A 1,153,433-nucleotide genomic window follows, 5' to 3' on the forward strand; every position below is an offset into this window, starting at 1 on the left:
GTTAAACAAATTTTTAATGATGCCTTTATAGAAAAAAAATCTATAATTTTAATACTACAAGAATTTTTAGAAACACAAATTTGGTTTAATGTGGATTTTGTGAAATCCACAAAAGATCAACATTTTGGACAAAGTCTGAAATTCAACCAGATCCACTTAAATCTTGGAAGACGTCAACAGGTTGCTTTTGAAAGTCAGACTGTTTCACAAAAGACATTTTTTGTTTAGATATCTTAATAGGTTTTAACAGAAATCATCAATATCCCAGTCTAAATGCATAAAGGTTTCAAACCAACTAGAGAACACTAGTTGTTTGGCTATTGGTGGTATAAATCACAAAAACCTAAATTTAGACCTTGTTTTTATTTATTCATTTCGAACATGCTAGCAGTACAAAATAACAGAAACTTGTGAATTCCTACCCCATAAACTCTTAACATGTTTTCAGTTATGGACCCTCATTATTAATAATAAAAAAAATAAAAACATAGATGCATTAATTTCCCATCTTGTTTTTGGGGGGGTTTTGTTATGAACTCACCAAACACACATACAGTATGTCTAATAGACATCCATACATCCATATCCACACACACTCATATGCATTGGCCTCAGTTTACACATTACATATCAGTGCTATCTCTCACCCATGTTTCAATACCTTATAAAAATGGCTTGTTGTATGAAATTTTGACTTTGTTTCAACTTCTCATTTAACTTGTTCCATAATCTTACACCATGAATTGAAATACAAAACCTCTTTCTTGTTGTGCTTTTAAAAAAGTGTTGATCGACAGATCCAGTTCATGAACGCCGCTGTGTCTAACAAAGGTACTGAAGAGGAATTTTTAACTTGTGTATCACTTTTTCTCATCCTGTAAGATATATGGAGCTTTGCAGAAAACAATGCACAACTGTGCTGCAAGAAAAATATATAAATTTTCTTATCAAGCTGTGCACAAAAATAAACTCCATTTTGTTTCTCTGATTTCCTGCTGTTTCCTATGCAGGAATTCATATTCCTGTGTCAAAAATGTAAATTGATTGTTTTCCGCAATACTTTCTTTGTCATTTCCACTTTTCAGCAATTATGCCACCACATCCAGGAAGGAAGGATGAAAAGAGGGATCTTTATGATGTTAAATAAATTGCATTCTAAGTGGATCTATCAAATATTAAAGACATGCGAAGTTTGTTTTGAATCTCATATCTTTTTCAGACCAGCACAAAACTTTTCTCAATTTACTTTGCTTTCACTTTTGAATGGGCCCCTACATTAATGTGGAATCTTTTAGCTCAAATTCAGTGTTCAGTTCAGTGAAGTTGGAAAAAATTCGCACCACTTTTCAGGCTGACTAGTTTAACTGTCTTAGATCAGATGAGAAGTTTAGAAAGCCGGAAAAGCAGAATATCTGCTGCTTCACACTGACAGAAGACTTGCTTGAGGCACTTTCAGGGCAAATGCCTCCAACAGGCTCCCTAAGGGTCAAAGGGACCGAGAAGTTCAAATTTACAAAATGCTGAAGTGCTCTCAATTCTCTCTGCAGATAGAACCGAGATGATGTAATAACCAAGCTGCAGCAAAAGCAAAAATCATATCAGATTTAAGCTTTGAAGGGTATGAGTCATGTTGTGATGTTTGTAGGATGCCCCAAACACAGAGACTGACAGTGGCTGAAACAGACAGAAATATATTACTCATGATAAACAATAAACAAAGAGAAACTTACAGATATCATGGAGCATACCGACGATGGGAGCTGAGGGAATGAGTCTAATTAACACCCAGAGAGCAGAACCAAAACACACTACTTACAAGATCAAAACTAACATGGGGGATTAACCCCTGGGTTTTCTTCTATGAAGACACACAATGTTTTACAAAGGTAAACTAATGAGAATTAATTCTAGAGATCTTCTCTTGTTTCTCAGTAGGAAATTAGAATTATTATGACTGGTATATGAACTGACACCCGAGCAGGTTGAAGTTTATAACGGATTTAAAGTCCATGCTGTAAAGGTCAAACAGAGTTTCAGAGCTTCAGACCAGGAGTTTCCAAAGTTGGAGCGGGGAAAAAATGAGAAGACTAAAACAGTTGATGTTACTAAGCAAAGGTATTGTGGCAGGTATGGAGATTATTTGAGTTTTGTTCTTGACGTATTTCATTTAGTTTATGAAGATGAATGTGATGAAGATGAGACAAACCAAGACTTTCAGATGCAACCAGTTGAAGTTGGTCTGCTTCTGCCAACATGTGTTGCTTTCCAATCTAAGAGGGAAGCTGGCTTCAATGGTAAAGCCAACAATAAAAGTGAGGTGGAGAAGGATTGTCTTTAGAACTTCAATTGGCTCTGACAGATTTATTATTCATGTTTGGGGGTTTCCCTCTGTTTATGCTCACTGCTTATAAATCATAGATTCTGCTTGTAACTTATGTGACAGGCTTGGCAGTGCATGCAGCTTTTTGTTACTTCTGCCTGCTGGTGTTGACTGGTATGATGACAGTGACGTGGGTTGTTCACTATGTGAGGGCATGGTGGAGATAACCGGCACTTCTGGTAGTCATGAGGATGTATTCCTTGCTGTCATTCTTGCTGGTATAGTGACAGGATAAGGCAGCAACTCTTTGGGATAGATTGTTGGACTTGGAAATCATCTTTCAGTTCCAGCATCTTCACAAAACAAGTATTAAATTGCTTTTAATACTATTTCACAGTGAAAACTCCCTCATTTCAGGCTGATTGTGCAGCAGTGACATCTATTTTATATTTTATGACCTTTCATGCATTTTCTAGGACGTTTTACATCTGCTTGTTCTATTTCTTGCTATTGTTGTTTGTCTCTAAGTCCAACCTGCCAATAGGAATAGAGATGGAAATTAGTCACTTAGCTATAATCTCAGTGATTTACATGCTAATGTTTGTCAGATTTTTTAAAGATAAATTGAACTCAACCTTTTACTTGGAAAAGAAAAGTACTCAGAACAAGCTTTGAACCATGTAGGAATCCATATCTGTATGAAGGTCAGCACTGTGGAGCTTTCCTGTAGTTATTTTTAGCTTTTATTTAAACCCAAACACTTCTGCCTTGGACCTCTGTCACTGTGACAGGAGCTCCAAGACTTTTATAATGCTGCTGCACAGTTGTCACCACTTGTCAATCTGCTAAGGAGAATTTTTGTGCTCCTGTCCTCCTTGCTGTTCATTAGTCTGCTGCTGGCCATGCAGTGTGGGCAGGTACTTTGGATGACAGCTTTGACAGCTGTGGCAGTGCAGAGGGGGGGGAAGTGGCTGGAGCTCAGTATCTGCATCCTCATCATGCACTTTACTTGGCATAAAAGTGACCAGAGATTCTAGTCCTAATGATAGATTGCTTCTGCAGATACACTTGGGATTTCCACCTCAGTACCTGTGGAAAATACACCCAGAAATCATTTCATGTAACACTCTAGCAAATTCAGTTCGATTTTTTAATTTAGTCTTATATCTTTTCACATATGGCTGCACAGATGAGCCCGAGGCGACTAACTCCAAGGTACAGCATATCAGGTTGGCTTTTTAGTAAGATTTAACATTTCTTTTAAAAACCAAAGTGTTTCAGGACCTTACCACCTATTGTTGGGTATTTTATTTTTAACAACAAGCAAATATCTGCAGAAAACCACAAGAACCAACACAAAAGATCAGAAAGTGTCAACTTTTTGGACACTTTCTGATCTTACCCTAACCCTAACCCTACCCTACACATCATCATTTCAAAAACAGAAAACTAAATAAATGCTAACATTTAACACGGCTTCAGAAGATTTTATTTTATTTTATTTTACTTATTTACTTTTTTGTTGTCTGATGTCTTCATATTTTCTCTTTCTGAGGAAGCTGTTGTCTGTCTCACATGGTGAGGTCACATGGGGAGACATTTTGGCAGCACCGGCCACAACAGCTTGCCAGTGCTTCTCTCTCAGCCATTGCTGCTCGATGCCAAACCGAGGGATGAAGCATGTTATCTGTAACTAATGCAGTCCATCTCTGCTCTGAGATTATCTGACATCTCATACCAAACTCTCCATTGCACTGTGGCCACAGTCAGGGAGGAATGAACGACGAGCACTGTGCCAGGCGGCCAGAAAACCCCTTTGATATTTTAATCAGCATGTTGGGTTATTGCTTTGCAAAACATAAAAATTTTTCCAACGGTCAAAGAGGTGCTACAACCAGCAGGTTTACCTTCGTGTATAAGCTTTAATTTGATCACAAGCACCGCGTGGTTTTGGAGCATGAATTTACAAAGTTGAATGAAGTTATGAATCTGAAGTGGATTTCTTTTTACAATAAGTTTTGAGTTTTTTTATTATTATTATTTTCTTACACATTCAATATTTGTAAATCCAGTATTCTGCTAATCTAATTGTAGGAAATGCCAATGGCCCTTGACAGCTCTCGAAGACACACACCATTGGCATAATTATTAGGCATGGAATCATGATGACATTATCATTTTCAAAGCATATTTTACCATTTCTACCTTTTACAACCTGGTAAATAGACTGGCATCTTTTGGAGTGCATGGAGAACTCCTCAGGACTTTTGCTGACTTTTGTGAAATCAGGAATTTTCTATGGTGTTTTTTTGGTTTTGTTTTCTTTTTTTAAGCAGGAGATAATTCACACATGTGGTTTTCTACATCCATGCTCAACATTAATGGACATCTTATGAAGTTGATTAAAAAGACAAAATGGATGAACTCAAAAAAGATGCATTTTGTGGCACAACAGCTGGAAAATGGTTGTAATGGTGAAATGTTGCTATGTTTAAATTATAAATTGTAACACAATAGGACACATACTGTAGCTATTACATGTTGTTTATAGTGGCAAACTACATATAAGGTTAGATTAATCATATTATGGGTTCAGCCACTGCACGATAGCAGCTCTGTGTGGTATGTCATAGAAAACAAACATATTTGAGCCACACAGCAAGAAAAAAAAAACCCTGCCGATTCTTGTGTGTCAATTTATTTAACAAATCCTCCGAGCTTAAGCTTAGAGAAAAACAGAGCTTTCAAACAGTCATTCAGCACAGAGTGCTGCCCTGGGGATGGTTAATGTCATATTTCTTTTACTCCTGCAGAAAAACTGCTGGGGAAGACACAACAATCTGTTTTAAATTAACATATTCCTCAATAGTTTGGTCCTGATTTCTTTGCAACTTGTGAAAATTAAGACATTGTTTAACATGTACCATTTCTAAGCAACCTTTTACATTGTCAGCTACAAAAACGGTGCTATACTGGTTGTGTTTGTCATTTACTATCACTGCTACACTGTTTGAGAGACATATGAGAAATGTTCAGATCACTTTGGGTTAATGTAGATTTTTGCCACTTTAGAAAACTCTGTGTGCTACCTTTTAATTATATACAAAGTGACACTGCAAGGTTTCAAGCGTGCCTGTTGTTGAAATCCTAATGAGTCTACTCATGCAGACAGACAAACTGTGTACCAGCTTTAGCTGCAAGCTTTAAATGATTGTTCTGCAGATATTGCAATAAAAAATAAATATAAACAGACTCCTGGGTTCATGCCTGTTTTAACAAGTAACAAACTGTGGATACATCATTATTTTTTAACAGGCTGCATATTTACTGTTTCTCCATGGTGAACTTTTTTTGTTTATTGTTTTTTATTTAGGGCAGACGGTGTTAATTCAATTGCCTAAGACACACTGTTGTGTCATTAAGTTTATTTTTAAATCTACACTGTTATTAATGTTTTTAATCCAAAAAAAAATGTATGTATCCCAAAAATCTTAATGCATGAGAGGAGATGAGGTGGAGGTGAAATGGCAATATACTGTATATATATATATATATATATATATATATATATATATATATATATATATATATATATATATATATATATATATATTTAACAATGTCTCTATGTTAGTGTGAACAAGCCCCTAACAGGATTTAAATTTTGGTCTGCTCGGTTTGTTTCTTTCAAATACCTTAACTACCTTTTTCCTGAAAGAACGTTTTCTGCTTAGGCAGTTCCTCTCCTCATTCATTACAGAACTGTCTCCGGTGTGCAGGGGGAAATGCAGCTGCATCTAATTACTCAACATCTAGAACTCTTTGGGTTCTACCTCCAAGCGATGCCAGACAACACAGCGCCATGCTTAAAAATAGAACCGTGCTTTAAAGGATCGCTAGGTGGAGCACAGAGAAGCGACAGGTGGCAGACACACACTAGTCTGCACCTTAGCGCTTTATGTGACAATAAAAACACTGATTATCAGTGTTTTATAAAGTACTGAAATCTCAGAGTCAAGTAATAGTACAAGTACCTCTCCAAAATACGACTTTGGTAAAAGTCGAAGTCACTGACTGAAATGTTACTTGAGTAAAAGTCTTAAAGTATCTGAAACTTCTTGTACTTAAGTATGGAAATTACTGTAAAAATGGATGTACTCAAGTAATGTAATGAAAAGTACAAGTAAAGAGTAAAACAAGGCAAGTTTGAATGACATTTCTTATATTTTGGTAAACTTGTCAAATAAACTTAAAATAATGTACCCAACCAAGTGCAGGCAAAATGAAACCTGCTAATAAATTGTTCCAGTTTTAAAGAGTAGCACATGTTAATGGTTTGTGGTTTTGAACTTGCATGCCTTTCCTATATTCGTTGAATTTAGTCTAAATTGCTATCGCTATGGCTTCTGTCCCCCATTGAACTAGGGTGACCAGACGTCCTCTTTTTCCCGGACATGTCCTACTTTTCAGACCTAAAAAGATGTCCGGGGGGAATTTAAAAATTGTCCGGGATTTTGGTCAATTGCCTCAAAACACATTACATAGCTTACAGTGCATTATAGGGCACGGCGCTGCGTGTCACGTAATCCCTGAGCCGCGTCAGTGCGGGCAGCACTCTTCTCTGTTCGTCCCCCCACCCACCCGGTGTAAGGTGTTCTGATTTCTGATTTCCCCAACAATGGGAAAAGCGAAACAGGTGTATCCTATTGGAGGTGATGAACAAGCCCAGGCAAGCAGGCTACGGACTTTGTTCGGTAGCCTGCTTGCTACTTGCTAATCAGTAGGTGGGGTCAAAACACTTTGTTTCTCTCTCTCGCGTTTTTGTAACGAGTAACTAAACCACACATTGAAAATGTATCGGAGTAAAAGTACGCAATTAAGTTCGGAAATGTAGTGAAGTAAAAGTGAAAGTCATCAAAAATTTTCATACTCGAGGAAAGTATGAAGTACTCCAAACTATACTTAAGTAAAGTAGTGAAGTATTTGTACTTTGTTACTATACAACACTGCTGATTATGAGGTTTTCTGCCCAGAGTCTCTGTCGTCCTTCTCCTACCACAAAATGAAGCAAGTGATGTCTAGAGTTTTTATATTTTTATTTATTGAAACCACCATCCCACACCTTTCTGACTCAAAATCTTGTAATAAATGCTTTAAAAACTCACTCAGACCAGAATCCCCCCCACCTAAAACCCTTCACATTTAAAAGTGGGCACAGGCACCAGATGGGAGGCTGATTCCCCTCGGCATGCTTGTAAGTGTGTCTATCCCCAAGGCCAAATGTGCATTTCATGAGATTGTGATCAGTTAAAGAGTTAAAGAGTTACACAATGAAATTGGGGCCCACAGCACTATGCTAAGCACAAATACCTACAGATAGTGGCAAATTTCACTTGTTTTTATCCCTAATTTAAATTCATATCCCACCAATGGAAATGTTTAAAATTTGAACGGACCAGTACATTAAGATCTGCATCTTTTGCCTTCAACATTATAACCCAGTACATTGACCTCATTATAGCAGACAAAGCCTTGAATTGTCCTGGCATCACTTCTTAACAAGGAAACCAAAATATTCATTTACTTACCCACCTAACCTGTGGGATCCATTGTACAAAATTCATTAAGAAAAAAAAACAATTAAATGTATTTCTAACTCCTATACTACCTTATCATTATTTCCAGCTTTTGTGAATAATAAACTAAACCTTGGCCGTGTCCTTCATCAATAGAGAAACTCACCTCACCCCAAAATTAATAAAGTTTTGAAGCACAGAAGTTTCTTAACACACATGCTTTTGGACATGTAAATTGACTAAGAAAGACTCATGTACTTTTCCTTAATTGATCGGATGAGTGGTGAAGCACCCGAGTGTCGCCCAAACAGACGTCACTCTTTTTAAATCGTGAGTAAATTCAGAGTTTTCCAGGATTTTAGGGATGAAGACGGAGGTTTTACACAGGATTTCCATCATTACAGAACAAGAGGAACAGGGATGAGCTGGGTTTTAATCTTGGCTCCTTTAATAGGCTGGGGGCACCAAATGTTTAAAAGACGTCTTTAAAGAGCTTTGTCCAGGGCGCAGAATAGGTAGGTAGTTGCTTATAGTGGCACGTACTAATTTGCTGGGGGTTTCTAAAGATGGTATCGTGGGAGATTTTCTCAACCCGGGTAATTATAAGTGGATTGCAGGAAACGGGAAGTGCATGTTAAACAGCTTCCACACCATTTTTCACAACAAATTAAACTGTTGTTCCAGTGAACTGATTAGTTTTCATCAAGAAAATAAATTATGTGAACAATCTGACAATATGCATAAAAATGTGCTCGTTCAATATTTTTTAAATAAATATCAGTGCTGTTCATTATTATGACTAAATCCAAATGGATATATTTGTTGTTCATGTTTCTTCTCACTCAATAATATTTGATGTGTAATTCAATAAATATCACACACTGGTCCTTGGGGGAAAGCTTAGCAGGCAAACAAGCATATCACAGAAATGCCTCATGTTTTTACAAGCCCATCTTGATGTTTGCTTTCATGCTGCTTTTCCTCCTCCCTCTCTTCTTTATAGATCCCCACAGATCTACAATCTCCACAAAATGAGGTGGGCTTTCCCTTCTGTTTTCCACCTGCATGTATAGATCCAAGTCATGGCCATTATTCCGAGCATGTACCATGCCCGGTGGGAAATGGCAACGTTGCCAAAATGATGGATGGAAAAATAAAGGAAGATAAAAAACAATTCCATAGAGAGTGGTTAAGGTGCCGTGTGGAAGTGCCGGAGTTACAAGGTACGGTGCAGGAAGTCAATTTTAATTAAAAGTTTCTGTCAAGTCAGGGGACTTGTTTGTAGTGTGGAGAGGGCAGATCAGTGGCCATCAAAGAATAGCAAAATATTCAGGTACATAAAACAATAGGGCACATGTGACAATTTTCTCTGAAAGACTGATTCGTAATTTGGATCATAATTGTCTTTAAACCGGTTATCAAAATCCAACATTATCTCATGCTAACTTGATTATAAAGCAAACATCATATTTTATTTCAGCCATAAAACTTGTACATTTTTGTACATTTTTCAAAGTTTCTCAAAGGAGATAATTACTTTTAGATCAAATTTTTAATTGTTTTTAGTCATGCCTCTCTCAAAAACAGGAAGTAAGAACCACATATGGAAGAAACTGTGCTAACAATCCACAAATTAAGTTAAGATGGTGCCTCAGGTTTGGGAGCTGGGCTACACCTCAGCCACACCTCTTACCCAGCAGTCCACTTACATCCAACGTCACCCATCCTTCACAGTCTGCCACATCCTTTCATCCCCACCCTCCCTTACTCTCTGTCGGACCTCACTTCATCCTCTGTCATCCCCTCACCCTCATTCCTTTAAACTTCCCAGCTTCAGTTGTCATCTTTTTCCATTCCTCTTCATACCAGGTTTCATCTGGAAGTCTTACATTGACTCAAGAACAGTCCACTTCCTGAAGACTGCATCCCCATGCTGAGTCTCCTCCTCCCAAGCCTTCATCAGCATTACTTATTGGTTGATCAAACTGTTCTGTGCATCTGCTTTAAATGGATTGGAAGGCAGTACTGAAACATTAATTTCCTTTGGCATTGTCTTTCAATGCCTTTAAAAGAGACAACCAGACAATAGTGTGAATAGGATAATGAAGTACAAAAATAGCTGGATAACGCAATAATCTTGTTTTAAATGTGTTTTAAGCCAAAATAAATATATACATATATATATATATATATATATATATATATATATATATATACACTGCTCAAAAAAATTAAGGGAACACTTAAACAACACAATATAACTCCAAGTAAATCAAACTTCTGTGAAATCAAACTGTCCACTTAGGAAGCAACACTGATTGACAATCAATTTCACCTGCTGTTGTGCAAATGGAACTTTGTACAGAACAAAGTATTCAATGAGAATATTTCTTTCATTCAGATCTAGGATGTGTTATTTGAGTGTTCCCTTTATTTTTTTGAGCAGTATATATATATATATATATATATATATATATATATATATATATATATATATATATATATATATATATATATATATAGAATATCAGACAAGGAATATCAGAATATTCCTTGTCTTCCAAGAGTTCTTGAAAAAAACTTTGCAAGTCTTCAGGTGCATGTTATAGAAATATAGAGCACTGGAGTTCCCAGTGGGTTTTCAACATGCACAACATTTCAGTAGGGAAGTTATAGTTGTTATTTATGTCAGGAGCTCCATGTTGGACCCAATTTTGTACCATGTTTTAGTGTGGGAGCAGTGGATTCATGAAGAAGGGCAGTGGGGTTAGACTGGTAAGAATTTGAAGCAAATCAGCAACCCCATTATAGCAGCAGCATCGCGTTAGCAGGCTGGTATCATTAGGTGAATTGCTGCATCCTGACTTGGTCTGATAAACTTTTGCCATGGTGTGGCAGTGGGAATTTTGTGGCAAAATGAGTCCCCAGAAGAGATTCAATACATCCTTTTGTGATGTGGCAAATAGAAAAAATTGATTTAAGCACCACAAAAGTCAAAGAAGCAACCTGATTGCCTGTACATTGAAGGAGGATTTCTAAATTGGGCCATGTAATGTGAAGACACCCTAATAGCTGTCAGACAACCTGATCTGCAATAGATTTCCTGTAAATTTTTGTTCTACTGCCAAACACGAGGACATCTTGTTCTTTGTGGCACATTTCAAACAGTTAATTAGCTCCTCAGCAAGAGCTTTCGTGTATATGCAAGTGTTAACTTTGGTGCACAGAGCTGATGCTGTGTAATGTGTCAAGTCCTCACATTTAAGTCCATCACTGTCATGGGAAAACCTCTCCACAGGCTAGAAAGCTGCTTTGGGCAGCAGGTACAGGAAATTACAATCAAAGAACTTGATTCATATTTACCTAAAGACAGTCTGCTGTAAAATTTAGGCTCATCTCCCCCCCACTGACTCATCATTTCTGTTGGAAAAGTCCTCTACTAGCACTGGTGTTATGCCACCAGATAAGGTCCTTCATCAGTCACATCAACCCCCGAGACATTGTGACATTTGCTGGGATGAACAGTGTCGCAGCTGCTTACCTGACCTTTCACAAAGGCTCCTTCAACACTGTGTCAGATTGAATGCAGAGTTACCCTCGACTGCATTTCTGCCTTGACCGCAATTTAAAACTCAATCCAGACTCCCGAATGAAGGGTGTGATGATGTTGTACGTCTAAAAAAAATGTGTCTCAGAAGGCACTATGAACACACCTGTCTCCCCAAAGAGGATTGACTGAAAGTGTTACAAAGGATTGGACATTTTGTATTGCCTCTAGAGCATGTTCATCTTTATAGCATGTCAGATTGAAATTTTCTCATTAAAGAAAAAGAAGGAGAAAATGATCGGAAATGGACTTCAGGAGATAATCGCAAACCTTTGAAATGTGTAATGACCCAAGGTAAGAATGCCTTTGCCAACACTGCCACCCAGTGCACAGAAGAATCGGTGCACTTATTTTTTCAGCCATCCAACTTCTCAATGGCAGACCTAAAGACTAAAAATATTGCAGCTTCTCCACAATTACCTATTTGAGAATAATGGCAGACATCTAAAGATAGAAGAAGCAATCTGTGTTTACATTAAATGTATGGAATCAATCCATTTTTAAGTGCCCCACTACTTTCCATTCCATAGTTGACAAATCTTGAATGCTGATGTCATTATTAGGATGCAGTGCACACCAACACCATGCAGGGATTCCAGCCTTCAAACAAATAGAAAACTCCACACTTACACACTCACACTCTGAGGTAATTGTTTGGTCTGCATTTCAAAAGATACACCATTAGTTTTTAAGGATTCCTCTTCTTGTCGTTCTTAAAGCAACATTGTTCATATGTTGCTTCTTTATTCTCTCCCCTCTGAATACCAATGACGATGACCTCCTTGTCCTTTTCTTTCAAGTTTTTCCTTTTTATATCCACTGATGCTCGTTAGCGCGCAAGCCAGCTGATTGAAACCGTTGCCGTTAATCATCAGATTTCATCCAATCATCACTTCGACACTCAAGTAATCTGAAAATTCAGGCTGTCATGTCATTGCACATCTCTGATTGTGCTATCTATATGCAAATGATGTGTGAAATGGGATGGTGGCTCAGTGCTACATCAGGCTTTTGTTGGAGAATCTGTGCTTAAAAACAAACCCATGTAACAAGGCTTCTTATATAAAAATCAATTTTGATATTTTTCATTCGCAGCCTCCTTAAACAAATAACCGAGACACCAGGTATCATGTGAACAATGTGACTTTAAACCAAGGAGAAATTACTTCCAGATTTTCAAGGCTAGGGCAATCAAAACAAAATGAGGAAATAACTTTAATAAAGACACTTAAAACTGTGGTTTTTAAATGTTTCCATTCAGCCTCTTACAAAAAGCAATGAAAGTAAAAAATAGTACTAATAATTTTGCACAAAAACTTTAAAGTCAAGTGCTTCAGCAAAAACAACAAAAAATTTGTTTAAAATAAAAAATATTAGATTGTTTATTTTGCCCACAGCAATTCGTTATTCTTATAGTTTATCTTCAAGTCATTTAATTCTCTTTTATTAATTTAAATACTACCATGTCACAACAAATTGTCTTCTTGGGGAGTAGTATTAAAACAGCTCCAGTTCTAATCTAATGTCATTAAATGAGACTTTGAGACTGTCAGATGTTATTTTGTCAGCCAAGATAATACAATTCCTTATCAATCCATTTTAATTAAATTAAATGAAATAAATTAAAAATTAGTAACAAACAATGTAAATAAATAAATAAAAACTGTATAGTTTTATATAGATGATTCAGTCTCCATTTTTGAGACAGCGAGAGGCGATAGTAGAAAGGAAGAACTTCTTTTTAGGAGGATGAAACTTCCAGATGCATTAGATTAAGATGAGTCTCCATCTGTCTATCTGTGCGGACTATGCATGCAGAATAATAATCCTCTTATTCAAGAGGATATTTTTGGTCACAGTAGAGTTGCTAACAGTTGCAGTAATCGGAGTATCGACCACAGACTCCAGACTTTATTTCATCCTTATTCTCAAGTAGTTCCATTCATCCATCTACGCATCCACATTTTTAATGGTCTGGTTGTAGGTTATACTATTAAAGTATGATCACTGTAGAACCTTCTGACAGAAGGTTATGTAAGCTTTAAAAAACGCTAAAAATGACTCAGACTTTGATTAAGTAAAAAAACATTTATTTTGACTTTAGCATATGTAGACAACTTGTGTCAGCTATCTCAGAATTTTGCCTATTAAGCTCTAAAGCACTTGGAATTTACTAACAAAAATTAATAAAAACCTATGTTCTGCCATAAATCGACAAATTCAACAGTCAGGACTTTGGACTGTCAAATTTTGCTCATTGTACAACTCCAAGGAGCCAGAGAATATGCTGCAAATGTATATGCTTGTATATGCTTAAGTTTTAAAAGAAAAAGAAAAAAAAACAGTTTAATACCCTATAAAGCTGTGCTGTAAAAGACCAACCTGCCAGTATTGGATGTTGGTCAGGCAGAATGCCAAAAATCCCCACAGACTCTTTCCTTGCTCATGCTTCCTCTTTTTAGTTGTGTTTTCTAAATCTCTACATCTATGTTAGTCCTGTCTGGCCGGAGCTCACCTTTAGGTTATGCCTATTTGACACAAATAGCTATCAGGTAGTAATATCAGGAAGCAACCATGTCCAGACCAACAGTGGGAACTCAGTGGGTATGATAAGAGGCGTCTGTGACAGCCAGCAGGTCATGTTTTTCTCTCTTCCCCACTGAACCAGAGCATTCAGCTCCACTGAGCCAGCAGAGGAGTCCAGTTGTGTAAAGATGGAACTCTGTGGGTTTATTGAGTTTACTTTGGTCTTAGATGTTGTGTGATGAACAGAGTCTGAGACTAGGTCTGAAAGATAGGTGAAGCTAGTTAGTTCAGCTCATTTGTACAATAATAGTTATTATTTCTTAGGGACTCTCTACTGACTGGGCATGCTGGTTTTACACAGCTCTACTGTATTGTACATAAATCTAAAGCCATTAAAAGTTTATTGATATTTCCCTTCCAGAAAATAGATTTTTTTTCCCATGCATTTCTTTCTAGTAGCTGAAGAGATAAAGTTAAAGGTTTTACTGTAAACTTTACAATATATTTTCTGCATCAGTTTTCTTCTGATTGAACCCATGTGGTTGGGTCCAGTGTGAGTGGCTCAGTACAATGATACAAGAGACATTTATTAGTTTTCAAAATTAACATTCTTGTTCATCTGCAGTTTCATAAAGAGCATCTCCATTGGTTGAAATTCCACTAAAATGCATTGAGAATGGAATAAAAAGATGAGTAATTAGGGTTGCAGCAATACACATAGTGTATGATATCGTGCTTTGTTGATAAAAAATTCAAATTAGACAGAAAAGAGTGGCTCTATATTAAATGAATACTGTGATACTCATCCACAGGCCTGTTTGATCTATTAAAACGTGGCTCAGCTGTGGCAAACGCTCTTTCAGCATGAACCCAACCTGCAATTATGTCAGCATAATAGTGCTACCGCCACTGAATATTATGCCGAGAATTAAATTTCTTCTGCCATTTTTCACATCCCTGAGATGCTTTCAACATATACTTAGCCTTGGGTTTATTTCTCCCTGGAAAGCACAATAAAAGATGTCCTCTGATTGTTTAGTTTAAGGTGGAAACTGTTTCCATTTCAAGGAACAGAGAACATGATCAATATGATACCCACGAGGGGATAGAACTGGAGATCTCCAATTATATGGTTTTCACAGCAGGTTTCTTCCACTTCCCTTTGGGAAAACAATCACACTTTGCACTTGGCAGAAATTAAATCACAAGTCTATTTTTGTCCCACTTTAGGAAGACTGAGGATATCCTCAGGGAAAGATTGCACTTTTATATTTGAATGTGTTTTCTGCAGGACAAAAAGGTTATCTTCAAAAGCCCTCAAATGCAAATGTCCATCTACATACAATTTATCAGGATCTAACTACGGTAACTACAATTTATCAGGATCTAACTACGGTAACTACTCTAGCTTGAAAAATAAGTCTAAAAAGCTGGAAAATTCGATTGTTTGAAAGGTTAGTCCTCAATGTACAAATATCCATCATCGACATACAGAGAATACTCGTTTATCTGCATTTTATCCCATGAAGTCTCAAACTTTCCTTGCAACTCCCCCTGATGGGAAAATGGCTTCACTACAGGACAGAATATGTTATAGGAGCAATTTTGAACGTTGGCAAACTACTAAGAGAGAGCTGCTGTTGGACAGCAGTTAAGTGCACCTTTTTTTGGATTAAGCACTATTGGTCATGGAGACAATGGCGCAAGTAATGGCTTTGTTCTGTTTTTATTATTATTATTATTATTATTATTATTATTATTATTATTATTATTATTATTATTAATAATAATAATAATAATTATAAAGAAATAGTAAAAATGACAGACTGAAAAAATTATGAATGGTTTTTAAAGAAAATTAAATACATTTCACATCACTTTGCAGAAAATTACAGCATGGACAACAAAAATTAAAAACAAATCACAAAAAAAATATCAAAAAGTAACGACTATGATTTTTCAAGATGTTTCTCTTCATAAAAATGTATGTAGTTCAATTTAATAGATGACAGAAATGTTTAGCACTTAGTTTTCTACCACCAGTTTTGACCACACTTGTCTCAAATTGAATGTCTGAGCAGAATTTGTTTTCTTTAATTTGTTAAATGTTACCTACAAAAACCTGATCATAATCCTGATCAGACTTGTCCAACAGATGCTTTATCATAATCTTCCATAACTAATAAACAAGTCTTATATTTTGTAAACATAAAAACCAAAAACAGCACAATAACAGCTAACAGCAACACAACTTGATGAGAAATAAGCCAAGTACAGAGTATCTGGAGGTGTGTTACATGACATAGTGGATGGAATTAGCTCCTCTTCTCTTCCAAGTGAAATAAACAAGACCATTTTAAATCCACAGTAATGCTTGCTAATCTATAATCCCACAGCCTTGGTGTTGGCCCTGTTTAGCTCCTGTGTAAGGCCTGTCCGACAACACACAGATCCGGGTGTGATGCAGAGCGTGGCGTTGTCCTGAGGTCTGACTGGCTACCCCATAATTCACGGTGCCTGGCTGGATTGTCATCTAGCCTGTTAAAGTGAAAATAAAATGTACTTTAGTGATAAGCATAGCATGCCTGGTAGGCTCAAGAGGGTTGTTAACAGAAATCATCCTTTAAATTAAACGCTGTCAGGTCACGTTGTGCAGAAGGAAAACAACCCTTATCTAATCTGAAACTGTTTCTGAGCCTGGTGGTCTTGCTCTGGATCCTCCTCCACCTACTTCCAAGGGACGAACCACGGTTGTGTTCACCAACATAAAACTTAGCAAAGGATCAATTTCCATTTGGATCATGAGGCTAATTTTGTACCATTTCTCACAGTGATTTGATTAGAAATAACAGATGGACAGAGAATTGGACTTCACCTCTAACAAAGTAATTAAAGTAAAGGTTACTAAAAAGACAATGTGGCTTTTAGGTCTTGTGTCTGGTCTTTGATGTCCAATAGACTACAAATACTGTTGATGTGCTCCACAGGCTTTGAGACCTAACACATTCATTTGTTCTACAATTATCTCTTTTCCTTTTGTTTCTTCAAGTCTCAAAATCTAGTCCTTGAGGACCAGTGTCCAACAACTTTTAGCTATCTCTTCGCTTCATCACACCTGGCTTCAAAAACTCATTAGCAGAGCTCTCTAGAGCTTGACTGCATGCTGGTGAGACAGTCTTGCCATTGAATTAAAGTGTGTAGAGAAAGAGACACATCTAAAAGTTGCAGAACTCTGGCCCTATAGCACTGTAGTTTGAGACCTCTGTTTTAAGTCAAAGGCAACATTTTGAGAGACCTTCAGAAAGCATGACTATTTTGTTGAAGGATTTAGAAAAAGAAATAAATCTTACCCCTTTGTACATATTGCTGGCTCACTTCCACATGTTTCAGCCACTGAGCTCCCTTGAAATCGAGAAGTCATGTTTAGACTTGGCCTTCTGTCTGATTGGCTACGTCGAACAAAGGGTCGTGGTCCTTGTACAGACACAGGGAACCTTCCGCGACTCCCCCAACAACTGGAAAGACCTGAAACTCTGTTTGAAGTCCATGCTTGAGGTGGTTGGATAACTGAACAAGGCTGGGCCTCAAACATGGATGGAGAGACTGGGCAGAAGACCGAACGAGCATTACTGAACATCTGTGCACTTGATTCTTCAGTGCTGTTCTTTCTTGACCATTTTTGTACCTTTGGTGAGGCTGGTGGAGATGGTGCTTTGAAAGGGTAGGAGGTGCTAGAGTTCTGGTTTGCAACAGGTGGGCTGGGAAGTCTCCGTTGAAGTGCTGGTGGTGTAGGAGGTGTCTTGTTAACAGGGGAGCTATTTGTTGAGGGTGTGGTAACTTCCTTTTTTGAACCAAGAGGGCTGGGAAGTCTTCTATGCAAACTACTTGGGGTAGAGGGAGTGGAAGGTAACATCCGGCCTTTAGAGACAGGCGGAGTGCCAAATGGTTGGCTACTGGCAACTGAGGAAGGAGGCACAATAGTTTCACTGGTATTAGGTTGAGGCACTGAAATCTTGCCATTATGCTGTATTTTAGGTGATTCTCCTTGGGGTTCTGAGGTTCCTTCCCTACTAATTGAGGAGCTCTCCGAGTTCGAGTCGGAAGATCGTTGTGTGTGTAAGATATTTCTAACTTGATGGTTTGAAGATTCTGTCTCCCTTCCATCGGTCTGACTGACTTTTGAAAAAGCAGGTGTACCTTGAAAAACAATCTTCGTTGACTGTGGTAAGCCTCCTTTGCTTGGTAATACTGTGACAGTCTGAAATGAAGCTCTAAGTCTTTGGGATACAGCAGGCCTTTTTAGCACAGGTGACTTTCCCACTTTTGTAGTCCCATCTCCTGCTGCAGTCGATCCACTTTGGGCACTTTCAAAAGAAGTGTCCATCAGTACTTCCAGAGGAGGTGGAGGAAGATTGTCGAGATCAAAATAATAATTTTTTTCAGATGTTGTGTACTCAGGTCTACAGCTGGTCACTCCCGTACTAAGAACTGCTTCTACATTTCCTAAGCCAGGTAGGATGGGAACACCACACTTTTGTACCCCTTTTAAAGGCCCAAGAACTTTAGGAGTTTCTCTTACCTCTATACCCTGGCTGAAGGTGTCAATCAGCTTTTTGACTGAATTCCTGCCCCTGTGAAAGCCAGATGACAGTTGTGGTGATAAAGGAGGGCTAGGTGGAGGAGTGGCTTTTATATGACATGTGGATTCTGTTTTTTCTTCCTGTTTGTCTTTGTCAACATCACAGATGATTTCATTTTTGTTGCTGTACTTTAAGAGTCGTGTTTTGTCTTTAGATGATTGGCTATTATTGTTTTTACCTTGTGGAGGCTGTTTTCGATTTATTGCTGGAGATTGAGCAGGTAAATTTCCTTGAGTTTGTTTAAATGTAACCGACTTTGAGTTTCCTCCCACTTTGGTTTTACTCATCCTTTGTAATCTCTGGTTTAGAGCATTCTGAGTCCTTTCTAGTTCAAACAGAGTTGGATCTTCACCTTTACTCCGCAACGATTCTGCTGACCTGGAACGTTGACCTCTGGCAACTGGGTTCTTTTTTATTTCTGTTTTCCGAACAGCTGTTGCTGTTTGAGGCCTCCTTGGAGATTGCACCTCCTCATCTGTCCAATCTTGTCTAGTGGTCTTTGGAGTGCGTGCTACTTTTGCTTTGGCATCAGTGTTCTGCTTTTGTACAAACTGTATTCTATCACTTACAGCATTTTTCATTTTGAGAGTCATTTCTACATTTTGAGGATTTTCTATGCGTTTTCTTGGTATGCGGAGTGGAGGAGTTGCTGAACTTGTGCTTGAAGAATTAGATCGTATCGGGAATGCTACTTTTCCATCCTTAACACCTCTATCTCCTTCCTCTTCATCATTGTTGTTGTCATCACCATCATCTAAGGAGGCCAAGCCAAACAGCAAATCTCTTTGGTCATTAGGCACTATGGTACATGTAGAATCAAGTGAGTTGAGTGAAGTGAGAGAAAAACTTGGACTTATTTGAGTGCCATATTTTTCTATTGATGCTCCAGTGTTGTTTATAGCAGTGTACTCTGTAGGACTGAGTGGAGTTCTGTTTGTCCCATTGGACCCACAACTCTCTCGTCTATGATGCTTTTCACATCCATTAATGGATTCATTCTCAGCCCCAATACCACTGTCCTCACTAAACAGAGCTGAATCCTCTCCTCCAGGCTTGCGTAGGGAGGCCATTTCTATTTGGGTTAAGAGTCGCATCATCCTGGCCTCCAAAGTGCGTTTGATTTTCAGTTTCTCTTCTAAAAGCTCTGACACTGAGGCAAAGTAATCCACTGCTTCCTCCAAAGCAGAGTCCCCAATTCCACAAACAGTCCGGCTCACATTCCTCATCCTCTGAGTGGTGTACTGAAGAAGCTGTTGCAACAAATCTGGTGGCGATTCTGAGCTAATCGGACCAGACATCCGCTGCGAAGAAGAGGAGAGATTTTTCATTTGGCTTGGCCAAGCAAGATGTTCTCCATTTTCTTTCAAAACCTGTTCCCCCTCCTCTGTCATTTCTTCCAGTCCCTGAATTATTTCCTCATAGCGCAAAGCCATGAAGGCTATCATTGTCTGCACAGAAATCTGAGTTTGGGTGGCTTCTTCCATGAGCTCAAGTACAGAATCATATTTGTTTATACTGGGATTCAAAAAGGCATATGCAGCTTGATGAGCCTTTACCAAAGGTTCTGGAAAGTCTACTTTTTGATCTGTAGATACCTTTTCCTGGTCTTTCCTTCTGGGACCTTTAGTACCTTTGGCTGATTTCTTTGGTTTCCTGTTAGACTTTTTATCAGCCAGCTCCTGCTTGTCAATGTTTTTATCCTTTCTTAGTGGCAGCGTGACTTTTTCTGTTGCTGTACTCTCAACTTTATCAGTGTTCTTTACCTCCATGTTCACTTCTTCAGTGGCATATCTCTTTTTTTGTGGTGTCATTTGTGCTTCTTTCTGAAGTACCTGGACATGTGGAGATTCCTTGTTCCCCTTCACTTCCCCTTTTGCAGGTCCTGTTACATTGTTCTTCCTTCCATCTTCATCTATCTTGTTTTCTTGAGGCACTGCAGGTAACATTCTTTCCCTCCTCATGGCACCCAAGCTGCCCAAATTGGTGCCTTTGGAGGGTGAGCAGCCCATTTTTTTAAGTCTTGAAAATACAAGGTGACTTCTATGTTTTCCCACAGAGCAATTGCAAGAAAAATGAAAATCCAACCAAGATTCTTATCCACCTGCTGTATCTGTCATTTTCAGATGGCCGAGGCTGTACAGAATTACACAATCCCTTACAAGGCGTCCATCGAAGCAAAAAGCAAATAAATCCATTTCAAAAATTGCTTCTACCAGTTACAAATACAGAAAATAAATCCACAGAATTGTGGTCATATTAAAATTTGTCTGTAGCCTGCTGTGAAATGCGTCCCTCTGAATCTTCTGGAGGACAAGAAGCTGAAAGGATTAGTAGGGCTTTCAGTGAACTCCTCCGCATTAACATATGGCACGTTAAACCAAATAAAACTCACCTACTTGTAAGAACATAAGCTCATTTGTGTAATAGGGGCTGGCCCATGATGGCTTTTTATAGCCTGCAAAACAATATTGTAGTTTTTACTCCTCAATGAAAAGTGATTCATTTTCAGCAGGCATTCAAAAACATCTTTAATTGTATTCTCAGTTGTACATTTACATGTAGAGCTTAAATTTTACTAGAATATATATATTTTAATGTAGCATTCAGCTTAGAGAGTCATGACTTGTACAAATTCTGAATTTTGCAGTCAGAATGGAACTAAAATGGAAAAAACAGGTGAAGATTTAATGTCATTTTGTCTTTTACATTCCCCCCCACCCAAATTATACAGCATTTTAAGTAAATTTTTCATTTTGGCCTCCCTCCTCTTTATAACCATACAAAAATCAGATTAGTCCAGTCAAGTGCTGACTAATGCATAGAAAAGAGTAGGTGTAATTGACTCAGACCTAAAAACAGAGTTAAAGTAATTTCCTTAAAATTCTAATATAAACCTTTAATCCATTGAATGGCTTAGCAAATATTCCAGCTCACTACAACCCAATCAGAAAACAAACATGAAGCAGCATTCAGTGCTCCAATCTCAGTTCAGAAAATGAAGCCACCAGGTCTTCCAAAAAAATGCAAACACCTACTACCTATTGGTTCAGCAGCAGCCCTTCATGGGTCAGTTTGACTAATCCTTTACTCTAGTCTTTCCTGAGATCCAGGGAAGTGTCTGAAGCAGTCTGTTTAATCATAAATAAAAGTCAGCACAAACCAGCTGAGTCAGTTTCGTCATGAAGTCCCTTTTTGTCATACAGTTGCTGCAATGTTGCATGATAAAGATAGGAGTCAAGCCAGTTTGAAGTTTTCCCCATCAGTTTTATTCAGCTCTCTGTCCACATCTGAAAAGTTCCAGATAAAAAGTCCACCCTGAAAGACAAGACAGGATCATGGGCACAGATGGCAACTTGTGTTCCAGCAGTAAACACTCAATCTTGCCTTACCAAAAAGAAACAATCTGCCTTCTAAAAGTCAGTTTCTGGAACATCTTGTTGCTGCATTGTGTCAGTTTCAGGCTCTAAAGAATAGTCATTGCTGGAGTACAGATTGTCAGAAAGGAGATCTCCTGCTCGGTGATAGCCTCCATTTGACTGCATGAGGTGAGATGGAGGGTACACAGAAGGCTCTGTCATGCCCACTGGCACCATGACATATGGGCCAGCCTGAGCAAGTGGCATTTCACGAACTTCCATTAAAACATTTCCAATGAGAAACAATTCAGGATCAAGTCCTGAAGGCTGCCAGGGCAAGTAGCCATATGCAGGTGGTGGGCCCACCCCATAGGGAGGAGATGTAGACATCCTGTGGTCATATGCTTGGAGAGGCAAACCATTCATGCCATAAGCATAACTGTAATGAGGAGACCCAGCAGTGCCATAGTTGTAGCCATAAGGAAGAGATGCTGCATGAATGCCACCATAATTGTAATAAGGAAATCCCCTAGAGCCATCACCATAAGTATATGGATGAGAATCAGGGCTTGGATATACAGCTTCATGGAATGGTCCAAACCAGGGATTGGATAATGGATACAAGCCTCTAGGAGTTGAGTTCATCAGTGGCTGCATTGAGAAGCCAGCTGATCTCTCCTCTGCATGCAATGGAGAGCCAACATAAAAGGCTCTTGGTGATAGAGTATCTGGGGCATTAGTAGAGTTGGAGTTAGTGGTCTCAACAGGAACTTCAATGCTGGAGTTTGATTCATTCCCAACAGGTGAGGATGCAAACTTAGAGTCTGGAATTGCTGAAGATCCAGAATTCAAGGAAGTTGTTTTATTGCCATGATCTGGTGAGAGAGAGAGAAAGTTACACAAAAGTGACCAAATGTGTCAAGTCTCACAAGTTGCATGAATGCAAGCTGCTAGGAAATGAGTGGTAGTTGTTAGGCACCATGTTGTCTGTATGGAGCCAATAAAGGTTGAATTGTATTGTTCTTGTCACCAGCACTGTGAAGAGTCTGTTAAGGTTTCTCAAAACATCTACTTTTACACAACTAGCAGATTTTATTTTTGTCTCTACACCTTGTCTATTGCAACTAAAACCAAGAGAAAACTGACAGGAGTTTGAATTGGTAAAACCTAAGTTTCATTTTAAGTCTAATAGTGTCCATACTTTCAGGGTTTGAGGTTTTGACTCACCAGTAGGAAAACAATTTCCAAGGTAAAAAAGCAGGCTGATCCATGACACCCCGCAAAACCTTTGCATTAGAACCAACATTGAGACTCATTTTACTTTAATAAGTTAGTCATCACACCAAGCCACTTCACTAACAAACCTTAAACAGCCTCCCAGGAACATTTCTCCCTCTAAAGCATAGGTCAGCTACAGTGAGTGATCCTTAGAGAAAAGAGTCTGCTCTTAAACAGCAGGCTTTGCAGTCATTGTGCTTATTGGAGACACCTGTAGCATAGTGAGCAGGTGCAGAGGTTCTTTAATTGGCCCAAGAAACTTTATGTAAGCGACAGACAATCTGGTTTTCATTTAGTAAATGTCAATGTTTGTTGTATTTACTAGTAAATGAATAAAATGTCTTCTACGTAGTCATTAGCAAAAACAACAACAACAAGTTAAAAAGGACATTTCAATATATGAATATGAAAATACTAAGAAGACACATAAAACACATACATTTGAATAACAGCACTGTTGATTATGGTATAAATTAAAATTAGTTCATGTATCTTTTTTTGGCAGTCAAAAAATAGATAAAACAACTTTTAGCTGGCTTTTATTTAAAGACTGAGTCACTGAGACATGTAGTTAATACTGGGCATACTTAAGACTTTAATTTTGAACTTTAGCACTAGATTATCTTAAAGACTTTACATGACATACTCTTGTGACATTTGGAACAAAAGTCTACATTTAAATAATAACAAAGATGTGGTAAATAAATAAAACAAAGCAGCAATTTCTGTGCAAAATATAAATTAGTGGGTTGTTCATAATTCTTCTAGCTTCATGCAACAAAGACAGCATTAGTAAAAGTTTAGGATAAAAAATAGAGAGGTAAGTGCTGTCTATAATGTTTGCTATTTTTAAATCTAGATATGTATACATTAGCTATAAATGGATCTGAAATTATGGTGTGCAACATTTTGCTAGATTATCTTCTACATTGCTCACTGAAAGATGACCCTCCCTACTTTTCCAACGTGGTCTTAAAATGTCTTGAGATGTATTATCTTGTTTATGAGCCTACACCAAGTCAGCTTGATAGGTATAAAATACTGGAAATTTTTTATTAGTTGTGCTTCTTTCATTTCTACTCATACCGCTGATGTTAGCATTGTTCTAACCACTTGATTTTTAATATTGCCCAGCTTTTTTAATGATGAAATGGATATCAAATAGGCAAGGACTGGCCCTTATGTTGCCTTACCAATATGGCGGGCGCGTCGACGTACTAGCGTACTGACGTTCAACGCCACGTCGAAGAAGAAGAAGGGGGAAAAACACTACGAGTAGTCAGCGCGTCTCGCGCTAGGGAGGAGTGCTTGCTGCGGATCCTCGAACTCAGTGAGTTGCCATCTACTCGGGTTAGTGTCTGTTTTTTGTCTTAACCTTTATGGAGCTCACAGACCAACAATAGCTTTAACTTTTATTTAACGCTGATACTTTTCGTTTTTACCGATGAGAAAATATTTTCTGAAGAAAAACCGAAAATGTGTGATTTCGGTGAGCTTTTAAGCTAGCTACGCCATTCTTAACCTAGCGGAAAAGCTATAGACTTGTCTAATTTTGTAAAATGTCAATTTAGATCAAACGTTTAAGTAACATCTTAGTCAAAAACTAAAAATAGTGACCTGGAGATATAATAGAAGGGGTGGCCAAAGTTGGCCGGACTTTAATGTTCAGATTAATTACCCAGACACCTGCAAGTATGTGCGTAAGACTTTTCCGCTCCAAGTAAAAACTGATTAAAATGTATCTTAAATTCATATAAAAATCCAATTTCCTTGCATATCACTTAATTGTTACGGACAACAAACCACACTACTGGAAACATTTTTTTGTGTCAAAACTTGTACTAAACTAATGCAATACGTTAACATTATTAGAGGTTTTTCAGTATATCGAAAACAGTTCCGAATCAGTCATTTTTTAAATCTACTTTTATTATTTAAAATTTAATATAAATCCCGTTTTGGTTAGACACGTGTGTTTTGATCCCAAAATGGTTGATCTTCATTTTATGTTATATTCAAAACTCTTGCCTCACAGAGCTTGCATTACCTTTTTCTGAATAAATCACTGGACCTACTGGGTATGACCTTATAGAAAACATCTGATCAGATCATCTCTGCCTTTGAATATTTAGTTATATGTTTTAGAAATACTGAGCTTTGGTTTTCTTTAAAGTCAACAACAATTCACACAATGAGTCAGTGAATTGGTGGCCAATTTTCCATTACTTGGCGATACTGATTTTATCTTCTTCTGATTTCTCTCTTAGAACTCCAAGTAACAACAAAGCACTTGTTTCATAAAGTGTTTGTGGTAAAGAAAAACCTGATTTCTCCAAAGCATCTCAAAGTTGCGTAGATGTGTCGTTGCTTTACTGAACATCTACGATTACAGTTAAAATCTCTACATTATGAACCAACTAAAAAGTACTACAGTATATCTCACTTACTACTTAAGACAGATTATACATTTTTTTTTGTGACAGTGAGAATCAGAGCGTTCAGAGTGAAGGGGGGGGAAAAGAGTCCTTTTGTTGTCATACTTTAAACTTTCTGTTATGTGTTGAAGTCTTGCTCCAGTAAGCCTCTGTAGGAACAAGTTTCCTATCTAGAAGAACCCGCTTTCTCAAATTTTGTCTTTATTCACATAAGCGAGACTGAAAATTGCAAACTTTAAGTTGCTTTCGCTCAGCTTTAACTTTGACACTGAAGAGAGTTTTTGACAGATTCAGGATGGATTTTTGTTGTTGTTGTTTCCAGCCGGCCTATTGGATCCGTCCTATTATAAAATTTGTCCATTTTGCCTCCAGTTGTTTATCCCACTGCATTTTTCTATTTAATAAGATCATTTATTTAAACTGATTAAATTCAACTCTTTTTGAAAAAGTAGGGCATTTTGTATTTTCATACATAATTTATTATGCATACTATTGAAACATGTATTTTTACATTAATATATATTGAATTGTAAGATTCTCCCCATCAAATTATGTCTTTAACATTAAGAAAAAAGTCTATACATTTAATCAACTGGAAAAAAAAGATTATCTTTTAGTCAACATGAGATGGTTTGAGTTTTTTTTTTGTTGTTTTTTTTTGAATGTCGGGATGAAATATTTCTGAGTGTTTACATTTCTTTAGTAGAAACAAATGTTTGTTCATGTTGTGTGTGCTGAGATAAACTACTGATGTTTTCTATATGTTAATGAAGTGAAACAAATGTATGTGATCGAATTAAGCTAAATTTAATCAGATGTGCCTGGGCTGTGGAGTGGGATTGCTTCACAAATTACCCATCACCTTTTGGGCTCTCTCAAGCCTTTTAGAGAAGTGGATTAACTTTAAGATCTTTGACTTTTCTTCCTTCTCCAATCACCAGACAGCAGTAGCCTCCTGAACATATGACACAAGCTTTGGCATGATGAAAACTCCTCCCTCTGCATCCCTGCGGGTCAAGCGCAAAAATGTCCGTCAGATGAGAAAGCATTTCTGCCTAAGCAGAGCGAATAGTCAGGACTCTGAAAGTTCCCTGTGGAAGATCCAGTCCGGTCAACGTGACCCGTATTTTACCAAAATGCCTGCAACGGTCATCCAGCGGCAGGAAATGGCTTCGTACTTGCGTCTTTTTGGTAAATCAGCATGTGAATGTGTGCATGAATGACTGGATGTAGTATGAAGTACGTTGGGCTCCTCTGGGCCTGATGAAATGCTATCCAAATGTAGGACATTTACCATTTAAATTAAAAACATCTGGTGAGAGAAGCTTAAGGAATAACATAATGATTTTGGTTTCAGATGATGACCTGATCCAAGACTTTCTCCGGATGGACTGCTGCTACAAAATGACTGACAAGGTAAAACCCTTTATACTTTATAACAAACCTTCATTTTGCTTAATTACTGTGTGCCGACTTCAGGTTTTACCCTATTTTGTCAGTACCTTATAGCCATGACCTTTGTGTACTTCAAACGGGCCCACTTCTCTATTGCTGAATACACCAGAAAGAATTTTTTCATGGCCCTGTAAGTCCACAGAAATCAGAAGAAGCTTTACAGATTTTGTTGGAAATACAACATTCCTGATATCAGCATTTGTTCTGTATCTGTAGCTATCTTGCCAACACCATGGAAGAGGATGAGGAGGAAAGCAAGTATGAAATTTTCCCATGGGCTCTGGGAAAGAACTGGAGGAGACAGTTTCCACGTTTCCTTAAGCAGCGAGATGAGTTATGGGCTCGCATCTGTTACCGAGCTGCTGTCAGTAAGAGCTGCTGTGAGGAGGTGCGAACATTTGTCTTTGAAATGAGGCTGATAAACTCAGCGCCATCCAGAAATTTCTATCCTCTCAGCATGGGCATTATGATTAATTTTGGGGCTTTTATTCGTACATTTGAAGTGGTTTCTTTTTATGGTTGAAGGGTGTTATAACAAACAATATTAAAAACAATTTGATGGGGTGCTGTGCACCTTGGTTGGTGGAGGAGGCGCCCCACATGCAGAAGTCATAGTCCTTGACGTGGTTTCCCTGCATTCAATTCCTGGTTTCAGACCATTTGCTGTGTGTCTTTCTCTTTTCTCTGCAGCCTCTTTCCTATCAAATGACTGTTCAGTAAAAGCCATTAGTGCCAAAAATAGTCTTTTAAAGAAACACTTTGACAGACAAACTTCATTGAGTAGTTGATTTTATCAAATCCAAAAAGGGTGAAAGTTATAGATACAGCTCTGAGACACACAGATGCACTTTGAGAAAAAAAAGTTAGGCAACCTCCTTATAGCCAGTGTTGAAGTTGGTTCTATCATCACTCCACCCTAAAAACAGAATGGGTTACATTGAGTATTAAAAGCCCTCGATTAATGGCATTCATACTGATCAGTGTGTGTGCATTTCTGACTGGTACCCTGGCTTCTTTCAACTTGAACAATTTTGGATTAGTTTGGGTTTTGTTGACTTCTGTCTCCCTGCCTCTGTCCCCAGGTAATGGCCATTGTGCCTTCTCACTTTGTGTGGCAGCGGCAGCGTTCCGATCATCACAGTGGCGCCCTGAGACAGTACAACACACAAGGCCCTACTCGTTTTCCGCGCGGCCCATCCGCCTCCCCCGTTTCCTGTGCCCTTTGCAATTGCGGCAGCAGGTTGCATCGCATCTCCTCCAGCCAACCATCTGCACAGACCACAAGCTACCTGAACCCGTTTGCTCCTGCCTTTACATTCGAGCTGACGCCACCCAAAGCCTCCAACAGGGCGGCAGAGAAGGATAAAGACGAGGCACCGAAATTGTGCTGCTTCTGTCCTGAAAAGCTTCCAAGTAAGGGCCAGAGGTTATTCAAAAGCCAGAATGCAGAGCGCTTTGCTAAAGATGAAACAAAGTGATGGATTTCTTTGTTTTGCTTTCAGGCTTTTTACTGATCGTCTAAAGTCATCCTGAGTATTGCTTCTCCAGATTTTATAGAGCTTTTCTTTATATTATTGGATATCCACTAGCTATCAGCAAAAAAAAAAACTTAATATGACATGGCATAATGGGCAATGTGTATTTAAATAATTTAAGCAAATGCATATGATTTTTTTACAACTGTCTTCAGAAGATGGTTTAAAAAGTGATGTATTCGGGAAACCAGAAACAATCCAGGAAAGAAACCAGAGACATGCATCATCCTTGAACAGATTTAAGTGAAATAATTTTTAAATTAGGCAGAAATAAAGTAGATTCTTGTTTCCTGCCTTTTTGAAACGATTGCTTGCCAACTAATATAAGGAATAAATTGACGTCTCCTAATCTTTCTTGTTTGTCCTTTCTCTTTGATAGGGGAGACTTCTTCCTGCGACTCTTCCTGTGACCCCTTCATAGACTGGATCAGCGAGATGTAAAACCCAAAGCTAAACTCGGCTGTTCCACCTTGTTCCTCTTTGAACCAACTGAACTGTTCTGTGCAATAATCCTTTGTTTATCTAAAACTTTGAAGGTCAGAGTCTTCCAGTTAGTGGTAACCTGAAACAAACATAATAAACTACGCTTATTCAACGCACATAAATATGAAATAAGTTGTACACAAGCTAAGATTGTTCCAGCTACAGATTTCTCTACATATTTATCTACAGTATTTATTTAACTTATTTGTAAATGAGATGTTTTGCAACATTTCAACCCTGGGATGCATGTTGGATTGAGTGGGGGAATCTTGTGGGTATTTTTTTTTTCCAGTTGTGACTTTTTGATGAGCCAATGCCTGTGAGTTTAAGAATACAAAGGCTGAACTTAAATTTGTCTCATTGTTTTTTACTGGGCTCAGGTGCCAATATGACAGCTGTTTTATACTTAGCTAAAACATCTTTGTTACCGAGATACCTACACACAGGCTAGAAAATGTTGGAATCTGAGTTTAGTATGTTACAGATCTGGATAGGATTGGAAAAAGACAATTGATTCAAGTCTTGTTCATGAGTGTATTATCAACATGATTTGTAACACAATTTCTAAAAGTATTTCTATCACCTGTGAGTTTTCATGCTGTCTCTTTAACCAAATATGCACATAAAAGTTGCATCCTCGTCAATCAGTCCTTCCATCCATCTCAGTCTGGCTGTATACCAATATGCCTAGTCATCCATGCATCTGCCAATATATCAATTGATCAATTGGTTCTGCTATTTTCTCCCATCAGTCATCCATCAGTTTCACTATTCACCCAGTTGTCCATTCTTTCATTTGTTTGTCCATCCATCATTTTGTGGATCCTCCATCTGTTTTTCCATTCATCTGTCCATCCAAACCATCCATCACTCATTCTTCCAGCTGTCCAACCATTGTCACAATCCAACTGTACATCTACAAAAAGTCATCCATTCACTCATTCATCAGTTTATTAATTTAAACCAGCCTTCCAAAGTCTATTCATCCACTTGTACATTCTGTCTTACAATCAGTGCATTTTTCAGGTTTCATGTTTGGACTTTTCTTGGGATATTCTATTTAAACTATTTCAAACTTTTCTATCCCTTTGCCATATAAATTTTAAATGTATACATTTTTAGATTAAAAAAAATATAATGATCCATATTTCCATCAGTTTCTTTTACTTTTCAGGCTCTGTGAGGTAAAATTCAGCTCTTAAATTATGTCTTGTATCCAGGGGTCTTCAGTGACTGCGGCTACTGCACAAACTTCCTCAGCTTCACCAGGAATGCTGAAAAATGAAATGTCATGATCAGAATTTCCTACAAACATGAAACAAAACCAGAGATTCTACCTCATTCTAACCTGTGTGACTCATCTGTTCTGGATGGGGTCTGGCTATGTAGGGAACATTACCAAATGCTGGCCCAAAATGGGCTTCTGAAAAGACAACCAACGTTTACAGGGAGAAAAATTCAACCATTAGGATTCAAAGAAATCATTCGATTTCATTTGCATTTACCTCCATCGGCCCCATCGGATGATTCTTCTTCGCTGCTCGTGTCTTCACCGAGGTTCGGAGCTTTCCTGGTGCAGTATTGTCCATCTTTCTGCATTGCAGGGGCCACCAACCAGTGCCTGACAGGAACCTCAATGATGCGTTCACAGAAAACAGGAAGTGCAGAACACCGGAGACCCTCCAGCAGATCAATAACCTGCGTTATACTGTGAAAGGAAAATAGTGCAACAGAATTCAGTTCCTGCTCATATATACAACAATTTGAAACTTGAAATCCTTAAATATCATGATAATGTTCAAGACAGGTCAGTTCAGGCATAACAAGCATGGCTTGCTTCTAAGGGTTGAAGCAGTCTTTTTTCTTTACAAACATTGCAGCACAGCCCATGTTCTAAATTCTGTATGAATAAACTGAAGGACGTCTTAAATAATGGCTTTTAATAGACAAGACTAATATAGAGATACATATAGACAGCACCTTTTGAGAAATAAACCAAATGCAGGGCAATGGTGGAAGAATGACAATTTAGGCTTGTTTTTCCAGCCATGGGACCTGAACACCTTGCAGTTATTTAGGGTTCAACCATGAACTCCCCTTTCTACTAGAGTGAGATGCGAGTCCATCTGACAGCTGAATCTTGGCCCAGAGTGGATCAGCAGGACAATCATGTCACAACGGCACAGTCAATATCCAGATCTCAACATGATTGACATGCTGTAGTGTGAACTTGGGATAGCTTTGTAAAAACATGCCTGCAAGTCTTATTAAGGTGAAAGTAAAGTGGACTTCAATGCTGATTGTTCTACAAGTCTCTGAATTATGAACTTTCTAAATGTGTTTCTTTTAATTTTAAATAAAAGCAGTTTTCGAGTATTGGTTTTAGTTTGACAGATCTATGTCAAATGAATGCTTACGACCAAACAAACAGGCAACATCCTTCAGAGGTGTTATGGTTAAGGCATGCAGCTTCAGATTCAGTTTTTTTTTTTTTTTGTTAGTGGCAGCATTTTTATTTTTGACATTGTCGCCCTGTGTTGATACTTCAGGGTTTTCAGAAACACAAAAATTGTTTTAATTTCATAAAATATCTAGTCTACTGCTGTTGAAGCCTCTATGTGTTTTGAAGCGGCTGCTCACTTTGCGAGGTAGATGACGCAGACAGCTCCAGGATGCAGGTGTGGCAGCACGGTGGGTAAAACCAGATGAGGGTGTATCAGGTCGAGCGCAACCTGCAAGAGAAAGCAACTCTGACAAATGAGCAGATCTATTAATGTCAAACATGTTAAGAAAACGTCATGACACTGACCGAGTGAAATCCTCGATCAGCGAGGAGTGACGAGGCTGTGCTGAGGTCAGCGTTCAGGAACTCCACGTTGTTGGGCCACTTCTGTCCTCGTCGGAGAGCCCAGGATGTCCTCCAGCGCTCGTAGTTCTTCACTGATCTTCTGTGGTGATCCTCCCTCACCTCTATGCTCAGCACGCTCCCTCTAGAACCAACTGGAGGAAATATCTGAACCATATCGTTTCTGAATGTTGAATGAGGTCTCATTTTCATCATAATCTTGATTCACATTATTCATTTATAACATAGATTACTAGAAACTAGTCTTAAACCTTAATGTATTACTTAATATCTTCCTTTCTAAGAAACTAGACTTGGATACCTTTTGATATGAGCTTAAATATGCAAATGAGATGCTCCTAACTGGATCTGTCAGATTTAGTACAACCCTGCAGTGTCATTCATACTCATGCACTTTATTGTTGATCTGCAATGCGTTGACACCCTGTCAACTACTCCACATGTTGTTGCTTCACAATCGCAAATATTCATGTATTTTATTAGGATTTAAAGTGATAAACCAACTTAAAGCAGTGAATTAATGTGAAATTGAGGAAGAGAATAAATGGCTACAAATCAAGACCATTTGCATTCAGCCCCCTGAACCAATTTTTTTATGTTTCACATTTCACTGAAGTTACAGTTGGGGTATGTCTGTCTACTTTGCACATACAGAGGCTGAAGTTATGCCCATTCTTCTTTGCAATGTAGCTAGAGTTATTGGAAAGAGTCCTTCTCTGGACATCAATCTTCATGTCTTCATTGTCCAGCTGGGAGGTGAACTTCTACAACAGTGGTCCCCAAACTACGGCCCGCGGGCCAGATGCGGCCCGCCTCCACATTTGGTCCGGCCCCCTGAACAATACCAGAGTATTTTCATATATGTGCATTTTTATTTGATAAGTTGGACTTTTGCAATAAAATAAATGTTCCTTAGTAATGAACTTTATTTATTATTAACTACTAGTTAGTAACTGTTTTATACATGCATATAATTGACCCTAACCCTTTTTTTATGTGGAGAACCCAGTGTTATTTGGTTATTATTTATTTCATAAATAGTGTTATTTCCTGACTTTTGTTCTCTGAAGAATCCAGAAAAGGTTATTTGATTGTGCTTTCTGAAAAACAATACATTTTTATGTTTAGCACTCTTACAATCGTCACACTTTTTCTGTTACAAACTGACCCCGGCCCCCCATCAGAGAAGGGACAAGTTATGTGGCCCTCACAGGAGAAAGTTTGGGGACCCCTGCTCTACAACATCCTTAAGTCTTTTATAACCTCTCACAGCTTTCCGTTATTAATTGCCTTGTGTTTAGCTTCATTCATCGTGGCATCCTCCAGGTCAGCTTATATTTCATAGAAATAGAAGTTTTGTGTGACCAAGAAGGTCTATTTTGGTCATATCTGATCACAGCACAATCTCCTAAATTTTTGCTTTGCCACATACACCGAATGGTATGTGGCAAAATCAAAGACTTTATTTTAACAATGGCTTTCTTCTTGTCACTCCTACAAAAAGGTCAGATTTGAGCAACAACCAATTGTTGTCGTTCTGTAGCTTTTGCCTGAGACATCCAGTTGGATGTTGGACTGCCCTGTACTGATACGTTTGCAGTTGTGTTATACTCTATGATGGATGTAACAAAGTTCTATGAAATGTTGTCTTGTGAACTTACTCTGTTTTAACTCCTCTACAGCTTAGCTATCTTGGTCTTTATGATGCTGTTTGCTCTCTAGCAAAACTTTGAGGCCTCAAGAGAATAATATTGCACTGAGATAAGTCCACTTCACAGTTATGTAGTAATTTGTTTTGGTCTCATATAAAAACCCAATAAAATACAGTTTGAGATTGTAATGCGACAAAATGTGGAAAAAAGTAAAGTTTACTAAAACCTTTGTAGTTGGGATGCAAGATAGGAAAAGTGAGACAGACAGACCTGCTCTGGACAGAAACAGGGACATTGCTCCAGACCCAGAGCCTGACTCTAGCACACAATCTCCCTCTGTAACATCCATCATCAGCAGCATGTTGGCTGCATCCTGAACACACAAGGAGGCAGAGATGGAGGTTATTAATCTGACACTGTTAAAATCCTCTGCATTTGACATCTGCACTCATACAATACCTACCTTAGGATAGGCGATTGCAGGACCCCTCTTCATATACAGCACATAGTCCTCCAGACTGGCACGCCGAAAAAAGATGGGAACATCCCTGCCTGTCTTCAAGAATTTGCCTGCCGGTTGCCCAACAATATCGTCATGCTTGATGATTCCCCAGCTGCTCTGCAGGCAGGCCCCTGGCTGAAGCTGGAACATCTTCCTGAACTCCACCCGTCTCTTCTTTCTGTACTCAGCAATAAGGAGCTCCCCAAAGGTGAGCAAGCTCTCCCCTAGGAGATTGGGGTACACATGCCCCTCTGCATGGTGAAATGCTGCAGCTTTTGGCTCCTCTCCTACCTCATGGCCACTGTGTGTCTCCAGATCTTCTTCATCAGTGACTGTCTCTGGATCACATCTCTGTGGATCCTCTTCATGCTGTTCCTGCTCCCTCAGATGCATCACCTCTGGGCTCAAAACATCCTGGGGCAGCAGACTGCTTATCCTCTCCAAAGGGGACAGGGGCCGCTTCCTCCTGAAAAGGAGATCTTGTTTTTCTGCCTGCTTGGGAGTTAGTTTTAAGGAGTCTTTGCTCTGTCCATCATTCTCATTAGATCTCACAGAAGCAGTGAAAAAAGTTCTGTTGCAAGGACTTTTCACGAGTTTCTCAAACACATCTCTGTTCCTGCTGTGAGTCTGAATTGATTTGCAAGCTGTCACCAGTCTGTGCAAATACATACATCTTTGGGTTGCATGCACAGTCATCACTGCCAAATCTTTCACAGAAACTAAAGGAGAGAATCCCTCTGAGAGAATCCCCTCTGTAGCCAGATAGAGACGTACACAGGGACATGCAAGATAAAAAAAAAACTAAAAACAGAAATACGTTATTAAAGTGCGTTATTAAAGTTAACTTACACTGAAATAACTAACAGTTAACGCGTGTTTGCACGAGGAAGGAGGTCATTGCTTCTAAAGCACGTGTGACTAGCGTCATAAACAAGCGCCTGCAGCAGTACTTCAATCTTGCCTGCAGATGGCGGTATTTACTGAGAGGCTTTTTTTTCCATTTTATCTTTATACATTTAAAATATTGTTCTAATTGATGTTATTCCAAAGGTAAATTAATAATTATTAAACAAAATAATTCAATAGAAAATAGTTATTTCATTTCAGACGTAAATGTCACCGCCATATTTTGGCATTTTGAATTGATAGTTTTGCAAAACTGTTGAACTCTGTTTGTTGTGATAGGATGACATCAGCAGCGCAAGTCTCTTATTTTACATTGGAAAGTAAATCAATGAAATAATTGAGCATGTGTGCCAAAATCTACTCCTGTAATGATTTATTTTAGGTGCAGTCACAACTTTTGTAAGTAAGCAAAAATTGTATACACCTTACCCTGTTGTAAGGTGTATAATACGCATTACCTATTACAGTAGGTTATACACATTACCTACTGTAAGTATTCTGATTAGGAAAAGTTTTTGTTCTGCCAGAATTTGTTTTGTAATTATGCTATTTTTTGGTGTTAATTTTCTTCATTTTATTCTTTAAAATACCAGAATTTGCACGTAAAGTAATATTTATTTTTCTTGTATGATGATATTACTTTTGAATATTAGATGAGTTAGCACCAGAGAACCCTTTTTAAAAATACTATTTTATTTCTTGGACAGCTGAGTGAAAATATGTTAAAGTAATTCTTATTCGTTTACAATTGTGAGTATACTCTACCCACCGCTATCAATTCCTGACAGAACTGCAATTTAGTCTGCTTAGACTTGCTCACCCAAACCTTTACACGTCTGAACTTTATTTGGGACTGATATTAGGGCTTTACTGTAAAACACTGGCTGTGTTGCTTAGCCACTTTGAAAATAGTTGCCAAATGATTGGAATCATTGTCTGTTTGGAAGTCCTTCTTTCTGATATCTTGAGATTTGGATGGCAGTTTCCCTATTTTATCACAAAATACAGCAATAGTCATTTGGCCAAAACGTTTCAGTTTTAGTTTGACCAGACAAGCCAGGACATGTCCTCAAAAATGCATTTTTTTCTTAGTTCAGATATTAGATGCTCTTCAATATCTTTAGTCACCTCCAGGCTCAACTCTTCATTAGTGCAAAGACATTGATGTAAATGATACGACTTATGAGATTTTGTTGAGCTTAATTTAGAGTCTGCTCTTGTTGAAAGCTATTTATTTATTATACTTGTGGTGGGGTGTTCTTATATGTTTTTATGTGAGCAAAATGTGAAAATCTGCAACGTAATTTTGCTGTGCATTGTTTCTTTGAGATAGCGTTGAATGATAATAAAATAAATTTTAAATCTTCAGCCTCGAATGCCACTAACAATATGGCGGACGTGTTCACGTCTCATTTCCTATGTGGGTTGAATTCCGTGGGTTTCAACTGTTTGTTGTCTAGCAGCAGCCAATGAGAAGTCGGAACCCGTGACGCGTTAGTGCGCATGTCCTATCACGGTCACACGTGGTTTGTGTAAGCACGTAGCAGACCCAAATTAGCGCTGCAGAAATGGCGACGGACGGTGTTAGCCTCTCGCTGAAGCTCCCGTGCGTTTTTTCACCCAAATCGCGACAGTACTTAGCCGTGTGTGCCCAGGATGGCAGACTTCGGGTCTGGAACACGGACAGTAAAACCCTTCACCAAGAATATGTGCCTTCAGCCCATTTAAGCGCCACCTGTACGTGCGTAGCTTGGGGACCATGCCGGACAGTGAAGGTAGGAGAGCCCGCTGTTAGCTGCTGCAGCTAGGCAGGCCTAAGAGACTTAAATTGGTGTTTACTTCACCCCAAATCATAAAGTAAGCGACTTGTTGTTTAGATAAAGCGAATACAAAGATTGAGAGTTGGCATCGGTGTTACTCCAGACAGTTTATATGTTATAGCTGAAGCAAGGCTGCTTCAACTCGACTAGCTGCGCAAACGCACATGTTACTCCACATGGTAGTCACAAAAACCATGGACATCGTCTTGTTACAATTTTACAGTTTAACCTTCTTCTAAAGGTTATGAGACTATAACAGACTTCTATTTATTATTCAATACTTTGTTTTCATGTTGTTAATTATATAAAATCGTTATGAGAGTCAGCATGAGGTGGGGCGCTTTCAAATGGTATACAGTAAAGTTTTGAAGCTTATTAATGTCAACTAATTGACATTAAGTTTATCTGTTGTTAATAATGCCTGGGATAAGATGAGGTGGAAGTAGAGGATCTGGAAAGTGATAGGAAGATTTTCCGAAACCTCTATGATGCGTGTAAATTTAGGATGCTTAAATCGATCCTAAATCATAAATGATAGAAGATAGCTATATTGATTGTGTAAATGATTGTAAAAAAATTGTCTGTCTCTATTTGCATGCTGTGCCCACTTGTTGCCTTACCCAGTAGAGAAACCACCACAAGCCTGGATTTAATAATTGTCAGTTTATTCCTGTTAGTGGTTTAGTATCATTGATTATGAATTGTTGAGAAAAATATTTAAATCTCACAGAAGAACTTGGATTTTATATTACACCCAGTTTCCATTCATTGTGGTTCTGATCTCAGTGGATGTAAGTTAACTCTTATGAAGTGACAGATTTTTGAGCTGGGGGTAAATCACAAAAAAATCCAGAGGAACCGCCTAGAATTAAATGTGATCAATCAGAGTAACATTACATTTTCTTACAATAGATTGAAGTAAATTACTTCTAATCCTTATTGTGGGTAAAAACATTGTGTAGGGTTGCTGTAAAACATTCCTTATCAAACTGCAAAAGGATAAAATGATGAAGAGGTGAAACTGCCAGTACCCAAAATAATGTTTCTGGATATAATATGGCTTACCTGAAGCTTTCTAGTTTTAAATGAAAATTATTCAGAACTTTAAGTAGATGATATTTATTTTTTTATATATTTAAATTCTGTATTTGTGATGTACATTTGTATTTAAAAGAAACATTCCAAAATGTTTGTGTGAAGTACTAGATTGACCAAAGTGACAACATGTATACAAAGGGACATTATCAAAACCAAAGAATATTCACTCCCGAATGCTGACTGACTTCTTGGTCAGGTGTGTTTGGTAATGTAAATTATAAGTCAACATTTTGTTTTTATTTTTCTCTCTTTATTGGTGCAAAAATGACCTGAGAATTTAAACACAAGTTGCTGTGATTTGGAGACAATCTCTTTATTGTTACAAATCTGCTTTTAGGAGGGGCCTCAGAGGAAGAAGAGGAAATCAGAGGCAGCCCAGGTGGAGGAGAAGGCTGATCTGTTGGCTATGGGCACAGCAGCTGGAACTGTCCTCATCTACAGTACAGCGAAGGGATCCCTGCACTGCACTCTGGTAAACACAGAAATTATTCTGTACTACAATGTTAGTCCAAGCTGTAACCTGAAGCGCTGATATGTCTGACCTTGCAGAATTCTCCACTGAAAGCTTACATGTTTACTGTAGAAAACTGCAATGTTTAAAAAGATAAATGCAGGAGAAATTTTTAGACTGATATAAGCTCAGTTTCTCTTTCTGTACAGACTGTGTAAATTGTCTGTCTTTTGGCATCCTCTAAAAGATTTTTCGGACTTTAAATCCTTAATACTTTTCCCTGGTAGGACGGAGGTCACAGTGGAGGAGTGAACTGTGTCCACTGGCATCCAGAAGACAGCTTGTTATACAGCGGCTCAGACGACACAAACATCGTGGAGTGGGACCTGCAGACCGGGAAGACACGGAGGTCAGTGGCTGCTCCTCCTTTTGAGATGCAGTACCTTCAGGGTGAAGACGGTGGGAGAGGAGAGCTGACTCAGTAGAAAATATATAGTTGGAGAAGATTCTGTTGATATATTTTTTAATTCATTATAAAGTAAATTTTATTATAGAATTGCTCCGCTCATGGTAACAGCATGTTGAAGTAGCTCTGTTATGTTAGGTCTGGTTTGTTCTTTCTGTAGACTTTTTTTTTTTTTTAAGTCATTGGATGTTTGGGTAATTGTTCCCTCTGATTTTGGATCCTGTGCAGCTGGACGGATTTTTGCTCGTACATTGTTTGTTTCAGACATGATTAGGCCTGTCACGATAGCAAATTTTGCTCAACGATTAATTGTCTCAAAAATTATTGCAATAAACGATAATATTGTTTGAAGACCTCTTTACACTGATTTAATGGAAATGACGTAATAATGCATGCGATTTCTTGCCAAAGATAGATACACTTTATTTTCAAAAGAACACTTAACACTTGAGCTGATAAACAAAATAAACAAAACAACCAAACAACCAAACAAAAATAAAATGGATTCTCAGTCTCCATTAACAAAAAACTCACTTGGAAAAAAAAACTAAACAACATAAAGCCAAAGTGGAAATAAATACTGCATTCAACCAAAAGAGTGCAGATTATTAAGTGTGTATATTATGTTGCCCTTCAGTAATAATTAGATTTAAATAGAGAAGATGGGCACATCCCACTACCTGATGCAATAGTTCACACTACATGGTTTTTTGCTCCTATTTTTCCCCTTACAACAATCTTAGCACGTTGATCTTTCTAAGATTGTGTGGTGTGTTACGGTAGATCATTGTTGCTCCGATCTAAATCAGGAGTTTTCCCCGACTGGGAGCTTAACGTAGCCTGTTGATTCTCCGTGCTTTCTGAGGGGAAATTACAGAGGGGGATCCCAAACAGCTGACACGGCACAACCCGAAGTCCAGCGGACATCGGAGATGATATGTGGAAACAACATTAATGTTTATTCAACATGCAAAGAATATAGAAATGACAAGAGGAGGAGTTGGAGCGAAATTGCTACCGCAGTTGATAAACCCGGTAACTTTTCAGCTGTTCATCATTGCGTGACGTAAATAGGTTCTAATGATTTTCATTCAGTCAGGACTGACACTAGCTATTTGCATTGCAGGTAGACTGTAGTAAAGCATTGATTAATGCCTGGTTTTAAAATTAGTTCACTGGACTTGTAGCCATTATTTTGTGCCTATTGTTGGACACCACATGGCAGGATCGAACCGATCGAACAGTTATACCTAGGATTTCTGTCGGCTAATGTGTGGTCTGTCAGGTTTTGAAAATGGGCCGACAATCGGCCGACAGCTCTAAGATCGTGTCGTGTGCGCTGGGCTTTACACTAAGGAAATGAGGAAAGGGGGGTCAGTGGAGAGCACCGGAGTTGAGCCTTTTTTCATTGGGTGTCATCAACAGAAAGAGAAAAAGGCTGGAAGAGACGATAATGCCAGTAATTAAAATGACGTCGATAGTTTTAATTTATCATACGATTAATTAATTTACCGTTTATCGCGACAGGCCTAGACATGATAACACATGACTGTGGCAACTGTGTGGTGTTTTTGCAACTGGGAGCATCTGATTAGCATCTCAGAAGCTCAGATAATGGCTGACTTACAACCCCAAATCCAACCAGAGTTGAAAAGGAGGCTTCATAGATGCAGAGCAAAGAGAGGAGGAGGAAATTCAAACCATCTCTTCCATCGATCATAATGGACAAGGATCACATCCCTGAATAAACTGCATCACTCTGCTTGGCTTTCTAACCATACAGCCAGACAGAGATTTAAAGATAAGAAGCAAAAACAAAGGAGCTGGAATATCAGTGCTTGCGACAACTCATGGTGACATCCTGAACATGCTAATGTGGAATATTATCTCTGCTGCCTGGAAATTGAGTTGTTGCCATGTCACGACAGCCATGAGACTGTCATATACCAACTGTCCTCAGAGGTCTTCCTGATTTTTCTTTTTTTGTAACACTGACTGCTACTGGAGATTCTTCCTTCCCACAGCATCAACATCCACAGTGACTCTCTTAAGATGCCTAGATGATATAAGTTATAAGAATATTTTATTTAAATTTGGGATAAAGTATTTCTGAATTGAATTGTTATTGGGTGCTATTTATTTTTTCTGTATTCTACCTCAGTTCAAAATCTGCCCTTCTAGCATATTGACTCTGTTCAACGTAACATTTAAAAATATATATCAGAACGATTTGTTCCTGAAGTACGTTGGTGGATAAATCACTCTGAGGACCAGGGTAGGAATCATTCACCTCTCCCTCCATTTCCTCTGCATCTACTAACTTAAACTCGTATTACTATATTGGTCATTTACAGATATTTGTGGAGAAAAAGGGAGTTAATTCTTTAGCGTTTTGGGATTTAAAACGACTTATTTTGTGAGGCACAAATAAAATCACCCACCCAGAAAAGTACCAAAAACAGGCAGCTGCTCATGGTTAATGTTTCTCGTCTCTCATGCTTTACTTGTACGGCAAAATCCTTACAGTTGCACTTCTCTATGGAGTGGTGACTTTTTGTAAGTTTTAAGTTGCTACTGGAACAGAGTAGCTAGAAGGACACTGGTTGTTCTCTTAGTTATTTTCGGCTTCTAATTTGAGCAAAGAAAGTGTGATGAACGTAGATAGCTTCTGATGACATTTGTCTTGTTTTTGCAGTAAAAATCAAGTGGAAAGTCGACACTGCATCTTAAACACTTGGATCAAAACTCACTGCCTGTGATAACTCCACTTCATTAATAAATCTCCTCCCTGTTTTTTCCTCTCTTTTTTTTCTCGTCCAAACAGTAAGTGGAAAGCAGACCGAGCAGCAGTGACCAGTTTATGCGTGAGCCCCGATGGGAAACTTCTGCTCTCGGCTGGACACGTGATCAAAATGTGGGATTTAGAGACAAAGGAGGTCTACAGGGTGAGTCTTCTCATTCTAAAGGTTTTATTTTATCTATAAAGTCTGTGCTGGAGCCTAGTGAGTATAATACGGTTCTGTCTTTTTGATGAGTTCTACGGTGGGTTCTTCTCTGCAGAAATTCACAGGCCACTCCACGGCTGTAACGACCTTGCGATTTGCCACCACGCGGCCTCCCGACAGCAACGGCCTTTACTTCCTGTCAGGAGCAGCACACGATCGACTGCTCAGTGTTTGGTGAGTTAATGAGAACCTTGAATGCTTGAATTTGGGTTATGTTGGTAGATGTTCAGTAAATTTCATGCTCTACCCTGGCCCACTGGGAAATATGCCGTGAATTAGACTATGCTAAATCCACCACAGTATAGTCCATGATGTTGGGAAATTTTTGGGCTTTTGACCTTAAGACGACGTCAGAATAACAAACCGAGTTTCAAAATATTATATTTAGGAATCCAGATGACATACCCTAACCACATTAAACCCTGATCCATCCCATCTTACCGAACTTCATTACAGTTCGCTCACTGGATGCGACAATCTACTGTTTTCCTCCTGAAAGCCAGAAGGATTTGATCCTCACCACGGCTATCTCACAACAACTTAAAAATGTTGAGGAGAAACTAGATCAATCTCACAAGGCAATTGGTTGCCGAGTCTGACAAAATATAGACTCTGAGCACAGAGCAATGACAATGGGAAACAATTGTTTCTCTTTAAAAAAAAAAAGATTGGCTTTAGGGGTAACAGGTTGTGTATTTGGAATAAACGGTGAAAGTGAAAGTCACAGGTGACCTCTCTGAACCAGAAGAGGATGCTGACAAGCGTTCATGTAGTTTATCTGTAACCATCACTACGGCAAATGAGTGGATGAAGCTAACATCTGAAGCTCTCCACACTGAAGCAATGCAGTATTGACGTTGCTTTGATATAGTGAGCACTTACAGTCTTGTAAATTAACAAAATAGTGAGAAATGTTAGTGCTGGTTTGTGCAGGTATAATTTTCAAGGTATTAAATGCTTTAGGCTACATGCTTAAGCTCAACTATTTGCCTTCATATTATCTGGTCCAGAAGAAATAAGTGGATTTTGTTCTGTTGGTGCTGTGACCTTTGCTCTTTCATTTATGGTATAGTAAATTTTTCCAGTACACAAGTTCTGCATTGTTGTACATGACCTATTTTATATTTTATCTTGTTTTTAGAAATTTGCTTTATGTTTTAAAGAAGTAGATAGAAACTCACTGATTCCATTCGTTTCCATTTTCAATTCTAATGTGGCTATATGGAATCATGACCCAAAAACCGATGTAAATGTGATTATGATTAACCTTTAGAATCCTGTTTTTAACCAGTAGCAGCAGAGATCAGATCAGTGAGCATAAAGTGGAACATCCATCAAGACCGATCTGGGTACAGAGCCCAGTTCCTGTGAAATGTGACCCAGCCTGGGGAGCTTTTAAAAGTCAAAGCGCGAAACGTTCGTCGAAAGTCTATTGTCATCTCAAGTTTAATAGGATCAAGCTGGATATCACAGGTCAGCATGTTTTGATAAACGGCTGAATTAATAAATTGCTCCTGGCCATGTGTGTCTGATGTCCAGGCAAGTACGAGAAGATGGCAAGGACAAAAACTCTGTGGTTTCCTTCACTTTGACGGATGAACCCCAACACGTCGACCTCATCACATCCAGCAGCAAGGAAGAGGTCGGAGCCTGGCATAATGCGTCTGCAAGGAATATATTGTTGTGTTTTCTGTTCACTCCTGACTTGCATGTTTTTATTTTCTGCAGGCTGTGAGGCTGGCAGTAGTGTGTAAGGACGGACAGCTGCATCTGTTTGAACACTTTTTAAATGGGTAAGTCCTGTTTCATCCTTTAAATGGTGGGAAAACCTGAAAGTGGTTAGAAAAAACATCTTAGTTCATACTAAATCTCATGTGCAAAAAAACCCTGGAATAATTTAAGGAGGCACATGTGAAAAGTGACTTAGAACTCAGTAAATTTTTATCTGCTCCAGCATTATTATAAAAAAGCCTGCTTAAGAGGGGAAATGTTATGGAGCTACATGGGTTAGTCTAACATTAAAAATGTAAAGATGATTTCAAAGTGTTGGATTTGCTCTCATTTAATCCTTGGGTCGTAGGAAATACCGCTAGATCTAACTTAAGATGTCCACGCAGGCCATGTAAGAAGCCGCTGTCACCGTCGTGTTCGGTGCAGATGTCCGACACGAAGGAGTCCCCGATGCCGATCCCGCTGCTGGCCGCTGCCCTCGGAGCCGATCCGCAGTCGGTGCTGCTCGCATACGGCAACTATCTGCAACCCGTTATGGAGAACGCAGTAAGTGGATGTTTTTATCTGTCACAATTAAATGAAGTTTTTAATTGATTTTGGTAATGTGACTCCAGTTAATTTGTGAACTGTGGTACAAATCCAGATGCCACTAAACCTTTGCCTCTGAAAGATGTAAATAAATGCTGGTTATTAGTGTTTTTCTAATTTTTTTTTAGAAAACATTTTTTGTAAATTTGTTTGTTTTGTGCATTTTACTTAGATTCCTTTTGGGCACATTGTTCAGAGAATAAAACATTTGAATGAAATTAAAAACATCTACCCATTTTTTCTACTTATCCAGAGTCTTGTCATTTTTTCTTATTTATTTGCATTCATAGATTTTTTTTTTCCTTGAACTTCACAGACCAAACCTTTGCAAAGAAATGTTATGATGACTGGGATTCAGTCACATGAAACTAAAACTGTTCCATCTGTTTTTGTAACTTCACTTTTTGTCTTTTCAGTGGAAGATATTCATTTTGATGCTATAATTTCACAGAAAAAAGTAAAAAATCTCCGTAATGCATGTGTTTGCTGTTTGGTCAGATAAAAGAATTTACACAGAGGTTTAATAGAAATCACAATAGAAAACATCAAGACCTGCCACTCACTGTTTTTAGGAAGCGTTGTGATTACACCTCAATGTTTTTGTCTAAAACTCTGCTCTGGTGGTCTGATTACCTTCTTCTGTTATTCTTCCACCTACACAGGAGATCAACATGGCAGAGAGACATGTCTGTTTGGCTCGAGACCTTAAGACCAACCTGTCCCTTTCTATGGAGACCACTGTCTCTAAGGTAACCAGCCCTTATTTTTTTTCTTCTGTTTTTGATTTGAGGTAGAGAAAAGTTTTCAGCAGGTTATTGTTTCCAGATTCATAATCTGTTCACTAAATCCAACTTGTTCAGGTGAAAACTCCAATCGTCAACGCCAAGAGCAAAGTTTTGATTCCGGGGCTGCCCGGTCACAAAGCTCCAGTAGTGTCGGCTCCACAGGGAACGGAAAAGAGGAAAAAAGACGCAGGCAACAAAGAGGTAGGATTGTCATCACAGACACGGAGCATGTTAATGAGAAATCTTCTCTGCTTGGATTTACTGCATCCATGCATGTTTGTTTGCAGATGTCCATAGCGGAGCGGCTCGGTGAAATAGACCTTGAAGCATCTTCCAGCCAGAAAGGCGCTCCTAAAGCAACGGCCTCGCTGCAGACGGACAACTATGCGGTCCTGCTGATGCAGGGCTTGGAGAGCAAGGACGCCAACATCCTAAATGTACGTTTTCAGACGTTTTCAACATGCTCATTAGTAATTAAACATCAATCAGAGAGTTCAATGCTCAGTTAAGTAAAACAATATGTATTTTTTTTTCTTGCAGAAAGTTTTCCAGACCCGTAAAGAGGTGGAAATAAAAAAGACGGTTGCTCGATTACCGCTGCCTGCTGTCATACCGTTGGTTGAAGAGGTGAGAGCCACTAAGCTTCATTTGAACTCTAGAGACACAAACCTCCATCTCAGTAGCAGTAGTTACTCATCCTCTGTCTTTCACAGCTAACAACGAGGCTCCAGGGAAACCCTTTAGTGTAAGTTCAAGACATTTTCTCTGCAGCCTTTTCCCATTCATGACAAAGTCAAGGTCCTGTGATTTGACATAAAGCCTGTTGTTCCTTCCTGCAGGGCGTGTATGATGGTACGGTGGCTCAAGGCGGTCCTGGTGCACCACACATCATACCTGGCATCCGTAAGTCCATCTTTTCCTTCTCCTCTTCTTGACGTCTAAAGCCAGCAGCCATTAACACGTCACTGTTTCTGCCCTCTGATGCAGCTGCCGGACCTGGTTACCCAGCTGGGCGTCCTGTATCACATGATCGAGAGCAGAGTGAAGATGTTCCACAAACTGACAAAACTGCACGGGAAGCTGCATCTCCTAACAACCCAGGTAAGGGGACTAAAGTATTTTTAAGTCATGTTACATCTGACTCCTCAAAGAAAAGCATCGGTTGCTTTCAGTGATACCTGAAACATACAAAAAATGTATACACAGCCAATCTGTGAGCTTTTCAAAATAACCTTTTTTTTAATATATATTATTTATTAGCCAAACTGTGCAGAAACATACAGTGACTACAGCAGAACAACCTTATTTTTCTTTAGTTCTATGATTTGATAATATTGGTAGATTATTATAATTTTTTTATTTATGTTGCTGATGGTTACATCACTGATTGACATTAATTAGCATAGCTAATCATGAATTATTCTTTCCCTTGCCATTTGGTTTGAGGTGAAGATGTCGAGAATCCAGGTCCTCCTCAATTTGCCCTTTTGACTCCAATATCCAGAAAATAGCTTTTGGTTTTGATTCATAAAAGAAATTGTTGAATTTTGCCTCTCCTTCACTTGCACCAAACATGTCAAAACCAATATTTTAAATCAATGAATTTCTCGTTTTTTCTTTAAAGGATATTTTTTAAATGTCTGATCCAAGGTCTAAATTGCAGCTCTATCCGTGCATCAATCTGTTTTTCCTGTGACAAATGGACAGTAAAAATTAGAGCGGATAAACCAATTAACATACCAATTTATACTTCTGTTTTTATATTTTGATAATTATTTGTTTGCAATTAATAAAATGGGCTTAAATGTGAGTTTGATGGGCTTACACTCGTATGTAGAACGTCCCATATTTTTTCCTATCAGGATTCAGAAAATATAATCATAGTGTTCGTTGTGCATCAGAATGACTTTGCAAACCGAGATCTTCCGTTTCCTCAACCAGTTTCTTAGTAATGCCTTGTCTCATGTGTCCACTAGGTGGCAGCAAACGACGACAGAAACGCTGTGTCAGATGTCGACCATACAGCTAAACTGGTGTATGAGGAAGGTTAGTGTGAAATCCAAGTGTGTTTTTCAGCTGTTTCCTTTCGTGCCTTTCTTTCTGAACAGTTCTCGCTCATCAAAACCTCCTTTCTGTATCTCAGGAGGATTCAAATGAAAACTTTATTTCAGGTGCAGTTCATCTGTTGATAGTTCTGTATGGAACTATCATCCCATAGTTGACTCAAAGACCTTAGACTTGTCCATCGTTCACGCAAACGTGATTCTTGTTGCCTGGCAACCCAACCGTCCATGTCTCCTTTGAGTGGAGCAACAAGCCTGCGCTCTGTTGGCTCTCATTTCTCATTACCTTACTGTATGAAGTGCTTAATTGAACCACGTGGCAGGAGAAAACCAGCTTTGCTGAAATAATTAACCTGAGCCTAGAGTTCCTCTCCCGCTACACCTCCCACCACCACTGGTCCAGGATTTTAACAAAAAACTGCTAATGAAAGAAGCTGATGAGCAGGAAGAGGAAGTTTCTTTCCCCTTTGTATCACTGCTGTTGCTGCTGCACTGAGTTTATTATGAGTTCAGCATGGGAGCATGACAGGAAGCTTCGAGCCTTCCTCAGTGCTGAATCATTCAGTGAACTCAATCACTGTGGTTAAAATCCCCCCAAACTGAATTAATGATGAAAATCTGATTATCATGTAGATACAATTGCTACAATTAAAAATAGCCCCATTGTTAGATTAAATATCCAAATATTTGTGAAGTTAAAAAAATGAATTCATTCATTGACTTGACTGTAGTTGGGTTCTTCATTTTGCTGTCATCATTACCTTCATAAATGTAATGGCTGTTAATTTCTGTTCATAAAAAGGTCCAAAAACAATTTCCTAAAATATAAAATTTGAAGCCAAAGATCTGATTCATGAAGGGTTATAATGCTGTTTTAGTTTGTTTTTTTCCATATTGACGTTCCAAAGGAAATGGACTCAAACAGCCCTGATTCTCTTGTGTTGTTGCTCATAAGTTTAAACCCATCTGTTTGAATCTAAAGATTATAATCCCATAAATAGAGACAACTATCTGAATTGTGTACTATCTAGTAACATTGTTTCCTTCTGCAAGCTAAAAATCTGTGTAAAGGTTCTGTTTTATCAGTGGCTTTAGCCTGATACACATCCAAGGAGTCTGTATCAGATTAGATTTATTTAAAAATTTCACTCTATAATAATGCTTGTATCTGAATCTGACTTTAAATACTTTCCCACATTCCCTTAAGTTTGTACAAACTTTAGTCAGAGCCATTTATTGATTCTTCTAATTAAAAGCTGCTTCATGATAACTCCAGTGTTCAATTTAAGGACAGCTTTCAGAGTCATGAAAGAGAGATAAAAAGAGCAACGTCTGAGATTTCAGTGTTTTCCTGTCTTAGATAATTATAGAAAATAAAACTAGAACAGGGAAACTTTAGATTATATTCTCTGTCCTGTTCTCTGCATTGTAAATGTATGAAGGTTTTAAAACAAGCTTCTCCCACCAGTACACTGGTTTCATAGAGATCCTTATAGTTGCCTTATTATCAACTCTTTCTTTATCAGGATATAAATTAATCCAGAACTGTTTCTGTGCTGAGTTATTACACGGGTAACAGGAAGGATCTTACTTCTTTTGCTTTTTACCCAAAGCTGATTTATTTTTTTGTGTGTTGATCTCATCTATCAGCTTGTGTCCCTTCAGCTCCTTTCAGTCAACTCATGTCAGTAGTCTGCTTAGCCTTCAGTCCATTTGTGAAGCTCTGTCCTTTCAGCCAGCAGTCCACTCGTTTGGTCGTCCATCGAAGAGTCTGTCCATCTGTTTGTTAAGCCAGCAGTCTGCTGGTCCGTTGATTCAGTTCTTCAGTAGAGTAGGCATCCAACTGGCCCTCAGTCCTTAGGGTCATCCCGTTGGCCACTAATCTGTGGTGCATTAGTCAGTTCTGCTGTGCTTTGGGTCAGCTGTCCTTCCAATTCCTAATTCATCTGTCTACTCTGTCATCCATGGAGCCAACAGTACTTCCTCTCTCCTGCATGTTTTATTTTCATTGATTCAGCTATCTGTCCATTTCAGTCTTTCATTCATCTTTTTTTAGATGCCCTGTTATGACATCTGTCTGTCCATTCAGCCAGGGAATTAAATATGGACACTTGTTGTAGGTTTTGTATTTATTTAAAGGCTGAGAACACTTTTTACATCAGCTGTAAATTTGCAGAAAGTCTACATTTGTTTAAACCAGGGGTCTTTAGTGCCCTTTTCCTGCAACTTTTGGATTCATCTCTGCTTTAGCACACCTGAAACAGAAGTCTGAATTACGTTCTCGGCATGTCAAAATGTTTTGCAAAGGCCCGGTCACTAACTATTTATTTGATTCAGGTGTGTTAAAGAATGGATGCATTCAAACGTTGTAACCCAGCAGTGTTTCCCCCAGAAAACCTGCTAATCCTGGTGGTAGCGGTGCTAAGGCAATCCACCGGCAGTTCGCTATGTCTGCCTTAAAATATTTAAAAAGTTAAAAAAATTTGAAGGCGCACAAGCTCAGTTTAATGCGTCAACTACAAACCTAGCTTAATCCACTTTTACTGTCCCTGTCACTGGTGCATAAAAAAAAAACCCTACATAAAATAAACGAAGCTTAGCCTGGCGGTGGGCAGCTAAAGCCTGGAGGCCCGCCAGACTATTAGGAAACCCTGTTTAAACCAGCAGTCTGGTTTAAACAAAAGGGCCAAAAATAATTCTGATATTTCAGTCTGGAAACGTGTTTAAGTTTTCAATGAAGCTTAAGAGTTTTTTTTTTTTTTTAATTCAGTTACTTAAAAAAAAAAGCTAGAGTACTTATGTTTTTTGGTTTTTATTGGGGGGAGGTTTAGTCAGTTTGTCCTTGATTTTTATGTCATCTTTCTTTTTCCAGAGCAGTCATATCTTTATAGACTGATACTGTTCTGTCTCCTCACTACTGTGGGGTAGCGGAGCAGTAACGGAGTGCATTTCAATCCCATGTAGTCGTAGTTTTACGTTTCTTCAGTAATGATAATGGCTACCTCCTTTTACAGTCTTGTCTCTGTTTGTTGGGACCTAAAGCTGCAGAATATGCAGCAGCATCACTGTGTTGGCATCAAATAACACCGTACTGTCATTGCAAAATGGCCCGGCCACATTGAAATGCAAATGCTAACACTTTGAGCCCTTTTCTTTTTCATGAGGGACGGCTGGTTTCCAGACATTCAGGATGAAAGCCCTGCAGCTCATTCACTTTCCCTTGTTTGCCCTTTTGCAGAGTCATCTGACGAAGAGGAGGCCTCTGGTGACGAAGCTTTTCCCAATGAAGACTCTGATGTAAGTTGAACTGACTCATCAAAACACCATTTTTTCTATAATAGATTTTCAGATCATCCCTGAAATTATTTTTCTTCTTCTTCTTTCTGTCTCAGCACTGGGAAGAAGAGGAGGCGATGCAGGAAGACGAAGGTGACGAAGAAGATGAGGATCCAGACAGCAGAACGGAGCCCAAAGCGAACGGAGACGAAGACATGGAGCACGAAAATGAGAGTGAAGAAGAATGAGAATAAAACCATTTCAACGATCCACAAGGACCTGAAAGAGTTTATATATGAACTGTTGTATTATTTTCAAACTTTTTGATTTTATTATCAGAATAAAAAATTAAGGGACACATTTCAGGTAGGCCTTCCCTGCCTCTCCATGTCGGCTCGGCCGCTAAGATCTCCAGCTTGTGGTTCTTCTCACCGACTGAGCAACGTTCAGTGAAACTACAACTGATGGAAATCCTCAACTGTTCTGCGCAAGCCTGCATCCCAGCTCCACATCCACCATCATAGAATAGCTCGGCTGCTGCTCAGTTCGTTTTCTGCATTCCTAAATGTGTCCTTAATAAGTAAAGTATTAGAACATTGTTTGTTCATAGTAATATTAGTCTCTCTGACTGGTTTAATTTAACTCTCTGGAGCAAACACATGCAAGCTGAGCATCGGAGTGGAGCTGGGATGGAGACTAGCCCCCGCCTGGTTGTCAAGGATACAGGAGGTGGGACTGCAAGGTGAGACCATTCAGTCCCACACAGTGTAAATCTATATGTACAGTGAAGTGTTTGTACGAGCTCTTCCCTCTACACAAATCTTTGGAATTAAATGAACTTCTGTAAAGTCTCCTGAATGACATCTCTTTACTGTTTTTTTTTTTTTTTTTTTTTTAAACATGTCCCGTCTTTAATCGGTTTCTCTCCACTGCCTTCATCTTCAACCCCCCAAAGCAGAGGACCAGCTTACTGAAACAAATCAGGACTTTTGTGCCGAGTCGGGTGGATAAACGAGTTTTGACTTTACCGTCTGAGGTTGTGTGCATGTTTCAGAGGTGTTGCAGAGTGGCTGGTGAAACTGCTCGAGGTCAGAGTTCAGCAGATGACGATCCCGAAGTAGATGGTGTGTATGATGCAGTCAAGCAAAAGGACCATGAATGTCTAATAAAATAAAACTTCCTTCCTGAAATGTACTGGATTTTATCACCTTAAAAATTCTCGAACTGTCTCCAGCAATAGTGTGATAGAAACGTACAACCCCATTTTGCTAATGTCCAGTGTTTATAAAGAGGTTTTTCTGTTTATTGTAAATTTAGTGAGCAGGTTTTGGTACATGACCTGACATACCACACTGAATTGATAAATTATATTTTTAAGTCAACATACTGAAATGTTTTGCTTTATTTTTTAGCAGCAATAACCCCCAGTCATCAGTTTCTACATTTCTATATTACCATCAGTCTTTGAAGCTCTCTTTCATTAACAACATGGCTTCAATTCATAAATTTTTTGCTGCCTACCCGTTTTTGCTTAGCTTTCTTATAGTTCCATCAACACACAATTTGGGATCTGGGCTTCAATGAGACCTATGCAGTACCTTTATTCATTTTTTGGCCTTTTTGTTGATCTGATGCTTTGATTTGGATCATTGTAGTGTTTGGTGAGTCTTGCACATTATGTAACAAAAGTCTGAGGACATAACAAAACAGCTGGATTTATACTGTGATCAAATCACACACGGGTGAACTATGTTTGCTAGCTGGGAGACTTCTGGAGGCAATCAGCTACATGATTTTACTTGGGGACATTGGAGTAAAGGGGCAGATATGCATTTTTGTTTGTAGAAACTACTTTTTGTAGTTTCTTACCATAAAACCCAATTAAAATGCACCGAGGTTTATAGTTTTAATGTGTTAAAACAATATCGACAGTTGTGAATCCACAATTATCTTCATGCGTTCACTGTCTTCTGGGTTTCTTTATTTTAACTTTCGATAAATTAAAAATAATTCAGAGAGGAATTTTAATGTTAGTAAAATTTGATGGAAAATGAGTACAGAATAAAGATTAAAAAGATCCAGATTTTAAAATGTCATTAAGAAAATAAACATTTCACCAAGTTATATTTGCCATTTCCTCATCTCTTCTCCAATTCTATAGTCCATTTTAAAGTTTATGGTTTATTTAAAGGTCGTTCCTTTCATCTTTCATATTTAAGAGGCTGGGCTTAAGTAGAACTTATTTATCCGTTTCATCATTATTTGCCTTCTCAAGCACATTAAAGCCAGAGTCCACCTACAAACCCCTCACTGACCCATCTTAGACTGTCCAAGGGCAATCATTTCACCACAGCACACGACAGCCGGATTAATTTGGCGTCACGTTCACAGGCCAGTAGCTGCGGTTCCTTTGTCCTTTGGCCTCAGGGTCTCTTTAAGATAAGCAGAATCCGTCCGCTCTGTTCATTAAAGCTCCCCGGAGAGTTGTCTTCTGGCCGTGCAATTGACACCACTTCGTAAGAGAGTGGATAATCCAGAGAGGAGGCGTTGGCTCATTAGTGGAGCGTTTGAGTTAAGTTCAGCTGAGGGCGGTGAAGAGAAAACAGTCTGTCCTTTCCCCAATGATTAGTGATGGCTGGCTAGTTGGAGCCTCCAGTGCTGGTGGTTAACCATTCATGGACTAAAATGTCATTGTTCCACTGAAGCTTTAATTGTATGAATGAACACTAGGCTCTCTGCAACACTGAATAATGCATTTATGGGTGTGCTTTAAAAATGAATGGGATGCATAATTCACAAGCTACATTAGTTCAAACTTTTTAACAGTGCAGAAACACTTTGAGGCACATTGTTCCAGTGGTTCAGGCTGCAGGGAAGGTGCAGAAACAAACATCCTGATGGAGACACTGGGGAGACTTTGACTTTTTAAATGTTGAGGGTGAAAGCATTCAACTGTACCGTAATGATGGATATCAAGTTGTTGTAACTATATATATACTGTATATATACACACATATATATGCAGTATATATATATATTCATTTTCAAAGAAAAACATCAGCTATAACACTGAGCTAATATAAACATTTCAGAGGAAGCAGCCATTTCAGGAAGGAAATGAAAGCAAAATGAGTGCATGAATTAATGAGGTTCTTAATATCACTGCTGCATAATTAAAGCATACGTAGATCCTATCAATGTGTGTCTCTTTATTAAATGAGACGTGGATCTTTAAGGCAGAAAGTTTCAGCCCGGGTTCTCATGTTCAGAGCTTCCTCCAAAGCAAGGGTCTCAAATTCCAGGCCTCGAGGGCCGGTGTCCTGCAGTTTTTAGTTGTGCCACAGGTGCAAAACACTGGAATGAAATGAGTTAATTACCTCTTCCTTGTGTAGATCAGTTCTCCAGAGCCTTAATAACCTAATTATTCTGTTCAGGTGTGGTGCAGCAGAGACACATCTAAAAGTTGCAGGACTGCGGCCCTCAAGGACTGGAGTTTGAGACCCCTGCTGAAATGCCACCATGTGGTTTGAAAATGCTTTCAATTCATTTCCATATTCAGGCTGCTGAAGGCAGTGATTTTAACAGTCAGATGATTTTTAATGTTTCAAAATAATACGCAGTTGATAGATCACTTTTACTGCTCAGGACTCTCTGACCTGATAAGTGAATCTCTGCAGCTCCTCCAGAATTGCTGGATTTTATGGTCGCTTCCGTAGTCTGTTGATTTTGACGGACAGCCATGTCTTACCTGCTGATATTTCAAACTGAGTAACACGTAGATTTAGAGGATAAAAATAATGCAACAGAACATCCTGTTAAATGTTTACTCTAAAATCCCCATAAAATCACATGATCTTGGGCGTGCCGTGGTGGCGGAGGGGTTAGCGCGACCCACATTCAGAGGCAATGTAGCCTCAACGTGGCTGTAGCGGGTTCGACTCCCAGACCCGACGACGTTTACCGCATGTCTTCCCCCTTTCCTGTCAGCCTACTTTGAAAAAGGGACACTAGAGCCCACAAAAAGACCCCTTGCGGGGCGATAAAAATAAAAAAAATCACATGATCTTTATCTCCAGCGTTTATAATTGACAAATTGCAGACATTAGAGATATTCTTGCGTTACCATAAGCAACGAGTCCCAGGACCCTTATGCCTTATCCCACAACGCCTCTATATGACACACCCTAGAAGTTGTCTTTGTAGGCCCCCATTGAATTTCTATAAGCCCTTCAGAGCCACGTCCTGTTTCAACAGAGCAGGCCACAGGAGACAGTGGGAGCAAGCTAAAAGGAGAACATCAGTCCAGGAATAATAAACAGCCTCTTCGGAGCACTGACAAGTGGATGAAGCCAACTTGTGTCATTCCTCATGCCCACAGAGAATTATGTGAGAAAGAGTCGTCCACCTGAGAAATTTTTCTCATCTAACGCCTGAGGGCATTTTGACAGGAGCGTCTTACATATTTCATTAGAAGTCTGACCAGTCAGAGCTAAATTCTGGAGTCCTAAACAGAAAGGCTGACAGTGTTTACTTTCTGTCTGACATGTGGACACCTTGTTATTTACACCACAGGTAGAGAGGGGATACAATCTTTACTCAATGTTATGTTTTGGGGTTTTTTTGTTGCCATTTTTAATGGTTTGACATTATTTCTGTTTTGCTTTCAGTCTCAAAATGTTCCGTTTCAACCTACAACATCGCGAGGGCGCAGAAATTACACTCCTACTCCAGCTGTCGCTACGCTCTTGTTCAAACTGTCATTTACAGAAATATTATCAGGTTTCAGGTCTAAAAATGGCATCCACTGCATTCCTGAGCCATGGTTTCCAGGCTTGTTGATGCTTTACATTTGGACTTTGGCTGCTTTTATACATTTTAGTGGTTTAGATTTTAGAGTTTGTTTTCTTTATTTGTTTTGATTTACTCTGACCTGTGAATCAATGGGGTGTAAAAAAAAAGGAGACAGCCCGTGGTTGCTTTCTTGAAGGATGTTCCTGAATCTGTCCCACTGTTATTTTGTTGACCACCTTGTCTCTCAGTTTGACAGTTTTCTTCTTGACATCAGAGTGCATCAGACCAAAGAGCATCGCCTTTTTGAGGCAAAATGGAAGGCGGCAGCACACGGCTTGCAATTCGGGCCATTGATCATGAAAGACCAAGACAAACATCATTTCAAATAGCTCGGAACAATCTTCAATTCAGTTTTCATAGCTTTATACAGATTATACCTAAAAGAAGATGGTGACTTTCTCTTTGGAAGCAAATGACAATCACTGACAGTTGTGCATTTTTATGTCTTACACAGTTTTTCTCCTATAGTTTTATGAACTACAGGTGTCTTTGAATGGTTTGTTATAACATAAAACTTATCGTATGTAATCAGTCTACAGTTGATTAAGTAACGTTAAAAATGCTTGCAGACCATAGTTACCATTTTCATTTTAATCCTTTTTTTCCCACTTCTGCCATCAACTGAAGCATTCATAAATGCAACATCTAGTGTTTGTGTTTATTTGACATTATACTTTTTATCTTCAGTGATATAAAATTCTAACATTCAGGCCAAACTAATAGGACTTAGCTGTGGCAGTTTGCCAAGACCTGATTTGTGAAAGGGACATGAAGGCATGGAGGTCTGTGTGTCCTCCCGCAAATTCTGCAACGTCCATCATTTGATGGATTGTTATGCTACTTCTGATCCTGTAGGTGGAGCTGTTTGCCTGCAACAGATAAGTTTAAACCAGGGAGGTTCAAATTGCAGCCTGGGGCCATTTTCAGCTCTGGGAATTTTTATTTATTTTTATTTTTTTGGCTCCAAACTGCATTTTAAGACAGCCACAAATTAGGCCCAACAGCTCAGATGGTTGACACAGACTGACATAAAAAAAAAAGAATAAAGAAAGAAATGCAAAATAATTGAAGTTTTCTTAAAATAGAAAATGTTAGGCAAAGCCCAATGAATTTGTTATTTAATTAATAAAATGAAATGGTTTTCATAGTAGATTTGACCACAAATAACCAGTGACTTTTCATCCAAAGGGACTTTGGTGCAAACAACACAACAAGCATTTTTAAAGCAGTCTCCCATATCCCGTTCAAAAATTTACTGGGCTAGAAAAAGAGAAAAGAATTGATCTGATTTTTGTTTTTGTTTCTTTTGATAAGGCAAATATACAAAGCTATTTTTTAAAACAAATATTCCAGATGGACAATGACTTACAGATCCCTTTTCTACAAAAATCACCATAAAACATTGTGTGCTTAATGTATTCACAAATAACTGACTTTTTTTTTTTTAGTAAAAAAAAAAGAAGTGACAATTCTTGCCCATTTGGTGAGTGGACACTCACGGATTAGACAAACGATAAAGACGTGAGATGAGTTTCTGGCTGCTACTCACCAGAAACATACCCATCATGCAACATCTACAGCAATCTTAAATGATCTTAGTTCCATCTGATTGTCTATGTGTTTATGGATAAATTGCATCACGAAGAGATAAAGACTGCTGCAGTGTTTAATGGTGAATGGAATAAATGAAAATCTAAAGAAAAAAGAACCAAGCCAGTAATCAAAGTGAGCTCAAAAATTCAGTTTAACTGGTTGGAGTTCACGAGGCGGATGTGTAGGCGTTCCAGTGAGTTTGCACTTCTTCATACTCTTCCACAGCAGCTTGCCAGTCTTGAGCCCTAAACAAACACAACGCATGAGGAAGACGAAAACACTTTGTAATTCCAAACATGGTCTGTATTAAAACCAAGTCATTGATGAACATCATGAGTCTGGAGTGTACAGCGTGTATGTTCATTTAACCTAGACTGAACGGTGGTATAAGTCAAAAATTGATAAATTTCTAAAAATTGTTTATTGTGTTTTTGCTTTTTTGCCACACTTAAATCATTACTAAAGCTGATTGTTTTATTTTACTACGGGAAAAAAATAGATTTTTTAAAATTCAGCCATGTAAGAGGGTTTTTGAGCCTAACCCGTCTTTCTAAGGTCATTCCAGCACATTCCAATAGGAATGTGATCTGGTCACTCCTTATGAGTGACCATAAGGAGTGACCTTATGGTGTGCCTTGATTTACTGCCATGACGCAAAACTACAGTTCAACCTAAGGTCATGAATTGGTGGCTGGATGTTCTCCATCAGGATTTTTATCCATGAGACAGTGTTCATGGTAATTCATCCAGATCCTCAGACAACAATAGCAGCTCCGCATGATATTTGAGCCTGCTTCATGTTTTCTGACAAGCTGAATGTAAGTGGTTTCTTAGTCTGGCGGTAGCAAGCCTTCTGGGTGTGAGTAGTGAAATAGAACCCTCTTTTGGAATAAAGAGGGTTCATCAGATTTAATTAAAGATCTAACTCAAGTTATCGTCATCTGACGGTAAAAAATTGCTTTGCAATCTAAAAAAAAAATTGGACTAAAAAGCGAAAATCTTATAATGAAATACTTTTTCACTGCATTGTGTGTGAGGAAAAATTACTTTGCTCTTCTCTGGTGAAGGCTCGCAGCGATCAGTTCGTCTGTGGACAGTTCTTGGACAAGAGCGATGCCGATGCAGTCTCCCAAGACGTTAACAAGAGTGGCGGGGTGATCTCTGAAGAATGGCAGTCAAATGGGAGAGCCAGAATCAAGGTTAAATGACACACGAGTAGTTTTACATGAACTCATTCTGACTTGTAGCACTGTGTAAAAAGTTTTGATCCACCGGTAAACTTTAAATTAATTAACAACTTCCACAACGGCTGAGCTTTTGTTCTTTGAAGGCGGTCTTTGTCAATAATCAGATTATTATTATTATTTTATTTTTTTTTGAGGAAAAAGATAAAAAAATTTAAAGCGAGAAATAAAATGCTAATATTCCTGCCTGAACTCTTCCTTGTAAACCTTGTGTTTGTCTTAAAGTCGTGCCGAGACTTACAGAATCCACTCTACCGTCACCAGGATCCAGGCGCCACTCAGAGGCAGATCTGTGGCGTTCAGGATGAAGAGGGACGTTAAGGCTCCGCACGCCGGGACCCCTTTGCTTATAAAGCTGAACGCTGCTGCCGCGACCCTGCACAGGGTGACAGATTCTTACACTTACACCATTTATTCAATCTCCATCCACTTAAATGCTGTTTGACAAAAAAAAAAAAAAAAAAAAGTAATGATGAATAAATCAAGACGGCAACTGACCCAATACTGAACAATAGGTTGAAGTCCAGATAGATGTTGTGCACTAGGGCGATGAAGACTGCAGCCGCAGCCTGATACAGAGCTGTCCCGTTCATGTTTATATTGGTCCCGATGGGCAGCATAAAACGGGTGACTTTGTTGTGAATGTTGTTGTTCTTGCAGCAGTGTAAAGTGACCGGCATTGTAGCAGCACTTATCCGCACATAAAGGAAATAAGAGCAAAGGTTTTCGAGTGTGACCGCGTTCAGCTTGACAGCGATTATACGAGCAAACGGCCGCTATAAAGGCCAAAGAAGGCAGTGGACGTGGGTCACCTGGAGGAGAGGAGTAATGCAGTCCGCAGCGCAGGTAAGACCCCACGGATGACAGTGAAGGGATTACTTTGCGCAAGCACAAGATAGATCAGAGGCAGGACAATGGCTCCGTGCAAGAAGAGCCTGAAACCCGTTGTAAAAGAAGTCAGCCAAACAATACGTGGTACATAAAATACAATGTATTGCAACATGTCCACATTTTTTTTACCAGCACAACCACAAACTTCACATTCGATCAGGACTTTACGCGACAGATATATGAACATGAATGGAAATGGCAAATGACAGAACTGAAAGTGTCTAAAAAGGAAGTGAGAAGCCCCGCTGCTCTAGTTGTTCACTTCAACAATTAGTTTATTCGTGGTTCTTGATGAAAGTATTTCCAGGAAGGTGGTCATCAGTGCAAAGAGAGACAACCTCCATGTGATCAAGTTAGCCACAACATCTCCACATGGAGTTTGGTGGCCGTACCAAACTGTATGGCCACCAAACAGTTTGGTGTACTTGGTGTACACTGTACTGTATGGCCACCAGTACAGTGCCATACAGTTTGTTTTCAGAGTCAAAACACCAATGTTTTGTTAAATGAAGAAGCTCCGCTGATCATGATGGGTCCTCCCACACTAATATTTTCAATGTGATCTTGTCATGTCAGGCTTTCTGCCCTTTCCCATCAGGGCTGTTATGCCAAACAGAATATAGCATAAAATTTAGATAGGAGTGCAGATTTTTTTTTTCATGAAATCATGAGCTGCCTGCTTGAGTTTAAAGGGGCAGTATTATTTAAAATCGACTTTTTTGAGCTACACATCATGTTATAATGTTAATCCCTCAGCAAAAACATACCTAGAATGTTACCTTGATTCTTTCATGCATGTTTGAAAAATCCTTTAATCTCCCATGGCAACCATTCAGCTGCACAAAAACGCCTGGATGGACCTAGCACCACCTTGCCAGCAGCAATTAGCAAACACCTGGTGGAACCGCTCACCTCCTTAAGGTTAATAGAGGAGCGACGTTGTGATGACTTCTTGAAGGCAGAGTTTCAGAAAGAACAGGAGTTTTTAAAGAGACAGAGGCCCAATTGTAAGAAGTTAAATCAGGAAGTAAAATTTCTTTTAAGTTGTAATTAATATAAATTGCATTTTTATGACCACTGAAGGTAACATAGTTACTAGGTTATACTATAAAGTGGCACAATGTGCCTGGAAAATATATAATACTGCCCCTTTAAATGTGGTTTGTTCACAATTTTTTTTTCACTTGCTCCTGTTTCCAGGCTATATCCTTGACTATAAAATCCACGTACTTGTAATGTCTTCCTTGACTATTTTTATATAATCTCAAGAAAAAACAACAACACTTGCAACACTTGTTTATAACACTCTGTTAATTGCTCATGTGACATTGCTTTGGTCTTTAAAGAACTCTGCCAGCTGCATCTGTGTTTATAATTCTGAACAAGCGACTTCCCACACTCAAACTTTTTATGAATTAGAACTCTCTTTGTCAGGATGGATAAAAATTAAATTGAAAAACTAACAAGCAACTTACCCAGCAAGAACCATGCCAACAAATTTCACCAGATGAAGGCCTATATCAAAGTCATTAATGTTGGTAACCTGATATATTGACATGAACAGGACTCCCACTGGTAGGTAACTGTAGCCGGAAAAATTACAATTCAAATTCTACTGTGAGAAAACAAATGACAGATGCTGAACAGTTTTACGCACTCGCTGGTTACAGAGTTCATTCTTACCTGCGAATCAAGTGGAAGAAATCGTCAGTTATCTGACTGATGGTGCAAATCAGCCGCACTATGACCCGCGACTCTTCCATTTCGTTAAACGCCAGTCCAGACATAAAAGAAATGAACAAGAGGCCGAGAATGTCCACTCCGTATTGGTAGGTACCGTCATAATTTATGCCAGTCTTGTTCTGAAGATTTGGAAGGACCCATGTCAAAGCTGAGGTTGACCTTCATCGGTTGTCACAGCTGATATATGCTGAAATCATTCTAGACCAGAGTGGTTACCTCGGTGATGCCAGCGTTTGTGGCGACTCCAGCAACGGAATATTCCTTCTTGTCCAGACGGTACTAAAAAGAAGGGAAATAGCTAATGTAAAACACAACATTGAATCAAAACTATGAAACTAAGTCTGAAACAAGCCGTACGTGTTTGACAAAGGACCGCATCATACTGTCTGGAAAGATGTTCCTGTAGAGACAGACAAAACATTTAACTGAGGAGAAAAAGAGGCTTGCAGGAACCTACAGAATAAACAGCCTGCAAATGTCCTCCCACCTGTACAAAACCAGGAAGGTATCGATCGAGAAGAAGTTCTGGTCTTCCGGATCGGGGTATTTGAATCCTGACCGCAGCACCCATATCAGAGTCAGTCCTGCAACATACATGCATGATAACGCCGAGTGCTGTAAGCAGTATGATCATTTTTTTAACCAGAGCTATTGAATTGTTGCCACTAAAAATCTATTTTATTTTAATGAGACTATTATTGTTTGGATTGTTTATCAATTTGAAAAGAAATAACAACGAAGTGCAAACAGTTTTAGACAAGATGCTGCCAAAACTTGGGCCTCCATTTAAAACTGTTTCTTTGTTGAATACGCACACTGCCTTGCAAAAGTCTTCATACATGCTGACCATTTTCAGAATTTGTCCCATTACAAGCACGTGTTTTATTAAAATGTAATATCTTATTACACACTGTTATTAAGACAGAGTGTACTAATGACATTTTTTCCTGTGATGGAGTTGTGTAACGCTCCTCTACCAAGAGCCTCTTAGCTACGCCTCTGGTTAATGATCTAACTGTCTAACCTGAATTTATTTGAAGGTATCAGAGCAAAGACTCTGAATATGAATTCAGGCCACACTTTAGAGATTTGTTTTACATAAAATGGATTAATACAAAAAATGACAAAGTGAAAAGCTACAAGAGGTGTGATTGTTCCGGCAAGGCTACAGAATCAAAAATTTAATCAGAATTAAAAGAAAATAAACCTCAAATGAGATTGATTCCAGTAGTGGTCAATAATTCAGTTTTTGCACCATTTTTTAAAAGAAAATTTCTCTCACCGATGACCACAGCGATCAGAGTTGTTGAGAGGAAATAAAGTCCTGTATACAAGGCAATTGTCTTGGAGGGCGCGGTCTTGAAAGTGCGAATTCCTGTAAGAAACAAACAGAGCTGAACATCGTCTGTTGCTCCAGATCCATTTAAAGTTTACATTGACTTGACAATATATATCTGTTTCTTCAAGTTGACAGTAGAGCTGCTACATTTCATTCAGAAAAGTATAGTCATCCTTAGCCCTATCTTTTTTTTTTTACTTGATACTCCTTATACATAATTTTATTATCTGTTGGTAGATCCCTGCATCATTCAGACACCAACCTGTAATTGAATAAAAGTGGATCTAAATCTAAATCTGCCAAGGGCATGAATAATTTTGGGAAAAACATAGTTGTTACTTTACTGTTAACATTTAGATTTGCATTCTACTTCATGTTACCCATTTTTACAAATCCTTTTTTTTTTTTTTTGGTCTTTTTTGTAGTTTTCACAAAGGCCATAGTATGAGAATTTCCTAGTTATATTCTTGCTGGTACATTTGACAACAAGCTTGATTAAATTTTTGAAAAGAAAAACAAAGGCAAAAAAAAAACCACATTTCAACTACAAATTACATTTGGTAATGAAGTACACTTTAACAAATAGGCGCAGTCAGTTCAAATTAAAGCTGGATAAATGCTCTCAATGTACTCAATTTGTAGGATGGAGTTGAAGTTGTCTTGCGTTACACATATTTGACATGTAATATTTCTAAACTGCCATTATTGTGTGTTTATCTACTTGTATTTCTGCTTTCTGTTAATCCATTAAAATTTACAAACACTATTTTGAGGCCAGTCACAGTTGTACACCCTAGTTGTTTATTTGATTCATATGGAGACTATTGTTTCATTTATTCATTAACCCCATGTCTCACATTAAAGTCATAAAACAAGTCATATATATATATTTTTAGCTTAGTTACAAAACAAGCCAGTTTGTGGCAAGAAAATCATGTCCTTGCTGAAAGAAGTGGAATTTAAAAGATTACATGCAACAATCTGTCTGCCTGTATTTTTCACATAGGTATGCAATGATCTATTAATTAGTTCTTTTTCATAGTAAGGGAAATACTTCCTATCCAATTTGATCTTTATAGGAGAAGAAAACAATTAGATTAATAGAAGGTAATTAACAAGAAGAGGCACAATTAAAATGACAAACATTTTTCTGTATTCAAAGGGACATGTGGCAACACTGAACATAAAGAGTCTCGCTCACCCAACACCACACTGCTTGCAATTAGGGGGATGGACACCCCCTTAATCATGTGAGACAGTATATCTATTGGAAACATCAAGTACAGCTCTTCCACTTGTTGGAGTTCATCAAAGGTCTTCACAAGCACGCCAATGATTACCCCTTAAAACAAGCAACATGCAGAAGTGAAGGTGGCTAGTCAATAATAACCTTCTTTTTTCTGATGATTCTGAAGCTGTTTGTAAAACAAACTTACCCAGTGCAACAGACCCCAAACAGGTGAACACCAACAGGTTACTGACCATGTAGCTCACAATTCCATCCCATATCCCGAAGGATTTCGCTGAGGGATGCTCCCCCATGGTCTTACCTGATCAGAAACAAAAAAACGAGACCTTATGAGATTTCAAGATTCAAATAAAAGTACCGAAGCAAACTTGAGAGACAACTGTTTAGTGTTGACATTCAAATGAATGCACATTTTGCTGGTTAAAAACACATAAATTAAATGTCAACAGAAAGATTTACTATGAGAACAGTTAGCTGGCTATTTAAACAATGGTTACCTAGCAACGCTATTATCTCTAATCTGTAACTGAATAGCAACAATACTTTTATAAAAGAAATAATCAGGTCTTATGTCAATTAGCACTTTTCAGGACAATGTACAGCCCTACAGCGTGCAAGAGACCATTTGGAATTAGTGTTAATTAGCAAAAATATCCAGCCATTGCCAATATTTGAAGATTATCTGGGGGGTTAGAGTCGGTTTATTTGTTGTCCAAATTGACAAATTTGAATTAAAACTAAGCGTTTTAATTCAGGATAACAACCAACAGCTGACAGAAAGTTCTTATAGCCACAGTGAGCTTTTGTCTTGCATGTTAATACACAATTTGATCACTAAGTTGTTTTATGCAACCACTGCACATAATCAGTTCAGTTTTACTGCTATTTTAAGTTGATTTTTTTTCAAAACACATTAAAGACAATTGAAAAGTGGAGGAAAACTCTGTTCCCTCTCTCCATCCATTCTGGTTTCCTCCATCTATTCTGGTTCCCTTCCATTCCTGGGACTTAAGTGACCATTTTGATTTCTTTTCAGGGATGTTCTCACAATCTGATAAAATAAAAATGAATAAATCTTTTGTCTTTCAGTGTGGAGATTTGACATGAAGATTCCTTTGAGATGACAGAAAGAGAGACAATATTAAACATCGGGGACAATGTTATCTCCAATGTTTAAAGTTGTCCAGGATGTTTAATGTTGTCCCCAATTTTTATTTTATCTCCAGTGCTTAACTCCTTGATGTTTAAGGTTAAATAAGGTTAAATTGTCATTATTACAATGTTTACTACAATGTTCCAGATACCTTGTATCTAGAATGTTTTACTTTATCTCCAAGTTTAATGCAAAAGGAAACTTCTGGAGATGAAATTTGACAGCTGATAAACATTGGCAATAATGTTAAACATCAAGCATAACATTAAGCATTATCCTTGATGGGATAAGGTCAAATATCCTGGATATTAAATGCTAAACATTGGATATGACGTTAAATATCCCGGATGGTGTTAAACAGCCACAATAACACTGAATGTTAAACATCAGATATAACAATAACTATTGGAGGCTAAACATTGGGGACAATGTTAAACTTTGTAGATAAACATTGGTTATTATAAAGTTATTTCCACATGATTTATTAATTTTGAATTAAAGTCTGCAAATCTTGGAACCTTAAAGTGTTTTTAATTAGATAAATCTACTTATGTTCAGTAACAAACTTCTATCTTTTTCCTTTACAATTTTGAAGTTAGTAATTTAGTTATAGTAACGTATGTATTGTATGTTTACAGGTTAAGCTAAAGTTTCAGCAAAATGTTGGAGAACGCTGATTTCATGGAACTACATTCAGCCAATAAATTAAAGTTTTTAAGGTATGGTGAGTTTTGAGAATTTTCACTGTCAGATATCTGACTTTGGATGATGTGAATTTTGATTTCTTAGTTTGACTGTAATGGATCACAACTTTTCTGACTTTGTTTTAGAACTTGTTGAACAACAACTCCAACTTTTCTGCTGTATTATGAAAAGGTATTATGGAAATGTACTTAGTGCCTCATGTTTCTTTCAACACCAACACCCACTCATATTTTTCTGAGCTTCTGTTAGGGTCTCCCTTGCAAGAATATACATTACAGTAACTATAATCTAAACTACTGAATGCAGTAGTTTAGATTAGTTTAACATTTACTTCTATGTTAAAATAATTTTCTGTAGGAGGCTGTTTCTGTTACATAATAATAAAAACTGACATTTTCAGGATGAAACGAGTCGTGACTCTCTTGCTCGACATTCTTTATGTAGGTGTGATTTCTGTGATTTTTGAGCTCAGAGCAGCACTTGATACAAAACTGCTGTATCTCTTACCGGAGATACATTTGGAATACCATAAGAGTATGCTGCAGAAAAGAGCTACCGTGTTCTTAAATTGCACGCATCAAGCAAATTAACTAAATTTAAACCACTAGATGTCAATGTTGTTCAGGCTTTCATTGTGCAAAATTTACTGTCTGATACTTTCCATAATTTAAATTAATCTACAGGTCCCATTATGTTACAGGCACACCACAATACCCAGAGCTGTTTTCTCCAAATAGGACCAGCTGCCACATCAGAGAAGGTCAAGTTACTGAGTGACCAGAATGAAAAGATCTTCTCCTTGAGTTTCCTGAGAACAGCTCCAACAATATGTCACTCCTTTAGAAGTGGATGCCAATGTGAAGTGTGTCTTTTAGTGTGTCTATGTTGGCGCTCACTGACCTTGCCGGCTCATGCTGCAGCTTTCTGTTGGTCCTGTGTCATTGCCTGGAGACAAGGGCAATGGCCATCATTGCATGCTAAATCTGTTTGAGGCTTCAGGCAGCGAGTGTCTTGCCTTTATGCTCCAATTTTGTTTTGCTCAATTAAGGAAATTTACAGATAAAACAGCAGACATGAGCCAAAGCCTAACCCTACAGGGGATTGTCTCAGTAATAAATAAGCCAGTAGAGGAATAATACTTATTGGAATTTTCAAAAATGTTCTGGGGACAAATGTTCTGAAAATTTCAATAGTTTAAAGGAAGAAATCAATATTTTAGGAGGGCTTCATATTTTAATTTGGGAAGGATTTTAGATGAAATGCTCAAGGGACAGATGCAGCTGATTAGAGAAAATAAGAGATGCAAGAGTGTCACTTTGCAAGGCTCATGGGAAAATTATTAGTGTAAAAGATTGAAAAGAATTGTTTTGTTTTAATTTTTTGTCTTCAGACTGATTAATATTATTGCACCCACAGCTATGCTTATCGCTGATATTTTCACCATAAGAAACAAGACAGATCAATTCACATTTCCCAAACTTTCTCCTCGGGAAATATGTCTAGTCATTAATTAGCACCTGATGATTGTGAGGTGGTTGTTTTCATTGGAGGGCGGACAGGTAGCAGCACAAGAAGAGGGTTGTCGCCAGTCTTGGAATCATGAATCAGAGGTTTCTTTATGGAGTTTTCTTGTTGTCAAAGGGGAAGGACTTAGGAGACACAAAGGATAAAACCCAGAGTTCCACTAGAGAATCTGCAAAGAGACCACAAAGGAGAGTTGAGTAAAACTCAACTCAACTCAACTCAACTCTGCCCCTCAGCAAACACTGAGGGGCACAGAGTACCTTGAATAGCTAACACTCAGGCACTGAAGGACTGGTGACTGGCTTCTCTTATACACTGGCTGAAGATGCAGATTGGTTACAGGTGTGTGGAATGAACACCTGAGACCACCCTCCGGGCAATGCAGCCTCCTGGCTCCATCTGGTGGATGACCAGAGGAAATGGAAGAAAAACCCCAAAGAAATCAAAACCCCAGCTTCCCAACATTCATCTTTTCACAACAATTTAATATAAACCCTAACACATATCCTGTACATTCTGGGTGAAAAACAAATATTAGGAAAAAAAAATGTGCAAAACATTGCATGAATGTTCACACCTTAAAACGTGTACATTTACTGAAGAATTGTGAATCTGATCCTAGTGTTTTGGTGTTAGTTTGTGCTTTGATATCACTTCTGAGTTTTTTATTATTGTTTGAAATGTCTTGCTGAATTAATTTGATTCCTTTGAGTTTATTATTTATTATGGAAAGGTCGTACCATATAGTCCATTCCTTTGTGTTTAGTTTTCTTGTGTTGTCTTTGAACATTTTGCTTTTGTTCTGCTTGTGTGATTCTAGATCAAGCTATGTGCTTAAATAGTAATTTTTCAAATCAGTTTTTATTTGTGTACTGTCAAATTGTACAAACGTAAAAAAAAGTCTATATTATTGAACTTTAACTCATTCCTTTAACTCGTGTGTTTGTAGCCTTTGTGTCAACGTCAATTTATTTACATGTTGTTTATATTTATATTTATATGATGTTGATCAAAGTATTGCACAATTAGATAAAATGAAGAAAAAGGGAAACAATAAAAACAAGAGCAAAATATTTAAAAATAAAGTTAAATCAAAATACAAAAATATACAACAAACTATCATACAAGGCCCTCAGTCTCTGTGTGTACAAAAGACTGTTAATTATTTGTTTTCAGCCCTCTAGTTTAGGTTTTCTTCATCAAAGTATTTTAGGTGCAGTATTTTATTTCAGCCACTGGGTGGCTTCATGTTCATATTTGTTACAGCTTGTTTTGAGTAGAGTGTTGCGGTTCTCAAGGCTGACTTCGTTCATAACCTCTTTCTATTGTGTGCGTCCATTGAATGTAAGTAATACTGTTGTTGATTTAGTTCGGTTTCGTCAATGTCTAAGAGCTGTAGTTGTGCTTTGTCCCGTTGAGTATTATAGTCGTTTGGTGTATTTTACTTGTATTGTTGAGAGCTAAAGTTAGCCGTTTAGCATCAAGCTATTAAGCTCGGTTAATTAGTTGCAGCTGTTAATTGTGACCATGTGCAATTGAAATGCGTTATTTCTCTTGTATGTTTACCGTGTGACACTATTATTTGCAGGGTTTATTATTACTATGTATGTATAATTATTATTTACATTCTCATAGTCAGACATTAACACATTTATTCATTGTGGAAATTAGGTTTATTTGTGAAAGGGTTTACAGACAAATTCTCATAATTTGTATTTGTTTATCTTTATAGGAAACCACACACACACACGCCACACACACACCTGTGCCCTTATATGTATAGCTGAACCTCCAGAGCTAATTAAAACCCAAGTAAAGCTCAATTCTGGACTTGGACATTCTCTTCTTTCACTAACTCACCTGAACATATATATCAGCTGTTCTAACCCGACACCCTGGAGTGATTGTTTATCCACAACTGAACCAGCTTCAGTCTTCATTACAATTTTGGTCCTTCGAGCCGGAGTAAGCAACCACTACAGTCAATATGTCAAGGCCACATGAGAGACATTGGAGAGATGTAAACCGCCCACAAAGATTGAAGCATATACCATCATATCTCCAGAATTATGAGGTCAGCTATACACCAAGGCACCACATTACTGAGGAGCAGCCATCTTCATCTGAAATGCTCAGATATCTTCAAAGCATGAGAGAGGAAAGCGACCAACTACGTAGAGAGGTCCAGCGTCTTACAGATATAATCCAACAATCTCCTGGACAGGCATCAAAACCTCAGTCACAGTCCAAGCGTAGAGAAGAGGACACATCTACTACACCAGCACCTACTAGTAAGCCGACGCCATATAGTGGCTACACAGGCCCACGTCAGGCAGTAAGTGCCCCCTCGGTGATTAATGATGTTCCTCCAACTCCACAAAGCCACCGACGTGACCCCATTGAGGACCTGGATCGCTGTCTGCAGGAAGTGGGATTACTCAGCAAAGATGACATTTCTCCTGTAACATCTCGAAGCTCATCTCCCTTCTCCCAAGCCAAGCCTATGGATTTCAATGCTGATGATGGTATGGAACCAGAGTCGTCACATCAAAGAGAGTGTAAATCACACCGTAAAGCTTGTGATAAATCATGTGATAGCAAAAGGCCACATTTTAAAGCAGCATCCAACTCTGATGTCAAGTATTATCCCAACTATGAGGATGATTACGACCGCTATAATGAGCCCTATCACCATGATGACAGATCTCACCACTATTATGGTGTCTCTCCATTCAAGTCAAGTCACCCAGACCACGGTGACGAATATGGCCCAATGAGGCCCAACCGACCAAGTAGTCCAAGCGCTCGCCATGATAGCCGCTACTATGGAGCAGAGAGGAGACAATCTTCTGATTACAGGGATCACCATGATGATTACCATGCAACACTCTATGCATGTGACAGAGAGAGAAGTCGGGGAGGCAGATACTCATCTGACCACCAACATTCCCCCCATCTAGATCCTTCCTTTGGTAAATCCTCAGCGCTAGAGTATTACCATGGTCCCAAACCGACTATCCCTTACTTCAAGTCAGAGGACCCTCGTGAGTTTGCCAGATTGAAACTAGCCCTCGACAACTTACTCCCATATGACGCTCCAGAGCATTTTAAGTTTCAAATACTCACAGATCATCTCAAATGTGAAGAGGCGCTACTTATAGCCGACTCATACAGTAACAGTCCACTCCCATTTACAGACACTATAAGAGCGCTCACTGAGATGTATGGTCAACCGCAGCAGCTGGCGCTGAAGAGGATTTCTGATTTAATGGATGGACCTAATATCAGACCTGGGGACATTAAAGCATTTAAATCTTTTGCCCTTCAAGTTCGAGCCTTAGTAGGAATGCTGCAGCAACTTGGAAGCCAAGGATGGACAGAACTGAGATGTGCATCACATGTCTCTCGTCTCCTAGTGAAGTTGCCACACGACCTAAGAGCACACTTTCATAGATTTGTGAACCCTGTTCATACTCCAGTTCCAACCCTGCTTGATCTGGCTGACTGGCTTGAGTACGAAGTACGAATTCAAGTTAGTGGTGATCAATACAGCAGTACCTCCAATAGAGAGAGACAAGCTCCACCCAAGAGCCGACATCCTGACTACAAGTCACAAAGATCTACAGCGATTCTACTTGGCAGTCAGTCTCCTCAGTCAAAGATGAAATCAGATAGGACTCCAGCTGTGAGAGAGATCTCTCAGGACAAACCAAAGAAATACTGTCCCTTCTGTGATACAGAGCTTCACTATTTGAACCAGTGCAGCAACTTCAAAATCCTGTCGGTAGAGCAGAGGACAGAGTGGATTAAAGCAAACAGACGATGCTGGCGCTGCGGTCGGGAACATCAGGCTGCCAGGTGCAATCTCAAAGCCAAGTGCAAACAATGTGAAAGGAAGCATTTGGATATCCTGCACGAGGTTAATACCAGCCAAATAAGCGCAGTACCTGTCGAACCTCAACCACCTCAGCCGAGCACATGCCTAGTGAGTTCTGTTTCAGAGACACTGTACGTTGATCGGCCAGTTAGAAGCAACCAAGTGTTACTCAAGTTGTGCCGTGTCATACTCCAGAGCGGTCCAAAGGTACTAGAGACCTACGCAATACTGGATGATGGATCAGAGCGCACAATACTCCTACATGATGCTGCTCTTAGCCTGGGCCTTCAAGGGAAGCCTGAAAATCTCACACTTCGTACCGTCCGACAAGAAGTTTGCACCATTAACGGTGCCACTGTCTCCTTCTCAGTTGCTCCAGCTTCACAGCCTAGTAAGTCATACCAGGTCAACAAAGCTTTCACGGCCAAACAGCTAAACTTAGCCTGCCATACCTACCCAGTTGAAGTTCTGCAGGAAAAGTATCGCCATCTCAGAGACATTCCGCTGCCATCCATTAAAGGTGCCCAGCCATTGCTGCTGATAGGGTCAGATTACCCACATCTAGTTACGCCAGTGGAACCAGTACGTCTCGGTCCACCAGGTGGACCTGCAGCAGTTCGTACAAGGTTAGGATGGACTTTACAAGGCCCCACAAGTCTGTTATGCCATCAACTGTCTCCACAACAGTGCCTCTTCACTAAGTGCAATCCACCGGAAGCAGAGCTTCTAAGTCATGTGGAAAAGTTGTGGCAGCTAGATACGCTGCCATACAGGAGTGAACGGTTGATTACCAGGTCAAGAGAAGATTTGGAGGCAGTCCGCATACTGGAAGATAAGACCACCAGAGTAATGGTCGATGGTGTGAACAGGTATGCGACACCATTGTTATGGAAACAGGACTTCCCACCCCTCCTTTCACCTAAAGAAGCTGTCTTACCACAGCTGCGTGGGACAGAGAAACGGCTAGTAAAAGACCCGGAGAAAGCCACCATTTACTCTAGAGAAATCCACAAGCTCATTGATGCTGGTTACGTCAAAGCCATAACCCCAACTAAGGCAAAGGAGAGCAACTATTCATGGTTCATTCCACACCACATTGTTCAACACAATGGGAAGTACAGAATAGTCTTCAATTGCTCCTTCATCTTTAATGGGCAGAGCATCAATGATCACCTTCTTCCTGGGCCCACACTTGGAGCCAGTCTTCTGGGAGTCCTCCTTAGGTTCCGAGAGCACCCCGTGGCTATCAGCAGTGATGTGAAGGGAATGTTTCATCAGGTACGCCTGTTGGATGAGGATAAACCCTTCCTCCGTTTCCTGTGGAGAGATGTTAAAGTGGACCAGGAACCTACCATCTATGAGTGGCAAGTGCTCCCTTTCGGTACAACGTGCAGTCCATGTTGCGCCGCCTTTGCATTACAAAGTCATGTCCAAAAACACACAGCACCAGAGGAGGATGCCCGCCAATCAGTAGAACGTTGTTTCTATGTTGATAACTGTCTGCAGAGTCTTCAGTCAGAGAACCAGGCCAAGCAGCTGGTGAATCGACTGCACACAGTACTCATGGAAGGTGGATTTGAGCTCAGAGAATGGGCCAGCAATGTTCCTGCTGTTATCAAACACTTACCCAAAGAATTAAGGTCAGAGAGCAGCACACTTTGGTTCACACAACAAACAGCTAACCCTCAAGAACGTACACTTGGACTGTTGTGGCAGTGTAAGTCAGACACACTCTGCTATAAGCAGCACAACCGTGACTGTCTTGAACCAACTATGCGCAACATCTATCGTCTTCTTGCCCAACAATACGATCCTCTGGGATACATTATTCCATATACGACCAGAGCTAAGATCATCGTACAGCGACTTTGGGACAAGAAGAGAGGTTGGGATGATCCCAATCTCCCTGAAGATCTGCTCCAAGCTTGGAAGTCATGGGAGGAAGAGCTTCCCCAGCTGTCCCAGATCGCTTTACCCAGATGCTACACTGACCACAACACAGATCGTAGTACCATCAGTCAGACCATCCATGTGTTTTGTGACGCATCTGAACGTGCTTATGGATCAGTGGCGTACCTGCGTAGTGATAACGGGGATGGAAAGATACAAGTTGCATTCTTAGCTGCCAGATCCAGAGTTGCCCCAAAGAAGCAACTATCGATACCTTGACTCGAGTTATGTGGTGCTCTAACTGGAGCACAGTTAGCTTCAGTGCTGCTGAAAGAACTCACCATCAAGATCCAAAAAGTGGTATACTGGACTGATTCCACCATCGTACTCAACTGGCTCAAATCCAATTCCTGCAGATATAAAGTATTTGTAGGTACAAGGGTTGCAGAGATACAGGAATTATCAGATATCAAATCCTGGCATTACATCGATTCTGCCTCCAACCCAGCAGACGATATCACCAGAGGGAAAACATTAGCCCAACTGACTGAAAAAAGTCGTTGGACTCATGGACCATCCTTCCTCCTGCAGGCATCTGATCAGTGGCCTGAATCACCAACTGACCACTTTATCGAGGAAACAGAGGAGTTGAGGAGCCCAGTATTCTGTGGTCTAACTAGCTCACCTCAACCGACTCTTCCTGACATGCAGCAGTTTAACACCTTTCAAGAGCTACTAGAAGCAACTGCAAGAGTACTCGATGGGGCGGCCAGTGACAAGTCTCCCACTGCTGATGACTACCACAAGGCTGAGTTAGCCCTTTTCAGACAGGCTCAGATGGAGAACTTCCCAGAAGAAATGACGTTACTCAAATCGGGAAAAGCTCTTCCATCTACCAGTAGAGTGCTCACACTCGCCCCTGAATATGATCAGACCTCAGGTCTAATCCGTGTTGGAGGTAGGCTCCGCCGATGTGAAAGCCTAGGTCCGGATGTGCTCCATCCCATTCTACTGTCGTCCTCTCACCCTGTCTCCAAACTCCTGATCCAACATTATGACAAACAGCTGAACCACCCTGGAGCAGAGCGTGTTTTTGCTGAGCTGCGACGAAAATACTGGCTACTTAGAGGGAGAGAAGCCGTCAGGAAGCACCAGCATAACTGTGTGGACTGCAGGAAATGGCGAGGCAGCCCTCAAGTCCCAAGGATGGCAGATCTTCCACCCTCCAGTTTGAGGCTTTTCAAACCGCCTTTCTATTCCACAGGGGTGGACTGCTTTGGTCCGATGATGGTAAAGGTGGGACGACGCAACGAAAAGAGGTGGGGAATCCTGTATAAGTGTCTTACCACCCGAGCTGTCCATCTAGACATCCTCCCAAATATGGACACAGATTCCTTCCTAATGTCACTCAGACGTTTTATATCTCGAAGAGGAAAGCCCCATGAGATCCTTTCAGACCAGGGAACTAATTTCAAAGGAGGAGATAAAGAACTTCAAGAAGCCTTCAGTGCCCTGGAACAAGCAGTGAAGGACCAACTTGCTGCTCAACAGATTCGCTTCCGCTTTAATCCCACGAATGCTCCACATTTTGGTGGGTCTTGGGAGCGAGAGGTTAGATCAGTAAAGAACGCTCTCCGGATTGTTCTTGGAGTTCAGTCAGTGCCAGAGGAGGTGTTGAGAACAGTTCTTATTGAAATAGAGGGTATTCTCAACTCCAGGCCATTGGGCTATGTTTCATCTGATCTGGCCGATCCAGATCCAATCACACCCAACTGCTTGTTGATGGGGCGGCCGGACTCCTCCCTTCCACAAGTGGTCTATCCCGAGTCTGAACTTTTAAGTCGAAAAAGGTGGCGACATTCTCAGGTTTTAACAGATCACTTCTGGAAGCATTACATCCGCCACTTTCTTCCAACATTACAAGCCAGACAGAAATGGCAAACAGAAAAGGATGACATCACTGTAGGTACTATAGTGCTTATTGTTGACCAGCAGACACCAAGAGCCCTCTGGCAAGTAGGAACAGTGACAAGCGTCATACCTGGAGCAGATGGACGCGTGAGGACAGCTGTGGTTCAAGTGAAAGGCAGGACCTTCACTAGGCCAGTTGTTCGCCTCATAAAGCTGCCAGCTCTACCTCCAGATGATTAAGACACCTAGTGGTCAAATTTGAGTATCAAATTTGGGGGCGGCTGTACAAAAGACTGTTAATTATTTGTTTTCAGCCCTCTAGTTTAGGTTTTCTTCATCAAAGTATTTTAGGTGCAGTATTTTATTTCAGCCACTGGGTGGCTTCATGTTCACTGTGTGAATGCCAAATGCCAAAGAATAGAAATTGGTCTTCAGGTAAGATTTACAAGTCATGAAAAGATTAATTATTTTAAAGATTAGGAGATCAAATAGTAAAAGGCAAATCACCTCTGAATTTTTGTTTGGACCTAAGAGCATCTCAAAGAAACTGGTTGAATAAAGTATGCTTACTGGAGTGTGAATGTTAAGATCACAGAGATATCATGGGGCTGAACCCTTTAAAATATTAAAAGCAAGAGATAAAATCCTGAAATCAATCCTAAAACAAACACAATGCCAATGACGAGAAGAACTGGAGATATGTGTACACATTTTTTAGTACCCGTTAAAAGACGGGCTGCTGCATTTTTGATGGTTTTCAGGCAATGCAGATATGATTTACCCAACCCATTATGAAAGGCGTTACCATAATCCATTGAGGTAATAGTGTGAATCGACCTTTCATGGGAGATATGACTTCACTACAGCAATTTGTCTTAGAAGGAGAAAACTGGATTTAACAATAGCATTTACATTTTTATGTAGCTTAAAAGCCTTATCAATACCCAAAACTCCTGGCAGCAAAATGACTATGAAGCTAACAGCCAAGATTGCCAATGGTTATGCATTTCCCAGAGTTCATGACATCAGTCTCATTTTCATTTAATTTCAAATAATTCATTTTCAGCCAGATTTCAATATCACTCAGGCAGTGCAAGGGTGACTGAAGTGAATTGACCCTGTCTTGCTTAATTTGCAGATTAATTTTGATATCATCAAAACAATGTCTAACAGTTTCTAAAAATGAACCCAAAAGGAAATATGTAAAAGTTAAAAACAGAGGACTTGGAGGGTCCCCCAAGACACTTTTTCAAGTCAAAGGAACCATAGAAGAAGAGCATTCTCCTAAATAAACACAAGAGCTGACTAACCTGAACTAACAGAACTGACTAACCTGAAGTAAAGCTAAGTTGTCCTTACTGGATTTTCCTCACTTTTCCATTTGTTAGCTGAAGACAAAGTTTGAAAACCAGTTACAGCTTACCAGTTACAACATTGTTAAATTATTTCATAAAATCCTGCAATTCTTAAAGGAATTGTTTTGTTATTTATATTATTTTTTAGAAATAAGCCTTGTTTAGTTAATATATTATTATTTAAAAATTTTCTTTATGTTTGTATTGGGGCAGACGTTATCTTAGAAACTATACTTTTCATTTAAATACATATCATCAGAATTGTCAACACTGTTCAATACAGGAAAAAATGCTGTATTATAGTTTCAATACCTCCCACCTCTAGAAAAATCTTGTAAAAAACATCTTGATGACAGGATGGAGCAGGAGATGGATGAACTAACTGAGGTGGGAGTTGCTCTGGTCAGTCATCCTGATCTGACAGGGGAAGCTTTTGATTTATTAATCTGTCTGTCTTAACCCCCTGTAGTTATGAGATCATGTCCAAAAGAAGTAGTTCCTAGTAGTGGTTGAAATATAATTCTTTTGTAGGAGCTCCTCATCTTAAAAGATAAAAAGAAAAGCTCTGTCATCTAGAAGAAGTTCAGAACTGAGCCACCACTTTTCACCATCAAAGCTAAGGTGACTCAGGTTTCTTCTATATGTTATTTAACTTTGAAGGGGGGAGGAGTCAAGCCCAAACCACAAAGAGGAGACCCTGGGTAGCACCTAGACATTATAGTAATGAATATACAGCTCTAACTAATTAAATTAGATTAGCTTTTAAATTATATGCTACTTTAGTAATTCAATTGAAAAGTTTACAACTGGAATGTTGTACTGAAAAGTGCATCACATATTCTACATATACTGTATTTACCCTTAAATACTGGGCTGGGGTTCCTTTTGAATGGATTATTGCATCAGTGCAACATAGCATGGAGGTGATAGCTCTGTGGTCCTGCTAAGATGTTTAGGAAGTCTATTGTTGGCTTCCTCTGTTGTCTTTCATCTGTCACTTTGGGGTATTAGACAGGCTAATCTGCTGACCAACCAAGCACAGTGATGCCATGGTCAGTAAAACAGGTATGTTGGCATTATGACCATGTGCTAAGTCCTGCTGGTAAAGGGAATCAGCATCTCTATAAAATTTGTCAGCTGAAAAAATGACACTGACAAGAAGTCAAGCAACTTTTCTCTTTAGTCACACTGGGGTAGAGCTGCTTCCTTTCCTGTTCACCTTTTGAAAGTAAAATGCAAAATTTACTGTCGTCTGAAGAGAAAACGTATGAGTTATTTTTCTCCTGTTGGTACCAAAATGCTTCTGGTACCACCGGTTCAGTAACCCATACTCTGTATCTGTCTGTGTGTGGTGGCTCTTGAAACACTTAACTCCAGATACAGTTCACACTTTGTGAAGCTCCTAAAAAGCTCTTGAATTGTCTTCTTCACACAATCCACTTGAAAATGCCGTTTCCCATGTGGCTTTCGAACATTTCTGTACAACATTTTTCCTCCTATGTCGAGTAGTTGCCCACAGTTTGGGAACATAAGTCATCTCCAGGATTGTGTAGTAATGGGATTTTGTAACTGGAAAATGCCTCAGGTGGATCCTCCAGGGGAAGTTGCAGAATGTCATTGAGGAAAAAGATATGTGGATTTCCCCAATTCCTCTAAAATCCAATTTTTGGAGAAGTGATGTTTGTAGGTGCTAATGGCTTGAAGAGTTTTATGGTTCAAAATATTACCATAGACAGAATTGTTCAATAACTCTGCCCTTTTCTGTTATTTTATTAATAGCAAACTTTGTTGCATAAAATGGGATATTTGGTGACAATGGTTATGACTTAGAGGAAATAATTTATTTTTCTAATGAGCTATTGCTATTTTAGGAGAAACAAAGCAATTCAGAATGCTCTGTTACTGCCACCTGCTGGAGAAGTCTTGTTTGTTTTGCACTGTCACTTTTGATTCCTGTTTGAGAGGTGAAAAGATGACTATTTATGTTATTAAATCAATACCCAAACACAGAATTGGGCTCAGAGACTAAAATTTTCTTTGACCCCCACACATTTCAACACATTTCACAGCATCCAGGTCTTTGTTTAGCTATAAGCCATACATCTGTGAGGTTAAGAGACATTTAATTGTATTCCAGCACATGATTTTGCAAATGAATGCAGTTTGTCTGCCTGTTTACCATCCATTGTAATGCTACAGCCAAACAATGATGGTGTCAAAGCAGATTAATTAAATGACTCCATGCAAATTTGCAATATGTATCAGCATTCACAATATTGGAGTTTCTGTGACACTGCATAATGAAAAACATTCACAGGTCACTGATTCTATAAAGGGGAAATGCGACCAAATCAACATGAAACAAGATGCCAACTTTCGTCTGCCCCTGAAGTTCGAACAGAAGCACTTGATGTATATTTGTCGTGTGATTTTTCATGTGTGAAACCATAAAGCTCGGCAGAGTTAACAATGGAAATGAGAAAAAAAACAACACAAGGGCTTGCTGATAATTTATTCAAGCATGGGAATTCATATGAACAGGGGAGGCTGGAAGAAGAACTTTAGGCTCCTTAGTGATCTGATGTCCCACAGTGTGGCGTCGATGATTCTCCTACCACATCTTGCAGGAAAACAAAGACCAACAGACACATGGAAGAGGTGTAAATGAGTTACTCAGAAGCTCAGTAAACTGCATTAGTCTTTGTGCAATGAATGTGGTGTTTCTGTGCTGCTTACACTCTAAACGTTGACAAGTTGACTTAACTTAAAGAAAATATTGGAAACTGATTGCCTTAAAAAATGTAAGTAAGTTTAATTACTTCACACATGGTGTTACTTCTGAAAACATTAGAAATGTTGCAATTTTGGTCCTGAAGCTGAAGAGTCGGGTCTTTGCTAAGAACCAAACCAATTTCAGCTAACTACTATTAAATAGAAGAAGAGTGGTCAAATAGCCAGCTAGAATTATTGTTGATGTCAATGGAAATCAAATACTATATGTGAAACTTTCTAAATGCCATTTATCTAAACATGTCTCATTAAAGTTGTTTGTTGTATAATTTTCCTGTGAAAAGGTGCTAGAGTAAAAATTAGTTTCCAAGCTAATAAAATCTGTGTAAAGTTCTGAATGACATTATATATTAGAACTAGAGATATAGCTAAACATGTTTTTTTGTTTAGTATTTATAAGCACAAAGAAACTGTTAACAATATTATTTGCCAAAAAAAAAGCATGTTTTTGTCTAATAAAGACTTTAAAACATTGAGTTTCATACAAGCTTGTATTCAGAACTTATATTCAGAACTTCAACATTTGTAGGTAAACATTTTTGGGAATGAAGACCATACGTTTTAAACTTATTAAGTTGTTCAGTTTTAATATATATTAACTGGATGCAGACAAAATTGCCTTTATAAATGGGGTTACACTACTGTACAGTACAAACTACATAGCATTCCTCAAAATTGTCCTAAGTCATTCTTTAGTTGAAGTCAAGAAAAAAAGACAAAAATGTTATATAAGGTATGACTAAAACATTTCTTTGAAAAGAAAGACACTGACTAACTGCTGGCCACATTATTGCTGTGTGATGGAACAGTGTCATAACTGCTGATTACAATAAGTGCGGTTCGCAAGAGTATGACGGGATGCATGTGCCGCTAGGTTTCTAAACGTCCCGGGTGCCGTCGCATGGGAACTGTTTGCTGCTGATGAAAATTGAGGTAAATCAATTTTCCATTTTCTTTCAGGACTTCACTTCAATCTGGTGTCAAGCTAATGACAGCATGAGCCTCTGGGACAGGAGTCATTCATCAGAGGCATTTAAAAGCAAACACAGCGCTGGTTTCTTTCTTGCTGCTCATTAGTTCAAACAAAATTACCTCTGAGGAGAGCTGCTTGCAGCTATCATGTTCTTCTCTGTGAGGTAGAGGATTTTTATTCCCCACAGGAGCTGAGGGGAATAAAATTGTGAATTACATAGAAGACATGAGAATATATTGATGTCATTTATTAATTTTTCTTATACTGAAAAGTTTAGCCAACGTCAACATTTTGTCTCCTTAAGCTGAATAATTCATTTTTACAAATAGTGGATGGATGGATGGATGGATGGATGGATGGATGGATGGATGGATGGATAGGTAAAGGCAGGCTGAAATACTGATGATAGAAAATCAATGGATGAATTGATTAGGGAAGATGGATGAATAAATGGATGGTTGGATGACTGATAAAGAGATGCATAAATGGACATGGATAGGTGGGGAAAAAATTTACTTGTGAGTGAGTACAACATTTAGAGGAGTCTGAAAATTCAAGCATCTTTCCATGCTAATGCAGAGCTGGAAAATAATAATATTATTTTTTACTTTTAGACCAGAAGGAAATCCTGTGAATTTTTATATTGACCGTATAAAACTAATAACTTATCTCCATGAATCATGCTGGATAGAACATTTTGGAACTGTTAACCTTTATCATGAGGTAAAAGACAAAAGTGATTATTTTCCTGGATTACAATACATTCAGTAATTTCTATGAACACAATGCTTTTGTATGTGTAATGGAGACAGAGTAGTAAGAGGACTGTGTTATAAAGGAGAGAGATGCAGTGGGGTACTCTTTGAAAGGAAAATCCATTGTAATCTCATCAACCTTTGGGTCAAAATTCAGGCAAACTTTGCAACCAGAGAACAGCTCTGCACTGCCATGTTTGATTTAGGTCTCTGCTTGACATGCAAGGCCTTTACACAAAACTCACAATGAAATAGGTTCTCATTTAACCAAAACAGATAGATGGGTTTGGGCACAGGAAATCGGGAGGTAAATTATAGATTCATAATGGTTTTGTAGCTGCTTTATTGGCTTTAGGCTACCCTGCAGCCCCAGCCCTGTAAACCAAGTCAGACAAGCTCCCATGTTGAGCAGAAAAGTCAGAATAAGCCTCACATTATCCTTCCTTCGCTGCCTAGAACCTTCTGGATCATCGGGAATGCATCATGAAGGAACCCGATATAGAGATTAACTCCCTGAGAGGCAAGTAAGGTCAGCTGCACCATCTACTGCTCAATACTATGGTTCTGAACAAAATGCAGCTCAAAAGAAAAAAAGTACTGGTGGAATTAAAACTGAAACATCATACTTTTTCCTTTACTCTGTAAAGTTTTTGGCAGTATTTAGAAAGCAATTGAGGGCATGATACAGACACACCTGATTCATGTGATGCATTATATCCTCAACATGTCATTAAGTACCAGAGAATCTGCATGTATTTAAGTCAAGTATGTGGCATCAGAGAAACAACAGGGACTCCTGAGCACCAGGAGAAACATATTGTCAAAGAATTAAGGCAGTTGTGAGACCAAAAGGAATCTAACCTGGTTCCTAATACAGGGCTGGGAAGTTGCTAATCTATTCTTTGTATTCTAAAATGATAAATATCAACATCATCATATGCTCTAAATGAAGAGCTTTAAACAATAAAGTTTGTTTGATGACTGTTATGGGTCTTTAGAGAGAGAGAATGCAAATTTTCCAGTTTGGAAAAAAAGCTGGAGTTTATACGAAAAATTGATGGGTACATGATTTAGAGTTAAATACTATTGAACATCCATCCATCCATCCATCCATCCATCCATCCATCCATCCATCCATCCATCCATCCATCCATCCACCCATCCACCCATCCACCCATCCACCCATCCACCCATCCATCCATCCATCCATCCATCCATCCATCCATCCATCCATCCATCCATCCATCCATCCAGTGAACATTTTGGGCGAGAGACGGGGTACACCCTGGAGAGGTCGCCATGACATGTTCGCACACACCTCAGAAAGTATATAGTTGTGCCCCTGGCGGTCAGCAACTATTTACTCCACAAAAGGTTGTTGACCTCTGCAAACTATGCACTTCAGTATCCACAGACCCCACTCGACAATTCTACGTCACCTACCACTTACTAGCAGAGTTGCTGTTGTTCACAATCTCGTGAACTTTATTATATCACTACCAGTCCACTGTGAAAAATTTGGTAGCAAGAACAGTTTGAAATTGGTGCTTGTGTGAAGTACTCATTCTTTTGACTGTAGAGACTGTTTGCATGCTTATGAGCTGGATTTTACTTCTTCTTGCCGTAAAAGAGCAACAAATTTCCTAATTTTGTACAAAGGGTAGAGATTGTTACTAGTGTTTTGCAAGCAGCAAATAAATAAAGGCCTATATACAAGACCTTTTATTAAATATCAAAGACCAACACATTTGCTTGGCAAGCACTGGCATTTGAAATATGCCATTGCATATAGTGAACCCCAGTATACTTTGCATTTGCAATATTGCAAGCACTAATATTGCAGCAACTAAAGTGATTCCACACTCACACATAGAGAAGTTTTGTATTATTTGAATAGCTAACCAAAAAGACAAATATAAGCAGATCCTTGGCTGTTACAGTTGTCTGTCATTTGTTAAGTTAAACTGAGAAACCAGATCATCCATAAGGCCTCAAGTATCCAGCTTAAACTTACCTTATTTTGCAGTACCTGCTAGGGTGTTAAGATATACTTTCATCACTTAAAACCCCCACCAATTACATATTTTTTTTTGTTTTCATTGCCAGTGTGGCACAGTAGATCAACCAGAGACTGCAGAACCAGATGCTGTAGCAGCAAAGTAGTTGGGGCCATCTGTTCCATTATGCTCCCAAAAAGCTATGCTGAACTCTTTTAAGAGCATCATTTTGACGTAGACTTCATTTTTTGCACTTACTGACTTTCTGGCTCAACCTTTGGTGTGAAATTATCACTTTCCTATATAGTTGCTAGGTACTGGCATCAGGAGAGAAAGCTGTAACATTTGCTTTCTAAAATATTTGCTTGTTAATCGTTCTATTTTATCCTCCTTTCATACATATATTTTGCCTCTTTATACAATGAAAAGGTTTACGAGGGCGGTTTTCCTTTGAACTGTATAGATAATTACATTTTGCTCAAAGAGAAAATTGAGAGTGCTGCTACCATAAACAGTTACTTAGAAGTACTTGATCTTAGACTTTAAGAAGGCTCAATTCAGTGCTCGCAGAACTGATCTTCAGAACCCAATGTTCTGCATATTTTGAATGTTGCCCTCTTCCCACATCCAATTTTCTATGAATGGGTCAACAAAGCGTAATGTATGATGAGTGATGTAATCATTGAATCAGGTGCAGTAGAGCAGGGACACATTTAAAATTACAGGACAGTGGGACTGAAAACCAAGGGGAGATTAGAAGGCAAATACAGTGCTCATGATTTTTTTTTTACACTTAAATGTTTGTAAAAAAAACCCTGTATTTTTGTACTAAGATAAGAGATACCTAAACCAACCAGGCCATATGTGAAAATGCAATCCCTATACATAATAACGATTCCTTCAGGTGTTTGTAACCATACAGAAAAATCCCATAAATTTGGTATATAAAAATTAGAAGTGAAAACCATGTGGATAATAGGAACCATGTCTGGATCTATATTCATGGCAAGTTTCTGCAAGGATGATAGAGGTCTTTTTTTTTTTTCACTTTTAAAGCTCGTCTTAAAACCCATCTATTTTATTTGGCTTTCAACTCTAGCGGGATCTAGTTTTAAATTGAATGTTTTGTTTTTAAATTGTAAGTTTTTATTTTATGTTTTTTATTGTTATGTTGTGTTTTGATGTACAGCACTTTGTATCAGCTGTGGTTGTTTTAAAGTGCTTTATAAATAAAGTTGGTATGGTATGGTATGGTATGGTATGGTATAGGTCTGAATGTCTTACATTGTGAAATTATGAGCCTTTTGTTAGCACAAAGTTATTTTAATTTAGCCACACCCTGATGCCTGGTTCACACGTCTAGATTTTAAAATCATCTGCTTATTTTCAAAGCCTGAAACATGACAGTTAAAGTCTTAGGCACAACCGGTTTGGTCGTACATTGTGGTGTACAGTCACAAGGCAGGAGCAACACATCACACAGGATTCCATTTCACTCACCCATATTCAAACGTCAAATGGGATATCTCGCAAAACCCTTTGAGACTAAACAAAGGTTTGGAGTAAACAAAATGGCAAAGTTTGTAGACTATATTTAACAGAGAAAAAAATACAAAGACTTCTGAGTGAACTAAATAATTCTTAGCTGACCACACATGGCAAGAGTATCTCTTGAGATCATATTTAGAGCCATCTCAATAATCTTGCAGCTGATGAAAGAGAAGATGTAGTGGTTGAGCAAGTTTGCAGATGGTCATGCAGGCCAATTTAATCCCAGACATGACACCACATGATGTGTGTAGCACATTCTGAAGTGCGGGTCTGAATGATCAAAAGCCCTGGGTGTTGAGGATCAACAAATCATCCCACTGGTTCCGGCAGGTGAACAAAGATCCACTCCTCGTTGTGAAAGTGGTCACAGCTTGGGATTTAACTGCAAGGATTGATGAAGTCACATAAAAGGAAAGACAACAGCAATCCAGAGAGAGTAGACAGGTCACATCTCCACAGGACTGAGGCTGAATATCACATAGTCACTGGTGCATCATGCTGAGGACACTGACAGGGGTCAGGTGTCATCTCTGCTGCCAGCCTATTCAACAAGCTGTCAGTCAGTCTGAATGGAAAATCAGTAAAATAAAAAGAACAGCAGCAGTATATTTCAGTGTGTGTTTGAATAATGTTATGTGTGAAGGCAGGCGAGGTTGTTAAATAAATATAGATTTCCCAGTTATAGTTTTAGTACAATTTGCCTTTTATTTTTATGGCTTTGTCTATAACAACTGGCCCCTATTATACCACTTCACACATCAACACATGAGCCATTTATCTATGAAATACAGACATTCACTGATAAATGTGACAATTTGTTTTAAATGTATGTGTCTAAAATTACTGGATTTTTATCTTAATTAATCAAATCAGTCAGGTTTATTTGTTTGGCACATTTCAGCAGCAAGGCAGTTCAAGATGCTTTACATAATAAAAACACAAAATTGCAAAGTTATAAAATAAACAAACATTTTACCATGACCAAAATCATACACATCAAACGTGTTGGTCATATTTGATGATTATTGTGGTTCAAAAGCCATTCTAAACAAGTGGGATTTCAGTCTTGATTTAAAGGAACTCGGTGTTTCAGCTGTTTTGCAGTTTTCTGAAAGTTTGTTCCAGATTTGTTGTACATAGAAGCTCAATGCTGCTTCTCCATGTGTGGTTCAGAGCAGACCAGAACCAGAAGACCTCAGTGGTCTGGAAGGTTGTTACAACAACAACAGATCTTTCATGTATTGTGGTCCTAAGCCATTCTTCTGAGCAATTTAAATTACTTTTTTTAACACATCGAATATGTCAGGAATATCTATAGGATTTCATTTCGAGCCAATACAACAATAGGAGTACATAAGATTGTCAAAAAAGAAAGATTGGGTCAAAAATATGCATAATTTGCTTATCCTATGAACCCAGCATAAGGTAGGAACCAGGACTTACAAAGGAAGATTGAAGAACTGTCTTCAATCTATTTTCTGTACCTCCTCATACTCGCACAAGGAGCAACATTTTCAGTGGTTGTTGGGCGACGCTTGGACTGTTCTCCACTGGATAAATATACACAAATGAAATTTTTTTGAATTTTTGCATTAATAAATTGTACTGCTGCTAAACAAATCATTAATTGAAAGTCTTTTTTTATATATTTATACCAGGGAACCTGGTAAAGACATGTACTTGTTAAAAGTTGTAAATGCTACGTACCCATGTTAACATCAAGATTTATGATACATTAAAATATACGTACAGCTTCTTCTAAAATAATAAATGAAATTTGAGTATTATCCCTTGTATACTGAAATAAAATTTTCCCTCATAGACAGTTTCATACATGTGACTGTTAATCCCATCAAGAAGGGACTATTTGTGGAACATCCATGATTTAAAAGTCGACAGAAGCCTAATGAAGCCCCTGGGTCAGAACAAGTATGTCGTGGTAATAAACTGAGATGAATCATTGATTGTTTGATGGTCCTTGATGAAAACTGTAATGTTACCTTGTGGTCTGCTGCTGCGCTTCAGATGAAGCCTGTTTTCTCTTCCATTCAGCTGAGTTCCCTTGTGGTTGAGTAAAAATGTCACGACGCTTGTAGCACCAGTTGTGCAAAGCTCCCTGGAGCTCTGTGACCTATATAGAAAAGAAGCTAACTTGAATGTTAAAACTATATTGGAGGGTGGCCACGTCAATCAAGTACACAGGAGTATACAGCGACATATTCAAAGGAGGAAATCATTAAAAATAAAAGCAATAGAAGCTCAATTATTTTTTAGTGCAGTCTATTAAAGAATTACACTTGTAGGCAAACTGAGTCCAGATTTTCTAGCCTCTTCATTACCTTAAAGTTGATTAATTTAATCCACGGTATGCTCAAGCTGTCATTGTATTATGTCATCAGCATACAAAGATGCCTCTTTATTTTCAGGATGAAAAATAAAACCTTATTTTTTTTTTTTATGTTTGTGGATTTCAGCATCACTTGTTTTCCTAAATATAAGTATTTCTGTATTCTACTCCCACATAATGATTTTTTTTTTTAAATCTGTGTTTTATGTATTTATGCAAGTCACTATACGTGATTTGGACATCTGTTTAACTGCCTGCAGGAGTTATTCCATGGAAGATTTTCAGACATTTCCCAACAAGAGGAGACTTTGAGACACAGGGCAGAGTGGAGTGACTGCTGTTCTTGGGAATGTCTCAGAGGACTCCCAGATGAATGTAGCTGTGGAGAGGCTGATCTGTCTGTTGCATCCTGCAACCTTATCCCTGACATGCGACAAAAGATAGATGGATTCATACTTCATTCTTCATTTTACCAAGTGTATTTATTCATGTTTTCCTTTTTGACATTCCTGTGAATGCTCTTCACAGCTTCATTCAGAGGCCACAATAACCATCACCTATATCAGCAACAGCAAAAATCATCTCCATGCAGGCAACCGTGTTATGCAGCTTCCTATTATAATAATAATAATCCCATAGTGGGAAAACACACATAGTGATAGTTTACTGTATGAAGCAAGTGCTGTTTTACTATTCCCCTGTCCCATTTATTTAGATCCATTTCAACAGAAACCACAATGCTTACTATCTAGCCTGATGACCCTCAAAGCACATCTACAGCTGGATGTATTGGGTTAGGAGTTTGCAACCTACAGTCTCTGGAACTGCATGTGGCTCTTTGGGCCCTCCACAATGACTTGTAATAATTTTGGTAAAAAAATATGTAGGACTAAGAAAAACTGCTGTAAGAGCAGACTTATAGCAGGTTTTCTCTCTGGTTTGATTCAACATCTGTATGGAAACTCAAAAGAGCTTAATAGAACAAGAAATATATATATATATATATATATATATATATATATATATATATATATATATATATATATATATATATATATATATATATATATATATATATATATTTTAATCAGATCAATTGATGGAGATTTTGATGAAACAGCATCGTTTTATGTCAAACATAAACACAAAATAGAATGAAATGAATTAGTTTTATATGATATGAGCAAGGACCTAACAGTTGTTCAGTATTCCAACAACTTGAGGCAGGTGCTTTGTAGAAGTTTGAATCTGATTATTGGAAAAGTTACATTTTCTTTCTTCTAAAATTGCAATCAATCAAGTTTAGTAATTTGTAAAGGGTTTGGCTTTACTCAAAGCTGGGTCAGAAGTTGCTCTTTGTTGCTGAATTGACTGGTGACCCCATGTCTAGGTTAAAGGACGTATTAGAATGGCCTACCCAAAGCCCAGACCTAAGTTTATTTGAGAAACTCCAACAAGACCTAAAAACTTGTATAAACTTCTGCTCCCCATCCAATCTGACTTGGCTTGAGCTGTGTTGCAAAGAAAAATGGCCTCTATGTACAAAACGGCAACACACTTGTGGCCTAGATAGCAGAAAAGGTCTCTAGGATTGACTTTAAGTGGCTGAATACGGATACCTGCCAAAAATATGAAAATCATGTATCATTTGCATTTCTCTTCACATATAATGAAATACATTGTGTTTGTAATGTGGCAAAATATGAAAAGTTCAATGGGTAGGAGTACTTGTGCAAGGCATTATGTAGATTTATGTTTCTAATTTCAGCGGATTCAGTCATCTGTAGAAGAGATCTCAAGATCCTGAGCCATTTTGATGTCCTCTTCTGAAAAGAAACCAGTCAGTAAATCATCTTTCTCCACATTTTTGTCCTATATTTCATATAAGCTGGTATTTGCACTGTAGCAGTAATGAGATTGGCTAAAAAAAAGAAGCAAGAACAAGAATTGATGAAACAGGCCTTACAAGATGACCGATGGAGCCTGGCCAGTGAATGCGCAAGCCAATATTACAAAAGACAGAGTGTATGATGCATGAAGAAATTTCAGAGAAGGAAAGAAACAGAGAGGATTTAGAAATGGTGTTGTTGTTGTTTACCAGCTTGTTCACCTCAGCTTCTAAGCAGTCAGCTCAAGTACAGGTAAATAGTTGGGCCTTGTTAAAATAAATTTAATATCACTTCTGGGCTTTACTTTTCATGTGAACACATACCAGTGTACTACTTAAGCTATTTATTTATGTATGTTAAAATTTCAGAAAAATTTCAAATTAATAACTGTGACACTGTTAAGGTGTGATAGAATGACCCCCCCCCCCACACAATTTCCCCAAAGAATAAAAAAACTCATCAGACACTTCCCTTTATACCCAGGATTAAAACTTTTTGTGTAAAAATACTGTTGAATAGTTTAAGCATATAAAAAATTAAATGTTTCCTTAAAATATTCTAATATTTCACTATGTGAGAAAAGCAATGTAGTTTTTTTAAAATTTCTGTTAAAATGCAGATTAAGTTAATTATTTAAACTCAATATTTTAGTGGTGTTATTCTATCCATCCACCAAGGCTTTGCTGATTACAACTTAGTCATGGGAAGAAAAAACTAAGCTGAGATTCCAAGCTCTCCTTCCTATCTCTAATTGTTCTGGAGGGAAAACTGAGGCGTTACCAAGCCAACCGCACTGCTATTTCTCAAACGAATATTTGGTCTGTTGTATGGTTTCTACCTCTATGGAGATGGCTGAAATATTTCTCGAGAATCTCCTCAAGAGAAAACCTTAACTAGGACCTGAAATCACTTCACCTGGTTCATTATGATGCATCCTTTGGGGCAACGTTCAATCAATTATCCAAAAATGCAAGTGGTTTGGCACAACAAACCTACCAAATTGTGTCCATTTATATAAACTGGCAAACCAATCAAGCTGAACCTTAATCAGAGAATCAGATAACTTTAGAGATTCAGTTTCGAGAGTAGAAGCATCATAATGTGGGCATGTCTTTAAAAAGCTGGACACTGTTGGCGAGAGAACATCAGTTCCCCATTTTTGAAGGTTATGGATTTAATTACTGGATTTTTGCTGATGATGTGGTCCATTTGGCTTCATTCAGGTAACTCTAGCAACAGCTGCAGGGATGTGCGGTCAAAGTGTAAAACATTTTTTGAAGTCCTCTGCTGGTAAAAGGAGCAATTTTCCACTCCCATCTGGGAGTGAATCACTGTCCCAGAGAATTGTTCAAGAGAGTGTTGTAAAAATACCCAGGCAATGAGGTGATCATTTTAACTAAAAATCATTACTTTATTGCTAAGAAACTGCATGTATTTCTTACATATGAAGTTAAATATATTTGTAGATATATTTATTAAGCAAGCACACATATACCAGTGCTAGCAATGTTTATAAGACATTAAACACATAATGTCTTATGTGTTTTGTAACCCAGGGTAAAAACTGACCTTAATCCCGCCTTTGCTTCTCCATTGGTTAGAGTGACAGTCAGTCACACAGTGCATTCAGCCAATCACTGCGTCTGGAGTGGTTAATCAGGCGTGCTCCAGCTTTCCCAGTCAGGTGTGAGTGGGAGCTTCAAACAATTAATTCATCTTTTTGTTTATTATGCACTTTTAAAACTCACAATATGAAAATCATGTAGATCTGAATACCCAGTGAGCTTGGAGCCATGAAGCTGTCATTCACTGAACTATATATGGAATTGGTGAGTAGTGAACACAATGTTGTTTTGTTTGTTTAGCATGTTGGTGGTGGTAGCCAATGCTAATTGTTGAGTATCAATTGTCACATAATCTAACTTCTTAAATTCAATATATGTGTTTAAGATAATTAGATAAATGCTGATATCTTTATTTTGTCTGAAAGATTAGATTGTGGATATAATTGCATTCATTTCTGTATATAATAACTGAAACAAGTCTAGTTAACTAGCAGGCTGGTCCTGTTTATTTCAATACCGGCCAGGTGACCCTTTTAGGGTTAAAGGATGGCAAGCTTCTGACAACTGGCTGGGGCCAGGAGAATCTGAAATTCACTCCATACTGGTCTGGTAGGAGGCTGATGGTCTGTAGCATTTCTCCCTCATCATAGACACACGAATAATAGATTGTGGAACAATCCATTATTCGTCTTTTCTCCATTGGGAACCAATTGCGCTTGGACATTTTCACCTCAAATAACTGGACAATTGAAATATGAACATTTTAAATGTGTGTCAGACATTGTGCTGACTGGTGGGGAAATTTAGGACTTTGTGCACATTTATATAGAAGATCTACTGCAGTACTATGTATATATATATATATATATATATATATATATATATATATATATATATATACATACATACATAGTATTTTTGGGGGCTTCGATGTATGTTTTGTGTCTCGTGGTGTTAATTTTAATTTTCCCTTCTATAAAATACATGGCATTGAAAGCAGTTATTCTTTTGTATTGTTTTTTTTGATTACTGACAACAGCTCCAGTAGTTGAATTTAGTCTTCTGATATTATATGCCATCTAGTCCCTTAGTACATTAAGTAGTGCTATATATTTAAGACATTATGTGTCTTAAACACATAATGTTTAAGACATTATTATTTTAAGACCGCATAATGTTTGGTCTTAAAATAATAATGATAATAATAATGATAAAATACATTCCTGACTTGTTTACACAAAATAATTCAATCTGAAAATTTGAATACTTTTTAAAGTTTTCTAAATCGATATTTTTGCTTTGCTTCTCCAACTGTATTTGTGCAGCTGAAGTTAATGTTCTAATTTTGTGGAAAATGTCATTTTACTTTTTCAGTCTATATTTGTTATAATTTGCTGGCAGTGGCATTAAAGAGAAAATACGTTCTTTCTTTTCCTTTGTTTCCTGTTGAATTGAGCAAAGATTTAATTACATTTCACTTACATTGGCTATTACCTATTCTTCTTTTACATCAAAGCTTGCACAAACAAATAAAACCAAACGTGTATCTGAAGCATTTAATCTTTGTGAAAGCTAAACCAAGAATTACAAAGACTTTGTCTCCTAACCATAACAGATAGATGCACTAACTCTGTCATCCAAAATATAATTCTCTTTGTTAGATTTTTTTTTTAATATCATATAGAAGATTTTCTATAATCTCTCATAACAAGTAGCGAGACAGCCTACAAAGAGGAGCAAAACCGAAGAAATGTTTTCTAGAAACTAAAAGTTGACATTTATTGCATGGCAGAAAAAAGTTGAAGCAAGTCTACTAATCTGTTCTAGGGAATGTTAATAGCTGTTAAAATGTTTTTTTTTGTGGGGAAAATTTCAAATAGTTTCCTGAGTGCATGTTAAGTCAACACTGAACACCCTTATATATGACATTTTTCCTTCCAGACTAGAAACCTTAGTGGGTTTAGAAGAAAAATGTTGTTCCATGTACACAAAGGACATGTCACTCTGGTCTTCACATAGTTTTGTTAGATGCCCTCGCGCCTTCTTTCAACCTCCGCCTCCGTGAGCATGTCTTAGTTTTTATGTCCCTTATCTTATTGTCTGAGGCACCTCTTCTTTTAAATCAATTTCATCCATGGGGATTAATAAAGTTGAAATTAAATTTAACCCAAGCTGCAGAAGATATAAAGATGCAAACGCCAGTGTGGCATCTCTTTTCACATATTGATTCGTGATATAATGTGCTTATCCGGAATGCCTCTGACAGGATTAACCAGAACGATTTAAGATTCCCTCCCCCCCTTCTGGGAGTTCAGGGCACCAAAACACTGCTAGATACAAACACAAACACACACCACCCACAATTGTGTTGTAATTGACTCGGTTGGTGAAAGCTGAATAGCACAGAGCAGTAACTCACAGACTCAAAAGTCTTATTTATGTTCAATCCACTCTGCTGCTCGCTCCAGGCGAAAACTGTACCCTCTCTGTCAGCATTGTGTTTTGGAGCTGAACAGAAGTGTTCTGTAATAAGGAGCTGGGTGGATGCTGTTAACATTACCTCTACTGAGGATGGATACTTCCTGTGGCTGTGTTGCTCCAGCTAGGCGGTAAATATGAAGCATATATGCTACGTGGTTCCCCGTCTGTGACTTCTTGGTTTATATCTTTTATACTGTGATACTTCAAAGTTTGGTCCTAAAAATGTTCTACTGGAAAAATAAACGGGTATAGCCAATTCTGCTAAAAGGATTTTGTTGAAAGAATTTTGTGATTTGTAATTTCAAATCTTTTTTTTTTCTTTTAATGTGACATTTATTCTAAGGATTTTTGCCATTTTATTCCAATGTAAATAAAACAGAATTAGGTTTTTTAAAAATGAACACAAATTTTTGCATTGTTTTAATATCTTAATAGTGACGCCCGCCTCATTTCTTATCAGAAGCAAACTTCTTGGTTCAATTAAAATAATTTTAAATCTACAATTAAAAAAAACATGTGAGATGAGGAATGTAAATTAAAAACAACCACTGATAACCCTGCAGGTGTGCTCCTTGCACTGTGTGGAAAAGGCTCACAGTGGGGAAAAATCCCTACCCCATTTTGTTCTTAAACAACGACAGACCACAGAGGAAGAACTATCAGCCCTTTTCACAAAACGGTTCAAGCAGGGGTGAAGGCACCTTTTAGCAGTCACCATTGTTTTGTGAATGGACTGATGTGATGAGGGTTGTCGAAGTCAGCCTGCCCACCTCAGTAACTCACCTGACTTACCAAGTGAGGCATTCAGCACAGCCCTGCATCAGCTGAATTGCGTAGGAGCAATTCAGATTTGGAGGTCAAGGAAGTAATATAGTGATGCAGGGTAACACAGACAAAAATGACAAACATACAATCACTTCAAATTAAAAAATTAAGTTGTGGGAAAAATTTAATAACTAAGAATTGCATGTGTAAATATTCAGCTCTACATCCGCCAAGACTAAAGATGGGGGTTATCGTTCATTCTGCATCCTGTGTTTGAACTAACTCTTAGTGTTGCAGATTATTTCCCAGGACTTTTAACAAAGCAGTAATTATATATATAAAAAATGAGTAGCTGTAAAAATAATAGTGTACATCTCCTAAAGTGCTTAGCCTTACCTCCACTTATAAGAAGTGGTTTCAAATAGGTTGCAACCACACAGCTACTCCTACTGTATGTGCATTTGCTTTCCATCATTTTCTGCGCATACCTGTTGGTGACGCATTTTTGCGAGGCACCAACCCCAGAAGACCAGAGTTTGACACCTCCTGTCCGGAACTTCACCTCAGAATCATTTATATAATTTATGTTGTTTACTCTCATTCAACTCGACTAGTTCATTTGTAATGAGACTTCAGGCTTTATTTATCTACAAAACAGACTTTCACCCCTCCCCCAGAAGATGTTCTTTTTGCAAAATGCATCCCTAAAGTGACAAAACAACCCCAGCCACAAAGATGTGACTGCTGTAACTGACGTGAAGCTTCAGCTCACATCAAAGCTCTCACTAAGCTGAGACTTCATCTTTCTCCGCCCACCCTTTCTGTCTTCAGCCATCGTTCAGGGAGAACATTTGAGCTGCAGCGATGTCTGGATCAGAGAGTCGCAGTAGGTAGCGTGATTTGTCTACACTGATGACTCACGGCTCTGGGGCAGATGGCAACTTCTGATTCTGGGCCAACATGCTTCATGTTTTTGGCAAAGAGTTCATATTTTTGTTGTTCATGAAAATTACATCAGGTGAAGAGAAAATGGAAATCTGCTAAGTACACATCCAAGTACAAGACTTTGACCGTATACTTAATATCAGCTTTAACCAGATTCAGTTTTATTTATGAACCATAATGCGACAGAAGACACATTTGAGTTTGGTTGCAGCTGTTTTGAATGGAGGTTATTGTTATACATTTGTCTAAGTTGTTTAGATGTTTCTGAAGAACACACCTCTCGGAGAACCCAGCTCCTGGAGTATAACCAGCTGCCTTAAATGGCTGAAATACTGGCAAGAAAAGTTGCACAAAGTCATTTTTTGTTTTGAGAATGAATGAATTTATGTGATTTGTCATTTTATATTTTTGTTAAATTTATCTTATTTAGGTTTTTTGTTTTATTGCAGAGCTTGAACTGAACATCAGCAATTGTGCAGCTTTTGTTTGTGCTCCAATTACTTGATTTAGAATTACTCTAATGACTTCATCCTCTGAAATAACAGCTGTTTATTTGCTTTTTGCAGGTTTAGAGAATCCCAGTTGATACAGTAAACACACCTAGAATATAATTTATCTGATATTTCATTACTGTGAAAGACTGTAATGCAGTAACTGGCTGTCAAAGTTTTGTTCTGACAAATTCTTAATATCAACCTTGGAAACAAATACCGTTGGCTAATGTCACGAGTACCTATAATTTAAAATGAATGGGTTGGATACATATAATATACTAAATTAGCAAATCGTATCAAAAATTTGAAAAATGTTTTACCTCAATTTTAGAAGGACAGTGTTTGTAAATGTAAGCAGAATATATGTTTGAGTTGAGGTAGACTACTTCCCATTGTGTTTAATCTTGAAAATATCAAATTTTACAGTAATAAAGCAAAAATGACTGAATAAAATGACTATTCATTCTAACCACTGAAAAGGCAGCTGTATAACTAAAGCCAAATTGCCATCACCGGCTCTATATTAAACAATCGATCTAATGTTGTTCTTAAAGTCAAGATTAAATGCATTTCAAAATATACTAGAACAACAAGTAAGAACCTAGAGCTCAAAGATCACTCTACAATCAGAAAAATGAAATTGCTGTCATAGTTTAGGTTTAAAATTTTGCACTTTTGGATGTTTACGGTGATGAACTATGAACATGATTAAATTCAGTTTTAATCTGTGTGAACTGAAGGTCGATTTTTGTGCAATTGGGAGTTTAAAAAACTCAACCATATGAAAGTATTCATTGTTACAGATTTGAAATTGAGGTCTCTAGTTTGCTAACATTTCTGAAAGGCAAACTGAATAAATGAAGCTGGCTAGAAACCTGCTTCAAATGTTTGACTTTTAGAAGATGATTACAGATCTTAAGGAAGAGAAAAACATATTCGTACTGCTCGTATGGTGAAAATTTTGTCCTTTTTTTTCTTATTGCCTAGCTCCATCAACAAATGACAACCAACCAGAACAGCTGAGGGCTTTGGGCGGCATTAGAGGTTTCATTATGCGACTGATGAACCAGTGAAAGCAGTGGTTGCAGTGTGTATTTTGGAGCTAATGAGGAGAGTCCTGGAACTTTTGAGGCTTTGAAGTTGGGCACTAAAACCCAAGTGGTCAACTTTCTCACCCACTGGCGGATTTAAGCGCATCAAATGCTTTGATTGGTGTAACTTGGTTCCCCTGTTTCGGTTCTTAGTGCCAGAGTGACAGCTGAAAGCTCAAGCCTGTTAAAGGAGGGGAGTCGGGACAAATGGAACAGCAGAGACACAGCTGTGGGGGGGGGGAGGATTAATGGGGAATCTGTTGCTTTTATCGTGCACTACATTAAAAGCTGAATTTGACATGCATGTCAAGTTGAGGCAAGAGCGTCCTGGAGTATGTCTCGAAGAATAGAAGTGCTGAGGAGTTGTCTTTAAGGTAAAGAAAATAGCCTTTGTGCTTCTTTTCCTGATTTTAGATTGAGTAGAATGAATGAGGATTAAAAGCTAAAGAATACATCAATTAATTTCTGTCTGTCATGTTAAATTATCAGAAATATCACAGCTTAATTACGCCAAGAGATTACCTACTACAGATTACCAATTGGATTTATATGTGGACTTTGACTGGGCCATTCTAACATTATGCTTTGATCTAACTTTTCCACTGTAGCTCCGGCTGTCTTCAGTGCCCCCCAGAAGGTGAACCTTTCTACAAGCCCAATTATGCTTTCTCCCATGATTGCCCATGAAGGCAGTATTTTATATAAATTCTGACCAGTTTCCCTGATCCTGGCAAGAGAAAGCTAATCCCCTTAGCATAAGGCCACCACCACCATGTTTTATTGCAGAAATGTAATGTTGACAAAGATGTTCAGTGATTGTTTTTATCAAACATAGAACACCCTTTGCATGTTATTATTGTGTGGCCTTCATGGCTTGGAGAAAACTTTAAACAGGACTTTATCTCGCAACAGTGACTCTCTTCCTGCCAGTGTTTTCTATAAGGAGAGATTTGTGGAAACCATGGCTGATAGTTGTTCTGTCAACAGATTCTCCTTTCTGAACTGCAACTTCTTGTTGGGAATCATAACATTGTGAGAAGGCATAAAAGTTTGTGAACCTACGGAGCGGGGGGGGGGAATGGGGATTTTTTTTTTCTTTTGCCTTACCTAGCAAAAATATTGCATTCTCTTGCAAAAAATTAGCAAATATACCCTTGCCTATTTTGTACACAGTCGGTAGTAACAAATGTCAATTTAAAAATTCAAATATATTTAAAGAGCCTCAGTGAAAATGTGTTTATACATTCTTAACTCTGATGCAAAAACCTGATTGAAAATTGATTTATTACTCTGAAAATTGATTTATTACTGCATGTTCCTGTTTGTTTGTGTAAGGGTGAGTAGGACTGCGCATGATAACAGACCTTTATCACCAGACTATCACTGCAAAAAAAAAACATAATCAAAACTGCTAGATGATTTTATCATCTAGCAAAATGATTCCAATTTATTTTTTTATTTATTTTTACTTCTTATAAAAAGTTTCTGTTTTATAACTAGGAACTGAAAGAGATGGAATGCCCATGATTGACCTGTTTTACTTTTATATTTTGCACATAGGTTTGTGGTGCATTTGTATCCTACTGAAAAACACATAAAACTTGAGATATCTCACTAACGAGATATTAGCATACATGTAAAACCCTTAGAAAACTTTATATCATAGTAGAAAGACTTTCAGATTCAAGAAGCACATTATTGCGAGAGAATCCAGAACCTGTTATGAGGGAACGCTACATGTAAATTATCCTCTGCAAACCAGCTTGGAGCATTCTACAGCTAAGAGCTGGTTATCTTTAGATCTAAGAGGTCTACTGAAGAGTATTGTACATATTTGTTATGGCATAATTCAATATTTTAATATTAGATACCACAATGAATAGACCACGTGTTGTGTAATGGGACTTAAATATCACTCCATCAAATAAAGACGTTTTTTTTCATTCTACAAAATAGAAACTTTTGTTCCACGTTTTGTCTCCAAAGATTAAATATTTTCTCACGCTTTTTTTGGCAAAGATTCGAAAAAAATCCTTAATCTGAAGGAGAGCAATGCCACATTGGCACATTGGTTTAATGGGTATATCACTATAGTAACATGTTTCTTGGTCACAGTTTCCTTCACTAAATATTTACTAATAAGGATTAATTTCTTATGCATTTTCTCCTCTCACTTTCTCTCTCTGGCCTGTTAGTAATTCTCAAATATTGCAGAGGAAGAAGCTGAAACATAACCTCTTCTTTCATTAAATCAAAATTACACCATTGACATAATTAGTTAATTGGCACATCTTGAAACCTCAGCTCTTGTTTTATAAAGGAAGAGGGCTACTTTTTCTGATTTGAGTCACCATCTTGTTAATATCCTGCCACAACCGCCTTGAGTGTTGTAAAGCAACACTGTGCAATGATTGGAAAACAATTAAGGAACTAATGAACTGAACATAACGATTCATCTTCAGCCAGATTTCATTCTTGCTTCCCATAACCAAAGAAACAGGAAGACATGAGACAAATAAGTGACATTTAGAGTCATCTTGCGGGACTTGATTACTGAAGGTGAAAGAACTGAGGTGTAGTTGTGCTGAACATAATTAGACGGGAACTATGCATCATCTTATTTGCCATAATAGAGGAAACCACAAAGTATTTCTACTTTTAGAATTGAGTCCATCATTATCAGAACCTTGCCTGAGGTTTCAGTGAAATGTAAATTTCTGCTTCAGCCAGGGAGTTGTTGAGCAGGTTTGGATTTGATTGGACAGTCAGCTTGTGGGTATTATCAGTGTTATAGCTGATAGTTCATGACAGCTTTCTGTTCATGCTACTTCCTTTTTGCTCACTTTTATCTTCTCTTTCTGCTTTTAGTCTAGAAACCAGAGAGATTTTTGTCAAATTTAAATAAATTAAGTGTCCTTAACATCAGACAACTGTAGTTTCAGAGACTGGAATCTAGGAACAAAAAATTTGGACATCTTGGCAAAGGGAAGATTTTGTTTCTCATATATCGCTAGTTAGTAAGGACAGGGATCTTTTTGAAGTGGGGTTCTGTTGAAACATTTTAGTAATGAATATCTACTAATACACTTTACTGTAGATTTGATTATGTATTGGATACATAATAAAAACGCTTATTAATCTGCTTCATTGGTCCTGGAAGCTAAAGGTTTGTCTCAGAGATTTGAAGATAGATATAAGAACATCACACCTGAATTAAATGCTATCTTGTTGCAACTCAGAAAAAAAGTAGGACTGAGGTCAAAGGCCAGGCCATTTTACATGTTTTAGCATTAGCTTAGTTTTTTTTTTCAAATTACATATAAAGAACTTACACAACACATGAATTTAATAATACATAATATCAAAAATCCAAATGCACATGTTCTGGAGAGCATTTACAGTAGTGGGTAATGAAGTTGGGAGTCATGACTCTTAAGACTTCAAGTAGTCATGATGGTTTTGGGACCAGGGATCATTAACAAGCTTCTGGAAAACTTAATGACAGGCTCGGACATTTAATCATGTGAATTTGTTGCTAGAATGAATTAAATCCTACTCTACCACGCCTTCCAAGGACTTTTATTGAGAAACATGTCTTCATGCCTTTCGAACACAATGAAACTCATGTTTCCGAGCCTAATCAAAAGCGCTCACATTTTCCTGTAAACCATGGTTGAAAAATAATAAAACTTTGCAGAGAGTCTCTAGTGCCACCACTCCCTTCATTCTTCAGGCAAAAATCCAGATATCACATAGTTAATGGGGACAATGGAGGAGAAGCTGCTCTGGCTGCATTTGTGTGTCCCCAAACTGAAATGTTTATCATCGTAATAAAAAAGCTCAGTTGTGGGAGTCAACACCGAATTTAGAGAATGAATTTCTTTACTACTGAATGCTTTGTAAGCTTTTTCCATCAACTGTGTAACTCCTGTGGGTGGGATCTGTCTTCTGAAAAGACTCTGTGATGAAGGGCTCCCCAGTGCCCTGCTAGCCATTTTCAGCCATAAAAAAATCACAGTGGACACAAAAATGAAGCTACACATGATGCACTGAGAAAGAGTGGGTGAAAGTCTCCTAAAAAATGAACTGTAACCCTCTAAGCTGGTTGTAAAAAGTGTTACAAGCTGTGATTCTTGGTGGGCACAGGGGTTGATAAAAAATTATTGAAAATGCAGCGTGACAGTAAAGACAGCCCTTTTATTTGTCTGAAACTTTAAGATAATATTTATCCTTGATGTTTGTTACTGAAAAACAAGTCAGAGACAGGGCAGCTGATTTAAAAAAAAAAAATTAATATCAACATTACATGGACATAAAAATAAGAAAATGCATAGTAAAGTTGCATTTGCAAGAGGAGATGAGGAATGTGTCTAAGCAACCAAACGTAATGCAGCCATTATTAACAAAAGTTTAAATTTGCAGGAATACCCTACTGTAGAGGGTATGAGAAACTCATTTACACTTTAATAGACTGGATCATCACAATACTACCATGTTTAAATGTTAAGTGCCATGATATTTTTATGCCTGATATCATAGGATGCACATCTTCTAAGACTTTTGTACCAACAGTTCACCAAATATTTTCTGGTAAGACTTGTAGATCATCAACATGGTTGTTTTTGAGATGGGCTTATGTATTTCTGCATGATCAGCAGTGGTTTCACCTTGGAACTCTCCTCTGAATCCAATTTTTACCCAACCCAAATGTCAGGAAAGTTGCTTGATTATGTTTTTGTCCCCACAATAAATTAAATTATAATTTAAATAGTGCTTTTTCCATTTACTGAACTTATCTCAAACTTGTTTTGGGAGTGTCTTAGGAATTGAGAATAGGAATTATACATTAACAGCCTGTTTGAGGTTACATGGTGGCTCAGCACCAAGAAAGTCCTGGGTTGAAGTCACACCTAGACCATTTCTGTGTGGAGTTTAAATGAGTTATCGCCTCCATCATTTGACAGCATTGGGGTAATTTGTCTCTATGAATTGTCCTGTGTGTGCACCCCTGTATGCATATAAGGTTATTTATCCTGTGACCTATCACTGGTCACCAGAGAGATACAGGTCACCTTTTGCCCATTAACCTCTGGAGATAAACGTCACCTCTACAGGAGGTGTAGAAAATTCAAGGATGAATGAAAATAATCAATTTCAACATAAGCAGTACTTGTTGAGTTATATGGGTTAGCAGTCTTTTGTTGGTCCTCTCTTTAGAAACCGTAACATCAGATATAAAAACTTACCCTAGTAAGTAAGTAGTAGTATGCCACATCAGACCCATAATCTTATCTGCCCCTGACTAAAACAATCTCTTCAGGTTTCGCTCTACTATGCTACCAACAATTAGTCTGACGTTGAAAAAAATTCTGCTGCCATCAATCGTCTCCCAGCACTGTGTGTTTTTTTTCTTTTGCATGACAGTCATGCATTTTGACTTCTTTTATAGGCTGCACTCCTGCACAGAGTCACTCATTTTGGAAGAGAGTGTCAGTAAAGAGCGTTCCTTGTAAACTATGAATCATTAATGCCTTCACATTCGTGCCAGTGCGAGCACTGTGAACATTATGAGAAGCAGTTTGATGTTTAATATGCAGCTGCTGTGAAAAATATCTAACCCCCTAAGCCCCCATACAAGTGACTCTTGTCATACATTTACATGTCTGAGGCCCAGTGAGATGACACTGCAGTGAGTTGACTTTTATTTGACTCAGTGATTCAGCCTGATGGTGGAACTTTTATGAAAAAAGAGAGAGAAATAACCCTGGCCTTTTTCAGCCTCTGCACACTGAAGCTGGTAGGTTGAACTCAAAGAAGTGTACAGAAAGTACAACCCTACAGTGGCAGTGACTAAGCACCCAGAAACTTTTGCTAAAATGAAAGCAAACATCCTCACCTCTGTGAAATTTGTTAGACTCATCCTTTGCCTTTTCTGTCTGACCCCCAAAGGCCCATCCAAAAAAGATATAGAAAATTTGCATTTAGATTATAGCCTGAACTATGTCACAGCTGTACTGCACAATGTAACGGTCGCTCTAATGTTTGATTCATCAGAATTTTTTTTCTGATCTGATGCCATGGTGGTTAATTTGCCCAACTTTGCGATAGTGTCAGATTGAACACTTTCAGTCTAACTGTGCCACCCTGTGCCCCGTCTCTCCTCTAATTTCACTCCTGTGCGGTAATTGCAGTATTAGGGTCATGCTGTCAACAAAGAGGCATCCCTCTGCTATGTAAGGACTTCCCAGTGAACATTATCAGGAAAAAATATAAGATAATCAGCGTACAGCGAGAGCCCTCATTGATTTGCTCGTAAAAAAAGAGTGCTCAGCGTGATAAATGAAGAAATATTGCTCTGCAAACTGCAATATCGCCTGAGCGGCAGCAGTTTTACAGGCGTGATATAACCATTTAGTGTTTTTTATTTTTGACTAAACTATGTCGTAAAAAATCCCAGCAGTGTAGCTGCTCTGTAAATCACAGAAAACAAAGACTTATCCATCATCCTTCAAAGGCCTGTGTCAGCAGAAAGAGACAAGATGGAAAAAAAACTGGCATCTACTGTCACATTCATTGCTATTCCTCTGCTCGTATCTGCAGGTGCTGAAATGGAAGTCTACAAATACAACCCAAGTGTGCATAAATAAGGCAATTAAAAAGGTCTTGGAAAGCAGAATGATGTTGCACAGTTTTTAAGGTTTTTCAGCTAACATAAGTTTAAAGAGGTCTGGATCCGTAGCTCCCTGGGGTCTCTGAAATTATTTCAAAGTTTGGCTAATTTTTACTCATTTTCTGGCTAGTTCTTGTACTGCCAACCATGTCAGCAAAAAATGGAGCGTAAACATATAAAGCACATGTGTCAAACTCAAGGCCCGTGGGCCAAATCTGGCCCGCCATATGATTTATGTGTGCTTAAATAATATGTTATCAATCAAATCGATGCAGTTTTAATCTGTTTACTGCCAGATTATATCACTCAGTCCCTCCAGTTCCTTGAGAATTATTGTGGAAATTCACACAAAATCAACAAATCCCTGCACTTTTTTTACACTAATAATTGGGAGTTTATTGCAGATTTTTCTCAAAAATGGTCAAAAATGTTCTTGTACTAAACAGCTGCCTCAGCTTTTATTGATGTCAGTTTATAGTCCATGTTCTATACAGTGAGTAATAACTATCCCAACTAAACGCAAATGTCTCCAACAAACACTTGGATTTTTATTGGAAAATTCACAAAAGGAATCACAAAATCCTGGGGGGACTGAAAAGATGTTACATATTATTTAGTTTTGAGAATTCATTGATATTTTAAATTTGGTGAACAGGTTTTATTGATACAACTGGTTCTGGGACAACTGGCCCTTTAAGAGCATCCATGATCTTGATTCAATAAAACAAAAATTACTTTGACACCCTTGATATAAAGTCTACAGCAGAACAGCACTATCTGAATGCAGATGGTTAAGCCGCTTGCCCCTCCCCCACATATTGCAAAACACCTTATAGAGTATTGCATGCTCCCTGTTTTTGGTGTCCTTAGCTCCCACCCTTTCTTAAATGTAAAAATGTTCACAATAGCTAAAAACTGAAATTTTACTTTCATGAGATAGTAGAATATGTCTTCATTATTTAAGGTTCAGAGTGCATTGGCAACTGTGTAATTTTTTTTAAATATCTTTGAAGGTATGGCTTCTTCTCTGAATGGCCTTTCAGCCTATATCGGTTGCGAACTCTTTTCAAGGTGAATTATAACTCTTACCAGATTTAGTGAGCGTCATTACAAGGTATCTTCTGGGGTTGTTGCATACATTTTTCCCTCTAGGATACACATCCTAAAGGTGTATCCTTGTTCACCACTTTGATACAAAACCCATGTCCTTCCTCAACAAGACGAACATATACAAGAGAAATAGAGAGACTGTATTCAGTGAGGAATAATTTGGTCCAGGTTTGACCTGGTTGTATATTGTGTTTTCTAATTTGTGTTGATCTCAAACAGTGTTTGAGGAATCTCTGTTGAATATGTTGAATAATTCAGTTCAGGTCTGACTAGTCTAAATATGTATGAATGTAAAATAGACGGGGTCAAATGAAGTGCAGACTCAAAACAGACATTTGTTGATGCAAATCGCACCTAAACCTCAGTATCATCAGCCAGCACTGGTGTACAAGGATATTTGTTTTGAGTACTTTTATTGCATACACCAAATGGGACACTACAACAAAACGGTTAGAAAATAATTGTTGAAATTACAGTGGGTGAGCAGTTTGAGTTTTTGAAACCTAAATGATTATTAGGTCAAAGTTTAGTGACATTCTCCTGAAAATGGTCAAGTAGTAAACTAAAAATGGAGATCTTCTAGAAATTTCTTATCGTATCCTGACAATCAACAATTACAACCGTCCCATCTAGAAGTACTAAATGCATGACCACATTTTTCAGCATGACATTGGAGGAGGATACTCCTGATTATGTAGCAATATGCAGATGAAAGAAAAAGGGTTCTATAGTCCAAGTTGATATAATTCAGAGTGTGTTACAGTCTAAGAAATATGCAGCGGAGCCCAGGTCCAAAGACGATCTCGTAGTTCTCCACAATGCATTGGAGTACGAACAACTAGTTGGATTTCTGTGTGTTTGTCTCCTCTGCAGAGTCTGTGATCCTGTTATGTACCAAGCTTAATTGGCGATTATCTCACTGATGTTGCGAGTCTTTTATCATCCGTAACAAGTTTTAATAATGCGAAGGATGCCTGCACAGTGATGCTCAGCAGTGAAAATGACAGAGCTTGTATGTGGGGAAAGCTAAAATCCATAAGTTCTTTGTATTGCAGTCTACGTAAAGAATGGGAGTTGATAAATCTTTTGCAAAAAGGCAAAACAGGCAAAGCACGCATGTTTTATCAGCCCTTGGGATGTGAATATAATGCACGACAGTGTAATAAAGTATTTCAGTGCGGCTTCGGATTTTATCAAAACGCGTAGATGTGCTGCTGTGGCTCGGCTACAGCACTTCAAATCCATCAGGGATGAGGGACTACATGAGCCACTCTTGCCTCCTTATTCATGGTGAAACTGGAGCCCTGCTCTCGTTGATGCCGGGGAGTTTAAATTGAGCATCTGTTTACAAAGTAGTTTTTTTCAAGCATTAATCAGGGAGGGTTTCATTTTTTTATGAGGAGACCGTCTCTATAGGTGACAGCATCATTTAGCTTGAGAAGGAATGATGTCCGACTAGATTACAGGTTCATCGTTCAGGAGCACTGATCAGGAGCCGTGCGTGGCTCTGCATCATTATGCACTGCCACAACAACACGGTTGCTTTTAATTAAATGACATAGATACTTTTTTAAAGGCTCACTGTAACTACACGGCATGCATTTATGAGGTGATTCAATCATCTGTGGAATATTTATTGATATGTTTTACAGTGAGAGAGTGTGCAGCTCCAGTTTTTTCATCCAAAGACAAAAGTTTTAACATCACAAGTTGCAAAAAAACTTCTTGCTATTATAAAATCTATAACAAGAACAATTTTTTTAAGAGCAGCTTTACAGCTGTCTGAGGACCCATGTTTTAGACGAGAACTGTTTTGGGATTAGTTATCCACAATTTAATGTCACCAGGAGTAACTGGAAGCCTCTATATCAATCTTCAGCAGTAATTTGCTCCTCGGTTATCACCACAGCTGCTTCACTGAATAGCTCTCTGACTTCATAAAAAATAAATGAGTTTGTAACCGTTACACTGGTGTTCATGCTGACTTGAAATGTTAATGTGCCCAAACCAACTTCACTTGCAGTGTCGCAGCTTCTCTAAAGAGAAGGAAAGTAAAACACAACATATGTACTAGAACTATAAATAATCAAACGCCTTAAAACTATTCACTAGTGCAACACATCTCAACCTCTGGAGCTATTCCTCCTCTTTTCAAGTCTTTATTGTTCCACACAATGACTTAGATTGATTTAAGCTAAACATAAAAGCAATTAGGCAGTTTGTATAATAGTTTTTCAAATATCTCCTCTTTAAAACAATATAAATGGTAAAAATAACCATCTCTAGACACCGGCAGTAACCTTAAAGATGCGACTGCTCATCAGTACGTTAAGAATTTTGAGGGCTTTAAAGGAGTTTCTTAACGGACATAACTTGGAAATTTTTGAAGCCATTAAGTCTACATTCGTCTGGATTTTTAATGATATATTTTTAGCAGTGAAATTAACATGATATATTTTTATCTCTTAGCTGGAGCAGCTGGTAGGGATCACTTGCTTTGCCCTGCAGTGGTTCAGATCCCGAGTTCCTGTGTGAATATTCATGATTTTACCTTTTCCCCCAACTGCTGTCCCTTGGGGAGTACCACAAGGCTCTATTATAAAGCCACTACTATTTTTATTTAGTTGTTGCCTCTTGATATGATTTTTAAAAAGCATGGTCTTCTGTCCCAGTTTTATGTTGACTGTCACATTTGTTTTCCTCCAAAGTGCAACAGGGCGGCCACTGTTAAACCTCTCCCCTACTACCTCAGTGACATCAGGGGATGGATGACACTGCATTTCCTTAGATTTAATTACATAAAGTGATGCTTTCCAATCCTTCCTCTTCCAGTTCTACTCCTGTTGGTCTCTTACTTCATACGACACCTTCGGTATCATCTACCTACAAACAAAAAAATGAGTAAATAAACAAAATCCCCTGTGATGTCAGTTTTGCATCACGTTAGCCTTATAAATAAGGGTGAACAGTAACTAAATTGTAATGTATGAGTTCATGCTTTGTATTAGCTATACTATTGACAGAATGTAGTATTCAAACATTAATGAGGTTTCCTGTATGGTCAAGGTTTGCACTGTTTTATTTCATTAAGCATTTTACAATAATGTGAGGTTTTATTGGCTGCTGCTTCTTTACTCAGTGATCCAAATGATCCTAAACCATCTCTGGTTTACATCTGCTGACGGTCCTCTTTCCATGTAGCCTTTGACCTGTGTGTGTCCCAGTAAAGATTGGTCCCAGTTTGGACCAATAGCCCTCACAGATGTAGTAAGAGTGTTTTTATTGCTTTAGCTGTAGCATTAATGTAGTTTTCAGCAACTACCTAAACTTTACATCAGCCTAAATGGTACAAAAAACTACTATATAGTATAGTTACAGTATGTTGTTCTTTTCAGCGAACCTTCTCTTGTGTCTCGTCTTTCAAAGAAGAGCTGGTTCTTTTGGCTCCCAAACGTCTCTTAATTTATTATCTTCTCAATAATTGAGATTAATTTTATGTATTTGTTCTGTTACAAAAACAGGAAATCTTATTTTTGTATATCTTAGTTGAACTTTTAGTTTTTATTTAATACAAAAACGAATTAATGAATATACTTTAATCCCAGAGAGGAAATTCACAAATGAACAAAACACTGCAAGCAAATCTACCAAACAAAAACATAATAATAATAATAATAATAATAATAATTCACTATTATATAATATTTTTAAACTGCAGATAGACCCGACTGTTGTCTGTCCTGATCTCTGCGATGACATGATCCTAAATCATCACACTGGATTGGCCACAAGGCTGCCATGCTGATTTTTTTCTTTTTTCATCAACAGTCAGATCATGTAAGGAATTTTCTTTCTTGATTAAATGTATTAACTTCACAAAGTTATGTTATCTCTCACCAATAACTACCTAGAGCAGCATCATCTTTTTCTCTGTTCTTGTCCCACTTAAGCCAAGTGATGGACATTAGACAGCAGGTGGCTTCTGGGTATTTTAACTTTTCTTTCTACCACCAACAGAGTACTATAAACTACCCTTCAGCCAAATGACATGTAATTGAGTTTCAATGGCAAGGCAGACTTTGAGTAACTTTATAATTGCTGCATTCCTGTGGTGACTTTATGCTGCACATCATGTCTCTCTGAACAAAGATGAGAGGGATGTTTCTCAGAAGTGTGACCAAATACATACAAAATCTATAATAACTGGTTTATTTGGCAACCTTTCCAAATAATGGCAACTAAAATTCTAATGTATTCAGAAATGATTTCCACCCCATCCTGTTTAGGTTTCATATCAGATGAATAGAACTGTAGAAATGTTCAGATCGAATCCTGACATGGCACAACCACAAACAGAAGATCCCGCTGAGAGGTCGCAACAAATATAGATTTTACCATCATAATGTCCAGATGTCAGAGTGATCAGGGTGAGTTTGTTCACGAAGCCTGAGTCAATATTTCACTTCTCACAAACTGGTTGTACTGACCTCTCTAGGTTCACTGGTCTTGTTGCCATACCAACTAAGACTTATTATTGTAAGTTGATTTTTGTTCAAAAAAGTTTTCTTGTAATTGTGTAAGGATATGGCTTGCAGTGTTGTTGATTATATTTGATCACTCTAACTTTCCTTTCCTTATTAAGCTTATAAAAAATTGAGTTCCTCAAGGGTTCATAAAGATTAGACCATACATTTTATACCATACAGAGATGGAGTGTATGCGTTAAAACTAAAGTTACACAGGCATGGGGTCTTGGTGGCGATGACAGCCCTTCAGCTCGGGTGGCCAATGGGCGGTTGTGTACCTGGCCATCGGTGGTGTGTTGTGGCGATAGGAGGCATGGCTTTGCTTTGGCGGAGGAGCTGGCCAGTCGGCATATAGGCTGGGGAGACATAGGGTAGGCGCTGCTTGGATGCATCCAGGTCCTTGGTGTTGGGTTGGTGGAGTTCCAACCCCGATGTTTGGCCTCCACTGCTTCTCCCTGCTGCTCTGGCCCCCAGCTGGTGGCCTGTCTGTGGTTGGGTGGGCGGGGTAGTGGAATGCACCTTGTTGTGGTGTCGGGGTGGCTGACTGGTTGTGTTTGGCCTGGTACGGTGGGTCTGTGCTGGTGCCTAGCATCAGTAGTTTCATGGACAGGTGGTGGGGGGTTTGGTGTTGTTGGCCAGGCTGCTGGGAAAGGTTCATGGTTTCCTGCTTTGTTCACAACTGTGTTGTGGGGTAATGTCTGTGATGCTGGTGGGAGGATGTCACCGAGGGATTGCAACGTGTGCTTTGGGGGTTCTTTGCAGCCACATTTGCAGCAGTGATGTTGGTTTGTTTGCATGGTTGCAGCATAGCTGGTTGTCTGCAGAGCTTGTGGGCGCATCGTTGCAGTCCCCTGACGGTTCTGGCTTCTCTTCTGCTGTTTCTGGGAGAGCTGCTCCCAGCCCCAGATCATACCATTTTCTGAAAATGGTATGATTTGGGGGTAAGGAAGTCAGTGAGACAAACGTGACAATGAGGCGAGTCCATTCCCTCAGTCAAAAGACATTGAAGAGAAGAGTGAGGCGCAAAAATCCATAAATATAACTGACAGCAGCAGCCAGATGCAAAGCAGCATCTGGCTGCTGTTTAAAGGTATTATGTAAGATATAATATATTGAAAAATATTATCATGGGTCTGTTTAGTAGATTTGCTTGCAGCATTATGTTCGTTTTTGTGTTTCATAAAACTTAGAAGCTTGATTAAAATACAAAAGTAAGAATGCCTGCTTTCGTAACAGAATAAATACTGTACGTAAAATTAGGCAAGTATAAGGCTTTTCATATACTGAACACTGAAAGCAAAATGATTTATCATAAAAACATTTATATTTGCCAAGTTAAGCTAAAATATGAGGCTACGGCTGAAAATAAATTAAGAGCTGTTTGGGAGCCATGCCACAAGAGCTGGTTCTCTGAAAAGAGCCAAATTTTCCAACACTAAATCTTAGTGACAAAGATCCTGAAGCAGAGAGAGAGAGAGCTGCATAGTTTGAAACATATAGTGAAATAATTTAAATTTAAATCTATAAATTAGCTATGCAGCATGGTTAAGATAGGTCAAACTATGTTGACGTTCATAAATCAAGAATTAGACTACACTTTATTAGAAATTAACGAAATAAGAACAAAAAATATAATAAAGATACTACGTTAATTCCACTTTAACATGGAATAAAGTATTTATAAGAGACAGAAATACAGGTAAAACATTTTCAGGGGGTTTTATAGACACATTTTGAATCTAAGCTTTACTTAAAATAAAGAAGGACAAGTAAAAAGGGAATGCAAATTCAAACTGCCGCAGAGGAAGGATTTATATTTTAACGTGGTCTGACATTAGGTTACTGTCTATCTCACTGAATTATCTGAACAGCAGCTTCCACAGAACCATTAAGATCTGCAGAATGAGAAATCTGTACTCTACCAGCTGTTGTTCTGACTGTGAGGTCACTCGGACACTGACGGCCTGTTGGTTTTGTTCCAGTTCGTTGGAAATTTTGGTGGTTCTACTTTTTATCTGGAACTAGGTTAGATACAACTGGGAACGCCAAAGAAAGCCATACTATATGACTCGGCATAAGTTTGAGGCACTGAGATAAAAGTAGAAACAAACTCCTGCAAGACCTCAAACCCAGAGTTAAATGAAGAGAGTGAATCATACAATGCAAAATAAAAATGTGTTTTGCAACTGAGTCCAAAAGGGTGATCAGACCTGAAATCTGTTTTTGTCTGTTTGGGCCATTCATCTGTCAGCAACAACAATGACACGAAGATTCACTGATATTCTGGTGGGAAATCTTTTGACTCTTTCTTTAGTTTTTTCTTCTTCTTCTTCCTATATGAGTAGACGGTGTACAAACCAATGTATTTTGGTGCTGTAGTTAAAACTGTATATCTGTGAGTTAAGTTAAGCTAAAATAGAATTAATGTGGGCGTGTTCTCAATTACAGAAGAGGTACATAAATGTCAAGTGGGATTTTTTTCCAAGCCATCATACCTGGGACAGCAATGTCAACACATTTTCTCTTTAGACATTAATGTAATCCTCCTAACAGCAACCTGCTTGACTGACATCAGCTCCTGCTACTCAGTGACAAATGCAGTTTGGTGATGTTCCAGCAGTACTTAGAACAACACGCCTTCCTGTTGTGCTGTATTATGAAAAAGTGCATAAAGTCATGTTAATAATGAGATTCTGTCATGGTGTGTTTGAAAACTAGTTTGTCTTCTTGGGGCTATGGGAGGTGGGAGTTCCACGTTTGATTAAAAGGTGTGAACATTAGTGTTAAAATATATCATAAATCCTCAACAGTCTGTTCCACCAGTGCGAGGTCTTGTTAGGATCTAGAAAGATGTCCCCATCCTTTTCAATGCCTTTTGTCCAGCGTTTTAAAACTTTTTGTGTCAACATTAAAAAAAATGTGTGAGCAAATATATATATATATATATATATATGTTGATAAAATACTTAAAATGTGTTAGTTGTAGTTCAGATTAAATTTTTGTTGCTTATTAGCCTCACATTGTTGTAGTGTAATTAAATCACTTAAATCTCCTCTGATATATCCCACTCCAATAATAAATGATAATTTAATAACAATAAAGTATCAGTTATGTTTATTCATACTTATATCTGTTTCCATGATTATTGACAGCTCAGGTAAGGATGTGTAAAAGTTTTATTTTAATGCAGTGGCAATATCTAACAGTTTTTAATTTGATATTTATTCAGCTTTCTACAGTATAGAAAATGATTATTTTCAACAAATTGCCACATTTATTTGTGCCTGTGAAAATGTCCCACAGAAGTTTTCATTTTGTTTTTAGAAATTATTAGAATTACTACTTTTCTGGTCTTAACATACAGCAAAATAAGCAGTTTTATTTTTCGCACTTCAAAATGGGAAGCACAAGAAAATACTGTTCAAGTAGGGCAGCTGCGTATTAATATCAGGTCAGAATATGGATACAAGAAAATGCTTACTTTCCTATATTTACAGTCTTAATGTCGAAAGAGGTATGAGCTGAACAGAAAGCCTGAGAGAGAACTCAAGACTCTGGATGACATGAAAAGAAATGGTTATAGATATATCTCTTTGTATCAATCACCCTTGGGATATATTATAGAAAAAGCCTACTTGTTCTCTTGCTGGGAAAGTATTAATGCATAGATGCCAGAAAATGTGACAAGATTTACTAAAAATAAAAATGTCTTAATATGCATATTTTTTAAATTCTTCCCACTGAAAATAAGGATTGATCAAAGAAAGAGGCTGTGTCTAGGAGCCTTGCAACATTTAATGAATGTTGCAAGGTGAATTATTACTCTACAAAGCCTCACAAGGCCGACTATGCCGACTTGTCATGGGAACTGGAAAAAAAACGATCCCTCTTGGTTTTGTCATTTTTCTGTGAGATAGGTCACCATTGGCACGTTTTAATTCCTGTAATATCTTTGGATTTGGAGCAACACGAGTAGAACATGATGATGAGCTGGCTAACTGTAACCTGTGTCTGCCATATAGCTGTAATCAGCTGGATCTCATTTTTTTACTCCCACTCTTTACTTTTCTGTCAGTTCACCTCTGGTTGCCAAGCGGCTCAATGAATTTTTTATTTCCAGTATAAGGTGCTACACAGAAAAGGACGAAATCCTCACAGCGTATCAGTGTATGTGGGTGGGGATGTCAGTCTGTGAGATCGAGGCATCGATTAATAGAAGTAAATAGCACATGCAGTCGCTGCTGAGGTTATCCAGACTGACTGAGCTCTGTTGGAGGAATGGCAAAGGTCTCGAAATTCATGTTATCATCCTGTAGTAATTACAGTAAGGTTTGATAGCCTGCTTCTTTTTATGCGAAGAACAGTTCAAGATTAAAATACTCCTACTGATGCATTTAAAGAGTTGTAAACATGCATCTTTGCTTATCTCAGGCATTCTGCTTTTCTGCTGAAGGAGACAGAAACTGTATATAGAACATGTTTTGATCTCAGTCTGATATTTTGTTTTTGGTCTTAAAGGTCTATGTGTAAAAGCAACGCACAAAAGACTAAGTTATGCCTAAATCAGGAATGTGAAATAATCAGTGGTAAATCATTGTTTGAATATAAGCATTTGCTTTAGATTTGATACAGACTGAGGCATTTTCTTCCTAAGTCAATCAAATAATTGTGTTTGCTGCAGACACACACAGAGACATGGTTTTTTTCTTTGCTGCCAAGTGGTGGCGACAAAGCCAAGTTGCTCTACAACCCTGGTGAAACGTCTCAAACACTGGCACACTCATGTTTAGAATGAACTTCCTTTATCTGCAAAAGTGAAGTAGTAAATACGTGTGGCAGCATAAGTCAATATTATCCAAAAATGTCCAGAAAAAGAGATCCATGCTTGATAAGAATCTAATAACTTTGCATCCGTCTTCTTTAGATGTTACGGCGAGATGCAGGTCTTCATCTGTTGCTTGACGTGGCTTCCAGATGGTGACTTTCTGACCATCCTAATCTATGACTATGTGGTGGGAACCATCCAAGACAGCGCCACAACATGCCAACGTCACCTGCTTCAAACTGACGATGTCGCCGTTTGCAGTCATTTTACTTCATAGACAAACACACAGGTAAGATTATTGCGCTATGGCTGAAAGAAGGTCGTCACGTCTACTGGAAGGCTATATGGTTTCCATGACAACAGTTTCTTTCTATCGGTCCATTTGTGTTCTAGTCACATGATTAGTGAATACGCTACTGCCTGCACCTTCCCTTCAAAAGCATCTATTTTACTTGCTGTTGCGTTTTCTAGAAATTCTGCTGAGATGCGCATGATGTCATCCGTTAGCTTGATTTTCCTCATTCGGGTGTCAGTAACGTAGCCAGGACTTGTTCAAATTTCTGACTGAGAAGATAATCACTTAATGGTGTTAGTCAATGACTTTAACCAAAGACTCGGGGCTCTAAAGTGCGACCTAATTTCTTAATAGTTCTCCTGAGTCTTTACACTGAAAGAATCCCTGAGGTTCAACAAGACACACATGCCCTAAATAAGACAAAGAAAGCATAGTCATACTGTAACTGGTTACTTTTTTCTGGTGTTTGCTAGAAAGAGCCCTATGCTTTCATAAAATGTTTCCCCAGAATCTAAAATGGCATCTGGTATTAATTATTTTGCTGGTGTCGTATTGTGCTAAAAAATTAGTTTCAATTTCAGTTCAGATAGAAAGATGCTTGTGAATGATTTAATCTGTTTTGTCTGATGTCAGAAAATGCATCAATTCCTAATAATTTTCAAGAAGTTTCAGAATTTTTGAAACAAAAGAGTTAAAGCAGAAAACATGTAAAAGCACAGCTGAAAAAAAGACAGTCCAGTAAGAGGCCTTGTTCAAAACACATTGTTCCGCATGGGATTTGAGGCATGCATGTGATTGGAGGTAAGGAGAGGAGCGGAGAGAGAGACGGCTGTTGGATGTATTTTAAGTGCAGCCTGAGCTTGAGCAGTTTCATTAATGTATCGGCCTCGTTGCAGACAAAAGTAATTAAGTTTATACAATAAAGCCACAGTTATTCATGACTTCCTCGGCCATCTGGACATGGGAGTCTCTGAAAAAGAGTAGCTAGATCACATCAAATTTGAAAACCAGCTCCATGTAAACTGTCTCAGTTTGAAAAGGTGGATGTTTTTGATTTTGCAACTGAAATGCAGCTCAAGCCAAACTGGAATCACCATCTCAGGCACATGGCAATAAGCCATGTACTGCCATGTCAATAAGCATGGTAATTATAAAAAATAACTATACAAAAGCACATCTCGAACACAGCTGAGGAGTGAGTGTGAAGAAACGATCCTTCCTTATTAAAGCATTCCTGTCGATCCATTAGATAAAAACCCCATGGGCAGAAAAACAGCACACCACCTGAATGGTCCTCAAACATACAGCCAATTTAGAAGCTAATTAAACCTCAGCTCATCACACAAGATAAAGCAGCTGTTAGTTTATACAACATTCGCTGGACGGAAATGTTGATGGTGCTGCATGCTGTCAGACCTCAAGCTCCAGACACTTACACCTGTCTCCCACAGAGACGCCTGTGCGGATAATCAGTTGCTTCTGTCGCACAACACGGAAATTTAATTTTTGCCCACAAAAGAGAAACAAATCAGTGGAAGATGAACCAAGTCTCTGTGAAGCACCATATCAATGATTTTAGTGTTGATTCATCTGTGCAGCATTTCATCCTGTGGAGTTTAAATGATGTTAATGGAGAACACTACGTTACCATTAATCAAAGCCAAGTGATATGATCAGGACTGACGGCTAACATATTGACTGGGAGGTTTCAACAACTGTCTGTATTTATTAGTGCTGCATGCAAGAAGTAGGATTGGTTAAGAGTGACTGTACCCACCATCCTGGTAATAATGATAGACGAATAATGATCAGACAAATTAAGGGTAGAAGTTAGAAGTTGCTCTGTAACAGGAAATCACAGTTGTTTTATTCCTCTAACTTCTCACAGTGTGTTTACATTACCCTGTCGATATTCTGTCCTGTGGCACAAAGCAGACAATTTTTTATGACTTCTGTGGTTAGTCTGATTTCCCTTTATCAGAAAAGGCTTTAGTTGGGTTCAATTGGCTGTTACCACACTAGATTAGTCATTCCTTTGACCAATCTAGTTGTAGATCTCCATTTAGAATTAAAAATTGTGGCTGCTGGAAAATTTGAAGTTGGGTGGCCACATAAAAAAACTTATTTTTTCTAGACAAGGATAGCAGGTTTATTTATTTCATGGATAGTGGCAGACTGAGCAACGTGTTCAACATAGCTTTAGTGTCCTCCATTGTTTTTACTCAATTGTGATTTGTGAATTGTGTGAAAGTCTCTTGAACACCAATAATCTAAACCAAACCCAGTTGAGCTGTGCTGCTTGGTTCTAGTGGAACAGGGCCTTTAGGTAGCTTTGCTAATACATTTGAACTTGGAAATTAATGAAACAAGTCACAGTTGATGCAAAGTAAGATATGCTCTTCATATCATAGTTTCTGAACAGACTCCATTATTCCATTTTTTGCCACAGAATATTTGAATCGGTATAACTTGGAGGATTAAACATTATCCACACAGACAGGTTTGGTCAGGATTAGCTTTTTTGCAGATGTTGTAGTGTAAATTAATAATTATAAAGGGTTCAAATCTTTTGTTTTCTTTTTTGTCCAGTTAAGAAAATTGGATTGATCCTCTTTATATGCATCTGTAAATAGCAAACCTTAGGCTGCAAATTCCTTTTCTGCACTGCATCAGTAATTTATAAAGACTCGAGCTGTTTGTTTTGTCTGCACTCCTTGTTTGATTCCCCCTTCGCCCATTATTTGTATGGCTTTGCACAGTAAAATAGTCAACAACAACTCACAAATCCCACAAAAGCAGCATCTCTGTTTCTCACCAGAAAAGCAGAGTTCTCATAAACTCTCTTGCCTCTTTGCTTTGTATTAAATCTTAAATATGTATTCAGCATAAATCGGTGGATCTTCTTAATAAATTGCATTAAAGTCAGATTTAATATTCTTGTTGCATATTTGATGTTAGTGATGCTTGTATAATTCTTAACTGGCATGGGTTATTAGTCTTCTTTTAGTCCTAAATTCTGTGTGGGAATGGATTTATGATATTAAAACATAATCTGCTGTGACTGTGTCAGTGAGTTCACAGGCAGAAAATATAAAAAAATTGTCTTCAAAGAACAAACCTTCAAAAGAAGCCTGAAAACCTTTTGTTGCTCCTCTTGTGGAAAAGCTGCTCTAAGCTTCTAGAGTGTCTCACACTTTATAAAAATACAAGAAAAGTGGACAGAGTTAATTTAGCTTAGGCAGCGTGGACTGAAAGGCCGGTGTGAGATTGTATGCGTGTGAGATTACACAGAAAAAGAAAAAGAGACTCAAAGTCAGCGGCAGATCCTCCATCATCTGCTTTCAAAAGCTTAAATCTTAAATGATTGAAAGTACAAATTTTGGCTAAGAGGCTGTTTACATGGCAGATTTGTAGGTACTCCAGTATGACCACTACTTTTGTTTCCTTTTGGTATTTTTTTTGTTCATACTCTGTGATAATAAACTCACTTTCATGCATCTAACATATATACAAAAGACTGACTCTGAAACAGTGAGTTAAATTTGTTAAAAGAAGCCGGTTTTCTTGTGCGTTGTCAAACCACAAGAGGCATAACTGTGTTGTTATATAGATTCAGTTCACGTGCGTCTACCCTGCACAAGGATCATTGAACCTCTTATCAATGATGTACCAAAGGTTGCTCAGATGGTGGTGTACCTGTTGGGTGTGTATTGTTTCACTTTGTCCCTGGCTTTTGTTTGGTGACTGTCTCCCTCCATCACAAAGTTTGCCTTTGGTGGCAAAATGCTAAAGGGTTGTTTACACGCACCCCATGGGAAGGGGTTGGGGCATGAGGGGGGCCATGATCTGAAACAAAAGCCGCCTGAGCTGTTAGAGAAGTGCTGGGCTGACGAGGGAGCGTGCTGCAGTATAAAACCCATGAGAGAAGTGCCGTGTCAGCGCCGCAGGCTTTTAAAATCTGCCGGTTGGTGTTCTTGCACTGCGATGTCTGCTTTCAGGAACATGTAGATGTAACAGAACCCTCAGAGAAGCTTTAAGAGGATCCCGAGGCAACAAGAAAAGCTTTATAGGGATAGAGTAGAAACGGCTCATCCTTTTTAGTAATGACATTGTTGTTGTCAACCTCTATTAGCATCAGTTTACATGTCCTTTCTGTCCAGCCATAAATTATTAGGTCGTGAGAGCAGCCTGTGAAGGAAGGAGGAAGAGTCAGACTAACTCTGGCCTTTCTATGGTAAGTTGTTTTATTTCATCATAAGCTGGGGCTCCCAAGATCAGCTTAGCATTCTTTTTTTCCACCGTGACAAATGTCTGTTCTGTGGTTTTTGATGTTTCTTTTCTTTTCTTTTGAAAATCTGTGAAAAGCATGGTCTTATGGATAATTCTTCAAAGGTTTCAAATCCTCTTTTGTCAACGTTTTTGTAAAGACAAGCATCCCTGCACATTAATATTAATTGGTTAGAGAAAGTACAAGGGAAAAAAAGTATACATAAAAGATTCTAGTTTTTTTTGTTTGTTGTTGGGCCAAAGTTCTGCTGTCAGATAAGACATTTAAGGAGTTCATGTTCAAATAAATGACAGCAATATTTCCAAATCAATGTGGCAACAAAACGGCCCATGTTATCACCCCTCCATCACTGTCTTAGACACTTAGTATACATTATTAAAATGCATTTCTTAACTCAGAATGCTGTTTTAAAAACATAAATTATTAACATTATCTCCTTTAATTTTTTATCAAACATCTCTTTAGACTAGTCTAAACGTCTTAAATGTCTTAAATATCTCCAGCTTGTCAGTATTTATTATTATTTATTCATCTTGGAAATATCCTTATAATTCTTCCCAGAATCAGTAGCAGCAATATCAGCATTGTGTTGACAATGTTCCTGACAAATAAACTACCAAAACTCCTTTTTTCAATTATTTTTCTTTTTACTGCTACTTTGTAAGAGTGTACTTACTTCGCCAGTGACTGAATATTGTTAGACTGTATGACCACCTGCATTCAGTTGGAAGAAAAAAAGACAATGTACTGAATCGATGTCAAAATGCTTAGATTTAAATATTAAGCTCATTTTAAATGAAGGAATGTTTGCAGCTGATCATCACAGGTTTATCCAATGTCTTCAATATCAGTATTTCTCCTGGATAACAAACCTCCCACGCTGATCAGAATGTTGAACATGTAGCTGATGAAAGCTAGGAAGTGGCAGACGATGTAAGAATAGCCGATTGGCTGGTGATGCTAAATGAGACCATGTTTGAATGTTTTTCATCTTCTACATGAGTCATCCATTGAGGTTCATTTAACATATATTCACCCTGGTGTGTTCACAGTGTCCCTGATGGCATTTAAACATTGCTGAGCCAGTACTTAACTTTGTCATCACTGCTAATATATCCCCAATTAAATCAGCTGCTTTGACACCAGAACAACACTTGAGTTGTTTCCTAATTAGAATTGTACGTCTCTGATTGCTGTTATGCAACTGATCTACAGAAAACATAAGTTGTTTTGAGACATTCCTAACTTTAGAGTACTTTGTTGTTGTTTTTTTCCCTCTTGTTTTGATCAATAGTTCTCCAAGCATTTTGAAGGTCTTCCAAAGCTTTTTTTTGGACTTTTGCTCAGCCAGTACCTAATAATTTTTCAGAGCAATATATTTTCGTTAGTAAAGCCACTTAACCTTGTGTTTGAGAGTGACTATACAGTGACTCTGCATCAGCCCATTTGGTTTGCTCTGCCTTTTTTTTTTTTTTTACTACTTTCAATAAATAAAATCATTTTATGTTTTTATCTTTTTCTGCCTTAGTGTTTTACTTAATTTTTATTTATTTATTCTTTTATTATTATTTTAGAATTTCATCATTATTATTCTAATGTTTTGTTTTATTCATTATGTTATATATTTTGTAAATGTATTTTGCAAAATCAACTTTTTCTTTGCTTTAAATCATGTGATTATTCTTTTTCTTCCTTGTATGGAGCATTATTTTGACTCATCCATTCATTTTTGAGCGATTGTTGGGGACAGAGGCCAATTTCAAGCCGACAGATAAAACTTTGCTGCAATGTCAAATTTATTTCTAGTTGTTACAGCATTTGCATAACTGGACTTAACACAGTTATTTGATTGTGTTATAAAATGGCACCATGTGCCTGGAAAATGCATAATACCTCCCTTTAAATTTATGTGTTTTCTTGTTTTTCACAGTTTTTTTAATAGAAATGGGGAAGATCAGATGGCAAGCTGAGGGCACTGATCCAGACATCATGGTCCTGACTTCCTAATAGTCACATGCTGAAGGATTTTACTCTGGATGATTATGATGTAAAAAAAAATATACACAGTAGTCTCATAAACTGCATACAAACAAGTGTTTCAAATGTCAAAGTGCTTTTCAGATATGCCAGATTAAGTTCAAACATAAGAACACAGCTTGTAAAAGCTTGCTGTTAGTGGCTTATCAGCTATGACTGACTGAGCCCTTTGCTGCTTAATGTTATCTTCCTCAGATATATTTTAGTGTAGAATAAAATGTAAGGTAAGCTTAGTTTTCTAAAAACAAAAAAGAAAAAACACAGAGAGGTGAACGTCACTCAAAATGTTACAGTGAGTTAGAAGAAAACTCCGTGGCTCCATTGGGTAGCAGCAAGGAGCTTCAGTAGACAACAGCAAAGCTGACCTGGATACAAACAGTTGTTATTTGGTAGTTTGTTGTGCAATTGTTTACTATGTACAACATGTTAGAATCAGTAAGCACTGCAGTTCTATGATGATGCCACCATCTGGCCTCATGCATCCCAAAAATACAACCAACCTTACCAAAGTCTTTCAGTGTTTCACCTCCTGATTTTCACTTCCTCTTGTGACAGATTGTTGACTGACTTGGTCACTTATTCCTTAATTTATGATGCCATCACTTAAAATCCACCTAATTTCCATTCTGGACATATAAGCTTGTTGTATATGTCCATTGTAATTTTGTATATGTACTAAATTACATCCAAGTCAAACGAGAAAGCACACATTATTACTGGAGACAACAACTGGAGGCCTTTAAATTGTCAAACACATTGGACCTCAATTCACATCCTTTCTTAACACAATGAGCACGGTGAAGTTTATTAAAGAGTTTCACAGGGCTTTGACTATGGTTGGTGACTTTACTTCAAGGACACCATGCAAACATATTCAGGAAGCTACAATTGTATTCCTCATGTCTAAAGAATCTGAACTGAGTTGAAAAGTAAAATGATTGGACTTTTGCTCCTAGAGTTAAAAGTTTGTTCTGCAGTAGAGAAGCACAAACTCCAAACTGCTTTAGAAGTGTAAGCTAAACATACAGCACTCTGTGTAGTGACTTTATAATATGTTACTTAACATTTCAATAATCTAAGTTATGGATAAGGAACCTGCAAGATGAGTGTGAAATTAAAATATACTGTTTCAACATTTAACATTTTAAACCTCAAATCACGCCCAGATGATTGATTAAAAAACTTTTGGGTTGCTTTTTCAAAACTCATTGGAAACCCCAGAGGGCATCATGCAATTTTCATGGACTAAATAGTTCTCATTATGTAAACTCATCTCCATGTAAAGAAGCTAAGTATGCCTTGCAGCTCAGCAAATTACAGTGTCAGAGCCTTAAAGCTCCATTAAACATGATCCACTTAACTCATGTGAATTTCTGGCTGATAAACCTCATTCACACTTTCACTCTTCAACGCCGTCTTCTTTCGCTCAAGCTTGTACACCTTTTTAAAAATATGGTGAAAATATTTATTAGCAAAGGCATTAATAATTCACTGGAATTAAACACGCCTCCAAGGACATGCCCTCAGACGCTATTAGAGGTATAATAAATGTGCAGCATATGGCGACACGCGTGCAACTGCCACCCCTCATTTTTGCTGAATTTCCACGTGTATGATTCATTCAAGACCAGCCGCCGCCAAGTGTTACTTGTGGTGGCAGCTTCCCAACTTTATTTATCAAGATCGACAGAGGCGGGGTGTCTGCCAATTTCTCCGCCATCCATTTCCAAAGTAGCATGTAAATATAATTAAATGATGACATAACCAAATCATGTAAGAGGCTCTAATGGAGTTGGTAACCGTCCTCAGGTCTCTGCATGAACATTATTGTGTCGGACTGCTTTAGACGCAGGGGACGACAGCTGAAGAGCCGAAGTGATGTGGAAGAGAGATGGAATTCTGGTAGGATCCTACCTTACCTGACCCAGTTTAATATTTCTTCTAAAAGGAAATAAAAGTCTGTGTGAATGAGCAGATTCCTCTCTGCTCGGCTACCCAGAGCAGTTGTGACAGTGGTGGGACACAGCCAGAGAGAGCAGCAGACTGAGAGTAACGCGGAATAATACAGGGAGTCATGTCGGAGAGAGGAAAAGATGGGGAGAATGTAAGTAAACAGGAAACAGCCCCTCAGGCAAATGAATATCATTGAGAGGTATCACTGCAAACAGAAAGGAAAAAAAAAAAAAAACTCCCTCCAGGGGAAAAAAACTTGCCCTAAAATCTACTTCTAAGCACCATGCCTTTAAATAAATAATGATAAAAACGCATTCCACCTGCTCTGTGGCGTCTTTACACAGAGCAACTGATTACTCATAATTATTTTTAGCTATTATTACTTTCTTCATATTCAGATGTTTACATACATGTATTTAGTACAAATACGTTAAAGCTATATGACTATATGGTAATCCTGACTGACCTATCACATGGAAAGTTTTGGGTGAGACAGTGAGAACAATGAAGTTCCCCGCTCTTTTATATAGAGTATGTAAATATCTGGCTTCATCTCCGAGTTCTTGCTTGGAGCTTTAATTATTGCTCCTCTATTCTTAATAGAATTCTTAATAGCACAGGGATTAGTTGGTTCATTTAAACCTCATGCAGCCCCCTTGTGATTTAATCCAAGAGAGAGGTTAAAGAGGAGCATTTTCCTCCCAGGAGCTAACCAGATGTACACGATGTCTCTCTCTCCTGAAACATCGTCTTCTTTTTTTTTTTAATGACTGAACGGTGTGAGGATGGGGAAAAGGAGGAAGGGAGTATAATTAGCAACATATGTACGGCACGCTACCATTCACTGCAGATACACCTTCCTGTTCCCCAGCACTTAAGAAAATTCTCGTTGCGCTCTCGGCGCTGTAGTCTTGTTGTGGCAGCTTTATGAGGCAATTTTTCTCTGAACGTGTGGGAGTGAGGGTGAGAGGGGTGAAGATGGTGGGAGGGGAAGGGTGTTTGTCCTGTGTAGAGATATAGACCCTTGTAAGCTCCACGTCCTTGAATCTGGCCTTGGACCTCTGTTGCATTTCCTCCCTTGTGCATCTCTGTCAAGAGATCAAATAACAGCAAAAACTAATCTGAGGAGTGGATTGGCTGTGGACCACCGTTTGGATCTTTATCCAAACAGAGCAGCAGGAGGAAATACTCACTGTGTACTTAGTAAGCTGAACATACAGCACTGATACCAGCAGCTAAGAGAAAATAGAACAAAAGTATTTGACACTTTTTGTTTTTCATAATGCTGTTTGTGATTTAGTTTCTTTGCTGTGTTGCTGTAATAAAAGAATCAAAGGTAACACTTTGACGGGTTGTGAATAAGACTGTCATGACACCATCATAAACATGACGTAACACCTGTCATGAACATGAGTAAGTCTTCATGAACATTTATGACTGTTGTCATAAAGTGTCATTTGGAAAATCATGAGACTTTTAATACAAAGTTGACATTATTCAAAATGTCTTTGTTATGACGACTTGACATTAACCAAGAAATCATGGTCTGACATAAATTTGTTATAAAAGTATTACTGATTAAACTTTAGCTTTTATAACGTAAAGCTACATAATTTTTAAAGTTTCATCAGTAATACTCAAGTAAAAGTACCTTCAACCTGATATTAAACATACTTCATATGAAACTAGTTCTGTATTCAAAAAGTATTTGATTTTTCTCATGCAATATTCTAATTTTAAATGTTGTGATTTCATTAATTGTAGGCAGAAAATTATCATAATTGAGAAGTAAAAGCTTAAACCCCAATCTGTGTGTAAGAATATAGAATGTGTTTCACTTAGTGAATTGAGTTACTAAAATACATTAACTTCTCCAATGTTTTGAATATGACTGAAATAGAGCCAGGTTAGTTTAGATAGCTTCTTTTTCCTTAAGGAAAATTTGTTTGATGATCTGAAACATTTAAGAGTCACCAAAAACAAAAGCAGAAGAAACAACCGAGGGTCCAAATACTTTTTTCAAGGTATTTTGTCAAGATGTTAGAGTAATCTCTTTACACAAGCCTCAAGTCTAACCTCTTGATTTTTTTTCTATTCAATAGCAAAAACATTTGGAGCTGTAAATAGAATAAAGACCCACAATGGAGATCCTGTACAAAAGGACAGTCCAAACTGCTTGCAGGTGTGAGAATCTGTGTGAAGTTTTGCTTTGGTGTAATTCTCAAGCTTGTGAAAGGATGGGAAAATGTGTGTTTGCTGCAACAAGCTGCAGTTCCCTGTGTCCCTGTATACAATGCTGCACAAAAAGATGGATGAATGGCTGAGTGTGTGTATCGGTCCTGGGGTTGTTTTCTGTCAGGAACATTAACCTGCAGTGTTGTTCCCAGGTCTTGTTTCGGGGTGGAGGTTCAGTGTCTTATGATAGAGCAGTTGGACCCATCCTCATGTTTTATTTTGCTCACATGCGATGCCTTCCCGACTGGATGTAGCCGATTCGCAGCAGGAAGGAAACTTATTTTTCAGAACACTTGGAGAGAGAGGCAGAATACTGAACTATTCTCAGAAAGTTGAATGTTTTCTTTGTTCTATTTTTGTTTTTTGGAACCACAGTTTAAGTTTGAAGTTACCAAAGTTAGTTATCACCTTAAAGAGGTGAAGGGAATTAATAAAGCATAACATTATGTCCAAATGCCTAATAATCTGTTTGTTCCCCCTTTTAGACTTTAAAATACTGTTGTTAGTTTATAAATCACTGAACGGCTTAGCACCACAATACATTAAAGATCTGCTTTTATTGTATCAACCTTCCAGACCTCTCAGGTCTTCTGGGTCTGCTCTGCATCCCCAGAACCAGAACCAAACGAGGAGAAGCAGCTTTCAGCATCTATGCACCACAAATTTGGAACAAACTTCCAGAAAACTGTAAAACAGCTGAAACACTGACTTCTTTTAAATCTCAACTGAAAACCCACCTGTTTAGAATTGCATTTGAAATGTAATCAATTACAAATTTATTGATGTAACTTGACTTAATGATTGATTCTATATTGCATTGTGATTCTGTGTTTGTAATGATGTAAAGCACTTTGAAATGTCTTGCTGCTGAAATGTGCTATACAAATAAAATTTGATTGATTGATTGATTTTGCTGTCAAAGCATCTCTGACCCATCTATGCTACTGGACCATTCAGAGTTTGCGATGGTCTCCTGTATGGTAGCAGCACATCCTTCAATTCCTGAAAGATGGTTGATTGATTTTGACCTACTTGTTCAGCACACCTCACAGATGCACAATTAGACTGGAACCCAGAGAATGTCGAGAACAAGTCAACACCTCAAACTCCTCCTGCTGCTAAGGTCATTCTGGTTTTCCTCCATCACATTCTCCATCAGCGCAGACAGAGCCGGGCGCGGGGAGCGTGTTGAGATGGAAAAGCCGCACAAAGTTCTTAGTCCACAAATATAAATCATTCTCACTACTCGCTCAACGCACCTCTGAAAGTGCCACTACAAGTTATTCCTGTGGTTCACGTAGAGCTGTGCAACCAGAGCTAACGCTGTGGGGTTTAAACTCCTACCTCGATCAAAAACTCTGGAAAGAAACAAAATTCCTCACAAGGGGTTGATGTAAATATCCATACAGGTCAGCCTGTGTCCAATTTGAGTAAAAGGAGGCGCTCGGGATCCGTGCTGAGGTAAACTTAAGCTGCTGCGGCGCGAGAGGCAACACGCAAAGGCGCCAGCGGTGTGATTCGTCTGGCTTTAAATGCATAAACTATAAACCTACCTTCTATAAACATATCCTTTAGGAATACATCTGCTCTGCCAGTGAAACGCTCAAAGCAACAGAGATGCTTACAATCTGACTTTAAGAAAAAAAAAAAGTTTTTTATTTATTATTATTTTCCTAAAAGCATGAACAAGAAAGGCTTAGACTGGTGGTGCATGGCGGACCGCCAGGCCTATAATATACTGGGGGAAACCCTGCCTTCTCATCTTGCATGCCCTGTCCTGATTTTGGATTATATCAACACCAGTGCATGGCATGATCTTTATATTACATTAATTATTAGAACTGAATTAATTAATTAAAATCTCAATATTCTAATTTATTGAGATGTTAAAAATGTTTAGTTACTGCAGCTTCAAAGCATTAGTTTCTCTTTTTAAGAGAGCCTAAACAGAGAAGTACCTTTTCTGTCAGGTACTGTTGAAGAGTTCAGGTTTGGGTGAAGTTGTCGTAAAAGGTTTTTCCTGTCAGCACTCTCCAGACATCAGAAAGAATAAATTTAAATGACTCTAGTCGGCTTACAAGATGAATGCATCATATCATTAGGCAGTAACATGTGACTTATATTTAGTTCTAAGTTTTCTTCCAGTTTTGTGGTTAAACACTGGAGTATTTGATAGCGATTGAGTGAAAATATGCTAAAATCAAATGATCTCCTAAATTATTTAGTGATAACAGGCTGTTCCTATCTTGTTTTGTTTTGGGCCTGACAACACAGGAAGATATGAAGAGGGGAAAAAAAGGCGCTCGTGAGAACAGCTTGTGGATGTAGCAGTCTGAATTCTGCCAAACTCCTGCTTTACTATTCAGAAGACAGACCAAAACAAAGAGGAGTGCGGGGGAGGGGTCTGCTGGATCCACGATGATAACAAGGAAACCTAAAAGAAAATGGAAACACTGGGGGACACGACCAGTTGAATTCAGGGTCGCATCTGCTTTTACTTGTAGCAATTTAAAGAAAACGAGAAGCCAAGATGAGGGCAATTTCTTATTTCCGCCGGCTCCTGGTGGTCCGCACATGCTGCACATCCTACACCATCCTGCCTTATTCTTTCTTTACATGCCACTAAGTTATTCCGCTTCTGGAATCTGTAAATATGCACAGCTGCTAAATAAATGCCGTATTTATATTGCAATGGAAGAACGGAAAGCATCGGATGTGTGTCTGTTGGAGCAAGACTGAAAGATAAAAATAAGAGGATAGGGATGAATATAAACTGATGATTCTGCCAAAAAAGGTCGTGCATAGCTGAATAGCATTGCTTTAATCTATTTTTATTGCTCATTTCCTCCGGATGCAACCCAATTGAGAGATTTTCCTTTTTTTTTTTACATTCAGACCAGGATTATTAATATGCCAGTTCGTACTGTATGCATCCTGTCCAGCAGTTAATCCACCATTTATTCACCTCTAACCCCTGTAGTGACCACAAGCAGTTCAAATCTGAACTTTCACACACACGTGATTGCTTTCATCTAGGCCCTCTGAAATATAATGATGAACCTTCTGGATTCAGGGTTTCTATGAAGTCCAGAATATCCAGAAATGTATAGAATTTGATTTCAGTATTTTACTTGTTTGGATAAGTACAGAAAAAGAATAGAAGTATGGAAACATATCCAGGTTTCCACAAATAGTTTTGTAATTCCTTTTGTTTTAAAGTTGTATTTTCTTCAATTTATTCCTTTCTTCTTTCTGTTCATTCTGTCTTGTGTCTTGCTTCTGACCTTCTGTTCTTCATTTTGTCCTCAACTTGTTCCTTCATTCCTTACTCAGTTCCTCCCTCTTTCCTCCAGGAAGGCTGATCACCAGTAAGAACAGCCTGCCTTGCTGTTCTTACTGGTGATCTACCTCCCTTTATTCTTCCTGTCCTTTCTGTCTTCCTTCCTTTCTTTATCTAAACTTCCTGCTTTCTCTTTTTTTATTCCTGATCTGCTTCTGTCCCTGTCTTCCTTTTTCCCATTCTTTGTCTTTATTTTTATAACTTTGTTATTCTACCTTCCTTCCTTCAGTCTCTAAAATTAGATAATATTTTAAGTATTTATTTCATATTCAGAAAAATATCACTTTTTCTCTCTAAAAAAAAAGCAGACAGTAGATTTTGTGTTGGCTCTGTTGATTGAATTTGTTTTTGTATTTTAGTAAAAATAAATAAAATAGTCTGATAATAAATATATTTGCTGGTTATGTGTAAATAACCAGCAAAATGAATCTTATTTCTGAAAAATATATAATCTCTTAAGATTTTTTTAAGGTTACTGATTTGGAAAGAAATGGTTCATAACTGACTTTTGATATATTGAGACATTTGATGCAGACTGATTATAGTAACACGTCACCTGCTAAACCTCTGCCCGGATATTTATGTCACAGAGTCTCATTCTGTGACCTTCTCCTCTGTCCACTCAGTACATCATCTTGAGGTTTGATGCCCAGTTGCAAGGCGCCAGGTCATATTGACAAGTATCTGTTGAAGAATCACCCCAAAGCCCCAGACAGCACTGTCTCCTCTCCCATTTTTTTTCCTCAGCCAGCCTGGTCTTCGAATTGGTCCTCACCATCCAGCCGCTAACGTCGTCTCCAGAGTGGGAATTCATCAGAAGTTGGTGCCGGAGTTGACCGCAAATAGGCCATTAGGCTCCAGCAGGTCGATTGTGGACTAATTGAGAAAATATCCAACACCGACAAACTCACCTAGCTGTGTACAATCCATAACTCTCAAACGAATGATTGCTGGTGATCACTGGAGATTGTGTGACGGGTTTCCATGACTGATGAATCTGCATTGCAGCTAACAAATCATGACTATAATATTTTTTGTGCTTGTTCATTCATGCAGGAAAAGGGTGAGTAAACAAGAGACTCGTCCTCCGTTAGTCTAGAGGCCTTCATAGGAGTTTCAGCCATGCACCACCTCTGATCAGTAATTCCCATTTCCACACAGATGGGTGATGAATGATCCCACAGCTAAACACATTCCAGCGCACAAAGGCAAGACTGTACTCATTGATATAAGAATATAGCAGCCCTTAGAGAAATGTTTTTTCTTTTTTTTTTACAGATGGAGGGATAAACCTCGACATGAAGGAAATTCGTATTTCTAAGCTATAAGCATATTAAAGCATACAGATCCAATCCCAAGCATGATGATAAGGACCTGAGGTAGTGTGTGTTGGCGTGTGTAGGCGTTTGTGTGTGTGTGTGTTGTTTCATTTTTTAAGAGGCTCCCAGTGCCAGAACCGCTTCCTATTTTACCCTGCATGTTTTTCATCATCTTCGAGGCCTGTGGTTGTAAAAATTCATTTTCAGGAAAAGATGGATTTCTTTTAGAAGTGGTCAGCTTGTCAATTTTTAAACATTTCCAATGCACTCAGAGAACCGCGGCACCCATTGAGGCAGTGAATTCATTGTGAGGTGCCCAGCCGACAGTAACAACATGAAGTGATGAAGCAGAGGAAAATGAGTTGCAGGTTCTTTCCTTCGCTCCCGGAGAACATGTTTTCTATCAGCAACTGAGGAAAACTGAACTGCATCTGTCCCAATCTATTTGGCTCATAATCAAGTCAGTTGCAAAGGTGGAGATAAACACAATTATTATCCTTTTCTGTACAGATGGGTATAAACTGTATCACACCTGATGATCGCATGTTGTTCATAGTAAAATCAGGTGATCCTTCAAGAAAAAAAACCTTATATATGCCAAAGAAACGAATGTCCACAACCCGGTTTCTAGAGAAGATGAAATGCAACGGTGAGTATTTCACAAATCTGGATTCTGACTCAGTAGCTCATTTAAAATTGTATGCACATAAAAAAATTAGAAAATCAAAAAAAGAAATAGCTGTGTTGCATCATTTGTGCTGGGAAAGATGTGATGAAAATTACTCAAAATGTTTTCATGTTCTTCTTATTGAAGTTCTCTTCTTTTTTTATGTGCGTTTGCGTGTGTGTGTGTTGGGGGAAGGGGGTGAACATAATCTTTTCAATGCTTTTATAAATAAACATGCTATGGTAAGATGTCAGTGACTTAGCAGTTTTTTTCTTTTAACATCATAGTAGTGGGTTTAAATTGGTCTTAACTGCTGTTCAAATTAACGCAAAGTCTGCTAAAATACTGAAATGCCTTGATGGTTCTCATCTATCCATCCATTCATTCTTCTTCCATCTATCCATTCATCTATCCATCCATCTTGCCAGTTTTTTCATCCATTTATTTGTTTATCCATCGTTCTATCTAGCCACTCTTCTGTCCTTCCATTCATCCATTCATCTGCCCATTGATCCATGAACCCATCTACTTGTACCTATCCTTCTGTCTGTTCATCCATCCATCTCCCCTTCCATCTATCCATTTGGTCACCTGTCCTTCCTCTTGGTTCCATAGAAATGAGCTTAAACAATGCTGCCAACAATATATATTCAAACAAGATGGCAAATATTAGTTTGCTTGGTATTCTCCGTCCATCCATCCTTTAATTTTTCCATCTGTGTATTGGTTTATTTATCCACCCATCCATTTATTTGTCTATCTATTGGTTCATGCATCCATACGTCTGTCTGTCTCTGTTGGCTAAGTCATTCATCGGTTCATCCATTATTCCATCTGTCCGTTCATTTGTCCATCTATCTTGCTTAAAAAGTAATGTTTTTGCTCGTTCTTACAATTTACCCCTCATCTAACTGTCTACAGTGATATTTTTCAAGCCATGCTTGCATAAGGAAGCATGAGCAGAGCAACTGTACAGTATCACATGGCAGTGATAGTCCAGTAATTCAGTGCTGAGCTTCCGTAGTGTGATTGAGGGAAATCTACAAATACAAATGACAGAGCTGTAACAGAGAGAAATGGCCCCTGCAATCAAGGCTTCAAAGCTGAGTTATACACAGTGCCAACTGAATATGATGGCTGCTTAAATTTTCTAAACATTTACGAGAAATAATATAAAGATACCCAAGCTAAACCATAAACCCAGTCACAATGATCAAATAGCCCATAAAACATTTTAACTATTACACCGGGAAGCTTCAATAAAACAGCTTTTAGGACGTTGGACTTATAATATTTGATCTGATTGGGATCTAATGGGATGTGTGTAAGTGAAAATAAATTTGCATTTACTGCAAATTTTTGTCTCGGCTGTTTGGTTTGGTTGTTTTAAGCAGAGTTGCACATCATTAAATGATTCTGATATCATGCTGCTTGTAGCTGCGCTCGTATGAAAAGGATCGTTGATGTTACATATCATGATTTTGGTTATCATTAATTCTTTCCATGATTATCTTATTAGTGGTTTTGGTTAACTTTTTTTTGTTTGTTTTTCTCCTTTATTTTCAATTGTCTTTTAGAAAAGCTCATTCTTAGTTCCATCTGACTAAAACAGACATTCTCAGTCAAAGTCCTATTAGAGTTCAGCAAACTTACTTGTTTACTTTTCTGATGTTACTAAAAAGGATTTTTTTGGTACAGGAAACAGTCTCAATGAGGGAATATGTTGCTATTCTAAACTGGTTGTTATGGAAACTTGGTGACCATAAAATGCCACTTTTTACAGCTTTGTTTCTCACAATTCCACTTGTTCTAAACTTTATGATAATTGCGCTGATTATAGAGACGAACAAGTTCAGGCAAGCATCTATTTTCTTGTTGCTGTGTTCTGACTCACCTCTGCCTTACATTAACAGGATGTTCTCTTTTCTCTCCCACCTCGAGAAGAGGCTACGAGAAATTGCCCTTTGTGCCATGTCATATTTACTCTAAAGGAATCAAGATGTTCACAATTACCAATTCAGTTCCTCGGCACTGATCAACATAATAAAATATAAATTATTGAAGGTTACATTTATTTCATAAGGATGGGTAAGGGTGCAAGTGTGTCAGCAATAAATTATGTGTCAGCGATAATTTTTAAGCGTGGGATTTTGGTTCCTTCTGTATAAATGTCATCACATTAAGGATATAATTATTTTAAAAACTTTCTTTGTGAGAATATGCTTGTGAAATAAAAGGTCAAGTTATTTCACGGATTCTTTTCATTTTTCTGCCATTGTTGCCGATGAGTAAGAAACCAGTCTAGAGATGCAGCAGTCTATTTCCGATATGATTTTCGTAAAGCTTTAAAGTGGATATATCATGCTTTTAAATATTTACTTTTCACATTTAAATCATTCAGTTGTGATCCATGTAAAGTGGAACTGCAATACTTTGGTCTGAATGCTGGTTATTGTAGCTCCATAAGCCCGTCGTTCTGCTGTTTTAAAGTGTGTCTGAGAGCAACTCGTTTTGGCGCGAACTGTAGTACTTCACACAAACATGTTTGTCTTTAAGGAGCTAAAAAGGGAGCACACACCTCTGATATAGGCAGAAGGTACAATGATACAGTGATCAAAACAAGGGGTAGGATATCATATAAACACACAATAAATTCATATCTATTTTTTAAGACCATTTGCGGCTTATCATTGTACTGTGTTCATTGTTTAGACAGACAGTTTAGATTAACAGACCCTTTAATCAGAGTCTTTTAGCAAACCCATCTTGAAGAACTCATCCTTTAAGTGCTTCATGTAAACAAAGTGGACTTCCCCTAGCAATGTGGGAACATTTCCAAGAAAAATAAAATTTAACCAGGCACTTAGAAGAGGTTCTGATGTCATTTGATGGTGTGATTAATTGTGTAGTTTAGTACTTATAACAACCAAACATTTTGACAGATCCACTTGTTGCTTAAACATCCTTGAAGTTGGATTAGTGATTAGCATGTTTACCAAAACAGCTGCCTCTGAGTATTTCCTCATATTTTCAAAGGCTGCAACCATTTCAAAATTCAGAATGTTTTCATGAAAGACTCATGAAACACTCAAGGATAAAAACTAAAACTTCCTCTGACCTTCCTGTCACCTGCTACAAATTTTCATCATTCTTGCTGTCTTCCAGTCTGAATGAATGATAGACCTACTGAGACATGCTATTGAAAAGTACAGGAACAACATCTTTGTGTGTTCTGTGTTTAACACCTCACCAACACTGAAAATTGAGAACGTAACAGCTCTTCCATTGAAGACCATTCATCCACATGGCAACAAACACAATGGAGCATTTACTGATTGGAGAAAGATCAGAACTTCATGTCAGGTTATTTCATGTCCTGTTTAAAACCTGGCAATTTCAGTCACCAGCCAATTTCTCGATGCATCTTTGCAGTTGCTGTAGTTCAGTAGGAAGATTAGTGTTCTTGTGCATAATGCTTTACCGTAAGCTGCCTACTGATTGGTGTAGGAATCTGTGAACTTTTGGGAATAGAGATGGTTGAAAGCAACTTTAAGTGGTTTGCATGACTAGAAAAGTGTTTTATTTCGCACAAATAAACCAAGTGCTTCCTGCTGTAAAAATGCAAATTTGTGGTGCATTGCTATTTTGCTGTAGGCTGTGATGGCGGTCTATGTGAGTCCATAATGTTTGGTCATAACCAAACTGCATTCAGAAAAGTGCAGCATTTGCAACTTTTAATATTGTTGCCGCATGTGTGTCACAACACCATCTTCTGCTTATTTTAAATTTACCGTGGACTGGAACCCAGCAAGTAAGTGATTCTGGCTGAAGCTGAGGACGACAATTTTTTAGAATAGCTAAAGCAAAAATGCAAATAAATCTAGTCAGTGACAGCTTGAACACTAAGCTGAGACCGTTTTGGGCTTTCATAAAAATAAATATCTGGAAAATATCCTTATTAAAAAGTCAGAGTAAGATTTAAAAGTTTCCTTTTTGCTTCAGAGAAAAAGACTGTTAACTTGGGTTTAAAACCGATGACTGTGACACTGAGGTGACTGAACACATTCCAGGCCTGCATCAAGAAATGATCCGACCCTTTTAGTCATCTTAATGGCAACCAGTTCCTTTTGAACTGGTAAAATGCTAAACTTTAAAAGATAAAAGATGTTGCTTTATTCTCACTGATCAGACTTTGTGAAGAGGTGGTTTGAGGAAGAAATGAAAGCACAGTGACATTCAGGGTATCATGTGAATTAATGTCAATATATGTTGTGAATAAAAGCATATTTATGTTCAATATCCATCCGTCTTTCCAACCATCTGTTTTTCTGTCCCTTCTTTAAGTGGTCTTTAGCATTAAATCTTCAGGCTTTCTCTGTGTTTCCAGCATGATTCTTGTGTTTTCGCTCACACACCAAGTTGGGTACTAAAAAAAAGAAGTGTGAACCCTAAAAACATCTTACATTATTTGAAAGTAATTTCTCATAAAGAAATAAGAAAAAAATCCAAAGACGTGGCACATTGCCTTGGAATCCTTGATCGTTCATCTGATCATCTACTGAATGCCATATTCTTTATCTCTTTGCTCTTTGGTAGTAACCGTCTTTCCGTTGAAATTATATCTGTTGTTTAAGCACAGATTAAGAGGCAGATTTAGATGCAAATAAAACCTGAATAATTTCCAGATAATCCATACTCGTACAATAAGGTAGAAATAATATACAAGGATGAAAAATAATAAAAAGAGTGTTGAAAATACACAGGCAAGGAATAGTTGTCTGAGGAATAGGTCTGAGATTTTCCTCTGAAAATCAGGAGAAACAAGGAAATGCAACCCAAACTCAAAGAAAAGCTTAAAATTTCAAAATTCCTCAAAACATTTTGGTTATGATGGACACCATAGTGAAATAGTTGGTAGTTTCTCATTTTTCACAGTGCTCTAAGTGCTCTTTTTTAAATGGAGTTAAATGTGCTCTGTTCATGTCTTCTGAACATAATTAGTGTCCACTGTTGTCCTCCATCTGTATGTTGGAGGCAGAACGGGAAGCGTCGTTTCTCGTGTGCGCCTTTGAGGCTGGCGTTTGGTAAACACGATCACTCTGTTGTAAATTAAAGAGAATTTTCAAACAGCTCCTTTGGTTCAGAGGAGGCTGGAGGTCGACAGTGTCATGGTGAAAACAAGTTCGCCCACGCTGCATCCTGTGTGCTTCTGCAACCTTTTTATTTATTATCTTCCTCGCCTGAATCTGAATATATAACAGTTTTTCACACCTTGATGAGGAGACGGAGGGACATGTGTGCAGCCTTTATAAAAGGCTAATGCCTGCCATTAGTCTAACTAACTGTAGCCACTTTACGAAAGATGTCTGAATTTAATTCGCAGTCATGGTTGGCAACATCGTAAAGTGACATTTGGCAGGTTTAACTGTCATAAAAAAAGATACATCTGTCCATTTACTGCAATTAACGCTGTTGTCCAAAAATGTCCTGAATGGTGTTTTTTTTTTTGTACCGACTGAATCAGGCTGAAGTTTTGCTGGATGCAGGCATTACATGCTAACTGTCTGGCTATAGCAGGCTCAACCCCTGCAGTGCAATGATTAATGTGAGCATTGGTCATGCACAGGGCTCAGTGGACCTGAACTAAAGCCTGACATTTGTCAAGTTCACCACCCAGAGCATTGCCACTTATCAAATGTTTACCCCACTGTACCTGTAAGCATGAACTATACGAGCTGACCACCCTGCTAAGCTCTTATTGGAGCTGTCTGCAGGAAAATCTTCAACACTTTCTCTGCAGAATCATCTGTTTTCCACAGTTTTCCGCTTAAACCCTTATTGCTTTTCTTCAACACGGCAGGTCCACAGGGTTTGATTTATGGAACCAAAGTCATGAGGTGGGAATGCTAAAGGAAGCTGGAGTTTTGCCTTGATGTAGCAAAAAACACAGAGCTGTCTCTTGGAGCCCAACACCTCCTTTCTAAACCACTTATGTTTCATGATGTGCATGCAACATCTGCAATATGTAAAATATGGCTGGAAGAATGTGTAATTGGAGGATTTTTATTTTTTATTTTTATTATTTGTTGCTTTTCTTGGGCCAACTTTCAAAACATCAAGATCTGCGGAAGCCGCACGGAGCAGGCTGTGAGGTATGATCACGCTGGCTGCAAGAGGCCACCGTTTGCAGAGATTCAGCTGTTGATTTATGGGTTTTGCTGCCCAACATGAAAAGCAGCGCCCGAAGGGGGGCGGAGGGTCTTTGTAAGAACTTATCTGTGTGTAATTTATCACACTACCACTCCCCCACCAACTCTTTATTTCATGGACTGACCTGTGAGCTGGATTTCAAACACAGGCCCTGGGCAAAATAGAAACCGGGGTATAGATGTGAAAAATGGATGGACCCCTGTTGGGTTTTCTTTTTAAATATGGGAGACATGGCTCTTTGTCCAGGGATTCGTGACCTTTTGGACACTAAAGAAAAAAAAATAGAATAAGTTGATACTTATTTGCATGGTCAGTTTGTTTAAATAATAAAAAAAAAATAATCAAACATTTATTTGCCTTGTGAAAGAACTCCAAGAAAAGTAGATTAGAGCGTGAGACAGGCTCTTTGGACAATGGAGATGGCCCCTTTCTGTTCCAACATGACTGTGCACTAATTCACAAAGCAAGATCCATAAGGAAAAAGAAGGGCAATTTTATGCAAGCAGGAGATTGCATATTCTTGACTTCAACTCAGAAGAATACTTTTGAGCTAAATTAAAGGCAATACGGTAAACCAGCTCTTTTTGTCAAACCTTAGTGTCTTACTGACGGATGACTGTTCAAATATTCCAATAAATGCACTCCTCCTATATCTGGCGGAAATTCTTCCCAGAAGAGTTGAAACTTTCCTCTCTGCAATGGGTGGGCTGACATAACGGTTCATGTCTATGTGAAGGCAAGTGACCCAACACTTTTGGCAATGTCGTGTACATCCAACCTATCTTTGTGGTTGCAGAGCTGACTTTACAGGACTGCATGTGTGTGTGTTTTTGAATGTGAGGCAGCAGAAGGATTCCTGCAAAGAGCAGCACCGACACCTAGTCTTGGGTTTGTTTTACTCCATGATTACTGATGAGTACAAGTGACTGATCAGCCACAAAGTAATGAAGTTGTCTTGGTGGTCTGTGTGTGCTTATTACTGGGAATAAAGCAATAGGCGTCAAGAGGGAGCCCTTCTTCTCAGCCAGCAGAGCTCCAAATGAACCCATCTGAATCATCATTATGTGCATAAATATCTGTTCATCAAAACCAATTTAGCGTGAGAAATGGAACGGCGGCTCTGATCCTTGATTTTGGGTTTTGCTAGTTAAAAATCAATTTAGCCAACATTACGGATGTGTTTAATCTTCTATTAATAAGTCCAGATATTGTCTTGTTTCACTGAATGGCTTCACAATTTCCACTGTTCATTTGCCCCGAGAACCCAAATGATCAAAATTCCATTTAATCTTGGAAAATCATCTGCTATTGTCTGATTAAGTTTATCTGCAGATACCTGTTTGAAGAGATTAACTGGCATTTAACCATGTTTTATCTGGCCGCAGACGCTGGAGTAACAATGAGGCAATTACGAGGCAGAGTCTCAAGCGTTAATGTGAAATATTATGCAGAGAAAGGGAGCAGCTTGTGTAGCATCAAGCAGCGGAGATTAGATATTGAACAGACTGAGTGTGTCTGTTCAATGTGGCCTCATTCACTCCATCCACCGTCATTTTTGATTCCTCACCTTGTCCCACTATGAATAAAACAAGCTTGTTTTGAATAATGTGGTCAGAAAGTGGATGCATAATAAATCTAAAAAAAAGTTTTTTGCAGCATCTCCTTCCACTTTTTCTCCATTTCAATCAGGTCAGATCAGAATATACAGACATATCTATAGATTCTTATGAAATAATCTGATGTTTTCCCACCATTCAACCGTGCTATTCCAAAGAAATATCATGGACTATGTCTGGAATTGATGAGCTCAGATTATTTCCCTGCCCTTTTTCTTAAATGCACTATAGCTGAAAACTCCTCATAGTTGGACACATTTTATGTTGTTAGATGCACAAAACTACTTGTAAAGATGAGAAACAGATGCTGAGGTCATTATAAGTAAAATTTTATGTTTAAGGTTGTGCCATAGCATCTCAATTGGGTCTAAGTCCAGATTGGACCAGACTGTTCCCTAAATTAAATTTTGGATTGTTTTTAAGCTCTCCAGACATAAACATATTGGTTTTACACTGTATGTAACGAGACACACACCAACCAGAAAGTTAGATTTATTTTCTAGTGAGTGTATTTTCCCACTCCCCGAACCCAAAGATACACATTTGCCATTACCTTGCAGCTAAAATCCAGTATTTTTTTTGGTAAAATACTTGTGCTTGATGTGTAAGGACAGACAACTATGTGGGTGTTTCTCAGTTAAAAATTACATTTTGACAAAATAAGAACAAGACAGCAATCTACTGCTTTTTCACACTGCAAAAATGAAGTTGTCTGCCTTTCAGTTCATCGTGTTGTGAACAGCCTAATCACAAATAGACCAATAGGACCAATAGTCCCTTCTACTCAATCCGATTCAAACAGTAAATCCGAGTCGAAAAGGAAGGGGGACCAGACTGTCAGACACTTAGGCAAATATCTATCAGTAATAAATGTTTTAAATGACCTCTCCACTAGTAAATCTTAATTACTCAATAGGTATCAGCACAGAGGAGGAACAACATATTGACTGGTCAACTGACCTGATAATTCAGTTTCTTTAATATCAATATTTAATTTTTTTTCTCTTGTGATTTAAATACAAAGTATTGTTGTGCAATCAGAGGGCTGCTGCTGCTCAGAGCCAGGGCAGAAAATGTAGGACTATGTTATGAATAATGCTGAGTAGCTGTGGGACGGCGGTAATAAAGCACAGCAGCAGGGCAGCGAGCTCAGCTGGGTTACTCTCTCCTGCTGATGGGGGTGAATATGATGTGCTGATAATAATCTGCTTCACACACACACACACACACACACACACACACACACACACACACACACACACACACACACACACACACACACACACACACACACACACACACACACACACACACACACGCACACACACACACACACACACACAAAACAGGGATGGTTCTCTCTAAAATGCATTCAGGACAACTTTAGATCGGTTATTTTTTTAGGCAGAGTTTTTCCCATTATCAAGAACCATTTCTTTCAGGGTCCTTGTGCATTGCAAAAACATTTATAGATCCAGGCTTCATCCCCTGTCCTCTTGACCAAAAGTTGACCTTCCTTTATGTATTTTTTTCTGTGCCTCTTTACCTTTTCTGTTCTTCCTTCTGCCTCCCTGTGTTTATCTTTCTTTGTGTTTTTTCTTCCTCACTTTTCTTCTTTTATGTTTCCCTCTTTCATTATTTCTGCATTTTTTGCCGTCTGTTTTTCCTTCCTTGTGTCCTTTTGTCGTTCCTTTGTTTCTGGTGTAATCACTAGACTTCCTTATTGGCGTCTCTTCAATTGTCCTTAATTCCTTTTTTTATTCTGTCTGATTTTCCTTGTCTGTTTTTCTTTCTTTGTGTCCTTCTGTCCTTTTCTCCCTGTGTCTTTCTATTATTCCTTCCATGTATTATTCCTTCTTTTCTCTTATCTTTCTTTTTTCTTCACACTGTTTGTTATTGTAATTTGTAATTATTGTAATTTTTCCTTTTGTCTTTGCTTTCATGTATCTCTTCCCTCTCTGTCCTTCCAACCATTCTTCCATATGCTCTCCCTTTCTTATGTCTTTCACTTTTCACTGTTCCTTTACTTGTTCTTTTTCTTTCCCCTCAGTTTTTTGTCATGTTTCCTTTCTACTTTCTTTCTTTCTTGAGTCCCTTTTTCTTCTCCTTCCCTCTGTCCCTCTTTCTTTCCTTCGTTCCTTTTTTCCTTTCTTCTTTCCTTTGATATTTACTCCGTGTCTGTGTTTTACAGGTTCCAGCTATTAAACCTGAATAGTGTAAAAATATTCACCATAATGTCCTTGGGTAATGTTTGTTTGTCATATCATAAAATTAAGTGACATGCATCGAGAACTCATAAATGATAAGTCTGAAAAAGAATTTGGATAAAGTTAGGAATAAGTATTTTTATCTTATTTTTTATTGTTTTACTTGTTTCCCTGCCTTGTTATTACATTTCTTGGACAGTTTATCATGGCTTGTATCTTCATCTTGTTCTTGAGTTTCAATTATTTAATCTTTGGTTGCTTTGTTTTGTTTTGCTGTCAGGTGGACTGTCCTTCAGTTGAGTTTTATTTTTTGAACTGTTCTTTTGAATTTACATCTTCGTGACCTCCGCTGCACTTCTTCTCATTACACCACTCCATATTCACAATCAACCCCATTCTGCTTTATCGCTCCAGTCAGTGCATCTTTATTTACGTTTTTTTCTCAGTCAGTTCCTCCTGCATATCTCTGATGTTGTGAAGTAGTCTGTCTGCTGGTTGGTTCTGTACACTGGTTTGAATATCACAGAGTTGGGTTTTGCTCCTTAGTCTGCCTCTAATGTACAAACAACTTTCATCAAAAAGAGTTCAAGGTATTATTAAATAAATAAAGCTATATAATCTTGTCCTGTTTTGGTGTCTTGACCACAGAAATATTCTTGGCAGATGGGTCAGTCCAAGAAAATAAGTGATCTTATCAAATTAATTCAAGGTAAGAGATGCAAAAGTTTGACTATATGGCTAGTAAACAAAAAAAAAAAACGAGTTATGATCACATATTTGTAGGTTATAGGAGATTTGAAATGCCTTTCTAACTGCAAACAACATTTTAATTTATATAATTATTTTACATAACCCGCCAAAGCAAATCTCTCTCTCTAGTCTTCCTAAAGATGCATAAGCACATTTTGTGCTTACCTCTATCTTAAAATTCAACTGTTTTGTTTTATTTAAAAAGGGGACAGTACATAGAAAACTTGCTCAGCCTGGTGGTTGGCTGCAATCATCCAGTGGCCCGTCATGTTTTTGAGTTAAAAAATGTTTAAAGTTTACAGGAAATTTTAAAATTTATCTTGATAATTATGCGTTCTTAAAAGATTGGAAGATTAATATCTGAACACAAACTATAAAGTCTTAAAAAATGCAAACATTTTAAAAAGACTTAAAAAAATAAGCAGTGCTTAGCCCGGTTGGGGTCACAAGGAACCCTGGTGGCCCGCCAGGCTTGTAATACACAGGGGGAAACCCTGATATTAATAAACATTGTTAGACCTTGTAAACACAACTTTTTGAAAACATTGATGTCAAAGCAACACGTTCAATTTAACTCATAACCCTAAGTAAGTTAAAAATAGAAAGAAGTAGCTTTATGGGGATGCATCATCATGCTCTGTTCTGTGCCATTTTTAGTTACTACATTCACATTTCAACCTGCAGACCTGCCACAAAACATCCAGGACCTGCTTTCATAATTTGTATGGATGCCTCTCCACTCTTCCTCCAGATGCTGCTATCATAATTTCCAAATAAAATGCTATGTTTACTTTCATCTGAAAAATGAACCTTAGATCAGTGAACAGCAGCCTGGTCTTTTTTCTCCTTAACCTAGATAAAAAAGCTCCAGCCATTTCTTTTTCATAGCTGACTTAACACAAAGAATGCAAAAGTTTTAGCCCAGGCTCTGGATTCAGCAGTGTGTGTTGCCGCTTCAAGCACCGACTCCAGCTGAAGTCCACAACGTGTGAATCTCCCCTAAACTCTTAAATGGGCTTTACTTCACAATCCTCTCAAGGCTGTGTTTATCCCTGTTACTTGGGCACTACTGTATGTTTCCTCCCTCTTAACATCCAGTTTATGTGGTTGCAGCACAGTTTGAACAGCCAGCTTCTTTAGCAACAGTCATTTGTGAATTACTCTCCTTTTCAAACTCTGTATTAAAATGTTGTTTTTTAATTAGACTGGATATTCAACTTTCCACAAAAACTTTCCCTTCAAACGTATTTCTTATGCTCTTGGTCAACCTTAAGTGCTTTTAGATTAAACTAATTTTGATATTAGATAAGAATAACCCGAATAAATACCAAACAGCGTTTTAAGGCTTACATTCTTCATAAAGTGCTGTTGTATGACTATAAATGGATATATTAGGCTCTTATATTTTAGAGCCTGAAATATAAGAACCTAATATTGAGCCAAATGTTTTAATTGGCTAAATTAAAACATTTCTGCAAAGAAGACTGGGCCAAAATTCACACTCGGAGATTAAAAAGAGTTACTGCCAGTCATCTTAAACACTTGATATTAGGTTTTTTTCTCCATAGATCTGGCACAGCTAGTGTTTAGATTTAAGGAGAAAATTCAGTTTTATATAGTCAGATTGATTTCCTTCTAATCCCCATGCTAAACTAAATCTTGTGAAAACTGCATTTTGTAAGATTTAGGTCATTATCTGAAAACCTGTTCGATGCACTGGAACCCTTTATCAGTGCTAAATTATAGTTCTAGTTTACTAAAATAAACTACTAATTACACAAATAAGTAAATGTCTATCAGTATTCTAAAGAAATGACTCACCTGTATGATTCATGTAATATCGCAGGTAAGGCAAGTAATGATACAGTATTTAAAATACAGATTTTTTATTTTTTTTAAATGAAGGGATTTATCAATGAAACTGTATTTAAGCAGGAGTATGCGCTAACGCCATCTAGTGGGTGTCCTCTTTGATCAACTTCAACGAACAGAACAGAAACGGGGTGGGGGTATCTCCAGGTGAGGGGACGTGGCAGAGGAGCATTTTCTGGCAACGCTGCGCCCTACAACCCAACAGACCTCCTGATTTCCAAGTAAGAAGGCACGAACTGGCAACATGGCACCTATTTGATCTTCCAAACAAAAAAAAGGGGCATCTGGTCGTAAAATGTAACAAAGCTGAATGGGACCCAAATTGCCGCCCTATGAAACTATGTGATTTGCACACAGCTTGGGGAGAAAGCGACTAATCCAATCCAATTTCCGGACACGTAAATAGACTAGATGATTCATTGAAAAAAGGGGGGGAAGAAAAGTCATGAGGGACAATGCGGAGTTGTTCTGAAATATCTTGAGGCATTTCTAATTCCAATAAAGATACAGACTCCGTCACTGCTGCTCTGAGGGCGCATAAGATGCGTCCGCGGTGCCTGCTGAGGGATTTTTTCTCTCCTCCTCTCTCTCACTGGCTGACGTTGTGTGGATGTGTGAATGACTTTACCGCATGTGCACGCACGGAAGAGGCGACGATCAAAGATTAGAAGCAGGAGGAGGATTCAGATGTTATTTCTTAACTTTAATGGACCACCGGAATTTTCTGCTCCCTTTCTGAATACACGGTTGCGGCGTTCTCGCCCCCCCTCCTCTCCGCTGACAGAGAGACCACTTGTACCGCCGTCACAACTGTGCCAAGAGACAGGGAGTCTTTGAAAGGCACCGAAGCGGACCCGAGCGGCATATAAATCACCGTCCCGGAGTGCGTCTTGTTGCTGGCACAGGCGATATAAGGCATTGTGGCAAAAGCACAGAGTGGAGGGAAATGAGACTCTCTTTTTTTTTCTTCCCGTATGAAGAGCTGAGGACAGCAACAGTGAGAGGAGAGCGGATGTAAAAGCCTGTTATTCCTCGGGTGCGCACCGGAGAGGAGGCGCAGGACACGCAGTATCCATCCATACGCACTGTGTGATTATTTTTTATTTATTTATTTTTCATTCTTGAATTGCTTATGTGACAAGAGAAGGGCATATTTGGGATCAAGAGGCGATTTTTCCTGAACCTACCGACCCCACTTGTGAAACCATGAACGTCGGGTTGTTGCTTTTGCTTGTTTGTTCTGCGGCATTTTTCACCGGGCTGCGCTGCGCCCCGCCAAGGACCACGGCTGACATGGATGTCCCCGCCGCGGGCTTCGGCGGCACGGGCGGCGGCAACAGCGGCGAAATCGGCATCAAGCGAGACTCGAACCAGACCATAATGTCAAGAAACAAAAGGAGAACCCTGGCCGTGGATTTCGCAGTGCCCTCGCTGCTGCGATATTATCTGGCGGAGTTCATAAAGAGACCCCTAAACGGAGATTGTCGGAGTTTGAGCGGCTGCTACACGGTGCGCGCAAACTTAAAAATGCATTGCATTCCTCTGCAGAAAACCATCGCTACTTTTGTGGAGCCGAGATACGCAGGAGAGTCGGGAAACAGGTCCGCTGATGGACAGCTCCCCTTCTTCTACAAGCGGCCGCTGTCCAAAGTTCTGAATCTGGGCTTAACCAAGGCGAACAGGAAATCCAACCAAGTGGTGGTGGAAATAGGAGAAGATCTGGTCAAAAACGGATGCGGGGGGCTGGAAGTGTACGAAGAGGAAACAGTGCTCCTGCTTGAGGTGGACCTCAGGGAGATCCTGGAGTGGTGGCTCGGAGCGGACGGGGGACGGCTCAGGGTTCGACTCATGCCCGAGAAAAAGGCGCAGGTGCCCGGGATAGAGGACCGCTACACAGCCGCCATTCGGGCTGCAGATCCCCGCCTGCACCTGGAGATCTCCTCCCGCGGTGAGTTACCGTTTCTCTCATGCCATGCTGCTCGCTGTTTGATTGACGGTCCACTATGATCAATTCTTCATAATAGGTTTGGCGCGCAAAATAAAGCGTTTGGAGTTGATTGGGTGTAATTGTCACAGAGTTTACCCAAGGATTTATGTGACCCTAAAAACCTAATTTCAATTTACGGGGGCACGGAGTGGAGGGAGCACTTCCGGTGGCTTTTTATATGGTCCGTGAATAATGACACAATGTTTACATTTGTAGACTCAGGAAAAGCCCATTTCAATTTCGCTTTTGCAACCTACCATGGGAAAAAAACAACAAAAAACTTTTACATGATTATTTATAAACATAAATGTTTTCAGATACAAACAGCTGCCATTTTTAGTGGTAAATTATAATTCTGTTGACATAACCTTTAAACTGTGAAGCTTTTGTTGTACTATGTTTACATCGGGTCTAAGTTTGTTTGGTTCTCTTGGGCCTCCTGGCCAACAGGGGGTCCCTAAGCAGACACAAACTTCCCTAATAGCTCTACCAGGTGCAGGTGGCAGAGGATAATGACGCTGAGAGAATAAAGTGATTTTTAGTTTGTGCCTTTGATCTGGGTGACTTGCCAGACTCTTGTTTCATTATTGATGTGTGCAGCAGCTCTGAGAAATGAACTGCATGTTGATTCAACCCCCTAACTTTGGTTATTTACATCTGCCACCCCTTGCTGAGTGTGTGCAGCATCTACAGCATCTATCTTCCAGAAAGAATGAGATGCCTCAGTGGAAAGGGTTTATTGCATATGAATGAATAATAACATAGAAGAAGCTGGAGTTTTATCATCGTCACTTGTTTCTTCTTACCTTGTTGCCTGCTTCCCTGGTTCTAAAACAAATGTGCATATTTAGGCCTTATTTTTATTAGACCCAAATTATGCTGTTATCTCCAAGAAAGTGTTTGCAGTCATTTCTCGAGGGCTCTCGCCTTGTTCTTCTGAGCATCGGCACAATCAGTTTAATTGCTTAATCACTTTGATGAGGGAGGTTGGCCCAGAAAAATGCACAAGAATCTTTTTTAGACAAACGGCGCAGCAGAGGTTAGCTGTACTGGTAGCACTGAGAGAGAGGATGTGCCTTCAGGAGGCAGATCAGGTTAAAACTCCCATACACACCCCCACACATGCCCCCACGCACAGACAGCCTGAATACAGGAATGCAGTAAATACATGTGAAGTGATAGATATTCTGAATGTTTACAGTCCTTTTGCATGCTGCTCAAAGGAATTAAATGGTATGAAAATAATTTTATCCAAATGTCTTGATTTTTTTTTCCTTTTTTCCATCCTGTTTATTATTGATACCTTCCAGTAAGAGTCTTGATAGTTGATCATGGTGCAAGTTAAAAGACTTGAACTGCAGAATTCTTTTCTGGAACCATCATGGCTTTACAGAGCCATTAGTTTATCCCTTGTATTTCCACTGAAGCAATCAAGGTCAGAACAGATTATGAGGGTAGAAATTTATCCTAGAAGCCTGTAATAGTACTTTTATCTGTAGGTTGGGCTTTGCTGTGAGATGCCTGCTTGCAAGTTGAATCTTCCCAGCATTTTCTTCCAGTCAACTCTCGTCTCCCATCCTCTCTTTTAACTTTCGATTACACAACACGCTTTTTCTACAAGTTTTTTTTTTTTCCAAACACGGTCTAATTTATTGACTCTTGTCAAATTTACAGCTCTTACATTCAAACGCTTTAATATGTTTAACTCAACTTTATAGAAATATACATTTTGTTAATGCAATCAAGCGTGTATTTCTTTCCATTCATGTTTATTATATCGCCAACAGATTTCATCTCAATGCACTTTATTAGACAGATTCAATTATTTTCCAAAATAATTAATCAAATCTAGTTAAATTTAGCTTTATAATGCAAGTTGTAAAAGGTTATCCAATGGAAGCTAAGCTGATGAAGTCATTAACTTTGCAGCGCTCCCTCCTACTGAGCATGCAGTGACAGTAGAAAGAAACAACTTCCTTTTTAGCTGTCTGTGAAGATGAACGGAGTCAACTCTTTAGTTTTAGTTTATTATTTTAATGGGTAAATCTTTCATATGTAGATTTTTTTTTCCAGTTTTAAAGAAACAAAACATACCATCAAATCTTGTGTGTGTGGTTGGTCTTCCTTTAGAATCAATCTCTCTGACTTTATTGATCAAAACTCTTATATCACTCACCTCATGTAAAACTATTTCAATCCAGTTTAATAGTGAATCCATTGTGACAACCTTTGTTATAACTGCAGAACACAAAGTCATAATCCTGACAGCTCCTGTGTCCTCTCCCATGCTGCAAATGAGAGTTAATGTGTTGGCTCTGCATCGATAAATTGTCTTGAAAGCCTAGTTGTGTTTAATAAACTGTAATTACTGTTCAAAAAAACATTGCTTACAGTTATTTTGCTGGAAATCTTGTTTTTACCTCAACGGAAGCCTTTCTCATAAGATGTCTGTATGTTTTATAATATTTCCAGACTCCCATAGTGATAGGAATCACCTCAGCATTTAAATAAACAGCACTGTTTGTACCTCTCAGTAGAAATGCTCACAAGAATCAGCCTGAGTAAAATAAAAGATTCTGTAAAAAAGTGTTCTATGGCTTTACGCTCCATGTTGAAAACAATCTTCTGAAATACTATGCCTCAACAAGACTTTGCAAGGTTACAATTTCTGGATTGTAGTCTTGAAAATTATTGCAGTCAAATTCATAATCCTTTCACTACTTCTATGGAAAATATAAAGAAATTAGAATGAGAATCAAAATATTGTCATACTCAATAAACCTTTCAGTCTTTCCTGCCCTTTTAGACAAAGTACCTTGTTATATTCCACTCCCATCTTATTAGAAATGTTCCACCACTGGATAAATGAGAATGTTTTATATTAATCTGCAGCTGACCTTCTTTGTAGGCTGACAAATTGATCCTAACCATTCCAAGGCTCTAGCCTGCCAGATGCTCTCTGCTGGACAACTGGAAACTTAGCTGTGTGACAGAATATTTTACTATTTTATAAAACTGTTCTGTTATTAGTTGGAAGCCACAACTATTGAACGCGACTCTTATGAATCATAGCAATATATTGATTTCACTCAGTGATTGAAATATTACCTCTTTTGGGATATTTTGATTAAGTTACATTAGGTCATAGGCTTTCAAGGTCATGTTTTTAAGTTTCTTCACTTGTACAGTTTTCTCAAAGATCTGAAAAATTCTAATTATTTACATAAAATTGGCAAACCTGAGGTTTAAAGCTTTTTGTGTTGTCTTCTTTTGCTCTCTGAAACATTTCTTTATAAAGCAAACACCCGTTCTTGGATTTACAACCTTCACTAAATATTACACTGCAATTGCACCGAGCAATATTTTGCAGATTGTCAGGAAACATTAAGGTTGTCTGAAACTGTGTTGCAGAATGAGGATGGCTGTCTCTGGTGATTGAATCGACTTTTTTTTCTGACAGCATCTTTCTTTTTTACTGTATGAGTCACTATTCGGCAAAGCTGTGAAACCCAGCTGTACAATTTACTTCAACTAAGACTCACGGATCTGAATAGCAGTGGCGCTCAGCTGCAGGCATGTATCTGCATGATATTAACAGCAGGAACGGGGACAATATGACATCTGCAGTATGGGAGGTTGAGCTGACTGAATATCTCTCCACACTATCTGACGTAGACAGGAAAGTTTACTTTAATTCCCACATACATTCACGTGGTTGCGACAGACTGGCGACCTCTCCAGGGTGACCCTGCTTCTCGCCCGGAACGTTAGCTGGAGATAGGCACCAGCACCCCTCCCAACCCCACTCGGCATAAGGGTGTACAGAAAATGGATGGATGGATGGATTCACATGGTTAATTGTTTAACCAGGACACCCTGACTTATCCATAAGTTATCCCAAACAAAACGAGCAAAGATACTTTCCACTGTGTTTTATTTTAGATGCATATGACATCTCATGTCATGTAATAGCAGGCTTCTCTTCCTTCACAGCTATAAATACTTGCAGGTGTGAAGACAGCTGGGATTTGATCAATTTTGTTTCACCAGGAGCTCCAGGTGGATTTTTACAGAGTTTTTTTTTCTTATTAAAATCGGAGACAAGTTTTACTCTTCATGCCCATGTAGATCCACCTAAATCTGACCAACAGCTGTTCATACTGATGGTCACCATCTTTTAAAAATATATTCTCATCAGCCTTGTTTGTTTGCACAGTGTTTTGGAATGAAGAGGAAGAAAAGATGATGAACAAATGGATGTATGGATGGATGGATGGATGGATGGATGGATGGATGGATGGATGGATGGATGGATGGATGGATGGATGGATGGATTGGTGAACAGATGTGGAAAGGCGAGCTGATGGATGGAGGCAGAATGTATTTTCTTGTTTAGCATTTTATTCAAACAAGGATATGTGAACACACTACAACAACAAGCTGTAAAAACAATTACTGACAATTTCAACTGTTTAAAAATGTAATTATTTTTTGGTTTAATTTAATACTAAAACCCTACCTATATTAATGTTGTACATTTTCAATGTGCCTCTGGTCTTCACAGTGAACATTATTATTTCAAAATAAGCTTGGAAATGATGCTGTCTCAACGACTCACGCCCACACCTCACAAAGTAAATCACGAGCGTGGACAAGTGATTTGGCGACTGTGTAATTAGATGTAGGTGTCAGTCTGAAAATAAAAGCTTTTCTCTATGAGTCAGTTATCCTGTTAGATGACGAGTAACCTACTGTGAGAGCCCTGGGCCTTTACCAAAAGCACAGAATAGTATTTAATATAAAATTCATCAATGTGCTGGATTAATGAAATTCTGATGTCCACTTTGTAGCGATTTACAAATTTGTTATTACAGTTGCAAAGAAACAGTTTCTTTTTGGGAGCAAAATGAACTGAAATCATTAAAAAGTTGCAGGTTTGCCTCCCAGCATGCGTGTTCTTCTGATTCTGTAAACCTCCCGCTAAATGTCCAGCGTTCTGTGGAAAACCACTGAGATACATATTTGCAGTCACAGTTTTCGTCCTTTTTAAATGATCATTAGATTAGCTGTTTCTGCAAGGCACTGCTGTGTTTACCTGTGTGTTGTGCGCAAACAGTTGCAGTCCCTAGACACACCAACCACACACACCTCTTTTTTCAGCGTTCCCATCATGTGTTCCCCATCCCAACTGCATGTTAACTTTAAAGGATACGCCAGAAAAAGGGGGGGAAATTAGAAAGACCTGTTAGTTCATATTAGCAATCTTAATTTTACGTTAGACCAGTGTTCTGTTTTAATGTTGACTGCCTTAGTTTCTAGCACCCCTGGTAAAGATGTGTTAGAAGCCTTAAATACTAAATTTTATTGCAATTGCATAATCTCAAGTTAAAATGAATAGAAAAAGTGAAAATCAAGTTTTTGATTTTTACACCCTTAAACCCCCTGTTTAGTGCAGTGGAGGATTCATCATGCTGTGGGACTTTTTGCCATTAAAATGCCTGGCCTTTTAAACAACAGCTCTACTAAAAAACTTTGAATATATTTTATTAGATCTTTAAAAAAAAGAAGAAAAAAAACCCACACACAGCAATCAGCACTGAATGATTTACTAAATGAACCCCAACCTGTGGAGTTGGGGCAGTAGTGAGAACCCAGGACTCTGGATGATCTGGGAAGGAGGTTCAGAGAGAATTGGTCAAATACCTCTCTCTCTCTTTATGAACCAACCTTGAAGTGTTATAAAAGAACATCAGTAGCCTATTGGGAGTAGTGGGGTGGACAAAATATTGGTAGTATACCAAAAAAAGTGCCACGAGTGATTTTGTTCAAAACAAATGTTTCATTGTCTGAGGTGCCAATAAGTGCAGAGGTCAATATGCACTTCATTGCGTTTTTTCAGTTTTTCTTCCATGTCTGATGACAGATCCTCACATATTCAGAGTCATACAATTTGGGTTTACTTGCTAAATTAAAGTAATTAGTATTAACAAATTCAATTCCCAGGATAAGTTTAATGCTGATACTGGAAAAGAGAAGAAACACTGTCCTTATATTTTAAACTACTACTGCCTATAATTAATGTTTCCTTCTAAACAGCTAGGCTTTCTTGTCATTTTTTAAAGCGGTTTTGGTTTGTAGATCTGAAGACTTTCTGGAGAGGTTCAAAGCTTTTCTTTGGGCTTTGCTTTTCAGTCCAGCCCTTATGCATTACAGCATGTAGGGTTTAGGAAAATGACAATTTGACAGTAGAGGACTCTGTAGCAGATGAAGATCATAAAAAAAATTATGCATTTAAGAAACCGGATACAGAACCTGAGAGATGAATCATCCTCCGCTATGTTGAGTAGGTTTTCTTGTATCAACTCCATATGAGGGTGCTGGAAACGAAGTACATAAAGTATCAAGTTTAAAATTGGATATTTTAGTAGTTTTTTTCATCTGTTCACAGAACACTAGTTAATCTCAGGAAATTTTGAGAAATTCTGTGCTTGAGTTATTAAAAAGGTTAAAGTTGAATGGCTTAAGTAATAAAATAAAAAAGCTCAGGTAAAGGATTAAAAATGACAGGAAATCAGTAAAACTCTAAAGAAAAATCTAAAACTTGATGTACACATTTATACTCAATACCAGGGGTCTGCAATTTATGGCTCCAGAGCTGACACCTACTATAGTTATTATGTTTAAATAACTTAAGCAAACATTACATTTGGGCTTGAAATAACAATGAATAAATCAGCTGACTTATCATTTTACCTAAAAATAGCTTTAAGCAATGTTTACTAATGGTAGCTAACATGCTAACGGTAGCATTTCCAACAGACAGCATAAACATCAAAATATTCAGGAATATTTGTCATTCAAAGATCTTGTTTCTGACTAATATATTGTACAATATACTAATTGTATTGTATACTACAATTGTAATATATTTTATACTAATTATATACGCACACAATCTTACACTTTTTCTCTATATAATAACACCTATTCCCGTCTCAGTGTCAGATTCTCCCTCCTACATACAACACAACAATCATGATGAATGCAAACTGTATTGTTTTCTTGTTTTAGCACTTTACACCCCTGCCTTGCCAATGTTTGACATTTTCTCTGTGTACCTTCAGCAGTAAGATGCTGGCTATTAGGTTTAAATAAATCACCACCATGGCACCCACAGTAATTTTACAAACAGGCCTGCAGGAATCAGTGCACTAAACTGTGCTCTGCACATTTGTACTTACTCGTCTTATTGGCCCAATGGGCGACATCATTAATGAGAAATATTTCTGTGTTACAGTAGAAGAGAGAGGAAAACAATGCTCAGCAGGGGCGATAAACCACTCACCTCTACTTTATTAACCCATGTTAAGTTCTCCAAGTGGCACCGTAAAATAGGCTGCACAGGACTCATTAACCAATCTCAGCAGAGGGAGCTGGAGAACGTGGGGACCCCTGCTTCATTAACCTGCACATATCTTCCACCGAGCGCATTTCGATGTTGATGTTTCCGGTCGCACCATTAGCAGAGATAGTCTTCATGAACAGAATGAGACCAAGACCCTGAAGGAAAATAAAGATGAGCCCATCACACTTGAGAGGAGCAGCTGTTTACTTTCACAGTTCTCCTCCCTGTGTTTGCCCCCCAGATTTGCCCCAAATAGAAACTCGCACATTCCCGATTTACCGTTTAGCATCCTGCATCTGTCAGTCGCTGTGAGAAACCTAAAACTGAATCCGAGCACACGGACGCTCTTGCTGTTAGGCAAATGTGAGTGTTACTCCTGAATCATACAGAAAGTCGGCAGTAAATTTGTTCTTAAGTTGGATTACACGCTCAGTAGCCTACTTTGTTTACTGGATGTGGCTTGCGGCTTTTTTTGGAAGAAGTAGCTTCTTGAAAGATGAATAAAGTTAATTTTCCATGTCTCGAAAGTGTTTCCCTTGTCTACTGACAAAGCAGCTGGTGGAAGAGCCTCAAGAGAAATTTTACAACTCAGAAAAAGTTTACAGGCTTTGTTTGTTTGTTTAATATTTATAGTGCATAACCATTAAAAAACTTCTAAATGTGATTACTCAGGCACACTAACATCCAGTTTCATTAACTTCAAAGAACAAGATTACCGGTACTTGTTTTTTGGAATAATGAATACACGTTTGTTCATTATATAAGCATTGAATTAATTTAAAGGTCTTTAAGTTCAAATGTAGGGTCTGCAACTCTAACGTACTTAGAAATGTGCAATGCCTTTTATAGTGGTAATGTGCTGGTTCAACTTTTAAAAGCTGAATTTCTGTGACATTCTTTCTCTAAGTTGTAGAGCAACTCTGTCGCAGCCTTCGGTTCCAAAAAAGCAAAAATAAACTCCAATAAAGGCTGTGGGTGGTAACGGGTGGTTTGGGCTTTGTACGCACTTTTACTCATTCATTTATTGTTAAAGTTGAAATAAAAAGTCTTGTAACTTAGTTGAAATAAAAAAATAGTCTCGATTTAATGTTCAACTGTTCCAGTGTTCAAGTGTTCAAGTGTTCAAGTGGTCAAAAAATCATTCTACCAAAGCCTCCCGTCCACACCAGACATTCACCAAACAATCCACCAAACAATCCACCAAACAATCCACCCCGCACCCGGTGTGTTCTTAATCGCTCAAATTGGTGGGCGGGTCTAACAATTAACAATGTAATCTAAATAATTCCAAATATAAAAATGAATTGCAAATTTTGAATCTAAATTAACTTAAATATATTTCCACTACACAAAGAACAAAACAAAATTGGTAAAAATTATAATCTACAAAACTTTTACATAAATGGCCACGACATCCCGGCCCCTAATTCATGTACAAGAATTACATCTAACATCTGCATAAGTGGCCATTAATAAATGCAAAATTAATATCATTAGCAGACTTAGCTCTTCAACAATATTTTCTATTAACAAATACTTCATTTTAAACATTAACTTATGCAGTATACAATTTTTTTTTTTTTTTTTAAGTTCATATGTCTTCTTAGTGAAAAAATTAAAAAAGGTAAAAACAGTCAATGTTCCATGACTTCCACGTTCTTCTATTGTCCATGTGCATGGTCTGTGTGTGTATAAAAGTGTAGGTAGTAGAATGAGATGTTCAGCATGTCAGTAAATGAGTATCAGTGTAAATGTAGAGCCAGAGGTTCCAGAACTTAGCTCAGTTGGAGACAAACATTTGCTGTCGTCTCTACACAGCCTCCAGCAGGAGACATATCTTGTTGATCGGCTTCTCCAGCTCATTTGTTCTCGTCTTGACTCGCACATGTCGAACCAATCCACTTGCATCTGCCATGGTTTCTGTGATGCGTCCAATAGGCCAAGAATTTCTTGGTGCAGCCTCGTCAACAACAAGCACCACATCATCAATGGCAAAGTTCCTGCGAGTCTTGTTCCATTTCCGTCGCTCTTGCAACATAGGGAGATATTCTTTCACCCACCGTTTCCAGAACAGGTCCACAATGTATTGGGCTTGCCTCCAACGTCTCCGCGTGTACAGGTCCTCCTTTTTGAACAAACCTGGTGGTAGCACAGGCTTACCTTTTAACTGGAGCAAATGATTTGGAGTAAGAGCCTCTAAATCATTGGGATCTTCAGAAGAAGGTGTAATCGGGCGATCATTTAATATAGCCTCCACTTCACATAAAACTGTGTGCAAGCCTTCATCATCTAGTACTTGCTGGCTTGTGATGGAGCACAGTATTTTCTTTATTTCCTGCACCAGGCGCTCCCATACACCACCATGATGGGCTCCATAAGGAGGGTTAAAAGTCCACTTTATGCCATCTTGTGCTAAGCATTTTTGGATTTTACTTTGCTTTAGCTCTAACATGGCTTGCTTCAACTCACGATTTGAGCTGACAAAGTTGGTTCCGTTGTCCGACCGGATTTCCTTGACTTGTCCTCTGCGGCAGATTAATCTCCTGATGGCGTTTATGCAGGAATCTGTATCAAGAGAATGTGCCACCTCAAGGTGAACTGCACGACAGGTTAGGCATGTGAAGAGAACTCCATATCTTTTTACAATAGTTCTCCCTCTCTTCACTTCTATTGGTCCAAAGTAATCAGTACCAACATAAGTAAATGGTGGAAGATCAGTTGAGATTCTGTCAATAGGAAGATCTGACATTTTTTGCTCACCTGGCTTTTGTCGTTGCCTTTGACACACCATACAGTCTCTGATGATCTTTCTGGCTGCTGAATTAGCATGAGGGATCCAGTACTGTCGTCGAAGGGTAGAAAGCATGTGATTTCTTCCTCTGTGTCCAACCTTTTCATGGATATGTTGAAGAATGAGCTTTGAAACATGACTTCCTTTAGGCAATATTGCAGGATGTTTTGTTTCTTCAGGTAAGGCTGCTTTGCTCAGTCTGCCTCCCACTCTCAACACACCATCATTAACAACAGGATCAAGCTTGTACAGATGACTTGACTTTTTCACTGCACCAGAGCTCAGAGCAGCCATTTCATTGCCATAATGTTTTCTCTGCACAACTCTCACTATGGCTTCCTCTGCCTTGGACAGATCATCAGTAGTGAGCTGAACATCTGTTTTATTGTCCTGTTTATCACACATTTGATTTCCACAGTGTGCAGTTAGCAACTTCTTTGTTTGTAGCATTTCTTTTAGTTTCAGGAGCCATGCTACACATCTTTTTAGCTTTGTCCAACTGGAAAAGTACATTAGCAGCTTGGTGGTGGGACACACTTCTTCCAGCACAGCTGCACATGTCAGGACTTGATCTTTAACCTCTGGATCAGCTTCCAAATGGACAGGTAATTCTTTAATCACTGCTGGCCATTGGATCTCAGGTTTTGTGAGGAATTCTGGCCCACTGATCCAGGTGGAAGACTTTAAAAAAGAGCCAACCTTCATGCCTCGAGAGGCTGCATCAGCTGGATTCAACTTTGAGCTGATGTATCTCCACTGAGTAACCTTTGTAAGATCACGAATGGTGGAAACTCTATTAGCTACATAAGTTTTGAACCGTGTTGTTGTGTTTGCAATGTACTGCAGGACGGTTGTGCTATCAGACCAAAAGACTGATTCACTCAGATTGAGTCCAAGTTGAACTAACAGCATTTTGTCCAGACATACAGCTAAAACTGCAGCAGCAAGTTCAAGTCGTGGTATAGTGATTTGTTTTAATGGTACTACCCTTGCTTTACCAATAACAAAGGTAACGCACACTTCCTGTTTGCTATTAGTTAGCCTAAGATAAGACACGGCACCAAACCCAGTTTCACTGGCATCACAAAAGTGATGCAGTTGTGCACTTCTTATTTCCCCAAATCTTTTGGGTGTGATGCATCGTCTGACACTAAAGTTGTCAAGAAGAACTAAATCTTTGATCCATTTTTTCCAAACTTGTGCCATTTCTGGTGGAATTGTCTCATCCCAGCCAAACTTCAGTTTACATAAATGTTGAAGAATCTGTTTAGCAGGGAGAATAACTGGAGCTAAGAAACCCAAAGGGTCATAAATAGAGCTGACAATGGACAAAATACCACGTCTTGTTAGTGGTTTGTGCTTGTTTACAATGCTAAAGGTGAAAACATCTTGGTCAACATCCCATTGTACCCCCAGGGCTCTTTCAGTGGGAAGCTGGTCCCGGCTAAGATCTAGCATCCTTACACCTGTTGCTCTGTTTTCCTCAGGGATCTGCGAGAGGACAGAGCGCTCACTACACACCCATTTATTGAGCCTAAATCCCCCCTTGGCACACACCTCAGTGAGCTGTTGATAAAGAGAAATGGCCTGCTCAACTGTCTGTACAGACCTGAGACAGTCATCTACATAGAAGCTGTGTCTGATTGTATTAATAACCTCTTCTGGGTACAGATGTTGGTTGTCATCAGCAGTCTTTAAAAGTGCATATGTGGCACAACTAGGGGAAGAGACTGCACCAAAAATATGGACCAACATTCTATGTTCAACAAGCTCTTTTGTGATGTCACCGTGGGGCCACCAGAGAAAACGTAAGTAATTTACATGTTCCTGAGCAACTTTGACTTGGTGGAACATCCCTTTAATGTCCGTCATGAGGGCTATTGGACCTTGCCGAAAACGAATGAGTACACCTAATAAGGTGCTAGTCAAATCTGGTCCCTGTAACAGCTCTTTGTTCAGTGATGTTCCAGCAAACATTGCAGCACAATCATAAACAACCCGCAGTGTTTTCTTACGGGGGTGGTAGACCCCATGATGAGGTACGTACCACACCTTTCCTTCCTCATGTTCCATTTGATCTTGTGGTACGATTTCTGAATGTCCTTCCACACTAACATTATGCATAAATTCTTTGTACTCTTCAAAGAATAACTTATCCTTCTGAAATCGTTTTAACAGACATTGCGCCCTCTGCTGGGCCACCTGTTTGTTGTTGGGCATTTTTACTTCAGCATTACGAAAGGGTAACTTCAGGTGATAATGACCATCTTTAAGCACCGCTGACTCTGACATGATATCCATGAACTGTTTGTCTTCTACAGACATTTCAGTTCGCTCATTGCACTTGTGCTCTATAAAATCCTGATTATACTGACTGACCAGCATTTCTTCCAAACTGCTTATTGAGATACGGTTCACCTGAATAGAATTAGCAACATGTCGATTTCCTTCACTACCCTGATTGAGTGGACCATTAACAACCCAACCAAGGCGTGTTAGCACAGCATAAGGCCCACTACCTTCACTGTTAACTACTTTCCAAGGTTCCAATGCTTTGGGAGAATTTACACCAATGAGCAGCCCAATGCCAGCATCTATTGGTGTCAACTCAACAACTTTCAAATAAGACCATTTTCTTAAGTCTTCTTCTTTAGGGATGTTTTCTTTAGTGACAGGAATGGACTGTTGAGTATAAACATCAGGCAACTTCAAGTACTCATTTTCTTTTAAAGCAGCTACTTCCAAACCAGATAATCTATAGCTACTTGCAGGTTTTTCCTGACCCATGGTTTTTAGCATGATTTCCACTTTCTTTCCAGATGCATTTAACTGCATCATCAAAGCCTCTGTACAAAATGTTGCAGAGCTGCCTGGATCTAGAAAGGCATAAGTCTCCACAATCTTTGTCCCCTTTTCCAACTTTACTTTTACTGGGACGACTGACAGAACACACTCATTAGACCCGGCCCCAGTGTAGCTACCAACATTCAAAGATACAAGAGCATTTGAGATTGGTGACTCTTTACTCTCAGCCTTAAATGCTTGGTACTGCTGCTCTGTTGGTTTAATATGCAGAACAGTAGGGTGACTTTTATTACAGGTGAGGCATGTTAGACGTTGTGGACAGGTCTTACTCATATGTCCCTTCTGTAAGCAACCAAAGCATAAACCTTTACTTTTAAGGAATGTCACCTTTTCTTTGTTGGCTTTCTGCTTAAATGAGTCGCATTTTTCCATGCAATGGTTTCCATCACAAAATAAGCATCGAGCTCGAACCAGCTTTGTAACCTCATGGTTAAACTGGACCTGTTTGTCACTGGTCTGTTTAGAAACCACAGCAACAGAAGTGGCAAAACTGCTGCTTTTAGTTTTAAAAGGAACCTTTGATGGTTTTAAAGCCATCTTTTCTTTTGCAGTTTGACCTTCTCCATAAACAGGATCCAATGCAGCTTTTGTTTGTTTTTCCAGAAAATCAAGAAGATCTTTAAACTTTGCTCTACGATCATACTTTTCTGCTATGTCAACCACAATTAATCGCCATGTATCACGAAGTCTAAAAGGCAACTTTGAAACAAGAATTCTCATATTGGTTGAGTTTTCAAGCTCTTCAATAAACCCAGCTTCATCCATTGTGTTGAAACAACTTCTTAAAAAGAATGTATAAGCTCTTAAAGCTGCAGCATCATCAGACTTTAAGACTGACCAATTCAGAGCTTTGTCTATAAATGCAGATGTTATTTTTGATCTGTTACCAAAGTTCCACTCAAGCTGTCTTTTTGCTTCCAAGTAAGCAGTTTGTGGACTCATGTGCATACAACTTCTCACTAAAGCTCTAGGCTGACCTGTGGTAAACTGTTCTAAGTAATAAAGCTTGTCCTGCATGTTATCTGTCTTAGTTTCTATTCCTTGCTCAAATGCCTTAAGAAAGGACCTAAAATGCAAAGGATCTCCACTAAAAACAGGGATTTCTACAGATGGCAGGAGTGACAGTCTTTGTTGTTTTACAAGCATCTCAGTGATTTCATTCTGCTTCATCATAATCTCTGTTAATGCACTACTATGAACATCAACCTGAGAAGATATTCGTCTTGGGCTTTCCCCTTCTGGTTTCACTTTTAATGTTTCATTAATAGGTGTATCTTGGGGCATTGGCAAAGGTACAAGAGTAGACAATTGTTTCTGTGTTCTTGGAGCCTTTTGAGCTGTAGCAGCGGGTATGAACTCAGTAGATATCGCAGAAACTGATGTATCCTGATTTATGACACCAGAGCTGGAAACATGACTTTTCTGATCTTGCGTAGAGTTGTAGATTTTCATCTTTGCATCCGCCTTCACCAGCTTGGTTCTCAAAACCAATGCTTCTTTTCTTGTTTTTAACTGAAGTTCTTCCAGCTCAAGCGCATGCTTTTCTTGCAGCGCATCCACCTCCGCCTTCAGAGCGGCTCTTTCCACCTCGGCTTCCATCAGCGCCATTGAAGCCGCACGGGAACTTTTACTCCGCGAACTAGAAGCCTTACTCACTATACTGGGCGCTGTGCTGACTGGTTTAGCTGCGGACCCAGATAGCCTTTCAGAGTCTTTGCCGACCGTTTGTTGCGCAGTCTGTGAGACGCCGTCATCCGGCTCAACGTTACGGTGATGAGATGCCGCCTTTGATTCAACGTTCAATGCTGAACATACTTCGCTCTTCTGTGCATCTCGATCGCCATCCATCCAATTTTCGATGTCATCCAAGAACTCTTTAAAACTGATCAGCTTTGGTTCGTACCAATCGCCGTGATCAGTTTCTTTTTCTTCATCGCTAAGCAGTCTTTGAACTGAAGATTGCAAGTCCATAAACTCCGTTAAATAATTATTAAAAGTTTTCATATGCTCCTCTATGGAGGTTTTTGATTCTCCCGCATCAATTAAAGCATGAATGTCATTTCTTTTTCTTGTCAGCACGCTGAGTTTGGCTCTGCGCCTTTTAATTAAATTAAAGAGTTCTTTTTCTTTTTGAAATCCTTCATCTTGTTCATCCATTTTCAACACAAATTTCGTTTCTCCAAATCCAAAGGAAAATTGTCCAAAACAAACTTTTCACTTTGCAGTTCAGGCTCTGCTCTTTCCAACAAAGCACCGCATTTACTCACGAACTTTGCGTCTTCTCCAAGTCCATTACGTGAAGATTCAGTCCTCCAAGTTCGATCATCCAAACGTTCCAAGCCAGTCCAAGAAAAATAAAAATATAATGATTTTTTGACTTAAATGTCGCAGCCTTCGGTTCCAAAAAAGCAAAAATAAACTCCAATAAAGGCTGTGGGTGGTAACGGGTGGTTTGGGCTTTGTACGCACTTTTACTCATTCATTTATTGTTAAAGTTGAAATAAAAAGTCTTGTAACTTAGTTGAAATAAAAAAATAGTCTCGATTTAATGTTCAACTGTTCCAGTGTTCAAGTGTTCAAGTGTTCAAGTGGTCAAAAAATCATTCTACCAAAGCCTCCCGTCCACACCAGACATTCACCAAACAATCCACCAAACAATCCACCAAACAATCCACCCCGCACCCGGTGTGTTCTTAATCGCTCAAATTGGTGGGCGGGTCTAACAATTAACAATGTAATCTAAATAATTCCAAATATAAAAATGAATTGCAAATTTTGAATCTAAATTAACTTAAATATATTTCCACTACACAAAGAACAAAACAAAATTGGTAAAAATTATAATCTACAAAACTTTTACATAAATGGCCACGACAAACTCTATATGTTGAGCAGATTAAATGCTCTTTGTTTTACAGGGTTTTGTAGGAGGTTTCATTTTTTACATTTATTTATTTTAATTATAAAAGTTCATGCTTAGTTAAAAGAAATTCAGTTAGATCATAATTGTTTTGGTGTTCAGAACAGCCACCATAATGCAAGAGACTTGACTGCAATTAATGTTTTTAGTTCTCTTGTAACCTTTCTATTTTGTACAGATTTGACAATATTACGGTCTACAAAAGTTTTAAAGGGATCCTCAGTTAATACATAAATTAACTTTGAAGTTGCTATATTGTGTTGATGAAAAAATCAAAAATCTGCTGCAACAGATTCCCTTCATTTTATCACTGAATTCACTGATTTCAAGTTTCAAATTGGTTACAAGGATGGTACCTGGTTCAGGTGCTTAAACTAGTGGGTGACTTTTTTTCCCCTATTGCACATTTAAGTAATTACTGGTTTTAGATCATTCAGATTCAAGGTGACGCTCCCTTACATCTGAAAACACTTTGTCAGCCGCTGACTGTAAATCAAGGCAAGTTTTCTTTGTATAGTACCTTTCACGCTCAAGGTGATGAAATGTCCTTTTCAGAATCAGTCTAAATAATATATGATTAAAGGCAAGGGATATGTTAAAATTAAAAAATAGTCAAGTAGAAGCTTTGCTTTGGTGGAAAAAGTACAGTGTACATTTAAAAAAAACAAAAAAAATGCTTAGACAGGATAAGAAGATGATAAAATAGCATCTGACCTTGATGGGAACGCTATCATAAATTCAGTCCTGATTTAAACAGCACATCTTAGATTTTCTGAGAGTTGCCGCCCAACCTGAGGAACAGAAAGTAAAGGTTGCAGCCTCATGTTTAGTTTTCCTTCTGATAGCGAAGAGTAAGAGAAATGTTTTTTTTATGATCTGATATGTAGATTCAGCAAAGAAAATTTAGTGAATTGTAAACCAACAACAAGAGCTTTTCTTTTAGAAACAGGGAACCAGTGCTACAATTTAAGGACTGCTGCTATATAACCCATTTCTTGGTGTTAGTCAGACTTTTGGCAGCAGCATTTTGGATGAGTTGCAGCTGCCTACAGCGCCTGAAAATACATCTCTCTAATAATAACTATACTAAATATAAACACATAGACCAGTTTTTTGTGTGCAGTTTTGACGGAAAACCTTTAATTTTGCCAATGATTGTAATGCTTTTTGAGGGTGATTTAGTAATTAGTTTAAAATTTAAGTCAGTCTACAAGCTCTGTCTTGATCTATAGTTTTTAACCAGATTCAGAACAATGAGTTCTGTCTTTTTTGCTGTAAGTTGGGTGAAATTTTCCCCATTCACACATTTATATATGTGACTGTAAATAGGCACTCTGATTCAGGTGGCTACCATCATGGCAACCTGCATTAGTCTGAAGGAATCTCCTCTCTTACTACTTCTCATCACTTCTAGTCAAGTCATTGGTCAACCGTCTGGTAAGAAATGGATCCACTCATCTTCTAAGAAGGGATTTTTCATAACCGGGTAGTTGACCAAATTGTCAAGCCAACGTGGCAAGTTGCTCTGCTCAAAATTATACAAAGTAAAGTACCAAGCAATGCAACGCTTGTGCTAAATTTGGTGTAAACCCCACCAGGATGAAGACGGTCTAGATTAGACAGAATCAAAACTGTTTGTGAAATAATAAGGTTCCATTAGAAGGCACTGGCAACATGGAGGACAAAGTGAAGACCTAAAATCAGCTGATAATTATCAGGTGAGTGAGATCTGCTGTGATCATTGTGATGATTGATCTGAAGAGTTGCAGTTTGAATGTGAAGGTTTCAGTGAAAATTGTAGGAAATTGTGTAGTAAATTTTGAAACTAAAGAAGAGACATATATTCAGAGCTTATGTTTGTGGTTTTGTGGTAATGTTTTTTTTTCCCTCAGGGCTACAGCACTCACTGCTTCAGGACCAGTGTGACTTGTTGTAATTAAGAGCAGGGGAGAATCCTGCTTACTAGTAGGTAGTCCTGAGGGAGAACATCAGGTCATTTGTTGTGAGCTGAAGCTCAAACAGAACTAGGTTATGTAGCCTGATATACTGTGGCTGAGAGGGAGAAAAAACATCTATGATTTGGAAACTGTTGCAAAGAAGAAGGTGTGTAATGTCTAATAGAGCATTGTCAATTTGTTTGGAAGAAACCACTTACATTTGCTGGATTGGTTTTCAAAGTTGTCTGTCAAGCAGAAACAATTTGTGTTTTTGGTGGTGAAACAGCAAAACTCACAAATTAATTTCCATTCGATATCCTAAACAAACATGTGATGGGAACACAATCTAATTGTGTCTTAAAGGTGGAATCTACCAGTTGACCTTTAATTTAGTGCCTCAAAGGGGAAAGGCAGCAGTGTCACCTGAAAAGTGACATCACATTGCATTCTGGCGTGCAGATCCGAGGTAATCAATGAGACTCTTGACATTTAAAGCTTGTATCTATCAGCTGCTAATAGGCAAATCAATAGGAAGCCAGAATGACATACCACTTTATTATTTATGTGTTTGTATGATCAATTTGCTGAAGGACCTGGCAGCATATTGTGACAGCTTTGGGAAACTCTGGAGGACCTTCAAGCTGTTGATCAATACTATAAGTTGTTGGTGAGTTGAGAGGTTTAACAAGGGTGCATTTCATGAAACTGGGGGTGAAGACTGAACAGGGAGTTTAGATTGAAAAAAAGAAGCTACTGCAGCTCTAGAGTGTTAGATTTGGATTATTTGTTCTTAAGTGTGAATGATCAGACAATCATACAGTTGCATCTGCATGAGGAGCTTTTTGCCTTTCATAGTGTTCAGCAATCAGTGCTGCATGAAGGAGCTAAGCATGAAGCATTGATATAATCACTGCTATGTCACCACATTCATTCCCATGCTGTGTTCACTTGTAGACTAACAGGAAGAATGGCTGATGGATCGGTCTCTGTTCCAGCGCCTCTGAGTTAAGAAAACTACAATTCTGTGTCCATTGCAGATGGTTGAATATTAATGCATTTTAATGAGATGCCCTCTGAACCTGCCCACATTCATTTATGATGGCCGCACTCAACCAGGCTGCTGTCCACGTAATGAGACGGCTGATTTGTCTTGACTAGGGGGGGATTGTTAATTTGACTGCCTGAGATGGAGAAATGTATGCTGAACAACTGAAATTATTGGCTCCGTCTCAAGAGCTCACAGAGTGCAAGTGTAGCCTTAAGCCACATGCTGTTAGCTACATGCAACTAACAAAGCAGTTCCCCTGCAAAGCTTGCAGAACCAAATGACCTCTTACAAATTGCATGGACTTTGGTACAGCTTTGTTTTTCAAGTTAGTCAAAGCCACCCCAAGATGACTGCCTCGGATCCTGCTGCAGGCCTGAGGGCATCAAGAGCACCAAACATTTGACAGGAATAAAAAAGTGAAACTACTTCTGATGTGGCATTGTAAATACTATTACTAATGGTTTGCTAATTAGTGCCTTCAGAACTGCTTTAAAATTCTGGAGATTTGGTCCTGGCCCCATTCTGTTTGGCTTCTACCTTCCACCCCCAAGCAAATCTAATTTATTTATGCAAAATAAAAACAGGATAACTATGTAAAGCAGGTAGCACAGTTATGGCTAATGACCTGTAGACAAAAAAATAAATAAATAAATTACATTTGTTGATTGCAAGAAGTATGGTAAAACTGTAAAGTGCCCCTTATGAGTATCCAGAACCTTCTTCACAAATAACTTTTTTTTATTAAGGATGGTATATTGTTTTACCATCCTAACAATATAAGAGAGATTTTAGTAAGATAAACGACAAACTTACAACCATGGCCAGCTCTGGCACGAATGGTCACTTATGATAATTGAAATCATAAATGCAATAAAAAGACATGTTCTTTGACATGCATGTGTGTCTCTATTATAAAGCTAAGTTGATACAAATAGATGGCTTTAAAAGTCTGAATTTGCCAAAGGAAACTTGTACTTTGTTCAAAAGAAATATCAGGGGTTCTCTTTTCCATATTAACGGTGTTAGTATCCATATTAGCTGCTTTTATAAGTCTCCACACTTTCTTTCAGCATTATTGCTCCTGGTTCAGATCTTTCATTTGATCTTTCAGGGCTGTTGATGGGGTCAATGTTCCCCTTTTCATACTCCCTTTTCCTTGTCCATTTAATGACATATCAGGTGTTCTTGTTACCAAAGTGGTCCCTGCTTTGAACAAAATCAGCTTACATACTTCTTGCTCTAGTTGGTTTTCCTACGAATGTCATTCTTTGAAAGGTGCAGAAACCCTTCTACTATGTTCTCATATCCTATTGTTTTTGTCATTTTTGAAGAAAATGTCAACTTGAAACTTGTCATAGAGCTCTTTTGTGTTTCTTATTTGGACACCAGGATGTCATATATGTCATTTTTTGAATAAATACTGCTCAGGCCTTTTTGCATACGAGTCAGGAGTAATTTGGCCGCCTGGGTTGGTAAAATGTGAGGAGAACATACCTCTGACATTATTTCTTTAATGTTAGGATTGCCCAGAGAGATATTGTTGCCCAAAATCATGACTGGCTATACACTGAAGTAGAAGCTAAATGATGATGGAGGGGAAACCAGTAAAAGCCTTAACTGGTTTTATTCAGTTCAATTTTAGTTCCTCTTAGGTCACTGTGATTTAGTCGGATTCAAGGTGACTTTGACTTTGATTTCCTCCTGTTTTGTCATCCTCCTCCACCCCCTTTGATGCTTAATCTTTTTTTATGCCACTTGCTTTTTCTCTCAAAAATCTGCGAGCTGCCTGGTTGATTAATGGCAATGCTTGTAGGAGGCCTCAGTGCGGGTGTTAAGTTCAGAGCTTGGTGTGAAGCAGGGACGCGCATCATGCATGAGCTGAATGTAAAGCTCACACCCTTGGATGCCCCACTTCCATAATGAGGGAAGTAAATAATGTGCATAAATCTGTGGCCAGCCTTTTCTGGAAGCTCCATGGTGCATGGTGTGGTTTTTGTAAACATTTTCTAAATTAAAGGCCATGATGCCAGCATGGGTTCAATCTAGAACTTGCAACACTTCTATAGGCAGAAGACACCATTAGTTCTGTAAAGCTGCCAACAATGTTTGAAATTTCTTTGTATTCTTAACCAAGCAACTGTATACCATAGTATATCTCAAAAACAAAAATTTGTGGCCAGATAAAATGGCTATTGTTCAGACTAAGTCACACATTCAAAGTGGTTAAAAGCCACAGTATTGATTTGTGTGTGTTTTCATATCATTATATGTCTACTGTAATATATATAATATATAAGTTCCTAGATCTAATGAGATTGAAGGATAACTTTTCAGTCAATTAAATAGCTACTAGTGAACTTAGAATGTTTCACATTGCCATTTGCTGCCAGCTTATTTTTTGTTGCCAGTTGTCAGTGTCACCAAGAAGCTTAATTAGAAAATAGGAAAGCTTGATGTTTTACTGAGTATTGTTTTATTTTGTTATTTTCACCCTTTAACCCATTTCTACTGTGGTATGTGTGTGTTTTGGAAATGTTGAAAACTTGGTGTAGGACCTCCATCCATCCATCCATTTTCTGTACACCCTTGTCCTTTAGAGGGGTGCTGGTGTCTATCTCCAGCTAACGTTCCGGGCAAGAGGCAGGGTACAGACTTCGGCAATATTTACAATTAGAAAGTAGATAGAGAAACTGCTGCTTGAGTTAGAAATGTTAATTGCACTACAGATCTAATAACTTAGCAAAGCTGTGTTAGATGAAAATTTTTACCAATATACTATATAATTTTTAATTTGGTTCACCTGAATGGAAAAATCAACTTCTCTTAAGCTTTCACACACACATGCAGTGAAACATCACCTCTACACATTACTAATTGACCATTCATCCAAAAGGCTTTTTATTTGTCAATTTGTCACTAGACAGTAGTTTTTAGACAGTTTTACCAATGTTGTTCTTCCATAAAAATGTACTTGTTCATCAAGTCCAGAGGACCCCAAGGTGCTTTATACTACATTCATTCATTTACCCCTTCACACACACATTCACACACTGATGATGGCAAGCTACACTGTAGCCACAGCTGCCCTGGGTCAGTCTGTCAGAAGCGAGGTTGCCATGCACCGGGCCCTCTGACCACCACCAACAGGTAAACTGTAGTTGTGTTTCTTAGGTTGATAAAACCAAATTGGAAGTGTTTGACCATAATGACCATGCTTACATTTGGAGGATGAAGGGGGAGCTAGCAAGCCCTGGGAACACCATCCTACTATGAAGCATGGAAGTGGAAGCATTATTCTGTGGGAATATTTTGCTGAAACAGAGATGGCACTGTGAGGACAGAATGTTAAATTGAAATATAAGAACAAGACATCAGCCTGGAAATTAAGCTTTTATACAAATATATCATTCAAATGAACTTTGACCTTCTGCATTCTACCACAGTAATTACAAAGTCACTCAAGGACAAAAAAGCCTTTTTTCTGTCAAAAAGCCTTTTTCTCTGTAAAAGAATCTCTTGATCAATGTTCTGACATTTAGCAAAAGGAAAATGATTTTTGATTGCTTGAAATAGCAAAAATGTGTCTGATTTTATGTCAGATGAGGAATATTTATATATCTTTTTGGAGTGCATGATTTAACTGCAGATCTTTTAGAGGATTATCTCAAGTCTTAAATGATTTAATGCATAAAAGGCATATATCTAGTAACATAATGAGGTTTTTCTCCCAAACGGATGATTACCGTTTATATACAATGATCAGTCAGGTGGCAAGATGGCAGGGAGGTGTGTAAAGAAAAAAAAAACACTATACGAATTGTGTAACACACAGCTGTGTGTTGTCAGATCCAGCCTTCATAAGCCAGACTCACATGAGTTGAACCAAGCCTGTCATTGTGACTCTTTCATGGAGAGCATGAAACCTCAGGGGTGAACACAGTCCAAAGGGAAAAAAAAGCTCCCAACATTCAACCCGGAGTTAAAAAGCTATTAACAGATGTGACGGGGTCGCCGTACACATGCAGCTTGGCAGCCTTAAAGGAGCAGCTTGAGTGCTCTCAGGACACATCCCCAGCTCCCTTTATGATCTGTAATGGGATTGTTGGAGAGCGCCAGCAGCATCCTCATCACAGGACAAAACCCACTTAATGGGATATGATTCGCCATGAAAGGGCAAAGAGGAGCAGTTTCTCGCTGAACCCACTTATCCTTTGAAACCTCCACACCCACTCATGCCCACCCCCTCCTCTGACCCTTCCAGTTGACAGCTGGAGTGTGAATTTTGCCCTGATTGTCCTGCTCCTGTGCCATGGATGGGTGTGCGTGCATACGTGTTTGGAGTGCGAACAGACAAACGTAGAGGCAGAGGATCAGTGCCATGAGAGATGCTGTTTGTGTCTTATTGAAGCCGCAGCTCGCTCGGTGGGCTAGGTTGACTCAGGGGATGGCACTGCAACAAGCTCAGCCACTGAAATCTGTGGAAAAGAATACAGAGCAGCAGCTCCGCTGTTCTGAGCACACCGATGCCTCAAGACGGCTTATCTGAGACGGAGTACGGAGAAGTGGAAAAGTTTGAAGTTTCATCTTCTGCCATGCCTCTGCTGCTGTTTGCGTTTTAGTTTTGCTTGTGGAGCAATAAATCATTCAAGTCTGACTATCAGAGTCTCTCCTGCTATCCATTTAGTTCCAAAGAAAAAGTTGAAGATATGATGTTCCTCATATGCAGTGGACAAAGTTCATAGGCTTTTCTTTAAATAACATTTTGTTGCAAGTTCTGTCACTGTAAAATAATCAGAAATACAGATTTTATGTAGTGGTCATGGTGTGAAAACATACTGGGTTTAAATATTGGCTTTGTGGTCTGGATGTGTACTGCATCTCAATAATTTAGAATATCATTGAAGAGTTACAGTAGTTTGACTCGAGAAGGAAAACATGTGCATTTCAAGGGTTTATTTTAGTTCAGCAACCTTTAGTCAGAGGAGAAACTTTTGCTCTTGCACCTGTACTGAAAAAAACTGAACAAAAGTTGTTAAAATTGCTATCTAAAGCAGCCATTTTAGCACCTCATTCATCATAAATGGGTATTTATGATGAGTGAGGTTTATTTGATGGCATTCACAAAAAAGAGGCAAAAGTAGACATTTTTAATATTTAAAACTATTTTGACAGTAAAATATGTTAACCTTTATAAAAAGACAATAAATACATAATTGAGAATGGAACATTCAATAATTGTGGAAAAAGAAGAGAAAAGTTGTTCAGTTTTCAGGCCAAAATAAGAGAAACATACTAAAACCTATTAGCTTGTAACGTTAGTGACAATCAATGAATCTATTGCTGTAAGAACCACCATTTTTGGTATACCTTTAATTAAACCAGCCTACAGATGAACATTTTTGGATGTCCAGTACATAGTCACTGACACCCTGCAAAAAGAGTGTGAACCACCGTAGGTCAGTACTAAAGAAACTGGTTGTGGCGGTCAGAGCTTTAAGACACAACACACACTATCTGTAGTCAATGTTATTGGACATATCCAGGAAATTGGTTACAGCTGGAGAAAGAGTGAATAGGCACATAATCTACATTCACAAATACATACACGAATCTATGTAATATGTGTTTAAATTTTTCAACCAAATTGAAGAAATATAATGGCATTATAATTTATTGAGATTTACCTAAATATTAGGGGATCAAAGAATGTACAGCAGACTCCCTTTAGGGCCTTATTTGTGATCTGGAGTTCCATCAGAGAAGCTTTGCTTTCATATCAATCCCATAACTGTGAATAAAATGTTACACCCCTCAGGTTGATGCAATTTCTGGAGAACTCAATGAAATGTCTGCTTCATTCTTCAAAATGAGGGCGTATAGAGGCACTCGACTCAATCTTGAGTAGTGTGGAGTGACATGCTCCTTTGGGACTGTTTGTACTGCTTTGCACCACCATGTAAAGGCAAGTTTAGTCTCAAATTATGCTCGTCTGTCAAAGCAGGTCATACCAAATGTCAGTACTGAGGAGCACATAGAAAGGAGAGGAATGCAATTTGTGAGGTTTTTTTAAGCAGCTTCTAAATGTCCGTATTGTGTAGATGGATATTTCTGATCTCTTTTAACCATCCATCCACTCTCAATTTAACGAGGGGTCATCTCCCTGTCAACAGAACAGGCGTCACAGTAAAACACACTTCATTCAAAGTGTTCAGTTTATTATTCACTTAATTTATTTCAATTCATCTTTATTTATATTTGTTACATTTCTTTGGAATATTTATTAATTCAAACATTAATTATATTCCTATTCATTATTTTACTCATCAAGTTAATCTTTACCAAAATATCCCAAGTTACTATAAATACGGGTTGGAAATGCGATTATATTGATTGTGAGGGGTCATTACTTAGATCTCTTTTTTGACTACATATTATGTAGCAAGGTTAGGGCTCACCTGGGTGTTGATATTTGTTCCTTTTGAAATTGTAAGATGGTGTTCAGATTAGTCTGAGACTAAATGTATTTCCTGTTTTGAGTATATCTTATTAAATGCCAGTTGTCAGAAGTTCTTCAGAGATGTTTACATGTTATTCTTCAGGGGGAGCTCTTGTTCAGGAACATGTTTCACATAGCAAGTACATCTCACCCAGTCCTGTGGATATTTTTGGGGTTTTTTGTTGTTGTTTCTTCTTCACTGTTGAATTCGTAAAACTTTGTGCTTTTAAGTAAGAAATAGGAGTTCGGCTTCTCTTTTTCGCCAGTTTTATTCAAGCATTGAGGAGTACAACAGGAAAAAGGCAATGATTTATTTTATACAATGGAATGAATGTCAACAAAATCATGACAGGTTTGTTCCTATGATGATGTGACCTTTTCTTGTTCCAATTAGATAACTATTGATGAATTATATTATTCAGAAACTGTCTAAGCAGGTTTTTTCTCATGCTGTCTACAGTATAAGTGTGAGAGAGCTTGTGTCTAAGTCTTCTGTGTGTGTTTGTCTGTGTGTGAGTCTTGACCTATTTAATCAGGCCAGGGTGTCATGTCATGGCTGGACCCACGACTGTCCTTGTTACAGACTACAGACTAGAGCCAACAACAGTTTCACTATATCATATTCTGACACTGTTGCTCAGTTTTGACCAAATACAACTACTTGCACCCACTGCAGGCATCCAGACAGACCCTAAAACTACAGATTTGTTTTTGCTACCGCAATATCTCAACCCTTTGACAGTTGTGGCAACAGCATGAACTGCTGGGTTTTTAATTGCTTCGTTTTGTGGGCGTGGCCCACTGTCACCACAGCCTGGACTAGAAAGACAGATGCAACTTGCATTTCATGATCATCTGTAAAATCTAACTAAAATAAGCAACATTGACCATACAAATGTCCATTAATGGAGAATGCCATCCTTATAGAATTACAGTTCTGCATATTTTCCAGTTTGTGGCTAACACATATTCCTAATTGATCATTAAAAGCCAAATACGTTGTTTTATTGTTGTTGTTTCATGCAGATTTAATAAAATGTATGAATATTTAAGAACTATTATGTTACTAGAAAAGTCTGAAACTGTCTAATGAAATGTCTTACGTGGCCTTGAAAGACGATCTGGCTATTATTTTCTACATACTAATAGACTCCAGCTCTGGTTTTATCATTCCACACACCTTTTCTTTCAGAATAATATATTCTAGCTCAATGCTTTCCCTTGGCCATTCACACTGTTGACAGGGTCAATTATGTTCCACACATGCTTCCTTTGCATTGTGCATATAACTGCATATTGGGTGTTCATGCTACCAGAGGAGTCCTTGTTTGAACAAAAGCTGTGCTGTTTTCATGTGGCTTGCCAATTTGCACAAGACGTATTTCCTTCAAACCTGAATGCTGCCTTACATCTGATAATCAAGCAACTTCTCTGATCATGTTCTAAATATGACTGACTGAATAGATGTTTTCAGGGAAATAAAAAATCCCAGTAGCACATTATGACCTAAATACATCAGTCATGCAAACTTCAGCAACCTTATGTGGATATTGTCTTTGTTTAAATTTAACTACATTTGTATTTGTGTTACATGCACAATGACTTCCACAGGTATTGTTATAACCTCCAACTTCTATGTAGTTGAATTTTATGTCAAAGGTGATCACAAAGTGATGCATAACTGCAGTTCAAACAAGAAAGTAAACTAAAATGTGTGGTGTGATGTTAATATTCAGTACCCCGAAGACTTTATAAAACTACATTTTGCTTCATTTACAGCTGTCTGTTTGGGTTAGTCTCCATAAGCTTTGCATATGCAGAGACTTGGAGTTTTGCCCATTCTTCTATGCAGAATAGCTGAAGCTCCATCCGAGCATCATCCGATTGGATGGTGAGCTTCAGTGAACATCAACTTTCAAATATTTCCACATATTCTCAGTTCCTTCTTCATGTTGGTCTTTCTGGATAAAAGAAAAGAAGGGTTTCCCCCAGTGTATTATAAGCCTGGAACAGCGTCCCCAACATGCTGATATTCTATAATATCAGAGACTGTGATGAAGTTAAATTCTGATGGTTGGAAGCCCCCAAACATCAGAATTATATCTGCCCTTTAAAAGCAGTGTTTTCGAGGCAGTGGTTGCATGCTGTGATAAATATCTTAACAAAAAAGACCTGATGCATGATTAGGTACTTTCACACTTCTGTTAATATCATAATAAATAAAACAAATTATAATAATTATTATCTTGGGCCAATATTTCCTGTCTTTAATTCTGCAAGCATGATGTTACCACCACCATGTTTCACCATCAGGATGGTGTGTTATTTTTAGCACATAGTGTTTTGCATGTACACAAAAATACAAATATAATAGATTAAGGTTTGTGTTTTATGTTCAAAGTTTTATAAAAAACATTGCGTGACAGTTCATTGCATCTTAATTGTGATGTTTCTCTAATCATTCATGAAGACACATCCACCGTCAGTGCAGTTCTTCAAAACTAAACAGTAATCTTCCTAAAACAACACCTGCTACATTGGCAGTGCAGCGTGAGAGACCAGAACAAAGATCAACTCTTTAGTTTTTAAGTTGGTGCCAGCTGGATGACACATTGTCGACCTTTCTTTGTTTATAGAGAGTCCATGAAATAAAGCCACAGCGCTTGCCTCAGCACCCTAAAATCAACTTATTTTAACTCCACCAACAAACACACGCACACAGCATGTATTACATCTACACCCTGACCTTACTGTTCCTGTGGTGTAAAAGTAGCAACAAAAATGTTGAGTTGCACAAAACGAGTATTGCTTCTTGGGTTATATCCAAGGGAATGGTTTAGACTCGTGGCGGTGGAGCCGTCGATTATGCTGCAGAGTTTTGCTTATCACAATCGTGAAGGTTTTGCTGACCTGAAAATACAGAGAGGATAAGAGCCCTCTTCTCACTCTAAGGGCTCTGCCATGCTGCAAGCGGTCACTATGGGTGGCCAGGCCTGATGCTCTGCAGGGAGGCTTATTAGCATGGGGCTATAGTTATACAGTAAATCATCTGCTAAAGAAGTGCAGACGGTCTTGAACAAAAAATGGCAGAGAAACCCATACCAGCTTCCACTGTGAACAAACAAAAAACACTTTTTAAAATTTACTGCAATTGCTCACATGGTTCTTTTCACAATATTTTCCAAAAGTGTACACCGCACAGACAAGATTACTGCAGATCAAGGCCCAGTTAAGTGACTTGAAGCCTTGAGAGTGAGTTCTTTATGCAGTGGCTGATGAGCTCAAATAATCTGACAACGTTAACCACTAAAAAACATTTTACAGTGTTTTTCCCATATTGCCTGCCCCTATGACCTGTATTTGTCTTTAGACAAACTGTCTAAAATGGGTTTTCCAGAAAGTCTGTCATATTAGCTTTGACTGCACTTCAAGGGGACATCCGATACGTGCGAAGAGGGCTCATCAGGGGTCTGATAGATGACAAGCACTTTAAGGAGCATGCTGCTAAATCTTTTATTCTCATCTGCTGTTAAAACAAAAAGTCTGACTCGACTTTTGTGTACGCTGATTCATGCTTCAAGTTTCCACAAGTCTAAGCTGCTGACTGACGAGAATGATAGGGGACCTTATGTGTCACCTTCCAGGCTTTTCATTACAAAAAAGCTTGGCTACTGAAATGTGATCAGAGAGATGGAAAAAATGCAGCTCTTTTGAGATTGGCTTGGTAAAGAAATGTTGCAGACTGTATTTCTTGTTTGTTTCTTTGTTGTTGTTTTTTTTTTTACACTTGCAGGATTGTAGTTCTTAACTACCCACAGTGGACTAAAATGGGATAAAGATGTTTCTTAACAGACTGTGGTATAATTCTTCCAACTCTTCTTTTCTAGGTGCAAATACGGCACTGTGGGGTGCAATAAAATGACATGACTGGCTGGCTCCATCTTTACTTAGAAATGACAAGTTGCATAACAGTTGAAACTCCAATAATTCAATTTTGGGACTCATAGTGCAGCTTTATGTAGTGTGACTGCCCCAGTCATGATTCCAGGACAATACTCCTCCAAGAAATGACCTTCTAGACTTGATGAACTTAAGAGACACATTTTGGCAGGATATGTGCCCTAGGATGCATAGACTGGATAAAAAGAAACACAATTGTATTGCTGTTTGGTTGGGGAGGCAAATGAGCTTTAAATTGATTCAGGTTCATTTAGACGAATGGACCGACTTGGTATGTATTTCAAATACTATCCTACAATGAAGCAGTACTATTTCCTCAAAACCTATTTTTGAGGAATTAATCATTTTAGTTCTGAATTAATTAGAAATCAATAACATTTTTGGACAGTTGATTCTTTATCAATCACTGCAGTGACTGATAATTTAATAATTTGGAAAACCAATAAAATAGAATAGAATAGAATTACTTTATTCATCCCAGCAGGGAAATTATTTCGCAGTTACAGCAGCATAGAGACAAGACACACAACAACCACCACTGAGTAGCAATTGTAGACAAAATAAAAATAAAATATAACATGCTGTCAATATAAAAAGCAACTTAGAGCAGTCCTTGCAAAGATTCAAAAAATGCAGATACAGTATGTATATGTAAATATATGTACAGCAAGTGTGCCACAGTCCAGTTGTGCAAAATTGGACTGATTAGTGCAGAACAATGATTTAGCTTTTATTGTACAGTGAGATGGCATGTGGCAGGAAGGATTTCCTGTATCTGTCTCTACGACAGCGGAGCTGGAGCAGTCTATGTGAGAAGGTGCTCCGCTGTCTGTCCACTATGTGGTGGAGAGGGTGCTAAAAGCACCATAAATAAAAGTATTAATTGTTTATGAGCAACAGGCGGTTCACTACAGCTGACTGCAGGAGAGGGAAAAGTTATGTTTTTAGAATGCTACATCCTTGAACTTCATTTAGCTTAGCTGTTGTTAACGTTTGGAGAACAGGACATATATATATATATATATATATATATATATATATATATATATATATATATATATATATATATATATATATTATAAAATGTAATCGAACATAAGTACTGTGCATTGTGATAGCATTGATAGAAAGTGTTTATATTTGGTCATGAAATAACTACTAACCTCAATGTATTTCATTGTATTTTTATTGTCAAGTGGAAGAAAAATTCTTTCGAGGCATGCTGTTGCCCTTGATTTTATTTTGGGGTATCTTCATTAATAGACCTGAATACATATGCAATTTTATAACAAAAGGCAGTGGGACTGCTTTGGAGCCTGAGGAAATAATTTCTGTTCATTGCTTTCTGTTGTTTCAACACTCATTGTTTGAAAAAAAAACAAAACAAAAAAAAAACACTCCTTCAGGACAAAATATACAACCTGTCTTTTTACCTGTCTTTACCTCATCACACAGTGCAACAATTATTTTCCATTATAGATAAAACTGTTTTTCAATGCAAAATTATTTGAAGGGGTTTTGATGTTAACAAACCTCCTAGAGACATTATTTATTCGCTCAGCCTCTAGGTGTAAGGACTCTGTTGCAAAGTTTGGAGTTCTACTTCATGTAAAACTTTACTTTCTGCTGCGTGAACAAACCTCCAGATGGAAAGTGAATTAATCAGCAAACACCTCAGAAGCTCATGCATCAGAAGGCATTCTTATGCATGACTGCATTTCTCATTGCACACCAGAGCATGTTTTTATAGGATCCAGTAAAACAAAGTGCTGGTTAAATGTCAGCAGGGTTAAATATCCTTAAATCACTCCAGTGAGGCAAGACTTGACTATGGCCTGGTGTTATTTTTCTTTCTTAATGACCAGTCTCTTGTGAATAACCATTGTTTTGTTACATTTTTGTTTGTTGTTTTGCACACCTATATATAGTTCCATAAGAAATTGATATGACCTTGGGTAAAAATGCTGTGGGTATTCAAGATTTTTAAATAAAGGTTTTATTTAAAACAGAAAAGCAATTATTTCTTAAGCTGCAAAAACAATACATTGATTATAATGGCATTGATATTATTCAAAAACTTGCATGTCATGTCAAGATTTGAGCATACATGTAAAATAGATACTGGCTGGGGTTAGTAGAAGTTAAGTGCCTGTAGTACAAAATACTTAACTTACTGAATTACGTTCACTAAAATTCAACTTCATACTTTTCTGGGAACAGGAGTATGTGTTGTTTTCCTTTTCTAGAGATACTGTTAACTTCCCTCTGAGATAAAAGGCCTGGGGTGATCCCTGGTACACCAAAGTTTTAAACTGTTCCAGTTTCCAACTGTTTAAAATGTCTGCCATACTGGCATCTTAATGAGATGCCAGAGAAAGTGCCAGAGGGAGTCGAGCTTTCTCTAGCTCTACTGAGCGTGGACCTGGGGGTCTGCAACCTGTGGCTTTTTTTACCCACCAGTGAATTTTCTTTGCTTTGGCCAAAAACAAAGAAATGAACAACAAATTTAAGAACATTTTTAAAAAGGATAGTTAGTTTTTCTCTGTGTTTTTAAGCAGAAAAACACACAAGGTCAAATTTTTTGTGCACTTAGCAGTAATTTTTTTAATCTGTTTGATCTTTTTAAATGTAACATGTTTTAACTTAAAATATATTTGTACCAATTATTAATTTTGCTGCTTTTCTGTTCATTCTTCAATTAAGCTTTCGTTTTATTACCAAAACACTGTGATGTTTTACTTGAAGTTATCAAATCATGAAAACATCATGTTCATTTTCAGCTTACAGAAGGGAACCCAGCCTGCAGATCATTTGAACTTCTGCAGTTTCTTACTTCACCATGCAAAGCTAATCAAGTCTTGGCTACAGCATTTTATTCAGCATAACACATTTTTATTTCTTCTTCGAAAACTTTTTTTTTTTTCCCCTTGGTCAAATGTGCATCACTGTTATTTTAATTATCTCACCAAGTCAGTACAAATATTGAGAAGGGCTGCAGCTCATCTGTGACTGATTCCTTGTGCATCTTCCTCCTCCCTTTGTTTTTCTAAATCCTTCAGTGCATTCATCTTTCACGGCTGCTTGTTGGCACTCGAGACAAAGCTCGGCACATTTTTCAATGACTGGGCAAAGCAATGCGTGGCTATTACTAAATTAAAATGAAATACAATATTGGCTTCACCAATTTATGATCTTTGCTCCTCTGCTCATACAAGATTAATCTCTTTCCTCATGGATCTGTTACAACAGTTCAAGCAATCTATTTACAGTGATTTATGCTGCAAACACTATTGTATCTTTATAGTAAACAAGTGTAATTTAGATAGCTCCATGCCGTCACTAACGGCAAACCTCATCAGGAGCTGAGCCAAACATGACAATGACAAATTCTGGCACGCATGTAGAATTAATGGACACCTCATTTGGGTCAGAATCTCCAACCTAATGGAGATTTTCCATCCTTTTTGACATTAATGTAATGTGGAGCAGTGCAGCTAAATTCTCTCTGCATCTTTGCCAAGTTCAAAAGCATATACGGTAAATGGCTTGTAATGACCAGTACTGTGACAGCCAAGATGGAGGACGCCGGAGCGAAAATGGATGAGCCAACTCAATGTAAAACAAAATATGGATGGGTCATTTAAAGATTAAAAAGGAGGAGGAGTCGTATCACTCATTTAACGGAGGAGTTGAGAAGAGGACGGCAAACCCTTCTCCTCCTTCAGTCCTGGTGGACGAAAGGATTGACCAGCGGTGACTTTGAGTCATTTGTCTTTTACTGGGTTGCTGCTTTCATATTGAATAGATCTCGATGTATGCCAACTGGCTGTTGGAGCGGTAAAAGAAGAAGAAGAAAAAACACAACAAACAAATGGAAAGGAGTGGCCAAAGTAATAGATCCAAGCAGAAGAAAAACAAGATCCAGCTCTTACCCTGATTAAACATCCAGGCCATCAGTGGGGAGAAATCTATCAGGGATGGATCGTATTGGCTCTTGCTTTAAAGAGACGCGAGTCGGTGCGCTGAGCTTTCACTCTCCTGACCCACATCATGACATGTTTTGCAGGCCTGAGAAAAAGAGAGGAAAAGAAAACTAGCTCTCAAAAATCAATGTGGAACTTCGTTACAAAGAGGAACAGCTGTGAAAGAAGCTTCACACAAACTGTTCAAGGCAAGAAACAGAGTACAACACAATCTCTTAATCACTGACCATGATGGATCGTAAACGGTTATACATCATAAACAGTTACAAATGCAACCCAACAATACATTTTCTGAAGACCTTGAGATTATAGAATCGAATCTGAAGTGGACTCAATGGATCACACAGAACCATGTTGAGATAAATGAAAGAATGGGTTTATGAACTACACTGGATTAGTCGGAGGGGGAATTGGAGCATTTATCATCAGAACCTTTATCCTTGAGTTTGAGCTCTATTGTTCGATTAGAGCCGTTGATGTAGTAATATAAAACATATAATAGTTTTAAAAAGAACATGATTGATTGCCAATTGTAAGAATGAATGGTGTCATTGTGGGTTACTCTGAGCAAGGTAAGCCACTGAAAATACAATTTACTTTTGTTGAGCGGTCAGATAGTTGGTTTCCTTGGGTCTAACTTGGCCCAACCAAGTTCTGACGGTAAAAGAAAACCTCCTGATTGGGTGAAATTATTTTTGATACTCAGGAGCTTCCAGAGGAAATGATTGAAATTAGAAAGGAAATCTTTCCTCCCTGTGTTTATATCCTTTATATAACAGTCATGTTAAATCAGAAATTATTCAGTTAATTTACTTCAGTGACTCAATTCACTAAGTTAAATACATGATATAAATTTCACACAGGCTATTTTGACTGGCTTTTCCTCAGTACCAGTTTTATGGAAGCAAGTTTGTTTATATCAAATGAAACAAAAACTAAAACTTTTTCAGTGAGCTTGAGTCAAAAAAAAAAAATCAGAGCCATCAATCGGAAAGATTTTTTAATGCATTTTACTTTGAGAGATATTTGCAACTTAGGTGCGCTGTGTCCATCTGGTTCTGTCCATTTTGTATCAACGGTGTGTCGTTTTTCTGCTGCTGAAAAGCTTTTTTACAGTTTGCTAGAGCTGCAGCACCTGGTGATTTTATAGCGTAACTGGATGGTTTGAGTCCTTTAATGGAACAGTGATATATTTTTTAAGTCTAAAAAGATATTTAACAAAGTTTATCCTGAACATAAGTGAAAATGCACTTAAAAAATTGTCAGTGCTGGGTGCAATTTTAGAGAGACCAATTAACCTGACAATCATGTTTTTGGACAGTGAGGGGGGAACCAGGGTACCAGGAAAGAACCCAGCATGCTTTTGTCAACTACACTTACTAACAGACTTTATTCTCTTATGGGTAAAACAGATTTGTATTGTCTTCACCCATACGTGGGCAGTTTAACTGTTTTTGTTACTTTTATCATACAAACATGTAGGAGAGATGATAGGTTGAGAAACCATTAAAATGTCAAAGCTAAAGTGGAAATACACTTTTATTCCACAGAATGTCATTAGCATGTTTCCAAACACCACCAGCTGGCAGCACACAACTTATCATTTATTCTGCACTGATGTGAGGCGGTAGGAAAGTTGCTACTTTGAAAGATTTCGCTGCATATCGTAAAGTGCAAACTCCGCCTGTTTGATTTAAAAGCTCGCCGCCCCGGGTACCCAACCATCTGGTCCATCTGAGTGAATGCCAGCAGTTTTAAAGCCAAGAGGTTGGTCACAGAGGTTCCTGCCACCAGGCTGAGTGCAGTTATTGATTTTTCACCGTACATCCCACTGCCTTGGCAGACGGGGGGGGAAGACTTCTGAGCAGAGAGTAATCTCTCAACGAGTTGGGGTGTGTGACACGTGTGCAGCTGGGGAAAGATTGTTGAGATTCTCTCATTGATCCACTCTCACCCTCTCCACAGTCTCTCATTTGAATAAAAGTAGGGAATATTTTTGTAGAGTGGCACAAGAACATCAAGAGTCGATATGGCTCAAAGAATGAAGCAAAAAGGTTGAGATCCTCCTGGGATGTTTGTCTGAGAGTGAATAACTAACAAAGAAGAGGAGTGAAGGACAGATGATGGTTTGGGAGGAAAAGGGGAAGCAGTTTGGAGCCCGAAATGACAAAAGACAAGGGAGACAATTTTATGCTGTTGCATGTATTCCCCCAGTTGTTGTGGGTGGGAATACATATTTCTTTATTAAATTGAACTCTAGTTTACTTAGCATAGACCTCTATCCAACCCATTTTTACTTATTTGGTCACAAGGTAATGGGTAGAAGAAAAACTCAGACCCTTCTATAGAGAAACCTCATTTGAACCACTTTTATGTGAGATCACTTGACCATCGACACAGACCAGTAAATTAAGAGCTCCTTCTCATCCTTACCACCTCAAACTTGGCTATAGTCGGTCCACATTGATGGTCAAGAATTGAACAGAAACAAATAATTTTCCAAAACCAAAGATGAGACCATGAGGCTGTCAAACCAGACTCACTACTTTCCATGTATGCTTTGAGATCCTATCATTAAACACTGCAAATTGGGTGGGAGACAAGAGGCTGGAAACTCTGTCATACTTTGTGAACACGCTCGACAGAAATAAGGTATTGCTAGAAAGTGTTTTCTTCCACCTGTTTTTTTTTTTTTTTTGCCTGACACCCAGACAAGCCTCTTATCACTAAAATGTCTTGACCGTTCTCAAGGGAGGTGTTAAGTGTGTCCTCTGGCTTCCTCTACCCCTCAGTCACAGTGCCTTTCCAGGACATTTTGAGGAGGAAAGGAGCCAAAGTCACATACTTAGAGTAGTTGGGAATGAACAAATTAGGAGGAAGTAAAAGATGGGGTTCAACTGCCACTAATCAGAACAAAGACGTGATTCACAAAGCAAAAGTCTTTTGATGGCATGCAGTCAGTTGTAGCCTATCAAATGTTCTTTAATGAAAAGTCGATGTGCAGGAAAATTTCTGCTTCTACATGAGTTACAGCCTCCCATCCTCATTTAATGGCAAACCTTTTTGAGCACTGACTAAGCTGATAAAACTGCACATCAGGTCTTTCCCCCACTTTTTTGGGCCAAGTAAGAGCATGGTGATTAATTAGATCTTAATGCATTGTCTTCCATCTGGCAGGGTTACTAATGTCTCCAGGATAAATGGCTGTTCAAACTGCTGCCATTTTATCAACAACAAGGTTCCTCTTGCCATTAAAAGTGTAATAATTTGGGTTCAACTGAACAGTTTTTGTTGATAATTTCAATGATTTGCTTATTAACACATGTATTAGCTCTACTTCTCCCAAAACCTTTTGAGCGGGCGGCTGTTGGCCCACGAGTCTTCCTAAATTAGAGCTCAATCAGTTTAGAAAGCATGCATGTAGGGAGAAACAAAAGGAATTCATGCAATTACAGTTCTCAGAAACGGAAACACCCAGTGCAGCAAAAAAAGTGTCTTCTGTTGACTAAGCATGGCTCATTACCTTAGCTTAGATGAAAGCTGTAAATGTGGAATGGAAAGTCATTAAAGTCAGTGGAAACATTACACTAATCATCTTGCATGAGTTCAATTTGGTATTTTTTTTATTTTGTCTGAATGTTTTGGTTGAGGGTACATGTGACCACAAACTAGAAGTATGCATGTTTGCTTCTTTTTAAGCCCATCCTGAGACATACAAGGAACTGATAAAATCCTACACATACATCTAAATTTGAATATTGTGTAAAGTTGCAACATTTCTTGCCAGTCACTAAGAGAAACTCATTTATGTTAGTTGCTAAGTATAGCTTCATCCTCTAAATTTAAGGGCAATATTTTTTTTCCTTATAGAAAGCAGTTCTGTTAGACTTTAAGGCAGAGTTTAAAATTCAGAGAGCACATCCAGCAGAAAGCACAATGCATCCAATGTGAGAAATTGTAATTTAGTTTCAGCACACATCATTCTGCTCCAACCACTGTTTGTTTGGCCTGGGGTTTATGCTGTTTTAATTTATAGAACTTCCTGTGTAAACTCACTTGTATGTCTTCTCTGCAGTTTGATGAACATTGACAGATGACTGCGGTGAATGTGAACAGGACAAACAAATTAACATGTTGGGAGGAGAGGGATGAAAAATAAGAGATGGACAGGAAGTTTAAATATGAGAAAGAAATGCGTCACTCTGTTGAATGACAATTTTTGAGTTCATTGGGCCTCGTAAGAAAACATCAAAACTCTTTCTTGTTCTTTATGTTGTTTCTGAGGAGAGCAGAATGAAAATCTACTTTCCATGCACTTATTAAGCGCCCTATTAAAACAGCATACTATTAATTATCTAGCGTTTGTTTTTCTTCCCTGAAGAAAATGTTCCCATTAGTATGTGCTTAGCATCCTTTGAGGTCTGACTTTGAGGGATGCAGTTCAACAGACTTACTAGGCTTATTGTATGAAGCACAATTTGCATGTGAGAAAATTATAAAACAGGAAACGCTTAAAATGTTTTCTTGGGCGTGGCGTAGGGGTTAACGCGAGCCATGTTTGGAGGCCTTGAGTCCTCGATGCGGCCGTCGCGGGTTCGACTCCCGGACCTGACGATATTTGCCGCATGTCTTCCCCCCTCTCCTTCCCCGTTTCCTGTCATATAAGGGACACTAGAGCCCACAAAAGACCCCCTGGAGGGGTAAAAAAAAAAATGTTTTCTTACAGATAAATGTAATAAATGCAAATGTTTTAAACTCCCACTCAATTAAGTTGACAAAATGAAATGGCAGCAATCTAAGATCGAAATATGCCAAACAGCAAATTGCATTAAAATCAAAGCTGGAAGAGCAGTTTTGCATGTTAAATCAGAGAATTTGTAGTATTTTCCTCTCTAGGGTTTAAAATCTAAAAAGTGCAGGTTGTGTGTTACACATGAAAACAATTTTCTGGATTGTCCACATGTCTAACCTGGTAAACCTCAGCCTCTTGTACTATGCGTTGTTTCCTGGAGGCGTGAACTGTGTTGAGGTTTTAAATATTACCCAATTGCTAACATTTGCCCATGACCTGTGCTGTAAACAAACATCCACTAACGCTATGAGGGAACAGCCAATCCAAATGAGGCGGCTGTTAATGTTGATTTAATATTTGGAAGCATGACCAAAATGGACTGAATGACTTTGTTAACTTTCTATGCTGCCATTGGTCAAACTACAGTTTTTGAATTGACTGCAATTCAAAAACAGTGCAGAAAATTGAGGTCATCGTTCACAATTGGCCCAGTCAAAAATTTGCCAGAGAGAATTCGAGTCAATGGGAGAAATCTTACGATTGCAGGTCTAAATCAAATTAAGTCTTTGTTTAGACATGACATGAGACTAAAATGCAGACTCCAGTCTCAATCTCTTTTTTTTGTGGATTATCTCACAAGTCATTTGTGCATAAATTTAACTCCTTTTAAGCCCAGAAATTATGTTTAGCGTCTCTCACTTTTACATATATATGAGCTTATTAGAAACTATAGTCAAAGTGTTATTCCCAGCCAGAAAAACAAAGCAAAACAGCTGTTCTTAAAAATGCAATAATAATTTTAATTTGATAAAAGCAGATCTTTTGCATTCAGTTGAATTATAAAATTTCCGTAGTGCCATATTCTTAGAGTATGTTTGCGTTCCAGCATTACAACTAAAGTAGTACATTAGCAAAATATAATGATGAAAGTTAAAGGATTTAAATCATACGCTACCGCAGATCAAAAGTTATTCATCAAACAGCCTAAAAAATCTATCCAAAGAGCAAAGATTGTCACTCGTTTGCAACTTCATAATAACAAACATCAATGAGTTTCAAATACCAAAAAAAGAGAGAAGTAAATCAAAGAGAAACAGTAATAAAAACACTATATTTCCATATAACTGAGCCCCATACTTTTGAAGTCGTTCTCATTCGTCTTTACTTTAAGGAAATACCCAGAACTTTAGAAAAACATGCTGGAGCTGGAATGTCTAGGGAGGCAAGGCAAGAAAGTGGCCTGGCTTTGATTTAGCGTTGCCTGCTTCACTGTGTCTGTGAATATTGAATCAATGGGGCACCATACCACAGAAAAACCAATATGTAATTTCCCCCCAGACACTTGGTGGGCCTTAGCCTCTTTGCACCCAGGAGAGAACAGCGCTCTTGTAATAGCCGTCATTCAATTGAAAACTACAAGTGTGGCAACAATGCTGCTTTCTTACAGAAACACTATACCCACTGATAGTTTATTCAAAGTATTTGTTTTCTCTGCCAGAGACTCTTTGTACAGTAGCTGCAAGGAAAAAACTGCCAGGCTTGACATAAACCGTGGCATACGACACAGTGAGGGGTATGGTAAAACAATGTAGACGCTTATTTTTAGCTCTCATTTATTCATGATTCCAAGCAAAGCTCAGAGAATGGGGGCAAACTGGGTTGAACGCCACATGTGTCAGGTCTGAAAAGCAAGGCTGAAAATTTGAATAAGAGACAATGAAGCAGAGCATCAAAGAGGACAAATCGGCCAAGTCCAAAGCGCAGGTGCAATGATATAAAATGAAACGGCTTCATTTATGTAAGCTGGCTAGTGAAACAGTGTAGCAAAACATAAAAACTACTGATGGACTCATTCCAGACTGGAAAAAGAGACCATCTAAAACCATTTGTGAGTCACACAGGAGATCATTAATAGTAATTGTAAACCTTTGTCATGCCTACTTTCAGAAGCTTTAAATCTGTACTTTGTAAAACTAAAATGTTTCAGACTATTGACATGTTGGTTGTGCTTTCAGTTTCTGTTCACCTATAATTTAGTTGTTGTATTACTTTTACTAAAATTTAAATAGACTGATTACACATTAAAAAAACTTGACTTCCTCATTGTTTTTATGATTGTTTTCTTTTAATTTGTAAAGACAAAAATGAACCAAATTTCTTCTATTTAATCACCAGATTTGCTCTTATCATTTTAGGTACACCCTTCAAACTCTGTAGACTATTTGCTGACCACTTGCTGACTTAAAAGTTCAGCTTGATTCTCAAATTCTGTACAGGACTTAAGTCAAGAAAGCTTAAATTTATTTTGGAAGCACCAAGATTATACAGAACAAGCTCCCCACTAGTAACTTGTTGATAGTTGTGGGGATGCACTCCATGATCATATGTGGTAACAATAGAAAATATTGCATATATAACTAACTACAAGTTTTCTTCTCAGCTATCTGACATTCTTGTTGCTCATTCCAACATTATGCAGATCTACAGTGTAGTGCTGGGTTGTCCTGCAGAAGTATATTTTGAGAATCTGCTCATCTGCTATAATAGCGAAAAATTGACAATTTGCTGCAGAAGATGATAATATTTACTTGGATTAAATTAGATGTATTTTTGAGATTAAGTGATAGATTGTGTCAACAAACCAAGATTCTACTTTAGCAGTATTTTACACTCATGGACGACTTTGGCCGAAAATATAGCAATTGTACACTTACTAACATGATGCAGTATAATAAGGGTGGTGGGTGGCATAAGGGAGATATAAAGTGTGAGGTTGTGCATGTCTTGTTAGTAATTAACAGGATTTTTTAATCAAATTGATTGTATTTATTTTATTCTTGTGTAGTGATAAATGAGTATATTGGACTCGTTTTTTTTAATGATGGAAGTGTGCATTCAACAGCCGAAATACTGAAGGAGAGATGAGTCTGCCTTGGATCCGCTGTACATGCCAGAGGAGGTGTGTTGCTCCATTTAGGCCTTTGGAAATTGGCCGTTCTGCACGATATTGTGCGGGACAGTTGGGTTTAATTTGATTCTCTGCAGCTGCAATAACCAATATGTGCCAGAAGGTTCATTCACCACTTTAAAATAAGAGAGAAATTAGTCTTTTTTTAACTGTCTTACATCCATTGATGTCCCAAATTTGGTGTGCAGTCACTCAAACCGCAAATAAATGGAGACATGGCTTGTAAGTGACAGTAGTTTCCAGCCAACAGATATATCATGAAGTGGGATTGGCCAGTATATTCACAGTTTAATGAATCGAATGTCGAAACATAATATCTGTGCCCAGATCTACACCAGTTTTTGATAAATGAGCCTCAAAGAGTTGAGAGTACTAGTATCTTTAACTGATGCATCATTTAGCGCAGGATTACAATCAATCAGGGAAATGAAGAATTTTTCCTGGGTAACTGAAAATCAAATGCTTCTCTCATTCTATCACATGCAAATCTTTTCAGGATTTTTAGAATTTTTTTTCTCTTTCTTGGTTAAAATCAAACCACTATGGAAACTGCAGACTGTTGACGCCTGTGTGAGAACGTGTGGAAAATCAGCAGAAGACCAAACATTTATTTCTCCCACTGTAGCAAGAATTCTAATCAGCAAAATGCAAAAGATAGAAAATGTCCTATTTGCAAATGTTTAAATTACTTTGACAGTACTTGGGTATTGCATTCTCGCTGTGATAAGCCTGCAGATTTTGCCTTCCCCATCAAACGTGTGTGGAGGAAGAATGTGCATCCAGCATGTACAAAGAAATCTCTTGTAGCCTGCTGCATCTTGTTTCCATGCTAAACATTTGGGGATAATTCAAGGCTTTGCTCCATGCTGTCATTAACCACACACACGGGTAGGGTTCCATGTTTTCAGGCTCTGCTCACTGACTTTGTGCACTCACTGTGGCCACTTAACTCCGAGCTCATCCCTTCGCCTGAGCAGGGAGAAGCAGATGATGAAAGATGACCTAGATTGTTTCTTTGGAGTCGGGCTGTGTGCATCTCGGCGTGTGAGCGTGTACTTGTGTAACAGGAAAACAAGGTGGCATATTTGGGGAAACTAACGGAGCCTTGTTCCCTCTGGTCCTCATAAACAAAAGGCAATGAGACTGCAATTCTCCACAGGCTGGAATTAAAAGCTTCCAACCACTTACGCAGCTCTCGTCTTTAGATGGACACTTTTATGTCTCGCTGTGCCAGATGCTCTTGGCAGTTCCTCCACGTAGCATGCATCCAGTCACGATTATAAGGGAAGCATCATTTAGCTAACTTTTCCTTTTTCTGGCATCCAAAATTCAAATGGAATAGCCATGAGCTTGCAAAGAGGCACGACAAATACTTGACCATTACTATCATATTGCTTAAAAGATTCTCATCCCTGCTCTCTGCTTTTAATCATTTGAAACAAATTTGCCTTTGAATTTAAAGGATTCTTCTTACTGGTACACTTCAAATGGGACAATTAGACTGAAGTGCAAGGCAACAGCTAATTAGTGGTTCAAAAGAAGGTTGGTAAAAGAAGCAAAGTCAAGAAGTTGCTTTAAATTACCCATGTATGGTATTTACAAATGTAAAATTGGGACATTGTGCTAATGAGGACTTAATGAGGGCTATTATACTAATCAGAACACACATTCAACAGTGCCGCAGAGTTGCCATGTTTCAAGTGGGGAAACGGTCTCTGTATCACCACTGTTTGCAAAGCCTTGCAAAATGATGCGATTTATTTGTAAATTTTTTTTTTTTACATTTTTCCACATAAAAGTAGACAATTTATAGGGCTTTACCAAAGCTTTTATACCCTGTGAGATTCTCAGAGAGCTCCTATCTTAGCCATAAAAAATTGGCCAAAGAGTACTAGCATAAAAGTGATTCAGCCACCTGCTGAAAGCAACTCTAATCAAGAAGTTTACAGAAATTCATCTTGGTGATATGGTTGCTAGGTGTGTTGCTGTCTTCTAGAGACTGTGACTGGTTCTTTCTCTACCTTTTCTTCCTCTTGTTTAACATCACAGTATATTCAAGAGTTAGAGCACAGGTGTCAAACTCCAGTCCTCGAGGGCCGCTGTCCTACAGCTTTTAGATGTGCCACAGGTACAAAACACTGGAATGAAATGGCTTAATTACCTCCTCCTTGTGTAGATCAGTTCTCCCAGCCTTGCTAATGACCTAATTATTCTATTCAGGTGTGGTGCAGCAGAGGCACATCTAAAAGTTGGAGGACACCGGCCCTTGAGGACTGGAGTTTGACACCCCTGAGTTAGAGTGACACAGCCAACATTCAGGAATACATTTATCTGTAAATATATGTCTAAAAGTGAAGTTAAGAGGCAAAAAATCAGTTTCTGGACATGCAAAGCTGTTAGAGACCTTTCCCAGAAGGCTTCAACTGTGAGTGCTGCAAAAGGTGGTACTACCAAATTCACTTAAAGAGCTGCATACAAATGCACACCAGAGATATAGACTTCTGTTTCAAGATATTTTTGAAAACTATGTATCCTGTCACTTATGCACTATGTTGCGTCAGTCTATCACAGAAAGCCCTGTTAAAATACATTGAAGTTTGTGACAGTACCATATCAGAATGTGAAAAAGTTACATTTGCAAGGCACTGTATATTTCCTGCATTGGAGAGATGGTCCTGTTGATGACAACAGACATCTCACAGTCACGACTGCAGCTCCTGCGTATGGCTCTTCTTTTCCATCGCTGCGGAGCCAAATGGCTGTATGATGGGCTAAGAGAGTGCCCTTAAATAGAGTACGTGCCTGTGAGGCTTTCTCAGCCAAGCAGACAGCCTCTGTTCCACGCCATCGACATTCACAAGCATAATTAAAACTTCCTCTACTGGCAAATGCAGGGGACTAATTGTCTCAGACAGAGGAGGCAGTATAAGAGACACATGCTCACAAACACAGTGTTTTTTTAAAATATATACTCTTAAGTGATCATATACTCTTGAGTGCCTTTATGCACAAGCAGAATTTGCATAACTTACTGTACGTAGGCAGAGCCCTCTTTGATTTGTAATTAATCAATCGATTAAACCTTCAACTTGACAAGATAAAAAGGCCAATTTGCATCTGCAGTAGTTTCTAATGCTGTAAAATGTTTTAATGGTCCAAGTTTTGTCAATTACGTCGATCATTTCCTCCTGCTCATGTGACACATCTTATGCTTGTAAAGCGGAGTCCATGGGCTGATGTTTAAAACGAAATGCTTTGTGTTTTCTCCTTTTAGTTAGCAAGAGAAGATTTTCAGCTGGAGGGAACTAAAGAAGACATTTTCTTTTCAGCCTTGAGAAATACAGTATGTCAACAGGTGCTTTCATTTAGCGAGGCACACTCCAGACAGCACCAACTTTTGTTGTAAATATTTGTCTGGAATTGGACTCATCATTCAGGAATCACAGGAAATTTGAAAGGAATAATTTTATGCCCCACCTTTTGTGGACACTGGCTTGTACACACAGGGCAGATATACTAGAGCATATAGTAGCTAAGTGAGCAGAAATATATGGAACATGGCAATTCTGCTTCAGGAATACCCCAATTCACTTCCATCAGATAGATATTTATAACTATCTGCAGTAGGACTGCCAGTGGAGAGAGATGGAAGAAAAGACTGAGTAAGCATTGTAAGGGAGCCTCTCATATGGCAAACAATTGATCAAACAGCTCAGGTACAAAATGTGAACTTAGTTTTTCCCTTCCTGGCCTTTTGAAGAAATGTTGAGTACTTTATATTTGTCTACAATTACAGCAGGAGGACAGCATTTGAGCTGTCATTTTCTCATTTCACATTGACAGCACGCTGCACACTTAAGGTGCATTCACAATAGCCTTGTTTAGTCCACTTTAATCAAACTGTTTAGAAACTCCAATTCCTTTGGAGAGATGTGAATGCACAATTGAACTCTGATGTGGACCAAACAGTAAAACTCTGGGTCCGCCTAAAAATCTAGGTGCCGGCTTGCTTGATGTGAAATCTGGTGCGGTCTGGATACATATGTTAATACCAAGAGTACCAGAGACCGTTCCAAAAGCATGAAGTGGATCGTGGTGCAAGGCAAATCTGATTAACCAAAAGAAACGCACAAATTTAGCACCAGTGGGTGAAAAGGTTTGTGGTCTTTGATAAGACAAAAACATATACCCGCTAAAATTTGTCGCTACTCCATTTCTGTTAACATTTCATGAAGAAGGAGTCCTTGAGGATAGAGGGGGTTTTAGATTGGAAGACATCACCAGGTTTAGTGATTTAAAAATTTGAATGGCATAGGATGAGATTGAAGGAATAGCCAGATACCCAATGAGAAGTACACAACCAAAAGTCTCTGCAGTAACACTCACAAAGAGCATCACACAAAAAGAATGCAAAACTTTGATGTTGCAGGGTTGCAAAACTGATGCAGGTATTTCACACCAAGGGTTTGCAAGTAAATATAAAATGTTACACAACTACTTTCATAGATGTTTGACAGATCTGGTTGTTTTAAGTGTGTAGAGCATAAGTAAGGATGAAAGCCTTAATGTTGGGTTAGGTTTGAACTCTAGATACCCTGGATAAAAATCAGGCTCAGTTCAATGTGAAAGAAACAAACTCTCAAAAGCAATCAGTATTCCTGAGCCACTCTTATGAAGGATTTACAGCAGATATCTTTTTTTTAAATGAGAGAAGACAGTTCCATCTATTTGCTTATCTCCTAAACTGTATGTGATTTACAGCTCTACTGTGTAATTTTTGATTGGATAAATTTAAAATTAGAATTAAATGCATAAACTTAATTAATATAGCAGACATGTAATTTTTGTCATTCTCTCCAAAAAAAAAGGAAATCAACAGGCAATGTCTTCTTTTATGAATGTCTTGGTGTACATTGTACATAAACAAGTCACTAACCACATAGCACAGACAGTGGTGGTGAACAGCTATGATGGTTTCAATTTCCATTTGATGCACTTGTAAAGTTGTACATTTCTTTGTAGAAAATTTGTGGAAGTCTGATTTCAACTCCTACAGTCTAATTGTGAACTTTCAGCATATAAAAGTAGATTCTCCACACATTTGTGATCTTACAGTGGTGAAACATGGCTATTTGTGACAAAAGACATACTAGTGAAAAGATTTAAGAAGCGGAGCGTAATGTGCATCCATCTTTTGAAAATATGGTCATAAAAATAATGTCCCCTACACAGCCGAACTGTCTTCGGGTTACTGCTGCCATTACAGCACGAGCAAACTCGTGCACAGAGCCATTATGTTATAAAGCAATGATAAACAGCACAAGTGGAGTGCCTTTAAAAACATCCTGGATGTCTTGTTTGTGCATCTAGTACACCTTTAAAGCGCTACGAAAATGCTCAGAGCATACGTCTACCTTACAGCAGCACTTTCCTTTAAGGTATTTACTTTGGTTACGGGAGATATTTTATATTTACATCATTTAGTGGACACTTTTATCGAAGTCATGACACACAAATCTGTATAATGGACAACATGATGGAGGTTATGCTTCAGGACATATTGCTACATGGTGGAAATAAGAGGTTAATCCTTCAGTATTGACCAATCTACTGCCACTCTCAGAGCTACAGGATTCCAAAGAGTTCATATAAAGATATAGTTGTTTACTATGGGCAGCAAAAATAGTCTGTTATTGATCAAGTTTAAGTGTCAAATGCTTGCTCTATGTATTCTTTTCCTCCAGTTGAACTTTAAAATTACCAACATAACATTGCCTTTTCAATGCAAAGAAAAAAAAACCCTTATGCATAACTTCCAAATATCAGAATTTACAACTCGGAAATGTACAAATGTTTCTGCAAACTCGACGTCAAACCCAGCCTCTTGCACAATTTTGATTGCTGCAATAAGCTCTTTACCACTGTTATTGTAATTTGTATTAAATAAATGACAAACACATAGTGGCTGGCCTTGCACCTTTTACCTTTTACCTAAATAAATGAAGTTTTTAACCATATTCTGATTCAGTAAGAGGCACCTGTAATACAGTATTCTAAGTACAAGTGTAAAATAAAAAGGCAAATCACAAATACCAAAAGAATGTAGGTTCAATGTTTGGGCATATATTTGGTGAAAGGCGTACCTAATCTGAAACCCACATTTTTACTTGTCCTAAGAAAATTTGAAATTGATCTGGTTCTTTGCTTAAATTATAGTGACTCACTAGGAGTCTAGTGTTAGACATAATATACGTTCTATTTCTAGTTTCCTAAAACACACAGGCAGATTTTCCAAAACATTGACCACCAATAGTAGAACCTGCTCAGTAGAAGTGTTGGCTATAACTGCAAGAGGAGGGAAAGAAACTCTTTTAATAATTATGAGATGAGCAGGTCGTAGGTTTATGGAACCAGTAGATAAAGAATCTCCGAGGCTTTGGAAAGTTCTTGATGCCATGTGTTTGCATTCCAGGTGCATATCTTTTAAAATTCCTCCCACTCATTTTTATCTCTGTCAGTGACACAAGTGTGCAACTGGAAGTTAAAGGACAGAAACTGTTAAGGTGGAAGAAGAAATATGGGTCAGCAGAAGCCATGCAAACAAAAAGGCCCCTTTCTTTTACTTTGTCCAAGCTACTTTTGTGCAATAACTCAGCCCCACTAACTCCCTCCTAGGTGTTTTTTTATTAATGTTCATGAATATTTCTGAATATTCATAAGCTTGAAAGTCATGTGCAAATGTTTTATTAATGTCAAGGTGCAGCTTTCAGAAAGACCCTGAGGTCCTGTTAGCTTTGCTGTTTACACTTCTTATTTTCCACCAAGGCATCCATTCACGCATACACAACCACAAACATGCACATATTGTTTAAACCCCTCCAACTGTTTCCTACAAAGCACAGCCCATGTTACACAAAGACACCTATAACGTCACAGACTGGCTGATTTTAATTCAGAACAATCTGCTTTGTAATGACAATGGGGAATAAAAGCAGCCCCTGTTAATGCCTAGCAATAATAACGCAGGTTTCATGAGTGCGCCTCTGTGCCTTCAGCATTCTGTGTGCTTCCATAATTTTTATGCATCTGTTTGTTTGGGTGTGTGCATGCATGTGTCCAAGCATTAAAGGCTCTCCAGAGAGCCTGAGACTGAGATCAAAGCCATGCAAATAGAACTGGGGTGGTGCATTTTGTATTGATTTGGCCCCTCGCTGAGAAAGGGATTTGTGGATCTGCATGTGTGTGTGTGTGTCCCATCTCTTTTGGAGAGTGCTAAGGTGTGTGGTAGTGCTGCTAGCTGTTACTTATGCAGGTACAACGGAGTCCAATATAATGTTAATGATGTTTAAAGGTCATGGAAGCTTTAGCAAGCAAAGCGCAGAGTCTCCAGACGAGAGACAAAACCCACCGCTGAAAAGCGGCACGTTGTCTTTCCAAATGCCTGAGCTTTGCCAGGTAAAAATGAAACTGTACACCAAAACCCATAACAAAAAATAAAATATGAAGAACATTGGCTTAGCCGTGCGTGAGACTCTCTTGGTCACATTCACTCACTTCATATTTGATTAGTGCTCCCAGCACTGTGGTAATGTTTGTTGTACAGTTTTCATATTGATTTCTGTGGGTAAAAACATTTTCTGCTTGCCAGCCAATGAATACATGGATGAGAGACACATAAATAGAGAGAGCAAAGCCATAACTTTGTTAGCATCACTGAGTTGCTGAGTGTTGCAGAGAGGAAGCGATGAGCAGGCTTGATGAGTGCATTTCTGACAGCCTCTAACTGTGTGGGCAGCGGTGGCGTAGGTTAGCAGCCCTATGTGCACACAGAGGAACACGCTCAGATGAATAAAAGCTCAGAAAACCTCCAACTTCAAAGAACAATTTCTCATTTAGATTGTCCATTCAGAATTGCACAATAAAGAAATGGGGGAAAGACAAATCATTTTATTTGTATATGGTTTTTATTTTTCAGTTGTAGTTGTGTAAAGTCTCTGGATTTTCTCAATTAGGTAGGAATGATTAACTTTTTTCATGAATATGATGTAAAACGTAACTCACATCAGTTTCATCTTTATCGTCAGGTAAATTTGATGTTCCTCTCTTCAACATATAAAAAAACAACTTTAACATGTTTTTGACTTTGACTTTAAGGATACAAAAATTTTTGCCCTTAATGTCCATTGTTGTTGCGCAACACCCCCCCCCTCCCTTCTGTCTCTACTCTCTCACTCTCTACTTCCTCTTCTGAGAGGGGAGATGTGCTACCAGCTCTCCTTCTAACGGGTTATTTGAGTTTCCTAAATCTGCCGGGATTTACCCTGTCCAGAACTGAAGTAAACTCTGTTTAAGCTGGTTTCGAGAAACGATTCACCTGATTTTTAACGGCCTACATCCAGGTGTCCCACCCTTCTTCCCCCTGTGAATTAGCCAGACTGAGCAGCCTACAGCCAACTAGTTTCACAGAGCACACCTGTTAACGGTCGCTCGTTCTCTTATTTTACAACTTGCATTTGTTATTGAACCAGGTAGGTTTTAGTGACTCGGGCGAGTCCCAAGGATGTTGTTTTAAATTTGGGCTACCAGCAACCTATAAAACATTTTCCCCCTCTTCCTCTCCAGAATCAAACATCACAGCTATTTTACAACCATCAAAGAACTTTAAGGTGACTCATTAACTGAATGTCCACAACATCTTTTAGATTTTCTTTATGCTAAATATTTTATTAGTAAGGCATTTTTGCAAGGGTCAGTACAGCTTAATTCAGTAGCAGAAATAATCAAATAAGTAAAATCAATCATCTAGTCTATCTTTCCCTACTGCTGACACTGAAAACTAAAAAAGGAACCTTTGAGAGAGACGGACGGAGCATGGCGCCTCGAACCCCAGACCTGGCACGACGACGAAGAAGGTGCTGCAGCAGGAGGAAGACGCCGATCGATGAAGGCCAGGATCTCCGCAGGTCTGATGATGAAGAAGGTGTTGCAGCAGGAGGAAGACGCCGATCGATGAAGGCCAGGATCTCCGCAGGTCTGATGATGAAGAAGGTGTTGCAGCAGGAGGAAGATGTTGATCAGCGAAGGCAGGAATCTCTGTAGGTCTGATGAGCCTCCTCTCCGCATGGATGGTGAGGTCACACAGGACTTGGTGCTGGCAGGAAGGAAGGCACCAGTTCTTCTTCTTTGTCTTTGCCTTTGTCTTCATCTTTGTCTTTGGGGTCTGAACCCAGCCGATGAGAGAAGTGCGATTCGAAGCCACAGGTTGTAGGGCTGACGGGTTGGTCCCCATGGCCGGACAGTCTTCGGCTCCGTGGCCCCGGCTCTTCTTCAGCTGCAGAGTTCTTTGTCCATCTCGATCTTGGCTCGAAGCTGCCCGGAGGATCCAACGAACGGTTCCTCTTTTGCACTCACCTTTTATAGGGTTTCTTTGGCTAGCACTGTTGCTGGGCTTGTTTCATTGGCTGACTGCTCAGATGATTTCATATCCATCACTGTCTTACAGACATTATGTCCTGATCTCTGTGCTAATGTCTCAGAGTTGCTCAACCTCCTGTCCATTGCCTGAACAACCTTTCACCTACTCTCTAAATAAGGCGTTGATCATCTCTGCTCTCCTGTTAGTTCCTTGCCTTTCACCTTTCACCTACTCTCTACCTCCAACATATCAGTGATGTTTAATTGCAGTTACACCTTTTACACCATTTCAAGTTCAATGTCAAAATCACATTTATATCACATTTATTTTCTTTAGCTTCTCTGATTTAGCATTCATTTATAATTTTATAACCATAACTTATATCACATTTATTTTCTTCAGCTTCTCTGATTTATCATTAATTTATGATTTTATAACCATAACTTATTAATTATACTTATTATAATCCTAATGTGAGTTATTACAGATGTTTTTCTGAAAAGAAACCAAGAATAATACATGATTCTAATTATTTGATGCCAAAGTTACAGTTACTTGTTTTTCTTGTAAGGGTTCCCACAAATGTAACTGTAAATATTATTACAAGTAAACCAATATTAATATAAGTATTTTACTTTGAATCTTATCAAATTACTCAAATGTTTAGATTTCATTCTTTAAACTTTCATGATTTAAAATAAGGAATAGTCTCAGCTATTTTTTTATAAATCTGCAGGCTGGAACTTACTTCCTCTTTTTCCAGGAAACCTGCTTTTCTTGCTTCATGACTCTCTGACTGACTATGATTTCTTATGATTAAATAGAGAAAAGTAGAATTAAAGCAAAGTTTGCATGAGACAAAAACAACACACACAACCAGATTTATTTTATTGACACTTAAGTCTACTGTTGGGCCTAGATATCACTTGAGTGATTCATTTTAAAGATAACTTTATTTATTATTACTGTTAAACTAACTTTATTGACACTTAAGTCTACTGTTGGGCCTTGATGTCACTTGAGTGATTCATTTTAAAGATAACTTTATTTATTATTACTGTTAAACTAAAATCTCCCGCATGGGGAAGTGGGATGAGCTCGGATTTTCTTGACACCATTGATAGATAAACAGAGCGTTCTGATATAAGATGCACTGGTGAACAAATTGAATAAATAAATGATTGGATAAGCCAGCTAAATTGCAAGAGGATAAATGAATTTATGGGATAATAAATAGGATTTCAAACTGAATGAATAGATGGATGGCTCATTGTTCTGAAGGGCCAGTGTCCTGCAATACATGAAATAAAAGTAACAACACCGGGTGTAAATAAAATTGTGTGCTTAATCATTTCTTTGCACTATTTAAGACTATTGTCTTAAATACTGGTCAGAAATACTGTCTTAAATACTATATAGTATTTCAGACATATAGTATTTAAATACTACATACTATACAGTTTTGTGTAGTCTTAAATACTATAAATACTATACTATACTGTATAGTATTTAAGACAGTATTTGTGTCTATGGACTGTTTTGGGCTTGCCATCTATCTTTTATAGTTCCCCCCAATTGATCTGGTAACTATAATGTACTGGAATTACCTGTTTAAATCACTTCATTTTCTTATACTGTTCTAGGTACTTTTGAAATTGAGTATTTAAAACACTGAATATTCTGGCTTTACAATTTCTACTGGGGAACAAAATAAAAGCGAAAGTAAATTTCTTCATGAATCCACTTCTTTTTTAGACATTTTCCCCACACTCTCCCAACTTTCATTATTGTTTTATTTTTTTCAGCTTAGACAGTAGATTAAAAATACAGCATCATTTTTGGCTGTAGTGGTGAAATAGAACATCATAATCAGTGCTGTCAATACCCGCCATCATGGCATTTCTTTTATATCGAGCTTCTCTTCATAACTCTGGGAGACTTTTGGTTTTTTGATCATTTTGACCTTTCACAACATTCAAACACCGTTTCACCCGCGATTAGTGGCAAAGCGGGGGTTATTAAAAGTGTTATCAGCGTTCACACAGGCTGAGCACATCCAGTGAGGTAGGAAATAATAATTGTTACTGGGATTTATCTTCATTTTCCTCATTTCCTGCTCTGTCTGACTGGAGGGGGCGTGAAGAAGCGGGTGTGACGTTAATTTCTGGGGAAAAACTGAGATGACAAAAAGCGGGACCAGTGGGCGAAGGAGCACACGTGCCTGTTCTCTTAAAATACAATCAAGCTAAATTTCTTTGGATGGCATTTACTGTGTCATATTTCTTGGGGGCAGATTTTGAGGACATATGGGCGCTGTAGACTGGAAATGTTAAGATGATGTGACATGGTATTTGAAGAAGCTCTGTGTGGGACCCTCTGAAGTTACCGAAATGTTTGCTCAAGGTCACAGGACTGATTTGGTGTTGTCTGCAGCGAGTCTTTCATATGACACGCTGCATATGCTAATCAGCTTTTGAGTACTTCGAGTCTCGAAAGGAAAAGAAACACCTGCCTTCTCACTACTAAAACATTCTGCTCACTCAAATCAAAAATACATACAATCTTGGTTTCATGTGCTCAGGTCAACCTTAAACGCAATGATTCTGACAGTCATGAACTTTAAATAAAAAGTAGATGCAAAACTTTATTACACTAGCTGTGTAATCTCTCCCAGCTGCATTTATATGTCAGCAATAGGAGTGTGTGAGTTCTTTACTACAACTAATGTCCTGAAATAGAAAGGAATTTTTAATTTGAATCTGTCATGTGTAAAGAAAAATGATTATTTAATGCTAAAAATACACTTAATCTTACGACATGTGTAAAGGGATAGCCAACACTTTATTTGGAACAGTTTTCTGTGGAGCATGGGGGAAGTAGGGCCTTTTTCCTCCCCCGCTGACAGACACAAAGCTATAAAATTTACACTCTGATAGGAGTTACAGACTCTTTGGCGCCTCTCCCTCGTACCTGGCGCGGCCCAAGACGAAGTCGTCCGCCCTTTCACTTAGATAAAAACCAGACATCGGGGCTGTGATGAGGGGAGTTTCTAAGTTTCTAATTGGTCAAAGAACGGAACGCCTTGACTGCATATATTAAATAGGGAAACACCTCTTTCATTAAAAAGTACAAGTCAGCAAGCCAACAGAGAGTTTTTTTCCATCTTTTTACTCCACGTTGGGCGCCTTTGTCTGTCTTATGTGTTTTGTGTTTGTCTGTCTTCCCCTTGTGTGTTTTTATTTTCATGAGAAAATGCATATCTCTGTATCTCTGCAACTTTGTTGTCGATTGCTTTGTTTGAGATTAAAACTCCGTGATCTGTGACGTCAACACGTTTTGTTGTTGTTTCGTTTTTAGCAGCACGCGGTTGCAGGACGCTGGCGGAGAACCCCGCTCGACCCGGTTAACAGGAGGAAAAGGAGAGCCATGCTTTTCCAAAATTTAAGCTAACATGATAACTTTTCTCCTTAACACATGTTTTGCTTAATTACTTCTAAAGACTTGTGAGTTCTGCCTCTTTCGCATTTCTTTAAGCCTTGTGTTCTATAAAACACTGAGTGTCAATACAATCAAGTTCCCTGTGATTTTCTACACCCACACACAAACTGAAAGTCTTTGCCTCTGATAATTTTAAACAGCTTGATGTTTAGCATCTGAGCTGGAACCCAATTTAATTTTCCAAGATTAGACACTGATAATAGTGGGAGTCATTTCAATCTGCATCAAAGAACAAAATGTGTTGTGTGAATGTGTTTTCTGAAATCAGGGCTCATGTATTTCAGTTTTGGATATAGTTTTAGACCGAAGCTCTTTTGATATTTAAACAGTCAGCAAATGTATCAAATTTGTGCTTGACGTGAAAGATGCAGTTTAATCATAAAGCAACACAAGCTCCTCACTACAGTTCCTTCTGAATACCTTGTTGTAAATTTGGGATTTTTCAAATTTTCTCGAAACATCAAGATGACCAGTGGTGTAGTTTAACTATCCTGATATCGCAAGAGTGGGGAGGAGTGGGAGATGGACAGGTGGACTGGGTCTTCGTTTGCTATGCTGCTCTTGATTTACCAATTCACCCACATTCCAATTGTCACATTTGGTCTTGAGAGATGGATCATGAGCTTCTCCTGGAGGCTGACTTTAGAGATCGAATGATGGAGGTTCTCACTTTGGGGGGAGCAGAGCGGAAGCTGTCACTCTTTTATGGTGAAAGGAGTCATTGAGGTGATTCAAGCACCTGATCGAGATGCCTTTCTTTTGGAAGTCGCCTGGACACCAAGTATTTGAAGAACCAAATCCCACTGGATGGACAAAATATCCTTTCTAACCAGGAAATTCTTTGGGATTCCCTAGCTTGACCCATAAATGTGTCGGTTTCCTTCCAGGACTCCTTTCTCCAGCAAGATTTAAATGGATGGATTGAAGCAAAAGAGGTCACAGCTGGAGAAAGGTGTACGCACTGATGTTTTTCATTTCAGGTTAGCTCTTTCTTGTGTTGTTGTAGCCCAGATAGATTTTTTGTGGTTATGGTAGCACATATGTACTGTTCAAATACAGACTAACCAAGCCTGACTTGGGCTAATCAAGTCAGGCTTGGTTAGCCCATTTGATCATCAACCAGCCACCATTCAGCCACACAACATGTTGTTGTGACTTTTCATGTTGTATAAATCTCACTTCTTTTCTGTATGTACTGAACTAATGCTAATGTCACTTTGATTGTGAAAAAAAACAGCAAAATTACCCCAACAGACATACACTAAATGTAAGTAGAAAAAGTTTAAGTGATGTATTAATTATTATTTATCATTCTTTCAGCACATTTTGAAAGTCTGCGGTCATATAGAAATATAAAGCAGTCAAAGCAAAGCCCAGGTGAAAAAAATCTACATGTAAAGAAAAAACAGTAGTGGACCTAAAACAAAGACTTGTGAAACCCCACATCAATAGCAACAAAACAAAACATATTATGACACAATTAGATCTAAAACTCTGAAACCCCAGGGAAAACAATAAACTCACAAAGTTTATATATTTCTTTTTTCCATATTTGTTTAAATCTCTTTAAAATTACACTACACATTCACATGAGATATAATTCACGAGTCAATATTTTAGAGGAAGCAGTTCTAAAATAATTCAAACTTTGTATTCCAAACGCCACTGTTATCAACCTGTAGACAAAAAGTTACCAGCTCCTAATTCTCCACTCTTGATGTATTGCGACAAGCTGAGATGGGAATAACAAATAGGCAGTTGGAATCGGGTGACCACAGGTGGTGTCAGACCAGAAATGATTTATGTGTCAGAGTCGAGAAATTTTGAAAATCTGTTCTACCATCAGTGGGAAAACTGTGTGGAAATAGAAATATCATTGCAGTGTCTGTAATGCATGTAAATACCTTAATAAAATTATACTGATCATTATAATTAGTGCGAAAATGTAGTCGCTAAGTTGCGTACATCTGGAGAGGCTAATATACACTCTATCAGGTGTACACACACATGCATGCTACATTTTTTTTTCTCTCTTTATTTGGTAGAGGACGCACATCACCGGATTGCACAGCTGTCCTCTGCCGCACCAGTAAATTGATGCTAATGCAATTACCTCTGTTGCCTTCAACTCAACTCTATTCCAGATTCATCCAGGGTGAGAGGAGTTGTGGGGGTGAGTGTTTGTGTGTATATCTGTGTAAAGTTAGGAGGGGCGAGCAATAGACAGACGTCCGGATTTAATTAGGAGAAAAGCATTAGCTGGAAATGGGTTCGAAATGCAGTTAAACTGCCTATATTTCAGCAGTGGGCCATACATTTTCACAGACATGAATATTGCAACAGCAATACGTGTCCCTGCATAAATGATCAAAGTGGTCTAAAGTTTTGGAGTTGTGTAAATACTGTGTAAACAGCAGCAGGTGGATATTAAAGTAACACATATTCACCTGGCGTCAGCTAACTAAATATTATATAGGGGATCAGCATGAGAATGTGTGTATTTTTAGCTTACTAGAGGCCTTAGCCCCTAGCTCAAATAGATTCTCTCTTCACTAGCAAGAGGAAAAAATATCTTTATGGAAGCTAGATGTGTGTTTATCATATAGAAATCTGTAATTTCAACATGTCACAGAGCTGTGTGAGGCTGTGAAATGCATCCTATGACTGAAAGCAACAGATTTAGGATTGACACACATTCTTTAAAGACTGCTTGCATGTAATGAAACAAAGGGCAAAGGTCACATCTTTAACTCTGCTGAAGGACAGATTTTAAGTGCAGCTATTTATCTCCAGTTTGATGGCCTCAACCATTACAGAGAGGAATAAAATTTTATGATAATGTGGTCTACTTTTGTTTTTGTGGTTTATGTGATGCAGTGTACATCTCCCACATCTGCTAAATGATTCTTCATAATGTGATTTGAAGCGAAGGATGTCATGGAGTAAATACAAGATGCTGAACTATCTGGGTGCTTAAAATCTTTTGGTAAGCACCCAGACTCTTTGCTCTTCTGCCCATTTTAGATGGTCAGCTGAAATTTATGACTTAGGTTAAAATGACATAGTTCTGCCAAAAATATCCTTTTTAAGATAGTCATTTCTCAAGTCAGGATGTTTCCTCATTTCCTCTTTATTGAAATGGTTCAGAAATCATTGTGAGGTTTAATGTTGAATGTGTATTTTGTAAAAACAGTAAATGCACAACTTTTTTCTTTTTTTATATATTTAAAATACCTTGCAGAGGTGAAATTACAAATAGCGCACTTTAAATTTCTGTAAATCGGAGCCTGATGTGGGTGTGTGTGTGTGTGTGTGTGTGTGTGTGTGTGTCTAATTCATGTTTTAAACTCATTATTATGAATGTGATTTCTTGATTTTACAGTATTGACAGTAATCACGCCTTGTGAAATTAGCTATTAAAATTTTTTGTCACAATTTATTTATAAGTAAACAAGGGACAATTATATTTTCACATAGGACTATGATGGTTTGGATTGCACTTTTGCCCCCTTAGTCACTGAAATTATAATTTGAAAATTGATTTTCCTATTTGCTGAGATCGCCTTTGTCTGATTTTGAAACATGTTTGATCTGAAACATTTATGTGTGAGACAAATGCAAAAAGAGGATTCTTCAAAACGGCACATATATTCTGCTGTATATTATCTTGTAAGCTGATAACAAAAATAAAATCTTGTAAGCTGTTTAAAAAAACACATTTCATAAACAATAAACATAATCAATCAATATTTATTGATTATCTATGTAAACGTGAATAGTAAAATATAAGAAACCAGCTATTCTTTAAGAATACATTTGTTAATGTAGTGAAAAGAGTAATTCAGGCATCTTATTGAACTATTGGTATTGTTAGTTATGCTTGATACAATTTTACATCTTTATAATTATTTGCTTCCTAATACAACTTTAGTCCAAAGGGGGAAAAACTCCAGCTCATCAGCAGATCACCTACGTTAATTTTCTTTCTTACAAGTTCTTGTCAAACAAAACAAAAACATTTGTGGCTCATCTTGGTGCACTGCCAAAATGTGAAAATTCATTTTGAATTGAGCCGTCTTCACACTCCCCTCCTTTGATTTCAGAAAGTGGGGCATCTGTCGAGGTGATGTGTTTATAGCGGAGCAGCGTGTCTGATTAAACCTGATGGCACTCTGTCAGGCACACACTCTGTCCTGAGCAAGATTTTTAATTAGTTTACGATAAGAGACCTTTTCTCTTCAGTCCCTCTGGTTTTGGAGCTACATCACATTCACTGCCATTAAAAAATAGAGGCATGTACACTTTGGGATGACGCCCAGCTTTCTTGTAGAAGAGTTTTTCAAGGTACAAAGAGTAAAAGTAAAACCCAGCTGCAGAGCGTGATTAATCCATTTTGTTGCTGCTGTAAGCCATGGACACTCCTGAGCAGGTTTCATCGCTTTATCTTCCCGCGCTATCAAGAGACACTAATCCTGACAACAGATGTAGTCTCTCATTTACTTGCTGCCATTCATACGTGATAACAGGCCAGCTAGCAACTATAAGCTTATGACTTGTGTTAAACTACAACAGCTTGGATGACGGTGGATGTTTTGATCTCGTGGTGAACTGATCAGTAAACATGCTGCGTGCAACCTACCCACAACATTACCATGTGCCAAAGCAGCTGTGCATGCACCTTCCCTGCCACATGCATCCCCGTCTGTGTTCGCTTGATAACAGCATAATCCGCAAAACCCGAACGGGGGAGACGAAAACCGCGCTGTGCTGAAATATCAATCCACACAATATCCCCGTAGGGACTTGATATCGATCTGTTAAAGGTGAGCGTTTGTCGCTGTGACGTGACAAAAGTAAACCGTCCGCCACTTCTATCTGCCACGATCTCCACTGCAGGAAATGGGAGATTAATGCTTGTTAAGGATGCATGAACACAAGTGAAAGCTTTGATGTCAAATTAAGAAGAAAGGGACTGTAGAACTGTAATTTTTCTGGTGCTGACTATTCTTTTCATCAGAAAGTGTTAATTTTGAAATGTAACTTATCATATTTTAGAGTAATTTTGAGCTGCTGTTAAATGTATAGCTTTTTAAAGAAGATATTGGGCATTTTTGAAGTAAGCACTGCTTTTGGTGCTTTATTTAGTAAACATCCATGTGTCCATGCATACATGGGGGCTGACCCTGTCTGCAGTAGGTAGAGAGTGAGACTCAGAGAACACCCTACACAGGTCACCAGTCAATTCAGGGGCAACACACAAACAGACCAGACCACCATGTATGCACAAATATGCAACCACAGGTACAACCATAGAATTGTATAAAATAATTTTCTTCTATAAAAGGACAGTTCTGTGTTTCCTCTGCAGAAGGAACAGATAAAGAAAACAGAAGTTTGCTTTTCTTTGATGAAGTTTAAAAAACTTGTATCATGACTGCCAGTTTGATGTCACTGAGGTCATTTAGAAACCTTCATAAGCAAAGAACAGCTGTTTAATTAAAGCTGCTTGCAGCTCAGCGACGCTCTGGCCATGTCGCAGCCGCAGGAGTTCCAGCACCGCCACCTCGCCATCATCAGTAAAGCTGACACACGATCCACTAAGCGGCGCTTTTAGCAAGCCGTCTAACATTCTGTACCTTCAGTCCTTTCCAATTCGGGTCTAGCAGCACGTCTTAAAAGTTTGGTGGAAATCTGACCTTCCTGACAGCAGTTATGGTCATTACCTGGTTGGTGGTGAAGGATTATTGAGGCCTTCCTGTCATCAAACTTCCCCAGCCACGTGGTGAGCAGCGCTCCCTGATGGTATGTCAACCTGATGATGTATGAGGGACTTAAAGCTGTTAGAAAATTTCTAGGAGGTGGTGTTGATTAAACTTCAAAGGTTATGGGTTGACAAAGATCATTGATATCCAGTTTAGGGCAAATTTGTTCATGCATGTGTGATTTAGGGTTAGGGTTTGCAAAAACATTTGAGCTACACCTGGTAAACTGGCAGGTGTCTCAGGTAGTATATAAAAAAAAAAAAAATTCCCTTCTCACCCACCGCGGGTGGTTCTTATCCTCTGAGCTCGGGTCCTCTACCAGAGGCCTGGGAGCTTGAGGGTTCTGCGCAGTATCTTGGCTGTGCCAAGGACTGCACATTTCTGGACTGAGATGTCTGATGTTGTTCCTGGGATCTGTTGTAGCCATTGGTCCAGTTTGGGGGTGACTGCCCCGAGGGCCCCGATGACCACAGGCACCACTGTGGTCTTCACCTTCCAGGCCCTCTCCAGTTCCTCCCTGAGGCCCTGGTATTTCTCTAGTTTCTCGTGCTCCTTTTTCCTGATGTTGCAGTCGCTTGGTATTGCTACATCTATCACAACGGCTTTCCTCTGTTGTTTATCCACTACGACAATGTCTGGTTGGTTCGCCATTACCATTTTGTCTGTCTGGATCTGGAAGTCCCACAGGATCTTAGCTCTGGCGTTCTCCGCCACCTTTGGGGGTGTTTCCCACTTTGATCTCGGGGTTTCCAGTCCATATTCTGCACAGATGTTTCTGTACACTATGCCTGCAACTTGGTTATGTCGTTCCATGTACGCTTTCCCTGCCAGTATCTTGCACCCTGCTGTTATGTGCTGGACTGTCTCAGGGGCCTCCTTGCACAACCTACACCTTGGGTCTTGTCTGGTGTGGTATATCTGGGCCTCTATTGCTCTGGTGTTTAAGGCCTGTTCCTGGGCGGCCAGGATGAGGGCCTCTGTGCTGTCCTTGAGTCCAGCTTTTTCCAGCCATTGGTAGGATTTACTGATATCAGCCACTTGGGTTATTTGCTGGTGGTACATCCCATGTAGGGGCTTGTCCTGCCATGATGGTATCTCTGGCACCTCAATCTCCGTTCCCTGTTGTCTGAGATATTCACTGAGCACATTGTCTGTTGAGGCTTTGTCCCTGATGTATTTATGGATCTTAGTTGTTTCGTCCTGGACTGTGGTTCTCACACTCACTAGTCCTCTGCCTCCTTCCTTGCGGCTCGTGTACAGTCTCAGGGTGCTGGATTTGGGATGGAATCCTCCATGCATTGTTAGTAGTTTTCTAGTCTTAATATCAGTGGCTTTTATCTCCTCCTTTGGCCAGCTAATTATTCCAGCAGGGTATCTGATTACTGGCAGGGCATAGCTGTTTATTGCGCGGATTTTGTTCTTGCCATTGAGCTGGCTTCTCAGGACTTGCCTTATTCGTTGGAGGTATTTAGCTGTGGCTCCTTTCCTTGTGACCTCATCGAGGTTGCCATTTGCTTGTGGTATACCTAGGTACTTGTAACTGTCCTCTATGTCTGCTATTGTTCCTTCTGGGAGTGAGACCCCTTCTGTGCGGATGACCTTCCCCCTCTTTGTGATCAGCCGACCACACTTCTCTAGTCCGAATGCTGGCTGGATAGCTCAATAGATAAGGCATCGGTATATCACCCGAGAGGGCAGGATTCGAATCCAGTCTGGGTCCTTAGGCAAGACCCTTCAAGCTACTGCCTACCTCATACCATGAGAGACACAAAAATGCATAACATGCCGGCTCAGACGTCGCCCGGCCAAACAAGGTCTGCGTCAGGTGTTGGGGAACCAGAGCACCTTGATGACAAATGGGCTACTGGAACAAGACGGAAATGGGCGAGATATATATATATATATATATATATATATATATATATTTGTGTGTTTTTTTTAAATTCTTGTTTGGCTCTAGTGGCATCATTGCACAGTAAAGATGGAAGACATGCAGCAAATGGCCCAAGGCTGGGATTCGAACTCAGGACAGCGGTGTTGAAGACTACAGCCTGTGCACATGGTGTGTGTGCTCTACCAACTCAGCCTATATTTTCATCTTTGCTTTTGGAAGTTATTTACAGATAAGTGGTAAATATATATTTTTACAGAAAGTGGGGTACTGAAAAGTTCTAGTGTAAAACATGTTTGGAAAGCATGTTTTCATTAAAGGTAAAGCAAGGACAAAACAAACTCGTAAGAGGAACAAAGGCTGCACTTGGAATACATATATTAATTCCTGCTTCTGCAGGAAAAGACTACTGACCTGAACCCTCAAATTCAAGCCAGTAGTTTTTCTTTTCTTAGGAAAGGAGGACCAGAGTGACTAAAGCAATAGAGAGAGATGGGGGGCAGAACTGATGGACTGACAAGACGAGAGGCTGCTGGCAAAGACAATTCCACAACTCAGCAAATATTGGCTGAGCGCTCTACGGCCTATAAAGTGGACTCAGCAGGTGCAAGTGATGTTTTCGTGATTGCTTATACATTCTTGTTTCTCAGTCAGCATTGAATTTACGAATGTAAATTGTCGCAGCTATTCTGGGACAAGACAATCAACTACAAATCGAATCCTAGAACATTTTAGGCAATGATTTAAATATTTTCTAAGTAAAGTTATGTAAGAAAAACTAAAAACTGAGTATGGTAAAAGTTTTAATTTGAGCTACTAACAGATAAAAAACACTCATTCTGAAATAAGATGGCCAGTTTTAGTGTCTTGGCTTTAAATAATTGAAACTCTGGGTTTAAAAGTACACACAAAGTTCCACACAAAATTGGAAAATGAATGTATTATTCATTACAAACTGATGTGAGCAGTTTAAATTTAAACACAGTTAGTCCAGTCCATATTTATGTTTTACTAAATTGTATAGAATAAATTCTTGGAGTTTGTCCAAATGGCATGAAATAGGAAAATTATCCATTACTTCACTGCTAAATGGAAAGCCAGCTTATGCATATGTTGTAGAAAGACACAATAATAAAGTCAAACTAAGAATATTCTTGGACTCACATTTACATATTACTGTGAAAAAGTAAGATTAAAAAAATCTGGAGTTTTGAAATGGCCAGAAACATGAATATTAAATAGAATCTACTATTTTATAATATATTTAGATGTTAAAAGTAACTGCTAAATAGAAGAAGTTAAAAGTAGTCAAGAAACCTTCAATACCTGAAAAGCAAAACAGTTGGTTTGGAAAAAAACAATCTGGAGAAGTCCTTAACAAACCAAGACAAACCACAGTCAGTCAGATGAAACTGTACAGAATCAGTCATTAATCTGTTCCACAACACAAAGCAAGGGAAGTCAGATTTTCTCATTAAGTTGGAATATTTTGCACAATTTTCAGATATATTGCATCACCTATTTCTTCACTGCTGCAAGTTGAATGAACTGAACAATTCTGGTAGAGCTCTTGTCAGGACCTTGCTTCAAAAATGCCCACATTTTATTTTTTTTATTTCAGTTATTGCTCCTACTGAACTTTAAATCAATATTGTCAAACTTTGGACTAGTATTCCAAGATCGGCATTTGGTGTGCACAGACATTTTTGGAGGGCTGGTTCTCAAGTGGAAACAAAGGGCAACTTGTGCGGCACATTGAAGTGCTGGCTGCCTTAGAGCGTGCGATTTATTACAGGCACAGTTTGAACATGATGTTTATATACATACAGCATGTATTTCAAAACAATATTCATATACTGTCTGATGCAAGTGTTTAATAATGTTCAAAGCTCTACAAGTTTACTTCTCTCACAAATTGACAGTATCAGAAAAAGTCTAGCAATGTAACAATAGTGTCTACAAATTAAAGAACCATTTCAAATCTTCAAATTTATAAACAAACTTGGAAAAAAATAGACCTGTTCAAAGAGCACAGACTTGACTTGGAGTGCTAGTTCAGTCTTATTTAATTGAGTTGCTCTAATGCCAATTGCTCCTTGAGATTTTTAAGGATACCTTGAAACAGTGAGTTGCTGTGGTTTGGTTTGAAAGTCTTCTTGACCCCCATTAACGTGATTCCCTCTTTAAATCATGCAGTGGAGCAATTACTACATGCTTCAATACAGTCAGTCTGAGTCTAATCATTGAAATAAGCTACTTATTTTTTTTAATAGTATTTTTGCACAGAAGAAAATCAGACACTTGGTATTACAGACCTCAAAGGATGCAGTTTCGCAAATTCCACAAAATGTTTACATTGAGTTATTATTTTATATGTGAAAAGGAAAAAAAAAGTTTCCATGTTGTAGAAACGCATATTAGCTTCTATAACCGTCGATCAGAACCAAAGGTTGTCTCTGCGTTGTCTGAGGCGAGCTGTTCAAAGACTATGAATAATTGATACACTCAGATGTTTTGCGGTCTTTGCTTAATTAGCATTCATAAATGTAAAAGTGTGGAAATATCTCTGCGCCTCTTATGTTGTATTGTGCACAGAGTATACTCAGTATTACTTTAAGTGGGTTTAAATGAGTCGGTGGCACAAAGCAAACACTGTTTTTAATAAATGCACAAAGTGGGAGTGGATGTGTATCATGTTGGAAGTGAGCATTTAAGTGTCATACATCGCTCTTGAGTTAATGTGTTGGGTTAATGAAGAAATGTATGTAAATTGGCTTTTGGCAGGCGGGCACTGCTCGGCAACTTGGCACACTCCGTCTCCATGTGTCACAGGTAAAGAGATGCTCTGAAAGGATTACCAGTCAGACACCCTGGGGGAAAGATACGGCATTTGCGTCGTTTTGCCAATAGCTGTAAATAGTCCCGCTCTGCTAGAGAGTCACAGTTGTCTCCTGTTCTGCAGACAAATGGCTTCAAACACCTCATACAACATTCATCCCTGTCCTACCTCTCCCCAATTTTATCCCAGATCTACCGTCTCAAGAGCTTTTCTCGTTGCTCACAAGCGAAATATTTTTCCTTCATTAAAATGTCTGGTGCAACTTGAGAATTTCTAATAATTCACACTGGAGCGATCCTGGACTGACTAATTGGCTAAAGTAGTTCAGCAGTGAGTAACGACGGCCACAAGTAGTGTCTCTTACTCAGAGATGGAAACTAGCATCAGATGCAAAACTGTCTCTGATACTTCTAGGACTGTACAACGTACATTTACTCATGTAAAGCCAGGGGGGGGTTTATGTTAAAAGAAATTCCACCGTGATGAGTCATCTTACATTTTATCTGCTTATAAAGCATCATATATATTAATTGTAAAACAAACCCTTTAGAGGTAAAATTGTAAAAACATTTTAGCTGCAGGAACCTGGTTGTTAAAGTGGGTTCACCCTTCACTATGTCTGCTCTGGTTTCTACAGATCTATGAGGCTTTGTCCACTATCCTCTTTGCAGATTTAGTCAGATTTAATTGAAAAAATTGCATTTTCTTCTGGTAAAGCTGTTCATTCTTAAGACATCAATTCTCCTGACTGATATCTTTAAGCTATGAGATCCTTTGGACCAATTTTATCCTTTCTGTGAACTATGGTTTTATATTAAGGATGCAAATTAGCAAATTTCAGGTAGAAAATCTCAGCTTTATTCTGTAAATCATCTTCTATAAGTGACGGCACGTGAGCACTTGAGAAGACTGAATTTAATTCAACAGCACAACAGTATTTCAGGTTGTGCCCTTTGTGGAGTTGTGGGAGAATTCATTGTTCCTTTTTTGATTCATATTGTTGGAACATGTGTAGTAGAGAGAGATCCATAGGAAAAGTGTAACATTTTTGTGGTAGAAGTTTGAGCCAGAAAGGTTAATATCAGATCATTAAGGAACTAGATTCTAATGCAGTATTAAAATATTTGTGAAGTTATGAAATTGGGTTTTGCATTTTCCTGAATGGGCTTGAAAAAGATGCATTTTATGGGTACAGATGTTGAATTCTAAATGACTTATGTTTCACTTTTGTAGAAGATAATCCTCAAAAAAAAAAATAGAAAGAAAAACAGAGCAGCATAAGAGAAGATAAAAACAATAAATGCCCCATAAAACAGCATCCAGAAGTGAAAGAAGAAATGTAAACAATTGATCCGGGTTCAAACCTCGAATGAAGATGAAAGAAAAACATCAGCTGGAGAAAAAAAAGAGAGCATTTTTTTCTTGTACTCATTGACCTGATATACAGTATACAAACATGTTAAAAGAATATGATCAACTATATATATCCTATTGTTTCGTAACAGATTAATCTACTAGAAAGATCCCAGGAGAATCTCAGAAGTCCTTCACTCCAGTGTAAAAGATTTGGGAAAATCCTATGACAGAAAACATCATGTTCAATTTCCAAATTTTAATCAGAAAATCGGATGAATAAAATAAAGCATCAACAGATTGTTTCACATGGATTCTGTTAAATGACATCATATTAATTAATTAAAAGCTGCATTATCCATCTATCCATAACCGGTTGTTGTCTTATTGTGCATCATCTAAAAACAAATGCGGTTGGATTGCTGGTCCTTTCAGGCTTAGTCGATATTTACAGCAAACGCACAGATGCTGTAAATTAGATTTGTCATGTTAACAGTGATCGCAGTAACATGGGCTGAACCTGCCTCACCTTTTTGTGCACTGTGTTTTTGTAACACTTCCTGCCCTGAAAATGACTGAGGAGGAGTCGGCTTCCCATTTCCCTTAACGTCTTTCCCTCCCATTTATTTTTTCTTTGTGTCTTTCAGATTTGAGACAATTTCATATGCACACTGGCTTTTATTGGCATCTGGGGGTTTGTGGTGATTGCAGCATTAAATGGCTGTTAAACCAGCCGTGGTTGCGGAGCCGTCTGTGGATCTCCAGACAGACAGGTGCTCCCAGAATATCCCAGCCCTCAGCATCCCGTCGCTTATCTGTGTCTCCTAATTAGGGAAGCATATGGATTCAATGTTTTCCCAGCACTTCTCTCAGACCAGGGAATTAGTTGTCTGTGTCGCTTTGTGGAAACCAAGGAAGTGATATGTATCAATAAATCTGTTTGGGCCTAATTCAGATGCAGATATGTGGCTCTTATGGGTCACCCTGTTCTGGCCATAGGAGCAGAGTAATGACTTGAAATATGTGACACCTAAAGCTGAAATACAGTGATAAAGCGTAAAATATATATATAAAAAATATGCTGGGGTAATAGGTTTAAGAGAACTGATATTTGGGCATCTTTTTATAGAGCTTTGTGGCCATACTGGATTCTTATGTTTTTTTTTATTTTACTAAGTACAAAGTGATAGTTTTCAATAACATCTCTCAAACATACATTCAATATATTTTACTCTTTATCTTCCCCAGCAAAAATGAATAAACAACCTGCGAATAAATTCCTTTAAGATAAATGTTACTAAACGTATGAAATTTGTGCTGCATTTTTCCGCTGATGAAAGCTGAGAAATATTTACCTGCTAATCTGTGACTTTCTGATTTCCTATGTGTCTGTAAATATGAGAATTAGAGCCGTTTAGCCTTTTTCAAAATGGGAAAAATAAGAGACCATGCCATCCAAGCAAGGCAAATGTGTCTTAATATTCATGATTTTGAAAATGGCTAAAAGAAAAAAAAAAAAAAAAAAAAAAAATATATATATATATATATATATATATATATATATATATATATATATATATATATATATATATATATATATATATATATATATATGTAGTATATATACAGTCAGAGCAATAATTGAAGCCTAAAAACCTCTGGAACTGTAAATAATCTGGATGAGGATTTAGATCTGTTCACTACAAACTGTTAAAAAGGGTAGTGAGGGGGAACTGCAGCAGCTCGTGACATTTTATGGCAACTTAGTTTTCACAGTGACTGTTACATATAGCCTGTTTTTTGAGGGACATGCCATTCAAATGTTTTTACTGTTCTTATACAATTATAATTGTAACCAAATGAAGTTTGACCTTATAGTGCAGTCAAATTGAAGCCTTAGGTGTTTTAGCAGATGAGACTAAAATCAAGCTCAGGTAGGAAATAAAATTAATATATGAAAATCAACCTCATGTAAGCTGTTAGGTATGAAAGGGGATCAGTGATGCTATGTGCTTGCTTTTCTGTCTTTAAAAGCCAGGGAAACCTTGGCTTTTAAGCATAATCAACTTTCTGAAATGCCAGGACATTTTGAAAACAAATCAAGTGCCCTCTGCCAGAAAACCGACAATGGTTAATCATCGAGTATTTTCAGTTGTCAATGATAACTGTTCTAAGTGAGCAAAATGAGCCTTCCGCCATTGTCGTCTTAGCTCCTAGATCCAAATCCCATTAGAAAAAATCTGTGAGGTGAGAAAAGAACATGGGAGAAAAAGTCCTAGGCTCTGGATGCGATACAGAATTTTTAGCAAATTCAGATGCAGTGAGAAAAGTCAAAGATCCCGCTTTTTACGAGCCAGCCTTGTGAATTATTATGGGGAATGACTAAGTGCTGTCCTATTGGCAAATGAGAGTTGTAGGAAGTAGTAACAGCAGGGATGCCAATAATTGCGGCTCTGGAAATGTTATTAAAGATAATTATTTCCTAACCTGGGATTTTTTCCCGCTAAATGAATTCCAGTTAATGTTTTTTTTTTTCTTCAATGTGACATTATGTTTTTACTAAAAAACATGCATTTTAGGACTATTTTATCATCTTCACCAGAGGGATGAGGGTAAGTGTGGATGGTGCTGGAAGAGGTTGAGTGACAATCTTGTCAAAAGCACCACCATCAGCTTTCTTTATTCATCTCTTGTAAAATCGAGACCAATTAGCAGACTTTCTCTGTATACCAAGCTGCTCTCCTCTTAAAGCTGCCGCAACTGTACCATTGAAACTATCGCTAGCTTTGCACTGAGTCACCAGGGAGCATGAAGGGATCCACGTGCATCACGAGAAGCCTAACAAACTATTCCCTCTGGGACATGAAATCCTATATAACAAAATCCCAGTGCTCTGATGAAAAAGCACTTCCATGGTCAGAGTCTTCTGGAACGTCAAGGCAAAACATGACTGCTTCTTCTGGTAGACAAAAAGTCCAACAGCACATAGACACGGACGCACCTCAGCAATATTTAATGCTTGGATTGCAGCAGTATTACTTGTGTTTTCCTAAGAATAGTTCCAGAAATGCAAGTGGGGGTGTGTGTGGGAGTGTGTGTGCCATTGTACAGCTTTATCTTATCATCCCCTGAATCAAACTATCAGTGCTTAAAATGTGTGCATTGATGGCTGCCATGTACATGGCATTATAAATCTACCTGAGAACATTAATATCTCTAACTTTTAGGTTAATAAATAAGGATCCTCTAAATGTAGTTCTAGCATTTCTTCAGAAAACATGCTGCTTCAAAGACGAACCAATTGAATATAAAAGAAAAGTATGCATTTCCACACGTTAGTTCAAATAATATGTTCCATTAAATTGATCTGTCCACAGTTTCTGGGGAAACACTAAACAAAGGGCTTCAGTGATGGCACAGAATAACAGCATGTGACTAAAAAAACTATAAACATTTGAACGGATATTTGTTCTTGTCTTTTTTATTTCCTGGCTCCCTCAGCAGGCCTTACAATCTGTCATTGCTATTAGAGTCCACTCCTTGCTGAGAAATCACATTATATAGATAGCATGCTCACTATCAGAAGCCACCCTATGATTTACGAATGCATGTGGATAAAAGTGCTTTTTTTAAGCTTCTTGGTGTGGCCCATGGCTATAGATAGGGTTGCTTTACTGATTGAACCAGTGTTCAATCAGTAAAGCAGTTTCTTTGGAGAAACTGCAAGATGTTTTGGTTCTAATGGTTTAGAACCACATTGCCTGAATCAGAGCATAAAAACATATTTTGATCATTTATAATCAAAGCTTCAGAGGAACCGTTGGCACATTTCAAAATAATGGTGTGGGTCTGAGAGTGTCAAGATAACAGCACAGTTAAACTGAGATAAAGAATATAAATACTTGGTTTGGGTCTTATTCTTTACCGCCTATAAATGTCACAGTCATCTGTCAGGTCATCATTTATGCAATGTCCCAAGTATTTACATTATATTTGTTAAGAACAGTACAAGACAGGAGAAGTCGAGAGTTAACAGACATCTGCCTTACATCTAGCAGGCATTATGTTGTTCTTCTTGGGGTTACACTTGATTCAAAGTCATGGTCATGTTCGGAACATACCATTTGATAACTGTTGAAGGTCAGAACTGTATGTACATAGGACTACCAAATCATCTACATACATCAGGTGATTGATTATAAAGTCACCAATTGTACAGCCTGTTTTGCAGCAATTTAAAAACTTTGATAATTCAAAGTTTTTTAATTGCATATAATAACATCTATACATATACTGTAGTTATTCTATATGTATAGAATAACATCTATATGTTAATACAGATGTTATAATAAAATCTATACATATAGATGTTATTATATGCCAGACCTTATCTAAAAGAAACTTTGTTCATTTTATTCCAAAGTGCTTTTGTTACTGTGTGCATGAAAAAAACAAACCCAAAAGTTTTTGGGGTGGAGTGTAAGAGTCTCAAACAGAGTTACAGAGCGCTTTAAACACTCACCGTCTTATCTGTTACTCAAAATAATCAAACTGATTTCTTTCTCTAGACAAAATCACTTGAACTGACATCAGCTAGTGCTTCCCCTGACACTACATTGATGGAAAATATTTTGGCGTTTTAATATTGGAAGATTTTTCAGAAAAAGAACCCGTCATACCGTTGTTATTCTTCTCTCCATCGCACTGCTACCTGTCTACCATGTGTTTATCAATATGAGAACATACATGGGGAGACAGGAAATTGTCACAGCCCTTTAGGGTGAGATATTTTGGAATAGATTGGACAGTTAAGTCAGTTGTTCAAAGAGGATGGAGCTATAAAAGGAGGGATTTTTGCAACTATTAGACCGTTAGACAATAATTTCTAGCAAATTAAACCTCAACGAAGTGGCTTGCTGAAGTTAACTAAGCTTTCCTGTAATTTCCCCTGACGCCAACGTGTCTGCTTTTAGGACATTTCACAAGAATGCAGATTTGAAGTTGCTATTTGTGTTCGCTATTTGAATTGCTGCTCACGCTTCAACTCGCTACAAACTTTAATGAAATTATTTTTTATGATCCTCTGCTTCTACTAAACTAAACTGTTTTATGCTTATACTCCCAATGCAAATTGAACTTTACATCTGTCTCCCTCTCATAGTGAGAACTGTTGTGGTCTTTTCAAAACAGTTGTCTTCAAAGAAGCGGACAGTTTCTAAAATGTTGTACTTGAGCCAAACTCTGTCTTGAAGGGTGTCCAGAAAGTTGTAGGTTAAACCAGAGAATGTATTGTATCTTTTTATCCAAGAAAAGAAAGACCCTTTCTCATATGTCCATTTTTTCCTCCATGACTTGAAGAATTCCTGGCTTACTCTATTAGGTGGGATGAACTGGAGACGAACAAGAAAAAGGGCTCAGGGAGTAATAAATCAATGATTTAGGGTCAATGTAATAGAAAGACTTCAAAGTACCCGGCATAATTCCCACCCATCAAAGCAAAGATAGTGATTCAGCTTCAGACAGCAGTTTCTTTGATTCGCAGGTGTTTTCACCTAACCCTACAGATGGCTCTATCCTGGCTCTGAGCTGCCAACAAAACTAGTGCAATCTGTGGTTTGCTGTTCCTGACAACAGGATGTTAAACAAGCAGCAAATTAAACATTACTTAAGATTAAGAATTCCCTCTAGATACAAGTGACCCAAAAGAACTTGGTGAAATGTTGTTTTTTTTCCTATTGAAGAAGCAGGTTGATTTAAATAATGAGATGAGTGATTCATACAGTTAATACTCTGTTCTTGCCACAGGCAGAGGTAAACTAAAACCTCTGATCTGGGATCTGCTGTAATAATCTTTTCAGGAATTCAAATGCCTTTTTGAGGACCCTTAAAAATTGTCCTGAGAAAATTTTTAAACTAACGTTTTTGTCTAATTACATATGGAGTTAAAAGTAATATTGGAAGCAGGAGGGACCTTCACTTCTCCACTTGAGTTTTTAATATGCAAAATGTGGTGGCTAGAAAGAACTCTGTTCTTCTTGCCACCCTGAGTAAAACATAAAATCTTTCAGTTCTTGTGGGGCATGTGTTGGCCTTTAGACCTCATTTGTATCCCCAGTCTGTTCTCCTGTCATCTTAATGTTAAACTTCTGATTTTACATAATTTTCCCATCTAGACTCTAGACTGTGCAGCCCAGATTGACCGATTGCCCAGACTGGCGTTGACGGTGCTCGGGAACAGAGTCCTAGTCAGAAAGTATCATCCAAAACTAAGGAAAAAAAGAAAATGATGGATCAGATTATGAGCAGAAGAACAAAAAGACTTATTTTTATAAATTACAGTAAAATTTGTTGTTTTTACATTGTCAACCCTTTTAGGCCTCAGGAATCACAAGGACACAATAATTGCCTTGATAGTTAGAGTTTTATAAGGTCTTATCTTGGTAATTGAAGTATTAAATTATTAAAGTCTGCAAACTGTGGAGTAAACGTCTAGGCCAGTGGTTCTCAAATGGGGGTACGCGTACCCCTGGGGGTACGTGGAGGTACTGCTGGGGGTACGTGAAGCTTTTCAAAATATCTTTAAAAAATCAGTAGGCTCCTCATAATAAGTCTTGGGAAAAATTATTTTGTAAAAAGTTTGATAAAATATAAATGTGTGTTCATGCACTGAAATTTATATTCAGTACTTAGTTTCAATATCCTTTAAAATAAAACGGTTTGACTGGTTTTATACCTTCCTGGTGGTCACCGTCTTCTGTTTTTCTTTTTTGTTTAACCATGCAATGTTTGTAATATGGATGTATTTGTCAGGTTCACTGATATAAGTTGCTTGGCTTTAATAAATCAGACAGTGATTTTACAGCACTGTACCTCTTTTTAATTCCAAAAATGTTTTGCCTGTGTCAGGGGGTACTTGACTAAAAATATATTCTTACGGGGGTACATCACTGAAAAAAGTTTGAGAACCACTGGTCTAGGCAATAGAATGAAATACTTTATATATGTGAGCTTTTCCACATCTGGTATTTGTTCAGAAATTATCCTGACCAGGGGATTTGGCACAGTGCCAGCCTAAGTCAATATATTATCAGTGATGAACTTACCAATGCTCTCTTACAGAGTATAAGCATTTAATGTTCACTAGTTGCTGGAAAATGAACCTTCAGCCTGTTTGAAGTGTTTCAGCCCCTGTTCAGTAACATATGCCATGTTGTTTTTCTTATAGGCCTACATAGCATTTTACAAATAGGCTAACAGGTTCCATTTTGTTCTCATCTGAGCAGAACACATCTTTTACAAGTCTGTGTCCCATACAAATAATCGATTGATCTGGAATTAGTTAAACTTGATTTTATTTCCTGCTTATGTGGTGAACATAAGCATAGTACATTTTCTTTAAATTTGTGTGGTAAAACATTTTGAAAGCCATGTGTCCTTTTCTTTCTGTCACAAGTACACACTTCTTTATGTTGATTCATCACATAAAATCCTATTAAAATCCATTAAAGTCAGTGGTTGCAATGTAACAAAATGTGGGGAACACTATGGTAAGGCACTGTGTAATCATATTATGCAAGTAATCTATCACACTCCTTGAAACAATATCCATATGTATAAGTCTCCTGTTCCCACAAGCAAATGATTATGAATAGAGGGCTTTGACTTTATGTGAGATTGTATTCACACTAATTAAGGTCATTAAGGGTTGAGCTCGTTACAGCATGCAGCGGGTAGAAAAAAAACAAAAAAACAGCATCTCTTTCACACAACTAACACACCTACGCAGCCATGTTCGTTAGCAGCATATCTGCACTATGGAGCCCACATTTAGTCTCTCTAATCTGCACCATGTTTTAAGGAGGTAGTAAGGAAAATGAGCCACGCTAATACCTTCAATCGTAAAGCCATTAATATGCAAAGGAACAAATGAGGAATCAGATTTACTGACAATTATTTCCCCCATGCTCCTGCCTGTGCTGGCTCACAATCCAGATGAAATAGAACCAAATGAAGAAAAAAAAAACATTTGCTTGAACTCAGACTGGCTTGACATATTAAACAGATTGCTCAGGCGTGCTTTAGAAAACAGCATAAACACCTTTGGGGAAAATCTTGGCTAATATCTTATTTTGACTGAATGCAGTGCAGCAACACTGATATCAAAGATTTTACACAGTGTAAAACGTATTCATGTCTGAATAATTATAAACAAATTAAACAAATATGGTAAAATATTTACATTTCCAGACCTTGTATGATCTTCTTGTGATCCACACCATATAGAGATATCTGGCATATATTCATTGTAATCTTAATTCTTTTAAAATATGGGAAAGTCTAAATTTTTCAGATGGTATTCTGCAGGAAGTCTCTAACATGCTCCAGTGTGTCTTAGCAGATCTGGGGGTGTTGATTTTAATTAAATCAAATGCTACAAGTAAGAGACAGGACCTCTCCGTGTATGCGTCAAACAATATTACTCTCCTGGCTCGGTGCCTGGATGACCTCGTCATGTTCAGCCTGGGAAACCTGCCACAGCGGCCAATCCCTGTCTAACAGCCGGATGGATATACGATCTGCAGCAAGGCTGCTAATTCTCTGAAAATCGGTTTTGCTCTGAATGGTTGGGGACACAATTAACAGGCCCAACATGTAGATTTTGATGCCCAGCCTAATTTCCCATCCAGCACTGCACAGACAATGGGAGCTTCTTCCTTTTGTTCCCGATCACTGTGTCCATATTCCCAGGAGCACAAAAGCTCCTGGAAGTCGTTTTGAGTCGGACTCTGTTTCACAGTTGGCTATCATGGCCTCAATTATCACTTTCCTTACTGGCATATAATTTCATATGCTAACTGTACTTTGCCTGAGTCAAACACAGACAAAGGATGGAAAATCCACATATTATTCCTTAAAAAGTTTAGTTTCCTGCTGGATGTGTGAGCCCAGATTTAGCTACAACATAAATTACTGCCAGTGAATTTTTCTAGGATCAGTCTGTTAGATTTTGATGAGACTTCTGACAGCCGGATGTGATTAAATTATCCCATTTAACAGGAATTCATCTGTCGGATTTGATTCTGTTGAGATCCGCTGAATGTCACCCAAACAAATCAGTTTATGTGGAAGTGTGTGGAAAGGTGTTATCTGCCAATCAATGTTCAATGCTGTTTGTGTTTAATTCATGTGAGGAGATGCTTCTATTCATTTTTCAAGCTCCGCATGAAGGTGGGATGAAGGAAAAAAAATATTAGATCTTATTTACAGAAGCATAGATAAAACATGGCTAAGTCAAACAAGAAAATGCATTTGATAAGTGATAATACTGATGTTCTTGACATATGATTGGCAGAATAAAAAGACACTATTTTGATGTGAATTGCTTGGAAGAAAAAAATGTTAATTTCTTCTTCAAGCATAATTCTAAAAGGATCCATGTACAGAGAAGTGACACTAAAATTATAAGTATTTGCAGATGCTGTCCTTCACTTTTTCACAGTAAACAAATCAGCCTACAAAGTCCTGCATGATTCTCATTCTGCCCAGCTGAGGTATGAGAATAGAAACCCAGTGATGGGCTCTCTGAAGGACGAACAATCATCGAGTCACAAAGCGTTTTGTATTTTTTGATCATGAAAGGCCACTTTGTTGTGGGTGCCATCGAAGCTGCAAGCAGTACAAAGGGCCATGATTTCCTGCTGCACGAATGATGATTTTACACGACTGTCTGATTGCAATTTGGAGTTGTTAAGGGACCTTTTTCTTTATTTGAAGGACATCCTCAGACTCAAGATATTATATCCTATTACCATATCCCCACCCTGTTATCAGCCTCGAATGAGTCTCACTGAGAGGATGAATTACCCATCCTAATTTCTCCAGCAATCTGGCTTGACCTCATGCAGCTCTTTGTTCAGTGTGCAAAAGAGACACTGAGAAAAATGCTCCACTTAAACCAGTGACATCTCAAGGTACAACAAATGATGATTTACACTTTCAGGGAATGTATTGCAATAATGTACATTTGATCGAACCACTCAATTGCAGCGTGAAAAGATTCAATAAACATTTTTCTGGACTGCACTGTAGAGCTGCTGTTTGGACTAAAGTAAGAAGGTGCTAAGCTGAGATTTTTGTAAGTAGTAAACAAATACATTTCCTAAAAGTTATATGGCAGAAGAATAGAAACTATTCTTTTTTAAAAAAGAAATAATGACCTAGAGTATTTCTGCCTCTTGGTCTCTTATATAGTTGATCACCTTATAACCAATAACCTCAGATAATGTTTGCGACTTTACGGACGAGATTAAAATGCATTCAAAATTGTCAAATGAAAGAAAAAAGCTTGCATTACTTTTTAAATTGACATCTCAAAAAAATAAGACAAAAAATAATAGTATGCATATGAATTGTGCTGCTCATGGTGGCAGCAAACTTTGGTTCTGATTTCTTTTTGTAGTTTTTTCATCTTTTATTGAAGCATTATTATGCTCTTACTTTTCAACTTTTGGAAAGCTATGATTTGTAACTGTGGCTACTAGTGGTGTTTTTTTTTTTACTATTTCTATTACAACTGATAGAAGCTGATTTGTGTTTGTATTCATCTATAATTACTCTGATAGCCCAAAATAAAATCCAACATAACCCGCTGACTACACAAGTCACCTTTCAGGAAACATAGTCTATTTCTGTGTGATTTAATCCAGGCTGTCCTGTCAAGGCCCCTGGGTTTCTCTGAACATTTGTGATCAAACATGATCATAAAGACTAAAAAAACACAGCAGACAGGTCAGAAGTAAAGTTCAAAAGCAGGACTAGATTATAAAAGACTTTGAATAATAGCTACAGTATGTTTGTGGTGGCTAACTAGCATAAATGGTGTTATTCAAAATGTTAAACAGCAATTTCTACTCTAGTTCTGACAGCAGAAGGATGTTGAGTCGTAGCTATGGAAAACTGTAGATGTGCCAGGTGTTTCAGATTTTATTTTCAAAAATGGAACCCATGTGTGATTTACGTTCCTCTTTGTGATGATGCTGATCTGTTTTTTAAAATTTGAGATTTGTCTTTGAGACATAAAATCTCAGACAGTTTGAGTTTTTTCAAGGCACCATAATAATACAATGTGCTACAGCCGAGAAGTCTCACTCTCTTCTCATGTCAGTGCAGGACGTCACCAGATCTGTTGCTTTTTAAAGGCTGAGAAAAGCTAAACGTCTTTATTTTCAAGGGTAGGAAACCACTGCTCTCAGAATACAGAAACACTGAGTTGATCACGTATTTAGGCTTTGTGCCAGAGGCATTTTTAAGTGAACAGTTGTTTTTATATGCTTTGAATTTCAAGGGAAAAATCTGCTGCTGAAATCAACTTCTGACGGTGCTAACCACTTTTTGTTTACATGCTGAAGGTGAATCACAAACACAGCTTTGTAGATTCCATAAAAAGAGCAATTTATCTCCCAGTTAATGCTTAAGCGTATGCTGACTTGTCTGCATAGCCATTATCTCCCTCCTTCCTTCATTTCTGCACGAGAACATTATAGTTCTCCATTGCTGACTGTTCGGGTGGCTTGTAAATCGGGTCCATTGGGATGACTTATATAAAGAACTTTGAGTGTTTTTCTGCTCAGAAATGCTCAGAGATGTGAAACCGGGTGACAACTGCCCAAGAAAATACACACATCAGCATCTGATGAAGGCTGATATGGGAATAAAAGGATCAAGGCGGGTGGCCCCTCTCCCATTTCCAGCATTGGCTGAACATTTAAGGGACACTTTAATAGGATTTTCCTTTTACACAGCACATTTATGATTACTTCTATGGAAAGTTTTATTGTCGATACAGTAACTGAGCAATCTCTTTGTGATGATGGATGGCCATCGTTTTAAAAATCATGCATGACTAGAAAGCATGTAATGAAGTTGGACCTTTCATTTGCAGTAACGCAGCAAGACAGGAAGGAAAGCATTTGTAAAACAGCTCCGGGGCTCATGTATGCGTTGTCGAGATGGTCATGGACTGATTTCATTGCTGAAGGAACAAATTTTCCAGAAAGTAGTCCAGTTATCATCTAATAAGATATTTTACGGCTTGTACAACCTGAGACTGTGATCTTAAATGGGGAGTTTTACAATTACATTTTCAGTTTGACATTAAAGAAGTGTTGTATCCCTAATTCATTGTGCCAAATCCAATCATGGACACCAGAGTAAAGTGCTAATGGAATGTTAAGATCAGTGCTGGTTTTTATAAACACGAGCTGATTGAAACATGAGGCCGTTTTAAAAAAAAAAGTTTTGTGGGTTTGTTGGGTTAGCAAATGTTGGCTTTGACCCGTTTGAGTATTCTTATTTTGGTCTTTCTCAGTAGGCTGTTTTACAGTCTAATTTTGGTTTTCTGTTGCTCCTAATTAGCAGTGCATATCGTCAGTATTTAATCTCCAGGTGACATCACCACCTGTTACTCATCCCTCACCTGCATCCACTTAGTCTTATCTAGTCATAGAAATCACACCTGGTTGTCATTGTTTGCCGACTCCCCCGCTCAGGCTGCCTGCTGCTTAACTTTATGTTTTTTTCATTAGTTTAACAAACTTTTCAAAGCTTAAACTTTGCGTTCTGATTGCCAACGTTTGATATCATTTAGAAATTTACATTTACTTACTGTTGGCAGTAATTTGTTGATTTCAAGTACAGTTGAGTACTTGAAATTCCCAAATTTGCCACACAGGGCAACCACAACAAATTCAAACATGTTCATCAAGTCTATTCCTTCCACCTTGTAAAAAAAAAAGCATTTCAAATGCATCATTTAAAGGCATAAATGAATGACCTTCATGGTGATGACTGGATCCTACTTTGTGACTCAGCTCATGCTGTTAACTAGTATCAGCTACAAAGCAAACCTGTTCAGAGTTTTTCTGCCAGACATATTTTGTTATCAAACTCGAAGTACATCATGTGTCACAGAATGTTTTCTTACTTAGAGAAGCACCTTCTGCCATGTGTTGTGATAGCACTGGAACTAGCTGCTTCTGAACGTGTTAGCCGGTTACAGACGGGTTTTAGATGAGAGGCTGAAGGCGGCGTGTTCTATAATCTCTTCAGCTGCTGAAAAGCCTTCGACACAAAAGATACTCCAAAGGAAAAGACAGAGGGGGGAAAAGAAAAACAAGCTGTAGCATTGAAAAAATATTAGGTCATTGCACTGCATAATAATACCATGTTCCACTAAAGATGAAATGGCGGGGAAAAAAATTGTTAGTTTGTCTGCAAACCTTATTCAAACTTTTTTTTTTACCCCTCCAGGGGGTCTTTTTGTGGGCTCTGGAGTCCCTTTTTATGAAGTAGGCTGACAGGAAAGGGGGAAGGAGAGGAGGGAAGACATGCGGTCAATGTTGCCGGGTCCGGGAGTCGAACCCACGACAGCCACGTCAAGGACTTGAGGCCTCCAAATGTGGGTCGCCTACGCCACCACGGCACGCCCCTTATTCAAACTTTTCATAGCTGCAAGGAAACAATAAAACAATAAGAGCTATTATACCAGAGTATGTGAAATGGTGTGAAATATGTTTCGGAGTACCTTTGAAGAAAGTACATAAAATGCAATAAATAAAAATGACAACAAATTTAAAGCAAAGGAAATGCAATGTACATTATGTTTGTCACTAACATGTAAGTTTTGTTTATTTTGCTTGTTTTTGTTTTTGGAATAATCCCGCTCATTTTTGAAGAGGTCCTTACAAAACACAAAATACACAATAATAATGTGAATAGTAATAAGTATTTCAAAAATATAATACAAAACATTTAAACTCAGAAACACCCACCCATGCTCGCCCCCACTCACACTCACCCACATTCTCACACCCACACATACTCAATGCTTCTCCCACACCAAACCAACTAGTATATGAAAAAAATAAACAAAATGAAATACAAGTACATATAAATTCATAGCAATTAGCAAACAGCTGGTGGAACTGCGTGTCTGTCGAGCTCATTATACAAACAACTTCTCAGTCCAAGACTCAGATGAACGATTTGAGTCGTCCATTGTGTTGGGAACAACACAATGGACAAACATTGTGACAACGTTCTGAGGGTTTAGTGTCGGAAACAACAGCAGCTTCTTGAAGAGACGGAGGCGTCAAAATTGCGAAGTCAAAATTTTTTAGGTCATGTTTTATATACACTTTATTCAAGACAATGATTGTCTTTGATGTCTTCATCGAAGACAATCAAGAAACACAGTTACTTGATTTCCCCCCTCAAGAAGGCTTGCATGACTAAACTGAAGATTAGTGAAAAACATCTTAAAAGTAGTGCCTGTGCAGCTAATTTGGAGTAAACCTTTAACTTATGCCCTGAATAAAACACAATTGCTTGTTTAGAGATTTGTGCACTCAGTTTAAGGAGGCATGTGTTTAAAATGTGCCAGTCAGCTTCTTTGCGAGGCTTAAAACTCCAACTTTCTTTACTGCAGAGCTGCAAATCAAGCATCCTTGTTTGCTAATCTAGATTCAGCTAATTCACCCCACATATTGTCAATATTAGCTGTGTGTGTGCGTGTGTGATGATGATGTTCATCTGCGTATTTCTAATACTGAAATCCAAATCACCACTTTAACATTATGGCTAAAATCATTCAGTCTAAGTCTAAATGTAAAGCCTACATTTTATCTTATATTGCTGCATCACATCACCAATGCAGTATTTACACTGCGCCTGGTGCCAAGCCAAAGTGTTTTAACACTAGCAAAAAAAATACCTGCCAATCAAATGGGGAGCTTCTATTTTTATCCTCTTTTCTCCAACCGATGGTTGACCTCGTGTTGGTGCTAATTTCTCACTTTCAGTGGGGGGTTTTCTGCTCGTGAAAAGGCTGCGTTTGAACAGTAACTCCAATTTTCTATAGAAAATATAGCAGCAAAAATGATCGACATGAACTCTGATTGAACAATTACACTTCAGTTCTATCCTTGTCACTCACCCGGGGGTTTTTTCTACATTGCTCTGTGGGTGCAAATTATGTCTATGTGCTTGAAAAGTAAAAATTAAGTGATAAAGCTTTAAAATTTTTAATTTATGCATTATTTGTACAAACAAATATAATTTGCAAAGTGGGGTTACAAGAGTTGATGTTATATTTAGAGCAGTACTGAATAGAATATACATTATTGATTGATCCCCAACGGGAAATTGCTGAAAAGCAATAATAATATTACTTATGCTCTGCATAGGTCAGTCGTTCATACCAAACTGGCCAGTTGTTTTTTTTTTTTTTTTAACGTCTATCAGTAATATATCATTTAAACAATCTGGTCAGTCTCTAGAATGTGTAAGACAGTTTATTTATTGATTTGTATGTATTTCTATAACTGAAACTATTTCCAGTGTTTTGCAGAATTATTCACAACCCTTAAAAATTTAAATTTTTCACATTGCTTCTCAAAACTACAGCTGTCTTCTTTTAGAGTTTTATATGGTGTACCAGATAAAATGATATATCACCATTTCATGTGACTTCTGAGGCGTATCTGTATTCTAACACCAGCTCTGAGCTGTAATTCCTCTCACCAATGAAAACATGGCACTGTGTTCATGTTAGAGATCCTGAATAACAGTGATTTGGGCAACATGTCTCTGCAAGGGTTATCTCTCAAATATAACCTGCACATTCCAGAACTGTTAAAATAATGCATTAGCAACTAGAGTAATTATCAAAAAAAGGAAAAAGCAGATAAAGCAGTGTTACGGCCCCTGGCCTCTTGAGGCTGTGCAGGCTCTTTTTTTCTATTATGCAGGATCAGCTGTGCGGGCACAGCTTTCTGATTGGCTGCCTAGAAGCTGCAGGAGAGCAGCCACCCCATTGGAGCAGCAAAGCCAATCAGACGTTGATGAGACCCACCTGCATCATATAAAAGACATCCGAGTTCATTCCTCCAGTGGGGCAGCTAGCAGGAAGAGTTTGTGTACAGCTGACCCCCACCTTCCGTGTTTGGTGACTGTTTGTGGACAGTTTGAGCTATTTTGCTGTTGTTTCTTTTGTTTAGTAGTGAATCTGCTTTAGGTAAATCTTGAACAAGCTAGAGGCTTGTGTTTGGGAGGTTTTTTGGTGCTCCCCTTTGTTCTTTCTTTTTGGTTGTTTTGAGTTACTTTAGACTGATGTGTTTGCACATCTTGTTATTTAATTTGCACTCAGTGATTTCTGCATTTGTTGGTCCTTTACTTTTGTTTAATTGGGTTAAGTTGTATTGTGTTTTGGTTCTGTGAAAACCTTCATTTTGTAATAAATCACTCTTTCATTCCACTTTTATCTCTGGACACATTTTATGTTGCCGCCCCTGGACCCCTAGACCTAAGGGGGCGTAACAAGCAGATTTATATATATATATATATAAAATATCTCTCTATATATATAACCTATTTATTGAAACCGTCAATATGTCAAGACAGTATGATGTTAAACAGATAATCAGGCTGTGTTGCTCTCTGCTACGCTGCAGCTTCTTCCAGATAACGGAGCCTATAGCGAATGTGCAGGCAAGCCAGTGATAATGGATAAACAGTTTTCCTGTAACGGTACATTTTTTCTCCGCCACCAGCATATTGAGCAATGTGTACATGAGCTTGATTAACAGCACTAAGACCGTCCTCCTGGCTCTGATTGGCTGTCTTTGGTTGAGAGCGGTGCCTTTCTTCAGACGGCAGTAGTAGCTCAGGGAGGAGGTGGAGCAGACAGATCTTTTCACAGGTTATCTATCTCATATTGTACTGTCACACCATAGTGACAGTACAATACAAGTTTAAACAAATATGTAAAACACTTTTTTTTTATATAAAAATTGCATACTGCTGCTTTAAGAAGCAAGTCGGGGTCAACATGTGAAGGAAGCATGTCCTCTGCAGCAGAGTTCAAATGGATAAAAGCAGCATAATTCACCTGCTTTGTGGCCTCTAGCAGGAAAGGTACTTTTAGTCTAGCAAACTATATCCTTGAAAATTACAGCCTGTGTAAACTGACTGTCCTTTTGCACGTTTAGGAAAATTGAACATGGGTCTCAAAATGAGAGCAAATGCAAAATTATTGTTTCCATTTTAACACAATTTAGTCAATATAATATATGTTAAAGATTTATTAATACAGCTTATTATAACTGTGTGCTTGACAGAGTAGCTCCTCCATGGCTGAACAACAATGCGAGTTGGTTGATTTGCACATTTGCCTGTCGGCAAGAAGGTCTCTGTGGTTCCAGTCTCCACAGAGCAGGCCTTTCCATGAGGAGTTTAAATGTGTGGGTTCCTTTTCTTCTCTCTGCGTACTCTAGCTTCCTCCCACAGTACAAAAACTTAAAAATTGGATTATTTTGTGATAGTAACCTGACCCTAAGAGTGGGAGTATGCTTGTAATATGACAAAAAGTATTTGATTTATTGTGTTTTAGCATTGCAAATTTGAAGAGTGGTTTTCAAGAAAGGTTTACAATGGATTCAGTTGCATGGATATGTACTTCAAACAAAGATGAAAAGAAATATGATTTTCACAAAGTGACATTCATAGAGACTTGCCGGATAGTAAACTATAAGCACAAGGTGGATGCATCTCTCAAGTTTCTTAGATTGATGCTGGATTTTTTTCTTTTCTTTATTGAGTGATATACGACTATAGACAGTGTTGTTTAGGCTCACCACTTTTTTTCTTCTTAAAACTCTGCACAATATCCTGCAAGGGCCTGGTGCTTTTATAGTAGGATGATGGGTGCATTGAGATGTTGGGTTGCGGGGGTGTACATGCAGTATCTGCTGAACCTCTTGCCAAACTGGACAGTTGTTTTTTCTTTAAGTCTGTCAGTAATATATCATTTAAACAATCTGGTCAGTCTCTAATGTGTAAAACCGATGTTGTTCAGTAGTTCAAAATTTTAAGAATTGTAAGTGGATAATACATCTCACCTGGTAATGATGTAAGGTTTTCCACAGCAGGATTCCACAAAATAAATATTTTTTTTATTTTGTTTTGTTTTATTTTTTTATATATGTTGTGTGTATTGGAATTTATAACACCACAAGAGAAACAAAAACCACGGCAATTGGTTAGCATTGGTAAACATCTTGGTAGACAAGTAACTTTTTAAAGATTTCTCTACACAATCAGAATCATTTAAGTTGGAAGAAGAATCTGTAGCAAGCAATGATTGTATCACCTTCTTCAGAAATTTAAATGTCAATCTGTTTTTCTTCCGGTTTAAATGTGTCTTTCTGATATTAAGTTAAATAGTTACTTGATTTGTCAGTACAGTGGCATTATTTTAGCTGACCCAAACCACTTCTCTTTCTGACTGCAGAGGAACATGATAGAGTAGAACGATTGTGAGGATATACACTGCTCCGTTGGTGAATGCCTCTAAGCCCCAGGAGCCTGGTTGGATTAGCCTCTTTATTAGTATAGCTGTCTGGCGCTCATTTTGGAAAATGTGGATGATACAGACAGTCTACAGGAGACACCATTGGGACTTTAAAATCAGCGAATGGAAAGAGAACCAGAGCAAATGGTTTTTAGAACAACTTAGCTTGAAATGACCACTGAAGGTTTGGCAGCAGAAATAGTTTTGCTGGCTAATCGTCCGTACAGATTTTTTACCTTCAGCTAAAATGCTTCTTTGTGTTGTTAAATTTTCACATGAAATCAACAAGATTGTTTATATTCCGATTTGATTAAATGTTGTTCGGTTTTTAAAAACCTTATGTTAGCAGACTGCATAAGCTATAGATTACTTCCTGAAAATATTTACTTAAATGATTATAATATTATGGCATTCATTATGCAAAAACATCCACAGATATTAATTTGTTTAGTTAATATAATGAAACAATAATAAAAGATATTCCTGCAATGGGAGTTCATGTATAATTCCTAATACATGTTCAGAATGTTGTCCCTCTTGTCCTACTTCAACAACTTTGATCAGTACTAATGTACTGTATACTTGTTCTTTAATAATTAAATTCTGAAAACTTTTCTTCAGCCAATTTCAGTGTTACTGCAACTGCAGCCTCCTGTTAGGGTTAAGTTTTATATCCGATCTGATGTCTGGAGTCCACAGTAAGGTTGTTTCCTCTGATCCCTGAGCTTTTTTTGTATGCAAAAGCCCTCAGCACTCGGCTTGTCTAATCCGCTGAGAAAAGAGGCTGAGAGCACAGCCGTGTTGCAACCGGAAAGATAAAGAGGAAGAAGTAAGGGAGGCTCCGTGACATAACAGAAGTAGGGCTGCTTTTTCAGTCTCATCAGCATCAAGAGGAGCAAAGTTCAGAAAACTATGAGCGATGTGGACAGACCGAACATAGAAAAGACCAAATGCTTCTGTTGCTTTTCTTCACTTACATCCGGAGTGAATGTTGAAGATCACCTCTGAAATCAAATTATGAACACTGGGAACAGTTTGCCAGAGGGGTTTCCGAGGCATGAGGGTGTGTTTCTTCCATTCGTATGTGGACTTCAATGCTCCAGAGAAACATCATTTGCCCATGGCTAATAGCAGTAACTGTGATCTTCTTCTAACACTGCCTTTATACCTGTTTCTGCCTATGCATCTGGGTCTCTTCATCTCTTTCTCACCATGTATACCCTTGGACGGCAACCAGCCCTAGAGTGGCAAGCTTAGCATCCATGGCACAAGCCAACACTTTGAAAAAGTGCAAAGCTGCAGACCAAAGCGGCTTAGAGAGGCAGAGCACACGCAGGCCTCAATGTGAGTCCCTTTCATTTGGCACAATCGGCCCCGCTCACCTCGCGTCCATGCTCCCGGCAGGCTGTGGTGGGAGATACCGCTGTGTGATCACACCTGACAGAGAGCAGCACAGCACACAGGTGCCCTCCGGCTCTGAGAGTGCAACAAGCCTGCTGTTGATCTACGGCTCCACTCAGCAGTTTAGGAACATCTCTGCACCAAAGAATGCTGCCCCATCAAAGCTGCAGCAGATAAAATGTTTCCATATCTGATTCCCTTTTAAGTTTCCTCATAACTGTGCCCAGACAGGCCACAGACTTTACTATGAACAGTGTTTGATGTTAATTCACTGCATTTGTCAGCAAACTAGTAATTAGTTTGGTGTGACTGAATTAGTCATTGGACAACTTCAAGCTTTGGGTGTTGTTTCATTGCTTTGATTCATACAGAACTCAGGCCGGAAGCTGATTATGTAATTTGATTTAAGTATATTTTTCATACGGTCTCTCATTAGACAAGGCCTAGGAGCTAAAGTCTTGAAGGATGCTAGTAAATTAAATGTGTCTGCTGTGCAGGTTAGGCAATATAAATTAGTATAAATTTAAACTGTGCTAATGTGAACAGATTTGTAAAGAGATTCATTAAAAATAAGGCCTAGAAATGCCTTATGTGTTGTTGACCCCAATGTGGCTGAGATTAAAGGGCCTTAATCACAATGCAGATAGATGCAATAATTAAAATTTTGATTCATTGTTTATAGTATGTAAGTTGTTTTACAACAAGACATGAATATAAACTTCATTGATATAAAAAATATTTTGCCTCTAATTGTAGTTCTTAACACTTGTATGCGAACTACTGCTGCCTGTGAATGTAACACACAGACCAGGAGCTTAAGATGAATTAAAAAGGTGATTCACTCTCTGAACATCTACAACTTTTTCTAAGATATTGTTACAATATGTCAAAAATACACATTGTTTATTGCTAATTGATGAGAGAACATACATAGTGTTCGATCAGTACTTAAACCAACACAACACTGAGGAACCTCTTATTGCCAAATAGTATATATTAGTTCATTATGCATTCCCTTACAACCATGATTGGTACAAAACATTGAAAAATCTTCATTTTTGTACCAGAGAAAATCAGAGAACATGACCAAAAGTCCTTTAGACTACAGCAGCAGCAGCTCTACACCAAACTCCCCCAAGGATAATGCATATTATAATAGGCTCCATTACTTGGTGGAGGGGTCCTGGATGATCCCGGAGGACATGTTGTCCTTTGGCCCCTCGTATGTTCTCGCATGGCAAACTGGCCAGAGGAGAAATAAAACTGGAATATTCTGAGGCTCCTGATGGAAAACCACCAGAGGAAGTTGAAATCTTTCCTGAGCCGGGGGTAGCAGGACTTTTCTGGGTGGAGTCCCTGATGATTAAACCTTGGTCCTTTATTAGCTTTATTAGGCTGAGGTAACCCCCTCCAGGGAGCTCTGCAGTCAGCTGGGTCCAGTGAGGTTGGGTTCAATGTGAGTTGGGTCATAGGCAGTGGTGTTGTCCTAGTGACCTGTATTTTCACAAAGTGCATTCCTATTCAGTTAGAAAACTTGTGCAAGGCCAAGCTAACCTGACCATATATCAGAGTACTGTAACCCCTACTCAGATCTCACCTCAGCTGAGATAGCTGCTCATAATAAACTTCGTACTGCTGTTAATAATTACAGCAGATAGTTTTCTTCCATAAAACTATCAGGGCTGAGAAATGTCAGTCAGTCCTCATTATTTATAAATGATGGCCATCTTCAAGCATTTTTATAAACACAAACAAAAAAATCTTCTCTTAGTTTGGTTGGCCAGTTTCCAAGAAAGACTCCAGACAGTTATTGCTTCTGGTTTTTCTAAAATCATTCAAAAAAGCTTCCTTTGCAGCTCTTGCAGAGAACAATTCATTCTGGCTGATCTCTCGCAGTGTGTGGCCTATTTTTATGGGGTTTTGATTTATAGCACAACATTTTCCCCCATTCCCTGCCTCAGGGAGGAAGAATCAAACGTTCGTGAAACAGACAGACGTCCAAACGTGGTAGCTGAAGCCAGAGCAGCTGCCTGAAATAATGCAGAGCCTGAACATTTTGATGTAGGCAAGGTAACGCTGGGCTGCAGCAGCACAGAGGGGGTGAAGTAAAGGGCGGTTGCCGAGAGTGACGACAACCTTGTCATGCCTGAGTGGAAGGATGGGAGATTAAGTCCACTCACTGCTATCTTCAAGGGCCTTCTGTTGGAGAGCACGAGGGGCAGCTGTTCCTTCATCAAAACCTACCGTTTTAGATCACCTGGGTCCTTCTGAATTGCAGCACTTCTCCTCTTTTTGGGTGTTCAAGCATATCTTGGCAAGCTTTTAGCTACTTCTTGCAGAGATTTGCTTCACGCTTTCCTTGTTTGATTAGCAAATTGCCTCCTGATGGTCAATTTTTCCAGCTGACAAGATGCTCGAAGTTTTGTTCTGTGCTTGCAGTCTGAACTCTTTGCAGCACTTATGTTCTGACTACGTAGCAGGTCAATTGCTAAGTGAACTTGCGTTAAGCTATTTGTGGGCGTGTGAAGGTGCATTTTGTGCAAGTGGGAGGATGTGTGGGAGCACATTTTCCAGTTCTAAGTTAACTTCTTTGTTTCCTTTTTTTTTTTTTTTTTTTTTTACACTAGTAGAAGGTAAAACCCCCAAGGGTTCCTCTTGAAAAAAAAAAAAGAATTTAGACTGACCCTTTTTCTATTATGTTGCTGACAATTTTCCACAACCAGAACGCATGCTGTTCTCAAAAACCAGATACAAGCATTGTGTTTCTGTTGAGAACAGATGGTATTTTGTTGTGCTGTGATGGACAAAGATTTACTGGTACTTAAACTATGCCTTCGAGAAGTATTCACAGTCTTTGTACTTTTCCACATGTTATCACATTATAGCTAAAATTTAAAAAGGTTTTAGTTGGCTTTTATGTGATAAAACAACACAAAATGGTGCATAATTCTAACTATACTATATAGAAGAATAGAACTGCTTTTGCTGCAAATATAGAGCTACACTTCAATTAGCTAAATCTCTCTCCCCATGAACTCCAATCAGCCTCCCAGTCCCTGAAGCAAAGTGTCACCACAGCATGATGCTGCTACCACCATCTTGTATAGTGGTGTGGTGTATTCAGGGTGATATGACAGGTTAGTTTTTGGCATTTTATACCAATAACGTTTTGTTATGGTCTCTTATTACCAGTGCACCTTCTTCCACCTCTAGTTTCCCCATCCATGGCTCACAATAAAAGCTTTTTTTTGCCACTCTTCCAATAAAACTTGGCTTTAAGTAATGCACATCTGCTAGTTAATGTCACAACAGATGCTCTCACCTGAGCTGTGGATCTTGACTGCTTCTGATTAATGCACACCTTGTCCTGTCCTACCTGCCAGTTGGACAGCCATGTTTGTAGTTAAAGCGTACTCTTTCCATGTCCAAATGATGGATTAAACAAAGCTCTGTGAAACTGTTTCATAGTCTAACTGTGCTTTACAATTCTCCACAACTCTATACCAACCTACCTGGTGTGTTGTGGTGTATTCCTTGGTTTTCATTGTATTATTTTGTTCACTAATGTTGTCTAACAAACACAACAGCCTTTCATAGTAACGATAATTCACTTCTTTGTTCTGGTCTGAGTCTTGTAAAAGTGTTTGGTTGTACAATGATAAAATGTAGACAAAAATAAATAAAAATGAAAGGGAAGTGAATACTTTTGTAGGGTACAGTCAGTGGCTGTTTTTACTGAATGCGCTTTGGGCCTGTTTTTGTGACTCAGCTCCACGCTGGGAGGTAGGGACAGAAACTTACCCCCTCTCAGCAGCATCTCTGAAATTCTGATTAACCCAGGGTCAGGTTAGTCAAACATTCTCATCAGCGCTCCAAAACCTCATCAATAATTTCATAGAATGGCTTATCTCTCTAGGTTTTCTATTAGGCAAACCTTTTCCTCTGATATCTTAATCTGATTGCCAGCGTGAGGCTTGGTCCTGTTCTGCCTCCACCTGGCCTTTTGGCTCATTATATCAGCAAATGAATGCAAATGGTGATAGCTGAGACATGCTACTGCTGTTCTGTTTTGTTTGGGGTTTCTGTGTACTTTTGAAATGGATTCAACAAATTATATGTGGTCTTTCCCAGAAGATGTTTCCTGACTTTTATTAACAGCCTCTGTAGCTGTTGCAGCACTCCCCACACGTGTTATGAGACTAAGTTAGACTTAAGATTGCATGCAGAACAGAAACGGCTTCACAGTAAAGAGGGAAATGGAGAGAAAAAATTCAAGATTCACTGCGTATCACGTTCTAGCAGGCAGTCTGGTACCTTCAGAGCAACGTGGAACGATCAGACTCATAAATATTGTCTCCTGTGGGACTGATGAAAAACAAATAGCCAATTAAAATCCAGCTTGCTGCTGCTGAGTCTTCTCCTCCTCACTCCTCGCTGTCTTTGTGCTCTATCTGTCATTCACCGCACAGCCTAGTTTGCTTGACTTAGGTTTCAAAATTTCCTGCTGCACAATTTCCTTAATAAACTGGAGGATCCAAGGAACCTTGTTTGCTTAAGTTGTGCCCTTATGCAAACAGTTCAATACAGCATCTCCATCCTCCATGGAGGTTTATTTAAACAAGCAGCACTCTGACATGCTCTCATCTGTTTCACTTCACAAAATTTTGACTTTCAGATTTTCTGTTGCCATCCCAGGCGAGCGGCGCCGCATTGGAACACTGACGATGGTTGAATTGGACACGAAACATGAAAAATCTGTCATCCCTGCTGTCGTTCCCTGCTTTGATAGGTGTGAAGGGAAAGCGCAGCCTGACGTGTTGCTGTCACTTGGCTCGTTGTGACGTCTTGCGCTTGTGTTGTGACCACTCCTCAAGTTCAAACGCTCAAACACGGGTAACTGCTGACATGGGGTAAAAAAAAAAGAGTGGCTACTTGAACATCCGGTCGGTATGAGCCAGAGTTATAAAAAGCAGCGTGGCATTTGGGCAGGAGTGGAAAACGAAAATCAAATCCTGTGCTCAGTCGTAACCTTGTTTTCTTTTTTCTTTTCTCTGGCTGTCTCCCCCCTGTGCTCATGCTGATTAACTGATCTGGTTGTGGCTTTTAAAACACCTGTGACCTAAATGAAACATGATTTAAATCGGGAAGAAAAGTGGCGAACGAAACATCAGACATACAGCTGTATCTTAATGAAGCACAATAAAAAGTGAGCACATTTCAGTGATTCATCCATAAAACTAGCATAAATTAGTTGCATACAGGGATATACGTATTTTCAGCATTTATTTTTTTATTTGTGTTATTCAATTATGATATGGTATGACTGTGAAATGGCCAATACCAAGGTCAGCAACCTTTTCATTTCAGTTAGCCATTTTGGCCCAGTTCCTACAGAATGAAACTCTGATCATGAGTCTTTAAACCTATAAAGCCAGTCATGCTTGTAATCACCTTGTTATTGCCTTCAAAGTTTTTAATAGAAAAAAATAGGCCTCTTAAAAGAAAAGAAAAAGATCATACAAACTGTACAAATACATACAACATTTATGCCATAAACCTCATTTAATTGCTAAGGAAGGTTGAACATAAAAAGTAATTGCTGAAGAAGCTGGCTATTTAAAATGCTGCATTTAAGCATTTTAATGAAAGGTTGAGTGGAAGAAAAACGTGGTAGATAAATGTGAACAGAACAAAATATAAGCAAAACTTTGGGAAAATTAAGTTAACTCGTAGTAATTTTGTGGAGATTCAAGACGTGCTGAAGGCTGTTTCTCCAGATTTCTGGGCTCTCTAAAACTTTTTAATTGTTTCACAGCCTCGTCATCATCACGCCACTCTGTATTATTGTAATTATTTAAGCAAAATGAGTCCCAGGCTAAATATAAGAGCATATTATTCACAGTACATGGACATGTTTTTCTTGAAACTGATATATATATATATTTTTTTATTGCTTTTTAGTACTAATCAAATAAAGCTTTAAGCCATACCCACCATAGAAAAATTACATCACTGTCCATGTGGTGAGTAGATAAAATACAGGAATTAAATTACATTAGAAAAATAAACTTTTTGTTTATATGTTAATCATTGTGATGGACCTTTATACCTGCGGAAACACCTTAGTTTTGTTGTTGAAGGAAAACATTTCTGCAACCAGTCTCTTCTTGGGTTTGGGAAGGGCACAAAAGCTTAATTTCCTGTCGAGATCTCTGCGCTCTGCTTTGGTGATTCTGAGATTAGGATCACGACCCCTCAAATTCTGCAGAAACATCCTCCTCCTTTCACACAAACACGTTGCATTGGCGAGGAAAGCTCAGCCTTTCAGCTTCTGTTGCTCTCTGAATAACTGAGCACAGCCCATTAAGCCCCATTGTGACGGCAAAATCAAATGAAGCTCATTGTTGTTTATTTTTGCTCTCACTAATTGAATTGCGTGACAATTGCCTGATTTAGAAAAAAAATCCAAAAGGAAGCAATTAATATTGAAATTTGGGCAATTATGCTACAGTGAGGACAAATTTGACTCATGGATCAGTATTTAGACTGGCGCAGGAGGAAAACTTTATATTTTGCACTTGCTGTGTTGATGTTCCAGAACCTCCGAACTTCCAACACAGCTGCCGCCTTGACATTTTCCAGAGTAATCTAACTTTGCAAGGAAAGTGTAATAACTCCAGCTTTGTATCGATGTAGAAATCCATGAGCTGTCCTTAGTTACAGCAACTGTGGCTCTGAAATCCAGAGTATAATTGATGCGCTTTAGGTGGAAAAATTCCTCCAAATAAGTCATGTTTAATTAAATCCACACAAATTAATTTTATTCATTGTTTATGAATATAATCATTCCTAACTGGGGAATTCAAAGAGTGGGCAGCACTGTTTCTTGGGTAAAGAAATGAGAAACCGATACTGTGTTGGAAAATGATATCCACACTCAGTCTATTTACATACATTTGTGACTGTAGCTCTTGTCAGTGAAGGAGGAAACCTTCTCTCGTCCTCAGTCAGTCACGGAACTAAATTATGCCAAAGCGATTCCTCCTTGCTTTGAGGCGAGAGCTCTGATTCCCTCATCACCGCCAGCCAGCGGTCCTTGCCAAATACAGGCCTCATCTGAAATACTTGCCAATCAATCATGGGTCCAAAGTTGCCCATCAGATGCATGCTGGAAGCCCACAGAGCGGATCCAGATGGTGTCAGAATTTAAAACGGCTTCCCTGATCTCCATTTTAACCACCGTGGCTCTTTCCTTCTGACCAATCTGCTTCCTAAAAGCCATGCAGTGACATTTGGCCTCAGAACCATCTGCAATGCCCCTGCTAATGTTTTATCTATAAACTGTCAGAAATGTTCCCAGATGAACGCAACTCAGAGGCACAAGTGCTAAAGCAGCCACAGTTCTGTGTGGGGGAAATCAACATTGGACACTATTAACAGAAATAATTGTTTTTCATTTTAGTGTTGTGACGGGGTCAACACTGTGAAGGCTAGCTAACTGGGTAAGGCCATTGTACAAAACCTCGGCTTTTGTGGAGCATTCCAGATCAACAGGACAGTATCTAGCAAAACTGTCCTGTAGAAGGAACAAGTTTGAACCAGCAAGTGGGTCATGGTAATGGTTCACTGGTGCTTTTTTTTGACTGTTTTAGTTCAATAACTTATACCGAACTTCTAAACTTGTAAATGATTCTATGGTGATTGCTATGAAAATGCTGCTTTACCAAATTCTGGGAATATTCAAAAGGAACCATTATGTAGATTTTGCATTTAAAATTAAACCGAAAGTAGCGTGATTAATTGAATCTCCTAAAGTGGAAGCATGTGCAGTTTATCACCTCAATCGGTCACAAGCAGAAAGGTGAAAAATAAAGCAATTTTCATTTTGAGTTTTAAAGATTAGAGAATTATACAATAATGGAAGCTGTACTTTAATCCATATTTTTCAAGGACTTGTAGGACACTCTTTCAGTCTTTGCACCTTTAGACATTAAAAGGCCGTCATGATTAAAATCAGCATTTGGTGGGCATTTACAATCAACTGTAGATACTTCCAACTTTGCTGCAGTGGAAACGTGTAGACACATTTATCAACCACATATAAATACGGTTTGGCTCAAATGTTTTTAAGTCATTTGTAAAAATGTTGAAATCAATGCTGTTGTTTTTTTGTTTTTTTTTAACTGGCAAAACTATTTCGTCATAGAAATTTTTAAAATAAAAACAAAGCATGCTTCATAGAATAAACTAAATGTGAATGTGGGTAATCCATGTATTTAAATTTATTTAGGGAGGGTCCGAAACCCAATTTAATGCATTTTTCAGCAGATTTTTTTTTTTTAAATACAAAAAAATGCACCTTTTTTTTTTGCATTTGAACCAGTCTTGGAGCTTAGGCCTCTGAGCATGAAACATAAACAAGCACAAACCTTGCCTTGTTCATGCAAGAGAGGAAAAAACAAAGGCTAAGATTGTTTGTTTCTCCCTGAAAGCCAGTCATTCTCAGCTATTTTCCCTTCTCCTTTTCAAAACCCTTTTAATCAGTGCGACAGGAATTAATAGTCAGACTCCGATTAGTTTGCCTACTCACATCCTCGCTGCCCCACGCAATCATTTCCTTGCCATTTCCAGCATCTCCGATGACAGATTGCTCACAGCATTTCCCATCCTCTCCTCAGCCTTCCCTCCTCCCCTCGCTCTGTCTCTTTTGGCCGCGTTTGTGTGCTCAAGCCAGGAAGTCCTCTCGGCCATGTAAAGGTTGCAGAAAATCACTCCTCAGTAAACTGCTGTAGGGATTTCTGGTTTATTTGTTTTGTAAATGTGGTGTGAGGTTTTAAGAAGTGATTGAGTTATGAGTGATTTCCTCCACTGAGCATCTTAAACTGGCCTCATTTGTTTCATTATTGGTATTAAAAGGAGTGTAAGGTGCAGAGGTATCAGTGACGGCATTCATGATGAAGAGTCACACAAACTTCGAACCAGAGTGTTTAAGAAAAAATACTAATCTCTTAACAAGCATATTCTGACAGTTGCTGCAGCAATTTTATGTTTTTCTTTCCTCCTTTCTTCTTGTTTGTTTTGGGGAAATAAATGTGGCAGCTTTGAAGGCTTTCTCAGAGCTGGGATTTGCTGCATGTTTGCCATTTCCTGCAGAGGCTCAGAGGTACAAAAACAACATCTAGATTTTTATATATCCAAAGATGAGGAAACCAAACAAAAAAAAATCAAAACGCATATTTCACAACACAGAGCAACACTTTGGGAGGAAAAAGAAAACAATACAACAGAAAATAAAGACAGCAACACTATAGAAAACTTTGAGAGAATATTTTTGCTTGGTGTTCTTGCATTGCTCGCTTTTTAAAAACATTTTTTATAATGCACTGTTTGCAGGAGAGCTCTGTTTTGTATGAGACTCCTCTTGTTGCTTCAGTAAAACTCAGACTACGGGTGGCAGAGATAAAGTAAACGCACATACTGACAAATTCCTCCATGCATATGCAGCGACGGGTGTTACTAAAGCTGTGACATATTCCCCGTCTGAAGTGCAAGTCAGAAAAATCAACAGCGGGTGGATACGCTCTGCAGTCGGTCTAGTGATGAGCAAGGCCTGTTTGTGTTAGCGTGACCACACTCTGTTACACAACACTTGTCATCTGTGGAGGCCAAAGCTCCCATTAGCTGTGTTACTGGAGCCTAGGAGCACAGGTAGGGACATGCCGCTCAGTTATGCATCGGAGAAATCCACTAGAGCTCCTGTCGGGGGGACTGGAGCGTCATAGCTTAATTTGCTGTTTAATAAATCAGTCAATTAGCCAGCTTATCTCCAAATTTGCTAATGTAGACAACAATGAGCGCCCCTGCCGGATCCTGAACTGGCTTGTGCTTCCTATAACAGGGGTCATGTTAATTAAAGTGGGAAATTGCAGCAGGTTCCTGCTTACTCCCATTTGTCTCGCCGTCTCTTCCTTTATGTGTGTTTTTTGTAGTCCTGCCATTGACGCCTCCCTCGGCTGACGTGCAAATTGGCTCCGTCTCGATCAGCTCCCTCTTGTTGTGCTCGTACCCTGCTGCTCGGTAAATTGCGCTGCTTCTCTACTAGAGAAAAAAAAAGTCGGTGGTCTGATAGGTTGCTAATGTTGCCTCATCAGGCGTTGTTAATCACACCCTGAGTGCAAGAGGTGACAAGGTTTTAGCAGGATCAGTGTTCTTAAGGGTCATCGGTGTTTAGACAATAAGCTGAACTGATGGATCGGACCAATTACCTGGATGGTGTTTCTATTCAAAGATCTGCTTCTGATGCTAATTCAAAGGATTTCAGAACAATATTTAAACGAAGCAGTTTAACATTTTTGATACTGTATTTTGTTTAATATGTAATTTGTTCTCAGCATCATGTCATCCACCCCTTCTTGTCAGGATCCTCCTGGTGAACTTTTCGTCCCCCTCTGCATGTAAAAGTATTTTGTGATTGGTCAGAATCTCAAGGGTGTGTTTGTTTATGTGGAAAGCAGCCCCATTTACTCAACATTCAGTCAGAAAGCAGGATAGATAGTTTTTGTTCGAGGTTGTGATGAAGTACGTACTATTTGGTTCAAAACACCCAACTCCCTTTCCTGAATCCCGGTCTGATGCAGCAGGCAAACGTCCCACCAATGTCTTCTGTTCTTTTTTTGGGTTCCGATGAAATGGAAAATAAAATTTGACTTTCCAGCTTGTCAATCGTTCCTCCTCCTCTGTGAACTCGTGACAGTCGTTTCTCTCTGCCATGATTGCTGTGTTTACTGTTGGAAACCAAGTGCATGACAAAACACCATGATGTATCCTGTTGCAGGAAGGATTTTACAGGAGTTCAGCTCAGTGTGTCTTGTATTTCCATGACTGGAAGTGAAATCATTATGGTAAATGTACTATGAGGATTTCTGCCTTTTCACGTTTACACAAAAACATGCCACAATGAATTTGTGGCTTATTTTTTCCCCGCTTCTACTGTTACTACACAACAGAACTGATTAAACCCATAAATAAGAAGGCATTGATTAAGCTACAAATTGCACCTTTAATGTTTAAATACACGATATAGGCACAATCGACATTTAGTGAAATATGTTTGCTATATTAAGGAAAGTTAATTTGCTTATTTTGCAACAAATCAAATATGTTGTGATGTAGGTGGGTTGACAGGACCTCCAAAGGTAGTCAGTTTAACAAATACAATCATTGTGTAACTGCTGGAATCGTCCTTATGTGCAGAACAGCTGCTGACGAAGCTCATGAGCCATGAATGAGAAGCTCATGAGCCATTCTCATTCATGTGATCTGCTCCCTCAATGTATTCCTCAGAATCATGCCTCTCATTATGCCAGTCATGATTGGAAGCTGAATATAATGTATGATCTGCAAAAATGCGTTCTTGCAAACTACACAAAGGACTCAATTTCTTTGTGACGCATTTAAAGATGTTTCATTCTTCACAAGTCTTTATACTGCCCTCCCACTGAAGCAAGTTTCTTAGTGGTAACCTAGTTCATTTATAATTTCTAGCCAGTCACATTATAGTTGTAGGACACCGCACAAGAAAAAAGATTATTGCCAAATAATCTTTTTTATTTGGCAAGAACTCTCAAACTAATGAAGATCTATATTTTTGTGTCCGGCAGGCCATTGAGTTCCTGCTGAGTATGTACACAGCTTAACTCTCTCCTTGCTTCAGATTGTTTCTCCATCACTTATCTGGATGGCTTGACTGGAGCCAAACTAACTGGAGCTGAACTCTAACTTTTTTGGTTCTGATAAGTGAAATTGTCTAACAAGTCATTAACTGGCATTCACCCAAAAACTATTTTTAGAGTTGAGCAAACCGTCTGAGACTTCGCTTGCTTTTGGATGGCTGACCACGTATAGGGGAGATGGACACTCAGGAGATCGTCTCTGAAATTCACTCCTGCCCCCACTTTGACCCGGTGATTTCAGTTTCTCTGAAATCTAAGCCTGGCTTTTTGCATGCAGTGGTTTCTCAAAACTCTCACAGCATTTGCTCCACTGCTGTTTTCCTCTCCTGTTTTACACAAACGGAGCTAACAGTTTCTGGAGAAGCCACTAGCTCTTGTGTTGTTGGGCAAAACCCAACATGTCCAGGCCCCGTCACAAAGCAGCAGCTTTCTTTCTGGATTGCCTCAACCCACACCTGCCAGAACAAGCAGGACATGCTTTGGTGTGAGCGCCCGCTTTGCTCCCGGCGTCTCCAGGACCTCGAGAGGGGCTTCCATCCAGGATAATGTGCAGCTGCAAGTTGGTTATGTCCACTTGCCATGGTACATTTTATTGAACTGGATGCCTCTGCTGTTTCTTAGTCAGCTAGTTCTTCCTGTGGTCATTGTTGGGGTTAAAACAAGATATTTTTTGCAACTAACTTGCAGGTGCTCTAGAGACCACTAGAGTTTCCCTTCAAAATGTACATATAGGTTATTTTCGCCACCTACTGTATGCTGGGGTTTTTGGGAGAGAAGTTATCTTGCAGATTCAGTGTGTGTAGAAGTCAGCAGAAAGCACAAGACCAGAAGAAATATCTCACGGCATTAAAAACTCATCATGCTTATTGCTCCACAAACATCACTTTCACAGAAGCTGCGAAGAGGGAGGACTCCTTCAACTTGCTATCTTTTAATAACGCCACAGCTTCCCCCCTTTCCTCGCTGAGGCTGTTTAGTTTCATCAGCTCTGCAAAACAAGCAACATCCCAAACATTTCTATTAAATGTCAAATTATTTCTCCTTTGAGGGATAATAACAGGGCTTCACACATTGTTTAGTGTGATATTAGACTTGTCGCAACTCCAGCTCGTTGCTTGTTGTGTCTCACGCAGAATTCAATGTTGTCCCAGAAGTGCAGGCAGCAAAATGATAATGTTTCAATATTGATTGCATCAGTTTCTCCCAGGTTAAATAAAACTACAACAAACACCCTGCAGATCTGATTAGGCAAACCATACAATAATCTTAATGATATTCATGAGAGTGTGATGATTTCTGCAAGCCGTTGTCACTACATCCACTACAGATGGGAAATGAATTTGACCTTTGGGCATGCTTATCATTCGGCATCATTTTATTGAAGAAAAGGGTTGTCGCATGTTATTTATTTATTGAAAAAGGATTAGATTTTATTTGTAGCCTTTCTAATTGTGCAGAAAAGCACTGAACACAATCTAATATTTTGTGGAAGGGACGGATGGATCCTAAAGGTTAGATCCATGGTCTTAAATGTCACTTTTTTTTAATTCACAATCAGGTCTGTAACAAAACATCGATCTGTTTGCTTTGGCTTTCTTCTTTTGTCACCCAGCAAGTGCTGCACCTTTAACATAAACTGTGTTTTCATTTCTTGTGCCTTTTGATTTATTCCTTTCAATATTGCGCTTAATAAAGTTTTAAAGGTTTATGCTTCCCAAAGTTCCTCTTCGTGCTGAATAGATGAAGGAGAGTGTGATTGCTTTTCTGTGGAGCCTCATTAAACTGTTTCTGTGAAGTTTTTGTTCCTGCTAAATTATTGTTTGCCTTCAGCACAGGAAATGGTAAAACGAAAAATCTTTGGCATGAACTACAAATCAGGAAAACTTTAACCAAGTAGCAGCACTGGAAATTGGAGTACTGAATGATTAATGCTTGGCAGGAGCTTAGCAGTTTTGGCTGCATGCATGAGAGACTCAGGTAAAAATCCTGAAGCAGAGCTTTCTTCCTGGTAGAGTTGTTTGAGGAGCTACATATTTCCTTGATGCATTGTGTGTGTTTAGAAATCTGTAAGGTACCAGATTTTTATAGAAACATAGAAACGTTGCCCTTTCTCCTGCCTGGCCAAGATTTTACGGTGAGTGCTGTACTATTGAGGTAATTCTGCAAGTCTATTTAGGTCCACATCCTTTAAATTTTTTCAAGAAACCATCAAATGTTAACTATGGATTTAAACCTTAGTTTCATCCCCATCCCAGATGGTTCTGCAGTGTTACACTTTTTCACATTCAATAAAATACATTTGCATGTATTTTATTGAGATTTACTTTGGTGAAGATTTAGTCTGACTAAGCAACATAGAGGATGGACAATGTTGGTTAACATGAAATTTTAAATGTTACCACACTTTCAGTCTAGACCATGCTGATACATGAAAATATTTCATTGATCTAAACCCTACTATTGTTTCTCTGGCCAAATCTTCTGGACAGAGAACCTCCACCCCAGTCTAAAGTCTTTTGTTGCCTCCAACCGGTTTTGTTCCAGGATCGCCCTGAGTTTAGTTCAGCCTTCCATCAATCCAGACCAGCTTCCATATCTCTGCTGAAGAAAAACAGCATGATGCTGCCAGTATTTTCCATTTTTTCGTCCCACGCATGTTTAACATGTGCACCATTAAGTTATGTTTTGGTCTCATCTGACCAGAACATCTTCTTCTACGTGTTTGCTGTTCCAGTTACATTCTGTGTGGTAAACGGCTGACTTCATATGGCTTTCACAGGCATTTCATGAATTGAAATCAACTCATCATTCATATTCCTGATTTCCTGTCCCTGAACTGCCGGCTGTGTTTTGTTGTCTGCGTGATGTTGTTTGTTAACTAATGCTCTCTGACTTCTGATACTGTCACAGAACAGCTGTGGGTTTTGTTTATTTTTGTTTTCCAGATTTTTATTAAAATCTTTTTTAAATAATGCATAATTTTCCTTCCCCTTCACACTTTTTCATTGCGTCTATTGCATAAAATCCCATTAAAATAATTTAATGTAATAAAATTGTGAAAGTTCTAAGGATTTTACAAATCTTTATGTGGCACTGCAGATGAAGATGCATGATTCTCTTGGCTCCTACTAATTGATATTTGGCCTTTAAAGTTTCTCTCTCTGTCTCTCATTGGATTTCTTATGGATACTCTTGTTTGTCATAAATATCTTCCCTCCGTAATTAGATTAACTCATGCAGAGACGAAGCTCCTCCTTGTGTAGTACAGAACCTGAGCCGTGGCAGTCATTTATATTCAGGGCCCTCTGAATCATTTCTGTTCTCTGACAACTGTAATCTTATTTTATAGCTGCTGTCTGACTGTTTTATTAATATTATTTAACATTCAACTATGTGCCAGTAGGGTTTGCGTACAGCCTAGCGCCCATTAAATATTACACTTGCTTCTTTAATCAACACAAACCACATGGGGAGATACTTTAATTGGCTTTTTAGAGAAAGGAATTTATGCAGCAAACTCAAAGAAATGGAGGTTAAGTAGACATATTATATATATTTCAGCAACTGCAATGTTAATGAAACCAACATACGTGTAAATATCGACTGATCAAAAACAAGTATAGCTTGCATTTCAGTAGAAGGGCAAGGGTTAGGAGTTGCTCAGTGTTATTGATTTTAGTTGACTCACTATCAGACCTGACTTTATTAAAGTACTAGTGGTGGGACTTGATTAAAAATGTTAATTGAGTTAATTGCAGAGTCTGTAAATGTATTGCTGTTGATCACATTTTAATCAAAACCCATTTGTCTCCATACTAAGAAACATTTACAATCTAAAAACCTTTTTTGCTGCTAGAGAATTGAATTGATAGACACCTGAGCTCAAAAACAACAGAGATATTTGTTTTTAGTCTGTTACTGAGGTTATTCAACCCATAGATTGATGCAAAGTGTCATTATACCAATTCAGTTTTCAAGTGTTAGGAAGCCCTGGTCATTCATATAACTTAATCGAAAACATATTTCTTTAGAAATGTGGGCGGTGAATGCCAACGTTAGCACTGAGGATGTCTGTGTTTGCATTGAGATGATATTTTAGGCTTGAATGGCTTTGGTGATGAGCCAACTCCTTTTTGCACAACTTGCACATAACACTACCCTTTACCAGCATTCCATCAGATTGTTTTATGAAACAAAATTTACCTCCAGAGGACCAAGAAAAGCAGTTTTGTTGCCCATCCCTGTTGTTTTCAAATGTCGCTTGTGCTTCAGACTTATGGGCGTACTAGAAACACAATGCAAAGATTCCAGTTCTGGACTTTAGCATGCAAAAAAAAAGTGACCATACAGCCATTATTTCCATGATGGAAATGCATTAAACCCACAAAAACTGAATTAAATCTTATTATGATCAGTCTGAAGGCGGTATATAAATATATTTATTTATCACTTTATGTGCTTCATCCTGATAATGTTTTGAGTTTTGTTGAAATATTTGACACTATGACTGAATTATCAGTAAAATAAGTATCCTAAAAAACTTATTTTACAGTTTTACAGTCCTGACCCAGGAGTAGAGGTCTTTCAATCTTTTTTTTTTTCAGGCTGACTTTTATTGTCACAGGGGACCAAATGTGCTGAAGGTCCTTGTTTGGCCAGTTTGAGCCAAAATAAGCTGTTGATTTGAACATTTGAACATCTCTGGCTCCAAATCAACTCAAACATATATTTTTCACATAATTTTTTCACTCTGTACTCAAGTTTCAGTGAATATATTCTGTGAATACGTCTGCCAGACGTAGTATTGTAATAAAAATATTCTAGGAAGCCTTTTGTATTCAGAAAAATGTTAACCCAGACCCCTCATCACCATTTAATGTGGTATCAATTCATACTTGCATATTGATTGTCTTTACAGAGTTAACAGTAACATATTTGATCTTAACTCAAACTTTAATTATGTGAACCCCCTTTTCAGCTCAGAGTTCTGTCATTCCTAAAACACAGAAGCCTGTTCAGGAACTGCTCATTCAAATTTGCTTCATGTCTCAGTATTATTCATGTAGCTGTTTTTGTTCCTAAAGAGAAAGCTTGGTACGCTGTAGAAGTCTTCGCCACACGTTTCGCTCAGTCAGCAGAAATCGAGGACAGTGAGAGCCAAAGTTATTACAGTTATATCACCTGCTATACATCTTTTATTGTGATCAAAATTAAGTTTTAATGGTAAAAGTGATGTTTTTAAGAGATTTGGTCAGTTCATTTAAAATGAATAATTCAAACACAGAAAGACATACGTAAGTGGGTCAACGTCTTTAAGTGTTATATTTCAAGAAAGGATTTTTTTTATTCTTATTATTATTACAGACTTATGGTGATTTACCTCTTCCTCCTTTGCTCTCCTAAGATATAATTCCTCATGTAATATAAATTTTGGTTTTAAGATTTAAGGTCTAAAATTCTTTAAATAAAAAATAAAATACAAAATTCCTGTAACACATTTAGTTTTGTTGTAGAGGAATTCAGTTCTTTATCTAAATTCTAGACAACATGTTAGATCCTAATCCATACTTGAAAAGTTATGCATTTTACAAACATTCACAGAGAATACAATTTGTTGGCTGGCAGTATTTTTCTATTGCAATGTTTTATATCTAATAAAACATATTTAATAGTTTCACTACTTGCAAGGTCGCCTTTTTGTTATGTCTTACTTTCCCTTTAAGAGGAATTTAGCAACACTCTACATACGGTTAAGAAAGGACGAGTATTTTAATAGGACACCTATAAATAGGCAAATAGGCAGATGTCATTCCATTCTTGTAATATGTTTATTGTTTCCTCAGTGACTCACAGATGACCTCATGCAGCATAATTTTGCATGTTAAAAACCACTTTTCCAAACTGTAATTTATTTCTATATTAGCTCATAAGATTGGAAAAAGGGGGTCAATAGAGCCCAAGCTTACCTGTTTGCACCGATGGACACTAAATCCTCCTCAAGCAGCAGCTGAAAGCTGTAAGGTCAAAAGTAGGACAATGTCTGTGATCATCAATCTGCAGTGGAGGGAGTTAATTCTGCACAGTTGTAAATGTGTCCTTCGAGACAGAGTACAGGCATGACCGAGAAAAGGAGACTGACGGCAAGAAAGCAGAAAATTGCCCGTGAGATAAAGAAAAGCGGACGTGAAAGAGAAGGAGCCTCTTTTAAACCACGAGAGCAGAAACAAGGTGCTTCAGAACAAAGTGTGGTCTTTGTTATTGTTTACTCCAGTGCACTTTAATCTGGCTCCTCATGTCCTTGTTCATAATGTGATGCTCTATCCCATCTTCTTGTTTTCTTCCTCAAATAACTACTCCTCTCTGCACACACCTGTCATAATAGATGAGCTGCATTGACGACTAAAGGGGAGGCCGTGGGGAGAGGGAGGACAACAAGGCATAATGCATAGAAAGATATTCTGTTCCATAAAGTTTGATACATTTGGGCTTTTTACCAACATTTGGTAACGTCTCACTTAGATTAAGATTTTTCCACATGGCTTGTCTGCACATTAACAATACTGTACATGCCATAAGAAAGATAAAGTACATGAGAGACACGTCTAACTGATTAGATGCAAATCAAAAAGAAGCACCTCAGAAATAATAAATGAAAAACCAGATCAGAGGCTCGCAAAACTGCACAGCCTTTACAATTTCATCATTGTAAAACTTATGCAAATTTCACTATAATTAATTATTTTTAACTTTTATCTTTTAGGACTTTCCATAATTTCATCCAGATGTAAGAAGAAACCTAGTCCCATCTAAAGAAAAGCCCAGATCATGATTATTTTTGATAATCTGTCATTTTTCAGCATCAAACTTATCTTTTTAGAGCTGTGGTTGAAAGTTCTAGTGTAATTTCATCAGACTGTACGACTTTTTTCCACGAGTCTTTGGGAGATTTTAGTCAGGTTTGCAGGTTTTCTTTGCAAAAAGTGAGCTTTGTTTTGCAACCCTACTACTAGTTCTTTGCCAGAAATATCTACTGTTCATTTTTAAATTTAAACTTAGCAGTTTAAATTTTGCCATTTCATCAATTTTGGAGAAACATCCAACATTTTTAATGTCCCTGCTTTTAAGATTATTGAAGATTGTCTTTGCATTGCTCTCGTATTTGCTACATGAAATGCTGTGAAGCTTCTGTAGAATTTTTTCTACTGAAATTGCTGTATAATGGGACGCTTTTGAGCTCTTTGCTAAGTATTGCTTTAGATAAAGGATGCAAATGTCAATGTAACTGATATTCATTTCTGGTTCCGACTTATAAAGTAATTAACGTTACATGTAAACTGAAGAAAACTGAAGCTGAAAATGGATCAAAAGGTGATTCAACAAAGTTTTATATTAAGTGTGTGCACACTTAGACATCACAGAAACATGAGAGTGTCAGAAGGAAGGAACAGCCACTTAATGTCTGACTCTTTCGTGTCAAATTCTGTGCTTAAGCTTTAGTGAGCAGTTTCTCTACCTCTCACGAAAGGAAATGATAGATTTTGTTTTACTTTTCTCCGATAAAGATGGTTAATTCTCTTTGAAAAACGTCAAGACTTCACATATAGAGCTCGGTGCAGCTTTGCTCAAACCCCTGAAGAGATTAACTGAAAAGCAGATTCAAACACACCCTTCCGACAAAATAATAACCAGGGAGAAATAAGACCTGGATTCTGTCTTCTTTCAATTATCCATTGCCTGGAGCTGGCACAAACTGGATGCAACATTTTAACAGGCACTGCTCTGATGCTGCGTTCGCTGCATGCTTTGTGCTCTGTAAATACGAGCTGTGGTAGTGCAGACTGTTATGAGACAACACAAAGCAGAGGCTGTTTTTGCAAACTGTCACCAGACTAATGAATTCAGGTGCACAAACAACACACCATATAAACAAGTGGCTAATTTATTGTAATAAAACAATTGTCTCTTTAATGTCATATGACACAGTTTAATCATGTCTGATAATCATTAATTCAAAACTATTAAAGTTGAAAGCAGCAGGGTGAGTTTATGCAGAGACAATCTATTAATTATACGTTGAATTCAGTTAAACCTCAGGAGTTTAAATGGAAAAGTAAAACTTCTCTTGATAAAAGATAAGTAGGAAATGCTTCTGTTTAACCTATTTAATATTTTAAAAGATTTTAAATGCACTTTTCCTATTTATTTAATATTTCTGTGTGTATACATCCTTACTAAAAGGGCACAATTTCACATATAGGAAAAATCAAGATGTTCATACTTCACTCTACAGAATCAATCTAAACTACACTCCACACTGGTTCTCTATAGGCTCTTGTTGCAGTGTTACAGCAGGGCATTGTTCACTAATTGCATCTGAAGCTGTTCAATCATCCTGGTTCTCCTACTTACTGAAGTGTTTGTAGGCAAGTGTGATGAGAAAGAGAGTATGTGTAACATCATAAAACACTTTGCAGAATTATGGTTATTATGTATTCATATCACAGCAGATGCTTTGTGAACTTGCATTATGTTGAACTGCAGCCTGTAACCAGATGATATAAGTGCACTTTCCTTTTTATATGAGGGGGGTCTTGCTAACAAATATTTTAAGGACTCAAGGTGAAAGTTAAGGTTAAGTCACAGCATTGATTTTCTTTGCATTTGTTTTTTAATGAAGGTAAGATACAATTTACTTAATCTACTTTTTAATTGGACTTGGATGCATTTCAGTCTGCTTCATAACTTTGTACTTCTGCAAAACTTTGTCAAAATGTGATTTTTAAAAAAATATTTCATAGATTCTGCATACGGTGAATTTCCTTTGTCAAATAACTTAAATTAAAGCATATTTTTCATTACTTTTATGATTTGTTTTAGTAATATGCAAGACAAAATTGCAGTGTGGCTCTTTTGTTTTGTAAATTGTTACATGGTGTTAATTACCCAGTCCAAACATCCTGCTCATGTCCATCTATAAGTTTCAACAGCAGTAAAAATATGTAGAATTGACTTTATTTTCAAAACACAAGACTCTAGTAAAAATAGGAGTTACATCTTTTATCATCCCCTGCCGAAACAGCCAGAGATTGGAAAACGTTTACCCCACACATGGCCACAATAGTTGATATGATTGAGGTTTTACTCAGGTTCGCTAATAAAACGTAATGCTCCACATGTTTGCTTTAAAACTTACCAAAACGAATATAATAAAACACACACTCTGACACCACCATATGTCAATTTGTACACACTTTGGGACTATTATGTATCTACTTTAAGAAATGAGTAAGAAATGATTTAGAATAATTTTCCACAATCTTATCAAAGTCCAGTGTGGTATGGAGACTGAGATCACAGTAAAAGGGAATAGTTTTTAATTGAAAATCTTCAGAAAATTGTCTGCGGTGAAAATCAAACATACTGGATATTTCAACTTTTTATTTTGTCTGATTAAATCATCAAAATGAAAATTACTAAAGGAGGATAAAGGTTTACAAAATAGTGAAGTACATGGTTAGGAACTGGAAGGAGTTGTGGACTTCTGTATATAAATGGATTCTGTGCCTTGAGACATTTGTTGTTGATTTGCACAACATAATTAAGCTAAATTGAATTGAAAGTAATGACATTACAAAACAGAACAGGGATGAACTGACCCAGACCTATCGGCAGAACACCTGGCAGCTCATTCTTGGTCCAGTGGCTTCGGGCTGACATCAGCTGTCTGGTTGAGTGCAACAGAACTCCAAATATTTTCAAAATGTCTTACATTTGAGAACAGAGGTAGTGTTCCTTTATGCTGTTGCAGTTACTTCCAGTTTGTTGTTTTTTTTAAGCTTTTAGTGCTGGTATTCAGGTTAATATGGGCAGTGAGAGGAATTTAACCTGCATTATTATATTGCATTTAAGCACATTGGTTTTTATTCAGTAAGCAGCACATGAAAGTACTTTGCTTTTAGATGTCCTTTTCAAAATACACAAGTAAAATTAAGGTATGATGATTTGTATGGTTATCCTGGAAGAAAAAGGGTTTGTCGGTATGAAAGCATAAATCTATGGTCTAATAACTTTCTCATATCTTTAAACAGAGTTGCTTCAAGGGTTTTATTATTATTCCCACCTCCCTGTGCTTTAAATGGTGTTCTTGCTGGGCTTCATTGTACACATCTCTTCAAGCAGATTGCTTTGATAAAGACTAAGCTTCAATTTTCCAACTGTTTTTTTTTTTTGATTATGTGTGTTTGTGCTCTGTCTACAACAATTCAAAAGCCAACTGGTGGATAAAAAGAGAATCATCTTAGGGGTGAGCAACAAAACAATGTACCGCTGTATAAACAGAGTGCTCATTATTCCTACCTATATCTATTGTAGAACTTGTGGAGATGGATACAGCAACTAATGGACCTGCATATACTTATAAACACTGTGTTCAATCTCTGTGCTGCTTTTTGATTTTCCTCACACATATTTAACCCATCTTGTCTCTCTGAGTGAGAAGGTTAAATGGCTCCTTGTTAATTGGTTGTGTGTCTGTGCTTGTCTGTCTCCCAATCCATCCATTGTTGCACCTCAAGGGAAATTAGGTCATTAGCCAGGACTGGCGGCTCCGCCTACATGTGTTGCTTTTCTTTCAGGACTACCACACAGATATTGGAGGATTATGAATGTGGTGCTGTCACTGTTTGCAAAACAAATGATCCTGCAAAGTGTTGTCATTTCACTGTCTTCCATAGGAATCAGCTGTATTTATCATCATTATTATGGATAAACTGTTGGTATCTGTTGCTATGTAAATGGGGGAAAATAGGTATCTAACTTTTTCATATCGGCAGTAATCCACTCACACAAATATGCCCAAATAAGTTCATATGGTCTTGTGTAATAAAGTGTAATGACTGAAGGAATAAGTATTTAGTGTCATAAAAATTGCTGCAAAAGGCATGCAATAGACATGGAAAAGTAAAAAAAAAAAAAAAAAGTAAGTTTTATAAAAGCAACCCTGTTCATCTGTCCAAATGAGCATCAGCTGGAAAATCCTAATTGAGGAAATATAAAAAGGTTTTTATTTACCGAGGTATTCCACAAGCACTATCTCATGATGGCAAAGACCTTTGCAGCCATAATGATGGCATTCATAATAGACGCACCATTGTGGCTATAATTTTGAAGGGCATATACCCTAATTTCACCATAATCCATCAACAACAAGCTTTATGACCGGGTGATCAGTTGTTCCCAAGCCAACAACCACATACAGAGAGCTTCAGACAAACTTGGAATTAGAAGGCGCAGTGTTTTCATTAAAATAATTAGTAATGCACTCAACCACAATAGCTTAAATAAGTCTTCAATGTCATCACACATTCCATGTTTGGAGAAGATCTAAACTCACCATCACGCCAACGGAGGAGGGAACATGATTATGTGGGGTTAATTTATTTACATAATGGTACTTGCATGTAATCAAAAGATAAATGAATGGATGAATTGTCTTTTCAGCAAGACAAGTCCCAAACTAGCCTGGGCGTTTCCTTCCGATGTAGTTCCGCTCGAGTCTCCCTTAAACGTGCGGTCTAAATTTTTTCAGTATGCATTTCATCCAGGCCAATTAGCAAACAAAAGGAGGAGTTGTGAACAATGACAATGAGTTTCTGTGCTGTTTTTGAATTGTAGTCTGCCTGGTTATAGTTTCTCAATGGCAACAGAGGAAGTGAACAAACCCATTCAGTCCATGTTGACCACATTTCCAAATACTGAGCATGTTAAAGTCAGTGTGAGATGAGATGATTAAGACATTTTATGGCTGGCAGAAATGTCTTGGCCCCACAAAACAAATTCGCAAAGATTTGTGCAATAGCTTTTAATTCTTTAGTCCTAAGGATTAGATATCTCTGAACAGTAATTTGCTTGCAATGACATTCTATTGTAAAGAATAGTGTTAGAGATTTGCCCTTTAATTTCCTTTTAATTTAAGTTGTGATGGAACTCTTTCTTTGCAAAGGAAATTGAGATAATGATGTTATTAAATAGTACAATGCTTTCTTTTTTCTAATTTAATGTTTAATATTTTAATGTATTCTTTTATTTCACTTTTAAATTTTAAATATCTCTAAACACCTACTTGAACAAAATAGAGATTCCGATATTGTTGAAAAGGATATGCTGTAAAGAATATTGTTTGAGATGATGAAATAAATCTGTATTGTACAGCAATGACCTGGAAATATTTTAGAAAAATACGCAAGTTACAAGGTTTTGCAAAACCTTATGCTACTGTAGACTTCACTTGTAAGATTATAATTACACAATTTTAATAACAATAGGTTATTTAAAGTGGGCCAGTCTGAGGCATGAAACTCAGACTGGCCCACTGAAAATGGGCCCTGAACAAGGGACTGGTTTTTGCCAGGCCAGTTCCAAACACATTACCAAAGAATCTTTCAACTGGTTTCGGAGAAAGAAAATACAGCTGCTAGAAAAGGCCTTTCTGTGAAATCTAGTTGGAAATCTATGAGAAGGTCTGAAGATCAGAGTCCATAAAAGGGCCCAGAAACCTTAAGATTTGAAGGAACATCACACAATATATACCCGTTGCCATGGTAATATGAATATGTACAATGCTACAACTCCAAAGGACTCCTTTGAAGCTGTTTTGTAGGACATTATATTTATAACAGGGTTCAGCACCTCTAGTCCTTGAGTGCCAGTGTCCTGCAACATTTGGATGCCTTCCGGTTCCAAAGTTAATTCAGGCTTTTCATCGAGGTGTGTTGGAGCAGGGGTACATCCAAAGGCTACTGGAGAGTGTGACTCAAGAACTGGAATTGCTGATCTCTTATTTAATGTGTCGTGCATCCAAATTCTACTTGTCTGTTATATATTTGGCCTGTGGGATGGGCTTTGACTGCCCTCAATACACATTCTTGCTGCGTCTCCATATTCAGTGGTACTTACTGAATCCCATGTTCTTTTGATAACATGCACAATGGACCCAAATCACAAGTGTGCCAAACATGCAACTAGTTTCCTCATACAGGGAACATCATGAAATTGACATTAACAACAAGAGCTTTTCTAGGTATTACATGAAAGAAGTGAGCTCAAAGTTTTTTTTACATTTTACACTTTATTACACCTAATCAGACTTTATGACTAATTTGCTATGATTTCTTTATATTTGTGGGTTATTTGACTGTTAGCTACATCTGATGTGAACATCATGTCAGCAGCCCCATTATAAATGCAATACATACTCGCAAAATCATTATTTTGCCCTCTATGGCCTGGTGTGATTCTTGACTGGCTGATAAACAGTTGTGTCCAGTTAAACCTGACTGTATTATGTGGCGACATTTTGACAATGCCCTGCATTTTTCTGTTCTAATCCTCTGCATGTGTTTGCCTGCGTGTGTGTGTCTGTGGATTTCCGTGCATTAAATCTGTAATTAAGCTCATAATGGATCATCTTAATTGCAACATATTTTTAATAAATTACCAAATGGAGAAGGCTATCTTTGGCATGACAATGTTTAAAGCCCAATTAGTTTCAGCATGGTGCAAATTGACATGCTGCCTCACATATCACGCTTTAACAGGATAGGCTTATTATTTCCGTCCCCCCAGAACAAATATTCTAATAACCTCTGTCCGAGGAGGGGAAACACTGATAATGGTAGGTAGATCCATGACTGTGTGGACTGTGGCTGAAAAACTGAAAAAAGTATCCGCATATGGATGTCTCACATCAAAGCAGCTCCTTCAAAGGCAGCCATTATATTCCAGTCAGGAAAACTGAGGCATTTTGAGATTGCAAAGACACGGCACGCCCTGCACCCCTCTCTTTCTTTCATGCTACTCTTTTTACTTTAATCTTTCTTCCTCTGAGTTAATCATCGTACGGCTGATGGGGTTTAAAAGCAGGGATGTTGAGAGGGAGCAGGACAGGAGCCGGTCACAGGATGACCCCTTTATCAGCAGTGAACAGGCTGCGACTGGGCCTCAACTTCTCGACTAAATAATTCCTCTGGAGAACTTTGGTTCTGGCTCAGATTGTGAGGGCGCTCTCACAGGCGGATGTGTCGAGGTAACTGACCCTGCGGCTGGTTGTCCGGGTCTCCGGACTTTGGGAAGATGGTGCATATTTTATCAGAAGTCCAATTTCTCTGTAAGGTAATTGATACCATACTATATCTGGTGCCTGGACATTTTTGAAGTGCGCCTACCATTTTTTTTCTTCCTTTTCTTAGACATCTCTTCCATTTTTTTTTTTTTTTTTTTTTCTCGTAACAACAGACTCTAACCGTGACACATCCAAGTGCTTCGGGATTTGTGGAATTTTTCCAGCTAAGGATGAAGGACAGCTTGGAGGCTTTATGAAAAATACTGAACAAAGCGAAAGAAAAGCTCAAACACAAGAAAAAGCCAAAGGTGACAGCAGTTACATTTTATTTTTGCTGGTTGAAATACAAGCAGTTTGTACTACAAACAGCTGCCTTTTTTAGTTGCTTTCTCTTGCGTCCTAAAGCGAATGCTGACTGTGTGGTTCATCTTTCAGGTCTGCAAGCAGAAGAACATGTGAATACTTAACGTAAAGCTTTTTAAAATGCTGAAGCATGACCCCAAGATCTGCTAGGAGTTGTTAAAATCCCCTGAAGATATTAAGTCGTTCTCTTATATGCTCATCATATGCAGAATAAAAAGTCCAACATCTCGATCTCCATACATTGAACTGAGACAGATTAAGACTTTTTGCTCACAGTGCTGACTGCTGCTTTTAATTACTACAGCACTTTCAGCTGTGGTGACTGTGTTTTAACACAAATATGTTAAATATGATAGGTTACTGCTGCATTCATTGGTGTGAATATTGACCAGTTATATATTTTGCTCAAATCAGAGGTACAAGGATATATCAACACAACGTCTTTGAGTAACTATATATGATAACATAAGATAAAGGTAATTTATTTAGGCTGCGTTCACACTGCAGCATGTAGTGACCCAACTCAGATTTTTTTGACATAATGCAACCTGTATCTGATCTTTTCATGACAGTCTGAACAACACTGGTTGGATTCTTTTTGAATGTGACCTAGGCCACATGGGTATCCGATACGCATCCGATTCAAATGTGACTTAACCTTAGTTTATGACAGTAAAGTTTTCATAATGTATATTATCCAATCAAATCCAGTAAGGTTTAAAAAAAAATAAAAAATCCATTGGACAGATGATCTGTACCTCTGCAAAAAAAATAAAAAATCTGCATGCTTTGAGCTTCATCTTCACATGTAAATTTTCAACAAGCTATTGAAGCCTGCTATGATTTTATTAATGGGTGCTTTGCTGATCACTGGACACTCAACTGGTGCATCTAACTTGAGTTACTGTCAGTCAGAGAAAGGAAAAATCACACTCATTGTGGAAAAACATCACAGAATGAATATCAACCATTTAAAAGTGCTAAATTATTGATTAAAATGTTTTCATTTCAGGGAAAGATGCAAATTGTGATTTCATACCAAGTAGATGAAACAAATCTCATTCAAAAACAAATATCCAAAAAGTAATTTTTCACTTACTGCACAATATCCAAGTTTATGTGTTACTGTCATCACATGCATCCTCCTCGAGTAAGAAATGCAGATTTATTTTTTTTCCATTTTTTTTTTTATATTGGAAATGAGAATATTTCTGTTGATCGAGATCTTGTTCCATTACTGAGTTTTTTTTTAGTGTAGCTTCTACGTGTATAGATGTCATTTGTTCTAAAACAGTTAAAGCAAACATACAGCATATACATTGGTAAGCAGTGAGTTTTCCTTCCCACTAAGTTGTGTTTGCACTGGTTTTTATCAGTTCAGCACTGTTAAAGATTTGTTTTAGGTTTTTATTTTATCAAACACTGCCAGCCTTTTACAGTCGGATATTTCAAATTACGAAAACTGAATTTTTCATCCTGAAGGAAACCTTGCAGTCAAACAGCAATTCAGAGGAAGAAAGATATCAGAGCACAAGGTCAGATTAAAATGTCTTATGTACCGAAATATTTCTTCTACATAAACCGTTTATGAGTGCCATTTTTTGTCTTGTATGCCAATTAAAGGAGTCCAGATCAGACTTTTCTTGATTAACAAGGATTTCCACTTTTCTTTAAGGTCATTACTATTTTGAAAATTCCTTCTCCTATGCTATAATACGTAAAAAAGAAAACACATGGCGCAGGTTTCTAACAGAGGCAGTAGTAAAATTACAAGATTATTTCCATCTTTCCATCTTAGCATGTTTCTGATCTTCATCTGATTTTATTAAACTTGGGAAAAAGCACCACAGTACATGTTGTTGGTTGACAGACACACAATGGAGAGAGTCGTTAGCTTTGATGTATTAATGAACGTTTGAAAAAAACACCCAGATTTTTCTGTATTTAACCTGCCAATCACCGACCACCGCTGAACAGCTCAACAGAACATTTCTGATCTGATCCTGATCCCTGGACACTCAACTGGTGCATCTAAATGTAAACTTCACTGCAACTCCAAAAATGGCAATTAGTAGATCACTTTGGATCTAGGTTCTAAAAGCCACTGAGAGTATAGAAAAGAGATTACTCCAAAATTTATGTAAGCTTGGACAGAAAAACAACATGTGATTTAAGTTGCAAGGTGAAGGCTGACATCGGTCACACTGGTCTAAAATTGAAGAGAAGAATTTAGATAAACGAGATTTTGAAAAGTGGACTGTATGACTTTAAACTGTGCAAGCTGTAACAGCACATGGTGTACTTAAATGTATGCCTGATTTCTGTTTTTATATGTTTTTTAAGGAATAAAATGTGTTCTAATTATCAAACATAGTTACAAAGAGGCTATTAACAAGCATTTTCTTCTGTCATTCTCATGCATGTGGGTTGAGGCAGGAGCTGGTAAGTTGGATTAAACATTTTATTTTTCTTGCTTTCCACTTTTAATTTTTTTCCTATATTCATCTGATAAAATATTTGTCATTAATCAAACATTTTAATAAAACTATTGTCTGTAGAGGATTTTTTTTGTGCAAACTAAAAATTTGATTTTCAAATGTTATGAATGTCAAAGGTGAAATTCTCTGTAGACAAATTCTGTTCTGTTGTTCATACCAACATTGGCCCTATTCACTTTTTTTTGCTTTTGTTAGGTTTATGGTTCTCTTACCCACAAGTGGGCAGTTATTTTTTCCAAAAGCAGTAGACATTGATGGCAAACAGGCATGTTTTTGAGGGAAAGCCATCAAATAAATACAGTTTATTTAAGTACAGTCTCTACTTCATAGTAAGTAAACTAAAATATTATGGCAGCCATTGCAACTAACCAACCAAAAGTGACCCAGAACTTATACGCTATTCTTCTATAGCAGAGACAACATCCAGGCCAGCATTCTTACATGTAAATAATCATAGCTACATCTCCATTTTTACACCGCACATCACTGGGCTTAATTTTAAGTTATGATGTCAGGAGACGTACAGTCACCAAACTGTTCCTGTGGGACAGATCAGGGCTAATCTTCCAACCTCGATCTGGTGTATCTTTGTTTTCAAATCCTCTGAGGAACAATAGTTTGACCATCTATAAGAGATAGTTTTCACCTACTGGTAGAGTGTGAATATCAAGAATGGGAAGTTACGGGAATTTCAAACAATGATTAGTGAAAATATAATTTATCTATTTTATTTGTTCATTTTTATCTAATCTGTAATCTGCTGTAAGCCGTGTTGTTAGACCTTCTCAGAAGTCAATGGTTATTTTATAATCAGTGGTAGCCTAACTGCACAGTGAAGGGAGGAAGCATGTAGGGATTGCTGGGTCAGCTTCAAGTTAGATTCTTCAGACTCCTTGTCTGTTTGGTACCAGATGAAAACTGAGCCTTTACTAATCTTGTTTCACTCCAGGTGCATGTTTAACACACAGCCCCATTTCTTAGGGAAACTCTGATTTCTCACAGCTAACATGTGCAGGACACTGTGTGTCTCACAGCTGGTGCTTGTGCAGCAAAAACAGAAAATGAAAAAGCTTGCCTTTAAAGAGAAAGTTGTTTGTAATGCATTCAGAATAAACTCTGTAAGTTAGATTTACCCCACAGATCCATAAAATTTGCAGGTCTGCTGTTACCAAATCAGGAGTTATTCTTTAATGAACTTTATCAGAAATTTTATTATCATGTTCTAACTTGAGACATGAAACATCTGATTCTAATTTAGCATTGATTTCTCTCTTTACTAACACCTAAAATGTTTGTGTTAAAAAAAGGGAAAATAAGAAATGTCAGTATTTTACTTCTTTACTCGAACTAAGCGCAAGATTGAAAATAACTTGAAGGCTTCATTGAAAAAGAAAATGTAGTGATTTAGTTTTGTGATGATGTGTTTCTTCTATTATGACTTGAAAAATGTTTCTCTCTCATAGATATTCACAATTTAAATCCTGAGCTCTGTTAGCATTAAAGCTGCAGTGGCTTGTTTCTAAGATATTCAGTCTGAGGCTGCAGACCAAAAATCCATCAGAGGTTCTGACTCCTAAAGTGAAGCTGAAGCGCGTCAGGCTGGCTGAGTCTGATTTTATTACACCAGGTTAATCTCTGAGGGGGGGTTATTTCCTGTGGCAGTCCAAAGCTATTTATATTTATTAAAGATTAATTGTTGTGCAAAAGCCAAAGACAGGAGCAGAGTTTCTAAGAGGTTTTGGTTTCTTTTTCTCTCACCCCAGTCTGTGGGGGGAGAATTGTCACACAGTTGACTGATTTTCTTGAAAATTGCAGATGGCAACTAAGTTGTCTCAAGGTCCACCGCTCAAGTGAACCATCTGATAACTTATTTATAAATTTGTAAAGTAGAAAAAGCTGCATTTAGGTCATGTGTGTTAACAAAAATATTAAAAAGAAAAAAAGGAAACAAGAGGGAGACTGTTCAACTGTAGTTGCATGGATGCCTTTTTTTTTTAATGGAGTGGGAGTCGGTGTCCCTGTGAGATCGGTTTCTATATTCCCACAGTGATGTTTCCAAAGGCAGTCAGGTGGATGAGATGAGCACTCCGAGATGTGAGATTACCCACCTCAGGAAGGCAGTGCCACTATAAAGGACAAATGTTGTTCATTTTTTAAACGACAAGACGAAACAACTCCATTATATGACAAGGTCAGAAACAGGGCAGCAGTGGAAAGAAGGGAGGGTACCATGCAGCAAATGGATTCTCAGCATTGTAGATAAGGCTCTGATGGCGGTACAACCGCCTACATGATTGTATTATTTTCTGTCACAAAAGCCTGTTGTGTAGCCCAAGATACTCTGGCACAAGGTCGTTTCAGCTCTTAGCTGCTGCCCGAGCGCAACATCTACCCAACATGTTTGATTCAGAGTTTCTTCGGAAGCAGCATTGACTTGTCTCCCAACACAAAGAAATAGGAAAGCCACTGAGCAATTTCACCGTCAAGTCCTAGCCTCGCATATGAACTTTGTTGACTACATAGTTGTCTCCTGAAGGTGACTGGTTTCACTGCGTTTTATTTGTTTATCATGTAAAGGGGCTGAACTCCAATGCACTCTTTTAAAGGTTTTTATTTAAAAAGATGTTGAAAGCCAGATCCAACTTTCCTTCCATTTCACAATTATTCACTGCTTTGTATAGAGCTAAGCACACAAAACTTCAATAAAATACATTCGAGTTCATTATTGTAATGTGGCATGTGGAAAGGTTTAAGGGCAAGGCCCTGGTTTCAAATTGTATTGTATTTGTGGCCAGGCATCAGGCGGAAAATTACTGGGCCAAGTATAATGAGAGCCTTTCTGCTTCATGTCAAATGTGTGCTGTCCAGACGTCCACAGGAGAGAAAAGAGGCACTCGCCATTCATCCCAGATTCCGGCTGTCGCATTGCTTTTAGACTTAATGCAACGTGTCACCTCAGGCTTTTCTCTCACCAAAAAATAACCAGCCTTCTGCTTTCATTTTCCCCACCTGAAAGCCAAATGATATTTTGCACAGAGCTGAAAGCTATTTGTGAGAGATGGTACAGATGCTCCTCAGACTGGTAATACAGAAGGGAGGCATCCTCCTTTTCTTGTTGTTGACTGTATGCAGTGGAGCATGACCAGCAAAAGAGATGGGAAGCAAAATCCCCAGACACTGCAAAATAAAACTTGTGGTGTCTTCTCTTTATTTCTTTTCTTAGCATTGTTAACTATAGTCAAATTCATTGCCGGTTTTTGGGTGAATGGCGGCCTGGACAAGCCCTTCCTTTGGTGTTCCCTAACACTCACTCACATAATCAATACCTACATAAGTATCCCTCTTTTTTTGTTTTGTTTTTTCAAATCAAGATTTCTTAAACTACAGACAAGGTTTCAAAGAATGTGTAATCAATATGAAATATATAGGCCATGCTGATCAAAAACGGCCCTGTATTTTGTGCCACATCTGACACTGTAGATCACGTACAAACTTAAGCCCCATTAGTCAGCTGTGGTGTATCATCACATTTCTTAAGGTCCTTTAACTGCTGAGTTGCCACTATTTGTTGGCTGAACATGGAAGTCAGCAACAAAAAACTCATTTTGGGCGCATAACTGATGGATACATTCCTTTTTTTGTTTTTTGGGGGGTTTTTTTGTTTTGTTTTTTACCCCTCCAGGGGGTCTTTTGTGGGCTCTAGTGTCCCTTTTACGAAAGTAGGCTGACAGGAATGGGGAAGGAGAGGAGGGAAGACATGCGGCAAATGTCGCCGGGTCCAGGAGTCGAACCCGTGACGGCCACGTCGAGGACTCAAGGCCTCCAAAATACATTCCTTTTTTGACAAGGACTAATGTCACCTCAATAGACTAATTCCCACTGGGATCTGAACCCTATGACCCACATTAAAATCACTAATGGTTACATCATATACAATATTCTGTAGTGTAAGGAACATCTCATAAGCAGCTCATTCTGAAAGGAGCTCCAAATAAGCAGGACTGAACAGGCAAAATCGTATTATTTGAGAATAATTTTGTACGACCAGACATATCCCAACTTGTTCAAGCAAGCATAACAGTTCCCCTTCAAATACTGCACCAATATGTGACTGATGTTTAGCTGTGCCTCTGCCCGATTGTTTATTTGCTTAACTTGCTACATCATTACATTGTTTCTGTCTGGGGTGGCTTCATTGTGGCCATTTGACCACCACTTGTCACTGGCAATCGAGTCTTTGATGATCAACCTTCAGAGTAATCAAAATGGAGTTACATTTCCAATACTCCTGGAACTTGGTGTTCCGGTGTAATACTGTGCTACTGCTCCAGGGTTAACACCGGGTGATTCAACCTAAATATGTTGGTGCCATACTACTTCCTGTGATCCCAAGAGTTTCCCACCTAGGTGGTCACCTGAATCTATGGGCAATCAAAGTTCACCACAGGAGGAGTCCTTACACTGCGCAGCATTCACGCCGTGCTGACACCGCTATGGACTCCTCTACACAGTCAGTGGATTTCTTCACTAAAGGGAGCATAACAAATGCACACTCTGTTACCAAAAAGTCCTTCATTTTTAAATGACTTATTTTGCTCTGAGGGTTTATACTTTTTGTTCATTTTTGAGACATGGCAGTGGGATAATGAAGTTTTACATCTTCTGGAACTCTGTCCTGAGGGGTGCTCTGTCTTTTATCTGCACCACAGATGACAGGCCGTGGAGGTGGTACTGCTGTCTATTTATAAATGGACTTTTTTATGTCATTTTAGATGATCATGATCAGAATCAGCAAAGTAGAGCCTACAGTACATATGCCATTCTGATTTAACAACCACCTGGACCTGTTTAGTCTCTTCTCTCAAACTCAGTCAAACTAAATAAGACCATCATTGCTCGGGACTTTGACATGTATGTAGATGATCCAACAAATGATCAGGCTATTGAATTTCTCAACATTATGGGCTCTTGTAACTTCTCTGAGCCTGTGTCTGAGCTTACTCACACTACAGGCTACAATATTTGACCCCTCTTTGTTACTGTAGAATTGGTAAAGTTAATTTAAATGTAGAGATTTTTAAGCATGGAACCAAATTTTAAGCCTATATCAAAATGGCTGACATTTGGGCCATTCCTTTGTTCCACACAGTTTGTGAACTCCACCAGTAACACCAGCAGCTGCTTGTACCCTCAAGATAGTACTAACACTAACATGCACCATGATAGTGTTTCAGGTTGAGAGATTTAGAGCTCTGTGCTCTTCCAGACACATTTTCTGCCATTGATGCCAATATAAAACTCCATCTTTATCTAATCATAAAACTGTTTCCTAGGAAACATTTGGCTTTTTTGATGGTGTTGATTTTGGAACAGCTGCTTATTCTTGGCCAGCGCTCTCAGTTCAGGTCGATGTTAAACTAGCTTCACTATAAACAGTGACTTTTTAGTAATTTACAATTCATGCAGGGTTGACTGTTGGTGGTTCCTCGGTCATTTCAGAAGATCCAAATTAATCATCACTGGGAACCATTTGATTAATAGAAACTTTTGTGTACTTAAGTATTCCAACAGGTCTATGACCCCAAACAGCAATTAAAACATGTTTTAGAACATAATGGCCCTTAGTTGAACCCTTAAAGTACAATTTTGACCATGTGAGTTGGAGAAAATCTACAGTAAATTATTAGTTGTACTAACTAATCCCAATTAAATATTTGCAAGAAAAGAACAGCTGGAATGCATCATTAAAAGCCCCAAAATTAATATGATGCACCATGACATGTGGATGTGAACTTCTGGCTTCTGGCATATGCGTCCACAGTTACAGGAACTTTAAGTGCTTCTGTATATTGGAGCAACACTAAACACAATATGCTATAAATACTAGAACAAACGCTCCCAGGTCAGATTCCACATCAAGCATAAGTTAGCCTGGATAAAAATGTTTGACTGTCAGATTTTTAGTAACTCAGTTGGGATGAATGTGTGATGCAGAACAGAAATTGAAGTCAGTGGCAAATGCAAATCAATATAAATTGTGCAGCAGCATAAAATGTAAGCATTCACATGTATAAAATCCATGACCTAGTTAGTAGGATTCTTTATGATGAAAATATTGCCTGACAGGATTTTATTGATAGCCTAATGATTGTTTTGTCATATGTGAAGTACACAGGGAAAACCTCCTAATGGAAGAATGTATTTTTGTTCCAGGTTCACAACATTCAGGAACTATTCAGCAGTCAGCTAGTTTGATGTATTATTTTATTTTCACATCTGTTTTCTTCACTTTTCTGCATTTTTAATTTTTGCAATGTCATGCAAACTCCAGAGGCTTGCAGAGGCTCTTGGGTAAACAAAAAAAAAAACCCTCCAACTGGAGCTGCAACACTCGGTTACACTGACATCTGTCTGGAAATGCTTCATTTCAATTGGAGATAAATTACCATGAGATATACATAAGCGGGAAGCCCGGAGAACTTTCTGCAGTTGTGTTTTGTCTTGATAAAATTGCTGAAGTAATTAGATTGTTTGATGCACTAACGTAGCCCTAATCCACTGTCGAAGTTTGCAGAAAAACATTAAGACGAACTCATCAATTGTAATTTTTTGGGGCGTATTTAGACATGAAGCTTCCTAAGCTACTTTATTTTTTTTTACTTTTTGTGGTACTTAAATCATTTTCAAACATATTGTCCTCCTTGGCAGATAATTCTTCTGATCATTTGTATTAGAAATTTAACTTTAAATTGTTTCTTTGCTGTGGATTTTTTATCTATCGTTGTAAAAAAAATGTTCTCAATGGAGGAACCCCAAAACCTACAGAAAAAGGTGATCGCTTGCTTCAGAAACTTAGAGCTTTGCTCTAATGGTCTTAACGTTGAATAACTAATGTTTCAGCAACTTTATGCACATTTCCCTGATACACCAATTGTCTGGCCACAGGTCAGGTCATATGACTTAGTAACAAAGGGAACCCCAGCCGCCAGTACACTCTGCCTTTCACTTTGACCGTCATTGTGTGTTGGGTGGAAAAACATGTTTGACATTGCTTGGGAAAACTTATTTATTTTATCAGCATAATAATGTTGAACCTAGAACACTGTTTGCAGGTTATGCATAAAAATATTGATTGTAACTTTTTAAAAGCTGACGCTGTAGCTAAATGACATGCTGTCTTCACACTATGGTGTAGAAGCTTCACTGGGAATGCTTAGTTAGGGACTCCAACATCCATCGTTCAAAAATACAGTTTTATAAACTCTGAGCTGATCTGGTCCAGAGATGACTAGTTTTAATGCCTCTAGTAAATGAAATAATACTTCAGTAACAGACATCTGAAATAAATGATCAGACTGCTACTGCAGAATGTCTTTTGCAGAAGCAGAATTATAATAAATGCTGTCTGCAAAGATACCGAAATGAAACAGGCCAGCTTTAGTCATACAGCTGCATTCACTCTGAAACAATACTATTTCATTTCTGGACATTTGTCTATTCTGGACATTTTTCCGACTTTTGCTTCTCCATAAGGGCAAACATGTTTGCCTGCAAGGACAGACAACAACAACCCCATGAACCAGTCTGCTACGACTGATTTCAGCCTCTCTGATTTTTTTTTCTCTCCATCTTTTCCCTCTTTTTGCCCTTTCCATCTTTCTCCATCTGTCTGGGCTAGCAGAAAGGAGTGGATGTTATCCATCAAAACATGTAGTGAAGTTAGCCATTCTGCAATGTGAATGCTACCATGTTTTTTTTTCCTCTGTTGAATGCTGCCTCTTGGCTTCCAGTGTGCTTTAAATTTGGATCTGTATATTGATGCTTGAAGAAGCCAAAAGCCACTACAGGGAGCCGTTCCTTCCCAGCATCCCTTTCCTTTGGCTGGCGATAACTTCAGTCAAGGATGTGGGTAAAAGGAAGGAATCAGGTTTAAAAGGCACGCCTCCACCAACTGTGCCTCCATGTGTTTTCCTCTCTGTGGCAGTACTAACATTGGCAGTTTGACACTCTTACAGCAGAAACTGACACAAGCCAGTTCACGCAAATTAGCCATTTTTAATTTCCTGCTGTGTGACCCTTTTTGTTCCTCCTTGTTTTTATGAATGCCCGCTAAAATTTTCAAGCACAATGAAAGGGGGGGAAAAAGCTTAACTATTGCCAAGAGGGTAGGTTGGTAAAATGTGTTTTTTATTGTTAGTTTTACTGTAATCTTTAGATTGATCTCCTGCCAAGGCAAAATATGTTTTGGATTGATTTGAGTTTCCACAGGGTTTTTATGCACTGATCAAAAGGACTGCCTCAGAGATATAATTGTAGGAGAGTGGGCAGTTAAGTATTTATTTGTGACAGTCACAGATGAACTAAAGAATAAAGGCAGCGAGTAGATAAAAAGGCAAGTGTATGTTGCACAGAAAGTCACTTTGTTATAACTCCCCAGATTGTACATTAGCTAAATAATTCTTTTGTAAATCTTTGAAACAAAAACAGCCAAAGGAGACTTTGAAAGCCACTAATACACTAAAATAAAAGACCAGGCAAACAAAATAACCAATTTTGGTTTTACTCTAATGCATCATCAAACCTTTTTGTTTCAGAGCACCCATTCGGACAAAATCCTACCTAGTATTTTACAGCTAAATATAAGGATAAGATTTTGACACATTAACAGGTAAGCTATATAAATCACCTAATCAGTGCAATAATTTTTAAAAATCCATCATCTTATTCATTCATCTACTAGCATTACTAGCATTTTTGTTCATGTTTTTTTTTTTTCTCAGGGCTGAAAAGTCATACAACTGTCTGGAAAAATTTAAGAGAACTTTTAATTTCTGCTGATTTGACCATTTGCATGTACAACTCAGACCAGATATTAAAAACACCAAATCCTCTTCTCAGTATCTGTCAGTAATTCAGACTTTTAATGTTTTAGGGCTGTTAGTATTACCAAATTATTTCTATTTCCAAATGGCAGACTAATGAGAGAGAGCAAGAGACTTTTAAAATTATTATTATATATTCTTAGTACTACTTACTCTGAAGCCTGAAGTCTACATACACTATGATTATTGTGTCCTTATGCAAAAGCAAAGAATCATTTGTACATTTAGTTATTTTGAAGTATAAATAAACTCTAGCCATTGCACCATTCAGCAAGAAGAAAGACTCATTGTCCCTGAAAACAATTGTGTAAGAAGCCCATTACTGCAAAGGCAACAACAACACAAACTTCTACATGTACTCCAGGTCAGAGACCCTAATATCTGAAGACATGTCTTGTGGTTTGAACAAATTAAACCTCCAGTGTTTGGTGAAAATGACCACTGTTACATTTGGAGGAAAACGATAAAGCTTGCATTCCTGAAAATGCCATCTGGCACAGAGGTGCCAGCATCATGTTGTGTTGATAATGTGCTGGAGGACAGATTAGTTCAAAGCACAAATTAGATGCTATCATGAGGAAAGAATCATATTGAGATTATTGAAGCGACATCTAAAGACATCAGCCAGGAAGTTAAGCTGGAGTCTCCATAAAATACTCTGAAATAGTTTAACATTGGAAGATTTCATAAATGAATATTTGTTGGGTGAATACTGAATTTCAATTGCAGCTTTTATGTGTCCTTACCTCTTAACTTACTGTAGAGTAGTTGGCAGTGAAGGGGCTAGGGGGTTGGATATTTTTTCACTTGAGGATTCCTGCTTGTGTCATCATTGACTGTGGTATCATAATTATACCTCAAAATCTGCTGTTTTCAGCATCCCTTCTCTCAACCCACCTAATAAAGTGCTGGCAGTCTCCCTCTTAAGAAACAACAACCCATCTTTTTACTCAATAAGGTTATGTGAGAAAAAATCATTGATTTAGAGCAGAAGGGCTTGCTTTTCAAAAAGAGGATTGATAAACTAACTTTTCCCTCCGAGCTTCCAATCAGGCGCTTAGAGACACAGAAGCAACGCTGGGAATTGAAGGGGAAGTCGAATCGATCCTTGACTGAAATTGAATGGCCTGAAAATCAAGCCGTCGGGGCTGCTGTCTCCCTTGAGGCTAAGGGCTTCCCACACTCTTCTGCCTCACATGAACATCCTGCTGATTCAAAAGAATGCATACATCAAAGTGGGTCAAACCATTCAGGGGATAAGAGCCACAGAAATTAACAGATCAATCACAGAGGCAGAGAGTTCTATGTTGCCTGATGCCGCATCAATCCATCAGACACACTGATTAAGTAGTAATATACGGATTCATCTGCAGTGACATAGTTTAGTGATGTAAATAAGTCAGTGGAGCTCAGGGAAAATTAATGACCCACTTTGGGTTGCTTTAATTTCCATATGTCCTCTGTTATGTTATTCTCAAAGAGCTTGCAGTTACTATTGACTTATCATGTGTATTAAAGTACATTTAGTCAGTATGAATATGTTTGTATGTCTACATGTATTTTCCCCTGTTTTATGCTGTATGATATTGTGTTGTATGACCTCTGAATATAGTCTCCAGCCCCATTATGGATCTAGCATTGTTCCAAAGCACACTGGTTACTTTCCCAGAATGGAAATTATACATTTACATAACTTACAAGGTAGTAAATCTAACAGGTTACATTGTTGACTTGTTGATTGAACTGGTACCTGCAGGTCATTTGGGGATTGGACTCTACCAAGGTAACTTGTACTCTGGTGCATTCCATATACTTGTGCATTTTTTTCTGACAATGGAATTATGTTGTGTATTTAGAGTTGTACATTGTGCTTGCAAAGATATTTTATTTGGGGACTATTTTCTACTTTGAAATCAAGCATTTATGAACTTTGAGATTTTTCAGTATCCTGTGAGTCACTACAAAGTAACCTGTAAGTTGAGAAATGTTAAATTTTATGTTGTGTAGTAATATCTTGTTTTAATTGGCTTCATGCAGCATATGTTTTGCACTGAATACTATCCCGGTACTTTGAATTTTGTTAAACCTAAACAGTGTTCCCTCTTAGAAATGTGCATTTAGCATGTAAAGTTTAAAAACATGTCAAGTTCCCCTAAAAGGAAGCTCAACTTCAAATTAACTCCTCTTGATCTCCAATGACTGAGTCTTGCGAAAACATTTCAAGGAGGGATAAAAGGCTTCTTTGCTTACATTCATCCTGCTGGCACTCGGCATATGTAATGTGTCTAGAAGATGGTAATGCACAGTAAAAAGATAAGAAGAAATATACTTTCATATTAACAATGATTTAATAATGGGATCTCAAAGCAGAGGCCAGTGTATAAATCTTGTACATACATGTACCAACTTTAGCTGCATGAAAACATTCTACTCTAAGAATTGTATAAGCCTCCAAGGTAAAGCCTTTACTCTTCTATTCTGTAAAGAGGAAAGGTATTGGCTGAAAGAAAGAAGAAGGAAGAAAATAAAAGGAACAAAATCAATGAAGATAAATAGATTTTTTATTGAAGTATGCATTCAATTTTTTTCACAGTGAAGCTCCTATCTTTCTTCATTGACTTGCTTTTTGTCTTGTGCATTTTCCTCTTCATCTTGCAAAGTACTGCAACATACCTTTATCTTTCCTTAACTTAAAGAAAAAATACAGATTTTGTTTCCTATTATGTAGCCACCTTTAAATAACTGTTTTAGTTCTGCTTTTGGAGGACGTTGAAGACACCTTGCAGGATTCCTGAGGTGCTTTTTTATATTGACTGTCAAACTATTATCATGCATGTGTGTTCTGTGGCTTGCTGTAAATAGAAATTGCAGTTTCTTGCACCAGCGGAATACATGATACAATATAATATTAGCTATTTTGTACCAGCACTTGAGTTTCATTTCTCCCAAACCAACCTCATTCTGTTTCTCACACACACTTCCCTCAATATTCCTGATCAACCTTGTGCTTTCTGCACGAATGTGAATCCATCCCACATTCATTCTCGATTGACCAACACAGGCAGCTACATCTCAAGCTGCACCTCAACGATTTGTTCCCTCCTTTCTCTCACCTCCTCTTCTATTTCTCTATCTGGCCCGCTCTCAGTATGTCCGTCACGTTTGAAAGTGCCGTCTCATAAGTTCAATCGATAGTGCAGTCAGGTCTCTAGGACCTGGACTGCTTTGTGGACAGAATTCTGACTTGCCTCTTGCTCCAAACTCCCCTACCCCCTTCAAGACTCAAGAATACTGCAGCCCCAGCACTCCACGGATCAGAGAGCAGCCTGGTTAAAAGGACAAAGCAAATCCAACCACATCACTTTATTTTTTTGGAAAAAAATTTAAAAACTGTCACTTCTGACAACAAGAAAAACACAGAAAACTTCAAATGCAAATGTCCCTACTTACTCCTTTTATCTGGCAAGCACATTGAACAGAACAACAGAGATGATGTGAAATCTATCCCACACCAAGATATATCTACTCCTCTCAATGGTCGTTCTTTGTAACACACTATAAAATGGCACTGGCAAATGGTCCATTAGGGAACCATAGTGCTGTGAAAAAACTTATTGGCTTTGTGTTCAGGTTGTTTCTACAAAGGAAATATCTTTATCACAGTTCACAATGGGTCTGAATTAACTTCCTTATCTAAAACTTTTTATATCACCATCTAGGGAGGCTTTAGGCTCACCCAAAAGAAAGTTTTTCTTTTATCTCTGATAAGTTTTTGCTGGGTGTTGCTAGGTATTATATAGAATGGGTTTAAGAAAACCTCAGGGAGTTTTTGTGATGCAAGATGAAATGTATTTTGGAAATGGGCCCAGCAACAGGAAGATAAGTACGTGCCCACTGAGGGCTGCCCAGTGTTCAGAAACATCAATACTTTATAAACATCTTCTGAAGCATGGTGTGCTAAAGACTCAATTTATTACAGATTTATTTATATTTCCATTTTAAGCAGCCACAAGTTCCTCTAATCATTTGAACTGATTTGAATAAGGTGCCCAGATTAGCAGATACTCACAAAGATGATCAACTTCTGAATTATACAGTTTTCAAATGCTGCTTTTTTAACATAAACTAAGAAGTAAACCCACTGTACTTCCAACGCTTGCGTTGTTCTCACATAATTGGACATATGCATTTTCAGTATTTAGTTCAGTCATGCTAAAAAAACAAAGGTATTTGAAATACCTTTAAAACCCTCAGTTAAATACTAAAATGATTTTAGAATAGAATTCAACTTTATTGTCATTGCACTGTCACAAGTACAAGCAACGAGAAACTACCACACCTCCACATTCATTTCCACTTGATTTTGCTAGAATAACACACAATCACATTATGTCAGGTGTACATAATTAGGACAGTGTTAGTCCACCTTTTAAAGGAGGTTTGCCCTTTTAAACTAATGTGGTGCTCTTGACTGCTGGAGTGAATGTAAAAGAGATTTAGGTGAGATTTAGAGATTTACGGTGCATTCACACCAGCCCTGTTTAGTCTGCATTTATTGAACTCTAGTTCATTTATAAAGTCCAGTTCATTTGTGTAGATGTAAATGTGTAAATCATCTCTGATGTGGACCAAAAAATACTAACTTTGGTCCACCTACAAACCTAGGTCGTGACTCTGTTGAAGTTAACTCTGGTGTGGTTTGAATTTATGTACAAAGTTCGAGCGGAACTATAGTACAGGGAATTCTGGATAAATACAACCGAGGCAAACGCACATGTCTAGCACATGCAGGAGAAATTACTTCTAGTCAGACATGGACTGGGGAGTGTTTGTTTGGCACATTTTCTGAAGACAAAAATGAAATCATACAACCGCTAAGATCTGACTCCACTTTGGTTTTGTTTAAATTTTGTGAAGAAGGAAGTTGCGCTCATCATCTTGATCTGATATTTTTATCTTGTTTCCTTATTGCTGCAGTGCCACCACAGACGAAAGAGGTAAACAAGTTGTTCAAAGGTTTTTGTTTGTTTGACACAATGCAGTGTGAAAGCAAACTGCACCAGCTGCTGAAAATGTAGCAAAAGCTGCAATTTTGTTCCTCTATTGAACAAAGTTAAACATCTGAAAGTCTACCAGACTAGCAAGTGTTAAAACAGCCTTGAGACTTCAACCATTTTCAATGAACAGAAAATAGTTGGCTGCATAGACAGCATCGCACAGGAGTGCCTTGTTACTGCTGATCCAAAAGCCAGAACGAGACTGCATAAGTTTACCTTTCATGGGAGGAGGGCAGGGAGGAAAACTTTGGTCTCCAAGAAAAAGATGAAGGTGTAATGATTTTCTTTGGACATATGAATGCCTACTAAGGAAAATGTGATTCAAAGAGGGACTCATTCTGCAATTAATAGTTATACATCTGGCCAGAATGTAATAATTGGACACCAGAGCAGGGAACATATTGGACATGAACCTAAAATGCAGCATTGTGGGAAATGTAGCTTGCATCAACTATGAGGTGATTAAGCAGGAGTGATTCAGAACTGAATCTTATGATGTGACAAGGACAAGAAACATAGCATTGAATCCGCGAAAGACAGTTTGAGAATGAAGAAATGGACAGTCCTGGGCTACCCATGTACAAAACCTTTCAGACATCTCACAGCTGGAAGTGATGAGTGGCATAAAGCTTCCTCAGACAGATGTCAAAGATTGGTAGATGGTTACAAAAAGTATCTCACAGAAGCTTTCAACCAAAATAGGCGACTCGTACAAAAAAGTGTTTTCAAGCTTATTCTCATAAACCTTGTTAAAACCTTGTTTTAACCTTGTTAAAATGTAAACAAGGTGTACTTGATGTGCATAAATCTCTTTCTTTTCCAGAAATAGAAAGTAGATAATATACCAACATGTGAATATTTCTTGCTAAATACAAAATATTTAATGGTAGTGTATAATTTTTTCACATGGTTGTATATATTACAAGCTCATAATTGTATTTAGCAATGGTGAAGGAAAGTTTTGTTTATCTTGATCTCTGCTAAAAATACTTGTTGAATCATCTGTGTGCAAAAAGAAAATTCATTTGCTGTGAATGTGTTGACGTCTTTTCACCCACTTGTCATCCTCCCACAATTTTTTATGAACACTTCATTCAAAATGCATAGTCAGGTACAAGTAGTCCACTTGGAAAATAAAATCAACTAACATCTAAAAAAAACATTGAAAGCCCTTCATAAAGCCTGAAGGAATGCCGCTCATGACCACTTTAAAATATGACAAGAAGTTCTTGCTCAAATGAAAACAGGGGTATAATTAAAACTTTTGTGGCACACAGCCGGTCCGTTTATGGTCTTTTTAAATAATTCACATTCATGTGTCATTAGGAGCAGAAACAAAGTTTGTTTTCTCGGCTTGTGTTTGCACTCGCACTGCGGTCTGTCATGTAATGCTGTGCTAATTGGAGCTGTTAAATTATGTAAGACCGTGTGTTTCCCATGGAGGAATGTTACTCTGCCTTCCTCTGATCCCCACCACACCCTTAAAATGATCCTAAATCTCTACATACAACAAGGAAGCATCATAGTGCATATAGTGCTCTTTGTTATACATTTAGTTTTATTTATCTACCTACAAGTGCTAAATAAGTGTTTACTAACCCCCCTGAACTCCCCACAACAAATAACAGTCCAATAAAAGTCACAGAGACAATACACTACAACAATGCCAGCAGAGATGCTTTCACGCAAAGAAACATCTGCCAATAAAAACGCAAATTTTCTGATGTTTTATGACTATCTCCTCGCTAAGGAACCAGCTAGGAGAGAATCTACTGGAGCATATCAGTCTGTCCTGTCAAACTTTATCCTTCCAATGTAATGTACCTCATCTGCCATTCAGCTCCACTGGAGCCCTCTGCTAATGTATTATTAAATATATTTTGTTTCAACTATAAATCTCACATAAAACTCCAGTTGAGCTCTCGGGGTCACTTGGCACACATAGGCAGGGAGGGGAGGGAATCTGCTTTTGACATGAGTCTGCAAATTTGACACTCTCAAAGTGAAGAGTGTATTCATGGAGAGACTCATTCTGCAAAACGTGGTTGTACATTTGGTCAGTTTTAAGTTGCTCAAACTTTAAGTTGCTCACAGTTACAGTCACTGTCAAAGATTTGCTGGCGTTAAGCTAATTCATTTGTTCTTTATTCAGCAACATTTTTGTCCCTTGTGCCTGGAAACAAGTCAAAGTAAAATGCAGTGCTTTATTTCACCATTTCATTCAGTTGCCTTTTTAACTAACTCAACATGTCCTTGCTCAGTGTATTTGCAGAACAATACTTGCAGCTGAGTTGGTTTCTGGTTCTTAGTTCTCTTTTTTGAAGATTATCACATTGCAGCACACCACAGTCTCAAAACCTTTATGATTTTGATTTGAGAATTTAAGATCCATCCACCTATCCAGCCATCATCCATACATCTTTCCATACATACAGGAATGTTTTGTATATTATTATTGCCTAAAGTGGCTGACAGTTTGAGCCTGGAAGAGTGTAGAAAAACATGCATGAACTGTTATCCGAGTTACAAAGTTGTGAAGTGTGCAATAGATCTCCTGTAAATAAAAAGTCTGTCAGACTCTGAAACTTTAATATGTTTTATTTGTATATTTCAACCTCATAAGGTTGAAGTAACATTCTCACTACTGCTCTTATCATCTATACTGCTTTAAAGTTGGACAAGATGAAGTTATGCACCAATTCCTCGTAAGTTCTCCAGAAAGTGCTTAAAGAGTGTCACAGTGTTGCGTGCCAAACAGAAATCCTCAAGTTCAGTTCTCCAACTTTTGTATCGAAGCTGTAAAATCCATTTGACTTTTCTTGCTTGACAGAAAGTGTCTACACAGCAAGCGTGCAAGTATTTATTCACACTCATGATCACGGTCCTCACAAATGCTCTGATGAGCAGAGGAGCTCGGCCTTGGAAGACCACACTCATGCTTGATTAGATGCATGTCTGAAAGTGTGTGCATGCACGTGTGCGTTTGGGGAACGCGGCATAAATTGAAGGCTGCATGCTGCCACATTTCTCCCTGGGGAAAGGCATAGAAGAGGCTCCTTAACTATCAGGGCGGACAGAGTCAGCACACTGTTAGCAGATGCTGATTGGCTCCCTCCATTTCTACCGTCATCCCAGCCCGCTGCTGACCTGGGGCATTGATTTAATCACTCCTGCTGTGGCGCTGTGGCACAGAGAGTCACTCAACTTCCACTGTACATGATCCTCTTCACCTCCTCCCCTCACACTCATTAACTCTTCTGCACTCTGTCTTCATTCCACAGGTATGCACATGTAATACGAGCTTATATACATATACAGTGTAAGGTCCCTGTGTGCACATGAAGCACAACTGGCTACCCACGTAGCATGAAGCAGATTTGGATTTGCCTGACCAAATAAATAACTGTGAGTGAGAATAGCTGCCCACATACACAGCTGGAGCCACAGCTCTGGGTGTGTAGATGTTTGTTTGTGTGTTTAAGTAGATTTATCTGAGTCGGAGAGAAATATATATTTATCCCCGTTCTTTTATCACAGTGCAGAAGTATGAGAGAAAATCCTCCCTAAGGAGAAGATTGTGGTTTGGATGTGAGGAGATGAATGTTCCCAGTGAATGTCCTGACAAGTTTAGTAGCATGTCTCAGACTGTGTGTCCTGGCTGTGTAATGACCCACCATTACCCTTCCGATTTTTCACCCGGAGCTCGTGCCGGGCTCTTCCTTAAGCACTTAGTGGGAGCGGACTCAGCAGCTGTGATGTGGATGCCTGCTAAACTTCCTTCCTGTGGCATTTTGTTGGTCCCTGTTGTTCTGCGGAACGCTAACAATCCCAGTTTCTCGCTTTCCCTCCCAACAGCAGCAACTGTGTGCTGCGCAGAACATTGGGGGCTGGTTTTAAAAGCAATGTTTTGATGGCAGTTTCTGACTCAGGATAGAGAGATTGTTGCCATATGTTGTTGAGATTTCAGATGGATTCTCTTCCACATTATAATCAATAAATAAAACACAATGTTGAATTGAATTGCACAGAAATGCAGTTCAATGTATCTGTTAACTCAGCATCATGTATGCAGAGAAAATATTAGTACCAGTAGTCATCCTTCTTTAATATTTAATTCTCTGCTTCACAAAGTGTCTTTGTGCCTTTACTGTAATTTTTGAAGACATTTTGTATTTTATGCTAATTAATCTTTCTTTAGATATTAAAACTATTCCATTTAGCTTCTATTTAACATATATTATTATTATATAGATAATATTATTATATGTTTAATTACATAAAATCAGATAATTGAACATATATATTGGATAAAGACAATTAAAATAACAATTATCTTTATTCATTTATTAATAAGAAAAAACTGCTATCCAAACCAATCCAACCTCATGATAATAAGTAATTGCCCCTAATCCTGAAAACTAGCTGAGCCACATATGGGAGCAATAAATAACATCAAGAGTTTGCAATAACTGGCAATAAGTCTTTATAGTTAGCAGTCTCCCATGGAGGCCATTTTGCCTAGTCTCTTTCTCATCATTAAATCTTAAACACTGACCTTAACTGAGGCAAGTGAAGCCTGCTGTGGTTTAGATTTTGCCCTGGTTTGTTTTTTAGCACCTGGTCATCGTTTTGCACATCAGGTAGGATGGAAATCCAACAAAAGAAGCCCTTTGTTAATCTGATCACATCTTCTGGATTGTAGTCGATGGTCTGTGGATGATATACAGGCTGCAGGACAGGTGTCCTGATGTGGATCATGTTCGATTTTTCTGCTCTGCTTCAGATCTAAGCTGAGTGAAAGAACTACAGGCTGAAATTTACAACCCAGATACATGATACTGTGACATTTTGTGGAATCCGTGCTTAAATCTAACCTTTCTCTGCATTTCCTTTACCACAGGCAGAAGATTGTCGGCCTAGTGCCTAAAGTCATCGGTTCGGTTTCTAAAATTACACTTCCTCGTACTGATGTTGGTTTGTGTATGAGACTTATGCTTCAGATCTCCTTCTTCTTGTGTCTGGGGTAAACCTTCGAGGAGATGCTTGACAGTGATGTGAGGGATGGGGGTGGGGTGTCTTTTCCTCTCTGCCTGCAGACAAGGAGTTTCAAAAGCCTGTCATCTCCAATTTGCCTTGACCATCAGTTCTGAATGACATTTCAGACACTGAGAAATTACAGCCTAGAACCCGTTTTTATTGACTTCTTCTGTTTCTTTCAGGACACCAATTTGCCTCATTTTAGACCCTCGGGCTGATGTTTTAAATTCAGCATTCACTTAGGCCGTCTCAGTAACTGACATTTCTTGATCTGCCTGATAAGTCCTAACAAGTCTGATGTAAGGCTTAATCAGGTGATAACGGTCTGAGAGTGTTGCAATGAGTTAGCCGGGTGGGAAATCCAGCGTGAATTTTTAAACTTCATTACATAAGAGACAATGGGGAATGTCTTGATTTTTAGGGGTTGTTAGGAGGACACTGATAAAGCAGCAAAGTAAATAAAAAAACATCAGATGTGGGGGGTTGTATTTGGAACAACCTGCCAATATTTGATCTGTATTTGCTTGCCCACTTTCAGGAAGTGGGCAAGTATAAAGGTTTCAGTGAGCTATCATAATCTGAATTATGATAGGTGAGTGGGTTGGAGAATATCAAGAACTGCAACTCTCAAGATGTTTTCACAAAATTAATATTAAAAGTGGTCCTAAAAAGGAACAGTAGTGAACCAGCAACAGCATAGTGGCTCTGTGATTCATCTGAGGAGTAAGGACTGGCTCCTGTGATTCAGACCAACTGATGAGTTTTTGTAGCTCAAATGTGAAGCAGATAATGCTGGTTCTGAAAGTAAATGGCAATGATAGACTAAGGAGTACTAGGAAAAGGTGGCCAGTCTGATGAAAAGCGGTTTATTTTACACCGAGCAGACAGCAGGTGTAGTGAGGTCTTCAAGGATTGCAGGATCCCTTAGCCCATCTTCAGCAATCCTAGTAGGGTTCATGCCTTGCTGTGTTGCTTATACAGCAGAAATGAACAAATATACTATTTTGCAGGAGCTCATGGAGAGAAAAGAGAATTTAAAGCCAATCAGCACTAAAATATCACAATAAGTGCATGAGACTAGCAGCTGTAATGTTGTCCTTTAGAAACCAGGCTTCTTATTTAAAAACTTCTCATGCAAAGTAGAGAAATCACCTTTAAAACTTTTAAGCATAAATAATGCATGGCTCTATATGCACATTTCTATAATGTAACTACAGTTGCCACATTCACCATTATCGTTATGATTATCTTCCACAAACTATTATCCTATAATAGGCCCTGTAAGTCTGTTGTATCTGCTGCCCAGCCATGAATGTGTGGGTGTAAATGATAGCTGGATTATGCAGATAATGCTGACAGCTGGACGTGTCTTCAGTATTAACTGACTGAGGACTGCCATGAGACCTTTCTCTTTCTCTCTCTGTCTCCTTGCTTTCTTTGTCTCCCTGTTTGCTAGCTCCCCTCAGCATCTGATCACTGTTGCTAGCCGTGAACTTGGCCTGAATACGACATGTGTGTGAGAGCACAAATGACACATTTACCAAGCCAGTTTCGCTTTGCTGATGCTTTTAGCCCCGTCACATTCTTTTTATTTCACCGCCAGCGCTGTTGGAAAAAGGATTTCTGCCTCCTATCAGCAAGACTCTTTGGTTATACTCACAAGCGGCTAAATACCATTTGGGTGAGAGAAGCTTTCTGCCTGGGCCATGAAACAACCACAAAGACGCTTTGCGGGTCTAAGCTAAGCTGAAACTGCGCTATAAATTTAGTCAATAGCTCTCCTGCATTCAGAAACCGTTACATTTATCTCAGTGTGAAGATAAATATTTTTAACCCATCAGAATTCAAAATGGCATGAATAACCTCCTGTTGTACTGCTATAAAAAAAGTTCTCATTCACCTTATTAATCTATATTTACTGTCTTTGGCTGACATAACAAATTTGAAGATATTCTCCTTTTGTTAGATTTTTTTTTCTTGTCTATTTCTCCTGCTGTTTAAATGCGCCATCTTCACCCCTGACCCTGTGTTATTCGGCAGTTTATTGATCTGCTGATGAAATTCACTGATTTATTTTGCTGGAAAAGCCTAACGGCAGCAGAAATTAGGTTCAGTGATAGCAGAGACATGATGTGAAAAACAAAATACCGTTTATCCGTTCAAACCAAGACTTCTCATGAACTGTAAGTCATCCACAGCCACAATCAATCAATAAAATAGTCCTGAGTGACTGGAGCAAAATAGATTTTAGTTATAAAACCTTTATAATTATATAACTTTTGAAAGAATTAGCAGGTTTAATTAAAAGAGACTCTTGTTGATATATTTAAATGCTTTCTGACTATAACTGTGCTATTCGTAGCTGAACTCTGAAAATGACAGGCCTTTTCAGGCCCTGGCTGTTTGCTAAACCTTATTCACAGATTGAACATCAGTAATTCACCATGACAGGCAGCCTTATTATCTCAAGCAGAAACCTGAACAACCAGTTCCCTGATGCTGCACTTTTGTCCCACGTTAACCCCCGTCAGCCTCCGTGACAGGTGTGTGAGGCAGCCATGGCCAAACTTGGTTTGCATGCAACTCAGAACACACTGTACATGATGTCTTGTCCATGCATGGATGGAAATAGCTCAGGAATCATTACCAAGACCTGTCACGCTGTGCAAGATGATGTGAACCCAGTAGCACAGAGAATGAATGTCTTTGCTTCGTTTTATGTTAATTGTACAGATTTGTTAATGGATTCACCATAATTGTTTCTCTTTGGGAGTTTTGTTAAACAGGATGTTGTTGCTTAAAGCAGCAACTTTGAGGTACAATGCAGCACTAAATTGAAGAGCAGTTCCCTTAAAAGGCCATGGTCAGTAATTGTTTATCTTCTTTGAGTTGTGAGATGTAATAATGGAACAATATTTAGTTTAAACCTGGATAAAAACATTTCACAGAAATACTGCTGTCTATTTTTCTTCATAATGAATACAATAAAAAGCATAACAATATGCCTAATGACTTGATACTGTAATATAAGACAATATTTTAACAAGGGGGTTGACAGTAACTTTGAGAATACGTTTTTTTTTTGTGAACTCAACTCACCGAAACTAAACAGCCAGAAAGAAAACTCTAGATTTATGGGTCCGTCTGATATTCCAACCTCTACATAAGATGCAAGGAAAAGCTAAAATATTTTTTGTTGAAGAAATGGACTCAGCTTAGAGATCATGTGAGGAGTTTTGTCATTCCTTTGCATGTTTTCTGTGTACGTCCCACTAGGAAGAGACACCAGGACAGACTCCATTAGCTGGACGGCTGTTTTTCCCACAGAGCCACAAATCAAACACACAAAGTAAAAAGAGAGCTTAAACAAGGAAGTGTATAGTTGTTTGTTTTATCGATCTATAGTTTTTTCAATCAATCATCAACAGGATATAGTCTCTCTTCTAAACAACATTGATCCTCAGCATCTCAGTGAAGAGTAGGCAAACTCTCTCTAACATCCAATGAGCTGTACTTCTCCAGTTTTTACACAGCCGGGGATGAAGCATCAGTGTCTGATAGCCTCCCTGCTGAGCTGCAAACCTGCCTGTGCTGCTGCAACAGGCAGCTGTTCTAAAACAAGTACGATAACGACACTTTCAGACTTTTTATCTGGAACAAAGGCTGCTCTCTTGTAAAAGTCCACAAGATCTTCTTCGCTATTCCTAAACACTGAAACTGGTTTGGAATAGATCCTGGTTATGGACTAAAATGATTAATAAAGCTGAAATAACAAGATGTATTTGGCGTTTTTAACATTAAATACATTTGTAGGGAGACATTTACATCCACTCATGAACTTAATGAAGTTCCAGAGTAGAATGGCTGTAAATCATTAATGAATAGGGAAGAATCATGTTCACAAGTTTGAATTTATTTAGGATTTCTTGCAATCCACACATACATAGAAATACATATCCTCTTGATTTAAGAGGATATATCTTGTTAAAGTAGGCAGGCATACTTTAACGAATTGCAATTCTGCTCACTGTGTTTGAGGTTCTCAACAACATCCTGGCAGAATATGTGACCACCCTTTTTGGTAAAAAGATTAAATTTCCTAAATGAATTGATTTCCTGGCACAATGTTTAAAAAGGCCTGAGTAGAATCTTAATGTTCACCTTATTTATTCTTACAGAAGCCAGTTATGATGCTTGTTTGCATTCACTAGCCTAATAGGACATCAAACTTCCTCCCTAATGAAAAAAAAACTTACTCCCATAAGTCCATTATTCTTTCCTCTTTGTGCAATGAACCAGACAGTACCACTGAGAGCAAACAGTCCCACCACTTGTTGCCACCACATTTTCTATTGTGTCCTGTAATGAGAAGTTTTTACTTTGACTTTTCCAAACAGATTTTTTCTTATTGTGGTCAGATAGCTCAATGTTTCTCATCTGTACCTAAAACACTTCTCCAGAGGACAACAGGATTCACAATAAAAGGGTTGCTTTGTAGAAAACAGATATCAGGGAGGGCCAAAGATTACGGTAGATTTTTCCTCAGCAGCCTATTTGAACATGTATTGACTGTCTTGAAACATGTTTGCCTTTGGCCCAGTTTATGCATGTCAGTCCAACTCTACACAGAGGAAGGAATATGATAAAGTGCTTTGATAATTGAAATGAGACAGTCTATTGAGGTAAAGAGAGAGGTCTGGTAAGTTAAGAATTACAAAGATGAGAGAAAAAATTGTCACTATGTTTCTTCGCATTTAATCGGGCCACATTCCATTGGCACAAAAGCAACATCTGCTACATTGTTTCTACAAAGTGCTGACTGAAACCGGAGCTAACACAGACATGAAAGATAGGACTAATGCCCATGGTTTGCTGAAATATTTTTTGACTTATGTCTAAATAGAAAAAGGAAAGAAAGAAAAAACGTCTTCTTTCAACAGAGCAGAAGCATTTATCATAAATAAATGATGGCAAAATGTCGCTTCAGGTATTAGAAAACAGCAGAAAAGCTGTACAGCTGAAAGAGGCAGAAATTATCCTAGAGTTTGGAGCTTTTCCTTCTCTGCAACAGATGTTCCAGAAAGTATTTTTATTCCTTTGTGCATCAATTTGCTCTTTTAAATCACTTAAAGTTGCAGGATGTAGTAGGTTACAAACTGTAGAAGGTCCTTATGCCAGTTTGGTTTTTTAGTGCAGGTTTTAGGGAGAACCAAAGATTCAATGACAACCTCTATGGTAACCAAATGTATAATTTCAGAGACCAGTTTTGATGTGTCATGGATAATTTTCTTCTATGTTGCACCCAAGTGAGTCAATCGTTCTCTTTTAAGATTCCAACCACTTGAAATACACCAATATCTCACACAATGAAACAGTTCCACACCGTGATGCTACCACCATCATGAAATGCTCTGAGGCTTAATAGCCTCATCCTGGCTTTTTCAAATATACTTCTTGTTATCAAGTTCAGTTGATGTCTTGTCTGGCCTCAAACTCTTTTCTTCAGCAGACATTTAACCTGTTCCTATAGGTATTTCAAGATTTCAGTTGCGGTCCATAGAACCAATTTGGACCAGAAGCTACTTTTTAGGGTTTAAAGTATTAGTAGTCCTACTTGAGTAGCTCTTTTTTGCAAGAAGAATACTAGAGGATAATATAAGAATGCATAAAAATGGTTGCCTTTTCAAGCTGTAACTGATCGCTAAATTTGCTTTGCACAGGCAGGTGGCATTTTATTTAGCGTTTTTACAATTTGCAGCAACTCATTGACTGTTTATTTGTAAAATAAGGTCTCCATATCTGAAACAAAAGACTTAATATAGATTTTTCCGAGTTTAGAAGCGGGTTCATCTCACTGAACCTTTTCTGCTCAAAGATGACTGAAGTTTAGGAGAGGATAAAGATACAACCTGTTCTTATGCTGGTGTTTGCCCACCAACACCGTAAGTGCATAAAGTTTGCAAAGTTCTCTTCTGAAATGTACTGTCAGTATGGAATGTAAGAATAGTTTCTTTGGTCTATTTCTCCATGTATGTTTGGGTACAGCATCATTTATTCTGTACTGACAGCTTCCATATCTTTTCTCTAGCTCAATTTTATGGTTTTAAAATTTCACTCTTGACTATTCTATTACGGAACAATATACCGGAAGATAATTTGAGAAACCAACCAGGCTCTTAAAAAAACATCCAAGCCTAAACGATTGCTCAAATCAGCGTTTTTTAGTTTTAGTTTTTATTAACAACAGCTGAAACAACATTTTTGGAAAAGAAAAACTAAGAATTATAACAAAGCTTTTCACTTCTATGTGACTCCAGGCAGCTCGTTAAAAAAAAAAAGATCTTTCTTGCTGGCATCACTCATCCCATTGTTTTGGTGTCCACACAATATGCTCAGCAATAAACTGCAGATCAACAGCTGCGAGCAGAAAGTAGGATAATGGATCATTTTGAAGCTTAATTTGTACAAAGCAGGAGCTAATTTGACAGAGTATATGAAATTAAATTCAGATGCAGGACAGACTGTCCATACATTGCAGTTTTCAAACATTATGCAAGAATACTTGTTTTAGCATAGTGGTATCTCATAGCTTGTTTTGCAACACTAAACAAACCTATTGCTTAAAGTTGCAGCAAGTAACTTTTATGAAAATATCTCTTTTACATATTTGTTAAAATTTCTGACAGCATAATATGAGACAGATCATTTATTGAAGAAAAAACAAAAAATCAATCTCCGATGTGTGGTCCTACTGTGATCTGCAGAAATACACCGCCTCTGAACAGAAGCAACCAATCAGAGTAAGGAGGATGGTTGTAGCGCTGTCAATCATATTGTGTACACACTGCTCCTACCCTGCCCTTGCTCCACGCTGCACTACAGAAACCTCCCCACAGCATAGTCTGATGTGAATGCTTGTGATAGTAAGCATAGCCACCGATAACGGCAGATAAACATTAGGTTGTTTCTTTGTCAGAGTTACATCAAATGAACAATTTTGAGCTTGTACGCAGTGTGTGGAGAAGAGTGTGAGCAGCATGTACATGGGTATGATTGACAGCGCTATAACCATCTTCCTCTGCTGGGAAGGTTCACCAGTCTTCCATGTTTTCTCTGTTTCCAGACTGGGTTTCAATGTGGTTCAGTGTGTAATCATTTTCACAGAAAGGTATGAATGGCATATTTGTAGTGACTATTATCCTACGTCAGGTTGTGAGACATGTTCTGTTCAAGTGGTCCTTGAACAGAACATGTTCAAGGACCACTTGAACATGTTCAAGTGGCAGGGTTCAGAAATAGGTCTCTCTGGTGAAATCTAACCACAAAATTTGATTAAATACAATTAATTCATGATTTAACAAGGCTGAGAAGTATGTCATTGTGTGGGGTCAAAATAATTTGAAATCTGTCTTTTGTACTCAATAGGTAATCTTATCTTATATGAAAACGACTTTCAACTAGGACACGAGCAAAAACAGTGAAAATTTATAATGCAGTAACTCCTTCTGTGCTTTAATATTTCCTGTATGACACCAGTAGACAGCTTAATAAAACAAATCCTTCATTGTTTGCAATACCCTCCTTAGTTAATGTTAAAGTTACATCAGCTCTGTTTACTTCAGCTTTTTAGAATTAAAAAAGTAGTCCTTGTTAACTTCATGTCACTGCCACTTTTTTCAGTTATGAATGAAGTTGCAAAACCTTTTACAAACGCTTTACAGAAAATCCTTTTTTTCTTTCTGTTTAGGTTTTTTACTGAAGAATTATTATACTTATGTCTCAGAGACTTCAGAAAAGCTTTCTCCCCTTCCCCCTCCCAAACAAGTTAGGATGAACAAAGACATTCCTCAGGCACCATAATAGCAATCACTTTTGGTACTTTAGAATTGTTTTCTATGTATTGAAATGCATTTAAACATGTACTCTTACAATAAGGTAAAACAAATATGAGCAGTGACTGGGTTGGACCTGTAGGCTGTCATGCTGTGGCGTATATCACTAGCAGTATTTTATTGAAAAATTGATGCACTAGATGGTGGATTGCCTTGCCAGAAAATCTGTAGTGAATCATCACTCAGGGCTGCCTAAAGCCCACTGAAACAGCTGGGTGGGTTGTCCCCTCTGTCCACTGCCTGTCAGGGGAAACACTACTAACCACTGAACACCTGTTTCACACAGTAACCAGTCTATGCCCTGAAGGGAAAACAGTTGAAACTAACGTTCCCTTACTGCACGAAGAAACTACCAGGTTCTTGAAAGCAAAGGAGAAGGCGTTTGGAGAAAGAAGACTGAATAGCTGGGAGGGGACACCGAGAATTGGGAGCGGGGAGGATTGGTTGCTGCAAAGAAGAGCAGAAATAGATCATGGAAGAATTAGAATTCTGGTGGGTAAGTGGTTGGTGATAAATGGGCCTTAAACAAAAGATTAAGCTTACAGATCAGTTGGGATAAGATAGGAGAATAAAATGGGATCCACTGAAGCTGGAAAACCTGAAAAAAAGTGTCTCCTAGGAAAAGCAGATTTTCTTTGATTAATATATTGGAAAGCTATCCATCAATGCCACTCTGCGGGAACTTCATTAAAATCAAAGACAAACTGGAACTTACTGGGACCAATCATGTCAGAGCAGAGAGAAAATGAAGGTTTCCTCCTAAAAATAAGCATTCTTTCTCTTCTTTTCCTTAAACATTCAGATCCACAGGATGGAACGGTTACAAAATCCATTTTGTCTCTTTTGTACTCTGAACAACACAATTTCCAGCATTGAAAAACACTCTGATTGTATTGCAACAGACTATTTGCAGAATGAGTGTTTGCAATCTTCACAAAGTGCAGCTGCTCTGTATCATGTTTTGACACGAGTCGTGGTGCAGAATTTCTGTCTGACACTTGCACTCGGGTGAATAGCACCAGATTGTGCCACATCAACAGCACTTGGAAAACCTCAGAAAGGCTCCTTCACTGTGAACACGCTGAATCTGTATTGAGTTCACTCTCTGCTTACATGGGTGCTATGTGAACAGCCACCCTGATGGTGTTTAGGAGAAACACAATAATGAGGGGAAACTGGGGCATAATGGTGGCAACAGTGCCCGCCATGCAGCTCTGGAGGCAGATTGTAGAACAGCTGTGAAGAGTCAGATTGGTGATGAAGAAGAGCAGCAGAGATGCTTCACCTTCTGAGTTTTACAAAGGATTTACACTCCACTGCAGAGCCTATGGACTCTGCCTGTGCTTTGCATCAAAAGACATTCACACGGTGAAAAGGTGGGCCTGGGGAGAGCTGCAGCAGGTTTCCACATCTAGTCAAGGAAACTCTGCAGCAGGAGTTCACAATGATGTTGCCGTGCTACAGAAAGATTTACTCTATCCCTGTTTGCACTGCACTCCTGTTAAATTGAAAAAAGTGAATAGAATCTAACTAGTGGAAATTGTATAACACATCTACTTTCAGATTTTAAAACTCTCTATGTGAGATGCTGCTTGCCCTCAATTTATTTGCATTGAAGCAGAATATAAATCAGGCAAACTGATTTTTCATCAAATGTAGTTGATTAATTGTTTTCATTTCACTAGATTCCAACATAGGGAGCACATATCGAAATGCATTTAATTTCCCAGAAAGTCATTGGCAACTGCTGAGATTCTCATTTGCACAATTTTCTGTAATTGCTTTCTTGTTTTCTTTACATTTTCTATAGTTGCTTAAAGTCCTGTGTGGTCTGCCCCCTTGCATATCCTGACATGTTGCCAGATTATTGGATAGAATACAATAACTATCCATTCAAACGTTTACTCCAATAAGGTCAGTTCATGATCTTCAATCTAATTGACAGGCATGTTTGTATTCTGTTAAAGTAAACTGATTTTCCCATGTAAGCAACTAGAAGACTTTCAAAGTCAACTTGGTGTTTTTAGATGCCAAGTAAGGTAGTGACAGCCCCATATTTACTTTCATATGTCATTAGCCAGCCAGCTTCCCATCTTGAAGAGGTGATATGTCGATTAAAGATGATCTGCCCAGTAATCTGGTTAGCAGATTTTTAACAAAAAACTCCAACGCAGTGGTGTGTGTCCCCAATACATATTCATACTAGATGAGTTGCTCTGAATTGCACTGAAATAAATTCAATCTCTGGACTTTACCCAAGGCTGGTTAACCTCAGTTGACCAACATCGTGTTTAGAACTGGAGATATCAGACACTCTTTTTCTGCGTAACCCTCCATATGAATTGTGCTGAGTTCCCCTCTAGACCTGCTTTGGTTAAGGAAGGCTAGCTTGGCTTATTTAAAACTCATGTGTGCAGAATTATGATGAATATATTTGTGAATTATGACTGACGGCAGCTGAGGGGGGTGTCTTTGGTGCTATAGTGGTTCTGTTTTTTGAAAGCTGCTATAGATTAACACTCCCCAAGTTGTTGCTGAGCACTGTTGGTCAGCTGGCTGAAAGGAGGTTTCTGTGCTTTGCCCTTGCCTACAAGGTCAAGAGATTTGTAGATAGATTTATATTACATAAGTATATTTCAGATACCTAAAAATGCAGACAGCCATGATGTGACAACTTAAGAAGTAAATGTTTATTTTTTGTACTTGTAAATATATATCAAAATATGAGTAACAATAAATTATTGTTATAGATTATATTACATAAACTGCAATAATCAGCAATAGGAATAACAGTTGCTCTCCTACTTAAAATAAAACCAATAGGATCTTATTTTATGTTTCTATTCTTGTGGTGGTTACATAATCTTGTGAAACACTTCCACTCATTGCTAAGATACAGAGGATCTATTCCCAGCCCAAGAGTAGTTGAGTAAAATACCCATTGCTCTGTTATAAGTAAAGCCTTCAGGAGCCCATATCTTTGAAAATGAATTGAATACTTTTAACAGACCTTGGATTCTCCTAACCTTAGGTGGTAATTTTCTCTGCTACTCCCATCAAAAACACAACAATGACTTTAGTTTGCATGCTCGTCATGTCTCACCCTGAAGGATTCTGTTGATCCACACATTCCCTGCTCTGACACTGCTGTGAAGGCTTGACACATGCAGATTCCTGGAAGAGATGTGCTTTCGCCCAGCAAGATAACGCTGAGGGAGTGACGGGAGGAAAAATAAGCATAGCCCCATGGAAGGACATCCGGGTGTTTCATTAGCCCTCGGTTGACCCGCCTGAGTTGTGGCTCTGCATCCAAAGTTAGTGCAGCGTGAAGCTCAGAGTTGCCCCAGAAAAACAACAGCAAGAAAAAAGGACAATGCTGGCGAGTTAGGTATGGATGAATTTTAAAACTAACATTTCAGGATTAGAAGAAAGATGAATTGATTTAGAGTTTCTGTGTTATGTGTTCAATACTGACTTAGTCTTTATAGATAGTTAGACATTTCACACAAAGTACATAAAAGTGGTAATTTATCTCAATAACAAAAATTCCTCACAAGATCCTCAAACGAAAAACAGGATTTAATATTTAATTTAAACCTCAGAGACTGCTATTGTCAAATTACAAAAATAGAACAGAAGGTTTTTTTGTTGACAGTTGGAATTGTTTACACTGCAGAGTAAAGCCTCCCCAAGCAAATTATTTTCATTTATTTCATTTTCCCCTTAAAAATCTTGCCTTAACAGAAACCTTTTGTGGAGTATTGCTTTCAAATGTCTTTAAGGACAATCCACACTGGAAAGATTCTTGAGAGACAAGAGTATTGATGTCCAGCCCTTTACCCTTTCTCGGTCGTTCTATGGCCAGATTCAATCCAGATCTAATTATTTTCCTGCCTGGTAATTGATGAAGTTTAAAGCCAAAGTCATGGGATGAGTTTGTGGAAGACTGGAATACAGGCAGGAATATTTTTAATAAATGTGATTTACAAGTCACAACCCTAAACAAGTTTATGAAAAAAGGACAGAAGTAGGTGTAACTGAGCAGAATGCTAACAGGCATGGCAACAAGGTGATCTGACAATAACTCAAAGAACTTAAGAAATATTTGTAAAGAAATGGGGAGTGATTGTTACAAGTGAGGCTAATTCAGGAATGTGCAGCAGGTGAGGGAAAGGGAAGCATTGAAGGATATTGGCTGGAGAATGGCACTAAATTAATTTACACAGAATTGGGAAAACTAACAAACGAAACTTAATAAGATGACAATAAGATGATTAGAATGTAAAACACAAGGACAAGATGGCTTACCACTTTACGTCCAGTCATCTTTCATATCTTTATGACAGAATAGTTAATATGTGCTTCTCTGCATATCATACATTTTTCACTGTCCTTAAGTGTGTCTACTGAAGCACATCAGTTTAATCTAGATGTTGAAGAGCATTTGTTTACACGTACCCCGTCACCAACCCAAGCCCCGACATGACAGCTGACCTCAAAAATGACGGTTCCCATCATTTTCCCGCTTTGACTCCTCCCTGGCTCGTGGGCCGCACTGGCAGCTGTCAGGCACAGAGCGGCATGCGACCAGGCATCAGACGTCCTGGCATTTTGCCCCTCTGTCTGTGACAAGCGGCTGACTGACAATGGCTGCCAGGCTGACAGCCTTTTCAGCCGGCGTCCCCGTGTCCCGGGTTCCAAATGTTATCATTACAGCGGGGGGACGAGTATCATCATTTTCTCCTCGCCGAACATGGAAGCACTCCCAGCGAAAGTGGCTGCGGTGCAGCGGCAGTCAGCGTTGTGTGAATGACAAGATATTATGGCAGCTGTAGTGACAATGGTTCATGCACACCAGGGGCCATAAAAGTAATTCATTTGCTGTCTCCCTCTGTTTCGACGACAAATCTACAATTATGGCTCAACCTTCGATGCCCTTTAGTTGGGGGGAAATGGGCTCCTGCCTGGGGATGGATTTTGCTGTCACAAAAAGGGAGGGAAAGAATGTTAAAATCCAAGGGTGGCAGAAAGTGTGAAGAATAATGGCCAGGAAAACCTTTAAGAGGAATTACAGAGGGCAGCTCTTGTACCAGCCAATCAGAAATGAAGCCAGTCATCAAGAGGGTCTTAATCGCTTAGCTTGGTGCCAAAACCTGAAATATTAGTTTGGACCACTGGTAAAGATGTGGGCAAAACAAGCCTTAAAGTTAATGTATCTTTTATTGTAGCTGAGTAATTTCAATAATTTCACTATTACCTTATAGTGCAGTAAATTAATTTATTCTATGACTTATACGTTTTTCCAGAGGTGCAAAAATCTAAAAGCAGACTAGATTTTATTATAAATATGAATGTGACAAAATGGACCTAAGTGACACAGAAAGAAAGGCAACTAAGGGATAAGTGGTGATAGTAGAGAGCAGACAATCAAAGGAAAAGCTCTGCAAACGAGGGAGTCAAAGGCCCGCCGCCCCCACCAAACAAAGCAGTTCATCCAAGAGTCTCTACCCTGGCTCCAGATTAATAACAAAGGGTGGAGGGGCAACATCACTGATTACTGCTTTTCATACCCTCCACTCTAGTTATTCACTTGTGGGTGGGAGTTACAGAACAAAGTACCGATGTCCATGATTACCTGCTTTCAATATGCTTTCCTCTTCATTGTGCTGTTGCTGCACAGGCACAGGCTGTCAATCACCACTGGTGAATAGCTGAACACCTTTCCCTTTGTTGGAGGTAACCGGATGAAAATCACCACCCGGGGAGAGGTTCTAAGCTTCTTGTTTAAGATAAGACTGGACACTTTATGTGCAGAATTAATATGGTTTGGTTGGCTTATAAATCTTGTCAATCAGACAACGGCAGGGAAAGGACACTTGTCACTCCAGGTCTGTTTACGCTCGGTGAATTATTGCTCCACTGGCTTGCTCACACACAGATAAACCTACAAATATGCATGTACACATCCAGATACTTAAGCTGTCACTGACTTTGAGTGACATTCACACATCTATGGTTGCATGCTCGGTTCTTCATTTCTTACTCCTACTCCAAAGCTCGTCACACAGTTGGGTTGTTTGCGATGAGCAGAAGGAAAGGCAAGGAGAAAAAAAAAGATGAAAAATGAGCCAAATCGTGTCAGACCGCTGGCAGCCCCCATCAAATGCATCAATGGGTCCAAGGTGTGCAAGGACAGGGTGCAGGTTTTATGACTACTGCTGAACATAAATACAAGCTGAGAATGTGAAATGGAAATAAGTCTGTGGGGCAGAAAAAGGGAAAAAATATGCACATTTTGCAGAAAATAAATGTAAATGTCAGCTAAAGTCAGACTAGGTTCTATCAGGTCCTTTATCTGAGTCTAAAACTTGCACCGGATAATATTCCTTGAAGTAAGAACCCATTCCACCCTACAGTACCCAGACATCACATACTGTACAAACATGACTGGATTAACCTGCCTGAGTTCCTAGCTAATCCTCTCCATTCCATCCCACGCTCCCTGTGCAATGTGAAGTGTTGCCTCTGGTCATAATACTGAATCAAATAAGTATGTTGACTCAGGATTATGCAAAGCTTACAAGCTAAAACTGACATAATGGTTTTTTTGAACAAACGATTTTTACATTTCCTTACACAGACTATTCCAAGAAGTGAAGCTGCTTGTGTTTTATTACTTTGGGCCAGTAAAATTCACTTTTACCATTTGGTTCTGTGGAATACTTATGGGCACTCAGTGTCTTTGTACTTTCGGCAGTGAGGGCAGGTGCTCATGCATTCCTGGAAAATGAAATTAGCATTTCCTTAATGCAGAGGTAATCATGAAGTGACGGATGTTCTGATATTTTACTTTAGAAAACACAATGGACCAACTCCAGCAGATGACATGGGTCCACGAATCATCACTGATTGTCCAAACTTCTCACTGGATTTCAGTCAGATGTTTCTAACATTGTTTTGTTTTCAGGAGTGAATGAACACAAATAGTGTAACAGTAGTGAACCTTATCCTCAATATGTTCATGTGTGGTGGCATTCCAGCTGCAGTTTACACCCTGTTAATTTCCCCCATTCTATTGAAAGAATGCTGCTTTGCAATCGTCCAATGGCTACAGTTTTTCTTTTTGTTTGTGCATTTTTGCTTTCACATCTCTTTTTCACTCACCTCCAATTGTTGTGCTTGGATGCAGCACTCTAGCAGCCAGTTTCTCCTGCAATGATGCTGTCTGGGTTACGATGCTTGTTTATGAGTGACGGTCTACTGGACAACTCTAAAGTCAGTGGTCCTCTCCAAAATTAACACAAATCTACAGGGGGTTACATTTGGATGCGACCAGAGGCTTAAGCAAAATAAAAAGTTTCAATCTGCCCTTTTGCACTAAATATAAACTAGGACATACTAACCTAAAAAAGGATGATGACTGCCAGGCTTGGTTAGCCCATCTGAACAATTTTCAACCATCAATGAACATCTTTGAACAGAGATGTTCTTAAATATTAATTTTCAACCACATTATGTTGTATAAATGTAAATGAACAATTTCTTTTTCTATTTTGATTTTGCTTGGGGTTGATTCTTTTGCAATATGCATTTGTTTATTTAAAGTGCTTTTAAATCCTTACTTTTCACATGTGAATCATTCACTTATGGTCTATAGTAGAACTTCAATGTTTTGGTCTGAATCCCTCGGTATTGTAGCTCCACAGACCCCTTGTCTTTTTTTTTTTTTATGTAGATGAGGTATTTCACGTCCCGTCCCGCTGAAGAGGACTCTGGTGCCATTAGAATGCATATGTGAATGACAAGCAGATCCTTCCAAAAGGAGGAAGTAGACAGGAGCGCAGGGCATTCTGGTTAAATATAACCAAAATAAGCCTGAGTCTAGTGCAGATGGCCTTTTGCCAAGAGAAATCCTACAATCACCAAAATCTGATACTACTCCATTTTTGTTTCCTTTGGTGGTTTTTGATGCAGCGCCACTGCAGGCAGGAGAATAAACATGTTTTCAAAGGGTTGTGCAACTTGACAGTGAACCACACCAAATGAAAATGTATAAGTTGCAATTTTGGTCCCCAATCAAACACAGTCTACCAGAATATTGTATTTAAAGCAAACGCTTTTCATGTGCTTTTAATGTTTATTAGACATCAGCTTTCCTCTTGAATGACACCTGTAGACAGAACAATCTAATAAATTTCAACTAGGTGTGCCAAGTGTTTATATTTTGATTGAAGCTCCATAACTAAAACCCCTTATTTCAGTAATTTGAATTTTAAAAATACAAGTGAATAATACTTTTTCTATGGGTTTTATTTTACTAATTGCATTCAATCTTTGTGCTTCTGAGCTCAGTAGGTTTTACAGTCATTTTAAGTTGTCAATTTCAAACATGTTTCTTGAAAACTAGGTATGAACATGCAATAAAAACCATGACAGATACATACTAGTTTGAGGAAAAATGTAATTAGCATAGAATAACTAATTCAATTACTATGTTATGCGTTTCTCCAGCAGAAATATTATTGCTGCTGCAACCCTGGAAGTTATTCATTTTGTTTTGATTTTTGCTATTCTGTATTGATCTCTGAATGCATTGTGTTCTGCAAAACATTCCAAGACGATTGAAGTGAAGAAGAAGATCCTTTTCATTTGTGTAGGTCTGTGCAGGGTTTTGTTTGTTAATCTCTATTGCACACTCTCTGCTATTGATCAACCTCACTTCCTGTAACACAAAAGATTTTCATATTAATTCTGAATGAATGTAGATATGGAAGCTCTCATGGGAGGATTCACCGAAAGGATTTGGGGGCTGACAGCAGTACAGCACTGCTTCCCTGCAGCAAGAAGGCCGGGGTCACTGTGTTGAGAGTGCATGTTCTCCTTGTTTATGCATGAGTTTTCTTTGAGTTCTTCAGTTTCATTCAGGAATCCAAAGAGATGCATGTTGGATTTAAACTACTACCCTAAGTTGGCTTGAGAGAATGTGTGTCCTGTGAGTTTCTGTGTCTTTGATGGACTAGGGACGCTTACCAGTCTCTGGTTGGTTAACTGATTGAGATAGGATCAAGCAACAAAGCAAAGGCTAATTTCTACAGCATTTTCAAAACATAAGCTAGAACATAAATTATGTTCAATACAATACAAGACAAGAAACATCAAACGACAAGAATCAAGAATTCAGCAAAAACGAAGCAGTCTGAAACATACTTGAGAGAAACACAAAAATAAAATGTTATTTAAGGAAGGCGTGTTTGGAATCACAATAAGTAATCCAATTGTTCAAAGATAGTTTCACAACTTTATACAATTAAATCACAAACCTCAATCTTGATTAGGGATAGTTAGAAGACCTTGATTTAAGGACAACAGGGGTCTAGAGCAAGGAAATGAAGCTACCAGCAGTTTATTAATATATGGCAACTATGCAATTTATCACTTACAAGAACCTGGGGTGATGTGAAGACGAGAAGATATTTTTGGTAAGCAGTCTTGTGGAGAAGCTTTGGACTGTATGTATGTGATTAACTGGCTCATTGTTTAAGCAAGAATACACAGAGTTGTAGTAGTTTGAAGATTTAATTGATTTAGTTGGAGGAAATTAAGAACCATCCAATTACTAATCTCTGAGAAAATTTTAGTAGATCAATATGCATTGTAAAATCTGGTTTCAGCAATATGTATGTCTTAGTATGATAAGTAAAACATTGATATGAAAGAGTAAAATTTTTTTATGATGTGACCAAAGAGAAGCGTATACAAAGAGAAAGGATAAGGTTTGACTATTGACGCCTGTGGTACACATCAGCTCACAGAGTCAGTCTCTCCAGTTGTCACATAAAATTACGGATATACGTAGAAGAACATGAACCACTGACAGGCAGCTTTTTTAAGTGGTCAATTACTGTAGTTTGATTAACACCAAAAGCTGCTGACAAACACAAACAAAAGTAAGAAAACAAATTTCATCACAACCTAAGTTATTGAGTCATTAAGTTAGGAAGGAAGGCAAGAAAGAAGGAAACTATTCTGACCTATACAAATATACTTATGCTAGACTTTTTACTAAATGGCTTCCTGTAATTCACATTGCTACTTTTATCCACCTGGACACCAGCTTCTGTTTGCAGTTACTCATCAGAGAAGATCATTCAGGTGAATCATAATTACCCTGCCTACATCGGTCTGCGTATGTACCGTCTTACTCTATATTTGCACACAAAGAGAAAAGCATCTGCTATTTTTTTCCTCCAACAACAAAATGAAAACACATTAAATGCCTTCCAGAGGTTGGTTTGTGTTTCTCTGCTACCGGATGCTCTCCAGATTCAGAGTGTTTGACCATCATCATGCTTGCCCCATGTCACGTTGTAGATGTCTATCACATTCCTCTCTACAAACCTATCACCAACAACATATTAATTAAAGGCGCCTAGCTGCTGGGAGAGTGGAGGTTTAGACTGAAGCATGTGTCACCAGACCTGAGCAGGGTTCCTGAATACAATCCAATAGTGAACTCTGGTAGACTCTTGTAAACACCTGCAATGTCTGTCATAGCATGTGGCTGACTTGAACAGATTTTTCTCAAGATCCAATTCCGTTGAAAACATGAATTTTAGGTAATTGTTCAGAATAGAATGAAGTAGCTGTAGTGTCATAAACATATGAAGTAGTCTATAAACAGCATTGCCACAGGATTGGTTTCCATGGTTATGCTTAAAGCAGTTCTCACTCCGTTATATGGACTAGAAGATTTTTTTAATATACAGAAACTGAATGAGGGTATTTCATATTTGAGAACTACACTCAGAGAGTGTGGGTTTCATCAGGAAACTCACAGCTTCAAATAGGACTGTATAAAACTATTTCCTCCTCCATTATTTATTCATATGTGTAGTTTTTTACACATCTTTTTGCTTTCACCAAGTTTGACTTTTAATTTACTATAAAAAAAAAATTCTAATGTCACTTCAACGTGTCCTATTGAGATCTGGCTAAAATCATATTAGGTGCCACTATGGACTGTAAAATAGGAGGAGCAAACAATCTTGTAAAGTGATGTGCTCAAAAAGCAAAAATTGTCTGAATTTCTATCATGTGCTGAAAACGCTCATCCTGGCAGAGTTGCGTAGGTAGCTGGTGCTGTGTCCCAAAAATCCCAAAGATCCAGGGACAGTATTTGACATATTTGTTGTGCAATTACTATAAGAACCCATGTTTTTACAGCCAAATCAATGAGATACCTTTTGAGTGATCTAATACCACATTTTAGGATAATTTTGATAAATATGTGGTGGAAAACTGGAAACCATCTCTGAATAAAATTCATACTATCAACCAATTGTCTGTTTTCAAGCCCTTATATTTCCTGATAGCCACTGCAGATGTTCTCTTAAAAAAGAAATGACTGAATGATACTAAGGTGTGTAGGAGATCCTTTGATCAATAATGTCCCACAGGCCATGAATGTAGTTATTTTCTGAAGAAAATTACCTTTGATTGAGGATGTATATACAATGGTGTGAGTGTGTGTATAGATGACAGAGAGATTAGGTATGTCTCAGGTGTATGAGACGAATGAAGAGTGACCTAATGCATCACTGCGACACTGACAATAGCAATACTGAAAGGCTGTAAGAGAAGAATCTTGAGGGATTCCTCCTCATCCCCAGAGTGATGTGAAAGTGACTGTGGGATGAGATTTGGGGAGTCAGGGAGGTGGCAGCAGAAAAGTGCGAAAATCACCTTGCCCAAGGGTATCCCTCACAGATCAATATCTGAAAATTGATGCCAAATAGTGAGTAGCTACATGCCTGGGCTGTGCGCGAGTGAAATAGTCCTAAACATAGCCAGATGAACAGGAGCTCTGCAATTCAGTTTTTCTGTAAACACCACAAACCAGTTCTAGCGAATATGGTTGCGTTTCTCACGCATTCATATTTTCACATTTCAATTTGAGGCTCTTATGTTAGATAGTTCAACTTGCATGATGTGGGCTTGTGTCTGGTATTTATGAGCATTTAGTATCTTACCATACTTAGGGCTTCCCTCAGCATATTATAAGCCTGGCAGGCTACCAGGCTTTTCTTGCTCCCCCACCAGGCTAAGTGTTGTTTGTTTATTTTAACTAGTTCGTAGCAGCCCAGGTTTATTCTTGCAGATTTTGTTTTAAAATTGTCTATAAATTTTTTGTTAGAGAACAGTTGCAAATACAAACTGGCTGGTTCAGGTTATCTAGCTCTTCCTCTACAGTGTCTCTGCAGATTTCATTTTTTACGATTTGTTAAATCCTAGTACATGGTACTATAGTGCAATGGCCCATATAAAATGGCTCTGAATATTTAATGCTTACATCAAGCTTTATGGGTCCTCTTTTTATGTACATTGAAATTTTAAACATCCTTTGCAGTTGTAACTAAATACAAAGGCAAAGGCAAAGGTCACCAAATTTAACTTCAGATTCATGTGGTTCCATCAGCTGTTGCTGAAGCAGTGCCGTTTCATTACTCAACTATCCATGGTCGATTGCAGATTTGGCCTAAATTTCCCAGATTCCTTCAAGTTGAAGTTGAACGCTAATAGTAGGAATGTTATAAAACTACTTACTTTCTTGTAAGAACATAGTTGTTAAACATTGTTAATCCTCCAAACCTTTGTCTGTGTTTGTGTCTAATTATTACAAAAGTCACAAACTGACATCAAGAGGTTTGAAATAAAATGCTTATTGCTGCTTGAGCCACTTTACAGGTGTCGCAGGCCTAATAAAAAAAGCAAAAATTCATTTGAAGTAACAAAATAAATTAAGCTAATGAGAAAAAGATAATAGTATGCTAAAGATATACTGTGGAACAAGATACAAAACAAGGCTTCATTTCTTTTCATACAGTTTAACTCTTGGGCTAAGGGTAATAATTGCACTGACTTTTGAAAACTAAGAGCCCTAATGTTAATTATCCCATATTTTAATTACAAGCAAATATGTTGTTTTTCTGCCCTCCCAGGAACACTCCATCAAGTCTAATTTGAAAGATTTGATTAAATGTAAATGTGCACACAATCAAAAATTACAATATATTGTCTATTAGTATAGCAAGCTATCATGTCTTAATTCATTCTACCAAAGGTTATGTTAAGTGGTTTTAACATCAACAGACATTAATTGCAAACTTATAATCGACAGTGCTTGTAGGCATATATTTATTTTTGCTCTGAGGAAACGAGAAGATGCTTGTCATTGTTTAAGCACAGTTTGAACTCCTACTGAACAGCATAGGTCCAGGCAGTCAAAGGTGGAAAATATTATTAGATCAGACCAAAAATGCTTTCTATGCATTTTGAAATTCACATGACTTGGTATTGTGTTTTTAGTCCAGCTCTGTCACAATACCAGAAATACAGCATTATAGCTTTTCTGATTCAAAAAGTCTGTGAAACATTAGAGAAAGTGTGCTTACCAAACTTTTAAAACTACAGAGAGGAGAATATCTGCAGATAAAGAAGCCAGTTTCTCAGCTAAAAACTCCATGATTAAAAACTCAGTTTCTGCTTGTTTGCATCACATTTAGCTCTGACTTATGAGTTTTTTTTAAACCACGCTTGATCTTTTGAGTTAGAAAATGAAATATTTTCATCTAGCTTATAAAGGGGCTATGATGTTTCTCTTTAAAACCACCTGTTAACACACTATTACTAATAACAGTAAAGCTAATGTGAGAAGAGCTGTAAATAAAACAGTGACGTGGTGTTTGTAGATAATTAATGTAGCCAAAATAGCACCAAAATCTTTATGAAAACCTGAAGCTCTCTCTGTGCTTATTTTCAGCTGCAAGCGGAGGCAGTGAGATTGCGCATGAAATGACAGCTCAAGAATACATTACTCATCCAAGCTGTGCTTTTAAACAAAAACCTGCCTTAACCACTTGTATTGATTCATGAGGAAAAGACTCAATTTTTACCCAGACACTTATCCTATAAATATATATTCATATTTTTGCAGTTATTATTTTCTTATTCTTGGAAAGCATGTAGCACTGAGGAATCTTTATAGCATCACACAATTGTTATGCTAAATGCTTATTTCTGCATGGTTTTGATTATAGTAATGCAAAAATGCTTAACAGTGGTGAATTCTCTTATCAGTGTATTCAAACATTGCATCAGGCTTGCAAGGTTCTCTCTAAAACCTACTCTGCTCAGATGTTTTTCAGTTGGAAACTAAAATCAACACAAAGCATGTTAAGGGGTTTTAAAACGCAGCAGCACGTCCACTTACACAACTCTGCCGAAGAAATGTCAAGGGACAAACTGTTAACAAGCTGTGGAGATGATTTACTAGCTGCGGCTTGCCCTGCAGTAGAGGAGTGGAATGGCACAGAATAAAGAGCAGCTGCATGTGTGAAGAGGTAGCTGGATGGACTGACTACCTCACAAAAAGGGATAATGTGTGTGTTTGTGTGCAACTGTGGAGACTGGAGAGGGTTCAAACAAGCAGATAGTGGCGAAAACAGTAGAGAGGGGAAATGGCAGGTCAGGAGTCAGGCTGGATTTACGGAGTACTGTTTCAGTTTTTAAAAGCTTTCCTGTGTCACATTAACTCCAGTGATTACAGGGGTAGTCGTAAATCATGTCCACTTTTATGCAGCTGCAACTCTTTCTGGTTGGATTGTGGGGGAAACATGTGGCACAGCTGTTGCCAAAATTTGAGGGGCTGAGCACAAAATGAGCATACGTGTGTTATTGTGTGTTGCAGTAATTGATTTGCAGTGCAGGGAGGCTGGCAGAGTCGGGCTTTTCAGCTCAGAGGAGTTCTGATTGTCTCCTTTTCAATAATATTTTCTCTCTAGATCCGTGACTCGCGGTGGAGACATTATCGAAGTCATAGCTGTCTAATGAAAGAATGCCTTTGCCAGGGTGTTTGAAAATCTTTCCTTCATCCTATAATTTAGTTTTCACTGAGATGTGCTCCACATTAGTGAAAATGGAAGAGGTGATCCTCTCAAACAATTGCCACGTAACAGGAGAAAGCGATGTAAGTCTAGTTCAGACAGAGAACTGAAAACTTCATTATATTTTCCAAGCTGTTGTCTAAGTGAACAGAGCTTGATTAAGAGTTTAAACACTGATGCCTAAAGCTGATGCCTAATTAAACCGTGATATTTTTCTAAATCTGCTATTGGCCAATACCTATATCTGAGCATTTTAGATTGCGCAAATAGAAATAGTGTTGCTTTGTTTCAATCTACTTTTTTTCAGCTCTCAAAAGGTTCTGATGACTCCCCCAACTATTTTCTATTTCCCCCTAATTCATTCTCTGCATTGCAGCAATTAGCTTCTGATGTAATTAAGAATGGTTGGTTTCAACCGTGCTCCACATTAACGTTCACTGGAAACCAAAAGAAATTGATCTTATTCCTCTGACATGCTGTCATGTTGTTGCTGCCACTGCTGGCCTTAAAAAATGATGTCTAATGGAGCAGTTGCATTGCTATTGTTCTGCTGGACCCAGAGGAGAACCAGTTGGTCCAGTAATTTGTCAAAATAGTAGCTGCTAAAACTGTAATGATGCTGTGAACAAAGGTGTTGCTGACTTTGTTGAAAACTTAGTGACCTGATCGTCCTAACTTTGATCTGATGGAGAATCTCTGGGTTAGATGGAGATTGGACGCATTAGTAAAGGCTAGCTGCTGTAGCTATATTGGATTGATTAAAATTAATTACTGCACTTATTACCTAAAGGGATTTCAGTTGTTGAAATATGTTTAATAGGAACTGCAGTAGCATTACTGATATGTTACAGCTCATTGAAAGCCATACTGTTGAAAAGAGGTTCAACATTCTTTGTTTCATATATATATAACAGAGCATGTTCTGGATTTTTTTTTATGTTTTTTTTTTTTCAACATGAAATTGATAGTTAAATTACAGGACATTTTCCTTTTAATGTTAAAGAACTGACATTCAGAATTAGATTACTTTTTCCAAATAACAGACAAAACAACAATACATTTGTATTTTTTTCCTACATTATAATGCTGCATACAGATATTTCCAAGGCAACAGTGACGGTTAAATTGGTACTTTAACTCTGCGAAAAAGAGAAATACAAAGGTATGTAATTGACTCTGATACATGGACATACAGCAGCGCTTTACAGAGCCCTCGAAAGGTCACAGCAACAGGGTTTTTGAGAGGACTGCACTTGTATTACCTGGTAATAATGTTTGCATTTCATCTGACTCACTGAAGAAAGCCTGGAATGCAGAAAAGCAGATAGATGCTGTTATAAAAGATTGAAAAACAAGTTTCTATGTCATTTTAAAAAAGTGATGATTGCTTCAAAAACTGATTTTTAATTTAAAATTAGCACATAATTTCTCAGTGCTAATATTGTGCTTTAGAGCCATTACGATTCATAATATTTCAGACAGATTTTTGTTTTGAAGCATTCCAGGCATAATGCTCAGGAAGTTAAGAGCTTCTTTACTCATTCAGCAAATAAGCTCTTAACTAACCAGCAACAGTATGTGGATTCAGGATTCTACATCTTCGGAGATGTAATGAAAAGTAGTCCTGAATTTAAATCAATGCTTTTGTCATCCTTATTTTAGGACTCTATTAGACTGAATACAAAACAAAACCACATTCACGTACAACTGCGATTATGAAAGGTAGTTGGATTTCAGTTAAGTTTTTTATATGCAACAAAAATATATTGGTTAAAATACAGGCAATATTCAGTAATTTGAAATAATCATCAAAACTAAGCACTAGCTCTTTCACACTCTTTTCATTGGCTAAGAGCTACACAAGCAACTTCATGGCTATGTTTGTACTCAAAGGCAAAAGCCATCCATCAGTCCATCAGCTGGAGGAGGTGAGCTCTCTTTCCAGACTATCCAATTTAAAATTTAGTAAAAGGCAGCTTTCACTCAGGGTAGGTCAATCACAGGCCTCACACACACACACACACGCACACCCACACACACACACACACACACACCCCCCCCCACACACACACACCTAATCATTACTGTTTCTACACTACCAATTTACAGGAGTTGTGCTATCATGTGTGTTGTTCCACACTCCAAAGAAATATAAGTCCAGAGAAATATATGGAGGTGTAGCGGTTTTACAGGCTGTACATTAAAGTAAAAACAAGCGCGTCTCAACAAATTACTATGTCAGCATAAATTTAATTGATTTCAACAGTCCAATTCAGAAATTAAACTCGTGTTATCCAGATTTATTGCACACTGAGTAATAGATTCCAAGCATTTATTTGTGTTAGGTTTGATTATTTATGCTTGCAACTTAGTTTCTTGAGAAATCAAAACATTCCATAAGACCAATAGAGGATTTTTAATATACAAATATTTGTCTATTGAAAAGTAAGTCTATGTACTGAACTTTACATGCTCCCTGTGCTTTGTTGTGTCTCGTATAACTGCATCAATGCAGTATGACATGGAGGTTATCAGTCTACGGCTCTGCTGAGGTTCAATGGATATTTCTTCGATGGTGGCCTTCTGTTCAGCTCCATTGTTGGGTCTGCTGTTTCTCATCTTCTCCTTGAAAATACTTCATTGGCTGGGCTTAGGTCAGACCAGTTTGCTGGCCAGTCAAGAACACCAGCACCACAGCCATTAACCAGGCAGTTTGGATTTGTAAAACACACTGGACCACCACCACCAGATGACATGACTCCCTAATCATTCTGTGACTGTGCTAAAGTCACAAGCAACTTGGTTTCTATTCTTTTCTGCTCTATTTCCAGAATCTGACATGGGATTTCTCAATAAAATACAAAATTTTGTTCAATCTCAAAAAAGGGCCAGGATAACTGAACAGCTGTCCAGTTGTTTTTCACCTTAGCATCTGAAGTCTTCGAATCAGGAACAGTTTTAATGTGACAACCATGGCATTGTCTCCAGCTTCTAGTCCACACCTTGGAAAACTGTTCACTTTTTACAATGGCTGTTTTCCTTCCACATAATATTCCATTGAAATAGTTTCAATGGAATATGACAGCACAACACTGTAAAGAGTGAACTTCTTCTGCAATAACCTTTTCTGGCTTATTCTCCGTTTTAAGGATGCATCTGTTAACAGTGTTTCCAAAATTATATTGGTTGCAATACACCATTTATGGATCTGAAGTCTATGTTGGCCATATGTAATGTTCTGTTTCAGCTTTTAAATTAAATTGATGTAATAAAATAACTTTTAGTTGATATAATTTTGTGATGTATCTGTACTGTATGTAAAAAAAAAATACACATTTAGTAAGTGACCAATATCATGACTAAGAATCAAACTTCTCCAGTTCAAAAGTTAATAACTCCGTTATTGTGCCATTCAGCCAGGTCTGCTATATGCTCAGCAGGTATAACTAGATTGGGCGGCACCAGCGGAGACTTTGCAAGTGGCCTCATTGTTTGGCTCACGGTTGTCGAGAAGGTTCAGTCACAAAGCCTGCTGTTTTCTAAATGGAGGCAGTGTGTGTTTAGATCTATATGTGGTGCACCTAAAAATGCCACCACAGTATTTGTTTTTTTTTAATTAATTTTGAAATAGTTTCAGGTAAAATTTATTCTACTTTCTGAAAAAAATAAAATAAATTAACAAATTAAATTTTGTTCACAGTTCAGCATTACATTTATAATGCTTTCCTGAGGTGGGGACGGGAGTGGTAGTGGTGAAGCGGAACCCTTGTTTGGGGGGAGTTACTTCAGGTTGGGTTTGGGATGGAGTTCCGGTCTGCCCCAAAAAAAGCAGTCTGGATGCTAAAGGCAGCGCTATGTTCCACTGATGACTCCTGTCAATTTGTTCTCCGGATTGTGTCATCGCATATAGGAGAGACATCCGATCAAAGACTGGGCCCTGATGGCAAGCATGTGATGGCGGTAATGTCTGGCCATTGTTTTTATCTAAACAGAATTGGATAATGACCGCTCTCAACAGCCTTTGTTTGCATAAAGATTCACCAAAACCTAACCTGAAAATGGATTCCAGCTGAGTTTTTTTTTTTTTTAGCTTGAGCATCCTCACAAAAATATAATTAACTAACTCAGGTCTGTCAAGATGTCAAATAGTAGTCTGATGACTCATTTGTGTCTTGTATTCTCACACTCCAATATATTTCCAAGAATTTAAAGGAATATTATTCTTTTAGGTAGTACATGCTTACATCAATAACCTCAGGTAAAGATCTTAGAAAAGACTGCATGTATAAACTACATAACCTTGAAAGAGCTGCTGATTTGGAAACCAGAAGATTATTTACAATTGAAATGTTATCAAAACTGATTTTCTCTTTTGATGGTTTCAGACCAGAGTGAACATTACATAGCTGTTGCTTTTATTCCAGTATTTAAATTCATGTTTGTCTTTCGTTTGTTCAAAGCAATATGGATGTATTTGACATGCTGACTGCATGCAGAATGATGCTTTGCAACGTTTATTCCATCAACAACAGTAAAATAATTTTGATCATTCATCTCGCTTGTTTCCGTCCCATCCATCCATGATAAAACCCGCATACACACTTAGATGGAGAGTGAGCCGTGGGCATCATTCTGTCGTTCTTCTTTTTCTCTTTTCTTATCGGCATAGTTTGACTCTTGATGCCTTTTTGAGGTGTTCAAAAGTGTCTGCCAAATTTGAGATTGAGGCATAAAAAAAAGATTCACTGGGGGGCATGGAGTGGAGTAGACAGGAAGAAATTGATCTTTTTTTGGAGCAAATTTGTTCTGTATGTGTTACATCTATTAACATGCTTCACACATTTTCAGTTAAATATGTTATAGTTATGATTAATAATAGTGATTGAGCCTGATACTTTTGGTGTCCCCCTTCCACCCAGCAACTTTGTGCCCTATCCAGAGTGTGTAATGCTCATGGGCAGAGCTACAGTACTATGCATAACCTAATATAATTGCATATTCTTTGGATATTCAATGTTACAACAAGGGGCAACATTTCGATCAGACTTTAGATGAGGTATAAAACTGCAGCCAAGTGAGCTGACACATCCATATACATATTCTAAATCAACAACAAATATATTCTTATTTTTGGAGATGAACTCAATCAAAGTACCTCATATTGCCAATCCAGGATATGTCTATGTCTTATTTTCAGGAACTTATTTTTCCCAAATCCTGAGAGGTGATAGAAAGCTCTCTGAATAAGGTACTTGCTGATTCTCCAAAAATCTAGAGTAAAATTAGGTAACATTTACTCTGCATATAATATATTTATGTGAAAATAGTAAGTATGTCATAAATATAAATTTTTGATGGTTATGCCTCTCATTTTCTCTTCATTCCATTTATTTTTGCTTGCAAGGGCACCCCTACTGCTCTACCGCTGTAATACCCCACACAAGTGAAGCTAATCTTCCTTCCCTTCATCCTGTACAAGTGTTGGATGTAGGGAAGGAATATACCAACATGCTAAAAAACATCCAAAATCTTTTCCATTTTTTGAACTATTAAATCTGGTCACCAAAGGGTTTTAGACTGCAATATCCTAAAACTGTTTGATTTTGTATTTGCTAGACTTGACTCAATAGTGGTCTTGTTCTCTCTCTCCTTAGTCGCCACAGCTAAGACCCTATTACCAACTGTACTATGTTTTAGACCAGCTAATAGTTTAAGTTACTTTAAGAACATTTTGATTGAAAGAATAATCTGAACCAGTACTAAAGATACCTCAATCAATAAGAAGCCATGCCTGGAGGTGTTGTACATGTTGCACCCTTAAAAAGAACTAAAAACTCAAAGGTCTTCGCTTTTGTGCAACTTTATTAAACAAAATCCACGGTTCGAGCATACAGCGTGTGTAGTTTTCTCTCTTTTTGTGTCTATCCACAGGTCATGAACTTTAACTCCCATCATGCATGGTGTCTTTCTTAAAGGGGTATTATCATGACAGAAATCTATGAAATAAAAAAACAATAAAGTAGTTTGAGTACATATTTAGTCATAAACCAAATGAATTGTTCTAACTAAATGCTAAATCAAATGAATGCTTGTCCAATAAGATAATTATATCTATTAATTTAACATTATCACGTTCTTAACATATTTCCAGGGCTCTATACCCTCCCCTACTAAAATAATAAAATGTTTTCAAAACATTTTACACTTTAAAACTTAAACTTGAAGTTGACTCCTGTATCCACCCCTTACTGAGTAGATCTTGAATGTGCTTTTTCACTTCCTGATACAAATGATGAGGGATTGAATTGTATGTTTTTGACACTGGAATGCTGTCTTTGAGATGTATTTTCATCTGCAGATCAGGTATGCATCCTGTATCCCACTCATTTTGTGCAAAAACATCACTTTCCTCTCTTAGCATTTTTCTCACTTTGTCTTGATGTTCTGCTGTTAAGTGTGAAACATCAACTAGTGGATCCTATATTTGTTTGTAGGCCTGTCACGATAAACGATAAATCAAAACTATCGACATCATTTCAATTATCGGCATTATCGTCTCTTCCGTCCTTTTTCTCTTTCTGTTGATGACACTGAATGAAAAAAGGCTCAACTCCGGTGCTCTCCACTGACCCTCCTTTCTCATTTCCTTAGTGTAAAGCCCAGCACACACGACACGATCTTAGAGTTGTCGGCCGATTGTCGGCCCATTTTCAAAACCTGACAGACCACACATTAGCCGACAGAAATTCTAGGTATAACTGTTCGATCGGTTCGATCCTGCCATGTGGTGTCCAACAATAGGCACAAAATAATGGCTACAAGTCCAGTGAACTAATTTTAAAACCAGGCATTAATCAATGCTTTACTACAGTCTACCTGCAATGCAAATAGCTAGTGTCAGTCCTGACTGAATGAAAATCATTAGAACCGATTTACGTCACGTTAACGAAGAACAGCTGAAAAGTTACCGGGTTTATCAACTGCGGTAGCAATTTCGCTCCAACTCCTCTCCTTGTCATTTCTATTCTTTGCATGTTGAATAAACATTAATGTTGTTTCCACATATCTCCAATGTCCGCTGGACTTCGGGTTGCGCCGTATCAGCTGTTTGGGATTTCCCGACGTAATTTCCCCTCAGAAAACACAGAGGAGAATCCGCGCTTTCTGATTGGCTACCTGTCACATTCAACAGGCTGCGTTAAACTCCCAGTCAGGGGAAAACCCCTGATTTGGATCGGAGCGGCAACGACGATCTACCGTAACACACCACACAATCTTAGAAAGACCAACGTTCTAAGATTGTTGTAAGGGGAAAAATAGGAGCAAAAAATTATGTAGTGTGAATTATTGCATCAGGTAGTCGATGTGCCCATCTTCTCTATTTAAATCTAATTATTACTGAAGGGCAACATAATATACACACTTAATAATCTGCACTCTTTTGGTTGAATGCATTATTTATTTCCACTTTGGCTTTATGTTGTTTAGTTTTTATCAAGTACATTTTTTGTTAATGGAGACTGAGAATCCATTTTGTTTTTGGTTGTTTTGTTTATTTTGTTTATCAGTTCCAGTGTTAAATATTCTTTGAAAATAAAGTGTATCAATCTTTGGCAGGAAATCGCATGCATTATTACGTCATTTCCATTACATCAGTGTAAAAAGGTCTTCAAACAATATTATCGTTTATCGCAATAATTTTTTGAGACAATTAATCGCTCAGCAAAATTTGCTATCGTGACAGGCCTATTTGTTTGTCAGTTTTTCCTTCATTTTCTGGTGTCACTTTCATGTCTTTGGTGTGTACATGTCTACTTTCACTTTGTGATCTCTTTTACATCTTGTACGTTATCCACTGTGAATAATGAACCAATTATTGTCCTGTTTTGTAGTCTGATATTGTTGTCTGTGTTGTTTTCGACTACAACTGAAATTGTGGCTCTCTTATCAGTTGGTATGTGTATTAGCTGCATACCAACTGCAGCTAATACATGGTGTTAGCTGCAGTAATCCTTCTGGCCATGGTGTGCTTTCATTTGGTTCCAACACTGAATATTGTCCCTTTAGCACATTTTTCTTGAATTTTCCACAGATTACTTTGAACATTTGATGTTTTGGGATAATAACATCTTGTCTCACTAGCCTTACTGTTTGACTCTCCGACATAGATTTGTCTTTACTTAACACGGAGAACACTGCTTTTGCTTTTTTGTGTCCTACATCTAATGCTGACCCAAGACTGTGCAAAAACTTGTTGGGAAGAGTCCTATCTGTTGATATGTTAGACTTTGCAAGTTCTTCTATGACATTGAAACCCACTATTGGCTTGGTAATTGGCTCAGAGCTTACAAGAAACGGTACTAACAGTTCACTGTCTCTGTAAGACTAAACTCAACTCCTACCCAACCCTCATAAGGTATCTCAATCCCATTTGCTGCAGAAAGATCTAACATACCTTCCTCAAGAAGCTCTTTCACTGATCGAACCTCAGCATCTGGTAGATGTTCTCTGTTCCAGTTTAGATCCACAATTGACACTTGTGATCCCGTGTCCCAAAGAGCTGTGACTGGAACACCTCCAATGTTGCACTGTACAAGGTTTTTGCGTCCTATTAGTTTTGCTGTCTTTTCTTGTTTTTTTGACAAAGGCACATCCTTTTGTGGAACAACACTGTCAATAACATTTGCAATATGTACTTCGATTTTATTGATATTAACTATTGAGTCTTTCTTTTTCCGACAACCAACAGCCCAATGTTCACTGCTTCCACATTTAAAACAGTGTGTACATTTTCCTTCTGGGTTTGACTGTTCACATTGACGACATTTTCTGGGGCTTTTTCTGGTAGCACTTGGATAGTATGGCTTACTTCTTATGTTTTTGTCTTCAGTTTTTACTTTTGCCTGAGTCAAATTAGCAACTTGTGTTGAAAGATTTTGGATAGCTTCACAAATAACTTTGTTATTAGCTTCCAGCTTTTCCACAATGGGGTTTGGCTTTTCTGTCTGGTTTTTGCTTTTCTTTGAACTTCCAACATTTAATTTGCTCTTTTGTCTGGTCGACAGTTTATTCCTTCTTTCGAGTTCAACACTGTAGGCAGCGCTCATTTTCTCAAGAAGCATTTCATCATTAACAGTTGCATCCTGCAAGTAAGTTTTAATGTCCACTCTTACAGCATCATCTTGTAATCCAGTCAGAATAGTTTGCAAAAACTGTGTCTGCACGAGCTCAGGATTGTATTTTAGTCCAGCTTTGGCTCTATCAGAAGCAGTCAACACTTTTTGTCTAAGGTCCACTGTGCATATAAGAAACTGAACAGGAGTTTCTCTGGGATCTTGTACTGCACGCGTCAAAGAATGATAGAGTTCTGTTGCATCTTTCTCTATGAAGTGTGTCCTAAGCACTTGCCTGAGAGAGTTCAAGGATAATTCTGACCTACTCTCTAGATAACTTTTTAATTTCACATCAGGTGCAATGGCTTGGATCACTGCTTCAACGATCTCTCCCTCATCGTATCCTTTTTTTAGTCCTCGTTCCATTTGTCTTTCAAGACTAGTAAAGTTCAGTTTATCCTTTTGTCCCACATCACCGATTTGTCCAATAATTTGAAAATCCTTTCTGTATATTGGATGCAAATTTATTTGGTCTTTGACTTGCGATGACTCTCTTTCAGAACTTGGTGAGCTGCTTGATATTTGCGGTGGTAAAACTAAAGGTGTAGTACCTATTTGTACCAGCAGAGGTTGCTCACCGACCACTTGTTGCTCAGCAGCGGTGCGCTCTGACGCAGCACCTGACAAAACACTCATATCCGTTTTCTTATTCAAGTCATCCATCAAATCATCAGTGGTTAACAACACTGATAATCCATAGTCCTCTAAAGAAGTGACATCTTCGCTTTCCAGGTGAATAAGCATTTTTCTTCTTATTAACCGATATGACGCCTTCACCTCTTCACTCAGCTGCAGGCCTAGCGCTTCACTTAGGGCATTTAGCTCATCGAGTGACAGAGTAACCAGCTTCTTCTCAATATCGGCAAATAGAGATTCCCACTCACTGTCCATGATGCTTCGTCTTTGGTTGATTCACCGCTTGGAAAGATTCATGTCCGTTTCTTCATTAGTTGTTTTTCGTTTACAGTAGATGTGGTCTGGCTAGCCGCATAGCCACTAGCACGTTCGTGTTGCTCCGCCGAAACTTAGTTCCTCTTCATACAAAAAAAAAAAAAAAATCACTTCTCATTGCAGAAAACATTTGCTGAACCGGGCGGAAACACCAAAATTTATGTTGCACCCTTAAAAAGAACTAAAAAAAACCTCAAAGGTCTTCGCTTTTGTGCAACTTTATTAAACAAAATCCACGGTTCGAGCATACAGCGTGTGTAGTTTTCTCTCTTTTTGTGTCTATCCACAGGTCATGAACTTTAACTCCCATCATGCATTGTGTCTTTCTTAAAGGGGTATTATCATGACAAAAATCTATGAAATAAAAAAATAATAAAGTAATTTGAGTACATATTTAGTCATAAACCAAATGAATTGTTCTAACTAAATACTAAATCAAATGAATGCTTGCTCAATAAGATAATTATACCTATTAATTTAACATTATCACGTTCTTAACATATTTCCAGGGCTCTACATACAGAAGCTTGTACTCTCGTCCCAAATGTAAATTGGTCCAGTTCAGCTTTAAATTAACATTGTTTCCTCCATTACTAAGTCAAAATTACTGATGTTGAGCTGCTCAAAGTGAAATTCACAGGAAACTACAGTTATCGCATAGGTGTTGTTCATGTCGGGTTCTGAAACTTGCTCTTTGAAGAATGCTTTAGCTGTACATGAACTATCAGACAATCCGGTTCATTATACACACAAACATATCGACTGTCTCTTGAGGAGAAGATCTCTGACATGACATAAGAACATTTCAGATGTTTCTCGGTGGGTGCTTTGATGATGTAACGAAACAGAAAATCTTAAATCATGGTCAGACGGTCCAAAGAGTTATTCTTCCACACAATAGTTTTTGCAAAAGCAAGTGTGTTTCTGCTGATGCTGTTTATCAGCTATTTAGAGATTCACAACTAGAAACTGCCCACTTACATCATTGCTTTGTTATAAAAAGCGAAAAGGTGCGTTTAGGTGCTATATGAAGGGCCTTTCTGCTCTCTAATTCAGTATACCGGCTGTAAAACGAGGACTACTTGTTTTGATGGCATTCTATTGATAACTGCTCTGATTATCTAATCCTACCTATCAGTTGATATCAACGCAGTTAATTATTCTTCTGTTTTTAAATACAGAAGTGTTTTTGCTTTTTCCAGAGTTGATCAAAGGTTCAGTTTGAACATGATTTATCTAGTATTTTTGTTATTTGCTATGTACATTGTCTATAAATCAAAAAGCCATCATGGATTTTTTTTTGTTTTGATTAATAGATACTAACAAAAACTACTCTAAAGTCTGCTGGTGTCATTACTTGGTCTGTTTGAGAGGAAACTAGTGAATGTTCATCTTGATGTCATCTCGGCTCGCTGTTGCAGCCTGGTTTCCTGGATTAACTTAACCAAAAGAAGGTCAACTCATATTGTTTTAGTGGTAGAGAAATGGGCTAATGAGCTACCTGAGTACAGTTTAAACCAATGCAAATTCACAGGGAGGAGAAAATAGTAGTTAAACATCAAAATTAATCATTTAAGATGTAGACATCCAATGACTTTATGAAAATGACTTTAGTTTGCACGTGGATTTGTCGTCTAAATAATGCATTGATCCAGAAATGGATCTAACTATCCAACCAGTTCATCCCCGATACCGCCACCTAGCCATTCATTCATCCATTTATCCAACCCTCCTTCCATACATCTATTCATCTACTCCTCCCTCAATTTAGCGATCTCTGCCTCCCCGTTATCCATTAGTACATCTTCCCATCTATTCATTAATTTATACATCTATCTATTTGTCCTGTCTACTCTCAATCGTCTGTTGTCCTTTCATCTATGTCTTTACACGTCCGCCAAACAGTCTATTCTTTCATTTGTTGATTCATCCTTCCATTTATCTTGTCTGTCCATTAATCTATCTGCCCCTCTGTGCCTCCATCCAGCAGTTTTTCCATTCATCCATTCTGTGGATGGATAAATTTACACCATTAATTTCATACTCAACCTCTGTATCTTAAGTTTGATAATAGGTGGAAAAATGGACTGATGACTCTGGAAAGTTGAGCTTAGAAAAGTATGAAATTATGACATTAAACCATAAGCAGAAATTTTTGCTTCTGTAAACATAATTTCATTTAGGCCTGACCTAAAATTAATCTCACAGAGCAGCACAACAGTAGAGGAGAGGGGTACATTGTGATTTGAACACATTATACGTCCCAACCGTGAAACACCCTGATAAGCTTTGAGCCTGGTTTCACTCAGGAATGCTTCTCCTGTTAGAATATCAGCAAAATCACAGTGAGGACAGAAACCAGCTTATGTCTACCAAAGCTGGGATGTTTTTGTGTTTGGGCATGAGAGGCCATGTGAGTCTGCCTCCTGTTGGCAACCAGACAGACAGCCTGCTGCTGTTCCAAAAAATGTGGAAATTACATTTGGATCCCCACCTGGTGACCAAATTGTGGAAATAACCCAGACGTCTGCTCTGCCAGCTTCTTCTTCAGTTGTTTCCTTTGAGAGTCAAGCTGCACATTAAATGTTGGCAAGCTCTGCTAGAGGAGTCCATACTGCCATTTTAAAGTTCTTTAATATTACAGAGTTTATTTATTAATTTTTTTCCAACCCCTTTCAGTTGTCTTGCCAAGTTCTGTTTATTTTTGACTTAGAATATGTCTTTTTTTTCATTCCAGCAATGTGCTTGAATATATTTTAAAAAGAAGGTAAGGTGAATTTGCCAAAACTGAAGAGAGTAAGCTGTCAATGTGGTTAAAGGGTTTTCTTACACCTCTCAAAGCTTTTACTCGAACTAAACTGCACTTCTTTAAGTAACATGCAACACTGCGGTCACAGCACTAGTGTAAGTAAGTCACACAAAACCTAAAGTTTAAGACTTGAATTTACTTCAAAAAGGCATGTTTTCTAATTCCCTTTAATATTTGCATGTCATGTTATAGTCCTATCTGCAATCATTTACATATTTCTGTATAGTGCACAAATTTGCAATGGCATTGGCACCTTTTGATGTTTTCCTTATCTTGATCATTTAAAACTTCTGTGTTTTAAATGATCCTGCCCCTTTGCCCCTGTGCTCTATGGTGGCCGATGTATGGAGCCCTTACTCCTCGTAGCAGTAGTCGCACGGTCAATTCCCGTTCTGGTGACATTTGCCGCATGTCTTCCCCCTCTCTCATTACCCTATTTCCTGTCGAACTACTTTCAAATAAAGGCCACTAGAATCAACAACACCTTTAAAATAAAACTATAGTGTTTTTTGACAACATAAAGTAGCACAATAATAAAGGTTGAAAATGACGCCTGGTTTTAAAAGTTTTTCCTAACAAATATCTGAAAAGTGAAGCTTGCATTTCATCCCCTGAGTCAATACTTTTGCTGCGATTTCTGCTACAAATGTTTTTGATGTCTTTATCCTGTCTTTGGGAAGAAAGCTTTCCAAAGAAGGTAACCTATGCCCATTCTACTTTGCAAAACAACTCAAGCTCAGCCAGACTGGATGAAGAGTCTTTCCACAATAGATTCACAACTGGATTTTGACTGGGCCATACTAACACCTGATCTGTCCCATTACATCTCTGACTTTTTGCTTTGGGTGGCAGCCCAACAGAGAGACGAAGTTCACTTTTAAAATCTTTAGCAGTCTCTTAACAGGTTTGCTTCTATGATGGTCCCATATCTACCTTCATTAATTTTCCCATTAACTCTGACATCAGCATGATGCTGTAATCTATTGGGTCTTTTGATTAGTGGGTGCTCTTCATTTTAAGTTTTCCTCAAACTTAAAATGACTGTTGCTATGGATATATTTCAACAGGTTTGTAGAGTGCTGGCAAATAGTTGTCCTTCCAACAGATTCTCCCACCAGAGTTGTGGATCTCCTCCAGAGTTACCCTGGACGACAAGCCCCTTCTCCTTACTAAAACTCTCAGCTTATGTGAACAGTCTTTCTGATTAGGTTTGTGTTTGCAATACTTGCTGCAGTTTTAGATTATTAATTGATCAGAGCTTTGTGAGATATTCAAAGTTTTTCTTTATATTATTTTATTACCTAACCCTGCTTTAATCTTCTCCATAGACTAATCTCTGGTGTTTGTTTTATTTTTGGTCTGCAAGATGGTGTTCTCAACTAGATATATGATGATTTATGGCATTCGTGTTGAGGTTACATAACACACAGGAGAACTCTGTTTACTTAACTTTCTGTACGCTTTTCAAGCTTCATATTTGTAAAACATTTTTGAAAATGTTTTTTCCTCTTCCTTTTGCATGATTCCGGCACAATCATTTAGTACTCTGTGTTGGTCAATGACATTATGTCCCAATAATATATATTGGAGTTGATTGTGGAGCCAAAAGGAATCTATGCAAGGCATTTTATGCGAGTCTCCTGGAAGTTCATTTATTTCTGTGGGAATTACTTTAATCTCTGAAACTCTGCTTGCTGCCTCACTTCTCTACTGAAACTTGCCTCTAACTCTTTTAAAATATTTAAACTCTGCAGCTAAATTTGAGTGTGTGGAACTAGGGCACATGAGTTAGTACACAGCTTTTTCATATTCACTCGGGATTGCAAGATATCAAAATATAACCCCCTATGAAAGTAACAGGATATGTTCTTTTCAGGAATTTTATTGCAGAGAAACCCCAGGAATAATGTGTGTGAGAATCGTGTTAGACTAATCATGAGTATTTCACACTAAATAAAATAAATGGTGGCTTGTAGGATAATGACATATCACTCTCAAAAAAATGTTAAAAACTTTGGTGTTTTGTTCAATTTATTGTTCAAAAACCTGCATATTGGGATAAAATATATTTTATAATTCTCTAGACACCATTTTCTTTTCATACATATTTGCCTTATGAAGTTTATAAAAAAGTTGCTCCCATAACTTCAAAGATAGTGCTGTTGTCCAAAATGATACAGTATAAAGTTGTACTTTTACAAAATAAATAAAAAAAAAAGCATGAAACAAATGTTGTTGTGACCGGTCAAAACAGAGTTGTCTATTAAAGTGTGTTTGACCAGTAAACTAAAGATAACAAGGACCCCAGTAGATTATTATTGTTTACTAATATCAAGTCAAGCTAAATTTATTTATAAAACCACAAGAATGATTAAAAACAAGAATTAATATTCCCATTACCAACGGCAGCCACAAAAATTGGATTTAGATCAGTTACCTCTATGAAAATTTAACAGTCATAACCAAAGTGTAAGACCTCCTCCAAATCATTTTCCTCTGTTGGGCATTTAAATTACTGTCTTCATTAAAACTGAGATTCTTGGCTCTTTACTGTAGATGTATTTCTTTTGATGACTCATTTGTTATGCATTGCAAGCATTTCTGAAAATGAGGCTTCTTGTGGAGAGATGTGACGCTGTTGGCTTGATTGGTGTTGTATAGCTTCAAAGAGAGGCCAATCAGTGTGCAAGAGTAAAATAATTTTCATTAGAGCGCACCAAGGAAGACCAGCCAGTGTTGTGCTGAAATAAATTGATTTGTTTCTTTGATGAAATCTTTAGTTCTTTTTGTCTTTTGAGACAGCACTTTTTTGTATAACATACAGAAATGAACATTTTTAACCTCTTGGAGCAGCCTAAGTACTGTCAGGGACAGTCCACTGATGTTATTAATCTTGAGCATGCTGGTTTTGAAGCATTGCATGATCAGAACAAAATTCACTGCATGAGGCTATACATTCATCACCCGACAGACGCCTTTGATGTTTCAGTCATATACTAGAAGCATATTTTCAATGTAAAACTGCTGCTTTCTTGATTTTAATGTTCATCTTTCCTTTCAGAACCACTTTTCTCTCATATAACCCTCATTATGTTAGTGAATTCCTTTCAGCAGGCTGTGATTCCTGTTTCTGTCTTGCCTTTAAAGTCCCGTGACAGCTCTGTGAGCGGAAGAAGCAAGTTTACTGGGATGGCCTCCTTCTGTACAGAAGCGTTACTGGAGGCCTCAAGTTGAGTTTCATGGGCAGCACTCTGAGCTAATAGGCTGCATTCTACAACTGGAGTAAAAAAATCTCTGCTTGTTTACAAGGCCGGGTTTGTGCCAAGAACATGCTAAACGCTTCCCCAGACTTAAAGCTAACGGCAAACGCAAAAGGTGGCATATTAACAAGAACACCTAAATCTGTCTGCTTTGCTTAACCTCTTAGACTTTAGTCTTGGAAAAACATGACAACTGCATTAACGTTTGTTAGCAACCTCATGTTTGGGAGATGAAGCCAGTGCCATATATCTGCAGGGTGTGATCGGGTGAAACATGTGCTAATTGTTGTGCAGTAGCGTGTGTGAATGTTGTTGTGGTTTAAGAGTTTGTGTGGCATTTTGTGAAGGCCTTGATGAAAGCCTTAGTCTGCTGATGGAAATCAATGGGGCCTTTTGTAGTATATGGAGAGCAGCCAGTTCCAGGCCTCTGTCGGCTGATGTGGCGTTGTTGGACTTTGACAAGTATTTAATGGCGCGTCACTGGGCTGGACAGGTGATCGATTTATTTAGGCAGTAATGTATGTATCCCCTGGTAAATCTTTAATTAATGGGGAAAGAAGAGGACAATTGGGACGCCGAGGTCCGAAGCATATGAAAATGCAGCAGGGTAAAAGGGGGAGTTGCTTCCTCATTTCCTTTTTAATTAGGTGTAAACTGCTTGATACTGCTGTTGTGTTTCATTACGTTTCCAAATGCCTTTGTCAAGCCTAATCTTCTTTCAGCAAGACAAGGTTTTTATGCCAGAGTGGAGAAAATAAGTATTAACATGAAATTTACACATAGAAATCCAAATAATCAAATAATACCAAGGCGTGTATATAAAACAAAATAAGTTATTCCATAAACTGTGTGTAATAAAGAATTTAAAATATGAAACGGTGCATAATGTTATAGAAAATTTGTATCTAAGTGCCAACCTATATTAGCTACAAGATTTTTCATTACCAATACTGACCTGTTTCGATGTAATCATTGGAAGAGGCATGGCTTTACACATTATCCCAAAACCTTAAACAAGAGTTATGTTTGAGGTGAAAGAACCTCTAGTTCATGCAGTTTTATTTAGACCAAAGAAGTATGATTGAACAGAGGGATTCTAAGCCATTCTTGATCATTTGAAGATGAAACCAGGGTGGATTTTGTTATTTCAAAATCACAGCAAATAAAACTTTTAGTTGGCTTTATAGTTGCTAGAATGTCCCAGAATTTTACCTGGCTACAATAAAAAGATCAGAATAAAGAACTGATGACATACACAGAAGAGGAGGCAAAAAAATTCACATTTTTCATGGACAATTGGTGCCTTTTTTTAAGGTCAAAAAGACACTTTTCTCCATATGGTAGACGTTGTAAAACTGTTATCACTAAGTATTTAAGAAATGTAATGCTATTTTTAATACTTACTCCATACATCATTCCACTTTACTTCACATAAATAACTTTTTTTTTGTCAACAAGCCTATTAGAAATTTACTTACATACAAGAAGCAACAGAAGAGAATTCCCAGTTATCCTAAGGGGAAGAAAAAAATTCCAGGAATCTTATGGTCCCAGTTTAGAGTACACCATCTCTAAGCTATAGCAGAGCAGCAAATCTACTACCTGGACACTTACCCTTTTTCCACTTTTCATGGACAATTGGCTTCTTTTCTGGACCACTGCACTGCTATGAAACAGAGGCCACAAGCACCACATACATCATATATAGTACTGTCTAGAAAAAAATAAAACCTATTTGTTCCTCTGCTGTTTTGTGAACCTTTCTGTATTTCTCCACTGGTTTCGTTTGCTAGTTTTTAGGTTTCTGGGGACCTTTTGGAACAATGCACAATATTATTGAAAATAAAAAAATGTGTCCTGTAGAGATGTCTGGGATTAAGAAATCATTTGGAAATCCAACCATCATACAGAATGTGTATGATGGAATTACTTTATTGTCAAAAAGTGAACAGAAAACACTCTTCCTTTGCTTCACAATGTATTGCTCATACTACAGTCAAAAAGATAGAGCAGGGTGTATGTTCATTCATAGGGATATTAAAGTGACAGTGTGACTCTATATTTATGCATCAATCCATTCTGTATTTGAAAGATTTCTGGGTGTGGGTGGAAAAAAGTAACACTATTAACTCTCCCCTGAATGTGTGGAGGAGATTGTGTTTATGTTTTCTATGAATATATTTTGAAAGACATTAAAAACCACCAGCCTTCTCGGTTCCATGCACCAAACAGAAACACGAACTGATAAATAATTTAAAGCTCACAGGAGCCAACTCTATATTTTTGCTACGTTTCTTGGACATGTTATCAGTTGATGTTTCATGCTGGAACATTTTTAATTAAGGAATAAACTTTTACAATTCGACAAACTCAGGTTCACTCATCTGTTGAGCAAACTGCATTTTGCTATCTCTTTTATTTGTAAAACCATTGCACTGTATAGAAGAAGCTGTGGTTTGATTATTTCATTAGATTTAAAGATATTTCCAACTACACAGTTTGTGTTAGGCTCCTCTATTTTTGCCTGTTTCAGATGCATTGAACATACAAACTTTTAATATTATTAAACTTTGTATAATTATTACCAGTTGTTTTCAACAGTAAAATATATACATGCTGTTTTAAATATAAAGGTACATTGCCAATAATATTTGGTCAAACATCCCTGGGAGAAGTTTAGAGAAATAACACTTTTTCGCAGTCTTCGCCAAGATTCTAACGCATTTCTGGCTGATATTTGACCCTCTTGGGAGAATTTATAGAATTCATTCAAATCTCTATTACATAGTTTCCATAACAAAGTATTAGAATTAGGATTCAAGAAACTTTGCTTGCCTTCTTTACTCATTTTAAAACCATTTGAATGTGTGTTTGGGATCAGTGTCTTGTCTGAGCAAACCTTTGTGTCCATATTTCAAACACTTACAGTTGAGTTGAGTACAGTTGGCCAGGGCTGGAAACAGTATCGAAAATAGATGGATAATCCTTCAAAATGGAGACAGTTAAAGGAAACCATTCAATTTGAGAAAGATTTTAAGATGACAAATATGTAGGAATCCTGCTTCTTGTTTTCAAGAAGAGAAGAGAACATCAGGAACAAAGGGATTTCTCCTGACAAGGATTTCTGAGCTCCTAATCAACTAGACGGTGGTCGTCCTCAAAATCCATTAAATCTGTTTCCAGTCTAGACAGCCAGAACTTGATGGCAAATAATTGATGAGACCATTGCAAGAATTTTACCCAAGTGTTATGGGAGCTATGCTGCACACAAAAAAAGTAATATTATTTCACTAACTTTGCCTAAAAAAACAGAAACATGATGCTTTCAGACCGTGAAAGGCAGCAGTTACAGTCAATTGCTCTTTAAAGACTATTTAAAATGGCTGCAGGATTTATGCAGGAGTCTCCTTTTCTGTCACCAGTGTATTAGTCTGACTGTACTATAATTGTCTGTGAGTTAAGGACAAAATGAGAACGTTTGTGTGTGTGTGAGATGTGAAGGGGATGGGGTTATCCATGAAGTATAGGAGAAAAGTATTTACATCTACTTTACAGTATCAGAGTTCAGTTTGATGTTGCGATAATTAGTCTTTGAGTTTGGAAAGTGAAGATGAAGCCAGACAAAATTAGTCTAACCTGCCCTCAAGTAATTATGCAGTATATTGATATCCAATAACCAATTTATGGAGCTCCTTGGACTCTTCTAACTCATCTCCACTGAGATACTGTTCGAGTTTAGCGAAATGAATCTATAGAGGTTGTACTGCTGGGATGCAGCATTATGTTCTCTTTTAATTTTCAATGTTTCTTGTACAGATGGATTAAAAGTCTGCTGTGTTTTTGTTCTTTCATTAATTAGTCTGGTTTTAAACAGTCACTACAAGTACAAAATAAAAAAGAGCATTATCAGTTGTTGAATGCCTTCTATAAGCTATACTGTTGTAGTTTCTTTGTCTCTTGAGCTGATAGAAAACTTTTCTGTCACTGCAGGTGAATCTTTGGACAGTAGGAACCCTGGCGGAATTCCCAGAGGATACTGGAACTTTTCCTGGGTAGCCGAGGATGACCTAAGTTTTCCAAATGACACCATGGCCAAGTCAGGTGAGTCGGTTGTTGTCAGCTTCCCTCAGAGAGGCTGAGGAGCCTTTGTCCTCCACAGTTTTTTTTTTCCCAATTGGCCTTGACGCCTGGCGTCAGCTTCCCATCAGTGCACATGAACATCTCTTTCTTGCCTTCCTCCAATCATCCCTGCTGGCACCATCACAAAGCTTGGTTTTGCTTTGATCAGCCTGACCGTGACCCCCCACTTCAAGGTTCCAGATAAACCCTACTTATTTTTACACATATCACATATGGTTCTTTAAGGTAACACCAGGATCAGTAGTAGGGTAAGGAAATAGAGCATCAATAGAAACTAACAAAGAAAATGTGAGTAAATATTTACTGTATTTTATAAAAATAAAATCGTACAACTATGCAGCCATGGTAGACTTGTTTAAACACAAGCATAGGTAAGATGAAGTACTTTCAAAAATGAAATAAAATATAATGGAGCAAGAGGCTGCATTATTAATCAAATGTATTGATTAGTGCACCTATTAATTGTTATTCTGGTTCAGAATACAAACCCATTCAATAAATTGGAGTGTTATTAAAAAGTCCATTTAGTTTTGAAATTCTATCACTGAATGAAACACAAAAAACAAAACACATGATTGTACATTATTTAGGCCAATTACACAGATATGGATGTTTGAAAGCTTTTACTTATTTTAATTATGATGATATTCCACTTGTAGTTAATTCAAACACAACATTTTGTTAGAATCAGGCCAATAAACCATTTTTTAAAATAGAAATGTGGGCTTACTGAAAATTATTTTAATACTTACTTAAAGGTTGCTGTTTCCAAAAGGTACTTTTAGTCTGACTAGTGAGACTCATTGGGAAGTACTGTATATCCTAATTTATTGAATATCACTGTAGATAACTACATTTGCAAAACATTTACTTTGAACATTTAGAAGCTCAGATTTTGCACATTGTTCTTTGCAAAATAGCTCAAGCAGGGTCTGGAGGGAAAGTCAGACCTAAATTAAATGTAGGTCTGGGCTTTGACTGGGTCATTTACATATATATGTTTTATTAATCTAAACCATCCATTCTTCCTGTCTCAAGTATTTCGCTCCTAACAGGTTTTCGTCCAGGATTGTCCTGTATCTTAGCGTCATTTCTAAACAGTTTACCTGCCAAATGCCAATGGAAAAACATATCCACCACCAACTGTCACAGGAAGAAGGGTTTCAATTTGCATATGCATTGTATCAGGAACCTGTCACAAAACATGGTCGTAGCACCCTCATTTCTTACCTGATTTCTATAAAATATGGTATAAATTAAAGCTGAGAAAATTGCTGTCATAAGGTGTGGTGGATGAGTGGTGAGGTAGAACGCCAGGAGACCCAGGTAAGAGAGATGGTTCTTTTAATAATAAATAATGTTCCAAACAATCCACAAGATTCTGGTGGCACAGCTGAGCAGAAGCCAGGGCTCACACCGGTAGCAACAGAATATACGCGTGGCAAATGAACAGGCAAACAGAAAGACGTAACAAGCGACGAGGACCCGACAAAACACAGAGACACAGGTGAGACTAAATACACAGGAGGTAATTAGGGAACGAGAAACACCTGGGAGTAATCAAAGGGAGACAGGACAACACGGAGACACAGGAAACTCAAAATAAACACACAGAAAAACACGGAACATGACAATTGCTGATGTACTGATATGTAAAAAATGTATTCTCCGTGGATATAAATCTATAAAGAGTTTGTTTTCTATCAATTCGTGTCAAGATGCAAGAGAGGCCCAAGCAAATTTCTCTTTTATTTTGGTTAATAATTTAATTTTACATAACTGCTGCTGTTAAAAGTAGTTTAAAATTTCACAAACCATGCCACCTAATCTTCACGACATATGTCATCCTATTTGATGATTGTTTGTAGAACGTGGCGATATTCATAACAATCGACACAATTGGTCCAGTTTTTGCTGTTTACTGAAAGCTAAAAAATTACAGCAGCTCCAGTGCGCCACAGCAAAGGGAATATAACGCTGATAAACATGTGGGAAACAATTTTAAATCATTTATATTCTGCCTTTTCTCGCTTTCTGTGTGTGTTTTAGTCTACACACACACACACACACACACCAACAACCCCCGACCCGTTGCCATGGCAACCAACACAACACCTCTGCTAACCTGCAGAGCGGAGTGTAATATATTGACCAGAATGCCCTGAGCTACAGTCAGCTTCCTGCTTGCGGAGCATTCTCCAGTCTGCTTGCATCCACATATACATTCAAACCGCATCAGACTTCCCTTCAGCCAAACTGAGACCTAGGTTTTTAATTGTATCAGACTTTGCTTATTTGGCCCGCATTAAAGTTTTATGCATTCACACCTCCCCGAACGAACAAGACCTTAAAGACAAACAAACTAAAGTTTGATTAAAGCAGACTAAACAGGGCTAATGCGAATACACTCTTTAAGTCCAGTTGCGTTGGAGTCTTGCAGGAGCGTGCCTTTGCTTGGGAGTGAGTAAATGTTGATTGAATCCACATTTTTATAAATTCCATCTTTTGTCATGTTTAATCTTTGTCTAGATTAAACAAGGGATTAAAAATTCAGGCTTGAGGGGCCACTTCTCAGCCACAGTTTAGGAATATATTTTCATTCTGACGTCTAAAGACAAAATAGGAGAACGAGAGCAACTTTGGAAATTCAGCTGCATAAAAGCAGCTTATCCTAACAGATGCACAACATCATCAATAATAAGCACTTTTTAAAAGATGTTTTCTTTTACCTCAGGCAAAAACTTAAAATTAGCAAGTTTTAAACTGACTGTACTGAGAATTAAAAGGCAGTATCTTTTTAGAAAATGCTGGATAAATGAAATAGCTGTTTGCCCTTTTGATTAGAATAATAATGAGGAATGGTCCTGCTGTTGAGACGACTTGTAAAGTCTCCTCTGTTGTCTTGGAATTTCAACGCTCCTTTTTGGTCCCTGTTTTCAGACTAAAATCCAAAGGATGTCATCAACAGTTACGTCATATATATCGGTGCATAAATTGGCACTGCAGCTCAAATCCTGAGCTGTAAGCCAGAGGTGCAACAAGGAATCATAGATAGATGGTGAAAGTGTCTTTTATATGTCCTACATTTTTGTTTCCAAAAGTGCTGATATAATATTTTTATGTAAGGATGATATTTCAAGAAGGAAAGTGAGGAAGTGAAGGCTACAACTGAGTCACCATTACCATATTTTGAGCATGTGATGTAAGACAGGAGATGAGTCACTTGTGACGATTTACTTATGTGTCAGGGTAACTTTCTTGTTGCCAGTTTTAATCATGGCCATATTTTGAAAACAGAAATTATGTCAGTAGAATGTTGCATTATGCATAAATATTCCTGTAGCTGTTGTGAGCATGGTAGTGCATGCAGTTCTGGGCAGATGAGACGCATTCATTAGACACAGTTCTTGGCATATTTTTCGGAGCTATCATTTTACATTTAAATATAGCCTAAAATATGTTACAGCAATTGTTTTGAAATCATACAGCTTCATTCAAAACAAGGCTGTATATGTGATGGAAACTGTGTAGCTAAAATATGCTGCTAAATTACAGGCAACAATCGCACTCTTGTGACTGTGTCCCATTTAAATCACTCACCAATAATGTTCCGGATATTGCACTATAAGGGATTCATGATATCAGAAAATCTTGCAATGGTGATACTCAGGCCAGCTGACAGCTTTGCTTGATCTGGGAAGAAGATAGTCTTCCGTGGGAATCCATAACCAGTAGAAAATTAATTAATATTTGTGACACGGTTGATGTGGTATCCCATCTTATATATTCAATTAATGAAATATCTTATTTAATATTTCTTTAATATTCTTTTATTCTGAAATAATTTAAACTGCTACCTGAGTCTTAACCTGCACAGAAACTCAGCAGCAGACCAGTCACTTTTTCTGTTGCATTTCTAAATGCATTTCTCTGATCCATTTCAGAGACAACCAATCAGAGCCAGAAGGAGGGCCTTAGTGCTGTCAATCACTGCTGCTCCCCCCCACCTTACTCTCTGCTATGATACAACTCATTCCTCATAATAGTTAGCATTGCCACCATTGGCAGTGGATAAACAGTTTTGCTGTAATGGTAAATATTTTTTTTCTGTCATTACCACAGCTGTGACATGTGCACGAGCATGATTGTTAGTGCTAACACATGTGAATCTCTGTCAGATCATACTCATTCACTAACTTGATCTCTGCCATGCTAACTTGCTATTTTGCAGCAGTGACAGTATTGTTTTTGATTTTGTTGTTGTCTTGTTATGTAATCCCAATAACAACAAATCCACACTTTGAGCTTCTTATTTCCTCCTGTTGCCATTTCAGATCATGTTATCTGCCTGTCATTGATGACATCTTGATGATAATACACCTGCACTCACCTTTAACTGACTTGACTCAAAATTGAGTAATCTGATTCATACCACCTATCCTAAAACAGACAATTCTGAGTATCACAGATCTGAGCAGGTTTGTTCAGAGTATTTGCATTCTCTTCATAATTTAAGCCCGTTCTTTAAAACAGAGCCCAGGTTGCATACAGTGCCGCATGAACGGCACATCACTAGTGTACATAGCTGATGGATGAGGAAAGATGAAGCTTGTGGCAGTGAAAAGAAAAACAGCGAAAGTGGCAGAGGCGATTAAAGCAAATGATGGTAGGCACAAGAAAAGAGCAAGAAATGTGACAAAATCTGCAATTTCATCTCTTCTGATTTGCTAAAACAATAGAGATATTGTTGCAAATTTCACACAAATGCTGAAAAGTTATGTTTCTTTTGAAAAAGAATCAGCTGGCGAAGCCAATAACCAATTCTTACTCCTTAATTTTTTTTTGTATGTTTCTGTGTTTAGACTAAAAGTGCACATCGCAGTGAATTATTTGCACTTTATCTCCTTTGATACTGTCTGAACAGTATTGATAATGTTACAAATTCAGTTAATAAACCAAACTTGGCAATTATTTTAAGACTTAATATAATTATATGAGTTGCAAAGTTGCAGCAGCATATCTTAAACTGTTTATTAATCAGGTGGTTGTGTGTAGAATGCTTGTGCAAGAAACTCATACAATGGCTTTTACAGATAAATAATTAAATATCAGTTTCTCAACACTATTTTGATTTGTGGCCAGAGTGTGAAAAAAAAAATCTTTTATATCTTGGTCTATTGATCTCTAGAGCAAGATATGAAAAAGCACAACCTCTACCACCTACTGAGCTGTCTTTTTTTTTTAACCGTTCCCTGTCTGCCCTGGGTTTCCACTTGTAAACATACGCAACAGATCTCTGACAGAAATAGCTCAGTTTGTTAGTGCCATAAGAGCAAAAGACACATAGATGAGAGAGGTCCACCTGCTGATCTCTACCTGCAACTTGAGGCTTGATCCTCAGGTGACAGCCACAGTCCTTTTATTTATCAAAATGATGCAGCAGCTGCCTGACCTATACTAGAGCGAGAGATTGGAGCTGTGTTTTCCTATCTTTGCCTGTAGCATACCGAACATTTTGAATTTTACTGAAACGTTATGGCCAAACCATTTTTGGATTTGTACTCAGGGCCCAGGACAGGAATCCCGTTTGCCCCCCTGTCATCCTGCCTTGCCAATACTATTGGTAAATATTGTGATGGTGATGATATTAGTCGCAATATCGTCATCATAATATCATAATTTGTGTCCACTGGGAGCATGTTAGACTCTGATTAAATGTTATGTTAGCATCTATAATTTGAAATCATAACACTTCGAATATATTAGCCAACAATTATTGCACTTTAAATAGTCCTTTTTTAAATATAAGTACTACACACACTAATACTGCACTAAAAATTTAATATATTGTGCAGTCTTTTGCAGTATTCATTTCTCTTGACAGGAGCAATTATTTTGTTGGAACGTTTTCAGATATGCCTTGTGTTTCTAAAGATACACTTAACTTAATGTTATAGCAGAGAACCAATGATTAAAGAAACACCACAGTTCTCGGCCAACAGTAAGATTTCTTTGCTTCTTTCTACATTTAAGAGAGTGAGAGACTCAGGGAATAAGTCATTTGCTTTTAGAAAATCAGTTTTCACAATCTCGTTTTTTACTGTCCTAGTTGCTTGAATCTGAATTTGCAGACTTTCCTTGTTAAAGTATTCTGGAGCTATGTAACCTGCCTAACCCCTCAGTTTAGCCACCCTATCAAAAGATAGAAAAAAAAGAAATTGGGTGAAGGTTTCTGTGATTACAGACATCAAGACCATAGCAGTCCCAAGCTTACAATGAAGTCTTCTTCGATTGAAACATTTTTCTCAAATCACCTTCCTAAAATGCATTTACCTTTGGTTATTATAAACCTAGATTTAAAAAATACTTTCTATGTTTTCCCATTCAATTTTAATAGTTTGTTTTATTTCCTCCAAACTATTTAATGAACTGACTTTAGCCAAAGTAACTAATTTAGCTTATTTTGTTTTCCCACTCTCTAGCTTTAGCTCTTTCTTATTATTGAGCGGTGAACAGTAGCCTTAACTGAAGTCTTTTCAGTGTCTGTTTTTCATCTGTTTAATTTCTTCAAATTAAATCATGATAAGTTGCTTTTTGAGATTTTTAAGCCTACTTCAAATTGTCAGACAGGTTCTATTGAATTGATTCTGTTGGTCACAGAATAATCTGACCTGGGTGTGACTTGTGAAACAACAGTTCATGATTTAACAAGGATGTCAATTATCTTTTTGCAGGCAACTACCTTGGTTTGGATCCCTTTCTTACTTTAATGAATAAAATATCTAAAGTGCTTTTTTATTCATCTAAAAAGTCTGATATTAACACATGTTTTATAATCTTAAACAAGCAAGTTGTAAAAGAGAAGCAAAAATTAAAAAATTCTTGAAGTGGAAAAATATTTTTAAGGTACTGTGTTTACTATTGTAAAAAAACAAACAAGCATAGTCAAAAAAATGAAATAAAATAAAAAACCAACCCTAATATTAACATTAGGTTACTTCATTATAACTTGGGTTTATATATTAATATAATAAGGTGAAGTATGGATTGACATCCAGAGGAAGCCAATGGGTGCTTTTTAACCTGATGTTTCTACTTTAGTACTGCTCTCATCAGATTGTGGCTCAAATTGGCTTCCCTGACAGATCAGCAAGCACCAAACTGCCTGTCTGGACTCTGGCTCTCTCATGTTGCTGCAGCAGCTTGTGGTAACAGTTTAAGGGGGGGACTTAGTGGAGTTAATCAGCTGGAGAAGAGTATCTTGAAATAACTCATGCTGGGATGTTCCTAGCCTACCAGAGTTTTCTTTTTGTCTTTTTACATTCGATGACTTTGCTGACCCCTTGTCTCTGGTATGCTGGCAAATCAGAAGGAGAGCTTCTCTGAGATCAGTGAGGCGAGAGTAATGTGGCTGCAGCACATCTGGGCTGTAAAAGCCAGATGACTGCAAATGCTAATGCAAATCATGGCACAGCTCGCTGAGGCAAATTAAATGCTGATCGAACACGCAAGAACCATTTTATATACTATATTTTTTGTTGTTCTCTACATAATGGATTTGAGTACACCGTGTTTTGTCTTCAAAGACACGCTGAAACATTTTGTTTCTATAGCATGATTGTACTGCTATGTTTTTGGTATGAGTGACTGGAGTTGCACTGCATGACACAGAACAGCATCAACATCTGAAAAAACGAGAGTTGGTTCACAGCAACATGGCATGGTGAACATGGCTTCAGGCTGCAGCAATAGATCTTTGCTCTCCCCACAGCATCTGCTGTCTGCTGGCATTTGTCAGCAGTTACAAAAGCCAACGAAGACTGACTGGACATTTGCCACCAGCTGCCCCCATTCTCTCTCCCATCACCCTGCTTCCATTAGCAGCCTTTAGTTGCAGGGGCAACAGGGTAAACCAGATTTGTTATTGAAATTTCTGGCAAACTTCTGTGCCTCTCTGTGTCAGTAATAATATCAGTGCCGTCAGAAGCTGTCAGATATTATCAGCTGCTTTTCCCACAATGTTGTCTTTCCCCTGTGGAGAACAGCAGCAGGGCAGATCATTGCTGTTTTCTGTTTAGCAAAACGCTTCCCATACGGCGTCTTCATCAGTTCGATTTTCCTTGTTCTGATGGATTGTCCTGGCTCATCTGCGGCTGCCAGCTGCAGCACACTCGCGCCTTCAGATGGATGTTGGCCACTTGAGGAGCTGCCGTGCTCCACAATAGAACATCTGCCTCGCTCAGCTGGTAGTGTTGTTCAACAGTAATGAGGCTCAGTGGTAGAATAAAAGAGGTTTTTAGAGGTTAAAAGGCAGGTGCTCATGGCAGTCTCCTGGAGACGTGTTAAATCCACCTTATTTCTAAGTGGAGGCATTGCTGTTGCATAACTACTACTAAGGGTTCATGTGTACAGTCTTTGGTTCTCTCTTTCTACGATCTGGACTTTGTTTTGACTTTAAGTTTTGATAAACAGGGTTTTTGATATTTTAGTTTGTATTTTGCTTGAATTATAAATAAATATCTTATAATTGAAAAGCAATATCCCACACTTTTAGCATCTTGGTGCAGCACTTTTTAATCTGTTATCCAGAATTGTAAGTCTGAAAGATCATCAAGGAAAATACTAATCAGCTAGCAACCAAGAGCCCACAGTAACTCTGGGGGAGCTGCAGAGATCCCCATCTCAGTTGGTTAATTCTGACAAGAGATTCTGTGTCATGCGCTCTACAAATACAACCTAACATTGCGCTTTTTTTCTGAGCACACGATCTCCACAGTAATACATGGTGACGTCAGATACAGTTTTCTCAGCAAGAACAGTGAACCTGGTCAGAGTTGATGGGAAGATGGAAAAAGCTAAATGCATCTCAAGAAAAGCTGTTGGAGGCAGAGTAGGAACTGAAACTGGGGTGGAGGCTCAAATGATTAGCAGAAATGACTCTAAGCATGAAGTCAAAACTACAATAGAACAGCTTAGATCAGTGGTGTTTAACGTCAGTCCTTAAGGGCTGGTATGATGGTGTTTCAATCCTTTCCCTGGTTAAGCACACCTGAATCAAATGATGTATCATTAGCAGGCCTTTGACATGGTGAGGAAGTAGTAGAATGTGTTTTGTTGAACCAGAGACGCGTCTTAAACAGGCTGGACGCCTTGAAGGGAGCTGGACACCCACAGTTTAGATCAAAGCATATTCATGTGTTATACTGTAATGGCCCAGTCAAATCCACGCCGAAATCCAACAGAGAAATAGTGCCAAGATTTGAATATTGTTCTCCACAGGTCTTAATCCAATTTGATGAGTTTGAGATATTTTGAAATTAAGAAAAAGGGCAAATATTATTAAGCTGGTAGAAAATGGTCCAGAACACTTGCAGCTAAAATCACAGTGAGCCATGTGGCGCTGAAAACAAGGCTGACGGCTTCTGAGAAGATCTCTAAGTAGTGCAGTGTCAATCAGTGTGGAACAGTGTTTATCAATTCTGGTCCTCAGGGACCACTGCCCTGGATGTTTTAGATGTTCCCCTTCTTCCACACACCTGACTTGAATAAGTGGGTGATTAACATGCTCCTGCAGTGGTTGATGGCATGCAGGGGAGGTCAAGCAATCATTTGAACAAGGTGTTCTGGAACAGAGACACATCTAAAGTATGCATGTCCCCGAGGACCAGAATTGAGAAACACTGGTGTAGAATATTGAACTTGAAATTGATCAAAGGAAAAATCTGGTTAGGGAGCAGGATGGCTTTATATATTGATGAACAATGTTTGTGACCTAGCAGAACACGACAAACCATCCTCCTGATTGTTTTCTTTATTGGTCTTTCCCCGTTCTACTACTACCAATGCTCTTAAATGACAGAAGGAGTTTTGTTGCAACATTTTTTAGTTGTAAATGTCCGAGGAATCCACTCACTCTAGATTTCCATCTCCTAGAAGGTACCTGAGTCAAGTTTGAAGAATACTTAACCCATTTAATCCCACCAGCAACAATTGTTGCCAGACATTTTTTCTAACTTCTGGGAGCTCTAAAACAATAGTTTTGACTTTTGACAGCTAATTGAAGTTTTAAAATAAGATAATAATGTGTCTACTCTAAGCAATATCAATTTTATGTATCTAGTGTGAAAGGTCACATGACCAGACCTCTTTACTTTCTGCCTGTAACGCTGGAGGTAAATGTCAGTCACAAACATGTACAAGAGGAAGTCATGTTTCTCTTGTACAGGACTTAAACAGTGAACAAATATTAATAAATATTTTGAACTTATGTTCTATCAAGTGTCTTCTACTGATATATAAAGAAAATTGTATCCCTTCATTCATCTTTTGATCATTAGAAGAGTGAATGTAATCATGGCAACAATTGTTGCCGCTAGCCTAATACATAGACAGCACTATGCTAGGTGGCCATAGCTTTGCTGTTTATTCTATATACCTTGCTGTTCCCACACAGCTTAAAACTATCAGATATTTTAGATCTTCTAGACCTGAAGGAACCTGAAAATGATGTTTTCTACATCACTGTCATTCCCACAGTTGAAACCCTCCCTTCTCTAACCCCCACAAAAGGCAACTCTTTACACCAGGGGTGCCCAAAGTCGGACCTCAAGGGCCAGCATCCAGCGTGTTTTAGTTCTCTCCCTGGTTTAACGCACCTGGATCAAATGATGGCTCATTAGAAGGCCTAAGAAGAACATTGACATGCTGAAAAGGTTGTTGGTATTACCAGGGAGAGAACTTAAACGTGCAGGATGCCGGCCCTCGAGGACCGACTTTGGACACCCCTGCTTTACACAAAGTGTGGCCTATTCAGTGAATGACGACTACAAGATGACGCCACACCTGAAACTAGTCTAGGACAGGGCCACGGTGTAGTGACTGGTCTGGTGGTACAGGGAGAATTTCCTCCCAGATGCAGATTTGTTCATACTAACATTTTTACCTGATTTTGCCTCTTTGATGAAATGACCAAATGAGGTCAAAGATCGCTTGGCACATTGAGACAATGACATCTGAAGGATGTAGTATTGAATCTTTATGTATCTAAAATATTTCTGAACATTCTTGCAACCATTCCTTGTTATAACAAGTTATGTATGTCATGATTTTTCTTCTTTTTTATATGTTTAAATAGGCCATATATGTGTAATGTAGATTATGCAGTTTCACTAACATAACCAGCATAAAATGTAATAATTCATAAATATCATGTTTTAGGGAGGTCCAAGGATTGAAATGTTTTTTTTCCTGCACTTATTGTGCAGGAACAAATTTGGGATTAAACGGGTTAAGGATCCTTATCTAGGTTTAGAATTGGAAATAGTTCAAGCACCACTTTACATCTCAAGAGATACCTGACAGACAAGAGTTGTCAGACAGCCACTTTCAGTGCATGTGAAGTCAAATCAGAAGGAAGAAAAAAAAAAAAAAAAAAAAGAAAAAAGAAAAAAAGTTGTGCGTTCCCACACGGACCTAAAAGCGGGACGGACAAGGAAAAAAAAAGAGAAGACGGAAGTTAAAGCCGTCAAACAAAGAGGACAGGAGTTTGGGACTTTTTGAATCACAGATCCTAGTCAACCTGTGTACAACTGGATGATCTTTTAGATGAGCAGAGAGGCAGCCGGTAAGATATAAACTGTGTTGTTATGAGATCGGACCGCAGAGTTGTCTACAATCCAGTTTGGCCGATCGGATCATTAGTGACAGCTGAACTGAGGTGGTGGATTGCAGCGGCGACGCTTGCCGTTCATTGACTGATGGACTTTTATGATTGAATTAATTATTGCATTGATGAAATGGATTTGGGTAACAAGTTCAATTGTTAATTTACCATCAACTTCAAAGAATAATTTAAAGCTAAATTTATGATAAATATTTATTATTAATGTTGAGAAGCAGATGTTTGTATGCTAAGAAATGTATGTGTATGAAATGTAAATATTAACTTGGAATGCACTTTAAAGTTAAGTTAAAGTTAACATAAGTTTAGTTACTTGTGTATTTAATTTTGATTATTTTGTATATTTAATTTGTGATGGGTTGCTTGGTATTATTTATATAATTTGCAACTAAGTGAAATTAATTTATACAGATTAGTAATTATTATTTTTTGGGTTTGTTTAAAGGTTTTTACCTGCATCTTCTGGATCAATGGTGAATATGTCCATACACTGAAATAAATGGAAGTAAAAGCAAGGAAAACTGTTTGGTCCTTCGAGTAAAATCCCTGCCATTAAGAATCTGCATGGGGTCATCCATCCCTTTTCAAGTGGGGAAGTGCACAGTTTAAAAAAGAACTTGACAGTGCATCTATTAATCAGCAGTGTGAATGTGCAGATGTCGCTGTGTTGAAGACAACTAGACCAAGACAGAGGGATGTTGTTTTTCTGTCTGTATTTAATGTTTAAGTTGCATAGGTTGTTTGTTGCTATGTGTTCAGATATTCAGAATAAATGTGCTAGTTTTGAAGGGTAAAAATAAGCTGAATCAAAGTAAAGGAACTGCTTTAGATGGAAATTCAATGGCCACATTAGGAGAATTTGCTGACAAAGTTAGTGCTGCAGCCTGCAGTGCCTGTTATTGACTGAAACAATGGGAAGCTCAGAATGATTTAATGATCTGAAACACTGCAAGACAAATGGGTTTTTCAGTGCTTTAGATTTTGTTAGGACTCCCTTAAAAATCTTCAAAGCCTTCAAGAATCTGTTGTGCAGGACTTCAGTGGACCCCCTGCCAGCATGCCATCTTTGTGTTACTGAAGAGGGGATGAAAGGGATGAGGTGAGAGGAGTTCTTAGGGAATGGGAAACCTGACGCTGAACTTTGATCCCCTCTGATCTGGCATCACAAACTGTCACATGTGGTTCAGTCAAAGCATTTTGATAACTCTCTCCTCCTCTTCTAAACCCATTACTGTTTCTTTGATTAACATGTCTAGGAATCTACTTTGCGATGGAATATAAAATTATAAGCAAGAGTCGTCTGCTGTGTTAATAGATTAGGCATAAATCACTATTTATCACATATGTCACATTTTGAAATCCATCGTTCATTTTCAAACCTGGTTAGAAAACAACTTACTGTAGGAGATCAATACTGGATAGATTTTGATAAAGTTGCTCAAAAATATTTTGTTAAACACTTTAGTGATTTGTTCCTTCAACAACAGAAAAACATGCAGTTTTATATCTTTTACTCATTTTATTTGCTGTACTTTTCATGCCTGCTATGAAGTCACTCCCCACTCCACTATTCATCTTTGTGTTTGATTGATGACTCCAGCAGCCATCAGGGGAGATAAATTGCCTTGTATATCAGGGCAATAAAAACTCAGATGCATAAATAAGCAGAGTTGAATGAAATTGCCAAATAATCAGGAAATAAACATATTCATCATCTCAGTTTAGGAGCCATCATCTCAGTTTAGGAGCTTCATGGGGATTTTTTGTGTTGTCATTCCTAAACATATACAATGTTGGATTTTGTCTAATTGTGCTCTTCCAGCATTCTCGTTTAAACATCTATTCAGCTCACAGTCAAAGAAACCCACATCTTTGCAATTAAGGGGTAAAATATATATTTGAAAATCTTGTGACCCTGATATTGGGAAGAATTGACAATGTTGACAAAGTTCTCGTATATACTTCCATCACTTTGTTTTTTTTTTTGTTGTTTTTTTAAAACCCTGTATGGCATTTTCAATCATTGAAGAAAATCATTTGGATATTTTGTTTGCAACATTCTATTGACATTTTAGTAACATTTTAGAAAGTTGACATAACATTACTGCCTGCATAGAGCTTATCATAAAAGATTTTCTCATCTGTATCAACCCTAGTTTTAAGTCAAAGAACAAGCACAAACAAATGCCTTTTTTATTGTTGTCTTGTTTTCATTTTCTAGGTTTACTAAATATTTGGTTGCACCTTTATTAACATCAGGTAACTTTTTTCTTTGCTTGATTTTTTAATCAAGAAGAATACTAAATGGCCTTTTGGTATTCAGTAGCATCTTAGTGGGCATTCGAATCTGACACACTAAGTGTGAGTGTCTTTAAATGTCTTCTGTAGATGTAGCTTTCCTAAATCCTATAAAACTTTATGACCACATGCTATCATGTCCTTAGCAACCTGTAAATATCATTACTGGAGGCCAGCTCCTCACATGTTGGCATTAATTGTGATCAGTATCTGTTGTTCTTAGAGCTCTTCAAATGGCCTATAAAACCTGGCTTGGGTGACCAGATCCACAAATAACAACAGTAATGTGATTAACATATCAGTCTTTTTACGCAAGCATTTACAGGACTTATGAATTATGTTCAGATGAGCGGAGATCAGTGACTGAAGATGATAAACCTTTGGAAATTAAATTTCTTACACCTCACTAAATAGACACTTTAGATTGAGATTTAATTTCAAAATGAGATAAATAAACAATGGTGACTCATCGTTGCTTCCTGAGTTTTAAACAAATAACTGCACAGCTCCTCCCTGTCAAGACAATTATTTGAAATCAATGAGATTACTTATGGGATTACCATCCCAAATACCTGTTGAATGCACATTGTGCAATCTGACATGTACTTCTATAAAGAGCATATAAAAGCGTAGGGCTAACAAACATACATAGACTAAATTGCGCTGATATAATATTCCAATCACTACAGTTTTTACAACTAAATATATGTACAACTTCATTATTTGTTTGAGAATAAAACAACACTGTCAATGTGTTTTTACTGTTTCTAACAAGCCAGAAACACTTGGATAATTTATATTGGATGTATGTGAGTTTGGTGCAAACAGGTGTGAAAGGAGAGTTATTGTCCTTTTAAAACCAGAAAATGTACAACTGTCTCTTAAAGTTGAAGGTAGTCTTCGCCACAAAATTTAACCTGTAATGGAAAATATCTTGAAGAATCGGAGGTTCTTCTGAAAAGGACACCACAATCCTTCTGACCTGAATTTACTGTAATTACATTTAATGTAATTTGATACTGGGTTTTAAAATTTTTCATGACTGTAATTTACTGTATCCTCATAAGATAGTTTAAGGAAGTTTCAAGAAAATAATTGGTTCAAAACATTATAGAAGGAGTGGCCAGACCGTATGAAAACAACCCACAATTCAAAAGTTTGTAAATGGCAAAACGAGAACCACAGGCAGCATTTATTCTTTACATTGCTTTAAATTCTTAAATTCATTTAAATCTACACAACACCAGAACTGAAGGAATTGTGGATTGGGAAGATTTTGGTATTTAATTTATTTAATTTAAATGAATTTAATTATTTAAATTAAATTCTATTTAATTTAAATAAAATTTAAAAAAAACTTTACATCAGAAGCTTGAAAACCACTGCATCAGAGATACTTTCATATGAATCTACCCCATGTTTAAATAATCAGCACTGTTGAATCTTCCAACTGAAAATGTTTAATTTTGGTTCTACATCAATGAGCTTTGATGTTTTTACATCTTCCTAAAACATTGTGGTGGCAAGATGAAACTTTCCAAGTGGTTCCTAAAGGTTCTAAAATAGTTTAAAGAGCAGCCATTATTGAATTTACAAATGTCAACACATATTTACTCTACTTGAATGTTCATGTCTTTCCTCTTTTTAAAAGTGGCTAAAAGATGGACCCTTATATTGCATTTTATTTATATTTGAGTAACAAAAAGCTAAGGATTGTCTATTAACAGCTCCTGGACTCTCTACTTGAAAAGTAAAGTATAAATCTAAAAAAAATGCTTGAGATCCATTTATGTTAGCAGGAATTGTTTGGGGTGTCTTGAAAGGTGGCACAGATAATATGTAAAAAAGAAATATCTCTTAGTGGATGTTTTCACTACCAAATAAATGCATTTTCAGTGTGATATTTTGCTTCCGCAATAACAGATAGATATATTTAAAATCTGTTTTTGCACATTTTACAAGGTATGCTTGCAAGTGTGGAAGTTGCTTTATATTTAATTTACTCTCACCCTGCTGTGCGTAAATTGCAAATATAGCCCTGTCTTACAAACAGTTGCTGAAGTCCATCAGTGCTGAGTATTTGTTGTTTTCTTCAGGCGGTGACGATTGTTGTTCTTCTACTGCAACAAAGATAACGCCCATAAATTTTTCTCTCAGAGATATTACAGTTTGCGAGCAAGAAGCTGATTTAAATTCAGTCTGTGTTTTCAACACTTACTCTGTGCTTAGGGACAAATCAAATATTAAAACAAACCTTTTTTTACAGGAATTCTGTTTGTCATGACCCGCTAATAATTAGCAGTGCTTATCAAGCGCTTTAGGAGGCAATCAAGGATAACTTTTGGCAGATGCAGCCAATGGGGGAAATGTGCTTTGCATTTATGGTAAACACTATTTCCTTAAATAACCACTCTACTCATAATGACTGCACTGGTATATTAAACATGTAAATGAAGCAAAGTCAAAAAAGGATATGGTCCTAGTAAATTCAGGGGAATAAAAGTCACAGATGTCACAAAGAATGAATAAACCATTAAAAGCCGTGTCTCTGGTCATTTGGCAATTCATCAGTTCTGAGTCGCTTTGCAGCAGCAGAAGGTGGGTGAAATTGGATGACAGCTCTGGATCATACTCATGACAGTTGAATCATATCTCTCGTCCCCATTTGGCAGTATGCAGCAGCGTTTGGCCTGTCTGCATGCCAAATGTGTCTGTGCGTACATGAGTAGTGGTCTGATATCCTCTGGTGGAAAACACGAGGAGACAGCTGTGCAACTTATTTATCTATGTTAGTTTATATGAATGCAGAAAATATGCAAGTGTGTTTGTTTTGTGTCTGGACACACATTCAAATCAAAGTTCATATAAACAGGCATAGATGTGTGAGCCCTGGATAATTTCAGAATAGAAATGTACCGACTAACAAAGCACAATTAATCTTGATTTTTAAACTTGTGTTAGCTAGTTGTGTTGAAAAACTGTATGAGTGTGAATAATTTGAGGAATTTTGGGTGTATGATTACATAGTTCCCACAGTGTGGGTTTTGAGTGCCCTTCGATAATTCATATCTAAATAATGGCTGGCAAAATAAACAAAAGCCACTGTTAGAAAATGCTTATTTAACTGTTAATGGAAAATAGAAAAAATGCTAAAGTTATTTGTCTTTGCAAAAGTAAAAATGTCTTTGTTACAAAAACTCATTTAAAAAGAATCTTGGTCTTTACAAAGATAAAGATTAGAATAAAAGTTAAAAAAAGATGTATCTGACTTACAGGAGTTACTTTAAGAAGATATAAGTGTAAACTAGAATATAGGAATTAGGATCACAGCTTTCATCCAATAGTTCAGAGAAATCTGCAACCTGCAAATCCAGAGCTGCAAGTGACTCTTTGGCTTTGCAGTTCAGTTAATATATTGAACGATGTACTGTAATATTGCCCTTTTTGTTTCATTCTTTGGTTCTGTGCCCCCATGAAAAAAACATTGTCTCCACTCTGGGCCCCCCTGGTAAATTTGGTCTACAGCCACCACTGTGAGCAATATCATGTGTGCACGCTGTAAAAGCAAAGAGTTATGAAAAGAAGAATAAAGTTACTAAAATTAATGCTTATAGATATATATTCATAATGTGGCATGGAGGTAAAAAGTGAGACGAAGGACAAAAACAAAACATGTACTTGTAAAGTGCGTTCACGCATCACTTTGATCATTTGGTTAAAAACAAGCTCACTACATGCCAATCAAAAGATCTGTAAGTGTTTTAAAACATATGTATTTCTTTTACATTGAGTGTATTGGACTTATTTTCAAGCAGTTACAAGAGGGGTCTCTAACACTACTCCTCGCAAGCTATTATCCTACAGATTTTAGATCCATCCCTGTTCCAACATCCTTGATTCAAACGATTGAATTACCTCTTCAGCATGTCATCAAGCTTGGCAAAGCCCTGGTAACGAGCTATTTCAACATTCATGTGTTGGAGCAGGACTGCATCTTAAAGCTACAGAACAGAACAGTAGATCTCAAGGATTAGGGCTGGAGACCCTTGAGTTATATTGTGCATAAAATGTGAACTCAGCTTAGATACAAGCAAAATAAATTATTGATCTATAGTAGCATAGTAGCTCCACTAGAGTAACTATGAAAATGTTATTTTCTACGTTGCCATGCAACACCTACCTCTGAATAACAGGTCAAAACTTGGATGGATCAAGTGCAATAATGCATTGGCTGGTTGGAAAGAAAATTGCCATTAGAACTATATTATGTATATAAATACTATTTGTGTTTGCATTGTTGCTGAAGCGTCGCAGCAGGCGAGTTCATGAGGTAGAAAGAATAATACAGGGATGCTTAAACCACCAAGAAGCACACAGTGTTAATTGTAACGGTGGAGTTTGCAGCTGCATAAGTTTAGTCCTCACTTGCAGAGGGAAACTGCAGGAACAGACGTCTGCTCAATCTGCTAGCTATAGGCTAATGGTGAGTTACTAAACATTTGTTTGATAATCTGGTTTGTCTAACTGGTTAACTTATTTCACTGTTAGGATTGTAAATGAGGGTTGATTACAGTTAGTAGAACACCCAATGCAATAACAGGATGGTGTATATATCGATTTTGTAGTCAATACAGCAAACTGTCACAATGAAAATGGCCCATTTAAAGCATTTCAATCATCTGTATTGGACAAACTGTGTCAATACAGCAAAGTTTGTATTGGTGTTTACTTTAAAACCAGATTTATATTGTTTCATATTTGTTTAGCAAAAAGAGTTTCCTATAAAGAGACGGTGAAGAAATCTCTCCAAAGTAAAAGTTTTCACTTTCACAGAAGTTACCCACTTTCAGATCAAGTTTTCTGTCATAAAATTTGATATTTGGTCTTCATAGTGGAAATAAGGCAGAATATGTGTAAAAGCATTTGGTTTTCTTGTTTTTATTTTATTTATTGTCATGATTTATTTCAGATCTTCCCCTATATGTTTAAATTCTAACTGGACCACTTTTAGATTTAATTAATGAATAATTTTTCAGGCTTGTTATTGATTCTCCTACTGTAGGCTTTATAAGAATCTTTTTGTTTGGTGTTCTCATGCAGACTGCATTTTACCACCACATATTTACAAATTGTTTTCTGGACTGACAAAGTATTGATTTAAATCCTATTTGTGTTTATTTATTGCTTATACTTCTGTGCTGATTCACTTATTCATCAAATGGGTTTCCTTTTCTCCATCTTTATGTGACAATAATAATTTTTCAGTTGTAATTTACATGATAATGGGACATGATCTACTAAATAGTTGCCTGTAGCTGTTTATTGTTGAAATAATTGTTCTCAATTTTAGAAGTTGAATTTTCTTCCAGTTATGGGTGTAACTAGTATTACATTTGCTGCAACACAGTATCCTTTTAGACAGAAAAGAGATGCTCTGAAGGTTTTATGTTTATCATGGTGAGATTTTTATTACTGCTATTAGATAATTATTATTTTTCAGCATTTTATGCTGTTTGTTGGTACGAAGTGAAATTGTCCTGGCCCAATTCAGGCCATTATTCTGAGTGAACTTGGGAAATGGACATGGAGAGATAATACAACACTCAGTCCATCTCTTGTGGAGCATTACTGTGAAAAGCGATTCAAAAGTGACCAAGCTGCCTCAGAAGCGATTTAACAAGCCACAGGGATGGACATTTATGAAGTTATCTGCAGGAAATGAAGGACGGATAAAAGTGGGGAGCCTTATGTCTATCCATAAACACCATATTTCTGTGCTACAACAACAGTATTTAAATGAGATGGACAAACTGTTCATTGGCTTTTTCACCAACATTATAATTAACTATCACTCTGAAGGCCTCATTTAGAATGCTTAATACAAAGCTTCATCTCATAACCAAGCGTGGCTAGGTAAAGCTTATTCGGTAGGAAATCACCTAAAAAGTATCATTTGACTTGATTGGGACCAAAGTCGATATTTTTATTCAAATCAAGGCACATCATTTCAGCACAAACATCACAAACTGTACAGCACAGAGCTGGTGGGTTGATGATTAGAGGCTGTTTTCCAGCCATACACAGCTGTGTTCATGGAAAAATGATGATGCGGATGATTATATCAGTGTCTGAACCAGTCGTAGTCTGCTGTTTGGCTGCAGCATAAACGATGCAGAACAAAAACGCTACAAAAATCACAGTACATATGTGCAGGAAATGTCTCCATTGACTGAGCCGATTCCATACTTCACAGATGTTTGTGTGACACTGGGAACTAGACAAGCTCTCTTCAGTGTAACCATTGCCCAACAGTTTTTTGTGCTTTTCAAAACACTTCTGCACCTCTCCCATATGATAAAGTGTGCCAATTGGGCTGCAGTAGATGCGACCATGCGCCTGTTTGTGCGAGAAGCCCCGTTAAGCCCAGGGCTAAACTGTGCAGGAGTTTCCCTCGCCAAGCGACAAAACTGCCAGTCTTGCTGTTTTGGATGTTTATTTTACCACCTCCTCAAGTCTGGCAACACACATGTTTCATTGTTTGCCATATTTCAGAAATACTTAATGCACATCATTTTGGATTAGTGTTTGTGGCTTAGCATACCCAAGCTGCAGGGTACGCGGTTTGGAAGCTGGTGATTAGTATCACTTTGTACTTGCTGTTGTATTTTTATTGCTGTTAGAAGTTGTGTGTACTTTGAATTTAAAAAGTCTTTTACCAAAAAATGTCTAAAAATAAAGTTCTAAAGCATCAAAGAAAATCAAATCGTTGTTATTCTGGGGATCTCTTTTATTGTTATATTTTGTTTTTGTATTTGTTCTTTTACCATTGTTGATATGCTTTTCCAATTTCTGCATTACTGTACCTGCACTGATTTGGTGTAATCTGTCCAAGGAGGGTTCTTTCTCTTTGCAAGATAATTAATTGTAGGAGTCAATTGTGAGAGGCAAGTTACTATCTTTGTCAAAAGATAGTTTTTTTTTGTTTGTTTTTTGAAGCCATCTGCTTGGAGGTGTATTAGCTGTGAGTGAATTATTTGAAAGTTTATTTTTGTGCTTCTCTAGATCGGCAATGTCTTGGCAGGACATGCAGCCTCCAGCATGAGGATGTTCCTGAGTTGACATGGAGCATCGTGGCAGCAGGAGACCAGAGGGATGAACGGAACGGGAAAAGTGAAAAGAACACGGAAAGTCCTCACGGTTGGGAGGAAGGTAAGAATGAAGGTATCACGTTTCCCCTGTTGCAGGGGAATTTTGTTTTTCGATAACTTCTAGAAGGTTTTCTGATTATGTTGAGTTTGGACCAAAGCGTCCATTAATAATAGCTATGTTGAAATACCATAACTTGTTCAAAACGGCTTCTTTTGTCATAAAACATCCCTTGTTACATTGCAACATGCCTTCCCACATCCGCAACAACTGTCGATTCAGACTATAACTGGGAACATCTCATCTCCCGAAGTGATAGTAAAATAGGAGAGATAAGTCTGTTTACTTCCCTTAAATGTTTTTCTGTCCCTCTTTAATGATTCCTGGGACCAGTGAGATCGCACGTTAGATGAATCTGAAAAATGTCAAATGTACTCAGTGGTAAGGAAAGGGAGATGGACTGTGGATTTGACCCATGGCCGTCCTGCAAGTGTAGTTTTGGTTGTAAATTAAGTGTTGACTCACTTAATTCACAACCCCCAACTGTCAACTATTGAGGTAAAAATAAGGAAATAATGAAACAATATCTGCACAGACTGATGAAACAAGAACTACAGTACATATTCTGATCTTTTTCTGTCAGGTTGGCCATAAGGGTTCTTCTTACAGATCAGCACATTTCACTACATTTTAATGTGTAATGACAACAGTGGTCAATTCTAATTTAAATTTTATTAAAATTCAGTTAGTTAATGAATGTTTCTAACTGCTTGGAAACTTGTTGCTGTTATTCCATTTGCTAAAAGGGGACATACTTTGTTAACCTCAGTCTACAGTCCAATCTGCTTTTATGTAATTTGTCAAAAGACATTGAGAACCTAGTAGCTGAACAGTTTATCCACCAGTTGAATTTTCTTTTTATATTATGTAGGTTGGCTTTATAGACAGACAACAGCCATTTTATAGACATGATTAAGTTTGTGCATGTAGAAATTTACTTTGTTGGAGACATATTTCTTGATTTAAATAAACTAACAATTGTTGTTGGCATGATCTTAGCAGATCTACATAAAAAGAATAACAAATTGTCTCCTATGAAAGTATTAAAAAGGATTCTATATAATTTTTAATCTGTCTTAATTACCTTGCGTTCAAATAACCTATCTGTAAAAGGGAAAAAAAGTCATACAAGAATAATTGTACCAAATACTTTAAAGTGTTTTTTTGTTTAGGAACAATGGAATTACTGGCAGACATTACTGAAAAGCAAAATAAATAGCTGTGCACTTTCAAGTCACAATGGTCTGCTAGCCACAATTCAGTTGGCATGTTTTGAAAAACTGAGATGGGCGAGGAGGTTCTTTACACATATAAACGTTTCTCTTTAGAAAGAATGGGGTAAAAAAGATGGAGACTTGAAGGCTTTGATGTATAGGAATAGCTGAAGCCGTTTTCTATAGTGATAAAATAATGTGTTGTAAAATGTGAAACATTAAAGCCTGTAAATAGGCTATGTTACTTTCATACAAAAAGCTGGTCGTTGGGCTGAAGATGTGCAGATGCAAGCTGGAAAATCACTAAGGTGAGCAGGATCAAGCAAGAGTGCTGCATCCATAAATAGAAGCTTACCTCGACTCAATGCAGACTCCCAGAAAATGAATAATTAAAGCTGTTTACAACAAGATATGACGAGACCACTGCTGAAACTTGATTTTTATCATATTTTGAACTTGCTTGCATTGTCTCTGGCCATTGCTGGACGCTGCAGCAGCAAATGCAGAGGGAGGTACAGCTCAAAAAATTTCCACTTGTTGTAAACTGCTCGAATCTCTGCGGAAAGCAAATCTCCTGTGACGCTAATTGATTGAAAATGAGCCAACGCTGACGACTCCTGAGCAGATTGTGAATTAGACTCTCTGGTGAGTAAAAACAAAGACAAAAAATTATCTGAATGTCTGTAGCCAAAGACAGTGTGAAAATGATTGAGCATTGATTTCTAGCTCTTTTGCACATAATGGAGAAGCTGGAGCTGACTGGTAGCAAATTCAAGTAAGATGCTGTTTGCTGGAGCAGTTTGTTTGTAATGAAGAGTGGCCCCACGGAGGTCTGTCATCTGTCAACCAGAGGTGTCATCTGGATTTTTAACAGGCCAGAGTACGATTGGCTCTGCCTTGCAGTCTTGTATTGCCTGGTTTTGATGTTTAAGTATGTAGTATGCTGAAGCACCTACTGTTTGTGCTGTAAGCAATCTTGAGCATTATTACCATTATTACCAAATTAAGCATATTTTCTAAACACAATGTTCGAATGCATTTTAAATCTGGTCATGCTCTCAGACAAAAATTGATTCAACCCAAGGACAAATCACTCAAATCACAAGCTCAATGGTGTGGTATTTGCAGCCCAGTGCAGTGGAATGCAGAGAAATGTTTTATCTTTGTATTGGAGAAACAAAACTTCAGCAGCAACAAAAGGATGGCACAACACACAAGAGCCAACTCATCAGGTCAAGACTCAACAGTTTATTCCAACTCTCAATGAAAAGGGGCTCTACTTTTAAAAGCAATAATGTACATATTCTGGGCAGAAACTCACACCTGGAAATATGTAAACGAAACAGTGCATGTGTTGACATTGTTGAGAACATGTTAGGATCATCAGTGCCAAACACACATACAGGTAATGGAAAAGAGATTAGGTTTGGGATCTTAAAACCAGGTTGGTACTGAGAACATGAAAGCCATTTATGTAACTTATTTGGTAAAGCTAAGTGTGCCTTAAGAGTGGGTGGGGGAAGACATGAAGACCTTTAACAATTTCATAGAAACTTTACAAAGTATGAAATATTTGACAAATGAAATTTGGGGTATGAGCAATTAACTCGTACATACCTATTTTCCTTTTTCCACTCTTTTTCTATCTCTTTTTTACGTCCATTACTCTGTGACCTTCAGCATTTTGTGTCCAGTCTGCTACCCTGGGACTCTGTCCAACTGGATAAATAATACAATAATATGTAAAATGCACGTTCAAAACACCAGGAGCGTTTTAGCAAACAATTTTTAGACTTTTTCAGCCCTGTGTGACATGAATATTGCACACTGAAATTGCAATGACGATATATGTTGAAATTGTTCTGCTTTTAAAACAATCGGCATCAGGACAGGTAATAGGAAAAACTGCAGACATAACAGCTAAAAAGTCCTTATTGAGTATTTTCCACTTACCTTCTTGGTAAGGATAGCACAATCTTTGCTTCTATAGTCCTTTGGGTCAAAACAGTAAAATCTCCTGCTCGTGATCCTTGCTGATTATAAGTTTCATACAAAGTTTCTCAAAGTTTGATTTAAAAATGAAACTGCAGAAAACTATTACCTGTTCATTTCTTGGTCACAGGATTGCATCTAGATAGATCAATGGTCCACTTGCCATGCAGGCAGGAAAGCTACCTAGTTGCTTTTTCTGCACCCAGCAACCCTCCTATCTGAGCAAATAATTATGAACCATTACTTTGGATGAGAGGCAATTTGTTGTACTTATGTATTTTGTAACAGAAATATAATAACCCTGGCATTTGAAGCAAGCCTTTACTTTGGAATTGGTCTGTCCATGTCCAGCCTGAGCCTAAAACACAGTAGAATCAGGACACGGAGCAAAAATATTACCTCCTTGGCAACAGACCTGGGACATTAGTTGATTATCTGGATGTAAAAAACAGTTGAATAAGAATAAGTGACAACAGATTACTTTCTTTCAGACACATGCTACTTCTGTTCATCCTTCTGTACTACTTCTGTTTAGCCTAATTGTGCTGTACTGCAGCCACAATTGGGAGAAAAAAAATAAATTGCAGAAGATTTGAGTTTTTTTGCTGCTCTTTTTTTGTTTTGTGGAAAAATGGCTTTAGTTCTGCATAAAAAGTAAAGACTACCATTTTGGAAAGATTGGACTGTTTTTTTTTTACTTTGTAATGAAGGGTTTTCTTCACAAGATGGCACAATTTAAAGTGGGACAAATATAAATAAATATACTTTGATCACAATACAACAGGAATATGGCAATATGTTTAGGTCTTTACCTTTTTTAAAATACACTATGTCTTTCATGCTAGCACATACACCAAATTAAGCTCAATCTAGCACTCTGAGCACTGATTCCAAAATGCATGTATTTAATGCCCTATCCTTGGATTTTTCTCGTCTTGAGCTTGGCCATGCATGGTTAACAATTCCTCTTTTAGCTGAAAATCTTGTAAGTCATGCATTAAATTGACCAAAGTTGTTGAACTGCCATGCATTTAAACTCTTGGCCACTGAAGGAAAGGGCATGGAGATTCCATTAAAAATGTATCTGCCCTGGGAGTTCTAAGAGGTAGCTAAGATAAATGTATAATTAGACCACTTACTCAGTTTCAGTAGAGGTATTTGTGACAATAAAATAGCTTGATTCCCTCCAGATCAATCTCTGCTAAAAGGCTTAAGAAGTGGTTAATGGACCTAAACTGCACAATATTTCAAACCATTTTTGTGGATGAGGAGTGAACATGCGCAGAGGAAAATGTTTCTGGAGAATCCCTCAGAGAAATTAGCTTTCTACAGAAGTAATTTTTCTAAGAGAGGTGCTAATCCATTTAGTGAAGTGACAGGAGATCTGCTCTGTTTGGTGCTTCTGTTTTGCTGCAATCTCTGCAGAAGCTTCAGAGGAAAATACCATAATGTGCAAAGTTGAAAAGAAAGCAGTACCATTTAGTAGTTATCGCTCATATGCTTATGTATTAGCTCATGTAATTGTTTTGACTTAAGCTGCAACTTGTTGGTCTGATATAAAACATTTTGAAGCAAAACATATATGAAAAATTTACTTTGTGCAAATATTTAGGTGACATAATAAGAGAAATGACTGTTGCTATGTTTAAATGAAGACTACAGGACTCCATCTACTCATATTCCTTTCAGATGGCTTTTCTCAGAATCTGCAGCCAACTTGATGACGTGGTGCTAATGAGCTGCCAAACATCTGTCAAGACTTTTTTTCCCTCTTTCTTTTTCATCAGCAAATAAACCTTGGGAGCTTTGACTGAGCCCAATACTTATTAAATCCTTAAGAAACCAAAAGGAATTTAAAGACCACGTTTTAACTAGAACTTCTAACCTTGAAGTCTTCGGTCTGTTCTTTCGCCTTTTGTCAAGGATGTCGTCAGAAAACCACACAATTGGTGTATTTGTCAATAATCCTGCAAATAGCCCAACTCCGACCTTACTGCTTTGATTAACTGCCCCGTTCAGTGAAAGCAAGGTCAGCGAAGTGCATCGGCTCGAGGTGGAGCTCATTGCTTTTTACCTGCAGTACTGTTTCAGTAATGTATTTACAGCCCAACCTAATTACCTGCAGCCTCCAAGAATCCTAATTATAACCTCATTAAAGCTTTGACATCGTCTGGACAGCGGGAAGCTGTTGGTGGGGGGCGAGGGGAGTGCAAAATTTTAATGTTTTGTTGCTAAATTACAACAAATAAGGAATACATTTTAAAACCATTCTATCTTAGTGTTCATATATCAACAAGAAAACATAGTGTCATTGTATGTGTTACTTAGCCCTTTCATGCATAGTGGTCACTACAGTGGACAGCTCTCTAAAAGCCATTTTCTTGTGCTTCCTGTGGATTTTTATGTTATAAATGCACACAGACCACTGAAGTGGACACTAATGCATCATAAAATATACCATCAACTACTGGCCATCAGCTGCAAATGCAAGAAATTATTTTTGTTAAATGCAATATGGCCGACAGGCAAAAAAGCATGAGAACCGACCCGGTCCCTCCTTCTACTGTAGACGACTCTTGCAAGTAAAAAAAATATTGTGACATCAGATAACCCTAAGGAACAATACTACTGATGTATTTTTCAAATAACAACTTTGTATTTGGACAAAATTACAATTGATCACATAAAAATAAAAAAATAAATTATTTTTACAAAAAAAATTTCCTACCTTTTTTATGCCTTAAGAAAAAAATTTTTAAAAATGGAAAAAAAATTCTGACACAAAGGATCATAATTCATGCATGAAAGGGTTAGGGTCTTGTAAAGACGCAGAAGGTTGATAAAATATCCTTAGGAATATCTGGATATGGCAATTTACTCACAAGTCTAAAAACGATGAATTGAAGCAATAAGCTAATTTTTACTGACAGTGAACTAGAAACTGTGCAAAACTGGCTTAAAAACTATGCTAAATAGGCACCACTTTTTTTTTTAAATGTATAAGTGAATTTTACTTGTTTAATGTAAAGTAACAGGAGGAAAAGGACTGACATTGTCTGATATGAAATCGTGTAATGTGGGGGTGTTTATGAATGATCCAGTGTGGCAGAGGTGTGCTGATTATAGTCTGACAGGGCTGCATTGTTACACCCTCATTCTGAAGTGGATTCACCAAAGGAATGTGAAAGTTGAAGCCCAATTACTTTATACATATTTGGTGGAGTCCTCTTCAGTTTCTGACTCCATTTGCAGTCAAGCTTTTGTGAATCTTCCTCAATCTCTTAATTCAGAATCCTCTTAAGGCTGCGGTTGTCCCTGCTGAATGTGCATATTTTTCTGCAACATTTTTTTGCAGAAAAATATGCATACTGATACCCTCAATGCTGAGGGTATCAGTATTGCTGTAAGTGATTATCATCACAAATACCAGAAATAAACACTTGAGTTATATTACTCTATGAAATTGTCCATAATGGGTTTTGTTTTTTAATTGAACAATCAAAGCCTTTCCATAATATTGTAATTAGAGATTCACCTGTATATATGCAATGTAGCTGCTCTGTAAGCGGAGGGATGAAGGCCCAGATTTTCCCCCTGCAATTACAAAACAGTCTGTCACCTCGACATCTCTGACAACCACCTAACTGCTGTTTGCACCTATTGACTTTTTTTCTATAAACTGAGGTTTGCACACCATTTAGCCAAGACTTTGTAATGCAATGGATGAATACAAGTCTGGGCCAGCTCACTTGAGCATTACGCACAGACACATCCTCATTGCCCTCATGTTCAGGTCAAGATCAATAAGCTGATTGATTAAAGGACAGATATCTGGCCAGCTGGCAGCATATGGGTAGGGGATTGAGTATAGCACACACTGGCCCTCAAGAAACCAATCGATCTGACCTTTAGGGATCGATGATCCACTCAGGAGTTAGTGAGGAGCATCTGGCAGTTAAAATGGACCCTCTTAATAACGGACAGAAAAATCTACTTCTGTGGCCTTGTGGTGAGTAAACTCAGGGTTAATGGACCAAAAATGAAGAGTTCCGTTGTTCTCGCTCAGTTACCATCAGTTCATGTGTTCCTTTATGTTCAGAAATGAAAAAAAAGGCCAACATGCTGTGACTTTTCTTCTGAAATGATTATGTGGCAGAAGAAAAATGTATCCTTGGTTATTCCCGGCTCCTCCTCCCTGAAGACATTTTTTAACATAACAACCGCAGGCGATGTATCAGCACCAAGGCAATACACCTCTGAATACATACACAACACAACAGATGTCAATATGTCAGCAGCGCAGAACAGAAAGACTAATTGGATAGTCTGCAGACTGTATGCTAATTACATAAGAAGGAACGTCGACATAATTAGTTTTTTTTTGTTACTGAAAGGTATGGTGTGCTTGTAATTGCTTGCCTCTCTTTTGTCTTTAGCTATACTTTGTTAAATGTTGAAGAGTGATGAGATGGACAGTAATGGCCTCTTTGTAGCTTCTGCTGGCATTTATTTGACAGGAATCTCATTTTCAAAAAATCTTGCCAGCCTGTGATTACATGGACAGCTAAGAGCTCAAACAGAGTTAAAGTAATTCTTCCATTTTAAATTGCTCAGGTTCATTTTTATTTTTTACATTTCTAAACTAGCCATGCACTGGAGATTTCTGGGTAAAAGAAATATATATAAAAATGGCACTTGCACTTTGCTTAAAATATCACTCAGTGAAATATCTTATCAGTGCCTCAGTTCATTGACATTAAAAATGTCAATAAAAAGTTAAATGATCAAAATAAATTGCATAACCAGTGTTTTCCGGCATCAGCCACATAGAAAATTATTTTCATAAATAGTAATACTGGCTTATATTGCTTAAAACTAACATTTCCCAAATCCATTTTTTGTTTAAGACAACAGCATTGATTTACATCAAGTTTTATAAATGGTGAAAACAATTTAAAAACAGTGTGTAGATGACAAATTTTGAATTTTTACATGCTTTGGTTTTGTTTCGGACCAGTTTACCTGGACTTTAAATTGTAGCCTTTCTACAGAAATGTAAATGTGGTACAACACATTTCTCATGCTTTTTCTGTAAGTTATGATTACTTGCATAAACTATGGAATGATCAGTTGTACCAGTCAAGACATAGAAATCAGGTTCCCTTAATTCACATCTAGAACTTAGACCACACTGATGTAAACAGCTTCAAATGGTCTGTTGTGACACTTGGATATCTCTCAACTCTCTTAGATGTGTGAGGCGTTGAGTTGTGTTCATCATCCGGTTCTGCGGGAAACTGATCACAACAAAGTGCTCATCAGTGTGGGATGTAGCCAAAGGACATCAACTCCTTCTGTGACTTTCCCAGTCTCTCTGCATCTCTGTTGCAACGCTCTAATGACACTCTGTGACACTTTAAGCTCAGTGGCCACTTCTCCTGAGAACATCCTGTTTGAAGCCTTGCCGTGGTGAGGTGCTGTTCATTAGGTGTCGTCTTGGTCTCCTGATGTCAAAATGAAAATGTCATGATGAAGAGGACCGTTCAAATGCCAACAAATTTATGGATTGAGTCATGGATTCAAACACGTGTTTGATGCAAAAGCACTGAAATGTTGCACAGTTGGACATTTGCATTCAAAGGTTTAGGAAAGGTCACATTAAGTTCACCTGTAAAGATTATAGTGCATTTTAGGCTCATCCTGTTTGATTGAAGTAGAAATTTTGGCTAATAGAGTGTTGTCAACTGCATTGAGTCATTGACTTTGCAGCAATCCTTTCTGAACAACCATGTGGTGACAGCGGAGAGGAATAGCTCCTTTTTAACATGAATGAATCTCTAGCAGAAACAACCTTAGTCTGCTATAACTTGCCAGAGGTGGAGGGGACAGAAACCTGACAGGAAAAAATATAACACAGAAACCAAGGAGTATTGTCCACTTCTGTTAGAGATTAGATTGTATACGATTTTCATATGGTGTCTGTCATATTAATGTAATTTACAAACTGTCAGGTATGTGTAAAAAGGTTGTTTTCATACTGACTGTGCTTTCCTTTGAAGTTATCTGTATGCTGGCCTATATATACATTAAAACACCTCCCTTGATCATTAGACTTCCTTCACAAGTGGTCTGAATAATGAATCATGTTCTATAGTAAGATTGTTGACTTGAATTTCTTTTTGGAGTTTATGTCCTATGTAATGTTTACTAAAATCAAACTACTGGATTTAAAGGATTTCTGAGCCCAACTCTTTCTGCTTGTAATGTTAAAACACTGAAAAAAAAGCCAGTTTTGAAAGGGAAAAATAACATCTAAACGCTTCCTATTCAGTTTCACAAAATAACATAAGCCCAGTCAAACTAGAGTATTGTGAACATCAATTTTCAAGTACTTTTAAAAATTAATTTTAACTGAATTTATTTCTGTTCTTTGAATAAGCCATTCTAATTAATGAATAACCTAGTCTGTGCCTGGTCTGGAGTACGCAAAAAAACCCTAATCTCTAGGCTGCATGTAAAGTATTTAAATCAATGCTTCACCATATGCTTCATCAATATACTGTGATTTTTCTTGGTTTTATATATGCTAGTGGTTGTCTCCCCTTCTTTGGATTTTTTAAATTTTATTTAATTTTTTTTTTTTTAGTTTTTTGGTAGTAAAAAAAAATAACCTGGTCTGTGCCTGGTCTGAAGACACTGGTAGCTCTGATTTTACCTTTAGGGCTATTAAAACACAGGAAGGACTGGAGGCTTTTCTACACAGTTTGTGATGTGATGCTGAGCTACAGCTTCAACTCTTGTCCACTCTCAGAATGAACTCCCTTCACGGCTCCTTTACAGTAAAGGATTTCTATTACTTTTGCTCTGCCATGTACTTTTAGGATTTATTCAGCTAAATAGAAGGCAGACTTCCTCCAATTCATCCAGCTTCAATAAAGCCAATGCTTATGGAAATTTGCTCTCTCCAGCTTTGTAGTGCAGAATTTAAGCACCCAACTGTCGTTATAAGATCTTGTTCTTTCCTCCTCTGTATGAAGACATTCTTTAAAGCTAAGCATTTGCTACAACTATAAAATATTACATCATTATATCCAGTTTCTGTTTTCCATACCCAGTTATTTCTTTCCAAGTAGAGATGAAGCTCAGATCCATTTATCCTCCCGCTCTGTCCTGGAATTTCTCAAAACCTAAACACCAGGATCTTTACGATAGATTTATAAACAACATTTGTGGAGTTGAGTGTGGGGCAAGATGGGTTGCTCATTCTCAGCAAAGCCTTTCTTCCCATAGCAAAGAGCTCGTCTCGTCGAGAAAGCTTCATTTTTCCAAAATGGACAAATAATTGGAGGCAAATGCAGTGTAGAGAGAGATCATTGTGGGATTCTACAACTAGTGGCAATCCAAAGTCTCCAATTTCAGTGACTCAACTCTGTCTTCCAAAATGTCAATGCTCGCCCCTACAGAGCAGGATTTATAGAAAACTGATTTTTGGAGTGGATGAAATGACTTTATTGGACAGTTGTGGAGTCAACCCGGGGTGTTTTTTTTTTTTACCAGAGTGACTGGCAAATCACATTGGCTGACTTACAACAATTGTTTGTTGAGGATTTGCCATCCCACTTCAGTGTGTGAACAAGCTAGTTAACAGGATGAGACAAAGGTGCCAGACTGTTGTGACTTTGTACAGTTCCCCGACGGCCCCTGTTTCTAAATTAATAAACGGTTGAAATGCCCAAATCTCTTTTTTGGGGCAAATTTCAATCATCCTGTCCAATAAGCACCAAACAAAAGTCAATAGCGAAATAATCTATTGGATATTTAATGAGGATTAGGCAAGTGTTCGTGGACACAACCTCCACTGATGTTCTGTCCACGAATGTAGCTTCTTTAAAACTGTAGAAATCATCTACCAAACTCAAATCTCTTTACTTTGTATGGCATGTTTAGTCGAGGTAAGGGGTGGACACATGGAAATTAAAGAAAAACTTACAAAAATGAAAAGAAGTCCTGCTGCAGTATAAATTGTGAAGTAGATGACTATCCTTGTGACATTTTGCTCACCATGCTTCCATGTATCATCAGTTATATTTTAGATTACTGTCCTTGTAGCTACAACACACCCTCTGTCTGATCTTCATCATCTTCTAATCCATCTAAGTAGATGGATCTAATCCATTAGATCTACTTGGAGGAAAAACTTTTTCCTCAGTGAAAAAGTTTTGATCAAAAATTTTCAAACCCCAAATTCAGAAGAATCTTTATTGAGGCTCTGTTGAAGCTAAAAACTTTCTGTTGTTGATCCCAGTTGTTTGCATCTATCCTCACCATGTATTTTAGCCTGTATATAGCAAAACTCTCACATCAGAAGAGCCAGACCTTCACAGTGTGTAAAAAATTTCCGTTTTTAGTCCATGTGTTGCATTAAACTTTTTCTCTCTCATTGGTTACTTACACTTGTTAGAAAGGAAGCAACACCTCTTCTCGTGTACTTTATTGCCTGATCCTGAAACTGATTAAAGGAGTTCCATCAGATCCCAGGTTGAACAGCCAATAAAGATGCTAGTCAGTACTCAAAGGTTTGCCTTCCTCATGTTTTGTATTTTGTGAGTTGATTAACTTCTTGGTAAGTTTGCATTTCTAATTGCTTTTTGTATTAATATATTCAGAGTGGCTTTGTGTAATTGCCTTTTACTCCAATTTCTCAAACCACATACATGTTCTTAACTCAGTGTGCTGCAAATGAAACACATCAGTTGAGCTTATGAATTTAGTCATTACCTAAATAAATGGAATGTGAGAGTGTAACTTACTTTTCAAGACCAACTCTCAGATGCTACCATCGAGACATATTTTTTTATTTTATAAAGTAGATAACAAACTGCTTCCCATTTATCAGTTAAGATCTGAAATACAATCTAAATGGGTATTTATTGTATCTCATTAAACATGCAGAGCCAACCAAGATAAAAGGGGACCTTGCTGATAAAGTAACATTATCAACGCATCAACAAGTCTGACTCAATGGCTGTGACAAAAAATAATTAACAATTTCAACATTTTGTGAATGCCAAGTATTTACCTACTGTTTTTTTGTTTTGTTTTATTTTTTGTACTTCTGACAAAGAAAAATCTTAGTAATTTCTCTAAGTAAACAAACTTAACTCAGTAGAAAAGGATATTTATTTTTAAACAATAGGGAGAAAGTTTTCTTCTCAAATGATGCCTCCAGTGACCTGAAAACTTTTGCATTAGCAAGATGAAGATAATTTACTGTTTTTGTTTGTGGATTTTAGAAAACTCAAAACTCAGATAAAATGTTAATCTGTTCTGTGTTACTGTCAGCCTTCTGTAGCTAAGCTGCTGGAGTTGTACGTGAATCCTCGAGTACAACAGACTTACTTATCACTCTGTTCAAAATGCTTGTGGTTGAAACATGTGGAACAGCATGTTTCTTTAATTTAATGATAAGATCCCAGAAAGACTTACTAGGGAGAACTCTGAACCACATATTTACACCCCGTCCCCCGTATCGTTCTCTGTGTGTGGCAACCCAGCAGTCACTTAGATGAAAGCCCTCAGAGTAAGTCAAGGAAATACATATGAGAGGAAAAGGGATAAGACAAATCTATAGACCAAAAGATATCCAGAGATGAAAGGAGCTTCTGAAGGAAGTAGAAATCAAATGAAGGTCCTTGAAAAGACCTCAAGATCAATCTTGGCTGGTTTCGCCTTATGGAGTAAAACTTGAACTCCAAGTTTTGATAGTTAGGTAATTTATTCATAATGAACTCATTAGGAGAAGTTGATCTCTAAATGCTCAGTTGGTGAACATGACATCTGATGTATATTTTTTTTATTTTACTTTAAAGCTAATCAGACACTTTAATGTTACTTCTAATGAAAAACTAGAGAGAATTTAAACACAAAAGCCTTATTCTGGCTTTTCACCCTTGAAGTACCAAAACAAACATCTGCTGAATCAGTATTTGTTGTAATTAATGAGGAAACTTTAACTTAAGAATGGAAATTCTGCAACACAGACAATAATACTTCCAGTAATCTCAAAGAAGAGGACTCTTGGTTTTTATAATTAGACATATATTGCGACTCTTATCTCTTTAGAGCTTGGATAGCAGCAGTGATTGTTCAGTTAGACAGATTTCAGATGTTGCTCACTTATTTAACAAAAAGCCTGCTGAGCCAAATCAGCAATAGCCCTCGAATTAACAGTGTTACTGTGATGATAACAAACTAGTTTGCGCTGCAATCCATTTTTCACTGACTGGGAGTTGTTCTCCAACTGCAGATTAATCTTCAGCTTTCTATGTAGTGTTTTCCTGAAGTGTTTTCATGCCTCTCTTCAAGTTGGCTCACATCACAAGCCTAGTCCCTTTATTTCTGATACCCATCAATAAAATCATGTGCTACCAGTTGCTCCCAGAAAGCACCAGATAAGTAAATGTTCTACCTGTATGTAATCTCGTCTGGGTGTCTACCAAATGGTGGGACTTTTTATGAGTTTCAATTCAAAAAGCTAAGTTCGACTCAGTTGCTGGCAAAACATTATTTGATTTATAACACCTCCTTCAACACCACACACACACACACCTTCATAAATGCAGATCTCTTACTTCTTCATCTGTAACTAAAACTTTCTTTGCCATCTGGCTTTTTTTTGTTACAAATATATATGGTTGTTTAGGTTGTAAGTCAACATAACAGATATTTGACGGATTGTTAACCCAGTCAGAATCATTAAAGTGTGATGATTAAATGTGATGCATCTTGATGCATCACATTTTTCTCCCCACCCCTAATGAAGACCAAGGAACACAGGTCAGTGTTAAAGTTGTGGAAAATCTTTAAGCAGGTGTAGTTTGGAGAAATACATCTCAAGCTTTGAGAGCTTTGAACATCTCAGAGAGCTCAGCTTGAAACTTAATTGGAAAATGAAGAATATTGCACAGCTGCTAGCCTAGTAAGGCATGGCAAACTACTTAAACAGACAGGCCACGTAAGGGAAACTTAATCAGAGAAGCAGTGAATAGACCAATGAAATCTACAGCACAGGAGGGAGAATTGGATCTGAGACCAAAATTCAACTCTTTGGCCTCAATAAAAAACTCTGTGTAACTGAAAACTAACACTGAACATCATCCTGACACGCCATCCCCAAAGAGAAATGTGTTGCATCTCCCAGAGCTGTGGGGAGGCTTTTCTTTATCTGTTAAAAGGTGGTTAAACAAACTGTTGTGCAGATTCTAAACAAATGCCTGCCTTACTTTAATAAATTAATCTAGATTTTAGAAACAGCATATTTATTGTTTTTCTGTGCAGTCTGATTTCCTCTTGCAGTTAAAACAAATGCAGCTCTTAGCTAGCTGTGGAGTGCCAGCAATCACTGTTTGTGTTGTTCTGTGAAAGACTGGCCACCTGTCCAGGGTGAACGCTGGAGATGGGCACCAAGCCCCTGAGTATAATTGTGTCCAGTCTGTTAGTTCTCAGTCAATTAGGCAAATTGATACAAAGGTACAAACTGTATTTTTTCTTTGCTCATACTTTCACAGCATGGAAAACAGAGGTTGGTCCTTTCAACTTATGAATGTTTAACCATTGTGAGTGTGCGGGAATGTTTTAAAAGAAATCAGCTGTTACTAAGTGACAGCTCAGAGTGGAGACGAGCTGTTTAACTGACTAACAAGGATTAAATAGAGGATGTTAGTTGGCTCATTTCTTACCTTTTAAATCGGCACTTTTTTCCAGATTTTCTAGATTAAATTTAGCTGAATTTAAACTGTACTGAATGTATTTCACTTTTAGGAGAGACTATGATGATAGCAGTGCTGTTATGTGTAGTACACATCTGAAACACAATGCTGTAGATTGCAGTGAGGGAGAAGTTTTGATATACTTGGTTGTTTTGCACAAAGTGCTTACATCAAAGGTTAACAATGCGGCACACAGATTGTAACAAGGTCTTCTTGCAGGTGTTGGATGCAGAATAATCTGCCTTTTGTTGTTGGTGTCACACACATGCATACAATAGCACAATTGCCTTTGGCAACATGAGACAACTCCACAATCATCTACAGCAAGCAACACATGAGGGTTTATTTTTCCTGACATGACAAGTTGGTCTGATATTCTAAAAGCTCCAGAAGCAACTAACAAGCATGATGGAAAGTACAACGTTTTAAAAAAACTCCTCCTGAAAAAGTTTTACAGTGAAAGGATTTGTTGGATTGTTGCTGAAAATTTGAAATCAAAGCTCATCAAAGTCAGGAAAACATGACCTGGGATAAAAAAAAAGGAAACAAATGAGCTCCCTATGCAGAACTTGGCAACATATTTACATCTACCACAATGAAGCTCAAATTAAACTGCAAATCTTCCATTGATCCATTCATTTATTTTTCATTGCACCAGCTTAATCCCAGCTGGTGCAATGAATAGCAGGTCAGAGGATTGTTTCAAGTTTTGGCTGGAGGTTTTCTGTTTGGAGTTATTTCTTTCCTCCAAAATTCAAAAATCAAGCAGGCTAGCTTAATTAGTGACTGAATAGATTTTGTGAGTGTGCATGAAATGTAGATGATGCAGTGCTAATGCAGAAATACCCTTTAAATCTTTTCACATTTAATCATATTGCGGTTAAAAAAAACCTCAATGTATCTTACTAACATATTTTGAGCTAAGCCAACATAAATAATGCCTAATTTTGAAGTAAATTTAAAAATCAAAATGGGGTTAAAACAGTTGTCCCAAAACAATTTAAGTATTAGATAGCTGTCACTTTTATGTGGTTTAATATCTGTAGGAATAGCTGAAGATTTGGAGACGTTTAAAGCAAGGTTAGGTTGTAATCCTGTTATTGGTGCACCCATAATGATAAAACAATTCAACATCCAAAAATAGTATGCTTAAAATCTATCAGGATATGGCCATCTGGCAAAGAAAGCAATAACCAAAGAAGCAGACAAGGTGCCCATGATAATTCTAGAGAAGCTGTAAATGTCCACATCTCACATAGGAGAATCTGTTAGCAAATTTTAATTGTGCTCCCTACAAATCTGTCTTCAATGGGCAAGTAACATTGTTGAACTGTTGAAAGAAGTCCTGTTTGCAGTTTGCTCCAAGCCTTAGGGGACAAGTCAAATACACTATGTTCAGAGAAGACAAAAATGTAACTTCTGTGCTAAATACAAGACAAGCTGCTGGTGTGCTAAATTAAGGAGAATCTAGCTATGGCAAGCTATCAACCTTTGTACATTACTCCCAAAATGAAACATTGTGTCGGCTGTATTACGCTTTGGCAATCCTTTTCTTTAGAAGGGAACCTTTATGGAAAGATTTATGGAGCTAAACCCAATCTTGGGGAGAAAAAATTGTTAAAGCTGCAGAAGACTTGAAATTAGGGCTAGCTGTTGTCCTTATAGCATGAAAACAACCCAAAACGCACAGCCATATTTACAGCGGAATCATTTGGATTGGTGCATATTAATTTACTAAAATAGACCAATAAAAGTTTAGAACTAAACTGAGTTGAGGTGTGGCAAGACTAGAAAGTTGATCTTTAAAAACTCCTTCCATTCTGACTAAGCTTGAGGTATTTTGTAAAGAATGGGCAAATATTTCGGAATTACCCCCCGCAGAGTGACAACTGTTATTGCTATGAGAGTTTGTACTAAAAAGAACTGACTTAGGCAGCTGGATACAGATGGACAATGCCTTTTTGAAATGTTTAAAACGCTTTTGAAATTTTTTGAAACACAAAATTTGAACATTTCAAAAATAAATTGTGCACAAATGTTAATGTCTCTGTTTAAAGTGTATTTTACCTAAAGGTCATGTGGATATCTTCTGAATTTAGTGACACGTGAAACAAAAACATGAAGACCAGTCATCTAAGTTGTTTTTGTTAACCTTAAAATCACATGCAATATTTTCTAAGGTTTTATATTCCTTCACACTCTTTGTGTTGCATTATTTATGAAGCCAGTGTCAACTTCAGTCTGAACGACTCTTTGATTTGGTGTTAGAAAATTGACGGGAGAATGTTTGGAGACCACAGTGCAGCACAGATCAGACAGGATCTGTGTTAAGATCTCGACTAATCTGGCTGGATCAGGACAGAAGGCTCACTGCGGTCCACAGTGACATAGATAACAGGCAGGAGGCAACCCTAGATGCTTGTTACTGTCCAGAGTCTGATTCTGACTGAAACTTATGCAAAAACAAGACAATGCAAAATTGAATCAATATTTATGATTGGGGATTTTAAACTTTTACTGATTGGTTTTGCTTGTAAGAAATGATTTTGTGTTCCCCGTCTGGTTTTGATGGCGATTCACTTATGTGGAGAAAAGAACATAGAATGCTCTAAGCCATCTAAAAGGCACCGACATTATCATTGTCCCTCACTCTGTGCTAGATTTATAATTACATTTACTACTTTTTGTTGGAAACTAATACTCATTCATTCAAACATGCTCTTGTTTCTATGTCTTACTGTCCTTCCAATCTCTTGTTCTTAATATTTCCCCATGTTCCTTCAAAATAAAACACTTTCAGCCAGAAGAAATGCCATCGGTGATGTGGAAGCTGACTCAGCTCAAAAATGGTTTATTTTTCAACGTTCTGATTTCTTCTCAAGTCATTATTATTCATGCTATCATTGGCAGCAGGCTGATAGAAATTGATGGATCAGAAAAAGGGCTTAGGGAAGCAGGTGGATGGGGCAAGAATGCCAAATGATAGTATGATGTTATTAAAAAAGAAGAGACACTGTCAGAGACAGTGAGATGAATCTGGAAGAAGGATTAGGAAGGAGAAAGCGGGAGAAAGCGGGTGTTTGAGGAGGAGCGGAGAGATACGAAAGGCCTGACTTGACTTCATAGGACCATGTAGACCAAATGGAGAGCAGAAGAGAAATGGGGATGAAAGAGATTGTTTCTGATTCTGATATTCTAAGAAGATGACGTTAAAAAATATGCCTGGCATTTGATAAGCTTCATATATACCCGGGTAATGCAGCTGTACTTTCTGGGAAAAAGAAGTCAACCTGTTCCAGACTTCAAAAGAGCTCCAAAACAGTTTTGCATGAAAAGAACATGTATATGGGTAGAAGTATCTGTTTTAAAGTCAGTACACCAGTGGAAAAAACTATGTACACCCCTGCTTTTCCATAGGATTGGGAGTAAAAGTAGCAACCTTTAGCAGCCAATCGAATGCATTTCCTTCGATTAGCATTCGAATGAAATGCGAGGAAGTACAATGATCTTTGAGAAGCTACATTTGCTGCCCATGAGTCTAGGAAAGAGGGAAGAGATTGTGTCTGAGTGGGTAGTCATCTTGGAATCCAAGAGTTGTGGGTTTGAGTCCATCCTGTTCCTGTCACATATTGATGTGGCTCAAGGCAATAAAATGAATTCAAAGTTGCCTCCGAATCCCAGTCTGAGGTACTTTCTGGGTACTCCAGCCTACTCCCACAGTCCAAAATCAATACTGTTAGCCTCTCTTTTTGTACTTTCCAAATTGTCCTTAGGTATAAAAGTGTGTGAATGGTTATGTGTCCAGTGTTTCTCTGTTTGTCCATGGTGTATAACCACTCCTCCCACACACACATACACACACGCCTGCAAGAATAAGTTAGTATAGCCAGCCCTGTCCACATGTGTTTGCATCTTAACAGCAGCTGCAGACTAAAACAGCTTCCTTACTCCTGGGAAGACCTTAATTCTCAAAGCTAAGGACCTAATTCTATTTCTAGTCCTTTATGATTCTATTAGTTCCTTTAGTCCGAGCAGTAGTTACGTAACGCAGAACAGTCTCAATTAGTTCTTCGCTCCTTTGTGAGGATGCATATTGAACACAAGAGTAACCTTGTGTGCAGTGAGGCAATAGAGACAACTAGGCTTTATCATTGTAGAAGACTAATAAGAAAGTAATTAGAAAGATGGATTGTGTTGGCCTTTTTTTCTTTGTGGAACTAATGATGCCTTTCTGTCCTTTTATTTGGTGTGAGATTCTGTTCTCCGGATGTAATTCCCAGGCAAAAATCAGGTAAACTTTATTTATTGAGTTATTGAGATATATTGAGAAGCAGCTTTAGCTCAACAGTCGACAAAAATTATGTGCTTTTTGTCTGAATGTTTGCCGGTACAGGCAGACATCCGTTGATGGAGATAAAGAGACTATGGCACACAGTTTTGGTAGTTCAGTGAAGGTTTCTGAGCTAATGAGACCTTTGCGAACAAAGGCTCTTTGCATGTTCATCTTTTAACTGTCAAACTAATAGGCACTGAGTGCTGTCAAATTGTCAGTTTTGAACAGTAATTGTTCTTTATCTTATTGAACCTAATCCAGACACATGAAACATTTTGAACAGACCACAGTGAGTGTTGTCAGTTTGTTTTTCTTCTTTATGCGTTGATGTCCTTTCATTAATAGCTAAGGGATAGAAAAAAAACAACTGTATTCCCTTTTTGTACTAGAACAAAACTATAGGGTTGGTAAAATTTAATTATAAAAATGTCCTTCATTTTCTTACATTGTTTGGACGTATTGAACCCTTTTTCTCACAGTTTACATGTGCAGTGGTCAAAAATTAGCGGAGTAAAAGTTAAAAGTCTTGATTTCTCTACAGAAATCAAAACTTTTGATTGACTGCTACAGACTTGATTTGTCTGTAGCAGCCAGTGACACTGGAAGCCGGGGAATAACTTTTTCTTGTACTATGATTTGTCTGAGATCTGTTGGCCAGAATAAAAACTCACAGGGGAAAGAAACTATTTAGGAGCAAAACTAAAGTGTCTGTAACCACATTCAACTTTTACAGCAGTCCAACTTTTCAGAGTTTCACTGACAAAATTGTGACAATGTTCAGTCTTGGGCGAAGTATTATTTTTTTCACTGAAATTAAAATTTTACTCTCACAACGTTACTAGTTCACATTTCAGTTAACAGGTTTAATCATCTGCACAGCTTCCAGCTGCTAACCTGCTTAGTGAAATTAGAAATTTAATTTGTAGTATTCATAAACACTTCAGAAATTAATTAACCGTGGTTTTAAAATCTAAATGCTATGATGACTCCTGTAGTTCTCAGTGTTGTTTACACAACCACAAATGTGTGTCAAAGTCTAAGATTTTCATACTGTATTGTTTTGCTGACTTGGAAAATAAAAAAAGCTTGAAAATTGTCCTAAAATTTTAGGATGTTTATTGTCCAACAGACTTGAGTCAAGTGGCTGAATTACCTTCTCAGTATGTAGATAAGTTGTCCAAGGTCCTGCTAATGACCTGCCTATTTGACTCAGGTGTATCGAAGCAGAGACACAGTTGCAGGACATCAGCACTGAAGAACTGGAATTGCAGACCCTGATAAGAGAATTTATGAAAGGAAAGTGTGGATGAGGGTGATGGCATGGAGGACTTCCAACCTTGAAGACTTGGAGCTTATTGAAGATAAATCTTAAAAATACCAGTGGAAACATGCATTTGATTTATTTGTTTTAATGGTTTGGTTCTCGATCAAGATAAAACTACTAAGACACCCAAAACATCCAGGGAAGAGGTTTCTAACACAAATTTAGAAGGATTAATAGTATATATACTTGATTATGAGTAATTATTTTGGTGGCTAATCCTATTTTTATCATAACTGTCCTGAACCTTTTTGTTTTTTTTACGTGATTAGATCAAAGTCGAAGGCTAGATAATTTGATTATGAGACCTATTGTCTATGTACTTTAATATAATTTAAAGTAACTTTCTATAGCATTTATTATGATCAATGATTTAGATTCTCTGTTCAGATTATTTATGGCTTCATGTGGCCTTGTACATTAATTATAAGGGACAGGAATGTGTAAATTCAGCCAGCTTGTCGGTATCATGAAGAATCCCTTGAGCTTTCATTCTTTTAAAATTCTGCTACTGTGGATCAACCTCCAACGTCGGCCTTGAACATGAAAATGCACAGTCCTGCTTTGGCCTTAGCGAGCAGCAGTTCTTTACCTCCCCTTGACAACTGCTAATGTGCTTTGCTTGAACAAGGTCACACCGACCCAGAATGAACAAAAACCTGCTTGACCAGAGTTCAGTCCAAACGTCTGCTCCACTCAGAACGCATTCCAGAGCCTGTCTGCTGCAATCAGCGCTCGAGGAAGGTCGTCCATTTGTTGCTGGAACTTGTAACAGCCAATTTGACCTATCAGCATCGGCATCAGTAACATCAATTTGCAAGTGTATTTGGCTCGACTCTTAATGGCTTTGGCGCGGGAGCCTGTGGAACATCTGGCCTTTTGCAGGCGGAGTTCAAGTGATGTTGATCGTTGATATGTCTCACGAGTTTGAACACAAACACTGACTGATTCTGCCCACCATCAGTCACACTTGTGTAGCTTTTTATTTCCTGCTTTTGCACTCATCTGCTCGCTGCAACCCTCACACAATGTACGCAGACACGCTAACTGAGCGCGCCCAGTAAGGGTGGTATGGTTTCCTTCACAGCGGGTTCATCCTGCTGCTGCTGATGTGAACTGATGAGGCCTGTCAGCTCTTAGCGCACCAGGATAATCTCATCATACTGCTGCTGCATATGAGCCTTAGTGCCTGCACTTACTCAGCTGCTGGCCCCAGCCCTAATTTTATGAACTCACATAGCTATGCATCTCTCCTAATGGCATTAGTGTCAAACAGTTTGATAAGGATGGGTGGTCTCCCACATGATTGGCTCTAACTGCATTCCCTTTACCACCCCACACACACTTGCACACCCCTACTACCCACCTGCTGAGGTCTAATGAATGCGATGATGCTCGTGTAAAAGAACGAGAAGACTGAAGTGACCTGGTAGAGAGGAAGAGGGGAAGGAAGATACGACAGGAATCAGCCCCAGTAAAATATAAGAAGAAAATGCCACATTTAACAGCTTTGACCCTCATAGGCTTTTCCAGCACTGAAGCAATTATTACAGTGCTGTAATTATTGTTGCTGTTTTCATTTTCAGAGTTTATGACACTGACATTCTCTGCTTTTCTTCATACCTACAGGGGTTCTCTGTAATTTTGGTTTTATTATATGTTTTACACCGTTTTCCAGTAAAATGCATAATCACACTCAGAGGAAGTTACTATGTACGTAGATTATGCACACTACACAGGTCTCCTCATTTCTATGTACTGGTTGAATTATAGCGTAGACATTAGCTGTTTATAAAAATGTATTTTTTCTTCCACATCAAGTCTGACCAAATTGTCCAGTTGCTCCTTCCCAGTAACAACTGCAATGATAAGGAGACAATAAATTTATCATGTTATGTGGTCATAATATAATACTTAACTGACAGAAGATACCCTATTTGGAGGTGGTGGGTATGTTTCACAATGTTATTAATTTGGATAGCCCTGGTCTAAATAAATAAAACTAATGAGCCTGATTTCTCTGGTTGCTGTTGCTCTGTGACTGCCTTAATTGTTTAGTTTCTAATTCTTCAACAGATTATTCCATGTCCACTTGTGGGTTAAAATGCCAATGAAGGTGTGGTTTTGGCACACTTCCAGTTTATTTTATTTTTTATTTTTTGGAACTTTTCCCCATGAATATGCAGCGGTGGCTTTTGCTGGAACACTACAATCACTCAAAATACAGAAAATGATCTAAATTCAGTGGTGGATAAAATGCAGTGCTCTCCTGCATGAAGCATGTAAAATAGTCTTCCTGTCTCTACTTGTAGGTCTGTCATTAACTGCACATGTATTCAAAGCTTAAACAGTTAATATGTTGTATTTGTGTTAGAATCATCGTGTCATCTATGCATTAGTGGTTTTGCAGACGAAACATTCACTGTGTTCTTGAAAAAAACATTAAACTGTGGCTTTTTGTCTCACTGTGGATGTATTTAGTGTTTCTTCTTTGAACAGACCAGTGGAGCAGGTGTGTAAACATATTTGGATCCACGTTGGAAAAATATTTGTCATCGTACAAACACAGATTTCATACATGCCTGAACGGATTTCTTCATTGATTTATGAACACTTTTTCCCGTCATGGCTCTGCTTTATTATATTTTGCCCCAGAGTTCCCAGTCATTCAGACTCAATTGACGACAAATAGCAGCCGTGACAGCAAACCAGAAAATTGTTCTAGTCTTTAGAAACTCGCTTTAGCTTCAATCTGGTGTTGTACCCTGCAGCTGCGTTGTTAGTCGTTAGTCACTGAACAGAACACATCACAGCATGACCAACAAATGGCTAATGGGGCTTTGTGTTAGTTTAGGCGGCCGAGTCATGGTGACAGGTCCTTTTCTGTCCCAATCATCCTTGAATGCAGTCTATCCCTGTCATTTAGTGCGATGAGACGGAGTTGATTCATTCTGCCTCCTCTGTGCTCACCACACACACAATGGTGTAGTTTTTTAGGTTTTTCCTCAACTTTGTCTTTCCTTAGCTTGTTGGTTCACTTTTAATTTCTTGCAAAAGTATTCACACACCTTCAATTTTTTTGACATTTTGTTATTTTACAGCTACAAACGTCAGTGTATTTTGGGGAGGGATTTTGTGGGTTAGTCCGACGTAACATGGTTGTTAATTATACAATAGAAGAAAATTACAAACCCATAATTTTTCTGTGCTTGGGGAACACTGCATGCAAAAAGACCCCATGACTTTATTGAGGCAATATTGCAAATATGTCACACAAAGCACTGTGATGAATGGCTCTTTTTAAATACAAATAAAAATGTTAGAAATGTTGCATATGCATTTGTATCGGTCCCCCTCCCACTTTATAGAATCTCCTTTTGAAGCAAGTATAAGTTGTTGTTTTTTATCCTTTCACAGAAGGAGAACTAATAATAATAATAATAATAGTAATATTATTATTATTATTATTATTATTATTGTTATTAAACTACAGGTATATACAATTGTGGATGGAATGTTAGATTGATAGTTTGTTCATTTAATTTCTGTTTGAGTTTATTGCTCTGAGCCTTTTCCAGTGATGGCTTTTCAAGTGATTATAACTTGGAACTTTAATTAACGAGTTGGTGAAAATGTTGCTTGTGTCAGCATTTCATAACAGTGCAGCGAGCCCTTGTTCATGTTGGTGAACCAAAGAAAACGAGCTGTCTTGAGCTGCTGCGCTTAATGAAATAAGCATATTTTGATTTGTAATTTGGATACATCCAAATTACTGTCGCATGGGGGATTTTTTATAAATTTTTTTGTACCAAGCTGAAATCGTATGCAGTGTAACAGAAAATCATCCGGGGTAAACTCCATGTTTATTTTTTTATTTTCATTCTTAGTCTTTGTGAGATGTAACTAAAAGAGAGAAAATTAGGACAGAACAATGTTTAATAGAAAATGTTTGCTTTTACACAATTTAAATCACTATGAGTCAAAATAAAGTTCATTCTGTAGTATTCTTCTCTGTTTGTCAGCATTCTCACTCTTGCACCATGTTGAATAAGTTAAGTAAACATTCGTCAGTGTTTACTAGTTTTAATGTATTTTACATCACATGCAACAGAGCTTAGTTATTATTGCTGTTTTCCCAAAGGTAGACGCTTCAGCGCTGAAACTCTGAGCCAACTCGGCCTTCCAACGTGGGTCTCTCTGGATTTCCTCAGGCTGTTCAGCATTTCGGCCACAATCCAAATAAGTTTCTTAGCAGGACTGCTGAAATGAGGACCCACTGAGCCGTTCGATTGGCCCGCTGCAAAGCAGTGTTGTAATCTCCATCTTGCATCCAAATACATAATTTAAACTCTACATATTTTTATGCATTCATATTCAGCTGCTTGCATTTTTTTTTTTGCTGTATAAGGTAATTCATGACAGTAAAACTTCAGTTTTTTAAAATATTGACACCAGGTATGAAACAAAACTGACTCTTACGCTCCACAAAGAGGAATGTAAGGTTTGCATTTAATTTGGAAATCATAATTCCAGATTCTGGAGGAAGAGTGGAAAGGCAGAAAGTGCATGTTGCTTGACGTTCACTGTGAGGTTTCTGCAGTCAGTGATGAGTGACTGTGGATAGTCGAGCACTCCTTCCTTTGTTCTGCTGGCAGGCTTTATGGAGGTGCTGATTTTATTTTCCAGCAGGACTTGGCACTGGCTCTCACTGCCAAAGGTACCAAAAGCTGATTCAATGACCCTGGTGTTACTGTGCTTGATTGGCCCGCAAAGTGGCCTGACCTGAACCCCATAGAAAATCTATGAAAAATTGTCAAGAGAAGGATGAAGAGACCAGATCCAACAATGCAGATGACCTGAAGGCCACTAACAAAACCACCTGGGCTTCTATTACAGCTGAGCAGAAACACTGGGCTCTTATATTTTGACATTGAATTTTTTCAACGGAGGTACAAGGTTGTACCTCACAAATCTTCATTATTTGTGAGGTACAATCTTGAAGCACTACAAAAAATAAGGGCTTGAATTATTTCACTTTGTCTGTAATATTCACTTTTTTTTAAAAAGTCAGATAAAATGTCCACTTTCAGAAAAAGCTTCTGTTTTCAACCACTGTTACAACACCTAAGGATACAGCTCTATGTTTAAAAATCTGAGCTGACTGGAAAAAAAAAAAAAATCACTGGTGTAAATGAAAAACAAGAACTGTTCTGTTATTTGGGGTATATTTATCTGCATGAACACTAGATAGAAACGTTGGGAGTAGCAGAATGCTTTAAGTTGTCTTTAATTTCTCTGCTTGTCTCTGCTGTAATTTAAAGCTCATTCTGATGTTTTTTTTCTTACCATCTGCTGCTATTTTAGGTGTGTAAGTGGCCAGTTTTTATTTTCCTTTTTTTTTTTTTTTTACTAAAAGCTCAAATAGCAAATAGAATTTATTACATTGAGGACCACAGTTGTTTATTTTGGGGGGCGGGTTTAGGGATTTTTGAAATCTTATACAAATTTTGTCATTTACATTTTGATATATATATATATATTTTTTTTATCCGACTCCAGAGTACAGTTTTCCAAAGCATGTTTTAATCTCTGCTTTGAATTGCGTTAGCACTTAATATAATACAGTAAAATCAAATTCATGGCAAATAAAATGAGCTGTAACTTTATTGTTCTGTTGCTGCCAAATGCTCACTAGTTAATGACTATCCTCTAAAATTTTATGTAGGCTACAAAGTCATCATCATGTACTCTAACAATGCAATGGATCATAAACTAGAAATTTCCACACTTTGAATGACGATTAGATGAGCAAAAGGCTCAAAGTAAAGGAGCTAGATCATTGTTCTTAAGTTACTGGTTCCATCGTTATTGTTGGTTGTAACAACAATAAAACCAGTCATAGCTTTAAAAATTTTAGTAAATTAAAAAAAATTACATAAGGGACTTCATCAGAATAGTTTGTTTTTGCTAAGCTGAATTGGTTATTTGAAATGTCAGTATTTATATTCTTTAACACTTTGTAACATTACAACATAAAGATTTTTATTTTTTGTATGTAATAGATCAACACAAAAAGTGCATAACAGTGAACAGATAAAAAAAATTCTGCAAGGTATTCAAATATGATTTGAACAACAAAAAATCTGAAGAGAGTTGTTTATTGCAGCTTCTGATGTTTTTTTGTTCCAGGATTTTACTTTGTTTGCATCCATATTTCCATTCTCTGAATATCTTCCTTTTTCCTACAGAGTGAAAGCATCTCACAGCATGATGCTGCCACCACCATGAGTTTCAACTAAACTGTGTGTTGTGCATCATGTAGCATACAGGAGGTGATAGAAAACTATCATAACCAACTCCTGATCAGCAATCGTATGGTCGCACAAAAGTCAAATAAATTTGAAATTCTGGTGTTGAACCAGCACGACAAAATAAATTTATCTGAAAGTCCCACTCTGCCCATTCGAAAACACTGAAGCATAAGTGAAGCTATTGCACTTTGCCCTGCACAGAATGGCAAGGATTCCCGTGGAAGCACATTTGTTCTTGTTGTGCATCCTCTTCTCCTCGAGTGTCTTCTTCTCTTCCAAGTTTTTCCTCTTTGCGGTTCCGGATTCAACAGTCTGATGTGTTCTATACACACGTACGGGGTGAGCAGTCAGGTCACATCTGAGCTTCGGGTTGTACCGTTTGAGACCATGACTGACCTGGAATTGAATACAACTGGAAATATTGTGCAATGCGTGCCCAGCTCAAGGGGCTGAATACATCAGCACATGGTTTACATTTGAAAAACTTCCACTTCACAATTGTGCGCTACTTTGTGCTGGCCTGTCACTTGAAATCCCTATGAAATGTGTTAAAGTTTGTGGCTGTAAAGTGACAAAAAAGTACAAATGTTCAGGTGAGACTCCATTTAACAAGGCAGAACATAAGCTTGTGGTTGTTTATTTCATAATTCTCTCAACTCCCCAAGTTTATGCCTGCTCATTTTTTACGTTGACTTAATATAATTCATTCTTTCTCTCAGAGGACTCAGAAGTGGTGTTTCATGTCTGACTGTTTTCTCTATTTACAACATAGTGGAGGAGTCCTGAATGATGTAAACTAGTGTGTTTGTTCATATATTCCTGTAAGCAATTTGTTCTTTTATTATCTTATTCAGCTCAAAGCAACCAGATAGACATGCATCTCTTTTGCCTATAGAGTGCTTCTCTATAGGGTGGATGCTTCTTCAAGTCTTTGATTACTCGTCGCATCATGTCTGGTTTTACTCTAGCATTTTTATGTTTTTATTATAACCACTCGGTTGAATGAGTGGACTTGTAAGCTACTTGGATAAAAGTAAAACAATATTTTCCCTCCTCTCCTCCTCTCACCACTGAAATGAAATTGCCACAGGTTCTTTTGATCTTGTCCTTGCTTCACACTTATCAGTTTCCCCCTTCCTCTTACACTCACTCATTCTCTGTGGGGTCATCGACTTCTATTAGTTCCTCTGCAATGACCACCAACCAGAGAGAATCCTGTGGAGCTCACTCTTCCTGAGAGAGCTATGTGTGACTGAAACAAGTCGACTGTAAAGCCGAAGAATTGAAATGGACCTGTCATTTTAAAGAGCACTAGAGCAGCTGAAGAGATCTTTCAGTGTGTTGTACAGCCAGCTGTCCCCTGGTTGTCTCTGCTCTCGTTGTCCCCTCGACATGTGCAGATGGCACTCAGAACATGAACAGTGTTGATAACCTGCAACAGATTTAAATTTAAAGGTTGGGTGAAGAGGAGTCTTGTTTAATGAAACCACTCATAAACATTTTGAGATCACTTTTCGTCATCACTGTTTCAGATGGCCTCTCTGAAATAACAACCAAACAAAAAAAGTGTTAGTTGGACAGATTCACACAGCCCATAATTTCCTAGATGTTCACCAGCATTTTAACTTGACTAACTATGTACTTTTCCAGAATCGTCCAAGATCTATAGGATCTTATACTGGTGAACTACTTTGTCCTGCAGTGCACTGGATACCTTTCCCTGGAACATACAGGACAGTTCTGCAATTGTGCAGGGGAAATTCCAGGGTACTTTCCCTATAGTTAAAGGTTTACTTTGAGAAATTTACAGGCAAATTACTGTAGATTAGGGGAATTTGTACCTGTACTTCCCCAATACCTTACACAGGAGATCCACAAATCTGGGCCTTGAAGGCCAGTGCACTCTAGGTTTTACATGTGTCTCTGCTTCAACACACCTGAGTCAAATAATGAGGTCATTAGCAGGACTCTGACAACTTGACTGCATACTGAGGAGGTAGTTAACCAATTTGGTTGAGGCGTCTTAGATCAGGGACACATCTAAAAGTTTCAGGGCACTGGATTTGAGGATGCCTAAGGGAAGAATTTACTTGTGGGAATCTTCAGGTTACTTTGAGGTACTTGTGGGAATCAAGCTGTATCGTTTGGTGTCTTTTGAATTGTGAGTATCCCAGTATTAGGAAAGTGCTTTCCCAGAACTTTATTAGCATTTTTTGAGACTTTTATTATATTTTCTTTGTACGTTCTGGGTAATCTGACTACCTAAGAATCTGAGGAACCTTTACGTCATTTATGAAATGATACTTTCCTGGAACTTTCAAGGTTCTTTCCAGTAATTTTGTGTTGTGTCTAAAATCAGTCTTCAATGGTCGGTGTTCCAAAGTTTTTTTGGTTCAACACAACTTAATTTAATAAATTCATTAGATAAAATCAAACTTAATTCAATCATTTGTATCTTCTATGTTGGAGCTGAAACACATCTGAAACAGTCCAGGTCCAGACTCTGGTCGTCTGGTTTACGGTTGTCTAAACTTACTAAGATTTAGGAAAGTGCTCAGCAAGTACCAGGAACATTAATTCAGAAGACCACAATTTTTCTTTGCCATTAGCCAGAATAAAATATATATTTATTTAATGTGACTTCATATCCAGAAGTTTACATTACTAAGATTACTATGACTTTAAACAGTTTGGCAAACCCAGATTAGGATTTAATTGCTTTGTAAACTTTAAGTTAACATTATTTGAGTTAAATAAAGGCACTCCTAAACAGCACAACCAAAAAGTAGAATTAGAGTTGTGGACCTCCACAAATCTGGTTTATCTTTGGGTAACATTTCCAGATGTCTGAAAGCTCCTTGTTCATCCTCTGGGGAAAAAAAGGATTCAAGTACAAACATCAGTGGGAACCTCCAATCATTATACTTTCAGGAAGGAGATGGAGTCTGTGTTCAAGAGATGAATGTGTTTTGGTGCAAAATATGTGACTCAACTCCAAAAGATGCTTGTTGAAGCTGCTAAGAGAGTGTCATTATCAACAGTGAAATGAATGCTCTCCTCAGTGAGGAAGAATAGATTGCTGTAAAAGCAACATAAGAAGCTAGATTATAGTTTGCAAGTGCACCTAGGGACAACAACTTTAATATTTTGAAACGTTTCCTGTGGTCTAATGAAAATAAAATTGAAATGTTTGTCCTGCCAATTGTTATATGTAAGGGGGGGAGAATAGGAGATTTCCAAACTAAAGAACACCAACCTCACACAGGTGTGATGTTTTGGTTATTTACCAGATAGCTGTGGTTATCCTAACCGAGGTTATGTTTGGCCTAATTTAATTCCATACAGTTATGCATTGTATGCAAATATCTGGTTTTAACTACATCTAGCAGGCCATTTGAAGAAGACAACAGAATGTAGAAAGGAAGTTTTAGGGTTGGTTCAGAGTACAGTAGTGTTCAGTGTAGATTTTTTGTTTTTGTGATTCCGCATCTTTGAAAATCCAAGCTGTATTTCCAACCTTTAATTATGCATGTAGTTTACCATCAAACATCATAATGAAAGTTGTTAAGACCATTGCAGAGTACAGGTTCCTCATTCGCCAGCAGTGCTGCAAACCGAACTAATCTCCCACAAGAGGGTTACCTGCCCCATCTCACTTTGCACTTCAAAGATTCCACTAGCCTTTTATTTTTTCCCTTCTTTTTTCTCCTTGCTTCGCTTTGCACGCCTAATTGTGCTCAGAGCTTTGATGGTGGGTGGGAAGAGAGTGAGCGCCACGTTAAGGAGAAGAGGAATTGAGCATTGACTCTAATTAGATGGAGAGCAGGTGGAAAATAGCTCGGCGTCTCAGCACTATAGGCAGCTTTCTCAAACAGAATCTCTTTTAGGGGGGAAATGAGGGTAAGGTTGAAGCAGCGAGTTCAAAGTCGTTGACTGGCTGATGAATGCGTCTGCTGCAACCCTTCAGGTGGTGTGGGGCACACAAAGCAAAGACCAGGCAAGGTCTGTTTTGTGCAAAATCTTGATTGTTGCATATCCCGTGGGTAATCGCCCTTAGGCTGCAAAGCAAAAACCAAAACTTTTGAAGTGAAAAGCTTCACGTTTCTTACCAGAAAACTAAGAAGGCATCACAGGCTGTCTAAATATTAAGCTTAATTTTAAGTCTTCCTTATTACTCTTTTCTGATTGGCTTTAATGCACACTGAAAACTTGTCTTTGTAAGCTTAAACCACTTTCAAGCCACTATTGAAATGTGTTACCAGGAAGCCTAATGGGCAAACATGCAGAGATGTCAAACGTTTTTGGTTGTGAGCACCTGTTTTCCCCTTATCGTGCTGTCTGCATGTGTCAGGCTGTGATGCTTACCCATGCTGTGTCTGACTTTTTATTTTATTTTTGTTGCCTCGCCCTTTGAAATAATTTAAAGTGCCTGTAGCGTGTTCTGCTTTCCTCAGCAGACAGGCATCTCTTCAGTACCACTTTTTCTTTGTCTACAAAGGTGGAGGCACAGCCAGGGCTGTCCGTAGTGCTGTAGTTGGACTACAGAGACCGTAAGAAATGGAGGTGAGGAGGTTGAAAGAGAAGGTGGGATCGAAACAGACCGCCAGTGGTGGCAAAAACATATATTTTATTGGAAAGAGAAAGCAAAGTGAAAAAGGTGATGCTAGTAATGCCACAAACAGAGATTGGACCCACTGATCAGAAGCTCTGAGAGAAACAGCTAAAGTTGAAATAAGAGAAGTGAAAAACAAATGTGAAACATAGACGTGAGTTGAGAAGAGAGAGTAAGAAATATGGTCGCAGACGCTGATGGAGTAAAAAGACATTAGAGGGAGAGAGATGTGTAGATAATATGTGGCAGGGAGAAAGATGGATGCCAGAAATAAGAGGCACATAGAGCGCAGGAGACAATGATGGAGAGTGAAGACATCTTAGGCAGATAACATTCAGTGCCCTACTTATATCTGACAACTGAGGAAAAATAGACGGGCTGCAGTCTGAATATAAAGAAAAAAAATTAAAGGAAAGTAGATGGATTCAGTTGTCAGGGAATTATGGGAATTGAACTAGCTATGATAGTGTGGGCTCTTTTTATCAAGACTCTGAGATGGTAATCAGTCATCCTAACAAGATGAAAAATGTTTCAGTGCTTGCATTTGTTCTTGCTAATTCTAGTAAGAGGCAAACTTTTAGGTTTAGAAGTAACTAAATTTGTCTTTTGCCACATCGGAGCTGAACTCCACATGGACACAAGATAATTTGTGAGCCAGTTGAAATTTAATTTTGTGCTTCAGTCTGGCGTGTTTTTTAATAAGTGTCCTTATCTAAAATGCGAGGGGTATTGTTGTGGCACAGGCAAAACTTTCTGCTGCAAAATTCTGCAGCAGAAAGAGGACATTTTTTCAGAATGATGTGTACTATGTTTTTTCATTTTGAGAAGAAAATAGAATGTTGCATGTCTAAAATATAATAATATAGCTCATACCTTTTAAGCAGTATCTTAACATGAATGTTGGAAATAGAATGCAGCTGCTGTTCAGCCTTTTTCTTCTTTTTCCTCATCAATTACAACACCACAGATCTTGTCTCTTGTTCATCAGTGGTTTCACATGAGGAATGCATCAGTTGTAGCCCATGTCATGGCTTTGTCTGTGTGCAGTGGATGACTTGTGAGGATTGGATAGTCTTTGCTTTACAAAGCTCTCCCAGCTGTGATTATTTCTGTTGCTTGTGCATATTTTTCCACCACACTTTTTCTTCCACTCAACTTTATAATATTATGATTGAGCACAACAATTTGAACACAAGCTGCAGTGACCTATTGTGATTTAATGACTGCTGATTAATAAGTCCGCAGCCTTCTCCATAATATATCTCCATTAAAATCAATTTCTATTGTTGTTATTTAGTATTCAAATTTTCAGAAAATTTGAATTTTTACCTATAAACTGCAATTTTCAAAATGAACAGGCCAAAATTTTCTGAATAAATCCTTCTATTAGGATTAGTTTTCTTGAATTTTCCAACTGAGCTGCCCACTGTCTATTATTATTGAACTAAAGAAATAGGAACTCTTTGAGGAAGCTGTAAGAAAGAGTTCAAATATGCTATTAAAATGGATTCCAGTTTGTTTGATGGTTAGATGAATGTTTGTCACTTGTTAAACAAAAAGACAAACATGAATCTGAGAACAGTCAGGGACAAGAACTGCCATATTAAAACATAAAAGGAGCAGAGTTTACCAACTGTAGTTTGAAAACAGCATGAATATAATAAGGAAACATGCTGGTTTACTTTCTATCAAATACTTATGTATTTTTGTAATGAGAGAGATTTTCAAACAGTTGAATATGTATTTTATTGGCAAGAGAAAAATGTAGCACCCTTGCCAATAGAAGTTGAAGTATATTATTGTGTCTATACCATTTCTAATTTAAAACAGACAATGCTTGACTAATGTGCTGCTTGACTTCCTTCTACTGGGCCGAAAGAAAATCATAGATTTAAGAGAACTGACAGCAGGGAACTTGTAAGAGAAAGAAAAAAGCCTATGTGTGTGAGGTATGGGCCGTTCAAGCAAACACATTTAAAGGAAATAAAAAGTACAATTTCAAATTATTAAGAAAAGTTTTCCAGGAGTGCCCTATTACACATTAAACAGAAGAGCAGGAGTTTCTCTGCGTGTGGTTTTCCTTTAGTGATGGCTGTATTGCGGTTATGGACAGTAGGACCTTGTTAGCTGCTCACTTCTAGCTCTCTGTGAGCAGCTTTAAATAATGATGCCATTGACACTGCACTGTGTGTGTAGTGAGTGAAGTTTGAAGATGCTGTTATCACTGGATGAAGTGAGCCTGTTACTCCACTTCTGGCTGAAGAAGTGTGGACTTGTCCATTTTTAGCTGCTGCCAGCAGCTCCAGCAGATCAGTTTGTCGTGAGGTGGTTGGAGGTCGAATCTTGAAACATCAAAACATCACTCCACAGGTGTGGAGAAACAGTGAGGGTTTTTATTATGCTGCTTACATTTTTTAATACAGCTCAGTTAAGTTGAAATCCTCCTCTGTTTTGACAGGATTCTGATCATTAGGAAAGAAATGTAAACATGTGTGATATGCTCACGGACCAATTAATTAGGCACATCCTATTAGATCAGGGTAGGAGCCCCTTTTGTCCTCAGAAAGAACCCATGCCACTTTTAATAGCATGGGTTCTACAAAAACCTCAGAAACATTTGTCATAGGTTTCTGACAACTGTGACTCTATAGCATGGAGGATATAAGATATAAGATATTCCCCACACTATAAAATAAAATAACAGACTGATATAATGCTATAACCAGGCATATTATATAAAATCAGTTTTTTTTAGCTTTATATCATGTTGTAGTGCTATTCCCTCATCAAAAACAAGGTAGTGTTGCTTTGTTTCTTTCATTCATGTTTGAGAAATCCTTTAGTCACCCGTGGCAGCCATTTGGAGGGTGTCTAAATTCTTGGTCTCACAAAGTGCCGCCTATTTCCACAAATTGGCTGACTTTTCGTGACTCCCATGCTCAGCTCCACCAGACTAGCAGCAGCACAGCAACTAGCAAACACCTGGTAGAACTGGGTGTCTTCTGAGCTAATTATACAATCTACTTCTCAGTCCAGCACTCCTAAGAACGGTTGTAAATGGCATAACGGTGGAGCGTTGATGTGACTACGTGCTGAAGACAGACTGTCAGAAAGAGCTGGAAATTCTTAAACAGACAGAGGCAAATTCTACAGCATCAAATTGTGAGGTCAAATTTCTTTTAAGTTATTTTTGATATATACAGCAAAGTTACTTGATTGTGTTATAAAGTGGCACTATGGGCCTGGAAAGCACATAATATGCTCCCTCTCCCAAACCACCAGCAGCAAAGCACCATAGCTTACACTGCAACAAGTCAAGGGTTGACCGCATAGTCTAAGGTTCAAGTTCCATTACATTAATAATTTCTCTGGTGTAAAGGTGTTCATGATGGCTGTCGTTGTTTAATGTTGACCGTCTCTCAAACTGAAGACTGTTTTAGACTAAATTAGACTGTTTCTCTCACTGTCTAGTTAGCTACATCATTAGAAAGTCACTTCAACATAAAAGCACTCGCTGTTCTTTTCATTAAGAGAAAACACTCATTACTCATCACACAGCACCTTGACACGTTATGTTGTAATTGGCAATATTTCATTCAACATGATTACTTCTTGGAGTTGATGACAAAGAATTTAAATGTGATTTTAAATCTTGGAAATCATCCAGTATGCAGTTGGCAGAGAAAAACCCTCCCAACCCCATAATGTGCTGTATTTAATGAAGGAGTTGACAGTATAACCACTGGGAATAACAAATTCCAAGTGTTTCATGAAAAAGATAAAGTAAAAAGCAATTTGAATCAGAGGTGTGTCACTAACAGCTGATAGTAGGTATTTTTCTTTTACCTTTGAACTTCAGCAACTCGCCTTTGTCACATCCAGAGGGCTAATTGCATTTAGTTGGTGCCATATGATTGGCTGTTTTTCTTTTTGTTAAAAAGCAATAAAGATGTGTGCCTAATAAGTGAGCTGCTGGGGGTATTTTCTATGTTAAATTTACTGTAAGGAGTCTTATTTCAGAAATACTAACCTTTATGGTGTGCGTTTTTGTGACAGTAGCATTCAGGATATTGGATTATCACTGGCTCGCTGGCCTCAAAAAAATAAAAGATAAGCATTCAGGCATTTCTGTAGTTTAAATTGGATTTGCAAAGTTCATTGCCAACTTATGCTAAAATAATTTGGATTAAATGATCTATTCTCTCTTCTTTCTGAGCTGTATAGCTGTTTATTAGCTGTTTCACTAATATGATGAAACTGTGCCATCTGCATACTTTCAGAAAGGAGCAGGAGGTTGTTGTCACTGTGAGGATGTGGTGTAACAGTTTGCTACACCTCTGCTCACTATGATCCTGCTGATAAACATAAAAAATGATCGTACTGGAGATTAACCAATGTAATCTACATTATGTATAACCGAATAAACCAAAACAAGTTTAGTTGTAGCTTTACTTTGTGCTGCACTTTTTCTTAGATGATTTGTTGAAGCTGTTGCATCTTTTCAGTCTTTCATTATGATTTATGTTATTACATGACTACATATCTCTCGGCCTCAATAATAAATGTGTCAGGATTACTGGGATATTCTTATCCTCCTCGAAAATGATTAATTATAATTTTAGCTTTTTAATAAATAAGTAATATCAAAATAAATTAAATGTGAATTGGGGCAAAACCTTTGGTGATAGTAAATTAGATCTGTAAATAAATCAGCCTTAAAAAATGCACTAGATTGTTTATTAGATTAAAATTGTAATTCTAATTCTTATGATGAAATTGTTAACCAGTGATGCACAGCAACACAAATCTATTGAAATGCAATGCATCCTATGCATATATTAGAGAAATGAAATAGCTGTTGCCTTTCAGTCTTGCCCATTCTGGCTGTATATAATCCAGTGAAGATGCAGCCGTAGGAAACTTTCTTTGATAGAGTTTGCAGTTCTGGGGAAAATAAAATAATCCTTTCTGCTTCAGTGGGAATAAAGCGGGAAAGAAGAACCCATGTGACACTAACTGATTGCATTTAATTAGCTGATAGTAATAATTATGACCATATCTACAAAAAAAGTTGATTAAAAAGACACCATTTAGTTTATATTTACTTCTTCTTGTGTAAAGCTTAATTTAATTATTCCTAATTGCTAAATCTTGAAGTCAAGTTCATTTGAGTCGCACATTTCAGCAGCAGGGCAATTCAAAGCACTTTACATGGTGAAAACATGAAATGACAAACTGCAAAAAACATTTCATTGCATTGGAAAGCACCACAAGGACCAAGCTGCAGCTGTGGTGGCAGTTTAGTACTGAATCTAATGGCAGAAATAAGCTGTAATTCTGGTGGTGCAACCCTAAAGGATCTTTCACAGCTGATACATAACGTTACTTCTGTTGTCTACAATTTAGCGGAGCATTTATAATAATAAAAAAGTGAGTTGAAAAAAGGGGGCATCTGTTTTCCCTTTTGAAATAGAGATTCATTTTACTCATACAGATGAAAGACTTCTCTTTTTGTAAAATCCTTGAATTGTGGTTCTTAATTTGAGTCAGACCCAAATGCTATGGGTCTGTAGCTACAGGTTATGAAGCATAAGGTGCAAGTTCTTAAAATAATTTCCAGGAATCATTGTAGCTTTTATTATTAAAGTATTATTAAAATTATACAACAGCAGACACATCCATGACTTATATTTGTAATTTCCTTTATTTTAATTGCTTGTATTAAAATTTATTTATTTTTTTATATAGACATATTTGTTTCTTTAATAAAGGTGATGATATCACAGTTGTTGAGGTTTTCTTTATTACATTTTTGTTTAATTGGCTTATTTGTAATGTCTGTGCACTTCAATCAGCAATAGTCACAATCAGTTTTGGGACCCAGACTTACAGAAACATTGCATGTTTCCACAAGTCATTGTAAGATTAATTTTTTAGTATGAATGAAACTGAAGCTGTGAAGTCCATGTGAGCTTTTAACCATGACTTTCATAATTAAGCAGACGGTAACCACACTGCAATCAATCAGGCATGTTGTCAGGCACTCTTGATCACACAGCTGATCGCTCCTGCTGACACAGGTTCTGTTCAGGGTAGTAGTAGAGCAGCCAAGCCCTTATTAGTGTCCATCAACTGTTCTGTTAAATGCCAGGCAGACAGTGCATCTGTCTGAAAATACCACATATCTGAATGCAGAGAGGTATATCTCTGCCATTTCAGTAGCATCACCTCTGCCAAACTGGGGTGATGCTCCCAGCCAAAGGAGTTAGAGCGCTTGCAATCAAGAAAACATAACCATCCCAGAGACGACAGGCAGGAGAGCCAGTGAAGGCTTGATGGAAAATCAACCAACATGGCTTTTGGATCAGTGCAATCACACAGAACCTCTGAAATGAATTTCTTTTTAGTGCTGTGCTGCTTTGGGCAAAAGAAACAACAACTACAGATTGTCTCACATAGCAGGCCAATTCAATCAAAAACAGGAGCCCCAAATGCCCCCCGAAGTAAAACTAATTAAAGACATTGCAGCGTGTAAACGGTGACAACAAGGATGGAGTTTAAAATCTTTGAATTATGAGTATGAGAACAACCATGATGAGGCCCAAACACTTCACATGAGCTCCCATTTCATATGGGAAATACGTATTGAACACAAACATTTTATTCTGTAAACTCATAACTTATGGGCCTATAGTTGTAGGGTGATTTATTCTGACTATTTATATGTTTGATTAGTTAGGTTGTCATTAAACACCTGAGGAGAATTTCATGTCGGTACACGCAGTAGTGCTATGTCCACAGTAGAATGAAACAAAACAAAACATGTGGACATACTCAATACCTATTCTCCTCATTGTGTCTGTTTTAGAATCTGTCAGCGCTACGAAAAAAAAAGTAGGAAAAAATAACAAGCATCTATAATTCCCAAAAACTTAGACGAATCACATTTTATTGCATGGTGGTACAGGAAAAAAGTAAGAAGACAACTTTTAGAATTTATTTTGCCCCAGGATTTTTTGGTAAATATCAATAAAAATATATTTTTTACTTATTTATCTAGGAGGAGATGGTGGACAGTGAAGTGTTTGTCCAGTCTGATCTCTGGCCTGCAGTGCTCCCTGGGCTCTGGATGTGTGGACTTGTTTTTGCTGGTTTCAGCCCAGCAGTGTCCATGTCAGTGGAAGTATGGGCTTGGTTACCATGGCAATCACATTCTCCTCTTCCTGCAAACAGAGATGGAACAACAGTGGCAAAGATGCAAAGAGAGTGCGAGAGAGAGGAGCGGCTCTCAGAGGAACACATTAAAACATGGAGCAGCAACGTAGACGAGTGGAGGCTCCCAGTTATGGGATTGGCTCACTGCTACTGTATTAAGAAATATGAAGCCTCTTGTAAAGCCAAAATATATTGCTAATAAGGCCAAGGGATTGTTTGAGTCATGTTGATGAGCTTCCTGTGGCTCTTGACAGTGTTTCTTCAGAATACTGCATATGGAAATATAGTTTATTGATGTATAAAAATGACTTATGCATTGCATACTTGCATATCCAATCAACATTTTTGAAAGAAGTGAAGTATACTGCAGTCAGATTTCCATATGTAGATAGTTGAAATGAGATATTTACAGAGATTGTAAATGCCAAAACAGTCTTAACCTTTTCTGTTTTAGGTTTTTACCAACGTTATTTATTTTCTAATTGCCAGAATAATGAAAGCATTTGTTTTTCTATGTACATTCCCTTAATATTTAGCAGAGTTGCTTTTACACTGAGCTGGGTGAACATTTGAAGTCCCTCTGTATATCTTCGAATAGTTGGCTGCAATTTTGGGCCATTCGTTTTGACAGAAATGATGTAAGAGTTGGGTTTTTGGTGGCCTCATTGACACTTTTTTAATTAAGCACACATAGTTTTTTATGTGACTGAAATCAAAGCTGTGCGATGGTCACACAAAACATTGACTTTTTTGTAACTACTTTGACTATATTTTAGGATCACTGTACATTTGGAAGATACATCATAGCCCACACTAGGAGGTTAGAAGCATTTTGTTAATCACTGGTCCATTTGGATATCCTCGCTTATATTAATAAATCATAGACCATGACCAATAGGACAAGATCTCTGACACAGGTGGCTAAAGTTGAGCATCCTCTGTAGAATAATTAGGGTCATCCTTACGATTAGGTTGAGGAGCTTTGTTTTGTGGGAGGGGATCAAAGTAGAAACGTTGTATTTCCAAATCAAAATAAGTTAGGTGAGGTCATTCTGCCATCTTCATGCTTTCCATGAAATGTTTAATGCCGAAGGAAACTCCTGGACAGACCCTATGGGAGGGGTTATATTTCAGTTCTGGCCTGAAACAGAACTGTAAAATGTTAGTAGGTCAATGTTGTCAGGATTTCCCTCCTTGACATATGACTTTTATTTTCAATATATTTTTTAAGGTTTTATTGGCTCTCGTGGCCTTTATTTGATAGTTAATTGACAGGAAAGTGTGTAATGAGAGAAGAGGAAGACATGCGGCAAAGGTTGCCAGGCTGGGAATCGAACCTGCGACAGCCACGTTGAGGACTAAGACCTCCATATGTGGTCATGTTGTGCTTAACCCCTGCGCCACCACAGTACATCTGACATGTGACTTTTATGACTGCATCTCGGACAAGCAGAGGACGATAAACTTTATTTTTTATGGTTAACTTCAGAATTATGTAGGTGGATACATTATAAAAGTGTTAACAATTTTCACTTGGAAATGTTCGTTACTTGGGGTCAACAGGTGCAAAGGCAGCAGAAGGTAAGAACGTTTGTGTGGACAGAGTGTGGCCCCGTCTTCCATGTTTTAGAAGAGTCCCTGCTGGCACCTTCCATCAACTTCAAATTATTAGGAGTCATTCAAGTCCGACACAAACTGTTTAGACTTGATATAAGTCTGAAAGGCTGAATCAGGTAGATTACTAAAACATTCAAAATGATGTGACTTAGAAACACTGATATGGCTGAATGCTTGCGTTTGGGACTTTCTGCCCAAAAAATAAAAACATGTATCTAAGAACGATGATACAATTTATTTTTAAAAAACATGAACTGTGACTTTTCATGTGGGAACCCATTGTAGAACAGATTTTCTAAACTGCATAAATACCATATAGATTTCTAATTAGGAACCCTTAAGTGGCGCATCTTCTTCTGTTAAACTCTCGGCAGTACGGGTGTTGCTGGCCCTGACATGGGAAGGAGGGGAATCGATAATTTCCATCAGCGTAACCATCATCGCAGGCTGTTCAACTGTAATCATTCACTCTGACTTATCTCGCAGAACCTGTTTGTGTCTGAGATTTGACTGGCTCAAGATACAAGGCTTGATAAAAAAAAAGCAGATTATTTTGCCCATCTTATCTCTGCCAGCCTCTATCTACCTCTGCTGTTTTATTTGTCGTATCTACTCATTCTACGATCTATTAACACAAACACCAGCTTGCTAAAAAGCCTCGCCGCCTCCATTGTGGTAACAAACTGTGTTTTGATCATGTGGCTTCACTCAAGAGGAATTGTGAATTAGTTTGCTGTCTTGGACACCATATATCTCTTCAACCACATTGTCTGGAAGCTTGAAGGCCAGGCTACACTCATTTTTCAGTCCTCCATTATGGTCGACTTGTATGGGACAGTTATTAGTTAATGAAATCCATGCTGAGTTTCTCACTCTGCAGGTCAGCGGAGACTTTGCAGTGTGCAGTCACAAGTAATTAAAAGAAGCGCCTGTTTGGCAGGAATGCTAATTTAATTAGCTTTGCGCTGTGTGAATATATGTGAGTGTATCCATGACGATGCTTTGAAGTCCGTGGATGCCCTAATGGGCGGGCAAGCGTTCTGAACCAAATCCATTCATGTGTTTATGTTTTTTAAATGCCTTTTATTGTAGCGCAATTAAATGCAGACTCAGTGACCCTGCATGATCAATAATGAATTTGTGGGACAGTTTAGTCCCAGAATATTGCAGCCGCTGCTACGCTAAAGCACACAGCAACCGATCTATCAATGTAAACAACCAAGCAGACGTGGAAACCCTAAAGAGCTCAACTTTTCTTTGAATATCTGTGAAGATGTGAGCAAGAATTTTGATTTTGGACAAATTATAGTGGAAGTAAACAAAGTGCAACAAAAAGAAGGTGCTAAATCGTTGTTGTGTGCATAGAGTTGTTCATGCATGTCTCTCCCTGCATGCCGATCCATGTGTTTGTATACAGAGTAGACTTTGTCACCCGTAGCCCAAAGTGACGCCTGCCATCTGATAATAAAAACAGCCTCGTTGAGGATGACTGAGTGCTCTTGCAGTTGATTTCATTCTGCTGAGGCGCACACTAAATCACCACAGTCTCCTCGGTGTCTTTCAGAGCACCAGCAAGTGCTGCAGGACTCCACACATTATCAGCGGTCTCACACCCTTTCAAATGGTGTTGGTGACTTCAAGACAAGCTGTGAGCTGTGTCACTGCAGCACTGATGGCCCCCCAACTTGGTGCCAGAAAATTATAATTTTTCTAGTTGCATAGCTAATTATTTGGAAATGTGAAATGACTGAAGTGTCTAAATAACAAAAACAAATCAACAATAAAGAATTATTCAAATCATTTTGCGTTACCATAGGTCCCTAGTTTTTTTTTCATGATGGATTCAATTGTAAAGGCTAAATAGTTCAGATCCAACCATTGTGGCAACAACTGCTATGAAGCACTTGTAATGACTAACAGCATATGGGTGTAGAGAAATTTTGATCTACTGTACTTTGCAGAACTGTTTAAAATGAGTCACACTGGTGAGTTTCCAGAGAGCCATCTGTGTTTTCAGCTAACATTTATAAACTTGAGTTGTTGAATTATTTCAGTCATAACAGGGTTGAAATCTGTGATGTTGAATTATTGTGAGCCTGTTCGAAAACTTTGGTACAAGTTAGGAATATTTTGTTGCTTGAAAAAGTTGCTAAAACCATTTAGAAAAGTGTCCCAATAATGTGTTCTTGACTTCATTTTTCTCAAATTTGTATTGCTATTACTTCCTTCCATTCCTCTAGTGTATACACACACACTAGAGGAAATGCTTGACAAATCCCCATGTTACTAAATAATGTTGTTTTCTGCAGTATAGAAAACAACATTGGAGCAGTCTGCATCAGTGGTCCCCAACCCAAGGGCCGCGGACCAATTGCTACCTGGCCGTGCAAGAAATAATTTAATATTTCCATTTTATGTATTATTTGAGTCTGGAGGATCTTTTATTTTGAAAATCCTTTAACTGGATTCTCTTGGTTACATCTTGCGCGCCAACATTGAGCCCACAAGCAGCAAAATGAGTAAGAAACATATCAGATGTCTTTGGAAAGTTTCATTGCGAAGGGGAAAAGGCCCAGAGAAGAGACAGGAGAATGGATTTATCCCGGTATGTTATTCCCACATTCCAAGCCCGCTCTGCATGATATGGTGACCGGCTCGTTAATGAGGCAATGAAGCCTTAAACTGCTTCGCCATGTAGAGACCAAGCTCACTGTGCATTAGCAACACTTCAGATGTCATTGTCTCTCATCACTCCCAGATAGGACCGTCTCGTTGCAAAGAAACAAGCTCAGGGCTCCATTAGTCGTTATTGTGAGTTAAAATTTTCACAAAAGTAAAATGTTCGTTTTTGTGGCGCATCTGTATCTTATTTTGAAGGGATATGTAAACGTTACCATAGCGACCAGAGTCAGAGAACGTTAGGACAGTGGTCCAGAGGAGATGAGAGGAGTAGAGCTTGTGAAGTTTTATGTCTGGTTCACACGCCACGAATGTCGGCCGATTTTCCAAACCTTTGTGACCACACACGACACGAGCCGATAAAAGTCCAACAGGTTCGATCGGTTCGTGTGTCCAGCCACACGGCAGGAGCAACACACCACACACGAACCGATTCCACTTACAAACATCCCGATTCCAGAAGAAAATCCACTAAAACCCCCAACTTACCATACGTGAATTTAGAATAATCAAACACGGATGACGATGTAGAAACAGTAGTAATAGTTTGTGTACTCATTTTAAGCGATAAAAGACACAACAAAAGGAAAAGGCATTTGATAAAAGATGGCGGGAGCAGCCGCTCTATTTGCTGCACTATGATTTGGAGGCGAGTTATGTTTTTTCGTAGTTAACATTTTTAACTGAATAAACATAACCACATATAATAAACATATATAAAAATGACCTTTACATATAGTAATAAACATTTCCACATATCACCTCCGATGTCCATCGGACTCTCAGTTGCCATGTCAACTGTTTGGGATTCCCATCTGTTCTTGTGTCACCGCGCTTTCTGATTGGCTACCTGTCACATTCAACAGGCTGCGTTCTCGCTCCTTGTCAGGGAAAAACCCCACAGGCTGCGATAATCAGGCCAAGACGTTGAACATACCCGATTTTAGATTGGGCATATCCAACACACCACCACGTAACACACCACACACTGCAGGACTTGTAAGATTGTCGTAAAGGGAAAATCAGGGCAATTAAAAAAAAGTCTTTAGAGGGAACAACAACATGCAAAGGCATTATCTGACGGTTCTCCCTCCCTCCCCCCTGGGCCGCAGTAAAATGTCTTGACCGGTCCACGGTAATAAAAAGGTTGGGGACCACAGCTTTACATTGTTCAGACCAGTCTACACTTCTCTGTTTAAATTCACAGTTTAGTTCAGTTTACCAGCTCTGCCGCTGATGAGAACGTAAATATAGGCATGAAAAGCTAATTCCAAGGGTTCATAATCATGCTTGTATAACTATCTATTTGTAGTATATCTGTGTGGACTAAAAACAACACAAAATTTAGGCGAGCAGACGATGGCGATGGCCTCGGGCAGCATGATCCGGTAGGAGTGTTCTGGATTAAAACACATTGGCTCGATAAATTCACAATTAAGATTTAGTAATAAGCTCTAAAGAAAAACAAACAATAGATCTTTGATTTTAGATAAAATGTTATCAGAAATGGCACTTCCTGCTGAAAATCCAGGGATCATATACTTAGCTGTCCTAAGAAAATCAACAGTTTGCAAGGCAAGTTGATTTATATTGCAGCATTCATGAAAAAGGCAATTCAAAGTGCTTTACATTACATCAAAGGAACGGCAGACAGAAAATAACAAAGCCTAAGCATAAAAGCATTGCATGAAAGAAAAAGATATTGAAGTGCAAATATTAAAAGCATAAAAAAACAAATGTTTCAAACATTTCAAACAATGTTGCAGTGTTCATTGTGTTACTTTAGGCAACAGTCACACTAATTTAGACTATGCTGTATTAGGTTTTAGGTATTTTGTGATAACGACAGTATTTTATAAAAATGAATTGCTTACGCTTGGAAATAATGGATGAATTTTAACCCATTTCAAAATCCATTACATTTTTACAGAAATATCTCTGCTATATTTGAATGAAAAGTTAATGATATTTAAATATGGGAAAAGTTACTATTAATAATGCATATTAATCATGTGATAGGACACTTTTTAGGAGCAAAAATATGGCACCTTGTAAAATCAAATTGCCTAAAACACATTATAGGGTCCTTCTCTTATGCCGTATTATGTGTAATTGTGATAATAATCATGATTTCAATACTAACAAAATTTTAGTAACAGTGATTTTAGATTTTTGCTCTCCCTTAGTTGAGCAATACTTTCTGCTCAGATTTTAGTGGCAGCCAATGTCATTATAATGGAGCTCCTAACAATGGAAATGATCAACATGCTTTGTCAGCTTTCTGTTTTGGACCTAAGGCATAAAAATAGTCTTTTTTTTTCACATTTTTATCTCTTTCTTTATTGCTGCAGTTCATACTTTTAATGATGTTGTTGCGAAACTTAAATCTGAAAGCAGAGTTGTAACAATGAGGGAGTAATTGATCAAATTAGGCAGAAGAAGCTACAAAATGTGCCACTGCTGAGCTGAAAAATCTGTCTGCAGCTAAGACAGTGCCAGGTAAAAGTGGAGACTGTTTCTTTCCTAAAATGTAAAAATGTAAATTTTCTCTAAAAACACATGCAGTGCTTTTAAAATATATGTTGTTTCCACTTTAAGAATGGAAAAAAATGCCTCCTGTCGTCCTTCAGAAAAACTTACTGCTGACAATAACTTAACATTCTCCTTCTACAGACGAGACCCTGTTGTTCTGTATTTAACCTGGTCTCTCTGCTAAACAAAGCTATTGGCTGAAACTAACTGTATGTCCTCTCTTTCACACTAAAGCCTTTGACAACAGCTCAGAGCTTATCTTAACGTAGAAAGTACTCCTGGATCAGTGCTTATGCTTCTTCTTTTTTGTTGTTTCTGCTCTATCTCCCCAAACCCCCAGTCTGTCATGGCAGACATAGCCTCACTGAGTCATGTTCAGCTGCAGGTTTTTTTCCGGTTAAAGGGGCATTTTTCCTCTCCACTGTCGCTAAATGGATGTTCAGTTAGAAGGAATGCTGCAAAGTCAAGGACACAATATAAGAGATTGTCCTCTGTCGATACATGCTTGTTGAGGAGGAGTGAATGTTGCAAGTCAGTGACTCAATGCAATCTGCTGATTTTCTTAGATAGAAATTTTCCAAAGCTAATTTGGATATTAAACAGAAAATGATGCCTTGTTTTATAAGTGGGATCAATTAGTATGTATGGATGACTGGATTGAATTGTAAGTTGCTTTGAGATGATGTGCTGGAAATTGACACAATAAAAATAACCTAAATTAAACTGAATTGAATGTATTAAATTGAAATTAGTTTCTATTTATCCTCTAATATCTAAAAAAGCCTAAAATAAAACAAAGCATTTTAGAAGAACAAAGTTCTGATGTTAATTATTTTGACATTGCCAAACAAATTATAGAAATGACCAAATTATAGAAAGGATTTTTGAAGAAAAATCCTCCTCCACACTGTCTCCTGCCTCCAATCTTTACTAGTATAAGTAAGATACATTCTAAAGATGTCAGTCACTGGAATTTGTTTTGTTTTTACTTGCAGTTATATGACCCATCTGCTTAGATGGACCATATTGCCAACTTGGATATCGTTCTGACGGTAACGTTTTCACTTCCTTGTTGTCTCCTGGGCTGCTTTTCCAAATACTAGTTTTATACTTTCTTTACAAAATCCTTTGAGTAAACCAGAACTTATCACAAGACAACGCAATGGCTCTAGTCATCTACATTTTTCCTGTTTTTGCTGCAGGACCTTATTAGACATGATATTACAAATGCTCAAGCTATAACAGCTGAACTGCAATGCTTCTGGTGGGCACAATGAGAAAAATTAATTAAAATTTTCTTTTTGTCTGATTTTATGGCATATCTCCTCCAGAACACAAGGTCCTGTATACGGAGTCTGTGCTTGAACAGAGTCCAAACCACTTGCTAACACAGCAAAGAAAGCTCATAAATTCTCTACCTGCTTTGCCCTGTCTGTGGTTTTTGGCTCCATCCCCGCTGGATGCTTCCAGGCCTCGTGTTGAGAGCAGCTTTGGGATGTCTCAGAGCGAGCAGGCCAGGCAGGAGGTGTTGGCAGGGGAAGGAAGTGTTGACTTTCCCCTGTGGACTGTGCTCCATCAACTCTCTTTACCTAGCTGAGAGTTTTGCTCGCTGGCTGGCCCTCAGTCTGCTGCCAATCCCCAGTCAACCATCCCACACAATCATAAACCAACACAGGGGAAAACGGCTGCCTTCAAGTGGAAATGTGACTCTCTCACGCACTCATGCACATGCTAACACAAACACATTAATTCTAATCTGCGCAAATTAATTAACCATGCACACAAAATGCAGACTGTATGGTTTTTGCACATTAGCACAAATGGAAGACAAACACAATGTGTTTTATTTTATTTTTTCACCTTTACATGTGAGGGAGACTGTGCAGAAATGTAGAAAAAGGGCATATTTACAACGGTATAATTTTTAAATGAGTTATCACAACCAGCACTCTATAATGATTCATAATCACATAATATTCAACCTGCAGGAGATGTTATCATCTTTTATATGGAGTAATCAACAAGCGATCTTATCTACCTTCTAACAGACTTCATAGTTTCTCTGGCTGGATCGAGCTTTTGCCAGGAGGAAGTGGTTTTTTTTTACACTTAATGAATACTTGGATGCTTTTTTTCCGCTCAGAGGATCTACTAATTTATGTATTCATTCTTTTTTGTCTTGACTACAAAGGCAGAGTGTGTCCCAGTTCTTTATGCATTTCCCTTAGCTGTCGAAGCCTGAGCCTAGTTGCCAAGCAAGACTGTATAACTTCCGTAAACCTGCACACACTTTCAACACGCTTCTGAAGTTCATTTTTATTATTCTCTTTTTTTCTCTCTGTCAGTCAATATGCAGCTTTAATACGCGTCCTAACAAGTCACAGAATTGCAGCACGCTTGAAGGTTACTTAATTGGATTTCAAAATGATTTTTTTCCTGCTAAAGTGATTTTTGCTGTGCATAAGCAATGACCCTTTTTGCAATTTGCCAAGCAATGTGCTGAATTATTCTCTTCCTTTGACAATAAGGAGGCCTATAACACCTGTCTAACACCAGAACGACACTGTGCAAACATAAAAATGACAAGACAACTGCTGCCATTACCCCTTTTGAAGCCTTTTACTCTTGGTAATATTTATGTAGTAAGTATTCAGGAGGAAATTTACAAAGAAGATCAATCTACAACGGAGTTTTAGGGCCATTATAGACGAAGGGAAAAACAAACATGAGGCCATAGATGTGTAAATTTGCAACACAAAAATCAGAAATATTAAGGTTAACTTAAAATAATTACAAGAAACAAAGTTTATCTGATGTAAAAAAAATATGAAGTTGAAGAAGTTGACTAAGATTGAAGTGGTAAATTTATGAGATGCTCAAATATTCTGATTGTGTAAGGAGAAGAGCTGGACATTTGTCTGTATCAGAACATCTCCAAAGTGGAGATACGACATGAACGTCTTGAACGGGATCTGGAATAAATGTTTGAAATGGTGAAGAAGGAAAAGCTGCAACTTGATTGCATTTTTGAATTTTTTTTGCTTGGAAATTTCTCACTTTACAACATCAAAGAATATCCCAGTTTTAATATTGGAAATCTGTGCCTTTAATCATGTAAATTTTCATTATTTTTATTGCAAATGTATGACTTTTTGACATCCTAGAATGTCCGAGTTTTTCTTCTAAACATGTGAAACTAAATTTGAGTTTTGTAGTAGAAATGCAGTCTTCCAATGACACTTTGATCTGTAGCGGCTCTACTACTCTGCCATAGCAATCTCTTCAGGTTTTTGCTGTTGGCTTGCATCTACTAATTGGTTTTTCCCCTAAACTGGCTTCATAAAGCAAATCAGATTTTACTAAACACATTCAAATTCAAACACTTCCATTAAGTCCGGCAGACGGGAGCAATATATAACCTGTTGTTGCCTAAGGTTACAGTTGTCCTCTGCTCAGCTACTCTGAACTTTAAAAATGAACAATAAAAGTTGAAAATCAGTTCTAAAATGGACAGAAAGCCAATATAACGAGGATAAAACAGAGGTGATGTCCTTATGTCTAGAGGTGATGTTTAAAAGACGGGAAGCTGTGTTCTGGACAAGTTGAAGTTGAGGAAGACCAATACAGAGTCTGGTACAATAATCTAGAGCACATAAAGGCATGAACATCCTTCTCCTTGTCAAAATGATTTAAAAAAGGTTTAACATTTGGCGAGTAAATGCATAAGGTGGAAGCTGGATCTGACCGCAGAGGTGATTTGTTTATTAAATTTAAACTCCCAATTAAATATTACCCCTAAGTTCCTGGCAGTGTTATTTAACTTGATGAATGGATGAAAGGGCTGGAGTTCAATAATGATAAAGAATCTTTGCTCTCCTGTCTCATCATTGTCTTCACCACAAAACAAGTATGGAAGCTCTGATATGTTGTGCCTTTGCCCTTGTCAGAGCTCGTTCCTCTTTCTGGGATGACAGCATAAATGTACAGCCTTTAAACAGCACAGTATCCTGTCTTCAGAACCACACCTTTTCGTAGATCAGTGCATTTCTCTGTAAGACAGTGCAGAAGAAGAAAGAATAGATATGCATCTGCCTCCAGCCCTGGCTTGTTCCTACTATGCAGAAACTTTTTTTGATCCAAAATATTTCCAAATGGAACATTTTCATCCAGCAGGGTATTAGTCATCCAGTTTTTTTGTTACAAATGTTTGATTTAGTTGACACATGTCATGCATGGTTTGACATTCTTCGTAACAGTTAGGCTGCCTTCCACTTATAGCTGTTTCCATCTTAAATGAAAGGTTAAAACAGGATCTTTTGAGTTCAGTTTCATACTGAGAAAATCTCCAGATTCAAAAAAAAAACTGCACAAACATTCTACCTAATAGACCTACAGAGTTTCAATCAATCAGTCAGTCAAGTTTATTTGTACAACACCTTTCAGCAACAAGGCAGTTCAAGGTGCTTTACATAAAAACATCATAAAAACACAAAGGTACAAGTCATAGGAGACGCCACAGTCAACAACTGAAACATTACATTTTACCAAGTGTCATCAATGCACATAAAAATGTTGGTCAGTGTTTCATTTATTATGAAAAGTCATTCAAAACAGGTAGGTTTTTAAGTCTAAATTTAAAAGAACTCAGTGTTTCAGCTGTTTTGCAGTTTTCTGGAAATTTGTTCCAGATTTGTGGTGCACAGAAGCTGAATGCTGCTTCTCCATGTTTGGTTCTGGTTCTGGGGATGCAGAGCAGACCAGAACCAGGAGACCTGAGAGGTCTGCAAGGTTGATACAACAACAGCAGATCTTTAATGTATTGTAGTGCTAAACCGTTCAATGATTTATAAACTAACAACAATATTTTAAAGTCTATTCTCTGAGCTACAGGGACCCAGTGTAGGGACTTTAGAACTGGGGTGATGTGCTCCATCTTCCTGATATTAGTTAGCTGTATTCTGGATCAGCTGCAGCTATCTGATTGATTTTTTTAGGCAGACCTGTGAAGACTCTGTTGCAGTAATCAATTCAACTGAAGATAAGTGCATGAATGAGTTTCTCTAGATCTTGCTGGGACATTAGTCCTTTAGGACTGGATCTATTCTTCAGGTGATAGAAGGCTGACTTTGTAACTGTCTTTATTTGGCTCCAAGGGTTCAGGTAAGAGTCCATCACTACATCCATATTTCGGGCCTGACTCTAGCTGTGATAGCTGATTATTTAAAAATAGTTACTATCATTTGAATCTTAAGCCTAATTTAGAATAAAGGTAAAGGTGAATTCTATGCTAAGGCAAAATGAGTAAAGGGGTCCGTTCATTCAAGGCCTCTTTTAGCCCCTGAGAATTTTGAGACCAATTATACTGTAGGTGAGCCATTTTTTCTAACTATATCTGTGCTTATTGTGCTGATAAATAATTTAAACTTGAAGAAGAAAAGACTAATGCATTGACTATAAGTCATAAAATTGATGCCGCAGGTTTGAAAAGTCAGAAGGGTGTTTCTTATTGGGAGGATTGTTGACTTAAAGAACAAAGCAGATGCAGAAGTAAAATGTTTATGTGACATTTTTAAGAGGTCCACCACTTGCGCTTCTCAGTGTGGAGCTGCATAAATGAATACATGAAGAGTGCACTGCTGTCCTTGTTTATCTGGAACTGACAGTTACAGATGGGTCTACTGTGGACTCTAAAGACGTACTGTACTTCCTCCTTACTGGGTTACCACTGGATTCCTCTCGGCTGCTGGAGACACAGCATCAGTGGTTGCCCACATGCGAACACTGTCAAATGTTCTGTTTAGAATGCACAAATTGGCTGCCGTGGGGATTTCAGCGCAGGTCTCTGTCATGGTGGAAGTGCTTTGTTTTTTCTTTGTTCTTGTACAAAATGTGTTGCCTTAAAAGGCTGCAGGTCTATGTGATGAAAAAAACTTTGTAGCATAACAGAATCAATCACAGCTAATGTTACCGTTGTTTCCTGCCTTGCTGTCAATCAAAACAAAGTAGTGTTTTTAATTCGGATAAGTGAACAAATTCAGTTACTAAGAACATGGGATTTACAGATTGCATGAAATACAGGTTTTGCTTAGGGATCTGAATAATCTGGCGTTTTAAATTAATCTTAAATATTTGCACACATAAGGAAAAAATCCTGTCAATGTGTCCAAATTAATGTTTTATCTAGTCTTTGAATGCGGAGATTAGAGTTTACCCCTTGTTGTCCCACGGGGAAATTTCTGATAAAAATACTATATTAAATATTATATCTTGTGAAACTTTTATATATAGCATACTTTACATGTAAATCTGAAAGTTCTACAAAATGACACTAAAAAATGTGTTTTCATATTGCAGTGTTTATCACACAGACACAATCTAACAAAAGGACAAAAAGAATACAGACAGAAATATCATGCACATTTCCTCAGTATTATATTCAGGAAAACTAAGGCGGCTGAAATATGACTTTACTCAAAACGCACCATTCATCGTTTAATGTATTCTCTTGGTGCGTAGCGGTTCCAGGTAGTTGTCTAGTGGATGGTGGGATGCACATGATGAAGCTGTTTAGTTCTGCTAGATTGGGAATGGTAATATCAGGGCAGTTTGAAACATTTTGTGAAAGCAAGTAGAACAATTAGGAAATGCTCTAGTAAACCAAATGCCTTTAAGTTTGTGAATGGCAAAACAGTCCAGTTTGTTTCTTTAATAGATGTCAGCAGTGTTTTGGGTAGATTTCATTATTCGATGTGAGTTCATGAGATTTAAGGTCTCAATACAGGATCATATTAAAATATATATATTTTAACTTTAAAATTACAGTTTAAAAGTGAAATAAATAACCCTTTTTGCTGGATTTACAAAATATTCTAATTAACTGAGAAAATATGTTTTGGGTTTTTATTAGAAATATACTGGAGGATTAATTGTCAGGTTTATCTTCACATTAGGATGGACATGGCTTTTGTCTTCTGTGAACTTTTTGACCTTGTTGTAATGATCCAGAGAAGGCAGAGATGATCAGTCATCCATTAGCAGCACGATTATGTCTGTCATCAGACTAGCTTAGAAATGAAGCTAGTCCGTGTCTATGCACAAACATTATTTATGAATAGAGTGCAAAAAAAGGGGGGGCTGTAGACAGTGGGAAAAAAAATCATCCCTAGAGGATCCAAGTGCTAAAGGAAAATCTACATAGAGCCTTTAGATAAATGGTTTTGGAATTAAACTGTGAACTCTACCGGCAAGAATCATAATGTGCATTGTTGAAAAATCCTTCGGTCATCTCCTTGTATTTTGGCCAAAGGGCCAAATATATATCACACTAAAATAAGAAGAAGTGACCAAAAAGTAAAAGGTATAGGAAATCTGAAAGTCTGGTAAAAATGTATAATAAATCCCAACAATAAGCACACAATCCTGCAGGATATCAGAGGATGCAAAGAATCAACATACTGACTGACTCAGGAAACAATACACAAGATCATATTTATGCGTGCATATGCACTGAAAGGACACATATTGGAATCAGCTGACCATCTAGAATGAAAAACATAAACCAGGACTTAGAGGCTAATTAAAACCGAGACATTGTATACAAATTTGACTGCAGAAAAGCTTTACAGATCTTGGAAAACAAAACCAAGACTCAAAATTCTAGACTGGAAACTGTCTTTCATGTTAATGTTCATGGTGCAGAAATTGCAAATGGAGCGGCTCGGCAGTGGCTGGTATGTGGCGCTGTTCGTTCATTTGGGAACGGCCCAGATTCTATTATAGCTCTGAGTATAAACAAGGCCACTTAATCAGTCAGCTCGTTGGGCCCACACACTTCATCCCTCAGGCTGAAATCACCGCTAACCATGCTTAAATCATTACTTAAGCTCTCTCCTTACTTCCTTATTTACTCTGCCTGACATGGCGACACTTCGCTGAATTTCTGAATTTCTCATCTTTGTTACGATCTGCATTACATACTTGATAGCTGACTAAAAATAGCATCGGGGAGCAGTAGACTGGTGATTATTTGTCACCTGGAAAACAGAAATTTACATAATGTAAATATTTTATTCTCACTGTGAAGTTGCAACAAATTAGCGTACACAAAAATGTGACTAATCACAGGTTCAACATTTATGAGCATTTAACATCAGTCTGTAACATGCATGCCAAATAAGCATTCCACAAGGAATTTATTTTAAGTTTAGAGGTACAGAAAGCATACAGCATCATGCTGAACCATCTTTTATAGCTGCAAGTATTTTTGGGCATGTCTACCAGCTTTAGACCCCAAGAGACTGGGATTTTTTTTCCCATCCTTCTTTGCATAAACAGCTCAAGCTCAGCCAGATTGGATTGAAAACATCCCCAAACATCTTTTCTCAGATCCTCAATTATATTCCAATCTGAACATTAACTGATGTATTTTAACACATGAGTACATTTCATTTTAGCTCTGTCTGCATGTTATCTTATATTATTTGTGTTATCTTATTAATTTTCTGTAAACAGTATTTTAAAATATAGGGTTTTTTTATCTTTCAAAATTTTCAGTCTAATGAACAAACTGTTTAATATGAATGCCTTCAGGTACTGTTTTAACCAAATGACTTTTTTTCCCTTCGTACATAAGAGTCAAAGCACATAAAAAAGACTCGAAAGTAATTCAGGGTTCTGTAATTATACACAGGATGTTGTTTTAAAATAACTGGAGAGTTGAATCTACAATGAGCAAAAATGCCTCAAAAAATGTTTTTCCAATAATTGGTTTAGTGTTAAATTACTCATCCTGCAGCAAGTAACAAGGATAAGATATTAGAGTTGTGACTGTGGGAAGCAGCCTTGTTATACATTCAGAACTGGTTCAACCACAGTTTTGTCATTTTCGCAGTTTTATCAATTTTTAGGAGCTGTAAGAGGTTTCTGCAATGCATCATTATAAAATTATTCATTCCCATTCCCTAAACTACATCTGCTCTGCTCTTGGTTCACCAGGTAAATAAACATTTATGAACAACTACTGGATGGGGGAAGTTTATTACATTAAAAAGTAAAAATGTTGTTGCTACAGTTATTTGTGTTGAATATAAGCAGATGTTCCAAACTGCAATTAATCAGCTTTCTGCATTCAGCAGAGAATGTACCTGACCTGATTCAGAGAAACCTGTTGCAGTCTTGCTATTGTTGCTGCTCCAGGATACAAGTAGGTGGTTAGGAAATATGTTCTTGTTCATGGAGTAAGAAAGCAGCAGAACAGTGAGTCATAAAAAATTGTAATTTGTGAACAGAATCTTTTCTGTAGGAAACAGTACTTTGTTTAGACCTAAATTGGTTGCTGGTGAAAGTAATGATGTTTAACAAGCCAACTTGCTTCTCATGTTTTCCAGTTTTGTCTGCACCCTTTTCTACCACATTTTTCTTTCCACTCAACTTTCCATTAACATGCTTGGATGCAACACTCTTTAAACAGACAGCTTGTTTAGAAATGTCTCTCTACTAGAACACTGAAGTCAGCAGTGTTTCTCATAATTGTGTGGGCCGTATAGCAGAATATATCTCTGTACTAATTGTCTGTAAAACTTTAGGTTTAGTTTTAGGTTGTCATTAACTGCAAGCTTTAATCAACAAAAACAAACTTTTGAAATACATCACTCTGGCAGCAATTTTTGTACTTGGTATCTTTTTAAGTTTATTTTTTATAAGTTATTGAGATGACTCTATACATGCTTCAGCAATTTTTCAGTGACATGTTGTTGTTTTTTCAGGGGGTGGGGGGAGGTTTGTTGCTTTAAAATATTTAGATTTATTATTATCTGACATCTTTTTGTGTTTTTTTTTAAATATCTTTGACATTCCATTAACAGTGAAGACATTTTCTGGCAAAAACATCTAAACTGGATATCAGCTCATAGTCCAAAGTCTGACCAGTAGTGCCCCATTCTTGGCTTAGCTATGAAGTATATTTTTGGATTTGTCCATAATATGCCTGTGTAGGATGCATAAGTGAAGACTTTATGAGATGGAGTTAAATAAGTAAAACATTTTATTAAGCAATGCAGATATGTTTACAGATTAGGCAACATTTAGAGATTAAGTTAGTTTGAATTTAGCGATTTGATGGAGGGACAGCCCCAATAAAATCCCCCCTGAAACTAGAGTTACGCTGCCTTTTATAGGAATGCGGGAGCACACCTACAGTTCTCTGTGTGGCACCACTTCTTGTGTTAATTGGATCTCCGAGCTGCGGTCTTTATCCCTACATGTCCATATATGGCAGCCTGCAGATGTAAATTGTGTAGGCCTCACCTTGAGTGTGTTACTGAGGCCTAAATATATAACCTACTTTCAGATACTACAGATTGATCTTTTTTTCATCCATCCATCCATCCATGCATGCATTTTCTTACACTCTTGTCCCTATTGGGGTCGGGAGGTGCTGGTGCCTATCTCCAGCTAACGTTCTGGGCGAGAGGCGGGGTACACTCTGGACAGGTCGCCAGTCTGTCGCAGATCTTTTTTTCTTCTTTTTTAACTTCTTTTGCCCAGCTGCCTTTTGAAAACTGACCTCGGTTCTTACATAAGTTAAAATGTGAGGAGTTTCCTGACTCCAGGCCCAAAATTTAAATACCCCAATATTTGAGCCACTTTATATCAGATTTGTCTTGTTACACTCTGCTCTACCATAATGGAAAAGAGACAGAGCACCACCAGATTGTTCATGTATCCCTGGAAGAAGAAGCTTTTGGAGGACACTATAATCCCAGGCTTTATTTTAATGACAGTGTTCTACCAGTGTAATACAAGGAATGAGAAGAATCTCATTCCTTGTATTACAAGCAACCCTACACGTTGATGTCTCAGTGTTTGCACTATACAGGACTCATGCTAGCTCTCTTATTTTCCTTTTCAGTCAAAGTAGGAGTCATTAGAGAAATGACTTTCCATTTGGCACTTGTAAACAAACCATTTGCTATCCATGTAATTAAACCATGAGACATCAGTGTATTGTTTGTTGTGATACATTCATAAATTATTGAGAAAAATGGTTACAAAAATGCTCAAATCTTAAGTAATTTAATTAAAAACATTTATTTTACACCCTATTCTCATTTCTTTATAGCCATATCTCCATTTAGGCCCAATATTCTCCCAAAATGTTGCTGATTATGAACCCTGATCAAAACTAAATTATAGTGAATGACTTTCTCCTTATAGATGTAAATCATAGGAGTTAAACAACCACATTTCCTTACAACAGACCGCGCACAGTAGTATGAGCAGAGTGCAGAAAATTACTTTAGACATCCTATTGTGGAACATCTCACAGCAGCCGTCAGACTTTGATGTTTTCCTTTGACAGAATCATCTTCTTCGCTGCCCACTCTCATCACAAGATCATTGTCTGAAAGTTTACTTTCCCTCTTTCCAAAGAGATCCACTCACATCTACCTGCAACCAACTCTGAGCAAGCCGTGCACTGGTGGCATCTAGGGTTGTCAAAATATTTGATCCTTTGATATGATCAATACTAAAAAAAAATCCCACAATTTTAAAAGATCCTAACTTGTGTCAAAATTGGTAGCTGAATCTGTCATCTTGAAGTTTGTTCAGCTTCAATAATCTTATGAGCTTCCTACATGGGTGGTCATTTTGATGCAAAGTTATAATTATAATACAAGTTGACTGAAATTACTGCAAAAGAAACCTTTTTATGTCTGAAAGCACTCAAAAAACACCAAAGAGTTGGAGCTGAGGGGAAACAAAACATTCAAGTTTAAAATTCTTAACCACGGTCTAAAAGTGCAACATCTATTATTCCCTTTGAAAATGAAAACACAACTGATTTATCAACTGAAATTTTTCCTCTCCAAAGCTCCCCCCAACCTGTTGGATATTACGTTTTTAAGGGGAGGTCAAGTTGAAAGCCGTCAGATTCCAACTGAGCAATTGATGCCCACCTACAGAAAACACCTGTTGATACCAAACTATGAAAACCGCTCAGTTGGAGCACACTTTTGAAGCAGAAATGATTACTAGACTATCAAAAGATGTTTTTTTACCAGCTCACATACATCTGTTTTCTGGTGTGAACAGAATCTCTGAGGGAAGAATGAGAGCTGTGATTGAGAATGTGTGGTAGCCAAATATTTGGAGCCCCTGGGCCAGAAGCTTGTGCTGGCCCTGAGTTAATGCATTTTGCTATAAGAGGATTTGGGAGCATAAACAATTTGAATGGCTTGTATTTCTTCTTCTTTTAGCCATTCAGTTACAATTTTATTTTCTGAACAAAATATCTAGCAGTTTATGACATAGAATGCAAGAACAGACCAAGAGCCACAACTGATTGAATCTGTAACAGAAAAATGTTTACCATGTTTTGGAAGTGAAAGACAACTTTACTTTGAGATGAAGTTATCTAGTTTCTGTTATTCTGAAGCTGGCTTTGTTTTCCAAGGCTTACATTCAAGTAATATTTTTGGAATGTGGCTGATGAGTTCAGTGTTTTATAGGCTGAGATCCTATTTCATTTAATTTTCGGGGATCCATGGAGTATCCAGTTCCAAAGTGAAAGAAGTACTGAATGCTGAAGAAAATGGCAGCTACTTGTTTTATGTAAAATCATCTTATCCTTCAATAATTATTAGAAGATGTTGCTAAATTGAAATGTAAAGCACTGTGTAATTAACATTTACCACTCGCCTTAGTCGACTCACATTGATGAAGCTGTGCCGACAGGGGTGGCCCATTTCAGGTTTCTGATATGGGTGACATGGGGAACTGCCCAGGGCGACATCTCTTCAGGAGGCGAAATGATGAGACCTCCCTCCCCAGGTCCTCTGCCAGGGATGTGGACCTAATGAAAACGCTTAAGTAACGCACTTTTGGGAGAGGGAGTGAGGTGCAGGGGAGCCACAGGGGTTTTTTGCCCAGGGTGCCAAACAGGCTGTGTGCCAAAGTAGGCCCTCTGATCCGATGATCGAAGTCACCAAGCTCTGCTGGGCAGCAGCATCCACAGGTGAAGCTGAAGCAGAAATCTACTAATGGAATAAAACAATTTGCTCCACAGTTTGCTGTTGAAATTTCTACTGTGTGGTAATTGCTCCAAAAACAAGTGTTTCCACTCTTTATTAAAACCGAAATACAAGAGTTAATGGGTCTTTGCCCCCCTGCTCCAGCACCCCGCAGGCTGAGTTTTAAAACCTTTCTGTCAAATTGCTTCTAGCTTTGGAAGAAAACATTTGGCCCCAGTGTTCTGTAGCCTTCACCAAACTGTCTCCACTCTGTTAGAGAGATGCAAATTAGGCATAACTGGAACACTCTAATTTAGGGGCCCTGAAATTGTGAAGTTATTCAGAACCTCACAGGATAAAGAAATGTGGTGGTTATCAGGCCAGGATAAAAGTGAAGAAAAAAAAAAGAAAAACACTTCAAGAAAAATGTGAGAACATCCACTAATGGCTTCTGATGCTTCTCCTGTTTTTATAATGACGTTCACCGACTCTTGCTTCAAACCGCATGTCAAATTCAGATCTTTCTGTTGATTAACATGCAAGAAAGTTTATAAATAAGAGAAATTTTAGCCAAGGATTTAACCGTTTATGTACAGGAGGAATACGCAGTACATTTACAAGAATGTTTCCAACATCCAACAGGGTAATTTTGACTAAGTAGAATTGTGGAAAAGTAAACTTTACTTTGAAAAGACATTAATATTTATAGTGGCACCAATCAGACTTTTGTGGCACCCAGTAAGGCTTCCACACTGGTGTTAAATATTAACGCAGGTTGTTATTGCATCAATATGATATAATCACTGACTGGCAGAAGATTTTAGATGTTTCTAGTTAATGTTTCTAAGTGATCAAATCTTATCTTGGACACTAAATGAGAGAAACCTTGAAGCTATTGATTGTTGTCAGAAGAAGATGGACCACATTGTTACCTGATGCTTTGTTGAATTTCAAGGCACCTTAGACAACAAACAGATCCAATTAATCTACAACAATATATAATCAGTTTACCCCAATCAGACAGAGTATATTTCAATTAGACAGATTCCAATTTGATCTGAGTCATAAAACAGTGCAGTCAAATTTTGTATGTTATGTTATGTTATGTTACTCGCTGAGGGTGGAGTTGCTAATTGTATGCCAATAGATGTTTAGTTAATCTGGTTCTTTTACAGTCTTCATTAAAAGTCTTAAATGCTTATTGTTTAAGCGTGTCGTGTCACTGGATACGTGTCCGGTGGAACTTTAACAGCACGGTGGCACTAGAAACTGCATATATACTGCTATATCCAAAAAGGTTTTCCATAATGACAAGCCTCACCTTCTGTTTGTCTTGCATTCAGTCATGTTCTGTTAATTTCTTTAGCTTGTTTAGTCAAAGTATGCTTGAAGTGTAATTTCTGAAAATACAGAATCTTTCAGTTGCTTGAGTCCTTGGATAAGTTGCACAACTACTCTGCAGTACAACTTTTTGCCAGATTAGTTTTTCTTTCTTAACTCCAGTGGACTCCATTAAGATAATAGAGTAAATCGGCAAGTCAGAAGGGAAAGACATGACCTGCGGCAAAATATCAAAACCTAACAGTCTAACCAAGGTCAGGTATATGGATTTATTTTTTTCAGCCTCCTAACATTTTGTGATATGTCTGGAGGTTTAAAATAAAGTCCACCCCTATCATAATATATTGTTTCCCTCCAGTATCTTACACAGAAAATGGTTTCTGAACTCTAAGCTATATGAATTTCCTAAATAAGACAAACTTTATTTTTTGTGTTACAGTTTCTTTAGTGTAATGGAATGCAATATAAACTGAGACAACATACTTTTTTTTTTTAAATTAAAAAAAAATCTGTAGCACTACTCTCCTATTCATAGCTTTTTGGAGAGTGGCACTTACTCTACACAATCCACAACTTAACATTTACACTTAACATTTCAAATACTTGGAAAAATCAACTTTCAAGATATCCTAATATGTAAGCACATACATAAACATAAAGTTTAAAACAATTTTCACTGATAAGCATCACAATGCAATTCTCAGTCAAACAGTAAGCAAAATAACATTCTATGAAAAATACTTCATTAATAAACAAACATAAAAAAAAACAATAAAATGAATGTATAAGCCCATAAGTGCAGCGAGCACAGGGGGTGTATTTCAAAATTTTGGTGCTACAAACAGGAAAGATTAATTCTTGGTATGAGACTTACCACGAGGCAAATTTAAAGATGATTGGTAAAACCGGCAAAAAATCTTTTGGAAAAACAAAGAAAATAGAATCATTTTCAATGCAGCTTTTAACAGCAGCTTAGATATGTTTCTTAAATTTTCAAAGCAGTTCTGATTTAATTAGAATGATGCCCAAGTGAAACATGACTCTTGATAAAAAGAAACTCAACTCAGTTGAACAGAGAAGATATTGCTCAATTATTGCAAGTAATAATCAAAATATATTATCTGCATTGAACCGAGGAAAACTGTCAATTAACCATCAATTTATTTCTAGACAGTTATTAAATTGTGCAATTTTGGAATCTTAAATTGAGTTACTAGAAATTAATGCAGAACTGACTGAGATGTTCTTATAATTGCCAAAACATTGGAAATTAAATTATCTTAGCATTTAAAAACAGACCTTCTGATATTTATTCGTCAAATATTTTCTCTATGCAAACAAATGTACCAATGCTTGTAGACTTCTAGATGAGGTGAGCTTTGCTCAGAAGTGTTAAAGCTGCACTAGTAATGATCATTGCCTACTTTGTGTATTTATTTTCTATTATAAATATAAACATGCAAGATTCATCCAACAAAGTCTGTTTAGCAGTAAGAGTTGTAGACTTTAATATTATCTGACCCTGTGGAAGCTCATATTTTCATTATACAGAGGCTAAAGTGCAGTCACGCATTCTGGAAATGGAACCAATATAAAAACAGAAGAAATACATCAACCCCTTTTGGAGAGAACAATTCAGTTTTATTTCTGCGGCAGTGAGAGCATCTCATGACCTTCATACACATGCAGGGATGAACTACAGCACCACCATGAACAGCTCCTGTGAATCATACAAAATAGGTTTTATTTTCTGTTTTGCATGTTTTCTCCTCATCAAAAATACTCCGCGGCGCAAATAGAAATTGCATTTTCTTCCTTTTAACTTGAAATTCTTTGTGCTTCCACAGACGTGCGCCTTTCTGAATCTAATCAGCATCCTGCTTGATTGAGCACCATAGTTTTGAAAGTCAGAAAGAATTTGCTTAAAAACTTTAAAGAAAATTTGCTTTGATTTTTCATCTGCAACATATTCATCACTTTTCTTTCCCGTCAGACTGCAGGATACATTGACTTTTCATGCATTTTCAGAAAGGGCTACTTTGAGCAAGATTTTAAAAACGATTTCATACCACACTCCATCTAAATTCTTTACAGCTTTATGTTCTTGAAATTGAAACTTTAATAAGCTTGAGGTTTTAAGAAAATGCAAATAAGCTCTCTAAAACTTTGCCCTATTTTCTCAGTAAGACTCTGTTCCTAAAACAAGTTTTCACCCTGAACCTCTTTCTCGATATCTTCCAGGTCAGTTCCTCTGGGTTAACAGTTCAGCGTTTGGAGGTCCCTGGGTGATGAGCCCCTGGCTATGGGGGAGTGAAGGGCCATGCAGCCTGGACATGGCTGTGTTTTTCCACCCCAAACAAAGCGGACAGTACACGGTTTGGGTCATAGAACGAGACAAGCCACCTGTCGCTGCCTTCTCCACCGACGCTCTGCCACGCATCACAGGGTAAGTTAGCTGGGGGGGGTTTATCCGGAAAACGCAGTACATGTTGTACATCTGTCCAGAATCAGACTTACACAGGTTTAAACATGGTTGAATGCAGATGTACTCTCATGGGAAAAACTCTTTACACCCTTGCTGCGTCCGTGGGAATTCACAGGTATAACAGCAGCCAGGTGTTGCAAGTCAAATGCACTTGATTGGCTGATCATTAGATAATCAAGTGTGGGTGCACCTATCACAGCAGGAGATTTTAATTTTTTTGTTTCTGAGAATATTGCATTGGGTTAATCACACCTATGTTCAAATTTTCCAAATTTCTTTGCTTTTCATACAGGAAACAGTAGCAGTATTTTACAATGAAGTGATCAAAAATAAGTAAATAAATAAAGAAATTAATAATATGTGTAAAATATTAATAAAAATATGATTGTCAGAATGGACATCACTTTGGTGGGCTGATTAAAAGGTTTTTAAAGATTACAAGGAAGTATATTGTAGGTTAAGGTTCCAATCATCAATTATTGCGCTGATATTACTTTTTTTTTTTTTTCTCTGAACTAATCCCTTATTAGCATCATGTCTGTGTTCCTCTTTTGGGCTTTTCATTGAGATGTGAGTCTGACCTTTTCTCTTTAAGATGAATGTGCTTCAGATTATAGCTTGTAAATCAGCTGTTGCATTTTTGTTTCTTGCTGTTTTCGTGTGTAATCTCCAACAGCATCGGACTCGAGTGGAATGTCATAGACTGTGAATGTCCTGTCTCATGAAGCGTTGGTTTGCTGGAGAGAATGCTCATTAACATTTATGTGGTTATGCAAGCGTTCAGGCCTCTGTACGCTGTTATGGGAGAGTAGCAGGGATGCGCTCATTACGGCTGTGACGAATTAGACTGTGCATTGTGTTGGGTCTTATTTGTAGTCAGCTACTGCCGCCCACATACACCATCTCTGCCAGCCGGAAACTCACTCGAACACATTTCTGCTCCGATGGGAGAATGCCTGATTCATAAAAAATATAGATGAAAACAAAAGCCAGGAGAGCCGCTTGCACACCTTAGAAGTAAAGGTTTTGGTGCTAATTACTTATCTTTGCATTGAATTTCTGTCCTTTGTTTTGACATGTTTGCTAAATCAAATCATTAAGGTGTTTAGCACAGTCTGGAATACATTGTTCCAAAGCCATTATTTTTTCATCACACATTGTTTACATGGAGTGCAAATATTTCAATCCTGCAAGGTCAAAATTCTGTTTTGTATTCACACTTTCTTTGTTGGAGTTACCTGGGGGCTTTGGCTTCTTCCTGGTTTTCAAATGGTGTAGCTAAGGGCTGAGGTCCCTGAAGTACTGCTGACAACCTCATTGGACTAGAAAATGAGGCTCCAAAAAGCTCTTTTGGAGAGCCATTGTGTATTTCACAGGCACATAGGTCCATTTTTTAGCACAGTGGAGTAAGAAATTGTTACCTTCAGTTGTGTCGTTGTCAGCACTGATCTCAGGATGAGTCAGCTGCAACCTATGGCCGAGCTCATGCAGAACATTTCAGCTGGATTTACAGGAGGAGATTTGCCTGTGTCTGACATCCTTCTTCAGGAATGTTTCTCCTCGCTTCCTTCTGTGGGTTAACTTGCTAGCTACTTGAGTTAAGTTAACTCCCACAGATCACACCCTTTAATGGATGTTCTCCACTTTTTCACAACATGCTCTTAAAGTTTGCCCAGGTTAGGTTTTTGCATCTTGAGTTACAAATGGCAGAGGAGATATTTTTATCTTCTATTTGTTTGTCAAGCCACCGGTAGTTACACCTTGTCAGTTTATTCATTCGAGCACCATGATTAATTACACCTATCTGAGGACTCTGGGGTTACTCACAGAAAGAATGTCCACCATGTGACTGTCTTTGTATGCTCATTTAATTATGGGTTAGGATTAGGGGGATTAGACAGCATTCAGCAGTAGCAGAAAACAGATGCAAACATCAAATCAAAGAGATATAATAAAATCGAACTCAATACAACACCTCTCACCCTAATCTCTGTCACCTCATGCGCTGGAAGAACAATTTGTGAGATGGAGAATAGAACCGCAAACTTCAGCTCTGTCCAATCCCGGTGGAGTGAGGGGGACCCTGTCGAGGCTCTCAGGCCTGGATGCTGGAAGAGTCCTGAATCAAAGCTGCTGGGGTTGGAACATGGGGGAATTTACCTCATGTGCATACAGGTGCTCTGCTGCAGTCCCACAGCTTCTGGGTCTCTTCCAAGTAGATCCAAGGCATTATTGATCCATCTGGGTATCAGAGAGGACCTTATGGAGGGAAAAACCACCTTTTCTCTTTTTTGTGGCAGACTTTTAAGCATCTTGACCTGAGACTGCTCAAAGGTCATGCTCACATCACAGACTGACTTTTTCCATTGTCGCGCTAGTCACAGTTCATGTTTTGGGCCGAACATCTGTTCAGCCTGCACTTCCATTCAGCACCCTTCAGCCTCACTTCATGTTCTCACCAGATGCTTAGGAGGCATCACCTCACCCTACTGAACTCTCAACGGTGATTTAAGGTCAACTGTTGCTGCCATCACTTTAACTGAGATTACAGGACTGACTTTGCTTGTGTAAAGTCAGTCATTACACAATACTGATTATTCATTTGAAAGTTAATGGTTACAAAATACTGATTATACATGATCAAAATTAGGCATTTCAGAACATTTGTTATATATATATCAAGCCTTCTATTAAGGCTAAAATCATCAGTACAATATTCATTCTTAAGTCCAACAACATGAATTTCCCGGGCACCAACAGATTACATGACTATCAAAAGTCCTCATGGGGAGAAGGCCAACTCCTACTCCAGCTTCTTCGACATAAAAATACTGTATATATGAAGCATATCCCAAAAGAAATTTGACTTTACAATTTGACCCCTTGAAATTTGCAATCTGTCTCTTTAAGAAGCTCCCTCTCTTTCTGACACTCCACCTTCAGCATGGCATCAGAACTGTGCTTCTCATTATACTTTTACCATTGTTCCTAGTAGCTTTGCACTGAGAAGTAATTTATATGATAAGCTCAGCAGACGCGAAGTTCCACCAGGTGTTTGCTTATTGCTGCTGGCTAGTCTGAAGGGTGGTGGTGTGAGGATAGGGCGCTCTGTGAGGTGGAAGCTGAGCTTGGAGACTGCAGCTCACTGACTGCATCAAAGCAACACTCTGGGTGTGTGTTTAATGAGGTAATAACATTATAACATGGTGTATAATGCAAAAAATGCAATTTTACATAATCATCCTTCTGCCCCTCATTTATTAGTGACTGTCTGCAGGATATGATGTCAAGGTGAGATAGTTGCTAGCCAAGGGAACAGCTAATGGAGTAAATTTCCAACTCCAAATACAGCATATCTGTCTGATCAGATATCTTGCTTATCTTCTCATCTTTTTCAATATGTTACACAGTGAAAGTCAAAGTCTACAATAAAGTGAAGGAGCATGTTTTCATTGTGCTAGTATGCTTTGAAATTACTTTCTGACTTTACTCTTTTCTGCAAATGGGGATTAAATATAACTTGATATGGCTATATTTTACTTTTATATAATTAAAAATAAAGTTCTACCAAAACTGGACAAATTCTTGCGTTGCTGTAATAAATTTGCGGCTTAAACTTTTAAATGTCACTGTTTATTTGTTCTGACACGCTAAAATGTACAGAAAATAAAAGCGCATTTCTCCTCCATCTCCCCTCCAAACAGCCTGCAGCCTGTCACAGTCTGCCAGCAGAGCATACTGTGTGAATGTTGTTTGTCCCAGAGGCAGCCAGTGGCAGAGTAAAAAGTAAATCACCTGCTGCTCCCTCAGGTTAGACGGGATCCTTTAAATTTTTTACATTTTAAATATTGTTTTGAGCGTTTGTGTCAACAGCTTTGCACATTACTCATGCAGCCAGGCTACAAACGTTAAAATCCTGTTCATGTAATAATGCAAAGACTATGCTGTAATCCAGAAAAGATTCCGCATTGGTGTTTTTAGTTAAGTGATATTAAATCTTTAGCTGAGGTTTTAAAAGGCGCAAACATTCTTGAGTGCACAGTACTGCCATTATCTATAATATACTGTATAATATATAATATAATATAATATAATACCATCTATAATAATGTATGGAATAACTAGACTCGACAAAGATAAAAATAACTACTGGTATGTATGAACTGTAGCTATGTGAATTTTTTTTCATTAAACTGGCATTTCTTATAGATATATTCCCTCTTCATACTGAGACCAGGAGGCAGATGCAGCATGCCGAATCAAATGTTACGTGCAAACTGGAGTATAGAGTAAGAAAAGTGCCATATAGGGAACAACAAGGCAGATGGGAAGGTCCGGCAGCCCCCCCCCCCCGATTGCCTCTTTCTGCACCATTTTGTAATGTGCTTCTGTTTTTTAGCTGATTCAAACAGGAGAAAAACTTGCAGGAGGAGAATGACTGGTAATCCTTATCTCTTCTATAGTTTTTTAATATGTGCACATTAGAGTAATTAGCCAATGTTTTACAAAAATTCTTGACCTGCCATCTGTCATTTGAGCCCTAACTCTCGTTTTTATTTGTCTCTGATCAATCTTATACAGATAAATTAGCAAGTTATTTGTGTGAGTGCTTTGATGCACATGCTTGCAGGTGTGAGGGGGCAGTTTAGCACTTTCACAAACAGCTCTTCCTATTTTCACTGTGGGAGAAATTATTTAGCTCTATGTTGCCCTGTATTATCCATAAGTTTAAGGCCAATAAAATGAAACCGACAAACACTTATTGTCGACCAAAACAAGAGGATTATCTTTCAGTTTCAGGCTTGATATGGAGCCTGTGGGACTCCGTTTAGTTTAAACTGCACAAAAATGTTCAGCTCATTTGTTTTGGAAGGAGCTCCATTTCTAAAGATGGGTTCTGTCCCTTTAAGGGTCAGTTTTAGCCACAGATAGTTTATTGAATGCTGCCAAAATACATTCAGTCTGTTTTGAAGCAGGACCAGGGCTGGGACGGCTACAGGAGCATCTAGAAGTTAATGTACACTGCTCAAAAAAATAAAGGGAACACTCAAATAACACATCCTAGATCTGAATGAAAGAAATATTCTCATTGAATACTTTGTTCTGTACAAAGTTCCATTTGCACAACAGCAGGTGACATTGATTGTCAATCAGTGTTGCTTCCTAAGTGGACAGTTTGATTTCACAGAAGTTTGATTTACTTGGAGTTATATTGTGTTGTTTAAGTGTTCCCTTTATTTTTTTGAGCAGTATATATAACATCCATGTGTGCAAATCTCCACATGTGTAATATGCCTATATGTGACAGGTCACTAAGAGAACCTTTACCATATTATGTATTGCAACTGAAATATCATGCGCTGTCTGATTTGTGAGAGAGGTGACTGAAGGTTCACGCAGTGGCAGAATAATGTTCTCCAGGGCCTCCACACCTCATCATAGACGCCGTATCTCTCCCTGCTTCATTTAGTGCAGTGTTACCTCACACAGCATCCACCGCTACACATCCAGAGGAACATACAGAATAAGGAAGAGCTTGCTCATCATTTGCTCCTGCAATCATTTACTCCTCTCCAGCACTGCATGCACCAAATGCTCTCACTTCCAGGGTGCATCAGTGTGAGGCATAATGTGATGAGTTTTTGGTGTGAAGACCTTGAATGCACTTCAGCGTCGGAGTGGAAAGAGGTTGACATCATTTAAAACACGGCAGTGTAGCAGTATCATCCCAAAAAGTGATCAATAGCTCCTTTAATGCGGGGGAAAGAGGCATCGGAGGAGGCAAATGTTAGTGCTAAACTTTAAAGTACAGTAGGAGCATTATGGCAAGTGATAAATGATTACAATACTCCCTCCTACACATCCTTGAATATTAAAGAAAGGCTGACTCTCGACCTGCACACCTATTGGAAAGACTCCCATTTTGCTCGCACTTTTCAGGAGTTAAAATACTCCCCAACAATATCATTACACTAACCCTTCCTCGATCTGCACTTCACACTGTATTTTCTACAGATCTTGAAATATTCATCACATACAGTATTTTCCTCATTTTAATTCTGTTTTAGGAAAAAGTATTTACCCTCTTACAGATGTCTTTAGTTTTTGCTAATTGTCAAACCAATTTGTATCTAATCATCCAATAAATTCTAATATCAAAGGAAAACTAGGTAAAAAAAACCAACAAACTTTTATTGAGTTCATTTGTTTATTTTCACTATTCACACCCAGGCCAAAATACTGCCAAACCTGTAAGCCTGTTTGACAAAATTTTGACAGAATACTTTGATGTGGAGAAATTAATAAGCACATAGGAAACAAGGTCACATACTGTATATATCTACATCTTTCAGATCTTTCTGTCTGAAAATAGTTACAAAGCCATGTCTGAAGTTTTAAAACTCCAGTGAACCTCAGTGAAGGACACAAATCACAAATGAACAATGAACAGTACTCAACCTCTCCAGGAGTGACCGATCTACCCAAATTATTCCAGGAGCACATCTTCATCCAGGTTACCACAAAAGAGATAAAATGACTGAGAATTCATGGTTCAAGAGACAGGCAAATATGATCTTGAAAGAAGATTGTCCAAGAAAATTCTGAAAAGCATGTCTAGTCATCTATTCACAAGCTTAATCTCAACACACTTGTGTTATACAGTAAGACAGTGATACAAAACACCCAACACGTTCACCTCAGAATTACCTAACAAATGAAGGTTTTAAAGTGAACTAGAATAAGAATAGACCTAAATCCAGTGGCCCTAAACAGGCTTTTTAGGCTTGAAAATCTACTTTTTATCTTTAGTAGATGAAATCATTGAAAACATTTTTACTGATTCAGATTATCTTTGTTGTATATATATATACAACAAGCCAGCCAGCTATCAAGCTGGCTGGATAGCTCAATAGATAAGACATTGGTATATCACCCGAGAGGGCGGGGTTCGAATCCAGTCTGGATCCTTAGGCAAGACCCTTCAAGCTACTGCCGACCTCATACCATGAGAGACACAAAAATGCATAACATTTTTTTGTTTGTTTGCCCTGCGTCAGGTGTTGGGGAACCAGAGCACCTTGATGACAAATGGGCTACTGGAACAAGACGGAAATGGGTGAGAGATGAAAATGTGGATCTGTTGGAATGCTACTACTCAAGTAACCCTAATCAGAGAGGTTACATGCAAAGACTGGTGAAGGAATGGTTACTTCGACATCCCCAGTCAACACTAAGCGCTAAACAACTAGTGTTCCAACATCCGCAAACGGCAACTGCTATCACAACTTGAGATTGAAGAGATACAACACAAATGCTACGGCAAAAAGGAGGAACCTGGATGTCAGAACTGTGGGGAATTAACTACAAGTCCCCACCCAGTCAGGGGATACACGGCCCCATTGAGCGAATCAGAGCTGAACGAGACGGCTGCTGACCTGAGAGAGAAAATCATGACCCTACCAACACCATAACAGAAACCAATGAGCTGATCTACAACTCAGCATCAGTGATCCTTGGAGATATTTTATCTTACTCACAATTTATTCCCTGGACAAACTGTGAGTAAAACAATCTAAAAGAAGGTAAAACACGCTGCTGAAAAGAAAAGCTACAACAGTGAAATATGTATTTTACTGTTATTCCCCTGACAATTGGTGTCCCACACAATGGAGAGAGGTGGCTTGTAACAAAATAAAGCTGTGTGTTAATTTCACATTAAGCCAGCTATAATCCTAAGAAGTATGAAGGATTACCACTGCCCACAACTTCATTTTTCAATTTACAGGTTCATAAATGAAACCAGATGTACAGTAGCTTCACTGACATCACATCTTTGCAGTGGTCCAATTCTAAACGCTGCAGCTTAGAAGAAAAAAGGGAATTAGGGGAAACAGAGCAGCTGCAGTTTAAATGTGCTTGTTTGATGCCTTTCATTTTAAATGTGCGTATATACAGTGGGGAAAATATGTTTTTGGTGAATAATTTTCCCACTTACAAAGAAGGGAGAGGCCTGTAACTGTTATGGTAGGTAGATCTCAACTGGGAGAGAGATTCTAAAACAAACCCAGGTTTGCAGATGCTACAGCAGGGACTTAGGCTTCTGTCCACATAGAGACAAATTTAGGTGTAAAGTGTGGAGAATTATCAGTTCTCCAGGCTGAGTTCTTGATGTATGAGGTTAAAGAAGAGTCAGTGAGTTGAATTGATGAATTCCATTTATATATACCAAAATACAGCTGCTCCATTTCACATGGTACCTTTAAGAGCTAGCAAGACAAAAGGGCAACCCAGAAGAGTTTGTGATCTCCTTTGTTATTCTCTACCTAAGCTACGCCCCATAGAGGGCGTTCCCTAGTGTGACATCTCCTCTACCCATAGCTCTCATTTGCATTTCCTAACATGTCATTTCCTTTAGCTTTAGCTTAGCAACTAGCTAAAAGAGATAGAGGAAAAACACAGAATTATTTTTATTCTCAACAAAAGGCAAAAATTTTTGTTGTTTAGACTGTGTGTCCACATGGATCTGACATTTTGGGAAACCAAAAACAATAATTTTGGAACCACGTCCCAGAGCGTAACATTTCAAAACGTCAGTTTCATGTCTGTACACGTGAGCCATGTTTTGTTTTTTTTTTATTAAAAAAGATGATGTCTTAATTTTCTCTTTTTCTATTACTTTTACAAATAACATGGTGAAGTCCGGTGTTGTTCAGTGTTCCAGCACCACCAAATGACTCAGCATACTTACTACAGTGTTTTCAGTGGTGCTGCAATATGTTGTGTGAACACACATTTTTCTTAATTGTTTACAAACATTTAACTTGTTTGTCTCCATGTTGACTAGGCATTGGCCCACTCCTCCATACAGATCATCTCCAGATCTTTCAGATTTCGGGGAAGTAGCTGGGCAATATAGAGTTTCAGGTCTATCAAATGATTTTCTTCCGGGTTCAGATCTGGAGACCTGAACCTGGTTGTTTGGCCACTCCAGGATCATGAGATGCTTCTTACAGAGCCACTTCTTACTTGTCCTGGCTAGATGTTCTGGTCATTGTAATGTTGGAACACCCATCCATTACCCATCTTTAATGCTCTTACTGGGGGGAAGGAGACTGTTGCCCCAAATCTCGCAATAAATGACCCAATCCATCCTCTCCTCATCTTTCCCCTTTGTAGAAAAGCATCCAAAGCATGATGTTTCCACCTGTGCTTCACGGTTGGCATTGTACTCATCCTTTTTCATCATTTAAACACATTGAGTTGAGTTTACATGAGGATGTTCTGTTTTGGTCTGATTTAACCACATGACCTTCTCCCTTGCCTCCTCTGGATAATTCAGATCATAATTAGCAACCCTCACAGGGGTACAGATGCAGGTGTTTAAAATATTTTAGAAAATTACCTGTATCTTTCCTTCTCTCCTAAGAATCCCTATAAAACAAATGTCACTGCAACAATTTCATAGTTATTTTTAAACTTGATCAGAGTGTGACAACCCAACATTTCTTTTTTCCCTCAGGTGTAAATATGGCAAGGCACATGTCCAACATCTGTGGTGTAATTTTATGGATAGTAAATTGAGAATACTAAAGGCAGCATTTAATGACAAATTTAGACTCCCTGGGTATTTTAGTGCAAGTTTTGTGTATCCAGCATTTTCAGTTTTGATGTTCAATGGAAACATTTGTATTGTTCAGCCTACATGTAGGAAAGACAAGAGAACATGCAATTTAATGGTAGTGGATGTTTGTTAAACCCAGCAGATTGCAGCAGTAGACAATTGTTTGAATTGTGCTGCTGATTTTGCAGCATTCCCTCATACTGAACATGCACGTGGTAACAGTGGTGAGGAAAAACTCTTCTTGCAGGAAGAAAGCTGCACAAAGAAGCACAGTATGAGCGGCCATCTTCCATAAGCGACTGGGAGTTTGAGAAAAAACAGCTGACACAAGAAAATGTAGAAGCCCTGTTCCCAGAGTATTTTCTATGTTAAATAAATAAAATTAATGGCAGTAGTAGTACCTTCAGGCTTCATTTAGTAGAAGACCCCATCTTAGCAGATTCTGAGCTGGTTTTAAGAGCTATAAAATGATCTCTGGTCAATCTCTGCTTTGGCACATACTCTTAGCCAAAGCTTTGCTTAAAAAAGGGATGGGGTTAAACACTGATAGACAAGAGTGTTTTCTTTAGAAGGAAAACGTTAAGTTGTTGACAGCAGTAGCACAACCATTTCACCTCTTCAGAAAGGTGTCACAGCTCCTTCATTTATAATAAAATTAGCAATTTTATTATTATAAAAGAAACCACGCTTGCGGGGAGCACAAGTGAGTGAATAAAAACTTCAGCTACAAGAGAAATTATTTTCTTATTGACTGAAACAGAAACAAGTTTTATGAAACTTTGTTTTTAAAGCAATTATGTATCATCTTAGCCCAAATACACCCAGGAGCTTAAAAACTAAGAATAAGGGGTCAATGAAATCACCTGAATTATGATGTTGTTCTCGTGTGAAATGTTTATCTTCACTACTAAATCAGACAGAAGTGATTCTATGTGAAACAGCACGTAGTCATTCTGCAGAGTTTCCAACAACCATGTTTTTTGAGTCCTTCAGAGCTAAACTAGCATGAGAGAGACGGGTCACCTCAAGTCTCTCTCCCTGGTCAATCTCTGCATCCATCCCTGTCATGGATGGTCTCCACTCTTCTGCTTAATGCTCGCCAGCGCTGACCTCCACCTCTCTGCGGAGAGCGGTCGCAGCAGGGCCACATCTGATAGGAACTGTTCTGCTCTGAGTCCGGGAGCGCTGCCAGTAAGAGGACTGCAATTGTGAGGGATCATTAGGAAAAGAGTCCCCTTAGAACTCAGATTTTCGTTTCATTTCCTTTCCTGCCAAGCATGAAATGACTTGTGTATTGTGGTGAAACACTTTTTGCTTTCTAACCAAACATTTTTACAAAAGGTTTTTGTTTTTTTCAGATTTCTGAATGACTGATGTCAACATAGTGGTCAAATAGGTTCCCTGGTTCCCACATAGTTTGGAAAAGTCTGGAGTTTTTGGAGTATTTTCCATGTCTGGGGAATCACGAATTAAAACAGACTAATTACATAAGATAAGGACAGGATGTGAGTAATCTGTGAAGCTGACTGAGGCATGGGGTAATAGAGTGAAAGGTAAAGACAAGTTGTGATGTGTTATACTCTGAGCATAAAGGAGAAGTTGATCTGATGTGAGGAGTCATGCGTCTTGCAAGGCTGTGCAGACCAGTTATCAATTACATTTCTGTCACAGTTAGCATGACAGAAATGTGGGCAGTCAGAAGATCACAAAACCTCAGAGAGGAACAAAATGCAGTAAAATGGGGTAAATGGATAATGGCCGGTACTTGTATATTGCTTTATCAAGTTGAGAGAACCCCAAAGCACCTCACACTACATTTAATTAAGCAAGTTAAGTTTCCAGACAGCAGAGGCATAATTAAAGATTAGAGTTGTTTAGGAAAAACCCCAGTAAAAATGTGCTCAAAGGGTCTAAGAATGTTAAAAAAAAAAAAAAATTAAGTTACGAATCTGGTAAAAGTAGCAAACGGTCAACAGCAGACACATGAATCTGTTAGCATCAAATGGATGCCTGAGTTGTACCTGGGTTAAGATCTGAACTCAATTATAAGCTAATTTTTCTTTGGAGCTTCAGATGTCAATAAGTTGTTGCATAACTCAAAGTTGGTCTTTCTGTATCACTTTGCTTAGTTGTATGAACAATAGTTAATTGAGAGCAACCTAATGAATTAAAAGGACAAACCCTTCTGCTCTAATGATGATCTGCTTTGTACTAAAGAGGTGAGAAAAGGATTTCATTGTGATATCTTGTTTTGGTATGTTTGTCATGAGGGATTAGTCTTACAAAACAGAGCAATGAACACTGCCAAAGCAGGGAAAAAGAAAAAGCTTTGCATTTTTGTTCAGATTTCACAACTTGACATCCTCCTTCCCATGTATTTGTCTCCTGAGTAGCCTTCTCTGCTATTTTCCTGTTTCAAATGTAAATGAGAGTTGTTCGCAGCAATGGCTACATGCTGTTCCTGCTGGCTTTTATAGCAGTTGTCAGAGAAAGGAAAGGAGACAGCAGCATTATTTTCACTGACTAATACATTCTGCTTCACAACATCAGTGGCAGAAGAAATGAAATTTTAGAAGTGCGTGTACAGCGCAAGGAGCGCTGTGAAATGTTAAAGAGAGGTGACTTCTGATGTCTGCTGGTTTCAGATCTGTTTTCCTTTTCAGCACATTAAAATATTAAACATCTCAGAACAGGCCTGTTTCCGGGACTGTTGTAGCAGTAATACACACAAATCAACACAGAAGAACTTCAATTTATACTAGAATAGCAACCCTGTTATTATGGGTTTGTTCAGAATTCAAATGGGTCAGTTGATCAGAAGTTCCCAAAGTCATTCAATCTTCATCTGAACCTTTGGTCATTGTTTAAAGAGATAGCAATCATTCTGTATGCAAACTTTTGATTTTGAAGACACCAATAAATAATTTTCTGCCATCCTTTCTCTTGTTATTGTGGCATTTAGCAAAAATAAAATATTTTGGCTATTAAAGTTAATCTGATTTAACTTTAGACAGTGAGAAAAAAAATAAAAACAGTTGTTTCATTTAATGCTTATGTCTCTTTTTTCATACAGGAATTTTCTACATACATTTACTCTCATATGTGCATAGTTTCATAATCTTTCAGCCACATTCTGGTTGGAGGTAATGATGGGACATTGTCTATTGCAAAGGAAATGAAACATTCCCCGCTTCATATAGGTGCTTGCGTTGAAAAAATGAGGCTTACCACAGATGAGTTCCATCTTGTCATCTTCCACTTGAATACTCAACACTCCTTTTCTTCTCATGCACTCTTCATCTCTTCTCTTCTTCTCCACAGAAAGATTATATAAGTTATTGTGGTTTTTATTCCCTGACTCTCTATTCCTCTCACATTTCTCCTCTTATCTATAGATTTCTCATCTTATTCTCCCAAAGTTGTCCTCTTTTCTGACACCCAAAGTTTTGTATAAGTCTGAAGGAGGGGATGTCTGAGGAAAGTAGTTTTAGCTTTTACTTTTGATAGATGTGTGAAAATGATAAAGCTGCGAATTTTTAAACTTAGCACCTCAATCATGAGAGCCTCTTCCTCTGATGGTTGCTTTGTAAAGCATGGTTGGAACAGAGATTTGTTTGGCCCTTCTTCTTCTGAAATGCATTTTCCAAATAACCTATCTGTTTTGATACCAGTCATGTTAAAAAAATAAAGAGAAATTGGGTCACTGGTGGATTTAGGACATTTAATATTTAGATTAACTACTATGATAGTTGCTTCATATGTCTACTTCATGTTTTACTTGATAAGTTTCACAAAAATTCAGTAGGGATGGATGGAAAGAGCTAGTTTATTTTTGACAGGTTGATATCTTGCAAATTTCTAGCATTTTCATCAAAATCTAATTGTTTTCTGAGAGAGAAAGCATTTATCTAAAGTCTTCCTCATTATGAGGTAAAATGTCTTCATCTGAGAAATTTTATAAATTTGCAGCAGAAATCAGCAGAGACTCTAGAGGGAGATATTAGGAACATTTGTTATATAAACAACACTGTTAAAATACAAAGTGTTTATTTTTTACAAGTTTATCAGTTAAATTAAATGTGTGAGAGAAAGCATAGCATTTGTCCCTGTAATATACCTGAAACTGGAATGTAATGAGTTTGATTACTTTGAGAAAACAAGCCAAACGTTCCCTGACAAATGTGGAACAAGACTGATAAGTACTGCTAGCCTCAAAACTATGCAGGAATAACAAGCACGATGGGCCTCTTGGAGATTAATTGGTGCCACAATTGTCATAGGTTACTTGAACTTCTTTAGTTGAGTCAACTGAACAAATGGCCGCATTACCCAGGTCTCTGGAGGGACTTGCATCTCTTCTGCCTTGGAACAACTTTTGAATCCTCTAGAAAGAGCTGTGAACTCCTGGATGTCTGGATTTTAATCATTTTCCTTTTACCTTCATTACCCAGTCTCAGATGGGAAGATGATGGATGGATCAATTTTCCTGGTCCCATGAAGTTTTTCTTTTTTAACTACAGCATCATCTCTGTTTAACAGATGGGTCAGTATTTTTTTTCAGAGTACTGAAATCTTTCATCAGATTTTATATTCACTCAGTCATACTGTCACCCACCCCTGTTAGTTTTTCAGTTTAATTCAGTTTAATCATGTGACAGAATTTTAATGATTGTTTATTTACATTTTTTTTTCTAGTAGTGTCTGTTGGAACTGCAGTTCCTCATTTGCCACCTGGCGTTTTCAAAACATTTTCTCCATGTTATCACAGTAGTCTACAGTTGTCCCACCCAATTTTATCATACATTAGTGCAGTGGTTCCCAAAATTTTTCTTCTGGGCCCCCCCAGTGGTTCCCAAAGATTTTCTGGGCCTTCCTATGGATTACAATAAAATTCCCCCCAAAAAGAAAAAAAAAATCAACTGGGCACACACATCGTTCAACCAGACATAAACCTATACACATATTTTGTTTTCAAACTCCACTGAAGTTTATTTCACACTTCAGGTTGCAACAAAACACACTACAAACCATCTTTACAGTGAAACACTTTTGTGTAACAGTTTTTTGTTTTTTTTTCATCCATAAGGCCCCCCTGCAATGGCCCCACACTTTGGGAACCACTGCATTAATGTATATTCTCTTCAAAATTATTGTCAAAAATCAATCCATTTAATTAAAACTCTTAAGTCAGAGATAATCAGCATCTCTGACTTAAATTATAAATCACTTCAGTACATCACTTTCATTTAATTCAATTATGTTTCTGTAAAACAAGAAAGGAGTCATTATCAACTTAACTCTTTGTAATCAAAATTATAGTTTATCCCTTGTGTAAGAAAACAGGCAATGTTAATCTCTCTTTGGGCCTTTCAATATTATTCAAAGTGCACTTTGACTTTGTAACCATGCATACAAATAAGGGAGCGTCTCACCGATTTCAACAACCCTTAATTAATTTAGGAACTCTTCCTACCTAATATTTAATGGATTTAGTTTATTCATGTTAAGCCAGGACAAAAAAGTAAATTGAGTATTATTCAGGAGCATTCAGAAAATTGACCAAAAACAACTGATACTAAAACAGTTACAGTTACGTGTCGGCGTTTTTCTCGTCTCTGCTTCACTGTCTCCCTGTTTGTTGAAATTTGGTGCGATATCAACTCAACCCAATATGCCTTTTTCTCAAACTGTAATATTTTCTATGTTTTTATTGTGAAGCAGAATAAACAAACAGATGTAGTGACGGCTCAGTCTGACAATCTGCGCTGTTCTCTTGCAGCCTGGAAACATGACAGAAGTTTGATTTGCATACAACATCGACAAAAGTCTGTCATCCTTTTGACTTTGACTCTCTCTAACATTTGTTTTGCATCAGAAATATTGGACAGTTTATCGGAACTGCAAAGCATGTTGGCAGGAAGCAATCTGCCAAGTGCTGCACCAAAGAGGCACTCCACTAAAAACACAATCCTCAGTACAAGTGTTGCAGTGATGTTACGAATCCGTTTGAACAGTTTGGGGTGTCATCATGCTGGCCACATGAAAGTGGGCATCTATCCACATTCAAATGAACCGAAATACAACAACAAAGATGTCAGCTAGATGGTTGAATTTGTTAATGTTGTTTGGCGACTAAATGGTAATATTAGTCCTTTTTAATTAAGCTTTCTGGTCATGTGATGAAACTTGGGTGCACGCTTGTCCAAAATCACAATGGATATCAAGTGAAGTATAAAACAAGGCTTATGAAGGTTAGAAATTGTCAAAAACTCCCCAGGCTTTTTAGAAAACCAAATATATTAAAGTCTAAAGATGTTAGTGGGTTTCATGCATCTATTTGCAAGATAATAACAATACAATAAAATCTATAAAATCCAGAAAAAATAAATGTACAAAGTTACAAAAATGCAGTTGAGCCTGTCAGCCATAATTATAAAGTCTTCTAAACATTTGGACTAATTCAGATAAGAAGCTTTTGTCTTGCAGTCGTCTTCTGATTTGTTCTTTTGTCTTTCACAGTTTTGAAGACCAGCAAAGTGACATGAGCCATGTGAATAGGGCTTTAATGTGGCATTTTTTCCCTAGAAGACTGAAAGTACTTGCATAGAAAAATATCTCTTTTTGGAACTTTCAGTAATCAAATCAAAGTTGATTGTATTTTAAGTCTCTATAAACAGCTGTATCTTGTTAAGTTCACTTGCTAATGAATATAGATTGTTTGAGTGGATCTCGCTTTACATCATAATTTATTTTATACTTTAGCCTGGAATTGAAGCTACCAATAAAACTACTTTTTATTTAGAAATTAACCTTAGTTTACTGTCTAGGATTGAGCTTGAAGCACCAGTTCATATTCATGCCATCAGTGCAAGAATTTTTGCATAATAGCAAAACATGTCATGTTTGTGGTCACACTTCTTTCTATTTTTAATTTTCCAGTTTGGCATTTCTACAGGCAGTAAAAACATTGGCAGGTTAAATTGTGCATCATTCCTCCTGGGAGTAATTTTGTTGCCAGCATACAGCCACCAATGCAAGAGTCGTTACTGTTATTCTCAGGGGATAATAGCCACTGGATATATGTCAATCATCATGAGGTGTGTGATGCGTCAAAGGTGGGACATCATCTCAATTTGTGTGACAGGGCAGAAGAGGCTAAAATTCTGTTCGGTTTCCACAGTGCGATTACTCTCGTGTTGTTAGTTTGCTAGTCAGGATCAAGGTGACATGCTATTACCAATGCATCTGAAACCACAAGTTTACATAAAAAGACATACTTTTTTCTTCACTATCTGAAATGAAATTAGGCTGAGCTTCTTTTAGAATTACCAAAATTATTTCTATTTGCAAGATGCCACCATAATGAGAGCAAAAATAAGTCTTAGGTTGATTTATGAATTTCATAAATGTTCATCCTTGGGAACAATTTCCAGATGCTTGAAGGTACCATGTTTATCTGTTCAAATAAACATGGTACACAACTAACATTACATGACTTTATGGAAATGTCCAAATATCATGGCGCTGTATCCTAGAGATTTTCATGTTTTGTACTGAAACTTCTGACTTCAAGTGTATATTTAATACCCTAAAGTACTTGTTCTTCCATAGTGTGCACATATAGATATTTTAATGCGTTAATTTACTGCTGAGGCAGTTGTTACAGAGTATACTGCTCTCTTCTCTGCCTTCAGTCAGTGCTGAACAGCTAAATCAGCCTGACGTCAGATAGCTAACGCAGTTAGACATAACAAGCCCAACTATTTCTAACATGAAGAGTTCTGCTTTGGTCTCAAAGTGTTTGTTCTCAATGCTTCCCTCTTTTCTTCGGCTCCACAAAAAGGTCAGTCTATCAAACTTTAAACCAGACTCAGCAGGTGGTGAATTCTCAGAGGTTCTCCAGATGAAGCCTTTATGGCTGTTTGACGGAAAAAATGATGTCTGCATCCTGGATAGCCTTTTTAACTCGCACTCTAGTCTTGAAGTCTTGTTTTTCTTATACAACCACATTGTCAGAATCCAAAAAGCTTTTCCCCCTTCATTCATCAGATGTTTTCTATGGACATAAATCATAATGTATATTCAGTGTTGGTAGAAAATTGAATTCAGTCATTCATACTCATTCGCAAACTAAGGCACGGTGGTCAAATGTATCCAAATAGCATATTTAAGCACAAACGCTAAAGCAAATTCTTTACCATCAAGTAAATATTTAAACTAATGTAAGATTAAATAAAATGTGAACATAAAGAAATAAGCAAATAGTACTAAAATGGAAAATAATTAAGATAGAGAAAGATATGTGAAATCTAAAAAAAAAGATATGTGAAAAAAATTTAAAATTATCTTTCAGCCTGGTATCTAAGTGCTCCGTCTTAACGGTTGCTGAAAACAGATGCTATAGTATATAAATAACAAACTGTATTTGCATAAATTTGATGTAAAACAGAATAAAGGATCATTTGTATTGGTAAAACAATTCTACAACAAACTGTAACTTTTAGCATATTTCTTCTGTAGAACGGATTCTCTTCACATTTCCACAGAAATGAAAACTGCACATTTCATAGTTAGGAACATTTTTAGTCAGTTGACCTAACTAAAATGTATATTTTAAATCAAAGGGTAAACAACATCACCACTCAGTAAAATGCAATTTACCTGGAGTTTCAGGTAAGTTTCAGTAAAGTTTCAACAATTTAACTAAAAGGAAGATGCACTTTCACAGCTAGTTTTATTTTGAAAACTGAATATATAATTAATGAAAAATAAATTTGTTATAATTAATACACTGAACCAGAATGTGACCGGAGCTGCCAAAACAAATTAACCACTAAACACACACAAAACTATGCAATCCCTCCATCCATTTCCTCTCACTTATCCAAGATTTGGTTGCATCGGCAACAAGTCCAGGAGGGGAACCCCAGAGATCCCCTCCTTAGTAACATCCCCTGAGAGGCGACCAGAGGGCGTCCTGATCAGATCCCCAAACCACCTCACCTGGCGCCTTTTGATGAGAAGATCAGCAGCTATACTTTGAGATCCCCGTAGATGATGGGGCTCTTCACCCCATCTTTCCCCAGAGAAAGCTCATTCTGGCCGCTTGTATCAGAAATCTTCTCGCGATGATTCATATCTCATGACCGTCGGTGAGGATCAGAACGTGGACGGACCAGTAAATTGAGAGCTTTGCTTTATTTAGTCAGCTCTTTCTTCACCACAACAGAAAAGACCGGTGCCCACATTGCTTCAGAGGAATTTCTGATCTGTCAATCTCCTGTTTCATTCATAACGGCAGACTCGTGATTCTGTAATTGAAATAAAACTCACATCTAATAATTTATTCAATATGTTTTGTGAATGTTTTGGTTTCATAACTTCGAGTAGCTTATGCATCCTTGAATATGTATATTTATGTAAATTTTCTAACTTTGAAAATCTGCTTTTTACCACTTGTTTATAGTCTTCCATAACTAAAATTAACGTCCAGCTGTTGTTGCTCACGGTACTGAGGCGTTTCTCTAGATATGCACAAACAAACTCATATTTGGAATGGAAACAGATGGTTGTTACAGCCCTCTCTTCCTGAGGGTTGGTTCCCCACATATAGCTGCCATTCACGATGCCCTCACACATATCTTCATTATCTCCAAGTGTTCAATTGCTCCCCTGGAAAACGGCCTCTGAAATTGCCGTTTCTGCCAGCTGCAAAACCACACGTGCACAAAGCGATTCTCTTCGCCTCCTTTATTTACCACAAATAAATAGATAAAAGGTTTGCAAATAGAATAAGCATAATTAGTACTTACCAAATGGTGCTTGTTATTTAATCATGCCAGAGTTAAATTATTACAGTATACAAGAGGCGAGGCTGAAAAACGTGAGATGTGTGACTGAGGTTGCTGTTAAACCTTAATGATGAAGCACATCTGTTGGAGGGGGTCCTGAAATGTGGGTACAAAGTGAGCTATAATTATGCTCAAAAATAAGTATGCTGTCAGGTGAAGGCCATTTGCAGGCCAGAGATAACAAGTGAGGCAAAACACATTAACTCTAAGTTATAAAATAAAAAGTGCTGCATCACAGTTTTTTCCTTCTCAAAACTTCATAAACTCAGTAAATTTTGACCAAAGATGCCATCAAATCAAGTTGCAAAGTGAAAGTGTGAATGTAAATATTGTTTCAAAGTTTGCAGCAAGCAAACTGCATATACTTCAAGTCTGTTGTTGAGAGTGTCACCCCTTATGCCATCATGTGTTGGGGAAGCAGAATCAGAACCAGGGATCCAGAAAGAATCAAAATGCCTTTATTATCATTGTACAGAAGCTCAAAGAGAATATATACAAAATCAAAAACCTAATAAAGAAGGCTCCTTCTGTACTGGGAATGACTTTGCAACCTCTGGAGATGATGATGCAAAGAAGGATTCTTCAAAATCTAGAAAATGACAAATAACCCTGACAACCTTTTTCATGAGAATGTCTTGGGTCACAGGATTTTTCACATTCCCTGTAATACAGACAGCTACAGGAGATCTTTCCTGCCAGTGGCCATCACTATGTACAATAACTCTTGGAAGAATTTTAATTAATGAGTTCAACAACATTTAATTTTTCTCTGGGATCAACTAAATATTTTGAATATGAATTTAATTGAAATGGTAAGATATGAACCTCCACAATAAGAGCCTTATAAGTAAATGTCACTGTAGACCGGTGCAAAAATGTCTCTGTTGTTGGTTAAGTAAAATGTCTGTTTTATTTTGAAATTAAGATTAGTTAGACAAAACTAATTTGTTCTGTTTAAAAAAAATAAAAAATTCTTATCATTCTAATACGTGACTACAGCATGTTTGGAAAAGCCTTTTATTTTTTTTGTTTGTTTTATTTATTTCAAACATGATAGAATCATAAAATCACACACATGAACAAGGAATGCCAAACACATATTTTTGTACCACAATAATCTTAACATGTTCGTAAAGGAGTAGGAAGAAGTAAGAAACTTATGAACTCCTACCTCATAAACTCATACAATATTTTGAGATGGCTCCTCATTAAAAAAAAATAAAAAATAGGCTCATTAATTTTCCATTTTATCTGGGTTTACATATGTCTAAGTAGGTACATACATGCCCATACACACTCAATGTGTTAGTTTCAATTTACATGCACACATTTGTTCTAACTCTCACCCATGTTTCTTTATCTTGTGAAAATAACCTCCCTACATTTCCTTTTAAATTGAATTAACTTTTGACTTTAACTCCTCATTTAACTTGTTCCATAATTTTACATCTTTCACCCACAGTTATGGTGTGTAATGTTTTTTTTCCTCTAAGAGACAGTATTTTATGCAGGAATAATGTGGGGAAAAAAGTGATACTTTCATCATATAGCCCTCCTGCTAAGTGTAATATTGAGTTTAAAGTGCCCAGGTTTAACATTTTTCATCTTGGTCATTCCTTGCTCATTTAACAGTTAGTCCTTCATCTACCCCATAACATAAAAGCCTGACATGTGTCCTTGTACCATATAAGGCTGAGTTGGACTGCATTGGTGTTCTTCAGAAAACTGAGATGTATAATCTTTTATACAAATGTCACACAGAGATGAACATCTGTTGCTCTGCTGCCTTCCATGATTAATTTATGTGACGAGTTTGCAGCGGTGCCTTGCATTCAAGTAAATGACAAACTCTATGCAAATGTGCATGCCATTTCATGCGGTGAAAGAGAGTGAGCAGAACTCTAGTAAGTGACGGATCACAAAGTTCTGTTGCAATAATGAGAGGTTTGTGCTTTTTCCATACAAAAGTGGTTTCACTCCACTCTGATTAAACTAAAAATGCAATTTCAGATTGATAATGTTGCCTCCATGTGTTCATGCACATTAACTGTATTATGTGTTATCCGTAGCCACAATAAGGAAAGTTGATTTGAATTCCATTAGTCACAGAGTAATTTAAAATATTTTAGAAGAAGTAAAGAAACACAAGTTAAGTTTACATTAAAGTATCAATCACATGAAAAACAAAATCCCAATTTAACACAAATAAACTGGTAAGACAGGTTGCTGGTCTAAACTCTTTGAATAGAACTCGAACCAGCCTAGCATAACATCAGGCAATCACATTCATTCTTGTAGTCTGATATGATGAACTGCGTTGAATTGAGATCCAGTAAAAGCAAGTTTTGTAAGCGTAACTGCTTAGACAAATGTTAAAATCTTTTAGCAGTGCAGACTGTCGAAAACGTCAGGTGAAAGAAGTTCCAAGTGTTTCTGAAATATTATAACTTTCTTTATCAGAAGGTCACAATCTTGGAATTAATTCCTCTGGTAACCAAGATTTATTTGAGCTTCCTTGTTGAACCTTTGAAGAGAAAAAACCTGAAACAGTTGCAGAGTTCTTCTCTTTCTAAAACATGATTTTCTGTCCACGTTGTCCTCTGTGCTCTTATGTTCATTTAAGGGGTTTGTGATGAAGGGATTCAGTACAGGTGGCAACAAAACATTTTCTCTGTGATGCAAGCTATAATGTTGCCTCAAATATTTAGAGATGCAACACTGACCTAAAATGTGAATTTTTTCAGTTGAAATTCACGAGGCTACAATTGGCTGTGATTTACACATTCCAAAATATAAAGTATTGTGCCAAAAGACATGTCACACTTGCATTAGTTATTTAATAAAGGCTTACAGTTTTTTTTTTCCTCTTAGTCATAAATTGATCGTTTTTTAGCTTCACTCTCTCAAAAATTCTCATCCAAATCAGTGTAAGTTTGCAAATTCATTAAATTCAGACGAGATTTGTCGACGTTTGTCAGGAATCAAAAAATCCTGACTGTACCTACATAACAGTATTTCAGATGTCCCAGTTTTCTTGCTTATACTGCTTTGTGTGGAAACATGTTTTCACACAAACAGTGCCAAAGAGTCGAGAGATAAGTCAGAAATACCAGCTTGATTTTGCTGCCAAATTTATCTCTAGCAGCATGAAAGATGAACAGGAGCGCGCCAACAAGCTCCGGTCAGGTTTTGAGGAGGTTTATTACTGACTTGTAGATGCACAGAGAAGCTTGTTTCAAAAAGGCCAACCAGAGCAGTCGATGCTGCATACTGCTGGGATTTATCACTGTATGCTGGAGGGCCAGAATACCACTGATCATATTTCGGCTGGGGTGAAAGGATATCATAAATGTACAACTTCAAAAATATTTAGTGATTGTATAAATGTGGTACGAAATTGTTCAATCTGGTAATAAAAGATATTTATTTTCTGGCTTTTAAATCTCATCCTCTACATTCAAAAGCTCCCAACTTCATTAACATTGTTGCTTCTGAGGAAGGGGCTAATCTCATCAGCTTCGCTCATTTTTTTTTTCTTTCTCCCCCGAGAGCTTCTTTCTCCAAGAAACTTTGGTTGTAGTTCTGCAAATTTGTGCACTTTTGTTCAGTTTGCCTCCAACTGACTTGGAACAAAGTAAAGGGATCAAAGCGTGGTTTAATCTTAAATCCCTGCAACTGAAGTTATTTAAGTAGATTCGGGTAAGATAGACGCCAGCCATCCTTGTATGAGGATACTGTTCATTTCTGTGCCAGATCAGATCTGTGCAGATGGATCAAAGCGATGAGCGGAAACTCGTTATTCTTTGAGCATGAACTGTGTAGTTTTATTTACAGCATGTTGATGAGATGTCCCAGTTTGTGAGGGAACTGGATGACGGCGTTTAACTTAAAGAATCATGTAACTGGGTTAGAAGGTTCGCGGACTGTGAAAATTGGAAGAAATTAAAGGGAGAAGAATATTAGAAGGGGTGTGGGTTGACTAAAATGTAGAACCTTCTGTGGGTTATGTTTACATGCAGGTTTTAAATATCAGTTTACTTGTGTACCTCCTTAACACCACAACCCCTGGGGATCAATTTTACCCCCTGAGTTTTCAACCTTCAGCTCCGTTTTTAATTTGACGTCCTGTGGCTCTTACTTCATGACTCTTCCTGCTATGGTTGGTTTTGACATCTCCTCAATTATAGGATATTTGTAGCATAAAATACAAGTTCTCACCATGTCTGATGCACCGCACATAGAGTGTTTTTTACCCATTGAAGCACTTATGTGTGTGTGTTTCCATGACAACGAATCTGTAGTTCAAGATTTGGAATGGATAATAATAATAATAATAATAATAATAATAATAATAATAATAATAATAATAATAATAATAATAATAATAATAATAATAATAATAATAATAATAATGGAATAATTTGGCTTGTTGGAATGAAAGAAAATTTCATTAGGTGTACAACGGCTGTTTGGATGTATTTAAATCCTATACTTTGAATTTATGCCTCTCAGGATCTGACATAATATCCCTTGTGGCCAGGGTAGATTCTTACACCACTCAGGCCTGGCATTATGACCACTTACTGATTATCTCGTGATCATGGTACCTTTTAGAGAAAGGGATTTATGTTGAAGAAAGTTAACATTTCATTGTCGATATTGTTTAAGTGGGAAGAAATTGCAAACAATGTCTCTAAAAAGTAGAGAAACATCAGTAAATAGGGTTTTTTTGCATAACCATAGAGATGTCAGGGTCAAAATTGTATTACATTATAGGTGTGGCCTTATTCAGCAGGATAATGTAATGTGCAGACTTGGCCCAATCCAGTCGGACATCTGTAAAAAGTCCTGGACAAAGTATTAAGTGAAGTGGTCACAATGTTATGTATGATTGCTGTCCACTAGATTACAATCCTGGCTCACAAAACAGTCCCAAAGTGCAATCTTTGACGAGCAAAAGATTTGAATTTTGAATCAGATGTATGGGGTACCAATCAGTGCACCATGTTTGACAATAGTTGGCTATGAATGGGTTAAACTGCTTTCACAACACACTGTAAGTTAATGTGTATCTAGTTAATTTCATAATAATGTCAGAAAATTTTATATTCCCGTGGCTCATCACATTAAAATAATCACAGTCAGGAGATAAAACAAGACAAAGCAATAACTCCCCGTGTGTAATGTCCAATAAAATCCTTCTGACAACTAAAAGAGAGCTGTTTAAATATTAGAAATCATGCACAAGTTAAATGCATTCTACAAATTCTGTCAGTAAAGCTATAATTAAGAGTTTCTGTTTTAGCATGCCTGCAGGCTGGTGAAATCATTTATTTTGCAGCAGTCTGTTGACATTTGACGTAGGGAGTTGGTAGTGATAATCCTGCTGTTTTTTGCCTCTAAAATACCAGCTGTTAGTTCTCAGCTCTCAGATTAAAGGTGTTGTTTTATAACAACAGAGGTACTTTAAATGTTTCTGAATTAACAATTCTGTTAGGACCTAGAGCCACACATTATTTTTTTAATTTACAGGAAAAGATTGTGGAAAAATATCATCCGGTTTTTTTATACACTGCGGTAATGAACAAATATTTTAATTTTCCCACATAACCCAGCTCTGAGAAGTATTTAGCACATTATCATACATCTACAAACCACTGCTATTTCAGAAAGGTATTTATGGTCTACAATTTAAGACAAGTTGCTGATACATAATAGCCCCTCATTAACTGTAGGTCTGTAAAAGTATCCAGCTGCTAATCAGCTTTGAGGGCTCTGTACCTCCTTTTATAAGAGAGTGCAGCATGGTGTAAGCACTTGAATGGAACAGAAAGCATTTAGAAGAAGCAAGTCCACGCTGTGGTGCATTTTCAGGTGCGAAGCTGATAATGGAAAAATGCCATGAAGAGAAGAATTGAGATTTAGCTTCCTGGAGAAGCCATTTGGAATGAAGCAGAGAATGAAGTGATGCAACTGGGCGGTGTGATGTAGAAATCTGGTTGCTGTGTTTCAGTAATACTGTGGATTTCTAAATGTGTTCTGATGAAAAAGTTCTTCGTTAATCAGTAGTTATGTCTGAGTAGCAGCTGTCTCTTTTGAATTGCGTGGTCATCTGGTGAGTAAAGCACCAACTGGCTCTGATATAACCAGATATAATAGAACTTCACAATATGACTGATTTAATTAAATTTGAAAATAAGTTTAAATTTCTGAAAATCTCCTCTTTTGGACAAAAACCTTGTTTTTTGACATGGATCTGCTATTTAGAACAGCAGGAAGTAGAGAGCCTTACTGCCAGGTTGGCACTTGGAACCAAGGGCTTCCACTCTTTCTGTGATGTAAGATTAGGAGGTTAAGTGTCAGATCTCTTTCATTAACTACAGGTTAAAAAGTTACAGTGTAAATTCTAGGAAAGAAAGCTTAAAGTTCCCAATAGTAATCTACAAAGGTGAACACACAGATGGGGTGCCAATGGTTTTATTAGGAGCAGTGGTAACTAAAATTGTGGGAACAGTTGCCAGTGTGAATTGCTCTGATTCATGTATCATATGCCACCAATGTATGTTGCCCGAAAGTTGGTTTGCACAATATATTCTGAATATATCGTCATCACAATATCAGTGTGTGGAATATTGATATTGCAGAGGAGTGCATTACTTATTGGCTAATATATTATCAGAGTTATTAACTTACATTTTACATTCAAAAGTAGTACTTAGCCAGTTGGACAGTGTCTCATGGCAAGAGATGTTCTTATTGGACAAAAGTGACATTATCCAAAAGGTTAAAGATCAGAGAGTGATGGAATCACAGGATGCAATATGCAATATGCTCACAAAAGTGAGCATATTGCAACTGATATCATGATTGCAATATTTATCGCCATTGCAAGATTTTCCAGTATTGTGTATCCCTACGCTAAAGTTCTGTAAAAGTAACATTTAATTTCCTGGAAGAAGACCAATAAGTTGGAAAATAATAAAATGGCTCATAGCAGTAAGATAATCCTAGGACCGAATCCCGGCCTGGCGTCTTTCTACATGGAGTTGGCATGTTCTCTCCAAGTTCTCTAGGTTATTTGGTCTCTCTAAATTACACGTAGGTGTGAGCATGATCATGGTTGTCCTTTGATGGACTGGGAACCTGTCCAGAGTGGACTTCCCCTCTCACCCAATGCTTCTGCAGATAAGCACCAGCCCTCTGTGGCCCTCCAAAGATAAACAGGTATCGACAATGGATAGAAGGAAAATATTCCAAGATTTTACAGTTTTTCTTAAAAATAGTTTATTTTAGTCTTACTATAAAAAAAATAAAAATAGACTTCCAATCTGGCCTTTAAGTGTTTTTTCTGTGTATGATATAAAGGATCTCTTACTGTAACATTGCAGGTTTCTGATGTATTACTTTTAACCCTCCATCAACTATTTGCCCCAGAGGACTGTTTGCGAGAATATGAATGCTTTTCCCAAATCTCTTGTAATTGGACAGTTTATTGCAAATGAGAAAGTGTGACGAAAAAGAAACACATTTTTCTTGTTGAATCTCAGCGATCACTTTTTTTTTCTTTTCATTTCATTTGTCTATCACCTGGTGTCGTTTAATAATTTCTTTTTGGAAACAGCTGGTTTTCCTTGTTGTGTCAATGCAGTTTAAGCCAAATATCGATTGTGTAGACATGATGTGAAAAGGGATTGTTTTCAGCGATGACTTCCAGGGAAAAACACGTATTCTTTCTATTTGTTGTAATTGAAAGCTACATTCTTCAATCTGATCTTGAAAGCTTGAGTGTAAACCTAATTCTGAGCTACTTCTTTAGAAAAAAAACTCACAACTTATCTTTCCTTGAGGCTCACAGAAAAAAACCCCAGCTTGAAATAAGTTTAATCATGAATGCTCTTGTGTATCTCCTTAACATTGGTCCCAATGGTGTTTACTTTGACGTCTAGATGTATTCTGGTTTTCACAAAAGATGGTCTCAAAACAAAATGTGCCCCAGGCTAACCAGATCAATCACGAGCATGAGCTCAAACAAATATATATTTTTTTTTTGTTAACTTTGGGTGATGGGAATCAATGCCAGTGCAAAGAGTAACTTCACAGCACGAATCTCCTTTATTCCCTCTGGCAGATGGGAATAGGCATAGTGGGATACCTGACTTTGTTTGCAATCCTAGGATCTGAAACAAGATTACGCTGATTTAAAGCAGCAGGAGTCTAAATGTCAGTGCAAGGTGCTGCCCAGAACAAGATAAATGGGGCTCTCTGCCGCCTCTGACACATAATGACTCCTGCAGTAAATACTGGCTTTTGTCAGACTACTTTTTGTAGCCAGTTGAATGAGATTACCGGGATGTGTAATACCTCCGACGAAGATGTTTCAAGAGAAAGGATACCTCATCATGTACAATTTCCACACACATACCTCGTTCCCTTTTTCATCATTAGGAGCCGACAGTTTCTGGTCAGCCAAAAAGGCTCAGCTGCAGACCCCGGCAAGGGAACCCTTATCTGTCTGTCCTCATTCATTATTGCACCAGGAGACCTTTCACCATCCAATTGTGTGGTCCAGAGAATGAGGAGATTCCTGTGGGATCACAAATGATGCGCTATTCAATAAGCCGTTAAGGGCCTACCTCTCATTCTGCACCTCAGCAGCCCACCATCTCAGAGTCATCTCACCAAGAGTTCTTCTCTGACCTCCTTCAAAGCTGTTCATCTCCTTGAATTTTGGCCGCTGTTCAGATGCCAGAGAAAGTCAAGTGTTGAAAGTGTGAAATAGTCAGGGGCAAGAGCAGCACCTCAATGAGTATCACATTCTTCCTTCCCCAGTGATATTTGCACTCTGCAAATTCTCAGGATGCCATACAAAGCCCCCACCGGTCCTCGATCCTCGACTTTAACCCAGCGTCTTCCTCTCCCTTCCTCCACCCACTCACTTTGTCATTGCTTTGTTTACTTGAACAGTGCTTCAGTGAAGCAGATGCACCTGTCCTCTGAGCAATGTTTGGCATCTGGGTACCTCCCTTGGCGGATGACTTTGTAAGTCATCAAACGCTCTTTTGAAGCTCGCTCAGTATTCAGGCGCCGAGGCGTGCCGGAAACATCACAAGTGAAACCGTTTCAGGCATCCGTCTCATTCAGAAAGGTCAAACAGCCACAAGCACTTTTGGTTGTTGACTATCTATAAACACGGGGAAAAAAGACAATGTGCAGGTTTTGATTTTAAACTCCTCACAGCTTCACTGTTTATGGGTGCTACTCATCCAGCTGTATGTATTTTATAATGTTTATAATGTGGTACATATTTGACAATGTCATACCACTGATTTTTATTCATTGTGTCCAATTGGAACTGCTGCCTTTCATTTAGAAGAAGAGGATTTAGTTGTTCTACATATAAATCATGTTCAAATATGAGATACAGTATTTGGATCATCAGCAATGATGGATCACCGCTTGGTATGACGATCGATCTTCATACCAAGCCATTGTTCATCCAATATTCTTCCACCTGCGTGTCTTCTCGTCTTGTGCTTTCAGTCTTTCAGGGTCCATCACAGAGCAACAGACACTTGCAAGAAAAACAACCATGCACATATGCCAAAACACAGGACCGATAAAACCAAATATGTCATTTTTTGTACTTCTCTCTAATGTACCCTGAAAGAACCTACACAAGTACAGGGAGAGCATGCAAACTGAGGTCTTTATGTAGAAAGACCCCAGGCCAGGATGTGGACCTTTTTGATGCATCAGTGTTACCAACCAGCCTCATCAGATTTCTCAAACAAATTTGCTTGGGACTGCAAATCTGTTCGTGGAAGCTTTGTCTCGACATCTTTATTGTGGCTTAGTGCAACATGCAATCAGTCAATTCTTGGACTTTTTTCCACTGAGAGCATTTGACAGCATTTTTCCTCTACTTATCTCATGAGAGATAAGCAGAGGAAAGTAGAGGAGTGGGTTTTAAATCAGTTAGAGCAAACATACATATATTTAGTATTTCAGAGGGAAGGGAGGTTCAGCTTTATAAACTACTCTGCATCCAAGAGAGAGAAAAAACCTTCAATCCTCATATTTACTGTTTATCAAGATAAAAATTCTATCTTTCCTGCCAGAAAAATACACCTTAAGTAAAAGCTATACTCAATAATTTATGGCAAGCATTTAGAGTTTACAGCTACTTTTTTTTCAACAATTATCAGTGAATACATTATTCAATAATGTCAGCTTTTTTCTTGATTACATTTACATTTTGGAAAAAAAACATTCTTCAGTTTTCTGTTTGTAATATAAAGTGGAAATAGTTACAGATTTATGAATGATGTTTCCTGTGTATTTTCTTTAAACAGAAGCGTAAAACAAGAATATATTTTTAGTGTTTTCTTTTGACCCATTGCAGAAAGTGGGTCTTATTTATGAGTCTTATTTTCTTATTTTGATGTTAAATTAATGTAAAATAAATGCACATAAATTGGCATGTAGCAACTCTGTATGATTTAAAATAAGCAAATTATAAAGTTTATTGGCTGTTGTTGCTTTGTAGAAGCAACAAAATATAAAAATATCTGCTCCTAACTATGAACGACTTTGTACCAATTTCCTGGTACAATTTCCTTTGTACCAGTTTAGTGTTGTATGTATAACACTAAACATACAAATCCTGTATGTTTAGTGTTATTCGCACCTCCACCAACTAATTACTTTTTACTTGGGCTTTTTGAAAACAATTAGTGATTTATTTTTGACAAGAACTTGTTGGTGAACTTGTAAAACGCTTGCTGAAAATTATCTGAAAACTTTGAAGTGGAAAAAACATCTCACTGAAAGCTTTTATGACTTTGGGTTCACCATGTTTCATTTAGAGATGAGGTTAGCTTCTTCAAGGATATCATTTTAAGCTGTTTCTACAGGAACGTAATGCGAAGTCACTTTAATAGGTTTCTAACTATGGGATATCTGTATTTATGTTACTGCCCATGCACTGTAATTATGATACATCTGGATTGTGATAGATAACATCCACTTAGATGTCTTTTTCATCGGCGCAGCTGCAGGTCAACATTACCATCATCATAGATATATTCATTAAACTGATGACAAGTGCATTTTTAATGGCATGGCGGCTGGTGACCTTTAGCAATTTGCAGTAATTGTTTCAACATTGTTCTCAGAGGACTGAGGAGTGACTCAGAGCTTTCACTGTAGGTTAAACAGAGAAAGAACAGACCTTTGAAGTCCATCACTATTAACATTGTAGAGGGTTTGTTTTCTTGGTTGAGAATTACAGACGGGCACTGGTTTGTATACTCACGCAAATTAATCTGGGCGTCTTGGAGAACAATAATTCACATTGCAACACTGTAAAGGCTATATTACTACAGAGATGTGAGTTAGAGGAAAGTAAGCTGTGAAACTATATTTGAGATGAGAGAAGTATCTGGAAAATGTATGTGTTGCACCATTTTTTCGTTCTGTTGCAACATGTTCCATTGTGGACCAAGATGGGTATTACAGAGTTGGCTGAAAGATTGGATTAAACTTTCTGAATTTTGTTGCTCAGTTTTCCTCTGTTGTTCTGTTTATGTTCTCTTTGTTCTCTTTGTCTTTACAAAACACTAAGAGGAATCTAACCCACCGGCTTCTCCTGTTCATCTTAAGGCCACTGACATAAATAGGCTCAACTGTCATGGTTAAAAGAAAACAAATTTCATAGTTTTGTAGTGTTTTATCAGCACATAATTAAACATGATCTGGTTCTAAAATTACTTAGGTCCTAAATGCAGAGTGCAAATGGTCACATCAGATTCTGCAGGTCTGATGCAAATTCTCAATAAAAACACAACAGTAGAGATCTTAAAGAAACAACGGCCCATCTATCTGGGAACATTAGATGATTATTTCTATATTGACAACCATTTGAAGCTAATCATACCTAACAGTACAAAGTTGCATTTATCTGAACCACAATACTTTAGTGATCATGTCTTGTAGTTTGGGGCATATTAGAAATGTTTGTCCATGACACACAGTACCATGAATGGAAAAAAAAACAAAAAACACAGCTTATCATCAAATATTGCGTTGCACCAGCTGTTAAGCACGGTAGTGGAGGAGTGATGAGTTGGGCATGATTAGTTCTCTCAGGACCTGGACACTTTGTTTAGTGGGCGAAAAGTGGTCCTAATATATGAGTTATTTAGTTTGTTCACATGTAGCTTTCCTATTTTCAACTTTGCTTGATAAGTAATAATTAAATTGTGAATTTTAACACTTTTTGCTATATAAATGTGAACCCTTAAAACTTATTTGCATTGATATTTGTTCTTTTTTACTCACTGTAAAACTGTTTATTGAGTTTTTGCCCTAAAATTAAAAGCACTCCTGCTAGTTGTTTTGGTGCGAGGTGTTGAATGTTTTCTGACTTGTTGATTGTGTATTTTAGTTGCTTCATCGCATGCTTCAGTTGGAAACCTTATGCTTAACAATAAACAATAATGGAAAATTGAATGTTTTCTGCCAGTAAAACCTAATAGGTCATAAAATTATGCAGTTTCTTTCCAGTTAGAAATAAATGCACTTTAGATTTACTTTCTCTGTGTTTCAGCCTGCCAGTTTGTAAATTTGGTAGGAGGTGAAGCAGAAGTCATTAATTAGGGTTTAGGTAGGGAAGAAATAAGTCAGGAAAAAGTTGGGATTTTTTCCAGGCTGCTGTTCAGACACCTTTGTGTTTCTGGCACTGTGGAAAATAGCTGCCTTTTCAGTTCCAGGATTCAACAAGCACACTGTGTGCAATCCATTTCCTATAAATCAGGTATGAAGAACATGATGCCCTAGAAAATCTTTTTAAAAAGCTTCTGCAATGTGGAAAAATAACTCAATCTTTAGCAATGTCTACAAATCTGTAGCATTTAAGCGCCAAATTGTAATTAACAGTAACACAAATGTGTTTGCAATTAGTAGCACATTCAAAGTTTCCCAGTTTTGTGATTATATGTTTTTTAAAAATGGAATTCAAGCTCCCATAAATACAGCATTTCTGAAAATTCTCTGCCTTGATGAGAACCATTAAAGGATTGACGAACATTTTTCCCTCAGGTCTTTGCCTGATGCTTCTCTGGGAGAAATATCTCTTGTGCTTGAAGTGTAACCTTGGCAAACGACAGTTTAGCCAAACTCACTACATTTATCTGAGTTTAACGTTTGCAGGTTCTAAACATCAGATGACATTGAATCAATATATAAGAATGACAAAAAGTGTGATCTTATGTTTTTCACAGATTGGAACAAGTGTTAACATATTGGGGCAATTTCTGCTGTGACTACAGCTTTATTGCATTTAATTGATTTTTACATAGAAAAGTCTTTATCAGGGAGCAATTGCAATGACCCAACCAGTACTGCTCTAAAATGGGTTAGCACAATTGGTTGATATTAATATGGCTTAAGAAAGGTTTTAACAGTTTTTAATGTGAGCTGCTCTTTATGAAGCACTCAAGTGTTGCAGAATCATTTCCTGCTATTTGTGTCTACATCAACCACAGAGTAAATGAGGTCTTTCCTGCAGTTTGGCTTTTTTGGACTCAAATTTTAGGAACTGCTGTTTCAATCTGTCATCAATTTTATCTGCTAGCGGTTTTAGTGGCTGTAACGGATATAAGAGATTTAGCACTTTTTCTAGAAGTGCAGCAGTGGGTATTTTAGCTGTAAACTTCACATAGAATTTTTCACCTTTAGTTGCGCTGATCAATGTTTTCCAGTACTACCTCCCTCTTCTGTGGTCTCTGTTGGGATTCTGCAATCCCCCTAGACCACTGCATTTCTGTAGGTTAGGTTAAAACTCCACAAAATCATCATTGAGGTATCTGGGACGCAAAAAACTACTGCTAGAAGTCTGAGAATTTAGAAAGCACCTGTCAGAAGAAATCAAAATATGCTTTTATGTGCATCAGTTGTACTTTTCCATCTGCTACACATGTATCTTTATTATTGAATGACTTCTCTCTACAGTTACAAAAGTTTATCAAGTTATAAATAAAGAAATTAGTCTTTGTCAGAGTAAGAACTCACTGACACAATAGGGAAATGAGTATTTAACATGTCGATGTTTTCCTTTGTAAATACTTACGGCATCTGTTGTTGATTTCATGGTCATAAGACCACTAGAAATAATGAAGAAAAACAAGATCAGTACATATTCTCACTGCTGCACGAAAGCCTTTCTCAGCTGTAAATACATCAAAACTTTAATCAAATAAATAAGATCATTAGCCGCTTGTTGGATCCAAAGCTGCTGAAACAAAACTAAATCAAGAACTGGAGCTTAATCTGAATAAAAACATATTTACATCTCCTTTGTTTTAACTGTTTAAGCATTCTTGAGCTTTTGTTGTATATTTTTTATGTCTCAGTCAATAGATGCATTTCAGTGTTCCAGAGCACTAACCTCGTCTCACCTCAGCAAACAGCAGTTAGAATCGACTGACGTGGTGGCTGCATGTTGTAAACGACAATCTAGCAGCACGCCTCATTGCATATGTTTGCAAGTTTATTCCATGCAGCACGTGGAAAACTGTACCAGAACCCCAGACACCGGTACATGGACTCACCAACAGTTTGTTTACTCTGGGTATTGAGATGTTCTGATTTGTAATTTATTATGTTCTTCATTTGCTCACTATGGAAACAAAAGGGAGACCACAGATACTGCCCAAATCAGGGCTGAGGCGATTAATTGGAGTAATCAGGATGAGTCAGTTATTGAAACAATCGTCAACTAATTTAGTAATTGATTAGTAACTTGAGTTTTCAAACTCAGAAGAATTGCTGAAATAAAAACATTCTCAGATAATTAAGCAAAAACTATATAAAAAATAAATAATGCATACATTTTGCAGTTAAGGTAAGAGAAAATTGCAAATATGCTCTACCTAAAATTCCTCACATTGCACACAAGGTTCAAATTATATTGGAAGAAATCTCCTTTTATATACATTTTGCTATATGTTGGTTTGTTAATCCACAAAATGCAGATTAGCCGTACACTGTATTGATATTATTACAGAAAGAATTGAGCTTTTCACATTTTTGAAAGTATTTTTTTTAGCAGGTACATCCTTTGCTCCAAATGAAATGCTATTCCATTTTAGACAATAAAATTGTTATTTTCCTATTTTAAAAGAGAAATTGAATTATTTTATGTATTTCCAGAATTGTATAAAATAGGCTTAAATGAAAAATCTTCAGAATGTGACCATTTTCAATACGATTATTTTCTTAGAATAATTAATGGAATAATTGATAACTAAAATAATCATTAGTTGGAGCCCTTGTTCAAATTCAGATCAATAATATTCCATCCAGACCCAGATGGCATCCTGATGACATTGTGGTTTCCTCCACTGATCATTAGGTAATATGTCTTAAATATCAGCAAACACACTCTTCATAGTTTAAACCTCTGTTTAACATTTCAAATGCCATGTTTTTTTTAGTAATAATCCCTGTTAAAACACTGGATTAATAATGAGTTTCCCAGAAGGCCAAATGAACTGGCTTGATGTGCTGACTGTGTCTCCAGACCTTCATTTCTGTCTTTTCTGCGACTGTCAGTCAGCCGACAGCTCAAATGTCAGCCGCCGTTCAGGAGAGTGAAAGGCAGCAGGAAAGGCTGCCTGATTGATTGCAGTTCTGATGTAACGTGGACTGGATTACAAGGCTGCGGCTGTACCAGAGCCCAGGATGGCGGGTTTGGTATTTAATGGAGAGAAAAAAGATGGCGAAGTGATGTGGGGAATGATAGTGGAGTGAGGGCGAGCTGGGAGGAGAGAGATGTATTAGCAGATACTGAGTGAAAAAGGGTGTTGGTCAGTGATGGACACAGGGAGCTTGGTCGGCTGTGACGAGCTTAGAGCTGCTGATGTGCAGCGTTGATGAGGAACCCGAGTGAGGACAGGCACGAGCGATGATTTTCAAAGTGAAGATGGACAGTGAGTGTCGACTGCAGGAGAATTAGGAGAAACTTAAAGCTGTTAGGAGGAATTTGGACTTTACCGTGTAAAAGCTTTTGTACCCCTAAAATCTTTTCACGTTACGACTAAAACACGTCACTGCATTTTACTTGGGATTCTATGTAATGAAAGAGAAAGGATACTTGGTTTTTAATCTTGAAAATAAAAATACATTTGAAAATTGTGTTGTGAATGTTTGATGAACATTATATTCAAGTTGATCTGACCAGAGCACATTGTTTTCCATGTCTGCTGTATTCCCAGCTTGTGGTCAAACTGGAAGGAGGAGTTTTTCCAGCTCTTTGGCGGTCCTGTCAGCAGATGCTCCCATCTGATTCAGGTGGATCAGCTTTTTCCTAGGATTAATGGGTTTTGCTCTGTATATGTTTCAAAATTTGAGCTTTAAGATGTTTGAGGAGAACCTTAATATGAATTCTAGATCTATTTTCTGAAATATCCAATTGTTTAGAAAAATCCTTGAAGTCTGCTTTGCAATCATGTTTGATATGGTGAAGACAGAATGGCTGCAGTTATGAAAGATATCCATTGAGCTGACAAAACGATAATCAAACCGCGCTACAGGAGACGACGATCCCTGCTATTATTGATAAACTAATACTAGAAACCTGTTGTGAAGGGTGTTGTTTTTTTTTTTGTCCTATTCTGGGCAGCACTCCAGCTAAACATTACAACATGACACTGAATCCATTTCTGCTCCTTGTGACACTGAAACGAGATCCTCCTCATTTATAAATGAGATGAAGAATTTATGGCGGGCTCAGCCCCTCTAGGTGACCTTGAGGCCTGGAGATGTGCCAGAAGCAACAAATAAAGCTTTATTAGCTCTGAAAGTGAAAGCTTATGCTGAAACATATTAGGCTGATGGGATCATAAACGTATAGATTAAATGTTGCAAATATAGCCATATTTTTTGGGCCATTTAAAGTACCATTATACCGCTTTAATAGGATGCTTGAAAGAAAATAGTTAGGTCTGAGAGTATTTCCAAGTTACAGATATATGGTGACTGTTGGCTGAAAGTGCACGCTCTCAGCTCTAATTTGATGGTATTCATATTAAATGAAATTGAGCTTATTAATATGGAGAACGCTCTCCTTCAGGAAAAAAAGACATAATTAGGCAGATTTCCATAACCTCAATTAAAATGATCATATTTAATATGTTTTATGCAGAGAATGACAGCTAGAAGCCTGCTACCTAAACATCAGTAAAAACGTGATTTATTTTCTCTGCTTTTCAGAAGCCCTATTACGTCCTTACTGCAGCTGTTTTTATTTGTTGTTTTTGCCTTCTGCGAGTGAAAGATAGCTCATCTGAGGAGAGATCAGATGATCGACTTGCCGAATATTCAGCTGTTTCATCTTCAAAGACTCCTGGGTTACTTTCACAGTGATTTTGGGGGGTTATTGTCTGTCGGTACTGTGAAGTAAACCACCATCTGTGTTTCCGAGCTGTTTTTGGCTGAACCTGGGAACACAGCAAATGTCACTACTTTCATATTTATCCTCTGCAGCTCTCCCTGACACACTGGGTGTGAACATCTGGACCATGTCCTGACTGAACCCTTCTGGGTGGATTGTGCTTGGAGTTAATTACAGCTTGTTGCGTCCCAAGTTTTTTTTTTTTTTTTTTTAAACTTGCCACAGTTTCTCAGTTGTTTTAAGATTTTTTCCTAATTACAGGATCAATATTTCAGTTCAAGGTTATTGGACCAAGTTGCTGTTAGTGGGTGGTTTTCAACATACTCTTTCTTCATGGTAGAGTTGCAACCCCACACACTCACTGAATCAGAAGAATTCACCATCAGTACCACTCGGGAATCAAGAAAGCTCTGACCTTCTCTGGACAAACAATGTCCCAAATAATCAGAGAAATGTACCCTCCACTGCTCCTCCGCTGTCAGTATTTCCTGTAGAATATCAGTTCATCAACTGGATTGTTTGGGGGCAGAAGTCAATTACAGTTCATATTTAAAAGTCTTCCACACAATGATGATGGCAATATTAAATAAGCCTTGCTCTAGGGGGAACATGAGTCTAGAAGAGCTTCCTCAGGAGAATACTGTCCTAGAGACTATTGGGCCTGTTTTGACTTCTTGGTGAATTTTCTTTCAACTCCTCCATGTTTGGCTATTTAAATGCAAAGCAGGGACAGCTGCAGATTTCTCTTTAGAGGTAAGCATTGCTAACACAAGACAATGATTTCCACCACATCTGTCCTTCTTTTAGACCAATCAATCTGCTAATTAAACTGATTTCAGATGAGCTCTTCACAGCCTCCAGATAGCTGATCATTTTTGCTAGGACATAAGTGGTGAAAACGTTTTTGTTGTGTTTTTTATTTTTAATTTAACAAAAGTAAACTTTTTAAGTCAATACATCTCTGATTTTTAGGAGTGTGTAGTCATTTAGTTAACAGTCATAATTATGTGAAAACGATCTCAGTGGTCAAGGCTATAACTGGATGTGAACGTCAAATCTTCTACATTTAGCCAAAACTGCTGGTTAGCTAAAAAGAAACTGTCAAGCGGTGGTCAAACAAAATAACTGGACCTTTCAGATCAATGTTTCTTCATTTGGAGTAATAATGCACTCAAATACAGAGGAATATTTGAAATCTTCAAATACTTCAAGCCTATCTAAACACGTTCATAAATGTCTGTTTTTATAATTCAAACACCTAATTTTCCTTAATGTGCATTAATACACAGTGAAAATTATCTTGGCACTACTGCAGCAGCAAACTTTCATGGTCTTCTTTATGTCTGCATTTACAGCTAATCAGCACCAAAGTAAATAAATGCAGCTCCTGGATTGACTGGTTTGCAAATGCCAGTTAATAGGGTGTGAAGTAGCATTGGGCCTTTGTATTTCAGATTCCTCAGTTGCATTTTTTTTAGAATATTTTAGATACGTGCTACAAAAAAAATTATTACAAATAGGCACATTTTTAAACATGGGTCAACGAGGTACCAGATTATTTTTTTACTCAACTGTATTCAAAACTGGAACCATATATTTTACTTAATGGATGCAGATCCTCATGCCTTTCATTAAAGTTTCTTTGTGGTCAGATAAAATGGCAGGCAACAAAAATATGAAGGAAAATTGGTTTCCGTCTGAAATTAAACTAATTACAATCTTTTGCAAATTCATTTGAGAAACTCAAGTAGCGTTTTTATGCAAGTACAGAACGCCAAGAATCTGGATATTATTCTGCCTCAAAAATGATATCCTTTGGATAAAAGTGTCTGTTAAATGACCAAATGTAGCTGGGAGGGTTTTTAGAAACATACAACAAAATGATTTTCTGGCTGGTCTTAAAAGCATATATCCATAATAAGTGTTTTTCAAAGCCTCCATCCCCCATGAGTTTGCATTAATAAATAATGGGTCACTGAGCTAAACTGAGTATGGAGCCGAATATATTCTCTAATGGCTTTCCATGTTCATAAATTCATGATTTTCACGCATTAAATGTTTTGTTAGTGTTTGCTTTGCCTCAAGGGCATCAGATGATCCCTTTGATTTTACATTTTTTTGCTGTGTTTTTAAGGACCACAAAGATGTTTGAACTCTTTGGTTTGAATAGTGATGAGCACCTGTGTCACATTTAGATATTTTTCACCTTTTTTCGTGCTGTTTGAGTAGAACTCATGCGTCGGGTTTGCACAGTCTTACAGCCCCATGCAGTCCGTTTATGTCAAATTTCAAAGACATCAAACAGCTGGTGCATTCACCATGCTGACCATTTTTAGCTCACTAAAGAGATAAAAATAAAGATGTTTTTTTTTTTTAAATGTTTTGTGACACACAATGAGGCTGGATAAATTTTTGACAAAACTTGTTGTTTCCACCCGTTAAGCAGATGTTAAGTTTCAGCTATGAACCAGAGGAAGATGTGACCTTTCTCAACACAAAGTGACAAGTTGAAGCCTTTCAGACAAGTTTTAAAAAGCAGGAAAAGTAGATAAACTCCGTTCGTTTACAAAATGTCAAATATGCACAATTCATCAAGGGCTCTAAAAGATTCCATTAAAATGGTGACGTACATAAGCACTGACTAATCAGCGTAATTACAGCTTTTCTCTCACTTATATGCACATACATTTACATACATTCATAAATCCATTGAGGCTAACCTGTTACCACTTTTGGAGTTTATATATTTTTGCATTCAGTCATTAATATAAATCTACAGCACTAGATTTAGGTGTTGTAGATAGATAAGTCCTGCCGTAAATTTGGAACAGATGAAACTATGATGAAACTTCTAAACAGATATAAAAGGAAATTTTAATCCAGTCTGTTTGATTTTGAGCTATTTTGCAAAGGACAATTTTTTTGTTGAATCACACAAAAAGTAACAGTATTGACTCAAGGGAACATGAAATTAGCAAAGCTGGCATTTGCTAAATAAATTTTTTGAAAATCCTTATGTTAATAAGGATAATAATCTTCCATTAAACAGTGCTTTTATAAGGACTGTTTAATGGAAGATTATTATTTATACCTTCAACGGATCATCTCCTCTTCTGTTATTTCATAAAATAAAATATGCAATTTTGAACATGACTTGTTTTCTTTTTTTTTTTTTTTGCTATCTTTATGAAATGAAAGAACTACGTTTTAAACTCCAGGACATGAGCAGGCAAACTGGAAAAATTGCCCTTGGTGATGAATGGTTTTGAAAGGGACTGGAGAGCAAACTAAACAGTTAGCTAATTCCCCTGAAGGTTTAATAAAATGAGCTAGCTCTGTTTTGTTTTTTGTTTGTTTTTTATGTTTTGAATAACTTTTCAGGAGAAAAATAACAAAGTACATTCAGTTACATCAGAAAATAACTTCCTAATCTAAAGTTTAATTTGATGTTTTTTGATGTTTATGAGGAACATTTTTTTTTAATTTAATGCCTAATTTAATGTCTGGCTCTCTTGATGTCCTGGTGTTGGTTCTAGTTGAAAGCTTTGTTTTTCTGCAGGTTGGTGACATTGGCCTGAAAATGATTCGGTGTTTTTTCTATTTCCGCTGTTGTCTGTTTGGTTTGTGAAGCGTGCTTTAGAAGAAATTAATTCAGTTCCGATCAAATTTGCCTCTTTTGATCATGACCACACACTCTTTTAGGCCAATCTGGTGACTTTGTCCTTAGCCAGGGGAGAAGTACTTTCCATTAACTCTCACGCTGTCTTTGGTGATTTGTGAGACATCCAGATTTTTTTGCCTTTGGCTTGTAACCTTTGTTCAGCTGAACAAGATGGAAACCACCTCTGCAGTTATGTGCTCAATGTGAGAGAGTCTTTTATACCTGAGGCTTGTAATCTGTTTTGCCTTCCCCATTGCAACATTTCACCTCAATGACAACAGGCAGGTTTATGGTCAGCCATCACTCTTTAGAACAATAGGATCAAGGGTCAGCCTGAGCCCTTCTCACTGCACAAGAACAAAAAATATCACTCCCAGGACGAGTCTCGCTTCACACTCCACTCATACCTTTTGGTAAAAATATCTGCTCTCTGTGCCTTTTTTGACAAGTAATCTACTGCTGGCAGCTGCAGAGAGGGAGCCTGATGATAAATCTTTTCTTGGACCGGGCATGTTTTATGGGCTACACGTTCGCACTGCTAAACCACGCTCCAGAGTTCCTGCTGCAGAGACGCTGAATGTAAAGCAGGCGGGCTTTAAAGTCAAAGTCGTATGGAAAAAGTCTGGAAACTCCACATGACTTTCAGGATTGTGGTTTGTTGGAGCGATAGAAAATATGCAATTTGACGAAAACTTAGATCAGGTACACCAACAGAGATACTGCATCAATACTTAGTTGAGAATCCTTTGGCAAACATAGCCGCCTCCAGATGTCTCCTAAAACCTTTGAAGAGTGTCTAGATTCTGGATGTTTGATCATCCTTCCCTATAAAATCTCTCCAATTCAGTTAATATTTGATGGCTGTTGACCATGGACATGCTTTAGACAATTCCTTATATTTTCAGTAATATTCAAGTCAGGGGACAGTGGTGGCCACTCCAGAGCATCATATTTGTCCCTCTGCATGAATGCCTTTATAGATTTGGAGCTGTGTTTTGGGTCATTGTCTTGTTAGAATATCCAACCTCTGCGTAACTTCAACTTTGTGACTGATGTTTGAACATTGTAGAATTGGGCTGAATTCAACTTAGGCTCAACCTTAAAACGGCTCCCAGTACCTTATCTAGGCACAGATCCCCATGACAAATTTGAGTGGGTCGCCAGCATTTTCTTGGATCTTCTTCCTCCATGTGAAGTATTTTTGTTTTGATTCAATAACTAGATTTTCTTTTCTCATTCCTCCAAAGTACTTTGTTCCTAAAAGAATCAGGTTTGTCTAAATGAGGTTTTGCATAAAGCAAGTGACTCCATTTGTAGTGCAAATGCAGAAAGAGGTTTTTCCCCCTCATCACCCTGCCTTCAAGGCAGGAAAATGTTCTTGCAGGGTTTTAAAGGTGATCTGTCAGTTGTTTGCAACCGTTCTCCAAATCCTCCGCATATGCCTCTACTGTAATTTTCTTGGCCTGACCTCTCTGGGTTTAGCAGTAGCTGATTACATTCCTTGCAGTTGAGACTGACATTTTAAAGCTCTAAAATTGCTTCTTGTAGCATCACTGGACCCATGTCTCTGAACAGCCTGTGTTTTTAGGAACTTTTGAGTGTTGTTTTGAGGATCCCATGCTCTCACTCTCCATAAAGACAACTTGCAATTGGCCACCTTAAATATCCTTTCTCATGATTGGTCAAACCTGTCTATGAAGTTTGAGATGTAATGAGCAAATCCAAACGTTTTAATGCTGCAAGTAAATATTTATCATCAATAAGAACAAACTGAAACCTACCAGATAAACATGACCTAAACCAGGCTGGGACTGGTTTCTCGATCCTCACAGAGGTTCTTTCATTTTGTGAAAGAATGTTGTGTTCAGCTTCAGCAAATAGAACATAGATGTTTATTTTGTGATGCAATTGGGAAAATTGTTAAAAATATTCACCAACAGTTCTAAAACCCAACTCAACCTCTTTCATTTATTATATTAATTGTAATAAAGTTTGTTTTTTAATCGAAATCTCTATTGGACTTTTGTCAAGACTTATTGTCCAAATGGCCACCTCTTTAAAATTCTGCTGGAATGTTTCAGTCTAAGCTTCAAGTTGACCCGATGACCCCAGATGCCATTGACTGGGTTCTCTCTTCTGATATGACAAAGTTCATCCATAACAACAGAATACATTATACAGCTGTCAGAAGCTGCATGTCGCTGTGACTGACTCACCTCTCTGTCCAAAATTTGCTCTCCTCTCTTAATGAAATAAAACAGTGCAAACGAACAACAAAAAATACAAACCCACCATTCTTTCAGGCAGGTTTTCTGCTTTTACAATGGAACAGGGTTTAAGGATCCAAAATGTAGAGCCAACCACCCAGTGTATTTGAACAGCTAGAAACGCCTTTACAGGTAGAGTGGGGAAAAAAATAACACATGAAGTACTGCATCATTTTTTAGTAATGGGAAGGAATGGCCTCATTACAACCTGTTCCTTATATAATCTTCTCCAGACCTTGAAATGGAAGATAAGATCCACTTCTGTTTATTTGGCACCAATGCACAAGAAATGCACATTAAAAAATGAAAAAACAAAGCTAATTTATGTATAAAACAATGGTTTCAATTCAATCCAGTCATACATATAAATTCAAAGTCAATTATATACAGTGCAGTTTAAATAATGCAGTGAAGTTTAGTTTATTATTTCAGTTGATAAAACATTTTCTACTGAAGGAAACCAAGCCTTCAATGATTTTGCAGCTTTCATTCCTCCTGAATGAGCACGTAATGTCCGCAGGCAATTTATATCTATATTGATGTACCAAATAAAGTTGATAAACAAATACCTTCAAATGTGTTACAATTTAATACAAGTGAGTTCATGCAATTTGCTTCTTGACATCTTTGCAATTTGATTTTATAAGAGGTGTGCATCTTTTAATGAGGAAAATAATAAAAATGAAATTTTAGGATAGCTGTTGCTCAGTTATTGGACTCGGGGTTTTGGGGTTGTTTCTTTTTCCTCGAGTCTTGCACACCAGACAAATTAAAGCTGCAGAGAGGCTGTTTGTAATTACTAGAATAAAGCAAAACAGAGGGTTTGCTCCTTTCATCTTCCCCTGCAGGCACATGAAGGTTTCATGGCAACTGTTCTCACCACCTATTCACTCGAAGGCTTTCTTTTTGTCACTGGGATATGTGCTCTGTCAAACCGGCCCAATTTCATTTCGTTTGAATGGCGGAGGTTTGCATTCTGTCTGATTGAAACGTGGTGCAAACATGCAGGCAGGTTTCATAGAAGATGGCAGTCATGAATTCAAGATTTCCAAATGATGGAAGGGGTTTGTAATAGCTTCTCGAAAGCAGAACATTATCTTCATTTCTTTTAAATCATATTTGCAACCACAGCGGTAGCTGGAGTATAGAATGTATTTGTCAACAAGCTTTCACTGTAAACCTTATTGTGTCAGTGGTGTGGAAAAAGGTTAGGGTGGACACTCGTCTGTTAGTGTATTTTTCTGTGGAATGTAACTCCAACTGGCAGAGAAACCACCTGTTCATAGATTTTCTATAGAGAATATTTAAAATATTTGGAAATGCATCTTGGCAAGTTGTAATACCTATATGCAATGCTACTTGACTTGCTGTTGGCTGGTGTTTTCAAAGCAGTCAATCCCCGATCGCCATACATTTTCTTTACTGCTGATTGACCAAAGAGCAGAGATAATGAACACTGAAAATATTAGCTTCTGCAGCAGTACTAGGAGGATTTTCACTTTGTATGTTGATGCATATTAAGGTGTGCTTAGCTGCTGTTTCCATCCAAATTTGTAGTTTTTTAAATAAACTCTTAAGGAGAGCTATACGTTTTTGAGATGTGTTGGGTTCTCTGATGATGTGTATTCATATCAGGGTGTTTTGTGCAAAGAGATCAAATCTTTAATCAGTGACTGACCTCTCTGCTCTGAGAGTCCTCAGGCATCACTTTTGAGTAACACAACTCATGCTGCTGTTTTTTCCCCATCAAACAGCATCACTGATAGCACAAAATCTAATCATACCTTTATGAGGTGAGCATGATTGGACTCTGTTTTGGACATTTTCAGCCCTTCCTGCAACTGGGCGAGACAGACTGGGTGCTGAGATTTAATCATCTGCAAAACTACGTTTCATCCATCCTTTCAGTTGTATTACAAAACAGAAGAATAACACCTCATTGCTATTTAGCACATCTTGCTCAGTCAGATTTATCTATAAGATAAAGACACTGCTGCCTTAAGTTCAGCTAACTTAAAGGACTTTTCATCAAAGATTTGATTGGAATCACTTTGAAACCTAAACTTACAGTCCAAGTCTCTGTTTAGATGTAAACTGTTTTGGAAATAATGCTAGAATATTTTTAGACATCAAACTGGCTTTTTTCGTTTTTGAATTAAATGGACTCTCACGGTGCCAGAAAGCTTGAATGATCAAGGATTCTTTATTGGCACAAACTCTGTGATTTGAGAAACACAAACTCTGAGCTCTGAACAGGTTTTTATTATTAACTGCAAAATGTTTGCACTTTTGGAGCCTTTACTTACTCAAATTAACTATTTTTTGATTAAAGGCATTTCATTATTTTTTCTGTGGAAGTATTAAGAGGGATTTGTGTATAAAACACAGAGTTACTCCCACTGGATCAGGCAGAAATTATTTGATCATGGATTTGTTGGTGATGATTGTGGATTTACTCCTCACGATTGCAGCTTATGTCATTATTCTTGCAGAATACCATTGAGTTATCAACAAATAATAATCACTCAGGCCTTTTCTAGGATTTCTAGGATTGATAATGCCTGGCCCCATGTTGCAAAGAGCTGTAGGCAATACCTGGCACCTGAAAACATACCAATTCTTGGATGGCCAGCATCCTCTCCTGACATGTTGCCTATCGACCTGGTTTGGGACGTTCTGGATCGGTGTGTATGAGAGCATGTTAAGTTTATGACTAAAGGACTTCCTTTAGTGCTGTGGTGGCGCAGGGGGTTAGCACGCCCCACATTTGGAGGCCTTAGACCCGCGGACGTCGCGGGTTTGACTCCCTGTCCCGACGACCTTTGCCTCATGTCCTCCTTCAAAACTGGCGCCGGCTCAGCTGGCTGCCTGCAGACGCAGCTCCCGTCGTGTGTGTGTTAATCTGTGTATAAAAAAAAATTCTTGCTGTAACTGCAAAATAATTTCCCTGCTGGGATGAATAAAGTAATTCTTCTTCTTCTTCTTCTCTTCAAACTAGAAAAAAGAAGGCATGTGGCAACCTGAGGACTCACTACTGTGGGAGTTAAGACAATACATATTTTAGTACGAGGTCTATGTTGATGAGGTGTCTTCTATTTTTAAATCACAGATATTTATGCTTCCTAAACTTAATTAAACAGAGACCAGAGCACATGTAGAGACCTTGATATAACAAAGTAATGATGGCACGCTGTCTGGATGGAAGCATTTTCACTCTCTGTCAGTCAACAGAGTATTGAAATAGGTAATTATATTTTGGTATATCTTCACTCTACAAGACTAACAAATTGCTACCTGAATTGTTAAAAATGTTGCTAAAAAGACATTGAAGTGCCAGAGAAGCTGGGAATAAATGTCAAAAAGCTTTTAAAAGCATTTGAGCAGTTGTTCAGCCAATAAACTAAACTATTTTCTACTTTTGTAATGTCCACTCTCAATGAATAAATAACATCTTTTTTATCACAAGAACATACCAAATACTCTGTGTAACTTCAAATATGTTGCTCCTGATGTAGATAATGTTTATTTTTTGCTGATGGACATCATTAAAACCAAATTAAAATGCATTCACACTTATTTCTGCTCTCCAAGATTTTATCCAAACACTCCCACCTTAGAAGTCTATGGTCGAAACATATTTAAACATAGAAAACTTTCCTTTGATGGGCTGAAACAGACTAGTAAATACCACTCACATATTCCCTTTTTATTCACTGTAAACATACAAGTTCACCCCCAACATGAAGAAACATTGGAACTATACTACTTAAAATTATTTCTGCTTTTTATTTTTAATGTTTATGCATGAAGGTTTTGTTGTCACAAAGATCTGCCCATGACTTTTTACTAGGAAATGGGGCCTAGTAAAGAGATGCAAGAAAAGTATAAAAGATTTGCATGATGTTTGGTAAAAAGCTAATCTCAGGCAGGTATGGTTCTGACTTCATTATTTCAGTAATTTTTTTGTTTTGTTTCGTTTTGTTTTCTATAGGAGATTGAGTTGCTAAATGTTCTCTTTCCCAGGTGGGAAGCCTTTCATATTTTAGAATATGAAAGGCTCTGGTTCTTTTGTGACTTCTTGAATGAATCATTGAAACATTTGCAATAGTCTTTTAGAAGATTATTCTAAATGTCTTGCATACCACTACTATTAACCTTGTCAACGCTTGCTTCGAGATGACAAGAAAAGCTGAATTTAAGCACAGTTTCACAGAAGTCAACATTTTATGTCTGGCTGATGCATCCTGGTGTTCTTGGCACTTCTGACTAAAGTAAAATAAAGATTTGAAGCAAATACACATAGAACCTCTATTAATTTTACCTTTTATTTTTCATTTATCTGTAGTGTCAGCACATTGCACTTCTGCCAGCTACACTATTAAAAAGAAAAACAACAGCTTTTTTTTTCTACACATGTACAGGTAAGCTGCCCATAACATATGTTGTGTTTTGGTGCCACATGATGAATAAGTCAATTAGAGGAAGTTGACTTTTTTCCTTTTGTTTTCAGTCATTATTCATTTCCTGGTAGCACAGGGCTTCATCTGCAGCATTTTTTTGTTGTTGCAAAGTGAACATGCTTTAATCACAAGCGCTGTCACTCTTTTGGAACAATTTCCCTTGGCTCTCTAAACTACCAGGTTGCAAAGTAATTGAGTTTGGGGGTCATAATTAAAAAGTGCAAAGAGCCATGTGATCCAACCCCACCACACCACAAACCCCCCAGCCTCTCCTGTACCTTTCATCTTTGTAATAGCTCAGCAGTGTAAAGCCGCAACGTTTTCATTACTGAATCTGGTAAATTCATGGAGATCTCGCATGCTTTATGTGCCTTATAAAGTACAGCAGAAAACCTAAGAAATTGGATTTGCAGTTTAATTTAGCATCGAGAAGGTGAACTTAGAAATTAGCTGAACATCAGTCATGGAGGAAGCTTCTCTGGAGAATGAACTGCAACGTTTACATTAATGCTAGGAGCCTGGGCCGGTAGACTGATTCGAGTGAAATGATGCCCTCTATTATTCTTTGAAAAGAATGCGTCCTCTAATTTTTTTATGGTACCTTAAAGCCCCCAACTCTGTAACTTCCCACCTCACGGCTGCTGTGATATTTCAATCAGCACAGTGTCATTAAAGAGCACTCCCACAGAGGAGTTGCAACCTCTGAATTATTCTGAGCCATACGGGGTGTGGGCGGAATAACACATCTGATTGTGAAGCTCCAAGAGGAAACCAACTCATATGATCAATGGGAAAGAAATATGAAGCAAAGACAAGGGTGGAAACTACAAGAAAATGAAGTGTTCACTGAAATGCGAGTTGAACATTACTGGATATGGGTGGGATAGATCTCAACATGCCATTTCCATGCCACAGGTGATGATTCTGCAACTCTGCCTCATAGCAAAATGCTAAATAGACAAGAAATGGAAGTCATTTTGTTTGTCTTTGTAGACACTTTCTTCATGAAAGTGTGCCTTTCAAATATATATTTTAGTTGAACATAAGTTTTGTGTCTGTACTTGTGTGACTTGTAAGCAGGGCAGTATTTTTTTTCCCCAAAGAAATTTTTCTTTTAACATTTTCTGATATGGTGAGGGAATTGGGTTTAAAAGGATGGATGTTTCTGTTGTCTGGAGGTTTTCTGATGTACAAGCTATATTTTGTGTTCAGATGTTGGTTATTATTTATGTTCATATGACCGATAAAACAGTCTGGGTGAATTGAACCAATGAAAAAAACTTGGGTGCTTTTAAAAATGTATGTGTGTAATATACTCTTAAATTAACTGAAATCCAACTGTTTCAAAACACACTTATTAAATTAGCTCAAATATAACCCAAAATAATAAATGAAGATCAGGAGCTACAACTTTAATTTAAATTACTAGACCAAAGCACAAAGTGAACCATAAGACTTTGCTCATTTAGACATTTTTAATGTAAAATATGCTAATGGTCACATTTAGCTACACTGATTACTTTTTATAAGAAACTATATTCCATGAAAAAAAAAGTTCAGTGATGATGTGCATTATTTGGGAAGTGAAGAATTGACCAATCACTTTTTCAGAAATGCAAAAGCACACACAGGATCCATTCTTCTCTGCTGTGCAGTGATTTAAGAGATCATAATCATTGTTCCTGGTGGTGACTATTCTTTCTGGCAGCAACACAAAGGCTATCAGAAAGAAAGTGACGTTAGATATGCAGGAGCCCGGTTTGGATCCTTTTTGTTGGTTTTGGGGTTGCTGTGGTTGCAAAATTTGCATCAGTAAAAGAATAAAAATGTTCAAACTCAGGAACCTAATCATCTGAAATATTAAGAATTTTAAAATGTGAACAATGGCTCTGAAGGTTTTTACTTTTCTCTGAACTTTGGTTGATTTCCTTGAATTCCTTATGCTAAGCTATTACTTTTGGATCAATAGTTCTTTCATTTCTTCTACCTTTTAATTGCCATCATGTTTTCCCCAAAAAATTAAATGAATCAAAACTTGAAAACACTGAACCGTCAGAAAGTGAACGACCCACATGGCAGTTCAGAGCCAAGTGTTTTGTTTTTTATTCCCACTCTCCCAGATGGCTAAAGAGCATCTGGTTCTTGAAGTTATACTATTTGTGCTAGGATTACCTGCTGCCTCTCTTCTGCTTAACTGCAGATATGTGTTTTAAAATAATTCCTTCACCCTGATAAAACTGGCTGGAGATATTAGAGCACAGATGGGCACTGAAGTGAAGCAACCAGCCAATCAACAGTAAACAACAAGCTCAACTAGCCTATTTTGTTGTCGTTTTGAAAAGAGACCCATGGTTTGCTGCTTCTCTTGCTCATCATTATTCTTGTGGTTTTAAGAGGTTTGCTTGGACCCCACGAGTATCATTAAATACCTGCACTCACTCATGCAGTCTCATTTATTTTTTAACATTTACAAAAAGAAAAGCCAGGCAATTTAGGTGTTATTTTTATTTTTTTATTGGCACTTACAGCTGAGTTTTGCTCATTTAATTTATTCCCAAAACTACCATTTATCCAATGCCAGACATCACCTACTTTTACAATTTAAATTTATGCCAGATCAATTACACTAAGATTTTTAAAAATTGATACAAAACCAGCAGAGCCTGACAGTTTTTTGTTTTTCTTTTGGATTTACATCTTGTCCATTGGTCATATTTTTCAATCAAGCAATAGCTTCACTGCTCCTCCTCATAAATCTCATAAATTATTTCATAACTTCAGTCCTATGCACTCATTACCACCTACTTTGCTTCTTTAGATATATTGTTTGAATTTTGCATTATCTTTTTCTTCAGTTTTGATTTCATTTGAGCATTTAATTAAATTATTTGACCTTCATATAAAAAAAAAGCTCAATTCCCCATCAGATATAAAAATGTTGTTTATTACTGTTAAATTTATGCATTGGCTCTTGAGTTCTTCATCCATTTTGTTTTTTCTTAATCTGATTTTAATAAATTGGATTACTTTTTCTGTAATAATCTATTGTTTCAGTAAGGAAATGACAAGAATCTTGTCATGTCAAAGATGATTGACAAGTGCAAATCTGTAGATCTTCCAACTTTCATGCAAATAAGCACTCAAAACTGTTTCTGTCAATAATATATTGCTCACACCTTCATTTGTTGACATCTTTGGTTTTATAAACTGTAATTGCTTTTGTGACATATCCATAGCAGACTTTTATAAATAGGTAATGTGTCAAATACATGGAGGGGTTTGAGAAGCCCCTAGTTGCTGCCAAAGTACTGTTTCTTGTTCTATAATGCCTTTATGTATCATATTTTCTGTGGATCAAACTAAAAATGGGGACAATTTATCTTTGCATGGAGACTGCTTATTATAAAGTTCTTAAAAATTCTGCAGTTTCAATCTTGTGCTGGAGTCAGGATTAAAATAAACCTTTACAAAAGGCATCAGAAAGTGTGAAGGGCTATAGATCAAGAGTTTAAAATGCTGCAAGAAAGGCCAGATATAGAAGCAAACTTTAAAGGTCTGCTATTTGCACCCTGTTAACCTTTAGATAGTTATCAGGTTAGCCCTATTATTCCATCTAAAGTTTTTTTTATGTATGTTTATATCCTGTATATGTGACATGTTTTAAAGTGTTTTTTTCTGGATTGTATTTATGAGTCTTGTGGTTCCTCTGCCCAGAATTGTACAGCCAGTTTCAATGTTTTTTGTAAACCTGTCAATGTCAGTTTCTGTTGATTCTGGGAGCTGTTTTTTCTCCTTTCATGAGCAGTCAACTGCTACTAGTATTAATATTATTTTTAATACTTTAATACTAAATAATAAAGTATTTAATACTTGTAAAATATTAATTTTACAAGTATTAATTTTTTAAAATTATAACAAAAAACTTCTAACAACAGCGAAAACATACAACTAGTTCAACTTGTTCTTCAGTTATCCCTGAACTTTGTCTCTGTGTTCTTGTTTCTAGGTCGTATTAAAGTGTACACCAGGGATGATTTTGTTTGTTTATATTTCAGGGCTTCATCTTCTGTAATTTGCTTGTGGCAGATTGATTCATTTTTCAGTCTGAGTAATTTATGTATCTCAGAAATGTAAGATGGATGTTTTCAGACGTGACTCGTCAGAATTCACAATGCCTGAGAGCTGCCCTGAGTGCTATCCCAAATTATAGTCTGTGAAATTGTAAAAGCCTGACCATTACTGTACCCTGAGCTGGTCTTTCAAACTTTACACTGTTCATAAAGTTTCGCTATGAAACGAGGAGCTTGTCTTAGGGGGGAAAGTATGCAGTGTTCCTAAAATGTGGTGCATAGTGATGCTTCCCATACTAAATGTAGTTGAATAAAAAAAAAAAGAAGATGAATAGTTGATTAGGAGTATATGTCTCTCAGCATTAAGTTCTCTTCTCAAAGTAATCAAAAACTGTGGGTTTCTGCTGCGTTCTGGCAGTTTAGTTTGAGAAGGAAGGATTCATTCATCCGTAACATGCTGCGCCCTCCTGCATAATCTGCCCTCCTCCTAACATGTCGACCTAATCCTGTTGTGTTCAGGCTGGTTTGACAGTCAAAATCAATGTGGCTCAAGTAGAGAACCCACTTCCAGCAGCAGTCATGTCAGCAGCCGACTCCTCCTCCACAGCCCATCTCGTAAGCTCTTAACCCCAGCCACCTGAGTGCGCACCTATTTGTTTGCAGTATCATTTTCAATCAGCCTCATCTTAGTGCCACTGAAAGAAAAGAAAAAAACTTCTATCTGCAAACAAGTGATTGAAACACATAACCACATCTCGTAGGGGTTAAAAATCCCATTACTATGTAAAGGAGTTTCCATTCTGTCCCATCTCTGAGTTTTATCGCAGATACATTGGACAGGGTACTTGAAGTTGAATGTTTGCATGTGATTGAAAGCCGTGTATTTACTTGGAGCACTTTGGCTCGAGCACCTCTGCTGGATTGCTTTTCAGAATCAAATAGTGCAGGTTGTCGCTATCCTCTGTTTTGTAATGAGGTTAGTTTTGTTTTTATAATGTAAAATTCAAAGAATGGCACAGTTTGAGGACTCCTTCTTCTGTCTGTGATTCTGACCGAACGTGTACACTTCAGTGCAATGCAGCATTAGTAGCTACTGCCTCAGGGTGAAAAAATCTCAGCGTGGTAGAAAGTTGAAATTTCTGATGAGATTTATTTTTTTACCCTTGACAAACAAGATTATGATGCAAAGTTAAAATGTGTCAATGAACTGTTAGCACTGTCATTAAAATTCCCAAGATAGCCAAAGCTGCATAAAAACCTCAGTTTGTGTTGAAGGAAAACTTTCTTTGAACTACAAGTCTTACAATACCTCTTTTTTATATTACGTTCCCATATTTATTCTTAATAAAACTCTATAAACATCCCAGCTTTTTTGTGTTTGTCACAATAATTACTAACTGAGCCACTATCTTCCCATCAAATTCAAATTAAAATGTTTAATTGGTATTTGCAAACTGCTATGTATGAAATGTCTAACGGGCTAATATTTGCTAATATCCCAAGCTCGTTTTTAGTGTGGTTTTATTCCAACATGTCTTTGAGCCTGTGTTTAAGTTAGTAGAAGAAACGCCTTCCTTTCTTTTTCTCACATGTACACTGTTTGTCCTTACAGATGAGGCCTTGTGCTAATATAAACCAGAACCCACAAGACAAATAAACCTTAATGTGGTTAGGACACAAGCATCCCACATCCTCACTAACAAGAAAACACAGCAAATGAAAATGAAAAGCCAGACATTAGCCAGAGCCGAGCATTGAGGGAGCAGAAATGAAAAGCATTATCAAATAAAAACTGTCAAATGTGCAAAAAAGATTGTTGGTCAGTGCAGTGTTGTTTTTCTGTTGTTTTGTAAAAGCCCCATTATACCAAGCAGCATTGTGAACAAAGGTCAGATGATTTTGAATAACCAACAAGCTGTTTGCAAGACACAATGGGACAAAAATGAGAATTACTAACATCAGCCTGCAGATTACCGGTGCACATAAATCCCACAAGAGCCTTTAACATTCATTTTTTATTTCATGTATTTACATATAGGACCACCTTGCTTGGATGGTCCAATAATAATGGGATTTAAATGTTTGAGTGATGTTGCTTGGCAGCTCTGCTCTGATATGCTACTCAGTTAATCAGTCCTGCATGTGCCTGCAGAGACGTAGCCATGATAAGCCATAAAAATTATTTAACACCCCAGGAGCAGAATATTTGCAATAATTTAGCAGATTGAGTTAAAAATTTTAACTTTGAGCAGAAAGCTCTGTTGATTTTAGTATTACCATATTTTACTTTTGTCAAATACTCTTTACATGTGTCTTTATTTTACCCCTACAGGAAGTTGTTTTCTGTGATTTGACCTGTGGCCGAACCCACTGGGATTTCGCTAACAGCATGTACAGCACATATTGCTCAGTGCCATCATTTCAAGGTTATCATGGACACGGTGACAGCACTCACTGTATCCAGGGTTTCATTTCCTCCCTGTTATGGAGTATAGCAGGGAGCAGGTCCAACACTGCAGAGGTGCTCAGTAACACCGCACTTTGGAGCTGCGACATCATTTCCTATTTGGTCAGCATCCTCCTTCTGCTTTATGCTGCGTTGGGGTGATAAAAGCAGAGGGGGGGACAAAATATGTCTCAGAGAGAAGTGACAGGGCAGAGGTGAGAGCGATTGGGGAAAACATGGAGAAGTTAGAAATGTTGAGCTTGTGCTTAGACGTTTGGGAAATAAGAAAAAATTCACAACCTGTTGGTGTGTGAATGTGCATTTGTATTTGCTTGACTAACAAAGCATAAAATAAGCTCTGCAACAAACACAGGCAGCTTATTATTTCCCATTGCGCTCATCATAATTGAAATGTTGGGTTATGCTAAGTTCTCTCAGCATAACAGTACAAACCATTTTGAGACCTTTTTAAAGTCTTTATAAAACAGGAAAACATTTCCATATTTGTTCCTTTGTAGTTTTGCATCACTTGTAAAAACAAATCTAGCCTTAAAAAAATAAATATTTGCTTTATTATGAATACCATGGCATTTAACTTTCATGATGTATTTAGCTGAGTGGCATAAAGAGAGAATTAATCCTGGTCATCATTCCTCCTCCACCATGCTTGCCAGTTGTTATGTTTGATGCTGATGTGCATTACGTTCAGACATCTCTACTTCGGGTTCATTTATCAAAGTGACATTGTTCCAGAGGCCTTGAGGTTCAGTCATATTAAACTTTTCAAGCTGCCATGTTGGGTTTTTTTGCTCGTTTTTTAAATAAAGAAGGGTCTTTCTCCTTCAGTACTTATCAACAGCTTGTCCTTGTTTACTCTTTTATATAAATTTTCTGTCATATTGCTGCTAATTTCACTCAAACAGTAAAACAGCACAGGCGTGCTTAAGGGTATAAACACAGATTCTGCACGATGACTTTGTCTAATAGAGAATGACAACAGGAAATCTGTTGAATGTCTTTCTGCACTTGAGACCAAGTTATTTTTATTATGTCCTGATTGGTAAAGATCTCAATTAAAATGGGTTTTATTTTCCATTTGCTGTTTCTGTTTTTCATCTCTGGCAAGTAAATACAATTTTGTTTAAAATTTAATCCCTTCTGTTTGTTTGTGTCCACAGCTGATAAATTTTAAATGCACAATAATCAGTAATCCTGATCATGGGCCAAAAACACTCGAAATGACCCAGTGCCGTAACTGAAAATATAATTTGTTGTGCATCATTTTACTTAACTGTAAGCTAAGAAAACACATGAAATGTTTAGTTGGTGCTAAGCTTTTTTTATTTTCGTTATTTGAAGCAACTATGTTACCTTGTGCTTCAAAAATACCCAAATCAGCAATACAGTGATCAAAATAGTCATCTGTATGTTTGGGGAAAGGGTAGGATGGAAGATCTCTCAAAATTGTCCACCATTTGATGCAGTTGAAATATACAGAGACCTCTGTCTCTTTCTCTTATATTCAAAAAGACCAAAAACATCGTAGGACTTTAGTTGTTAGAGTTAAACTCAAAGTATGTCCTAAAATTAGCAAAATATACTCATATATTTTGGTTTTTCTATTGTATTTTTTTGTCCGTGAGGATTTGATCCCTGAAGCGTGTAATATGTGACCAGGCATTTGTGACTCCTGTAATATGAAGATAATTCTTGCTACCGGGAGCAGATGGTCATGGTCGGCCTGCAAGTGCCTGGTGCTTATAAACCAAAACTCAAAAAACTTTCATCAGTGGAATGTGTTTGCAGGAGTCTGCTTATATTTAATGCCTTGATTTGAAACTGAGGGGATGGGCAGCAAACAAGGGGGAGGGGAAAAAGAGGAAGACAGGGAGGGAAAGAGAGAGAGAGGGATTGTTGATGTGCTTCGAGGCAGAGAGAAATCAACGCAATTTGCTTAATAAAATTAGAGCCAGTTGAAGTGCACAAAGCCTGCCACTGGTGGAGGAAGGACAGCATTCAGTGCAGCACTCTCTCTCACACACACAGGAAACTTCACCTGAGTGTGCCGGTGTTGTTTCTCAGCTTGCACACCTGCTGTCATATTCCTCTTTCAATTCCAGGCACAGATCATTACCTGAACTGGATTATCTTGTGAGGTGGGCTTTAAGGGTGGGCTATGCATCAGCAGATAAAGGAAGAAGGGGACCCTCCCAAAATGGAAGGGGATGAGGAAGTCCCAGTGACGACTTCCAGGGAAGCCCTGGACAGTCCTCCATCTGAGCCCCCGGGAGCCTCCACTGAGCCGGCCCAGACCCTGCTAACGCCGAACCCTCACAGATGTTGCCGCTGTTTCTGTCAGCCGTGGTGTCTGCTCATTGCACTGACCCTACTCCTGCTTTCTCTCCTCGGCAGCTGGGCAGTGGTCCACCTCACCCTTCGGACCAACAGGGGGTCTCCTTTTCGGATCTCAGCCAGCTACGATCAACGGATCCTCCATGATGATACTGCCACAGTTGAACCTCACTTCACCACCAACTGCACCATGGGTAAGTACAGCAAAGCCTTTGTTTTATTTGGAAACGGTTTTAATATTATTTATTAAAAATGTATTCAGTAGAAAAGTGTGGGAACTACAGTATTTTTGAACACGTCGAATCACAAAACTTGATGTCCTTCAAGAGATGTTTCTTCTAGGCGTGTGTGTGTGTGTGTGTGTGTGTGTGTCAGCTAAATGTGTCTCACATGTCTGCACCATTCCCAAATCTGCTCAAACATGTCTGGAAGTCACATATCTACTTTCTGTGATTTTTAACTTCATTATGCCGTGTTGTGCAATGAAATGCGTAGACTGGTCAAGGCTCAGATAATATCCTCCTCTGTCAACCTAAAATTCTCCCAAATTGAATTAATATAACTGATTCAATTTCCTCTGAACTAGACACAGAGACACAGCAGCTCCTGCTTCAACATGTAATGGGTGCATTTTTAATGATGTAGAGATGAAATTCCCATTTCCTATAAGCAGAGTTTAAAAGATGCAAATGGATTTCAATTGTATCAAAATAATTAAATAAAGCATTGTAAGCATTTGCAATATTCAGATGCCTTTGCCACATGTTTTATTTAATCTGTAGTTGCATGAGTTGCCTCACTGAATACATCTAAGTTCGAAAATGACAACTTGTTTACCAGACAGAATGAGAGTCTCCAGAACTCAGATAAAAAGGAGTAATGAAGTAAAGATAACCAACCAAGGGCTTCTTATCATGAGCCAAATTAAATTCTGAAATTGGCAGCAGAGCTCAGGAGATCCCTACAAGGATATAAAGTTGTTTACGAACTTGTTATTACATTGCTATGCATTATTTTTGCCTGGGCATCTTTATGTGCAATTCTATTGCTATTTGACATTAATTTATCAACACAGTTTTGAGTTTACATTTTTAGACAAACTGATCAGTTTAAGCTTCAGTAAAATCCAAGTAGTCTGCAGCTCTACAGGTCATGCATTTCATTTTCTGTGGAACCTCTTTCATATTTACAAGCTCTCACTGCTGCTATATTTATGTTAATATGGCATTATGTAAGTGGCACCGGACTAATCTTGAAAAGTACTGCGCAGGCTGCAGCTGACATTGGATGACGAGCAGGGTGTCCTCCACTCAGGTAGTCCAGAAACAGATCAACATTATCCAAACATTTATAATTTCCTTCTGATTCAAATTAAAAGTCAAGTAAATCCGGATGCAGTCCACACCTTAATTTTAGAGCACCCTTAGCTACAGGCCATTAGGGAAAGAGCTGTTGAAGATGGAGCTAGTCATTAATTACAGTGTTCAATACGAAATTTTTCTGCAAGTTTTGTCTGGATGTGATTAACTGGGACTGCAAAGCGAACAGCTTATTAGCAGAAATATCCATGAATCACAACAGAGGGAGCAAGCTAAAGTTAGTGTCACTGCATGATTTGTCCTAGAAGCAAGAGGAGTGCTGTTAGCTCATTTGAGCATGTGGTAAAAGAAAAACTGTCAGGAAGGCATTTCTTTCTCTTTTTGTTTTTTTTTTGTTTCTATTCATTGAGGGAATTATAACAACATACTGGAAAATAGACCCTTTAATGGGAAGTAATATTTTAATTACTGTCATAAATAAGTTACACTTTGTAGATCTACATATAGCAGAGTTTACTTCAACTGAACCGAGATCTAGGTTTGTAGGCAGACTAGAGTTCACTTTTTTGCTCCACATCAGAGTTTGATTACGCATTCACACCTCCCCAAACAAACCAGACTTTCCACGTAAACAAACTAGAGATTGATTAAAGTGGACTGAACAGGCCTGATGTGAATGCGCTCTAAATACCTTAAACTTAATGGTGCCCATTACACTTCACTGAGAAAACCTGGTATTAAAAAAGGCATTATCTGATCAGTACTTATCTGCCAGATCCAGTAAATCATAATCAGAGTCACAGAGGAAGGTGGGTCTGCCACACAGCATCTACAGCAGCTCTGTTTCACACCATCAGTAAAAGCATGGTACAATAGTTTCACACATATGCTTTATACTTTTTAAGACATACATTTTAATGGGATTAATGTTGCATTTCATTTATGTATTTTGTCAAACTAACACCAGTAATGAATTGAAAGAATTCTGTTAATACTTACAGATAATAAAAATAAAATTCTATATTGTGGAGAACTTAATCCTGATGAAATTTGAATAATAATTGAAATAGGGTGAACATTTCTTTTTTATTATATTAACACAGTTTTATGACTTACTTCTTTGTACCTATAGGGAACAGGTGATTGAAATTAACAGACAGGAAAACAAAGCAGAGCTTCACTCTGTTAACTCTTAATTCATGTTGGCCTATGAACAATCTAATCTTTTAGTGTTTTTGGCTCCTAGAAGACAAATAAGATCATCATCTAATCATGATTATAATAATTCCATGGACCTTTTGAAAACAGTAATCTGTTTTCATCTAGCATGTGTTCTCCTTGGACTCATGACACAGGAAATGCCAATTAGCCACCATTTATCTGATGAGCTAAAAAAGCTGTTCTTAAATGAGTTCACAACTTATTTGAGATTCAAAGAAAATCACTAACGGGATGAGTCGGGTAGTTACTGTTAAATCCAAGTTCAGCTTATAATGATGAAAGAACATGTTGTTATGGTTATTTAAACTTTCACTTAAATGAAGAGGTATCTGAACATCCTGCCTCGGGCAATTTGCAGTTTGAAATTAGGAAATTCTAAAATTAAATTAGGTTAAACCTTTATGTACTTTGGATTATATAACTGGGGCACAACGGGGGGTTTTCAGGAAATCTGAGAGACAAGATAAAAAAGTTAAAGTATCAACAAGTTCAGAACTGGTTCCCCCAATCTACATGTGCTTATTACAGATGTATGAATGCAGGTTACATGAGATTCTATATCTTAATTATGGGGATCAGATTCAAATCTCCTGTAATTTGCACTATTTCACACTGTTCTGGTCTTTTTGATGTCATTTTTAGAGCTTTCTTTAGGCTGTGTATTCTAATGACAGGCAGTATAGCCAACATTATTTTAACTTATAAAGACATCTTTCTTTGGTGTCAAAGCCATGACAGGTGTGTTTGGGATCTTTTTCTCAAACAAAAATCATTCAGACATTGGGTTTTTATTGAGTGGATTTGTTTTCTTAAGTTTCTTATAGTAACAGATGGGGGAAAAACCAGCATATGTCCTTACAACTGGAAAGTTCTCTGCAAGAAATAACACCAAGACATTTATGATGAGATGTTCTCTCTAATTTATCAGCTGCACAATAAAAGGGAATCTGAAAGCTACAAGCTTTTTAATTTTTTTATTTGAATAGAAATTTGTTTAAAAGATACGGCTTAATAATTACAACAGATTGCTTGAAATTGTCAAATAGAAGCAAAAGATACAAGTAATAAAAGACTGGAAAGAGGAAAACCCTCCGGTAATATTTTCTACATTGTTTGAAACCCTTAAGCTGAATCTGGTCCTGTTGTTCTTATTTCCTAGTGGAAAGGACTGTGTAGGATGAAGCCTTTCTAATAGGTATGTATGTACTGAAGGAACACTAAAGGCAGTGAAAGTCTTTGAATAGAGTCTGTAGTCGCTCTCCTTTAGTGATGGAAAGGAGGTTAGAAACAGTCCTAGTAAAGCAGTCATTGATTTTTGAATGAAAATATCCGAGTGCTGGCAATAAAGGAACTGATGAATCTCTACATCCATTGATGAATCTCGGTGCTCCACAATAAACAGCACCCAACATCTGCAGGGACTTAAAAGGAGCAATCGTATAATGTCATTGAAGTCAATGTAAAGTTGCACAGTGTCAACAGTGAGTGGTTTTATCGTGTTTAATGAACAACATGATTTGGTTCTTTCTAAGAGACCCAGAGCCCTTAAAGAAAAGGGTTTTTTTAGTTAATTTGCCAAGATATGTATAAGTCATGAATCAGATCGGAGTGCCTTATTTATACGATGTAGCAGGGATAACTGCTGTAACGTCTTTATTTGACCACAGCTGCTGAATTTCACAAATACTTAAGATCCTCTCTAAAAGACACCTACTTCTTATCTTGTTGTTCAAACACCAGATATATCTCAACTTCAAGGATGGACCTTTAAAAAGCCAGGTGAAAGGCCTGTATGCTGAAGTCGCTAGGATGAGATGTGATGTCTTTTAAGTGGTAAATAGTTTTAATAATTGCATAAAAAGTGTAGCATGACAGTTTTGTCCAGAGAAGGGTTGTATAAAATCACCAAAACCTTTGTAGAAAGTTGTTTGCTTTGGACTGTTGGAGAGATAAAACAAACTATTAAATTCAGTACTTCCACAATTGTTCACAAATTTCTCAAGTTCTCTGTTCGGGACGCAGAGTTTTGAAGCGGGTCACAAACATCATACAGTGGGGTTGGCTAGTCTATCTATTCTGTACATAACTGTTCTGTTTTAGCCAGAATCTATTAAAATGCTTCTCTTTACATCAGCATCTCATTAGTGTGAGAGCGTTCTTGATAATTGTGCTCTATCCATATTTTTCATGCAGTTTCTTCCTGTCCTACCAGCTGCCCTACATCCACAAGCACAATATGCCCTTCACCAACTGCTGGCAAGGTTTTTTATGTTTCTAAGAAGGTTATTCAGGGGAACTTTGCATTTCTAAGAAGGTTATTCGGGGGAACTTTGCACCTTTAACTGTCAAGCGGACACACCGAATGATGCCGAACAGATGTTCAGTTCTGCATTGTGATTCCCTGACGTCAACAGTTACCTTTTACTGGCATTTTTCTGACATTTTTCCAGCTGTTGGTGGCCTCCTGTAGTGCTATTGTAATTTCCTGGTCACTATAATGACCAGGAAATTCTTACTCTGTGATCTGGAAATAAATCTTGGTTGTACTCCTTTCTACCCCCCTAATAACTAAATTATCTATTCAAAATTAACATCATTGGAATCTTACCTAAACATTATGCTATGAATTTCTTCCCCTGCCTGTGGCCTCTTCTTACTCTCTGCTTTTGTCTGACTGTCCTGGTCATTATATTCTTCTGCAATAGGACAATTTAAATGTCTTTAACCTTGTAGATTATTGTGAGCACAAATTATTTCAAAATGAAACCTGGAGAAAATTCTAAATTAAATGTTTGGACTTCAGGTCAGAGCAACAGGGAATAACTTTTGATTTCATGCACCTTAACTCCCCCAGCTGGTCATCTGATAACAAACCAGCAACACCTGAATCTGTGTAATCTAAATGAGGCTTTCTGATATGCCAGAAGTGAGAGAAATAATGAAGACAAGGAACTGTAAAAAGTGGATATCTAACTTAAACTTATAGGTCCTGGTTACCCTGTCGGGGGAAACAACCTGTTTTATTTCTATACCTTTATGTAAAAGTATAAAACTTATAAAAAATTATCTGGTATTTGCCAAAGCCTAATAATTTTTCACAAGTGCACCAACCTGCATAGGAAAATTAAGTTAATTACACCCTTACCAGTCTTACTACATTGTTAAGGAATTTTGTATCACCTTTCTTTCCAGCTTTGTTTCAGTTCATTGAGATTTGCAGATATTTGTTTTTGCATGGCTCTCTTAAGATCCCACCACAGGACTTCAATCAGTTTGAGGTTTAGACTTTGACTGGGCCATTGGGCCAATACCTTGTTTTCTTTTATCAGCCATTTTGTTGTAGATTTGTTGCTTTGTTGGCGGTTACTGTCCTGTTGATGACTCAGTTTGGACCAGGTTTCCACTGTCAGGTGGCCTCACATTTGCTCTCATCTAAATATCATGGGATATTTAGTATCTGTGGCTGCAAAACTAACCCAAATCATCACACATCCACTACAGTTTCACTATTGGTCTGCAGATTTTTTTTATAGTGATGTGTTGTGGTTGGTTTTCTCCAAATATGGAACCGTGTGTTATGACTAGACATCTCTGCATTGCTCTCCAGATGTCCAGATTTCTCTTGAAACCTCTTCCTTTCAAGAGAAGAACTTAAGTTGTTTTTTCAAATTGTTCTATCATTTAGCATGCTAACTCAGGCCATTGAGTCAAAGATGGATTTCTGGGGATTTTGGCAATTGTCAGGTTAATTTGCATGTGATTAGCAACACCCGGTTGCTACTTTACTTCTGAATTTAGTTTATGCTGTGGATATCTTTTATGTGATTTTAAGTTTCATATGACATGCTGGTCTAACTTTGACTTTGTGACTAGAGGTCCACCGAGTATTACTTTTGGGAGATTGGCGATCAGCTTAACTTAGATGTGAAGCCGATCTTATCTACCCATCACATCTACCTTATCAAAGGTCTAAAAACAGGTCTAAAAATCAGCCACTGTCCAGTTGAGCTGGTGTGAGAGACGTTTGATTGACACTCCCACCAACCAGGTGATGTCTGCATGTTTCCAATTGACAATAGTCACTCCACTGTTGGCAATTCAGGGAATTTCTTGCTTTATTTAGCAACATTTCAGATGAAAAAAATCAGTATCAATCAAAATCGGAAACAGCAGGTTAGGTTTTTTAAGATCGATAATAGGAGTAACCCTAACCATCAGTTTTTAAAGCAGAGATTTCATAAATCTGCTTTGCCCTGATTCTCCTTATATTAAAGAAATTACAGCAACAGAAAATCAAAAAGCTCAGCTTCCATCCATATTGATAGAGTCAAATTTTTTTGTCTTTGTCACTGTTAGCGCCGAGCACAGTGGGCACCGCTATTACATGCAAATCCAGTAATAGTTGAACAGCATCTAATTGTTCTCAGCTCCGGGTTCATCGTGTTCTCCTGCCAGGCAGCACATAAGCTGTGTTGAGCAGAGAGAAAAGGCACGCAGACGTGCAGTACTCTCCTCAGGCGCCACCTGGGTCCCCAGCACAACACCCACTGCACACCTCCCACTCCCAAATGAAGCCCTAATCCGTCTCGGCACTCTCTCAGGCTTTCAACACCTCCCTCGTTTCCCCCTCCAGCACCTGCCACAAACCTGAGCTCAGATTACCTTCAGTCCTATAAAGCCAAGCAAACAGTCTCCCACCCAAATAATACTCGTTTGTTGTATTTCTTCTCTGTCACTTGCACACATTATTCAAATGCTTCCAACAATCATCTACTCAGACAGAATCGATTCCAAACTTTGTTTTGTTTATTAATTAGAGCGCTTTTAAATTTAATTTGATCACTTTCAACACAAACAAAAAATGTTCTTGATTTTCATTGCTGTTGTTGTATAACAGCAAAGAAAGCATGAATCATTCTGATGGAAGTAAATCATGCTAATGATTAATTTTATGCCCAGTCTCCTCTTGTGAATTTTGAATCACCACTTAAGCAAATCTGCTTTGTGATCAATTTGGTTTTAAAAATCATGAAGTGATTTTCAGGACGTAATGTCTTCATTGCATCCTCAACAAAGCACAGCTAAACCTAGTTACATAGGTATACATAAGCGTATACAACGTAATATGGATTCTTGACAGGCGCAGCTTTTGATTCAGATCAAGCTTTCGGTCTTCTTGAGTTTATACCTGCCTTGAATTATACTGAATATTATTGACTAGAAATAAATATCAGCTGTCTGTATTGGATTTCCATGACATTTGTTTATATACAACATTCAACAAAAGTAAGAGTTTGCAGAGGTTATAAAAGAGCACAACCTTTTCTTTGTGCAAAGCAAAGGTATCCTTCACCTGACCATTATAAATAATTGGACAAGAAGTGGGTCAAAGCTCGACATTCAACATGAAGATTTTAAGATTTAGATTGACACGAGCCACATTCTAAAGTAAATTTAAAATAAAATGTTTTACGTTACTTGAAAATAAACAGTCCTCAAAATCTGACAGAATAGGAGAACATCTTTAAAGCACAGTTGAAAAATATTCTCAAGTGAAAGTCAAAGCATGCTGATAGACTCAGACTGAATGATGAGCTTAAATCAACCAGTGTTGTAAGGGCTTGAATGCTGTAGGATGTCAGATTAAATATGAGAATAATATTTACAATAGTCAAAATTGTTTACATTACAAAAACTTGTTCACTTTCATTTTGTTTTTTTTTTTTATCTGAAATGACTTCTTGACAATGTCCATCATCGCACCTTAACATTCTCAAAAGATGCTGATTTTTCTTGTCAGTGTGGTGCACAGAGATATGGTCAATACAGCAGAAATAAATGGTGCCGCTTCTGCTTTCTTCCTTCAAACCCATCTACTTTAATTAAGTCATCAGTCACCGGTCCAACAAGCAATCCAATTTGCAGCACCTGAAAGTGACTTGTGTGGCTGTGTCTCGCATTCTGACAGTCCTTTATGGTTGCAACAAAGCAAACATCATGAAGGATTTTAACCTTTAATATATTTTTCATTCTGGATGTAAACAGAAGTGACCGTGTGGACTGACAAGCTCATTACCAGATCATATCAATCTCAGATTTGACTTTGACTTTGTCGGTGTGCTGTAGCACGGCAGAGAGATAACAAAGGTTTGTCCTTTGGAAAGCCTCTTAAGTGTTTGTGCCCATGTGTTAGGAAGGAAAATGTAGGTAAAGCCTAAGACATGGCAGCTGTGAAGCCTGAGGAAAATTGAACCAGTGACCTTCTCTCTCCTGGACCATTTCCTTATCCATTGTACCATGCTGCAGGTTCTCAATGGAGCATCACGACAACGCCATACGTCACGAATAGATACAGGCAATGAGGATGTCCTGAGGCGCATCAATCAAATGCAGCAATGTGAAGGCAGGGAGGGAAAGAAGTGGAGTGAGGTATAGATGGAGCCAAGTAAAGTCCCTTAATAGAGTCACAGGAGGATACGTTTTTAATTTCTTTAAATGACAAATGTCTAGATCCAATTTTGTGTTTAAATGGCACTCTCAGAATACCAAGTGTTCAAATGTCGGAACTAAAAAACATTCGTAAAAGGATGTCATGCACAGAATCAGTGGCCCGTGAAGATGAGCAATAGAGTACAACTGAATGCATTGTTTGCAGTCAATCTTGTAAACAGGCATCAAATCATGAGTGCACACCAGATTCATTCATGTGCATGTGGGCAAAGTTCACAATGTCAAACAGGTGTATAAAAATGTGATTTGAGACGCCTTTGCTCAGAGCAGCGGGTGACTTCTTTTCTATCCGGACCTAAAAACAGATTCACATCCGACAGTACACAGACGCATGTAAAAAATTGGAATACCTCCAAAATGTCCAATATTTTTGTCACTCGTTTCAGAAAGTGAAACTCGTATTTTATATATATTCCTTTCACATAGCGTGAAATTATGAATGTAAGTTAGATGACAATGCCTTCCAGATAATAAAATCTCCAAATTCAGTATCTTGATAATATTAATAAAAAATAATTTTTTTAAACAGACATTTTTGGCTTGTGAAAAGTATGTTCATTTCTATGCACCCGATACTTGGGTTAAGCTCTTTTTCCATGAATTACAGTGAATTACTGGATCAATATGGCGTGGCATGGTGGAGACCAGGCTGTGGTTCTTTTGAAGTGTAATAAAAACCTGATTCTTTTCTAACTGATATATTTGAACTCTTTCTTCTTGAGAAAAAACTGACCCTTGAGCCAGAGACAGGAATCCCCTTTTCCCTTTTGAAAAGCATTGCTTTAGACTTTGGAGGGGATTCTAAGGTTAAATGGCACTCTCAGAATACCAAGTGTTCAAATGTCGGAACTAAAAAACATTCGTAAAAGGAATAAAATATTGAAATTTTGTCAACTGTGCATTTGGAAAAATTTGTCTATATACTAAATTACCCTTAAAATGTATGGCTGCAGTTTAGATTTTACAGAGTTATGACCTTTTTCCCACAATGGCATTTCTAAAGAGTTTGAATAAAAAAGGCTCATTTACTTGTTGTTAGACTTTGCATTACAACAAAAATAGCTTGACACAAAGATTGAAAATATTTCATTGTTGGTTTCTTGTAAGTTCTTCACATTGACGATGTTAAAACTTACTGTGTCAAAATTATGAAAATATTCTTTCAGGCTCATTTACTCTGAGCTAAATGATTATTTTTCTTTTCGATTCTCTGAAATTCCTGAAGGTTTTAAAGAGATGAGTCATTGCTTGGAAACTGTTGAAGAAAAATCTTGGTAGCAAAGAAAAATCTGAGTCATTTAGAAAAAACAAAGCCCATCAGTTACCAGAAGATTCAGCATGCAGAGCAAAAGCTCTATCTGGCAGCACTAGTCTTCATCACACTCTGCCTCTAATCTCTTGCCTTAGGCTTTTCCTCAAGAAGCAAACCCTCAACACAAACTGGTTGTCTGTTGCAGGCACCTTTCCAAAGCAATCTACACAGGCGGTTTCATTTTAAGATACTGAGCAAATGTTAAATGGCCCAGGGCACAGAGTAAAGTGTTCTCAGCATCTGTACGCCAAATGAAACAGATGTCTAAATCAACCCTAATCTGACGTGGAGGAGAAACCTTTGGGGTTTTACGGACCTAAAGCATTTTTGAATCAAAGCCAGTAATTAACATACAGGAACCTTAAATCTAATCAGATTCAGTGTTGGCAATAAGAACATTGGCATAAAATTCTTAATGCGTTCACCGAGGCAGTTTAATACATTTAATGTCAAACTGTACACTCTAATTAGTGTGTAGCTACAGTACCTATGGAAATGATGAAAATGTCCATCTGCTGCAATCAGAGAACCAGATTCATTGACCCCTGTTGAGATTTACAGCCTGGCTTCAATGTACTGTTAAAAACATTTCAACTGCATTAATTTTATTGCAGAATGTATTTCAGAATCACAGCGTTTCACATTTGTTAATATTCTCATCGCTCTTGTGAATAAACCTGTTAGGAAACATCTATGATGATGATGAAGCCTGTCAATATCTTCTTCCATAAAGTATTCCATTAGGAACATCTACCAATAATCCAGGATCAATTTGGTGATCATCTCTGTTTTCTAGCTTGATTGAGAAATGTGTGATGAGACAAAAATGATGACAAAGTGGTTCAATGATGAGGACACTTACATTTTTGACCTCTGTTCAGGAAACTTGACACATTGTAATGCCACTAAGACGCTGTGGTCAGTTCTAATGAAGCAGTTTTGTAGCTAAAGTCAATAGTTAACTTCAAGTACTAATAAGACAGGAATGGGTTAGCTTTATGTCCAAACGGCATATTGAGCATATCAAAGTCATGAAAATCAAGGAAAAACACTGGCAAGACTAATTCACTACAAGACACCCATAAAATATGAAACGTTGATGAGGAAAATCAGATAAAGTGCAATTTTTCTGCTGTAAATGACAGAAACATGAAAATCATTATCCTGGGAATGTTAAAGGTATTACTTTCCCCTCCCATCTCCACCCTGTCCGCCCTTCGGTGTGTTGCTCTCTCCGGCAGGGAGCATGACAGATAGTAATAGTGATTGGGCAGAGCTCGCACCAATCGAGCGTGACTGTGTGCAGTTAATTGAATTCATGAGCAAATATGTCTTGTCCCATCGACTGTCCAGCAGCAGGCGCAGCTGCATCTATCTTCAACACTGCAGCCGCTGTAAATCTCTGTGAATGGCTTGAAATTTCGCCTTTAATGGGTCGCCAAGATAGCAGTGCCATCGCTGGCTGAGGTTTCTGTCTGCAGTAACCAGCACAGACTTTGAGAACAGAGATTACACCGTGAAATTAATGAGGTTTAACTTCTTTTGAAGTTGATGATAGACTAAATCAAGTCGGGTAAAGTTGTTTACTTTCTGTTCTCCTGTCTGTTTGCAATTCTGTGGACAGCAGATCTGCAGGCAGGCACTTTTCCAGCCTGAAATCCCTCCTCATGCACAGGAATTTCCAGCCCTGACTGACATGCTTGCTCATCTGTAGGAAGACAAAAGCTGTATTAATTTCAGTTTCAGACTTCCTCCCCCAATTGTTCTGAAAAGTGTCTCTGCAGCCCGTCTGCAACAACGAAGCATCTGTTTGTATTCAAATCTGCACACAGTGGCCAATAAACCGTGTCAAGTTCTATTCAGACAGAGAGACGAACTGTTTTGCATGATCTGATAACCTGCAGAGAGAATTATGTTCATCTCTCAAATCTGATCGTCATGATACGGTTATGCAAAAGTTTTAAATGTTAGGTGTTGGTATCGAATTGGTTTCAGCTGATGAACCATGTAAAAAAAAAAGGAAGTTCAGTGCGTTCTCGTACGACTAAAGTGTGACTGTAAGACATTAACAAAACATGGGTGAAATATATAGTTTTTCAGGACACAATGAAGATGTTCTGGTCTTTATATGAAAAGCTGTTTGTGGAAAAAACATTACAGACCATGTACTGTGTACTGACCATTCAACCCAACACATGACACATGACCCAATACTGTGGGTCATGTGTTACTAAAGAAGACTTCTTAGAAGATGGAGTATTCTGGTTTTTTTCCTCATATAAACGCCGCCTGTGTTTGCTGAACAATCACTTAAAGGCTTTAGTGAAAATGAAATGACGTCAAGATGAAAACAAGAGAAAGTGAAAATCTTGCTGGGAAATCCCGTAATTAATAAGGAGCACATGAGCAGGAAAATGTAATTAGAGTGGTCAAGTTGAAAAACTGGTTCATTTCTTTGAATCACTTATTACCATTGTTTTGATCTTTGTTATTTAAACTTTTTGTTGTTGAAGTTGCAATTAGTTTTACACAGGATGGAAAAGTTTGGATTCTGTTTTCTACCCAATGTTTCACCTCATTCACTCCCTTTTTTAATCAGCTGTGCTGCTCTGAGTCCTGTAGTTGAGGGTAAATACAAAACCAATCAACTATATGTTATTTCTTAGTTAGCTATTATTTAACCATGAATAATCCCATCAAGATTATATTGAAGCCTTATGTGCAGTGTGAAGCTGGTTCTGCATTTCATTATAATGAAAAGCTCCAGATCCAGAAACTTCCACAGGGGTAACAAAATGCAAAAACAACTCATGAAACAAACAGAAAACTATGTGGAATGTAAGGCTCTCTTTTAACTGGACAGATATCACTGCTGCAGAACCAGCATGACCAGGATTTTTCTCATTATCTACTGAAAGTTGTCAGTCATGTGAACCTCATTGCTTCAGATTGTAATAGATGGCTCTGACTCTTCCTATCCTTCCTGACATTTAGATAAACAAAGCATGCTGAGAAGCAAGTAAACAGGAGGATGGCACTTCCTTTGTCTTCCTGATTCTTCAGCTTCACAACAGAGAATTAGTTTGGACTTCAAAGTCAGAATTTAAGGAAGCGGACAAGATCCAAAAATATGTAGTGAAACCATATCTACACACACACACACACACACACACACACGCACACACACACACACACACACACACACACACACACACACACACACACGAAGCTGATTCAGCTGTTGGAATCCAGTGTTATAAAGCAGAGAAACATCCAAAATATGACAGAATTACAGTGGAAAACCACTCACTCTGGATATTTCCAAGGCAGTAGGTGTAGGACGGTGGGATATTTGAAGGTCAGGTTTGGAAAATACCAAACTCGGCCCTGGAAGGTTTAGACTATTATTTGTATTTTATGTGATGAACCAACACAAAGCAGAGCAAATTTATTAAGTGGGAGTAAATATTGTACATAGTTTTCAGAGTTTTTTGTGCATTTGTATTCACTCTTCCAGCTGCAGGTATTTGGGGTATGTGTCTATCAGCAAATCTTGCCACCGAATCTCTATTTGGTTTACTTCTGATCTTTTACTTGGGGAATTCATTTCCTTCCACTTCACAATTATGCCTTACTTTGGATTTTCACATAAAATCCAAGTTAATTAAATTTTTGTCTGTAATAAACTCCTCTTTAACCCTTATTAGGAAACAATTTTGGAAAATACACATGTTTGGTCCAAGGCCTGTTTGTTTATAGGCTTCTTTATGTGAAAAAACACAGTTTGAAATAGTTTAGGCTCTGGAATGCAGTTTTTTTTCCCCATTTAAACTTGCAAGACTAATATTTCGACGTCTAACTCTATCAGACTATCACTCTTGTGTTTGTGTATCTGTTCGAACAGCAGATATTCCGGCTCCTCGGCTCTCATTCATCATTCTCCTCACAAAGCCCAAAGCAACCCCATGAACACAAAGATAACAAAACTCTCTTGATCCCACAGGCAATTCATCCCCCACTGACCCACTTGTTTTCACAATCTGACAAGTGTGATTTAAGAACTGCAGTCTGCGCGCAGTGCAGTGGCCATGTCTGGCTGCGCTTACCTGCTTCAGGGGGCCTAAAGTTAGCCGCATCACCCCTTTTACACGTTACTACTCCCCTGTCACCAAACTAAGACAAATCCATGAATTTATATCTAATGCCCAGAGGTTTTGGTTCACTCTGGATAAACTTCTCTTATTTCTTTATTTGATAAATTGTTCTGTTAGTAGATTATACAAAAAAGAAGCAGCTGCCGAGTACAACCAATGCATAATACAACAACCCTTTTCCTTAGCTAATTGAATTTTCCTGTTAATGTCACATGTCACTGAGGCTGTATTTTTGTGCACAGCTTTTAGTTTCCCAAAAGAGTCCAATGAGGTCGTTTCTATGGACCGATACAAAAGAGTATTCATCATTAGAGTCATTTACTCTGGCTCATTTTAAAAAGATTGTGAAGTGGATCATTCACCGACGTGTTAAAGTAGCTTTCCACAGCCATAGAAGTCCTGGCACAGCAGTGGGCCGTGGGAGGCATCCAACTAATGTGTTTTTTCACCTCCCCCCCAATGCCTCTCCCCCCAAAAAAAGAAATCTCTTTTTAATCCATCACCAGGTGTGTCAGTTTCCAAGTGGGCGCTAATGCTTCTCCATCACACAAAAAAGGAAAAAAGAGCCATAACTCTGAGATTTCTGGCCTCTCCTCCATTGGTAAATAAGCAATGGTTTCTGTGCAATCTTTAGTATTTTGTGGCCATGGCTAATTTGGAGCTGATGCTGGTAACATAAATTGCAGGTGTCCACTTAAGCTTTTTCTGCCTGAAAGTAAGCAATTTAATACCAGGCTATGGTTTGATTTAACCTTAATTTAACAACTTGGAAAACTGAAACAAATCCTAAAGATGAAGAGATAAAATAAGTGATTTTAGGGGGGGCTTGTGTGGTGTAGTAATAGAGCAAGTGCCCCATATATCTGGAGGCTATTAGTTTTCAACAGAGGCATTCAGGGTTCATCTCTGGACCTCAAGACTTTTGCCGTATATTTTCCACCCTTCATTCTGCTGCTTCCTGTCTATAAACACCATAATAGCAGCACAAAAGCTTTTTAATCAATGCTACTTCTTTTCTGCGATCTAGTCCCAAATGGTCACCATCAGAATATGCAAAGGCTGCCATTTAGCAGGAAAGCAGCTAGTTTCAATTAACTCCAAATCCTTCAGCAAAGTTGGATCAAATATCTGACTTGAATTATTCCTGAGGCTTGTTGGTGGCACTGTGGTCAAAATACTGTTTGAAGTTGTGTAATCAACCTCTGGAAATAGTGAATTAAATTATTAAAAATTATTAAAGGCTAAAAATGTATGACGTTCATGTTGGACACACTAATGGCATGCAATTGAAATTGGTGAAACCAACAAAAGCTTGTTTTCTTGAGAAACTGGAAACCTTTTCTCAGGTTTTTCCTTGTTTTTGCAGATCAGTCACTTTCCATGATGAAGTATTTTGACAAAATTTCTTTATAGATTTAAAAATGAAGCAATGCTAACTTTTGGGTAGCATAAGATTTTTGCCACCATTTCAAATGAAAATTTGACTTTAATGTTTTGTTTCCTCATTTGTCCTCCTGCTTCAGGTTTTGGATGCTGTCGCCTCAATGTCATTCCAAACTTTCTGCATCTAGTTCAGCTGCAGCAGAAATGCATTAATTACAAATGTCGTGATGAAAGCCGTCGTGGCATTCCTGCGTATCTCGTCAGCGCAGCTAGCAGCATTCGCTCCACATTTGCCTCTCCGTGTCATGGGATTGTTATCAGACTTTCAACTCCAAGTTCGCCTGAACAGAGAACAAATCTGCATATTACAGATCAAGGACAGACTACAGAGAGAGCAGCCAGTCACTCGTGATAGTAATCACTTCCCCCTTTTTTTTCCTCATGACAGAGGGAAACAAACAAGATCCCCATCACTGCTTTATGTTTTAGTTCCCTGATCTCTTGTTTTTTTTTTCTCTGATCAGTTTCTGGTGATTAAGGGGAAGGTGAGCAGTCAGTTTCCAGAACCTACAGATATAGAACCTGATTTGCATAGATATGCAAATGCACCTGGTGACAATTGAGCTGCCAAGACAGGTGATATCAGTTGTGTGTGTGTGGGCGTGTGTATGCGTTGATCACACCATATGTGAAGCCTGCTAACGGTAACTAGGTCATAGTTTTCACTGCCTGTGTTCCTCTGATGGATGAGTACTGTATTCACAGCTCATGCTGCCTGTCTCAGGTTATTTATGATGGTGCATGCAGTCTACGGATGTTATGGCTTGTATTGGCCTTCCTCACAAAGTAATGTACTCTAAACTTTTTTTTATGTTTTTTAGTTACACTTTCTCAGCTGCAGATTTAAGTTTTCTATCTAACATAATGCATTAAATCTCTCAGGGATGTTCAGAAAACAAGCTTAATCCTCGACTCAGGTGGTTTACTCATTCGTGACTACACTGTGAAAACGCTCCACCTTGACTTTGTTTCGCTCTTCTTATTCTCTCAGCGTCCTCACCAGGCCCAAACATCACCCTGGAGGGACAGTACCACTGCTACAAGGGTCCGGCAATCCCCCTGGACAAACTCTGTGACTTCAGCACCGACTGCCCGCTCGGAGACGACGAAGGCAACCGCTGCCGTAAGTAGAGCGGGACACATTAACACAATGATGTGCTTGAACCACAGCAGGGGCATGAAGAAAAATACTTTACAGGGACAGAACAAATTTCTGGAGGATCTTAAATATTAATCTGTTTTTTAAACCAATGAGACATATTGTACTCATAATTATTTTGTATCTGTTCTGTCAAATGCTTTATCCACTGACAACATCGGCAGCTTAACAACAAAATAATAAAACTTAAATTATGTCTTTTTACAGTAGACATAACCAGGGATGGAGGGCTCAAGATGGCACTTGTTCTCGAATGCTCCGATAAATGGCAAAGAATATTTCGATCTGTTTTATTGCATGTGTAAAAGGTAATGACCAATCTAAGATTACATAGGGGCAATTGTACAATATAACAGCATGCTACATAAATAAAATAAATACAAAAACACAAGTTATTTTCTGAACAATTGTAATGTTGATGATAAAAGTCAAAGACCATAGAGAGCATTTTAAGATGTCTTATGGGTTGGCTAACTCCATAAAGGAATATAGTAACTCAAATACAGAGTGAAGAAAAAAACATTTCTGGGAGGATGAGAAAAAAAGTTTTTGGATAGTCAATGGATAAGATGATGTTCTCAGAGTCACTTTAGACAAAGCCTGTTCTCTCATTACTTACATTCACCACTGAGAACCAACTCAGCTTTGTTAACCAACAAGTTGCATCCTGGGCAAAGTGAGAAATATCCAGTTATAAGATTATGTTTCTGAAAAAAATTGAAAAAAAAAAAAAAATTGAATGATTGCATATACACCCACTTGGTACAGCGGGGCTGGTGCAGATTTATTGTTTGTGTATGAAGGTATATGCTGCCACTGTTAGTCTGCTGCCCATTGATTAAGGTGAATTGTGGAAAATCACCTTTAAGGAACCAAACCCACCCAGTACAGCTGACCGTGTTTGTGTGCCCTCCTGACTTAAGCACAGAGAGAAAAGCCCAAAATAAGGGCGCAGAAGATATGCATGGCTAGCAGTTCTCATCCTTGACATATTCCGTAGTTGGTATTTCTATCTCCTTGCACATTTGTTTTCTGCTTTTCTCAGGGCTTAGGAGCAACGCTAGCCAACTATGCTGATATCTTATTCACAAGTCCCCCAGGCCAGGCGCTTATTGTGTGTGTCTGCTTGTGCGTACCCTGAATCTTTTTATAGCGCCGCCCGCATGTACGCAGCTTTAAATTGTCTCTGAGATTTGTGTGTAACAGCTCAAGAGTCTCACGGATACCGTTGAAAAGAATAACAACAACAAAGTCGCGGATTAATTCTTGTTGTGTTTTTTTTACCTACATTAAAGCGACCAGAATTAATTTGCCTGTACCCACAATGCAGGTCAGCCTCCCCTTGTGCTGCTTATTAAAATGATGCCTACTCCCATGTGTGTGTAGGTTTGCTCACAATGGGAGCCGGGAGATAAGAGGGTAACGATAGGGTGAAAATCCCAGCCAGGCGCAGATTCCCTTTCTGCTGCGAGAGGATTTATTAGCGCTAATTGGCTTGAGAGGCAAACCCAAGGGTGTAATCTCTCTGTGAATGTAATAACTGTATGTGTGTATAACATTTTGATTTTGAAAGACACACTTGCACATTTGGAATAAATTAGTCTATCAGAAATAAAAGTTGGATTTTATGTGTCGATGATCTGGTTTATGTTTTTTAAAACAGTTTTATGTTTTTAAACAGGGTTTCTACTATTTCTATTCATCAGGTCATGTTCCACATTTGTCCAGACTCAACATTTCCACAGTTCTTTGTCCTCTATGAAAACTTACAGAATAGGGGGAAGGGAGAGATTTAAAATTGTAGAAGTTAGACTAAACGCTGGCCAAAGTGAAACGGAAAATTACACTTGTATATACAATTATGGTTAAAAACACAGAATACAAGCAAAACAGAAATATTTTAAGAATGAAAGCCCACAAAAAAGGTATTGTCCCATGTCTGAGGAATCTTTATAGTATCTGCCTTCTTAACTTCTACCACAGAATGGGCCCAACCAAAGTAATCAGTGTCACCCTTGTTTTTGTGCGTTTTGCAGGGCATTCAAGAGCATCTAGTTAGTATATCTGAGTGTTCTTGCTGAAATCTGGTATTTCAAAATGTCATTAAGTGAACAAGACCTAACCCATGCAGAAATCTAAAGAAAAACAATATAATCCTGAATTTTATCTAACACCAAACAGGAAGTGCTGTTTTCTCACTCTTGTCATTTGTCAGGAAGTAATTTATTGTGCCTGATGCAAGCAGCAGCTTCACAGTAAAAAGCAACTGAGCCTCATTTAATTGCGTCTACTAACTCTACTAAGCTCATAATAAATGTTTATGAGCAGAATTCAGTTTGATGTTTAGTAAAATGTATTATCATATATTTGTGCAAACTAAGTCATGAATTTATAATCTAATTTAAAATAATGTGTTATTCAACTTGATAACATGACTGAAAATAATACAGAAATGTGTCCTTGTTCATCTAGGTGAGGGCAGTTTTCTTGCGTAACGGTTATTAATTATTTGGTTTAAATTTACACAATTGACAGTTTGATTCATTAGTCCTCAGGACTGAAGACTAATGAGCTGTGAGAATAAAAAACAGTGTTTAGACAGCCTTTTTCTTGTTGCCAAATTAACTTGATGTTCTTTAATTTCTAAATTTAAACCAAAACAAATTTCCACTTCACTTGAATTTTCAATTAAACCACCTTCAAATGTTTTACAGTATTGTTTTAGCCTAAATGCAGCTGCAGTATTTCAACCAAGCAGAAATCAAAGTGAATAACTTTGTATTTTGTTTGCGGAGATTTCCGTTCAAATATATGTTTATAACTCCTAATCAGTTAAAAAAAACATTCAGTGTTTCCTTACATCATATTTTCAGGGTGGTGACATCAACATCTAGATGAGAAATAAAGTAAATATTGTGGTTATGATGAATCCAAAGGGAAACATATTCAAGAATTTGATGGAACTGGTCCTTGAGGAACTCCAAACTGGCTATGGACAGAGAAAGTGGTGTCTGAAATATGACCAGAATCACTGAAGAGCAGATGCTTTAAAGCTAACACACTGCATGAGAGAAGATCGACATCTATAAGGGATGATGATGATGATGACGATGATGATCTTCTGAACCAAAGGTAGCACATAAATCTAACAGCCCTTCATAGCGAGGTTTCTTGAGTGGTCTGTTAAAACTAGTTTGCTAATTATTTTTAAAGCATTTGTTTCCTACCATGATATTGTTTAATCCAATCTGAACATTGTTATTAATTATGTTTATTTTAGCAAATCTAGAAAAGACTGATTTTTTTTTCACTCCAAAAAAAGTTTTTAACAGGTTTATGGAAGAATAAGGAGATCAACAGATCAAATATATAGATTTATATATCGACCTGATGATACCTTGATGGGCGGATGGGCAAGCCTACAAACTGACGATTAGGATTGGGAATAAAATCTGAAAATGCAACTATTTCCTGTTCTGTTTTCTTTTTACATGTTTGTTTTGGTAAAAATCAAGGTAAAAACTGATCATCTAGCTGAGGAAAATGTGTTGCCTGCTGAGAAATGTCATGGTTCTGTTACTTATGTTAGACTACTCAAACACCAGCTATTAACTGTTCTCAAAACTATTAAGAAACACAACCTTTATCTTTTAACCTTATTAAAATCAAGGACCAATGTTGATCAGACCACCTTTAAACTATCATATGTCTTTTGTTTTACCTACGTTTGTACCTGCATGTCTGTAATTCATTTCATATTCTTCAGTCACCCATCCTGATTACCCCCTGGTACTCATATCACATAGCATCTCCTCTCTGATACCCTATTCTCTATGATCTATCCACCAGTTATCTGCCTCTGATTTGATCTATTTAAATCCTTTATAAGCTCTGCCAAGGCTCATTATTGGTAAAAAGCAGAAAGAGGCTGGAGGAACAAGCTCAGCTGGTGTCAATCACAAAGATTCCCGACATATAAGGAAGCTCGAGTCCCCATGGATGATCCCTCACCATCCTACTAGCGCATCATTATGCACAAACACATCCTCAACTCTCTGAGAGTCCCAGCTTCCTCTGCTTGATCTCAGCCCGGCTAAATTCAGCAGACGCCCCACTGCCTTCCAGCTCCACATTTGCCCCGTAACAAATTGGAAATGCTGCTTTGCATCAAAGCGTAAGACGCCATAATTTAAGGGGTGTTTGAGGTTTTTATTTTTTCCATTATATTTATTCAGCCTTTATTTAACCAGGAAATGTCTTGAAATGGGAAGATCTTTCAAGGGTAACATTGCTCAGAAAATATGTAAGAATTGCAGACTTTAATTGGTTTTAGCATTTGATTAAAATGTGTGTAATTTCCTAAAGCAATTTATTTAATTGTAAATGTAAAGTATTAAAATACTGTTGTTCATTCATATACCAGAATCAGCCCAAAATACTTTTCTGTCTAGTTTTTTATTTCCCTGACTAATTCTTAAATCACTGATCATGGAAAAAATACTTTGTGTCTCGCATTGACACCCCAGGCCTGATTCACACCTGGTATCAACAGCTGTCCTACAAGATCAAATCACAAGTCAACCGCTAGCATCAATAATTAAATGTCACTTCTTCAGTCAAAAAGCAAAACAGGAAATCCAAAGGTTGACTAAAGTTTTCTCCAGTCTTGAGAACCCTTCATGTATCTCAAAAATGTAGTATAAAGTTGATCAGGGGTCTGTGATCCTAGCACAAAGTGTTGCTGTAGTTCAAACTTTGGATGCATCTTCTTCATCACACCTCAATCAAATGAACAATTAATGAATAGGTCTTTACAAAACTTGACAAGCGGGTAATTTAGCCTTTTGATTCGGGCAGGAGGAGTTGCAGGACAATCGCACTTGAGATTTCACTTCAGTCTGCTTTACATTTGCAGCATTTTCTTCAACTTAACAAAGGTTTCTAAGTTACTTCTGAGTATTTTCCAGATTAACTTTGTGTAGTAAAAATCTGAACTCCTACAAAATCCACAGTTTCTAAAGCAATTAATTTACCACTTACTAAAATTAGCACTTTGTTGAGGAGTCTTCTGATTTTAAAACACAATCCTGTTATCTTTGGTAATCATTTATCACCGTCGGCGCCACATTTTGAGTCAGTACATTTTCTAAATGTTCTCCAAATGTTTAAGATATTTGCAGGTAGATTTCTCTGTCATTCTGAAACTTTCTGATACAGCCTTTATTTTGCTGATATTTGGCATTTCCACTCACCAAGGTACTGAAACATAAAGTCCATCTTCAGCCTTTAAGAAAACACCTTGAGGTTTTGTCTCAAAACTGACATTTGGAGCTGCTGCTCATATTGTTGTCAAAGCCAGAAGCATGCTATTGCCACCACAATGTTTCACTGTATGTGTGATTTATATACTGTATTTATTTATTGTATTAGTGATACACAGTGGATTTTTTTTTTTTTGCTTGCCAAACATGTTTTAGAAATGTCTCAAAATGCTGCTCACCTCAGTCCTGGAGGAATTGTGTTTTGTCGTGCAACCTTTTACATTTACATGAAGAATGCAGCAGATTATCACAAAGAGAACACAATCAGCACTTTGCACAAATGTCTACAGCTCTTTCAGTGTTGCTGGCAACTTTATTGGCCAATAAGCCTTTTCTTTTCATGCAGTGTGCTTTGGAGAAAATATAGTTTTTTACTGTCAATCTTGTCTCATACTTCTATGGTTTTAACTACAGGATGCTGATAATTGTGCAAAGTCCTGCTAGGCAAACGGAACTTTATTTCAGACCTTTCAGTTTCCCTTCAAATGAGTGGTGAGGCCTGCTTCATGTTTTTTTTTAAACCTTGAATGTCACAAACTGAAGGGTTTTTTTTGTTATGTTACCCTTTACTTGAATTTAAAACTGTGACATTTATAAATACTTAACTATCCCAGATGTTTATGTTCATACGTGCAAGACATGATGATATATGACTTTTTTATGCATATCATCTCATAGTGACTGGTTTATGCAAGGCAAGGTTATTATTGTCACGAGATACAGTGGATTTCTTGTAGGAAATGTAGGTTGTTTGCAACAGACATGTTCCATTGAGAAATGTGTGTTTGTTTTTAAATTCAAAACATGTTTCTGTTATAAAATTGCCAATCTAAGATGGCTTTTGTTGGCCTGCCTGGTTCACCAAAAGAATATCTCCTTTACTACCACATGATCTGTGAAAAGGCCCCAATCCCAAACAACTTTTAAATGAAAGAATCATAAAGTTAACTTTGTAATAAAGCTTTGAAATCAAAAACTGAAGCTTTTGATATCATGTTCAAGTGAAAGAGTGATTAAATATTGATGAAATTCACAATATTTTCTTAGATCATAAAAGCAGTATTTGTAAGCAGTAGGTTAATATTTGTTTTTATGTGTGGGTTTCCCAGCTGAGCCCTGCTTTCTGTGGTTTAAATGTTATGTCTGATCATGGTGTTCATGTGGAGACTCAAAATTGGCCAGAGGGTCTTGTTTTCTCTTTACTAACTCAAACATTTTAAGAGAAATATGTCTGAAACTTCAACAATTACAGAGCAGCATATTACATTGCTGGCTGAAAATCTTAAGGTGGATGGTGGCTTTTTCTTTTCTTTCTTTTTCTTTATTTTTTGGTAAGAAGCAAAAAAAAGATGAGGATGTCTTTTTTTCTTGGTTTGTTTTGTTTTTTGCTAATCAGTCCTTTTTTACAAGGTCAGAGTAAGCTTTTCTAGTGCTTGTGTATTATCCTTTTTTTAAATTTTCATAAATATAATAAGACATCTTCCTATTTAAATGTAAAAACCTACAAATATATTCAAACTAAGACAAAAACACAGTAATCACATTTAGATATTGTTTTTATTGTAAAAGAAATAAAGAACACTCTCTTGCTCCTTATTGTTTCCCTATTAGTCACAGAAGAGAAAATGCACTGACTAAAATAAGCCCTGCCTTTTTACTCGGAGCTGCCCTGAATGTTCAATCTGAGTAGCACACAGCTTAAAGTGAAATGAAGTTGCAATTAAAAATGTGCAGACAAACAATAACACTGAGAGGTTTGTGATTGCAGATAAGAAATTGAAATCACAGAAAGTTGAAAAGGTTTTAAAGTGACCAAAGTTATCATTTATAAAATCACTTCTAAAGTCCTTGAAGAGAAAGTTAAAATTTTTCAGCTTTTACAATAAACATTTAAGAACTCCTGAGGCTAAATAGAGGCTTTTTGTGTTTCACTGATTTCAAGTCAAATGGTACAAATGAACACTTTAAACTGCACTTAAACCCGCATCACTCTGTTCCACGAGAAGTGGATCACTTTCCTAAAACTCACGCTGTCAATAAATGAATGAATGCAGAGTGGAATGCTTTTAACTAAATTGCATTATTACCTCATCTGGAGTGAGAAGAGTTTCTTGCAGCACTACAAGGTCCTTATGATGGGAAGTACTCATTGTTGTCTCTGACTTGGACCTTTTAAAGTTATTTATTTTTCTTTTGAACTTTTCTAATGTATAACAATAGAAGATGGTAAAGTGGTCAACAATAGAAGATTCTGCAGTTTTTTGGTACCTTTGAAACATATTTGATTTATCTTCATCAACTTTCTTTAGACACATGTTAGTGGATGGACTATATAATGTAGCAAATGAACATTTTGTCCTAAAAGTTGATGAGATAGGCAATGTTCACACAGCAAGAAAATACAACACAAATCATTTTTTCCAATTCCAATCTTTTCACACATAAAAAAGTCAGATTTGTGTAATTTCCATATGTGGTACTAAATCGGATACGTATTTGATAGTTTTCAAAGTGTGAGTCTTGTGTCATAATGAACTTAAATAATGATTAATGCAAGCAACTTTCTCTTTTACTAGCTTCCTTCATCCTATGATGGTCTTGGTTTGATACAGTTGACTCCTATTGCTCAACAACTTTAAAATTCATCCAGAAATGGCAGCATTCGTTTTTATTTCAGTAATCATTTTGTTGCTGTGTGACGTCTATGCTCTTGTTCTGTGCCTGTGGGTCACTTTGGGGTCATAAACTGTCCACACAAAGTCTGATTGAACGATCTCGCAAAGAGAAAAAAATTTGAGTAAAAAATCGGAATTGAGCATCAAGACTTCTTGTGTGAACATGAAAGTTGGAAGATGAATGTATATCAAAAACTTTAATCCATGATTTCGCATGTGTAAACTATTCAATCACCAGCTTTGTTTTTCACCAACATTATGTCACCAAATCTTCTTTCTTCTCAGACTATTCAATTTTTATTCTTTCCAGTTTCCCACTTGGTGTAAATCTGAGATTTCTCTGCACCACTTCCACAATTTTCATCACCACATCAAATCCTGTGGGCCATTACCCTGCTCCCCATATCTACTGTCTCTTTTTTGAGCCTCTCCGCCTTTACATGTCACTCAACTCCCTTTTCTCTTTCTCTTTGGATGTTTGGCTGCCAGTGATGAGTCCACTTTCTTGCTTCGTTATACATAAATCACTGAGATATTCTCTCCTATCTCTTTCCAGGAAACTTTCTCAACGGTAGCTACTGCTCTTTTGAAGAGGGCGATTGCAGCTGGCAGTCAGTTCCTGGTCGAAACCTCTCCTGGAGACGATCCCCATCTAAAGGAACCAGGCAGAGCTGCCCCTCATCAGGTTCGTATCACACGCGTCTCTGATGTAATCATATTAACATTCATTTCCAGCCTCTCAGAAGTCTAGGTGAGCCTTACAGAGATGGACTTCAAAGAGGCAAATATTGGGCATTTCAAACTGCAAAATAACACAAAGCTAACCTTGAACATATCGACTTTGTGAATTTGGAACAACTGAGACTTCAGATGTGCCAGATATAGTATTTCTTGGCTTGATCAGTGGTCAGAACACTGGAACAAACAGAATCCCACTGGATTTAAGTGGCTGTGGAGAGCTGGCCTTATTGTGAGGGGTCGGCTGAAAATGTATTTATTGATTCGAGAGGAGCAAATAAATGTGTTGTTTTCATCCCTATTGTGATGTTAACTTCAGTCACTGTCAATTAATTCTTTGAAATGCTTACGCAACAGTGCAGAAAAAAAGAGACAAATTAATGATATGCAGAAAAATAGAATGGTTTTGTTTAATAGAACGGTTAAGTTTAAACCTATTGAAACTAGATATTTAACTACACGGTATAAAAATACATATTGCCATTTTTTTCACTCTGTGACATTAGATGAGATTAAAATATTTTTGTTTCAGGTCTGGTAAGATTGCAAAAATTGTTTGCAAAATGTCAAAATAGTAAATGTTTTTATCACATTATTTAAATTAAGATATTTGATATTATTATTCCTTTGAGCAGTCCATCCACCTGATAAATATGTTTTATTTTAAAATATGCATATCAATACATATCAATCTCAGAACAAATTAAAAAATAACTTGTAAAGCTGAATTTCATAATCCACAGTGAAACATGGGATGAATGGCTAGTCAGAGAGGAAGCCGCCCTTACTCCAAAAGCAACATAGAAAGTCAATTATAGTTTGCAAATATACTCAGAGGCAAAGATTTCCCTTTAGCAGACATGTACTGTATGTTGTTGTAATAAAGCTGAAATTAAATGTTTGGCTGCAATCATTGTCACTAGGCTTGAAAGCAAAGGGGGAAGCTTCCGATCCAAACTGTGGGACGTAACAGCATCATGCTGGGTGCATTATTTGCTCATATTTATGAGTAAGGAACATTATGTAGAAATATTTTAGCGATATTAATATTTGTGCACATGGGTTTGATCCCAGTTCGTGACGTGAGAGTGAGTGGAAGCAGACCTGGCTGAGTTCTGTCAGGGGAAATGGGCCAAAAACTCAGCAAAGTACAATGAGCTGTTTGTGGAAAGTTACCTGAAAACAACTGACCCCAAGTCAAAAAGTTAAAAGCGATGCTAGCAAAAATTCCAGGAGTAATATTTGGTAGCATTTATGCTCACAGGAAATGTCTGTAAGTATGAATTAGAATTTATTCCACTCATGTTTCTGACATTTAGCAAATACAAATGATTTTCCTCATCCTAACTGACCTAAAACAAGAAAAGATTTTAGTGTGATAGATAATGAGAAAAAAATAGTTATCTCTCTTATATGGTGTATGTAAGTGTCTGGTTTAATTTGTCTTCATTTTGAGTGTACACTTGATTACGTATTTTATATTGTGTCCCTTCATACCTGTGTTATATATGTGTTTTTGCAAAGGGGTAACATTTACAACAGAGGGGGGCCATTCCAAAGGTCAGCGGGGCTCAGCGCTGCTGAAGAGCCCTCTCTTTCCCCCTCCTCTAAGAAACTCTCTCTGCACGGTGAGTCCCTGTAGTTTTTTATTTTTATTTATTTTCATTTATAGTTTACAACAAAACCCAAACCAGGTTTATTCATTGCCTTTTGTTTCCTGAAGTTTTGGAGGGAAATGAAGATTTTTAGCGTCATGTTGTTAAATTTTAAAAACTTTGCGTGTTGGTTTTGATGAGGAGATGTGAGTCGACTGATTCCTCTCCGGACATTTATTAGGAACATCAGGGCATAAAACCATTCTTTTATGCAGGAGCAGCAAAACAAAGCAACAAGTTTTCCAGTTTAAAGTTTGTGGGAGAATAATTAATTTAGTTATAAATGTGGTCAGAAAGCAAAGAAAAGAGTCTGAGCTCTGAAATTTTTGTGTTTCAAAAGATTCAAAGAGAAGGTGACCACAGGTTGTAAAACTCATGCATTTTTAAAACCCTCAATGTGTTCTGGAGTGAAGTTGTATATATTCTGTGGTATAAAGGTTTGCTTATTTGTTTTATTTCTTCTCTGTACCCTGACCTTTCCAACCACCTCTTCACCCTTTGCATGCTTCTTCAAACATTTACGCATGGAGGAACAGTCAGAAACTAGAGGTTAGAGCTTAATGCAGAATAGATGGAACAAAGAGGTAGATCTGTGGGTCAAAGGGTCAGACTATAAGCATTTTCAGAACTCACAGAGCACTGGAAATGTCGTTAAAACAGCACCTGTAATGTAGGGCACAGTAGAGACGCCCGATGTCTGTGAGCAGAAGCTGAGACCGCCTCCATATTCTGTTACCTCAGAGCTTCATGACAAACAGCCAAAGATGAGACAAAATTCAGCATTAGCCCTTTAAATCCTTCCATTTAATTTTAATTTGTTGAGTTTGATGTGTTTTCTCCACTCCTGGATAACTTTGGTCAGAATTGCTGACTTGTAGCTAAGAGTCAGATCAACTGTGCATCCATGTCATAAAAATACTTCCAGCCTTGATGCCCAACATGCTTATGGAGATTTCTATCAACAAGTGTAATGCTTGGAAGCATTTAGTCACCATATGCTTAAGACAGAGTCTGCCCCATTTAAACAGGGAAATTAAAATATTTAGTTGGCTCTGAGAATCACATTTACATTTAACTATGTTTTTACTGTTTAAATCCTGTGATAACATATGTTTTTGTTTTTTATTAGTTTGGGCATAATATTGCCTACAGCAATTTATGCTGAGTATGAGATGTGCCATTTCACCCCTCAAAAATCCAACTAATAACCCAGTTTGAGTTTATTAACTGTACTGAGTATAAATAGATACATTTCAAAACTCCATTTATTTTAGGAACCAAGTGAAACACATTTTATAGATTAATTACACATAATGGATGTGTGAAAGCCTTTATTTCTGTTGATTATGATGATTTTCCACTTACAGCTGAAAAAAATATGGCATTTAAAATTTGGAATGTTACATTTGACCAATAAAAAAAAACATTTTTAAAAACACAAGAGTAGGCTTAATGATCCACTGCATCTTCTACCCTTACATCCACTCCCATAAATCTCCTTTCTGGTTTTCCCCTTGGCCTCCAGCCTGGCGTCCCCAACCTCAGCATCCTCCTACTGATATTGTTTCTCCTCTGAACATGTCCAAACCATCTCAGTCTGGACATGAGCTGTCCCTCTCATGTACTCATTCATGATCTTATCTATCCTCATCACACCTAATTAGAAACTCAGCATCTTGAGCTCTGCAGCCTCTAGCTCTGCCTCCTGTTTTTTCCAACGTCTTTAAACCCCACAATATCGCTGCTCTCACTACTCTCCTTTATTTCTATCACACCTGACACTTTTCTCCACCCATTCCAACCTTCTTTCAAACGCTTCTTCACCTCTTTTACACACACTGTTGCTCTGGACCATTGATCCTGAGCAATTGAAGTCATCTACATTCTTTGTTTATACTCCCTGTCACCTTTCCCTTCTCATTCACATACCTGTATTCTTTCTTGCTGCAACTAATCTTCATTCCTCTCTTGTCCTCCACCTCTCTAGCTTTTATTTTAACTGTGCCCTGCTCATTCTGCACATCACAATGTCATCTGCAAATATTATATCCCATGAAGACTCCTGTCTAATTTCATGTGTTAGTCTGTCCATTACCAAAGTAAACAAGAAGGGGGCTTAGAGCCGATCCCGGTGGAGCCCCTCCTCCACCATGATCTGCTGTCACTCCTACAGCACACTTCACTGCTGTCTTACAGACCTCTTTCATATCCGTCACAACTATAATATACTTCTCTCCCTCTCCAGACCGCCTCATGTAATACGACAGCTCCTCTCTCTCCTCCCTATTAAATGCTTACTCTACATATACAAAGATCCAATGTAACTCCCTCTGGTCTTCTCTGCACTTAAACCAAAAATAGCATCTGTAGTACTCTTTCTTGGCATCAAGTTACTTGGCCCACATCTGACCCAAGCCAAGCTTCCACCACTGTTTCTTATAGCTTCATTGTATGAGTCATTGTACTTTGTTAAATGGTGAAAAGAAATTGCCTCCTCTTTCACTTCCATATAAGACATTTTAAAACTGCATCTTCTCTTTACCATGTGCTAAGATGATTTGAATCTAACCCACAACATAAAACACACAGCAGATTCCAGACTTTCATTTCTTCAACAAAGATGAAGCCGAAATGAAAAAAATAATAATTATAATGTGACCACATTTATAAAAGAAGGTTTTCTCTTATTTGTTTGTTTAGTGTACAGGTGCATATTCATGTGACACTAAAAGGAAAAGATTTCAGCAACGACCATAGAGAAAAAATTGTTGTTGGCCATGAGAATGAAATAATTATAAAACTAGTTGTAAAAGTATCTAAAGTCTGTCATTCTACATTCAGAAAGATTATTCACAACTGGCCATGAGGTGAATGTGGAATGCAGATGGCCTTTTTAAATGTAGACCTTTGTTCTGTGAGTGAGTTGTTTCTTTATATTAACAGACCAGAGTAGTGTCCATTAAACTGCAGATGGTCGCAGTTCATGCATCTGCACCATGTTCACTAATGAACAGGATCGTAGATATGTAAACTCCCTCAGATAAAACAGAATCCAAAACAAGACCCAGACAGGGTGGTCGTCCAAGAACCAAATAACCTAGAGTAGCTTATTCTCATGTGCTGTTCACTGTTTGCAGCAGTGTTACACTCTTCTGAAAACTCCTGCACTGCACACTGAAGGTCATGACCTATGGACGCTAACTGAACCACATAATCTTCAAAAGGCAAAGATGAAATCATAAGGCTCACATGCGGCCATGGGATATGGGTCACGACCGAAAGAAAGAGAATCCAGATACAAGCAGCTGCATCCAGGCTGCAGAGTGGACTCATCTTTAAAGACAAGAATGAGCTCAGTCATCCTCGGGAAGCTTGGATAGAGTCGCTGCATCAAAAGGAGACAGCTGAGGTGGTTCAGGCATATGATCAAGATGCCTCTACTGCTCTTCCCTTCAGAGGTTTTCCAGCCACATCCTACTGTGAAGAGAGAGTAGAATACACAGAACTCGTAGGAGGAACTATAACTTTTCACCTGAGATTAACTGGATCCCCTGTAGGATTTTAAGAGTGTCCTACGGGGGAAAGGATGTCTGGGTTTCCCTTGAGTTCAAATTCAGCTTGTGGGCTAATATTTAAAATTCATAAATGCACAGTTGGAAAAATACTGAATAAGTAGGGCCTATTTGGAAGGATTTCCAAAAGAAAGTCACTTCTTGTCTTAAAAATAAATGTCAAACCAACCGTCAAGCACAGGGGTGAAGAGACAATGATTTAGGCTTATTTTGGTCACCACTTAATTAATCTTTACATGTCAAGGTAAGAGTTAAAAGAGATGCCATTTGTCCAAAAGTTGAATGTGGCTTAAAGTCAGTAATGTGTAGAATGATGACCCCAAAAAGCAGCATGTTTTCCACAGAATGACTGGAAGAAAACTCTATGGCAGAACCTTAAGAGGTGCCGACACAAATGTCTGGATTCCTAAACAAAATTAGGCAATGTTGAAAGAGGAGGGGACACAATTGCCTTTTCTGCACTCAATTTTGTTCTAAGCAATAGTGAATTGTTTTTTTCCATACTCAGTTTTTCCTGTATGTCTTAACTTTTGTCTGTGGAATTCTTTTTGCTGTTACACTTTTGAGGTTAAACATACAACCTGAAATAAAGATTTCTTTCATTTTTTCGCTTTACAAGAGACTTTTTTAGTCTCTGCAACAAAGGGGAATCACTAACAAGCTCTAACCCCCACGTTAAACTTTTGTCTTTTTATTAGAACAATTGAAATCTTCTCTTAACTCCAACAGGTGAGGTTCTGGTTCTGTTCCGGAGGCTCACAGCGGGACTCGTTATCTCTGTGGATCGTGGAGAACAGCACAGGGCCAGACGAGCAGCGCAGACTGTGGCACTCAGCCAGCGAGTCCAAATCCGAGAGAGGCTGGAGGCTCATCACGCTTCCTCTTTACGGGCTGGCAGACTGGTACGCTCACCTGCTTCACCTCTTGACAGACAGCAGTGATTGCAACAAAGCAGTGTGTTTAGATTGTCTGCAGGCGTCAAACTGTCAGCTCCACTTTAAATGCTTAAGAGCAGATAAGTCATCTGAATCTCATTCAAACATGACTCTGACACAGTCACACAGATGCTCACCACTTCCTCACACCCCTTCAGGTGGCGTTTTCGTTCATTTTTAAGGAACTGCTTCCACTCGGCTTGACAAAATTAATGAATCCCACCGGGGTATCCACAATGGACTTTCCAATGAGTACGTCTGTGAAAAAAATTTAAAAAAAATACCCCCTTCTCTCTTTTCTTTCCACCTGTCTGTGACCAAATGAATAGAACCTAATACACAAAACCCTCCCTATTCTGCTTGCCTTCCAATTAACTCTGGCCTTGATTTCCCTTCAAGAAGAGAGAAATTAAAACAAATCAAACAAAGAAGCAACCCAGAAAAGGGCATTTCATCTCTGTTTGCCTAAGTGAGGGTTTCTTTCAAGCTTGAACAATCCCGCTCCTCGGAGAGTGATTAATTTTTGATTCCTGGGTTATGTAGTCAGCTGTGCTTGTGCTTTTGATTTGAATGTCATGTCCATAAGCACTGGGTGAACCTCCAAGACTTTGCTCAGTGACCTTTGTAAAGCTTAAATAGAAACAGAAAGGCCACCTAATGTGTAGGTAAAAGTCAAGAATCAGCAGATGATTTCGATATATAAAACTGCTACCAAGTGAAATATTACATCCGCATCAACATAGAAATCTTTCACCATCTGTGAGAGGACTGCTTCTATAGTTATATTAAATATTTATGTTAAAACAATTGATGCACATTTCATGGCTACTTTGAGTTATATTAAAGTGCAAAAAATGATTCGTTTATAATAAATCTGTGCTGAAGAATGATTTGTTTCCTCTCCAATATTTAATAAGAATATTCATTCTTATTAAAAATTCATGACATAACCAATTTGAAGAAGCAAATAGACTTTTTATCAAAATTAGGGTTTATTTCATCAGTCAAAACATCTCCATGTAAATTATGGATTATATTTCTTACTTATTATTCTTAGGTCTAATTCCTGATTTAATTGAAGTAAACACAAAAGAAAAATTAATTAGACGATAACAGTAATTCTATATCTCTTCTACTAAAGCTAAGAAGAAAGAATAATAACTGAATGTTTAACATATTATCTAAACGTAAAATATGCTATCCTTTTCTGTCTCTGGAGTTTAAAGAATCTGGAGACTTGTATCTTGATTTTGAGGTACATCAATAAATCAATCATTTGAAGAGAAAAATTAGATAACTACATCAGGTCCTGTAGCTCTCCAGGTTCCATTTCTCAGCATTTGTTCAACCTGAAGATCGTTCTGTGGCTGGGACATAGCAGCCGGCACAGATGCTCTTAGTGGTTTCCTGCTTTGGATAATTCCACATCCGAATTGGAAACAAATTAAAATCCCTTGTAAGAGAATCACTTGAGACAGTGAATGTTTGGTGCTTACATGCTCCACAGACAATATACACATAAACTGTTCTAGTTAGTCAAGCTAAACATTAATATTAGATGCTACAGAAAGTTTAAGATATCCATATTCATTTTGTCTTTAAAATATTAGTAAATTCCTATTGAACTGCAGAGCTGTGTAACACTGGCTGCTCTCTCTCGCCTCATCGGTCAATGATTAGGATAAAAAGACGTCCTAAGTAGCTTATTCTACTCAAATAATAAGTGTGATACACAAAAGCATGCTACTTTTTTTTTTTTGTCTTTCTGGATTTCTGTTTGGACTCTGAATCAGTGAAAAGAGCTCTGGAAATCAAAGGTGTAACCAGTTTGATTCTGGCAGAAAAGTGCCACCTTGACAACTAATAAGAAATATAATCTTCTTTCTACTCCACCATTTCAATTACTTAAACTGGTGGAAAGCAAAAATGTAAATCACTGTCAGTCAAATGGCATATATAAGGTCTTGCATGTTTTTTACCCAATCTCTTGGATAACAAAGTCAAGGATACATTTCAGAGTTTAACATATTCATTCTTATTAAAAATTCAGTTATCATTTATTTTCAAATTACTTTTTAAAATTTACTTTTAGAATTTCTGACAGCTCCCAACTAGGCTCATTCATATTTTAAAGAACACTTTGACATCTATTAGCAGACATTCAGAAATCTTCTTTTGAATACAACACTTCAGGGTCATAATAACATTCATGTTCTGTGTTTTTAAGACCCCAGGAAGCTATTAGTGTGGCATAAGCTGCTGTTTGGCCACCCAGTTTGAATTACATTTCACATTTATGCTGTTTTTGTAACCATGGCTACATTTGTACCTCTGTTTTAACACCACAAATGGTTTCACTTTGAAGTAAGTCACAAAGCTCATTTGTAAATGCAGAAATCACAGGATTTCATTAACAATAGAAACTGAGATGTCAGGAAGCACACAGAGTACTCCGTCTAAAACCAATTCTGTCCCAAAGCATAATAAGGCTTCATCGTTCTTCACCCAGAAGTTGTCTAATCATTTCAAAGTTGTTTTAGTTGTTAAATCATATTTGCCTCTCCTCAGGTACTGGCTCCAATTCAACGCAGAAGATGGACTTGGTCCCGGTTCAGCCATGTCTCTCGACAACATCTCTTTCAGCATGGACTGCTTCCTGGCATGTGAGTTTTATAAAAATCTTATTTTTTCCAGAATTGTTTTTAGCACTTGATTGTGATTAAGATTTTTTTGACAGTGCTTGATTTATTGAGTTTCTCAGGCAAAATGACTGGTGGATGATGAGCTCAGTAAAATTGATATATCACTTTTATTTAAAGGTTTTATCAGGAAAAAAATGAGCTAAATGAACCTCAGCGCTTTATTTAATTGACAAAAATAATTGAGCCCATTCTTAGCACATTCATAGGAAACAAAGGGGAAGCAGTTTTTTGGTACAAAACCCCCCCCTAAACAACTCATTAATGAGTAACCTCCATACATAATAGCTGAATTTTTGTTTGTCTGGTTCATTAAGGTGTGTGTTAACACAAACCAAGGCGGGAAGGCATGAGCAATAATCTCTGAGAAGCAATAATTTTTACCCACCAATCTGGGAAGAGCTTCCAAGTGATTAAAGTCAATCTTCATGGAGTGAGGAAGATTTTTGGAAATCATTTAACATAAATAAACAATCCATCTGCAAACTTTGGCAAGTATGTTGAGTGCTAACCTTCTGAAATGTTCTTCAGGTGATAAAAGGTCGACTTTGTAATTATCTTTGTATCTCATGAAGACACAAAGTCTCATCTGAGTCCAACACTGCACTGTAAGTAAACTGGGTCATGGAAAACATGAATGTGATCACGGCAGCAGCAAATCTGCAACAGAATAGTTGGTGAAAATTCAAACAATTAAGACGTTGCAGTGGCCTAGTCAAAGTCCAGACTCCAGAAACAAATATTTAGTAAAGGGTGGGCCAAACCTCTCCCACAACGATGTGAGCGATTGATAAAGTCACACGGAATATGTTTACTACAGATTAGTAAATATACTGTAGTTCCTTCCTTTATTAAACTACTGGTTGTAAACAGGTTTTCACTCATTGCTTCTGCATTTTGGTCTTCTTTATTTAAATAAGGTAAAATATCCTGTTAGTCTATATTTTTGCACTAGATAAATATATGATAATTGCCATTTAAGCACATTTTCTTTTGTTAAATTAGTTGTAAATTGTAAGCCAAAGCCATTTAAAGGCAGTTTTACTGTAGATGACAATATTTCTACTCCACTTTAAGAAAATGGTGTTAGGTAAACCTGCTTGCAGACTTGGCTCCACATAGATGAGCAAATCTTTGTAGAAATGACAGTCAATGATATTTCTTTAAAAGCACTTTCTCTAAGAACATCTGATGTGGTTCTAAAATGTCAGAGCTGTTTCTGGCTGATTGATGAGGGTTTATGTTCCAGTGTTTTACTGCTAGCTTAGAAAGGTCAACCCTCGAGTCACCTCTTCAGATATTTTTGTGTTATAACTGAGGCAGTTTATTGGTACGAAAACATGAGAGCGATGACAGCCGTGTAAGAATGGGAATGAAAGGTTAGGAGTTCAGAGCCTCCCCCTGTGTCTGCCTATTTGAGGGAACCTGTTTGAACTGTGATGAGAATAGTAATGACTCAAGCATCTCCGACGCCGAATATAACTCTAACAGACAGAGCTGTGCTCAGATGGAGCAGTGGTGAAGTATTATTCTCTGAAGGGCAGGGACATGGCAGGCTCACACTCATGCATCATCTGATGCTTGTAGGTTAATTATTACACTGATCCTGTCAGGATATGGAGGCTTGTTGTGCCAAAAACTGTTAGATTTTAGATATCCTGGAAATGGTTTAGCACTTATCTAGATTCCAGTATTCATTTCTTTCGCAATTCATCAGTGCAGACACAATCTCAACATAGTTAATCAGCTGAATGCGGTGTGACCAACTAGCGGAGGAGGGGTCATCATCATCCTCCATCACCCAGCCTTACTGGGCCAAGGACTGTTTTATTTAAGCACATGACATTTTAAAGAAAATATTTGTGCACCAATTTATGTTTTATGTCCTCCGTAGCGGCATCGCCGGAATGACAACACTGTGAGGGATCATCTATTCCCTTTTTGCTCTTTTTCCAGATGAAAAGTTCTTCATCTTGCAGCCCGTATCTATTACCACCAGCCGCACTTGACACAGTCGCTTTTTATTGCCTATATGTCCAATAGAGCCAACATGAGATGTGGGCACTCGTAACGGTGTAATTTCCAAGAGTGATTACTGTGACTGAATCACATGATGGATATCTGTGCTGAGTGACACACAACACTGTAATGTGTTTTGGTAGGAAAACATATCGGGAACATATTATGCAGAGGATCAGCCATCCGTGGCTGTTACCCTACACATCTCTGTGCTGCGACGTGATATATGGTTGGAAAATCACGGTGATGATGCATCTGTTGCCCTTCAGGTGTTGGACTTGGCTGTCAGTTTTAGCATTTTAGTTTCATCCATTATCATTAAATTAGTTTATTGGGTAAGACAGCATAGGAAGTTCATTCTTCTCTTTGTGAATGTGTGCCTTTGTTTATTTCCACAGAAATTACCAGAACATGGAGTTTGGATTAAAAAATATATATTTTATTTAGAAATACAAGCTAAGACATATATAATAATATTAAAAGGTAGTGATGATGGTTATAAAATATCTTTCTATGACAACTTCATGATCAGGATTAATTGCAGCTTTTATTTATTGGACTCAACAAAAATCAGAACAATGAAGAAGTGTGTGGAGATTTAGGAGGGATAATTGTAGATTTAGACTAGTTTGTAAAATCTTTTGGAGCCATTTTTAAACAACTGCAGATTTTAAGATAATTACTTACAACAATTTTACATAACTACAAGGTATTTGGAAGCGTCACCAAATCAAACAGCTCCAGGATTGAAGCTGGGGAGTTTAAACAAAACCGTGAGCCTAAACACACATCAAAACTGGTTTTGGAATCGATAAAGGAGGAAAAGATTATTCTTCTGGAATGGATTCCAAAAAGCTCCAAATTATTGGATAAGTGTTCATGGTTTAAAGCCAGCCAACCAATAAAACTCAACCAATTCTGCCAAGACGATTGGTCAAATATCCAACCAGATTTATGACAGTAGCTTGTTGAAGACAACAAAAACTGTCAGTCGAGGTGCGTTTTGTGAAAGGACATTCAACCCATTATTTGTGGGGGTATAACTGCGTCTTTGAACCTGTATGTATAAATTTGAACCTGATAAAAGCGATTATAAATGTTTAGTAATTTAATCCTGGAGAAAATAATGATTCAAATAAATAATTTTAAGGTCAACATTCAACATTTATAAATCTCTGAACAGAGATGTTCAGAAAGAACAGGTCTGTTCTTGAATTTATTGAAAACTTGTTTCTTCCAGCCACATCATTTATAGTTCCTTTTTTTTGTTATTGCTTTGCTAATTACAAAATATTTACTTGAATTTTTATCTGCTACTTGTAATGATAATACAGATACAGGTTTTTATCAATTACCCCTTAAAAGTGCTGGCATTAAGAAACAAAGACCAGACATTTCACAAACCCTCAGTGCATTTGCAGTGAATACTTCTAAGGCTGATTAAAGTGTTTTATTCATACCCAGGGCCTCATTCATAATCTAATTTAGGATTAATTAGTTCTCCAGTATCACCTAAACAGTTAGTACTTATTAATACGCCCATACTCTACAGTGGAGATGAGCTCGTCTCTAAGCAAAGTCTGGACTTGACATAAACAAATTCTCCTGCAGGTCAAAGTAAGACTGCGGTGAACTTTACATGAGCTTTATGAACAGTGGATAAAAGGTCAGCTATCAATTACCAGACAGAGGGATTTATGTTTGGCTGTCCTGTTCTCCTTTATGAGTTCTTATAATTAAAGCCTTAGCTTTTTCTTTTTTTAGTTTCAACCAGAACTCGGCATTCTTATTCAGTGACTTATCGTTTTTTTTATAAATGTTATATTTTAGTGAAATTACAACATATCACAACACCACCTAGCTTGTGATTTCACATGAGAAGAGTAAGTGGTTAAATGAATAAATACATTATCAACTGCCAATAGTTTATTTTATGTAAATTGATGCAACATCTTCAGGCTCATATGTCATGTAGACAGTAATATAGTCAATATAAATGCTTAAGGTAGGACAACACCACAAAATGCAATCGTCAGGATATTGTAAGTTAGAGGTTTAAATTTCCATCTAATGGACCAAACAGCACCATCTGTTCTCCTCATGTGAAAACAAAAGAATTGGAGGAAACATGTAAAACAAAGAAGTAAGGATAAAGACTCAAAACTATGTCCATTTTGTATGTAGCAATAGTTATTTTTGCAATTCCAGGTGTATGCACATAGATTTAAGCAAATATGATGTTTCAAGTTGAAATATTGATATATGGTGGTGATGTTAAAAAGCTCAGAATTATTGATCCCCCTATGAATTTCTTGTTACTGCATTTACAACACATTACTAGTTTCAGAACATCAAATACAGTTGACAAACATCAAATGAGTAAATTCAAAAAGAGGTTTTGAAATAATGATTTTAGAATCAGAAAAAAATCAGAACGCATACTTTCCTTATAGTTGAATGACCCGTAAGCCCATTAAATGGTTGTCCCACCTTTCCATGGAGTCATGTTTCATCCTTCGAAGGCCAGATTTGAAGACGGATTATGTCCCAGCAATGTGGCATAATAGGTCTTAATCTAGAATATAGGCTGCCCATATTCAAAGACTTTTCCAAATCCTTGTTATCCATGGATTTGACGGCTAGGTCTGGTGTCTTCGCAGACCACGCTATATCAAGTTTTCTTACAGGTCAAACAGAATATTTTTGTTTTTGTAACAATGGCAGATGAAGCAGGAAATGGAACAGGAGTGGAGAACAGTTTTAAATATAAGTATATTAATGCTTGGTGGTACAAAAGTTAAGCTAAATGTGTTAAGCAGTTTTGTTGTTAGGATTTTGTCATTCACGTCAACATGTATTTTAAAAAAAGTAGGTATTGAGAAAAATTAACTAATTTAATTAATTAATCTAAATCATTAGAAAGAGACACACAAAATAAAACTTTTTCGATTACCATTTTTACCAGCTTGAGTTTAGCGCTGTCACAGTTGATAGGAACAGGACAAATACTGAGATAAGAGCAGGAATACATCTGAAGGCTGGACGGTCCAAATTCATCTCACTTACTTTCTCTATGGTCGACGAAGGACGCAGCTCCATCTTTGCTTTCGTCATTTGCCACCTGCAGTACTTAGATCATCTACCAGAGGGCATTCATAAATGTTTGAGCAAAATTTCAATTATGGAACAGAAGTAAAAGCCTAAGAAATGCTAAATCTAAAATGATATGTGTGGCATTAAAGAATTAAACACAGATCTCTACATTTGACTTAAAGCAGCATTGCTATTATAAACAAAATTCTAAAATATTGTCTATTTATTAACCCTGTGTTTCCCACCCATCCTGGCATGAAAACTGTTAAAGACTTGAGACATTTTGAGATGTGCCGGTGTGGTAACAAGGTGCCTCTGCCCCCTCACCCCCCACTCTCCTGTCCCCCCAGCAACAGGTCTCTGGGGCGCCTCAGGTAGCTTATAGCACGATACTAATGAACAGCGACAGTCACGGCCGCTGATGCCCTGCCCTGTGGATCAAGCAGCTCAGTGCTGGACCTGAGCAAGCGAGCTCTTGTTCCCGCTGCAGCTGCATACCAATGCTGCAACGTGTTGTTATGCCCAGAATAACAATGCAGGCAAGTTTATTAGCAACTCTGTCGAAGATTCAAAAAGTTGGTGAATTTACTGACAACAAGTGAAACATCTACAGGTCCTAGTTACAGAAAGATACGACTGCATAGAGTCCTTCTCCTGAGCAAACGGTCACTGCAATCACTCTTATGCTGCACGTAATCTCTATCTGTATCAATGCTCCTGAGCTGCAGTCTTAAACAATCATATTTGTGTGTGGATTGTGGAGTGAGGGAATGAGATATTGATTTTCCTGCAGCCACATCTGAAAAAAAAATTCACAGCTGAGTTTTTCAAACATTTGAAGACAAAATTACATGATTTTTTTTCTTTTTTTTTTTTTTTTGCCACAGGTAACGTTCAGCAGAGACATCAGCTGCAGCAATTAGGTCCAAAGCTGCATATTTAATGCCAGACTAGAGATTTATGATCAGACAACCATTTAACAGCAAATTTTGCCCAGAAGAAGAGTTGAGGCACGTTAAAGTTTAATAGTTTGCTGTAATTCAAAGCGAAAATATTTTGGTTTGACCAAATCCAGCTCTGCCACAAAGCAGAAGGTTTCTAAAGCTCTTAGCTGCTGAGGGACCCCCCTGCCATATTGTCGTAAATGGTGAGACTTCTGCCTGAGGTGACGGGGGATCCGGGATGGTAGAGCGGGAGTGCTGTTGTGCTAAAATGATTACAGAGATAAAGATGAAAAGTCTTGTTTATCTCCCCTGATGCTGCTGCAATGATGTAGGAGGGTAAAAAGCAGGTCTGATTTGTTCTCACCAAGGAGGCAAATGACACATTGTGGGCAAGTCGTCGGCTCATCGCAATTAAGAAACCCGCAGTCAGATTTCAGCTGGAGTTCCTGTAAATCTTTTTCAGCTTCTCTGAAGCAATATTCGCTCATCACAAGAAATTTGGTGAAATATAAATATGCGACTAGTAACAGTAGAAATATTTGAGGCTTAAAAAGGAAAAAATAACAAAATAAACTTACAAAATAAACCTTTTTTGCCTTTTTGCCAAACAGCGCAGCTCTGCGGGGAGTAACACGAAGCTGCAGTATGAACAGCCGGTCTGACGTTATGCTGTGTAAGACGGCTGCAAACCGTCACTGTGTTTCTTCTTTATAAAATGCAAATTAACTGCAGAAGCCATAAAATTGGCCTCTCCGTGAGCAAATCCACATAGAGAATAGGAATAGGTTTTAATATGTGGGTTATGTGACTATAAAGGATCATTTACAATTTCAAGTTTTTGCTCTGGGCACAGAAGTCTCAGAGTTATTCATAACCTGAAGTCTGGATGTGGCTGAAACAATCACAATATTATATTTCTGCATTATTTACTGAGAGAAGGAAGGGAAATAGCCTTAATTTGAACCTGCCTGTCTTTTCGCTCCGGGTTTATTAAGTCAATAAAATCCAACAAAATATTTCTTTGACTTTGTAGAGTAAATACCTGAATTTGCACAGCAACAATCAAGGCTCATGATGGAGAAACATAGCTAGGATGTGTAAAGAAAAATCAACAGTAACAGGTGAATAGAATCTGTGATCAGAGCAGAAAGTTTGGATCTAAAGCTGTGAAAAAAAGATCATTTAGGCAGCTTGAATACTGTTGTTTTTCTGTATGTCCTAAACTAGGACAAACAGTACAACAACAAAACACTCTGAGAATGTGTGTGGCACTGTACAGAGGTAGGAAAGATTATCAAATAATGAGCGAGAGACTGGAGTGTCATTCAGGGTGATGAAACACTGAGTCACATCTTTTTGATCCACTGTTCAAAGGTATTAGGAAATGGCCTGCTTTACAGGGTAATCATGGGTTGTTTTTGTAAAATTGGTAAATCAGAAAGAACTTACTGTTCATCTTTTGTGAACTGAAAAAGAAAACTAATTTTGTATTTGTAAGCTGAAACGGCTTGCAAGGTTTTGAATTAGATAGCATGTTTACAGGTCAGGTGTGCTATTTGTACTAGTAATAGTAATTATTGTACTGTCTGCTGCTTTTTTCTACCAACCAAGCAGTGATGTAGCCATCCATCTTCTGTTTATTTGAGTTTGGGTCACAGAGGTAACATATCCAGGAGTAAAAACGTAGACATCCCTCTATTCTATATCCATTTCCAGCTGATTCTCCAACCTTTCTATTCCAGAAAGGAAATACACTAACCAGGTGTTCCTCTTTAGCTTCTTGTTTTCGCAAATAGCAAAAGAAAAATCTGAACAATTTCAAATAAATGTGCTTAACCTTTTGGATCCATGTGTTAAATGTGAGACTTTGGTTTTAGAGAAACATTTCTGACTCCTTTTTGAAACTCTGCCAGGAGTAATTACTATATTTCTGAAGGTAAAACAGGGTCCAATCCAGTTCAGTCAAGGTGTACTTAATAAATTAGCCAGTGAGTGCATAGTCTCTCTCAGGGGTCTGGTCAAAGCAGGACAAATCTCAGGAAAACCTCTTATGGAAGTTTCTTCTGCTACTGATAGAGCAAACAACCAGGTTGGATTGAAGTAATAAATACACTAATATTTTAAATTATTAAAACAAAGTTCCAGAAAGTTAAAATTCTTGTCACTCCACAATTACGATTTTAGATTTGCACTTTCAGGACTGTGTATGTTAGGTTAGCTTGTTGACACAATGCTAACCCAGACTTTGAGCTGCTGAAATATGCAAGGAAGGATTACTTTCACTGTGGACAGTGTTGTATTTTTTGCATCGGAGTGATCTCTGAATCCCTGTAGGAGTGAAACATGCCCACAAAATTTTATAGTCTTTGCTGTTAGTCACAGCGATCCTCTTGCGGCTTCTTTCTGGTGCGCTGTGGTGAATTAAATATCAACCTAGAGACTGCAAGATGGGAATTTAACTTCTGTCAGACCAATTAAAGATCTTGTTGGAGGAATACAGTTTTCATTTTAAGGTTCCCTCTTCTCATTTGGCTCTGTATATACGGTAGTTGATTTTAATCTCACTCAGGACCCAGATGCTTCTTCTTCTTTATTGCCATTCTTCTCTTTGGATCTAATAACTAAACAATTAGCAAACAAGACGTCAACAAACTAAAGGTTTAAAAAAAAAACAGGGTCTCTGTCAGATTCTTTTATTATTTGAAGTTGCTGCCAATCAGAAAAGCTTTATGTAAATGCTGCCGAGATTTTCCACATATCTTTCTGAATCTTACTTACAGCTAAGAGAAAGAGAAAGTTTCTCCTGACTTTCCATACAAATCACAGACGATTGGGTGCAAAGGGAGCAGCAACCTGATCAGGTGGAAGCTCATTTCAGCTGCTTGTATCCAGGTCATGATCCTGTCTAATAACTATAAAGGCCTTGGAAAGTAGACATAGCAGTAATAGTTTAACTTTTTAGCATAACTTTTTCTTCGTCCTAGCTAGTATCAGAGCCTGTATCTGCTTCATTTGACTATTCCACACCCACTCTATTCTGCCATCCTAGACCAGAATACTTGAACATCCCATGCTTGTGGCAGACTTGCTCCCAGTGGTACCAGAATGGCCTCAGAAGTGGAGAGCCTGAGTGTCATCCCAGCTGCTTTTCACTGAGATCCATCAGTGATCTTTTCTTTTACTGATCATATTCCTGTTTCCATTAGAAAATAAGACAAAAAAAAACAAAGATGTTAGTTTTATAAATAAAAAGCTTTTTTTTTTTTGTAAAAGCGCCTCCTTTAAATGCATTTCTTTTTACTAAAAGAGAGAGGCACACAATGTGTTAAGAGAGGCTTTTTGTGTGTCTCTCTTTTAGAGAGACACATTCACAAAAAGCAACTATTTACAGCATTCTTGGTAATTAGAACAGTGATGCCATTAAAGATTTAAAACCTCTGGCTCTGAATCACATTTTTCACTAAAGACTAAAATACAAGTTGCTGCCTTGGGTGAAAAATAAAGACCAAATGTTTTTCTATTTCATTATGCATATCACACCTTGACATTTTATATTTCTTTCACTAAACAATTTAGAAAGATTAATTTAACTCATGACTTCTGTGAATGACTGTAACAAGAGCAAATTATAAAACTTGACTGCGTACCAATCTACATTCCCACACAAAACTCGCATAAGTGAGTTTTGTGTGGGAATAACTTGACAGACCTGCTCAGAGTCATGACCTTTACCCCCTTATGTACCTTTGGTAGAGACTGTAAGCAAAATCTCCTGACAACATCAATGCCTGACCTCCTAAACTTTGCATAAATTAAACACCTCATTAATTAAGTAAAGAGCTGTAAGTCCTTTTAGTTTACAATATGTGTGGCTACAGGTTTGATGAATTGCTAAAAATTAACCAGACTGAATTGTGCTTCCACGTCTTCTGCTAGATAAAGACTGGATGAGATGGAGGGAAGGATGTGTTTCTCTCTGCTGTGTGACCAGAGGTGGCATAAACTAAAAGAATCACCACTGCTGGTGGCTTGACACACCCCCTGAGATCTTTACTCACTTTTGCTTTTTTCTCTGAATTTCTTTTGTTTAATTTCAGCAAACGGGGAGTTTCCACCGGTGGCCACCAGCATAACCCAACTCCCATTATTACCTACCAGTAAGACTCCAGTACCTGACATCAGAAGCCCTCCGGTGATTGCCACAGATTATTGTAAGTGTGTTTTATTGCAATAAATTAGATGCATGTGTGAGTGAATGAAGGAAAAAAGGAATCTGGTGTTTTTTGCATCTCTAACACCTGTTTTGCCCTCTCCCACACACTCACCCCTACACGCTTTAATGAGCTACAAATACTCTTGTCCTGCTGGGTATGGTGTCAGTGTGTGGCCTGGAACAAAGTAAGTGTGCCCCCTACTGGTGTGCTCTGTGTTCAACAGCTGAGCGAGTGAATCAGAGATCTCCTTCGGCATTAAATGGAGCAGGACGGACAGTTTTGAAGTGTAAAACCGTCCAATTTGTCTCCAGAGAATGTCAGTGGAGCCAGATCCACTGACTTGACATTTTTCATCTCGCACTCTGTAAATTTCTTACTTCAAAAGAGTAAAGACAAGCAGAGGTTCGTTTTGCAGATTCTAAGCTGCAAGTTAGTTACTTTACTATGAGATCTTCTCAGAAATGTTCTTCCGCAGAAGCACTTTGAAGTACTTGAAATGCATTTTGAACTTTTGAAAACGTCTCCTCTAAAAGTTATCAGAGTATCTCCTCATAGTTTAATGTCTTCTGATGATTTTATTTGTCAGCCATGGCTTCTAGCACTTTGATTATTTACATGAAAGGACCAGTGTTACTGTTCAAATGCAGTGACCAGAAAACTGGTACTTATCATGTTCACTGACCACAAAGCAAACATCACATCTGGCACATATGTAGAGCTGCACAATAGGAAAATAATAAGCCAGGCTTCTATATACGGTTGTTTATGGTTTTATTGAACATTAAAAGAAAGCACACCCTAATAATAATTTCCAATACTTCTGGATTTCCTTGGTTATGCAATTATTTGCATTTTAATTAACATTTTTGAATACTCAATGGATTACATGCTGTTAATATTTTACAAACAAAAGTAAAGCAGATATGAAAGTTATAGTTACACCCTCACTGCCTCCATAAGACATGAGAACGAAAGTAGCAGCAAAAGTGCAATTAATTCATTGTCATCAACTGTGACGGCCTCTACTAAAGTTTTATGTTGTCCTGGAACCTTGAGCTGAGAGTTAACCCAATGCCAACATGAAAAGACATTGAGAATGACCTTCATAAGCAACAATTATTCCTTATCAATTGAGTTATAAAGCCCTTTCAAACTATTCAAAGTCCATCCTTTTACAATTATTTATGCTATTGTGGAAAACATTTATCCTGAGATTGGATGTCTGAGCAAAATCAGACAGAGTATCAATGCTTAGAGAAATAATAATAATAATAATAATAATTAATAAAGCTCAATTTAAAATTGATTGGTAATTTATCTACAAATGACCTTACAGCCTTTCACACAGGCTTTATTTAAACATGCACACAAAAATGTAGAAAATCAAACATTTAGAGTCAGAATAGAGTTAGATTTTATCCAAGGTCATTGCCAATGTGCATCCTTAGCACTGTGGCTCTGGAACAGTACTGCCGTTGTTGAGGTTATGACTCTGTCAATAAAATGGTCTTTAATTAGGAAGGGGACCTGGTTCTGACTTTATTCCTAGGTCACATGGAAACACCAAGTGTGTTATTAGTTTTTTCCTAAAAATCCAGGTTAGCAGCAAATAATGAAGAAAGAAATGACCGAATTACAAGGTTGGAAACAAAATGTTATGTAGTCACTGAAATAACTTGGAATGCAACATGAAATTGATCTGGACAGCTCAGAGAAAGGAATGTGGTCTGTGTCACTTGTGCTTTTAATTGATGTTTAAAATGCCTGATACACACTCAATTCCTCTTTCATGCTTTGGCCTTATGATATTTACCATATATTGTCAAGGATTAAACTTTCTATCTTCAGGCAAGGTTAAGGCATCTGATTTCTAACCAACTCGCCAGCCATGTAAACCCGAAGGCCAAAATACTTATGACCTCCTCTCAAATATTACAAAAACATCACCCACAATATCCCATGGCTATATCGACGTCTAAACTTTCATTTCTCTATTACTTATGAACACTGCACAGTGTTTATGCCATTGTGTTTTGGTTTTCATCAATGTAAGTAAAGTCTGTACATCCCTGTTAAATATTACGGTTTTGTAACATTAAAATAATATTAATCTAAAATAACTATAAACACATTCATACTCGTTGATTATGAGTCATTAAACACCAAACTAAATTTAAAGTGCTTCAAGCTAACATCAAATAAAGTTAAACTACTCTAGTAGACATTTCCTGACATGTTCAAAGTTCCGTCTAAAAGTTAAAGCATATTCTTCTTCTGAGACTGTCTGAAGCACCATTGAGTTCATATAAAGGTATCAGTCAGAACAAGGTTACAAATAAATTCTCAGTTCATTTAGTTAGCAATAGAACATGGTCAAGATAGTTCATCAAGTGGGAAAAATATGTGCAGGAGTAAAATTCCCAAGAACTTCACGTACCTCCTAAATCAATGAAAAGACGAGAAGAAATGTGGTCAGGCCGAGTGCCTAGAGCCCAACAGCAACATTAAATGAGTGGCAGAAATTTCGGGCAAGAACAGAAATTGCCTCGTGGGAACTAGGGCTATGACATCTTTACCAGAAAAAAAAATGTGTTAAATATTCCTCTTTAATTGCTCTATATTTTGAAACGTGGCTAGTACGGACTGAATGCCTTTGTTTACTTCTTCTACTGCCGTTGCCAAACTACAGCCCTACATAGGCAGACTACAGGTATAAAACAGCAGAAAATTGACATCATAGTTCACAAATCTTCCTTCTGTTCACAGACTGGCCACAGTGATAGACTACTTAATAGGACATAGTGTTATCATAAAATGAAAAGGTTCCCCACAGTATTAGTTTAGGGATGTCCACTACCACAATATTTTTAGTTTTTCCCTGAAAAGATTCCATTTTTTTCACTATTGGGTTCTCCATCACAAGCCCTGGCGTTGTGGAGTGTGAGGACTTTTTATATCCAATGCAGTCCAACAACTTTGAGGTCTGGTTATAAAAGGTCTGCTTGTGTCTTTTAAATGCTGTTTGCTGAATTTGAGTTGGCACCAATTCACTCAACTGAAGCTGCTAAAGCCTCACAGGAGCCACAGAAGAAAACAGTTATCAAATTAAAGATTCTGAGTTTCTACAAAATGAAAATATTTACTTTGGTATTTAAAAAACACAACACATTCTGGAAAGCTTCAAAGATTCAGCAGCGTATTTTTACACGGAGAGAGGCGAGTGGGTAGAAACCTTAGGAGCAGCTCAAAGAGGAACCGTCTTTATTGTATGTTTGCAGACTAATTGACTAAAGTTTTTAGGATTATCCAATTTAATGCCTTAGGAATGTAGAACAATGAAGTGACTGTGTGAGGGAATGTTTAATATCTGACACAGCAGACACAAGAGCCAGGCAGTTTCTGCAGAGAAACATCCAAGTGTCTTAAGATATTTGCTTCAAGGGCAGAAAGAAAGTGGTATAATAGGTTTACACAAGTAATACTTAGGATGGTTGGGAAAAGGGCAGCAGGCCTCAAAGAAGGATGGGAGTTTGAAATCCCACTGCTCTCGCCCTTGTGATTATCATAGATATTAAGTCAGGGGGAAAGAAGTTGAAGTTTGGCGTTGGCCCTTCCACAGGCAGCCTTCAGCGGCTGCCATTCGACAGCATCCTTCTTTAGCCTGGTGCTTTGACATGTGGAGGACAGCATGGCAGGCCTGATGAGGGCTTTAGCTCAGCAGATCTGTCACTCCAACAAGCCTCTCATCTTCCCCCGGACACACTGGGTGATTAACCCCACCAAACGTTCATGTCTCCCCTCACTCTCCTCTTCACCCCACTATCTGGGACGCAGATATTTTGTTCCCTTTCATTTCTACATTTGTCTCTTGTCTCTAGCATGTAAAAAGCTGTTATTGACTCTCTCTTTGCTTGTATCACTGCCTTCTCACTCTGCCATCCCGTCTCACTGTCAGAACTTGCTCTGATCTCAGTCTGTTGCCCCACTTTTTTCCTCCCATCCCCCTGACTTCACCTTGATTCTTTTCTTTTTGTTTATGCTTTTTTTCCTTCATGAATTTACTTCCTCTTTGGGAGCAGAAACTTTTAGTTCTCACAAACGTTATGCTCTGCAGCATCCGTACCTGACTCATTGTTTATTTATTTGTATAAGAGATGGATCAGAATAAGGATACATACAGTATATGCCTGAATAATTCTTAAGTTTTAGACCAAGAACCTTTCATTTGTTTCTTGAATTAATGCAGAAATTTATTATGAAGCTCATTTTGTTGTAATAATAGTTTGTCATGGTCTCCACAGCTTCCTTCCTCAAAAAAAAAAATTAAACATGTGGGTGTAAGCTTGAAGAAGTGGAGCTTTGAAAATAAAAAAAAATAAAAAAACTCCAGTTCTGTGAGGTATATGAAGTACATGGGTTGCTTATGATCCACCTGACATTACATGTAATGTTTTCTGAAGGTTAAAAAAATTCAAGAGCAAGATTTTTTTCCCTTTTCTATTCCAAACTTAATTGGCATGACAAAAGAAGTGGATCTTCAGCTGTGCTGAAAGACCATATGCATGTTGCAGCATTGAAATAAGGATAATAGCAGCGGTTAGTTTGTTATTAGTGCAATATTTCTACAGCATTTACATCAGGGGTTGGCAATTAAATTTCCGGAAGGATCACATGTTGTTTCATTGTTGTTTTTATTGTTTTTGAAGGCCATATCATCAGCTAAATTAAAATATTTCAAAAAATAGATGAGAAGATATTCTCTAAAGTAGTTATGGACAAGCTATCCAATATTATTTGGAGACAATTTTTGTTAATATGTAAAATTTCAAGTGTCAAACATTCACACTCTGCACAACCTGACTCAACCTGCTCTAATGCCCACACCTGATGTGTGTATTTGTGGGTAAACTCAGAGTGTGGTAGGACACTGAGTTGGAGTAAAGAAGGAGAATAATCTGTAAAATGTGGGCTAATAACAACATCAGCATTGCAGTTTTTACCAGTAGTATCGCTATTAAATATTAATTGGGCATCTTTACTTTAAATGTTTTTACTGGCTACAGAAAACAATAGTCAAATGCTTTTGAACAGTGAAAGGCAGCATGCCTCATTAACCACTGAAACATTATATTGTGATACTGCATTTAGTTAACTTTTAGAAAAACATTGACTGAAATGTGTGCTGGATGCTACTTTCAAGCTTGACTCCATCTGATTTCACCGGAGGGGGGCTACATGATATCAGATAATTGGATTGCAAAGTTACTTCCAACACTTGTTGTGACCTTTAGCATCTACTGCAAAACTCCATCCAACTTGCTAAAAATCATTTTTTCACAGGAAGTGACCAATCATAACAACCAAAAATAACAACCAACAAATCATGTATTCCAAGCTGTATTTTGCTAATTAATCAGCACATTAACTGATACTGAAATTATGTATAGTTTCGCCTTTACTCAGAAGCCTGTGAGTTGGTAGTAACTCTTATAGAAAGGTTTGAAGAGGTAAAACTTTATACATGTTATTTTTTAAATGTTCTATTCAAAACCACAAGTCTAGGACCTTTATAGGACCTAAAAATACAGTATATAAAATTTGCCTGTATGTCTACTTTGCCTTTTGTGTTAGAATATAAAGCCAGTCTCAGTTTTCTTTGTCTTCTGGATATGTTTGCTTGTCTGTGGCTGTCAAAGATTTTCTAAGCTTTGAAACAATAAGTCCTTATAGCAGACTGTCATGATGCCTCAACATATCACTGTGTTCACTTTTTATCCAGCAGGATGTGAAAGGATTAGATTCTTTAAACAAACCCTTCTCCATTTAAAGACGAGCCAGTTTCATTCACAAAACAGCAGCAGCAGCCCAAAGTTTGTAGATGAGAAATGGCATCAAATCAAAGTTGGACAACATGTTGATTGAAGCATTCTGATGGGTTCTGACAACAGACGCCATCCCTTGAGCGCTGTCTACAGAAAAGAGCTTCAGCCATTTTAGGTTTGCGCATTAGCTGCACAGAATAAAAATCTGTCAGCTTCAATTGTTTCCTTGTTTTTTTAATAACTGACCTACAAAAATTCCTTATAAAGTGTTATTTTCAGCTGAAGATGGAAACAAGCAGTCACCCAGTCGGATATAAGATGGATACTGAGTCACATAAACCAGGGGTTTTAATTCATTTTAGTCTTTACTCTTCAGGTTTTTATTTTAGCATTCAGAGCCAGTCTTAGTGTGACAGTCTTGATGTATCTTTCTAATGACCAGCCCAAAGAAGACACCAGCTGCAGGATAAGGTGTGCTCATCTTAAAACAGGACGCCAGTGAGGAATAAATTGCTATTGTGCTCAATGCTGTGTGTTTTTTTGTTTTTTTTTAAAAGGGTGAGTCTTATTGGTGATAAAATTAGGGATCAGTAGGATGAAGAAGCTAACAGATAATGAAAACTTAAGGCAAAACCCGTTCCTGTAGTAGTTTTTTTCCCCTTTAGGTAGAAGTACATTTCCATAAAACAGTGGAAATTCAACTATTTTAATTATTAAAACCTTTAGAGCAACCTTTACAAAGAATGAGATTAAAAATCAGACTGTTGAACCAAAATTATTCTTTAGGTATCATAATCTGATGGATTTGATCTGCATTTTACATATTTTGAATAAATTTGGTTTATGACCTGCTTAGCATTTCACAAGATCACCGTGTTCCCTTTGTAGTGTTCATTTAGTCTCTTCCATTAGTTTCCCCCAGTTGCATCAGTCTCCTGTTACCGACACAGCTGTCAACTATTAGCATCAATTCCTTGTCTCCATCCCAGTAATACATAGAGTCCCGTCAGGCATGACATCATGACAGTTGAAGTGATCCTCTCCATCATATCACCTGTTAGTGGGTGGGATATATTAGGCAACCAGTGAGCATTTTGTTGTTAGTTGAATTGTTAGAAGATGGAAAATAGACACAGGTGAGTATTTGGTAGTGTGATGAGAAGAAAGCGTCGATGGCTTCTTCAAAACTGCAGCTCCTCAAGTCCTTGTACACGCTTTCAGAAAAACAGTTTTCCATGATGGTTCGGACCTCTTTCAGCTTGTTTAAGACAAACAGGTCCTATAAAAAATATCTACTGGCTCAATTGTGGTTCTGGATACAAAAGTAGATATTTAGGTTCACTACAAAAATATATATTTATACTCAAATGGACACATGAAACTACCAGAGATTTTAACCAAAAGTGAAATTACAAAAGAAAAGAAAATAACATTTGCTCTTTTTACATTAGCATGAGGAACATGTTGTTCAAATCTGAGACTCTGTGGCCTTTTTTTATATAACAGCACCATTACCAAGATTAGCTCACTTTACACCACAGTCGACCAGGAACAGTTCACTTACTCGCATTTTATGTGATCGACACTGATGATCACAATATGTTGCCATGCAATGAAAGCAGATCTCTCCTGTGTTTGACCCGTCACTGCATCGAATGGCCGGGTCTGTTTAAAGAGCTGCCGTCAGCTTTAATGCAGCCTCAAAGCCCTGATTGACTCAGTTGTTTCCTGACTTATGGGGATGAATCCACCCAGGCCGAATGTCATCATGGCAAGAGTTTAAAAAAGAAAAATCTAAATCTGAAGATTTCTGCTTTTGACATGACGTGCCTTGCAGCGCAGTCTGACAAAAGCTCGGTCCATCTGCCTCTTTGTCCGTCCGTCTGTTACAAGCAGAAATGCTCAGATGCTGCTGATCAGTGGTTCTCAATGATTTCTGCATGCCAGAAGTACATTGGTATTGTTGATACTCTCTGCCCCCAAAAATGCCTTTGTTGGCCATAAAGAAATAAAATTTTCTTCTATAATGCAAAAAACACCATCTGGAGTCACTTTAAGAACCGCTACATGAGTCACGACGTATTTACTGTTGACGTTCAGAGGTCATGGAGAATGCTGGGATGTTGCTGCAGGAGCTTCAGTCCAATCAGAAACATCCTCCTTCTTCTTTCTCATGAAGTTTTTCTTCTCTGCTGCACATTTAGAACAATTTCCCTCTGATGAACACTGCCAGCCCTCTTGCTGATGGAGGCCACCGCTTGTTATGGTAATTGCTTACTACTGGTGGCAAAGTTCATGGGTTCATGTAGTACTCAGGCAGGGATACAGTCCACTGGGATGTCTTTTGCATCTGGATTCATACTTGTTGGAAGTGAGAGGACCAGACGAGTGTGAACAGAGCGGTTATTAGAGAGGACTCTCATCTCTGAGAGCTCATCTTGTTTTTGTTTGCTCTGCCCAAGTGCTCATCACAGAGTTAGTCATTACGCCAGCTGTGTGGTGGGTTTTCGACGGGAATTCACTCACACTGGACCAATAAGAACTACAAAATGGGGTCAAGTGGGAAACCATCTGGACATGAGGGAATCATTTCAAACACAAGAATGGTTTGTGCTCAACACCGAATGAATTTATGTCATAGGGGCCAAACTTCACAAATACAAATAACTTAAACAGAGAGAGATTATGTTGCTGCCTTCACTATTTAAGAATGCCTGGCCTTACCTGGTAATCATTGATATTATTGATATCATATTGATATTAGTCACCATGTCTCTTTCTCACAGAGTCATGTGTTGAAAATCGCATTGCATAATATAGAGTTTCTGATTTACATCTATGCTTTGACTAGGCCTTTGTACCTTTGATTCTTTTCTCTTTCAGCTATTGAGTTGTAGATTTGATGCTGCGTTTGAAATCGATGCCCTCTTAGTGACCCAGTTTGTGCTAAGCTTCATCTGTTAGACAGATTGCTTCACAGTCGACCTTCCAGCCAGGTCCTGTGGCTGGGAAACGAGAATAAATCATGAAGTAAATGAACGGATTTGCAGCTGTACCCTTTCACCTGTTACAGTATACTTTGGACAATAGAAGTTACAAGCTCAAATCATCACCCACCACCATGCTTGACAGTTGACTTGACGTGTTTGTCCAGATATGAAGTTTGCGTCTTGCTGTTGGACCCCGTCAGTGGTGCTGGGTCGTAACATTTCACAGATGTAGCCCTGCCCGAGTGCCTGTCTATCCAGTGACTTTCATTCAAAAGCAGACTTTGGTTCACCCAAATCTGCTTCTAAAGAATTTTGAAAACATTTCTAAATTCAACAAATATGACTCAAAAGAGTGACCCGGATCCTGTTCTTAGTGCTAAGCATTGACTAAAAAATTTTTTTTAGTCTAAATTTGAAAAAAGCTGCCTATCTTTCTTGAAATAAAGAATTCATCATCTGTTTCTTACTTTATTTTTTTTAGCCTGTGAGTATTTTGGACATGATGACTTTGGTCAAAATGCCAAAAGGTTTGGACACTCCTCTCTTAGTATGACTAGCAGCTGCTTAAAAATATTTTCTCTCTGTAGAACAGTGGAATTTAAGTAGTCTGGCCTTTTATTATTTCTTGGATTGGAAGTCATTGCTTTTATATTTCCACCTTGAAATTTTGTGAACATCTATATTATACATCTATCTTCTCCATGGTAACAAATGGAGAATATACTATCTCCATCTTTTATAGAGATAGTAACACTGATCACGATTAATTTATCAATGAATTTGATTACCAGCTCCTTACTCTCCCCTTGAATGCAGTGAAGTCAGATTTAATTTATCACATACTGTTTTTCACTTTATCATAGATTTTGTTCTAGAGATAAGGAAATTGTGCTACTTGTTGTTTTTTGTCACTCTCCTCTCCCTCCTTTTTGTCCAGATGCATAAACAATTAATTGAAAGACGGATGACTCTGAGACAGAAGTTAAAAAGTCTGCCTCGATGCTGCTTCTGAAATCAGGATTTAGCGCCGCAGCTGTTCGTTCCTCCATGTCCATCTGACAAGACTGATGTGAAACTAATTGCAGAGAAAAGAACTTAAATTAGCTTTGACTCATGGGATTACAGACAAAATGAGCAGAAATGTTTATCACCTGTGATCCTGTCAGTGCCTCCCTGCTGCTATTATGGCTATGATCTCAGTTTGAAGCTTACTTTCACTACATGTAATAATGTGCTTTATATCTTCCGTGGAGCAGAGGGAAATGCTTTAAGTGTTGAATGACAGCAGAATGAAAGAATTGAGAGTCTGTGGTGTGCATTGAATGTCAGCCAGCTCATCATCCTTGAGTCTGCATGTGTGACAGAGTCAAACTATTTGTCTTTCTGCAGCTGTGTGTATGTGCTTCACAAAGAGCTAAGCCGTTTGCTTTTTCCTTTTTCTTCATCTGCAGCCAAGAAATGGCTTTTTCACACCTGTGGGGCTGTGGGTCCTGAGGGCCCGACTCCCACTCAGTGCCTCAACTCCTACAGGAGCAGGAACATCAACGTGACGGTCGGCACCCACGGGCCCCTCAAAGGCATTCAAATGTGGAGGGTCCCAGAAACGGGCACCTACAGGTAGGCCTGCTGCCAGGGTAAACGCACATTTACAAAGCCATTTTCACTGGAATAATTCATAGTCATTGTTACTGTGAGTTTTTATGCAAACACTTCAGATTTTTCCAGACCCAATTTTATGGAGCTGACAGATCTTTCTTTGTCCATTTTAACCATGAAATGTAAAAGTTCACTATGAGTTTATGACATATATTTAAAACCGACAATTGTTAGTGGATTAATGGATGGAGAGACGAAGCTTTTTAACAATGGGAACGAGAATAACACACATTCATGGTTTTTTATTCTCCTTCCTTATGCAGGTGGGAAGTCAAAGCACTTTTCCTTTGGAAGAATTTTGTCTGCAGCTGAAACCAGATATTTATATGATTGTATGTAAAGACAGAAAAACAATATCTTCTCAATATCTTGCAATGTATCATACTAAACATTTCCTGTTTCTGGTCAGAATGACTTTCTTTCCAGCTTCAGACAGAATTTTTGCAAGTGTTTCTCTTGTTCCAGGTAATATAACATGATAAAATATAGTATAATGTAATGTAATATAATTTATATTGTTCTGGTTTTATACAATAGGTGCACATTCCCACGATGTTTAGACTTGTATATAATTGATTGAATATATTGACATGGGACTTTTGATGTAACACAAAGAAGCAAGTTTGAGGCGTTTCCTTAAACTGCAACACACACCTTGTTGAACCTAAATTGTGTAAATTAGCCAATCAGAAGCTTACATAGCTGTGACATCATCACCTGGGCTTCAATACATTATTTGCTAGTGATTTAGTCATTTTAAAAGGCAGTTTTACCAAATCAAGGTAAATTTATGGAAAACAGTCATTACTCTGGAATAAATGATGGAGAGAAAAAATCTTTTATGCGGTCTATGTAAATATCTAATATTAGCTGAAATGTTCTTACGGGTCAGGCCCATTTCACTTAAACTGATGAGTTTCCATCTGCTGCAATATAGATTGCAAACTCAACCATTTGTACTTCTGATGTTTTTGCTGCAAATATGACTCTCCCCTCACGCCTACCTCCGCTGCTCCATGCATCAATCCTCTACGAGCGAAGAGAAACATTCCTAACAGATTCTCTTCAGAAGGGAGGACATGTGGCATGATTCACTCCCCACCTGAATCCGAAACCACCCACCTCCACCATGGTGGAGCTTTAAAATTTGGAAATTTGTCAACATTCAGAGCTAGTGTGTTGACTTCACGGTGTGAGGTGCTCCATGATTATTGCTGCAGCCTTTTAGAAATCGATATTACTCCTGTGGGCACTCCTGAAGATATGAGCCGTTTAAACCTGGATTTGACTCCGAGTAGAACTCTCTGGAAGCTCCAATTGCACGAAAACAAGCTGCACACAAACAACTGAAAAGCCTGGGGCTATAAAAAAATAAACTAGCAGCATTGTGGACAGCACATGTTGTTCAGATTTGTTCTCATACTGCCTCAGTTGGGCTTAATGTGACCCGTTAAATGAAGCTGATAATTAACCACAGAAATTCATCTGCAGCTGCCATAAGGCAAACATCTCCCCACCAAGCTCACAGAGGAAGAACCCAATGCTCTATATCTTCCTTCCTGATAATCTTTAAATATGTGTCTTGGATTTTGTCTTCATCAACATGTTTGTTGCCGCTCAGGATCACTGCCTGCGGTGCAGCTGGTGGGCGAAGCGTGATGGCCATGATCAGGTCACTTGGTGTGTACATCACAGCAGACTTCCTTCTCAGGAGGGCCGAGCTGCTTCACATCCTGGTGGGACAACAAGGAGAGAACGCCTGCCCCAATGTGAGTCCAGCAGAGCACCACAGCCAAAAAATGTACTATGAAAACTGTTGTTTTAGTATTTAAGAATCCCTTCCAGCAGAATCTGGACCTAATAAAGAGTTAAGATTAGAACGTGTCTTCCATAAACTTGAATGTCTCCCTTAATCAAAACAGGGAAGCTTCAGTGGAAGGTCTTCTATTTGTTCCTTTCTTGATTAAAACTTTTATTTATATTCCTGTAGAGTTTGCATGTATTCATTTGACTTCTTGCTTCTCTTTGAAAGGGAAATGTTCCTCAAATGTGACAACTTGAACACTAAAAGCTTGGTCACCTTGAGTGAACTTTCTACAAAGGCTCGCTTTCAAAACTGACTCAAACTTGATAAAAAATTTTACTTGCAATCTTCTGCAGCTAAACTTCGTGTTGATGATGAAATGAGGTTAAAAAACTGCTCAAAACCCCTCACAAACAAGGACACTCACCTATATCTGTAGTGAGAGTTGAACATTTTCCAACTTCACAAGAAACTGTCAGCACAAGAAGGAAACAATGGCAGGCAGTCATATTATTTAATGCAAAAGCACACAGCACTAATTCACATTAGAAATGTAGACATCTAAAATGTGAGTTTCTGTAGACAAGAAGGGAACCACAACCGAGGAAGACGAGGGTTTCAAATGAGTTTAGTCATCTTCCCAATAGAGGCAGACACCTGAAGAAATAAACTCTGATTAGTCTTAGATGTTACTTTACCTTATTTAATGTTGAAAAACAAATAACGAGAGACATATTATGTTATGTTCAAATTAACTTATTTAGATAAATAAGTTAACTTGAACTTATTTATTCAAATAAATAAGTGTTTTTCAATAAATATTTTAGGACCTTGATGCAGTAGAGAAGTTGGGGAATGAGTTCAAAATCTGAATCGAAAATCTGTGTCAATCATACTTAATCTTTTACATGAGGAAATATTTACAAATTTCTGTTTTGTCTCACAAAGTAAATATGCGATTAGTTATCCTGCAAATCAGTTTAAATATTTTGTTCTTACAAATAAAGTTTAAGGCTCACAATGAAATAGGGTATTGATATGCTCTGGAGAGTACTTCTTTATGACAATGGTTATAATGTCTTTTTAAGTACTTTCATTGTAGGAAAACCACAAGAGAGTAAAAAAGAGACTGAAGTGATACTTGTGGCCTGTCAGTGTTGTAAATTGCCAACTGTTAGAATGTCTTGTTTCAGAGCTTTCTCGGAAACAGATAAATGAGTTATTTAGCTTGTTTGGAAACCAGGCGTGACATCCTGTGCAGCCTGGGTTTTTTTCCAGACCTTGTAATTGTGTGTGGCCCCTTCCAGCTGCTATGTGGGTCGTTACTGCTGAGCTATACCTGCGCTTTGTCTCTGTATTCCCACTCGGCTCGTTTGTGTTGTGGTTGTTGTTTTTCTGGAAGAGAAAAAAAAAACCCTCCTCTCTTCTGTCCTGCAATTATTACTTTTTAACTCAACATGTCTTGAAATGCTCTGTGCACACAGCAGAGAGGGAGTTACAAAGTTTAAGTGAAAGTGTTTAAAGTTCCTGTTATTACCCCTCAACCCTGACAACGAGACCAACACCTCACTACAAGATTTCCCTTTGGAGACGATGAGAGCTCCTTTGTCTTCAGAAACACACATAGACACACACACGCATGCACCCCTGCAGAGTGAAAAACTGCAACATAAAAACCAGAAGACTCTTGGATCATTTGAGCCCCTCCACCTGTCAATCACAGTCAGACTTCTTCTCCGTCCTCCCTTCAAGGCCTCTTAGAGTTTCAGCTCAGACAGATCTGGGAGTTGAGGCTCAGACAGAGCGAGAGAGAGAAACGTGTGCCCCTTCACACTTAAAGGCGGCCCGGCTCCAGGCTGTTCAGCATGATAGCGCACACAAAGCAGCATCGGTCCCTGAAATCTCAGCCAGGGTAGAGACACTGCTTCTGACATCACTCGCTAGCAAAATGTCCAGCTCCATTTTTATAGACAGAAGAAAACAGGGGCAACACTCTGTCTTCTTGCGATGATGCAGTAAGCCTTACAGTAAAGACGGCAGCTGTTTTTGCTATTCAACAAGAATAAAAACAAAAATCTGATTAAAGCAAAAGCTTAAATTGTCTTGGAAATACAACTGGGCTGCCTCAGTTTTTCCACCTGGATATGTCTGCTCACTGCTACAAAGTCAAACTCCCAAACTCAAAGAATCTGGGGTTTAGCTGCCTCTCCATCTTCACATATCTGACATTCATGATGTAAAAGTCTTCAGCGAACTGACATCTTTTTCCCCCACTGCAGTCCAACGGCGCGCTGAATAAGATCTGCCTGGAGCACAGCAGCCCCATGGTGGAAGGAACTCAAGTGAAAGGAGGTGGAGGAGGCGGCGGCGGGGCGACGTATGTGTTCAAGGTAAGAACATATCAAGGTTTGGAAAGAATGGGGGGGTTAAAAATTTACCAACAGCTCTTGAATTATGTGAATAGGTTGGTGGTCATGGTCAAATAGGCAAAAATCAGCTGTGAAGCGTTACTTTTCCTAGTAAAATGCAAAATGTTGTAGTCAAAAAGAGATTGTTTTTTTAAAATAAGTTCTATCCACTAGAGGATAGGACATAAAACTATTATGACTTTATGGAAAACAAACCATATTTTTATGCTGGAACATCTTTTAGAGGAACCCTATGTTGTGGTTCATTTTAAGTCAACCAAATAAAGATGAAACATTTGGATTTTTAAAATCTGATGTAAGTCTTAATATTCAGTCTTTATATTTGACACAAACTCAAATGAAAGGTGTTTGTAAATTGTAATTGACTGAAGCCAATTACAATTTCTCCCCTGATTTCCAAACCTTAATTTTATTTCAACTTAATGTGATAAATGAACACAAACCAGCTCATAATTGGAAAATTATATTTAGTATCACTCTGAAACTTGATTCATGCATTTGCTTTCCTGACTCTTAATCAAATCAAATCCAGCAGTGCCACTCTTTGCCTTCAACAGTTGCCTAATCAGCTAATAAAGTCCAGCTGTGTTTAATTCAAGCTCACAATAAATCCTGCTGTTCTGTGACGGCCTCAGACATTTGATAGAGAACATTAGTGAACAAACGGCATCAGCTCATTGTTGGGAAATGGAAAAATGATGCCACAAATACAAACCCATTGAGACTTGGGTGTGTGTAAGATGACAAGAAATACATTAATCAGAGAAGTATGGTATGAAGAAAAGCTTGCTGGATTATTGCTGATTAGAAACTGCAACAGCTCCTATTTGTAGTTTGTCTCGATTCAGTTGAGAGGAGATCAAAACGTAACTTTCTGAAACTGCCTGGAAAAAAAACTTTCACTGCACCATCCATGGTGGTGGCACAGTCATGCTGTGTGGATGGTTTACTTGCAACAGGGATAGGAAAGGTGGTCCAAGTAGATGGGAAAATGTGTGGAGCTAAACGCAGGACAGTCTTGACAAAAATCTGAGGGAATAATTTATATTCACTTAAGTCCATGTCTTGGAATGGGCTCAGGTCTCCATTGTGAATCTGCCTGTGGATCAAATTACATCCATGTTGGGATGTAATTGCGGCTCCTTCCATATTGGGAAGGAGCCGCATTTATCATATTAGCCATCTGTATAGCATGTGTAATATTGTTCAAGTATTTCTCGCATGAATAATATTTTGTGAAATGTAGGATAATTCTGCTCATTAGTTCAAATATTTTATGTCTAATACAGTAGGTTAAAGTTCACAGATAATGGATTTTGTTTATGTGGAAGTACAGAAAACGTGCATTCACGTTTATAATCAATATGCACCTTTAGTTTGTGTTTATTCTGAAATTACAATAAGTGTATAATACTGATTTTGAACTTTTGTTAAAATGTATTAAAGCCCATTATGAACCGGAGATCCACTCTCAAATATATTCTGGATCATTTAATGAAGAAATTGATTCTCTCTTTTCTAATCAGAAGTATTAGGTTGATATAATGGATCACTAAATCTATATTAAAAATTTTACTAATGCAACTGCACTTTTTCAATTCTTTGTTTTATTCAAGAAATTAGTTGTGCATTGGTCCTCATGTTAAATGTACATAATTGAGGATGAGCACAATAAAAAATTAAATTCAGATTCTTTCAAGTTTACAGATTCATTTTAACTTCAAAAAGTTAAAATGAAGTGGTAAAGCACATCAACCTGGGAAATTATCCTGAGATCCTAAGTCACTGTAACACTGCAAAAAATGCTGATATAGGTGGACAGAGGAGTGTACATCCCTCTCATCGTCGCTGCTGGCGGAGGTGGGCGAGGCTACAGCAGCCAATCAGAAACCCAGCTGGAGCAGATGGACTATGACCCCAGCCAACCAGGACGCAATGGGAAGTCTCACTCTTCAGGTACGTAACATAAGCACAGCACACTGGTGTGCTTCAGTGCTGTTAGTTTGTGTGTGAGTGAATGCTGTTGAGAAAACAGTTGTGCATGCATGCCATCATCTGTGTCAGTGAAATAAGTCATTTCAGGGGAAACGCACTGACGAGGTTTATATAAGTAATTACTGTTCCATAAATATCCCCCCTCTGTGTGTCAGAGTCTGTGCTCAAACACAAAACAGTGTGATAATTGAGTTCTGTTTCAGAAGGCAATTGGGGCAATCAGAGACTTGGGTTGGCAACTACTTTACTTTAATTCCCTTTAAATTCAAGTAAAATCCTTTTTCACCATTTCTTCGATATCCCCAGTCCTAACCAGTTGTCCCAAATGTGTCATAATTATCGGATTTGTGCAAATATTTTAGTGTTTGTCCAAAATACAGTCAGAAGTTTGAAAAATCCCACTATATACAATATTTATATTCATTATACTGCTAAATTCTTAAGCACAACATGATGCGGATGCTGCCCTTACCATTTGCGCTTGTTGGTGTGCAATTAACCCACCTGTCTACTTACAGCCAATCAACAGACGGTTCAACACCTGGTGATGCATAACAAGCCATTTCTGTAACAGCGTGCAGATGGTTGCAGAGATCACTGAACTGAAAAATCAAGCAAAGTCTCAAAAACACCAGAAAAATAAAGCATTGTCTGTTTCCAGTGCAGAAGTATATAACACCACTTCTTTTGAAAAAAGGAACATTATGTTATAATGAATTTCCTTTTGCAGTTGCTGCTTTTGATGTTTGTGTTTTCCAATGTCTCTGTGAAAATGTCACCTCATCGGGATATTCAAATCAATAAAATTGGTTTCTATGGCACGTTTTTTAGTTGGAAAAAACATTTCTGTTGCACTTTCAGTTGTTTTATTGACAGTGTAAAATATTTGAGGTAGGATCCTGATGCATAATGATTCATCAGAAGCCACATAGAAGATGATTAAATATGAATCGCATTCTGGTGGCTTGAGGGACTCATCCTGTGCTCCACAGAAGTAGAAACATTGTTTTGGTCAGAAGAATTTTTGCTTCCATTAGTTGCAATATTGCATTACAGACTATCATTTTATCAATCTGTCACCATGTGTTATTGAAACAAACAACAATCATTTTTAGCAGCTGGCCATACTTCAACATTTGATGTATGCTAACTTTGGCTAACCCCTCTAGAGGTTAGAACATGCTATCTTTTTTGATGTAGTGTAGGGGTACTAGCAATATCTAAAATTAGCCAAGAGACTAATATTTAACTCAGTTTAAAGTCTTAACTGCAGCTGATAAACCATCTTTGCTTAACATGCCAGCATTAACACATTAGCTAACAGAAGCTGACAACTCTGTAAGCTTTAATGCTGTCTTTAGCTGAGAATGGGAGATATGCTAAAGAAAGCTGTGTTTTCAGCAATAAAACTGGTGCTACTGTCACAGAGACCAGGCTCTGCAGCTTTTATGGAGGCACATTAAAGTCCATGAAATGTTCCAAATGTAGAAAACATTAAAATAATTTTTGCAAGCATTTTAATTGTTGATTCTGGCATTGTTTCTCAGTTTCAGCAAGCAAACCTTGGTTGTAACTGTGCATCTTTCAGATCTGAGCTTTGGCTTTGTAGTTTCTCCAAGTTTCTCATTTGGTCATATTCTGACAGGTTAACTTGCTCTCGACCCACAGGGTGCACCGTTTTGACTGACGGTAAACACCTTCTTTTGTGTCCGCTTGTCCTGCCTACTCCTCAACCCAAAGCAACTCAAAAGAATTAGACAAAGACAGCTAAGTCAGTGGTCACCTATTGAGGTTTATGTGTTCAGTGTCCTTATGGAGGACTCTGTGTGTGTGATATTTTCAACTTCCAAAGCACTTTGACATTAAATATACGGGTTTGTTTGGTGACAGGTGGAGGCGGTGGTTGGAATGACAGCTCTCCTGTCAGCCAGGGTGGTCGGCCGTTGGTTCTGGGAGGCCAGGGGGGGCAGGCCTGTCATAAGTTCTGGCAGACCCGTGGTGGCTTTGGAGGCGGCGGGGGTGGATGTACGTCAGGGGGCGGCGGCGGAGGCTACAGAGGTGAGTTCATGAAGACCTGCCAGTTCCTCCAGGTTTCATAAGCTGCTTCAAGCTATTTGCCAGTGTGTTGTTTTTATTTTTGTTAAAATAACTATTTTTCAACCTGTACTGTTACCTTTTTTTAACGCTGCAATATAAATGTTAACCTTGAATATTTTTTTTTTGTTTATTTTCTTAACTTTTGATATCTGCTCTTTAAAGCACTCTGGCAAACATTGAGCATAAAATCAACCCTTTAAGTAAAGCTGAGTGGCGTTTCTGGGAAGCAGGTGTCAGACTGAAGAGACTGTCACTGGTCTCCTCTTTGGCTGTGTTCATACAGCATCCAATTTTATTTCCCCAAGTGCAAGCCATGCCTGTTTGACTTTTTCATGGTTGTTTGAGCAGTGCAATTCTGATATATTCACCCTCCAAAAAAATCTGAAATTTTCCCACTTCCATATGTAGTGGTAAATTTGATACGTATCTGATTGTTTTCAAAGTGTCAGCAATCTGAACGCTCGTGTCCCATTTTATCCCACTTTTATGTCATTGATATGAGGGGTGCATCATTATTCTGAAGAACACACCAGGTGCGGTAAAGTTGGATGTGAATAATGGCTGAAAAGTATAATCATGAAAATATGAAAAAGTCTGTCAGTGAAACACATTACATTCCAACCCCACTACGTACTTCTGGCTGTGACTGTGCATCTAAACTGACGTCAATACAAACATTGGCGTCAATGTACTTCAAATGACCATTGCTATTACTAAGGCTTTTCTTATAAGCTTCCTTTGTGTTGTCATGGTTTTGTGGCAATACTTTTGACTCTCATTGATGAATACATTTTAAAATTGATCTATAGACACATCATCCATTATTACTTCTGTAGACAGGTTTTAGGTTGTAAATGGCTAACACTGATTGATTCCAGGTGCATCATTCAGTAGCATGAAGGACTATGCAAAAAAACAAAACAAAAAAAAAATCAGATGTCAGAGAAATATTGGACTTGAGCATCCAATATCTCATATACTATGTGGACTTATTTTATCTGAGTGATTAACCTACAATTAACATTTCTTCATGAATAGATTAATAAAATTAACATAGATGATGTCACAGTGAAATGTCACAGTTTCACAGAGGATTAATTACCACAGGACTACAGTGACAGAACACTTAATATAGATAAGATGGCAGAAGAGCAAAGAAAGTAAGTTCCACATGACTCATGAAACTTGATGCTGCTAAACAGACAATAACTTTAGGCTGTCAAAATAAGAGCATCACATCTTATGTTTTTTGAACAATAACAATATTTGTTGTCAATCTGTTGCTAAGAGATCAGTGAGTTTTCTGGTAGCAAAGTGCCATGAAGTAAACATCTAATTTTTACTTTTGCAAAATTTACCAACTCTAAATTTGTTGTGTCTAAGCAGATAAGTTGTATTTCAAAAGGAGTTATTTTTTATAAACAATAATTAATTTGGTGTTAAGAGATGAGCGTTTTTTTTTTTAATAACAAACTGCCACGAAGTATATAGAGGAATTGTTATTGTTTTTTGAACAATAGCAATATTTGTTGTTACGGTAACCTGTTGCTAAGAGATGAGCAAGTTTTCTGGTAACCAAGTGCTACAAAGTAAACATTTGATTTTTACTTTTGCAAAATTTACCAACTCTAAATTTCTTGTGTCTAAGCAGATACGCAGTATTTAAAAACAGCATATGTTTTATAAACAATAATATTACTTGTTATTAATTTGATGTTAAGAGATGAGAGTTTTTTTCTGGTAACAAACTATTTTGTAATATATTTACCACCAATGACAAAAAAAAAGATCACTTTTCTGCAAAATTCACCAACTACAAATTACTTTAGTAAAAGTAAAAATCAGAAGGCAGTGCATTCACATTATTACAAACATTAGCAGGCAGTGTCTTTTCCCTAAAATAAGCTTTTTAGCTATTTTTAAAAAAAATATTAATCATGTTTAGCACACATACATGGAGGAATGTCAATGTAAGACATGCTAGTCATGCCCCAAATGCCAGTGGCAGCATTTACGCTAACAGTAGCATTTTGGCAAATTTTAGCTTATACACTAATTTTCACCTGCTTGTGACTCTCCACATGTCATTGAGTACGTTGCAGCTTACTTTAGCATTGATGCTAAAAATTAGCATCAGAACGCTGGGTTCCAACCAATGGGCACACTTTGGTAGGCCCCGCTTAAATTTCTTCAGAAATTTTCTAGTTCATTCTTAATCTATTCTTGTCCAGGAGGAAACACCTCGCTAGAGAACAACCCCACAGCCGACGGGGATGATGGTACGTCATTTCTGGGTCCAGATGGAGAGCTGTTCCTTCATCCTCTGAAAGGTAACATTGGGAAAAACACAAAAAATTGAAACTATTGACTACATTTTACAGAGTTCATAAGTGGGAATAAAAACTCTGTTGGACAATCTCTGAACCGTTTCACTTCCTAGCTCAGGGGTGGGCAATCCTGGTCCTCGAGGGCCAGTGTCCTGCAACTCTTAGATGTCTCCCTGGTCCAACACACTTGAATCCAACATCTGAATCACCTCCTAAGTGCAGTCAAGTTCTCCAGAGTCCTGCTAATGACCTCATTATTTGACTCAGGTGTGTTGAGGTAGAGATACATCTAAAAGTTGCAGGAGACCGGCCCTCGAGGCCTGGAGTTGCCCACCCCTGTCCTAGCTCAACATTCTTGCTTTGGTAAACCTAACTGCAAAAAAAAAAAAATTAAATTTAATCGCCAACAAATACCTGCGCAGTCCTAGTTCAGTGAGTCTGCACTTAAAATTCAGAGCAAGTAGTTGCAGAAGGTTTACTGAAAGGAAATATGATGTCAGTGAGAGAGCTCTCTGCTGACAGTGGAAACATGAAGTTGTAAAAATTCTTCCAGAATCAGGTTGGTTGGTTCCAGTCCACTGTTCTCTACTTTAGACCAAGGTTGAACAAAACAAAATCAAACCAATGTTTTTGAAAATAGGAAGTGCACAAGAAAAAATATGACAGACACTTTGACAGACACCATTAGAGATAAATCTATTGAGAAAAACATTGGCATGTTCAATAAGCTTCTTCCTAGATGTAACTAAAAACGTTATATGAACAAATGCAGATATTCAAAAATCTTTTTTACAAATTAAAAAAGAAAGCAATCATGATATATTACAGTAAAACTGTTAGCATGGAAAGAAACAAACCTCATTACAGCCAGTGTGGGAAGAAGTTGGACTGTTGCTGCTTTCCAAGCTGAAATAAAATAACTAAATGGTTAAAAAGCCATTTAATATTTTTCTTCTGGATCTAAAACCATTTCTGTCATAACAAAATCAAAAGCAATGTTTTTGAAAATAGGAAGTGCGCAAGAAAAAATATGACAGGCACTTTGAGAGCAAATAGCAATAATTTAGCTAAAGGAAAAGAAGCCTAAAAACAGCCTTCATTATTGTCTAAACTGAAGGGCTCAGTGGGCTACCTAGAAGGACTGTGGATGACTGGATGAACCCTGACCTGCATTGACCAAGGAAATGAGTAACATTTGTTTGGATCCTATTAAACATCTAAATATGAGTGGCTTAAGAAAACAAGCACATTTTACAGAAATCAATGACTATATGAGATTGCGCATCAGGTGAATGAGCAGCACAGACGTCGGTTGATATTTTTTCAAACAAATGTACAGGTGGACGTTTTTTTCGTCCATCAGCACAAAGTGGGTTTGTTGATGACGAATTTGAGTTTTTATGGTTGTAAACCTTTTCCTGTTTTTCCAAGTTCAAAAACTGTGGCATGTAATGATAATTGGTACCTGGAATACATTTATGGGTTCTCAGAAAAGAAAATCGTAGTATCACCACTTTAAAAGCCTCACACAAAGCTAATTAAAAGCCCCAAAAAATGTTTTTCAAATGTATTGATCTTTGTTGCAATTCTCTTTTCAGCATGTTTAGAGAGATTATTTGAAAAAATCTCAGTATAAACTTAGTTGAACAGAACTGAACAAAGCTCTTTTCTTGACCACTGAATGTGGAGCTGGGAATCATTTTACGTAATCAAACATTACAAAAACAAGTTCACTGCCAGAAGTTGCTCAGTGTGGTTGTGAAAATATATTGTTCTATAACTAAAACGTTCTATTCTGTGAATGAATTTGCATCAAATTAAGCTTTCAAAACCCTCAGTGGTCAGTACAGGAGAGTAAGAACATCTCGGCTATGATATCAGAGGAGCAGGCCACTGGCATTTCAAGTTACGACTCCAAAACAATTCTTGTTTTATTGATCAGCAGCTCTTCAGGTAGAAAAGATGAATTTATCAGCACTTTTTTTCATCTGCAACCTGTGGTCCTTCTCCTGTTCTGTTCTGCTCATGCATTTGAACCCGACAGGCTTTTAAAGACACAGACGTTGAAAACCTCACCGCTGGCTAAAAGCTTGTTGACCATTTACACATCAGCACTCAGCTCCGTGAACAAAAAGACACAGAAAAATAGACAACACAGTAAAGTGGTTTTTCAAATCGCCTCCATCTATCTGAGCTTCAACACAAGCAAAGCAGCTTTAGTCAACAGCTCCACAACATTTGGTGGAGTAATAGAAAATATTTCATGCCTTTGTATTTTAAAATCTACATGTTTATCCCTTATTCTCTGGAGTTGGTTTGACAATAATGAAAGCCTTAAAGGTGGCAACTCAGAGCTGACTTTGAATATTTTATTGCAAGTGAAATATTTTAGTGATTGCATTTGAAACCCGAAAGCTTTGCAGGATTTAGTGGGCCGGAACATGTGGGACATGTCTCCATTAGGCTGTCAGCAGCGACAACTTGGTGGCAGCAGTGTGGGGCTGAAAGGACCAGAAATTTACTTTAATTCAAAGAAAAAACATCATGAAGTGATGCAAATACATGTGACCTGAAAAGACGGAGCATTAATGGCTGAAGAAAAATAAAGCGGGGCTGAATAATAAAGAGATTGAATTAATTTGATGCCCATTTGATTAAAACAGGAGTAATTTCATGGAAACAGAGTCATGTTTCATCACAGCCTAACATTCACAGTAAATCATTTACACAGAAAATTGCCATTTATCAAATTATGGAAGCAGGATGTGGGTGGGAATGACGAAAATGGAAGAGATGAAATTGTTCACAAATTAATGGAAAAGATGAAAAGTTTGTCACATGAAGAATAGACTGATAAATAATTAACTGGCTTGGTAAGCTGGGCCGCAATCCACCATTCATCATCTGTTGACCTTAGCTCGTGTTTATCATTCAAACAAGCTCTCATTTCTTGAATTGATCATTGATTTCTGTCATTTTCCCAGTGAAATCCAAAGAAAGCTACAGAGTCGCACAGTTATTTAGGTGCTTTAGCTGATTCTGGCAGAAGATCAGAACTTTTCCTTGATTTAATTAATAGTGCTTAAACTTACTTATCAGTAACTGATAAGTTATGCGCCAGATAGATACCTGTCTACAAACAAAGCCACAGATCTGAATCATTTTACAGTCAAAAATGGGGATAGGAGGAATTTTAGTGTGAACATGTGATTCGCAGCGGTGCCAGTGCCTGGCATCGTGGCAGAGCAGGCACAAAATATATGAAGGCTCTTAGTTTGGGATGTGGCTGTCCAGGGTTAAATTCTTCATCTTTGGACCTTTGTTTTATGTCTACAAGAAGGAACAAAGCAGATTCTTGTTCTTGAGGAAGTTCAAGCCTTTCAGTGTTTGCAACAAAAAGCTAAGTCTGTTGTGGAGATATGTGTAATCTCTACTGCCATCATCTGTTGGGGCAGCAGCGTCAGATCCAGGGACTTAAAAGCCTCAGCGACTGGATAAAGAAGGCTGGTTCTGTTCTGTGGAACCACTGGAGATAATGGTGCAAAGAGGGTCTCTATAGGAAATAAATAACAGTACAACCCTGAGCATCCTCTTCATCAGACTGCTTTACAACTGAGTATCTTCAGTCAGAGGCTTTTTCAGATACCATAGTAAGACAGGTGACTATAGGAGTTATTTTCTGCCCACAGTCGTTGCCATCTGTTATAACTCTTTCAAGAACCTTAGATAATTTGAGTAACAACATCATTTAATTTATCTTAAAGACAAATAACATATTTTTGAATAGGACTGAATTTGAATCTGCAAATATTTTCCAAAAAACCTTTCATCCTCTTCACTCAACATGGAGGAGCTGACTTGTGTCTAAAGATGCACAGTACACAGCACACATATACTCATTAGTATGCAGTGAGCAGCTCGATTCAGGACATTTGTATTCTTCCTTGGAAACCTCCCCAGTGTTTCTGGGTTAGATTTATGTATTTGTACTTTCAGTAGATAAAAGAATCATGGGAGAAAATAGATTCTGCAGATGACTGCATTGCCTTTGCTTACTAAATAGCACATGCTTTCACTGACAATCCATAGCTAATTCATGTGAGACTGCTTTGTCCCTGCTGCATGCTGTTCACAATCAAGACGCCGGAAGTCCTTGTATCAAGAATAAGAAAATGTTGTGAAATCACTTTGAAATTCTTTGTGGCAGGAAGCCGTAATCCCAGAGAGGGAATGAATTGTTGCAGATAACCATCAGAGCAGATTGTGTTTCTGATTCAAACATAAGGGTCAGTGTAGGCCACTGAGATGAATACTATACACACTGAGCAGGAAATGATATTAATGGATCTCTATTTACAGGGATTAATGGATGGATGAGCCATTTTCAACAAATGCTTGTTATTAGATTGAAATTAGCTCCTCATGTGTTTTTATAACTGGGTGCTATGCAATTAAACAATTTCTCCTTATTGTCCACCCTGCATATCACAACTTTTATTACTTCATATGAAAGAGTTTCGGTATGTTGTTGGTTGTGTGGGAACTGCTCAAAGAAAGACTATATCTCAAAAGAACCTCCAATTTCAATAGGATTGTAAAAACAGATTAAATTTTAAAAGCATGTAATGAAAATCTGGGGCATTTGTTCACACAATATCAATACTGGAAACCTTAAATATTAGAAAACTCGTCTTGACATCTGTGAACAGAATTGGTTTTTGAGTTGCTTAGATTTATGTTACTTTTATTTTTATTTTTTTTTTGTCTTTTCCCAAATGTGATGCTGCACCATTTGAATAATGGATTATTTCTCGTCTGCAACTTCTCCCGGATCATCCAGAATTTCAAAACATCCTACTCAAGACACATGCTTGTCCAGAGCTGCTGCTGTTTGCTTGGTCATTAAACTTTAATCTGTGTTACAAAACAGTCTGTAAGCAGGCTGACGGAGAGGAACATTTACCATCCAGGACAGCTTGTGGATCATTTCCAGGAAATTACATCAGAGTTTTAACTATTGCTGACACAGATTCCTTATTTTTTAATTATAAAATGCCAAATTGATATTAATTGGCCTGTAAAGAAATTAAGTCTAAGTTTAAGCAGTTATCAAAATAGCAAAATATAGTCAAATATATCTGTAGTTGGCATTCAAAGAGGTTTTTCAATTGGATTTCTTTAAATGAAACAAAACTAATTATGATTTAGCGTTTTTCATTTTTTGTATTCACTTTAAATGCTTAGTGTGCTTACAGTGGTGGGAATCATGAGAAGTGTGAGGTCTTTGCTGGTTTAAATGGAAAGTTACAGTGGCTCTTTGAATCTACAGTTATGTGGAAAAAACAAAGCTGCACTATTGATGCTTTTGTTAAATTTATCAATGAAAGCAGAAGCAAGGGGCTTTGATCAGATACACTTGGTTAACTAATCATCAAGCTAAGCGTCTCTACATTTTGTCCTCTTGTAAGACGTTTGCTGAACCTCCCAGGAGAGGACGCCCCAGTAAATTCACCCTGAGTCAGACCATGCAATACTCAGGGACCAGAACAGAAAAAAACAAGAGCTTCTTCTTAAAAGATACAAGGCATCAAATGAAATGGAAAATATGAAAACAGCATAACATAAGGCCAAGAGCATTGGCTCAGATAAATGGATATAGATATTAAAAAGATGGGTTGCATGTATAGTAAGTGAAGCAACAAGAATTTAGAAATGAGTATTTTTTGATAGAGACCAAAGTAAAAATGCTAAGCCAGAAAATCAGCACAAAAACCACCTATAACATTCCAGTCATAGAGTCAGCAATGTCTTCTAGTGTAGACTAAAACATATTATGTCCTCAAAAATCATTTTTGAGACCCAAACGGCTTGCAGAAGTGACTACAAATTGCGATTGCAGGTAAACCAGAGTGTGCTTAATATTCTCTACATGCAGGTTATGTACTGGTGTTTCAGTTTAGATATCCAGAGACACGTCTGATCTGCTGTTCCTTCTGCGTTTTCGCACCAACAGCCATAGAGGGAGACGGAGAAGTGATCATCAGCCCCGTTCAGAACTGCAGCCATTGTGAAAGCAGCGAATGCCACGAGAGCCAAGACGGCATCATCTGTTACTGCGACCAGGACCTGGTCCTGGCCGCAGACGGCGTGTCCTGTATCAACGCCTCGGGTCAGACCCTTAATCTTCCACACAATTGCTCCTAATCTCTCATCCTTTCGCCTAAATAAATGTAGAAATGAGTATAGCAGGATTTTGCCTCTAACAGAGTGTGACTCAGAGAACAGATAATGAATTTATCTCCAAATGTAATGAAGCCTGGGGGGGACTGAGATTTATTATTTCTTTGTCTTGGGATTTTTATTTAATAGACCTTTAATCATTTATGATAATAAGTATAAGCTAACTATAGAGGTATTAGTCAGGTTGTGTTATCACAGAAAGGCCCTCTATCTTGATGTGGATTTAGAAAACTCGAGGTTTCACCCTCATTCTCTGAGTTCATGCAGAGATCTTTAGCCAGTCCTCATCAGCAGAAGCTAAATATCACTTTTGACTCTTCTTCTTGGGTTAAATTAGGAATGAGAGACATAGACAAACTCCTGTGAAGGTGGAATTGCCTCTTCAAATATAATTTGTAATCTCTGTAAATAATACATTAATGGATGTCATTCGGAAAATAATTAGCATGGCTGAGTGTCACTCGATAATTTAAAACACAAAGCCAGGCCTATTACCATCACAATAATAGGCCTAAGCATAGCCTGATCTGCAGATCTGTTTGCATTAATGATGTAAGGTCATTAAAGGGCACGCTCTCGGTATGGTCTGTTTCGCTTTGCAGATTTGTTCTTCTGCTCAGACAAGAGAAATTAGATACCCCCCCTCACAACTCACAATTTTTACATGCACCAGCCGTCCCTGCTCCCCAGCTCTGTTGTGTCATCCCTTTCACATCATTAATTAAGTCGGAGATGTGTGTGGCTCGCTGAATGTTAATGCTCCTCCGGGGAAGATTACCAGTGTGTGATACTGCTGTTTCCTGTCGTTTCTCAGAGGCGACCCGGCTGCCTCCACAGCCGTCTCTCTCCCACCTGGCTCTGGGTCTGTCTGTGGGTACGTCGGCGCTCATCGCCGCCCTGCTGCTGGCGGTGTCTGGTGTCATGATAAGTACGTATAAAGCGCCCTCATGTTCCACGGTTACGGTGTCTCTGTTTGCCTAATCGTAAGGTCAGACACAGCTTCACTGAACTTCACTTCCCGGTCAAGGAAGCAAAGTATTTTTGTGTATTCATTGCAAAAAAAAGCTGTTACAACATTTTCATAGACTCCTATTGTAAAATCCTATAATCCTGCGACTCTCATGAATTCCCCCCAAAAAATTGATAACTGAACCTTTTATGTAAATGGCAGCCATGTTTGATTTTGATGATTTTGAGAAAACGCAGTTGTAATTACAACTTATGACTCAATACACAACTATTACAATGTACCGCTACATCCCAGTATGAGTGTTAAATAAATATTATATTTAGTTTTGTTTAGGATATTGTAAGTACAGAACTATTTAACTGTTTCATTCTTCTTTTCTTCCAAGTAACCACATATTGTAACCATTTCAAGAGATCTCCAGACTTCCTCAAAGTTGATCAAACTTTTTATTTGTATTCTGGACACTATTTCCCTCATTATTATAGTACCATACAATAATGTAATGTACTCAACACTGACCTATGAGTTATTCAGGCATAAAAAGCTCGTAAACTCCAACCACCATAACGTTGGTTCATAAATATATGCACTTTCATTAAAACAGTTCCAGTGCTGGATTTCAATTAGTTTTTCATTAAAAACATATCCTCAAGTAAATGCTTGGTCATCCCTTGTTCAGAAAACAATAAATTTATTCCTCTTTAAGAATGGAAGAACCTTCTTGATGAATCTTCTTTTAAAACAAGTAGTTCTTTAAATGTATGTTATAAAAAAATAAACCAAATCAAAAACAGCAATTTTGTGACTTTAAACAATCTGACAGATAAAATACTTTCCAGTGTAATAAATCTCACCCTGTTTCTCCCTGTGAAGATTTGGTTAATGACGGTGTTTCCTGCAGGAGGTTTACTACTGACAAGGAGCCGATTGATGCCCACCAGGGTGAAGACGCCATTTTTACTTGAGCTGACTTTTTAAAACATAAACACACCAAACATGTTGATTCAGCTTCTGAAACTGCACAAATTGGTTGACATTACAAAATAAGCGCATGTTTTTAAAGTTGAAATTGCCCACAAAAAAATTAAAAAATGTGTTGATAAATTCCTTTTCTGATAACTTTGGGTCAAAAATGCAGATCCCTGCTTCTGCGGTAACAGAAACAGAGCAAGAGCTGGACCTAGTTCAGCCCCTGAACTGGTTCCTCTTCTCTAGTCTTCCAGATATCACTGTTGAAATTAATAAATTTCATTTAGTTTTGTTCTGGTTGCATAAAAGTCACTGTTGATGCCTCCTCCCTTTCAGCCTTTAGCAAGTTTCTGTCAAAACAAAAGCTGATCCCTGTGGCCAGGACAGACCATCCAACTGGCTGCTTTCAGGCAACGACAGTCAGATATGCAGACATGGTGTCATTCCAGCTCACTCCCGCTCACACTCAGACGACCAACCCCACATGTCGAGGAGCTGGATTTAAACAAGGACACAGCAGAAAGACGAGTTCTCATGATGGATAGCTGCTTAGCCATCAGCTGACAGTGCTTGTAGATCAGACATTACTTTGTAAATAAATACACACTTATAACTGCAGACGAATAATATGTTTACAGGGTCGAGGCTTGTTGCTTTGGTCTGTGAGAGGTCGAGATGTCTGACATTCGTGTTATTTTGAGGCGGATGATGTAAATATCAGTTTGTTTAAGATGATGTGATTATTTTAAAAACAGATTTAAATGTTGGATTTAATGTTGAGACTCTTTCCATCATCTGACATGGAGGGTTCAGCAACTCAGAAACAGAAATAATTCAGTGTCACAGTCCCTGTTCTTCAAACATCGGTCTTTAGGGAAATAACCTCTTTAAAAGCATTCCAGCCTGTCTAGTGTAGCCGCAAGCAATAATTTTCTCCAAGAAGATCGGTTTCAGGGCTTTGTTTGTTTTTTAAATTGTGGACACCTCGACAGGGGAATCAAACTCTTTCGTTTTTTTCTATGACCAGTGTACAGGCGAAAACACACAGAGCTGCAGTCCATTCAGCTGGAGCTGCAGAGTCCGGACTGCAAGCTCAGCAAGCTGCGAGCCTCCACCATCATGACCGACTACAACCCCAACTACTGCTTCGGCGGTAAGACGGCGACAGTCAGCGACCTGAAGGAGGTGCCACGGCGCAACATTTCCCTCACCAGGTGGGGAAATCACTGCAAACTACAACTGCTAGACTAAAGAGAAGAGTCCGATATAAGAAGCAGCAATGTTGGCCTTTAAAAATCTAATTTCCCAACGTAATTTTTTATCTCATTTAGAAAGGGCTCCTAATTATCTAATATAATTTAAATTAACCGAGGAATAGATGGTCATCTTTGATTGGTCCAATTAAAAAGTCATATGATGGACGATCATCCTGGATTGAGGTCACTGTTGCCTGAATGCTGCACACTTCTTCACATTATGGCCACATAAGAAAATCTTCCTAAAAAGTCCCTCCAGAGTCACTTCTGTTTAGTTTCTCCATAATCATTTACTAAAATATCTTCACATGTTCAGCGTGAATGCTTTAATGTGTGATTGTCATCCTGACTGTTCCTGTCTGTGAACCTTTTACCAGCATGTTTTACATTTTTACAATGGATTTGCTTTCATCTGGGTTGTCTGGTGGTAATGCTGTCTAGTAATGTACCTCTATTATATGGCAGTGTCTCTCAGTATGATGTTGTCTGTATCGTTATGAAAAGGACAAATTTGTACATGCAACATGGCCAGAAATCATTAAAGTTTGAAATCTTACTTTGGTCCTGCATGTACGTTCCTATTTAAAATGGTCTCCGATGCAATTTGTCAGACAACGTAGCCTGTTTTAAAACATAAATAGTGATGGAAGCATTAAATGACAGGGCTGTGTGCTTCCTCGCAGGGGTCTGGGTCACGGTGCGTTCGGGGAGGTGTATGAAGGTCTGGCTGTGGGGATACCTGGTGAACCGAGTCCACTGCAGGTGGCTGTAAAGGTCAGTCCTGCTGGGGAAACAGCAGTTTAAAAGCTCAAACTTTGTTTTTATAAATATGGGTGCAGCTTAGATCCTGGATAAGGGAAATAATGAACTTCATCTTAAGCATCGTTAGTGAAAGGCAGTATTTATTTCTGCACATTGGCATTAATCGCAGAATAATTTCATTCACTCCAGACACTTCCTGAGGTTTGCTCTGAGCAAGATGAGCTGGACTTTCTCATGGAGTCTCTAATCATCAGGTAACTGCAAAACACACACGGTTCTCCTCCTTATGTCTTGTTCACTCAACAATGGTTCTATTCCCCCTCTTCTCTGTGTTGCAGTAAGTTCAACCACCAGAACATTGTGCGTTGTATTGGAGTGAGTCTGCAGGCCATGCCCCGGTTCATCCTGCTGGAGCTGATGGCTGGAGGAGACCTCAAGACCTTCCTGAGGGAGACTAGACCCCGACTGGTGAGACACACCGCTCTGCCTAACAGTCGATTACTTAAATAACTCCTTTACTTTAGGAGTGACATTAACTTTAAAATTGTAGTAAACTCATCAGGCACCATCAGCATTCATTCACCTGCTGGAGTCTCCCCAGGGACTCTTTAAACTCTAACAGAGCGGCTGCTAAGTGCAGCCAGATGCAAACTGTGTCTCCAGTTTGGTGCTTGACAGGTGGCCAACAGTTTTAGAAATAAAACCGCACATTAGAGGCTTTCTATTCACATCCTGTGCTTAACAGGTGGATGCACATGTGCAGGCATGAAACAAGGCTAAATATAGGCAAGACATGAGCGACATGCAGTGTAGTGCGTATCCACATGATGGGGAACGGTTGATCCAAATCACAAAAACTATATTTTTGACCTCAACAACAACCAGTTCCAACACTAAGCAGCTAAATGAAAAACAAACGTACCTGGACTCTAAAGGCGCATATCAAGAAAAACACACTACTGATGGTTGACATTGATTTTTATTTCCTTGCAAAAGCAATTATTAGTTGGAATGACAGTCTATGATGAGGTATAAGTTGGGGGGAAAAGAACCTCAGAAATAACCAGAGAAATTTCAAATGGCCCACACAATGCCAATCTCTGCCAAAACGGCTGATTTGAAAGTTTCGCTTTAACCTTCATCAACAACTCTCTCAAGAAGAGGCCTTTGTTTTAAGAGGTGAAGCAGCTGACTGCTGGCTCTGCCTGAGTAGAAAGCCTGACTAATTAACCAAATAATATCATCATATTAGGCTGGTGTTTCTCTTTAAAGCAGAACTAAAACATTCTAAGTGTTTCATCAGTATTTCATTGAAATAACAATTTTTCAGCAGCAGCTGGAATAATTGTTGGTTTTCTGTGATACATTTTTGTGTGAAGGAATTGAACCTTTTCATGTCCTGAAGAAAAAGATCCCAAATTGAAGCTCTTGAGCTAAACTTGCTCTTCATCTTTAGAATGACGTGGCTCTGTCTGGACGAGCTTCTTAATCATGGGGGGGCTTGGTGTAGAGCTGCTTCTCTTGCTGATGTGGTTGCATCCTGCAATACTAAAAGGAATTAGAATCAATACATTTCAGATGGGTTACCTGACTCTGAATGCATTCCTGCCCCATGTGGGAGTTTAGAGACTCTAAACTCAGAGAAAACACTATGAAACTGAACATTTGCTCCACTTTGGAGCAAATGTTTAAAAGTTTAAAAGTTTATTGTATTTAATGTCCATCTGAAGTCTCTGCTCTGTATTTAGATTTGCTATCTTCGTTAGATAAACTGAGTAATGCGTTATTTCTGGCCTCTTTCTGTATCTCTTCCTGTGGTTTAGGACCAGCCGTCCAGTTTGACCATGGTAGACCTTCTCAACGTGGCCAGAGACATCGCTAAGGGCTGCCACTACCTGGAGGAGAACCAGTTCATACACAGGTATCTGAACAGATGAGAAACAAAAACAGCAGTGCTTATAAATATAGTGAGTAAAAGTTTGCCCTCATTCATCAAATAGACACACTAATAAACTGCATCAATCCAACTCTTAACATATGGACTCTGCACACTTCGTGCCTCCTATATGATCTCAGAAAGAAGAAGTGAATGAGTTTAGAAAGCGAGCAGCCAGATGGTTTGGCCGGCTTGTGTTTTTACGGTCTGTTTCTGAGCCACAAGTCAGAGGAGCAGATCTGCAGTAACCGTGCTTGGTGAAGGATGAGAGGACGCACGTTAAAAAAGCTCTAAAAAATGTCCGCAAGAAAAGAAAAATAAATCTTGTGCATTTCTAAAATGAGGAAAGGTCAATGCTGGTTCTACATTTGTGTTGATGCAGTATAATAGGATCTTCTTGCGGACTTTTAAGCATTAGCTGCTGACAAATGGAGCCTATTAAACCTTGTTTGGCCCAGCGTGGCACAGTAAAGCTACATCAATCCGTCTAATGGCTGACTCTTAAAATATTCTGCACAACCCAATCTTCTCTCTTCAAACCTGTATTAAAATTGCCCCGACTGCTGTCCTTGAGGCTTATTTCAGTTTTATGAAGGTGTGTTTACTTGCTGTTGAGTAACGGGCGCTGGATGAACAGCGCTCGTTTTTCAGGTGGATTAAAGGCTTGAATCACGAGCTGTGTGCAGCTTCAACAAGTTAACTCAGAGGGCTAATGCTGTCTGAGAACAACTTAATCTGCCTTTTATGTTTCTTTCATTATTTCTCCAGCTGAAAATCCAGTAAATGACCAATGGCTCATGGAGTGTTTTATTTGTTGTCTTCTTTATTTAATGCAAGAGCCTTCGTCGTGGTGGGAGTGGAGGCAGATTTGTGTTGAGGAAATGAACCTCAGATAATAAACAGAGGTGAAAAAATTGACATTACAACAAATTGTTTGTGAGATTTGCAGAGAAAAAAACCCTTAAAATTTACTGTTGTTAAAGTCAGTTGTAAATGTTTATATAAGGTTGTGGGCTGCATGGCCTTCCAGTCAGACCTCTGTTTGTGGCAGCAGCTGTTGCATTTTAAAACTCGTCCTTGCCTGGAAGCACCAGATTTCCATGAATTCTCCTCCATCATTATACAAGGACTGCTCGGGTTTAAATATAGCCCTTCACTTGCACTGTGGCCCTTTTCAGAGGTGATATATAAAACGTGAATGGGTTCATCACTTCGATTTAAGTGACTGCACTCAGTAATTCAAACACTTCTGCCTTGAAATTCCTCTCGACTGCATGCAGACATTTCCTCGGGAGCAGCACAGGTGAACAGTATTCGCAGAAAGAGGCTGCATAGAAGCAGTTTGCTTTCGACAACCTAACAATTTTCTGGCAGAACATGTAACATGGCTCACTGTATAAACCAAACTGGCAGTCATTGGGCATGTTAGCAAGGGCAGAGGCAAAATTAACCATTTGGCAACTTAGGAAGCCTATCGCCTCAAAAAGCACCTAAAGATTTACCCTGCTCATTTTAATCTATTCTGATCCCTTCTCCTACATGCAAATAATAAATATGCTAGAAGCAAAGGCAATGTCGCTGTGAAATTATGCCTCTTATTTTCCTGTATGGCTAGTTTTGCTAAAATACCAGCATGGCCAGTCAAACGTCATACTTTCAACTTTCAGCAAATTTAAGCAGTTGCATGTAATCGTTCCAATTAACATGATTTTATTTGTTATTTTTATTGATTTATTTTTTATTTTATTGACACAATGAAGGAGCTTTGTTTTCTTCTGGCTGGTTTCAGTTCATCATCATCAATGTAGCAAATGTTGAAATAGTTTTCTGGCGTTTTTCTCAGGACTCTTTAAACACATCTTGCAGCTAAACAATATTAATCACACTACACATTTAGTGAAACTGTAGATTGTTTATTAGCGTAATTAGATTTGATTGAAAAGCAGATCGGCCCAAATGCAACCAGCACCACTAGCACCAGCATTGTCTCCCTCTCCTTGAGCAGGACTGCAGCATTTTATTCTTCATTTAAAGTAACATATTTCTCGGCTCAATCAAAAAGGTTAACTGTGATCAAATGTCAAGGAAAACCTATAGGGCTTATTCAAACCTGAAGCCGCTGGATTCAGTCGTGGTGAAAGAGGCTTTTGATAAAGATCTCTGGGTCTTTTTATGTACCTGAGAAATGCCACAATTGAATGTTTGCAGCTTACTTCTGAATAGCAAAGATCTGTGGCGTGATGAAACTGACGAGTCTCTCCGATTGGTTTTGAAAGCTGAGTTTATTAACAAGAAGCTGAAAAGCAGTCACTTCTCGTTTCAAGATGAATTACTCTCAGATTTAAAGTAGTTTCGAAGCAACTTAGGTTGAACAGTTTGACACTCTGAAGTGGGAGACCCGGTTTTAAAGGCATCGGTTTAAATCAGGCTGAACTAGAACTTTATCCTCATTGTGTCATTTCTTATCTCTGAATCAGGCTGCCGAGGCCAAACATCAAAACAATGTGTTTCTTTCTGTTGTGGCGTCCATCACTGCAAGTTATTCAGCTTCATCCTCTTCCTGTCTCATGATCTGCTTTGAGCCGCGTGTAACACAATGTCGCCATGGTTACGTATTTGCCACAGCTCTGTATGCTCTCAGCGTCGCTCCTTAAAACTTCCAGACGGTTTGGTGCCTGGAGGAGTAAACTGCAGTGTGTGTGTGGGCTCTACATATATTCTCCTTAAAGATTCAATCTGTGCTGTGCAAATATGAGATTTCCTCTATAAGCCGCTCTCCCTGCATGACTCTGCAGCATTTATATCCAGAAGCTGCTAAATGCCGGCAAGCCCAGGGCGAGACTAAAGTTCAGAGCCAAAAGGGGAGTAACTGTGGGCGTTTTGCACACCAAACTCTTTTATAAATATAAATGCATGCAAAAAAAATGCTAAACTACAGAAGAGATGAGGCATAAGTCAAGCTGTGCAGATGCTCTGCATCCCCTCTTATTTAAATGCTCCATCCAGCAATGTGGGTATGAGTTGTGATCTCATAATGCTTGTTTTTTTTTTGGCTTTCAGGGACATTGCAGCTCGGAACTGCCTTTTAACCTGCAAAGGGCCGGGTCGAGTGGCCAAGATCGGAGACTTTGGGATGGCTAGAGACATTTACAGGTACACCGGTATCTGCAGCACATGAAATAATGCTTGTTCTCTCAGGATAACCCATTTTTGTCAATACAACAGGGACCACATCAACATTTTCTTTGTAATTTTATTTCTAATTGAGCTTTGGACATGAAATCTACATTAGTTGTCAAAAGTAAGAAAAGTATTCCTAAATCGGTGAAGTCAGCTGTGCTTTCACTGTGTAATAAGGGGGTAGTTAAAAAAATAGATGGTGTGAGACCTGGTTGCTTAGACAACACTGGTTCATTAATTAGAATTAAAAAAACAGTTTTTATTGCACCTTTTGGCACAAAAAAATCCTAATTTAATTGGACCCTCTAAAATATTTTAGTTGGCACAGTATGATGGGTATTAAAATAACCCATCTGCTACCACAAAGTGGTTCACAAGAAACTTGTGGACTGAAATTTGTCAAATTATAATAAGTGTAATTTGAAATGGTTTGAAAATCTGAATAAGATTTTACTAGTTTTTCTGCCTTGTGTAATAAAAAGTGTTAGAGTTCAGCTGTGTAATTCATCGCGTTGCTTTACTGATTCATCATTTAATCTACATCAGCTCATCTGTAGCTGAACAATGTCTTAATTATCCTAAAATTCCAGCAAACACAATTTAATGTGATGAAGTTTAGATGAACCCGGAATCCAGCAGGGAGAGCTGCCAAGACTTTCATCGTCTCAGAAATTAGAGCAGAAGGAATCTGTCGCAGCGTTTCCCGGTATCAACTTCGCGCTCCTGAATCATCCGACGGGGAAAGCTGCTGAAGAGCCGCACTAGGACAGCCTGATGTAATTGTGGTTGTCAGATCCAGGTTCTGGTCCCTTCCTGGTGACACGGTGTCAGGGTTTATGATCCCTGTTCTGATCATATCTGGCAACTTAACTGTTGTATTATTTCAGCCAATTCGCGATGTGGTGCTACTGCTGTGTGCCAAGAGCCACGGACGACTATTTCTGAGGTGATCACTGGGGACAGGCAGCACAGTGAGGGACAAGGACTCTGATAAATGCCAGATTTTTGTACTCGCAGACGTACCAGCATGCACAGGTTTACGCAGCCTCACAGGTGCAGATAATGAACAGCTGTGGTCAAAATAAAAACAAAAACGTTTTATTCTTCTTAAGTTATTGGGCTCTACTAGTTGGAACTCAACAGGAATAATAGCTATTTAAATTTTTGTTAAATAAATAAATAAGTTTCCAAACTGTTATGTAGTAAACAGGAAAAGCAAACATGGACAAGCTGTGTGTGACATTCGGAGTGATTAACTGATCAGCATCAGAGTGAGTAATAAATATAATTAGGTAAAGTGGATATAAAAAGTGAAAACACTCTTGTTGAAATGCTGCAACAAAGTGAGGTCGGGGTAAATAATTTAATCTTTTATGTAACTTTTAAAACTCAACAGAAAACATCCAAAAAGTCTAAGTCTTACAGCAGTAAAAAAAAAAAAGTGGTTTAAGTTGCACACTCTTAAACTAAGACTTTGATGAAGTAACTTTCGATTCTTTTCCAGCTCCCCGTTTGTCAAAAAGATGTCTACTAGCATGTCACATCTTCACTTGCCAGCTTTTTTTCCACGTTTCTTTGCAAAAACACTGAGACTATCAGATTGTGAGGACAAGTCTTATCCACAGCCCCCACTGAAAGACTCGGATTTGGTTCTGGACTCAGTTTTGCTGATCTCACCCACCTTCAGTTTTCTAACAAATCTAAAGGTTGTGAGCCCAAAATGTCTGGTATTTGGAGTTGTTCTAAAGAGAAAAGTAACCACACACCTTGTTTTTTCTGTAGTTGCGTTTCATAAGACCACAGTGAGCTTTTAGCCAGGCGTGGCTGTTTGATTATAAGGTGAAGCCTGATGATGGGGAGGAACCCAAACAGGCAGGATGAAGTTAGGGGTTTCTTTAGCGTTCCTATGGTCTGTGCATCTTCCATTTCGAAATCTTCAGAGTTCAAAAGAATGCTAGAAAAACGTAAGACTATCTGTGAGCTGAAGGTTGACACAAACTGGGACAGATCCTCCAGAACCATAAGACAGATTAACAAAACACAGAAAATGAGCAAATTATTGACACTAAAGACGACTCTGCAAGCTGTTGTTTAATGGGGTGCACTTATTTTTGCAATACCAATATGTTCCATTTCGGATTCATCTTAAAGCCAAAATCTGAAACCTCTTAAATTATTCGCCATGTTCTTTAAAACACAGGAACTGAAGCAGAGTGTACTTTCTTACCGACAGGCCTGTAGGAGTGTATCCAGGTGCAGACGTTCCATAAAAGCAGGCTGGACGTCCAGTTCACCAGCTACAGGTGTTACAGCCAGGCCATCCTGACCTCCGCTGTTGCTTTTTATACCTGATTCATCTTCAGAGTTACACCAACAGGCATACAAAGCTTTCAGTATCTTGAGACGTCTTAATCCTCCCTAATCCGCTGCTCATTGAAAAAGGTCTTCATCAAAATATTTACCTGCTCTCGCCAACAGATAAACCAATAAGCAGCAGAACAAAAAGCGTGTGTTGATCGATGTTTCGCAGCAACCTTGCTTTTCTTCTAAAAGCAGCACTGTGGGAAAGCTGCTTTTGTCTCATTGAAGCTTCGTTGCTGTTCTTTATAAGGACGGACACAATGATTAGAGGAGCACAAAGAAATGGGTGGGGGAGAAGATGATGGCAGTATCCCGTTCTGTAATTGTACGTCTAAACATGTTGCCATGAACCATTTCCCTTCACTGCTGGGATCCTTTTACTTTAAGTGAAAGATTAAGGGGCCGGGTGAATAAGAGCCCTGCAGGAGCACTTAGATAATCTGTCAAGCAAACAGAATCTGTTAGTGATTGTTTTCTCTGCCTCAGTGATTGGGTCATTTTCCACTGCCAATCGTATAAGTATGCATTTCCCTTTTAACTGTATTAGCAGCTTGCATGTCATCTGAATTTATTTCTGCTCACTGAGTCCCTGAAGACCTACAGCTGCAGCTCTGAGTTAAAGGAAATTAGCATTCTGACTTTAGATTTTTAAAAATCCGGTGAATTTGTATTTTAATACTCTAGAGCACGGGTGACAAACTCCAGTCCTCTAGGGCCAGTGTCCTGCAACTTTTAGCTGTGCCTCTGCTGCACCACACCTGGATAGAATAACTAGGTCATTAGCAAGGCTCTGGAGAACTGATCTACACAAGGAGGAGGTAATTAAGCCATTTCATTCCAGTGTTTTGTAGCTGTGGCACATCTAAAAACTGCATGACAGCGGCCCTTGAGGACTGGAGTTTGACGCCTGTGCTCTAGAGTAACAGTAACTCTGGACAAATGGACCTGCTTTTGTTTAATTTCTGAGACTGAGCTACAGATTGGCTGTACTGCATGAATATTGCCTGTCTTATTAGGCCTCTGCAAATAGTGTGTTTAATATTTGGACTTCATTTCAAACGTCCCTTTCAACAAATGCAGTGCAGAGCTTGGGCTCTCTGACTCATTCAGACCTGAATCTCCAATAATCAAAATGCAAAATCTTCATCAGTTTTAAAACATAACCCTTTATTGTTTATTACTAACAGTTATTGCCAATAAATTAGAGTATGTATTTCAATAAGACTAGTTAGTCATGATTTGAAAAAAGGAACAAACTTCAAGCAAGATTTCAAAATAATATGAATCTGTGGATTTTCTCTCAAATATTTGAAGTCAGGCTCAATTATGTACATGTTTACACTAATATTTGGTCCAGTGTTGCTTTTAGCCTGGCTGCACCTGCATCATATTTTGCAGACATGGCAAAACATCTGGCAGAATTCTGGCTGGATATTTAGAGGATTTGGAGTTAATTTAAGTTTCAATTAAGTAACAATTTCCTGTAAGGTTTATATTTTATCTGCTTCAAAAGTTTTGTGTTTTTCCAAATTGAGTCTGGAAGAATATGTGGGATTATTGTCCTGCAGGTTTCAGTCAAGAAACACCGGATTTTCAAACCAATGTGATGTCATTGGTTAGGCTCATTTGGGACCAGATGGCTGAAGCTTGGTAAAGATGTTGGAAATTAATGGAAATGCTTGAAGCCCGGGTCCAGACCAGGAAATCCACCGGATTTAAATGAATCTCGGATTCATTTAAATGAATCTCAGATTCTGTGGAGAGGAGAGGTCAGAAGTTTGTTGATGTCTCCAAAGAGTGTCTGATTGAGCTGCTACTGTCCAAGGTTCCTTTACCTATCAGTGGGCATGAATTTATTTGAGCCTGTATATGTAAATAGATAAAAATTCAAGCTCACTCTTTCAGTTCTAGTTGAGAATCATGTTTGTGTTAAGCTGGAAATAGAGCAGCTCAAATAAACTGTGTGAAGTGGAACTTCATGTCCATGATGTTAGACTCTCAGATGAGCTGCATTTATCCAAGCTTCTGCTGCTCGTCACTGAATCATTTTATGAAGAAAGTTTATATTTGCTGCATTATATATCTATGTATCCATTCAGAAAGAACCAGCTGAATTGTTTGCTCACACTGCGCCACGTCAACACCTGGGAGCCCCCCCGCTGTAATAACAGATCCGCTCTGGTCGGCCGTGGGACAAATCAGCAAAGCTGCTGCGGCTCCTTTACCAAGTTCCAAAATCTCCTGGCCTGCGGCTGGCAAGTGCCCAGCACCCCCTGTACTATCTATCTTCAAGTGCTTTCTGTGTTTATAGAGCAGTGTTTGGGGAGAAGATTGACATTTTATGACTAAGTTAAATGCCAAATTGATTTACTGCTCTGCAGAAGCAAAAGATGCCAAACAAAGGCAGCTGTGACACCACAGATCATAAATCCTCAGACGCTTCTTTTTCTTCATGGACGCGGACTGGCCTCACATCTGTCCTCGCTCTGTTCAATAAAGCAGGCAGAGACCTTGATGAGCATCAAAAATTAGATATAACACAAATGAGATCCTTTCTTTACCCGTGCCAGGAATTAGAAACATCTCAGTGAGTGATAGCCTCTCTTTTTTCCTAATTGGACATTCTTTCAGAGTTCCCACCATCAACCCAATCTGCAAATTAGGTTTATAGGAAAATGTAGAGGCTGGCAGCTGTTTGCAATAAAGAAATCATTTAAGGACAATTTAAATAGCTCAACATAACTAATGTTACCAGTGCGGTCTCCAAATTCAACAAAGAAAGCCACTTTAAATTACTTTAAATGTCAAATCTGTTCAACCCCTTCATGACAAGCATCTTTAGTACTTTTATACTGTTCTGACCTGCTGCTCCTACTGAATCTTAGCACACTTCTCTTCACTAAAGGCCTCCATCTCATTAATATTCTCGATATTATTCAATCAGAGTTCAGCGATGTTCAAGTCAGGAAAAAAATATGGCCTCTCTGGTATCTTCTTTTAAAGTCTTCCTAAAGAAAAAAAACTTGGATGATAATTATTGGAATTATCGTCCAATAATTCCTAAACTTCAACTTCCCAGGATCCTCTGGACGCTTGAATCCATCTTGCTGAGGCCTAAAAACGTTTACCTTGTTTCTGCAAGGCAGTAATCATTTCCCTGAACTTTTTGGACCTTTCTCTAGACTCATATTTGTAACACGCAATGAAACATCACTGTAACGTCGGATATTTGAGCTATTTTGTACATAATTGAAACCCTTAATCCGTTAGGCCAGGTGTTCCCGAGAACACACCTGGTCTGCTAAAGTTGAATAATTTTTGGACTGAAGCTGTCAGTATAGGTATGATTTAATGATAATTTAGTAAGAAAAATGTTTATATTACATTTATAAACATTTTTATAAATATTTATAAATTATTACATTACATATTGTTTAGCCTGTCATGAACCTGGATTGATTCTGACCCTAGGAAAGCAACCGGACCCAACACAGAAAGGCCATGGCTGCCATTGAGAAGCTTTGTGGTTTTCGGCTGCAGCTGATCGTCCTTTTCAAACTCTGTTTATTTGCGTAGGGCGAGTTACTACAGAAAGGGCGGGCGCGCCATGTTACCAGTGAAATGGATGCCGCCTGAAGCCTTCATGGAGGGCATCTTCACATCTAAGACAGACACATGGTGAGAATCCTAATTTTGCCATCATCTTTCCATCCTCCGTTCTCAGGTTTGACGACATCCACTGTTTAAGACTAAATGTTTTTTTCTCGTCACAGGTCATTTGGTGTGCTGCTGTGGGAGATCTTCTCTCTGGGTTACATGCCTTATCCGAGTCGCAGTAACCAGGAAGTGTTGGAGTTTGTTACCAACGGTGGGAGGATGGACCCGCCTAAAAACTGTCCTGGGCCAGTGTACGTGTTCAGTTTCATTGCTTCTTTGCAGTTCCTCATGATAAAACGTCCATTCTTCTGAATAAAACCCACAACATGATCATAGACTCTAATCTTATTAACAGAGGCTACCAGATTGTTATTTCAAAGATTTCACGATCCTGTGCACTTTCATAAGGACATTAACTAATTTCTGCCATGTTTTAGGTACCGCATTATGACCCAGAGCTGGCAGCACCAGCCTGAAGATCGACCCAACTTCTCTACCATTCTGGAGAGACTTGACTACTGCTTACAGGTAAACCAAACTCTGTTGGATTATTACATTAGTTGAAAATAGTAGTAGAAGTTTCATTTGTGTAATTAGAAAATTTCTGATGATTCTTTCATCTGTTCAGATGCACAGAAAATTTTATTTACAGTTAATTTGAGTCTAATGTTTTAAAGAGGCAAAAAACAACTCTAGCCTACAGAGTTGTAGTTCCAGAGGACTGGAGACCACAAAACGTTTAACAGAGATGCACTCACTTGACATCTCAACAATCATCATGTTTTTCCATCACTTCTACGACTACAAGCCCAGCTCCAAGTCAAGCAGACCGATTCTACAGTCGCTGTCAGGAGCTCAGTGTTTTCCAGGGTGGCACTGTGATTGGAGGCAATCAGTGCAAAGTCTAAAAATGTCCTTAATACTAAATATTGCACAGTTCACAGTTACTGTAAGGAGGAAAGCAACAAAAATGAAGGACATGTGGAGTCACACAGCAGGGTCAGTGGACACAATATCTCAAACGTCATCCTGCAAAGATTCCTGACCTCAAACTAGCAAATATCTTTGGGCTAAATTAAATGAAGACTTGGACACAGGTCTTCAAGACCAACATCGGTGTTTGACCTCAGAAATGTGCTTCTTGAAAAATTCCCAGAAAAACAAACACTCTTAAGGCTTCCAAAAAGCTTTCCTGGAATAGTGCATGTTGTGGGTGTTTTATATGCAGACAAGTGAATACTTTTGGCAGCAGGATGTCAGTCAGTGTTATGAAGACACTTGAAGGTAAATATGGGTCCTCAACCAAAAATAGCTGAATGATCCAGTCCATTACCGCAGATTTAGGAACATGTTCCAGTGTTTTCTGCCAGAGTTTCTTTATTCATCTGAGAGACTGATGAATAATAATGAAGCACAGCTGCACTTAAAGTCTTTTACCCTCATGTAGCGAACATGAAAATATGAATAATAAACAAATGAAACAGGATTTTTATGTGATGTAAACCTCATTTCAGGACCCTGATGTGGTGACCATGGCTCTGCCTGTCGAGTATGGGCCCGTTCCTGAGGAGGAGGAACAAGTACCCATGCACCCGGAGGACCCTGCAGTGCCAACAGTTCTGCTGAATGCCCAGGTGCCTGATGGGGAGGCTTTGCAGCTGCCCCCATCCTATCCCACAGAGGACAGGAGAGGGGAGCATGTGGTCCTCACCAGCGCAGCAGCGGAGGCCAAAGCACCGTCGCCGGCTCCGTCCCAGCCGTGCATTCACCAGCCCCACATGCAGACCTCTGTGACCAACACGGTCACCTCTGCTGCCCCGTCCACTCTCACTGCCAAGGGACCTCACCCCGCAGCCCAGCCGAGCTCGGAGGGAGGGCACATAAACCTGGCTTTTACCCAGGGTCACCCGCAGGAGAAGGACGGCCACGGTGGGAAAAACACCAGTCTGTGGAATCCCACGTACGGCTCGTGGTTCCTGCAGCAGCAGAGGAAGCAGCAGCAGCAGCAGCAGCGGCAGGGAGGGGTGGGAGGGCCGGGGGGTAGCGCCGGCAGGGTGCCCGGCGAGGGGCAGGAGCATGTGGGCCGGACAGTGGCTGAAGTGGCGGGCTCGCTGGGTCTCCAGCACCAGCACAAGCAGTTTCAGCATCAGCTCCAGCAGCAACACCAGCTGCAGCTGTTGCACCACCAGCAGCAGCAGCAGGGTCTCTGCAGGCCACTGCTGCCTCCCCCGCCTCCTCCTGCTGCCCAGTCACCTCTGCTCTTAGATTCAACGGCTTTGCCCCCAGCACCCCTGTACCGACTGAGGAGGTTCCCCTGTGGGAACATTGGGTATGGCTACCAGGATCCGGGCCTGCCGCTGGACGCCAACCCCCCTCTGCCCCAGCAAGGCACCTCCATGGGCTCAGCAGCCCACCAGAGAGGGCCGTCCATGCCCACTCCGATGACCCTGGGCCGTGCGGGTATGTCAGAGGACAACCGGCCGCTGCTTGTTACTATGGGGACAGTGCAGGACACAAGGCTGCCCAGGATGGAGGGCCATAACGCCACTGTGCTTTAGCCCAGAAAGTCTCTTAGTTTTGGTTCTTCATGTTGAGGCAGAACCTCTCTCTGAAATGGGTCTTTTACCGGACACGCCCCACCCCAACCCCCCTGGAGACCTGAAGCACATAAAAAAGCTTTGAGAGGTGGACAAAGAAGAAAATACAGAGTAAAAGAATTTTAAGTCTCAAAAATGTATTTTTTCATTGTTATGATTAAACCGAGAAAGAAAGTTTGACTTCCTGTATGTTTGTGGCTAGAAGGACCTGAGGGAGAAAAATGATTTTATTTTACCAGCCGGCTTGATTGACTCGAGTGCTGTTGGCCCACTGCTACCACTCCACTACAGAACCAGAACCACGGCACGGTACAGAACTTCGACTATTTTTCAAAAGTCAGACACTGGATTACCAGACACATTTATACTGGGGGAAAAAACTGGAGGATTTAAAAAAAAAAAAAAAAAAAAGTGTAGATGTTTTGCTTGCCTGCTTGTTTATTTATAAATTCATTTATTTATTATTTGGAAGTGGCAGTATAAATTATTGACGATCGCCTCTTCAAATCCAACTTTTTTTTTTATCTGCTTTCATATATTTTTATCAGTACAGAGCAAAAAACAATCCCAAAAAAATGTAACTCAGGTTACAATTGAACTGTTTGTTGTTTAAGGTGAATCTAAAAGATTGAAGGCACATCTAAAGACCGTTTACTCCGTTAAATATTTCTTTTCCCTCTACATATAGAAACCATTATTATTGTTGGATTGATCTTGTACTTTGATTTCCATCTCTAATTTGTATATTTTATCCCTTTTTTCTATCCTAGGATGGCTGTTGTGGAATATAAATGTGTGAAAACTCGGTTTTTTGCTCCCATCGTTAACGAGTCTGTTCTGTTTGGTTATTGAGGCGAATGACTATTTTTTGAAGCCTTTGCTTTGATGATATTTGGTCAGTCCATGAGCTGTTACCACACTCTGTATTTATAGTTTTCTATTGGCTAATCAGTTATTTTGCTTTGTCTCCTGTGCCTGTGTTGAACCACGTTCACTCCGTGTTCCTCTTTTCACGGCTCACCCGTCGTTTGATGTATAAAACCCAAATGCACATGTAAATGTTGTATAATTATAAAGTATTGTACTATGGCTCTGGTAAAAGCTGTACATTGCCCTTCAGAAAAAAAGAAAAACATCCGCCAAAATTAATAAATTACTATATAATGATTACATTTACTTGCAGCTTTTGTTTCAGGTCTTTACAAGTCTTTAACAGTAAATGGCCCCAGAGGTACTGGTTGAATTTGGTTCACCTGCAGACCAGAACTGAGCCTGTAGAGGATTGTGCACGTTTTAGACGGATTCATTCATCCCATCGCCAAAGGGGAAAGATACACGTTTACACTCATTAACTATTCATATTTAATGTGTGAATGAAATTTTAAAATATATGCAGAGCTTTGTTTGTCCACTTGTATTTGAAGCTTCAGTCATGATTCAGGTTCCAGTGAATCTGCAATCAGCAGCAATAAATGATTTCATTTCACCTCATTCTGATACTTTTTGGTTGATTTTCACTACAACCCTGCATGCTTCCCTGCTGCCACATCATCAGCTGACTTGCAGGCTGCAGCATGTCACTGCATGTTGGATCAAGTTCAACATTTAGAGGAGGTCTGTAGAACCACTGCTTCCTAATAAAGTTTAAGGTCTAATCTATTTTTTTCAGTCAATCTGCTGTAGATTTGTTGTAGTTGGGATCATTATCCTGTTGACTCATTTCTCAAAATACTTTAGTCATGGTTTACTCAATGACTGCACATTGCTCAAACCATCATTCCTCCTCCATCATGCTCTACAGATGGTGGAAAGTGTTTTCCATTTCGTGATGTGCTAAATCACACTGCCATATTCTTTAAAGATCAAAGTTTAAGGTTTTTTTTCCTTTCTAGTATTTCTCCAAGCATCGGCTTACATCAGGACAGCTTTCTGGAATATATCATACCATAAAACAACTAAACAGTATAGTCTGGTAATATAAGTATCCATCTTATATGTCGTTTTATTTATTTTTTATACTTAAAATGTCCCTAAACCAGTTCCTGTGTTACATGTTCCTTAGAAATTAAAAGTTTTGAGAGGGCAAAGTTGCAATATTTTTTCATTACTATTATATTACTTCAAAATTGTTTTAATAAAATATTATTGTTGATCACAAAAATTTCTGGGACAATCAGCCAGCAAAATTTGTTACCACAACAGGCCTATTTGTAATGGGCACCTTTGTTGATGTCCCTCCATCTTGACGATGACCAGAAAGCCTCCAATCACTCCAGTTTTTTTAGAGCTGCTCTCACTGATAATCACCTTTTGGCTGCTACTTCTCCAAATTGTAGATCAAAATCAAACCAGGATTTAGCTCAGAGTTTTGTGAGTGCTTTAAGTATTTACAATTTTGTAACACAAAAGTTAAGTCTCCTTACCGTTCTGATCTAACAACATTGCATTTCCGTCTGACTCCATAACCCATCAATACACAACCTTGTGAATGTCGTCCTCACCCCTGCTCACACTATCAATCTTCAATTTGTATCTGGCTGTAAGTGATTAAATTATCATTGTTCGCCTTTGGTTGTTTTCGCAGTGACATGAATTTTACTCAATATGACAATTTCTCCGTACTGAGCTGCTCCACAAGCAGAGCCGGCGTCTTTTGGAGCACAGCGGAGCTGAAAATGAGAGAACAAAAGGGCAAGAAGAGTGCAAGTCTCTCCAGACGCTCCGGAGAAAGCTTTGCTTATAAAGATGCCAGACTGGCTTTCATTGACATTCATTCCGACCTTAGCTTCAAGAGGGTGAGCTGAAACCCAAGAACGTTACTTCAGGACAACAAACTAGAGCCTTTTTCACCTGCTTCTAATCAGGAATGTAAAGACAAGCAATCCTCAACAGGAAACACTTCCTGACAGCCCCACGCAGACACTAAAGACTGTTTGATCATCCCATAGAAACTGTTCAGACAGAGCCGCTGCTCTCCTCAGCTGAAGCCTCGAGCAGCATCTCCGTAATAAACGTGCAAAGCACTGCAGAACTGCGGGAGAGGAGGAGCAGTGGTGATGAAGGTGAAGCACTACAGTAGTTATTATCCAATTGAATATTCTGGTCTGATCTCCAGGTTACATTATAAACCGGTGAAGGAGAAAGCTACAGTAACGGCTGGCGTAGCTAATAAAGGGAAGTACAGCAGCTCATTTTGGTAATTTAGATGTGTAATAAACAGGATTACGCACAGCGAGCTGGTCATTATAGTACATAAACCGGGCGAGGTGAATGGAGACCCAACAGGATTATCTGTGTATTGTAAACACGAACAAAGGCGTGTGCAGCTGCCGGTTTGTATTTATCTGGAAACAGCAAACTGGATTCCTCAGCTGAGCTCATTTTTCTCTCCATCACACCAAATAGTCTAAAATAGAAAATATTTTTTAAGTGTCTAAATCTCAAATTTGAACAGAGAAGTAAAACTTTCTTCCTTTGAACCATAGTTGTACATAAAGTAACATGTCTAATTCGATACTAATTAAATTTTCTCAAAATAAGCAAAGCAATTTATTGATAAAGTTGTTATAAAAGCTTTGCAGGAGATAGTAGCACTGTAAAGTTTAGAAAAATCTAGCTTTTCATGAGTTATTGGTAATAAAAATAACTCCGAATTGCAGCTTTTTAAATTCTAATCACAGCTGTTTTATACTTAGACTTTTTTCCCCCCACGTGTCTCAAGACTAATTAATATACACCAGTGAATTTGTAAAATACTATTATATTTTTCTCCTCCAGAAAATAAATTTACCTGAATTACATTTTTTTTTTATCCCATCAGGGGGTCTTTTGTGGGCTCTAGTGTCCCTTATATGATAGTGGGCTGACAGGAAACGGGGAAAGAGAGGGGGGGAAGACATGCGGCAAATGTCATCGGGTCCAGGAGTCGAACCCGCGACGGCCGCGTCGAGGACTCAAAGCCTCCAAATACGGGTCGCGCTAACCGCTACGCCACGCCCCCCTGAATTACATTTTTAGTTGTGGAATTTTTCTGCTGTAAAAATTTGATTGTTTTTTTTTTATAAACACATTTTTGCAAAGAGTGCCAATAACTGGAGGGTCCCATCAACCAGCGTTAAGCATTTCATCTCAGGAATTGTGACCTTTTCGTAAACTTGTTTACTTACATGCTGTCTTTGGATAGTCTGGATGTTTCATGAGTCACAAATGTTTTGTTGACTAAAACCGAACACAATCCATCCCAAAGTAAACAAATCGTTGCAAAACCTTTGAATGGACCAAACTGAAGGCAAAATTTTTACTAGTAGCACCAAATTAGCCGAAGGCTCAGAACAAAACGTCCAGCAGATAAGAACAACTTTCTGGAACCAAGAGAAAGGGCAAACAGCTAACTGGCTCAAAAGACATCATCAGGACTGGAGCAGATCCAGCTTCTCGCAGCTCAACAGAAGATATTTAAAGATGAAAGCGAGGAATGAGTCAGTCTCCTAAAGGAGCTGTGTTCATGCACAACAATGCTCAGCTGGTTTTTGTTTCATGTTAACATTTTTCAGTTTCTAAGGGTTAAATTGCTCAAAGACAACATGAATCGAAAGAACGAAAGCATGTTTTCCTTCAGAAACCAGTAAACTGTCCCCTAAACATGCATCAGCTGGTTTCTGACACAGAAATCCCTCCTCACCATATCTGCCACCCGATGTTTGAATTAGAAAACCTGGATGAGATTCTGGTCTTGATTACCAGGATTATAGTTTCAAAAGAGGAAACTGCTACAAAAGATCAATGCAGAGGTTCCAGAAATATAATCTAAGCAGGACAAGATAGCGAAGAAATGCTCAATAAATCTTTTAGAACACATCTGAAGAAAGACAAACAATTGGGCTCATTACATAAATCTATAATAAGAAAGTAGAGGATGTGGGTAGGCACAATTAAGCAGCACAGGGCCAGATTGCTACAGAAAGCAACTTCATGATTTCAAAGACTCTCTTCCTGCACGCAGCTTCTCTGCGTGACGTCTGAACCCTCGCTGAATTTCTCATCAGCTGCAGGTCTCCTGCTTGATTTTACATCTACAACTTGTTTTCATAGGCACTTCTGCTAAAAGTAATATTGCCACACAGCATGAACATGTGTTCCTCATTTCTTTTCAGAACCACTTCTCCAAATAATAAACTAAAAGGTTGGATGCACAACCTTAGGGATAACTTATAGACAGACACCAGGAGGACAACCATGATGGATGACTTTAGTGGTAATTTAAAGGAGTGCCTGAAAACCTGAATGAACAGAAGCAAAGTTAAGGATGGATCACAGGTCCAACAGAACGCTACGAGAGACCGATAGTCATAAATTTACCCAACAAGATGTTGCATCAGTAATGGTTCTACTCACTGTTTTCAATCATAATATGAATTTAGTTTTTCACCTACAAATCCATCTCAGTACTTTGGAGTAAACTCTGCCTCTGCTGAACCCTCTCCTCTGTTTAGGACTATAGAGATAAACAATAAGCATAGAAAACAATTTACAGCAAGCAATCAAACCTCAATTTGCTCCACAATCATGGCATAATATGGCATGTCATTCCTATTCAACGCCAAATTTGTGAACGCTGGTTCCATCGGGGGTTTTTCCAGCACAGACCGAAGAAACCTGCAACCTGCAGGAATTGAACAGCTCGTTTTCTGTGGAAAGAAATTGAAAGCCCAAAAGACATGATGAAAGACTTATTTTATTTAAAAGTTTTAACATGTAAAATCATAAGACTGAACCACTTCTGTCACACCCAGTGAAGATTTTTCATTAGTGCAGAAATTCCCATCCAACAAACTATAGGTGAACAAAGAAGATGTGAAAACAGAATACATCAAAGGTGGCTTTAATATAAAGGAGAAGCTCTTCTGAGTGTAGCTGGAAATGTTTCAACTTTAGAAAGACCGTTATTGTTTTTTTTTTCTACCATTCATCTGTTGCAGACATTTCAGACAACCTTGGCTTCAGCTTTTCAATCACCTGGGGCCTGACCAAAACAGATCAATGAGGGAAGGCCGCTGGAGATTCTGCTGCTGCCGTTGTGGCCAGCATGCTCTAATTGGACGGGCCTTGAGTGTTTTGCTGAACAGAGGCCTTGTTTTCCACATGCACAATCAATGGCTCGTTCTCCGAAGAGCTGCCCAGACACACTAATCAGCTTATATCCTTGTAACTTGTGGATGATTATATAGTTCTAGTGTCAAGCGGTTTTAATTAGACATACCATATTATTTTGGCCCATTAAATGCTATTCCATGAAAACATACTTTACTCGAGTACTGTTATATGGATTACCACAGTTAAGACCACAAAAGGTGGACAAAATACTTTTTCTTATGCAAAAATGTATGATATGATTGTGTCAAAATGAACATTTATAGCCTTGTTAGTAATGGATGAAAACTACTCAATGTGGACCAAATTCTACAACATGGATTCGATTTCTGGACAAACTAATATTTCCTACAATAACACTTCTATTTCTGAAGTGTTATTGACTGTATGGGATTATGGCGAAATGTCAATATCTTTTACCTAGATGTGCTTTTTATAATGTGTGGTCACTGTATGTTTTTAACTATTTCCTATGTATTCTGGGCTTAAGTGTTTTCTTAACTATGTTTATTCATTATCAAACATAATGGCAGAAAGGCATGTTACATCTAAAGGAATTTTTGTTTTGGTAGAAATATGCTCTTGCATTGTATGAGCAGAAGGGCTTGCAGCCTGCTTGATTCCTTTGAAAGCATGTAGGACAGTGTGCATCAAGAATCAGAGTTGGGAACCATTAAGCCATAAAGGCCAGTCAGCTCTGCTTCCAAATAATGACCCAATACCTCAGCTGAATGTTTGTTTATATGGGGTTTCCTAATGTCAACTTTCCGGTTTTAAGTGGCTCGACTCCCTTCTTTCAGTGATTACTCTACTGACCCCCATACTAGCAACACATTAGGGCATAAAAATATATTACACAGCAGAGATTTCAAATAAAAAATATTTTTAGCCACATTATTACCAACCATCCCTAACCAGGTTAAATATGCAAACTGACACCAAACAGAATCATTTATCTGTAGTAAAATAACAGTTTGTAGAATAAATTCTGTTAATGTGGCTGTATCCTGATTAAGATAAACATTTTTAATCATAATAACCAATAATAACTTTGACATCACATACACTATGACCCTGTTGCATAATCTCCTGTTTCAATATGCTCCTGACTGACATGCACTCACATTAACACATAAACAGCCTTAATTAAATCATAATTATTTGATAAAATCCCAGCTGATGTGATCAAAATTAGCTCTTTGTTTTAAAAGATGTTTTGCAAACACCCAATCTAATCTTAGTCTATAACAACCAGGCTTGTCAGTGCAATCAGATTAAGTAGTGCAGAGAGATTAATGAAAAACAAATTTATCTTTAACTTTATAAAGTGCTTTTTGCCTCTAGACCTTAAAGGCTAATAAGCAGTTATTTATTTAGCTCCAAGTTCTGCCGCACAGAGAATGCAAAAAGTTCAAAGATCTTTGCATTCAACCCACCCCCAGTTTTCAGCTTTTCTCATTCACCAAGTGAGAACCGTTGATGCCACGGTAGGTGACGCGGCTGGGCCGCACCAGCACGCCATAGCCGGGCCGACACGTGAAGTAGCGGTGGCCGCCCACAGACCCGTCGTTCTTCCCCTTTGGGCTTCGAAGCTCCAACCCCAGCCAGAGCCCCGGGGCAAAGTCCGTGGCTCCCAAGAAGCGGATGAACGCCATCTCGTTGGCGCTGCTCAGGAAGACCTGCATGCCCACATGAAGACGCACCTGGCTGTCAGAGCAGGACGACAGACCGGACCCTGCCATGCTTCCAGGAAGTCCTCCACTGCTGCCACTCAGGGTGCTCCAGCGACGGCGGTGAGGGGTAGAGCGACTTCTTTATGTTTTGTTTGTGAAAATAGAGTGGAATAAACAGCAAGGAAGATTTATGAGAAAATATGTGTTGAGAAAAAGAAATATCAGGTGATTTATGAGCTCAGGGCTTGATCCTCAGGTCATTCTCTTTAGAATGCCTTATCCATTTCAAAACTCCTGATTCTGACACTGTTGCAGGAGGATTAGGATGAAGCTGAAAGGCTCAGGGAAGAAAGGTGTGAAAACTGTTTTAAAAAGATTCTCACCTGGAAACCGGGCTCCTCCTGTTCCCCTCCTTTGGTGTGGCGATGGCTGATGATGTGCTGAAGCTGCGACGAATTGTCCCTGCATGCCAGTCATAAGAGTCATGGATGTTCCACAGAAATGCATGCTAAGAACTGGCCTCACAGAGAGAAATGTACAAATATCTCCAGTCTAAAGTTTCAATCCACTCAAAATTAAGTGTTGCAATTTCAGAGAAAGAGAGAAGGTTGTTGAGCATTTCTAGTTCTATTGCTTTGCTCAACTGTGTTTCTTTGACAGATGGCTGGAAAGATGTAATACAGCTTTTAAAATGGACCCTAACGGCATCCCACAACATAAGAGAAACATCATCATCATTGTTCCAAAAAGCTTTATATGCGTTTACAAGTATTCAGAGAACTTGGTTGCTGTAAGGCGTTGAAGATTAAATCTCCAACATCTCAGACCGGGCATATTCTCAGAAAGCTTGAGGACTGTGGTACTTGGTATTGTCAGAAAATTATTTCCCATGAACTAAGAAGAAACATATCCTAGTATAAACATTACATACTTTGGAATAAAAGACGATCTCCCTACCATAAGAGTTAGATAAATACCAGCCAAATATAAAACAGGTTCATAATTTTACAGGGTTGCATGTTTTGGAAGATTTCACTACCAAAGTTGAAGATCTATCTAAATAAGCGTCCATAACAAAGTTGAAATCACCACCAATTAGGCTGTTATTAGGTTTAGGACCTTTCTAAAAAATTCAGGGTCATTATCATTTGGTCTGAATACATTCAGTTGGGTCATTTCAGTATAACATACCTCCCATCCCTGTCCACTGTAGGTATATAATTAGGCTTGCATTGATTTCAACAATAAATAAATTCAAACTTCTGTCCCCAGTTTGTGTTTTGAAAACCCCTGCAGTTTTTATAATTTAAGAAGAAGACTGTTTAATGGACGCTTAAAATCCCCAAATTAATGACATTCCATGATGAGTGCATGAAAACCTCTGTCTGTAGCTGTACTTTTCAAATAATTGAGTCTAATCCTTACCGCTGACTGGATGACTGAGTCGTGATGTGGTGAGCTCTGAAAGGCAGTCAACAGAACCGTGGATCCTGGGAGGAAAGGAATTAAGTATTAGTCTCCTCTCTGAGGTCTTAAAGTAACCATCGTGCAAGAATTAATTTTTTAGATCTCAAAATAAAGGCGAGTTAAATAGTTGCCAGTAGCAACCTTGCAACAACCATACTAATGTTTTCTTAACCTCATCTAAACCTGACAAATAGAAGGTCTGAGCACAGATACGAAACAATAAGCTTCAGAAATTAAAACAGTAAGAGCACAGAAACAATAGCAAAAAGTGTTTGTGAAAGGATGGAGCATCTACTTTCCTAATAGGTCACACTAGATGCTTACAGCAGAAGAAACAAGGAGGAGAAGCAAACTTCTGGAGAAGAATGTGAAATCCTTCATTAGACAGCTGGAAAGCATGCACGCTCTCTATTCTGAGGTTAATTAGGAAATAAAAGAGGAAAGAGAAATAAGAGCTGACTCCCCAAAAAGCAGCTTCTATCTAAAGGAAGTGCTAAAAAAATAAAAATAAAAGCAACAAGAAAACCCTGAGAGGAAAATATGAACAGAGACAAATCATCCAAAGAAATGAAAGTGCAACAGTCCATCATCTCTGATAAACTCTTTCACAAATGCACACATCGTTATAGATGACAACTGCCTTTTAATGGCTTTTATTCAGTTATGACCATTATACACTTGAGGCGCTGTGCTGCTAATGTGCCATCCAGTAACTCAGTGACTCCATGAATAATACTGTCAGAGAATTTTCCCAGGAACAAACTGATTTAATAAACAGCCACCTTGGAAATCCTTACAATTAAGGAAGCACATCTGTATCGGCACTAAATTAACCTTAAAAAAAAACTAAGGTTATTTAAAAAAATTATTATTTTTTTTTAAACTGGTCTGATGAGAAGCAAAAACCTTGAACAGCTGCTGCCCAGCTGCATGTTCAGCAAAAATACTTAGAACTTATTAATCATGTAATATATGTTTAGTGTAAAATACAGATGCTGCAAACTAATTATGGGTTTTCTAATTTTGCTGTTAGAGACACGTCTTAATTCTTGATAAACAAAACTTATTGGAATCATAAAAACCAGGAGCTTTAATTTGTTTACAACAGTAAAAAAAAAACCTTTGGATTATGGGGAAATTTAATAAGGGCAGAGCTGCAGGGTTTGACATTTCATACTGAATGCAAGAAGATTAACATGTGCACATGCCAAAATACCAGAACAATATCAGAACAATATGTAGTTATACAGTTTGTCACACATTTTCCCAAGCAGATTTTCTGATTGCTGTCCATAAAAACATAACATGTATTACAGGTATTTTGATAAAGGTAGCAATTTTAAATCCACTGGGAAAATAAGTGATCACAGATTATCCCCATCTGGGCATGAAAATAAATATTTGTCATCCCAGACAACAATAATTTTTGGGCTGGTATGGTTTTCTTGTTTTGTTTGACACCTGAGTGACTGATTACAATATTTCCCCATTGAAGACTAGAACATGTAAAAGAAAATGTGGTGGAGGTTCCTTCAAAGAGGTAGCAGTTTGGATCAGACTGAACATGATGTGCCTTAGTTTCATATTACAATTACAGACTCCAACATCTCTCTGCTTAGCTTTCAAACCGTGCAGCCAGGTCGGGATTTAAAGAGGAGCAGCAAAAGCAAATGAGGTGGATTAGCAGTGCTTGCCAACAACTGATTGTGAAATCCAGGACATGTTAATGAAATCTCTCTGCTGCCTGGATATTGAGCTAACATGTCATGACAGCAACAGTCTTCAATCAGAGGCCTCTAGAGTTTATGAAAGACTGACTGCTGCTGGAGATCCTTCCAGCCCACAGCATGACCGCTCACAACGACACTGAGGATACGAGTGATGCCAGTATTTACTTTCCTTTTGGAATAAATAAAGTGCTTTTAATTGTTGCTTTTAAAGACTGAAACTGGTTTGAGTTTTTAGTTTTGGTGCACTTAAATACAAGAAAAGGGGAAAAAAAAGACTTTTCATTGTTTTCATGTGAGTTATGGATCACAACCAATTAAAGATAATTTGAATGATTGCAATCTCTGGCTGGTTGATTAGTGTTCCCACATCCCTGACCTGTATCTGATTTTACCAGCAAAAAAGTTGCAGAGAAAATATTTGTCTTTATGAACTAATAAAGTAGGAGTTTTCATTTTGGCTCATTTAATTAAGAGTGAAAAAGGAAAACTGACTTCAGTGTCTGTCAATCAGCCACCAGAGTCTGATTTTAATCTTAAGGCTTTCTACTTTTTCCATTACTGTAGGTGTTAACACACACATTAAGACCAACAGTGGTACAATGCTGGTTACTGCTAGTTCTAAGTATAGCAAAAATGATTTATCTTCAAATTGGGAAGCAGCAACCACAGAAATGAACACCTTGAAAAGCTTTTGGAGACACGTTACATGTCTTACATTGATAGCAAAGGGGAAAAGATGGATGAATGGATGATAGAAATACAACAGAAAAATTTATGTTTCTATACTTTTTCAGATTTTTATAACAAAACCAATCTGCTTACTCTTCCAGACTGTTTTGTTCTTGTAGTTTGACAACCAAAAAGCCCTGCAACTAATCTGCAGTTTAATCATCTTCTGATTTGCCGTTTTAAAACAGATGCATCACAGACATCACATTTTAACATACAATTTAGCTGACAACCTGTTGTGTGAATATGTCTTCCTTTAAATATTAGTCATCTTCATTTAAAAGCAGACGTTGCGGCATCTGGCTCATTACAAGGTGTCACATTAAATTGAAAAGTCTTGCTGAGCGAAGGCTCTAGGCTTCACGTTTGATAACTCTGACTCAAGTTAATCACCAGAACAGAGGAGAACCATTTACCGCACAGAGGGCGAAATCAAATATGTCAACGGCCACGCAAATGACACTGTCAAAGGAACTCATTAGTGCCATCAGACGTATATATGAGGGCAATCAAAAGCAGCCTTGGGGATTTATTGTTGAATCTGCTCTGAATGCTAAATAATTCGATTTTTATTTCTGGCTAAGTTCATTTTATTTTCTCTGCAAATGACCACAGAAGAAAACTTAAGATTTGTAAGAGCAAGAGGCAGGTGGCAAAAAAAAGTGCAGGTTCTCACCTTTGAACACGAGACGGAGGAGCAAAGACTCCATGTTTTGGAGGGCAGCTGAAGTATCTCACGTCTCCCACTGAGCCGTCATTTTTCCCATTTGGCTTGTCCAGTTCAATGCCTAACCAGATACCTGCAGGGAAAGAAATCCAAAGGCATCTAAACTACACAAGAAAAGATGCACGGAACAGAGTTCTTATATTTCAGATGCTCTCCGACACCTGAAGCCAAGTCACCAATGATACTCATAAACAATGTGAACATAAAGATTTTAAAGGCTAAACTGTTAAACTTGAGGGTACATGGTCCCTGCACATTTTTCATGTCAAAGGGTTGAAGGTTGAATTGACAGACCACTGAGATGGACGAAGAATATGCACTGATGCTGAAGGGATCCAAGCATAGGACAACAGATACAAGATAAAGTCTGAATATTTTTTTTAACCAGGTTTACATTCAAAATAATATTTCAAATATTTCCAGGTTTCTACAGATTGTGGTGGGTCTCAATTGATGTGGCTTTCTGACTAATTCACCTTTTATAGTTAAACTGAAAAAGTCCTCTACTAATGAGAGACTACTTTTAGAGATGTAAACCAGCTTATAAACAAGCCATCTATAGCTTGTTTATAAGTCATCTAGGAAGGTCATTGTGGCTCCTTGCTGATAAATAAGATTTTTTATGGGTTGAAAAATGGGAACTAGTTACCCAACTAAAAGAAAGTTCAAAGTTAAGTTTTGCACATGGACATTAATATGCTCACAGTCAACAAGTTAAAAAAAAAAAAAAAAAAAAAGAAAACATGTTTGCTTTTGGTGCACTGAAGTTAAAACGAAACGGTGCTGATTTAAGAGTATCAAAGGGGGAAATAAGACTGAAATCCCATCGTGGTGTGAGACACATTAGTATTTATTTATACATGACTGATGCCTGAGGAGAACTGCTGTCTAAATATTAATGAGTCGTGTAAACTGCTGTGTTTATGTTGGGTGCGGGTTTGGTCTGAAGCAGCTTTTTGTATTAAAGTGAATTTTTCGGGAATTTTTCCTGCTAAACCAGAGAATTTCCACTGCAATAGTTTGTTACCATATGTAAGTATGAAACGAAATCCAGAAAACATAAAATAGGAGTGTTTATCTTTAGAAACGTGTGCATCACTTCATAGGAATTTGTTTCTTTCTTCAAATCTAAAAAAAATTAAATAAAATGGTAACTCCTGTTTGACAGCAATTACTTTCTAAAACAAAACTGTTATGATGTCTCTACATCTCTGGCTCCGGTTGTAAAGAATGACAACTCAGAACAGGAAGGTTAGATTGAAGATAATTTAAGTGCAGTTTTTGTACCTCCTGTTATAATTCTTAAAGAGGAATCGGATGTAAGTAAAAATCTTATCACAAGGTTACAGTTTCTCAAAGCTATAGCACAAAAGTCTGATTAGTTTCGTGCGAATCAGAGAAAAATGTATATTTACTAACCAGGAGCAAAGCTGGTTTTTCCACAGAACTGAACAACACCGGTTCTCTGTCCCGCCACCAGCACCCTCTCCCCCTGTTGCACCTCAGAGCTGTCATACAACGAGCTGCTTCCTGAGGGAGTTCTACTTCTGAAACCTGCAACACAAGCAACAAAAGACAGTCCAAGGTTCATGATGCCAGGATCTTCCTGAAACCTTTAGGCCAGTGTTTTGTACCTGCAGTCGGAGGAGCTGAGGAGCGGAAAGAGGAGTGGAGTGCAGGTGATGGTGTCATCCTGGGACCTGGGGAGATGTTCTCCTTTCGCTGCCTGGCAGGGAGGCGCCGCCTAGGCAACGGACGAGGTCGGCCACCTGACCCATGACGAGAGTCCAACGAAGATGATGAAGACGAAAGGGAGCGGGAAAGAATGCCTGTCATACAAAAGGAAAAAAAGAATAATACAAAAAGATTAGGGAAAGAATATGCAACCATAACTCAAAGACCAAACATTTATGTTAGGATCCCACCAAACCGCACAGCAGAAAACAAACACGAACATCAGGGTTCCAACACATTATTCAGGTAAAATTCAAGACTTTCTCCACAAGAAGAAAAGACAGACTGACAGAGAGAACAAGAAGAGAAAAAGGAGATCAAAGAAAGAGTTATCCACAGAGAGAGGAAAGGATGTAGAATGTGAAGAGAAGAAAGAAAAACAAGAACTAAAATGCAGGAAGGTAGGACACCAGGACGAAAAAAAATGGCACAATGGAGAAAAGAAAAGAAGCAAGACGAGGTTTGAAGGACAGAAGGAAGGAAATCTAAAAGGTGCAAGGAAGAAGGTCAGAAACAAAGCAAAAAAAAAAACTTTGGAAGGGGAAAAAAAAGAATACTGGGAAAAAAGGAAGCGAGATAAAGAAATATACAAGTACATGAGGATGAAAGAATGAAATTAAAATTTGCAATGTTATCCTTTACTGGATAACACCAGTAAAGGTGCACACAACACCAAGTTGCACTCTTTACCAAACTGTTCCAAACTGCATAGGAACTCTGAAACATCAGAACAGCGGGTGTTTAAAGAAACGGGAAGAACCAAATGTCCTGTTACCTGCTTACGATGAATCCACCATCTTTCTATTCATGTCTGACTCAACCTATGATTAACAATGATCTGTTATTTATTTGTGACATGCAGGATAGCAATCCAGACAATTAAGGCTGGATTTTTCAGCAGCACAAACCAAGAGACCTTGTTCCTTTTGTTTGGTGTGAGCGATTACTGGAATCCAACTAAAGGCTGACGTGTTAATGCCCTCCTTCAACATGGGGGGATAAAATGAAGCCGAGGGCTCCAATTCCCACTTTAGAGGCCATTTGGGCGCAGGATCTCATTAGGCTTTTACCTTCCACAGACCTTCCCAGGCTGCAAGTTCATTAAATGACCACTGCTCTGAGGGTAATTGGTTTGGTCTGTGCCAAAGTGCTTTAAGAGGAGAATTCAGGTCTAAACCAACAGAAAAACAGACATTTATGGAAAAGAAGCCTCTAGTTTATGTTTTGAATCTATGTTTCATTACAATTTGCACTATGCTTTCAGTATAAATTTTGTTTGTCATCATCACTGAGCTCCCCAGAAAAACAGGTTTTGATGCTGGATTCATGCATTACAATTTCGCAAGATCAAGTGGTTTCTGGGGTTTATAGTTTCCACACTTTTAGTAAAGCTCTACACTAATAATGCAAACATTCCCAAACCACAATCTCTACACCAACTCAGGAGTGAGCACACACCACAGTACCTGTGTTATTGACTGAGGTGTTGTCCTCTGTGCTTTGACTGGGACATGGTGGATGCTTTTCACTGTCAGGTGTTTCTTTAACAGAGGATGATAAACCTTTCCACACAGAGACATTCTGTTCTTAATCACACAGACAGTAATGATAAAAAGACAGGATAACAAACTTTTATTTCTAGGATATAAGGTACCAGCACATGAAATGGTCACATCTTTACCGGGTTAAAACATTATTCAAATTTAGGCTCAAGTTCACAGCAGCAGTAGATTCCATTTTTTATTGAACCAAACAAGAAACCAACAAGGGAAAGAAGGATGTAAGTATTAAGTACACCCATGATACGTCCACTGCATTTAAGAGAAAACACAGCCGACAGGTCCTGCTGCTTAAATACACCCGAGTACTAACAGGTGCCTTAATAAAACGCCAATAAGATAATAAATCAGCTATGTTGCTAGAGAGGAAATTATAGACATTTGTGAACAGTAAAAGTGTGGTTAGTATCTCCAAGGTCAGAGTTCACAGAAACAGTAAGAGTCCCATCTAAGAATCCAAAGATCACAAAAGAAAATATTTGTATTGGCATATCCATATAGAAAACCCCCTGGTCACAATTACAGGTGGGTAGTAACCAATTAAATTTACTTGAGAAACCTTTTGGTACATATTTACTACTGGGAGTAGTTTACTAATGCAAAGTACTTTTTACTTTAACTTGAGTAATGGTATTTTGAAGGAATGCTACTCTTCAGTAAACTTTATCTAGTCAAGAGGTCATTCATCCATTCATGGTGGTGAGCTACATTGTAGTCACGGCTGCCCTGGGGTGAGGCTGCTATGCACCAGCAACACCGGGCCCTCCCCACTTGACCCCCCAGGCGAGGCGGGTCAAGTGTCTCGCCCAAGTACACACAACAGAGCCAGAAAGTTCCAACTTGAACTGTGAACTGTAAAAAAGTGTAGCACTCCAGAGGGAAAGTAAAAAAAGAAAAATAATCCTATAAACATGGAGGAATTATGTAAATAACAAAACAAGCAAACAAATTTTTTCAAAGTAATTTAAATATGCCGAGACAAGCAATTAAATCCAAGCCAAATCTGAGATGGCAGCAAACAAAGCATTTAAAAAACACATCTCACATGGCAAACTACTAACAGTATTCCCACTTGAGACAGAAAATAGCTTATAAACTATAAAACTTTACAACTTCAGTGATGCTATCTCACTTGTAGTAGTAAATTAACTACCATTTAAATCACAAACATTTTTAATTGGACATCATCGAGCAAATATCTGAAGCAATTGTAGGGAAAAGAGCATCCCTAATGAGGATTCAGGCGACACATTCTCAAGTTTTATTTATAAGAAAATACTAAAATCAGACAGGTACTATATTTGTTTTTATGTTTTTTAGTCCACTGAAGACAGAGGGAAAACACTTGACTGCATTCAAACTTAGAATAGCAAACATTTGTTGTCAGTTGACCTTTAGCTTACAGAGCCCTGCAGGTGTTCTCCATCCCCATCCACGCCCTGATGTTCACTTCAGGTGGCAGAGGGAGGCTTTATAAATCTAAGCAGACCTCCTTTTTGATGCCATGTATGCACCCTCTGGCCCTAATCAGAACCAGGCTGGCATTCTTCAGCGTCGGTCTGACTTGGTTAGAGAGAACAGACAGTTGCACAATGAGTGAACCAATCTGATCGATAAACACAAGCGAGCCCTCTCTAGCAGTGATCCAACGGGACAGTATAATGTAGGTGTCTCTGAAAGTTGGGCTGACAAAAGGCCTGAGAAGTGAGCAGTCATAAATTAGCCTAGTTCAGGTTGAACAACGGTGCACACGTTTGCCCTCAGATGCATTGTACGCTGTTCGTAAACACTCACTCACACCTTGTGATTAATGGCTGCCAGGCCACTCAGCCTGTCTATGCCCTAGTTATTAAACTCGGCTTAATTGGACTATCAATCACCAAACAGCACAGGCCTCTCTGAGGTCCGGTATTCCAGTCACATCCCAATCAATCGGCATTCAGAACCCTGACAATTACAACACCACAATACAGCTGTAAACCTGAGAAGTGGCAGGAATAACGAAAACATAGGACAAGGTTTCTGAGGGAAATTAACAAAGGAAGTCATTTGTCAGAAGTTGGTGGAAACGAGCGTTCAAGGACTGAGAGAGAAGGGTCTAATGTATGCATTGTCCTTTGGCAGTGGTTCAGAACCCACTTTCAAGAAAGATTAATATAAAAAGCTACGAAGCAATAAATCTTGGATGCAGTAACAGTTCATTCAAGATAGGCAAAATAAAAAAGGATCTTGTTCAATGGAGAAAAAAAAGAACCATAAAAATTACATCTATATGTGACTAAACCGTTTTTAGTTGATGGCTTTTCTCCTGCTTTAGTTACCCTGCAGGAGGCCTAACCACCTCAAAATGCTAGAATGAAAACTGACAGGACACACGATGCAATTTATCTATATAGCAGCAATTCGTAGAAATAGGAGCCAATTTGTGAGAGCAAGTGTTTAGGCATCCCTGAATGGCTGCCAGTGGAGATTCAACAATTTCTCAAACAAGCATGAAAAAAAAAGAATCAAAGCATGTATATTCTTGATGAGCAAACAACAATATACATGATGTGAAGCTCAAAAAGGTCTTTCACATAATATCCCTGTTTATACATGGCGATGTTTAAACAGGTTGATGTAACTGGATCATTGATAATTTAATTGATGTATTAATATGAATCATGCATCATTAAATTCCTTCTGGTTTACAACCATCTAAGTTTACACAGCTATATCATGCTACAAGCGACATCTTTTAACATTATTTGTTAAATGAAAATTAGCTTATAACCTAAATTCTCTTGATAAGCATGACAATGCAAGAAAGTCATTTAGGGCAGCATTCTTGTTACCCTAAAGCCGTGGCCGTTTTTCTCCAATAATGTATCAATAGCTGTCTCCAGGGAATGGTACAAGAAATTCTCTGACATGAAAAATCATCTGCCTCCTTTTGACAAGATTTTTTCATCCACATTCAGGAATTCTTCATTCCTTTGGGCCCGTTGGCTTCTCAAGCTCTTCGTCTCTGTGGTCGAAGTTATGACATGCCTTTTTATTACTGTACATAGTGGCAGACCTCCTCAGGGAAGCATATTTTCCTAAAAGCTTTCATGCTTCACCTTGTTGCAATGTTCACTGAACCTGACAGAGTCAGAGCACAGCTTAATCCTATGAGCAGAACCAGGGAAATCATTGTTCAACCAGACAATGCTGCCACAACAAAACCCTGTTCATAAACGTTTCTGATTCAAGCGAGTCTGAATAACAAATGCACTTCGTGAGCAGCTCTCTTTTTTTTTTTTTTACCTGTGTTAATCTTGGACGTAACGCGGGATACGTCAATGCGACGAGGAGGGCGCAGAGGAGGCTTTGTAGAGTTCAATTTATGTTTTTCCAAGGGTTTACTTATCTTGGACAGGGGTGCAAAAATTCCTATGAAAAAAAAGCACAGAACAAAACAAGGAGTCATGACTCAGATTAAAGAGTGGATGAGTCAATGTGTTTGATCATTAAGCATTGCAGCATGACGTGGCCCACCATGTTTGAGTTGACAGGTGAAATACTGAACCCCTGCTACGCAGCCATTATTCTTCCCCTCTGGTTTATCTAGCTCCACTCCAGCCCACAGGCCTCCAGAGAACTCTGTGCTGCCGCAGAACCGTAACGTCCCAACCTGCTAACACAAAATAAATATGAAACAAATACGAAACATTACAGTATTGCATTACAGAGGGTCAAAGCTTCCAAGTTATCAATTAAAATTGAATATAAATATGTGAGCCCCTTGATGAGATTATGAAAGGTGTAATGTGGAGAATAAACCTACAGCCAAGTTGCACATAAACGAAGAGGAACACTGCCACCTAAGGGGTGAAATACAGTCAATCTGCTATGCATAGTAGCCAGATATGTGGGTGATAAGCCAGAGACATATTTTTGAGTCAAAGTAGGACAATCAAAAATCTAATTAAAAATCTACAATTTTTCTCCCCATCTAGCAATGTCATGTCCTAAACAGCAATGTAATGTCCTAAACAACAATGTAATGTCCTACACAACAATGTAATGTCCTAAACAACTTGCTTTGTTGGGGGCCCTATGCTTCATCTCCAGCTGGCAATGTGGCAGGGGGTTGAGGGACATCTAGACTATGCTGTGGTGTTTGCCATCTTCAGCTTAATGAATTTTGTTATAAAACCGCAAATCAAAACATTAACATAGAATATTATTTTAATCAGCCAGTTGCCAGAAAATGCTGATTGGAACCAGCTGGTTTCAGCTGACAATAGGTGAAAGCAGTTTGCCTAAGCGATCACAGATCACGCCAAACAACACTCTTTAGTGCAGAAACTGTAACAATGTTCAGTGGAAGACTCAACTATATTTCCAATATCAGTGATTTGGTTATAATGAATTAAGAGGAAGCAGAATGTTTTAATCAGCTGTTTAAAATGAAAATATGTTGGCTGTTCATGGAACAAACTAGATTTAAAAAATATTGGCAACCATTTAGAATTCAATACAGCGTGACTCTGAGCAGCCAGATCTGAAGGTGTTGTCAGGATATGTTTAAACTTTTAATTACATGACAACACCAGCGGTTAAGGAAATTGGCTGTTGGCTTTATGTCAGTGTTCACAAACAACCAGCACAGAATATGTAGTTATTAGGGACGCAAAATATACCAGCACCAACATCAGTATCGGCTAATACTAGTAATTTTTCAACATATCTGTATTGTTCCAATAAATTAAACCAGCCCGATAACAACCGTTATTTATTTCCATCTTGCTGAAGTTTGTTTCTGGAGCTGAGGAGATTATGTAGGATTTGTTTGGTCATGTAACAGAGACGCAGTTGCAGGATTGTGGAGAATTTAACTGAAAGAAAGAAATGGAGGGAAAGTTGGCTGTGTTAGTTTTTTTGAAGGTGTTAACTGGGTAGTGAAAAATATACAATACAAAAACATTTCATATCGGTGCATCACTTGGGTAAAAAAAACCAACAACTGTTAATTCCACCACTGAGGAATTTTTATATGGATTTCCGTTCCGCAACCTAGAACTCTGTGTGGGTCTGCAAATGCAATTTGTAATCAGAGGCTGATTGGACAGAGGCTGATTGTCAATATTTGTCAATATTTGTGCCAATATTTAAATTTTTAATTTCAGAATTAAAAATAATTCTGAAATTAGAAGCGAACAAATTAATTTGGATCTGTGATCAAAGGTTGACAAACTGCACAAACCTGGTTTTCTCATGCAGTTTATTTATCAAGATTGAATAATTTGATTTAGTGAAAATACTTTTGTACCTTATTTGCAATGCTATGTTGATTTGAATAGTAAATTTGAAAATATTCCAGTTAAACACCACAGCTGACAAATCTAACAACCTCCAACATTCTTAATCCAACAGCCTCACCTAATATGATCTTTGCAAGTTCTTGCAAAAAGTAACTTTTCCTTTGAATCACTGAAATCTGACCAACTTGGATCCTTATACCATGCTCTCTCATGCTTCAATACAACTGAAAAATTTTAAGGTCTCATTTAAATTTAATAAACTCCTGAGCACAGTGTAGAAGAAGAAGCCCCTTATGTTATAAATTCAGTTTCTGGGAACTGGCGGTGTTTCAGTTTTTCAAAGTTGCACAGAAAAAAAACATTTAAAAACCCACTCCGTAAAATCACTGCATCAAATTTTCTCTTCTGTGTTATGAAGGTAATAGAAACCCTGCAAGTTTATAGAAACAGAGTGCTTTAACTAGGTACAAAGTTCATGCCTTTCAACATTAATGGATTTGTGCATCAGCGTGCTCTGAATGTGGAAATGAAAATTGGACTTTCTAGATGCTCAAAACAATATTTCATACACTTGTAAAATAAAGGTCTAATCAGCAAGCAGACATGTAAAAAATGCAAAAAGCCTCGAGACTCAGCTAGGGTTCATAAGATGGATCGGAAACTTTTTTACAAGTCGATGGGTTTACAGATGCGGTCAGAACTGTATTAATTAAAGGCTTTAAAGATTTAGTTGGGACTACTTTGGAATGATTAGTGGTCCAATGATTAGAGCACATACAACTTTTTAAAAAACAAGAAAACAAGTCATTTTTAAAAAACAAGAAATGGGATCACAAGTTTGAATACAAAGTTTTTACTCTAATGCACAGAGCTGTACAAACACCTCTGCTAATATTTAGTGAAACATTCCTTAAGTTGCTCTTAGTAGTCACCAACAATGTTGGCTGAATAGTTGAGCAGTCTTCTTGGAGGAATTGGCAGAAATAATTTAGTTATTATTTCTTTTTGCACACACACACACAAAATCACTTTCGTGACTGTACGACAGAAAAGGAGGGGTTTAGAAAAACCAGTAAACCCCTCAAACAACTGTAGATGCTAAATTTATCAAAAAACATCAATATAAAGATGATTCTGATAGAGTTATGGAAAATATACCAAAGCAAGAGTCAGGTATTTGATTCAACCAAACAGAATTAATCACACATCATGGCACAATCATAAATTTTAACACATCGAAAATGAGTGAGGTGGTACTTGTGATCTGAACCTCAAATTAATACCTACGCTCAAACATAATATGACAACTATTTAGACACAACAGGCCTATTTGTAAAACACATTTTCTTCCCAGAGAGGTGAGCCTTCTCTGCTTTCTTAGAGCGCTTTATGTCAAAAGGATTACATATGGTTCAAGCATCACGCCGATCATAGCTGATCAGCAAGACTGAAGATTTTCTTTAGGTATAAAAACGTTTTATGACAAAGACGCATTTTCTGATACATGCTGTACCTCAAATAAATACAAAAAAAAAATAGAGTTTACTGTTGTGACACTACAACAATCTGACAGCCAAGAGCATAAATTGCCTGCTAGTGAGGATATTCCTGAAACGTAACCTGTAATTATACTGTGACTTGTCAAGAGACTTTGCATTAATGCTCATTGGAGTGCTGGTTTGTGCTGATAACAAGTGTGCCACTTTGAGGCAATAAACATGTGTAATGAGCTCAAGTGAGAAGTAGGAACAACAGTCACAGTCTAGTCAACACCGTTGGTGGTGCAGATCAAAGAAAGGTGTAAAAGAAGATGACTCACAGGCAAAGAAGATGCATAATCAGTACAGGCCTTTCACTCACAGATGCAGTCTGTAACGGATGTGTGCAGCCTGTGAAATGCATTTAAGAAGATCTATAAAAAATACTAAATAGTCACATCAATTTGAGATTTGGTTCCATCCTCACTGGATGGAAAGTGAGGCATTTAACAAGCCTCACATTGAGGCTTGTTAAATGCTAAATTAAATAAGACAATCCTGTATTAGGCTAAAAATACCAGATTGTGACTTGCTGCTGCTGGGAAACGGCTTATTTTAAAAGGTTTCTTGTTTTTTGCAAATCACTGATTCCTAATTAGAAACTTAATCTAGTACAGTAATGAGACTATGACAAACAAATATAACAGGGGTATATTTGATCCAGTACAGCTTGACTGACCTCTAAGCAAGACTTCTCCATCAGAGGAAAAAAAAAAAAAGATCGTCTCTTTTCCTTCGTCAGCAACATGAAAACAAACCTTCTGTCCAGCAATCACCACACGATCCCCGAGTCGGATTCCCATGGATGTGAGCTGCATCCTGGCCTTATCAGAGACAGCAGGGATGACCTGGCCTTGAAGTGTGAGGGGCAAAGGGGAGCTGGGTCTTGGTAAAGCCTGCCTCAGCAGAGTCCGGAGCTCTTTGGCCATGGCGGCAGCATCTGCCATCTCCAGTGGCATATCCAGTGGATCAGGTACAACATCTGCTGGACACTGCCCTTTGTCATTCTAGAAAAAGAGGGATGACTTATTTAAGAAGTGGATTTCATTTTATTTAAAAAAGAAAAACAAACTGTAAAATGCAATTGGTAAAATCAAACACAACCAGCTATCCCACAACTCTCCAAATATTAAGCAGGTACAGAAGATTTATGCATTCTTTCATTTTTATGTTTGGGTCTATTTTGATCCAATAAAAAAGCAGCACAGAGAACATATTGTTTACCATTTTCATTTTCTTCAAAATGAAAATGGCCACTACTTGCAATATCAAAATAAGAACAATTGTGTCAATGCACTTGGATTGTAGCAAATAAGTTTATTTCTCCAGGTAGCTCAGCTCATTTGTGTGAATCGCTAAAATGCTAAATTTATTTATTTATTTAATATTTAAGTTTATTATGATTTTAAACTGCAATTTATTAACTGTGGTTTTGATCCTAATATGTGCCAGTTGAATAACATGAAATATTATGACTGCAGATTAAACCCAAAACAAACTACCTTGAGCAGGTGTATATTGTTTCAAAAGAAATAATTGTCCTGCAGGGGACTATGAGAAATAAATTATGGAGCATTACCTTAAGTTTTAAACTATCAAAAAGCTTTCAAATCAGGTTAAAAAAACAAACTCCAAGACAGGCAAATTTCAGCATACGGTCAGTATAGTCTCAATGCACACTGCATTTTCAGATAATAACTAACCAAACTGCAAAGGTAAGAAAGGCCCAAAGAGCAAATTATGATGTCATGGCTTTGGACCCTTCTGATAGGTTAACTGACACATTTGAGATAATTAGAGGTACACCTGTGAATGTATTTTAAACACACAGCTTTCTTTTCAGCATAAAGGGGAAGTAAAAAGAAATCTGCCAAAATATCAGTAAGAGAATTTTCTGGTTCATCCTTGAGAACAATTTCTAGATGCTTGAAGGAGCCGTTTTCATCTGTTCAAACAATTATACGCAAGCATAGACATGATGGGAATGTCTAACCATCAAATCCCTGAGGAAGGAGATGGGTTTTCTTGTCCAATGAAAGTGCTTTGGTCTTAAATGTACAAAATGGCCCCAGAACAAACGCCATGTGAACGCCTTGTGAAGCTAGCAAGACAGTGTCATCATTCACAGTGACGCGTGTCCTGTACCAACATGGGCCGAAAGCCACCCAGTGCCCAAACCTCTAAGCAAGAGGTTTGCTTAGAGGTTTTACTTTTACTTAACTGCAGCGCTACAGAAGTCCAAGCTTAAAGGTAAAACTTCAAGCTCAAGGAGAAAACTACAGGACTTCCATCTAGTTTACAATGAACACTTCTCCTTCTGTACTTTAATGAGAACACCTGCCAACTTCTATGCACCTTAGACTCACCATCACTTCTACATCACATAGAAACATCAGAACTTGTGCCCCTTTTGAAAGAGATCACTTATTTTGCTCACATTCTTTAATTATATTTCAACTCCCAGGACAAAATCCCCTTCAGTACATTTCAAAGAAGCTGATCAGCAGAAAGTAACATAAAGGTTTACCCAGGTGACTCTATGACAGTGAAGATAGACATCTTTGAGTCAGCAAGCTATATTTCAGAAGGAATGCTGCACAGGGAGGTTGCTGTAGAGGTCTGACAGAGGAGAAACCTCAGCAGGAACACTTTATTTGGTTATTTTATGTGGTTTATACGGCACTAAAAAATAGTTTGCACTTGTTAATGTTCAAACACTAAGTTAATGTCCGCCCCTCACAATCTGCCTTGTGTGTGGGTAGGTGAGACATTGAGGCAAAAGAAATTAAATGCTGTAATACCTTTACTCATACAATAGTTTCTTTATTGGAAAAAGGTCTAACCAAGTCATATCCACATATCCAGTTGTGTTAATCACAGTTCATAATCAAATTTAATCCCAAGCAATGCCTCACAGCAAGACATTCTTTAAACTCTTTCCCACACCGACATCGACAAGCTGCAAATGGCTCTCTCTCCCACACAGCAGCCCCACTGTGTCTACAACAGTTAAATTATAATGTTCAGAGGTTGTCAACAGGCATGCTGGAGAGTTATTTACAGCCTGAAAGAGGCCATTTACTGAAAAGGGTTTAACATTTCTATCCACTATAATTTATAGGCAAACTGAATTTCAAAAAAGCAATTCTTTACGTGACAAACATCAGAAATTATTTAGAACATATATGATAGTCAGGAAAGTGATACTTGTAGGCAACCATTTTAAAATTTGGGACAATAGTGTTTGAGAGAACATGTCAGACAATAAAAATATTATCCACAAGACTCTCTCATTCAGAGGGGCAAATGTTAGAGGTCACTACAACACCCTGAGCTCCACCAGGGGAATGCCAAGGTGTTCCCAGGGTAGCTGAGGAACCAACTCAAAACTCATTCCAGCTGCTTGTATCCATTTCTTTCAGTCACTACCCAGACAGCTCATGATCATAGAAGAGTGTAGCAACATAGATCAACGTTTATGCTCATCCCTAATTAAAATTAAGTTGTGTTTTAATGAGACTATATTCCATTTATTTTCAAATGAATCATCAGGATTGTCAAATAGACACTTACATATATCACAAAAGGAATAAATACATGAGTTACACTTTTACAACTGAATTACAGGAATAAATACAATTTTATAACATGATTTTCTGTTTTCAATTCATAAAATCTGCATCAACAGCAATTACTCTATCTCTTAATTAAAACTTTTCCTCTGCTTTAATTTAAGGTCTGCTCAAAAGGACCTTGCAGGGCCAGACAAGACAATCTTTTGACAAAAACACTCAATAAATATTTTTAAAACATAAATATTATAATACAAAAAAAAAGTTAGACATTATCATGAAATAGTGAACATGTTAAAAATACAATTTCAGTCTAAGTCCTAAAAAGCTACATTATTGAGCAACATCCATCTCCATAAAGAAAAGAAAAAAAATCATGTCAAGATAAACAAATTGGATCAAAGTAAACAAAGTGGTTCTGGTAAATGATGGAAAAACCGAGGCAGGAAAGTCAGGAGACACCTGGTTCAGTCATGAACAGCAATCTTACTGACATATCAAATGAAGTCCCAGGCAAAAATGTTTCAACTTGGCAAGAATAAGCAGCAAACATTCCTATCAACTTAACTTTAAATATTTAAATTCAATAGTCAGACCAGATCTGGTCTAAATATTCAAGTCCAAGTATGCCCCTGGGTTTGCATTCACAGCCCAAAATAAACTGGAAAATGAACAGAGAGAGCACTTATGGATGCACCGCAGAGCAAGAAAATGATTGTATAATTGTGCATAGTGCTTTAGTGACCTCCAGTGGAAGCTGGCACTAAAACAACATAAAAACCAACAAAGACACAACTGACAGCAGAGATCTCCTCATGGAAAACTATAAATTAATCTAAAATCTGTGGCCTAAAAGAGTCTGGTGCATTTTAATGTCGTCAAATGACAGCAAAATGGCTGATTTGTTTGAATTCACACTTTCTATTTAACTTTTTTTTTGGAGAAGGGGTACTGCTAAAAAATTATGACATTTAATTTAAAACCACTTTTCAGTGTCAGTTTAAACATGTTCAGCATTAGTGCATGCAGCCGAGCCTTTTTATGAGCTAAATGAGGCAATGGATAGATGTAGGACAGATGTTTATATTCAGTTCAATAACGATTGGTGTTGATTTCTTACCATCTCTACACAGGTTTATCATGTATTATGTCAAAATGCTAAGGTCAGAGAGGGGTCCAAGAAATAATGTCAGATATTTCTACAGCAGTGAAATCTGGGAAAACCAGAGTCAGAAACCGGGTGGACAGATGCATATTAGAATGATGTTTTTAACAGTTAATGGGACAGAAAATAAAGCCCAGATATAACTATTTTCAGCAATTTTTTGTATTTGTACAAACCTGGAAAAAAGCCCCCCAAAAAGTCCAAAAACTTTTTCAAACTATGTATTAATCCAGTTTGCCTTCGCATGAGCTAAATTTCAGCTGAAATGAATTACTAAGATAGTTACCACCTATTAGTCAATTATGCATTTACTATATTAAATACGCTAATTGAATTGTATAAACCAATTTAAAATTTGTTTGCATTATATCTAATTCTGGAAAGTAATTCTTAAGGTGGGAATTGATGGAAATTACATTTCCAGAACTGCAGACCCTCCCACCTCTCACAGAAAAAACAGCTGCACCTGAGGACAGATGAATAGACCTCCTTTCTTTACACAAAAGTAAAAAAAAAAAAAAAACACTGAGTGGAATAAATAACACAGATGACTACAGCAAGAATCCCAGGAAGTCAATATAAATAAATGCACCTGTCTTTTTCCTGCTACGGCCTGTTCTGAAGGAAATGTTCGCCATTCCATACTGACATTTTTCTAAAGTCTAGACCCATTATTTACAGTCCATTTGAGCTTGTATAGCAAGCAATTATTTCTCAGAGTTTCAGTGTGAAGCATTAATAAAAGAAAACGTGTTTTCGCTTTTAGAAGCGTATGGCTTTTGATAAACCATACGCTTCTAAAATAGCTGAAAGTTGTCCTACCTCTCCAATCTGCCAAGGCACAAGATAACTGGGTATGGCTCAATTCACATAGTACATATACAATGCTTTTCACCTGTTTTTGTGGCAAGAGAATAAAAATATTTTTTATCCATAAAAGTGCATAAATTGTGTAAATTATTTATACAACTGATATTCTCCAGATGCAAAAGTTTTTAACATGTTTGACCTCTTAACCAGTTATGTAATCTATTAACTATTTAAACCAATCAAGTAGTTCAGCTACCTAATTACAGGTTAATTACATAGTTCTCCTTACTTATAGATTGCAGCACAATTCAAACTTTGTGGTTCTTTTAGCTTTTAATATATTTTAAAGTCTTATACAAGTTGCATGTTAATACATGTTAGTAAATATAACACTGGCATTCTAGCTCAGATTAGCTAGCACAATTTGCTACAGTGCATCAGGAAAGTATTCGCAGATGTCTTTCCTGATGTCTGAACCTGTCATGAAGAATTCAAAAGAATCAATTCCCTTTCTAAATTAAGGAAAAATGGATCAGTGCCAAGATGCAACTCCAAACATTTTAAATGGTGTGCTGAAATAATTAATGAAATCAGAAGTCAAGTCTGTTGGTGTGTGATTATACAGAAAAGAAAAGACAGGAAAAAAAACCATACCCTGAAAGCTGGATTAGCTCCCAACTCCAGGAGACGTTTGACAGCAGATGTGCACAAGTTGGATGCAGCAATGTGCAGAGCTGTGCCAAACTCAAAGTCACTGCAGGTGGCATCAACCTCTGCAGAGAAAAGGTAGAGGAATTAGTTTAATTTCAGGGGCAGACTACACAGTGCTGTGCTTCTCCCATTATACTGTAATAGGAAAATTGCCAGTGTTCATATACCTTAAATATTCTTATATTTTGAACTCGTACAACCACAAACAGAGGATTGTATTTAAATTTGCTGTGATAGACCAACAAAAGGTAGTGCATAATTGTGAATGCATTTGTATAGAGTACACTATAAATCAAGCCAAGCAATATCTTGTAATCTCTCAGTTGCACTACCTATCTTTGTATTGTCATTTTTTTATTTCTTCCAGGATGGCCTTGTATTTGGCCCCATATATTCCACCAGAAGCTGATCAGAAGCCTCCCAATAGCATGATGTTACCTCATCCTATTGTCGTTTTAGCAAGTGATTATTATTTTCAAAGGAATGTGATATACTAGTATTCCACTAAACCTGGCATTCTGCGTGATAGAAACTTCTAGTCAAATCTAAAAAGGGACTTTTGTACAAGTTTTCTTTATCCCCTGCATAGCTTGTAGAAAACTTCAGATGACTGATTATTCAATCAATCTGCAAAAATCACAATTTCTCTGTATCCACAACAAGCAATAAATACAACACCATCACCATCTGCTGCCTCCATTCACCTGTGGATGCAGCTAATAACCTTACAACCCAGAATGTTTACCACAGCAAGAAGATTAAATTGCTGAGGCTTTAATCCCTGTGGCAGTTGGTGCTGGAAATAGAAATGCATTCCCTGCACTGAATGTTGCCACAATCCCCTCCTCTCTTCTCTGGCAGCAGTTCCCTGGTCTCACCTCCAGGCTGAGAGGCCTGCAGCACCACACCGACCAGCTGGGGAACGTCAAAGTAGGCAGCGTAATGCAGCGCCCTCATGTTAGTCCAGCGTGAACGAAGGTTGGGATCAGCACCCAAGGCGAGGAGCTGACGGGCAAAACTAGCTGCCGTTTCTGCATCACCTGAGGAGAAAAAGTATTGTTGACTTTCTTTTGTTTTTTAAAGAATTTGTTGAGAACATTTCTTAAACTTGAGAGCTTTTGTTCGGCAGTAAAACAACAGAAAGAAAAGTCACAGTAGATTTGCATTGAGATTTAGAAGCAGTGGAAAAGAACTAACCAATTCCAGGAGCCCCAGCCTTACAACAGTAGTGCAGAAGGCTCATATCGGTCAATCCATCTCGGTCATTCACACCACAACCTCTCTTCAGGATCTGTGCAGAGACAAGATGTGCAATGAGCCTCAAAGAGGCAAATGTCACTGTAGGAATGTCAAGTAACAGTGAAACTCAGGTACAGTGAAGTGAAGAATGAAATGATCCTCTGATAATGGCACTCCTTTTTAAATTTAGACACCATCAGGGACATCAAAAAGGCATTCATTTCTCCAGAGTCAGAAGAAGGTGTGCAAGAAGAAATAATCGCTTACTTAAACCCTTAAGAGGAGAGTTTCTCTGCACAATTTACTGCAATGCAGGTATTTTCAATAACTTCTGATAAAAAGGTTTCTGGGTGAGTGGAGAGGATATACATCTATACAATGTTTTCAGCTTATGAGAGGATTGGGTTGCAGAAATGAGAAGTTCAGGAGGAAACATCCCTGAAAAATATTTCAAAACTTCAAAATTTGTGTGGAAAGTGTTATTAGCCAATAACACTTTTCTGTTTTAAGAGAACCAGTTTAGAAAACCCGTAAAGACCTCGCTGTGGCTCAATCTGAGTTTTACTTTAATCTATTAAGTTTTCATTTAGATTCTGCATTGCAATATTAAAGCAACAACTGAGAATCAGTCACCTCAATGCCAATGACGTCAATGTTTTTCTGAACCTGAGGTACCCATTGCCTGAGGACAGCAAATAGCTCAGGTATGGTGGTGTTGGGATCCTGAAGAATTTCTCTGCACTGCGGTTCAGACGGGTCAAAGAAGGAAAACTCTGGAGGAAGAGAAAAAACAAGAATAATGGCAAAACTAATCTGTTGCTATTCATAAAATCATAGAAAGACATTTAGTCCTGATATACATTAAGTTTTAGTATTAGATTATTAAACTGCAGCAGTTTAATAATCTCTCCTTAAATCAGATGCAGTAGTTGACATGAACTGGGACAAATGAGAATTTAACAACCCCAGTGTGGCTAAGGGATCAAATTGACAACATTTCCTTTAATCTAACCAATTTAAAACCTGACATTTGATTTACAATTCTAGGGAATGTTCATTTTCAGCACAACAGTCACAAAAGCTATACATTACCTGTTCAGCAACCAACAGGACTAAACAATCATATACCGTAGGTATAAATGTTCTTGAGGGTTTCCTTGTGTCATCACATAAGGGTTCCTCCTGTTATCTCCCAGAGGCATTATCAAATATCTGGCTGAATAATAACTGTAAGAAGTCTGAAATGTGTGTTAAGAATATAAACCGTCTGTTCATTTCCTTCCAAAAGTATTAACATCCTAAAAATTTTTCATGTTTTCCCAGAAGTACAGCATGTATGCTCTAAATTCCTGTTCTATTTTAGAGCATAGAACATGCTCTAAAATCCTAATAGAGCATATATTATGCAAACATCAACGACTTGATGCTTAGCTTTCATGTCGTTTCTACCATAATGAAATAAACAGATGCTTTACAAGACATGCATTTCCATTAATTTCAGAAGAAAATTTGAAAAATCAGTGAAGTCAATTTCATAGAATTAAGCAATTTGGGAAACATTTCCAAGGTAATGTAGACAAATATGACTGAAGGATAAGGGTGAATGCTTCAGCAAAGTTAGCTAGAGGTTTTCACATTTTTTTCCTAACACTTATTCTACACTTGAAATGTACAAGATAAATGTCACATTATTTGTAGATAAAGTTTTGTGGCTTTTCTATTGTCTTTCCTGCATCACAAATCCTCTCATTTCAATCTTTGTTTTGTTCTTAAAATTTAACCCAGCCTGGTATGTTTTCATTATTAAACCAATCCTAAGATGTGACTTAACTAAGCATCTCTCCATTTCACCTGTCAAGTCATTACTTCATCGTTCTTTTTTCAGAATGACCCAAATCCAGTTATCATGTACTGAGCATGAGCAGATCCTCACCACAGTCACTGGGCATGGGTGCAGAAGCCACCTGGTGGATAACCGCCCGCTGGTGGGGAGCATTTCTTGTGAAGCAGCCCAGGACAGCATCTCCTTCAGCAGGCTCTGAAACATCCTCCTTTGTCATCTCCCCAGCAGGCCCCGCGGCTGGAACAATATTAGAAAGTCTATTCTGAGAACACAAGTAGGTCTTTTCTCTCAATAAAAAAAGCTTTAGCACACTGAAGCTTTCACTTGGTCCACTTAAAGATTTTTTTTTTTAAAAACAAAGTAAGCTTTCTTTTTAAAACTACTGGCCTAATGTTCAAACAAGGGGGCTGCAGGAGAAGCAACATGGAGACTGGAAACAGAAACTATGCTACAAATTCAAAACAAGCTCAGATTCACACACAGCCCAAGACTTACTGTTTTCTTTTCCATTATCCCCTTTCTTGATGATCTCCATGAGAGCCTCTCAGTGGAGACAAGCTAAAAATCAAAAGACACAGACTGGGTCCAATAGCTGAGCAGAACTTCAAACCAAAATCCTTCCAAAAATAACTTCAAGTAAACTGGCTTCGGTCACTACGATCTCCGATAACAAACTCACTCTTTCCATTTACACCTTGTTGATCCTCTGACTACCAGGTCCAGTTGCTATTTACAGTCTGCGCACTTTAAAGCCACAGTGGTCTCACCTCTGATCTCCCAAGATGGAGTTTCACTCACATGTGCACCACTGACCTCACTGCCAACTCGTCTGATTTGCCAGACATCACAGATCCACAGTGTAGAGAATGTGACTGGAGGGTGAAAGTGCAAATAAACACTGTCCAACAGGGCAGTGAAGGTGGTTAGGGCTGTCTGTCATGATAAAGGCTTTTCTAAATCCCAGTTATAGCAAGTACCCAGGCTGCTGAGACATCCAAAGGAAAAAACTATTTAATAATTGTGTCTGTTACACAATTGTTTTTCCACCTCATTCAGGAAAAAATAAAACGCACACACACAAAAAAGAAAAAAGAAAATTTTCAAAATGCAGAATATTGTCAACAATATAAAACAAATTCTTTTTTATTTGATTTGAATATATCAAAGGTAGCAGCAAAAGTTACGCAATTACTCATTGTCAAAAGTCTGGAGAAAGCTTGCACTGATCACAAGACAGTTCAACTAGCATTTTTTTTTTCTTTCATGCATTTCCATTTCCTTTATGGAAATGCATTTTCCATTTCCATAAAGTGGAAAATGCATGAAAGAATTCCACTTTACAGAAAATACAGAATATTTTCTGTATTTTCTAACCCATACAGAAAATGTAACATTTTCTGAAAATGTAACATTTTCTGTATGTTACATTTATATCTACTTGTTAATCAATCAAATTTTATTTTTATAGCACATTTCAGCAGCAAGGCATTTCAAAGTGCTTTACATCACATCAAACACAGAAACACAATGCAACATAGAATCAACAATCAAAACACAACACTAAGTCAAGTTCCATCAATAAATTTGTAATGATTACGTTTCAAATACAATCCTAAACAGGTGGGTTTTTAGTCTAGATTTAAAGGAAGTCAGTGTTTCAGCTGTTTTACAGTTTTCTGGAAGTTTGTTCCAAATTTGTGGTGCATAGATGCTGAAAGCTGCTTCTCCTCGTTTGGTTCTGGTTCTGGGGATGCAGAGCAGACCAGAACCGGAAGACCTGAGAGGTCTGGAAGGTTCATACAACAACAGCAGATCTTTAATGTATTGTGGTGCTAAGCCGTTCAGTGATTTGTAAACTAACAAACAGTATTTTAATAACAGTATTTTAATACAATAACAGTATTTTAAATAACAGTATTTTAATACAATAACAGTATTTTAAATAACAGTATTTTAAAGTCTATTATTTGAGCTACAGGGAGCCAGTGTAGGGACTTTAAAACTGGTGTTATGTGCTCTATCTTCCTGGTTTTAGTGAGAACGCGAGCAGCAGCGTTCTGGATCAGCTGCAGCCGTTTAATTGATTTGTTGGACAGACCCGTGAAGACGCTGTTGCAGTAATCAATGCAACTGAAAATAAACGCATGCATGAGTTTCTCTAGATCTGGCTGAGACATTAGTCCTTTAATCCTGGAAATGTTCTTCAGGTGATAGAAGACCGACTTTGTCTCCTAAACACAGACTAAAGCATCCAGCTTGGCGGTGTTCACCACCAACCAGATTTTTTTTTTTTAATTCAAGGTTAATACATGTTTTCAGAAAGCTAAATGTTAGTTTGACACCTTTTAAAAAAAAATTTTAAAAATCACAATAAGTTCAATTTAACACCTACATTAATAACAAAAAAATTCAATATCTCACCTAGCATCTTATATTTAACTTACTTCATAACTAAAAAAGAATAAAATAAACTGTCAACTTAGTTAGGTTAAATAGATGGACAACATCCAGGCTTTGGACACCCCCTGACTTATGACATTTAGAAGTTGTACTTAACTTCACAATTCACTGTTATCTTGGCAGATTTATTCTAATATTTCAAAAGAAAAAAGCAGTGCTGCTCTCCACCTTTTAGGTACATCTCTGCTCCAACATTCCTGAATCAACTACCTACTCAGTCATTTCTGCAGAGGCCTGGTAATTAGCTATTTATTTCATCCAGGTGTGTTGAACCAGGGATAGATCTAAGGTTGCAGGACAATGGATCTATGTAACTTCAGTTTTATACATCTAGTATATATGCATGCACACACACGTGGCAAGTTTGATATAGGTGCACCCCATTATTTCAATACCAGCTGCTCCACCCAAATACAGGTCCAATTAACTAGGATAATTAAGAACACCTGTGGACATACTGCTAATCATTTTATACTCAACCAGCATGCTAGCTGGTAATAGACTAGGGTTCTGTGGATTTCTATATCATGTTGCACAGTCATTTAATGAACTTGACGTTAGCCAACACAGCATCAAGACCTGAAGACATTAGCCTCCTCAAAAGTGACCTCCTGCTTATGTCACCTGTACCTATATCTGTGTGAGCAGAGGAAACGACTGAGTGGCGTTGTTCTGGACGTCCAATAAATACGGAGTCAAGTTTGTGTTCTATGAAGGTTAGCCAGTTAGCATATGTCCACAATAAGCTGATAGCTCACCCTCTGACAGGCAAACTACAACTTACTATTAATGGTGTTCCCGAGAATACGTGCATACGAGTTAAGACTCGGTGCTGTTAAAAAGTTGCTGAAGTCATTTCTCACACTCTGTTAGCTCCTTAAATTAGAGTTCACCAAGAAGAACAAACACTGAACCAAGAATGGATCTGTCTTCGGAAAATTAAGGACCTTGTCGAGCAGCAAATAATTCAAATTTTACATTTAAGGCGGGTAAATTTAGATAAATATCAACCTTACCTTTGTTTGGAGGCGGGTTTCAGTTCATCAGCAAAATAACCACAGAGCTAACACTAGCGGATTATTTTCCCTCAGCCCAAACGGCTACAGTTTAGCTTTTACCTTTCAGAGTAAAAGCTTCCATCACCAACTTCCGGTTTTGAAAATAAATCAAATTCAGAATTTTCTTTTAAAAAAAAGTCTTTACTCAAGGCAAGCAGAAAACATACGAAGGCTGCATCTCAGTACATAAAATATGATATAAAAGTCATTAAGTCTTTAAAGTGAAATAGTTTACACACAGAGCAGACTTCAACCGTTTCTTTTTTATGACTCACAGACAATGAAAATTCAATATTCAGTTTCTTGGGAAATTTAACAATTATGTAAAACCAAAGATGAAGTATAATATAGCTTACATAGTCCCACAGAAGACTACTGACTTCTTAGTTGTCAAGTAGTTACTGATCCTCAATATGGAGAGTTCCTCACAGAAATTTACAAACATATTAGTTGTTAGATTAGATTTTTTTATTGACATTGCAAAAAGAAAACACAATTGAGCACACTCAAGAACAAGCAATAAACGATCAAATAGATTACAAACAAAACCATAAGCAAATCCTCTCAAAAGAAGTTTTAAGTTATTGAGATGTTGTGTTTCATGGGTGTTATATTAAAGTTCAGTGTGATAATGATGACTTTGGGAAAGAAACACAAAACTAATTCCGACCTTTGATTCTAACCCTAATCCAAACCTAATATTTTCCATTCTTTCTTGCTTTCTTGCTGCACTTCGAATTATTGAGATTGGCAGAATATAGAATGGCCATACATAATAGCTCTTCTAGTTCACATATGTCTTGCTAGAGTTATGCATTGGTCAATGAGGTGCTATGTATTGTCCCTGGCACTCAATCACTTTGACATAGGCAAAACATGAAAATGGGTCAATGGAAGGCCCTTCCATTTCTTGTGTGAGCTTCCTCCTGTGGCAGAATTGAGAATTACAACACATAATGTAGAGAAGTGGGAGAATTTCATCCTGCAGCTGGACAGTAATTAAATAGAACAGCTTCAAGCAGTGCTGTATAAGAACTCCCTCTTGTGGCGGAATACAGAATGACCACACATAACAGGTCCTTGGTGATGTTTTAGTTCTAGAGCTAATTTTATAATTTTAACGTTCACATGGTTTTTTTCCATACTGCACTGAGTATGTTACGTTAACATGCTAACAATAGGCTACATGCTATTTTAGCTGCCTTTAGCTCTGCAGGTAATTTTAGCATTTACATGAGTTATTTCACACTGTTGCAGTAGGTCAACATGCTAGTGCTAGCAGCGCTCCTTCTCCTGCCAAGTCTGGTTTGACAAATAGAAACATTTCACGAAAAAATCGTGAATATTTTTTTTAAAACAGTAAAATTTGTATTAAGTGCTGGATTATGAGTTGTTGGACTGAATACTCGCGAAGGTGCATGAAATTGTAAAACATGAGGTATTTGGTGCATGTTCTCTTGTTAGACCAGTTTCCATAGAAACGTAAACAAAACGAACCGTGATTTGGGTCGGCTTCCCTACCTTTTACCCGAAGTTAACGGAGATAAATCTTTACCGTGCCGTCGTCAGCATGGATCCCCAGAAAAGCCGCTCAGAGTATGACGAGAGTCGCAAAAATCCCGTAAGTCTGGCCGAACAGTGGAAAGACCTGTGCGTAAAAGAGAGGAGCATAGCACTGGGATGGTAAGCTTAAGAAGTATGAGAGGAAAAAAAAAAAAAGTTTTGGTTCGTGTAAACCTGGCTGTTTTAAATGGTGTCGAAATCATTTTCACCAACAAGCTGTTGTTTCACAGGGATGAGACCTGGGGCGCTGTCCTGGGTTGTGGCACACAGGTAAAGAACAGAAAAAACACCACCTGCTTTGTTCAAAATAATAAGATATTCACACAACAGCCCCTACACACTTTGCCACTCCTCACCCACGGCGACAACCTGTGGATGTTTGCAGGATGCCCCAATGGAGGAGAAGTCTTTACCGAAAAATCTTTCGGTCTATTCCGAGATCGTCCCCAACACCGCCAATCAAGTGTATGGCAGCAGGCAGATCATGCCTCACGGGAAGGAGATGAACAGACAGGACGGGTTGCCACTCTTTCACGGAAGCTACAGAGGAAAGAAGAAGGCTGCAGAGAAGGAACCATCATAAAAGCATAAATAAGACGTCAGTGATGACTCCGTGTCCTTTGTCAAAAAAAAAAAAAAGGAGGCAAGCCTGTCATATACCTCTTGAGATGAACTTGCAAATGCACTGAAAGAAAAAAAAATGTATTTGCTGCTCCATTTACTGCCAGATCTATCCAGGACTTCAAGGAAACGAGCAAAAAAGAAGTGGCTGTCAATCCTTAAACCAACGAAGAGATTGCTTTTCACATTTTTACAGGACAATCACGGACTTCAATTGTGTTTATTGAACTTATGTGATAAACTGACACAAATCATAGATAGATAGATAGATAGATAGATAGATAGATAGATAGATAGATAGATAGATAGATAGATAGATAGATAGATAGATAGATAGATAGATAGATAGATAGATAGATAGATAGATAGATAGATAGATAGATAGATAGATAGATAGATAGATAGATAGATAGATAGATAGATAGATGTAACAATATTCGATGGAGTACTCGATTACTGGAACAGTCTTTTGCAACAGCGCTAACTGAGACCAATCTAAAGTGTTATTATAACATTGTATGGCAGGAGACTTAAGCTCCAGTCTTTGAGGGCCAGTTTCCTGCAACTTTGAGATGCGTCTCTGCTTTATTAAATTCGAAAATGAAGCTGCGCTCAGTACTTACTACGTTTTAAATACTGTGGTTGTTTCTGAGCCAATCATCTTTCAGACTGTGTATGCGGAAATGAGAAGCGATGCCGCCGGCTGACAGGAAACTGTCGTGTTTATGCCATATCAACGGATGTCAAGCGCATTTTTTCCAGATTAAAAGCATTGTTCATTTATTTAATCACGTAATATAAATACTTTTTTTGTCATTAAAATATATTTATATAATTTGTATTTTATTAATGGATTTTGATCATTCCTGGTCACAATAGTTTAGCGAGCGTACACAATTAATTTCTACTATTATTTCGAAAACATACACCGGATTTCCGATCAGAGTAAAATCACCTTAACAGTGTTTGCATCACAGCAGCATCTGGAAGCTAGTGTCATTTATAAAACTATATAAACAGTTTAAAATAAAACTTAAAGATCCAGCATGCAGTCCGACACTCTGCTGCACATCGCCAACTTCAGCACGCTGTTCATGTGCATGGTGCTAAAGTTCCCGCAGATCTTCGTGTTAATGAGAGCCAAGCGTTCAACAGGGATCAGCCTCAACAGTCTGCTGCTGGAGCTCACTGGGTAGGTGGACTCTGCAGGACTTTCTGATGCACTTTTACCAGGAAGGCCTGGTAAAAGTGATTCCTAGCTGTTAGAGAAAGATGAACGGTGACGGAGGTGAGGAAGGGCACAGCTTTGATGTGTCGTCTTCCTGTTCCTATATGTGCATGTGCATAAAAAGAATAGGAAGTCTATTTTTACAGTCTAGTTTGTTTAAATACGCGTGAAAGTTGATTATAAGTCAAATAAAAGATTGTTTTTTTTACACTCAGTGAGATTCCAGTGTAATGAATGTTCGTAATGTGGCCAGAACTGGACCTGTTTATATAAATCAGTGCGCCAAAGGCTCTCACAAACTGCCCTCTGTTGGATTTGTGGGGATAAACATCAGACTGACTGTCTAAAGCAGAATAGTACTAGTCTGTGTCCTGATTGCAGCTGCTCGGAATGTTTCTGCTGATAAAGAAACCTTATCAGCTTCAAACACACAGCATCCATCAGGCAAATGAGCCGAGGATAAGAGAAGACCCAGAAAGACTGCAGACGTTTTGAAATAGAAACGTAGAGATGCAGGGCTGTTTTTAACCGTTTACCACAGGCCTACACGCACAGAAATCTACACTCTCCATAGATACACCGATTGCAATGGTCATATTCAAAATGAATCTACGTAGCAATAATAAAATTACTCAAGTAAAAGAAAAAGGTACAGTGTAGTAAAACTACTCTTATAAGTACTTTTTTTCCCCAAAAGAGTTACTCAAGTGAATGTAACTTTTGAACATAAACATCAACATCAGTAGCCTACAGGCTACTTGTTAAGAAACTTACGGTGCTGTATTGGCATTACCTATTCATCTTTTAGCTAACATCCAACAGCATGACTCAACTCACTGTTAGTTTGGGGGAAGAGAGAACTGTGCAAAGTTCTTTGCGTTTTGCTGCCATGATTCTGACACACCTGCGCAGCTCTGACCAGCAGCAGCAGGTCTCCTTCGCTTCCGCACAGGTGTAAACCCAGTGCTAGTCTTTAGCGCTCATGTTGCATTTAAAGGCGGCTCGAAAAAACAGGTTACGACGTGTTAACAACGGATTAAACAGTTTTAACTGCTGAAAAAGGTGACAGAAAGCACCTTTTTCACCTTGTTATGAGAAGTGCGGAAGCCCCTACTGTATCAAATCGATATAGGAATAACAGAGAGTTGGCCACTCTGAGGTAAAAACAACAGTTTCCAGTCCAGGGGGGTCACGGCTGATTCTGTGGGCGGGCAATGCCCCCTTATGCCCACACAAATTCAATGGATGCACCGTTTTAAAAAGTTCTTAATAAAGGCTTGAAAAATGTGTTATGCATATTCAAGCCTCCTTAATCAGCTTAGCGCTCAATACAAAATGCATGCCACACTTTTCAGATTTTCACTTAAAAACTAATAATCCAACCTCTTTTCCTTCCACTTCACAGCGAAGCACCTCTTTGTCACAGTGAATACCAATTAAATACATTAAAGTTTGTAGCTGTAACATGACAAAATGTGAGAAAGGTTAAAGAGTTGTGGATAATTTTGCCAGGTGCTGAGCATATTTGAATGTCTCTACAATAAAATCACCATCATTGTTGTTGTAAAGGAAAACTTGCAGAAGAATCTTGATGGAGTTTAATGAGCAGTACACGGTGCCTGAAAGAAAACATATTTAAATATATAAGAAATTTTTAATAAAACAGTGGTTTAATGATATTTGTTCTGATTGAAATCATCAGGAAGTATTTGATGTGGTCAGGGGGTTCTCTGTTTTTTATCTCAACTCAGGTTTTCAGATTCCTTTTCCACTCTGAACTCAAGATTTACCTCAGCTCCACGAAATCAATGCAACTCTGAACATTCTAGATATTATTCTAGTACCTGTACATGTAAACAGTTATACAAAAGTCTGGTAATGGGATTTATGCTTACACAGTTGAAAAAAAATTGCATTAAATAAATAAAAGCTTAATTGACTACATTAAATAATCTGATATTTTATTCTTTTCAGGTTCATAGTTTTTGTAACGTACCAGATGTACTACGACTACCCACCTCCAACATACCTGGAATATCCCATCCTCATTGCTCAAGGTTTGTAACAAATGGCGTAACATAAGTATTTTATTGGCTAAAAGGGGTGCTTAATATTCTCATTTTTATCATTATTAGGTCTATTTATGGATTGAATATAACCAAAAACAACAGTGTTAACATTGATGTTAAGTTTCACACAATGTGAATAGAGTTATAAGGGATGAATATTACTTCGAAAATCTTTTTAAAAACTTTGAAACAAATGCTTGTACACGCATTAGAACAGTTTTTGATGTTAACATTACCCTGAAATATTATATGTTTACATTCATATTATTAATCCAAAGATTATATACCTTCTACCATTTCTGCTAAGAAGAGTTGTCAAAAATCCAGCCAGAAATAACCTGGACCTCGTTAAGAGCCACAAAAGGGTTTGTTATGCTTCGACCGACTAAGGAACATTTTTCAAGCTATTTTTGTGGGGGTTTAGGCCTGGATGTAAAATGTTCAACCTGTTTAGATGAGGGAAAACTTGCAGGAAATTCAAACCAGGAAACTTTTAAATATATAAATTTTAGAAGAATCTGAATAGCTAGCGAATCAGCAGTACGCCAGTGGTCCTTGAAATGAAGCTGGAACCTTGCCGGAAGTGATGTACGTTTATAACCTGCTCTGTGTCCCGACAGATGTCATCCTTCTGCTCCTGATTCTTTACTACAACGGCAGCCTGCGGCAGAGCCTGGTGTACGCCTTGCTGTATCCTTACCCTCTCTGACAGTGACAGTTGTGAAACTACTTGGTGTTGAAGGAAATCAATGACCCCCCGGCAGCATCTTGTGCCTTAACAGATCGTGCTCAGGTTGGTCGGAGGCTGGAGGCTCCTCACGGTGGAGAGGTGGATCATAGATCTGGCCATGGTAATGCATCATTTTCAAATGAGTCACACATTGTCCCACAGTAAAGAGTTGGCACGTCATCAGTCAGGAGTAATGATGTGGAGGGCTGAGAGGAGACTCACCCAGAGCTCATTTCTCTCTCACTGAAACACATCAAGGCCTGCTGGTAAATGGGATGTACATGTCTGTAGGCATTTTGCATTTAAATAAATGAAGCAGCAATTCTTCCACTTAAAGTTTAAAATGTTAGACAGCACAGAAAGTAACTTTTTTTACTTTGTGGAGTCCAGCTCACCTGCAGTGTTCAATCTGTCATCTTATAAACGTGTAATATGTGACCTGCACTGTCCTGTCAGAGCCTGTGCACGTTCATCAGTGCAGCCAGTAAGTTGACCCAGCTGCAGTGCATGTGGAGCTCCAAGGATGCCGGACAGGTTAGCGCCCTCTCCTGGGGGATGGCTACCTACACTTGTATGGGTGAGTGTGAGGGAACTTCTTTTCCAGTGGCTGTCAGGATAAAGAGGGCTGCCAAACTAAAACAAATTAACCTTTAACCAATATTAACTAGGACTGCACAATATATTGCAAAATAATAATTTTAAAAAAGTATAAAACATTTTGTCAGAATGGCGGTTAGTACATGTCAAAGTCCTTAACATAATGATTGCTTTGCTTATTTAGAAAGTCGGGATTCTTTTAAATAATTCCTATTGCACATATGCATTATTGATATTGTTGAACATTGAATCTCCCTCTTAATGAATATGAAGTTACCCATAGTCATGAGTTTTTTTTTATTAAAAAGTTTCTCAGACATCTAAAATGATATTAAACATCATAATCCAGTATTCATTAGTTTTTTAATGACATCATTAACCACCTCTGATTGGTTCATCAAAATAAGTTAGGAAAATCGACCCCCCTCCCCCCAACTGTCTCCTGATTTTACTGGGATACAATCAGTGAGCTAAAATAACCCACATAGAAGTAGTAAACCCAAACAGGTAAATTATAAGATTAAATAAACTAACCAAAGTCGGATTGCCACATTTTTAATTGCAGTCTCTCATTTCCGACTTAACAAATTTAATTAGCTTCAACAGCTCATCAGTTTCAACTAATTCTTCCACTTAAATCACTTTCAGGTCATGAATATGGATAATCCCCCTTCAGTTTGCTACGCGTTCAGTAAATCAGCAATTCAACACGTCATTAATTAAACATGAGAGAGTGCGGTTGTATAATGTGCATGTCATTAACTCCGCTTCCTCTTTGTTCCAGCGCGGATTTACACCACCTCGGTGACGACCGGAGACGGGCAGGGTAAGCCAGCGTAAAATGACAAGGCAGAAACATTTCATTTTGTTCTCTAAACGCCTTCCACCGCAGCAATAATGTGGAAGCGTGGTGCACTCTGGGAGTGACATCTCATAAAAAGGCAGTTCTGGATGTCTCTGTTTAATGAAGGCAAGAGAGATTTAGAAGAGAAAAATATAGAGTGCATTAGTACCTGAACTCTTGGATTTTTGACTCCAATGTTTAGTCTCAAATGTTATTCTCATCTTCAAACTAAAGTGCTGTTTCGTATTGACTTTGATTTTCGAATTTTAACACAAAAAATCTTTAAATTTATTAACCAAGAATAAATCTTGGACAGCATGCTTGAAAAGTATTTAAGTTGTATTTCTATTTTAAAAGATGAAAATAATGTTATTTTGAACTTCAAGTTGGTTAGATTTTCTCTGGGACTTTGTTGGGATGAGCCATTAATAGATTACCTGCAGCAGATGACACTTACCGTCTTTTGCCAATTATTCAAAAACATATAACTAGAATTTTATAAAAGGGTATTTTTGAAAAATATGAAGCTACATTTCAATGCAGGTTTGGATGGTTTTTCTGCAAAACATCTTAAAATGCAAGCGTATAGCTTCTTATCAGACAGCCAGCAACCACGTTTTGATGTCTAAAGCCAGTTCATAAGTACAAATCGGTTTAAATTAAAAGTAATTCTGGTTTGTAATCATCTCCTTCTTTCTCACAGTTCTGGTGCGGTTTGTGGCAATGACTCTGCTCAACTTCTGGGTGCTGCTCACTGTGATCTATTACCAGCGAAGAAGCAGCAGCTCAAAGAAAGATGACTAAGCTAGAGGTTTCTTCTTCAGCACTTACTGGGTCACCACAGGCACAAGAAATACAGAAACAATCTAAGGGTAACAGTTACTACCGTTAAAAAGAAAGTACACCCTGTTTCATTTCTAGTTTTTACTTATGAGGACTTAAATGTTCTGAAATTTGTTCAAGGTACTAAAGTAGTTTAAACACAACCTTGAATGTAAAACAACAAATGCAGCTGTTGGTGTCTTTAATCCTAACAGCTTACTGTAAAAAACCTTATTTGACTAAAGTTTACCAGCAGGAGGCCACTGAGTTACTCTGAATTAATCAGAGAGTCAACAAACAGTATCAGAAACACAATGCGTTTAAACAGGCAAGCTTTAAAAAAACAAAACAACTTAGATATAAAATGCTAATTAATTTTATGTTTGATTTTTCAGTAACTCATGAAAGTATTGAACTCCTAGTAGGAAGTTATTTATACAAAGAGGTAAGAAATGGGTCTGTGATGAGATGATTTGACCTGCAGCCATTTCTACATCTGAGCTCACTTTTGAATAATTTTACAACCTAACCAATTACAGATCTTTTTTCTATTATTTGTATAAAGAATTGAAAGAGGGTGTATTTTTTTTTTAATAATTATGTTTTACCAAACATTCTAATAACAATGCTTTTCCCAGTAGTTTTTAATACATTTCTCCTGAATCTATTTTTATTTTTTAAAATTCCATTTTTAAACATTAGTGAGGATTTTCTGTAAAAGAATATGACAGTTTGCAAATATCCAAAATCTTCCAACTCAGGATAATATATACTGTGTTTTTAATAACTTTTGTATGTGAATTTCTTTCTATAACACCTAAATAAACCAAAACATTTGACCTTTTTACATAGTGATTTCACTGAAATTCTTTAAAGCATTTATTTGTTTGACTTCTTAAAAACATTTGAAACCAAACGGAACATCCATATCTTTATTTCTATAAGTAGTTAATATAATCATCATCATTATAGCTGTTTGGTAGCAAACATGCAATCTGGATGTAAAGGCCCTTAAATACAAAGTGGACAAGGCTGTATAAATAATATAATGTGCACAGTATGGCATGTAAAATATATACTGTAGATATTTATATGTATAAAACATGCTTCTTGGTTACAGGAGAGCAGTTGGTACACAAAACACACACGGTTTGCTCTCCAGGCGCCTGTATGAGCCACATTCACACAACGACGTGTAAAAAACTTGGGAGTTCAGTTACTCTTGACACCAAAACATCGGAACAAACCTTCAGTGGACTAGTGCTGCTCAGGACGAGGTTTGCATACCTTCATTGTCACCGCTGCTTTCAAAAAACAACCTGGCAGGGGTGGCGGCGCGTGAGAAACATGCAAGTTCACTCCAAAGCAGCTGGCAGTAAAATAAAAGCTTCAGTCAAGTATATTTGGTAATACGATGCCTGGGTGCCGCCTCTGGTGGAGCACCACATCTACCTTCAAACACATCAAAAGGAGAAAAACATGATCGGTGCGTTTAGGTAAACATTATCCCTCGGGTCGGACAGTGCAGATTTGTTCCTTTTAATGCCATCAGAGCAGGATGCTGCTCATGTTGTAACGTCTACTGCAGACAAAACAAGTGTTTCAGTGACAGAAATCATAATAAGAGGCAGCCAGAGAATCATTTACTTAAAATAAGGATTCACTGCGTTCCCCTACTCTGTGACTTTACGTGAAGTAACAGTTTGTTGTACCTTAATCGGATCCTGCGACTCACCTGAAACAAGAGCTGTGGAAAGTTAAAAGCTACAATCATTGTGTTGAGAGAACAAGTCATTTGGGGGAAAAAACCCAACAGAATCAACTAAGTGTCGTGTTCTTTGAACTGTTCACAGTTTCTTTTAGCAGAATGTCTTATATTTGGCCACTAGAACCTCCAAAGGTGATGTGCAGGAGTTTCCTGCATGTCCCCTCCATCAGACTGTTTCCTGGTGAGAATAATTGAGGTAATTGAATCCCCATTCATCCATGCAGCCTCTCCGAAGAGTTCCTGTTTCCACAGGAAGCAGAAGGAGCTACTCCAGACTTTGTTCACAAGCCAACCAGCTTGCAGAAAAGAGCGCAGTCAAACTCAGTAGCTGTGAAGTGGCTGAAAGGAGCTGAGCGACAAGGAGAGTGGAGAGATTTTCCTCCCAGGATGAAGCAGGAGACAGACTGATGCGAATTGACGTGGAGTTCCAGATCTGCAGATGAAGCTTCGAAGGAAACACCGCCCTGGAGATGCATCTAGCAGGGTTAACTGGAGGTAAAGAGAGACGGACAAAAAGTTAAGCACTCCAAAAACATATCCTTATTTCAATAAGGACTTAAAAAGTTTGAATTTATTGCTTTTTATGCACAACTCCGAACATTTTATACCTCTTTTAGCAGAATTGATTTAAGCTACAGTAGTTTGTTTTCTTTCGCAGAGTCTGAGGATTACAAAAATGTATCGTTCTGATGTTTATTTGAGAACGTTGTGGTTTCAACCATCTATCTGCTCATATTAAGTGAAGTTGAAATCATTTAGAAGTTCATCTTTGCATCTACTTTGAGAAACGTACCAACATGATGCTGCCACCACGTTTTGGGCCTTTGAACCTGAAAGATTCAGTTTGACTTTATTTTTCTATTGTCACTTTAACGCAGGCAAAGACATTGCCAGTTTTATTGGATCATAATCAGAAACCGCAGGTTATTAGGTTTTCTGAATCAGATTCAGCAGCACTTTCTAAAATATTTAGATTATTGCATATATAATCCATGCAATTATATTCTATACCTTCTGAAAACAAAAATCTACAATGTATTGAAACTGTGCACCCAATTCTTGCTTTAAAAGTCCTTACGGTTGCATGAAGGTAAATCATTTCCCATAGGAACAAAATGGTTCAAATAAATCATTAAAAGTCCAAAGTGAATACAACATTCAGACTTTCAAGGCATAGGTAAGCATCTGTTGTGTTGCGTTAATGATGCAAGTATTTATTTTGAGGAACAAACTCTCCCAGAGATTATATGATTCTACATGCAGCTTGGGAAAAATTAAGAGACCACTTAAAATGATCAGTTTCTCTGATTTTACTTTTTATAGGCATATGTTTGAGTAAAATGAACATTGTTCTTTTATTCTATAAAATACTGACATGTCTCCGAAATTCCAAGCAAAGATTTTATATTTATTTGTAGAAAATGAGAGTGCTTTCAGGCCTCAAATAATGCTAAGAAAACAAGTTCATATTCATTTAGAAACAACAATACTAATGTTTTAACTCAAGAAGAGTTCAAAAATCAACACTTTGTGGAATATCCATGTGGTTTTTAATAGGGTTCAGTGCAGTAGTCTCTTAATTTTTTCCAGAGCCGTATATTAGAAGACAGAAAGTCGTAAACGATCCTATCAAGTTATAAAGATAATTTTCTCTGTTCTAGACACCCAGTGACATTGATCCTACAAAGTCATAATTACGCTCCTCTGTAGTGAGCAGCTGTCAATAGTCAGGTAAATAGTTTCCCAAACAGCACAGAGAAAATTGAACCATGTGTATTCACCCCCTGCATGTGGCCCGACAGCGCCGCTGAGAGACAACAAGACAGACACGTACACAAACGCATCCAGGAACTTGGTCGTTTACACGGAGAACAAGATCAGAGGAGTCAGTTGTACCAAATGCTGCAGGAGTCGACTTGCTTTGTTTTTAATCCATTTGATCTGCGGCTCAAGTCATAGGAGCTGAAACATGTTTATGATCAACAACAACAAATGTTAGCCCATCAAAGTTAGCAAGAAATAACAAATCAGACAAAAAGAGTCCTGAGAAAATAAACTATGAAGACAGAACTTTAACAAAATACAAGAAGCAGAGATATTTCACAATAACACCTGCAAGAAAACAGATTGAGGACTGTCAAGTGTTATAAAAATTACTTTACAGTATAAAATAAAAAAAGCACAGTTTCTGCAAGAAAATCCACCAGACACATTAACAGCCGAGAATGTTAGTGTCGAGTGTCCAGATTGAAAAACGTTTGTTTGTGACCAAATTGAAGTAAAATCAATAGAAGTAGCTGACTAAATAATCTGGGATAATTAAATACCCTACTGTTCAGTGGTTTTATATCAGATCAGTTTTGTCTTCTTCCTATGCAGAGTGCGGACGACTGACATGAAAAATCAAATCTCACTGTAAAAGAACTGAGTGTGTACTGGAACCATGTGATCTGAGATTGAGCTTTTGGAAACGCTGTCCTGGTGGGTCTGGTGTGAAGCAAAGAATGAATATATAGAAAAGTCCCCCATGCTTATTGCTAAGCCAGGTGGAGGATCAGTGATGCTGTGTATCTGTTTCTCTTCCTATGATTCTGGACACCTGAACATAACATCAAACTCTTTGAAATATCTGGAGAATATGAAAAAAATGTGATGGCCTCTGAAAGTAAACTGAAAGTGGGGATGTGTCCAAATTCAGGGGCTGCACCCTTCGACGGTCACCTACAACAATGCAACTAAGGCTGACAAAGGCAGCTTTTAGATGCATTTCTGTTCCAACACACCTGATTTAAATGACTAGCTTGTTACCAGGTCTCTACTAAACTTTCTGGCGCTGAAGAGTTGATCCAACCATTTGATTCAAGTGTGTTGGACAAGAAGGCATGGAAAACTCCCAACTCCCAATATCCTGGGAGTTGGATATCCCTGCAATATCTTTAAATGCAGACACTGCACTGCAAACACAGCAAAACACACACCCAAAAACACAGTGTTACCATCATCAGAAATGTATGGAGGAACAATCCTCATCAATGTCATCCAACCCCCAGAGCCAGTCCTGAAGACTAAACTCCTCCAGTCTGAAAGGGGGACATTAGTTTCTGTGATTACCGTTAATATGATGACCTGTGTAAGAATGCTGTCATATAGTGGGCGATCCCAGCCATGTATCAAAAAAACATGAACACAGAATCTTCAAGGTTATGTTTTTCACTAAGTTAACCATGGAAGCAATAAAAAACTACTATATTTCATCCTTGGACACTTTCTTGAACTAAAAGAAGAAACCTTTGATTTCATACCTGCTTTTGCTGGTGGGGAGCGGTCGGTTTGGCCTCCTCATGGACTGGCTGGACTGAACCCTCATGGAGGTGCGTGGCGAGGAGCGACCAAAGTGCTCCGGCGGCGGAGGCTTCTTGGGAATCTTCTTGACCAACCGGTTCACCCACTTCTGCTGCTCCTCTTGGGAGGTGGCCAGCAGCAGCAGGTTCTTGGCTGTAGACACGTCGTAGTTCACTGGCGGTGGAAGAAGAAACTCGTTTTCATTCACCTGAACCCAAACGAGGGGCGCGGACGATTTGTTCGATACAACTATGCAGAAAAGCTTAACACCTTTGCAGGGAGCGATGATCTCCTCCTTCTTGTCCATGTGGTCCTTGTGGCACTTGATGTGGCAGCGCCGGCACTCCAGAGCCGGCGGCGGCTTAAACATGTTCCACAGCGGCTTGGTGCACGCTTCACAGTTGGTGGGGAAGTGGTAGAGTGTGGGGATGAACTCGTGGCCTTTGTGGCAGATGTAGCTGGACTTCTCACCGATGGGAAGCGGTTCCACGGGAAACTCCGGCTCTTTTTTGCTCTCACCTTCATTGGCGTAAAGAATCTAGCGGAACCACAGATGCTGGTTGGCCATTTCCATCCTTTTAAAACTCTCAGAAGTTAAATTGTAGACATAGTAAAGCAGAGGGAGAACACACCTGGAATATCCTGGGAATCTCCTTGGCTTCAGCACGGTACACATCTGTCTGAGTAACGGGCCTCACGTGGAAAAGTTTGCTGCAAAGTGGAAATAAACATTAATTTCTACCTGAATGCAAACATCTCTCCTGGGTGGAAAGCCCCGGCGTTAAACTCACTCTATATCGAGAACCATGCAGGGGATGGACTGCTCTCTGTCGTGTTCACTGTTGTAGAAGAGAATCTTCTTGCTGCTCACGACAACGTACTGCAAGAACAAAACGAACATAAATAACAGAGCTAAAATCAAATAGACGCTCTATGGCAGAGCAAATATGGTTCAATCAGACCTTTTTCTCCCATCCAAACTTCTTGGTGTTGTTTCTGACGGGAAGAGAGAGCCAGCCCTCAAGTCTTGACTCTGAGAGAAACAACAACAAACGTTATATATTCAGTTCAGAAACAACACTGCAAAAATGATCCCTTCGCTTTCACTCAACATAAACTGTCAAATTCAAAACTGGTCAAATAATGTACAGAGCAAGAAATTATCAGTTACCAGAAAATATTAAAAATACATTTCCTGAAAGTAAGGGGGGGTTTACAAGTTAAGACGAAAGCTGAATTTTAGAAAACATAAAGCTTGTACAACAATGAGGAGCATGTGCATCGCTGCCTGTGGAGTGAATTTGTGGAACAGTACGGATAAAGTCTTGAAACGTAAAAATATAAATCAGTTAAAAAAATTATTTAAAAAAAATCTATTGCAAATAGATGTGTATATGGATGTGTCAAAATTTTAAGCACACATTCAGGATCTACTGGAATACTGTTCAGGATTGGTGGCAGAGCTGTAGATTAAATATGACTGGATGAATGAAATGTGTTATTTATGTATAGTTGATACATAAATAAGAAAAGTTGTTGCTTTGCTAAAGATGAAAGATATATGAAACTCTTGCAGGAGACTGGATAGCAAGTATGGTGTAGACAGCATCATTAATTGTACAGATATCATTTGGAAAGAGTAGAAAATATGACATGGAATAAAAACTAGATGTGTAAATATTTTTAACATGGATCATATGTGGTTGTAGGATTTAAGCAGCTTTGGTTTCTTCCTACTTTTCGAACTGGATATAAAACGGTTTTTTAATGTGTGTTTAATTTTTTTTATTTTATTTTATTTGACATTTTACATGTTCAAAATAAATACAAAATAAAGAAAGAAATATTCTACTTTGGATGAAACATTTCAATGCATTATTAAGGCCATTATATTAACAAAATGCAGTTTTAGGGAAATCAAGCATCATTTTAATAAATCAGATTTTGTTGTGGAGCTTCACTTGAGTTGCTTATTATGCTGATGAACAGTTATACCATTCTTACCAAAAAAATATGAATTTTCTTTGGACAATTTTCTTTTTATTTTAGAAATTGTATGTTCAATGTAATTCTGCCTTCTCTAAGAAACATTACAAGAATTTGCAGGAACAAAAAGCTAATGTACACTAAAGTTAAATTGCTTTTACTTCTAAAAGCAATGAAAGGGTGAAGAATTCTGGCAGCAGAGAGACTTTATATTTGTGAGGCCTGATGAATCCATCCACTGATCCAAGATCAGGTCGCAGAGGGTTGAGGTGTTGCCAGACCAGAATAACCTCGAATGAGCTTTGGGTCTTCACTTCAGTGGCAGACATGCTCTAAAATGAGGCATCTTGACCAGAAGAACCAGATATAGAGGGAGCTTATTTCAGCCGCTAGAATCCAGGTTGTTTTCTATTCCACAACCATCAGTGAGGGTCAGGAATATGGAAAGAACAATAAATCAAAACCTTTTACCTTGACTCTTCAAAATTCAAAACTCATCTGAGTCTCCCTAAAGCAGTTTTGTAATCTTCTCATTTGATAAATATGCAACAAAGCACACAAAAATGTCTTCTTTTATGGTTTTATTTTTAATAAAGCTGTGCAGCTCTGTCCACAAAGGCTGCATCCTTACCTGCGTAAGCATCATCAGCGTCAAAGTCTGGCCCGCTGCTGATGCTGGCAGAGTCCATGGACTGAACACTAAGCGACTGCAGCAGATTCCTCAACTGCTCGATGTCGCTGTCTTTGCTGTCCAGAGCCATCTGCAGCTCAATGCGCATCTGACTCTCTTCTGCCAGTTGCTGCACACAAGAAAACATATGTGAAGCCAAAAGGCTGCAGCAGGAGCAATGAGGGGGAAAGCGTCACTTACTGCTTGCATCTCGTTGATCTCCTTCTGGTATTTGATCATGGTGCTGTTGAGCTTTTCCTTCTCTGACCTCAGTTCCAGCTGCAGCTTCCTGTTCTCCTTCTCCTTTCGCCGCATGTCTGTGTCGTTTCCACGGCGGCTGCCTCCCCCGCGGACTTCCTTCCTGTTCATGATCTCCGCCAGTTTATTAACGGCCTGCAGAGGTAGGAGGGGTTAAACGAGGTCAGCTCCTCACAGAGGCAGGGGGAGCCGAGGCGACGACCGTGAGGAGAAAACACCCACCTGAGTTTTCAGAGTGCGCTCTGACTGCAGCTGCTTCTCAAACGACTGCTTCATCTGGTTGATCTGCTGCGCCCAATCCTTCGACTTGTCCGATTCTAAAGGATCAAGAAGAAAAATGTGAGCAGCGATGCATGTCATACTTGTACTGATGTTATAAAGTTCTGCGTTTATCAACCTTCAAGTGCTTCCTTCAGTTTGTTGTTCAGTTCCTCCTTTTCGTTGGCCAGATTGGCAACGTCGCTGGTCAGAGTCCTGTTGGCCTCCTCCAGCTGCACACAGCAGGAAACACATTCAGAACCGTTTTGTAGGTTTAAAGCCGGGAGGCAGGTGTATCTGGGACCCACCGAGCCGATGGTGATGTCCTTCTCAGCCAGCTCCTGGCGATGCCGAGCCATCATCTCCTTCAACTCCAGCTCCTTCATTATCTTCTCCTTCTCCAGATCAGAGTACTGCTCCTCAGCGATGGAGCGGGCCAGCTGCTCCGAGTCCGCCTTCGTTAGAGTGATCTCCAGCTGCGCTGCCAACGAGTCCCTGGAAGAGATTGAGAAAATTAAACTCAAATCCGTACACCTGAGGGAGAATGGAGGAGTTTTATTTTGGGATCTCCAATCAGCAGAATCACCTCTCCTCCTGCTGCTCCTGCAGAGATTGCTGCACCTCCTTGTAGAGTTTAGTTTTCTCCTCACATTCCTCCTTCAGTTCCCGAACCTGAGTCTTGTAAAGAGTCTGGAAAAGAGGCATGTCCAAAACGCAGAATTATGAAAACATGACTAGTAAATGAAGATGCACCAAAAACACTGTCTGGTGACATTAGCTGATAAAGTTTTGTTGACTATTTCTGTTAGTAAAAGGCCCAAACAAACAGTCCACGGTTTTGATCATCAGCGAGGTGATTAAGATGGAGTCACAGGAAGCACAGAGGTTTAAGTTACTTAACTGCAAGAAAGGGACAAAGAGGTAGAGACAGAGAGCTAACCCTGACTGGATATCAAGAATTCAAAACAGACTACAACATCCTTTTGACCTTCTAAAGGTCAAAAGTTTTCACATTCAGAAGCTCACTAAGGATTTATAAAAAACAAGGAAAGATAAATTGACCAACAAATGGATACAACTTTTATCCATTTTGAGCAATAAGTTTAGGAACAAAGTCTGTAGAAAAAAGATCTGAACTTTTTCTTGAATCAAATTTCAGACTGCATAGTAACTCTCTAGTGCACGTAACGTTTTACTGAATTTTGCTCTTCAAAGAATCCTCTCGATTTAAAATATGGTCTGTTCAACATGCAATAAAAACAGAGAAGCAAACATGCATCATTTGGCCACAAACTCACAGAAAAATACTGCTCAGCCTCCAGCTGGTCCTGTAATTCCTTCATTTGTCCATCTGTGTCTTGTCTTTCTCTGCAGATGGAAAATCAAACCAAATTACTGACACTGAAGATTGTGACGGCTTGGAGCAAAAAGTAGAGCTGATGAACTGACTTGCGCAGCTCCTGATTCTGTTTCTCCAGGCTGCGTTTTATATCGAGCAGGTGGTTGGTTTCCTGCTTGAGCTGCTTCTCCGAGGTTCTCAGGATGTTCAGCTGCTGGTTTTGGGCCTTCAAGTCGTTCACAGTCAAGTTACGCTTCTGGGTCTCCTGCTCGATCTTAAGAGTCAAGTTCTTCACCTGAACAAACACAGGCTCCTCTTAAAGACAGTACTTTTAATGCCAGTTAGAAGGCCCGGACAGGTTCTAACTGGGGTTGTTTTCTGATCCAAACACTCACCTCCTCCGTGAGTCGGTCCTTGTGTCTGCGCAGCTCGTCCAATTTCTGTAAAGCCTGTTTGTAATCGCAGTCCATCATGCTGCTGTGTTTCTCCAGCTCCAGGATTCGGTTCTCCAGCCGCAGCTTGGCCGCTCGCTCCTCCGCCAGCTTCTGCTCCAGTTCTGCAGAAAAACATCCAGGGGTACTTTTCAATTTTCCAGAAATTAATCTTTGGCTGCAAAAATAATTAAACTAATAAAGTAGAGCTAGTATGGTACAGTGGAGAGGACGATTTAATTACAATGCCAGAACACAAAATCTTACAAAGTATTTTTTATCTACTTTCTGGGGCAAATATCTTAGTACACTTGAAATAAAACTAACTTCCAAGTAAATTTTCAGCACAATATAGGAACTTGTTATAAATTAATAATTCCTTAATATTAATGAATTAGTACTGGCTATACATGAAATAATATGCAGGTGGAACAGGACATTTAACCTAGCTCTAGTTCTATCGGCAGATTATTTCACTGTACAAAGAAACTAGACCAAAACTACTTAGTAAGGTTTCATGTTTTTGCAGTGTAATCAGTTTTTTGTTTTACTAAATACTGAAAGAAATTCTTCTGAAAATTTCAACCTGTATTTTTATATTCTCCCCTGAATCCCAGTTATGGATTCTTGCCCAGAATTTCACTTCTGATCTTTTGCTTACTTTGTGTTAGATTTCCTTCTTTACTTCCACTTAATTTCATCCAACTTTCTCTTTTGTTGGACCGTGTTGCAAATAAAGATCAAGTATCTCAGAATTATAAATCTGCCTTCTCTGAAACAGCTTAGCTTGATCTGAGCTTCCAGGAAAAAGCTTCAATCTTTGCTTTCAGATCCGATTGACCGTGTAAAGCAGACCTTACCTTTCATGGACTCAGACTTGGCGCCCTCGATGGTCACTTTAATCTTGCTCTTGTCCGCCAGCAGACCTCTGGTGGCTTTATGCGAGGCCTCCTCCTGCTCCAGCTCCTGCTGCAGAACCTTCAGTTTGTAGGTCAGTTCTATCTCTTTGTTGCTCATCTCCTGCACAAAGAAAAACAGGCAGAAGGCATTCTGATTTGAAAGGAGACACCAAACACAAAACAGCAACAGGAAAATATATCCGTCTGACAGAAAGCGAGCAGGGAGACGCGGCGACTCCAACAAAACAGGTTTACAGTGGAAAAAGCAAAAACTTTCTAAGACTTTGTAATGTTCATATTTAAAGTAGCAGAGAGATGGTTTTTTTGTTTACCTTCTCCTGATCAGTGTATTTCTCCTGAAGCTGCCTCTTCTCAGTCTCGGCTTTGGCCAGAGTCTGTCTCTGCTGGCGAGCTTCTTCCTCCAGCCCAGAAATACGTCCTGCAAAGTGCAAAATAAACTGTCGGAGGGCGCTATTTCACAAAAAATCTAATAGTGAGTTTGAAAACCATCTGAAAATTATAGAAAAGTCCTTCACAAAACCTGAAGTACAGCATCCAGATAAATACTACGTGTTACTACACTGCCAAATTCATGGAGGAAAAATAAGTATGGAAGTCTACCAGCAGCCTTTCAGGAAGTGCTGTGCTTGTGTTTTCCCTACCCATCAGGTCAGTGATGGTCTCTGAGCCCTGGCTGTGCTCCCGCCTCTCTGACTCCAGCGCCGCCTGCAGGCTGATGCACTCCTTCTCCAGGCTCAGCTTGCTGCGCTCCAGCAGGCAGCATTTATCCTGCAGCTCACGCACATTGGCCTCCAGCTGCTGCAGCTGCTTGCTGCTCTCCGTCTGAGCTTTGCGGAGCCTCGTCGCCGCTTCTGTCTCGGCCCGCAGCAGCGTGTTGGCTTCTTCCAGCTGTGAAATCATCCATTATGAGGCTTAGTGAGTGAGAAGATAACGGGCAAATAAACTGAAGGACGTCAGCGTCAGCTTTTACCAAATGTTTAAAATCTGATTAACTTATTAAGCAGATTAATAAAATCTGATTAATAAATTAGTAAATTCACTCTAACATATTAGAGTGGATTTACCGTCACTCTAATTTATATAATATATAGCTTAGGGATGTTGTGAGAGCGCACAAAACTTTCAGTAGAAAACAAAGCCTAAAATAAACATAGTAAAGTTGCTCTTTTTCAACCTTTTAAAATTCCAATTTAAGCTTTTTTAAAATGTTAACTCCTTAATCATTTTTTTTTAGGTCGTGAGAACAGAGCTGCAGAAATTAAAGAACTTTCCTTATCATGAATGAAAAATAAACATTAAAACCCAATGAAATCATGGTCAAGATGCACAAATCTTTTTATATTCTAATAGAAATGAATGAAGCATATATATTGTTATATAATAACTTTGCAAACAAACATTTTGAATTATAAGTCAACACATTTTCATGTTTCAATGACTTTTTTTATATACAGGGATTATATAATTCCTTCATATTTTACAACCTGAAGCGGCACTTTAAAAACGTTCACATCAATTATTTTATAAATGTCTCCTGAAGGTTCCTTGATCTTCTGAGAATTTGGTGTTGTCTGCACGGAACTATTTTTTATCTCTAATTATTTCCACATCTGCTGAGTTTGCAAAATGGCAACTAGATGTGGATCGTTCCCATCTGCTCGATTTAATGGACATGTTTGAATCTGCTTCCATTTAACTGAATATGTGTGGTGAATGTGGTGCAAAAATAAGCAGCAGAAAGCACGTGCAAATTATGCAAAAATACCCCACTGGATAATTATATTGCTTTGTGAATTTAACTGTAAACCAGTTGGATAATTATTTGAAAACAATCTGGATGATCTGTTGGATCTCATTAGCAGCAGGTTGTTTTTGGTTGGAGAGAAAATAACTTTGACCTGCAGGTGCTTCGGAATGAAATGGTCAGAAGATGAAAAATGGACAAACTGTGGCATGAATACAGCTGAGAAAGCATGTAGTTTACAGCTTTGCTTTTAAAGGTTGTATAAATGTGGAAGTACATTCATGTCTTCCTGCTATTTTATTACACTTGAGTTGAGTCTGGATGATCACAAAGCATTCTCAGTGATCTTGTAGTAGATCAGAATTCTTCAAACGACAGTTTTAAGCTTTAAATAGATGTTTCTGCAAGGGAAATTGTTGCATCGATCAAGTATATATCTAAATATGTGTAGCAAAAATTATAGTTGGTCTGCAAAGATGCTTTTCAGCTTCACCAGGCTGAAAGAAGATTACAAAAGTAAATTAATAAAGTTGGAAAAAAAACCTGTTTCTGCAGGTGAATGTTCTTCTCGTTGGAAATATGTGAGTTTTGATTTCTTTTCTTCATGTCATCCAGCTGGTCTCGAAGGCTGTTGACTGCACAAAACCAAAAGTGAAGCAGGGATAAGTTAAGCTGCAGCCATCTGTGCAAAAACTTTAAATATGCAAACCAAAACAGACAAGACAAAAGGGGTCTTCATGTTTTAGTGGTTAGGAAACACTTTTATAGTTTGACCAGGTGGGGGCAGCATGGCACACCTCATCTTATAATTCATTTGCATCTATTCATGGTAACGATCACTTTATTTTTCACTCAGCAGCAACAAGGAACAGATTAAGGAGTTAAAACAGGAATGATTAGTATGCAAGTGATTTAAAGATTTTAATAAGACTATTGTCAGAACCTGGATCTGCAAAGAGAGCCTGGTACCTTCGTTCTCCAGGCAGCGTTTCCTGTCAGCCTCGTTCTCGGCCTTCCGGTGGCTCTCCAGACTTTTGTGCTGCAGCAGGGCCTTCTCCCGCTCCAGCTGCCTCAGATTTGATTCCAGGCTCTTTCGGCTGCTCACCTAAAAGTCAATCAGAAAAGGAAATAAAGCTGGGATCGCTTCGATTCTGATCTAAAACGTCATAGAAATCCTTTAATTCCAGACACGCACCTCTTCCTCAAGTTCTTTGGTTATTTTTTCTAAGCGGACGGTTGCGGCTCTGCAGAGAAATACGTGGATAAAACATGAGTGAAGGTTTCAGCAGTTTGCACACCACAGTAGCAACATATTTGCTGATCTTGCACCTGCATTTGTTCTCTAGTTCATCTTTGACATGTTTATCTTTATTCATTTGAAGCTCCAGATGGTGAAGTTTCTTCTGAAGCGCTGCCGACTGAAAACAGAAAACATCAACAAGTGTTTAGAGGAAGATAGTTTGAGCTTCATTTGCGCAAAGCCTGAAACCAATGTCTGTCTGAAGATGTGAACAGCAGAGAACATTTTGGAGTTTGCAAGGATAAGATGACCTGCTGTTCAAACTCAGTTATTTTAGTGTAGCCCACAAATACCAAACTCACCAATAACACACCTGTACACACTGAGGTTTCCCAGGTGTGTTTTTTTAAACATGCAAACAACCTCAAATGGTAAACTGCGACTTCCTCATCTGAGATTTAGAGCAACATGTTGCCAAGAAAGGCACATCCTTTAATAAACTTTTTTCTTTTCATCTTTCATCTAGAGATGCGTTACTGCACAACTGTGGGATACCTCAAGGCTCCATCTTAGATCAAGTCCTTTTCTTGTTTCCTCTGGTGCCTATTTACAAAAAGCACAACAACCTATTTTGCCATTTTGCTTATCATCTACAGATATCTCTGTATATTCTAGAAGAAATATTTACATTGTTTTTAAACTGCCTTATAGATAGGCATACATGGGACGAGACAACTTCCTGAAACTCATCAAAAATAAAAAACAAAACGAGCGCTAAGGGGATTTAGGTTGTGACAGTGACATTGGTCCAATAACTTAGAAAATACTTCACTTTAATCTACACTGATCAGGACTAAAACTAACTAAATAATCTTTATAATGATGTTCCTAACCCAAAAACACTTAAAAAAACATCAACTTGCTTATAATTAACAATGAGCAATAAATAAAAGTTGAAGAGGTCAGACAAAACAACTTCTAAAACTCAACTGGAGAAATGGAGGGAAGAGGTGTACCTTTGAGTCACCAAATCTCCATGGCAACCCAACCACTAGATGTTATTTACAAGCAAACTGATTGTTTGGGTGGAAAGCCAGGAACAAGCATTGTCTGCCTTACCATCACAAATTTAAAAAAGAGGAAGCCTGCTAAATGCTACAAGGGCTTTGACTGGAACTGTGCTTTGATCAGATGAAGCTTTTGAGTTTGACCTTTCCTGCAACAAAACATCCATGTGTGTTTGGCATAGAGGTGGTTAACTTTATGACGGGAAAAAAACAGTGGATAAAGTGGATTTGTCTTCTCATGTTCGTCATTCACCTCTTGAAAAATGCTACATTAATGAAAGGTCAAAGCAGTATTATTACCTGCAGAGGTACATCAATAAAACCTTCTAATAAACTGTTCATTGTAGTCATGGCTTCCTTCAAATGCCCATGTAACATTTTTACAACACCAAATGGAAATGCACTCAAACATTCAAGATAGAGGCTGCACTTTGATCCCCAGAGGACTGGTGGACTGTGCTGTTTAGAGCTGCATATATGGGATTAGAAAGCTAATCAGTAAAACAAGCCATGACTGAAATCTGTGCAGTTAATAGTGAACTGAACTGAAATATGAGGGAGGATAAAACCAATTAGATTTTTTTCAAAATCCACCACTATGGATGGTGGATTTATAAAATTTATTTTAACCACAACAAAAAAAAGTTTACTCTTTACAGCTTCTGCATTCCTCACTAGCTTCCTGTCAGCTGCAGGATTGATGATTAAGATGTTGGATTTAAAAAAATTTTTTAACCCCAAACAATTATTTTCAATGTTAGATTTTTATCAACTGTAGCCCAAAGCGTCAGAGTTAAAGGGTTAAGATTTGTCTTTCTGACTCAAGTTATCTAATTTTGAGAATATTCTATTCTATCCAAGTTACACCTGTTTAATATAGCCATAATAAAAAGAAAAATACCATAATTTTTGGCTTGCATTTGAAATATGTGGGTCTCACAGCATCTCAAATGATAAACTAATAAATTATAAAGTATTAAATAGTTATTTATGTATTAAAAATTAAAAACACCTAACCCTGCTTGAGTATCAGCCTTTGACATCACTGTTGAGGAACTTTGGTCCACTCTTCTTTCCAATTTCACTTCATACTTTCATACACAGACAAGATAATGTTGCCCTGATTATCACTCCGCCATCACCGTGCTTGATAGCTGCTAATAGGTGATTGTAAATGTTGTGTTTGAGTTCAGGTTAATGTCTGAACAACTCTGCTTTAGTCTTATCAGAGTAAAGAACATTCTTCCAGAAGCCTGAGCAGACCTGAGTTGTGCTGCTGTAATATTTGGATTATTATTATAATGACAGGAGATATTCTGCTTCGATTACCTGTTATAAAAGATATTGAGTTTAGCAAGATACGCCTGTATACAGCATTATAAAGAAGTTAACAGGTTTTTAAGATTCTTCCATTCTTGAAAAGTAAAAGCAGTTTTGTTTAGTTTATCTTAAGACTTGGAAAAAAGCATATGATTTAAAATCCTTTACCACTTTATACACCATCATTGTGTATTTATCAGTATTTACCTCTCCTTTGGAGTTATCATGTGCTACTGAGGAATTGTTGGCAGAATTTAACAACCTAAAAGGGAAAAAAGAACCAAAAATCACATGTGGTTCAAGTAGGAAGCCAGTTTCTAAAACAATTAGGGAGCAATCAGCGAGAACGATGATTATTTACTGGTCCTCTTTGAAATAGGTGAAGCCAACAAATGGTAGCTGATTTCCGACAAAAGCCTTAGGTGTGGGGAATGTTTCGACGTCGCCTTTGTCGTCTTCGATCTCGTCAAAATTACTGGTGTCTATGTCGCTGCTCAGCTCCGGGACCACTGGGGCGACAGCTGGTTAGAAAGAAGGGGAGGAAAAAATTAAAACTGCTGGAAAAGAACGTTTATCCTGCAACATCTGTGTGCGTGAGAGGAGAGCAAAGCCTGAGACTCGTACTGTCCCTGATGGTGTCAAACGTCCACTGGTCGTTCTTGAAGAACGGGTGCCGTTTGATTTCCTCCACTCCATTTCTGCCCAACCGTACGTCTCTAAAAAAGAAAAAAGAAAAAGAAACAAACATTGGCATTAGTGATGAACTTGGAATAAATTTTACATAAGGACAAAAGATTGATTGTTCCCCACCTGTCAGTCAGGAAGGCACAGATTATACTCTTGGCATCTTTGGAGATGTCCACATCATCGGGAAAGTTTAAGGAGTTCTTGTGATCCATGATCTTACTGTATGTTCCCACCAAAGAGTCGGCATAGAATGGAGTGTCACCTGAAAGGCAGCAGGTGGTAATGAAACAAAAACACTTTTATGTCCTTTCAAGATATGAATGAGTCGATGAAAGGGGCCACTCACCCACAAGCATCTCGAAAATGAAGACGCCTACAGACCACCAGTCGCATTCCCTCCCGTAAAACCCATCTCCTCCCTGAGACTTAAGCACCTCTGGAGAGATGTAGTCTGGAGTGCCGACGGCTGTGTCGCAATGGACCATCCCCGTCTGCAACAGCAAAAATAACCGAGTAAGATCTGCAAACTGGGAATCGGAGATAAATCCAACTGCTGACATGTATTTTTGTTGTTTTGATTCTCTGTTTTTTGTGGAAACGTTCTGATTTAAATTTTTAAGGTAGGAACAACTAACTAATAAACAATAAACTTATAACTTATAATGTTAGTACTAACAATAGAACTAACAGTTCTGTTGTTTATGATGTTACATACAGTAAGTGGAAACCAAATATCACTTCCTCATGAATTAGAATATTACACAGGAACAGTAAAAAGAAAGTCATGGGGGAAACTATCAATGATTCCCTCACCAAAGAGGACTGGGCACCAAAGGTCACTGCTAAAGAAGCTGGTGGTTGACAGTGTTGTATCCAGGTTGACATGAATATAAAGTTGAGTAGACGGATACATGGTAGTAGAAAAAGGTACCCTAATAAAAAGGGATAATCCATGCAGAAGTGGTAAGTGAATATATTCTATACTGACAATATTCACCAAGCTGATATTTCTTTATTAAAATAAAAAATGTTTCTGAGAAATTGTATTTTAGGGGTTTTATTGGCTATGAGCCAATAATCAAAACTGACAGAGCTAAATGTTTTAAATGTGTGACAAATTTATACGAGTTTTATGTTTTACACTGATTTACTGAAATATAGTAAAAACTGAACAATTTCCCCATGTATTCAGATGCATGACAGGTTAATAGAGGTGGCTTGGAATATCATCCATAAGTCATCCCATCCTAAAGATAACTGTGCAGTGTTTCATCTTTTCTATTTGAAATTCATACCAGAACTGCATGAGACTAATTTGCTTCTTTTTTTTTTTTAACTTAAAAATTGTACAAATCAAAACAGAAAACACTGAGGTTAACAACAATAGCCACAGCTAATTTCAGCTCAGCTCAGTTGCAAAAACAAAACCGCTTTTGTTCTGATTTCATTGCATAATTATCCTGATGAGCTACAAAGACCGTGGACTGTTGCAGCTGGAGGAACGGAAAGTGTCGTCAGTGAACTGCAACAAGCCGACTCACAGCGTCCATCTTCATGCAGGTCCCGAAGTCGGCCAGCTTCAGGTGTCCGTGTTGGTCCAGCAGCATGTTGTCTGGCTTGACGTCGCGGTGGATGAAGCCCATGGAGTGGATGGAGTCCAGAGCCATCACCACCTCTGCTGCGTAGAACTTGGCCCATTTCTCTGGAACGTCGTAGGTGCTGGTGAGGTTGACCAGGTCCCCTCCTGGCATGTACTCCATCACCATGTAGAGGTAGTGCTCATCTTGGAAAGCACAGCACAACTGAACAGGAAAATAATCAAACAGATCCGGAACACACTGCTTTAATCAAATCCACAAACATGAGCTTCAAACATTATTAAAAGGAAGTGAAAATGTTCAATATTTCACACCTGTACAACCCAGGGACTGTTGGCGAAGGCCATGATGTCTCTCTCTTCCCAGAAGAAAGCTGAGTCGGAGCGCTTGATCATCTCAAACTTACTCAGCAGCTTCATGGCGTAGACTTTCCGGGACGGTTTGTGTCGGACCTGAACAATCACAATAAAAACAATCTGAAACTAGTCTACAATGGTTACTGTGTGGCTTTTGTGGACACCAGTATGAGACAATCTCGGTCATAAAGGATGGCAGCCCCATTCTTAGAGACATGGCCGTCTCTCTGGACCGCAACGTCCTCTATGTCAGTGGTTCTCAAATGGGGGTACGCGTACCCCTGGGGGTACGTGGAGGTACTGCAGGGAGTACGTGAAGCTTTTCAAAATATCTTTAAAAAATCAGTAGGCTCCTCATAATAAGTCTTGGGAAAAATTATTTTGTAAAAAGTTCAATAAAATATAAATGTGTGTTCATGCACTGAATTTTATATTCAGTATTTACAGGGTATTTACAGCACTGTACCTCTTTTTTATTCCAAAAATGTTTTGCCCGTGTCAGGGGGTACTTGACTAAAAATATATTTTTAAGGGGGTACATCACTGAAAAAAGTTTGAGAACCACTGCTCTATGTCATGTCTGACAGACAGGCTACCCAGGTTCCTATTGAATACTGTGAGCAGTAAGGGACCTGTGGAGGGTGTCTGAGATTCAGAGATCCCCACTGTGGCTGGAGTGTCCTGTATAATATGCTCTCAAGGGAATCGATGCGAGAGAGTAGATAAGCTGTATCATTTTGCTCCAAAAGTTACTCGTCTCTAAAATTTGTAATGAATTTTTGTCTTATGATTCCTCATCAGTTACTAAAGTCAAGGCTGACCTTGGGTTCACTTGCACAGTTTAGAGTTCAGTTCTGAGTCCATTTCTCTAAAACTCAACTCTCACAAATATTTTCCAATTCCACAAACAAGTGTGACAAACCTCCTTGGCTCAATTTTCAACTCAACCCATATGTCTTGTTTGCTACTCACTCACTAATGGCAGAATTATTTGATACCATTTCAAAGATGCTTTCAAAGACCATTATTCCCTCCCCACATGTTGCCATAATTGGACTTCCGGTTTAACTCGAATCAATTAGACATTTTAGTGTTAATTTTCTTATTGGCAAGATGCCATCTCCTCCTTCACTGGAAGTCAATTAAAGCTCCCTCCAGCACTCAGTGGCTCAATTCCACTAAGACTTTTCTGAAGTTGGAGAACATTTGATATTCACTGAAAGATAGCTGATCAGTTTTATAACATGTGACATCCCTTCCTCCTGACATTCTTCCACTTTCTTCGTTCCCTGCTCCCTCATTGAGAAACACTCCACTCCCTCTTACTATTTTTTTTCACTAATATGAATAGCTAAAGCACTTTTTATTCATTTACTACACATAAGTATCCTAATTTATTTGTTATTCATATTTTAATTGGGTACATTGTTTTTTCCACTCGATTACATTTTTGAGGGCCAAAGTAGAAAAATAAGTGTTATAGGAGATGGTTTGTGTGCCTAACCTTTCAGCCATTATGATGCACAGAACTTCTGCTGTACCAATATACATTCATCTTTATCAGTGACACGGACATGATGTGATATTCACTGCATAGATGACACTGACTCCTGTCAGAATGTGCCTTTAGTCCTAATAAAAATGCTGAATTTGAAATGCGATGTGGTGAGTCAAGGGCAAATAAAAGTTTAAATCAATCCATAAAAAAGTCACTGCATTTGTTAAGCATTATTATATTCTTATCTCATCTCTTAAAATCAGGAAAACCGTGCTCTATTTTCAGTTTTCCAAGTTTATCTGAACTGTGTGAAATCCTTAGATTATCCAGAGATGAAATGGAAAGTGATGATGGATTAAAGATTTTCTTAAACTACACTGTCTTCATTTAAATTTGCCTTTTATTTGGAAATCCTCAGAATGTTAAACAAGATTGTAGAGACATAATTCATAATTTCAGTAGGTTGACATTTCTAAATAAATATTAGTGTCATGTAATAATCGAACTAATATAAAGCTATTCATGTCTTCAGCAGATCAATACTCACCAACTGGACTTCACCAAACGCCCCTCGCCCGATGATTTTAACTTTTTCGAAGTCTTCAGACTTCATCTGAAGATCTCGAAGCTCCCTGGTAATGTTCTCATCTGGAATAAATATTCACAGAAGATAAAGATCAAGTCACTTTATAAAGTTTTGTTGAAGGCTTTTAATTAAGACATTATAAAGCTACTTACATCTGTTTAAGAAGGTCTCAATGTTTTTGTTCTTTCGTAGTGCCGGGTAGTCTAAATCCAAGACAAGAGCGTTTATCGAATCCTGAAAAACATGGGAAACAATCAGACTGGCCGGAAAGCAGCTATTAGCAACAAGCAAACAAATATACAGGACAGGCTGCAAAGTGTGTTTTTAAACAGTAAGTTTTCTCTCCATTTTCCTCCTCCTGTCAGTTTTTATTAAAACCCTGGTGACTCACCAGCGCTGATGGAAACATTAGCATCTGAGCCGTTACATAACAGACCAGAACACATGAAGTAACATCATGCTGCAAAGTGCGAATCATGACCAATCACTTCTGTGCTCTAAATGTGTGGGAACCTTCACAACACCTGCAGGAAACCGCATCCTGATTTACAGCTGAGGTGTTGGGTGAAAGAGCCCACCCAATAACAGCCACCACTCACTCAGACTCAGCACTACCAGCCACCCGCTACCACTTCTGAGTTTATTTTCTGTTTTCTCGCCGAAACATCTCGGCATCAGTGATAATCTGAATGAAAGTGAGCAGCTTTTCTCTGAGCACACAAACAGAGAAACACCGAACCCAAGGCTGAGACAGAGGAGGTGACTAATTCCTCCATCTGCCTGCATCAGTCTGTCTTTGATCCATGAGCACATTGTCTAACATAACCTTTTGAAACAGTCGATTCCAAGTGAGATGAGTCCCCTCAACACAGCGAGGACAGATTCCCCATTTACCATATGCCCCAGATACCTACTCCAAACTAATTAGAAAACATCGAAAAAGCTCTTTAGCAAGAAAGTGCTCTAGTCATTATCAACTCAATCTTCCAGAACTCTCTGCGTTTTATCCAATTCTAACATAAGAAATAAGAAACTTTCCTATCCGATATGGATGAGAGGGATCGGATATATGAATGAAAAGATGGATGGAGAAGTGCAAATAAAATAAATAAAAAATAAGCACCTCATTCCCACCATTTATGGTGTTCTCCAGACAGCATCGAGCTTTGAGATCATTGAGAAATGTTAATGAAAACGACCAATAAGTGTTGCACTACAGGCAAAACGGATATTTGAAGTATTTACAGCAGTGCACCAGTAATAATATTGTTTCTGAACATAACCATACCCTTTTTAATCCCCCATACATAGTAGCTTGGTGAGTTTTTATTTAAAAAGTAGCTTTAGAAAAATTCTGATTTTTCTCAGTGCTTTAATTTGCTCGTCAGTCACTTTAATTAGCTTTTTATTTTTAAATGAAAAATAGAGGGAGAAAGAGCCAAAAAATATTCCTGATGTAGTCTAAATTCTGATTCTGATTGTATGGCAGTAGTTGAAGTGCAGGTACTTTATCAGTATTTTAAGAAAATAAATGCAGAGACGACCTTTCACAAAATCACGGAAGGAGAAAACGTTTATTCTAAGCTACAAGGGGAAAAAAAGGGTTTATTTTTTTCATTTTTGGAAAGTAGAATAACTGAATTGTAAAAGTAACTTCAAATTTTCAGGCATGCGCTTTAAATAGACTGGTTAGATCAGGGGTCTCAAACTCCAGTCCTCGAGGGCCGCAGTCCTGCAACTTTTAGATGTGCCTCTGCTGCACCACACCTGAACAGAATAATTAGGTCATTAAGGCTCTAGAAAACTGATCTACACAAGGAGGAGGTCATTAAGTCATTTCATTCCAGCGTTTTGTACCTGTGGCACATCTAAAAACTGCAGGACTGCGGCCCTCGAGGCCTGGAGTTTGAGACCCCTGGGTTAGATGGTGGTCATTATTGACTGGACAATCAGCAATCAGTAAATCACCACAGGAACTCCTATTTAGAGCAGCTGTAGTTCCAATTTTCAGTGTAAAAGCAGAAAAGCAGCACCAGCTTCAAAATGTTCAGCCTTCAGGTAAAAATCACCAGGACTGACTGAAGTTTAGTTTCTGAAAACTTCTGTAACTTAGTGCAACTTCTTCATACACAAGTCAAGTTTTTATAACTGAAGCTGAAGCTCGGGTAATAAGGGACGCTATTAAAGAAGAATGATGTTGGTCTCTAATCGGTGCATTGTGTAACAATAAGGAAGCCATCTATCAACCTCTGGCAGCTGTGCATTCCTGAATGGCTGCTGTTTCAAGCGTTGAATCAAACTGGACCAAATTTGACCCTGCGCAGTGAATACTTTGGCTTTGTGGCACAACCCTCTTTAAATCTAACTCACTTCCTTTGATATGCTTTCCTCATCTTTCTCACTCCTTATCTCACTCTTCTTGCTCCCTCCATCGTTCTGTTCTCGGCTGAAGTTGGTAAGCCGAGCCGAGAGCTCAGTTTCCTCATCACAGCATCACTTCCCCATTAAAGGTCTTACCTCACACAAAACTACTATTTAAGGACAAAAAACATACACACACCACACGGGGTGGAGGGGAGTTACCGAGTGTCAGCGTGCACACACACACATGCATGCGCGAGGATCTCCCAACGAGCGTGGGCAATACAGGAAATGATCCACCCCACCCCGGGGCCCACAGATAATTTCACTGTGTCATGAAGTTGATCTCTGCCAGAAAGTCATTTCCTCTGAAGCTGCAGAATTTATCTACAGCTAAAAAAGGAAAAAAACTGTATTATGAATGTATAATTTAGAATGGTTTACCAAGGTAAGTAGCCACAGATAAAGTGGCTCGAAAAAGTGCCCTCTGAAAATGCCAACATCTGAGATGTAAAATGACAACCAGGTTTTTCTTAGCGAGAAAATGTCAAAATGTTTGTTAAAAATGCAGAAAATCGTCTGGTTTTCCAAAGGGAGGCATGCACGTAAATTTACTTATTCGTGACGGTTAGCTCACGAGGTAAGCACTTTAAACAGAGTAAACTTCCTCTTGATCAGCTGAGGGGTAATGCTGATGGTTTATTGTTTTAAGCTCAGGAATAATCTGATGTTCCTTTGAAGCTTTTTTAGGACTGCTGCACTTAAGTTTACTAATAGTTTTTGCTGTTTACAAAAACGTAATAATGACAAAGAATAAATCAGCCAGCTGATAATCAATGTTTTTTGATTTTAGGAACTTCCACCTGAGAACAATGGAGGCTGACAGTCATCCTGAGTGCTGGAATGTGCAAATTTTTTGCTCAACCTGACAAACAACTTGAGAACTTGGTAGTAAATTTCCTCTTTGGTGCATTGTGCATAAATAAGGTTTAGACCCCAGACAGCTGTGGTTTAGAGCAAACAAAATAATAGTAGGTTTTTAAAGTGCATTGTTTCTGCATTCATGAGCAACCTTATTCTCAAATCAACAAAGTTGATGTATTTTTTTTGTATAAGAATTAACTTCAGCAGCTCTAAATGCAGGTCAAAATTAATTTGATGCATGAAAAAAAATCTAATGTGATCATTTTTAATGTAATTGTACCTTATTTTCTGGATGAAATAACATCACCAACCTCTACATGCTGTTGGAGCGATAGATATTATCAACTTCCTTTCTTCACTAAAATTATAGCACTCAAACCATTCCAGAACCATAAAAAAACAATATGTTAAATCCAGATGATGTCTGAAAGAGCAGAAGGGAAAAACTGAAACATTGTAAATGTTTTCTGTCAAACATTAGAATTAACAAAGCTGTGAGTGGGTATTAATCTGCTGCTGGGGGATATGAAAATGACTGCAAACAGCTTCTCTGATTTGCATTACTAGAAACGACACCTACAAGACTCCAGGGAACATTTCGCCGCCTCTGAGTCAAAGTACCTATTTATAAATATTAAATAACTGGCTAATGTCTGTAGAAGAGCGGAGCTGATTCAACCATTTAAACTTTAATAAACATTCCTGACAGGATCTGGACTTATTCAACTCACGTTATTGATCAAATGAAAGCCTGAATAAAATAAAAAATATGATTGGTTAAATTGACCAAATTCAGGTTCGTACATTATAAGAAAATTAAAGGAAATCAGAGTATAAATATAATACAAGTCGTTAAGCACGAGCATTGGGAATCAACATAACTATAAGGTTCCAGTTTTCTGGAAGTTTGTTCCAGATTAGAGAAGAATCAAAAGTGAATGTTGCCTCTCCAGGTTTGGTTCTAATCCAGAGGATGCACAGTAGCCTTTTTGGTGATGTCCCACTGGGCAGAGGCACAGAATCAGCTCAAGACCATAAATCTCCCTTCAAGCCCAAGAACACCTTTGGATCCCCCGGAAATGCATGAGGGTTTTCCTCCTGGATTTGTTTTCAGAGATCGCTATGTTTGTTTTTGTTTATTGTGGAACAGTACCAGCAAACCCATCTGAGTCTGCATGCTCCAAGCTCAGCGTCTGAAAGAAAAACTGCAAGCTGAAAGGTAACCAGTTGTAAACATCAAATTAGAAGCCTTAAATCCTAATTAGCATTAATTACATACGATCTAAAACCTTTTTAGTCTATACTCATCAATTAAATGCCAAGTAAAAGACCCTTTCTGTGCATGAGGAAGTGATCTACTTATCCAGAACACAAGGTTTTAGACAAATTACTGTTGATACAAGTAATTAAAAGCTACACAGCAAGCTCCTTCAGCACAGTGTCACAAATCTCATGGAAGGCATGTTAACAACCCGGCCTTAGTATCTCCCTGAGCTAATACAGGAGTATATATATCTTATCAGAGAGAGTGGGTCTATATCTTTTAGGTGGGTGTTTATCTATTGTTATATTGTCATCCAGCTACTTTGTTATGGCCTGTTGCTTAGCAGCTGCAAAACAAGAAAAAGTTGGAGCTACAATGAAGGGGCAGGCAGGAATTTGCTAGAGCTCCTATTCTGCACCTTATATTCTTAATATTAACAAAATCTTGTGTTGACATCGCCCTGCTTCCACTCTTCATCACTCTCTAAGAATGATGTGGATCTCTTAGTCAGGAATGCAATGTTGCTAAAACTAAAAGATGCACTAAGGAAAAACACCCCGACCATGCATGCTACGCGTCCCAGCCTCCCCGCACCCGTCTCATCGGCAGGCATGTGGAACGGCAAAACAGCAGCTCTGGGCTTTAAAAGGATTGAGGAAAAAAGTTAAATGTTTTGATTAAATTCCAGCCATTTTAAAAATAGTCACGCAGATAAACGGCAGAGACGGGCAGAGCCAGGGGACTGTGCCAGGCAGGACCAATAAACTCTCTGACAGAGACCCGAAAGCAGGAATCCTGGGCTCGCAAATAGCACAGTAATATCTCCATGGGGAATAACAACAGCATGTCTTATTCATGCGTCTGACAGATTTCTGTCCCATGCTCCTGTGCCCTTCACATTTTTGGCACCCACGCTTTTATTATGAAGCATACCGAGGAAGGTGCCAGAAAAACAGCAAGAAGGGGGACAACGCACAAGTTCCTGCAGTAGGCCCAAACTGCTCACACTAACCAGCCTTACTCTGTGCTTACAGTACCTTACGCAACCTGAAATGTGTGGGTGATATCAAGTCCAGAGGACGACATACCAACAGCAGTAACCCACATGATTTAAGCTCAGACTCATTTTGCTAAATTTAAATACATAAAATTTAAGGGAGGACTAAATGTTCCTAGTACTGATCCTTCTTCTTCATAGCTTCTGTAATGCCGTCTAAAATACGAGACATAGTGACCCATTCCTCTGCTTGTAGTCGATGCCAGTTTGCTTCTGTTTATCCAACTGTGGTTGGATAAACAGAAGCAGAGCTTAATCCCATGATTCTCAATGGAGTTAAGATCTAATACTGGATATTGCTCTGAATTGGTAATTTTCTGACCTTTGGGCCACTGTGGTATCACCTTTGCCTCCGGAGAATGTACTCAGTTGAACTGAAAAATACATTGATCATTACTAAACTGCTCCTGGATTGTTGGAAGAAGCCGTTCTTGATCCTACTCTATCTCTGTGGCTGTTTTGTTGGACAGAGTTGGGAGGAAGCCCACTCCTTTGGATGAGAAGCAACCCCACACATGGATCGTATCGGGCTGCGTAACTATTGGCATCACATAGGACTCATTTTATCTCTCATCTGTTCCTCTCTTGACAAATGATTTACAAAATATCCCAAACAATCAGAGAGAGAATTCATCATAAAAAATAATTATTCAAATCTTGTGCTGTCCATCCTTGTACTGCCAGCAGAACTTCAGTAAGTGACTGGTGTTTGTCTTGGACCAGAGTGACTCGTTTGCAGGGATGGTTGGTGTCCAAGGGTTTTCACTTTAATATGTAATCAAATTAAAAGCACTGTCTGCCAATAATGAACAATATCTGCGTGGGTGGCAATGTTATTCTGAAGTTCAGTACTCAGAACGAGATGCCCTGGAGATCAATCTTGGCCTTCATCACTGCAAATGAACGTCCCTCGGTGCAGTTCTTGAGAATCCAGAAAACTTTTCTCTCAGCTGCAGTTTTCTTCACATTTAGTGTAAATCTGAAGAAAACATTTACACTAAATGTTGACAACTGCTTGTTTTGGAGGTATTCATTTCTAACAAAATAAGACAAAAATAACTTCTAAGCATGCCTTTGACAGCAGACATCAGTTTGCTAAAAATGTTAACAGGACTTTAATTGGCTGATGATGTGGTTGCACTAAAATTAAGCTGTGACTTAACTTATTTAAAAAATTTTAATATCTTAAGCTAAAATATAAAAAAGTTTTTGCAAAGACTTAATTCTTATTCTATTATTCCACACAACACAATAAATTGTGCTATTCACAAAAACTGAAGCAACAAACCAACTTTTTTCACTCCAAAAGCTTTTGCAGAGATGCATGTTTTTGATTATATAACAATCAACATATTCTGCAGAATATTTTTAACCTCAGGAAATTATATGATTACATCAGATTAATCTACTGACTTTAAAATCTAAGATCTTCTAAGTATAATTTCAGGCCTTTTGTGACAGTACTTAGGCCAGAAAATGGTTTTAAAATAGAAACCACTCAGACTAATGGAACGATACAACTGGGCTTGATTTCAGTTTTAATCATTAGGGATGAACATGGCTAAATTTTTATATAAATATTTGTATTTCCACAGACTATTTGAATTATGACTGCCAGATTTAACAGTGCAGCAGTGAGCTCGACAGAGCACACACAAGTGTTCTTGTTTGGGTTCGTTAAAGGAAACTGTGAACTGACTGACAATCCAAAGCTGTTTGCTAATGCATTGTATTGTTCGAATGCTGCTGCTGACTGCACACAATGCTGCCTGTTGTCGCTAAGATCAACAGAATAATGCATCTGCTTGTGAAAATGAATGCAAAAGTCCCTGAATCAGTACATGAGTGTGTGTAGGAGGTTGTGTTTCTCCATCGGTTTGTGGTGGAGAGATAAAACAGAGGCCAGATGGATAAAGTGGTGTGAATGCGTGGGAGCCTTCTGTTCTCCTCTGCCCTCTTCTCTACCATTTTAAACTAAAAATAAGACTTGGGTATCAAACTCTTCAAGATGGTATAAACCAGAAGGTGAGACATGCAGTGATTGGGAACAATGCAGTCAGAAATTGTTATGGCTGGGGATGTTTTCAAATTAATTGCTACAACAAGCAAAAAGTTTTCATTAAATATTGTTTTAATAAAAATTATGTTATTTGAACAACTGTAATTTAAAACAAAGTCTTTACTCAAACATGGACTAAAACAAATTAAAAAATTGGCTTGATCAGGCCTAAATGGCTGATTGAAAAAATAATAATAATAATCAGCCAGACGCTTTTCCAATCAGTAAACACTCTTCAGAAATTAAGGTGTTACTGCAAGGTAGAAGAGTAAAAGAGAGCTTGTCTCAGTGGTGTGTAAATATGAATTAAGCCATAAAAAAAGAAATTATGGCTGCAGTTTTTTCAGGATGTAAGAGAGAAAAGGAGAGGATGAGTTTTCACAGATAACAGGAAGGATAAACACAATTAAAAATACTTTGCAGTTTTCAACTTTGGCCTGTCATGAAACTGGCTGGATTTGAAAATCTAGCCAGTTTTCAAATCTGGCTGGATTTGCAAATCACAAATCCAAATCCAACTTCTGGGGAAAAAAATGTTTAAGAAACTAAAGTGGAAGCTTTAGTTATTAAAGAGGTTATTAAGAAGTTACACATTATATATTTACTGCAAGTCATATCATTTTTGCAACATTCACCAAAATTTTCTCATATCACATGCTTTCCAATAATGTGACAATCTTATCTATATGATTCATGTGCTCAGGCTTCAGAGCCTAGGTATGATCAGTTCGAGAAAATCAAAAACAAGAAAAACAAAAATAAACTCATACATTTGAGATACATTTAACTGTTGGAGATATCCTTGGAAAGTGCTTAGTCAGGTTATAAAGATTGTAACTTGGGGGCAGATGACTTGCTTTTGATGAACCAGAGCCAGCTATGCAATAATAGATCTGGAAGCAGCATGCCATGTCGAAGGCTTCATGTGTGCAAAGATTCTGCTTCTCAGTAAGACACCAGACAGGGAAAATAATTAGCTAAGAAATTTAGAGGCTTTTTGTGGGGACCAACTGCTCCTTGTGGGGACAGAAGCCTGGTTCCCACAAGGGGAAACACCGTTTTTGGGTCAGGGGTTAGATTTAGGACTAAGGTGTGAATTGAGTTTTGGTTAGAGCTAGGCATGTAATGGTTAGGTTTAGGATAAGCGTAAGGTTTAGGCTGTGGAAATTAATGGAAAGTTCCCACAAAGATAGCCATGTAAACATGTGCGCTTGCGTGTGTGTGTGTGTGGGTAAACGTGTCCGTTCAGCTGCCATGGTCTCTATGTGATACACATATAATCAATCTGAAGTATAATTCTTCCTCCCTGCTTTTTTCATACTTCACCAAAAGCGGGAAATATTAAAATAAAATTCCACATTTTCCAAGACAGAATAGAGACCACAACACTTCTCAAAAATGATTATAATGGTTGCACTTCCTATTGTGATACAAGTCTTTAAAATGAATCCCAAGGTGCCAAGAGCAGCTTAGCAATACGTGACTTCACGATGCTCTATATCTTTCACTGCAGTGGAGCAAAACCTAAAAAAAGACCATGCAAAATGCTTAGAATCTCACCAAAGGAGGTGTGTAACAGAGAGACTGGTTTGTTTTCAAGAAAAGGAAAAAAAAAAAACCTGACTGTGGCCACCGTCCCCCAGTGCCTTATAAGGCAGTGTTTCTTTCCAGCAAGCACTCTGAAGCTTAGACTTGAGAGCAAGTCAACTACACTCCAGAGATGAAGCAGATTTTAAGCTCGACTCTGAGAACAGGACGAGCTGGGCCTACAACGTCTACTGCATAGACAGAGCAATACTTATGGGTTCAAAGCATGGAGGGGGAGCAACGTGATAAGGGATAATAAAGGGATTGAAGATGTGATTGAAGATGTTGAGCAAGAGCAGCAGCAAAGGGTAGGAACAAGTAATAACCACAGGGATAGAAACAAACAAAGAGTGGCAGAACATCACACTACCTCCAAGGCATTAATATGGTCCATATAAACTTACGCTTTGCTTATTAGATTATCTAGACACACTAGGTCTGCAACCAAGTCAAAACACACTGAACTGGAGCTATAGGAGAAGTACCTGAAGAGGGTCTACTGAGAATTTAGAGAGGCAGGTAGAAAGAGACATGGTTAAAAAGTGAAAGAGGGAAAGTGCGGCCGTTCATAAGGACTTTGAGCCGCATGTTCAGCTGCCAACTATTTACTCACTGAGGTCATTTCCTTTAGGACGTCAGGGAAGCAACATAGCTTGCAATCAAGTGTCCGATTTGATTTTTTTTTTTTTTACTTCAAATCATCTCTTCTTTTGCTTGTCCTGAAACATGGCTCTCCAGACTAGCAATACAATCAGCAGTCAAATAATGACTAGAGTTTACATGAGGGGAAGGTAGCTGAGACTTCAGGATCAGGAATGCAAAGAGAAACAACTTTCTAAACAGATGAGAAAATCTGTTCTCGATGAGTTGTACATAAGGAAAGTGACAGTTTCTGCAGATTCCTATCGGCCCGATTTCTCAGGAGAGCCAGCAGCTTGGCAGCATCTGAACACATCCTCCTACACACCGACTTATAAGCAAAAACCTGAAGCAAATTACTGACTTTGTTTTGCTGAGCAGTAACTGAGAAGACCAACGAAAAGTCAACAGTTCAGCTTCTTCCAGTGAAGTTCTTTTTTTAGCTGTTGCTAAGCTACAATAGCAGGGGCTGAGGTTATGAACAATTATCAAGGCACTTCAAGTATGTATGTTTTTATTCGACCTGCATGAGCGCCTGCCTGAGCTCTCTGTGTGTCTGAAGCTCACCCTGGACAATAAAATGTCTTGATCCCAGCGACAGAGTGGCGGCTAAAAATGGAAAACTGTAGCCTGTTTCTCCTACGCATGCTTCCTTCTCCATCTCCTCTCTCTACACCTCCGTGTCCAGGATGTAAACACAACCGGAGCTGAGTAATTTCTTTGGTGGACGTTTGTTGGGGAGACCAGTACTGGGTCATAGTGAGGGAATCAAGATGGGGCTTTCAAGGGAGCAAGATTATACTTATTAAAGGGGTTTAGAGAGGTTTCTTTTTTAATAATGACCCAACAAATGTTGAGTTTTTTCACAAACTATTTTTAGACAGCTGCAAGAAAGCAATAAGGCCATCTGAAATTCCTTTTGACCCCAAATTCCAAATTTTCCCATTTATTTTTCTTAACAGCAAAAAGTATCTTTTTCATAAGGTGGATGTATTGAGTCTCAAAAAACTTAACACAAATCTATCGGGACTAACTTCATTTTACAGTAAAGAAAATACTGTAAAAAATACTCTAGATCTCTAAATTGTTCTAGTCTGTTTAAATAAAACAAGGAATTGCGTTTATAAGCATGTTAATAGTAAAGTCAGTTCTTTTTATAATTTAAATACTTGTGAAAATTCATACAACAGTACCGTAAAAAACATCTTTCCTTCCTAATTTTCTCTGTGTTTATTACTGTTTATCCAGTACATAAGACCTATTTATTCAAACAGGCATTTAATACTACTATTGGGATGCTCTGATGCATTTTATGTGCTGTTTTTGTCTTCCCTGTTCTTTAACATTTTATCATTTCCTTTTGAAAAATATGTAAAGAAGACAAACCGAAACAATCCTTGAAGGAAAAAGAACAGTCGATTGCCACATATCTTTAGTTTGCTCTCTTCTAATCAATTCTGATAATAGTTTTTTGACAATGTTCATCTTGAGTCCTTACCTTATGGGTCAACCGTTTAATTACACTAATCTTAATCACAATATTTTTCCAGTCCTGCTTTGAAGGATCTGCTTTGCACCATTTTCTTGTAATTGCTTTCTTGCAAGCTGCCAATTTAATTTTCAGTAAACAATACATACATAAATAAATACTCAAAACTTGCTATTAAGTAGCCCAGAACTCTAATAATTACCTACCAAGTGTGTGTTTGTACATGTTTGTCTTGTGTCTCTGTGTTGACCTGTAATGAACTGGCGACCTGTAAAAGCTGTACCCTGCCTGTCACCTAAAGACCCCTGGAGACAGGTTAGTTCTACGTGTTGCACAACATAAAAAGCAGAAATGACAAAAAAAAAAAACATGTAACCTCTGCAAAATAATCATATCAAAACTGCTGCTGAATGTATCATTGTTGCTAAAATCCAAAAACCATGGAGAAAAAACACTAAAGCACAACAAAACACTTCAAGTACATGTTTCCCCTCATCTTTAAGGTTCTTAAATCCCATGGAAAATTGTTCATAACCAACTGGAACAAGAAATTGTTTTGGGAAGATCTTCCTTTCCCATTTAAGCCTAAAGTTATTATATACACACACATAGACACACACTCGAGTAATGGAAATGATTTTTTTCCACAACTGTATGCAAGTGAGAACTCACCACGTCCAGCTGCACTTCTTCAGACACAATTATGAATAACCCTTTTCCAACCCAAGTAGCATCGCTGTACAGGCTCAGAATACTTCCAATATTTTGTTTCTTAAACATAAAGGCTTCAGAATGTCTCAGAAATTGAGTTTTCACAGTACTCATGCTAAATGAAAAGTAATAATGGCTAAAACTTGTTACGAGAAGAAAAACAAAACATTAAATCACATAAATATACAACTATTTTTACATACCGCTATTCTTTCTCAAATAATAATTTACTTAAAAAAACATAACATTTCCAGGCACATCAAAGGGTCCGCTATTTTATTATAAGTAGTTGTGACTAAAAAAAAGAGAGTACACAATCTTTCAATTCTAGAGTTTAACATACACCAACATGAAAAGCATCTCAGATTAACCTTCCCCTTGTGCAAACTTTGGGCATCATTTGTTTGGATGTAGCTCCCTGCTCACTCTACTGCTAGCCTTCTAGTGTGTCTCTTTCGTCGCAGTGAACAGATCATCTGGTCTTTACCAGGTGCTGAAATGATTTAAATCCAACTTCAAATGCACAAAAACAACAGATTTCACATGGTCCATTTATTAAACAAAGATTAAGCTAAAATAAAAAAAAGCTGTGCAAACATCAAAGCCCAGCCTTTCTGCTTTTAGAGGATTTAAGAGGGAACATAGCAGCCAGGTGCTGCTAAACAAACCACTTGATTAAATGATGTGTGACCACCTCTAGAGAAGAAAACTTTTTGAACATTGTTGCTCCGGAACAAACAGGTGAGTGATAACACAACTTCAAGGTGGATAAAACATCAGTGGCGACCTTAGTGCAGGTTAAAGTCCTGAAACTTTTAACTGCGTCTCTGTTTCAACACACCCGAGTCAAATGAGCAGGGCCTGTATAATCTTAAGACTAAAAGCAGTTCCTAGTGACCTCATTTCACAAAAAATATAGAATTTCTGTTATTATAAGGTCTTCCTTAGAATTTTACCTCTGTAAAATAAAAGCTTTCTAAGGAACTGCTAAAGTGACAAAATGTTGGGAAATTTGAGGACTAAGATGACAGGGAAGATGGCAGAAAGGAGACATGTTCTCCATCAAATGGACAGATCTGTGTCAACAGCACACATTGCTTTTTGTTGCTGTGTGGCAATTCATTCGGTTTTGCATAGTCATCATCATGACACACTCTTCTTAATCCAGCCCAGATTCAATGATTGGACAATTAAGAGTGTTGGACCAGGGACATACCTACATGTTGCAGGACACCGGCCCTTAAGGTTAGAGACCTCTGCCTCAGAGAAACAACTGTTGCTACTTAATAATCCGGGAACCATTACAAACTATTGGAACGGCATCATTCTCCAGAGAGAAATGCTGGCCACAAGAGAAACACATTTGTCAGTTGCCAGTCGTCCCAGCAAGGTCAGAGTGTGAAATGCTCAGAGAAGTGAGAATACACTTCACTTTACAGATCTCAGTTCACATTTTAAAGGTTAAAGTTCATGACAGGATAGTTAGAAAAAGACAGAACAGGTATGCCATGTTTAGAGGAGCTCAAGGTTTCCATCTCTAGCTGACAGTGGATACAACTGGACAGGCTGTCAAAGACTAAAAGGACAACCATTCATTTATGCATAAACACACACCTCTATTATGTCCACACACACAAAAAAAATACAACTCTAGAAACCAAAGACTGTTTATTTTGGTCTCACAATAATAATTTGGTGTATTCCTTTATCAAAATAAATAATGTCAGTGACAAATATGTTGTTGATGGAATATTTTGACAACTGTTTGGAAAGTAAGCTCCAAAAGAGAACTGGTTTTACCAGTGAGACAGTGTGCAGCCGGTTATTAACCTCATGTGCAGACATAACAGGGGTACAGGCGGGAGTTTTGGCCGGAAATATTAGTCCCAGAGAGCACTCCAGCAGGGACATTCTCCTGCAGTTAATCCTAATCTGCAGACACGCTTCAAAGAGCCCCAAACTGCACTGTCTGCTCTGCGTCTTAACTATTAATCAGGCCTGTCTGAAGTGCATCCACAGCCTCCTTCTAACCGTGCCTTTATTAAAGGTGAACATTACATCAAGGTGTCCGATTTCTCAGAGGTGTTCACTGCCAAAAGTGTGCATATATGCGTCTTAGGTTACAGACACCATCATTAATAAACCATCCAAGCAGACTTACCAGCAAACTTTCCAGGTTTATGGCTGATCTGGGGTCTCTGATCATGTCCTCCAGCCTCTTCAGCCGGTTTGCCATCCTCTTCTCGGCGCCCAGCGACATGGCTGATTTAAAACAAAGTTTCTCTGGGATTAATAAGAAAGTTTCCCCCCTGAACTGTGTGGAGTTTACATGGGAGCCCCTCTTTTGTTCCTGGCTAACGGCCGGAGGCCTGGAGGAGCAGCCTTTGGGCTCTCAGCCCACCCAAATAGCTCCAAACAACTGGAATACTGGCCAAAAAATGTAAAGCAAAAATGGGTTAAAATATTCCCAAAACGAGTTCTCCAAAGCCAGCGACTCAGCTAGTTTCGATTGTTTCAATACGACAACGGTGTTGAGTTTTCACCTCCCGTTAAGTGAAAGATGCATTTTCCCCTCAGCTCGGTTTGAAAGTTTGAATTTGGAGATAGCAACAGGCAGCAGGGCGTTTTCTCGGCGCCTCCCCCTCGCTTCTTTCCTCCCTCTGCGGGTCTCGACCGCTTGGAAATCCCGACTTTAGGAGAAAATTCCGCCATTCAACGCCGTCCGAGTTGCAGTTTGTCCGCGCCGCTGTCACAAGTCGCCCGAAAAGCGGCTGTTATGTCCGTTCTCTTGCAAACACTTCCCCGTCTGAAATTCTTCAAGCATTTTCTCGTTTGTCCTCCTCCTCTTCCCACCTCCTCCTCCTCCTCTCCTCGACTCAAACACGGCCACAGGGATGGACACGGAGGGGAGGAAAGTTTGGAGTCTTATCCGTAGAGAGAAGCCCTCCTTCTAGCACACTTTGCATCTACTGAAGTCGAAGTGTCTCTCCTCCCCCCTGACATCAACGCAAAATGACTCAATTTCCCATAAGCCCCTCTGCCCCGTCCGCCAATATGAATGGAGTGTTTTGAGCCTCTCTTAGCGGAATGCAGAACGAACAGAAACAGTTTCCTCATTTTAACGATAGGGCAAAACTAATTTCACCGTGACCAGACATTTAAATGAACAGAGTCCTTTTTTTACTGTTTTATATTAGTTTAGAATAACTTGTCATTTTTAGCTTGGTTAGGGTTAAAACAATGCCAGAATAATGAAAGAGATTATTTTTTTAGAAAAGTTCTTAAACTTTCTTATGAACAGATTAAATACTGTGGTTACGTTATTACTGATGAATTGAATGGTGATGATAATACACAGAAAGATGCATGAGCTGCTAGAGTAGATGCTGGTGGAAAAGGCCCAAGGAAACAAACAGCTACTAAACCTTCAGTTCCTCTAAAAATGTTTGAAATCTAACACAGCCATAGATTTTAACATTTATTTAGGATGGGTTTACGTTTAAATTTGATTTAAGCTGTCCATGTTGCACCCCACATTTTGCCCATTGACCGCTGGAGATAGGAACATGCACACCTTGCGACCCCACAAGGGATAAAGCATGTTGTAGAATGGATGGATGTTGCACTATAAATAAATTAAAAGATTTTAAAATGTTTAACATTCAAATTTAAAATGCAAACAAACTGACAAGCTTACTTTGTGAAAGTGCAAAGACTTCATAGTTTGTTTTTTGTTTTTACCATAGCTACAATCGGATGCTATAAATTTAATCGTTGTTTTTGACCTTCAGTTGTTTTCACAAATACACCTCAGCAAATAACAACCAATTATCAGTGATGATCTTAATAGGAAGAGGGATCTCTAAATCATATTCTGCTTATGGCCAGCCCTGGGCCACATGATAATGACACTCTTTTACCAGCTTCAGCCAACATCTTCACAGCCTCTTTTAACATCGTCTGGGGTTAATATGCACATTTTACAGCAAAACACATTTGTCTCTTGGACACAGAACCTGTTTTCACCCTGTACAGTACTACTAATAATGGACTAAAAATATCTTCCTGAAATATTGCCTGACAGTGTGACATTTTCATCATGATCTATTACAAGAGAGCAGTATGTCTGTCCAAAGTTAAATCAGACCAACCCTCTTTAGTTTTAGATCAGTTAGAATAACCAAATTAATCTTTAAAAACTTGGTATTTAACAGTATATAGATCAACAATGAGTGGATATAGACTTCTGACTGAACCAGAAATAATTTTGCAGTGTGGTGTGGTGTGGTGTATGGCAGCTAACCTGTCACTGAATAAACTTTGAATAAGGTCTGACTTAAAAAAAAGAAGATTCTAAATATGTTGGAGCCTATTTATAACCCATATTAATAAAAATGTATGAATATTATGAATGCATTTGTTTTAATTTGCGGTTTGTCATTCTTTCAACTTCTTCCTGAGAATACGCTCTAATAGTCTATCACCACAAGAGGCTGCTACAGACCACACCATTCACTTTTTCAATCGCAGAGTGTCAAAGGACATCAAATAAAACATTAACTTTTGTACCAATTTGTGGATTTTAACCATTAGTTTATTTCGACCTTTGACTCACACTCAGCACAAATTAGTCTCAGATTTTTTAAATATAATTATTAAATAATGATTTTTATTCATGTATGTGTTCATTTAAATGTTAGCTGAAATGATCCACTCGTGAAGTATTGAGTGCATCTTCTGACATTCATGGTTATAAATATTCCAATTGTACAAAAAATCTATCAGTGACTTAAAACTTCACTGTCTTTTAAAATAAGTTTTAGCTTTGGCAGAAATATTGAACTTGACAGGAAGTTTTTATTTTCTATGGTTAGCTTGATCTGTAAACAAATCTATGCCTTAAATCTAATAATGGATGATACAAACAGAGCCTCATTATATTGTCACAAAATCCAACTGCCCCCAGAAAGTTTAGCCAGATGAAGATCACTTGTTTTACTGTTGGGGTGATGCAGTACAACCAAACGCCATAATTTGAGTTCCATTCTGTTGTGTCTAATAGGACGGTGACAGTACAGCATTTACAATTGCCACATTAAAAAGAGTAAAATGAGAAAAAAGGAGAAAAAAAAAGAAACAATAATTGAGCAGAGCGTTGTAAGGATTGAGCCAGCAATTTGACCCAAACCCCATTGCTATCTCTCGGTGGTGCCATTGTTTAAGAATTTCTACAAAAGTCAAACAAAAAGAAATGGATGAAGTTGCTCACTTTCCCTTGCTTCTTATATTCACCCAGTACCGATTCTTTCCATCTTTTCTTTTACTGTACATAGCTATGTACAGTATGTTATAAAATATTGAATTTATGACTAGTATGTGCACTAATGGACAGAAAATGACTGAAATAGCATTGTGTGTGCCTCTTATTTATTTCTCTTCATGAGTAATTCACTTTAATTAAACAATAACTGTTACAACACAAAATTAGTTTTTTTTTTTTCTCCAAAGCAAGTTTGGCCACATGTTATGTACAAAGTCATAATAAAAAGTCCTCCTTTTGTCAGCAATGCCTCCAGTTTAAAAATTGAAGGTCAGGTTCATGTCAAACTGTCTCTTTCCTATTATTTGCAAATTCAAAACATGTTGACAATAAATAATACCGTAAAATGCACACAAAAAGATTGACAGTCCACCACGAGTTCATAACGTTGCACATATTGCATGTTGGGGAGGAGAGGGACTGAGGAACATTGAGATTTTCTTCTTAGCAAAAATGTGACAGTTCATACAAGTTACAGAAAAAAGCTGATCATCTATACATTGACACTAGCAAGATAACAAAGTTGTTTCCTTTTGTACAAAGAAGGGAGAGTTGTCTTTACAAGCAAAGATCATTGTCTAGCTGTGGAGATTATACAAGCAAGATTTAAGGCAACTTCTCTGTTGTTTTTGAAACACAAGGGCATTGTATCCCATTTATTTAATTTTTTTTGTCTGTCGACCACTTGTTGTCTTTTATTTTCCCAGCTTGGAGTTAGTTGCATTGCATAATCCAGGCTTCTGAAGTAGGCCTGTATTTTATAATCAAAAAGGAATGCTGGAGGTTCATCATGACTCTTGCAGCTATTGAGAAAGATGGATTAATTTGTCTAAAATTAGACTCCCATATCTTCAATGCTTGCCTCAAATAAAGAGGATATACCCCTTATGCCGCCAGCAGAGCATAGGGACGAGTAGAAGCAGTCAGAAGTTGGCATTTTGTCACAGTCTGGGAGTATAAAAGGTGTCAACAAGAGAAAAGCAAACATAGTGACACGTGTTTAGGACATCATCAAAACAAGACATTTAGGTTTGTCAGAGAAAGAAAAATCCCAACAAGTTAGACTTGACATTTAAATTATTTGTGGCACCAGAATCAAAAACAGGAAACAAACCCATCACTCGTCTCCAAAAGAGCTATTGTTTGAGGCAATTAAGCAAAAGGGAGTTTTACAACAAAAGAAAGAGCAGTGGATTTTATATTAAAAAAAATTACTTTGCAGTGACAATTGCATTAAGAAAATTGGCCTCTTTCAGAAATGTTTGACACTTTGTGTTTTTACAGAGTTCACTTAAATTTATATGTCACTTGTTTGGAAGTAAAAACTCCAAATTAATGTTATATTCTGTTTGCTGACTATGTGCATTTGAGCAGCTGATTAAGAACAATTTCTTCCTCTGACTTTCATTTTTAGAGTTCTATGCAAAGCAGGAAAATAGGAAACTTAAACACTGTATTTGTTCCCTCTCTGTTTGCAGAAAATAGAGCAGAAGCTTTGCAAGGACTGACACTGACCTGAGGCAGACAGTAGGTTAAACCTAAATGCCCACCTCACAGCTCACAGATACAGTTACATGCAGTGTAATCTCAGCCGGAGTTTCTGTTTGCAACCTGCTCACAAACTTGTACATGGTTACATTTATGAAGCCTGTCAGACATGAGTTTGCATACGCTGTATGTGTGAGCTAAGAGCAAATGTTAGGCCTCTTTTAGGTACAACTCAACAGTGAATAAAATGTATGCTACTACAAGACAAAAAAATATGTGGGATTGCCAAGTTAGTGCATTGGATACTCTTTTTTATCTTTGTTGACAATAAGTACCATTTTAAAAGTAATGTGGTGTTTAAAACCATTCTTAATTTATGGTGTGCCTAGTTTTTCTTCGCATAAGTAGTTTTAATAGCCAACTATTAGTTACTAGGTCTAATATCAGAAAGATGACTTTACAAACAAAAACTAGGTTCCATGTTTTGTCTCTGAACACCAGAGTGAAGTGCATCTCACCACTGAAATGTAGACTGACTTCTGGCTTCATTTGACTGAATGCAAGTCGATCTGGATGGGGGGCAGTTCAAACACACAAAAGACTAAATTGCTTTACAATTAAAAATTTAAGCTAAAAAATGTTGGCTAAACAACTTTAGGTAATTTAATATGGACTGTAGAGGAAACATTTTACAACAGCCCTAAAACTGTGTTCAGTTATACAGAAACAAATCAGTTATTAATCAGAAACTGTTTGTATGCTAGTTAGTAAAGTAAATGTTCACATGTTTATTCTTAATATCTGATGTATTTCTTTAGTTTTATATGTTTAGCAATTGTTGTGTTATTGATATGTATTTTATTGTACGTCCTGCTGCTTTGAAGAGCAGGTCTCCCTCAAAACAGATTTTGATTTGAATAAGACATTTTACCCAGACCAATAAAGAATAAATTAACCTTGGTGATTAGTGCTCAGTTAGTTATTTTCAAAATATATTTTATAGCTAAAATATTTTTAATAGTTGAGTCTGAATTAAATTATGTAGCAAAATTATGGCTTCATTGCTAATATTTATAGCAAAATTATTATTAATAAAAAGGAACCAGTTAGCATCAGTGGCTAATTTTCTCCCTAGCATTTTGCTAGGGACACATTAGCACTTAGATTTAACACATGGTCATATCTGGTTTAATAACTATTTTTCATAATAATTAAAGTCATTTGTTAACAGTTGACTTACTGACACTCAAATGTGAAGTTCATATTTTTAACCGAACTACTGATTTGGTAGGGATAAGTTAATTGTCAATTTTACATGATATGTGGACAAAAAAAAAGAAACATTGCTAAATAGGTTATTAACATTGAAAGATTGAATTTTAGTCAATTGGTTAATGTTGAGTCAGATGGACTTTATATAATGAGGACACATGTTTTCATTTTTCTAATAGTTAATGATTTATGAACAAACTATTTTTGTTTCTATCTGAAATAAGTTAGAATATTATGAAAGTTAACATCAGTGGCTAATTAGCCCTACCCATCCGGTTTCTAATTGCTACTGATGAATCATTAGCAACTAGCCAGAGATTAGTTGAATAAATAATGATTTATCAATAGTCAGTTTAATATCATCAAAATATAATCTTGGTTTATTCCTACACAGTCACTGATTTGGTAAACATAAATTAATGATCATTTTCAAATGGGAAACGGAGAAAAAAGATAAACTTGCAACTAAGGAATTGGCCTTTAGCTAGTGATGTTTTTCTGAGTGAAATTATGCCAAGTACTTAATGACTAGGAAGTGATTGTTAAAGGACAGTTTGTCATTACTTAATAGGAACAAATTATTAAACAACTAAGCATTTATTAAACCTATTCATTTTAAAGTAGATGGGAACAAAAGGGGACAATTACTAATGTCCCATTTCTATTAGTAGTTACTTCAAGGCTTGTTTCATGTTCATTTCAAACTGACAATTGAGACATTATTAGCTAATGATTAGCAATTTAATAAAATGTGAAGAGGATTAAATTGCAATAGCAACTAGCAGTTTTTTTTTCAAATTTGTTCCAAAATAGTTTCTTTGTAACTCTGTTAACTTTACGAAGATTACAGACATGGCAAATGGGTGAAATTTTTTCTCTTTTTTTCTAACAGTTTTCCCTCACAGTTAAAGATTGAGATTAATAAAAGGGCTATCCCTCGTCTGACATCAATAAAAGTGAACACGAGTATCACTGTTAATAAAGACATTAAACACAAATTTCCAAGGCTGAGGTTGGCAGATTTTCTACATAGCATTTCCAGATTAATTTAGGAGCACAGAAAGGCTTAACATGTTCTCAAAATGAAGAGCCTGAGCAAGTATTAGCCCATACCATTGGTTTTATGACATTCACGAAAGTCAATTTTGATAACTGTTTCTTTTTTGTGCAATAATGCATGTAGAGAAAAAATCTGAACAGCAGATGGCTAGTGACATTAACACTGTCCCCATTTATCAATTTGATGTTTTTATCCCACCAAACAGAAAGTGTAGATATTCAAGAGTATTTATGACTCCTCTCATTAGAAATTAGCTGCATGAACTGTTCTGATGTTTGTTTATAGTTTCCATGTATCTGTATTTCAAAACATGTGAGTTTAAAAAGGATAAAACAAAATACAAGAGCAAACATTTAGTACCATGGTTATAGTGTCATCTCATTTCAAAGCTTTTCACAGGTTCCACACTTATGTCTGAATATCACAGGATGCTCCATAGTAAAAAAAATATATATATAACTAGAGCTTGTGTTGAAGGGGGGAAGTGCAGATTGAATCTTTAAATAATGAGAAAGCCACCGGGGTTGTGGACGTCTGATAATCTTCCTGTTGCAAGAATTTACTGTCTCCAGGTTAAAGGTCAAGAAGTCCTGCTGGCCAAAACGTCCCTTATATATAAAATTCGGCCCTCAAAGAGTGTCATAAAGAGAAGAGAAGCCCTGTCTCCTCTGCTATGATACACGTCATTTAGTTTTCTTGGATTCTCGTCAGTCTCGAAAGGCGATTAGTAGTGCTGGTAGATGGTGAGATGACAACAACCTACATGTGCATGTGTGAACGTGAGGAGTGGTATAGCTGGGAGTGATGGGATTTAGAGGTTGGGGGTAGATAGATGAGTCGCTGATGGCACTGCGGTCATAAGAGCATCCATCTGTGAAAGAGAGAGGGAGGACAATGAGACAGAGTCCAGGTTGTATTGATCAATTTATGATCAGCTTTTAAAGAGAAAATCTTGTGGATTAATTTGTGCATCTTCATTAAGTTTTGAGCTTTCTTGTCCATCTGTGGTCAAAAGTTTTCCATCCATCCATCATCCATCCATCCATCCATCCATCCATCCATCCATCCATCCATCCATCCATCCATCCATCCATCCATCCATCCCTTTATCCAGGGTTGGGGTCATGGGGGTAGCAGTTTAAAAAGGGAGGCCCAGACTTCCCTCTCCCCAGCCACTTGTTCCAGCTCCTCCGGGGGAATCCCGAAGCGTTCCCAGGCCAGCCGAGAGACACAGTCCCTCCAGCATGTCCTGGGTCTTCCCCGGGGCCTCCTCCAGGTGGTACATGCCCGGAACACCTCACCAGGGAAGTGTCCAGGAGGCATCCTGACCAGATGCCTGAGCCACCTCAACTGGCTCCTCTCGATGTGAAGGAGCAGCGGCTCTACTCTGAGTCCCTCCCGGATGACTGAGCTCCGTAGAGAGCCCAGCCACTCTACGGAGAAAACCCATTTCGGCCGCTTGTATCTGCGATCTCGTTCTTTCGGTCATGACCCAAAGCTCATGACCATAGATGAGGGTGGGAATGTAGATAGACCGGTAAATCGAGAGCTTCGCTTTTTGACTCAGCTCTCTCTTCACCACGACAGACCGGTACAGCGCCCGCTTGACGGCAGACACTTCGCCAATCCGCCTGTCGATCTCCCGCTCCCTTCTTCCCTCAATTGTGAACAAGATCCCGAGATACTTGAACTCCTCCTGTTGGGGCAGGACGCCCCATAGCCCCCACACCCTCACCCCCGACCCAGAGAAGGCACTCTACCCTTTTCCAGCTCAAGACCATGGCCTCGGATTTGGAGGCACTAATCCTCATCCCAGCCGCTTCACACTCGGCTGCAAACCGCTCCAGGGAGAGCTGCAGATCACGACCTGATGAAACCAACAGGACCACATCATCCGCAAAAAGCAGAGACGTGATCCTAAGGCCACCAAAAAGGATCCCCTCAACACCTTGGATGCGCCTAGAAATGTCCATGAAAGTAATGAACAGAATCGGTGACAAAGGGCAGCTCTGGCGGAGTCCCACTCTCACCGGAAACGAGCCCGACTTATTGCCGGCAATGCGGACCAGACTCTGACACCGGTCATACAGGGATTTGTTCCTGATCACTGTTTTCTATTTGTCATCCTTTTTGTAATACCACACACTCCAAGCGTTCCAATTCAACCTCAGAACACCATTCAGCCCATGCGTCTTCCAGCATTACATCACCAGTAACATTGTCCACAGCCTCCAAATGATCAGATTCCTACTCAAACTCACTCCTACTTAAATCTACAACAGACTTTACTGAATGTTTTGTTCCATCAACAAATCCAAGCAAACCAGTTCTGTAAAACTCACCAAAGGCTTAAGTTCACTATCAAAGTGATAAGGCAGAAATAACTGCATTATGCTTTGGTAAAACTTTTCTGGCTCTTTTGTTTCAGAGAAACGCGCATATTGATCCCGAGATCAATATGCGCTGGTTTTGTCCAAATTATTTTTGGACAAAACCAATAAACCCAATAAACCCAAAGTCATTATTCAACTTTATTGCATTTCTACATTCCTCATTTTTTGTCAAAACACTTTAATCTGAAGCAAACTTAACCAGGAACATATTATTGAACATATTATCATTCGGCCTATTTTTATAGTGTTCAACTATGCCAGTTATCCATAATTGTCTTTTGAAGTAAGATCCTGTGATGTAGCTTTTGTCTGAAAACAGAAATGGGAAAACTCATTTTCACAATATTATCACCAGTTGGAGTAAAAATAACTCTCTGAGAACACTCCTTTAAATGCATGTTGGTGAGTCTATACACTGCTTCCTGAGCACAAACATCACGGTTATGCAAATAGACACTACCAAATCTCTTTAAAGCTTCTTTAGCACAAACATTTCCTTCTTTGGCTGCTTCTCTTTTTGTCCATTTCCTAGAAGAAGACCAATTTCACTTAAAATTTTTGACATGTAAGATACAATATAAACACAACATGCATATGCATCAACACAATACTGGATATCAATATTTGCATTCCATGCTTTTAACAGCGGTCTACTATATGGAGTAATCCAGATTTCTTTAATTTGCCTTTTCAACACCATTCCTACTAAATTGTTTATATTCTGTTTCAAACACATCTTGATTCATGCACAAGCCTTCAAACATTTCTTCCACAGTACTATATGGACAGTTCTTACCCTAACCCTCCTTATTTTTATTTTATAAAGACAATGTAGTATTTATTACAATACAGAGACATAAGAGTCGTCTTCTCTTATGAACAACCTAACCAAACCAAAACAAGAACAGATTCAATAAAACACTGATAAAATTAATAAGTTACAAACTTTAAAAGGACTGTTTCCTTAAAATAAGCATCACTGCTGTACCATTTTTTTTTGTTTATTTGAAATCTCTGAAATATATTGAATCATATGAATACCTGACTAAAATATTAATGGAATTGCCCACCAATGTATATCAATCCTAAGATATGAATCCCCTTGTTGTTATTTTAGTTATTGTTTCATTATTATTCATTTATTTTTTTTCTTATCAATATTACTTAGTATTTCCATTTCAAAATCTGCCTCTACTATGCCCTCTACAGAGTTACACTGTTGTAATTGCCTTATGTGTTTGTGCTTACTTTGTTTAAATAAAGTTTAATAAAAATAAATAAATAAATAAATAAAAAATGATGGAGACAATGCATAAAGATCAGACTGGTTTTGTCAGGCAAAGACAGACAAAAAGACAACATTAGAAAAACATTACACATTATGAGAGAAGTCACTCAGCAAAAACTAGAGGCACTGATATTAATTTTAGATGCAGAGAAAGCATTTAATTCGGTAGGGTGGTCTTTTTTATATAAAGTGCTTTCAAAATTTGGGTTTCATACAACAATAATTGACACATTTAAATCGTTATATACTAAACCAACAGCTAGAATTAAAATTAATGGAGATTTGACCAATTCATTCACTTTGGAAAGAGGAACGAGACAGGGGTGTTTGTGCGTCGCCGCTTCTCTTCGCCTTGTTTATTGAGCTCATGAGTCAACTGATAAGACAGAGTCCAGATATAAAAGGGGTTACAACAACATCTGGGAGCAAAAACTATCCTTGTATTGATAAGTATAACACAGCCCACACAGACAATCCCAAAACTGATGAAGTTGCTCAAAGAGTTTAGTTTAATCTCTGGTTACAAAATTAATATAAATAAAACTCAAGTATTAACATTTAACTACGATCCACTGCCTTCAATTAAGACTGGGTACAACTGGAATTGGGAGGCTGAGTCTATCAAATATTTGGGTGTTTCACTATCGAGGGACTTCTCAAAACTGTTTGATACAAATTATGGCCCACTAAATTTGAAAATAAAATCAGATTTACATAGATGGAATGTTATCCCCTTTTTAAGTTTGAGCTCCTGGATATAATCCACCAGGATGACTATCCTTCCACAGTTACTGTACTTATTTCAATGTCTACCAGTCACAATCCCACCTAAACAGTTTTCAGAATGGGATAGATTAATAGCGAGGTATCTGTGGCAGGGTAAAAAGGCCAGAATTAAGTTTAGAACTCTGCAACTAAAAAAAGAAAAGGGTGCAATGGGCCTTCCCTGTTTACAGGAATAGTACCATGCAGCCCAGCTGAGACCTTTAATCTGCCTGTGTTCACCGTCATACATCGCAGCATGGAAGGAAATAGAAGGCACGACACGTGGTAAATGGTAAATACTAGTCATGGTAAATAACTAATGCCTTAATAAATGTCTTAGCATTTCTCTACGAAATGAGAAAATATTTTAGAAAGAGCATTTTAGTATTTGGACTTCCCAGTGTCAGTCTTCATAAAAAATAAACCTTCACATGTCTGATTATTACAGCGGATTAATTCTGTTCATGTTAGCTGCTGGCTGCAGGGCTTGATTTCCCTCTTTTGTCATCACTAATTGATTTCATTCAGAGCACTCACCTCGTGCCACCCTAACCTGAATTTGCCTTTAAATTGCTCAAAATTGCAGTTTCATTTAATTAGTATTCAATAAGCCAAGGAATGTAGCATCAACTGTAGTGAAAATGTGCTGAATGGGTCTTTTGACAAGAAAAGGTTTCCATTTTGGTGATCGAGAATGCGATCTAACAAGTTTTAAACACTCATTTTGTTTGGAAAATTAATGTGTGGGCTAAACATCCTGTTCACCAGGATGCTATTGAATCAGACATCTTTCAAAAATGTTCTCCACAAGAGTTCCCTAAGTGACATTCAAACACATCTCCCTGCCGCAGCATTCAGGTAACGCTGAGGAAAATGGAGCACTATGTTTCAATCATTTCTTTCTTTTTTTTCCACTTCTTTTTTCCAAAGTCTGAAGTCACACTGTGTCTACCCAAAAATCAAGCAGCACACTGTCACTCTGATTAATCTTTATCACTGCACCTGAACAATCTAAGAGGACAGAAAAGAGTGCAAAATGTTTTCTTATTAGACTACAAAAGAAGAGAAAAAGTCTGAGTAAAGAATATTTTATAGATTGAGGAAATCCTTTTGTGTTACACATTTTAAAACCACAGAAACCCTAAAACTCAGTCATAATTTGATGTCCGACGTAAAGGGAAGGACAATCAAATAAAACGTGGGTACTATGGCTTTCATTCCTAGGGGAGTATGTATTACAACACAATAAAAAAAAATCATATAAAAAAAAAAGAAAACAAACCCAGACAACACATTCTGTCTATCCATCCATCCATCCATCCATCCATCCATCCATCCATCCATCCATCCATCCATCCATCCATCCATCCATCCATACATCCACAAAAACAGATCCGCTTCTTTCTGTGCGAGTTATTCTGAACATGAACCTTATGAACAGAATCGGGGAAAAAGGGCAACTTTGAGTCCGATGCTCACCAGAAACAACCAATCTCTGACACTGACCTAAAGGCCCTGATACCTCTTAATCCCAAAGTACCGCCATAGGGTTCTTCAATGGGCATGTTTAGACACGTTCTCCAAGTCCAATTGCCTGATTACCCTTCTGCTTACACCTGTGAGCTCCGATATTCAAGTTCCCCTCAGTCTCAAAGAACTGTATGTTATTTTTTTAAAAGTTATGTGAAAAAAGGTAAAAACAAAGTATTTTTTTTACCGCACTTTACATAGATAGTACTTAAAATAAAATCTTTCCTTTTCACTTGTGAAGTGCTTTTTGTGTATCAATTCTGTGCGATTTTACCAAATTATCCAGAAACGTGTGACACGAGGGTTTTGCTTTGGCTGAACAGAATAAAATCAAAGCTTATCAAAGAACAAACATGATTTTAAAACACTGACTACTAGAACTTTGAATACATTAGTCATACTTAACAATACTCTGTTCTACTGATCAACACACGGTCTATAACATCTCTCAATTGTCAATTGTGGAAGTTGATTGGTGTCACAGGCTGAATTGTATCCACTGATTACAACAAAATAGCAAAACAAGTTTGTTTAGTTTAAACTGAATTTGTCAAGCCAATTTGTTAACTACCATAAAATTAGACCGCAGTTGGTTTGATCAGTGATACTAAGAAAATGACAGCATTTTCTGAGCTTCTTTGCTAGAAAAGCATAAGGAAGAAGAACCTCTAATAACTCTATAGGGCTAGAAAATCTTATCACTTCACCCTCCTCTGCAAAAATAAGAAATCCTGCAGCCTTGGAATTAACTCGCAAATCCCAGATAAAGGTAATGGCCCATGCCAAAATGTTGATGTGAGATTCCCTAGAAGTGTTATTTGGATAATACCAAATTTCACTTACCTCACTTGTTTTGATTGCGGATTCGCAGACACCTCCTCTTCAGCGGCGGCTCCAGCTCAGGGCTCCCACCTGCTGACAATGGTGCACTGATGGAGCAGGACAGGATGGCTGTCTTGTCAGCGGCAGGCTTTGGCACAGGCTGGATGACGACACAACCTCCCGCTGAGAGAAGTGGCAGGGCGTAGGCGTGTTCACCCTCTTCCATGCTGGAGTCAGGGTCTTGCTTACTGTCCACTTTTGTGTCCACTTTCTCATCTTGTGCTGATATTCGTTTCCCTGCCTCACCCACCGAACAATTGTTTTCTTTCAGCGCCTCGCGCTCCAGATCACCATTCTTTGGCGGGTTCTCCCCATCCCTCTCTCCTTTTCGGTCTGGATTGAGAAGGGAATGCCATCCAGTGCCATTGACTATTACATTACAAGGGGCAGCAGAGTTAGCTTGAAGCTGAAGAAGGGCTAAGGACTGGGTCCGTACTGATGTAGGCAAGAGCGCTGGTTTAAAATTAGGACTTATTTGACTCTCTGGAAGATCAGTTTTGCTGGAAGGTTGCACTGCAGAGTCCAATGACTTAAGGTGTGTGCCTGTATCCAGTTCTGTAAAACTGCCCTGTGGTAAAAGAGTGTTCTCTGCATTACTACCTACACATTCCCTCCCAAACCCATCAGCTGGTGGAGATCTCGATTCCTCCACTTTGACCTGGACTCCAGCGAGCATGGTCTGAATGAGGTGCTGCTGGCCTGGCTTTTGGCCCACAGTTAGGTCAATTACACCATCAATCAGTCCAGAGCCACTGGAAAGACAAAGACTGCCTGGATTATCCTCTGCCTTCACAGTCAAGTCCATGAACGCTGTCCTGCTTCTCTCACCAGGTACAGGAGAAACCTGTTCTCCACCTGCTGGCTCTGTCTTGTGATCCCCTTTGTCACTTCCAGAAGAACTTGGAGAGTGAGCCCTAGAGGATGATGCTTCTGAAGAATCTGGAGCACTGTGGACAGAACTACTGCTCTCTGGTTGGTCCCTAGAAGTCTTGGAGTTAAAAGGGATTGGGATTGGAATAGGTATTGGAACTGGGAGAGGTACAATGACCGGGTAAGGGACCAACAGAGTTGGTGGGGGTACCAATGGGGCTAAGGATGGCATGCCAAAGTTCATCATTGGGGGCAAAGGGATGGGTCCGTTGGGCATCATGTTGACAGGGGGAAAAGGGGGCAGACCTGGTATAGGTAGGCCAGGGTGAGGAGGGATCATACCTGGATTAGGATTGGATGAATGGTGGATGTGTGGAGAAAGGAGGGGTCTGTGCATGGGACTTGATGCTGGACCAAGGGTTCTTGGGGGAGGAGGTGGACCAATCCCGGGGATTATGGGGTTTGAAAGTGGGCTGTTAGGTCCCCCTGGATGGGCAGAGGGGCGAAGAAATGGTGGTCGGATCTGCTGCATCATTTGATGTTCCATGAACAGAGGCAGGGGCATAGGTCCTCTGGGTGTCATCACCATGGGTGGGCTGCCAGAGGGAACCCCCACTGGTGGATGCAAAGGAAGAGGTGGAGGGGGAAGTGTTGGGCTTTCATGAGGTCTAGGTGTGGGAATTTTGGTTGAAGTGGATGAGGAAGGGGAACACACAGCCGCTGTTTCTGAAGGTGAGGTGGCAGAAGAAGTAGAGGAGACCAAGGCAGAGGTGCCAGAATGGCTCCCTGGTGAAGGAGCCTTACGCCGAAGATCTGTCAGTGGCGTACCCCAGGATTCAGGAGTCAGCAGCTGCACCCCTGCACTGCACTCTGGTTTTCCCTCCCCTCCAGCTCCATGACCAGGGTTACACAATGCTCCAGGCAGGGCAGCCTGGGTTTCCTTGTAGAAAATGTCCATTTTATACTGGTTTAGGCATTTGGCACTGCAGAACTGCAGCCTGCGCTCACCAGCGCCAAAGTCCAGGTACTCCTTAGTGTGGCGAATATGTTTGCACCAGTCACACACCTGCAAAAAACACAGCACATAAGGTATGTATCTTGTCATATACATATAGTACAGCACAATATTATATCATCATCATCTTGCTTAATAAGTAAGTTAGTTTATATTTGTAAATATGCATCCCCCATTTGCTTTTAACAACTCTACATTTACAGAAGTGAAAGCAGACATAACAATGTTCTGCTGCTATGCAACTGAGGTGACTATCTTTAACAATCTGCCCACGCAACAAGTTCTCATTTGCACTTTCTGTTGGCCTGAAAAAGACACTCACTCTCAGTCCTGTGACCAATGACTCTGATACAGCTACAAGATATTTTCCCTCAGTTTCCTTCAACAAAATGATTTGAATATTGTGCCAACTTGGTAATAAATGCAGTAAAATACTTCTGGCAGCTTCTTGCAGGTGTCTAATTGAACAAATCTATAGGAAGGCTGGGAACAATATCCAAATCATGTCCTTTTGGACATTCAGATTATATTGCTAGTCATTCCATTAATTTCTGCTTTGATCAGAAGTAACCAACACAACATGGTATTCCACAAAAATACATTAAAGTGTTGGGTCTTAAGAGCTACAAACTGAAAACAAGAATCACCTATTTTTTGATTCATAATGAAAAATAAAGAATGAACCCCCAATTTTATAGATTTTTTAAAGATTAAATGAAATAAAGTTTCTTTTATTTTTATTTTCTTCTTTTTTGTGTCACCGGATCACAAAATGATTATCAGATGAATTTTCTGAAGTTCTAGTGAGTCATAAGTGTTTTCGGAGTCCTGTCATTGGTGTGAAATAATAATTGTTCTTTCAGTTTGTATCGGAATACATATTATCTTAAAAACTTTAATTTGAAACATAAGTGTGATATTTATCTTTGAATCTGTCATGCTAAAAAAAACATATTAATAAATACAAATATTTTTGGTCCATATTGCCCAGCTGTAGAGAATGTCAAGTATGGTGCAGGTAGGGTAACAGTCTGGACAACGTATGAGAGTTGATGGAACCATGAGTTCTTTTTCACACAACAAAATCCTGAGGGAGAATTTCCTTGTGACCTTTAGTTCAAGTGTACTTAGGTTATGCAGCAAGACAATGATCTAAAATATCTAAAATGTCTATATGGCTTTAAAAAAACTAGCATAAAAATATAATGGTCTTGTGAAGATGTTGTTGAAATTCTGGGCTTAAGAGTAATTTCCTTTAATAGTTTTATATTTACTAAGGTTATCCAACTCTATTAAACAGTTAATGATCTGAAAAAAATAAATGTGGATTCTACACTTTTTTTTGCCATGAAAATAGACATACATAATACATTTCTGTTGCCTTTCCATCTAATTGTTATTTTATACAGCTACATGGAATCCAAATGTGTGTTGGCTCGTCTTAAATGTGAAATTTTATGACCACTGCAGTGGCGCTGATCCCCAAAACAGGCTGCTGCAATCTTTCATCAACACCTTCACAGTGCAAAAATGTGAGCATTTTTCTTGACGGAAGAAAATGAATGTGACCCCCGGTGGAGCAGATAGCAGTGGGCGAGCCCCGAACACGGCGACGCTCGTCAGGCCACACACAGCTCACTCTGTCAGCTCTGGGAGGAGTGGCAGGTCCTCACTGGAGATAATTAAGGCATTAATCAGTTGTCAGACCCTTCAGCGACATCCATCCATCATACAGACCCTTTTACCCCCCTGCTGAATGTTAATAAGTTGAAGGATGCAACCGGAAAGCGGATAAACTCCTGTTTTACACAGTGCAAAGCAACACTGGTTTATTAGAAAGAATCGGGTCTGACAGTGGCTTAAAAAGATTAAGTCAGAAAGGCTGTCTATGTGCATGCATTTGTAAAATAAACTTTATCTACTACAACTTTGAAAAAACTGACGGGTTTTGCAAATATTTTGTAATTTTAAGCAATCATACAAGATAGAGTAAGAAGTTACACGCATGGTGACATAGCCATAGAACAGATCTGAGACATAATCTCATACATAATCACTAAAAGTCATTTTAATTTTAGATGCTTTAACTGTTCAATTAGTCCTACTAATCCAATGAGGCGTAACAGAGTAAAAGTCCAGGAAGTGTTCTCACAAGTTGAGTTTTATATTCCTAGACCTTGGATATTTTAAATTATAAATGTACTGAAATTTTCCTCGACTCGAAAAGACAGACGGAGAGCACTTAACGACTTTCTGCACTGTGAGTGAAAATTTCACCGAGCATTACGCTAATGGAGTTGTGCTTTCTCCTTCCCTCTCGTCTCGCTCCACACTCCTGCACACAGATGTTTGCAGTTCAGCCTAATTACGGCCATTTATTTCCACCGTGGCCAACGAACCAGCGTTGGTGGTGTACTTTAACCATTTGCACTACAGTTATCTAGCTTGCAAAAGAAGCAGCCGTCCTTTCTCCTCTCACCTTCTGAACCGACAATGAAAAGGGAGAAAATTAGGAAGAGCCAGATGGGCCATGTTAAAGGTTGTGGGGCAGGAAGAAAATATTTTTGATGCAACAAGTTGCATAGCTATACCAGAAAGTTTTAGTAACTGAAGAAGTATTTACAGATTTAAAACAACTGCAGAAGATAAAGAGGGGGTTTCAGAAAAGACTGATTAATAAAGAGGATTTTGAAAATGAAAAGGTTATGGTGAATCAAAGAGAGAGTGCTAAGGAAACACTGTCATAATTAGACATATTTTACAAGTAAAAATAAAATTGGTATTGCAGAACCATGGATGACTTAAATGGGATCTTATCTGGGTCAATATAGACGGTAACAAATAATTTTGTTAGGGATATCTCCAATTCCAAGGGGTGAAACGCCCTGTTGGAGTGTGGCACTGCATCCTTTTTGTCGTATATTTAATTATAAAAGCTTAAAAAATAAAAACTTTCTATGGCTGAACTGCTGTGTTGTGTCATGTCTTGGAGCATTTAACCACCATCTATTGGGTGTTACTTGCAGAAAATTACATTTGACTCACTTTTGCTTTTCACCAGCTGGCCAGATGTTTGCACAGACTGCTTGTCCATAATAACCTTAAGGCTGAGAAACTAGCTAACCTTTAAATAAGTCGCTCAATATGGTGGCGTGACTGTCTTACCTGATGGCTCAGGGTTGTAAAATGAACATTTTAACTTAAACCTGATGTCATCTTGGACTTTTCAGAAACCACACAGAAAAAACAAACAGGTCCCAAAGAAAGAGTCTGTTGGCAGCTAAGACACATAGAAACTGTGTTCAAACTGCAGCAGCCCAATGGCTCACTACTTCCTTTGGTCTCTCAGCAACCAGCACAGCTGAGCCTTGGGGTAATTTGGACCTTCTCAGCAGCAAAGAGCCATTAGCAGCAAGCAGAGTGATTATACCAATTTCTATGTGAAAGGAGGTGACCGTGGCATTAAGTGATTCAGCACTTAGTGAGAGAGAGATACAATACTTTCGGTTGTTGCCAGGGAAACAGCAGGACGCTATGAGTTCGGCAGCCACACCAGCTGCACTGCCATCATTTTCCTAAACTAGCATCTATTTGAGGCTTCAAATTCTTCATGACTAAGCCATGCAGGAGCGCTCAGGCCACATATTATGGACATGTTACAATAATAACTGACTACACCAATAAGCTGACATCACAACATTGAACCCCAACAGCATCACTTTAGGCATTTTGTTCATGCTGGTTATGAAACAAATCCATCACTGAAAATCTGAAACAATTTTCTACACCCTGAGACTTCACAACACAACTTTCATCCAACTGAGGAGGAACTTAGTTTGATAAGCCAAGGTATGCTCCAAACAATGTGCAGAACATCCTGACCACTCTAGAAGTCAACAGCATTAATGCACCGAATGCAGCCAAACTCTTAGCAGAAAAAAGTTTGTTGGAAAATGAAGCTCTAAGTAGATTTACTTCAATTCAACGTCTTGAAGACCATCTGCAGCAAATACCTTTGATGCTGTGGGTACTAATTAGGTTACATCATTTATTTTTTTGTTGATTATAATGACCTGATCAATAAAAGAAAAAGGATAACTGGTTGATTTCCTGTTTCTGGGCTTCACATTAGCCACACCGTGTGTGTGACTTCGTTAAAATCTGAATGGAGAACGAAAAGTTCAAGGAGCAGATAAAAGTCAAAGAGGTACAGGCCTGTTCTGTGCGTCTGTCAGGCTGCTCTTGTTACAGCCAACCATCATATCGGTCATTATAAATGTGACATGTAAAAACCCTACGGGCCGGGGTGATGAGTAAAACCACTCCAGCTGCAAGAAAGATGAGACTTGAGTGGTGGATCGTGTCTGAATGTTCCTGTAGAAACTTTGATCTCTAGCAAAGATATGAAATGTTTCTGTTGGCTTGCAGCTGGCTGTTTGCATTAAGAAGAAAATAATCAATGTTTTCTTAAATATTTGACCTCAAATATTTGAATAATGTGTCCTGATGTGATTGAATATCCTTATAATGATGCCAACAATTCCAGTGTTGGTCTTTTAAGAAAGAACTGGTACTTGTGGTGCAGATTCGTTTGGGTTCAGACAGAGTTTGCTCTGTCAGAAGATTAATTTGTGAATATTTGAACAGCTTGCATCCACAGAGTTAAAATTACCTATAAAAAATAATGGTATAGCTATGAAGAACAGTAAGTGACACTGGATTAAAATAAAAATATAATAGAAATCTTTTAAAAAAACAGCTAAACCATTCAATGGATTGCAGCAGCTAAGTATTTGCTAAACAGCCATAAAGTACAATAATACTAACAGCCATCCATTCACTGCCATTTGCTTTTCAGAGGTCAACCAGCAAATCCAGGAGAGAAAACTACAAAGCAGACCTACAGCATGATGCTGTCACCACCATGTTTAACCTTAGCTGTAGTCTATTCAACGTGATGTGCTGTATTAGTTTCCCACTGCACAGATGCTCTTTATGTAAACCTATAAATTCAATTGGGTCTTCATGTAAACCTATAAATTCAATTGGGTCTTATCTTACCACACCATTTTCTTCCACATGTTTTCTGTGTTTCCTATGAGACTTTTGACAAACTGCAAACAGGACATCTAAAGCCAATCTGACTTTTTTTTCCTCAATAAAAGTCATATTGGAAGATGCTTGCAGATTGTCACACTTGAGACGTTGATGTCTGCAACTCCTCCAGAGTTACCATAGGCCTCTGGGTTGAATCTCCGGATAATAATGGACTTGTAGACAGCTTGTTAGATTTATTATTTCCTGAAGATGGATTGAAGAGTGCATGGTGAGACGCTCAAAGCCTAGGATATTATTTTGTCACCTAATCCTGCTTTAAACTGCAGAGAACAACTTTCTCCCTGACCTCTCTGCCATGTTCCTTGATTCTGCTCTGAAATCATCACTGCAGCGTTTACAGTTGAAACCTGAAGTTCACATGTGCAACAACAAATTAATATCGGACATTCTTTCTCTCAGTATTGCGACAATTTGCAAATAGCAATAACTTTGGTAATTCTAACCTGACCTAAAACAAAAGAAGCTTGGTCTGAATTAATTTCAGACAGTGAGAAAAAAAGTGTATGTAAACTTATGGTTTCATCTGTATACTGAGATTAAATGACACTCATGTGGACTCTATTAAACAACTAAATAATTTCTGAAGGTAATTAGTTGAGATAGATTTTATTTAAGGGTATCAGAGGTAAGGGAACTGAATAGGAATGTACGCCACATCTTTCAGATTATCTGTCTAAAAGATAAATTATAATATGTACAATTTACTTTCCAATCAGTACTGACTGTCACATAAAATCTCAGTAAAACACACATATTCATGGTTGTGAAATGACAAATGTAGAAAAGATCAAGGGGTATGAAAGCTGTGTTTCTGTCTTTTCGAAACAGAATACAATGTGTGATGAAAAAAAAATGTTTAAAAGCAGAAAAAATGAAAACATCAAAATAAATGTATGCATGTTCTTAAAAGCCTTTGAGCTGAAACTGTGTCTGGTGTTAAATGTTCATGATTCTTACAAGAACATCGCTGTTTGTCTTGAAGACAAGCCGGGGAGCGTCCTGAGTAAAGACGTGCCGGGGTAATTTCCCTCCAAGGCCGCCGCCGTCTCTCGTCTGAGGAGGGGGAGGAGAAATAATGGCTACTTTTTAAGGATGGTCAAATAAAACAGGTGAACAGAGGCAACAAAAAGTCTGAGAAATGCAAAGCAAAGAGAGACATAAACAAAACTGAAATGGTGATTGCAAAGTTGTTCGACAGGCTAACTAAACGTGCAAACATGCATGTGCAGATGTTTAGTTCAATGGAAAAATGAACTAACTTTTATCTGAAGTAAATTTTTAAAAAGTGATTAGTTTTGTCTGTACAGTGGTAGCAAAAGTATCCATATCCCTTAAACTTTTACATGTTTATATCATATTACAACCATAAGCGTCAATCCATCCGCATCATGCTGCGGGGACACTTTTCTTGAGGAAGGAGAGAGAAGCTAGTTACAGTGAATGGGAAGATGGATGAAGGTCAACGAGATCACAATGACGTTTGAGTGGCCCAGTCAAAGTCCAGACCTAACTCTAAAACATCAGTCTGTGGCAATATTTGAAAATTGATGTTCATAGGATTTTTACTCATCTGAATGATCTTGAGCTATTTTGCAAAAGATTTCTAAAAATGTTGAAAACATGCAGCATTTCCTTTCCACATCATATATATGCTTTAGTTTGTGCTGACTCGTCACCTAATGTCCCAATAAAATGCACTGAAGGTTAAGGTTGTGATTTGAAAAGGGTGAATACTTTTGCAGGCCATGCAAAGGGCATAAAAGGTTAAAATATATGTCCCTAAAATATTAAAAAAGGACTACTCAGTCCTTTAAGTGTATAAATCAGTATCAAATGGATGATATTTGATAAATCTGTCCAAACAGTTCAGATGTGTCATTTTCCATGAGTATCTTATTGCAGCATTATAAAAGATCATCTCAAACACTGATTGCTGCAGGAAAATGAGCTTCCTGCACTCTGAGTCATTCATTATGCACGGCGTGAAAACGGAGGCAATCTGTTATGTCAGGTGTGGTTAAGATGTTTCCGCAGTCGCTTCATTGTGTTTTTTATTTTAATATAAAAAAAAAAACTACTTTTGTGTAGAACAGAACTTTGTGTGATACAATTGGGTCAAAAAGTGCAGCTAAAAACCACTGAAATGAAGACTTAGCAGCTAATATTATAGATGTTTATTGATAAGTTCAGATCCTTGTAGATCAAACACTTGGTCTAAACAGGTGTTTGACCTGAAAACTCCCAAAAAACTTTCATTTGTCTGGATAATTTCATCATTTTCTGCCACTTCATCTGTTCTGAAGTCAGTCATGTGCGCTACTGACGCCAGAAATGGTACAGGGACATTAACCGGGCAGAAATCTGAAGACTCAGTAACTCTCTGTGGCGAACACACGCGCACAACGACAGAAAGATGCAGCATTGTGCTATTACCCAGCCTCCAGTTTGTGCTCTGACCCTCTGGCCCCGCTCCAGTTCATTTGCATATTGCACTAATGAGGTGTTGGCACCGTGAACAAGGCTCAAGGCTCACAGAGAGCCACACAAAGGCAGACATAGATGGATAGACAGATATGCAGTGTAATTTTATTAACACTGTAATGAATATATTTAGAAATGGAAATCAAGATAATTTTAACAGACAAGTTTTGTCTGACTGTATTATTAGGAATAAAGAAAAAAAACATAAAAATGGGTAAAACAGTCCATGAATGGTTGAATGGTTGTTTTAACATGCTAAAAATGCTTACTGCCCATCCATCCATCCATCCATCCATCCATCCATCCATCCATCCATCCATCGTTTCTAATTCAGGTAACAAAGGAAGACATCCTCCTCGATGCTCCCCTCTGTTGATGCCGCGGTCCTGTGGGGATGTGAGGCCAGCTGTCAAAGTGCTGTCTTCCATCTGGGCACGCGTACTCGCCCAGGTGTGCGTGTGCCCATCAGCTGCCAAAAATAACCACTCTTCCAAAATAAAAATTGCTTTCTGAAATCAGAAAACCAACACGGGTGCACAGAGTAATAACAAGAGAGAAAATAAACCCCTTGAAATATATATGTAAAAAGAAAAAACCCAAACACCAGTTTGCTCCGGTTTTTCCGTGGTGCCGTGGAAATTTTTCCTCTGTGATGTTTGCACATCGCAGTTTGTACCGCATCCCGTTTTGAAGTGTGCAGCAAATGTTATTCTTGCTGTTGCCTCTGCTGCACAAAAGTGTTGAGTCATCTCCCATTTCTTTAAATTTTCCTTTCAAGCAGCTGGACAGTCTTGTCAGCTCTAGAAGCGGTCTTCATCAGTTGTTTGTAGTCTTTCTGAAGTTCCTTCAAATATTTTTTTATTTTTTCTGGACTGTGGCAATTTAAATTTGACCTGCTAATCACTGAAGCATAAAAAGTCTCCTAAAACTCATGGGACGAGCCAGCGCTGTGATGAACACAAACATTTTCTTCATAAGAAGCGTACAAACATGTAATTACTGATGCCAGAATAAGTGTTCTGGTAAAAAAAAAAATTAAAATACTTTCCCAGACTTTATCTGCAGTACAAGTTAAAGAAATATCAAAAAACCTTCCAAGTTCATGTTTACTTTTACAATCTCCACATCTTGTTAGTTGGAGTTACTTTTTTCTTTATTTGAGCTGGATGGCTGGCAGCTACGAGATAATCACCTTCCTCTCTGTGCCCTGCAGCGGTGTAAGGCAGGCCTGCAGGCTTCCTGAGCTCCAGCGAGCCTCAGCTGCAACGTGCAGACACTTTACAGTCTTCATCACGTGCACAGAGAAATCCACACGCAAAACCCACACTTACAGACACACACTCTGAAAGATGCCCTCATCTCTCTCATACATTTCTCCCTCTTTGGCAGCTGATGGAAAACCATGGAGAGCGGAGGAGCAAGGAGGCAGGTTTGTGTGCATGTTGGGGGTGATGTGACATTTCTGGGCTGACATGAAGCGACACTCTGCCCCCTCGTGCCTGGAGCGAGCTCTCGGGGAAAGACACTGATGGAGGTCTGGGGTCTCCGAGGAGAAGGAGGGGGAGGTTTAACAGTGTGAACAAGAAAAGAAAAGTGTGTGCTGCAGCAGAAACAACCTGCGAACTGAAGTCTTCTCATGCCTTTTAAATGTGCCGGTTTGTTCTTAAATAAATCATGACGAAAACCAAAAAAAAGTAGTTTGTTTTCACCAGGACGGCATTTGAAAAATATCAAACCAATCGATAGCAAGAAAACACCGAAACCCAACAGCTTGGAAAAACAGATTGATGAAGCTATTGCAGCACAATTTCACCAGTTGAACTGGCAAAACCCTGAAAAAACAAGCATTTAATATACAACTTTATATTATATGAAGCACCTTCCTTGATTATTGTTATTGTGGTAAAGCCCTTGGATTAAATTAATCTTTCATTGCAGTAATTTCACACTAAATTGAAATATAGTCTGCAGTTTGATCACTTATTTACATCTATTCCATCATCTTCCCTAAAAACAGTAACATAAATTTCAGTGAAGAATTTTTAAATAAATTGCTTTTTTAATGAGTGTATCACTATTTGTAGTAACTAATATTTAGTAACCCATACCTAATTGTTTACCTAATTGTAAATATTATGTGACAGAGAGGTTTATTCTTTCTGGCACTTTTCAAAAGGGGAAAGATGATTCAGCAAGTCATTCAAATGAAGCAGATTTTTGCTAATCTTCACAAATCATAGCTGCAGGGAAATCACTGCTTTCCTAAACTTGATCATATATGAAGTTAGATCATTTTAATTAGACATTTAAAATAATAAAAACTGAGATAAGCAAGACTAGATGACAAGTCTACACAGAGATGAGAATGGTAAGCTAGGTTAAAAAAATATGCAAGCCCCACTGCTCAAGAGCTGCCAGAAAATCAGCTTCTCTATCCTGTCATCATAAACCTAAACATGCAAAGTTTGCTAAATGACCTGGAGTCAATAAAAGGAGGAATTATTTGGGAAAACACATAAGACACACAATTTAGCACGGTGGGGAATCTAATTCTGTGGGCCTGTTTAATTTCAAAAGGCACTCAGAGCCTTGCTAAAGTGTATGGCTTCAAAAAATGTAAGACTGTATAAACCAATCTTGTACGATGGCGGCACCATGAATTAAAAAAAAAAAAGTCAAAGTTAAATGCACCAAATAAATTTATTGATTTTATGTCTCATAATAATCTTATGTTGTTAAACCCAAATGTTTTTGCCATAAAAATAAAGGAAATTGGTTTTGATGTTAAACTGGTTTGGAAAAATAGATACATTTTTTAAAGATTTTTCAGACACTTGGAATATCTAAATTATTATGCCAGTGCTTCTTCTGTGTTTGTAGTTTGCTTTTTGCATAGGTCGTCTTGTGGTCTGTGTAGTTATCATTAGTGACTATCTAGTGCCTCTATTGCATTAGCTTAGCCTTCCCTCCCTTCACAGCTGCAACCGTTAATTACAAACCCAGCATTTATATAACTCTGACTCCTGGGATCTTATAGCTATTCTGCATCTTTCATGAATTCAACCGTTCTGTATGTTTGTTTAATTTTTATTTCTTTCATTAAACGTCATCTTTGTTTTGATCCAGCCTCCTTCCTGTCTGCTGTTGGGTCCTTTTAATATCTTTAAACATAGCAAAATACTTTGTTAGTATGTCGTTACTAAAAAGAGTATTTTGCCTTTAGCATAGATAAAGCATGTTTTGCTCATAGCATGTTTTTGCTATGAGCAAAACATGAAGCTGATTGGTTTAATACGACAGCAGAGGTAACTTGTGCTACGTTCAGGGTATCATTTGTCTGCACTAAATCCCAAACTTCATTCTGGTTTTCTGCTGCAAAAATCATGCAAATGAAATTGAAGGTGTTGCAATTCAGGAGCTTCTCATCAACAGCTAAAGGCTACAGTGGAATATCTATTTTATTTAAATCCCCCAAACAATCTATGAGTAAAAGAACACATCCTGGGAGGACTTCTGCATCTTCCCCATTTCAATTTAGAGTAGGATCAAAGAAGAAAACAAGTCATTGAATTTAACTGAGTTTTGAATGAGTCAGAAGCAATAAATAAATAAATAAGAATGAGTTGACTAAATTATTGAGTGCTGGAAAGTAAGAGGAAGCAGGATCTTCCATATTAACTAAGAGGCTAAAGACACAGTAAACAGAAACATAAGTGATTAGCTTAAATTAAACTATCCATCATCATTCGCTGAGCACAGACAAGCCCCAGATAACGTGGAGGTATGCAGAGATGTGAGAAAGTATCTGCCGCTGTCACATGAGAAGGCGATTGGATTTCATGAATGAAGCAGCTGAGGATGCTTCATGCAACACGACTCCCACTCATGTCCCTACACCCCTCACCCCACATCTCTTCACCTCTATCCAGAGTCTGCATAGATATGAGGAGATGTGAGGAAAAAGGAGAAAGCCTGCAGGCTGCTTTGCTGCATCCAACCTTGTGGGTGTATGGAGAAAGAAACATATGGGTATCGTTTACACAAATGGACTGCAGAAATGTTCGACAGCTAGACAAAATATGGAATCTGAGCCACTGAGGGAGAGGAAGACTGTTCTGTGTTTGTGATGTTTGAACACGTGCATTCTGCTGATGAAACAGCCAACATGTCTTACTGGCAAAGAGCATGACTGCAGGGGAAATTATTTCAAATGTGGACAATCTCTTGAGGAGGAGATTGACTGTAGCAGTGAAACAAAACAGATTTGTGTATTTTATTAAGAGCTTTTAACTTGTGTGTAAAGTTCTGATAATTTTTTTTTGACAAAGTCAGATGGGGGGGGGGGGGGGTGACATGTATCAACTTCACTATACTTACTTACCAAATTAAACTTCTTCATATTTTTGTGTTTTTCAGGTGCTTTATTGACCTCTTGTGTGCTAGACTACGGTATTAGAGTCCACTGCACTCTAATACAGTAGACAGACACTACAGACCTCCTCTAAAAACATTTATATCTGCTTATTTTAACTGTTGAAAAATGAAAAATGGGTAACACTTTATTTGACAGGGTGTGTATAAGACTGACATGACACTGTCATAAACATAACATCTGTCATGAAGATGAAGGAGTTTTTATGAATGTCTATGACTGTTGTCATGAAGTGTCATTTGTTAAATAATGACACTTTTTAATGCAACTTTAAAAGTTGCATTAAAAGTCTATTAAAAGTCCTTTTAATGCAATTTCTGTAGCAACTTGTGGTAAAGCTGTGTTTATGACAGTGTCATGTCAGTTTTATGCACACCCCGCCAAATAAAGTGTTACCAAAAGATTCATACCACTCCGGGATTGGCTGCTTTGAAAACACGAGAAACAGCTTCCCAAAACAGTTTTTTTTTACTCTCAGAAAAAAGCTGCATAGGTAAATATTTTGCAAATAATTAAAAGTTTTGTTCCACAAAAAAATCCACAAATATATGAATCCACGAATATTAAACCAATAATGGGTCGGGGTCCATAAATCCACAGTCGCTGACTTCAATCTGAAGTCATTAGAGAACATTCATGAACAAAAAGCTGCATAAACGTCTCTGGACACCAGACAGTTCAGGAATATCTCACTGAGAATCTGTCGCAAGTCTGGAGAACTGATGCTCACAAATGAGATTTTTTTTTATCAAATCACCACTCTACAACACTTTTTGTTGGCTTATCACATCAAATACCAATAAAATAAATTAAGGTTTGGCATACAAACAGAATGTAAAATATTCTAGAGGTATAAATACTTTTGCTCTTTACGTGATGGTGGCGTATGGTATTGAGCAGCAAGACAGTGGTGAGGTGTGAGGTAGGAATAACAGATGGATTCAAGGTGAGGGTGGGATTGGGATAACTTTACAAAAATCTTAATCAAATGAAGATAGTTGGTAGTAAAAGTAATGAAAGTGGAGGACATAATGACTCAATCACACAGCATAAAAAAGGTTCATTACCCATTGCTTAGTTTATACGATGAAAACAATGTTTTTATTATTGCTATTGTCTGCAATGAGAAACAGTTTTACACTGTATTCTTGCAATGTTCACAGAAGTCTGTTTCATTTGAGTTTAATTGAGACAAGGTGTGAAGAAAAAAAATAAACAAACCCTAAATATGTCATGACCTGCTTTGTTACCTTTAACTATTAAATGAGAAAGACCTAATTTGGTATACAAATATAAAAATAAAACAAGTTTTAAAACAGCCCTCTTTTGATGTAATATAAATGTTCCTAATGTCAGTGAACCCTTCACATCACCTGAGACTGTCAGACTATTGGTCAACACTTTGTATGATTACGCTACAGTTTTATCATTAACAATGCAAATGTGAAATAATGTTAGCATCATCCTATAAACAATAGCAGTTAAAACATTCAAGTTGAATTTTACATGCTTTGGGAAATAGTGTCAGGGGAAAGAAAGACATTAAATGAACAAACTGCAGGTGCATTTATTCGCTGCAGTGTGGTGTTTATTTGGATGAATTTCAGGACGGACAAACAGCAGAGTAAAATATGGTATACTCACTGTATAAGTCCTTATATATCCCAGCTTGGGTATAAAAGAGAAAGGAGATTTGTTTAACCACAGTAAAGGAGATGAGAGTGCAGTTAAACAAGACGTTTTGTTTGTTGGAACAGCACTCTCCACAATTATTGGTGCTCCTGGTAAAGGTGTGCAAAAAGGCCTTGAAATGAAGAACCTTTTATTGCAAGAGCATGATCCCACACTGAACAAGTAAAACAAAAACAAATAAAAAAAAATAAAAAATAAAGTTTATATATATATATATATGCGTGTGTGGGGGTGTGTGTGTACATATATATAGAGTCAGGGGAATAATTCAAAAGATGGAGCAGAGCAAACAACAGTTGATCTGTGAGAAACTGGACAAGGAGGACAAGGATCTTCCATTACTAAAGAGAAATAAAACATGTTTAGTAATCACGTTTTGGCTGCAGAAAAACTAGTTTCTTGGGGTGACCAACTCTCAAAAACAACAATTTATTTGAAAGCCTTTATGCATGAATTCACAAGGGGGGCAATTATTGTGGAGAGAACTGTACAACTTATATTTATGATGATTGGTAATATTAACAATTAGACTACAGGCTATTTTATGGCATAATGATGCTAGTATACAAAATATGAAAAGCTCAATAAGTTGATTAGAAGACAAAATTATTTCTGTCAAGCTGGATTTTCTGTCTACATTGCAGTTTTGTTGTTCATTGCAGCACTTTTAAACTAAACCTTGGTCTTTGTTGTGACCAACCAGTCTCTAGAAATCCAACTTGGCATTAATCATTAATTCATTAGTTATCTATGATTCGAGATTTGTTGGGTAATCAATTAATGAATCAAAAATTCAACATACTTTGTTTTTGGGGGGTTACAGATTGAGGTGTAAACAGCAAAACGGTGTAAGTTTAGTAATGCTATTGCTAACTGCATTAGTGGGTAATATTTCTGCTTGTTACAATAAAGTATACATTTATTCAAAAAACAAAAATGAGAATGAAAATATAATAATGCCCCACAGCTTTATGTTTGTGATTAGTCCGTTGATCTCAGTTAGTACTAAGGATTAGCATTGGTTTCTTTACAGTATTTTATTCAGTTTTTCTGCCCTAATAAATTAGAAAAATGAATTGAACAAGGTCAGACAAACATTCTCCATATTTATAAAGAATGCTGAGTCTTCATGCAAAGCAGTTACACTAGGTTAGAAAATAACAAACTTGGAATTTTTAGTTTCTTTGTTTTTTTCCTCTTAGGTTGTTGTAATTTTTGTTATTTTAGCTTCCAAATTGTAAACAAACTAAAACTAAAAGTAATTACACATCAGTTTACCTACGTTTGAGTGAAAACGTAGTCACTTCATATCGACTCAAATTAGAGGCCCTTTTGCACTGCTCAGCCTGGGTTCAAGCTGGGTCAGGTGTTTCTGCACTTAGCATTTAAGAGCCCGGTACCACCCCGCTCCCTGGAACCCCGAGGGATCTGGTTCCATTCGGGCCAGCCAGACCTTGCTGTTTTGAAGTCAGGCGTTGATTGGTTCGTTTGCTGTGGAGACTGGTACAGAGACGAGTCATCTTCCAGACTTTTTCAGAGGTCTTGCTAGACTTTAGACTCTAGATGAGGCTCAATGCAAATATAATTGGGCCAGAGCCGCAGTACAGCGGATCCCTGTCAACTGCGGCCACGCCGGCCCTGCAGTGCAAAAGGGCCTTAAAAACAACGTGGTGTTTGCAAATGTAGCATTAATTGCATGTAGCTACTACATAAACAATGGTAATGGGAGTCAATTAGCAACTTTATTGTGCAGGCATAAAATCCCAGGAGGAACCGATGACTGACAAATGATTATATTAACAGGAATAATGGCATGGGGTAGAGAAAGAAATTTTTATTTACTTTGATTAATTTGCATGCCAAAAAGTTTACATTTCCAAGTAGTTTTAGCTGCAGTCAAGGGCTTGAAGGTAAAACATTTGGGATTTTGAACTGGGAAGGACATTTATTTGTCCATTATATGTTTTCATATTAAACAGAGAAGATAGCTTTAGATGTCTACTGTACAGACTCCTTCCAAACCATTGATAAATCTACTGAAATTATTGAACCCCCCCTCAACCTTTCTGCTTAATATTTATTCAGTCAACTGTAAATTCATGAAGTCATGGATCCATCAGCTTCATTTTCCAGTCGGTGTCGGTGATGTCATGTGGTGGCATGATAACTTGTGACCAAACGACCCTTAAGAAGTGTCTAGAAAATGCAAAGCTGACGAAAAGCAGGGGTTCCTACCTTGTTTCTCTTGAAATAGGCTCTGCGACAGGCAGCAAAGCACTTCTCGCTGCAGAAGCTCTTCAGCTCACTCCCCATGCTCAGAGAATAGCGTTTTACGCCGACCTTCTGGCACCAAGCGCACATAATCTGCACATTTAATGTGTCTTCATCTAGACAAAGGGAGAGAAATAACACAGCTAGAAAAAAAATCTATTTTCTCAAAAAATACATTGTAAATGTTGTGAGCTGAGTTGGTAAGAAAATATGCTAAAAAACTGAATTAATCCAGAAACAGCTGTTGTAGATGATATAGTAGAAGCATATGAACATTAAAGCTCTTTAAAGGAATGTAAAAACCAAGCATCAGGTGAAACTGAGGAAGAAAACTGCTGAAAATGTTAACTTGGTGCAAACCAGTAATCTGTGCTGACGCATAAGCAGATCAGCAGAAAAATTAAATGTCAACTCCACTATGCGTGAAACAGAAGTATTTGTTCAAAGGTGTAAAAAAAAAAAACTTAAAATGTACACAACAAATTCTGCAGAGTTAAATCAACACTATGCCGAGTCTATTTGGTCCTTTTCAGATTTGGCATTGATTTAACTCTTACAGAGTTATTTCAACAATAGTTTGAATAGTTACAACTATTTCAAGTGTTAAAATTACTAAATTTTTTGTTTAAATAACTGAAAGAGTTAAATTAACCCCAATTTTGATAAGGACCAAATAGATAGTTGATATGGTGTTGATTTAACTTTGCAGAATGTGCTGTGTAGTTTTATGAAAACAATGAAAGATGTAAAAATTTGAAACATCTGATAATGTACCAAATTCTCATGGTCCATTTTAAGTGTGTTTGGTGTTTGACTCAGTCTTCAAAGTCAGCAAGCTGTGTCAATGATTTGAAGACTTTGAGATCACTTAAAAGTTATTAATAAAACCTATTCAGTTATTTCTATATGATGTGGGGAAAAAACACATTGATAAGAAAGTCTTCTTCACAGTTCCTCCAATCCTAGCCTGTTAAACAGTTAATCCAAATAAAAAGTCTTCAGTGTCTGGGTTGCAAATTATTTTAAAAGCCCCTTGGTGATAGTGAAAGGCCTCTTCTGTGGTAAACTGTGACTCCTGATTATGAGCTTTGGGCTTTTAGTGCAGTTGCCGCTGAAATGAGAGAGATCCTCCAATATTCCCTCTAGCATCTCCCAATTATCACATTATGACTGTGCGTGGGTGAGGGTGGGAAGGATGAGGCCCCATTAGTATTTCACCTCGTGTCACCTCTTTATCACTGCTGGAAGGGCTTTTCACCTCTTCTGGAGCTTAATGGATCTACAGGGCCATCCGATTTTAAGTAAAGACTAACTCACAATTAGGGGGAAAAACTCTCTTGGGCCCTAAAAACGGCAAACGTGACTCACGTCTGCATTTCCTCTTTTTTCTTCTCTCATTCATATAATCAATATCCACTGCGAGTATTACTGAGACAAGGGCTAGGATCAAGAAAAAGCTTAGCGTTTTTAAAGAACAGAATGAGTGAAAGGATACTGCATGGTACCAAAACTAATGCAAAATTACTAAATCTTTCTTGATGTATTTATAAAAAGGGAGATGCTTGCCCCTCCTAGGAAGCTCTCATAACACTCAGGCGGACAGTTATCACTGTAATTATGCAGCCTCCCGACTAGATGCCACCATCATTCTCCATACCTGCACCTCAAAACAGCCTTTGTGGGATTTTAGTGGAGCACATGAATTATTCAGAGTGTGTGTGGATCGGTTGGAGGGGGGTGAGATGAGTTGAAGAAGGTGTCAGCCTGGTAGTTAACTGGTACCAGGCTTTAAGTGGGGCCGCACCATCTGTTTTCCTGCCTGGGCAGGGCCAGTGGGGACTCGTCTTGGGCGCTGCCAAGGCGGCACACTCCCTCCGTCGGAGTGTATCAGCCTCCTGTCCACAGCAGACACGAGGGATAATGAAGCCCCCTGTCAGGCCACGGAGCGCTGACATTTCCTCTGAGAGTTGGTGGGGTAATACTGGCACCTGGGCAGCTGGTGGAAAACAAGGTGTACAGCAGGTATCGAGCTCGTTAGCTGGCCGTCTCTGGCTGATATGGAGGCCAAACTTTTCACACTGTATAAACATTTGTGTCAATGTCAATATCACTTTCGTTTGTATGGTTTTCTGTTAAACAAATGGAAAATTCGAGCTGGGTTTTGAATATTCCTTTAAAATTTGAGGTATTAGAACATTCTCTAATAGTTTAGGAGTTACAGTATATCTGAGAAGGTTAGATCACCTCAGATGGTTCATGATGACATAAAACAAATTGCAATATCTTTCGAATAGGATGCGACTGAAAAGGACCTTTAAAAACCAACAATTAGATATTCAAATTAGCAATACATGGTTTCTGTCATTATTTCAAAATAGGACATTTCAGTTTAAGTTTTATTAATACCAGTAAAGACTGAGAAGAAACATTAGTTTGGGCATAAATAGGAAAGCAGATTTGAATATCATCAGCAAACAATGTAAAGGAATTCTGCACTTCCTAAAAGGAAATGAGTATTTTGAAAACAAGATGGGGCCAAAACTGGAAGCTGGAGGAACTCCACATTAAAGTGGTGTTGCTGATCACTTACATGTGGAGTTCCTCAGGGTTGAATTCTAGGCCCTGTCTTGTTTTCATGAACTGAGAAATTCCTTCTGTTTAAATCAGACTTGAAACACTAGTTTCAAGTTCTCAATCCATGCAATGTTTCTGCTTTATTAGCAAAATACTAAACAGATCTGATTGTGACCATTGTCTTTTATTAATGGCAAATCTGTAAGATTGTTCTGGTCTTTTTAATCTCTTTTATCTTCAACTCGTATTGTTTAAGTATGTTTCAGTGAGAAAATGCCTAAAGAAAAATAGAAGGAGGCATTCATGTGCCAATACCTGCAGGGGGCTTGATAAGCGGCGGAGGGATCATAGGGACCACTATTGGCATGCTTCCATGCTCCTTGGTGCTGGGCGTGGAGGTGGATGGAGTGCTGGATGGCTCGGCGACTCCATTTCTTGAGTTTGGCAAGGACAGGGAGCTGTTGGCTCTGTCTGGAGAGCCTTCACTGCTCTCTGTCGAACCTGGGATTTTTGGCAACGAGTTTTCTGTACAGATAAAGGGTTCAAACAATTTAAGGATTTTCATGACCAACAGATGCGTCCACTCGCTGCAAATGCTGTTGTAATGTAACATCCTAAGGTTGAGAATGTCTTTCTGCAACACAGAAAAACATCTTTTCTGTTTCAAAATAATCCAAGCGGTCCGAGCAGTTTGCAACTTTTGCGTGTTACCCAATCATACAATTTAAAACTCTCACTCTGATTACGATTTGTGTTTGTGAAGCTACATCTGAATGAACCATAAGAGTATGGGGAAAATGTATTTTGAACAAAGACCTCAAGCTGATTGAAATGATGAAAAAATATCTGCAAATCTCTATGAAATGAAGTTGTTTTATGTGGGCCAAAATCAAACAGTAAATGACTTCATGAGAGTTTCTGCTCTTAAAAGTGGTTCTATGTCATTCCGAACCATTGAGTGTACTTAAGTTTTTTCACAAACATCAACAGGCTGGAGCATTAGAATTTTCTAATTATGTGAAACCCAACAATTGAGAGCAGGTGCGCGTTCTTTTTAGCGCAACTGTTACACCATTCCTCATGTGTTCTCAGGTTTTGTCAGTGAGTGTAGTTGTAAAAGTGTATAGTTAGGAGGTAAAAACACTGGTTCAAGTTGTTATTAATAAACATCATGAGGTTTAGATCTTATAAAATAAACAGGTATTGACAGAGAAAATTACTTAATAAGAGATGCTGCAAAATTCAAACTTTGAATTTCAAACCAATGATTACAAAACCACAGCATGCAGCAAAGAGTTATCCATTAGAGTAAGCTGAATGTGAGACTTGCCTTTGAGTGCTGAGATGTGCTGTGGCATCTCTCCAATCTCCAGGTTATCGGCGTCCCTTAGCTCCACCTTGTCGTAGCCGTACCAACCCAGCAACTCATTCATGGTATTCTCTGCAAAACTCTGTAGCACAAACAGACAGGGGACAAAAATACTTATTAAAAAAAAAAAAACATACAATAAGGACTCAGGCTTCCTTAATGTTGAATTACAGCACTATCAAAGTTATTGCCTATCTAATGTGTTTTATGTTTTTGGCATCTTTCTATTAGATATTTCTCATCATAAAACTAGCCTTATTATCAGAAAAAGGTCATGTGAGTCATAAAAAGGATTTGAAAGCATTGAGAAGGTAATACCCTCTCTTATTAAATCATGAATTAAATGTGATTAACTACAGTTTCAGTTCAGCAAAATTTTCACTTAAGCAAAACTAAAAAATACCAACTAAATAAACAGAAACTAAGCAGAAGAGGAGGAACAAGAAGCTAGAAACTATAGCATAAAGTCACTGTTGATTAAAACAATAAATCTGTTGCTTAGGTTAAGGTAAGTATCACCTTTTGGGTTGAAAAAGACCATCGTAATTTGAGCTGACATTTTTGCCCAGATGTCCAAACACATATTTTAAAACCCATGCAGGTGAAACACTAAAGTATTTCTTTCACAACACAGTGATTAAGCGCTTTAGTTCAGAGCCATAATGTGGTTAATGCATGTGGTTCATCATCAGCATACGTCTGTCTCTCAGCTGGAACATTTCCAGAAGCATCTGGTCAATGAAGTGTTACTGCAGTACAAGATTCAGCCTTTATTTGGCTATAAAACATGAAAATGTTCCTTGTGAGAATAAATCTATTGGGTCATCACAAAAATATTAGTCCCAGGTCAGGAAATGATCAGTAGAGCAAATGTTCTTATAAGAGTAAATCTGGTCAAAATTAGTTATGAACATGTTTCTGGTTTCTGTAGGTTGCAAGTGTAAGTACTATGTGGTCTTTCACCTACAGTTAAAAATTTATCTAGCTGTAAACTGTAGCCCAAAAGTAGGAAAATTTGTGTTTGGGTGACATAGCAATAAATCAAATGTGTTTATTTCGCTTTAAAAATGCCGTATTTATAATACAATGCATTTATGGATAACGTGACAGGGTAGATTATGTGATGTGCTCTAAATGCTCTCTTCCAGCTTTTGGTAGAGGCAGTGTGATGATGTGGGGCAGCATCTTCATCACTGGACAAATAAGGTTTTTTCAGTGATGAAGATGCCTAATCAAAATTAGATTGCAACCAGTAGCAACCAGTTGCAACCGTTCACTCAGAGAGACTGAACATTAACACCTACAGTATATGTCAATGCTCACCCCACAGAGTGAGGTTCATCAGACTAACTACAGAGTGAGTGGAGAGGTTGGGCCGATCACCTCTAGTCCTGACCCACTGAACACACTTGGAACCCTATAAGGTTTGAAACTTATCTAGTTTTTAACCCTTCATGTCCTAAATTAAAAATCTCTGCCTGGATATTTTTTGCTTATTTTAATTGTACTCAGTTTTTTAAATGTCTTGTGAGTAAATATATTTGCCCAAATATCCATAATAACTGGAACTTTCAATATCTAGCAAGTTATTTTTACAATTTACCGCCTATTAAGAGTGGCTCTAAGATTAATTTCACTCTCTGGTATAGCAGGGGCAAAATTACAGTAATAACCCGATATTGGCTGGAAAGCGCAACGTCTCCCCTTTCAGAAACTGTTGGAATTAAAACTAAAGAGCAATGTGTGTTTTGAAAAGTTACCTATAAGTTATTCAATTTTAAGAAACTAACTTCTAAGTTCCAAGAAAACATCATGCAAGTTTCAGAAAGTAACCTGAAAGTAGAGCCATGTTATGCAACTTGAGCCATGAAGAAGTTGTGTTGTTATTTTTCAATAAATAAGAAATAACTAAATTTAACTTAAATTTTTGGCTAACATTAGCTTAAAGCTCAAATACAATGAAATGTATTTGAGCTTGCAGACTCCACCTAATTATGTTAAATGTGTACAAATGAATTAGTTTGTTCAGAATGAAAATGACATCAGCCCACTAACTTAAAAAATACTTAATCAAAGATAATGCAAAATTATGTGGCTTAAAAGGAATTCAAGCAGAGACCTCAAAGAATAAACTGTGCATATCTGAGACACCAGGAGGAGCAGAGACCTGCTTCATCTCATCTTATATAAAAGTTCTTGTTATTCCAGGAAGAATTCAGTGAAAGTGATGGGAGGGTACCGCAAATGAGGAATGACAGGAGTTATTGATCGCTCTGTCATGAAATACCACTGTGGAAAGATGGACAGTGGGAAGATGTAGGAAATTAACTGTAGCACAATTCTTGTCAATGACAGATTACAGAAAGCATCATGCTGTTTGTGCAGTGTGATCTGATCCAATTCCACACAAATTTGTGAGTTTTCTCCACCTGGATTGTGTGAAACATTATAAGCTTTTCCTAAACGTTTTCTGTTTTAAGATTGGTTGGAGTGATCACAGTTATTGAAGAATATTATATTCAATCCTGATAAAAAATCTTAATATTGTTGACATTTTGCAAAATACAAATAACTCTGATAATCCTAATGGATCTAAAACGAGGAAGTTTTTGTCTCATTCCATGTCAGACGGTGCAAAAAAAAAAAAAAAAAGACTATTTTTGTTTTTCCACAGAGAATGTAATAATTTCTGCTGTAACAGTACAAGGACATCCTATTCACAGAAGTTAAAATCAACTCCAGTTACTAATAATATTATCATTCTGCAAGCTTTATGAAAAAGGTGTTTGAAGGTGTGAAGGCTGCTAACGAGGACAGCTCCAGTAACAACACTCCTCCTCAGATAATGATGAATGACAGCAGTGCTCTTTCTGCCTTAAGCTTCCCGGAAGTCAGATTGATTTTCACAAGTCAAAGTTTCGTTGTGACAGCTACCAACACAACATCGCTGTCATTCGCAGAAACATTGTATGAGGATATCTTTGGAATAGTAAGAGGCAAATGGGTTTATTTTGGTTGTTATGCCAAGTGCCATGAAAAAGTAAAATTGCATTTTGTGACTTTATAGCCACAGACTTTAACACATTTTATTAGGACTGAATTTGACAAACCTACAGTAGTGTGTATTTGTTGAGAGGAAACAAATATATATAAATCATTTTCAATTCTTTTATACAAATAAAGGCTAACAAGCCTGAAAACCATGTATTTTGTTTCTCCACTTCACTGTGCTGCTTCAAGGTTCAATGATTTTCCAACGTGACTATAACACACAATAGTTTTTGTAGTGGCTAATTATGTTTTATTGTCTATTAACTTGGTCACAATCAAATCTAAACAGAAAATGTGAAAATATGTTGCCACCAGAGGCTGTTAAATAACAAAGCTAAAAGGAGCAAAGCACAAGGGCAGAAAATTGTCCAGCAGTAAAGGTGAAACCTTAAGAGGAGAAAATCCACCTATTGAAGAAAGGAGTCGGAGCATAACCTGCACCTAAATGTACTCTAGAGTAAAACGGATATAAGCCGTAAGGCAACCACACAAGGAAGACAAAAACACAGCATCTCTGTGTGTCTCCCCTTCCTTCCTGCCAACCTGTCCTCTCTGCCACCCTACTACTTTGAGAAAGTACGAGTGTTATTAAGAGTGCAACCCAATCCTTGTTGGCGACTCATCAAAGCAGTTGCACCAACTTCTTGGCTGTGGGTGCACAGAGGCAAAAGAGGCACAGAGGTAACTACAGATGTATGTAAAGAGGAGGCATAATAGCCTTTAATCTACATAAATGGCTAAAATGCTAATTTAATATGATTATAACAAGTGCAAGTGCTTTAAAATGCACTTGCACTTGTTACAGAAGATATTTCTGGTCTTTTGTGACAGATGAGCCCATAGATTTGTTTCATAGATTAAAACCTCCAGCGCAGAGACGCTGAGAACAAAAACAAAGACGGATGGATGACATTCACATTGTAAGAAAGAAGGTAGCTATTATTTACTACTAGAAGTTTCTAAATGCTCATGTATTCCAGCATCTTTCAGAAATCAGGTGTTGACCAACATGTAGAAAAGCTCTCATCAAAAATCCCCAAATCAAAGCAAGGCACTAAAATGAAACATGTGGACCCAAAAACCACAGTGAAAAACTCTCACAGCTTTGCCTTATTTAAAAGAGAAGTTCTCCTGTCTTTCCCATTTTGAAGGGTGGCTAAGAGAAATTTGCCTGAGTCTCACATCCTACTTATACCTCAGAGAAACATAAAGTTATGGACTTCTAAATAAATGTTTCCAGACATGTTGTCACATAAAAGAGCTAAATAAAACTTTCACTCCTCTTGAATTGTTTTCATTTAACTAAAAATAATATTTCTTCACATGCAGTTTTTGTAACATATGAATCAATTTCCTTAAATCAAAGTCTGGGTTTTTCTGAAGTTTGTAATACAAGATAGTGCAATAAATGTTAAAGTTTTAATTGTTTATTTTCAAAGGGTTAAAAAAAATCACAGCTATTTCTTGACAAAATAAAAATCGGGGCAATCTGACCCAAGTCTATAAGACTCCCACACATGTGAAATGGTTGTGTTAGGAAAACCATTTTGAAACAAGTTCACTATAATGTTCTGGATAATTAGAAATGTGTTAATTTCATAGTACAGATACTTTTATTACAGATGCAGCTCAAACACTGATACTTCTCAGTCATATTTTCAGAAACTTGTGTGATATAAATACATAAAATTCTGCTTCAACAAGCTTCTCCTTTGTTTCCCTTCAGTCAGACCCAAACATAGCCAGCAGGGCTTGTGGTGATGATGATGGTGGGAAACCGACACCTTGCGGTAGGAAACCAGAGCAGGTTACAGAACACTGTGATAAAATTCCAGAATCCACACGCCAACTTTCCCCTGTCGCTTCCCCCTGGTTTCCACTCCCCTGCCGCCTCTCCCTCTCCTCTGCTTTCATTCCCCTCTACTTTTCTTGATACTTGATCCAGCAGGGACGCTCAAGTTACAGTTTTTACAGCTTAGCCAGCCCGGCTCTGTATACATTCCTTTCTCCCCTTGTTCCTCAGCCCACTTCTCGGCCTTTCCGATCCCCTACATGCCCACTCCTTCTGCTCTGCAACTTCTCACTGGGGCTTATTTTACCCGTGCAGCCAGATGAAGGAAACTCTGTCAGACTGTTTGCTTTGTTGGGGACGTATTCGTCCTCAAAGGGCACATTGTGAATCAGTGTGTTCCTCTAGATTTGGTCAGATATATTTAAATTGCGAGAAGGAAGCAAACCTGACCTGTGTTTTGGTTTTAGTAAAGGAGCATCAAAGCTTTCTTCAGAAAATCAATGCAATAAAATTCACTAAAAGGATTGAGGCAGAATCCTGCTGTAATGGACATTGGGTTTATCACCCAGTTTATTAGAACTGATCCATGTTCACAAGGTTACCCTTTATTTCCAAGTGTGTTCGATTCACTACCATCACGCTACAGTATTTTTAGCCTCTGGATGGATGAAGAACCAAACTGCAGCCTCACAAGCTACGAAAACAAAAACACTGCAAAGCAAATGAAGCTTTACCTCATTATTATTTTAACATATTATTCCCTGCCAGTGATTTAATAAAACAGCTATTTAAATTCCATTAGTTGCAAAAGAAACGATGTCAGTAGCAATACATAATAAAGTTGTCTGAAATGAACAGGCTATGTTTCCTAAACTTAAAGATGACTTTTATTTTCATACAAATTCCTTCAAAATGATTATATATTTTTCCTTTAATGAACTTACTTCAATTTAAAATTAATTTTCTGGAATTTACAGGGTTATTTCTTGAACTTCTGCTTAACTTTTCAATAATATAGGAACTATACTAAACTTGAAGGATATTTTCCAGAACTTACAGGTCACTTTGTCGGTTTTAGGATTTACTTTCCAAGATTTAAAGAGATTACTTTTGGAACTTACATGATGCTTTCTAGAAACCTGGAAGTTACTTTGTTTGAAGTTACCAGGAACTCTTCTTGAACCTATAAACAATTTGCCTGAAATATACGAGTTACTTTCTTGCAACTTTCAATGTTATTTTTAGAAATTAGGGGATATTTTCCTTGAACTTGCGAGTTAATTTTTTAAATGTACAGGTTATGTTTCATCAACTTACAGGCAACTTTCCAGAGCGTAAAGTGTGCTGTTGTGGGATTCCGATGTGTTTTTAAAACTTACAAGAGACTTTCCTGGAACTTACTGGTTACATTTCCACAATTTACAGCTTATTTTCCCTCACCTTACAGAGAAACTTTTATCAAAACTTAAAGGGGACTTGCTAAATATCTGAAAGCACCTCTAATCTTGCTAAAGTTTACAGTGGGGCTTTTCTGAAATATTCAAAATATGTTCATGTGACTTTTAGATTATTTTCCCAGTAATCACATTCAATTTTCTAGCAGATTAGACACTTTTTTTTACAATTTACAAATGAATCTAAGTTTCAGAAGATAACAGGTGACATATCAGTGCAGAACAGCCCTCCATCTTTTGTCTATACACATTTTTGAGTTCAAATTCATTATGTTTTTCTAGCATCAGTTCACAATCTATTCAGTTCAACCATAGAGACAGGTGAATCAATTACACACATTCCAAAAATAATGTAGTCAAGTTCAGTTTATTATGTAAACTAGAAAAAAGTTTTCTATTTGGAAACACGGCCAAGTGTATCAAAGGACTGATTTTGCACCAATCACAAATCCTGAATGAGGATGGGATTATTTTGGTTGGATGAGAACATTATAACAGTTCCTGACATTACCCATTTTTGTTTCACATGAGACTTTTATCAAATGCAATACTTTTTAGGTAGGGAGCTAAAACGGGAGATTTTGTGAGAATATTTCATAAGTTATTTCAGCAGATTACATAGTTAAAGGATATTTAATCTAAAAACAAAGCTATTTAATTAAGCTCTTTAAAATAAGATTAAAAGAAGGTTACATATTATTATTTTATGGATTATATTTGCAATTTATCTAAATAAGTCAAGCAAGTTTTTAACTGAAAGCCAGAAAGAAAATTGAGTATTTTTTAAATCTAACTTCAGATTTTTCACCCAGCCAGTTTCACTTATGATTCTATGTAAAACAATATGTTAGGTTAAAGATTCCCAAAAGTTAATACCCCCCAGTTACAATGCCAGGTTCTTGTGTTGTAAGAAAATTGCATTTTAAAAATAAAGTATTTTTTCACCTTTAATGTGTGAACACTGTCGCAATTCAGGATGTGTGATTCCCACCAAAGAAGACTGGATACTGAAATTGACTCAAAGTTTCCTCAACAAAGTATTAAGGTAAGGATAATGCACAACCTTGTAATTGTACCTTTTTTATTCTTTATATTTTCTCTTTCCTGACTGATCGATTTTTGTTTTTTTTTAGCTGAATCATAAAGGCCCAGGGACTTACCCTTCTATTGCACTCCATAAAAGTTTGAAATGTTTTAATATGGTCTTTTTCTCTTTACAAAAATATGGTAATTAGACAGAGAGACAGCAAATGATTGAAACCTTGATCCAAGTCACAGTAAAAAGCAACAGACAAAATAGCTCAGATCAAATAAACAAAATCTAAAAGTATTTTATTTATTCAAAGGGACAATAACGACTGACGCATTTAAGGGGACGTAAACTACAATCGGGATATTTTAAACAAACATTTTCAGTGTAAAATGCAGAGGCTAATTTGCATAATATTTCTAAAATGAAATCTGTGCAAAATGTCAAAAGAAATCGTTTTATTGCAAAAAGTGAATCTCAAAACAAATACTAGCAAAAACTAAGTTCTCTATTTATTATGAAGTTGCATATTGAGGAGTCAAGAAGAGAAAATAACCAACATTTGAGGGTTAAGTTTTAAGGAAACTAAAATAAAAAACCCCAGAAAAGACCGGACATTTAGCCTTAGAGAAGAATTATCCTTTGTTTTGTTTCCTGCTCCTGAAACTTGATCAAACACAACATTTCAAAAGAAAATGTGAAGAAAATGAGGCCAAGATTCATCAAATTATCTGAAAAAAATCAAAACAGACTTGACACCTGATGATAAATTGTATCGCTTCAATCAAAGAAGATGCTTAACTGACATGTCACAGCTTCAAAACGCATCATAAAACATGTCAGTCGACTGAATTTTGAATGATTACTTGTGTCATAAAAAAAAAATCTATCATTTAACAGCCGAAGAAAATGCAAACCTGTGAACTTCATTTCTGAGTGACGACTGGCATCATGCAATCATATGGTCAGTGTGACGAATCATTATCAGTTTGACTTCTGTTTTATTCCCAGCATTTTGCAGCGTGCATGATGAATCTGTAACAATGACAAAACTGGGAGGGAAAAAAATGGGAGCTGTGCCCCAAGCTGACCTCCATGCGCCAAAAAGAAAAAAATCAGCTCATGAATATTTTGTTCATTTTAAACACTTCACCCATAAGGAAAGAAAAGAGAGCCTGCCCTCTGGCACGCGTCCGTTGCAACCATTCTTTCTGTAATCAGCAACGAAGACATCAGAGCTGGGAAAGGGGAGTGAGTGAGTAAGTAAGTAAGAAAAATAAATAAATGGATCAGATGATGGATATGTATGGAGGGGGTGTTGGATGGATTTTATTTCATTTATTTATAGATGTCCTTTTTGTGCATCTGTTTTTATTTTTATTTTGCACTCCACGTATGCAGATACATCGCAAAAAATTTGAATATTATTGGTTGATTTATTTTAATTATGATGTTAAGGTTTGAGGTCTGTGTGGCAACCCTAACTCTAACATGCTCCCTGTGGCTTGTGAATCTCTATAAAACTCCTAAACTGAGTTTGGTTTACGATCCAGTTTTTCCTTCCACTCAACTTCCCATTAATATGCCTGATAATAGAACTCCGTCAACAGCCAATCTCTTTGGTAATTACTTTTTGTGCCTTACTCTTGAAGATGTATGTTGGACAACATTAGAGTAAGCAGTTGTCCCCATCATTATGTATGGGGACAACATACATAATGCTGTCCTGTTATAGTCAGCACTGATCTGACTATAATAAGTCAGTCATGTATACAAAATTATTTTTCAGTCATTTTTATTCTAAATAAACCCTTAAAATATATAAGTTTCTATATGAGGCTTATAAGCACCACCTATTATCCACTTGCATCCTTCCGCTCTCATCATAATCAGATTTTATTCCACAAAATAATCATTTTATCATCAAAAAAAATAAAAGATATACGCAGATATTTAAACATGTTTTCCAGCTTGAGGCACTGGAATTGTGAGATGTATGCATTTTGACAGAAGGGGTCAAAAACAAAACATCCTCACTGTGAATGAAACGAAGAGTATTTGTTCCTGTTTTAACAGTACCAGAAAATGAGCAGTGACACATGCGCTTTGGGAACGACACACACACACACACACACACACACACACACACACACACACACACACACGCCAACACACACATGAAAACCATTTAATCTCGCAGCCAAAATATGATGAAATGAAAACACATCACTGCATTTATTCTTGATGTGATCACCTGCTCATCCATCCCCAACAACAGTGGAAACACTGGCTGCTCCTGCGTCTCCAGCCAAATGTGTACAAACAATGAGGGGATGCAGACAAAGCGGGTTGCCTCTGCACACACACATGCACACACATAAATACCAGGAACATTTTCATGCTCCACAATGAACCGCATGGAGCTCAAATATCCCAGCGTGCACCGAGTCAAAGAACACAAACCACTGAAAGAAACAACGCGTGGCTCAATGTGAGGAAAAAGGGGAGAGGCCGAACACAATGTGCTCTCCTCGACAGAGCGCGTAAAGAGGCGCACATCTGGATCACACGCCTCTGGGCAGCTGCTCAACACTCTCACAGACGCACGCACGCACACACGAAATAATGCAAACCCACGCAGAGCTCCAAAAGCATCACGGATAGACTAGTGTTTACCTCAAACTGATCTCTTAATTATGCACATTGGCTGCGCTAACTAGTTCCTGTATGTGTACGATAGTATTAATAGTAATAGTAGACGGACTGTTGACGCCTTCACTGACGCACTGGATTTTCCATTTACTCCAGGATGAGCCATGAAAAGCAGGGCGCACAAACGGCGTGATTATGACAGGCGGCATTACCCCCTCAGAGTATCCCTTCAACTTAAGAGTGAAAGTGAAGCAGTGACCGTGTGCCGCATCCATTGTGTGAGGCTGCAGAGCCTCCCATTTCAGTACATGAAAAAATAATAATAATAATAAAAATGCACAAACATCCTAAATTAAAGTTTGGTTATTGTGTAGCAAACTGCACAAAGGTGCAGCCAAAATCCTCCTCTGAGGGACAGCTATTGCTCTAACACAGACACACTCCACGCGTAATCTCATGCAGCTTGGCACACAGCCTCTTTACCTTCATCTCTTCATTTATCTCCCTTTTCACCGGGTGCGCTGGCTTGCGGCTTCTTTTATTTTCCGGAGGTCTGCCCTCTTTTTCCATTTCTGCCATGTTTTCTCTGTGATACTTCTGTCAATATTTGCGGTGAGGAGGGGAGCGGAGGAGGAGGAGGAGGAGGGGGCGTGTGTGAGAGAGAGCGAGAGGAGAGAAGCGGCGGCAGCTGTTTACAGCCGCCACACGCCGGAGGTCCTGCGGCTCTTCAGCGACCCGAGTGACGCCGGGGATCCCGCCGAGGGTTCGCGGTGCCCGGCCGAGTCAGCCATCTTCTGCGCCGTATCCTCCGCGGTCCGTGCGCCGGTGCTGAGCCGCCTCTGTGAGTCAAAGGAGAGGTTGAGTGAGGGGAGAAAACGAGACAGGGGGAGGGGCGTCGGCTGAAACATTATATGACGCGCTGATGATCAGAGGTAGGCTATTTCTTCTCGCTTTCCAGTGGAGCGCAATCAGAGCGGGCCCTATCCAAACAGGTGCGCACACGCACACCACTCAGCAAGACACTTGAGCAGAGTCTGCTGCTGTCATTTTAAAACAACAAACGTCACGTTCAGAGCGCTTAAGGTCATCCATTGTAACTTCAGCTGGATCAAAGTCCCTTTTAACTTTTAACTAATGTACAAGAACTTACTAATATTAGAGAGAGAGGCGCAAAAAATTGTAAACCTTTAGTCAAGGTTAAAATAAAGTTTCCTATTGTGTTTCTCTACATCCACGGCTCCTAGACTGAGGTCCAGATGTATCTCAATACATTAGAATATTAAAGAAAGGTTGATAAATTCTGCTAAACTTGTAAAATTTTAGATCAATTACACACATGGGGATATATTTCAGCCTTGATTGCCACTAACAGATATTCAGAAAACCCTAAATTCTCAGTACATTTTAATGTTGTAAAAGACCAAAAAAGCCTATTTAATGGTAGATAGAAAATAAAGCATAAATAAATCCAGAAATGTCAGACTATCAAAAAGTATTTAACTGTACTACACAGTATAAACTCAGCTGTGGCTCCTTTACAATAATTATTGCATCAATGCAGCATGGCATGAAGATGTTAGGGAAGGTCAGGTTGCTTAATAGCAATATTTAGCTTTTTTAGGTATCCATTTAGTTCTGCTGGAAAAATAAATCAGTATCCCCACAAAGCTTATCAGCAAAGGAAACATGACTTTCTGGTATAGATTGCTGCACTGACTTTGGACTTGATTGAACCATGTGGACCAAAACTAGCAGATGACATGACTCCCCAAATCATCACTGACTGTGGAGACTCTGTGCCTTTCGTTTCTTCCTACAGACTCTTTATTTCTAGAATAAATATAAAATGCACTTCCATCTGAGAAGAGGACTTTGAAACATAGAGCAACAGTTCTGTCCTTTTCCTGCTTTGCCCTGACGTTTCTCACTTGGTCACTGGCTCTGTCTTAAAGTAAGAAACAAACAATGTAGTGATTTCTGAAACTCTTTGTGAATCTCCCCCAAACTCTTGAATAGGCTGTTAACCTTCTTGAGGTTACTGTTATCTCTTTTGCTTATGCACCTTTCTTCACCACACTTTGTTCTTCCACTTAACTTTCCATAAATAAGACTTGTTGTTGAAAAACTGTCAAGTCAGCAGTTGTACGTGGTAAAACATGCAATTTTTTCAAATTTAATTTAGATTTTTTTTCCATTGTAGCTGTAAATCACAATAACCAAAATAAACACAAATTCAGTTGATTATTTGACTATACGTAACATTACATTTACATTTTGAAGCTGACTTAAGGAATTAAATTATCAGTGATATTTTTACTTTATTGAGATGCTACTGGAAAGATGTGAGAATTGCGTAGCTCTAAAAAATTGTTTTGGGCTGAAGAAGAGTTAAAGATAATTCAATTCAACAACTTCTTCTAAATTGTCATTGACTGCACCAACTACATCCACTCATGGGTGTTGCTTACAACAGAAGTTAGTGTCTCTGTACATTACAGCAGATCTTACAGTGTTGCCGTACTGTCAAATGGCACAGGAACCAGAGGCTTTTCATAAATGTTCTGCGCTTTGTGCATGAATTTACCTGCTCCTGCTGCACGTCGCTCTTTGAATCACAATGAGGAAAGCCTCTGAGAGTTTTGGATGAGGCTGCTCATGGCAAAGTGACACCCATTTCAGGCGGAAAATCAGCAGGAGCGGGAGCTGTGAACCGTGATGCAGGGTCAGGGTGAGATGACTCTTCACATCCCTTGCAAAACCTGCAGCAGGACAGCATCTGAATCACAAGATCCTGCATTCAGAGGGCCTCAGACACTTGATTTATTTTAACTTAAATTGGGAATAGTTCTATTTAGGAAACACCAAATGCAGATTTATACACTACCTTTCCAAAGTTTGTGTATTCAATTTCTTTCCCCCCACATTTTGTCATGTGACAACCACAAACATCATTGTAGTTTGCCTGGATTTTATGTTATAGATAGAAAGCCTTGCATGCATGTATATTTAACTCCTTTTCCTCTGTTACCCAAAAATAAAATACAGAACAAGCAGTTTACTTTAGGATTACAGCTAATGCAGGGGGCTGCATTACAAAGTAATATCCCAGGCTTTGAACATTTCACAGAGCAGTCGGCTATAACTTCGCTGCCTTGGCAACAAGTACAGGAGATCATTGCTCCCTCAGGCCTTTCACTAAAAAAAATGGACAGTAACTCTGATTCCAGTTTCTTACAGATGATTTCTTTACAACATTTTTGTTCTATTTTTTTTATCTCTAATTTAAGCAATAACTATAATCTGGGCATACTGCTCTTTCAATACTTTGTACTTTAGTAATTAGTATCACTTGTGTCTTACTAGACATTGTTCATAGCATTTCTGTTGCTCCGGCCACACATTACTCAGTCTGGGATAAGTAAAGTACATCTATTCTATTACCCAAACATGGAAAGAGTGTAGCAAACATTTATTATTTAGAGAATAAATCAATTCATTTTTAATAGTTTGGTTTTTGAGCGGAGGAAGCAGACGGTCGTGTAAGATGTCCTTGACACTTTACTAACAAGCAGACGCAGAAGGAGTCAATACAAGCATTGTTTCTGTGAGGACATTCACCAACACACTGGAAATATTATATTGTCACAGTTATTGTGTTACAGGAACTGAAAGGTGAGGAGATTCACTTCTCATAACTTGGACGGTTTGGTTAAAAATGGTATTTACTGGAAAGGAGATTTTTGTCACTTGGTATAAAAATGGTGCAAAACATTTAGAGACGTGTAGAGAAAATGCTTTGACTATACACTTATAAACTTCCATAAAACAAATTAAAACTAATGTCGTACACATCCAGTTTAACACATGCACAAATAATTAGTAGCTACCATTTTATCTACACATTTATTTCAGGAACTTTGTATTTCGTTTTTTTTACTTGAAATTATTAACTTTTGTTGACCTTAAATTCCGCAGGTTTTATCTTAACCATTGTCCTTGGAAGTGGGTTTTAAGTTGCAGACAGGATTGTTTAGATTTCTGACCAATTAAATAAAGCCTGTTTAATGATTTTTAGCTCAATATAACCAATAATTTGAAGTCTGCTCTGGCAATTTACACACACTTTTTAAAAATGTGCGCAGCTTTTAAATTATCCTGAATTTCATTTGCACTGTGAAATGTTACAGGGTACGGCTCTACAAGGCTAAACCATGTTACTGTATATTTGTATTTGTTTCTGGTCACCGTCCGGCTGGAAGGTGAACCATTGCCCTTGCCACAAGTCTTTTGCAGAATCTATTAGCTATTTTTGTCTTAATTTTGCTCAATCTTCTAATCTTCTCAGCATCTTTATAGCATAATGCTGCCACCACCATGTATTGCAGCAGCGATGGTATCTTCAGGTTAATGAGTTTTACTTTTTCTCCATAGATGGAGCTCTGAATGTAGGCCACAAATTTAAATTTGTTCTCATCTGACCAAAGCATCTTCCTGTGTGTGCTACATGTCCGGTTATTCTCCTTATATATGTCTAGTTTGTCAGTCAGTCCATCCATGGATGGATGGATGGATGGAGTCATTGCTAAGCTGTGCCACCAGACTGAGGGACAGCATCTTTCCAAGAGCTCTGAAAGCCATCCCTCTTCTCCATGCCTCCCTGTATTCACAGCCACACCTACTTGCTGCACTTTAAATACTGCTGAAGATGTTTTTGCACGAATGGGTCAAAAAGTATTTTACTCCCCACATTCAACAGCTGGTGAAGAAGCTGAAATTTTATATCAAGATTAGATTCTTTTTATCTTTTAAGGCTAGAAGGCAATTGCTCTATGCTACTTTCACGTCTATAATGGACTATCATGACATTTTATACATGCATGTGTCTCTTAAATTTGACTGGATACTGTTTATTATAGAGCTTTAAGATTTATAACAGGTGTTAAAGGTTTTAACCCCTTAATGATGAAACCTATGTCCTCCTGAAGCTGTTGACGTACATGATAGCACATACAAGGTTTCTCAGTGACCTTAACTGTCACTGACTGTGAAAGTTAAAGTTTTAAACATCACTTTCTTATAAAATAGATTTTTAATCTCAAGGGGATGTTCCTGGTGAGATAAAGGTTAATAATGTGCATTTTTATTGCTTTAACATCTGTTGTTTATGCTGCTAATGTTTCCTTTCACACTTTATTGCAACAAGGGCAATATTAACAATATATACAATCTGTAAATATGTATCTTTTACTCTTCTATTTTTTAAAAAAAATTTAGTTTTAATTTATTTTTTTTTTTTTTTCAATTTTATATTTTCACGCCCCCAATACGACAAATCAAAATCTTCTGTCTTATGACTATCATCACTAAGCACAGTGTATCCTTACTGTATCACTTCCCAATTATACGCTACTTTGTGTTGGACAACATAAAATTCCAATGTGATATTATAAATTAAAAATTGAAACTAACCAGTGGTTTTATTTCCCGGAAGTCGTGTTGGGGTGTCGCGTTTCCTGACGTAAGGAGTTACGTACGTAAACATGGCGGCGCCCTGTCTGGGTTGGTGTGTTGTGAAACAGACCTGGACGCTCTTGCTGTAATGTCAAACCCGTTTTATTAGCGGTTTTTTGAGGGTGTTGATTGCTTTTTATAGCAGCGAGTGGACGGCAGTAGGTCGTTTTAAATATGTGAAGAAGAAGAGAAGCCCGGAAGTGTTTTAGATAAAGTAGCAACGCGATTTTAGTTCAGAGGTTATAATAACATGTTTCCAGCTCCGGGGTCGAGTGTGACCCGCTGGGTGTCCGTGTCCGTCCGTGGACTGAGAGGTCTCGGCCTGTTCTCCAGCTCGGAGTCCTCCTCCAATTGGAGCAAAGTTGTGTCGGACGCGGAGAAGATCGTCGGGTATCCCACGTCGTTCATGAGTCTGCGGTGCCTGCTCAGCGATGAGCTCAGCAATGTGGCCATGCACGTCAGAAAGCTGGTGGGGACACAGCATCCCTTACTCAACACAGCCAGGTAAGGATCATTACTGTCTGCAGGTGTTTATTACTGGTAATTATGGTGGATATTGGCTGCAGCTAATCAACACAGAGTCCGGCTGTACAGTTCGCCACAATGTTAATATAGAAATGTTATGCTGTCCAGGAGAGAGTCACTTACAAACTCAACAAGGAAGGAAGCTACAAAGGGTTATTGTTAAAGAAGCTGGGTCTTCACCTTGTATTCAAACGTACTAACAGAAAGTTGAGTGGAAGGAAAAACGTACTCAAGGCATTGGAGAACTGCAGTCTTGTGGGAATTGAATTCAAGAGTTTGGAGAAAATTCACAAGGTGTGTTGTGGCTGGAGTACATGGTTCAAGAACAACCACACACAAACGTATCAACAACATGGACTGTTGCAATTTCTTGTCAAACCAGAGATGTCAGAATCTTCTTACCTAGAGTAAAGAGAAAAGGGATTAAATTGTGCTTAGTGATCCATAGTCTTATTTTCAAATGGAGATACATTTTGTATTATTTTGGAAATCAAGGTAGTAGAATCTGTAGGAAGAGCCAAGAGGCAGAGAATCCAAGCCACTTCAGGCCCAGAGACAATTTGAGGAGCCTTTCATCCTCACGTCTTGGTCTATCCTGTTTTATCCAACCCAAATGGATTGCTGTTCTATGCAGAACAGCATAGATAGTCTAGTTTTGTCTGAGGAAGATAAGACACATCAGAGTCAACAACTTAGATAAGACGAGGCTAAAAGACAGTCAATGGTCATCAAAGCAACTCAGTCTTCCTTTACCTCTTAAGTAATAATCAAATTTTCTGAGAATGTGAATTTTGGGTTTTCATTAGGCAGAGTTGTCAAAATGAAAAAAAAAGTCTGAACTATGTCACTCTGTGTTTAGTACATCTATTCACAGGGGTTCTTGTTAGAAGAAGTACTTGGGCACTTTTTTTCTTTTCAATAATATCCTAGAATATGTCATGCCTGAATGAAGTTAGGTGGCTGGAAATTACAGAAAAAAACAGCGCTAGTGTAAAGAAAAGACCTTCACTGGAAATGTTTTGTGTGTAAAAATGAATTCTGCCTGCTTTGGTTGCAAATGAAACTAATAAATGATTAAATCCCTTTGTAATGTAGGCATGAAACACCATTTTTATTGGAAATATAAACATGTTGATGTTCATCTGGATGCTCAGTATGGTCAAAAATCCTGAGCTCTTGATGATGATAATGACAATATCTCACCTTGAAGGTTTTGTGATAGTCTATTTATCAGTTAGATTTCTTAGACTCTTTCTGATGTTTGCCTTTCTTTCAGTAAATAAAAATAAAAATTGGTATTAATCACAAACATCTTGTTTTATTTTGCCAATGACATATTTTAAATGAAAAAATTGAAACCGTTGCCTCATTAGCCTTTTGCTCTCCAGTCTTTCTTTCATGTCAGTGTATCACATAATGCTGCTGTGGATGTCAAACTTCTTGACTTTACATCCACAGCAGAGTCTTGTCTATAGTCTTGTTTTTCCACAACAATTCAGCCTTGCATTGAGCGGTCATTTATCTAAATAACTGCCTTCAGTATTACAGTGCATTGTTTGACTGCATGTTTGTGTTTGTTATGTCATATAAGTCACTTCTACGGTTGCTCTTGACTCCACCTGCAGATCTATTGATAGTATCCCCTTTCACCTCTGTCTCTGTCAGGCTAAACAACAGTTCAACACAATCAATAGTTATTGTTTGTTTTCTCTCTGTAATGCCCACTGCTGTGTGAAAGCTGAAGTTTTATCTGACTTTAAAGCCGATTACAAATCGTTTGCTCTAATAAGTGCATTGGGGGCAGATGGTGCTGCTCTTATTTATCTAATTAACCTGACATATAGATGTGGACAGATGGAGATATTCTATTATTATTTTGTATCGTCGTTTGAAATGTCTTTGTAAAAGTATGAAGTTACAGACAGAGTTCTCACAGATTCTGGAAAAGTACAAAATCTAGTTTTTTTTAGGTATGGATTAGAAAGAAAGAGAGCATGGAATGTTATTTATTTATTTATTTATTTATTTATTTATTCCCTTTACTACTTGAGATATAAAAGCTGCATCCATCCATCCTAACCATTCCACCCTTCTTTGTGTCCATCTTTAGATGGTTGTGTGAATGGAGAGATGAAAGGATTGGTGATGGACAAATGGATAGATGGATGGAGAAAAATGGATGGACTGTTGTAAAATACAGAGATGATGATGTTCATATCATAGCAATTGATTGATCACGAAATGGACAGTTGGCTAGATTCATGGATGGATGAACAGATAGATGGCTGGATTTCTGAATGGGGATGGATGGATGGATGGATGGATGGATGGATGGAAGAACTGCTATGGGATGGATGGATGGATGGATGGATGGATGGATGGATGGATGGATGGATGGATGGATGGATGGATGGATGGATGGATGGAAGAACTGCTATGAGATAGATGGATGGATGGATGGATGAACTGCTATGAAATGGATGGATGGATGGATGGATGGATGGATGGATGGATGGATGGATGAATTGCTATGAAATGGATGGATGGATGGACGGATGGATGAACTGCTATGAAATGGATGGATGGATGGACGGATGAACTGCTATGAAATGGATGGACGGATGAACTGCTATGAAATGGATGGATGGATGGACGGATGAACTGCTATGAAATGGATGGATGGATGGATGGACGGATGGATGGATGGATGGATGGATGGATGGATGGACGGATGAACTGCTATGAAATGGATGGATGGATGGATGGATGGATGGATGGATGGATGGATGGATGGATGGGTGGATGGATGGATGAATTGCTATGAAATGGATAGATGGATGGGCGGATGGATGAACTGCTATGAAATGGATGGATGGATGGACGGATGGATGGATGGATGGATGGATGGATGGATGGATGGACGGATGAACTGCTATGAAATGGATGGATGGATGGATGGATGGATGGATGGATGGACGGATGAACTGCTATGAAATGGATGGATGGATGGATGGATGGATTGATGGATGGATGGATAGACGGATGAACTGCTATGAAATGGATGGATGGATGGATGGATGGATGGACGGATGAACTGCTATGAAATGGATGGATGGATGGACGGATGAACTGCTATGAAATGGATGGATGGATGAACTGCTATGAAATGGATGGATGGATGGATGGATGGACGGCTGAACTGCTATGAAATGGATGGATGGATGGATGGACGGATGAACCGCTATGAAATGGATGGACGGATGGATGGATGGATGGATGGATGAATTGCTATGAAATGGATGGATGGATGGATGGATGGATGGATGGATGGATGGATGGATTGCTATGAAATGGATGGATGGATGGATGGATGGATGGACGGATGAACTGCTATGAAATGGATGGATGGATGGACGGATGGATGGATGGATGGACGGACGGATGAACTGCTATGAAATGGATGGATGGATGGATGGATGGATGGATGGATGGACGGATGAACTGCTATGAAATGGATGGATGGATGGACGGATGAACTGCTATGAAATGGATGGATGGATGGATGGATGGATGGATGGATGGACGGATGAACTGCTGTGAAATGGATGGATGGATGGACGGATGAACTGCTATGAAATGGATGCATGGATGGATGGATGGATGGATGGATGGATGGATTGCTATGAAATGGATGGATGGATGGATGGATGAACTGCTATGAAATGGATGGATGGATGGATGGATGGATGAACTGCTATGAAATGGATGGATGGATGGATGGACGGATGAACTGCTATGAAATGGATGGATGGATGGACGGATGGATGGATGGATGGATGGATGAACTGCTATGAAATGGATGAATGGATGGACGGATGAACTGCTATGAAATGGATGGATGGATGGACGGATGGATGGATGGACGTATGAACTGCTGTGAAATGGATGGATGGATGGATGGATGGATGGATGGATGGATGGATGGATGGACGGACGGATGGATGGATGGATGAACTGCTATGAAATGGATGAATGGATGGACGGATGAACTGCTATGAAATGGATGGATGGATGGACGGATGAACTGCTATGAAATGGATGGATGTTTGTTTGTGGTGAAGAGAAAGAAATTACTCAACCTTCCAGTCTGACTAACTTTACAGAGAGAACATTGGCGATGACATCAGTCTGGTGCTGATTTATAGACGGCATCTGAGAGCACATGCATTGGTAATTATGATTTATAAATCAACTTAGAAAACAAGGAAAGAGACCTGGAAGAGAGAGTCCTCAAACACAATCTTGTCACTCGGACGACAATGGAAAGAGGAACCCAAGGGTGTAATAACCTATACGCCTAAATCTGATATGACAATCCATTTGGGTGTTGTAGCAGCAGGGAAGGCTGCAGCAGACCTCTTGACAGTCTGACTCCTCACTGTCAGCTCGCGTTGGCTGGTTCGTATTTCCCTCTGTGTCTCGGCTTTAGATGCGCGGCGGATAAAAATATCCACAATAGCAGACAGGCAGACCCTCGTGGCGTTGGGTTTCGGTTTTTCCTTTCCTTTCATTCTCAAAAACTGCTGCTCAGCTAACTTTGCCCCAAAGTGTGGAGTTACAGCGAGGGGACTGCAGCTCAGAGAGAAGAAACTTTACTTCCCTTAAGGACAGTCCTTGAGAGTTTAACTTGGACTGAAATTCACTTCCCCACAGGCTTATGCTTAGTTGTTTTTATCTTCATATTCACTTTATTAGTGAATCATCAGAATGTTCATATCATAGCAGCATCAAAATCCCACTAAAACAAGAGCAGAAATGTGAAAAACTCCAAAAAGAGTCAAAACATCTGCCTTTTTTTAGGTTGCCAAGGACTTCTTAGACTTACAAGAAGACTAAACATTTTTAGGGCCATTGTTTTTTTTAGAGTCCCTGAAAACTCAGATTGTTTTCTCAGTTTTCATCTAAAGCTGAAACAAATGCATAAATAATAAGCTTCACAATTGTAGGCAAATAAAAATAAAGGGTTTAATCCATACTTGTCCATTTCTACATAATGGTGCACCAACCTACATTTTTAATTTTTTATATATATATATATTTTTTTTGCTTCGGCAAACAAGAAAGGATCTCAGAAATGACCTTAGGTAAAGCAATTGATGAAACAATCCAGGATCAATTGTAAGGCCAGTTCAAAACTGTTTGGATTCCATTACAGAGAGAAAAATTGATCACAACTGGAAAACAATGAGGATTTTAAACAAGTGGACAGAAAAATATAATCAATCTGGTCATCTCTGATCATAATTAAAATTAAATAAGGATGTTGTTTTTTAAGTTAGAATGTTTTTATTGTTTATTTAAAATATTCTTTAAATAACTCTTCCTTTAAATAAATAAATGGTTATTTGTCCCAATAATTTTGTACCATAATTAAAGATTAGAGATGAGAAGAAATCAGAAGTCATTTGGCCAACAGCCTTCGTAATTCAGAAAGCAAATCGAATCCTCTTTCTTTCATATGAATCTGGCAAGAAATATTGCTTTCAAGATCTAAAACTTGCTCAATATTCTTATCCAGAGGTTTACAATAAAAAGCTTTGTGTTTTTTTGGAAATGTGTGAATCAAATCCTGGAAACTGTGGGGTGAAAAGACTCTCGGTCGATATTATCGTATCATTTTAACCCGTAACCATGTCTACAGGTGGATGCATCGATTCAAACCTCTCTCCTGGAGGAAAACTGCACAGTTATCGTTCATTTATCAGTTTATTGTTTAGGAAAAGATGTCAGAGCATGGACACATTTGCATGTGTCGACTCCAGCCCCGGCAGGCTGCAGCTCCCTGAATTCCTGCACTGCGATTGCAGAGCAGAGGGCGTGGTGACCTGTTCACAACCCTTTAAAATGACAGCAGCCCATTCCTCCAGCTTCACTGTAGCCCTCACCATCTTTCTTCTTTCACATCATCATCGTGTCCCCACCCCTTTGCAGGAGGCCGGCTGTGATTGATTGATGCATTCTGGTGTGTGTGCTGACATAAATATTAATCATGTGCCACCTTCAGGCCACTGTCTTACTTAGACTGGCCAAGAAAGGTGCAGCTTTACGGGTTCTTGCTTTCTGCTTGCTGATCTAACAACTATTTTCCTGTTGAGTAAAGATTTAGAGTGACAATAAATTTTTCCTCATGAGCTGTAATGAAGAAGAGCTCGACCTGTCATTAATTTCACGCATTTTATGTGACGGGAAAGGTTTTTTTTTTTTTTTTTACCTCTTTTTCTTTTCTTTTTTTTTAAAGAAAAAGCTTCAGGGTTTTATAGTTTCTCGTTTCTTCTGTGTCTATGTCTGGTTCCTCCAGCCTCGCTGCGGTGCAGGGGAGGGTCAGAGAGGGTTGATGGGGGGGTATTGTTGAGGCCCGTGTCTGGGCATCGAGCTGAGGGGGGCGTGACCGCTTGTCTGCTCCGGAGCTCCTAACGAGAGCGTGATTCATGGCACAAGGGGCTCCCATAGGGACAGGATTAGAGGTGCTGCGTCTAACCACTCCCCAGAGAGAGTAAAAAGATATTTAATCTGCTCACCATGGAGGCAGCCATCGCTGGGCTTTGTGTGTGTGCGCTGCTGTGGATGTGTCAGCTGGTTGGGGTGGGAATAACCCCCCGACTTTAAATACCTCAGAAGAAAACACAAACGGATCAATTAAATTCATGTTTTTACTATTATTTTATTTTTAGAAAATGCACGGCAAACTCCCTAAGCTCTGCTAATCCTTTTATCGTTTGTTCTCCTAAATTTAGCTTTTGTTTAATCCCACAAAGTGGCCAAAACTGGACAGTTGTTTGTAAAATATATACAAAAAAATCACAGTGCAGATTAATATTTATTTCCCCTTTTTAATTTGGTTTACATTCTGCATCAGTTCAACTATGATCATTTTTATAAAACGAACAAATATAGTCACCTTAAAATTTTAAATAATCAAAATTTTCACCTAGATTTACCTAGAATAATCAGATGTCTGATCTGATAATTCATTTTATTCATTTTGTTCTCCTATAAGGACTACTACATACAAAATAATACATATTTGATAGAGTAACATCTTTAAATCCAACATAAAACGAATAAATCACAAGATTATTTCTCACTGTGCATCAAAGTGCATGCTGTTAGTACCCTCACAAAGCTGTCAACATAAAAGATTTTTGAGATTCAAAAGTAATGACACCTTTTTCCACATTTAATGCAGTTTATATCATGTTTAAATAAAAGATAGTCTTGAGAAGAAATGTAAAAAAAATAAAAAATAAGAAGGTGCAAGAAGTGTGCAAACCCTTAAGCTCACACTTTACTGAAACACCTTTTCATTTAATTTCAACGTATTGGTCCCAGACCTATCATCATTAATTAATCATTAATTAGTCATTAATAACCATGAATTAAGCTCATAGCAACATGAATTTCTTATTTGGATCCTTAAGCTAAAACTGCATTTTACAAAAAAATATTTTTTAAAGTAATTTTTAAAGGGGTTAAAAAAATAAATCAAGTCAACGATCATTTTGGGATATTGTTCTACAAAAGTATGCTCTGATTATTTCAATAAAAATACATGCAAGATTTCAATGTCTATTTCTTGGCCCCTTGTGTACTTTCATGGGTTTTGAACTGCGACTCCTCTGATTGTAAAGGAAACCAGCAGATTGCATTGGATCGCTGCGACGATGCATTTCCTCATCCTGAGCAAACATTAAGAGGAAACATTCCTGTTGTTGGAAATATATCAAACCCATGAAATGATGGGCACACACTAAGTACTCTTCCCCAAAGTCTACGTTGAAAGTATGCATATAATCAAAAAAATAAATATCTGACTCTAAAAGCAGCCATAAAAAAACATATTTTCAACAAAAAAAAAAAACAGAGCTTCTATGTAGTTGATGAATATAACAATGGGCTAAACAAGTAGCAAATTCACTCAAGAGGACATCTATAGAAAACTGATTTATGCAGGATGTCAATGTTAATACATACATTTTGATTATTTGATAACTGTTGATATATTTCTCTTTTATTATTTCCCTTCTGTTGTGATTGTACTTTACTCCTACATCATGTGATCATCAAGCTCGATGATCTGTTGGCGTCTCTTTGCAGAGGCTTCGTCTATGACAGCAAGAACAATCTTCAGATGAGAGGACTGATTGTCCTGCTGCTGTCCAAAACAGCAGGACCGAGTCATGCAGCCTCAGAGCTCCTCACTAAGGACATGGTCAGCGGCATCTACCCAAGGTAATTCGAGGCTAAAACATAGCAGATGGATGATTTGACTAAATGTTTGCTTGTTTCTAGAAATTATTCACCTCACATTTTGAGGGTCTGACATAAAAAATAATCATAATCTTCTTTTACAGGAAGAAACGAGGTTTTTAGAACATTACTAGTGTATAATAAAAAGGAGCAGCTGAGCTGTTTTTTTCTTTAGATAAATAGATCACCCACCAGTCTCCCACTCCCAGTCAACAGCAGTTAGTTTGTCACTTCTCTGTGGATGTTTATGCTGCCTGAGAGGAAACTGTGGGCAGTGAACATCTGTGGCATCGCAGTGCAGGGCCTTAAATGCGCTCGGCAGGCAGACCGAGACAGGCGATCCCGCTTTTGCCCCAGTTATGTGGCAGCTTCAGGATAAACAGGGAAATAAGAGTCTGGAGTCAGGTAACTCTGCCTTGTCCGCTGTGGTTATCGTCCACATCAGCTCTGCCTCATCCTCCAGACACAGTGTGGGCACAGGTAGGATTGGAGAATTTATCTTTTATAAAATAAAATAGAGAAAATTAACAAGTATCTGACATTCTGATGAATTCTAACAAAAATACGAATCTCATTTTGAGCCTCATTCATACCATTTATGGAACCAACTCTAAGGAAAATCTACTCTATGCAAAGTGATGTTTGGAGGAGTTGGGATTTTTTTTTACTATCAACCCCTAAAAATATTTTATTTGAACATTAAGGAGTAATGTGAATATTCAGGTTGTAGCAGTACACAGAAGTCATGGTTCGGTACGTACTCAATTGTTAAAGTCTCAATTGGAAACGTTTTCAGTACACTTCAATCAAGTACATTTACTAATTTGATTTCATAAAAAATGTAAAAAGTGCAAAGTATAAAATTACCTGAAGATTTGGTTGGATTTATTTCAATGAATAAAGTAGCATAAGCAGGCATTGCAAATACCTGGAAAGATGGATGGATTACAAAGCAATGTGACCACATCAAAATGGTCCATATAATGTTAGAAACTTTTCATAAGACTGGAACCTTATTTGAAGATTAAAAAAATCACCTTGTGACAACCTAGTCTCCCAGCTGTACCTGAATGCAGCATAAGCAGCTGCTGGAAAAATCCCTTCTCATCAACCAACTTATATTTTATATGATGAATGGAGTTTGGGCGGATTGGATGCTACAGATTAACCATTTGGATGTCAGCAGATTTTTCTCCACTATCAGGGATGTTTACATTCACCTAGACTTTTAGCTGAGTGCGGAGTAAGCTATGTACCTTATAGCTATTCAATTGTGCATATGCTGACATAAAGTTTTGGTTGTACCACCTTTTGTTTTCCTGCAAAACAAACTTAATCTTCCATAACAGAGTTTAGTGATCGTTGGAAGTCCTCTCTGTTTTGTTTTGGTGTCACTTTTTGAAGTTGCTCCACAGAACATTGCATTTAGTTACACAAACCAATCTGTTTCAGCACACAGATGTGCCATAAATCCATGTTACACGGATAAACATACCGGGAGCATTCCTGCAGACATAAACAGTTCCCCAGTTATCCTTCAAACAAACACTAAGTAGGAACAGCATTTGCAAGAAAAAAGCTGTAATGTGATAATGGTGATGTTATCCAGGAAAGTTGATGACAAGCTCTTCACTCCGTCTTATTAATAATAGCAAACAATAAACAAATAACCATTGTCAGTCCATTTCTGATTGAAGTCATAAAAGCAGAGTTCCGGAGCATATTATGCATACCATCACTGGTTTAACTGTGCTGTTGGGACTAGTTATAGATATACTAAAGATTGTCTTGTGTTGAGGTCATCATGATGAGAAGCAAGAAAAATTTGAGTTAATAAAACGTCAATCAGTATCCCAATATTCAGCTATATTCCTTCAATGAAACTCTACTTCAATCGTTTATAGTATAATACAGCTGTATTTTTCAGTACACAGCCCTGTATCATAAGATAAAAGTGCGGACAGAGTGGCTTAAAAACCAGCATTTTGAATTTTTGGACCTGTGGTCAGACCACTAGACACATCCCATAAGAATGTTACAACACCAATATTAATTGTGCAGCTTTAAAAAGGACAGACACTTTCACCAGAGAGCATAAAGTTGCATTATTATACTGGCACACTTTGCAGCTGCTGTCACTTTCAAGATAATAAATTGACATTTAAAAAGCCTCTCTCAGACGTGACCTGCTGTCCCTTAATTTTATGCTAATTGAGTACATCCTGGTCCTCTCTGCATCAACCCACGGGTGCCTCTCCAAAACATTTTGCAGTAGGTTGCTTCCAATTTGCTGCAGTCTGATTGAAATATGTGGAAATAGGCAATTAAGCAAGAGGAGACTTTAATTTTAAAGGAGCTAAACAGCAACATAGATGTGTTCTTCTGCAATGGACCATCTGCCTGCATTTTCAGCTGCTCTGATATGCAGGAAAAATGCTGTTTAATACTGCAACTCTGACAACAAGCACCAGAGGGGAAAAAAATGTGTTTGATGTGGCTGTTTTCATGGTGTAAGCTTGATGGTTTCTTGGTTTTAAATATTTGACAAAAAGTATACAACCACCCTATGCCCTCTGAGATTTCAATGTTGTATATAAAGGACATAATAAATAAAATTGATAGTTATTATTATAAATGCTATTATTTAGAGGAAAGTCAATTATTTTTAATCACTGATAGCATATAATATATTGACTATAACAGGTGTGGTTTCTATAATATTTGTTAACTTTAGGTTGTTTTAGGTGGTTTTATTTTAACTTTAAACCTTCATAAAGTGCTGTGGTGGCGCAGGGGGTTAGCACGCCCCACATTTGGAGGCCTTAGACCCGCGGACGTCGCGGGTTCGACTCCCGGTCCCGACGACCTTTGCCGCATGTCCTCCTTCAAAAATGGCGCCGGCTCATCTGGCTGCCTGCAGACGCAGCTCCTGTCGTGTGTGTGTTAATCTGTGTATAAAAAATTCTTGCTGTAACTGCGAAATAATTTCCCTGCTGGGATGAATAAAGTAATTCTTCTTCTTCTTCTTAAAGGAAACCAAGCTTTGTTTAGTTGATTGATAGCCTATCTGCCCCTGTAGCTAGCTTGTGGCCAGCTACTTAACAGAAGCTCTTAGCTAACCACTTGAAGTTTTAAAACCCCATCTCCTTAATATCTGGGGAGTAAGAGATCCATGTATTCTTACTGGAAACTTTCAGAGCAGCCCTTGTTGGTTTAGCATGCACGTTTACCAAATTAACAAAAGTGTAAACTTTAGAAAAGCAGCCCCAACATGAAGCAGGATGTGGACTCATCACCTTCACTGAAGTTGGATGTTTGGGATCACTGTTCTGTACTACAGTTATGATGGAGGAAATTTAAAGGTGGACAAAAGCACAAAGGTCAGCGTCATTTAGCGGCAATAATGTGTAGCTACTATCTAACTCTACATAGTAGCTAATAATTCACCTGAAACAACATCAGCCTGAGTGTAAACATCACTGATAGTGGAGGAAAATCAGCTAAAGTTCAAATCAATTTAACTCTATTGGGTTGGAAGTAGAACCAGATCCTTGTTCACATGATAAGCTGACTAGTAGACAACTTTGGATTTTAGAGGCAGGAGGTGGAATTGGTCCGACAATCTTCTGATAGCTAAACAACTATTCAAGCCACTGGGCCACAGATGTCCCACGGAAACCAAGGAAAACCTGTTGTAATCTTTTTTCAGCTAACTGACCAACTGTGGGCAGCATCAAATAACTGAGGACCAAAACTACTTCAAAAATCTAATTAAAAAGACTTTTAGCTATAGACACTGTGATGGAAACTTTTTATTTTTGAAAGAACAATTGTGAAATCTTAACATTCCTTCAGGCTGGTAATTAACTCACACCTTATTCTCATAATTAATAACTAACATGGCATGCAAACGGTCACAGAGTAAATATTTGAAAATGTGACTTAGTCAGAAACAAGTGATTAAGCGTGCAGATTCTAGGCCTTAAACATAGACCGAGCTATTACACATATCGAGGTGTGCAGTGTGGTAATGTAATATGAATGTAATGCTTCAGATGACACTCTGAGGTCTGCACACACACACACACACGCCCCCATGCCCTCACACACAGGCCAGATGCCAGCATGCGGCTCAGGACAGGCATGTGGGTGTGTGCCAACTGTTTTCCAGAAGTGACTGCTGTGCTCCTGGTGCCTGAAAGGCTTCTTTCTTACTGCAAGCTGGCACATCTGTGTGGTGCAGCCATGTCTGAGCACAAGCATCCTGACTGCTGAGAAACCTCTCCCATCCTGCCTCCCAAAACAAACGGCATCTCGAAGGTGTTCAGACCTGGTTTGGAAGGTGGTGCGTTACCATGCAGTCACATCACGACACGATCTGGCACACACATCAGATCACTGGTTCCAACACACAGCGTTCGCCCAGTCGTGAGATGGATAGTCCAAACTGAAACACACACACGCCTACACACCCCGACACACACAGCATGATTTGATCACCTCATTTGCACTAGTTTGCTCCCTCTCTGCCTCTGCCTCCACCTCTCCTGGGCTCATTAGCACCTCGGATAATGGCGAGATGGAGGGATTGAGGGAGTTGAGGTGGGGTGGGTTTTGGGGGGTGATTGAAACCTCCGGGGGAAGGTCTCCTCCCTTCTGACAGGGAGCATTTGTAAAACATTTCCCACTCTGCTGCCTGACACTGATGATTCACCAAAGCACCACCAAGATAAATAGATAGATGGACAGATTGAAACACTCGCCGCTCTCGCAGATTGTCCAACTTGCACCAGCCACACCTTTTAATTTTTTTGTTGTGCGTGTCCAGTGAAAATCACGTCACCAGTCGCATCACACTGGCCGCCCGATGGACAGGCCAGGTTTTTAAATCGCACACTGGAACTCACTTAGATCCACAAGTCTGTGTTTGATGCGAGGCAGACTGCAGAGGGAGGAAAATGGAACAGAACAGTCAGGACAAGGGGCGTGGTAAGGGGGCGTTACACCTCAGGAAGATGGCATTGGTTGCTATGCAACTGGGAACCAAAGCTATTTATACATCGGCCCCCTTGTCCCCCTTTTTCCTCCCCAAGCTCCACTGCTGCTGATGAGGGCCGCTAGATTGGAGGGTTTGGATTGTGTGTGCGTGCCAGGTTTCAACTGATGATGCTTTCACTGTGTGGGATTCCTTAGTTTTTTACTTAATTTTGATTAGAAAAACACAAGAAGCAAATTGAGGTTACACAGGTGTCATTCAGATCCCTTCGGTTACCATGTAACTCATAATTTTTATTTTCTCTTGAGACATTTTCAATTTTAAAAACCTCAAACCTTTCGAAACTTAATTCCTAAAGCAGAAAACATCACTGACATGCACATTTTTACAAAAAATATTTGCAGATTTACATATAGGGAGCACTCAAGATAAAAATCACAATTGCATGTTTCTGCCTAATTTTGCTAGAGTAATCAAATCAACACCTGACACACTGACACAGCAGCATGCACTCAGTATTTTCTGTCAACTCTGCATTATTGAAAACAGAAAGTAGTTTACAATGGGAACTAATAGATCAGTGCTGATTATTTAACAAGGAGAACTGGTTTATTTGAATAATCAATCTGGTTTGTGTCATACAATCGTGGAGGAGATTATGCACACCCCATGAACCACCGCAACCAGCAACAACGCTCTGCATTCGTTTTCTGTACGACTTCATCAGCCTCTTGCATCGTTGTAGAGACATTTCTTCAGTTCAGGTTCATTTCTTTTCCGCGCAGCTCTCTTAAGGTCCCACCGCATTTCAATCAGTTTCAGGTCTTGAGTTTGACAGGGACGTATAGCACCTTAATTATTTTCTGCTCCAGCCGTTCTGTTGTAGATTCGCTGCTGTGTTTGGGATCATTGTCCAGTTTGGACCAAACTCCAGCTGTCAGACAGATGTTTTTTGTAAAATCATGACCTTATAAACTTTTCCAGATTGATGAACAGCAACAGTTGTTTCTGACAGATCAATGGTGAGGTCTTTTCACATTGTGTCAAAACCCCACTTTATATACTGAAAAATAAATAATTGTTTCATAATATTATTTGAATATCTCAGGATTGTCAAAGTTTATATTAAATATGTAATTGTCCAAATACGTTCCTTTGATGAGGTGTCCCAGTAGTGGTGGCCATTTATCCTGAAAGATTTCTTATCAAAAGTATTTTTGATTTATAGTTGGATTGATAAATTTCAATAATGATGTATAACAAAACTTTGACAGTATTATCAGAAATGTTATTTTTATTATTTTCATCACTATTTGTTTCACAAGAGCTTTAATAAACATCAGAAAATTTAAAAAATACAATTAAATGCAGTTACTGTGTGCATATTAGTGATATAAATCACATTTCTTTCAGTAAGTGGCATCCTGAGTATTTCTATTGAGAATGTTTTTCAACAGCAGTACTTGTGCTTGTGTTGCTAAGAATGCTATCAGTCACAGCCACAACTAAAAAAAGGAAGTACTAGTTTTTTAATCCTAATTTTTATCAGTATCACAGTAGCACCTCAGTTCATATAGCCACCCCTGTGTCCCAGTTTTTTCAAATGATTGTTGTTTAATTTTCCAAAATCCTTAAAAACCAACAAAGGTGTCCTTATTTTTTAGTTTCTGTCACAGGACGTGGAAGGAAATCCATCTGCAGTGAGAGAGGATTTCTTCTTTAACAAATCCCTACAATCGATCGTTTACATGAGAAACCAGAAGATAAAATGTGTTTATTATGAATATTCGGATGAAATAGTCATTGTAAGGTCGACTTGGAATTAAAGTTGTAAACCTGTACGACCTAAAATCATAATGTTTTGTTCGTCTCATTGTAATAACTCACTCTCCTCTTGAAGTGCAGCTATCACTCTGATTCACCCCGAGTGCATTCGACTGTCAGTCTGTTAATTTGCTCTTATTTGAGCCCTGAACTTATTAACTCTCTTTGGGGGAACGACGCTGTTGTTGCCGTGCGCCACCAAGCAGCGAAACCGACCAGACAATGGGTGTGATTGAGGGGCAAAATACATGACATTATTGAATTTTAATCACATCTTTTTGACGCAGAGAATGGCAATTACCTGGCTGCGAGTGCGTATATAGGAAGGCGTCGTAGCTTGGAGCAGACGAGCGGCTCATCAGGTTTTCACGGCGGGTGAAAGAAGGTCGTAAGTGGCTATCAGCGCACCCGACCCTGTCTGGATGGATCCCTCCTGTCGCAGCGTGGCGAGCTCCTTCCATATGGAGAGAGGCCTAATTATCCCCCACCAATGACTGAATCAACATTTGATTATATCCTCCCTTAGGCTGTTCTAAAAGACTATTAAAACACCACTGTTGTGTCGTTTTTTTCCCCCCTCTCCTCATAATCAAGAATGGCTGTTATCTGATAATGATAAGTTTAATTTCTTTCTTTATGCAACCCCCTGACACTTTGTGTGGAGAAATCTCTGACATGTCTCTTGGTTTTATGCCTTGGGGGATGAAAAACAGGGATTTTTAACGTTTGTCAGAAAATATTTCTCTGGATCTTGACGTCAACAGTTCTGATCACATTGATGTTTTTTGCTAGTGTAATTTCTACAGAGTATAGGTGAAAAAAAGTGAAACTCATCCGTTACATTTTCACTCCATTAAATATTTTATTTTCTTAAATATGCTAACAAAAATGATTTTTTTTTTTTTTTGTTTCCCAAAAAGCTAAAAAAAAAAAAAAAAAACAATAAATAAGCTTTTTAATACAGAAACATCTGATGGGTTTTTGTGCATCTTTTTTCTGGCACATGTTTTATTTTCTCTCAGTTTTCCATTTATAAGCTTGGATAGAGGCTGTGTGAGCAGCCAGCTTCTTTAACAATAACTTTTTGTGGCTTACCCTCTTTGTTGACGCTGTCAATGGCAAACATCAAGTTACAAATCTTCCTAAAAATCATTTAAACTGTAACATATAATCTATGAGTTTTTCTACAGCCAAAATATACGTAAATGATTACTGGAAAAGGAGCTGGCTGGTAAAAGATTACTGTATCCAAGCATGTTATTGGAAAGTTGAGTGGAAGAAAATATTTTGTCAAAAAGCAATGGTGTTTTTTTTTCACATTGAGTTTTCTGAACAGTGGAAGTTTGAGTTTCATCAGCTTTATCTTATCAAAATTAACAGAAAAAATCCTTTGGAATATATCACACTATATGTTATAATTCTGAAAGAGTTTCACTTTTTAGATTTTAATCACTGAAATAAACAATGATAAAGTAAGTGATATAATGCACCTGCATATCAGATGAAAAGGAAGTATTTTAGAGTATTTTTCTCTTGTGCACATTAGAAAAAAGGCATCATATGCTCTTTTTTTGTTGTGAGGCCATAAACTGCATATTTCAAAAAGTCAAAAAGCTCTTAGTCTGTCAAGTCTCAAGACATCCTCCTTTAAAAAGCAAGACAAGAAAAGCTGTTTTTTTCCTCTTATTTTTATTTCTTCTCTTTTGTTTGCTTTATAGTCAGAGGAACCTGGCAGAAATCACAGAGCTCATCCACACAGCATTCCTGGTACATCGAGGGATCGTAAATCTGAAGGAGTGGACCGTCTCAGACGGACCGCTGAAGGACATGGAGTTTGGGAACAAGATGGCCGTCCTGAGTGGCGACTTCCTGCTGGCTAACGCTTGTACAGGATTGGCCGAGCTCAACGACACTAAGGTAGACTTTGATAAAGGCAGGAGATTTTCCTGCATGAAAATTAATCTTTGTCCCATTTTGCTCTGCGATGATCTCTGATACGCTTCCTATTTCCTGCTAAAGATGAACATTCCCACTGTATGATGCTGCCACTGCCATGTTTCACCATGGGGATGGTGTGTTCAGGGTGATGTCCAGTTCGTTTCTGCCTACTGGTGGACATTTATCGCTTATCATTTATCATGATGAATTTCTTATCATGGTAAGAATTTTTATTTATTGTCACGATAAATTCAAATTGTGACAATATTTTCTGTATTGTCAGGATTGTTAGTTTTACTATTTTCTCAGTATTTATCGATACTCAATGAGAGTATCGATAAATAGAAATCAATTTGAAAATAGGATTAAATGTTATTGTGACTGGCATCCTACAGAAGCGTATTACAGGAATGTTTTTCAAGAGGAGTATTCATGATTGTGTGGCCATAAGTGTAGCATCATAGCCGTACAGTTACCCAGAGAAAAAAGCAATAAGTAGTTCTTACTGTTGTTGTCACATCTTTACCAATCACAATATTGTGATAAAACTATACGTCCATATTGCCCAGCCACTATTTGTACCACACAGATGATGCAAGATGTAAGTTTTGGTCTAATTTGACCAGAATACCTTCTGCCACATGTCAGTTGTCCCCCCTACCTGGCTTGTAGCAATCTGCAAACATAAAATGCTTTTGTGTTGCACAAAAATCATCATAAAAACAGGTATAAATACTTTTGTGATTGGAGTTCTTGAGGAGACCTCCTGGTTCAGTGTTCAGCTTCGTCTTTCAGTGCAGAGGTAATGCTGCTGGTGCGCCACAGGTTGTATCTGCTGCCTTGTTGGTAACGCGTCGCTGATAGATGCTGTCACCACACTCCTCTCTCTGAATGCGGCAGTGAATCAAAATAACCTCCACAGTTATGCTGGCCCTAAGCGGCTTTCACGCTGCCCTTTCTTTCGTGCGCACAGTCTGGCTTTATCTCTGCTCCTCGGCAGCCAAGAAGTGCTTTACCAAACGCACCGTGCAAGCAGCATCAGTGGATGAGCCTGCATGAGAAATATAGCAGGATGCAAAAGAACATGTTTTACTTCAGCGTTGAGAATCAGTCTCTGCAGAAATACACAGCAGTGCTTGTTTTTCCTCCCTCAAACAAACCTGCAGGGCTGTTTATGAGCAGTGTGAAAGTAATCTGAAGCAACCGCAGGAAGCATACCCACAGTGGAAGTTTTTAACGGACATCTGATAGCTACCAGTTACTCAGCTTTGAAAAGGTTAGCAAAACGAAATGAACTGAGGGGAAAGCACACCACAGCAGGCACGGGGCTTTGTAATTTCAGGTGATATTTTGATGTTTGTTACACCTCTTAAAGCCTTTCAATTATAAAATTTCACTCCTCTTATTATAATTTTTCAATTCTACGTATGCATCTTGTCTGCTTTGAGGGTTTCTTATGTTGTTGTTGATTCAGAGAAATAACTGATTTCAGGCACAGAAAGGCTTCTAAACTTAAAGGATGCGCTAGTAGATATGCAGATATTGTTCCTCTACTGAAAAATATTCTTTTAGACCTCACAGCGCTCCTTATTGCTCAACTTTCCTCATTTGACAGTGTGCTTTCATGGTGAGGTATGCCTTGTTGATAATGAACCGAATCAGAAAGTGAACCTCTTAATTTATTAGTTTATATTTCAAACCTCACCTGTGATCATGAGATAGGGATAAAAAATAGTTTAGGATGGCTCTGCCTCAGATTAAGAGGCAGACCTAGAACTCCCTACGGGGTCTGTATGTAATACTCATATTCAGTTTGATGTATAAGCATTTGATTTATATAGAAAAGTATTTAATTTATCAAAGACAAAAAAAATCTAAATTTCAGCTTTTTATGTTTAATTAAATGTGTTTAATGGCCTTTATCTTTGATTATTTTGAGTTGAGTTTTTGTCCGGCTCATTAATGAGTTTTTTTTATATCCAATCTCAGTCATCATTGCAATATCAGTGTTTGCAATATCGCAATCCCAGAGGACCGTTTGGAAGCAATATGTGGTAGGATGTAATATTTCAAGTTCCACAGATACAAACTCTGCACTCCAATAATAAATCTGAGCTGTTGGATAGACTTTCACTTCCCTCGATGCCCACGGTTGATATATATTTTTTTAGTGGCTGAGATCCTAAAGCCGCTAAACAGGCGTAAGAACATTGTAAAAGAAGAGTGGAAATGTTATGCTTTGCTGAAGGACATCTTGTTGCTTATTTTTCCATAAGCTCTAGGTTATTTAAACTCTGTTTTAAAATGAACACAAACTGGTTTTGTTTGATGTGCCAAATGAAGGACTAAAATTTCTACATTTAGCAATTTTGAAGCTATTTTCTGAATTCTTGAAGCTAAATTCTTGGTCTAGATCGACGCTTTGATCAGACGACCGAAACACCTTTCAGGCTAGAGGATCAAAATCTCTCCCCTCCCCTCTGGCAGAGCCCAGCACCCCACAGTGAAAACTCATTTCAGCTGCTAATTCCCTTTTTTTTTTTTATATTATCAATATGTCATGCTGAGGGTTGTAAAGTAGATGTAACAATAAATCGAAAGCTGCGCCTTCCTGCTTACCTCCTTTTTAGCACAACAAACCAAAGCAACCACTCCAACTCTCAATCTGTCAAATCCCTCTTGAGCAAGGCAACAAGGTACTTAAACTCTCCGCTTTGGGCAGAGACAAACCCTGGTCCTTGAGGAAGCTTTACCAGAACCAGGCCTCAAACATAAAGGAGATTCAATTCTAGAGTTAATTCTTCAGATTTTTCTCTTAGCATCTCAGCGAGGGTAAGAAGCCTTGCGATACATTCAGTCGTATCCATCATCACAATATCTGTGTGCAACGTTACTAGCATTAGGTTGAATTCACTGTTAAGGTGTTCCATAGTTCATTTTTAAGTCTCACACATTCATGCTTTACATGCCAATACCATATGGCCGTACTTTCACTGCCAGGAAGTGATATAAATGTTAGTTATCCGCTTTCTAAAGCTCACAGGAAACAATTTTCATATTGCATCATGTGCAGTGCCTCTTTCTATTATAAGCTGTGACGTACAAGCATTTACGAGTAATTGGACATTGTCAGTATCAATTAATTCTGCTTCTAGTTGTAGTTGTGCTGTTCTAACAGAATGAATGTGTATGCTTTTTTTCTGTTTTTTGTGTTATGCTACAAACCAATTTCCCCTGGGATATTATTGCGACAAAGGACAAGATTGAAGACAATCGCAACAAAAATCATAATTGCAATTCAATAATGCTATCACAACCAGTTTGTTTCCCAATATGTTTTAACCCTAGGGGTTAAATTATGCATTTGATGACCGCTGGTTAAGTTATTCTGATATTTTCTGTGTTATTGCCTGAAATACATGATTTTGCTGATCTTGTTTTCATTTTAAATTCATTAGCGGCCAGCTTCATTCAAGAAAGCTAACAATTTATTCACATTTAGAAAGTATTGCCATCCTTCAAGACTACAGTAGGGGAAAAAAAGTTTACAAAGGAAATAAATGAGTTTTATTCTATTTATAGTTGTGATTTCCATCATGCAAATTGCGTCTCAAGCTTACAGGTGTGTCTGTAAATGGCTGTGACATCTGACAGCGGATCATTATTTGTGGATGAGCCTTCAGCAGCGTCGCTGTCACTCGGAGCGTCGGACTGGACACCTGTCAGTGCTGCCTCCCCAATTATTTCCTGAGTTCTTGGGTCCATTTGCAAAAATGTCACCTCCTCCTGTCCTCCTCCAGTTGTCATTACAGATGTAGGCAGAAGACATAAAAAAAGAAGAAAACTTCAGGCCAAACGTTTCATGAAACCCATATATAATAACTGAATGTAGGATAAGACGTTAAAGAATAAAACCTGTGAACTAAAATAAATACATCTATCCATCTAACCCATCCATCCATTAATCAATCAATCTATCTGTCCATCCATTCATTCATCGATAAATTAATCAATCCATCCATCCTTGGTAAAGTTTACAATTATCCATCCATCCCTCCATCCTAATCATGCGTCTCTTCTTTCCGTCTGTCCTTCCACCTGTTCACCTGTTGCGGAGTTTAGTGCCACATAAACAGCAACATGTGGCTCCAGAAGGGAACTGCAGAGATTTCTCCAGTGAGAGCTTCTTCCAGTGTTTCCCTAGTCGGAAGTAATACACGTCTTCCTTCCAAAGTATTCCTGGTCTGGCTACAGGTTTCTCATCTCAATGGGGCCTCCTCATTCTTTTTTCTGTCTGCCTGAACAATTGAAATGACAACAAAACAAATAGGAAATGAAATAGGAAAATTATGTGTAAAACTAAAGGTGAAAGGGAGGAGGAGGAAGCAGTGGCTTATCCGGTCCTTCCCTCAGACTGAGCTGAGCTCATTTGAGCTGTTTGTTGCCACGATCTGGTCATACACCAGGGTTGAAATGTTAAATGTCAAGTACTTTGTCTTTTAACTGCAGATGAAAACATTTGTCCTGCTTTGTCTTCATGTACAAGACATGGAAATACCTGCAGTCCTTACCCTGCTCACCTGTGTATCATAACTAGCTTGACAATACGGGCTTGAAGTACTGATTTTTAATATCATAATACATACATAATAAAACAAAAACTGTAATAATTTAAGTCCTTTTTCACCATTTCTCCATCCTAATTTAACAACTTTACTTCATGCCTCCAAACTGCACGGTCAGCCTTTTCATCCCATCAGTTTTTTTGAGCTAAAATCTACAGTATGGATCTAATTTTGTGAGGAATTATAACAGGCTGAATGGTTCTCCTCCTGAGTAAACTTAGACTTTTATATTTATTTCCAGATCTTTTTAGTGAAAAAAAAAAAAGATGATGGATGAGCAGATTTGGAAGTGTTTAGGATTTTTTTTCCTCTTTTATACTGAAAATGATGGAGATTATATGTCGTGGCCTTGAGAGGAAACTTATGCTGCTGCTTGTATAAACTGTAAAATAATCTCATCACAGGGCTCCGATTTCTTCCCCCTCTCAATTCTGTCGGCAAAACACGATCTGGCTGGATTTGGGAATGGAGTAAGAGGGAGAGTTAATCTGATACTTTCCACACAAAAAAAAAAAAACACAGGTCTCTGTCCGCCCCCCTTCCCCAGGCACGCCAGGCAGAGACACCACATCTGGTAATACTGTAGGCACATTGTCCTTCCAAGTCTGGGTAGGAAGCTCGGGTTCCCTCAATATTTTCCCCCGGTGGATACCGTTACCCAAAGGGCGCTGCGAGCCTGACTGAGCAGCCACATCTCTGGAGCTTTCTGATGTACCCAAGGATGTCTGGGATGAACCGATTACTTCATCGGTTCATCCCAGACCGATGAACCGATGTCTGTCTTTTCTATACAGAGTTTGATGTTTTCTCAATGGATCCAGAGGCTGAAAATTTTGTCTTTTTAAATTGACTGCTTGGAGTTGCCTGGTTTCTAGCTTCATGAGCCACAGCTGCTGATTGGCTGGACATGATCTTCTTTTCTTATCAGTGAAGACACAAAACTTTACCAGGCCACACTAACAGCACTCTTAAGGCTGGACGATGTCTCTGACTGAGGACTAAGTTAGCCATTTTGAGTGTGAGTGAGGTGTGTTTAATCTTTTGTTGGTGTCTGGAGCAAAATAGATCAAGTAATATTGCCAAGTTTTTGGAAATCTCAGAGTTTAAAGTTCTACATTTGATTGAGAATGTTGTTTGAATTTAAAAATGTACACTTGTGCCCTAAAATAATTCAACCCCAGCTGCATATGAGGTTTATTGGCCAAAAGTTCAAATTAGCAGCTCTTTCCGATTAACTACTGCAGTCTTAAGAAGTATTCAACCCCTTCATGATGAGCATCTTTACTTATAGAGCAGCAGTTTGCTGTTCTGACCTGACCATGATTCAGATGCAGACAGCAGCTTCTGACGGTGTTCCTGAGGAATCTTATCCCGCTCCTCATCGCTAAACGCCTCCAACTCGTTTATATTCTTGGTTTTGGGTGCTGCAACCACTGAATTTCAGCTGAGTTCAAGTCAGGAAACAATGGTGGCCCCTCGAGTATCTACCAGGATGTCCGTGGGATCGTCCAATCAGCGTCACATTTCTGCCCTGGACCTCCTGATTCCTGACTGAATTCATCTTGCTCTCCACATTCTGCAGGTTTGAGGGAGCAAAGCAGTCCCAGAGCATCACTGTGCCACCACCATGCGTCATTTTTTATATATTTTTTTCCTGCATGTTTCATTCTTCCTGCTCCAAGCATACCACTGACCCTGAAGCCGAAAAAGCTTCAGTTTTGAGTCGTTGCTCTGGTGACTATGGGTTGGTAGTGGAAGCATGGAGTCCATGGAGTACATGGAGTCGGTATTTAAGTGCCTCAGATTGTGAATGTCATGTCTAAAAAACAACAGGCAACTAAATCACTTTTAGACAGCAGATTATCCTGACATTATTAATGTCACTGACTTCTTTAACAGAGTCCTGAATACTGATTTAGTTTTTTATTGTCCTTTTTGGCTTCAGTTTGGCATTCTAGCTTTTTAGGAACCTTATTGTAAAGTCAATGAACTTCGATTGACAGTTTATGCTTTCTGCATTGTACTTACTTTCACTCTATTTTAAGACATTGTTTTTAGGTTTTATCTCCTCTGTATTTGCTATAGAAAAAGAAAAGGAGTGAAAGAAGAACAGCGAAGCTTCTCTGGAAGCTCTCAGCTTCTATGCCTTGAATTGGACAGAAAGTTGATCTGGCTCTCGCAGATGTACTTTTTGTAAATTTAAAATATAATGACGAATGGAAGCAGATCTGGGAGTGCTTCATGACATCTCCAGAAGAAACCCCACCCCTCGCCCTGTGGTCTGGTAATGAGCAGCTGAGCGGCGCTTCACCTGGCGCCCAGCACACCTCACCTTAGATTAATCCTCCGAACCAGCTGTTCAGGCGCTCCCGATTCAATCACAGGAGAAATTGTGGCTTTAATTGCGAATGTTATGGATGGCATGATTAGCGGATCGGTGTTGATCGACCTCATTTATGTCTACGTTTTAGTTTAATCTCTTCCGTTAGTGATTTATAATGAGGGAGATACTCAGTAGTTCAGATTCCTCTGTGAGTGAATCAAAGATCTCAACTTTGATTCAAACTGTAATCTAAGACAATCATATGCAGACGCTGCTTCTTAGTGAAATCCCTCTAACAAAGCATGAGGTTTGAGCTAAATTAATTAGACGTGCAATACTTTCTAGGCCTTTGATCTAAAGCTTAAAGTAAATCCTGAAAGGATGTTACTAATTGATATTTCTCCTCTGTCTGTAACGTTGGTTGACATCAAGTGTGCCTTAGAACACGTTTGTAAGACATCTTCTTTAGCGCTCTTAGCTTTTTATTTTCCTTTTTGATGTCTTTATTCATCTCCTCAGTTTCAGTTTTAGAAAGGAGGCGAATCAAGCTGTGATTTACCTTTAGCTGTCCATCCTAGACTTCATGAAATCAACACTTTGTACGAACATTTACCAACCAGAATCAACTCTTATGTATATAAGATTTTCTAACATTTTTACAGTGTTTGAAGAATTTATTTATGTTTTTTTTTTCTGTTTGGCAGGTCGTTGAACTGATCTCCAGTGCCATCTCGGATTTAGTCCAAGGAATATATTATGAGAATTACTACAACGTTGAGGTAAATCAGTCACTATTGAGAACATGACATTAAAGAGTTGGTCTAATTGCTGCTCTTAGAAAAGAAAATTCTAAATTTCCAGAAAAAAAGACGTTTCCACGTTTTAGGTGCATCAAGGTCACAAATCTCGGAGTAGAGCTGTGACTTGAATAAATAGTGAGTCTTTCTCCTTGGTTGGTTCTGACATTAGGTGCTACCAGCTGCCTGTAAATGAGAAAACATCCTAATAAATAATGAATCAAGACGGACTTTCTTGATTCAAATTGACCACAGTGCTGTCAGGCTGCAGTGAAATAGATTTCCCTATAATTACTCTGTTTTTAGGTAATGCTCTACATTCACAATGACCTTTCTCTGCCTGGGCCTAAATGTTTTTCCTTTTGTTAAATTTAGTAAAAATGGTAGAAATTATAACAGCACCGTTTTTTTCTGTAAACATGACTTTTAGAGGATTTGTTTTCCCCTCTGTGGTATTCATCTTTTGGCTGCAGGATTTGTGGGAAAAGCCTGAGTGAAATGTCTTGTTTCAATTTGAGGAACTGTGTGTTCGTCTGTGGGAACTTTGAAGCGTCTGCCACTGTTTGCCCCGCAGGACGGTCTCGGCGACGGCATGGACGTGACGCCCTGGGAGGACCAGGCGTTTCTGTCCCACGGGGCACTGCTGGCCAAGAGCTGTCAGGCCGCCATGCAGCTCGCTAAGCACGACAGAGAGGCCCAAAGACTGGCCTACCTCTATGGGAAACATCTATCGCTGGGTCACAAGGCAAGTCTTAGGGAACGAAAACAGTAACCACACAGAATGTTTTATGGAATCCTTTGAATTTGTGTTGGCTTATCAGATTTTATTTTCCTCTTTACTGAAGAATTTCTGGCGACTTGGAAGGAAAATATTAAGAAATCTGATATTATTGAAGACTTGGACAGAGGTTATTTAATAAAATAAAAAGAAATCTAATAAAAAAATACACATTTAGGTACTGTGCTTTAAGAAAATATTGAACTTTTTCACATTTTGTCACATACCAACCACCAACTTCAGTGTAGCTTATAGAAAATTTTTATGATATACCAAAACTCAATTCTGGATAATTGTTTGCATTTGTTTTCGTTCCTCTGATTTAATGGCCTGCAAAACCACCATTACCTAAATCTGTAAGCTTGTTATATAGTATCTGTCTCTACTAGAGTGAACATTGTTCCTATTCTTCTTTGCTAATTACCTCCAGATCAATCAGATTGGCTGTGGACAACAATTTTCAAAGTCTCAATTTGATTTAGATTAGTGATGCACCGATCCACTTTTTTCACTGAGCTTTAGTATCGGCCGATTCTGATCTGATGCAGAAAAACACTGAGTTGACTTAAAATGTTTCTTCTTTTTTTTCCAAAGAACAAACATAAATGAACAGAATTAAAAATGTATGTGATAGCTCTGCACCAAAGATGTAAAAATAACACTACTTTAATTTGTTCAGTCAGTGCAATTAGAAGTATAACAGCCAATGTAGATAAATAATAGAGAAACTGAAATTGATAAAAAAAATAAACTGCAGCGATCCTTTCAAATAGTTCAGAAAGATCAATTAGTAACTCTAAATATAATGTAAAATAAATAACAAAGCCTTATGTTGCTCAGAGAACAAAAAATAGAATTAGACTGAATATATTTGTCCTTATGGGTCAGGCACATTGTCACTGATTCCCTATCTGGAATTTCTTTCAATTCTAGCACCGATACAGATATTGATATTGGATCTGTGCCTCTCTAATTTAGATGTGGGCTTTAACTGGACCGTCCTAACAGATAACCAGGCTTCGATTTACACCATTCCATTGCAGCTCTGGTTGTATGTTTAGGGTCTTTCCTTATAAAATTTACTGAAGTTTGTGCTTGTAACATGCAGGGATAAATATGTTTGCTGTGAAACGTAACAAATTTGGTGCGGAAAACTGAATAAATTTTAATTTTGTCTCACTTTCGTTAACACTCCTTTTTTTCTTAGCAAGCTTTATCCCTCCTGTGACAGATGTACTTTTTGTGACTGTGATGAAGTTATATCAAAGCAAAAGACTAAATGAGCTTCCGATCCACATGGAGCAGAAATGTCTGAAAGCATGAGTAATTGGCCCTCCTCTAGTTTCACTGTATCTGTGTTAATCAAATGCTTCAAACTGGAATTGAATTGGCAAGAAACGTTGTAGAAAGAGGACACAGGCAAAAAGATGAAATGCAGAAATTTGGAAGGATGCTCCAAACGGTTGTTTTGTACTGAACCTGAATGTTATTAGGACACAACCTAAATGCAACGCAAAGTTTGTGCTTTTTGAGTAGTTTTTGGACGACCTTATGCACAGTGCTGCAGTGGTTTGCCATTTCTTGCCGAGGCTCCCTGCAGCTGCTGATCTGCAGGGCCTCTGCAGCACGCTGGAGTCACAGCATGGTGAACGCTGAAATGAGCTCTTAAAAGGAAGAACTGTCCTCATCAGGACTGTTGCCTCTCACCAAACTGTCCACCCCACTGCTCATTAGCAGGACCTCTCCCAGTGTAAGATAGCCAAATGTCACTTCAACCACTTTTTTTTTTTTTCTTTTTCCTCCAGTGTGACGGTGTAATTGGTAGCCTGAATGTTGCGGAGCAGCATCATTGACTGTTTATGTGTTCCACCTTTGTACAGCTGAACTCTGACCTGCAGCCATTTGTGAAGAGCAGGTTGGGAGAGATGACTTCGTTCAGCCTGAGCGCCGCCCCGGTGGTTTTCCACCGTCAGATCGTCGGGAAGGAGAAGTGGCACCAGCAGCTCGAGGAGGTAAAACATGGACAGTCAGTCACACTGTCAGGGGTTGTGGTGACTCTTACCATCTCCTGTAAAAAAAAAAAAATTTAAATCAAGACCCAGTTAGGCTGCACAAGTCAGCTGTGATCTCAGTTTGTTTATTTCACAGAGATGAAGCAAAGTGTTAAATCCAGCTGCTCTAATGCTTCCTAAACCCATTGAGTTTAAATGCAGTGAAGAGAAGCTGCTTGTTTGTGCACTAAAGAGTCAGATTCTGTGGTGAAAATTTTAAACTTTTAATTAGAATTAAATTTGGAAATCAATTTTTGTCACTAAGTCAAAAGGCTTGAAACTTAAGCACCATCACTTTTTATACTTTACTTTTTATTACTGCTGTATGTTCTGGGGTTTTCTGATCTGTATTGTAAGTGTTTACAAAAAAATACATTAAAAATGTCTCAAGAATGCCTCCACCAAAGCATAATTGTACTAACATATTCTATATTGTGCTAAAAATTTACAAATCTTCTGATTTCCTCATCTTTTTGTCAACAGAGTAATTTAAAAGTTGTTTGAACTGTAATTCTGGTTATACATTGAAGGTTTTACTGGATGTGGTAACATAAAGATAGTGACAACGCTTCAAAATTTACTTAGGAAAGAAATAGAAAGCTTCACTGATGGGATTTAAAAGCTGGTGAAGAAAATTTCTGGAAACAATTGCGAAATTTGATATATTTTCAAAATGTAGATAAGTGAGATAAATAGAAAAAATAATGTAAAATATTTGTATTTCTAGACTTTGTTACCTTTCCAAAAGTTTCATCTATCGATCCATTTGTTCAACCATTATCTGTTTGTATATTCTGCATTTTAACCTAACATTTGCAGAAATATCTGCTGCTATTCTCAGTGTGATATTTAGTTGGAAAAACTTTTAGGAATCCCCAGATTAAATCTGAATCACAAGCAAAGAAGACTCCTAAAGAATAGAAGTTTAAAAAGACAAATATAAATGAAAAACATAACAGCATAAAGCAATATATCACCTCCATAATCAACTTTAGTCATAGAGAGAAGAGGAGATCTTAATAACTGCCGTATTTATTAATACATGAGAAAATATCTACTAAACACCAAAGATTTTTTAAAAATAAAAACAGGAATCACATTTTATGACCTCAAAATGAGCATTTGCACATCTCCATGTAGCCAGGACAAAAAAATCCCTATTTGAAACCCCCAGTTTATTTTGTCTGAATCTCTCATTTACAAAGCAAAAAGCACCAACGCAGTGGCAGTTTTAACACTTATGAGCAGTCTGCTCTCCGTTTTTAAAGAGATTGCGTCACAATCTAGTAACGATGTTCAGTCCCAACAGAAGTGAAAAAGGGGTTAAAAAAAGAGGAAATAACACCTGCATACATCACTGAAGAAAGAAAACTTTTTGCCTTCTAGGCTTTTTTTAATTAATGAAATTTGCAATTTAGTTCAAAACAACCAAAAATCTTCACTAAAATGAACTCTTCTGTTTTGTCTCCAAGGCAAAGACCTTGAGAAACCAGTTGGATTATAGTAAGGTAAGGTGAAATTTTCAACTATCATGCCTTGTTTTTCAATTTCACCTTTTTCACCTCTTTGAGTATTTCCAGAAACAGTCTGGATGTCTTTTCACTGCAACTCATGTCGAAGTTAGGAAATCGCCTTTCCAAAGTCAACGTGTGAGGCCGGAATGGGACCAAAGCAACAGAGGGGAGGGGTCTGGGGAGCGTTCAGGGGGGTGGGGGGTGTTATCTGGTCCCGTCTGAAACCAGAGCTGGACGGATTGGTTACCGAGGCCTATTTGTGGAGGAGACATCGAGGCTCTGAGACAAGAGGTATTGTGAGAGAATCTCCTTCAGCCGAAAAGAGGAGAGAAGTTTTTAAGGGGAACCAAGGAGGGAAGCTAGAGAGGAGAAAACATTAATGTTGTGGATTTACCTAGAAAAATCTGCATGATTTCTATGATGAAATGTAATGTAGAAAAGAAACAGATTTTCTTAAATTGAACCACACTTTGCCTTATTTTTTTGTGTTAAGAAGTGAGAGACACCTTCTGAAGCAAGCTATGTAGATTCACCACATTTCTCATTATTGTTGCAGTAATAGTTGAAGGAAGATACCCTGAAAGCCAGATTGTCCTTACTTAAACAAAGGAAACAAAAGCGGATATCTTCTTTTAATAAACAGCAGAAGAGTAAAAAAGCAGCCAAAGAAAAACTGTAACAGACCTTGAGTAACCCTGATTTGGACAACAGGACATGTGGGCCTCTCTCTCTCTCTCTCTCTTTTTTTCCCCCTGATACTTTTGGCCCAGAAATGAAAAAATGATGTGTCTCAAAAACTGTGATTCTTTAGAATTCAAATTACTCCTAAAATAATTCAATTATTCTTTGAGTTTTGTCTCCTGTAAATCCAGGCATGAAAGAGACCAATCTATTCGATCAATACTAAGTGTACGCAGTCCGTTATAATACCAGGTTTTTGTTTTGGAGAAGAAAATTTGACTAGGATAAATTATTTATAGGCTTTTTTTAGTCTTTTAATTTGAATGTAACATGTACATCATGTACAAATTAGCATATATTTTAAGGGAAAATGTAAATATATAACACAAATCATTTAAACCATCTTTATTTCAGCATTGGGGCTTCTTTTGGGGCAGTGTTTTGTTGTATTCATCCACGTTTCTCTGCAAACATTGTCTAACTCCGTCATAACACACAAATGGAGGATGCCTCTTCTCCATAGCCGTCTTCAGATTGCCCCACAGATTTTCTTTCAGAATTAGTTTTCTCTCATGAAGCCATTCTTTTGTGTTTTTCACATATGCTTGGACTCTAGCAGGTGCATAAAGGTTTTGGGTCATAACTCTCTGGTATCTAAAACTGCTCAGAATTTCACGAACCTTAACAAAAACTGCAGTGGTACTCAAAGAAACCAGCCCCAGAAACCAGAGAGTGATGCTGCCACCACCATGTTCTATCTTTTTGGTTACAAGCTGTGTTATTTCTCTAATTACGTGCCTAATGTTTCACATTTCATGCCATTCGTTTCCATTCTATTTGTTTTTTTAAAGGGAAGGGATTCTGTCCAGCAGTAGTTGCTGGAAGAAACAGGAGCACACTGCTGTGAAGTTAGAGATCTCTGATTGGCTGAAAGTTTAAACTAGTTGCTCACACTTAGAGGATTTTCTCAATGTAAAAAGTTTAGAAAAGCAATACTTACTTTGCTGTGTTTTTAGCTGTTTATTTACATTGATTATCCAGATTATATGACTGGGGTAGATGCGGGCAGATCACCTGCTGCAGAGTTTGCTGCACAGCGCGATATACACTACTATATTCCCAGGTGCCTCTGCTGAATATTAATAGCATGAAGATAGGCTGGAGGGTTTTGATGCTGAAAAGACTACGTCTTTCTTTTTCCCAGTTTCTATGAAGAGCTGGACCTTTAATCCAAACAGCAGAGATCAGGGAATAAAAGCATCAGGGAACTGATGCAGAAAGAAACAAAGGTAGCAGGCAGGATAGTACAAAATGCATGTAGAAAGCAAATTTTTTTTAAAAAATAAATAAGCAGGCAGGATGTTTTTGAGTTTAGCTCCTACAGTTATTTTTTTTATTTAACTTCTTTCTTAAAGGAAGGCCTACGGGGGTTTTCTACTTCCAGAATTCATGAGGCAAAACGCCCTCAGCAAAAAGATGTCCCAGTGCAGCAGCAGGAACACGCAGCTAGAAACCCCCCCCCAAAAAAATACAGACTCAAAGCTGCTGTTAATGCTTATTGAACTTGATGTCTTCCACTTCAACATGTTGGAATGAGGGAATGGGATGTGCAAACTAAGCAGTGTTATTTTGAAGTAAAAAAAAAAGTATTTCTTACAGAATTCTTTTGGGGATTTTTTTGTCACATTTTAAAGTATCAAATCCCCAAACAAATCTTAATGTTGAACAAAGATAAATACAAACTACGGTTTTCAAATTATAATTCTTATCCAAAGCTACCTGGCCCCAGTGAGAGTATGTATAAAAACATGGAACAGTGAACTTTCCCAGCAATGGAGGGTCGACCAAAATTACTCCAAGAGTGCAGCAATGATTATCTCAGCAGGTCAATAAAAAACACCAGAACAACAGCTAAGGCCTCCCCTACCTCATTAAAGCTCAATATTCATGATTTAACAACATGAAAGAGAAACGGGATCCAAGGCAAAGTTCCAATGTGAAAACCATGACTGACTGAAAAAAAAACGGTAAAGGCTGTCTAAAATATCTAACATTCAATGTTACCATTAGGTGTAAGTGGAACTTAAGGTGTGGATCCTGTTACATGTAGTGTAAAGCTAAGGCAGCATTTCAGAAAAAGAGCATTATACTTACAAACGTGGTGGTGGTGTGGTGGGCTGGGGCTGCTTTGCCTCTTCAGGACCTGAATGACTTGCAGTAATTTATAGATTCATTTCCTAGAGCGTCCTGGAGGAGAATCTCCAACAATCAGATTGTGACCTTAAGCTCAACAGCATTCCAACACAGTGATCCAAAGCACACCACAAGCCAATCTCTAAATGGCTCAAAAAACAAATGAGAGTTTTGAAGTGGCGTAGTCAAAGTCTGGGTCTAAATCTTATTGAGTCGCCATCATTTATGCTTGAAGACCTCTCTAATGTGGCTGAAAGAAAACAATTTACAAAGGAGAGGGGGATAAATTCCTCCACACAGAGGTAAGGGGTACTTAAAGTACCCATTATGTTTAAGGGTACATTTATTTTTCAGGTAAGACCAGGTCAGTTCGATTAGATGTTTTCCCTGAATAATAAATAAAATGATCACTTTCGCAACAGAAGAGATCTGTAGAGGCACACTTGGCAAGAGTTTGGTTCATTACTTTATATTTTATATTGTAGTGAAATGAAGTATCATTAGTCAGATGATACGAAAGCTAAGAGTCTCAATTTTCCAAACAACAAAAGTCCAACTTTAAGCTTGCAGATTAACAAGGGAACCTGCATTCCAGCTGACGGTGTGTTCGTGTTTGTGCGGAGGAAACTGACGGCCATGCTCCGACTTTAAGAGCAAACTAACTTTTCCTGTACATTCATTGACAGCTGCACAGTGGCAGCGCTGACACAGACGTGACAAACTAATGCCTGCTTTCCCTCCTTCCGCAGCTCCTGGCAGCGGTTAAGTCGGAGAAAGGCGTGAGCTCGGCGGTGGACTTGTGCCGTTACCATAGCAACAGGGCTCTGGAGGCCATCCAGGCTTTCCCCTCCTCTGAGGCTCGATCCGCCCTGGAGAACATCGCCTCGGCCGTCAACAAATTCTGACCCAAGCACGCGCACACACACACGCACATAGAGACACACTCCTCTGTGGAGAACTGAGAGAGTCTTGGGTTGGTCATGACGCCGTCTTCGTGTTTTTTCTTCAGAAACTCCTACAACTGTTCATCATCGAATAAAAACTCATCACTCCGGCTTCGTGCCAGATGTTTTTGCAGCTCCGATACTCCCCCTCTCCTGCTCGGGGAAAATTACCGGCAGACTGCTTTTTAAAGAAAGAAAAAAAACTGTCTCTTTTTTGTTACCTGGCTTATCAGCACAGCCACATACCGGGCAGAACATCATTTAAGATGTTTTGATGAATTGTTAGTGTCATCTGGAAAATGTGCCATGAACAGCAAGTGAGGCACTAACGAATACTTACTCTCAAAATGTCCGGTTTTCTTTTTTTTTTTAAACTATTTAACATACTTGTTAGTGCAAAGCTGATGCTCTAAACTGTAGCTGCTTGAAATTTTACTCTTTGCCAAACTGAGGAGCTTCACTACAGAAAAGGGTCCTGTTTTACCAATTATGCAGCAAAGAACTGCTTTACTGCAGGAGTTGTAATGTCATCAATGTTGCCTTGTTATGTCAGTCCCAATGCCTGTTTATCTGTCTGTGTGTGTGTGTTTATGTGTGAGCAAGAGAGAGATTTGAGGCAACCCAGGGGCGGGGAAAGGTCACCCAAACCTCTCCCCTATGGGCCAGCCAGCGAGCGCATTGAAGCTCCGCCAAGCAGTAATTATTAATGAAGAGACCTGAGCAAATGGACAGGAAATGCAGAGGTATTGATTGGGCCGGTTGCCCTGCTCTAAGCCGTACAGACTGGCGCCAGCCTGGTGGCCTGTGGTTTCCCAGGCTGCTGTCTGTGGAGGGCATGGGGGGCGGCGCAGCTAAGGTGTGAAGCCAGGCCACCGCTGGCAGCTGTCCGTCTCACGCCGGCTACACCTGAAGGACAGAGTGTACAAAGAGGGAACAGGGAAGAAAAGTATGTCTCCTGTAAAAGAAATGCAGAATGTAATTATTTACAAGTTACTCAAAACTTGTATTTAACTTGAAACGGTACAAAGAAAACATAATAAATATATGAATGGAGATCATTTGAAAACTTTATCCTGGTTTTTATTTTACTTTTAAGATTTCCTTCCACTATTGGCCTTTATTCAATGTTTTAGACATTGCAAATGTTTCTTTTATGACGAAAAGAGAAAAAATTTGCAGAGGTTCTTTGATTCAGGAACTACAGGTAGTTTTGAGTCCAACAGAAAATGAACCAATTAACAGATTTCTTCATGTATGTGTCAGACCATGAATTTTTTATCGGATTTTTAAAGACATATTGAACACAAATAAGTGCATCAACGTTTAAGCTGATGTTTGCTGTGTTCAGTTTCTTAGTTTTGATGTAATTATTTAGATGAGAAAAAAAAAGTGATTTTTCAGTATTTTAGCCAATAACCTGCAAAAGTCAAAATCTCAAAGGCAATCATCTTTGGCCACTTGACTGCTGCATCTCTCCTCATTTTTCATTTAGTGTCTGCAACATATTTTATAAATGTTGGGACTTTGCTACATTGTACTTCCTTTTAACAACTCAGAAACAGAGATCAACAGTTGTTTTTTTTTTTGTTTTGTTTTTTTTACAAGTTTTAAGGGAAAGTAAGCACACAAAGTTTACTTCTAAAACACTTTTTAAAGTTTAAAAAACCCCAAAAGTGCTTCACGATGAAAATGCAGAAACAGAAATTAAGAACAAGAGAATAAGAATCTGCGTTAGCCAGAAATTTACACTGCGCATAATTTCTTATTTTTCCAAATAATGGGAGCTAGTATAGTATTACTGTTTCTTTAGATATGACTCAAACTGCTGGGTTCCAGTTGAAAGTAAAATGTTTCCCTATTTTTCCTTCTGAGAAAGAATTTCAGCAATCAAGTTCCTCCTCTTGTTTTAATCAACCTTTCTTAACAGCACCTTCAATGCTCTGTTCACATATCTGGAAGTTCGACCAAAGTGACCCAAAACTTTTGGGAGCACAAATATTAGGATGTAAAGTAATTAAAGTAATTGATAAGCACTCTCGTCTTGCAAAAAGAAAAGGAAAAGTTTGATTGAATCCTGATGATGGGAAAACTTCTAAGGTTTGTAGAAAGTGAATGTCAGAATTCCTGCAGACTGACAGGTGGAAGGTGCATGTGAGCATGATGGAGAAACGGAGGCGGATGACTGAAAAGAGGTTAGATAAGGAAGGTGGAGAGAAGCGTCTTAAAAACTAGCCTCCTGTTTGTCTCTCTGTTGTTCGTCCACATCCTTTTCTGGTTTGGCTTCGTGGGTACAGCGAGGTTCTCCTTGGGCCAGGGAAAGCCTCGGGCTCTTCATGAAATATTCATCCTCGCCGTGAGGAGACATGAGGAAAGTTATATGGAAAATTAAAAGGACCAAACAAGAAAAGAGGCTGGGACACAGTCAGAATGACAAATATAGTTACCAAACAAAACTTTTTTTGGTGAGTGAAGGCTGGTCATAGCTGTGAAACGGTTGCTCCCACTGGGAATAAAGCAAGTGTTGCAGAAGAGAGTTTAATGGGATGAGCTTCTTAAGCTTCATCTTCAGGAGAAAACAGTTCCTGCAGCGATAAAGCTGAATGTTTAATGTGAAGCAGAAACCGTAAGTGTTTGTTTTTTTTTATTCCTAGAAAACATTTTGCTACCAGCATTAATCTGCTAAAAATCTCCCATGAAGCTCAAACTTAGGCAAGAAAGAGAGAAAATGGAGGACTTTTTTCAGTTTTATATGGCAGGAACCAGACTCTGTTTGCTTTTCCAGTTTTAGAGTCTTGGGTATCAAGAGAGCAGGAGCTGGGAAAGCTCTGAGTTTACATCCAAAACATGAGGCGGGAACAGCGGCCCAAGTGTGGCTGGCTGGTCCCAGACGGTGAGCGGTGAAATTACAGCCGGGTCCGGCAGAGAGAGACTCGGTCAGCTCCGTCCGGCTGGTTCAATTACACACCCACAGACACACACACTCTCCTTCAGAAATCACCCAGTCTTTTAGACTTCAGTTAAGTATCATAAGGTCTGCTTTTCACCAATTTGAAGTTTCCCCCTGAAAAGATTGATTGTATATGGATGCCCTTTTAAGGAGGGGGATGTGAATTTTACTTTTTTGAGTTTTACATCATGGAATGATTTCATTACCTCATCAATTCCATACCTGGAGTGTTGCTTTGATTGATTCTTTCATGTTTGAGAAATCTCTGAATGTCCCATGGCAGCCATGCAGCTGAGTGGGGGAGCTGAGTGACTCCCCCACTCTGCTCCTCCAGACTAGCGACAGCAGAGTAATTCCCAAACATTTTAAAACTTTATCCTGGTTTTTATTTTATTTTTCAGATTTTCTTCCACTAGTGGCTCTTATTCAATGTTTTAGACAGAAATGTAACAGGCTGTGTTGTGATGACATGCTGGAGGTGGGGTGTCAGAAAGAGCAGGTGCTTCTTAAAGGCCAGTTGTCAATTGGCCTGTTCACATAGGCCAATTTCAAGACCTATGAGATAAATATGACTCTTTTAAGTAATATTTGGTGTATATGCAGTGTATTTATGACAACTGAAGGTAACACTATTACTTGATTGTGCTATAAAATAGCACTATGTGCTATAAATATTGCTGTAACTTATATAAATTCAAAGTTTTTCAAAAAGTTGTAAATGGTGATGGATCTCCTTTAGCACCTTCCTGTCACAATATTGGGCTTTTTTAGAAGAAGCAAATCGGATTGTATTTAATCCTCAATTTTTCTAAATATTAATTGCTGAGGAAACTTAATCACCTTTATGATTAGATGAAACAGCTGACTCATAATCAGTTTATTTCTTCATATTGTCTAAAAGGCTTTAACAACAAAAAAAGCCATTGACTCACATGTTAGCGTCAAAAGCAGTCAATGTTTAACTATAAGTTACTTTGTAAGTTTTGATTTCGAGTAAGTGATGAATTTAAACTGCTTTGGATATATTTTTTTTATTATTTATGTCACTTTGAAAAAAATATATCTAAAAAGGATACAAATCTTAATGTACTGAAACCCTGTAGCAAAAATATATGTTTCTTCTAACACTATCAATTTGGTGGTGATTTCTGTGTTTTCATCATGATCAAAATTGGTGATCATGAAAACACCTGAGACTGTAACTCCATTCAGAACCTCTGTTCAGGTGTTTAAGATTTGCTACTACATCTCACTTCCAATCTGGTTTTGGCTTTCCAACTGTTCAAATGTGGACCGTTTTTGATCAGTGCTTAAAATGACGTGTAACCTCTTCTTTTATTAATCCACAAAAGCAATAGCCCCCAGTCTTCTGACCCTATAAGGAATAAGTCTATATAAAATGACTGCTTGAGTACGAGTGTAAAAGGACGTTAGGATCTCCATTTGTCTTCCTCCGAATGGCCTATCAGTAAACACCTGCTAATATCATCACAGAGCAGACAGTGATGGATGAAAGTCATTCTGCTCAGATGGGAGCAGTACGGCTGATTGGCCTCTTCGACACCAATGAGCATATTGGCCAAAAATGACACTTTAACGAGCTCTTCCCTGCGTTAAGTGCTGCCCGCCGGCCCCTCATCCCTAGCCGCCGCCTGGCTGACCCTGGCCCATGCTCCCCCCCAAAACCCTCCCACATATCCATCCCCTCCCGAATGAAGGCTGCTCGCTTCATTGGCTGACAGATCAGACTGCCATGGAGACAGCTCATTAGTGGAATAATGAGAGCCACACGTTGTCTTGTTATATCATCTCTGTATCGACATATTTGTGGCTGGAGAAAGAACATGTACTGTGTGCATAAAGTAGATGATGATTAACACAGGATTATGGTTTAGGGAGGTCTTCTGGCTTCAGAGGGTTTGGTGCTCGGCTCCGGTCCTATTTAATGCATCGCAGTTCATTTGCATCGGCCAACTAATTGAATATTTGTTTAAGAAAGTTTCAGCTGCCATCAGCTTATGTTATTAATTATGGAATCAGTTTTCTTTCAGATTTAGACATTGTGCAGTGATTTATTTTCTGACAGAAGAGCTGCATCAAAATGATTCACAACCTCCAGGGGTGAAGCTTATATTACCGTTAATCCTTTTTCAGGATATCTTTATGTTTCTAAAGGGGTTCATGAATGATGGTGATGATTATCACTAGTTACAGAGACAGAAACAACTTTAGCACAGAAATACATTTTACACTTTTGAGCTGCAGAAATCTACTAGCAGTGTACTAATAAGACGATGAACGACAACATGTTGTTTCTGTCACCGAGCACTTGAGGGCGATGTTGTCCATCATCTGTTTTCTCTGTTATTCTGTGGAAAACGCTAACCTCTACCGTCTTGATTTAAAATGTAAGACTTTTAGTATTTCAAGTGTATGAAAAAATGTTTTGAAAATTAAACATAGCACGTGTAGTTTATTTTTTATCATTGTTTATATGTTTCATGTGTATTTTTCTGTCTGTGCATAGCCTTTAATTATAGCCTTTGTTTTCAAATAATGCTATGAATAGACTTTGTGGTGTTCAACCTAATGTTATTTTATCTTGTCATGAAGCTACAGTTATCAGGTATTACGGCTTGCAGTTATTATTATATAATATTGGTGAAATATTTGCTCTATGAATTATCATTGGTAACCAGAGAAATGACACTGGTGAAATTCTCTCTGTTTTTTATTCTTTAAGATGCCACTTTTATCAGGAGCTTTTTATTTTACATGGTCTTCTTACAGGCATAATTAAATATTTTTGTAACACTGAAAAGACATCTCTTTCACACCCACTTTCACTTCAAGATGGGAATTGTGACACTGAGGCCATCTGTCCCAAGATGAAAATCTGCAAGTGAAAAAGCACATCAGTTTTTAAACTACTACTCTCTTCCTTGTCGGCTGTTGCACTTTATTTTAATTTTTGAAACAACACCACATGTACTCATAGGCTCTGGCATGTCATGTACCTTCTCATGTAAATGTTCATGGTGAGCCACCATGGCCAAAAATACCGCAACCATTTTTTGATTCCACAACTGTGTGTAGGTCCATAGCATGTTGAAAGTCCAGCACCTTCACACCAACACACAGTTAAGAGTTCTTTATTACAATCTAATTCTTTATTTCTATTTTATTTAGTAGTAGGCTATTTCTCAAATTAATAAAAATACACTACACTAAAAAGCCATCTAAGACAATTGTTGAGGGTGTCCTAATTTTGTCCTAACAGTATCTCTAATTCATTTCAAAATATAAACTTATGTTGACAATTTAAATTGTTTATATACAAATAATAGTTTAAAAAGATACAACCCAGGAGTTGTATCTAATTAAATTTATATAAAAACAGATGAAAGCTGGGGATCTGGGGGGGGTGGGGTGGGAGACACGTGGTTTTTTTCCTTTTATATCTGCATTTTTATCCTTTAATTTAAAACTATTTCAAACATTTGAAAAATGAGTGGTGCTTCTAATAACTTGTGGAATTAGATGTTTATGGAAGAAACACTGAGTGATGCTGTAATCATAGTCAGAGATGCAGAATTTAAAGTTTACAAGTTCATCCTCTGAAGACCCAGTGCCTAATTCAGGTAAATCATTATTTCTTACATTTATTTTCTCCTCAATCAGTTCTCCTGATCTCCATATGGTATGTTGAAAAATTATGAGGTTTGAAAGGCACTAAAGTGTGATTTTGACATTTTCTGAAAAATACTTGTTAAAGTAAAAAAAAACTCTACCATTGTGTTCAATAAAGCTCAGCTCAATTTGAGTTTCTCAAGGAAAGAATTTCTGATTTATTAAATCACAAACCTTTTCTGTTAAAACCATTAGTTTGCCTATTAAGTTGTTGAAACTAAATACTAATCTCTCTCATTTTCTCATGATCTTTATTTATTACAGTTGTAACATTCCACCCCATGACTTCTTGCCAGCTGTGACTCTGGTTGATTTGTCAATAAATGTGTTTTTCAGTGATGACATGACAAGCCACAAAACAGTGGACTGTGAAGAAACTGAAACTTATTTTCTAGAATTTACTAGTAAATTTACAGAATTTAAATACAACCTTCATGGTTGTTGTCTAAAAGGCTTCAGTCATTACTTTAGTTAATGACTGAAGAGATGCTAAAAAGAGATGCTTTGAGGATGCTGCGGTTTTTGTTTTTCCAGAGTTCAGTTTACTTAAATTATTTTTATTTTTCAGAAAATAATCTCCTTGCACGTCTCTGTGATGTATTTTGTACTGCTAAAGTACAAAGTAAAAGCTTTTATCCTACCATTAAAACAGGCTAATTACATATATCTAGTATTTATGACTGCGTAAAATGAAGCTTCAGCTAATACGTTTTTCAAAGCCCTCCAAAATCCCTGAACTCATGAGCTTCGTCTCCGTGGGTTAGCGGAAGTGACACAGCAAGCGCGCGCCTCCTACCGTTACGTCACGTCACGCGACGCTGCCGAGAAGCCGAGCGAGAAAAGGAAAACAAAACAAAAACATCAACAACAACTCAACTATTACATTTTAAAAGGAAGCACCTGCAGCCCGCGGACATGTCCGGCGCTTTGCTAACCCTCCTCATGGATGACATGGAGTCGAAAAGGTTCGTTCCAACCGCCGGTCACGCGCGTTTTACCGTTAATTCACCACGACTCGTCCACGCTAACGTCACCGAGTCATTAACGGTCACAAAGCACAGGTGATGGGGCCCTATTTCGTCTCTCAGTGCAGGGAGCAAGTTTTTACCTCGTGTTTGGGATGGAAAGTGTCACATTCTGACTATTTTCTTGTGTTTTCGTGCTCAAACGGTCATGGGCGGAAGAATGAGGAAGTAGCTGGTTGGTGTAAATGAGAAGACAGCTGTGGATAACATGGACTCCAGAATCATCCTTAATTTTCTTAATGTGTGTTACAATAAAAATGTACATTATTCTGACTGGCAGAGGACGAAACTGTTATTGGTGTTGGTCATAGCTTGTACTAGATTATTTTTTTCGACATCTGACCACATGTATTGCAGAAGCAGCAGCAAAACATGTTTGTGTGGCGCAAACAGGATGCGCCAGTGTTTGCACCACACAGGATTCTTGGACGCTTTCCCACTAAGACTTTGCACTAGTCTGTTGCTGTCCATCATCGTCCCTCCTGCTGAATTTAGATCCTTTTTTCTTTGATAAAAAAGTACTTTTAAAACCCCTTTCTTGCCACAACCTGGCACTTGCTGCCAATCTTTAACTGAACCTGCGCTTTTGGCATAATTTTGTAGCATATCTTAAACATTTTCTTAAGTGCAACTTAGCCTTGCTTCCACAATGCTTTTTGCTTTCGTTTGCGATCAGAAATAGTTCCAAACAGCTGATTTTGACTTCCTTGTAAATACAGTAGAACAGGTTTGTCCAAAGTTGGTCCTCGAGGTCCGGTATCCTGCTTGCTTTAGTTCTCTCCCTGCAGGTAATAACAACCTTTTCAGCATGTCAATGTTCTTCTTTGGCATTCTACTGAGCCATCATTTGATCCAGGTACGTTAAACCAGGGAGAAAACTAAAACATGCAGGATGCCGGGCCTCGAGGACCTACTTTGGGTACCACTGCAGTAGAATATCTGGATATGCTTTGAGGTCTCCTCCCAGAGGAACATTCGTGGAAAACCTGAAAAGGAATGCATCCTGATTAGATAACTGAACCACGTCAAGTCTGAATAGTCACATATACATCTAAAACTTCAGTTTCCTTTCATGTCAAGCCATAATAATGCACTGTGTTTACTTTTGAGTTAACACAGGACAATTATATTAATCACTGATCTCAATATCAATAATTTTTCCATTGTGACAATGAAACTTATTTTATTTAAGATCTTTGCATCAAATTAATTTGCATCTAATCAATCTGCACAGCTAACTAAAATCAATGTGATGTCTTTTTTTTATTGAGACTGCATGCACAGTTTCCAAATGCAAAATGTATGACCCTACCAAACAATTAAGCCATGACTTTCTGCCTTAATTTTTGTATAGAGTTTCCTTTCTTTTTTACTGTCACGTCTAACTTTAAACACTTATTTAGAATATTTGGAGTCTGCACAAGTGTACACATTCATTTTCTTAATATTTTCTGCTGAAACGCTCATGTGATTGGTTTGGCTGGGTCACTTTATTCATGGTTGTTTTTTTTGTGACGCGTTTGGTTTTTCTAGGCCATGAATTCCTGTGAGGATGGAGGAAATTCAAATGAAGCAATGCTTGAGAAAGGTAAGTCACAAACATCCTTATCGGTGGTGTGGTGTGGCATAACTGCGTTAATTTATTCTAATCCTGGGATTATTTACAGAGCATCAGCACATTCAGGATGTTAAAAAGGAGAAAGAAGATTTTGCTGTTTGTGAACGAACTCAACCACATGAAGGAGGGTCTCCTGAAGTGTCAGAGGCCAATAAAAGGTCGTCCGCTGAGACACATCAGTCCACCAGTAAAAAGAGAGCCAGAGTCTGCTCTGAGGTAAAAAAAATAATCCTAGATTAAATTACTTAACCAACTTTTATTTTCTCATATTTCATCTTACAAAAGCTGTTAATCTTTTAAGGTGGTCCTTATCAATAGTTTTATAGGCTTTAGTGGTCTTTCATTGTTTTGTTGTTGTTTTTTTTAACTTTGACTCTTTTTTTCAAATTCATTTAAAATTTTCCTTCAAACAACCATATATTATAAGTATTTATCTGTAACCAACAAATCAAACCAAGTAAGCAAAGAAATAGTTTAGAACGAGAAGAGATCCATCATAATTGAAGTCTAAATCTGGGATTACCACAAACTAACCTACAGAAGATTAAGAATACATGAAAAGGATGTAATTAAATGCCATATGCTAACCATACATTTGTAATTTGCCTAAAGAAGCATTTTTCCAAACCATTGGAGACAACAAGAAAGACTGCCTGTTTGGAATGAAATGCAAAAATGAAAAAAACAACATACTGTGGTGAAACGTACTTTATCTGTATAGATCAATGTGCTTATCTTCTTTTTGCTTTTGTGTTTGGTGGGCATTTATTTGAAAGGTGTTTGTTCTTTGTAGGTGAGGAAGTGTCTGACAGATGAGAGCCACAGGCATGAGCCTCTTTGCCTCACCATGGCTGGAGAAAAGGCCCACTGTATCCAGGAGAGATCAAGGCTTTCCTACAGAAAGCCTCTTTTCAGCATCTCTCACAGGATTTCAGACAAGAGAAACCCACCAAGTCTGGATCAGCAGGCTAACCACGGCGGCTTGAGTCAGCTCAGCTTCAGCAGCATCCTTTCACAGAAGCTCCAAAGTCCAGAAATAAACGGCCCAGGTGACATCCTCACCGCCACAGAGTCCTTGGGTCAGACGTCAGCAACAGAGTCAAACCTTTACCCACTGATTGAGAAAATGTTTTTCATCCTCAATACCCTGAACTCCAGCATGACTCAGCTGCACAGTAAAGTGGACTTGCTAACGCTGGAAGTCATGCGTATAAAGAAGCAGATCAAGCCTGCTGAGAGGATGGCAGACTTCCAGCCTCCTCCTGAATATCTCCTAACGAATGATGAACTCAATCAGCTGATGGAGCACACCTCCAGCGCCGGAGAGCTCAGCTGCCAGCTGCTTGTCCACCTTTTCCCAGAACTGTTCAAAGCCAAGGAGTGCCCCCATGACTGCATGGCAAGCAAGAGAACGCTGGAATCTCTGCACCTGCAGCTGATCCGGAACTACGTGGAGGTTTGTTATCCCTCGGTGAAAAACAACAGTGTCTGGCAGGAGGAGTGCCTCCTTCAGATCAATGACTTTTTTAATCGCTTCTGGGCACAGAGGGACATGGAAAGCGCTCGGCTCATCAAGAAGCAGGCGGTCACTGGTGATGAGATGAAAGTGGAGTTTCCTCAGACATATCGCTTCATTAATGAACAGGGTCAGGAGGAGGATGTATCCCTGGATAATCAGCAAGGTAGCCTGCCAGTGTCCGATGATGGGTTAAATACTCAAGCTGCAGAAGAGCAGGACGACTTCTCCTCGCCGGAAGATTTTGTGATTTTCCTCATGCATCGTCTCTTCCCAGAGCTTTTTGAAGAGGGAAAAATTCCCGAAGTCTCCAGCAGTTACAGTAATGTGGGCCAGCTCATTCTGGACTCCGACAAGATGGAGATCCTGAGGAAGTACATGGAAGCAAATTTTCCTGACATCCCTGAGGACAGCTGGCTTCAGTTGTGCATCCAGCATATGGAGGACACACTGGAAGGGCCACACAGCAATGGGAATGGGAGTGAATCTGACAACATCAACTACGATGGCTATGACCTGGCCGGCTTTCAGGAAGACCTTCCTGTCATCGGGGCTCCAGAAGCCGGTGAATTTGATAGACCTTATCGCAAGTCCAAGAAGTCGCTGCTCGCAACCGTGGATTTTGAAAATCTGAAGATTCCTCCACCTGACTTCAGCATTCCCCAGGAGTACATCTTATCTAGAGAGCAGCTGAAAAGCAACTATGAATGTAGCTTGTCCATTGGCAACTTTGCCTCACGCCTGCTGGTGCTCATGTTTCCCGAGCTCTTCACCCATGAGAATACTAGAAAGCAGTACAACTGCAGTGGTTCTCTTGGGAAAAAGCAGCTCGATCCTGTGCGTGTGAATCTGATCCGACATTATGTGCAGCTGGTCTACCCTCGAGCCAGGAACGACAGAGTGTGGATGCTTGAATTTGTGGGCAAATTGGATGAGAGGTGCAGGAGGCGGGACACGGAGCAGAGAAGATCTTACCTGCAACAGCGCAAAGTTGGTGGCCAAGAGCTAGAGCAGGAATTTCTCTGCCACATCAACCACATCACTCCAGACACTAGAGAGGATTCAGACATTCCCTCTTTACCTCCCGAGAAAAGCAGCAAAGACTTCTGTAAGATCCCCCTCGACAAACTGACCATTTCCCAACCGGACTTCCCCGTACCTTCCGCCTACCTATTATCGGACTCTGAGGTGCGGGAGGTCGTCCAGCAGAGCCTTTCTGTTGGGAACTTTGCCGCACGGTTGCTGGTGCGGCTCTTCCCGGAGCTGTTCACTCCGGAGAACCTACGACTCCAGTACAACCACTCGGGCGCCTGCAACAAGAAGCAGCTGGACCCGGTCCGGTTGAGGTTGATCCGTCATTACGTGGAAGCGGTGTACCCCGTGGAGAAGATGGAGGAGGTGTGGCACTATGAATGTGTGCCAAGCATTGACGAACGCTGCCGGCGGCCGAACCGCAAGAAGTGTGACATTCTTAAAAAGGCCAAGAGGTCAAACACTGTGTCATAGTTACAGTACTTTACAGTTAGTCAACACGCATATAAGCTGAAACAACATTCTTAAGCTCATGTTTTATCTTTTGCCTCCAGCAGCAGATGTTTCAGACTTTATTTTCTAATGTATTAAAAATGTTAAACTGTTCTTGTTTATACGTCAGAGCTGTCATAGCTTGTCTAACACATTTCTTTCATAAATCTAGCCTTAAAACCACATTATAACCACAATAGTAGCTACAATTAAGAGTCACAATTTCTCTATTAGCAGTAATTACTGATGTAGCATCGTGCCACCAGAGTTTTAATAATAAAGTACTTACAGATGGGCCTATGAGTATTTGCACAAGAACATTTTTAAGAATTTCTTTCTGTACATCACAAAAATGGGTTTAAAATTAAGTAACTGGGTGAGATTCAAGGGATTTACAAATGAATAACATAAAATTGAATTGTGCTAATTCATAAACCAGATTGTTCATTACACCTTGATAGTAGTTAGTTCGACCCTATTTTGCCTTCAGAACTGCCTTAACTCAATGTGGCATAGACGCAAGAAGGTGCCACAGACAACAATCCTTTGGGATTTTGGATCATATTTTCCTAATAGGACCATGCAGTTGTGCATTTTTCAGCTCCACATCCCATTAGAAATTGCATTCCAAAGATTCCCTGTCTGCTTGATTATAGGTGCCTGTGGAGGCGACTGGGGTGCAGTAAATGCATCATGTTCAAGAAACCAGTTTGAGAATTTGAGCTTCGTGACATTGTGTTTCATCCTGCTGGTAGTAGCCATCAGTAGATGGGTACACTGTCATAAATAGATGGGAAAAGTCAGCAACAATACTAAAGGTACTAAGTCACCAAATTTGTGCCAAGAAAACATCCTCCATGCCATCATACCATTGCCACTTATCTGAACCACTTATGACAGCCAGGAAGGATCCGTGCTGTTTTTTTGTTTATTCTGACCCACCATCCAAATGTCTCAGCCTAAACTAGTGGTTTCAAACTGCTGTCCTCGAGGGAAAGAGTCCTGCACCTTTTAAATGTGTCCCTTGTCCTTCATACTTCAATTAAATTCTGAAACTGCCTCACTAGCATGCAGTGAAGCTCTACAGAGCTCTGCTAATGAGTTTATATTGGAGCCAGGTTTGCTGAAGCAGAGAGACATCTAAACGTTGCAGGACTCTGGCCTTTGAGGAATGCAGTTTGAGACTGCTGGTGTAAACCAAGTCTCGTTTGACACGGTCAATTTTTTTCAAACTGTTTTGTCCAATTTTAGCAAGTCTGTGTGAATTGTGTCCTCAGTTCCCTGTTCAGAGATGCTGTTCTGCATACCTCAGCTGTAACTATTGGTCATTTGAGCTACTGTTGCCTTTCTTATTATCTTGAACCAGCCTGGTAATGACATTTTTATCCACATAACATTCACACACTCAACCATGTGACTTTTAAAGTCACTTACATCCCCATTCTGACGTTCAGTTTAACTTGCTATTTGTGTTCAGATGAGGTGAGGTTAGAATCTGGAAGAGGTGTACTTATTTAAGTGGCTAGTTAGTGTAAATTGTAACCTTAAACGTGACCCCTCAAGTTTCTAGTATTTGGCATTGTGTTTCTAAAATGCAGTCCAAACTAATTGCTAAATGATCAATCTTGAAACAATTTGTGGTCGTGTACAGAAGCAAAGCTCCTGAGTTTTGTCCTTGTCTAAATATTGATGGGCATATGACTGTACATTAAGCCTTCTTATAGAAGTGTATGTTATACTGATAATTTAACATGACAACGGGTCATGATAACCTATTTCTAATAAACACAGTTTTAAAAAGCAGTTGGGGTGTTTTACTTACTACTGCTGTTGTGATATAACCAAATATTTAAATTTGGGCCTGTTCTGACAGTGGATATACCTGGAAAACCTCCACAGGGAAGCATACAGATCAGATGTATTGGATCAACTCCTTCTACACAACAGACCAGAGCAACACTCCCCTAATCATACAAAACCCTGATCAGTGTATACATGATTTGCAGAAATGTACTCTAAACACCTCTATAAAAGAGAAGAATAAGTTTTACACATTTAAAATGCACATTTATTGGCAAATGATATAAGGGGGAGGGAAGTAAATAAAACTTTTCTTTTACACCACTGATCACTGGAGAGCAAGTACCTTGAGGTAAATTTATAATCCCACTCATGTGAGCACTTTTATCCCTTTTGTTTCAGATTCATTACAAGTTCATGGTTTGAAGGCTTCATCCTTGGCAAGTTCAAGGCTTTTCCACCTCCTTATGGAAACTTTGTATTTATCGCCATCATTAGATTCACCTAAAACCTTTCTGAGAATGACTCTCATCAGAGTGACGGTGTTGGCTTCGCTGTTCTCTGCCAGCACGAGGTCCAAGATGTCCCCAACTTTAACCTGAATAAACAAGAGAGTTTAATTTTTGCAAGAGCCCAGAGGATCAGGGGAAAGCATTATTCAACAGGTAGTGACACATACCGTTTTACTTTTCTTGATTAGTTTCTGTCCATTTAGTCGGAGCTTGTTGCTGTAGAACGCATCCTCGATTTTGCTATTGTGAGAAGAAAAAAAGTTAGTCTCCCTGTTACAGTTTGTGTCCTGAAAAATAATCTGCCCAGTTAAATGCTTGGCTTTTTGTCACATGTTTCTGATAAAACACACCTTAATATCAATTATAAAGGGAAAATTCTTCAAACCAACTTGGCTAAATGTGAAAACGTTTGCCCCCTACTCTCAATCACTGGCCATGAGGTTTTTTTTAAATAACTCTGGAGGAGATTGACTGTTGCTATTACGTGTTTTTTACATCTGGTGTAACACAACACATACCTAATGAGACAGAAGTCTTGGGGATCATCAAATATGAGCTAAACATTAACTATTTACGCTTGCAGTGCTTAAAATGTTGCTCTAGGTTGCTGAATGAGCTGTTGAGGTGCTCTTGCAGTAATGTTGGTAGACAACACTGACCAGTCAATGAAGCAAAGTCAATGACTGTTTCTTATTCTCTGTCAAAACCTGTAAATCAATGTGTTGAGGTCTTTTATCCTGCTTCATGTTGTCAGACTGGTTGTTTTTAGGTACCTTCTTGATTCTACAAGTCAGGTAGTAATCAGACCTAATAAACTACAAAAATGTGGTTAATCACATGGGGCAGTTACAGTTTTCACATATGAGCAAGTTGGTTTAGATCTTTTCCTATTTAACTAGATCATCAATTGAAAACTTTATTTGTGTTTACAAAGATTTTCTGAAAATTATCTCATTTAAAATTTGTTTTCTCATTTGAAACATTTGAGTGAAAACGGGGAACAAAGGAAAGTGGAATGAGGTTTACCGCACTGCAAACTTGGAAATGTTTATCAGATATGCAAAATTAAGTCCGACACCTAAATCTTCTGACTTACTTGCGTGCTAAATCCAAACCAGCCTTTAACACAACGTCATAGCGGAAAGATGGTACATATTTCTCCATATCTTTATAATCTTTAGGTAAATTAGGATCTTCATCTTCATAATCGCTCTCCTCAGGGTCATTTTCATCCTCTGAATCATCTTCCTGTTCCTGGGCTGCACGTGAAGGAGCTTTCTTCTTGCTTTTAAATCGCAGATGGTACAAAGACCAGGTCTTGAGGGCAGGGCGGTGACCACCAAGTGCAGAGAAAGTCGAGCAGCCCCACAGCTGCCGAGTATGAATGGTTCTGGGGCACCACTCAGTCCTCCTAGGTCCATAACCAGCTGCTAGCAGGTGGCGAGGGTTCAACCGTCCGAACTGCCTCATAGCGAGTACCTGCAGCACCAGGCTTCGCATGCTGGAGCTCCAACCTGTCACTATAAAAAAAAAAAAGCAAGATCAGAAAAGCTCTCAGCGTGATATTCAATATTTCCACTGCCTAGGTTGCTGATCTGGTCTTGAACTGCTTACTTTCCTCTTTGAGCATTGATTTTTCATTAAGCTTGTTTTTGTAGCCTACTTTGACTTTCTGTCCAGATCGGGATTCAGTCTCAACGTTTTTAAACATTTTGTCAGACGTTTGGGACCACTAAGCTTTAGCCAATCCATTATAGTCCACAAATCAAATGTTATTGGACCTTCTCAGGCTCAAACTCAAAGACAGAAATGAAATAGCCCTCAAACCAAAAAAAAAAGCAGCTCCATAAAATGTACTCTCTTGAGCCTAATTTTCTTCTGGCTGTTATTGCACATGTTTATGTGGTAGTTGGTACTTTTTTTATTATTATTTTAAAGTATATATTTATTTTGTGTTTTGATGATTAAATTGCGGGAGTATTCCTTTACAGCTCAATAAACTGTTACCTCGGCAACTCAACATCAGTTAGGTAAAAGACAACCTTCAGTCATAAGTTATTATCTTGACCTCACAGGCAGGTCGATGAGTTTTTATAAGAACATAATCAGCCCGTAAACATGTTCATGTTTCACTTCAGCAACATTCATGTGAAATAATTCTGAAAATAAGTAACGAAAGGTCTACGTTTAGCAGTTCTTCAAAAAATAAAAGTCTTGCAAATTTCCATCAAGGTTTGTGTCACTTATGTCAAAGATTCTTACAAATATTCCTCAACCAATTACGTAGAACAGTTGCAATAATTATTTTAAATAAATATAAAAAAATGCTTAAACGAGGATGTCTGAAGATGATTCACTTATTTTGAAATGTTACCGGAAGTTTCCTCTTAGTGAGCAATCCGTCAAAAATAACAAACCTAAAATGATTTGAATTGCTGCGTTTTCTGACCCCGTCTAAAGCCCGTGTAGTTTTGTCCAAATGTTTCATACTCAGTTGCATATTAAGTAAGTGGTTTTATGCGGAAGTAGGTGCTATTAGCTTAGCGTGTTTTTTCACTCGGGGCGCTCGTAGGTTACACGCGTAACAACCCCGGAGCTTTTAGAATGAAAACAACAATTTAACAGCATTTTTTAAAAGAAGCTGAAACTGTATTGTGTTAAACACTCACCCAAGGAATAACCTTTCATTGCTCTGCACTTCGTCTGTCTTTCCGAGTCTGGTATTTGTAGCAGCAGTTATAAATCTACTGCCATCTATCGCTTGGGCTTGAAATTACAGCATTGCCTTTTCACCAAACAGACACCTCATGCTATCAAAACAACCTCGTTTTCTCTCAGAAGCAGTAAAATATTCCAACTCCTGCATAAATTATGAAATGGCGATAAAAATATGTCATATGCATCCATACTCCACTATGTAGGTTGAATCTCCTACTGTCAAATGCTTACAAGCACTCATTACAGGCCTGGATGTCATATTAATTTTAGTTTTCCAATTGTCTATTTGAACAGTCAACCAGTTGGGAAGACTACATAACATTCAATTACAATAAATGTTAAAAGCAGTACAGCTTTGTTCCATTGCTCTTGAACAGCGGTACAAAACATGAATCGGTTGATTTAAGACTAAATTGAAGAAATTGAAATACTACCATTACTTTTTTGTTCAATATTCACTCAATTACTTTATGTCTCTTTATGTATGAAACCAGAAAGCTACAGTGGTACTGGGTTTAAAAGCCTCATCTTGTCATTTTTTTTTCTTATTGTGATCAAACAGCTTGATTTTTGTATATACTGACCACAAAACAATTTCTCAAAAAGTATTTTTGGCTTGTTAGTATAGACAGCTTTTTTTCTCCAAGTCCTTCTAAAATGTGTTGATTTCCAGCCCATGCATATAAAACTGGGTTCACTTCCGTGACACTGCTGTTCCAGCAGTTTCCAGTTGATGGCAGATTTGAGCTTTGATTGTTCCTGAGGATTTCCTCTGCTTTCTAACCAGGTCCTTAGAAGAATTGGTTAATCCAGTGAGTGGTGTCAAATAAGTCTTTTAGCGGCCAACAAGAAACTACCAGCTGTTGTCAATATAATTTTTCTTAAAATGTGATTCATGCAACCATTACCATCTGCAGGATTTTAAATTTTTTTGGTTTTATGTTTATCATCGGTCCCAGACCCTTAATAAAAACACCAGCAACATTTTTATCCACACAACAGGAGAGACCCAGACATTTATTGCATTTTTAATTTTTCCAGCATATTTCAAATTTCAATACATGTTGTCAAGAGTAATCTTGTTATTAATACAACCCATTTTATAATATTAACAATGCCAATTTAAAATATTTATTTTGCTTAGTGTAAATAATTTACATCAACATTCAGCTCCACTATGGGTTATAATGTCTAGTTGTCTCATGTGCATAATACTGATGTCACTACGTTGAAACCAATGAAAGAACAAGATGTCATGTCCTAGAATGCATACAATACCTTTCTGTAAGATGCTTTGAAAAGTCCTTATTGTAATATTGGTTTATTTTTGCATGTCTTAATGTAAGTGCATTGATGTTTTTGCATAAACAGTCTGTAAAACCCACGGAAAAGACATTCCAGAAAAATTAAACGGCATAAGTCAAAGTCTTCTTCAGAACTGTAATAGTCCTTTTTTGAGTTCTCCTGTCACATTAGAGTGTAAAAATTCCCATTTCACAGGTTGAAATGAAGCATCATTCATTTACAATGGACATACAATTAATGATGCTGGTGGTATACATTCATGAATGTTTTATGGTTGTTAACACAGTGTCTCAGGAGTAGGAAAACATGCAAAGTAAGACATGGCTTCCATCTTTCCACTCCATGTTTAAATTTGTTGGTTCACAGATAACACCCATCTGTTCAAATGTTCTAAAGGTCTTTTTTTGTCCATCTGATTGGTTTGTAGCACAAGTTGTCAGCTTCTGTCGTGGCAGTAGGCAGCAGAAGTTATATATAAGACAAAAATATTCAGACAATGCATGTTTTTGTTTGAACATGGGTGATCATGAAGGTAGAGGTGGAATCTGTGTGATTGGATTTAGCTGCTCAATAACAAAATGCTCTTCAGTTCTAAGGTTTAACATGAGATTTAATTTCAAAATGATCTAGTGGTCATTACTGGATTCTAGATTACTGGGTGAAACGGTGATGATTTGGGGTCTAAAGAAAACGGCACTGTATCTACAAATCCCAATGACCTGAAGCTGCATCATCAAGAAGAGTTGGCTAAATTTCCTCAACAATATTAAAGTTGATTAAAAAATTTTGAAACTGTTGGTTCATGTTAAATTCTGCCACACAAGTTTTTCTTTTGTGACAGAAAAGAAAAACTTTTCTGCCAACAAGAAATATGTTGTGTGTTTTTGTACTCCTGAGGTTATATTAAAATAACCTTATAATCTTGTAAAGACCAGACCATTTTAATGTATGTAAAACATTAGAACTGAAAGAGGTTGTACACTCCTTCTACCATCATTACATCCCTCAGATGCTGCTAAGCAGCACCAACAACAAAATACCACAAATAATTGTGATATCCCGTTAGGTAGATACATCAGTCTGTGTAATGTTAAACTGAACAACTAATGTGTGTCTTTTCTACAAAACAGAAGCGAAAATGAAACTTCAGTCTATTGTCTGTTGATGTAAAAGGCTTCCTGGAAAACCAAGAATGTTGATGTACAAAATGACTTACAGCACTTTAGAAGAATGAGAAACACTTTATGACCAAGTGATAAACTGTCCTGATGATTTTGGAGCTCTTTGTATTGATCGGTGTATCTGTGATGAGCAGAAACATTCTGTTTAGCGATTCTCCTCGTTTCGTGTTATCGCTGTTATTGCTGTAATCACAAGTCTGCTGATATCCGCCCTGACTTTATCCATCTCATTACTTCAGGAGCATTTGCTTTGCTGCAAAATTGTGAGGAAACAGGAGAGATATTATCCCAACCACCTTATGAGGTAACTGAAGCTTCAGGTTTCGGATGGTCTGTTCAGATGTCCAAAAGTATGGCGATGGTGTGCAGTGTAACAGTCTTTGTCTCCTTGGTTGTCCCTGGAAGTTGAGCTGATTTTGTTTTCCTCTTTCTTCTGCACCAGTGAACCACTCTTATTGCTTAGGTGGTTCACAAAGTCAAAACTCAGGCAGTCGTTTCTGATATTATCGTTGTTTCTGGCTTGTTTTTTCTCTGTGTTTCTGGTATTGATAGTGAATGCATGCTACAGAGGTGTCACTGCTTTTTGCAGTGGTTGGGTGATCATAAAGAAGTCTCCACGCAGGAGCCATTTCTGTGGAAAGATCTGTGGTTGTGGCAGGTCTCACTGCAGTGGACGATGAGCACAGGGTAGCACAGGGCGTCATCATAGTGTGGGGGCTCCTCTTCGTCAGTGGCGAGCCGTTCTGACAGGCAGCGGGTGTTTTCGCTGGGACTCTCCTGGTCGTCCAAGCTGCCGCTCCTCCAGAAGCAACTTCTTTGGGAGCCATAACGGCGAGCCAGGGAGAAGCGGCTGCCGCTGAAGGGGATGCGGGAGCTTGCACCGGTGCAGATGCTGAGGGCGCTCCTGGAGAACACAGAGGAGCAACTGATGGCCCGGTGGCAGCGCTCACAGTTCTGACGGATCCCACTGAAGCTGTTGGGACACTGGGCCAGATCCATCAGACCGGCCTCTGAGTAACTGGGAACCAGCTGCTGGTTTGAGCGAATGTGCCACTCCAACTCGGTGCTGTCAATGGTGTTGACGCGAGGGATGCGGCGCCAATATGGCCGATCGTCACACGGGGTCACTGGAAGGTAATCTTGTCCAAAAAGCTTTTCTACACGATAATGGACATATGCAGTGCGGTATTCAGTGAAGACTCTGAGAGGCCAGGAGAAAGTGAGGAAAGACGCAGCCCAGAATACATACTGGGACAGATACCAGGGATGGTGCTCTGGGTCGGCCAGCACCATGACATACTCCTTCAGGTCGATGTTTTTCAGGTGCATACCCTCTCTGGCTTCCATGTAGTCATCCAGGCCCTCATTGTCGGTGAAAAACCTGGCTCTCTGTGTCAGGTATGAGTTTTCAGACTCCACATTAGCAAAGCTAAAGCACTTGGTGAACCGCATCTTTGTCAGAGGAGACTTCTCCAGGCCCAGAAGCTGTTTGGAAACATCTTTGACTCCACAGTGACCATGGTCAAATTCAGCCTCGGCTACGTGGGTGTTGACGCGCTCATGGTACACTTGGGTGCTGGTATAAGCATCTCCGTTTCGATAGCGTGTGACCTGTCGTGTTCGGCGCACGTAGTGGTAGCTGATGGCTTTCCACCAGATGCAGGGCTTCGCCTGCTGCATTCTCTGGATGCGCTCATAGATGCCCTCCACATCCACTTTGTGCTGCAGCTCGTTCTTCACGTGGCAGTGCCAGCACTCCACGAGGTACACCAGGTAGAGCATGCCCAGCAGTGCCAGAGGGATGTAGATGTATCCGTCAGAGCAGGGGCTGTCATGGTACATCATGGATTTCCCTTTGAAGGCGCTGTCAAAGGTGAGCCGGGTCACCTTGGTGACGTGGCACCAGACCATAGCCCCCATGCAGCCATACATGAGGACAGACAGAAGGAGGCATTTCCAAAAGCTCTCCCGACATAAGGACTTGCTCAGAGATTGCTTGAGGGGTCTTTGCTGTGAAAAACAAATGAAAAAGAGCCTCAGTTGTAGCAACATGAAAAACAATAATTCTGAATTGCTTTCTTGCAAAAGGAACAACTTTAGATATATTTTAAATGTGTGTATGATTTAATCTTATTGGTCTCTTTTTTAGGAACACCTGTTCAATTGCATGCTGGGGTCTTCATGCACAACTATCTCTGATTTAACGAGAATGGTCATCTGGATGAAACAGCCCTGTTTGACAGACACCAGAGGACAATGGACTGAGTGGTTTGAGAAAATAGTAGCCCAAATAACGACTCATTATAAGACAGGTACGTAGCACTGCCTCTTCTGAACGCACAACACATCTTACCTCAAGCAGATGGGCCACCCCAGCTAAAAACTAAGAACCGGAAAATAATAACATGTAAAAAATGTTGTCTGGATGAATGAGTCTCAATGTCAACCGCAACATTCAGAGAGTTATCAAGTAATTGTATGGGAGAACCTTTAATATTAATTGAGCATCATTTAAGCACTGAGTATGAGTATTGATGCTGACCAGGGTAACTGCTTTCTAACCACAGTACATTGTCAAAAAAACATTTCAGCAGGAAGTCATTTTATGACATATCTTTCTGCATAAATTACTTTTGTATGAGTATTTGGTAAATTGTTTCTGTTGCATTTTATTGTGGTTTTTCTCTCATATTTTGTTTTTTGGTTCTTTGCTGATATTTTCATTTGCTTTTCATTCCCTTCACACATGGTTTCAGTTTACTAGTTACTATAACGTGTTTTAATATTCTATCTCACAGTCCTGGTGTCCTGCAGGTTTTAGGTATACATCTGCATTGCTGTGATCAAATGAATTACTCATCACCAAGCATCTTGCCGTCTTGTTCATGAGTGATGGCGAGAAGAAACAGGAAATTGATAGAGGGATTGAGACTTTGTCTCCAGTAATGAAGGTGTTACTCCAATCTGTCATGGTGGCAAAAAGAGGCTGAGCTAAAAACCAAAGCCATTCATTTTCTGGTTTATCTGCAGATCTTGGAATAAAAAGCCTGAAATGAGCTTCCTCTGTAGGATGGCTGGGCTCTGCCTTGTTAAGGTAGGTAAGAATAAGATAAGGTAAGGAGCTCAGAGAATCTGGATCAAAAAGAGTCAGCTGAGGTTGTTTGGGGATCTGTTCAAGATGAGCCTTAGGACCTCCTTTTTCTGAAAGATATCACTGAGAAGAGACTCCTGGCAGAACCAAAGTCATGTAGTTCCTCTGGCTTGAACGGATGGTCAGGAATTTAAAGCAGGTCTGTTTTAGCAGGTAAATCATTCAGAGCAGTGAATCTGGTTTGCTAAGTTTCAGTTCATCAGCAAATTGTCTTTCAAAACAAAATCTTCTTGTAATCCATAAAAGGGTCTCAATCAATAGTTTTATATGTTACAGACTGTTTGTTCTTATTCATTTTATGGAATCCCAAAATACAGAAAACAGGATTGGATTCCCCAAAAGCTTTTAGCTCAACCAGATCAACTTAACAATGACGAATCACTCATATTTTTTTCCCATTTATAAAGTTAAGCTGTAAACAAAGGGCAATCTGGAAGAAAATGTGATGAAAGCCACAAAAGACTTGAAAATGGTCTGGAGTTTCACCTTCCAAAAGGACAACAACACTTATCAATTAACCAGAGCTGCAACTAAATGGTTTAAATCAAAGAATATTCACATGTTAGAATGGTCCAATCAAAGTCCAGGCTTAAATCCAGATGAGAAGGTGCTGCAAGAGCTGAAAATAACTTTTTGCAGTCTCTCCATCCAACCTAACTTAGCTTAAGTTATTTTACAAAATGAAAAAGATGTCATAAATGTTCTGTCTTGGACATGGAAAGCTGATCAAGTCATAAAACAAAACACTTTGGCTGGTATTGCAGGACCAGGTGGTGCTTTGTTTCCATCACATAAAGTCAAAAATACATGGAAGATTGAGGCTATAGCATTAAAAATATGAAAAAGTTCAAGGGCTTTCATTACTTTTTCATGGCATTTGTGCTTTCCAATAACACCAGCATCCTGCAAATAACAAATGGAAAATGTGAAATTCCTGTAGATTTAGCATTCTTTACACGGATGTAGCATCGCTGTCTCATACTGTAGCAGTTTTGTCAGAAACTGCAGGCCCACTACAGTTCCTAAAGGTGACTGACAGGTAAGAATGCTACCTGAAAACCTAAACTCGTTTTCACTGAAATTTACAGTAGCATAGCACGCCGATATAATGGAAAAATCTCCACATGGAAGACCATGTGGCCTGGATCCATCTTCAGCATGGGCACATTGCATATGCGATAAAAACCCTGAGAACCCCATTAAGAACAGACTCTCACCTCCTCCCTGGTGTCCTCCTCGTAGACGGTGGTGGTGCTGCTTTCACTGGCTGTCGCAGCCGAGGCTGGGGGAGACATGGTGATAACAATGCAAGGCGTGGAGTGGGGATCAAGGAGGGATTTCACTGCCTTTTATCTGCCTCTGCAGCGGCTCTCATCCCACACGAGCCGCTGCGTTGGACCCGCGATCATCCGGGGACGTTTCCGAGAGGAGAGTCCAAAACAACAGCGTTCCTGTGGAGGCAGAGAGAAGGAGGAGGAGGAGGAGGCGGCGGTGTTGGTGCAGCATCCTGCCGGTGCCCTGCCTCAGCTGTCAGTGCCGCAGTGACATGATGGGAGATGATGCCGGATTAGCTGGTCGTCATTACGAACGGATGGTGCCCTGCCCCTCGGGGCCCGCTCTGGATCCACCGTGCAGCGGGTGGGACGGGGCGTGGGTCCGCCGTCCACGGTGCTGGCTGCCTAACTGAGGCAGGTGGGACTTTGTTGCATAAATCCGCGACTTAAAGGGAAAGTCCAACCTAATGCTAACGGATCCACTTTGGCTTAGGTCTGTCTCAATGAATAGAATATACTAGAACAATATTTATTGAACAATATCAGTTGTTCAATAAAAAAAATTAATAAATAAAACTCCCATATTAAATAGATTTACTACACAAACTAATATATCTCAAGCGTTTATTTCTGTATGTGTGTGTGTGTGGGGGTGGGCGTGTGTGTGTGTGTGTGTGTGTGTGTGTGTGTGTGTGTGTGTGTGTGTGTGTGTGTGTGTGTGTGTGTGTGTGTGTGCGTGTGTGTGTGTGTGTGTGTGTGTGTGATTACGGCTGACATTTAATGAAACAAGAAAAAAATTGTTTTTCAGAACATCAACCTTGAATGTAACCTATATTTAAACTTATAGTGTAATATGATGACAAAGACCCATTTTTAAAAAGGACAAAAATGCTGACATGACTTGTCTAGATTTTTCTGGGAGACATCCTGGGTAAGCCATAAAAGGTTATTTCTGATCACAGAGTGCTGTGTTGGAAAATTGAGTGGAAGGAAAAATGTGGTTTTAAATAACCCTGTTCCACACGAGCAACAGGGGTAGCTTGATGCAGAGCACTTTCATTTTGTGGTTTGTTACAATTGGTTTACTCTCTTTCTTAACTGTGATCTGAAGTTATGTATTGGTTAAGATTCAGATTGTGATCTTTAGTGTTTATTATTATTTTTATTATTATTATTATTATTATTATTATTATTATTATTATTATTATTGTTATTATTGTTATTATTATTATTGGTGTCTATTAGTCATTTTGTTGTAATAGTCTCAGTTCCCAAACCCAGAACAAAACCCAGAACAACCCAGAACATTTTTTGCTGCAAGGCAACACTATCAGCTGTGCAGTAGTGCAGCCCATGGCACAGTGTCAAGCCTAACGGTAGGTTTTCTTTCACTCTTCATTGGATTTGTTCTGCTGAACCCTCTGAATTCAGCATAGGGATGCTGCAACTACAATTTCAGCCAAAGAGGAGCCAACTATTGGCTGAGAAAATATGATAAAAATGTACTTCACACTTGTCTGATTTGTTTTTAATTGAAAGCCATGCATAATTTCCCTTCCACTGCACTGTGATGCTCTATAAAGTCTCAGTAAAATACACTGATTGTTTTGGTTGTAACATCAAAAAATGTGAAAAATACCAAAAGGTGTAAGAGTGTTTGCACTGTGCTTTAAATGATTTGTTATTTTTGGAGCTTTATCTACAGAAACAAGTTGTTGCTCTGTTCTGTCAAGAGGAGAAACGGTCATCAGCTCCAGCCGTCATTGTATCTGCAGATGCATGGATGAAAAGTAATGGCTGCAATTATTAGATACTTTTCATATCAAGCATAAAATAAATAAAACGTTAAATGTGATAGTTGCAAATACCTTCCAGGTTTACCACTTAGAACTATACTGTGACCAATATTGCAACCAATGAACATTATATTGCCTTACTAAGGAATAATTGATTGTATGCATAAAGATTGAATATAGTCACTTAATCCTAGTTCATGTCTTTTTTTGTTTATTTAGAATGATTCAAATGAATGATGAGAAACTTCATCCTCTGTCTTTAATTCATTTACACCTAATTGTTATTGTTTCTCATACAACAATGCATTTCTAATATTTGACAAAATTGGTTTATATGAGTTTCATGAGCATGTTTTTGTAAAAATTTCCACTCCAATCCAGTGAAAATCCTAAAAGAGTTAAAAGAAATTATCACATTCATCCATCATAATTACAAAATGTTTACAAAAACGCTTCAGATGTCAGCCATGACATGTGTGACAAAGTCTCATGACTTTCTCGCTCACATTCAATTTACAATTTTACAAAAAGAAACCATCGTAAAATACAAAAAGTACTCCTTCTGTATCTCTGAGCACTGAGGAAACATCTTTACTGAAAAAGCATCGGGTCAAACCGAGTTGTTGCGTGTGATTAGTGATGCCATGAGATGACTTTTGATGTAAAATGACTTTTTATAAATAATCAGAATGAAGTAACAATTTATAATCAGCAGCAGGTTCAAATGTTTTTTAGAAATATCTTAGAATTTTGTTAGAAATAATAATTTATAAAACATTTTCAAAACCAAATCCAGAATATGCAGATATATCACACAACTTTCACAAACTAATATGTTATGATGAGCCATAGTGATTTACTAACATTAATAACATTATGATAATGCTTCACACAGTTGATATAATAGTTCTTGAAGTAGTTGTTAATTTCTCAGTCTTTCATTTTCAGGTATGGTGTTAAAATGTTGAGATAGCAGTATCACAAAAAACAGATCAGTTTGTTTTACTGTCTTACTAAAAAGAAGGTGGAATGGACTAGGATGTAATAAAAGTGATTTGCCTTAAATAGTTTTAACATTAGTTAAATCCAATGTCAGAGAACAAAACACAACTGTCATTATTTAATGAATGAAAATGAAACCCAAATGGTAAATTTGGTTTTAAAAATATAGTAATAATAATATAAAAAAACTAAGTACACCCTAAATATTTTCATAGGTTTTAGGGAAAGTCATAATCAAATGCCCTTTTCCATATTTTCACTGATGCAACATAAACCGCCTCCCTCACTTCCTAACCCCTCTACTACTTCTATTATTATTCACAGCCTCATCATACAGATTACTGTAACTCTCTCCTTCTCGGTCTCCCTCACAAATCCCTCCATAAGCTTCAGATGGTTCATAATTCAGCAGCATGCATTATAATCAAAAGCCCCTTGCTACACCATTTGGTCACCGTCTTTCAGCAACTGCACTGGCTCCTAGTTAAACCAATTCTTCTGTGCGCATTTAAAATCATTCACAGCCTCACCTATCCTTCTCTATCAGATCTCTTGCACATTGCCAACCCCATCCATTCCCTGATGTCATCCTCCTCCTCCGTCCACCTCACTGTGCCGTCCACCTGTCCTAGAACCATGTGGAGTCGAGCATTGACCCCCAAATCTGGAACTCCATCCTGCCAGACATTCACACTATTGACATTCTCTGTTTCAGTCAAGCCTCAAAACTCACCTGTTTTAAGATACTTTACTCTTTCTTAAACAAGGTGTCAACACAATGCCAAGATGGAAAGACATTAGCAATGACCCTGGAGAAGAAGCCATTGCTGCACATGTATCTCCGGAGGATTATAAGGCCATTTTCTAAATCTTTTTGTCTCTAAATAGACTATGGCAATGAATAACACATAAACTCTAAAACAATATCCTTTGTGCAGATGAAACAAGAGATGTTTGGCACCACATTTGGAGAAAACCAAACACAGCATATTAACACAAACATCTCTGCCACCTTCTGTCAAGCACAATAGTGAATAATAAATATTTTAACTTGTTTTGCAACCACAGGATCTTGTCACTTTCCAGTCAACTGTACATTTTTCTGCATATAGAAGAAGTCTAGAGTCAAATGCAATGCCACCTCTCCAACAGCTGAGGCTTGGACCAAGATGGCTGATCAGTAAAACACATCAGTTCAACAGAAAGGTTAAAAATGACATAATCAGCATGTGGTGGGACCTCAAGAGAAGTATGCTAAAAGTAATGAAGAGCAATGTTGTGAATGAGAATAGGTGGAAAAAAATCTTCAACAAAGATGCAAGAGACTGTTTTTTGTTTTTGTTTTTTTTACAAACATTCATTTTTGCAAATAAAAGTTAGTAAATAGTATACAAAATCTTGTTTGTTCTTATAGGCTGAAGGGTTTAATTTATGTAATGAAGTAGCTCGATCCTGATAAAGACCAGAGTGACCTTAGAAATAAAAATGGGTGTACTTTCTTTTAAGTTGATTATACTAATTCATCTCATCTTGTTTGAAGCACTTTAACAAGAATAATATTCCACAATAATCAGTAAAGAATGACTCCTCTCATTGCACCAAGTCTCTAAGAAATGTCCCAGATATTTAAGAAGGACATTGCTTGACATGAAACATCACTCCTTTTCCCAGGGTCTTCTTCTCTGATGACGACCCTTCAGTGAAAGAAGAAAAGGTAATGTCTACATGTAGTCATATATATATATATACCAGGCTTGAGGGCAAAAAAAGAATGAATAGCTGGACCAACTTACAGAGTACATGTTAGAGAGGTTGTTGAAAAGCACTTGGCCTGCGCTCACTTTGTTCCTCACCCCTCGGATGGTTCCGTTCTTACTGCAGATGTTGATCCTCTTGTTGCTGAACATCATCTCCCTCTTGACACTGGCATACAGCAGCAGGTCATCGGACTCACAGCCGTTCTCGTCCCCGGCAGCCTCCAGGCCGTTCAGGTGCCTGTTGGCCTCACTGGGGGGCGGCAGACTTCCCTGCTCTGCCTCCATGCTGCCGGTGCCGTCCGAGTCTGCAGAGTCAGAGACCGAGCCGCACCAGGTCCTCTCGTCCTTGAACACCTCAGCCAGGACTCGGCCACTGTTGGCAGATGCGACTCTGAACCGGACCGTTTTCCCGGCTTTTTCTTTCATCTTTGGCCCATCCATTGAAATCCAAGAAAAGAGTCACATGCATCGCTTCCCATTCAGACAAAACAGAGAGGCCCTTTCAGCTCAAGTCATCGGCGGTCCAGTTATTTATCCAACAGCAGGGTTCTCACAGGTGTTTCAAAGGAACTGAAAATACCCCGAGCACACACCGTGTGTGCTCCCAAATACTTAATAATAGATGTGCCCTTGTCATGGTAACAGCTAAAACGGGCAAAGTGTAAATTGATATGATCGTGTTCAATAATTGATCAAGGTTAGCACTCGCCTTATGTCTGATCCTTTATGGTCTGATAACTTGCAAGGTTGGGGCAAACATCTGGTGGTCTTAGTTGATCTTTGGAGCAATGTCCAGCATGCTGGTCTGAGACCGAATTAGTGTTCCTCCTTTTACACACTCAAGATCACCTCAACAGCAGAGTCACTGACAGGAAAGTAAATATTAATACTTTGTTTCAGTCCATGAAAAACATGAACAGGAAAAGAGGTTTAGAGTAAATTAATTATTTCTGATGAATTCTCCTTCTGATCATTTAGTTGGATCTGGAAAATCATATAATCTGAGAAGAAAAGGTGAGAGCTTGCATGGGCTCAATGATCACATGTACTGCTTCTCATCCAAGAACGTGGACGTCCTCCCAAAGAGAAAAGATGTCAATGTTCTTCATAAGCAACTTCTTCCATCCATCCAGGAACGGTTCAGAGATGATTTTTGTGTGGTGGAGCACCGCTTCACAACACAGAAATGCTTGTATTTGAGAATTTTCTATATTGAATCCTAGATCTTAAGGCTATTGAGAATAATCTTCCAAACCGTCCAGTGATTTCTTCCATTGTTTCAAAAGTCAAAATGATACCAAACTCACTTAAATCCTGGTACATTGCAATTTAAACTCCCAAGATCTTAACCTCACTGAATGATCATGATCAGTTCTCAAAACGCAGGGGGAGAAAGAGAAGCCAACCAGCTGTGATCAGTTTCAAAAATAGATGACCACCGGTTAGGATTTGATCTGAAAGTTGGTATCAAGGATGTCTGGCTGAATAATAACAGGTACAAAAATATAAGCATTAGTACTGGAAATATTTACTCTGCTCCTGAAGTTGAAGTGAAATATTTATAAAAATAAGAATGACGTTACCAAACAGAGTTTCTGCAATAACAACATGAATAAACACAGAATGGTCATAACTTAATGATGTAATATGTTGTGTAAATCCCCCTTTTATTACCAAAATTACCTTGACCTGAAGCACTTTTGTTCTCTGGACTCGTCAGCCTCAGAAAGAGGCCACAGCAATCAGGGAATACTTTTTCCAATTGTCGTTTTAGTCCAAGATTCCCCAGCAGAACATTTACCAAAGTATTTTTCTGCTTCTACTATATCGACTTTGAATTAAAGAAAATTCCTTTCACTGCTCAATTAATAAATACAAGGTGCCATGATCGTAAGGTCATGGCACCTTGGCATGATTTACGTCAATGTTCATAATGTTATACCTGACCAGTGTGTTAAATATTAAATTTATTTATTTGCAGTTCTGTAAATCTGTCTAGGACTGCTTCTGTAAATATGAAACGTCCTCTTTATTCACCATAAGTGGAGAGGAAACCTACAGTACCTCTCTGCTCCTGTAGGTGGCGATAAATACGCTCTCTGAAGCACAACCAACGCAGAAGAAGCTGCACACGTGTGACAACAACACGTCGAGAGTCATGGGGAAGCGGCGGCAGAATAAGCAGCTCTTCACAAATTTGTCCAAAAAACAGAAGAAACACTTGAAGGAGTTTGGAGAGGAGCATCCATTTCACGACGTGTAAGCATTATAACAGAGAATTGTCTTTTTTTTTAAATGAAAAAATGCGTTTTATTGTCAGTTAGGATGCTACATTTAGTTCAGACTACCTTCAAACAAGCATTTTAACCTAAACACACAAACATAAACGCGTAATAAACGTGTCTAGTTATTCATTTGAATAGTCTGGGTTTATTTTGTAGACATTTATTAGCTGTAGCTAATAAATTAAGAAGCAAGTTTATGTTGCTTCTTAATAAACATTAACATTTAATGTTAAATGTTCCCCGTTCAGGTCTATTCCTGCTCTATTGTCTAAAGTTGCATCTATCTGCCCTTCCATCCATTACTTTGTGTTGTTGTTGTTGTTCTAATTTGCACTATATAAATACCAATAGATCACAACAGGAAACAAATGCAATGTGTTGCGGAGATTATAAGCCCCAGGAGCTTATTATGACTCTCACCTTCAATCCAGTTGTCCATCCAACTATCCATCTAGTCACTCATGAGTCTGTCCATCAAGTCATATCAGGCCTGTCTTTATCTGGCTGCTTAATTTACTGATGTGTGTTTTTCACAGTGTGAATGAAAGACCTGAAAGGACCCAGATTGTGGACCTGGTGAGTGTTCCTTGAGTCTCCAGATCAAAAACCAAAATAATTGTACTAAACAATCATTAATTTAATAAATAATCCTTCCGAGTTTCTTATCTGCTCCATGCTTTGAAGTGAATCCTCAGCCCTTTGGGAATATTGAACCATAGCTTTGTTTAGATTTAGTTTTACTGTAAGTATTTAGAACCGTTTCAGTTTTTTTTAATGTTTTTTTCTTTTTGTTCGGTGTAGCCGTCAAGCCCAGAACAATCTGACTCAGAACCTGTAAACAGGGAAGAGGAAGAAGATGAAGAACCGGAGCAACAAACTGCCTATCAGAAGCTTCTTTCAACGCTTAGTGAACCCACTGCTGATGCCCAAAGCCACGAGGATGAAAGCAGTGATGACGAAGAGGAAGAGCTCCTCTTTGAAGGCGAGGAGATTTTTATTTGTCTTTAAAAAATGTTTGACAACAGTTTGTGCTTGACTAAAATAAGAGTTTAATGTGCATTAGAGGGTAATGTTGAAGCTGAGGATGCAGGGGAAGAGGAACATGGAGAAGAGGAGCGTGGTGATGAAGAGGAGGAGGGGGTTGATGAACAGAAAGAGGTGGCAGGAGATAAAGAGTTTGTGGACAAGGAGCATGAGTCTGCGTTCTGTCTGGAGACCAACTTCATAGAAAAAGGAGAACAGGATGAAAACATTCCACAACACAAGAACAGTACAGGTGAGAGCGGATAGAAAACTTAAATAATCATTTTTTTAATGGTCTTTTTGATGTGTTACATTTTGTTTTTATTCCCTTTTTTTTACAGACATGTTTCTGGTCCATCTGGATACCGAACTCACTGAAGAGGATGTGCTTAACATTACATCTGGCTCCAAATCCAAAACTCAGATCCCGGTATAAACAAAGTCACCTTGTTACAGCATAAAGCATTATTTATTTATACTTTTATTGATGCAGGACATGGTAAAAGAGAGCTGGGTGATTTCCTGCAGATTGGTTTATGTGGTGGGAATACTTTTCCATTGTACTGTGTGTTGTACTGAGCCACTTCTAAGGTTTCTCTGCTCCCTTTTTTTATAGTGGGCAAAACTGGGAAACCTTCTCTGCACCAATCCTATTGAAAGGTTCGGCCCCATCGGCCCCCAAAAAGACACAAACCAAACTGTTTTCCATAAAGTTTTGGAGAGCAGCTGGAGGAATCTGAACCAGTCATTTAGTCCTAAAGGACAGGCCGAAGAGATCAGCCCCCTCCAGATGGAGCTGCTGTCTCTCATGGGGTCCTACAAGGACCTGTATCACCCAGAGGCATGCCATTTGAAGCAGGGCCCATATGTTCGCAGTGCATACTGCCTGCATGTGCTCAACCACGTCCTGAAGGCCAACTCTAGAGTCCTGGCTCACAACACCCAGCTGAGAGAGCGGAAGAGTCAGGCTAAAGCTGGAGCTGAACCACAGGAAGAACCCAGAGACCAGGGACTGACCAGGCCAAAGGTAAACAACTAAACGCATGTGTCAGGTCAGTTTTAGCTGCAATTGTTTTTTTAATGAAAACATCAGAGATCTCTTCTATGTAAAACATTTAGTTTTTTTAGAAATTTGTTACCATGCAACAACCAAATTAACCTGGAAAACATAGAGATGCACATCTGCTGACCAGAATCAATACATATTTCAGCTGGACTGACCTTCAGAAAATGAATATTTTATATTTTTATTTCACTGATGAGTGAATACACCTCATCTAATTACTATCAGGCTACAGAAACAAGAAATAGCTTTAATTTGACGTTACTTCTGAGTGAAGAAGGCTCAAAGTTTAAAATTTAATATCCACGATTGTCAGTTTTAACAGTAAGTTTTTATTTTATTGTGCTCTTACTGTTGCCTCTGCTTCTAGTAAGACGTAGAAAAAAATAAATGCAGGTTTTTTTTATTTCAAATATATATATTAAAAAATCTGTTTGCGTAAGTCAAGGTTTTACATAAACATAGTAGACAGAGTATAGCATATTTTAAGGAAAAAAATATGTAGACCTCCTATATTCCTGATTGTTGAATAGGGCAGTTCCTGGGAAGTTTTGCTTTTCAATCTTGTGGAACATTTTCTTATTTTTCTTTTGTCCTCAGAGAAAATAAAATCTAACACAGAAGAAACCCATTGTGATCCATTTATGGATCTCTATAAAATCACACAAATACTCAGCCATCGGACTAAAAATTGTTTAGGAAGGGGTTTAATTTAACCCAGACGACCTACAGAACATGTAAGGATTGCAACCACTTTGTCCCAGGTTCTGATCCTGGTTCCATTCCGGGGGGCCGCTCTGCAAGTTGTCCACACTCTCATCAGCCTGCTGGAGACCAAAGGCAAGAAGATAATCGTCAGCAACAAGAAGAAGTTCAAGGAGGAGTTTGGAGAAACGGAGGAAGAAAAACCAGCCAACCTGCGCCGGCCTGATGATTACCACGCCGTCTTCTCTGGCAATCTGGATGATCACTTCAGGATAGGTACGTCTTCACATAAGGAGTTTCTAAAAACCTCCACCACTTATCTGACCCTACACCCTGATGGTTCTGCACTCTCCCTCCCAGGTGTGTCCATAGTGAGGGGCAACATGCGTCTCTACGCCCCCTTCTACTCATCAGACATCATCATTGCGTCTCCGCTCGGCCTCCGAACGGTGCTGGGAGCAGAAGGAGAGAGTAAGAGAGACTACGACTTCCTGTCATCCATTGAGCTGCTGGTGCTGGATCAGACTGACGTCTTCCTCATGCAGAACTGGGAGCATGTCTTGGTATGAGGAGTTTACATGTGGCACCACCTGCTGTTGAAGTTTTCCATTCTTCATAACTAGAATATTAAGTCTATCAAAATAGGCTAGAAATTTTGGGCTTTTGAACCAGCGATTTTTAAGATTTAAAACTCAAATGTCAACATGTATCTAACTAGTTCAGCATTCTTCTTCAATATATTATTTTTAGTTATCTTGATTTGTTTTGTCAAGCTGGATGGTTCTGCTACTGCAATGTTCTGTTTAAAGCATAGTAATTATTGATCTGTAAACTACAAACCTAACGTGTTCATGTGTTTAAGTTTGTAAGTGTTGTCCTCACCCTGCAGCATGTGATGAAGCACATGAACCTGCAGCCGCTGGACTCCCACGGAGTCGACTTTTCCAGAGTGCGGATGTGGAACCTGAACAACTGGGCCAGACACTACAGACAGACGCTGGTGTTCAGCTCCATCCAGGACCCGCAGATCAACAACATCCTCACTAAACACTGTGTCAACTACAGAGGACAGGTCAGGCAGTAGAGATACTTGCTCATTTTTGTATTTCAAAGATCTGAAATCTTATGACTCGTTTACACCGAGCCGATCTTCAGTGAAGCCATAACATTTTCTGCTGCGATCCAGCCGCTCGTTTCCTTGATACCAGTGAGTCTCTCACACCGGCACTTTTTGAAACCAGGTTTCAGCGGGAAACTTTTCTGTAACACCCCCTGCAGAGGTGTTACCATTCTTCGACAATAAAAAAATCTGTGTAACAGCATCTGAACATTGTAGCTTTATGAAACGGTAACAATATCAGAGATTTGTCATTGTTAAGTTGATCTAATTGTATCTATCCACTGATTCATACACTTCATTTATTTTAACCTTCATAGTTTTCTTAATTTAAGCATGCTTGAGTAGGAAATCATTGCATGTCATTATTAACACCTGACTGAAATTTGTATGCTTTGTGTTTTGGTTTTTGTCTCAGATTACAACAAAAAACATGCCAAAGACAGGCTCCATCTGCCAGGTGCTGGTTCAGCTGCCTCATGTGTTCCAGATGTTTTCATCCGACAGCTTCATGAATCAAGATGCTCGGTACGTGACTCAACTAAAACAACTTTTTAAGCTCCTCACTGTGCCTTTTGCTTGAACTATCCTTCATCATCTCCTTCATCTGCTTGTAGGTTTCAGTTCTTCATTGATAAAGTACTTCCTCAGTACAGGGACTCTGTCATGTCCCACACTCTCATCTACATCCCGTCCTACTTTGACTACATCCGACTGCGAAATCACATGAAGAAAGAGGAGATTAACTTCACGTCCGTGTGCGAGTATTCCAGCAAGTCAGAGGTCTCTCGAGCCAGGCATTTTTTTCTGAAAGGAGAAAAACAGTTCCTGCTCTTCACCGAGCGCTTCCACTTCTACAAAAGGTCTGTTCTTCTTTTCCTATCCATCAAATTGTGTGGTAACTCCTATTCTACTTGTAACAATCTGCTCACATCGTTCTTATTTCATTCAGGTACACTATCAAAGGGATGAAGAACCTGATATTTTACGGCCTGCCCACCTTCCCCCACTTCTACAGTGAGGTGTGCAACATGCTGGCAGCAGGAGGTCAGGGGGAGGAGGCCAGCTGGACCTGCACTGCCCTCTATTCCCGCTACGATGCCCACAAGCTGGCTGCCATCACCGGAGCCCAGCGAGCCGGACAGATGCTGCACTCCAACAAAAACGTTCACCTTTTTATCACAGGAGCAGAGGACAAAGCCTGAACTGATAACATCCCAGCAAACGTGCTTATTACTAGTTTTATCAATAAATTGTGACTTTCTTTTCCTATCGCAAATATGTGTTGGTTTATTGGATTTGTTGATGCATTTCTAAAGGGGCCATAAAAAATCTAATCTTACATAAACATTACCATAATGGTTGTTCAGAAGTGCTGATTACCAGGGAAATATTTCCTCATCTGTTTGTTGGTTTGAGTGCTTTGATTTAGCGACATCAGAGCTGATTAAATCATTTTTGTGACTCAGGTGTATTGAAAGTGTCAAATATGGAAGCCTGTTTGTACCAATAGTCAAAAAAATATATCACTCCCAATAAACGTTACAAATGAATAAAGTGCTGAAATTTATGGGATACTACAGCATTTCTCTTCAAAGTTAAAAAGGTAAGTAAGTTGAGTTTAATTATACAGCGACAATTCATAATGAGTGAGTAGGTAAATGTCTGTATATCATTTAAAAAATTGTGATCCATTTTAGAATTTTGTTTCAAAACATGTTTTGTGGAAAAATATAATTGATTTTACATTTTTGAGTCAGCTAACTTTTTTGTGTTAATTACATTTCCAAAAATGTCCTATTTGCTGGTGATTCCAATTATTTCTTAAAAGATCTAAGATTGTCATTTATCAGAACAAACATGCTATTCTGCTTTATTAAGTTACCTTTTACTTTTTTGTTTAAAATCACAAAATTGCAACCAACAAATTTCTAAAAAATTAGTTTATGAGCTCCAGAGAAATAATTTGCCTTTTCTGGAAATTACCTTGTAAGATCAGATAAATTAACCTTTAGAAAAGTAGCCATGAGATCATAAGAAGATCTCATTAACATTGACTGAACATCCTAGAAAGAACCCTGTGAACTTGAAAATGGTAACATGTAATGTAAGATGCAAAAATGTAATCCTTAATATTTGGAAAGTACACTGTTAATTTACATGGAAGTAATCTGTAAGTAGGCCACATAATCACAAAAAGTAAGCTTTAAATTCCCTAAGAATTATATGTTCGCTCCAGAGAATTAACTTGTAAACTCTGGGATGTAAACTTTTAGTCCAAAAAATATTGCCTGAATATTTCATAAGGATTGTTGCCAGTTCCACAAAGTTATCCTGACCATTATGGTAATGGAAACTCAACTGTCCCAAAAAGTATCCAATCAGTGTTGAAAAGTGTCCAGTTAGTAGGAATACAATGTGTAAGCGATAGAGAACATCCTGTGTAATGAGTTATTGAAGTTCTTTAAAGTTAACCTGAACCTTCAAGAGTACATTGTAGGTTCTAGAAATCAGTCTGTAAATTGTGGATTCAGCCTGTTGCTACTAGGAAAATGGGAGCTGTATAATACAAGCCTTAGTTGGTTTTCTTTTTTCATACAGAATCCTAATTTTTGCAGTTGTACTGAATAGTTTTATAAGCATTTGTCTAATTTCTGTCACGTTTGCATTTGGTAATAATGGCCTCCCATAGATGACTAAGCACATGCTGAGCTACTTCTGAGATTATAAAACAGAAGCACTTGCGCAAAGCAGGAGAGACTTTCCAAACCAATAGTTATCAGGAGTAAAAACAAAAGACAGCATAATAAAGAAATATAATTATCACCAACTGCAGTGATCCGTTCAAAATGATAAGCTGTTAGGTAAGACATCACCTGTTCAGATGCTGTATGAATCGCACACATAATTATTAACTTCAAGAGTGACTTTGGTCATGAAATTACAGTTTTGCTCCGCTGCCGGAGCTGACACGCAGCAGATGGTCTCTAACCCGCAGAGATGATGGAAGAGAAGCAGCAGAAGCTCAGCCTGAAGCGAGAGGTGGGGCTGGTAGGAGCCGTGTCGCTGATTGCGGGAACAATGATCGGATCTGGGATCTTCATGTCCCCGCAGACAGTCATCTCCTCCATCGGCAGCTCTGGAGCCAGCCTGGTGTTGTGGGCCAGCTGTGGCTTGTTGGTGATACTGGTGTCTTTCTGCTATGCTGAACTGGGAACCGTTATCCAAGAGTCAGGAGGAGAGTACATCTACATCCTCAGGACGTCAGGTCCAGTCATGGCCTTCATGTTGGCCTTCAGCTCTATCTTATTTGTGAGGCCTGCTGGAGTTGCAGGCATCTCCCTGAGCTTCGCCCAGTATGTCGTGGCTCCGTTCTACCCAGAATGCCCTCCTCCAGTGTCTGTAGTGAAATGTGTGGCTGCAGTTGCAATCTTGGTTTTAGCCATCGTAAACTGCATGAATGTTCGCTTTTCAATGTCAGTGCAAGTGTTTTTTATGGTGGCTAAGGTGGTGGCTTTGGGAATCATAGTTGTAGGAGGGGTGGTCATGCTTGCCAAAGGAAACGCGGAAAGTTTTCAAAACTCCTTTGAGAACTCAAACGTGGGCATCCATCCCATTGGTATTGCTCTCTACCAGGGACTGTGGTCGTATGACGGCTGGAACAATCTGAACTATGTGACAGAGGAGCTCAAACGTCCAGAGGTAAGAAGTCACAAAATAAATCAGGCAAACCTATAAACAAAAATTCAAATCTGCACTAGAGTACTCATAAACTTTATATGGCATTGTAAACTTCAAGTGCACTGCATAATTAAACAGCTTGCGGTGCCATCTGTAGTAGCAATACAGTTATTTTATTTACTCTGATCTTATCAGCTTTTTACATCATCATGGAACTAATTTTAGTCCAGTTTTTACAATAATACTGCAAAGTTCAGACCTAAATCTCTCAGGGTCAAGGCCTTGACCAATACTGTTAACTAAAAACTGCAGTTTGAGCTTAATCAATGTTTTTAACAGCAAAATAACAAAATCAGCTAAAAGAAATACCAATCAGTAAGTTGTCCGCCTTATGAACTGGCTGTCTATGGATAGAAAGTGGAGTCACACATTCACTTAGACATGTAAACACCCCTTAGAAAGTCCCCTACCTAGGATTAGTATCCTAGAACCTTGTTCATGTGTTGCAGCAGTTCTAACAGATGGCCCGCTTTTAGGAAATTCAGGTTTTGAGACATTTGGCGGCTTTCCTAAATGTTTGCGATTTGTTAATCTTTCTCACTAAATGATAAATGATTGGCAGAAGTCACTGCTTCTGACAGGTTGATGTATTTGTGTTCACACACTCTTCTTTGCCCCATCTTAATCTCCTGCTTTTGCAGAAGTACTGCTGACTATCATTTAAGCACTAGTTCATTTATTTATCAGCACATTTGTTATGTTTGGAAGCTAGGACGAGGTAGAAGCTCAAGTAGACAGAGAACCCTTAACAGCTTTTATTCATAACTTGCTCAGCAGTACAGTAACATCAAGTATTCCTTTCCTCCATCTTATCTCTTCTTCTTCTTCTCTCTCTCCTCTCTATCCTATTCTCGTACACCACCTAGTGGTAGACACAACATTCCCCCTTTACTTGAAAAGATTGCATGTACCCATTTAGTATAAGACTGAACATCAACCTCATTTAACAGTTTGTATGTCACAAATATAACTTTAGCTGTAATCAAAGTAGGTAATTACTTAAGTACACACAACCAAAGAAATATATTCAGCAACCCTGTACTTTTTAAACTCTAACACTTGAAGTTACTATGGAAAATAATTACCAAATTTAACTATTGTAAACATGAAATCCAGGTATTTGTAACCAGTTTGTACCATGAGAATTAGTTCACCTGAACCCTAAACATGTAACACACAATCATTTATGCATTTATTCATCTTTTGTTTAACCTGGTTGAAAGTCCTTGAACCACACAGGTCGAGCAGAAGTTCTAGCACTTTTCCTCTGAACCACAGGGTCATGCTTATCTGGTTTTGTTGTTTCACGTGGAATACCTGCAGAATAGCGTGAAAGTCTGGCAGCATTCCACCTTTTATTGTCACTGAGTACATAAGTACTTCCTCCAATCTGTTTTTCAACAGACAGTGGTGAAGTAAATCTTGATGAGCCTTTGCGAACATGATCAGGTCTTTTTACCCTCACCATGTCTCCAGGTTTGAATGTTGGTGTCTTTGCTCCACGGCGCTTGTCAGTATACTGTTTAGACTTCTCTTGTTTCTGTCTAACTGTTTCTTGGACTGTAGTGCATTTTCTGCTTTTCTCTGAAGTTGGAAAGATGTTCACTTTTGTTTTCATCTTCCTATTGTGCAGTAGTTCTGATGGAGATACTCCAGTTGTGTTATGTGGCGTTGCTCTGTAGTTTTGTAGGAAATCAGTCACTGTAGTTTTCCAGTCTTTCTGCATGTGTTCAGCAGTTAGGATTGTCTCCTTAAGAACTCTATTCCATCTTTCAACAGCACCATTGCACTGTGGATGGTACACACTTGTACGCAGATGAGATATTCCCCTTTCTCTGAGAAAATCTGCAAAAGAGCTGGAAAGAAACTGCGGCCCATTATCAGTGACTATGTAGTCGGGGTTCCCCTCTCTGCTGAAAATAGAGCGTAGAAATGTGAGAACAACATCAGTAGTTACAGTGTGAGAAAATGCCACCTCTGGCCATTTACTGTAATAGTCCACTAATGTTATAGCGAATCTACATTAAGAAGCAGCAGTTTCAAAGGGACCCACGATGTCTAGAGCCACTTTCTCCCACGGTCTGTTCGGCAGTTCAATGGGTTGGAGAGGAGCAGGAGCAGTTTGAGCAGATTTGTCGTTCATTTGGCAGGTCATACATGAAGAAATAACAGACTGAACCATTTTGTCCATCTGAGGCCACCAGTAGAGGTCACGAAGTCTCTGTTTAGTGCGAACAACACCTTGATGTGTTTCATGTGCCCGATGAATGACAGTAGCACGTAAAGCAACAGGAACGATGTATCGATGTTCACCTCTCATGACCAGATCCTGAGATGCAGAAAGTTCATTCCTGATGTGGAAGTATGGTATTAAGACAGGGTCCACATCCTTCTTGCACTTTGGCCAGCCCTTCTCTATCTGTCCACGGAGGAGTGTGAGTTCATGGCATTGAGAGGAAGCAGAAGTGAACTCAGTGACGGACAGAGCTGACACAATGGATGCAACCATGTCAGGTTCATCTACAGGAGTAGAGTCCATAGGGAGTGGCAACCATGACAAGCAGTCTGCAGCCTGGTTTTGTGATCCAGGCCTGTATTCCAAATCGTAGGTGAAGCATAGCAAACGTGCAGACCAGCGTGCGACTCTCATTCCAGCACGCCCAATGCCTTTGGTAGCGAGTAGTGTTGTCAGTGCCTGATGATCAGTTCTTAGCGTGAAACGTCTGCCCCAGAGATAAGACCTCCATTTTTCCACGGCCCACACACAAGCAAGAGCCTCCTTTTCTACTGTAGAGTATTTTCGTTCTGTAGAGGTCAGAGTTCGAGATGCAAATGCAACAGTTCGTTCAGTATTATCTGGGTGTATTTGGGTCAACACATCACCCAGTCCGTAGTCTGAAGCGTCTGTAGTGACAATGGTTGGGAGAGATGGGTCAAAAAGAGCCAGAACAGGACTGTTCAGTAAAAGCTCTTTTAATTCCTTAAAGCTTTGATCAGCCCCTTCAGTCCATATGAAACCAGAGTCAACAGTGTCTCTCAGTACAGCCCGCATTGGTTCCACTACTGTGGCAAAATTGGGAAGGAATTTACTGTACCAGGAGATTAAACCCAGGAAGGAGTGCAGAGATGGTAGATCATGTGGTGGTGGGGCATCACGGACAGCTGCACTATGGTCTGGATCAGGAAGGATGCCATCTTTGGAAATGATGTGGCCAAGAAATCTGAGGCTGGACTGTCTAAATGTACATTTTTGCATGTTGAGTGTCAGACCTGCATCCGTAAGACGCTGGAGCACAGCACGCAGGCGTCTGTCATGTTCCTGTAGAGAAGATCCTGCAACAATTACATCATCCAAGTAATTGTGCACACCAGGTAGCCCTTTAAGCACAGTTTCCATCATTTTCTGGAATGCAGATGGAGCAGAGGCCAACCCGTAGGGGACACGGCAGTAGCGGAAAAGTCCTTTGTGTGTAATGAAAGCCATGAGGTCCCGACTGTTCTCATGTAGTAGAAGTTGGTGGTATGCAGATGCCAGATCTATGGTGGAGAAAACATAGGCACCCCTGAGCTCACTTAAAAGCTCGTCCATGTGGGGCAAAGGATGACTGTCTGCAACAATAGCTTTATTAGGTTCTCTTAAGTCAACACATAGTCTTGGTCTGCCTTCCTTTCTTGTTGTGACCACAATAGGAGAAATCCAGGGAGAAGCATCAATGTGTTCGATAATACCCTCCTTCAGAAGTAGATCCAGTTCCTGTGACACAGCTTCTCGTACTGCAAATGGAAGTCGTCTGAGTTTTTGCTGAACTGGGACTGCATCCTCACGTACTTTAACTTTGTGCACAAACCCAGCAACACAGCCAATAGAAGCAGAGTCTGTTTTTGTTAGCAACACAGGTGCAGCAGAAGGAACTAATATTTTTATGTCCATTCTGGGTTTTCCATGTGTTGTTGTATCTCTTAAGTCTGACCTTTGAATTTAAACAGTAATTTTCTTCACATGACCATGCACTCTGCATGCAACACTAAGCCCCTGTAGATAGTTTATCAGTGGTTTAAAGAAGCAATAAAATAAGGTCAGGTCAATCAACAAACCGTTTAAAGACAGCCAAGAAATACAGTGCTTTAAATTTGACTTTGCTTAGTTTAATTTGAAGAAGTTGGTCTCATTAGGTAATATCAAGAAGAGAGAGAAAGAGCACTAAATATATGCATGAGTTTCACATTCTTAAATCTCAGCCTAATATAGTCAAACAAATGAAAGCAGCTCGAAAAGATGTCAAGGTCAAACAAGAAACATCTCCGTTCTTGACAAATCAAGAGTAGTTTTACTACCTGTTGCTCTGTTTAACATTACCTAATGGTAATCTATGCCAAGATCTGAGGTGTGTTTAGTGGAAATCCGAGCAGGCAGTAGCATTCTCCAACAATGGAGCAAGGACTGAGTCTGAAGCGGGAAGTTGGGATAATAGGAGCCATGTCCTTCATTGCTGGGACCATGATAGGATCTGGGATCTTCATTTCTCCACAGTATGTCCTGCTAGCAATCGGCAGCCCCGGGGCCAGCTTCATCATATGGGCCTGCTGCGGCCTGATAGCCATGCTGGGTGGCCTCTGCTATGCTGAACTGGGGACGATCATACCAGAGTCTGGAGGGGAGTACATCTACATGCTACGGACAGCTGGAAAAATCACAGCCTTCGTGTTTGTCTTCAGTTTCATCAGTGTCATGAGGCCAGCCAGCGCCACTGGGATCGCCCTGAGCTGCGCTGAATATGTGGTGGCCCCGTTTTATAGTGGCTGCGCCCCTCCACAGCTGGTCTTAAAATGTGTGGCAGCTGTGGCGATCCTGGCCTTGGCTCTGGTCAACTGTCTCAGTGTCCGTTTGGCCACCAGCATCCAGGTGGTCACCATGGCCATTAAAGCACTGACGCTGGCGGTGATCATACTGGGAGGAGCAGTGATGCTTTTTCAGGGCAACACTGCAAACTTTGAGGACTCTTTTGATGAAACGAATGTAGGCGTGAAAGCCATCGGCATTGCTTTCTATCAGGGCCTGTGGCCTTATGATGGCTGGAATACTTTAAACTATTTAACTGAGGAGCTCAAACGACCAGAAGTAAGACTGATCAGATTTGCTATTATTTCTTAACAGTTTGCAAAAACATGTAATTAATCTCTTAAAGTGGTCTGGATAAATAGTTATGTGGGATTTCTGAAAGTTTCTTTAAGTTTTTCTTAGGACTTTGACTGCTTTACCTTTTATTCTCTGTATAGTTATTGTTCCTGATAACACTCGCTGGTGGTGTTGGAGTGGAAATGAGTGACAAGTGTAAGAAGCAGCTAATGTCTAAGGAAAAGCTTAGAAAGTCTGAAGAACTGAGCTATGTTACTAAACATGATAGTCATGCTGGGTGGGCTCTGCTGGTCACATCAGAGCTTGGAAAAGAAATACATCTGTATCTGCTGTTGACTGTGGGGGAAATTTCATGTTTCTTTTCAGTTGCATCAATGTCTGCCTGGTTCTTTTACCAAAGTTGTAAGAAAATCTTTGAAAGATATGAAAACCCTGAGAAAGATTTCAAGAAAGTCTGGCTTCTTGGACCAAATGAAATTACAAAGTATTGAAACTTCATTCCATTTTGTGTGTTGATTCCAGTGAGCTAAAATAACAGAAGAGTTAAAGCTGGTGTTTAATTAACCAAAGCTGCCCCAGCTATAGATACAATGATCCTAGCAGCTTATATGATGTGAGTTTATGATCAACTGATGGAAGAAAAAACATTTACAACCACACTTTAGTTAATCATATAGTCTGCTGACTTGCTGCCCTCTGACCAGTTACTGAGGTCTGTGTCTGCAGACTTATTGAGGTTTCTGTTGGAGCTATTTGGTCTCCTTTATTCCAGTTTCCATCATGGCAAATAAAAAAGCAGAAGCACTGAAAATGAAGCAGGTGATTGGACTGGCTGGAGGCATAGCTATGGTATCGGGAACCATGATCGGTTCTGGGATATTCATGTCCCCACAGTTTGTTCTGGCCTGCGTGGGAAGCCCTGGAGCGAGTCTGCTGATCTGGGCCCTCTCGGGAGCCGTGGCTCTGTTTGCTGTGCTGTCCTACACCGAACTTGGGACCATCCTCCCTGAATCGGGAGGGAAGTTCATCTACATCCTCAAGATATATGGTTCATTTCCTGCTTTCTTCGCCGCTGTCACTTTTATCCTGCTGGTGAAACCTTTCAGCATCGCTGCCATGTCCATCAGCATAGCAGAGTATGCCATGGCGCCATTTTACTTCGGCTGTCAGCCTCCCTAGCTGGCTGTGAAATGCACCGCTGCTGTCGCCATCCTGGTTGTTTCTACTCTCAACATCCTGAATGCCCGCATTGCTGTCAGGGTCCAAGTGACCTTCTTGGTGGCCAAAGTTTTAACACTTGCAGTCATTGTGGTTGATGGGATGGTGCAGGTCATAAAGAGCAGCGATGTGTTTATGGAAAATTTAAAAGTTGAAAACTCATTTAAAGAGACAGATTACTCTGTGAGCGCTTTGGGGATGGCTTTCTATCAAGGTCTCTGGTCTTATGCTGGCTGGTACAACCTAAATTATGTCACAGAGTCACAGAGGAACTTAAAAGACCGGAGGTGAGATTTTGGATTGCATTAACTTCATCAGTTCAGTGTGTGGGAATGTTAAACCAACATTAAATCTCATCCTGCAGTTCAAAAACAGGCATAATGAATGAAAGAAATAGGATCATTCGTGCTTCAGGACCACTATAGTGACCGGGCTCCATAAAACAGATAGATACCCTTAACTGAGATGAGAGATGTTGTGGTTGTAATTTATTGGAACAATCTCAGTTTCTATGGATTAGATTGGCTTATGATTGAGTCTTGGCACAAACAAGTGCTGTATGATTTTCCTCATTAATGGTTATATATTAGGTTATTTTGATGGAAAGCAGTTTTCTTAATTAAAGGTTTAATTACAGCAACCTTAATCATTTGCAGTGCAAATCAGTCTATAAACCATATAGCCTAACAAAGCCCTATGTAAAATCTAAGACCATTTTAAAAGATTAAAAGAAAGTTAACATTTTGGAAGAAAATTATTTTTGAGGAGGTATTGTGTAGAAAGTTTTCGAAAAGGACTTTTTTTTCATGCGCCTGTTTGAGAAAGTAATTTCAACAGTAACATGTTTGATCAAACTCAAGAGTTGGCTTTGTTTCATATTTTCACAGGTAAACCTTCCCAGAGCGCTGGTGATAGCCATTTCTCTGGTCACTGGCTTGTACCTGCTGGTGAATGTTAGCTATCTGACGGTGATGACACCTAATGAGCTCATGTCTTCCACCGCTGTAGCCGTCACCTGGGGGTAAGAGCACGTCTGGTTGCTCAGAGTCTTTAAGTCTGCAAGAATTTCCAGTTTAATCAGGAACATCTCTCCGTCAGGAACAAGGTGTTGGGAAGCTGGGGTTGGATCATGTCGTTGGCTGCGGCCTTGTCTGCTTTTGGCTCCTTAAACGGGACGTTCTTCAGCGGGGGTCGAGTCTGCTTTGTGGCTGCCAGGGAGGGTCACATGGTACCTTCTGTCTATTTCACTTAAACACAAACATCTGTTTACAATAAAGGTTGTCACACACATTTACAGGGATCCATGTTTGTTTTATAGCCAGATATTCTCTCCATGGCTCACGTCCACCGGCTGACTCCCTCTCCGGCTCTCATCTTCACCACTGTGATCTCTTTGGTGGTCCTCATCCCCGGAGACTTTCAGAGTATCGTCAACTACTTCAGGTGAACTTCATCTCACTTTTTCCTTAAATAAATAAAACAAAACCATTTTCACTCTATTTTAAACAACTTTTCACTGCTGTTGTTAGTTTCACAGCCTGGTTTTTCTACGCCGTCACTCTGTCTGGACTGATCTATCTCAAAATAAAGAAACCGGAGCTCCCCAGACCATACAGCGTCAGTGTCACACTCTTATTTTAGCATTTGTAGCAATTCACAGCAGCTCGACATCATGCCTGTTTCTTGTCCTCACAGGTTCCCATTGTCCTCCCCATACTGATCCTGCTTGTGGCCATTTTCCTTGTTCTGGCCCCCATCATAGACCAACCTCAAATCGAGTATCTATATGTGGCGTTATTTATCCTAAGTGGCGCTATAGTTTACGTACCTTTCATCCATTTCAAGCTTTGCCCGGGAATGTTTGATAAGGTGACAACGTTCCTGCAGCTGTTCTTGGAGGTCGCTCCAGCAGAGAAAAACCTCTGAGCTCAAGCTGCTGCAGGTAATCTATGGACAAATAAGCTCCTGAAGCCAATTACATAATTGGTTTAACCGGACAATCAATTATGTAATGTGTTATGTGTTATCTATTTGCACTTATTTAAATTAAAAGATGAGTTATGTGTTGGAAAAAAAAATATTAAAAACAATTTTATGGTAAAAAAAAAAAATCCAGCTTTTAAGATGTTTCTTAAAAGCTGGTGCATTTTTGCTACTGAAAAAGCAAACATTACAATAATTTGTTTTAATTCTCAGCAGCTCCTTTATTTGGTTAAAACAAAAATAAAGGTAGATAGATATGATCTCTTCTTATTTGTAGCTGTATATTTCAGATTTCAGTGAAAGAATCAAAAGGGAAGCAAAGTTGAAATTATCATTACACTTTTAGAAGATGATTGTTGAAGTCTAGTTGGCTTTTATTTCATTATTACTACACTTTAAAATTACTAACATTAAAATCTTGAATGAGTTACAGAAACATTCAGCTGTATGTCCATTTGAACGACTTTTAATTTGTACAAGTGTACAAATTTTCAGATTTTGCTGCAGAATGGCTATGTTAGAGTACAATGAAATAACACTCACTTTTTATGGACATTTTCAAAAACATTTTGACTCTACTTTCTTGCCCAGATTTATCTTCATACTCATCTGCAGAAGGCCTTATAGTTTTCTGTTAAATTGCCACAGAGCGCACATTTCACTCTGTAGCCTACCACCTTTGAATTTTTCTTTCAGAGTGGGATCTAAAGTCTCTTTAATCTCCATCATAAAACGGTGAAGAAAGATAAAATTAACCATTTAGCCCTCAACTGTTTCAACCTACAATTAAATTTGTTGGATGCAATTTATAGTTTTCCCACAGCTGCAGTTAGATTGAGGACCATCTTCCTGTCTGCCTCTCTGATGAAAAGAATGGTGGCCTGCGTCACAGAAATAGCGGGAATCACCATAGCAACCACTTGCTCCATTTTTCTTTAGCTTCTCAGTAGGTCTTTCTGTCTCATATCGATCCATCATGGTTGAAGCCTGTGAAAATTCAGCAGCTGAGTAACTCTTCAGCAGCATAGCAAGTTCTTCCATTTTTCTAAATGGCATAAAAGGAAGAGGTTTTAACTTGGAGTTTCAAAATAAGACTCAGATACTGTATGGGTTTAAATTGGGAGTCTAGCTCTGTCACAGCTGACGTTATTACTAATGTGGCGTTAAATAACTACATTGAGTTATGTTGATTTTTAGGTAAAACGCAATTTCTAGTTGGCTCAAATCAAACACTCAAAGATTTAGGGTTTTTAAAGGTTTACTAATCGTCTAAAGGAGAAAAAACATTGATGGACAATTTGTAGTGACAAAAAATTATTCAGCATAAAACAGGTGAGCTTACGATATGGACGTCCAGTTTCTATATGACCTTGCTCACCTTTATATTCAGTCACTTGACAAACCACAAGTGGACAGTTTTAAAAACAAGCACTTCTCTACACCAACTTAGCAGTTCTCAACACTGGCTGGATCCAAACACAGTGAAATCGTCTTTGATGACATCAGTCCTTTTTCTTCTCAGTCCCGTTTGACTCCGATTTGTCCTCACAGCTCTCTGTCTCACTTCTGCCGCCTTGTGACGTCTGGTGGTAAAGCGCATGAAGCCGCGCTGCATTCATGTCAGCGTCCTCCGCCCCCTCACAGCACCTCATCCACCTCTGAGGAACGGCCTCGACTCCGTAGTGGGCCCCAGCGATGGCCCCGGCCATGCAGGCTATGGTGTCTGTGTCACCTCCCAGGGCCAAACTGTATGCTATTGTCCTCTCCAGGCCTCCGTAGCTCTCTGGAAGGTAGTCCCGTGGCTGAAGGCAGTGGAGGACGCAGAAGATGGCAGTGGGGACAGAGTGTAGAGCTGCGATACCGTTTCCTGGATGTAAAGCAGTGGGGGGAAAAAAAAAAAGTTAAAAATCAATTCTTCACAAATAAAATGAATTAAACCAATCCTGCCCACAGCCACCACTTTAATTAATGCACTGCAGCTGAACAGAGCACAATAAAAAACCAACTATTTATATACTTAAACTTTCTGTGTTGAATAACAAATTAGAATGTAAACTGATGGCAAAAACAGATAAATACATATCTGCATAGCAAAAAATAATAAATGTATAGATAAGAAAATATATTAAAAATGTCAGAAAAACAAATGAAACCCCCAAGAAACAGTAAATGAAAATAGAAAAGTTAAATAAAATTAAATAAAACATGTGCGTGCTGTTCAGAAAAAGTTTATTGTTGAGAGGTTCTAGCTCTTTTTTGCCCATAATTTAAATGATTTGTTTTGCATCTTTGAATTTGAGCACGTTTCATTCATAAAGAGATTTACGTTGCTATTAAGTCATTTCTGATTTAAATAATTGATCATATTACTCCAATAAACCACTTATTTTTCTTCAGCTAGTTGTACTTTCCATCCATCTAAGAACATCAGGACCTGGCTTCTGTGCTTGATCCTAATCCCAAAGCAGGGATCTAATATAATCCCTGGATGTTTGTTTAATTTACTTACTTTTACTTTTATAATAATACACACAGATAGAAGTTCTCATATGAATTTAAATGACAAAGTGGGGAGGTTTACTGACCGAGTTCAGAAATGACTTCCTCTATGCTCACTTTATTTCTGTCCATCAAGTCTCTGACTCTGTGGAGACGCTCACAGAATGGTTTTTCTGCTTCTTTTAGGCTGGAAAGATACAAGACATTCAGAAAACTGCAGAAAGACCACCTTTGGAGTTTTGGATTTTTTGACAAAAATCTAAATTTTCCATTGTGTTTTTTTCTGCAGGAGCTCTTAAAAGTTTTATTCATTGAGAACTCACATTCTGGCATCACGAAGAGCCTCCTCCTCGCCCTCCACTTCTTCCATCTCTGTTATCAGCCTACTTATGAACTGCTGAGGAAGGCAGAGCGCCCCCTGGAGGGACAGATGAACAGCCATTGCCTGCAGGACAGCTCCGTTATAACCCAGAGAGCAGGAGTGTGTCAGCATGGCACCAAGACAGGCAAACTGCAAAGAAAAATAAACTGTGGAGTGATGATCAACCTCACATTTACATTGGGGATTTTGCTGTTTTTAAACATCACAAGGTCACCACTGACCCGTTTAACATCAGGCAAATTAGGAAAAGCCAGCGCGAAGGGGGCTGCTCTCATTGCCCCGCCATTTCCAAACGAGCCCCGACCGTTAAACTGATCCCTTGCTGGTTGGTAAACGTCAACAAGCTGGGGGGAGGCAAGTTTCTTCAACACCTGGATCACTCCAGAACCATAACCTCGGCCGGGGGAGGCACTGTACTCCTTCGCAAACCTACAAGTGTGGAAAATGCAGGTCAAAATTTTCTGATATCAGACTTAAAATAACCAGGGTTGCTGATGTTGGCATAAGTCTACCTGCGGGCCAAGTCCTGCTGATCGTATCCAGACCGGTTCAGAAGAGACTGGACCACACAACGCGTCATCGCAGTGTCATCACTGTATTCAAGGACGCCTTTAAAACACAGAACTCAGATTAAAAATGTTGCTCCTCATCAGGACATGTTATTCTAGCTAAATATACTCCCTACACTCCAGATTAGATTATCTAAGCATCAAAAACATATATTATTGTATTACAAAAGATCATCATAAAGTATCAGAAGCCCATTAAAATGTTGTCTACATTGTTTTAAACTGTGTGATTGTGAGTGGGAATAAAAATAGCAATAGGTATTTTGTTCCATATAACACAGTAGGAGTGTAACAGGTAAACCTTTTATGGATGCAAACTCGACTAAAAACCCACCAGTTTAGGATTGTATTTGAAACGTAATCAATTATAAATTTATTGATGGAACCTGAATTAATGTCGTGTTTTGATTGTTGATTCTATGTTGCATTGTGTTTCTGTGTTTGATATGATGTAAAGCACTTTGAAATGCCTTGCTGCTGAAATGTGCTATACAAATAAAATTTGATTGATTGATTGATTGATTAATAAAATAGATAGGAAACCGTGGATCTTCCATGTTAATGGAAGATCTGCAATGACTTTGTGTCAATTGGCTGTGATAAATCTGAGTATAAACAGATTGTATATGGGACTGCTCAAGGCTCAATTTTTGAAGCACTTCTATTCAAGAGTTACGGGCTCCCTAAGACACAAAAAACATGTAATTTTTTTTATATTACATGCAAAAGTAAAAATCTGAACTAACTGAAGCTCAAAATGACACAGAAGGGTCAGAAACTTAAACTGCTGTGCAAAAATATGGCATGCTCCTAAAGATTTTTCACATTTTCTGATGTCAAAACTACAAACAATGTATTTTACTAGAATTTGTGAGATACTATAGCAAAAAGCTACGCTTCTCAACTTTGGAGTCAACTTCCTGAAAACCTGAGATGAGCAGAAATTATTGAAAACCAGGAACACAATGATCAGGCTTTTCCTGACTAATACCAATTGTGGTAACATTCACATTTTAAATTATTCAGAGTATCTCTTTGACGATTTAAAACATATAAAAGTGGGATGATTGTGTAAGGGTCCTTGAATCAATTGCTAGTCCTTTAAAGGCAGCCGAAGCAGTAGATAGTGGTTTTGAAAGCAACTGAGAATCAACTGATAAATCCATTAATACATAAAAAATTTGTTGCTCATTTAAAGATTAAATGCAGCAAAATGCATGCTATTTGATGATGTGTCTACAGATCCAAAATAATCAAACTGACCACTGATCAGTGTCAATGACATGAGAAAAATTTACATTAAAGAAAAGTATTGCTTAAAAAAACTATGTACAGCAAAAAAAACAGCCTTATAAAGTCATCCTTCTCTAGTTAGAGCTGTGCAATTCAAAGACACAAATTGTGACGGGCTGCTGGAAACAAAATGCCTGTTGAGCTCAATTTCCCCAAATATAATCTTTAAACGCATTAACTGACTCACAGTTTCCTTTAGTTTCATCTTCCAGGCCGCTCAGGTGCTGCAGTACGGTCTCCATTGGAACCTCCTCCGCTCCTTCAAACTCTCCACCGACGCAGTCTCCCAGCACAGCCGCCACCAGCGCTCCCCTGAAGCGGGACATAGACGCCGGGGTTCCCGCAGCCGAGGCCGCTGCTCTCACTGCCATCATTGCCATTCATCCGCACCTTCGTCCTACGTCCGGTGAAATATTTACTATATGACAGCGAGAAGGGCCGATGGCAACAAATGTCAGTTGAACTCTTGCAACGAAATGCTTCCGGAACCTTGTTTAGTTTCCGGTTAAAGGTTCAGATCGTTCCGCACAGAACCGTGACACCCTAGAATTTCTTTCCACCACTAATCCATGAATGCGCACTAATCTAGCTCGAGCAACTTCTGGTACTCACATTTCTAACTGGCAAATAACACCGACTACCAAGTGCTACGTAATATGCGCGCACCAAATTTTGTTAAACATTTGGTTGTTATAACAGATTTGATAATTATATTGAAATTAATTAATGATAATTACAGATATATGTAAAAACATTTTAGTCGGGTTTTTTTTACATATTAAAAATGACGACACAAATAGATTGGTGGAGCTCTGCTGAACAGGAGATCTATTGTAGTTATTATTGATATGAATTGAACATTCCAATTTATAACAAGACATCTCAGTGCATTTTACAGAACAATTCAATCTACATACATTCTAACTGATCCTAGTTATCAAACAATGCAGCAAGTCTACTTGCTATGTAAATAAAAAGTAAAACGTTAATAGCAGGCGAAGAACATTTACTGGTTAGCAGCATTATCCCAGCAAATGCTCCTCTTTAGGTAGGTACCACAGCCAAATACACCAGACCAGGAGGGGAGAAGAGGGAAACTGAGAAAACATAAAGTTAACAGTTAAAATAAGAGCAAATAATGCTAATTCGAGAGTAGTAGAAGAATAAAGTATCAGAGTGAAGAACAAGTCAGGATGTCCTCCAGCAGGGATATCTTAGGATAATCTGTATAAGCTTGATCAAAAAGGAACGTTTTAAACCTACAAACTTCCTAGAAATAGCTAGGAAGGAAAAGCCCGACTGCAGCCTGGCCTCAAGTTGCATTTGTGGTACGTCGGAAAAACGACTAACTTCTAATGCAGCAAGTTAGTGTGTTGGCCTAATTATAAGCGAGTGTTGGCATTTGAGGGAGGTCTGGAGAAGGGAATCAGTTAACACTGAAAAGCCTTTTTTAAGGCTTTGATTACAAAATGCCATTTACTACATCGCTAGGAATAAAAAAATAGAAAGGGGGCACTTAGTCTAGGAGTTACGGTAAAGCTTTTTTGATGTAGTTGTGTATTTTCTGAAAATGTCACTAAATAAAACACTCGGGGTTTAATAGTTGCGTGTATTATTTGTAGAATTAAATTAGCAGCTAGTCCTGATTAAATGCATCATATTTGTTGTTGGTCCGTCTTGTAGCACCATTGAGGCGGAGGAGGAGGAAAAAAAGAGGAGGTGGGCATCTGGAAGCGCGGTGTCTGCAGCATAATTAAAACATGGCGGAGTCGGAGGAATTTCGACTTAAACGTTTAAAGGTATGAAAATAAAACGATAAGTGATCATCAACAGACAGGTACGGCTAAACGTATTAGTTAGCGCAGTTTCATTTTAACCTTTGTAGTTTAGGTTCAGCTTCCGGTAGAGAGGTGCTCATTTTTGGCTAGCATCGGTTAGCTAGCTACATAGCCCTGCTTAGCATCTTGTTTCAGGGAAAAAAAATGGAAAACGCAAACAATCACCGCGTTTAGCTGGTATTTCTGTACACCTTTAGGTCCTGTATTAACCCATACATTTTAGGCTTGCGTTGCAGTTGCCTCCATTTCTTACAAAACACGACCAAGGACTGCTGTGAACAATAAAAATAGCAGATTTTAGTCCGTTTTTTCAAATTCACCGCAGTGACTTCTGAAGCCGTAATATTTCCACCATCTTTTTAAATTGTCCTAAGCAAATGTTGTACGTTTGCGACTATTTATGCATCTGAAAATAAATTAAACGGTGATTAACTACTTATTATTAAAGAGTTGGTGACACGCCTCTTGCACACAACTGGACCATACTAGGCCTGGATCCATGTAATACTAGGGAGGTACCCACAACTAGAGGGTCAGAAATGTACATAAAGGCACCCACGTATTAGGGTTACCTTTATGAAGTTACACCTTTACCACATGCTATTTGTAGTTATAAACAAACTTGTAACATAATTCTAGCTGGAGATTTGTTCTCTGTCATTGTCTGGCTTTTTAAAAGTGGTCTACAAATCCTCAGTTTGGTTAAAGTAAAGGTTTTATACATTGCAAAAGCAGTATTGATTGGTACTATCTGTGTATTGATTGGCTGCTTATTTGAGATGAAGTAACGGTTGTGATGTAGTTATACCCACTTTGTGCACTATGCTAATACCTCCATGGTACAGCCCCATTATATCCCATTATTATGCTTAATACTTGGTACAGTGTGTCGGGTCTAAAAGTCCTGTCTTGACTCCTCCAAACATTCAATGACCCTGTTAGGATTAGAGAACATCATGAAATGATTAGTTCATGATGAACTGAAGTGGAGACACCACTTTATAGGTGTTTTAGCCAGTCAGCAGTAATTTATTAACATAATTCAGATGAAAAAACTATCTGAGTATCAATTTGGAGGAAACCTTGTTAGTGTACGAGTGATGGAAATTCCTAAGTGCTTATCAGTCATATTGAAAAACTTAAGGGGATTCTTTCCTAATGGATTTTCTTCCGTTCAGCGCGACGAGGAGATGTCCCGAATGTTCGATGAAGTGATGGGGCTGGGAGAATTCGCCGACTCCTCCAGAGGCTCTGTGGGTTCCTCCAAGAGTGGCGGTCAGCCAGAATCAAAGGGACTGGACGAAACTTTAGAACAAGCGGAAAGCCAGCCGCTTGAAGAAGATAGCAACTCGAGCAGACAAGAGAAAAAGACGGATGAGGGGACGGGAGAGACAAGTTTTCCTCCCCTCACTTCATCCTCTTCTGAAAAGCTGTCCTCATTTAATATGGTGAGGAGCGAAAGAGGAGGTGGAGGGAGTGGTGGAGCAGCCTTTGATGATGCACTGGATGGTCTTCCCTCTTATGGACCTGAGGAGGAGGATGAGGAGGACTGGCACTATGCCCTGCCGATGGGCTCCCTAGAAGATGTTGATGTGGGTAAGGCCAGCAAAATAAGTCAGCTTGGTCAGGAGAACAGTGCGTCTCAGAGCAACCCCTTTGACCAAAAACCTGAAGTTGAAGAGGAGGAGCAAGAGAATGAGGGGAGCACCGAGTCTGCCAACACCTCCCACTCCTCCCAGGATAACACCCCGGAGCACGACAAAGGTAAAAGTCCATGACGTATACTAAGAAGGAGATTGATCACCAGTCTGTTAAATACAATGCCCCAACACTCTCTGGAAAAATATATAAACTACTAAAGTACTCTTCATGTCTGGAAATTAGAGTGCGGAAAAACTATTTGTTTTTACAGACTTTATTCACTATCCTATTTTATAAATATAGGTTCCATCCTTTAATCTGCTTGTTTAGCCATTTGTCCATCTATCCACTTGCATCCATTCACACATTTAAGCTCAAAAGTACTCTGCCTACTGACAGATTCAGATCTGAAGAAATCGTTTTCTTTAATTGGAAGCAATCTTAATGTTTTGAAGAAGCCCAGTTGGTTCAAAACCCCGACCTGAATCTGATCAAGAATCTGTTGAGGGATCTAAAGATTAAGGTAATGGATAGGAGGCCTTGCAGCCTCATAGACTCGGAGCTCATTGCTTAAAATTGATTGTTAAAAATACGATAAAAGCTTACCGGCAGCTATAACGTAAATAAAAGATTCATTGGTGATTAATGAGCTGGAGATGAAGGATTTTCAACCTGCAAGTTTCTTCAAATGTTAATCAAAACAGAATTTTTTATTTATTTATTTATTTATTATATAATTGGCACCCCTTGTCTAGTCATATGTCCATCTGTCTGTGTGTCATCAGTACAGCCATGCAGATTCACTTCACTATGTAGATCCTACTTATCTCCTTCCTGTCTCTGGTTTTGGTGCTTCCTCATCAAAATGAAAACAATATATCACTTCCATAAATATATGTAGTGGAGTTTAGTATTTAAACTTTAGAAAATGGGCAAAAAACTCTGGAAATTTGAGTCTGGAAACGTCATCTTAACACAAACAATGAGCTTAAAACCAAGTTCCACTGAGCGATTGTGTGCTAATAGAGGATAACATACGGAGGGAGTCAGTAATTGCCTGTGGGCTTCTCTTATGTTGCTGGTTATGGTGAGATAATGGTGTGCTATCATCTCTCCTTGTTTACACACATTCTCTCTTTATTGCCAGCTGCTGGGGGCCTGAACCAGACAGAGGAGACGGAAGACAGCCAACAGGAAGAGGTCAGGATTTAAACAAAATTTGGAGTAATTTCACTTTCAAATTGGCGCCAGTTATCCATAAAAGCTGGGGGGTTTTTTGGTTTGTTTTCAGACGTCAGGGAACACTCAAGGGGAGAATCGTAATCCTCCTCCGTCTCCCAGGATAAACATTAAGGACGAGCCGATTGATGAAGGCTATGATGCTGCTTTGCTTCCTCAGAACTCAACTAAGCAAATCAAAGAGGAGCTGGAGCAAGAGGTAGGTCGGTGTTGTTATGTAAAACTAAACTAGCTGCAGATTTAGTGAAGTCTCAGTTGAGATTGTTAGGACAGTTCAGTTTAGATTATTGTTTAAAGTACAGTGGGCCCCCTGTCTATTCATGGTTCAGTAGTCACAGATTTTCTGTGGAATGTAACTTAAAAATTATTTACAGAAAATTCTGTTGTTTTTGGTCTTTAAACTTTCCTATGAACATGCACAGCAGTCACCAAACTCTTGCCTTTGAGGGTGAATATTTTGTTATTTTCTGCAGGTCTTGCTCACTATGAAATTGTTTGTTCACTCTTGAGTGGAGCTGCGTTTCATTTTCTATGTCCTGATGCATAAAACCAAGTAAGAGTATAAAGATGTTGCTTTGTTTTTGTCTTGATGTTTTCAGGAAGAGCTGAGGATCAGCTCTGTCTTCTCTGTAGGAGGAGGAAACACTTTCACGTCTTCTACCAGTGAGTGTCTTTACTGTTTACTTTAAAAATAACGGGGCTGATTATTCAAAAAGACAAGTCTTGAAGAAAAAGGTGGTAAAATAAATTGTTCTCATTAAGATCCCAATCAAACTAAGACTAAAGCTTTTGTTACACTATTTATGCTTTTTGTGGAATACCTTAGCCATGTTGTTGTATTTTTTTACCATGTTTTACATGATGACATGTCTATCTTGTGAGTTTAATGGGCAGCAGTTTGGTGCAAGGGCTCTGGGGAGCATCGTCTCTCTTTCTGTTAGTGTCACAGTTTGTCCTTGTGTTGCTGTGACATTGCTGCATATTTGCAGTTGTCACAGGTGGGAATGAAGAAAAGGTTCACTCTGCTTTCATTGCAACTCGCCTCAGCCAAGCAAAGCCTGTCGTTAGCACAAAACCACAGATGTTCAAGTATAAAAAGATATATTAAAACGCAGGAGTGGAAAAAGCAAATCCTTCAGGTGGGCAGCGGAAGTGCTGAAGGCATCATGAGTTAAATAATTTTGTTTTTCATTTACCCAAGTTATCTTTGTCTGATATGAGAATTTGATGATCAAAACATTTTAGAGGTAATATTTAATGGAAAAATGCCTTTTCTTTTCACTGTACAACAAAACATGCTTCTTAAACAGTTCTTATATTATAGGTCAGACAGTTTTATGTGAATATCCAGCCTCTAATTGACTCCTTTTTTCTTGAATTTCAATTTTTTTTTAAAAAGGAATTGAAGACGCTCTTTAGCCTGTCAAAGCTTCTACATAAACCACTAAAGCTACATTGAAAATTTACAAGTGGAAGCTAAAAGTTTTTTTCCCACTGTACTTTTTCAGCACAAGGGACTTTGCTTGACTCTTACATTCATGCTTGTATTTCTGAAAATATTTCAGTTTTCTGTGGCTAATTTGAGAAAAGTTTCAGCATCCTTGGTTGAAATGCGTAATTTATTGTCTAGCACTTTCAATTGAAATTTGTCTCCTTTCTGCGTTATTTCTGTTCTTATCTTAGATCAAGAGTTCTTACTTAAATTTTAAAAACAAAAATTCATTCAGAACCAGTAGTCAGACTCACTGGTTATTAGTAATAAACGGTTACATATTTAGTTTAAAAAAATTGATCTCCCGCCCCTCCTTTTTATTAATCCAAGTGCCTCCAGCTGTTCCGGCCCCGACCACGACGCATATTTTAATCCCCAGCAGAGGAGCCGTCCTGCAGGCCGTGGCTTCCCTCCCAGTTAGACCAGTAGTTTCAGTCCCGACTCCAATACCCACATTGACCGCATTCCCTCCGCGCCCTCCTCCACCTGCGGTACCTGGGAGTGTTCGCTGCAGCGGCTGTGCCAAGGTAAAGTTTTCCAGGGTTTACACTTTAGGTGATAGATTTTGTTACATCGCTGCTTTTTCTTTATTTATGGTCTGTTTTGTAGATTTGGAGGAGATGGGTGTTTATGTCATGCTGTCTTAATATTTTCTAGGTTTTGCTGAAAGGCCAAACAGCTTTCCAAAGAAAAGGCTCAACTCAGCTCTTCTGCTCAACAGTCTGTCTGACGGGCCATCTTCCACCAATCACAAAGGGTCGCGCGTGTTTCCAGTGCAACAGGTAGAATTTCCTGTTGGCTGCAACGCATCTAGGCTTTTCATTACTTTTTTTAGCTACCATATGTGGTCACTTTGAAGGTGTCAGTGATGAAATCTACCAGTAACTTTGGGTTTGTAAACTTATAAATCTTCATTTGTTACCAATAATAGGTGTAGCATAAAAAGAACAATCAGGACATTTCTGAACTTTTCTCAGGATCTCAGATTTATTTGGAATTGACACAGAAATTCACTCAACTAAAGATAATATGGGAAAAATCAACAAGAACTGTCAACCAAGAATTATATTTATTATTCTACTGTCTCATATCTACTTTCTATGGGCAAAATGAATTTACTAGCAAATATTGAGTAACAAGTACTACGCTAATTAAACCCTACAAATTAAGTTTTATTTCACAGGAAATGTTCAAGTCAAAGAGAGACATTTTATGTTTTTGCTTTGATTTCCACCTTTAATCTGAGAGGAAACAAAAAGAGTTGACCGTGATTCAGGAACAATAGAATCTTTATTTAACATCTTCGTTGATCAGCTTTCAGCACAAAAATAATTACAACAGAAATCCGCCTTGACTGGTCCAAAATTGAGATGCTTTACCTCTTTGAGAGACAACTGGACTTCTGTGACTGAAGTAAAGATCTTCAGTTTGTATTTTGAAGCTTGTGGTTCCTGGGGAGGAGACATAAAGAAGCACTTCTCAACCAATTAGAAGCAAACCTGGTGTCACCTGAGAGCTGTGTCACGTTGGAGAACCAATGATCTGCATTTATCCTTCCCTCTGCTCTGTTTGCAGGGAGATCCTTCAGCCAAGGGACATGGTCACAGTCCCAGCAGAAAACAGCACATTCATGCACTTTTGTGGCCAGTTCTGTCTGTCTGTATACAGACACAAGAAGAAACAAGGCGAAAAATTTATAATTGATAAACGACCTGAGAGGAAGCCTGAGAAGCCACCCGAAAAACCAGTGGAGCGTCCAGCTGAAAAACCCTTCTGTGGCGTCTGCAAATCCACCAACAAGGCATGATGTTTTAATTTTTTTTTTTCACTTTTCTGTTTAGCTGCATGTAAAAACCTTTACATTTGCTTTTGACTATGATGCAAGTCATCTTTAATAAAGGTTTATTGCATGGATTGTGTCCTTGAGATGTCTTTGCCGTTGTTTTTGTCCCTTTTAACTCGAGCTCATTTGGTGTTTTTGTCTTTGATCATTATTTCTGCAGCAGATTGAGCATGAAGTCACCTATCAAGGGAAACTGCACAGACTCTGCAGTGACAACTGCTTCTTAACCTGGCGCAAACAGCGCCAACTTGCCTTGAACTGCTGCGAAGGCTGTGGGCTTTACTGCAGCAGCAAGTCAGGTTCCTGTCACACGCTAACCATTGAAAAGTCTCAGCTCAACTTCTGTAGTTCCACCTGTATTGGTACCTTTAAACAGGTATGTTGCAAGAACTGAAGTAGGTGTTTCCCTTTCTATTGCAGTTTTAGGTTGAATTTCTGTTTTTCTCAAATCAAGTCGGTAGAGACAGAAATTTTATGATCAGGACTCCCTGAAAAATTGTGAGCAACAATTTTTTTCTGCAGAGTTGCAGAAAGACGACAGAGTGTGCCAACTGTCACAAGACCACAGTGGTGTCCTCTACCATCATGGAGCGTGACCACAAGGGTAAAGTTCAACTGTACTGCTCTCCAACATGTGTGGAACAGAGTCGGCCACCCAACCACAGCCTCACAGGTACGATGTAGCATTGTTAGTTTGGTCCTGCAGACTGAATCTAAGGGCTCAGCATTAAAACATGATAGTTTAATTTATGTTTAATTTAACTGTTTTTGTAGGTACTCCATTCCCCTGCGGCCTGTGTAAAGTTTCTGCGGTTCCTCAGTATCATCTCGCCATGGTGGATGGCACCATTCGCAGCTTCTGTTCCTTAGCCTGTGTGACCACATTCAGGGTAAAACATCATATATTCAGTTATAAAATCCAGAATAAATCATTTAAATATGTAGAATTCAAGCAATCGACCTATGATTAATTGGTGAATAATGGTTTATTAGATTCAAATTAATTCCAATTGATTAACTAATCAAGGCTGCTAGACCTTCTTTTAGTGTTGTAGTTTGCCCGCCATCCAGCAGGGGGCGACACTGGTCATCCTTAACTGGAGCCAGTTGACGCAGAAACAAAGATGGTGGAGGGATCCCAGAGCAGGAAAGAGAAACGGTCCCAACACAGTGTGGGATGGAAACTGGACTTTATGTGGTTCTGTTTAGAAATATAAACACTCAACAAGTGAAAAATTTAGCCCTTCATCTTATGGAAAGATTCTACTGATGCAAGAGAAAACTCAGGTTTTTAAGAAAATGGAAATTTATCAATTAATCGTTAGTCGATCAGTAACTCATTAACTGATAACTTGCATCCCTATATATATATATATATATATATATGTCATGTTTAATTATGTTCTTCCTTATGAGTTTTTTGTACAATTATTTTGCAGAAATCTCCTCCCACATCTCAGCCTGATCTTACCAATGGAACCTCGTCTCTCAGGGACCTTCCCAATAAGGATGCTCCAAAGCCGGGACCCTCCACCGCAGCCAATGGGGTAACCGGGGCCACCTCTGTCCCCCCCATTCCTCAGGATTACTCATCTTCAGTCCCATACCCAGGACACCACCCCAGTTACACGTCGGTACCCCCTCTAGTGCCTCCGCATTCGGCTGTGTCCACTCCTACTCTTCCTGGACAAGCCCACGCCAGATCCCCCCTAGAGCAGCCTGTCAAACCGCTGGAGGACGGACTGAGTGATGCCATCGCTCTGACCTGCTATCAGTGTAGCAAACAGTTCAGCAACAAGCCGCTGCTAATCACCCACCAGGTGGGAAATTTGAGTCACTCTCTTAACTTTGTTCTATCAATCTGTGAAACCCTGCTGACAAACATTCATGCCTCTTATGTCGGATTTTTGTCCGCCTACAGGGTCGTATTTTGTTGTTATGCAGTAAATCGTGCTGTGATCAGTACAACACCCAGAAAAATGTCCTCTCTGTGTGCGACTACTGTAAAGAAGAAAAGGTCCTTTATGAGGTCACCAGCTTCAGTCACCAGGACGTGTTCTTTTGCAGTGAATGTACGTTAAAAGATCATGTTTTATTTTCTGCTTATGCAAAAGATGTACTTCACTAAACATCCTAAAAAAATAAACACTGGAAAATATTTGTAATATAAAATGTAGAGTAGAGTTTTACCAATCAGAATTTTGTGGTTGATTTTGATCTGTGTTTTAGCGTCTTATATTAGAGAATTTTGCAGCTACCACGGCAAATATTATAAATACTAATACTAACTAAAAGCATTTCTTAATTTCCTATGATGCAGAGTCAAATTTACTGATATTTATCTATGCTCTTGTGTAAAAAATGGGAGAAAATAGTATTAAAAAACTGACAATATAATTGTAGATGTTGTTTTTATCATTAATTCAAATTTATCAAGACAATTAATCAAAGTTCTTATCAGAAAAAATTCACAATAAATAAAAAGACAATAAATGCACAGATCAATTAAGGACCAAATCAATACATTTCTGCTCCTTTCTTATAATCTCTGGCTTTTGCAAGCTTACATTTTTACAAGGTCGTCAGTAAAAAGATCTGCCTGAATCTGTTTGTTTATACTGTAATATGGTGTTTAGAGATACGGAAATCTCTGAAGGATTGAATCTGGAAAAGTATAGAATTTTGATCTAAACAAAGTGAATAATGAAGTCAAGTCAGCTGCAGCAGGTTTAACAGATTCATTGAAGTTTAGGATTGTTAATCTTGTTAATAAGGCATTTCCTTCTTTTGCCCCAGACTGTAAGCAGTTCTTCAAACAGGAACGCGCCCTGCGCCCTTGCTCCTACTGCTGTGGCCTTGGCCAGAAGATGATGCTCAGTCACTATGGCGGGAAGATCGAGGAGTTCTGCAAACCTCACTGCATGTCGCAGTACACGGTGCTCTACTATGGAGTAAGTATAGGACAGACGTCCCACAAGAATGTGTTCATACAGCAAGTAACAAAAAAACCCAAAAAACATTGAGGCAGCTCGTGCCCAGAAAAGGAAACCAAAACTTATCTTAAAGAAGTAGAATCTCCTGTTATCCATTGTGGATATTTTACCTTTCAGGAACATCACGGATGTAAAAAAAATATGTAAATATTAGGGTAGAAAATCTATATTCTTTCTTTTTAGGTTGAGTTCTTCTTTCCCTCCTCTGATTAGAGTGTGTATAAACAAAATTGCTATTCCTCCCTTGGAGATTTCAGTAAAAACCTCATACTCGCGTGTAAATATTCTGAATAAGAGCTCTTATCAGAAACAGGAAGGAAGGTCAGACTCTTTACACCAAGCAGCACGAGGATTCAATTTGGTCATTTTTTCTATTTTTTTATTGTGTCTATTTCTGGAGCTGTATCACTTACAAATAATCAGCTTATTTATATCACATAAATTCACAAGAAATGTCTCCTTAGGGCAATTTCATGAAAAACTGCTTGAATTAATTTCCAAATATACAAAAATGCTATTAATCTTAATCCTAGCAACAGTTTAAAGTCATGTACACAGACCAATCTGATCATAAATGTAATATTGTTGAGAATAATGTGTACAATGTTAATAGTTTTTTTAATTATGACAATTAATGGTAATTTGTAACAATACTCTATTTGGAAGAAAATATGTGTAATTTATAAACTTTGCCATCTGTCATATTTATGTTTTTCACAGTGAAACAGAACAAATAAGGTTATTATTATTCTGTGATTCATATTTGATTCATTTTCAGGTATTTCTGCAGCGCTGGAAAAATTCATTAAAAAAATAAATCAATTTGTATGCTTTGAGTGAGAATTTGACATTCTTCATAGTTATACATCAGATCTGAAAAGCATGAACTGACTTCCTCCACAGAGCATGTGTAGATTTGGAGCTCTGGGTCAGGGTCTGTTGGCTCCCCTCGGTTTAGATCCCAGTGTGATCAAATCTGATGTTTTATTCCCTCACTGTTCCTCTGCCCAGATGGGTCGGTGCGACAGCTGCAGGAAGCAGGGCTACATGAGTGAGAAACTGCAGTGCCTGGGTTCAGTCTGCAACTTCTGCAACATGGCCTGCCTGCTGCAGTACTGCTGCCTTCATTTTGAGGCGAGCCAACACACCAGCAACGGCATGGCCTCTGCCCCGCCACTGCCATCCGGTAGCAAGTTATTTAAAATCAAAGTTTCTTATCCAGTTGTCTGTTGCTTCAGTAAGACAATCTTTCAATTTAAATGTTTGTCCAGCTCCAGCGCAGCCTCATCACCCCTCGAAGATGAATCCTGTCATTGCAGATGTTGTCTCTTTAGCCAACGGCTCGGCCTCCCAGCCCAGCGGGTCGGCAGGTACAGCGCTGACCGGTTAGTTTCTACCACTTACATCCTGAAATTTTCTAAGTCCATTTTTTTTAACTTTATTTGTTTAACTTTATTTATTTTCTGCATCTTAAGTTTGCATAGCTAGTCCAGAAAACATGTTGAAACTCTTAATTCAGCTTCACTTTTTTTCCTAGAAAATTACACAAGTCTTGTTCTTCTGCAGCATTTTACTATGTTTTTAGTTTTTTTTTTTTGTTCTTCCCCTTTATAAAGTATTTTTGGGGGCTTCTATAGCAATGCATAGAAAAGCAAAGCAAGGCATTTCAATGCCTCCTATGCAATGCATGGAAGGCACCTATTATTCTACACCTCAAAATAACTGTCGCTTTTTTTCACCATTAAGTTCATTCTTTATTGTTCCATTTTGTTATACTGGTTTTATTTGTTTATTTGTTTTTATCCCATTTTCAGTTGTGTATTCCCCTTTAAAACTCTTCCACACACAAACGTTTGAACTAATTTAGGCCTTCTGATATAGCTGTTTAATTTTAGTTTTTGTCGTGTTTCTCATTTTGTTTTTATCCCGATTTTGCAGGAGAGCTCCCATCCTCCAGCATAGATGGAAAGAACCTTGATCATGTATGAACATTTCTTTTTAAAATACAGTTCAAACTGAATATATATTAAATATAATTTAAACAAGATTTTAAAAAGCATTTTTGTCCTTTTTAAACTACTGAGGTTCTAACTGTTATTTACCTGATTAGAGAAAACATATTTATAGGAAATAATCAGATCAAATCTGTGACGCCCGCAGGCCAGTACTCAGACTGACGCCATGCGAGCGCCCGCGCCCCGTCGCCGTCAGATGAAAAACAAATCTGTTCTGTGCCGACCTTTCACCATGGACCAGGAAATCATGTGCCAGCTGCCTTCACCTTCCCCTGAACCAGAAGGTAACTACATGAAACACCTTTCAGTGTTTTAGGCTTGCTGCAAGCTAGAATGCTGCAGAGGAGACTAATGCACTCCTAAGGACTTTAGTGGCTACCTTTTATTTTATTTATAGTCTTATGCAGCTAGCAAATGAAACATGCCAATGTTAACACTTTTGCATGTCAATATGTAACTATGAACAACGTAGTGGAATATATGAGGGGATGAATTTCTGCTGTTTCACATCTAAAAATGGCTTTTGAACAGTCGCCAAAGAAAGAAGTCCTGCAATCTATTCTGAATGAACACTCGGCTTTACACTCATTTTACAGTGTGGGTATATAGTAGGTCTAATATGAAATGTTTAGTTCGTATATGTTGAGAAATTTACAAACTACAAACATTCTCATTTTCTCATTTTTATCACCTGAAGTGAGATTTTGTGGAGTAGTTCTTAGTAGTCAATATTCTTCTTTCTCTATACAGCAGTCAGTGATCTCAGTGAGGAGGAGATACAAATTACAATATACAAATATGAAATTTGTACTTTTGTGTTAACATTTTATTACAGTTTAAAATAAATTGAATTAAATGTTTGTTTTTTCCCAACTGTGTGAATTCCTTCTTGATTTTCTAAACTCAGGTCATTCTGACTGCTGTGTAAAAACGTGTTTAAAATTTTAAAGAAGTTTTTTTAATAGAGAATCATCTGCACTAATATCCCAAAAACAAGCTTTTGTCACATCTTAGATGTTTTATTGAATGTTCTTCTTCTGGGATTCATTTAAATAGTTTTCTTAACAATTGCACCAGCTCTGCTAGATAGCTCCTCGCAGTCCGACCAACCATCCAGATCGCCGCCGCGGTCTCCGAAAATCCAGGAGGAAACTGAGCCGAGCAACCTCACGCCAGCTCGACTAACCGGGCGCCATTTCCTGGGTAGAAAAGAGATGGATTCCAGCTGCAAGGTGTGCTCCCAGAGGAGGAAGAGGAAGCTGGATGAAGGCGAGGCTGGACAGAAGAAGCGAAAGATGGAGGATGGTGACGATGAGCCAGAGAAGGAGCAGGGAATTTCTGTCAGCAAGGAGAAAAATGAGGAGGAAGAGAAGGATGTGGAGTCTGAAATAGAGTGTGGCACAATGAAGAGACAGACACCGTTTTACTGTAAGACATGTACTGAGGAGCCCAGCCTCTGTCCTGTGCCTTGTTTTGAACTTTACCACACAAAACTTAACTACGAAGCACCAGGTGAGCCTCTCGAGTAACAGAAACACTTTAATTCATACCAATAAACCTGTTTTCATGCTTACTGATGCAGTTTAATGTTTTTATATGCTGTCTTTAGTTGTTGAAGTACATGTTGACTTCCTTTGAGGGTCGAGTTTGTCACCCGGTTTTTCTCTCTCCAGCTTCCTGATCTGCTGTTTTGAGAAGCCATCTCCCATCTCTGGCTGCAGACACAGACAAAAAACAAACTGCAGCCTAAAAATCTTCCTGTTCAGTCTCACACTACGCAGTCTGTGCTAATCCCAAACCATGCTGGGAGCATCTCTCACTAAATTGAAAAAACTGATCTTGTATTTTCTTTGCAATTACAGGGTTCCTACAATGTTGAAAAGTATAGATTGGAATTTAAAACCTTGATTGATGTGGACAAAATAAAATTGTAGACATTTTGTGGGGGGAAAAAGAAAAGTGCTTGCAGACTCCTCTCCATATACTGTCTCATAAAAATCTGACTTTGCCCAACAAATTTACTCATAAAAAGTAGAGTAATTATTAAACCGATCACACATAATGGAAGTTTTGAAGTTATTAACGGATGAGAACTGCTTTAAATCATTTTGGTAGGATTTGTCTCAGCATCATGGGCTTGTTGTCTATTGATTATCAAAAAAAATCTTCATATAACATAGGGATTGCACCTCAAAGAAGTAGTTATTTTTTAATTCATTATTGTCACAACTCTTGGGTATAATTAAGGGGAAAAAAATCATTGGTCTTTGATGGATATTTTCAACATGAATAAGCAAGATAATAAGCGAATACTGTATCTCCAAAGTTGGTGGTTTGATTTGTTGAGATAGTGAGATGTTATTTAATTAAAAAAAAAAAAGGCTCAGTCATGTTATCTTAAGAATGAGACTGGCTGTATTTGCCAGAAGGTTTGGGCACCGAATTTGAGATAAAGATACAACAAAACAGTCAGAGACCTCAACTCAGGTTAATTTAACTGTTATCTCTACAAAACAACTGAAGATAAGATAATGAAACATTTTGCTGCAAATGTTTCAAGATCATGCTATTTTGAGATGATATAATAAAACCTTTTGCATGACAAACTGGGCAAAAATATTAAGGATCTAATTGAACTGGTATTTAAAAAGAAACCCAGTTCTAAAAAATGGAAAATATTTGCCTGAGATCCAAACCATTTTATTCCTAGATAATGATTTAATTATCAAGATATGTAAATAATTCAGTTTAAATTTAACTTGAGATCTGGCATAACAAACATAGTAATCCTGATCAAAATATTGACCCATTGTAAAGGTAAAGTTCATATCCTGAGGTAATGAAAAATAGAAACTTTTTGCAGCAAAAACTTTTGGGTTCTGTTATTTCAAGATGATTTTATGACAATTTTGCTACAACAAAACAATCTTGAGGTTTTAGTCAATATCCTAATTGAACAATTATTACTATATAATAAGCTTCTCATTAAATTTCTAAATCATTTGCCATGGAAGGTTTACATCATGTCATCTAAAGATAATATCAAAAAGCATAAAATGATCTTCAGGTCTTATCGCGAGACACTGAAACCTTTGTCAGCAAGTGGTTAGATATTTCTAGATAATGTAATGAGAACAAATAAATACACCAGTAATAAAATAATAATCCATCTGAACTATTTTGTTTTGTAAATTTTATGGACAGTCATATCTTAGAAACTTACATGATGTGAATAACGACGACCTAATTAAGCTTTTGTCACTACAAAACAACCTAGGGGTTTTATTTATATTAAAATTATTCACATGAATGAGCTCAACATTGTATTCTGATACAAAGAACTTATCAGCTGAACATAATTATCTTGAGCTCTCATCTTAAGACGGCAAGCTGATCAAACTTTTAATCAGTACCAAACACTTCAGGTTTAATCTCAATATGAGATGTTTTGAAACTCCAGAAGTCATTTTCTCAAGATAAAAATTGGTCTCTAGACAAATAAAAAATAATTTCCATTCATATAATTTGGGGGTGTAAGATATCTGCTGAAAATAAGTGTACACAGGAACATTTGTTCAGCTTTGTCAGTCAAAAATTGCTTTTTCTAAATTAAAGAAATTGATTTTTCCACACAGATTTGAAACCTTTATTGTTCTTTCACTGCACACTGCCAATAAACCTGAAACTAAATGTTTGACAAAATCCCGACATTTGTATTTATTTGTATTTGTAAGTCATGTAGGAACCCTGTATATTATCTTAAGTTAGCAGTATTTAGTTTCCACAGGATTTCTATGATTTGCTGTAGTACTAAAGTTCTTCTTTGTGTTAATGTTGCTTTTACTGGTTGAGGATGAAATACTTGAAGGGCTTCTCAGATTCTCGGAGCCTACTGTAAGATCTAATAAACTATTACCTCATTAATATATGTGTCAGAACACATCAACATGTCATTAAAGTTACAGTGTGTTGTCAACTTTTACTCATCACATTTCATCCTTTTACAGCATGTTTTTTTTATTTAAACATTTCCTCTGAAGAACAAGTGCAAAACTGTTCATCTTTTTATTAGTCATTTTCTTTTTTTTTTCACCTCATTTGCTTTGTGCCATGTTTATTTTCTAATCGATATTTCAGTATTAAATTGGTTTCCTTTCTTTAAAACACTAATTTATGGTGAACTTCTAGAGAAAATGACATTTATGGATTTGTGGGTGCAAGCTTTTTAATCCATCATCATCTGTTCAGTTATGAATGAATTCAACTAGATGTCTTTAAACATCACATTGAGCGTTTAAATCAGAATAAAACACTGTTGCCAGGATAATGTGACTTGAGCTGGAAGCAAGCAGTGTGAAGTTTTGTATCACACACAGACTGTCACCTGCAATTTTGAATCACCTGTTCTGCTGATCCGTTTTTGTTGTTACTCTAAGACTGTTGAAGTTACAGTGATTTCCTTGCAACACTTCACTGATGCATCAGAGTCGATTCCAGCTTTGTTTTACAACGGTAAAGTTTACTTTGGACATTAAATCTTTGTCTGATTAGGATTTTTACCAAGTGAATTTTAAGTAAGTGGTCTTGTTATAAGAAAACAGTCTCAATAAATGGTTTTTGAAAAAAAAAAAAAAGACTTCTCAGTTCTCTGTTTTTTTATCCGATTACACTTGTTGGATGATCCACAGAAGATATTTGTTATTCTCAGTTATGCTGTGGCATGCTATCATCAAATAGTCAAAGGTTAGTTTTACTTATAGGATCTCTGACCTACAGAAATTTCTGGATGTTGCGCAGCAGATACGTGTACAAATGTCGACATCTGCTGGCTAAATATTAGAATTGCACTTTGGTTCATCGAAGGGAACTTTAAGCTATGTAGAAATAAAAAGCCGCCAATGGTGTGCAACATTATGTAATAATCTAAAACAGAGTAATACAATCTTAAGTTTATAAAAAATATGTTTTCATAAAGCTTTATTGGTCAAAAGAATAATACAAAATGGAGAAATCTATATTCGTTTGGTTTAATTTAGAAAAAATGCAGCGTTTTAAACAATATATAAAAGGATTGGTTTTTTAAAAAAAAAATCTGAAACTGACCCTCGTACTAAAAAAAATTATATTGCATCAGTTTCTTGTGATGATTTCCATTGGCACACAAATTGTAAGTACTTTGTCTCTTTAACCAGTTTCCTGGTTTACCTCCAAAGTCCTAAGTTTTACTGTAACAATGAATTAAAATTAACTAAGGCTTCTCTTATAGCTTTTATCCATATTGTTTTAATATCACAGTTTTTATCTGATAGATCAGGGATCTACAACCTCCACCTTTTTGTTGTTTCATTCTTTTGTATTTTTCAACCATAAAAAATCATAGATCGGTGAAGTTGGTCTAGAACCGCTACTGTTCCTTATAATATGCTAAAAATAAATGTATTCCAAAATATTTTGTTGTGTTGCAAGTGTTTATTTTAGATTAAGATTATATCAATAAACACAAGAAACTCTAACCTTCCTCTTTCTCCCTTTACTCATTATTATCTCCGCTGCAGACAGGGAGGAAAACATGAAGGTGTTCATGGTTCCAGTACCAGTACCAGTACCAGTCTTTGTCCCAGTGCCTATGAACATGTACTCCCAGCACACGCCTGTTGCCATGGTGGTACCCATGCCGGTATGTGCCAGTTCACTTTGTATGAAATGGGAATAACTGGTTACACTGGGAGTCGCTGGAACTGGAAGTTTCCTGTTTTCCAGATTCCAGTGCCGATTGTTGTCAAGCCTCAGACCAAGGATGTGAAAGATGCAGCTGTCCAGATGGAGAAGCTTGATGAAGAGGAGCAAGAAAAAGAAAAAAGATATTTTTCCAGTATAGGTAACGATTTCAGAAGAAACAAAATCCCTATTGGAATCAGTTATGATAATCAGGAGGATTTAAATTGTGCCTTCTACAATAAATCATTTTAATTTGGACGTCTTAAAATGAAGCAAAAAAACAATCGAACCAACGCCCCTGTCAAAATAAAATCAAAACCACCTTGCCTTACTCCTGATATTTTCATTTAGTCAACAAAGTTGCAGGAAACCAGCAATCAACCCATGGGCCTCTGCTTTAATGAAATGAACATAAAATCTTTTACGATGCCTTCAAAGTCCTGGTACTTTTTACACTGTTTCTAATGTTATAACGTTATACTTTAATGCCTTTATTATGCAAATATCATCAAGTGAACTCCAGGGAGGCAAATAAGTTTAAGTGATTTGCAAAACAGGCATGCTTTTTAGACAATTAGCTGAAAGATTACCTGATGTACTTTATTACTCCTAAAATTTCTTCTTTTGTTTTGCTAACTGAGCTTTCACTACATGATTTCCCAGTGATGTGAGCAACAACGAGAGATGATGAGTGAAAAAGTCAGCTTTAATAGAAAATTTGGCTATCTGTAAGGAAACTCTAAACTATGAGCAGGTTTGTTACTATATAAAACCAGGAAGAAGATTTATCTAAGATGTTTTGCTTCAGACTCTTCAGTCGTGATTTAGGTTCAGGACTAAAATCTTCTTCTTTCTTCTGCTTCTTGTGTTTGTGTATTTTTTGCTGTAGATCAGTGCAGTTCTGGGGATGTTAAGACTGAAGTTGTCAGTCCCACAAAGCAAAATGAAGAGATAGCAGCTCAGACTGACCTGCTTCAGACTGAAAGCTCAGAGAGAAGCACAGAAGCACCAGATCATGAGACTGATGACCAACCAGAGACGGGTACAGCTGTCATCAATCATCCTCCCAGCAGCAGACGCAAAGATCAGCCTCCTTCCTCTCCTGTGATGGATCTGGAAGCTGACCTCCAGCCTGGTGCGCTGTACTTTATGGTTTATTTATGGTTATAAGAAATGTAACTGATTCAGCTGTAAAAACACCGACGCTGAGAGTTTTTTTTTATTTGTTTTGACAGAATTGTTGAATCAGAACTCATCTGTTCAACAGCGAGGAGTTAAGAGACGCAGAGAAGGTTCCTACGGCAGGAAACGGGTACAACACTTTCTGACAGACCAGCGTTGTAAAATTTAAAGATAAGAGAAGCTCATGTCAAACGAGGCCAGGACAAAACTCAAAAGTTCAAGTATCTTTTTAAGAATATAAAAGTAAAGCAAAATTAGACGGTTTTAAGTAGTTTTAGTGATTATAGTTAATCCTTATAGTTTTCTCAGAAGCAAAGTTTTGCAACTGTGCTTCTGAGGACAATATTACAAATACAGTGACAATATGTACTTCAGCCAGTAATTATTTTTGGTTATTTAGTACTTAGTACTATTGCTATTTGCTTTCTGAATCACAGAGAGCAAAGATGTGCAACAAGCAGAGCTGATGCTAGATTTAGCAAAAATGTAGTTGGTCAGGATTAAAGATTTCTGCAGTGTTCACTAAAATAATTTATATAGTCCTTTCTCTGTTGAGCTTCTTATGTTACATATAAATATTGAAATATTGATTTCTCATTATACAACCTTTATTCAAACTATTTGATTAGATTTTTTGGGTAGACTGTACCAAAAGCAACAACAAAAAAAGCATCCAAACTGGTCTTGTTTTACTTTTGCAAACTAAGTAAATGTAGCAGACGTCAAAACTTGGCTTCAAATAGCCTGTATTCACTGTTAAATACAGATTATTTAGTATATTTAGTGTATTAATTATTAAATACAGATTATTTCACAAGTTGGTGAAAGTAGAAATATGTGCTTTTAATGCTTTATTTGAGTAGAACTGCAGGGTATTTGTCTTATTTTTGTTATCTGTTAATATTTTAAGTGGGTTTATCATTCTGAGATGCATTTCATTATTTCAGAGGCTTGTTTTGAACTAAAGCTCTCACCATCTGTCCATCCAGGGTCGCAGGCGAACTGGTTCTGCTGATCGAAGTGTTTCAGGAACACCTGCCTCCTCCAAGCTGAACCATCTGTACGGGGTCAAAGCCTGGACGAGCTGGATCCAACAAAGCAACAAGCAGCCAACAGAATGTGAGGCAACGTCGTCGTTCATTTCCTTGAATTTCTCCAAACTGCTCCCATAAACATTTTATTCTTTTGCCTCCACAGCCAGTCGAGTAGTTTTCAAAGAGGACATCGTTCAGTGCAGCTCCGCTGAGCTGGGCTTCGCTCTGACCCGCTTCATCAGAGAGGTCCGGCGGCCGAACGGAGAGCCCTACAGCCCGGACAGCATCTTCTACCTCTGTCTGGGAATCCAACAGGTGCACAAACATCACGCTGGTTTCCAGTTTGGTTTATTCAGAGTTTTCTGATCTAGTTTGTCTTCTCTGTGAACAGCATCTGTTCCTGCGGGGGCGGATAGAAAACATTTTCACAGATGAGGTTTACAGTCAGTTTGGCAGCGAGCTCAGCAGGATGCTTCAACTTTGGAAACCAAAGCTGCAACCAAGTGGTACGTCACTGAAGTCAAGCTTTCAGTTGGCCATCTTAACTCCATCAGAACTCAAGTTTTTCCTGATTTTCCCAACATTCCCATTTCCTCCCTCAGGTGGGATCGTTCCCTCTCGCATCGAGGAGTCTTACCTGTGGGAGTGCAAGCAGCTGGGTGCCTATTCACCCATAGTGCTGCTCAACACGCTGCTCTTCTTCTGCACCAAGCACCTCCACCTCACCACGCTGGCAGAGCACCAATGTCTGTCTTTCTCCAACTTCACCCGGCGCTACAAACCCCAAGGCACAGCCGGAAATGTTTACCTCCAGTACGAGAGAAACAGCACAGGGACATCTGGCTCTGAGCAGAAAGGTGGCGCCTCGAAAAGCAACTTTTTGTGGCTTTTTCAAATTATTTCTTATAGCTGAAACTAATCCAGTCCTTTATATTAACTCACTGCAGCTCTAAAATGTATCTCCCCCTTTACATGTTACAACATTTACCTTTGTGAGAGGCCAAGAACATCAGCAAGAGTGTAGCTTCAAACACAGCATGTGTGCAAGATAAAATAAGTACCAACTCCTGCTCTCCTCCATCATTCTGTTGTTTTTGAAGTGAACCTGTCAATGAGGAAGGGTGGACAGTCAAAGAGTTTTCCAAAAGTATTCATGAACCTTAAACCTTTGTCTCATTCTTCCACATTCCAGCCAAAATCTTTACTGTATTTAATTGAGATTTGAAATGATATACCTACAAGAGGTAATGGTTCACAAGTGAAGTGGAGGGAAAATTAATTTTTAAACTGGTCATGAGCAATAATTCCCAATAGATTTTGACGGATATATTTATAATTTTCCTCTGTTAGCTAAAAACTTGCTGTCTAGTAGATGATTAACTGTCTACACATCTGTTAGGTCCTGTCTCAGGCCTTTGTTTGATTAGTTTTCCTGGGTATTTAACTTTTAGATACTCGTTCCTGCTGGTTTTCAGTCATGTTCTTCACAAATCGGACATATTCCAGGTTTTGGTTCAAAGGACGGGATCAAAAATGTGTTATATCCTTTAGAAAGACTAGTGGGCCTAGGGTACTTTTACAGAGAGAAAGTCTGCCTGTTTGGAAAAATAAGAAATAACTTTGAATGTATTTTAAAATGTGACATACCTCATCTTGCTTCCAGACCATCAAGTAGGGAGCAACGGAGAGATGTGGGAAAATGCAGCCAACCCCCTGCAGTGTCCCGTCCGACTCTATGAGTTCTACCTCTCTAGATGGTGAGTCCCCACAGAGGCACACAGACACACATGCTTCTGTTTAAAGTCAATACATCTTAGGTTTGTCGTCTTGACCTCCTACAGCCCAGAGTCTGTGAAGAATCAAAGCAGCATGTTTTACCTCCGGCCTCAAAGGAACGTCCACACATGCAGGTCAAGGTGAGGAAATTGTCTTTTATTTCGCTCTGCAGACAAGAAACTAAACACAAACGCGAAGGCTCCTCTGATGTCAAACCCTGGGAGAGAAGTATTTCTATAACTTCTGCCTTATTTGATCTAAAGTACCGTTGTCTTTAGTATTTTGAAGAGTAGACAAAAAAGAAGCACTGTGTTACATCACATTTACACCCCAGGAAAAACAGAAGTCATGCATCACTCGCTAAAACTTTTTAGACTCTCATATATGGTTACAAATGTAAAAATAGCTTTAGTCAGTTGAGAAATGTCACGTAGCATACAACTGCTTCTTTAGAAAAATCAAACACTCCCAGGTTACGGATTGAGAAGCAGTTGGTGAAATGTTCCCAGACGGTTTGATCATACTAGAAGGTTTAAAAGAAAGTGTTTTTTGTTTTTTTTTATTATTACGGTAATAACTCCTCCATCTGTCATCAGCAGCTCCTCCTGGTACTCGTCCCAGCCGCTGGACGCCTCCACCCTCCAGAGCATGCTCACTCGCATCTTGGCAGTCAGGGAGGTTCAGCAGGAACACGAGCGATCAGCTGCAGCTGAGGGACTCTCTCAGTCGTCCGTGTGACAGAAGAGACCAACATTTTAAGTGTGTTTTGCTGTTATTCCACTGTTTGGATGTTTTATTTTTAGACTATATATATATGATGAAAAGCTGTTGGCTCTCTTTGTTTCAGTGCTTTCTCTGGAGAAACTTTGAATCTTCCTCAAGGACACTCGTTATTTTAAATGTTATCAATTCCTGATATGATTTAGCACATAGAAGATAAACATGCCAGGGTAAACCCTAACCCTAACCCTATCTGGGCAACACTTTCTCTTAGTGCCTCTTTTTCATTCTCATATCCTATTTTGTTGTATTTTAAGCTCCTTGTGGCCTTTCATAACTACCGTTGTTAATTGGCTGTTTTAGTTGACTGTGTACTTTTATTTACAAGATTTAGTTCGGTTACAACATTGAGCTGTTTCCATTTTTATATTCAACATGCAGTTCCTTTTCATGAATCCCAGGCGTGCACTTGTCCTGTAAATGTTTCAGTCATCAAATGTTATTGCATCTGTATGAGAACTCATTACAACTGAAGCCCCAAAGAGTTTAATTTGTTTCAGACACAGAAAGCTGTGTTGTTAAGAAATAATAAAAAAAATCCTAAGAGATTACAATCAATTTCTGTGGCTAGTTCCAACACTGCATAAAAATATTAAAGAACTGTTTAAAGATAATCTGTGTGTTTTGAACTTTTAAGCTAATTAACCAGGGAATTTGTGCTTTCACCCTTTTTGATGGATTGACTAATAATTTGATAAGCAAACTGGTGTCTTCAGTGCTGAATTTGCTGTCCACATGATGAACACAGAACATATATTCAGGCCTCACTTCTTGGAAATACATACATTATATTTACTCTTAAGAATCTGGAGGGTTCCTACTTTTTTTTTTCCAATTCAAAATTCGACAATTTTTCAGATGGGTTTCCGGTGCAGTAAGTAAATTTTCTGAAGAACAAATACAAGATCTTATTATGAATTTAAAAGTCTGGCGTTTTTCTGGAGTACATAAAAAGCAAAAATGTTTAAAACGCAACCGTGATTGTTTAAATTTTAGTGATGAAAAATATCTAAAAAATAAATGTACATATAAAGAAAGCAAAATCAACTAAAAGAATGTAAGGTAAAATAATTATATGCATTTTTGACTACATGTTTTTTTATTTTTTTCTACTTGTTCTTTCGTCTATGTTTTATTTCGTTTAATATTTTTAGTTTACATTGTGATCTTGTCATAAAAATCGTTGTTAATTGTATATTCTACAAATTACCTTGAATGACATTTTCGATGCATTTGTATGTTTTTGTGTTTTTATGTATTTATTTTTAGTTTATATAGTGAAACAACTGACATAATAAAGCCACATAATAAATAAACTACCGGTAATACAACCACCACGTGACGTCACACTCCTGCGACTGTTTACATCCAGCGTACGTGCGACGCCATCATGGCTCTTTTCCCAGCGTTTGCTGAAGTGTCGGAAGACAAAGTTGAAGATTCGTCGAAAGGTGGTAATTCGTTGATTCATGTTACGCGTGTTTTGCGTTTTAGTGCATTCGAGTTAACATCCTTTTGTCTTTACCTGAAAGAAAACCAAGCTCATCCGTTGAGACTAAACATTTGCAACGGTCTTTAACGTCACCTCTCATTCGATCACAGCTAAAAGCGGTTCACATTTCCAATCAGGCAATAATAATAATAATAATATAAATAAATAATAATAATCATATAATCAATTTAATTGTGTGTTTTCCCCCCAGAATTAGACTGGCTCAACAATAAGAGTTTTCAGGCTGGAAATGCTCTTTCCCTTCACAGTCGCTTTTTAGAAAAGTCCATTGAAAAGCCAAACCAAAGGGAGGAAAGGTAGGAATGATCTTTCTTCTGCATGTAACCTACTAGTATCTTAAGTTGTCACTACAGCAGCATGTAGGACTCTGACAGCTACATGAGGTTCTGAAAAGGCTGTATAGAACATTTGAATGATAACATTTTACAGTTGATGTTCCTATTTTTAACTCAGTGTTGGAAAGGATATTACATGCTCTGATGGGGAAGAGAGGGGAGAGGATGATGGGCCTCCAAAGAAGAAGAAAAAGAAGAGTGAAAAAAGGAGGAAAAAGAAGAAAAAGCACAAAAAGAAGAGTGGGAGGCTTTCGGACAGTAGTGGATCAGACTCTGAAACCATCTATCCCAGTGATCTCAAGAGGGAAGATGAGGGGATTGGGTGAGAAGAAATACTCCTAATTTTTGTAGAAACTAAAAGCTTTTCCTCTGTTATGCATTTCTGTTTTTCTTTGTGTGTGTATGTGTGTGTTAATGCAGGCAACAGTCTGCTTCATTAGGAACTCGTTTTTCATGGTTGGATGACGTCCAGTTGCCTACAGAAAATCCATTCTGTGTGAACTGTAAACCGGACCCGGCCAACTGGACATATAAGTCCCTGTACAGAGGAGACGTAGCTAGGTAGTGCACGCATTCTCACAGAGATTTCTCTAAACTTTGTTTTGTTTAGTTAAAAAAGGATCCTGAGAGCACTGGAAATCTAAGATCTGAAAATTGTAGAATAAAGACATAAAAAAAAGTGTTAAAACCCTGACCATTGTTTATCAATTTATGTTAGCTGTAAACATATTGAGTGTAGTGTTGAAAAACTGAAATCAATCAAAAACACTGTGCTATTTCCAAAATGTTAAAATAAGGAAATAAAAGACAGCATGACACTTTTGTACAACATCGTAAACTAAATTTAAAATAAGACAATTAACTGCAGCTTTGTGACAACGTGTGTCTCTCTCAGGTATCGGAGAAAAGGAAGTTCCTGTTTAGGTCTGGACTTTCGCAGGCAGGGAGTCAGCTGGGAGGATTCTGAGACAAAGAAGAAGAAGAAGAAGAAAGTCGGGGTCAATGGGAATGCAGCTGACAGATACTTTTCTGTAGCCACTCGAAAGCTGCTGCGGGCTGCGCCTCCTGTTCCTGTTGTCCCGGCGACACCTGAAAGTGGGGATGCACTCAACTCAACCACCTTCCTCCCTCTGGGTGATGCTGAACGGCACAACACAAGACATGAGTTAGGTAATGATTCAAGGATGTTAACACTAAATAAAACATCACTGACTATTCTGATTTACAAGATCCAAGTAAAGGTTTTGTTTGAGTATGCAAAGAGAAAGTTAGGTAAGACTCAAAAGTCCTTAAATGTTTGTTTTAAACATTGTTTTTTTTTTTTTTTCCGGATCTTATTCAGATAGCAGAGCACAGACGTCAGTAAACCCCCTTGGCGTGTATGATTCGTCCACCTCCCTGTGGATGCAGGGGAAGGGACCACTGCTTCAGGACGACGTGAAGCAGGTCACAGAAACAGAGGAAAAGTCTGAGTATGTGGCTGGAAGGACCGAAGAGTTTAACCGGCGACTCAGAGAGCAGCCAGCAGATACACAGCTGTGGATAGAGTTCATTCGCTACCAGGTAATTGAGAAGAATATGTTGTCATATAAATTATAAAGATCTCCATTGAACCTAAAGGATAAAATGTGGAAATAGGGCACAGTTTTCACAAACAAGCTCTTCTAATTTCAAAATAAACCAAAGCTTTCTTATACATTTCCTTTTTGTACGTTGATAGAACTTGTAGGATATAAATCCATGGAAAAGAATAATATAATAATAATAAAGTTTGCTACTGTATCTGGACTTCCTCCGCTCTTCTAGGATGAGCTGAGTGCAGCTGCATTTGGAGGTGGCGAGGAGCAGCAGGGCAGTGATTTAGCGGAGCGCCGCAAGTCGTCCTATAGGGCGATTCTGGAGAAGAAGCTGAGCATTGCTGACAGAGCCGTGGAAACCAACCCCACTTGTGTCGCTCTGCAGCTCGAGAGGCTCCGGATCTGCCAGGACCTCTGGGAACCCTCCACTTTGGCTAAAGAATGGAAGAAACTGGTAAATCTTGTGGTTTTGTTCACCTTTTGAGATGTTGGCTGATTTATTTTTATGCATTTGTGGGCAATAATTAATATCTTTAGACAAATTATTCTCACTCCAAGTACTTAGAAATATTTAGGCATCCAAACTGGAATAGAACAATTGCTAATGGTAGCTTCATATGCTATATTCTAGGTGTTTCTACATCCAAACAGCGCCCCCTTGTGGAGGAAATATCTGCTTTTTACGCAGAGCTACTTCAGCAGTTTCTCAGTGACAAAAGTCAACTCTGTATACGGAAAGTGTCTGAGCACGCTCAGCGCTGTGAGAGACGGCAGCATGGTGTCCCACCCAGCTTTGCCTGGAATTGAGGAGGATATGCTGGGTAAGATTTATTGACTATCTGAGACTATGCATAGGCTTTCATTTAACTTCCTGCACAGTTTGGTAATATTCTCTTTCATAAAGTGATTCAGAGCAGCATTAAAACATTTGTCCCCAAATGAGCTTGTCTTTTTTTTTGTGTGTGTGTTCAGATATCTTCACCCAGCAGTGTCATTTCTTGCGGCAGTCTGGTCACTGTGAGAAGGCGATTTCTCTGTTTCAGGCCATGATCGATTTTAGCTACTTCAAACCTGACAGTGTGAAAAAGCTCTCCACAAAGCAGCAGGTACACACACGCACTTGCACAAGAACAGTAAGAACATTAATCTGTAGCTGTTAGGGACTACTGAGAAAACCTGCTTGAATTTGTATAGAACTCTATGTATTAGTGGGATAATTGATGGAAATTGAATGTTTTATTACTCACAAACCTTCTTATAGGATCATCTGATACTCATAACACTGTGAACTCAGTGGGAACACTGAGCATCATTTTTAATAATTGCGTTCATGTACAAATTATCCAGATTCATCGGTTCTTTTTCTTCAGAAGCCAGATGGAGGTTCCAACTGGACAACAATCACAAACACATAAAATGGCTCTGAGAGGATAATACAGGCTAAACACCAAGCTTCTGAAATGGTTGTTGCAAAGCCCCACCAGAGTCCAGCCATTTTAAACTCAACCAATTCTTCCTGTTGGTTGCTACGAATGTTTTGTGACTCTGGTATAACTCTGGTTTAACCACATTTTTGTGAGACTGTATAGATCATCCACAATGTATTATCTGGCTGAAGGTGATCTGTATCTGTATCTGTATGATAACTATCTGTTTATTTGGTTGTATTCCTGAGTCATCTTGAGAATATTTTATTTAGAAAAGGAAAAAAGAGGCAGAAAATTGTACTTTATGTTCCCGTTTCTGCAGGTTGATTTCTTTGAGACGTTCTGGGACAGCGGAGAGGCGAGAGTTGGGGAGATAGGAGCCCGAGGCTGGAAGGCCTGGATGACCCAACAAGAGCGAGGAGGATGGATTCAACCCCCTGCAGGTGAGATGCTTTTATTCACTTACAACTCAGTAAATTGGGATATGCGGTTCACTGAGACTCGTTAGTCAGATTAAAAGTACCTTTTGAAAATAGCAAACTTTAAATAGGTAGAAAACATACTTATTAATTAGTCCATATTTATGTATTGTTTTTTTATTGGTCTAATGTGATAGTGTTATTTTAAATAATTAGTTTTCATTGACTGTGATTAATTAATCTATAGAAAGTGTTTCACTTAGTGAATTGAGTTACTGAAATAAATGAACTTTTCAGTAACATTCTAATTTATAGAGATGTGCCTGACAGCCTTACAGCTCCAAGGTACAAGTAGGATACATAGTTCATTATATGGATCAAATGGGGATGAGTTTGGTTTACAGATCCTTTAATGAGAAGTTTCTGTGTTTCTGTCTGCTTTCCGTTTCTCCACACTTAGAGGAGGAAGAAGAGGAGGAGGAGGAAGAGGATGAAGAGGAGGTGAAAGACCGGAGTCAGCCCAGAGGGACCGTCTGGCTGGATGTGGAGTCGTCCCGTGAAGCAGCTCACTGGTTGCCCTGGAGACCTGACAAAGCCAAAGGCCAATCAGAGGAGGACTGTGAGGACCCTGACAGACAGGTGCTGCTTTCTGATGATCTGATGACGTTTGAAGTTCGATCTTGGAACAGGTTTAAAGATATTTACTTCATTGAAACATCTCTGTTTCATCCTTTTTCCATGTCCAGGTGCTGTTTGATGACATCGGCCCATCCCTTATTTGTCTGACTTCACCAGAACTCCAACTGCGGTTTCTTCTCAGTTTCTTGGCCTTTCTGGGTTTTCCGGTAGATTTTGTGCTCTCTGCTGCCCCCTATCAGCCGAGCATGCTCCTGGAGAACCTCTCACTGCTCACTCAAGGTAATAAAATAACTGGAAGTTTTCTAAATATTTTAATAAATTGTAAAGTGAGTCGATATCCTTGAATAATCTATACAGTTTGCATGAATAATTGGGTCTTATAGCCTGTTAAAAATCTATCAAAATTCAGTTATGAAGGCTAGATCCTTTATCTATCTAAATACCACCTATCAATAAGAGACACTTTGACACATATTTGCAGATATTTAACATGTTCTTTGGAAATAGCATTTCAATGTGATAATAACTATAATACCTTAAATACTGTGGATGAACTCAGTGTGAGTGAGAAGTTGCTGTAGATAATCTGGAGCATATTTTAAAGCCTATACATGCATATAAGGTTAGATTAAAGGAGTCCACCTACAATTATCATAAGGACCATTACAGATGTGTTTCCTTCATGTCTCACAGGTGCAGAGCTCCAGGGTCCTCTGACTTCCTTTAACCTCCTTGAGACGGGGATTAACCCTGTAGGTCACATGACCACTCTCCAAGGAACAAGGAAGTGGTTGGGGCTTGGAAAGCAGGGTGAGAAGCTTCTCACCAACGTGTTCAGCATGCTGCAGCCTTTCCTTCCTCCTCCCCATCGAGCCGTTCTGTCTCTAAGCTGGATGCTGTACGAGAAGCTGAAGGTAGACCCAGAGCAGCTCAGAAACAAGCTTCACCAGCAACAGATCTCTTTGTTTTCTTTCAAAGTGTTTTTAAGTTTATAGAGGCCAAGATTAGTAGTTCATCTCTACAAGTTGCAAAACTCACAAAAGAAATTATACTTCTTGAAAAACATAGAAGAGGAAGTTGAAGGCGGTTGTACACTATCATAAAGCAATGCCTTCAAACTTTTCAGTCACATATTTTTCTGTATTTGTTAGGTTTTGCGCTGTCTGCGCAGCGGCAACAAAAAGCGGCTTCGCGCTCAGGGAAAGAGCAGCAAGCGGGTTGCCAAGAGACTCCTCAAAGAACCCGACAATCGCTCGTCCCTGGTGCTGTGGAGGGAGTACGCACACCTGGAGTGGGTGCTGGGCAACCTGGACGAGGCTCGGAAGGTGTTCTCCACGGCGACGGCGATGGGAGGAACCAGGGGCCTTAGTAGTCCTGCTCTGTGTGAGCTGTGCCTCCTGTGGTCCCAGCTGGAGGTGGAGAACTCGGCAAAGGAGCCGGGAGGAGTTGCTGATGCAACGACGTCGCCAGCTGTTGCGGTGCTGACCAGACTGGCAGAAGGAACGTCTTCGTCTTCATCCTCCCAGACCTTAACCCCAGTTTCAATCCTGAAGGCCAGGAGATCGTATGATCAGGCTCTGAGCTCCAGCCTGTCATCTCTGGACCAGAAGATCCAGAATCATCAGCTCGACGGAAACGGTGAGCGGTCTGTGTTTTATTGTCTCCATGTAGAGACACAAAATAAATCCAAGGAGAACGTTTCAGTTTGGTCTGATTAGAGCACATACTTCTGAGAATAACCATCCAGATTTCATTGTCAGGGTTTCAGTCACATTCTGACTGTTGAGATGAGAAACGAATAAACCAGAATAGAATAACTAAAGTTAAAAATAACGCAAAGAGTTTTAACAAAGATGTATATTTCTAATCACTTTTACAACAAACAACACATATTCCAAATTCTGCTAAAATAATAAATCATATTAATTATTATAATATTGTTATCTATAAAATTGATTTATTTCAATTGCAATTAATAGATTTAAAGAAAGTTGGGGGTTTTTTAATGGAGCTAAAATTCAAAGCACATTTTTAACATTCCACAGAATATTATTTGCAAGTCAGAATTCATACATTTTCATATTATAAAGAATAAAAGTAAATCCAAGAAGCAGTTTTCAGGGAAACAATGAATTAACCAGGATTAAATGTGTTTTTTGGATTTTATTCTCATCTGTCAAACACAGATCTGTACAATTAATAAGTCATTTAACACTAGGACTGCTAGGTTTTTGATTTCTCCCCAGACTGGCTGAAACAGGGCCAGAATCTGCTTGATAGCATGAAGTAGACTAAAAGATCTCAAAAGGCCAATAACCATTTCCTGGATTTCAAGAACAGAAGGGAAAATGAAATCTTTGACATCTATTTCCATGAAGTCTGAAATTATCTAATAACTTTGCTCCTTCAGGACTTGGATAATAACTTTTTTTTCCTGAACCAATGAAGCCTTCAATAGAAAAAAAGCTTTTTCTGATACTATGTTTCTTTTTCTGTTTAAATATGAAACATTTGAGTCTGACAAAATGAAAAGAAACAATAAAAATATGTAAGGGGGGAAAATACTATTTCATAATCTTTGAGGTCAGATTGGTTACTTGTTTGACATTCCAGTAACATTGTTTGGTTTGGTTCTTCTTGCTTGTTGCAACAGCCCAAGATGAGCCGCAAGAAGAGAAGCTGAGGCTAAGAGGTCTGGTTGGCTGCTATGCTCTGTTTCAGTACCTAACAGTGAGCATCCAAGCTGCTAATGCTGTCTACAGCCAGGCCAGAGAGAGGATGGAGGACCTGCACCGCTCATTAACACCTGAAAGACAGCTCAACCACAATGAGGCAACCAGCCGGCCAAGTCGTTCCGTCCTCAGCCATCATGTCAGCTGGTTGGCTTCAGACTGTGAGGCTTTAGCAGTGCAACAGGCGGCTCTGCTGAGATACAACAATAGTGTCGGTGTGTGTCCTTTGGCAACACTGAGGCAGATGCTTACCTGTTCCCTCTCAGCTTGGCCCTGCAGCGCCCCCCTGTGGAGTGTTTACATTCAGGTCTGCTCCTAAAAAAAACACACCTTCCCCCTTCAGAGGCTAAAATTAAAGCAGTGGTCAGAAATGATGAGCGTCTGTGTGTTTTAGGTGGAGAACCGTTGCCATAGCGCTGGCCGGGCACGCCGGTTTTTCCACACTGTAACCAGAGACAACAGCAGCAGCGTGGTACCCCGTCTGTTTGCTATTGTTGCTGAACAGCATAGGAAGCAGCTGGTGGATGCAGCTCAGAGGTGAGGCTGAAAGTGATGATGAGTATCAACAACAAAAATACCGTAAAAGGAAAGTACACCTTCCTCCATTTTTGGACTTTTACCTAAAAGGACATAATCTGGTCTTTACAGGGTTCATTCACAAAAAAAACATTTAGGACAACTGATGAAAATGTACTCAAAGTTCAGAGCTTGCAGTGCTTGCAGAAATAACAAAAAAGAATAATAGCCCCAGAAAAAGACTCAACATTGTTAGAGAGGAGAAACTCTCTTCTCTGGGGTGTACTCCATTACTTCAATGCATGTAGGTTCAAGTTAGCATTAACTTCCTGAATTGTTAGGCAAATTTGTGGTATTTGCAAATGCAGAACCTTGGAGTCACTCTGTTGTCTTCGCTAGTATTCAGGAGTCAAATGTGAGGCAGTCAGTCCAACAGCTCGGCAGAAGCACTCATACCAACTCTAGGTTATGATGATGATTTTTATTAATCAGACTGAATGCTTTTTATTTTGGCCTGAGACATAAAACCCTTGGACGTAAACAGGGTGTGCATTCTTTCAGCAATGACTGTATAAAAAAAAACTTATAAACAAATTTAATCAAAAATGTTAACATCATTTGTAGGTCTTGTTGCTCAGATGAGGCCCTGCCCATACTACCAGAAAATGGTCTCAGCAACCGCATCCGCGGACTGTTCGAGGGCGCCACATCAACAGAGATGGGTGCTCATTGTCCTCTACTGTGGAGGATGTACATCCATTTCCTGGTGAGATGATAAATGTCTCATAACATATGCAAAGACACAATTAATACCTGTCAAGAACAGCTGCAACAACTGTGCATATAGTCATCTTGATTAACTTTCAGCCTAGCTAGATTAATTATCTTGTTTTATTATATAACATTTTTATTTCAAAGGAAACATCTTGTGTTTCTGTGTCAATATAGGTGTCAGAGGGGAAGGTAGATAAAGCCAGAGGGATATTTTACAAAGCACTGCAGAACATTCCCTGGGTGAAGGTAAAACTCAGATTAAAAGTTACCTTAATTTTACTTATGTATTTAATTTATCTTCTCTTTGTGCTAACACTTTGTATATATTAAACAGGGTTTGTATATGGATGCAGTGCAGTTGTTCCCTGACCACCTGCAGGAGTTTGTGGATCTGATGACAGAGAAGGAACTCCGACTAAGACTGCCTTTGGAGGAGTTGGATATACTCCTGGAAGACTGAAAGCACTCAAATGTTTTGTTTGTTGAATGTTTACTTTGGTGTTCCCTATTAAAATACTTCAGTGCAAAGTTATAATATACTCCAAATTGTTATTGTAAAGATCTTCTCAGTAATAAAAATAGTTTATATGTTTTTTGGGTTTTTTGTTTTTGTTATACGTTTTTACATTTTAAACTAAGTTTAAGTAGAGAATCTCACTTTTACTTTTATCCCGTATTTCCGTGGTAGCAAAGGTCTTATTCCTTCTTTCGGTCTGAGGCTCACCACTTTATTAGGCAACACACCTGTAGATTACCTGCGAGTCATCACCTGCTCTTTTTTCTACGACGTTGTAGCTGTGGAGACGTTGCCCTCATTGCCGCTCCGTGCTTTGACGCATTGCAGATCCCTCTGAGCCAATCACTGGCCCCTTTACACTGGTAGAGTATGCGGGTTTGTCTTATCCAATCAGAGAACGTCTTTCAAAAGCAAAGCCAAAGCGTCCTCAGCGCTCTGAGTTTGGACGCTTAGATCCGTATCCTTCCGCTTGAATAAAAGTAGGCGAAACATAAAATAGTCCATCACTCTCGAGTGACCGTGCAAGCAAGGTGACCAAATAAGCGCATGAGATTTTTTTCCCCCCCAAACTTACGTATTGTTATAGCAATAGACCTAAAAGTGTTTTGTTTCTGCAAAGTAGTGTTTCTAACATTAGTGTAGCTCAAATTAAATGGATATTTTAATACCTAAAGTTACAACAGTACATACAGCATATATGTACTCAGGCTTAGAATCACACTTAAAGCAAAGCAATATGCATTATTTCAAAAGGAAGCCACCCATGCAACAATGTGGACATTATATGGAAGTCAAAATCCTAAAAGTCCTACCCCTTAACCGTTTTAAAATTTACAGTCATCTGGAAAAATAAAAATGGATTAAACGGCTTTCAGAACCAATGTTAGGTTTGGTCCAAGCTTGAATTGTCTGACAAATGGCCTCAAATATGATTTTGGAATACTTTGCTATGCATAGAACTTCATGTTTGTCTGCCAGATGTCCACGTCTCCTGGATTCAAAACAATCTCAAATCATCAGCCCTCCACTATTAGGCTTGACAGTTGGTGAGTTGTTTGAGTTTACTTTAGGTGTTTACTTTTCTCTGGGCCTGCTGCTGTGCATTGTGACCAAACACCTTATCTTCGGTGAACTCTGACAACACAGTTCTAAAAGTGTTGGGGTTCTTTCAGATGCAATTTTGCAAGTGGTGCCACAATGTTGTTTTTATATAAAGATGCTTTTTTTTAACATTATCTTTTTTAGTTCTTTTTTACGTAATTGAATATTTTTAATATAACTTAGGACTGTTCATCCTTAGTGCTTAATTTACTAATATAAGGCATTTACTTCCACATAGTAAAAAAAAACACACAGCATACATATTTTTACATTAACTACAGAAACGAGAAAAAAAACATGAATAAAAACACGGATTAAAGTAATGTTCAGTTAATATAAGTAGGCTACCTATAAAGAAATAGTTATAATAATAATTATGCAATTTTTATTCGTTGTTACAGTAAAATGGTGAAGATAAAAACTGAAATGAATCCAAGGAACCAGTTACTTATGGCTTTTGTGCCAGCGCATATTATAAGAGAATAATTTCGTATCATCTCTTCTGTACAGAGACTAGGACCGTCCAGAATTATGAGGAAGTATTTAAGCAACGTCACATGGTATCAACCATAAAGTAAAAGCTTGTGGTAGCTAATGAAATTATCCAATATATACCCTGAAAGGAAGAAACAACAACGCTTTCAAATCCCATCATGGCTTCATGTCTAACAGCGTCCCAGAAGCCGAGCAAAGTTGTACTCCTCCATAGTGCGGATGAATACAGTGAACAGCAGAGTGGTGATTCGCCAGGTCTCCCCGCCTTTAGCTAGCAGCAGCAACACTCAGTGGCAGCCGTCCATTTCCTCTCTTCTCAACCGCCGGCAGGCTAACAGCTCAAACTCCCACAGACATGGTGAGTATCTAACCAAGTGCAATTTGCCATTGTGTACGAATTGAAATTGTGATTGTTTTGCGGTGACTTTTGAGGTCCATTTTCGGTTCGGGAGTATCGTTGCTAAAACGTCCCGGTGCCTCAGTGATTCGCACACGGGGCGAGCCGGGCAGACGCGGGTGGACCGACTTGAACCGTTGACGCTGTGGGTTATATCAAACGCTTCTCACCATGGAAGTACCGCAGAATGGCGCTGTTAGGTGTGTAAAATGTTACCGTCACTCATAGGTTGTGGCCGTTCTGCTTGTTAGCATCACAGCTATTACCTCACCCCGTCCAATGAATGGTTTTCCGGCATTTGACAGCCGCCTTGTCGGCTAACGATGCATTTTTCCCCCCCCTCTGCATGAACTGTTCAAAAGGTTTTCTTAAGAAAATGGTACAATTGATGTTCACCCCGAAGCCTTCATATTAATAATACATGTGAGAATTGAGTATATAAAAAAGAGCTAAGGTTGAGTGGGTAATGTTCTCTACGTTTCTGAAGTCATTTTTGTAATGGATGTCAAAATCAAACATGTTTCGTAATGTGTTTTAACTATATTTGGACATTATAATCACCCACAGACACAGACTGAAATTGAATCTTCCTGCTTCTACCACAGAATTGAATACGCTGTGTGTAAAAATCCAGATCGCTATCTGCGGAGCGTGTGAAACAGAGCCTGGATAGGTGGAGATATGTATGCTCTGGAGACGAGGGGAATAAAGTGAGGATCCATGTGTTTGAATGAGATAGGCAGCTGGAATACAGAAAGTTGAAGTACCTGGGGTCAGTAGCGACTCTTGCAGTAATGACGCCCTGGGTTTGTCCCTCTTCCTGCCGCCCACCACAGATTAATTGATCTGAGTTGATTGACCAGTGCTTTTCAGCTCATCTCAATCCAAAGTCCCAATTTCAAGAAAGCATTGAATTTCACCCCTTTCTTTGTTTTTACACACTAAAATGATGTTTTAGCAATACTAGATTATATTTTAAACTATTTGATCAGTGTAGGATAATCCAATTGTGGAATAAATATGTATAACCTAGTCAAATTCAGCAACAGTTTTGTTGCAAATGATTTGTAAATCTAATGATGACTTTTAAACTTTGACTTTAAAACAAAGTTTTTGTTTAGGTTCTACGCTGTCCTGTCATTCACATTGACTGAACATGCAAAGCAAAAATAACTTGGGGGGGGGGGGGTTCAATTTAGGTAATTTCCAAGCAAGTATGTGGGGACAGTGGAGAGGAAATGATCCCTTTTAATGGGAGGGAGCCACCATGGCTCAGGGAGACCAGTCATCTGCTGTGACTCACTAGAGGCTCAGAGGGCATATTGAGATGATTGTCAGGGGTGATGTGTAACAGTTTATTACCAGCTGTAGTAGTGACAAGGAAGATTTATAATCAGGTAGCGAGCAAAGGTTACACCATGAAAAAAAAATCAGTGCTATATTTATGCATCAGCCATTAAATAACCCAAAAAAGAGAAATATGGTGTTGCTGTGACTCAAAGAGATGCATAGGACGGCCAGAAGAGCCCTAGTCTGTGTGTGAGGCCAGAATGATAACAAGGTATCAATCAGCTGTAGCAGTAAGCAACAAGCTCCAACCAGAAAAGGTCTGGTAGTAATTAGCCCTGACCTTCTCATCTGTGCAGGGGAGTTTCTCTGATTTGGATGCAGAGAGAAACAAATCTGTGAAGAAGTATTCATGCCAGTAAACCTGAAACGTCTCCGCCAGCAGGTCTCTAAAGGACAAAGTAGGTCTCTAAAGAGAAAGTAGCTGCTGCAAAAATCTGATTCCAGGTTGGGAGGAAGTGTAGACACCGACCAAATCAATTTTTAGTAATGTCATTAGCCTCTGAGAAACGGATTTAGTCAAATCAGTGAGGCCGGTGATTTTGAACGACTTGGAGATTTGGTACTAATAGAAAACAGTGAGCAGAGCAGAGACTGTTCAGATTGTCATTGAGAAGAACAGAAGTGGAGAGAATTAGAAAGGAACATCTCTGAGGGAAAGGTTGATTGTTGAGGCTCAGATGGGTTGGACATGTAAGATCATAAAGATTAAACAGAAATGAGGGGATGAAAGCAGAATGCAGAGAGTGAATGAATGAAGATTTATTTGAAAAGTATTTAGAATATGAATAACCTTATTGCCCCTCAGTGGAGAAATTCAAGTGCAGCAGCAGAGTGGCAGGTATTCAAAGCATGTAGATTCACACAAAGATAAAAATGCAAATGTATATTTTTTTCCATTGATGGGGAGAAAACTGGTGATGTTTGCTACTCCCCACAAAAAGTTACATTCCTGATAGTCGGCCAATAAAGTGTCCATCCACCTCATAAGAGGAATGCAGACAGTAGAATAAAACTTGTTCTACAATGGATAGAACAATAATGAGGCCTGTGTCGGTAATCTGATCTCGATTTCTGTACAAATACCCGATCTGTTTTCGTCTACCTGTTGCAAATAGTTGGGTGAACTGGATCAGTGCCAGATCATGCCGTGGCCCTTTTACAGATGGATTAAAGTGATATTAAAGATGAATGGATGTCTTTGGTTGAAGTTGTGTTTTTTTTTTTTTTTTGTTTGTTTGTTTTGTTTCCCCTTAAGTATAATTTGATTTCTATTTTCTTGTTTTACTAAAAAAAAAAAGAAGTAAAAATGTAGGTATTTTTATTATTATTATTCTATAATAAAATGAGTTGTGCTTGATGGTTTCTTTATAATAGTTGTAGCTATTAACTAGGAGTCATCTAAGCCAAAGCTCACTTTAGATTTCCAGTCCATGTCTTCTGGGAAACGAGTGTCTGTATTTGCTTGATGGCGTCCTTAACAAACCTATTGATCTTTGATTTTATAATTGCTAATTCAAGAATCATTTCCATTTCAGTTTTATGAATAGTCATGTGTTTTTGCAACCATTTGGAGGCAATTAAAGAGTTAAATGTTTTAAAAGTCGGCTGTACGGACTCCCTCCTCAGCTTGTACCATCTGCTGGAACAGGAACATGATCTCTTCAGCTAGACATTTCTCTACCTTAAGTGAAGTCTTAGCAGCTTGTCAAACATCGTTGAGCGGATCAGTTATTATTCTCCAGCAGCTGCTTGGTTGTAAAAATACCTGTGTGAATTAATTTCTTAATCATTTCCCAGCCATCTTATTAATAAACTGTTTTCAGTGCAGCACTCTGACACAAAGGCGTTTTATGATAGCAGAGGATTAAAATCAGTGTGTGTTCTGGTTTGTTTGTTGGAGACAAGGTCATAAATGGAGACTACAAGGCTGTTGCCAGGTAATAAATGACAGATGTAAAGACTCTGCTCGGTGTTCTCAAAGCATCCCAGCTCCTTGTGAAACAGGCAGTTAGGAATCCCTGCCACAAGTTTACGATTTCTTTTTAAGGTTAAAATCAAATGAAGGCTGAATACATTATTGTGGGGCTGGGAAAGTATTGTAAATTTTCATTGAAATTTCAAGTTTTATTGTCAAGTAAGACTGTTTTATTTGTTGGCTGTTACATTCCCTTGTCATGACAGTCTCTTATTCCTCAAGCAAATAATGCCTGAAACTCTGGAGATCAGAGAATATTGGAAGCTTTACTGAAGAAAATGGGGATTTATTGCAGCAGAAAGCATCAGTGCAATATTTACCACTAATATTGAGCTGTGTGACTTCTTCATGTTGTATGTCTTACTACAATGCAGTTTTGCTTTGTGTCATTTAATTTCATGTATTACAGTCCCTAGAAACTCTTTTGACATAAGCAGCTCTCAGAATGGAGAGGAAACCCTGATTCCCATATTATGATACATTCTCTTCAAGCTACTTTATAGTCATGCAGATTTTTGAGTAATTTTGATAAAGTAATGTTATGATCTGATCATTTGTAAGCATATTTCATAGTGATTCGATCTAATCAGTGTCAGCTGCTTTTTATTTTTTGTATTTACAGTTGGTGTATAGTTTTTGTTTTTTTCCGCCCCCTTTATTGCCCTGTGATAAGTAGCTAAAGTAATAACTCTCCAGATTACTGTGCAGCAGGGCAGGTAGGAATTATAAAACGAAGATTTGTACGAGTTCAGGGCAGTGAATTAAAAAAAAAAAGTTTGTTAACTTACCTTAAACCAATCTTAACTGTCCTGAGAGTGAATACCAAAACAGGTTTGTGTGTGTGACTCACACATTTAGTGCCTGCGGATGAAATGACTCTCCATGCAGTGCAGGAGGTTGGCTGACGGCTAACTGATCCCTCCCAGGAGATGCAACTGTAGCTGGGAGCTGACAGGCTGCAGATTAACGCATACATGCAGACACAAAGAAAAGGCTTGTGACCCCTTCTGGTGCGGACACTTTTTACTCTCACACACTTAAAATCAATTTCCTGACATGTTTGACCGACCCTCCACCAGCATGGCCTCCTGGCCTCTGCCCACACTCTTCATCTGTAGAGCCCATGCAGAGGCCGCACACTCCGCCAGCGGCTCCATGGTTAGCCGTGGCGTTTACAGGCGGTACTAATCCACACTGTGCCACCAGCATGGCACTGGATGCACCGAGGGAAGGAAAAGGACAGCGTCTGGACTCGTACGCCCACACCTGTAAGATGATTGACAGTTGTACTTATTGAGAGACAGATAGAAGGACAAGTTGCCAGGACGGCGTCAACAGAAAAGCCAGCTGTTACATTAGCTTGTCATCTAGATCAAGGAGGAGAGCTGCCACCTGTCAGGTCGCTCCGATCTGCTGGGATTGTGGAAAACTCTGTCATCCATCAGCTTCTAGAAGGACTGAAAGACGGGTCTGGCCATTTTCCAGCCACCTTTTCACCGTTCAGGCCTCTGTCTAACAAACCCAGGAGGATTAAAATCATCCAGCCACTTAAATATTTTTTCTTTGATGCAATTGTTGGGATGACAGGATATGCTGCTTCTCTGGTACTTCTCAATCTGTTTGTCAATTGAGACCGAATGATAGATGTCTGGCCATTATTCTTACCATCCAGCCATAACACGGGATATTTGCCCTTCCTGCCACTGTTCCCTCATTATGCTGCCTCAGAAAGTGGCCATGTACTCAGCAGAGGATGAGCTGGTGAGCCTTTCCACGGTCTACGAGCTCTTAGACGAACAACAGCATTATTACATGGAGCTCATCCAGCAGCAGGAGAGGAACTACAGGGCCTTCCTGCAGATGTTGATGGACACTTCTTCCAGCCGCATGGACAGCCTGGTGCGTGAAATGCAGGACCTGAGGAACAATCTGCAGAGGACCAAAGCTGAGCTGGCGGAGGTTAAGAAACAGGGCGTGCAGAATAGCAAGCAAGCCGAGTTCCTGGCTGAGGGCTTGATGATGGTCCAGGGGGCACTGGATGGGGTCGGCATGAAAACCAGAGACACTAGTGGAGGAACAAAAGGAAAAGCTCTGGATGTAAAGCAGAGCAGAGGAGGATCAGTGTTGAGGTTTGATGGGAGAGGAGTTAGAGGCACAGGAGCAAAAAAGCCAGAACCAAAAGCTGCAAAACTGGTGGCAGACCTCACAGATATCCACTTCGAAGATTTTAAGGTTGTCAGCAGAATTAAGGGAGTCTACCTAATGGTTTGGTTAATGGGGGCTTTTATGCAACATGCTTTTAGTGTCCATGTGTGACCCACTTCAAAAAGTCTGTTCTGTCTCCTTTTAGGCTGACCAACTAACAGAAGAGCAGATTGCTGGTAAGACGAGTCAACTCAAACCCTGTTTCTCAACCTTCAGGTTGAAATTTTAGTTTAATTGTCATCTTCTTTTTCCTGCCCAGAATTCAAGGAGGCCTTCTCCTTGTTTGATAAAGATGGAGATGGTACCATCACCACCAAAGAGCTGGGCACAGTCATGAGGTCACTGGGTCAAAACCCAACTGAAGCTGAACTCCAGGATATGATCAATGAGGTGGATGCTGATGGTACGCCGCTTTCTTTAAACTTTCTGCTGTTCAGAATCTTTTCACCTGATGTGACCGTGTGTGGAATGAACCCACCAAAAACATGCCACACTAAGCAAATAAAGTAATTTTTATACTGCATCATGTAAAGTCAGTGAAACATTTTTAAATGGAATACAAAGCATAAAATGTAACAATTTTTATTATAAAATCTATTATAAACCAGTTTGAAAGAACATGTATATATTAAAGCCAAAAGGATCTAATTAAAAACCCTGTCAAACAAAATAAATCTTTCAATCTCCTGTGACAGTCATTCAAATGTCTTATCACCCGTTCATATAATGCTGTGGTGGAATCCTGTTTCTCCTGAATCTACAGTCAACCACTGACACAAAATGGTTCACCAGCTCACACTGGCATTGAAATATTGTTTATTAATATAGTATGTCCCCCCACTATGATTATTTCTATGAATGCCATCAACTTCAAGCCCCACCAGACATATTAATAGTTCCTAATCCATTAAACAATTTGATCAATTAGTCTAATTAAAAATAATTTCATGTTGGTGAAAACTGTTTTTAAAATGATAAAACATTATAGAAAAACACATTTTATACCAAAATACACAGCCAGTTTAATGTTTGCAAACTTGCAAAAATAAAACTGCACAAAAATTCCCAGGGACTCATAAGGTAAAAATGTGCCATAATGCATGTCTGTCTGTCTTGTGTCCTCCAGGCAATGGGACTATTGACTTCCCCGAGTTTCTAACTATGATGGCACGAAAAATGAAGGACACAGATAGTGAGGAGGAGATCCGGGAGGCCTTCAGAGTCTTTGATAAGGTGGGCCCGGGTGTGTGTGTGTGTGTGTGTGTGTGTGTGAGAGAGAGAGCTGGTGTGACAGAAGTGCGAATGTTATAATTGACCAACCGTGTGCGCCTTGTCCAGGATGGTAACGGATACATCAGTGCAGCAGAGCTCCGTCACGTAATGACCAACCTGGGAGAGAAGCTTACGGACGAAGAGGTCGACGAGATGATAAGGGAGGCCGACATCGACGGCGATGGACAAGTCAATTATGAAGGTATCCGATCTAAAATGACTTTGTGCGGCAGCTTCTGCGACTTTCAAATAAAAACATTATTCTGATTGTTTTCTCTCTCTCTCCTCTACAGAGTTTGTTCAGATGATGACCGCCAAATGAACTGAACTTACAAAGAATCAGTCAAATGTTTCACTTACCTCTTATTGCAAAAATCTACATTTAATCATACTGTTCTGTATAGACAATTTAAACTGAATGTTGGAATAATGAAAATCTGTCCATATAAACAAGTTCAAAAAAAGGTAAAGGCAAAAAAAAAAAAATCCAATAATCTGCATGTACTGGCTTGTATTCCCCATCTCCTCCGCGCTGAGCTGACCAATCACATCTCGGCTCATTAGACTAGCAGCCTCGTGCAGCCGGCTACTTCGGCCGCTGCTCCTCTGCTTCTTGGTTCCATCTGCCTGATGTCATGATGATTTGGGCAGGTCAACTGCCTTTTCTTCTATAAAGTCTTGTTTTACTTTCCCTTCATGCATGCAGCGTTAACATGGGTTACTGTTGAGATCTCGGTGACAGAGAGCTGTCGTTGGACCTCAGGAGGAAGGGGTGGATGGGAGGGAGCGAACCAATGGGACGTTCGCTTGGCTAAATAAAGTCAGTGATATTTTTAAGAAAAATTAAAATGGAATAAACTAATTTTAGATTTGGTTCCCCATCATGTCTATTAATCACTTTATCCTTTTGTGTGTTTACCTTTTTTTTCTTTTTCTTTTTATTGAGGGTGAAATGCCCCTTTGGCAGTCTTTGTCTTATCCAATATGGAGGGATGGGTGGGCTTTAAAGATGATTATATACAAGCACAGCTTCTGAGGCTACATCTGCACCAACGCTTGTACCAGTATGAGTATTAGTTTGGATGTTTACAGGCACTGAGTAACGTGAAATCTGAGTTATCTCGCTGCAGACGGGTGCAGGCTGCTGCCTCGAAGGCTGTGCGTGTATGACTCCACGTGGTGGGGCGAGTTTCAGCTTAATGGGGGACAGGGTCGGCGCTTTGCAGCATTTCTACCTTGTTTTTGTGTGTGAGTTTGCCTGTGTGCGTGTGGGTGCAGCGAGGCCCGGCCCGGTCCAGTCCAGCTGTCCTGTTCGGTTCAGTTGATCTGCATTCCAAGATGTACAATGCTAGTCTTTACATTTTGTTTTTCCAATAAAATCTCATGAACTAAATTCGACGGGTGTTTGTGTATTTGTAGACGAGCTGACGTGTTTGTTTGTTTTTTTTTCCTCTGGGGGTGGCGCAGCTTTAAGATGACTCATCAAAGCCTCTAACTGTGTGTGATGTCTTGCTGAGCCCACCGAACATATTTTTTAAAAGGAACCTCGACTATCAGAAAACACTCTGAAAGTTAAGTGCTGCAACATCACCATTAAAAGAAGCCTTGGCTTTTTCTTTCTCCCCCCCCAAAGAACGGTTATCGAAGACTAACCACAAATTATTCTGCAGTTCATCAGGGTGTGTGTGTGGTGAAAAAATTCTCCGGGTTGCCACAAATGGCTGCCGATGAGTTGTTGCTAGGCAACAGAAACACAGATGGAAATGGAGGAGAAATGGGCAGCAGAAAACCGTGGGAGTAAGAGGATAGATTTGACAATTATAGAATCAGAGATCCAGCATCATAACCTACAGAACTGACAGAAACGACATTATTTCAAGTGTGATTCTCATCAGTAGTAGATCTGGACTCTGCAAGAAGATATTGGATGTTTGTATGATTGGGAATCGGACAGGATAAGTGTAGGAGGTGTTGAATGCATTTCTCACAGTAGCTGGAGTTATGTAACTGTCTGAAGAGTATTTTTACACAATACTGCTCTGTACTGGCATTCCAGTTCAGAGTTTCCAATGTACCGCATTATATTCTTCTACGGAGACAGTTCAACTTTACATTTTTCTACTGACAGAAGACAAAACTGGGTCAGGTTTTCTGGATGCAGTCAAAAGAAAATGCACCTTCTTTCAATTCTAGGATTCTGCCATCAGAACAAAATCAGGATGAAGCTGTTCTTTATGAGGCTCTGACGTTTAATCCTACCCTCAAGTTTCAGAAAGCACATATTTCACATTAACTAAAAATGAAACCAAAGGGGAAAGTTGAGGTCTGGACCTTACAGCTCTTTTGATTTTGTGCCTTTTCAGGCATTCTGTTGTAGATTTGCTGCTGTTCGGGACCATTGCTCTGTTGATGACTCAGTTTGGGCCAAGCTTCAGAATAATCGAACAGATGGGCTCATTGACTCCGAGAGATCCACTTCCTGTGCCTGAATAACAAGCCCGGGTCATGACCTCTTCACCTTCACAGTTGGATTGAGACTTGTGTGATGATTTGTTTGATCCAAAATCTGTACTTTTGTTTCCCTTTGTTCAAATTACATAGTCCCAGAGGTTATTCAGATGCAACATTGTTACTCTGAGTTGTACTGCCGTCGTTTTATTCCCCTCTGTGGGGTTACTGTGGCTCAGTGGAAAAAACAGTGATCTTGTCAAAAGGTTGTGGGTTTGATTCCACTTTCTCTTAGCTCCCACTTGTCTACTTATCTACAAACTGGTTTATGAAGATGTGACTCTAGTCTTTAGTCAGTATGGTTAAAAAAAGCTAAATGTAATTCCAATCTGTTTACTATTAACCTTCAAAAAATCATTAATTTCTTATTTTCATAAGAGGTGACCAAAGCATCGCGACATCTCAATTCTTCGTTTTGGTAGATTTAAAAAAAAAAAAAAAACTTTGTAGGTTTGCTGCTGGGTGTGAGATCACCATCTTGTTGATGAACCAGTTTAGGCCAAGCCCAGATCATCACCTCTCCACCACCATGCTTCACGGTTGTAACGAGGTGTCCTGTTGAGACTGTAGCATCTAAGAGTGGAGCTCTATTTACATCTCAGAGTCTGACCTTGAGGTGAATTTAACATCCAATCTTTGTGCATCATTTTTCTGTAGAATGATGGATTTTAAATAGTTTAGAGATATGCTCATAACCACACCTGGATTATGTATTTCCCCTTGGTGTTGTGCAATGCACTCCTGCCTTTTTATCGAGGCAGTTATACTCTAGTTAACAGAGTGCATTTAATGAGCAGTGCCAGGCTGCTACTTTAACTCTTAGGTCAAAATGAAAAAAGGGCTTAAATCTCCTTATTAAATGATATTTTTTATGGTCTATGAGTTTCCAGTTTTACTGGGCCACATCGATGACCTTCCTGAGAGATTAACTGCTGGTGACATGTGAGACTCGGGTGGAGACCTGGGGGCAGCATGGGGCTGTGGCTTCCTGACACTCCAGGACAAAACCTGTCAGCGCTGTGATCCTCTGGGACAAAGCAGGACACACCTGAGAGAGTAACGGACACCACTGGCCCCGGGGTCATGCCCAAACAGAACACCACACACAGCTTTGCAGAGGCGTTTGTTTACCGAGGATCTTTATTATTGTTGTTATTCTAATTTCAGTCATCGATTTACAGCAAAAACGACTCACTGACTGATCACACCGAACCCGTTCCTCTTCTCACTTTTCCCCACAGCATCGCTCTGTATAATCATAATTTACTCTCTAAAATAATAAAACACAAGGGTTCATCAAATATACAGCGATAACTCTTTGCATTTATAATAATAATAATAATAATAATAATAAAAAAATTTAAATTAAAATAACCTGGTTGTGACAGGATGCAAAGACACAAACAAGGTGGACGGATTTATACAGAAAACCTGATTTTGGAGAAGTACTTTGTAACAGATTCCTGCAAAACATTTGTTTGTCAGTAACAGTGTTTCTATTGTGCATATGAGGATATAATGTAAACTAAATAAAGCATGCTTTGTTGTGATAAAACTGCTACAAAACCCTAAAACATCCGGTCATCTGTGTAAATCCATTAAGGTTTTTGGCATTTATTGACTGATTGAGCTTATGATCATGTCTCCAGTGGATTATCCAGCCGTACAGTAACAGAAATCCTCTCTGGCTTAACAGCAACAGGTGAATTTTGTTGTTTTAGCGAGATGTTTGGCTCTTAACGCAAACGTAAATAAAACAATTTTCCTGGCAGTAATCGGATTTTGAACAAACTTGTGTGTTTCTTTGGACTAAATCAAATGTAAACAAAATCTTGGGCTTCTGAATGCAAACATCATCGTATTTACAACAACAACAACAAAGACGCATGGGCAAGACGCAGGAAATGGGTTGGCACGCATACACAGAGGTGCACGCACAGACTGAAACAAATGCTTCAGAACCAACACGCACACGCCCACACACACACGGTCAGCAGAGGAAAATACTGTTATTTGCATTATGTACAAGGTGTGAGAAATGGCTGCACAGCTGTTTGCATGCAGTCGTGTGTGTATGGAGCAGGTTTGTGACTGCGTTGCGTCTCATAGTGCTCGGGGAATGATGGTGAACGGCAGGATGGGGCTGCTGGCCTCCAGCTCCAAGGCAGTGAGGAAACACTCGGTGGCGGCAGCGGCGTTCCCCTGAGCCTGCAGCACCTCGCCCAGGCTGTTCCACACGTCATGAGAAGTGCTGATGAAGCAAGAGGCAAATTATTTTCACTGATTAAATGTAAATGAGAAAAAAGAAAATTTGCTAAAACAAGCTTATTGTCGCCTTCCTAAAATAATGGTCTGAGTCATTTGTTTGCCAAAAAACATTTTAGGCAACAAAGAAAAAAAAAAAAAAAAAAAAGGGACTTAGGCCATTATTTCAGGAAGGTGGTGATCTGAAAGTCGTATCTTTAAGAAATATATATAAAAAAAGAGAAAAGTAAACACAATTAAAAGAAAAGATACAGGGAGAAAGTACATCTAAAGAGATGTGATAAAAAAAACATACCTGTTGACCTGCACAGCATCCCTTAGGACTTTCTCAGACAGACTGTAGCGCTGCAGCTGGTGCAGAATCAGACCCTGAGGAGACCCATAAACATCACCACTGAATCATTATTTATAATAACCGATAAAAGTCTTTTGTAGTTTCAGTGATTTTGATCAAGACAGCCATGAAAGCACTTTTACATATAAACAGGACACAATGAAAATGTTTACCAGGATCCAAAATCCTCTAAATTAAATGTCCAGTATGCAAAACAAAAATGAAAACATAATTCTAGCTTCCCTAAGACTCAGCAGGGACAGTAGTAAGCAGGTTCTAATAATCAAATGTATTTGATTAATTAATTACTCGTCACACATCTATAAATGTAGGAGCTTTCTCAGTTTGCTGCTTTGGAGTGTACCGGTGTGTGCGTGTGTGCCAAGGCAATGAAAAGGTGGAAATACATGAGCAATAATGTTAAATAAGCAACTGTAGTCATGCCCATGAATCTGGCAATGGCTATGAAGTTATTTCAAAACTACATGGAGTCCTTTTTCTTTTTACAGAGGAACAGATAAAGTGTAAAATATTTAGGGTGTCAAACAATTGCACCAGCAGAAGTAAGTTTAGGTTCAGACATACAAAAGCCGTTTCAGACTTTGCATGCCTTATTCTAAATGTTCACGTTCATAACAGCTCTGTTAGTAATAGATGGAAAAAGTATACATTATTTTGAGAGGGTGCCAAGAAAATGCCTTTTCCTCTCTAAAATATAAAAATATATTAAAATATATATATATATATATTTTTTTTTTTTTAATATATATTACTAGCATTTGTAATGTTGACTTCTGGAATGATGTCCATTTGGACAACTGAGATCAAAGTTGCCATGTTTGGAGGAAACCAAATTCCTCAACCCAACCGAGAAGCAAGGTGGTGGAGGGACAACGATCTGGGCTTGTACTGGAACTAAAGAGCTACAACGGACCAAAGTCAGACCACAACCACATTTGGCTACTGGGGCCTTATTAGAGCGGTGCAGAAACCAGGGTTTACACATTTCAATGGGCCAAAGCGTGCTGCTAAATGTGGTTCTAAAAGCAGCTGGATGGTTTTTCACTCATAGCTTTTCCAATTCGGTATCATCTTGTTTGACAAAATCTTTTGTTAAACAAAAGAGTGGAACTTGTACTTCTGAGATTAAACTTGATTAATGTAAGGAACCCAGGAAAGACCAGACCATTTATTATTATGGTGTAATATATGAAAGCCTTAAAGCAAAAGAGGTGGTTCACACTTTTAACCACAGTGCCAGGCCCACACAGGTGTTAAAAAAATCCCCACATACATGAAAAAAAAAAGTTTTTCTTATCAATTTGAAATTGTACTTTTTACCTGCAGTACTTTTACAACTGCATTTATATTTTTGTTTACCACTTTTGAGTTATAAATGTTAACATAACCAAATTATACTGCATGTGTTTTTGAGTAAATGGTTGTACAGAGTTTATTCCTGATTTGTGTTCAAAAACATGTTGGTAATTATTTCTCGTCCTCTTAGAAGATCCAAAAGTAAAAAATAAAAAAAACTTTTTCTGCCAGGCTTTTATTTTTGTTTCTATCACAAAGAACCACTGCCAGTTCAAGGAGATTTTGTAATAAGAAGCATTTTCTACATATCTGAATCATTTCGACACATTTAGAAAGTTTGAGCTTCTTCAGCAGCTGTGAAGAGGCGAGGGACAGGAAGTCTGATCAAGTCGAAGGCAATTTCTCCAGGAATTTGTCCTGCTTAGTTTAGACTTGTTTAGCAATCATGCAAACACAAGACCTCTGTTGGAAACATTTAAGCTGAGCGTTGCATGCATCAAGAAGAAGTAAACAGCCACGGGTCTCTAATTTAAGACACTAACTCAGCACTGATGTAGGCTGATTTGCTCAGGGCAGTAAACGGACTGTGAATATGTGTTGCTTCAATGAGGAAAAGAAAAAACCAGAAAAAGAAAAGGACAAGATCACCTTAAAAAAATATGAAAGTGACTTATTTGGAGTAAAATCTAAAGAACTGAAGTCTGCTTCAAGACTTTTGCACAGTGTTGTAGAAACACAGCAGGGGGTGTTGGTATCTTACCAGTCTCTGCATGGTTTTGACATGAGTCGGGTTGATGGACAGGGCTTCTTCGTACCATCGTTTGGCTTCATCCACGTTGCCCTTCAGCTCGGCTATCTGGCCCCTCATGTACATCATGTTGTGGGAGGTGGGGGACAGGTTTGCGGCCTCCTGGGTGCACGCCGTGGCCTCTGCAGGTTTCGACATGCCGATGTACACCTCAGCTGTGGGAGTAAACAGACACCCAGAGAGGGGAAAGGTTGCAGACTGCCAGAAAGCGGCACTTATTGGAGTAAAGCCGTGCCAAAATGGAGTTATATCGCACATAAAAAAACAACAGGATCTATGAAACTTTGGTCTCAAAGCGACGCAGACAGAGGGGCGTGCGATCTGAAGCCTTCATTACTTCGATGATGAAGACTGAGCGATATTGGCAGAGCAGGAGGGAGGAAATGAACAGTGCCTCTATCTGCCCTCTAATTGGCTGATTACATTAGTTGTGTCGCCAAGCTGGAAATGACCGGCCGACGAGAGGAAGCAGCCGGGCAGATAAACAGCAACACAAACCGCCTCTGTCAGTGTGCGTGTGTTTACGGGAGCCGTCTGCTTCTGTTTACATTCTGCTCTGCAAATGTCTGCAGCCGGTGCAGAGAGAAGAATCAGGGCTCCGGCGCACAGAGAGGGAGATCTGATATCCAATCACTGTGCTCTCAGAAAGAGCTGACGGCAGCACGCTCGCCACGTCTGCCGGAGTAAGTAGGAAGAAGTTAGCTCAATATGCAGATGAGTCTCTTTTCAGCTGCTTGTAACCAGGATGTTACCGTCTAGGTCATGATCTGTGCTTTTTTAAAAATTTTATCTGTATTGATTCCCAAGTAAGTACATTTTACAAATCATAATGCCAATTGCATACTTAAGAAGAAAGGATAAATAAACCTGTGAATTATGACAAATAAAACAACATTACAACTCTATTTCCAAAATAAAATAGTAAGAAATACAATTAAAAATACACAAACTGAAAACATAAAATAAAATAATGATAAAGTGCAAGTATTATAAGAGTAGACGATCAGGGTTGTTTTATCAAGCTTTGTCTCTGAAAAGAAAATTGGATCTGAGTTTCAAATAGCTTAACTAATAACTTTGTCACCATAAACTAAAATGTTATATCCATCCAGTCATCTACGGTTGGGCTGTCCTGTGATAAGCATTAAATATTTGTTTCTTTTGGAAGTTTATTGAGGCATTTTACCACAAAGGAATGTTCCAGATCCCAATCTGCATTCAATGACAACTATGGGTTGAGAAAACCTCTTCAAGGAAATGTCGCTTTCAATAAGAGTTCACGTAAAATCAATGTGTGGAAGCAGACCTGCATGAAGCCAGATCTGAGCCAGGGTCAACCAGGGGTGCGGGGGTCCGTGTTTGGGAGCGCTGCTCTGCAGGGAAGAGGCCACCTCCGACAGAGCCTGCTCCACCCGGCTGGCTGCTATGGACGTAGCGTGCACCGAGCCTGCAGGGTGGAAAATCCATCGCTTTGTTAAAACACACAAAAAGCTGCCAAAACCTACCGACTGACAGCTGAGAAGCAGTTAAGCAGAAAATGACGTTTAGTTACGCGGCCAAGAGCAGAACTCACTGACCACACCTTCAGGAACGCAATGAGGAGCTGAAGTGTGCGTTCTGTTGCAGTGGAGAAGCTCACACCGATATGCAGTACACACCATGCCACACTGTTATGGTGCTGCATAAATGAGTTAAAAAAATAAACATCATGCACAAACTACAACACACTGCTGCTTAGCAGCTAAAAACATCCAGGCTCTTTACAATATACGTTGATGTCAGTCTACACTGTAGTCTATTTTTTAATTTTCTGATTTTAGTCAGAACACCCACTCATACGTGAAAGATGGCAGAGCTAGAGATAAAAGCGTTTATTTTAAGCTTTAAAAAAGGAAAAGAGAACTGCTGATAAGTGGATTTTGGGGAAATGACAAAAGGAAGTTTCAGTTGTTCGACACAAACACAAGCTGGGAATCCTGTTTGCAGAGGCCGTTATGGAAGCAGTCACTTACAGTGCTCTGCAGCACATTATGCCACATTAGTTCTGTGTTCATTTAGCACAGAACTAAATGAACTTCACTGGGATTTTAAGTGATAGACCAACACAATGTAGAGCATAAATGTGAATGAGTTTGTTTCTTCACAAACAACAGAACAGTTTTAGCTGCTTTTACTTCCTTCCCTGGGATTCATCAGAGAAAGTAATTGAACAAACAGAATCATAAAGACAAAGAAATCAAAAGAAAATTGGTGAGAAGTAAAACCTCATGGAGCTTTTATTTATTTATTTAAGAGAACAGACCTACCAAGACACAGTAACTAAACTAAGCTGACAAGTCTGCATTAACCTGAGAAGCAGCCAAGAGGCCCAAGGTTACTCTGGAGGAGCTGCAGAGAATCGGTTGGTAGGACAACCATCAGTCATGCTCTCCACAAATATGGGCTCAGTAGAAGAAAAATTAAAGCCATTGTTGAAAAAATAAATGAATAAAAATGTACGGAAAACAAACGTGGAGAAGATTTGGTCAAATGAGACCAAATTAACTTTTTGGTCTACCAGCAAAACTACATCTGTATTAGAAAACCAACACCTCACATCTCTCTCAGCACATACTGTAGTAAGACATAGTGGTGGCAGCGTCATGCTGCTGGGATATACCCTTCATCAGGGACAGGGGAACTGATCAGAGCTAAATACATTTAGGTCAGAAAACTAGGTGGAGCCTTTAGAAGACTTATAACTTTAAAATGTTCAAGTGATGCAAGTTAGCACCCAGAAACCTTTTTCAGCATCATTTTCCTTGTCTTGGTGTTTCACAGCTTTTGCTAATGTATGTTTATATTAGCCGACAGTTTCAGTCCGTTTGTGCATGATCTGAGCCTGGAGGCAGCTCTGTGGTTTCCAGTCATTCAGGTGAGAAGCAAATTTTATTTATTCAAATGACATTTAGTTGAAGCTGTTCTATTAAACAGGATGGACGTCAGACACACAGATCCTCTAAATCACGTCTTTGTTTCTCGTTTGTTCTTGTGAGGTTTGTCTTTAGTTTATTTGTGGCACATCAGGTAGGACAATTCACATGCTCTTTTGTGAGAAAGCTTCTTGGAGACGAGTATTGTTAAAACATATGGACGAGTATTGTCCATATGTTTATATTATAGCCGAATGTGACAAATGATTTAGTTCAGGAACAGGAAGTAGTCTCGTCTTCTCCTTCCTGAAGTCAATAATGATTTGTTGTTCTTTCCTGTCCTTAAAGAGGAAACAAATGCTGGAAAAGTCTAGTTTCTGCTCCAACATTATCACAATAAACTACTTTAAAACCCACTTATTTCTTAAGTATTCCCAACATGATGGACAGCTGAAGGCCCCCTAAACACAACTATGCTTCCATAAATAATGATAGACTAGTACTTCCTAGGAATTTGTAGGGTTATGCGAGCGTCAAATATGTGACATATTTAAACCCTTCGTTTTCTAATCAGGTCACACAGACGGCTGTCTTCCATCGTAGAGTGAAAGATGTGGTTTTTGTTGCCGTCAGTGTGAGCAGCGCTTAGACTTTGAGGTCAAATAAGTAAGAAGTTCAAATTTCTCCATCATGCACCAAGACTGGCTTTTTGCTCAAGTAAGAAAGCTAGATGCTTCATTTTCTGATTGAAGATGACTGTATTCCCCCTCTGTGGGACAATAAAAGCTATTTTTTTCCTATTATTTTATACTATATGCCTTCTTGTAACCATTATGAATTTCAGGTTAAAGTTAATATGGTTATGACGGTGATTTTCATTTTTAAGGCATTTTGAGGGATTTTTCAGTACTTTGTATGAAAATATCTCCAGCTCCCTTTTTTTTTTTAAATTTTTAAAAGGTTGTCACAATAGCATCCTACACATCACTTCCTGTGTCTGTCACTTCCTAATTGGAGTAACATCCTGGATGACAGACACCTCTAAAGTCAGGAACTAATCATCAAGATGTGGCATTTCCATGAGGAAACAGCCTGATCAGATGAACCCAGCGAGGCCGTTTGAAAGTCCCAGAGATCCGGTGAGCAACAGCCTGATGTTTTTAGCCGGACACCAGGGAGACAAATTCACCTTTACTCAGAATAAATAAATAGAAAAAAAAACGTCTCCATTTTGATTAGAAATAGATAGAAAACAGATTAAGCAAACATCTTTTCACACAAGTTTTTCACAAAAATCTGATGAAGTATCAGAGACTAAACCGTAAAACATTAGGACTATTGACCATTTTATCATTCACAGTGGAAAAAGGTTGTTTTTTTAAAATGTGTTTGGTTAATTTTTTGCTACATATCTTAGTTTGATGAACAATAGACGTAGACTTAGATTTGAATCTCACGTCGACTTTATACATTTTTAATGATGTCTCTGATTGCACATAAATCACAGCACTGGGAAATAAATCAAACTCCCATCTTTTTTTTTTTACATTGATAGAGCTCATTCTCTAGGAAACTAAAGAATTCATGTCAGATTGATAAATATATCAGACTGATTGGTTTATTAAATAATCATAATAATCTAATTTAATCCAGTACTATTATCTTCTACAACCTGAATGAGAAGATGAAAGTTTTGTGAACATTCCTCCTTGAATAAATGACTCTGAACCTTACCGGGACAAAAGTAGGTAGGCAGGAAAAAAAATATAAAGATGGGTGAAATAAAAGAGATACGGTGAAGGTTAGATGGCTACTTACAAACAGAAAACATGGAGGGAAAACCAAGAGTGTTAGCGTCCTGAGGGCCGCCTTGGAAAAACAAAAACGGAAGGATGGGGAAAAAAAACAACCATTTGTTAATGATTGAAAAGAGGAAAAAACAGAAGAAATAAAGAGCATAAGGTTTTCATTCTTCACAGGATGCTTAAGAACCACATGACAACACACACAAAGTCACGTTATTAATCCTGTTTGGTCAAATTAACACTTTCCAAGTAGCCATAAATTTGAATTAATTTACTGCCAAACCTTTTTATTTTGGTTCATTCCTCGTGAATGCTTCATGGGGGGTTTTTTGGGGGAGGGGGGTTTCTGGCTTCCCAACTAAACTAAAACACAAACTCACACACACACACACACACACAAAGATGATAACATTAACAGACAAGAAGACAAGATGAGTTTGGAGGGGAGTGAGGCAAGGAACAAAGTGGCGTCTGAAACAACAGAAATATAAAAAGGAAAAGAAGATGCAGAGCAGTAAACACAGCAGGGGGGAAAAAAAAAACATTTCCTTCAATACATCCATAAGAGGTATTGGAAATACTTACGTGCCCTGCAACTTTAATTTCTAAAGTTTTGAGTCTTTATCTTTTTATCCATCTAATTTTACTTGGATGGAGAAAGAATCTAGATCTTTGAGTAAAATATGCCAGTTTACTTTATTCTGGTGATCTATAGACAATACAGACCAGAGGTCCTCAAATCCAGGTCAGTGTCCTGCCACTTTTAGAATCCTCTCTGCTTCACCACCCCTGAGTTAAGTAATGATTCAGGTGATGATTCAATGATTCAATATCAGGGCTCTGGAGAATTTGACTGGAAACTAAGGAAGTAATTATGCCATTTGATTCACGTGTGATGGACCACCTAAAAGTTGCGGGTCACCAGATTTGAGGACCCATCATATAGACGCTCTTGCTTACAGTCCAGAAAGTTATTTGCTATCTGTGAAATGTTTCCATCCACAAATGGATATGAATGTTATTGGTCTTGGGGCCTTTAAGGATTAATTTGAATGGTTCCTCTTGATTGATCATACAAAGAAGGCTTTTTTTTTAATCTTACATGAAATATATTTTTTGTACTGTTTTTACTGAATTGATGGTGGTGTTCTTTCTACAAATGGCCTTTTTAAACGTCTGTATGCTCCTGTTAACGATTAATCAGTTACTAAATTGGTTGACAATTATTTCAATAATCGATTAATCACAATTAATCATTACAGCCCTAGCTAACATTAACATATATTTTATTTTGGATAATAATCTACAGCTTCAGACATGGACAAAATATCAACAGGGAGATTTTTTTTTTTTCAGTTCTGTTCAGTTTACCACAAAAATGTCCTCTTGAGTTTCAGGTACTTAATATTTTAAGATTTTAAAACTTTTAAAACTTAATAACATTTCTGTGATGTTACTAAGTGTTTATTTGTATCTGATGCAGGTAACTCAGATCTGATGAGTTAGGTAAAAATTTAATGCCAGATTAAACACTTGGCTGAGTGTTCTCCTCAGCTAATATTCCTAATCATAATCATGATTATGATTAGTGGTTCAACAGCATGCTATTGTCTTTCCTTAACAAATAGTTACAAGTTAACACTCCAACTCTACAGCAGTTCTACAGCCAAACTGTGTCTTTTCAGGTCACTCTGCACACCATGCTACAGACAGGGTGTACATGAAGGCTCACTACAGTTGGAAAGCTGCTGCAGAACAACGTGGTTGCAAAACGAGTGAGTCCTGGTCTTGGTGGGTGGAGGAGGAAGAGGACGGGGACGGGAAAGGGGAGGAGACGGGAGAGGAGAGAGGCCGGATGGGTTTCTGGTTGGAGTGAGAATGGGAGGAGGCTGAAAAATGTAGAGCGGCGATGAAGGGGAAGGCAGCGGAGAGGAGAGGGAGGAGAGGGTGGACGGGGAGGTGGGAGAGACTGGTTCAGAACCAGAGAGGGAGGAGGAAGAACCTGAGACTAAAACAGAGGAAATAAAACAGAAAAAGAATCATTAACAAAGCAATGAAGAAATAGAAAAGAGCAGATAGGTGGTAGGTTTTCATACCCCTTAAAACACATTATAAAAACAAACTTCAGCGCATTTTATTGTGACTTGATAGACCAACAAAAATAGTGCATAACTGAGAAGAGAAAAGAAAGAAGTACAATGTTTTAAAATATTTTACAAGTAATCCGAAAAGTGCAGCATGCATTTGTAAAAATCTGTCTTTACCTTTATACCCCAAAATAAACTCCAGTGCAACCTATTGTTGTTATCAGATGTCACCTAATAAGTAAATAGAATCCATGTGTGTGTAATTTCATCTTAGTATAAATGTCACCGTCCTGCAACAGCCTCAACAACTTGTTGGGGAACTTTAGTGAATAAACAGCATCATGAAGACTGGGACATTCCTGGCCGGTCAGGGAGGAGGTTAGAAAACAATATCCAAAGCTTTCAAAGCTCAGTTCTGCCCATCTCATCATCTACAAATTTGACATTTAATAGCAAAGAAAATACAACAATCAGTTCTGTTAGCAGTTTTCTACAAGCCATGCAGGGATACAACAGATATGGAGAAGAAGGCACTCTGGTCAGATGAGTTCAAAATGTAACTTTTTGGCCTGCATGCAAAGCGCTGCCAGTACCAGAAAACTAACACTGCATCATGCTGAATAAATCATCCCCACAGTGAAACATTGTTGTGGCAGCATCATGCTGTGGCAATGCTATTCTTTAGCAGGGACAGGTGATGCAGTTGAAGTTGATAGAAGGATGGAAAAAAGCTAAATACAGGAAAATGCTGTAAAAAAAGAAAAGCAGTTGAATGCTACAAAAGACTCAATATCTGAAAGGAGCTTCAGGACAACAACCATAAACATCCAACCAGAGCTACAATGGGATGGTTTTAGATTGACACATGTTCATGTGGTGGAATATCCTAGTCAAAGTCCAGACTAATCAACTGAGAATTAGTGGAAAGATTTTAAAATCCCTTTTTACAAAAGGTTTCCATCCAAACTGACTGGGCTGTAAAAGACTCCCAGCTGTAGTGAAACTGACAGCCGGTTTTAACAGAGTATTGACTCAGAGGGATGAGCATATATGTATGGCACACTTTTCAGATTTTATTTATGAAAACATTTTAAAGTAAAGTATACTTCTCCTCATACTTCACAGTTCTGCACTACTTTGTGTCAGTCCATCAGATAAAATCCAAATAATAATAATTAAAAAAAGCAGGAGCATTTTTCAAGGCACTGTGATAGAGTAGCTGAAAGATCCAGGAGCCCTTTGTGTTTGTCAGCAGGTGTGTGTGTGTCTGTGCCCACCAGCGTCAGGGTCACTGAAGTCAGGCAGCGTCATGGCGTTGAGCTGTCGTCTGTCTGGTATGGCCCTGTCCAACAGGCTGCTGCCACGCCCTGAATCACTGCCAACCACAAAACCCATCAGTCGAGACAAACAGGCATTCGGCTTCTTTAGTAATCATACTTTTGTTGCACTGGTGTGTGTACCTGGGGTTGGTGAGGTTGTAAAAGCTCTTCCAGATCTGGAGCATGTGTTTACAGGTGAGCAGAGCTTCCTCCGGTCCTCTGCACATGGCCTCCAGCTTCACCTTCGTATACAGCAGACTACACAGCACAAACACCATCAGCTCAGGGTCTGCCACTCTGTTAGACAGACAGTAAATGCTGTTTGGGAATGTTTCGCTCACTTGAAGTTCTCAGGATACTCGGACAGGGCCATCTCTATGATGTTGAGAGCGTCATGGTAATGTTTCTGGGCAGAAAGAAGCAGGGCCAGCAGGTGGAGGGAGTGGACGTCATCTCCTTGTAGCTGCAGCGCCTGTCGAACATACCCTAATGCCTCGGGGATCTACACACACAGGACACACACACACACACTAGAGGTCTTCACTAGAGTTAACATAAAACACAACCCTGTGGAACTGAAAGGGAAGTAAACCTTTTTCTTGTGTTTTGAATGCTTCAATTTTTGATTTTTAATTTGTTGGCGTTACCTGTCTGGAAACGGCAAGCTGCAGTGCCAAATAAAAAGCTGCCAGATGGTCAGTGGGAGACATGCTCTGAGCTCTGCAGATGAAAAACAAAAACATTTTGTGCTCAGACATGTTCAATCAAAAATTACATCAGTAATTTAAATATTTTAGAGAGAAATCTGCCTATTTTAATAGTAGAGGACAGTTCAAAATTTAGACTTAATTCTAAAGTATTTAGCTAAAGTATTTTTAAGAAACGCATTGAAACCTCTGAAAGGCCGACAAAGCTTTCCTCTGGTAGTCCTCCTGTGTGCTTCGCAGCGATGCTGAAGAGACGCAAACACACAAAATAAAAGCTTCAGATATGACAACCACAATTACACACGCATAAGAGACAAGCACATACACCTATACAAACACCTTTTTTTCTGCCTGACTTATCAATCTGTTACAATCTCTTAAGTGTTCAGACATTCATTTCTGCACAGCTCTCTGAAGATCCCAAAGTCCTTATAACCCCTAACAGATATACAAGTACAAAAACAGTTGCTTTTCTATGGTCATTGCAAACTCCTAAAACCTGTTAATATAGAGCGGATCCCACAGATGACCATCAATTATTGAAGTCCATTTGATTACTTCAGTCTTGATTCCTAAATGGAGCTGCATGGGCGTTCTAAGTTTTTTTTTTTTTGAATTTACATAGATTTCAGATTCAGGTTTCACCTTTGTTTAATAAATAACCACTAAGCAAATGTTACTGCTTAGTGTCACATTTTCATCTTGAAAGTTAGGCTTTCAAGAGCAAAGCAGGAAGTCAAAATTTGAAAATGAGTGAATTTGCGTTAATATTTACGATAGCAACATCTCAGCTTCCTGAAGCGAATGAATAATGAGAGTGGAATATGTCGTGTGGCTTCATTCAGCTGAGATCAGATTTAAATTAGTAAGCAGACTTGCCATCAGTGGCTTTGAGGCTGTAAACCAGGCCGGCAGCCAAGTGACCTTTGGCTTTGAACTCTGCTGCCTTCTCTCCCATGTCAATCACCATCTTTGCAAACTTCTCCCCTTCGTCCAACTGAAATATCAGCGAATCAAGATGTAAGACAAAACTACAAGAAAGAAACACGGTAAAAGTAAAGCTTTACTTTCACTTCTGGAAAGAGCTGTGCGCTTCTTACCCAGTGCAAAGGACCAATGCACAGTTTAACGGCCAGCAGTGGGATGGTGGGGTCATCAGGCTTCAGACGGATGCACTCCTTCAGAACCTTGACAGCACGAGCGGATTTGCCGGCAGCCATTAGTGACAAGGCGAGCTGGTACCACAAATGGAACTCCTCAAAAGCGAACTTCATGGCTCTCTCCAAGCACTGGGGACGGCAACACGGTCCGTTTTCTCAGAATTTGTTGGTCTACTTGGAAACATTAATTTCAGGAGTGCAGGTCAGTGTGGGTGTGTGGTTTTATTTTACCTCCGACAGCATCTCATACTGCCCCCTCCTGCCCAGCGCTATGGTCAGCAGATCGTACACCACGGAGGCAGACTGTAGGCTGATGATCCGATCGTTGTTGTGCTCAGGAATCCTGCTCAGGACAGCGTCCCGGTTGGCCTGACACAAAAACAGATAAAGCTAAACAAGTCAAATCTGCACAGCATAACAATGTTTTAAAAGTGTGACTCTATAAAGCATCTCACCATCGACTCACTGATCAGCAGCAGCAGCAGAGCTTCCTCTGTGTTCTCCTGAGGACAAAACAAACTGAAATGCAGCAAGAGAGAGATGAAGATGGGCGGAGATGAGAAGAACAGAGAGACTGTTTTGAATTCCTACCAACAAATGTTATAAAAATGTCATACTTCTCTCCGGAGTACACTCGTGGGGGTCGGCTCAGGGTGTAGTTCCTGCGGTAGGTATGCCCTTGCTGCGTGGGATTATCCAGGGGTGACACTGTCGGAGGATCTTCCAGAGGAGACCAGTAGCTCTGTTCACACATTCCTCGGAGCAGGATCTCTGCGAGCTGTCGGGCTATCGTCTGCACAAACGATGAAATTACAGGCCAAGTAGGGCAGCAAAACAGCATGAGTGCAATGATTTGTGTGATGTTCAACTTAAATGGCACATAGAATAAATCAGCAAAATCCTGCAACAAGGTTTTAATATTTAAATAACCATGTCGCAGTAAGCAATTAATGATGACGAAAAATTAAAATTAGCTTTTAAAATTACATTCTGAGAATTGATGTTTTTTTGAAACCGAGGCCATTTTATTTACTCCTGTGTTTTATTTTTCTGTTTAATTTATTCTTTTTGATGGTGATTTATTTTGGATACTTAAAATGTCTTCCAATTAAGGTGTGGAGAACAAAATGAAAGTTTATTACTCTTTGAGAACTTGTATTATGCCATTGTCAGTGTATTACTAGAAAAAGGTTTCAAAACAACATTACTATTGTTATTGTGAGAGGCCTACATTTAAGTAGTAATTATCCTTCTCAAATCCGAAAGGCTGTCAAACACAAACTCATCCAACTACATGCAAATTATTTAGGATTTTTAGAATTAGCAGCTGAGAAAAAGAAAATCTGACAGACAGACAGACAGACAGACAGACAGACAGACATTCTCCCCAATGAATTCTCACCATGCGAAGGTTCTGGGTGGTTCTGGTTTCAACAGCCCGAAGAATTTCCCGAAATCTGCCCACACCCCGAGTCAGGTTTCTACACGAAAAAAAAAAAAAAAACGACAGAAGAGATTCTGTGACTTTTCCGGGTGCACATGCCTCTGTGTTGTTAACAAGATTTGGCATGTCATGTTTTGCAAATTTTAAAAGAAGAAAATATTTCCATTTTACAGCTAAAATCATATTATCAACTGACTTGAGAATTTAATAGTGATCTTTTAAGATTCCTTTCACTGACTGATGGACAGACAGACCATTATTTTAGGGGTGGATTGATAAATAAATGGACAGATGGACCAAAGGAGATGGAACAAAAACAAACCTATAAATAAAAACCTCATGCCACTCTCTACTTTCTTTGAGCAGGAAACTTCACGAGTTGTTGCCAGACTAAATGTAATCCAACCTTTCTGATCCTAAAATCGCATAAGGTGTCAGAAAACCTCAAAGCTGTAAAGTCCTATTCACACTGTACAGCATATATCAACCTGTTAACAACTTTGTCAGATCACAACTGCAAAAAAGAAAACTGAGTGCGATTTCTGCCAAGTGACTGGTCTTCAACATCAATGTAAAAACTTTTCTAACTGTCAGCAGCATGTTTTTATTCTTATTTTTTTCCAGAACCCAAAGTAAACTTGCATTAATATCTATTCTTCCCTTTTCTCCATCCATGTATCCTACCCGTTCTTGAAGTGAATGACGTGGGCCCTCTGCAGGCCTGTCTCCAGAAAGTAGCCCAGTTCCAGATCCTGAGCCGTTGGTCCTGGCTTTGGGCTGCGGTTCTGAATACCTGCTGATAATGCCTACAGAAACAGAAACACAACAGAACAGCAAAAGTAAGGGAACTATTAAGACAAAATTACAGAAACTTATGCTTGATTTTTGTCCAAATCAATAGAAACTAACAGAGAGGACCTTTATATAGTTTCATATATCTGTTGGTTTCCTACTGTTCAGGCTTTCTGTATATAAAGATGGCTCTGTTTGTCAGCTGGCCATCATGAGCAGAAGCACATTTATCAAACTTACTCACTGCCAGTGTAATAATCATCACACTCCCACAAGGATGGCACAACATTTCCTGGCACTAGAAGTAGCTGGTGAGTGTTCTAGTTTCTCCCCCTCAAACACAAACCTTCTCCGCTTCCTGCAGGTACAGCAAAGCAATGTCTCCGGACTTTTCATAGCAGGTGATGATTTCCTGCTCCCGTGCTACTGGGCTCCGATTGGTCGACGGAGAGCCGGAGTTCAACAAAGAGGGAGAGGAATCCGGGACCTTCTCTAGACACAAGCCTGGGAGAGGTCAGCGAAACGGAAAAGGAAACAAAATGTGACAGAAGTTTCAGTAAGCTTAACTGCATCATGTCTCAAAATATAATTTTAATATCTTAACATATCAGATTAATTCAGTTGAGTTAGAGAAATACAGTGTTGCCCCCGTGTGGAGATGAAAAGCATTGCTACAGAGATTAGTGGAGATTGGATTTGAGGTGTGGAAGTGGATGTTAAGAAGGTCATGAGGTACAAATGATTCCCATGTGTGTCTGTGTTTACCTTTGGTGGCATAGGCCTCTGCTATCATAGACAGTCTGTACACAGGAGCTCCAACCAGCTGCAGGTCGTCCAGGTTCACCCGGCTGTAGTGACCTGGAAAAGCAGAACTTCTCTGTTCAGTTCCTGGACTGTGGATGTCTATTAGAACAAGAATCAGCTCTTCAAAGAGGCCAAACATCTGTATTAGTCTTCTTGGTCAACACACTGGGTTCGTACATAATCTGGAAAAAGGTATTTTAGGTATCTTCAGATCTGGAGGAGTAGGAGTGAGTGTCAGACTATAGAATAATATTCATATTTTCTCACTTTATTCCCTATTCTCTTGTCTAAAACTTGTACTCATTTCTCCTTTTGTTTCTCCATTCTTTTTTCAACCCATCCCCATACAGACAGACATTATTTATAAATAAATAAACTGGCCTATATTCATAGAGCATTTTGATATAGAACGTGGAAAATGTGTAGCATCCCTGAACAGTTTTCAGCTGCTCTGAAAGGTTTGTTATATATAAAAATATAAGAAACGGCATCCAGCAAAGTCCTGAAACAGAACCTCACAGATTCACTGGCTAAATCCTTAGAAACAAATGAATCAAGTGACAAATTTTTAAGTTCAGCAGTACGGAACTCCCTAGGGGACATGGGGAATTTTTTTTTTACTTTACTTCGCAAAACGTTTGCGCTACCTCGCAATAGGTTTTACGTTCTCTTGCAATAATGTTCTGATCAGTTCATGCGGTATAATTGAATACTGTAAGCCTTTCTTACGGGGGTCATCGTACTTTCTCCTATTATATAAGGCTTTCGTGAGGTTTTTCCATGTATGCTAATATCCCGTTGCAAAATATCTGAAGTTTTATATCTTTTTCTTTATGATAGAAAGGCAACACAAACCTATGATATATATAGAAACTTTCCGTAAGTAGGAAAGAAAAAAAAAATACATCCAAACTACTTGGACTATTTCTGAATTATTACTGCGGGATAATAAGTCATCTGACAGTTTTGACTGCGTCTCTTTAGTGTTGGTCTGAATGGTTTAAAGGACCGTTTTCATCTCAACCTCATACAGACAGACATAAACATGCAGTGAATAAATCCATTTTCAATCAGGTTTTTGCACCAGAGTAAAGAAGAAACACTGAGGCTCTATAAATATGCATGCATTTGAAATTTAAAATTCACATTTGTGACTGTATGCAAAATACACCAGGAAAATATTGCAGTAAGCATATTGCGAGGGAATGCAAAAGTATTGCGAGGTAATGCAAAAGAAAAAATCTTCTCCATGTCCCCTATATGGCTCCGTACACCAGCATTAAAAGTAAGAAAGCATCAAACAAAAAACGACAATGATTACCTAAAGCTTCACTGTGTTCTCCTTCAATATAACAGAGTTTGGCCATCAGTAGGCTGGCTTCCTGGAGGTAATCGGCCTGAAGAAAAGTTAGATGGAAAGAGTTCAATTTGTACAAGTAGTCATCCAGTCAGAGATGCATCAGGTGCTCTTTTCAGAGTTTACCTTGAGGTTTCCTCGGTCCAGAGCAGCTATAAGGTGCTTCCTGACCTCCACCAGTTTGGCCCGTGTGCCTCGGGGGCTCGAACCCTGTTTGATGGGATTTTCTTTCAAGTACGTCTGGAGCTTGGATTCTCCCAACAGCAACTCACCTAAATCATCTACACACAGAAAGGCAAAGCACTTTAAGAACGACAGCAACTAGCGAAGAATTCAAAAAATGTACATGTTGTTACTTCACAGGAGAAAAAAACAGTAGTGTAAGCACCTAATACAATACCAGAAAAAAAGGCATAAATGGGACAATTTTATCCAAAATTATAATTTTTTAAATGAATATGTCCTGTCAGTGGTCTCCATTTATAAGGATAGAAAATATTCTGAGCTTTAACAAGTAACACAGAAACAACACAAATACCAGGAAGAATTAGGTACCAAGAAAAGCTGAAGCAGTCCCTAATCCAAGTACAGATCCTAGTCACAAACCAGTGCTCAAAGCTCCAGTGGATCAAGTTTATTTCCATAACATGAGCAATAGTCAATAAATAAATAAATCAGCAAGTCTAGTCTCCGCCATAACACAGACTAAACGTCTGTCAAGAGCTTGGTTTTAGTCGGCAACATAATGGCATATTTTATAGAAGAATGTGTAAATATCCAAAGTAGCACTTTGCAGGTCTTTGTTTTACACACAAGTTATACTGGAACATTATGACTCTATTGGCCTCCTTACTTTAGCAGATCCTGTTTTAAATGCTACCCTTTCATTTGTGGAAGTCCATATCAGATCTGACGTTTCAGGTGCTGAAAAACATGAACTATTTCACAGTAAAGTGACACAGAGGGATGGAGATCTGTTAGCGGAGACTGACTGATGCTTTCCTGTTAATGGAGTTCTCCTTCATCTTTTTGCAGGATTAAGCTTTTTGTTAGAGCAGATTGTAAAAGTTCACAGCTGTTGCCAGAATTTTCCATCCCCTCCTCATGAGCACGAATGCACGAAATTCAAATTAAAAATTAAAAATACTTAATTGATCCAAAAGGGAAATTAAATGTTGTTGTGACTCATTTAATTAAAGAGTTTACTGTTGATTTATTCTATTCACACAAGGTCCAGTCCACCTAAAACATTCAGATTGACCCAACAGCTTGGATTTCGTCATCTCTAAATAAGAATATATTTATTTACAGTATATTTATTATATATTTACATGTATTTAAGTGGCTCCAAAGTACCTTCCCAACTTGTGCAAATCTGTCATTTTCTTCTTTAAGTCGTTAAGGAGCTCATTGGGCTTTCCTGTAGTCCTGTGCATGCTGAACAGATTGTTTGTAAACAACACTATCAGTATCGCAATATTAACATTACGATACGTCACCATAACGCTTCCTTTTAAGAGTTAGCAGGCGGAGGTCAGCGAAAGAAAATCAAATTTGTGTTTCGGCAAACGATGTCGCTGCATAGAACAAAGCTCAAGACGTAGAGTTAATTAACGCATTTTTCTGAATAGTTCGGCTCTAATTAACCCCAACAAAAGGTGATAAGTAAAACTAAAAACAAACACAACGTGCTGAAATCTGCTAGCATCCAGAATCAATCAATGTAGTGACGGATGTGGCGCAAGAGAGAAAACATTATTTGTCTTATCTCACTTTAGCTTTCTTGACTAAATTATTTGTCAGACAGGATGAGCATGTCACACAACCAGCAAAAAAGCTAAAGAGGAACATGTTTGATTGGACAGTGGTGACCCAGAGCAGGTCATATCCTAAAATTCAAGGTGTGGTAGTGTAAATCAACCTAAAGTGGACACATAATTTCTGATTTATTATCTTTAGCTTTTATTTTTCATTTTATGGCCTCTGAACAAAACGAAGTGCAAAAACATCCTGTGTTATGAGATGTTGCTGCCAGGAAGTAGGAAAGACCCAGGCCAGGGAAGAGAGGCCTGATGAATAAATGCTACCGCTGCGGGACGAGCTTCCTACCGTTGGATATAAGTTTCGCCGGCAGCTGCCGAACCAGCTCGGGTATCTTGTCCCACTGGCTCTCCGAGCGGCAGCGCTCTATCTCGGTCTCCAGTCGTGATCCAGACTTCCTCGCCGTCATGTTTCGTGACTGAGGGGGAGACTGGACTCGGTCACAACAGGCTCCCTCTCTCTCCCTCCAGCTGGAACAACCGTCAAGCTCACACCTAAGTACAACATGCAGGCTTCCGGTGAAGGAAAATAAAGAGGTAAAACAGTGACACCTAGCGGTCAAGAGGGTGTAATTCTACAATTTTAACCGGAAGCTGACTGCAGACTCATTTATCAACCGAATAAATCCATTGATTAAAAGTGACATGTCACATGGTGACATTTGTATGGAAGCCCGTTTCCGCCACTCTGTAAAAAAAAATAAAAATAAAAATTATCTCATTATGAGATAATTTTTATTTTATAAAAATTATAAAAATTTTAATAATGAGATAATAAAAATTATCTCATTATGAGATAATTTTTATTTTTATTTTTTTTTACAGAGTGGCGGAAACGGGCTTCCATACATTTGTCACCTTCAGTGATGTATTGATAAATATTTTTCTTCGTTTTAGTCCAGTGTATGCTACCTAGGCTCAAATAGTCTCATAATAGTTATTTTTTATTAGCATCTGAATCAGAATCTTCTTTCTTGGTCAAGATTGACCAAGAAACACATTTACATGATCAATTACTCGATCATAGTAAAGTAGATGGAGCAGTGTTTTTAAATATCAAAAAGGGATTACACATTACACCATGACATTCAGATATCATATAAATATTTCTAAAATATAATTACAGAAGTGCAACTTTTTATAATTATTTTTTTGTAAATTTACAGATTCAAAACAACTTAATTGGTCAATGGTGTGTGCACAAACAGGAAATTTAACTTTGACTTTTCACGTGCTCACAGCAGTCATGAAAACATTATTTACTGAACTAATTAATTTCGTACAGGCATATGTTCATGTATTTTTCATTCACATTAGCGATTGTATAAATATGTGCTTAATTATCAAATTAAATGGCACTTCTGAAACCGGAAAGTACGTGAGAAAAATATTCTTTTATTTTGAAAGACAGGAAGAAGCTCAAACGTCCGTAGTAGTGCGTTGGAAGGAGTGAGTTAGATGACAGATTTGTCCCTTTTATTGACTAATGACAACGTTTCATTGAGGCAAAAATATGGAAGCAGAAGTGGTAAGTGTATATTGAAATAATAATTCTTAGGTTTTAACACGTATTTAAGATAAAGTAAGGACTTTTTTTTTTTTTTAGATATTGTTGCTATTACTTCCTTAGCCGAGAAGCTAACGGCTGAAACAAACGAACCCAACAAACACTTTATGATGATAATGGCTCTTTAAATTCAGTCTTTTTTTTTGTTGTTGTTGTGTCAGCATACAGCAGGGTCCACAGAATTTGAGACTGTGGAGATTGCTGAGTGTAAGGCGAGGAAGGTGAAGGTTCCCCGGAGGATCATTCACTTCGCCAACGGGGAAACCATGGAGGAGTACAGTACTGATGAAGAGGAGGAGGAGGAAGAAGAGGAACACGTGAAGCAGGTCGTTTCAGTTGATACGGTAGGATGAGTGGATTACAAAGTGACCATGATCCAGACTTTAAGAAAAAGGTACTTTTACGAGGACTTTGGCTGCTCATTCAGGCATTTCAAGGCTACGCAACTCAAAAGATGACTCAGTGTTGACATTTTAAAAACGAGATCTTAATGGACCTTAGCTGCAGCCAAAAAAAAAAAGTGTTCTAAAATATTTTTGTTGAATCTAAAAGAAGTATCAGTAATACAGTTTGACGGGCATTAATTTTGTACCAGAGGACTATTATTACACAGCAGAGATCACTCAAGTTATCTGGAATGTTTCAAAGCCTCCATTTGTTTTTGTTTTTAATCTTTGCTCTTTCGTTTTCACATGTAGGTGCACCCCAGTAAATTGGAATATAATCGAAATAATTCATATATTTTTCCATTTCAATTGAAAAAAATTCAATTTTATATAGATTTATTGTGGACAAGGATTCAACGGAAGAATTCATGTGCTTATTTAGATGATTATGGGTTTACAGCTCAAGGAAACAACTTTTACTCTCTCATACAACAAGTAGACTACATCAGACCAACTTGAAATCAAATAATTTTAATATAGATATGTAAACATCCTGGAGAGTATTCCATGTACCGTGTATGCAGTCAGTGCCGTACTTTGGTCTTTTTTTTCCTCGAATTTATCACTGTGTCAATTCAATGTGGCATAGAGGTGACAGTTTTATTTTAATCGTAAACCTGTCGTTTTACTAACACACTTTAATCTTTTTTGACTGATACAATCACAATAGAGAAACTTGAAACCATGTTTTGGTATTGTTAATAGGTGCCAGACTATACTGGGAAATTGCATAAGCACAGCTTGTCAGCAAAAGGAAGCTTTCCTTTAAAAATGTCTTCCAGTCAGCTCCTCCAAATCATCACTGATTGTTGACCTTTGACACTGATTCTCAAGTAACTTTAATCCTGCCCCCGACTCTTTAGTAGACTCTGAAATGCTGAATTTATTTTCATCCAAGCAAAGTAGTTTGGGCCACCTAACAAAAGTCCAGTCTTTTTTTCTCTCTTTGTCACTCATAAGACGCTTCTGACCATGTTTCTGATTCAGTAGTGGCTTAGCACAAGGAATTTGAGAGTTGTAGCCCGTCCTCTGGACATGTCTGGCTAGTGGCTCTTAAAGCATGGACTCTAGCTTCTGCCCACATGATGTGAATCTCTGTCTCAAATTCTTGAATGAATTGTCCTGCTCTTTTCCTTCTTGCTTGTGCATCTTTTTCCTTCCACTCATCTTACTTCTAATATGTTTGTTAAAAGCTGTTCCAGATTTTAGTTAGTTTTTTTCTTTGGAAGGGAAACCTGTCCAATCAGTTGTCTTCATTATGGCCGTGTAGGCGATTATCTTACGATAAGATATTTTTATAGAAAAACAAAATATTAAATAAGCTCCTTGGTATGCACTTGTATACACGTGTGAAGTTTCCTAAATGGTCAGAGTAACATTTTCTTTGTAAAGTAATAATATAAGTTTATTAATTAAATAAACAAACTGAATGTCAAATTATGTGAAGTCATTAAGCATATTTTCCTGTATATGTGCTCCAGTCCAAACTGACCTGGGGTCCTTATTTCTGGTTCCACATGTGGAGAGTGGCAACCTCCACTATTTCAGGTAGCGCCTTAATTTAATCTTTAAATATATATGTATTTTTCCTTCATAAAAATGCTTGAATTTGTATCAGCTATTCTGTGTAATCTTTGTTGCAGTGTGCGACTACATGGGGGAGAAATTGGCCTCTCTGTTCGGCATCACCTCTCCAAAGTACCAGTATGCTATTGATGAGTACTACCGCATGAAGAAAGAGGTGTGACCCATCATCAATTATGTCAGCCATGTTACAGGAAAGTCTGACCTTAAAAATGTAACACTACCTTCTCTTCCCGCAGGAGGAGGAGGAAGAGGAGGAAAACCGTCTCGCTTATGAGGCAGAGCGCACGTTTGCAGCGCAGCGGCGAGGCGAGCAAGAAAATCCGGCTGCGGTGAAGGAGCAGCCGGAAGGAAATGGAGCCACATTTGTAAACGTCAGCTTTGAGCTTGAACCAGAGTCGTCGCTCAGGAATCCCGATCCAAGCAGAGTCCCATCTCCTCTCCCCTCCTGAAAAAAACTAATTCACACATTTCAAATTGTTGGTTAAACCTGAACTTACTCAACTCCACGCACTAATTTTTTATTTTCCCTTTTTTTTGCTTTTTTTTGTTGTTGTTGTTGTTTGTAACAGATTAATTTATTCACAACGGTGGAAGTGGCTGGGGAACGCCATATCTGTGAATGTGACTTTGAGTGTTGCGTGTAAGCTATGCAACACTAATGTCAGCCTGGAAATGAGCCCATGGCTGAGGCAGCGAAGAAAAGGCTGGGTTGATGCTCTGTGCATTAATCTGTTCTTTTTCATCAGTTATAAAGAGATGAAGCCGATCAGAGGGACCAGGGCAAATATTGATGCTACACCAAACTTATCAGCTGAAGACCTTAGCAGCTGGATAGATTCTGGGTTTTCCAGACAGTTTCCTGGGTAGTTTTCTTCAATTCTACTCCAGTAAAAAATATCAGGATGAAGTGTCTTTTACTCTACAACAAGGTCCTGATGTGTAGCCACATGATCCCAGCAGAACAGTGCAGTGTCCCTTTTCGTCACCCAACACTTTGTTCTGCCAGTATGTTGTGTGGAGAAACACACTTTAAAGGAGATGTTACAGACCAGCTGGTGGTTTTGATTGGGGAGATGTACATGATGGGTGTGAAATATAGAGCGAATAGTAGTTGTAGTCTTGTGTTTCAACAATTCAAAGGTGCCAAAAAAACAAGACTCCTGAATGTAGAAACGAGTAAAAAAAACATTCAGAATTTCAAGATGTTTGAGAGACCCCTCTCTGTGCTGACTCCTCTTTAACTGTGAATGAAAGGTCCAATAAACACCAACATATTTGCCTTATATGTGTGCTATAAAGGGACATTAGAGGCTGAGTATATGCATAAGAGCTTTACTTTTGTATTATTAGAACAGGTTTGTGTTTAACCCCAGAAAAGAGGATTTCTGGTGTTTGATTACACTCCAGTAGATGTTTATACATGTTACCCCTTCTGTTTTAGTTTAAGCCGATGAGAGTCGGCTGATTTGCGGCAAAAACTGACTTCGTAAGAGAACAACTGATATATCCTCTAATTTACACCCCAATTTGTTACTCCATGAGCTCTTTAAATCTGCACAGAATAATCGATTAATGTTGAAATATACTGATGATTATTGGTTTGTAGAGATGTCTACAGAGCTTATGTATTTATAAGTGTCCTTGCTTTGGGCATCTTAAGCTTCTTATTGTTATCCACTGATATCACTATGTTGACCTGCTTCAGATCGCAGAGGGCAAACTCGAGTCACATGTGTCGCTAACAAAGAAACAGAAGTGCAAAATAATCCTCAGTCTCATTATTTTTGAATGAATGTGTTTCATTAAAAACAACTTGCTGTCTTTGTGTGTGAAGAAACAGAAAATATGCAATATATTTAGTCATTTCAATAGGAACCTACTGCCTATATATTTATTTGTATTATCTGTTTTAATACATATTAAATCACAGGGGAGGTCGATGTCTTTATTACATCCATTCATCAGATGAAATGTTACAAATTGTAATAAATCTGACAGTTTATTCAGATTGTTATTTTTCCAATTAAAAAAAAAAACGGTTTTAGGTGCACAAAACAAAATTTGTGACTTTTCTCCAAACATTGTCCAAACTAGACACACAGGCTGAAATATGTACATGTATTCCTACTTACACTTGGATAATTGTCCCTTGGTATGTTGCACCTTGACCAGCTTAACTTCATCAACCATCTTGTGGTTTAATGGGCTTGCTCTCATTTAAACAGCCAAATGTTTCAATCTTCACTTGATTTGTGTCAAATATGCAGTCAGCTTTCACTCTTACTATCCGATTAGTGCAATAAACAAGTAATCCTGGGAGTGAAGAGGCCCACATCCCAACGTTTCAGTCAGTATGAAGTTCTTTGGTTTGAAAACCTCACCTTAACGCCTCCAAACATTCACCGGCCACTACCTGAATTACCTGTTCAGTTACTTGTTAACACAAACAGCATTTAGATGTGACGAATACAAACTGAGCACCAAAATGGGGAAGACGGGGAGTAATAATGACTGTTGCATGGCTGTTTGTAGCAGACAGGCTGGAATATTTAGAAACTAATGACATTTTCACAATTGTCTTTTATGTTTACAGTCTAAAAAAAAACAAAAAACATTTCCACTCAAAGAGCCACTTTAGCCTCCGCTGCCATAAAATAAAACTTGCAGCAAAAGAACAATTTTCCAAACATGCACAACATAAAATGTTTTATTTTGAAAGCTAGAAAACTAGAAATTACTTCTATTTTCGGACTTTAAACAAAATAAAACCCCCATAACAAAAGAAATGGAAAATGAAGAAAAATAGGAAGCAGAGTTTCAAGCTGGTTACTTTTAAAAGCTTGTTGTAGATATTAAAAGCAAATTTTGCAGAACAACTTAAGGAAAAATTCCTAAAATTACAATTTCTTTATGGATCCATAATCAAAAACATTTATTTTTTGGCTTCGTAGAGCCACAGTGGAAGGGCCAAAGAGCCACAGGTTGCAAACTCCTGCTTTAGGCCAGACTTCGGCTTCCTAGTGGCTGATCAATACTTTCAGTACTTTTCACCACTGATCTTAATATGAAAATAATAAATAAGCAAAACCACTGGTAATATTTCAGCAGTTCAAAAAAAAGGGTGGTTTACATAATCAACCTGGATGAGGATACTAAACACAACAACACTGAGTGTAATTTAAGAATAACTTTATACAAATGATTTCTTTACACAAGTATTTTTACACAATCCACTTCTCTGTAAACCAGTCTCCATAAAAAATAAAAGAGTAGCAGTCCTGCTGCTGCCAGTATATATCAAGATTCTCTTCAAGTGTCGTCAACGTCAATCATATTGCTGCCGTCGTTGTCGTTGGCAACCAGCACCTCTCTGTTTTCGTAGGTCCAGAATCCGTTGAGGTCGATCAGGATGCTGACCACTGTGTCCCCCTGGCAGCTGTTCACCAAATCCTGGAGCGTGATCTTGTAGGGGTCTTTAGGCTTCACCATGTCAAAGACTTCATCCTGAGGACAGACAGTGCTTGAAACAGTTATCAAATCTGCCGTACACGTCGCCATTACAGACTTACAAACTGCCTATGGCTGCTTTACCTTCACATCCTGGAAAGAAACAGGCTCCTGACTGTGCAGCTTCATCTGCTCCTGAATGGCCTAAGGAAAAAACAAAAGACACCGTCTGTCTTGAAAGGCTGCTGAAATAAACAGCATCGATTATTTTTGCACACATTTTGTTGTTGTTACCCTAAAAAAGTAGTTCAGGGAGAAGACGTTGAGGTATCCCTGATTCTCCATGTCCAGAAGTTTAAAAATATACTGCAATGCTGCAGGCTCCTTCCTATTTTCCAGGGCCAGTACAAAGTCCAGATAGGTCTTATAGTCCTGGAAACACCAGAAGAGTACAGGAAGTTTAGGAAAACATAGAGAAACAAGCTGGTTTGACAAAACCTTTTGAAATTAAAAAGCTAAAAATGAACATATAAGGATTTTATTGCTGTTTTTATAAAGCTTGGAATTACCGATTTCTCTTGAAGGACTATGATATAAAAGAGGTATGACAGCAGCATTCAGAATATTTTTTTCTAGTCTTCATTTCATGAGAGTTTATTAATTATTTTAATTAGGAACAAAGGTGACATCATGTGTGTGAAAGAGCAATAACAGTAAAATAGGTCAGTGGGAGTATTTTAAAACAAAGGAAAATAATTGGGGCGTGGGTCAGCACGCCCCACGTTTGGAGGTCTTAGTCCTCGACATGGACGTCGCGGGTTTGACTCCCGGTCCCGGCGACCTTTGCTGCATGTCTTCCCCCCTCTCCTCGCCCCCTTTCCTGTCTGCCTACTGTCGCAAAAACTACAAGCCACCAGCGCCGCAAAAACTCTTTGGTGAAAAAAAAAAGGAAAATAATTAAGGAGTCAAAATTTGTAATTGTTTTTTTGTATATTAAAGTGGTGATTAGAATGATCAGTGCAGTTAGCCTGTGCAGAGAATGTAGATCCTTACATTAGCACTGAGATTTCCAAAAAGTTATCAAAATTCCTAAGTCCAACATGACGGACAAAGGCTGAAAGATCTAAAGGGTGAAACAGCAACTTTTTCCGTTATCCTTCCTGTTATTTGCTACTAGTCTTGCTCTCTAGCAGTCTGACTGAGTGACAGTCATGTTGTGAAGCTTCCTTTCAAATAGCTTCTTGGATCCCTGTTCTTCCTCTGACTCCATTTTAAAAAACCTTTCTGAAAACACCTACCTTTGAATCTTCCTTACTCAGCAACTGCATCGACACCAAAGAGTGTTGCTGTCAGTGAAACCTGGCCGTGTTTACTGATTGGTAACATATCGTCAGTGACAATCAAGCTGAAAGTCATCTGATTCTGGTTAATAGCTAGTCTCTCTGTGCTTCTCTAGACAATATACTGTCTTGGTAAGCAGCAAAATCTTAATCTTGTTAAAAGTTCAAACTGTTTTACCATTTCTCCATCGTAGGTGAGACATTCCTGAAACACCCTGTCCAGGAAGACAGAAGTGAGGGTGGCAGTGCCGTAGCGGGACAGCTCTTCTTTGCTCAACATGCCGTTGTGATCTTTGTCCAGGTTCAAGTACTGGCCTGTGGACATGAAGGTTAAAAGAAATCTAGATTTCAGGAAAAGCAGGAAGATCTGAACAAACAGCAACACTGAAACACCTCTACGATTTCTCACCGTAGACTCTGAGAGCCGACGGAGCTGAGAACCAGTTGGACTCTTGGCTTTCTTTAGACAACTCCTCATCTCTCAACTGGCATAGAAATAATAATAAAAAAAAACAATTGCAGAAGACTGAACGCTTTCATAAAGTTTTGTTTCTGTACCTCTAATGAAATGTATTTACTGGATATTAAACACTCACAGGGAGGTAAAAACAATCATACCTCTAACAAGTCATCCAGGAAACTGCAGGCCAAAATATCCTGGATTTTAATCTTTCCTGTTAAAGGGAAAGTTAATTTTTTTTACTACACATAATCAGCAATATTTCTAATAGATTCAAGCAATGGCGTGTCTATAAACGCTGCGATTACTAACATATTCCTCAGAAAAAAGCTCACTAACTAATAATAAAGAACTTTAATTTGCCCAAGTAATCCAATTCAACACAACACAAGCTCAATGTATCTTCCTCTGAATTCATTGGTGATGATGGCAACACTTGAGTGAAGCTTAGACTCACCGGTGCGAAGAGGGTCAAGGAAGAAAAAAAACTTGCGAACAGCTGTGCAGACATAGAAAGAGTAAAAGGACTTCTCCAATCCGTCTAGCTGGGGCAGAGTGGGAATCAGTTCCAGGATGTAGTTCTCCAGATCCTATACACACACACACACACACACACACACACACACACACACACACACACACACACACACACACACACACACACACACACACACACACACACACACACACACACACACACACACATCAACACTATTGCTTGAGGAGGAAGCAACAAAAACATTTATATTCACTTCTAGTGAAATAACGTACAGACTCCCTGAGGTAGCCTTGTCCCGCCACGTCATACAGACTCAGACCAATTCGGGTTTGATGCAACCACACTAGAAAGGAACAACAATTAATGAGAAGATGGTAACTAATATTATTTAAGCCTAAAAAGAAAAACAAGAAGTATATCCAAACCTTTCCTCATGACATAGTTAAAGAACTGCATGATGGATATTCGGCCGTATGGGTCACTGCTGAGCAGCTTGGCATACACTCTTGCTGTAAAAAAATTCCTACGGGAAAAAGTGAAAAAAAAAAAGAGGAAAAAAAATCTGAAATTCTTAATCTATTCTCCAGTGAGGATGATATTTAACTTTAAATTATATATTTAAAATTTTAGTCCTGTAAAACCTCAAGTATTTACTGTGTGAATAATTGTCCGATCCAATTATTTTTTAACTGGGCTGAAAATAATAAATGTGAGAATAACCATCTTTATTATTTCAAAGTCAAATAAATGGGTCTCCTTTTTGATTAATAAAAAAGAAATAGTTTTCTTATCCAATTAGCTGAAATGAGGTTTGTCTATAACCTCTGCCTTAGATATAAGGTTGAGGAGATCTATCATTAGCCAGACAAGTGTATCATATCCAACTTAGGAATTGCTCAGCCAAGAGCCCTGTTTTACATCCAGTAGAGTACAGATAGCAGGTTAGCAACCTACCTGCACTTTGGCCCTGCCTTTTCCCCTACTTGAAGGTAGGCTTCATAGTTTATCATCGCCTCATCACCACTGACTGGCGGGACTTGATGTTTATCGAGCAGAAACCACAGATTCTAAAACAAAAACAAACAGAAAGAGAGGTATTAAAGACAGATCAGCAGAAACGAACATGAGATTTGAGATGGGTTCTTGCACATTTTGTCAAGTCTAAGCCCTTCGTCTGTCCTGACTTGTCATTTTTATTTATTTTGCATAGATGTAATGACACTATAAATTTAAGTCAGATATTTCAACAGCAGTTAGGCTTTAAACAGAGAAGATGCAAAAACCAGAGGACTGGTTATACAAACTCTATGATAGATGAAAAGATGTTTTACCTGAAGTTCTTCATTATCCAGCAGCTCTCTGCTTTTTCTCTGCAGGAAGACAGCTCTGGATTCTTCTCTCAGTTTCTGCAGCAGAACTTCATCTTCTGCTGGAAGCTTCACAACATCACATCATGTCATTCATTTACACTTCACCGCCACAATCAGGAGTCTAATGCACTACTTAAGTTAAGGTTTACTCTTAATATGTCACCTTATAATAGAACCGTGGGATGGTCTTGTAGGACTCATCTGTTCCCACTCCGCTTCTCCATTCTGAGTAATATTTGGTGAAAAGTTCCGTCTCTTCTGCTTTCTTCTCCTCTTCGTTCCTCGAATCTTCAAAAAACAGTAAACGGGAAACAGAAACAAACATTGAAGACCACTTACATCTGACTGGTGCGTCAACGTTAGCGCTTTAAACGTTACTTTGATCATTTCTGACCTTTTTTTAAGCCAGCCAGCCTCCTTTTCAGAACATCCGACCAATGTGTCTCTTCCTCTTTAGCCATACCGGCAGCAAAGATTAAAATAAATAAGGTTTACTCATTAAAACCAAAAATATAACTAGCTAAACAGATACGGACACAAACAATAAAACTAGCTCCAACTGTCACTTCCGTTGAGAAGTTTATACTTTCATAATAAAGGTACATTCTTTTGTCTGTAAATTCCATTACAAATTTTATTTGTAACTCGTGTTGTTTTAGAAACATGATCATAGTACTTAAAAATAATTAGACATACGTGTTGTAAATCTAACTGCGCACTGACTGTTCTGCCACTCCTCTTTTATTTTTTATGGAGACTGGTTTACGGAGCATTTTCTTGGCTGTATGCTTTTATTTTGAAAGCCATCAAACACTCAAGTTTGCTGAAATCCGAGTGGCATGGAATTTCTAACTCCTCATGGTGAAAATATGAGAAACATGTAAATGGGCAACACATTTAGACCATTGTCAATGTATTTTAGTTTTTAATAAAAACATTTTTCATGTGGTTAAATTATATTACTTCTTTGCTTCATTTGAATTTAAATAACTCAAGAAGTTGCTGTGTAGCTTTGTTTTTCCGAGCTACCTTGAATGCAGCATTGGACCCCAGTCTATTGCTGATGACGCAGTAACTGTGCATCCTGGAACTCGTGCCTTCAATTGGAAACAGCCTGAAATTATTTAGTCCCAGTTTTTGTGGACATTGGTTGCCGTGAGTTATAATTATGAGTAAATAAGCCGTAAAAGTTTTGTTTAAAGTACCGCTGATATTTTAAAGGAGAAAAGTCGGCTCGTAAGTGGTAGTTTGATCAGGAATGACCTATACAGGATGTGGCCAGTTTGTATAGAAAATAATACTTTAACATTTCTATTTTAAAACATAGATAAAGGATCACTGCTGCTTCACCTACATGTGAATATTTGAAGAGTTACACATTCAAGAATGGGTTCTACCTTGTTATTAAAATTCAGAATTTGTTTTATATCACCACAACTAACTTCCACTGCACGCTTTCTATGCACAAGAGATATTAAGCCAAACCTCGAAGTCAGACAGATAGACAGAAAGAACAGTGGACAAACTAGAATAGCAAACAGAACTCTCAGACATGGTACAGAGGATGTAAACACTAAGAAATCCAGCATGCTGCTGCAGACCTCTTTTCCCAAATCTGTTTTTGCTGCTGGGACAGCAAAGAGGACAGCAGAACTGATGAAGAGGAAGGCACCAGCAGTCTTTGAGGAAGAGGAACAACATCAAGAGGAGCAGAAACGCATGACGGGTATGGTGACTGCAATTTAAGACGTATCTTTTTACAACCACACAGTCCTACTTCCATATTTGCTTTTGTTTGTTGTACTAAACAAGAGGTGTTTCATAGAAAAGTATCAGCCTCCTGAACGGCCTCTGCTTCCTGCTGAGTGGAAAGACCTGAAGGAATCTCAAGAAAACCGGGAACGTTTTGAAATCCAGATGATGAACACCTTATTCACTTGCGGATCAGAGCTGAACATAGCAAAGTAAGAGATGATGAGAGTGTCTATAATGTTTTAAGCCAATTTTCCTTTCAGTAAACAGGAATATTAGGTATAAAGTGCATATCCTTCGCTTTTCCAGGTCCTTGCTGACTTTTGTGGCGATGGAAAAGGGCACGCTGTCCTATGAGTTGCTGCTACGCTACCTGACACTGTGTGTGAAAGGCGGACACGACGATGAGGTGTTTGACATCTACAAAATCATGCGTGGAAGTTTCCCTTCACTCGACACGGGGGCTTCCTCCCTTTTTATTAAATCCTTTGGCCGTACTGTGAGGTGGAGGGAAGCAGTTGAGATCCTGCAGGAGATCAAGCAGGTGAAGTACATTCTTGTTTAGGAAATGACTTGAGTACATACTCTCCTTATTAACTTTTGATTTGTATTATTTCAGGTTTTTACACCATCACCGCGTAACTATAGTGACGTTATTGCAGCAGCAGTTCATCACAGAGATGCAACTACTGCCTGGGGTTTATACGATGAGCTTATTGAAAAGGGACTGAGTCCTCATCAGGAGACCTGGGATGCACTTTTTACAGGCGTGAAAGAGAGTGAGAGGGAAAAAGAAATGGGAGCCATGACTGAGTCAGAGCAGCATGAGAGGCTGCTGGGAGTTCTGGTGTACATGAGGAACAACCAGATCTATCCCCAGCAGAACGTTGCAAACACCATAAAGAGTTGGTTTGAGAGGTAAGCAGTGATGGAAAAGTTTATTCCCTGTGCTTTAGTTTTTTTTCCATCATTTTTTATTCTTTTCTCTCTTCATTTATGTCTTTCTTCCTGATTTTAGTCTCAATGGACAGAAATGGACTGCAGCCTGGAGCACTGCTACCCCAAAGTAAATACACATTTTGCTACTTTTTACACGGTTCCCTTTGTGATGTTTTGTGCCATTTATTTAAAAAGTGTTTCTCTCCTTAGAGGTGTGTGTAGGTGTTGTGGATCAGAGCTGGAGTCTATAAAACTGAGTGCTGAGGAGTATCAGGAGCTGAAGGACAGAGTCATGACCGATGTCATTCAGGGGCGAGATGTATTCAACAAGACCACTCCTGAGGTACGGATTCGCACAAAAACAGCGTCTTTTAAAAATGGATTTATGTTGTTTCTCATCTTTAAAAGTCATAATTATTTAAGGAGAGATTAAGACTAAGATGTTAAGTTTAAGAGTTTCTCTAAAATTTGAACTAAAACTGGTCTTAAGGAGGCTTTGCTTTTCAGGGACCAAAAGCCCCAGAAGATTTTAAAGTACCTGGAGTTTCTTGGTGTAAATCATTCCATGATCAGGATCACTGTCAGTTATCTGAAGGCATCATTTATGACAGTTTCATTGTGGTTAAGATCTGAAACTGAATTAAAATCAATTTAAACTCATAAAAAGAATGTAATGTAATAATCTACAGATTTTTTAGAATTAAAACTTGTGAAATGAGTATGGTAGGAACAGCAGACTCACACACTTGCAGCAGTGTGTCTGCTTCATTGAAACACTCGTGGACATCTACATTAATTTCTGTTGAGCACAAATGCTGAAAAATATAAAATTTTTCAAGTTAAAGTCTCTTAAAAAGGCTTTGATTGGAGCAGTACTCTCTTTTTCAGTTTCCATGGTAACGCTGAGAAAGAAAGTCGGTGCTTCCTTTGATCAAATGTTTCCACTGGATAGAATTTATTACTGTATTTAAACACAAACTCCGAAAAGCAATGATATTATCAGCATAAGTGGCTGAGGTTAAATGTTGTGCTTGGAAACAACTACAGAACTTTTGGTACAGAAAATATGAACTGCAGAGGAGGGAAAAACTGAAATAAAATTCTGGGAATATTCAACCACTGAGAAATGTTTAATATCCTTCCAGATCGAAGATCAACTTTTATTTCAAAGTCCATAAAAGTGCTACCACAGCACATTTCACTTTTGTGTGATTTGGGCCTGGTTCCTGCAGTGGAAACGGAGGTGGAGAGAAATTATTCCAGAAAATCTCCCTGGTTCTGATAAGGTTCCTGTATTCGAAATGGACCTCATGTCAGCATATGATGCATACGATGGAAAGTATATATATATTTAAATATATATATATACAAATTATAGCATCAGAGAAACAAAATCTACAAGTCCTGTGTTTAAGAGACATCAAAATAATTGTGAGGACCTGCCTCATGCGTCTGCTAGAGGGCATCATTGGTACACAGACACACCCGACTGATGACTGAAACTGACCCGTTCAGACTGTTACCAATTTCTGAGCTGAGTTTCACTTTATCGTCTGGTAATGGACCCAGAGCTCCGTCAACGGCGTTAGGTTCAAGTTTTAAATCAGTTTTTTGCAGATGAACAAACCTATTTCATGGAATTAGCAGCAAATAAGAAAAACTGCCTGGAAGAAAATTATATAGTCTCTATTTCATTATTATGAATCAGAACAAAAAACAAAAAATCCCAGTCATTTAGAGTTTTTAACACTTTTATATTAAGATATACACATTTATTACTAGTTTAACATTTTCTGATCAAGATTTAGATTTATATATATATGTCGATGAAAGCCTGTTAGTTTAAGATAAAGTGACAAAAACCGCACAGCATTTTTTTTATCTGGGTTATAGGAAGTTTCTAAAAACTACTTTTAGAAAATTAAAACTGGATTCCAAAACATTTTATAAATTAAATTTCATATGTACTAAAGTGATGTCTGTCTTGAGATTTTTAACTTGCTGGTTTATAAATATCATTTTAAGAAAAAAAATCATATTTGTTTTTGACATCTTACCTCACAGGCATAAATATGATCCTTTTAGATTTCAGTGGTAAAAGTTAAATATAAAATTTTTTATATTATGTTTGTTCATTGGAAATGTTTTGGAAAGGTAAGTGTGATTTATATAAAAACAAAAATGATAAAATCCCCCTGCATTAAATAAAGTTAAATCCCATTGTTGAGGACATGTGACATAAATATGATGTGAAAGCTCAATGTATCCGAAGTGTTAGTCAATCAGCTTAAATCTTTACAAATACAAAACCAAAGACACACCACCGGCGTGACGGGCAGTTGAATAAAACAGAACGGGTCTTAAAATACTGATACTTTAATGCTCCCTGCAGGACTACAGGAGAAGGCATGTGTTGACATTGATTTTCAGTGCTTTACTTACAATAAAATTAAAGAAACATGCACAGGAAAAACCTTGGCAGCACAAGTGATATGCAACTAATAATGTGTCATGTTTATTTGTGACCAGAGAGCAACTTTTGTCAGTGTTCCTTGAAGTTCTTCACTCTTCAGATAGCGGTTGTGGTTAGATAAGCTATTTAAATTTGGGGACTTCCCACTTGTAGCATGCCATGTAAATATGGGCACAATCTGGCAAAATTGAAACGACTTCACACCCCTTCTAAAAGGGCAGGTGTTATTGTGTAAAAAAAAAAAAGATCAAGATGCACGCCGAACATTTTTCAACCTTTAATCAATTATAAACTGTACAGCTGAGTTGAAAATCTGAGATCTTTCTTTGGAGAAAAATAAACAAAACATGCTAATTGCATAACTGTGCACAACCTGTGGATGTCTGTATTAGAATGATGGGACTTCAGAACAAACAGAATGCGGCATCATTTGAAGCACCTTTGAGTGGTTTGGCTGTTCTCAAATGGTTCATAGTTAAATCTCACTGCAAAAGGAGAAAGGTGCAAAAGAAAGTCCAATCCAAGTGGATGAAAAACTCATGAAAATATATAAACAACAACCTAAGGAGTTTCTCAGAAGGCCTTAACATAATATTTCAAGTACAATGTGGCAACAACCTCCCATATTCCTCATATGTCTCAGTTATGGGGAATTGGAGAAAAGCAGAACATCTTCTTACAAATAAAACCTGACTGCATTTTGCAAAAACACATTCAAAGTCTCTCAGGTGTGTAGGAAATCTTTCATAGTCTGATAAAATCAAGGTTGAATTTTTTATAACATTCTAAATGGTATGTTTGGTGCAATAGCAACACAGCACATCACCTGAAAAACTTTGTATCTACAGCGAAGCATGGTGGAGGCAGAGTTATGCTTTGGAGGTTTAAGGTAAAACTGAGGTCTTAGAGGACTTATGGACAGTTCCAAATAAAAAATACCCAAACCTTTTGGCTTCTGCAAGAAACCTTAAGATCAAGAGGAACTTAATCTTTCAGCATTTCAGTAACTGAAAACAAACAAATCATTAGAAAAACAGCTCCATTAGAAGATTTAAGCTTTATTATGGCCCAGCCAAACTCAAATTGTGATATCTCAAAATATCTGCTGGGTGCTATAACGAGGATATGAGGTATGATCAGAATTTGGCGAAGAAATGTGGGAAAATATTCCAAATTGAAGATGGGATTGCTGAGATAGATTTTAACCCAGAAAGACTGAGAGCTAAAATAAAACCAAAAAGTGCTTCAACAGTTTTAGATTAAAGTTGTTAATACTTATGCAACATTATTTTAATCTTCCAATCACCCCATTTATAAATGAAATTTAAAAAAGGACAAATAGAGTTTAGGAAATAATAATCAGTAGCTGAGAATAAAAACCTTCTAAAACTTTAAAACTGCTTCTAAATGTGCCAGTAAAACTGAAGTAGATCTATTTTACCTGCTACAGACAGGAGACATTGGTATGTAAAAATCTGAAAAGAACAACGTATGCAAGAATCTTCCATAAGTTAAAAAAAAACTTTTCAAGAAAAAAATAAATAAAAATCCCCCGTTTCATATCTGAAAGGTTCTTTGATGCATTCAAAACATTATTTATGACTTGAGGAACAAAAAGACTGACTTTGAAAGTCGCTTTCTATGAGATTTGAAATGTAGAAATTATTTTTGGTATTTTAAATTAAAATTTTTATGCTCTTTGGAGATTATATAACCTTTTAATTGTTGTAATAGGAACTTTAACCATGGCGATCCCTCTCTGTTGCCTGTAACTTGGCTAAATGTAACATGCAACACGTTAGAATCTTCTGTCAGTTGTGATAAAGTGTTTATTCTGCAGCTCTGAGTCAGTGGAAATGCTGCTGTTTATTTTTACAGAAACAAATTGTGATAACAAGGCACCTGAGTGGTAATGTATGCTCAGGAGTGTGTGTACAGATGTGGGAGTGTGTGTGTTTTAAGCAGACATATTATCCAGGTTAGCACAATGAGGCCGGTCTCAGGTATCAGCTTTGGAAAGTCCCGGGATAATTACTCTGGACTTTGTCTCTACCGTTCACGTCCTTCTTTGTCTGCTCTCAGGCTCCTCTTTTTCTTCTTTCCATCAATCGTTCTCTTCATCTCAAACTCCAGTGAGCGACTACTTACTGTTAAAGTTGAGGGGCTTTTTTTCAGCAGCCTGACGGGCCTTTCCTTTTTCCTGCTCACAGTTACATCACAGGAGGAATATTGCAAAAATTTTTTGCATTTATAAGGTTGCATTTTGGGCTGAATCTTAATGATACTGTGCAAACAGTTTCAGGTTTCAGGTCCTGGGGAATTCACAGCAGCCTATTTCCATATCTATCTAAAAGTGAAAGCACCAATAATGTTTCCACACTGGTGCTGTTCTGAGCTCCATGGCAACTTTCCTGTTATGGTACGAAGATGCAGACCAACGTTAAAGACACAGAAGAACAGGCCTCCCAATTATTTTTCCTAATCATTCCTTATAGTCCTCAGACAATCCTAACTAACAGGACTGATTGTTGGGTCTATTTAGCATTTGACAAGTCAGTAGAAGGAGCCATCTGATGAGTGATCCTGCAGGTTGAGTCCAGATTCATTTCTGGAGTCAAAGAATGAACAAACCCCTGATGCTGTTACTGTCTGGGAGGCTCACAGTCTGTCTCAGTTCCCTTCCAGCTAAAACGGTCTGTTTCCACTGCTGCAATTCAAACCGTCTGCTGTGCAGAGTAATTTTAAGCATCTGCTAAAAAAAAAAAAAGACAGACATACTAAAAAGAGAACCACAAATGAAAGTCAAATAAAATTATTCAAAGAAATTTTGCAAGTAACTCATGGACTTACATTTAGTAAGTCCATGAGTTGTTTTCCTTGTCGGGGGGGAAAAAAGTTCAAGCCCACATTTCTGTCAAAGGTTGTGCTGTAAGTAATTGAATATGCTGAAGTCAAATTCAAGTGAGTGTCAGTAATTTGATTGAAACTTCTGCAACTAATAAATGCAGCTGAATACAGCATTACTTTCCATATACATTAAACGGTTTCACTTCTTTTTTAGACGCTTAAGATACTTAACCGGGAATGCCATGGCAGCTCAATCAGGAATTTAATGGGTTGATCATAATTGTTGGGTTGATCACAATTGATCAAAAATTGCCAGACAACATGCCTAGCTTACCTAAGTTTGGGTTTCCTTCCACAAGTTTAATGGTTGCTGGGTTTTTGGGCCATCCGTCCTGACAGAAGTGTTAATACTGGCTTGGTTCGCACACACACACTTTCTCAGCATTGGACACACATTTTCTGACTGAGATCAGGGCTTTGTGATGACACTTTGCTGTCTTCAAATCACTTTATATCTAATTTGGTCTAATTCCTTTTTAGAAGACACGTGTGTGCCATACCTGAACTCTCCGGTTGGATTCTTGGGATTTTCTTTCGATATTTGCGTCAGTAAAGCTGCCTGTTTGTCCTGATCTCTCCCATCCTCATCTGATAGTTGTACCGCTTGAATTTTAATGTTGCTTTTGGACAAGTGACTTCTTCCTTGAAGAGTGGCCTTTCAAGACATGCTGCTGCAAAACAGACATGTTTCTGTTTAGATAATACCGTTTCTCCCAGCATCTTCACAAGTTCTTACTCTGGGGTTGCTAAGCACATTTCACAATAAAATAAACAACAAAAACATCCATCTCTGGGACACAGAACTTGTTTTGTTCCTGAGTGGAATCATTTCTGGAAATTTCCATGGCATTTATATGTATGTATAATTGGTGGAACAGATTAATTTGATGCCTTCAGGCATCTGGAAACTGTACCTGAGGATGAACCAGACTTGTGGTCCGTAATTCTCATTCTAAAGCCTTGTCTAAAGGCTTGATTTTTGGTAGCAATGTCAGAGTCACTTTAAAATACAGATGTTTGAATTAATTCCAGTCACAGTTTAGGACATTTTAGTCTTATTAATTATCAGACATTGAAGGGGAAAAAAATCCTTTTGTGCAGTTTATGTAACCATCTGTTCTTAGTTGTGTGTACTAATGTAACTGTATTTATTTTCACTTTATATATAGTTTACTAAAAGCATCCCGAGCGATTTAGGAATACCATCCTCCAAGATATTTTAATCTAAAACCAAACAAGCGAATCATGCAAGTGAAGGTTTTGCTGTGTTCTGAGCTGAAGACACGTTTCCATTTTAAGTATGGCAGCATGCTATATTAGAATTCAACTGGCATTTCTTCTGTGTAGGTTTGCAGAAAAAGCTATTTTTGCAGCTTTTTATTAGTTTTGTGGTCTGTTTTGGGGGTGTTTGCATCTTAAACCACTTTCAGATAACGCCTACACTTATATTTTACACTGACCCTGGTGAAAATTCAAAAGCAGCATTTAGATCAGAAATGATTACTGGCACATTTATTTATTCAAATCTATTGTCTTTATTTTCTCCTTCAGCGTCATTCGCTGTCAGAGTTTGTGCTTCGTATGTCATTGCTTTCTGTCTGTGCTTCTGTTCAGGAGTTGGAGAGCTTTAAAGCGTTTGTGAAGAGGAAGCCAGCTTTTGATGTGGTCATAGACGGGCTGAATGTTGCAAATATCAACAAAGATAAAACCAAGCTGTCAGAGACGGTGAGAATGCACACAGATGCATAATTACTTGGAACGCAGTTAATTAAAAGCAACATATTTATTTATAAAAGATCTGCTTTATGTGTGCTCATTTGACAGATGCACAAGCTCAGTTTTATCGTGTAGATTTTAGCGTGTGTTTTTTTTTTCTCCCAACACAGGGGGTTTTCTGTCAGTTTCACAATGAATAACCTCATCTGCCTGAATCTTAGATGTGCACTAAAACTGTCTGATACCGGATTTTAAACTTACCTAACCTACTTGTCTGACTGCCCACATCTGTCTGTCTGTCTCTGCTGGTCTGTGTGACACTTGCATCATCATACTCACACATTTTGTTGCTGCAGGGCAGGAAAGTACAGACAGATAAGACTGTTTCCCTATCTAGTCATCTGCTGCAGTTTGTGGGAAAGCAAAATAAATCATGAAAATTAGAGCTGCTGAAATTTGCATTAAGACCATAGGCAGGAGTTTTTATTCAAATAATTGACTGCGTGAATGAAATCAGAAATGAGCTCCACCTGTGAAAAACGTAAATACCAGCAGAATTCGTCAGAACGTTGGCGTCACTAAACCTGGTGGCGTGCAGACGTTTGAGCCCCTCAGAGGGGAAAGGTCGAACAAGAAAGATGGCACAGGGTTTAAGGCAGGAGTGTCAAACTCATTTACATTTGGGGCCAAATCAAGATCATGAATGCTCTTAAAGGGCCGGTGTATTTGATAAAACCTGTTCACAAACTGTTAAAATATCAAGGAATTCTTAAAATGAAATAATATTATTGAACATCTTTTCAGTCCTTCCAGAATTTTGTGGCTTTTGCAATAAAAATCAAAGTGTTTGTGGTTCTAATTTGGAAATATTTGCACTTATTTATGATGGTAAATGCAACTTTTTTTTTTACTTGCTGTGTAGATCACGGACTATAATCTGACATCAATTAAGGCTCAGGCAGCTGTTTAGTACAAGTAAGAAAGGTTTTGAGAATTTTTGAGAAAATTTGCAATAAACTCCCAATTATATATTAGCACAAAACAGTGCAGGGATTTGTTGATTTTGCATGAATTTCCACAATAATTCTCAAGAAATTGGAGGAGCTGGTTGATATAATTTGGAAGTAAACAGATAAAAATGACATTGATTTGGTTGATAACATAATATTTAAGCGCACTTTGTGTTTAGTCTAGAATCTAGAGGGCCGCATAAACAGCTATGGTGGTCTAGATTTGGCCTTTGAGGGACTTTGAGTTTGACAGATGTGGTTTAAGGCATGATTTGGGGTTTTGTTCCAAGTTGGTGTAGACCGAAACAGAGACAGGATCTCAATGCAAACATCAAAGACTTTAATCAGCCTATTGGAGTTATGGTTCAATAACACGTTTTGCTATTGCTCAAAATATTCAGCAGGTTCAAGCTCCAATGAGTGGCTCCTTAAAATGAACATGTTGATTCTTACAGAGTTTCCTGCATCCTCACAAAATTTAGCTGGATATTTTTGAGATTTGGCACATAAACAAGCCAGTTAGAAGTTGTTTATTGAAGATCTTAGGAAAGCTGAAATAACATAAAAACCCCTTTTAGGTACATTCAAGAGAAAAATATTGCATTGTTTTGTAGCTAAACATTTGACTCCTTTTACAGATGGAAACTGATTAATTAATGGTTTATACAACAAGATAAAAATCATAAATATGAATAAATACATTTATAATATGCCTATTGAATGTGTTGCAAAGAATCCATCAGAACTGGAAGCCAGTTATTTAAAAAAAAATCTTCTCCTGAATGAAAGTTGAAAGAAATGTACTGGCCTTCCTGAAATCTTTAATAATAGCCTAATAAAGACTTACTGAGAATTGACAATTCAGCATAAATGAAGTTGGTGATGTCATGACTCTGTTCAGCCAAAGCGTTGTACAAATTCTGATTATTTTTTTTCTTGAACATGTCAGAATAAAGGTCAAGTAACTTTATCTATTTATGCTTAATTAGATTTGAACCAATCAATGCACTTTTATTTTATGACTTATTTATTAATTGGTGGTTTAAAAAACAAAAAGAGGTTTTCCTAATATGCCCCCCCCCCCTCCCCCTCTACTTAATAAGTATGCACAATTAATTGGGTTGAATCTTTCTAAACTTTTTAGATGAAGATTTTCCCATTGTAGTAAAATTAGATTTTTTGAGGGTATTTATACATTTTACCAGGAATTAGCTGATTCTAGTGTGTTAAATTATGCTGTATTTTCTACCACAAAATATCGACATTGCACTTACTAAAGGGTGGTGCAAATGACAGACTTGTATGTGTTATTGCAGCTGTTGGCAGTGGTGTTGGAGCTTGAGCGTCAGGCCCTCAACATCCTGGTGCTGGGGAGGAAACACATGTTGAGGCCCTCCAAATCCTGGGACAGACGCAACATGATCCTCATCCAGCAGAAAGCGCATTGCTTCTTTACTGAAAACATGTGAGAGTCTCAGAATGACAAAGTAACACTTCCTAAAGTTAGCACACCAAGCAGATGGAGGTGGTGTAAATGGCATCAGAGGATGGAAGCAACTAAATAATTATTTTGGACCTCACACCTTCCATCTCCCTGTTAGATCTGAGGACGACCCGTTCCTGCTGTATGCCACTTTGCATTCTGGGAACCATTGTCGGTTCGTGAGCAGGGACCTGATGAGGGACCACAAGGCCTGCCTACCAGATGGGGTAACCAGGCGGCTCTTCTTCAAGTGGCAGAGGGGCCATCAGCTAGTGGTGGCTGGGTATGTCGCCGCTGGCAGGAGGGTGAAATTTCTGGTGAGTGGATGGTTGGTTACAACCTCTTGTAAGGTCAGGGCTGTAAAGAGTAAACATTAGGTCGACATTGTACTATCTAGGCTACTGCTCCTGCGTCTTTTTCATGTGTGAACTCTCTCCGAGGCACAGACTGACTGCATCTTTCTGCTTTATTAGAGTATTCCCTGCTTTGACACCATTGTCCAGACTACAGAAAATACCTGGCATGTTCCCTATGATGACACCGGGGACAGAAGCACATATGAAGTGCCACAACGGTGGCTGTGTCTCACCAAAAAACACTGAGTATTTTTTTTTAAAGATATGTAAAATAATAATAATAATAATAATAATGTTTTCATTTGTAGTCTTGTGAATAAAACTCTTAAATCTTGTGAAGTTTCTGTACATTTCATTATAAAACTTTAGCATCACTTTAAGAATAACAATAAAGAAGATGGAGCTTTTTTTTTTTTTACCACAAACTATGATATTTGGAAGTCATGACTGGTTTTAAAATGTTTGTAACACAGACAAAATCTAAATATATGAACTTTAGGGAATAGTGATAAGGGAACAATATGATTGTAAAAATGCATGTCTTATATTGAAGGTTAACAAAAGCAGTTTTCCTCAAGAGCTTTATTGTTGATGGAAAGAAATTAAATTGATTTAAATCTAAAGATTACTTGGCAATTTATCCAAGAAGTCTCAGAAGTAAAGAGTTTTAGTTATGTTGGATTCTTATCAAATTTTACAATCGTACTTGAATACTTTGCCCAAATACATATGCAACAAATATCTTTTGAGAAATTAATTACGATTAGCTTTGAATCTCAAATTAATTTAAAAATGTTTTACATCGGGTCTTTGGATCTTTACGTAACTTTGTGGTTGCACGAAGAGCAGAAACATGTATGTCATCCATTGGTTAATGATGAACTCGGGGATCTTTTTTATTTTTATACTAAAACACATTTTAACCGTCAAAGCTACAGCTGTTGGACTTGCAGCTGTTAGCTTAACGTTCTAAAACATCAATTCCAAAAAGAACTACAAGGGTTGACCCGGATGAGGAAATCTTTCCCCAGTCACTTCCGGTTCAGAAATTCTTTCCATGTTTTTGTTTCTCCTCCCTGCCATTCTGGTTTCAGTTTAATCCACTTTCTCTTTTTATTTAACCTCACTGATTGCCGCCATGTCTCGGGGGTCCAGTGCGGGGTTCGACCGGCACATCACCATCTTTTCCCCGGAAGGAAGGCTTTACCAAGTCGGTGAGCAAAGAGAGGAAGAAAGCTGCTCAGTCATCACTGCTAACAGCCTGCTAGCATCTGCTCAACCACAAGACAGAGATTCTTCACAGGGATTAATAGTGTATTTCATTAAGTATATATTTGGCGTGTGGTTCAGTTGAGGACTATAACTGTTGTATATTTTTTAGCTGATATTTCTTTGGTACAGCAATAATATTGCCTACCTCCCAAACTGCTATCTTCGCCTAAATAAATCTAAATAGCGTAGAGTTATTAGTTGTTATGAGTCAACTGAATACAGGTTCATCTCTTGAGTTGCAATTCAGTGGGCTGTAAATAAAAGTCCCACATAAACAGTAATAGGATTTTCTTTTTCTACTTTTTTGACATCTTAATTAAAAAAAAAAATCCTTTCAACTGTAAAAGACTGTAACTTCTGTTTTTCCCCCATTCATCCTTCTTTAGAGTATGCATTTAAAGCCATCAACCAGGGAGGAATGACCTCTGTGGGGATCAGAGGGAAGGACTGCGCTGTGGTCGTCACCCAGAAGAAAGTTCCAGTCAGTATAATCATACACCTGTTCCTGTGTGGAAGCTGCTGGTCGAGTGTGGATTTTTATTTTGTTGTTTTTTTTTTTCTCTGAGCAACATATTTCCTCTTACATTTGTCAGGATAAGCTGTTGGACGACACCACCGTCACTCAGCTGTTCAGAATCACAGACAACATTGGCTGCGTCATGACCGGTATGACTGGTAAGCAAGTGAAGGACCAACAGTGCTTTGGAAAAGTGTTGAAATCCTTTAACTTTGTCACATTTTGCCCCCTTCTAGCGACACGTTTTAATGTAATTTCTATTAGGACTGCAAGGTTAAATATAATTGGGGAAGTGGAAGAAATGTAGATATATGGTTTAAAAAAATCTGAAGTATGATTTGCTGTTGCAACAGAATCATGTCAAACAAATCTAACAAGTTATTTCTTTTTATTTACTTTTTTCTAGTTAATTTTAGCTGGGGTTTTTTTTTACTTTGGAAAGAGGGGGAGAGGAGGCAGACAGCTGTGGAAGAGCTCACAGCTCTGCAGCAGAGGAAAATAAACTGCTGCAGTGATTGTTACAGCGATCACTGCACAATTTCCTCCTAAGCTGTATTATACTGCTTGGTATTTCTTGCTATTTTTTGTTTGAGAGAAAAATAACTTAACGATTCATATCTCTGTCTCACTGAACAGTGATTTAAGCTCATGACTGGAGTCATTATTTTGTCTAAGAGAGCTGATAATCCCCTCCGTATCAATTCATTTTTACAGTTCTCTTCCGTAATACACTTTATTTATCTCCATTTTTTTCCACATCTATTCTGATTTGCCTCCCTGTTGCTGGTGAAGAAAGGTTACCCATCCTACCATGACTGCAAATATGGCTGTTTAGTGTTTTCTTTTAATAACAACTTTCTTCCTCCAGCTTTTGGATTACGTGACTAATAGATGACCAGTCAACAGTATGTCCCACCTAAACCGTGGATCTCTGCATCTTATATTTTTTGAAATGTGAAAACGTATGTGGAGAATGTATTTCTGGGGTCAACCTGTCTGCGTCCTCTGACAGCTGACAGCAGGTCTCAGGTGCAGAGAGCACGCTACGAAGCTGCTAACTGGAACTACAAGTACGGCTATGAGGTCCCAGTGGACATGTTGTGCAAACGCATGGCCGATATCTCCCAAGTCTACACACAAAATGCTGAAATGAGGCCGCTCGGCTGCTGTGAGTAATTATGCATGTGTCCACCAGAGTCTTTTTGGGATTCTATCTTTTTGAAACCTGTAGTTCTGATGTTGCAAAGCCAACTGTGGACCCGGATCAGCTAGATGTTTTAATCTAGCCCTGTGTCCCTGCTGCAGGTATGGTTGTGATCGGCATGGATGAGGAGTTGGGCCCGCAGCTTTATAAATGCGATCCAGCCGGCTACTATTGTGGCTTCAAGGCCACTGCAGCTGGGGTCAAGCAGACCGAAGCCACCGGTTTCCTCGAGAAGAAGATCAAAAAGAAACTGGACTGGACCTTTGAGCAGACAATAGAGGTAGACACAGCATGCATGCAGCATACGGTACAGATGCAGCATGCACATACAAAAGAAACAGCTCTTTTAGTATAAATCACTGCTGACGGACCAGGTTTTTATTGCACTGACTTTTAAATTTCATGCAAGCACATTATCCAAAAACATTTACTGAATTGTGAAGTTTCTGTGAGGAAGAGGAGCACCTTATCCCAAAAGCAGAGCTTGATCACTCTGCAGTGGAAGCTTGTGCTTGGATTTGGAGCAATGATTCATAACACATAGGTGAGGATTTGAACCTAAATGGAATATCGAGAGCTTCGCTTTTGAAGTCTGATCCCACTACACCAGCACAGTTAAACTTCTACACTTTGAATATGAGCTGTACTCGTTCTGGAACCCTTACATTTCCAGAGTAAAATGCCCTCCTTGTTTTAGAGCCTCATTCATGTACAAGTAAAGCCCATCACTGACTTAATTTAAGAGTTTCAGAAATAAAATATACCATATTTTATTTTTTATTTGCATACCATAAGAATATGGTAGTAAAAATACTGCATTATGAGTCTTGTTGTTTAGAGCTACATCTCTTTTAAAAATGAAGCTTTTGCTTATAATCTTCTTCTCTAAAACTTCAACATCTTTCCTTTCCAGACGGCCATTTCTTGCCTCTCCACTGTTCTTTCCATCGACTTCAAGCCATCGGAGCTGGAGGTGGGAGTCATCACGACGCAGGAGCCTAAATTTAAGTGAGTAAATACCAGAGATACATTTTAAAACATGTTGTAATCCAGCTCCTTCCGTAAGCAGTTTTACTTGTCCGACTAAAAGCTGCATCCATAAAATTGAATGTTTGTATTTCAGGATTCTGTCGGAGTCTGAGATTGATGCCTATCTGGTTGCTCTGTCCGAGAGAGAGTGAGGATCAATGGGAAAACCAGAAGTCTCAGCTAGAAGGAAAAATAAGAGGAGCTTCATTTGTCACAATTCAGGGAGATTTACAACACAGGGAGGTCAAATCTGGACATTTTACTGCAGGTTGGGTTGAGTTTTTCGGCCAGATGCACTGCCTTTTACCAGCCTCTGTTCTTCCAAGTCATAATTTAACCCACAAAATCCCCCCCTCGCCCCACCTACATTCTCACTTTTTAAAAAGATTCTGGACTTTCAGATCGGTGCTCCCAATGGCATAAAAGTACAACACACTCATCAGTTTCGTTGTTTGACATGAGTGTGTCAGTAGCTCTACAGCTGCAGAGCGGTACCTCTCGGTTGCGGTGGTTTATTTTTTACTCAGTACGCTCTTCACTTGCGATCTCTGGAGTTTCTTGTTCACGCTCCGGGAGCAGCTGTGGGAGTTTTCCCGTCACTACAATCATCTCCAAACGCCGTCAGACTCTGCTCAGGACAACAACAACTAACTCAATGTTCAATTCTCTCCTCTCAGCTGCGATCTTTGCTGTATGCCGCTGCACTTCTATTAAATGCGGTGTTTTTATTTAACTCCAAAGTCTCTATGTTTACTCATTTATAGTTCAGCTGAAATTCAGCAGTCTTACAGGAAATGTGCAGCTTGTTTGACTCGGTTTCATAACAAACCTGATGATCTGAAATGGACCGTACACTCATTTAAAGCTGTGTCTGCTAATGAGTCTGCATACAACATTTTCATAATAGCTACACTTGCCCCTTTTACCGGCACTATTTTTGAGCTTTTGCAGCTAAATTGGTCATTTAAAATAAACGGCAAGTGAGAAGGCCCATTTGTTCCTCAGAATATTCAGATTTCAGATGTGGTTTTAACTCAACCAGTTTACAAATCAGCTAAAATATTAGCCTAAATGAGGTCACATGTAGGCCTATAGCAAATGAGGTCACTCACCTATAAGGTCACTATAGCAAATTTGTTAAATTATTGGGATAAATAATAATAGAATAATAATAATGGCTTATTAATGCTAGTGTACCCACTTAGATCAAGATCAGAAAGCTACATATTTAAAGAACATTTAAGACTGGATCTGGAAAACATCTTAAATATCCAAAATAAACAAAACAACCGAAATAACAATAATTAAAATGGATTGTGAAATCGCTGTAACTGCATTTGAAAAACTAAACTATGCAAAAGTGGCAGGTAGTGCAAACTAACTACTGTATACAGGGTATCAAATGTTTGCAGCATTTCTCAAAATGGCAGCTTTTCAACAATATTAAAACAGAGCAACTCTTTAACAGCCGTTGTCCAAATGACAATGATTGCGCTCGTTTTAATTTATTATGCTCTTAATTGATTTAGTCCTTATTGTGGCAGGCTTAGTCACATGCAGCTGTGGTAAAAAGTAAGGACACTCTGCAGTCATTCAGTCAACCACAAACATGGCAGCAAATCTACAACATAATGGCTGAAAAGACAAACTTAAAATAGTTGTGCAAAAATGTCTGCAAACCAAATGAACTGAACGTTTCTCACAATGACTTGAGATTAAATATAAAGTCTAAAGATAGTCCCATAAGCTTTTGATCTTAGCTTTTTCATATATAAACAGTCAGAGAAGAGCATTTTAATTATTCCATAATATAACCTAGTAGTTTAATTTTTAATTATTAATAATCTTGGTCGCCATTTAAACAGGAATGTCATGAACAGCTGAAGCATTCAGTTCCTGGGAATTTCCTCTCAAATCTCCCGTAGCCACACCTTGCAGATAAACTTCCTTATTCAAATGACAGAGCACTACACTTCATTCCACAAGCAGGGACAAAAAATTTCCAAAGCCTCTTATCTGTTTTTGTTTTGTTGTTTTAAATACATGCATAGAGGACATCAAAGCCCGACTTCCACTTCCTTATTCGCTGGAAGTGAGCTGTTGAACAATCTGGTTTTTCTTTTTAAATATGAAAATACAGGCTGGCTGATGAGAAATGACTCGGCTCGGCTGTCATGCTCTGATGGAGGCATTAGGATGACCAGACCCATATATGGCGGGAAGAGGGCACATGGGTAATTTCCTGCGTAATTACAGCCTCGTAGTGTTGTCAGGCGCTGCTGATTACATGTTGCCTTTTGAGACTTTAACGTTTTTAGATTTTTACATGTTTCTCATGGTTTACTGGGGAATAATTAAAATGTTTCAGCAGCTTTTAGTAGCAAATATGTGGAATTTCTATCAGGAGACATTTCTACTGTAGAGTCTATGACATGCTGGATATCAACTCTTGGACCAAATTCTGACTGATTTTGACCTTTACTTGTCATATTAGTGCTTGGAGTTGATCACAATTTGTCCGTCTCTGTTTAAATGATGACTCTTGAGGATATAACCACAGATTTTCTTTGGGGTCAAGGAGAGTTTCTAAAAAGTTAAAAGTTCTGCCCTAGTGACGCAGATCTCCCTCAGGCTGGAAAATATCCAAATCATCATCAACAAACGTTTCCTGGTTTGCTAGAAGAAGTTATTCTTGGAGGACATTTTGATCCGGTTCATTAATAGCAGCGATCAAAAGCCTCGACTTCCTCTGATGGGAAGAGACTAAATGAGGGAAGTTCCGACTTGTGGAACCTTTCAGCATTAATCTGAAAAAATAACCTTCAACCTCTGTCTCCTGCTGTCCATCCTGCACAATTTCAGCCTGTCCTTGTCAAATTCATACCAGGTTTTGTTGCGAACTAATGATTGCTGCATGTTTCTGTCCGAAGGTAACCATTAAACACAAAAAAGATGGTATTAAGCACATCTGTTGCTCTTTTAAGAGTTTAATTAAATTCAGCTGGGTTGTTTCCCAGCATCACCTGTCCTGATGCAACTACATCAAAATGAAATTAGCTCATAATTTTGAGCAAAACATATCAAAACTTGGTTTCTCAATGATCGAGATGCATCAATATAAAAGGAAATTAGACTTTTCCCCCCACATCTTTGACTTTAAATTAATTTGTTGGAGTCCAAATAACAACTATGACGACTGTAATTTATGGCTCTCAGTAATTAATTAATGCTGATCCCTGTATAATAAGAGTAAAGGACTCCTTTTGTCTAAGCTTCACACATTATTAGAGAGAAGGGAACAGCAAGACTCGATCGGGAATACTTGAAAAACCATAAGCAACATTTACTCTCCATTTCCCACAAATCAAGTCACGGAGCAGGTCTGAGGTGTTAAATATGAGTGTTTTAATTTAACTGGAGTGCGCTGGAACTGTTTGCCATCTCACATATACAACCTGCTAAACTGTACACATTCACAGCTTCCATAAAAAATACATCTTCATATACACAGCATTTACAGTATCATACAACAGAGCTGGAACAGGGTCTTCAGGGGATCCTCTCACACAGCAGTCCCGTTACAATGTGTGCGTTTCGCTCTCCTGCAGCGGTCAGTGTCCTGTTTTATATCAGGAGCTGCAAGCCTGGGCCGGTTCGGCAGCAGCCGCGTTGACTCGCTGCCATCTTCCCAGCATGATATTACAAATAAATCAGACATGTGCCGAGCTGTGCCGCCTTCATTCTTATCGTAATCATCTTGGGCTGTTCTGCAACTTCCTTTTTCTTTTCTGCTAATGTCCGTTCCACTGAATGTCGTCGTACATTCCCTGCAGACACACATGACGGGGAAAAAAACGGATTACCCAACCAGTCAAAATTTTGACACTTCAGTCAGTCGCTCTACTCCAACTGCGATTTCAACACACCTCTTCGTCCGACTCCTCCTCCGACGACTCCTCTCCGCTGTTTTCTGATTCAGAGAGATCCCTCAGGTCCGGATGGGTCACCGGGAACAGCTCTTTCTGGATGTCGCAGTTGTCCAAACCGTAGGTGAGGTGGAAGGGAGTGTGTCCCCCGGACGACAGGAGGTTGGGGTCTGCTCCTTTCCTCAGGAGGAGTTTGACCAGAGCGAGGTTCTGCTGGTCCACGGCAAGATGCAGCGAGCTGCGGCCGTTGTGCTGCTCCTGTGCAACAAGGACGTCGTGTTAAAACCAAAACATTCTCCACGTCGGCCCACATTCTGCGTCTGGATGAATCTGCTTACTTTAGCGTTGATGTCCGCTCCGAGGTCAACCATTTTCTCCACCAGCGAGAGGAAACCGTGAACTGAAGCCAGGTGGAGGCAGTTCTGACCTGCATGAAACAGAAGAGGCGTCGATTAGAACCGACTCCTTGCCAGCAGCGTCCGCCGTGCCGGCGCCAGCGCGCCTCGACGCAGTCTCACCGTTGTAGTTGCAGGCGGCCATCGCCGTGTGCAGGTGCTCCAGCCTGCAGTTCTGTGTGATGACGCTGAAGCAGTACAGGTTACCGTGGCGACAGGCGATGTGAAGAGGCGTGTCGCCGCTGTTGTCCACCAGCGTGGGGTCGCAGCCGGACGCGAGGAGACTGGAGCAGACGTTCAGCTGGTTTGTTATCACTGCTAAGTGGAGAGGAGTCTGTGGGGGAGGCAAAGCATTTATGTTACACTATTGATCAGGATCAGAGCAAATAAAATGTTAAATGAGGAGAGGGGAAGATCACACACCTGTCTCAGGTCATTCTGTGCATTGAGGAAAGGTGTGTTCTTTGAAAGGTCAATCATTTGTTTGATGTAGTCCTTTGCTTCGTGGATGATGGCCAGGTGGAGCAGCCTGCCGAGAAAAAGGTAGAAAAAAAAAACCTGTTAGACAACAAAAACAGAAAAAGGAACAAATTCTTATACCAAGAATCTGATTTACTGCCTGGAAAAGCATGTATGCACACAACTCCACGTGCATCAACAGGCTTATTCTGTATTACTCCCAGTGCATGTTTCAAATAGTTTTTTTCATTATATTTTAATAAACGGGACGTCCAGAACTGAGCAGCCAGAGGCATCTTCAGGTACAAATGGTTTAAAAACTGAATGGGGGGTAACATAATGAAAATCTAAATAACAGATTTCAGCAACTTTATAGATCTATTTTTTATTTTTGAATAGCAGTTTTAAAAATATATATTTTCATTATGTTGCAGGAGTGAAAGTGCTAGAATAGTTAAACTAAATCTATAATGCACACAGAGCAGTTTGCGTTCAAGTACAAGGTGTTTATAGAAATTTACAGCAATAACGTTAAATATCCAACTTTATAAATCACTATTATCTCTTTCTAAAATCAGCTTTATTGCCATTTTCTTATTTATGGAAAATCAAGACAATTAGTCCATCTTTCAACAGCCTGGTGGAATAACAGGACCAAACAAAAGATCCCTTTCAAATTAGTGTTGTAGTTGAAATTCAATGAAGATATTCTGTAACAAATAAATAAACTAATAAAGTTTCTATTTCACCCTCTTGGTAAAAGTTATCAAAAGCAGCTGAGCAACATGCAGCTTTAGAGCAGCAGGTTCTTCTTTTTTAATATCTTATAGGTCTATTAGAAATATACCAGAATGTGAATAATTAACTATCACACCTTTTTAAAGTCTATATGTAACAGAAGCATAATACACTTCAGATATTTTTGGGAGGGCTCTTATAAATAATGGGAGCCCACCTTTGGAGACTTTCTGGAGACGGCCCTGCCAGCAGTTAAAAAAAAAAAAAAAAAAAAAAGAACAAAAAAAAAAGGAAAAGAAACGTAGTTGTGATTCGGTTCTGCACACGTTTAATCTTGATTTAAATGTTTTGAAAGTCTTATGTTATTTTTGCTTTGGTGTGAATAAAGCACTTTACATCGTTTTAATTCAATTCCCTTTATGGATACTCTTAAGACGAGGGTTATGAGCGCGGACTACATTTCTGTGCGGAGGAATAACATTGGGACAAAAATAACAAAATTTAGGGTTACTTTAGGGTATTGTTTGTTTCCACTGGTTTTGAGACAACACCTTCTCTGTCAGAAGACGGGTTTATTCGTGGTTTCTCGGTATTTATCTGGTGGCACTTTAGGGAAATTTTCCCAGTTTTCCCCTTCTTTGCTCTTCACGGGAACGCGCGTCTGTTGGATTCCTTGGCGGCGCGCCCGGGACTTTCCCAACCTGACCCCCTGATAAATGGCCTTTTTGTTTACTATATCCACAGCAAGAAAAAAAAAAGTTACTTTGAAATCAAATCAGACCCAATTAACCGGGCTTTAATAAAACTTCGACTAAACCTCAAGGCTTATAAACAACAACAATAATAATTCCGGGCTAATGTAGGCCTGGGTTTTATGGAGGAAGGCATTCCCGACGGGGAACGAAGGCATCAAATTACCTCAAAGACCCAAAAGTGAGGCCCTGCGTCTCAGGCGCCCCCGGTTATATAAATAAGCATATAAATAACCCGGTGGGTAAAAAACCTACGTGTCTCCCTCGTCTGTAGTCTGCGTCTGCCACTCCTGCAGCGGCTCTTCGGTCCGAGCCGCGGCCTGCTGGCGCTCACTGTCCAGCTGGAGCCGATGGAGCTCCTCCGCCACAGCCTGGTACTCTTCCTCCTTCAGCGAGTCCACGCCGCTGTCGAGCCGCTCCTCCGTCGACTGGGCCGCTTTCCCTTCTTTAGACTCCCGATTGTAATCCATTTGGTTTAATATACTGGCCCGGTGAAGGTCCATGTTGGTTCTGGCAGTCCTAGTTGTACTGTGGTTAAGCGTGTGTGCGCTGCAGCCTGTAAATGCCCTCTGCGTGTATCTGGCTGCAGAGCGGGCGGAGTTAACACATAGGTGGGGGATTTCCACCAAACTGACAACTAGAATAACTTCGCAAACACACAGCAGAGCCAGAGAGGGGATTTCTGCCCAGACTTGAATAATAAAAACGCTTCTCATTGAGCATTATGCGTTTGCAGGATCAGAGGCGGAATTAGTAAAACAAGGGGTCCGAGGCACGCATGCAACAGCACCCCCCCTTTTTGTCCCCTTTCTTTGTCAATAGTTTGCACAAAGATCATAAAAAGTCACATAAAATCTTAGATTTTATAATCTAAGTTTAGATTTTCAGTGCTTGGACTTAAACACATTTTCCCTTGTCATCTTCTTTGTCTTAGAATGTGCTAGAGGCATTTTTTCCAGAAGCTTCCAGCTCTGAATAAGGGATTTAGTTAGAGTCTTTAGAGGAAAAGAAAACAGCAGGGGTCCCCAAAGAGCTCTAAAAATATTGCAAAGTCATTCTATATGATTTTTTTTTTCTATCAGTATCAAATAGAAGCTCAGAATAATGGAGCTAAAAACTAAACTCTTTTTAAAACATGCTAAAAAAAAGTCCTGCTTTACCACAAGTCCTGCAATATGCAGTTGCATAGACATAAATTAGAATATTTAATTCTAATTCAATATAATATAAACACCTTTTATTCATCAAAAACATCTGTTATTCCATAAACTATAGAAACTTTTTCTTGTTTATCCATATTAATTAAGTTAATATTTACTTTGTTTCAGTGTATTTTTAATGGGAACTTTAATTTAATACTTTAATTTAATCTTTAAGGAAACAGTCAACTATTTTAACAGAATAGCATTCCCTCTGTTTTTCCCCATAGTGTTTATACAAGTGCCTCTCAGTAAATTAGAATATTAAAGTTTATCTAATTCAGTAATTCATTTTAAAAGGTGAATCTCAAAGATTATCTTCACTTTAAGTGATATGTTAGTGTTTATCTCTCTTGATTTATGTAATTATCAGGTAATGAAAACCCAAAATTGATAGAACAACCTAAGGGATTTTTAATACACAAATGTCTGCTTATTGCAAAGTCCATGTACTGTACAAAACACACTCATGTTCTGGTTCCTGTGGCTGGAAATAATGCATCACCGCAATGCCTGTCACTCTACTGAAGTGTTAAGGAAGTCCAGATTGCTTAATTCACGGCTTTTTGACAGAAACTACATTTTGTGTTTCCATTTGTTGTAATCTGTACTCATCAAAATGAGCAACCTCTCATAAGACAAATCCTTCTCTGCGTCACGCATGTATATAACGTAAATTTAACTTTTTGCATTGAATTGCTGAAATAAATCAACATTTTATGTTACTCCAATACATTGGAGTAAAAATGTACCTGTATAAATCATGCAAGGTGGTTCATATGAGTCTACAGCAGCAAGAATTTTGATGGACAGTTAATTTAATACAGTGCAAGTTTTATTTCTTTTCAGATGTAGAATGCACAACTGTTTAAACATGGATTACAAAGAGGTGATCTTGGTCGATGATGAGACTTAAAAGGTCCGCAAATCACTTTTTTTTTTCTTTTAAGGGTCAGCACAAACACTGACTTTCAGTCTGGGTGTTATGACACTGTGACGAAACCACAGACCCTATGATGTAGGGAAACCAATGTTCAAATAAAATAATTTCAAAATATATATATATTTTAGTCCACCTGCCCCAATTTCACAGGAAAGTGTGTAATTAAAGAGGCTGGGCTTTAAAAGTGTAATTTGAACCTGGAACCCACCATGAATAAATATGAGACTCACTGTTTGAAGGCATTGAAGGGGAGTTACTCACCTCAAGCAGCTGAGTCACATGTCTGGAAAACACCTAAATAAGCTGACAAGGTGGTGTTTTTATTTTTTTTTACCTGCTTAAGCTGTAACATAAAGTTACACATTAAATATATTGTCTTGTTTTTTATAATTCATGTGATAGTGGTCCAAAAATGTAACTTACTAGAGCTTGCAGGAAGTCTGCTAAGATGTTATTTATTGTGATTATAGTTGAAGAGCAAAAAGCTTTGTCATGACAACCACGTCAAGGCCAAGAAAGTCTTGCTCATAATTTTGCATCCTAATATCACATGTATTAGCTATTAAATTAACTTCTGAGCATGTATTCAGGACTTAGCATGGCAGGATTCGTTATATTAGTTACAAAATTAAAAACAATGTCCATTGTAAAACACATCAAGCCTGGCACAAAATTATTACAATTTGGGGCATCAGAATATAAATGAACTTTATCTTTTGCTGACATTCCTTTGAATAAGGACTGAATGTTTTGTAATTAATTCCCCAAATCTCTCTGGAGTCACTTAAATAAGGTAAAACTAAAGAACAGTGCAGAATGTTAGGCTGGTTCTGTGTGAACAGAAAGGTGTTTGGTACTGAAACTATGATAGGCCCACATCATGAACTGTGAACTGAAATAGTAAAACCCCGACTCATCATGTCTACTTTTCCATAGACGGACATTCATTCTTGTTTAAAGAAAAAAGGCCAACAGCCGCATAACGTTCAGATAAAAATCAGGATAATGCAATTTTTCTTAGTAAGATTTTCAAATAAAGTTCAGGTTAATGACTCATTTTCAATAGTCATTAACCTGAACCTTGATAAGAAACTGGTTTTAGGTTTATTAATCCTATGAATTTAGTAAAATGTTCTTCAAATGACTGGAAATGCATAGTTTTAAGTAGATTTTATTTTAATTTCTGGGGGAGCAGACCCCACTAGGACTGTGTCACTCCACAGCTGCTTGTGTCTCATTAATGTTAGCAGATGTTGGCAGGTATGATGTGGTCTAGAGATTTTGTCCCAAACTGAGTTTATACAACTCTGGAAAAAATGTAAAGTTTCTCTGATTTTACTCTTTATAAGTATATGTTTGAGTAAAATCAACATTGTTCTTTTGTTCTGTGAATTACTGACAACATGTCTCTTAGTTTTGTGTGTGAATGTATGTAAATAAGCAGTTAGATTTAGAAAACCGCACCAACAAATATCTTCTGATGGGTCTTAGACCTGCTGGGGGCTAAGCACCTAGAATCGCCCCTGACTGTAGATATAACCTGGTGGGTAAATACAAATAAATGGAGAGAGGTGATGGTGGAAAAGCTTTATTTCTGCTAACTTAGCTCATAGTAATGAAAACGAAAAGCTCAATTTCTCAGATAATTTGACCATTACAGAAGATACAAAAGGATTTTATTGCAACAATCTTGGCTCACAGAAAAGCAACTTGGATCTGTAACAGATTGCGAGAGCTTAATATTAAAATGAGTTTTTCTTTGTACCACTGACTGCAAACCTTTTCCTCTTTAGGTGAGGTACTTGTGAAGTTGTCTGTGGTTAAGGAGAGGCTCACCTCAAGGAATGCAACATGTTTGTGTGTGGTGGCAAAGGCAGCATTAATTCATGCTGCTTTAATAAATGTTTTCCTTTAACTCAACTTTCCACTAATATGTAAGTATGGATGCATGGTGTGCTGTGGTGGCACAGGGGTTAAGCACAACCCATATATGGAGGCCTTAGTCTTGTCGCAAGTTCGATTCCTGGCCTGCTGACCTTTCCTGCATGCTTTCCCCTTCTCTCATCACCCTCTTTCCTGTCAATTAACTATCAAATAAAGGCCACTAGAGCCAATAAAACCTTTTAAAAAAGTATCAATGCATGACTCTGTGAACAGCAATGAGTCCTTTCAGTTTCAGCTAGCCCTCCTTTTGAACCTTTTCTGTCAGAAGTAAAATATTTCTGTATTACAAACAAGTTTTTTTTGTAATATTCTAGTTTTGAAGAAGCTGATAAAACTGTTTTGTGTTTATTTGAGTCCCTGGTATCTTAGCTACTTTTGTCTAACGTGCAGAATTTATCTGCTGCAAGGCAGGTTTTCTTTCTAAAACTATTGACCCTGCAGGCAAAAGCAACACCTAAAGAAGCTGTATTTCACTTGCATGCCATTATTTTCAAATTGGTTTGGTGCAAACTGTTAAAAAGTGTCACTCTTGAATATCGACATGCTACAGGAAGGGAAACAGTTTCTCTTTTGATGAGAGACAGGAGGCTGGAAAGTATTATAACTGCACCTTTATCTGCAAAGCCCTCATAAATAATTCAACAAGTGTTGCTCAGCAGCTCTGCTGGAAACGGTGGGCCGGACTGCAGGCCCTGGGGGGGCTGCATGGGAGTTTCTTCTAAAGGTTAGAGTGTTATTTCAGACGGTGTTTGCTGTGCAGTGTGATGAGTGAGGCTACAGACGAGCAGTGGAGTTTCCCCCCTTACACCCGCGGATGCTGACCACACGCCAAACTGCAAGCAGTTTGTGCTGAAGAGGTAGAAAGTAGTAAACGTTTTAAAGGCCAATGAAAACCACAAGAAAACCTCCAGAATAAATCATTGCTGCGCGTGATCTAAAGTACTTCAGTAGCTCAAATCGAAGGTTGCAAATACTCAGGTTATTTTCATTTCATGAATAAGAACCCCTAGTAGTCTCTTGCAGGACTTGAAATTCTTGATTGGGCTTGCAAGACTCCACAAGGTTGCGACCGATCCCTTTTTGCAAAACAAATAACAGCTTGAACATAATGTTCTGTGGGCCTAACGGGGAAACTCCAAGCTTCCTATTGTTCATTTGAGCGACCAGTCAAACCAGGAAGCTCAGGCCTCACTCTCAGCACTTTTTTTGTTTATGGTCACATAACAGCTGGTTGGCAGGACGTTAAGAAAAGGCAGAGACTGGGGTGCTGTGGTGGCGCAGGGGCAAAGCATGACCCACGTTGAGGCCTTAGTCCTTGTAGCGGTGGTCGTAGGTTCGATTCCCGGCCTGGCGACGTTTCCCGCATGTCTTCCCCCTCTCTGATTACCCTGTTTCCTGTCAAACTACTTTCAAATAAAGGCCACTAGAGCCAACAAAACCTTTAAAAAAAAAAGAAAAGGCAGAGACTTGCACAGAGGAATTCACAAGGCAGGATGCAAGAAAAGCGGCCACTCCACTATGAAAGAAAGCAAAGGGTCGACTTTATCCCACAACTTATCCCATTTCTTTTAATGCATTTTTAAAAAATGCTTTGGAGAGCAAATCAGATACTTCCAGGTTTAGCTGTCTGGGAGTTTTAGTTTGGCTTTCTGCAAACATTCTAAGAATGAGTGTCACCATTTTAGCTGAACTGGAGGCCAGTCATATGAGACCAGTGACTGGAAACCAGCATTTGAAACAGCACAGGAAAAACTCCAACATGATGAAAACATTCAAAATGAGCAGGGAAGGGAAACCTGCATTTAGCTGGATTTATGTGTGTGATGAGGTGTGTTTTGTTTTTTTACGGATATTTGTTTGTGCAACCTGAGTTTATGGGATTATTAATATTTGGAGCGTTTAACGTGGGTAAAAAAAAGTCAGCTGGCAATAATACAAAAAAACCATCTGATTGTGAGATGCAGTGCATGCAAATGAGAAAAATTGCCCGAAGAAAAAAGGTGCAGTCCGGGATTCGACTTGTACTAATTGTTTCTGTTTTATTAGTTCCAGGAGATTAAGCCACAAATATTTAACCCTCAGGCATCAGATGAACCAGTTAAACTATTTATCTCAAGAAATTTCTCCAGAAAAAGTGGCACTGAAAATTATAAAATTATAGAACATCTTTTAACTTTAAGAAACCAAGATGCTTTGATTGATTATCACCACAGACTCAGACAAGACTTTCCAGCAAAGAGGCAAATGCTCAACAATCAACAACTCAACTGAAGTTAGCAGCTTCTGATACGGAAAAACAAAATACATCTGGACAAAATTTTGTGGGACAAGATTGAGCAAGATTTGACCCACAACGACAAAATCAGTCAAGTGAGGTTTTTAACCCTGAGTATACTGCTGCAGCTCTCAAGCACGGTGGTTGCTGCATCATGCTGTGGGACATCACTGCCAGTTCATAGAAAAAATAAAAACAAGAGAATTACCTCATTCTAAATCTGTATATTCTCTGTAGTGTTTAATTTATGTAAGTTGCTGAAGGTTTGTTGGTTTATTGTTCTTATGTTGCTTTTAACTTGAGTTGTTTGAAAAGTGCTTTTAAATAAAATGCATTAATATTAATAATATAAGGCATGCAAACATTTGGAATGGACTTTTTGGACCTCAAATGTTGAAAATGTGTGGACTCTTCTCAAAAACCAGATGCATGCCATGAGAGCAACCAGTTTAAGTAAAACCTCCAAGAATAGTGATCAAAAACACCAGACAGGATTATGCCAGAAGTTTCTTAACTTGCTGTAAGGAGAATATGTTCAAAGACAAGAATCTTATTCTTGTGTTTATAAGAAATCATTGCAGTCAAAAGTTGTTACTATACTGAGTGGAAAAGAAAAAAGTTTAAATAAATCACATACAGTGAAAGCCCAAAATGAATAATCGAGCTAATGGTGAGTGGATAAAAACGTCCGACTGAAGCTGTAGAAGAAAAATGAAATCCTGAGTCATTCAGGAGTCCCTTTGAAATGATACTGCAAGGTCCGACTCAAGACGTGTCTGAGTGGTTTATCTCTCATCTCTTAAGAAAGAAAAGCATCTGTTAAATATTTGCAAGATCATTCACAAACCTGTGGAACATGTCTGTGTCAGTGGGAATCCCTGGAGATTCTGCACAACGTGCACAACACCAGCTGATTCATGATGAATCACTCAGCCACACACTTTGATAACACAAGGGTCAAAGTGAACAGTGACTCATTAAAAATGAAGTGTGACAGGGAGGTTGGATCAGCCTTCTCACCTGCTTCTTTACCTGTTTTTCCACTTCCTGGGCCTGTTGGTGGACTTCACAGGCAGATTCTCTGATTCCTCATTCAGGCGCTCTACCTTAGAGACACATGACTCACTTCCTCTCCTGTCTGGATATTTCTATTTTAGACAACAATGTATATATATATATATGTATGTATGTATGTATCTTTTAACCACTCGATATTAAAATCTTTTACAATTTGTAATCAATTCTCTAATTAAGATTTTTCATATATTCAGCCATTAGGGAATGTCTGAAAAAAAAAAATGCAATCAGGTTAATTTTTACTTTTGTTTACAGCAAATTATAATCACAGCTGTAAAAGTAATCCCTTCCAAATCTTTATGATTCAGCTTTAAGTCTTTAAATTTGGTCTGGAAACTCACAGCACCTCTTCCTAATTACCCTGACTACTGGACGCATTCAGACAACTTCCTGTTTACTAAATGTTAATCAGACATTAGGCAATTTTTGAAAATATTTTGGGCTTCCCAAAACAACCACGATGGATTTATGCAAGAGAGACGAAACTACTGAGTAATGCAAGAAGAGCCTGGTGATCCTCTTCTTGCCTAAGAAGAGGATCAACGTCGTGCTCTGGTGTTCGTTAAGGTGCTGACTTTCATCTTCACGTGAGAACTGAAGTGCTTCAAACGTTTCCTTTAACTATTGATTAAAAGTTAAAATATGCATGTTTGTTTTGAATTATTGCAATATAAACTCTGTGAACATATATTCATATTATTTAATAATCCGAATTATTAAATAATATGAATTTTATTTGTATTATTTAATAAAATAAAATAATACATTTTTATTGAGACTGATTATTCCTACACAATAAAAAGGTCTAGCACAACTGATCAACCACTACGCAACACATACAATGTGTTCAGGCATCATAGATACCAAATAATGAACATTATTATTGAACATTATTTGGTATCTATACTAATCTATACCAAATACTTTCTACTTCCTGGAATTTATACTCCGGGAAGTAGAAAGTACAAGAATGCTTGAGAAGCAAGTGATGCCCGCAACCTGATTTGCAATGACAACAAACTATCTGCTTTGTACAAATTGGAAACATATCTGCTTGAGTTGCTGTTGACTTCAGGTCTGACCTTGAAGAAGCTGAACTTACCTGATCTGATGAAGCAAAGGTCAATCAGCTGGCTGATCACACCATGTAAGTGTACAAAACATTGTAAAGATTGTTAGCAGGTCATTTCTATTTCTCACCAGAACACGACTCAAAAATTCAAAGATCTGACAGAACAGATAAGGGGGGAAATGAGCTGTAGTAAAATTTCACCACTAGATGGCGACAAGTAATCAGTTTTCTGAGGAGAGTCAAAAACCTGAACCCTGCAAACAGACCGAGCTATAAAAATCGATTTTTAAGAGTTTGTTTCTAAATAAAAAAATTAAAAAGCTTTCCATTCGAAATCGGAATTTGAATTTTATTTGTCTTATTGTAAGAAAGACAGGCCTTTAAATTATTAAGGCATGTTAGGGGGTTTTTTAAATAAGAAAAACAACATAATTTTTTTTCCATTAAAACCAATAATGCCATTTGGTAAGCATACCCTAAATGGTACCAATATTCAGGATTGAAAATAGTAACCAGGTGCTACTTATAAAATGTAATATTATTAGCAATTTTTTGCTCTGGACAATAGTGGAAAGACATCAGCAAGGAATTTAGAGAAGCAGCCGTTGCTGAGGATTTCCAAACTATTTGCAATCTATTATTGACCATAGAGAAAGATTAGTAAATGGAAAACATTTTATCTGCCAGTCTTCCCAGTAATGCACAATGCAGAAATTCAATGCAAGATCAGACCATGCCATGTAGAAAGGAAAAACCTTCATCTCAGACTCTACAGGCCTCAGCTGGCATCCCCAATGCTAACATCCATAACAGAAAAGTAAGAAAAAGAATGAACATGTGTGGCTTGTTTGTAAAGCAGTGAATTAGAAAATCTTGTCTTTGTAAGAGGAAAAATGCCAGCAAGGCCTAGAAAAAATGTTCTTTGGACAGATGGGGCCAATTTGACCATAATGCACAAGGCCATAGAAAATCACAGCAAATGTCAGTCACAGTAGCAGATCGGTGATGATTTGGTCTTATTTTTCAGCCACAGGATCCCCTTACAGCCCTGAAGTTGACCATGTAACATTTAGAATATAAAATGTTGCAGCTCATAATAGTAAATCTAAAAAAAAGCCTGAACAAACACTGCTTATTTGCAAAGGGTTTCCAGATGATCTAAAATCAAAATGGCAGCACATCTGAGATTTGCAAAGCGACTGCGTAACTTTGAAAACAGTCGATGCATCGCAAACAAAATACGAGAGAAATGTTGTTAAAAATAATAAACAGATATTAAAGAATGGCTGAAAACTGATCAGAAGACTTCCCGGTACATCCAGTTGGGCTGGAAGGTCCAGGTTATTCCAGACAGACGGATGGACCGGCTGTTCAAGCTGCAGTCCTTAGAAGATTGTGACTGAGAAGCACAGATCAATAGAGTAATTTCCAGCAGTCTGGGGAATTATCCAGCTCACTGCCCACCGATACCATGCAAACTAAAGACACACATTCACACACACACTCCCCATGTCCTAAAGCCAGCAGCCTCTACACACTGAATCGATTTATATTTTTACAGGAGATTGACTGAGAGAATTTAGCCCATCTTCAGATGACTGAAAGCTGTCTGCTTCATGCTATTTCAGCCCTGACTCCCACCTCGCCCTTTCGTCTCATGATGTGATCTGACTCCTTTAGGTGTGCATTGGTGTTGCACTAAGATAAAGATTTTCTCAATCTTCTTGCAGCAGAAGAAACATCACCATCATGTCATTGGTGATGTGGTAGAAAACCTCCAGATAAAGGTTGAATTTTAGGCACAAACGATGTGAAGCATTCAGTGGCTTACAGAAGCTTCATACCTGTTGAATCGTATCATTTTGTCAAATTAAAACCACAAACTTCAAACTATTTCATGAGGACTTTCTATGAAAGAAGTCATATTTAAAGGAACCACCTGCAGAACTAAGAGAAACTGTGTTTTGCTTCACTGGAGATTCCTCTAAATCAGGGGTGTCAAACTCCAGTCCTCAAGGCCCAGTGTCCTGCAACTTTTAGCTGTGCCTCTGCTGCACCACACCTGAATAGAATAATGAGGTCAATAGCAAGGCTCTGGAGAACTGATCTACACAAGGAGGAGGTAATTAAGCCATTTCATTCCAGTGTTTTGTACCTGTGGCACATCTAAAAACTGCAGGACAGCGGCCCTTGAGGCCTGGAGTTTGACGCCTGTGCTCTAAAGCAGCTTTTCCCAATTCCGGTCCTCAGGCCTCCCTGCTCTGCATGTTTTAGATGTGCCTCTATTCCAGAGCAGCTGATTCAAATGATTGCATGACCATCAAGTGCTGCAGAAACCTGTTGATCACCCATATATTCAATCGAGGTGTGTAGCAGAAGGGAAACACCTAAAACATGCAGGGCAGGGAGGCCTGAGGACCGGAATTGGGAAACGCCGCTCTAAAGCATTGTTCTCTCAGTCATCCTCAGATAATAAACTTCTGATCCAAAGACGAAGAACTGGATCTGGCCAGATTAAATTAACATTTTGAGAGACGGGGGATCAAAAACCCAGCGGTCATTTTAACTGAGCTTCAGAGATCTGATGTGGAGACAGGAATGCAGGCCTCCACTGATTTTGGCTTTATGGTGGAGGCACATTCAACATTTATTTTATTTTAATTTAAAATCTTGCATTCACTCTGTCAATATGTGACACTGAGTGTAGAATAATGCATGATTGGTGTTTCCACATCCTGACCAGCAGTGGTACTCTGAATCAGATAGTTTACAGAATTTTAAGGGATAATATAGATTTTTTTCGATGCTGAAAAACTCATATTGTGATTCACAAATCACTCTGCTGTTATCATATTTCCATTCCTCATTTACTTTGAATTAATACAATAAAAACATTCCTTTGTTGTAGGTGTGTAAGAAAATAATTATTTGTAAGTCTTGGAATATTATTTGAATGTTTTTGTCATTGTTGAAATAATGTTTACTGCCTACCATGCAAACATTTGATCAGTAAAGTTAGCATTGAATCTGGTCAGAGGCAAACAGCTAACTGTAGCTGAAATCTAAGCCCAAAGTTTTTCATGAATAAATGTTTTGATATGTAAAATAATTTATTTTAAAGCTATTTTGCCACTATTAAAGTCAGATATTTTAAGATTTGCAACTTCAGCTACAGAAAAATAGGCGTTGCAAAGCTCTTTCAAAAGATTCTTTACATTGTTTTTGATTGCTTGTGCTTTCTCAGATCACCAGAACAAATGTGTTAAAATTTGGTTTTAAAAGTTCACATTTTAATACTCTTAAGAAATTTCCAGTGCAGTTTTCCCAGGATATGAGGAAGAAGATTCTGTGATCCAATGAAATATTATGCTTGGAGAAAACCTGCTTGGTGGTAGCATCATGCTGAGTTTTGTTTTTTATTTTTATTTTAAATAAATTATTTTTCTCCCTGAAGTGGCTCAGTTTAGGTGCAGGAGGAATACCTCTGCTCAGATCCCTAAACCTATCCTGAAAATGGGTTTCAATAATAAACTGAGAGGTTTGTCTTTCCCCTCATCCTCCTGCAAGAAAAGCTCCAATCTAAATTAATCTCCCACTTCAACAGGCTGAAGAAGATTGAACTCCTCCACTTCAGGCAGAGACATCAACGATTTTTTTAAAGGACATTGGAAAAATAAGAATAAGAATTTTTTTTGGAAATAGCTGAAAATAATTTCTGAAATCTAATTTTATATGCAGGCATAAAAAAAAAGAGTTGTAGAGTCTCATCTTTTAGAAATATGGGCTCACATATTTCTGTATTTTGAAAAATACTGTTAGTGTCGTATGGTTCTTTCTTTTCAACTTTATACTTGATCATGCTTGTTCTCAACTGCTTTTTAAAAATTTATTAATTTACTTTCAATATTTTAGAGGTTTAATTAGTTGTTTACTGCGGGACTCTTTTCCTCCATCCTCATCTCTCTCTACCTCTATTCCCCAGGCGGCCCTATACTTCCAGGCACCGACCCACGTCTGGCCGGGTTGCAGAGCTCCTGGCCCGGCCCGCAGAGGGGCCCCAAAGCCCGGAGGGCTGGATGACGGACAAGAAGCGCCGATCTCTTTCCGATCTCTTATCAGCTACAGCAGATTCTCGGGGGACTCATTCAGGAGGAAAGCAATGCCCACGGTGTTGTCACACATCAGCGGCACAGAAACGGTCATTAGTGGTATTAAAAGAGATAAGATCGGGATCCGAGTCCCATGGGAGCCGTTTCTATTTGCACACTGAACTACACAAAGAATTGGTTCCGTTTTTTCTCTTGATTGGTAGCAGGCAAGCCCAAAACCTTGGAACAGCTCCCAATGGTAAGACGGGCAAAATAAAACCAGTATGGTCATAAAACACCCCGGGAAAAGACATGAATAGGAAAAGAAAGCGCAGTGAATGACAAATTAGACGCATGAGTGAGAACTCAATGCAGGAAACGTGAATAACAGCAGAACATCCGCCAAGTTGAACACAGCCCCCATTAAATCTGTTACTTATCTTACTCAGTATTCTTGTTTAAGTCTACCCTGAAAATTTCGAGTCAAAAAGCAAAATCAGAAGCAAAACAATGATTTTAAATTATATATTTGCTCCAGAAACAACAATTTTAAATTTATATCTATTTTGGTAATACAATTCTAATTACATGGACGCCTTACACTCGTTGATTGACAATGATTATGGCTTACAGCTAAGTCGTGTTCTTCAAAATACTACAACAGCAATAATAATAAAAATGTTTTTTTTATTTCACATAAGTTACACTCAGCATAATTATAGGGGAAGATTGTTGACTTTATCAGGCAGAAAGTTGTTGACATCCTTAACAAGGAGGGTCTACAACATAAGGTAATGGCTAAACAAGCTAGCAGTTTTAAAGGTGCTTTAATTACTATAAAGTTGAGTGGAAGGAAAAACTGTGGTTAAGAAGAGAAGGCACCAGCTATATGGATGAGCAGCAATATGGGGAGTGAAACAGTTTGGTGGAGATTTGCAAGCTGATTGGCTGTAGTTGGCACTTCAAGAGCGACCATACACACACATGCGCGCGCATACACACACAAAACTGTTGCAGTGTTTGTGTTGATCATCTCCTGAACCAGATGTGTTACTGGACGTTTGTCAAATGGTTTAAAGTCTTCTTTATAGAAAATTTTGCAATCCAGCCAACTGAAGTCCAGACTAAAGTTTCCACAGGCTCAGATGATTTTATGGTGCCATGTCATCTCTTGGTGTTGCTCCACTTTATTTTACTGTCCAAAGTAATTCACGCTTTCTCCTTCTGACAAGTCCTTTGGACATGGTGATGTCATTTTCAGCAGGATTTGGTACATCATGCCCAGGATTCCAAAAGTATCAATACCAGATTAATCAATATCATATCGCCGTGATAGATTGGCCATGAAACTCACCTGACCGAAACGCTACAGATAATTTACGCAGTATTGGGAAGAGGAAGAGGGAAACCAGAGCCACCATCAGCTCAGCCGCAGATTTTCTTCAGACTGACATTTTTGTTTTAAATAATCTCATTGGTCTTATGTAATATTATTTTTTTCTCTAAATTATCAGAAATCACTGTCCCGAAATGTCAAAAAGTTGCGTTTTCTATCCGACATGTTTATTTATTTATATATTTGAATCATTTAAACACCTTTATGACTCACTGATGTTAGTATGGGGTGAAAAATCCCTTTAATTCATTCTCTAAAGCTAGATATATGACGCTGTCTCCAAAGTTTGAACTAATTAGTGACAGAAAAACATTGTTTTCTCGCTCTCTCTCGTGCGCTCATCCAACCTGCGCGCGCCTCTCCATCCCTCCCTCTCTTCACTTCAAAGCTGCACTTCAAAGTCAGCCTCCACACACGAGCTGTTCTTTCGCAACATCCTCGCCATCATCACGATGCCTCGAGGATTCTTGGTAAAGCGGAACCGCCGAGGTTCGGCGACGTACCGCGCACGAAGCGACGGCACCGGCACACCTGAAGCGCCCAGCTGTGACCGGAGTCGCGCGCAGGCTGAGAGCTACGGTTCAGTGGGACTCTTGAATCACCGTCCAGGTGGAGCATCGCTGGAACTCCGCGAGGATCCGGGTAGGGAGGCGTGGAGTCCCCACGTGGAGCCCGCGGTGGAGGCGGAAGCTGACCGGCGCGCACAGTTACCGGAGACCGAGGTGGACGTTTTGAGTGTGGACGGTGACTTCCCCTGTTTCTACCCACCTCCACCTCCACACGAACCGAGCATAAACAAGTCCTGTAGTCCAGTCAAACCAGTGGGAACGAGGCTGCTGGAGCAGCACGTGGAGAGCGAACAGCAGCCGTGCTCCCCGGTACCGGACCTACCGGACCTGCCGTTCCTGGTGAGCGCCGCGCCGACCTCCGTGTCCGCTTCCATCGAGAGGCTGCTCGCAAGCGGCGGCGGCAGCAGCAGCAACAACCGTCTCCACGCGCAGTCCTATGGTCACAACGACCCGAATCTGGCTCACGTGCACTTGTTCCCGTCTCTGACCCTGATGGGTCAAGAGAACGCCACAAGAAAGCGCTCGTACCTTGATTCGGACCACCAGAACAAACTCAGCACTAAGCAGACGAAGAAACCCAAACCGAACCGGAGACAGAACTTCGAGGATGAGGTCACCACGTCTCCGGTTCTGGGTCTGCGCATCAAGAAGGAGAGTCCGGAGCTGAGGAGGTCTGCTCCCACCGGGACTCAGCCCCTCGGAGAGTTTATCTGCCAGCTCTGTAAGGAGGAGTACCCCGACCCCTTCTCCCTCGCGCAGCACAAATGCTCCCGCATAGTGCGCGTGGAGTACCGCTGCCCCGAGTGCGACAAGGTCTTCAGCTGTCCCGCCAACCTGGCCTCCCACCGGCGCTGGCACAAACCACGTCCGGTAAACAACCAGGGCATAGAAGGTCACGCGAACCGGACCCAGCCGCTAAAGGAGGCACGAGCCTTCGTCACGCACGAGCGGCAGCCGGTGGACTTGGAGGGAAAGGAGAATGAGTTGCTGCGCGCGCACACCAATCAGCACCTGGACAGCTCCCGCGTGCTGCTGCTCCACGGTCGGACCCGAGACACTCCCGATTCCTCCTCCACTCACTACCGGAACCCGGACCTGCAGCAGCACGTGAGAGCCGCGGACAGCCCTCCGTCCGGACTCCTGCGTCTGACCCCGGGCGAGCAGCAGCAGCAGCAGCCGCTGACCTTCGTCCGGTCCTTAGTGGAGGAGGAACTGTACGAGTGCCGCTACTGCGGGAAGAAGTTCCGCCGGCAGGCTTACTTGAAGAAACACCTGGCCGCGCACGAGATGACAGCGCGCGCTTCACCAACCCCATCGTCCTACAGCCAAGCGCGCGACACCGGCAGTGTCCAGAGCGGCCAGGTGTTCCTGTGTCACCTGTGTGGCGCGCGGTTCCCGTCGGTGGAAATCCGGGACAAGCACCGCGTGTGGCACGCGATGAGGGACGAGCTGCTGGCGGAAACGCTGGGGGGAGCGCTGGCAGCGGACGGGTTCCACGCGCACAGAGAGGAGGGCAGCGGCAGGGAGCGCGAGCAGCAACAGATCTTCACGTGCAAGTACTGTTCGTCCACGTTCTTCAGCTCCCCTGGGCTCACGAGACACATCAACAAGTCTCACCCCACCGAGAATCGGCAGGTGATGCTGCTGCAGATGACAGTACGACCATAAAAAATGATCAGACGGATCGATTATCAATGACAGGAGCCAAACTTAAATGTAGATTTTGTTTTGTGTATTCGGACTAAGCTGTCCCTGTGCCTTTAATTTAAAACTTAATTCCGTTTTTCTGATTAACAAGGTAAACAAAAGTAATCTTCAATTATATATCCTGTAATGAATGCAAGGCATTAAAATCCACGTGGAGAAATTTAAATGGAGTTGAGGGTCGCTGTCTTTGGTGCTGAAACAGCCAATAAACCGGTATGGACTCTGAAGCAATTCCTTATTAAGCTCAGAAAAAAAAAAATACGGTAACGTGTTTTGATAAAGTTTCAGCTCTATGATATTTTCATACAGAAACAAAGCATTCAATGTAACAACAGATTGCTACATAATTCATATCAGTATTGATTTTAAAAATGACTATGGAGTTAGAAATACAACCGAAGCTCCTAGAAGCCTGTACAGATCTATTTTAATATGTTCTACGTTCACTGTGTAACTGATTCCAAGCTACTGTCAATAAACATATTGATGATCACCTTTTTTTTTGTCACATCAATAAACATTCAGGAACCACAGGTACAAATCCTTTATTGTTTAAGTCCATTGTTGCACATTGACACTTTATTTTGTGTTTGAAACAGCTACACTGTTTACAGGTTTGCTGAGTTTGCGAGCATGTGTGTGTGCTGAAAACATGCAGTTAGTGCTGAAATGCAGTTTCTTTTTACATCAGTAGTTACAAACATCTGCCAACATGTGGACATCCAGAGCCTACAGAGGCGGCGGGTAATTCAACTTAAATGTGACTTTCTTCCTCATCTCGCAGAAGAAACATTTGTTTTATTTTATTTTGGCTTATGCTTATCAGGTTTTAAACTGAGTATTGTTAAATTATTTTCCAGGAAATTGATTAAGAAAGGGACAAATTAATAGATGATGAGCATGCAGACATGGGCAGATTTAAGTGCTGGGACGGCACAGAATTCATAACAACAAATTGTATTTTGACCTCTAAAAATAATTTAAAGGGACCAGCACTCAGCTTAACTCTAAAACACAAAGGAAACATTTAGTCGGTCTTATTAAAGAATGGCATTTTATCAAAAAAAAAAAAAAAAGTACAGTCCCTTTCCTTTCATTTATTTCTTCATCTATTTTTATAAAAATATATGTCTGAGACTGCAAAAAGAAAACTAAACTAATACTGGGCAATGGATATGTGAAGGGAAACCAAAGTAACATTTTCTCCAAATCAGCCCATCTAATTTGATCTGGAGATTTGTGAAGTCTCTAAACAGAGAGCGGATTAATGCTAAAATATACTGTACATATTCTAAAATGACGATTCCACCTCTTCTCATCTTTGGCTCTCAGTCTGGTTTTTGTTGTCTTTTCCATCAGGACCCATTTAGCAACAAGTGAAATGCTGGAGTTGTAAAACCTGACACCAGCTGAAGTCTGTGGAAAGAAAGTCAAACCAGAGAGACCCTCCGCCTAATTAACAATGTGAACTAAACGGGCTCATTTCCAAATTTCCAGAGGATGAAGTGCAAACTGATGAAGAAAAACGCTCTAGTTAAATGTAACATTCTGTAGTGTTGACCCATGTTTTTATTTATAGCAAACACATGCTCTGAGGTTAAACCACAGTTTTGGCTTTGGCAGCTTTTCTTGTAATCTTATTTACACAACAAGCTTCGTCACACTGTACAGACTCTCATAGATATCCACGTATCTAATATATATATATATGTATATATATATATTTATACTCGTAAAGATATACAGAATACATATTTATAGTCAAAGAAGCAAAAAAAAAGAAGCAATCTTGTTTTTGGAGGGACAAATAAAAATACAGCATTTGACAATTTTGTTTGAGTGAAAGCACAATTTACATAAAAAAAGACAAAACAAATGCAATGAATATCAGTGCTTGTCCACAGTTGACAGCATGACCTAGGTTGTGATTTCTGAACCTTTCTATCTTCCACAAATATGTCTGTATTCGATAAGAAAAACACTTTCTCCTGCAGCTAGCTGCAAATATACTGATGTGTTTGCTCTGACGTTTTATCCAACCAAATGTCCTCTCTAGCATTGCTTGCAGAGCAGTGTATGATGTGGCACAGTTAATTTTTAATACGGTTTTGCAGTCTTGGTAACACAGGTGTTTGATAACTTCCTCACATGGCACGTGTTGGTGTGATCTAATACTGCACAGCTTAAGTTTTTCAGCAGCATTGGAGTGAGTGTTTTATGAAAGCAAAGCTGCAGATTTACACAGTGAGATTATACCAGATGTATATTTGTAAGTGCGTGCGTGTTCAGTGCAGGAAAAACAGCCATTGTTCACCCCTGATGGATGTGAGATGCGACACTAAGCTATATCCGTGAGGATGAAGTGATCAACTGGAGAGACTCAAGTCTTATTGGCGGATCCAGAGGACCGCCGCAGCTTCATCGACATGCGGGTCTTGCTAGTTCGAGGAGACATGGGGGACGGCGAGTCGATCCCGGCCTCCCCAAGAGCTGGACTTTCTCCCCGAAGCATCTCTAAGCAGGAGCCTGAGGAGTTGGGGGAGGAAGAGGAGAAGTTTGATGCAAGGGTAGGTGAGGCGAGCGGGGGGAAGGGTGGATGAGCAGAAACAGGATAAGGGGAGAACAAGAAAATTACATCTTATCCCAAAAAAAGGTAGACTGAGGCAGACTGCAGAGATTCTCAGTCAAACTAATCCAACAGACAAAGGACGCAAAACGACTCACAGACAGGCAGCTACCAGACAGACAAACTTAACTACAGCAGAGGCTCTGGAAGCTCAATGTCATTTTGTATCTTTGTTCCCTAAATCCCTAAGACATGCTGACAGAAAGAAAAATACCATGAAGGAGCTCACCAGTCTGCATTTTTACTACAGAAGTACTTTATTAACAATAAATGGCCAATGAATTTTACTGATGCTAATTTGCTCAACTACTTGCAGCTTTTGGGGTTTAGTTACAAAAACATTAAAATGCTGTCAGACTACAGTTTTTATCTCCAGTTCATACCATTCACAGCCAGCATGAAGGACCTTCTGCTTTAAGCCTCTGCTCTTCTCCCTCTGCTGGTTTAAGCTGTCAACAGGTTTAGGGACCATAAGATACAAAACGCTATGCTCTTCCGAAGAGAAGAGGGGAGAAAAATGGAAAAGAGAAACGCTGACAGGAAAGGGAAGTAAGGAAAAGTAAAGTGAAGGAGGGGAAAGTAAGTTACATCAAATAAAGTACATAAAGAAAAATAAGGTGAGGAAAAATTAAATAGGGCAAAGTAGGTTAAGTTAAAGTTAAGGGAAGAAAAGGAAATTATGTAAAGCAACATAAGGGAAAGAAAGCAAAAGAAGGAAGGGAAAAGAAAATGAAAGCAAGAAAAATAAAGTAAAGTAGGTTAAAATATAATTCAAATTGAGTAACATAAGGTAAAAAACAGAAGAGAAAAATGGAGGAAAAATTAAATGAGTGGAAGAACATAAATAAAGTAGGAGGATTATAAGAATTGGGATAAAAGCAAATGACAGGCATGGATCACAATGTGGAATGAAGGGAAAAAGAAGGACAAGTGCAGACAGGAAGTGTGGGAAAGATGTAATTCAGGGAAACAAAGGAGGTAAAGTAAGAAAAACATAAACAGAGATACAGAAAATATGAAAGAAGGAAGGAATTTTGAGAGAGGAGAAAGAAAATACACAAAAATGAATGAATGACAAGAAAAAGAAACAGAAGTATATGTAGTAAAGAATCTGAAAACATTTAACAAAGGAGGACAAAACACAGACCAACAACCTGTTTTACTATTATGACACAAAAACCTGATTTATTTCAACTTTACGTTACGAGTAAAACATGATCAATACAGCGTTAGTTCAAAGTTCACATTCAGACAGCTTGTGTATGAGTGGAGGGCTGCTTACCCGCACTAACGTGAGTGAGTGAGTGAGTGAGTGAGTGAGTGAGTGAGTGAGTGAGTGAGTGAGTGAGTGAGTGAGTGAGATAGAGAGAGCGCAAGAGCAGTGTGACATCACATAAAAACCAGGAGGACAGGAGCAAACAGCAAGGTTAGAGGTCAAGATTCACCAGGTCAGAGTGATGCCTCAGGTTAACAGAACAACCATGAAAATCACCAAGCCACTGAACAAAGAGGAGGGCTTAAAATGTCTCATCATTACAGGAGGAAGTCTCACTTTCACTTCAGAGCAGTTTGGTGTCTAATATGGATCAAGTTCGAATCTGAATCCATGGAGCAAACATTAGCAGAAGTTATGGCAACATCAAACTACCCGGGTAGCAGAAAGTGAAACCTCCTTTTGAAGAGACAGAGACCGCCGTTATTAACATGCAGACCTGCATACAATTTCAAAAACACACAGGAAGAAACGGCAAAAAAACACAACGTGGTGGAGGAGTCGAAGAGAGAAACGTTAGGCTGGAATGTCAGAGGGACGAGCGAACCAGAGAAAAGCTTTTCAATCACGTAACCAGGCTTACCTTTTAGCTATACAGTGAGACAAAACGATCTAAAGGAAAGAGGGGAACAGAAAGAAAACAAAACAAAAAAAAGAAAAAAATGAAGGAGGAAAAAAAATATAACAGCATAAAAGAATAAAAAATAATAAATAGAATTGGTGAAATTAAACAAACAAAAACAGAAGAAGAGAAGATCGTCACTTTACTGCTAGGGGAGGGGCACTGCAGGTTAACTCAAAAGAACAGAAAGACAAAGACGTTTTTCAAAGCACAGGATCTTTAATGTCCAGATGTTGTTCACAAACTTATGATTTTGTGTAATATCTGGACTTATACATCAAAAGTCGAAATGTAAAGTGCCTGATCCTGTGCCCTGAAGTTTGCAACTGAAGCAAAGTACTGACAAACCAACACTGAGCAAATTACATCTGATTATGGAGCACATATTTCAGGGGAGCGAGACACAGGTGAACTGGGTTATGCCAGATGTAATTCAGCCTTAAAGTAGGTTGATTAAGATTATCTTGGTAAAAAGAAATATTGATGCTTTAAACAGATTAGAAGGTAAAACGAGGAGCAGGAAGATATTTAGAAAACCCCACACACAATCACACATTTAACACTGAAACAGAAATACTACACTAAAACACGCCTGCATAATAAAGTTGCACCACTTTAAGATAAATGTAACTTCCTGTTATTGATACGACGAATGGCCTACATGCAGAAGTCACTGTGAATAATTACAATTAAATGAGCGTCTTAGGACAAAGCAAAAGTTTAATGTTTTGCTAAAAATCAGTGAATCAGTGTAAAGATTCACAGAAGAGTCACATATGATTCCCACGTGTGTGGCTGGCATCTCTATTGCCGATCAGATGTTGCCTAACTCCTCAGAGATGCTCTGGAGAGAGAAAAAGGCCGAGCGCCGCTTTGAATTGAAAACTGTGGCTGGGATTCAGACTGTGAGCTGCCAGGCTGTGGGAAGGGGAAGCGCTCTACTTCGGAAAAATTAGTAATCCAACATAAGTGGGGACATTCTGATCCCAAAACGGAAGAAGTTTTATAATAACAAACAAAAATCAGTTCACTGAATTGTTTCACAAACGCTGAGGGGGAAAGGTGAGAAACACTGAAGAGTTAAAATGTCGCCTGACTGGGTTTCTGGTCTTACCTGTGTCGGAGGGCGGGTGAGTGCAGGGAGCTGGGCTGTAGACTCGAGCAGCGTAATCCTCAAACATGGTTGGCTCCTGGTGGTGCTGCACAATGGTTTCTAGATATCGGGCTCGCTCCTCATAGCTGAGGTCGAAGTCAAGGCTAAACTTCACCAAAACGTTGTCAAGTAAGAGAAGCCAAAATTATATTTTTCTCCTAATCTTTTTTTGCTGGAGTTGGAGGATTTTGGTAACAATAGAAATAGGATCAGCTAAAATAAAGCAAAATTTTTTTTTTAGTACAGTAAGGAATGCAAGTTGTAAATATGTACATTCATTAAATTAAGAGGCAAAATTATAAATTCATGATGTACACAAGCCAATACATACAATAAAATAAGATAAAAGAAATTCCCTTTAATGGGTGTATTCGAAACATGTACAATCTTGCAAATTAACGTGAATAACAAAAACCCCAAACCCCCCAATATGTCACAAAGAACAAATTTAAGAACCTGCAGGAGCTCATGCAGAAAACAGAGCATGAACTACTTAAAAGGTTTTATTGGGCCAATTTAAACTTAAGAAAAATCCCATTACAAAGATACATTTATATAACATAATTTATAATTTGCTTATTTAAAAATTGTTTAATCAAATGAAATCAAATATACTATACTAGCAGATCATAAAATTAATTTTAAAAAGAGAATCAAAGCAGTATAATTGACTAAAAACTAGTTTAAAGAATGAATAAAAGTAAATGTTGTCATAATTTCATTTAAAATCACCAAGAGCCTATAAAATCAAATATTTTACATAAAAGAATTTGGTAATTTTGTAGTTTATGAGCTTGCATAAAATAAAATTTTATATCCTTAACAGCTGATTGCTTTGTCTCTAAACTGCAACTACAAGAAGTAACTAATGTATAACTACCTTTTTTGTAAACAAATTTATGTAATGACTAAAAACGACATTGACTGCAAAAAAGCAAAACACGTTAAATGAAAACAAGAATTCCAAGAAAATAGTTTTCATCTTATACTAATGAATTCTATGAAGAAAAATTCCCATGTGAACGAGAAAATCAAAACTCCAAAACCAAAATGAAATAAACAAAATAAGACATAAGCATGAGCACTTCGATCGCTCTCTGTCACACTGAGCAGCTCAGAAAGCGGCTCTGGTTTAAGCAGTGATCTGTGTGAATGAAAGGCAGAACTTCAACTGTCCACCCATTAGAGATAACCTCATTGATACAATGACATCTGCCCTCTCTTCTTTAGTTTGACTCATACATCCAACCATAATGACACACACACACACACACGCCCCCCGACCAGCCCCCGTCATCCACCAATCTAGTCCAATAGCATTACCATTTACTCATTGAGCTCCAATAACTAGGGGTTTTCAATGGGAGCGTGTTTTTGCGTCTGTGTGCCTGCGTTTGATAAAATCGCCTGCATGTGTGTACGTAAGTGCATGGGTTAATGTCTGAGTGTGTGATGGGATTAGGCCAATGAATCTTCAGAATGAAATCTGTGTGTTTGTGCCTCGCGAAACGGGGCAGCCATCTGTAATAGCGCCCATGGGTTTTCTATTGGGTTAGAGAGCTGGTCTATGGGACACAAGGAGAAAGATTCAGGTCTAATGGTAACTGATTCGGTTAGGGACGATGGTAATAACAATATGGCTCCTTTAAAGTGCAGTCGGCCGGATCGAGGAGAAAGAAGCAAAGGAGGAAACTCGGGTAAACTTTGAGGAGAGTAATCGGGACATCGAGGAGTTTTTTTCCCCCCATTATTCACAAGAAATGATTGTTTCTAAAACACTTTTCAACTCTTTATCCCTACAAAACGTGAGGTGCAAACAAAGTGAGATTATGACGGTGGAAGAGAAGTTGCAAAAAGACAACGGGAGACAGGAAGAAGAGGGGTGAGAATCCTGCAGCGAGTGGCAGAGAAGGTGAGAAAGGAGGGCAATATTTAAGTAACAATAAGGGAACAACAAAGCGAGTATGTGAATGGACGTCATCCGGAGGGAGCCGAGCGAAGAGCAGCAGGTGAATGCAAAGCGTGAATCCACCGTCTCTCACCCCGAGTCGCCATGCGATCACACCGTTTGCCTTTTCCTGCTTCCCTCGCTCCCCTGCGTTGCACTTGTTCCCCCCTTCCAGTCAGTGTGAGAGAGGTGGATGAAACGCAATTAGGGGCAAGCAAACCACACCTAATCATCTTCATATCAAGTTTTAATAACATGTTTAGCAGCAGGGATAGTGAAAATAGGAGGTTTTGTGATGGCTGCAGCGTTTTTTTGAAAAGGTGAAAAGGTTTAAAGGACACCTGCTGGAAAGAAAGAGGTCTGGAGAGATGGGGAAACAGAGCACGAACAAGGAGGAAAACATACAGAAACGCGGTGCCACTGCTGAGATAAATGACAAGAACATCACTTTACTTTTCTGCAACCTGACTCATCCAGCCTCCTCGATCCTTCTTTGTTCATCTCAGCGAGGGTCTCCACCTGCAGACTCATGTCACCAACTCCCCTACAATGAGGAAGGGAACATTTGGAGGGACTGACATACAAGACTGATGCTACACACACCTTGACACCAATGAGGAAGCTCTGCCACTAAACAATACCGCAACTTTTTACAGCAAGAAGAGAAGGATCTATTAGCAAACGTGTTAAAACTAGTCAGTAATGTTGGCCGATGTATTGATAAAGAGGACATTTAAAACTGAAGGTGAGGAAAGAGTTTCTTTTAAACTGACCTGAAGCTCAAATTATATTATTGAAATCAGGGATTTTGGTAACAAGTGAAGAATGTATACTTATTTGCAAACTAATGTAGCCAGTGTAAGTATTTGACAATGACTGTCAAATACTTATATATAATATATTATACTAAAACAATCCCACACAAGACCTATAAGGCTAGATAAATGACTGGTCTGATTATCAAATTCTGGTTGTAATGGGTTGTTTCCACAAGGTGGGGGTAATGCACAGAGTCGCTTGCCAACTAATGTAAAGCTGTAGAAGAAGAAAGCTTGATCTAGTTGTGTAAATGTGCAACAGCATTTCCACAAGCAAAACAAAAGTTTAAAAGTTTGCAATTTACCATCTCAAATAACCTGGCATATTTTTGGAAAGAATCACATAACAAGAAAAATGTAAATTCTAAATAAAGAAAAGAAAAACAACTTTTAACTCTTAAAAATGAGTCAAACTAAGATAAGCTAAACTAACAAGTTAAGTTAGGCTTATTGAACAAAAAAAAAGAAGAAAAGAACATGTTAATTAAAAGTACTTTAACACAAACTAAAATAAATAGGTTATGGGAAATTTGTTACTTGTTCGGCTAATCTTGAATAATAAAATTCATTATTTTGAGAATACAAATAATAAATAAAAAAGGTAAACAATAACTGACATAATGCTTAAAACATCAGGAACTTAATATACGTTATAAAATAATATTATATATTTATATATTTACCAGAATTTTAGAACCCCTCCTGGACATTCCCACCCACAAACACAACAAACGTAAAACAAAAAGCATGAGTAATCCAACTTAGAAAGCTGAAATGTTTTATAATCCATGAAAGTTCGGTGCAAAATGATCCCATAAAAGAAAAAGCCATCTAAAGAATGTAGGGGGAAAAAAACTGAAATCTGACAGTAAAGAGTGGCTATAAGCTGCAGTAGTTAGCAGTGCAGGGTGATCAAATCTGCTTTAAATATATTTGTACTTTTATCTCATCATGTTTGGCAGTTATAGTGGGAAACAGATAAAAACAACAAACTTTCACCCAATCTCCGGCCTGCTTGTGATGTCAACTTTGTTTGTCTTCACAGCAAACTGCTGTGAAAAAGCTTTGACTGAAGCCAGAAACCAGGAGTTTCTCCTTTTACGAATAAATTTAATTTAGCGTTTAAATGTGATTTCAGTTTCTCAATGATGTCACCTCCTAGCTTATGTTGCTGTAAATTTGACTTCTTTGAGGCAGAATGCTCATTCTTGACATTAGAAACAGCAGCTGAAATTTAATTTCAATTAATTTCTAATGACTGTTTTTGTAATTCTGGTTTCTCCACAGAAGGCATGCAACACAAATTAAGTTTATATTTGAAAAAAAAAAAAAAAAAAAAAAATTAAGTCAAAATCAGTGAGAGGTCATAGAAAATAGATGTTCACACATCTCTGCCTCCATCCATCCAACCCTACTTCCCTCCATCCAAATGGCGGTCGCCACTATGAAATCTTCTGTAATTGAATTTCAGATGGCTCCTCTTATAAAGTCATTAGCTGAAAAATATCTCTTTCAGATGGAGAAGCAGAGAGAAAGGGAAATTATGAGGGGAGAAAGACAGGAAAAAGGGAGAAGAGGAGAGCAGAGAGGAGAGGGGGTGGATAAAGAGGCTCTTTTGTGTCGAGTCAGAAACTCATTTTCTCGTGCGTGGCTGAAAAGATAGAAGCGAGTGAAGTGTTCATGCCATCCCTGGCGCTCCCTCCCTTCCCCCGTTGCGAAGCTCATTGTGACGGAGTTCGACTCCTGTGATCGCTTGAGACGGAGGGTGGCTGGAGGAGCAGAGGAGGAGACGGGGGGAGGAGAAAGGAGCTTGTTAGCACATTAGGAGCTGGGACCACTGCTGGGATGTGTGTGTGTATGGCAATGTTTGTATGGAGAATGTGTGTTTGTAGTTTTGGTCTACGTGAAGCTGAATATGTCACGCAGATGTTCGCACAGGACGTTTTGACACAAAAGATCATTTTGGAGTTTTTTTTCCCCCACAGTTTTGCTAGTAATAAGGGAGGTAAAAAAAAAAAAAATCAAATAATTATTAAACTTAACAAAAAAAGAAAAACTCCGGTACACATAATGTGAAGACCTTCTTTTTTTCTCTTTTCAAAGTTAGTGGGTGCAGTTTATACTCAAATGTACTCAACAGCCTGGAAATTATGGTAGAATTGAGGCTCAGTAAAAGGGGTTAGTGCAAAATGAACAACTCAACACCTTTGTTGGGTTCCTTAGAAATTATTCTACAAATAAACTAAGCTTGCATTTAAAAAAAAAAAAGAATCAAATGGCAATGAATGTAACAGACTGTGTTGTAAATTTCCTTTAAATGACATTTGCTCTTAATCTGTGTTACATAAACAAACTGAATTGAACATTATAGACACTAATGTTGCCTTCAGAGTTAAAAAGATTTGCTTACCATTTTACAGAAACGCTGGTTTCATTGCATCCCAGCTTTCTTACCACATCGCACAATTACTGGTTCATCTTGAGAATGGTTTCATTTATTTAGGTGCTTTTATTCATTTATTTTTTGACAAAAAGTTGACATTGATCAATATTAGACGTAGTAGTTCACAGTAAGCTCGTTTTTTGGAAATTTGAAAAGTTTGTAAAAGAAATTCAAACTTCTTTCTCTAAAGGGACAGTTGTTAAAAACGCCATGAGCAGTTTTGAGTTATAATTCATAAAAAAGTTATTTTATCAGAAATTCATGAGATTTTCATAGACACTGAGGCTGACTGAGTTACAGACATTAACGTCATTTAACGGAGTCAACAGTTGTTACAAGGATGATCAAAGTCAAAAGTTCAAATTAATTAACCTTGTGACACTGATGCTTTGTTTATGCATAAAAAAGAAGATCCTCTCCGTTTGTCCCAATGTTACCAAGACAACTTTGTAATTTTCTTGAGAGGCTCAAAATTATGTTTAAAAATGAGAAAATCCTCTAAAGCTCATCTGTAAGATACCTCTTCTTTTAGGAACACACAATCTCGGTTAGCATCTCGACAACACACACACACTATCTGTCCTCTCCACCCCAGGCATTGGAACAGACAACAGAGGGAAGGACATCAGAGGGATAATACAATTGGAAAAGCTTTGCAGCGTGTAATGATAAACCTGTGCTTGTATGTGTGTGCCTCTGTGCCCAAAGGAACAAGCTAATGGGTTTATATCTTTCTGTGATAGCAATGATATGGAGGCTTTGTGATTTCATTACGAGTGTGTGTGTGTCCACGTACGCCAACGATGAGGACAGAGATAAGTTGGTCTAATGCACTGCTTATTGTTGCCGGACGTCAGGCATGAAAGAGACACACATAGGCCCACAATTGCATTTACCCCACCTATTCATCTGCTCTTTAACCTGGTGCAGAAGCAGAAGCCGAAAAGAAAAACACAGACGTGATACATTAATTGGCCCCTTGTCGCCCGACTATTTCACTTTCTGACGTGTGTGTGTGTGTGTGTGTGTACGTTTAGATGCTCACCCTCCTCCCTGCTACCATCAGGGAGCCCTAAAGCTGCCAACGCAATTACAATTCATATGCACTCAACTTCACAAACACACAGCTAAAGTGCATCAAACTGTCACTAAGGCTATAATAACAATTCTCATATTAAGGAGATGAATCCTATTCTTATCTGCAGGCAGTTAGACAATACTCCTCATATACATACATTTCTCCATAAATAATATAAATCCTGATAATAAAGAAATAAAAGGTGACATAGTTGGATTATGTTTTATTAAGAGAAAGCCGCAAATCTTAGAATGCAAAGCATTAAAACACAATACGACAGAGGTCTGGACTTTGACTGGGTCATTGTAACATCTTCATTATTTTATATTCCAGCTATTCTGTTGTAAATTTGCTGCAGGGTTTGGGTAACTTCTTCCAGTTGATAACCCAGTGTATGCCCAGCTTTAATTGTCGAACAAATTGATTTACTTTTGGCTAAAGAAAACTTTGATATAGAGACGAGTTCATGATCCATTTAATGGCTGCAAAGATGTCTGCATCCAACTGGTGGAAAACTCAAATCATCACTACTCTACCACCCTGCTTAACAGTTGTAGTGAAAGGTTTGCGCTGTTAATTGACACGCTAACAGAGAGTATAGTCATGCTGTCTCTGAGTCAATTTACAGCTCACCAATTTCCACACCTAGGAATGAAAACATTGCTTCATTCAAACATTGTTTTGCAGAGATATTGCATCTCTGCAAAACAATGTGTTACACATCTGCTTAAACCTGTTAATTGTTTTAGTGGTGAATTTTGTGAAGAGGGGAGTTTTACCAGTTATTGAGATAAATGGAAGTATAAATGTTAAAATCTTAACATTATTTCCCAGCCAAGTTAGGGTCAGTCGACACTTTTAAAATAGGAAAGAGTTTAACCACAGGTCAAATCAAAAATAACCATTAGCAAGCTCCTTCTGGGAGATACTTATTGGAAATAAATTCTAATTTAAGATGAAGATTTTTTTTTGTTAATTGTCATGTGTATACATTTCAATTTTGGGATGTATTGATGTATTTAATTATGGCACCTTTGGCTCCCCATGCATGATGGGTGGTCCAAATTGTTTGCGTTTAGGGCTTCTACCTGATTGTGAGCAAAGACCTTTACTTTCACATCTCCACCATCAAAGGAAGCACATTAGCCTCGTCATTAGAGGGTCATGAGAGGGTGCATGAATGATAACCACCGAAAATATTCAAAACAAAACATGAACACCAGATTTATGACCAGATTTAGATCTTTAAGACTAATAGCCTTAAACCTTTAACCACCTGATGAACAGGTTGAGTTTAAATGCATCACTTGTTTTGTCTCTGTCCTGTTTTGTTCCCCATTTTATATTTTGAAGCTCTACCTACACTCTTTTGACCAACTAGAATGAAATGCAGATACTTATCACTCTTTTCTGCTCTTAAGTATTAGATCAGGACGTTTTCTAAAATACACTAAGTTTAAATAATTAACAAATTCATCAGCACAGATCCTATAATGAGAAGAATGGCAGCCGTTTTGCATTGTTACCCTGCTGAATGATTTTTCTAGCAGTGCATTCATGGGCAGCAACAGTTGGTTCTGTAAGCTAATTGCTAATGTCTTTCTATTTGTTGACGTTGTGTTAACTCACACACCTGTATGCTCCAGAGAGGCAACTATCTGTCTATTCAACAACTTTTGAAAAAGGTGCTCAGACTTAATGTTGATCAGTTAATTAAGTTAATTTAATTAGCAGCACCTGGCAGGCTTCTTTCAACTCTTAATTCGTTTGCCACATATTTTTTCACATCTCGCCTTATTAGTTTAGTAACAGCTATTAATTATTACAGATTTTGTACAATTCAAAAGCTCTCCGGCCTTTGGGACAGTTTTTACGGTCTCCACAAGCCCAAATTCAAGGTGGCCATTAGCGCTCATGACAAAACAGTTTGCTGTGCAGCACTTCTCGGCCTCGGTCATCTATGAGATCCCTACTTGAATCTTAAACACCTTGTCACACAAAATACTTACATTCACACACCGAGCCACAGAGAGCATCCGCGCACCGACGCACACACAACGCCGCAGATTAACTTGTTTACCAGTCAGAGGGGGGTCTGCTCCAACAAGGTGTGATCGAGCCACTGATGGCAACAACTGATGTGCCTGCACATCTCCGTGACAGGCATTTACGCAGACTGACATCGGTCTCTCATTTAAGACGGGAAACATATATTTCAGGACTTGGAGCATAAACATGGTATGAAGCAATGTTCTCAGTATTATTTATCCAAATCATAATGCTGAATTCACGTGCAAATCTGAGCTTGCTTAAATACTGAAATGTGTGTCTAACGTAAGAATTATTATTTAAGGATAATGGCTCATATAAAACCAATAGCACCTGAGGCTGTAGAGCTCAACTAGAAAAGAGTCCTCAGACTGTGAACGAGTTGCTGTCTGGGCTGGAGGAAGTTTATGGATGGATGGATTAATGGAAGGACTTGTAGAAGGAATGATGAGTGAAAGGATGGATACATGGGATGGATGAATGGATGGGCACATGAACAAAGATGGGTGTGTTGAGAAATGGACGTTTGTGGTGGATGATTAGACGGAAGGGTTGGATTTGGATGAATGGCAAGATGGATTTATGAAGGAATGACTGGGTTGGAAAGGGATGGATGGCAGAAAAGAGGGATATATAAAAAGACTCGATTACAATTATTTCTGACATCCAGTATACTCTCCCTGAAAACATTTAAATTGGCATTTATAGCAGCAAATAAAATATTAATGCTATTCTAAGTGTATTAGAATAGCATTAATATTTAGCCAGTGTGTTGATTTACTGAGAAACTGACCTCATATTCTAACAGATTAACAGTAACAAGTACGCCTGTGTCTTTATAGTCGGATAGACAAAGACACTTTTCCCAGGAGGAGAAATGGAACAGATTAGCTGTGATCCCCTTCACCTCATCACTTTCTTTTTACTTCCTCCAACCACCCGACAGGAAATAATTAACCACAATAACCTCCATCCGAATCGAAGCTCAAGGTTTAAATCTCGACTCGTTCCTATTTTTGATCAGATCCTTTGTGGGATCCGTGATGGCTTTTTATCCCCAAAATTTTTAAAAGAAGCAGCTTAACTCCTGCCAGTTTCTCAATCACTACTCTAAACGTTGATGTGTTCATTTGAAAATAAAAGACAAGATGAAGGCAACAGCACAGATGATTTCATACCTAAATGAAGCAGCTTTTAGGTGTGATGGTTCCAATAAAGGTTATGGATAACATGACCAAGTTTCATCATCAGCAATAAGAAAATGTCTTCAGATTTTTTTTTTCCCCACCTTTCCACCAACAGAATATAACACACATACACTCCTTGTCACACACAGCAGATTGTAGCCTCACTTGGACAATAAGCTCTATTGTGGGAGCTGTCAAAGAGAAGCCAAGCAGGCCGCTAGCGTTGGCTGCTGCGCGTGTGTGTGTGAATATGGGGGATAATAGCGCTACATGCCCAGAGCTGCCATCATTTCACAGGGAACAGTGTGTGAAAGAGAGGAAAGAGGCAGCCACACACACACCAACACACAAACAAAGCATCGCTATCATACTGAGCCATATGCTGACCCCAGCCTCAGTGCCGCTATCTCTGCCAATCAACTACTAGAGAGGGGGACGTCCCACACTCGCTGTAATCCTGGGAGTGAAACGTTTACACAGACGCCATCACGTGCAGGAGTAGCACTGCATAGGTGATGTACATTTAAAAAATGTATCCACACGCAAACACTCGCTGGCAGTGGGTGTTTGCGTGGTGGTCTGTATTTGTGCAGCAGCTTAACATCCCTCCAACATTGTTCCCCAGAACCACAATCACCCAGAAGCAGATGGAGGACTGCCAGAGACGCTGCAGAAACAGCAATCACGCACACTTACACACTGATCTCTGTATTATAAAACCTCAACTGTGACTCAAACCAGAAGTTTTGCTCACAAAACTGAGTTTCTACAAGAAATATTCGCTGTCGTTCAGGTTTGAAGCATTTATATTAAAGATTTTAACCATTAAAGTGGCTTACTTCTGAACCCTCCTTGAATATATTAAGATGTTAGATATTGTATATAATTGAATACCAATTTCTTATTGATCTGCTGAAGTTGTAATAGATGTGAAGGGAGCTATTCAGTAAAAGCACTAAGCATAAAGTATCTGAATGTCTGAAAACTACTGCGGCACTTGCAATTTTAGGAAAGCTCTTACATTTAGTACATTGAAGAATCATTTCAATGTGGTTTTTAAATATTTATTATTAATGTAAGTGTTATTGCTTTTATTAGATCTCATTTTATTTCAACTTGATCCATATATATTATGTAAAATAATTATATTTATCTTGTTTGTAGTGGCTGCTTGTTCGCACTAATTCAAAGGTTGAATTTGTCACTATATTACAATCTAAAAATAGAAATATTTAAATTTAATGATAAATTTTAAACACGAGCAGTTTACAGTCTTATTATCCTATAGCATGTCAATAATTATTCTTACCTAGTAGCACCTGAAGCAATACTGTGTGGAATAAAGCGAAATTGATCACATTTAAATTACATCCAGTACTTGCTTCAAGATATGACACCAATCTATCACTCAGCAGGCAGCTCCTTACCTTTGTCTGGTCTAATCAAAGGAATGCATTGATGGCGGTATGCTCCCCTACACTGAGCACAGATCTGCTGCTGTGTTTGCACAAGTTATCAGAGGGCAGAGAAAGTTCCTGAAAACTGGTGAAGGGTGCATTTTCATGTGGGGAGTTTTGGACTGGACCTTCTTCCTGCAATGGGCTGATATTGTGAGATAGAGCCATGCTCGCACACAGCTGCCCCTGCGGTCTGGCACTCCAAGTGCTTTTGGATGGCTCTAGTCATGGTGAATGAAAGATCAGAGGCAGAGAAAAGGCAGATGGACTGCCCCAAGGGCCAAGAGACTGAGAGGGAGAGAAGAGGGCAGGCAGGAAGAGGAAAAGGGGAGAAAAAAATGCCAGTTATCACTGACATACTTTGCACCGCCAACCTGCCCTTCGTTTCCATATTCCTCCTCTGTGCGAGTCTCGCTTTGTCACACAACAGAGCAATGAATGACACACATCTTGATGCAACACTTCATGCATTTATTTTTTTACCTTCTTATGTGAACAATGTCACAACTTCCAGGTATGGTTGGTAAATGTTGCCGATTACATAGACATAAAAAGCTAAAGATAAAAGTCTGATAAATGATATTTATAGGAACTCATGACAAAGAGGACAAGTTAATCTGCAAACATGCAAATTATCAACAGATGAACCCAGTCTCTGAAATCTGACTCCATCTGGTGCATCATAATTCACTGATGTCGCATTGATGGAAATTTATTAATTATTGTGTAAAGCTCAGACCTGCCTACTATAATTTTGGAAGATTCAGATTGCTCTGTAAGAGCTTTCTGAGCTTTATTGCATTTATTATAAAAAGTTTTCAATAAAAGTTTTGATCAATTATGTTATACACATTTCTCTCTAAATATATAAAGCGCCAGTGTTCCAGGTTACTGCCCTGTAGTGTCACGATGCCAAAGTCCCCAAATTACTCCACATTTAGTTTACATCTCAAAATCTGATGTAATTGACTCTAGACTAGAGAATACACAATTCGATTACCATGTGAGCATTGTAGCTCTGTGGTTCCACATCAGCCACACTTATCTTCCACTGTAGTTGAATTTTTGAAATTGCCACTCAAATGTTGCAGAAATGACCAGATAACATTAGTTAATTCATGCTACACAATGCAGATTTTCTTTCTGTGCTGATGGATATTAACTGTCCACGGCATGTTTTATGCTTAGAGTGGCTCCAACTAACAGCAACCTAAAGGTAAAGGTAATTTTATTTATATAGCACATTTTCAGCAGCAAGGCAATACAAAGTACCTGATATACTTTCTGATTAATTTAGCTAATAAACATTAATCTCTACATAAACTTAATTCTTAAACACAGAAGAAGAAAAAAGCACAGCAATGTCGCAATAAAAGTCAGAATTTTACACTGACCATCTCAATAAAATCAATCGATTTCCCCACAATTAGACCAAAGTAACATGTTCTTTGCTACTGCAAAGTGCAGAAAATAAAAAGGACAGGAAGCAGGGAGGAAGTTGCTGAACGAAAATATTTGACCCTTTTTGACACTGCAAAAGTATATAATGATGAACTGGAAACCATGAATATATAAATAAGTATTACTGGCTCAGGAGTGCCTTAGAAATGAGGAGCTCCTGAAACTGAACGTTCAATTTGGAGATGTGTGCACACCATCTATTTAGGTCAAAACCTGTATATACTTTGCAATGAAATTACCCTGATTACAAGGACGCTATGATGTGATAATATGGAAAACAATTATATTTTTGATATTTTTGGCTCAGACCTTTTAGTCCAATAAGATCTGAAGCAGTAGATTCACTTTCTGCAGATTTACATCAAGATGGCTTAAATCATGATGAGCTTCCCTCAATTTTAGAGTAAATTTGTGCAGACACAATAATAACAGAGGAATTGGGCTGAGATGGATGAAAAACTAAAACCTAAAAATGGTCATGTCAACAAAGAACAACATTCACTACCGACTCGGTAGAGGAAGGAAAGAATTAAAGAGGGAGAAACAGGAATGTTGGGATGGACAAGAAGGGATGTAAAAGCCGACAGAGTTGGAGGAGCTGAAGGATAAAAAGAAACAAAAAGAAGCAGAAGCAGAGAAGTGGTGACAGAGGAGAGCAGTGAGCGTAGCAGAGACATGGGGAGTCAATAATGACTGATTACTGTAATTCAGCCTGTCAGAGACATCGACCTGCTGCTTACCACCGATCAATACACACCGGGACTCTCTCCAACTCACACAAACACTCAGAACGACGCATGCAAGACATGTGTGTCATCACATACAGACTGTCATCCATATATAAACACACTGAGGCTGTAACACCGATGAAAGACAAAAACATTAAGGTGCAGAGGTGTCTGCACAGTGGAAGTGAGACACACAACAAGCAAGCAAAAACCAGGACATAAATATGCAAAAGAAGGTGGAAATGAGCTTGGAAATCTCTGCTTTATAGGTAGGAGGTCTTTCTTCTTCTATTCTTCAATTAGACAGTTCATTTATGACAAAAGCAGAATAGGAGAAACAGGTAAGAGTCAAGAAAAAGAAAAGCAAGAAAGATAGAAAACAAGGATGAAGGGAACACTAATATGAGGAGAAAAGGTAAAGCAGAAAAAGAAAACAAAAAAATAAAAAAAAGATTGAAAGATAAAGAAAACAAACAGTTGAAAAGTAATTTTACATCTTCCTAAGGACATCCTGGAGAGGTTTTGCCCATTAGATTATTTTCAATCCAATCTTTAAGTAACATGCATGCCTGGGTCCAAATGCTTCATTCTGTGTTGATTTGTGAGCAATATCTTTTTTTGAATCTTTCAGTTCTGCTCATTTTCACAGGCAGAAGTGATGACAATTATATTAAATGTAGCTTTCAATGTTCTCTTTGTAATAATGAGGTTACCTCACCAATTTGATTTGTATAAACTTATATTACATAAGTCCAAAACAATTTTAAAGAAATTATATTTTGTAGCCTACATAATAATGAAAGACACGGCTCACTTAACCGTTGTTCAGCAAATATCGACTCCCTCCACAAGAAGAGGTCATTGCTAAATACGCTGGTTGGTCGCTAAGGGCTGCATTTTAGGATATTAATAGAAAGTTAGATGGAAGGAGGAAGTGCGGTAGAAAGATGTTCACAAGCAAAAGCGATAATTGTGGCTAGGATTTGAGTTACATTTTTGATTACAGCAATGTGGTTCTAAAGAAGAGTATGTTTATTAACGATTAACCTGCTTGAAGTCTATTCTCAAAGATACCTTTAATCTGACAAGCCTGAATACGACTGCATGTCACTCAGTGGGTGTGAATGAATCTGTTTAAATTCCACTTTTAAATTGATTGCTAATTCATGTACTAATGATTCAAATTACAGAATTTTATTGAATGCATCTGTCCCTACAAAGACAAACAATAAAATATGGATTAAAAACATCAGAGAAGGTTTGCAGGGGACATTTGCTGGTTTAATTTAGGCAGCCTGAGGATTTTAAGCACCTGAAAAGTTGAACAACCCAGTTTGAAAGCTTACTGCCAGGCAATCAAAAGTTGCCTTTTAAAACGAAGAAATTCGCAGAAAAATGGACAGAAAGACACACAGACAGCGTCATTCTGAGATCAAATTGCTAGAACTGCAGTTTGAAGGAAATTCTTACCTTACAACTCAGAGAGTCTTTGATTGTACATTCATTGAAAAAGCTGGTTGTGGATACACTTATTGGATACATTATTTCACCTCGGGAGTGTTCGGACATTGTGAGTGTAATTATCAGTACGTGCACAGGTGGACACTTGTGTGGAGGTGCGTGTGCATGACTGTCTATGAGACCGCAGAGCAAAGCCTCTCATTTAGAAACTGAGCTACCGAGGAGATTCATCAATAAGTATCGACTTCTGGCTTCTTCAAACCGAGCTACCATCACACCGGATCAGGCAAACTGTACACGCTCTCGTCCGTTTCTCTCTTCCCCCTTCACACTTGGAGACGCGCAGCAACACATAGACAAGACATCCCCTGTACCTTCCTGTGCACCGCTAAAATGCACTTCAGACGAAACACGGCTCTATCACAGGACCAAACATCACTGGACATTGATTCGCAACTGTTACTCCTCAAGCTGAGCATCAAACAACATTCTCACTCACACAAACACTGAGGAGAATTTAAGCTGCACTGCTCATTATCAGAACTCAAATGCAAACACTTTTTTTTAGTAGCTGAAGTTGTTCACAGAAAAAAGACATTTTAGAATCTTGCAAACTTGCTGGTGACACCAGAACTCATATTTTATCCTGCAGTTTTAAAACAATAGAGCTTTTTATTGGGTAGCTTGCATCATTTTGTCTCAAATTTAACAAATATTCTCCAAGAAAACATTTTTGTTTCATCATGGTAAATGCAATTTTGAGTGCTTGGCGTCTGCCTGAAAGCAGATTTTGCCAAAGCAACACAGATGTTAAAGAGTGTATATAACAAGTGAACATAAGTTACACCATGATTGTAAGGAATAACAATTTGAATAGCATAAAACTTTTATTTACCAAAAAATTGCACTAAAATTGGAAAAACTTTTGTGATAACTTATCAAGTTCACAGAAAGCAGATATTGGAATGATAATTTTTATGCAATGTATCTGCAGCTGAGATCCAAACAGAAGGCATTTTTAATGGGCAGAAGCTTGAAAACTCTGTGAATCACATTTAAACAGCTAAAACAACTCACTGAAAACTACCAAAAGTTGCATGAGATAGAAGACCAACTGAAGACAGAGAAGACTGGGAAGGAAATCTCTGCCTCAGCGACCTACCTTTAGCTTTCCACATTCTGATAACCGAGTGCTTCAAAGGATACAAGTTCTGGTAGAGAGGAATGAGCGATTTGAGAGCTCGACTTGCGTTGATGGCTGTGGCTCTGACCATGGTGGATAAAATTTTCATGTCCACTATAGCACCATCAAACAGTGGCCCAAAGAATGGCACCTAACACAAACACAGGGGGGAAAAAACACAGCTTAAAGACAAAACATCTAAACTTCATGAAATAGAATACAATCTGGAGGCTACCAGCCAAATAATGACCGACACAATAGTTTTTTTTTTTAAAGCGATACAATATTTGATTCAGGCAATGGCTATCTGATTGAATTCAATACTTTGCTTGTGGAATCCACCAAAGAGAATAACGTTAAGCTTTTATTGGGTTTGTTTCTGGACCAGGTCTCGAAGCCAAGCCCGCTGTGGCTGAATATATGTGCTTTCAGGACAACAACAGAAGCCATATCTTATCTTACTTGTTCTTGGATTCAGGATAATTCAATATTTTTGCTTGCAGAATGAATGAAGGAGAATATGATTATGTCATTAGTGCTGTGGTATCCATGTCATACAGAAAAAAAAGAGCTTTTTATTGTGTTTGCTCTTGTTTGAAATAGAGTTATGCCATCAGTGCTGCAGCATTAATGTCTGTGGGTTTTAGACTGATACATTAACCAGATGAAAGCATATTTGTGTATCCTAGAAAAGAAAAGAAAAAAAATATCAATTGAAATATGAAAGCCCCTCACATTTACAGTCTAACTCCTTATCAGCTTTCATGATCTTTACAATGTCAGGGAAGATATAAACAACAACATAGCGGCTACAAAAGAACATTTCAATTGTTTAATCTCAATCAATGAAAACTCATTTTGATATCCCAGCCTCAATACTGTTGTGATTATTCCACTTATTTTATAAGCTGACTCCATGCTACATTTTATGTCTCATATCGCAGTACTTTGAGAAACTGTATTTACATGCCATAACAGTTTATCACTTAACAACCACAGACATTATTGTGTTCATTGGATTTTGTATGACCAACACAAAGGAGTGCATAGTTGTGAAGTGAACAAATTTTTTTTTTTCTTTCATAGAAATCTGAAAAGTGTGGTGTGTATGCAGTCACTTTGAATGGACATTTTTCAAAATCACATTTTGTGGCAATTACAACTATAAAATTCAAGTGGTATGAATATTTTGAAGAGTAACTGATTTAACTATCTGTTATAAAAAGAAAACAGTTTATGTATAAAGGAAATTACATTTTCAGCTGGTTTCAACTTTTTCATTTCTCAAATTTACAAATAGCACATTTGGTCATGATAATAATCATTCTGTATAACTTTTAAACCATGCTGAATTTAACAACTAAAGTGAATAATAAAGTTAAAACATTTCAAAAGAATTGCTTTCCTACAAGCTGATGTGTTTCAGAAGCTTAATTTCTTCCATTCTTAGTTCCTCTGCTCCACACAAACCTAAAGACTAAGGACTAAAGTTCTTGCAATGTAAACATAACTTAACAGTTCCAGAGGTAACATCCGCAGAGCCTTGCCTCGATTACTGTGATTGGTCAATTATTTATATTTTGTTTTTGTACAATTACAGCTCAGCAAAAGATTGCACGTCTAGTTATTTCTGATTAGAGCCGTGGGAAACTAATTATCATTACCTGAATTAAATGATTAGCTGAAATGATCTACAGTTTTCAGAGGACTCCAAGAATGCACTGAAATACCAAACAACATATTTTGGGCTGCTTAGATTCATTTATTTTTTTTTTTTTACCTCTGGCTTCTTGAGTATTTGGATGGAATACATGTGGTTCTTCATAGGGTATATGATAATCAACACATCCCCAAATTCAGTAGGGATGATCCCTCGGCGGTAGTCTCTGGAATGTTCAGACCAAATGATGTGGACTTCGTCGTTGCCCAGGTGTCGGAGCTGGAGCGTTGGGAGGTGGAGGAGGGGGGTAATGATTGATGGGAAGGAGCAGAAGAGTGAAGGGGGATTAATAATCCGACCAAAGCAGAAGAACACTGTGAAATCATTGGTTACAATGCAAACAAAATACATGTGCAGAGATAGTTTCACAACTAAACGTTATAGGCTGTATCCATCAAAAGCCAAGGCTTTTTGATTTGGGGTGCATGTGCATGGTATAGGTGGCCCTGGGAATGATGGAGTGACCGGGAGAAGATGGAGAGTCGTCGACCAGACAGAGTGAAGCCCTGGGAAGATGGAGTACAAGCTGGAAGATGGATGGGATCATATGTGACGCTGTGAGCAGGCTCCAGTCAGAGCTGGTGACAGCACCGTCATTAACCTTGATGTCTGCCAACACACACACACATACACACACACACACACACCCCTTGCTTTCTTTACTTTTCAGGTTTGTCAAACACCCTCAGATTGATGTCAGTCTAGACTTTGGCTCCGAGAGAAATAATGATGCAATTTCCTTTCAAACATTTAAACTTTATTCCAATATTTATTCTTTTAAGTCAAGATTATTTCCTTTACCCTTTGTTCCAAAGCAGAATACATTCTTGTATGTTAATAATTGATCAAAGCAATCATTTTTGATTTTAGGATTTTTTTTTTAAATGAGTTTCTCTATGAACTTTAGACAGTATTCTTTATTAAACAATATTTGTCCAGTAGCTAACAATTTTCAGAATATTTTTATGAGGAATTTAATTCTTTAAACTTTCTTCCTGTATTTTCTGAGATGATCTTAAATGGTAAAATTAATTTTGATGATCTGAATTACAAAAAAACAGTAGAAATCTGTTACTGGGTATCCTGAAATCCTGAAAAAAATGGTTTTAAAGACAGGATGTCAGCAGAGATTTGACATTGCTTCAAACAGTTTGGTCTACAGTAGATTGCTCTTATTACCAAATTTTTGTAGTGCATAGAACAAAATCAAGTATAACAATGAAATGAAGTACCAAAGAAAACAAATAAAGATTCAACTGAAACTATGTCATAGAACTAGAAAAGGGAAAACAAAGAAAAGCAGAAATTAAAAAAAAAAAAACTTTAAGAAACTCAAAATTTATCCATGCCATTTTGCCAAACACCAATCAACCCTTCAAATGACATTGTCATTTGGCTGTTTGACAGCCTCCTTATTATGATGAAACTACTTGGATTTAAAGGCATAAATAACTTGGAGCCATTGATCTTTCCACATTTCTCTAATAGCAGGACATATATCGGATTGTTCCATTATCTTTCCTTGAGAGATTTTTCTGTATTTGTAATTGCAGGTCATAAAGAGTTTTAGTGAGAATCAGAAACTATGAAATATTTTTGGATGTCAGGACAGTTAGAGGTTCTTTTAATCCAGTTTTTTTTTTTCATAAAGAAAGTTAGAGCAGTGTCACATCAGTTGGTGTAATGCTCCTTTAATCCTTTTACCCTTGCAGTTGTGTTGCGATAAGACAACCACAGCCCAGCAAAGAGGGAAACCTGGACAGGAGCCCTGCGAAGGCCTAAACTGATTGTGTTTGCGTGAGTGTTACAGGAGGATGGAAGATAAACGCTTTGCCAGAACCAATGTGCGTTTGTGTGTCCATTTAGACCGTTTGTGGACACGTTCGCCAAGAGCTGTCTGTACGTGTTTTTACGTCTAAGCCTAACGTGTTATGGCTGTATGCGCGTCTCCCTGCAGCGCTAACACAAATTTATAGCCGTGGTTAAAATGAGGTTAATAAAAACCCTCTGTGGATGTGTGTTAAACAGGTTTAAGTCCTGCGTGAATGCGTGCGCGCAGGTGTGTGTATGTGACTATGCATGTTTGATGGGACCATCAGCTGATCAGTGAGACGGATGGTGTCGGGCCAGACGCTGCTAATCCAATCAGCTGCCTGAAGCGATGTGATAGGCCGAGAAGCAGGAAGTATGATCTGATTAAAAGGACATTATGGCCATGTGCAGAGCACCCGGAGCCTGGGGGGTGACAGGTGTGATTACACACACACACACACACACACACACACACACACACACACACACACACACACACACACACACACACACACACACACACACACAGATATAGACACATACAATAAAACCTGCCTGCCTAGGCACTTATACTAGCCTCACAACAAATGTAGACATGATTGCCAGCCCAACCAAAGCAGGATTACTGAGTAAGACAGCGTTAACAGAACACAGCAGCAAATAACATACATTGCTGCTTATTTTTAATGTTGAATATTCAATCTTCTAAATGAGAGGATTTAATTTAATTCATTGAAACAGTTTTATTGTGATAAACTTAAAAAGAAAAAGGATATAACAATCAAATCCTGCTATTTAGCCAACAGAAAGCAACAATATCAGGAGCAATTTAATTTGACAAATTAGCATTCAAAGATGTTAAATTAAAAAACAACATTTTTACAAATAAAACAGAACTGGATGCATGTCTGGTTATTTTGGGAGACATTTGACTTTGTTTAGTTGCTTGTTTGCCTGATGATATTAAGGAACAGAAAAGTCTGATGTGTCTCATGGACACATTTAAAAATGTTACAAAGAAAGCAGAAAATACAGCGTGCAACTGATAAAATTACCATCAGTGCAGGTTACCATACTTGTAAAAATGATTTCAGTAAGTTGATTCTTCCATCAATTATTCTAATGATTAGGGATCGATCAATCAACCAAGCTTATTTGCATTGCATATTTCAGGAACAATGCAGTTCAAGATGCTTTACATCCTAAAAATATAATGGATCAGGGTTACAAGGACACAACGACTGAAATGGACAGAGCAGGTGTTACAGAACAGACCCCTGCCTCCTGAGCTGCCATCTCTCCAGTTAGATTAATAATTTCCATTTCCGGACAGATAATAGTTTCTACTTCCTGCTCTATTTGAGGCTAAGAGAGAAAAATTACAATTTGCTACAGAAACAGCAGCATAGTGCTTAGATGTTTGTATCTGCATCTATAGTTTGATCTGTTACAAGTAAATACATCACAAGAAATAAAGACAGCACATGCAAAATCGTGGCAAATAAGTGAATAAATTGCATTGCTTTGTGAATTCCCGCTTTTTTTGTTGGTGTCATATTTGTACCTTTTTGGTGAGGTTCTGATCCTGGTCAGGGGGCATGCGAGTGGACACGTGATAGATGACTTCGGTCGTGGATGTGGCATAGTAAGGTGTCGTCTGGCCAGTGCTGTGATTTCTCTGAAGGCCTCCCATGAACCCACAGTGAGTCTTGAGGTCGACCTAATGCATAACATAACATGCATAATGACACTCTTGTTTTCATTTTGAAAACATAGACCTCCTTTGAAGTTTCAAGAACACCTTAAAAGATAAATCTGTGTATTTCTGACTCGGAATTCAGGATTTTAAGAAAATCCACGCCTGCCATGATTAAATAATTTGTCTACTTTGTGATTTAGGATGACAAATTCTCCCAGTAAATGTAGAGTATGTAAGAAAAAGTTTTAGTACCTCCCACCCGAGTCCTGAAACAAAATCTTCATAAGCTTGGCTGCCAGCGGTGTTGGTGAGTATGGAGTGTTTATCCTCTTGACCTTCAGCCACGTAAAATACTGCAATCTTGTGAGTCTCTCGGCTGAAAGACAATGACAGAAAGTAATCAGCACCAACAGGGAGTTGGTTTGAACTCTCAGGTTAATAAATAGGTTTCAGAGAGGAGTTAAAGGAGGTTCACAGAGAAAGATGAGCGCTGCTCACCACTGCCGTGAGTCTAGATTCTTCAGCTCTCTCAGTAACTTCTCGTTCTTTCTCAGCAAATGAAAGTTACTCCTGCAAGACACAGATACACGAGCTATAAGTCATTGCTGCCAACACTGCTTTGAGTTAAAATATCTTAATCCTTTAACTTGATTTGAAATGACACAGTCTGTGTGTAAGAATAACACTTGTATGGAATGTTAAAATATACAGAAAAGATCATCCTTTTGTGCGACTCCATCAGAATATATTTCCATTCAGTAACGTAGATTACCGTTCACTTTAACTCCCAACTATTTATAGGAAAAGTGATAAATAAAAACACTTTATACAAAACTGGATTTGTGACATAACGAGGCTGAACCAGGAACCACATTTATCTCAAAGCCTTGCACATTGAACAATGTACTAAAAAACTCCAACTGCTCGGTGTTACAGAACTGCTGCAAGTGTGTAGAGTGATAACTTATGGCCACCAGGGCTAATGGGAATTAAACTTTTCAATCCGTAGTTTGGGAGGTTAAGTAAGGATCAAAGCCTTTTCTGTCCTACCATCATGAATATAAACATGAGGACTAAGTTAAATTTAACTTTAACTTGAATCTTGTAATCTAATGCGATCCGCCTGGTCCAAAGGCCAGGCGGATGAACCTGGCCTTTATTTGTAAAGTTATCTGAACCCTAAACTTTATCTGTTTGGTCTGGTATGGTAGCATATTTGGGGTGTTGTGGGCCTGTTCTTCTCTCAAAGACCTAGGAACTTAGGAAGACAATGTGCTTTTTTTTTTTTTCTCCGAAGAGGTTTTGCGGCGCTAGTGGCTTGTATTTTTTCTACAGTAGGCAGACAGGAAGGAGGGTGAGGAGAGGGGGGAAGACATGCGGCAAAGGTCGTCGGGACCGGGAGTCGAACCCACGACGTCCGCGTCGAGGACTAAGGCCTCCAAACGTGGGGCGTGCGCCACCACAGCACACCCCTGACCATGTGCTTTTGCACATGGCAAAAGCATCTTGAAAACACTAAAATACAGAAACATCAGAAATACAAATCAAGTAATCGCTAAAAAAAAAAAAGCTCAGTTTCAAACATGATAATAATCCAAAAATAAAGTTCAATAAACACATGGTTTACCAGACACAAAATCCACTTTCCACCGTACCCATCTGAGCCCTCAGACCTAAATCCTATAGACAGCCTATGTAGTGAGAGAGGGGTAGGACCCTAGATGACCTGGAGAGATTGTAAAGGTCCAACCTGGAAGACTAATTTATGTCAGGTTAGTAAAACGTGTTGCATAGATTTTAGTAGGTTAAAAATGGTGGTGGAAACAAGAATAAATATTTTTCCTTAGGAAAATATATTAAAGGTTGCATTTTTCTTACTCCTTCATATTTTGCGTTCATTGAAGAAATAGAGCTATTTGGAGAGTAGCTCCAAGAGGTTATTAGAAGCCTTACTTACTGCAGATAAATACAAAACTAATAGATTATGGCTAAAAGAACAAGATTCACAAACCAAGAGTGTCTGACGTTGCTGACTATCAATTTAAAGAAAAAATAACATCTTTTTAAGTACAAAAAGATGGCCCTGAAGTTCGTGACAAGTATGTTTAACACCTTTTGAAAATCAAGTCTCTGACTTCAAAAACCATCATTGTGGGGAAAAGTCTAAATGTCCAAAGTTTCGACACTTTCAGGCTCTCAAGAAAGAAAGATGGGCTGTGATTTTTAAGAAAAACAAAAGCCTCTCATGCAGAATAATTTGTCTAAAGGCGGTTGAAACTGTGCCAACAAGCGACCCTCAACCTCTGTACGGCTGATATAAAAACCAAGACTTGGGCAGTGAAGCTTGGAGTGGACTGATAATGACACGTCGTTCTTTTCACTCTTAGAAAAAGGGAAAAAGAGTGAGGGAGTGCAGGAGATAAATAGAGAGAGGTAAAGAAAAGGAGAGAGAGAGGGAGAAAAGGAGAGAGAGCAATTTGCTCTTTATTAAAGTGATACTTGGTAATGGCCTCATTCTCTGCTCTCAAAGACTCCATTTACACCCTGGATTATAGGGAAAAGCATAAAAGGGGATACACATGGGTGACTGTCAGTATCTTAGTGTCTGTAATGCCTCATATGAATACCTGGAGAGAAGTTGGTGACAATAACAGATGATTAGACAACATCTCCTTTTTTCCTTTCATTCTTATCTGCCTCCTTATTTTCCCTTTAAGTTTCTTGAGCTTTCATTTCAGTCTTTTTGCTTCATTATTTATCTTCTTTATTATCATTACGACTAAATCTACATGGGTCTGAATCATCTTGGTTTCTGATTTGCCACAGCCCCCTCAATCGCGCTCTTCTTCAACTACTGCCTTTTTATTCCGACACCAAATGGGCCGAGTTTGATCAATAGAGCGCTGTCCTCATTATCACGCACACACATGAGTGTGTAGACAGGTCTATTTTGTGGCTGTGAATGCAGAAAGTGTAATTCCCTGGATAAAGTATAAAGAGTGATGAGCGTCCATTAGCTGGCCAGGCGCATTTAAAGCAATACCCCGACATTGTGAGTTCCAGCTCCGAGTCATTGAGAAGATGAAATGCTGCATGACGTGAATGGGGAGAAACATAGCCTCTAATTAGCTCAATGTAGTTCACCTTTTTCTTTTATATGCATTAGGCAAACATTTGGTTTGCTCTGGGGAAGAACAAAATACAGAAGACATCCCACACATACCTTTTATGAAATTACCCTTCATTTGAAACATCTCATGCTAAAATGTGCAAAGAAATCTTCCTGCTAGATTCGTTGCTTAGGTGAAAATCCTACATCCTTAAACTTAACGATGTAGGAAAGCCTGGGATAATCCAGGCTTTCTGTACATTTTAATGTAAAAGCCCCAGACTTTTCCAAACTTAAATTAGAAGGGTGTCATTCCTTTGAAAGCAGGCATGTCAAACTCATTTTCATTTTGGGCTAAATCGAGGTCTTGAATTTTCTCAAAGGGCCAGTTGAGGAAAAATGTATTGATAAAACTACCCATTAATAAACTGTTAAAAGATTAACAAAAAGCTGCATCTTGTTAGTAATTCTTAAAATTAAACAGTACTGTATGTATTTTAGTACTACAGAGATAAAAACTGCTTTCATTTGACCGATAAAATAACATTCAAGCACGCAACTGATGTATTTATAGTCCTATTTCTGTGGCCCTCATAAAAAGTTATGGCGGGCCGATTTGGCCCCCGGGCCTTTAGTTTGACACTTATGTTTTAAAGTAGAAACTCCAATGTTCACTGTGAATTTATTACTGGTATTTCTACGTTGTACAGGCTTTCCAAATATGAAACTTTGAAATAAAAAATAAAGACTAGATGACTGATTGGATGGATAGACTCATCAATACGTGGAAGGAGAGATCAATGGCTGTGTGTGGATAGACTGAGGTTTTTGAGAACAAAACAGGGAATGTTTAAAATCTTATTTCTTTATTCATACTTTTCCGGACCTGGAAAATACTCAAACACAAAACTAAACAAAAAAAAACTGATGTAAGCAAAGAAAAGAAACAAATTGACCAAAAAATAGCAGAATGATACTTTCAATATTAAGTTAGACAAGTGTAGCATTTCAATACAATTTTCCAGTGTTGTTGAGGAAGCCTTACCTTTTCTCCCAGGAGTTGAGTCCCAGTATGTTGATGAGGAGCCTACAATAGTAGAAGGCCGACTGAGGCGTCTCAGTCTCCGGTTCGGTCTGCTGCATTGCTCTCATGTTCAGCTCCTCACCTCTCTAAGGAGAAAACGTGTAAAGAAAATGAGGCACCAAGGATGATTTGATTTTACAGCTTCTGGCAAAAAAAAAAAGGAATAACCAGTTTTAAAGGCAGCTCAATCAGTTGCTCTAGTTTGTAGCAAAACTCAAATCACAGATAAGACACCAAACTACTTGTATGGTTTTTGCCTCAGATGTAAAAATAAGATGCAGCTTCCAACAATTTTACTAAAAGCCACTCTTTCATGATACATTCATCTATTATGTAATGGCTGACTCATTAAGAAAATTGCCCATCGTATAAAGCTTGTTGGATGGATCTCATTTGTATGGAATGGAACAATAAAAAAAAGTTTAGACTGCTTGCAGAGACAGCCACAGAGACAGGAATAATAAACCAAAGCTTACACTACATGGAGATTATTTTTTATAAGGAGAATCTAAACAACGCACATGAAGGACAAACTCGCGCTCTGCAGCACTCTGTTTCAAGATGGCGTTGATCACATCATTCTCCTGCTTCTCTGACACACACCCTGGAGGGGGCGCTGGGATGTTGAGTGGCATGCCTGTGAGAACCAATGGGGAATCAAAATTAGTTTGGAAATCTTATTTGGTTTTACAGCTTTATATTTGAAACATTACAATACACTAGTTCATAAACTCTAGTCTAACTTCAATATATGAAAAAAAGCTTGCATTTTATTACTTTTTTTAAAGGTTAAGTCATTGTTTTAGCTCACATAACCAAACATACCTGCTCTCTGTAGACACTCTGGACTCGAGTAACCCAGATACTGCAGCATCTCATCCAGCGCATCATCTCCATCTTCCAGAGAATTCCACGCTGGCACCGCCTCCCGACACACTCGCTTAGCTAGTGGTGGAGCAAGAAGCTTTTCCGAACCAGAATCCTCGTCCACGTGATGGACATGCATCTCTGCCTCCTCCTCCTGCTCTATCTCTTCCACATGTTCAACGTTTCCCCCTCCTCCTGGATCTTCCCTCTCCTCATCACCAACTTTTCCTTCCTCCTCGGCTACTTGAAACTCTTGTCTGTCACTTTCCATCTCTCTTTCTTCCTCCTCCGGCCCCCGCTCCTCCTGCCCATCTACTTCATCATCTTCCTCCTTCAACTCCATCTTGTTCTGCAGACCTCCTGATGGAGTGCGTAATTGAAGGTTTGCGCTGCGCGGCGACTGCGTCTGTGTTAAAAGTGTGCGCACCGGACTGTTCGGGGAGCACAGCGGAGGCCCGTAGAGGACTGCCGAGTCCCAGGAGTGTTTTCCTGCAACATCTCGGATGATGACACGGACGCAAGCAGGAGCAGAGGACAAGCCAGCCGTCATTCCTCCTCCCGGGACACCGGACTCTGATCGGATCTGAAAAAAACAGGAACAGCAGGAAATGCCAAAGTCCTGAAATTAAAATGCAACGAATGACAATAACAGTAGATGCATATCCAGACCTGGAAAAATCAAACTACACACTTTTTCAGACCATGCAGGAATACTGTACCTAGGATCTAAAAATGTAATCATCAGCTCAGTTAAGATAAACTGTCATTATGTCAGAAAAAAAAAAAAAAAAACTTGTCCAGATGACGTTACCTGGAGAACAGAGAGCAGTGTGGAGCCGTTCAGAACCAGAAACTGAAGGTTGGGCGAATTGAAGAGTTCTGGTCCGAGATCTGGACTCCCACAGAACGGATTGTCTTGGTTTTCACACACCTGTGAACAGACTTCAAGTTAGCAAAGTACAAAAAAAATAATAATAACAAAACAATATTTAAATGAATCCCTCTCCTTTAGTAAGGAGCTATAAAATCTTAATAGACCAAAAAGTTAGAGCACCTGACTGGACAGAGTTGCTGGCCCTCCGGACATTGGATAATGTCCCAGATGATTCACCAGATGGGTTATAACGGTTCTGGCTGCAATGGAAACCAGGCCTTGCTGGATACGACTACGAACTGCAAAGAACAAAAGAGTGTTCTTCTAGCTAAGTTGTTTCATTTTAATTTCCCTTTACGTGTGTTTACTTGGTATAATTTGTCACATCGTTCACACACATACAAAATCATCATATAATTGCAACAAAGTTGTTGACAATAAATCCACAAGGATCTATCCTACAATCATGATTATTCATAATAATTGTTGGTCTCTGCCCAAATCATGGCTGTCAAACATATCAGCAGATCTAACAATTCTTAAAATAAATGGAGTTGACGCATTTTTAAAAAACCTATTTTTACATTTTGGATTGAGGACTTCCTGATATCTCATGGGGGGAGTTAAGATGTTAAGTAGGGATTTACTTCTCTGTCCTACCATCGTAAATGCAAATATTATGTTTCAAAACAATTTTGAAACTCAGATTAGGCTTTCCAGCAACAAATACCCAAGTGGGTCTGAAAGGGTTAAAAGGATATGCATGTAGAAAAACCTCTCTCGCTCACTGTTAAGTATGGGTTATACAATGAGCCTATTTCTCTTCCAAAATGCCCTGGGAAATCAGTGAAACCTCATGGGATCATGAACTCTTTAGAAATAAAAGGACATTTCAAATAAAATCTGCTACTTTCTATTAGTAAATTCAAAACATACAGCAAATACAAAATTTACTTCCATCTCAGTCCTCAGAACTAATGGAAATCTTTAAGGTGAACTGACACAAAAGCTGAACAAAACTAAGATTTAAATGTAAAATTCTGTGTTATTTAACAAGTTCAAGACATTGAAATTGTTATGTGCCTTATTCTAACTGAATGAAGGTCGTCTCCCCGCAGAAGAAGCCAGTGTCATTATATACAGCCCTGAAAGTAGATCCTTGTTAATCAACACTGTCACATAGAAAAGCACACAATGATGCATGCAGACTTCCTAATGAGTCCTTATTGACAGATTGATTGGTGAGTACAGATATGTATTGACCAGGCACCCTCAGTGACACCCTAAACATCAGGGCTTGGCTCAGGATAAGGAGACAAAATGAGGAAAAGAGAGAAAACTTAGTGAAGGTAGTAGGATGTTGCAGAAGTTAAAAATAAAACCGAAGAAAAACGAGAAGAGAAGAGAAGACAATACGAGAGACGAAAAGAGGAGATGGGAGAAGAGAAGCATGGTGCATCAAGGTGATTCAGTCATTAGACTCCTCTCTGAGTCCCGTTGGATCATAGCAGGAGGCAATAAAGTCACTCACATGGATGCACGAAAGGTGTGTCTGCATACACATACCTTTCCGGTCAAACTGTGCAAAGATTTTGTGGATTTGTGTGCGCGTTTCTGTGTCTGTGCATCACTTTGCATGAGCAGAACACACGTTGGCTCATTACAGAGCTAGATTGGATAAATTACCTTCAGTGACAGGCTGCAGTTTGCTGGAGCGCTCCGAGTCTGGGCTGTGCAGAGGTTCTGGTTCGCGGAGGCTCTCTAATGGCAGGAACGGGTCGTAGTCTGAACTCGACAGGTCCGACAGCTGTAGTGGGAAGTACTTGGGACTGCTGAATGACTGCGCTCCATAAACGCACCCATGCAGGACCTGTACATGTTACAAAGAAAGCAGTTTTAAAAAAGCCCAACTGTATCTGTGTTTCACTGGCGAAGGCGCTGCAGCAGCTACAGACACGTTTACCTTGTAAATACAGCTGAGCAGCGTTTTGGTCGGTTGCTCCCTTTCTGGGGGGCTTCGTGTTTGTACAGGCTGGAGAAGAGTCTTTGGGGGCAGAGCCATTACCCAGTCCAACAAACACAACAGAAGGGAAACTACTAGCTGCAGAAAACACAGCAAGACACGAATGAACCCGCTTTCTGTGGACGTCTCGTTCTACAGAACGTTTTGAAAAGCGTACAGAGATTTGTTACCCTCTTATCCAGCTCATAAGAGGAGGACTCGGTGCTAGGCAGCAGATATGTGATAGTGGCAATCAGAATCTAAAGGGGAAAAAACAGACAAATCTAGTTTAGGACTTTAAAATTGTAGTAATTTTATAAAATAGAAAGTCTCTAATATGGAAAAGTACCTCTACAATCTTCTTTGGCATGTCAGGGGGGAATTTCTGAAGATGATCCACGTAACTGATTAGGAGGTGAAGGATGTCCGAGGCCACCAAGGCAACAGTCTTATTGGGGTACTAAGAGATGGAATAAAATTATTTAAACAGAACCTAAAGTGAACAGAAAAAACTAATCAGTTCTCCTCTTGCCATTACTTATTAAACAAAGAAAAACAACATGAAGGACAGTAGAACATACAATCATTCAACAACCTGTAAAATCACCTTTAGCAGCAATAACTCTTATTAACTGTTTTCTGTCTGTTACACCATTGCATGAAAATCTTGGCCCACTTTTATTATTGTTATTGCTTCAGTTCTTTGAGATTTGCAAAAATTAGTTTTCTGCACAACTTTTTTAAAGTCCTACTACAGAATTCCAGTCGGATTGAGGTCAGGACTTTCACTGAGCCATTGATACTTGTTGCTGTTTTTTTGTTATTATTATTTCAATCATTTTGATGTAAATCTTCTACTGTGTTTGGGATAATTGTCATTTTAATGACTGTGTTGGACAAGCTTCTGCTGTTGAACAGATGGCCTCAAATGTGACTCTAGAAACCTTTAGTATGCAGAGAAGTTCAGGGTCAACTCAATGTCAGTAAGGTGGCCTAAGTTATTGTCCCTCCACCACTATCCCAGTTTGATTTTAGAAATGTTAGGCCTGAGATATTTATACTTATACACATGACAAATTACAATCCATTGTTTTATGTATTCAATAAAATTCAACACACATAAGAAAGAGATGCATTTTTGTAAACATAACCCATCTTCTGTTTGATTTTGTTGCTTATTACCTATTCACTCACACCAATGATGTCAAAACTTATTACATTTAGCGCTAAATCTCCAAGTTGAAAACTGTCTAAGTGAACCACAAAAGTTCATTGTAGCTAAATAAAAATGAAAATAAATATATAGTGCCTTTTTAAGTAAAAACAATCTGCTAAAGCAAAAAAAATAAACAAGCAAACTATATAACCAGGTTTTTGTTGAAAATGAACTTATAGAAAGGCTCATGTACCATTGGTCATTATAGCACAAGCCTACAATTTCTAGGATACTGAGGGTGATTTTTTTTTTTAATCTGAGCTCTGCAACCCAGAGGTCAATGTAAAAGTTTGTCAATGTTTGTGGTTCTATTTACCACGAAATTAAGATGAATGCAGAAACACTAATACATTAAAAATAATTTAAATCATAATAATATAACAATTTGTTACATACATTTTGAATTTTTGTAAGAAGCTTTAAATAATATCTGTCAAATTAAACTAAAATCTGTAGCCATCGGTAAACTGTACAATGTCACGATAAAACTCAGAGTGATTAATGAGAAAAGGCTGGATTTAAACCTCAGGCACAAAAAGGAGCCAATGTCTGAAAACCAAAAATGTTTGTTGATGAAAGGAAAGGAAGATGAGGCGGCCAAGAGGAGGAAGTGGCTCTGCATGGAAATATGACAATCCCTTAAGCTTTGTGTATAATTGTGTGTACATGTAACAGAGCCTGTAGCTGAGGCGACTGGCTGCTGCTACCAAAGCAAGAGATTCAGAATTGAAGAAGACATGAGTGTATATTTATGTAAGAGAGAGAGTGCGAGTGTGTGTGTCACAGCTTGCAGCATTCCCTTTGGATTAGTCTCCTATCTGAAGGAGAACCAAACATATTTGCAGTCCAGGTTTTGCTCCCACGAGCAAGTGAATGGAAATGTGCACTGGTGCAGTTCCTTAAAAAAAAAAAACATTGGCTGCCGATACACAAACTGGGGATTCCAAGGTCGAAAAGGTATGTGTGTGTCTGTTTCTGTCCATCTAGAACCACTTGGCTCCGGATGAGACAGTAAATGTTGGACAGCATTGTTCTGATCCACTGGCCTGTCGTTACAGAGCCGGACAATAACAACTGCGACAGTTTTACAAGGAGAAGCAAACATCTCCAGTCGCAAATATTAGGCTGTTATTCTGGTGCAACCAAATGATCTACAACTAAAATGTAAATAGCTATTTTTTTTTACATAAAAAAAACAAACTCATAAATAGAGTTATACAGTGAGGGGTAGAAATTATTTTTAGAATTTTTTACAAGAAAATTATATTATTATTTAGAAATTTCAATTAACTCCTGCAAGACAATAAATGGAAGAAGTTTTTCCTTTAAATAAACAAACATAAAACATATTCTGACCATATGTGCATTAACTTACTAATTTAAACTTAAATTTAGAGACTACATTTATTTACTTATATCAGGGTTCCTACAAATTTCTATGTCAAATAGGGCTGCCACCATCTAACTACCAATATTGTTTCCTTCCAGCTATTAACTGATATGTTGATAAAAAAAAAATCAATCTAAATCACCAGATTTCTCCAAAACAGCTCTTTATTTTTGTTAATTTTACAACAAATTTATTTACAAATTATAGTTATAATTATAAAAATACAGTAATGCTAATCAAGATCAGGGATGCTGCTAACAATAATTTTAGTAATGGATTATTGTTCCAACTATTCTGACAATTAATCGAAAAAAGAAATTCATTCTTCAGTTTTCTCATTTAACCAAGCTTTTTTCAAGCTAACCAACCAATAACTGAACAGCAAACTGTGCTTAGTGGGAGATTTTTTTTTCGGAATCTGCACCAGGTGAAGCTAAAGTGAGTTCTGTGTACAACATATTTACAAAGACGGTTTTTCAGCTGTAATCCAAAATGTACAGATTTTTGTACGTTTTTGGTTTGTTTACTGAACTGAGAATATTATTTTTACAGCCTTTTGGGGTTAGTATACTCCAATTTACAGTTAATCAATTGCTAAATTAGTTCACCATTATTTTTAATAATTGATTCGTCATGATTAATGTGACTATTTCAGCCTTAATAAAGCTATGTAATTTAGTATTCATTAATTCATGCTGGGGGGAAAAAAACAGATGCTTAAACCAAAAATTGTTAGCTTCCTCACAGATTCAAAGTCCAGAATTTGACTGAGGTTCATGTTCAAAATCCTCAGTGTCCCATCATAATTTCAGTAGCCTTTGTGGTTCTTTAAGCACTACTGAATAACTCACCAAGACCCTGCTTAGACCATCCACATTCTGGCTCATTTTTATTCTTTTTTAACCTTATAATAGGGTCGTCATCCAGTGTGAGTGAAGTGGAACATGTGATAGCAGTAAGTGCTACAACATGTAGGATGTATAAAAAAAACTGGGACAGAATATGACTCATAATTATAAAGCCTACCTTCAGGGTCACACAGATTACATTGAGAGCTTCTTTAATCTGAGGATGTTCAGTTCCATGAGCCAACTCTTCACACAGCCAGATACCCAGGCTGCACAAAGCCACACATCTGACAGAGCAGGGACAGGAGCAGCGAGTTATGAAACACACACTCAAAGGTTTTTTTTTTTTATTAAAAAAACATTATCTGACACCACCTTATGTTTTTTTAAAAAAAACAGAACTATAGAACCGTTTAAGTTACAGAACCCATACCTTGCAGGAGCAGAGGGTTCATCCCTGGCAGAGGTCAGGATGGTTTTGATAATGTGTTCCTTAAAAAACAACAACAAAGATTTAAAGACTTTGTCAGCTACAACAACAACAGAAAACGTCTACAATTGGTGCTTGTAATGAAGAGTCATTTTAAGTGGTATGCAAACTATAGCACACAATCAAGTTAACACAAAAAGTTAAGACAAATTCACACACTTGTTGGTCTTTTCAGTCAGTGTTAATGATCGCTTAGTGATTCAAAACCGGGTTCTGGCTCGTAAGAAACCAAAGAGAGGGCCTGAGGTGCTGCCACGCATGGCATTAACTGTTTACACAGCAACAACAACGCAAACAACATTACTCCCACAGCTCTGAGCCGTTTCAGGAATAGCTGATGAGACATTAACCTAATATTCTGTGCTGAGATCCCCTATGGACAAGCAAACCTGAGTTAAAACATCAAGACTGACCTGGATGACACAGGAAAATAGATAAAAGTTTTTGAACATTTTTAAAAAGCAAATTTCATCCTACGCCTGTGGCTGCCATGGCGACCTGCTCCAACCACACAAATCACGTACCTTGACTTCAGGGAATTTAGTCCGTACAATGTCAGCAGTGGTCGGATGGAGAGCAGCAAGTTCCTCGTAAAAGTTGGGGAAACACACAAGGGACCCAAGAAGAATCTGGGCCTCGACTCTTGGAGCCTCGGAGAAAAAAAAGGGAAAGCAAATTAAATACATTTCTCAATTATTGTCTATTCACAACTTGACATTTTTTGAAAACCTTTAAGTCAGTGTATTCCTCTTTAAGACTCAGTGCATCCTTGTGCCTTACATTGAGTGATGAACATGCAGTGACTCTGGAAGCTGCGATGATAAAGTCCAGGATCAACATGGTGGCTCCAGGAAGACCGATGCTGAAGAACCTGGGACTGCAGTGCTTGATGATGGTGTTCACAATGTCCTGAAGAAGACAGTTTGTCAAAAAGAAAAAACACCATTTCTCAATATGAACCAGAATTATTATTTAGGGGCCAACTGCTTTGCAAATGTTTTGACTAACCCCTCTATTTTCTTATATTTTGTGTCTAAGTAGCCAGAATTGCAATTCTGGCTATTCTTCCAGTAGTCATGTATCAATTCCTCCCCAGGTTTTCTAAAGATTGCTCTGAAGCAGTTCAGAAAACCAGATACTCTCTACTGTACAGCCATTAAAAAAGGTCTGATGTCTTTAGCCAAAAACCTGGAAATGGTCTGTCACTGGATGTTTAGTAGGATAATAACCTAAAATGGTTGAACATTAATCTTTATCTGTCACAAATCCTTCAGAAAAGCTCTGGACTGAGCTTAAGAGAAAACTGCATAAGGTTGTTTGCTCCAACCTTGTCAAATGTTAAAAGATAGGACTAAGACATATTCTAGTGGCAGAAAAGGGGTTTGTGCAAATGTCCACTCTATAATACCCCACTGCAAGCAGACAGTGGCAGAAATATTTGATTCATTAATGGTATATTGAACATTTTATCTGCCATTAAAGTATCATTAAATATTCAATAAAATCTCCCAAGCTGAGTTGAATTTTCCCCATTGTTAGTCGTATTGTTTACAATTGAATCCCCTTGTAACACAGACCTGGTCCTGGTGCAGCAGCCCTTGGTGCATGATGTTGTAGAAGTGCATGAGAAAGTCGGTGTTTGGGGAAACATCTTGACGTCTTTTCATTATCCTACAAATTAGTTTGTAGGCATGAAGCTTTCCCTGCTTGTAACGCTCAGTCAGCATGGTGGCCTAAAGGAAATATGCAGACAAGCATAAAAAATCTATTAAATGAAAATCTACTTGGCTTATTTTTCTTCCTTGTAATATGAAGCAAATATATTTCCACTGTTATTTCACAGACATACTAGCTCATATTCCATCACAGAGACACTTCTTAAAGCAAATTCAAAGGCCCTAGTGGTGCGTTGTAGACAAATACAAATTTGTCTACAAAATCGATGGCAATCATGGCACTAAATTCAAAGGCATAAGAACTTCTGCTCTTGACACCACTTTGTTAAAAATGTAAATTCTGTTGCGACACCTCCAGGCGCTGCAACCATCTTCTGATGTCTATTTATTTCTCATTTTGTACTATTTATTTCTTTATCTTTGTATATTATGTATATACACATAACCTGCATCTTAACTCGAGTCGAGCAAATCTCAATCTCGTTGTAATCTGTTGATGACAATGACAATAAATCTTATCTTATCTATCTTATTTTGATCACATTTACCTTGAAGAGCCAAGGGGTGAGGATTCTTAGAGGAGGAATCAGAACAGGAGGTGGGGGGGATGACTGGTTGTCCAGAGAAATCCCCAAATTATCTCTGATCTGAAAACAGAAATGCCACTAAACTCAGATCCTGGGTGAAAATTTTGAAATTATTTCAAAATAATAACAGACAGACAGATTTATCTGTACTAACCTTGGCCAAGTTCTGCCACAGTTCACACAAGTAGTCAAAAACCTGAGCATGGATTTCTGGGTCTTTGATGGTGTTAACATCTCCCAGGATACCCAGCATCCTCCTCCACATAACCGTGGCAACATCTGCGTGCCATCCAGTTAGAGAGCCGCCTGCCATCACACTGCAGTCCTCGCTGGGGAACTCGCTTGTTTCTGGAATCAATACGTCAATCAGAGACTCTTGTTTGGTTGGAGGAGAATAAAGCGAGAACATTTAAAGGATCTTTGTAATGTTTACATTCTTAAACTATTTATCCCCCCCTGTCCCTCCCACTGTCAATTTTACCTAGATCATCTGGGGTCTGGAGTACAGAGCTGTGGAGTTTCTGGTCCAGCTGCAAGTGTGTGTGTGAATGACTGTGTGTGTGATCAGCGTGATCAGCGTGCTCAGCTGTCAGCGTGGCTGGGGAGGGGGTCTGGGAACGGGAGCCCCCGAGGGAATGCATGGGCGAGGCACTCTCAGAGCCTAACCAAGAGTCAGAAAGACATGTAGAATTGAACAGAGAACATCTCCTGATTATAATTGTTTCTGGTGCTTATTACTGGACAACTTCACAGAAACGTACCAGTAACGGTAACCGTGTGGCTAAGGCTGCTGGTCTCTGAGTCCATGTGGAGTGTCGTCAAACTGGCCACTTCGGGCTCGTCACAGGCTAAGCCCCCTCCTAAACTGTCCTGGTCCAGTGAGCTGCCTCGGCCGCCTCCTGTAGAACCTGCTCCTCCTCCACATGCATCTGAACTGAATGTAAAATCTAAAAAAAAAAAGAAAGAAAGAAAACACAATATTTTATGGCTAGATGGTTGGAGCCAAAATGTTCTTTAGACCAGGGGTTTGCGTCACGTGGAGATGGAGATGCAAGTGACTCTTCATAACTTTGGCAAAAAGTAATTAAGGACCAACAAATGGATTAAAATAAAAATATGACAACAAGAACAGGTTTTAGCAATTTTCCAGATTTTTTAATAGAAAAATTGCACTTATTTACTAAAGAATGACTCCAAAATAATCAGTAATTAGGTCTTTAGGTTGGAAACTATGTGCTTGACAGGCTTGATTGTGTGCCCAGACAAAGATTTTGACTTTTACTTTAAGCACTCCTATATACAGTACGTCTTTGTTTAAACATCTAAAAATAGAAATACAATTTTAAATACAAAAACACATTTTCTATAGTATATATTTAGGAAAAATTATAAGCAGTCTAGTTTTTCAAAAGATCATGTAACGTTTCTGGCGATAAGCATGTTTTATTTAGCTGGACTAAAGGAAAAATGGCTCTTTCAAATACAAAGGTTGCAGATCCAAGTTTTAGACTGTGATGTGACATGTTGATAATTCAACTACGATTTGGTATTTTGTGCAGCTACAGTACAGTCTGTTGAACTGTAAAAAGATATCTCCGGGATTTCATACAGAACAAATAAAAACAAAACTAATAACAATAAACAAAAGAACTGATTCAGATTTTTGTTCTCTTTATACCTTAGGAGTGCATCAGAGATAAAGTCAGTTTCTTACTGTCAAATTTGCATGCTGAATACTGAAAGGCATTAAAGGAATCCGACTGGCTGTCTGAGCTGATGACATCGGAACCGCTGGCACTAGCAGGTGACGTCCACTCAGAGGGAACTCCGGGGTCATCAACGGGTCGAGGGTCATCTGTGGGTCTCGACCCCGCCCCCTGACCGGCCTCCAGGAGCTCTGGCAAGTCCTTCGGAACCTCAAGACCCACTGGACTGCTTCCTCGACGACCCTGTTCGTCAGAGGGACAGTGGTGCTTACAACTTTGATGATTTATGCCAATATAATTACAAATAAATGTATCCAAGATTTACTGACCACTGTCCCTTTGTTTCTCAGTCTTTCCTGAATGAACTCATCCATCAGGTCAGAAAAGTTTGGGTTGCTGCTTCCAACATCGCTGGACACGGGGCGGGCCTTCTGGACCACCTCCTCTTTGTTGGCTACACACACGCAAAAGCAAATAAACTTTGAGAAAGCTTTTGCAGTCAAACACATGATTACTTAAAGGGAAAGAAGTAATAAAGTATAAGTCAGGGGAGGACGTATCAGGATTTCTAAAGCATGGAAAACCTTAGAAAAAGCTTGTTCATCACCAGAGGAACACCTTCCCAACGACAGGTAGCTTTAGGATTGTTCAGGTAGCTGAATGTTGTTATTTAGGGATCAAAATATTAAGATACTGAAAACTAACTTGTTCAACTACAGGCCTAAATCAGTCAACAACACTGAGAGCAGTCATCTAGAGCAATTTCTTACTATAATGTTAATTTAAGAAAGATTTTTCATGACATTATCTCAAATGAGAAACCATGTGTTATTTTTGTTATTCCATCTGCAAAGGAATATCAAAAGCTTAAAAAACAAGAAATTGAGTTCCTGAGCATATATTAATGAAAAGAACTACATAAATTGAAAGGAAAAAAGGGTTTAATTCCTGAGAAACAGAATTTAATATTCTTTTGTTGTTAAAACAGCTCCATTAGTTTAGCTCAATTTATCAGAACTGCATATGATCTTGACACAACACTGATGTTGTTGTGCTTCAAAAAATGATCAACTCGTTAAGTATAAACCTATAGGTTTAAATATCCTATTATTTCAAGTTGACTGGTTTGAAAACAAGTGGAATTATTTTCAGTTGTCTGTTTCAAATATGTGAATGAGTTTATTAACTTCAGAAAGTCAGACTTTATATGTTGAAAACTAGAACATTCCAGAGTTACAAATGATTTTCCGTACTTTAGTAAACTTGGTTGCAAATTCTAGGAACTTTTTAAGACTGTGGAGAAACGGTGAATAACACAGGATTGGTTGTCAGCTACCACTATCAGCTTCGTCTAAGGCCAATAAATTGTGAGATTTATGGATAGTTATTCTTGACATTTTCTTCAGATGCATAACAGCAGCAGATTATTAAACAATATGAATTTATATTAAAATATCACAACACTCATAACATAGACTGAATCTAATGCCTCTCCTAATTGTGAGAGCAGTCCGGATGTGAATGTACTTTAGGGGTTCTTGAGGATTGTTAAATAAACAAAAAGCCAAAACAGCAGGCGTACCACATCTCAGATAAGCAATGCAGGAGTTAAACTGAATCATGCACAAAAAGTAAAAGAGAGAGTATCACTTAGTCAAACAAGTAGCAAACCAGAGGTCTAATATTAGTGCAGTTATGATTCTTTGGCTTAATGTTATTAGCTTGGATGCAACGAAAGCGATTGGGGTGAGTGTAAAAGCAGGAAGCAATTAAAAGTTCAAGACTGTTCTGGAGTAAATCTGCCACCTTCTTTGCAGATCAAATCTATCTCATGGATCTATGGCTGCTTCCAGGCCAATAACAGGAAGGAATTTAGTCAATAAAGCTTTCAGTTACTCAACGCAAAGTGTCAGGATTTCCTTTATGGCCACCAGACTGGCTTCAAAATACCACAGCCGCTCATAAACATTAAACTGTGGGGGCGTGCCGTGGTGGCGTAGGGGTTAGTGCGACCCATATTTGGAGGCCTTGAGTCCTCGACGCGGCCGTTGCGGGTTCGACTCCCGGACCCGGCGACATTTGCTGCATGTCTTCCCTCCTCTCCCACCCCATTCCTGTCAGCCTACTTTCGTAAAAAGGGACACTAGAGCCCACAAAAAGACCCCCTGGAGGGGTTAAAAAAAACCAAAACATTAAACTGTGAAGCCTTGCAGGTTTAATCTTACCTCTATCTGCAATGTGAAGTAACATGAAACAAATCCAAACTAAGTTTTGCACACAATTAGCCTGTTGCAACTGCAAAAAGATTACCCGAGAGTAGCATGTTAGAAGTCAAAAAACTGTAATGGTTATTTGCCATCATGAGTGAATGGAATATGATTTTCAATCAACAGATGTATCAACATTTTTCTTCCCCCAATAATTATAAATGAAAGATTATTTCATTCCTGCTGCACCTCAAACTGCTCAAGAGTGAGTGATACAAAGGCCTTTCCTAATGGAGTCTCCTAAAAAGATTTGCTCATAGGAATATAATACAGATAGTAAGATTTTCCAACCTAAAGATTAATGTTGATCCCTTAGTCTAATAGGACGATTATGGTAAATAAAGTCTTGAATTGTTAGCAGCCGAAGTGGATTTAGGGTAAGAGCAATAATTTAATTTTACCCAAATATTTCTTCTGACTGGAAACAATAATAATTTTAGGGAGTGGTCCAGTATGCAATCTGCTCTTTAAATTTGTATGACTATTAGTTTAAATAATCTTAGAAATTGGTAAAGATCTGATTATTTTTATTAGGCTTTATTAAATAAAACCCTAGCCCTGAAAGAGAATGCGCTTTAACCATGACTGTAGCTTAAAAAAAAACAACAAAAAAAACACAAGTAAATTTGCCGTCAGTGGATTCATGCAAGGAAACAACCTCTATTTCAACACTGCTGTTAAAATAGCTCAGGATGCCACAGCATCACTTCATTACCTGTGTTACAAATAACCTGACAAAACAAAAGAAAAAGTGGCACTTGTTGAGAAACAAAACAAAAACAGGTTGAGAAAAGGAGATGTAGCAGCAGCTCCACATCAAGACAGATTCAAATGATGAATCTCTGTGCTCTCATAAAACATTTTCACCAAACTTTCAACTCAGGATGAGAATCAACAGAAATATTTGTAATGGTGGCTAAATAGTGACCATTAACTTAATATATGGGCAAATAACCATTTCAGCAAACTTTATTTCTTCCGTACTGAATTAAGTTCACCCTGTCACTGCCATGACACTGGTTATTCTCAAAAGGCCCTTTGCTGCCATCTAGTGGAGTGGAAACGTATAGCATATTTTCCTACTACTTACTACTTCCATTGTCCTACAGCAAACAAGGGTCTGAAGCTGGAAAATCCAGCTAAACATCCAACATCATTCTCAATTGCAGTTAGTTTTAGTTTTGTTGATGTTTTTAACTTTTTTCCATACAGTAGATTGTCATTTTCTTCTACAGTTTCCAGGAGCAAGTAAAAGAGACTCAAAGAGGCTGCATGCAAAAGTTGAGGAGAGGGAGGAGAAGATGGGGAAGGAGGTGCAAAGGTTAAAATCCCAAAGCCCTTAAAAAAAGAGAGGACAGGAGGAGGGATGGAGCTTCTGGCCTACAGAAACAAGTGACAGGAGGTGGAAGGACGTGGGGTCCTTGAAAGGAGGCAGGCTGGAGGAGGAGGGGGGGGGGGCTACGTTCAAGAGCAAAACATCAACAGGGAGTTTCAGGTTCAGTCCAAGAGCAAGATGATGAGTTTCAGCCAAAAATATCATTCCATCATATCAAACCAGTTAAAAACAGCCAAAAAGGAAAGAGAACGGCTGGTGTTTGTGTGTTCGTGAACATTTCTCTCCACTGTTTGGTCTTCTCTGAGCACTTCGTTCGCCTCAATCCTCACCTGGCGTTGTCGTCTTTCTTCCAAAGTAGCCCAGGACGTGGGAGTAGAGATCCTTTAGCGAGGCGTCACCCGAGCTGGCCCTGGTCTGTCGCTGCGGCGATGACCCCTGGGATGACCCCTGGCCTCTGGGCCGAGGTTTGGAGGACAGGGCGTGGACAACGGTCTTATACATGCCACCGAGAAGAGCGCCCTGGTGGTGTCGTGAGGTAGTGATGCCAGGCTCCTGGGAGCGTGAGCGGCAGACTCGGGACCGCAGGGCAGAGCGTCCCAAACGTCCTCGCACTCCTGAGGAACTTGACAAACCCTCAGAGTTGACCTCTGGGCCCAGACCGGACCCAATACAGGACCCTGGGAGTTGCTTCTCCCCTCCTGTCCCCAGTCTGTCTGCAGAGGAATCTCTGCTACCTGCAGGAGCTCCGGGCAACAACTTCTCGTTTGCTCGTGTTTTATGGCCAGCTCCGTTCCCTGGGCCGAACTTACCTGGACTTTCTGCTCCTAGCTTTCCCCCTGAGCCCACCCCAGCTCTGGCCATCTTCTCCCCAGCCGAGTGGCTGTGAGTGTGGAAATGACTGAGGCGACGCAATCTGGCTCTCCAGTGGGCCTCCTTGTTCTCCAAGGGGTTGTGGAACTGGACGGACTCGGTGGAGGGCCGGAAGCTGACATGGACCCCGGCAGACTGATGCCGCTTGATGCCACTGCGAGACATTTTTAACTTGGCTGAGTCGGAGGTTTGGGGAATTGATGATTCGGTGTTAGGTTCGGCTGTGATTGAATTCTGTCTAATCAACCGCGCCCTCTGTTTTGATTCTCCTTTATCTTCTTGTTTCTCTTCTATCTCACCCCACAAGTCAAGTTTCCCTTCGTGTCCTGCTCCAGCTGTTTTTTTCTCCTCCAAGTTTCTCTCTAAGCTAGTGCTCCCTTTAACACTGGGAGATGGCCATTCACACTGTAGCTCCAAACACTCGTAGATACTGGGTTGCTCTGCTTCACTCTCCTCTGTGGAGTCCACACTCCTGTGTCTCACTGATTTACTTACCTGCCTGTCCTCATTTACCACTCGCTTCTCCTCCTCTAACTGGGATCTGGCTTCCCTGCTTTGCTCCTGTGCAGGTAAAGCCACAAAACCTTCTAATAGATGACCAGCACCGCCTCCCTCTTTGACCTCCTCTTTCTTTTCGCCTCCTTTCTGAATGAGATAGTCTCTGATGGAGGAGAATAAATCGTCCTCTTCGACTTCACACCCCACCTCCCCCTCATCTGCATCAATTTCCTTTTCAGATGAAAAAGCGAAAGCGGAGTCCCAGTCGCTCACCCAGTCAGAGCTAGAGCCGTGGCTTCCGGAGCCAGCTCGGAGCCAGGACTGGTTACAAACACTAGCATCATCCTGTGGTTCTGAGGACAAGGAAACACCATTGGAGAGGGTGAAAGATGAGGGATTAAAGGAGGTGAGGGGTTGTGAGAGAGGCGGAGTTGTGTGGCTGTTGGCTGCAAGTGAGGAGGTAGTTGTGGAGTGGTGGTGTGGAGAATTCAGGAAGGACATGGGATTCCGCTGGGTGTCTTCACCTTTGACCCGCTCGGCGATGAAGGGCTCCATGATGTCAGAGGCGCTGCTACTCCGGGCGAGGGTGGATGGTGCCGGGGTGTCCAGGTCACAAGCTCCCCCCTGGAAGACCTCGGAACCGGTGGTGGGCGGGGTCTCGTCGCTCTGTGATGAGTGCCTCATTCGTGAAGTGCGGGACGTCAGCGTGATGGGGGGGTCCTCGAGATCTGGTGATTAGAGGGTGATGAAATCAGAGACCATGAGATCCCTGAAATAAGTCTGGAAGAGCTTAACACATAGAACCCACTGTGACATGCACTTAATATGTAATTGCAGTGCTGTGGAAGACTCCTTCTGTTTTATTGTCAGTCCTAATCAATTGTGTGTGTGTATATATATACTGTATATATATGGGTGTGTGTGTGTGTATAGCGTAACAAGATGAATGCGCATTTTTGTAGCTCACTACATAAATTAACTTTTAGTGAATCACAACAGACGATAAAAATATCAGAGCTAAGATATGAGTTTCTTTTGTTTGTGCTTTCAATTTTTGTGTGAGGAAATATGTGAAAAAGTGTTAAACCCTTCCAAACTTGCTTTGTTTTTTGCTTTCAAAGAGATTTTCTTGTAATATGTCAAAGTGGCCTTAGTCAATAGTTTGAAATTTACAACTGGAACTACGGTTCTATGAATCCTGGATGACTGCCAGAGGGGGTGCTTCAAGCACTGAATGATCAGTCTTGCGCATGCGTAGGTTGAGAGTTAATCACAACAAAGTCACCTATGACCTAACGGTGACCCACGTGACTATATAGTTACATGACACCTGCCGCTCAATTCCTCAAACTTTTCGCAAGATGCACGGATTCTGAGGATCTAAGCATTCTGGTGGTCATCTGGGATTCGTAAAACCGTAGTTACAGTTGTAACTTTCATTCTATTTCATCCCTACTGACCGCCAGAGGCGGTGCTCCAAGCACTGGATTATTTATGTCAACAAGGTCACGAGGAATCTGCAACATCCAAGGGACAACCACTACAACACCTACCTCAGTGTGATGTTCATGGATGCTGCTTCCCTGAAGGTGATGGGGCAGAGCCACATTCACCCTGTAAAACCGAGTGTGAGCATACCCAAAAGTCGACGATACCACACAATAGGTAGTGCCACGCCAGGCCTGATTTCCAGAAGCATACTTAACATACTATCGATCCACTGGGGCGATGGCCAAGCAGTCATGGAGAGAGAGTTCGTGGCAATGCCCAGGAAGATGGTCTCCTGTGAGGGAGTCAGACTGCTATCTCCATGTTCACCTGCAGGCCAGGCGTCCCACATGATCGATCACTAACTGAGTGTCAAGGACCGCTTGGTCTTGTGTTGCAGCAGCAGAGGAGAGGGGGCCACTGTGACGCATCGGGTGAACACCGGGTGAACGAGAGGGGCCTGAATTGGAAATGCTTCCTTTGGGAAAAAAATGAAGAAACTTCCAATGGGGCGAAGCAATCGGGACATGAGGTGGAAGTGAACCAGTCACCTGCAACAGTTCCTGGTGATCAGCATACGAGCAAAAACACTAAAGCCTTTTGAGTTATATAAGCCACAACACTCAATCAAGGAATGCGGCAAATGAACCGTTGGGGATTCTTGGCTGATCAAAATGGGGCATCCTGCTTTAGTGCTTTTTTAATTTGTCAATATCTCAGTCAGTTTAAACATTAATTGTAGGAATCATGGGCTTTTTTTAGTTTTCTTTCATAAAATTTCTTTGTCCCTTTGATTATAATGTATGTAGTACAAAAGTTATGCCTTTGTGTACACTTAAGACTGTCTGTCCCATTGACTCCCATTATGACCAAATATTTGCAGTGGACAGTTACCTAAGCATTTTAAAGGAACTTTACATGAAAACCAAACTAACCTAAGCTTCTGCCTTCAAAATACAAGTAAAAAAGGTTCTAGGTGTGATGACACCACTAATATTACCAAAGGGCCCACCCCTTTATTTCATCAAGTTTCAATGGGGAAATGCTTCTATTACCTTCCAAAATGCATAACAATGAAAATATTGAACACCACAAAAATAGTCCTGGTGCATTGGCAGTGATGTAAGGGAAAGTGTGAATGTGATTGGGAAAATATTTTAAAAATTTAAAAATTAATGTTATTAATTTTCAAATTGGTTGAGGGTGAAACACCCACAACTAAAATATTCTTATATATATATCCTTTTGAGTTTATTTTTGGAAAATATTGTAAACTTTGAATTTTTCTCCTTCAAAGAAAAAGCATCAAGCTTTTTAGGACAAAACAGGCATAAAGAAAATAGGAAAAAAAATACATATGAAAAACATCATATATTTGGATAGATCTGAAGCAGTTGGAAAGATTTATTGCAGTGAAAGTGAAAACAATAAATACTGAAATTTTATAATAGCTTTATAAAGTGTACTATTTTGGGACACAAAGGTGTTATGTGTATAGTCAATTTAAAATTCCCCAAGGGTTAAAGCAAACAGTAAACTACTGCCCCAGAAAAGAAAAACAAAACTTATCAGTTATCGCAGCAACAACTGCAGATCTGCTAAAAAACAAAAAATACCTCGTGGAGCCCCTAGTGAGTGAAACTCACCTGGAGCTCCGACCATACGCGGTGATGAGGCTACTAGCAACAAGCCCTACCCTAACCCTAAGTTAGGGAAGGTACCAGCTTCGCACAATCACACCTGCGCACAAGAAGAACTAAAGCGCCAGCTGTCATGTGACTAGAAGTGGGTCAGAGGTGATTTTGTTGTGATTAACACTCAACCTGCGTATGCACAAGAATGATCATTCAGTGCTTGAAGCATTGCCTCTGGTGTCCAGTAGGGATGAAATAGAACTCCAGGTTTTGTGAATGGAAGTCAAACTTTTCTTTGGATTTCAGGTGCCCTTTATATTTCTCTAGTCCTTGAACCCGACCATGACGACAATATATTGTGTAGTATTCATGTCAAAACAAAAAAAGCAAACTAATGGAGAATAAAAGTTTAATTTTAGAGATTTTAGTAGGTGTAAAATCTCTGAAAGTCACATCTTAGTAAACAAAAATGTGAAATTTGAATATGCAAAGAATGACATAACATAAAAAGTAAGCGAACTGTTATCTTCTAAGAGTAACCCAGATATGCTATAATTGTTTTTAGTTGGGTTTAATATAATGACTCCTATGTCCAATAACCTGGAGGATTTTGCCACAGTGCTCATGCCGCAAAGCGACACCCTTAAACCTTCTAGCTGCGTTTTTGTAAAATGAAAAAGCTTTTTATTTTGTTATAACCACTTATGAAGACTTCAAACCTTTCAATTTATTCACAAAGTAAACAAAATCATTCTGAACACATATAATACTTAATGAGAAAGAAGATTTTTTTTCAAAATCAGAAATAAGCCACAAATCTCTGATTTGTGCCTCTCTATTTTACATAAAATGCACTATGACAGTTGTAATTTACATAAGAAACAAACAGCATGCATGTACAAGCATCAAGAATGCTTAGAGAAAATTAGAGGACTCTGAAATAAAGGATCTGTAAGAAATAACTGCATTAAAATAAATTATACATATCACAAGCGGTGGAAGTTACACAAGACAGACAGACAAGCAAACATTTGAAGAAAAAGAGCACAGGCATGCGATTTAATGAACATGGACAAGCAGGAATTCAAGCAGGACGTATTATGAAAAATGAAAGTTAAAAGTAAAGAGACAGGACAACAGGTAGGTCCAGTTCTATGTGTACAGATATACATCAGACACAGTGAATGCTGAATGTCAAAATGCCTTCCTGTAGTATCAAATTTCCTGCTACAGTGCCGGTCAGTATTCAAGGTTGGTTTAAATTGAAAAACAGGATGAATTCCTGTTCAAAAGCATGCAAACTACAAACAAACAAACTTAATAGAGGCAGTCAGACGTGCAGGAATCTATTGCTTCCAGGCAGCAGGAAGACAGGTAGTGCAAAAAGAGTGTACCTGCCAGATGGTCGGCAAGAGGGGGTAGAAAAGGGTGGTGGTGGTGGAGGAGGACAGGAATAGGCGGAGCCAGAGCAGGAGCACTCTTAGCACTGCGAATAAAGGCGGAGGACAGCAGAGAGTCCCCCGTAGAACAGCTACGCAGGGCTGAAGAAGTCGGAAGAGAAATTGAGAAAACGGAGGAAAGAAACAGAAGAGTATTGTTGTAGTGAGGAGTAAGGAAGAAAGGTGAGTGGAAACAGGCAGACGTAAGGATGAAAACCAAAAAATGATTAGGAAAATAAAGAGCAGAAAGAAAGAACAAAAAAGGGAAGTGAAGGTGAATACCGGTAAGAGATTGAGAGGAGAGGCAGATTTGAAGATATTTATAAAACAAGTCAGAAGGGAGAGAAAACGTTTTGTGGGTAGATTGAAAGACAAACACTGAAGGTGGAGGAGCACTGATTCAGGATTAGCTCTGCAGAAAATACAAGGAAACAGTGAGAGGCTGGTGGAAGCTTCACAAACAGGATCACTCAAGTTCCTGCATGAAACACTCGACATGAAAATTAAAACAAATTTGCAGGCATGGGGCAAGAAATATTACAGACAAGAGCTGGTTAGCATGAGCAACTCTGCCTTAAATTAATGAGTTATAGAATATAAAATAAGATGAAGGGAATTCAAGCAGAGATGATACTGACCTACAGTCTTCTGGCGAACAATACTCCTTGCCTTTTCGATGCCTGGTGAGCCGGCTGTGGTGGCGCTTCGCTGGCGCATGGCGGCCGCCTGACCCGGCTGGTCTCTGCTCCAGCCTTTAGAGAAAGACCGATCCACGGCCTGCCGCTGGCCCTCCGTACCGACTGGAGGATGAACAAATAACAGTTATTTAGGAGCAGCCAGTGATTGTAGTGTTACATATTTCCTGTGTCTTGCAAAGTTATAACCTCAGACCAGTTCATAGTTGTGAAATGGAGGAAAGGGATATATGGACTAAAAATTTATTGCAAACACAATTCCGTCACGTCGCCCTGAACACACCGTCCCCACAGTAAAACATGATGGTGGCGGCATTCTTCTGTGGGGATGATTTTCTTTAAAGAAGCTCCTCAGATGGAGCTGGTTGCTGAGAAATCCATGAAGAATACCCTGTTAAAGGCTTGAAAATAATTGAGACTGTATGGAAGTTCGCCCTGATCCCAAAACCCCCCATGGTAACAAGTGGCGATGGAAGCATTATGCTCAGGGAATGCTTCAAACATTTTTGAAAACCAACCATCCTTTTCCTTCCATTTGAAGCTGGTCTATCAGATAAAATCTTGATAAAATACATTGATGCTTATGGTTGAAAATGACTTTCACAAGGCATTTTACTGCCTTGACGCTGAGTGCAGATAAAGTGCCTGCACTGCTCCTTGGCTGTTCAAGTTAAGGGTAATAATATAACAGATTATTTTCATAGTCACAGTTGGGGCTACAATAAAGTACTTCTCAAAGCAAACCATGTCCAGTAACCTTTTCCTTTAATCTTCTTCTGCTTTTGTTCACTGAGTTTGTCCAGAGGCAGCTCATTTAGATCCACGCTGTACAGGTTCCTGGCCAAAACCTAGGAAACAGAGACACCATCAATCTTGTTTGTATAGAAGCAAGAAAGCAGGCAACATTAAGGTAAGAAACCTTTAATACCTTGGTGAGGGTCTCCATGGTGAGTGACCACTCAGTAACCAGCTCCTCCCAGCAGGTCAGAGAAGAAAGCACACAGAGGAGATCATCCCAAAGTTCTCTGCTGATATACACGTTCAAGTTGCCCTTAATCCAGGCAACTATTAAAGTCTACAAAGAAAAAGCAGAGTGAAATAAAAAAGAAGGTTAAAAATATAAATCTGCTTAAATAATAACTAGTTACTAAATAAACTAAATGGTCTTTTGGAATAGGGACATAGAAACCAAACATTAGTGTCAGCTGTGTACCTGAAAGATGGGCCCAGCCAGCCTGCCGGACAGCGTGTTGATTTTCTTCCCTTGAGGCATGATGGATGGAGGCCTTTTCATGACAGATTCTGTCACCCTCAGCAGGACCAGTAAGATCTGCTCCCTACAAACAAGTACAGGAATATTTATTTTGTTTTTAAAATCAGAATAGCCGTTTAGTCGAACACAAGGAGATATGATTAATTTTTTTTTTTTTGTTGTTGTTTTGATTTATCAATAGCAAATGGAACTCTCTGTGTTTGCCAAAACAAATTGCATTCTAATCTATAGGGAAAAGTGTAGCTAAGTCTCTTTATTTGATTTTTAAGTGAATTTTTATAACACTACATGATGTATTACTTGACAATAAGTCAAAAGCTGCTTTGACTTATTGCCACACAAAGTCACACATTTTCAAATATGTTTAAAAAAACATATATCTGTGACAGTAGTAGAAAATTGAAAACAGTGACATGCTGACATCTTTATTGCCGTGTTCTGAGTATTTTTCTTTTACCATGTTTTCTGGTCCATGGTTTCGTGCATAACTAAGCTGCGGTAGATGTTCAGGACCCGTTTGCACATGTCAACATGCTCCTCTAAAAGGATCTTGATGTCATTGGCGGGTTCCAGCAGGAAAACGTTGGCAGAGTGGGTGATGAAGACCTGGAGAAGACACAAAGGGTTTTATAAAATGAGAAAGAACAAGATAGAATCATCTTGAGTGTACACCAGAGCAAAGTGTAAGATCCTGCCTGTAGTGTTGTTTGACCTCCAGCATGAATACTGTACTCCAGCAATTCGCTGTCAATCTCTTTGTTGATTTTCTGAAAAATGCAGAACATAAATTCATTATTCAACTGCTACTTATAATTATGAATATTTTGACTGATTAAACTTTTGTTTCTGAAGAAATTCCCACCTCAGCCTCTTTGTCTCCCAGCTGAGAGCCGGCATCCAGACTACTAGCAGCAGGAATGGGATACGGACCTTCCTCTGGCTCTTTCATAAATACTGGCTTGTCCTCCATGGAGATCCACTCTTGATAAACACGAACCACTTTTCGCATCACAGCTGCCTCACACATGGGAAGTAGAAATCCCTGAGTAGGAGAGAAAGTAGATTACTTCATTTCCATTCATACATTTCTATTAATAATTACAACTGTCCCCCAACGCAAAAAAAAAATTTCATTAACCTCCCACAAGTAACTTAAACAAATATTGTATTTAATCCTTGAACATATCCTTGAACAAGGTGTGACATTGTTATTGCCATTTACTGAGAAACAGTATTTGTGTGTGAAACCAGGCCCAATGTAACAAAAGAGTAACATTTTGCGGAAATGTACTGCATGTGCAATGTTTTTGTAATTACACAAAATATGCAGAACACAATGTAACTTTTTCCTCTGGGGCGACCATTACACTCTGAATGTTTTCTCTTCTGATGCAGGCATCCGACTTTTTGCTTTGGATCTAAGGAGCCCCTATCCAACATGCCTTAGAGGTTTCCTTTCTTTAACTTGTACAAATGAATTGGCACAAGTTAAATAAGTAGAAAACAAATCCAAATCACCATCGCTCCACCTCTGAACTACCAAATAAGGCCTTTGGAGTCTGAGATGGAGTATTCTGTTTTTCTGCAGTCTGATAATGAGGTAAATCTACAGGGACATCCACACTAGGAGGACTGACAGCTGCCTTTAATGTTTTAAAAAAATCTTTGTCTAATAATAGTTTAAAAATGGGTTTATTAGCATTTTAATATTACTTTTACAGATTGCTGAATTAAAGAGGCCATATGTCTCCATATAATACAAATAAACTTGGAATGAGAATATTTAAGGTAAAAATGTTTAATTTAAAAATGTAACTGACAGAATATCAAAAAAGTTGAAACTGATCACTAATATTTATTTTCCTTCACCTGTCTGAAGATCTCTATGATGAAGTTGACATTGGTTCTGGAGTTGGTCAGCACTCTCCTCACCACCTCCATGTCTGTCAGCTGCTCTTCGTCCATGGAGCACAGGGAGGAGGAGCTGGGCTCTCTCTCCGTCAGCGTGGAAGTGTTGGAATGGCTCTGCTCCGGCTCTCCTACACCCACCGGACCGCCGATGCTGCTTCCCGTCGGCCCCAACGAGCTGCCGCTGCTTTCTAGGTGACTCTCGGACCGACTCCCTCCTCCACCGCCGTCGTCTGAGCTGCCTGCTGAGCGAGCGGCCAATCCAGCAGCTGCTCGCTGAGACAGACGATTGATAATAGTTAGTACAATGACTATAGAAGCCAAAGTCTTATAAATCAAGCAACCACCTCTGTGCTTGACTTGGAAATGCTACCAGATAGAGAGTTTTAAAATAAGAAAAATATAGATTGATCTTTTGAGATATCTTTAAAAGGAGACAGGATGAGGCTTTACAACCAAAGAATACAGAAACCACGAGTCTAGCACGATTTCTGCTAGACCTCGTGGCATTTTGCCTTGCCAAACTGGATGGAATGATGATGAAAGAGGCCTCGCCATTCTTCAATTTAATCTCCAAACAACACCTAGATGGTTGAAATTTGGATGCAATTGGATTTTCTAACAGGACAATGATCCCAAACAAAGATCAAAACTGGTTTTAGACTGGATAAACCATGCTAACGCCAACAATATGGTGTTCCAAAAGTCCCAGCCTCAACACTACCAAAAATACATGCATCAGGCTGGAGTCAAAAGCAGGAGAGAAAGTCACATTTAACTCTGAAATAGTTGGGTATTGTTTCAAATAACAGCTTTTTTTGGCACTGCACTATATTTCTTTTGTCTTATGTGCAAAGCTCAGATACTAACACATTGTTAACTCCTCCTCCATCTCAGTCTATGTTGACATGTGCCAGCCTGTTTCTGATTTGAGCAACCCAGATGAGGTCACAGAGCGCTACAAGGTACGGAGTGGCATGATGGGCAGTCCGCTGCACTTGGAACAGTGCAGCCCCGCTCTGCAGTCAAGCAGCACATTCATAATAATTGTGTTTAAAAGCTTCCTATGTGAAGGCAGCATTATACTTAAATGCTTGGTCTGTTCCAGGAAACAAATCAATTTGGATGGCAACAAACTTGTGTGGTCAAAGTGAAAATGGCTAATGGTTGAGTTTGAGATTCTGCTTATAATTGAGATTCTGTGTGGATTTCAGAAAAATACACAATAAATTAGGATAATTCCTTGAAAAAAATCATTAATAAACGCCATATTTAGAGGACAGTACCTGTATGTTCTTTGGGACGCTCTCGCCTTCTGTTCCTGGAATCTGGGTTTGGGTGTTGGGTCGCGGTTCCAACCAGAAGGAAACGAGCCAGCGGATAAAGATGACTCTGGCCTGAAGGAAGCTCTCCTTGGTGCAGTACACGGTTTCACCACCATCCTGCTCTCTGCGCACCACACTGTAGTAGGGCTTAGGACGCATCGAAGGTACATCTAAAAAAACATAACATCAAAGGCACTTCAGCAAAACATACAAATCTCCTGTTTCCAGTGTAATTCATGGAAGTCTTCCTGCAGTTAGAGCACTGACCCAAGATGGGGTTGTACAGGCTCGTTTCCATAGCGAAGTTGGGAAATATGTGAGGAAGGTAAAACTTCCTGAAGTGGCCAAAGAGGAAGCTGAAGCCACGCTCATGGTTCTCTTTACACCGCCACTCCAGAGACTTCGCCTGGTCGATACACACAAACAAAAAAGCCCTGTATTATAAAGAGAAATGAGGCCGCACAAAATGGGAACAAGTAGAGAGAAGCACCATTGTGAATCTTATCAGTGTGTGAATGTTTGCACACATGTGGGTGAAAGCAGCAAGCAAAGAAATTACAAGCAGGGGATGCAATATGCCTTTAAATCAGCAACACCAGCCGCATTTATCCCCTGTGTTTACCATTAGTAATATTAGTAAAGCGAGGCAGCATTATTACATCGTGGTTTCATTAAATATGTTAGTAAGAAAATGGATAATACCTGGTTTACCATGTATTTCAGCAGAGCTTCAAGGAAAAAGGCAGTGAGGTCATCCTGGTTCTTATCGCCGGACTGTGGAGCGACCAATGGTGTGATTTCTTCTGGGGTCACTTGAGCTGCAGAAATGAAAAGCAGGAATATAAAAGCTGCATTCAATGATCCAATGGGAAACAAACCACAGTCTGTATTAGTGGGTGCTTTAGTTGTACGAACTCTCAGTCAGACTCAGCGGCGGGTTGATCATAGTGTCCAGGGTGCGTGGGGTCCCACGTAAGAGAGGAGCGGGAAAACCCGGAATCAGACATGCAAACATGCACAGCTGCTCGCTCTCAGCGTTGCTCTGCAGCGCCTGCATCCACAGCAAAAACAGCCGCACGCCTTCCCGACGGATCTAAGATGTGGATTAAAGAATTTTTAAAAAAAGAGGGAAAAATTCACATCAATAATAGTTCATCTATGATCAGGGAGTTGAGATGTTAAACATCTTTTATACATTGTTACATTACCTTCAGAGAGTTTCCAGTGTGAAGCAGCTTCTTAAGAATTAGTCCTGGAAGAAAAATATGAGCCACAGCTTCATTAGTTTACTCAGCTATCTGGCTGATTTTACTGTGAGTTTAAACAAGAAAGCTGCTTAAAAAGCACTTGCTTGTTGTCTAAATTGTTAGGAAAATGTGACTGAAAGAAGTCTTGACAGAAAAAAAATTTTTGGTAGTAAAATGTGTTAGGAGTAAGGAAACCGTACCTATGCTGTGGAACTGCCACCGACTCTGGATTCTCTCTGGCAGAAGTTGAAGAATTTTCTAAAACACAAAAATATACAACAGATTGGTTTGAGGGAGATTTAAATTCAAATTTTCAGACGTTTCCAATATTTTAGTAAGATTTTTTTAGGGTGAAAATTAGGTGGCCATTTAGTATTAAACTTAACATTTCATTTTATTTTTATTCAGTAATTTTTTATTCATTATTCTTTCCTCTGTAAAAGGAGTACCATTTATTTGGAAAATATTACATTGCAATAATACGGTTAAATATCATGAAGACAATATCGATGGTAATGAACCAACATTTTTTATCAGCACAATGCTCATTATTTTCCAGAACTTTAGAATCTGGTCTTCTCAGATTTAGATCCAGCAAATACAACAAGAATTAGAAATGGACAAATCTGATTGCAGAGTTTAAATACATTGAACATGAAATAAAACAGCCACCAATCTAACAAGCCACCAGTTCTTTGTAATGTCACAAATTTTGAAATGATCTGTACTTTATTAATTTCTCTTCTGCAAAAAAAAAAAAAAAAACAGTTTAAACAATAAACTGTATTGTCCACAATTAGGGGTGGACAATACAAACACATGAGATCATAGTTTCATAAACCTATGTGTGTTGTATTGTTGCTAGCCTATTTAATATACACACACAGACTTGTGTTTTTATTGCCAGTCTAATTTTTAGGTCTTTAAAGCAGCAACTGGTTAGAGGTCTGTAACGTTTATCAAGGTTATTCCTAAACAGTTGTTGTCAGTCCCTAGTTTGGAGGAATCTGAAATCACATAGCGACAATGCCAAGTGTGTCTGGGTTCTGTTCTGTACCCACAATAAATCTAGCTGGAAACAACAAATCCCAAAACAATCTGCTGATAAAACTCACAGACACATTAGGCCATTTGTTTACCCAGAGTGAAATAATACATTACCACTTTCTGGAATACTTACCTCAAAGATGAAGAGGATTGAGTCCAGCTCCTCCCTCTGAGACTTATGACCTGTAAAACACAGAGCCATGTTAAAAGACACTTAAAAAAAAAAAATCACAAAAAGAACAAAAAAAAAGGGAAGATGATGGATAATGTCTTTGGCCGTTTATTAATGGGAAAACTTTACCTTTTTGCTTGAGGCTGACCTCAATGGTGACAAAGTTTTCAAAGAAGACATAGTAGATATGGGAATAGTACATATCAAAGAACTGCTTCAGATCTGGAGCCTCGGAATTTTCTGTGAAGAAGAAACAGAACGAGGCTCGGATTTATCTGGGAAACGAGTGAAGGAACGAATCACAGAGGCCTTGCCAATTTGTTTTTACAATCTTACCAAGCATAAAACAAAACCCATTACACATTAATTTGTGGAGTGCAACTAATAGCTGTCAACCAATTACTCTGTTTGCAGTTGCGGCCCACTATTTACAACTTCATATGTCGAACTGAACAGCTCTGCTGAGGTCATCATTTAAATAATATACGTCAGTCTTTGTTTATCAGCATTCTACAGTTGAAGAATGTGTTTAAATGCATCAGTGGTAAAAAAAATTAATAAGACTCTTTGTTAAAGATTAGACATTTCTGATCAGAAAGTAGTTCTCAGAAGCATGAACTCAGTGTTTAATCTGACTTCTGCAAATTTACTTCATGTCATGATGTTCCGCGTTTGCTTTTGCTCCCATTTGGATTTGTGTATCTTTTTTTTTGCCCCTTATTATTTTTCACAGTCACACAATGCTGATTCTATAATATTTTATTGACATTCGCGGGTCTCTGCAGAGACACATTTTGGATTCCTTCTTATACGACAGCTGAAAGTCAAACTCACATCAGTGTCAGAGCTTCCCTTGTAAGGTCTTGGCTGGGAGGTTTATCTTCTCCGACTGTAGCTGACACATTCAGGCAAAACTTTTATCAACACTGTGCAGCTGACTCTTAATCTAAATAGAAAATCTATTTTAGATTTTCATGGCTAATAATAGGGTGAAACTCAAGGCTTCCAATGTCAAGTGAAACAAACATTAAGATTTGTTTAGGGAAAGTTATTGTCTGTTATATATTACGTAAAAGACCAAATAAACCTTAAAAATGGAGGTGATTTAACTGCATTTCCCCCCCAGGGATTTATAAAGGATGTTCACAGAAACAAGAGCGAAGCCAAGATTTGTTTTGTTATTATTATTGCTGTTTAAAATCACAATAAGGAACAAAAATGCAGATGTTTGAAACCGAGACAACGGACGTGTCTGAGTGTTGCCCAGGATGTACACCACCTCTCACCCACATGACTAAATCCCCCTGACCAAGCACAAATAAACACCTATAGAAGATGGATTATATTGCTGAGACTTCATCTACAGTAAAGTCTCTCATGCTCAAGTTTTGTGCTCATTTGTGCTGGTTTGAGTTGCAAAAATGTTGTTTTGTGCCACCATCATTTTCAAGAAATTATAAACTAAACCTCTGCGTGACTATTTTAAGTCCTAATCTTTAAACTATTGGTGCCACAAACCTTTGCAGCACAAACTACTGACACCATTTCTGCTTGAGTTGGGCAGTATGAGGTTGATTCGTAAACTTTTATTAATATCTTTAAAAGAAAATAAGCTAAAACTGCTGTAAAAGCCCTAACCTAATACAAATGTTTGACAGACGTTAAAAATGTAGAGAGGGACACTTCAGTCAGGTAAAGCATCTAATTAACTGCAGTATCAATGATTAATCCCTCATCTGAGATACAGATACGGATCATGACTGAATGAACAAGATCCTGCATATGGGCTTTTGTTTATTTTTCTGCATAGAACATAGTTTAAGGACTTTAGAAATGAGCCACATTAGATTAGACTGAAAGTCTATAAAACGTTCTTTAAGTTTATAACAAATAGAATAACTAAACTAGCAATTTCACCAAAGTTTCATCACCCAAACCAGAACTATTGTGGTTAAAACTGTCTTGGTGCAGGCATGTTTCGTAGGTCTCTGTGGTTGTTATCATAATTTTGAGTTCCCTACAGAGCACAGAAAGGGGGCACACCCCTCTCACAAAGACAAAAACAGAGGAAGTTCCGCTATGGTACTGGACACAGAGAGGAAATACTAGAGGCTATTTCCCCATCCGGCATGAGCTATTAGTGAGACCCAAGCTCGCCCGAGCACTCACAGCTCCACCAGGTAAAATATCAGGTCCTCGTTTCTCCGACACATCACAAATTGTTTGTGCTGTGAGAAAACCCACTCAGCACTTTTCACTCTTCTGGTTCCTGTGCAGAACGCAGGCACACCCGTGAAGAAATCACCACAACCTGACTGACAACATGCGGCATCACAGTGTTTGCATTTCAGCCTGGAGGACACACAACACAGCAAAACTGACATAATTTATGAAACGCATCCATGTTTTCTAAGGATTAATGGTTCTGTTCAGTTAGTATGAAATGTTCCCATTTGGTTATGAGAACTTGACAACATTTCTCCCACAAGATTTGGTCAACTTTGTTCAGTCTGGACGCTTTCTCCGGAATAAAAAATATTTCAAATTACAACTGTATTCCTAAACCCATGCATAACAGAACACAAACAATGGTCAGAAGAAAACACTACAATGATTCTGGATTCAACGTAACTGATTACAGATCAAAACTAAAGACTGAATGCTACAAATAAATCAAAAGCTGCTTAAACAAAGTGTGTACAAACTGATGCATCAAGCTAACTGTAGCTTTACTTTGCTCATATTTTTTTACTTTAGGAGATTGGCTTATTAGTTGAATTGTACAGGACATATGTCACATTAAAGGTAGCGTAGAAATGCTTTTATTCTGTAAATACAACTTACATTAAGTAAAAACAATTTTAGAGACAGTCCAAAATTGAACATTATGGTACATAAACATTACTGTCAATATTTTCTTAAACTTTTTCTCTGCAATTTTTTCACTTACTTAAATATGGTTTACAGAGCTTCTCACAATTCATACATGTTTGTGATTGGCATAGAAAAAAAACATAATCAAACCACCACCATAGATAGAAACTTCTATCTTCCAAACTCCACTTTCCAAAAACATAAACAATAACCAAAAGCGTCATAAAAAAAAACACCTCATTTACTCTCAGCATGAATAATGAACTCTATACAGCTAGGCTTCTAACGCCTTAAGCACCATTCAAATATATCTTCAATTTGTAACATGGTAAAAAAAAAAAATGGTGTGACCGTATAACATGTCTTATTTTTATAGGTCATTTCCAAGATAAACTTATGTTTGAAATATCACAATGGATTTCTTTCTATTTGAAAACAACAGTAAGAAATAACTGAAGCCTTAAAAAATAATTAGTTGTGCATTTACTCCCACAGAGAGCAACTTATAGATGCTCGAGATTGGCCTGACATGCACCAAGTATGTATGTACACAGGCAGGGAAACACAAGCTAACCTCTTAGCTGCTTAACTGTGGATCTTTAACTCACCTATGACACTTCTGAGATGCTTGAGTCTCGTCAACACGTCCTTCTTCGGGTCCAACACTTTCTGTGTTGATTTTTTAACGTCTCCATGAGGCTTTTTGGAAAACATTCCCTAGGCAGGAGATACAACAACAACAAAAAAACCGCGACGGTGAGGAGCAGAAGCTGAGAGGGGCTAGCTGAGCCGCAGAGTCAGACTCAGACGTTAATCTTTAACCGTCACAAGAACCTCGTCGCTCCCGGTTCACTAACACCAGTCCTCCGCTACAGAGCTGAAAATATCCATCAGCAAAATTGCCCCCATTCTGGTCAAATTAAAGGCGAATGTGTAAGACATAGCGGGGCGACGCATCCATCTCTAAACCGCACCTCCCTTCTTCCACTCTGGTCAGGGGCGGCTCGTACGACGGTGGCTGTCATGGCGGAAACAAAGTGAGTGATATTAGAAACAAAAGTCACAATAAATACAAGTAAGCGGTTTTCAAACTTTTGTTAAAGTGATTGTAATATATGCTGCGCACATTTTTATGTATTTTAAAAACTAAGAAGTCACCAACAAATAAAGTTTATAACGCCTTTTTAAATATTGTAAAGGAATTCTCCGCCTTAGAGTGACTTCTGGGTAATGCAGTTCAAAGCCCATTTTGTAGGCCCTTCGTTAGTTAGTCTGACCATCAAACTAAACTACAGTTCCCATAAGAACGCACTGCTGAGATTTGTTTTTAGCATGACAGGGACACAAGTTGTGCGCAAAGAAAAACTATTTTAACATTTTTATAGTTTTTTTTAATAATTTGAAAGGGTTCTCGTAATTATCGCCTTTCTCAAAAACTATGTAAGTTGTGATTCAAACATATTTACTTATTTTGCGAATTTGTGATGTTATCATGATTGTTGTCTAACTGGAGTTGCTAACATGCTAACGAAGTGCTAACATTATTTGTTTGTAAAGTTAAATTATTAATAAAATACAAAAGTTTATCGAGCTACGTTTGCTTACATTTTAACTAGTAAGTACATCAATTGGATGTAATTACTGATTATTTACCCCCCTCAGATACACATGTGGTGTAAACAGGATGTAAGAAGAATTTGGGAAAATAATAAATAGTAAATGTTTCTATTTAATCATATTCTTTAATGTACAAGCGTGTTAATTGAAGGTTTTCTATTGTCTTACATAAATGTGAAAATACAATTATGTTTAAAAACGCAAAATATAAATATATATATATATATATATATATATGTGTGTTGTTGTTTTTTTCAATTAATCGCCTAATCGCATCTCTGTTTAGAGTCTAAATTGGAGTTGTTGGTGCGATGCCGGTGCACCGCGACCGAGAGAAGAAGGAGAGTGTAGCAGAGGAGATGGAGGTAGAAGAACAGGAGCATGAAGCTTCCAGCTCAGACGAGGAGGAATCTGACACTTCTTCTGTCTCTGAGGATGGAGACACTTCTGGTGAGGAAACTCAGAAGTTGGTTACTGTTGTTTTTATGACGTGCATAATCCGTAAAGTAGACTTGTAAAAAAACAAAAACAAATCATACCTCTTAAACTTTCTCACATTTTGAAATTGCATGTAACCCTGTTCTCCCTCCAATCTGAATGAAATTGAGAAAGTCTGGAAACAAGAAATGACAAAACCTGCAACCGTCTGTATAGGGAAGCTGGTACATTCATACTGGTTAACAGTTGCAACTGTAATTACATGAAGTAGAGGTTCCGTAAATCAACAGGACTGACTAAAAATGCATTCCATACATTTTATATTTTATTCATCTTTTTTTTTTTAAACCTTGTATCTTTTTCCTTTCACTTTACAATTATTTGCTAGTTTGGGCTGGGTGTATCAGAGCGAATCTCAGTAATAAAACCATAAACTAGAGTTTATGGTTTTAATGTCAAAATGTTCAAAAGGTATGAGAACTTCTTCACGTAACACAAGAGGAATGTTTGGTCCTTTTTGAATTTCCCAGAAATGGATGAGGAAGATTGTGAACGGAGGAGAACGGAGTGCCTGGATGAAATGTCCAACCTGGAGAAACACTTCAACAATCTGAAGCACCAGTAAGATGCTCATCGATTTTTGGTGTACTCAGTGTCATAACAGCGAGTTACATCCATTCTTCCTCGTGGCATGGTGTGCAGGTTGTATCGAGAGCGACTCAGCCAGGTGAACTGCAAGCTGGCGGAGGTCGAGGTCGGACGGGCAGCAGAATACCTCGATCCTCTGGCGGTACTGCTGGAGAACATGCAGGTCCGCACTAAAGTGGCAGGTAACTTCAGTTCGTCTACAAATCCTTTTACTCCTCTCACGGTGTTCAGTCTCACAGCCTGTATTTTTTCTCTGTCAGGTATTTACCGGGAGCTGTGTCTGGATTCTGTGAGGAATAAGTACGACTGTGAAATCCAGGCTGCGTGCCAACACTGGGAGGTTAGAAACACGGGTTATCCACTAAGGTTCTCCTGGACAGCTGAACTTTGTTTTAATTCATAACTTGTTATGAATTGTGTGTGAGCAGAGTGAGAAACTGCTGCTGTTTGATACAGTGCAGAGCGAGCTGGAGGAGAAAATCAGGAGACTGGAGGAGGACAGACACAGCATCGACATCACATCAGGTAGCGCGGTGACTGCAGTGTGTTTGGCGCTGCAAAGCCTTCGGAGCTTCTCGCAATGCCTCTGAGTCATCTTGTCTTTGTTCAGAGCTGTGGAATGATGAGCTGTCTGGGAGGAAGAAAAGGCAAGATGCTTTAAGTCCAGATAAGAAGAGGAGGCGACCTTCTGTGGTTTCTGATATCCTTTGTGTCGCAACATCTAGGAATTATACATTTCCTTAAAATTTTAGCAATTGAATGTGTCCTTAACCCTGTTCACGTCCATATATTGTCTATATGCTGCCAGATTTGGACATCCTAGAGGACTGGACAGCTATCAGAAAGGTGCACATTCAAGATTGTCTGTCCATTTCTTCATTACCAAGTGTTTTATGCATTTTTCAACACCGTTTTCATTTGTGTTGCAGTCTGTTGCTACGTTGGGCCCTCACAGGGTGAAGGTTGACACGGACAGCTGCTTGTTCCCCTTCCGATCTGACAAAAATAGGCCGATTCTCAACTGCTGAGGAGCCCATACGCATGTTTAAAAGCACATAAGGACTTCAGCGTACAAGCAGAGGTACGAGGGACACTAATCTGAACGTTTCTACTCCCCAAAATCTGGTGGCAATTAAAGCTTCATATTTTAAGCTGCCAGTAATGCAGGTTTTTCTGCGCAATAAAAAAAACCTCCAACATTAATGATCCTTTCAGACAGATGTGGCTGCTTTGGTTTAGACTCAGGCTTTTACAGATGTAAACGGCATCTTCATTTGTCTGATTTTGTAAAAAAACAACATGAAACTCAAAGCAATCACTAAGCAGGTCGTAGAGTTGGTTTAAACTTCTTCACAGTTAAAGCAGTACAAACGGTTCTCCCACTCAAGCTACTTGGCTTGAGTCAATTATTTTCTAAGAAACTGTCCTTCAAAAGAGGAATAATAATGAGTGAATAGTTACAGTGTTTATGTCTTGAATGTGCATCCAGTTGGATTTTAAACACCCTCAAATTGCAGTACTTAATTTTCTAGAAAACTAATTTTAGATGAGGATGCCATTGTCTTTTTACATATTAAGTGAAGAGTAAAAAAAAATATTTTTGGTCTATCAATTGGAGAATTATTAATGTTCTCTGGCTTAGCTTGGAAGCTTTTCTGTGTCATTATTTCTGATGTTCTTAATCATATGACCCATGATTACATGTATGATGTTTTAGTTTATCTTCAAAAAGCTTTTAGTTTACCAGGGAATAACAGTTATAATTAAAACATCTGGGCTTTTTTCCAGTGCTTCAGAGCATATTGCAGTGCACAATGTTGCCTCCTACCTCTTTTTGTTTTTACCAATATTTTCATATGATTAGAAATGTTGGGCTCCTTTATTTTTGACATCCTTCAAGTTTCCATCTGATCAGCAATAAGAACAGTATTTTGTGTTTTTTTGGCAGATCGGTTCTTGTCAGGTGCAGTTGTGTCTTTCCTGTTAATCCTGTTCATGGGTTTTACAAATAAAGGTTTTTATAAGTTTATTCCGTGTCTCTGTGGAAAACTAAGGATTGAAGGAAAAAAACAACACATAGACGGACCAGCTCAGTCCTACCACACCAAGAGTGCCAAGCCCTGGATTTTCATAGGTCATTACATCACCCATATGAATTAAATATTAACAGTTTCCACATTAGAGCTTCCAATGTGCTCACAGACTATTAAAGAGGATGCAGGAATTGCTGAGAGAAATCTTTAAATCACACTGTACTCTAAACTGCTTTTAACCTGTCGTTAGTTGACTCCTGCAGAACTCAGACAGGCTGAAATATTTCAAACATTTGAATCCTATATGATGCAGGCCATCAGCCTTTGAGTCTTGGTTTGGCATGATTTTTCCATAATACTGACAGCCTTACTTTAAAAGGTAATTGTCTTAAACATTTTTCCCCAAAAATCAGGTGTTTCCAACCAATTAGAATATCAAGTACATTTTTCTCATTAATGCACTTTGAGGAAGGTGCATGGTTTATGACTATTATGTTTATACTTAAAAATTTCCTTTCGTTATCTCTTCTGGATGTGTGTTATGTTTTCCTTCCACTCAACTTTCCATTCTTAAGTTTCGATGCAGCTTAAGAATGGACCCTGTTGACTTTCTGTGTTTTATCTTCTTTTTGGAGGTTCAGGCAGTTTTCACCTTGATTAAATAAGCTAGACTGCAGCTGTATTAACATGCTTATTTTAAAATTAATATAAGAAACAGAGTTTGGGTTTTTCTTAGCTATAAGCAATAATAGACATTAACTGAAAAAATTCTGGAAATAAAGTACTTTGCTTAATGAATAGGTTTCACCTTTAGAAGAGAAATACTAAAACGAATTAACTTTTGAATTATATTCTAATTTATTGTAACGTTCCCATATGGTCCTGGAATCGAGTTTCAAATGCGCACAAATTTTGTGAAGACACCTGACATATCTGTTCTACTTTCATTGAAATATTTATTATGTCTATTCATTTACAGCGTACAAACCTTTCCGAAACTGGGTTTGAATTATGCAAAGGCTTTTAAAAGACAATCAAATATATGAACATATTTAAAAGGCCTGAATGTTAACAATAAATGAAGATTTTTAAATATTAAAAACATTTCATGTACACAAAATTTGAAAAGAATTACATTGAAATGTTCTGCAGATGAGCACAAAAATGTACATAACTACATAAGTGACATATAGAGAAAGTTTTAAAAGTCTTTATTCATCTATCAAATAATCACTTTTTACAAAATTCACAAAGCTGACATCTGGGAGCCTCTCTTCCAGTCAGTCCATTTGACTTGATTGGAGTCACAGTTTTCATTTGTAAGTCACTGTAACGGCGTCAGAAGCACCGCTAGACACCTGCTCTCCTGGTTTGAAACTAAGACAGAAGATGAATGGAAAGTCTATTGAATTTCAAAGGGAACTCAGAATTTGTAGTGAATTTTAAGAAAACATACTTGTTTGACCTCTAAGGAACAAGATCAAGTATGTTGACCTGGCTGTTTTAAAGAAAATTATATTAATTTTTCCAACACATTTTAAGAACTCTAGTGTGGGGGAAAAGTAACCATGTCAGGCATAGAAGGTGTGTTTCTGTCAAAATAAGTTGTGCTCATTTATTTTTCTTTCTCTGTCGTTGACCTGAATTGCAGACAAATGTCAAACAGTCTATGTGCATTTTCAACATAAGATCCAGATAACAATGTGTCTTGCCAATATGACAGCTTTAACCCACAAAGGTAGAAAGAAGTAAAGCATCAACTAAGGTGTTGATTTTAAAATCAAGAAGTGGTTGGATGACCTCTGACGGGATGGAGAAGAAAAGGTTTTACATGTAGGAGAAACAGAACTGAGGCTCTTGCAGCAACAAATCAGCATGATGGAGATTGATGTTTCTGTTCTACAAACACTGTTCAGTAAATATCCCTCCTGGCCAATAAATAGCTGGGGCAGAATGAAGGGAACTCCACCTTTCTTCCATCTGCTACTGAGCTGAAATGGACCCTCATGGAAACCGTCAGGGTTAGATGGCATCTTCAGGCGAAGGTCTGTTTTCTGGTGACTGGCTTTGAGGTGGCGAAGGCAGGGACTGCTGACGAGGAGGAGGAGGGCCATCAGATGGAGGTAACGCCATGGGGGGGCCGTAGGGGGCGTTGGGATTAGGAGCGGGATGAAGAGGTCCACCAGGTGAGAAACGAGGAGGAAGCATCATTCCTTGAGGATGGGGAGACCACACTGGTAGAAATACAAAGCAGTTTCAGATTAAATCCTTAGATTAAATCATCTAAGTTCTAAACATGACAACGATTTCTTACTGGGCCTCATGGGAGGACCCCCTGGTATCCTGGGATGGTAGAAATCAGGAGGGGGAGGGGGTCCATACGGGGCTCTACGGGGAAAGGGGCCATCTATAGGAATCCCTGGGGGTCCAGGTGGAGGAGGGCCACCCATCCTCAGATCCAGTTCAGGAGGAGTCCTCTGACCACCAGGACCAGACTAATGACACACATCAAATCCTTTAGTACCAATAAAGACCAAACATATAGTATCTCACACTGCTGCTCACCTCTCTGTGGTCCTGTTCACCGGGTCCAAGACGGTTTTCTCTGAACGAGCCGTCTGCATCGACAAACATTTAGTTTATGAGAGAAAAGTATATATAGAGTGTTCTATGCAACATACAGAATCACTCGCCGCATCAAACGTTTCACGCTTAAGTAGCTGCATACAAAAGTAATCATTAACAGCTCACCTGCCATGTCTAGAGGGTGAGGTGGTCCCATGGGGAGACCTCTAGGTGGCATAGGGCCAGGTGGGAGGGCCCCAAGAGGAGGCAAAGGTCCCAAAGCCCCTGGAGGAGGAGGAGGTCTCCTGAACATGGGACCTCCTGGTTCTGGAAACATGTAGCCTGAGAAAGTAAAAAATAAAAAAATGAAATAAGTGCAAAGAAAGCCAACAAAACTCAGTTTCAGGTGATGATATTATTTCTGAAGTTCTTACTTCTAAGAAACATTTTATATCTCTAAGCTTTGTATATTTTGTTGCATTATATCCAGAAATGTTTTACAGGTATCTTACTTTATACGTCAGCAGAAAATGAAGTTATGAAATTATGAAGTGCTAGAAAATGATACATAGTTTAATATTCTTTCCAAATAAGAAATTTAAAGGCATCTCATCTATTTAGATTTAGCCACCTTAACTCTGATGCCCCTAAATAAGATCCAAATTGCCTTCAAAATTTGGAGTGCTTAAAAATGTTTTTGGATCGCTTAAAAAAAAAAAAAAAAAAACAGGTTGTTTTTTTTAAGAGAACATCATTGAACAAGCAGCATCATGAAGACCAGGGAAAAGACCAGATATGTGTGGAATAAAATTAGGGAGACGTTTAAGGAATAGTTAGGATATAAAACAATATTTCACACTTTGAACATCTCATGGGGTATTTTGTGGTCAAGCATCAAAAACGGAAAGAACACGGCGCAACAACAGACCTCACAAGACATGGTCATCCACCTTATATAACTTTACTAATACAACAGCTAGCATGCTTTTTACAGGATTTTTTTCACGATTGCTAGTCTGATTTGATGAGATGGAAGATGAAAAGAAACGCATGAGGATGCATAAATGTGTTTATTTATTAAATATAAAAGGTATAATATCAAAAGGTTTAACAGAGATTTTGTTGATATTTATCTCTCAAAGATGACGTCATAATTCTCTTTAGAAACTCACTTAAAGAGCAAATCAGACCTCTCTAAATTGGGTGCAGCTGAATCAAGTTGAAATTATTCTAAGAACGTGTAAAATTTTATACTAGCTGGTAGAATGAATTTATGATTTTATATGTTGCCTCTGCAAGCCAATGTTTTTGTTGTTTGTTTTTTTCAAATCAGTCTTCCCTCTTGCAAACGCTGTTACATACAGACCTAAATCACTTAAAGTTAATGAATAAGAAAAACCTCAAGTACCAGCTTGCATCAGGCTGAAATGGAAAAACTGAATAGAAATTAAATGTCTTCGTGCTAGCGACAGGAAACATTTTTATATTTTAAACTGCGTTATTTATGACATGTTGTCTCAGCCTGCATTTCTTTCATCAGCATGCACAATGCAGACCAGGTGTAAAAACAGACTGGCCAGGGCAGAATTAAGCCTCTTAGAATCCTGCATTGTATCCCGTCTCGGCGCTGTGGTGAGAGATGAAAACAATTAGCAGCTAGCTAATGTGACTGTTTAACTTGCTGAGACAAGGTTACACAATCATTAACATGTTGCTCTGTTATTGCGAGCTATGACAAGCAATGCGCTACAACCGCATGAAGACCATGCGTCATGGAGACAGGGATATTAGTTACTGCTTTATGTCAACATCTCTATGAAAGAGGAACCCACACAGACAATGACTGCTGTTAACATAATCAAGGTGCACATGCACAACGAACACCGTCGTGTGATGGGGATGTGGCAGAAATACAGCTGGTAAATGAAGACATGTTGTTCCTCTGACTGATTAAAAAGGCTCCTGCAAACTGCTTTTGATCACAGTTGAAAGCTGTTTCTTCAGTTTGGTACGAATCACCACAAGGAAGGCAAATATTTGCACTTCTTTCCGAGGCAATCCCAGTTTTTAACACAATGCTAACTTTTTGAACTCTGATTAGTTTAGTTTAACTTTTTGAACTATTAGCCGATCGGCTTCCTTTCGCCGGCAGCTGAAATTGTACATTAAAAAGAATAACAAAAGCAAAAAATACACAACGAGCTGCCTTGAAATAACCTGTTTTGTTTGTGATTAAATGACAAAACGACAATTTCTCTTTGAAAAAAATGCCCTTTGATCAAAGCAAATGTGCTTTCAGAAATTTTTTTTCCACACACCTGGGGGTACCAGAGGCCCAGGAGGTCCTGGTGGGGGACCCCTGCGATCTCTCTCCCATGTGGGAGAGTTTGAACCGCTGTCTGAACGAGGACCTCCACTGCGCTCCATCTCTGCTTGGCCACTTGGGGGCTCCCCTGGACCACGAGATACTATGCAGGAAAGCAGTAAGGAGGAAAGAAGGGGCAAAGCAAATAAGATGATGAAGGGATTGATGTGAAAGAAAAAGATGGAAAGGAGGGAAAAAACAACCCATGTGGGTCAGACAGAGTGTATTGGGGGGAAGATAAAGGCAAGAGCACTTTAAGTCAGTCAGAGAAACACAAGGCTTGCAGGCGTATTGTCATGTTAAACTTTTCATGGTTGCCGATTGGTGGATTGCAGACAGCATGCAAAACATGGCTTGTCACAGTATGTGCAGAACTGTTCAAAAGGTTTCACAGACATTTAACTTTTACAACTTGTCACAATACAACCGCCATACTGCATTTTATTTGGATTTTATGCCACAGGCTAATACAAAGTAGTGCATGATTATTAGTCGGAAGGAAAATGTTTTTGGTTTTTAAGAAATTAAAAATATGTAGCGCCACTTTTCACTGTAAGATGCATATCTACCAGCTTTGCAAATAAAATTCTCACACAAAAGCTTAGATGGGATGAAAAGCATCTGTGAACAACAAAACTAAATTATTCTGACACAGACATGCTTTAATCTAAACCACTCTATTGAAGCTATGAGTTAATAAGGTTACTTTTTAAGACAATTTGTTGCATGGTGGATTTTACTTAGGAATATTTATATAAATTCATTCCACCCTTTTTATATTTCATTTCCACCTCACATTTATGCACTACTTTGTGGTTCTAAAACACAAAATCCCAATAAAACACATTAAAATTTCTGATTGTGACATGAAAAAAAGTGGAGTTTAAGGGGTTTTATTCCCCTTTAAACTCCACATTTTTTACATCATTTACTTTTGAAAGGTTCTGTATCATGTAAATTTAATCATGCAATAGTCACCTAGCTGACACCAACATGCAAACCTCATTGGGCAACATGGTTGAATGAGAACTTGCAACATGCAAGTAAATTGACTGTTTACCTCTGGGAGACAGCCTACCAGGCAGCCCATCCATCAATGTTGGAGGAGACAGGAAAGGTCTCGTTTCAGACGAGGGTCGGCCCAGAGGAGAAGGACCATAAGGTGACCTCTCAGCTGCAATGGAGGAGATTTAACATTTAAATATAACATTTCAATTTGAATGGTACCATTTACATCAGATTCCTCATGAAGTTTACTCAAATTAAGACATATTCATTAAGACATATGGGTTTACCTCGGAAAGGCAGCGGTCTGGCCAGGTTGTTCAAGGCGTACGGGTCTTTATCGAGGGAATCCAGTTTAAACTGAGTATCTGTGAGTCTGAACACACATCATCAGTAAAAACATGGGAAACTTTAATAGCCTTAAATAAGTAAAGTGTTAAAAATATGAATGGTTTCTGTGCATTTTTCATGTCAACTTTCCCAAACCTTTTGGGTGAGTGTAAACAGAAAATGTGATCCATTTTCTGCTTTCAAAAATACTTTATTCATCCCAAATTGAAAATAAATGTTATTGCAACTCATTAATTAAAATTCTTCAAAGCGTTATTGTAGATAGCAATGGCTGTTGACAGGACAGCTCACTTGTAGCGCTCTGAGATCAGTTATTTCATTTATTCACTTCTTAATCCAGCACTATAGTGCACCTAAACTAATCACATTTATTTGTCTTTGTTAACACAGCCGACCATATTCAGCAAGACCAGGTGTGCTGCTTTGCTTACTTTTGTCTGAGGAGGGCGTTCTCTCTTCGGATGTCTCCCAGCTCTCGCTCTGCTGATCGCACTGCCAACTGGAAATATTTACCAGATAAATCACAATGTATAAACACCGAAATGCACTACAGCACAGCAAAACGCTCTTTGAGCTCATCTGTGGCAGAGCTTTACTAACCCAGTTATTATGAGCCTTCTTCTCATGGGCAGAGATTTGAGTGTGATACGACTGTTTTGTTTTCTCCAGCTCTTCTTCCATCTCCTCCGCTCGTTTTCTGAAAACAAAGCACAAGCAAAATTGTGAAGGGAAGACAAATGCTACTTCTGCTTTGCCAGTCCACTGTGGTTTCAGTTTTAAGAAATAAAAGTGTAAAGATGGATATATAGAAGTATTTATGGAATTATTAAAATGACAGACGGATGGACAGATTGATAAAATGTTGACAGACGGATAGATGATCGGAAAACAGGCGGACAGATGGCTGGATAGACCTTTTACAAAAAAGGATGGACGATGACGTTACAGTAAACATATTTACTTTTTAAATTAAACCAATGTAAATCTAATTGCTTTACACAAAAAAAAGTTTGAAACTATTTGTAAAACCAAACTTACTCAACGCATTTTTAGGAATTCAGATATTTAATCACACAGACAATGGCACATGAAATAAAATACAAAAAAACTGAAAACCATTTTTCTTTTCCAAATAGAATTCCATATTTTTGCAGACACAGGTGTTACCTGTAGTTATTCAGTTCTTCCATCGCCATTGCAATGTTTTTATCAGCTTTATTCAACTTCTCCTCCTTCTGGTGACGCTCCTTCTCCTCCACAGTCAGCATTCTACACAAAGGTTCATGATTACAGACTCATCAAACACCTTATTTAACTACTAACTGTAGAGGTATGAACCTGTGCAGCTTGAGCTCGTTCTCCTGGTACATTTCTGTCATGATTTGCAGTTTCTGTTGTATCCGCTCGACCTGCACACATGAACCAGGACTATCAGAACAAATGACTCAACTGTATAATAAATCCCATGGTAACAGTTTGAGGTTACCTACCTGGCCCGTATAATTCTCGGTGTCGGATTGCAGGGACAACTTCTCCTTCTCCATCTCCTCAATGCTCACTTTAAATGGAAAATAAAAGCAGAAAATATGACAAGATTTCCGAGGCTTCTTTTAAGAGTCGATTAGTTAGTTCCTCTTTTTCCACTAACATGTCAGCATCTGACTACAGTTAACCCACATTGCAGGTCTTCTTTTGCTTTGATCTCATCATTCAGCTTCGCAAACACTCTGTCTTTATCTTCATCCACTGATTTGAGGTCTGCATTCAGCTGCATGTAGACACAAGTACGTTATTTAAAAATTATTGTTCAGTGGGTCATGTTGGCATGTGCTAACTGGAAAAACATTTATATTCTGAAAAATAACACAAATATACTAATTGAAATTATTATTTTTTAAATATGTGCTTGATTTACATTCAAAACTGTACATTTTTTAGACTTTGGCTTTGTACCTTAGCAGCAAAGATGAGTTTCTGGACTTTCTGCAGGTGCGCGTCGTCGTCTTCTCCCGGCGTCCCATTGGTTGCCTCCTTTTCTCCTCCCTCCTCACCCTCTAGATCTGAATCCCAGCATTTCATTCGGAGCAGCCGATCCGTCAAGGACTGGGAAGAGTTATAAACGATTACACATCTCTAGCAGCAAGCATGTGGCGGTACTTGAACTTTGTTATTCTCCTGATATGAACGACGTTCATAAGAAGCAACCACACCGTTATACGATCATCCTTGATGGCCACATCCTGCAACATTGCACTGTGGGCGACCTCGCACCTCCGCATCTCCTCCTCCAGCTCGCTTACTCTTTCTGCCCATCCCTCCACCTCCTGCTTCAACTGTGATAAAAACACATGGACAGAGATCTAAAATAATGATGCAGAGGATATAAGAAGAATAAGAAAGATACAAATTCATGTATGAAACCCTTTCCTTAGTGTACAGAATCTGACCTGATTGTTGCTCTCCTGTAAAACAGTGTTCTCCTCTTCTGCTGTTTCCAGGTTTCTCTGTAGTCTCTCGCTGTTCATGCTGTAAACCTTCAGAGTTGTTTGTGCCTAAGCAACAAAACAAAACAAAACAAAATGCAATCACTCTGAGAAGTGGATAGAATAAAATTCAAGTAAGAGAAGAAGAGGCAGGAGAGCAACTGAAAGATAATAGCTAGAAGGGAATAGAGTCAAGCACCTGTTCCTCTTTTGAATGGAGCTCTTTGGTTTCTTCTTCACATGCTTTCATGCTTTCCTCAAGCAGAGTTATCTGTAATAAAGGCAAAAAGATGATATCACTGTGGCTTCTCGGTTGGGATAAACACTATGATTACAGAATATCTTTAAAAGTCTGGGCCTACCCTCCTTTCTTGCTCCTTTCTATGTTCTTGTTGCTGGGACAGCTGCTCCTTCAGATGTCCAACATCTGTCCCCAGCCGCTTTTTACTCTGTTCCAACTGTTCGGCTCGGCCCTACCGTGAACATAAAAACCAACTGTGTTTAGAAAACTTGTAAAAATAAAAAAAAAAAATTTAAGAAGGTCAGTCCAGTTTCATTAAGCAAGAAAGAAAAAGAATCAGACAAATTTGGGTCATGCTAATTCAATTTATTTGACTTTTATGGATAACTTGAGGTTAGTTGGATTCAATAATTCGGAGCTGAATCTGAATTTTGCCAGTTTTATCCGATTTCCAGTTTCACCACAAATTTCAAAACCAAGTAATCCAGGACGATGTGGTATGGTTAAATTTGGTAAACTCGTCCAGCTTGAATGTTTAAAATTAAAAGTAGCTTTGTGGTGCAACACCAAGATAAAAATACAATACATGTTGACCATTATGTCAGTGCTTTCAATAACAAGAAACCACAGTAATGTTCCACAACATGCAAAGATCAGCTCTTTATCCTCCAAAACAACAAAAACCTGCTTCCAACAAGATAAACATATGCTTTTTTACTGGAAGAATGAATAAAATAGAGTTTAACTTTAAGCTTCACACATATGTTTACACTTCAGTTCAAGTCTTTGTTCCCTCTGCTTTACCTCCAAATCTTCGGATTTTTGAGTCTGAGCCAGAACGCCGCTGTCGCCGAGTAAATTCTCCAGGTCATCATACTGAGAATTACAGGTTATAAAGAAGTGACTCAGTCAGTCCACAGATTTGAAAACAACACAGAGAAGGCTCTGGCTCTCAAAACACTCAGTAAGCATGAGCACCAACCTCTTTTTGACACTGACTGAGAGTCTCCAGGACTTTACACTTTTCATCCAGCAGCTGTGCAAGTTGCCCAGCCAGCCTCTCTTCCTTTTCTGAAAAACAAAAGATGTTAAAACAAAACAAAAAAAAGAATTTCAAACTTGTTTTTGCCATTTTGCCTGTATAATGAAGCAAGATGAGTGTCTTATCATGGTACTTTCGGATTCAGTTTGGCATTTTCAATGTCACAAAGCTGGTTCTGTCACCATGGCAACTTATGTTGGAAACCAAAATCTGATCAACAGACCAGATTATGCTCTAGAGCCTACCGCTGAAATGACATCCTCGCACGATTTACTGCAGTAACTTTTTAGACGATTTAATGACAAAGTAGATTAGATAGATACCTTATTAACCTCAAGTTATTTTTCACAGTAGTTTATAATATAAGTAAATCCAGAGCAAATAACATTTACAAAGTTCTAAACAACATGTAAACTATAAAAAACCCACTTCTGCTTTAATAATTTGGCTGCATATTAATTTGCAATTAGCCTAGCTTTCTATCCATTTTATTTGACATCATCGTCAGTGACTCTGGGTTGAGAGATGAAGTCAACAACCAGCTTTATAGCAACAGGAGGCAAGGTGTTTAATGCTAGGCTTAGTTAAATTGGATCTTTCAAGGAGAAAGCTTGTCAATTAAATGCCAGCAGAAAACAGCACTGATGGTTTATTTAGAAAGTTGCAAGGTATTTGTGGTGAAAACTTACTTCGGTACAGTCTGCTCTTTATCTGTGTGGAAATAAGAGCAAAAAAAGACGATAAATAACAGAGTGATTTTATGCTGAATTATTCATATATTGTGAACATATTACGAAAAAGTTGTAAATAAAGATGAAAAGATTGTGACCCCATGTTCTGACCACATTTCGAGTTGTGACAAATGTCAAATGCCTGTTTGGTCATTTATTTTCTTTTAGTGGCAATGGAAGCAATAACAAACACTTTGTCAAAGCTAACTAAACACTACAGAGTTGCACCACTCCATCACACATAATTTGTAAGACATAGACGTAGCTATTAATATTTCTTTTTGGCTTTGATGCAAAACTTCTGTAGGTCACACTCCAGAAGACAAATATTAGCAGCTACTAATGGTCGACATTTTCCTGTTTGCTGAAAGACTGAGGGAGGAATACAACTTTTATGGACCAATAATTATGTGGCTCGCTGGTAAACATTCAAGGCAGTTCACTTACAGATCTATAACATCTACTGGTGAACAACAGGAATGTCACCAGTCCCACCAGGCCAGTGAAGATTACCGGTTCCCATGGTACACCATACAGGTCTGGGCCTGGCCTCATGTCATCAGGCAGTAGTGACACAGCCTAAAAGAAGAGGGAGAAAAAAGAAGAAAAAAAAGGGTTAATTTTTGAGTCTGCTACTTTTCATTTAAATCTTTACACTTTACATCCCAGAGTTATTAACAGCTGATAGCTATGTTGCAATTTCAAGTCTATAGTGCCATTACCCAAAATATTACATTACCAAAAGAGCTTTTGTGCCATGACCTAAAAGAAAGGCTTTCACCTAACTCCTCTCTTTAGCACTTTTCCATTTAAACGATTATGTACCCAAAATTTAAGGTTAACATTTTTAGGGCTGATCATACGTTTGTTTCGTTTCACACAAATGAATGTAGTTAAAAATATTACTTCAACTTAAATCTGGAAAGTAGAAATATCTCACACAAACTGACAGGCAGGCGGTGGAGGAGTGATACTGAATTTGCACCTACGCATAGTGTAGCTCCGTTACATTCGATCAGTTTTTTTGTTGTTTCAGGGATTGCATGTTTGGACAATTATTCGCTCTGGTTTTGGATGGTGCACACCTGCAATAATTTTTGCTTCTACTTTATTACCTTTGGAAAGTTGTTATGATGCCAACTCTGGCCACATGGTATTGTTTTTAACACTAGGAGCAGCTGATTAGCTTCCCAGAGGCTCACATAAGACCTGAACTGTGATCCTAAATACCAAAGAAGTTGAAAAGGAGGCTAGAAAGATGTAGAGCAAAGAGAGGAGGAGGAAGTTCAGACCTTCTTGTCCACCGATCATAATGGGCAAGGATCATATCTCAGACTCCAGTGTCTCTCTCTCTCTCTGCCTAGCTTTCCAACCTTATGCCCAGACAGAGATTTTAAAAAAGTTTAAAAAGGAAAAGCACATCATGTGGATTAGCAGCGCTTGCCAAAAAAGTGATTTTGTCATCCAGGACATGTTACTATGGAATACCGTCTTTACAGCATGCCATAGCAGTCATAAGACACACTGACACAGTCTTCAGTCAATCTTCTTCAGATTTGTTGCAAGTCTGACTCCTACTCACAGTATCACTGACAACAACGATTCTGAAGACACCTGGATGATGAGGTACGAAAAGATTTAATTTTCCCTTGGGATAAATAAAATATTTTAAATGAACTGAATTGAGTTTGAGCTGTCTCAGGAGTAGCAGTAAATGTGAGATCATTTATCCTACAGTTAAAGCTTGACCTAATCTAGGTCATCAACAGGAAAATCATCAGCTCAACCACAACACCAAATCTACAACAGAATGGCTAAAAAGAAAATGATTAGTCTAGACCACAATCTGATTTGAAATGCTTTTAAGGGACCCGATGAGAGCTGTGCATTAAGGATTGTCTGCTATCCCTAATGAATGCTGTAAAAAGGAAGGGGGCTAAAATCCCTCCATGGCGGTATAAGACACTAATAAAATCGGAAATAAATTTTATACCGAGTTTTTGTTGAAAAAGGTGGTTCTACAGGCTGTCGAATTCTGAATTCATATTTCACACATAATGTTAAATTGTTGGGTTCATCCTTTCTAGTAAACTTTCAGTGTGAAATCAAATCAATTTAATTACAAATTCACAACCAAAACAATATAACTGCAATTTTAATTACAATTTTAAAAAGAGGAACTCCGGGTTATTGTGACAAATTCACTGGAGTCCTAGGCAGTTGCAGTCTGATTACCAAACAGCTGTTTCTGTGGGATTATTACAGTTCCGTTTGCCATCACAGAAAATGCGCCCAACAGAGAAATATAACATAACGTTCATCATTTCTCAAAAATGAACACAACCCCCAAGACAATAAAAACTTAACACAAGAGAAATGCTGACTGACTGAACCAGCTAACTATGCTAATGCCTATAAAATGGTTTCAAACTGAAAGATAAACCATGACAGTGCTGGTCAAAAGCAATGTCGGAACACACGCCTGAGAGTAAAGACAGTACTACATGTAATAAACCCTGATCCCAGTCCGTTATATTACTCCGGCTCTGGCGGCTAAATGGGAAATGCTAACCAGAACCTGACACATATTAACGTACATCTTTCAGTTTCTCCACGGCGATGTTGTAGTAGGTTTCTGCTGTCGCCTGAAAGTCGGCCGCTTTGTTGGCCAACTGCTCATTTTCCGGACGTTCCGTCATGTCCAAGTTATTTCATTTGGCTTAATATTTAATAGGAATTTCATTAATACTGATTAGAGAAAGACAGGCTTCCTACAGCCGGGTTAACGGCTATTTCACATCCTATTCACAACGCCGATCCTCCAGAAAGTACCATATTTTTCAGTCGTTATAGACGGAAGCCGGAATGTTAAATCTTCTCCACCAACTAGAAGGAATATCTTGAGACCAAAATTATAAGGAAATATTTATGAAGATGTTTATAGAAGATATATGTAAAAAAAAATCACATTTACATTTTTAGGCATGCTATGTTTAAAAGGAGTTTACAAGCCCCCCCCCCCCCTACGTTTGTGAATGGTTCGTTCCAAACGTCACCAATTGTAAGATGCCACACAGGCACATCGGAGCCCTTTCAATGTGACACCGTAGGAGACAGGTGTCATCCATAGATTGTTTATATATCTTTATATTCTATATTTTACAGATACAATTCATTATGTCACCACAAGACAAATGTACTTTTCTGAAAATTAAGTAACAAGGGGGATATATATGTATATCTTAAGAATTATGCAATGTACATAGTGTGGCAAGCTTTGAATGTAAACAACTGGGTAATGACAGCCCTGTCTAAAGTCAGCCTGACGGCTTGAGCTCTAAATGTCATACTCACCGACCTGGCCTCACTTTTTTCCATCTGAATATAAAGAATCTCTTGCCCTGTGACACCATGTAGACCTGAAATCCAAGTTGGCCTCTGGTGTGTATCAAATCCAAACGTAAGAAGCTACAGTATGTCGGCGTCAAGCCAGTCTGACAACTGAGACGAAAGCAAACTTGAATGCCAAAGGGAGAGTGAGATCAACAAGTCACAGGTTCAGTCTTAAAGAACCAGGCGCTGCAAAGGACTCATTGCCTGTAGAAACCAAAAACTGCTCTATGCAGTTATTGGTTCAACATGAACTTTAAGAAGGAAAATTATTAAAATAATAAAATATTACACTTTCATCTCAAACAGTATCATTTTCACCTTGCATTTATGAATATTTTTAGATTTTTCTGTTTACTCATAAAGATAGTCCTGCCTGTTAAGGTTAGTATTCAAAAAACTACCATATTCTTGCCCTGGTGAAAGAGAAATCTCAGTAGGGGTGAACAATGCAGCACTGCTTACTGTAGGCTATGGGATTATCGAGATAACAGTTTCTCATCTTACAATAATAACAACAGGCTCCAATTTAAGATGTGCTGTGGATCTCTAGAGTTTGGCTGCTTCTGTGAATTATGCTCTCCTGTCAGTATTTGATGGAAAATCTACAACATAGGTAGGTTTGCAGGTTTTTGTTCTCTTCCCATTTTAGGTCTGTGATTGAACTGTGCAACATTAGATTTTTACGGTTTGTTTCTAACCTAAACTACCTTTAACTTTCTCCACAGCTTTATCTACGACTTGTCTGGTGTGCTTCTTGGTCTTTGTTAAGCTATTAGTTTTGCTATGTTCTCTAGCAAACTTCTGACATCTCAACAGAGCAGCTGCTTTTATGATTAGACTTTATTATCCAGAGCTGGACCTATCTACAGTACTAATCAAGTGACTTCTGCAGGCAATTGGTTGCACTGTTTCTTATTTAGTGGTGTCATAGTAATTGGGAGCGAAAATAACAGCACATTCTTTTAGGTTTTAATTTAAAAAAAATACAAAATATACATAGTTTGCATACTTTAGCTACTATTTAGTGTGATCTCACAGAAATATCGATGTAAAACTCATGGAAGTTTATGGTTGTAATATGACAAATGGCAAATCTTTACCAAAGTCATAAGTTGTTAAAAAAAAAACAACAGCACAAATATCTGAAGATCTGCTCACCTTTGTAAAAAGTTGCCTCTAATTAAATAACCAATAACTCGTTAGTATCTTATGCTTTTTTGTTTTAAGGTGGTTTTATACTAAAAACATATTCACTTAAAGAACTATTTCAACATAAATGGCTTATTTTATGTCAAGCAAACAACTCCTACTTTCTTTCTGGGGGCTGCAAATGCAGTCCTGGGTCTTACCTGCACATGAATCCAAACAAGGATTTCCATCACTACTTGAGCACAATTTATGGAGTCCTCAGCTACCCGATGAATGAAATCCAGAGTTTGCGTCATTACCCCTAAAGTCAGAGTCACACTTTTAGTTTTGTTGATGTAATTAATGGGCTATTAAAAGAATATCGTACAATAATGTATAATAAAGTCTTAGTCAAACCTGTTTTACATAAATGAGAGGTAGCAGGTCAACCTCACCTTAATGAAATATTTCCTCACATTTACTTCTCCTTCAATATTTCTTCCAGATTTCAGCAGATTTGGTTTTCTCATACCTTTCTGTTTTGATCCTGGCTGAGTGAGATGGAAGGATGCAATATTATCTTTACTTCCTTCAACTCTTTTTTCCTCCTCCTCATAATTCCAATCTTTATGTGTGCCATCATCATCATCATCTTTATGTAAAGAAGCAGATTGGGAATTATCTTCCTTTTCTTGGCTTGAACTGTGCTCAGCTGCATGTGACAAAGGAACACACAAATACACAGCCATGAGGACAGACCTGAACCGACAGGTTAAATTAAATCAAAACATTAACAATATGAGCCATGATAGTTTATGCAAGTTAGACAAAAATACCTTGATGATTACTGACATCTGATATTCCTGTGCTGACAGTCTCCTTCACTGTTTTCAATAACGTTTCCAGCTTCTGCAGTGCAATAATTGCACTGGTCCTTTGTTTGTCCTCCTGCGGTGCATCAGTGATGCTCATGCTGGGAGCCACAAGAGTCTCCATGTTGTGTTGCAGAAGTCTTTCTATATCCAACAGTATTGACTGATCATCCTCTGCAGTCGCGGCCTCCGAACCTTTCAAAATGTAATCTAAAAATTGCAGTTTGTGTCGGCCGAAGAGGTCCTCTAATATAACTACATCGTTCGCGTTCATGTGGTGGAGGAGATTTTTGTAATGTTTGCTGAGGGGTTTTGTTTTGGATGGTTCTTTGGTGACCAAATGAGCGCTGTGGGGGAGGTTTTCAGCAGAAAGAGGATGAGTCTCTGTGGGAAATGCTGTGTGTGTTACTTCAGCATGAAATGAATCTGTGGGGAACTCTAGTTCTGGAGTAATGGAGGGGTGAGGCTGTGATGGCTCAGCTTCATTTGTGTTGAAATTATGAACAGACTGGGTGGACTCGGGCATCTCAGGGGTGGGTTTTTGGGAGAAAAATCCAAAAGTGTTTTCAATAAGACCAAAGGCTCCTCTACTTTCACTGTCTGTTCCCTGAGGTTCTGTAGACTCAGTTTGCTCAGATGTCTGAACTTCACTTTCAGCAGAGTCATGCATTTCTTCTCTGTCTTTGTAAAATTCATTTTCTGTTTCTGTAGCATACGTTTTCCTGGTTTCTTCTTCAAAATCATTATCTTGTCTGTCTTTTTTCCAGTCGCCATCATCATTTACCTTCGTTCCAGTCCGTTCTCCATCCTCAAACCCACCTACTTCAACATTATCATCCTCCACTTCCTTCTTTGGGTGCTCGTTTTCTTTCTCAAGCTCTTCTTTGTTCTGTTTCTCTACTTCCTTCTTCTCCTGCTCCTCGTCCTTTTGGATTTCAGTCTGTGTGCTCATTTCAGAAACCAAAGAAGCCAAGCTGGAATGATCCAGCATGTCAGTTTGCTTGTGTTCTAACTGTCCATCCCAAACCTGGTTTTCAACTTCCTTTTTTGCTTGTTTATTTTGCTCCTCAGATTCCTCTAACCTTTCCAGTGTGCCCTGCTCATCCCCTAGTAACACACCCCCTATTTGCTGGTTTTTTAGCTCCTCTACCTCCTGCTCATCTTTTTTTAACTCCATCTCCACTTCCCCAGAGTCATCTGCTATCTCAATTTCATTTTGCTTCTCCAATTCCTTTAACTCTTCCACTCTGATCTGATGTCCATGCTCTAGTAACTCCTCTACCTGTTTCTCTTCCTCATTTAGCTTCTTCATCTTCTTCTCCCTTTCTTCTGTTAACTCCATCTCCTCCTGACCTGAGCTTTCCCCAGAAACTTCTGACATCTCTTCCTCCTCCTGCTCTGTTTCATTTGGCTCCACTGATTCATTTAACCTTTCCACCTGGATTTGCTCATGCTCTACTAATACTGTTTTCCATTTCTCTCCCTCCTTTAGCTCCACCATCTCTTTCTGCCTTTCTTCTGCTAACTCCATCCCCTCTTGATTTGAGCTCTCCACAAAAACATCTACCTTCTCCTCTTTTTCATTTTCTTCCTCCAATTCTTTTAACTCTTCCACTCTGATCCAATGTCCATGCTCTGGGAGCTCCTCTACTCTTTTCTCTCCCTCCTCCGTCTCCTCCATTTCCTTCTGCCTTTCTTCTGCTAGCTCCGCCCCTTCCTGACTTGAACTTGCCCTGAAAGCACCTGACATATTCTCCTCTTCCTCCTGTCCTATTTCATTTGGCGCTACTGATTCCTTTAACCTTTCCACATTGACCTGCTCATGCTCTAGTAATACTGTTTCTAATTTTTCTCCCTCCGCTTCCATCTCTTTCTGCCTTTCTTCTGCTAACTCCATCTCCTCCTGACTTGAGTGCTCCCCAGAAACGTCTGCCTTCTCCTCTTTTTCGTTTTGCTCCTCAGACTCCTTTAACTCTTCCTCTCTGATCTGATGTCCGTGCTCTGGTAACTCCTCTACCAGTTTCTCTAGCTCCTCTGTCTCCTCCTGCCTTTCCTCTCTTAACTCCATGTCCTCCTCTGAAATATCTCCCATCTCTTCTTCCTTTTCTGTTTCCTGTTTATTTAAGGCCTCCAATTTCATTTTCTGTTCCTCTTGCTTTACTTCCTCGATCTGTTCTTGTACCTCTACCGCTTCCTGTTTATCAATTTCTACCTTTCCCTCTTCTTTTAACCCCTCTTCAGTTTCTCTTTCAGAAACTATTGTTGATTTCATTTGATTTCCATTGAAAACTTCGTTCTCAGAATCTGATGTCTCTTCCTCAGTTAGTTCACTCTGGTCTTTTACAGTTTCCTTGAATCGGTCAACATCACCGTCTCTTAAAATCTGTGGAGACTCTTTAGTCATGTAAATGTTTGGTTTGGTTTCATTCAAACCCTCCTCTGAGACACTGTCATGCAGACTTTCAGTATTTCCAGAAAATAACAGTTCATCATCCTTTGAAGTGACTTCCACAGTTTGTGTTTGTGTTTCTTGCTGCAGTCCTACCTCTCCCTGATGAGGGGAAGAGCCAAGCTGACTCTGCTCATTGCTTTCCTCCTGATCACCACTGACTTGAGTTTCCTCTGGCAATTCAGACTGAACTCCTAGTATTTCCTGTCGAGATGGATCTGTCACTTTGTTAAAATGCTCTTCTATATGAATATCCCTGTTAACTGGACTGTTTTCTGACATTAGAGTGGATTCTTCAGTTTTATGAACCTGGTTTGTTATTTCAGCACCTTCCTCCTCCAAACTTCCTGGAGCCTTGATTTGAACATCATGATTTTCACTTTCCTCCATGCTACCTTCAAGTTGCTCCATGGAGTTTGAATGTAATTTCTCTAAGCTGTGGTCAGGACCTGAACTGATTTCAGGTTGTTCAATAACCTCATCATTTTGACTGATTTGTTTATCTCTGGTATTATGTTCACCAACATTTTCATCATCTATTTGGGAGGAGTTATGCATTGAATCATCTTTGTTGAAAATCCCTGCATCAATATCTAAATTATTTACATCCTCTGTGTTTGAATGATCAATATTATTTTCTGCAGCATCAATACTTTCAGCACTGACCGGTAGTGTATAAGGGACCGTTTCAGCCTTTACTTCTTCTGAAAATGAAACTTCTGGTTGACTGATATCCAGGCTTTCAAATCCAGATGGTTGTTCTAACATTTGATCCCTTTCTGGCTCCCTAATACCACTTTCTTTACTTCCATCAGCTCCAGTGTTACTACCCCCCAAACCAAAAATTCCCCCAATTCCCGTCTCCATCCAGGAACTAGATGGCTGCTCTTCCTTCACTTCCACATCTTCTCCTTCTGAATCCTGACCACTTGAGCCAAACCCCAGCCTGCTCGCCAACCCACTGCCCAGCCAACCCATTGTCCCCATGTCTTCCTTCTCCTCTTCCTGTAATTTGCTGCCTTCCAGGTCCAGAGACATCCTCCTACTCCTAAACTTCTCTGCGGGCTCTTTCTCATGACCTGTTTCTTCATTCTCTTCGTTTTCTAAAGCAACAGTTTTCTTCTCCTCACCGAAGCCAAGCCACCCAGTCATCGTTGAGGTAAAGGTATCTTCCCTACCTTTCACACTATCTTCATCATTGTTAGGTTTGTCTTCTCCTCCAATGCCCAGCCAGCCCGTCACAGAAGATGTGAGTGACGCTTCTGATTTAGTCTCCTTCTCATCTTCCCTCATTTCTTGTTCTGAATCCCCTGACTGCTCCACTTTAGCAAAACCTAACCATCCTGTCATAGACGAACGCAGCCAGGAGGAGGATGGAGACCCACCTTGTTGCTTTGGAATTGCTGAAGTCTTGAGTTCATCTTCGAGAAGTTCAGTTGCATCGACGAGATCTTTGTTTCCACCTTCATCTTCTCTTTCTTTTACCGTAGATTCAGTAGACGTCAAAGTACCTTGAGCATTTGTGTCATGAGAGTGTGGGCCGATTTGGCTGGATTCGGGTTCATGGCCTTGAAAGTTAAGATTGTCATCTTCATCAGTGTCCAGATGAGACATGTCAAGAGGATATCCAGACTCATCCATACAGAAGAAATCAGATTCCTGCCAAAAACAAGAATTAAAGTCTCAAAGTGAAGAAAACGTTACAGTTTTAGGCCAGCAGCTATATCATAAACCTTCAGAGAGAGTATTTTTTTTAGTATCCGATCGGTCACTGATGTTACCTGGGTCTCTAGCACTTTCCTCATTGTGGCAAATACTTCCTCCTCTTGTACTGCATCCTTTGGGAAGTAGCCAAATTGTTTGTCAATCTGAAAGAAATATAAGGTTGGTGCAATTATCTATTTTAAAAGTCAACAAACACAAACACATAAAAAAATTTCCCAGGTTATTCTCATTTTTATTTAAACTTAAACATCTTGAAGTAACTGTGGTTGAAAAATTTTTAAATATATATTTTGAAAAACATGAGGGGCCTAGAGATTTTTCCCCATATTTTTTCACATCACAACCATGAGCTTCTATATACTTTGCTGGGATTGTATGAGATAGATCAAAACAAAGCAGCACATAACTACAAAGTGGGACATTGACACAGGGTTTCCAATTTCTGCAAATAAAAAGTATGGAATGCATATGTGTTCAGGCGCTTTACAGTGATACCCTTAAATAAAATCCAGTGCAACCAAGTTCCTGTAGATATCACCTAAATAATAGCTGGAGTTCATCTGTATGTAAGAAGGCTCATTTTCATTTTAAAACAAATTATATAGTGAATGCAGAAAACATGTAACAGGGGTCTCCAAATCCAACGCACAAGAGCTACTGTCGTGCAATTTTCCAATGCATCCCTGCTCCAACAAACCTGAGTCACATGATGGAATTACATCCTCAGCATGTTATGAAGTTCCCTGGAAATTACCCATTCATTTGATTTAGATGTATTACAGTTGCAGGACAGAAGCACTTGAGGACCCCTAATGCAGAAATAAAGAAGATTAAATATGGCGTAGTCAAAGTCTAGACTACAATTCAATTGGAGATCTGTACCAGTGCTTGGAAATGGTTGCTCATAGATGGTCTCCATCTATAATTATATTTGTACAAATGTTTTGTGAACCATTTGTATCATTTTCTATCAGCTTCACAATTATACAGTATTTTGTGTCACTCTATCACATTAAATCTCAACAAAATATTTTGAAATGTGTGTTTGTAAGAAACTGTGAAAAACTTTACAGTTTATGTACTTTTGGAAGTCATTGTGACTCTCCACCTATAAATACATACAACTACTTCATAAATGAAACCAAACCGGGAGATGGGAGACGTCCCACAGATCCCAGCATCACAACTGCTCAGGACTCAAACAAAGCTGCTCTGTATTATAATCAAGACTTATCTCAATAAGCAACAACCTAAGATAAGATGCTGGTTGTATTAGGTAATATCTTTGTTATTTTCACCATTATAACTGTATAACTGCTGCTTCAAAACATACACTGCCTGCCCAGAGGTCTTCTCGTTTCCCTGTCAGTTTGTGGTACACAAAAATTGTGTCTCCTCGTCTGAAATTCAGGAATCTGCAATCCTTTCCTTGATGGTTCTTTACAGCTTGAACTCTGCTCATTGGACCTAAAGAAGCAAGCACAAAAGTTAAAGGCGACACATATAATCATAATCACTTTACCGGAAGTTTAGACGTAGAATTAATCCTACAAGTATAGTTTGGCCTAGGACTTGTACCAAATCGTTTGGACTTACTTTCACATTCTGGATCCCCACAGATCTTGTAGTCAGACAATAATCCCATATTAAAGTCTGGAAAAAGCATAAAAAATACAATCCAAAGACAGCTTTCCATAGTTATCAGATTTTAAAAGATTGTATCAAATGAAAATGTCCATTGTAGGGTGGAAATAACTCTCAGTTCAGCTGGCAAGTGGACATTGCCTCTGTGCTGTTGCTGTCACAAAAGCTCAATGGTGAATGAAACAGTTGAGATAAGATATGAGGCCTGCAGAAAGATAATCATTAACAAGGGTTGAGTAGTGATAGACATTAACATTTTTTTGGTCAAAGTTGGGTTTTATTCAAACTCTAATACAAGACAAAAAATGTCTGTAAAAAAAGTAATCATTTTTTAGTATGCTAATGTCTGTTTTTATTCTGTGGCCTTTGAACTTTATGAAGCTCATGGCGCATTTAATTGCTTCTCAGAAGTCGGAATGTTTGAATTCCAAGTCACTGAGATTAATGGACTCTGAAGATGAAATGATACAAATTCTGAGAAAAAGTTAATTTTCTTAGAAAAACCAACCTCAAAATTCAATTAAATAATTGACTGTTTATTAAACGCAGGAAATTTGATATGACTAAAAGATGAAAAAGATAGATTACCTGTGAATAACACAAGTAATAAAAACAGCCTTGGACTATTATGAATTGTTTCAATCAGGCTTATGCTGTAACTTGAATAAATGTATTTTCTTTCTTCTCTAGTGTAGATGTTCAAAGGTGAGTTTGAGATATAGCCACTAGCAGTAATTTACATTACTTTCCGAATGTCTCTCTATGTAAAATTCTATTATAATTAAGTTTATATATAGGAATAAAACTTCTTATGTTAGATATTAACAACTGGCTGAATAACATTCAAATTCAAAAGTACTTTAACGAGCCCAAAGGGAAATTAAATGTTGAAACATGTGTGATATAAAAGTAGATCAACCAGGGCATTTAAACTTAAATGGAGAAAATAATTTCTTCCACAATCTTCTTTAAAACGGGAGATTCTTACAAGTTCCATTTAAAATGATCCACATTCTATAATTGTGCTTGTGGAATATTTTAAACTAAGATTTTCCCTACAGCTATTCTGCTATGTAAAACAAAACAATTATATTTGTTCTATTTTACAGATTTGAAAAAAAAAAAAAAATTTATGAAACTAAAGCAAACTAAACAATAAATGCAATAATCACAAAAAAAGAAAGAAAAACTGAATTTCACGGCGAAAGAAAGGCGCTTGTTACCACGGTAACACATCTAGCGCACAATAGCGACCTCATCATCCCGCGTCTCAACAAACAAGATGGCGCCTAGTATTCAAAGAAACGATGCAAATTAAAGTGTAACTGTTTTGCTTTTAGCTGCTGTTTTGGTCAGTGATTGTTAGAAAATGAAGTCGGACGTGGAAGAGTTAATGCCGAGGCTGTTGCCGGTGGATTGTGGAGAAGGAACCGAGGACCTGGACCTCAGTGGACCGCCACGGAACCCCCGAGAATATCTGCGACAGGTCCAGTAGGTTTAGCTCAGTTCACTTTTAATCCAGTCCACCCTGGCCTTTGTTTACACTTTAGGGTTCTCCCCGCAAACTCAACGCAACTGCTGCCCTTGTTTCATGTGTTTATTCCCTTGTTTTTAAGGCTGGAGGCATCGCTGTGTCCTGATGTGGTGGTTGCTCAAATCGACCCAAAGAAACTGAAAAAGAAGCAAACAGTCAATGCTTCTGTGAGTGAATGTACACAGTACTGCTCAGATTTATTGAAGAATTGGTTAATTATGTTAATAATGCATTCTAATTAGGAAGCTTTACCTGTAGCAAAGAAAAGTATGAAGACAAATGTGATTCTTCTCCCTTTTGTACTGTATTCCACAAGTTTTCACACCTCTTGAACCTTTCACTATTTTGTCACGTTGTCTATTTTGTTGGGATTTTATAAGCTGCTTTAAATCTGTTGTTCTTTGCAAAACCACTAAGGCCAACTCAGACTGGGGAATATCTGTGAACATTAATTCTCAAATATTGCTTCAGCTTTGTAATCAGAAACATTTCTAAGCTTGGAAATATTATGGCTCTGGCTGTACAGTTGAGGTCATTGTGCTGGTGGAAGGCAAACCTCTGCCTCAGTCTGAAGTCTTTTTCAGCCTATAATGGATGGGTTGTCTCTTTTTTTCCCCCACTATATATTAATGCACTCCTTTGTTTTTGTCTATCAACCAAAATCCCAATGTTAAAGACTATGCTTTTAACATGATGAGAGACGGAAAAGGTCAAAGGGTATGAGCACTTCTACAAGGTATTTTAAGATCTAAAGTAACAGAAGGAACGTGTGTGGTGTGTTGTAGGTAGCAGGGTGCCTTGCTGCTCCTGTAGGCTTCTGCCCCAGCCTCAGTTGGCAGCAACACCAAGTCAGTAACTTTTCAGACGTCAGGCAGGTATGCAGAAACTCTTCCTTGCACACTGTTATTAATTCCTAATCATAAATGGCTATCTCAACACATTTAAATAAGTGATTTATTGTCAAAGACGGACGTTCAAGCATAATTCTTGTGCGTTTCACACTTTGTTTAGAGCATCACTAAGAACAGGACACACTGGAGTCATCACATTCTAGATGACAATGTACAGATGGTAAGATGTCTTACAACACCGGTAGGCTAAGATGCCATTGTGTATTTGAGTTGTTGATCACAGAGTCAGCTTTAAAAGCCTTGAAATATTTGTTTTTTCACAGCCAAAGCTGACAGACGAAAAGGGCTGGCAGAGGTTTTGTTTAGGAGAGAAGACTTACCTGGGTTCTTCATCATCCGGACTAACAGAGGCAGACCAAGAGCCAGCACTGGACTACAGCAAGGTTATAAAACTTCTACATTATCTGTAAGATTCAGATTTCCTTAGCAGCCAAAAGAAGTCTGGAAGTAGACAACCCTGAAAAATCTGAGTTTGGGAAAGTGGGAATTACTTTTAGCCATGGAGACTATAGTAAAGACTTTAAACCTGCTTACATTTGAGAAAGATTTAATAATATTTAGGTTTGGAAAAAACATTTTTATTTTGGCTCCACATCAGAAAAAATGCTTAATTGTTTAATGAGAATGTGGGGCTAATTATTTGTTTGCATTCAGGTGGGGTTTCCTCCACTGCTAAGCATCGTCAGCAGATTCAATCAGGTAAGTTCAGTGCTCGCCACAGATTCTGACAGTTGAACTCTATTTAGTTTCATCTCCAGGCTCTGTGTCTCTGCAGTCCACGGTGCTGATGCTGCTGGACATCCTTATCAGCTGGTTTGAAGAGAGAGAATTTGTTCCACAGCTGGTGAGTTTGGCTATTTATTTACTCCAAGGTTCCTAAGCAGGAAAATAGCAGGCATGTGACATTACATTGCAATATCCAGTTCTGACCAGGCTGACTGGCTAATTTTTTCAAAATTATTAAGAATTATAGCCCAGCGTCTGCTTCCTAACTCTTCAACAGGGTCGTTGGTTGTACTCTCTTCTGGCCTGCTTGGAGAAGCCGCTGCTGCCTGAAGCCCACTCCTCCATCCGGCAGCTGGCCAGGAGATGTGCCCAGCTCCGTAGCACAATGGTAGGCTTCCTAGCTAGTCACCGCCTAATTTGTCTGTTTTTTTTTTTTCCTTCTGTCTTTAATTTTCTTGAAATCTTCAACCTCCTCATTGCTTGTTTTAACAGAATAGTCAGGAGGATGAGAACTTGCCTGCACTCAACCTGCTCATCTGTCTTGTTGCAAGGTGACTTCAAAAATACCTACTATAGTGACATTTTTGTGACTGCAAACATTTTTACAATTACAAATAGAATCCATTTTTCCCTTTGTGTTATGAGCTCTCTTTTTTTTCATCTGCAGATACTTTGAACAGGTTGATCTTGCAGACCAGCCAGAGTAAACGGGAAGCTGAACTGTAAACTGACTGATATCAGCACATTGGGACATATTTTGTTCTCAAGGCTGCATGTGGAAATGGATGAGCATTTTCACACAATATCCCACCAGAGCATCGACAGGAAAGCCAAAAGCAACCCCAAAAGGGCTTGACTGATTTTTATAAAAAAAAGAAATCCATTTCCATGACCACATTTTTGCAACTGAAGATGTCATCCAGTGAAAGATTATGTAAAATATGTTTTTTGTGTGCATCAAATAAATGGTTTATAGGAAAATGTCTTGTGTGAACATTATCAGCCAGGATCATTTACAAATTACAAGGTCTGGGAAGCACAGAATCATCTTCAATGCTGATGCACAACTGACAGGGTTGCAAAGTTTACTCTGTCCTTGGAGTGGCAAATCAGAGCTGCTCTGGTAGGTTTACACCAAGGAAACTTAGGAGAAAACAGCTTCAAAGTACGACGACAGCCTCTTACTTTACTAAAGACTTACTATACACCAACATTGTAACACTGACATAAACATATAAGTTACTTTTGGATTTGCTACATGTTAGCTTTCTATCACTGAATACTAAAATTTACTTAAGAAAAAGAGGTAGTTGTACTGAGAATGGTAAAATATTCACTTAATTTATGATTTCAGAAGATAGTTTATTGTACTAAGTTTTACTAAGGGGCACAAAAGTAAAGAGGACTAAATATAAATGTACACCACACTTTCCAGCCTTATATTTGTGAAAACCCTTGAACCCAATTATCAAATTAACTCCTCTTCAAAAATACACACTGCTTTAAATTTTAGGTTGTATTGTAACAAAATGTGAAAATTGTCAAGGGACAAGAGTGGAAATTGAATTTTAATCAGACTGAAACAACAAAAGTAATGTAGAAATACACCCAGAATAAAAACAAACCCAAGATATTCCTGCTTTTATCTCAGCTTTATTCTAAGCAGATCTTGTAGTAGAAAAACAAAAAGGTTTAAGAATCAACGTAGTAGGATAAATCACATTTGATTTAAAAGGACGCAGAAGGAACATTTTCTCTTTGAATCGTTCCCACACTTGCAGTGAGAACAGCACTCAACCAGAGGAAAACAAAGAACAGAAATAAGCAGTTTTCCACAAATTTTAAACTGGCTACTGACAATCTGGACTGTAAGAAATCCATCTATTTTAAAACATTTTTGTCAAGAAAAGAAACTGGTGATTTAAAAAGGACAAATGTGTTTAAAAACCGCCACCATGTCAAAGAAAACAGCTGAAGATTTATTCACCATTCTGGTTATACAGAAGATCACATCAGCGTCTCTTGTCCTTCCTGTCTCCTCTATTTTTATGCTCCCTATCGCTCCGGGACGGCCTGCCCTTCTTCTCCTCGCTCCTTCTCTTCCTCCTCTCCGCCGAGTCTCTCCCTCCTGACTTCTGTCGACTTCTTTCCTCCTTCTTCTTGTCTCTGCCTCTATCGGACGGCCTCCTCTTTCGCTTGCCGCCGTCTCGGCTGCGGCTGCTGGACGTCGAGGACGATGAGGACGAAGACGATGACGAGGATCGGCTGGATCCGGAGGATGAGGAAGAGCTACCGCTGGAGGAGGATCCAGACGAGGAAGAGGAGGAGCTGTTGCTACGACTGCGATGTTTCTTTGCGTCTTTCTCCTTCTTTCTCCCTCTGCCTTGTTCCTCCCCTTCCTCCTTTGCAGGGGCATCAACCTCCTTAGAATCAGGCAGCTTTTGTGGGCCCTCCTCTTCGTCCTCCTTTGATTTTCTCTCCTCTGTCTGGTTTTCCGTTGTGGAGTCCTGGACGCTGGACTCTGTAGCCATGTTGTCCTGTGTGGGACTGGTTGGATCCTGAGCGAGGGCAGCAGAGGCCGTTTGGGGTTCTTGACTTGGAGAGGCGGTCTCCGTCACGGGTGACTGTGCTGCTGGTTCTCCCGCAGCGAGGCTCTGTGGGGGCTCGTCGCTGGAGTCTGGGACCTCTAGGCTGCTTACAGCTGCTTCACAGCTCTGAACATCTGGAGTCTTTTCTTCTTGGATTTCTGTGGACTCCTGCTTCCTGTCTGTTTCTACCTCTACCTCCTTACCCTTGTCTTCCTTCTCTACCTCCATCTCCTCTGACTCTGGACTTGCTGCCTTCTCACTCTTCTCCTTCTGCTCCTCTCCTGCCTCCTCCTTGCTTCCCTCCTCTCTCACCTCCATCACTTCCTCCTCCACCTCTTCTATTTTAACCAACTCCTCTTTCTCCCCCTCCTCAGCATCACCCCCTCCTATCTCCTTCTCCCTTTCCTCCTCCTCGTCCTCATCCTCATCCTCGTCTTCCTCCCTCCTGGATTCCCCCCTTTTACCTCTCTGCTTCTCTACCTGACCTGCTGGCTTACCCTCCGCCGGGCGGTCCATCCTTGAGGCTGAGCTGCCATCCTGGTCGCGGTTCGGCTGGCGCCGGGGACGCGACTCCATCTTGCTCAAATGTTCGGCAAATGCCTCACGCCTTTCCTCAAACACAGCTGCACGGACACAAAATTTTATAGGTCAGCGTTATTTAAAGAAAGAACTTGGGATTTCTGAAATGTTGTTAGAAGTATTTATCGCCACCACAAAGAAAAAGAGCATCAACTTATAAACCTCAGGGCTTCCTGTACATGCAAATGATCACAGCATGCCGCCACACCTTATGAATAAAGTTTAAACATCATGAAACATTAAATTTTACTTTATTTTGGAAAAATCTAAGATGGCTACTGTGTACTGCTCTCAGGGGTGAAAAAAAAACAACTAATCCCTAATCATATCTTAATTATTACACGGCATCAGTGGCCACCTAAGACTGTGTTCCTATACAACATGTTGTCAGAGATCTTTTTCAAGAAACCCAAGAAAACAAAATGCTCTAAAAGGCAGGCTGCAAACTGTCCCATTAGTCGTAACGCCGATGTCCACATAAACACAATTTAAAAAGTCGAACACTGACCATTGAGTTTCTTGGTGGATTCTTCGAGGAGTTTCTGAGTTGCGGAGCACATTTTTCCAGGCCGGTAGAAGATATGAGGCTTGGTTTTGGTGCGAATGTATTTCACCAGGTGATTATTGTGGCTGTTCCACTCCTCTTGCTATAGTTGGAGGTAAGATGCATAGTTATAGAGCAGTAATTACTGCATCTCAAGGTTTTTATACTGGTACATCTGTATCAATAAAACTGTGATAACATTTTCTTACCAGCTGAGCCAATTCTACTTTCTGTTCCAGCAGTCTCAGCTCTGTCTGCTTGGCTCTTCTCTCCTCGAACAGTTCTCGCTTTTCATTCTCTACTTTTTTCCTCTCAGCCTCAGCTTGAACCTCGAGCTTCTGCTCTATCTCTGAACGTCGCTTTAGCTGTGATCCAAACAAATGGTAATGAGTTACCAGGAAAGGAACAACTAATGCAACAAGAATCATCCAGTTCTATACTTGCTTTGGGTGTATTATTATCAAATTAGACTCGCAGCTCAACAATAGTTTATTTGATCTAAAACAACCATGATAATAATAATAATAATAGTTGCGCACCTTCTCAGATGAGACGTTCGATTCTTGCTTGAATTTCTGCAGTGTCCCCATCAGCAGGCCAAACATGCGCCGATTCCTGACATTTAGATCAAAACAATAAATTTTGTTTATATATATATATATATATATATTTGATTATATATTATGCTTGTGTTGGCTTACCTCTGTTTCCCCTTTTCATCCATGGTTTGATCCTGAATGAGGTCTCGGCGTGTTCTCTCCTTGGAGGTAGCTACTACAGATGACTGCAACGCCGGCTAATGATTAGGGAGGAAAAAAAAAACAATATATAAGTCTTTAAAAAAAAAAAAAAGGAATAAAGACAGTACAGATGTATTTATCCAGTAAAGTTATAATAAAGCTCAGCAAATGTTGCATTTTACTTTTTTGACATCGTCATCGTCCTCGGCGTCACTGTCATGACGCACGTCTCTCCTGGCCCTCTGATCACCTGCCAGCCTGCACAAAAATAAACAAATACAGCTAAACAGATCTGCAGCCAGGATTCACACAAAATAAATACCAAAAATCTGCACATGTCCATAAATTAAGTTGTGTCTAAGACAGTAGAATATGTGAAAAAAGGGTGATGCAAAAAGGCATACATCCTCATCACAGCAGTTGAAATCTACCATTAATTAGAAAAGCAACTCTGCAACATAGTGCAAACTAAGTCGGTTCAGTCACAACCGATGGTGTATAAAAAGTTGTCTCATTGCTGAGGTCAGATTCATAAAAATGTACATTACATTTATGTGAGTAAAAACAAAAAGGAGTTTGAGAACAAAAAGGTCATAGCCCTCCCCATCCCGGAAAGCATATTCATGCAAACCTTGACATCACATACTTCTGTTTACTAACTAAACATAACCATTAGCGAGAGGAAGGGTCAAACTGCTTCAGAGAACTTTTGATCTCTGTTTAGATAAATAGCTAAGCAAAAAAAAACAAAACTTTTTTTATCATCTTTTCTGATACTTTTAAGATTTAAACCAGTAAAGTTTCAGTACATTGTGAGCTCACTTTTGGGGTATTTATAAAAATATTTGACATGAATGCAATGGTCAGTTCATAAAAATAGAATCTCCAGCAAAAAAGGGCAGGGTAAAATATCTAACTCGAATGAGAGGGATAAGTGAAAATAATGGGCAAACAAACTACCAGAGGGACGGATGATGTAAGCATAAACAAATGGCCAAACTTCGAGTCAAATTTATTTAAAAAAATGTTGATTGATAACTTTTAGATAGCTTGAATTAAATTCTATGCTTTTATAGACCATGTGGGGGTCCCAGCTCCTTTCCTAACACTGCAAGCGGGGAGGATCTCAGCTGAAAACACATTAAGCCATGAAGTTCTCACCTCAGCAGAGCTCCTTCGATGTCCCTTTGCTTGGCAGGGGGCCCGCTGCTTCCCATATCTGAGAGACTGCGTCTGAAAAACATCGCAAAATATTAGGAATAACAAACAGGAGCTTATGTTTTTTTTTTTTAAATAACCACTACTGTTGTGTTATTCTACAAACATTTTTCACCACTAGAAAATCACTAAAGGCTTATTCTTTATGGTCACCCTTCCATGTGTAAATGTTAGGATTCAACCCACTTAGAACAGTCTTTTGAGAGTTTGGGCCCAAATTACGTCAAGCTGATTACGTTCATCTTCAGAAACACTGTTTAATGCCAACCTGAGCAACAGAAATATCAAAATGCATATATAGGGTGAGCAATGTGCTAAATGAGAATGTACTTCTTACACTAATGTTTTGCCCTCTGGGGTGGATTAACTGTTTAAAGTCAGACGACAATAACGCTCTTTCAGATTAAATAATTTGGTTTGACATACATCTAGTTTGTAAATGTTGCCAACAAACCTACCTACAGGTTTTCACAATCTATTGCTCTTTTTGTACTAATTCATTAGTTTTTATTTAAACCTTTCTTTTTCTTCTTTCATAGTTGGGCTGTATAGATGAGGCAAGTTTAATTTAAAATGTCTTGTTTCTACCCCGTCAGTCATTTTGAATTATTTTTAAATCTGCCCCCTCCCCTCCCTCCGTTATTACCTGAGGAGATTGATTCCTCTGCCTCTACCTCCTCCCAGGCCTACCATGGGGCCACTGAGCCGACGCAGCTGACCCGGTCTGTAAACATAGAAATTAAAATAGTCAACAAGGAATTGACTCTGCAAACTAGCACCAGCTAAAGGAGAAGATTCATTGTTTTGGGAGCTGCTTCGGCCCTACACCAGAAGTAAAGCAAATTTGCGCTATAAAAAAAAAGGAGGTGATATTCTGACGATCGGCTGCTGCCGACCAGCAACTCCGCTCTTGTAGATTTAAGATAATAAAAACTTACTGTGTAAACTGCTTTTTACTTTAAATATATAATTAACAGAACAGTTTAAATGGGCATGTCGAAACAACAGGGAGGTGGTGTGTGTGCCTGCAGGCTGGCCACCTCCTGCTAACTAAGTTAGCGCACATTCAAGGAAGGTTAATAGCTTCAATAACAAACGTTTATCGAATAAAAATGTTCACTGTGTTTATTATTCGCTTACCGTGATTCATTAGGGTCCCGCCCGGTCAGTTTACGAATATTATCCTCCACATTTTTCAAGTTTTCTTTGGCTTTTTCGAGCTGGTCCTGCAAGCTCCGCACAGCCACCGCCATCTTGCTCTCCAGTTAGCGCGAATCACGTGTGCGTGTCTTTAGTTTCGCTAGAGTGTCTTCTTCATCTCTATAAACTGGATCTTGCTCTCTGTCGCCGCCTGCTGCTTAAACAAAACCTCGATTTTTGTTCTCCTTGGAGTATGTGACCTCAGATGGCGCTGTTCATGCATTTTAAATTGCCTCTGATCTACACTAACACGTTTAGATTAACTTTTTACTATGCGGATTTATTTATTGCATTCTATATGCGACTGAATCGACAATTAAAGGTTAACTCATATCTTTGGGAAATAAGGGATAAAAGCACGGATTTTGAACAGAATCATTTGGATCTGTGGTAAAACCGTAACGATAATGCCTCCCGCTTGGTTCAGCCCCCTCTTACGTATACTGGCGTAATTACGTAGCCCATCTTAGCAACCAGCATGGCGACAGTAAAGCTTCGCTCAGTGTTTGTTGAAGCTAGTTAGTTAGTACATCATTTTGGCCCGTAAACATGTTCGCATTTGAACAACCAGAGGCTTCTGGATATACCCGACCCCTGCCGCCATTCCTTTTGAATATATCTGAAGAAAATGGGATACCTTGAACTTAACGTTTCAATGGAGTCGAGGACAGGTGTGAAATTATTAGCATTGGCTAGCTCTTCATAGCATTTTAGGCTCCTCAAGTAATTCTTCTGAAGACTTTAGAAAAACAAACTGAAATAATTTTATTGGTTCTGCCTTGGACATATTATTTACCAAATGAGGACGAATACGTCTTATTTATAATGCTGTGTTTCAATTAATTTCAAAAACATATGTTGAATGACTTTGCTGAATATATTGAAATACAGTTTTAAGTACATAGTATTTTCCTTAACTTACGTTTTGATATTATTTGCATATAGTTCATTAATTTTTTTACATTATCTGCTCATAAATGCCCATAAAAATAAAATAATTATATTTAGATACTTCTTTTCTGGTATATATAGAAATGATTGATTTCCTCCTTTATCTTGTCATACAGAAAGCATACAAATATTTACATGTGCCTGCTATGCACCATCTGGTAATTTTTACTGTATGCAGCTGTCCAGTTTAACATTTGTGTATGTTTAAGGGAGTGTATCATCTGGACTAGAGGGCAGCTCTGGAGTGAGAAGGCAGAAAATAAAAAACATCCGTAAGTACTGGTAAACCCACTAAGGAACAGCAATTATCTATAGATTAGTTTTATAATTTATCTACCTGGAATCTGATTTTAATGATTTTTATAGGTTTGGATAAGAAATTATTAGTATGTTCATTCCTTTTTTCCTTGTAATGTTGTTCACATTTGAATCCTGGCCACCTAGAAATATGTGACTTAAATTCATTTTCAACTTTAGGAACTGGTTCAAACAAATTGGGAATCTTGAAAATGTAACCCATAGAAGAATGACATTTTACATGATAAATGTTTAGAAATCATTTCTATTCATTACATTTTTTTTCTGTTTTTTTTTTTTTAGCTTTCTGTCCTCAGTCCTCCAGCAAAGCGGCTCAGTCCATCGTTAAAGATCACATGTTGTCCCATTATAAAAAGATTTACTCAGCTAAAGGTGAGCTACATTTTAGATATATGTTCAATAAAAGGTGAAGTAGCAGACTGCTAACACACTTGATTACTTGATGATGACCTGATTACGACCTAGTATAACCACCTCTACATGGCAGTATGATTTAAAAACCATGGGACCTCTGAAAATATTTGGAGATGTTTACTCATAATACATCACACCAAAGTTGGCAAAAAACATAACACAGCATATCAGGAAACGCATGGTGGGGAAGTTATGATGATTTGACCTCAGTTTACAGGAACTTTCTTTTTACCACTTATCATTACAAAAACAGATCTTAGCATATTTAACTCTAATTAGGTTTCACTGTAATAATTATTATGTTTTTGTCTTTCTTTTGCAGCTACTATTGATACCTCTGCACCCAAAAGCTTGATGCAAAGTGTGAAGTGTAAGTACCCAATTATTAAACTGTGTTTCAATAAAAAAAAAACTGATCATAAATTATATTGTTTTCCTTTTCTTTAGCAAAATTTTAAAACTACATTAGAATGCCTCGAATAGTAGCATTTATTGATGTTTTTAATGCATCACTTATAAGTAGACATTTCATGCTAACACTATATAGACCTTGAAGTTAAATATAAAAATCTCAAATGACATTAAATTACTCAGTAATACTAAGCAGCTATATATTTTTTCTTGCCCTCTGGTGGGAACTTGTTAAAACTACACATGTTTCTGTAGAGAAAAACGTTGCATAGATCAGGAACGTTTAATAAATTATTATTCAGTAAACAAAATTGACCCATGAAAGAATCAATATAATCCTTTAGCAGTTTAGCTTCTTTGGGTTTTGAGGTTATTAAAACGGGCCCAAAGTGATCTGTAAAACTATAATTTTCTGTGCTTAATCAAAAACTTGACATTTATTTTGGAGATAAAAACATAAAAGTATAGAGGGCTGCCAGTGTTGTTCCTGCAAAACTAATTGGGCATCTACAAGTTGACTTAAAGCTAAGCCAGGACATTTTTAGGACAGTGTCCTCCTTGATTGATTCATACCTACACAAAGTTTTCTTCTCCTGTCTTTGGATTGATTTAAAGTTTTTCCAAACAATACCTAAAACATGATTACAACTTAGTTTTACATTTACAATGGTCCATTGATGATTGTGAGAGGTCTAAATTAGTTTGTGTTGAGGTTTTTTTTAATGGTCTTCACACTTGTTTACAGACAATGATCAGATCAGAAAGCAACAGCAGAAGAAAGATGATCGTCCTTCTTCAGCTTTCTCTTCTTCACATAGGAATAGCAGAACGTCCTGCTTCTCAGCGCAAGTATGAGATTACATTTTACTCTGTTCATTTGGTTGTTGGTGCTTTGCAAAACAATATTGTATGACTTTAAACTTGCTTCCTTCCTCAACTCTTGATAAAACGCATCTTTCATTTATCTGAGCAGTATGATGAGAACCCCTACCACTTCTCAAGAAGCTCCATCGTCGCCTCCACCCCGAGATTAAACAGCTCCGTCAATGCCAAGGACATTGTTTACCCATCCTGTTCAGTCAATTCCCATTATGCGCGCCCGTCATCAGAGAGAAGATACCGAAGCCCTGACACAACTTTTCAAAGAAAGCAGTCCACATGTTCGCTGGTAGCTTCAAGAGATCAGGTTTGCTACAACACCTTCCAGGATCCTGTAAAGAAGACGTACAGTGGAGACTTGCTCGAAAAACATTCCCAGCACTTTACCCAAAAGAAACCATTTACTCCCAAGACCCTGAAGTCAGATAAGAGTTCATACCTGTCAAGATATCGCTACTACAGAGGACCACAGATTAAATCGTCTCAGGATGACAGCAACTCAAAACTGTTAGGTGGAGAGACAGTTGGTCAAAGGTACTTTAAATGAAGAAAATAATTTCTTAAGTAATCTAATAGTGACTTAAATACAGTGCTTTGAAAATTATTAAACTTTTTCACATTTTGTAACATTAGAACAACAAACTTTAATGTGTTTTTGTAGGTTTTATTGCAGTAGACTAACCCAATATGGTGCATAATTATGAAGTGGAAGAAAAATTATACATAGTGTTAAAAAAAACGCAATAAAAAAATCTGACAAGTGTGACATGCACTTGTCAGATTGCATGTCAATCTGACAAGCAATTGACCTTTTCACCCCTAAATTCAATCCTTTGCGTGCAATTGCCTTAGGAAGTCATCTAATTGTTACTAGTCTGTCTGTGTGTAATTTAATAAATATAGCTGGTTTCTGAAGGTCTTCAAGGTTTCTAGGAAAACCTTTGTCAATAAACAACATCATAAGGACAAAGGAGATGTAAAATTAGATCTAAATCCTACTCATAATCTGGCATTGTTTGAAAACTGATGTTCAGAAAAGCTCTCCAAGCAATCAGACAGTGACTGTGTTCTTACATAAAAAATAATGGGTAAAACGTATTGTGAACTTCTCAATTATGCCTCTCATAGTGTTAGCACAAAAAAATAGTCAAATATATTAACGTTTGTGGTTGAAGTTGTATAAAATATGAAAAAGGCTCATTGGGTATTTATACAGTTTTTCTATAGATGTAATTTTTTGTCTTACCATCTGTATAATTGTTTTTTTTCTTTTTATGCAGCTCAGACCACAAGGAATACACTGAAAAACCTGATGGCCCGTCCCAGGTAAGTTTAAATATTTGATATTGAAGAGAAATTTGTCCTTGAGGGTCAGTGCAATACAAAGTTTAGGTGGCTCTCTGGTCCTACACTCCTGCGTCCAATAGATGACATACCTTTTAGCATGGGATCAGGTTCTTCAGAGTCCTGCTTATAACCTGATTAATTTGATTCCAGTCCGTTGCAGGACTCCAGCACCTGAGGACAGGGGTGTGTGACACCGTCCAGTAAATAATGTCCTCAACTTAACTCCTTTGTTTATTTGTGTTTAAGGGCTATGAAATCTTTTTAAAAATCCTTTTTCTTAAAAGTAACTTTTATGATTTATCGAAAATGAATTCATGAACCAATGCTATTGCTAATGATTCTGTTCTTAATGTGTTTTTTTCCCCTTTATCACCCTCTTGTTGAGTGGGTCATGCAAAATCTGTGCTGGCTGCGTTTCTCAACAATGTCTTGTGGTGAAATATCAGAGAAAAACAAAGCAGAAACCGTTAGGATAAATACTTTCCACAACAGAGATGAGTTATAATGAAATCTTGCCTGTTTTCATTTCCTGTTCTGCCTTGTTTTACAGGAATATTCCACAGAGCACGAATGGTCTGAAGATGAGGTCACTGGTTCTTACTTACCACCATTACAACATGAGCATAAAATGAAAAGCAGGGACAATTCTTTCTTTGACTCCTCATCCAGGTGAAACAATGCAGTAGGTTAGACATGTAGCATTTGTTTTAGATGTTATCTAGATAAGTTGACAAAAAGTTCAAGTATACTTGTGTCCTGCTTTTGCAGGTTCTCTCCAGAAGTTGGAAAGTCCCCTATTAGAAGCCGTATTTTGGCCGAGTAAGTTCCCCTTGGTGTCCAAACAGACGAGGTTTTGACAAAAAAAGAATATTTACACACAATTTCCAAGCGTGGCCAAATAATAATACTTTACCAAAATACAAACTGTAAAGAAAATCAACACCTTTAATTAAAATGTTTCTATTTGTTTGGCAACAGAGAAGAAGAATTGCTGTACCTTGAATTCATTTCTTCTGTGACTGAGGACATCCTGTCCAGGGGCCACATCTCTGACAGGTTTCTTTTTAATTGTCTTTGCCACAAATATATATTTCCTTGAAAATGTATTTAATACCCTTGACCTTTATTAGATTTTGTCCCATTACAATCACTAAGTATTTCATTGGGGTTGTATATGATGGACACAAAGCACAAAATAAACACAAAAGGGAAAGAATTGTGAAGTGGAAGGAAAGGGACGCATGGTTTTCAAAATTTGTTCTAATAGAGATTAGGAAAGCATGGCATGCATTTCTGTTCAGCCCCTTTGAGTTAATACTTTGTTGAACCATCTATTACTGCAATTAGAGCTAGAAGTCTGTTGTCTGTATTTAGATGGAATAAAGAACATCTGTAAACACAATTTTCAAGACCTGTTAAAGATTTTAACTTTAAGTATAAAGTTTAGTATAAACTTAAGTAAGTTTAAGTATAAACTTTGACTGAACTGTAGTAATACATAGAAATTATTTGATTTGAGCTGCTCCTATTTTATCTCCGAATATCTCTTGGTTTAGGACCAAGTCCTGCTTCAATGTGGGGATGTTGCTTTTAAGGGATGACATTGTGTTTTACATGTTGGGCAAAAAGTTCAGTTTTGGTTCCATCTGACTGGAGCATCTTCTTCCCTACATGGCATGTGACAAACTGCAAACGGTCTAATAAAAGAATTACTTTCTCGTTGCTGCTCATCCATAAATGTCAGATTTGGGAAATGCATTAATAATAACTGTTCTGTGAATGGATTCCTCTACCCAAGCCTTGGATCTCTGGATCTCCATAGTTACTGTGACCCTCTTGGCTACTTCTCTGTTTAATGTTCACCAAGCCTGGCCTGTCATTAGAGGTGGCAATATGTTTTTGTGGTTTGCAGCTGTGCCAAAACCTTTCCATTTCCTGTTGATGAATTAAACAGTTCTCTGTGAGACGCTAAAGGTTTGGGAAATCTTCTTGAAACCTAAACTTCCTTTAAACCACTACATATAATTATCCCTGAACCTTTTGGTGTTTTCTGACAACAGTTATAGACATTCATAAAACCTCCTTCATCTTCATGACAGATGTCATGTTATGTTTATGACAGTGTCATGTCAGTTTTATGCACACCCTGTCAAATAAAGTGTTACCCAATTTGGATTTGGATTGGCTGGATTTGTACTGAGATTAAATAATGGTGTATTCTCTTTGTTCTGGGAAGTTGAATTTTCCAAAATCTCAGCCAGAAAAAACTCAAGAAAACTCCCTGAAGTTGGAATTTTTGGGGGGGGGAGTCATAATGCTAAGCAAACCTGAATTTATGACCTAGTATGGGTTTGCGAAATATGTTCTCTAAGTTTAATGTTCCAATTTAACCAGTGGAAAGATGCTCCTTTTGTGTTTCAAAGCTTAAAACTGAGAGAAATATGTTTTTGGTTTGTATTGCTAACAGTGGTTAGCACCAAAGCAAAACCCTGTTTTTTTAAACTTACACTCTCAACTAAAGAGTTCTGACTTCCAAGAAAACTTGAACATGGCAACATGGTTGAACTGGACTTCATTTTGGGGTATTACAGTAAAAAGGACTGAAAACAAATGCACAGTATTTTATTTGAGAAAGAAAAAGTTTTGTAAACCATGTATGAATATGGGATGGATTTTTCATCCTGGATGATAGATGGATGGATATAGAAGTCTCATTTTATTGATTGGTGATTGTTAAATTGAACAGCTATCAGTTTGATAGAATATGTAGAGTTTAATATATTTATGTTTTTGAAAGGATGCTCAATCGGGTGATGAATCAACATATTGAAATGAATCTGCATCGGCTTGATGAGGTAACTGTATAGCTTAAATAATATGTCAAATATGTTAAATAAGTATTGTTTACTGCTTAAGAAGATCCTCCTATGCTTATTTTTTCAGGGTAAAATGCGCCATCTTCTGGAAGTGTTGAATAATGAGTTTGAGGAACCATTCGACATATCCACTTCAACTAAAGTCCCTCTGAAACATGGGAAAGCTTTACTTGATTCTGTATTTTCACATTTTAAATTTGGGCCTAAGCCAGTAGAGACTAAAGAAGACGATGACGTCATTACTCATGCCTTACAAATTAATCATCCTGATTTGTCAGATTATGACGATCTTCCGTGGGTTTCTACACGCCCATGCTCTCCTGTAAGAACTGCTTCTTCAACCAAAACAAGGGCAGAGGATGAGAAGAAAGAGAATGATGAAGAAGGTGTTGGCTTAAAGTTTTGTAGTGGTGATCTTATAGACAGTAGTCAAGACAGTCAAGAGGACTTTCTTCAGACAGATATCACTGAAATGAATGTCCAGAATGAAAACTGTGAGCACACCACTACGAGCAGTGATGTGAACCAAAGTGATAAGCTGTCTAAGGAGGCAGAGGATCTGGGAAACATTTTGTCAGAGTCGTTGCATATGTCTAGCAAAACAGACTCTGAAAACGTAGTAGCTGCTGAGGAGACAAACACAAACCAACATGAAGATGTCAGTGATGATGACTTCTGAGCTGTGCTGTACTCAGGGATTGAATGCGGTTTTTATATTCGGTTCTCAGATGATGTTGTTTCAGACTGAACTAACAAAGGGTATTCTTGAAGATTTGTGAAAGTCATTTAGCACTGGTTATGTCTTACAAGGCACATTAAGAAGGTGTTTCATTTGTGTTTTAGTCTTTTTAATGATTTGTTTTCTTTTAAAGTTCAATGAAAATGTTCCTGTTTTTGAGAAATCTTTAAACTGGGGTTGTACTTGACCATAACTGTAGTTAAGATATTATCAGTGTTATTTAAAAAAAATAATATGCAGATTTCTGAAGCTTAGATGTGTGAAATAAATAGTTTCACAAAAAAAAAAACTTTTTATGTGAAAACTTAGAAATGGTATCTGCCAGAAAAAAGCCCCGTTAGTTTATTTGCATTGCCCACTCATGCGTAAGCCCATGTGCAGCTGTGGCATATGCACTTGTTTTAACTATGTATTAATAAAATGCAACAGGCTATACGTTTGTTAAGTTTGCCTTTTTATGCTTTTGATATGTAGCTTTTATGAGCTTCACCAGAAAGTGTCTTCTGTTTGCAATAAATTGTTTCTTCTTGAGTTTTGTAAGTTTTCGTCTGTGTCTTAAAACGCTCGTATAACCCGAAGAGTTAATAATCGCGTCTTGGGAAATTTAGCAAACAAATAAAACTCTGGACAGCATCATGTGTGTGATTAAAGTCACTGGGTGAACTGCGAGTCTATGCAAAAGGTAAACAAACATGTCCGCGGACAGCAGTTCGTGACAGCTGTCCGGTTTCTGGCATTTTCACCGCTCAGCATTCCAGCTGTCTGATGTCATGCCACTGAAAAGCCCCGCATATTCCTCCGCCGCTAAGGGACTACAACGAATTTGAATAAAGTTTTCAAATAAAATATTAACACCCACATAGGTTGTGTGTATTCAGAGTGGACTGCTAGTGTTTTTTCCACTTTAGGTAGAAATGTAGGTGGGCACTAAAGCGTATGTACTAAATGTACAGCAGCGCGGAGGAAGACAGAGTCCACTTGTTGCTCTTCCAATCCCAGGAAGCGACACACGCTTGGAACTTTAGCGAACTGTTGGGCCAAGAGAGGCATGGAGTTGCTGCGTTACTTCAGGTCTACGGACTAACTACAGTCTAGTAAAAGTCTCACTCAAAATCAAAAAAGTATCCGAAGAGTTGTTCTCAGCAGGGATCGATGACGAGATCTTTAAGGAGCTGATATAATTTGGACTTTTAAATGGCATCTCTTGGCTAACGGTAAAGTTAACACCTTTTTTCTTTCCAAAATATTTACCGGCGACGTCAGCCTCCCGAGGGTGTAGTCTATTTGCTGGAACAGAAGTTAGCTGGCTAGCTAGCAAGAGTTGGCTGGTAAATTGAATGACTTTGAAATATAGCAAAGGAAAATGGGGATTAGTTATAGAAGACGCCACATTATTTGTCCAGCTAATTTGAATATAGTTGTTTGAATTATTTAATAGAATGTGAGATTTAATCTGCGTGGAGTTAATGAGAAGGCACTGTTTTTGTTTTGGTATGTTTTTCGAATCACAGGTTCTAGCTGTAGGACAAGGCTATTTCCCGGGAGGGGATTATCCAAGCAAAAGCCTGAAAAATGATAAACGTAGGTCAGGCGGTGGAATTAAAATATTTGTGCAACTGTATGTTTTTTTTCTTCCAAATGAGCATTAAAACAGCTAAAAACTGAATGAATGAGGGATAAAAAAAAAAAAATCATGTCAACAAGGTTTGTAAAGTAGAAAATGCAGCTCTGAAGATGACGTAAAACTGTGTTTGTCTGGATTATGACACCAGAAGAAATGACTTCTCCCACAAGTATCATACATTTTTAGATGAATCACTCTTCCTCACCTCTTACCCCAGGTTTTTAGGAGTCTGCAGCTGCAGCTCCGGGACCGCATCTGGCTCGTTTAGCAGTTTTCTGTGTTTTCATGAAAGATCTACATAATTTTGTACTTCAGAATGACATTAGTATTGAAATATTTTCTTTTTTTTTTTCCATGTTTAAAAAGCAAACTGTATTTTCCCTCCCTTCAGTTTCCACAAATATGACATGTTCAGTTTAAGAAAAAAGAGTTTATTCTCAATCTTAAACATTGGCTGAGTGTATACAACCCCTGGCAAAAAGTATGGAATCACCAGTCTTGGATGAGCACTCATTCAGACATTTCATGCTGTAAAACAAACTCAGATCAAAAACATGATACAATATTAAGGTCGTTCCAAAGTGCAACTTGTTGGCCTTCAGGAACACTCAAAGAAATGAAGAGAAAACATTGTGGAAGTCAGTGAATGATACTTTAATTGACCAAACACAGGGAAATAAATATGGAATCACTCAATTCTGAGGAAAAAAGTATGGAATCATGAAAAACGCATAAACAAAAGACCATTCAAAATACATCACTAGTATTTAGTTGCACCACCTTTGGCTTTTATAACAGCTTTCAGTCTGTGAGGCATGGACTTGATGAGTGACAAACAGTATTCTGCATCAATTTGGTGCCAACTCTCTTTGATAGCAGTTGCCAGATCAGCTTTGCTGGTTGGACCCTTCTTGTGGACCATTTTTTTCAATCTCCACCACAGGTTTTCAATTGGGTTGAGATCTGGACTATTTGCAGGCCATGACATCGACTGAATGTGTCTTTCTTCAAGGAATGCCTTCACTGTTTTTGCCCGATGGCACGATGCATTGTCATCTTGGAAAATTATTTCATCATCACCAAACATCTGTTTAATTGAAGGGATGAGAAAACTGTCCAACATGTCAATGTAAACTTGTGCATTGATAGAAGAATTAACCACAGTCATCTCCCCAGTGCCTTTGCCTGACATGCAGCCCCATATCATCAAGGACTGTGGAAATTTGGTTGTTTTCTTCAGGCAGGCCTCTTCATAAATCTCACTGGAACGGCACCAAACAAAAGTTCCAGCATCATCACCTTGTCCAATGCAGATTCTTGACTCATCACTGAAGACAACTTTCATCCAGTCATCCACAGTCCATGATTGCCTCTCCTTAGCCCATTGGAGTCTCGTTCTTTTATGTTTAGGTGTCAATGCTGGTTTTCGTTTAGCTTTCCTGTATTGAAATCCCATCTCCTTTAGGCGATTTCTTACAGTTCGGTCACATACATTGACTCCAACTTCCTCCCATTTATGCTTCATCTGTTTAGTTGTACTTTTTCGGTTTTCAAGACAAATGGCCTTAAGTTGTTTGTCTTGATGCTTTGATGTCTTTCTTGGTCTACCAGTACGCTTGGCTTTAACAACCATTCCATGCTGTTTGTATTTGGTCCATATCTTGGATACAGCTGACTGTGAACAGCCCACATCTTTAGCAACCATGCGTGAAGGGTTACCTTCCTCAAGAAGTTTCACAATCCTCTCTTTTGTTTCAAGGGACATTTCTCTTGTTGGAGCCATGGTTCTCACCACTCCACTTCGTCCAGCAGCCCTCCAAGGTGTCATGACTGCAGGTGTTTTGAACTGCACACTAACGGGCACATCTAATCTGGGGCAGGTGTCCATTTAGGGAAAGGAAATAGACTGGGTGTGTCCTTTTTTTTCTACCTCCAATTTGAGTGATTCCACACTTTTTTCCTCAGAATTGAGTGATTCCATATTTATTTCCCTGTGCTTGGTCAATAAAAGTATCATTCACTGACTCCCACAATAGTTTCTCTTCATTTCTTTGAGTGTTCCTGAAAGCCAACAAGTTGCACTTTGGAACGACCTTAATATTGTATCATGTTTTTGATCTGAGTTTGTTTTACAGCATGAAATGTCTGAATGAGTGCTCATCCAAGACTGGTGAGTCCATACTTTTTGCCAGGGGTTGTATTTCTTTGATTGAACAATAAAACGTTTATATTTACAGAAAACGTTATTTGTATGAAGGGTTATGCATGTTTTATAGCTCTAGACTAATTTATTACAAGCAAGGAAGAAGTTACTTTGTACTGTAAAGATTGTTGACCCATGAGAAGAGCTAGCACCATTTTTTCTGTGGGTGGAGGAAAGAAAAGCTTGTTGTTGCCTAGATATTTAAGTGACACACTGGGAAAACACAGATGTAAATATTTTCAGGTAACATATTTTATTTTACTTTATTTTTTCTTGACCAATTTCTATTTTTAAAGTGTTCTGATAAGTTTGATAACACTGTTAATTTTTGGAAATGAATATGAAAATGTAGCAAAAATAAAAGATTTCTCAGTTTCATTAGCACGCACAGTTTAATGCATACCAATATTTTGTTTGATGTTATTTCCATTTTGCTCAAATAGAAATAAATGAATACTGTAAGATTTTTTTATTAAAATATATTTTCACAAAATCAAGAAAACACTGAAATGTCTACCTTAATTTGTTCTAATGCATTACATTTGCAAAATATAATTTATACAAAATTTTTGACCAGTTTAGATTTAGGAAAACATGCTACTGCTATGACAGTGATTGAAAATTAGTCTCATTTTCTTCATTACTCTCTCTTCCATTGTGTTTCTATCCCTCATATTTTTTGTGTACTGGGAATACATTTTCAAACAATTAAGTGCAATAAACTTATTTTTTGTCATTAAAGTACATTTGACATTACATTGTTTGTTTTTCAACATGCAAAAAAACAGTAGGCTGACATTTGCTGCAGGATTTATTGCTGTTCTCATAATGCAAACTGATCTATTTAGTCACATAGTTTAATTAGAGAACTGATGCTGTGTTAGCTTCTCAAAGGAGTGCATCATTTTTTAGTATTTTAACCACTGCCTGAAATAAGTGCCCAGGGATAGCGAGAGTTGGGGCTACTAAGGGTAGTATTAGAGTTGCTTTGTGACAAGTAGCAAGAAATATTTTTTGTTATACAGAGTTTTGTTGTCCCTCTATACTCGTGTACTCAGCGCATGTTTTGTCTTTCTCCTCTCGCATATCAGAGCTGACATTAAATGATGATCCTCATGACTTGAGACTTTCTCACTGTGTTGGAGCGAACACCAGAAGGGAGTACTTCCTCTGGACGACAAGACAACGCCACCTGTGAAACGAGTAAATCATGCCCTTGCCATTTGGCTTTAAGCTCAAAAGGACTCGAAGGTATACTGTTTCCAGCAAGAGCTGTCTTGTCACTCGGATTCAGCTTCTGAATGGAGAGTTTGTGGAGTTTACTCTGTCTGTGGAGAGCACTGGGCAGGAATGTTTGGAGGCAGTAGCCCAGAGACTTGAGTTAAGAGAGGTATGTATGGGTTTTCATTCAATACAAATGCTGATTGTTTCTTTTAGGACTTACTATCTCAGCAGTAGAGTATTTTAGTTAGGCTGTCCTCCGGTCAGACTCCTTCTTGAAACTCCAGAATCGAACAGAAGAGACAGACAAGCAAGTTCTTTCCAAATCAATGTAACATTGGAATATATTATATAACTAATGTACACACAATCATAGAGCGCTACTTTAATGGGAACAACATCTAACACTTGGTGTGAATTGTATTCTTAAAATTATTTTATAAAAAAATGAAACCATTCCAAACGTCTAACAGTGACATAGAAACAGCACTGAGTCAGAATTTTATTTTTTTTTTACCCCTCCAGGGGGTCTTTTGTGGGCTCTAGTGTCCCTTATATAAAAGTAGGCTGACAGGAAAGGGGGGGAAGACATGCGGCAAATATCGTCGGGTCCGGGAGTCGAACCAACGACGGCTGCATCGAGGACTCAAGGCCTCCAAACATGAGTTGCGCTATCCCCTACGCCACCACGGCACGCCCCTGAGTCAGAATTTTAAAGGTTTCAAATTTCCAGTAGAAACTACAAGTAAAGTTGTTTCTGTTGCAAGAGACCTGATATCTTAATGTTGCACTGCAAGCTAAATTGAATGCAAATGCTTTAATGTTATTTACTGAGTAAGAAGAAACAACAAATAGTTGCAGGAGGACAATATTTATATGTTCCCTAAAAATAAAAAAACATTTAAAAAGTCTCAAGGATGTTTTAATTGGGCTGAAGTTCTCTGTTAAAAGCTGTGATATCCTCCAATATCCAGCACTGAATTTGTTTAGAGGCTGTCATTAACATTTTGCCAGTAACTTCCAGATTGCCTGATGCTGCTGTCCTCCACTGCTCTGTGGCTAATGTGTATTTGTTCCTGTTTGTCTGTGTATTGTAGATCACATATTTCAGTCTGTGGTACTTCAATAAGCAGAACCAGCAGAGATGGATCGACTTGGAGAAAGCATTAAAGAAACAGTTGGACAAATATGGGCAGGAGCCCACAGTTTACTTTGGAGTTTTGTTTTACATACCTAGTGTTGCCCAACTGCAACAGGAGATCACAAGGTGAAGTTGAGAAAACCACCACAACTCCCATGATGTAAACATTTAAGAAATAATAATCCAAGAGTTCTGGTTTGAGTTCTTGAAAATCTGTCAGAGAGATTAATGTCATACTTTGATTGCGCTGAAGTATGTTTGCTTGTTCTGCTCTTACTTGCATGTCACTGTCCCACAGATACCAGTATTACCTACAGTTGAAGAAGGATGTTCTGGAGGGCAGGATCACATGCTCACTGGACCAGGTTATTCGTTTAGCCAGTTTAGCAGTACAAGGTAAAAATCTGTGTGCAGCTTTAGGCTTTTGCCAGAAATGTAATATTTTCTGTTCCTGTGTGTTTTTGGCCCTAACATTTGGTACATGCAACACACTAAAAGATAATTTTGATCCTCTTGGTGTATCTTTCATTCATATTAAACAAAACACCAAATTAGTCATAAATTACATTAAATTACTCATGCTGCTCAGACAAACATTTTTATAGTCAGTTTTGGATGGCCGACTTGTTTTGATTTATCAAAAATGCTGCATGTTTTCCAGCAATGGAGCTAAATAGGTAAGTGCAGCATTTTTTGCACCCAGAGCTCCTATTTAAAAGTCAGCTTTGTAAGCAGCTGGTAAAAAGTGCCTTCTACGTAGAGCAAAGTCCTTTTTTGATTTTTGCGATATGCTGCCTCTGAATGTCAACATCTGGTTTGTCAAGTTCTTCCAACTGATTTTAGATTTCTTCACTGTGTAATTTGATATGTTAACTCGGAAACTGTTATTTTGCTTCTGTCAGCTGTAACTCTCAATCAGTACTCATATCTGAAAAACTGAACACATCTGTGACTGTTTTTAGAAAACAACCTGAAGCTGCTCATATGTTTTTCAGACAGTGGTACAAAACAAAATGGATCGCTCCAATTCTAAAATTTGACCATCATGCAGTGCTGTATTACACTCTACTGACGTTCCTCATGGGTTTTCTTGTTAAAAATGCAAAGTGCTATGAGGAAATGAGACCTGAGAGTTTTGTTTTGGAGTTTATGTGTTGAACTGCACTCACTATTTTTTGATGCCAACAGCTGACTTTGGAGACTTCAATCGATACGACTCCCAGGAATTTCTTAAAAAGTTTGCACTATTCCCTATTGTAAGTATTTAGGTTTTTTTTTTATTTTCTCCAGTATAGAAAGTTACTTTTGCTCTTTTGTTTTGCACTTTAGCTGTATGAAACCTAACTGTGTTTGCAGGACTGGATTCAGGATGAACGCGTGCTGGAGGAGGCCACTCAGAAAGTGGCAATTCTCTATCAGTCATTTAGGTGAGCATGTTTCCATCCATCGATTCTTCTCTGTGCTTGGATCAAGAAATCAATAGAGCTTAAGTTCAACTGGCCACTTTGCTCTCCTATTTTCTACCTACTCTTTTCCAGTTCGTTCTTTCCTTTTCAAATTTCTTAACTATTAACATACCAGTTTATAAACATGCTGAAAAAATTGCAAAAAATGTTTTCTGGTGAAGTATTTTGATAAATAGAGATATATAATCATACAGATACTCTGATCCTTCATATGATTTATGTTCTCTCATCAAACTACAGATGTAAAAAGTTAGTGTGGATCACAAAATTATTGCACTGTTTAACATTTATAAAAACCATTAAAAAAATTTATTTTTTAATTTTTTGCAGAACTTCATACCATAACTTTATCAACTAGCTTTCAAAGACTTGTATGCGTTGTTCAATGTGCTAATGGCGGAGAAGCAACTTGCTGTTTCCGGAAAACTTTATCCACTGCTGGCCGTTCTAACTAGCCTGAGCATTCATGCCAGGTTCTATTGCGACGAACTTGCAATAGCGCAGCAGACATTATGGGGGACCCTCCTCCTGGCTCTGAATGGTTGTTTCTAACTGAGCTGTGTTTCACACATTTGCTGAAGTACGTAAGCTCGCTGATGATGTTAAGAAAACTATAGTAACCTTGAAAAGAAAAGCAGTATCATTATACTTGCCGCACTTATGGTATTTACATTTTTACTCCGGTCAAAGGTTGTCAACAGGCTTGATTCGGACCACAGGCCGTAAAATGCCCAGGTCTGTTCTAGGTGGTAGTTGTTCTTTTTCAGACTTGACCCTTAACTAATGTCAATAAAGCATGGGCTGAATGCCATGAGGAGTAAGGTTCAAATACAGTACAAAACAAACTTATTGAAGAAGTGGCAAGAGGAGACAAAGCCAGCATTGAATCAATGTTTTTTTTTTTCACTCCAGTTTCCAGAGATTAGCTTTCTCTCTACCCACCTTATGACTCTGTAGCCATCAATATGTACATCTAAAACAAAAAAGTTGACTCTAGTCATTGTGCTGTGACCTACTTCAACAGTTGTATCCTTGTTTGCTTTGCGTTTTAAGGGCGTTTTCATTTTATCATCATCCATTTTTCTTCTGTTCAGAGGTTTTCCAGCTCCTGAGGCAGAAATGCTGTACATGCAGGAGGTTGAAAAGTTGGAAGGTTATGGGCAGGAGAGCTATCAAGCCAAGGTGGGTCTGCAGCATCCGCCCTACAACTCTGCGCTTTCCAAACCATTCAGAACAAAGCTATTTGGTTGGTGCAATGTGGGGAAAAAACAAGCCTTTATCAGTTTATTTTGATTCTTTTTTTGATCAGGACAACACAGGTATAGACGTCACTCTGGGTTCCTGTCTTGATGGTATCTTTGTAAAATATAAGAATGGACGTTCACCTTTATTATATCGGTAAGTTTGAAAGAAATTCATGCCATCTCTTGCTGTGCACTGCCTGTCAGCTGGTTGAACAAAGGCTGCTACACTGTCTCCTTGCTTACTACAAATTCAACCATTTGTAAATGTTTACATGTGTGAAAAGAACGGAGAGCTGAGCTGTGGCACGGAGACTAAAGGAATGCCACCTACCGTTCTTATTCAAGAGAAGATGTTTTACAACCATATTTGGCAAACAACAGTTGACAAGTCTGTAAAGCAACTGAATGCTAGCTTGTTACCTAAGCTAATAGCCTGACTATGTCCCATTAGTACTCTAAATTGGGTGTAAGTTGACTGCTATATGTTTCAAAGTTAAAATGCCTATAAATAAATGTAATGGATCTCATTATGACTGTAATAATCAATGTAATGGTATTTTCTCAGTAGAAGGAATGTTTGGTGCTATGCCTTTTTTTGAATTAAAGCACTAAAACCATGTTTGTCAGTGTGTAAACACTGCCCCAGGCCTAATTATAATTATCGTGTCAGCAGTGATTAATTAATCCTGCTGGTATAGAGGAAGCTGATAGTGAAATGATTCCTCCAGGTAACTGAAATACTGATGTGGAAAAATTACAGTTAGTGCTTGGAAATAGCTTTTTTCCACGACAAAATACACTGTCTCACAGCCTAAATAGTAAATGACAAGTATTCTAAGAATATGTATCTGCAGGACAGAATTATTTTTAGGTATTTAGTGCTCCCACAATTAAAATAGTCGACCATTGTGTCTGTCTTACAGCAGTAACATCCTTTGTTGTTTTTACTGCCTGTTCAGGTGGCATGAAATTACCAACATGAGTCATAATAGGTCCTTCTTTGGCCTGGAGCTCAGCAACAGAGAGGAGAGTGTTCAGTTCCAGACCGTAAGTCTGTCCCTTCTCAACCAAAACATTGTTCTGTTTAACTTTATTTGGCTAAACTGGAATTTTGCATTTGTTATGGATTTTACCACTGGCTTAGCAGAATCCCTCTTTGTGAGTGTAGCATATATTTAGGGTGTGTTTTTAGCGTACCAATGTGGAAATACAGAAATAGTCTTGTGGAAGTATTCACACTCCTCAAACTTCTTCATATTTTGTCACATTACAACCACAAACCTCTATGTATTTTATGTGAATTTTATGCCAAAGAACAACACGGAATAATGCATGACTATGATGTGGAAGAAAAATAATATACATTTCAAAAAGTGTGCAACTCGGACACCAACCCCACCAAAATAAAATCCATTCTGCTGCCAGAAGTCACCTAATGAGTTAATAGAGTCTGTGTTTTTAATTTAATCTCAGCTGTTCTGTGAAGACTTTAGAAGTTTGTTAGAGAACATCAGTAAAGATGAAGATCAAGAAACACATAAGACAAGTTGGGGACTTTGCAGAGAGGGTGAAAAATATGTAAAAGCTAGAGAGTGTATATATTTTTCCACTGCACTGTTCTAATCAAACTAAGTTAAGTTCACCTCTGTGCCTTTTTTTGTCTTGTAGTTTCAAATATGTGTTTTCTTTCTTTATTTGTAGGACGACATGGAAACTTCTAAATACGTCTGCCGCATGTGTCTGGCCAGACTCAAGTTTTATAAGACCAATAAGAGCAACTTGTAAGCATTTTGCAGCATGTCTAGCCTAGTTCCTGTCTCTTTACTGTCTCCTTCTCCTCTTCAGTCTTACATCATGTCTTTCCAATTCTCCTCTCTCTCTTCAGAGAGCAGAGTCCCCCCCTGCCCTCTGAGAGCTCCCAGAAGTCCCTTCTCACTCTATCCTTTCCTCGTTTTCCAATACTCTCTCGCACATCTCTGCTTTCAGATAAGGGGTGAGCAACACTGCCACCCTCTGTTTGTGTGTTCCCACAAGTTCACCACCTGAGGACAAATAAAAGCCCTCTATATTGCCTAAAGTATTGAACTGTGAATAAGAATGTAGGCGAGCCAATAATTGCGACCACATGTTCTATTTTTCTATTTTATTCAGATTCTACAAGCATTTGGTAAGAATCAGTCGCTCTTAGGGGATCAGAAAATTCTAGTTCCATAATAAGATGACACCTAAGCACAAAGTCCATTTTTGAAATCTCGCTTTGAAACAGCTAGTAGTGGTTTATAACAAAATGAAGGCAATTGAGAGGAGAGTGCGTGGCCACATAAAGGCATTTATAGATCAAGAACAGGGCACAGAACTTCACAAAGCCATAAATTTTACTTTTCTGCAGTAAAGCATTTTTTGTTTATTGTTGTCACATGCTTTCTATGAGTCATAAGTGCATAAAGCAAGGTCCATAAATCCATATTAAAGCCTATTTGTTAACGTTTATGTGTCTGAAGCGTCTCAATACTCTAGATATTATAGCATCTATGTAGATTTTTTCTTTGATCAAACATACCAGTTTTAAACTTAGTCAAAACACCACAAATGGGTTCTGACCCAACACTAATGAGCATTATGTACTAGAGACCAGGAAACTTCCTGAAATTGATTTTCTGGGTAATTTAACATATTTATATGATAGAAATATTTAAACCAGTACCATTTTAGTACCGTTTTGTTTAAACAAGCTTTTTTTTTTTTTTTTCTTTCAGCCAAACTCCACCTACAGCAGTCAATTTAGTCAGACGGAGATCTTCAACGAGAATATCTCTGGTAATGTCTACATTGTCCTTCTACACACCTGTTCAGTGGAACCAGTTTTATTTCATGCAATGTTAAACACTCTTTTTGAAATTTTCCCTGCAAAAATTGTTAAAATTGACAAAAGCAAAACTTTCTAACTTTTTTTTATATACGGTCTTGCTTCTGTGTTGCCTTAATATTTATAGATGTGATCATTTTAATACATAGGAAAAAAAAAAGATAGTACTAGTGGTTTAATGTGGTAACTCAATAAATGCACTGTCTGTGAAAATCATATTAATTTCATTGTTTATTTCATATTTTCTGCCCTCCGGCTCATCATAACTCAACTTTAACTGTGGCTCATAAAGTAGCCCCTAACATTCTGTTGGTTAATCTGTATTGCAGTTTATCCGCAGACCAAATATCTTTTCTACGTTGCTCTTGAGCCCTGCCCACTGATTTTAATGTATGCCAGAGAGATTTAATGAATTGCAACACAGAAATGTAGAATAATTAAGTACAAAAAATCCCTTCTGACTGTAATTATAGTAAATAATGCATACTCCTATAAATACTTGTGTATTTCATGAATTGCAGAAATCTTTACACCAGTTATTTATTTGATGCATGGTTTCCACATTGATGTAAATTAATCTGAATAGAAATAAATATTTAAAGACTTTTGACTCTAGTAGTTATGAGAGTTGATAAAATCTCTGTTTTGTTTCTTTGCAGCCAAAGTCTCAGGCCTACTTGATGCCCCAGATGCACTACAACGGCCATTTTACTGAGCCCTACACTTCATCACAAGGTAAGCACCGACTAGAAATAGGGTTACTTTCCCACGTCAGGCAATGTGATCGAAATCTGCTTTTTTCCCCCATAAGTGACCCATATCCAACTTTCTCACCAATGTACCCAATTCCAATCTTTTCACAACTTTTTTTTGGAATTACCTTACTTTGTGTTATGATCTTGTGACGATACTGTCAGCTCTCCGCACTGAGTAAACTTTGGATGTTCCCACTCTCTCGTAGATAACCTATATGTGAACCCCCAGAATGGTTTTTACTACCACTCCCAGACCAGCCTGGACCGCTCTCCTCTGGAGTACAGCAGCGGAGGGCGTCTGCGAAACGGCAGCGTGTACAGCGCCCACAGCACTAGCTCACTGAACAATCCCCAGCACTACCATCAGCCCTCGCCCATGTCCTCCAACCCCTCCATTACGAGTGACATCACCAGGCCAGACTTCATTCCCTCCCATCGCCACAGCGCGCTCATCCCACCCTCCTATCGCGCCACTCCTGATTACGAGACGGTGATGCGGCAGAAGAACCGAGGCATGGCGGGGGGCATGGTTCTGTCTCAGGAGCATCGGCAGAGTCACTCCATGAGGAATTTGAACATTGGGAACTCGTACGCCTACAGCAGGCCAGACCCTCTGGTTTACAGCCAACCAGAAATAAGAGTAGAGTATGGCGGAACGTCCCACCATCACCAGTACCCCTTTCATCTGGGCTCCAGCTTCCACAGCCCCTCTCCATACCCCTACCCTCCAGAGCGGAGGCCCGTTGTTGGAGCTGTCAGCGTCCCGGAGCTCACAAACGTCCAGCTGCAGCAGGCGCAGGAATATCCGGCCCCCAACATCATGAGAACACAGGTCTACCGACCGCCGCCACCTTACCCGTACGCTTACCCGCGTCCTGCTAACAGCACCCCCGACCTGTCTCGTCACCTCTACGTCAGCAGCAGCAACCCAGACCTGATAATCACGAGGCGAGTCCATCACTCTGTCCAGACCTTCCAGGAGGACAGCCTGCCTGTCGCACACTCCCTACAGGAAGTATCAGAGCCTCTGTTCAGCGCTCCGCCGCATCGACAGCCGTACCACGCTCACAAGCGAAACTCCATTGAGATTGCCGGTTTGGCTCACAGCCTAGAGGCGGTGAGGGTCAAAGAGAGAACTATGTCCTCCTCAGCAGCGGAAGCAGCAACCCCACCTCCTGTGGTGCATTCTGGGTCCCAGGTTAACGTGTTTTTAGAACATACTAAGACAGCAGAGAGGGGAGACGCACAGTACGGACACAAAAAGTCTCTGTCTGATGCAACAATGCTAGTTCATAGCAGTGGGGAAGATGAGGAGTTGGAGGACGATATTGGGCGTCACACTCCTCTTTCACAGGAAGCGGTGGTTATTCCAGAGCAGCCGCCGCCGCCGCAGCATCGCAGCCTGACGTCTCTGTCCTCTGTGACGACTCAGCAACAAATCCCAAAGGAGCCGCCTCCCGCGTATCCTATAGGGTCTGCCCTAGACCCCTCCAAAACCAGCTCCCTGGTCTATAAAGTTCACCCTCGGATCCACAAAGGAGAGCCGCTTTACCTGCTGTCAGATTTGAGACAACCTGAAATTATGCCCTCAGTGTCTGAGAGCGATGTGAGCGAGCAAGACAATCGCAAGCCTAAGAGAGACTTCAGTAAGGGACTTGTGTTCTCGCTTCCTGCTGGAGGGGAAACGTTGCAGGGTTTACCGCCTCCGGTGAGTTTCTTCTCTAAAAATCCGTTTTTTTGTCTTGTAGCAGATTTATTGTTATCAGGGTTTTTACAGAGTCTGGGAAAGTCTCAAGATGTGAAATTTGATTTAGGTGTTCTCCAACTCTGAATAAGAAGACTCCATCCAACCAACCATTAATTTTAATCCTAACTACTGTCAGAAATATCTGATATAAATTCATAATAAAGTTATTTTTTTTATATTTGAATTTCAAAAATTGGCTAAAAAAAGGTCAAAGAGCTGGAAATTTAAATCTTGTATTCCTGTCACAATGGCAAATTTTGCTTTATGTTCCCAGTAGTTTTTGTAGCAAACGATAATATTTTTGTTTATGGACTATTTTCAACTAAAATAATGATAATGGCATATTAATGCAAGTTTGCGACTCTTAAAGACTAATAAACTTTAATTTTGTAAAGAACACTGGAGAGTTCTTTACAAAGAACTCTCCAGTGTTCAAGATATTTTTATATCAGAAAATAAAATACAACAATAAGAATAAAGAAAGAGGAAATAAAAAACGCACAAAACCAAAACCTTAAATAAAATGAATTATTACCTCTTTGTAAATGAAATTGCTCTTCAAAAAAATATTAAATATCAGACTGGAAATAATTAAGCTCATGTTACAATTAATCTTGAAAAGTTTTGAGTTTTGAGATTGGATGATATGTATAAGCCCTGTTGCAGGCCTTTTGTCAGTCATTTCCTGCAGACCAACATACAAACATTTGTTAATGAGAAGAGTTGTTCCCTGTAAGAACGCGAAAGTGAAGGTGTTGGCAAGACGAGCAGAAGAAACCAGACAGCCAACAAAAGTCGGCGTTAGATGTAGAGAAGCAGCTGGCAGACACTTCTAGGATAAAGTAACAAAGCTGGAATGTTAAAAATGAAGCATAGTGCGTTATCCCTGATTGTGTATGAAATGTAATATTTCTGTGCAGTCAGCTGCTCTGGTCATCAGTGACCATAAACACACTTTGTCAGTTTTTTTTGGAACAGTTCTTAAAATACTAATTTAGATGTTGAATTTCTTTTTTCAATGACGTTTTTGAAAATCACACAAACGGACCTTGAGAGAGAAAGAAGGAAGATGGGTTGGAAGTTTGCTTTGCCTGCAGATGATAACCACAATAGTTTCAGGTTGACAAGTCAGCAGGGAGGAATGCTGCTCTGCTTCCTCGTTGAACTGGAAAGGTGACATTTCAGCTAAAGAAAACAGTCAACAAGCATGCGCCGTCCCTCCCCTCACCTGGTTGGAGTCTCTTTTTTCTCCGCCGCTTTTACGCATTTCCCCTGTTCTTTTCTCTTTGTCTCCGCTCGGTCACAACAGGGGATGAAGAAAGGTTCCAGGTCAGAGGTGAGGAAGATGGGCCCTCTGAAGCTGGCCCGTCACAACGGCCTGTCGGTGTCCAGGAAAGTGGTGCAGAACGAGGTCGTAGACGAGCCGGAGCAGCCGTCCAACGATGAAAAAGTAAGACGCTTCAGTTTTCACTGCCTTGCTCCTTGAGAATTAACACGTCTAATGTTTCATTTTCACATTTAAAACTAAAGAGAGAAATGTTTCTCTAAAGTTAAACAGCTGATCAGCAGGAGTTGCACGTCTTGCTGGTGTTCATAAACTTCAGGTGTGGATTTTTATTAAGAGGGAAACATAATGGAGATTCTTTCAGGTCCAAGTTTGATTAAGTTGTCTAAATTATGGTGCTTTTGTCTGAAAGTGTAAAAACATAACAATAAACAATTTTGAAGGTCATTGTTATTTGACTTGAACAGATGACAGCTGTTGTGCTTTTTTCTCTGCACAGCAACAATATTTACACTTTTAGAAAGTGTATTTAAAAAAAAAAAGAGGTAAGAAGAATTTAACCAGGGTTGTTCTAACAGCTAACATTAAACTTATGCTATGACGACAACAATTACCGTAGTTCGACGGAGTGTAGTGTATTTTGCGACCCTTCTCTGAGATATTTTTAGTCTTTCTGCATTTTAACATCTAATTTTTATCTGTTTAAAATAAATTAAAAAATCCCCATAAAAAGTAGTCTAAGCTGTTTAAGATCTGACTAAAGATGAGGAAGATTATGTACAGCTCACTGCACTGAATAATTTATTCTCGTCATGAAATCAGCCCGGGGTCCTAAACCTGGGAAACATTTACTGTAAGCCACACAGATGCTTTTGAATAAATCAGAATATCATTAAGAAGTCTTTATTTTCATAGCATTTCAATTGTAGTTATCTAAACAGAGTAATTGCACGGAAATAAGAATTTATTTCTGTTGATTTTGATGATTATTTAGTTGCTCTGTTGAATAAAGTGTTTGAGTAAAATGTCTCACACAGCTCAGACAGTGTTAGGGTTTCGTCTCTATTGCAGCCGATCAGCTTGAGGCTCCACTGGGGCGTTAGGGAAGCTCTGATTACGTTATTATTGACCTTCAACTTGTCTGCCCTGTCGGGTCTGGTCTCTCTCATCTTTCTTTTGACAATACTAAACCAGCTGGTATATCTGGCAGCGTGTCCAGGTGCCGAGTCCTCCTGGAAAAATAATAAATCAGGATCTCCATAAAAGCTGCTCAACAGCTGGAAGCATGAAGAATGTTCCTGGTAGACAGCTGCCTTTGGTTTTAGACTTGACAAAAACCCAGACATTTCTGATATCATCCCTGGTTAAATTGTTCCTTAAAAGAAAAAAATGTGACCGTAACTCTTGTTATGGATAGATATCCTCCAGCTGCAGTCCACCTGACACTGAACCCTGTTTCTTATACTGGCGCTGGTGTGCAGTCTTCTTAAAGATGCGATTATTATCAGTGCTAGACAAGGTTTTTTCCTTTAACTCAACTTTCCATTAACATTCTTGAACATAATTGGGTTGGTCTAAAGTGTGTGTGTGTGTGTGTGTGTGTGTGTGTTTCAGTGTAAGTTGCTGGAGCAGCATGTGGAAATGGGGGAGCTGCTGAAGGAGTTTGAGAGCGTCCCAAAGCGCGTTCCAGGAGAGGATTGTAACACGGCCCTGCTTCCAGAGAACAGGGACAAAAACCGCTTTGTAGACGTCCTGCCTTACGACAGCAGCAGAGTGGAGCTGGTTCCCACTAAAGAGAACAACACAGGCTACATCAATGCATCGCACGTTAAGGTAAGAGACGCACGGAGATGTTTAATAGTGGTTCACAAAACCTTTTGGCTTCTAATGGAAAACATTAGAAGCAAGGAGATGCAACCAACAAACCAGTTAAGCAAGGACTCAAACAGCCTCTACATTTAAACACCTGAAGCTGCTGCTTTTCCACAGGAGGAACATTATTGTCACAGATATGATATAAAGGATTGGATTAATTTCTTGAGATCTTCTCAGGGCCCAAATGCTTTCCTAGACCACTTTTGGTTTCACATTTAGTCTCGCTTTCTAGAATTTTAGCAAGTGCACTGCTGCTATTCAAAATGAGTATTTAAGCTTCGTCAGTCATGCGTGTCGGATTATCTGTGGCATTCAAATCTGCCACACTGACATTCCTGCTGCTTCCCACTTCCTCCCATTGTCTCCATTAGGTAACAATAGGTGGACAGACGTGGAGCTACATCGCTGCACAGGGTCCTCTGTCTCACACGTGTGCAGACTTTTGGCAGATGGTGTGGGAGGAGGACGTCTCCATCATCGCCATGGTGACTGCTGAAGAGGTGTGTTCATTCCTTACAATCAAATTTAAACATTTGCATTTATTCATTCATTTGGGTTCATCTAAAATGCTCTGATACATCGCCCTGCACAGAAAATATGAATTATTCTCTAATATGTCATTAAATGAGGCAAAACTTTTACTATTTTTATGTTCTTTTGGATCTACCAGATTATTTCTGTTTGATAAATGCCAAAGTAACCAGATGTATTTATAAAATATATATTCTTTAAATTCATACATTTTCATACAACTATTATTGCCGTGGTGGAAACTGGTAGCAGAGTGTCATTCCCTTTGAAACAATGGATTTTAAAAGGACGTCTAAAAAAATATCTCTCATATTACTTTAACAATGTGTAAATAATACAAGACATCATTATTTTAATGGGTTGAAGTTGGAAGTAAATTATAGACGAACAGCTCGAAAGCGTTCGCTAAAGGATACAGACAGCTTTTAATTAGGAAAAGACGTTATTGTGGTATTTAGAAATGGGCTTTAGGTTGTTGACTTAAGAGCCGTATCTAGCTACGGATATACGGTGATGTCATCAGGTGACAGGATAGAGATCTAGAAGGTTCTTTTTAAACAGAGGTAAAGGATGAGGCCGAATATGGTTCCCTGAGGAACTCCTTCTACTACAACGCCAGTTTTCCACATCCCTGCCTTCCTGCAGGAGAGCGGTCGAGAGAAGAGTTGCCGCTATTGGCCTCGTCTTGGCTCCCGGCACAACACGGTGACTTACGGCCGATTCAGGATCACCACGCGCTTCAGGACGGAATCTGGCTGCTACGCCACCACAGGGCTGAAGATCAAAAACGTCCCCAAGGACCAAGAGAGGACAGTCTGGCACCTGCAGTACACGGACTGGCCTGACCACGGCTGTCCAGAGGACTTTAAAGGCTTCCTCAGTGAGTGGAACCAGTCTGCTCTTTATGATCCAATCTATTATTGACTTAGTATGAAATATTTTAAAGATAATCTGTCACTTCTTCTTCCTGTGAATACGTCTCCAGCGTACCTCGAGGAGGTCCAGTCTGTGAGGAGACACACGAACGCCATCAGTGACCCGAAGAACATCAACCCAGTGCTGGTCCACTGCAGCGCTGGAGTGGGTCGCTCCGGAGTCGTCATCCTTTCTGAGCTCATGATAGCTTGTCTGGAACACAACGAGGTAAACTATCCTTCGTGAAAGAGGAGGAGGAAAACCAGAGCTAGCATTTGTTCATTTGCGAATGAGCATTATGTAAGAACCGCGACTGTTTCAGATGCTGACCGTCCCAGAAGTCCTCAGGCTGCTGCGCGACCAGAGGATGCTGATGGTTCAGACGTTGTCGCAGTACACGTTCGTCTACAAAGTTCTCATCGAGTACCTCCGCAACTCCAGGCTCATCTAATGGGCGACGCATCATGGATTACTGCAGAGAGGAGGATTAAGCATTTATAACAAACTGCACTGAGGCAGCTGCTCATATCTGTCCCAAGCGTGGACGCCATAATTTGGACCCTGTTTTTGCTAAGTATTAAATCATTTTCATTCTAAGAAGTGAAATGATGAGAGAAGAGACGCCACATGAAGAAACTCAGACTGTGACCTGCCTCTTAACAGTATTATCTAAAGATATTATTTTTTTACACACACACACACACACACACACACACGCACACACACACACACACACACACACACACACACACACACACACACACACACACACACACACACACACACACACACAGGTTGTTTAATAAAGCCAAGCACTTTGATGGTACCATGTGTACATAATGAAGCAATGCTAAGCTGCGTAAAACAAATACTTTGTCATACATGTTATTGAAAACGTTTATGTTCATTTAATGAAGGATACTTTTGAAATCACGGATAGGTTCTTCTGAGTAAATAAGAAAATCTCTGAAAATTTAATTTATGTTAATAATTTGATTCAAAAAGTTAAATGTGGAAACATTATGCAGTGATATTTGATAAGTATGGCTTACAGGTCAGTTTGAATATTACAGAAGACAAATAAAAAGGTGTTGTACACTGCAAAAACACAAAATCTTACCAAGTATTTTTAGTACAAATATCTTGGTACACTTAAAATAAGAAAAAATTAACTTGCAAGTAACTTTTCAGCAAAGTATAGGAGCTTGTTTTAAGTCAATAATTTCTTAATGTTAACAAAAAAAAAGTACTGGTTCCATTGGCAGATTATTTCACTTACAGTGGTTCCCAAAGATTTTCATCTGGGCCCCCCTATGGACTTACAACATGAGAGTAATGGTATTATTGTAAGTGAAGTAATCTGCCAATGGAACTAGGAAGAATTTCATCAATATTAAGAAATTATCAACTTAAAACAAGCTGCTTCAGCTTGGTGAAAAGTTACTTGGTTCACTTGAAATGAGACAAAACTAAGAAACCAGACTAAAAATACTTGGTAAGATTTTGTGCTTTTGCAGTGCTTTGGGTTTTTATTAGCTGTAAGCCATAGTCATCAAAACCAATCTCACAATATATATCAGTGTTAATAAATCTACATAACGAGTTTAGCTTTTTGGATTGAATTAACCATGTTGGATTATATTCCACTTTATTCAGATGTTGTATTGTTGCTTTGTTTCGTCTCTGCTGTCTGTTGGGAAACTCAGAAAGTAGCTTGTTGAATCTGAGATTGTCTCCTAGAGTTGAGATAAAAATATGCATTTGTAGTGTTTTAACAAAATCTACTTTACCTCTGAGGAGCTCTAAAGCCACACACCTGCTATAAGAGGGACAGTGAGGACTGGACTTTGTGAAACACTGGACGGCTGAGAACTGGAACGAAGAGAAAAGTGCTAATTTTTATTTTTTTTGGGGGGAGGGGGTAGTTTTATTTATTTATGGGTTTATAACAGTTGGAGTTTGTATTTAAAGATTTACTATTTGCTGCAACTAAAAACAAATCAATACACTGTCTAAGCTGTTACAAAGTGCCTTAAAAACTGGGAAGGCAGAACTTTTTTTGTATTTTGGAAAGCTAAGAAGGACATGCTTCTGAATTAGTGTAATTTATTGAAGTGATAAAGCATTTTGTGAAGGAGATACGAATGAAACGTGATTTTATTTTTTTTTCCTGTATAAATCAGACGACATGCAGCAGTGAGCTGGTTCGGCTGAACGGAGCGTCTCCGGTTCCGGTGTTCTGCTCTCCTCATGCACCGCACCGACTTTAGTCGCCCCACGTTTATTCCTCACTCCGATTATTAAAGAAATCAAGAGTTTAAACTGCACAGAAACAACGTTTACAGACACTCTGGAACAAAAAAATAATTAAAAGTCTCAATTTATTGTTGTTGACAAGTTTTTCGAAGACACAACGATGTGAGCTGAACAGAAAATGCTTCAGATTTTTCTTTTTAAGAATTAAAACTAAAGTGTAAACGTTCAACCATGTACAGGTATTTTTGTCACTGTAAATTCTGCTCCAATGAAATATTGTAAAAATGTTTATAAACTATATGTATTAAAGCCAACATGCTGTTACCGATAAAAGTAAAAGTATTGAAATAAGTTGTTCTTGCATCAAACTGTCGAAGTTCAGTCCATTTTATGGAGACTGATAGAGGCTTTTATTCTTTTAAATCAGATGCGAGGGCTCCTGTCTACTCCAGGTAGCACATTCACAGCGCTGCTGGTAGTTTTCAGTTTCAAATCTAATACAAATTTAAGAGGTCTCTCCTCTTTTCATGTGAAATAATGTAGAAAAATTGACTAAATGTACAATTTTCTGCTCATATATTTACGGTGATAAAAGTCCTCACTCACTGTGGTTAACCTTTTCCAACAGCTTTCAGGTCAGACGTTTACAGTCACATCATGCTAATTCAAATACTTACTTTTGGTTTTTTGATGCTTTGTTTACTCTAAGAGGTGGGCTGAATAAACATTTTAAAAACAAGAGTTAAGTTTTCTTTTTCACTAATCCACAAATGGTCAAAATTATTTATGCAAATAAACTGAAATGAACACACAAATGAAAGCTACTGAAAATGTGTCGCCTAGGTTTAAATCTACAAGAATGGGAGTCAAAAACCAACCAGAATTATGGCAGATGCTTGTCGAAAAACGCAACTGGAGTTTAATGAGTTACATTTAGCCAAATATCAGAGGGCATCCATGTACATTTGAGTCTGCATGTAAATGTAGATTCAATAACGTCCACCATAAATTCAAACCTGTGCACCCAATTATTAGAAGTTGTTGTGTAAATACAAATAAAGAATTAAAAATCATATTTAAAAATCCAAAACCGATATTACATTAAGAGCTAAACAGGTTTAACTTTTAACCAGCACTGCAGATTTGATCATAGTCATCCTCTGATCCACCCGCTCTAATACTTCCAGTGTTCACAGTTAAAAATATGTTGGTTTTTTTTTGTCAAACGTAAAACAATTAGCATCTTGAAGCATTCCATGATGAGTTTCCCAGGACAGTGTTGCTAAATAACAAACACAATTTCCCGAAAAGCTGTTCTATAAGTCTTGTTTGTCGACCCGCAGCTCCCAATTGGAGCTACATTACATTAGTTTAATTTAACCCACTTATTACCTGTGAGCTCGTAATGACTAGAGATGCACTGATTGCAGTTTTCTAAAGAGCCTGACTTGCTGAATCCAGTTCTGGTAGATACTGATTTTCTTGATAAGTGACACTGTCAGGTGTTATAAGGTCATAATACACCTTTGGAAAACACTGAACAATACAAACTCGTTCTAACCGCACATGAGGTAGTGTTCTCAAATAAAATGAGAAGTTTAGAGCTTTGCTGTCTAAACTATTAAATTAGGTAAACTAATTTAATAGTTTAAATCAGGCCTCCTACTACAGATGTGGAGGTAGATAAAATTGATGGATTAGATCGGCTTCACATGTATCGACCGATCACATAAAATTAGGAAATCGGGGCCGATCAATCAGTGCACCCCTAGTAACAACAGCTGATTTGCCCATAAAACATACAAAACAACACAAAATACTGAAGTCTGATGATAAAAAATAAGGAGGGAAGGTTTCCCATCGGCTGGCATCAGATGAGTGTTTTGTTCCACCAGATATAGACTGAGTTGAGTTCATGTTAGATTATGGTGTGCAACTTTAGCTACATTTGGATCAAATGAAAACTCAAAACACAGCAGATGCTAATACTGGTATCGTCCTCTCTTCCCTCCGTGTCCTCCATAGTCTCCATGTCTGTTGTGTCCTCCTTGGTTCCATCCTCCTCCCTTCCATCCTCCACCACCTCCCCATCCTCCTCCACCTCCTTGACTCCAGCCGCCGCCGCCTCTTTCTCCGCCACCGCCGCGCCCTCCCCATCCTCCACCTCCATCTTGCCTCTTCTGCCAGGGGGGCATCTCAGGCGGCGGGGCGTCTATCTCGGAGGGACGTCCTCCTCGGTCCGGCACTCTTCCCATCAAAACCTGTTAAGGTAACCAAACGTCTCTGTGAATATCACCCGTCAAGTTGAAGTATTTTATTTTTAATTTTTTGTATGTGGAAGCGTAATTTGCGTCTTGCACCTTGTTGACGGCGCAGGCGGTGTTCACCCGGCTGGAGCCGCTGCTGGTCTTCACCACGTTGCAGATGTCCTCCCTGGCCGCCAGCAGCTCGGCCACGTCCACCGAGGACTGAGGCTTCAGAGAGTGGCGCTTGGGCTGGTAGGCTCTGGCCATGCTGTCCACCTTCACCTGAGCAAACAAGACGCTCTTAGCAACAAAGCCACGCTCGTTGGCTAGTTTTCAGTGAGTAGCTCCGTGTTTACGTGCCTTGGCTCTGTCTGACCAGCCGAACGACTGAACGGTGACGTCCAGCCGCTTGATCAGCATCCTGCGGCGACACTCGTACTCTGACGACAGAATCGTGTTGATGCCGTGCAACTTCTCCTGCGGGGATACGCTTCGGTGAGAACTGGGCTCGGCAGGAACATAAAGCGTATGACTTGAACTTGTTTACTTACCCACTGCTCACTGCTCAGAGACTTCTGGAACACTGGAGAACCAATGAAGCCTTTAGGAAGTTCTTGAAGCAAATGCTCCACCTACGATTAAAGGTTTTCGTACTTTAGTAAATCATTTCTGCAAGGACGAACACCCCAAACAAAGAGTATGTGCCCCATGCACACCTCTCCTATTCTCACACTTTATGTTTCAGATCATCAGGCAGACATTAATATCACGCAAAGAGTGAAAACAGGAAGTTGTTTCCAAATGTATTAAAGGACAAAAACAGCTTTCTGTACTCGATGCTATGTTAAAATATTTCCTGTTTTTATGAGTTACTGCGAGTTGTGAAGCACCATGTTTTTGAGACCTTGACCTCCTTTGTCCTCAAATGATGTCTTGGTTTTACACTAAAAGACATCGAATGCTGTTTTCGAACTAAAACGGCTTCTGAATAAAAGAACTGCTACATGTGGATTATACTGACACGTATCCTAACCACCAGAGGCTAGAATATTATGACTGCTGATATTTAAAAAAACATTTAGATCAAGCAATATTTTATTATTTTCTTTCTAAGTTTTTAAGAAGTTCCAATGTAAACTGAGTCATAAATGAGGCTGCAGCAGTCCTCATTTCTAGCCTACACACATGGTCTTAGTCAAATCTAGATTTTTCAAATCTATGTGTAGGAAAAGTAGTTTCTTTTCCTACTAAATTTCCCAAAGTATTGCAGCGACACCAAGTAGAATCTCATTGAAATCAACAAGTCGTGTAAAAATAGAGACGTAACAAATCAGGCCAGCTAAAAATTGGCCGCCTGACTAGCCTCACCTTGTTTTTCACTTGAGAAAAAACCTCTGCTGCCTCTCTTCCTCCAGGCTCCGGCAGCTTCAGCGTCTCACAGATCGCTGAAAGCTCCCGCTGAACCGAACTCTCATCTCGGTGCTTCTCAGCGTCTCTTCTGCCGCTCACGATCTGAGCCGCCTGAAGCTCAGAGCTCAAAAACACTAAAACAAGGCCATCCTTGTTTTAAATTTCTCCCAATCATCCCTCAAGAAGCTGATTAAAGGGGGCGAACACTTACAGACAAACTTTAGGTGGTCTTTTGTGCTCCGTGTGCTGCCCCGGAGGATCCCTGAAACGGCTCCTTCAAAGGGACAGTGCAGCTCTTTCAGCAAACCGCTCATCTCTACCTGAAGGCTGTCCATGTCGTCTGAAGAGAGAAAACCAAGAGTTGGAAAGTTTGAAAAGATGGTAAGAGAGAAAAAATAAAATCATAAAAATTTATTGCAATTTGTTTAGGCTAACTAATATTAAAAGTGGAACTGAACCACAAAGCCTCTGAAATTTCAGCACAAGATCCTTGATGCTATCACAGGGAGGTATTATGTATTTCCAGGCACACAGTATCATTTTATTGCACAAAAATGTCATTATTAATAAGATGCCCTTTAAGAAGAATGTTTTTTTCTTAAGGGTTGTCTAAAAGTTTCTAACACATGCCACATTTTTCTGATTTTGTGTATTAAATAAATGACGTATCTTTCTACTTCACAATTGTGATAGGCCATTAGTAATAAGGTGTAAAGATTTCTGCAGGGCACTGAACGTTTCAAATATTTTATCTTTGAACCTTTAGTTGTCATTTATGGGCGTGACTCACCTGGTCCAGATGTAATGCTCTCCTCCAAACCACAGACGGGCTTCAGTCTAGACGCCAACCACCGACAGAGGTCCACATACTCCGGGGACGAAAGGCCTCCCTCTGCCGCTCTTAGCAGCACCTTCTCCTCCAATAGAGGCCCGTCATATCTGCGGAGCGTCGCATACAACCATGAGGTATAAAACATTCACAGAAGTCAGACTTATGTCATGTATCCTCAAACCGCAACTTTAGTCGTCTTCAGTCCTACTGAGGATCCGACTTGAGCTCGTCAGCTAGTCAACATGCTAGCAGCGATTTAGCTTACCCGAGCTGCTCCAAGGAGTCCAAAATGTCGCTCTCCATCCCCGAACTGTTGCTCCGTTGGTTGATTAAAACATGGTAATGTTACGGGTGGATGTGTGTCAATATAGACATGATTTGGACCCATTCATTTTCACCATGATGCCCGTGTATCCAAGGAGTTCCTTCAGCTACATAAGCCGGAGTGAAACAGTGATGATGAAAGGTTCCGCCACCGATAAAAACATAAATTCACAATAAAAGTAATAGTAGTAGTAGTAGTAGTAATAATAGTAATAATAGGTGGACCATAATCATACTTTATTTAAATGTCAGATATTATATATATTATATAAATGCCAGATATGATATAGGCGTGTGTGAAAAATGAGCTAAGGTCGACTGAGTCATAGACATGAATGTCTATATGGTTGAGTAACCAAAAAAATGTACTCGGGTAGAAGGAACAAAACTTCAGTACTTCCGTATTAGACGAAGAAAACAACTAAGAAAAATAAATGCAAATGGCAAAACTTTTAAGAAGAAAAAACATCTTTTAAAATCACATTCTTCCAACACTATTTTTTGGTGTCGCATAATGTCACTCAAGTAGAAGTTAGAAAAAAAAGAGTTTAGTGTAGTAAAATTACACTTAAAAGTAAAAATATCCCTAAACTTCATCTAGTAAATTTAACTAGTTTCTACCCACCTCTAACTATGACTACTACTCCTGGACTGAGCAGATGAGATTTTAAGGAGCAAATAGTTTTCTCGTCCTATTCTCAAATTTTCTGCAACGTAAAATAATGCCATTCCTATCTATCACCTAATCATCAAGTAGCAGGATGAAGTTACATGACGTTGTTGTGCTTTAAATGCCCATTTTGACCGGCTTAACACACTGGTAGGATATCAGTTGACTTATCACCAGATTGAAGTAGGCCTGGTGTTCCCAAAAGAGGTTCCAATCTCAACTCTAAGAAAGCAACGTTTTAGGCTCTTTAGGGAGAGAGTTAACACACTATGAACAATTTTTAACCTTTAACAAAGTGCATGAATCCCACGTATTGAAGAAGTCTGCTTTAATATGAAATTGTGACTTACAGTGTATTTATGGTCTTAACTAAACTAAAACTCCTGTTTTCCTGGTATTTTGGTTTCTTCGGAGTCCAATGTAGTTGGAAACTACAACTCACGACCTCTTTACTAAATCACAAGAATGTCTGCCCACTTCACAGCAAAATGTAAAGAAATACAAAGTGATGTGTTGCTTGTTTTGATCTATTAAATAATTGGACATTGGAATTGCAGCATTTGACATGGCCTCACCAGTCAGTGACGTTTGCATGTGTCTCTACCACTTCTGCTCATCTAGAGACAGACTTTGGTGACATCTAACAGGATTTCTCTGTATTTACCGCCATCATTTTATCTGTAGGTCAAAATATTTTGATTTTAGAGGAACACCTACCTCCACATGTTTGCTGTCTGACGCATGGCTTTTACCAACATAACTTCTTCTTTCTTTCTGACTTTTTTCCATAAATACCAGATTTCATGGAGAGTAGGACTAAAGACCTGTTTATATTCCACAAAAACAGAGAAATTGTTTCACAGATCTGTAAGAACAAAACGATGTCCTCCTGTTCTTGCAGTAGGTGGGATCTTTGAGGACTTCACAGCAGTTGTGTATTCAGATCTTACGGACTTCTTGGATTTTCTTTTGATGTATTAGAATAAGAGCATATGCAACAACAAAAAAAGCACAAAACGGTTAAAATTCACCATTTTATTATGATAATGTTATTTGATATGTCAAATTACAAGTGTATGATGTAACATAAAAACAGTTACAAACATATGTATGCATATTTACATTATATATTTATGAAAAGTAACAAGCTACATCTGTATAAAGAAAATACAACTATGACATGAGTTATTGGTTCTCTAAATTTTACATCAGATACTTGGTATTCTCAAACCTGATAATACCTAGACATGTAGAAACCAATTAAACCAGGATGAGTGACGTTAAACTGTAAGACAGAAACTAGGATGGACGTGAGGCACTTTTTTTTTTTTTTGAGGTTGTCAGGATGCGAAAGTCAATGGCACTAGGAAACTCGAAGGAAACGCAAATGCTCGGAAAATATGCACTGAGAAAGAACCAAAGAAAAAACAGGCAGTGTTTACAGAATAGTTAAGAGTAGTACCACTTATACTGCAAGTTCTTAAAAAACACAAATGTCTTCCACTACTTAGAACTAATCACAAATGTTACATCAAGCGCTGTAAGATGAAAAGGGGAGGGATAAAAAGCTCACACATTATCAGTGCACCAAAGCATTGGAGAATTGAAACAGAACCACTCCACTGCTGTGTAAAATAATCTTTTCTTTAAACAATACACTGAAGAGAAAACAGGTTTATATAGCTTCTTTGTTTTTTTTTGTTTTGTTTTTTTTTAAATCTACACAATGTCAAGAATGTACACCTGTATGCATTCCCAAAGATATGCACAATTTCCAAGATCGAAAGAGGATAAAAGACTAGCAGCAAAGTGGTTAAAACTGAAGTCTTAGATAATGCAGGTCAAAAAAAAAAATTAATATATATATATAAATATATATTAAAGCGGACAGACACATGTTGCATATATATTACAGTACAAGACAGGAAGTTGCACTGCGCTGGTTAATGCAGAACGAGAAGGGTTATTTCAGCATTCTCTACACTTTTTTTTTTTTCTGTATAAATGCACGTCCGTTTTCTTTTGCTTCTCAGCCAGCAAGTTTTAATCAGGTGCATCAAACCTCGGTCAACCCGATTACGATGGGAGAATAATGACAAGCAACCAAACGTTTGGTTAACACACCAACTCCCTCTGCACGCGCACCCACGCACACCCACACACAAGAACGCACATATACAGGCAACACTCGCGCACACAGAGCAATCAAACGTTTAAAAATGACGGCTGTTATATGCTGTTGGAGACTTAGGCTTAACAGTCGTTCATAGCTGATTTCTCTGTCAACACAATAAAATTAGTGATTGTATCTAGCAGCTTTATATGTGTATTTATATATATATATATATATGTATATATATATATATATATTTATTTATATAGCAAACTTTAGAAACAAGTGGACACCCGCTACTGTACTAGCCTTCCTTCTACCGTACAAAACTAGAGAGAAACTCTATTAGAAACTCAATAGTCATATCCATCACAAAACCCTCTACTTTTCAATGTGAAATAATACTAAAAGGTGATCTATGTACAAACTGCTGTCATTAGAAGCTACGGTATGGGCTGACAGCGACGATAAATACAGTTCTATCTTTATAGACTCCAAAAGAAAAGAAGCTGGGATTATTGTCAGTACTTAAATATAGTGTTAGGTATTTACAGGCGCTTAGTTTGGTACCAGGGGTCGGGGCGGCTGACCTACCGGTAGCGTCCCCGTCCCGTTACTGACTCAAGTCTGCAGAGACGACAGTGTTTTTTGAGTTTAAGAGTTTGCATAGAAAGTAAAGGGAGCATCGGTCGGCGTGGAAGCGGGGGGGAGAGCGGACTGAACTCAAGTCCAGACTGGAGCGAGCCGTTGGGGCCGTCAGGGTCAGGAGGTGAAAAGATATCTGCCTCGTTCACTGGGTGGGGATGGATTAAACTTGAATTCTGAAAAACTGAAGATTAAGAAACTTGGCGTTGATGGAAAAAAAAATCAGTCAGGGAGAAATATGCATCGAAACTGAGCTGGTACTCCTTTAATAGTTAAAATAGGTGATCTTTAAATATTGAAGCTAAAACGCAGCTTGCTAAGAGAACCTAAAATGAGTACTTTAATATTTATTTACTTCCCCGTTGGGCCTGGATTGACTGTAGTTCTTAAGTGTAGATGAAATAATCCAAGGTAGTGCAACCAGCGACTCTGGTTCTGTCCAGCTACATCCAAATTCACCCAACACAACATTCTGAACGTGCTCAGAGGCAGTTTTTAATATTATTATTATTGTGTTCATCTATGTGTAGAAATCAGAAAAGGTAGTCTGGCAAGGTGTGACATGGGGAAGCGTTTAAATAAAGCAGAAACACCTCATTGAGTCTTTTCCTGGCAATTTAACGTAAATAAAAAGAAAACACACAATCACTGCAAATATTTTCTTAAGTGCTGGACAGAACCAGGAAGCCACCATCTATCCAGCTTCCCTTCCTTCCTTCATCCGCCTTTTAATCCAGCAGACAAAACCTGCCTTAAGCTCTGAATCGAACCCTAATCCAGCCATCAGGGGGGCAATTAAGACCCAACTGTACATATGAAGACATATGCACGTGCACTTGCAAAAATACCTCTGCGTTCCCAAAGTAATGCATTCATTCAGGGCCTGTTCAGAGATGACACATGAATGGAGAACTTCTGACACGCTACGGGAAAGGACAGAACACAAAAACGGATTCAAAGGACAAACAGAAATTTGGAGCCGGTGCTGCAACCAAAGCTTGGAGAGCAGTGCTTTGACGAGGGGTTCCCCCCTCTCTCCACAGTCCAATCTGAGTGTTAAATTAGCCTGTAAACTTGATCCAATATCTAATAGTTTCTCAATCGGAGAATATCCTAAATTTAAGTGCCGTGTAATTTAAACCAAGGAGCTCCTGCTCCTTTGTTCACCAACGTAAAAACTTGCTGGTTGAGCAACATTTCAACCTTTAATTTAAAACTAATTACAAATGTGAGCAAGAAGAAAAAGAAGTGAAACAATACAAATCATAAATTCTCTACAGTTGTACATACGAGGGCTCCAACGTGTCTGTGGAGTAGATTCTAATGGGATGAGACGGGTCAGGAGGGTTCTGTGTGCCTCGTCTGAGGTGGAGACTGGAAAAGATGTTTTAGGGACCATTTTACCGCTTCTCATTGTGGGAAAACAAAAAATAGCTTAAATCTGGAATGCAATCAAATTCAATAAATAAACCTCGGGTCAGGAAATCCATACCGACAGAATGAAGCTTTGACTGTTTGATTTGTGGCTGCAAAACTTTAAAGTGTTACGCTAAAAGATGGGGAATGACACGTCACAAGAACTTCTGAAGGTTACCTTTACTTTGAGGGGATAAATACCATTTAGTGCACCTTTTTGCTGGCTAGTAATTACATCGACTGCAAATCCTTGAACCATGAAGGAAAGGCCACTGTTTCCCAAACTGCAAATCCACAAAAAGCAAGAACACATCCCTTTTAGAACACTCAAACAGCAAGTAGTTAGTTTTCTTGTCCTTGACGTGAAACGGTTGAAGTTGTTGCCGTCTGTACAAAATTCGTTTTTCCTTCATGGAGTTGCATGTTGTGGCCCGACTGTCAATTTATGAGGGTGAATGTCAAAGACCTGTGTGTGTGTGTGTCTGTGTCTGTGTGAGTGTGTATTAAGATCTGGTAGTCTGTTGATCGTGACGTCTCCTCCGTCTCAGCCTTAGGCTCCTGTACCTAACGTGTTGCTCAGAGCTCCCACAAAGCATCGTGGTTTGTCCTCCACCGCTGCTCGTCGGCGACAAACGCAAACTGAAATCTCCGAAAGCCCTCAGAGCTGGGGATCAACGACGCATCACCCCTTCTGAGAGAGGAATGAAAAAAGGATGCCGGCTAGTAAATTTCTGCTTGTATCCACTGCCTTTTTTAAGCTAGCTTTGAGGGTGTCCCAGAGTCCGCTGTGAGTGGAGGTGGGGCGTGAGGGTCCGGCTCACCCCGCGGCCTTGTGCTTGCCCCCGCAGCAGTGGCAGGCCTCGCCGCAGTGGTGGCAGGCGCGCAGAGGCAGGTAGCAGCACATGCAGGGCGCGATGAAGGACAGCGCCAGCAGCGCCAGCCAGCGCAGGCAGAACTGCTCGTCGGATGTGTCGCACGAGCATGGGTCCGAGAAGTCCCCCTCCGAGTCGGACATGCAGTGGTACAGCATGCTCTCGGCGCACAGCATGCAGCTGACTTTGTAGATGCACTGCTTGATCGGGTCGGGCGCGTCCTGGCACTGCCCCCGCCAGTTGTCCTCGTGGTTGAACATCTCTCGACAGTAAATGCAGCGCGAGCGCTCGCCGTCCTCCCGCCGCCGCCGGCCCTTCGGCTTGGCGAGAGGCGAGGGCTGAGTCTTGATGGCGGGGTCCTTGCCCAGGCCCAACCCGAGGCCCGAACCGATGCCCATGCCGGGTCCGGAGAGGCAGTCGCTGCCGGGGCCGTCAAAGAAATACTCGCACTTCTTACTGTCCAGTTTGTGAAACGAGGCGGGGAAGTCCATGTCCTCTCGGTCGGCCTCGTGTCTGCTCATGACCGGGTGGCGGTAGTCCTCGTAGCCTCGGATGAGAACGTCCTTCCGCGGGTTGATGCGGACGATCTCCTCTTCGTCCACGCGGAAGCTGACTCGGCGAGTCGACTTGAAGGAAACCGTCAGAAAAGAGAAAAGTTAGGTTAGTTGGATTACCAAAATCAAAAATAAAACTTAGTTATATACAGTGACATTACAAAGGATTTCCCCCGCCTCGCTTAGGGGTGGGTATTTATCGTATCATTTATTATCATTTATCGAGACAAATTTCTAATTATAAAACTGTGATTTATTGTTGTCACAATAAACTCCAATTAATGATGTTTAAAAACCTATAAAACTGCCTCAGGTTAATGATTCAACAATATGAAAATAATCATGATCCCAACAACTTGGGGAAATATTCAGTAAACCTTTTGGAAGAACATCATCATACCAACAATCAGACATGGTGGTGGTAGTGTGATGCTCTGGGCCTGTTTGGGTTAGCCTTAATCTCACCTCATGCAACCATAAAATCTGCTTTGTATCAAAATATCCTGAAAGAGGATCTCCCACCATGAGTTTGTGACTTTAAGCTCAAACACACTTGTTTTATGGAACATCCAAAATTTACCAGCAAGTCCAAAACTGAGTGGGTAAAAATAAATTGAAATGGCGTAGTTAAAGTCTTATCTAAATGTAACTGAGATGGCGTGATGTGACCTTAAACAGCCCATACAAACTGAAAACCCCTCCAACGCGGCGTAAATAATTCCTCTGTAGCATTGTGACGGACTAATTACCAGCTATTGCTAATGCTAAATGACATTCTATGTGTCTGATATTGAAACTATGGTTACAAATGTGAATTTAATTCAACAGGCGGATTTCAGCAGCTCCACCAGAGACCCACCTGGGGAGGCAGGTACCGGCGGTTGTCATCAAATGGCTGTGGAGGCACGTAGCAGCCCCTGAATGGCTCGGCGGACACAACATTGCTGAGAGGAGAGAAGGGCTCTTTGATTGGCGTACAGAGTGAGGGAAGATCATCGCACACCTGGAAATGGAAGAAATCAGGTAAAAATCCAACATGAAAACTACAAAATTAAACATATGAACTGCTGTAGTGTTGCCTCCAGTTATGGTACCACAGGATGTCAGCAGTACAATGATGCATTTGAAAACCTGGTATGCCAGAAAAAGGCTGCAGGACAAGAATAATTGATAGCTTTGCTACAGCGCCCCCTGTTGTTATTCAGCCAGGGCACACGGGTGTGAAAAGACTCAATTAATCCAACCTTTTATTTATATTACATGATAAAAATCAGTAGTACCACTATAGGTGGCACCCTTTAAGTTTCCACAATATGAGTGGGACGCATGTATTTTTAAACATTTATGCTTCACTTTTTTTATGTTGACTGGAAGCTTTAATCAGTAATCCATAACTCTGTTTTCATGGGTTATAACAGTGTTTCCTGGTCGCTGGGAGGCACAAAGACTTTTTCCACAACTGCCGTGTTAAGTACGGTGGAGGATCTGTGAGGCTTTGGGCCTGTTGTCATTCAAAAGCTGAAAAACTTCTCACTCTTTGAGATGCAGTACTGGGATATATTAATTAAAAACTGGTGACATCTTCCACCAAAACAAACTGCTCAGACATAAAATTAACCTCCTTTCATGACCGTCTCAAAAACCACTCTAAAATTAAAAGGCTGAATTTCTGTAAGATTGAGTGTGAGGTTAGGCTTTGCTTTAAACATATCAACATCGGAAGGATGCCAGTAATTGCTAAAATTTACAGTCACCTGAGATATATTTAAAGATGTCAATCTGGACTCTGCTAATTTAAAATAAAAAAGAATGAAACAAATTGCTGCTTCCCAAACATTTGACATCCTCTAATTCCTACTTTATCATTTCACAGTCAGAGGCACTAATGGTCACTTTTCATGACCAAAACAACTTTTGACTCAAGATGCGTAGGCTGTTCATGTGTGTGCGTATAAAAGTGTTCCACTTTAACCACCAGGGGGCATCCTGCACCCACGCTTTACCAAATGACTGTGCTGTGTGGTGATGACTCAAGGCCCTTCTGTTACAAGAACTCAAAGTTCCCATTAGGCTTGCATGTGTTCCCACAAACAATCACACACACACGCACGCACGCACACACACACACACACACACACACACACACACACACACACACACACACACACACACACACACACACACACACACAAAAATGGCTCTTGAAAGAAGTGAAGCCAGCAATGAAAGTAAATCTTCCTTTTACCTTGTGCTGACTGATCTCATGAGGAAAATTCACTGTCAAAATCAGGCAGGATTAGAGGATCTATAAATAGCATTCTGGGGTGGATGCAGAAGCTAAATATTCTCGAGCCGTAATAAAGGGAGTAGTTTGAATAAAGCAGGCCGTTTTGAGGGCAAACGAGAGAAAGTGATCAGTAACTCCATTATTAGCTCTGATATTCTGTGCATCACCGGGGCAGAGATTTTCCAGCTTGTTCTAGCTCAGGTAAAACACACATCCTGACAACTTTGATCCAACCTTATCCAAGCATTACACACACCAGCTTGAAGTCCCTGTTTTCCCACACACATCCCGACCTCACAAGGCAAGGTTAGTCCTCCTCTCTCCTGCCTCCCTCCTCCCTCCCTCTGCATATGGAGGAGGCGGCTGGCTCCGGTTAGTCAGAGCTGTGTGTAAAGTAGCCCACGCCAGTGCTTTAACGTGCAGCGGAAATCTGGTTTGCTCCTAGCTGCTGCTACAGTAATTACTGTCCTGTGGTTGCTAAGAGATGCTTCCTTTAACTCCTTTCCCCCTCTGCCTCACTTCTACTCCCACCTTTTCAGGCTGCAAGCACATGGTGGAGTGTATGCACTCCTTTTTTTTTTTTTTTTTTTGCCAAACACAGAAGAATGTGATAGCATCCACCGTGTCTGCATGGGAATGCGAGGAACAGGAGACAGAAGAAGATGTAGAGGAGAAAGAACAGAGCAGGAAAAAATGAGATTGCGCCGTGTGTGTGTTGGGGTGTGTATGTCAGAGCCGGAGAAACAGAGAGAGCACCAGAGGCCAAGAGTCTGCAGAGGGAATGTCATAAACTAGCTCCAGCTGGGGAAATGCAGCATGGAGCCTGAAAAGCCAAGTGACAGCTGTGTGTGTGATAGAGAGAGAGAGAAAAAGAGAGAGAGAGAGAAAGGGGGAAAGGATCGAGTGGAGTGGTGGAGGTGGAGGGAGTTGAGGGGGGTGAAATGGGAAACAGACTTGGGCTTCCTTTTAAAGCGCTTGCCTAAGCCCCGCCATTCAAAGGCATGCGTGGGGGCCAACCTGAGGCTGATCTGACCCTGGAGATGTGGCGGGCTGCTGGGGGGAGGGAGGGGAGTCAGGGGCAACAGGGCTGCGCACCAACATCAGGGACACTTCCGCCCCTGAGAGGACTGGGAGGCCCGTCAACATACTGAAACGCTTACTAGCTCTCTGCAGCGCAGCCTTCACTTTACAATTTAAGAAACAACAGAGGTGGGTTGAGTCTGTGCTTCTTCCTGGGGAGTTAGGGGACCAGTTACTAATCTCAAATATAGTAGAAAGGAAGGTTTTTTTTGTTGTTGGTGAGAATTAAGAATCATCTGCTCTGCCTTAAAGGACTCTTCAATATTCAGGTGAAATTAAAGCAGCAGTATAAATTAGCGAGGACATTACGTCTCAAGTCTTTACCTGAGGCTATGTTGTTTGTGAAGTCCATACCTAAAATATGCCTTTTCTCTTTTGTTGTTTCTGTCATTAAAATCGTGTTGTCAGTCAGCTGAACCTGAGTTCAGCTGACTTCGGTGTAGAAATGGGCCTGATTTGATCCAATGTTGGTATCAAACTGACACTCTTCAATCAGGGCAACAGATCCAGAAATTACGGTACTGTGTTTTTGCAGCACAGGAAGTTTAAGCGACAATACCAACTGCACACTTAAAAAACAAAATCTAAAAATTAAAATCTCTTAAAATTTACATAAACTAACATAAAGGAGAGGGAAAGCATTTGTTACTCATGTGTCAGTAATAATAACGAAGGAGCGACGAGGAGCTTCGGCAAACACTGGGCGAAGTTTCTTCTTTATCTACTTTCACACATCAAACTCGTTTTAAACTCTATATGACATGAAACATGTGGAACATGTGAAATACTTTGAAACAAGGTAGGAATGGTTACAATCTAAATACCTAGTGAATGCTTTCACAGTTGGCTAAGCAAACTATTCTAACAGAAAATGTCAAAAAACAAAACAAAAACACCTGTAACTTCAAAAGTGTTGCCATCATATATTTCTGACTGTCTTTTGGTGCAGCTGCTCTTGGATATTTACAGGGTTAAACGTAGCGCTCGTGAATAGTGTTCACCATAGGTCAACGCCACGTTTACAACTAAGCAACTACTGTGTAGCACTATAGCAGAGCTTTAGCTCAATGCGTACCGAGGCTAAGATACCAACATTAACCGAAGGCACAGGCAGTCAGAAGCCGGAGATATGAACAAACACAAGATTGCTCATTATACGACTTTATGTGGAGAGTTTATCACCTGGGTTCACCATCACTATGATGCTTCAACATCATGATGAGGAAATTATTCTCAATCAAAATTCCTACCAATCTCTGAGTTTTGCCCACTTCATGTCCAGGAGATGATCTGAAGTTGATTTTTATCACTGCATGTCGTGTTTTATGGACAATTTTGGACAACAGATTTTGTAAAAGACATGAAATATCTTTAAATATGAAACCAGAAGATAAACAAAGTTTTATATTTTTAAAGCACCTCTACAGCAGATAAACTCCATCCATGAAAAGATTAGAATTTGAGAATTGTAGTCAGATATATCTATTCCAAAAAAACGTTTTTTTTAGGCTATTAGAAAAGTTTACTTTGATGTCCCGTCACAGCTCCCAGAAAACAGGAAAACAAACAAACAATGAAATTCAGTAAATTAATAAATAATTATTGAAAATATCGCTTCGTCTTTTATCCATTCAGGTTTTCTACAGCGATTCTCCGTTGTAAAAAAAAAGAAAAAAAAAGACGTTTCTGTACCAGGGAGATCCTGATTGGCTGATAAATTTTAAGCTCATAGATTTTACGGAGGCTGTAAACGACAAGTGACCAACAAACTGTCTGCGTACCAAAGTGATAAGAGAAAACTTCCTGCCAGAGCCAAATTAGATGGGAGTTTTCCTGTGCTGTTAGACGGAGGGAAAATAGAGACACTTCACTCCGAGCTGACGGAAGGACTGTTGTGGTACTGCATGATTCCTGGCAGTGGGCTGTCACAGCTGAGCAGGCTTATTGTGCAACTACTTTATGGGTAAAATATGTAACATGTGCATACTGTCTGTCTGTGTGTGAGTGTGTGTGTGTTTTGAGAGAGGAAGAATGTGGTAAGCTTGTGAAGGGCATGCATGTGGGAGCTTGGCCTCAGTGGGCAGGATGTGGGTGGAAGGGACCATCTTCAATACATTTCCAAGCACACATGTGGAACAATGCAAGGCTACGAGGAAAACCTATTCACATCATCAGAGATACGTGAAGCTAATCAGTCAATAAATAAGATTGATGGTTACATCATCTAATTAGCCACTGCTGCCTGCTTAATAACAGCAAGGTTGAAGTTCTTCTGGACTCCAGAGCAGCTGATTTTGAAGTGTTCTGATAAACGTGAAATGACGGCAAGGAAGTGATCGCAGTAGCGGCATCACTTGAAACTGCTACACACCTTATTGGACGGTGGCATTCGCTGGTTCTCTGACTGCAGTGCTCGCCTCGGGTTCACTTCTCTTTCTCTGTAGCCCGGGCCTCCGACCGCAACATTCAGATGCCAAATCACCATGGTGATACCCTCGGTGGCTCATGAACCCCATGAACACAACTCGCCCCACCACCACCACCACCCTCCAATTCTACCAGTTTCTAAGTGCACCCCCCTGCTGCCTGGCAACAGTGGTGCCATTGGATTTCCTGTATGTTTGGGCTGATTCCTTAAAGAGGAACTTTACCGCGAGAGCAGAAATAGAGCGTCACCTCTTCTCTATACTCTCCTGCTCCATTTTATGAAAACGTTGATGCATCTGGCAGATTCAGAGGAAATGACAACCTTCTTGGGAATAAACAAAATGCCAATTGTGGGGTGGACTGGCACCAGAATTTGCATTAGAGGATAACAGAACATGACCATAACGAACGCTTGTTTCAAAAGCATAATCCGAAATATCTGATTCCATAAAGTATAGCGATGAAACAATCAGATTAATTGCAATTTAGTAATTGATTAATCGCTAACTTGAGTACACAGGCTTCTGGAACGCCTCAATTGGCATAGTTTTAGCTTCAACTGGTTCAAAATCTATGCTAAAAAAACACATTATTAAACACCTTTTGCTACCCAATTATTAACTGGTGAAATGAAAAAAATATCTGTCCATCTTTTGACTGACATATCTGTGTTCCACTTCATACGAACAAGTCACTGATATTCAAAAATATGTGTGCGTTTGCTTGAACAGTATGCTTGCTGCTTCTTTATGCTAGAACTACTCATTGACAGTCAATCGCCACATTGCAGAGGCTGACCTGGTTTTTGACTTGTATCAAGGAGTCGTTGTTCTTTACATTAGAAGGTTGGTCACAAGGCACCACTCATGATGTCTGTTTGTGGTTTAAAGATCTGAATCTTAAAGCTTTGGGTTTGCTTTGCACTGCTTCTCAGTTTCTAGCCATGATCAGTCTCCTATTTATAAAGTAAAAAACAATGTGGGAATCTTAATTATATTGAAGGGTCTGTAACTCACCGGTAGTCCATCCTCAGGAATGTCCCCTTCACCAAAAGGACTAGACACTGGAAAAGAAGAAGGGCCCATGAGAAACGTTTGACCTGAGCATTTCACTTAATCCGAAAAAAGTATTTGTGTAAAAAAAATATATCTGGGTACTAGTGTAGGCAAAGGCAAACTCATAGTTTAAAACTTCACCACTAGAGGGCAAAAACTTAAAATAATCAAGAGTGCTGAACCCGACAACCAAAACACAACATTTCAAGCAAACATTTTTAAACATTCGACTGAGTTCTCAGCAAACTGATCTTTTGTTTTTCTGTTTCACCATTAATGTTTAAAGTCTACTCTGCTAAGCACGGCAGAAGTTTTATCACAACGGATCCTTGTCAGGCCAGAAAAGGTCAAGGCTTCTGGTTTCCTTTGCCTGTCGCCTAATGGGGAAATGAAAGCTGCTTTGTGTAGGAGGGGGGACGGACGGACGCAGAAGTTAATGAAATATGCAAGAGCCGGAATAATGTGACCCCAAAATGCCGTGAACCATTTTTATATCCAAAACACCTTCTTAGTTGATAATAGGAGTCAGAAAACCAAACTTTTAGATGAACTTTGAGAAGTTAGGAAAACAATGTGATCTGTGTTTTGTGTAGTAAATAACTTTAAGAAGGTAAATGTATGTTTAATGGCTAGTACTTCGCAAAGAAAGGAGTTGCTTTAACATATCTCTATGTTACATAATATGTAATACTTTCAAATGACAATTGTTTTCCTGAGTGAAACTGAAAAGCATAATAGAGTGAAATTACAAATAATGATAAAAAATAAGCTTTTTTTTTTACAACACAAAAGATAAAAAAATAAATTTAAAGAAGGAAATATTGATTTGTGGACAGATTTTATTCATAAAGTCTAAAAACTAGCGGCCCTTTTATAAACAAACAATGACTTATTTTAATGTAGCAATACATGCACCTGAAACCCAATATTTAAATAATTTTTCTTACTGTCTTAACTTTAAAAAAAAAAAACAATTCCTCTTTATTTAGTAAAATTGCTCTTTTTCCTATAAATGCAATGATGGAAAACACAGAACCCCTGACCTTCTCAAACAGCATGAAGTTAGTAGTACATGCATGTTTGAACAGATCGTTCAGGCATTTGGAAATTGTACCCAGCAAGATTTGTGGCAGTCAATAGTCCTTTTCCTGATGTCTTAACACAGACATAAGGTTCTCTCTCATTATTCTGACATTTAGCAAATCTAAATAATTTTGGTAATCCCTGCTGACCTAAAACAGGAAAAGTTCAGTCATATTGAACGTTAGAAAAGATAGAAAAAAAGCTATTATGGTGTGTGTAAATATCTGATTTAAACATGAAGTTTAATTTGCCTCTGCTTCAATTTACATAAACTTCCTAGAAGATCTAATACAACAAAGTTTAAAGTAATATGTTCATAAGCTTCAGCAGTACAAGACGGAAACATTTCACAGTTAAACAGAGTAGACTATTTCAATGTAATTACATTTGTTTAAACTGGGCCTTTCCCCTCTGTACTGTCCAGTAAACGTTGCATTCAACTGTACCTTGGAAGTGGGAAGTTGTAACTCCAAATCAAGCCAGTTTTGACCACAAGATAAACAAACATGCTTCTGTTTGCTCTGTAAATTGCTCTTTGAAAAGAAAAAAAAATCATCTGAGTTACTGATCAGGAAATCAAACTTCCTGTGGTGTGGTTATTTTGTCACTAAGCTCTCCCAACTGGCAGTGAAGGCAGCACAATGTCAGCAACGTCTTAAGGAAAATCAGTGACATTTCCCATCACACAATAAATCTTTGTTTATTACATCTTAAAAAAAAAAAAAAAATAAACAAGAAAACATGATTGGAAAATCAGGAAAAACTTGGACCGTTCCCACTGGAACATTATTCCAGAGAAAGTAGTTTTACTGTACCACTGGCACCAAGTGAATCTTATAAAACATTGTCTCATTTAATTAAAATCAATTAATTACATGCCTAATTTAAAGCAGCGTCAGTCATTTGGCTGTGCTTGGGATGAGAACAGGGAAACATGATAATATCGTCTCTGTCAGGAGAAAACATTTTACTGAGCCTGTGTGAGACGCCGTCTGTCTGTCAGTCGCTCTGTCCGTCCATCTCTGAGTCACATGGAGGAAGGCTTTGTGTGTGTGTGAGTGTCTGCGTGCATTGCTCTGCTTCCAAGAGAAAGAGGCCTCTTGCAGCACGACTCTGGCAGTGCTGGGCCGCGAAGCTGCCTGAGCCATGTGCCCGCCGTTGCCTTGGCAACAGCAGACTGCAAGACTGATATGCACACGTGCGCACACACGCGCAGGCAAAAACATATTCGCTCCTGCTGCGCACACACACACACACACACACACACACACACACACACACACACACACACACACACACACACACACACACACACACACACACACACACACACACACACGCGGCAGTCCAGCAGTACAGCAATGCAACAGGAATACAGACAAACTCGTCTGCCTGCGCAGAGCCGAGGCATTACACAACATCGCCAGAATACAGAGAATGCCAAGCGAGAGACGGAAACAGACAAAAGGCAAAGGGGTGGCAGGGTAAAGAGAGGGAGAGACAAGTGCGGGCGCTAAGGCAGAATCTCTCTTTCTGATGTTCACATGAAACTCTTCACATTTGGAGCAGCTATGAGCTGACCCCTTCATTCTTTTTTTTCTCCCACGTTGTGCGCATGTTGAACAACAAACTTCAACGTATGTTGGGTGGAGGCTGTTATGTAATGCAACAAGACAAATCGGAACCTGACTGTGAAGCTTTTACAAGTAGGAATCTGAGAAGATTATTCAGTGGTGTGCATTTGTATTAAGCCTTTCTCCTCCCAATACCCCTAAATAAAATCTAGTGCACTAAATTCCCTTATGAGTCATCAGAGTCTACCTGCGAGCAATTTAGTCTCAGTCTAAATCCGGTTGTTCCAACCAGAGAAGTTTTTACTAAGGACCAAGCAAGACGCCAGGCAGGTCAGGGATAATATTGGAAAGAGTATAGCTCTGCAGAAAACCTAGTAAAACATGGCTTTCTACCTTAATTTGATAAGAACAGAATTAACTGGAGAAGCAGCCAGAGCTACATATTTTAGCTCTGGACTCTGAAATGATTAATCTGATTAATTGTGAATAATTAATTACTGAAAAAGTCGTCAACTACTTTAAAAATCAATTAATTGTTAACTGGAGGACTCAGACACAAAAAAGGTAATTTACTGAAATATACATATTCAGAGTAGCAATTAAGTCAAAACTGTACGGAAAATAATTTTTTTAATTTAAGATAAAAGTAAAATAAAAGACATGTTTTAGCCAAAACTTCTTAAGAGGCATAGTTTTAGCTTTTTGAAAGGAAACTTTAAGAAGTCCCTGTTCTGTTTGCTCCAAGCCATTTAGATGTAACAGCAAACATGAGGAAGAAGGGGTTCTGGTCAGATGAAATTAAAACTGAACTTTCTGGCCTGCATGCAAAAAGCTGTGATATGGAAAACTAACACAGGACAAAATCCTGTACACACCAGTGCCTAAGTGAAACATGGTGTTGGCAGCATCATGCTGTGGGGAGGCTTTTCCTTAGCAGGTTCAGGGCAGCTGGTCAGAGGTGAAGGAAAAAAATTTGAGACCGGGACAGAGGTTCATCTGCTCGCTTGACAACAACCATAAACATACACCCAATAGAATAATTTAAACCAAATCATATTTGTGTCTTCAAATGGCTCAGTCAAAGTCCAGTCATAAAACAAATAGATAATCTGTGTGGTAAAAGTATTTAATCTGGCTGCACTTGAGCTATTATGTATAGAATGGGGAAAATTAACTTTGCATATCCAAAAAGATTACTGCAGGTTAAGGTGATTTGAAAAGTATTGACTCACCACAATTTACAGGTTTTACTTTGTAAAAACAATTCCTTCAACATCACAGTTATTTGCTACTTTGTGCTGGTCTAAGGGGTTAAGATGAACAAGTTGTTCTATGACATGAAAATTTACAGATTGAGTTTTATAAAAACATTCTCCAATCTGAATAGTGCGTGGTTGGTAGAAGTGTTATCTTTTAGAAAACACTGCATTATGGCTGCTCTAACAGGAAATGCAGTTTGAAAACCCAAGCATTAGCATTAAATCAATCAATCAATCAAGTTTATTTGTACAGCACATTTCTGCAACAAGGCGGTTCAAAGTGCTTCACATCATAAAAACACAAAAATACAAAGTCATAGAACACAGAGTCAACAATTGAAGCATTACAGGTGCCTTCCACCTAGAAGCTGCCTGGACTTGTGCCCAAAAGTTCAAATCTCAGATAAGCAATTGTGGGCAAGAAGAGACTGATGCAAAGCAGTGATAAGCCTTTATTATACGATGTACTGTTCCTCCTCTATACTCCCCTAGGGTTCCAGAGTCTAGAGAGTAAAAAAAAGATTATGTCTTCCCAGCTAGCCAGCTCACCTCTTGTGTAAGAATACTGGGTGGCAGATTGCTGAGTTCGCAAGCCTCCTACTAATTGGATGACTTTAAAACCTTTGGCTCTGTACAGAAAAATATTGCTTATCAAGACCCAAAGCTGCCAACTCAAGTCCATCACAACTTAAATAGCACTCAGTACACCGCAAGCCAAAGACTACTCCAGCCATTCCTCAATTTTAGCAAACAGAAACTAAACCTGACTGATTTCTCCTGACTGAAGTTCAAGCCATGTCTCAGAGTGCCATCCGTTCTAAAAGTTTCTCATCTTGCTTCAGCTTCTCTCTACCTATGAGACACTGAGTGAAGCCTTAAACTGTCGGTCTCTACAGGAAGACCCAAGATTATCTAAGCAACTGGAAGCGACAGGATATCACAAGAAGGGTCTTGCTTGGGTTCAGCGAACAAGCGGCAGCAACGGTTCAGTCATCAACACCAATTGACACTACGCATCTCTCATCTCTCCCAGAACAGAAGCTAGGTCGGCCGTTACACGGCAAAGGTAAACACACTGCTTCATCATGATTTTTTTTACAAGTATAATAAGATTAAGAAATATGGTGGAAACTTTGGCTGAATTCGGAACAAGTATTTCTTGTTAGCGTGACAAAGGAGAATTCTACAAGTAACTCAGATGTTTTTGACAAATGGTAATAAAAAGAAACAATAGCCAGCACTTGACAGATGTATTTTTAAGGTAAGGTATGTTTGCTGAGGACGTAATGCTGACTTATCTGGTTTGACCTGCTCTGAAACACAGATAAAAGCCACACAGACAGCAGAGTAGCACGCCCACACCTTTGTTAATGTCCTCAATGGCCCGGCGCACTCCCCTGTCAAAGGCGCGAGCATCAGCAGGGCTCTGGAACGTCAGTCCAAACTTCTTGTCATTGATTCTCCAGTGGTGGAAGATGGGGTTGACCTTATTGTATACCAGGTCTCTCTGCAGAACACATTCCAGCACCACCTGAAGAGACACAGTTTTTCAGTCAACAAGGGTTACACGGCAATAGATCCAACTGTGCAACAGACCTGATTACAACATTCAGGGAACATTTAGACCTCATCTAGAAACAAATCAATGGTAGATCTATAACTAACTCAGATTAGGTGTAAATGTTTGATCTGCAAGTATCCCACGCAGTCCTCATGTGGGGCACAAAAAGTCTGTAAGTTAGAGAGACCTAAAACAAGACCTAAACTGATGTTGTATTGTTCTTATTGTTGTACTACAGTCTTACCTCTGCTTGCAAGACAAATTTCTCCTATTGGAGGCTAATAAATGATCTTATCTTATTTTATCTTGATATGATAATATCGTAACAGTAACATCAATGAGTGTAAAAAGTACAAGTATTTTGTTTATTTTAGGGGGCAAAACTGACTTAATGAAGGCAGAAAGTAGAAAAGCATTCACATTTTTTGTCGTTGCGGATGAAAACAACATGCATTCTGTTGAACATCAAACTGAAAGAAGGTTACTGCACTTTCGACTCGCTTCCAGAAAGGCAAATAGTTATTTGGAATATTTCCACTCACAAATAACACAGACAGTCATAACTAAAGGAGCAGCACCCATAAAAATTAAGGTATTGCTGTTTAAAAACTTCAGTAGCTCTGGCTACCAGAGCAGATAGCCCAGCTAATTTACCTTGTTACACTCCCAGTGTTAACCCACAAAGATGAGGGAAAAGAAGTATAAATTGTGAAATAAACGCTACATTTCATGGGTGTTTCTGCTACAGTTTTGGTTAAATCTGAGTATTAAGGGAAATACAATGCTCAAGATAACTCTTATACATGGAATAATCAATAAATAACATTATTCTGGCAATCCAGTGATTGATAGCTGTGTTTGCCTGAAATAAAAATAAAAACCTTTTTTTTTAAATTAAGAACAACAAACTACATTTCTTCAAGGTTACTACATCATAAGGATTTAATCTCATCTCATCTTGGTCATCCTAAAAGCTGAAGAGCAGTGGTTTCAGGAGACCAGGTGTGTGTGGGAATGTTTTAAAGCCAGGAAGCCCCGAGAGCAGGGCGGAAAAGAGGCTGTGCTTCCAAAGCCTATTATTAATCGGGGCTACTGGGCTGCCTGCTGGTCTTCCTCTGGGTAGATTAAATGAAATGAGAGACGGCCATTACCCTCGGTGAGGTTTTCACTGACATGCACGAGAGGTGACTTAACCGAGTGTGGATGTCGGAGCACGCACATGGTGACACAAAGGACAAGAATGAGTAAATACTGTAGCCGGTGTAATTAAAATGAAGACACTGTCTGTAATCTGGGGGATAACGGCTCCTAGCCAGTACTCGATGAATACGAGTATGCGCAGGTCTGAATATTGGAAGAGATTGAAAATGTTGATGGTGAGTTTCACGAAAGAGTGGACATGTCATTCTATCTGGGCGAGCTGCTTTGTAACCTCTCAGCATGTCCCCGTACCTTTCTTAAAGAAGAAAAGAAGGGCCAAGGGTTATGCTTGTGTGTTTTCCCAGAGCTGAAGGATAAAGGGAGGGAAGACGAGAGGGATGGGGATGTGGAGAGGATGGGGTGACGAGGCGGGATGATGGGGGGAGGAGGAGGGGTGCGCATAGTGCCTCTGGGGGTGACTGTGGAGGCGAGACTGAATGGAGCCAGAGCTAGTAAGGTGAGCGTCGCAGCAACGCCTGACAGAGGAAGAAGTATCACAGTTGCATGGCAGGATGACACTTAACACCACATTCCACAATGTGCTCAAAGAAAAGAGCAGAGGAGGAGGAGCCACCTTTCCAGAAAAGCAGACAGAAAGCGAACACAGACAGGATGTGTTAAATGAGGTGAGGGACAAAGACGGCTGGATGCGAGATCCGTGTAGAACGGTGATATTGTAAGACAAGACCGATTGGGACCAAACACAATGAAACAAAGCAGGGAAAAAGTAAACCAGAGAATGCACTGGACGCTTTGTGTCGAGAAACCTCATTTGATGGTAATTTTTAAAGAAATACCTTTGAAAGCTAAATGTTAAAATTTAGCCTGCTAATATGAGTCAAAATGATTACATGAAACACTGAGATACAGCTATTCAGAGTAATCCTAGACACCACCACATTTACGGCTCAAAGGCTACCTGTGGTGAAAAGTAAGGTGCTGAGGCCGAGAGCTTAGTCAGAGATTTATTATAATCCAAGAGCTGGTATGGTCAGTTAACGTCCACCAATTAGATCTGTAGTTTTAGGAGAGGCAAGAGTGAGAGAAAGGGGTGGAGAGGAGGGAGAGAAGCAGGGAGGAAGTCGGCGAGTGATTGGTGGCTATATGGAGAGCCAGCTGAGTCATCACCAGCACACTCTGTGCCGCATCACTGCGCTTATAGACAAAACCCTTCCACCTCTTTTCTTCCGTCTCCCATCTTTATGGCTCCACCTCCACTTCCTGCTCTTTGATTAGAAGCCATTCTTTTCTTTTTGAATTCCTCTCGCATCTTATGTCCTGTGTCCTCAGTCACCTGATAACAGCTTGCAAAAAGACTCACATTTTGCTTTAAATTAAATGCAATTCTGATCTGCTTTTTGTCTGTCTATGTGGAGCTGCTGCTGCTTAATTCAGGCTGGAACATGTACTTAAATCACGCAGTGCCTTGGAAAAGTATTAAGACTCTAATGTGTCACAAACACAGGCTTCGATGTATTTATTTTATTTATTCGATAATGACCAGCACACACCAGGGCATAGTTGTAAATTAGAAAGAAAATAACACCTTTTCATAAGGAGGAACAAAGAGACTCATGGGATCTCCAGAGATCCATAGGTCAGGGTGAGGTCAATTTCAAGCTTTCTGTTTGGTAATCAACCTCAACAGCAAAGGGCATGGTGGTGGCAGCATCATGCTGTAAGGGAAGGTGGTATGAGCTGATGGGAAGATGAGCATACTGGGTGTTACTGGCAGAGCTTTCAATCAAAAAAAGTATTTTCCACCAAACCAGCTACAGCACTTAATTGGTTCTGGATGTTACTAAATAGTTCTTCATGTTTGAACCCAGAGAAACTCTGGACCTGGCACCGAAAACAAGTGCTGCATCAGAACTAACATGCTGCTGGGGCAGACGAAAGAACCACTTTTGTCAGAAGTTAGGGGCAGTGGGGAACGGCAGCGATGTCTGAAACTCTGTAGTAAAATTTCATTTTTGATCAGTCAAAATAAAAAATTACTTCTCCAAAGTACAGGTTTGCTTAACTCTCAAATAAAAACAAAAGCGTTTCTGCTGTAAAAATGTGGCAACAAGAAATTCTGTAGCAGCAGGCACTGATATTGAGTGTTTCTTCCTCAATGTCTAACATTAGTATGTGGTTTGCTGTTTTCTTGGAGTCATCCCTTTGATGCCCTCAGACAGTCGGTAGCACTGAGGTTGACGCCAACACCCTGGCACTGGGTGGCATCCCGACAGATCTACATATGGCCGTGTGTTTGTTGTGGCGACAGGGGACCCTGGCGGTGATTGGGGTGTTTCACCACATCCCAGAACAGTTGCCGGGGTCTCTGAACCACGTCTACGCCGCGTCTGAACAACAGCATTCTCGTCACACCCTTTTCCTGTGCCACACGCGTGCTTGTGTAGCAACGCACAAAACACGAACCCGTCGCAGACATGAAACACGCGTAAATAAGCTCAGTCAATAAAGATGAAAGCGGTGATTCAGGCGCCCGTGTAACCAGGCTCTAAAGTCAGATAGTCTGGGGTTGCCAGATTCTGTGCATCATGGTGGCCTCTCCTCTGTGATCTGGCATCCAACATTTCTCGAACCAAGAGATTTATACTCGCATTACCGCAGAACAAAGATATTCTAAACTTTATCTACTGGATCTGGCTTGCATCTAATGTGCACAGTAATGACAAGAAATTCAGCTACTCAAGAAGAAATAGACTGATAATACGGAATATAAATAACTTCAACTTCTTTGCTAATATCTTATGTATTACTGTTTAACACAGCATTAAAAAAAAGTGGTTTAAATCATGCATTTCAATAACTGTCAAAATGTTACACTTTTTTCTTTTACAAACATTTTAAATAAATGCAAACTGATTATACTCTGAGCAACTTTTATTTTTGAAGAGCTCTGAGAGAAAACAATATTCACAGTGTATTTCATTCGCACACATCCATACTTGTAGCAGCGGAGCTGTCATGCAAAAAGCAGCTCCATCTGTTTCCTGGAACTTGGCGTTCAGTGTGCCAGAGGGGCAACACACAGAGGTCAGAGATCAAACTGCTGACTATTACTAAAGGACAACTCAGTCTAGGGCATAAAAGTAATTAGTAAGAAGCAAAAACAACAAACACTCAATCTGTGATATATATTACCTCAGCTAACTGCTCTTTTCCTTTCTGCATTCATAAAAAAATGTTTTACTGAAGGAAAATATTGTGTTAAATCTTCCAGAATCCTGCCATGCTTTTTGAGTTTCTCACATCCCTCATCCCACATTCTCATCTGAGTAATGTGGCCTTCTCCCTGATGAAGTCATCATGCATCACAACATCACGCAGTTTGCTCCTATTTTCAGTTACCTGAGCCATAGAGGAGAGCCAAAACACACTTCCTGTGTGGCTGAAAGTGTGAGTGAGGCAGCAAAGGGACCGGAGTCTGAGAAAGCTGGGCTCACAATGATCCTGCTCAACAGAACACACTGTTTATCATTTGCACAAATTATTGTGCTTTAAAGGGCACGTCTGGATAGAGTGTAAAAATTTATATAAATTTATTTGTACAGTTCCTTTCAGAATTATTTGGCCGACTCCTGGTGTAGATGTGATTTTTGTTTTGGGATTTTAATGATTTATTTGAATCATCTTTTGCCAGAGTGGAGTAGTCATACACTAGGTGTAAAATTTTGAATTTTGTGTTACATCCTCTAACACACACATCATCAACTTTTTGCCATTATTCTCTCTTGATATTTCACTACTCTTGCTATCAGGACAAGTAGAGTTCATAAAAAATTGCTGATTTCCTGAAATGATCCCACTTTTAAAGGTTCTGGCAGAAAGGCCATTCCAGATGCTTAATGTTAGCCCAGTTCATCCATTCAAAAAAATATCTTGATGTATGTTTAGGATCATTGTCAATAGTTTAATCATTTAGCTGCTGATACTTCTCCTTTACTTTTCCATCCACATGTATAATGTTATGTTTAACATTTCACATTAACTTCTTTAGAAATACTTATCATTGTGTCTAAGACGCTCCGTCTTCATCTTGCCTAACCGTACAGATTCTTCTGGAATAGAGAATATGTTCTTGCCTTTTCCTATTAATGGCAGACTTGAGCCCTGGTGATTCCTTGGCTGTTTATCCCGGATAGTTTCTTTAATTTATGCCGGCGCAGTGGTGACGAGCCTGAATAACTTGATAATATTATTTCAAACTGGAGGTCTCAGAATCTGCTCTTTAGAAATGACTTCAGACAGCTTTTTGGGTAAATCTACAATTCGCCTTTTCGGGTTTTCATTGAGTTTTTTGGGGTATTCCCATTGGTTAATTGATGGAGTGCTGTCAAATAAACCCTTCTAATGCTGAAAATGACAAAATCTACTAATGTTATTTATCACCAACTAAAAGTTAATAAGGTTTTAAGATAATAGTACATCCTAAAACACCAATTATTTAAAGACTTGGGAGAATGTATGTATGAGCTTGTATTGATAAGAAAACCCCACTTGAAATTCAACCATTTTGCTCAAACATTGTACAATCATTCCCCACTAAAGGCTACCATGTAATCATGCGTTTTTCCATTGTATGCAGACTTTTCAATGAAACTGCCTGCATACTATTAATATGATTTTATGTAATGCAGTGAATTCATGGTGTAGGCTTTCTCTCACCAGTTTGTCTTTAAGTCTTTCGCCCCTGATGTGAAACTCCACAGCGGTGGGACTGGGACTCGGACTGGGAGTGGAACTACAGGGGCTGAGGTTACTGCCGCTTCCTCCGCTGCCTCCGCTGTGGGTGCTGTTGTTGTCCTCTGCCCGGCTGACCTTGTAGACGGTGACACAGCTAAGTCCTCCACCCCCCAAGGGAAGCCACCCACCGCTGGAGTCATCCCGAGTCATGACCACTGCTCTCACACGCGCATAACTGTCACTGCATGAGAGCGAGGGAAGAAGATAAGTAGGGGGGAAAAGAATGAAAAGAAATGGAGTTAGCTGCACTGTGCAAAACAAGTGATATTTACAAATTTGCTGCATTTATTCCCTTGTTTGCATCACCTAGATCCCATAGCTTTAACTGACATACTATTTGTACTAAACCTAAGACTAGGATGAGAATCTTCCCAAAGAACATATAAGGTTCTAGTTTACATTTGGATACTGACAACAATAGCACAGGTTTGAGACTGACCGATTTATCATTAGGTAAAAACTAGTCAAAAAAGTATTATGCATTATACTATATTTGCTATGATGTAACCGAGTACAGTCATAGGTGCAATAAAGACACAGCTGGATAATAAAGGGTAGATTTCCACAGCAATATTTCACAAAATGATAAACATAAAATTCTGTTTTGTTTTTTTATGACGTCACTAAAGGTTCAAGAGTCGAGCCTTCAGTGAATATTTTGGTGGACAAGCAACATTTCACAGATTTCCACGTAACTCTGAAATATTGAATTCCACTCCAGTCTGACTTGGTTGTCGTCTGAAACCGTTGCGTTCTATTAGGGTCAAATGTTGCCACATATGATGTCGCCAGAGTCAGATAAACGTGAACATTGTTTTTGACAGAGTTTTCAACAAAACAGTAAAACAAACATTTGACCGGGACATGTTCTATAGGTGACAATCTACATCTGTAATGAGTTTGGTTTACAAAGCATTTTGGCTAGTCGTTTTAACAAAAAAAAAAAAGAAGTATTCTTTACATCAAGAATGTGTTTACTTAAAAATCTCTGAGAGCAGATTTGCCTAAATTCTGCATCAGAAGTGTTTTTTAGTAACAAATCAACTCCATTTGAGCATTATAGATGTAACATATTCAAGAAACACATAGGAAATAAAGAGAAAATGACAACAATAATGTTCCTAAATTCATTGTGTCATCTTTCATAACAGGCTAAAAGCTGTCTGAAGTTGTCAGTGTATCTTTAACCCCAGCCAGAGGGTGACTGACCATGTGGTTATGTTCAGTCTCTGGCCACAGCTGAAACCAAACATTTCAATGAAAGCAAAGGTTTTTAAACTAGATAGTACATCATACTCCCCTCTCCCCTTTGAATCACAAAATAAATCTTTTAAGACAATCCTTTCATATGCATATCATATCACATGTATAATAAGCTGCAATTAAACACCAATAAAAATCCAACAGCTTACATGAAGTAACACAGTTGACATTTGTAGTCAGATTTAAAACAAATGAGATGTACACTAAAAGGTTTTTTCTCTTAATTTGTTTTCGATTTTCTTGGAGTTTAAGCAGATATAAATTTTCAGTCCGAGTATCAACACTGAGTAACAATACGTCCCAGTTCATCCAACATATAAAGCAACAAAAAGTATATATATTTCTATTGAGGGATTTCTGTGGACTGCAACTCAGACCAGCGTTAATAACCAACACCAACATGTTCTGATGGAAATGCAGCTCAATGTTAAGTGTGTTCAGAAAATGGCATGGTTTGTGTTTTAACGCCATCTTACTTATGATCTACTTTTAAGATTTTTGAAGCAGGTGAAAAGGATTACACCCTTGAAGGAAAAGCCGAATGTATTTTATCATTTCTCAAAACTTCTTAACATAAAATTCTGCTAACAAACAGCAAGCTTTCTGTCCTAGTAAATAAATAGTTGTAAGTAAACTGAAGATTGGTGGTTTTTCAGGTTAAATCAATAAATCAAGTGAAAAGTTAAAAGCACAACAACCGCCATAAAGGACTTAAAGGCAAAGCTGAAGCGCTGTGTATGGTAAGAGTAAAACAGTTTGTTTGATATCTATTCCAATAACTGCTCATTTAAAAATCAAAGATTAAGTTTGACTTTGCTCCTCTTGTTTTCTCACCTTTAGTCAGATCGTTCCCTGATGAGGTAACAGTGAACAGGGCCATCGGAAATGACAAAGGTCAAGGCGTGTTGAGGGCTAGTAATACATTAAAGACGAGGAAGATTACCAAACCAAGCAGAAAATAACTCAAGATGTTTGCGAGCAGATGACTTCCTGTGACAAACTGTTCTCCGGTCAGTTTAACCAGCAAAGATGATGTCAGAATGTGAAGCGTTTGTAAAGAATGTCACGAGCAGCGGCCAAATGTGAATCAGACACCAAGCGAGAGGATTTTCACTCCCAGTGACCGTATCTGCCTTCATGTGAAAGATTGGCACCAAGAACACAAGAGCACAACATTTATAAAAACATAATAGATCCCACTGGCAAAATCAAATGCTCACCATCTTCAAGAGGAAGGGGATTATTTCTATTTGGTCATTAATACACAAGTGTACCATTCTGAAATAAAACTGGGACACCCAGTCATATTTATCAAAAAGACTTTGAAACTAGCAGTTCTAAACATTACTTTTTCTATTCACAATATTAAAGCGATTTGTCCTTGATATACTGAACTGAATGATACTGCAATAGATATTCTTTTAAAATAAGCAATATAGAAACCTTTGTTTTTAAATTGCTATAGGACTACAAGTATATGTTGAGAAACTGAGAAAAGAGTAGTACCTTTAGGACAACCAACATCCCAGACAAAACTTTCTGTTAAAAGTTGTATAAAAATCCAACAATTGACATTACTTAGAAACACAAGCAGACTATGACAGGAAATTTGAAATTTTGTCTCATCTTGTTTATTTATCCAATTTAAATCTGTTCTGTTGTTCAAGTCAATAATTTAATCTACAGTACTAACAAAATTGACAACACAGAAACTAATTAGCTTTATAAATAATGTGAATCAAGCAGGGCTTTCTGTACTTTCTAGAGTTTAGCTGTGTGTTTGAACTCACTGCTTTGCAGCCAAAGAAATGCAGCAAATCATTGAGTATGCTGCACATTAAAATACGGACGAATGATTTGCACAAAAAGAGCCAGCAAGAAGAGAAATGAGGAACTACAAAATCTAATATTTCCCTAAGAAGCTTGAAAACAGCATAAACTTAGCAAAAAATAGACAGCTATATGTGGAGTTATAGGTGACATAATTTGAGGCTTTATCATAGCTAATTGACAATACATACATGTATCAAGATGTCAGATGCACCACACAAGGTCACACTAACCACAATGTTCTTCAACATGGAAAGTATGTTGAAGAACTCACTGCAAGTGAGTTAATTTCCTTGTCAGTGAAGTGTTTACAAATTAAGTCAGAAAAATTGCAAAAAGGGCGAGACGTTAAAGTGAACTTTTTTTTTACTGAGGAATGTCGGACATTCATTCAGGTTGCAACAATATAAGACTTTGCAAGTCATTTTGCCCTTTCACATTTTGATGTTGAGATAATTAGCAGCAACAGCTAAAAGGATGAGCTGTTCAAGCACACTGATCTTTGCGTCATCAGAGACGTCTCATAAGAAAACGAATGGTGAAATTGACCCAGGAAACCGTGGGAATGACATAAAAACACCAAATTAACCGTGTTGTAGTTGGTACAGGTTGGAAAACTCTTTTGCTTTTTGTGCAGGCTAACCACAGTTAGCAATACAAGCCAACAACAATGTATTTCTCTATATTTTGCACTGGGAAACGATGTAGCAACATGTTCTCTAAAGGAATGTTTGATAGTATTGTTTGTGAAATATTTATTCGGATGGAAATCATCCAGTGCAAAGAAACGGAGATCAGTAACTATCACTGACTGTTATCAGCAAGGCAATTATATTACATTTTGAGCTTGGGATTGGTAAAAAGAAATTCTGTGAAAATTGTCTCCTCCAAGGTCATTTCTGTTACGTTTTTCAGCTTCAAACTTAAAAATGTTGACTTTGCAGTAAAAATGTTTTTCATATAATTAAATTACCTCCTTAAACCAATACGGCAGTGCCAAAGGATAAGAAGGAGGTTTTTCCTTTTTTTGCCCTTAAAATTTTAGAACAAAAATCCCCGGAAACAAAAATCGTGTAGTGCTGTCATTGTAGTAGTATTTTGATCTAAGGAATAACATAGGAATTTACGTCAATGATGAACATTATTTTATTCAGGCTAAAATGTTAACTCTAAAATATTTTCAAATGACTAAGTCCTTACCTTACAGTGCATCATATCTTTCTCTATGGTGCTGCGTCACCTACGATATCCTACTATAAATATTTGACTTCTCATGGCAGGAAGGAAAAAACAACATTTTGACAAAGTTTATTACAGTTTTTAGACAAACTTGACCAAGATCTGCATCAGCAGGTCAAAAAAAGATATTGAAAACTGGACATATTTGAAATACTAAATATAGACATGCCCAGTTGTCTTTAGATTTGGACCCAACTGAAAAAACATTTACCAAATTTTATATTCCTAATCATTAGCCTTTTTAATAAATTTTCAAAAGTTGAAAATGTACCACCAGTTAAACGCCTAGATAGGTTAAATGTGTTGCCCGGGGCTTATTTGACAGCAACTAGTCATGGGAAACTCAGAAAACAGGAAAACCTCAACAAACTTCCCTTTAATAACCACACATAGAAAACACCCCATTCTGATGATATCTAATGACATGAGTGACAAAGAAACGGTCCAAGAGAACTTCGTTCAATCATGAAAAATAAGGTTTTGGGGCACCACAGCAGGCAGTGATTGGGATATGCTGCTGCTGCTACTCTAACACCCCTCTACGGACACCAATAAATGGATGCGGGTGCTGGGTGCAGAAGGGGCTGTCAGTCAGACAGGGGTCCCTGGGGTGAACAGAAGGCAGGCGGTGGTGTCAGTCAGCCGTGACCAGAGCACAATGACCAGGGCCTGACCCTTCAGGCCTCCCATCATACACATGCCAGCAACCATGACACTCTGAGGGAGGGGGGGGGAGTCGTGAGAGGAAGTTAACCGGACAACAGATATGCGGATCTTCTTAAATAGAATTTTTAAAACCAAAGAATCCTTTTTACTTACTTAAAGAGCTTAATCTGTAGGGTGTGTGCCACAATTCTACAAGCAACACATTTTAACTTTATAAAGCTGTCCCTTTAGTCGGTGAACTTGCTTTCCTAAAACGCACAGTGCTCTGCATGCATCTATCAGTCCACCCTGTGCACATTCACAGCTCATCGAGGGATGGTGGAGACAAAAGCCGGCCTCCACGCCCCTTGCTGAGAGCACACAGTCAACTGGACACACAATTGTGAGCGGAAGCAGATCAGCTGGCTTTGGCATGCAAGAGAAAAAAGGGGGTGGGAGGGAGGGAGTGGGGCAGGATGAAAGAAAGGAGCCCCCAATTCTGAATTATTCCAAGTTATTCTGCTGGATGACTGACTTCATTTCCGTGCAAAGCAGGGGGAAAAGAAAACCGAGGGGGTGATGAGACTGAAGCCAAGGAGGACAGGGAGAGGCAACTGTAAATAAGGATCGCGAGTATGTCTGAAGGAAAACTTAAGAAAAAGATATAAATAAAGTATTATAATAAAGTACAGATTTTTAAACTATACAGAAAAATCATCACTGAAAATCAGGCAAAAGTGTGAAGAAAATCAAATGTCGAGTGTGGTATGTGAAAACTTATGTGTGAATATTCATATAAATTTCTAAAAGCAAAAACAAGTCTTGGAAATCATCACAAAAAGAAATATTTTTCAAAATTCCAACTGAGGCAAAGTTACAAACTAGTTAAACTATTCTAATACACAAAAAAGCACCACAGTTGTATTTCTTATAGTTAACCAATAATAATAAAAAAGCAAAGTAGTAAATATAAACATAGATTTACAGGAAAGAGAGACTGGAGAAGGATGTGCAGATCAGGGAGACATGGGCCCTGAGGCCACTTTCTCCAGTGTGTGGTGGAGAAGGGGGATCCTGGGACAACCATTTCCTAAGTGGACAAAGTGACCGTTTGTCTGCTGCTCCGGCCCATGGCTCACTGGGCTCCAGCATGCAATTATGCTCTGCTCCCGTCTCAGTCTTGGGTTTTCCAACCCAAAGGGGAGTGGTGAAGAGGAGCACAGAGGGTTGAAGGGCTGGAGGGTTCTGGAGGACGGGGTGGGCAAGAGGGTGACGAAGAAGGGAAGATGAAGAGAGCGAAGAAGAGGAGGAGGAAAGGGGAAAGAGAAAGGATGTAGCCAGACCCCTGGTTGCTCGCCAAGTCACCCCCCCTTCCCTCCACTCCATCTCCTCCCCCTCTTTTCCACACAGGCCCTCCCCGGCTGCCTCTTTGTACACAATGGCCGCTTCTCTGCTGAAATTTCACGTTATTGGATCCCGGGCCTGGAGTTTTGTCCTCCCACAATGTCCAGGCAGCAGAGCATGCTGCAAGGGAGACACACTTTGCAAGCTAAAAGCTGGAAAACCATTCGTCCTTTCATTAGCATCTGAAAAGAACAGAAAAGCTGCCTCCCCTCCCTCCCCCCCATCTCTTTTTCTTCCTCCATCACCCCTTTTCCTCCCCATCTTTTCCTCAAATCAAAACCTGAGGAAGGCTGTGAAGCTCAGTCAAGGTCTGCTAGACCACTTTGGCTCGTTGAACTTTTTAACAAACGGCCAAAAAAGAAAACAAACAAAAAAAAAATACATCATTAAAATATCATTGGAGAAAATAAACACAAGCTACTTATCCCAATCCGATTCTATAGATTATCCACAGAAAGAAAAAGCTATTACCGGTAAAGTAGGTAAAACATGGATTTCTACGTCAAAAGCTACTTTGGCTGTGTGACTCATTCTCTTTGCCTAAAAGAAAATAACGCTGTCTTCAACAGTTATGTCAAAACACAATGATATTTATATAATTATGTATTTCTGACTGATTTCATATTATGGACATATTTACTTTTAGAGTATAAGTGGGCATATCAAGGTTTTTAAAAATCTACAGTTCCACCATACCTTTACTGCTATTACAATTTATTTAATGAGATATTAGAAGGCAAATTGGGGATGTTTGGTCTCCTCTACATGTTGCTGCTGGCTGCCAGTCAGCTGGCTGAAAAGAAGCTTCTCCACCTTTCTTGCTGAAGACTCCCACTTATTCATCCATACTTTGCGTACTCTGTGAGCCTTGCAGTGTGTTCACACTGTCTGCAGAAAGCTGAGATTCATAGTCAAGCATACCAATTGCCTACATTTCTCATGGCAATTTCCTTCATTTCCTACAATCTGAATGGAGACTGACAAGTTTGATGAGCTGGTTGGGGGCTTTGAGTCCACTTTGAGTATGCGCAGACCTCCATGGAGTATGTATTTTTCCAATGTTTGGAAATCCTTCGCAAGGAATGCAAATAGTCGTGAGACAGAAAACCCATCACTCTCATTGAGGTCACATTTTCTGAACACAACTGCCAAGCTACATATCAGCTAAGTAGGCAAATGCAGGTCGATTACCCAAGCATAGCACAATATTTAATCAAATAATCTTAGAGCTGCACATTGTCAGATTGTTTAAAAAGTTTTATTTTGCACACCCGCCAAAAAACAATGTGTCTAATATATCAGCAATAAATATCATATCGACATCGGCTGACTTTTGCTTTTTATGCTTGCGTTACCCTAATAATAGAGTAATATAAGGCAGAATATTCAGCTCAATAAACACTTTCCTCTAGATGTTTAAGTTTATACTTTACAGTAAAAAAAACAGTAAATAAAGACTTTAGATAACATTAATATGACCATAATAATTGATATGTTGAATTACTTTAACTGCAGCAGTAATGACTGTTGCTTTTCTGTTCTAAATATATTCAATTAGATCTGGTGATACATTCAAGATACACTTTATGTGTCACTGTTGGGGAAACTGTTGTATTTTTACTCAAGGTTATTAAACCGTGAGAATTTCACAGCGGCCCAAGCCTTGTAGATTCACGTAACCTTACATAGACATGACATTACTGTAGACATGACATTTCTTATTTAAGCAGATATAAGAAATGAATTAAAAAGAAGTAAGCAATATTGCTTCTACTGTAATGAAATGTGTTTTTATCATTAATGTTATCTTAATGATAAAAATGAAACATGGAACCTGGCCATGTATTCCACCCGTGCATCTAATCTGAATGGTGTAAACAAGCAAACTAATTGGTCTCAGTCCCAGTTTAAAGAACCAAATGCAAACTAAAAGAAGACACACAGAAGACAAAAACCAGCATGGTTTATGGTTAGCTGTGCAAGCTGCAATATACATTCATAGTAAAAGTACTTTTGAAGAGGCTGTCTGTTGGCCATTAATAAAGTAGTTTTGAAGAGGCTGTCTGTTGGTCATTAATAAAAGCAGATAGAAGTGTGAACGCTAAGCACGCAACACAAGCTTGCTTACACTAGCTGCAGTGAAAACTAATCCGCTGGTTATAGAAAGAGAAGTGAAAGAAAAATTTGCCCTATCTCTTCTCAACACCTCAGGCTGCTGGTGACTCATCTCCCTCACAAGAACATTCAGCTTAGCTACCAACTGACTAAGAAAAAAAGGGAAAAAAACAAACAAAAAAAAACCCCACAAGCCTAATCTGCTGCTGCTGCACGACACAGCAAAACCTAAATGTTAATGGTAGTTTTGGTAGCATCTATGGCAGATAATCTTTCCATGCCAAATTAACCTGCATTCCATATGGAAACTGGACAATCACCATGAGATCTCATCGGGATGACATCTTGAACAATAATTTTCAAATCAAACCGTCCATTGCTGGACTGGGCCTGCTATCCCGACATCACAGTTCCAACTCCCGCTGCCCCGTGGCACACTATAAATCTAAAAAGAATCCCATATGTGTATCAAATGCCAGAAACCTATTCTCAAACATTCATCAAAGCCGCATATTGAGAGGATCTTAATTCGAACCACAAGCATTCGGTAAATTAAAACCTTACGCTTGCCATTACAAAAAGAGGAACCACGAAATTCAACTGCAGCGGCTTCTCTGCTCGCCTTTGATGTGAAAGCAGTCCCACAGGACCAGGCCGTGTAGCTGCGGGAAAAAAAACAGTCAGTATATCTTTTGAAGCTACTTAGGAATGATCAGCCATCACACTGAGATGGTGGCCTATGAACTGCCAAGACGAGCTATAAAACGAAGATGATGAGAGTATAGTTACATAAGTACAGTCAAATATTCAACACTATAGTTGACCATTCTGGACAAAGACATCTCATTCAAGCAGGAAATGTCTTGCAATTTGAGGAGTCAGGAAACAACTTTAGTAACCAATTGAGTACTAAATATAATCAAAATCTGATCAGACATTTACAGGGCAGATGAAAATACAGGCTTGAACACTTATCTTTTGTTGAAATTTTGGCAAGGCTTTAAATTTTATATAACAGCTATTACTTTTTCTTACGTTCACCAATCCAGGATCAGACCTTATCTTTTCCAGAAGCACACATGGCAAATGCTCCTATAAAAATAAAGATGCAAGAACATGTGCAGCTGTGTGTATACGTGTACGCGCAAAGACACATACACAGAAACCCCTTCCTGTTTTCAAAGCGTTTGGAAACTCAATCAAAGACACAAGGTTTAGGATTTACATCTGTGCCCTTTTATGTCTGTGGCTCAACAGGAAAGAACCATCTTAGTCCAGCTGCAGAAAAGAGTTCCCAACCAGGCCCAGCCTTCTTGCTCCTGCATGCAGTACGACTGAAAACAATATCTACAATTCAGTCACTTTGTGTTAGAAGCAATTCTTAGAGGCATTAAGATGGTCTGTGAGCATCAGAGGCCCGACTGGACAAAGAAATAAAGACAAGCCTCCTGCTACGTAGATGCTATGATGCAGACACACTCACATACAACTCAAGTCCACGTGTGGTGTAGAGTAGACTACTAACTCCACACAATTCATTCATCTTTTAAGAAAAGTACTTTTCTAATTCGCTACTGACATTTCGTTCCACTTAATGCATGCTCCTAAAATACTTGAAGAGGAAATGAAAATAATAATAAGGAAGTAGGTTAGGTTTAAAATACAGAAGATCCAAGCCTTAATCTGACCACGGGGATGGAAGAGTCCATTACAACGCAAGGCAGGTTTCATTTTGATGATGCATCCCAACCACAGACATCACAAGACATCTGTAGATTCATATAAAAAACTAACCATACTTAACAGCAGAATAGTTTGCCACTACAATACTGGGTCACAGAGTTAGTCCATAAAAAGACAAACAATGCCGATTACAAATGTTAACCTTTATGACATAAAGTGAGGTTTTAACTGCCTGTGAAGAGAACAAAACACTGAGGATATATCATGCAGGCACTGTTGTTATACGCAACCTCAGGTTTGTCAAATGAAATATTTTGTTAGCTCCTGTGAACCACATTCATCACAACCAACTCTTCCTCAAAAGAAAACAGAAGCAAAACCAAAGACGTGTTTGAGTGTTCAGCTCAAAAGAGAGATTGCCCTGGGGTAAGATGTGTCTGTAACTTATATTCAACCAGTTAAAATGACTAAAGCTGTTACAGGCATGGATGTGTACTGAGGTTTCAAAAAGCTACAATTTTAATAAACAGCCACAATCATGATGTTATCATGCTTAAAAACAGAAAAGAATGACTGTATTTGAAAGACAGTCATTGGGTAGCTTATAAGCACTTCCTCAATCATTTAGTCAAGTTTCTGAATCAAAATCAGAAAAGCTATAACTGTTAGATTATAACTGTAAACCAAAGATCAACATTTAAATAAAAGCATACATATCATGCTATTACATTTCAGTTTAAAATATTTAAATAATTTGATAAAGTGAAAGTAGAATATTTTTAATCAAGGTCATTAAATCATCAAAATCTCATCCAGTCACCAAATGGAGGCCATGTTCAAGAAACTGAAATAACCGCAAAATTCACTGACTATTGAAAGGTAAATGCATGAGCTTGCCATGAGCTCCACAGAATGAGTCATTACCCAGGCCATAAAGCATGCTAACAACTGAAGAAGTCATATACCCTTGTCATTTTGAGACATGATGGGGGTTGTTTGGGAAGAATGTTTTTGGGAAGCTCTGCAAAACTAAAGGGAGTGAAAACAGCTCATGTGTGATAAGATCAAGACACCCACATAGGCAGCTGGAACACTGAGCTTTCAAATCAATCACACAGATAGGAAGCGGACAGAGAAAGCAGACTGAAGATCACCTGACTGGCAAAAGACAATATGGCAGGAATCGCAAACAATGAGGCCATACCCAGAGTATGTGTCAGTCAACTGACATTCTCTAAGTAAAAAACAAAAATGTATGAGGGCATGTAAAATATCTGCAATATCCGTCTGAAGGTGCAGACTGGCAAGAATCTATTTGATATTAAAGAGGGGAACTCTCCACACATGCCGAACAAGACACAAACCAGAATCTCACAAGGCTTTATGAGCTCTTTGTGTAATTTCAGTTTTGTGAACACCACTGCACCAAGGCCAAGGAACATGTTCTCAACAAAGGCTGTGCTGTGTGTCTACAACAGCTTGGTTTACCCAACCATCTTTTAGACAAAACTACCTCACGGCCATTGCTGCTTGAATCTTGAGGCAATTTTAAAATCCATTTATGAAGACTGCAAACTTAAAAGACACATACAGTATCTCACAAAAGTGAGTACACTCCTTGCATTTTTGGATAATATTTTATGTTTTCATTGAATAACACTATTTTGATACAGTGTAGTCATTGCTTGTATTCTGCTTATATAAAAGTAAATTGGCTGAAACCCTCAGGATAACATCTTTCAAAAGTAAGGACACCCCTATGTTAGAATGTCCAAACTGTGCCCCAGGTTTCGTGTTTTTTGCGGCCACTATTATTTTTTAGAACTGCTACATCTCTCTTGGGCAGGAAGTTCACTAGAGCTTCACAGATTGCTCCGGATTCCTCTTCCACTTCCCCATGATGACGTCATGAAGCTGCTGGACTTTAGAGACCTTGCATTCCTCCACCTTTAAGGAATAGGGTTAAGACATGCTTGGCCAATCCAGAACCTTTACTCTCAGTTTCTTTAGTAAGACAGTGGCTGTCTTAGAGGTATGTTTGGGCTCATTATCATGTTGGAATACCGCCCTCTGGACCAGTTTCTGAAGAGAGGAGCTCAAGCTTTGCTTCAATACGTCACAGTACATGTTGGCATCCATGGTTCCCTCGATGAACTGTAGTTCCCCACAGCTGGCAGTATTTATGCAGCCCCATGAAACCATGACGACCAATTTGATGCAGTGTGCAATGGAAGGTCTAAACAACAACTGGCTGACATCCCCCTTTTCACTTAGGGGGTACTCACTTTTGTTGCCAGTAGTTTAGACATAGATGGCTGCTACAGTTATACAACCTGTAGACATTATTTTACATTGTATCAATGTCACATCTTCAGTTTTCACATGAAAAGTGATTTTATTTTAGTACACACATTCATGAGAGACTGCATACTTTTTTAGAGGTAAAGCTTGTAATACAAACCAAACAAAAAGTGAGAAAAAGGTAGCGGACAACAGCCAAAAGTCAAAGACTGGTGATGACTCTTTGAATGCCAAAGTTGGGCATCAATGCACAACACAATGTCCAATTCGAGTCTATTAAGAAGAGATTTTTATGGTGATTTGTCCGGTAAGAAGGAGGAAGTCGAAGGAAATTATGTCTGATAGAAGCAGGACTAACACTCTGGGCCCAGAGATTTATCAAATCTCTGTGACTAGCCTAATCTGTCTTTAAGTCACCACAGTGGTAGATAAAAGCTGTTTTTTAAACTTATTCCCAATTCTGGTTCTCCCCCGTCCTTCATGTTTTAGGTATCCCTTGCTGCCAGATGCCTGACTTAAATACCAAGGTTGATTAGCAGGTATTGGATGGCATGCAGAGGAGGTCAGGCAATGATATAACTCAGGTGTGCTGGAACAAAGTCACATCTAAAACTTGTAGGCCTGAGAACTAGGGTTGGGAACCACTGTAAACACTAAAATACTAGTCATATTCAGATAGACAAGTTATGCTCCTGTTCTGACTGGCATTGTTACACTGATGTGTAAAGTCACATCAGCACCTTCCTTCCAACTGTGCCACCAAAACAGCCTGCTTTATACTAGTCAGCTGTGAGATGGTTACCAGTCTTACTTTTCTCCATATAATCAGATATAATCACTAGTAAGGGTTTAGCTATTTATATATACTACAGAATCAGGTGGCAGCTGCAGCCAAATGTTTTCTCCTGTAATTGGCTCAGACACTGAGGAGAAAGTGAGCTACAGCTAAAGCTAAATGAGTGCAGCTATTAATTTGATGTTATATGTGGGCATCAGCAGGTGTTTTGTTCTGAGAGAGGACACAAAAAGAAACACTAAACAATGTTTTGTTTTTCATCTGATAAACTTCAAGTTTAAAACTAACAGGCACAGTTCCCTCAGTGGTCTGGCTGACTTCCTTGTTCAGCTATCTGTCATAGCTTTCACAATTGCTTCATAGATGATCTTTGTAGCAAGGTGGCCACACATCTCGCATTAATTTTTTTTTAAACTAAGAAAACAGTGTATTCTATGTACAACAATGACCCATCAGACACTCCAGATCCGTATTACACGCAATCATTCATGCATGATACTTGTTTCCTGTTTTTAAGAGAATGTGGACATAAGGGCTTTTGTGTTGTGAAAAAGTGTTTAAAATGACAAGTCCACAAATCTAATTATGATTATGTATTTTGTTACTTGTGGTATTTATAGCTATTTGCTTTTACAACATAATGAGAATTAGCCAGTCAAAGAAAATATGTTTTCCTTAACACTTGTCAGCAACCTGTTAGTTGAGCAAGATTTATTCAGGGATTCTGAGTTTATTGGGAAAGACTTTTTAGAAATAAGCAACTGACTTTCTCCAAGATCTAAATACACCTGGGCAATGGGAAAAACCGAAACGTCTTCAAAAAGAAAAAAGAAAGACAACCTTCACTCCGTACTCTGTAGCTTCCATTACAATGAATCATACCACTGGCAGAAAGGTGGTGGAATCATAGCAACAATGTTCGGATCGCTTCATCATGTTCGCTGCCGCCATCATGCAGCATGGAACAAACCCAGCACTGTACTTAAAACCCACTGATAATACATATGCCCACGGCAAAAATTCCCTCAGTGGGGGTTGTTGTGGATCCTTGATGTTGTTCTAAGGAGACGGGTAAAATTTTACAAATGCTTATGGGTTTGGGTTTATTTTCTCGTCTTCAGGCAAACACAATGAGAAGTTTTATCTTATCTGGTAGCATCACACATAAAAAGACAAAACAACAAAAAATACTACATTAGATTTAAATTAATCAACACATACAGTATGTGTCAATTCTGCACTGGATAAGGTGAAAAAAGGACAGCACGGCAAATGTTGTATAAGATCACAGAAGTGCACTTCAAGGACAAAACCCCATGCATTAAAATCAATCAGCACCACAAAGGTCAGATATAAGAAATTGGAGAAGAAATGGGTGTGTTTCAGTCATCTAACCATGACAATGTAAATGGCTGTAAGGGACATTTTACTCCCTCTGTGGCAAAAAGTAAATCCTCAGAGATGGGGAAAATGATTATATGTCGTTATGACCCAGTCATATATATATATAAACCCTTTGCCTCTGTGTTTATATGTGCCCGCGCAGTATTTAACCCAAAAATGCGATCGTCGGTGGCGGTGCAATGCGAAACAGTGTACAGTACTGTGAATGGGCAGGCAGGTACTTTATGAATGGAGGAGATCATGTGACCGCAGCACCTCCCGAAGCAGATATTTCTCACTGACTGTCAACAAGCGCTCATGGGGGGGAATCGGACCCATTAAAACAATAGCTAAACCCGACCAGAAATGCGTGCGACGTGTACGAAAAGCACGACATGTACAGATTACAGTCAGTGTCGGCGGACCGCGTTGATAGGTCGTGAATGTAACGCCGTTTCACGGCGTTTTTATGAATGGGGTTCGTGATATGTAAATGTGTGCGATTGAGAAAAAAAAAAGTCATCTTCTTCTCTTATAAATGTCGCCATAGTCATGAATAGTTTTAATTTGATATGTATGACTGGTTATGAAAGACTAGATTTAAGCTCAAGGATTAAATACAGGATTTAAATGCACGGGAAGGTGCCGAAATCATGGCGGACAGCAGTTGGCTACACACAGATCTACACTGTCAATATAACGCAGTGTGTCCATGATGTACTCAGACTGACAGATATCTCAATGTATATTTAAACTGGACTTGACTTGTCTACTCTACACATACGTACATTTAAAGAGGCGATTAGTACAATACCATTATTATTATTATTATTTAAAAATGAGTTTAGAAATAATTTTTTCCACCTTATTGAATAATTCTAACATCACTGTGGCTTCAATACAGAGGCCTAATAAAAATTCTCCCATCGTAGGTGTCAAATATGTCAAAACAAGAACACGAGCAGGCATGGCATTGTTTCCGTATGTACACATGTTATTACAATTATAACAAATGTGTGCTCTTGTTCTTCCAATAGTCCATAAACAATTAGAAGTTAAATTCTGTATTATAAAAGGCAAAGCATAATGATGAAATACCAACGCAGCAGAGTCAGAAATGTCACTGGAACGGCGTGTAAAAGCACATATTAATACCTAAAGGTACCTAAATACTAATCTGAACTGTATTTATCTATGCTACTTGAATATATGTATACGTCTGTGCATATGTAAGTGAAAAGTACTCACTCGTTGTTTGTATTTGTTGAATCTTCACTCATTTTTTCCTCACGAGGATCCAAATCCTAGCAATAGCATCGACGACGCAGTGACGGCGGGATAAAATGCCACAAAAATCACCATTTTCCTTCATAAAAACGAATAAACCTTATTAAGGACGTCGGATGAACGTTGTAGAAAGAGGGGGCATGCCTAACCGAGCGTCCCCGAGAACACCGAGGGAAAGCTAGCTTAGCTCTGCTGGCTGGGACTAGTGTAAAGCAGCGAGGAGGAATGACAGCCGTTGATTCATTTTATCCTCCCTGGAAGTAAAATCCGACCACAACAAATGAGCCAGCGGCACCATCCTCCTTCAACAAACGCACAGCAGATCCTCGCTTTGCAAGAGTGTTTATAGATCCTTCAAAAAAAAAAAAAAAAAAAAAAGAGAGAGAAAACGCAGAAATCGCCGTAGACTTTTTAACGTTTGGCAGGTTATTTACGTCGAGCATCCGTTCGCCCAACTTCAGCTCCAGGACGACACTTGAAAAAGCGCTGTGCAGCGGCGGCTCGGTCAACGTGTCCGAGTATTCTGCAGTAAAGGCATCCGAAGCCAACAAACAAACAAAACAAAAAAAAAAGAAATTGTCTGTTTTCAGTGTGCATACACAGGGAACAATCAATCAAATACAGACATGAAATTTCCAGGAAAAGTTGGTGGACATCTGCTTTTATCGAACTCCATTTTCAACTCGGAGGAGGAGGAGGAGGGGAGGTAAAGGGGGGATGAAACATCGGAAAACTGGGCGGATGTGTAGACCCTCGCTCGAGAAAAATCGGATCCTTCCGCGACGTAGTGAAAACATGTCACCCTTGCAAGAAAATATGCCCACCTAGCAAATAGAAAGTTCCGACTTGTTGAAGAGTAACTAGCATTACACTTAATCGCCTTCCTCTGTATGCTTGTGCGGTCAATTAGCTAATTTTGATGTGCAAGGGGGTTCACTAAAGTAGTCCCAACACTTCCCAAAAGAAGTTTGCCTTCAATCACGCATTGATATAGGAGGGAAGCGTCTGTGTGATACCACGCGAAGTAGAATATTATTAGGAGAAAGACTTGGGGCTGACACATGCACTCAGTCACAAAAATGTTTGTTTTGGTTTTTTTCTGTTTTACTTCATGCAATCTTCTCGTGGTCGACCGCACCCGCACCACTTCTTAAAGTTTGCACGGAAACAATTGACTAAAGCTATATAAAGACACACACACACACGCACGCACGCACGCACGCACGCGCGCGCGCGCGCACGCACGCACGCACGCACGCACACACACACACACACACACACACACACACACACACACACACATATATATATATATATGTGCTCTGTAAACGTTAGTGGTCATTTCACTCACTATTTGTTAATGTCTTAGTATTTTTTTACTAAATGTTTCTGGTACAAAAATGTTCCTATAAAAGGCTGGTAGGGACCTGAATTACTTTTATATATACCATTTCGTACCTGAAACGGCTTGGCACAGTACTTGGAAACTATAGTATGAAAATACCAAAACCACAATGTAACAAAATGACTAAATACTTGGAATGAATAAAGGACTATTTTGTACATAAAAAGTTAGGTACAACATGGTACCTGAAAATGTCTGTCTGGTGTCACATTGGCATGAAGGGACTTAGACTTGGACTTAGACTTTTAATATCTGACTTTTTTATGCATAATTTTGTGGCTAGAAAGATCAGATATGAAATTACAAAAATACAATATTATTTAATTCATGGGAAAAGTTTTCTACATGAGACAGTTGGGTATAAATGGTTTCTAAAAATAGTATTTCTTGAAACTTTTTCAGATTCAGATTTATTCAAGTCCCAAATGGGCATCTAATGTTTTTTGAGGTTGTATGTCATTCCAGGAAAAAAATAAAGTATGAAAAGGTACCCAACGTATGAATGCTTAAGGACAATCTTGTCCTCTTTTTTTTTTTCCTTTGGTACAAAATAGTTTGGTCTCCCACGTGTGAGTTTGTACCCTACAGAGGGAAGTTTAGTACCATAAACCATGAAATGCTTAACATTGACTAATAAATGAACAATCAAGTGATTCACCAGGGGTTAAGTACTTGGGTTCAAAGTAGGTTGTTTATTGGTATGAAATTGTGATAGGAAGTGACAGAACACCAACTCATGGTATGAAACTTGGAATTAGCAAAGGAACGAATTGAGCCGGAACCCAAAGTAAGACTAATTTATTTATGAGTTGCATGGTTTAAAATACGATGATGTCTCATGTTACCCATAAAGCGTTCTGAAACTGCCCCGCACATTTGTGGAGTTATAAGTGTATACAAATATAACATATTGTTAGTGTAAAAGAAAGCTGTATAACAGATATAAAAGGTTTCTCTCATTTAAAATACTTAAAGAATGATAATAAAGTTATCCTATCTTGATCTATACATGAATTATCATTTAACAAGGAAAACTCACTGTTTCTATTTTACTTAGTGACTTTGTACAGTTTATAGGAAACATTCAAGTCTCTCTAGTAATGTTTTATTTAGTTATTTATTTTTAAAAAGCTACTTACAACAAATCCAGCAACATTTATTTTGTGCTAATTTTTTGAGAGTCTGACATGAAAGCATGCCTCATTCTTTGTTATCTGAGCAAGCAGAAGGTGCTTTTGTGGGCCTTTCCATCCCATAACGCTCACACGTGGTTTACTTCTAGCACAGCAGTCCATCCCAGCTGTTGTGACTCTAGGAGATTGTTTACCTCTCCATGTCTAAACTGCGAACTACTTTTAAGAATGACAAATTTACATATTTAAGGTGTGTTCTACTCTACTCACTTATTTTGATCTGTTATGCATTAGTAGATCAACTTAGTGAGAGTTCAAAACTGTTATAAGAATTGTGATTGTAAAAGTTATTATGGAGAAAGAGCTTCAGTTTACATTTAGCTTTGGCTAAGCAACCATGCTAGTTCCCGAACTTTCACCTTACAAAGCACCCCTGCCCACACTATCTCCTTCAGACTAGCCAGCAGCAATTAGCAAGCACCTCGTGGAACTGGAAATCTGCTGAGCTCATCATACAAGCTACTTTGCAGTTCAAGGCTGGTAAAAACATTGTTAAAAGGTTGATTTAGGAGCTCTGCTACGATGACTTCCTGAAGGTGGGGTTTCAGAAAGAGCAGGAGTTTTTAAAGAGACAGAGGCCCAGTTTCAAAGCACAAATATCAAAGTAAAATTTTGTATATTTGATATATGTAGAGAGCTTTTTTATAACAACTGAAGGTAACATAGTTACTTGATTGTGCTACAAAATGCCAGTATGTGCCTCAAAAACACATAATACTGCCCCTTTAAAAGGTTTACTGCTGTTTTAATAACATGAATGTTAAATTGCATGCCTTAATCACAAATTAATTATTTTTTTTATCATTATTATCTGCCAACTGGTATCATAGTTACTATAGTAGCAGTAGACACTGATAGCAATGTACGTCTCAGCATTTTTTGCATTTAGACTTAAAATAACATGCTTACAAAAAGAGATCGCATAGTGCTATGTGTACCTCTGACTTAATCCATGAGTAACTGGTAAATAGTTAATGTCTTTAGGTTTTGCTGTGTTTTAAATGCACGATATCCATAATGGATATTGAACTGTGCCAATAGGTGCTCTTCGCCAGTGGGTGCAAATTGTTATATTAACCCTTTTGGGTGAATTCCTAACTCTCTTTTAGTCCATCATCAATAAAATACTGCACTATACATTAATGTTTCTTTACCATTTATTACCGTAATAAAAAAGTTTACTCTTTCTAAACACTTAGAAATGTTTCCTACATAAAAGTGTCTTGGACGTTACTGTGTAAATCCATGAATGGATCCCTGAACCTTATTTGCAAATGTGTCAAAAGCTTTGCAGAGTGAATCTGTGGCTTGGTTGTGCAAGACTTAAATGCTATTGGATTTCTCTGCTCTGTGGAAAGCCAAGAGATCAGGCTAAATGATTCTGTGTTGTTGTCATAGAGACAGCATGTTTGTGTGAGAAGTTTCTTTGTATTTCTCTGGCTTTCTTACAGCTTTCGCCTCGTCCTTATGTTGCCACCATATAAAGCACCCTTCATGTCGCTGTATATAGACAACCCATGCGTGCAGTAGCTTCACTTGTGCAGCTATGACACATATTTTGGACTTCCTTTTTATTGTTCGATTACGTTTTCTCTGTTGAGCTGCGTTTACTGCTCTGCAGCTGACTCTCTGAGAGCAAAGGTGAATCGTTTGTCAGTGTTTATTTTTCTCTTACTAAATTACTTATGTCAGCTTGATATGAATGCTTAGAAGCTTGTATTTGCACAATCTGTATCTCTGTGGAGAGACTCACACCGAGTGATCAAGAAACAGAGGACTAACTCTGTTATTTATAAACCATGACTTCTTTACTTCATTTCTTCCTTTTTAAATTAGGTTAGCATTTGTGACTGATCAGGCTTGCAAGTCCAAATAAAGTGTTCTTTGTCTAAAATGGAGCAGAACAAACCAAGTGACCATGAATTTTCCCACTTACATGCCTTTATCCTTTAGAGTATTTAGAGTTCAGGAAGTCAGCCTGGTTTCTCATCTCACAAATGTGGATGACCCTCATGCATTTCCTGTGTTTTTCACACACTTAACACCACACAATGTAGTGTATTTAAACAGGGCAACAGGATGTTTAGCTAACAGAGACATCCCTTGACTTCACTCCCAAGTGCAATCAGAGTCACAGTTCTCCTCAAGGCGGTAAACAAGTTAGCATTCCGATTCCAACAAGCAACCACGGAAAATGGGATTCACTTATCTCAACACAAACCTCTTTCAGAGCAGAACTTTACTTGACTTTTAAAAAGAACATTTTTAATCATTTCTAAATTATAAACCTATGGAACCTATGCGGGCTCTTGTTTAGTTTTTTCATAAGCAACTGTAGCTTATGAACTGCAGCCTGTTTCGCAACTTGACAAATTCAAAGTTAAAAATTCCTATGCAGCACATTGGTAATCATGCACTTTAACATTCAATTGCTCTGGTCAGATGAGATCAAAACGTAACTTCATGACCTACATCCAAAACTCTATGTGAGGTAGAAAACAAACATTGCACATTGGCCCAAACATGCCATCCGTATCATGAAGTATGGTGGTGGCAGCATAGATACAAAGTGTTATGTGTGGATGAAAACAAACACTCCACATAACCCGCATAGCATCCCCACAGTGAAACATGGTGGCAGCAGCATTGTGTTCAGGAGATTCTTAACATAATGGGATAACATAATGATGGGAAGGTTAATACAGAGAGCAATCTTGAAAGAAAACTTTTTAGAGGCTACAGAACAGTTGAAACTGGGGTGAAGGTTTACCTTCCAGTGGGATAGAAACTTTACACATACAACCAACACTATAATAGAATGGTTAGAGTATTTATGTGTTAGAAGATTAGAAGAGGCCAGCCAAAGTGCAGTGCTATACTAAATTAAAAGTATGGAGCGAACAGTGGAAGTTTTGATGCAGCTTTCTGCCCATCGGGTCAAGACCATCGGACACCACAAGAATTAGAAAACAAACAAATAAATTCTTCAGTCATTTTTAACCCAAACAAATTTTCTATTGGCTATTTGCACATCCATACAATAGAGAGTGAGTGTGCCCCTGTACAGTATAGCTATACACCAGACCTTGCTGAAAATGTAAAAAGGGTTCTGATTTTACTGTTTTGTCTATCTTTTTAAGTAATGTATTGGATTTTATTTAGCTCAAAATCTGAATTTTTCTGGTCAAACTTGAAGTGCATTGTTCCACATAAACAGATTTATATATGTTTTATATATAGGAATGCAGAACAAACAACCACACTTGTATTGAGATTCTATCCCCAAATTAACCTGACATTCATGTTTTTGAACTATGGACGGAAACTATAGTGACTTTGTGTAATGAGACCCCTGGACTTTCAATAAGAAAGCATGACGATAACTGATTACAACTCCTAACATTATCTTCATTTACATATTTTCACTCATATTTAATGAACTCGAGGGTTTGTTGTGTGATCTCAGGGTTTCTCCTTTAAAAAGCTTTTGCAGTTTCCACATTAAGGCCTCTCAAGTTGTCTCTTTATTAGACCCATCTGGATAACAACAGCTGACTCCTGGCAATCTTCACCAAAAGGTGTGGCTTGAACAAGAGAGGCTGATTTTTAAAACACCAGGCAGGCGAGTGCAACAATGCATACCTATGATTAGTGCAGGCCAAGCCTCGGAAGCAAGCAGCTTTTTGGCAGTCTAATTGCAGGGTGGTGAGTAAAAAAGGTGTAGTGGCTGAAGAGGAAGGAAGTGAGGGCTCTCAGGCATGTTTGATGTTCAACATACTTGCTTTCATCCTCTGACTTTCTGACAGGAAGGTTTCCTTAATGCTAGTTCTGAAATCTCTCTCTCTTTTTTTAGGTCACTTGAAAGTATATCTCACAAGATTTTGTTTCAAGAACATTTACCAAAAGACCATGTGAAAAATCTGAGAAGACTGAGTCAAGCACAAAATATTAATCTTGTAGTTGCACCTATGCATGGGTGTAGATTCAGCTGAGAGTTACCAAGAGTTAAACATATGGGAAGTTGTGTGAACTTAGTGGTTAAATAAAGATAATTGTACCTTTTTTTTTTTAGTTTAGTTTAAAATAAAATAACAGACAAAAATAATAACATGTAATAAGAAGAAATTTTATTATATTTATGCCAGGACAGCTCAGTTTTTGGTTTAGAAATGGAATAAGAAGAAGCATAAACTTGTTCAGTCCTATCCCACTAGAACTAATATCTTCAGCTGAAGAAGAAGTTGTAAGAAAAACATCTACTTATGCCTCAATTGTGAGAACTCTTCCACTTGAGTTTATAATATATTTAGTTAATAAATGCTAACTGAACCATTTGAGCCATATGAAAAAACCTGATCTGCAAAAAATGGGAAACTAAATTAGTTTCAGTCAGTGTGGGCTTTTTCACCGCTCCAGACTCTGCTGCTTCCCTTTGTTAGTGTGTTGTGCGTGGGTTTGATTGAAACCTGATCTATCCAGGGAAGCTGTGTTTAGGGTGAGGTGGACAGGCTTTTGTTACTGCCTGAGGGGTGTTTATTTGGGCGGCTTTGGTTGGCTTCCCTGTAATCATCATCCAGCCCCACAGGATAGAAGGGATTAATGAATATGTTGGAGGGGAAGTTAGAGATGACTGTTTACAATTCTCATGGGGGTAAAAAAGAAACAGCATGTGAGACAGGGCAAGAAGAAGAAGTTTGGCATGCTTACTTGTGCAGTCATGTGTCTATTTATGTAAGATTAAAGGTGACAAAAAAGTTTGAAAAGTCTGATTAATTCTGCCAAAACTAGCATCAAGACTATCTTAAGTTTTCTTTCTTTAAAGGATAATTTTACTTTCTTAACTGCGTAGCCCCTTGTAAAAGTTGCCAAGCGACCCATGTTAGCTTTGCAGGAACCCACAGCTCAGGTGAGAAAATCTATCATCATGACAGCTGTTATTCATGCACAACATGAATCTGATCTTTATGGAAGGGTGGCAAGAAGAAAAACATTCCTGAAAAAAAAAATCCAAAACAAGTCTAATTTCCATTTGGTCTTAAGTCATATAGGGGACACAGTGATAGAAGGTGCTCTGATCACTTGTTTTTTTTTTTTGCCTTCATGAAAAATCCTATTTGTCAGAAAACAAAACACAATGAAGGCAGAATTATGCTTTGGTCTTAATAATAATAACAAATCTGAACAAATTTAAATGAACAATATTGTTGTCAGGCTAGGTGATGGGCTTAACCAGAAGTGAGGGCCACTTTCAATCTTTGGTCAACTCTGACTTTTGATGATTGTAAATACTAAATAATACATCTTGGGCATTTGAGTGAAAACACGGCTCAGATTCTGTAGTGTCCCAATTTTAACCAGAGATTGTGATGTAATGTTTGAAAAGAAGATGCACAAAATCCAAAAAGCAGAAAATGAGGACCACAATCTTTATTTTCTGTTGGATTTCTATGGTTTCCATTGTACATTCACAATATTGCATGAGGGGAGGAGGCAAAAGAAGTGTAAGCAAGAAAAATGGTGGTGATACCAATGCATGAAAGTAGAAATGTTAGAATAAAATTCAAACGTTCTATATAGATTAAAACTACATGTTACTCTTGGTTCTTCTGCGAATGATTTTAAGAATGATTTTGTGCAAAAAATGTGCAAAATTTATAGGTCTGTTCCCACAGACCTATTCTAACCTGTTCAAAGAAGTATAATAGGTCACCTTTAAGTCATTTTTTAAAAATTCTATACTTCTTGGAAACAATCAGGGCTCAGTGTGGCTACTGAGACTCGAGTGAGTGTTGTAAAAGTGTTTTATTACTCACATTCATTTTGCGACTGATCTTAAATTACAATTTATTTTATTATCTGAAATGTTTAAATTTTAAAGAAAAGCCAAAAGCCAAATACCAGAGCAATTGTATCTGCAATTGCATATTTACAAAATGTCTTTTCATTCAAATTTTCTGCTAATAATCTGCTTGGCCCCTCCTCTAGCCTCCTCCCATCCAGAGCTGTCTAGCCTCATCCTCCTCCCTCTTTCTCCCCTCCTCTGTTGGGCTCCACTCCTTAATCCTCCCGCTCATCTGGGAACCACCAGCACCCCGCCATAAAGAGATGCATTGTGCCCAGATTATTTGATTGTTTTCAGATGTCGAAGCATTCCTACACAAAAGAGGAAGGACAGAGTTTGTCCAAAAGCCTAAGACTTCTTAGTCAAACTGATGGACACACAGGGAGGAGTAGAAGGAGGAGGAGGAGGGGGCAGAGAAAGGAGCAGACGCACGAGTCAGGAAGTGACCTCTGCAATGCCAGATTACAAACAATGTGCTCTCTCTACTTCTGCAGTCCTCGCTATGGAACATACCACTTCTGTTAGTGCCAAGGGGGTGGCGCCTATAAGAGGAGGGAAGCATGGTTTAAACCTGCTCTGTGTGCTGCTTCCATTCAACGGTACGCAGTGGGAGCAGGTTGGTGGCATCTGGGCCAGGAAGGCACTTCACTGATGAAAAATAGCCGCATGGAAGTGGATGAGGGCTGACGTGGGTTCTGGTGGTGCTGGAAGATAGAGTGGAAGATGAGCAGGGAATGGCTCACATCCCCCAGACATGAACTATGATGTTATGGCTAAGAAAAGAAGGGAGATGCAGGATGACAAACAAGGAAGGAGATGGGGAATGCATGAATAACGGAAGTGAGAGAGGATGACGAGCAGCAGTCTGATTCAAGGTCCGTCAAGTTCCTCGACTGTGAAACAGTGGACTTTTTGTTCTGGGGCTGTTTTTTTTAAACTCAGCATCCTGCTTCCAGTGGTCTTCATGAATCTGTTTACACATAAGATCATTACCCCATCTTTGAAAACAGGCCTACTTCTTTTCATGTTTGTCTTGATTGGGTTTGTTTATCCTGACAATTGTTGTTTTATTCTTTTTAAATCTACAGAGAAATCAGATATCCCTGAAAAGAAAGAAAACACCCGGATGAACACATGCATGCCCCCCCCCCCCCCCCTGCCCACCCTGCACATGCACACCCCCACGCACACGCACACACACACAGTCCACCCCCGTCTGCACTGTCATGAGTGACTCACAGTGCATCGCAGCACCATATGAACTTCAAAAAGAAGCTGGCTGTACATTCACAGTGAATTCAGCCCCTGTTCTTTAAATAGCTCACCCTCCTCCTTACAGAAAAAAAATATCATGCAATAAAAATGTTTGAATCATCCAAGAAGAATTAAAGAGCCAGCCATGGCTTTACTCTGTAGAGAAAAAAAGCAGAACCCAGATTATTCTTAATTTCCATTGATTAAAGCTCACGTCACCAAGGGAACAAATGGTAAATCCCAACTTGATTTCTTCCATGTTATAACCACAAACCTCTATGTAACGTTTTGGGAAACTTTATGATAGTCCAAGACAAAGTACCAAATAATTTGGAAGTAAAAGTAATAGGAAACACTGTTTTCAAAATTTTCTCAAAACTGAAAAGTGTGGCATGCATTCACATTCTCCCCAAACATTTTGAAATCCTCTTTTGCAGGAGTTGCCGCTCCGAGGGTTTTGGCATGTGTCCTTTCCACCTTTGCATATCTGAAGCTTGAAATTTCTGGCTATTCTTTTTTGCTAAACAGTAGAAGCTCAGTCAGATGGGATAGAATGCATCTGTGAACATCCATTTTAAAGTCCTGCCACATATTCTCAGCTACATTAGGATCTGGTCTTTAACCCGACTATTCTAACATTATATTTTGATTTACATCATCCCATTGTAGCTGTAGATGTATGTTTAGGGCTTTTAATTCTGTAAGAATAAAACCTTCTGAAAGGCCTCTGAAAGGTTTTCTTCCATAATTTTCCTGTGTTTAGCTTGATTTATCTTTCTATCTGTTTCCCAGGCTTTGCTGATGAAAAGGGTTCGGAGAATCAGACTGTTGCCACCATGTTTTAATTTGAGGGTTGTGTTTGTAGGATAGTGTTTTCCGCTGCACATAGTTTTCATGTAGACCAAAAACTTCAAAGTTGGTTTCATGTAACCAAAGTATCTTCTCCCACATGGACTATGGACCAAAAAGGCTCTCCCTGGACTTCTTGGCTACTTCTCAGGCCAATGCTCACTTTGTCCCACCTGTCAGTTCAGACAGATAACAATGCTTTCATATGCTTTAAGTTGTGCAATTTTATGTGCATTTTAAGTTAATTCATTGAATGCTATCCTGTCAGATGTTTATAAGTCATTTGCTGCAGCAGATGTTGTTGTTAAGGTTATTATTTTGACCCTAACAATTTCATGGTGTGTTCCTTTATCTTCATCTCTGATAAATATTTGAGGCCTTCTGAGAGCAGATGTATTAACACTGAGATTCATTTATTCACTTTTTAATAATGAGGTTACTACTGAAGGCAATCAACAGCATTGGATTTTATTAACAGGTGTAAAGGAGGCTTAACATAGAAGCATAGCTTCTCAGATTTGTATTTGCAAAGTCAAACCATGTTTTGCTGTCTTTCCACTTCACAGATGTGTTCTACTTTGTGCATACAACATAAAATCCCAATAACCTGCATTTTGCTTTGTGGTTGTAGCATGACAAAATGCAGAAAGGTTCAATGATTTTGAAAACTTTTGAAAACTCTTATGATCTGTAAACACTGATAATGAAATAGAAACATAGAGATTAGTGATCTAGATAAAAAAGTATTTTGTTCGTTGGTGTTAGACCAGACATGAACATTTTGTAGGTTTTTTGGAATGAACCTGGCCTGATAGACAAGCAGAAGAATGCTGAATACTGTCTCTCACCCAGGGAGGTTGGGCTGGAATGTGGCCCAGGCCCTAATTCTTCTCTTCACTGCACAACGCTGGAGAGCTGCTGGTTTACACACACACACACACACACACACACACACACACACACGCACACACGCACACACGCACGCACACGCACACACGCACACGCACACACACACACACACACACCCACACACACACGCCCACATGCCCACGCACCTGCACACCCACACACACATGCCCACGCACACCCACACACGTGGACACCCTTCCAGTCTGAAGGCCTGGTTTTGCTCACAGGCAAGGTTCCACATGCACACATGTGTCTCTGTGCTCACAGTATGAGTGTCTGTTGCAAGGGGCATAAATCTGCTTTCCTGCTTGTGTATGACTTCGTCTGTTGTGTGCATTCAAGTGCTTGAATGAGCAAACTTCTCTGGAGTGCAACCTGAGAGCAGTTAATTTTTCCTCTCTCGCTGGAGCTGTGTAATTTTCATTGCTTCACGCATTGTTATTAAGTCGTTCCATGGTGCTGCAAATTCCAACTAACAAAGCAAGCTCGCTGCTTCTTTTAGAACTTGCCAGATCTGCTGCCCCTTTGCTTCAACCCCCTCAGATCCCAATACACTCCACTGAGTCCTTTGAGCGCTGCAATTTTTTAAATTATGCAACAAAAATTCGGATACAATGAAACCAAACTGTCAATGAAAGTGGATGTCCTACCGAATGGATGTGCTTTCTCAAAGACTTTTGACCAACATGACAGTTCTGACTATTGAGAGGCAACAATATCACTGCTTAGAGAATGGATTAAACTTAAAAGCAGTTCCAAAAAGTAAGATAGAAAAACAGATGCTTTGTTTTCTGTAAATTTGGCCACAGGGGGAATGATAATACCGCAGAACTCATCACATGCTTCCAGTACCACATGCCCTCAAAAGTCCCTTGACTGGATTTTTACAGAAAGGAAAACAACTGTGGTACACTCCCAATTTACCAGAGTTTGTTTGTATTTATTCAAAAGGGGAACTGTTAGGAGTAAAGTCCACATAGTGCTGTCGTTTAAAGCCAATTTACAGCTTGGTAGTCTTGAGACTTCCAGAACCAACTGATTTTAGCATTGCTTATTTATCTCTGTTTTTACACATAGCATCTCAGATACTGAATGGGAAAATATGACTAATGAGGTTAAAGGGAGGAAAGTGTCAGATGGAGGTTTGAAAGTGATTGAATATGGACAGATTCGTTGGGCAATGCAATGCATTCGATTGAGGAAAGCCTATCCAAAGCTCCTCCATTCACACTGAATGTAGCTTTATGTGGGCTGACGGTAGCAGAAGGCAGTTTAGCCTGCTGATATCACGTGGACATTGCTTCATTTCAAAAGTACTTCCCACTCTATGTGTATTTCAACCGTTTGTTGAAATTATTGTTTTAACGTTTATTTATATGCATCCTTAGTGTTGATCGGTGTATATTTTTGCTTTGGGGAAGTGTCCTTTTAGTTATCACCCTTGTTCATATATGTTTATACAGATGCAGTTTTACCAGATTGTTTGTACCTCTTAAAGTGGTTGAAATCATGTAGGTGTGTGAATTAAAATGCAGCAACCCTGTTGCTAGGAGAACTTTGACCAGCTCTGATACCATTAGTTTTCTATTAGCTTTATGGTGCCATCAAGTGGCTGCAAATATTGTTGCACGTTGATACTTGCGGAAGTCGTATTATAAGCATTATTAGTCTCGGTCTTTTTCTAAAAAGTAATACACATGTTAGAGAAGGATTTCTAATATTGCGTATTGTAAAGCGAAGTCAGGATGCCATTTCTTTCAGCACATTAACTGAAATCATCAACGACAAAGTCCTATTTCACAAAAAACATTAGACAATCTTCAAAATAAACAAATATAATAATAATAATAATAATAATAATAATAATAATAATAATAATAATAATAATAATAGTTTTGCACTAACACACCCTGAATTAACAGATTAAGAAATTAATTACCTATAGCACTCTTGTGGCTCACTTCATGTATTGTAAGGGAAGCTACAGTTGAGAAGGTGAGTAGATGAAAAATCAAGTTCTGTAAAGAATTGCAGATCCTTTGTATTCGTCATTGTACACGTTTTCCACATTTTAATTTCAAATAATAATGATAATAATAATAATAATAATAATAATAATAATAATAATAATAGATAACTGCTGTAAATGTATTATTATATCTAAATTTCCTGCCCTCTAATACTTTCCTGTATCCAAACGTCAACAATGCAAGAAATCGCACTCAACACAAATAACACACAAGAAACACAACATAAACCAAGAACATACATATTATTGCCACTTTTATATTTACAAAAGTAATAGATCTGCGCGATAATACGTGACCATTTTCTTGACAGGACTACATAATTGAAAGACTCATATACTGTATATATGCTAAGAAATATCTATATTTCAGTCATGACAAGATGTTGATGGAAACCCTACCTTCATATTAAGGTATTCTTCACAGCTTGGAGGTAGAATGTGCCTAACTCTCTTCCACATATGGTACGCAGATGACACAGATTACTGCCATGAATACTCCAAGTGAGAACATCACAGCAGAGGCCTGCAGAGACTGGAAAGATGATTCCTTTCATCTTGCATTACAAAGCAAAGTATCTAAGAATGTGTGGTCGTGTACACATGATCACCAGCAGCTGTAGAAAGCATGTACAACTTCAGTATGTACAAACTGAATTCTTTTAATAATTAATTTCATTATATCAGAGTCTGCTATTTACAGTATCATGTTTCTTTTATGTTTATGAACCAAATCTGAACTATCATATTGCCTAATATACCTATGAACATAAAAAAATAATATGTCATGAATCAGCCGGATCATATTTCTTTCTTTTTTGTGTATTTTATGCCTTTACCAGTCAGTTGTTTTGCAATGTTTTCATCAGAAAATGGTGACAAATGTAACTGTAACAATAATTTCTTGTCCATGAAGGACTACTCATGCATTTGGGGGGTTTAAACCAATGACATTTTCAGTGAATATTAGCTTTAGAAAAACAAGAAACATTATCTTTTTCTAATTTCTATACCAGCTTTGCCTTAGTAAACCATTTTATTTTAGAATCACAGTGTCTTAAATCTCTCTATTTATGTTGGTTTTGTTATTTAAGTTATGGTAACAATGAGAAATTAGTGGAATAAGATAGATGCAGTAAATGTGATAAAATAATTTATAGTTTACCAGAAATAAGGTACTAAAGAAACTGACAAATCGATGCATTTGAATGCTCTGTTTGATTATATCAGACGAATTTCAAAAATCCAGTTATTGAGTGAAGCACAGTCATTACCCAATTGTGTGCTAAATACCCAGTTCACAAATTATCCTGCGCAACAATTGTAGTACCACAGATTTATGTTTTTTCTGCCTTTGTGAGCTGAGCATTTAGAGTATCTGAACCCTGAAGTTATTTTTTAATAAACCCAATGTGAGCAGCTGCTCACACACTTTCATCTTTCTTCTTTATGTTCTCCTAGCTGCTTGTTATTAAATACAATGCCAGGTTTATCTCTGGCTGTGTGAGCCAAAATATACACATTTGACACTGAGGCTGAAAAACTGAAAACTTTCCTTGGTGTTGCAGCAACAAGCCTGTGCAGGCAATTTGGAGGTGTGCGTTTTCTCTAATACATACTAATCTCAATGTGCAAGCTTTGTGTGGGTTCTTGTTTATTTTAGCTACGTATTCCTTTTTTTGCAGTCAGAGCAGCGGCAAGACCCCATGCACATACCAAAGGCATTACAGCAAATTACTTGGAGTGCTGCCAGCTCTATGGGGCATGATTTTGAAATAAAACCATCATGGCCAGTCCTTCAGATTCTCTGATCAACCAACCATGCAGCTGTGTGAGGACTGTGCAAGAAACTATTAGTACCACTTCTGCAACACAGCTTCTCCATGCACTACACCTTAATTTGCTGCTACCAAAATAATGAAAAGTCACAATCTCACCAAAGAATTGTTACTCTAAACCAAATGTCAAGCTCTAACACACGTAGCGAGGATGATACTGTTTTCTTTCTGCGCTCCTGACGAACCTCTGCAAGGCCTTGTAGAGACCATGCCACATTCTCACTGATTTCTAATGTTTCCTGTGTTCAAATGTTGCTACTGGGTTGTTTTTTCAGCTCAGGTTATTCAGAAAAATCATTTATTGTTGAAAAAATAATTTGAAGTTGTTGTCAAAACTTTCCTCATTATTGCTTCCATTTGTGCAGATGCGTTCATTTGCAAAGCCTCCTTTTGAGCTTGACAAGGATTTGGAGTCCTGCATGTAAATAACTCATTGATTGCCTTGTTGACTGATCAAATCAAGTGTTAAAAATGTGCAGAAAAAATCACCATGAGGAGGATGGGCTTTTAACGTTGCAGCAATTGACTGACACAGTTAAGTCAGATGGAAAGCGAAGAACAGAGAGACGACATTATCAGAGGGAAGCACGTTTTTTAAATGGTCAGGAAAACTTTGTTTAAAATAGTTTCAGACATAGCAAGCCCACACCCTAACATGTTAAGTTCTCATCTGCCTCCTCGAGGCACATCGGCAGTGCTTTGATCACTGTGGTGCTGTCCTCCTGTCGTGAAGGGATGAATGTCACTATCACTTAATGCAAAACCTTGGCGAGAGTCTCAGCATCAAGCATGTCAGGCAAAATGCACAGGAGGCTACGATTTTACACCACAAATCTGCTAGTTTTGGCATCTTTTTGGCAAAACACTATTTGGCATGTTGTGCATCCCAACTCATTTTGTGGTTTCATTTGAGTGCACCCCCAGCACGCTTTCACAGCCTGATGAGTGAACCTCTGGGGATTCCTTTGAACTTCACAGAGCCAGGAGCAAACCAGATGCCGAACAAAACCACTGGCATTCAGAGAAGTTGCAGCGAAAAACAATCTATTTGCTGAGAAGTGGCAGACATAACTGATTGAAATTATCTTCTGATCTGCTTTAGTTTTTGTTTTGAAGTCATCAAACAGTACCTTTAATCCTTTGCTCAAGCTTTTGCTTGATAATAAAGCTGCAGAGGTTGTCGCTATGCAGCGTACTTCTTCTGAGAGCTTCTGCAGTTTCAAAGTCATGGGGTTGCTGTCGCAAAGCTGAAAAATATTGTTAGAAGTTTCTGAGAAAGCAGGAAAATGTTTTTTTATCGTTGCATCGTTGAAAATTAATCAATATTTTACATTCTCATGATGACTAAATAGAAAATAAGCTTTAAGATACTTGAATGCAATTTATAATCTTCAAATTTACATGACATGCATGTTTTTGGTCGCATCCAAAAACAGGTGTGATGCTTGGCAGCTTTATATTGTTTGTACAATAATACAGTATCAAAACAGACAATACATCTGTTTTTGGAGAGTTTAGTTTGTGATAAAAATGTATTAATCCAGTTGGAAGATTTGAAATTGAGATTTATCCTTAAGACTGAACAAAGTTTTTATGCCTCTGAAGGAAAAGAGAGAAGAAAGAGTGAAGCTTTGAATGACTGGAGTTAAACCTTTAAATTAATTGTTAATGTGCTTATTTTTCTTTTAAATGGTTAGCAGATTTTTCCATTTTCCATAAAAAACTCTCAAATCATTTCATTACACTTATTCTGAAATAGGTTCTTTTGAAACTATGTAAAAAAAAAAAAAAAAAAAAAAATCTAACTATAGACCTAGATCTTCCTTTAGAAATATGTTCTTTGTATTTAGTCTATGAATTCAAGCTTCCTAATGCATGTTCCTTAGTTCATCTAGCAGCAGTGACGGAAACTGTCCACTTGAGTGTGCCAAAGATCAGAATTGAATTTCATTACTCTCAGGTTCATGTATGAGCTTCATAAAATCTCAGCATTTCATTCAACTCCCCTTTGAATTCACGAATAAATGAATGAATGGCATTTTTATTTCAAACGTGACAGCAATAAATATGAGAACAAAACAGGCATCAAAATAAAACAATCATGTTAATTTGGAAAGAAACACAAAGAGTCAATTTCCATAACTAAGCTTATATAATAGATATAAATATATGGAGTCTGATTAAATTTTTAAAAATAAATATTCTGCTTTTGTTCTGGGATTATAATGCAGATTCCTCACCAATACACTTTCCTCTTAATGTACAGTGAGGTTTCTGGATACTCCCATGGGGTGTATGTATGGGTGCAATTATTTGAACAGAGAAATGTGGCAACTTCTGCATCTGCTAATTGCACCCAAGGATGAGCCAGACTTGTGGACGTCCGCATATACTCTGATTATTTCTTTTCATTTCTCCATGACGCCACATAAAAACATGTTTAAAATTGTACCTTAAATTACTTCCACAGGTGTGCATACATTTGGCTCATATGTTAGGAATTAACCTATCAGAAGCTTGTGAAGCCATGACATCACTCGCTGGATTTCCCACATTGATTAAAGGAATAGTAATGGGGCAACAAAACATCTCTTTCTCATTTAGCAAATACAAATAATTTCAGTAATCCTAACTGATCTGATTTAATGTTGGACAGTGAGGAAAAATAATATCATTTTATACCATGCATCTAAAACATAATGTGTGGAACATTATTTTTATACTGTACATGTCTAGATTAATTCACTCAGACTTAGTGATATATAATTTCCTCCATGACACCCAAAAAAATTTATAAAGGTAAAGCTGACTGGCTTTCAGCTCTATTGGCCATGGACACTGACCCCACAGTCCCACTCATCAGATTTGCACAATGCAGCACATTTCTCTATATGTTAAACATTTAAACTTGTAAGTCATTTGTTCCAGTTTTTAATCATGATTCATTTTTCTGGATAAATGTCTAAATCTCCTGGTTTAAACTGTCAAAATGAATAAATCCTAAATGATAAATAGCTGATTAATCTAAGATAAATTATGCATAAGTCAGGACTTAGGAAACACATATTGCTCTAGAAAATGACAATGAGTGGATTTGATCTAATCCATCAGTCAGGTTTTGACGTCTTTATGGTGTTCTCTTTTGGGGTGAGAACCTGCAGAATGTGCCACTGGTGTGAATTTAGTTTGTAAAAGTAATGTAAATCGAAATTTAAAATGGTTTGTAGACAGATTTAAACTGATTGTGTTTTCTTTTTTCTTTTTTTTGCAATTCTTGTCATGGAGGTTCCAAATGCATAAATATATTAGATCAATAATATATTGATCTAATATATTGATATATAAATAAATATTTATTGATTTATAAATATCAATAAATATTGATTTATTGTTATTCTGTTGTCTGCTGTTTAAAAAAAAATCAAATATAAAACAAAACTCAGAATTCAAAAAGCTGTTGGTCTATTGTGTTTTAATTTTGATTGCAATCAGGAAAATATGTTGCCATTTAAACCAGTATGATTTTCATATGATTTCTAAAAACCAGATGTTATGTGGGTCACAATTATTCAAACTCTACACTGAACCCTCCTATCCTCTTGATCTAAGTGTGCCAAAGCATCTACAAAGGGACAAACCCCTCAGCTCCCAGAGAGCAGAGCACAGGGTAACCCAGGCGATGCTTGCTGCTCTTCCTCTCTGAACTCTGGTTCCTTCACCTTCAACTGCAGGCACAGGAGCCATGGGAGGGGGGAGAAGTAAAAGGAGCAGAGGGAGGAGATAATCGGGGTGGGATGGGGGTTGGGGGCGTGCCACATTAAAAGAGGAAGTTGATCCTCTGATAAACACATACTGACACATCCCACTGGACCCACTGTCTGAGATGGCAGCCAGCTCTAAATGTGAGCTTGTCTGAGCTGCAGCACTACAAGGAGAGGAGCCACATGGAATTCATGTTTTGTCCCTAGGTTGTTCGTTTGAGAGCTTTGGAGGATTTTAATGTGCCTCTCTGTACCTCGCTGTTTCCATTCAAGGGCTTCTCCAGACGCAGCGCAGCTCTTCACAGTAGACATGCATAATCATGGCAGAGAGCAGGAGATGGAACAAAGGGGAGACATGTAAAGCATCATATACATATGGCTCTTTATATTGTACCCCTTTCAGGTAATCTTATGGGTGTTTTGGTTTTAGGTTTGATTTTTCTGTTGTTACACACAAAGGAAACAGCCACAGTGCTGCACTTCAAAGGGGCCCCTGCAATCCCACATAGACCACATTTCCGTGGAGCACGCTGTGTCGCACTGCTCCGTGTTTAAGACAGACAAGAGCTGTTGTGGAGACCACGGCTTCTCATTAAAAACACTGCTGTTTCCACTGCAGATTGCAGTGCTGTGGGAAAACTACACAGGGAGGGCACCCCTTGCCACATCTTGTGCTGAAAGATGCATTGTTACATGATTGGAACTGTCAAATAAAGCATACAGTTGGAGGAGTCTCACCAAAATAAATAAATGAAGAAAATATTTTTAATACACGTGATTGGCAGGTTATTGACAGAAAAGTGAGTCGTCTTCGTGTTTACAAATGGTTAAAGTTTTTTTCTTGAGGGCCGCACATGCCTGATCAAAATTATCATTAACAAATTATAATACTTAAAAAATCAGAAAGGTTTTAGAAGCCACGGGTTGTCGATACATCTTATCAATAACAGACTGCAACAGAGAAATGTGCATTCACGCATTGGGATGTGTATGCAAGTTTTTTTAGTACATCTTGCCTAAACCACAGTTCAGTAGACAAAAGTTATTATTTATGTATCGCAGGTGAATGGCAATCAATTATGTTGAATGTTAATTTTTCTACAGCATGTTTTGTATAGAAAGGTTTTTTTGTAGCATTCTTTGTCGCATCATGAAACTCTTGAGATATAAGGACAGTATACTGTTGCAAAGGGGAGTGCAGAGGTATTTATTAGAGGTGGTGCACTTTAATTTTCGTAATGAGGAGTCTTAGAATCCTCACATTGTTTTTACTGTAGAGTTTTAATGTACTATTCAATTTACCGTGGTCTCCACAGGTATTGAAGGTAAAAATATGTATGATACTAAGGAAGGGTGAAAAAGATAAAAAAGAAAGAAAAGAAATTATTCTTGTTTTATCACAATAAAGTTGATTCACTGTGGAAAACGTGCCACTTTAAGAATTAATTGTTTTTGTTAGGTCATTTTTGCCATAATTAGTTCTATTCCTAATGATTCCTTTGAAGTAAATGCTATATATACAGTATATATGTGTATATATATACAACTTTTTGAAGCTGAGTAGTGTTTTGAGGAGCTGTTCATTTGTTTCACTGACTTGCTATTTTTATGGGCTGATAAATATGTGAAGTAAAGTTAAAAAAGTTTCAATATTTGTTTTCTTGGGAATGTTTAATTTTATATTAATAAAACTAGAGATAGGATCACTAGGTCAATCTTACTGCTTTTAATACTGATACTTTTGCATAACTTTGTTTTACTTTATTTGTCTTATGCTTTCTGACTTTAGTAACTATTTCTCTACTGAAAGAGAGATTTTAATCTCAATGAGATTTTACTTTCATAACCAAAGAATACAACAAATAACAATATAATTAGACCTTGTAATTTCACTCTCTAACACTCTTCAAAATGAGAAAAGAAAGAATAAATGATATTTAACTAAGGTGTTTAGGTAGATTTTCTGCTACTTCATATGTATTACTTTGTCAAGTAAGACTTGATGAAACTAAAGTCAGAGCAATATGTAATAAGTAAGAAAAAAATATTTTCTCTCAATTTCTTCTTTTTTTGAAGAAATGTAGACGCTGTTTTTTGAGCTAGGTTCAAAAGTGGCTGTATTATTTTAAAGTGTAGATGTCAGTTAAAAAAAAAGGTTTTTAATTTACTGAATTTTGACTTATTTTATTCACGAGTTTTACTTTAGTTTTGACAACACGATTGAAAACATTTACATTACATTCACGTATAAGAGCGAGCTCATTGTGGCAATCTTCTTGGTGAGATTCTGACTGTCTGTTGGTGACGTGATTAATGTCAGTTTTACCCTGAGCAGAGAATCCCCCTTAGAGTCTGAAACAATTTTTACATATCTCATACTCAAATTTGCTTTGTAAGAAATCATATGGACAAAGGAGATAAACATTTATTGTATATTAGTTTGACAGAAATTATTACAACTCATCATAATTGACTCAGAAGGGGTTAGGTTGTCTGGTATCATGCTAAACGGTTTCTAAATCTCAGAAATCAGCCTGCCATCACCTCAAAAACATCACCTTAATAAAGAAATCCCAGAAAAACTGATGCATGTTTTTATCTGTTATTGTAATGGTGTCTTTACTGAAGCTTCAGATCATCCAAAATGCTTCTGCCAGAGTCTTGACTAACACCAGGAGAATAGATCATATCACATCCATCCTAAATCACTTCCCTGACTCCGTCTTTTAGAAAAGATATATTTTAAATCAAGTTATTTGTCAGTTATCTACTGAATTGTCCACATATCGTTATTTGTTAGTGACTCTATGCAGACAATGTAGACTGCAGATCAGTCCATCAGAGAAATAAACAAGGGAAAGCTGTATTTAGTCTCCATGGTTCTCAGCAAAGGAACTCACTTCTAATATACCTCAGCAATGCAAAAATTGTTGCCTGATTTTAATTGGTAGTAAAAATATGATTGTTTGCTTCACCTTTCCCATAAACATACAACATTATCATATTATTATTTAACATGTTTGAGGTATTTACTTTAAATGAGCTTATTAATTTTTATTCTTTGTCATGAGATTCTTCTATTTTTCTGTTATTCTTTAAAATATTTCTTGCTTTAATCTAAATTTCCTTGCCTCTACTTCTTTATTTACCAGAAAAATACTTTGAGTTGAACCTTTAATTACCCTGTGAATTAAAGGTTCAACATAAATAAACGTGACTTGTGTTTTTTCTATATATGTTTCAGCTTAAAATTGGATTAGAAGCGATTTCCCTGATTATTTGTAAGTAGAGGCAATTTGGTAGACTCTCAAAAGAATCACCAAAGTGGAACCTGTGCAGATCTGATGATTGACCAGAAGCTCGTTTACCAGACATGTCCTCTGGATGGCAGTGTCAGGCTGTGGTACTGGGTCTCTGCGTCGGCTCCCTCATTAGTGAGGTCTAGCAGGCCCCCTCCGACATGTCTCATAAATGTCAACACCAATACAGCAGGGGGACAGTTGGACCTGGATGTAACAAACACAGACGCCATGAAAGTCCACTATGCCTGTCAAATCAATCACCGAGACAAGTCACGAGCCGCGTGTTCACACCTCACATGTAAACTACCTGCAAGTTGGCATTTCATTAGTTTAAAGACATAAGGTACACATCCTCATTCTCATTTTGAATGCAAAATTAGGTTCATATGGATATGTTCTCAGCATTTTTCTTCATTCTCACCATGCTGCAGTCAATAAGTCCCTTCCTTGTACACTCGGTGCCACCATCTTCCTTCTGTCTTCCTCCTCCTCTTCATCATTTCCCTTTTCATTCTCTTTCCCTTTTCTTTTCCATTATCAAGCCGCTGCCCATGCTCTTTTCCATTCTCTTCCAATCGGGGCACAGGAGCAGGTGGATTGGAGATAACTTGCGCTGTGCTTTGTTTTCGCCCCGACACTGTCATTAATCATTGCCTGAGCCACACTTCAACATATAATAATAAGGACTGGCTGCTGTGTGGGGGCTGCCACCCAATTGCCTTTCATTGCGCGGATGCCAAATTGGACGTGAACGGCCATAGCCAGACACTACTCCCCTGTCCCCAGACTGTCTCATCATTTAGGTATTTATCCATCTCAGCCTTGTCTGTGGAGCTTCTCGGTGCCCTCCCAAGAGGCCTAAGATTGTTAGGGGGAGGATCAGATTTGTTGCTCCGGCTTTTTGGCTTTGATTCTGTGCCTATAAGTTAGGGATTAGAAGCAAATTTCCCACAGGGCAGTGGTGGATTTTCAGGCGTTTAACTGTTTAACCTGTCTTAGTCTTGCGTTGCAAAGGGGTTTGTGCGATTGTGGGCGGGAGAGGAAGTGGGTTTTTAAAGAAAGACTGGACATCAGGCCCAGGGAGACATGAAGGGTAAAGCCAAAGTGAGAACTGAACTGATAGATGGAGCTGAGTTATTCATCATGCTGCTAAAGGAGGCGCTGTGATTGACTTTGAGGCAGTGTTGCCTTCTGCGTAGTACAGATTATAGGTGTTTAATAGTAAAAAAAAAAAAAAGACCATATGTTGTCCTTTTTTAAGCTCTTTTTTCTTAACTTGTTAACTTGTGCATATTTTCATTGATTCTACAAGCTCCTTCAGATCCTGTTGTCTTATTTATTTTAATAAGTATTTCATTTTTGGACTACAGCCACTTGTTGGCCTTTACTCTGAAAAGGACAGGGGTGTGGTCTGTCAAACATAATCTTGGTGGATTACATTGATTTTAAGGGGACTTTGCAGCCTCTAGTGTGAACATGCACTGCTTTGGGCTCTGCCACCTTCATATGTATACAGTCAAGGCCTGAATCCTAACATGTACAAACAAAACCTTGGAAAAGTATTAATTTCCCTCCAACCTTTTTAAAGTTTGTTACAAAAAACACAAATATTTTTTATTTTTTTTTATTTTTTTTTTTTACAATTTTTGGGGATAGATAACAAAAAGTAATGCATTAAAGACAATTTTAGAGTTTTATTTTCAACAGAAATAATTTGTATAGTGCAAATTCACAACAAATGTCGTCTCGAGGCACTTTGCAAAAAATTGTCTCAGTTCAAACAAGCATACCTTCCAATTGATTCTAATTATCAAACAATACAGTAAGTTTAGTTTATTATTCAAATTAGTTTAAAAGTGTCTCTCAGCCAGGAAACCCAGCAGATATTTAAATTTTCAATATCAGTTACCGGGATGCCTATTAGCTAAAGCAGCATTACACTAATGTTACTTGGTCTTTTAAGATTTTAATTTTATCTTTAGATTTTTGTAGAACTAGTGGCATTTATTTAGGAATTTGGGAAGAGAGATAAGGAGGGAAGACATGCAGCAAACGGGAATCGAATCCCGGACGGCTCTCATGCTGTAACTGGGGTTTTGGCTTTACCACTGCTGCCCCTCTTTTAGCATGTTCTTTTAACCTTTTGAAAAAATGAAACCTGTAAATTGAGCATACGGGTCAGTTGGATAAAAATGTTTGTTCAGTATCCATCCTTCTTTCCCATCAACTCTTCTCCTTGCTGAAGAAACGAATCTCCAGAGAATGGAGTTTCTCTGCATGCAAACAGTGTGTAAAGAAAAAAGAAAAAGGTTAGATCGCATATACCAGAGCACATTCCTCCACCTGTTTGCTGTATCCACTACATGGCTTATGTCGACCCCTTCCAGAGTTTTTAATGCCTTTCATTTAACAATGAGCTTCTTCAGGCCACTCTTCCAAAAAAGCACAAGAAATTCAAAGAGAAGGAGCTGTCATGACAACACCTCTGCAGCTCCTCTAAAGATACAATGGGCCTCTTGACTGTTGTAGCATACTCTTTCCAATTCCGTATTTATTTAGGGATATGAGTGCAATGGGGGCTAAGTAAAAATGCATGTAAGATAAATTCAAGATAAAAGATTCTATAAAGAAGTGTATAATACATTGCTTACACTTTCACATCTGTTTAATTTATCTGCGCTTACAGTTTTGCTAGCAAATGGTCTCATTTTGCACTTTGTGTCTCTCCATATGCATATTTCATGAATTTCTATATCATTCTGACACTTAGACAAGATAGGCCATGTCTTTTTCTCTGCTGTAGAAATATACTGCAAAACCATATTGATCTTTAATTAAAGAAGCTCTTAACCTTGGCTGTGTAGAGGACCCTAAGGCCAGTGAGTTAATTAATGTACTAATAGTCATAATATTTGTGCTGTGCACGGGAGGTACATAAAAGATTATCTATTGTATGAGCAGTTTATCAGGCCAATGATGCTGGAGCCCCGTGCTGTGCGTATATCAATATTATGGGCTAAAATCTGCAATACAGACAGAAGGAGAGGAAGAGTCAGTCTTTTAATATCTCCTTCGGTTCATCAGCAGTTTAGCAAGGCCTCATTTTCCCTCCTGGAATTCCTCTCTGATCATAACCAGGCGAGCATCGACGGGCGCTTGCAGACACTCGCGCTTTACTACCTTGACAATGCACAGCATCTATAAGCCCCCTAAAAGACCCACTTCTCTCAAGGCGAGCCAGGGGTCCCACTCAGCCGTTTACTCCACACTCCCAAAGAGGGAGTCTCATCCCCGGATCAAAACCTCACGCCGCTGACCTTTTAGTCGCTCCCTCCAAACAACACAACCTCTCATAAACAGGTCCCACAGTGGAGGGCAGGCAGAGAGAGGAGAGGTATGTGTGCGTGAGCGCCCAGACACTGTGATATCACCCTTTATGGCTTTATTGATTTCCTCTCAGGATGCAACTATTAACATTGAGCTGTACGGTGGCTGCTGCTGTGTTGTTCTCTGCAGGTAAGACCATTGGCTCACCCCCGCACCCCCCACCTCCCGGCCTCGTCGATTGTATATGGGGGATTGAAAGGGGTGGGGGAAGCACAGGGGAGGCACATGCTTTTATAATTAAGGTCAGCTGGGATGCATTACGGCATTTGGAGGTGTTAAAACGGGCCCTCCTCAGAGTGTATGTTGGCATTGCCCAACCTCGTAAATTAGCCCCGCTCCCCGCTGCTGTTAGGAGGGGTGGGATAAGGTAGACTGGAGGCAGACAGGAGACTAGATTAGATTGCATTGGATTTTAATTTAATGTCTTTCCTCAAAGAGTCACTGATTTTATTTGTGTACAAATGAGAACCATATGCTACCTATGAACATCAAAATAACTTGATTTAATTCACATGTGTAAATTTATGCCATCATTGCGTTCAAATGGAGAAATATTTTGGCGTGCAACAATTAGTCATTCAAACTTGAGTACACAGCACCACTTGCTTTCTGAAAACCCGCATAATGGACACATTCAGGTAAATAATGAGCAGGTAAGTCAACAGTCAGTCTTACACACACACCTCTCTACTCATTCTGTGTGTGTGTGTGTTGGTGTGTGGGCGCGAGCCCTCTCCGGACCAAAGCGTCTCTAGTGCATGGGGCAAAACAAAGCGGAGCCCTTCAGGTTCACAATGGGAACACTGTCAGCGAGCACCGGGTGGGGAGAGGGAGCAAACAGAACACAAGAGTTTCACAAACAACCTGCCATGAGGCATTCAGCAGGACAGGTCTGACTGCGACACCCGGCCCACACCCATGTGCTGGGGTTGAAGCAAGGGTCATCGCTCATAAGAAGAAATATGTGCAGGGAATCAAGTGCGAAGGAAGTATTCTTATCTTTTGGGGGGCTAATTCTTGTAGCTCATATCTGTGATTGAAGCAGCCTACCCTACTTTTGAAACATTTTTTGGTCCCAATATTTGTTTTATTTCTGCACTGCATTCACAAGCCAGATTGGACTAAAAACTTACAAGAGCAACCACATGACCATCATGAGATGAGAGCAAATTGAACCTGCACCTATTTTTGTGTCAGATTGCAGCGTTTTTCTCTTCAGCCACAAACATAGCAGGTTCAGAAATATGGCTTAGATGAATACAATGCATTTATTTAATTTAACAGAGAACTAAAAGTGCATCAGATTTTACAATTATTACATGACGTCTTTGTAAATATAGCTTACGAACTTGTAATTATGTGAGAATTAAAGAATAAGATCTTGCCTGTTTCTGAATGAGACAGAAATTCTTTGTTTTGCCTCAACTGTGCCATACAAATGACTTTGGAGTTACGTTTCCGATCTGTTCACTTATCTCTGCATGTGCAACGGAACATCTGTTGGACTTTCCACAATCATAAGAGTTGGACTCTGTATCTAAAAGGGAGAAAGCCCGATTTTAAACTAAATTAGATGATTGACATCTTACTGAAATTTTAAAAATCTTTTAAAAATTATCTTACCCGATCTTTTTGTGCTTATGTGAATACGACAATGGGTGACTTTTTTCTTTCCTTCTTGTTCTCCTGTCCCAAAAATACTTTCAGCTTTGAGCAGACGGCATTGTCTGTTTGGTTGGTGAAGCTATTTTAGGAGAATAATCTGCTTTTGCATCTTGTTTCAGAAATAGATACACATGTGAACTATGGCTTGCACAAATGTGGTACCTTCATATATCTTCCTGAGTTTGATACTCCATATCTTAAAGTAAGTATCTTGAAATCATAACATGCAGAGCTGGCCCAAAAAATAAGCAAACAAAAACACTGCTCTAGAACCCCAGTTCAGCATTGGCTGCCAAAGAGTGTTCACACAAAATTCAGATGTCATAGCCTCAACATTTTCATGTCATTAATAAAGAATAGATTAACTTTTGAAGATTTATAAATGGCAAATTATAAGAGTTAAAATTTATTTATTTAAAACTGAATGGTCATACAGAGGAAGATAATAAATATCATAATTTAATATTTCTAGTTCATTATTTAGTAATCATGAACTGAAATTACTGTTTTATATGTTCTCTTCACATTTTTTTGCATCACTTTAATCTTTTAGAAGAGAGTACTTTCAGCATTGTTTCCTGCCTTGCTAGTAAATCTAGGGGCATTAAATGACCAGGCATTCAATCATCAAAGACTAGTTAAAATGATTAGATATTGTTGGGTTAGTGCAGTGGTGGATCATAGGTGATGAGCTTAACAGGAAGTGGGGCCCCTTTTGCATTCAAAAGTTTTTAAATGTGTCACAAAAAGAAAAACAAACACAATTACAAATTTGGCACTTCATCAGTATGAAAAACTGTTTGTTTCTATGTTTTTAATATGGATGAGGTTTACTTGTGAAACTTGTTTATTAATAAACCAATAAAGATGCTGAATTGCACTTATCTTCCATAAAACTGAAAGACAACATGCTCTACTTAGGTTTTTACTTCTGTATTCAGCATGTTACTGGTATTTTTGGAGTGCATTATCAGTGCTTGTACATTCAATTTGACGTACAAAGACAAATATTCCAGGTAATATTTAACAGATTCAGCAAAAAAATAAAATGACTGTTGTTTGTGGCTCTCAAAAACATGAAACCTCTGCTCTACCTGCTTTTATGAGCTGTCATTGCTGACTGTCGTCACACCTAAAACCCACCTCTAGCTGCCAGTATAGGATCCTAAATGAACAGCAACAACTGTTCCTTGTCACATACTCACAGAGCTCAGAAAGACAGATTTGACCGAGATTTCTCAAGTCTCACGAGACACCAGCTGCCTTGAAAGGCAAGAGCTCCACAAACTGATACAGACACAATCGCAGAGGAAAAGGAAAACAAATTGTTGCAAAGTCTCAGTTTTAAATGGAACAGCTATTATTGATATTATAGTTTAATGCTGATTTAACTTGATGACTCTGCAGGCCGTCTAGACAGACGTAGCTGCTCTGTCATCACCCTCATCCTCCTGAGACTGTAAATTGAGTGCCAAAAGTCTGTGAACATGCCTGCTGACCACAGTTTATATAACATGAATAGTATGGCCTAGTTTTTAAGTGCAGTTTTGCTCCTGTTACCAACAAAAGGATGATAATACATAAAAAAATGTAACAAAAGAGAGATTAAGATAGGAAATAAATATTACAGTAGTGTCGGTAATGTTTTGACAATAAGTATTCATACCCGTTGAACCTTTACACGTTTTGTAACGTTACAACCACAGATTTCTTTGCGTTTTATTGGGATTTTATGTGACTCACAGAAAGTAGTGCATCGTTGTGAAGCTGAAGAAAAGGGATACATGACTTTTGAAATTATTTACACGGAAAAGTCAGTTTATGTTGATGCCAATGTCTTGGTAGTTGTGGTACATTAGTGCTATACTATGTTCACTAACATTCTCTAATAAATCTCTACAAGTTGTACTGCTACTGCCTAGTATTTTATTTAGGGGTTTTAAAGTGATAAAATCCCAATAATATTCTTTGTATTTTGTAGATAGAACAAAATGGGAAAGCAGGTGTATTAATACTTGTCATTTTCATTTTTTTTTTTTTTTGTCAATTTCAATTTCAAAACAGCCAAAATCTCCTAGTGGAGGCTAATTTTTACTGAACTTCTGGCAATAAACTATGAGACTTACTGACTGGTGCAATACAACAGCAGGGTGGTGTGTGTTCAACATGAGGGTTTCTTCAATTCACTTTGCCCACAAATCGTCTGAAATTTGTAGTTTTAGCTCTAATTATTTCATTATCATCACATGGCTTGGTCTTGCACTGCTTGTAATTCATCTTCTTAAACCACAGTGTGACAGTCTGCTTAAGTAAAATAGATTGGAAGTGTTGAACCTTGCAGGATTGTCACAAAAAAATATCTATTCTCGGAAATGTATCTGCCGCTGGTGTTCATTTGTGTTTTTAGACCACTATTTATTTGACCATTATGTTAAATTGTCCTTAAAGACACATTTGGCACCATTCTCAACATCTCTTTGGGAGGCATTCAAGTATACCACTGAGGGTTTAAAGGACTGATTACAGTAGCTTTAATCTGAATTAATGGGATCACAGATGTGCTTGAGTTTAGGGGTAGAGGCAGTAGGAAAACCGCTTTCAGAGCTGGATGTGAGTGGTGCCAAAAGCTTGTTAAAAAGTACCTCACTTATATTTGTATGTAGGATGTATCTTTGTCTGTTTTATGTTCCTGAATTAAAATTTGGGCCTTTGTCATTCAGCCTATATTTATTTGTTTTTACTAAATCAGGGTAGATCTTGAAATATATTCATGAATTTCCACACCAGTGAAAAAGAAATTGTGCCAATTATTGGCGTGCGTCTGCAAAATTAAATATTTGCAGCAACTCTAGAGTTTAGTTTCAGCCCTGTTTTGAAGTCCTGTTGTGATCCCGAGAACTGTCAAGCACAAGCAGGCAGCCATATAATGAGGGGGCCCTTCTCTGTTGAGACCACGTCTATTCATGGGGACCGGAGTCTCTGGATGCTAAGTGGCAGCCGAAAAATTCCAGCTGTGGGATCAGGCACGCCGCATTGGGAGGAATAGTGTGAGGCAGAAAAAAGTACCAAAACAAGCAGAACTTTTGGTCGATGCTGAGCGCGTCGACTCCTGTTGAGGCTCCAGCATCGCTCTCAAAAGTTAAAACCAGTGGAACTCATAGGACATGAAGCATTCAGCACCTTTTGCATTTCAATTCTACATGGTAGAAAGGGGCTGTAAAAATTTGGCGAATCCTGGTTAAAATGGCAGGTTTTTATTGATGTAAAAAAATGAGATCAAGATAAAACTTTCTGGAACTTTTTACACCTTTACCCCTTTACTTTGACCTCCACAAAACTAAAAACTAAAATATTATAATAGTAGGAGTGTGAATTCCTCTAAACTAATACTTTGTTGAAACAGTCTTTGCAGGTAGGAATCAGCATGGCATATCATGACTTGGCAATATTTGATGACTTTTCTTTGCAAAATGCACCAAATATGTCAGATTATCTCTCTTTTCGGGTCACTCCAGACCTTTGAACTAGTTTAAGTTCCCAAACTTTCTTCTTCTGGTGAAATTAGTCTTTTGTTGATTTGGATTTTTGCTTTGGTGATGAATTATAAAATTCCTCTTCATCTGTAGTTTTTTTGTGTAAGCTTGAAGGTTTTGGTTAGGATTTTATTTCTCTCCCAACCAAAACCTTTTTGTTTTTCAATTTCAAGGTTGCAGGTCGCAAGAACACTGAAAAAAGTCGCAAAATTAACAGTGATTTGTGGACCTTTGGTATACACTGTATTTGAGTGTCATTTGGAAAGTATCAGTTTAGAGTATTGTTGTTTATTGTGTAGAAAACAAAGTAATGCAATGAAAATAAGTTTTTAATTTACTTCTACTTAACGACAAACGCATGATAAATAGGGTTCTTGAGTGGTCCTTTTCTGCTTACACAAAAAGACGTTTGGGTCCTTCATTATCCCCTTTGGGTAGAGACTCACAATGCATTATCATTGAATTTCAGAGACAAGACATTTTTCTGCAGCAATTTACACTCCCACAATTACAGCACTCTGGCGCAGATATGGTGTCGGCCCCTCCTCCTTGACCTTTGCCCCAAACGAAACAGGGAAAAGTGTGCTTCCTGATTAACGGCTGGCTGGGCTACATGGCTCTAGCGCCGGCACCTCATGCTCTCAAGCTGAGGTGACAGTCTTCCAGGCTCTTTATGGAAATTAACTGCAAAACACAGCCAATTAGACCCGCGTTATTTTCAACGACTCAGCTTTTCACCCCGAATAAAAGCGGGCCTAGATCAGACCTGCACACTCAGATGCTGCAACAAATTAACGCAAAGCTGGTGGCCTGCCAGTTAGTGGGCTTTTTTAGGCTATAAATCACGGCTGAAGCAGATGATTTAAGATAAAATTTTTGAATAATTCTGGTGCCATTTATAAATCAATGCAATTACAAGAGGAAATTTATTTTGCCATTCGTAAAAAAGACTAAACAGCAGCAGAGTTTAATCAAATGCCGTTCAGTGATTGGAATATATCTAGCTCTTATTTACTGTTGTTTGGAAGCAATATTTTTCCAGGTTCTGCATGTTTTTTATTCTGAATTTGTAACTTGGATCTAAGCGTCAGCATAGCGCCTTTTCATCCCACCAGCTACGAGATGGGGCTCTTAGCTTGATACGCTGTCTTAATTTTCTGCTTTCTCAGGTCACGGCGAAGAGCAGTGGCGCAAAAGTGAGGAGGAGGGTCCTCGCTCTGAGAGCAAGAATACACTGTGGAAGTTGCAAAGGGCAGAGTCTCTAGGAAATCTACTCTTTCTTTGGAAAAATGTCACGGGAGAGATAGGAGATTGGCACCACAAAGGGCCCAAAATAGCACGGGCTGCTACGCGTTGTCAGACAAGATTTGGGCTGAGACGTTGACTTTTGTTCTGCAAAGTATTGGCCCCTGACAGGGAGATGGGTGGTGTATAAATTGTGATTTCTCCTCTTCCCCTGGTTATGTGCAATACATTACCCCGCTGATAAACCTCAATCCCTGCTGCTGGGACTCAGGTTTTTAATGTCACAATTATTCCTTGTCTGCAAAAAGGTTTTTTTTTTAGGAATGCAGTGGCGGAGAAAAATAAATTAACCACAGGTGACCAAAATTTATTATCTGTTTATGCAACGCATAACTTCAGAATATCTTTGTCACCTTTTCCTGCTCTTCAGATAAAAAAAAGAAATAACAATAACAAATCACATGGCACGGCTTAAAGTTTGTTGATAATTTTCCTATGGCGAACAGATCAAAGCAGGACGCTGGGGCTGCAGAACCAGGCAGAGAGGTTGACCCTCGTCTGGGATTTTTAATGAAAGGGTTAATCTTCTCAGAAGTGACTATTCAGGAGCAAGCAGTGTGACCAAATGAAGAATTCAGGTCTGGGATAAAAAGGAGAATAGTGGTCTAGAGGTTTGCTGTTGGGTGACAACGAGGAAGCCCCAGAGGTAAAAATGATTGTGAGTCTGACCAGGCCTGTTCCTTGGTTCACGGCTGAAAGGGGAGTGAAGCAAAATCCTTTTACATGTAGAGTTACATGGGCTGTTTTATTAATAATGACCAACAAGCTTGTATTAGTGTATATGTAGGTTTAAGCATATATATTCAAAACAAAACATGGCATAAATGTGCATTTTTTTTCCAAGCCTCTGCTACTCTGATGCATCTCTGATCTTTAAAAGCTTGGGCATGGAGAGCAATAATCAGAGAAACTGTCAACTGCCTATGCTAACTCTAGAGGAGCTGCAGAGATCTGCAGCTCAGGTGAGAGAATCTGTCAACCTGACGACTTTTAGTCATGCTCTCTGCTAATCTGGCCTTTAAGGAAAAGGGACAAGAAGTCATGTTTGCAGTCTATAGTGGAGACAACAAACTTGGTTCTGAAGAGAGCAGAACTAAACTTTCTGACATGCACCAATGCTGTCCCCTAATTAACTGTGCAGGCAAAAAAAGAGAAATCATTTTTGCAGAAAAAAAAACTGTGCAGATTGCAGTTTCTGTTTTAGCTCTTTGGGATTACTTCTGTTATCAAGCCTCTTTTGTGTGATTGGTTACACATGTTTCCTCTTGTGAGTAATTCTATTTGAAAATCTTCCAAAAAGAGGGATCCTTCTATAAATTGTTTAAATTGACTATTTAAAGGGGTTTGTAAATCTCTTAGTAACAAAGGCAAAATGGGCCACTTAGTAATTGAAACAATGGAAATTGCTTACCACTTGCTGAGGATCAGCCATTTGGCTGCTTTCTGAAGGATTAATCATACACCATTGTATAGTTTTGTATAGTTTTAATATCATCATTCTTACATTTCATTGAAATATATTTATACTGCAAATTAATTAGTGTGCCCATTTCATCTGACAAAATTAACATAGCAATTTATTCAAATAATAATGTTCTAAATAAAATCTTCTAAATGTCAAAGATCTCTTTTTCTGAGACTTAAAATGATAATTACTTTAAATAAACAATGATAAAACAAATAAAATATAGACAAACAGAAACAATAGCTAAGCAGATTGGAATATATTTGAGCCTATTAATCTGATTAATGCAAAAGGCATTAATTAGCTTATAAATGTTTGCAATTTACATGTAGAGTCAGTTCACATAAACATTTAACGTCCCTAAAGTGAGATTTTCTCTTAATATTTCTTGATCTTAGAGCAATCAGGATTTACAACAATAAGGTCAAATATCAGAGGGGCGTTAACCGAATAAAACAAATGACAAACACGTTGTTCAAAATGTAATCAAAACTTCTCCACTGTGCTTCTTCTCCAATACCCTCCGGAAAGTTCCTGCATGTGCAAATTACATGTCATTGTCCTAATGGCCTAGGGAGGGGTTGATAAAGGAAGACTTTGCCTAATGCTTCCATAAATGTGTTAGGCAAAGTCCAGCCGGATGTAATTGCATCTAATATATTTACAAAGGATTGATTTCTCTCCCACGACCCACCCACCATCCAGAAACGAGCAGGAGTCAGTTCATCCAGGTCACTGTAGATGTGATCTGTGTCCACTCTGTCCTCTTTACACTAAGCAACAAAGCAGAATAGTGGAAAGTATTCGAGCGCAGCTTAATGAGGTAATTAGTCAAAGGCCATGACGATCCTGTGAGGCTAATACCTGTGACCTTTTGATCCTGGATTCCTGACACACATCTCTGGAGACTGAACAGGAAGGACGACTGCAATATGCAGTGTCCTCAGGCACACGTCTTGATAAGTTTTGGCAAAAGAGAGGGAAAAAAAAAACTTTAGACACTTTAGACTTCAGCGGAAGAACCCCTGTTTGATTATTCTTTTTAACTTGCTACAATGGGTTTTCTCTCCGTTGCTTGAAAGAATACTTCGGCTGTTTGTGTTTGCTGTGGAAAATAACTTCTGGAGCATTGACAAAGGCTAAGAAAAAGCACAGGAATGGTAAAGGATGAAGAACACAATGCATGCAATATTTTTTCCTTCCCCGTTTCTTTTTATCAGGTTACATGACGAGAGGCTTCATTAATCACCACCTCGACAGCCTCTGCCAAGGGGAACTAACTGCATTTGGCCCAATTAGAAGCTGTAGAGACAATAGGAACAGCACAAGTTGTGCCTTTATGCCAGGAGCCAAGCATCGCCTCCCTGTCATTACCTCTAGAAAGGGAAAAATTAACCCCTACCAGCTTCCCTGCTTTCCTCCATTGATCCAAGGCTTTTGTGGTGTCCCTGGAGCGTGGCAGACAATTACAGATATTATTACATCTGCATTGATTCTTTTAAAGAGAGCACAGCGTCTCTAAGCAATTAAAAAAAATTACACTTCAGAAGTGGGCCAATTAAAATGCCCCTGGCCAACAGGGTGGCACTGGAATGGCGAGGACAGTCGCAGATTTTTAAAGGTTTATTAGTGAGACTTTTAAAATAACATCATGTAATAATGATCTGCTGTGATTGAGTATGTGCTTTATAAAGGTTCCTTGGTCTTGAGATCCTTTTCTAAAGTAATTTTGGTGTATCTACACAAACTAGATAATGGAACTAAATGAGTAAATAGTTCAACAAACAAGTCAAAGAAATAATCTCATGTTTAAGAACAAGAAAGAACAGAAATATTAATCTTTTGGGAATAGTATCCACTGCCACTTATCAGGCGCATCACTCTGGTATTGGATTAGACCGATTTTTGCCTTTAGAACTGCCTTTACTTTTCATAACAAAAATTCAACATGGGGTTGGAAATATTCAGGAGATTTTGTTCACATTAACAGGACAGCATAACAGATTTCCTGCAGTAACTACACCATTAAATCTCACCACCAAAGCTGAACTGACACAAAGAGGATGTATTTATGCTGATGTTGTTCATGTTGTTTAGATTTGGACTCTACTATCTAAAATGTTGCAGCTAAAATTAAAACTCATCAAACCAAGTAATGGAGTTATAGTCTGTTGTTGTCCAACTTTGACTAGCTTGTGTAAATTGTTTCACTGGTGACAATATGATGATATTTCAACATGCATGTCCTCATCTGATGAACTATCTGCAGACTTTGCTGCTACTAATTTTATTTTGAATGGCCATTATGTAATATTGACCTCAGTGTTTGATGATTTGTATGTAGTGTCACCGCTCTTTTGCAACTTTCAACATCCTTGTTCTTGGTTTCTTTCATCCACTTTTTTTAAAATCTACATTTCTTGCTTTTTCTCGTGAGAATAAAAGTAAACATCTTTAAGGTACATTCATACAAACCCTGTTTAATCCACTTAATTCAAACACTAGTTTGTTTTCCTAGATTAGAAAGTCCAGTTCATCCAGAGTGGTTGAACAATGATGCAGACCAAAAAAACGAAATTAGGTTTGTGAATGCCAAGTGAACCGAAATACCCGTTTCGCTGCAAAAGCAGGAAGCAGAATATTGTGCAGAGCACTCTGGGTAAATACAACCAAAGCAAAAGCGCAAGTCTAGTGCTAAAGGACTATTTTGTCAAAGACAAAAGAAAAATCTTGCCACTGCTAACATCTCAAGGCACTTAATTTTTGTTCACACTTTGTGAAGTTGAGCTCAGTGTCTTCTTCAGAAATGTTCTTATTTTCTTCAGTGGTGCTTGGTGCAGGGCCACCAAAGGCAAAGGGCTAAACTTATTGCTCAAAAAATCTGAAAATGTAACAAATGTTACAATTTTGGTTCCCAATCAAACTTAGTCAATCTGACTATCACTTGTCTAAATAGAATTGGACAGAAAACTTTAAAAAATAATTGTAATGTATGCACTTTAATAACACCCAAATTACCCATGTTGCATATACAACTAGAAAGCAGTCTCAAATGCAAAACAAAGTTCAAAGACAACGAAGTCAAGTTGTTCTAATAAAACTCAAGAGGTATTAAGAAATGCACACACAATCATATACTTTTTTTATTTTTATCTGTGAACACTATCAAACTATTAAAGATGATTTAATGGTAAGGTAAAAATGTACAATCCACTGCAAATAAAATAGGTCAATTGCCTTTTTTTTTGCAAAGCACCTTTATTATGAGTTATTGCTTTGTAAATTGTTAACCGAGGCACACTTGAGAATACCTGGCCCAATTGTTTTATAATTCAGAACTTTCTTTTGGAGCAGTGTGAATTGAGAAGATATATTATTGGATTATTCCGTTTTGCTTTTGAAGAGGTAAACAGCAACAACAAACTTAGAACCCAGACAAGAAAGACTGCAGAGAGAGTAAACAGCATTTGGTGCTTGAAGAGAAAGGACAATGAAACCCTGAGCTGCAGTCGTTTTATCATACAACACACAGCGTGTTTGAAGTGTAAAAATCACAGTTTCTTTAATCCGTGGAGCATTCAAATACATTTATTTCTCTTGGATTTAAAACAGTAACAAAAGCAGGCAGTTAAAAACAAACAGCTCCCGACAAATTCAGTTGATGCTGAGGCTTTCGGCTTATGGGTAAGCCCTCCACATATTGTTTTGTTTTATTTTTTTCCTTGGCTGAAATGCATTATTATTTATCTATTGCGCTTCTTGATTAGAAAAAAAACCGCACAGTTGGTTTCGTGGTTGGATTAGAAAGTTAGAAAGGTTAAGGATGCCTAACCTGTGTAATCCACTTACCAGAGAAACAACGACTTTTAAACATCTGAATATGAAAACACAACGGATTAAAGAGGAAACTTTTTGAAATATCATCAAAGACTGAAATGTTGTTTTAAGGATATTGCTAAAAGTTTTTTTCATGGGCTTTTGTTTGAAAAAATAGTGTACATTCTAAACTAATTATTCTTTATACTAGTGATCACAAACCTCAAGTTTGATTTAGAGGATCAACATGCATGAAATGGAAATTCATACTCTTAAATGTAGAAGTTTTTTTTTCTGATAAAATACATTTGGATTGCCTAATATTATTTAATACTATAAGATAGAATAATTATCCTGCAGTGACAAAATTGCTCTTAAATTTAATACTTATAGGTAAGAAGGCATACATTTATATTATGGAACTTAAAAGACCCAGGAAATTATCATTAAAACTCTTGTTAGAGTTAATTTATTTGAAATGTCATTTGCTCATTGTCAGTTCTGATTCACATTTAAGATTTAAGCAAAAGTATTATGTAATTCAGTCACGTCTGAGTAAAATCTCCCAGTGAACTCTAAGAGCACCCCGAAAAATCTAAAACCTTTGGTGAAATTATGTGACCTGTCTCCTCTGACAGTCTGTGCAATGACACGCTTTCAGATCCTGTTTGGATTGGATGAAATGTAAATGAATGAATGCATGGAAACCCAAACGGGAAGCTGGATTCTACATGGGTCAAAGAGAGGAAGACTATAGAGTGGAGATAAATTGAGGCAAGATGGAGGGAGGGATTCTCATGCAAACTGCTGTGCTTGGACACACCATGCCACTCGCATTATGGTGACATCAATGGACAATGCAAAAACACCCCCTCACCTCATCACTTTGTCTTTTTTTTGTAGTGCATCCTATGGTCTCTATTCCTTTGAGAGGTGAAAAAAGGTAGTTAAAGTAAAAACTGCAAAGTCATTTATCTCAGCCATGTGAAAATGCTGTTGGCTCACAAATACTTGTGAATTTGATAAAAAAGTATGGACTAAAGAACAAATATTATTTAATTCAATGGTGTTCAACTTATTTGAACCATATTTTAAGCTTATGTGTATGTCACCACCTAATTTATTCATTGCTTTTTGGAGTTGTTTTATTTTTATATGCAACATAAGTTTCTTATGTTCATTACAAACATCGAGTTATATTTTAAATGTTTATTTTTGGTCCTTTTTAATAATTGTGACTTACAGCTACTGGAAATTTAAGTCATACAAATTAAGCATGCAACAGGGATAAGCAGATTTTTGAGGATCAGTGATTTGATGCTTAAAGAGCCACACAGATGTATCCATTAGATGTGCTGCAGCTGTTGTTTTACTTATATTAAACCAAACCTAGACAACATCAAAAGCATCATATCTGGGCTAAAGAAGAAAAGGGAGGGGAGTGTTCAACAGTCCTCTTTTCAGATTAAAGTTATTTTGCCTTTAATTTAGATGTTGGAGAGCAGAGAGACACAGAATCCACATTGCAGTCCAGTGTGACGTTTAATCATTCAGAGAATATTTGACCATTTCTTGGTGAACTCAGGAAACCTGTGCTTTTATCAAACTCTGTCAGGAAAGTTTAAAGTGCTTTATGTTTTGTTTTGCTGGAACAATTTGCACAAATGCTGATTAAATTATTTTAGCACTTCTTGGCACCTGCCCATGCTACTAAAAATAACAACATCTGTTTTAAGACCGTTGTGTTTTTGTGCTAAACTGACCAGCAAACTGCCCGGACCTAAAACTCTTTGGAGTATTGTCAAGAGGAAGATGAAAGACACCCCAAAAAGCAGACAGAAAGCTAAGAATGAGCAGATTTGGTAGAAAACAAACCCAAACTTTTTTCAGCATATTCTGTACTTGTCTTTGAAAAAAACTGAATTTTTGTTTACTTATCTGTCCTCAAAATTAATAAGAATTAAAACTTTTAATGTATGTTCTGTGCTATAAGAGTTTTATCTTTGAAAGTAGGTTACTGAAATAAATAACCTTTTCACAAATTTTCCAATTTATTGAGATGCACCTATGTGTATTACTTCTTTGGAACTGAATGAGGCCTTTTAACTTCAGCTATGTTTTCTTGCATTAAAAAAAATCATGCAAATTGCAAATAATGTTTTGGCCATAGTTAAATAACTAAAAATTCCCTCTTTCACTCATATATTTATTTTTATTAATTAGGCCAGTGAATGATCAGTTACTCCTCCCCCCCAAAAAACTGACCTTGCTGGTTATATCATTCACTGTTAATCTTCACTATAATTATTTCATTTATGACAATACAAAGAATAAAATGTACAATAATAAATAAGCAAACTTTGAAATTGAGCAATGTACATTGTACAACGCAGTGGCTTCAGACACTCTTTATAGCTGCTTAGGTACAAACAATGAAACTAAACACACACACACAAAAAGAAAACCTGAAACTCCTCATTCAGGTACTCCAGCAAGAAAATCAAGTTTCCCCTGCAGCCATTAAGTGCCAAACTGTGTCAAAAATGACATGCATCTACCGCTTCCATGCTATCCATGCATGTGATGTGATGGGCGATTGAAGGCAGTTTCTGCAGAGAGTGGTAGGGGGTCATTATTAAGCCTCTTATATTAGCGCCCCCTCCCACATAGCTATGGCCATTTCTTTTTTTCAGGACCCACAACCAACAAAACACCCTAAATTCTGTGGGTTAGACTTGACAAAGAAAATTATTCCCAAAGTTTACTAGTAGCAAACTCATTTCACAAGAGATTGAATTGAGCCTGTATGGCATGACCCACTTATAGTCAAAGTCACACATGAACGCTTTGAGAAGCCATTTGAGCAGAACAGTGCTGTTAGCTAGCTACAGTCTGAGCCGATTGCATGTCCTATGCAATACGATTTACATGTCTCTCCATCACATTCACTTATACGGTTCAAGTCACAAGACCATTTGAATCACTCAGAGGGAGGACAGTGGGAGCACAGCATTCGTTTTATACCATATGTATCTATGCATGTATGTGCTGCATTGCTTCAGAGTGGGTGGCAACGGAAGCAGAAAGTTTAACCTCTGCCGGCTGTGAACACAATTCACAGCAAACTGCAGACAAAATGAGAAGCAGTGCCGCGTACCCCGGTCGGAGAAATGTGGGTCTTGGAGTCGTCTCTTGACAGGCTGGGCTGGATCGTTTTCTCAACCCAACTCTGTCACGAATATGTGCGCCTTAAACAGACCTCAGCCCAAAGTCAGCACCTCGGGGAATGGCTGCTTCTTATTCATTTCCTCGCTCTCTCTTCGCTGTCTTTAGTTCTGAGCACCATAGTTGTTTCCTCTCTTTCTTCCTTAATCGTGTATATGTATATTTACAAGAGGGCGTATAACTGGTGTCTTGGGAAGGGCAAGGGGTGATGGGGAAAGGGAAACCATTAGGGGAATAAAGAGAGGTGCTGCCTCAAAGCCAAGCTTCACAGGCCAGTGAAGCAAATCAAATTGGGTCTTGTTCTTGTTCTAGTTATAGTGGTGGAGGGATTGGGGGTGGGAGGGAAGCGGGGGCATGCAGCTGACAGAAAGGCCTTGGGGACATAGCAGGGCTGGGCATGTCTAGGATGGGCCCACTAAGGGATGCAGGCATGACCTCTTAACTCTCCTGAGCCACAGGTGTGGCTTTACAGGAAGAATTGGGGAAGGAAATGGCACAAACACCACAGAAAACATACGTTTACTGTAAGTGCTATTAAGTTTTGTGAAAATTTCTTGCTTTTTACCTTTTAATTAAATTAGCACATTATGGTGACTTTCAGTGACATCACTTCAGTCAATTATAATTGTAATATCACAATCTTTATATGAATTTGACTAATATCATTATTCTCTGTTTCTTTTATTGGCTTTTGTGTTCTTCGTTTTGTCCAATTAAAACAAAAGTCTGAGGATGGTTCTTTGTTAAACAAGTAAAGACTAAAGAACTATAAAACATCTTAGCTGGCATTGTTGAGCTGAAAGTATTTTGTGTATCAAGAAGAACAATCTGTTTAATCCTTACTATGTAGTCATGACAACATGACTAAACTTCTCTAGAGAAGTGCTGCTGGCCAATATATCAAATATTTTTCTTTTTATAAAGTACACTTTGTTTGACATGCAATGTCTACTTTGAAAGAGTCCATCATGTACACATTTCTATAGCAACCATTCCCTGCATAAACCCTTAAATAGGTGAGGTGAGAGGAAGCAGGAGGCAACATAAGAAATATAAACAGTCCAACAAGAGTAAAGTCATACGACTTGCTAAAAAGTTCTGGATCATGGAATGGTGATGAGAAAAAAAAGAAATTTTTAGTCCTGAGTTGTTATTTATTTTATTTTTTAAATATCTTGTCTTGGCATTTTAGGCATGGCATCTTTTCCAAAAATATATCTCAAGTTGTTTTTCTGATTCCATGATTGACTGTATTAAATCAAGGCTTCAGTCGCTAGAGTGGTGAAAAGAGCAGATAGTCTGCAACACTCAGGATCCCAAAAACAAGGTGGATTTGACTCTGGAAGCACCCCCCCCCATTCCCCCACACACCTTCCTCCACTGGGACTTGGTCCCCAAGCTGCCCACAAACTCCAGGGCAGCAAAACATCCCGGCACAAAGTAGGAGAGACCCGTCTAGAGCTCCCAACATGTCAGGACGGCACAAACCCATCATGGTTGCCGGAACACAGAGTCTTTCTCGACAACTTGTCACCAACAAAATGCTCCAGGTATTGTAAAAAGTGTACTGATAGTCTTTCAAATGGAGAATGGAAAGCTCAGGAAACCACGGCATAGCAGAAAGACTCATCAACCACTTTAACATTATGCTGCTAACAGTATGCTACATAGAGTTTCATAGCAAACCTTCATAACCAAAATCTTAAGAAGAATTTCAACAATCTTTATTACCACTTACTTTAGAGGGTATTTAATTTTGCTGTAAGAAGCTGTTTACTCAGCGTGTAAAATGGCTTTTATTCTGACTTTTGCATTGCTGTGTTGTATATGAAACAGTCTGTATATGAAACTTTGTGTATATATACTGACCCTGCAACAGATTGGCATCCTGTCCAGGGGATACCCTGCCTTTCGCCCGAAATGTTTGCTGGAGATAGACACCAGCACCCCTCTGGACCCCACTAGGGACAAGGGTGTACAGAAAATGGATGAATGGATGGATGTGTATATACTGAACAACGCAGCAGGTAACAATAATGACCAGTCACAACACAGCAGAAGGCGTTTAAAGAGAATCGGTTTATTGAACAGAAGTCAGGGTTATTGATCTGGTCAAGGAACACCACTTTTAGCTCTGCGGAGAAAATCGCAGGCTAGTGACGGGAATGTCAGAGAATGGGCACGAGTGTGAAACAATGAGCTCCACTAAGTTGCAGCGATGAGAAACAGGAGGGGAGGCAGCAGCCACAGAGGTACCAGAGAGAGAATGATGGTTGGTAGGGGACTCTGGGGCGACAGCCTGATCACAGGGGAAGGAAACGTTGAAACTAGGGATTTCTGCAGCACTTTTCAGATTGTAGAGTGAAACCGAGAATCAGAGCACGGGTCAATGTCAAGATATTCAAAAGACAGTAGGAGTCTGTTATTGGCCAGGCAAGTTGAGAAAATCAACATGGTCCACAATTTAAAGACAAATGAGAGCAAGGAGGGAATACTAGCAATTTACTGGCACAATGATGTCGATAACCTGTTAGAAACTGGAGATCTTGTTATACTGCACACAGGTGAGACTAGAAAACAAGTAGGCATGGCCCTAAATAAGGTTGGATTGTGAGTAGAGCACTGACATGAATCCCTTTTACTGTTCGGTTATATGACGGGACAACGGTTAGCTCTGCACACAAGGTTTGAAGATTATTATAGCTTTGAAGAGCAGACTTTAAATGTTGTGATGTTTAACATTTAAATATCACAATAATTTACAGCTCTGGAAAAAAATAAGAGACCACATCACTGAACCCCATTGAAAAGCTAATGGTTATTCCACCAGAATAACCAGAATTTTTTGAACTCTTCCTGAGTTAAAATATTAGTATTAGTGTATTAGTATGCTACTATACTAATACTAAATACTAATATACATTAGTATATTAGATTTGGCTTCTAAGCCACATTAGATTTAGTAAAGCACTGCATTTGTTTTGTCATTTTCTGCAAATAAATACAAAAGTTTTGCTTGGAATTTCGGTGGAATGTTGTCAGTAGTTGATAGAATAAAAGAATAATGTTCATTTTACTCAAACAAATACCTTTAAAAAGTAAAATAAGACAAACTGATTATTTAAAGTGGTCTCTCATATTAATCCAGAGCTGTATATTGTGTATCACAAGGATTTTCAAATAGTATTTTGCCACATCATCAAGCTCTATAGCTCAAAGCTACACATGAATGGTTCTGCTAAAGTATAACTGTGTTTTACCAAATTCCTGCACCTGCTGGCTTTCTTAGTTTCTTACCTGACATTATATTTAAATAACATCTCTACCGTCAACTGAATTAGAGTTTTACCCTTGATCATCACATTTTTTCATTGAGATAAAATGATAAATGAATGGCATGAGATATTTGACACAGATTTCAAGAATGATTTCCAACACTCACATGTTCCCATTCTTCAAGTGTTTCTAAATAGTAAAGTCAAAATAATTAATAAATGTTGAACATAACGCTACTATAACTCTAGTAATGATACATGGGTTTTTATCATTTGACTATTTATTTTTATTAGATATAAAAAGGATTATATAATGCAATTTCTGTAATGTAAAACCATATTTACACATTAACATTGTCAACTCATACCTAAATATTACAATTATTATTTGAATGGGGAAAAATTGTGAAGAGCGACTTCAGCAATTAGGCTGTCCAGATATTTGCATCGTGAATCATGAGATTTCATATTGTTACTCACATCTCTACAGCACTTTTCCTTACCTGTAGCAATACCAATCTACCTGCTTTGCATTAACATCTCATTTATGACTGCTTCAGTCGTCCATTCCCATAATGTTCTGACTAAGATTGAAATTATTAGCAGGTTCATAGCAAAGCTTATGAATCAGTAGAGGACTCCAGGTAAAGGCCACTGAAGCTTAATGAAAGATGAGACAGAGATGCTCTATATATAGGGCTTTAGTGTTATTAGAAATACATGGAAATAGCACCAAAACCTTAGTCAACATAATGTTCATTGCAGTCTATATAATAGCATTGCCTGTGGGGCACAATTGATTCTCTGAGGTAAAAAAAAAAATCAGATGTGTTAAAAGAAACCATGAAATGCTTACAGTTCATTCAGTTTCTTTGAGAGATTACCGCCACACATCAAATTCATTACATGCCAGGAAAAAAAGGGGGCGCTTGTGTGATGGATGGTTATTCGCAAATGGACTTGTCAGTGATAGAAAAATGCACATGCTTTAATTAAAGAGATCTGGACAAGTGGATCCAGAGTGAATCTGGTTGTCTCGCCACATCTGCATGGGCATGACCATTTATCAAAACCCATCACAGGACAAAGCTAAGTGAACTCATTAGGGCTAGTGTGAAAAAAAATACATTGGTCATCCATCAATTTAAGATTCAAACACAAGAATATAAAATGTATTTTAATTATCTGAAGGATGATTATGTGGCAAAAGAGGAGGGACAAATTTATAGTAAAGCAAATCTAAAACAAAGCTCAAAATGTCACATTTTGAGCTGTGAATATTGAACAAAAGAGAAATAAAATAACACCATAGGTATGCAGTAAGGATGTAATAATAATGACTTGGTGTTAACAAGGTTCTAAAATGTTTTAAATCTGACCTGCAATGAACAAAGACACACAAAAGACCTCACACTGTTAGAATTTGCTAAACAAATGCAAACTCAAAATAAAAAAGTGGTGCATATATATTTATATATATATGGAGATATATATATATATATATATATATATATATATATATATATATATATATCCATTTATTTTTTTGAGCAGTATATATATAAACATTTGCTGTTCCCATATGAAATAAGCAATGAAGTACTAGGAATGGAAATCTGTATTCTTTATACTTTCCAGATAATTTTGCACACATTATGTTAGAGAAATTCCAGGCTAATCCAAAGCCTTCTTTTTATTTTGTTTTATTGAGAAATTCAGAGATGGACTTGCTGGTGTGCTTTGATTCACTGCCCTGTTTTATAATTCTGCATGCATGGCTTTTCTTTTGGAGTAATGGCTTTTTCCATGCTGACTGGCATTTCATCCCATGTCAGTACAGAACTCATTCCACAGTGGATAATGACACATTCCCACCTGTGTAAGAGAGCATCTTCATATAGTCTTTTGGTTTTGTTCTGACGTTAATGCTTACATTTTGCACCAAACATGATTATCTGTGGTGCGCAGTCTACTTCCTGAATGGCATGATGGCTGGACATTTCCATGGCGATTATACTTGTACTTATTTAAATAGATGAACGTGGCCCCTCTAGGCATACAGGAAATGGACCCCAGGATGAACCAGAGTTGTGGATGCCCATCATTCTCTTCCTGTCTCTTGCTGATTCTGATATAACATAAGAAAATACTGCATGAGACACTGCAAAGAAAGAGGTCTTTTTAAAATAATGCATCTATTTAAGTAGATTCTTCTGTAACAATCTATTAAGTGATTTATTCATATTTCAGAATTTCTTTAAAAACATATTGTTTCAGAAGAAGAAAATAAGAAGAGTCCAGACCGTTTTGTTTGGATTCTACAGTGTCTGGAGGAACAAACGAGCCCTCAAGAGGGTTGTTAGTTTTTGCAGCTTCTCGACGAGAGTTAGAGGAGGGTGGGCTTCAGGGCTTTTATGAGTTCCTTCTCTGATGTTTGGCACAAGATGTTATACGCTGTATCCCTTTTACAGATTACTTACATTTCCCTCAAAATATATCTACATTTATTTTACCAATTGTGCCGTCAAAGTCAGTTTTATACACCATCCATCCATCCATCCATCCATCCACCCACCCACCCACCCACCCACGTGGGGTTGGGAGAGGTGCTGGTGCCTATCTCCAGCTAATGTTCCAGGCGAGAGGCCGGGTATACCTTGGACAGGTCGCCAGTCTGTTGCAGTTTTATACACTATATTTGTTAATTTTTTAAATATGGTTAAATTGTTTATATGAGTTCCAAGGTGTGGGGTGATATAAAAGCAAGATACAAAGAAACTCACAATTAAGCAGCCACTCATCATCTTCATTTCAAACCCTAAATTACTCTAACATGCTGTTTTAAATTCACAAAGAAAATCGTGGTAAAATTCTATGCTACACTGTAAAAAAATAAAACTAACACTAAAATGATTTGGAAGCAAAAAAGACACAAAAAATGATTTTATATTCAGTTTCTGATGTTCTATTCTATAACATGTGCTAATATAATCCTGCACTTTTCTCATGATCAGAAAACAAACAAACAACCCCCCCAGATACTTTTGTTTGATTATATGCCACTACTGAAGAGCCCCTCCAGTCAAGAACATCTTTATTTTGTGATTGACAACAGCGCTTGATGTAACTGAATGGAGGCTGCACCCCTTCAGTTTGAGAGGCTTTCACTCCGCCATCAGCCAAACCGTGTGTCCAGTTTATGAAATATTCATCAGCCATTTAATTTGGCTTTCCACTCATCCTAATGACTATATTTAGGTAGCATTATGATATCACTCCTAAAAAGAAGAGATAAATAAAAAGAAAAAAAGCTCGGCTCGTCTAGTTTGAGAGATATCAGTGAATGGTGGACGAATTTGTCAAAATGTAAAAAGGTAAAAAAGTTTTAATATCTATTCAATGTTATCATCAATCATTTTTTTAGGTTGCAACATTGATTTTGTTGTTTACATGCCGGCATATGATCTATTGATGCAAAAAAGTAACAGTGATAGTTATCAGTTTTTTCAAAATGTATTCTTATGGTGTATATTTTTTGAGAATTGTATCCTTAGCCTTTCAACAAACCCTATGCTTGTCTTTCCCTCTGGTAGAAGTCAAAAAATACCTTGCAAACAGTGACTACAATGTATGTATCAGTTGCGAAACTTTAAGATTTCAGATACATTTTATGTCTCTGTGCATCAGCTGTTTAGTAGTTGATTTCTTTTTTAATCTATACAGTTGACGTGCTCTTGGTTGGGGTTGATGCAATAAACATGTAACCTTAATGTCTAATGCATCTTTTATGATACAAAAAAATGTTGTGCTAAAATAAAATCTAATTAAGAATTAGATTTTAATATGTAAAATTATTTTATTATTCTTGCATCAGGATTTGAAGGGCTACTGCAGTTAAAATGCTATGAGGATACTGTTCTCATCAAGCAGTTGTTACCCTGCCAATGAAAAATTGTGACATTTATTAAAACTCACCAACGGTCATACACACTGAGTGATTAACAATAGCTAAGTTAGATTTCACCTTATTCTTCACTTATTTGCAATTCTTATTGCAGTGAGACAGTTAATCTATCAACAATAACTTATTGGATGTTAGGGCTTAAGCCAAGATGTCCTCAGTTGTCTGTCGTGCATTTCAAACAGGGGGCAAAAAGCCATGGTACAGTTTTACAAACACAACTGAGCTAACACTGATTTATTTCCACAGTTTATATAACCGATATTAGGAATTCATGGACCTGGCAAAAGGGATTAGAGCGTTTATTTCAGGCAGGAAGATGATCCTGTCATTAATGGTCGATACTTTCATCATCGTTTTAAACCGAAGGAATTTGCCCAGTGACGAACGGTGGCGGACACAGCTATCAGGGTTGTGCAGCTGTACTCGTTATCTGCCGGCGACCTGCTCTGCTCGCGGAACGTGGACCCGCACCCATCAAACTTGGATTAGTCTGTCAATCAAGCCTCAGCGGCGCATATTGTGTTACAATTTCCCCCAAATGTCACCAAGATCAGAGTAATTTCTTGGCTAATTGCTTCTCGTCCTCCTTTAATGCTGCACGTTTAATGGTTTTGTTACATTCGTGACAGGATGATGTTTCTCTCATACTGGCAAGGTGATGAGCAGAAAGAAGGGCCCTGGTTTTGTTTAGAGAAGGAAATGAAAGAATAAATGACTGTTAAAGTTCAGAGGGCGTATTTCTGAAATGGCACCAAACAAAGAGAAGAAACTGAGAAATGATCCCAATCTTGCCACATTGTGACATCAATTACACCAAATTCTCATTAGAAGGGGTTGCTCCAAAAGTCTCCCAGCCTTGCAGGGGTTGTTTTATTCTGCGGGAAGCGGCGTGTTATGCTTAAGATCTGTGTCAAAGCCAGCTCAGAAAGGCACCAAGGATTTTCCCCTCCTTCTGAGGCCTTGCTTTGCTGTATGCCCCGGATTTAGGTTAAACATGACAAATACAATTTCAAGCATTTTATGCTTTCCTCGTGCTTCGGAGAAACTAACAATAGTTGCCACAATATAGCCATTAATTCCCTCCTCTGAGAAACCTCTGAAGAAGGAAACACTATTAACCATGTTAACTAAAATACGGAAATACCAATTCCACTGAACATAATCAGCAGGATTACATTTACTATTCATGTCAAGCTGTGGTGGAAGGAGTCGCACAAATAATCGCCAAAATTCCTCAAAGGTCAAACAATCGCAGAGGAATGTATTCATTACTAAACCAAAATGAGGACAGTTGCAGTTGCCAACTAAAAAAACCTGACAAGGCTGCTAAGCTTGAATATAGCTACAATTTGCTTGTCTGCATTCAACTGATTATAAAACTTGTAAATGATCTGTACACCTCTAATTGGAGTGTGATTAAAGTCAGCTTGTGGCGAACAAAACCTCAAAGGGAATGTTCAAAATCTTTGAAGTGAGGTTCTGTTCTCCTATTTGACCAAAATTATAATAAGGCCACTTGAATTTATTTTGATCGTATGGCTTTACAGCCAACCCAACATTTTGCATGTTCTCTCTGTTCAAACACATGTCCGACAACATGACTGTTGGGTTGATTGGCCTCTGTAATTTGTCCTTACACTGAAAAACGAAAATAGTTGAACCAACTTGATTGAATTGCTTAAATTGGTAGCAAGTAATTCAATTACAAATTTAAGTCAGTCTTACTCAAATCATTTAGTTTACTTCAAATAAAATGTAAACTAATAAAGGATTGTTTTTTATTTGAGAGTAGTTAGACAGGAAAGTGGGTAATGAAAGAGACAAAGGTCATCAAGCTGGAATCGAACCTGTGACGGCCAAGTTGAAGATTAAGGTCTCCTTATGTGGGTTGTTCTCTACCCCTGCACTACAGGGTGGTCCTGTACCAACCATCATGGTAAGTTCAGGATCTGCCCCTGGTGAAGTAAAGTCAAAATAAAAAGCTCCTTTATGTTAAAAACTTGTAACGTTTAAGTTAATTCAACACAAAAAAGTAAGTTGTCATCACTAAACCAAAATAATAATGTGAGATTAATGTAAATAAGCTCATAACATAAACTACAGGGTCGGTGTAATTGGGTGTCTGTTGAATTTTAATATTCTACGCACTCAGAATTAAATTAAACAAAATATACTGAAAGCATTTTGCGGCGCATATTCATTTGCAAAGTTTAATAACTTTGAACTGGATCTTGTTGAATGGCCTCTTAACATTCTTCCAATTGATACGCCATGGTATACCAAGGAGGCCGACCAGGAAATCACAAGCGCTTACGATCACTCTAAATCACTATTTATAAGTGACTAGATGAATTAAAGGAGCAACATTTAAACATTTGAGAAATTCAATGACCACAAGCTATAAACACAGAAGGAGAGAAAAGAAATAACAGAGCAACAATAACAAACACTTAACTGCTTTCCATTAGTGCACTTAACCTCCTCTTCACAGAGAGCAATCCCACTTCACGTTTCCTGTGGCTAAATGTGTGTCTCTAATTCACAAATGAGGGGACGTTTTGAGTGGCCCCTCTGTCTAACCGATGAGCAAATGCTGCAATTAACTTTTCATCCTCTTTTTCTAGGCAGGGAAGGTGTTTTAAAGACATTAGCCTGCAGTCAACAGAGTCTTCTGGCTGGAGTTAAATTTAAACATGCTTTTCCTCCTCTGAAGATAATAGACCACTTATGTTGTATTATTCAGGGTTGATTTAATAGGAATACTAAAAAGAAGACAGCCAAGAGACAATGTTAATGTCAGCAAGTTTCTTTGTTAAAATAATTTTAAGTTTAGCGGTACATCACAATGCAGTCAAGTTGGCACAGTTCCAATCTAAAGTTTTTCCTAGAATGTGTAAAAAAACTGTAAAAACGATCAAGGGTGTACGAAAGGTGTAAATCTGAAAGTTGCGGTGAGAATTTAAAGTAAGAAAAAGCAGAAATAATCATATGCTTAGCACTGAAACTACTCAATAATATGCATGTGTCAAGACTAAACCGGACTCGGTCCTGTAAAGATGTCACTGTGTCCAGACGTGCATGTGAGTGTTTGTAAAAGCGTTCTTCGCTGTGTGTGTGCACTCAGTTGTGTGTTTGTGTGTCATTACGACAGGAGCCGGTTGCATCCACGAGCAAAAATGGCTGCATAATTGGCGATGTCCATGACATGGCCCTCTCTGTAGGTGTTTTTTCTGCATGTTGCCCAGACTCTAATTACGGGGGTTTCAGCTGAGAAGTGAGGCAGGCAAACTGGAGAAGGCGCCATATACTGTCAGCTGATGGGTTGTGCTGTCTCAGGTACAGCTGGGGCTGCAGAGAATCCCTGGAGTGAGCTTGGGACAGACCCGGGGAATGGCCGTATCAACAAATCTTAATCAAAAGCAAGAAATTGTCAGCTGTCATACACTTTTTGTGATCTCTGATACTGCGCCCCTTCTCAGACCTAGACCCACAAATGATACAGCTCTGCACGCTCTCACAAGGACACACACACCCACACACACACACACACACACACACACGCACACACACACACACACACACACACACACACTTAGTAAAGCATATAAATAAGGCACACTCACACACACTCACATTGATGGATGCACATTCACAAACATTGAAAAGAAACCACCTACACCTTATTTTGGAAAATTACAAATAATGGATGGGTCTGCATTAAAATTTCTGGTTTAAATTTTTGCATAATATCACAGATAACGGGGTAAAATATAATATATTACATTATATATTATATAATGTATAATTATATAGTATAATTATACATATTAATATGTATAATATTAAACATCGAGGAAAAACTGGATTTTTTACCTGTATTCTTGTTATTATTCTTAATATTATAATTAGTATTATTATTAATGTCTTCATAGTATTATTTTTGGTAATTGCCTTTTTTTGTTAAGGTGGAACTGTAACACCATTGCTCAGTTTCTCCACTCTTCAGTGCAGCAAAACCACACAGCTGTGTTTTGGATGGTGGCCAACCCTTTTAGTTTAATGAATGAAATCAGCACTTACAAGTTCCAACACAACGTGCTCCAGCTTAACAATGGTGCATTTTCATTTTCAGAGCCAGATCTCGGCCAAACAATACCATTTTATTTTTTGCCCCAGGTCCCCCTTAAAGACAATCTTAAACTTGTGCTCCAGTTCAGGAAAGGGATGGAAAGGCTGTGGTGGCTTTGATCGACCAACTGTTACTAAGAAGCTTTGAGGGGGTTTAAAGGAGCTAAAATGTATAAAATGGAAGGATCAAGAGCAAGTAGAAATTTGACGGTTCAGAGGCAGGTTAAAAAGTAAGAACATTCCCATACAATATATATCCAGTTAGCACATATTAAAGGACGGCAGATGACAAAGGTGGAATCTGAGAGCCGATTAGCAGAAGTTAAACCTTTACACGAGAAGGAGGTTGACACATCTTCTGCCCAGAAGGACACAATTTTAAGGACAAAACAAAATGGCTTCCCATGTTATTCTATGTTTAAGGGAAAGGGAAAAACAGCTGTACTGGGTCTGGGTTCATTAAACAAATAAAAAAACAACATTTTTTTTAAAGACATGGTAAGATTTCTTTTTAAAGAGAGTTTTGTGGTGCTGTTGACATTTTTTTTGCAGTGTTCAGACAGAAATGTGCAGTGAGGAAAAACAGAGAAAACATGCAGTGAAGGTCTGCTGCTCAAGGCATTTCCATATGAGGTGCTGTTGCGCCACATGACCCCCGATGTGAAAGAGTGTTTTTTTTTTTTTTAAATCAGTCTGTTCAAGTTAGATATTTGTATCTAACTGAATCTTTTGCAGTTTTGATAGTATGCAAAAGTACTTGGATATGAATATAATCAGTAGCTTTAGTCAGTAATTTCAAGTAATTTTCCATATTCTAAATTAATTGAGGCATAATGTGAAATTTTTAGAAGTAGATAAAAGTAGATTTTAGATGAGAGTTTAAAATTCAAAAAATCTATCTAAAATGCACTTCTGTACCACTGAAAGAAAATCCATTTGTTCAACATCCAAAAGTGTTTTCATTACAATAAATTCAGAATCAGTTAATTAGTGGATAAAAAAACCAAACAAAAAAGAAAAACATTTTAGCAACCAGAATATCATTAGTGTTTGAAGGAATACTGTAATCTTTTAATTTCTCTTTCGCTAATAAGGTTCCATCAGCAGAGGCCCTGCCCTCAGTAATATACCAGGATGGGACTGTTAATGATAACTGTTATTTATTTGACTGCTACCCAGGTTTATTTGGGCCAGTGTGGCACCGTGAACCTCGCTCACTTTGGTAATTAAACGAGCTGATAGTGCAGGATGCTTACCTGCAATTATGCTGTTTTAATGAGAAGCAGCGGATGGATAAAGGGCGAGGCGCTGCCAGCCGGAGGCAGCGGAGCATTGGTGTTTTAATAGTCACTTAAATACTCTTAATTTAGCTCCCAGTAATGGCAGAGCTTGCTTGTAGGAAATATCTACAGTTCCAGGCACGACTAAGTCACAAGAGGCTGAGGGGCCATTTGAGGGATCGGGGAAAAGTAAAAAAAAAATCTTTCTCCTAGACACACGGGCTTCTGTTCTTGCCCAGAGGAGGTTCTCCACATCTTCTGCTTGTTATCGGAGGCAGGGTTGGCATGTTTTCAGCTCTCAAGAAAGTTGAAGGGTGTAGACAAAGGTCTGGCAGGCTCTCACACCCTCTTGGCTGCAGAATCTGTCAGTATCAAGCTGAGTGATTTCATAGAGCAGGGCCAATGTCTAAAAATTGAGGAAAACATAGTTAGGAATATACATCTGCTAATATGATCAATTTATAGATGTTTATATGGAAGCCGTGTATTTTTGATAAAAGGAATGCAAAACAAGGGCAACCTTAAAGTACTGTACGTAACAAATGCATTATGATTTTCAAAGTTTCTCCTTCGAAGATCTGCTGATTTTTTCCTCACCTTTTTGCATGAAACACCTGTGAAAATTCATAAACTTAGCAGTGTTCCTGTAAGCCAGTTATTATAACTCCACTACGGCTCTTCACGGTAGTGTGATAACAGTCATTAGGGTTGCTGTGGGAGGACACCGGGTCTTATTGGAGGAACACGGAAATTCATTGGCAAAACAAGCGCTGTCATTAACAGGTGGGAAGCTGTGCAAATACATAAATACACCCCGGACTTACACCTGCAAGAGAAAAGCAGCTGGAATAATTAATGCAAGGACTGTGAATTACTGCAGTATTATCATGCTACAAAATAATGAATGACAGAATCTGGAAGCAAATGCACATTCATCTAATTTTGGATGTATTGAGGTTATGTACAATACTTTGGTAAAGCATCTATTCCTCTTGAAGTTTTTCCAGAAATGTCATAAAACAACAACGACCTTGAGTGTATTGTTCCTTTTGTGCTTTAAATTAGTCCAAATAGATGTGAAGTATTTTAATTATAGACCACATTTCATTCTCAACAAGGGCATTCTTGTTGTTTTCTTGATTTGGCAATCAAAAACAAACAACAACAACAAATAAAACCACTAGAACCTTTAAAAAGTGTAGTTAAAAAGAGTTGATTTAGAATGGGGAAACATTGTGCTTAATACAAGACATCAGAAACTGTTTGTCTTCAACAGTTGTATGAATGGAAATGAATGGAGTCCATTTATGTAAAATTTAATTTCAGTATAAATGAAACTGTTCTGTGAAGATCTCAGAGGTTTGGTGGAGAACATAAGATACCAAATATCATCATGAAGACCAAGAAACTCATCAGACATGTCAGGAAGAAAGTTGTGGAGAAGTTGAAGTCAGGGTGAGGCTGTAAAGCAACAGCAATTTAAGAAGGTATAAACACCTCACTGCGTGGGGTTCAACCCATCATCTGAAAACAGAGAATGGCAAAACCATTAAACCTGCTAAATCTTGGCCACCCAGGCAAAATGGGACATTGGACAAGGAGAATATTAACAAGAGGCCCATGAGGACTTTGGAGGAGGTGCAGAGAGCCACAACTGATGTAGGAGAATATGTCAATACGATGCAAAACACAGCATTGGTGTATGAGGTGGAAAACTAGCACTGCACATCACTCAGAAAATGCCCAGTGAAGCATGATACTGGAAGTATCATGCTATGGGGATGTCTATTTTCGGCAGGGAAGCGGGTCAGAATTAAATACTGAATAATCCTGGATGAAAACTTTGTAGAGACTGCAAATAACTAGAAACTGGGGCAAAGGATCAACTTCCAACATGGCATCAAACTGAATAATGCAGCCAGAGCTACAATGGAGTTTGTTTTGTATCAAAGCAGATTCTTGTGCTAGAAAGTTCAGTCAGAGCCCAAAACTTTAACCAATTAAATTTCTGTTACAAGAGCTGAAAACTGATGCTGACATACTCTCAACCTCGATCTGACGGATGGCTTAACGATGATTCAACATATCATGCACAAAGATGAAAGAAATAAAATGTCTCTATATTTTTTACTGCAAAAAATATTATATATATACAGTATTTGCAGCTATTTTCTTTTGCTTTTAAAACATGATACATCATGATACATCATGTTTTAAAAGCAACTGGAAAATTGGAAAAATGCACAACACATTTTTAACATTTTTGTCAGGAAAACTGTTTGATAACCGTCCATCTCCTTCCTTCTACTTAGCAATGTGTTGTGGCTTGTCACATAAAATGGTGTTTGTAACTTGTAATTTGAGTTCTTTTTTGAATCTTTGAAGATATTTATCAGACTAGTACACAAAAAGAACATATTTTTAAGTTATCTTTGATAAGTGGCTCATGATTAGCAGAACACATTTTATACACTTTTTTTTTCAGTTTTCAGTTCTGGGTCTTTGTTTATGCTGTATTTTTTTTAAATAAGCAGCAGACTGGCATCAGATGGGCTCAAGAGGCACTTTTCCTGGGTGACACATTTAATGCATAACATGCTTCCAGTGAGAGCTGTTGAATAGGTAGCTTTTTGAAATGTGCCTGAGTGGCTCCCCGCTGAGTGGTAAGCTAGGTCTTTGATGTATCACGCTGTAATGTGGTTGTTATCTATAATCGCCTTGAATTCAGGCGGGCTGCTGCTGAAGGAGCCACACTGGCAGCGTGTTTCTGTGGTACATCACAATGTGACTATTGTCTCTTAAAAAAATGTGCCACCTTTGCCCACTGTGACCACAGCTAAAACAGCTTTAACACACATTTTTATAAGGAACTAGAAAAATAGAAATTCAGATTAACACTGAGAAAAAAAAAAGAATCGGTTTGGTAATGATTTGAGGAAAGTATAAAACAACCCTGGGCATAATTTCAATCCTGTGGCCTTGTGAGATGATGTTCATTCAGAGCTTTCTGATGCTTATGCAAATTTCTGACACCATAAGTTTAAACATGAAGTAATCCTGATGCTATCGCATTAAGCCGTGATTTGAAAGGTAGGAAGCAAACAAGAGTTTCCGATACACATCAGTGCAGGTTCAGCAAGGAATATGGAGATTATATTTTGCATTGCATGAATAACAATCAACAGTTGAGGGAACAAAGAAGTGTTTTGAAATATGAACCCTATTATCGACTAAAATGAGACCCCTTGTAATGGGGTTTTAATGTTGTACCACAAAGAAGAGAGTTATCTGACAAACAACTAAGGAAGTGACTTGGAATTTTCCAGGAGAGTCATTATTGCTGTTGTTTTGCTGTCGTACATCATGCTAATAATATGGGTGCTCTACAAAATCAGAAACCATAACACACATTTGTGCTCATCCATATGGTTGAAGAGACACTAATCTGCATTACCTGTTTTATGAATGCGGTAATACAGACATTTTCACGAGGCTGTTACAGCCTCTAAAACAGTCTGATAGGCTGCCTGGAGACAAATAAATAAAGTTAAGCATCCAGGTTGTGGTTGCTCAAGAGATCTACAACATTATTACCATCCAGCCTGTGCTTAGGGTTTTAATTTAGCGGTAATAATTTGCTTATGGAGGCTTTCGCTGTTTATCGTTCTCTGATGCACCAATGGTTTTTAATATGGAGATGTACCTAAAATTATTATAGGTTTATCGTAAGTTTACTGGGAAATTTTTGTGATTGCAGAAATTTCACAGAAAAATGTTTAAATAGATTAAGAAATATAAGAATTTAAGAATTGTGTTCAAATTCAACAATACATTCTGCTTCTACTTCTGCAGATTAAAGATTATTTAGTCTTCCAAATTTTTTGTGAGGACACATTTTCAAATCTGAAGTGGTCTCGTTCACTGCTGATGTAATCAGTCAAGTGTTTCAGTAATTACATCTGTGTATGACAGAAAACTCTTTAAGCATCCAAAAGTTGACCTGAGTCAAATAATCAGGTCATTAGCAGGACTCTGGAAAACTTGACTGAACACTGAGGAGGTGATTCAGTCATTTCAATCAGGGACACCGGCCTGTAAGCTGCAGGACACTGGACCTTGAGTACTGGAGTTGATCATTTTGACTGTAGTATTCATCATAACCGAAACAACTTGTAATAGTAGTTGTGTCGAGCTATTTGAATTCCTTCTACTTGATTTTATTTGTTTCAAACAGATACTAGTTTGCACCTTAATCTAATTTGAAAAAAATATTTCAAAATTTTTGTGAGAATTTCCCACTCTGCTTGTTTACAGCATTTGAAAATACAGGAAAACCAAAAGCAAGAAAGGCTCAAATAAAAGAGCCAGAGAGAAGTCTGGTGGCTAAAGGGCAACGGGCGACATCGTAGGTGTGGTGAAGGGGGGGATGAGTGTTTGTAAAAGAGAGTAATCAAACTGCAGAAAAGACCAAAATATAATATTGAATGCAGCTTACTCTCTGACATTAGCTTGGCTATAATAGTTAGGTTTGAGGGGCTATCCTCATTGAGACCTGCAAGAATGAATGAAAGTGTACCAGTTATGCATCATTACTAGGGGAAGAGCTGTCCACTTCCTGCTGGGAAGAGATGCCCTCTCCTTTCACACTAAGCAGAGTAGTTCACAAAATAACAGCATACCAAGTGTCTGTCACCACTCCCCCACCCCACCCTCTCTTTGACAGAGGGCTCATCCGAGGACCCTTTAGAAAAGGATACGCCTCCATTTAAACTTAAAAGCAGGCCTCTAATTCACAGCTTACAAGAGCCGAGTCATAATGGAGTGCAGTTAAAAGATAGAACGCGAGGAACGGGTGTCAACAGGACATAAAAATGCGCAATTACGTTGGGTAAAACATGCAATTTAATATTTTTCGCAAACGTGTTTGAGTGAAGTCTCGGATTGCAAATGAACAAGTAAAATAATAACAGCAACAAAATCACAAAACAAGTTGAATTTGTCCCCAGAATTGTGAGGAGACTCAGAAAAGGGCCCCGTGCATCATCAGTCCACATTATGAGAGTCCCTCTTCTTTTTTCTTTTTTTTTCATCACGGCCTTATCCACTTCAGAGGTTCAACAGATTAGCGATCCACCAGGGTGCAATGGCTTTTCAGTGCTGTGCTTAGTGTCCAATTTGAAGTGTCTAAGAGCATTCTTGTCATTAGTGTTTACTCGAGATTGTTTTTCAGAGAGCCCAGACTGAGTGTGACATTAAAGACAAATAAAACTCCATCAGCCGTGTTGATCTTTTCCAAGACTCCGTAGAAACGGGCCCAACATTTTATCTTGCAAGACAGCGGCTTTAGAGGTTACAGATAGGCCAGTTTGCTGGTGCTATTATTTACCAAAGGAGCAGAATGTCAGCCCTCCTATACACATCTTTGCCTTTTTTCCTTTTCATTGTTTGCTCCCTGTCTTTGTGAAAGGGGGCACTTTATGGTGGTGAGTGGCCAGAGAAAATATTTCTATCTTGCCATCAGTGGATCAATGGAGATGTTTATACCTGTCCAGGGGCACAATGTTCACTTCATAATAATGGATAATAAACAGCTTGTTGATTTAACGCTTTTGTCCCGGTCACTTGTCGATCTCTGAAACACTGCAATCCAGAATAGGGACACACATTAGAGTCAACGCTCACACCTACAGCAACAAAAATGGATCAAGCTGCAGGGTGAGCTGGACCCTTACCTCGCTGGACACACACTCAGACCCTCCAAAAAAACAAAAACAAAAGAGAGGCCGATGGGCCAAAGAGGCTCTCAGTCATTAAACTGAAAGGGTCGTTTTCAGTTCAACATACAAAGGCTTGGAAAAGTATTTTCACTTTTTAAAAACTTTTTTCACAGTTAATGTGGTGGACCAATACAAAGAAGCACATGATTCAGCAGTTTTTCCTTATCTGAAAATCTGAAAAGTGCGGTGTGCATTTGTATTTATTAACCCCTGAGTAAAAAGTTTGTAGAAACACCTTTTGTGGTCATTACACCTCCAGCCCTTTTAAGGAGTGTCTTTGCACATCTATAGACTGAAATGTATATCCATTCTTTGCAAAATAACTCAAGCTCAGTCAGTTTGGATTAAAAGTCTCTATGAACAATATTTTTAGAGTGTAGGCACATATATAAAAAAAACTTTAAATGGGTCATGTTTAAACCTTGATATGCCGTTATATAAACCATTTCAAAATACACTGACTATATATTTTTGGTTCATAGCTGGAAAGTAAATCTCTGCCCAAGTCTGAAGTTTTTAATATAATTTTCCCCTTAGAACTGCCATGTGTTTACCTCCATGTATCTCTCTATCAATTTCAATTCTGAGCAGTTTCTTTACCACTTTTAAACAAAAGCATCCCTACAGTGTCATCACTATCCTCAACCCTGGGTTACTGTATTCAGAGTGATGTGAGGTCTTTGTTTTCGTCTCACATCTAGGACAGAAAGCTACGTTATGGTGTTTTCTGATCCAAGCCCTTCTTTCACATGCTTGCTGTGTCCCTACATGGCTTGCAGCTTTTGTAGCCTTTTGTTTTAACAAAGACCTTTTAGTTACTATGATTCAATAAGGCCAGATTTATAGAGTGCATGACTTATAGCTGTCCTTTCAACAGATTTTCCCACTTCACCTGATGATCTCTAAAATTCCTCCATTGTTTCCAAAGGCCCTCTGACTGTTTCTCTGATTAAAGTTCTTGTTGAGTCCTTTATTTTAGGTGGACATCCATGTCTTAGTTGGTTTGCAGTTGTACCATTCTCAACTACAAATCTTAAGGCTTGAAATTTTGTTTTGTAACTTTCTTCCTTAAAAGTCTCTAGAACATAACTTGTCAGCTCTCTGCTGTGTTTTGGTCTTCATGATGCTGTTTGCATGATAATGTTCTCTAATGTCTCATTTCCACTGAATGCTAAGGCACAGGTTGGTGTGATTCGGTGCACAATTTTGTCTGTTTTTTTGTAAATGTTGCTCATACAATCAACCTATACCACACCATGCCTGGGCCACCTTCAGTTGCATCCATAGGAAAATGGAAAATGTCACTGCTTGCGACAAGCACCACAGATATACTTGTCTATCATGTTTACCGTCGCACTACTATGACGCTTTATTAGACATTCATGTATTGAACTGCACTGACTTTGCAGTCAGGCACAACGAGGCACAAAAGCTTTTTAGCCCTCAATCAGAACAGCTGTCTTTTTACTTAAACTAAATTACTACTATTTATAAAAACTGCATTTAATTTTGTTTAGGGGGTTAGAGATAAAGGTACTAAATACTAATGCACATCACATCTGATTGATGATTTATTACATGAAATCCCAAGTCATTCATTCAAATATGTGATTTTAGTCTAACAAAACGTGTAAAAGTTGAAAAGATGCTAATTCTTTTGAGTATCTAAAAGGGGAAATTGAACAGAAAACGTACTCAGAAAGATACATAATCCTCACTACATTTAATGTTTTCCCTCTTCAAAGGAGAACTTTTGATTTATATTGCAAAAATGGTGATCAGATCATTAAGATTTCAGTAGCCACCAATTACATTGCACATAAACTCAACTTTACAAATGTTAAGCTGTAGGGGCGCTATTAATATATTGCCAGAATCATGATCGATGACAGATACCTGCTGAGCAGTAGTGCAAGTCAGCTAAATCTACAAACCCCCTCTAGTTATACAGCGCTCCACATGAACCATCCCTTTGTTTTTAATCATGACTTCTCGCCTTATCTATATTACGAAGTATTCTTCAAAGAGTAATAACGTCCCTTCACGTGGAGATGATTTTTTAGCCCATACTTCTGTAAAACACAGACCTGTGGTCATTTTGTGGCTACAGGCAGACTTGAGAGAATGCAGCGTCTGGCTTCCTGGCTTCAGCAAAGTGCTGTGCTGGGAGCAGAGGAATGAAAAGGCTGCGTTTGTTTTACATAAAGGCTGCAGCCATCAGGGCGCAGCAGGACAGGTGGAAAGTGGCTCTCTGGACCTGATAAATCATGACCTGCATTCATTCTTTCAGCACATTCAGACCCAGACACATTTCTCTCCCAGCCAGCTCTGCTGACTCCTCATTTCTAGCTCTACTTTAATACACGACCCTCTGCCAGGATCTTAGCGCCTCTTTTCAGGTTAAGGAAAAGTAAAGCCAGAACAGTAAGAGAGTAGTTTCAGGTTTTAGAAGCTTAAAGACAACACATTTCACATGACATGATTCACAATCCACAAAAACTATACGCGGGCATATTTCCCTCATTCTTTCAGGTGACTGCTTGGTACCGTTAAGGTTTAATGGAATTCATTGCGATGAGTGACAGGTTCTGAATAGGTAGAAAAAACTGGGAGGTGAAAAAAGAGCATTAGGCTGGGCTAAAGAGGTGGGGGTGGGCTGAGGACTGACACCATCTTGTTTCAGTGACAAAAGCTCACAAACACTCTCAGGCGCACTAGACATACAATGAAGGGTCAAGCTACAATAATGTGAATAAGACTGTTGTATGCATGTGCTCGCATGTGTATACATATTATGGACTAAAGCTTTTCACTCTCAGTGGCCAAAAAGCAAAATACAGAGTTTGGAGTGCCCCACAAAAAACAAACAAAAACTGTAGATGAAAATAATGTGTCATTTAAAAACGTAGCTGAGTGTAATTAAGACAGATACGACTTTAAGTCAAGTGAAGAAGCTATGTTAATTAATATAACACTGAATCATAAAGTGAAACATGCTTTATGTTTCACTTCAGCTCAATGAAACATAAAGTATGTATTCTGATCAATTTGCAAATTGTTTAATCTATTTAGCCTTAGGCCATTCTGTACCCATCTACAATTTGTACAAACCATACATTATTTGTACATGACTTGGTAATGTTTCATATCTGCTTTCAGTCTACAGCTACAAAATGTTGTTATTTTACTTCAGTAAATAATATCAGCCACCAGGAAGTTACTGAACAATATTTTGTTTTGGCCATAATATATAGTAAACTGTTCTCATAAGGTAGAACAAAATGCAAATGGTGATTAGAAATAATAACAAAAGGACTCATAGTGTAATACAAAGTCTTAAGAACATAGTTTGGTATCAAATTAAACTATGTGAGATTACTATCTTTCTTTTTCCAAAATATATGAAAAGACTCAGGTAAAACTGAAAATTAAACTGATATGACTTAAATACATGGTTTAGAACGGGTTCTTCTCCTGGTACCAATGAGTGGGTACAAATTAAGGGTTTGGATTGACAAAAAGCTGTAGCTTATCTTCTTAAATTAAGATCCCATCCACATTGGTGTGGAAGTTGTTGAGACTACTGAATAACCAGATTTCTCAAACATTAAACTGACAATAACATACCCTCCATAACTGTTGTTAATTTGATATTTCTTCAGTATTTGTTCTGGATTATAATGTTGACCACAACGTCCAAATTCGTCTGTAAATATTTGCAATCATATTCCAGCTGCAATCCCTCAAACCACAGTTTATACATATATTAGAATGATATATATAAGGTTGATTAAATTTGATTACTTTCATTGTTTGAATTCTGGTCACTCTGTCTGAAAAGCCAAAGTGCATTCATTCGATCCACTGAGGTATTTCTCTTGATAATGTAACCAAACAGTCATTTAAATGAGATCTCCAGTTCTTAGCAGTAGGGATGTGTGCACAACAGCAAATATCTAGCCTGATTTATACTAGAGTAATCCTTTAATTAATGTCTGTACTGTACTGTGGAAAGCCAGGAGAAGATCATGTTTTGCATAAAACCTTTAAAGCTATTGCTCTGCACCTCAGACGGTCTGTCGCCGTCATTTTGATCACTCTGACACATTCATGTCCAAGGTAATCCCCAATCTATTTCCAGGCCGAGCTGAAAGTGATTAGCCTTTAGGAAAAGTCTACTCTGTGTGCGTGTGTGTGTGTGTGTCTTTTAACCGTGTATACCCAAATGATGAGGAAATGTAACTTTTGCACAATTTATTCTATAAATGTAACTATTTGGTGTTGAAGAACAACTAGAGTGTCTTTCCATAAAAAAAAAACAAACAAAAAAAAAACAACCCTCAGAAATCTATCAATCATTGTGTCCCTTGTGGCAGCCTGAGGGACAATGAGAATATACATGTTTAATATAAGAGTATCAAATTGGCCGAATAGTCATTTGACTAGTTATGACTGAGGGAAACAAAGAATCTGTGAGCAGGGAATCTTTAAACGATGACCTGCATCTGCATAGTGAACCCTGCTAGGATTCAGAGAAAGTTTTGACAATGTTCAAAGAAAACGTGATGGAAGCCTGTGAGCCCCGAATGCTGTTTGAACATGCATAATGCTCTCTCGGGAAAAAGACCGTCTTAATGGCGGACATCACTCAGACGGGCTTAAGTTGGTCTTAATGTTCCGAAATGGGTTCTTTAAATATGCAGCGCGTAATGATCTCCGATTGAAATATATCTTTTTTCTTGAACATGGAAGCTGTTTCTTTTTGTTTCAGGGGGAGGATAAAAACAGACAAAATGGATATAGAAGTTTAATTTCTTTCTGTTTGACAGGTTTAGAAGTGAACATTATACTTGTAATGCTTAAAATCCAAGAAAATCTTTAAACAACGTACCTGGTGACATTAGTGCCTTTTGAAACGATTTGACAGAAAACATTCAGAGTCAGCACCAATCAGCTACACTGATCCTCATGTGAAATGAGCTTAGAGTGAACTTTGTTACTATTGGGAGATCTTTGGGATCCTGCAAGATTCTGGGCCTTTAGGGGAACCCGGGAGCAAAAGCTGGGGTAAGTGTGACTGATGCAGATTTATTCTTCAGTAATGGGATGTGGTTGTAATTAGAGGAACTTTGGGGTCAGAGGAATTATTAGAGAAAGCATCCCGTTTCTTGTTTGCTCCTTGGAAAATAGATAATTTATCTTCAGTTGCTAATGATACCTACCTTGTAACTTGCAACAACTTAAATGAAAAGAGTGAATGAATCTGTACCATAAGCAAAACATGATTAAGGGTTAAGCAAGCATAAAAGACAATATAGGGACAAATTAATTCTGGAGCTCAAGATTTTCTATGAATGACAGAGACTTTGAAACAGATGATCCAATGTTTTCTACAGTACTTGTGTCACGTTTTCCCATCTGGAAATCACTTTGACAACCTGTTCATAGTCTGCTGTAAGAAAATGAGGTTATGACTACACTAAATAATTTCTGCCAGCTGGAGGTTGGACTTATTTTGGTTTGATCAGGGGTCAATAAGCTCAAAAAGGATAAAAAGGAAAATGGAAACAAAGTGTGATGAAAGGTTCAGATAATCAAAACTATTACATTTCAGTATGTATTACAGTATATTTGAGCTTATTTACAAGCAGTTGTCTCCTTTGTTCTCCAAAATATCTAAAAAGAACAACAAAAATGCTGATGGGGAATGGCGTAAGTACAAATATATGAGATGGTTTGTTTCTGGGTCCGGAATGAAAGAAAGAAAATGGAAAAATGAAGATGTGAAGAAATTCAAGTCAGCTTTGCTATCATTTGTCCACATGAGCAAAATGCTGGAAAAACACAAAGAAATAATCTGCAGTTTATAAGGTCTTCACATCACTTCAGTGAAGCTAACTCTGATGTGCTACTTCATATTCCCATTTTCACATCTTCCTATGGGACTCGGGATGAAATTATGCCATATTTTGGAGCGACACATAAGCTACAAAACAACACTCCTCACACCTGATATTTGGATCGGATCTAGCTTTAAATGATTTTAGCCTTGAGATAAAGAATCCCAAGTAGGAACAGGGAAAGCCAAGAAGACAATGGATACAGGCCAAGGGACAGAGATCTCATCTTTAGCTCATGATTGCATTCAGGGTAGACTATAAGTAAGATTCATTAGGTCATTTTTTACCTGCGTCTGCCAAGAACTGGAATGAAATGTTAAATGTTTCATGGGCTAAGAAAAGGGCAGAATTTGTCTTTGGATTTGCCATGGGAGGGATGCGGAAAAGAGGAACAAGATGAGCGGGGCCATGATGGAAAGATATGAAACAATGAAAATAAACAACAGACTGCGAGGACAAGGCTCTGAAAAGCAACGGAGAGACTGTGAGGGAAGGAAAAGTAAGGGAGAGTAGAAGGAAAGTGAGCGAGTGGAGTGGGGTAGGGGGGTGAGGGAAGGAGGGAGCATGGCTTGGTGTTTTGGGCTGTCTGATGGATGAGGGTGTAGTGGGGTTGGTGGGGGCGGTGTCTCCTGAATGATGATGGCCTAATATCATCATCCCCCTGTCAGGCCTAATAGGCTTTTCTTGGTAGAAATCACTCACACAGAGCCGCCATAATGCCCAGGCCTCTGACAGCGTCATCCATCCACTCAAGCCAAGCGAATGTCTCCAAACTAATAAGGAAATATATGGTTCAAGGAGATCTGAAAAATTAAACATGTAGCTTATGAACAATTTGTTTCACAAGGATGTTTATTACATTTATCAAATCGTACAGGGGGCTGATGGGCATTTGTTTTTATTTTTATTTTGCTGTGACATCCTGTTTGAGACTTTGGCCTGGAACATGAAATGCTGAGATGGCAGGTCTAGAAAGTATAAGGAAAAAAAAAATGCCATCACCTACACCTCTTTTAACTCATGGCTAGCCTCGTCTTTCAAGACTGCCAGGCCTTATTTTTGTCCAAGACAAGTATTGCTCCTTCATCTTTGTAAAGCTATATATTTTTTTGCTATGGAATTGAGAATATGTACAAGCAATGAGGCTTTTTATTACCTGGAATAAAAATACCTTTTGAATGTTTATTCAGCGCTTTAATAGCCTATTGTTCACATCTTCTAAAATGATCTAATTTTAGCCGTGGAGCTTTAGAGGAGTCACCCAGTCTTGTTTTCCTCGCAATGCTTCTATCCACAGTACACCTGTCATTTTGCTCTCTTATTGCAATGGCTGATCACAAGCCTCTTTAAACATGGTTACTCTCCTCTTTTCCCTCTTATCTCCTTCCACATCCTGCCGCTCTTGCTGTCTCCAATCGCTGCTTTAATCATGTGACAATTTCTCAACAACAACCCCACCCCCATCAACAGAAACCTGCCACGATCGATAACAGCAAAAACTTTTTCATTGTCTGCTCTTAAAAGCTCGGGCCCCATCAAAACGATCAGAATTCATTATCGATTGTGGAATGTAAAAACAAGACACACTCGCACGTTAGGCAATCATTGTTTTGGCCTCTCTGGAGGCTACACATACATTACTGACACGTTCTGAGCACATTTACATCAAGAGTTCTCTGCTCTTTTTCTATGCATATAAACTAGTTACTTTTTTCTTTCTCTGTCAGTAAATATTTAAAGAACGGGTCCTCATATACATTCACACATATAGTCATACAATGCAAGACATGTTGGCATCCAAAGTAAAGAACTAAAAAATTAAACACACAGCTTATGAACAGTAAACATTTGAAAAGTTAGAGCTTAGACCAGATATTTACATACACTGATGACCAGAGACGCAAACTGAACTTCTCCTGTTTTAGGTAATTGAGGATTATTTATTCTCACTGAAAAATTGGAAAAGAAAATTTTAGACACTTTTTTTTTTTAAATTAGAAATTTGCTTACATTAGGATAACTGAGTCTTTAAAAAATTGGGACATTCTCAGGTGATGATTTCATAACTTTGAAAGTTTCTAAAATTTTGAGAAAATTTGAACTAAATGAAGGCACACCTGTAGATGGATCTTAAGGCAACAAATCAAACACACTCAGACTCTGTGCAACATTGTTGAAATTTGAAAAGAAATCAGCCAAAACCTCAGAAAGACAACTGTAAACCCTATATGTCTGGAAGAACTGATTCATTTTACGTAATGGATGACATCATGAGGAAAGACCTTGTTCTGGAAATGTTGGATTCTCAAGACATCACCCGGAAATTTAGGAATGAAATGGATCAATATAAAAATCTTTTCCAAATTGGCTTAAAGACAACAAAGTCAGTGCTTTATTGTGGCCATCATAAAGCTCTGATCTCTGTACGGTGGCCAGGAAACCTGAAAAATGGATCTATGAGCTACAGGCCTGCATTATTACAGATAGTCCACTTTAATAAACAATTTACAAGAGGCACTTTTCCATCCTCACCTAATGTTTCTGTTGCCAGCATCTTTTTCTAATCCAGCCAAATTACACTGTCCCAGTTAAAGTACCAATTGAGTTTCACAAACTTCACACATTCATGTTTGTGATGGCAAATAAAAAACTGATTTTCCTACCATCACTCCCAGTCAATCAATTGGCATTTAGATAGTATCTAATATGAATGTTATTTATAGCCCAGGCAAATAGAAGGGTAGCTAGAAGTTTCCTATTTGCCTACATAAAATAAGAACTCTGTTAATTAATTAGATTACATTTTTAGATAGATGAATTTTGAAAGTGAATATTCAGGCTAGCAAAAAAGGTTTTAACACTTAATTGTGTGAAAAAGCTATTTCCTGACTGGATAATTTTTCTCTCACTAAATACTTTTTTGTCAAAATAAAGGTAGAATTTTTCTAAAAATTTCAGCACTACATTATTTCACTATAAATGAAGAATCTATCTCAAGGGTAAACATGACCGGCAGGGATAGTTATAACTACTATATCATAATGTCCAGCAGGTATTCATACGAGACTCTGAAATTATTCACTTTTTTATATGTGATGAAGGTTTTTGCCTTTTGCTGTTCATATTCTGCTCTTTAAGTTGGTTAAGCTGTTGTCGCTGCAGACATATGGCCACGTTTAATGACCTGTCTCATTTTGTTTAACTGACATCATAGCTTGGACCAACGGCTGTGTATTCAGCTGCGACCATTTTTGTTTAGTGCGAATGCTGACGTGCACTCACCTGGAGCCCTGCTCTCATTATGCTGGTGGCATACAGGTTCGTCCTTCCTACGCCCCTGCCCAGTTATAGTTTCAACCTGCAACATGCAGAGTGTGTGTTAATAAGAATGGGGCTTGGTAAGGTAGGCTGCGAGGCCATTGTGGTCTCCACGCTCCCTGGTTTTCTTTGTGCCACAACAGCCCGGCGATACAGTAACAGCCAGAGGCAGAAAGGAGCTGTCTGTCGTCGGGGCGGCTGGTAACACTTGTTTGACCCACCCTTCCAGGGGGGCTGGTGGAGAATAGAGGCGAGGCAGCTGGTAGACTTAACAGGAAATGCAGTGGTAACAGTGTCAACAGCTGGCCCCATGGCCACGCAAACCAAACGGCTGGCAACAGGCGATATGAAAGGCTACGTGTTTGGATAGCTGCGGGGATTCGGTTTGGACTGCATCTCTGTGTAATGATGCAATACCAAAAGAGCACCTTTGTGTGCTTTCTCATTAGAGCTTTATGCTCTAAGCTCAGTCATTTCGCAGGTGATGACAATGTGGATGCTGGTAAATGTTAAGCAAACAAAACAAAGGCAACAGCTGAAGGCGGAACAGAAAGGGAACACTTGAACTGCTGCTTTTATGCATGTAATCCATACTAAAGTCTCTTTATTTATTTATGCATTTAAGAATAAGTTTGGTACATCAACAAAAACAGAGCAGATGTAACAGATGATGCATAAAGTGAAGATAAGGGTGCATAAGCTCCTATTTCCCGAAGGTGTTCCTGTGACCTCACCGTCGGGTCAAGATGACCCCCTAAAGAGTCAATAAATCACAGTGTCACCTTTTCTGCCTGATGCCTCTTGCTATCAGTAACTTTGAGTGTCCTCAGCATTCTTTCACTTCCTCTGCTCCTTGCTTGACCCTCCATTCAAACAAACCGCCTGTCAGCAGCACAGCGACAGGTACGACAGCATCAGCTCAAGGTGAGGAGTGATGTCTCCCAAAAAGTAGCACTCACCCTGTGCTCAACTTTCCGTCTCCAGGCCAGTGTCGGGAAAATATCAACTTCTGCTCCTGCTGTGTTTTCATTGCCTCTTATTGTCATAATGGAGTCATGGTATGTAATTATTGAGCGTATACTCAAGTATTTGAAGAAAGAATTTGTTTCAAATTCCATGTGAGGCTTATCAAATAAGAGACATTGATCAGTTTTATTTGAAAAAAGAAAATCTTTATTTAAGACTTACTTACATCCAATTTTCCAGGAGCTTAAATTCACCCTTACCAGATCATTGCTGGACATATCCGTTTGAATCTTCTGGTATTATCTACCATTTGCTAACTTTAATACCTTGCTGGGATTGGTCTGCGTTGGAGCTTAAGTCTGTGTCAGACTTGAGGATTTGGAGCTCCTTTTATGCACAATTCTCTACTTTAATATGAGGGACTCATTGGGGTCATCTTGGAATGAATGCAGCCATTAGTTTACATTCTTCGTCATCATTAGATGAATAAATATCAATGAGATTACCTCGTAAGCCTCAGGAAGAACCACCCCGCGACCCAACCGCTGCTGAGCCCTCAGACGAGGAAAAAGTATTAAAGGCCGATTTCAGTTTGTAAAATCCCAGCAGGGAAACAGCTTCCATATTTTTGCGCCGGGCTGAATTATCCGGGATCTCTTTCATGTTACAGTGAAGCTGGAGGTTCTTTCTTGTTGGGAGCAAAACATGACTGTGATAATGGTAAGGAGGAAAGCCAACAGACAGCAGAATCTGCTTTCAATGACCTTAAATACCTTATCTATACCTCTGAAGCCACAGTTGGGTGATTGGCAGGTCAATTTGTGATAGTATTGGCAGATGTAGTTGGTGCTCTTAATGCTCTTTGCTTCAGATAAGTCTGCTTAATATGAAAACTGTCACATTGTACATTTTCTCATGGAATCATCAATCCGTTCACCTGTCAGAACAGACATGCTAAGATCCCATTCTTCTGTCGTCCCTTCTGTGATTTCACTTTATGGAGATTATTCTGCACTATGAAGCCGTTAGGATTATTCGTCCGGTTTGTTAAATCAAAGTGAGCCCCCGCCCCATGAACGCAGCATGCTTACAGAGATAGGGGAAGTTAGTGAGAAACGGAAGGCTCTGCATGTGGATGTTTTCACCGTGTCCGCTCTTTGTCCGATCTGCTGTCAAACCCATCAAAGCCCTGTCCTCCCGCTCAGTCGGTACTTTCCTGTGCAAATTAACAGACTCAGTGGTGACTAGATTCCAATTTTAAAGCAAAGTGTGCAAATTAGCCATGTTTTTTGTTAATTAAGCCCAGTGCTCTGGGTAAAGGCAGTGGGGCCATTGTTGTAGATGGGGCAGGTGCAAATTTATTCTCTGGGGAAGCCCTAGCAATTTTGGTCCTCCAGCCGAGTCCCATCCTCAACCTAATCAGTCCTCAGCTTGAGAAATGTCCACATTTCATTGCTCTCTTGCTGGGAGATGCCGCTGCGAGTGGTCAGAAATTATTCATTATTTGAGAGCTTCATTTGTAACATTTCTATTAAAGGTCGCCACCATGCAGATCAGTTCAACACATTGGAATTTGGGTAATTATATTTGCCGGACAAAATGTATTGCCTAATTTTTCTGTGTCTCTTTATCCCAGTGGAGAGCCTAGGTGTGGCAGCAGGTCCTATGCTGCACCACTTTCCGTTAGGTTCCTCAGATATGCTGCTGCGGGAAACTGTCAAGGTCTCCGAGTGGACTGTTGCATGCTGGGAAAGCTGTCATTTTTTATTGTAGAAGAACATTGAAAAAATATCTACTGATTTTTTCTGTTTCTCCTTCAGTGTGACTCAAACATTTCAGGTTATAAAAAAAAGTCATCAGACAACAACAGCAAAAGTAGCTTCTGCCACCTTGATAAACCATGAATTATTTGTGTTTAATGGAATATTTCAAAAGTGAAGTTCAGTTCCACTAGAGCCCAGAACCAATTACTACCAGCACCTGTATGATAGCACTAAGCGTCAGATTTACATCTTGGCTTTGACTAGGCCATTCCAAAAACCTGAATTTTGTTTTGGCTGAAATTTTTCCTTAAAGATGTTCTGCTTGAAAGCAGTTACCAACAATCAACCAAGTTTGATTGTTGAAATTGTGTTTTTCTGAAGTACTATGTTAGTTGAACTCCTCTAAAAGCCCTTAAAGAGCTCAGTGAGATCTAATAATTTGGAAAGGGTTGGAAACCTATTTCTAAGACTTTGTGATTCTGGCAAACCACAGTAGCAGCCATCATCTTTAGCACCACACAGCACAAAGAGTACAAAGAGATGGTGGACCACTTTGTAGTATTATATGGATCTTAAAAACAAAGGAGATGTTTGTAGATTTTAGGAGAAAGAGGATTAAATCAAATTCTATTTCCTTCATGGGAGAAGAAGTGGACGTGGTTGAGAAATCTAAATATCTCAGTGTTTATCTGGACAGCAGGCTAGAGAAGCAACAGTGAAGTTGTCCACAAGAAAGGACAGAGTAGGCTAAGATTTTTCAAGGTTTGCAGCAAGATGCTGCAGATCTTCTATAAGTCTGTTGTTGAGAGTGTCATCTCTTCTGAACCAGAACCACAGAATTAAAAACACTCAACAACCTGATAAACCACACCGGTTCTGTTCTGCAGACAACTGTAGAACCTCTGCGGATGACAGTGCAAATAAGGATTTTACATAAAATCAAGAAAATATGGAGAACAATGACCAACCTCTACATAAGCCTGGCATAGGAAAACAGAAAATCTTCAGTCAGAGGTTTCATTGCAGTTGCTGTACTACAAACTGGTGCAGGAGATCCTTTCTGCCCAAGTAATCAAAATGTATGCCTCTGAAGAACTTTAAATAGTATAAATCACAACAACATTTTAAATATCTTTGGGATGAATAAAGTATTTTTGAATCTGAACTTAAAATGGAGAAAACATATTTGTCCCAGAAAACTGTGTTTGAAATGTAACATTTTCCCAAGATCTGGTCCAAATTTAGATTAAAAAGACTTTGAAAGTCAGACCACTGACAGACCAAAAGTTGTTTTTTTTCATTGACAAAAAACAACTTCCAACCACATTTAAACACTATTTACTGCTTCTGAAGAAACTCCTTAATGTTCACTTTTCAATTTATTCTTCCTATATTTAGAGAGAAGTCCAAGTCATTGTGCGATTGGGTTTGACAGAATTAATTTCACTATCTCTTCCAAGTGTACCAAAGATTAAAAAACTGTCATGAAAACAGCATGTTGTAGACACTTTTAATATCAAATTAATTGTCCAAAAGATTTGTAAGATTTAAAATTGTTCTTTCCGCAGTTTGTAGGAAGTGAAATATATATATAAAAGGAAGATTTTCCTTTTGGATAACAAGGACAAGCGAGGTCTCTCTTTGGATTCTACGTGTTCCTCTGTGGGGGCTTGGATCAGACGCAGAGTAGCCACAGATAATGAGCTGTCTTTAATCATAGGAGACAGGACTTTGAGTTTCTTTGCGTCCCATTTGCAGGATTGAGAAAAAGGAGGGGGGAGTCTAATTACTGTACTGCAGAAAAATCTGAGAGCTTTCTGTCTTATTGGAAGTGATGCAGAGTCCTAACTAACCTTGACAGGAAGTGACAACAAAGGCTCTCTCTGTTCTGAGAACTGCAAAACAAAGAAAAGTAAAGGCCTGAAGAATTTTCTGATTGGGCGATGCAGATTTATGAATATATTTCAGGTTCATAGTGGAAACACAGCAGTCCTCTACATCATTTTTATATCACTACAAATGCTGATAAGATGCACTACACAGCTTACGGCTGACAGAACGCACATATACTCAATAAAAGTTTTCAGAATGCAGTTCTTGACAGCTTTGTGTGAACATTTCTAGTGCTTATCTGTGGCAGGGTGTTCATGTTGATGGAAAAGAGATAAAACAGTGCTCATCAAAATAGAAATCCCTCACAATGGGAAGTAAAATTGACGCTGAATCAAACTTCACTCTGAATGAAATTGACAAGATGAAAGTCTTGTCAAGGAAAAAAATATCTCAAAGACTAGAAAGTAGCGAATACATTTTTAGATTGATGACATAGAAACAAACACATACAATACTCCCTCATTAACTGAGCGCTCGTTGCAGATGACACCTCAAAATTGCTCAAATAACAAAACATGATTTATGAAACCTGCAAGTTTTGTTTTAAACTGAACATTTTAAAGAAATTTAAATAATCATCAGGTCTCAAACTCCATGCATTCATGTAACAAATAGCTTTATAGTTGAGATGTGTGGAGTGTGACATGTAAAAAAGACAGAAGGAAAAGGTTAGATACAATCTGCAAACATCCAATTTCAAGTTTTAGTAAATTCTCAATGAAATTTTGATCTGTACTTTGACTGTGCCATTTCAACACAAATAAGAGTTGACCTAGACCCTTGATAAACAAACTGTGGTACAAAATAATCTGGTAATGAAACTACTTTTAATGGTTCCCAGCAGAAATTTTGGTAATTGCAAAAGTGATGTGAAGGACTTTGTGGTTTCTGATGCTGTGATTCATTTACCTCTGAAATCCAAAGTTGAATTAAACTCCCAAAGCTGAGACTGTCAGTTTAGGCAGACAGACAAATAATTGATGCACCATATTCTTTTCATTTATCCATGATGGATTGTTTCATGAAATGTTCTAAGCTTAAGATATTATTTTTTAACCTAACCCTGCTTTGAACTTCTCTCTAACATTTATCCTGGCCTGCCTGCTGTGTTCCTTGCTCGTCACTCATGTTTGTTTGCTGATGTTCTCCAACTAATCTCTGAGGCCTTCATAGAACGTCTGGATCCTTTCTGAGATTAAGTCACACACAAGTAGTGGAGTTTCTTCCTCTTCCCCATTAGGAGCTGCTTTGGGTTTGTTTAGCACATAAAATCCTTATTAAACATGTTCAAGTTTGTGGTAGTGACCTAATAATGTGAAAAAGGTGCAGGACACTGTATTTCCTAACCCAACTATGAACTATGCATTCCATTAAACTTAAACAGCAGCCAAAGATAAGTCATTCACCCCCTTTATACTATTTCATTCTTGTCTGTATCAATAAACCGCATAGGCATTGAGAAAAAAAAAAAATCGTCCAATAACCCTGTGTGATCATTTGCATCTAAAACGATATTCGACATTTGTTATTCCATCAATCAATACCATCTCTCCCATTCTCTGAGCGCATAATCTCGGAGGCTGCATGCAAAAAGCTTAACAATAACATGTATGTTATACAAGAACCCATATATCATCCCTGGACGCATTTACATCCTGTTAACAATTTCTCAGGGCAGATTAGAGGGCTGCAGCCCAGATCCCATGAGAGGAGGGCTTTGGGAGCTGATAAGGCCAGCCCATAGGAAGACAGGATTAATACATTTGACCAGGACACATGGAGGCTCTCTGATTATTCCAGCAGAAAAACGGCCCTATTCCGTCGGCCCCCGTGTGATTAAACGCTGCCCGAGTGTGGACAGGAAGGCATAGGGATAGGGAGATAACCGATTTTATTTATGCAAGCCGGTTAGCCTGGCGGATCACATCTGAGGATTGTTCACGCTACAGGGGTGAGGGATCCCACCAGGGGAGCTCAGTCCTGATCACACACAGGCCTGCCTTAGCTGTCACTTCTCCACTGTGCCTTCCTCCCTCTGAAGACGCTAGATCAAGCAGCCTGAAAATGTTTTATGTCAAGGATTTCTACATAAAAATCCATACCCCCCCAGATAAAAATTTTATTTGTGCCTTTTTTAAATAAGCATTTAGTTGTTTTAGTGGTATAAAAAACTAAAAAGGCCTTTAGTGTAATGTTTTGCCATTTAGTGTCTTAGTTTACTTTCCAGTCCAAAACACAAAGAAGTGATGTCAAAAAGAATTCATTCCCTTTTAACCTTTTTTTCACTTTTTGTCACGTTACAAACAAAGAGGTCTATGTACTTTATCAAGAGGCCAAGACAAGTTAGAGAATGATTGCACAGTGGAAGTTAAATTGCATATATTTTTTGAGTTTTCTTTTCCAAATAAAACTCTTGAAAGCCCTCTTGAGTATCGACCATGTTTCACTGAGGTTACACTGAGGTTATAACTGCTGATTTTTTAGTGTGTTACACCCCGAGACTGAAATCTTTGGTCTTTCTTCTCTGTAAAACAGTTCAAGTTTAGTCAGATCGGATTGAAGGCATCTGGGTGCATCCATTTTTATAAGTAGGATAATTTTGATTAAATTGATGTCTGGATTTCAACTGGGCCATTCCAGCACATGAATATATTTTGAACTAATTGAGCGTTTAATAATACTTTTTTTCTTGCCCCTCCTCCATGAATACTAGATTTGAGGACTGAATGAATAACCTGAGCTGTGAATCTCTCCAGCTCCTCCAGAGTTAACACAACTGATGATTCTCTGATTAATAATCTTCTTGCCCAGCATATCAGCTTATGTGGACAGCTGTATAATGGTAGGTTTGCAGTCAGACAATACTCTATTTCAGATGAATAACTAAACAGTACTTTGTGACTCATTTAAAGCTTTTTGTTTAAAAAGCTTTAAATTTGGAGAGGTTCTGACTCTAAACTTCTCCAGAACTTTCTCCCTGCTCTGGTTGCTGTGTTCATTTGTCTTCATGATGCTGTTTGTTCACCAATGTTCTCCAATAAACCTGTGAGGTGTTCACAGAACAGATGGACTCCATTTACTAACTCAGTGACTTCTGAAGACGTTGCAGTATCAGGGCAAAAAGTACAGATGTGCACCACAACTTCCAGATTTTTATAAATTTACTTTTTCCCCCTCCACTTTAGAAGTATTCCACAAATTGTGTTGGTCTATCACATAAAATCCCAATAAAATACTTGAAGGTTTTTGGTTGTAATGTGAAAAAATCTGAAAAATGTCAAAGGTTTTATCTACATTCTTATTCTGATTTTATATTTGTCACATGCAGCTAAGACGTTTTGAACATCTTACCTAAGCCATTGCTTGAAAAATATTTTCAATAAACAATTATATATTCTTAGTTAAACTAAGCATACAGAGAAATTGCTGCATAAGAGTCCTATATGGATCATAAATATGTGGATATAAATAAAAACTATATCCTTTTCAGTGCTCTAGTTTCCACTGAATAAAACATAATTCAAGCCTCTACCCCTGCATGTTTGGCACAGACTTCTGCAAGTTTTGCATCCTCATATAGATTAAAATAGAATCTGTGCATTCAACACTTTTTTTTTTTTAGCCAGTATTACCTAATTAAGTTTTTCAAAAACATGTACTCATTATAGATTGAATTCCTTTTGATAGTTAGAGGGTGCTTAATCAATTAATTGTGTTAATGAGCCATTAATGGTAGTGCGAGAGGAATTCCAATGAGCTCCCTTAATTAAATATTATCTCACTGTTTAATCAATGCGTTTAATTATTCACATGATTTTTTTTTTTTTTTTTTGTGGAATCAATTTGGTCTCGGGGTCGCAGGAGCAAAATGCTGATTGTGAGCTCCCTCGCTGATTCATCATAGAATTGGTCATTCAGTGCAAAATCCTCCTTTAATCACATAGAGAATTAGCTATTTGGCTCAGATCCATGTGTCTTTATGTGAGCGAGTAATTCTGATCATTTTGATATCAATTCTAATTGACCCCAAGTCACAGTTTACATCTGTCTGAGGGACATGTTTTAATTAAGGATATGAAGAGTTGCAATTACATCGCCATGGTCTCAGTGGACCTTTGCCATTAACGGAGATAAATTGTAGGATTCCACATTTTTTGTTCTATTATCAGACAATCCACCTGTTATTTCGTTATTATTCGGAGTGCTGTGTTAAGCCACAGTCAGTCTGCCTTTTGTTTTTTTCTATGATCTCACCTAAGGGAAAACTGTGAAGGTTATTAATAGGGAACTAATATTTGCAGCCAAATTTGCCTTCGTGTTCACAGTATTACGTTTTCCTTTTGGAGATAACACTGCTGACAAGCAAAGCGTGTATTTTTGGTCAATTTAATCACCAAGTTTCTTTGTATCTTGAGTTCCTGAACCTCTGCTCTTCCTCTCCTCCCTCCTTCCTCTAGCTTCTCCACAGCAAACTGGAAGACCTCAGTCATCGTCCTCATTTTAGCTCAAATTTGGTGGGATCAAAGGTGGCCAGCTGGGCGGGGGCGGGGAGCAGATGGTTGCGTGCTCAGGGGGACTATGCAAAGGCCCTTCAGGTTTTAACACCTCCTCTCCCCTGGGTGCCTGTGTGGGGGGGATCCGGCTCGGGGAACCTACCTGAGCTCAGTGGCATGACCAGCAGGCTTCCAATGCACCACCCCCTGCGCCGCTCACATATGGCGCCAGCCATGGGGTCCTTGAGCTGGGGTTCTGACCTGAGGAAAATAAACTGAGGAAGGGCAGCGGAAGGTAAGCCTCACTCATTAGGATGAGTGCACGAGAATGAATCTGTTCATTAACTAACCCAGCCTGAACATATTAGAGAAAAGACCTTGGTGTGTAGTTTGCTAAAAGCTCAATATGATTGTAAAACAAATCATAGGAAAACTTCAGAAATATATAAGATATTTTAATTTGTTCAGGTGACAGATTTGCATATAAGAACCCTCTGTTATAGGGTCTACAACGACAAGGCCGTGGCTGGTTACAAAGAGGTGCTGAGCAGATTAATCCCTTGCCAAATCAACTCCGCATCAGCAGTCTTAAAGTTTAATGAAAAGAGCCTGCTGAGAACGCAGAGTGGTACTTGTGGCCTGGGATTACGACTTTCAGATTTGCTGGCCTTGAGAACACAAATGTAGTCTCTTGAATTGAATTTGCAGAAGACATAAGTTCTGTGAAAGGAGGTGGGTGGATTCATGTACTGACCAGTGTTTTTTTATTCTTTTGAGGATGACTATTTTTCCATAAATCCATCTTAAGCAGTCACATTCTCCTCGTGGTTAATAGGATCATGATGGGAATAATCTTTACAAATCTGACAGAAAAAACTCATGTCCCGGCCTTCAACTTCTCCCTTTTCGGTAAATGAACAATTTCAAGAGTCTTTCCTGTGGGACAAAGGGGGGAAAAGGCCCACACTGGCTACGAGTCAAAAAAGCAAGAGGAAAAACATTTTCATTTTCTCAGGAGACAATTTGGCCTTATTACTGAAACCATACCAGATGCACGTGAAGGTGATTAGTAGCCTACAGTACAACAGTTTAAATTTAGAAGTAAAGACTTTGTAACAAAATTTATAGATAAAACCGAAACTAGTTTTATTGGGCGCTGTTTTGCAAAGAATTGATCTTCAACAGTAGTTGCCTGGCAAACACAGAAAATAAAACCGACAAAATTGTTAGTGGTAACCAAAGCTTAACTGGAACCCAAACAAGTATTTGTTCCCTTTGTCAACTTGGGGAGAGCTGAAACACTAATTAAACTGAACAACTTTCAAAGCAAAGTGCAAAGTTTATGAAGCAGAAAAAAATTGTCAATTTTTGTTACTGCATGATTAGCTGGAGCCATGTTGAAATAGGAGCTAGCATTAGACCAACATCTTTCCATTTTTAGCTTTTTTAAAAAAAAAAAAAATTAGGTAGATATATGGCTAGAAATATTAGGGTGGTGTGCAGTGACTCCATTTGGGATTATTTACAACAAATGCCCTTTGTTTAGACATCCTTAATATGAACAAATTTGATTATTATTTCACTGTGATGAACTGGAGACCTTGTGCCACGCCTCTCCCATGTTGACCACTGGAGACAGGCACCACCCCCACATAACCGTGCATTCATAACTGGATATAGACAATGGATGGATAGATAGATAATCAATAATTTACAATACTAATCACCTTAGTTGCAATAACATTTAAGACAAAATATAAATTTGATTACCCCTGAAGCTTTAGAAAATTATATTACGTTCTTTATTGTTTTCTCATACTATATTTCAATGATTTATATATTATACAAAATATGCCAAGTAAAAAAAAAAATCCATATAAATATAGTGTAAATATACTAAATATATAACATAAATAAGGTGGGTTTCATGACATTTATTCCCATTTCTAACTCCTGAGACAATGGATGTGTTCGCTATGCCGTATCTGAGCTCCACATCTTAACAAAACTTCTGGGCCCATTGCGTGTCTGGACAAAGGTGCTATCCAACACCCATTTATCTCACAACATCACAGTGATAACATGGATTTGATTTAGCTGGCATGTGTTTTTTTTTTCCTATACCGTTTTCTATGTGTGTTGTGGGTCTGTGAGTGACCTATTGTGGCCAGACGCCTGCCCACAGGCTCCTTGTCTGCCTGATGAATCAGTGTCTTCTAGGTGTCTTTGAAGACGTCTATTGTAGGTCTTTGTTCTACAGTCTTCAGCATCCTGTCGTGTGTCTCCTTCAGTACACTAAACATAAAATAAATCCCCAATGAATGGCCCTGGACAGTATCCCAACAACCATCTCCTCCAGCTGACCAGAGGAAAAAAAGTGTCTATTCTTCTAGCAAATGAAATTTTAGCAGTAAAAAAAAAAAGAATCAACAACAATCTCCCCCCATGAAAACTTGTTTTATTTCTTATTTATTTTTTTTATTCAGCCTTATCTTCACTCAGTTTATTTGATTTCTCTCTTATTTGTGATGTCACTCCTGCTATCATTCATGTGCTGCATGGTCTGTCAGGGCAGATTAGATGCAGGGGCTCGTGCCTTGACAGCCATCGTACAGTATCAATAGTGTGACGGCTGAGGAGCTACCCATCTTCACATCTTCTGCGTGTGCAGAGACAAATGAAAAGAGGAAGCGTCACAAACCTGACACCCAAGTCACTTCAAGGAATCCCTTTCAAGAAGAAACAAAACCTCACCTGACAAAGCAAAGCTAGTCCAGGACAAGAGTAAATAGCATCAAACACCAAGGGTGTTTCCACTTTGAACAAAAGGAAACTTAACCATAAGAGTGAAGTAATATTCAGAAAGTGAGACTGATTGTTTCATTTAAAGTTCTGTTTTGGTAAATGTGTTTTGATTTGAAACTGGTGGTCTAATGTACCTTTGGCTTTTTGAAAAGTTGAGTTTGTTTCCAGTAGCGAGTTGCTGAAAGACGAATCTTTCTATGTCGAGGGTCTAATCCATGTTGGTGCATATGTAGAGTTAGTAATGCAGCACCGGATTTGTTTTTTCAGCGATGTCTGCTCCTAAAATTTCTCAAAGTTTGTCCGAATGTAGTCATTTCCTCTAGCATGGAGCTACTCATTAACCCCAATTACTCCTCTAAGAGGCTATCAAAATGATTTTTTTCTTCCCACTGTTCTAAGATTTCCAGCGGGTCTCCTCATCAACCAGTTTAATCTGGATCAGTTCGACTGGGATGTGAGCCAAGTGAAAAAAAGAAAAAAAAGTCTAACATAAGGTTAATTACACTGAATTCTTTCCTCACTTTTTAATGCCTTTCTTGTAACTTTTTGCAAGCTGATTCTTTAGTAAATGCAGCATTAAAAGTTGACCGTTGCATATCTGGGTGACAGATTAGTTCATTTGTGACCAAGTCACTTCTGGGGATTATGTTCATGCTTAAAACCGAGAGACAAAAAGACTATTGTCAATTTTTTACTTTTCTATGGTTTTGTATGCAGATTCGTGCATCTGACATTTAATTTGGCTCTACTGGTTGCAATTACTCTAAATCTATAGATGGAAACCCCTCTACAGTACAGAAAGCCACAGAAAAAAAGAGTCAAAAAATGTACCAAGAAGAAACAAACAGAGACAGAACGTGAAAATGGGAAAAATCCCAGGGTGATTAGAAGATCAGTACGCCATGGTACAATTACTATCACTTTGAATTTGAAATGGCCATTTAAAGGGCAGCAGAGCATCCTGGAAAATTAAACTGGAGCCTAATTAGCACACTCCAACCTGACAACGGAGCAGCTTTCTGCCTGGCTGAGCAGAGCAGTCAAGCAAGAGGTAGTGAGTGACTGAAAGACCGCGGAGGCCCTGTCGCTCCTGCTCTGAACCGATCACACACCCAACTGTGAGACGCACACAGACACACATGCACATGCATTTTATTACAATCACTAGTGATTTGGCTTCTAGAGTGGGTTGCAGTTTTATTTTTTCAGGAAAGTGGAAAGATAGTTTTTTTTTTTCATGTAACTTAAAGAAATACCCGTCATAATAATTTAGATCATTTCTGGGCTGATCAGAAAAAAATGATGTGGCAATAAATTTCTATTAAGTTGTGGTGTTAAGTAATTCCAGAGTCATCAATGTGAAAAACGTGATTTTAATAGACAGCTTAGGACTTCTGAGTGACTTTCTACTAAAAGTTCAAAAGTAGAAAATAAAGGCAGGGTGAAAATGGATAAAATAGTTTACATAAACCACGATAAGTTTTAATGCCACTTTATTTTACCACACAAGTTTCTCTGACCAGAAACATTTTACATATTACCTTCTTAGTATTTGTTTTAGACAGGAAGGTTATAAATGACCCATTGCCTCCAACCTCTATTTTTTGTGTAAATAATCATTGGTTTCTGTAAAATCACCACGTAATGGTAGAAAGCTTAATGATTCATAACCTAAAGTGCTGTGACAGTTTTGAGATGGGAGTTTCCTTAAGATGGTGCAAACCTTAGTATCAATACTGATAATATTTCTAATAGTTCTTCTTCAGTCTGTAGGTCCAGCTACTCTGGATTTATGCAAAACAAAAATACAAAGAAAGTTCCTATCTACTGCCGGTTACATATTAACTGCTTATAGCGTTTATCAGGCCCGCATCTCAAAACTCCAGAACTATCACTTTATTGTCTTTCATTTTTGGAAGGCAAGAAATCTATGTCCAATTTCCTTCATAAGGAAATTCAAGGTTCCTCAGATTATAAATTTTTTTGGCTAAAATGAAAACATACAGGACAGACTTATTTATCTTTCTGACCCCTCTGAATAAAATATATCCAGCTGGGAGTCGGAATGCCTTTTTTTGTTTTTTTTAATGGCATAAAGAAGGGATTTATATACCGATTCAGTAAACACCAGAAAGTCACAACTTATCATGAGATGCATTACTAAAATGTATTAGCATAAATGATTTAGTTGCTACGATGCATCTTTTAAAGTGACATGGTTTCTGTGTCCATGTTTTGGCTGCAGCAGTTGAAACAAGCTATAACCTCAGCTGACTCACTGATAAAATAACTTTACCCTCAGCTGACCGCAGCATTGAGTATCAGAAGGAGCTTTTAATCCTGTGTTGCAGTCTGGTTTGCCACGCCACAGGATTATTGTTCTTGACTAGACCAATCCACCTGCATCCCAACCTGAGGTCAACTCTCTGCTGTACAGAGAATGAACCATGAAGTTACACAATCATAATTTTTTCCCCACTAACTTGTCACTTTTTTAATCACACTAGGAGAAAATGTTGTTTTTTTTTGTTGAAGAGTTTTTTTTTCTTTTTTTTGTTAAAACTTTTGACCGTTCAAGTTGGTGAAAAGTGACATTGCAAAAATCCTGCCGGAGGCATTGAAAAGTGCTGAGGGGAGGTAAATCAAGACACTGTCAAGACTGCTCTGTCTCTGCGTTCGTGTGTGTGAGTGTGTGTTTCACCTGTGTCTCGACTGAGCCTGGGGGTCTTAGCTGAGGTCTGGTCAAAGACAATGAGAGTCCAATAGCTCTATCTGACACAGAGAACAACAGCACAAGTTTGACCTCCTTTGAAAACTTTTCTTGGAGCATAGTAATCTCTTTAGTTTGGAGCAAAACATGCATTAAAACTGCTTCACAAACATATAATTAGACAAAATGACATCTGTAGAATGCCATGTTTACAGCTGTTGTAATGGTCTACTCTTTATATTGATTGCAGCTGAGGACGAGGGTGATTTCCTCTAGGAGGATCAATTCAAACCTGTTCTGGAGACCTACACAATTTCTCCATTCTACGGACATGCAGGTATTGTTTAAAGGCTCAGCTAATTTGATTTGAGTCAAATACGGGGCTCAGTTACTGCCCGTTTGCTTGGATTTAATTAACCCAAATTGTGTTATTGTGTTGGACGACAAAGGAAATTCTGTGCAGGAACCTCATTGTCAGATCATTGTTTTTCGTCTGATTCAGCCCAGTCAAAGGTTGGCAGAGACCGAGCAGCTGTCAATAACCACAACAGCAGAATACAAAGGCATCAGGTTACAGGTAATGGAGGGTAAGTATTAAATCTATAGAAAGAGGCAAGGTGTCAATTGTGTTTTAGGATGTATCTCAATAATTTCAATTGGTAAAAAGGGCAAGAAAAACTGTATTTTAAAAGAAAAATATGAAATAAGTAAGACAAAATATTCTGACTTGTTCACAGTTTAATCCATTTGTGTAACAGATTAATATCCCACCTTAATCTATAGTTATCCATGTCAAATATGAGTTTCTTATTTTTTTTTTGACCACACTCTTAACTCAGAGAAAATCCTGGAACTTTAACATATTATCCTTGATGAAAATATCTCCTACCAAGAGCTAATTTCTCACATAAGGTTCCAAGCTTGTAGAGCCTTAACCCTTTCATGCATAGTGGTCACTACAGTGGACAGCTATCTAAAAGCCATTTTCTTGTGCTTCCTGTGGATTTTTACGTTATAAATGCACACAGACCACTGAAGTGGACACTAATGCATCATAAAATATACCATCAACTACTGGCCATCAGCTGCAAATGCAAGAAATTATTTTTGTTAAATACAATATGGCCGACAGACAGAAAAGCATGAGAACCGACCCGGTCCCTCCTTCTACTGTAGACGACTCTTGCAAGTAAAAAAAATATTGTGACATCAGATAACCCCTAAGGAACAATACTACTGATGTATTTTTCAAATAACAACTTTGTATTTGGACAAAATTACAATTGATCACATAAAAGAAAATATATATATATATATTTTTACAAAAAAATTTTGCTACCTTTTTTTATGCCTTAAGAAAAAAAATTTTTTAAATGGAAAAAAAAATTCTGACACAAAGGATCATAATTCATGCAAGAAAGGGTTAAATACTGGAAAAAGTGCAAATTCACTTGCAATGTTTTACACCTTAATTTTGAAAGTAAACTACTCATGTAATATATTTCAAAAATATTTCTCTAAATTCCTACATTTGAAGGATCATTCAAGCCAAATATCTTTTGCTATGTATTCACCAGGGGTGTAAGTGTATTTTACAGGATTTTTTCTGGGACATTTATTTGCATTTAGCACCAAAAGCCCCCAGTGTTGTTCCCAGTGATCGGCAACTTCATAAGTAGCACAAGAAGTGAGCAAAGACTCCCTGCCATCAGCAATGTCTGCTAAGCAGGAACATTAGGGTCTCATTAAGCTACAGTGACAATGGAGATAGAAAGGTGGACGGAGTTAGTGTCTGATGCCAGTGTTTTTCAACAGCCATAGGATATGTATCTTGCTCTACACTAAATCTATTTACTGACCTGAAATGAAATCAAGCTAATATAGCGAAAATAGTCTAAAGTGTGAAACCCAGCTGCCTGTAGCATTCAACCATCCCCAAATGCAACAGGAGACTCAAAGGAAACACACACTGATACTGTGTCGAAGAAAATCCATCTAACATCTCTCTTTTGACAGACTAGAAGATGTTAATAAGATCAAATTATTGTCAGAAAATGGCACTGTTGGATAAAGTGAAAACAATGTTTCACATTTTTGCTTTTTTCAAAAGCTAGCCAGTTCAGCAGTTATTTAATTCAAAGTAGGAACGCAGTTCCTAGAGGTTTAAAACTTAAATGACATAAATATCATTGTATTTCATAAAGTCTCATTTCGTCTCACTCTGCTCTTAATGCTTTTCTTTAATCTGGAGGAACTCTATTTTTTTTTTTCTTCCAGTGGCACACACTGTAATTGACAAAGCCTGGCTACACTTTGCCAAAGTGCATTGAGCTGCTGTCTGGTTGAAGAATACAAATTCATCCTGAAACCGGAGGTGCTCGGCAAACTGCTGCCAATTATCCGAAGCCCTGTAAATGATAACTTTGTGGCCACTCATGCATAAAACAAGGAGATGAAGATGAATCTTGCTCTCCGCCGTCATCTCATCCAGTGTAATTGACAAGCTCTCACTCGCTGTTCAATTTAGAAGATTACAAATATGAGCTCAATCTCAAACACCAAGTCCTCCTGCTCTAATCATATGCAGAACCAGTCGCAAATTAATCTACATATTTTAATAAGGTGCCAGTACCGGGGAACATTTGAGAAGACATTTAACGGATTATCATCCGCCATCCCCCGAGTTCTGAAATTGAATAAATATATCTCATATAAATACATAGGAGCCACAGCTGATAGTGAGGAGATTTTCTCTTTCCAACTATCCTTGTCTCTCTTCCCCCTGCTTCTCTCACGGATGAGAACGTGGACGAGACTTTCAGAGGCTTTCACTTCACTTGTGGACCGGAGTTTTACGCTCAGACCGATTACGACTCCTAAGCACTTATTGAACAGAGAATATGCAATTTCCTAGGCCTGCTAATGCCGGCAGCTCCTGGGTTTCTAACCTCCAATCTTAATGAGAACAGGAATGAAAGATGACGGCTTTCCTAAAGAATTAAACTTACAACAGAGATGAAGGAGTCTTTAGAGTGAGTCTAAAAATAGCCATGACTAAAACACTGTATTTGCTTAATAAAGCTCGCAGACTATTGGAAGGGGAAACTAACATTTCTCGGTTGTTAAACCTTGTTGAAAAAACTGACTGGCAGAGCCTTATTCCCTAATTCCATTCATTATGTTTTTTATTGTTATTATTGTGGGCTCCAACGTTTTGTGACTATCCCATAATAAATGATATAAAGATCTGCCAGTCCAGTATGGTACTTTGTCACAAACATGGTTTGCTTCACCATGGCATCGAAAGAACACCAAAAATAAAGACAGTCAACCATACAGAATGTATTTTGCATTAGTAATTACAAAAAGGAACAGTTTGAGATTAAGCTATGAATATTATTGGTTTGGTTTTCCATTAAAGATGAAAGAATTAACCAGAAACTTAAGGAATTAGTATGGTACTGAGAGCTAATTGAGTAATACTAGAAAAAGCGAACAAAAAGTCAATCTGAAGTAAACCAAGAGTGACTTCGCTGCAAAAATCCAGCAACTACAGCCCATATATTATATTATATTATATTATATTATATTATATTATATTATATTATATTATATTATATTATATTATATTATATTATATTATATTATATTATATTATAACACAATGCCAATTGTTAAAAGTTTACTTACAGAAGAAAACCAATCCTGAGACCTTAGTTCTCCAGTCTGATATCACATGAAAACATTTAATAGACGTCATAGTGATCATCACCCAGTAAGAAAACTATGTATTGTTACTTAATTGTCATTTTTTTGCTGTGGACACAGAGATCTAAAAAGATATAAAGGCACTTTATGGAATTATAGAAAGTGGGTTTCTGAAAACGTGTCTTCCAGCAAAAGGTATGACTCCATTAAAATCAACAATGTCCAGTGATAAAAATTAGTTTCAAATCTTATTGCATTGATTCCTACTGTATGAGGACCACAGATTAGCACATTAAAATGATGTACTACTAAAGTAAGACTAGTCTGTTTTGCCATGTAACATTTTAATGAGTCTGTTGTAGTACATTTGCATTTATCTTTTAACAACAAAAAAGGAAATTACGTAATACAATATTTGAGTTTCTTAGCAAAATAACTTGTTAAGAAATCTAAACAGAATAAAACACAAGCTCTGAACTTGCAAGCTGTTGTTGAGGCACAAAAACATACATGTTTTAATCAATAAATACCACAAAATAAAGGCCTCCTCATTTCAAACAAACTGCCAGTGAAAGTCCTTAAGTAGCATTTCAAACAGTTATAAATAAGCTTGTTTCCCTCACCTTTGCTCAAAGCCAGATGGCCTATAGCCCAATTACACTCTTGAGGGTCACTTTTAGTGTCTGAAGGCAGTGCTTAATCAGACTTTACAACGTGTATCATTATAGCTTGCTATAAAAGCTGGCAGCCAGGATGAGACAGTGAAAGCAAGAAGAATCCACACGCTGATTAGCTAGCCTAATAACTTTAGAAACTAAATTATCACCTCATGCCTGAAGTACATTATGCTTATATCCTATAACACCATCATTTGATGAAATTAACTTTTTACATATCTACGAAAGCGTCATTTTCTGACATTGCGTACCTCAGGATGGAGACGAACAAATTGTCTACAGGTATACTGCACCAGTCATTTGCCATTTGAAAGAATGTCTCTGGTGCTGTGCTATATCCTGGTTGAGTAAGACACTGCATGTCAGTGGTGACTGACATTTTCCAGTTCTGTCAGCTGCGAGAACACTGCAGGAAAAGATAAGGACATCTATCTATGAAGTCCAAAAAGGCCGCCTGGGGTCACATAAAGGTTTCCTCTACCCATAAAAATGTCTGCATCTCGTTAGCCTACACTTATTTTGTTACTGAAACTATTATAGTAGTGAAATAAAAACAACCAAAACACATTAGTTTAGATTGCAGAACGTTATGTTTAGTTATTTCAAATTGTATAGTCTCCGTAACAATAGCCTCCAGTTTTGCCTCTGATGAGTTTCTTAGGTTTTGTTTTAATGTGCATTTTTTAAACTTTTGATACTGAGGAACATTAGCAAGTATTTGATCAACTTAACAATGTCTGGACTGAAATTCAGTAATTTCAATCCAACACACTGAAGACAGCTTTTCGTGGTGACCAGGATTGCAATGCTCTTTAGTGTGGTTATCTTTTCAAAACCAAGGATTGAATTCAAAGATAGATGTTCTCCTCAGGAATATTTGCTTAATTTACATCTTTATGGGCATGTGTAAGAGTTTTTTTTAGATAAATTGTTGTACCAAATGCAAAAAAAAAAAAAAGGTACCAATGAGTTTATGGGAAGATAAAATACTAGAAAAAATACAAACAAAAAACAGAATGTATGTTGATATGCATGTGTGTAAAGTAAAACAGGAAAAGCAGTTGACTGCTTCTGTAGACCACAAAAACTATTCCCTATGTACAAATATTGTTGATCTTAGAGTGTGCAACAGTTCATCCACTGATTTGTTTCTCTTTCCTCCTCTTGCTGTAGTGGAATCAGTTCCCTGTGAATGTGAGTTGTGTGAACATGGCCACATTCAAATCAGAACTTAAACATTACTGATTACCTCAGGTTTCCTATAAATTCCCAAAATTATTTTATCAGTTCATTCCTATCAACTTTTTAAATTGTACTTTACTACTTATGGTGTGTTTGTCTTTAATCGATTATTTACCTTTTGTGTAAAACAGAATCTTCTTGTGCACCTGTAGTGCTGTCTAAAGACATCCTGGATTACCTTGTGACTTTCACCAATAAAGTTCATTATTTCTTTTAGCTTAATATTTTCAATGTTAAAACAGAGATGTAAAAGTTTCTCGATTTTCTAATTACATTTTCTACATAGTTAAACTGCCTTAAGCCTTCACAAGATAAACTATAATTCACTTGAGGAGGCCAGGCACTTTATGAATTGAATCTTCTCACAGTGTGCATTACAATAATTGTCTTAACAGATTTAACTACTCTCTTCTTTTATCTTCTGAAATCTCCTTATTTGGCTTTATAACTCAGCAAACAGAAAACCTCGCGCTGCAGGGGGTCGTGGCACAGGTGGTGGATGGGAGGCACTTAAAGTACCTTGCCATTAAATCTCTTTAACATATGTAGTCTGGACTCAAGATCTTTTGTCAGAGACTGTTTGAGTGTGTTCTCGTTACTAATGTCATTAGCCAAACATTAACATATTGCCGGTTACAGTAAAGAGGCTTGGTGGCCCTTTTGAGAGGCTCCTGGAAGGTGGAATGCGCTTTATCTAAAACTACACGGAGTCATCTTGGGTCAAATGACTTAACTTAAGTGTAAGAGGATGGATTCAGTGAATAACAGGGTAAACATTCATACATAAGCACATAGCGTACTTTAGGTTTCACTGTACATCTGTCACTAATGAAAAGCTTATTGACTAATTTCTGGATGAGTATTTGCATGTCTGACCATGCTTTTTCAAAAGAAATATTTTCTGAAGTCAACTGTGATAAACTTACTAACCACTTTTGTCTTAATGCAAAAAGTTCAAGTCACACATCAACAGCCTGTCTGTGGTTTTAACAGTGTTACAAATGACACAAAATGTGTAAAATCTATTCCCACATGGACTAAAATATGGAACTGACACAGAAAATTAAAAGGAACTGCTCTGGATCCATAAATGACCTTGTCCGCAAAAAAAAAGATGGAAATTTTAAAATAGTAAGTGGACCACTAGGGCATTTAAAGGAGAAACGAGACGGGGGAAAAGTTGGGGGGTGTAAAGGGTACGAGAGAAAGGATTGCCTATTATCCCAATCATTGAGCGGAATAATAGGACAACAAAAAGCCTGAATGTGCCCAAACCTCACAGTCTGCCTGCCCGCTAGTTGAGTCTGATGTGGTTAAAAAGAGTTTGGCTAATCGACTAAGCTCTTGCCGTCCCCCACCCCAGTGACCCAGAACAGCCATCTTCCTCTCCCCGGGAGACCCCCGCAGAGCAAACACTGCAGGGACATTAAACACTCATACACATTTTTAACCATTATCCTAAATGGCAAGGACTGTTCTTTTCTCCTTCCATAAGGTTTGAGCCATTGAATAAACTCAAATGATAATCCATCAATTTATTTCTACTTAGGTTGGTGAATAATGGCGCAATATCAGTCTTGAAGGGAACATCGGGGAGTACAGATAAGTTCTTGAAAAATCGACGTCCGCTGCTGCTGTCGGATTTTTAAAACAGAAAAGAAAATTAGGATCTTAGGCACTTTGTGGTACCTCTGCACACTGCTTGGCTGTTTGCTGAAGCTCCACTGAAACCCCCCTGTGAACACACACACATGGCTGTTTGGCACTCGCATGGGCAGTGTGCCAAAGCCATTGTTAGTAGAAATACTCAGAGGTTAGTGTTGCCCCAGAGGGAAATCATTTGAACTGTAGCCATATCTTAACCACCTGTAACATGTGAACTGAGTCTGATCCCGTCCGTTTGAGTTGATTTCCCGTCCCAGAAGGGAACATTAGGCTCTATAGTAAAAGGATGGCAAAATCCATGTGTGTGATTTCCGTTGATTATAGTAACATTTCCACCTAATGATCTACAAAGTATTTTAGCAGTACAGGCTGCTTGAAGTTGTGCATCATAAATTATTTAGAAAAGGAAAACAAGTCAGACTCAAATGATGGGGATTTAAAAAAAAACAAAACAAACAAACAAAAAACAAATAGGTCTATAAAAAAAGAGAGTTAGGCTCTCCAGAAAGAAGAAGAACATTTTGTTTAAAATAATCAGATTTTGATGGTGAGCAAAGGTTATAGACATTTTGTCACCTGAAAATATAGGCAAGTGAAAGAAAACGGGCAATAGAGCTGCTCACAAACATTTCTTTCAAGAGCTTTCATTATTTTATTTAGCATCTTAGGTTTTCATGGACACTAAAATAACCTTTTTGTTGTAAACAGAATATTATGTTTATGTTTGAATATTATGATCCTCCTCGTATTAGTACTGAGGAGGATCCATAGCCAACACCTGAAGAAGCAGAAAGGGGCTTGGTAATAGCAGGAATGGTGTTCTTTTTAGTTAGACGTCTTTTCTTAAATTTAAAGAAACTTTTTCTGGTGTACAAAGATTATAGAATTAAAAAAATAAAAAATCTGGGCTCCTATACTACCAGCTGCTGCATGTCAGGCTAAAAAGTTAGTTTTGTCATTAATGGTGTACCGAACAACAAAGAAAACTTTAGCCAGCTTTTGTCAAGTTTGCTAATTCCCTAATGGGTTGAAGGAGGGGAAAACAAGCTGGCACACTGTCTCCCTGTGTGAGGATGAGTGTGTGCATACAAGGTTGTGATTGCAAGGTGATTGGTAATTTACATCCGCTCATTTCTACCCTCTGCTTTTAATTCTGCCATTAGAACATTAAAGGCGCCGCTGCCAGAGGCCCCATTACTCCCTTACGGCGGGATGTTGGAATGAAACAGTGTTATTATATAAATACCGTTGCACTTTTGACTTCAGGAAGCTACTTCCTGAGGTGCAACCCTTAGTCATTCAAGGAGCTGATTTACTGTAACATGCCAGGGGTGGACGTGCTTTTCTGACACTTTATTTCACCCCCTCCTCAGCTCCTCTCGTCCCCGCTCTCCTTCTCCTTCCCACCCTTCACAGACACCCAGGTTTCTCTTCTAATTTTAGGACTAGAAATCTCACTTTTTGACATGTCCTGGGGTTGATTTTCACCTCGACCACCGGCACAGCTGTCCGTCCGTGTGACGTCCAAAGGCGAGATGTTCTACTTTATTAAAAAGTGTGAATATATAAATATATATAAAAAACTAGAGCGCTGAGGAGAGTGAGACATGCACGAAAAGAGATAATGGCAGAGACTGTTAACATACATCTGTCCAATTTGCTCATGCAGGCATACAGCCTTGCACTACCGGAGGGGCTGAGGTGTGTTTGTTTGAATTATAACTGGCCAGTGTGTGTGTTCTTAAGATACAAATCCTTAGAAGAAAGGGTAGCGTTGTCTGAATCCATTCATCTGACAAACTTCTCCAGCAATCTGAGGTAAAGACAATAACAATTTACATGACAGAGATAAAGAGAGAGAGAGAAAAAGGAAGAGAAAGAGCAAGCAGACTCCCCGCCAATCAAACTTGCTTTTGTGTACAGCGGAGCAGATAAAAAAAGAACCTGACTCTGAAATCAAAAGATTAAAACAAAAGCCCCCTTGTCGAGTGTCTGTAAAAGCACAGAGTCTACTTATTGTATAGAAAACAACCACAATTACATTTGTAGGCTCACAGGGGCTGAGGGAAAGAGGCAAACGAAAAAAAAAAAAACTGAGCCAAGGAGAAATGATTAATATTCATACTTTTATTCAGACACAGTCTCACCATCTCACAAGTTCCTGTCATCAGCCGAAGCCTGGTCACCAGGAAAAAAAAAAGAAAAATTAAAATAAAAACTGTTTTTCCAGGGATAAAATCTCGAAAAAACACATCCCACTCGCTTTTGTCTGGTCTCACATTTGATGAGGGAGCAACTGTAGTGTTTTAATTTAAATGTGAAATTCCCAGTTCTCTGAAGGAGAATGATGCTATTTCCCCCCTAGTGAGTCTTTGGAGAAATCCTCAGCTCCCCTGTGCCTCTGTAACTCCTAATTTATTTCAAGAGTGTGTGTGTGATTAGAACCCCCACCTCCCCAGCCCTTCCCAAATTACTGTATCACATAAAACGCTATAATTAAATTAATATTGGATGTAATAATTACTTTGTGGATTCTCATTTTTCATACACACAGCTGTTTTGTTGCCTGAACCATTAGCATTTGTCTGCTGCAATTAACAAAAGCTCTAATGAGATTTCCTCTTATGGATGTGTGTGTGTATTTGAGCGTGAGTTCATGACGATCCCGGTGAGAGGGTGTGTGTGTGTGTGTGTGTTCGCAGTGCGTGATCTGGCTTCACATAGTAAAGGGTTAGCGGCCATGCACCTCACATGCACCAAATATATATCAGCTCTGCATTTCATGACACGTTAAAAGGGTTTTGTCACCGCTGGATTTTTATGGGTATCTCAGGACAGAGTAATTTAGCCTCAATGAGAACATGAACTTTAAGAAAAAGGTGGAAAAGTTCTGACTTTTTAATGAATAAAGGTTGAAGAATCTCTGTGGCGCCAGGAAAGGTACATTACTCTCCATCCCAACTGTAATGTATTCCACTACTTGTGAAAAATAGCTACATTTGTCTAATGCATGTCATGGAACTGATTTAATTCTGAAAGATGACCCGTTCCGGCACTTTCATTCACATTCTCACACTTACCAAGGACATGAGTCATTTTCTTTCAACTACAAGAGGTTGAGTTTTACATCGATATTTAGGATGAGTTAGGGAAACTGGTTCAGAGGAATCTTGAGTTTTATTTCTGCACGAGATACATTTTATTGCACATTTAAATACAGAGCTGCTGAAAAGAATTCATTCCCTGTGAACTTTTCTACACGTCGTAACGTTACTGCCAAATCCTCAATGCATTTTGTGGGGATTTTATGTGGCTCACTAATACAAAGTCAACGTGTTTTCAAAAAACAATTTAGTCAACATCTGAAAAGGGATCAAGACATTTTTTTCTGAAATCTTTTGCAGCTTCCTGGACAACCATACATGGCATTTTCGAAAAAGCTCAATTTTGTTCTCATCCAACCAGATGACACGTTGTATCCTGTTAAGCTGGAGCTTCCAACTCCAGTCTTTGAGAGCTACTGTCTTGCAATTTTTCGATGCACCCCTGTCCAACACATCTGAATCAGATAGATGGCTCATTACCAGCCCTCTGCAGAACTTGATGACTTCCTGAGGAACCAATTTAGGCATTTGATTCAGGTGTGCTGAAGCAGAGATGAGGTTAAAAGTTGCTACAGGAGTGAAGTAGAAGAGATCTGCCCTAAAATCTGACAAAAGTGGGGGGAAAAATTCTTATAGTTTGCTTTTAACAATAAGCAAGCTATAAGAATTTATCGAATTTATAAATGTCAGCTGCAAGACAGACATTCAGCTTCCATGCACCACAAATCTGGAACAAACTTCCAGAAAACTGCAAAACAGCTGAAACACTGAGTTCCTTTAAATCTAGACTAAAAACCCAACCTTTCAGCGTTGAGTTTGAACCATAATAAATAGAATATTGATCAACAAGTGACGTGTATTGATGACTTTGATGATGGCAAAATGTAATATTTGTCACTGGTTTCTCAATTGTTGACTGTATTCTGTTTTTTTAATGACTTTTTATCTTTGTGTTTTTAAGAGGTAAAGCGCTTTGAGCTGCCTTGTTGCTGAAATGTGCTATACAAATAAACTTGATTGACTGATTGATAATGACACCATCATAAAATATTAAGTCAAATGTTATGATCAATAACTCAGTACTTAAATAGCATTTTTACCAAATATGTTTTTACTCTTGAGTAACCTCTTGGACTTTTTACTTTTACATGAGTATAAATATTTTGTAGTACTCTTACTTGAGTGTTATGTTTGGTTACTCTACACTCCTCTGGAGATAACTGTCCATTAACAAGTACAGCATGTGTCACTGCAGTGTATTTTGACTCTCAGATGAACCTGTCTTTTCTTCAAACAGGACAACAGCCTCCATCTCTCTGTCTATCTCCCTTCTTGTGTCTACAGCAGACGGACTCCTGCACCAGTACTGTCACTGCGGATGAAAATGTCCCCTAGTTATCTGCCTGGGTAATTGCTGTCTTGTTTGGTTAGGAGATTAGAGGGCTGAAACTCTTTGTGTGGTCTTGGAGATTGAACAAACAGGCACCAGAGAGAAACCCTGTCCCAAAAAAACCACAAGACTCACACTTGTCTTGTGTGAGACATGATGGTAAACCAGATGGACTAGCACAGGTGATAATTGTAGTGGTTGGCGTGTTGACGGGAAACGCTAGGGCTTTAATAACGTAGCTTTATTTAAAAGCTTTTCTGCTCTGAGATGTAATGTTACCAGAAGTTTGCAGACTAAGGAAGAGTTTTTGGACAATTCTGCTCCACAACACTGAGTTATCACACTTGGTAATTCTGCGCTGTCTTAGAGAGAAAAGAAAAACACTAAAGATACTGCATAATTAAGTTTACAAAAGCCCCAGTAGATTAGTACAGGATCAGGATGCAAATATTACTGCAACAGCTGGAATAATGTAGCGCAGTTCTAAACTTTCAGTACTCCAATCCTGATTTGATTTAACAAGCCGTTTAAAAATAAAAATACCCCGTATGAAACCACAGGGTTTTTTCAGGGCATTGGAATTACTTTGATGTGGAAAAGTGTGGCAGTCTCAAAACTGGGCATATAAAATAAATCTGCGGTGTAATTTGTGGGTTTATTCTGACAAATTTGTGGTTTTCTTAACAATCAAAGTATCATTTGTGATTATGTACACTGCAAAAAAAGAAAAAAGAAAGTTTGTATCCATCCTTTAAAATATTTTGTGAAAGGGACTTATAACATTATCAATCACAACATTCAAATTAGCTGTTTTTTTTTTTGGTGAAGCAACTCTATGTTTTGTTTACACATGGTTAATTAGAGGGGTAAAAAAATAAGTTATGAGGTCAATTATTAACAATTTATATCAAAAAAGAGAGAAATCAACCTATCATTAGCCTACAACCTCAGCAAACTGCGCTTGGTATTTCATGAACATTTGTCTAAGCTGTATGTCAGATGTTGTTTCTTTTTAGTAAATACTTAAGTGTTTTTGTGAAGTGTTATTAAAATATTACAGCAGCTTTCTAAACCCCAAAAACATGAGTTTGAAAAGAAAACATTGTAGAAACTATGAAAAAATATATATTTACCAAAATAAGTTTATTTTGACAATAAACTGAAAGCAAAGTAATAATTTGTTCAGTGCTAGTTCTGTGCGACCTTTGACCTTATCTGTTAAACAGATTTGGGCCTCTAAACATGAAGTTTGAAGAACCCCTGGAATGCTGTATAGAACTGAGGATCCTGCTAAAGTCTGGTTTTGGTCTTTCAGTGTGCTGTTGCTAGTCAGAAGTGACAACCTATATTTCAACAGCCTGCACTTTTCCTCTCTTTCTCTGAGGGTGGTATCCCATCACTGCCATGCCTCAATCTACCCTCTGCACAATACTACACTCAGCTCCTTACTATTAAGGCACATTTCCATTCCAATCTTCTTTTGGTACGCATGCTTTTATTTCTCCACTCTTGCTCCTTTATTTTTTTTTTGGTCTTTCTTTCTGCTGTCCTCCCTTCCATGAAAAGCAAAGGGAATGTCAGCCTCCTCTTGTCACGGTGCCTCCAATCAGCGAGGCCAAAGCTCAGGGATCATGTTTGATACTGTCAGATGGCCTGGAAAATTAAAAACCCAATTAAAGTGGCAGTCCAGAGGTCAGCTCCTCTGCATATCAAAAGCTCTCCTCCAGCTATTCTGCCCAAATTATATCCGTTAACAGCTCACTTTGCTTAGGCTGCAACAGCACGACATTTTGGGCCGTAATAAGTGCTTTCCTCGCTTCTTGTTCCGTCAAAGGAAATAGAGATGAAGAAACCATTACAAATAATTTTTCTTCGGTTCTTCATCAGAGAAAAAAAAAAAGGGTTTTTTTTGGAGTATGTTACTAATGTTGAGAGAGAAAGGAGTTTATTTTTAGAGTTCTTTCTTTTTCTTCTCCGTTATCCACACGTGACATGCTGCATTCCTGCTCATATTTGTCTTTAGCTGTTGAGATATATCCACCAGCCAAGCTCCCAATTTCTCTTCCACTTCCTCTATCCCTCTTGTTCTTTTGTGTACCCTGTTTTACCCACAATTCATTAATTCCTGTACAGCAGTGGGGAGAGGACAGAGAGGAATGGCCAGCCAGGCTTAATGGCATGCGTCTTCGGCTGGGCTATTAATATTCAGCCTTAATGCTTCTGATAACCGGGCTGGGGTGGAGGGCTGAGCAGGGGGGGCACCAAGAAGCTGTTGGTCCAGACAGCCTTATTAAGCAGCTGGAGTGGAATGATGCTCACTCATGTCTGTGAGCAAATGCACAAGTAAACACATCTGCATGCACGCACATTACAGTACGCACATCCACTTGCAGTCAAGACCAGTTGTCTTTGGGACTTCAGACAGGATGAGGGTGTTCCCACTAAAGCGCTTCCCACATGTTAAAGGTTTGGTACATTGCACATCATCAGCAGCATGTGATATTCCTCATCATTTCTGTATAGATTATTAATCTCATGTAATAACTTTGTCCAGATAAATAAAAAAGAAAAAAATCATGTTGACATTCATTTTATATATACATTTTTTTATTTTCCTTCCTTCTGTTTCTCTTTGCATAGCAACTACTCTACATTTGGTCTCTTAGCTCCAGCTCATTTACATTTAATGACATGATAATACACATTAGCAGACTATTTCAAATAATTACAGCCTTTCAGTCGCTTTTCGCCTTCACCTCTTTCGCCCAAATGTTCTTCTACATCTTACATCCTCTGTCCCCCCCCCTCAAACTTTTATATTTCTCATGGAAATAATAGAAAATGCTTTCCCAAAGAAACAATATGTAATAATATGTCAGAGGGACGGGAGAAAAAAAAAATTGAGCAATTTTTGAAAACGGTGCTGAGCGGCAGGTTGAATAGGACATTAAGTTCTTTCTTTGGTAGTGGTGGGTATGTTTTTCCTGTCATGGTGATGTGGACTTATGTGGATGCTAACAGAAGGTAGCGGCTCTCAGAAGGTAGGTAAAAGCTCTCCTGTCAGCTTAAAAATGGCCTTTTTAAATATACTAATATGTGTAAATACAGGCCGAAGATGCACTTTAGGCGAGGCAAGTTTATTTGAATAGCACATGTCAGCAACAAGATAATTCAGGGTTGTTTACGTGATTAAAACATAACAAAACAAGCAACAAAGATTACATTTTTCAAATGTCATT

At 38.4% G+C, this 1,153,433-nt stretch overlaps 39 protein-coding genes and 1 pseudogene across 62 annotated transcripts; 21 read left to right on the plus strand and 19 right to left on the minus strand.

Annotated features, from left to right (window-relative positions):
* Positions 1–15,912: 15,912 nt before the first annotated feature.
* Positions 15,913–20,966, minus strand: c19h2orf71 (chromosome 19 C2orf71 homolog). The gene is made up of 2 exons (XM_014468814.2): positions 17,380–20,966; positions 15,913–16,567 (listed from the first exon to the last, which is right to left on the minus strand). The coding sequence occupies exons 1-2, from the start codon at positions 20,676–20,678 to the stop codon at positions 16,444–16,446; spliced, it is 3,423 nt and encodes a 1,140-aa protein (XP_014324300.1). The 5' UTR covers positions 20,679–20,966; the 3' UTR covers positions 15,913–16,443.
* Positions 20,967–21,420: 454 nt separating this feature from the next.
* LOC111612284 lies at positions 21,421–23,553 on the minus strand. Its single transcript, XM_023353199.1, has 4 exons — positions 23,390–23,553; positions 23,253–23,311; positions 22,059–22,900; positions 21,421–21,984 (listed from the first exon to the last, which is right to left on the minus strand). Exons 1-3 carry the CDS (start codon positions 23,410–23,412, stop codon positions 22,080–22,082), a joined length of 903 nt encoding a protein of 300 aa, XP_023208967.1. The 5' UTR covers positions 23,413–23,553; the 3' UTR covers positions 21,421–21,984; positions 22,059–22,079.
* A 1,046-nt stretch (positions 23,554–24,599) lies between these two features.
* On the plus strand, positions 24,600–30,082 carry spdya (speedy/RINGO cell cycle regulator family member A). Of its 2 annotated transcripts, XM_005799158.2 has the most exons (7): positions 24,600–24,653; positions 26,680–26,929; positions 27,096–27,154; positions 27,238–27,323; positions 27,410–27,581; positions 28,276–28,606; positions 29,108–30,082. In XM_005799158.2, exons 2-7 carry the CDS (start codon positions 26,719–26,721, stop codon positions 29,167–29,169), a joined length of 921 nt encoding a protein of 306 aa, XP_005799215.1. In that variant the 5' UTR covers positions 24,600–24,653; positions 26,680–26,718; the 3' UTR covers positions 29,170–30,082. The 2 variants fall into 2 exon arrangements, with proteins under 2 accessions (XP_005799215.1, XP_023208031.1); XM_023352263.1 differs by having other exon boundaries at positions 28,276–29,188.
* Positions 30,083–30,144: 62 nt separating this feature from the next.
* On the minus strand, positions 30,145–35,132 carry trmt61b (tRNA methyltransferase 61B). The gene is made up of 7 exons (XM_005799157.3): positions 34,193–35,132; positions 34,000–34,102; positions 32,021–32,211; positions 31,852–31,943; positions 30,717–30,919; positions 30,560–30,634; positions 30,145–30,485 (listed from the first exon to the last, which is right to left on the minus strand). Exons 1-7 carry the CDS (start codon positions 34,925–34,927, stop codon positions 30,451–30,453), a joined length of 1,434 nt encoding a protein of 477 aa, XP_005799214.1. The 5' UTR covers positions 34,928–35,132; the 3' UTR covers positions 30,145–30,450.
* A 1,543-nt stretch (positions 35,133–36,675) lies between these two features.
* Positions 36,676–51,278, plus strand: wdr43 (WD repeat domain 43). The gene is made up of 18 exons (XM_005799108.2): positions 36,676–36,912; positions 38,393–38,527; positions 38,794–38,915; positions 41,797–41,917; positions 42,033–42,151; positions 43,517–43,619; positions 43,706–43,770; positions 44,095–44,254; positions 44,959–45,045; positions 45,157–45,282; positions 45,369–45,518; positions 45,622–45,708; positions 45,795–45,826; positions 45,921–45,984; positions 46,069–46,182; positions 47,058–47,127; positions 50,383–50,441; positions 50,537–51,278. Exons 1-18 carry the CDS (start codon positions 36,706–36,708, stop codon positions 50,666–50,668), a joined length of 1,953 nt encoding a protein of 650 aa, XP_005799165.1. The 5' UTR covers positions 36,676–36,705; the 3' UTR covers positions 50,669–51,278.
* Positions 51,279–56,997: 5,719 nt separating this feature from the next.
* Positions 56,998–63,729, minus strand: LOC102229847 (excitatory amino acid transporter 3-like). The gene is made up of 13 exons (XM_005799156.1): positions 63,518–63,729; positions 63,283–63,423; positions 62,025–62,117; positions 61,230–61,326; positions 61,100–61,142; positions 60,959–61,021; positions 60,683–60,861; positions 60,475–60,582; positions 58,921–59,043; positions 58,607–58,798; positions 58,350–58,484; positions 57,912–58,025; positions 56,998–57,109 (listed from the first exon to the last, which is right to left on the minus strand). Exons 1-13 carry the CDS (start codon positions 63,621–63,623, stop codon positions 57,031–57,033), a joined length of 1,473 nt encoding a protein of 490 aa, XP_005799213.1. The 5' UTR covers positions 63,624–63,729; the 3' UTR covers positions 56,998–57,030.
* Positions 63,730–141,886: 78,157 nt separating this feature from the next.
* On the plus strand, positions 141,887–550,880 carry alk (ALK receptor tyrosine kinase). 3 transcript variants are annotated; one of them, XM_023352508.1, is made up of 29 exons: positions 141,887–143,257; positions 319,732–319,842; positions 340,922–341,080; positions 403,252–403,456; positions 459,737–459,870; positions 476,627–476,758; positions 485,347–485,475; positions 487,053–487,156; positions 491,485–491,657; positions 494,259–494,353; positions 504,543–504,656; positions 514,923–515,088; positions 516,749–516,896; positions 519,211–519,321; positions 521,175–521,316; positions 523,246–523,413; positions 525,684–525,782; positions 531,793–531,948; positions 532,834–532,947; positions 534,986–535,172; positions 535,898–535,988; positions 536,166–536,230; positions 536,315–536,444; positions 537,800–537,897; positions 540,973–541,065; positions 547,030–547,131; positions 547,227–547,361; positions 547,548–547,638; positions 548,625–550,880. In XM_023352508.1, exons 1-29 carry the CDS (start codon positions 142,516–142,518, stop codon positions 549,666–549,668), a joined length of 5,238 nt encoding a protein of 1,745 aa, XP_023208276.1. In that variant the 5' UTR covers positions 141,887–142,515; the 3' UTR covers positions 549,669–550,880. The 3 variants fall into 3 exon arrangements, with proteins under 3 accessions (XP_023208276.1, XP_023208277.1, XP_023208278.1); XM_023352509.1 differs by having other exon boundaries at positions 340,922–341,068; XM_023352510.1 differs by lacking the exons at positions 141,887–143,257; positions 319,732–319,842 and adding an exon at positions 331,297–331,504.
* Positions 550,881–555,431: 4,551 nt separating this feature from the next.
* clip4 (CAP-Gly domain containing linker protein family member 4) lies at positions 555,432–585,444 on the minus strand. 4 transcript variants are annotated; one of them, XM_023352900.1, is made up of 16 exons: positions 585,119–585,444; positions 581,733–581,879; positions 580,433–580,572; positions 579,758–579,851; positions 579,439–579,600; positions 578,504–578,622; positions 573,061–573,309; positions 568,996–569,134; positions 568,765–568,890; positions 565,384–565,479; positions 563,818–564,012; positions 563,603–563,737; positions 562,133–562,256; positions 558,956–559,020; positions 557,914–557,992; positions 555,432–557,669 (listed from the first exon to the last, which is right to left on the minus strand). In XM_023352900.1, the coding sequence occupies exons 2-16, from the start codon at positions 581,857–581,859 to the stop codon at positions 557,303–557,305; spliced, it is 2,217 nt and encodes a 738-aa protein (XP_023208668.1). In that variant the 5' UTR covers positions 581,860–581,879; positions 585,119–585,444; the 3' UTR covers positions 555,432–557,302. The 4 variants fall into 4 exon arrangements, with proteins under 4 accessions (XP_023208668.1, XP_023208667.1, XP_014324006.1 ...); XM_023352899.1 differs by lacking the exon at positions 585,119–585,444 and adding an exon at positions 582,138–582,739; XM_014468520.2 differs by lacking the exon at positions 585,119–585,444 and adding an exon at positions 582,138–582,738 and having other exon boundaries at positions 568,996–569,131.
* An 871-nt stretch (positions 585,445–586,315) lies between these two features.
* c19h2orf50 (chromosome 19 C2orf50 homolog) lies at positions 586,316–587,595 on the plus strand. Its single transcript, XM_005798301.2, has 3 exons — positions 586,316–586,843; positions 586,954–586,993; positions 587,109–587,595. The coding sequence occupies exons 1-3, from the start codon at positions 586,731–586,733 to the stop codon at positions 587,304–587,306; spliced, it is 351 nt and encodes a 116-aa protein (XP_005798358.1). The 5' UTR covers positions 586,316–586,730; the 3' UTR covers positions 587,307–587,595.
* A 679-nt stretch (positions 587,596–588,274) lies between these two features.
* On the plus strand, positions 588,275–595,049 carry pqlc3 (PQ loop repeat containing 3). The gene is made up of 7 exons (XM_005798360.2): positions 588,275–588,536; positions 590,547–590,629; positions 591,262–591,331; positions 591,435–591,492; positions 591,828–591,948; positions 592,753–592,794; positions 593,516–595,049. The coding sequence occupies exons 1-7, from the start codon at positions 588,391–588,393 to the stop codon at positions 593,614–593,616; spliced, it is 621 nt and encodes a 206-aa protein (XP_005798417.1). The 5' UTR covers positions 588,275–588,390; the 3' UTR covers positions 593,617–595,049.
* On the minus strand, positions 594,553–629,759 carry rock2 (Rho associated coiled-coil containing protein kinase 2). The gene is made up of 32 exons (XM_005798302.3): positions 628,955–629,759; positions 614,855–614,936; positions 614,664–614,764; positions 612,577–612,714; positions 612,206–612,466; positions 611,011–611,155; positions 610,788–610,926; positions 610,602–610,693; positions 610,339–610,498; positions 610,185–610,239; positions 607,680–607,768; positions 607,546–607,594; positions 607,320–607,455; positions 606,894–606,985; positions 605,248–605,494; positions 604,918–605,024; positions 604,547–604,706; positions 603,651–603,811; positions 603,366–603,550; positions 603,215–603,284; positions 602,503–602,606; positions 602,225–602,411; positions 602,056–602,149; positions 601,881–601,975; positions 601,602–601,793; positions 601,362–601,530; positions 599,707–599,777; positions 599,536–599,624; positions 599,377–599,455; positions 599,015–599,282; positions 598,705–598,918; positions 594,553–595,891 (listed from the first exon to the last, which is right to left on the minus strand). The coding sequence occupies exons 1-32, from the start codon at positions 629,051–629,053 to the stop codon at positions 595,888–595,890; spliced, it is 4,134 nt and encodes a 1,377-aa protein (XP_005798359.1). The 5' UTR covers positions 629,054–629,759; the 3' UTR covers positions 594,553–595,887.
* Positions 629,760–631,979: 2,220 nt separating this feature from the next.
* sobp (sine oculis binding protein homolog) lies at positions 631,980–675,427 on the minus strand. 5 transcript variants are annotated; one of them, XM_023353284.1, is made up of 9 exons: positions 675,076–675,427; positions 664,575–664,695; positions 663,560–663,769; positions 662,475–662,666; positions 660,635–660,786; positions 658,352–658,375; positions 650,752–650,847; positions 642,753–644,727; positions 631,980–636,804 (listed from the first exon to the last, which is right to left on the minus strand). In XM_023353284.1, the coding sequence occupies exons 1-8, from the start codon at positions 675,169–675,171 to the stop codon at positions 642,754–642,756; spliced, it is 2,865 nt and encodes a 954-aa protein (XP_023209052.1). In that variant the 5' UTR covers positions 675,172–675,427; the 3' UTR covers positions 631,980–636,804; position 642,753. The 5 variants fall into 5 exon arrangements, with proteins under 5 accessions (XP_023209052.1, XP_023209053.1, XP_023209054.1 ...); XM_023353285.1 differs by lacking the exon at positions 658,352–658,375; XM_023353286.1 differs by lacking the exon at positions 650,752–650,847.
* Positions 675,428–680,100: 4,673 nt separating this feature from the next.
* Positions 680,101–714,654, plus strand: pdss2 (decaprenyl diphosphate synthase subunit 2). Its single transcript, XM_005798304.3, has 8 exons — positions 680,101–680,607; positions 688,783–688,917; positions 697,474–697,672; positions 705,346–705,420; positions 706,013–706,183; positions 708,097–708,228; positions 709,740–709,775; positions 713,405–714,654. The coding sequence occupies exons 1-8, from the start codon at positions 680,354–680,356 to the stop codon at positions 713,558–713,560; spliced, it is 1,158 nt and encodes a 385-aa protein (XP_005798361.1). The 5' UTR covers positions 680,101–680,353; the 3' UTR covers positions 713,561–714,654.
* A 6,361-nt stretch (positions 714,655–721,015) lies between these two features.
* bend3 (BEN domain containing 3) lies at positions 721,016–726,369 on the plus strand. Its single transcript, XM_005798361.3, has 4 exons — positions 721,016–721,201; positions 722,795–722,849; positions 722,929–723,095; positions 723,673–726,369. The coding sequence occupies exons 2-4, from the start codon at positions 722,798–722,800 to the stop codon at positions 725,899–725,901; spliced, it is 2,448 nt and encodes an 815-aa protein (XP_005798418.1). The 5' UTR covers positions 721,016–721,201; positions 722,795–722,797; the 3' UTR covers positions 725,902–726,369.
* A 1,426-nt stretch (positions 726,370–727,795) lies between these two features.
* Positions 727,796–730,983, minus strand: c19h6orf203 (chromosome 19 C6orf203 homolog). Its single transcript, XM_005798305.3, has 4 exons — positions 730,901–730,983; positions 729,328–729,751; positions 728,399–728,471; positions 727,796–728,317 (listed from the first exon to the last, which is right to left on the minus strand). Exons 1-4 carry the CDS (start codon positions 730,917–730,919, stop codon positions 728,135–728,137), a joined length of 699 nt encoding a protein of 232 aa, XP_005798362.1. The 5' UTR covers positions 730,920–730,983; the 3' UTR covers positions 727,796–728,134.
* Positions 730,984–731,940: 957 nt separating this feature from the next.
* LOC102219299 (transmembrane protein 151B-like) lies at positions 731,941–738,410 on the minus strand. The gene is made up of 2 exons (XM_005798362.2): positions 737,804–738,410; positions 731,941–735,445 (listed from the first exon to the last, which is right to left on the minus strand). The coding sequence occupies exons 1-2, from the start codon at positions 737,879–737,881 to the stop codon at positions 734,036–734,038; spliced, it is 1,488 nt and encodes a 495-aa protein (XP_005798419.1). The 5' UTR covers positions 737,882–738,410; the 3' UTR covers positions 731,941–734,035.
* Positions 738,411–742,278: 3,868 nt separating this feature from the next.
* On the minus strand, positions 742,279–742,951 carry LOC102219553 (glutaredoxin domain-containing cysteine-rich protein 1-like). The gene is made up of 2 exons (XM_023352275.1): positions 742,452–742,951; positions 742,279–742,352 (listed from the first exon to the last, which is right to left on the minus strand). Exons 1-2 carry the CDS (start codon positions 742,839–742,841, stop codon positions 742,314–742,316), a joined length of 429 nt encoding a protein of 142 aa, XP_023208043.1. The 5' UTR covers positions 742,842–742,951; the 3' UTR covers positions 742,279–742,313.
* A 1,596-nt stretch (positions 742,952–744,547) lies between these two features.
* On the plus strand, positions 744,548–749,887 carry diexf (digestive organ expansion factor homolog (zebrafish)). The gene is made up of 12 exons (XM_005798364.3): positions 744,548–744,674; positions 745,237–745,276; positions 745,502–745,682; positions 745,764–745,976; positions 746,065–746,153; positions 746,340–746,750; positions 747,551–747,767; positions 747,852–748,054; positions 748,381–748,563; positions 749,027–749,136; positions 749,226–749,471; positions 749,561–749,887. The coding sequence occupies exons 1-12, from the start codon at positions 744,574–744,576 to the stop codon at positions 749,811–749,813; spliced, it is 2,247 nt and encodes a 748-aa protein (XP_005798421.1). The 5' UTR covers positions 744,548–744,573; the 3' UTR covers positions 749,814–749,887.
* Positions 749,888–751,559: 1,672 nt separating this feature from the next.
* Positions 751,560–763,560, plus strand: LOC102220063 (b(0,+)-type amino acid transporter 1-like). Of its 2 annotated transcripts, none has more exons than XM_023353257.1 (7): positions 751,560–752,310; positions 759,592–759,725; positions 759,803–759,932; positions 760,023–760,147; positions 760,234–760,321; positions 760,400–760,646; positions 763,476–763,560. In XM_023353257.1, exons 1-6 carry the CDS (start codon positions 751,609–751,611, stop codon positions 760,628–760,630), a joined length of 1,410 nt encoding a protein of 469 aa, XP_023209025.1. In that variant the 5' UTR covers positions 751,560–751,608; the 3' UTR covers positions 760,631–760,646; positions 763,476–763,560. The 2 variants fall into 2 exon arrangements, with proteins under 2 accessions (XP_023209025.1, XP_023209026.1); XM_023353258.1 differs by lacking the exon at positions 751,560–752,310 and adding an exon at positions 756,736–757,468.
* Positions 757,481–759,583, plus strand: LOC111612292 (annotated as a pseudogene).
* adprhl2 (ADP-ribosylhydrolase like 2) lies at positions 761,928–765,943 on the minus strand. Its single transcript, XM_005798366.3, has 6 exons — positions 765,618–765,943; positions 764,081–764,177; positions 763,790–763,997; positions 763,510–763,697; positions 763,273–763,373; positions 761,928–762,554 (listed from the first exon to the last, which is right to left on the minus strand). The coding sequence occupies exons 1-6, from the start codon at positions 765,808–765,810 to the stop codon at positions 762,190–762,192; spliced, it is 1,152 nt and encodes a 383-aa protein (XP_005798423.1). The 5' UTR covers positions 765,811–765,943; the 3' UTR covers positions 761,928–762,189.
* Positions 765,944–767,023: 1,080 nt separating this feature from the next.
* Positions 767,024–789,595, plus strand: LOC102220581 (zinc finger MYM-type protein 4-like). The gene is given in 30 exon segments (XM_023352802.1): positions 767,024–767,229; positions 768,447–769,032; positions 770,057–770,109; positions 770,201–770,347; positions 770,748–770,811; positions 771,971–772,167; positions 772,298–772,422; positions 773,216–773,441; positions 773,647–773,859; positions 774,006–774,156; positions 774,258–774,373; positions 774,923–775,303; positions 775,405–775,555; positions 776,280–776,434; positions 777,488–777,662; positions 777,748–777,861; positions 778,415–778,458; positions 778,637–778,775; positions 784,047–784,168; positions 784,252–784,369; positions 785,099–785,344; positions 785,445–785,521; positions 786,381–786,510; positions 786,589–786,740; positions 786,817–786,943; positions 786,946–787,000; positions 787,002–787,282; positions 788,089–788,182; positions 788,267–788,341; positions 788,798–789,595. Coding segments are annotated over 30 exon segments (4,695 nt in total). The 5' UTR covers positions 767,024–767,190; the 3' UTR covers positions 788,940–789,595.
* Positions 789,596–790,341: 746 nt separating this feature from the next.
* On the plus strand, positions 790,342–799,506 carry nrde2 (NRDE-2, necessary for RNA interference, domain containing; the record flags this gene model as incomplete). The annotated part of the gene is made up of 19 exons (XM_023352721.1): positions 790,342–790,432; positions 790,685–790,790; positions 790,948–791,151; positions 791,250–791,390; positions 791,725–791,999; positions 792,172–792,392; positions 792,636–792,860; positions 793,038–793,227; positions 793,379–793,512; positions 794,156–794,276; positions 794,713–794,891; positions 794,999–795,170; positions 795,585–795,805; positions 796,043–796,529; positions 797,545–797,930; positions 798,018–798,160; positions 798,764–798,905; positions 799,088–799,159; positions 799,248–799,506. Coding segments are annotated over 19 exons (3,636 nt in total), but the record flags the coding sequence as incomplete, so codon positions are not given.
* A 1,746-nt stretch (positions 799,507–801,252) lies between these two features.
* Positions 801,253–809,618, plus strand: LOC102227246 (calmodulin). The gene is made up of 6 exons (XM_005798306.2): positions 801,253–801,384; positions 807,099–807,129; positions 807,213–807,356; positions 808,080–808,186; positions 808,292–808,427; positions 808,519–809,618. Exons 1-6 carry the CDS (start codon positions 801,382–801,384, stop codon positions 808,545–808,547), a joined length of 450 nt encoding a protein of 149 aa, XP_005798363.1. The 5' UTR covers positions 801,253–801,381; the 3' UTR covers positions 808,548–809,618.
* Positions 809,619–811,843: 2,225 nt separating this feature from the next.
* On the minus strand, positions 811,844–832,147 carry ttc7b (tetratricopeptide repeat domain 7B). Of its 3 annotated transcripts, XM_023352689.1 has the most exons (23): positions 831,954–832,147; positions 829,971–830,125; positions 829,809–829,884; positions 828,449–828,541; positions 828,030–828,187; positions 827,576–827,697; positions 826,850–826,928; positions 826,065–826,240; positions 825,903–825,966; positions 825,679–825,816; positions 825,388–825,576; positions 825,167–825,284; positions 824,475–824,532; positions 824,228–824,300; positions 823,922–824,082; positions 823,722–823,838; positions 823,539–823,636; positions 821,907–822,182; positions 820,188–820,238; positions 816,764–816,904; positions 815,410–815,612; positions 813,294–813,367; positions 811,844–812,984 (listed from the first exon to the last, which is right to left on the minus strand). In XM_023352689.1, exons 1-23 carry the CDS (start codon positions 832,072–832,074, stop codon positions 812,837–812,839), a joined length of 2,889 nt encoding a protein of 962 aa, XP_023208457.1. In that variant the 5' UTR covers positions 832,075–832,147; the 3' UTR covers positions 811,844–812,836. The 3 variants fall into 3 exon arrangements, with proteins under 3 accessions (XP_023208457.1, XP_023208458.1, XP_005798364.1); XM_023352690.1 differs by lacking the exon at positions 821,907–822,182; XM_005798307.2 differs by lacking the exons at positions 820,188–820,238; positions 821,907–822,182.
* Positions 832,148–833,066: 919 nt separating this feature from the next.
* On the plus strand, positions 833,067–837,266 carry fam177a1 (family with sequence similarity 177 member A1). The gene is made up of 5 exons (XM_005798309.3): positions 833,067–833,192; positions 833,393–833,575; positions 835,159–835,225; positions 835,321–835,418; positions 835,501–837,266. Exons 1-5 carry the CDS (start codon positions 833,178–833,180, stop codon positions 835,711–835,713), a joined length of 576 nt encoding a protein of 191 aa, XP_005798366.1. The 5' UTR covers positions 833,067–833,177; the 3' UTR covers positions 835,714–837,266.
* A 1,170-nt stretch (positions 837,267–838,436) lies between these two features.
* On the minus strand, positions 838,437–842,945 carry ppp2r3c (protein phosphatase 2 regulatory subunit B''gamma). The gene is made up of 13 exons (XM_005798308.3): positions 842,775–842,945; positions 842,544–842,668; positions 842,342–842,446; positions 841,965–842,077; positions 841,436–841,533; positions 841,283–841,353; positions 840,969–841,101; positions 840,670–840,725; positions 840,461–840,536; positions 840,230–840,366; positions 839,006–839,143; positions 838,856–838,915; positions 838,437–838,768 (listed from the first exon to the last, which is right to left on the minus strand). Exons 1-13 carry the CDS (start codon positions 842,839–842,841, stop codon positions 838,574–838,576), a joined length of 1,374 nt encoding a protein of 457 aa, XP_005798365.1. The 5' UTR covers positions 842,842–842,945; the 3' UTR covers positions 838,437–838,573.
* Positions 842,946–843,455: 510 nt separating this feature from the next.
* kiaa0391 (KIAA0391 ortholog) lies at positions 843,456–855,350 on the plus strand. The gene is made up of 10 exons (XM_023352207.1): positions 843,456–844,106; positions 844,206–844,344; positions 844,442–844,676; positions 844,752–845,050; positions 845,151–845,198; positions 845,282–845,414; positions 852,066–852,176; positions 854,494–854,642; positions 854,779–854,977; positions 855,134–855,350. Exons 1-10 carry the CDS (start codon positions 843,767–843,769, stop codon positions 855,260–855,262), a joined length of 1,782 nt encoding a protein of 593 aa, XP_023207975.1. The 5' UTR covers positions 843,456–843,766; the 3' UTR covers positions 855,263–855,350.
* A 686-nt stretch (positions 855,351–856,036) lies between these two features.
* psma6 (proteasome subunit alpha 6) lies at positions 856,037–859,771 on the plus strand. The gene is made up of 7 exons (XM_005798310.3): positions 856,037–856,230; positions 856,675–856,769; positions 856,882–856,963; positions 857,818–857,973; positions 858,111–858,289; positions 858,923–859,017; positions 859,133–859,771. The coding sequence occupies exons 1-7, from the start codon at positions 856,155–856,157 to the stop codon at positions 859,188–859,190; spliced, it is 741 nt and encodes a 246-aa protein (XP_005798367.1). The 5' UTR covers positions 856,037–856,154; the 3' UTR covers positions 859,191–859,771.
* A 2,650-nt stretch (positions 859,772–862,421) lies between these two features.
* nfkbia (NFKB inhibitor alpha) lies at positions 862,422–866,056 on the minus strand. The gene is made up of 6 exons (XM_005798311.3): positions 865,564–866,056; positions 863,783–863,888; positions 863,483–863,693; positions 863,303–863,391; positions 862,965–863,222; positions 862,422–862,865 (listed from the first exon to the last, which is right to left on the minus strand). The coding sequence occupies exons 1-6, from the start codon at positions 866,022–866,024 to the stop codon at positions 862,830–862,832; spliced, it is 1,161 nt and encodes a 386-aa protein (XP_005798368.2). The 5' UTR covers positions 866,025–866,056; the 3' UTR covers positions 862,422–862,829.
* Positions 866,057–879,717: 13,661 nt separating this feature from the next.
* insm2 (INSM transcriptional repressor 2) lies at positions 879,718–882,111 on the plus strand. The gene has a single exon (XM_005817190.2). The coding sequence runs from the start codon at positions 879,755–879,757 to the stop codon at positions 881,537–881,539; it is 1,785 nt and encodes a 594-aa protein (XP_005817247.1). The 5' UTR covers positions 879,718–879,754; the 3' UTR covers positions 881,540–882,111.
* Positions 882,108–944,953, minus strand: ralgapa1 (Ral GTPase activating protein catalytic alpha subunit 1). 7 transcript variants are annotated; one of them, XM_023353105.1, is made up of 47 exons: positions 944,827–944,953; positions 941,474–941,584; positions 941,306–941,355; positions 940,326–940,383; positions 940,087–940,130; positions 939,794–939,971; positions 939,581–939,696; positions 939,146–939,284; positions 938,840–939,048; positions 937,515–937,829; positions 936,508–936,687; positions 936,341–936,412; positions 936,103–936,251; positions 935,586–935,709; positions 935,301–935,447; positions 935,130–935,220; positions 934,316–934,477; positions 933,633–933,779; positions 928,078–929,844; positions 924,475–924,599; positions 924,154–924,388; positions 923,201–923,386; positions 922,921–923,100; positions 922,594–922,787; positions 922,401–922,499; positions 921,754–921,909; positions 920,957–921,085; positions 920,701–920,826; positions 920,120–920,178; positions 919,865–919,973; positions 916,582–916,692; positions 916,424–916,492; positions 916,194–916,331; positions 915,917–916,100; positions 914,411–914,529; positions 914,168–914,287; positions 913,315–913,939; positions 913,011–913,126; positions 912,451–912,575; positions 908,795–908,866; positions 908,549–908,672; positions 908,162–908,317; positions 904,846–905,004; positions 903,089–903,216; positions 887,214–887,338; positions 886,061–886,089; positions 884,018–884,104 (listed from the first exon to the last, which is right to left on the minus strand). In XM_023353105.1, the coding sequence occupies exons 1-46, from the start codon at positions 944,930–944,932 to the stop codon at positions 886,064–886,066; spliced, it is 8,160 nt and encodes a 2,719-aa protein (XP_023208873.1). In that variant the 5' UTR covers positions 944,933–944,953; the 3' UTR covers positions 884,018–884,104; positions 886,061–886,063. The 7 variants fall into 7 exon arrangements, with proteins under 7 accessions (XP_023208872.1, XP_023208875.1, XP_023208870.1 ...); XM_023353104.1 differs by lacking the exon at positions 886,061–886,089 and having other exon boundaries at positions 882,108–884,104; positions 939,590–939,696; XM_023353107.1 differs by lacking the exon at positions 886,061–886,089 and having other exon boundaries at positions 882,108–884,104; positions 929,641–929,844.
* Positions 944,954–945,179: 226 nt separating this feature from the next.
* Positions 945,180–948,950, plus strand: brms1l (breast cancer metastasis-suppressor 1 like). 2 transcript variants are annotated; one of them, XM_023353110.1, is made up of 9 exons: positions 945,180–945,255; positions 946,122–946,285; positions 946,804–946,894; positions 946,976–947,103; positions 947,182–947,261; positions 947,350–947,446; positions 947,532–947,621; positions 947,703–947,767; positions 947,851–948,950. In XM_023353110.1, exons 2-9 carry the CDS (start codon positions 946,147–946,149, stop codon positions 947,947–947,949), a joined length of 789 nt encoding a protein of 262 aa, XP_023208878.1. In that variant the 5' UTR covers positions 945,180–945,255; positions 946,122–946,146; the 3' UTR covers positions 947,950–948,950. The 2 variants fall into 2 exon arrangements, with proteins under 2 accessions (XP_023208878.1, XP_005798370.1); XM_005798313.3 differs by lacking the exon at positions 945,180–945,255 and adding an exon at positions 945,530–945,658.
* A 936-nt stretch (positions 948,951–949,886) lies between these two features.
* LOC102221368 (melanoma inhibitory activity protein 2) lies at positions 949,887–971,120 on the minus strand. 2 transcript variants are annotated; one of them, XM_023352809.1, is made up of 28 exons: positions 970,901–971,120; positions 970,638–970,771; positions 969,361–969,447; positions 965,095–969,238; positions 964,791–964,970; positions 964,480–964,580; positions 960,185–960,316; positions 959,696–959,717; positions 958,947–959,035; positions 958,769–958,840; positions 958,086–958,196; positions 957,923–957,994; positions 957,688–957,792; positions 957,451–957,573; positions 957,194–957,343; positions 956,918–957,008; positions 956,731–956,798; positions 956,579–956,649; positions 956,408–956,509; positions 955,841–955,937; positions 955,672–955,739; positions 955,180–955,265; positions 954,945–955,058; positions 953,838–953,987; positions 951,706–951,861; positions 951,520–951,572; positions 951,269–951,449; positions 949,887–951,188 (listed from the first exon to the last, which is right to left on the minus strand). In XM_023352809.1, exons 1-28 carry the CDS (start codon positions 970,998–971,000, stop codon positions 950,977–950,979), a joined length of 7,071 nt encoding a protein of 2,356 aa, XP_023208577.1. In that variant the 5' UTR covers positions 971,001–971,120; the 3' UTR covers positions 949,887–950,976. The 2 variants fall into 2 exon arrangements, with proteins under 2 accessions (XP_023208577.1, XP_023208578.1); XM_023352810.1 differs by lacking the exon at positions 970,901–971,120 and adding an exon at positions 970,002–970,113 and having other exon boundaries at positions 970,638–970,724.
* Positions 971,121–972,194: 1,074 nt separating this feature from the next.
* gemin2 (gem nuclear organelle associated protein 2) lies at positions 972,195–975,094 on the plus strand. The gene is made up of 10 exons (XM_005798314.3): positions 972,195–972,439; positions 972,565–972,649; positions 973,268–973,357; positions 973,494–973,553; positions 973,657–973,776; positions 974,048–974,092; positions 974,169–974,237; positions 974,397–974,507; positions 974,612–974,670; positions 974,787–975,094. The coding sequence occupies exons 1-10, from the start codon at positions 972,318–972,320 to the stop codon at positions 974,824–974,826; spliced, it is 801 nt and encodes a 266-aa protein (XP_005798371.1). The 5' UTR covers positions 972,195–972,317; the 3' UTR covers positions 974,827–975,094.
* A 658-nt stretch (positions 975,095–975,752) lies between these two features.
* pnn (pinin, desmosome associated protein) lies at positions 975,753–981,075 on the minus strand. Its single transcript, XM_005798372.2, has 9 exons — positions 980,929–981,075; positions 980,435–980,512; positions 979,732–979,803; positions 978,753–978,828; positions 978,532–978,626; positions 978,370–978,445; positions 978,040–978,195; positions 977,795–977,933; positions 975,753–977,330 (listed from the first exon to the last, which is right to left on the minus strand). The coding sequence occupies exons 1-9, from the start codon at positions 981,039–981,041 to the stop codon at positions 976,132–976,134; spliced, it is 2,004 nt and encodes a 667-aa protein (XP_005798429.1). The 5' UTR covers positions 981,042–981,075; the 3' UTR covers positions 975,753–976,131.
* Positions 981,076–981,464: 389 nt separating this feature from the next.
* Positions 981,465–989,493, plus strand: spata7 (spermatogenesis associated 7). 2 transcript variants are annotated; one of them, XM_014468527.2, is made up of 12 exons: positions 981,465–981,659; positions 982,149–982,211; positions 982,540–982,629; positions 982,994–983,041; positions 983,828–983,931; positions 984,056–984,495; positions 985,242–985,287; positions 985,859–985,977; positions 986,077–986,127; positions 986,287–986,364; positions 988,106–988,163; positions 988,252–989,493. In XM_014468527.2, exons 1-12 carry the CDS (start codon positions 981,617–981,619, stop codon positions 988,861–988,863), a joined length of 1,752 nt encoding a protein of 583 aa, XP_014324013.1. In that variant the 5' UTR covers positions 981,465–981,616; the 3' UTR covers positions 988,864–989,493. The 2 variants fall into 2 exon arrangements, with proteins under 2 accessions (XP_014324013.1, XP_023208053.1); XM_023352285.1 differs by lacking the exon at positions 982,149–982,211 and having other exon boundaries at positions 982,554–982,629.
* Positions 989,494–989,926: 433 nt separating this feature from the next.
* ptpn21 (protein tyrosine phosphatase, non-receptor type 21) lies at positions 989,927–1,008,940 on the plus strand. Of its 2 annotated transcripts, XM_023353112.1 has the most exons (20): positions 989,927–990,137; positions 993,842–994,140; positions 995,069–995,238; positions 995,411–995,508; positions 996,301–996,368; positions 996,469–996,539; positions 997,673–997,760; positions 997,888–997,976; positions 998,782–998,869; positions 999,524–999,603; positions 999,708–999,815; positions 1,000,579–1,000,639; positions 1,001,348–1,001,423; positions 1,001,650–1,003,151; positions 1,004,500–1,004,640; positions 1,006,090–1,006,308; positions 1,006,722–1,006,850; positions 1,007,527–1,007,761; positions 1,007,867–1,008,024; positions 1,008,119–1,008,940. In XM_023353112.1, exons 2-20 carry the CDS (start codon positions 993,961–993,963, stop codon positions 1,008,245–1,008,247), a joined length of 3,690 nt encoding a protein of 1,229 aa, XP_023208880.1. In that variant the 5' UTR covers positions 989,927–990,137; positions 993,842–993,960; the 3' UTR covers positions 1,008,248–1,008,940. The 2 variants fall into 2 exon arrangements, with proteins under 2 accessions (XP_023208880.1, XP_023208881.1); XM_023353113.1 differs by lacking the exon at positions 999,708–999,815.
* A 1,220-nt stretch (positions 1,008,941–1,010,160) lies between these two features.
* fam98b (family with sequence similarity 98 member B) lies at positions 1,010,161–1,014,983 on the minus strand. The gene is made up of 8 exons (XM_005815692.3): positions 1,014,806–1,014,983; positions 1,014,499–1,014,647; positions 1,013,920–1,014,048; positions 1,013,667–1,013,842; positions 1,012,850–1,012,930; positions 1,012,659–1,012,775; positions 1,012,413–1,012,580; positions 1,010,161–1,012,313 (listed from the first exon to the last, which is right to left on the minus strand). Exons 1-8 carry the CDS (start codon positions 1,014,841–1,014,843, stop codon positions 1,012,035–1,012,037), a joined length of 1,137 nt encoding a protein of 378 aa, XP_005815749.1. The 5' UTR covers positions 1,014,844–1,014,983; the 3' UTR covers positions 1,010,161–1,012,034.
* Positions 1,014,984–1,016,853: 1,870 nt separating this feature from the next.
* Positions 1,016,854–1,056,065, minus strand: spred1 (sprouty related EVH1 domain containing 1). Its single transcript, XM_023353365.1, has 6 exons — positions 1,055,323–1,056,065; positions 1,039,338–1,039,596; positions 1,033,262–1,033,430; positions 1,027,945–1,027,991; positions 1,021,994–1,022,137; positions 1,016,854–1,021,206 (listed from the first exon to the last, which is right to left on the minus strand). The coding sequence occupies exons 1-6, from the start codon at positions 1,055,352–1,055,354 to the stop codon at positions 1,020,526–1,020,528; spliced, it is 1,332 nt and encodes a 443-aa protein (XP_023209133.1). The 5' UTR covers positions 1,055,355–1,056,065; the 3' UTR covers positions 1,016,854–1,020,525.
* Between the last annotated feature and the right edge of the window lie 97,368 nt (positions 1,056,066–1,153,433).

The sequence above is a fragment of the Xiphophorus maculatus genome, chromosome 19, assembly GCF_002775205.1.
Source record: "Xiphophorus maculatus strain JP 163 A chromosome 19, X_maculatus-5.0-male, whole genome shotgun sequence".
Lineage (NCBI taxonomy): Eukaryota > Metazoa > Chordata > Actinopteri > Cyprinodontiformes > Poeciliidae > Xiphophorus > Xiphophorus maculatus.

Bases quoted from the DNA above. Each gene is read 5' to 3' on its own strand.
- c19h2orf71 (XM_014468814.2), bottom strand. From the start codon at position 20,678: ATGGGCTGCTCACCCTCCAAAGGCACCAATTTGGGCAGCTTGGGTGCC. The intron at 16,568-17,379 runs GTAAGATTTATT...TCACTTTAACAG, and splicing joins CCAGCAATATGTACAAAGGG to GCTAGATGACAATCCAGCCA.
- LOC111612284 (XM_023353199.1), bottom strand. From the start codon at position 23,412: ATGTTCCTGGGAGGCTGTTTAAG. The intron at 23,312-23,389 runs GTTTGTTAGTGA...TCTAATGCAAAG, and splicing joins TTCCTGGGAGGCTGTTTAAG to GTTTTGCGGGGTGTCATGGA. The intron at 22,901-23,252 runs GTGAGTCAAAAC...CTCTCTCACCAG, and splicing joins TGGAAATTGTTTTCCTACTG to ATCATGGCAATAAAACAACT.
- spdya (XM_023352263.1), top strand. From the start codon at position 26,719: ATGATGAAAACTCCTCCCTCTGCATCCCTGCGGGTCAAGCGCAAAAAT. The intron at 27,324-27,409 runs GTAAGTCCACAG...CTGTATCTGTAG, and splicing joins AAGAATTTTTTCATGGCCCT to CTATCTTGCCAACACCATGG. The intron at 27,582-28,275 runs GTGCGAACATTT...CTCTGTCCCCAG, and splicing joins GTAAGAGCTGCTGTGAGGAG to GTAATGGCCATTGTGCCTTC.
- trmt61b (XM_005799157.3), bottom strand. From the start codon at position 34,927: ATGACTGTGCATGCAACCCAAAGATGTATGTATTTGCACAGACTGGTG. The intron at 32,212-33,999 runs GTCTGTCTGTCT...TATTTCCTCCAG, and splicing joins CCTGTTTCTGTCCAGAGCAG to TTGGTTCTAGAGGGAGCGTG. The intron at 30,486-30,559 runs GTTAGAATGAGG...TTCATTTTTCAG, and splicing joins AGAACAGATGAGTCACACAG to CATTCCTGGTGAAGCTGAGG.
- wdr43 (XM_005799108.2), top strand. From the start codon at position 36,706: ATGGCGACGGACGGTGTTAGCCTCTCGCTGAAGCTCCCGTGCGTTTTT. The intron at 43,771-44,094 runs GTAAGTCCTGTT...ATGTCCACGCAG, and splicing joins TTTGAACACTTTTTAAATGG to GCCATGTAAGAAGCCGCTGT. The intron at 47,128-50,382 runs GTTAGTGTGAAA...GCCCTTTTGCAG, and splicing joins TAAACTGGTGTATGAGGAAG to AGTCATCTGACGAAGAGGAG.
- LOC102229847 (XM_005799156.1), bottom strand. From the start codon at position 63,623: ATGGGGGAGCATCCCTCAGCGAAATCCTTCGGGATATGGGATGGAATT. The intron at 60,583-60,682 runs GTAAGAATGAAC...TTCCGGCTACAG, and splicing joins TTCTTCCACTTGATTCGCAG to TTACCTACCAGTGGGAGTCC. The intron at 57,110-57,911 runs GTAATTTTTCCT...GTGTTTGTTTAG, and splicing joins CTTCACCAGAGAAGAGCAAA to GGCTCAAGACTGGCAAGCTG.
- alk (XM_023352508.1), top strand. From the start codon at position 142,516: ATGAACGTCGGGTTGTTGCTTTTGCTTGTTTGTTCTGCGGCATTTTTC. The intron at 519,322-521,174 runs GTAAGAACATAT...ATGCTGATATAG, and splicing joins GGGCGACGTATGTGTTCAAG to GTGGACAGAGGAGTGTACAT. The intron at 532,948-534,985 runs GTACGTATAAAG...TTCTATGACCAG, and splicing joins GGTGTCTGGTGTCATGATAA to TGTACAGGCGAAAACACACA.
- clip4 (XM_023352899.1), bottom strand. From the start codon at position 582,177: ATGGAGATCATCAAGAAAGGGGATAATGGAAAAGAAAACA. The intron at 573,310-578,503 runs GTATGGTTTTTT...CTCTTTTTCTAG, and splicing joins GAGCTAATCCAGCTTTCAGG to AATGACAAAGGGCAGTGTCC. The intron at 559,021-562,132 runs GTGAGAACCTGC...CTTTCCTCCCAG, and splicing joins CCTCCGTCTCGTGTTCAAAG to GATCCACGGTTCTGTTGACT.
- c19h2orf50 (XM_005798301.2), top strand. From the start codon at position 586,731: ATGGATCCCCAGAAAAGCCGCTCAGAGTATGACGAGAGTCGCAAAAAT. The intron at 586,844-586,953 runs GTAAGCTTAAGA...GTTGTTTCACAG, and splicing joins AGGAGCATAGCACTGGGATG to GGATGAGACCTGGGGCGCTG. The intron at 586,994-587,108 runs GTAAAGAACAGA...GGATGTTTGCAG, and splicing joins TCCTGGGTTGTGGCACACAG to GATGCCCCAATGGAGGAGAA.
- pqlc3 (XM_005798360.2), top strand. From the start codon at position 588,391: ATGCAGTCCGACACTCTGCTGCACATCGCCAACTTCAGCACGCTGTTC. The intron at 588,537-590,546 runs GTAGGTGGACTC...TATTCTTTTCAG, and splicing joins CTGCTGCTGGAGCTCACTGG to GTTCATAGTTTTTGTAACGT. The intron at 591,332-591,434 runs GTATCCTTACCC...GATCGTGCTCAG, and splicing joins AGCCTGGTGTACGCCTTGCT to GTTGGTCGGAGGCTGGAGGC.
- rock2 (XM_005798302.3), bottom strand. From the start codon at position 629,053: ATGTCGCTGGGCGCCGAGAAGAGGATGGCAAACCGGCTGAAGAGGCTG. The intron at 604,707-604,917 runs GTAAACAAAAAA...TTCTTTGTGCAG, and splicing joins AATACACTGATCAGGAGAAG to GAGATGAGCAACAAAGAGAT. The intron at 598,919-599,014 runs GTGTTAAGCTTT...TTCCACCGCCAG, and splicing joins GATCATCGCTCCCTGCAAAG to TGAACTACGACGTGTCTACA.
- sobp (XM_023353284.1), bottom strand. From the start codon at position 675,171: ATGGCAGAAATGGAAAAAGAGGGCAGACCTCCGGAAAATAAAAGAAGC. The intron at 663,770-664,574 runs GCAAGTCTCACA...TTATCTGTACAG, and splicing joins GCACATCTCAGCACTCAAAG to AAAACTCGTTGCCAAAAATC. The intron at 650,848-658,351 runs GTGAGTATACCA...CCCCCTCCTCAG, and splicing joins GATATATAAGGACTTATACA to ACGAGAGACGGCGGCGGCCT.
- pdss2 (XM_005798304.3), top strand. From the start codon at position 680,354: ATGTTTCCAGCTCCGGGGTCGAGTGTGACCCGCTGGGTGTCCGTGTCC. The intron at 688,918-697,473 runs GTAATTCGAGGC...TTTGCTTTATAG, and splicing joins GTCAGCGGCATCTACCCAAG to TCAGAGGAACCTGGCAGAAA. The intron at 705,421-706,012 runs GTAAATCAGTCA...TTTGCCCCGCAG, and splicing joins AGAATTACTACAACGTTGAG to GACGGTCTCGGCGACGGCAT.
- bend3 (XM_005798361.3), top strand. From the start codon at position 722,798: ATGAATTCCTGTGAGGATGGAGGAAATTCAAATGAAGCAATGCTTGAG. The intron at 722,850-722,928 runs GTAAGTCACAAA...GATTATTTACAG, and splicing joins TGAAGCAATGCTTGAGAAAG to AGCATCAGCACATTCAGGAT. The intron at 723,096-723,672 runs GTAAAAAAAATA...TGTTCTTTGTAG, and splicing joins GAGCCAGAGTCTGCTCTGAG to GTGAGGAAGTGTCTGACAGA.
- c19h6orf203 (XM_005798305.3), bottom strand. The intron at 728,472-729,327 runs GTAAGTCAGAAG...TTCTCACAATAG, and splicing joins GGTTTGGATTTAGCACGCAA to CAAAATCGAGGATGCGTTCT. The intron at 728,318-728,398 runs GTATGTGTCACT...TTGTTTATTCAG, and splicing joins TAATCAAGAAAAGTAAAACG to GTTAAAGTTGGGGACATCTT.
- LOC102219299 (XM_005798362.2), bottom strand. From the start codon at position 737,881: ATGTCTCCCCCAGCCTCGGCTGCGACAGCCAGTGAAAGCAGCACCACC. The intron at 735,446-737,803 runs GTGAGAGTCTGT...TGTTTTTCACAG, and splicing joins AGGAGGACACCAGGGAGGAG to CAAAGACCCCTCAAGCAATC.
- LOC102219553 (XM_023352275.1), bottom strand. From the start codon at position 742,841: ATGAAAGAAAAAGCCGGGAAAACGGTCCGGTTCAGAGTCGCATCTGCC. The intron at 742,353-742,451 runs GTAAGTTGGTCC...CTTTCACTGAAG, and splicing joins ACCTCTCTAACATGTACTCT to GGTCGTCATCAGAGAAGAAG.
- diexf (XM_005798364.3), top strand. From the start codon at position 744,574: ATGGGGAAGCGGCGGCAGAATAAGCAGCTCTTCACAAATTTGTCCAAA. The intron at 745,277-745,501 runs GTGAGTGTTCCT...TGTTCGGTGTAG, and splicing joins GGACCCAGATTGTGGACCTG to CCGTCAAGCCCAGAACAATC. The intron at 745,683-745,763 runs GCGAGGAGATTT...AATGTGCATTAG, and splicing joins GGAAGAGCTCCTCTTTGAAG to AGGGTAATGTTGAAGCTGAG.
- LOC102220063 (XM_023353257.1), top strand. From the start codon at position 751,609: ATGATGGAAGAGAAGCAGCAGAAGCTCAGCCTGAAGCGAGAGGTGGGG. The intron at 759,726-759,802 runs GTAAGAGCACGT...TCTCTCCGTCAG, and splicing joins GCTGTAGCCGTCACCTGGGG to GAACAAGGTGTTGGGAAGCT. The intron at 760,322-760,399 runs GTCAGTGTCACA...TTGTCCTCACAG, and splicing joins AGCTCCCCAGACCATACAGC to GTTCCCATTGTCCTCCCCAT.
- adprhl2 (XM_005798366.3), bottom strand. From the start codon at position 765,810: ATGGCAATGATGGCAGTGAGAGCAGCGGCCTCGGCTGCGGGAACCCCG. The intron at 763,998-764,080 runs GTAGACTTATGC...CCACACTTGTAG, and splicing joins CAGCAGGACTTGGCCCGCAG to GTTTGCGAAGGAGTACAGTG. The intron at 763,698-763,789 runs GTCAGTGGTGAC...TTTTCTTTGCAG, and splicing joins ATTTGCCTGATGTTAAACGG to TTTGCCTGTCTTGGTGCCAT.
- LOC102227246 (XM_005798306.2), top strand. The intron at 807,357-808,079 runs GTACGCCGCTTT...TGTGTCCTCCAG, and splicing joins CAATGAGGTGGATGCTGATG to GCAATGGGACTATTGACTTC. The intron at 808,187-808,291 runs GTGGGCCCGGGT...CGCCTTGTCCAG, and splicing joins CCTTCAGAGTCTTTGATAAG to GATGGTAACGGATACATCAG.
- ttc7b (XM_023352689.1), bottom strand. From the start codon at position 832,074: ATGACGGCGAGGAAGTCTGGATCACGACTGGAGACCGAGATAGAGCGC. The intron at 825,967-826,064 runs GTATGACATTTT...GCTGCATTTCAG, and splicing joins CGAGTGTACTCCGGAGAGAA to TTTGTTTTGTCCTCAGGAGA. The intron at 816,905-820,187 runs GTAAGTAGCCAT...TCCACCCTGCAG, and splicing joins TCCCTCCATGTTTTCTGTTT to GCTCGGTGCACGCTACGTCC.
- fam177a1 (XM_005798309.3), top strand. The intron at 833,576-835,158 runs GTAGGATGAGTG...TATGTGCTCCAG, and splicing joins AGGTCGTTTCAGTTGATACG to TCCAAACTGACCTGGGGTCC. The intron at 835,226-835,320 runs GTAGCGCCTTAA...TCTTTGTTGCAG, and splicing joins GGCAACCTCCACTATTTCAG to TGTGCGACTACATGGGGGAG.
- ppp2r3c (XM_005798308.3), bottom strand. From the start codon at position 842,841: ATGGCTAAAGAGGAAGAGACACATTGGTCGGATGTTCTGAAAAGGAGG. The intron at 840,537-840,669 runs GTATGATTGTTT...TTTCTATGCCAG, and splicing joins TCCTGGATGACTTGTTAGAG to TTGAGAGATGAGGAGTTGTC. The intron at 838,916-839,005 runs GTAACAACAACA...TTTTTTCCTTAG, and splicing joins CCCTGAACTACTTTTTTAGG to GCCATTCAGGAGCAGATGAA.
- kiaa0391 (XM_023352207.1), top strand. From the start codon at position 843,767: ATGGGTTCTACCTTGTTATTAAAATTCAGAATTTGTTTTATATCACCA. The intron at 844,345-844,441 runs GTAAGAGATGAT...TCGCTTTTCCAG, and splicing joins TCAGAGCTGAACATAGCAAA to GTCCTTGCTGACTTTTGTGG. The intron at 845,415-852,065 runs GTACGGATTCGC...GCTTCTGTTCAG, and splicing joins TCAACAAGACCACTCCTGAG to GAGTTGGAGAGCTTTAAAGC.
- psma6 (XM_005798310.3), top strand. From the start codon at position 856,155: ATGTCTCGGGGGTCCAGTGCGGGGTTCGACCGGCACATCACCATCTTT. The intron at 856,770-856,881 runs GTCAGTATAATC...TACATTTGTCAG, and splicing joins TCACCCAGAAGAAAGTTCCA to GATAAGCTGTTGGACGACAC. The intron at 857,974-858,110 runs GTGAGTAATTAT...TCCCTGCTGCAG, and splicing joins AATGAGGCCGCTCGGCTGCT to GTATGGTTGTGATCGGCATG.
- nfkbia (XM_005798311.3), bottom strand. From the start codon at position 866,024: ATGAGAAGCGTTTTTATTATTCAAGTCTGGGCAGAAATCCCCTCTCTG. The intron at 863,889-865,563 runs GTAGGTTTTTTA...TTTTCTCGGCAG, and splicing joins ACTACAGACGAGGGAGACAC to GCTGCTCCACCTGGCCATCA. The intron at 862,866-862,964 runs GTGTGTTGAAAT...GTGTGTCTGCAG, and splicing joins AGGAGGAGTCGGACGAAGAG to GGAATGTACGACGACATTCA.
- insm2 (XM_005817190.2), top strand. From the start codon at position 879,755: ATGCCTCGAGGATTCTTGGTAAAGCGGAACCGCCGAGGTTCGGCGACG.
- ralgapa1 (XM_023353102.1), bottom strand. From the start codon at position 944,932: ATGTTTTCCAAAAAGCCTCATGGAGACGTTAAAAAATCAACACAGAAA. The intron at 933,780-934,315 runs GTCAGTATCATC...CGACTTCTTCAG, and splicing joins TGTTCGCCAGAAGACTGTAG to CCCTGCGTAGCTGTTCTACG. The intron at 908,867-912,450 runs GTAAGGCTTCCT...TGTGTCTTGCAG, and splicing joins CTCAACTCCTGGGAGAAAAG to GAGTAACTTTCATTTGCTGA.
- brms1l (XM_023353110.1), top strand. From the start codon at position 946,147: ATGCCGGTGCACCGCGACCGAGAGAAGAAGGAGAGTGTAGCAGAGGAG. The intron at 946,286-946,803 runs GTGAGGAAACTC...TGAATTTCCCAG, and splicing joins TGAGGATGGAGACACTTCTG to AAATGGATGAGGAAGATTGT. The intron at 947,262-947,349 runs GTTAGAAACACG...GTGTGTGAGCAG, and splicing joins CTGCGTGCCAACACTGGGAG to AGTGAGAAACTGCTGCTGTT.
- LOC102221368 (XM_023352809.1), bottom strand. From the start codon at position 971,000: ATGGAAAGCTGTCTTTGGATTGTATTTTTTATGCTTTTTCCAGACTTT. The intron at 955,266-955,671 runs GTAAGCAAAGCA...ATGTGTGTTCAG, and splicing joins AACGCCCTCCTCAGACAAAA to ACTCACAGATACTCAGTTTA. The intron at 953,988-954,944 runs GTAAACAGTCAA...TTTCCTGCATAG, and splicing joins TGGTAGGCTGTCTCCCAGAG to TATCTCGTGGTCCAGGGGAG.
- gemin2 (XM_005798314.3), top strand. From the start codon at position 972,318: ATGAAGTCGGACGTGGAAGAGTTAATGCCGAGGCTGTTGCCGGTGGAT. The intron at 973,777-974,047 runs GTTATAAAACTT...GTTTGCATTCAG, and splicing joins CAGCACTGGACTACAGCAAG to GTGGGGTTTCCTCCACTGCT. The intron at 974,238-974,396 runs GTGAGTTTGGCT...ACTCTTCAACAG, and splicing joins GAGAATTTGTTCCACAGCTG to GGTCGTTGGTTGTACTCTCT.
- pnn (XM_005798372.2), bottom strand. From the start codon at position 981,041: ATGGCGGTGGCTGTGCGGAGCTTGCAGGACCAGCTCGAAAAAGCCAAA. The intron at 979,804-980,434 runs GTAATAACGGAG...GATGTTTTTCAG, and splicing joins AGAGGAATCAATCTCCTCAG to ACGCAGTCTCTCAGATATGG. The intron at 978,196-978,369 runs GTGCGCAACTAT...TTTGGATCACAG, and splicing joins CGAACGTCTCATCTGAGAAG to CTAAAGCGACGTTCAGAGAT.
- spata7 (XM_014468527.2), top strand. From the start codon at position 981,617: ATGGGATACCTTGAACTTAACGTTTCAATGGAGTCGAGGACAG. The intron at 982,630-982,993 runs GTGAGCTACATT...TTTCTTTTGCAG, and splicing joins AAAGATTTACTCAGCTAAAG to CTACTATTGATACCTCTGCA. The intron at 986,128-986,286 runs GTAAGTTCCCCT...GTTTGGCAACAG, and splicing joins AGAAGCCGTATTTTGGCCGA to AGAAGAAGAATTGCTGTACC.
- ptpn21 (XM_023353112.1), top strand. From the start codon at position 993,961: ATGCCCTTGCCATTTGGCTTTAAGCTCAAAAGGACTCGAAGGTATACT. The intron at 996,540-997,672 runs GTGAGCATGTTT...TCTTCTGTTCAG, and splicing joins ATTCTCTATCAGTCATTTAG to AGGTTTTCCAGCTCCTGAGG. The intron at 1,006,309-1,006,721 runs GTAAGAGACGCA...TGTCTCCATTAG, and splicing joins TCAATGCATCGCACGTTAAG to GTAACAATAGGTGGACAGAC.
- fam98b (XM_005815692.3), bottom strand. From the start codon at position 1,014,843: ATGGAGAGCGACATTTTGGACTCCTTGGAGCAGCTCGG. The intron at 1,014,648-1,014,805 runs GTAAGCTAAATC...GACGCTCCGCAG, and splicing joins GACTCCTTGGAGCAGCTCGG to ATATGACGGGCCTCTATTGG. The intron at 1,014,049-1,014,498 runs GTGAGTCACGCC...TTCTCTCTTCAG, and splicing joins GAGCATTACATCTGGACCAG to ACGACATGGACAGCCTTCAG.
- spred1 (XM_023353365.1), bottom strand. From the start codon at position 1,055,354: ATGAGTGAAGATTCAACAAATACAAACAACGA. The intron at 1,033,431-1,039,337 runs GTGAGAGAAAGC...GTGTCTCTTCAG, and splicing joins AAAGACTTAAAGACAAACTG to GTGGTGCTGGAATGTGTTCT. The intron at 1,021,207-1,021,993 runs GTGGGTCTCTGG...GTTTCCTTCAAG, and splicing joins GCCGGTACCTGCCTCCCCAG to TCGACTCGCCGAGTCAGCTT.